Source organism: Microtus oregoni, unplaced genomic scaffold, assembly GCF_018167655.1.
Source record: "Microtus oregoni isolate MIOR12 unplaced genomic scaffold, Mior012 000013F_ref0000133, whole genome shotgun sequence".
In the NCBI taxonomy this organism is placed as follows: domain Eukaryota; kingdom Metazoa; phylum Chordata; class Mammalia; order Rodentia; family Cricetidae; genus Microtus; species Microtus oregoni.
In genome coordinates, this window is record NW_024543072.1 from 37674677 (window position 1) to 38828109 (window position 1153433).

Below are 1153433 nucleotides of genomic sequence, written 5' to 3' on the forward strand. Positions count from 1 at the left end.
GAATATGATAGAGGTTTCTAAAGAGGAAATGAATAAATCCCTTAAAGAAATCTATGAAAACACAAATAGTGGGGCCAGACACGGCGCGGAACGGCGGCGGCCAGACGCAGCAGAGCGGCGGCCAGACGCGGCGCGGCGGAGCAACACCGCATACAGGAAGAGGCTTTTGGGGACCGGCACAGCGGCAGACCCAAGCGGCAGGGACAGGCATGCAATAAGGAGAGCAGATCGCCCTACTACAATTGAATCAAAGAGGTAGGCCTTTGGTTGGCCAGGTCACTGGCACACAGGGAGCCTGGTCCTGTCCTGAAGATCCTTCGGAGGGGTGAGAGGGTTCTTGGCCTGCAGCAGGAACCACGAAAGAGAGTGAGGGCATTTTGTAAGCGGAGCCCTTGGCCAGCAGGGAAACCCTGATCCAGTTTTTAAAAGACCCATTGGATAGGATCAATAGGAGGAGATGGGCAGGCGCCAAGGCAAGAATTCACCCAATAATCTGAAAAACAACATGAAAACACCAGAACCCAATGATCTTACAACAGAAGTATTTGAACAACCTAACAAAGAAGAAGTGGAAAAAATCGACTTTATGAAGACAATAGAGTCCCTTAAACAACATGTAAAAAATGCCCTTATAGAAATGGATGAGAAGTATAACAAAAAGTTTGAAGAAATGAGTAAATACGTACATGATACCCTGGGAAACCAAGAAAAAACTATCAAACAGGTAATGGAAACAGTTCAAGAATTGAAAACTGAAATGAAGGCAAGGAAGAAAATACAAACTGAGGACCAGCTGGATATGGAAAATCTAGGCCAATGAGCAGAGTCTACAGAAACAAGCATAATCAATAGAATACAAGAGCTAGAAGAAAGAATCTCAGATGCTGAGGACACCATAGAGAAAATAAACGAACAGATCAAAGAAAACAGCAAAGCCAACAAATTCTCAACACAAAACATTCAGGAACTATGGGACACAATAACAAAACCAAACCTAAGAATAATAGGAATAGAAGAAGGAGAAGAGTCACAGCTCAAAGGCCCAGAAAATATTTTCAACAAAATTATGGAAGAAAACTTTCCCAACTTAAAGAAAGATATTCATTTAAATATTCAAGAAGCATACAGAACACCAAACAGACTGGATCAAAGAAAAACATCTCCTCGCCATATAATAATCAAAACACAAAATATACAGGTTAAAGAAAGAATATTAAGAGCTGCAAAGGAAAAAGGGCAAGTAACTTATAAAGGTAAACCGATCAGACTTACACCTGACTTTATGGAAACTATGAAAGCCAGAAGGTCCTGGATAGAGGTTCTGCAGAAGCTAAGAGACCATGGATGAAAACCCAAACTACTATACCCAGCCAAGCTATCGTTCATTATCAATGGAGAAAACAAGACATTCCAAGATAAAAACAAATTTAAACAATACGTAGCCACAAATCCAGCCCTACAGAAAGTAATAGAAGGAAAATCGCAACCCAAGGAATCCAACACTGCCAACACTGCCTACAATAACCCAGGCATCTAATGACCCTTCACCAGCACATCTCAAAGAAGGGAGACACACGATCTCTACTACCAAAAGCAATAAGAATAATCGGAGTAAACAACCACTGGTCATTAATATCACTTAATATTAATGGGCTCAATTCACCTATAAAAAGGCACAGGCTAAAAGATTGGATACGAAAACAGGATCCAACATTCTGCTGTTTGCAAGAAACACATCTCAACCACAAAGACAGGCACCTACTCAGAGTAAAGGGTTGGGAAAAGGTGTTTCAAGCAAATGGTCCTAAGAAAAAAGCAGGTGTGGCCATACTAATTTCTAACAAAACTGACTTCAAACTAAAATCAATCAGAAGAGACCGAGATGGTCACTTTATACTCATAACAGGAACAATTCATCAGGAGGACGTCTCAATCCTGAATATATACGCCCCCAATATAAAAGCACCTACTTATGTAAAAGAAATATTACTAGAACTCAAGGCAGACATCAAACCACACACACTAGTAGTAGGAGACTTCAACACACCTCTCTCTCCAAGGGACAGGTCAATCAGACAGAAACCTAATAGAGAATTAAGAGAATTATTGGAGGTAATGAAGCAAATGGACTTAACAGACATCTACAGAACATTCCACCCAAATAGGAAAGAATATACCTTCTTCTCTGCAGCTCATGGAACCTTCTCAAAAATTGACCACATACTCGAAAACAAAGGAAACCTCCACAGATACAAACAAATATCAGTGTCCACCTGTGTCTTATCAGATCATCACGGATTAAAGTTAGAAGGCAACAACCACGCTGCCCCCCAAAAAACCCACAAACTCATGGAAACTGAACAGTCAACTACTGAACCACACCTGGGTCAAGGAAGAAATAAAGAAAGAAATTTAAGTCTTCCTTGAATTTAATGAAAATAAAGGGACAACATACTCAAACCTATGGGACACAATGAAAGCAGTGCTAAGAGGAAAGTTCATAGCACTAAGTGCCCACTTAAAGAAAACGGTGAATGCATACATTGGGGACTTAACAACACACCTGAAAGCACTAGAAAAAAAAGAAACAGACACGCCCAGGAGAAGTAGAAGACTGGAAATAATAAAACTGAGGGCTGAAATCAACAAAATAGAAACACAGAAAACAGTCCAAAGAATCAATGAAACAAAAAGCTGGTTCTTGGAGAAAATCAACAAGATCGACAAACCCCTATCCAAACTAATTAAACGACAGAGAGAGAACACGCAAATAAATAAGATCAGAAATGAAAAGGGGGACATAACCACAGACACAGAGGAAATTTAGAGAATCATTAGATCTTACTACAAAAGCCTGTATGCCACAAAACTGGAAAATACAAAAGAAATGGACATTTTTTTAAATAAGTACCACATACCAAAGCTAAACCAAGACCAGGTGAATGATCTAAATAGACCGGTTACTTGCGAAGAATTAGAAATGGAGACAGAGACCCACATGGGAGCACTGGACAGAAACCTCAAGGTCCAAATCAGAAGCAGAAGGAGACGGAGCACGAGCAAGGAACTCAGGAACACGAGGCGTGCACCCACACACTAAGACAATGGGGATGTTCTATTGGGAACTCACCAAGGCCAGCTGGCCTAGGTCTGAAAAAGCATGGATAAATCCGGACTAGCTGAACATAGAGGACATTGAGGAATACTGAGAATTCAAGAACAATTGCAGTGGGTTTTTGATCCTACTGCACGTACTGGCTTTGTGGGAGCCTAGGCAGTTTGGATGCTCACCTTACGAGACCTGGATAGAGGTGGGCAGTCCTTGGGCTTCCCACAGGTCAGGGAACCCTGATTGCTCTTCGAGCAGATGAGGGAGGGGGACTTGATCGGGGGAGGGGGAGGGAAATGGGAAGCGGTTGTGGGGACGAGGCAGAAATCCTTAATAAATAAATAAATTTAAATAAAAAAAAATGGTTATCAAAAATCTCCCTTCGAAAAAAAGCCCAGGACCAGATGGTTTCAATGCAGAATTCTACCAGAACTTCCAAGAAGAACTAATACCTATACTCCTTAATGTATTTCACAATATAGAAACAGAAGAGTCATTGCCAAATTCCTTTTATGAAGCTACAGTTACCCTGATACCAAAACCACACAAAGACCCAACCAAGAAAGAGAATTACAGACCTATCTCACTCATGAACATCGACGCAAAAATTCTCAATAAAATACTGGCAAACCGAATCCAAGAACACATAAGAAAAATTATCCATTATGATCAAGTAGGCTTCATCCCAGAGATGCAGGGCTGGTTCAACATACGAAAATCTATCAATGTAATCCAGCATATAAATAAACTGAAAGAAAAAAACCATATGATCATTTCATTAGATGCTGAAAAAGCATTTGACAAAATTCAACACCCCTTTATGATAAAGGCCTTGGAGAGAATAGGGATACAAGGGTCCTACCTAAATATAATAAAAGCTATTTACAGCAAGCCAACAGCTAACATTAAATTAAACGGAGAAAAACTCAAAGCCATCCCACTAAAATCAGGAACACGACAAGGATGTCCACTCTCTCCATACCTCTTCAACATAGTGCTTGAAGTTCTAGCAATAGCAATAAGACAACATAAGGAGATCAAGGGGATTCGTATTGGAAGGGAAGAAGTTAAGCTTTCGTTATTTGCAGATGATATGATAGTGTACATAAGCGACCCAAAAATTCTACCAAAGAACTCCTACAGCTGATAAACACCTTTAGTAATGTGGCAGGATACAAGATCAACTCCAAAAAATCAGTTGCCTTCCTATACACTAAAGATAGATAAGGAAGCAGAGAGGGAAATCAGAGAAGCATCACCTTTCACGATAGCCACAAATAGCATAAAATATCTTGGGGTAACTCTGACCAAGGAAGTGAAAGATCTACTTGACAAGAACTATAAGTCTTTGAAGAAAGAAATTGAAGAAGACACCAGAAAATGGAAAGACTTCCCTTGTTCTTGGATTGGGAGGATCAACATAGTAAAAATGGCAATTCTACCAAAAGCAATCTATAGATTCAATGCAATCCCCATCAAAATCCCATCAAAATTCTTCACAGATCTGGAGAAGACAATAATCAACTTTATATGGAAAAACAAAAAACCCAGGATAGCCAAAACAATCTTATACAATAAAGGATTGTCTGGAGGCATTACCATCCCTGACTTCAAACTCTATTCCAGAGCTACAGTATTGAAAACAGCTTGGTATTGGCATAAAAACAGAGAAGTCGACCAATGGAATCGAATAGAAGACCCTGACATTAACCCACAAACCTATGAACACCTGATTTTCGATAAAGGAGCTAAAAGTATACAATGGAAAAAAGAGAGCATCTTCAACAAATTGTGCTGGCAAAACTGGATGTCAATCTGTAGAAGAATGAAAATAGATCCATATCAATCACCATGCACAAAACTCAAGTCCAAATGGATTAAAGACCTCAATATCAGTCTGAACACACTGAACCTGATAGAAGAGAAAGTGGGAAGTACTCTACAGCACATGGGCACAGGAGACCACTTCCTACGTATAACCCCGGCAGCACAGACACTAAGGGCATCATTGAAGAAATGGGACCTCCTGAGGCTGAGAAGCTTCTGTAAAGCAAAGGACACTGTCACTAAGACAAAAAGGCAACCCACTGACTGGGAGAAGATCTTCACCAACCCCGCAACTGACAAAGGTTTGATCTCCAAAATATATAAAGAACTCAAGAAACTAGACCGCAAAAGGCTAATCAACCCAATTATAAAATGGGGCACTGAGCTGAACAGAGAATTCTCAACAGAAGAACTTCAAATGGCCAAAAGACACTTAAGGTCATGCTCAACTTCCTTAGCGATCAGGGAAATGCAAATCAAGACAACTTTAAGATACCACCTTACACCTGTCAGAATGGCTAAAATAAAAAACACCAATGATAGCCTTTTCTGGAGAGGTTGTGGAGAAAGGGGTACACTCACCCATTGCTGGTGGGAATGCAAACTTGTGCAACCACTCTGGAAAGCAGTGTTTCGGTTTCTCAGGAAATTCGGGATCAACCTACCCCTGGATCCAGCAATACCACTCTTGGGAATATACCCAAGAGAGGCCCTATCATACAACAAAAGTATATGCTCAACTATGTTCATGGCAGCATTGTTTGTAATAGCCAGAAACTGGAAACAACCTAGATGCCCTTCAACGGAAGAATGGATGAAGAAAGTATGGAATATATACATATTAGAGTATTACTCAGCAGTAAAAAACAAGGACTTCTTGAATTTTGCATACAAATGGATGGAAATAGAAAACACTATCCTGAGTGAGGTAAGCCAGACCCAAAAAGAGGAACATGGGATGTACTCACTCATATTTGGTTTCTAGCCTTAAATAAAGGACATTGAGCTTATAATTCATGTTCCTAGAGAAGCTAAATAAGAAGGTGAATCCAAAGACAAACACATAGGCATCCTCATGAATATTAACCTTCATCACGCGATGAAAGGAGACAGAGACAGAGACCCACATGGGAGCACCGGACAGAAATCTCAAGGTCCAAATCAGGAGCAGAAGGAGACGGAGCACGAGCAAGGAACTCAGGACCACGAGAGGTGCACCCACACACTAAGACAATGGGGATGTTCTATTGGGAACTCACCAAGCCCAGCTGGCCTAGGTCTGAAAAAGCATGGGATAAATCCGGACTAGCTGAACATAGAGGACATTGAGGAATACTGAGAATTCAAGAACAATTGCAGTGGGTTTTTGATCCTACTGCACGTACTGGCTTTGTGGGAGCCTAGGCAGTTTGGATGCTCACCTTATGAGACCTGGATAGAGGTGGGCAGTCCTTGGGCTTCCCATAGGTCAGGGAACCCTGATTGCTCTTCGAGCAGATGAGGGAGGGGGACTTGATCGGGGGAGGAGGAGGGAAATGGGAAGCGGTTGTGGGGACGAGGCAGAAATCCTTAATAAATAAATAAATTTAAAAAAAAAAGAAAAAGAAAAAGAAAAAAAAAGAAAACACAAATAGTGGAGCAGAATTGATAAAAATAGTTCAAGATCTAAAAGTGGAAATAGAATCAATAATAATTAATTTAAAAAAAATCTGAGGGAAATCTGGAAATGGAAAATTGAAGACCTTAAAAAAGAACCATAGAGGCAAGTCTCACCAACAGAATAAATAACCTAAATCAGAAACATCAGATTTTAGATATATTTATTTGATTAAGCTGGATACTTTTATGTTAACAATTCAGCATCTTCTATAGCATTTATACATAACGGGACCACAGTGATCTATGGACACACAAGCACATAACCATGGCTCACCCATGACCGCTGCTGTGTTTCAGATCCACTCGAGCAACTCCAAAGACACCATGAGAAAACAGGTGCTACATTTCTTCCACTGTCCCGCTTGGAATAGCAACTCAGAAAGTAACTGAAAGGGTTTATAATGCATCACTTAGAGTCCATACTAGAATTCACTCAATTTGAAAAATTGCCAGTTCTGTCATATAGGCCAACACACCAATAAGGTATTTACGACACAGAATCTGTAAAAGAAAAAAAAGAGAAAAATTTACAATTAAGATAGTATTATGACAAAGCAATTTGATATTGGGTTTTTTTTCTGTTTTATTTTTGCCTTGGTTTTTGTTGATTTTACTTATTTAATCACATAGTTGTGTGTAGGTATACGCACATGAATCCAAGTGCCACAAGAGGCCAGAGGCACTGCTCTCCCAGAGCTGGATTTACAGGTAGTTGTGAACTGCCTGGCGTGGGTGCTGGGAACCAGACTCAGATCCTCTGCGAGAGCAATGCAGTTCTCCACCAGCCGAGCCTGGTTAAAACCAATTTTAAAAGACCAGTTCTTCTGGAGCTAAGTTACAGGTAGTTGTGACCTACCCAGTATGAGTACTAGGAACTAGACTCTCAGGTTCTCTGCAAGAACAGTACATGCTCCTTTAATCCCAGCACTCGGGAGGCAGAAGCAGGCGGATCTCTGGGAGTTCGAGGCCAGCCTGGTCTACAAGAGAAACCCTGTCTCAAAAAACCAAAAAAAAAAAAAAAAAGAGCTAGTTCCAGGACAGGCACCAAAGCTACAGAGAAACCCTGTCTCGAAAAACCAAACAAACAAACAAACAAACAAAAGAACAGTACATGCTCCTAATCACTAAGTCATCTCTCCAGTTCGAATTTTAGTTTTTTTGAGACAGGGTGTGAAGTAGCCAGTGCCAGCTTTGCACTCCCTTTGTTGCCAAGGACGACTTTGAACTACTGACCCTCCTGCCTCTACCGACAAATGCTAGAATTAGAAGCATACCCCACTATATTAAGTTCCTTTTGTTTTTAATCCTTAGCTCTTCTTATCAAAATTACTTCCAGCCTATTGTTTCATCTTGACCTCCAGTTTAAAAATGTGAGTTATTCAGTACTCAGTTCAAATAGTGACTCCTTTCTTTTTTATAAAAAATTGTTTGTTTTGTGCCTTTGTGGATGTGTGTGCATGCCACAGCACGTGTGGGAGTCAGACGCTAACTTCCAACATGTAGGGTCCAAGGACCAAAGTCAGCTCATCCTATCGGTCTGCAGTAAACCTCCTCACCCACTGAGCCATGCCATGCCCACAATGCCAGCCCCATACATCCTTTTCTTTCTGCTCTATCTTGAATGTGTCACTTAAATTTATGCTGGCCTTGATTTCCTTGTTTTAAAATAAAACATAGAATACAGTGTAGTTCTAAAAATCAGAATTACTATCTACGAGGCCCAGAAAGACAAATACGGCATGCTGTCATTCATGAGTAAAAGCTAAGAACACTGATCCCGATGAGTAGTGGCACACACCTATAATACCAGTACTTTTGAGGGGAGGCAGGAGGATTGGGAATTCAACATCATCTTCAGCTAATGAGTTCAAGGCTAGCCTGGGCTACATGAAAACTTTCCTCAAAACAAAACAAATCTCATAGAAGAAAATAGTGGTCACCAACAGCTAAGAGATGGAGTGGGGTTACATAATGGGTAGTAAAATACACCCAGTTAGGAGGAATTAGTTATAATGTTTTTTAGCACAGTTGAGTAACTATAGTCTATAATTTATTAACTCTTTCAAAGTAATTAGGATAAGATAGAGATAGGAGTGCTAATTACTATAACTCACTTTCTGTGCCATACCATGCAGATAGGTATGTACAAATACGACAGAAAGAGGGTATGGAGCTCAGTGGCTGAGTACTTGCCCAGTGTTCAAGACACTATGTTGAATTCCTACCATATACACACAAAAGGACAAATACACATCAAAAATTTAAAAGTAGAAAGAAAAGGTAGAATTAAACTCTGTTAAGAGTGTTAACAATGACAAAATAATAGCAAACAGTCCTTGGATGTATATAGAAACATGTATTTAAATATGTCTTAAGAGGGCTGAAGCGACAGCTTAGTGGCTAAGAGCACTGGCTGCTATTCCAGAGGACCCAGATTCAATTTCCAGCACCCACATGACAGCTCACGACCAAACTCCAGTTTCAGTGCATCCAAAGGTTTTGTCTTCTGTCCTTTATGGGCACGGCACACACATGGTGCATAGAGACATGCATGCAGGCAAAACACCCATGTACAGAAATAAAAATTTATACATATATATAGACACACACATATCTTAGGAGCCAACTATTTGTTTCTTTATAGAACATAAAAACCATTTCTCTGTGATTTCCTGTCTAATAGCAATTTAAAAAAAATCTAAAAGGCAAAGATGGCATTCTGTCACTGGCTATAATCTTATCCCACACATAAAATGTTGCTACTTTAATAATTATTTCAAAATCTGTCAATTTTGAAAATTTCAGTTGCTTGAGGGTAGTTCACATTATTCAGCTCTACAGTGCACAGTACACAGTGCCCTTCCTCTTTAAGACTGGCTCGAGGTGGTCAGAGGCATTGGGAGGTCATGTATAAAGCAGAAAATAAGTCTATTGTCTTGAACTACTATGCAGTCAAGTGTATTTCCCCATGTAAAAATATAATCACCACACATATGGAAAACATGACAAGAAGGAATTTAATTAGATGTGTTCAAACTAACCTTTATTTTCCCATCAGTGTGTGCTGAAGCTACAGATGTCGAGACACGAACCAATCTTGTGGCTGATAAGTGAATTTTGAAATGCCTGTGGAAATGTGAATAAAGGCAGTCCATAAATAAGTCAACTTCCTCCTGGGTAATCTCCCCAGGTGTTTTGTGGACACTGTCCCATAAAGCTTTTGCATCCTCTGGATGAATTGCATAAGAAATATCCAAGCTTTGAGGGCTACAGGGCACAGACCAAAAAAATTCAGTGGTAGCTGTGTAATGGTCCATTTCACAAGCAGTCCACATGGCAGCCATCCAGGAAAGATTAAATGCACTGATTGCTAAAGGACTGAAGCAACAGTCGAAAGTCTTCTGAAACCAGCCTCCAATCAAGGATGTATTGGCCTCTGCTCCATTTGCAAGGAACAAGGGTAGACAGGTGAAGTCTCTGGAAGCAGTCTCCAGAAGACTATCTCCAAACACACAGCAGAACCAACCAGTCCACAGCACTTTACCCTCTCTGTGCTCACGTGATGACTGAGACTTTGAGAAAATCTACAAGGGAAAGTAAAACAAGTTCATTAAGTTCAAAAGACCATTTGCTCCTAAATTTTATCTTCTCAAAAATTAATGAGTATATTAAAAACAAGGCCAAGCATGGTGGCACATGCTCATAATTCCAGGTTGAATCAGGAAGACAAGGAGTTCAAGGTCAGCCTTGGTTATAGAACAAGTTTGAAGCTGGCCTAGTCTATGGGATACTTACTGTCCCAAATGAGAGAGAGAAAGAGAGAGAGAGAGAGAAAGAGAGAGAGAGAGAGAGAGAGAGAGAGAGAGAGAGAGAGAGAGGAGAGAGAATAGACTTCCGATTAGAGGCTGCTCCACAGGAAGCTCATGTCAGGACTATAAACATAGGCTCTAGTGGGCAAAGTGCTTCTCTTTTATTGCTTAGTGGACACAAAGTCCCTACCAAATTGCCTTCTAAAAATATTTATGTTGTGCTCATAGATGAATAAATACTGCTGTCATCTTTGATCAGAGAAGTTTCTTTTTGCTGTGGGCCACAGTTACCACAGACGCTTACAACTGGCCAGGGCTGAGAGTAAGTGGAGGTTAACCCTTGGGGAATAGCACGCATGGGCGAGTAGGCCCAGAGGAAGAGGTGGAGTGATACGGCATGTTGTCTTCTGGGCAAGACCTAGTACTGCACTCTTGAATTCTCAGCAGCTGGGATTACCTGCAGAAGATTGGGTTCATAAACATTCTGACTTGAAAGAGGGAAAAACTCACAAAGCCCCACTCACCCCTGAGGATATACAGGCAGTTAATGGTTTTCATTAGTGGAAAAGCCACTGGAAGTGCCGATGTGGCAATAAATAACCCCTCAGCCATGTTGCTGTAAGCAGCTCTAACTAAACTCCTGGAAAGTAGAAGGGGAACTAGTTGGAAAGAGGAGGGAGAACAGCAGGAGTCGGGGGGACACAGGGATAATGATCAAAATACATCATATACATGTATGAAACCCATTATTATAAGTAATTTACATATGCTAATAAAAACACATTTTTTAAAAAGAACACAAAACAAGAACCCAAAACAAAGTGCTGGATTACATGTGTGAGTCACCATGTTCGACTCCTTTTTTAAAATACTATCCTTTTTTAAATACTGTCTCTCTCCCCTAATATCTGTAATTAAATATGTACTAAAACTGATTCTTAATAAACTCCAACTTTGCTTCATTAAAAAAACTAAATTAAAGTAATAACAATAGTTGATACAAAACCACAAAGAGGAGCTTTTCTAATCATTATTAGGGCTTATCAAAATAATGACTTTTGGCCATATTTTTCTATACTACAGATAAAGTAGATGACAAGATCTTGCCAAAAATCAAATTAAGAAATCCTTATATGGTACATTCAGGTACAATATCTTGGGGAAGAAAAATAACAACTCGACTCTAGAAGAGCTACACAAGTTCCCCACACCAACAGCTTACATTTTGCCATTTCCCACAGCAGCTCTTTCCATCAGCTTAAACTGTTCCATACAGTTCCCATCCACTGCATCGCCTTCTTCGTTACGGGCATGTAAGACAGATAAAACCTAATCTCTTTTCTATAGGAAAGGCCCTTCAGACACCTGCTGGTCCATATAACACATACACGGTCAAATTCAAGGTCTCCACTGCCTTCAACCCATTCTTCCTAGGATATACACTCACAAGACTCTTCTCTGAACTTCTTATACATAAGAGCCATCTAAAAGTGAATATATTTATTTCAGAAAAGTTTACACACAAGGCCCTAAGAAACAAACTCTATAGAAAAGTATGTAATGTATACAAGGCTCTAGGTCAGAAAAAAAAAATCTGATTAGATCACCATCTTTGACCTAGTTAATATAAGTAAGATTACAGACCTCTAGTTTTTAGTTGACAGCTTTAAAGAAAATGCCCAGGGCTGAAGAGATGGCTCAGCAGTGAAGAGCACTTGTTGCTCTTGCAGAAGACCAGGTTTGAGTGCCAGCACCCACATGGTGGTTCACAACCATCCATAATTTCAGTTCCAAGGGATTTGATAGCCTCTTCTGACCTCCAAGGGCACCAAGCACACATGTAGTCAGACATACATATAGGCAAAACACACATAAAATAAAATAATAAATCTAATTTAAAAAATTTAAGGCCTAAATCATTCATTATATGTAAAATGTAAATCTCCCCTCAACCATGATTAAGGCAGTAAATTTACTTCTACCAAATTTAAAGTTCTTTCATTTTGGTCCAATGCACAAATTTGTTCAAGATAGTTTAAAAATCTTATTTTCCCAAAGATTCAAATTTCCCATTGTGAATTACATAGCAAACATAACTTCAAAACATTCATGATAGTTTTTGTTAAAGTACTAAACCAGGGCAACATTTAAATCATTGCTCCATCATAGCTTTTGTTTTTCAAGACAGGGTTTTGTTGTAAAACATTTGTTTAATGATGTAAAAATGCATTCTTTTATGTTACATTTGTTTAATTCTGTAAAGCTGTGTTACTTTGGCTGTCTAAAATGCTTGACTGGTCTAATAAAGAGCTAAACGTCCAATAGCTAGGCAGGAGAGAGAAATAGGTGGGACTGGCAGACAAAGAGAACAAATAAGAGGAGAGAGAGGGAAGAGGGAAAAACAAGAAAAGGAAAGGATGACACTGGGAGCCAGCCACCCAGCCAGCCATGAGTAAGAAGGAAAGAGAGGTATATAGAACAGAGAAAGGTAAAAACCCAGAGGTAAAAGGTAGATGGAATAAATTAAGCTGGCTAGAAACAAGCCAAGCTAAGGCCAGGCATTCATAAGTAAGTATAAGTCTCTGTGTATTTACTTGGGAGTTGGGTGGTGGGCCTCCAAAGATAAAAATAACCTGGAACTTGCTCTGTAAACCAGGCTGGCCTTGAACTCAGAGATCCACCTGTCTCTACCTTCCAAGTGCTGACCGCCTGACCCCAACGTATTTCTTAATAAAGGATCATTTAGGGGGGGCTGGAGAGATGGCTCAGAGGTTAAGAGCATTGTCTGCTCTTCCAAAGGTCGTGAGTTCAATTCCCAGCAACCACATGGTGGCTCATAGCTACCTATAATGAGATCTGGTGCCCTCTTCTGGCATGCAGGCACACATGGAAGGAATGTTGTATACATAATAAAAATAAATAAATCAAAAAAATAAAATTTAAAAAAAAAGAAATGAGATTTTGAAACCCATTGTTTTCTAAAGTTGCTGCAAAATTTTTTTGCATTGCATGAGGGTTCCAAGTTCTCTATACTTTCAGCCACATTTATTATTATTATTATTTTGCTTTGTTTTTGAAATTGGCTGGCTGTACTGGAAACCACTGCATAGACCAGGATAGCCTCAAACTCAGAAACCTATCTGCTTGCCTCTGCCTCTCAAATGCTGAAACTGAAGGCATGCATCACCATGCCCAGCTGTATAATTTCGCTGGTTTTTTTTTTTTGGCAAAATCATTTCTTTATTGATATTAAGTAACTACATAAGTTTAATAATAACGTGGCATAGTTATCCTTAGCTATGGGCATCTATATCACTAATCTAATCTACAAATCTTTTTTTTTTTTTGGTGTCATCCTTCTTTATTTTTTTTTTCCTGTTTTAAAGACATTTTTATTTTATATGTAGCAGTGTTATCTTAGGGTTTCTTTTTTTTTTTAATTTATTTATAATCTACAAATCTTACGGATGAAGAAGATGCAAAAAAAACCAACTCAAGCTTTACAAAATAAAAAATAAGTGAGAAAAACCATTACAATGGAGAAATTTGGGTCTCTGTATAATAATATGCTAAACATTTTAAAAATGGAACGATTAAATGAGAGGATATCTAATTTAGATGGGATTTATGTAATATCAATTGTAAACATCAGCTTTATCATTTTTGTCTTATTACTAATAGTTGGTTAATCTGAGTGCTAAAATACAGGCCTTAGGAAAAACAAATAAATCATAGAGATATTCAAATCCAGACAGAAGAATTTCATAGAGTCAACACTGCATTATAAGAATAGAGAGGAACAGCCTAAGATTTTCAAACAACCAACCTTAATATATCCAGTAACCTTAAAGGAATTGCCAAATGGCAGAGGCTCTGTTACAGCTAACTGGATTCCTGTGCCAATGTTAGATTTAAGGAGATTCAAGGAAGCAATAGTCTCATATGGCAAGCATTCACCTTTTGTGAAACAAAAGTTAAACTCATGGTCAGTTTGTAATACAATTATCCCTAACAACTGGACAGACTTGGTTAAAGGTGTTTTACAGTCTGGTCCACAATTATAATGGAGTGCCTGGTTCAGAGAAGAGGCTAAGATTATTGAACAATGGAGTAAAGCCAGAGGTATGGAAATCTCCGAAGATTAAATTCTTGGAGGAGAATACTATGGAAAGGCAGGCTATATATGATAACCACATCCTGGTTTTAGGCCGCACAGCAGCTTTGAATGCTTGAGACAGAACTGGAGAAATAGGAAAGAAAATTGAGTCATTTACTAAAGCTATACAGGGCCCAAAGGAAGCCTTTATGGATTTCTTACAAAGATTGACTTTAACAGTAAATTAAAGAGCATAATGCCTACTCTAAGAAACCATACTGCTATAGAATAGAATAGAGATAGAATAGAATAAAATAGCTATAGAAAAGAGAACAAAAAATTCAGGAGATATCATAAAGCAAGTATTTCAGCAAATTTCTATAAATGAACAAAGACCAAAATTAAAAATATGAATAAATGTCATTGAAGATCTGGCAGACACCAGTGCAGATGTAACAATAATTTCATCAGAATCTTGTTATCCAAATTCCGGATGTAAATGTTCAGTTTTTAAGGGTTGGAACTTTATCTTAGGTACAGCAGAGCACAAGATGGGTTGAATGTATAGGGTCAGAAGAACAAAGAGGAGTTCCAGGACAAAGATACACAGAGAACCTGTCTCAAAAAGCCAAAAGTTAAAAGTAAAAATAAAAGAAATAGAGGTTAAAATAAAGCCACGTAAAGATGAAAAATACACAGAGAATCTTGATACTGTATGTTATTATGCTCTCTTTAAATTGTTTGAATACTGAGAAAGAAGCAACAGCTGCTAAAGGATATTTGTTTATAAATACTGCTGAATTAACCCAAGATAGGTATTTTTTTAAATACCTTGAATTCAAAATTGAAGTCAAAAGATGTTACTTTATGGGGGCTAGGGAGATGGCTCAGAGGTTAAGAGCATTGCCTGCTCTTCCAAAGTTCCTGAGTTCAATTCCCAGCAACCACATGGTGGCTCACAACCATCTGTAATGGGGTCTGGTGCCCTCTTCTGGACTGCAGGCATACACACAGACAGAATATTGTATACATAATAAATAAATAAGATGTTACTTTGGAGAAGAGATTTTGCTTTTGTTTCCACAGGAAACAAGAGGCTTTGGATTCATTCTAAATTAAGAAAACTCAGGTTTGATCAAGTAAGACCACCTAAAAAATCTCCAGTAGGAACAGATGGTCCGGATGTCTGAGTTCTACATCTAAAACAGGTTCAAGATGCTGCCTGAGATGATCAAGCCTTACAGGATACTCCAGTCAGGACTTAATCATAATTCTAAATTTTCTTTAGGTCCACATAAGATTATGAGTGCCCCCAATCAGCAGGAAGTAGCCTGGAATATTACACCCACATTCCCAAAAAATGGACTATGGATATTTTCCTTTATTTAAAAAAAAAAAAAGAGGGGGAACTGGTATGGGAAAATGTCTGTATTCTGTCAATCATATTTTAAATAAACGCTGATTGGCCAGGCAGGAAGTATAGGTGAGTCAACCAGACAGGAAGTAGAGGCGGGACAATGAGAACAGGAGAATTCTGGGAAGAAGGAAGCCCATTCCTCCCACTCCTGCCCAGACCACCAAAAGAGCAAGATGTGATCTGCCCCACTAAAAAAGGTACCGAGCCACGTGGCTAACATAGATAAGAAAAATGGGTTAATACACATTATAAGAGCTGATATGAAGCCTGAACTAAGGGGCCAATCAGTTTTATAACTTATGTAGACTTCTGTGATTTTCTTTGGGACTTGCTGGCTGTGGGAAACAGGGCAGGAGATAAACCCCAAAAAGCAGGACCACATGTTACATATTAAAAGTGAAATCCAAAATCTCTGTCTCATGTCAGAAGAGTCACGTGATATAGAACAGAAGAAAAACAAAAATTTAAGTACTATTTTAGTGCTAGTAATCTCATAATCTTTTAGTTTTATATTGGCTCTTTAATAGCATTTCTTAAGGTATAAAATTTATAAGAGATATATGTGTGTGTTATATATATAAAACTTTTTGTCTTGCTGGGCAGTGGTGGCGCACACCTTTAATCCCAGCATTTGGGAGGCAGAAGTAGGCGGATCTCTGTAAGTTCAAGGCCAGCCTGGTCTATAAGAGCTAGTTCCAGGACAGGCTCCAAAGCTACAGAGAAACCCTATCTCAAAAAACAAACAAACAAAAAAAAACCCACAACTTTTTTGTCTTGATATTAATGGTCATATAGAGTACTAACTAATATTAGAAAAAAGGTTTTCTCTACCTTCCTGTACATGATTTCAGGTTTGTGTCTCTATCAGTTTCCTGCCATGAATTATGAGCCTAACAGCAACCTTTGAAGTCTTCATAAGGAGGATGGGGCCCTACAACAATTCTTCCAGGACTATGATAACACCACTAAACTAAAAAACAACTCCTACAGATTGGCTGTGGACTACAATATGTTCAGGACAATTTTGAGGTGGCTAGCTGAGAAGATCCAGCCTTACAGACTACTCTATCATGACTTAAGATAAACCCTGCACTTTCCCATTACTCACAGACGAAACAACAAATGATAAAGCTACCTCTCTCAGGACTTGACAATTAACCAAAAATTTTCTTTTCAGGATTCCCTAAAATTGCTGTCACCCCCCAGACAGCAGAAAGTAAATTTAAGAATATGATGCCCACATTCCCAAGAGGTGCGATGGATAGATTTTGGCCATTCTTAGGGGAGCTGGTTACAAGTTGTTATTGATTATAGTCAGGAGGAAAGTTGAACAAAGGAAATTAGACTCAGAGTTCATGTTTCAAAAAGAAAAAAGGGAGATACAGATATGATAGGATAAAAGGGGAGAATCTACTTTGAAAAGAAAATAGAGGCAATATAGATGTGATAAAAATAAAAAGGTAGTTTATTTAATCTACTTTTAGAAAGAACTACTAGTTTTGTAGAACTCTAAAATAACTCTAAAGCCATTTCTGACAACTCTGAGGCCAATTTTGAGGCCTCTCAGCAGTAGTGCTCCGCTCCCTGGGGACCAAGGATCTAACAACTATACATGCACGTACTTAAATGTTAGAAACTTTCCACCATCTCCCTGAGTCCTTGTGAATGTTCTCCAAATAGAACTCAGTTATTGAATAGGGGCAAGATAACCCTTAGGTGTTGACTCAGTTCCTGGTGTTTTGACTCAGTCCCTTTTGACAAAGTGACCCTCAGACGTTTCCTCTTACCTCATCTGATCTGGCAACCACTCTCCAGCCAATTATTGGTAATAGCCCTTTTAAATAAGCCAATCATAATAGTTAAAGAACAACCTCCAGACACCGCCCTTCCTTTTGTGGCTTTTTGCTTTAAAAGTAGCCTGTACCAGCTATTTGGGGGTCTTTCTGGCTTCTTGAATGCTGAAAGACCCTGTCATGACAGAAGTAATAAAATCCTCATGCTTTTACATCAACTGTGGTATGAGAGATGATCTCTTGGGGCGACTCCTCCTGGTAGTTAGACTTCAGGGTCCAACAGTTTTAAATGTTTTACATTGGATTGGACTTTGTATATTGATACAAATTTGAGATTAATTTTGTTAGAGCATACTGTACATATGTTTCTCCTTTCATTCAAGGTATTGTACCTATATAACTCATTTAACAATGTAATGCAAATTTCTAGTCCTTGAAAATTATATTATCAACTTGTTTAGGATAATAAGGAAATGCAAGTTAGTAGTTTATCATATAGTTAAACTTGCAGTCACATTAGGTATGTTTTCAAGGTCAAACAGATATATTTTAAATAGACAGGTCATCTTCAAACACTTCAGAGATCTATATAATAGGGCATTTAAGATGTTTTAATAACCTAGGTTCTTTTTTCTTTTTTCTTTTTATGATAATGAGACATGTCTGCTCCTGACAACAGCAATCTACTTCAAAGATGATAGGTATTGAAGAAACTCCACATGGAGTTTGCTTTCCTTGTGGCAAAAGTAGGCCCCTGGACAAGAAAGTGTCCTTGCCTCAACTGCTGACATGTGCTGTCCTAATGGGACAAGCAGGAAACAAAAGAGAGTGACTGGCAAAACTTGCCCAGACAAAGCAGGATAGCCCTTCAAAAACCTTGCTTCACAGAAAAGTCTGTGAGATAGTCTAGGCCTGTAGGCTGAAGATGGATGCCCCAATGTTGGAAGAATTTTTAGTGACTGTCCGAGCAACCAGCTGTTTCTGTCATTACTCACACTTTTTGGAAGTCGCTCGCATATACTTCCTGATTACTCAGTTAATATTATTTCCTTCTTGAGTCTCTGAGGTAATTGAAGACTAGATAGTTATAGTCATAGTTTTTATTGTTTATGAGACTCAGAAAAGAAATTCACTAAAGAAATGTAAAGTATATAAGGTGGAGAGATATCAAAAGCTAGTTTTGGATAGTAAAGCAAGTTATGATAGAAATTAAATTAGGTACAAGACTTTGGGACTTACCAAGATAAGATAAATATGGAATATTTTCTTTGAATTTGTCAAATGAAAATGGACTAGACATTGTTGATATATTTATTGCCTGCATAAATTATAGTTATTGTAATAATATTATAATAATTATAATAAACCTATTGCATATAGCTTTTCTTATATTAGTAATAGTCCTTTTTATTTTAGACAAAAAGGGGAAATATAGTGATATTTAATTTATGTTTTATAAATAAAGCTTGTCTGAAGATCAGAGGGTAAAACTAAGCCAGTAGAGGCCAGGCAGTGGTGTTACACACCTTTAATCCCTGGATTTGGGAGACAGAAGCAGATGGTTGTCTGAGTTCAAGGCCACCATGAGCTATACAAGATCAATGTAGAAACAGATCCTGGTGGCTGCGGTTCACACCTTTAAACCCAGTACTAGGGAGTCACATACCTTTAATTCCAGCACTAGAGAGGAATATAAGGCAGGATGAGACAGAAACTTGCTGTTTTTCAGTCTGAGGATTTGTTAGAGGTAAGAGCTCTCTAGTGGCTTGGCTGCTTTGCTTTTCTAATCTTCAGGTTGAACGCCTGAATATCTGTCTCTGGGTTTTTATTATTCTTGCTACATTTAATTTCCATTTTCAAAGGTTAAGATTAGTTCATCTGAGCTGGGCATAGTCACACAAACTTTTAGTCCCAGAAATTAGAAGGCAGAGACAGTCAGATCTCTGTGAGTTCCAGGCCAGCCAGTGCTAGACAGGAAGACCTTGAGGGGGAGGCAAATGTGGCAGGGTATGGCAGGACACACTTGTAATTTTGAACTCAAGAGGATCTCTGAGTTCCAGAATCTTCTGGTCAATACAGAAAGTTCTAAGTCAGCAAATCCAGGGCTATATAGTGAGACTCTTGTCTCAAAAACAAAATCAAATCTCTTAACTAATCAAAAGGTAGGTTTTCCTGCACAATTTACAGGAAGAGATGTGAAGCACTATATTTCTGAGAGTCACATGGCATCACGTACCATATGAGATGATATAATGCACATGATTTTATTAAACTTTTTCTTCTAGGAGCTAAAACCTAAAAAAAAAAGATCCAATGAATAATAGTGTGTTAGTTTTCAGTCACCTTGATACAGCTATAGCTGTAGTGGCATTTCACTTGTATTTTAATAAATAAAACTTGCCTTAGTATCACAGAAAAATAAAACAGCCACACTGGTCAGCCTTATGGACCAGGCAGCAATAACACACACCTTTAATCCCAGTAGCCACACTTGCTCGCCATAGAGACCAGGTGGCAGTTGTGCACACCTTTAATCCCAGTCCTAGAGAGGAATATAAAATGGAAAGAGACAGCTCTCGGCCTCAGTCTCATTCTGAGATTTCCTGGAGGCAGGATGGCCATTTTCCACTGGGGCAGTGTTAAGAGCCAGTGGCTAGCTGTTTTGCTTTTTGGACCTTCTTTCTCTGAGTTTTTATTAATTGTGCTTCATAGAGCCATCTGGGAAAAGGGAACATCAATCGAGGCATTTCTACACCAGACTGGCCTTGTAGACAAGTCTCTGGGGCATTTCTTTTTTTTTTTTAATTTATTTATTTATTAAGGATTTCTGCCTCCTCCCTGCCACCACCTCCCATTTCCCTCCCCCTCCCCCGATCAAGTCCCCCTCCCTCATCTGCTCGAAGAGCAATCAGGGTTACCTGACCTGTGGGAAGTCCAAGGACCGCCTACCTCTATCCAGGTCTAGTAAGGTGAGCATCCAAACTGCCTAGGCTCCCACAAAGCCAGTACGTGCAGTAGGATCAAAAACCTACTGCCATTGTTCTTGAGTTCTCAGTATTCCTCATTGTCCTCTATGTTCAGCTAGTCCGGATTTATCCCATGCTTTTTCAGACCCAGGCCAGCTGGCCTTGGTGAGTTCCCGATAGAACATCCCCATTGTCTCAGTGTGTGGGTGCACCCCTCGCGGTCCTGAGTTCCTTGCTCGTGCTCTCTCTCCTTCTGCTCCTGATTTGGACCTTGAGATTTCTGTCCGGTGCTCCAATGTGGGTCTCTGTCTTTGTCTCCTTTCATCGCATGATGAAGGTTAATATTCAGGGGGCTGGAGAGATGGCTCAGCAGTTAAGAGCATTGCCTGCTCTTCCAAAGGTCCTGAGTTCAATTCCCAGCAACCACATGGTGGCTCACAACCATCTGTAAAGAGGTCTGGCGCTCTCCTCTGGCATGTGGGCATACATGTAGGCAGAATGTTATATACATAATAAATAAATATTTTAAAAAAAAAAAGGTTAATATTCAGGAGGATGCCTATGTGTTTGTCTTTGGATTCACCTTCTTATTTAGCTTCTCTAGGAACATGAATTATAAGCTCAATGTCCTTTATTTAAGGCTAGAAACCAAATATGAGTGAGTACATCCCATGTTCCTCTTTTTGGGTCTGGCTTACCTCACTCAGGATAGTGTTTTCTATTTCCATTCATTTGTATGCAAAATTCAAGAAGTCCTTGTTTTTTACGGCTGAGTAATACTCTAATATGTATATATTCCATACTTTCTTCATCCATTCTTCCGTTGAAGGGTATCTAGGTTGTTTCCAGGTTCTGGCTATTACAAACAATGCTGCTATGAACATAGTTGAGCATATACTTTTGTTGTATGATAGGGCCTCTCTTGGGTATATTCCCAAGAGTGGTATTGCTGGGTCCAGGGGTAGGTTGATCCCAAATTTCCTGAGAAACCGCCACACTGCTTTCCAGAGTGGTTGCACAAGTTTGCATTCCCACCAGCAATGGGTGAGTGTACCCCTTTCTCCACAACCTCTCCAGCAAAGGCTATCATTGGTGTTTTTTATTTTAGCCATTCTGGCAGGTGTAAGATGGCATTTCTTGATTAATGATTGATAAGGGATTGTGCGCAGATGGGCCTGGATTGTGTAAGAAAGCAAACTGAAAAGGCCGTAAGGAGAATGCTAGTAAGCAGTGTTCCTTCTGGTCTCTGCTTGAATTCCTGCCTGGGCTTTACTCACGAACTGTATGTACTGGAAGGGTATGCCAATTTATAAATTCTTTCCTCTCCACGTTGCTTTTGGTCAGTGTTTTATCTCAACGGAAAAGAAGTAGAAGCCAGGTGGTGGTGGCACACACCTTTAATCCCAGCTCTCTGGAGGCAGAGGCAAGTGGATCTCTGTGAGTCCGAAGCCAGCCTGGTCTATAGAGCAAGTTCAAGGATAGACAGGAAGAAACCCTGTTTTGAAAAACAAACAAACAGAGGAAAGAAAGAAAAGAACTAGAACATTCATTTCTATATCTACAAAAATGTAGAATTCCTAATTATGAGTAATTATCTACAGCCAAAACACAAAGTATAGACAGTTAGATCCCAATTTTAAGACTATACTGATCCAGATAAACAAATAGATGTATACCAAAATGTTAAATTATTATTTTTTTTTTGCTGGCAATAAATAAAATATCTTTATTAGGATTATTTAATAGTTAAAATCTGCATGTTTCCTTAGATAAAGTAGTTTATAACAGATAAAAAATTACAAAAGGCAAGCTCTTAATGATTCATTTGAATTAACTATAAAATCAAAATACTGCTAGTAATTTAATATCTTCTAAAGTAACACAAAATATATTAAATTATTATTTTTAAAAAGGTATTCTTTTTTTTTTTTAAATATTTATTTATTTATTATGTATACAATATTCTGTCTGCGTGTATTCCTACAGGCCAGAAGAGGGCACCAGACCTCATTACAGATGGTTGTGAGCCACCATGTGGTTGCTGGGAATTGAACTCAGGACCTTTGGAAGAGCAGGCAATGTTCTTAACCGCTGAGGTGAATGCATGACTCAAGGGTGTGTGTGCCAGAACGGAATGTAAGATCAGAGGACACCTTTGTGTAAACCGTTCTCTCCTTCCACCTTTGGTTCCAGGTATGGAACTCAGACCTCCAGCCTTGCCCACGTGCCTTGACTTCCTGAGCCATCTTGCGAGCACAAGTTTCTTAAGCTTCCTTTATACCGTTGTGTGTTTTCTAAAGTCAACATCACATTCCACCCACAAAAAAATTTCCTACACATGTAGGAAACAAATTATGTTAGCTATATCTAATTATTATAATATAAAATTAAATTTAAAAAAAGACAAAATAAAACAAAATACAAGAATTGGACCAGCAAGATGGCTTAGCAAATTAAGGCACTTGGTGCCACAACTAACAACCTGAGTTTTATCCCCAGGATACTACAAGTTAGAGAGAGCCAATTCCAGTAAGTTCTCCAAATTCCACAAGCACACAGTGGCACACAATCACGTACATATACACATGAAATTAAATAAATACATAAATGTAATCAAAAAAACTTTTTATATCTCAACCTTAGGAGTTAAAAATAACAAAAAACAGACAAGCAATAAGAAAACACTATAATTTCCATTACAAACCAACAAAAGACAGATTTTTTTTTCCCCTCTGTGAAGCAAATGCTAATACATATTACTATACCTGCACAAGAAATGCTTCGGGGTCCCTTTGTGTTCCTTTTACTCCAAGTAGAGTCGAGAAAATCACTTTGATGTTGAAGTCTTCTCCCACTTCCACAGCAAGTCCTTTTTGCTTTTCAGCAGCAATAAATGCACTTAGAAGTCTAGAATATTCTTTGAGGTTAGTGTAGGAGAATTTATACAGAGGAGTTAAACTATATACAGTCCATTGTTTGTGAAGGAGAAATCCCACCTTCTCAGGATCGATTTCTTCCTAAAACAACAAAAAAATTAAGATAAAAGTATTAAAAAGTAAAATCATGGATAAAAATTTAATCATAGCAATTTATATATTTGATATAAATTTACTACTTGATACATGATTCTGTTGTCCTAAGATTAATCTCAAATGGAGCTTGCAGGACTTTATAGGTCATCAAATGGTCCTCTGCCTTTGCCTCCCTTTCTGTATGGAAAACTCTTCCCTGAATGTTCATACAAGACAGTTCTCCATTTCATTCAGATCTGTCCTTAGTTCCTATCTAGGAGGCCACTCTAAAGTAAATGTATCAGGCCAAGTCTGTCACTATCTCCTAAGCCTTTCACTTTTATTCATAGCACTTACTATGATCTGGCTTTTGACACACCTGCGTACGTGCATGCACGCGTGTGCGTGTGCGTGTGTGTGTGTGTGTGTTATTTTTCTTGTCTCCCTTTCCAATCAAAGTACAAGCTTGTTGGGGACAGGGTTTTATCTATTCTATTGACTCTAGATGGTTGGATATAAATGAATGGCATTTCACAGGATTTGAATAACTATGTCACAGATGAACACTTATGTTCTACTACACAGACATCTTGAAAACAGTGGTGCTGTCACTTAATGGCATAGTGCTTGCCTAGCACATTCACGCCCTGAGCTTCCACCAGACACCAAAAATAGTTCTGAAGGATCTAGTTTGATTAGTCTTGAGTAACTTTTTTTTTTTTTTTTTTTTTTTTTTGGATTTTTCGAGACAAGGTTTCTCTGTAGCTTTTGGTTCCTGTCCTGGAACTAGCTCTTGTAGACCAGGCTGGCCTTGAACTCACAGAGATCCGCCTGCCTCTGCCTCCCAAGTGCTGGGATTAAAGGCGTGTGCCACCACCGCCCGACAGTCTTGAGTAATTTAAAGAATTATTTGATAGCAAGTTCACTTTCTGCAACAAAGTCTAATTCAGTATAATATATACAACACTTGGAAATACATTTGTCTATTCTCTATTAGAACCACAAGTGCCGTCAAAAACAAAATAAACCAGTGCACACTATGAAGTCAGTGTGGAGGTTCTGTAAAACACTAAAAGATGACTCAGCTAACCACTCTTGGGTATGTATCCACAGGACTCTGAATAACACACCAGAAAGATACATGCTCAATTTATGAGCATATTAAGTAAAAAAATGTGTTAGACCAGGCTTGCTTTTAATTCTAGCACTCAGGAGGCAGAGACATGAATCTCTGGGAGTTTGAGGCCAGCCTAGTCTACATAGTGAGTTCCAGGGCAGCCAAGGCAAAGGGGAGAAAAAAGAAAATGTGCTATAAATACAGAATTAAAATTTTTTAAGCTGTAAAGAAAAATGAAGTCATGACATTTGCAAGAAAATGGACAGAATGCGAGATTGTTATGTTAGGCAAAGTAAGCCAGACTTGGAAAGACAAGTACCTCATCTTTTCTCTAATATTCAGAATTTAGGGTGTGTGTGTGTGTCTGTAGTCATGGAAATAGAAAAGGGACCATGAGAGGGAAGGAAGAGCTAATAAGGGTAGGGATAATAAGATAAGACAACACACAGAAAGGAGAATTATTTGGGAGGAGGAATAAGATCAGATGGGGCGGGGGGGGGGGGAAGATAGATAACTATGAAGTATAACATATATATGAGCATTCCTCAGGGAAATCAGCCAGTTTGTATGCTCACTTAAAAAAAAAATTCATTTAAAACATAAATGTGTGCTAGGCATGGTGGTATACAACTGTAACCCAAGGTCTTCTGGGGCAGACAGAAAGATCAACCACAAGTTCAAAGCCAAACTGGCCCAGTTTACACAGTGAGTTATAAGCTAACATTCTGTTTCAAAGAAATAAAAACAAAAGTAAACAAATGGAAAACAAACAAACAGAAAACCCCTAGGAGGGTATAAAAGTATTGACAGTCTCAAAGCTCCTAGCTCCCTCCTGAGGAACTTCTTCAGTCCACACTTTCTGACATGGTCTCACAGCTCCAGCTATCTTTTAGAACAAAAGGGCATGTGTGTGGGTGGGTGGGTGTGGTTTGAGAACAATGTTTGCCACAGTTACAGCATTCATTGAAATAGTTACATACTTTTTCTTATTAAATAGATGGGAAAATTATAAAAAAGCACTAAACTAGACATTTCTATCTTTATATAAAATATCTCAGAGGGGTTGGAGAAATGGCAGAAGAGCTGGGTTTGGTTCTCAGCACCCACATGATGGTCATGATCATGAGTCACTCCAGTTCTAGGAGCCCAGTGCCCTCGTCTCAATTACTCAGGCCCACATGTGGTACAATATATACATGCAGGCAAAATAATATAGTCATATAGGTGCACACAGGTAATCTCAGCTCACAAGTGGAAGGAAGGAAGGAAGGAAGGAAGGAAGGAAGGAAGGAAGAAGTCTCTCAGGCTAAGGATATAGTTCAGGGGTAGAACTAAGCTTAACATATACAAGGCTCTGCATTAAAACCCCATTAGCCCCACACTAAACTCCCAAAAAACTTTCTGGCTGAGAACTATTACTTTCAGTACCAGCACTAGCAATTTCTCATCAAAATGTCATAAGAAGCAAAACTTGACTCCTAACCCAAAAGGCACTAGACACACACCATGGGCAAGAGGAGACGGCTACATTGAAGGTACCAAAGAATCAAAGATCCAATGAACCTATCAAAAATGCTAGACAAGAATATAAACTTTAAACATTGGGAAACATAAGAAATACAAAAATGAGGAACATTGCAGTCAAACAGGGGAAAGTATGAGTCTGTATTCTTCAAAAATGACAATGTCATAGAAGAAAAATATTGAGGAAATGAAATGGATTAATGGAGATTAGGAGAAACAAAAAAGCTACTGTGGTTAAAATGTGAAATTATTTCCTGAACTGCTCCTCATTATCTGTCAGCTAGAAATCGGTATGTAAATGGATATATTCTTATTCATATATTTTCAACCACTGACAGTCCCAAAGGCAAACAAACCATACCTGCAACTGTGAACACTGGGGTAATTTTCTCCGAGGTGGACTGGGAAAAAATGAACTCTGCCTCCTGACTGATTCCAGCCGTTTCTGCAGAGGGGTGGCACCTATAAAATAGTCTTTCAGACTTGAGGTCCTTCGTCTAGAAGTTGGTCCAGGTGAATTATAAGAATCCATAGTCTGCAATAAGAAAAAAAAGTAACTCTAGAATTCTAAGCACTAAAATAATTCCTGCACATTGCTCTACAGGAACGTCCGACTCTGTTTCCTTCCCACTCCCACCTTTTCCACAACAACCTCTTAGTTCCTGCCTGAGTCACTGCTCTCTTGCTGTGACGAGAAATACCAAAACAAGAACTTTACAGTACAAGCTCTAGAGTAAGTCAATTACGTGATCTATGTTGGCCAAGAAAAGCTGCAAGACCACCATGAACAAGGGGCACAGCAGGGGCTCCATGATGACCCTGGAGCTGCCTCTAAATCGGCCGGCCCAGTTCAAAAGGAGAGAGAAGACATGAGGTGAGTTTGCGTGAGCAAATGGAAAGACAGAACACTTATGACAACTGGCACAGTGTGGGGATGGCTCTCTTCCAGGGCCCTTGGAGGTTGGAGGACCCAAGGGAGCAAAGGCTAGTCCTAAGAGAAAAGCCAGCCACCTCACAGTTGTCTCCTCCCCTTTCCTGAAGGAGGCTGCAAAGCAACAGCAACCGAATGTCCAGGCACTAGACTGGCCCCAGATCAATAAAGAAAGAGAAAACCATGTTCCCAAGCTGGAGCTCTGCTAAATCCTGCTGGCTTTGCCACTTAACACCCTCAGCAGCCAGAAAGAGGTGAATTTGCTAGTCAAAACACTGGAGGGTATCTTTAGAGCCACAACCCCAAACCAGCAAGACCCTGTAGCCAAAACTTGACTTGCAGAGGAAATACTTCAACTGTTGCTTTCCAAACCTGCCTGTGTGAGGGATTTCCTTTCTTACCAACCCTCCTTCAATCAGAAACATAACAAAACTGAGCCAGACAGGATATAGAGTCAAGATGGTGCAACTGTCAATGGACCTGTTGATGGATGAACTGAGACGAGAATCGCTCTCATAAGCATGGTCTGGAAAGCAAGATGACCTGCACAGGTACCTCAGGGGGCATGGCCATTTCCTATTCCACAGGAGTGGTATACCACAGTGGAGGATGGTGGCAACATTCTCTGGGGAGGGTAAACTACCTAGAAGAGCCAGCTGTCTATATTAGGGGAACAGTAACCTCGTCTTCTATTCCTTCTCCATTTGCTTTGGCCCCTTCGCTTTACCTGGATTCTCAAAACTCCAGGGCTGGCAAGATGGCTCAGCTAGCAAAGGAACTTGCAGCCAAGTGAGATAACCTGAGTTCAATTCCTGAAACCCAAACAGTAGGCGAGAATTGACTTCTGCAAGTTTCCTCTGACACCATACCCTTGCCAAAGCACATGTGAACACACATGTACAATATTTAAGAAATAAAAACCACCACAGATAGGGAAGCAGCATTTAAACAGGCATTTTTCATTTTGCCATAGACATAAAGTATTTCCATGATGTGACCTTGGCCACATTCCTGGGTAAGTCTCCTGGTGTGAACTTCAGTTAGGTTTAGGTTACAGAATTTTTCTATGGAGTGTGCTATTTGGGACAATAATTGCTAAGCATTCATTATTTTCCAAGTTTGTTTGTAACCACTTAACAAATATCAAGCCTTTAACGACTATTCTCCTTTTGTTTTGGGAGTGTTTTGTTTATAATGACTGTGTTGCTTAGGTTAGCCTAGAACTCACAACAATTCTCTTGCCTCAGCCTCCTTTATGCTGGGACATATCTGGTACTAGCCTTGCATTTACTCCTCAAATGACCCATTATGTAAAGCTACTGTGTTGCCAGTTGACAGAAGGGGAGGGTCCGAAATCGTTCCCAAGCCTTAACCCTCTCAGCAGTTCTTTAGTATCCACAGAACATCTCTCGCCAAAACTTCTCTTGTTGCTAGTTCATGAAAAAAGGGCCCTTGAGTTAATCACTGTAATACTGCCACAACTGTCAATCGACTGTTCCAATACCAACGTTCACGTTAACGCCTCTGGGTTCCCATCTAAACACACAAAAGCATTGCAGAGACAATGACCACACAACAGAGCTCAAGGCAGTACATAGCCTATCCAGGACCCACCCAAAACATCTTACCAAAAATATGTCGTGATGACGTTGTCATCCATTCCGGATTCACGAATCATTCTTCAAGTCTGGCTCCAAGACTACGACGAGAGGAAATTTTGATTTCTTTTGTTTTTGTTGGGGAAAAAAAAAAAAGAAAGAAAGAAAGCGGCCAAAATGACTGCCCAGAGAGAACCGAAGCAATCCCTGGTGACTTCAGAAGGGACATCAAGGCCAGGGAGGGAACCTGGATTCCCTCAGACGCGGGTAACACCTGCGACGTCACCTTGGGAGAGACAGTTCCGCTTCCCTAGCGGGCGGGCTCTGCGACCCTCACTCCTCGGGAGCTAGCGTCTGCCCACGAAAGACAGGCGTCCCCGCAGCCCCCTCTCGGAAGCTCTCCTGTGATCGAAAGTAGACTTGAAACCTCCCTTCGCGAGCGAAGGCGCAGCCCCTCGAACTCCAAGCCCTCCAGTTTAAAATTATTTCCCGACATGCTCTGCGGCCGACGCAGACAGCCTCTCCTTTGGCCCGCCGATTTCACGTAAATTAGCAACTGAAGTCGCCATTTTAACTAAGGGCAGGGCCTGTCCCATCAAATTCCCGATTGCACCGCGTTCCTCTTCCGTCTTACAACTGCTGCGAAGCTTGCTCTCAAATTTCTGCCCACAATAAACGTGGCGGAGGCGCCTTCGTTCTGATTGGCCGAATACTTTACGTGAGTTTGGCGCTCACGGGGCGTTAGAGGGACTTCGGAACATGGTTAGTGTTTGGGTTCGAACCTCCGAACCTCTTCTGTTCGCTCTCCTTCAGAAGTTCGTGTTTCACGAGGTTGAACTGCCTTCTTCTTATGCCCGGGTCACCTTCGCGAAAACGTGGAAATAAAGGAAGGACGTGCTCCTGGTGACCGGCCTCCCCGCGCCTGGACTGGGCTGGGGTCCGGCTAGCGCTGCGGTTGGGAATCTTTTGGTGTCTTCCTGCCGCAGCCTTGTTTAATTAAAGTGGGAACTGATGCGCCGAAGGAAGCAAAGGTTTTGCCCTATCCGTTCACCCAAGGGCCCTAGAGACCTTGCGGATTAATCCACTTTGTAAATACTGGAACGTTCTGCGGAGGAGGGTCTGGATGCATTTGATTGGAAACTAAAATTTTAAGGGCCCGGGTATTCCGGAAACGGAGTTTTGAGCATCACACCCGCGGCGTAGGATTCGTGATCGTCTCTCGCGGACCTGCGACTTCAACATGTATCTTGGTTCTTGGTTAAGTCGTCTATCCCGGGGTTTATCCAGACCCATTGGAAAGACCACCCAGCCAGTCTGGGGTTCTCTCTCCAGAAGTCTGACATTGGGTGCGCAAAGAATTCCAGGTGAAAGTAGCAACGACCTTCTGCCTGTTTTCGATAGCTTGTTTTCCCAGTCTTAACTGCATATTTATAGCAGATCATTCAAATCAATACTACAAAAAAAAAAATCTGAATAGTAACTGCACTTTCAAACTTAGAAAATTTCTAAGGTCACTTGGCAAGGAAACGTAGTATTTAAAATTGGACAATTACAATTTTAGGTCCATGCAAGTGCTAGGTCATGTAGAAAGTTTAGATTTCTAAACAATGCAAAATTCACTTGGGCTTTAGCACATTTGCAGGTAAACACGATAGAGGGATTGTATGATGTAGCCTATTTATAAATCTCATCAGGCTATCAGGATGGTTCAGTGGGTTGAGGCACTTACTGCCAAGCCCGAGGACCCAAGTTCATTTCCTGGGCCCACATGGTGAATGCAAGAACAGAATCCAACAACTTGTCCTCTGACCTCCACAGGTGCACCATGACACGTGGGCTCCCACCTGTATGGTACACACACACACACACACAAATGTAATTTAAATTTTTTTTTTACTACACCCATTGACCTGAAACAACTAATATACCATGAATGGGGAATATTTTAAACAGACTACAAATATTTTTACTGTTGCCTTATACATTTTTTTTTCTCTTTCTAAAGAATTTAGTAGCTTTGTTGCTCGGACCAACACATGTGGAGAATTGCGTTCTTCCCACTTAGGCCAAGAAGTCACTCTGTGTGGATGGATTCAGTACCGAAGGTAAACTGAGGCAAATGGTTTAGGAATACATGAATTGGATTTATTCCCAAACTATTCTAACCTTTACTAATTTTTATCCAGTCAGAGAATTATATTTTGCCACTTTCCTCATTCTCTCAGAATTCACTGCATTTTCGGTCTGTTCTGTTTTGGCTGTCTCTTTCCCTTTCTGTTTGCTTTTTAATATATTACTGGAGGATGACTCTTCCACTGCCCCCCCCCTTGAGATTTTATTTATTTTTATGTGCATGGGTGCAAGTATGCATATATGTTTGTCTGGGTACCATGTGAATGCCTGGTGCCCACAGAGGCCAGACAAAATTGTTTAATTCCATGAAACTAGAGTTACAGACAGTTGTGAGCTGCCATCTGGGTGCTGGGAATCAAGCCTGGGTCCTCTGGAGGAGCAAGAAATACTCTTAACCTCTGAGCCATCTCTCCATCCCATTTCCCTTTATTAATAAACTACTTTAAAAAAAGAAGGAAGCCGGGTGGTGGTGGCGCACGCCTTTAATCCCAGCACTCAGGAGGCAGAGGCAGGCGGATCTCTGTGAGTTCAAGGCCAGCCTGGTCTACAAGAGCTAGTTCCAGGACCGGAACCAAAAAAAGCTACGGAGAAACCCTGTCTCAAAAATTAAAAAAAAATAAATAAAAGAAGAAGAAAAAGTTTAAGTTTCTTAAATAATAAAAATTTACTCTTAGAATTTATTCCATTTTCATGATTACAGACATTATAGAAAAGAATAGGCAAACAAAAATAAAGTAAGTGATGTGCTGGTTAATATAGCTGGAGCATAAACTCCTTGTACTTCAGCCTCTGCACAGGTACTCCATGTACTCCTGAACAACAGTGAGAGCTCTAGAATGGGGTTCAGTGTTCTTGACACTTTCACCCCTTAATCCAGCACCTCTTACTAAAGGGGACAAATTAGTAACTATATGAATAATTAATAAAAATTTAAGTTGAAAAAAAAAGACAATTTGGCCAGGTATGGTAGTCCATGCCTGTAATCTTAGCTAAGGCAGGAAGATGTCTCAAGTTCATGGATAGCCTGAGCAACAAGGTCTTCCTCAAAAAGAAAAAAAAGTCATAAGATAGTTGCATGAATATAGCTTATGAAAGCACATAATTATAAAAATGGGGAAATTACATGGAATTTTTATTGCTGGTTTTGTCTTTAAATTTTGAGCCGAAGCCGGGCGGTGGTGGTGCACGCCTTTAATCCCAGCACTTGGGAGGCAGAGGCAGGCGGATCTCTGTGAGTTCGAGACCAGCCTGGTCTACAAGAGCTAGTTCCAGGACAGGCTCCAAAACCACAGAGAAACCCTGTCTCGAAAAACCAAAAAAAAAAAAAAAATTTGAGCCGAGAGACTTTATCCTAAAATATTCTTTCTCTTTCCATTATTCAGGCAAAACACCTTCTTAGTCCTAAGAGATTGCCACGGTCTTGTTCAAATTATCATTCCCCAGGATGAGGTAATAAAAGGTTTCCTACCATTATCTAAGAGCTTCTTTGATAGGATGTAGTGTAAGCTAAGTAGTTTGATCAGCGTATTGGAAGTTTTAATTTCAGAAGTTAATTGTTAATAAAAACTGAAAACTACTTTTATGTACAACATTATGAAATGACAAACTGAGGGAATAAAGAGCTGGCTAATCTGCAAAGAGCACCTGCTGCCTTTGTCAAGGACCAGGGTTCAAGTCCCAACACTCAGATGGCATCTTACAGCCATCTCTAACTCCAGTTCCAGGGAATCCAACGTTCTCACTGGCTTCCTGGGGCACCAGGCATATGTATATTATACTCACATCTGGCAGACAGCTAATACCAGAGACAAAGGGCCAGTTTCTCTAATATGAAAAAAACTACACAAAAAAGGGAGGCAGGGGCCCCAAATGGCAAGATGGCTCAGAGGGTATAAAGGTGCCTGACCGCGTGAGTGCAAAACCCACATGGTATAAGGAGAAAACGACTCCCACAAGTTGTCTTCTGCCTTCCATGTATGCCGTGAGTGTCTGTGCATGCACACACATATACAAAATAAATGCAATAAACTAGCTACCAAAAGAAATCAATAAACCAGAATGTGCAGATGAAATTTATAGAAAACATAACCTAAAAATAATTTTCAAAAAAAATATAAGTCAGGGATGATAGCATACATTTAAATTGGGAAGCAGATGCATGAGCTCAAGAATTCAAGGCCAAGCCGGGCGGTGGTGGCGCACGCCTTTAATCCCAGCACTTGGGAGGCAGAGGCAGGCGGATCTCTGTGAGTTCGAGACCAGCCTGGTCTACAAGAGCTAGTTCCAGGACAGGCTCCAAAACCACAGAGAAACCCTGTCTCGAAAAACAAACAAACAAAAAAAAGAATTCAAGGCCAGCTTCATCATTATAGTCCATCAGGACCAGCCTGGACTACCTGAGTCCCTATCTGAAATACATATAGATAATGTGTACACACATACACATACATACATGGAAGTATACCAAAGGCAAAGATGTGATTTAGGACTGTGGAGGTGGCTCAGTGGGTAAAAATTCTTGCTACCAAGCTGACAGCCTGAGGTTGATCCCTGGACCCATGTGGTAGAAAAAGAACCAATTCCTACAAGTTGTCCTCTGACCTCTACATACAAGCTATGGCATGTGCACATATGTGTACACAGTCATACAAACACACACTAAATAAAGCCAGCCTAAACAACTTAGATTGTGTCTCAAAATAAAAGATAGATGGCAAGCTAGGCATAGTGGCACATGTCTTTAATCCCAGCACTTGGGGGGCAGAAGCAGGTAGATCTCTGTAAGTTTGAGGCCAGACTGACTCGTCTGCATAGTGAGTTCCAAGACAGCCAGAGCTCTATAGTGAACCCTGTCTCAAAAGAAAGAAAGAAAAAAAAAAAAAGTAGCCAGTGGACATGGTAGTGCATACCTACAATCCCAGCATTTGGGAAGCTGAGGCAGGAAGGCTGAGCATTCAAGGCCAATGTGAACTATATAGTGAAGCCCTGTCAAAGGGAAAGAGGGAGGGAGAACTCTTGGTGGTCTTGCTGGCAGTGTTCTGTGGAGCCAGAGTAGCAATGGGATTTACCAAAGCTTGTAATAACATCAGTGAGACAGCTCCAAGTCAGTAAACTGTGAATTCCGTTTTTCCAAACTATAGGCTTACTGAAGAGTTCTGTAAGTTCATTTATTCTTAGACCTGACTCCTGTCCCCCTCGTTTTGCAGTCGGCTGCGTCTGTGAAGAAGATCTTATGTGAAGCTCCTTTGGAATCTGTAGTGAAAGTAACTGGGACAGTTATCTCCCGGCCTCCAGGACAAGAGAATCCAGTGAGTAGTTTATAGAAAGTTTGTCTTTGTGCATATACATTAACCGCATAGATTGAGTTCCTTGTGGACACGTAGAATTAAAGCTCTTGAGTTCCACAGATGAACTCACAGATGTGAACCACCCATATAAGTGTGCACAAAGAGACATGTCGATCTTGACAAATACGTGATGATATTTGTTGATCTTAGGAGCCATAGATATAAATAAGAATGTATAAGTTATATATTTATTATTTATAACCTCCAGTATAGCTTGACACATCTTATATATGTATATAAATGCATGTGTTTTACCAATGTGTATTGCATACATGTCCTGAAAAATAATTTTCTAAAATAGTTTTTTTTTTCTCTAAGAAAATGCCAACAGGTGAGATTGAAATCAGAGTTAAAACAGCTGAGCTCCTGAATGCCTGCAAGAAGCTACCCTTTGAGATTAAAGACTTTATGAAGGTGAGGGCCTCTCATTAGTACAATCCAGTATCTAGAAAGTGATGATCAAAAAGTATCATTTTTTTAAATACTTCTTTTTTAAAGAAGTTTACCTTCTATAAGATGAGTATTTTATTATCAATTATCCTAATGAATTCTACAATACTGACAACTTACGCTCTTGGAGTCCAGACAGGTTGAAATGTATTTTGTCTTTAAGACTTGATGTATTCTATTGTTCAAGTTTTTCCATTGCTATTGTTTAAAGTGTTGAAAGAAAATTTATATCTGGCTTGGAAATGGCTAAGTTGCATAGGAGAATCTTTTTCCTATTAAGTTGAAACTGCTAACAGTAATAAAATATATGCTTAGAGCAATTCTTGACTTACCAATCATAGAATTATGGATGTAGGATGATTTTTTTTCTTTTAAACTTTATTTTATGTGCATTGGGTGAAGGTATCATATTCCCTGGAGTGGAGTTACAAACAGTTGTGAGCTCCCATGTGAGTGCTTGGAATTGAACCCTGGTCCTCTGGAAGAACAGCCAGTGCACTTAACCACTGACCCATCTCTCCAGTTTCAGATTTAGGATGATCTTAGCCAAAAGTTTCAAAGTGTGATAAAGGTAGTCAGCACTGATTATACCCAAATTTAAAAAGAAAGAAAGAAAAAAAACACGTATATCTAGATAATCTTTAACTTTGTCACAGTTAGACTTGTATATACTTTTGTTTGTTTGTTTGGTTGGTTGGTCTTTTTTGTTTTGGAGACAGGGTCTTACTATGGTAGCTCTGGCTGTCCTGGAACTCTTTCTGTAGACCTGGCTTTCCTCAAAGTCACAGAGAGCCTCTGCCTCCCGAGTGCTAGGATTAAAGGCATGCACCACTGAGCCTAGTCTATGTACCTACTTTTTAAACCAGTCTACTAAGGTGTTTGTGTGTATGCATGTGCACATATGTGTGTATGTGGAAGCTCAAGGAAGGCCTGAGTGTGATTCCTCAGGCACTGTCTACCTTTAGACAGGGTCTCTCACTGCCCCGGAACTCACCAAGTAGATTAGGCTGGGTGGTCAGAAAGCCCCAGGAATGTGCCCGTCTTCACTGCCTTGTGCTAGAATCACAAGTGTGCACCCAACTCCTTAGGTCCTAAGGATTGAATTTAGGCACTTGTGCTCACAGGACACATACTTTACCAGCAGTGATAGTTGGTTTTAAGTCAGCTTGGCACAACCTAGAATCACATGAAAAAGGAGTCTCAATAAGGGATTGTCTTGATTAAGTTGCCCATGAGCATGCCTTCAGGGAATTTTCTTAATTGGATTAATAGATGTGGGAAAATGAACCCTGTAACGTAGGGGGCATCATTTCATGGCCTGGTCCCTGGACTGAATGAAAAGGAGTAAGCTGAGCACTGGCGTGTGTGCACTGATCTCTTGTAAGCTGAGCGCTGGCATGTGTGCACTGATCTCTTGTAAGCTGAGCGCTGGCATGTGTGCACTGATCTCTTGTAAGCTGAGCGCTGGCATGTGTGCACTGATCTCTTGTAAGCTGAGCGCTGGCATGTGTGCACTGATCTCTTGTAAGCTGAGCACTGGCGTGTGTGCACTGATCTCTTGTAAGCTGAGCCCTGGCGTGTGTGCACTGATCTCTTGTAAGCTGAGCGCTGGCATGTGTGCACTGATCTCTTGTAAGCTGAGCGCTGGCATGTGTGCACTGATCTCTTGTAAGCTGAGCGCTGGCGTGTGTGCACTGATCTCTTGTAAGCTGAGCGCTGGCATGTGTGCACTAATCTCTTGTAAGCTGGGCGCTGGCGTGTGTGCACTGATCTCTTGTAAGCTGAGCGCTGGCATGTGTGAGTTGATCTCTTGCAGTCTGTTCTTGGCTGAGGGTGTGATGTGACCAGCTGCTTTAGTCCCTGCTACCTTGACTTCCCTGCAGTGATGGGCTGAACCCGAACTGAGAGCCAAAGTAAACTTTCTCCCTTACATTGCTTTCGTTAAACCGAACACCAACTAAACACCACTAGGCTGATGTCCCCAGCCCTATTGAGAGATTTTTAATTATATGACCACTAAGTCTTATATTCAAGTTTATTGCTTGAAAAAAATATAATTACAAAGTTGGTCCTATTTTGGCAAAGAAATAAAATAAATTTCCCAAAGTAAACGTTCATAAAAATAAGTTATAGGCATTTCTTACTATTTCTGGTATGAAAGAATCAAGCTACCTACATTAAAGGACTTTTTTTTTTTAAGTTTTCAGTAATAAATAAATAAATAAATATAAGGATTTACAGCCCTGAAAATAAACAAACCTGAAGTGGAAAGATGGCTCAGAGGTTAAGAACATGTGCTGCTCTTACAAAGAACATGGGTTTGGTTCCCAGCAAGTGCAGCAGGTGGCTCCCAATTACCTGTAACTCCAGCTTCCAGGAATGCCTCTAATTCCAAGACTACCTGCCCCCATGTGCACAGACTCAGGCCCAGACACTCACACCTACACATACCCCTCCACCAATAAATAAATATGCTTAAAAAACTAAAGATAGCTACCTTTTTTTAATGTTCCAAAATGTTTAAGCATAAAAATCTTTCATCTGTGTAGAAGACGGAGGCTCTTCGTTTGCAGTATCGGTACTTAGACCTGCGAAGCTTCCAAATGCAGTATAACCTGCGACTGAGGTCCCAGATGGTCATGAGAATGCGGGAATATCTCTGCAATCTACACGGTGAGCCTGGATCCATTCTGCTCCCTTACATACACTCTTCATTGTTGGGTCACCTGTTCCCCAAAGTCTGACTAGATCAGTGTGTAGACTGGTTGCAGTAAGTCATAAACATGTCCTTTAAAGGTAATAATGTTTATTACAGTAGCTAGTATTTCCAGTCACTAGAGGACAGTCTTTGTTTCTACATAGTAAGTTTCTCTCCTACACCCTGTTGAGGACCGGCCTTGACAAAAACACCTCTTGCCAGGGTAGAGGTGTGGGAATTTAGAAATGTAAGTAATAAATATGGAGACACATGAAGAATAACAGAACAGAAACCATAGAATAATACCAGGAGGGCATTCCAGTGATTACTGAAAATCACCTATGTTTATTTTTCCATAGGTCTTATATCCAATACAAACTGGTGGGGGTGGGGAAGTAACAAAAGGCTTTATTAACATGATACATGACAACTCAAACAGTCCATGGCTTCATCACTCTGAGACATCAAATCATTAGCATTCTGATGTCTAGGTAGCAAAGCTGCTCTAGACCAGGTATCCTGAAGGCAGCCCCTCCCCAGGTGAACTCATAGTTACAAAAGAAGGAGCAGAAGTACATTTACATGTCCTGACCATCTTTCAGGATGTCATGGACCTACTTGAATGAGCTGTTTTAATGTTAAGAGAAACAAGCAATCACATCCTGCATTGGGATGTGCAACTATGCTTGTGAGTCATTTGAGCAACCTCTAACTCTCTGACGTCAGACAAGGTGGAAATGGACTCATATTTTTGGGCCTCCACAACACCCCCACCTCTAACAGTTTAAGTTCTTGTAATTCCTTTTTGTTTGAAACAAGGCCTCACGGTTGCAGTCCAGGATACAGGACCTTACTATGTAATTCAGGCCGGCCTAAAACTTGAAACAATTCCCCTGCTTTAGCCTCACAGGTTCTAGAATTACAGTATGAACAACTTCACCCAGCTTTTATTTATTTATTGGTTTGTTTGTTTGAGATATGTTCAGGCTGACTTTGAACCCACAAGCTCCTCAGCCTCTTCAACTCTGGGCTTTCAGGTGTAGACCACAATGCCCATGCTTATACACCATTTGTTGGGAAGTCTGAAATTTCCCCTGAGTTAAAGTAGCACACTCCTACATACTTTTTATTGTTTCATCATTGCTGTACTAGCAGAACATTTGAACACCAGAGCATTTCAGTAGACATGAATCCATCACACATTTAGATCATTTCCTGACATAAGCGTCAGCTTTATGAGCAGAATTACAAGTTTTAGCCTCTAATTTATACTTTACTATTATGAAGAGATGGGACCCAAGGCCGGTCCCACAAGTGGCAGCAGTCCCATGAGAGGCAGCAGCAGGCTACCTGGGACCTTAGCAGGTCCCTTTCCTTTGTCTGGTGAGAGACCCCGGGGGGGGGGGGGGGGGGGGGGGGGGGGGGGGGGGGGGGGGGGATGAGTTTATTTATTATGGAGGGGAAAGGGAAGAGGTGAAGAGGGGGAGAAGGAAGAGAGGAAGAAGTTGCCTGTGGGGGGGGGGGGAGGTGGGAGATCCCCTTGCCTTGGCAGAAGGGAGGTTGGGAATGGGCGGAGCTTGTCTCTTAAAGGGACAGGACACCCAGGTGACAGACCAGGCCAGCAGATTACAACAATCATTCTTGGCAAATTCCTCTGTACTGACTGTTTTTTCTCTATTTTTAGGGTTTGTGGATGTAGAAACCCCAACGCTGTTTAAGAGGACTCCAGGGGTATGTATATTACTTATCATCTTACTATTATTATCCTCTTCATTATAAAAGTGATTGCATTGCCTTTATTGTCACTTCACTCATTTTTATTTACTTTTATTATTACCTCATAATCTTCACATCAGCTAGACTATTTTCTGCCCACTTTCTAAAAAAGTACAGGAAAAGAACATATCAGGAAGAATAGCTATATGGGAAAGATGGAAAGCAGGGACAGATCCTTCTTTGATGGAGATAATAAGATAGATCACCCTTAGGCAAAAGGATCTGTCTCCACAGAAAATGGTTGGCTTTGAATTTGACACAAGGAAAACAAATGCCATATTAATAAGAAAAAAAGAACCAGGCGAGGTAATGAATACCTGAGAGACCAGCATTTGGGGAGCGAAAGCAGGAGGATCACAACTTTGAGACTGTGTCTACATAGATCCTGTCAAAAAAGAACTGAGGTTTAAAAAAGACAAAAACAACAAAAACACTGATATTTAATAACTATTCACTATAGACTTTTAAAAAAAAAACCAAAAAACAGTTTAGGGGCTGGAGAGGTGGCTCAGCAGTTAAGAGCACCAGCTGCTCTTCCAAAGGTCCTGAGTTCAATTCCTAGCACCCACGTGGTGACTCACAGACATCTATAATGGGATCAGATGCCCTCTTCTGGCGTGCAGGAATACATGCAGATTGAGCACTCATCCATAAACTAAATATATGAATCTTAATAAAACAACAACAGTTTATGTACTAGGTATATAGTTCAGTGGTACAGTGTCTGTGTAACATGTTCAAGGTCCTAAGCTCAAAAACAAAGAAATACCTACTTTTTAATTTAGAAAAACATTTAAGAATTACTTGCTAGGACTGAAAAGATGGCTCAGTGGTTAAGAGCACTGTCTGTTCTTCCAGAAGACCCAACTTCAATGTCCAACACTCTATGGCAACTGTCAGTAACTCCAGTTCCAGGGTACCCAACACCCTCATACAAACATACATGCAGGCAAAACACCAATGCACATAAATTTTTTATTAATTAAGAAAAAGAATTATTTGCTTAGAAAGTACAATGATGCATAAAATTTGTTCTGCTAATAGTAAAATTGAGAATTTGTTTACACATACACACACTTAATAACTACTATATACAAGCAGTATTTAAAGCTTGTTGTAGGGGCTAAAGAGATGGCTCAGCAGTTAAGAGCACTTGCTGTTCTTCCAGAGGTCCCTGTGCAGTTTCCAGCACCCAAGTCAAGTGGTTCTCAGGAGCCTATATCTCCAGTTTCAGAGGTTTGGATGCCCTCTTCTAGCCTGTGTGTACCCACATGCACATTTGCATGCTCACTCACATACAGACACGTAAAAATATACAATAAATTAAAAAAGATAAAGTTTACTGTAGCTGGTCATGGCACATGTTTTAATTCCAGTACTTAAGAGTCAGGAGCAAGTGGATCTCTGTGAGTTCCAGTCCAACCAAGCTACATAGTGAGACTTTGTCTCTAAAAATAAATAATAAATAAATAAATGTAATTGTATACAAATTGTTTTAGGGGCTATAAGATGAACCAGAAATTGTCTGTCTTGGGAACTTGCTCTTTAATTTCCTTGGTGTGTTTAAGTATTTACTTGCACTATACACTAGTCACTTATACTTTTGAGTTTGTTTTGTTGTTAATTTTGTTTCAGGATTTTTTTTTTTTTTGCTTTGTTTTGTTTTAAGACAGAGTCTTGCTTGTGGGTCAAGATGCCCTATACTTACTATTCCTCTTCCTCAGTCTCCTGAGTGTTGGAATTGCAGGCATTTGCCTGCTTAGGTTTTTCATTAGTTTATTTTTCAATAATGTTTCTCTTCTATCTTCTACCTCTCTCTCTCTCTCTTTAAAAGGGTGCCAAAGAGTTTTTAGTACCGTCCAGGGAACCTGGAAAGTTTTATTCTCTCCCTCAAAGTCCTCAGCAATTTAAGCAACTTCTGATGGTTGGTGGTCTAGACAGGTAAATCAGCTTTTTTGTTTTTTGGTAATGCTATTATTCATCCAAAAAAGGAAGAAGAAAGACCAAGGGGGAGGGAAGGGACAGAACTTGTCTGCTCTGGGAATGGTGAGATAACTCAGAGGCTAAAAGCTCCTGCTGTAAGACTGGCAATGTACGCTCAATCCTTTTAACCCACACACAGGTGGAAGGGGAGAACTGACTCCACGAAGTTGTCCTGACCTGCATGTGTGTGCCCTCACACCTGTATACCCCACCTGTCATTCAGCAGTAATAAGAAAATATTTAAGTTTTCTGATTTGAGAAGGTTAAAATTTGCACATGAATTTTGAGATTGCTTGTTCCCTAAAAATTGTAGTAGTAATCTCTTAAAGTTTATCAGCTGGCATTAGATAGAAAGCTGGTATTAGGTAGCTCTGACAGGGGATTAAAAGTAAATTTCTGAGCTGGCTTGCTGGTGGTGCACGCCTTTAATCTCAGCACTTGGGAGGCAGAGGCAGACAGATCTCTGAGTTGGAAGCCAACCTAAGTCTACATAGTGAGTTCTAGGACATCAAGGGCTAGACAGAGAAACCCTGTATCTAAAAACACCAACCACATGGTGGACTCACAACCGTCTATAGTGAGATTTAGTGCCCTCTTCCGGTGTGCAGGCATACATGCAGGCAAAATACTGTATACATAATAAACAATCTAAAAATCAAAACAACAAAAAAGAAAGCTGGCACTAATCTAGCCTTAATTTAAGATGACCCAAATAATTTCCCCCAAGGTTTTGGCAATTCAGGCTATGAAACAGATTAATACTGCTCCTTAAAAGAAACTTTAGTTTTTCATTTTATTTGTGGTGCTACAGCTCAAACTCAGGCCCTTGCACATGCATAAATGAATAAATAATAAAGTTTTGCTCTCCAATGAATAAGACTAGTAAATAAAATGGGATAATAAATAAAAACAACTGTGAAAAAATATAAACTGAAAATATATTGAAATTTACAAAATATTAATCGTTAGAAATTATATTGGTTGGGTGGTGGTGGCACACACTTTTAATCCTAGCACTCACTCAGGAGGCAGGGGCAGGCGGATCTTTGTGAGTTCAAGGCCAGCCTGGTGGTGGTGGCATACACTTTTAATCCTAGCACTCACTCAGGAGGCAGGGGCAGGCGGATCTTTGTGAGTTCAAGGCCAGCCTGGTCTACAGAGTGAGTCCCAGGACAGCCGGAGCTATATATACAGAGAGACCCTGTCTCAAGAAAGAAAAAGAAGCTATATTGTTTAGGGAAATACAGTAAGCATTGTAATCAGACTGGAGTAATGTCTTGGGGCTTAAGAGGATGTACTGCTCTTGCAGAGGACCTGAATTCAATTTCAAGTACCCAGGTCAGACACAACCATCTATAACTCCAGTTCCAGGGTGATCCAACACCTCTGGCCACTATGAACTTCTGGAGGCATGTATTGTCCCCACATAGACATAATTTTAAAGAGAAATTAAGAAAGCCTTCTGTGTTAGACCCACTGAGACAGAGAACTAACTTCATCTCTGAAGGTGGAGGTGAGAATTGGAATGGCACAGCACAGGAAGAGTCCATGCGTTGACAAACAGTATTTCAGCTTGTAGAAGTAAAAGTACATATGTAAAGAAACATGGACTGGTTTGAATGCCCATCTAATATATGAGCATCCAAAGGTGTTATACTTTGAAATCCATCTATAAAGTACTAGCCTCTCATAGGTCAGCTGTGTAACTGATTAGATAAAATAAAGCTCCTGAGACTGGAATACAGCTTCATAGTAGAGTGCTTGCCTAGCATGTGCAGGGGCCTGAGTTTGAGCTGTAGCACCACAAATAAAATGAAAAACTAAAGTTTCTTTTAAGGAGCAGTATTAATCTGTTTCATAGCCTGAATTGCCAAAACCTTGGGGGAAATTATTTGGGTCATCTTAAATTAAGGCTAGGTTAGTGCCAGCTTTCTTTTTTGTTGTTTTGATTTGTTTTTTAGATTATTTATTATGTATACAGTGTTCTGCCTGAGTGTGCCTGCACACCAGAAGAGGGCCTTAGATCTTATTACAGATGGTTGTGAGCCACCAACCATGTGCTTACTGGGAATTGAATTCAGGACGTCTGGAAGAGCAGCCAGTGCTCCTAACCTCTGAGCCATCTCTCCAGCCCTTAACTCTAGTTTTCAATTACAGATATTTTCAGGTTGCCCGGTGTTATCGAGATGAAGGTTCGAGACCAGATAGACAGCCAGAGTTTACTCAGGTACTCAGTTATATACACTTGCTCTTACAAATTCATGTTTGCTACAACTAAGGATTTTCAATACTAGGACAATAATTTTATGAGTTTTTAAAAATTAACATAAAAGGTAATGGGTCTCATGTTTTATTTTCATACACACTTCATTTTTGTTGATCCTCTTGCCTTCATTCTTCTCTAGTCCGCTCTGTCCCCACTGTTCTGCTTCCCCTGCCATCCGCTTCCTTCCTTTACATCACATGCATCACCTGCTTTCTATTGCTCTCCCTTAAGATCCCTTCTTTCCGCTCTTATAGTTCCATGACCTATACCTGCACACATATATGCACGTATTGTAACAATTAAAATCTAGAATCTACCGTATGAGAGAAAGCATGGGGTACTTGTACCTGGGATATTTCATCAAACATAATTTTTAATTTCATTTTCCTGCAAATGTCATGAGTTTATTTCTCTTTATGGCTCAATAAAACTTCATTGTGTATGTATATAAAACACATTTTCCTCATCCATTCATCCATTAATGGGTATCGTGGCTGTTTTTGGTTCTTAGCTATTATGAATGGTACAGCAATAAACATAGATGTGCAAGTATCTCTGTGCTAAGTCTTAGAGCTTTTGAGTATATAACCAAGAGTGGGGAAACCAGATCATATAGTAGTTTGGTTTTAGTTTTTTGAAAACTTAAATACTAATTTCCATAATGGCTGCACCAGTTTACACTCTGACCAGCAGTGAATAAGGGCTCCTTATTTCCCCAATTTCTGCCCAGCATCTATTGTCATTTGTGATCTTTTTAATAGATTTTTTTAATACTTTTTTTTCCAGGCATAGCACAGTTAAGACAAGTTCTAGGTCTCTCTGTGTTGCCTTGGCTGGCCTTGAACTCCCTAAGTAGAATAAGTTTGGCCTCGTACTCATAAAGATCTGCCTGCCTCTGTCTCCTGAATACTGACATGAAAAGGTGCCCCACCATGCCCAGCAAGATTTTATTTTATGTGTGTGAATATTTTGCCTCCGTGTGCATGCCTGGTGCTCATGGGAAACCCTAGAACTGGAGTTACAGATGGTTTTCTGCCGTGCTGTTGCTAGAAACTGATCAGATACACTGCAAGAGCAGAAAGTGCTCTTACCCACTAGACGAACCGTCCCTCCATCTCAATTGATTTCTTGGCATTCTGCAAGGGCAGAGACAAAATCTCAAAGTAGTTTTAATCTGTTTCATTCATCCTTTTCATAAGGAGTGTGGTCATCAACTAAGGCATGCCAGATCTTCCTAGTGTTTTAATGTTTATGATATGATAAAGTCTTTAAAACAAGTATTATCCATCAAATAGTAGTACTCCAGGGACCAGTGAGGTGGCTCAGCACACCTTTAATGCCAGCACTTGGGAGGCAGAGGCAGGCAGAGCTCTGTGAGTTCGAGGCCAGCCTGGTCTACAGGAGCTAGTTCCAGGACAGGCTCCAAAGCTACAGAGAAACCCTGTCTCGAAAGACCAAAAAAATAAAATTAAAAAAAAAAAGTGCAAGCCTAACAGCTTGAGTTTGTGCCCCAGACCCAAATAAAGGTAGAAGGAGAGAACTGACTCCAGAGTTGTCTTTTAACCTCCATATGTGTGCTGAGGCACACCTGTGCCTACCTCTACATTCTACATTCACAAACATATGTGTGCTGCGGCACACCTGTGCCTACCTCTACATTCTACATTCACAAACATATGTGTGCTGTGGCACACCTGTGCCTACCTCTACATTCTACATTCACAAACAGAATAAGAAAAATACTAAGCCAGGCATGATGGTGCACACCTTTAACCCCAGCACTCTGGAGGCAGAGGCAGATGGATATCTGAGTTCGAAGCCAACATGATCTTCAAAGCCAGGGCTACATATAGAAACCTTGTCTCAACAAACAACAACAAAAATAAAGTTTAAAAGGAGAATCAATATTCCACCAAAAACAGGACAGAGTTGGGGCTGAGAGATGGCTCAGCAGTTAGGAGCACTGGCTGCTCTCCCAGGACCTGGGTTGAATTCCCAGCACCTACATGGCTCAAAACTGTCTGTAACTCCAGTTCCAAGGAAACAGACACCCTCCTCTGGCCTTCATGAGCACCAAGTATGTATGTGCACATATAGGCAAAACACACATACATATATAATTTTAAAGGGGGGGGGCAATGCTACCTTTAAAGCAAATAATTCTATATGCTGATATTTATCTAATCAAAACCCTTATTTGGTTTTGTTAAGATCGCATTAATCAGTGTGATTAAATGCACAAATCACAAATTTAGAATCAAAAAACCAGGATCAGATGTAGCCTGATTACTTACTGATTGCAGTATGCAAGAAATTTACTTAGTTTCTCTGAGACTCATCCGTGAGCTAGCCATGGGAACTAAACAAGTTGGTGTATGTTATGCAATAGCAGTCATAAAAATGAAGTATAATGATATTTATACCCTTAACTATGTATTTTTTTCTGGGCAGTTATTTATATGGTAACTTAAAGCCAAGAAATATATATTGTGACTATTCATATTAGTTTCTATTTTATTTTGGTTTCAGATTGACATAGAGATGTCTTTTGTAGACCAAACTGGCATTCAGCGTTTAATTGAGGGTTTGCTGCAGTATTCCTGGCCTGATGATAAAGATCCTGTGGAGATTCCTTTTCCTTCCATGACTTTCGCTGAGGCACTAGCCACCTACGGAACTGATAAGCCAGATATTCGCTTTGGGATGAAGGTACTTTCTTCATGTTTCCAGGACCACCCCCCAAGTAGTTCAGCCATCTTTTCAAACATTTTGAATAAATTTATAAGTGTTACATTTTTGGATAATATTCTTAATGTTCCTTATGTTGTTACCTCTGTTGTTAACAAACTATAACAAAAAGAATAATAGCATCTTAGTGCTGTGCTACTTATTCTTTCAAGTTCCCTTTCCAAAAGCAAGACGTGTGTGTGTGTGTGTGTGTGTGTGTGTGTGTGTGTGTATACGATATATACATCTTACCTGTGGAATAGAGAAATGGTTGGTTCAGTGGTTAAATGCTTGACACACAAATGTAAGGACCTGAGTTCAGATCCATAGAACCCATGTAAATGCTAGATAGTCATGGGGCCAGCCTGTAATTCCAGCACCTAAGAGTGGAGGCAGAGCAAGTGGACTAGCAAGATTAGCTGTATCAGGAGCTCTGGGTTTGATTGAGAGACCCTGTCTCAAAAGATACAATTGAGGATGATTCCTGACAACCTCCAGCCTCTTACATGTACATGCACAAAAATACATTTGCCTCTATATATGCAACAGTGCAACTGTATGTACATATACACATACACACACACCCAAATACATATGAAAATATAAAGAAGCAAAAAAACATTTGTAAAATATTTTGAGGTGAAAATGGCTTTATCCATTTTTATCTGTTTTATAGATTGTGGATATCAGTGACGTGTTCAGAAACACAGAGATCAGATTTCTTCAAGATGCACTGGCTAAGCCCCAAGGAACTGTCAAAGCTATCTGTGTTCGTGAAGGAGCAGTAAGTGAAGCGTAATGCTATGTTTTCTCTAGAATGTATATTTTGAAAGAGAATATATTCAATATTGGTACGTAAACACTTGATAGCCTGAGCTATATAGAGACCCTATCACAAAGAAAAAAATTCAGATAATTTAGAAAACATATATATTTAACGGAACCAGAAATCATCAGAATCTGGATCCTCTTGGTCTGACGGTTGTAGAACTCACCTTTGTTTGTCCTGCACACTGCGTGACAGTCACAGCAGTCTCCACGAGACCTATGATAGGGAAACAGTGCGATCCCGTGAAAGTTGCAGCAAGCCTTAAAACATATGTCATTTTGAAGAAGAGATTAAAATTTTTATTAATTCCCACTCGTGTTGGAAAGACATGAACAAATGTGCTTATATCTTCTTTTTTTTTTTTTTTTTTTTTTTTTTTTTGGTTTTTCAAGACAGGGTTTTTCTGTGGTTTTGGAGCCTGTCCTGGAACTAGCTCTTGTAGACCAGGCTGGTCTCGAACTCACAGAGATCCGCCTGCCTCTGCCTCCCGAGTGCTGGGATTAAAGGCGTGCGCCACCACCGCCCGGCTGCTTATATCTTCTTATTTGACATTGTGAACCTGTTCATAAAGCTGAGTGTCATATTGAAGAATTTGCTTTGATTTTCTTTCATCAGAAGTACTTGAGAAAGCAAGACATTGCGTTCATTAGAGACTTTGCAACTCACCATTTCAGTCAGGTAAGGGGCAGCATTTTGTGGGAATCTGTTCTAACAATTGCAGCGCTCTAGTTTTGGTTTGGTTTTGCTTTTTTAGATTTATTTTTGTTATGTGTGTGGGTGTTTTGCCTGCATATATGTATGTGCACCAAGTGCATGCCTGCTACCTGTGGTCCCACAAAGGGCTCTGAATCCCCTAGAATGGAGTGACAGATGATTGTGAGCCACCATGTGGGTTCTGGAAACTGAACCCAGATCCTCTGCAAGAGCAACTGGTGCCCTTCACTGCTGAGCTCCTAGGTTTGAGAGTCATTATTTCAGATCATGTTTTTACTATGCATCTATTTTTACTGAAAGACTTCAATTTAGACAATTGAATCTCTTAATAATTTGTATCTTATGTACATGGGTGTTTTGTTTGCATGTGTGTTTGTGTGAGGATGTCGAATCCCCCAGAACAGGAGTTACAAATAGTTGTGAGCTGCCAGGTGGGTGCTAGGAATTGAACCCAGGTCCTCTAGAAGAGCAGCCATTGCTCTTAACTGCTGAGCCATCTCTCCAGCCAACAATTGAATTTACTATCATACTGAAAGTTAAGCCATATTCTTTTAACATACACAAAAGTATTTTAATCCAGTTTTAAAATTTAAATAAATGGGGCTGGAGAGATGGCTCAGCAGTTAAGATCACTGATTGCTCTTCCAGAGGTCCTCAGTTCAATCCCCAGCAACCACATGGCAGCTCACAACTGTCTATAACTCCTGTTCCACAGGATCCAGCACCCTCACACAGATATGCAGGCAGCAGGCAAAACACCAATGTACATAAAATACAAATAAATAGATTATTTTTTAGAAATTAAATGAATGAATAGTTCCTTGGTGGTCAAGGTTGACAGTGGCATGACTAGGGTGGTTCTTCTCCTGTGTCCATTTTTTAAATTATGAGTACACCTTTGACCAACATATTTTTACGTTCTGGGCTTAGAGGATAATCTTACTAAAATGAAGAGCAGGAGCAGAAAATTTTTACATTACTGGACATGTAAATTGTCTTGGGCATTTTCGAACCAGAGTCCTGGCAGCTGGGCATGACAGCATACTCTTTAGTCTCAGCACTTATGTGTAGGTAGGAGTTCAAGGGCAGCTTGGTTTACTTCAGATTCTGTCTCACAAAACAAAACCCAGAAAATAAAGTGAAGAGTCAAGCCCTTAGTGTCAGAAGTTTTCTGTGATATGTTTTAGATGCAGTATCCTAGATATAAGGAGATTTTATGCTCACCACAGTATCATATATAACAAGAACAGAGTGAACATACAGGGATGCTTAAATAAGTTATGGTATAAAGAAATTAATATTAAAGTTCCTTTTGGTTTTTGTTATTTTGCTTTTTTAAGGCAGGATTTTATGTAGCCAAGGCTTCCTTGAACTCTTGATCATAAAGTTTTCATCTTGAGTATTGGGTTGTAAGTGTGCACCATAACACCCACCTCTCAAATTTCTTTTTAAGTGGACTGCTTACTTCACTTGCCTTGTAACTCAAGCTCAAAGAGGGATAAAGATATTTTAATAAGAAGGAAACACGAGAACAGGATGCTGAGGCAGGAAGGTCATAAGTCCAAGGCATATCTAAGTTACCTTGTGAGTTAAGGCCGCCTGCGTAACATAATGAAACCCTGTCTCGAACTTTAAATTTAAAGAAATACTGAGAGTGCCTGGAGTGGTACTTGTGGGGCGTGCTTGCTTGGCAATACAAGGCCCTAGATTCGCTCATCACTTCAAGGAGAATAAAAGGGGGAAAGGGGTTTCCAAAATGGATCAAGGCAAAGTTTTAGAAAATAAAAGACTGAAAAACTATTCATAAAAAATTAAGGAGCCATCCTTTCTTTCTCTCTTTCTCTATAGAGATATTCTTTTAGACTGGGCATAGTGGCACACATCTGTACCCCGTATTCAGGAAGTTAAAGCACAACCACTGTGAGTTCCAGACCAGCCTGGACTAGATAGCAAGACCCTATTGCAAACAAAGACAAGCGAAATGTTTATGATTCCAACACATGAGACACCAAAGCATTCTCTACCTGGTGGGACTGTTACTACATTTGTTAAAAATTTATTTACTTCTTATTGTATGTATGTACTTCTTAGTGTGTGTGTGTGTGTGTGTGTGTGTGTGTGTGTGTACATGATGGGGAGTGGGGATACATGCTGAGGTCACACACTTGAGTTATCTCACTGGCCCCCAACTCAGTCATTCTTATTCCATTCACTTGTAATCCGCCAAAAGTGAAAGGGAAAAAAAATCACAGACACTTCTAGGGCCTCTCTCAAGTAGGCAAGTGCTCTACTATTAAGATCAATTATATCCTCTGCTGTCTTTTTATTTTTCCTTTTTTTAAGGCAGAGTCTCACTAAGTTGCCTAGGCTGGCCTTGACTCACTCTTGTAGCTCAGGCAGGCCTCCTGTTGGAGTCTCTTGAGTAGCTGGGCTTCCATGCCTACACCTCAGGCCTAACTTTTAAATTGTTTATTTTGTATCACTTTGAAGAGGTCCATGATGGAAAAGACACAGTATCATGTAAGTTGTCATCTGCTCAGAACAAGAAATCTTTCTTCTGTGAGAAAACAAATTCATCTCACTTTTGAAAATTAACAATAGCTGGGCAGTGGTGGCACACGCCTTTAATCTCAGCACTCAGGAGGCAGAGGCAGGCAAATCTCTGTGAGTTTGAAGCCTGCCTGGTCTACAAGAGCTAGTTCCAGAATAGGTTCCAAAGCTACAGAGAAACCCTGTCTCAAAAAAACAAATATATATACCTTTTTCTTTACCAAGGAAGTCCTGCCTGTATTTCTGAATGCCAAGAGGAACTGGAGTTCACCATTTGCTAAATTCATAATGGAGGAGGAAAGATTGGAATTAAGCAGATTGATGGAGATCCAAGAGGAAGATATGGTGCTCCTGACTGCGGGGAAACATGAGAAAGCAGTGAGTAAAATTGTCTCAGCACATGGCTGTGTGCAAAAGGCTGCCTCTTCCTCATGTTCGTTTACGTATTTAAGATGGACTGTTAGTTTCATAAAGCAGGGTTGCTCTGTGTAACTTGTTATGTAAATGTATTTCACTACTTTATAATACACTATATAAAAACTAGAGCCATTCTGTGCATGGTGGTATGGAGAGCAGGAGACCATCCTACACTACATAGTGAGATCCTGTCTCAATAAAGCAAAACTAAAACATGCAAGCCAAACTGGGGTCTTGGGGCAGCGAGGTGGTTGTGTGGGTAAAGGCACTTGCTGCCAAGTCTAATGGCCTGAGTTCAGTCACTGGGAACCCACAAGGTAAGAGAGAACTGACTTCTGAAAGTTGTCTCCTCTCTCTCTCTCTCTCTCTCTCTGTCTCTGTCCTCCTGTCTCCATCTCCAGCTCTCCCATTCTCAGACACACACAATGAAAACTTTAAAACTGGAGTTTTTATCACTTATCAACTTTATTGGCATTATACAGTCAGATCTGGCTCTTATCAAGAAGTCAATACAACTATGAAAAAATATTTTGAAGGTTTGTAAAAGAAAGGAATTGGTAATTACAAACTTTTGTATACAATATATTTATTCCCAAAACTATGGAGGGACAATTCAGTGCACTGGAGGGTGGGGCTGCTGGCTGATAACTGCTGTGGTCAAGGCAGGACTGGTTTTCAGTCACAGGTGGTGAGTGCAGCCATGTGCCAACAAAATCACCTTCTGTCATGAAATAGATGGGAGAGTGGATGTAGTTAGAAAGGCCCTTGTGAAATATACAACACATTACAGAAAAACCCACATGAATATTAAAACTTGTAGAACTGGGCATGCTAGCTCACTCCTTGGCAGGAAGAAAAGCCACCTAGGCCACATATCTGAGACCACATAGAGATACAGAGGTGAATGGTTTTCTTACCATAACATACCTAGAAAGTGGAGAAATCAAATCTAAATCATTAACTATTTCCCAAATTCACATTTTGTGTGTGATAAATGTGTGGTATGTCTGTATATGTGAGTGTATACACACGAGTGCCTGTGTGAAGTAATCCTGAGTATTCTTTCTCAATCTCTACCTTAATGTTCTGAGACAGTGTTTCTTACTGAACCTGGAGTTCTGATCAGCTAGACTAGCTGCTCAATAAGTTCTAGGAATATACTTGTCTCTGTAATTGGAGGCTGCTCGTTCATTTGCTGGCTGCCCAGACCTGAATAATCACACAGAAACTATATTAATTACAACATTGTTTGGCCAATAGCTTAGGCATATTCCTTGCTATCTCTTACATCTTAATTTATCCCCATTCTGCCCATCAATGTATCATCATGAGGGTGTGGCCTACCTTAAATCAGGTTCTGACATCTGTCTCCTTCAGCAGCTACATGTTGTCTCTTTGACTCCGCCTATTCTCTATATATGTATCTCTTTCAGCCTGGCTATATTCTTCCCTGCCATAGGCAAAAGCAGCTTTATTTATTAACCAATAAGAGCAACACATATACAGAAGGACCTCCCACATCATGTCTCTGCCCCACAAGTGCTATTGTCACAGATAACTGCCTTTTACATGGGTATTGGGGATCCAGCTGGTGCTCATGTTTTCTTGACAGGCATTTTTCTGAGTTGCCTCCCAACCCTCAGAATTTAGCCTTATAAATCAACTTCTAACTCATGCCACCTCTAATCATAGCCAACAGTTTCTGACTATTAAGTGCATATCAGACATTCACCAAATCCTCACCATATCCCTTCAGGAACGAAAATTGTAATAATAATAATTAGAATGAATGAAACTGACCCCCATACTCTACTGGGTTCTGTACCTTATGTCTCACTTAACTTTACAAATCTTATCCATGCACCTGTGGTCCCAGCTTCTCAGGGTTGAACCAGTTTTGAGTTCAAGGCCAACCTGGAAAATAAAGCAATTCCCTACCTCACCTCAACACTTCAGTGTTGGAGTAGGTATTTTATCCCCATTTACTTATAATGAGAAGCAAAGAAATTAGTAAGTAGACAAACAGGCTCAGAGCTTGGTCTGTGAGGCTCTAGAGCCTGTGTTCCCGGTCACCCGTATGAGCTGCTCACACAGTCAGCTCAGGCTGCTGGTTGTGTGTGCTTATCATCTTTGTCCCCTGAGAAAATGTGTCTCATCTAGTAATTGGCCAGTCTTTTACTAGAGTCTGGCCTTCAAAATTTAGGTTGTCTATCCAATGCCCATCCTGACAAAAAGCTAACTTAATGTTTGTGTCTTTTGTTTACAGTGCTCTTTGTTGGGAAAGTTACGAATGCAGTGTGCAGACCTTTTGGAAATGAGAGGAGTGGTACTCCGTGACCCAGCACTGTTTTCTTTCCTTTGGGTGGTGGACTTCCCACTCTTCGTTACTAAGGAAGAGAGTCCCACAGAGCTGGAGTCAGCCCACCACCCGTTCACTGCTCCTAACCCTAGTGACATTCATCTCCTCTATACTGAGCCTGAAAAGGTATTGATCTTTTATTTTATTCTTCCAGATAAAAAGGAAATATCTAAATAGACACAAAGGACTTCAATATTCACTCAGGAGAGCCAAGGGAAAACTGAGCCTACTGTTAATAAATTGTTTTTAAGTACAATGTCGTGGTCCTGTAGAATTGAAAGTCGGGAATTTTCTCTAACATGGAAATCCTGTGAATCTTGTAGGTTCGTGGCCAACACTATGACTTGGTTTTAAATGGCAGTGAGATAGGAGGTGGTTCTATCCGAATTCATGATGCACAGCTACAGAGGTACATCCTGGCAACATTATTAAAGGTAACAAATGCCTTCTAACCTTGCCTTTCTTTTGACCACGTATTTGTTGTATGAAACATTTGTTTAAAAAGGAGAGTTTACTAAATACAAAATGTCAGCTTTTGTATGTAGGGACTGAGACAAGCAAATGATAATATTATTTGCTTATTAATGCTTACTGTTAGGGTTTCTATTGCTGTGAAGAGACATCACAACCATGGCAACTCTTATAAAGGAAAATATTTAATTGGGGCTGGCTTACAGTTTCAGAGGTTTAATCATTATCACCATGGCAGGAAGCATGGTTGCATGTAGCAGACATGGTGCTGGAGAAGGACCTGAGAGTTCTATATCTGGATTAGCAAGCAGCAGGAAAAGATATCTCACACCAGGTGTGGTTTGAACATCTGAGACCTCAAAGCCCACCCCCAGTGACACACTTCCTCCACAAGGCCACACCTACCCTATGAGCCTATGGGGTCATTTTCTTTCAAATCACATGCTTACTATGTGCCAGGGGCTACATGATATACTGCCAAATGTGGTGGCTCATGCACTTAATTCCAACACTTAGAGGTTGAAATATGAGGATTGCCTTGAGTTCCAGGCCATCCTGGGCTATATATCAAAACTCTGACTTAAAAACAAAATAAGGGGACCTTAGGAGAAGGTTGAAGGGGAGAGGCAGGAAGGGGAGCAGAGAAAAATGTAGGACCCAACAAAAATCAATTTAAAAAAAATGAAAAAAAAACAACAAAATAAAACAAAACAGTACCATATATTCACTGATGTGTTATTTAACCTTCACAATAATTTCTGTAAGTGATGCCCTCATTATGCTCATTTTAAAGATGAGAAACTGAGGCAGGTGCTAGGCCAAGTCACAAAGCACAGAGGTGGCACGAGCCTGAAATCTGCTTTCAAGAGGCTGAGGTAGAGTTGCTGAGTCAGCTTGGGCTACTAAAGCCCTGTCTCAGGTAGTTTAGGAACTGAAGGACGACTCTCGAGAACAAGCTCCTGAAGTGTCATTCCCAGTGAATGATAACATTGAGAGGAAAAGCCAGGTGGGCCTCTGTGGACTTAGTAGTGTTTTGGGTTAAGGCTTGTCGCCCAGGCCAGGCTGGCACTCATTGTCTCCCTGCCTTCTCCAGAGTGCTGGAGTGGACTTGTTCTAATCTGTTGAACTTTAACCCTCTTAAAGTTCTGTTGTTGTGTTTATATTAACATCTCCCAGTGCGTTGTTTAAGTCATGTCTTGTTTAAAATGAACTTCATTTCCCTTACTGTTTATTTCAGTCTGTGACAGCAGACTTGCATTCAGTATATTTAAATGAAACGTGTTTTGCATTTCAGGAAGATGTGAAATTGCTTTCTCATCTGCTCCAGGCTTTAGACTATGGGGCACCCCCTCATGGAGGAATTGCCTTAGGTAAACAATTTGTCATTTTGACTAAATTCCATTCCATGGCACCATCTCAAATTCAGACTCCCAGTTTAAGGGGAAGGAATTGGGAGGAGCTGAGTCTCATTTTGTTCAGTAATTTATGAGGTGAGATTGAACCCAAAGCCTTGTGCAGATATGAACACACTTCATTTTTATTTTACTGTTAGGTGTGGTGGTGCGCGCACACGTGCAGAGAAGAGGGAAGGAGGGAGGGAGGGAGGGAGGGAGGGAGGGAGGGAGGGAGGAAGGGAGGGAGGAGAAAAACACAGTTGGGAGAGTTGAGAGGCAGAGGCAGGCAGATTTCTGTGAATTCAAAGCCAGCTTGGTCACCATAGCAAGTTCCAGGTCAACAAAGTCTACAGTGTGACAATTCCCCCTCCCCCCCCCACACCCTTAAAAACAACACAACAACAAAAAAGTACCTGCTACTGTCAAAGAGGACTTGAATTTGTTTTTTGGTTTTGGGTTTTTTCCTTTTAATTGGAGAAAAAAATTGGGGGCTAGTGTCAACTTTTTGTTGACCTGTCCAGATCTGTCTGTGAGACCTGGGATTTGAGGTCCTTAAAGAATGGGTAAACAACAGTCTAATGCTGTAGACAATTTTACTTTGGTTTCAGTGTGCTTTATCCACTAATGAAATAAAGCAGTGATCCAAGGAAGGTTGTTTGGGTTCAGAAAAACATTTAAATAAGCACCAGTAAGCACATACTATTAACAGAGCATCCCTTTCCCAGAACTTTCTCAGGACAGAGAAAGCACAGTTGCCTGACATGTAGATTATATGGAAAAGCATGAAAGCGAGGCAGGCGGCCATATCCAGATTGAGAGTACACTGAGGATAGTACTCAGCATGTCCTTTCACCAGCTTAGGGTCTATAGCTATATTCTGATATCCAGCGAGAATAAACATGCCTTAAAATTTAATGCCAGTATTTGTTACAGGAGGCACAAAATTACAACTTAGAACAATCCAGGGAACAAACTGCACCTGAGGTGAAAAGCCCTCTGCCTTTTTTTCCTGGTCTCTCACACAGTTCCCCAAGGCATTGTTCATCATATTTTATTCTTTTGACTGCAATGAAGACCCAGGTTCAATACCCAGTACCCACACGGCAGCTCGCAACGGTCTATAACTCCAACTCCAGGGGAAATGACACCTCACCCAAATATACATGAACGGTCTGTAACTCCAACTCCAGGGGAAATGACACCTCACACAATATACATGAAGGCAGAACAATGATGCACGTAAAATATAAACATATCATTTAAAAATAATTTAAAAAAAGAAATAATTTATACAATAAATATATTTTGAGTCAGGTGGTGGTGGTGCACACTTTTAATCCCAGCACTCGGAGGCAGAGGCAGGCAGATCTCTGTGAGTTCAAGGCCAGCCTGATCTACAAGAGCTAGTTCCAGGATAGGCTCTAAAGCTACAGAGAAACGCTGTCTCAAAAAAAACAAAAAAACAAAACAAACAAAAAAATATTCTGATCACAACTTTCTGTCCCCCAGCTCCTCCCAGATCTCCACCTACCTTTCTTTCTTTCTTTGGTTTCTCTCTGTAGCCCTGAAAATCATGTAGAGCAGGTTAGTTTCAGGACTCAGAGATCCACCTGCCTCTGCCTCCTGAGTGATGGGCTGCAGCACTACCACCTGGCCTCTTCCTTCCTCCCTCTTTTTAGAAACATAACAGGCCAGGCAGTGTCTCAAAACACCCCCCCCACACACACACACACAAAGAGAGAACAGGCAAACAAAACAAAAAGAAACATCAGTAAACATACACAGAAACCAAACAAACATAAAAACACAAAATCAGAAACGATAACATACAAACAAAAGACCAGAAAGATAAAGAATATCTGAACAGAGCAATAAGACAAAAAGTCTATAAAAATTCTATAAAATTATCACTAGGTTCCTTTTGTGTTTACCATCTACTGCTGGGCATGGGGCTTGCCATTGAATAGACCCGCTGGGATTCAATTCGAGATAACTAAGTTTCCTTTACAAGTTGATTGGAGATGGTTTCTTGATTAAGGATGGGAAGCTCAAGTTGATTAGAGCTAGTTTCTTAGTTAGGGGTGAGGGGAGCTCATGTCCACTTCCCTCTCACCACTGGGACCCCCGTCAGGCTTGAGTCTGTGCATACTGCCAGTCTGCTTTTTTATGTGCACCGGATACAGCCTGAATTTTAATTCCAACACCCACATCAGACAGCTCACAATTCCATAGAATTCCAGTGTTAGGGAACGGGGATTGGACCCCTCTGGCCTCAGTGGGCACCTGCATTCATGTGCACAAATAACACAATAAAAATAGTAAAAATATGAGAGCTCCAGGCTAGCCTAGAGTACGTGAAATCCTGGTGGCGCATACACACACACACACACACACACACACACACACACGTATCAGATGTGTGAGTTCGAGGCCAGCCTGCTCTACAGAGGGAGTGTGAGTTCCAGGAAGGTCAGGATTGTTAGACAAAGAAACCTTGTCTTGCCCCTACACACAAAGAATGAAATCCTTTCTCAAAAACAAAACAAAAAATGAAATACACGTTCTCTACAGGCCTGAGGTTTTCACAACTCAGCGGTAGAGTACTTGTCTAGAATGCATGAAGCCAGGTTAAGAAAAAAAAAAAAAAAGCTCTCTACATCTTTTAAGGAAAGAACACTGAGCCAGGCATTGGTGGCACACGCCTTAAATCCCAGCACTTTGAAGGCAGGAGTAGGCAGATTTCTGTGAGTTCAGGGTCGGCCTGGACAACCAGCAAGTCCAAGACAGCCAGGGCTATATAGTAAAACCTCATCTCCAAAAAGGACAGTAGAAAATACCAGGTTCCTTCCAAAAGTTAAGTTCTGTGCATTTCTCGTCTGTTAACTTTGTATTTTATATCGCAGGGCTAGACAGACTGCTGTGTCTTGTCACTGGAGCCCCAAGCATCAGAGATGTCATAGCCTTCCCCAAATCCTATCGAGGACATGACCTCATGAGCAGTGCTCCAGATTCTGTGCCTCCTGAAGAACTGAAGCCCTACCACATCCAAGTCACATGGCCAGCAGACTCAGAAGAGGAGAATGCAGCAGCCACACCTTCCAAAAACTTGAGCTCTTAAGTTTTGTCTTCTTAGTTCCGGAATGGAGTGGAAGCAGTCATCACTGCTTCATAACAAACAGAAGCTACCCAATTGTGATTTGGTAACATGTACCATTAGGACTTTCTGTGGTTGTGACTTTTGTGGAAGTTTTAATTGAAGCATTGTAAAAACAAAACAGAAAACATATTGGAATTTTTGTTTTGTTTTTGAGACAGTTTGTGTAGCTTTGAAATCTGTCCAGGAACTTGCTCTGTAGTCTAGGCTGTCCTCAAACTCATGCCTGCCTCACAAGTTCTGTATGCCACCACCACCCCGGCAAGTCTTCGTGTTTTACAAAACCCATATAGGTTATTTAGGTCAGTCATACAGAGTATTTGCCTCTGTAGACTACCAAATGATGTGAGAGGGCTTAAATTCATCTAGCCTCACTAGAACCATATAAATTGAGCTTTGTGGTAACCTTTTAGACATCAGTATAATATACTGCGAAGTAAGCACAATAGAATTGGGGGGAAAATCTCAAAATTCTATACAGTACTACACCTTCAGCAAGTTAAATTCTTAGCCTTTGTCACTTTTATGTTAATGACACTTGTCCTGGCTATTTTACAGAATCCATGTTGCCAGAATCAGTTGAGAAATGACTTGGAATACTGTAAAGCAGGGCTGGAAATGCACAAGGCCACACCCCTTAACCCTTATTACTTTTTTAAAAAATGATTCTCCCTGCTAAGCATTCAGCTTATTGGGGCCACTTATTCAAACCACCAGAGCAGCTCAGTGGTAAAGCACTTGTATAGAACCCAACTTTTAGTTCAATCACCAGCATCATCCTGTTATACAGTGCTCAAGATGTTGAGATGGAAGGACTAAAGAAAATGAGCACCTATTTGGCAACTAGTCCATCTTTTTGTTCCTATAATTTTTTTTAAATATTTATTTCTTTATTATGTATACAATATTCTGTGTGTTTGTCTGTAGGCCAGAAGAGGGCACCAGACATTAAAGATGGTTGTGAGCCACCATGTGGTTGCTGGGAATTGAACTCAGAACCTTTGGAAGAGCAGGCAATGCTCTTAACCACTGAGCCATCTCTCCAGCCCTGTTCCTATAAATTTAACAGGCTAAAACAATACTGGGATGCAACACTTCCCTGTAGGAAAGGTCACATTCTGTGTTCTGTAAGAAATGGAGGACCATTTCTTACAGAACACAGCCTGATCTACACTGGGAATCCAAGGCTAAGGCAATACAATGAGTCCATTTCCAAAGAGATCTGTCAAGCAAGATGGCACCCTGGATAAGGGTGGTTGCCTTCAAATCTGGAGAACTAACTTTTGCCCATTTAAAATTACATGGTGAAAAAATGACTGGTCCTCCATCCACATGCAAACCTAACACATGAGAATCTAAAAATATGGAGTTGGCCTGGAATATTGCTAATCAGTGATGTAGTTCAGCTTTGGTGAGGCAAGTGTGATGGATGGGGCAAATCATTAATCCTAGTACTGAAGGGACATGGAGATCCCCGAAGCAGGGTCAGTCTATTGGAGCAACTGGGGAGTTACCCACCCCATCTCTGGTGGATTGGACTTCCTCTTTGCTCTATGAAGTCAACTCAAGGAGGGACTCCATCTCAAGCCAGGGCAAGCTAGCAGGCTGATTGTAACAAAACCATCCACATATTGTTCCCAGTCGGACAGCAGACCATATATGCTGCAACCTACACACCATCTCGGCAGATCTACCTACCTCTCCCCCCACACTTATTGCTTTTTCCAACTCCTGAGAACCCACAGGCCAGGAGGGTTAAGCGCAGACGTTCACCTCTACTCTTTTCAAACCAATCAATCCTCTGGTTTCATTCCCAGCTGTGCAGCCCAAATGCTTCCAATAACTAGTTTGCCTGCAGCCCTCACACCTTTTTCTAGTTGCTATCAACAGAACCCAGACCTTTTCAGTGCTATTAACTCAAGCAGGCACCACTACCTGCCAATATACCAAAGACCTAATCAAGGCCCATAGTTTAGGAAACTTCCCCTTTTTTAAACTGAAGCTATGAGTCATGTGCTTGCTTTAAAAGCTCATCCTGAGAAAGGCTTAGGAACACATGTAGACATAAACCCATGCCTGAACAATCTTCTCTACTTGTTCCTGTTAGAGAACCAAACACACACTTTGTATTTAATTCCATTCAGTTTATTGATTAACTTTTTGAAGTTAACTATGATGGGAAACAGCCTGAGGAATAATCTTCTGAGTCTCCATCCAGTCACCTGCAACAGAGGTACCTGTTAGGCACATCTCCATATTTCCATTTAAATGGTAATTGTTAAGACAGAATATCAGATCCTTTACAGTCATCAAGTAATCAGTGAGAGAGTTCAAGTTGTGGTGAGATCATCACATATTCTGTAGTAGATTCGTGGTTAACATCTTCATTTCTCACCTTTTAAATAGTGAGGTGAAATTGCCAATCTGTCCACTTCTGCCATAAGAGCCCTATTAAAAAAAAACAAAACCTCATTTCTCTGGTTTAGACAACCTGTAGGCTACACATTACTATAGTAACCTCAGAAATAAAATGGAACGGTTTTAAAGTTGATATCACTTTTTATCATTTGGCAGAATCATCACATCACTGGTTACAGGCAATTATAATCTGTAAAAATCCAAGGTGACTTACCTTGAAATTCAAAATGAAGGATCTGTTTGAAGACAAGAAAAAAATTTTAGCCCAGAAACTTGAGCCATTCAGAACATTTTACTATTCTTTAGGTATTGAGTTTGAACAGTGTTTAGATTAGCTCTCAATCCTCTTGCCAGCATTTTATGTTTGAGATTTTGCCACCATGCTTAGAAAACTGGCAATTAAAAAGCCTTGACAACCTTTATGAGATCTGGGATTGAGACCAAAGCCCACACCAAGGTTCCATGTGCTTGTCATTGTCCTTCAGCCTTAAAACCACAAACCACACTTCTACTGTGTGCTAAAATATTGCAAATTTCACAAAAATATTCCTTCAAACATTACAGCCAGATACATCAGATAGGAGCGAAAGACATAGGATTGTTCATCAGGTTATGTCTGCTGAACTATGTTATCATCACAGTATCGGCTTTCATTTAGAACAGTTCTTTTTAAAAAACTCACGTCATGTATGTTTCATGAGCAAAGAACAGTTCTTTTTAAAAAACTCACGTCATGTATGTTTCATGAGCAATGGACACTTACCTTCATGTAAAAGCTTCCTGGAGCCTTCAGTCAAGGAGAGCCATGCAAGACACCTGTAGAAATTCAACCCCGTTTATTAAGACATTCACAACGTACACTTACTTAACAAATTCCTCAGTACTGTTTCAGCATAAGAATCAGTCTTCAATCTTATTCAGAGAGATTCCCATCTGTTTAACTTTATACATCACTAACAGTAGTATTGTATTTCTAAGTAGTCTACAAAAAATATTCCTTACCTTCATTTAAAAGGTGAACTTAGAAGAGCAAAGACTGCTTCTCCAATGCACTCTTCTAGTATGTAGGCAGAGGATTCATACCTAAGAAAATACATTCTTTTAAAAGGCCAAGTTGGAGCTGAAAAAATTAAGGCAACATTATGGTACTGAAGAAACACACGCATGGGGCTGGAGAGATGGCTCATTGGTTAAGAGCATTGCCTGCTCTTCCAAAGGTACTGAGTTCAATTCCCAGCAACCACATGGTGGCTCACAACCATCTGTAATGAGGTCTGGTGCCCTCTTCTAGCCTGCAGGCATACATGTGTAGACAGACTATTGTATACATTTTAAAAAACCCATGCATGTTCAAATTTACTGTTTAAATACTGTACACAACCCTCATTAGCACAAGAGTCAAGAAACTGGCTTCTTACCCAAGCAAGCCATCCAAATGAAAACATGCAACCAGTAGCTAGAATTAAAAGGGAAAACTTCTCATAGATATGTTAAGCATTATTTAATTATCCTTAATTGCTTATGCCAGGGTTCTTCAGTGTTAAGATTTCTCTACAGGTTTTTTTTCAGGTCAGACATTTGATCAACATCATTACAGAAACCCTGATTAGAGCACAGCAAACATCCACAAGACAGTAAATGTTGCTGTCTGGATCTACACAATCTTTGCATGCCCCTTTAAATCAGTATAGTCACTGTTTCCCAATACTTACTTTCAAAGTTGTCCAAGTAATTCCATCACCTAGGAAGAAAAAAAAATCAATTTTAGTATGGTCAAAAGCAGAATTACTAGTGTGAAATGCTAACTAAGCCCGTTATCAGATAGAGCTAATTAAGACCTTCATGTTAGTCAGCATTTGCTTGTCATCATGCAGGCTGAGTTCACACAAAGGAGACACCTAACACATAGCAAGCAACATTTAAAGTATGCAACCATACCAGGCCATGTTTGCCCATTTATCTGCCATCTCCAACACTTCTCGCATTTCATCTTGTTTTTCCATTATAGCACCTACAATTTAAGAGGCAAAAAGAAATCTAGGTCAGTACAATCACCAGAAAACTGACACAAAATGGTAAATTTGATTTATTCTGCAACTATGCACCACCACGATGGGATGTTTTAACAGCTCTGCTCATACTGAAATTCACTTTGTAAGCTAGGCTGGCCTGAACTCACGACCATCCTGCCTTCCTTGTGCAGTTAATTAAAGTTACTACATGACTGGGCACTTTGTAAGGCCCAGAGCCCTCCAAATGGAGCTTCCCACACCATTCTGACATTGCACGAATAGCAATGTCGAGCTAACTCAAACCTCCTCGGACAAGCAACGGCAATGGCCTACTTGGCTTCAGGTATCTCTATAAGTACTCCATAAAATTGTATCTGCATCAGCTGTTAGCTTGGGGGGAACCTCCCAGTTTCTACTCAGGTGGGAGTGGCACAGGCCTTTAATCCCAGCACTCAGGTGTAGACAGGGAGCTAAATTCAAGGCCATCCTGGTCTATAGATCTAGTTCCAGGATTGTCTTCATCCCACACCCAGGGCAGCTAGCGAGCAGTAAAGATTGACTTCACAGCACCTAATAAGGTGAAAGCAACCCTGTTGGTGGCGGCAGTCTTTCGGAAGCATTAGCTAATGAGAATGTTTAACTGAACAATTATAATTGAGGATTGAGCTTGCTGAGGTCTAGACCTTTAACCAACACTAAGAGGCAGGCAGATCTGTGAATTAGGAGCTAGTTCAAAGTCAGTCCAAGCTACAGTTAAGCTCCCTGTATTTGCCAACCTTTCCTTTGTGCTAACAAATGTCTTTCAATTGGACATAAAGAAAATAAAGCTTTTCTTACTCTGCACACCCATGGCTAATCCAACTTCTTTCAGTTCCTGGAAGGGAAACAGACTAATGTAAAAATCTGTGCAGTCTGTCAGAAACCCCTTAGTCATGACCCTGTATGCCTCAGTTACAATCTCGGTGGTTTAAAGCTATCGTCATCCCACTGTCAAGAGTAGCAAATATAATGTCATCATTGTGGCACTGTTCCCTGGAAGGACTCACCAGGGCCCAATTCAGTACTTACCTCACTGTTCATCCCACTTTGCCAAAGATCTGGGAAAAAAAGATGGTAATATTAAGATCTCTTTCCAGCATTTTTCCTTCCCTTCCCTTTCTCCGAATTAAAGCCTCAGAACATTGTTTTTCAGAAATCCCTTCTGTCCACTACTCTCATACCATCATGGGCTTTTGGGTTGATAGTGTTTTAAGATATTCCCCTTATTTTACTTAATTCTTACCTGTCTGTATGATGCCAACGGTCCCAGAGATACGGTACACGGCAACATACCTAAAGAAAACATGCTAGTTTAGACATGTCTAATTACACCAATTTTACACACAAGAAAAAGAATTAAAGTTCACAGACTAGTGTTACTGTGGGAATACATCTTTCAGTATTTCCTTAAATTTCTAACGTATACCTTGCCTAAGACTGCGCTAGCGGCTTTGTAAATGGTCTCTCACAAAATCCCACTTTGAGCCAGTTGTTCGCTAAAGCCTTTAACCTTGTGATTTTTACAGTAAGATAGCATTGCAGTGCGTTCCTTAACCACAATAAAGTCACTACAAAAGGCCTCGTGAGATGACTCAGCATGGTCCGCCATCAGAGTTGTTGGTATTCATCAACAAGGTCAGTTGTCCCTACCAACATAGCCTTCATCACAGCGAGAACACAGATGCCAAGTCTTCTATGGAGACTTTCCGTAAAAGAGCAAATTAAAAAAAGCTCAAAGTACCATTTTGGTTCGCACATGCACGCAAAGCCAAATTCCCTTCAGCTTTAGAAGCTTACAAGGGCATTACTGTCCGCCAAATCCCGCCAATTTGCGGTGGTCCCAACCGCAATACACAGGCCTGTGCAGACATCACACATGAACACAGTAAACAGTACCTGCAGCAAGTTAACTCCGAGCTCCGAAAGACCGATATGGCGGCTGAGTCCAGTATTTAAGCTCTCCGTGACGTCACGACGCACGGCCGTCCGCAGCGTGCTTCCACAGAAGTCCCTCAGACTCCTCCTCAAGCCCCACCTCCTTCCCGCCCTCCAGTCCTCCCGCTGGCCCCGCCCTACAAGGCCCGTGGGCGGAGTCCCCGCGATCACGTCAGCCCGGCCCCTGCCTCCCTTTGGAGTCAGGGTTGAGGGGAGGGGGCTCCGGTCCGGAAAGCGCTGGGGGAGGGGCGGCGTGAGGGTGACTGATTTCCTTCCGGCACGCCGCCCGCTCCGGAGGAGGGGGGGGCGGGGGTTTCACTTCCGGGACGGTGTTCCGGCCCATTCCGGCCCATTTCCACCCCCGGAGGTAGGTGCTGCTCCTTGACTGGGCTCGGGCTCCGCACCCCCGTTAGCCTACACCGGACGCTCCTCGGCCGCGTCTCGGCTGCAGCCCGCTCCCGGAGCGTTCGGCTGCCCCGCCCCACCCTCCCCACCCCCGGCACTCGGCGACCTTCCCTCCCCCCCCACACACTCACACACACACTCCCTGGCTCGGGGCTGCTGAGCTCGCGGGCCCGCCCCCTGCCAGCCCCTCCCTCAGGACCCCGCGGCGGGGACACACCCAGACACACCCCCACCGCGGCCGCCTCCGCCGCCCTGCACCGGGTCCCGGGGCGCCGCCCCCTTCCCCCTCCAGCGCCTCACCTGAGCGCCCGCTCCTCCGCTCGCTCCTTCTGCTCTCTTTTCCCGGGTTCTGTGCCATCTCCCCGCTTAGCCAGGTCTCCCTTTTCCCGTGCTCCCTTGACACACACGGAAGCCGCTCCCGTACCTGACTGGCCAACCCCAAGCGTTCCCGATTCTCCCTTTTACAGCTCTCGCCCCTCCAGGGCCGACGCTAGAGAAAGACTTTACTCCAGGGGCTTCTTCCTCACTGGGGAATTGCTGGAAAGAGCAAACAAAAAGGCGCTGGTGTAGGCTCCAAAATAAACATCTGAATTCGTGATGGCATCGACAGAGGCTCTTAATGGATTAAAAGTTTCAAAACAAACAATAACGCTTTGGAAAAAGGTCAGATTGGCTAAAGTTGCTTCTTGAAAGCGGTGTTTGCACTTCCCTGTTTTACTCATTGTGTTGTCAATGTGGGGTGATAATGTGAGTCTGTTAGGACCACTTCCTGGTGTGTTGTGCAGTCTCAGAAATTTAGAGGCAGATTGGATGCACAGCGAGCCAAAATCATTGTGATATCCCCGAGCTACCCTCAACTAACAGACCGTTTGATGCAGTTGCAGGCTGTCAGTGTAAAATTTAGGCTTTATTCTCGCCAGCTGTGGAAAACCAAGTTCATGAATTTAAGTAATAGTACCACTTTGAAATTCCCAACCTCAAGTTTGTTGGATAAAGAAAGATTTACCTAGTTTTTGCCTAGCCGGGCATGGGGGCGGCACACTTTTAATCTCCGCAGAGGCAGTCAGATCTCTGATTTAGAGAGCAGCCTGATCTATCTACATAGTGAGTTTCCAGGAATAGCCCGTCTCAAATAAATGCCAGCTGTGGTGTCTTAGTCCCAGCACTCGGGAGGCGGAGGCACTAGGTCTCTGAGTTCCATATGCAGAGCAGGTTCCAGGACAGCAGGGGCTAGCTATATAGAGAAACCCTGTCTTGAAAAAAAAAAAAAGTGATAATACTGACCATTCACATAGGAAATTAGTCCCTTAAACAGCCTGTGCCACATGTAAATCATAATCAACCTGCATATAATTACATGTATTTTAAAATTTATTTTCTCTAGAAAAAAACTAATGAATTTTTGTATTCAGTCTGAAATTCTTCTGTTTGATAGCCCTCCTTGATAAACTCCTTTCTTGACGTTATATAGCTTATTAATAAAGTCTGGTTGTAGCTTATGTTTTTAGCAGTCTAGCAATCACTTTTTGTTGTTGTTTTGATTGTGTTTTACTGTGAAGTCTAAAACACCTCTTGCGAGGCTTAGCAGCTCACGCTAACGCTAGCACCGGAGGTGGGATCAGGAGAGTCACCACAAGCTTGAGGGCTGCCTTAGAATGAGACCTTGTTTCTAACAAAATAAAACACCTGCTGGCAATTCCTATTACTGCGTCCAGGCATCGTGAGGAAGGCACCTCTTCATACATGGCGATTTCAGTTTTTCTTCTGAGACAAGTTTTCATTTATGTAGCCAAGACTCAAGATTCTCCTGCCTCAGTGCACCAGTGTTAAAATTATATATGTGTACCTGGCACTCCTGGCCAGGAGATTTTACATTTTTAGGGATGTTTAAACTAGAAAGCACAAAGGGAATAAAGATGGTGCTAAGAATATGGTTTGCTCTCTCAGCAGGGTTGAATGTCTGCCTGTACTTCCAGGCATGACCATGGAGAAAAGTGGGAACATACAATTGGAGATCCCCGACTTCAGCAACTCTGTTCTGAGCCATCTCAACCAGCTGCGAATGCAAGGCCGTCTCTGTGATATCGTGGTCAATGTGCAAGGACAAGCTTTTCGGGCTCACAAAGTAGTTCTGGCTGCCAGCTCTCCTTATTTCCGGGATCACATGTCCTTGAATGAAATGAGTACTGTGTCCATTTCTGTCATCAAGAACCCTACTGTTTTTGAACAGCTCCTTTCTTTCTGTTACACAGGACGGATATGCCTGCAACTAGCAGATATTATCAGCTACCTAACAGCTGCTAGTTTTCTGCAGATGCAGCATATTATAGACAAATGTACACAGATCCTAGAGGGCATTCATTTCAAAATTAATGTGGCTGAGGTGGAAGCAGAATTAAGTCAAACAAGGACAAAGCACTCAGAGAGACCTCCAGAGTCTCACAGGGTTACACCACCTCTAAACCGCTCACTTAGCCCACGACATAATGCTGCAAAGGGAAACTGGAGAGGACAGGTCAGTGCTGTGCTGGATATCAGAGAGCTCAGTCCCCCTGAGGAGTCCACCAGTCCTCAGATAATTGAGCAGAGTTCTGATGTAGAGAGCCGGGAGCCCATTCTTCGAATCAACAGAGCAGGGCAGTGGTATGTGGAAACAGGAATAGCAGACCAAGGGGCGCGGAGCGGTGATGAAGTTAGGGTTCTTGGAGCAGTGCACATCAAAACTGAAAATCTGGAAGAGTGGCTTGGGCCCGAGAATCAGCCTTCTGGAGAAGATGGAAGTAGTGCAGAAGAAGTCACGGCCATGGTGATTGACACCACAGGCCATGGTTCTATAGGACAGGAAAGTTACACTTTAGGGTCTTCAGGAACCAAGGTAGCTCGGCCAACCAGCAGTGAAGTTGACAGGTAAGTTTTGCTTTCTTATTTAAAACTATTGTGTAAACATAATTAAATGAGCCTTCTGTGTTACAGAGAGCATTTTTCTTACCTGATGTTCCTATTCAACTTACTTTGGGAGACTGGAAATATGTCAGAAGACTTCCATTATTTTCTCAAAGCAGGAAGCTCCTGGTTCTGAAGTACTCATGATGTTATGAGAACTGTGGTAAAAATCAGCTACTACCATGAATCAGATAGCACCTGCAGCCACTCTAGGATCAGTTACTGCCAGGGCTTTCTGGACTCTAGGCAAGGAGCCGATTGTCAGAAAGTGCCTAGTAACATTGCCCTTTCTCTGTAGAGCACCACACAGGTAGGTAACTTTGGGGAGTTTTACTTTCCTTGTAGCAGTGTGTGTTATTTCCATTTGCCCTTACCTACCAAATTAGAGTCTGGCGCCATCAGTGAGTGTTCTTTTCAGATTAGAGTAATATAGTACAGTAAAAGCTTTTTGAATTTTTTCAAGTGTGACCTCACCTAGTGATGTTTCCCTTGGATCCGCTACTGCCCTAGGCCTGAGTGTCCTACCCCCACCGTCACCCCACCCCCGTGCTGCCATGGCCTATGGTCGTCACTGTTTTCTTCCTAATGTATTAAATTTTAGAACATTTTCTTTTGATGGAAAAAGCACTGTCTTTGGTCTAGTCAACTGAAAGAAAAATGTTATTAGTTTAGATTGGTAACTTTGTATGTTCTTTTTTTTTCTCTCTCACTTTTTTATTGAGAAAAGATTTCTGTAGCTCAAGTTTTTTGAAATTCAGAGCAGTCCTCCTGCCTCAGCCTCCTCAGTTCTGGGATTACTGGCATGAGCTACCATATTTGGATTTCGTTGTTATTGTTGGTTGTGTTTTGGTTTTGAGATAGGTTTTTTTTTCTTGTGTGTATAGCCCTGACTGTCCTCGAACTCACTGTGCAGACCAGGCTGTCCTGGAACACAGATAATCCCCCTGCCTCTGCCTCCCGAATTTTGGAATTAAAGTTGTGTACCACCACCACCCAGCTTTGAGACAGAGTCTCACTCCATAGCTCAAGATGGTCTATTGCTTACTATGTAGCCTAGGCTAGCCTCAAACTCATGCATTCTTCCGATCTTATGCATCCAGGCCTAGATTACAAGCTAATTTATTCTTGAAATAGATTGAAATGGGTAAAGGCACTTAGAGCCTGACCATCTGAGTTCAATCCCTGGAGCCCACATGGTAGAAGAAAAGAACGGACTCTAATAAGTTATTGTCTGACCTCTACACATATGCTGGCATGTATATGCTTCATAAACAAACAAATAAATTTGAAATTGATCTTTGGAACAATTAAAACCAACTAACTCATTTCTTTGGTTTATAACTAATGTAGACATTTAGTAGGAGATCTTAGCCACATAGATGGTCTTGGTTTGAGTATTTCCCATTATGTGACCTTAATAGTCTAAATATTCTTGAATACAGAATATATATTCATCCCCAGTGTTAGAAACTGTTGTCCTATATTAGAACTATATCAGAAGTAGTACCTTCTTAAATGGAAAAAAAAGTTTTAGTCTATATGAACTATGAGTAGATTACCATAAGAAGAAAGAGCCAAAACCCCAATAGTTAACATAAAAGAACTGAAATTGTGTCAGGCATAATGGAACATGCCTGGAATCCTAGCACTTGGGGTGTTGAACCAGAAGGATTGCTATAAATTCAGGACAACTTTGGAGCCTGTATAGTGAGTACCAGACCCCCCGCCCCCAAAGGCTTCATAACAGAACCATAGCTCATAGAAGCAAAACAAAACTACGGACTGGGTTTCATACATGTTTTTATTCCCTTTACAGTGCTTACTAGGATAGAAAGCTTGTATTTAGTCTTATCTTCACCTTCTCATATGGTCTGTTTTTTGTTTGGTTGGTTTTTTTTTTTTTTTTTTTTTTTTTTTGGTTTTTCTGTGGTTTTGGAGCCTGTCCTGGAACTAGCTCTTATAGACCAGGCTGTTCTCAAACTCACAGAGATCCGCCTGCCTCTGCCTCCCGAGTGCTGGGATTAAAGGCGTGCGCCACCACCACCCGGCATATGGTCTGTTTGTCACTTTGAAAATATTTCTGTTTGATTTAGTCCCATTCCTCAGCTATAAGATAGAGGAGAAACAGCATTCAAGTTCTTTGGCACTACTTGTCTATTGGTCCCCTTTATGCTCCTTTTCCAACAGATTTAGTCCCTCCGGCAGTGTTGTTTCCATGACAGAAAGATACAGAGCCAGAAGTGAGTCTCCTGGGAGAGTGGATGAGCCTAAGCAACTTAGCTCCCAGGTATGTAGTTTTGGACTTAGGGTTGCTGTGTTGGTGGAAGAACTTGTCACTGAATAAACAGAACATAATGAATAAGAAAGGTGTAGGACAAACAACAGTGGCCTTGTTGCATACTGGATTTGATATATATTAGTTTTTTCTTAATCTTACTTGTGATCATGCTAGAATTAGGATTTGAGACGTAGAAAGAAAAAAAAATAACTGTGGGGGTGGAATTATGAATGGCTCAGCTGTTAAAGGTACTTACCGCTCTTGCTGAAAATACTAGTTTGGTTCCCAGTACACAACCATCTCTAACTCCAGTTCCAGTGCCTTCTTCCTCTGACCTCTGCAGACACCAGGCACATTTATGTTCTGTGTGTGTGTGTCTGTGTGTAGGCAAAGCACTCCTACACAGAAATAAGTTTTTTTTAAAAATGTGGAATTTTTTCTGATTGTAGATATACCTGAGAGTAAAATTAATTCCTTAACCTTATACCTTTGAGTCATTTAGAACTTAGATTAAAAATAATTTGATTTAGGCTATGTAGGGAATATATATGGGTATATAGTTGTTAGTCTATATAATACTTATTTTGTACATATAAGTAAATTGCTTATGCATTTCTATGTATTTATTCTTTTGTATGTATGTATCTTTTTATGTATTTGCATCCTGATCTTCTATCATACTACAGAGTTCTAAAGGCTAGATGTGGTGGTGCACAACTCTAATCCCAGCACTTGGGAAATAGAGGAGGCAGAATTGCTGCAAATTTGAGGCCAGCCTAAGCTGCTTTTAATAAGTTCCTAGCCAGTGAGTGCTGTAGAGTAAAACCCCATCCTTAAAAACACAAAGACTCATGAAAATGATGTTTTCTGTATTCTTCCCAACTCTCCTTAGCTATTGAAGTGATCGGTTGACATTTTTGTTTGTCTTTTACAGATCTTTAATACTGAGAATTGATTTTTTTTCAAAGCTGTAACAACATAGAACACAATAAATTAGAAACTTTAGTCCGTAAAAAGGAAAACAAGTAGGTTAACATTGCCTAACTTCAGACAGATCTCTGTGAGTTCGAGGCCAGCCTGGGCTACAAAGTGAGTTCCAGGACAGACTCTAAAGCTACACGAAGAAACCCTGACTTGGGAAAAAAAAAAGATTGCTTAACTTTTAGGAGGCAGAGGAAGGTCCTCTATGAGTTCGAGGGCAGCCTAGTCTATAGAGCGAGTACCAGGACAGGCTTCAAAGATTCACAGAGAAATTCGGTCTCAAAAAAACTTAAAAAAAAAAAAAAAAAAAAAAAAAAAGGTTGCCTACCTTGCAGACATGACAGCACTGGGGAGCAGAGGCAGGTGGATGGATCTCTGTCATTTAGAAGCCAACCTGGTCTACATAGCAAATTCCAAACCAACCAGGACTAGATGGTAAGACCCTACCTTAAAAAAAAAAAAGATAGCTTATTTAACCTCCATTACAATGTCTTGTTATCTAAGCCACTGGATATATTTTTTGTGTATATTGGTATAGTACTGGCAGTAAGATATTGTTACACACTAAATTTTTTAGTTTTGGGGTTTTTTGTTGTTGTTGTTATTAGTGGTGGTAGTGATGTTTTGAGGCAGGGTTTCCTTAACCCAGGCTGACCTCAAACACGATCCTTCTGACTTTGCCTCTCTGGACTTGGATTTCAGATGTATGCCAATATACTGCATTATTTTTTAGTTTTGATTTGAGTGGTAGAGAAAATGTTAAGAGCTAAGTGGGAAAGTAATAAGAATGCTTTTTCTCCCCATCTCTCAAATCTTGTATAATAGCATGCAAATGTAACTAGTTATGCAGATAGTTGCAGTGATTAGGGCAGATATTATCAGCCTTATAGACTAATCATACAAATGTCCTAAAAGAATACAAGTACTGAGGGCTGGAGAGATGGCTCAGAGGTTAAAAGCATTTCCTGTTCTTCCAAAGGTCCTGAGTTCAATTCCCAGCAACCACATGGTGGCTCACAACCATCTGTAATGAGGTCTGGTGCCCTCTTCTGGCCAGCAGGCATACACACAGACAGAATATTGTATACATAATAAATAAATATTTAAAAAAAAAGAATACAAGTACTTACAGGCATTTATAAGACTTAGTGTCCACATAATGCAGGTACAGTTAAACAGATGTGTATTCGTGTGTGAAGGTACTTGTTGTGCAGAGAGTGATTCACACATATATATGCGGAGGTTAGAAGTAAACCTAGACCTTTTACCTTGATTTTTCTTGAAAGGGTCTCTAACTGGCCTCAGACTCAAAGGCTCTGCTAGGCTGGCTATCCAGGGATCCCTGTTTGTCTCTTCATTCCTGGGGCTGGAATTAAAAACTCGTGCCGCCACACCCAGCTTTTTTACATAGGTTCTGAGGATTGAATTTAGTCCTAAAGTTTGCATGACATGTAAGTACTTTACTGACTGAACCATCTCCCCAGCTGTGGGGTTTTTTTTTTCTTCTAACTAAGCAGATTTTAAATGCAGCTTCTAGCTTCCCTTTTCTTCCTCTTCATTAAGAAAAAGATTTATTTTTAATTATCTGTATCTATGTGTAATTTTTTACACATGAATACAAGTGCTTACAGAAGCCAGAAGAGGGCCTTGGTGCCTGCAGTGGTTTGAATGAGAATGGCCCCCTAGGCGCTGTAATTGACTGCTTAGTTCCCGGTTGTGGATTAGGAGGTGTTGCCTTGGAGGAGAGGTGTTACTGAGGGTAGGCTTTGAGGTTTCTCTCTGCCTCCTATGTAAGGGTTGGATCAGATGTGAACTCTCAGCCCCTACTACAGCACCATGCCTGTTATAATCCCGACTATGATCATGAACTACCTCTCTGAAATTGTAAGCAAGCCCCCAATTAAATGCTTTATTGTATATGCTGCCTTGGCAATAGTGTTTCATCACAGCAGTAGTAACCCTAAGACACCTCCAGGAGTTCAAGAGGTTGTGGATGCTGGGAATAGAACTCAGGACCTCTAGAAGAACAACAAATGCTTTTAACTACTGAGCCATATGTCTAGCTCCATCCTTCCCTATTTTGAGATAGGAAATTATGTTGCCCAGGCTGTTCTTAAACTCTGGGTTAAAAATCTGCCTGCCTTAGTTTCTCCAAGTAACTGGGGCTGCAATTATACACTACTCTGTCAGGATTTAAATGTTTTTGAGTTTTGCCTCAGCCTCCCAAATGCTGGAATTAACAAAAATACAACACCATCATGGCCTAAATGTAATTTTTTGTAGCACGAATCTAATTGGTCCTAATAATAAAAACCTGGAGTCAGATATTAGGGGATGAAAGCTGAAAGATACAGCCACTAGTTCTTAACTCTGCAAAATCCTCAGATCGAAATGGGTATCCTGTCTCAGACTGAATCCTGAGCTCTTGTCTCCTCCTGCTTTATATTCCTCTCTCCGCCTAGCCATATCACTTCCTGTTTCTACCTTCTTAGTGCTAGGATTAAATGTGTGAGCCACCACCGCTTGGCTCTGTTTGTCTTTTAGACTGATTTGGTCTTTTATGTAGCCCAGGGTGGCCTGAACTCACAGAGATCTGTACATCTCTGTCTCCGAGCGCTGGGATTAAAGGTATGTGCCACCATTGCCTGGCCTTTATGGCTAACTAGTGTGGCTAGCTCTGCACTCTGATCTTCAGACAAGCTATATTTGTTAAAACACAAGCAAAATTTCACCAGTTTTCAATTGTAATTAGGATAGAAATAATATTGGATTACATAAGGGTGTTTACCTGACTAGAACAAAAGAGATAGTCTATAAAGAAATAGAATGTAAATAGTACTACATAATGCTAATGCAGTGACTCCTCAGGTGAGGCCAAGCCTGGCAACCTGACCACATGGTGAAAGGACAAAACTGGGTGCTATAAACTGTCCTCTAACCTCCATACACATCACATACATTCTCTCTCTCTCTCTCTCTCTCTCTCTCTCTCCCCCTCTCCCCCTCTCCCCCTCTCTCCCCCTCCCTCCCTCCCTCCCCCTTCTCACTATAAGTAGATTTAATCTTAGGATTTTTTTTTTTTTTTTGGTTTTTCAAGACAGGGTTTCTCTGTGGCTTTGGAGCCTGTCCTGGAACTAGCTCTTGTAGACCAGGCTGGTCTCGAACTCACAGAGATCCGCCTGCCTCTGCCTCCCGAGTGCTGGGATTAAAGGCGTGCACCACCACCACCCGGCTAATCTTAGGATTTTTTAAAAAAAATTTTATAGCTGGGGGACAGTGCCCAAGGAGTCTGTCTGATACTGTAGGTGTTGAGAACTGAATACAGGTTTTCTGGAAGAACAGCAAATACTGTTAAACACCAAGCCATCTCTCCCTAATAAATGTAATTTAAAAAAATAAAAAGTACTATCTAGAAATGATTCAAAGGATAAAATACATCTATACATTTTAATATATAAGAAGATGTATTGGGCTGGAGAGATGGCTCAGTGGTTAAGAGCATTGCCTGCTCTTCCAGAGGTCCTGAGTTCAATTCCCAGCAACCACATGGTGGCTCACAACCATCTGTAATGAGGTCTGGTGCCCTCTTCTGGCCTTCAGGCATACACACAGACAGAACATTGTATACATAATAAATAAATAAATATTTAAAAAAAAAAGATGTATTATGGTAAATCCACTTACCAGTTATTTCCCTATGCCACAGAAGACCAAAGCGAAGCAAAGATTTATATTTGCATGTGTGTGTGTGTGTGTGTGTGTGTGTGTGTGGTGGTGGTGAATGGATATCAGGACAGCTTGCAGGAGTTGGTTCTCTTCCATCATGTGGGCTACTGGGAATCAGCAGGAAGGCCCTTGATATCTCAACTGGCCAACTTACATTATTATGAACAACAAAAAAACAGAAAACTAATGTATTGAAAATCCTGGAGCAACTGGGCAATGGTGGCACACATGTTTAATCCCAGCAGTTGGAAGGTAGAGACAGGCAGATCTCTCTGAGTTCCAGAACAACCTATTCTACAGAGTGAGTTCCAGGACAGCCAGAGCTTACAGAGAAACCCTGTCTCAAAAAATCAATCAATCTATCTATCAATCATTCAAAACAAGAAAATACTGGAGCAACCAGGCAGTGGTGGTGTACACCTTTAGTCCCAGTACTTAGGAACAAAGGCAGGCTGATTTCTCTGAGTTTGAGGCCAGCCTGGTCTAGAGAGTAAGTTCCAAAACATCCAGGGCTACACAAAGAAACCATGTCTCAGGAAAAAAACAAAACAAAACTGGAGCTGTAGCTCAGTGGCAGAATAGAACACCTGTCTTGAAGACATGAAACCTAGGCTCAATGCCAATATGTAAAAAAAGAAGAAAACAAAAGTTTTACCTTACATGTATTAGGTTCTGCATTTGATCTTAAAAAAAAAAAACCAAAACAAAACAAAAACTGGGACCAGCAGGATGGATCAGCTGGTAAAAGCCCTTGCTGCCAATCCTGATGGCCTGAATTCCTTCCCCAGCACCCACATGACAGAAGGAGAAAATAGAGTCCCCCAAGTTGTCTTCTGACTTCTCTGCACATAGTTCATGAAAATGCAATAAAAGATTTCTAACTCATTGATAGACTAGACTCTGACTGTAAAGGGTGAATCTGGAACAGATACCAAAGTTACTTCTTAAAAACATTTTCTTTTTTTTCTACCACTGGAAAGTTACTACTACCACTTGGCTAATTATCCATGTAAGTTACAGTCTTTCCAGCTCAGCTGTCCCACTAAGCAGCATTTGCTGTCTATTTTGACTTGTAGACTTCTCAGTGCATACTATAACTACATCAGATTCTGTCTTTAGTCTGAGATTCCTCATTCTTGTGAATCCACTGAAAGCCCCACTCCCAAGTTCTCCTAAATGTCTTTTGATCCTTTTTTTCTCTTTTTTTTTTTTTTTTTTTTTTTTTTTGATTTTTCGAGACAGGGTTTCTCCGTAGCTTTTGGTGCCTGTCCTGGAACTAGCTCTTGTAGACCAGGCTGGCCTCGAACTCACAGAGATCCGCCTGCCTCTGCCTCCCGAGTGCTGGGATTAAAGGTGTGCGCCACCACCGCCCGGCGATCCTTTTTTTCTTAAACAACTATTATAGCATTTCACACACTGTGCATTATTTTTCCTTTTTTTTGGGTGGGAGGCAAGCACTCTGCACCAAGGAAAATTCCTAGCCTCTTACCTTTTCCTGATTCTCTACTAATTCATATAAATTATTTCTTTCCTGTTTGAATTTGTGTTAGTTATCATTGTTATTGAACTAAAGTGCTCAAGTGTATTAGTTCATTCAGTGCTCAACACAGCCTCTGCAGGAAATGATTAAGAAAACTAAGGATAATAAATGGAACTCAGATTTGAACCCAGGGCACGCTTAACTGTTATGTGATGTAATGCTTTCAGATTTTTCCAAAGTACCTGAGTTTGATAATATAATACCATCCACACAGGCGACCAAGCAGGAAGATATCTTGAGCTAGGAATGTTTATGGCTATCCCGGTCGATACATTGAGATCCTGTTGCAAAAATAAGGTTTTGTTTTTGCGATCAAGTCTCACAGGTAGTCCTGACTGACCTTGAATTTCTGGTAATCTGCCTGTGTCTACTTCAGTGCTGGAATTACAGATTACAAGTATGAGCCATTATGTCCTTTTAAGGTTCTTAAAAATATATCTCAAGGTACTATTAGCAATTTTTAATCTCAATCCTATAAAATTGGAACAACATGTGATGTCCTTTTTATGAATGGAAAAACTGAACCCCAGAGAACTTCCTGTGTTTTGTCCTTGGTCACTTAGGATTATTAGTAAGATTCTTCCTATTCTTTCTGTGCGTTCTGTTTTGATGACCCAGGAAAATTAATAAAAATTCTTTGTGAAACAACTCAAAAGCTAGATGCTATAGATCATAGTCTGTTCTCCTCGTGCGGGAAGTTGAGGTAAGAAGATTGCCAAAAGTTTAAGACCAGCCTGGGCGGCTACATAGTGAGACCCTGTCTGAAAAAAACATCAACCTTGATTTTATGTACTGATTTCTAGATCTGCTGAGGAGCTGCCTCCTTCAGAAATGCTGAAAAGTCTCGTCAGGCTAGCATGTGAGAAAGAGACAAAAGATTGCTTTTAGGAACTAAAGCTTATGGAATTGCTAACTAGTTGAATCTTTCTCTAGTTAATACAATATTTTCTTTGTATTAATACCTTGGCTTCTGTTCAAAATTGTAATTATTTCCTGCATGACTTTGTTTAAGAAAATTGACTGTAATGACTTTAGTTGTCAACAGCCCCCCCCCGAAAAATTAGTAATTTTTTAAAAATATTTATTTATTTATTATGTATACAATATTTTGTCTGTGTGTATGCCTGAAGGCCAGAAGAGAGTACCAGGTCTCACTATAAATGGTTGTGAGCCACCATGTGGTTGCTGGGAATTGAACTCAGGACCTTTGGAAGAGCAGGCAATGCTCTTAACCACTGAGCCATCTCTCCAGCCCCCAAATTAGTAATTTCTGAATAGTGATATTTAACATAGAATTTTGAGCTAAAGGTGTTTATCACTCTAAAACATATTTTAAGATTTATTTTTATTGGTTTATTTACTTATTTATTAGACAGAGTTGACTATGTAGTCCTGGTTGGCCTCAAACTCAAAGAGTGCTTACCAGTCTCTGCCTTTCAAGTTTTGGGATTAAAGACATGCACCACCATGCCCTGCTTTATTATTTTTTTTTAAATTATGCTTATTTCTGTGGTTGGGGGCTATGTGCAGATGTCTACAGAAGCCAGAAGCTTCAGATGCCCCTGGATCTGGAGCTACAGACAGTTGTAAGCCACAGACGTGGGTGCTAGGAGCCAAACTCTGATCCTCTGCAGGAGTTATGTACACTCTTAACAACTAAGCCATCTTTCCAGACCCCAATCTAAAATTTCATAAGTTACTTGTTTAAAAGAATTTATTCTTGGCCAGGCGATGGTGGTGCACATCTTTAATCCCAGCCCTTGGGATTAAGGATTTCTGTGAGTTCAAGGCCTGCCTGGTCTACAGAACAAGTTCCAGGGCAGGCTCCACAACTAGGTAGAGAAACCCTGTCTCAAAAAACAAAACAAATAAACAAAGAATATGTTCTTATCCTTCCAGCTTTCAAATGGGAAAACCCCATGTCTTCAGCCAATTTAGCCTGAAATCACTTAAAGCTTTTTAGTTTTTAGGAGGCCCGAGAGGTAACTCAGTGGTTAAAAGCACTGACTGCTCTTCCAGAGGACCCAGATTCAATTTCTAGCATCCACAAGGTACTCAACAACTGTGACTCCAGTTCTAGGGGACCTGACACCCACTTCTGGTCTCCAGAGCACATTCACACATGGTGCATAGACATACATGCAGGCAAAACACCAATACATAAAATAAAAAATGTTAAGAAATGATTTTAGTTTATAGCATGATAATGATGTGCTGATGTATTACATTATTGCATATATTTTTTATAAAGGTAGGTAACTGCTGGTTAACATAGTAATGATAGTGTCATAAAGGAAATTTGATTGTATTTGCCTTTATATACTCCATTCTTTCATGTATGTTTCATACTAGACATAAGCACATTTGAATTTTTGTTTAAATTAGTTAAAAGCAATTTAAATTTTTCCTCAGTTGCATTAGACATGACAAATGCTAATAGCCATGTAGTTACTTCATTGAGTAGTTCAAATTATAGAACATTTCCATCACAGAAAGTTCTGTATACTCTGTGGTTGATTGTCTAGAATACAGTTGTAAGGATAGACTCAAAGGATGGTATTGTGGGCTTATATTTTCCTATTACTGTAAAATAGTATTAAAGAAGAAGTTTTCAGTTTGACTTTTGGTTTTAGTTTTTGAGACATGTCTCATGTAGTTCAGGCTGATCTCCAACTCCCTATGTAGCCAAAAATAATCTTGAGTTTCTTATTCTAATGTAGCAGAGGCTTAATAAGCATCCAATTCATCAGCCAGAACTTTGTGTTGCTTGTTTTTTATTGTTTTTTTTCTTTAAAATTTATTTATTTTCACTTTATTTGCATTGGTGTTTTGCCTGCATTGGTGTATGTCTGTCAGATCTTGGAGTTACAGCAGTTGTTAGCTGCTATTTGGGTGTTATTGGGTGCTGGGAATTGAACCCTGGTCCTCTGGAAAAACAGTCAGTGCTCCCAACTACTGAGCCATCTCTCCAGCCCCTCTGTTCTTTTTACAGTAATAAAAGAATACTCTCAGAATTCTTCTTAAATTATTATGTTAATATATTTACTTTTTTGGTAATGAGTTTCCCTCTTGGCTCTCCATTACAAATAAGTGTGTATGGGCTAGGAATGTAACAAACATTTGCCTAGCTTGCACAAGGTCCTACGTTCTAGTCCTTACACCACACAGACACACAAACGTATATATCTTAGTAACAGGAATAGGTAGATTGGGTTGCTTTTAACATATATGCTTAATGTTATGTAATATTTACTTATTTTCTTCTGTCACAGGTAGAAGAGTCAGCAATGATGGGAGTTAGCGGCTATGTGGAGTATCTCCGAGAACAAGAGGTATCTGAGCGGTGGTTCCGGTATAATCCCCGCCTCACCTGCATCTACTGTGCCAAATCTTTCAACCAAAAGGGAAGTCTGGACCGCCACATGCGCCTGCATATGGGAATAACACCCTTTGTCTGCCGCATGTGTGGAAAAAAGTATACCCGGAAAGATCAGCTGGAATATCACATCCGCAAGCACACAGGCAACAAGCCCTTTCACTGTCATGTTTGTGGCAAAAGTTTCCCCTTCCAGGCCATCTTGAATCAACACTTTCGAAAAAACCACCCTGGCTGTATACCCCTGGAAGGGCCTCATAGCATTTCTCCTGAAACGACTGTAACATCCCGGCAAGCTGAGGAAGGGTCACCTTCTCAAGAAGAAATGGTTGCTCCTGGGGAATCTGCCCAGGGCTCAGTGTCTACTACTGGGCCAGATTGAAACATTGAGGGGGAAGGGGCAGACCCTCTTCCCCTCTGGGCGGTAAGCAGCCTATATCAAAATCATGGGCTGGTACTTAGATTCACAAAATGCCACATCGCTTGACTAGAAGACGTTCCCATGGTGTTGCCAAATTAGAGGATCATACAGAAAGCACGAAAGGCTCTTCTCCTCTTTCCCACCTCACTCACACTTTGGAAAATAATCAAGCAAATCAGCTTCTAATTCAGGGATCAACAGCCTTGGTTTGTTAACTTTATAAGAAAAAAATGTTTTTAACAAAACTGATCAGTGAATGGTCATTTATCTACCAGTCATGATTGAACACTGTACTTAGGTTCATATCATCTTGATGGGTGAAATACTAGATCTAAAAAACAAACAATCAAAAAAAAAAAAAAACCAACAACAACAGGAGCTTTGGCCGACGGAAGCAGCCTATCAGAAGTGGGAAAGGTAGTCACACCGGTGAGAAAGAGGAATCTTTCCTTCCTCTTCCCTGCCAGAGCATGCATTTCCGTATTTTAAGAAAAAAAAGTGAATACTGGTGATTCTTGTTGTTCTAAAAGGTTAGACTGTCTTTGCCCTGGGGAGGCATCTAGTACTTTGTCTTGTTTTGGCTACCTACTAGCAAGCATCATCACCTGAAGCACGTTAGGTAGGTAGAAGTAAAGTGAGAAGCCAAGCGTTTTCAGTGGGCACTTACACATCTGGGAGCATGAGGAGGAGCAGGAAAGAAAGTGTTCTTATGTTTGCAAGTACTATACATTGCAGAGCTGAACTGCAACTTTCTGATTGGTGTTTGTAAACCATAACACTTGCATGCCTCCTTGGGTGTTTCAAAAATGTTTCTAGTTATGAGTTATCCTGTTAGGCTGACTACCAAAATTCCATCCTCTTCAGCTCCTAGTTTCCTATAACAGCAATATTGTACATCAGAAATGTCACTTTTCAGTCAAATGAGCCTGGATTGTTTTTTTAAATCCATGGGTCTCCACATTTGATAACTTTTATATGAAGTTTTTAAACATTTTTTTCCGCAATACTGTAGTTGAAGAGAGATTCGACACTGTTGTTCTTATTGCAACCACAGCTTCATTCCCTTCTGCGTGTTTTGTACTTTATATTTTCAGTCCAATGAAGAACCTCACTTAAACCTATGTCTTGGTTTTGCAAGTCTATATATAATTCATAAACCAATTAGCAAATTGCTGGAAACTCTTAAGAGTTTTTTTTTAAAAAAAAATAATACACTACAGGGCACTTCACTTACAAGACAATATCTTGCACAATCATGTTGCAATAAATGATCAAGGGATCAATTTTTAGCAGGTGTGGTTACATAATCATTCCTAAGATTTTTAAAACTTCAAGGGACTATTTTAGTGATTTTGAGTTTTTCTGAGATTCTTAACCCAGCTCTGAAAGAATTTACCAAACACATAGAACTTTATATGCCCTGTCTTGCATGCAGAGAAAGGAGTAGGAATGTTAGACAGTACAGGCAAAAAGATGCCAGAAGTCTACAATGCAAGTAGAAGTCTCTAGTTTCTCCTGAGTGGTTTTTAAAGAATATTTAAAGGTGTAATGGTTTGAGTAATTGTTTTGGTACAGGGATATGTATGATTCTAAGAGATTTGGGAGAGGGGTTGGTCCTGCCTGCACTAGTGAGCCATTTATGACAATGTGAAGTTTGTGCTCCTTGTGAGCACCTTGGGTATGGAAAAGTGGAGAAAATGCATTTTTGGTGGTAAACTGGAATGCAAAGGGTAGCTTTAAGCAATCTGATAATTGTATATACTGTATCACTAGAGAAAGGTTTTCTCTTGTGGAAAAAGAAAAGAAATTCATTTTAAAAGGAGTATTATGGTGCTCCAAGAGAAGAGCCTGCTCTTAAAAACAGCACGGAGGAGTTGTGTCTTATTGTTGATCATCATAGGCAGGCTTCTTGCTACTTAGTTGGGCAACAGCATGATAGAGTAAAAACTGTCTCATAGAGTTACCTTAGGGATTGCTATGCTCTGTGGCATAAAAACATAGAGTTGAAGTTCTCGGGAAACATTTTAGCTTCTATTCAAGGCTTTCAGTGGACAGACGTTGTCATTACTGAACAGGCAGGTACCTGGGAAGTACAGAAAATGCTGCTTTAGATGATTTTTTTTAAACCAGCCAAAAATATTTTACATCTGCCCTACTTTTGAAAAGTTAAGCTGTATGCTAAAAAGTTGTTTTTTGCATTGTTAACTTTTTAGGCTATATATGAGAAAATAGAGCTTTTAACTATTACCAAATTATAAAGGTTCAGGTGCAGTAATTTTGTACAGAGAAACTCCATCAAGTTCAGCCACTAACATCTTGAATGGGTAGAGACTGTTGAGATGTCAGGCATGTTTGGCAGGTTCCCTTCTGTTTTCATTCTTTTCTAATAGGTTTTCATTATATTGATACTGTGAAGAGTGCTTCCGGTCCTGAGACCACATCAGCACAGTCTTCTTTGCTAGTCTCTCCTATAATTGGCCTAGCCAGAGCCATGAAATTCATGAGACTTGTAGCCAGGCTACCTTTGAAACAAATTAAAGTTTTCAAAGATAATCATCTGTGTTATTTAGAAATGGTACCTAATTCAAATATCCAGGATTCTTATCCAGATTCACTGTGAGATTGCCCTGCTTCTTTGCTAACATCACTGTCGGGTCATAAGTAGAATGCTCTATATATTAATGAATATTGGTATGCACAAGGAGTATGGTCATTAATGGTGTACTAAATGGGCTTTAGCTGATGCTGAAACTTACTACCAAATCTTGACTTGCACATGTCACCTGTGAGGGGAACTGCATTAGCAGTGAGAGCTAAATCAGTAGATAACTTAATGCCATGGAGTTGCAGTATCAGAACTATTATCATTGAGGGATACTTAGCAGAGAAGCTATCTAGTATTGTCATCCAATGCAGAGAGTTGGTCACATGTGTATCTATTTTTACTCTAAATAGACTTTGTATTCTCTCTAAATTCTGATACTGATATAAACTGTGGCGTTCACATGGCAGTAACACTGTATTTACTCAGAAAGGCTCTTCTTCTCTTTTTACACAGAACCGTAATTACCTCTAAACTGAGTTGAATTTTATTTTATATAAATTCCAAGCAACTTCATAGTTTGGGGGGATCTTGTTTTGTTTTTAGTATTTGAGACAGGGTCTTTGCTATGTAGTCCCTTGCTGTCATGGTCCTCACTATATAGCTCAGCAGGGCCTTGAACTCATAGGAATCCTTCTGTCTCAACATCCTAAGTACTGAGAACTAAATCTAATTTGGACTACATAAAACTGAATTAGTTTGTAAAAGACAAAAATGAAAGAAAGCAGTTAAGAAAAGTTTTCTTGTATGTTTGCCTTTTTTTCTGTTTCCAGATCCCTTGACGTCAGTGAAACAAAGATGGTGTGAGAGTAAACAGAGACTGTCCCTGCCTCTTCACAGTGGGGGTTCAGCTGTAGGTGGGACTGTCCCTGCCTCTTCATAGTGGGATTCAGCTGTAGGTGGGACTGTGGTGGATGGGTGATGTCTAGAACTTCATTTGTATAACTGAGTAGTCCTTTGTCCACAAATAGCTTTGCACAGCCTTACTCTTAATGCATACTAGTTGTTTCTTTTAACTGGCGCAATTATTTGTTTAACAAGGAGGTCTAATTTAAAGAAATAGAAGCACTGGAAAATGGAAAAGGAAGGACTTTTTTCTTCTTGTTCTTTTGGTTTTCAAGACAGGATTTCTCTGTATCGTTCTTGCTGTCTTGTAACTTGATCTGTAAACCAGGTTGGCCTCATACTTAGAGATCTCCTGCCTTTGCTAGGACTAAAGGCATTTGCTATCATTGCCTGGCAAGGAAAGACTGCTTAATGTAGTAGAAAAGCTCTTAATAAGAAAGAGTTGGCATCCTATAGGTAAGCAGGCATAATTTACTTTTCTCTTCCAAGTATGTTCTTTTCCTTATTTGTACACTTATTTATTCAAGGAATATTCAGTGAATCATTACTGAGCAATCTTTGGAAATGGAGCTTTTTACATGAGGCCACAATGGAAAAGAACTTAAAATACTAAAATATTTTCATAGCTGAGTTAGGAAAGAAACAGCAAGCTGTTGCCAGGTAAATCACTGACTTTGAGAGTAGCCCTCAGCAAAGCAGATCCCTAGGGTTTATGGGTTAAATCAGGGTTCAGCAAACCATGGCCCAAAAATCAAATATGAAGAAAAGTATACCCTAACACCTATTTGTTTAGCTATTGTTTATGGTTTCTTTGTACTATGATGATAAAGTTGAGTACTTGACTAACAAAGCCTGAAAATACTGTGGAAGGTGTCAAAGGTTTGCCATCTTCAGCTTACTTTTGGAAGGTTGACTCTAATTACTCCTACTATTTCACCTTTAGCATAGTGTAATTGAGGCCTTAAATTCATAATCACATCTGCATTGGATACTTGAGAAGAGTGTGTCATCTTTTCCTAGATCCCCATAAACCCTCTTGGTTTTTCTTCTGCTTGATTCCCATTCCAGAAAGGAAAAGTAGAATGGGTTATAAGCCAAAAAGAAGCTGGATTATGATTTGCCCTTGCCCAAAAGGTATAAGTAGATTAAGTTTAGCATAGTAGTTGTTTATAACAAAACATCTCTTATAAGAAAAAATCCCACTTATAACAGTGTGGAGTTAAATGGGTACCCTATTCAAAAAGTTAATGCTTTTGTAAATTTTGCCATTTCTGATCTTGCTTAAAGTGATTTGCATAATAATGGCATAAATGAACTTAACCTCCTAGGATTAAAGAGTAATTTCTGTTATGGATAGTTATTACTAGTTGTGGTGACTCTTGCCTGTATCCTAGCACTTAGGAAGGAAGGTGAAGATAAGGCTCAGGAGTTCAGATTTATCCTTGGCTACAAAAAGTTTGAGGGTAGCCAAGGCTATGTGAGACTGTCTCAAAAAAAACATAACAAAAGATGTTTTGATTCTTATCAGATGTACTGTTTTTCTAGATTAGATACCTGTATTTTTCCCTTTATTTTAATCTTAGGTAAATTCACTCTGTCCTCATTTAAACAAAAAAACAAAAACAAAAAAAAACCTCTAATCTTTTTCTTTTGGATGTGTTAAAGCATAGATAGTAAAATGTCAAGATTTCAAATTTTTCTTAGGCCCATTCTTATATAACTGCTATTGTCTAATTTGTTAAAATATATGTTGGACTATTACATATTTACTTAGGGAAGATTCATTCTTAGTGTTATACAAGGTGTGGAGAAATGTGAAATGCTAAATGTTTTCATAGAAATCCTTGTAAGAAGAGAATATGATTCTTCCCCATTTGGAAATACGTGGGCTTCAGAGTTTCATTTGGGTGGTTTACTAGACTATGCTAATGCAGTACAGTGAGTTTGATTTGTTGTTATGAGTCCTAGTGTAGATAAAGATAGGATGAGTCACTGGTCTCCACATAAGACATGTCTTTCATTCTTTTGGTTTGGTTTGGTTTGGTTTAGTTTTGCTATTTTTTGTTGTTTTTTTTATTTTTGTTTTTTATTTATTTGTTTTCTGATAGGGTCTCACTGTGTAACTCTGTCTAGTCTAGAACTCCCTATGGAGGTCATACTGGCCTGGAACTCACAAGAGATCTCTCTGCCTCTGCCTCTGCCTCTCAAGTGCTGGGACTAAAGGCATTTGTTACCCCACTGACCACTGCTTTGTTCTTAAAGTTGCCTTCTAATAAGATATTTCTGTGTTTTATGTGATATCACCTCTGAAAAATTGATAATCCTCATTGTAAAGTTTCAGAATATTCATCTAAGTTAAGTCTGTTTGTCTCAGAGCACATTACACTTAGTCATAATGGGTTTTCTGGTTGATCTGGGACCTGTTACTTGAGAGAGAACTTGGCTGCACATAACTGAATCATTTCAGCTGTGCACTGTTTGAGGTTTTGCTAATAGATGTCATTTAGGGATTGATTGTAAGTATTGGAGTTTGCCAAGCGTTGTGATTAATTCTCAGTGTTTTTGCTTCTCTGCTTTCTAGTGTTTTTCCTGGTCTTCAGAGCAGGATTTTTAAATGGTGCTTTTTCCCAGGCTGGTGTTTTACTTAAGATAGTAAGTAGGCTTTCTTCCTCAGGACAGGCCAGAGTTGAAAAGTGTGCGTATGTTAGAATACCTGAGCTTGTTACATTACAAAGAATTATTGCTAAGGACAGTGACCTAAAACCTTTAGAGGTGTCTGTACAGATCATCCATTTCGGTTGTGTTAGACGATCTTTTCTCAGATGATACACAGCAATACTAGAAAGACACACAGTTACCTGAAATCTACATTATCTTTACAGAGGATATAAAAATATTTTTTATAAATAATTTCTAATCTTACAGCCTTCCCCTTCTATATCAGAAACACTTCTTAACACAGTTAAAAGGTCTCCAGTAGCTCAACTAGTACAAGCTTTAAACAGCAAAGCTAACTTAGGAAGGCAGAGCATAGTGTGTGTGGCAGGGTGCTTTTCTAATGCTTGTTATCTGTGTTTACTCAGTAGTTCCTGTGGAGGAACCTTAAGTGCATAAGGTAATCTATATTGAGCATCCCATGTGACCAACACCATAATTTAATACCATGAATTTTAGGATATGAATTATTCCATAATGCCAGAAGTTAAAGTATCTCATAGAAACGTATGCAACTACTTATCTTCACTGGTAGGTAATATATAGGAAACTATGTCCATAATAGGCTGGGCGGTGGTGGCGCATGCCTTTAATCCCAGCACTCGGGAGGCAGAGGCAGGCGGATCTCTGTGAGTTCAAGGCCAGCCTGGTCTACAAGAGCTGGTTCCAGGACAGGAACCAAAAGCTACAGAGAAACCCTGTCTCGAAAAACAAAACAAAACAAAAAAATAAATGTTAAATACTTTTGGTACCTGACAATGTGGTTGGAATTTGTAAAACAAAACCAGCTTTAGTTAGTTGTGGCTTCCCATTCTTTTGAGATTTGGGGGGTTTTTTTGTTTGTTTGTTTTATTTTCTGGTTTTTTTTTTTTTTTTTTTGAGAGACAGGGTCTCTCTGGGTAGCTCTGGATGTCCTAGAACTTACTACATATGCCAGGCTATCCTTGAATTCATAGAGATCTGCTGCCTCTGCATCCTGAGTATTAGTATTAAAGGTATGCTCCACCATGCCCATCATGGCTTCCCATTCTTGAGAGTCTCAAACCTACTTGTTGGGAGTCTGAGACATGATTTTTCAGGGAGCTTGCACTTTTTACTATAGAAAGAGTTCTGAAGAAGTACTTACCTATACTGTGTGCTCTACTAGCATGACTGCAGTTACATCAAATACTCCTGAGGTGATAAGAATACAAGAAAAACAGCCAACTTTTTTGGGTGTTTATGTGCCAGACACGGTTTCTTAATTTATCTAATCCTCGTGTTAGTCTGTTGGGATTATTGTTACCTTCATCTCAGAGAGAAGGACACACTTCGTCTCTTCATAGGCAGTCTAACACCAGATTTCTCTGGATAGCCTCTAGTGCCTTCAGTGAGTGTGATTATGGCACGTTTTATAGATGAGAAAGCTGATGAGCCTAAGGGTATATAACTTTACAGTTCGTATTTACCAATCCAATTCCAAAGTCCTGACTACCTCCAGTATGTCACATTTACTTTCTATACAGTATCCAGTAATATTCCTACTTTTAGTGAACTTGCAATCAAGGGCAGAGGCTGGAGAGATGGTTAAAGCTCGGTGGTTAAAGCACTGACTATTCTTCATGAGGACCTAGATTTGCTTTCCTACATTACAGCTCACAGCTTGTTATTATAATCCCAGAGGATTCAGAGGTCTCTTCTGACCTCTTCAGGTACAGACATGCACATTGTACAAAGACATAAATGCAGGCAAAACAACCATAGACATAAGTAACATTTAGTATAACCCAAGAGTAAGTTATTAGCAGATTTCTTCAAAGAGTCTTGTAGTTGGTCTCTATGCAGACTTGAGTAGGAATCTTGCCCACTTAAAAGAGTTGCCCATTGGAATGTCTAATTGTGAGTAAGTTGGGTGAGTTACTATTTTAAAATGAATCTTTTTTTCTGGCTATCTATTGCTGCATAACAAAGTACCCTAAAGTTTAAAGTGGCTTAACAACCATTTTATAAATCTTGACTTTGTAAAAAGTTAGAGGTTAAAGAAGAAGGGGCAGGTGGTTGAACTGGTCTGGAAGGTCCAAGATTATGTCATGCATGCCTAATGTAGGGAGACCTGAAAAGCTGGCTTTAGCCTTTCCATTGAGTTTCAAGGAGTTTGGGTCTTTCAAAATAGGGTTTCCCTAGCTCTGGCTGTCCTAGAAACTAGCTCTGTAGACCAGGCTGGGCTCTAACTCAGAGATCTACTGTCTCATCCTCCCAAGTATTGGGATTTAAGGCGTGCATCACCACTGCCTGGCACATAGTTGGGCTTCTTAATATGGCAGCTCTTAATAGACTGCTAAAAGCTGGGCAAAAGATCTGATCTTCTTAAAGGCCAGACCTACAATCATCATGGGGTCACTGTCATACTTTAGTCAGTGGTGAGCCCAGATCTTAGAAGAGAGGAAATACCCTAACACTTGTGAAAAATATGAAGAGATTTGAGGCCATGTTGAATTGTGTACAGGAAATATTAGATTTTGAATTTTCTTTTTTAAACCTTTGAGGGTCAGTTACTAGTGCCCTTGAAGCCATTTATTAGATCTGTTGTGGCATAGTAAAAGACATAGAAGGAGAATGAGACAAATATTTGAGTCTCATTTCATTGGCCTTACCTTAGATTCTACATATTTTAAAGCAGTCCTTCCTTTTCCACTCTATACCGTGTCCCAGGCTGTGAGCTTTTGCTAAAGTTGCCGTGAAACCATGATAGTTAGACAGGCTGAGCCAAAAATACTTCCAAGGAAGTAAAAAGCTTGCTGCTTGGGCTGAAGAGATGGCTCAGAGGTTAAGAGCACTGCCTGCTCTTCCAAAGGTCCTGAGTTCAATTCCCAGCAACCACATGGTGGCTCACAACCATCTGTAATAAGGTCTGGTGCCCTCTTCTGGCCTGCAGGCATACACACAGACAGAATATTGTATACATAATAAATAAATAAAATATTAAAAAAAAAACTTGCTGCTTGAAATGTTGGGGTTTTGTTTGTTTGTTTTGAGACAGCTGTATTTTAAGTTTAAGTGGAAAATTCCCGTGATGTGGCTACTAAATCGTTTTCAGGAATTTCTCTTGTGTGGCTACATATCATATTGTTGAGATCATAAAAGGTTCTTGTACTGAGGTCTTACACATCAGTCAAACGCACACTTTAACCACCGAGCTACACCTGCAGCTTATGATAGTAAACATTTTACTCTCTTTATCTCATCTCTATCTTTACCACTTCTCCTATAATTTTGTGCTTAAAGATGAATTGGTTGATCCCATTCTTACTGCTTTTCTTACAGGAAAATCAATTGCCAGTTTTGTGTGTCTTTAGTCTCTTAGCAGCTGTTACCAGCCTCTCTCTCATTGAAGTTTTTTGAGGCTGGAGTTGTCAGATTTATAATGCTTTTATTTAAGCCCCTGGTGACTTAATCAGACTGAAAAACTTACACTAGTTCTGGATTGAGGAGAAGATGGTAGAGAATGAGCTGTGCTCTAGTTATCCCAAGTCAGTACCCTTCCAAGAGAGGAGATTCCAAGTTGTCATGCAATATAATGGTATCTGTTGCTAAGAGAGGCCTAGGGAAATGGAAGGGTTCTAAGGAGCCAGGGACTTGTACTGTAGTTAGATATCCAAAGGTAGAATGGAGATTAAGTAGATTTTATCATGTAAACATTGGGGGAAGTTTTTAGTGAATAAAAAGGACAGAGCTTCCAAAAGAAAAGAAAGACTAGAACTTAATTTAAAACTGTTTTTTCTTGATTCTCATTTCCACCATTATATAATTTATCTCCCCCCGCCCTTTTTTTTTCTCGAGACAGGGCTTCTCTGTGTAGACCAAGCTGACCTTAAACTCACAGAAACCTGACTGTCTGCCTCCCTAGTGCTGGGATTAAAGGCGTACACTGCTACTGCCCAACAAACTGCCCTTCTTGACAGAGACACTTTGAGATTGCAGTCCCAGGAAATGAGCTTTACTGTGCTAACCTATGCTGTGACTCAGGCGTTGTTGTCTGACTCATTGGAAGCTTCTCGGGAACCTCTGTGGTCTCAAGTTTGCAGTCATTGGATGGTTGCTTAGGAAAAGAGAGCAGGATGAGAAAAGGGAATCCTGCTGTTGACAGTCTTTGGTTTCAGCGTCGTGGTCACAGCAGTCTGAGAGAATGGTCTGTTCCCAAAGTCATAGAAACCCAACTGTAGTGGTTAAAAACCACTCAGAAACAAAAATGCTATGCAGGGAAGAAAGCTTAAATGTGTTTTCTCTGGAAGCCAAATTACTAAAGTGGTCACTAAAAGTGTGCTGAAAGTCACCTCTGACATGCTGTCAGATGACGACATACTAGGATTTATATGGAGTTTCTAGTGTTTTTACAAAATTAACTTTAAATCCAGTAATGAGTTTTATTGTTGTTTTTAATGAGCCTATTTTCTTTTTGGAAAAAAAATGGCTCAATAAAAATATCACTAAAGAATTGAGTTGTATATGCATGTGTATTAAACACAGAATGGTATACTGAAGATGGTTCATGCAAATAACTTTTATGGGAAGTTTAGCTATTTTCTTAATGTCTTTTCATAAATGTATGTTATAAATATATTTACTCACCCACCTAGATCTTCATAGCATAGAAACATTTCATTTGTTGTGTTGTACTAGAAGTTAAATTCGTGGCATAGTAGGCTATGGGAGCTTTAGTGAACTTTGTATTTGGGCTTTAAAAAACGTTTCTTGCACTTTCTGTTTATAAAGATGGTATAACACATCTAGTAGTGCAGCTGCTTTTTTAGAGCCAGCAGATGTAGGTATTAAAATGATATATATGCTTAAAGCCCCCAGAAAAGAAAATATACATATAGCTACCTGAAAAGGGTTAGGGATCAATACAAAATACAACCTGAAAGTAGCTATTGGGATAAACTTACTGTTGCTGTGAATTGCAATATGTTGCTGAGTTGTCAGGTATGTGTGTGAATTACATGTATGTAAGGAAAAGATGTTTAATGAAGGTAGATAAGTCAATGTAAAATAGCCTACCTCCCACTAATATGAAAATTAGCATATTCAAGATTGCCCGGTAGCCCATGGACATGAGCCTAATTCCTCAGCTCCTCTACCCCCATCCTTTTCTATCTACATTTCAGCTCCTCTACCTCTGGGCATTTGCCTGAAAAAAATCGGGTTAGCTTTCTGTAGCAAGCAGGGGAAAGCTAGACTCAAAGAACGGAGGTTATCATGTAGATGTTAATGTTTGATTCATGTTGCCCAAGCCACGCACCTGTCTCGTAGAAGTGTCTTGTAGAGGTAGAGAAGAGGCTTTCCTGGTTTTGCTGTCTATGTGTGCCTCACATATATGCAGTTTTCCTGTGTTACCCAGAGTGGCCTCAAGCTCTCCATCCTCTTGACTCACCCTCCATTTTTGCTGTTTGTTTGTGATGTTCCCAAGGAAGAACCCTAGGCCTTGCTTTGCAGCTCAGGCTGGCCTTGAACTCTTATTGTTCCTGCCTTGGCCTCTTGAGTGCTGGCACTACCAGCATGTGGCACCACACCCACTTTTTGTGTTTGGTCCTTAAGATGCCCCCAACTCCTTTGAATGATTGAAACATCACTGTTCTTTCATCACCATTTGCAGTTCATTTTGTAGGGACTAGAATATTAACTACATTTATTTTCTTTTTCTTTTTTTTCTTAACTACATTTTCCTGATAACGAGCCTGCTACCAATATCTTACGTGGGTATACATAAAAAGGATTTTTGGAAGATCTGTTTTGCTTCTGATTACTCTAAAGAGAGATGCGCTTTTTAAAATACCAATTACTGTCATAATAGTCAAGATTTGGATTTTGTACATGGCAGGAAAGTTGATTTCACCAGTAAAATGCCACCTAATCAGAACTGATTTCTCCTTGAGGTAGTAGTTCCCGGAGCCAAGTTGGCTTACCTACCTTTTAAACACTTGTTTGCTGAGGACTAACTGCTGGCTCTAACAGCTACCCTAGAATGCTTACTACCTTTTCATTCTCATGCTCTGTCATGGTTAGAAATGAAAATTAGTCAGTTATCCATTTTCAGATCTTTAGGGTTGCCACTTTTTTCTGGCTGTTGTTTTCTTTTCTTGTGACATGAGGTAAGGGTAGGTAGGGAACACAGACAATGTGAAATTCCCAATAGGGAGAGAAGCATTCCATGTAAGTGACTGTGAACAGTTTGTGAGTAAATCCAGTAGGAGTTCTCCAACAAACATGTTGAGTCTCTTCACAACTCTTTCATTGCTTAACCATAGAGTAGCTCTCGGTCTTAGCCATGCTAGTATTTCAGACTCAGGAATTAAGTTGTGCTTAGGAAAGTTTCTTCCTCCGGCATATTGTTTTTGTATAGTCTTGTCCTAGGCCTGCCCCCTGATGTCTTGCTATAAACTATACTTTAAAACACATGCTTAATTCTTACTTAATAATATTTTGTCAGTGTTGCTGCCTTTTTGGTCAAACTGATTTATTTGGAAAGAAAAAAGTAAAGATGTGCCCAGGTAATTTTCTAAGTTACGTTAAATTCACGAATCTAGAAGGAAACAGATTTTTACTCTCTTCTCTGGCTTTGACGAGTATTGACTTTTGTCCGTTTAAAATCACCTGAAATCCCTTCCAGACGTTCACTTTTGACTGGTCTGTTTTGCATCCCAGGCTTTCAAAAGTTCTCTAGGGATGGGGTGGGCGTGCAGTGTGGCTTTGTTGGAGAGCTCCTACTTAGCATGCACAAGACCCTGGATTCATTTTCCTGGACAACAACAATAGAAACCTACTTGAATGGTTCTGATGTACAGCCAGGGTTGGAAGTGACTTTGTGGGTAGTCATTCCTAGTCTTGGGCTGGATAATCTCAAGTAGCAGTTTCTCCTTCCCCAACTCCAGAAGTGAAACAGAAGTGGGTTTTGTTTGTTTATTGTTGTTTGAAAAGAGAAAGAACTCCTTGGAATGAAAGGGACAGGGACGCCAGGAGAAAAATGCCTGGAGCTATTTTTCTTGACCCAGGTACCTTTGCTGCTATCTCTTTTAAAGCTGGCAGTGGGCCAGAGCTCAGACTCATCTGTTTCTTCTCAGAGTATGTCTGGAGGGAAATGTTACAATCGATGTAGTATCCTCTGCCAAATACTAAGCGTGGGTAAGTAAATGAAAGCAGTTTTCAAGGCCTGTTCTCTAGAGTCCTTTTCCTCTGCGTATGTGACTTGAGTGAAGTAGAGCAGCACTTCCGTGTACTGTAGAAACACAAGTCCAAGTCCAAGCTGTCCGCAGCTACTTTCCTTTGTAAATCAAACAAGCTGTGTTGCTACTTGATGGAGAAAAAAATAATCCTGTCTTGGGCAATCATAACCCTTTGGATTATTTGTCTCTTAGCCCTAGTAGGATTTCTTTGTCAAGGGACTCTTGCTTTTCCTTTGCTGTTTCTTTCTGTATGAAATGAACTAGCCAAGGTTTAATTATTTCTGACTAGTATGTGACATTTTAACACTTTGTTCTAGAATGTTAAAAGACCTAACCAGGGGGCTGGAGAGATGGCTCAGCGGATAAGAGCATTGCCTGCTCTTCCAAAGGCCCTGAGTTCAATTCCCGGCAACCACATGGTGGCTCACAACCATCTGTGATGAGGTCTGGTGCCCTCTTCTGGCCTGCAGGCATACACACAGATAGACTATTGTATACATAACAAATAAATAAATAAATATTAAAAAAAAAAAGACCTAACCAGTTATTCCAGAGTGAGATTCCATAGCTTCCAACCTTACCCTAAGTAGAAGAGATGTGTAATGGCCATGACACTTTATTGCCTGCCTGTGGCAACCTTGCATGTGGTGATAGGGAGGGAAGAGTTGTTCCAGCAGCCATAGAAAATGAAAACCACTTTTCAAAGTAGCTACTAAGAAGCAGCTTCTGTCTGCTGAAAAAGATGTGTGCTCTGAGACTCAGTGGAACAGACTCAGCAAATCCTGTTCATGCATTGCCCGTTAGTAATTGAAATAGGTGGTGGAAGAAAAGGAGGGTTAGGGAAAAAGCTGGTGAGAGTGGAGGACTAATAGCATCAGACTATGAACACTTGTTCTGAGTAGCTTTTAAGGCATTGGTGTTGACTGGCTGTATGTAAATCCTGCGGCCTCAGAGACCCAGCTGCCTCCCTAGCCTCAGGAAGCTCTGAACTCCTGCTGGTAGGGAGTGGGCTTGGAAAGCAGGTACTGTTGAAAACCCCTAGAGCTTTCATGTTGGAGAACTTTGTGGAGTACTGGGAAAGCTGTTGAACTTTTTGTAGATTGTACCACACTGGACTTTTAAGATTTTGAAGAGACAAAAGAGGAAAGTGGGGAAGTGGCAGTAAACGGTAAATATGTTAGCTTTTGATACTTTGAGCAAGGGGTAAAAGAAATTTCTAGCACTACTGTAAAGTCGGATCATCTTCTGCTCTAATGTGTTGTCTTGCTCGTTCATTCATTCATTCATTCATTCTGCCTTGCCCTCTTGTTTTCTTGCCCCTGCCTGTCTTTCTTTTAGTCCTGGGTATTAAATGGTATTAGACCCGAGAACCCGGAGCATGCTGGGCAAGCATTCTACCACTGAACTATATATTCGCAGATCCAGATCCCTTCTGAAATAGCTAAGCAACTGCTGGGCTGATCACAGTGGGACCTTGCTCCATCTCCTGGCCCTCAGTAAAAGCAAAAGTCATTGCTGAACTCTAGGCCAAGGGGGTGTCCTCTCCTCGGCGTCCATTCTCACCGCAGTGTCTCTTCACAGCTTCAGCCTGTGGCATTGTTTTCTGTTCTGGTGGATTTTTACTCAGGGCCCAGTGGCTTCCGTTCCCCTTACGACATCTTTAGAGCAGCACTGTAGCCTACCTAAGTGAGGGAAAAGCAGTTGCGGGCATGTAGATCTCCTGGCTTCTGTCTTAGGATGGGGCCCACTCAGGTGCTGCCTCTGAAAGGCTGAGGGTTGGAAGAGGAAAGTCAGTGCAGCAGAAAGCTGGTTTCCTTCAGATGGGCCTGTTCTGAAGGAGCTCCAACTACTCTATGGTGCTTACTTAATGGGTGACAGCTGCCTCCCAGCTACCTGTCCCTGGCACTGTGCCTTCCCACTGGTCACTGTGAAAAGTAGGTCACACTGGACTCAGAGGCCAGAATCCAGGACAAGATCCCTCTTCCTGAGCCCATTACTTCTTCATGCAGCTTATAATGTAGCATTAACTTCTTTTGAGAACTCTGGGGCTTTTCTTCCCAAGAAACAGTAAAACATTTACAAGAAAACAGAAAAGTAGATTTGGGCTATAGCTGTCACCTTAAGAAATCACAGAAAGATTTCACTTCAGCTGCTACTGAGTGACAGCAAGAACAGCTGTGGTCTCTTCCTGTTTCTGAAGCTGACACAGTAGCGGTTCTAGCAGCAGACTCACCTAGACAGTTTCCACGGGTGTTCATCAAGGATACTGAATGCATACTGAAACAGACAATCACTTTCTAAGACATTAGTCCTGGACGGGAATGGGGTATGTTTTGAACTATAAGAACTTACCAGTCAATTTTCTTCCTATGAAGAGTCTTAACGTTTGAGATTTGTCTTTCATCTACAACAATTCCTCCGTTCATAGTAAAGATGCCTCAGAAAAGGGTGCCCGGGAAGGGCTCCCACACCTCTGAGAACGCCAGGCGGGCTGTGTGCATCGTGTCTCCTAAGACTTTGTGTTTTGTTGTTGTGACCTTGGTTATAAGGATCTATATAGGAGTAGGGTTTCTCTCCCCAGCCTCCTTTAACCATCACTTTAGTGTGAGCCCTTCCACCCCTTTACTGAGAAATATATATATATATATTTAAAAAAAAAACACAAAAGGTATGCACTTTAATTCCTAAGGAGTGTGGTTGTTCCTGGCCCTTAAGCCAGAACTCAGGAGGAGAGCTGAAGAAGGAAACTCTTTGCCAGACCCTGTAAGATTTAACCAAATGTCTTTGCCTCTGCCCCCTAGTGCTGGGGATTGAGCCAGGGCCTTACTCGTGCTAGGCAACTGCTGCCCCAGTCACAGTATCTTAAAGTGAACACAAAGTACCATGTTTGCGAACTGCCACCGAGCGCTCCTGCCAAAGGGGTAAGGAACCACTAAATAAAAGAGTCCAAAATACTTACCCTGATTTTGGAATTTTTCCTGAGGGAAATTTTATTTTTATTGAATTATTTTTTTAGCTACCAAAGTATAAAAAGAAAAGTCTGTGTTATTTTGTGGTAAGCTTTCTTTTCTTCTTCTTTTGATTAAAAATCAAATGAAAATACAATAGCACTAAAATATTATTCAGAATTACGTCATGTCTAAGTACCGGGTTCATTTCCCCTTAATTTAGCAGGTGTTCTCTGGTTCTCCTCCTGTAGATTCTGTCTTTCCCCTGGTGACAAGCCAATAGTTCTTGGAGGGCTAGCATGTCTCCTAGAGCCCTGTTGTATCGGGGAGGGGGGAGGGCAGGAGGGCCAGGGGAGGGAAATTAAAGAAGAGTTAAGAGGTGGGTTTATGTAAACATATTTAAAGCAGTTAGCAAAAGCTTTCTCATTGAACAGCTTTAAGAACAATGTGAATGAAACCTTAGCAACTTGGCTAGTAATCTGAAAAGTCTATTAATGTATACTTGAAATTCTGTTTGTATAAAAAATGCATTTCCTCTTTATTTTGACACTGTATAAGAACATTATGCATGTGAGTGGTTTGAGAAATAAAAGGTTTAATACTCAAATTTGAATCTCTGTCTTTTCTATATATAGAGATTAATTTGTTTATACTCTTGGAATTTTGTAGTATGGTAGGAAGATTGAGAATTTAAAGCCCTTTACCCTTTCAAGAAGCCTGCTCTCCTCCAAGATGAAATAATAACATATTTACGTCTTTTATTCTTATGGTTTTCTGTTCTACTTTTGGGGAAAGGGAGTCATCTTGAGACAGGGTCTCTCCCTATGCAGTCCAACCTCAACTGTTGATCCTTCTGCTTCTGTCTTCCAGAGTGCTAGGATATAGGTGTGTGCCACCATGGCTGGCCTCTTCCCCTTTATTTACCCAGACATTGTTACTGGGTAGAGAAAAATTGGAAATGTCACTTTCCCAGATTCCCCAACAGCATCTTAATCTGCACTTCCTCTCTTGTCTTCGTTTTGAGTGGAAGAGCCCATTCTTGTGAGGTGGCAGCCATATTTATTTTTACTTCTGGTCACAAACAGCAAAAGGAAAAGGTCAAAGACTGTTTTCGCTCACACAAGGGTTAGCCACTCTCCCCATGAACAGAATAGTGTTCAGAGCAACTTCCCTGATAAGGACCAGGAAGGGCCTGTTGGCCTTGAAGGTCACCCTGCTTGGGTTCAGTGAACGGCCAGCAATCACGACTGCAGTGCTCGCTGCTGCTTCGCTGCCTTCCTCATTCACCTGCAGGTCACACAGGAAACAAGCATTAGCTACCCTGCTAGTCCACACAGCTAATCCACACACACAGACCCTGCAGCTCCTCACACTGATGTTTTCCAGTAGCTAGTATGAATGAAATGTATGCCCTGGCAAAGCTGCAGCCCATACGGGGCGGTTCCGTTGAACTTCTCCATATTGGGGTTCATGGTCTTAAGCTGATGAGGATGATTGACCAGGTCTCTTCCTCAAGAGGGCACCAGGTCTCACTACAGATGGCTGTGAGCCACCATGTGGCTGCCGGAAATTGAACTCAGGACCTCTGGAAGTTAAGGCTGTAACCGCTGAGCCATCTCTTCAGCCCTAATATGCTTGGACACAAATGATTCCCTCCAGAAGCCTCCTCATTCTTACATCCAGTGGATGCAATGCACTGGGCTCATCCAAAGTCTTGCGAGAGTTGTACAAGTGTGATTCCTGAACTAGAAGTCACAGTCTGGTAGCATGGTGGAATGCTATCGTAGGGCATTGTTTTGAACCAGCTGCTAATAGAAATTCAGGAGCAAGATCAGACATCTATAATTGAAATAGATTCACTCTTGTAGTATAAAAAAATCCTAGGTATAACTACCCCCAAACAGCTACACAGAAGCTGTGCCTTATGAAAAGACAGTCCTCCAGTTGGATGAGATGTTTTTCTTGGAGTAATAACCTGAGCATGTGTTTGAATGACACATCCGAAGGGCAGACTGCCTTCAGAAAAATCTGACCATTGATAACATTATGTGTTACTGTCTTCTCTGGGATAGGATCTTGCTGTGCTTTCTAGTAGCTGAGGCTAGCCTGTCATTCAGGATCCTCCTGTATTAGCCACCTACTCTGGTTTCTTTTAAACAGTCTTATTATATACCCTCTTGCTGGCTTTCAGCTTTCTTTATAGACCAGGCTGGCCTGGAACTTGTGGCAATCCTCCTGCCTTTGCCTCCTCTCCTGGACCATTAAGTAAGTGTGATCTCTGTGCTTTGTGGGGCTGGTTAATGTTTCCTTCCCTTCCCTTTGGCTGTTCCACATCTCCAAGTTCATGCTAGGACTAAATTTCCAAGTAGTGTGAAGATAAGATACAGCCAGCTCCCACTTCCCTCAGGTCCCACTGAGCTTGGCTCCTACGATTAGTTCTCTGGCACTTACTCTGAACCTTTCTCTCTGATTGCAGCCTTGCAAACTCAAGCCCTGTAAACTTTGTCTAATCTTGGCCCATTTCCTTCTGCTCAGTCTTTGCTCCCAGGATGAACAGCCTACACCACTCGGTGTCCAACCTGAACATACGTGAAAACCCTTAGGCTCCTCCCACGCCCATCAGTCTCCAAGGGTAAAGATCTCCACCTAATGCTAAGGAGCCACACTTCGGTATCTGAGAATCAGAACTACAAGCTGGCACGACTTACCCTAACACAGTTCTGTGCTCGCCTCGGTTGGGGGAAGAGAGGCTGAGCAACACTCCACGATTTTCCAAACTGAGACTTCTCAGATCTCAGCACACTATTGTGTGTAGTGAATCTCTCAGGATAAACATGTGCCAGCCTAACTAGGTTTCTGAAATGCTGTCTCTCACAAGAGTCTCCTAGAACACACCTGGGAACACTAAGGCAAGCCACACTCATTAGTTACCCCTTTCTTATGTTCAATTGCTCTTCACCTGCTTCACTTAAACACACGCCCCTCCCCATTCTGTCCAGATTGGGTTTTAGTATTTTGCCCCCTGTTTTCCATATTCCTGAAACATCCCAGAATTCCCTCTCAGTGACTTGTGCTGGCTCCTTTTCCTTGGGCTTCCCTCTAAATATGCTTCTCTGGCAGGAGAGGAGGTCAAATAGCTGGAGCTTGAATGTCGTACACAGGCAGACCTCACGGAGAAGGCTTCAAGCTTCTCCTCGTGCATGATTAAAGGAATATTGCAAACTTGCCTCTTCCCTGTTCTGTCCTGCTGCTAACAGACCTGCTGTGTCTGCCCAAGAGCGCAGCAGGAAACTCCAGATACTTGTGCAGACTGATAGCAATGCAGAAAAGGCAGAAGGTGGAGGGAGATGAACTCACCTCAAGAAACGCTTTGTGGAATGCATCAGAGACATACAGGTCATTCCTGCCGTCTGCAACAATCCCTAGAAAGGAAGATCAGGAAAGCGGGTTTGTGATTTGACTCCAGGCCACACAGGAGATCAGTCTGAATGAAGACATTCCTCTGAGTGGTTTGAGAAGTAGAATGCTGAACTCCCCTCGTCACAACCTCCACCCCCTCACTGGATACCTCTTAAAAACAAGGAGGTAGTTGGACTTCTTTGACCTGGATCTTGTGAATTTAATCTCATGTCAGCTTCTTGGGGAAGGTGGAAGGGTGGGACTCTGTTCTTAAAGAAAAACCTGACTATATCAAATAAAAATGTTTTCCCAGACTGGTAACATTTTTGAGAGGTTTGGCTTTCACAGCTAGTTTAAAGGTTAACTCAGTAAAGATAAAATCAGATTACCTGGTTGATACCTTTTTAAGATAGAGTCTCTTTGGGTAGCCCGGGCTGGCTTTAAACTGTCATCCTGCCTTAGCCTTGAGTGTTGAGAATATAGTTGTGTGCCACCATGCCCACTTCTGGGCTTCTTTTTGACAGAGATATCGGGGGTCAATGAGATTGTTCATTGGGTAAGGGCACTTTGCCCCCAACCCTGACAACCTGAATTTTTTTTTGTTTTTTTTTTCGTTTTTTTTTATAGATTTATTTATTTATTAAGTATATAGTGATCTGCCTGCATATGTCCCTACAGGCCAGAAGAGGGCAGCATATTTCATTACAGATGGTTGTGAACCACCATGTGGTTGCTGGGAACTGAACTCAGGACCTTTGGAAGTGAAGCCAGTTCTCTTAACCTCTGAGCCATCTCTCCAGCCTCTGACAACCTGAATTTAATCCCTGGGATACACATGTCTTTAAACACCTGAAAGTTGTACACACACACACACACACACACACACACACACCATGGCACTTGTGCATCCTCATACACAGATAAGCAAAAGATATTGCCAGACATGGTGGCACACACCTATAATCCCAGCACTCAGGGTGGAAACAGCACAGTCAGTTGAAAGTCAGTCCTAGCTGCACAGTGGTTTCCAGGCCAACCTGGGCTGCCTAAGACCCTGTCTCAACCAAAAACAAAAAAAAAAAAATGAAAAGTATTTTAAGGTCCATTTTTTAGCTTTAATTTACTGTCATCTCGTTTTTATTTTATTCAAGATTTATTTTCTCTCTCTCTCTCTCTCTCTCTCTCTCTCTGTGTGTGTGTGTGTGTGTGTGTGTGTGTGTGTGTGTGTAGGCACCTATGAAATCAGATCCCCTGGAGCTGGAGTAACAGGAAGTTGTGAGATGTCTGCCTTGGATTCTGGAAACTGATCCTGGGTCTTCTGCAATAATGATCCGTGCTCTTAACTGCTAAGCCATCTCTCTAGCTTCTTTTTTATTTTGCTTTTGAGACAAGGGCTTCTTAAATAGCCCAGGCTAGCTTGGATCACTATCTTTCTGCCCTACCTCCCAAGTGCTGGAATTATAGGCATGTCTCAGCATGCCTCACTTTTAATGTCTGTCTCTTTGAATTCCAATGGTGTCCTCTCCTCTATTAGATACAAAATCATAGGATGACAGTACTGGCTAGACTCCTGGAAACACCCCCTGTCACAGTGGGGCTGGGTAGGGCAAAGGATTGCCACAGCTTATCACAGAGCCCAGATCAGAATCCAGGTATCTTGACTTGACACTCTTTTCTGTGCTTCCCTTGACTCTCTCTCCCACATGTGGTCAAGCCTTCACCTTGAAGTAGAGAGGAGGTAGTTTTCTCCTTTACCAACCTGGGAGTTGGGACTTCTCAGGGTTGAACAGATCCACAAGGCCCATGTCTTGCAGCTGCTCCTTTAGACTGAAGCTATCCTCAGTGCGGAAGCGAGGCATATGGACCACAAGCATGGTCTCCGTCAGCTCGTCTAGCCATTCCTGGAGCAGCTCTGGGGAGAGTTCCCGCTCCACCTTGGCCAGGCTCTTCTCAGGCTTGGGCAGGATGAGCACCATGGTGATATCATCGCCCTTGAAGGGCAGCTCCAGCACCTGGGTGCCTTCTGCTACACGCCGGTATTTGAATTTGCCTTCCTGGTACATCATAGACACTGGGCATGTCTGCTCATCAGCCTTGTAGAACATCTCCCTCCTTGTGTTCTCAGGGCTAAACTTTGACTTCCACAGGCCCTGAAAGATGTCAGATTGGAGAATCATAAAGCAAGATCAAAAATATCCTAGCTGAATACGTCCTGACATGGGACATGATCATTGTCGGATTGCATCAGCAGATAAATGCAGCTGTTAGAAAAGCTAAATGTCTCTTAAAAGGCTAAGAATTATGTGTGAATGGCATGGTTACTTCTGTGTATTTCTATGTTTTTCAGATTTCCAGCAATATTAGTATCATTACTTTTAAAAAAAATATTTATTTATTTATTTATTTATTTATTATGTGTACAGCATTCCTTCCATGTGTGCCCGCAGGCCAGAAGGGGGCGCCGGTTCTCATCATAGATGGTTGTGAGCCACCATGTGGTTGCTGGGAATTGAACTCAGGACCTCTGGAAGAGCAGTCAGTGCTCTTAACCGCTGAGCCATCCCTCCAGCCCTAGTATTATTACTTTTACGTGTGAGAGGAGGGGTTTGCCCCTGTGCGTGTATGGACATCAAAGGGCAACTTATCACCATGCAGGGACTGGGTCTTTCTTCCCACCATGTGGGTTCCATGCTGGAACTCAGGCTGCCAGGCGTGGTGACAAGCACCTTTATCAGCTGAGCCATCTTGCCAACCTAGTATTTTTTTTTTTTATCAGAAAAGTCTAAATCCAAGACTAGCCTACAACCCTGTTTGCAAGTACATTCTGCCTTGTGTTTCTGCTGACAGCCTCCAGAGCTCGGAGCTCTATCCCTGATGAATTAGAGGGCAGACTCAGACAGCAAGCCCAGGAATCTGTCTGGAAATCCTGCCTGACTTCCGGCACTAATCTTTCTCGTTGTCTGACTCTTTGCCCTTGTGATAAGTTATTTAACTTTGAGCGGTGGCTTCTCACCAGCAAGTTAGGCATTAGAAAGAGCCAATGGCTTTAGAATGTGAACTGTGAACTCTAAGGGTGTACAAATACCTCACTGAGCATTTCACGTGCTCACCTACTCTGACCCTTTGATAATCCTGTAAAGTAGGTGAATTCTCGTTACCATTTTTTAGATGCAGAAATCAGGCCATAGGAAAGTCCCCAATATCTCCCTAGTAACTCACAAGAATTTGTATACTTGGGCTGGATGGTGGTGGCACATGCCTTTAATCCTAGCGCTCAGGAGGCAAAAACAGGTGGATCTCTGAGTTTGAAGCCAGCCTGGTCTACAAAATGAGTTCCAGGACAGCCAGACTGTTACACAGAGAAATCCAGTCTCAATAAACAAAAACAAAACCATATACTTACAAACAAGAAGTCAAGATTTCAACAAAAAATCATACTGCATAAATGGCCCAGGGTCCCACTTGCAGTGGCAGGAAGATCAAGAGTTCTAATAAATAGCAAATTGTCCCATAAACTGTAGGGTGACACGCTGTGGGAATGCAGTCTATTGTTCTAATAAATAGCAAATTGTCCCATAAACTGTAGGGTGACACGCTGTGGGAATGCAGTCTATTGTTCTAATAAATAGCAAGTTGTCACATAAACTGTAGGGTGACATGTTGTGGAAATGCAAACTATTGTTCTGGAGGAGAGGGGATCTCCAAGAGGCAGAGTGATTGATACTAGCAGTGACTGGCTAAGTCCCTGGGCCACAGGAAGGAAGGAGAAGCACCAACATTGCATGTCTAAGGACAAAAAATACGTCACAATTCCAGCTGCTCTGCAGAATGTCCATGGTGTCTTTTCCACTATCCTTTCCCTCTCCTTCTCAAATGTGGTAAAATTGGAGTGGTCGTTAGACCCCTGGACTCTGAGGAAAACAATTCATATATATGGCCACCTCACAGGCCCCTTCTTAGTCTGCAATGAGCCCAGTACTCAGAGCTTCTGAACCCCAAGGAGCTGTATACAATAGAAATTGCTCTAGGCAGTGGAGAAATCCACCAGTAAAATCATTTTGTTTCAGATTTTAAATACATTAACTGAGCATAGTTTGAATGCACACGCCTTTAATTCCAGCACTCAGGAAGCAAAGGCATGTGGGTCTCTGGAGGCCAGCCTGGTCTACTTAGCAACTTCCAGGACAGTCAAAGATGCATAATTTTAAAAAAAGGAAGAAGATAAAAAAGAAAAAAAAACATTAATTGCATGGCAGAAATTGTCATACAAGGGGGCTGGAGAGATGGCTCAGTGGTTAAGAGCATTGCCTGCTCTTCCAAAGGTCCTGAGTTCAATTCCCAGCAACCACATGGTGGCTCACAACCATCTGTAATGAGGTCTGGTGCCCTCTTCTGGCCTGCAGACATACACACAGACAGAATATTGTATACATAATAAATAAATAAATATTAAAAAAAAAAGAAATTGTCATACAAGTGCAAAAGCTTGTTAGCCTTGAAGGATAGTTCACCTGTTCTGCCCCAACCTGGGGACATGACTAAGCCCCTGGACTGCTGGGCTCTTCAAAAATTTATATGGCTGCCTAGCTCATGCACGGACCATTTCTCAGAAGGGATCTGACTACACATGCCCCAAGATGTGGAAGGGGGTGAGCTTCATAGTGAGGGGAAGTCCCTGGGGTCTCTCTAGGACCAACTGGAGTACCTTGAAGTAAATGGTATTAACCAACACCAGGGCTGTGAGCTCGTTGATGGCTCCCTGGGGGATGACGTCTTTGATGCGGCCTTCAGTCTTATTAGCTACCCAGTCGTTGATGCTCACTCGGGATTGCTCTGCATTTTCCTAAAGAACACAAGGAGGGTGAGTGGGGAAGCGGGAGAGGAATGGGAGGAGGGAAGGAAGTGTAAATTTTTGAATGGAAAAAAATAAATTAAAAAAAAAAAGAAGTAACCTGTGACCTGTACAACTCAATTACCCTTGAATTTCAGGTCCCCCCCCCCCCCCCCCCCCCCCGCACAATGCATTTTGTTCTCTGCTCTCGTCCAGTGTCTGGTTGAGAGGCCACCGCTTTAGCCCACTTATGAAGCCTCACACATCCGATATACTGTCACTTGTGTTTTCCTATGGTTAATCTTTTGTCATGCCAGCGGTCAAACCAGGAACCAGCCCACTAATCAATGTTAGAAGAAGAGAAAGAAAGAGGAGACCAAGGATCAGGAAAGAAGGACGCGGAATGCAGTCTGAAGGGCAGAAGGCCCGGCGTTATCTACTCTGATGCTGGAAAACCTAAACTCACAGGAGCATCTTCTCCAAACATGGGAAGAAATGAGTAATGATGTGGTTAAGAGGAAAGGGGGTAGTCTTGTGTAGTAAAATAAGTTTAGAGCCGGGCGGTGGTGGCGCACGCCTTTAATCCCAGCACTCGGGAGGCAGAGGCAGGCGGATCTCTGGGAGTTCGAGGCCAGCCTGGTCTACAAGAGCTAGTTCCAGGACAGGAACCAAAAGCTACGGAGAAACCCTGTCTCGAAAAATCAAAAAAAAAAAAAAAAAAAAAGTTTAGAAAAGGTGGTGGTGGTGGTGTGCACCTTTAATCCCAGCACTCGGGAGGCAGAGGCAGGTGGATCTCTGTGAGTTCAAGGCCAACCTGGTCTATAGAGTGAGTTCAAGGCCAGCCAGGGCTACAGAGTGAAATAAAATGCTGACAGAATTAAGCTTGGTGGTTGGAATGGGAACAGCCCCATCGCTTCATGTGTTTGCATACTTAGTCCCCAGCTGATGAAGGATTTTTGGAAAGGATTAGGTGTGTCCTTCCCGGAGGAAATATGTAACTGGGAATCAGCTTTGAGGTTTCAAAAGCCCATGCCAGCCTCAGTCTCTCTCCCTGCTTGTGATTAGGCCTGTGGCTGCCAGTCTGCAGCCACGCTTTCCACCATGATGAAAATGGACCACGCCCTCTGAAACCCTAAGCAAGTCCCCAGCTAAATGCTTTCATTTTTTTAGAAAATATTTATTTATTATGTATACAACATTCCTTCCATGTATGCCTGCAGGCCAGAAGGGGCACCAGACCTCATTACAGATGGTTGTGAGCCACCATGTGGTTGCTGGGAATTGAACTCAGGACCTTTGGAAGAGCAGGCAATGCTCTTAACCACTGAGCCATCTCTCCAGCCCTAAATGCTTGCATTTTTAAGAGTCACTTTGGTCGTGGTATCTCTTCACAAAAATAGAACAGTAACTAAGATAGAAGTCAAGGTATTTTTTGTTGTATTATACTTTATAGGCTTGGGTGCTTCATGAGCTCCAAGGGGGCATGCACCAGTTTTATTTTACCATGACATATTGGAGCTTGGTAAGATTAAATAAAAAAGTAATGTGTTACACAACATCTTTAGAGAACCCCCAAGCCGGGCGATGGTGGTGCACGCCTTTAATCCCAGCACTCAGGAAGCAGAGGCAGGCGGATCTCTGAGAGTTGGAGACCAGCCTGGTCTACAGAGCTAGTTCCAGGACAGGCTCCAAAGCCACAGAGAAACCCTGTCTCGAAAAACCAAAAAAAAAAAAAAAAAAAAAAGAGAGAGAGAGAGAGAGAGAGAAGCCCCATAACAGGAGGCGTGAGTATCGTCGCTCTCTGAAGTCTGGAGTAAGGGTTACTGTGCCAAGGGTTTTGATTTGTCCTCCGCCTCCACCAGCCATTGGCAAGTACAGCAGTGTTTATTTGGATCCTGTTTCTCCCCCTTCTCAGTGTGAGTGGAGAGGACGCCGATGTCTACAACTCACCTTGAAGTCCAGGGGCTGGAGCTTGGCTCCATAGACAATCTCACTAATGTCCTGATAGGTCTCGTTGAAGGTAAGGGATTTGTCTCCAAAAAGGCGATTCGCTGCTACCAAGTTGGAGGACTTGTTGGCTTTTCGATAGAGTCGGCAGTTCAGTTTGGCAAAGAAGAAGTGGATCTGATCGGATGTTTTCTCTGAGATGGTATCAAACTTAAAAACCTATAGTGACAAAAGAAAACAGTCGGTGTGATTGGGCAGCCCAGTTACCACGGGTACCAGGTACAGTGCTGGACCAACAGCCGTTCTCAGCGGCTAAGTTCCCTCCAGTACAGTGCCTGGTACAGCAGCTCATGTTTTGAAAACGACTATGCAAGAAAAAGAAGAGTAAAAGGCGGGGAACGTAATGGGGAAAGACCAAAAGACAGGACTGCCACTGCTCCTTAAGGGACTGCAGACAATGCAGGATACTTTCCGACCCCATGTGGGGAAAGCATCTTGGTAATTCTCGACAGATCGAGGAACCAAGATAGTGGATCTCACTGTAAACAAGCATTTCCACAGCATCTGCTTGGGTCAGCACCTCTTCAGGGCTCTGCCATGCTGGCTGTGGAAGGGCTGAGAAAGGCAAAAATTGTGTCAGCAAGGAAATAAATAAACCCAGAATCAGAGTCTTGGGGTTAAAAGGACTTAAAAGTCCCTCATACCAGTCAGAGCCATAGCAGCTGCCACAGACCCAAACCACCTTCTTCATCACCAGCACACAATGGAGAGGCTGGCCCCTCCCCCTCTATGCTCTGTCCTCCGTGGGAAAAGGCTTTTCGGTTTTATTTATTCTGCAATTCAGGTTTTCCTGATTTTGTTCTAATATGTACTCTGTGCTTGTGTGTGTGCCATGTGCGCATGGATGTGTGCACACATGCAGGTGGAGCTCAGAGGACAACCTCGAGTCTTGTTACTCAGGAACCATACACCTTTCTCTCCACCTTAAAACAGTGTTTATTTGGAGGGTGGTGAATGAATGCCTCGTGTGTGGGCGTGCCTAAAGAGCCCAAGAAGACTCTGGATCTTCTGCTGCTGGGACTACACAGGTTATGAGCTGCCAGATGTGGAAGCTGGGAATCTAACTTGAGTCCTCTGGAAGAGAAGGAAGCTCCTTTCACCTCCGAACTCTCTCTCCAGACCCATCTTTCCCTTATGTGAGACAGTCTCTCACTGGCCTGGAGCTGCCGCAAGGGATCCGCCTGTCTCTACCTCCCCAGCTCTGGGATCCGCCCGTCTCTCCGCCCCAGCTCTGGAATTACAAGCCTGTGCGTAAAGCCCAGCTTTCCGGGTCTGGAGCTCAAACTCAGGACTTGTGCCTGCAAGGCAAGCTCTTCACCCTCTCCCCAGGCCCCTTTTGGATCACTCTTGGCTAAAAGCTCTGTGGGTCTCTTGGAGAGAGAGTCACACCAATTTTCTATATCTGACATCCCAGAAGATGTAGAAGAGACTCAGGACGTGTTTGATTACAAGTGATGTCATATCTCTGGTGGGTTTTTCTGCCTGTCTTTATTTTGCGTTGGCAGAAATTAAACCAAGAGCTCTGTGAATTACTAGTCACGTGCTCTACCCCCAACCACGTCTCCAGCTCTTGTTTCTTTTCATAGGAAGGATCACATTTAAGTTCACATTTGAGGACAGGGACATTTGAGACTGAGGCCAGTGTGTGAGAACTTACTGATAGGGGGCAGCATTGTGACAGGAGTTTCTAATGTGCTGCCCAGCATCCTTCACAAGAGCACCAGGGACAGACTACAGGGAAAGGACAGTCTCTTGTCCACTGTGCTGGCGACACCGAAGAAGCAGCCTCTGAAAGCTGAGCCCTCTTCTGTGAGAGCAGGTGTGCATTGCCTCAGCCCTGAGCTGAACAAATGAAGTTTAGTGGAAACCGGCCACTGGCATAGATAGAGGTAAACCTTCCTAACTTCCAGAATTCAGTGACTTGGAATCACAGGACCACTATATGCCATGCTGGAGGATTTTCTGCCTCCCTGTCATTTGTCCTTGTTTCCAGAGTGAGATTCTGACATAGGATTCCCTTTTGTATACTATGAATATGTTTTATTACCAATGGTTAATAAAGAAGCTGCTTTGGGCCTATTGCAGCACAGAATAGAGCAAGATGGGAATTCTGAGCAGAGAGTTAAAAAAAAAAAAAGAAGGTGGAGTCAAAGAGATGCCATGTAGCAGCTGAAGGAGACAGAACCATGAGCCTGGTGGCAATACTTAAAATAATAAAAATGGTTTAATTTAAGATGTAAGAGTTAGTTAATAAAAATCCCAAGTTAATAGATTAAGCAGCGTTTTAATTAATATAGTTTCTGTGTAATTCTTTTGGGTCTGGGGACCTGGGAAATGAACAAGCTGTCCCTGTCTATAAGATTCAACCTGAAGAAAGCCAACAGGGCACTCAAGTCAAGGGCAGAGTAAGGATCTAATGTTTCCACCCATGGTTTAGGGTGATACCAGTGGCTACTTCATTCATGGTATTTCTTATTATCTTGCTACACACACACACACACACACACACACACACACAATATACATATACATATATACACACACATATAAATGATAAAATAAATGAATATACACATAACTGGGCATAGTAGTACACACCTGTAATCCCAGCACTTGGAAAGTAGAGGCAGGAGGACCACAAGTTCAAGACAATATTGTTGTAAGGAGGCTGCTTGTTCATTTCCCAGCTGCTCAGACTCCCAAAATAACCACATAGAAACTGTATTAATTAAATCACTGCTTGGCCTATTAGCTCTAACTTCTTATTGGTTAGCTTTTACATATTAATTTAACCATTTGTATTAATCTGTGTATCGCCACATGGCTGTGGTTTATCAGGTAAAGTTCCGGCGTCTGTCTCCGGTAGGGCTACATGGCTTCTTTCAACTCCACCTTCCTTCTCCCAGCATTCAGTTTAGTTTTCCCCACCTAGCTCTATTCATTTGCCCTATCACAGGCCAAGACAGTTTCTTTATTAACCAATGGTATTCACAGCATACAGTGGGAAATCCCACATCACAACATGCATGAGACATTGTTTCAGAAAATGAGTGAATGAGAGAGAGAGAGAGAGAGAGAGAATGACTAACAAGAGAAGTTGCTACACCAGCCTTCTCCCATTTATAAATAGTACAGAGCATGGGCTGGCAAGAGGAGTGAGCAGGTACAAGCACTTCTTGTCAACCCTGACAGCCGGCATTTGATCCCTAGAACCCACAAAAAGTCACATGAGTAGCTTGCATCTGTAATCCCAGCGCTCCTATAATATGGGGAGGAGAGACCAAAGAATCACCTGGAAGTTTGTAGGGAAGCTAGCCTGGACTCTGCAGAAGGGCAGAAATGAGGGACCCTCGCTCAACAAAGTGGAAGGAGAGAACCGACTCCTGAAAGTTGTCTTGGGCTTCCACACACATGCCGCAGCACTCAAATAATAATAAGTAAAATAATTTTTAGATGCAAGAGACAAGGAAACATTTATAAAGAAGACATTCAGGTAGTAACTCCTTGACTAATTAAAAAAAAATAGCCACATGGTAGCTAATACATGTAATTCTGCTATTCATAAGGCTGAGGCCAAGTGATCGTCACAAGTTCAAGGTCAGTCAGAGCTACTTATTGTAAGTATGGGGTCAACCTGGGCTACATAGTAAAAACCTTTCTCAAAAACTGAAGGGTTATTTTGAAAAATAGTCCTGGACAGGAGAGATTGCTCAGTGGTTAAGAGCATTGGCTTCTGCTTTTCCAGAGGCCCCGGGGTTCAATTCCCAGCACCCACATGGCAGCTCACAACTGTCTGTATGTTACTCCAGGTGCAGAGGAACTAACAGAGACACATGCAGAAAAGAAAGAAAGAAAGAAAACAAGAAAAAAAGAAAAAAAGAAAGAAAGATCCCAAGACACGAAACAATAATTCCAAGAGAGTCATAACCCACAGTGAGTTCACGATCATTAGACATAAAGAAGTTTGAGAGATGTTCCCCAGCAAGGAAAGAGGTAGAGAACTTCACACTACCTCCATCAGCTGCTTGAGGGTGTCATTACAGGCACCCAGCTTGGTCATAGCAAAAGCCGTGGAGATGCTCAAGGGCGACAAGAAAATGTTGTCATTGTCATTCTTGGAGTCTGCCAGGTGCTGATAGAAGGTGGTGGCAAATCGAGAGTTGGCCTTGGACAGTTCCCAGACCCGGCGGTTGGTGGCCTCTGGTATCTTCTGCTCTTGGCCATCCTCGTCAGTGGCCTTCTTGTTTGGAGGGCGGTAAATGCACATGGGATTCACAGGGATGTCCCGGGGCTTCGCTATGCAGATGTCATCCACAGAGTTTCCATCACAGATCACACAACCCCAGGCACCAATGAGTAGCAGGGAGAGGAGACGTACCTTCCTGCAGGGGGACAGAACTGTGACTACCCATGCGCACTGGCCACCACAGCCCTATCCCCGAGAAGCACAGGTTCTGGTCTTTGCATTTGAACTAAGCTTTGCTGTCCAGAAGACCCATCCTAGGCTCCTTGCATGGACACAGTTATATACTAGAAATATGTGTGTGTTCTTGCTCTGAAAAGGAGAACGCACTTTCCCTTGGTGAGTGGAACACACACATGTGCCCTCTAGAGAGACAGAGAGCAAAGGGAGCCAGTCCCCAGACACAGATGGAGTATAGCCTGGGAGGCTTTGCCCAAGAGGGTAAGAGAATGAATGCAGCCAGTTCAGTGTCTGCTTGCTGAAGGTTCCCAGATCCATAGCCCCAGCCTGACTGTTGGCCAGACAGTCCCATCTGGAAGGCCTGGGGCTGCCGTCATGAGATGTGACCTGCTGAGCTGGTTTCCCACCCACACATCTGCTCTTCCATCCTACAGCCATGGATCCTGAACCAGGAAGTCACCCTGAATCCTTCTCCTCCTCATTTAGTCTGACCTTAGATTCTGTTAAGGCCACTTCCGTACCCCCTGACCTTTACTGCATTCGCCTTGGTTCTGCCCTCATTCTTTTCTGTACCCTGAATTTTCCCCCATAGCTTCTAACAGGGGTCACTAAAAGTAAAGATAATCTCACACTGAAGGTGTTAGGATTCAAATAGGGTTTCAGGAGCCTAGGTTGCTTCATCCTCACTGTGCGGCTAAGGATGACCTTGAACTTCTGATTATCCTGCCTCCAGACCCCAAATGCTAGGATGGTTGGCAGGTATAATGCCCAGTTTGATATCTTTCTAAAAAAAATGAAATAGTAGCCAAGTGTGGTAGGGTATATATCCTTAATCTCAACATTTAGGAGGCTGAGGTAGGAGGATCATGAATTTGAGAGCAGCCTGAACTATATGATACCTCAATTTAAAAAAAAAAATGAAGTAGTGAGATTGGCAAGAGAATCTGGACACTCAGTAAAGCAAACCAAGGAATAAATTCCCCAGAATATGCCTGTAGCTAAAACAGTGTGGGCCAGGCTACCCCCAGTTGCTCTGGGGTACCTGAGCCACCTGAAGGGAGTCTGTATCTGGGCACTGAGTCCGTCTAGTCCCCTTCTGGAAGAAAAAGTCAGGCACAGAGTGCAGAAAAGACTTGCTGAGGAAGTCTGCTCTGTGGGAGACTCGGTGGGCTGTGGAGGCTGAGGGCAGGCAAAGGGTGTGTGGACTTTTGTATGGTCTGAAACCAATTCTGCAGCTTGAGAAGTGAAGCCATTAAGGGAAAGGAGGAAGGGAGGGTGACAAGACGGAGGAGGGGTGAGGGAAGGGAGAGAGAGCTACGGTCCCTATCTCTCCATTGTCTGGTGTCCCTCATTTTGTACTTGGGGCTTATGGAAACGTGAGTGGAGGCGGGAGCGTAATAGAAACTACAGTGGCCAGGCCAGGCTCTCCTCGCTTCCAGCTTCCTTCAACACTTACATTAAGAAGGGTGTGGTAGCCAGGAGGGAGTCTCTCTATGACAAGGGAACAGGGCTTTGGCATTAGTCAGAGGTCCCCGAGACCGGGGCAGCTGCTTCCGAGAGGAGCATCAAGCAAATTAGACGGCTGCCCTGGCCGCGTCCTTCGCATGGCCCATCTCTTCCCCTGGGAAGGCCTCCCTTGCGTCGGGAGCTAAGAACTTAAGATAGGGCTTAGGTGAAAGGACATCTTCCAAGTAGGTCATTAACTACCAGGGAGACAGCCTGGTCTTCTCAGTGTCAGAGGTCAGCCTTGTGAGTCCTTCAGAAAACTCAGAGAGATCCCTTACCTGTCTCCAGCAGCCGCGCTCCCTAGCCCATTGGAATACATGGCCGATGCGCTTCTACAGAGGAGGACAGGAGATGGTGCTGGCTGAAGCGGTCGCTCTGAAAACTGCTTCTTTCCTCTAAATCTTACAGAGGTCCAGAGGCCAGGTGGGGGTGGGGGAGGGAGCTGGTCAGGAGCGAAGGGCTGAGGTCAAAGGCCGATGACCCATTCCCAGGGTTAAGCAAAGTATAGAACTCGGTGTTGTTTAGTTAGTAGGCAAGTTAAAGTTCAGTCAGGCCTAGGGAAAGTGTGGTCCCCCTTTCTTGCCCACAGCCCTTCATTCTCCCATCACGTTTATGAGGGAAAGGGAAGAACACAGAGAATTCAAAGCTGCTTAGGAAGTCCCTGACTCAGGAGGACTCTGAAGGAAAACAATTCTGATTAATCAAATCAGGAGCTAGCAGAAGTAGAGGGGAGCAATTGGGAACAGCCGCTGTTATGGCTCCCCACCTCAGTGGGCTGGCCCCACAGTTGTGTAGTTAAAGTTGACCTTGAACTCCTGATCTTCCGGTTTCTACCTTCCAAGGGCTGGGATTACGGGTGTGAGCCTCCACCCCTGTTTCCTTTACTGTCCACAAGAGCAGCAACTGTTGAAATATCTTCCTTTTATTTTTTAATCTCAAAAGTTTATTTAGCAAAGAAGTTTCATATGTACACAGCCCAATTCTACACCACAGTCAACAGGCCCTTTGACACCTCTGCTGAACGCCAGTGTCTAGACTCTTCCCAAGCCTTCTAAGATGACGAAGCCGTTTGCTAGGATGACCACCGTGCCGGTGTTGTTCTGCCACATGCACTGGCTGCCATCTCCACACACTCTCCAAACACAAGATTCATAAAGGGATCAAAGCCCCACAGAACTCCTCGTACATGTCTGCCACCATTTAATGTCAGCAATAACTTCTTGTCCATAAATGTCTTCAGTTCAGGGAGCGGGGGAGGGAACCTTGTTCATGGTAGCTCCTCAGTAAAATCAGCATGACAAAAAATACTTCATTTTGTTTGTTTTTTGAGACAGGGTTTCTCTGTTTAACCCTGGCTACCCTGGAACTCACTCTGTAGACCAGACTGGCCTCAAATTCAGAGATTCACCTGCCTCTGCCTACCAAGTACTGGGATTAAAGTGTTCTTTAACTGGGATTCAAAATAGTTCTTAAATACCAAACAAGCCAAGTTGTGTCTCTTGTGTCTGTGTGTGTTATTAGTAAATTCAAACTAATGGATACAAAGGACTATTTCTGTCTTCCTCTTCTTCTTCCTCTTCTTCTTCCTCTTCCTCTTCCTCTTCCTCTTCTTCTTCTTCTTCTTCTTCTTCTTCTTCTTCTTCTTCTTGTTTTTTTCAAGACAGGGTTTCTCTGTAGCTTTGGAGCCTGTCCTATAGACCAGGCTGGCCTCGAACACACAGAGATCCACCTGTCTCTGCCTCCCGAGTGCTGGAATTAAAGGTGCGCACCACCACCACCAGGCCCCTGCTTTCCTCTTCTAAATAGTTAAAAATCCTATCACCAGAATGACTGTTACTGTGTTCAGTGTTCTATGATGTGGGGACTTGCGTTGTCCTCAAGAACTGTAGGGAATGCTTCCCTTTCTAGACAGGAAAGCATCAAGACTGCATCCATGTTGAGTTCTTGTCTGATGGAGCAGGATACTTCCAGGACAGATGGTCAAGCTGGTTGCTCACAGGAACCCATCACCCTTGACCAAAGAAAACTGAAAAATTGCCTGTTTAGCAAATAAAGGGGCACGACCTACCACAGGCACATGCTAGGAACCGTGTGAGGTTCTCCTCAGGGTCAGGGAGTAGCCATATACCTAAAGTGGGTATAGGACCAGCAAGATGGCTCAGTTGGTAAAGGCACTTGCCACCAACCTGAGTTTGGTCCCTAGGACTCACATTAAAGGCGTGTGCCACCACCGCCTGACTTTTTGCATATTTTAAGCACTATTTCCCCTCTATCACCCCAAAAGAGGTTCTCTTCTCTCTCTCTCTCTCTCTCTCTCTCTCTCCTCTCTCTCTCTCTTCTCTCTCTCTCTTCTCTCTCTCTCTCTCTCTCTCTCTTTCTCTCTCTCTCTCTCACACACACATACAGAGACACACATACACAGAGTAGCGCACACCTATAAGGAAATTGAGGCAGGATTTGAGAGTTGTGAGATCAGCCTAGGCTACACAGTGGCTGCCCTGTCTTTAAAAGAGAAAGGAAAAAGAATTCAAACTGGAGGACACACGTTTCTAAAGCTTCGAGGAAGCTGGCCCTTTCACTGATTACTCTGGGGAATGCAAATGGCCAGAGCTGCCATTCCGCATCAGGAATCCAACCTACACATGAGCATAAACTCCATCATCAGCATTTGGAACCTGCTTGCTGATAATTTTTTTTATTTTTTTTTTTTTTTGAGACAGGGTTTCTCTGTGTAACAGCCCTGGCTGTCCTGGAACTTGCTCTGTAGACCACGAAGGCCTCGAACTCAGAGAGATCTGCTTGCCCCTGTCTCCCAAGTGTTGGAGCTGGAATTAAAGGCATGCACTACCACTACCTGGCTGGAACCCAGTTTGTAATAACAAAAGACTGAAAATGATTCCCAGTTGGAGGTGACCAGATAAATAAAGAACAGTAGCGTCCCTATGGTGAGAACTAGCTTACTGTGATAACAGTGGGGGTTCTCCTCCTGTGCTGATAGAAGATCTAGAGCATCTAAGTAGGAAGAAAGGGACTGTAGGCATTACAGTACTGCACCTATTACAGTACTGCACCTTTGTAACGGAAGGGAGGGTGGTGGAGGAAACAGTGTAAGACCCAAAAATATGTAAACAACCCCTATTTCTTTGAGACAGGGTCTGCTCTATCTCAGGTTGGCCTTGAGGTATAACTAAGGCTGACCCTGAAGTGCTGGTCTTCCTGCCTTTGCCAATACCCATTTTACACAGTGCTGAAGATCTACCCTAGAGTTTCCTGCATGCTAGGCAACCAGTCTACCAACTGGATTTTCTATTTTTGTTGTTGATGTCTGTTTTAGGGTTCTATTGCTGTGATAAGATCATAAAAGCAACCTGAGGAGGGAAGGGTTTATTTCATCACAACCCCCAATCACAATCCCTCATCCAAGGAAGTCAGGGCAAGAACTCCAAGTAGGAACCTGGAGGCAGAAACTAAAGCAAAGGGGCTAGAAGGACACTGCTTTGTTGGAGGAGGGCTTCTTGTTCGTCCCAGCCATCCAGATCCGAAATAATTACATATAACAAAACAGTTATCAAGCAAGAATTACAGTTATAATATTTATATTTACTTTACCTTTTATTATAACTAAGAAAAACTATAACTATAAATTCTTCAATTCCATCAAAGACTCCAGAAGGATTTAATATTACCTAACTAAACAGGAAGTGCATTGTAAGCAACTCCCCAAACTCTAGAAATACATACATATCTGTATGTACATATCTGGCCATCTAGAAAATCTAACTAACATGACTACAAGCTTGACTATTATAGATGATTATCTATTTTTTAGATGATTATCTATTAACCTGTATTATACATTACATTTTAAATGAGCTGGACAAACACAATACCTTAATCAAGAGCAGAAATATGCATATAACAGAATTGACCTTAAATTTGTATCAATAAACAAGATCCATCTGCAAATATCTATAGCATATTCCTCTTTAAATGTAAATAAACATTTATAGACAGTATTTGGGAATAGGGGCGTAGTTGTCTCCATACTGCTTCTTGCTTTTTGTTGGGGAAGTAATTTCTGAGGGTATTTTTGGGGTGTTCAAGGCAACCTTTCAGGGGTCTTGGTCCATCAAATCATATTGGTCTGGAAGCAATCCTTAGGTTCTCATCCTCTGTGGAAACAAAAGAAGAACTTCCTTTTCAAAGCAACATATCCTTAGACCCAAATTCTGAAGTCAAGATACCTTTGTAATATACATGTTGGTTTAGCTTAGCAGCCTATACAATGAAATGTTTCTCTGTACTTAGCTCCTTCACTGTCAAAAAATTCAAAGAAGACACAATAATATACATAATCCAGACTCTCTGTGTATATTACATCTTTATGTGGCTTGTTTATTTTTACTCTATTTCTTTTTAATATTTATTTTATTATCTTTACTCCTTTAATCCATTACTGTACTCTGTCTCTTTAAAGACTTTGTTTTAGTTTTTAAAAACCATTTACTTCTTTTTATAACTCTCTGTACTCTTTTTCTCCTCTCTCCCAAGCCTATGTACAGTTATCCAACACTGTGACTCAGTTAGAGGTTTTTATGTCTGAATCTGTCCAACGCTAAGCCCTTCTTATGAACTTAAGTGGTGCCATTGCTAGGGGAAATACAGTACTGCCTGCTTGCCCTGCCCAGTCCAGCATGGCAGAGCTGTTTGCTGCCTCTGAGAGCCAGGCTCACAGTTCCATTTTTAGGCACAGTCAGTCTATATTGCCATTAGCACTCTTTTTACTAATCCCATTTAAATGCTCTATAGCTGGACCTCATCAGCATTCGCTGGCAGCATGGTCCAGAAAGCTGCAGTTTCAAAACAATGTGGCTTCTTTTTTAAACCACAGAATCGTGAAAACTTCTCTTAAAGGAGCCATGCCTCTGCTTGCTTCTAGCAAACAGAGCCCACCCAAGAAAATGCAGCTACTGAACCATGATTAACTGTGTTCTTTTGTGTCTAGGATTCTCAGGTTTTACATGGATTTAGCCCACCACGATGGCACACCAATTTGTTGTTGGAAGGCCGCTTGTTTGTTTTCTACTTGCCTGGCAGTTTAGACTAGCAAAATTTCAGCACCTCTGTCTCCAGCAGTGGCTCCAAAGCTTCTCACTAACTCTTCCTTTTTTTCTCCCAGCATTCAATTTAGTTTTCCTCGCCTACCTAAATTCTGCCCTATCAACAGGCGAAGGCGGTTTCTTTATTCATCAGTGGTAGTTACAGCATACAGAGGGGAATCCCACACTGCTTCTTGGCTTGCTCAGCCACCTTATAGCAGGCTGATATAGCATCTTCCATCCATGACTGCCAGCTTAGGGGTGATTACAGTGGTCTGGGCCCTCCCACATCAATCATCAGTCAAGAAAATACATTACAGGCTTGCCCAGAGGCCAATCTAGTGGAGGCATCATCTCAATTTTGGTTCTCTCTTCCAAAATAGTAGCTTATGTCAAGTTGACATAAAATTAGCTTTACTCTATGATCCACCTGCCTCTGCCTCTGAGTGTTGGGATTAAAGATGTGCACCACCACCACCAGGTGGTTTTCTGATTTGTCATTTATGCAGAAAGGTTTTGACTTGATGAGCCACAAGGATGTCAATGCTGCGTCACAGAGGCTTGGGGGGGGGGGGCTTGTGTAGGATGAGGGTGGCAGTACCCAAGAAGAGGGACTGACTGATCCCTGAGCTGCTGGGAAGGGAGAGTAGGAAAGGCCCCCTTCAGTCTGCTGGTCAATTCACAGATCTTTTTAACGTGTGCTCTTAACCACTGAGCCATCTCTCTCCAGCTGCTCTTCTGTGTGTTACTAAGGAATTGTCCACGTCTTCCCTGGCTACAAAATAGAATTCACTTGGTTTTCTTTCCTCTCTTCCCTCATTTTGAGACAAGCTCTTACTTAATAAGGAGCCCAGGCTAGTACCAAACTCTGTCTTTTTTCCTCAACTGGTTGTTTTTCTTCACACAAAGCTTAGACCTTCACCCACCATTTGGTTCTTTTCCTCTTGATAGTCAGAGTTTGTTCATAATGCTCTCAAAACCCAGGTCCCAGGCCGGGCGGTGGTGGCGCACGCCTTTAATCCCAGCACTCGGGAGGCAGAGGCAGGCGGATCTCTGTGAGTTCGAGACCAGCCTGGTCTACAAGAGCTAGTTCCAGGACAGGCTCCAAAACCACAGAGAAACCCTGTCTCGAAAAACCAAAAAAAAAAAAAAAAAAAAAAAAACCCAGGTCCCAGAAAGGAACACAAAGGCTGTTTCTTTGGCTACAGATATTGTAGATAGAGTATGCTTGTCTCTGATATGCATCCCAGATGAGCATGGCCACAGTATATGGCCTCTGCATTTTGTGTAACCAATTCTTTTTTTTTATTAACTGTATTTTATGTGCATTAGTGTGAAGGTGTCAGATCCCCTGGATTTACAGACAGTTGTGAGCTGCCATGTGGGTGATGGGAATTGAACCCGAGTCCTCTGAAAGAGCAGGCAGTGCTCTTAACTACTGAGCCATCTCTCCATCCTAACCAATTCTTTTTAGCAGCTCAGCTTCCATGTTGCACGATGAAGTCATAACTACTTCAAAGGCCCAGAAGTTACCAGCCAAAGTATTCCCTGATTCTCCAGCTCTTGAACCCAATGTTTTTGGGATATGCTCCTGGGATTCCATTTCTGAAAGAAAAGAACCTGACCATGTTTTTGACCAAGAAGCAAATACCTGTCTTCCTCTTCACTATCCAACATTAGCATCAGAAAGACAGCAGCAGGTCCAGGAGACAGTCCTCTTTGCTGTCCAACATTGCCATCAGGAAGACAGCACAGCCAGGAGACAGTGCTGCTGTGCTCACCTTTATACTGCAGCAGCCTTTTGAGAATTCCCAGAGTTCTTTGGTTATTTATTTATTTATTTATTTATTTTTGATTTTTCGAGACAGGGTTTCTCCGTAGCTTTTGGTTCATGTCCTGGAACTAGCTCTTGTAGACCAGGCTGGCCTCGAACTCACAGAGATCCGCCTGTCTCTGCCTCCCGAGTGCTGGGATTAAAATCATGTGCCACCACCGCCCGGCCCCAGAGTTCTTTGGGAGTCCTTCCTGCCAGCCTGGCTTCAGCTCTCTCTCTCTCACACAACTCCCCTTAGCTTCTGCTGTGTTGAAGGATCCCAAATCTCTTTTCTTTTGGTTCATCTTAGCTGGTTCAAGAAAGTGGGGAAAGGCTATATACCAGCCAAACTAACTTGCGACTATATTCCCCTTCTCATGAAGAATATTTTTTTGTTGTTTGCTTTTTTGTCTTGTTTTTGTTTTTGGTTTTTCAAGACAGGGCTTCTCTGTAAAACAGTCCTAGCTCACCTTTCTGGCTCCTAAAATGCTTGTATCAGGTAAAAATTTTGGGGAGGATCCCCATCATTTTTCTTCACTGAGTAGAAGCAAGATTGGAAAGCATGCATGGGCCTTCCCGTTCTTGCTATTAGGGGTTGGCTTGACAATCCATTGAGAGAAAAGAATACCACATTTGGTTCCCTTTCTATTTTTCTTTCTTTTTCTTTTCTTTTCTTTTCTTCTCTTCTCTTCTCTTCTCTCTCTCTCTCTCTCTCTCTCTCTCTCTTTATGACGAGATTTCTCTGTGTAGCTTTGGAGCTTGTCCTAGAACTCACTCTGTAGACCAGGCTGGCCTAGAACTCAGAGATCTCTCTACCTCTGCATCCTGAGTGCTGGGATTAAAGGTGTGTGCCACCACCACCCTACCCACTCTCACTTTTCTGACCTCCTTCAGGTCAGTAGCTCCTTTCTTCACCAGCCTCCAGTGTGAGTAGTAACTCTTGTGGGTAGGTGTTTCATGTGGCCTTTGCCTGTTGTCTCATATCCTGGGCTATGTGTTCTGTTTGGCCCCCACAGTAAGACCTTGGCAAGGAGCAAAGAGTAGCTTGGATTCTCCTGTGGTTACTGAGTAACTCAAGGTTTAGCCTTTCCATGGAGCTTTGGTACAACACATAGCACAAAAGCAAGAGAATCTCCAGCTCCTCTGAATTGTTCAAAAAGATCTTGGACTAATAATAGCATCTTAGGGTGACAATTAAGGTGGGATGAAGCTTATCAAAAACAAACCGTGCATTATCACGTTGGCCGCTTTTCACAGGTTCTTGAAGTGTCTTACTGGAATTTGCCCCAGTCCTCGGAACAGATAGAAAGTTCAGTTTGGGTTTCAGAGAAATCAAACCAAACAGCAAATATTTATTGAACATATCCAGTGCACACAGCTGTGGGCTTTGAATGCACTGGGACTCAATACACATTTATATTTGAAGAGGTGCAGATTCTGAAGTTTGCTGAGATATCAGATAGTACTTCCATAATGGAAAGATTATTAAGTCTTTTTTTTTTTTCAAGAGGCATTATCACTTCTTAAGAGAAATACTAAGCAAGGTTGGGAGGTTGCACAAGAGAGAGTTGCACAGGGTCAAAGCTCATTATGTGTCCATTAGTCCAGAAGCTGTAGGTGGTAGGAGAAAGCCAGAGAAGAGGAACTGCAGAACACATAGACAGTGGGAGCAAAGTCCCCACTGGGGGGATTTAGTCTGCCCTGGAAGCAGCAGGAGGAAACATGGTAAAGCTGGGCAAACATGCGTGCTGTGATGACTGTAGACCAGGAATACGACTGTTGCCTCTTGGGCACATCTTCCAAGCCTTGTTCCAGAAAATCTCACCAAGTTCATTCCAGGGACAAGGAAGACCTGAGGAAGGAATGTGCAATGGCAGTAAGCTGGCTCCTATTAGAACTTAAAGATCTGAGGCCCAGGGCTAGAGATAGCACAGCAGTTAAGAGCACTGGCTACCCTCCAGAGGATCCAGGTTCAATTCCCAGCACCTACATGGCAGCCCATAGCTCTAACTCTGCTTTCAGAGGCTATGATGCCTTCTTTCGGCTTCATTGCGCACCACATGTATGTGGTTCAGACACATATGTATGTAAAAAAAAAAAAACCCCAAAAAACTTACACAGATTTAGAAAAAAAAAAGAAGCCCTCCCACTATGGGGAAGTAGACATGCTTTGAGTCTAGATACAACCTAACTATCTAGGGAGAGAAAAGTCTAGTGAGGAATATGGCAGGCATGTTCAGAGACAGAGGGGTACAAGATGGTACCCTTAGGGTTTAACTGGATTTGGGAGGTTTAGGAGTATGACAGACTGAGATAACTATAATTATTCCCTGCAACTATTTCAAATGGCTTTGATGCCACAAAAATGACCTGCTTGGTCAAGGGATGTTAGGAGCATGTCCTCTGTCTTCAAGTTACCTCCAGGCAGATCTGCCAGTCTCTCAAACCCTTTCCTTCTGCTTCATCCCTCTGAGCTGGCTCAGGCCCTAATTTCTTGTAAATTAATCACAGCTGGGAACCCTGCCTCAGAGATCCATCACATCAAGCCCCAGCTTGACTTCTGTATTGGAATTTAATTGCTAGCAGACAAAATCCAAATGATTCAATAATTTTAATCCAGTCTCTTAAAACTATGCTCAGCTCTGGTCTGGAGAGCTGGCTCAGCAGTTAGGTGCACTTGTTTCGGCAGGGAATCCAGGTTTGATTTCTAGCATCCATATGGTGGTTTACAGTCATTCGTAACTCCAATTCCAGGGGATCCAACACCTTAACACCTTCTTGGCTTCCACAGGCACTGGGCACACACACATACATGTATGATAAATCTTTAAAAAAAAAAAGACCCAGTTGGGCAGCGGTGGTACACACCTTTAATCCAGCACTCAGGAGGCAGAGACAGGTGAATCTCTTATGAGTCTGAGGCCAGCCTGGTCTACAGAGCAAGTTCCAGGACAGGCTCCAAAGCTACAGAGAAACCCTGTCCCAAAAAACAAGAAACAAACAAACGAAAAATCCGCAACAAAAACTATCTAAACTCCCGGAAGCCTGGCTGAGACTCATTACTTGGAGCAGCACTTATGCACTACCTGGGAGGCCCCTTGCTCTTCCCCTTAGTCCCCTTTTCAGATGTAAAGCCAGTGGAGAATCACCCTGCTTCGCTTCCCCTTAAAGTCTTTAGGTAGTTTCACTAAAATTTAAATCTCTGAAAGCCAGAAATAGGATCCGTTCCAGATCCTTCTGTGATTATGTTCCTCCAAGCCCCACCTGAGACAGGCGGAACTGGGCCTCAGTGAATGCCGTGCATGTGTGAGAGAGGCAAGCAGATCTTCAATCATTGTGAATAAATAGGCACAAATTTATATCCTTTGTTCCCCACATATTACCCCCTGCTTACATTTCCTTTACTTTCAGAACAAGCCCATTTTTAGTTTTGAGACAGGTCCCATATAGCTCAGGGTCTTGAACTTGCCACGCAGCTGGAGCTGCCTGGCCTTGAACTTCATCTTCCCAAGCATTAATCTGGAATTAGAGACTAGTGCCACCACACTTTAGTGTGGTCTGCAGCCCTTGTGATAACCCTGCCTCATCTCCAGCTGCCCTATCAATAGTTATGACTGCCTCATTTCCTTTGAAGATCAATTCAGCATCTTCCCTGAGAATTCACATACCTTATTTTCTCTTATCAGGCATCTTCATCTCTAACATCCCACTCCCCTCACCATGCTCCACAGTTTCCCCAGGAAATCTTTACCAGCCAACTTGTATATTTTATTACTATTAACTTTTTTTTTTTGGTTTTGTTATTTTGGGATAGTGCTAGGGATCAAACGTAGGGTCTTGTATAACAAAATTAAAACTTGTTTAGTCTCACAGCTTCTTGTTCTGAAGATAATTGTGATTTTTTGATAATTCTGCTTACTGTTGTTATTTTATTGAGTCATTCTCACTATGTAGCTCTGGGTGGCCTGGCATTGAACTGTCTGTGTAGATCAGGCTGCCCCGAGTCTCACCTATCTCTGCCTTCTAAAGGGTGGGAATAAAGGTGTGTGCCATCATACCCAGTGAGATGAAGCTATTAAAGAAAACCTGTGTCAAGTCCTATTACTAGAGCTCATTGAGGGCAGACGGCACTTTTCTCGTGTCATTTTGTTAAGCATAAATAAACTAAAGGAATAGTTTAGTAGGTGGTGAATTCACTCTGTTTTGAGACATGGCGTAGCCCACTCTGTATTTCACTATGGAATGTAAGTTGGCCTCTCGTCTCTAGTACTTCGTTTGGGGGCATATGCTACCATCTGCAGCCTTGGGAGTGGGGGAGACAGGGTTTCTCTTGGCTGTCTTGGAACTTCCTGTGTAGACCAGGCTTGACCTTGAGCTCACAAAGATTCACCTGCCCCTGCCTCCTAGTACCCGATCGGATTAAAGGTGTGTGTGATCATTTTAAGACAGAGAGACAGGGCTGGCCTCAGCGGCATGTACCACCAACTGTCCAGTGCCTGACTTCAATGTTAGATGTTCAAAACAAAAAGAGGTATTTTTAAATTTTTGGGTTTTTTTAAATATTATTTATACAATATTCTGTCTGTGTGTCTGCCTGCAGGCCAGAAGAGGGCATCAGATCTCATTTCAGATGGTTGTGAGCCATCACGTGGTTGCTGGGAATTGAACTCAGGACCTTGGAAGAGCAGACAATGCTCTTAACCACTGAGCCATGTTTGTTTTTTGAGACAGGGTTTCTCTGTAGCTCTGGATGCTGTCCTGGAACTAGCTCTTGTAGACCAGACTGGCCTTGAACTCACAGAGATCACCAGCCTCTGCCTCCAGAGTACTGGGATTAAAGGTATGTACCACCAACCATCCGCCCAGCGTATTTTTAAATAGCCAACTAGGTTGGAAAGCATGGTTTAACTAGCTGACCATTGCAGATTAGCTAGTCACAGAGATAAAACATTTATGTACACAAAACAAATCCATTTTAGTCTATATGAGCTTCAGTCCAACAGGTCGGATAGTTCCTTCCTGCTTATAAGCCTAGTTTAAGTGGCAGACAGGCCTGGTTTTGGAATTCCCTCTCTAGATGTCACCATCTTTCAAGGATGGATCCAGTACTATCTCATACCTTCTGAACTCCCCTTACCATGGCTCATCCTGTTGAGTACCAGTGGTCCCCAAATTTAGTAATTGTTGGTAGGAGGTGTTACACCATCTCCATTGCTGGTAAAGCCTATTAATTTCATTAAGAAGTATTTTAAAGTAAATTCCAAACAATCAATTTATGCATCTTTAAAAAAATATAGGGAGTAGAAAAAAAAAAACAAAAAAAAATATAGGGGCCAGAAAGACAATTCTCCAGTTAAGAGCACATGTTGTTCTTCCAGAGGACCTAGGTTCTAGTCTCAGCACTCACAGTGGCTCACAACTATCTGGAACTCAAATTCCAGAAAATCTGATGCCTTCTTTGGCCTCCACAGGTACCGTATGCATATGGTATACAGACATACATATAAGCAAAATACTAATACACATAAAACAAAAACAAACCTTAAAAAGATATTGTCTTATGTAACTTTGCTACTATCACCTGAACAAAAACACACACGCCCCGTCCCCCATCTTACTAATATTCAACACATAAACATTCCTAATTATATAAATGTATCTGTTAGAATCTACATTTATTCATAAATGTCCTGAAATGTGTAATAACTCATCTCGCTTAAATGCGCGCGCGCATGCAACAGAGGACAAAAGCAGGGTTGGATCCCTGGAATTAGAATTATAGGTAGTCCTGAACTTCCTGTTGTGGGGCTAGGAACTAAATTCTGGTCTACTGGAAGAGCAGGCAGCACTTTCAACTCCTGAGCCATCTCCTCTAGCCAGTAATCTTCCTTCATGCCACCCAACTGTTAACTAGTATATGGTCTGTAACAGACCACATAAACTTAAATCTGTTCTCTGTCAGGAGTGACCAACAAGGCTTCAGCACAGGAGTCAGTAAGTAAACAGACAGATATTTTGTCTGAGAAAGACCATTTTGCTTGGGCAGAAAGATGTTCTTGGTTTGATGAGAAGCCATAAAATCAAGCCGTGAAGGCTTGCTGAATACTGGCCCCAGCAATCTCAGAATTAACCCTCTCTCTGAACCACTGCATACTGAAGTGTGCACTGATTCCCACGCTAGAGAAAGCTAGTGATCCCCAATTCGTGTACTTGCACAAATTAGCTCTTTAAATCTTTCATCATCAATCCCCAAGAGGAGAGTTAGATGACAGAGACCCCTTTACAAGAAAAAGACTACACATTGTTCCTCCTCGTTAATTTATCATTTAATATAAATGCTGACAGAAAGCAGATAAAGACCTTGTAGACACTTTCATATATTTACAATCCAAAAGGTGAATCACCTCCTTCTATTTGTTAAAATGAATCCTTTTATCTGCAACTCACAAGAGCCTTAACCCTAATTAGGAGCAACAAGAGGCTGAGTCAGTTCCCAAGGTAAGAAAGGAAATAGCATTTTAACAAAATGTGGCATCTTTACTATAAACAACATGCACACAAATAATGCGAGACTGAGAAAGAAGGCCTCCAGCTTCTCAAAAATGTGCAGCAGTGGAACGTGTACTTATTCAGATCAGAGTTCTGCAGCTCTGAACACATTCCTATTTCTTTTCTTTCACCTCATTGTTTTGAAGGCTGTTTAAAAATGGAAATAACAAACAGATTAAGCAAGAAAGGGAATGTTCCATTTCAGGCAAGGTCCTTTTTTCCTACTTAAAAAGAACTTGCAAAAAATAATGCCTCCAGATAAAATCTCAGCGTTGGCCAGATGCTAAGTAGTCAGTCACGGGTTAGTGAATTTCAACCCATCCTTTGTTCTCAATTGGAAACATAAGGAAAATGTAAAATTTCCCAAAATTCATTAATTTAAAAGTCAATTGCTATTTTAATGCTCAATTGAAAAAAAATCTGAGCAGGTGGGCATAGAATGACATAAAAATAGGGAGCTGAGGCCACGGGAAAATATAGGAATGTAAAAATCTTTAAAAATAAGTATTTACGTAGCACTGATTCTGAGAAGGGAATTCACATTATCCAAAACTGCAATTTCATAAAGTCATTTCTATTCTGACTCAAATCTCATGGGCTCCTTTATTAACTTAGATTACTTTTGTTAAGTATACCTCTGCAGGGCACAATCACATACAATCAATACGATTGGTAAATTACACAAGCTCTATCCCAAGCAAATATGAATCAATGTTAAAGTTATTATTTTAAAAAAAAACAAAATAACAAAGTAAATAAAATGCACCCAAAAAGGTGATAACAACTGCAGAATGTCTCAGGAGACTGATATGAGCCAAGAGACCAATTGACCATAGTCAGGGAAGGTTGGCAGGGGGCAGAAAGGAAGGACCACACACGAAGAGGAACCTCACAACTGGAAAATGTTTAGGTGGGTGAAAGGTCTGCTCACAGCCTCAGCTCACTTTCTGCATTTCTCCTGGAAAGTCACAGATATATTACAAAGGAAGACACTGAGACCCATGACCAGGGAAGGCAATTTTTTTTTCAGTTCTTTTACATCCAGAAGGTGGGGAAAACAAAGGATGAGTGGAAAGTTAGGCAAAATACATAAGGGGGAAATCTCTCAGGGAATGCAGAGCTGAAAAGCAAAAGCTTTAAAGGCCTTTTAAGTAGAGAAATAAAAATTTATCAGGTGGTTTGGATATTACTGTGAAATGCCAGCCAACCAGAGACAGGCTACACTAATAAATTACAGAAATAACAACGTTTTAAAGGAGGCCAAAAACAAACAAAAAATCCAGACCATCAACCACCCAGTATGTTTGCATTCATTTCTTGACCTTTCATGCCCTCAATAAGAGTGGGACCACCTGACAGTTTCCAGTTCTAAGATGACTCTGCACAATCTAACACGGGAGCCAAAGACTTGTGATCTGTCTACTCAGCATTAAAAGACAAAACACACAACAGTCACCAGAAAGTGAGTCTTCATACAAAATAAAGTCATCTTATCTACTAAATAACATACATCAGGATAACAAATTCCACAGGGTTTAATTTTTCTAAATACACATTTTTTTCTGACACAGTACTGTCTTCAGATTTAAGTTTTCCACCTTGAGTTAATGTGAAAAGAAAAGCCATTTTGCTCAAGGGTAAGTTCAAGAGATTCAGTGTCTGAGATCCAGAGGCTCTGAGAGCAATCCCAGTGCTAAGGGACAAAGGGGTTCCAAGGGCTTTCTCCCCAGTTTATTCAGTGTGGTACCGAAAATCTACCTACAGAGAACATACCCATTGGAAGGCGTTACTTACTCCTGCGGGTGGCAGATTCCTCTTCTTTATTAATGTAACTAGTATTACTAATCAATTAGAATAGGTTACCTATGAAAACACCTTTAGCAGTTACAGAAATAGAATCTTAAAATTTCAAGTAACAAAAAGGTTTTATTTGAAATTATACCTTTTGAAAAAAGCAAAACAAAACCAGCTCTTTTTCTTAAGTGGCTCAGAAAAGGTGATTGAGAACTAAGAATTTACCAAAACTCCCAGCAAGTCATTTCAACAATTAATTTTCAAAAGCTGAGCTGAAGAAATAAATATAAAAGCTGTAGCTGTCCAAGATAGACATGGACGTGTTTCTGCAAAACAAGCATGCAGATAAAACAGTAGTAGACTACTTGTGTTCAACTCTATGGAGAGTAAATAGTCTCAGTGAAGTCAGTTACTCTGAGCTCTATTTTCAGATGAGATCCCTTTGCAACACTATAAACATGTATTAACAAGATTTTAACACACTTGAACATTATATAGGGTAAGGGTGTAATAGTGTAAATAAACTGTAGTTTATTTGCAAGGTCATTAATTCCTCCTTAAAACTAATTAGGCCATATCTTTTAATAAAATATAAATCATTACAGATGATTTTTTACACAAGATTTTACATACTGAACTCTTTACTTGATTTTTAAAAGCCCAAGTGGAGAATATGGTGAAATTTCATTTTATCACCATTTGTACATATAAATAATAGCACATGAATCCCATTTAGTGAAAGTACGCTGACCCTGAACATAGCTGAACAGGTATTAACTACAATTAACTATTTCTCACAAGCCTCAAGCTCAGGAAAAATTCCTAGCCCCATGACTTGACCATAGTGAAATACATTGTCCTGTAGGCACAGGTCAGAGTACAGAAAAACACAGAAGATACTATTCCATCAAGATAATCCCCAGAAGGGAGAGTGAGTTGCTTAAACAAATATTGTCAAGGATGATTATTTACTGGTTTATAGAAACTGATGAATTTTCATTACTTTTACATTTTATAAGGCCAGCTAACCTTACAGTTAACTTTAGACATCTACACAGTACAATCAACTTACAAATACTACCAGGTTTCATAATCAAAATGGCTACTATTTCCCCTAAAACCAAAACAGAGTAAAGCACAAGTCTTTGGCGCTCCTTAAAGAAATAGCAGGTTATCATTCTTTACCAGACCTTTGCTTGCCTGCCAGTAGGGCAAATACCACATCTGTGCATCACTGAGTAATAACGCCATTAGAAAAGGCAACTTCACAGAAGTCATTGGCTAAGCGAATTCATTTGAATGCTCTGTTTAGAGGCAGCAAACTGTCACTGTTACAGATTGGGTAAGTCAAGGGGAAACTGCAGAATGGCAAGGGGTCAGGAAGAAAAAAAAGATAATCATGGGAAACTTAGGAACTAAATTTCAAGCTCCCATAATGAAGCTCATGGGAGTCCGATGGGACCATGTATCCGAGTAGCAAGTGAGAATCACGTCAATCTCTTGCCTTTAGGCAAAAGAATAAATAAATGGGGAAAAAAAAAAACAGAAGGGAAGGAAAATGAGAGAAGGGAATAACACACATTAATGCCATACCAGATGAGTTCTTACACATTCGGAGTAGTTGAATATTAATTGACATTAATAATAGTGTCTTGTCACTTGAACATTACTATTAGAAACTTAGGCGACAAGTTCTGTTTAATTAGAAAAGTGGTAAAGAATGGCTCTTTGGTCACATCAGACTAAGTTATCCTTCAGAAGAGGGTAGCTATTAGACTTGTGGCTATAAATTAGGAAAGAGGGTCTAGATATTTCATTCTCATTTTTATCATTTTCCAAAGACTCACTGAAAACAGAATGAGCCCCAATACTTTTATATATTCACTACGATAATACACTGGCTTTTTGTTTCTGAACAAGTATGAACGTAAGGCTCCGAACCCTTCCAGAATTGTCCATGTTCATCTTAGATGATTCTTGGTCTTAAATACAGTAAAAAGCAAATAGTCATCCTCAGAAGAAACCATTTAAGTGAAAAACCATGCATATTGCCGAGCATGGTGGCAAATGCCTAGAATCACAGTGCTCAGAGGCTGAAGGATCCTGAGTTCAGAACCAGCCGGGGCTGCATGGTAAACTCTATATCTCACAAAGGGGTGCTGCTGTAAAAGTTTACTTTTTATTTGATGAGGGTCGTTTCTTAATGTCTCTAAAGACAAAAATAAAAATCAATGCTTTTCAGATTCTGACAAAAACAGCAGTTAAGAGTCATTTATGCTTCAGTTTATTGTTGCCTCATAACACAAAATCTGTTAAAGGGAGAAAACATCCTCAAGGTTGTGGGGTTTATTGAATCCCCACATCTGCCAGTGGGCACAAACAAACAACCACTCCCCCAACACATAAAACACACCTAAGAATTTGTAAGGGAAAATGACCAATTTCTTCAACAGAGAAATTGTAGGCACACCGTCTTCTACTTTCCACCCCAGCCAGACCGGCTAGAGGCTGGGCTTGGGGAACTCAACCCAACATTAAGAGGCTAATTTTCTCCCTAAGTGAGAATAACAGCTGGAGGGATGCTAGTGCACCGCAGAAGAGTGCATTCCGGGGGTTTCACATACTAGTGCACCTCAGCAGAGTGCATTCCGGGGGTTTCATATGCACCACAAGGCAAATTTACTTTTATTAACTCCAATAAAACCAATATGCAGATTTCCCCCCTAGTCATTGCAATTTCTAAAACAAACCTCCTGTTTCTCATACTTAGGAATTATCTGACATGTCCAAAGGAAATAAGTCCTGCCCAAATCTGTTTACTGAAGGCAAGAGGCCAATAATGTGGCATTTTATAGATGTGCATAGAAACAAAAATCTTGTCAGACATAACATTTCTTTCCTTCTCTCAATAAATAATGAGTATTTAAAGTATAAATGTAAAAGATGTTTTATCTTTAAAAAAAAAAGCCAAGAAAGCAGATGTATAAACGTATATTTCAAATGAAAAGAAAAATGTATGTATCAACTGAAAATGCCTCACTGTCATTCAGTGCTTCTACCTCCCAATCGGTCATTTTATTGCAACAGCTGCGCTCATGCGAAGAAATCTTTAAAACATACCCAATATATATACAGATATAACAATGTATATATGTATATATATAATATATATATAAATTTTTATTTAAATAAAAAAGAAAGCTCGAATCCCAAGCCAATATGTGTATATCAAATCCTTGACCAGCCAGGTCTGTAGGGCATAATCAAATTCAATGTGAAATAGTATATAAACACGGTGCCTTGACTGGGCAAATTAAATAATCGCTACTCAAATGAGTGTTCTGTTTGGATTTCCTACTGGTAGGCAATGGCAGGACTATTTTACCCTTCCCACCCCACCCCCACCCAATTGTTTCCATTAACAACATGACAGACACAGAGCAGACTGAGGTGGCTCTGACCTCAGCAGGAGTTAACGGGTAGGAACATAAGAAATAAGAAAAATATAAACTTTTGCTTTTACCCAACCAAAGCAATGCAGTAACTTATTACATAACCAGTGCTTTCTTGTTTAGTAGTAGTATCTAGAAAGGGAAACTGGATGTCAGGCAGTCAGAGGGATTGAGTGACTGTGGAATAGTCCCCCAATGAACTCATTTTACAGGGGCTTAGTGAATTAAGCATACAGTGGTAGCATTAGAATATGTGCAGCAAAACTAAGTAAAAATCCTTCCTTACTCTTTAATAATGTTTTCATAAGCAATTTTAATGCCAGAAAGAAAGTCTAAAAATCCGCTTCAAGTTATTTAGTTATGCTAGTAATTTCTGAGCAGCACAAGTAATCAATACATAAACTATCTTCAAGACTCAGTTTTTATCTGCCAAATCTTTTATACTTTTGGAAGAAAAATAAAAATTCCACTGAAATGTGTCCCCGTTTATTTAAATTCACATCAAATGTAAACCTTATGTATTTTATGTGTGTGTACACGCACCCATGTGTGTCTGGTGCCCACAAGGTCAGAAGAGGATGCGATATCCTTTGGAACCAGAGTTACTGGCAGTTGTGAGCCATCTTGTGGGTGCTAGGAAGAACCTGGGTCCTCTGGAAGTGCAACCAGTACTGGTGAGCCAACCCTTCAAGTTTTAGAACATGGTTATTGTGATTTTTTTGAGCATTTGAGCACAGCTCCAATTTACATCATGAGCTCAACATAGGAGGACAGGAACTGTGTTTCCACCATTAACAAGTTGAAGCTCATTTATTTTCTTCTTTTTGGTTTTCTCCTGCCTCAGCATCTTGAGTCCTGGGATTACCAAAATGAGCCACCATGTCCTGTTATGAGTTCAAAGATAATCTTAATTTAAATCTAATTAAGCAATGTAAACACCAAACAGGCTTTCAGATTTTATGGAAAGAATGCAAGGAATCCTTAGCATGGAAAAGTGCAGCTCTAACAATCAACAGCCTGCTGAAATCTCTAAAAAGTTGAAACTAAAAGCCTACCCCTACTCAAATGAAGTTTTAATGTTGCAAGAAAAGTCAGGAAGCTAGTGATCCTGAATCAGGGTGGGTGTGGGTGCAGTGTGGGGCGCTGAAGAATAGCTCTAAAAACCTTAGTTTGCTGCACAGCTTCTAATAAGACAATCTAATATCACAGAATTCTTGGAAATAGTGCTTTTAGTTTACACGGTTGTGGAGTTGGAAAGGACTGGCAGAAAGGAATTTTACACTGGGTATGTAATAATACCAAAATACAAGAAAAACCTACTTCATTAAGATCATACAATTAATCAAACAGACTGTATATATAATATCTTTTTTTTTAAAGCCCTGGATCCAAGGCGTCCAAAGTTATTAAAATAAAGTTCATTCACAGAACAAAAACAAATTTAATCTGAATTGCTTGCAGATACTGCTAATTTTCTTTTTCTTTAAATTAAAAAAATGCATTAATGTGAACTATGTGCAGGGTTTGTTTAGTAGTGGTGTTGGTGCACATTGCCTCCGGTGCTTTTCCTGGATTTCGCTGACCACCCAGAGAAAAAGTTTAGAAGTTATCCATTCTTCTATCCCTATGTCCTATGAATTGATTAGGAGCAGAAGGTAGAAGCAGGGCACCCGTATTCTAGGGAGCAGAACTGGAAGTAACTCCTGATCTCTGGGAATCTTTGTTATCTCCTCCTCCCTCAGAGTCTTCTGACAGGTTCAAGGAGCTGGTCTTGTTTGATAGGAGGCTGAGATTCTCCTGTGTCAAAGCTGATCCATTCGGCACATCACTGTTAATTACATGAAAAAGGTTGGAATTTTTAAAAGGAGAAAAGCAAATACTCTGAATAAAATCCAGTCAACAGGGCTTATCATTTAGTATTGTACAAAAAATGTTGAGTCAGGAGTGGTGGTATACGCCTTTAGTCCCAGCAGGAGCCAGAAGCAGGCTTATCTATATCAACTTTAGGCTAGTTTGGTTCCAGGCCAACTCAGGCTACCCCCCCCCCCCCCCCCAAAACTAGAAATAGCTTCCAAAATTTGATTATAACTCCTCATCCACATTGTAGCAAACAAATTTACTGTTTTAGAAATACAGCTTTTGTCAGAATACAACCTGCCTATTTGTTTATCTATCTATTGCCACTTCCACATTACAAGACTGAGCTACAAGTTACAATAAACAGTTGTGGTGATACCCAGCACTTGGTAGGCAGGGGTAGGTGGCGAGAGATGCCCCTCCAGACTGCCTCCAGCCCCCAACATCAGGACCCATACTTTAAAATAGTTGCTACCTGGCATTAAAAAAAACAAAAACAAACAAACAAAAAAACAGCTAATCTTTGATTTACCAAGTTTATTTGCACGGTAATTTATTTTTAACCTAGGTTAACATATGGATTTAAAATGGTCAACAGTCAAGAAGAGAGCAACAAGGCAATTAGAAATTTTTGGTGTTTATTTGCTTTTTTGTTTGTTTTTGAGACAAGGTCTTTCTACATAGCCCTGGCTATCTTGGAACTCACTACGTAGAACAGACAGGCCTCAAACTCATAGTGAGTACCAGGATTAAAGGTATGTGCTACCTTAATTCGTGGTTAGGTCATGAGGAAAGTGATGAAGGACTATGCATTCAAATGCCTCAAAGATGCCAAAGAAAGTAAATAAGAATAAAAAGTAAATTACATACCATGTTATGAGAGATCAATTTAAAGATGTGGCTGAGATTGGCCTAGAGATGGTAGTGCATGCCTTTGATCCTACCTTGTCTCAAAAGACCAAAAAAAAAAAAAAAAAAAAAAAAAAAAAACAACCAAACTACCCAGAACACTAAGCAAGGCTTAATGCTAAAATGCCATTAAAAGACAGGCAAGATAATGATGGAATGTAGAATTATGGGTGCTTTAAAATTTATATCTTTTTGTCAGGCTATGGTGGTGCACGCCTTTAATCCCAGCACTTGGGAGGCAGATAGGTAGATCTCTGTTAGTTCAAGGCCAGCTTGGTCTATAGAGTGAGTTCTAGGACAGGCTACAAAGCTATAGAGAAACAAAGTCTTGAAAAAAAAATCGTACTTTAAAAAAGTTCTATCACCCGTGGCTTTTTTTTTTTTTTATATAATATAAAATGAAATGGGGGAGGACTCCATGGAATACAGCTTGGTGGTAAAATGTGCTTAGAATTTATAAGGCCCTGAGCTCAACACCCAGCATGAAAACAAAATAAAGTGGGAGACAGGTGGCCTTTTAATCATTTTTTAAATTTCAATTTCTACAGTAGCGCTATGTTTTTTAATTAAAAAGCTATACTTAAACAACGAGAAGAAGAAAATGTAACAAGAAAATATATTTGTTAGGGGTTAACAGATAATTCAATCCTGTTTAAATCCTAAATTCTCTATGTGCATATGTTGAGACAGTCTCACTTTGTAGCTCAGACTGGCCTCAAATTCCTGTCTTCTTTTCTCAGCCTCTCTCATGCCCATAGTTATATGCCACACCAATTCCTGAGTATTATAATTTCTAGATTTAGCAAAAATATATTCTTTTCCCCTGCTGGGCAGTGGTGGTACACACCTTTAATCCCAGTACTCATGAGGTGGATCTCTGTGAGTTGGAGGTCAGGCTGGTCTACAGAATGAGTTCTAAGATAGTCAGGGCTACACAGAGAAACCAATATATTCATATTCTTTTCTCACTATACAAAAAAAAATAGTTCTTTTAAAAATCATAGGATATGGCAGGTGGTGGTGATGCACGTCTTTAATCCCAGCACTTGGAAAGCAGAGGCAGGTGGATTTCTGTGAATTTGAGGCCAGCTTGGTCTACATAATGAGTTTCCTGTCTTGGAGAAAAAAAAAAAATCATACAGTACTTTGGGTATGGCTAGATAATACAATTATTTCTCTTTGGACATGGTTAAATACAACTATGGAAGTATCCCTTTACCTGAATGTCAATGCAAGGTCTTCAGCTGGGACTTTGTTTTGTGGCTCCGGCTGTCCATTTTCTGTTTGTTTACTTGTACCCAGTTTATTTTTCATGTCCATAGGACACTGGTTCTCCTTTAAAAGAAGAGGAAATAAAGTCAGTAACCTGTGCTGTAATGGAATAGAGCAAATGCAAACACAATGATCAAAAGAGAATCATTCCTAGTTTATTAAGAATTAACAAAAACAAATAGGCAGATGACAGAGAGTATACACAAAAGCATAACAGTACAACTGCCTACTATGTTAGAAAAATGCAAAACTAACACTGAAAAAACATCACGGAACAGTGTATAAGCTATAACTCCTTTATAAAAAGAGGCCATCAATACCTCAAGGGCCATGAAAATGATTATTTTTGTGTAAATCTCTCTATTTTTTCCAGACAACGTTTTTCTTTTTTTTTTCTTTTTTTTTCATTTATTTATTATGTATACAATATTCTGTCCGTGTGTATGTCTGCAGGCCAGAAGAGGGCACCAGACCTCATTACAGATGGCTGTGAGCCACCATGTGGTTGCTGGGAATTGAACTCAGGACCTTTGGAAGAGCAGGCAATGCTCTTAACCACTGAGCCATCTCTCCAGCTCCAGACAACGTTTTTCTATATAGCCCTAGCTGCCTTGGAACTTGCCCTGTAGTAGATGAAACTGGCCTCGAACTCAGAGATACACTTCCCTGTGCCTCCCAAGTGCTGGAATTAAAGGCCTGCACCACCACCGCCCAGCTGTATCTTATTAATATCTTAATATTACACGAAAGTACAAAAGATTAAACATCACCCCATCTGTTTCTCTAATGTGTATGTGAAACAAACTTTAGGATTTTCAATTAATTGCCTTCTCTCCAAATGTGACTAGAAAATCAAGTCTATGACAAAGGACAAACTCAAACCAACAGGAACTAAGAGAAGAATGATACAACCAGGTGACAACTAATCTTTATCAAATTACTCTAAACATTAGTCTGATGTGGGATGTCCTATATATGCACTGCATTTATTGGTTGATGAATAAAGCTGTTTTGGTCAATGGTCTAGCACAGTAAAGTTAGGTAGGAAATCCAAACAGAGATATATAGAGAGAGTAGTTGGAGTCAGGCAGACGCCAGCCAGCCAGTCGCCAAGGAAACAAGACATGTAGAAAATGAGGTAACGCCACAAGTACGTGGCAATACATAGACTAAAAGAAACTAGTTCCTTTTCCAACATCAGCACTTACCATACTCAATTCCCGCGTTCTCTTGCCAATTTCCCTTTCCACCTGATGTAGTTCCAAGCTTAATTGCTCACTTGAGATCATTCCAGGCCATTTTGGAGGCAGTGGAGAGGGCTGTGGCTGTCCTGCCAGGGTGTTCACCTCCCTCTGTACCACCAGTCGGTTATTAACAGCCTATGCACAAAGACAAGCACACACAACTCAGCATACTTCACACTATATAGAGAGTGCCCCATCCCAAGTATCCACACTAAATAGCCATGTTTGCAATGAAAATGATCCAACAATAAACAAAATCTCTTTTTAGTAGCATTTGAGTAAAAATGGTTTTTAAAAATATTTATTTATTTATTATGTATACAATATTCTGTCTGTGTGTATGCCTGAAGGCCAGAAGAGGGCACCAGACCTCATTATAGATGGTTGTGAGCCACCATGTGGTTGCTGGGAATTGAACTCAGGACCTTTGGAAGAGCAGGCAATGCTCTTAACCACTGAGCCATCTCTCCAAGCCCAAAATGGTTTTATTTTTAAGAGATGTATTTTATTTTTAGAAAAATGTTTGTGTCTGTGCTTGTGTATGTGTGCGCGTGTGTGCGGTGCACATTCCTAAGTGTAGGTACCTATGGATACCCAAAGAGGGTGCTGATCTCCAGGAACTGGAGTTATAGGCAGCTGTGAAACAGGAACCAAACTTGGATCCTCTGCAAAAATAGCCTGGGCTGTTATACAGAGGAACCCTGTTTCAAAAACCTCAAAAGAACAGTAGCTATCTCTCAAGGACCAAAAATGCAAGGTTTTTTTCTTATTTCAAAGAAATCAATTATAAATGTTTATCTTTTTGTTATTTTCCCTGACATAAATCTTGTAATTTTTTTTTTTATTAAAACTCAATGATGGAGGCTGGAGAGATAGCTCAGTGGTTAAGAGCACTAGCTGATCTTCTAGAGGACCCAGATTAAATTTCCAGTACCCACATGGCATTTCAAACTGTAACTTGCCAGGTGGTGCTGGTATACATCTTTAACCCCAGCACCTGGGAGGAAGAGACAAGTGGATCTCTGTGAGGTCAAGACCAGCCTAGTCTACAGAGTGAGTTCCAGGATAGGCCCCAAAGCTATAGAGAGATCCTGTCTGGAAAAACCAAAACAACAACAACAAAAAGAGAGAGAGAGAGAGAGAGAGAGAACGAAAGAAAAGAAAGAAAGAAAACACCCGTTCTAGGGGAACCTGACAACCTCACACAGACATATATATATATACAGGCAAAACACCAATGCACATAAAATAAACAACAGACAAACAAACAAAAACCCTCCATGATGGCAAGGATTGTTTTTTCTTTTTCCCCTAGTATTAGTCTCAGATACTTAGTCTGTTTCTTTAGCTATGAAGCTATTCCTGGAGCACTCTCTGCAGATCAGGCTGGCCTTGAACTCACAGAACTCTGCCTGCCTCTGTCTCCTAAGTGCTTGGATTAAAGGTATGTGCTACCACCACCCAGTTAATTATTCTTTTTCTATTAGTCAAGAATTAAATCTAATTCTGAAATCTCTGTTAATGGTTATTTATACTAACTCTCAGATAATGGCTTTAAAATTCTATCCTTACGGTACCTCAAAAACTACCATTTAAGGGGACTAGAGAAGTGATTTGGTGGTTAAGATCACATACTGCTCTTGTTGAGAGGATCTGAGTTTTCTTCCTTGTACCCATGTCAGGATGCCCACAATTGCCTATAGCTCTAATCTTCATCCAGCACATGCACTTAGATGCACATACCACCCTACCAAACACATATAAATCCAATCTAAAATCCTTGGAAACCCTTTGAAACTGAAGCAGAAAGAGTTGCAGTGCTGAACACCTGTAATTTCACTTTAAGTACTAAAGGTGGACAACACAGGAAGATCATGTGTTTAAGGTCAGTTGGGCTGCAGAGTGATACTTGACATCAAAACCCCCAACACAAAAGTATCTGTAAGTCTGTACCTCTAGTCCACGAAGCTGGGTCTGCTGGCTAATCTGATGGTTCAGTTGCTGCAATTCTAACCGTAGTTGTTCTCTTTCAGCAGACAGAAGGGTTTTTCCATGACTGGTCACTTCTGCCATGGATATTTTCTCCCTTTGGTAAAAAAGAAATCAGTAAAATTTTGAAGTTATTTTGTGAAATCATTACTGATTAAAAAAATAAGAGCCAGGTAGTAGTGGTGCACGCCTTTAATCCTAGCACTCTGAAGACAGAGATGATGTGGGGTAATAAAGACTTTTCATTCGTATTGGTTTAATAAAACACCGATTGGCCAGTAGTCAGGCAGGAAGTATAGGTGGGGCAACCAGACTAGGAGAATTCTGGGAAGAGGAAAGCCAGTCAGTCACCAGCCAGACAGAGGAAGCAAGATGAGAAAAGGTACCAACCAAGCCATGCGGTTAAGCATAGACAAGAATTATTGATGAATTTAAGTTGTAAGAGCTAGTTAGTAATAAATCCAATAGGCCAGTTTATAATTACTATAAGCCTCTGTGCGTTTATTTGGGACTGAATGGCTATGGAACTGGGCAGAACAGAAACTTCTGTCTACACAGAGGCAAGTGAATCTCTGTGAGTTTGAGGCCAGCCTGGTCTACACAGCTAGTTTTAGAACAGCCAAGGCTATTACACAAAGAAACCCTGTCTTGAAAAACAAGAAGAATAAAACAAAACAAACAAAAAAGTAAAGAAAAAGAAGGTAAGAAAAGCTGCATGCTTTTAAGTGTTTAAACAGGGTTAAAAAAATGAACCGTACCTCTCGATGAAGTGTCCCTGAGGAGGTATGTTTGGATGAGGTGAGTATGGAGAATCTCCCCAGCCACCATGAGCTCCATATGAACTGTAATCTTTAAGGAAACAATTTATTGTGGTAAGATGTAATTCATAGATTTGAATCATTTTCTATGGTACTATATTCAAAAAAGCAAAGGCACATATATCTGTCCAGAAAGTTATATTCCAAAATGATCATAATGTCGTTTCTTCCCCACGGAACCTAGTTTTTATATATTTTCTTCTTAGTGTGTACACACGAGTGCTCGAATGTAGAAGTGATGCTTGATGTCAGGTTACCTTCCCAAAGCATTGGGATTATAGACATATGCCCACACAAGTCTGGATTTTATGTGGGTACTAGGGATACAAACTTAGATCTTTATCCAATCAGTCACCTCCTCGTACTCCAAGAATCTATTATTTTAGTAAAGCCATGAAGTCATTTAAAGATAAAAACCACAGGCAATTTATTTTTTTGAAACAGGGCTTCTAGCTCAGAATAGCCTCAAAATCATTATATACCCAAGGATAAACTTGAACCTTCTGATTCTCTGTCTTCTCCATCTTCCCAGTGCTGGGATTATTGGCATGTGTCTTAACACCTGGTTTATGTGATTGTGGTTTCATTTATATTAGGCGGACTTTTACCAACTGTGCTACATTTCAGCTCCTCAGGCAATCTTAATATATAGACAATTAATTTTAGTTTACCCTCCTAAAATTTCCTGAGTTGTGATTGCTTTCTTATAGGAAGTTAAAAAAATCATTGCCTCGAAGATTCTTAAAAGCACTGGTAGAATTACACTGAGAGTCATGACTACTCTGGGTTCTTACCTGAAATGCTGATAGGTTTTGTGGGTGCTCCCTGAGGTGCTATAGCCTGCATTGGGCCAGCACCCTGATACAGTGTTTTGGATGTTCGAGAGATGGCACCAAACCGAGATACTGTTGGTCGGTCTCCAAAGGGGATGAGGTCATCATCACTAGTTTCCACTGCTCTTCTCTGGAGTTCCAATCTCTGGTCTCTCATTCCTTTACTTTCTACATTCTGACGAAAAGCGAAAATGAGATGCTGTTTAGCATAATTTCCATTAGTTCTGTAGAGAGGTTAATAGAAGTATGATGTTCTTATTATAAGAATAAGCCTCTGTCATAAAGCACTGCTTTTAGATCACAGTAGGAAATACATGACAGATGGTAGAAAAGGATAGATTCACCTATTCCTAAGTACTATATACAAACATTAACTTGTCAGGCAAGCACTTTACCACTGAGCTAAGCTTGAAAAGTACTGTTATGACTTCTTTCGTGTATTTGGGAGAACTTTTAACGGCATCTATACTAGGTTAGTAATTTTATTACTGTCTACTGATGAAGTAGTACTACTGTTACTTCAGTGTGATAGTCCCCTGGAAACACCTTACATAACTATTCTGCTTCAGCTCATTCCAGTAAAGTCTTCTGTGGTGCAGAAGCATATGCTTAGCTAATCACAGCCCACACTGAAAAAAAGTCTTCCTTAAATTTAACTTCATCCTATTTAGGGCTGGGGACTGAGCGCAGGGCCTAGCTGTGTCACTTTGCCAGTCCCCTTGCAGCTTGATTATTATTATTATTAATTATTATTATTATTTCTCTCTCTGGTCTGTCATCAATTGGTAAATATTATCTATGAAAATCTATACAAGTCATTAGGGAACCATTTTAGAATTAACAAGGAATACTTTTTTTTTTTTTAAACAGACTGGGTCTTACTATGTTACCCTGGATAGACTTGTACTCACTTATGGAGACCAACTTAGCCTTTGGCTCAGAGATTTACACCCATCTCTGCCTACCCCAGTTCTGGGATAAAAGGTATGCAACACTATATCTAGCCTTTTTTTTAAAAAAATATTTATTTATTATGTATACAATATTCTGTCTGTGTATATGCCTGCATGCCAGAAGAGGGCGCCAGACCTCATCACAGATGGTTGTGAGTCACCATGTGGTTGCCGGGAATCGAACTCGGGTCCTTTGGAAGAGCAGGCAATGCTCTTAACCACTGAGCCATCTCTCCAGCCCCCCCCCCTTTTTTTTTGGTTAAGAGCATTGCCTGCTCTTCCAAAGGACCCCAGTTCGATTCCCAGCAACCACATGGTGGCTCACAACCATCTGTAAAGAGGTCTGGCGCCCTCTTCTGGCCTTCAGGCATACACACAGACAGAAAATTGTATACATAATAAATAAATAAATATTTAAAAAAAAAAAAGAACATATAGTTCATGGTGGCTCTGACCCTGCCTGCCTCAGTCTTGGAATTATAGACATGAGTTATCTGTCCAGGAATACCATGTCTAAGCATAAGTTTCATAGGTGTGCACAAGGGAACTCTAGAAAGTGTCCATTAACATTATACACAAGGGGCTGGAGAGACAGCTCAGCAGTTAAGAGCACTTGTTCTTGCAGAGGACCCTAGTTTGGATCCCAGCAGCCACAAGGCAGCTCACATCCACCCCTAACTCTAGTTTCAGCATATCTAATGTTCTTTGACCTCTGAGGACACCAGGCACACTAGTGAAACACTGACATACATGTGAGCAAAACACTCATATGCATAAATATAAACAAATCTAAAAAACTTTTTAAAATATGAAATGCTAAAAATTATCCACAATAGTAAAAGATCAGGGTACAAAGATCTATAATTGTAGCTATTAGGAAGGAAAGAGTCTGAAATTAGCTTGTGCACAAATGAGTTCCAAGCTGACCTGAAAATTCAGTTACGTTCTGTCTCAAAAAGAAAGAAGTAGTAGCCGAGCATAGTGACTCAGTAGACTGACAAAAGAGGATACTTTAGGGTAAGGTCATCCTGAGCAATACAGGAAAACCAGGGATTTGTTTTGTTTTGTTTTAATTTAAAAAGGGCCAGGTAGTGGTGGCGCATGCCTTTAATCCCAGCACTCAGGAGGCAGGCAGATTTCTATGAGTTTGAGGCCAGCCTGGTCTACAAAGTGAGTTCCAGGACAGTCAGGGCTGTTAAACACAGAGAAATCCTGCCCACAAAAAAAAAAAAGCCAAACCAAAAACAAAACAAACAAATGGTGTGTATATAAAAAAACTAAGCATTAAAATCAGAGTAATGGGTTATTTACTGATAGGGAGCAGTAAAAGAGAAATGAGATCACTGCAAAGTTTTATTTCTGCTAAGAGGAGGGGATAATTAATATGTAAAATGCTAATATATAAAGAACAGATACATTAAACCTTGGCTTACTAGCTACACAGCTACATATTTCTTATTTAAAAAAATACAAAAAACTAAATACAGAGAATTTCAGGGTCTTATAAACTCATAGCAACTATTATAAGCCAAGCAACTATTCTGACTCAATTGCAATTTTCTTTTTAACCACAAAAAAGTTTTCACACATAAATCAAGGAATTCCTGACTATGTATATTCCTAAAAAGGAAAAATTAAAATGTGTTTAAAAATCATTTATTTGGAAAAAAAAACATTTGTTTGCTTATTTATTTTATTTTATTCATTGTGTGGATGCATATACCCTCCCGCCATAGTGGATATGCACAGTGCATGCCAAAAGACAATTTGCACGAGTTTGTTCTCTCCTTCCACAGTGTGGGTTCTGAGGACAGCACTGAGACAGCTTTCTAGCCCTCAATGTGCTTCTTAGATTTTATTTTAGGAACAGGGAGGGATTTATATTCAGGTCAATATTTCTGCTATTCCTCTTCAACTGATTTTTGAAGGGAGTGTCTTTCACTGAACCTAAGCTTACCGACTAGCAAGCAAGTCCCTGGGATCTTCTTGTCTCTGTTCCCCAGTGCCAGGATGCAAGATACCCACCATCACCCCCCAGCTTTTTATATGGGTTCTGAAGGCTCTCATGCTTGCATGGCAGGCACTTTAACCACCAGACCTTTCGAAGTACGTTCTGCTAAAAACGACACCGTAAATCCCAAAATAAAGATTTTTTTTTTTTTTTTTTGGTGAGATAGTATTTACAGAAATGAGAAACTAGGGACACACCAGCTCAAGCTGGTAATCTCAATGACTAAGGAAGATTGAAAGTCCAAGGCCTGCCTGGGTTACAGAGAAGTGAGAACCCCAAATAACTGAATTTTCAAGAAATTTAAAACAATCACTCTTAGAAACCGACACTACCACAGGCAATCTCTCAGTGTTAGAAAGTTCGGGGTACCTTACCACATTTTCATTCACATTTATGGGGTCTTTGAAAGAAATGCTCCAGACACTTCAAGTACATTGGTCCCTTTACTCCCACAATCTTTAAACCTGACAAATTTTTTTGTTTGTTTATTTAAAGACATAATGACGGTGACAGTAATATATGCCATGGTCATGTGTGAGCTCCAAGGCTTTTGTACTACCCCATATAGGAGGAAAAATAAGTTTTTAAACGTTAAAAGAGTTTAATCTTACTTTCTGACCCAATCAACACTTGTTTTCTTGATTCAAGTTAGTTGTTTAAATTATAGACTTGTAAAAATAAAGTTTTAACTTATTTGGTAAATAAACCTAAAATCTTGAAAAAAAAATCTATTATTGTTTGTTTATTTTTTTTATTTTTTATTTTTTTTAATATTTATTTATTTATTTGTTATGTATACAATATTCTGTTTGTGTGTATGTCTGTAGGCCAGAATGGGGCACCAGACCTCATTACAGATGGTTGTGAGCCACCATGTGGTTGCCGGGAATTGAACTCAGGACCTTTGGAAGAGCAGGCAATGCTCTTAACGTCTGAGCCATCTCTCCAGCCCCTTTGTTTGTTTATTTTTGAGATAGGGTCTCTTTATACAACCCTGTCAGCCTCTGGCGCCCAGGTGCTGAGATTAAAGTCTTGCAATACCATGGCTGGCAAATTATTTTAATTGTCTTTGCACATCTGTGTGTGGGTATGTACACCAAGAGGCCAGAGTTAAAGGTGGTTGTGAACGGCCCAACAAGGGAGCTGGGAACAAAGCTCAGGTCCTCTACAACAGCAATATGATCTCTTAACCACTGAATCATCTCTCCACCCGAAATCTAGGATCTTGATTAAATGCCTAAAATTATTTAACATGGGTTCTGAACAATTACTGGGAAATTGATACCTAAAATGATATACAATAGATACTTCTTTGTCAAGATAATAAAATACTTAATTTACACTTAGATGAAACAAAGCAAAACTAAATTATTTGTCCCTGGCCTTTAATAGATAAACATTTATGCATCTAGATTTGTATTAAGTATGGCCTAGTCATTACACATACCATCATTTCCACACTCCCTGCTGCCACAACATCTTTGGGTTTTGCATCTTTGGTTCCAATGTAGGAGCCGATGGTATCACATGACCAAGGAGAATATTGGCTATAATCATTTGCTTTATATTTCCCAGCTATCTTGAATTCTTCATCCAAAAACTATAAATGAAAAAGGGGGGAAAAGAAAATAGAAAATGGTCTATAAGTTAACAAAACAGGAAAAATAGGGAACTTCTTAGAACATCAAATTGAAGCAATATAATGTATATAATGTATAGTTATTTGATTAAGTGTCAGAATAGATTTATATAGACTGAAAAATGTGAAGATTATTTTAGCCTTTATATTTGTTATTAGCAGTTATATATCCTTCAGTGAATCCAGCTAGGATCTTAAGAAGTTTATTCAGCAGCTTATCCACCATCTTAGAGAAGTCAGCAGTAGTAAATATATACCATGCCACACATTTGCTAGATTGTCGTCAATGAGCCTTAGTAACACCTCGGGCAAACGAGAACATTCTAAGCCCCGTGGTTGATTAAGTAAAAGGGTAAGATGCCTCATTTTTACCTTTTTTGACTCAAGGGCTGTGGTTATCCAATAACAATACCCATTCCAAGCCCAATGTATTTTTTTTATTGAATTGTGCAGAATTTACACTTCTATAATGCTTAAGATTTTTGAAGTCCTTTCATATACTATCTCATATAGAAAAGATAATTTTTAAAACATATTACCACCTAACAAGTATGCTCTTCCACCTGAATGTTATAAATCATGCAGCTACAAAAAAGAATGAGGTAAATGCACATCAATATGGACATCCAAGTTAAACAAAAGGGGAAAAAACCCCACACAAACACTAAATGTGTTTATGTGCATAAAAAAATTGAAATGCATAACAAAACTGTCAGGAAATGAGATTTGAAGAAAGTATTCTTTCTATATCATGTATTTCTATAATGTATGAATTTAGTACAACTATATGTAGACTGCTTATAATCTGAATGGAAGTTTAAATATAGAGCTGGCCAGGCATAGTAACGCAGGCCTTAATTAACCCCAGCACTCTGGAGAGACAGTGTTACTACGAACTTCTACTTAGATTACCTTCATACATTAAAGAAATTACTATTGGTTGTGTACAATAACCTTCACTTTATGGTTTTATAAAAAATGGAATCCAGTGTTCTCGAACTCATGGTGATTCTCCTGCCCCAACTTCCTGAGTGGGAAGATTACAGGCATGTACCACCACACCCAGCTTTTATTTTCTAACTTTCATTATTTGTTATGCATAGTTTGTCAGCTGGCAATATTGTTTAGACTCATAACTCTACATATAAAGAATATAAAATATATTCTTTATTTGTTTTTCAAGACAGGGTTTCTCTTTTAGCAGCCCTCACTGCCCTGAAATCCCTTTGTAGAGCAGGCTGCCCTCAAGTCACTGCCTCTGCCTTCTGAGCACTGGGATTAAAGGTGTGTGTTACCACATCTGGTGTAAAACATATCTTTACACATATTATTTGACATGAAAAAGAAATTTGTACTCCATTAGATTCATTATGTGTAACATAATAATAGACTATATAATATATTACAAAACAAGGTTTCATGTATCCCAGGCTGGCTTCAAACTTGTTATGTTGACAAGAATGACCTAGAATTTTTGATCCTCTTGCTTCCTTGTCCAATTTACAAGGTGTTATAGATCGAACCCAGAGATCTGGGTATGCTGGGCAAATACTCAATTTAGATACATTCTCAGTTCAAGTTACCTAAGTAAAAGACATAAAATTGACAAATTCCTAGCAAGACTAACCAATGGAAAAATATTAGTATCAGAAATGGAAAAATGAAGACAACACACATTAATGACAGCTATAAACAATGTTTTGCTGGGCAGAACTAAGCCTAGCACTTAGACGGTTGAGGCTGTAGACCCATCAAGGCCAGCCTGAGCTACAACATAAGTTTAAGGTGAACCCAGGCTACAGTATGAGATTCTGTTTGAAAAAAATTGCCAAACCAAAACAAATCTATTAGCACTATTTTATAGAAACATAAATGTAATGGTCAAAATTATGACATTATGGTACATAAACCAAGCATCCCCTCAAGTTTTACGGTCTATTCTCATCTGCACATCTTTCCTTTTTTTTTTTTGTTTGTTTTTAAGACCACACTGCTGGTTTATTACCAAATTAAAATACAGCTTAATTTATGTCTCAATTATTTTAAACTTATGGAAATAAAACAGAGACTTTCTCAGACTTGCTCTGTAGACCAGGCTGGCCTCGAATTCACAGAGATCCACCTGTCTCTGCCTCCCAAGTGCTGGGATTAAAGGTGTGTACCACTACCGCCCTGCCTGGTATTATTTTTAAATCAGAAACACAAATGTAAAACCATAGTGATGAATCATCAGAAGCTTTCTCTACACAAAGACCAAAGCTGAGTCAAGAAGACCTAGTACCACTCTTATTCAACATCATACTGTAGAGCAACACGGTAAGAAAATGTGTAATTCTAAAAGGAAAAAAAAAGATTATACACTAGGATATAGCAAATACTAGAATTAGGGAGGAAATTTAGCAAACCTGTTGAAAAGTCTATCAATAAAAATCTAATTCTTTAAAAATATGTAATTACAATTACATTCTTTGTGTATGAGTCTGTGTATACACTTAAAAGTTTATTTCTTTTAAATAAAAAAATAAAAATTGAGGGTGATCAAAATGGCTCAGCACATTAAGCCTGATGACTTGAGTTTGGTCCCGGGACCCACAGGAGAAAGAAAATAGATTCCTAACAATTGTTCTCTGACCTCAAGACACACCCCTGGCCCCAAAATAAATAAATACAGTTTTAAAAAAGGGGGGGAGGGATTTTTAAAAATAATTACATTTAAAGTAGTTTTTAAAAGTATATGGCCAGAAGGTGGTGGTGCAAGTCTTTAGTCTGAGCACTTGGGAGACAGAGGCAGGAGAGCTCTGTGAATCTGAGGCCAGCTTGGTCTACACAGTGAGTTACAGGATAGGCTCCAACGCTACACAGAAATGCCACAGAAATGCCGTCTTGAAAAAGCAAACAAAAAAATAAGTTAGTTATGCAAATACATCATGCTGATGGAAAGGTATCATTTCTCTGAATACTTATCTAGAGCAACACTGTCCAACAGAAGTTGAATATGGTCCATATGTGTAATCATGAATTTTAATCTATCACATCCAAAATATTAAAAACATGAACAAAGGCCAGGTTTGGTCATGTTGTTAATCTAAGCACTCAGGAGACAGAGGTAGGCGGATCTCTATAAATTCTGGCCAATGTGGTCTATATAAGTGAGTTCCGGGCCAGCCAGGGACTGTGTAGTGAGACCCTATCTCAGAAAGCAAAAATCAAACAAAAAAATTAACGCAAGATTTCAGTTTTGGGTACTGAATCTTTAGCTCTAGTGTATGCTTTATGTTTACAGAGAGTGTAGAATTTATGTTTACAGCATGTCACATCTGAATTTAAACCAGACACATATTATAATAGTATGTAGCTATGTGGCTAAAGACTACCTGGCCAGCATCAATCCATCTCAGAGTCAATAAATCCTAATATAAACTAAAGCAGATGTTTTTTATGGAATCAACATTCTGATTCCTTTGTGGCTTTCTGTTTTGCTTTCGAGGTGCTGGGAACTGAACCCAAGGCCTCATACACGCCAGTCAAACGACATTAATATTGAACTTCCCAACATGTTTACTTACTTTTTAATTTAATACTGAAAATCCTATACCAATAAGTCAAGACTGTAGTAAAAGTACATCATTAGAATGAGAGGTCAGCCAGATGAAGTGTATATTGTGCACATCTGATGACCCAAGTTTGGATCTTTCGAACCATCTTCTCACCTTCACACAATTAACGTCCCAGCCCCCTAACACACACAAAATGAATGAATAAATAAATGCAGTATTGGCCTAAGGACAGAAATAGATCGATGAAACAGGGCCTCTCTCTATGTAAACCAGGCTAGCCTCAAACATATAACCCTTCTGCTTCAGTATCCTACTGTGCCTGAATGACAGATATTTGTCATCATGCCCACCCTAAAGTAATCATGACAAAGCTGACTGCAGAACACTGAAAAAACAACACTCAACTCATTAAATGGTATAGGGCCAATGAACTATCTCTATAGAAGAAAAATGAACCTTGATTCAAATATATTCCAAATAGGTTATGGATCTAAATGTAAAATAAAACAATAAATCTCTGAAAGAAAAAAAAGAAAATTAGGCTCATGATTTTGAAACTTGATAAACATCTCCTTGGAAACACAATCTATTTCTTCCTTTTTCTTTTAAAGACAGAATTTCTCTGTGTCCTGGCATCCTGGAATTCACTCTGTAGCCCAGGTTGGCCTCAAAGGCAGAGATATGCCTGTCTCTACCTCCTGGTATTAAAGGTGTGTACCACCACCAATCACCCTGCTCTCATAATTTCTTTTTTTTTTTCTTTTTTTTTTTTTTTTTCGAGACAGGGTTTCTCTGTGGTTTTGGAGCCTGTCCTGGAACTAGCTCTTGTAGACCAGGCTGGTCTCGAACTCAGAGATCCACCTGCCTCTGCCTCCTGAGAGTTGGGATTAAAGGCGTGCGCCACCACCGCCTGGCTCTCATAATTTCTTAAACAGGTTATATTACCATTAAAAATGATAATGGTTAAGATTAATAGGAAGGATTAAAAATGACATGCTTACTTCTTCTTGATGGAACGCAGGAGGCAATGTTGGTGAAGGTGCAAAAGGAGGTGGAGAGATAACCTTTCTTTCCTCGAGCTGGGCCATTATTTCCTTCCGTCTGCGATGTAGCTCATCCAGGCTAGGATGGGGTTGGGGAGGAGGAAGTCGACTATAAGAAGGATCCTGAAATTGAAAGATTATTTAAAATTGACAAAAAAATTCCAGCACATATTAATTAAGCATACATATACTTAAATGAGAAGCAGAATATATACCGATCTTGACATTCAGAAATATCAGCACTAAAGAGAAGAAAGGAAGGAAGGAAGGAAGGAAGGGTAAAAGAAAAAAGAAAGCTAGCCCAAACTCTCAAGATCTTCCAAATTTCCTAGCTGATGTAGACTTAGTACACAAACTGTGTTTAGATTGGTGAAGTTTCCATTTATGTTTTAGGACCAGGGAGATGGCCCAAAAGCACTAGCTGTTCAAGCCTAACAATCCTTGTCTGAGCTCTAGAACCCCTGAGAGAGTCAGATGTATCAGGGCACACATGTAATCCCAGTCTAAATGGTCATATGGGAGGAATAGACAGAAGAATCAGTTGGAAGCTATCAGACAAGCTTACCTTAGAGTATGCTGAGCAGCAGCAAGAAGAAGAGAGACCTTACCAAACAAGGTTAAAGGTAAGAACTACTCTCTGTTCTCTGACCCAAATGTGTGGTGACACACACGCATCTGTGTTCTCACATACACACCAATTATATATACATATACAAAAAATAATAAGTTTTAAAAAGGTTCCAGATTTCAATTCCTAGCAACCACATGATGGCTCATATACAACCATCTGTAAAATCTGGTGCCCTCTTCTGGCCTGCAGGATGAACACTATACACAGCACTGTGGGACAATGGTCTGTACCCTATCACTTGTATTTTAAATAAATGCAGATTGGTCAGTAGCCAGGCAGGAAGTAGAGGTGGGGCAATGAGAACAGGAGAATTCTGGGAGAGAAAAGAGTCAGTCTGCAGTCATCACCCAGAGACAGAAGAAGCCAGACATAGAGCAAACAAGAAGTGACCGCCTTGCTGAAAAAGGTACCAAGTCATGTGGCTAACACAGACAAGACTTATGGGCTAATATAAGTTATAAGAGTAAATAAGAAGTCTGAGCTAATAGGCCAATCAGTTTATAATTAATGTAGACTTCAGTGTGTTTATTTGGGGCTGAACTACTGTGAGACCAGGCAGGACAGAAACCTCAGTCAACATACATAATAAATAAACAAATCTTTAAAAAAAGAAAAGGAAAAGAAATGTTTTCATGCAAAAAGAATCAATTGAAAGGTTTATTACCATAGCAAATAAAAATCCTCATAAATATAAATTAAGTTTATGTAATAAGTTAAAAAAATATAGCATACCCTGGGGTATGAAGGTCTGATCTGAGCTGGATGAGGGGCCACTGGATAGTAACCCTCTACCTGTTGGTATCGTTCTCTGGACTCGGGCACATAGGATGGTACTGCTGCAGATGGAATCTCAATGGGTATTGGGCTTTCCCGGAAAATCTCCTCTCTTGTGTAAGACTGAGCAGGGTACACACGGCGGCCATCATAGTGAGGTGGGTACATAGGAGGGTACTGTTGTGGTTGTGTGCCATACTGAGAGTTTATGACACGATCTTGGAGGTAGGGTGGATAATGATCCAAGTATGGCGGACCAGGTTCAGGAGCAGATGGTGGAGGTCGGACAAAGCGGGACACACATGGTGGTGGAGTATAGTACATACCTGTATAATACAAAAGAGGAACACAAAATAAAAATAAACATGCCTGCTTTTTTTATATAATCTTTGTTTCTCCTTTTAAAACATTCAAACAACTAAATGTTATAATCTATTCATTTCTTTATAAGCTTTCACAATACTTGTATTGTTTGTTCGGTTAGCTTTATGAAAATTAGTGAGCAAATACTATCCTTAGGGCCAGGAGTGTAGCTCAGTGGTAGTGTTTGCTTGGAACTGGTAAATTCAAATACCTCTTCCAAATAACAAGTAATTATTGAAATAAATAGAAAAGCTCAATCTACATATAGTCTAAAATAGTAAGTTTATCCTTTTTTCTGGTTTGTCCTAATGCAACAAAGTCACTAGGAATCTTTCACAAGCATCTGTGATACTTGGAATCTACTTTAGTTTCTCCTCTGTAGCCTTTTATATTCAAGAATGCATTCATACTGGTCAAGTACTTCATTATTGAGCAATCTTCTTAGCCCTTTTTAAATATTTCATTTTGAGGCAGGGTCTTCTGGTTGCCCAGATTAGCACTGAACTCACTTTGTAGCCCAGGCACACCTAGAACTTGAGATCCTCCTGCCTCAGACTCCTCAGTAGCTGGAATTAAAGGCCTGCTCTACCAGGCCCTGCTACTGTAGAGTTTCAACTTTAAAACTATTATGCTAGATGTAACAGGTCACAGTCCACAGCATGCACAAGACCTGAACAGGCTCCAGCCAGTCCAAGGAAAGAGGGAGGTGAATATGTAAGCCACCACTAGATGAGGAACTATTAGCATCTGACAGTTGAGAGGGAGACATTTTTTCTGTTAGGCACTGCTACCAAGCAGGTCCCACTCCCAAGATTACCTGAACTTGATGGAGAAAGAAAAGAAACAACAACAAAGAGGCAACCTCAAAGTTGGGTAGGAAGTGGGATACAGATATGAGAGGATAAAAGGGTGGATTATTGAATCTACGCTGAAAAGAAAAAAGGGAGGATATAGCTATAATATAAAAGGGTAGATTATTGAATCTACTTTTAAAAAGTAGTTTTAAATGTTTTACATTGGATTGGACTTTTGTATATTATATACAAATTTTGGATATTGATATAAATTTGAGACTAATTTTGTTAGAACGTATTGTACATACATATCCACTCTTGTTCAAGGTATTGTACCATACAGCTCAATTAACAATGTAATACAAATCTAGTCCTTGAAAGTTATTATCAACAACTATTTTGGGTAATAAGAAAATGCAGGTTAGTAATTAGTCACCTATTACAACTTATAGTTATATTGGGTATGTTTTCAAGGTCAAATAAAAATACATTTTAGATAGACAGGTCATTTTAAAACACTTCAGAGATCTACAGACTATGACATTTAAGATGTTTTAATACCATAGGTTCTTTTTTTTTTTTTTTAAAATGACAGTGAGAATGTCTGCTACTGGCAGCACCAATCTACTTCAGAAGATGATGGACATCAAAGAAACTCCACACAGATTTACTTTCTTTGTGGCAAGAGTAAGACACTGGGCAAGAAAGTGTCCTTGCTTTGACTGCTGACAGTATGCTGTCCTAATTGGATAAGCAGAATGCAAAAAAAAAAAAAAAGTGACTGCCAAACCTTCTCAAGACAAGGCAGGACAGTCTTTCAAAATTCCTGCTTCATAGAAAAATCTGTCAAATATTCTAGGCCTTTAGGCTAGATTGCTGCAGATGAACTTTGGGTGACTGTCAAGGCAGCCAGCTGTTTCTGTCATTTCTCACATTTTTTTTGGAAGTTCCTTGCTTGCACTTCCTGCTTACTCAGTTAATATTATTTCCTTCTCAGGTACTGAGAGAATTGAAGATTAGATAGTTACAGTTTTCCTTGTTTACCAGATGCAGAGAAGAAACTCATTAAAGAAGTGTAAAGTGTATAAGGTTGAGAGACATCAAAAGATAGTTTTGGATAGTAATACAAGTTATGATAGAGAGTAAATTAGGTACAATACTTTGGACTTACCAAGATATAGGATAGATATTGGTTATTTTCTTTGAATTTGTCAAATGCAAATGAACTAGACATTGTATATAGTTGTTGTACTTATATATAGCTTTTAATAAATTAGTTATAGCCTTTTTTATTTTAGACAAAATAGGGAAAACACGGTGATATTTTGTTTGCAATCTTACAAATACAGCTTGTCTGAAGATCAGAATGTGGAGCTAAGTCAATACTTAGTTAGCCTTAGAAGCCAGGCAGTGGGTGGTACACACATTTAATCCCAGCAAACTAGGAAGTCACTGTGAGAAAGCCAGAGTAAGAAGCACCCCTCCATGGCCTCTGCATTAGCTCCTGCTTCCAAGGTCCTGCCCCATTTGAGGTCCTGCCTGACTTCCTTCAATGATGAACAGCAATGCTGAAGTTTAAGTCAAATGAATCCTTTCCTCCCCAACTTGTTTTTAGGTCAGAGTGTTTGGTTGTAGCAATAGCAACCCTAACAAAGACAGAAATCATACTGTAAATTTAGTTTGTAGCCACTACACATTTTTTTTTCAGTCTTATTAATACAGTCTATAAATTTGATAGATTTTTATCCTTTTTGCTTATATGATAAATCTGGGTGACTTAAAGATATTACCCTGCTGATAAGGTGGTGGCTCAAATGCTGGGGCAGTTCCTCGAGGATCCTGGTAATAAACATCCGCTTGTTGTGCTGGATACAACTGAGAACCTCGAGGTACCATCTGTATTGGTTTGGTGACAGACATAGGAGGCAGATCTGTTGGCCCCCTTGGAGGTACAGGATGTGGATTCACAGGTAAGGCAGAAATACTCTTAGGGGCAGATTCCAGCCTAAGAAAGCAAAATTATACAAGACAAATGTAAAGTCTCTAAAAAACTGCTAGTATTTAGAAAACTGATATATTCGAATGCTGATCTCTTCAAGTTAAAAAAAATTAACCATCCTTAAAAAAATTATTAGTGAAGAAAAAATAAGTAAAAGGCAACAACACAAAGACAAAAAAATTATTTTGGGGGGTCAGGTTGTAGCTCAGTTGTTGGGTTCAGACCCCAGCACAACATAGCTGGGAGCTGAGCTAAGAGACCCAGGTTTTCATGGTTATCTTTGGCCAAAAAGTGGGTTTAAGAAGAGACTCTGACTTACAGCAGAAGAAAAACAGCAACACCTAGTAAACACTGGCTTTAGAATCAAACATTTCTTTTCCCTCTACTTAGTTTACAAGGAAGAAATGTGAAGACGTACAGGTCAGGAGGGGACCCAGGAGCACTGCTGCTCAGGTGGTCTAATTTTCCTGGCTTCAGACTAGAATCAAAGCTGGGGTCTGTCCCACGTGGAATCAGCTGTGTCACTGTGCTCCCTGCTGATACAATTCCATTTGGAAGCGCAGGAGGTTTCCTGCTCGACAAATCCACTGCACTTTCATCAGGAAGCATGGGTGCTGAAGGCAGGCCCACCTCATTAAGTTGACCCAAAGAGGCACTCAGGGGTCTTCTGGGAACCAGACGTTTGTTCATTTTACGAAATCTATACGAAAAGCAAATATTTCAACTAAAAATATACTACACAATAAGTAAATATCAGTTAAAATTGTTAAAAAGTACTGAACTTTGTGTAGAAATGACTCATTTTGTTAACTAGTTAATGATAAAATATAACTTCATAATTATAGAAACAATACAATAAAAATGAAAAATACTTTTAAGAAATGTACTTAATTCATAAAGATTTCTTATGTATTGAAGAGAATTCAATGATTTTTTTATATTTTTTAAAGGCAACAAATTATTTCTTATCCAAAAGTCCGTGTCTCATGGTTTTCATACTTACTTTTCCAGTTCTTCTTGTGAGTGTGCAAAGGTACAGCTGGCCCCACGAGGGCATCCTCCCCTCTGCTTCATATCTCGACACATGTATGTTTTGTATTTGCTATGTTGTGGAGGCTAAGACCAAGACCAAACATTAGACATAAAACAAAACACACAATAACAAATGTAATTTTTATGTTAACAGTTTAGGATTCTGATAACATAGATGAATTTAAGCTAATTCCCACATATTTAAACTATCCAGAACAAAAGTATTATAGGGGGTGGAAATCCCAGAGTTCAAAATGAATTTTTTTTTTTTTTGGTTTTTCGAGACAGGGTTTCTCTGTGGTTTTGGAGCCTATCCTGGAGCTAGCTCTTGTAGACCAGGCTGATCTCGAACTCACAGAGATCCGCTAATTTTTTTTTTAAAGGTTTATTTATTAATTTATACAGCATCTGCCTACACGTATCCCTGAAGGCCGGAGGAGGGCACCAGATCTTATTACAGATGGTTATGAGCCACCATGTGGTTGCTGGGAATTGAACTCAGGACTTCTGGGAGATCAGTAAGTGTTCTTTACCCCTGAGCCATCTCTCAGCCCCCAAAATTACATTTTTAAATTTTATTATTAGTGTGTGTGTGTGTGTGTGTGTGTGTGGAGAGGTGGACAATGGAGGACCGAAGACAATTTTGTGGAGTTGGTTCTTTCTTTATACTTTTACCTGGGTTCCAGGTATTGAACTTAGTTGCATAAAAGCCTATTTTCCTTTTTTTAGTTGCATAAAAGCTTTTGCCTACTCAGAGATCTTTTCAAGTCCAAAATTAAAATTTAAAAGTAGTATAGGAGGCTCAGAGTTAGGGCTGTTCTTCCGGAGGATCTGAGTTCAATTACCCACATGGCAGCTCACAATCATCTACAACTCCAGTTCCAGGGAATTAGGCACCCTCTTCTGGCCTCCACTGGCACTAAGCACATATATGTACATGCAGACAAAACACTCATTCATACATATTGAAAATAAAAGTGCTTCTACTAAAACAACACAGCCTGAGTGTTGGAGCAATCCTGAACTGGGGTTAGTGCAGCTCTCAGACTGTGTCAGAGATGAGGTTAACAAACTCACAACTGCTCAGAGTGCAAAGAATAGGTGACTACGGAGGGCTCAGCTACAAATGAGATGTTTATGCCACTTGTTCTTTTTTTTTAATGCTTATTTATTTATTATGTATACAATATTCTGTCTGTGTGTATGTCTGAAGGCCAGAAGAGGGCACCAGACCTCATTACAGATGGTTGTGAGCCACCATGTGGTTGCTGGGAATTGAACTCAGGACCTTTGGAAGAGCAGGCAATGCTCTTAACCACTGAGCCATCTCTCCGGCCCCAAGTCACTTGTTCTTATATGTATACACATACACACACACACACACCCCAAAACTTAAGAGTTCAACATGGATGAGGAGTCTGGCAGAAAGACTGTACATAACCACACCAGTGCACTCATGAACGTCAGCAATTGTGATCGCCTGCATAAAGTAGAGTCAGTCAAGATTCTGACATGGAATGGGACTAGGCTCATGAGCCCCTGAACCAACTGAGAAGCTTTGAACAGTGATGACTCATGAAGGAGGACGACTAGAAGTATGTTGACCATGCTCCAGGGCTGCTCTTACATTCAGAAGTATATAGATAGTACAAATTGCATTGGTGGGCTATGAAATTTAAATTTTAAAAAAAGAGGACTTTAAGTTGGAGGTACAGGTGAGTCTGAGTTAAGGGGAGGGGCTGGGCAATGAGCATGATCACCACTATATAAACTTCTCAAAGAAAATGAAAAAAGAAAGTTCTAACATGCTGATATTCTCAAATACATGTGGTACCAAAAACTTTTAATTTAATTATTAATAAGCTAGATATGACTCAGTGGTTAAGAGCATTTTTGTAGAGTTCGGGGGGTTCAGCTTAATTCCCTGCACCCAAGTGGAGACTTACAGGCATCTGTAACTTGAGTTCAAGGGGATCCAATGCCCTCTTCTGACTTATGAGGGCACCAGGCCAACCATGTTGCAAATATATACACAGAAAAAAAAAACATATACATAAAATATTGAACTTTTTCCCCCTCAATAAATTTCAGGTTCTCTTTCCATATTTTAAAGAGTTTAAGACTTTAACAGCAGTCTCAGCATCTAGAGGTTGAGGAAGGAAGATCAAGCAGTTCAAAGTCTTTCTCAACTATACAGTGAGCTCATGGTAGGGGAGCAATGGACCAGCCTGACTATCTTGTTATAAGATCAAAATAAGTTCATTCCTGTTTCCTGTAAAACTTGGGTTCGACCATGTCTTGACCCAATTTTTGGAATTTGGTATGTTCCACAACCTATAGCCTAATCTTCACCCTGATAAGTAAGATGTTCTAACAAATAATTTTTGAGATGTTGGGCCAAGTTCCTATGTAACCAAAAACCCAACCCTCTAGTCTTGTAGGGGCTAATATAAACCCCATTTTAGGGAGATAGCTCTGCTTAACAAAGCTTGCATAATTTGGCCAAAGAATTTAGTCTTTATACTTGTTCAGTGGGATTAAGAGTGGGCTATGTGAGACCCTGTCTCAACAAAAAGACTTTCAAAATTTGCACTCTTTTAACATTTGTATAGTTATCATATAACTGTGCATTAAAAAAGAAAACACACAAAATCTGGGCCAGCAAGATGGTTCAGTGGGTGATGCTGCCAAGCCTATCAACCCAAGATCTTTAGGACCCACAAGGTCCTCTCACCTAAACATGTATGCCCACACATAAACAGAAATAAGTGTAAAAAATATCTTTTAAAATTAGAAGATGAGGGCTGGAGAGATGGCTCAGAGGGTAAGAGCATTGCCTGCTCTTCCAAAGGCACTGAGTTCAATTCCCGGCAACCACATGGTGGCTCACAACCATCTGTAATGAGGTCTGGTGCCCTCTTCTGGCCTGCAGGCATACACACAGAAAGAATATTGTATACATAAATAAATAAAAATATTAAAAAAAAATTAGAAGATGACTCTGCACACTAGTGAATATAAACATTATTAATGAAATTCCTTAAAATACCAACAGATTAAAAAAATACAAATATATGATAGGTACTAGTGATACAACATTGGTTTCAAAAGTGACATTATTATATTGAAATGTAATATAAAGTTAAGAGAGTAATCATTTTTAAATGGAATAAGCTTTACCACAGAATCAAATTTTATTCATCAAATGTTGCCATATCTGATGTAAAATGACCCCAAAACAATGACCAATAAGAATCATTGTCAAATAAAATTACTTAAGCAACACAAACACACTAACTGCTAACCATGTTAACTTATAATTTCTACAGTGTTTTTTCTTTGAAAAACAATTTTAAAAATTATTTTATATGTAAGGGTGTTTTGCCTACATGTTTGTCTGTGCACCAGTGCATGCCTGGTACCCACAGAGGCTAGAACAGGGCATCTGATTCCCTTGAAACTGGAGTTACAGGAGGTTGTGAACCAGCATGTGGGTGCTGGGATTTGAACCTGGGTTCTCTGGAAAAGCAGCCAATACTCTTAACCACAGAAACTTTTGCCAGTCCCTATAGTCAGAAACTTAAAATATCTATATCATTTTCTGTTTTGTATCTCTACCTATACTGGCCAGTTTCTAGGTATACCTAGAGTGACTTATCTGCATATTTCAAACAGCAACCTCTTACCTGCTGTTGGTCTGCTCCTTTTTTACTGTGGTTCTGAATATAATCAACCAGTCCATGTACTACTGTACGTACAGCAACCAGGCCATTTTCTAACTGTTCCCATGTTGGAGGAGGAGCATCTATAAAATTAAAAATTAAACAATCTATAATCTTATGCAATGTTTTATCCAATATTAAACCAATGAAAGAAGTATTTGATGCAATCAACTTTGATGCAATCAAGTTGATCATTACAGACAGAGCTTTCAGAATCTTACTCATCTGTGATGATTAGTGGTATCAAATGAAAAGGACCTAGGATCACCTGAGATGGGTCTCTGCGTTTGCCTGTGAGGGATTCTCTTAATTATGTTAATGTATATAAAAGACTATCCCCTAGTATCCTCTAGGCTGGCGGTAGGGGGGCTAGAGAAACAGCATCAAAAATGTGTCTGTTCTTACAGAAGACCCAGGTTCAGTTGCCAGCAAGCACACATGGCAGTTCACAAACAGTAGTAACTCTAGCTCCAGGGGATCCAGTGCTTTCTACTGGCCTCAAGGGACTTACCAGAAGAACAGATAAACTATGTCTCAAAGGGTATGTAGAACAAGTGAAAGAACATTCAGATGAAAAAAATAAACACAACTAGAAGAATAAGCATCAAAGATGAACTCACTTTGAAACATGGAACAAATCATGGTACACATCAGGAAGCATTTGGGAAATGGGTCTGGAGTAATGATACTAGCATTGACAGAGCTCTTCGGAAATCTATTTTTTTTTTTTTTTGGTCCTGTGTGAGTCTATTTTATACAGAGGTAACTCTTGATACTAAGAATGCTGAGGAAATAGCTCCAAGGGCACAGACACTACTTTTGTGGGTGGGGGTAAAGTGGGGTGATGTGATGTGGGAGTCTCCTCAGTGTACTGTGATTACCTTTAATGAATAAAGAAACTGCTTTGGATCTATAGCAAGGCAGAACATAGGTAGACAGGGAAAGCTAGGCTGAATGCTGGGAGGAAGAGGGACGGAGTCAGAGAGACACTATGGAGACTCTACCAGAGTCAGACATGCCAAAACTTTTGCTGGTCACGTGGGATAAATTAAGATGTAAGATTTAGCCAATAAGAAGCTAGAGAAAATGGGCCAAGCAGTGTTTTAAATAAGCTAAACCAGCATGTATATTATAAAGCATCATGACTTCCAAATTTGGGTCTAAGAATATGTTGCTTTGGAAAAGCGGTTCTTCTCCTATTTTCACAGAGGATAAGAACCTGTGGATTACTTCTGACTAACGTGGTTTGATGGACCAAGGTTCCCTGAAAAGTTGCTGTGAACACCCCAAAAAATACTCTCAAATACTTACTTTACCCAATAAAACAGGAAGCAGTTTGGAGAGAAATAACTATGCCCATATTCCCAAATATTGTTTATAAATGTTTATATTTAAAGGGGGATATGATATAGATAATTTGCATTGGTATGGATCTTGGTTTATTGATACAATTTAAGGTCAACTCTGTTATATGTATAATTGTGCTCTTGTGTTTGTTTGTACAGCTCATTTAGAAATGTAATATATAATTAAGAAATATAGCTTAATAGAGTCATCTATAATAGTCAAGACTGTAGTTATGTTAGTTAGATTTTTCTACATGTACAGAGAATGTAGTTTAGATGGATAGGTATTCTTTTTTTTTTTTTTTTTTTTTTTGGTTTTTTCGAGACAGGGTTTCTCTGTGGCTTTGGAGCCTGTCCTGGAACTAGCTCTGTAGACCAGGCTGGTCTTGAACTCACAGAGATCCACCTGCATCTGCCTCCCGAGTGCTGATGGATAGGTATTCTTCAAATCTTTCAGAGAACTACAGAATATGGCATTTAAAATATTTTAATAGGGCATCTCTTGGGTATATTCCCAAGAGTGGTATTGCTGGGTCCAGGGGTAGGTTGATCCCGAATTTCCTGAGAAACCGCTACACTGCTTTCCAAAGTGGTTGCACAAGTTTGCATTCCCACCAGCAATGGATGAGTGTGCCCCTTACTCTACAACCTCTCCAGCAAAGGCTATCCTTGGTGTTTCTGATTTTAGCCATTCTGACAGGTGTAAGATGGTATCTTAAAGTTGTCTTGATTTGCATTTCCCTAATCACTAAGGAAGTTGAGCATGACCTTAAGTGTCTTTTGGCCATTTGAACTTCTTCTGTTGAGAATTCTCTGTTCAGTTCAGTGCCCCAATTTATAATTCGGTTGATTAGCATTTTACAGTCTAGTTTCTTGAGTTCTTTATATATTTTGGAGATCAGATCTTTGTCAGTTGTGGGGTTGGTGAAGATCTTCTCCCAGTCAGTGGGTTGACTTTTTGTTTTAGTGACAGTGTCCTTTGCTTTACAGAGAGCACGAGCAAGGAACTCAGGACAGCGAGGGGTGCACCCACACACTGAGACAATGGGGATGTTCTATCGGGAACTCACCAAGGCCAGCTGGACTGGGCCTGAAAAAGCATGGGATAAAACCGGACTTGCTGAACATAGCAGACAATGAGGACTACTGAGAACTCAAGAACAATGGCACTGGGTTTTGATCCTACTGCACGTACTGGCTTTGTGGGAGCCTAGGCAGTTTGGATGCTCACCTAACTAGACCTGGAAGGAGGTGGGAGGTCCTTGGACTTCCCATAGGGCAGGGAACCCTGATTGCTCTTCGGGCTGATGAGGGAGGGGGACTTGGTTGGGAGAGGGGGAGGGAAATGGGAGGCGGTGGCGGGGAGGAGGCAGAAATCTTTAATAAATAAATAAATAAATAAATAAATAAATAGAAAAATAAAATAAAATGTTTTAATAACTTAGAACTTTTCATGACAATGAGACACATCTGCTCCTGGCAGTACCAATTACTTCAAGAGGAAGATAGGCATCGAAGAGGCTACTTATGGAGCTTGCTAGCCATTTGGGCAAGAAACTGCTCTTGCCTGGACTGCTTAACTGGAAATGCAGGACCCGTAGAGAAATGACTGCTGAACTTGCCTAAAGGTGAGATGATCCTTCAGGGTTCCTGCTTCATGAAAGAGTCTGCCAGATATTCTGCAGAAGAAAGTGACTAACAAACTGCCAATAAAGGCAGACCTATCTTTGAAATTTCCTGCTTCATGGAAGTCTGCTGGATGCTATGGGCTCTAAAGATGGATGCCCCAAAGGTACAGAAGAATTTTGGTTGACTGTCCAGGCAGCGAGAAGTCTGTGTCAATTCTAGAGTTTTGGAAGCTGCTTACAATGCACTTCCAGTTTACTTAGGTAATATTGTATCCTTCTGTGGTCTTTGACGGAGTTGAAGAATTTATAGTAATAACTTTCCTTATTTGTGATAAAAGATAAAGTAGATGTAAATATTTTAACTATTTCTTGCTTGATACCTGTTTTATATGTAATTTTGCTACGTTAAAGTTTTCCTTTTGGTTTAAACACAAAAGGGGAATTGGTCCTTCTGTCTATGTGTTGTGTTTATTGGTTAATGAATAAAGAAACTGCCTTGGCCTGTTAATAGGGCAGAACTCAGGTAGGCAAGAAAAACTAAATGACATGTTGGGAGAAAGGAGGCAGAGTCAGTGAGAAGCCATGGAGCCGCTGGAGACAGATACTGGAAACTTTAGCTAGTAGGCCAAGACCTCGTGGTGATGCACAGATTAACAGAAATGGATTAAATTAAAATATAAGAGTTAGCCAATAAGAAGCTAGAGCTAATGGACCAAGCAGTGATTTAATTAATAGTTTCCGTGTGGTTATTTAGGTTCTAGGCAGCTGGGATGTACAAGCAATTCCTCAAACAGTGATGCATATTAAAAATAAAGCAGCGGAAGCTTTTCTGTAGCAAAGAGGCAGCCAATATTAATAAGCACTGAAAATATAGGAAATAGCTCAAGAGTTCGACATCGTCTCCAGAAGTAGTAACTAGAAAACTGTAGTAGCTGTATGAAGCGCTACCTCTGCTTAGAAGGGAACCTTGAGAAGACTAAAATATTGTTCAGCTAACAATTTCAGGTCAAGGAGGGATGAGAAAGAAATGCCCAAGTACTATTAATGGAACAATCTATGTGAAGATGGGGTAAGAAGAAGGCACTAAAGGAAACCTGAGAAAACAAGTTGTGGCACAGATGTGAAAAGAGTAAAATACAGAATGGTGTGGCAGGAGAGCTATTTTCTTAGTGAGCAAGGCAGTACAATATAAAGTACTGAATGAATTTTAGTTGAGGTGAACTAATGAGATAAAGAGGACATTATCTGTGGCAAAACCTAAAATAACTGCTGAAAATATCTAGGAAACGACTTTGGGAAACTTTAGAGGAATGTACAAAATGTAACTGAAGAATCACCAAGCAATACTGAGGTACATATAATAGTTCATTCATTTCTCTTGGCTTTACCTGGACTAGGGTCAATGTTTGCTAGTAGCTCCAAGTGGGGTCTTAGTCGGTTCAAGTTTGCTGGGTCTCCAGTTCGCTGGAGAGCAATTGTTAGCTCCTGAACACTCTGTGCAAAGGAGGCAGGGGTCTGCAACTTAAAAAGAAAAGGTTAGCATTAATTTGTCATTTAAAACATTAAAACCCTTTTTAAAAACACAGTTTATTTACACCTTCATTTTTGCAATTTATTAATTTTAGTTTGTGTCTATCCACCTAACCTATACTTTGGCCAGACTGAATTACTTGCTGACTAAACAAGATCTCTCTAACCGCCGGGCGGTGGTGGCACACGCCTTTAATCCCAGCACTCGGGAGGCAGAGGCAGGCAGATCTCTGTGAGTCTGAGGCCAGCCTGGTCTACAAGAGCTAGTTCCAGGACAGGAACCAAAAGCTACGGAGAAACCCTGTCTCGAAAAATCAAAAAAAAAAAAAAAAAAAAAAAAAAGAGCTGCCATGGTCTTGGTGTCTCTTCATAGCAATGCAACACTGACTAGACAATAACCTAGATATCTGTAAAGTTTACAAACTTCTCTGATTCTACATGGAAGGAATAATGTAAGGTTGCTCAAAGGAAATTACTTAAGATCATCCAGGTATACAGTATTTAATAAATGCTAAATATTTTTTAAAATACTCTTAGATTTTGACCCTATCTTTAAATTAAATATACTATAGACTTTCGAGTTGACAGTCATTTCTGAAATTTTAAATATTCAAGGAAATAGGATAAACTAAATAAATACTAATATTAGTTAGCAAATTACAACATAATATTACACAGTGCTCTAAGACTTTCTGTTCCACATTCATACATTTTAGGTTGATATGCAACAATTCTTAAACTATTACTGCAGTTTTAAAGAAAACACATTCCTGCATTAGATATAAATAATAGAGCTAGACCTAACAGTTACTTCTAGCAGTCTTCACATCAAAAGAGACAGTAGATAAAATAAAAACGAGCTTACTGAAAATTTCAAACTTAACATGGAAGACGGTAACTTTAGTATATGTAAAATTATTCTGAGTGAGAATCATAAAGCCTCAACAGATCATTCATTAAATGGGAACTATGTAAGATTAGATAAAAGCATTTGAAAACAGGGTTTAGGAACTGGAGAGATGGTTCAGTGGTTAAAAGTACTGGCTGCTCTTCCAGATATTGTTCAACTCCTAGTACACACGTGGAAGCTCACAACTATTTGTAACTCTAGTTCCAGGAAAGCCAAAGCCCTCTTCTGGTATGGGAGAATTGTCTGTATTCTGTCAATCATGTTTTAAATAAACGCTGATTGGCCAGGCAGGAAGTATAGGCGGGGCAATGAGAACAGGAGAATTCTAGGAAAGAGGAAGGCCACAGAAGGATGTGACCTACCCCGCTGAAAAAGGTACTGAGCCATGAATAATAAGAATAATGGGTTAATATAAGTTATAAGAGCTAATACAAAGCCTGAGCTAATGGGCTAATCAGTTTATAACTTTGGGACTTGATGGCTGTGGGAACTGGGCAGGACAGAAACCCCAACAAGCAGGCCCTTTGACCACACTCTTCTGGCTTTTTCAGGAACTAGGCACTATGTGACGCACCGACATACATGTATGTAAACAGTAATACACATAAAATAAAAATAAATAAATAAACCTAGAAATACGCTGTAACTATTATGGTAATCCAAATTCAAAGAGAATAATAAAGGAAAAGCAGCGATGACTAGGAACATGGGCGAAGACCAGCTGAAGGAAGCACTGCAACACTAACCAAATGTCGTTCTGATGTACTAGCTGTGATCTAATTCTCAGCCACATTTACAGAAATCTGACATATACTATTATGTTGATATTCATTGGTTAAAATAATTACAAAATAACTTATCAAGACTCCAAAATTGTTCATGAGGTAAGGAACAAAAAGAGCCTACCTTGTCAATAATGGACTGCATATGAGATTTGTGAGACTGGTCTCCATAAAGCAAAGAGGACCACTGGTCTGGTGCAATTCTTAAGCCTGCTTCCATAGCAATCTGCACTATCTGGGAGTCATGTTCTCGTCGCAGAGCTTCATAAGTCCTAAATTCTTCTTTCAGCTGCATCAAAGAAGAGTCTTCATCACGTTTGGTGACCTAGAAAAAACACACAAAAAAATCTAATAACACAAGTCTCTTATTTTATATAAACACATGTAGACAAAAACTGTAACTTTTGCATGTCTTAGTTTGATGTGTGTGAGCACTGCATGTGGCAGGCATATAGGAATCAGTTCTCTTCTTTATGTGGGTCCCAAGACTACCATTGTGCCATTGTCCCAACAAAAAATTTCAAAATAATAACTTCCTTTTAGCAGCAATAGCAAGATACTCCATTCTGCCTTCAATACATTATAGATGTCAAAATCTTACACTTTTTTTTTTGACACAGGTTTTCACTATATAGTTCTGGCTGACCTGGAACTCAAAGATCTGCCTGCTTCTGCACCAAGTGATGGGATTAAAGACTTGCAACACCATACCCAGCCACAGATGTCAAAATCTTCTCATAGAAACAATACAGTTTATTATACTTGTACACAGACATTTTAAAAAAATATGTAATGAGTGCAAAAAAAAAACCTTCATAATGTAGATTACAACTCTAGGACTTACCTAATAAGTTATCTGACACTAATAACAGAACTTCCAATGTGTGTAATTTTAAATGTGACTAATTTGAACTATCTTAATTTTTCCATTGAGTTTTGTGAAACAGGCCACAGCCAAAAAGTATAGAGCATGAGATGCTGGAAGAGATTAACTTTTAGTAATAAAACTTGCAGCTGCAAGTGGTAGTACTTGGGGTTGAGGCAGGACCATCTGGTTCAAGGTCAGCCTTATCTATTTAACAAGTTCAAGACCAGGGAGGGCTACAGAACACTGTTGCAAAAACAAACAAAAACCAAGTTGTTTTTTTTTTTTAAGACAAAAAAACAACCTTTTTTAAAAAATGAAAAGGCAGGGAGGGGAGCTGGAGAGATGGCTCACATGGTAAAGCGGTTACTTGCTTCAGATCTCCAGTACTAACCAAATTGGGGGGGGCGGGGGACACGACACGACCCACATCTATAAAGAACACTGAAGAGACACAGACCTCCTTAGGCTTGTACCCAGCTATCTCAATCAATGAGACCACCCACATAAAAATTAAAGTAGAGAGCAACTGGGGAATGTTGTTCCCTTGCAACACTACAACTCCCAACATCCCTCTGGACGGCAAGTGCGGGACACATTTCCCAGAAGCCTTTGCATCCTCTGTTAAAAGCAAGGACAAGCCACGAGTTCGCCCCTTCCCTCCCCTTCTTAACCCTTCCCGTTGTCCCTTCCTTTCACTTTTCCTAGTGTGTTTTCCCTTCCCATTAAAAAGTGTACCTACCACGTGGTACCGCCGCGTGTCTGTGTCTTTTCCCTGCGTAATCGTCTTTACCCCATAGGACAAACAGAAATTAAGAACAACATTTTGGTGCCGCCTCATCGACTTGGAGACCTCTCCGTCCGGTGCCCGAGGCTTTGCCTCTGGGCTTCACCGACAAGGTCCAAAGAACCTACAGCCTTCGCTCACCACCACCTGTTTCCACGGCCATTTCAACAGCTTCATCCTGATCCGTGAGTTACCCTGAGTTGGCTTCCTTCCCCCTGGGGCGTTCAAAGACTGTCCGGCCGGCTTTCTTTGCACACCTCGGGCTAAGGCTAGGTTGCTAACCCATTTCCCCGAGTTTTTTTTTTTTGCCCTCGGCCTAAACGCTCAGTCCGCGCACCCGGAGTTCGGTGCTCCGGGCTTTTTTTCTCCTTCTTTCTTCCTTTTTTTTCTAACTTTTTTCCTGTCCACTTTCGGGCCACTTTTTGTGGCACCTCCGGGCCCTGTGCCCTAAAGAGCTTAATCGCCTCCTCCCAGCCGGGACTTTCTCTCCCGTACGGTTGCTGGGCTCGGGGCAGTTAAGTGTTAGCACGCCCCAAGAACGCCCGGGACGCCAGCGCTCTTGGCTTGCCGTGTTCGCGGTAATTGTCTCCTCCCAGCCGGGGCCGGGGCTTTTCCTCCCCCCGTACGGTAGCTGGGTTCGGGCCAGTTGCCTTTTGCGGACAGACTTCGTTTCAGTCGTGGGCTCTGTAACCAACCCCCACATCTGGAAGGCTGGTGCAATGCCATCCTTCCGGGGACCCTCTGCTCCTGCCGCTGCTATGGATCCCGCGGACAAACCTCAACCCCCCTGCCTCCACACCCCCCCCACCGCGCCTCGGGGGGGCCACTCACTCTCGCTCCGCCCAGTTGAGCGACAGCGACAGCTCACCCGTTCCTTCTCCCGGCCAGCCTCGCCCCACTTCTCCCGCAACAGGTCGTGCGTGTCTTCCGTTTCTTCCCTGTCTCCTCTCCACCACAGGCCACACAGGCAGCTTGGAGCGTCTCCTCCCTGTCCTACGCCTCCCCCTCGATCTTCCAAGGCCCCTCTAAGCTCCCGCTGTCACTAACCACCACTCTCCCTTTGTTACGCCTGAGGACATCAGGTTTCTAAAAGCCACCACTGCCTCCTGTCAGATCTGCCAAAAGTCAGATCCCAGGACTAAATATCGTAGCTTCCCTTTCCCTACCCACCAAGCAAGGGGCTCCCTTCCGGGAACTGATTGGCAGCTGGATTTTACTCATATGCCCACAGTCAGGAGGATTAAATATCTCCTGGTTCTGGTGGATACAATGTCTGGGTGGGTTGAAGCCTTCCCCACCTCTAACAAGAGGGCCCAGACAGTCTCTGATATTCTCCTCCGAGAGATTATTCCTCGGTTTGGACTCCCAACTTCTCTCCAGTCAGATAACGGTCCAGAGTTTACTTCTCAGATTTCTCAAAATCTGTCTAAAGCGCTCGGGATCCCCTGGAATTTTCATATACCGTACCATCCTCAGTCGTCAGGTAAGGTAGAACGAACTAACCGCTCTTTAAAGGAAGTCCTCATTAAGATGTCACAAGAACTCCACCTCGACTGGGTAAGGCTCCTGCCTTTAGCTCTTTTCCGACTCCGAGCCCTTCCAAGGGGCCCCCTCCTCATCTCACCCTTTGAACTCATGTATGGGCGGCCGGTCTTAACCCCCGGCTTCTCATCGGAGACTTCCCCCCTTCCTGACCACCTGCTCACTCCCCTCCTGTTCCACTTACGCTCACTACTATGGGACTTCACAGATCACTCACTACCTCGACCATGTGCTAATACATGTCCGCCGCCAGTTAAAATAGGGGATGAGGTATTACTCTCACCCCCAGGCCAGCGCCCTTCACCCCTTTCCCCTAAATGGCAGGGCCCTTTCAAAGTAATTCTTTTAACTCCCACAGCTGCCAAGCTTAAAGGAATTCCTCATTGGATTCACCTGTCACATCTTAAACCGTTTATCTCCACAGCTCAAGATAATCCTTCATACACGGTGACTCAAACCGGACCCTGTACTCTTAAGTTCCAAAGGACGCCAGATTCAGCCCCCCTACTACAGTCTAAGGACAACAATGGTCCCGATCCGTCGCTGTATTAACACACCCTCCCTTCTTTAAATTCATAAATAACCGTCTAGCTGTCGTTACAGGTACCCCCAACAAATGCGAAGACAAGTGGTAAGCAGATTCTCCTCTACAAAGCTCTTACGTAACAGGTCAGCCGCTGACTGCAGCAGCGGCTCCCTAAAATGTTAAGAGATGTATGGTTAGAATCTATTTCCTTTAAGACAGTTTCCTTAAGCTCCGGGATGCCAGCCCAACGGATCAAACACAAAGGAATAAGTATCACAAAGGAATAAGTATCACTTAATTTTTTTTTTTATCATTTCTTAACCCCGGACATCCTAAGACCCTCTCCCCCCCCCTCTTCACCCCAGCTCTCCAAAAATCCCCCCCCTCTTTTAATTTCCCTCTCCCCCCCCTCTTCACCCCAGCTCTCCAAAAATCCCCCCCCTCTTTTTTAATTTTTTCTTTTACTAATGCAACTTTTGCCTTCCAGCATCTTAATGATGACCCAGCTACTCAGGAAAAGCCACACAGATTTCTTCAATCAGCCGCCTCAGACGACAGCCAGGACTTCAAACATCAGCGACCGACTACACCAGCCAGCAACTCTGGACATCATTGACCAACTACACCAGCCAGCAACCCTGGACATGGACATCAGTGACCAACTGCACCAGCGACCGCAAACGCCAGTGGGACATTGCCAAGATAATCGGACATTCCCTGGACCCCTCAACGCCCAAAGTCAGCAGGAAGCAGCCATGAGAGACTGGACTACGCCCCCATTCCCTACCCTTTAAGGTCCCCCAATTTTTTTTTAATCAAACCAAAAGGGTGAAATGTTGTTCCCTTGCAACACTACAACTCCCAACATCCCTCTGGACGGCAAGTGCGGGACACATTTCCCAGAAGCCTTTGCATCCTCTGTTAAAAGCAAGGACAAGCCACGAGTTCGCCCCTTCCCTCCCCTTCTTAACCCTTCCCTTTGTCCCTTCCTTTCACTTTTCCTAGTGTGTTTTCCCTTCCCATTAAAAAGTGTACCTACCACGTGGTACCGCCGCATGTCTGTGTCTTTTCCCTGCGTAACCGTCTTTACCCCATAGGACAAACAGAAATTAAGAACAACAGGGAAGATACCTGATACTGGCCTCCAGCCTCTGCCTGCATCTGCACTCCACATATTTACATAAATATGGTTTTCCTATACAGGATTTCTCTGTGTAGCCCTGGAACTCACTCTGTAGACCAGGTTAGGCCCAAACTTGGAGGTCTACCTGCCTCTGTCTCCCAAGCACTGAGATTAAAGGCATGTGCCATCACTGCTTAACTCAAAAATATTCTTTAAAAAAGCTACCTTGGTATGTGTTAGACGGTATATTAAATTACCCAATGAAACCATTATAATGCTGTATTAACTCACTTTAAATTTTGTAGCATGTCTGACATAAGTGCTATTGTTATCCCAGTAACTTATACTTTAAGTCAGGGGGATTTAGGCCAAAGGCTTAAAAACTTAAAATAGCCGGGCGGTGGTGGCGCACGCCTTTAATCCCAGCACTCGGGAGGCAGAGGCAGGCGGATCTCTGTGAGTTCGAGACCAGCCTGGTCTACAAGAGCTAGTTCCAGGACAGGCTCCAAAACCACAGAGAAACCCTGTCTCGAAAAACCAAAAAAAAAAAAAACTTAAAATAATTCTAACTGTTGTGCTTTCCTGTCGCTTTAAGGGACAAGCCACGCCCACTCCCATTACCTCTGACCTGCCTGCGGCCATCTTGGGTCCTTCCTTTTCTGCTTCCTTGACGTGCGTGCTTTTTATTATAAGGAAGACCTGGGAATGTTATGGTTTTGGTCCCTTTAAGGGACAAGCCACACCCATTCCCCTCCCCATCTGCTGAGGCAGGCTGATCTTCAGCTTCCTGCCTGAGCTCGTTCTCTTTTCCATCTTCCTCTCTCCCCACTTCTCTGCTATCCCCCTTCTCTGTCTCTTTCTCCTCTTTTCTCTCTCTCTTTCTCTCTCTCTCTCTCTCTCCCTCCCTCCCTCCCTCTCTCTCTGTCCCCCCTTCACCCTTCCTCCTCCATAACCCCCTGAATAAACATTCAACCTCACCCTGCATGTCGTGTCTATCCATGTTTCTGTCTTCTGCCAGCCCGCCATGTGTCTCCCTGCCTGGAACCAGCCATTGCTCGGGGACCAGCAGCCAACTCTGCCTGCGGCCACATGGCCCGCCACCACTGCTCTGGGACTAGCAGCTGTCTCTGCCTGGGACTGGCTGCTCCCAGGGCCTGCTGTCCGCCGCCACATGGCCCGCCACCACCACCGCTCAGGCCACCGCTCTGGGACCAGCAGCCATTTCTGCCTGGGACTGGCTGCTCCCAGAGCCCACTGCCTGCCACCACAAGGCCCGCCGCCACCATTTGGGACCTACAGCATTTCTGCTGCCTACTGCTGCGGGGATCTTGCAGCATTTTTTAAAAAAGAATAACATCCTTAACACATTTTAAAAAGTATTTGGAGGTTGGAGCTGTAGCTTGTGGCAGAGTGGTTTTCCCCATATTGCCAAAAGTAAAAATCTTATTGTATTAGCCTTTTATTCCCATAAGGACCCATGTTATTAATGTAAAAAATTTCCATTTTTAAACTTTTTGCCTAAGAACACTGCAGAGTACAACAGTCAGAAATTATAAATCACACTTATCTTATTTTTTTCTAAAGCAACACTGGGTTTTATGAAGTAAAAAGGTACAGTCTCAGAGAAAGATTCAAGTATGGTGTTAAAAGAAACAACACAACTTCATCCTTATAACAAAGTAAGCTAAAACAAACAAACAAACAAAAAACCAAAGTAAGCTCTAACTAAAGTTTTCATTAGGAAGTCAAGTGAAGAAACACAAAAAGTACTGTAGTCAGAAAAACTTAACTACATTTTGCCATTTTCCAAAGACAAAATCCCCCCAAAACATATACATGTATGAAAGTAATTCCTCAACATAGGCTAACCCTCTTTAAAAGGTAGTTTTCTACATGATACAGTTGTTCCCTGGACATTTTATTTGGGTTGTGAGTGCTGAGGATTGAACCCAGAGCCTTGGATATTCCATAAACACTCTATCACTGAACTATATTCCCAACACCTTCATCATTCTAAAAATAATCAAGAACTGGTTATGCAAGACAGCAAGATGCTCTACACTTGGCATAAGCCTAACAACCTGAGCTCAATCCCCAGAAACCACACAAAAGTGGAAGGAGAAAACCAAGTCACAAAACTGTCCTGTGACAACTATTCATATGCCATGGCATGGGAGCGTCTACACACGAACACACACATATGCGCGCGCGCACACACACACACACTTTATTTTTTATTTTTTGGTTTTGAGAAAGGGCTTCTTTGTAGCTTTGTAGACTAGGACAGCCTCAAACTCAAAGAGATCCCCCTGCTTCTGCCTCCCAAGTGCTGGAACTAAAGGCATGCACCACCATGCCCAACATTCCAATAATTTTTTTACATTTTAATTTTTTTTTAAAGGTCAGGAACTGGAGAAATGGTTCAGACGTTAAGAGCAGTTGCTAGTTTTTTTAAAGAATCCAAGTTTGGTTCCCAGCATCATTTTCTTGTCAAGTGGCTCACAAACACCTGCAACTTCCAGCTTCAGGAAATCTGATTCACGTCTGGCACACACTCACACATATACATACACATTAAAAGTAATAACTAAGCCGGACGGTGGTGGCGCACGCCATTAATCCCAGCACTCGGGAGGAAGAGGTAGGCAGATCTGAGTTTGAGGCCAGCCTGGTCTACAAAGCAAGTTCCAGGACAGCCAGGGTTGTTACACAGAGAAACCCTGCCTCGAACTGCACCCCCCCAAGAAATAACTAAATAACCTAAATAACATTAGAATTTAAAATTTTCTAGAGCCAGCAATATGGGAAAGTGGGTAAATATACCTGCTGCCAAATCTGATGACTTGTTGATTTCTGACCTGATGACAGATAGACCTGATGACAATTCCTGAAATCCACGTGGTGAAAAGTGAACTGACATCCACAGCTATCCTCTATCTCTATATGCACACAGTTATACATGCATACCCACCTACTCTCGATCCCCCACATTATACAAAATAAATAAAATTTAGTATACATATAATTTTTAAAATTTTATATCTACATACAGTGGCATACAACTATAATTCTGAGGTAGAAAAATCACTGAGTTATCTAAGCCAGCCAAACCACACAATGATTTTTGTCCCAAAAAACAATAGGAACAACAAAATACTATTTAAATACTTGCTAATGCTTTATTAATTGATCATGATACTAGCTCATCCAGGGCATCATATATACTAGGAAAGGACTTCACCTAAGAAACTTCATATACTTTGTTTCTGTCTGTTTCTGTTGATAGAATGTTAGTATTCAGGCATCTGTACTGGCCTGCCCTTGAGGTCCTCAAGATACAACCTCAGCTGCAGCCAGCCACTAAGAGGATCTCTGTGTGTGTTTGCTATGTTTCCTTTTAAAAGGTGGGCCTTGCCCACCTCCCCGTCTCTTTTCTTTTTCCCTTTCTGGTTCTCTGCCTGTCTCTGCCTTTGCCTCTCTTGTACCACACCTGTCCTCAAGGCTGGCCTTCCCTCTCACCCCGCCCCCACTCCACTTTCCTATTCACATTCCTCCCCCTCCAAAAAAACCTTCTCCATCTGAACTCTGTTGCAAGCAGTCTTTTCTCTCACGTGCCGCTTTTTTTTAAAAAAAAATTACAACATAAAGAATAATAACATGGAAAGCATAGACATTCTCAAATATATTCTAAATTATATTCACTGAAGCATTACATTACTCTTTTTAACCATTACAATAAATGTAAAATACTATATCTAGAAACAATCTGGACTGAAGAGAGTAATTGTGGTTTTAAGTCCATACAAAAAACTGAGACCCCATTCAGTAGAGTATCAGTTGAAGAATTATGGTGATTTCAGGAATTTTCTTATAGTTAGCAAGCTAATAAAGTATTAGTTGTACGTTATATCAGAAGAAAGAAAACTTTTAAAAAGATAGGAAAATAAAACAGGATGAACAATAAGAGACACATGATGGCTATCAATGTTTGAGACAGAGAAGATTCAACCTGGAATACAAGAAAATATGTCCAGCATTATCTTTTATACTAAAGCCAAATGGTAAGGATGTCTGGAACTGTACAAGCACAATTACTTAAGGAACAGCCCCTCCCCCACTTTTGTTTTTGTTTTTGAGACAGGATTTCATTCCACAGCCCTGAAACCAGGATGGCCTTGAATTCACAGAGATCACCCTGCCTCTCCCTCCTGAGTGCTGAGATTAAAGGCGTGTGCTACCCCAGCCTGGGTAGGAACAAACTTACAGTCTTGGTGGGTGTGCTGGCCAGTTTTATGTCAACTAAACAGTTGTTTGGGAGATAGAACTTCAACTGAAAAAAAAAAATGCTCCCACTAGACTGGTGTGTAGGCAAGTCTGTGGTGTATTCTTTTCATCAATGATTGCTGTGAGCAGGCCCAACTCACTGTGAGCAATGTCACCCCTGGGCTGGTTGTGGTCTTGGGTGCTACAAGGTAGCAGGCTGAGTAAGCAGCACTCCTTCACAGACTCTGCTTAATTTCTGTCTTGAATTCCTTCAATGATGGACTATAGTGTGGAAGTATATGAAAAATAAACTTTTTCCTTCCTAAGTCTGGTCATGGTGTTTTCTCACTGCAATAGAAACCCTAACAAAGTAGAAATCCTAAGACAGTGGGAAATAACAGGTGATTAGTCTCTTCATTTAAGTCCAAGAATTTGAGGCTATATTTCAGCAATAGAGTACTTGACTAACATATGGAAGGCTCTGGATTCAATCTCCACCAGTGCAGACAAACCAAAAACAAAACCAAACAAATGAAACACAACAATACAATAGAACTTAACTGGAATATAATACAATCTGCTTTCTTTAAAAAAGAAAAAATATGTTGATTAGTTTTAGGAAAGCACAGAAAATTGTATTAAAGTACAAGGTCGACATTTAAAGTCTGGAGAGAAAGCAATGTTCCAGCCTGAACTCGAGTTTAGTTAGATCCATACCTTGAAGCAGGAGGCTCTGTAAAGGAGCTGAACAACATGTCCAATGCTGGTTTTAGAGGCTTGAGGAAAACGTGGTTCCAGTCTTTGTACCACAAAGAGAACCAACACTTTCCGTGACAAAGCAGAACCATCTTCCAAGGCCAGCAAGACAAGCTTCAGTGCCTCCTCCTGCATTGCTAAAAAAAAAAATAGTACAAATCAAAGTGTATCATGAACAAAGATGACATAAATCCATTATCTGAAGAGCAACGTAATACCATGCAATTAACAAACAATACAATGAGCTGGCATAGTGGTGCACATCTTCCATCCCAGCACTCTCTGGGCTCCTGGTAAGCCAAATCTACAGACTGAATTCTAGGACAGTCAGGGCTATACAGCAAACCTTGTCTCAAACAAAAACAAAACAAAACAAACCCCAAGCAATACAATGTATTTAAAATTACATTTTAAAGCCATGCTTGTGGGCAAATCTGTCTTATATATTTTATTAAGTAGATAGATCATTGATAAAGAAAAAAACATTTCAAAATATATAAGCTTCTGTTATCAAGAGAAAAATCAGTGAATTCTCTGAAAAATTAACATCAAATCTGGATTATCACTGGGATAGTACTTGATAAGAGAATTTAACAAAAGATGAGGAATTTGTACATTACTTAAGGGGTTTGTTTTATCCCATACTTTTAGAATACCTTGTAAGGGTGGGGACTGGGCAGTCAACAGCAACAACAGTAACAACCAAACTTTAATTATATACCTGGTCCAAGGAACTGGCAGCCCCTAGCTCTGACTGCTGCCCAGAGATTAGAGGAGAGCTGCTGAGGATTTTGGTGCTGGAGAATGAGCTCTGTAACTGTGCGTTCACCTAAAGATCGAGCAGCCCTCATAGCACGGATCCTTCCTTCTTCTTCCACTAGCTGGCAGTGGACTAGAGTCACAAGCTTCCTTTGCATTGGGCGACTCAGAACACTCTGAGTAGTGCTATTCAGACCCACTCCTGCAGACAAGAACAAAGAAGCTATTTCTAGGTTTACTGGGCAATTTTGTGATCCAAGAGCACTTCCTCTAGAGTGGCTGATTTGTAGACATGTGACTAGTTCTTGATCCTCTTAGAGTATTTAAAGTAAACAATAAGTTAACAGTTTGGTGTCCCAAATCTTTAATTCCAGCACTTGAGAGACAGAGGCAGGCTGATCTCTATAAGTTTGAGGCCAGAATAGACAGAGCTACCTACACAGAGAAACCCTGTCTTGAAAAAATAAATAAATAAATAAATGAATAACTATACAAGACTATCATTTAAAAGTAAAACAAATGAAAGTATGACATTCAAAATACTATTTTTTTTTTTTTTTTGGTTTTTTGAGACAGGGTTTCTCTGTGGTTTTGGAGCCTGTCCTGGAACTAGCTCTTGTAGATCAGGCTGGTCTCGAACTCAGAGATCCGCCTGCCTCTGCCTCCCAAGTGCTGGGATTAAAGGCGTGCGCCACCACCGCCCGGCCAAAATACTATTTATTATTCATTTATTATCTCAGCACTGGGAGGTATAAACAGGAGGATCAGAAGTAGTTCAAAGTCATCCTTGGCTACAAAGCAACTTTAAAGCCAATCTGGGCTAGACCTTGTCTCCAAGGGAAAAAAAGAAGGGGCTGTCAACTGATGCAAAGCCCTTCTAAACCACTATTATATGCAGTCATTTCTACAGCCATTCATATTTCCAACATTACTTAAACTCTGGATTTAGTACTACTTTATTTGCTGTGATTTATATTATTATTTAGCATGAAGTAGTAGAGCAAAAAATCCAGAAACAGATATTGGGGTTCAACCTGAAGGTCAGAAAAGCATAACAGCCAGCCACTGGCTCTTATCTCTACCTCAGTCTGAAATGACGATCCTTGCCTCCAGGAATCTCAGAATGAGACTGTGTCTGACAGCTGTCACTTCCAGTCTTATAATTCTCTCTAGGGCTGGGATTAAAGGAGTGCACTACTACCACAGTAGTAGATTAAAGGTGTAGGTCACCACTGCCTGGTCTGTAAGGCTGACCAATGGGCTGTTTTACTCTCTGATCTTCAGGCAGGCTTTATTTATTAAAATACAAATGAAATATCGTGACAAAGTGGGTTTGGTTTACAATGAATAAATGAATTCATTAGCATTTACTAAGGCTGGCAGTAGAGAGAGATAGCTCAGTGGTAGAATGCTTGTCTAACACTGAAAACTAAGTAGGGAAAAGAGTGCAAGATGAAGAGAAGAGTGAATGAGAAAGGGAGGAGAGAGAGACAAAGTTTTAATACATTAGTATTCATTTATAGCATGCAATTTTTATGGTAATAGAAGTATCCTTAACAGATATTTGGCCAAGTGTGGTGGGACGCAACTTTAATCCCAACACTTGAGAAATAGAGGCAGGTCGATCTCCCTCAATGTGGCCAGCCTGATCTACATAGAATGTTCTAGGCCAACCAGGGCTATACATTGAAACCCTGTCTCAAAAAACAAACTATTGTTTGTTTAGCATGAGTTTTATAATTGCATTTACCTCTAGCACTGCTGAGTGGTTTCAGGTACAAGGCTAATTCTTCTACACATTTCTTGGCTTCCTCATAATGCTTTGTATCTTCAACCCCACTACACAAAGTAATGGGCTGTTGCTCAGGGATCTGGAGGCCAAAAGAAAAGTTTTGAATATTTCATTAATTTATTAAATGTTTTATTGAGTACAATTTACCTGTTGATAGTCCCAATGCTGGCAACAATATAACTACTAAATTTGTAAATTGCTTTCAAAAATTTTCTTGTACATATACCATCTATTATTTTTCTATAGCAGCCTTACTGAAAGAGAATTCAAATACTATATAATTAATAGGCTTAACATACACAATTCAATGATTTGTAGTATTAACAGCTAGTACCACCAACTGAAAATTTTCCTCACTCACAAAGGAAACCCTTTTGCCCCTACTCTCATCCCCACCCCGAGAGAGGGTCTCAATTGCAGCCCTGGTTGATCTTGAATTTGTTATGTAGACCATGCTGGTAGTCTGCCTTTGAAGTACTGGGATTAAAGGTGTGTACCACCACATATAACCATATCATGTTTTTAATCAACCTGGTTGATTTTGTTCTTTTGATGGATATATACAGAGAAAAGAGGAAAACCTCAGTGGTTGTTTCTCATATACCTAGAGACAGGGTTTCTCACTGGCCTACAACTTTTCAAGTAGGCTAGGCTGACTTCCAAATAAATTTCCAGCCTTGAGATTATAAGTATGTGCTACCATACTTGCTTCTTTTTTTAATGTTTATTTATTTAATGTGTATTGGCGTTTTGCCTGCAAATATGTCCATGTACCACACATATTACATTAGTTGGATTGTAAGCTGCCATATGGGTGCTGGGAATCAAACCTGGATCCTCTAAAAGACTAGTCAGTGATTTAACCCCTCGGCCATCTCTCTAGCCTTTATACCCACTTCTTCCATCTGGATTCTTGGAAGTAAATTCAAGATTCCATGCTTGCAAGGAAAGTGCTTTACCAGTTAAGCTATATCCTCAGTCCTCAATACTTCACTCATTTTTAATTATTATTTCATTATTTAATTATATCTCATTGTATTTCTGTGGTCTCCAATCTGCCTACAAACCTTTTAATATAGTTACTATATACTTATCACCCACTTTTTTCTCTTTGTTTTTAAGGTGGGGTTTAAACAACCCAGGTTGGCCTTGAGTTTTAGCCTCTCAAGTGCTTAGACTACAAATGTGTCTCAATATATCCTATTTAGCTTTCTTAAAGAGCCATTGCATTGGGTACAAAGTAGTGCCTCAATGTTTGATTTTTAAATCAATTAAATGTCTTAGTGTTGAGCATAAATGTTTATGAAGTAAAATATGATTCCCATATCAGCCTGGTTTACATACAGATTGAGTTTCAGGACTGCCAAGACTATACAGAGAAACCTTGTTTTGAAAAACCATTAAAAAAAGGAGGAGGAGGAAGAAGAAAAAAAAAGAAAAAGATGATTATCATCATTTCAGATACCTTGTGGCAAAAGTATTTAAAAATCTCTTTCAGTCAGTGTGGTGGTGCACGGCTTTAATCCCAAAACACTCAGAAGGCAGAGGAAGGCAGATCTTTGAGTTCAAGGCTAGCATAGTCTATATAGCAAATTCCGGGGCAGCCAAGGCTATATAGACCCTATCTCAAAAGTCAAAAAAAAAAAAAAAGTTCAAAATATACACGATTTAGATTAATATATTTATTCATTTATTTTATCTGTATGAATGTAAGTACACCATGAACATGTCTGGTGTCCAAAGAGGCCAGATGCAGGTATTGGATCCGAAGGAACTGCAATGGTTGTGAGTGACTTTCGTAGGGACTTAGAACTGAACCTGGGTCCTCTGCCAGAGCAGCAAGTTCTCTTAACTATCAAGCCAGATCTCTCCAGCCTTGCTTTAATAATAATAATAAACATTAATAATACTAAAGTATGTGTGTGTGTGTGTGTGTGTATATATATATATATATATATACACACATATATATGAAACGTCAAGACTCACTAAATGTTTATATATTTAATCCTTTGACATCCCGACATGATTTTACAGATAATATGAAGGATGAAGAGGTTAGAATCAGCAATGAAACAGAACACAAAACGCTTAAGCTGAGACATACAGGTGGCAAAACCAAAGCTGAAAACACTTGACATTGTAAACAATACCAAAGCTAAGTAACGGGATTAAACTGTATATAATTTAAACATTTATTAAAGCTTTATTATAAAAAAACTTGCAAGTAAGCATCACACACCAAAATGAACAAGTTAATTTTTTAAAGATTTAAACTTTGTTTCTCCTTATATGTATCTATCTGCATTTGAGTATGCACGTTGCTGCCTGATGCGGGAGCTGGAACAATTAACTGCTGAACTATCTCTATAGTCCCTAATCTGTAAAATTTGGTGAACTGCTGAAAGCCTTTGTTTTTCAAGAAGCTCAGATATGTGTTGTGTATGATACTTTCACCTGAAAGGAATTTAGTAATTTAAGGAGTAGATATACTTTTGTGTCACTAGAGGGAGCTTCAACAAAAAGTAGAACAGCCAACTGGTAGCAGTGCAGGAGTGGCTTATGCCTCAAACTGTCATTCAAATTTGCTAAGAAAAACTTGTGTTTTCAGGGCCAAATGTATCACACAGATATAAAGTTATTTCAAGATTTAGTATTTGGAGTCACAACATTTATAGCTGGAAAGATTTTTCTGATAACTCTGAGGCTTAGGAAATTTTCTACTCAACTACAATGCCTTTTGTTCCGATGAAAACACGAGGACTGGCATAAACTTATTTAAAATATTTTGGTACAAAAGATTTAGATTCTAAGCCAGGCGGTGGTGGCACACGCCTTTAATCCCAGCACTCGGGAGGCAGAGGCAGACGATCTCTGTGAGTTCGAGGCCAGCCTGGTCTACAAGAGCTAGTTCCAGGACAGGAACCAAAAGCTACAGAGAAACCCTGTCTCGAAAATAAAAAAAAAAAAAAAAAAAAAGAGAGAGAGAGATTTAGATTCTAAAATTCAATGCTTTTTTTGGTGGAAAGGATGTCTTTTTTTGCCTATGTAAATGCCTTCTTGAAGTATATTGTGAGTTCCCCTTGACTCTTCTCATTCCCTGTATTTGATATGCATAGTAATATATCCTTAAATATCTAATCATGTGTATGAAGATTTACAGAACTTAATGGTATGCTAAACTTTGCCACTGGATTTGGTCTGTTTGTTTTGTTTTTGAGACAGAGTCACAACTATATAATTCTGGCTGTCCTGGAACTCACTATGAGACTTCAATCAAACTCACAGAGATTAACTTGCCTCTGCCTCCCAAATTGTCAATGGCTTTTAAAATTGATCTGATGTGGCTCAACTGGTAGTGCTTTCCTCACATGCATAAAAGTCCTGGAGTCAATCCTTAGCACCTCATAAGCCAGGTATGATGGCATATGCCTGTAATTCCAGCATGCAGGAGGGAAAAGGGTAAGAGGATCAGGAGTTTAAGGTCATATATATATATAGTGAATATATATAGTGAATCTGAGACAGCTTGAGATATACAAGATTCTGTTTTTTTTTTAAAAAATAATTTTAGTTTTGATTTCCACCATAATTGTGGGGATTTAGGAAACTTCCGTAAATGTGTAGTATTTCTGTAGTACAGACTACACAGTGAATCACTGTGATATTTAGGCTATTTCTCAGTTGCTTTTATAGACATGGTGACATTCCTCTACCGGTCCCCCTTGTAAGCATGTGTTAAATACCTGGAAGTGCAACTGCTACAGTTACAGAGCTGTATGCACGACAGCTTTATTTTCCCGAGCTTCCCAGAAAACACTCTCCCTAGCAACACACAAAAGTCTGCATTTCTAAGTCCATGACCACCACTAGTCAGACACTGTTTGTGGCAAGCTAAGGAGGTAAAAAGAAAAAAAAAAGTAACTATCTAAACCTGCATGTCCCTAATTATTAGTAAGATTAAACATTTTTTTTCTGGTTTAAAAAAAGATTTTATAGAAGCATTTTAATATTACAGGAAAATGGCAAAGACAGTTCAGAGAATGCTTATCACACCACACTTTGTCTCATTATCATGCTGTGTTGGTAGAATTACTGACATTGATATGCCAAAGTTAAGACTCATCATCATTACAGCTAAAAATCCTGATTTTACTCAGAATGCCTCACTTTCGCCTAACAGCCTTCCTGTGTTCCAAAATCTCATCCAGGATACCTAATATATTATTTTTTATAAGATTCCAGAAGTTTTGACTATTTTCCAGTACCGCCTATGTTTTGATGATTTTTAGTTTTATATCTCTGGTATGCATGTTATATACTGACTTTTGACAGGATCTTGTTTTTCTCATAAAGAGATTGGGGTTAGATATTTTTGGTATTAGGTCCATAGAGGAAAAAAATGCCACTTTCATCACACCATGCCAAAGATCTACTATCAATATGATTTATCTGTTCACATTAATCTAGTTCACCTGGCTAAGACAGCATTTGCTAGGTTCCTCCAACATTACTATTTGTATATGACAGGGGCTGGAGAGCATATAGGGTTCCATTCCCAGCACCCACCTTGCAGCTAACAACTGTCTCTATCTCCAAGATATGACACTCTCACACAGAGATACATGCAGGCAAAACACCAATACAAATAAAATAAAAATAAATTTAAAAATATTTGTATGCCGGGCGGTGGTGGCGCACGCCTTTAATCCCAACATTCGGGAGGCAGAGGCAGGCGGATCTCTGTGAGTTCGAGACCAGCCTGGTCTACAAGAGCTAGTTCCAGGACAGGCTCCAAAACCACAGAGAAACCCTGTCTCGAAAAAACAAAAAATAACAACAACAACAAAAAATTTGTATATGGCTTAAGTTATTCATCAAAATCACTCTTTAATCATAGCAATAAACACATGTGCTACTTATACGTAAATGAACAACTGAAAAAGCCAGAGATTACACATATATTTTCAGAACTGTAATAAAGTTCAAAGATGTAATCTGAGAAGGAGCATCAAGATGGCTCAAAGGATGAAGGTGCTTGTCACTGAACCTGAAGACCTGAGCTCAATTTCCTGGACTCACATGGTGGAAGGAGGAAGCCAATCCTTTGTTTGTGACTGTAGCTACAAATATTCTCTATTCTGCTGGTCTCCCTAGACTGGTTTCTCTTTACTCACCTGGTCCCACTCATTGGCTCCTACAGCTGTTTATGAAATAATTACATATGCTTTGGCCTATTAGCTCAAGCTTCTTATTAATTAAGTCTTATATCTTAAATTAATCAATTTCTACTATTTTTTATTTTACCACGAGGGTCATGGTTTGTTACCTCTTGCTTCTTGGATGGCAACATGGTATCTCCCTGTCTCTGCCTTCTTTCTCCCTGCATTCAGTTTCAGTTTAGTTTTTCTGCCTAGCTATATTCTGCCTGTATCTTCATATACAAAAAACAGCAATGAACAAAAACACAATTAAAAAGAGTGTAATCAAAAAAAAAAAACCATTGTCTGTTTCCATCAGTTGCTGATCAAGGTTCTATGGTGATATTTAAGATTATTCATCAGTCTGACTACCAGGGTAAGGCCAGTTTGGGCACCTTCTGCTCTACTGCTAAAGGTCTTTTTTTTTTTTTTTAAATATTTATTTATTTATTATGTATACAATATTCTGTCTGTGTGTATGTCTGCAGGCCAGAAGAGGGCACCAGACCTCATTACAGATGGTTGTGAGCCACCATATGGTTGCCGGGAATTGAACTCAGGACCTTTGGAAGAGCAGGCAATGCTCTTAACCACTGAGCCATCTCTCCAGCCCACTGCTAAAGGTCTTAACTGGGGTAATCCTTATGGATTTCTGGGGATTTCTCTAGTGTCAGGTTTTGGCTCCCTCAATCAAAATATCTCTTTCCTTGTTCTCATCTCTGTCCTTCCTCCACCTCGACTATCCCATTCCCTCAAGTTCTCTTTCCTATTCCCCTTCTTCCCTCATCTTCCTCTTCCGCCCTCCTTACTCCCCTCACCCCCATGCTCCCAATTTTGTCAGGCGATCTTGTCTATCTCCCCCTTTCTAGGTGGATCTATGTATGTTTTTCTTAGGGTTCACCTTGTTACTTAGACCCACAGCGGAGCACTGGGTTGAGCTCCAAAAGTCCAGTTGAAGTGTGGGAGGAGTGAGTTCCAGGGCAGGCCCTAAAGCTACACAGAGGAACCTGTCTTGAAAAACCAAAAATGAATAAATAAATAGACATATAGATAAATAAGTAGTAAATAAGTTTTTGAAAATAAGGCTTTAAAAAAAAGAAGAAAAAATAAAAATCAGGTTTGAGACAATGACTTTAAATCCCCTAAATGAAATTAAATCACAGGCAGAAGAAAGTTAAAATTATGAACACCTAAGCAAAGCTATCTTTGTGTTATTTTTCTATTTCAATTTTATCTGCATAAAGTCCTTTGATTGTTACAGTTCAGTACATGACTATTTATTTTGCTCAAACCCTTCTAGCTTTTGCCACTGGGAGCTCTTTCAACTAGCTCTGATATGCCCTTGACATGGTCCTATCACTTTGTTTGAATACTTGCACAAAATACTCCAGGACTGTTTGAGTACATGCTGTCCTAGCCCTAGAACTGACCATTTCTCCCAAGAGTTCTGGTTCCTTTTATTGGAGAGTTGTTTAGAAACCAGTATCTAAACATGAAATATGTACATTGCTATTGGAACTGTGGTACCCTTAAGATTATCTTGGCTGCCAGACAGTGATGGCACATGCCTTTAATCCCAGCACTTGAGAGGCAGAGGTAGGTGAATCTCTCAAAATTTGAGGACAGCCTGGTCTACAGAATGAGTTCCAGGACAGGCTCTAGACCTACACACAAAAAAAATATGTCTCAAAAAACCTAAGAAAAGAAAAAAATTTTGGCTAATAGAGCAAGGAAATACACAAATAATCAATGTATGTACATATCTATGACTATTTCTGTATGCAACATCTGTATCTACATTGAAGTAAACACACCCAAACATAGATACATATAATTAAAAATAGTCAATTAAAGACAATAATCAGTACTAAGTTACTATCTTACCTGAGCACCCACTAGCTGCAGTAATGCTGAGTTCACAGGAAGGAGCTCAATGTCTGTATTGATAGTGGTCTGGTCAAATGGGCAAGCCTTGCGGTGGAGTTTATTCAGGCACATTTTGCAGACAGTATGGCCACAGCCCAAACTGATGGGCTTTCGAATTGTTTCGTCGAAAGTCTGAGTGCAAATTGGGCAGGAAAGGAAATCCGTCCATTGTGGAGCTTGTACAGGCATTGCTTCTGGAGTTACAATTCACTAATACACACACATACACACACACACACACACAATCTAAAGCAAAGATTCCACTGGAATCAAAATCTTGGAAAAAAGTTTATCTTTTTTTTTTTAAATATCTTCTGTAGATACAGTCAGCACATAGTGTGAAATATAACCTGAAAAACAGAGAAAGGAAAGAAATTAGAATGATCTGACGCTTATTTTTTTTTAATTTCAATTAAACTGTTGAAAAGAAATCATTAAGTCCAATTTTGACTCTACCACCTTCATATTATTTTAATATCACAATAATCTCTTTTTACATTTTTATAAAAGCAAAGCTATGGTAAATAATCAATTCCATCTTCCATATATAGTATATATAAAACAAACTTGAAAATAAAAAAAAAATTCACACGCTGAATTTAACCAGATCCAAATTCAATACATTTTCTAAATCAGTTATTTGCATATGTTCAAACTGTTCTCATAAACAAAAAATAGTAAACTGTAAAACTGCCTACATTTTAACTTCTATAACATATTATAAATACTTTAAATAAAACTCAGCTATAAATAATACCTAGCAGGTTTGTGTTATTAACACTTACTATGAGACATCATGTGGATATTAAAATAGAACTTGTAGGCCAGGCGGTGGTGGCACACGCCTTTAATCCCAGCACTTGGGAGGCAGAGGCAGGCGGATCTCTGTGAGTTCGAGGCCAGCCTGGTCTAGAAGAGCTAGTTCCAGGACAAGAACCAAAAAAAAAAAAAAAAAAAAAAAAAGCTACGGAGAAACCCTGTCTCGAAAATCAAAAACAAAAAACAAAAAAAAAAATAAAATAGAACTTGTATTACAGAGTCAACTACTACAATAAAACATGTTTGCAGCATGTTCTAAGATAAAGTAAGAAGTATTGGGGATGGATAGGATGGAAATACATTGTGTAAGTATATAAAATTGCCAAATAATACATTGTAAAGATACCCTTTCTAAATAATTTATAGCTAGAAATCTTCCTTCCCAGTAAAATAAAACACGTGGGCTTGGCATGGGGGCTAACATCATTAATCTCAGCACTGGAGAGGTAGGTAGATCTCTCTAGGTCTGAGGCCAGCCAGAGGCCAGCCAGGACTGCATAAGGACACCTGGCCATTTTTTTTTTTTAAAGAAGCATATTTATTGTGGCTCTTTTGTTCTTTGCTAAGTCTGGTGCTAAGGATTTCAGTGGCAAGTAAGCTAAGTCACAAGTCTATTATGTCTCCTTCTGCTACATTATATAAACAATAATCAAAGTTAAACTGATGGTTGCAAATTGTTGTACATTTATGAATGGATGATACAGTTCAGGGAGATAAAAGCACATATATACAATGGAACTGTACCAAATTTGGACAGGTATGTGTGGGATATTGTGCACTAATAATGAAATAATGAAAGTTAAAATATACGGTAAAAAATAATTCCTAGTATTCTAGGTAAAGTAAAAGGCATAACCATAGCTTTCTGAGCCTAGATAGATTATAAAATAAGTGAAAGGCCAATAAAACAAAACAAAAAAAATATAACAGACAACAAGAAAAGTTAAAAGAGGACACAAGGGCTAGTGAGATGGTTCAATGAGTACAGGTACTTGCCACCAAGATTTGATATCCTGAGTTCAATCCCTGGAACTCATGTGGTGGAAGGAGAGAATTTATACAAGTTGTTCTCTTGCCTCCACATTGCGTCATGGCACACACTCTACATGTAAAAAAGAGATGGGGTTGCAGAGACCACTGAGAGCACTTGCTGTTCTTCCAGACAATCTGCACCCACATAGTGGCTCACAACCAGCTGTAATTCTAGATCCAGGGAATGCAACATCCTCTTCTGGTCCCCACCAGCAACCCCCCCCCCCCCGCCACCATATATCATAAATGAAGGCAAAACACCCATACACATAAAAATATTTTTTCTTAATTTAAAAAGAGAGTGATCACAAAAGAATTAGCAGAGCTCAACGCAAGACCTTCTAACTCATTATGGTATGTGCTCATTTGAAGGAGTAGAATCCCATGCACTTTCATTTTCAAGCCAAATGATTGGTTTGACAAAGGTGCTAAAAATATAATTTTCAATAAATGGTGCTGAGAAAATTGGACATCCATATGAAGAATGAAAATAGAACCCTCTTTCTCATCAGTTATAAGAACCAAATAAAAACATATTATGGACTTATATGAGATCTGACACTACTACAAGAAAGCATAAAGGAGGGGGCTGGAGAGATGGCTTAGTGGTTAAGAGCATTGCCTCCTCTTCCAAAGGTCCTGAGTTCAATTCCCAGCAAACACATGGTGGCTCAGAACCATCTGTAATGAGGTCTGGTGCCCTCTTCTGGCCTTCAGGCATACACGCAGACAGACTATTGTATACATAATAAAAAATTAATAAAAAAAAAAGGAAAGCATAAAGGAAACATCAGGACACTGAAATGAGTTGGGGTTTTGTTGTTATTATTGTTTAAGGTTATCCTTAAAAGCTCAGGAAACAAAAATAATAGAAATTGGATTACATCAATTAAAAAGCTTTGAGGGTGTGCCTGGAGAGATGGCTCAGTAGTTAAGAGAACTAGCTCTACCAGAGGACCTGAGTTTGATTCTCAGTACACAAGCAGGCCAGCTTACAGCAACCTGTAACTCCAATTTCAGAGACTTGACCTCTTCTGGCCTCTGTGGGCAGCTCCACACACATGCTCATACACATACACATAAATAAATGAAGACAGAGGGTAGATGGTGCTTGTTGATCATCAGTCTAGCTTCATGTTCAACAAGAAACCCTATCTCAAAGGAATTAGGCAGCAAGTGATAAATAGAGCAGGCTACCTTAAGTCCTCCTGTGGTCTCAAAGCTCAAATGCACATGTACCTGTACTCATAAACCATATTCATTCATATTTTTTTCTCTCCCTAATTAACTTAAAAATCAATTTTTAAAAACCTGTAAGTCGCCGGGCGATGGTGGCGCATGCCTTTAATCCCAGCACTCGGGAGGCAGAGGCAGGCGGATCTCTGTGAGTTCGAGACCAGCCTGGTCTACAGAGCTAGTTCCAGGACGAGCTCCAAAGCCACAGAGAAACCCTGTCTCGAAAAACCAAAAAAAAAAAAAAAAAACAAACCTGTAAGTCGCCAGGCGGTGGTGACACCATGCTTTTAATCCCAGCACTCGGGAGGCAGAGGCAGGTGGTTCTCTGTGAGTTTGAGGCCAGCCTGGTCTACAAGAGCTAATTCCAGGATAGGCTCTAAAGCCACAGAGAAACCCTGTCTCAAAAAACCAAAAACAACAACAACAAAAAAACCAAAAACCAAACAAAAAAAAAAAACCCTATAAGTCACTCTTAGGTAATCTATTGCGAGAACGATAAACTACAAAGCAAAGATTCTCAAAGTTTGAATTAACTGTAGAAAATGATCTAAAAATTCCTACTTTTTCATTCTTTAAGTTTCTTTTTCCAACTTCACTTTTTAAATATTCAAAGTTTATCAAATATGGTTATTCACATCATCTCTAACATATATACAACACATATATGCACATATGCACACACACACACACATACACACACCATACAGGATATATGGTTTGGTTTAATGAATGCAATAAACATTCTTCTACTTGGGCTAAGAGCAAACACATGAAATAAAATTATTAAAATACTAACATCCAGATTCTTGGACAAAGAGGTGAATCATCTCCCAAACAGCACAATTCCATCATGTTACTCAGAAGAGAGTATAATTTAAAATTTAGGACTTATTTCAGGAGTTCTTGTTTAATATATTTTGAATCATTGTTGATTTATACTGTATATGCTATCTAATTGTTTCTTAATAGCCATCTTGGCTGTTGGATCCCTGATTCAGAGAAAGATTAAATTTAAAATTTATCAAATACCTGTTTTAAACTAGTTTTTCTTCTTAGGAACCATTATAGCTATTTATAGATGATAACTTCCTGGTGTTGGGCAAGGGGCTGACATGGGCCTGACAATGTAGCCCTTGCTGGCCTGGAACCCATTAAGTACCCATTTGTGTTGAATAACCTCTCAAAAAAAAGGCCCCAAAGTACAAAATCAATGATGCAAAGGAGGTATCAGGGTATGAAGCACACAGAGAGACTATGTACTATGTTCTATCCCTAGAGTAGCACTACCTATGATTTAAGGCATCTGCTGGGGGTCTTGAAAATTACAGTTACTACCCAATTTAAAATTTTAAAAGGTTACATACAGAGAGGTGCTCAAAGTAAATGGCAGGGCTATGATTCAGGGAAGCCAAACTCCTAAGTTGCTACCTTTAAACCTATAATTTGTGTTACCTTACAGATGGAAATTAATAGTGGTTAACATTAGCAAACGGGAAATCTAAAACCAGATTAACTGTAATAGTTGCACAGCTCTAAACTAAAGTCACTAATTCTACACTTATGTGAATTTTATTTTCTGTAAATTATACATCAATAAACCTACTAAAATCATTAAAAGTCTTTTTATAGCTTTGTTTCTCAAAAGTTTATTTTAATTTTCAAATGTCCACTGGTCAGATTTTTCTGTGAGCACAGCAATAGCCTTACTAAACAGCTAAATTACACCATATTACCATCTCTTGCCATAAAACTACAGGTTAATTTTATACTTCCTTAATTTAGAGAAAATTAGAAACTAAAATTCATTATTACCTGCTGTGAGTTCTTCTCCTGATGTAAGTATACCTGTTTATAGATGATAAACACTTGATGATAGTGGGCAGTATTTTCAGCCCAGGGCTAATTAAGTCTTGAGTTAGGACTTAAACACAGGTTTTAGTTTACTTTAGGCTTAGAGGCCAGCCTGGCCTACAAGGCTACAGCAAAACTCTGTCGAAAGAAAGAAAGAAAGAGAAAGAGAGAGAGAGAGAGAGAGAGAGCGAGAGAGAAAGAGAGACGAACAAAAGAATTCTTAGATCACTTCTAATTCTACGCCACATGGCAACTGTGGTGATTTGAAAGAAAACAACTCTCAAAGAGAGTGGCACTATTAGGAGGTGTAACCTTATTGGAGTAGGTATGGTCTTGTTGGAGAAAGTGTGTTTGTGGAGATAGGCTTTGAGGTCTCATATATGCTCACGATATCACCCAGAGTCTCAGACCACTTCCTGTTGCCTACAATATATAGGACTCTCAACTACTTCTCCAGCACCATGTCTGCCTGCACACCACCATGTCCCACTATGATGATAATGGACTGAACTCTGAAGTGTAAACAAGCCACACCAATTAAATGTTTTCAAGAGTTGTCATGTTTTGGGAACCTGTTACCCATGCTGGATTAAATTGTTCAGCCTTAATACAGGGGGAAGAGTTCAGGCCTACCTTACCTTGATGTGCCATGCATTGCTCAAGCCATGAAAACAAACACTTAGGAAATCAGTATGGTGGTTTCTCAGAAAACTGGGAATCAACCTACCTCAGGATCCAGCAATACTACTCTTGAGCATATACCCAAAAGATGCTCAATCATACTACAAAGGCATTGTTCAACTATGCTCACAGCAGCATTATTTGTAATAGCCAGAATCTGGAAATAACCTAAATGCCCCTCAACCAAAGAATAAAGAAAATAGGCACTTTTACACATTAGAGTACTACTCATCGGTAAAAAAAGTGACATTTTGAATTTTGCATGCAAATGATTAGAATTAGAAAACACTATCCTGAGTGAGGAAACCCAGGCCCAAAAAGATGAATATGGTATGTACTCACTCAAAAGTGGATACTAGCTATAAACAAAGGATACTGAGCCTATAGTTCATGATCCTAGAATAGCTAAGTAATAAGGTGAACCTTAAGAAAAACATATAGATCCACCTGGAAAGTGAAAACAGACAAGATCACCTGACAAAACTGGGAGTATAGGGGTGGGGGGAGAAGGAAGAGTGGAAAGGGGAGTGTAGGGGATAAGGGGAGGGGAGAGAACTCAAGGGAACATGATAGTCAAGAATGAGGAAGGACATAGATGAAAGCAAGAAAAAGAAATATCTTGATTCAGGGAGCCATTATAGGATTAGCAAGAAACCTGGCTCTAGAGAAATTCCCAGGAATCTACATGGATGACCCCAGCTAAGACCCTAAGCAACAGAGGAGAGAGGGCCCAATCTGGCCTTGCTCTGTAGTCAGACTGATGAATATCTTAAATGTCACCACGGAACTTTCATCCAGCCACTGATGGAAACTGAGGCAGAGACCCACATCGGAACACTGGACTGAGCTCCCAATGTACAGTTGAAGAGTAGAAGGAATGAGAATATGAGCAAAGAGGTCAAGACCACGATGGAGTCACCCACTGAAACAGTCTACCTGAGCTAATGGGAGCTCACCAACTCCAGCCGGATTGGGAAGGAACAAGCATAGGACCAAACTAGTACCTCTGAATGTGGTTGACAGTTGCATGGCTGGGGCAGACTGAGGGGCCACTGGTGGTAGCACCAGGATTTATCCCTACTGCATATCCTGGCTTTTTGGGAACCTACTCTCTTTGAATGATAGCTTGCTCAGCCTACATATAGTAGGGAGGGCCTTGGACTTTCCCCAAAGCAATGTGCCTTACCCTCTGAGGATTGGATGGGGGTGGGGTGGGAAGATAGGTAAAGGGAATGAGAGGGGAGAGAGTGGGAACTCGGACTGGTATGTATAATGAAAAAAAGAGAGCTTGTTTTCTTTCTTTTTTTATAAAAAAATAGGCCGGACGGTGGTGGCGCACGCCTTTAATCCCAGCACTCGGGAGGCAGAGACAGGTAGATCTCTGGGAGTTCGAGGCCAGCCTGATCTACAAGAGCTAGTTCTGGGACAGGCACCAAAGCTACAGAGAAACCCTGTCTTGAAAAACAAAAAACAAAACTATATATATATATATATATATATATATATATATATATATATATATTCTCCAAACAATAAATAAATGAAAAATGTTAATAACATAAAAAAATGGGATTTGAGCTTTTAATATGTCTTATATAAGTATATACATTACTGAATCCCAGAGCTAAAAGATGCTTTTAATGCTTCCAAATAAAAAATAATAATATAGAGTTGTCATGGTCACAGCAATAAAAACCTATAGCAATAGAAAGACAACAACTTTTTAAGAACCACTATTTTTGACCTTAACCTAATTTATCACTTCTCTGGAACATTTCTATAGCAACCAGCATGAAGGGACCACATCAGAGAAGAGAAAATTTGTAACTGTGCTGAAAACTGAACCTAAGTAAGAAATAACACAAAGAAAATTAAAGGCTTATTATTACACTTAAGTGATGTAATTCCCAGTGGAGCATCAGTAACGTAGAGAGGAAATTATAGTTTAAGCCTTGAAGATTAGAAGTTTCTAGTAATGACACCCTTTTTGAGGAAAGACACAATTCTGACTGTAAAAATATCTCTCCATAAAATATATGGGTTGAATTCTAACCGTATAGCACACAATACACTAGATATAATTTCATATGCTAATGTTTCTATAAATGTACAACTACCCAAGACATACATTAAGTAAAAAGGTATTGAGTTAGAGGGTAAAAAGCCTGACAAATAGAACTTGATATTATATAATAAAATTCCTTTTTTGATGAGGGTCTCTGCCTCTGTTTCCATCAGTTGCTGGAAGAAGGTTCTATGGTGACATTTAAAATATTCATCAGTCTGACTACAGGGCAAATGAAGATTGGGTCCCCTCTCCCTATTGCTTAGGGTCTTAGTTGGAGTCAGCCTTATGGGATTCCTGGGAATTTCTCTAGAGCCAGGTTTCTGCTAACCCTATAATGACTCCCTCAATCAAGATATCTCTTTCCTTGCTCTCACCTCTGTCCTTCCTCCCATTCCCTCAAGGTCTCCTCAACCCTCCCTTTCTTCCCTCCTCTTCCCCTTCCACCCTCCTTTCTCCTCTCACCCCCATGTTCCCAATTTTGTCAGGCTCTACCCTGTCCCCCAGAGCTGTCCTATTGTGGTTCTACCCCTCCAGAGCTTTCCTATTGCGGCTCTAAGTATACCCTGGCTTCCCCATAAGTCAGGCTATCCCAATACCACTACTGTATTACAGGATTAGCCTGGAAATTGCTAACTAAATCAGTGATTTTCAACCTGTGGGTTGTAATCCCTTTGGGATGGAGAGACCCTTTCACAGGGGTGAAATATCATATATTTTTACATTATGACTTCATAACAGTAGCAAAATTACAGTTACGAAGTAGCAAAGAAAAGGATTCTATAGCTAGGAGTTACTACAATGTGGAGAACTATACTGAAGAGTCTCAGGATTAGCAAGATTGGGAACCACTGTCCTAAGTAAACTAGGCTGGCCTTAAACTTATGGAGATCTCCTTGCCTCTGCCTCCAGAGGCTTACTTTTAAGGAGGAACCTAGGCACACAATTATGCCAGTGAATTACCCCAGTGAGACACCAATGAGACATGGAGGGAATTGAACATAATGAAAGAAAGGTAAGAAGCCACATAGTAAATGTAGATTTATAGAAGCAGGTTAATTTAAGTTCTAAGAGTTAGTGGGACAAGCCTAAGCTAAGGTCAAACTTTCATAATTAATAATAAGTCTCTGTTATTTGTGAGCAGGCAACCCAAAGAAAAAGCCGACTGCAAAAGGTAAAGATCATAGCCATAAGAATGCCTTTTGTGGCTACACTTAAAATTTGAATTCTATAAGCCTTTGAATGAAGGGCGAAACTCCTCACTCTTTTGGTAATGAAGAGCCCGTCATTGCGTGGGTCTTCCATTAAAGAAGGATCCACTTTGGGAGAAAGGAACACCATAAAAAGGTTTAAGTAGTAAATTCCCACAGAAAAGGTCACAATGTACCAACCCCGTAAACTCTAATCATGAAGACAATACTCAGGCCTAGTATCATAACACTTAGTTATGAAAAGGGTAGGCCAGGATTGATAAATCTGTCTAGCTATGTGAAAAAACAGTAAACCACTGAGGGTTTCCCATGGACACAGTCTCCTACAGTGTCCCATTCAGACATCTGTTAACTCTGCTGCAGAGCTGCAGTCTCTCACATGGTTCAGGAGAATGGCAGGTAGGGCAGCTGCCAGAGCTCCGCTCAGAATCCAGGAACCTGTACAGGCACTTCTATTCTGCCCTGCAGCACCACCTCCAGCTGCAAGATCAATTGATTTATTTTTACGTGTAAGAGTGTTTTGCCCGTATGTACCTACGTGCACCATGTGTATGTATACCTGGCACACATAGAGGCCAACTATAGTTACAGATGTTTGTTGAGTCTCCTTGTGAATGCTGGGAATTGAACCCGGGTATTCTAGAAGTTCTCTTAACTGCCGATAATGCTCTATCCTCAACCTTGTTTTCTGAGACAGAGTCTCACTCTGTAGTACATAATCAGTTCCAGAGTCAGCGCAATGGCTCACTGAGTTAAAAGCACCTACCCTCTCAAGTTTGACAACCTGAGTTCAGTCCCTGAAACCCACACAAAAGGAGAGAACCAACTACTCCAAATTGTCCTATGACCTCCACATATGCACCATGATATTCATGCAAACATACATGCCAAATGGAAAAAAAATATAATGGGGAAAATAGGTGTGTGAGGGAGGTGGGAAGAACAGTGAGTTACTCCTCATGGCACACACCTGTAATAAAAGTACTCAGGAGGCTGAGAACATTTTCTCTAAAATAAAAAGACAGGATTGTCCACTCTCCCTTTTATTATGTGATATAGTGCACCAAGTTTTAGCTATAGCAATTAGACAACAGCAAGACATAAAATGCATAACAAGAAAGGGAAGAAGTCAAACTGGGTCTACTAGAAACCTGTCAGACTAACAAACACAGTAAAGTTGCAATATACAAAGTCAATGAAAAAAAGAAAAGTAGCCTTCTCTAATAAACAGTATACTCTTAGGAAAAGAAGTCAAGAAAAATATTGCATTCAAAAGAACTCCAATAAAAAGAAAAAAAGTATTTGAAAATACATCTAACCAAAAAATGAAAGACCCTGTAACAAACTTCAAGATACTAAGAAAGGAAATCATACAAGATACTAGACAACAAAGCCATTCCACGCTGGCAGAATTAATATTGTAGAAACGGCTATACTACCAAAATCAATTTACATTTAATGCAACACCCATCAAAATTCTGATATATTTTACAAGCTTAGCCAAAAAAAAAATACAAGCATACATATGGAACCACAAAAAGACCATGTGTCTTAGTTAGGGTTTTACTGATGTGAGAGACACCATTACCACAGCAACTCTTATAAAGAAAAACATTTAATTGGGGCTGGCTTACAGGTTCAGAGGTTTAGCCCATTATTGCCATGGCAGGAAGCATGACAGTGTGCAGGCAGATATGGTGCTGGAGAAGGAACTAAGAGTTTTATATCTTGATCTGTAGGCAACAGGAAAAAGAATGAGTAGGCCTAGTTTGAGCATCTGAGCCCTCCAAGATCACCCCCACAGTGACACACTTTTTTTTTTAAAGACTTATTTATTTACTTATTATGTATACAACATTCCTTCCATGTGTGCCTGCATGCCAGAAGAGGGCACCAGATCTCATTATAGATGGCTGTGAGCCACCATGTGGTTGCTGGGAACTGAACTCAGGACCTCTGGAAGAGCAGCCAGTGCTCTTAACCGCTGAGCCATCTCTCCAGCCCCAGTGATACACTTTCTTAAACCAGACCACACCTACTGCAACATTACCACACCTCCTAATAGTGCCACTCCCATGGGTCAAGCATTCAAACACATGAGTCTAAGGGGGCCATTCCTATTAAACCAACACACCAAGAACAGCCAAAGAAGGAACAAGAACACTGCTAGAGGCATTACAACACTCAACCTCAAATTATACTACAGGAATGTAGTCATAAAGACAGTCTGGTAACTGGTGCAAAAACAGGAAGATCAATGGAATACAACTACAAAGCTATGCCCACTTAAGTTTTGAAAACGAAGCAAGACTAGCCTTGAACTCTCATGTATGCCTCTGCTTCTGGAGTGATGGGACTAAAGGCATGCTCCACTATGACGGGCTCAAAGCAGCAGCCACTAGCTACGTATGGCTATTAATCCTCTGAAATATGCTGGTGCAACTGAGGAACTAAATTTTAAATTTTATTTAACTGACATTAAATTGATGCAAGCAAAAATATTACTCAGTAGTAAATGAATGAGCTATCCAGCTATGAAAAGACATGAAGGAACCTTACATACCATGTGAAGGGAAAAGGCAGTCTAAAATGCTTCATACCACCTGGCATTCAGGGAAAGGAAAACTATGGAGCCAGTAAAAGGAGCAATCATTGCCTGGGGCTTAAGTGCAACATGTACATAGATACATGTTATACACAGAGGTAATGTAGCATTATGCATTGGGCAAAAGTCACAAGTTAAGGGGAAAATAAATCTTTTTGCACAATTTTTCTTTAAATCCAATCTTCTCTAACAGAAATTTATATAAGGGCCTAGTTAGATGGGGTTATTGGGTAAAAACCTTTGCTGCCAAGCCCCAATGACCCACAAGCACTGTGACACATACACACACAAACTAATTAAATAAATATAATAAAATGTTTCTTAAAAATAAAATCTATTGCTGGGTGGTGGTGTCACATGCCTTTAATCCCAGCACTCAGGAGGCAGAGGCAGGCGAATCTCTGTGAATTCGAGGCCAGCCTGGTCTACGAGAGCTAGTTCCAGGACAGATGCCAAAGCTACAGAGAAACCCTGTCTCAAAAAAAAAAGCCGAAAATAAATAAATAAATACAAATTTTTTTGCCAGATATAGTAGTATACACCTTTATTCCAGTTCTCAGCAGGCAGAAGCAGATGGATCTCTGCCAATCAGGTCTATATAGTGAGTTCCAGGACAGCCAGGGCTATATAGTAAGACCCTGCCACAAAAATAAACAATAAATAAAATCTATTTAAAAGCTTACATTCAAGATGTTGGTGAAACGGCTCAGTGGGTATGAACACTTGCTGTAAAGACACAAGGACTTGAGTTAAAATCCCGGTAAGACTGATGCTACACAGATTATTAGAGATGGGTTGATCGGGATATGAGAATTAGCCTGTAAGGGCTAGAGTTAATGGGCCAAGCAGTGTTTAAAAGAATACAGTTTGTGTGTTGTTATTTCAGGTAAAGCTAGCCGGTGGTGGGAGCTGGGTGGCGGAATGCAGCCCCACAGCTCCCACAACAGAACCCGGGTCCTCTGAAAGAGCAGCCAGTGCTCTTAACCTCTGAGCAGTCTCTCCAACCCCCCTGGGGGGGGATACAAAGGGGCAATTTCTTTTACTAATCTCCTTGTTAAATATCTTACCTATAGCTCTTCTACTCTCACACTTAGTTTACAACTTTTATTCTGCTTTACAACTACACAAAAGGTAGTCAAGCTTTGCATAATTATGAGTAAGGCATTAAGTCTTTTGGTCTGAATTGGCCTGGAACTCTCTATATACCTTAGACAGACTGCAAACTTCTCATCCTTCTGACTCAGCCCCTCCAGTGCTGAGATTATAGGAATATACAACCAGGTCTAGCTCCTTTGTTCAGATTTGAAGATTCCTGTATTCATTAAGAAATATTGAAGAGAGGGCTAGCAGGATGGATCCACACTTAAGAGCCTTGTTGGTCTTTCCAGTTAACCTGAGTTTGGTTCCCAGCTCCAAAATTGGGTGGTTCACATCAATTCACAACTCCAACTCTAGGGAACCTGACACCCTCTTTCTGAACTCTGTGGGCACCTGCATTTTACAGGTACACACACACACACACACACACACACACACACACACACAGGGGAGAGACAGAGACAGAGACTTACTTTAAAAATAAATCGTTAGCCGGGCGGTGGTGGCGCACGCCTTTAATCCCAGCACTCGGGAGGCAGAGGCAGGTGGATCTCTGTGAGTTCGAGGCCAGCCTGGTCTACAGAGCTAGTTCCAGGACAGGCTCCAAAGCCACAGAGAAACCCTGTCTCGAAAAAAATCCAAAAAAAAAAAAAATCGTTAGCCGGGCAGTGGCGGCGCACTCCTTTAATCCCAGCACTTGGGAGGCAGAGGCAGGCGGATCTCTGAATTCGAGTCCAGCCTGGTCTACAAGAGCTAGTTCCAGGACAGGCTCCAAAACTACAAAGAAACCCTGCCTCAAATTTATATATATAAATCTATCTTTAGGGGGCTGGAGAGATGGCTCAGAAGTTAAGAGCACTGGCTGCTCTTCCAGAGGTCTTGAGTTCAAGTCCCGGGAACCACATGTTAGCTCACAACCATCTATAATAAGATCTGGTGACCTCTTCTAGCATGCAGGCAGAATACTATACATAATATTTTAAAAAATAAATCTTTAAAAAAGACAGACAGACAAGGAACTTAAGGAAATGACTCAAGCCAGTAAGTGCTAGACATGTAAGCATGAGAACCTGAATTCAGATCCCTAGAACCTGAGGGTACAGGTTAATGTGCCTATAGCCACAGTGCTGGTGGCACTAATCTCATTGGCCAGACAGCCCAGCTATTAAATAAGCTTCAAATTCACTAACAGACCCTGTCTCAAAAATTAAAGGTGGACAGGCCTCAAAGATGATTGCTCAGTGGGTAAAGGCACTTGCCACCAAGTCTGACAACCTGAATTCAACACCTGGGAACAAAAAAGTAGAAGAGAATCAACTTCTTCAAGGTGTCCTCTGATTTCCACATGCATGCTGTGGTATGCACACACCTCCCCGCCTCCCCACACACACAAAGGTCATAGTGATACTGGGAAGATTCTCAACACCTTCCTCTGGCTTTCACTTGCAAACACATACTCACGTTAATAGGCATATGCACACACACAAACATACACACAAAAGAAAATACTAAAGGGCTAAAGGACACACAGGGTCTGCAGACTGAGAAATCTCATGCCTGAAAATATAAGAAATATCTTAAACTCTAAAGTAAAATAATTTCTTTATATTAATGTCTGATGAACATTCTAACCTCCAAAGGTAATTCAAATCCAGCCTTGCCCAGGAGATACTGAACTAAATAAATCCTAGGAAGCACAATGATTTTCAAATCTATAAGAGTTCTGGTACAGACAAATCTGAGAAGTCTTTCTGAACCCAATCCTGAAGAATACCTGACCCCTGAGCATAAATATAGTCAGTACCAAAGCTAAACCAGGTCAGAAAACCCTGCCAAGGAACATCCTGACCCGAGACAGTCACCAAACAGAGATCACTTAACAGTTTATTCACTGTGTGGCAGACTGACCACTGATAGATACATGAAAAACAGACTAATCGGGCCCTACCAAATCCATACTAAGCCCCTAAGGTCTTGAAGACTTTGCAAAATTCTAAATGCACTATGGCATAATAAAGGAAAAAAAAAACATTAGTGAAGAAGCTCAAGATGACCTAACTTAACAATATTAAATATTAAAATTATTTTTAATTTTTCATAAAGTAATTCAAAGGTACAATTTAGTAATTATGTGACAAACTATAGCAATGCCAAAAATCTGTCTTGCTAAAAATGTGAATTTGTAGGTACTGGAGAGATGACTTCAGAGATAAAGGGCACCTGTTGTTCTTGCAAAGAACCTGAGTTTGGTTCCCAGCACCCATATGGTGGCTCTAGGCCTTCTGGGAGATCTATCCTTTTCTGACTTCTGCCGGAACCAAAATGGTGTACACACATACACTCATACACATAAAATAAAAATTGAGATATAAAAAATATGAATGTCCATATTTTATAGCATTTGGACCTGCTTTAAAAAAAGATTTTTTTTTAAAGAATTTAAATGTATACCTTTTTGATCATATAAGTGTTTGGCAGTATGCAAATAACAGAAAGTTAGGGGTCAAGTACACTATTATAAAATATAATTCATAGTAGGAAAAAGATATGTCAATATAAAAGATGCTTTTAGGTTTAATAACGATACATATGGTGGCTGTTGTAAAACAGCAAATTTGACCTAGACTTGAGGTCATTCTTACCTATTAATTATGTGACCTTTTCGTTATTTACTTAGCTGCTTCTAACCCCAGATTCTGTTATTGTGAAATAAGGCTAACAATGCAACATAACTAGGAGTAAATAAATGGTTTTAATGAACATGCTCACAAAAACTACACACACACATACACACACACACACACACACACACACACACACACAGAGTTTTGTTTGTTTTCTTGAGGGAGGCCTCATTCTAGTCCAGATTTATCTGGAATTTACTCTGTAGCCCAGATTAGCCTCAAGTTTGCAGTGATCCCTGGCTCTACAATGCTAAAAGCAATGACCCACAGCTTTGGGGGTCTTTTTTGAGTTTCATTGTTTTGTGCTGGGGCTGGAATCTAAGCCCCCATGAATGCTAGGCAAGCACAGAGTCATACATCCCCAACCCTATAATTTTTTAAATGATGTACAACAATATTCCCCTTTCCAATCTCTTCATTGGATTCAACAAAATTTTTAACTCTATTACTAAGAAACTGTAAATCTAAAGGCTAGACATGGTGATACAAGCCTTTAATTCCAGTACTCAAGAGGCAGAAAAGCAACAATCGCTAAGAGTTTGAAGCCAGCCTGGTCAACAAAGTCAACACTTACTAACATAATAAGACCCTGCTCCAAAATAAATTAATGAATTAATTCATTAATTTAGCCAGGCAGTGGTGGTGCACACCTATAATCACAGCACTCGGGAAGCAGAGGGAGGCAGATCTCTGTGAGTTCAAGAGCAGCCTACACAGCAATGTCTACGAAGCAATTTCCAGGACAGTCAGGACTGTCTCAAAAAAATAAAGAAAGAAAGAAAGAAAGAAGAAAGAAAAATTTAAAACTTTCTTTTCTTTTTTTGAGATAAGATCTCACCTTGTAGCCCAAAATAGTTTCAAACTTGAGACAACACTCCTGCCTTTGTGTCTTAAGTGCAGGGGTAATAGGCATGAGCCACCACACATAACTGTAATTTAATACTTAAACTATAGTTTCAAAGATTTATACAGGAAATGTTTAAATAGTTGAGAAAATCTGAACTAAAGTAGTAAGACTACACTGATACTGAAGATATAAAAACTAAGGAATCATATCGTAAAACAGTTTTGACAGAAAAAAAAATCAAAACAATGCCCAAGGAAACATTTTAATGTTTAATAAAAATAAGGATGCTGACTCTAAAAAAAAAAATCAAAAAACAAAATAAAACAAAAGGATATTGAGTCTATCCACAAATGGTCAATATCCAATTTCAGATTTAAATTTTTCTTTTCTTTTTTTCCAGACAGGGTTTCTTAGTAGCTATGGAGCCAGTCCTGGAACTCACTCTGTAGTCCAGGCTGTCCTCAAATTCACAGAGATCTGCCTGCCTCTGTCTCCCAAGTGCTGGATTAGAGGTGCGCCACCACCACCTGGCTCCATGTAGTGATTTTTAAAAAGATTTTAGGCAGGTAGTTTTGGTGGTATACTGCGCCTTTAATCCCAGCACTTAAGAGGCAGAGGCAAGAGGAGCTGTGAGTTCAAAGCCAGCCTGATCTATAAAACAAGTTCTAGAACAGCCAGGGCTGCACAGAGAAACTATCATTAAAAACAAACAAAAGAGTGTGTGGGGTTAATATGTGCATGTCTATATGCAGATAAATAACATACAGGGAAGCACTCACCTGCCACTCTCTAGCATTCTGCCTTATTCCTTTGAGACAGGATTTCTTACCAAACCTGGAGCTAGGCTGGTGACCAATAAACTCCACTCACTGATCCTCCTGTCCTGCCCCCACCACAATGAGAGGTTAGAGGCATGCATAACAGCCACCATTTTTTACATGAGTGCTGAGGATTTGAACTTATGTCCTCACAACCACACAGCAAGCACTCTTAAACACTGAGCCATCTCTCCATGATTCCCTAATTGAAGACTTTCGTCTTTAGAAAGACAGTAGCAAATGAGATTAGTAAATCCTTGATAAAACAATGTATTTTTTTCTAACTTAAAAACCTACAGGGGCTGGAGAGATGGCTCAGAGGGTAAGGGCACTAGCTGCTCTTCCAGAGGTCCTGAGTTCGATTCCCAGCAACCACATGGTGGCTCACAACCATCTGTAATGAGACCTTCCTTGCCAGCAGTACATTGTATGCTTAATAAATAAACCTTTAAAAAAAAGAAAAGAAAATCCAGAAATGGAAAGACAAAAAAAAAAAAAAAAAAAAAAAAAAAAAAAAAATAAAAACCTACAAACTTGTCTACGGCCATACCACCCTGAACGCGCCGGGAAGCTAAGCAGGGCCTGGTTAGTACTTGGATGGGAGACCACCTGGGAATACCAGGTGCTGTGGGCTAAAAAAAAAAAAAAAAAACCTACAAACTTGGGCTGGAGAAGTGGCTCAGTGGTTAAGAGGCACTGGCTGCTCTTCCAGAGGTCCTGAGTTCAATTCCCATCAACTACATGGTGGCTCACAGCTACCTGTTATGAGATCTGGTGCCCTCTTCTGGCATGTAGGCATATATGCAGAGCACTGATATATAAAAACATAAATACCAGGCGGTGGTGGAACACGCCTTTAATCCCAGCACTCGGGAGGCAGAGGCAGGCGGATCTCTGTGAGTTCGAGGCCAGCCTGGTCTACAAGAGCTAGTTCCAGGACAGGCTCCAAAGCTACAGAGAAACCCTGTCTCGGAAAACCAAAAATAAATAAATAAATAAATAAATAAATTAAAAATAAAAAACATAAATAAATAAAGCAAACTTAACTAAAGAAGGAAATAAGATTAAAAAACCTACAAACTCATAAGTTAGTATTATGTATTTCTTTTTTTTTTTTTTAAATATTTATTTATTTATTATGTATACAATATTCTGTCTGTGTGTATGCCTGCAGGCCAGAAGAGGGCACCAGACCCCATTACAGATGGTTGTGAGCCACCATGTGGTTGCTGGGAATTGAACTCAGGACCTTTGGAAGAGCAGGCAGTGCTCTTAACCTCTGAGCCATCTCTCCAGCCCCAGTATTATGTATTTCTTGTAATATGTTTAGGGCCACAAATTAATATAAGTATCATTATAATACAAATGATACTCCATCTGTTTCTAACAAAATTCAATATGAAAAGAAAAACCAATTTGAGTTTTCAACAACAAAAAGAAAGTGTTCTGAAATTCTAAGTCACCCCCTCCAAAAGTCACAAGTAACATTAGCAGGAACCATGTAAAAGTTGTTTCTCCATGACGCCAAAGATCAATTCATCCATGACAATGCTATGCTAAGCCATAAAATAAGATTGCTGATATGAATCTGCTATACTATACTTCAAATCATAAACAAGATGGCTCAGTTTACATTTTAAAATTATTCACCACCAATCCTTGCAGCATTACTAGAAATTAGTACTGCTAATTAAATTTTATATTACTGAACAACGACAGAGATAAATTCTAATTAGAAATTTACCCTAGAACTTTTGGCAAAAAGCTATCATCAATCAGTATTCTCTCCTCTCTTCCTCTCTCTCTCTCCTCTCTCTCTCCTTCCTCTCTCCTCTCTCTCTCTCTCTCTCTCTCTCTCTCTCTCTCTCTCATTTTTCGAGACAGAGTTTCTCTGTAGCTTTGGAGCCTGTCCTGGAACTAGCTCTTATATAGACCTGGCTGATCTCAAACTCACAGAGATCTGCCTGCCTCTGCCTCCCAAATAATGGGATTAAAGGTATGTACCACCACTGTCTGGCCAGTATTTTGTTTGTACAGGTCAACTTTCCTTTTAAGAATGTTAACTCACAGCCGGTCGATGGTGGTACAGGCCTTTAATCACAGCACAGGAGGCAGAGGTAGGTAGATCTCTGTAAGTTCAAGGCCAGCCTGGTCTACAAAAGCTAGTTCTTGGACAGGCACCAAAGCTACAGAGAAACCTTGTCTTGAAAAAAACCAAAAACAAAAAAAAGAATGCTAACTCAGTTGCACAGTGGTGGCAAACACCTTTAATACCAGCACTCAGGAGGCAGAGGCAGGTGGATCTCTGCATTTGAGACCAGCTTGGTCTACAGATTGTGATCCAGAACAGCCAGGGATGCAGAGAAACCCTGTCTCAAACAGAGGGGAAAAAAAAAAACAAACACTAACATTCAGGATGCTGAGACAGGAAAACTGTTAATTCCTGACCAGCCTGTGTTACAAGACCTTGTCTCTGAAACAATAAAAGGAAGAAATACAAAGTCCCTGAATATTACGCAGGCTCCTTGAATGCATTCAAGCTTTTTAATATAATTCTTCTCTTCCCCCTATACTTGAAAATACATGTGGTAAACGACTTGAAAAGTTAACGTTTAGTAGAAATAGTTAACTTTTAAGTTTTAAGATATTACTGAAGTATATAAAGAAGGGTTGTCTCACCCTAAGCCTAGGCACTTAGAGCACAACTCTTCCTTGTTTTTGAAAATTATCAGTAAATGTTTCCACTATTTAGTGTTTGGTTGGTTGATTTGTTTTTATTTATTTATTTATTTTGGTTTTTCGAGACAGGGTTTCTCTCTGGTTTTTGGAACCTGTCCTGGAACTAGCTCTTGTAGACCAGGCTGGTCTCGAACTCACAGAGATCCGCCTGCCTCTGCCTCCCGAGTGCTGGGATTAAAGGCATACGCCACCACCGCCCGGCCTTATTTATTTACTTATTTTTATATGCATTGGTGTTTTGCCTGCATGTAAGGTGTCATATCTTGGAGTTATAGACAGCTGTTCGGTGCCATGTGGGTGCTGGGAATTGAACCCAGGTCCTCTGGAAGTACTGCTTTTAATCGTTGAGCAATCTCTCCAGCCCTGATTTGGTTTTTTTGAGACTGGTCTCGTCAGCCTTGAATTCAAAATCTTTCTGTCTCAGCCTCTGGAGTGCTAGGATTATAGGCGCATAATAATGCCAGGCTAAAAGTTTCTGAAATCTTAGAAAATAAGCTTTAAATGTGAAAATTCAAACAGAGAAGAAGGTTCCATTCCAATTACTTTAGAGGGCAAACTGGCGAAAATATCAGAACACGGGACAGACACAAGAAATCCTAAGGGGACAGATGAACCAGTCTTCTCCTGAGTAAGTGTTTCAAAGATCGTCACTGTACCAGAATGGTTAATGTTATTTCCTCTGCCGTACACAATTCAAAACGGCTAGCTGGAAAAGTTCTGCTCAAACCTTAACAATCTGTCTCCGAGTTGCCAGTAAGTGGCTTTGTTTCCAGTTTCACAGACTATTCTGGGATGTCAAGAGTTATATTATTGCTGCTTCAAAAGAGCCCTTGTTTCAGTTCATTCTCAAAGGGATGTGAGTCCAGTGATGTTTACAGAGACCTGATGTTTAGATGGTGTTAGGAAAGGTCCACCCCTTTAGAGCTCCATCCTTTACCGACAACCATATTTTGTGTATTTTTGTTGTTGTGGCACTTACGCCTTTTTGAAAAAGGCACCTGCACATGGTTTCGCCTCGGCCAATAGGGTGTATCTACAGAAACTCCAGGGAAACCGACACCCTAAAACCCACTTGGCCGAGGAAGGGGGCTGGGGAGGGAGCAGCCACGCCTGGCAGCGAGGCAGAAGCCGCGGCTGTTTACAGGCGCCTTCTCCCTCCCCCACCGCACAGACAGGGGTCCAAACAACATTTCCTGCGAGCGAGCAACTCTCCGCCCGCCGGCTGTCCTCCAAGGGACCGTGGACCGGGAAGCCACGGACCCCTTACTCCTCCCGCCTTCCCAGCCTTCTTTTGCTCCAGGGCGGTGTCTGCACCGCCCCTCGGCCTACCTACCCCGGCAGGCCCTCCGGGCGGAGGCCTAAGGCCTAAAGGACGCCGGCCACTGACAAGCCCCGGGGCCGGTCCCGAGCGCAGGGCGGGTGAGGACAGCCCCATCCCCGCCGCCGCCGCCTATTGTTCTCGGCCGCGGCCGCCCCGCTCCGCACGCAGCCGCCCGCCACTTGCTCACCGCGCTGGTCCGAGCAGCAGCTCCTCTCAGCTCCGAGTCCCTGCGGCCGTCGCCACCGTCGCGGCAGCCTCCGCCGCCGCCGCCACCATCGACTCTGACTCTGTCCCAGGCCGCGGGACCACGGCCGTAGCCGCCACCGCCAGCGCCGCCTCCAGCCCCCCACCTGCTGCTGCTGAGGCTGCTCCTGCAGCAGGGGCCATCTTGTTGGTCGGCCTCCCCTTCCTCCTCCGCGTCCTCCGCCGCCCGTCGCTCGTTGTCCTCGTCCCCTTCCTCTTCCTCAGACTCCGGCCCGCCCCGAGACTGGGGCGGAGATGAGGGCGAGGCTCCTCCTCACGGGGTGGGGCCAACGGAGTGGAGGGCGTGGTCAACGGGGCGGGGCGGGGCCGACGAAGGGCGGGGCCCGAAGAAAAGCTCTGAGTCACTAGCCCCAAAGCCCTGCCCGGAGCGGGCGACGCGCCCCGCCCCGCCCGTGTCTCGAGCGCTGTTGCGCCCTGAGTGGGGAAACTGGTCCCACCTCCTCCCCCGCCGCCCGCCCGGTCCGTGGCAACAGTGCCTTTGATCCCGGCAGGCAAGTAGCCAGGCGGTGCCCGTAGGCTCGCTCCTACGGAGTCTCCCACTGCCTCTGAGCTTGTCACTTTCTCAACTCTGGACCCTTCTTCTACTCTTGCATCTTTTTACATCCCACCTTTTCCCAACCGTGTGTGTATGTGTGTGTGTGTGTCCGTCTGTGTATATCGTGGTGTGTGTATGTGTGTCTGTCTGTCCGTCCGACCGTGTGTGTGTGTGTGTGTGTGTTAGATGGTTTCTTTTATCCCGGCCTCTGTCCCGCCAGTTTTGCCTTTGTCAACATTCTTACTGAGTCCTCAAAGAGTGCAGCCTCTGCCCCCAAGGCCTGTATGGGACTGCTCCAACGTGTCTTAAGCTCTATTGGTACTCCACACCAAAACGAGAGAAAAAGATTTGGAGGAAAGATCTTCTAAACTTTGGAACTTTCTGCAGACAGTTTTGACTCCTACTGGAATAAAGGTGCTGGTTTTTATTTTGGGAAAATGGGCATAATTTTGGACAGAATTCAGTTTAGCCAAACACTGGTTATAGAGAACAGAAAGAAATGGAATTCTAATACAATGAAGTACTAATTTCTCATTAAAATAATTCTCAGGTCAACACCTGTTTTAATACTCCCCACACTGCACTCTGCTTTTTGTTCAGCTTTGGTTGTGAAAGCAGAGAATTTGTGATCCTGTCTTTTGTTTTGTTTGTTTTGTTTCTGTTTTCTGAGACATCCTGTCTCTATTATGTAGCCTTGGGTGTTCTGAAACTCACTCAATAGACCAGGCTGATCTCCAATTCACAGAGATCCTCCTGACTCTCCCTCAGGAATGCTGGGATTAAATATGTGTGCCCTGTGACCAGTCTGTCCTTTCTCTGGTGTAGAATCACCAACGTTAATTAAAAAAACAAATAGCTGGCGGGCAGGCGGTGGTGCAAACGCCTTTATCCCAGCACTCAGGAGGCAGAGGCAGGCAAATTTCTGTGAGTTCGAGGCCAGCCTGGTCTACAAGAGCTAACTCCAAGACAGGCTCCAAAGCTACAGAGAAATCCTGCTTTGAAAAAACCAAAAACAAAAACAACCAAAAAAAAAAAACCAACCAAACAACAACAACAAAAATCCAAATAGTGAGATTGTGGTGGTTCACACCTTTGATCCCAGCACTTGGGAGGCAAGGCAGAGACAGGTGGATCTCTGTGGGTTCAAGGCCAGCCTTGTCTACAGCGCAAGTTTCTGGACAGGCTTCCAAGCTACAGAGAAACCCTGTCTCCAAAAATCAAAATCAAAAACAAAACAAAACAACTTCAACCTCTCCCTCAATAAACAATAACTTGGTGGTTATTGGTTTGTTTTGATGGTTGATTACTTGGTTGGTTTGGTTTTAGTTTGCCTGGGTTTGTTTTGTTTTTGTAACAAGTTATCCTATAGCACAGACTGGCCTAGAAATCCCTATCCCCAGCCTGGCTAGGCTTTGGTTCTTTTGTTTGTTTGTTTGTTTGTTGTTTTGGTTTTTTTTTTTCTGAGACAGGGTTTCTATGTAGCTTTAAAGCCTGGCCTGGAACTAGCTCTTGTAGACCAGGCTGGCCTTGAACTCACAAAGATCTGCCTGCCTCTGCCTCCAGAGTGCTGGTATTAAAGGCATGCGCCACCACGACCCAGTCTTGAGACAGACTCTTACTGTGTAGCCCAGGCTGGCCTGAAACACATATGGAACTCATGGGGCTAGCCTCTCTTCCTCTTAACTTTGGGGGACTAAAGGTGTGAGCTGCCACATCAGCTCGATAGTTTTTATAATTATCTCCAAAATACCACGCCCTTTCCTAAACATCCAGGAAAAGGTCTTTGTTGTTAATTGTAACTTCATGGCAGTAAAAATTTCAGCTTTTTTTATATTCATATTTATTTATATTAATTATATTTTATTTATATTTATTTCTTGGTGTCTTTATTGAACATGTTTGCTGCTTTTGATGTGACCTAAATCTATAATCTCTTTACTGAATATGGTAGTCCCCACTTATCTGAAGGTTCTGTGATTTCAGTCACCTCTGGACAACTGCAAACCAAAAATGCTGTGAAAAAATCCAGAAATAATTCATGAGGTTTGGATTTCTCTAATATATTGTTATAATTGTTCTATTTATCATTAGTTGCTAACTGTGCCTAACTTGTAAATTGAACTGAATCAGTCTTATACATAGGTAAACACAGAGAGGGTTCTGTACGATTTTTCTTCAGTCTAGTCTTCTGCTTAACACCTGGGAACACATCTGCCAGATAAGAGTCTGGCTCTTGCAGTAAACTCGGGCCTAATTTCCAGCAGTCCTAAGGTTAGTCCAGCCATGTACTAACCGAAAAGCTATCTCTGGGAAAACCTGTCCCTCCTCAAACAACCAGGCTTCTGTCCCCTACTAGGAAAATCAGATTAATCTGTTCCTCCTGCTCCTCCTCCTCCCTTCTCACTCCTAGGGAACCTTCCACAACAGAAGGTTTCGGCTGCTGTTGCTAGGCAGACATGCCAACTTCTCTGTTTAGGTGAAAGCAAGTAACTCAGCTTCCATTACAAACAGCCTCAATCAGGATAGTCCCTTAAAATAGGAATAGGGATACCTCAGTTGGCAAGGGTCCTTCAAAGTACCCTCTGAACTATGATTTTTTTTTTAAAAGTTAAATTTGTTTCAATATTTTCAACTAAAAATAAGTTAAAAACAGAGGTTGCTCAAAGTTCATTTTAGCTATATAATTAAGCAAATGCTTGACCGAAGAACAACATCCCTGAAGAAACAACTGGCTGTAATAAAAGTAACCTGCAGGCAGTTGTTTGTCTTGAATCCCACAAACTAGAAGTGAGATACGGAAGGTAATGTGCCCCTTGAGACAAAAAAAACAGATAGTGTAGCCGGGCGGTGGTGGCGCACGCCTGTAATCCCAGCACTCGGGAGGCAGAGGCAGGCGGATCTCTGTGAGTTCGAGACCAGCCTGGTCTACAGAGCTAGTTCCAGGACAGGCTCCAAAACCACAGAGAAACCTTGTCTCGAAAAAACCAAAAAAAAAAAAAAAAAAAAGATAGTGTAAATTTTACTCCCAAATTAATATCTATTTATAATTTTTAGCTAGTAAATTAATCTCTCACCGGTAAATCTCTGTGAGTTCAAGGGCAACCTGGTCTAAAGAGTGAGTTCCAGGACAGCCAGGGCTGTTACACAGATAAACCCTGTCTACAAAAAACAAAAAAAAAAACAAAGAAAAAGTAAAAAAAAAATGAATCTCTCTCTTCTTAATTTTGCTGTTTAAGTTAAAACAAAACAAAAAAACATTACTAAAGTCTTGAAATTCGCTAGAAACTAATTAAAAGACTGAATTAGATAGGATGTTGAAGTTTATATGTGTATATAATTTAACCCGGCACTCAGGAGGCAGAAATAGGCAAATCTCTGTGAGTTTGAGGTCAGCCTGTTCTATAATGCGAGTTCCAAGACAGCCAAGACTATCACACGGAGAAACCCTGTCTTGAAAAACAAACAAAAACCTTTAGAAATTGAAGCCAGACTTGGTCAATCTAGCACTCAGAAGTCAGAGGCAAGCGTACCTCTGTGAGCTAGAGACCACCTTACTCTACGTAGTGCGCTCCAGGTCAGTCAAGGCTCTCTAGTGAGACCCTGCAGAAAGAAAAGAAGGAAGACAGACTTTTTAAATTAAATTAAAAATATATTGATAAAGACTACTAAGTTTGATGACATAGGTCTTTAGTCCCAGCACTTAGGAAACTGAGGCAGAAGGGCTAAAATTTCAAGGCTAATTCACCAATTTCCACCCTGGAAATCTCTACCCTGGAAAACTCCACCCCCGAGAAATCTTATATGAAGCCTCCCGGCTCAGTTCTCTGTTGTTTCTCTCCAGAGAAGAGGCAGCCACCCTCTTACGGCTTCCTGATAAATCTCTCTCTCTTTTTTTTTGTTTTTGTTTTTGTTTTTGTTTTTCAAGACAGGGTTTCTCTGTGGTTTTGGAGCCTGTCCTGGAACTAGCTCTTGTAGACCAGGTTGGTCTCGAACTCACAGAGATCCGCCTGCCTCTGCCTCTGCCTCCCGAGTGCTGGGATTAAAGGCGTGGGCCACCACCGCCCGGCCCTGATAAATCTCTTGATGTGACTTTGTAGTAATCCTTGACTCCTGACTGTCAGGATACCTTTGCCTCCAGAGCTCTAACCCTTCCACTGGGGAAAACTCCCCTTTCAGATCTGCAACACTTCTCCTGGAAAAGCCTTTCCCGTCAGAGCTGTAACTCTTAAAGTCTGGGTTATAGTATAAGATTGTACCCAAAGTTAATTAATCTAAAAAAAAAAAACAAAACAACAACAACAAAAAAAAACAAACAAGCAGGTGGATCTTGGTAAGTTTGAGGCCAAACTAGTCATGTTACAAGTTCTGGGCTACATAGTAAGATGGTTTGGTTTCGAAACTGCTACTTAAGACAAACAATTTAAGTGTTTTGTAGTCAAGTGCTTAGAATTCTAAGCCATTTAGTTTTATTTCATTTATTGGGGGAGGGGTGATGTGGGATTCCCCTCTTCATGCTGTGAAAACCATTGGTTAATAAAGAAACTGCTTTGAGCCTGTAGCAGAGCAGGGCAGAACAGAGCTAGGTGGAGGAAAATTAAACTGAATGCTGGGAGAAAGAAGGCGGAGTCAGGGAGATGCCATGTAGCCCCTCCCTCGCCTCCTCCTCGCCCCCCCCCCCAGCCAGAGACAGACTCCTGGACAAAACTTTACCCAGTAAGCCATAGCTACATGCCATGTGGCAATACACAGATTAATAGAAATGGGTTAATTGGAAGCCAGGCGGTGGTGGCGTACTCCTTTAATCCCAGCACTCAGGAAGCAGAGGCAGGTGGATCTCTGTGAGTTCGAGGCCAGCCTGGTCTACAAGAGCTAGTTGCAGGACAGGCTCCAAAACCACAGAGAAACCCTGTCTCGAAAAACAAACAAACAAACAAACAAAAAAAAGGTTAATTGAATATGTAAGAGCTTGCTAGGAATACACTAGAGTCATTGGACAGTCAGTAATTTAAATAATATAGTTTCTGTGTGATTATCTCTGGGTGGTTGGGAAACAAACAAGCAGCCTCGTACAAGGGAGGGGGTGTTTGAGACAGGGTTTCTCTGTGCAGCTCTAGTTGTCCTGGATCTCACTCTGTAGACAAGGCTGGCTGCAAACTCAGGGATTCCCGTCCCCACCTCTGCCTCCCAAAGTGCTGGGATTAAAGGCATGTGCCACCACCACCTGGCTTACTAGTTTATTTAACTTTAATGTGGAATGGTCAGAAATTTAAATTCTGCCCATTTCTCCACCACTAATATACTACTAAAATGATCCACTTTGTGTAAAACCACTGGTTTGCAGCATACAGTAAATACTCAGTGATTCCCCTGTCTCTATTTCCCTCTGGAAATTTTGTGGAGTTAGATTGGGTTTCGCTGTGCATCCATCACTGACCAGGAACTCACTTTGTACACCTACCAAGTCTCTAACGTACTATAATCCTCTTGCCTCTACCTCCTAAATGCCCAGATTGCAGGTGTGTACCACTGTTTTAGGGTTCCTATCGCTATGAAGAGACACCATGACCACAGCAACTCTTACAAGGAAAACATTTAATTGAGAGGGCTCACTTACAGCTTTCAGAGGTTCAGTCCATTATCATTATGGCTGGGAACATGACAGACAGGGTGTTGGAGGAGTACCTGAGAGTCCTTTATCTTGCAGGCAACAGGAAGTCAGCTGAGACACTGGGTGGTATCCTGAGTATAGGAAACCTCAAAGCCTGCCCCTACAGTGACATACTTGCTCCAGTGTGGCCTTACCCACTCCAACAAACTTCCTAATAGTGCCACTCCCTGTGAGATTATGGGGGCCAATTCCATTCAAACTATCACAATCATCATATGCAGCTCAATAAATAATTTATAAAATTTATTTTATGGGCATCATTACAATCATTATTTTATTGATTATGCCAACCATAGTGGATAATACCTTTAGTACTTGGGAGACTGAGGCAGGATAATTGCCCCTAGTTTGAGGGCAGCCTAGGCTATAGAGTAAGATTCTGTCTCAAAAACAGAAAAAAATAAAGCAAGTAATGATGATGAACTGATTGGTGGCACATACTTGTAACACAAAGACTCAGAAGACAGAGGCAGGAGGATCTCTAGCTGAAGACTAGCCCAGGCTATGTACACAGCAAGATTCTGTCTAAAACAAATAGAAACCAACCAAATAACTGACAGCAAAATAAAACAAAAATCAATTGTAAGACATTAACTAAAGTCAGTACCTGTTGCTGTTCTTGATAGGGTCTTGTATAACCAAGGCTGGCCTGATCATACTGTGTTGAAAGAAGGAGCCACCATGTGGCAGAGTATAAATAAAAAATATGAGTTAAAGCCGGGCAGTGGTGGCGCACGCCTTTAATCCCAGCACTCTGGAGGCAGAGGCAGGCGGATCTCTGTGAGTTCGAGACCCACCTGGTCTACAAGAGCTAGTTCCAGGACAGGCTCCAAAACCACAGAGAAACCCTGTCTCAAAAAACCAAAAAAAAAAAAGAAAAAAAAAGAAAAAAAAAAGAAATATGAGTTAATATAAAATGTAAGAGTAGCTAGTAACAAGCCTGAACTATTGTCCCAGCATTTATAAGTAATTCTAAATCTCCGTGTTGGTTATTTGGAAGCAGATGGTCTGGACAGGAAGACTTCACCTATACTGGCCTAAAGTTTACCATGTAGCTGAGGGGACCTTAATACCTGAGTCCCCTGTCTTCACCTCTCAAGTACCAGATTATAGAACGTTTTTTTTTTTTTAAAGATTTATTTATTAATTATGTATACAGTTTTCCCTGCTGCAGGCCAGAAGAGGGCACCAGATCTTATTACAGATGGTTGTGAGCCACCATATGGTTTCTGGGAATTGAACTCAGGGCCTCTGGAAGAACAGTCAGCGCTCTTAACCTCTGAGCCATCTCTCCAGCCCTATAGAACAGTTTTGTACCAGATTATAGAACAATATTTTTTTTTACCTTGAACTTTATTTTTTTTATTTTTTATTTTTTTTTGGTTTTTTCGAGACAGGGTTTCTCTGTGGTTTTGGAGCCTGTCCTGGAACTAGCTCTTGTAGACCAGGCTGGTCTCGAACTCACAGAGATCCGCCTGCCTCTGCCTCCTGAGTGCTGGGATTAAAGGCGTGCGCCACCACCGCCCGGCTTTACCTTGAACTTTAAAAGAGATCGGTGCTATTTTTAGATATACACAAATCTGCTGATGCTCTGTGAATTGTTCAATGTTTCCTAATATACCCGTGTTATACTGTGTTCTGTCTTTGGTTTAAAGACTGAAAATGAAAAATTAATTTGGGACTGCTAGTGGGATTGTACAGCCGCCATAAAAACCAGTCTGGAGGTGTGGTGGTTTCGGTGGGAAATAGCCCTACAGGCTGGAGTTTGAACTCTTCATCCTCCGTTGGTGGTGCTCATTGGGGAAGTGTCAATCATGGGAGTGAGACTTTGAGAACAAGAAACTTCAGGCCAATCCCTGCCCTTTCTTTCTCTCCCTCTCCCCTATACCCTTACCTTACTCCACCTACTCACCCTCCATGACAAACTCTTATTCCTCTGGAACCTTCAGCCAAAACCAGGTCATGGTGTTTTAGCACAGCAATAGAAAACAAATCAATACAGGAGGTTACAAAGGAAAAAAATAAAACCCCCAAAATAGAACTGCTTGTATGATCCAGCTTTAAGAACTTAGAGAAACACAAGGTACACATTTTAATGACCAAAGTATGAAATGTAACCTGGCTGCAGGAGTCATATAGGAGGGTGACCAAACTCATCCCCTGGAATGGACAAAGAATTGAATGTCTGGGACAATTCTGAAAGGGGGAAAATAACAGTTTTTTTCTTCCAGATAGGAAGGTCCTAAGTCTGGGACTCCAACTAGACATTTTATAACCCTCCCTTCTACTCGCACTTCCTCCCATTTTCCCTATTGGGCTAGTTTAGATACTGGCCCCTGTGCCTCCCCACCCTTTCTGCTCTGGGAACAAGAAGCTACCATCTGGGTAGGGGGGGCCCACCTTGACTTTGTCTACCTTTGTCTTTCTAACTCTCCTTTATAAAGTGCAAAGAAGCTCCTGGTAGTGGTAGCTCACTCGGGAGGCAGAGGCAAGAAGATCTTTGTGAGTTCAAAGCCAGCCTGGTCTACAGAGTGAGTTACAGGACAGGCTCCAAAACTACAGAGAAAGCCTCTTGCCAGAGGCTTCTCATTTGTTCCCTGCTGTCCAGACCCAAAATAATCACTCAGAATCTATATTAGTTGCAAAACTGTTTGGCCAATAGCTTAAGCATGTTGCTAGCTAGCTTCTATATCTTAAATTAACCCATTTCCATTATTTTATATTTTACCACAAGGCTCATGGTTTACTGACAAGGTCTGTCTCCTGCAGCAGCTACATGATGTCTCTTTGACTCCGCCTACTCTCTCTCTCTCTCTCTCTCTCTCTCTATATATATATATATATATATATATATATATATATATATATATCTTCCAGCCTGACTATATCTTTTTAAGCCAAAGCAGCTTCTTTATAAACCAATGGCAATAAAACATACTCATAGCATACAGAGGGGAATCCCACATCAAGAGCCTGTCTCAAAAAACAAACAAAACAAAAACCCAAAAAAAGAAAAAGTGCTAAGAAATCATAAAGTTTCAGAAGAGTTAAATCTTCTCTTTAATGTCTTGAATGTTCTGACGTGTGAATGTAGGACCCAGTCATGACAAGCTCAATAGAGGCCTGAGTCTCAGTAGTTGTGACAAGAAAGACCACAAACTGAGACCACCCAGGCACCACCCAGGAACAGACCATCCAAAAAGAAATTCCTAACATTCTAATCATTGTAGATAGGATCACTTGACTGCACATACCCATTGCCTTTCATCAGGACATCCCTATACAAATGTCAGCCAATCAGGGGTCCTGAACCTTAGAAATCTCTCACCCCTGCCTTCACTACTATAAAAACCCAACCCTAACAGAGCTTAGGGCTCTCCAGTCACTCCAATACATTGGACATAGAGAGTTTGAGTTTGCAAACGTATAAGAATAAAGACTCTTTGCTTTTACATACAGGACTCGGTCTCTGGTTGGTTTTGGGGGGTCTCTGTGATTTGGGCATAACAGAGACAATACTTGGACGTATCCTGAAGTTCTCAGTTTGAGACATAGGGGATAAAAGAGGACAAAAGAGAAACTACTATTCATTGAAATAATGCTTCAGGGAGACATCTTAAGCAATTACACTCAGGATATATGAAACCAACGTTGTCTGTTACCCCTTCATCTTTGAGTCCAGCCCAAAGCCAGGCATAAATCAAATGTGTAAGTGAGCCCTAAATGGTTGCCTTAGGTTCAGCATAACGATCTTCAAAAGATGCAGCCCAAGTAGAATTCTTACAGTCATATCCTTGTAGACATGATTTCAAAAGAACTATTTAAAAAATATATTTCTGAGCCATCCATGAAACTGTTCCTAAACTGTTGTGCCTTTCTTGGAAATCTCCAGCCCCACACTGAGCAGTCTGAACTTCAACTGACCCCATGAGATTTATCTCCTGGTGAGAGTAAACACAGGGCCTTAGTGAAGGAATCATTAGTCAATGGCCAACACTGCCAAAGACAGAGCATTTCCACTTCTCACCAGGCCAAAGGCATTGCAAGCTCCTGGCCGTTTTCTTGTGCTGGTTTGTTAGGGCAGCCTTACCAAACAGCTCTATGACTAGACAGCATAAATAATTTTCTTACCTGTTGGAGGCAAGACTTCCAAAGTCAAGGTCAAAACTTAGACCCTCAGAGACCACTCTCCTTGGCTTGCAGAAAGGCACCCACAAGTCTGTAGGGTCTGTCCTAATCTCTTCTTTTGGATTAGGGCCTACCCACTTGACCTTATTTTACCTTAATTATTTATTAATTTTGATTTTTTGAGACTGGGTTTCTCTGTGTAGCCCTGGCTGTCCTGAAACTCACTCTGTACATCAGGCTAGCCTTGAACTCAGAGCTGTATCTGCCTCAGTATCTTGAGTACTGGGATTAATGGCTTGTGTCACCACACCTGACTACCTTAATTATTATTTAAAAGGTCTTATCTCATCTCTAAGTACCTTGTCTGAGATACTGGGAGTTAGGGCATCAACATATTTATGGAGGGTATGTAGCATTAAATAACAATTGTTAATTTCCACCTTAAGGCCTTCTATCATGATATGTGTCTACTGAGGGGACCCTTGGGAGATCTGAATAAATATGGATATTATTTTCCATATCTCCAAAACTGTGAGCAAAATCTCTTTTTTTTCTTTTTTTTTTTCTTTTTTTTTTTTTTGTTTTGTTTCTCTGTGGCTTTGGAGCCTGTCGTGGAACTAGCTCTTGTAGACCAGGTTGGCCTTGAACTCACAGAGATCCACCTGCCTCTGCCTCCTGAGTGCTAGAATTAAAGGCATGAGCCACCACTGCCCAGCTGACTGGAAGTTATTAAAATAATAAAGTATCTTTACATTTTTTATTTTCTGGGTGATTTAATCTGATTTTCTTAGGTAAGAGCACTAATATAAGTGGTCAGCAATCCTTTGTACTAAATGACCAGAAAGTAAATATTTTAGGCTTTCTAGGCCATATGGTCTCTATCAGAGCTATTCAGTTCATCACCATACAATGGGAACAGTATAGATAGTTTGTGAATAAATGAGAATGATTGTTTTCCAATAAGATTTCATTGATAAAAAGAGTTGTGGGCTCTTATTTGGACCCCAGGTCACTGTTTTCTGATCTTAACTTATGTGAAGAAAGATTTTATTTGCTATAGCTGGGTAAAGTATGTTTTGTTATGTCCAATAACATTCAAAGTCTTACACATAATGACAAATGTTGGGTGTTATATACAACTAGTTAAACAGACAGGGCTCTTACCTTCAATAATCTAAACAATAACAGCATAGACACAATATTTACAACCCTGAGTAGATAATTATTATATGAATGGGTGACTATGTAAGACTAAAGGTAAAGCTGAGTTCTGGGATGGATAGATTTCTTCTAATGCTCTTAGTTTACAAAGACTGGGTAAAATAAAAAGAGCTAAGAGATAATCCATGACTGTGTGTGAAGAACAGAATAAAGCCTTAGCTTAAAAAACTATTTAAGTGGCCTTAGGGAACCTCTCACAGCAGCTAGGAACTGAAGTTCCCTCAAAGAGGAGGGTGATTTGCCTTCTCTCAATCCTGATTTCTTCTCAAATGCATTAGTTTTATCCTCTTGAGTTCAGGGGATATGCTATGGTTGGCTCCAGTGATGTCAATAACACAGGCTTCTGTAGTCAGGAACAATGAAGTGTCTCCTTTTCAATAGGAGTAGCAGAATTAGAGAAGTCAGAGAATGTTAGTGTAGCGGCATGTATCCATATGTATGGCTATGCCCGGACTTTTACAAACTAGCAATTTAGTGACCTATCACCTACTGTTGTAGAAATAAAGCAACATTTCTCTATGGGAGAAGGCAAGAGTCTTATACACTCTTGGGAGATAGGTAAATGTGAACATTGGTAAGTTTGGGACTATCTAGATTCTGACCCCTTCCTGCTTCCACTGAGAACTTTCCCCTTGGGAAATGCAAGGGGTAGTAGGATGTCTTCCTCCATTACAGGGACCAGAAGTCAAGACACTTGTCTGGCTTTCCCCAGCCCCCAGTTTAACACCCAGTACACTCAGGCCAGCCTAAGAGAAAGTGATGGGAGCTTGGTTAACTATATGTCCTTGGTTTGGGCTTTGAATCTGCTGTGAGTTACAGGAAAGTAAGCAGGCTTCATCCCACAGCACAGAGGTACCCCCAGACTAGCAGGAAGGACACCATAGATGAATGGCTGCAATGCCTGGACTCATTCCCTGTTGAAGGAGCTGTGGGCCTCTTCCCACAGCCCGACTCCTGGGCGACTGGCTAGCTTATGCCCCGAAATAACAACACACAAACTGTATTCAAACACTGCCTGGCCCATTTCTATTAATGTGTGTAGCACCGAGGTGCGCTTACAGGGAAGATTCTAGCCTATGTCCATCCTGGGTTGAAGCTTCATCGCGTCTGCCCCAGAGAGCAGAGCTATCGAGTCTGAGCTTACTTCCTCTTCCTCCCAGCATTCTGTTCTGTTTACTCCACCCACCTAAAGGCTGGCCTATCAAATGGGCCAAGCCAGTTTCTTTATTAGCCAATGACCTTCCTCCATCAATGCCCAGTATCAATGACATCAGACCATTTCAAGACTAGCTTTGGATCCCTCACTTCTTGACTTAGAACTACTCATTACCCAACCTTCTCCCAGTAAACGCCCCTTCTGCTTAAGCTGGATACTGGGATGGTTTAACACAAACAAGGAAAGGAGCAAAAATCAAGGGACTACAGATACAATGTATTTTTCCATTTCTTATATAGTTGCCCTATTCTGGGCTTACTGGAATCCTCTGTATTTTCCTATCTATGCTCTGATTTTTACGACCAGAGTCATCAGCCTTAAAACTTAAAGGTCTGGCTGGATCCATTTCACTGTAACTAGAATGAAGGTATCCCAAACTACATGTTTCCCCTGTGAACTTAGCTGATTATTTCCAAATATAATAAGCACTCTTCTCACAATTTGATTTGAATTTTTAATTCATCAGCCAAGACTATTTAGATTCTAATTTAAAAACCAATATTGCAGGTTTCTCAAAGGGAAAAGAGCTGTCTGAATCTCTCTGCTGAAGATCATTACAAGCACATTGTGCTTCCTATTCCTTTTGCCAACAAGAAATTTCTTAATCAAGCACTTCATCCTGGGCGATCAAATGTTCCTCATTAAAATTACATGTAAAAAGATTCATTTTTAAGTTTTTGCAAAAATATTTAAATTGCCAAATTGAAATGTTTGTCTATAGTTCTTTTGTGCAGAGAGTCTAAACCTTGTTTTTGTAGCATCTAATCAAAACCATAGTTGTTCTCTAGTGAGCACATTAAAAAAAAATCACAGAAATTGATTTTTGAGACATAGCCTTGCTATGTAGCCCAGACTGGTCCAGGATTCGCTATATCAGACTCCAAAGTGCCGAGATTACAGGCTTGTGTCACCACTTGCCTTAAATACTTTTCCACTGACCTGACAAAACACCATGGCCAAGGCAACTTATTAAAGAAAGCATTTAATTTGGGGATCACAGCTCCAGAGGGCAAGACTCCATGACCATCATACGCTCCTGGCAGCAGGCATGCAAGAATGGTGCTGGAGCAGCAGCTGAGATTTTTAAAAAATATTTATTTATGTATTTTATGTATATGAATGCCCTATTTGCATGTATTCCTGTGTGAGAGAAGAGGGCATCAGATCCATTATAGATGGTTGTGAATCACCATGCAGTTGCTAGAAATTGAATTCAGGATCTCTGGAAGAGCAGCCAATACTCTGAACCACTGAACCATTTCTCCAGTCCCCAGCAGCTGAGGTGTTACATTTTGATAAACAAGGGCAAGGTAGAGAGACCTAACTGGAAATAGCTGTTGAAACCCCAAAACCCACCTCTAGAGACAAATCTCTTCCAACATAAAGTCGCACCTCCTAATCATTCCCAAATAACCACATGAGGTCTGAGAGACCAAAGAGGAACATGATAAGATTTGCTTGTTAAGGAAATAATTTTGTAATAAAAGAGTAGAAAATGTATTGGAGGCTAATGAGTGAGAAGATCTTTATCACTCCATTGCTTGAAAGCCTCTCTTCCTTAGACTCAGGAAATGGCACCTGGTTTTTGTTCTACTCTTGGCCCATCCCCCCTTTTTTTTAACTCTGTGTGTGTGTGTGTGTGTGTGTGTGTGTGTGCGCGCGTGTGTGTGGTGTTGTTGTTGTTGTTGTTGTTGTTTCATGAGAAGGTTTCTTTATTTTATGCTGACTGTTCGGGAATTCATTATGTATACCAAGCTGGCCTCGAACTCATAGATATCTGTCTGCCTCTGCCTCCCAAGTGGGGGATTAAAGGCATGGCCACCACTGCCAGGCTTCCCACTACTTTTCTTTAAGGGATCTAGCTCAATTAGACATTTAAATGTTGCTCTCCTAAGACTGGCCACACATGGAACCCTAAAAGCATTGAAACATAGTTGCCACATGAGTTCTGTTGTCATTGTGACCTAACCCCAGACAGGAACAGTTTCAAGGGGGAAGGTCTGTTGTGGCTCACAGTTTCAGAGGACTCATTCACAGATGCTTGGCTTAGGGTACTTGGGCAAAACACTTTGTTACAGGCAGGAGGAAAGGGCAGGAGAGAGCAAACCCAATGTCTATTAGGAATGAATCTCTAATACATGGCTTAACTGCAAGTGTGTGCGTGTGTGCACACATATGGCTTTTATTCAATTTCTGTATTTTAGAAGGAGGAGAATTCTGTCACATTGGTCTGACTTGAAGATATAATTCAGTTCTTTCCCTATAGGTTCAGTGAGTAAAGGCGCCTGCCAACTCCTACAAGCTGTCACATGCAGTGTATCACATGTAGTCCTCATATGCACATGTACAAGATAAACAAATAAATAGATGCAAAACAAAGTAACATGCTAAATGAAGTAAGTTTCAAAACAGTAGCTACTGTATGATCCCTGTTATATGAAGTATCTGAAGTAGTCAACTGGAGGTTGAAAGTGTTAAGTTGGGAGCGTAGCCCCAGGCCTGGGAGTAGTATTGGTCTGGACTCCAAATCCCAGCATGCCAGGTCTGGGGGAGGGGGCGTCAGGACCACGCCCACAGGGCATTTTAGTGAGCTCCCAAAGGAGAAACACCTGGTCTCTTTCCTCTCCCGGTTCCCCCTCGGGGCCACCGGAGAGCACAGGAATCCCATTAAACCTGGATATTTTTAATTTGGCTTGTTGTGATTTGGCTTGATTGGGATTTTTGCGTAGGCAGAGAGCTCACGTTAGGAAAAATTCCTAACAAAAAGAACTGTGGTTATGGCAACTAGGGGCTTAGGGAAGTTGTTTGATGAGTGTGGAGCTTCTAAAATGAACAGATCTGAAGATTAGAGCACAAATACAGTTAATACAACTGAACGATACACTTAAAATGGCAAGGATGATGAATTATTTGTTTGTTTGCTAATTAATTTCTGGAGACAAGGCCTCACTATGCAGTCCTGGCTGGCCTGGGACTCTCTCTGTGAGACCCAGCTGACTGTGAACACAGAGATCCCCCTTTCCTCTGCCTCTTGAGTGCTGAGATTGAAGGTGTGTTGCCACCATGTCCAGAATGGTGGTGAAGTTTGTTGTGTGACTTGTTATTGCTAACATTAAAGGTATTGTAAGGGGGCTGGAGAGGTGGCTCAGAGGTTAAGAGAACCGACTGCTGTTCCGGAGGTCCTGAGTTCAATTCCCAGCAACCACATGATGGCTCACACCCATCTATAATGAGATCTGGTGCCCAGAACACTATATACATAATAAATAAATTTAAAATAAATAAATAAAGGTATTGTAAGGTATCTGAGTTCGAGGCCAGCCTAGTCTACACAGAGAGTTTCACATTAGCCTAGTCTACAAAACAAGGTCCAGGCTAGCCATAGTACCATACAGTGGCACTCTGACTGAAACAAACACAAAACCAAACCAAAAGGCTGGGCGGTGGTGGCGCACACCTTTAATCCCAGCACTCGGGAGGCAGAGGCAGGCGGATCTCTGTGAGTTCGAGACCAGCCTGGTCTACAAGAGCTAGTTCCGGGACAGGCTCCAAAACCACAGAGAAACCCTGTCTCGAAAAACCACAAAATAAAAAAAAAAAAAAAAAAAAAAAAACCAAACCAAAGATGCCATTGTTGAATGATCCCCAAATGCTGTCTACACAGGGGACCTCCTTGATTCCTTTAGCCTTGATCTCCATATCACACAGGATGTTCCTGTGTCAGGTGTCTTCCTGACATCTTTGACTGATGGAATGAGTTTGGAGTGCAAACTCCAGGTTCCTCCCAACCTCCCACTTGAGATGTTATCAGGACACCATCTGTACCCCCCACGGCCTTAGGTACTTAGATTACTGCAGTCACCATAGGCCTGGAGCTCTTTTCCTTCTGCTCTTTGTCCCTGTAGCCTGGCATTGTTAGTGGCCAACCTCTGGGTTGCCTTTTCTAACTCCCATTTCTTGGGTGAAAACTGTTTGATTTAGATTCTTCAGTACTCTTCTAAATCCAATGGAGATCTACCTGGCACAGACATTCCATCGGCCAGTGTCACAGATAGGATATTGCTAGTTTGAACTGAAGGTCCTTTCTTCTCACCCTGCTGGTGAGATGATAAAATCATTATTATCATTGCTACTTGTGTGCATGTGTGTTGTGTATCTGTGTTTGGATGTACATGAGTGTGGAGTATATGTGTGTGCACGTGCCTGTAGAGGAGAGAAACATTCCTCTCTCCTCACTAAACCTAAATAATTCACCTCAATTCACCTCATAAAACCTCACAGCTCCATTTACAAAAGCAAATCCTTAAGATAAAAAAAAGTATACCAATCCTTCCACCATTGGCATTTTAAAGCGTAATTGTAAAACAAGTGTAATTTTTGTTGGCTTTTTGTTTTTTCTTTTGGTTTTTCGAGACAGGGTTTCTCTGTAGCTTTGGAGCTTGTCCTTGTACTACCTCTTGTAGACCAGGTTGGCCTCGAACTCACAGAGATCCACCCACTTCTACCTCCCAAAGGCATGCGCCACCACTGCCCGTGTAATTTTTATTTATTTATTTATTTTGGGTTTTTGAGACAGGCTCTCTCCATGTAGCCCTGGAGGTCATGAAATTCTTTAAATAGATCAAACAGGCCTTGAACTCATAGAGACCTGTCTACCTCTGCCTCCTGAGTGCTGGGAATAAAGGTATGTGTCACCACCCCTGGTTTTTTCATTTTTTTTTTAACTAAACTTTTTTCATACTGTATATTTTCGTCAGACTATTTCCCTTTCCCCAACTTCTTAATTTTTAATCCTTGTTGTACATGGCATTCTTTGAGCAATGTAGCATAAAAAGTCACAGAAATGTGTGTGTGTGTGTGTGTGTATGTGTGTGTGTGTATGTGAGCGTGCATGCATGGGGGGGCTATGTGTCAACTGTGAAGTGAAGATACCTAAGTGTGTATCTGTTGTTAAGTTACCTGGCTGCATGTCATTTTTTAAATGCCCAATTTACCCCTATTTGAAACATCTCTACTTCTTTAGCTATTAGTTTTGCTTCCCTCTGACTCATCCTGAAATTTTCTTCAGGGGAGTCAAGAATCTGGCTTTTCCTGAATGGGGACCCCTGAGCAGAGAACTCCTCAGGCTACTGGTGGTTACTAGGCTGTGTCCTCCCTGTTGCCTTTGACAGAACTACAGTTCAGATGTTTTGCTACTGGTCTGTAATTCCCATGACCATACAAGCAAATATGTTTTGCATAGTAAGGAAATAGATGTTCAACAGGCCGGGCGATGGTGGCGCATGCCTTTAATCCCAGCACTCAGGAAGCAGAGGCAGGCGGATCTCTGTGAGTTCGAGACCAGCCTGGTCTACAGAGCTAGTTCCAGGACAGGCTCCAAAGCCACAGAGAAACCCTGTCTCGGAAAAAAGAAAGAAAGAAAGAAAGAAAGAAAGAAAGAAAGAAATAGATGTTCAGATATACTAAGTATCAGATGTTCACTACTGAGTATTCAAGTATCTTTTGAAACCATGGGAAATCTATACTTCTAGACATCTTTTTTATGATATAATGACTTTATTGTTGAACAAAAGAAAGATCAAGTTGAGTTAGTAGGCCACATGCACCTATTTAATCTATTTCAGAAATATTTGTTGGGAAAATACTGTGGTAAGGACTTATTAAGAGTTGAGTATACAGCCAGGCAGTGGTGGCACATACCTTTAATTCCAGCATTGGGGGAGGCAGAGGCAGGTGGATCTCCTTAAATTCGAGGCCAGCCTGGTCTACAGAGTGAGTTCCAGGACAGCCAAGGCTGCTGTTACATGGAGAAAGCCTGTGGGGGAAGGAGAAGTTAAGGATACAGAAATGAATAAAACATCCTTGTCCACAGGAATTTTTGTCCCAAAGCAGGAGACAGAGAGAGGTAGCAAATATATATGAGGATATGCTAAAAACGGATCAGAATCACAAACACAGACTAGATGAAGGTGTGTGAGCTCTGTGTGGGAAGAATTCAGGAAAAGCTTACTTGGGGAAATGATATTTAGCATAGATTACGAATGTAGAATGTCCCCCAAAGGCTGTGTCAAGTGCCAGTCGCCATTTATGGTGATATCTGGAATGCTGTGGCGGTTTGAGGCAGGCCTGACTGGTGGAAGTAGATCACTCGGATCAGGATTTTAGTCCCACTTAGGAGTTTTTGCTTCCTGGTTCACTGTACGTGAACAGCTGCCTGAAGTCATTCTGTCAAACTTTCCCCACGGTGTGGTGTCTTTAATGAGAATGGCTTCCGTGGGTTCATATATTTGAATGTTTGGTCCCCAGTTGGTAGAACTATTTAGGAAGGATAAGGAGGTGTGGGCTTGGAGGAGGAATGTCACTGCAGGTGGGCTTTGAGCTTCCAGAAGCCCACACTATTCCCAGTTAGCTCTCTTTCTCCTTCTGCCTCATGCTTGTGGATAAGATAAATATAAGATCTCAACTGCTGCTCCAGCTTCCTGCCTGCTGCCATGGTCCTGGTTTTGACGGGCATGGACTCTACCAACTCAAACTGTGAGCCCCAAATTAAATGCCTTCTTTAATAAATTGCCTTGTCATGGTGTTTTGTCACAGCAATAGAAAAGTAAGTAAGATAGATGGGTTAAATTCCTGTGGAACCATCACCACCACCACCAACCCCCCTCAAACAAACCAAACAAAAAAACCCAGAGAGATGATTTCTATGACCGGGGGAGATGGTTTCTGGCAAAAATACATAATATGTAGATAGAAGTGTGTGTGTATATTATATGTATACATTATATATACATAAAACAGAAGCACCTATCAATAGTCATATTTATTAAGAGAGGACTAATTGGCACAGCAAATAGGAGATTGTTAACAAATTCCAAGGTGTTTTCAAAACAAGGAAGGAGAACTAATTAAACCAGAATGTTGTAGGATACCAAATAAAGAGGTACTGTGTGGAAACTGTGTCCCAGGAATCTCAGAGATGATGGAAATATGTCAGGGCCCCTTTCCAAAGTTGATAAATGGTCAGAGAATATATATATATATATATATATATATATATATATATATGTATATGTATATATGTGTGTGTATGTATGTATATATACATATATACATATGCATATATATGTGGTCAGGTGGTAGTGTCACACACCTTAAATCCAGCACTCAGGAGTCAGAGACAGGTACAGGTGAATCTGTGAGTTCGAGGCCAGTCTGGTCTACAGAGCGAGTTCCAGGACAGGCTCCAAAGCTACAGAAACCCTGTCTCAATATATAGAACACAGAGAATGAGTGACATTTGGGAGAGTGTCTAAGAAACCATTGTACACTGGAGAACCTTTGATATTACATTTTTCCAATCTATTTAGAAGACAGTGCTACATTGGCCATTTGTTTTTTCCTTTTTCCTGCCCTCAACTCAGTACACACTTGTTATGTAAGCCATGCCCTATCTTATTCTAAGTGTAAACTATGGAGAGTGTATAAAAAATTTTAAAAAATGTTCCATACAAATTAGAAAGGTCTAAGGAAGTGATTTGAGGTATGAAAAATGTTTCAGTTTTCTTTCCCTCTTTATGCTTTTGTTATGCTAAGACTTCAAAAGTTCAGAGTTTTAACACTAGTCACTGGAGTTCTGATAAGCTATTTAGCCCTGCCACTATTCATCATAGTGACCGCTCCTAGTATGTTTGGGGAGAAGGTTTATTGAAGATATGAAGGAGAAAACAGCCAGAGACATCTGGAAGGGTCCAGACAGAGCATGGCCATGGGAGGAGAGGAGACGGGAGAGAGCAAGAGAGGAAGAGAAGAGAGGGAATGACAAAGGGAGTAACTGGGAACCCAGAGACTAAGAGACCACATACAGGGTTTTCCTGTTTGTTTGTTTGATTAGTTTTTTTTGTTTTGTTTTGTTTTGTTTTTTGAGACAGAGTTTCTCTGTGCAGCTCTGGTTGTCCTGGAACTTACTCTGTAGACTAGGCTGGACTCAAACTCAGAGATCTGCCTGCCTCTGTCTCCCGAGTGCTGCCGTTAAAGGAGTGCACCTCCACCACCTGGCATCATATATAGTTCTTAGTGTACTTATTCACTTAAATTTTTTTAATTATTTTTTTACTTTTTAAATATTTGTTTACTTTATTTTATGTGTATGAATGTTTACCTTCACAAGTGTATGTATACCATGTGCAAGACTCATGCTCACAGAGGTTAGACAATTTCAGACTTCCCTTGGAGCTAGAGCTACAGACAGTTGTGAGCTGTCATGTGGGTGCTTGCTGGCTTCTGAGGAGCACCCAGTGCTCTTAACTTTGTAGCCACCTCTCTAGCTCCCAATAAAAATTTTACAACAGCATTATAAATGGGGAGTGCAATTGTTTTAGTTTGGTTTCTGCTGCGGTGATAACACTCTATGACCAAAAGCAACCTGGGGAGTAAAGAGTTTATTTAGCTTACAGTTCTAGGTCACAGTTCATCATTGAGGGAAGTCACAGTAGGAACTTATGAAAAAACTGAAGCAGAATTTATGGAGGAATGCTCTTATGGCTTCAATCTCTAGTTCACTCAACTTTTCTTTTAAAAATATGTTCATAGCCGGGCGATGGTGGCGCACGCCTTTAATCCCAGCACTCGGGAGGCAGAGGCAGGCGGATCTCTGTGAGTTCGAGACCAGCCTGGTCTACAGAGCTAGTTCCAGGACAGGCTCCAAAGCCACAGAGAAACCCTGTCTCGAAAAACCAAAAAAAAAAAAAATATGTTCATTAATTCTCTGATAATTTTGTATAATATATTTTGATTATATTTACCAGTTCTCCTTAATTCTTCCCAGATCCACCCTACCTCCTTGCCATAACTCCAGCTTCATGTCTTTATTATTATTATTATTATTATTATTATAACCCATCTATTCAAATTTGTTCTGTCCATATACTTTTTTGTATTGGGTCATGGAGTGTGGTTGACTTACCAGAAGCCATAGTCATTAAAAGAAAACCTGACTCGAGCTGGGCATTGTGATGGAAACCTTTGATCCCAGTTCTCAAAAGGCAGAGGCAGGTGGATCTCTGTAAATTTTAAATTTGAGGCCAGCCTGGTACACAAAGTGAGTTCCAGGACAGCGAGGGCTATTAGATGTAGAAACCCTGTCTCGAAAAACAGGAACAAGAACAACAACAAAAAAAAGGAAAACAAAACAAAACCCTGATTCTCCAAACCCCAGAATCCAGTAAGTGTCCATCACCCCCTCCTTGGGGACAGAGGCTTAACCTCTTCCCCACCCTGTACTAGAATGTTGAGTGGCTTGATTCTGTGCAGGTCTTGTACAGGCAGCTACACCTGCTGTGCCTTCATGAGTGTAGAAGACACTGTTTTGCTCTGATCCTCTCTGAATTCTGGCTCTTCCAATCTCTCTGTTCTTTTTGAGATGGTACCTGGGCTTTGGGAAGGTGTTGTGATACAGGTGTCCCATTTGTGACTGGGCACTCTCCACTTGCTTATTCTCTTTGCTTTGACAAGTTGTGAGTTTTTGCATTAACAACATCCACTGCAGAAGAAACTTCTCTGATGAGGTCTAAGAGCTGCATTAATTCTGGTTCAGAACCGTTCACTCCCTGGGTGCACAGAAACTGCTGGAGGTGCTGGGGGCTGCACAACTTCCTGAGTGCCTGTGAGTCTTAACAAGAGCCACAGCCAGTCCTTACCCTCATCTGCAACATCTAACTTTCTTTTAAATTTAGGCCAATTTGTCTAGGGATGGTGCCACCCACAGTGGACTGGGACTTCCCACATCAAATCACCAATCAAAACCACCTCTGGGTGTTAGAGAGATGGTTCAGAGGTTAACAGCACTGATTGTTCTTCCAGAAGATCCGGGTTTGAATGAGCAGATGCACACCCACCCACACCGTTTGTAACTCCATTTCCAGGATATCTAATGCCCTCTCCTGGTTTCCATGGGCACCAAGAACTCATATGGATAAACATACATGCTGACAAAACACCCATACATATAAAACAACTTTTTTCAAATGTTCTTTAAAACAAACAGACAAGCAAAAGGTCCCTCACAGACATTGCCACAGGCCAATTTGATGAGGGCCATTCTTCAACTGAGGCTTCCTCTTGCCAGGTGACTCTAGACTGTTTCAAGTTGACAAAAGCTAACAAACACCATTATTATCACCATATTAAAAACAACAAGGAGGTTGAGGAAATAACAAGGTTGTTAATTGCCCAGAGGTCATGCATCAAAAAAGTGGCAGAGCTGGTAATTGAGTCTTTGTAATGGTATCAGAATCGGGTCTCAGTGTAGGAGCAAAACCACCCAATGTTTCCGAATATGCAAATATATATATACTTAATGGGGATTTTGAAATTAAATCAATAAATCGATTTGATTTTGAATGCTCAGAAAATGTTGAAAACTGGGGCTGCAGAGATGGCTCAATGGTTAAGAGCATTGCCTGCTCTTCCAAAGGTCCTGAGTTCAATTCCCAGCAATGACATGGTGGCTCACAACCATCTGTAATGAGGTCTGGTGCCCTCTTCTGGCCTTCAGGCATACACACAGAAAGAATATTACATACATACATAATAAATAAATAAATAAATATTTTAAAAATGTTGAAAACTTAGAAATGTTTGTTAATGGTCTGGGTGCATTTGACGAAGGTCCACCAGTGTTCTACATAACCCAGAGAATTCCTTAGACACGATTGATTTCAGTACCTTAGGAAGTGTGCACACAAAGCACATTCTTGGCTAGTAAACAAGAACTCACTTGTATTATAAATAATTTTATCAGTTAAAGGTTCAGAAACTCTATTTAAGGCATAGAGCTGAGTGTGAGAGCAAGCTTTGGGCCCATCTTTAGTTACAACATCAGTTCTTGTACATAAGGATGTTGTGAAATATTTCTGAAAGTTCAGTGACCCCTCTGGACTCCCGGACACTTCTCTTTTCTCTGGGGTTCGTGTCATTCACCCTGTATTCCCGCGGTTTTTATAACTGCCATTACACCTGTCTGTGCACTCCCTTATGAGACTTCACGTTAGCCTCCTCCAGCTACCCTTACTACTTCAGAAGGAAAATCTATAGACCTTTTTCTTCCGAAGAATTGCTTTTAATTCATGGGAAAACACATTTACAGTAAAAACAAATTGACAAAAACAAGGAGGAAGTTATAAATCTTCACCAAATTTTAACAAGTTTGCTAAGCTATCCCTACGTTTTACCAAAATGAGTCAGTAGGCTGAGCCTAAGGTAGCTTTATCATTATAATCTGTTTTGGAGCTTGCTTTTTTTTCATGACTGGTATTTATTAGCTTTTAGATGCTGGGCACTGTATGAGTCAGTCACTGCACACACATCAACTCCTTAGAATCCTATTTCACACGACGAAACAGACACATTATGATTGGCTATTGGCCCAGTGTGTTTGTGGCAGTTTATGTCTTAAATGTCTCCCCAAAGGCTCGTGCTTGGGAAGATGCTAGGGGGAGCTTGTACAAACTTGAGGGTGGAGAGGCCTAGGGGTCACCTGTAGTGCGCCCTTGAAAGGAGCCGTTGGAGTGCAGCCCCCTTCCCTTTCTCTCCCTTTGCTCCCCCACATGTGAGGACACAGATGTGCTTTTTGTTTTGTATTCTAGCATTATGCTACAGCCTTACAACAGGCCCACGAAACGGTAGCACCCAGCAACCATGAACTGAAATCTCTACAAATGTGAGCCTGAATCAATCTTTTTTTCCTATGCTTATCTCAGTCATTTGTTTTGGTGACGGAAACCTGACTAACACTGTGACTTAATAAATCACAGTGATGCATGAGTCACAGTTTGTGAGGCTGCCTGGCTCATAAAGCCTGTGGCCTATCTGGAGTAGCCCACGCCAGGACAGATGCTTTGACAAGCAGAACTGTGGGACAGGTTTGCTTGTTTGCCCTCTGTTTTGGTGGAGGTGGTTGCTGCTGTGTGAACACGGCTCTGGCAGTCTCTCTTGGCCAGACTAATTGGCAAGGTCACCATTGTCTTGGTGACTGTTCCTCAGCTTTGGGGATTCATAAACTTGATTCTCTCGATTAACCAGAGATGATGTATATCTTGAAGGAAATCCACACTGATAAAATGTACAGGGTGTTACGGTTTCAACCTCACGAAGGCACATTTTTTTTTTTCCAGTCAGAAAATATTTTCTCCCTATCTGGAACTCAGTCTTTTGCTATCAGGGAACCTAGAAAAGCCTGGGAGGAACTTTTTTTATCTATCTATCTATCTATCTATCTATCTATCTATCTATCTATCTATCTGAAACCAGGTTTCTCTGTGTTTCCCTGGTTTTCTGGTACTCACTCTGTTGACCAGGCTGGCTTTAAACTCAGAAATCTGCTTGCCTCTGCCTCCCAAGTGCTGGGATTAAAACTGTTTGCCACCATCACTGGGATGCCTAAGAGTTTATTAATGAGAGTGAAGAAGCAAGAGAAATAGAAAATTTGAGGGGTAATATTTCCCTTAGGTGTTAGGCATGATAAATGCAATATTTAATATTCCTTCTATGCCAGAAAACCCAGCCGACGGTCTGTAGTCTCAGGACTAAAGTCTTTCTTCATGAGTCAGAAACTGAGGTGGACGTACATAGTAATTGTCAAAATATTTGTCCTGTTTTTGAAAATAAAGGCCTTACCCACACTGATGATGCTCTGTGAGTCATTAAACTCGAGGGCAAGCTACAGAGTGCATTAAGAGTGGTCCCTGCATCCCGGAAGTTACAGCTTCACCCCACAATTTTACGTAGGTAAAACTAACAAACAGGAAAACCTGTGGCCTAAACCCTAGGTGTCCAGAAGCCAAGTAGGACAGAACAGAAAGATCACGGGGAGCTGGAGTAATCATGGAAAGCTTTTAAATCGACAGGAAACCACAGGAGCGAGTTAAGTTTAGAGCACTGAGAAGAGAAATATGGGACACCCTGATGACATCGGAGTTCTGAACGAGGCCATTCCTCCCGGGAGAACCACGTCAGGGAATGGATGGTCAGTGGGGATGGGTAAATTGGGCTTGATAACAGCAGGCCTTCTAGGGCAGAAAGGGATTTAGACATGATTAGTTGGGAATGCAGGCTTAAAATAAGCTCAGGTGTGTAGCAAGGGAACGGTTGTGGTAGTCCAGATCTGAGATGTCGAGGGACCCAACTGAAGCAGATGGGACTGGATGAACAGGATAAATTGATACTTAGAAGGTCTTATCATTAGCGGAATAAAGTAGAAGAATACTCAGGTTTGGGGCTGGAGAGATGACTCAGCAGTTAAGAGTGTTTTGTTTGCTGTCTTGTGGAAAATGCAAGTTTGGTTTCCAAGCATCCACATTGGGTGGCTCACAACTGCCTGTAATTCCAGCTTCAGAGAAGTTAACCTCCTCGCCCCCAATACATGGCATAGACACACACACACAATGCACACATGCACCCCATAGAGATACATACATATACACATAAATAAAAATTAAAAATAAGTCTTAAAAAAGGATAGATTAAAAAATAAATGGTTTTTCACCAGGTGGTGGTAGCTGGATCTTCGTGTTTCAGGACAGCCTGGTCTACATAATGAGTTCTAAGACATCGAGGGCTATCCAGAGAAACTCTGTCTCAAAAAAACAAAACAAGCCGGGTGGTGGTGGCGCACACCTTTAATCCCAGCACTCGGGAGGCAGAGGCAGGTGGATCTCTGTGAGTTCGAGACCAGCCTGGTCTACAAGAGCTAGTTCCAGGACAGGCTCCAAAACCACAGAGAAACCCTGTCTCTAAAAACCAAAAAAAAAAAAAAAAAACCAACCAAAACACTAAAAAGCAACTGGTTCCTCCTATGCCCACTGATCTTTATATTTACACCGTTTTCCTTCCTCCTTTCTTTGTCCTGTTTTTTTTAACCTTTCTTCCCACCTACATGCAAAACTTGGAGGAATAAAAGATTTCTAGCCGGGCGGTGATGGCGCACGCCTTTAATCCCAGCACTCGGGAGGCAGAGGCAGGCAGATCTCTGTGAGTTCGAGGCCAGCCTGGTCTACAAGAGCTAGTTCCAGGACAGGAACCAAAAACTACGGAGAAACCCTGTCTCGAAAATCAAAAAAAAAAAAAAAAAAAAAAAGATTTCTAATAAGGGCTGGAGAGATGGTTCAGAGGTAAGGAGAAATGGTTCAGAGGTAAAGAGCACTGCTTGCTGTTCCAGAGGTCCTGAGTTCAATTCCCAGCAACCACATGTTGGCTCACAACCATCTGTACTAAGATCTGGTGCCTTCTTCTGAGCTGCAGGCATACATGCAGACAGAACACTCACTGCATACATAATGAATAAATAAATCTAAAAAAAAAGATTTCTAATAAGCTAGCTGGGCAGTGATGGCACACGCCTTTAATCCCAGCACTCGGGAGGCAGAGGCAGGCGGATCTCTGTGAGTCTGAGACAAGCCTGGTCTATAAGAGCTAGTTCCAGGACAGGCTCCAAAGCTACAGAGAAACATTGTCTCGGAAAACCAAAATAAATAAATAACCAAAGAAAGAAAGAAAGATTTCTAAGAAACTAGTTCCTGACAGTTTATAAATAAATGTCCGTCTCAGTGAGGAAAGTCTCAAGAATTGGTTTTGTTTGTTTGTTTGATTGTTTGTTGGAGACAAGGTCCAAGACGTCTTTGAACTCACTTTGCGCAGTTGAGTAAGGGCCTTGAGATGTTTGTTGAACCCCTGTCACCATCCCTAAGGACTGGGATTCCAGATGTGTGCTGAAACTCTGGGCAAGGGATCTTTATTATTGCTGTAAGCTGTCTTCTTCCATCTTTACTTATATGCCCCCCACCCTGCTTCATTACTTTCCTTCTGTCTTTTTTCTTTTTGATATTTTCTATTCAAAGCTAAAGTCTATAAGAGCATCTTGATCATTTGTGTACTCACCTGAACAATATCTCAAGTTCCTCGCTGTTCCTTCAAATACTGTTTCATTTTATTTTAAACAATAAGAAAGACAATGTAGTTAATACTCAGTACAACCTTTTGTTCAGAAATTTTCTTCTCATTCTTTACAACGTATCCCCGTGTTATTATTTTATGTAGTCACACTGCTTTTCATCTTGTGCCTTTCATCTGAAGATCATAATGCATGCAGAAAACACTAATTAATTCTTACAATAGCCTTCTGAAGTATAATTTGTATGCATACATAGTAGATGAATCACCCCAAAGACCAGCAAAACATAGCTTTTATGGGAAAGAATAGGCTTGGCACAACTTAGTGCATAAGCAACTGATTCAAATACTTTAGGGCAGGGAAGGAGACATTGATTTTTTGTTTGTTTGTTTGTTTGTTTTTCGAGACAGGGTTTCTCTGTGGTTTTGGAGCCTGTCCTGGAACTAGCTCTTGTAGACCAGGCTGGTCTCGAACTCACAGAGATCCGCCTGCCTCTGCCTTCCGAGTGCTGGGATTAAAGGCGTGCGCCACCACCGCCCGGCCGAGACATTGATTTTTAATTTAAAATAAAAAAGAGTTTGGGTGTGGTGAGTATCTACACTTTCAGCACTCAAGAGGCTGAAGGGAGAGTCCAGCCTGGACTACGTGATGTGGAGAAGAGACAGGGAAAAAAGGAAAGGAGGGAGGAAGGGAGGGAGGGAGGGAGAATGGGAAAAAAAACACAAAGGGATTTAAGTAAGAAAATATCTAAATAATGACTTCTGTAGGTTTCCACAAGCAACAATTGGACTTTCGCAGCAAATATCATCAATAAAACAAAGACGTGTTAGAGGCTATTAATGGTATCCCTTCAATCTTGTCACTCCCTAGACAAGCTCCTTAGAAACAAAGAAAGCCTTGTCATTAACTGAAGCTTGATTTAGGACCATGCAGAGAAAGTGTGCCATGGGCTGACTCATCGACCTAGCTTCTTTCTCAGATTGCCCTGGAGTTTCTGTCCTTTGGGTGTGCAGTGGCAGTCCAGGAGCAACTCAGCCCAAGAGAGAAAAATCGTCACTACTGATTTTAGACTACTCTCTTTAGTAATAATCAAAACAACCAATAATAGGAGGCCTGAGAGATGGGTCAGTAGTTAAAAAATGCTCACTGCTTTTTCTAACAACCTGAATTCAGTTCCCGGCACCCAAGTTAGGTGGTTCTCAGCTGCCTGGAGCTCCAGCTCCGAGCTGATGCTCCCTTCCGGCATCTTCAGGCACAGACCCATGTGGTACAGACAAACACATAAATAAAAAGAATTTTTTTAAAAAAGCAAACAAGTCCAGTGTGGTGGTGCATGTCTTTAATTCCAAAACTCAAGGGGTAGAGGGTAGATCTCTGTGAGTTTGCGTCCAGCCTGATCTATATAGCAAGTTTCAGGACAGCAAGGGCTGTGTAACAGAGAGACCCCATCACAAGGTCGGGCAGTGGTGGTGTGTGCCTTTAATCCTTTAATCCCAGCCCTCGGGAGGCAGAGGCAGGCAGATCTCTGTGAGTTCGAGGCCAGCCAAGTCTACAAGAGCTAGTTCCAGGACAGGCTCTAAAGCTACAGAGAAACCCTGTCTCAAAAAAAAAAAAAAAGAATTAATATGGAGAGCTAGGTGGGGGTGGCTCATACCTTTAATCTCAGCACTCAGAAGGCAGAGGCAGGAAGAGCTCTGAGTTCGAGGCCAGCCTGGTCTATAGAGCAAATTCCAGGACAGGGAGGGCTACACAGAGAAATCCTACCTCAAAATAAATAAACAAGTGCCACCACTGCCCAGCCATAGTCAATTTATAAGACTATGTTGTAATATGAGCGGCGGGGCTGCGTCCCCAGCACCCTGGCCGCCTGGCTAGCTTATGCCCCGAAATAACAACACACAAACTGTATTCATTTAAACACTGCTTGGCCCATTTCTATCTAGCCTCTTCTAGGCTAATTCTCGTACCTGGACTAGCCCATTTCTAATAATGTGTAACACCGAGGTGCACTTACTGGGGAGATTCTAGTCTACGTCCATCCTGGGTTGGAGCTTCATCACGTGCGTCTGCCCGGGAGCCGGGAGCATGGTGAGAAATACGTACACTGAAGCAAAATGTCCCAAACTCTACGTAGTAAGATGACTTTTTACTTGCCATTTATTAAATCAGGTGCCAGATATTTTACTCAGCATTTACCCAATATGCTTGCCTTTTATTTAACTTTTTTTTTTAAAGCAATAGTATATGGTAAATATTAAATCCCAGTATAAAAGGTAAGGACTCAGAGACCTGGAAAAATTAAGCTACTTAAAGTCATAAAGCTAATGGTAGTAAATTCACAGCTAAAGTACCTAACTACCAAGTTCCTTCTTTGTTTTGCAAACTGAAGAAGATCCTCTAGGGCATAGTAAAAAAAAAAAAAAAAAAGACCACAACAAACCTGTTAAGAGGAGAAAGTGGTTACTTAACACTGGGGGAGGGGAGAAAACTCATAAAAATTGTCATAATGTTTTACTAAAGCTAAGTAAAGAAAGGAGTCATGCAGGGCGGTGGTGGCACACGCCTTTAATCCCAGCACTTGGGAGGCAGAGGCAGGCAGATCTCTGTGAGTTCGAGACCAGCCTGGTCTACAAGAGCTAGTTCCAGGACAGGCTCCAAAGCCACAGAGAAACCCTGTCTCAAAAAACCAAAAAAAAAAAAAAAAAAAAAAAAGAAAGGAGTCAGTTAGGCTGTGGTGGCCCAAGCCTTTAATCCCAGCACTTGGGAGGCAGAGGCAGGCAGATCTCTAGGAGTTCAAGGCCAGCCTGGTCTACAAAGTGAGTTTCAGGACAGGCTCCAAAGCTACAGAGGAACACTGTCTTAAAAAAACCAAAAAAATAAAAAAAAAAATATCAAGGAATCAAGTCTTCTTTACCCCATGAAAAACAAAACTACATAGCCTAACATGACCTAATGAATGCTTAGACTGCTCGTTAATATAATTTAAAATGTCCATGTTTGCATTTTAATCTAGGTCGCTGTTGCCGTGCTAAGTCAGTTGGTAAAATAAACCACCATTAATGTTAGAACTAAACCTCTTTGCTTATGCTGTCCTAGTGCGGTGCTTTAGAACTTGAATTTTATTGTCTTAGTCATCCTTATCTTTCCTAAAGATAAACTGTCAAAGTTCCAGTAAGTAGGATTTGTTTGCTACATTTTTCTTTTTTCTTCAGTTTAATTTTTGCATCTCCATCACTCCTACCCGCCCTGCTGTCCTCGCTAACTCCACCCATGTCCCCTAATTCATGATCTTCTCTTTAATATCGTTGTTACATGTATAAGAGGAAATAAACCCTTTCTCCCCCAAGTTGCTTTTGATCATGGTGTCTATCATAGTGATAGAAAGCAAACTAACCCGGTCACCCGACAGTCACGTGTTTTCTGCATTTGACCATTTATGGTTCTCGGCAGTGGTCTCCACCCATTGCCGAAAGAAGTTCCTTAGATGAGGGGTGAAAGCGTCACTTATTTGTGGGTATCGAGATAAGTATTCAGAATACAGTTAGAAATGTATTGGTGTAGAAAACTGGTAGTGGTAGGCTTAGACGCTCTTCTTGGGACCTTGCTCACATTTTTCTTAATAAAGGACCCAGTACCACCAGTTAAGAATGTTTTTTTTCTTAATGTGTTGTTAGAGCAAAGATTTTAAAAAAATTTTTCTTTTGCACATAACTTAATCTCATTCTGTTTTATTCACCACGGTCCTTGGATCAATTGACTAAATCATGAATATGTGAAGTAGCCTAGGTTTTTGTAAGTATACTAGCGTACACTATTCACACACTGACATCGCCTGATCAGGCTATAGCACATGGTTATGTGTCATAAAATAACTTTTAGTTAAACTTCTAATCTGATCAGATGTCCTATACACATTACCCCTATCGCTTTCAGATTATTCTTTAAATTATAATCCTTCTTCCTTCAACTCTTGAATTTTTTTATATAAAATAATTTTGAAGTTCTTAGTGTTTTTTGTGTTGTTCTGACAAAATATCCCAGGCTAGCCGGCCGGTGGTGGCGCACGCCTTTAATCCTAGCACTCGGGAGGCAGAGGTAGGTGAATCTCTGTGAGTTCAAGGTCAGCCTGGTCTACAAGAGCTAGTTCCAGGACAACCTCTAAAGCTACAGAGAAACCCTGTCTCGAAAAAAAAAAAAAAAAAAAAAAATCCCAGGCTGGGGACCTTATGAACAATGGGAATTTGTTTTTCTACTTCTGGGGACTGGACAAATCTAAGATCAGGTCTCTGAGGCTGATCACCGGTCGTGCTGTCTTCTCTCGCAGAAGGAGGAGGGAGGAGGGGCAAAAGGGGTTGAAGTTTTTCTTCCTGTGAGACAGACTTTGCTTTCTGTGCTTGCCGGGAATTCACCCCGCAGAGATCCTTTATGGTCAGCCGTCAGTGTTGGGGTGACAGTGCTGCCACCATACTGGCCTCGGCAGGTGTTGGTTCTGTTTGCGGCACCTAACTGCGCCCTAAAGACACCACTATTTAATACTATTGCATTTGACAGTAAATTCAACTTGAGTTTGGGGGACACGATCAGACCATAGCGCGCAGTCCACTGCTCAGCTACCGTCGCGAGCCCCATTTCCGTCTGATTTCGTTTCCCTGGAGACACTGTTTTATTTTTTTTGTGCTGCTGGCTCTCCAGGGCTGATTTTTTTCAATGCTACATCACACTCTTCCTTGACTTTGTGTCTTTTGTCTCCATCCCTCTCTTGTTGGAGTATGTTCTTAGGAAAATCTAGAGAGGAAATGACAAATTTCCCGAGTCTTTGAATACAAGATAATGTCTTTATCTACTGGATTTGAAAGCCCCTCAGATTTCCAAAAACATTGTTGCTTAACTACAGTTTGGAATCTAATATTAGTAATATAATCCTGGCGACATTTTCTCTAAGTTTCTAGAATCATCCATTATTTCTCAAGTTTTTGAAGGTTTAAAATTTCATGATTACAGCTGAAGGTGGCAACGTTCACCTTTAACCCTAGAACTCTGGAGGCAAAAGCAGACAGACCTATTTGAGTTCCTGCTCTACTCAGAGAGTTCCTGGCTAGCCAGAGCAACAATTGGAAACAAATTCTTCCCAAAGGGTGTGTGTGGGCAGCACCAGAGACATCTCCAAGGTCAAGCGTGCTGCCTACTCTCCAGAGCCCTCTGGTTCAATTCCTAGTATTCATATGGTACCTCACAATCTTTTGTCACTCCAGTTGCATGGCATGATTCCTTCTTCTGGACTCCATGGGCACGAGGCATGCAAGGAGTACACAGACATACATGCAGGCAAAACACTCATACTGTGGGGTCCAGGCTGCACAGCTGCCAGGGCAGACAGCACTGGGTTCCCGGAAAAGCCAGAAGCTGACACCACCCAGGAAGGGCCAGGAGCTAACATTCCAACCTTTAGATAAGATTAGATAAGATCACCAGAAGTCCCTGAGCCCAGCACTCACCTATTCCCCTTTTGCCAAGAACTCTAAACCTAAACAAATGTCAGTCAATCAGGGTCCTGAATCCTGGAAATCCCCTCACTGCAACCTCCACTCTGATAAACCCTATCCCGACAGAGCTGGGCACTCTCTGCTCTCAACCGCTCAGTCTGACAGATGGAGAGAGAGAGTCCAAGCTTGAATAAAGGCTCTTTGGTTGTACATGTGAGTCCAGACTCAGTGGTGTTTTGGGGGGACCCTGCGATCTGGGCATAACAATACAGATTTTGAAGAAATTTGTGAGCTGAAACACTGGCTCTTTCTTTCATTTCTCTTAGATATTAGTGAGGAGAAAATGAGCGATTTAGTGGCAAAAGTGAAAACTATGTTTCAAGTAGAGAGGAACAAAGAACCAGGAAGTAACAAATGGAATAGCTGTTATAGGGGTAACTGTAGGTATTCTTAGTTTGATTAGCTTTTCCCCCCTATTCTTCTAAGACAAGGTCTTTTTTTTTTTAGCTTAAAATTTTTTTTCCCATGATATTGATTGAGCTCTACATTTTTCTCTGCTCCCCTCCCTGCCTCTCCCCTTCAAACCTTCCCCAAGGTCCCCATGCTCCCAATTTACTCAGGAGATCTTGTCTTTTTCTACTTACCACTTCCCATGTAGATTGTATCTATGTAAGTCTCTCTTAGTGTCCTCATTGTTGTCTAAGTTCTCTGGGATTGTGGTTTGTAGGCTGGCTTTCTTTGCTTTATGTTTAAAAACCACCTATGAGGGCTGGAGAGATGGCTCAGCAGTTAAGAGCACTGACTCTTCTTCCAGAGGTCTCAGGTTCAATTCCCAGCAACCACATGGTGGCTCACAACCATCTATAAGAGATCTGCTGCCCTCTTCTGGGTGCAGGTACACATGCAGGCAGAATACTGTATACATAATAAATAAATAAATCTTTAAAAAAAACCACCTATGAGTGAGTGAGTACATGTGATAATTTTCTTTCTGTGTCTGGGTTACCTCACTCAAAATATTGTTTTCTAACTCTGTCCATTTTCTTGCAAAATTCAAGATGTCATTATTTTTTCCATTGTGTAAATGTACCACATTTTCCTTATCCATTCTTTGGTTGAGGAGCATTTAGGTTGTTTCCAGGTTCTGGTTATGACAAACAATGCTGCTATGAACATAGTTGAGCACATGTCCTTGTGGCACGATTGAGCATCCTTTGGATATATACCCAAAGTGGTATTACTGGGTCTTGAAGAAGGTTGTTTCCTAATTTTCTGAGAAATCGCCAGAGTGACATCCAAAGGGGCTGTTTGCACTCCCACCAGCAATGCAGGAGTGTTCCCTTTTCCCCACAACCTCTCCAGCATAAGTTGTCATCAGTGTTTTTGATTTTGACTATGCTCTTACAGGTGTAAGATGGAATCTCAGAGTTGCTTTGATTTGCATTTCTCTGATGACTAAGGATGTTGAACATTTCCTTAATTGTCTTTCAGTCATTCTAGATTCCTCTGTTGAGAGTTCTCTGTTTAGGTTTGTACTCCATTTTTTTTATTGGATTATGTGATCTTTTGGTGTCCAATTTCTTGAGTTCTTTGTATATTTTGGAGATGAGACCTCTGTCTGATGTGGGGTTAGTGAAGATCTTCTCCCATTCTGTAGGCTGAAAGACAAGGTCTTATGTATACCAGTCTGGCTTTGTTTCACTTTGTAGATGAGGATGACTTTGAACTCCCAATCCACCTTTCTCTGACTCCCAAGTATGGAGATTACAGTGAATGCTAGGACTTCTTAAAGGTGGTTAGGCCAATCCTATTTTAAAAGTCAACAGTAAGCAAGGTGTGGTGGCACACCTTTAATCCCAGCACTCAGGAGGCAGAGTCAGGTGGATCTCTGAGTTGGAGCCCTGCAGGGCTACACAGAGAAACCCTGTCTAGAATAATCAATCAATCAATTAATCAAACAAACAAAACAAAAACAAAATCCCCCAAAAGTTAACTGTGCTATAATGATGTAGCATAATTATTGCAATAAAATATAACATGTTCAGAGTGCTTCTGTGGGGGAATGAAGATTTGTTAGGCCATTTTAGGATTCTGCCTACTACAGAAGTGCAGATGTATAGATGTATTCTAATTTGTGATCCATAGTACACATCTTATTTTAACCTCTGGAAGCTCATGAAACTTTCCACTGTCCTCAGGTTTCTGCAATTTCATAATATGACTTTGTATGAGTCTGTTTTTATCGCTTGCACTGCATACTATATGAGCCATTCCAATATGGAAATTCACATCCTTAAATCTGAAAATTTCCATTCAGTATTTTCTCTTTTGGTTTCTGGAATGATGATTATTTGGTCTGTTTGGATTAGTGCTCTAATTTTGGTCACCTCTTCTGTACATTTCTTGTCTTCGTTTTTTGTTTTACTTACTTTTTCCAACATCATCTTCCATATATTGAGTCTCTTCATTTGGGTACTGAAGATGTTAGTTTATAAGACTTGATTTTCTTTTAACAATTATTCTATTATTTTTTCTTTTTTAAAAAATATTTTTATGCTTTATTTAACTTTATTTTATGTGCTTTGGTGTGAAGGTGTCAGATCCCCTGCAACTGGATCTTCAGACAGTTGTGAGCTGCCATGTGGGTGTTGGGAATTGAACCCGGGTCCTCTGGAAGAGCAGTCAGTGCTCTTAACCACTGAGCCATATTTCCAGCCCCCTATTCTATTATTTTTGTGTTTGTGTGTGTATTGCATAAATGCTTATCAAGTCTAGAAGAAGGTGTTAGATCCCATGGAGCTGGACATAAAGGGCTGGGAGCTGAATTTGGGACATCTGGAAGAGCAGCAGAAACTTCTAACTACTGAGCTCATGTGAATGGATTTTCTTGGTTCTATTTTATATTTATGACATGAGGGTTTTTTTTGTTGTTGTTGTTGGTTTTTTTTTTTTTTTTTTTTTTGGTTTTTCGAGACAGGGTTTCTCTGTGGCTTTGGAGCCTGTCCTGGAACTAGCTCTGTAGACTAGGCTGGTCTCGAACTCACAGAGATCCGCCTGCCTCTGCCTCCCAAGTGCTGGGATTAAAGGCGTGTGCCACCATCGCCCAGCCTGTTGTTGTTTTTGGAGACAAGGTTTCTCTGTGTAGTTCTGGTTGTCCTGGAATTCACTCTGTAGAGCAGGGTGGCCTCCAACTCAGAATTATATAGAATTACATAGAATTATATAGAATTGTAAATCTATGTTATTCAAGGCAGGCTGTGATTACAGTGCTATGAACCACATTTCAAACAATTTCAAAGATGGGGAGGGTTAGTTCTAAGCAGGACCACTGGGCAATCTCTCCAGCCCCAGTTTCTGTTTCCACACTAGGTGAAATACTTAGAGTGCATTCTTGTCTTCTTTGTCTACCGATCTTTTCATTATTATTACTGGGAAGAGGTGTTGGCCAAGTCTTGCTAAGCAGTCCAGATGGGGCTCAGACTTAGAATCTTCCTCCCTTAGACTCCCAAGTGCTTGCATTATAGGCATGTGCCACCACGCCCAGAAGAGTCTACTTGATTTTGACCTGCCTAGAACTAATCCTTCCCATCTTTGCAGTTGCATGAAATGTGAATCATAGCACTGTAATCATAACCTGACTTGAATTATAGATTTTCTTTTTACTAGAACAGACTGAGAGCCTCACTGTTTCAATAATGGGCTTTCCCAATGTTTTGTCCTGTAACTTGGCCTGCAACTTGGCCTGCATGAATATCAGAGTAGATAGTGATTAGAAACATTACATCAATATTCTCTGAGATATACTTTTACTGATTCCTATTGTATTTTCTGGAGACAATGGTGTAGGAGGTTTTTCTGTTTATGTCTTGTAACAAGACAGACTGTCAATCTTATCCAATGGTTTATTCTCAGAGTCCATTTGACAAAAGTGCATTATATGATTAGAAATGCAGCAGGAGCCTGCGGCAGTGGTGGTGGTGGCGGTGGTGGCGGTGGTGGTGGCTCACGCCTTTAGTACCAGCACTGGGAGGCAAAGGCAGGTGGATCTCTGAGTTCAAGGCCAGCCTGGTCTACAAAGAGAGGTCCAGGACAGCCAGGGCTGTTCCACTGGGAAACCCTGCATCGAAAAGCAAAAAAAAAAAAAAAACCAAAAAAAAACAAAAACAAAAACAAAACAAAAACAAAGCAAAACAAAAAAACAAAACAAAAAAAGAAACACAACAGGAAAAGACATGCACCTGCCTACCATCTTCTTGGGCCAAGAATCTCCCCCTGCCCAAACACCACAGTAAAGACTTCAAGTATGGCTATTATAATATGCTTTCCCCTTTCCTTCCATGAACCACTGACAGATCATCAGGTTTTCATAATGGCAGGCATTATCAATTTTAAAATCACGATCCTGAGCTTCCTTATGAATGGTTCAGACGTTGCACATGAGAAAACGTCTATTTATTTTCTTTATTCTCTCTGCAATTCACTCTGAGCCACAGAGTGCTTTTCCTCAACAAAGATTTCTTCAAAAAGCCGGGCGGTGGTGGCACACACCATTAATCCCAGCACTTGAGAGGCAGAGGCAGGAGGATCTCTGTAAGTTTGAGGCCAACCTGGTCTACAGGAGCTAGTTCCAGGATAGGAACCAAAAGCTACGGAGAAACCCTGTCTCGAAAAATCCAAAAAAAAAAAAAAAAAAAAAAAAAAAGAAGAGGAAAAGAGATCCGAAGGGACAGGGACTCACACGTGCTTGTCCTGTCTCTAAATCGTTAATCTCATGAAACCCTGTTCCTGTCTGTACATAAGGAAGGAGGATTTCAGCAAAATGTCAGCAAAGAGGATTTCCCAAAATGTGATCCTGATGACCTTACCCCTCCAGTACCAAGAACTAAAAATTAAATTGAACTATCCTACTGGCCTGAGAAGAGGGAATAGTCAGGCTAAAATTAGTGTGTACCAGCCCCAGGTGCGAGGCCATCACGGAAGTCAAGGAGGTTCAGACATCGAGAACCTTAAAAGTGTAGTGGCAAGAGGCTTGGCTCAGGCAGTGAAGTGTACAGGGACAAGGTGTCTCTCGGCTAGGAGATGAACTAATAATAATAATAATAAAATAAATTTGGAGATGACAAATTTGCTAGCTCCAAGCCTGGACTCAGCTAGTAGATCATCTCTATGGAGATCTATCTGCTAGGAGGCAGCTGCTCTAGAGATTGAAAATTCTGACGTTCTAATGGGCTATTTGATATCTACAGATATAGGCCTGCAGCAGGAGAGAGTAAATGCTTGCCAGGTTTCCTTCGTTCCTTCCTTCCTTCCTTCCTTCCTTCTTTCCTTCCTTCCTGTCTTTTTGTTTGTTTTTGTTTATTTTAAGACAGGATTTCTCTGTGTAGCCCAGTCTATCCTGAAACTCCCTCCCTCCCTCCCTCCCTCCCTCCCTTCCTTCCTTTTTTCCTTTTTGTCTTTTTGTTTGTTTTTGCTTATTTTTAGACAGGATTTTTCTGTGTAGCCCAATCTATCCTGGAACTTGCTTCTTGGTCCAGGCTGGCCTTGAACTCAGAGATCTGCCTGCCTCTGCCTCCTTAGTGTGGGGTTAAAGCTGTGCACCTCCACTGCCTGGCTGCTTACCAAGTTTTCAAAGTAGAGGGAGAGCTCTGACTATAGATGAAGGGTTATGTTTACTTCTCCCAATGCAGATTCCTCTCCCTGTATTGAAAACTAGCCATCTTAGTGTGTGTGTGTGTGTGTGTGTGTGTGTGTGTGTGTGTGTGTGTGTGTGTCAGGAGGGTCAGAGAACCTGCCTGGCACAGGAACTGCAGACATAAGTGTTAACAGCAGAGGGAAGTAGAAATTAAAGTGAAAACTGCTCTGACATCCATTAATTGCCCAGTACAGGCTCGGCACCAGCATCAACCCGAGGAAGGACAAGAGCACACAGAGAGAACACATGCCCTTCCCCTCCAATTTTTTTTTTTGTTTGTTTTTTTGAGACAGGGTTTCTCTGTAGCTTTGGAGCTTGTTCTGAAACTAGCTTTTGTAGACCAGACTGGCCTTGAACACTGCCCCTCCAATTTTATAGAAAACTGTTCTAATGCTGTTTTGTAATTCTTTTTCTTTCTTTCTTTTTTTGGCTTTGTGTTTTGAGACAGGGTTCCTCTGTGTAGCCCTGGCTTTCCTGGAACAGGATCTGTAGACCAGGCTAGTCTTGGCAATTCCTTTTCTTTTCATTATACTTTTAACAGCATTTTTATTTCACTAAAACCTTAATATTCTTATGGTTTTCATTGTTGTTGTTTTGGTTATTCCCTTTCATTCATGTAATTTTGTTTATTTTTCATTATTAGGTTATGTTTTTCAATTTTCTTTCTTTTTGGTCCCCTGTATTTTGTCCTTATTCCATCTTCTCTACATTTTGTAGAATTGGAGTTTGATTCTATTAACTTTCTTTTAAGAATAGTTTTTTTATATTCATTTATTATGTATACAATATTCTGTCTGTATGTCTGCACCAGACCTCATTACAGATGGTTGTGAGCCACCATGTGGTTGCCGGGAATTGAACTCAGGACCTTTGGAAGAGTAGGCAATGCTCTTAACCACTGAGCCATCTATCTCTCCAGCCCTTAAGAATAGTTTTTAAGCTGGGTGGTGGTGGTGCACACCCTTAATCCTAGTACTTGGGAAACAGAGGCAGGCAATCTCTGTGAGTTTGAGGCCATCCTGGTCTACAGAGTGAGTTCCAGGACAGGCTCCAAAGCTACCGAGGAACCCTATCTTGAAAATAAAAACAAAACAAAAAGAGAATGAAAACCTGTAAGAGAGACAGGTGCAATGGTGCATGCCTATAATCCCAAACTGCAGGAAGGTGAGGCAGGAGGACTGCAGTGCAAGAGCTACATAGTGAGTTCAAGGTCAGCTTGGCCAGCCTCAAAATGAATGAATGAATGATGCAAGAGAAAAATATCAATCCACTTTCAGGGCAGAAACACCAAACTAGCACACTATTACTTACCAAAAACTCTAAAAGATATAAGAAAAAAAATGCTTTTGCAACAACTTCAAAATCAGATATACAGAAATAAACTAAAGAGATGAAAGAGGAGGCTGGAGAGATGGCTCAGATGCTAAGAGCACTGGCTGTACTACCAGAGGTCCTGAGTTCAATTCCCAGCAATGACATGGTGGCTCACAACCATCTGTACTGAGATCTGGCGCCCTCCTCTGGCATGTGGGCATACATCGAGGCAGAATGTTGTATACATAATAAATAAATCTAAAAATAAAAGAAGAGATGAAAGAGCACTACAAATTAAAACTTTAAAACTCTTGCCGGGCGGTGGTGGCACACGCCTTTAATCCCAGCACTCGGGAGGCAGAGGCAGGCAGATCTCTGGGAGTTCGAGACCAGCCTGGTCTACAAGAGCTAGTTCCAGGACAAGCTCCAAAACCACAGAGAAACCCTGTCTCGAAAAACCAAAGGAAAAAAAAAACAAACAAAAAAAAACAAAACTCTAAGAAAGTTGTGGCTGGAGAGATGGTTCAGCGGTTAAGAGCACAGATTGTTCTTCCAGAGGTCCTGAGTTCAATTCCCAGCAACCACATTGTGGCTCACAACCACCTGTAATAAAATCTGGGGCCTACTTCTGGCCTGTAGGGACACACACAGACAGAACATTGTATACATAATAAATAAATATAAACAAAAAAAAAACTCTAAGAAAGAGAAATTGAACAAGACACCAGAAGATAGAAAGAGCCCCCATGCACATAAAGTTGTAGAATTATTATGTTGGAAATAGTTATAGTATCAGAATCCATTCACATATCCAATGCAACCACCATAAAATATTATGTATTTTCTTTCAGATGTGGAATGTTGCTTTGATTGTACACAAACATATATGGCACAAAAATGAAAAGAATTATATGAATGAAGAAGAGGGCCAAGGAGAATAAGAGGGGAAGGTTGGGAGGTCATTGATATATAGTAAGTTGATCTTCCTCACGTTTCATTTTTACATAATAAACCTACAAGTGCTGGGATTCCAGGCATGTGCCACCATGCCTGGATTTTAAGGAATCTCTGTAGCCCCAGAATTAAAGAATCTTTTTGAGCTTTAAATGGAGGAGGATCAGAAGTTCAATGCCACCCTTAGCTGTATGATGAGTTCAGTGCCAACCTGGGCGATGAGGCTACACCTACCATACATAAGTTTGCTGGGAGCCCAAATTTTTATCATATACTTTCTCTCTGTCTTTAGCACAAATTATTCTCTGCTTTGTACAATTTATATCACATTAAAAAGTAGGTTCTTTTAAAATTACTTTATTCAAGAATATTTTTGTTTCCAAACTGGTTTGCATTTTAAAGAAGAGAGATATTTTTCAAATTTTATTTCTTTTTACGATTTTACTTTTTACTTTTAATTATGTGTAGGTGTGGGAGTTGTAGGTGATTGTGAGCTGCCAGTGTGGATGCTGGGAACTGAGCTCAGGTCTTCTGGAAGAGCCGTGAGTGCTCTTAACCACTGAACTGTCTTTCCTGCCCTCTAGTTTCATTTCTATAGACTTAGAGGGTAAAATTCAGTTACTCTATAATAAATTGATTGAAATATAATTTTTACATGCGTCTGTTTATTTGTGTGTGTGCGTATGTATATGTGTGTCAACAGGTGTGTATAACTGCATATGTGGAGGTGTGCCATGGACAGTGGAGCTCAGTTCATGAAATAAGATTTGGCATCTGCAATGTGAATTTTCATTGGAGGAGGGAGGGGACGCACAGAGCATTTGAGAAGCTCCAAGGATACAGATTAGGATCAAGTACACGCAAAGATACTATACAGTCATTAAACCACGTTTACAAGGAATAGAAGGCTTTGCTTAACAGATCACTGAGGGAGAACAAAGACAAGGAAGTGTGGGCAAGAAGTACATGGGGACGTAAGAAGCCTTCATGTCTTAGCGGACTCGCACATTCCTGCTTCCTGAGCTGGAAAGCCATTGTGCACAGTTTCCTTCTGTGTCTGGTGTGCCAAAGGTCAAAATACTCTCAAACACAGAATGTATTTCTTTCTCAGACAAGGGTGTTGGCAACAGAGGTCAGAGGACATCTTTCAGGAGTTGGTTCTCTCCTTTCGGACCATGTGAGTTCCAGAACTTGAATTTAAGTCACCAGGCTTGGTGAGGTAAACACCTTTGCCAGCTGAGCCGTCTTGCCAGACCCTTCACTTTAGCTTTTGAAAATGGATCTCTCACTGAGCCTGAACATTGACTGTCTAGATGGGGTGACCTGAGAACCCCAGGAATCTGAAGAACCCGCCTGTCTCCATCATAGGCTAAAAGCCATCTTATAGCAAAGACAAACTAGGTTTGTTCCTGTTTATGATCAAACTTGTTTCTCAAGGACTGGGCTAGGCCCTATCTGTAACCCTAACTACAAAAGGTTCTGTACTTCCTGTTTCAGAAATGACAATCATGCTTTTGTTTCAAAAAGTTAATAACCATCTTGTAACCCTACCTTTGTTTCAAAAGGGTTGTTATGGCTGCCTCATGACTAGTTTGCTATACCCGCTTTGCAATCATGCCTTTGTTTCAGGAGGAACGGACTTGCTATGTTTATGTTCTGCTCCTGTAACCCTGCCTATTTTGCCCACCGAATCCCCCTTGTGGAAACCTTCTACCCCTGAGCTATAAAAACCGTGTCCTCCTCACATCCAACTCTAACCTCTTGAACCCTGCCTTAGTGGGAGGTAGTCCATTTACACAAATAAAAAAGCTTGCTTTAGTTAATTGATTACTTTAATTAACTTGGCCGTGATGATTTGGGTCAATGGTCTTTCTCCTCCCGTTTTTAGGGATTTGCAGAACCTCCTGTCCCTGCTGCGTGCAGCTCCACTGTTACCGATGTGCACTCCTGGGCCTGGCTTTTACGTGATCCAAACTTGGTCTTCACGCTTATGCGTTAAACACTTTATCCATGGATCCATATCTTCCCATTTTTACTCAGAATAAATTCTAAACTCCTAGTGTAGCCTACAAAATCCTCTTTGAAACCCAGGTGTGGTGCCACAAACCTGTAATCTCAGCACTTAAGCAAGAGGATTACAAACTGAAGACCAGCTGTGGGTAAATAGTGATACGATAATGACAATAACAAACACATTTAGAACAACAATAAAATCCACTCTGCTGTGATTTCAACGGTACTCTCATCCTCCTTTCAAGCCGTTCTTCTCGTGTGCCGTGCACGCTCTGCTTTTCTTTCAGTGCCCCAGCAACGTAAACCTTCATCTCCTGAAACAGAGGAAATGACAGCATCTCTTTCAGACTTGACTTCCTAAACACCCTAACAAGGTTTTCCTCTGTTCCTTTTATTTTATCACATGCTCATTTCCTTTCTAAACTCTTCACTATCACAATCCTTTTACCTTTCTCTACACACACACACACACACACACACACACACACACACAGACACCCCGTCATATCAAATGCTTATTCTTAATATAGCCACAATGGGCAGGGACTGTTTGTTTTTCCTCCCTTTCCCTCCGCCATACACAATGTATCTCTATCACCTCCCACAGGACCTATAGGAACTGTTCAGAATACACTTGATTTCATTAACAATAGAGTAGTAGAAAAGGCAGACACTAATTTCCCAGCAGTTCTGTGGTTCCAGGAGTTTCCAGTGGTTCTATGATTATTAAAAGGCAAATTTCGATGAGTGATATTATTTCATTTTAAAATCATCATTTGATCTTGCTCTTTATTTTGATGCATATAAAAAAAAAAAAACCAAGCATACCCCTTTGTTTCTGGAAACATTCCTCACAAAGGTGATGTGGATGTGATGGCAAGTGTTCCTATGAATAATGAGGCTTGCAAATGATAATGGGTGTTGTTTAAGAAAATGAAAACATACCAACTAGATGCACATCCCTCCCCCATACTGCGAGAGTTCTCTATGCAGACGGAGGAAAGTGTGGGGGAAGCAGCAGACTCACACGTGAGGAAAAGGCGCTTCTGTGTATGTTCGTGACACTGATTGGGATTTCACTGTGGAAAGGAGGTATACAAAATATTACCAAGGATATGGGTGTGGTGGCTCATGCCTGTAATCACAGCACTCGGGAAGCAGAGGCAAGAGGATTGTCCTCAGTTTCAGGCCAGTCTAGTGATATAATGAGTTCCAGACCAATCTGGGCTACAGAGTGACACCATTAACCCCAAACAACAAAAACAGTAGTAGCAGCAGCAGCGGCAGCAACAACAACAAATTAAGAAGAAACTGGAGAAGGTGTCCTGGAATTGACACCGTAGTTTTTTTTTTTTTTATGGATCTTTGCCTCCACCAGCGTGATACATGTGACTGCTGGTGGAACCAGCCAGCTGTCTGGATGTTCTTTTGCTCTCTCTATATTGGGACTGTGCAAGGGTGAGAAGTGCTTCCAAAGATCCTGCCTAGGCCCTTGAGTGTTCAAAGTCTAAGTGCCAGGCTGGTAGAACCAGAGATTTACGGTTTTAAGCTCTGAGAGCTAGCGGCTTATTACGCTAGCCTTTAGAAGCTAGAGACTTATGCTACTAGATGCTTAGCTAGGAAGCTTATGGCCCTGCCTTTTCATCAGTAATCACATAGAACTTGGCAAGTTTTGTAATCCTCAGTTTCCAAAACAGTGCACTAGCTTCAAAAAGCAACAGAGGTAGCGGTGGTGGCGGTGATTGTGCCTTCTGATATTACAGTACTCATGGAGCTGGAGAGATGGCTCAGTGGTCAAGAGCTGGCTGTTCTTCTGGAGGATTGGAGTTCAGTTCCCAGCATCTACGTGGCAGCTCACAACTGTAACTCCAGTTCCAAGACATCCAACACCCTCACATAGACATGCAGGCAGGCAAAACACCAATGCACACAGAATTAAAAATAAATTAAGAATTTATTACAGCACCCCTATGGGCCTTATCTGTGGGAGCACTCAGCCCTACAGTTCTACATCACAATCCCCATCAGCCACTCTTCTGGGAACCAGAGCCTATAGTTCTTCATTCCACAGCCCGAATTGCCAGCTCTACTCCAGCAGACATGATGGTCAGTTCTCAAGCATATCTCAGCTGACACTGCCCCTCAGGTTATCCCATCATCCCCCTGTCCCTACCTGTTACAGGGTCCTCCTGACTAACATACCCTACTCTAGTTTAGGGTAGACCCTAAACTTCTACAGCCCATGGACTGGGCTGGGCCTTCCTTTCCCCCCGCTTTTCTGATCCCTATATTACCACAACCATTTTGGTTACACAGTTCTTTCTGCCCTCTTGGCCAGTCTCTTAAGTCAAGCCACCCTTCTTGGATGGCAGTTCCTCTTTTGCTCTCCTTCCTCTCCCTCTTCATATGGTTCAGTCTAGATTCTCGCAGGTACCTCTACCTCTGTCTACTATGCCTCTGGCCATGCTCTCCCTCATATCTGCAATAAACCTCCTCCTCCACCATACCTAGGAGCAGTCATGCTCCTTTTATTTCTTTTTTTTTTCATTCAATGACCTGTCGAGCTATGCTTTTTACTTATTTTTTTTCAAATTGAAAGATTATTGTTTTAAATTATGTGCTGGTATGTGTGTCTGCATGTGGGTATGTTTACATGTATCAGATCTAGAGCTGAAGTTATAGACAGTTGTGAGTTGCCTGATGTGGATGCTGGGAACCAAGCTCCATTCCTACGGAAGAACAGCAAGTGCTCTTACTGCCAAGCCATCCGTCAAGACCCAGGCTAAGCTTTTTATGGGCACTGTGCTGCCATACCAGGGGCTAGCGTAGAAGAGTGTCCACTGGTTTGCTTACAAAATATGCTGGGCAGCCTGCTTAGAGAGCCAGAGGGGTATGTGGCAAGGATATCTGCCCCAGTCACAAAGGAAGACTGCATTCGCTTCAGCCACAGCATAATCCCTGAACTTTAACCAATCACAACGGTCCCTCGTGTAAACGAAGGACTTTGTCCCTAGCAATACAGGCCTGTCCCGAGGCCAACAAGAGAAGCCCTCCAGATCTAGTTTGGGTGAAAAAGTTGTCACGGTGAACAGGGTCACCTAGAATTCATGCTGGCTTGTGATTGCAAAAAGTTTGGTCTAAGCAGTTTGAAATGGTCGTGACTAGTACAACCTCAGAGCCTTCTGAGGTTAGAGCTGGGCTTCAAGAGGAAGAAGCCGCTCTGATTGCAGTGAAGGCAAATGTCCTGAAGGTGTCTGTGGAGTGTTCAAAACAGCTGCTGTTGGCATGGTTACAGTCCAGCTGGCTGCTTGGCTCACAGCTTTGTTCTAGGCGGCCAGGGAACAAGGAGACCGGAGATAGTCCTAACAGCTACCGTTTAGGAAGTCAGTTCAGCCCACTGCCAACATTTTAGCTTATCTAAAATAAATAGTAAGAGGGTTGTTTACAATAAAAACTTATCATTAGCATTAAAAGTGCTTTGACAATATGTAACTGAGCTTAATTCCTGCCCCCATATCACCAGAAAAGGCGACAGATCCTTTGGCCTGTCTTGTTAGAAGGTTCCAAAGACATCTCCAAGCCTGGAATTCAAAGATCATATGTAAGACTGCATTTTGTTTCTGGGATTTCTTTTTCTTTCTTTTACATTTATTTAGTTATCGTGTGTGTGTGTGTGCACATGTGCTCACACTCATGTGGAAGTTGTAAGACAACTTGCAGCATTAATTCTCTTTCTACCATGTGGGTTCTGGGGATCAAACCCAGCCTGTCAGGCTAAGTAGCAAGCACCCTTACCCTCTGAGCCATCTTGCCAGCCCTGGGATTTCTTTTTATAACAGCATGGCTTTTCATATTTTTAATAGTATTTTAGGGGAGCAGGTGTGGAAGAATACACCTATAATCTAAGCTCTTTATGAGTGCTAGCCTTAACTAGATACTGAATTCAAGGCTAGCCACATCCATATTGCTGTTTATCATTAAAGAAACTCAAACAAAGCTGGGCGGTGGTGGCACATGCCTTTAATCCCAGCACTCGGGAGGCAGAGCCAGGTGGATCTCTGTGAGTTCGAGGCCAGGCCAGGCTCCACAAAGCTACAGAGAAACCCTGTCTCGGAAAAAAAAAAAAAAAAGAAAGTCAAACAAAAAAGCAAAACAACAACAATAAAAAACAACAACAACAACAAAAAAAACCAAAAACAAAATCCAAAAGGTAAAACAAATCAAAATAATAAGAATAACAACAAAAAAACCCCAAAGGACACATGTGCGTACACACACACACACACACACACACCTCAAAACTAACAACAAAACCATAGTACTGACTGCATTTGCACATCTATTCCATTTTCACACTAATAAGAAGGAGAGAAATTGACATCACTTTTTGTTTTTATTTTCTTGAGACAGGGTCTCACTATGTAGCTCTTATTTTCCTGGAACTCACTCTGTAGACCAGGTTGGCCTCAAACTCATAAGAAGCCCCTGCCCCTGCCTCCAGAGTGCTGGGATTAAAGGCATGCACCACCATAGCCATTTTAGCATCACCTTTTAGATATAGAAAAGGAGATTAACTATTTTTTTTCTGCCTTTTATCATTAGTAAATGGCAAAGACAAGAAGAGGGGAAACTACTCTCAAACTCTTCCATTTTTGGCCTCTAGTTCAGGGTTTATTCCAGTAGACAAGCCGTCAGTCTTTTACATGCCAGATGCGATCTTGGCATATTCTGTTGATCTGAGTAGAGGCTTGCAAGCAAATAATAGGAAGTATTTCATAAGCAGAGCAACTTATGAAACATCTAGAGCACTTCCAGTGTTCACATGTTGAATTTCCTCTCATTCATGGGTTATTTTAGTTTGGGGACATTTAATGCTTTGATCGTGGGAAGATAATTCTCTTAACTCTGTTGTGATCCGAAGTTCTAGATCACCTAGTGCCCTCTGCTGTAGCAAGCACAGTAGAGCAAATGACTAAGCACTCCAGGATCCAATTTTTACTAAGAAACTTATTGCTGTTACACCTCAGGGTAACAAAGGGATCCCCCCCCTTTTTTTTTTTTTTTAGCAATTCTTCATTTATAGGCATATTATATTTTAAATGAAATTTTTATTGCTAATAATTCAGTGGCCAGCTCAGAGGACATTTAAATATTTGGTAATTTATTTGTGCTTTTGTTTATGCTAGTAGTACTCATGTGAAACCTATTGTGGCATTCTATGATGATTTTAATTGGCTCTCAGAGACAGTCTCTTCTTCTAGAGCAGTGACTCTCAACCTCCCGGATGCTGCTACCCTTTAATACAGCTCCTCATGCTGTGGTGTCACCCAACCATAAAATTACTACATTGCTACTTCATAACTGTAATTATGAACTGTTGTGAGTCATAATGTAAATATCTGACGTGACCCCAAAGAGGTCGCGACCCACAGGCTGAGAACCACTGTTCTCGAGGCTTCCCTCAGGATTCAACAGCACAGCAGCAAATCTATCTGTTCCCCTTGGATTCTTATTTTTTGGTTTTACTCAAAATACGTTGGAAGTTTGTGAGAGCTTAGATGTTTCAGTAAGATATGAGTTTAAATCCTGGCTCTACACTTTAAGTTACTTTTTTTTTTTCTTTTGAGACAGGGTTTCTCTATGTAGCTTGGCTGTCTTGAAACTCACAGAGATCCGAAGGCCTCTGCCTTTCAACACTGGGCGGTTACTCATTCTTTTAAAGGTTTGTCTTTGTTACGCTTTCTCTTGCTGTGATGAAATACTGTGACCAAAGCAACTTGGGGAGGAAAGGGTTTATTTGGCTTACACTGACATAGTGCTGTTCATTAAAGAAAGTCAAACAGGGCAGGAACCTGGAGGCAGGAGCTGATGCAGAGGCTGAGGAGGAGTGCTGTTTTCTGGCTTGCTTCTCATGGCTCGCACAGCTTTTTTTCTTTCTTTCTTTTTTTTTTAGCATCCAGGACACCTGCCCAAGGGTGGCACCGCCCATAATGGGCTGGGCTCTCCCCCATCAATCACTAATTAAAAAAATGCCCTATAGCCTTGCCCACAGCCAGTCTTCTGGAGGCATTTTCTTTTTTTTTTCTCCTTTTTTCTTTATTTTATTTTATTTTTTTCCGTTTATTTATTTATTAAAGATTTCTGTCTCTTTCCCGCCACCGCCTCCCATTTCCCTCCCCCTCCCCCAATCAAGTCCCCCTCCCTCATCAGCCCAAAGAGCTATCAGGGTTTCCTGCCCTGTGGGAAGTCCAAGGACCACCCACCTCCATCCAGGTCTAGTAAGGTGAGCATCCAAACTGCCTAGGCTCTGGAAGCATTTTCTTAATTGAAGCTTCCTCATTTCTGGTGACTCTAGATTGTGTCAAGTTGAGATAAAATTAGTCAGTACGCAGGGAATTCTGTGAGAGAGGAGAGAAAGGATTGTGGGAGCCAGAGGGGTAAAGGACATCACAAGAAACTCACAGAATTAACTGACCTGGGCTCACAGGGACTCTCAGACTGAACCAGCAACCAGGGAGCCTACATGTGACTGACCTAGGCCTTCTGTGTATATGTTATAGTTGTGTAGCTTGGTCTTCTTGTGGAACACCTAACAGTGGGGGCAGGGGCTGTCTGAGTCTTTTTGACAGTTTTTGGAACCCTAATCCTGGTACTGGGTCACCTTCTCTAGCCTTAATACATGGGGAGGTGCCTAGTCTTTCTGCAACTTCATAGTCCATGTTTGATATCCATGGGAGGCCTACTTTTTTTTTTTCGGCCTACTTTTTTTTTTTTGATTTTTTTGTTTTGTTTTGTTTTTCTAGACAGGGTTTCTCTGTAGCTTTGGAGCCTGTTTTGGAACTAGCTTTTGAAAAGACCAGGCTGGTCTTGAACTCACAAAGATCTGCCTGCCTCTGCCTCCCAAGTGCTGGGATTAAAAGCGTGTGCCACCACTGCCTGGAGGCCTACCTTGAATAGAAATGGAGGAGGAGTGGATAGGGGGACAGAGAGGAGAAAGAAGGGGTTGGGAGGAGAAACTGTAGTTGGGATGTAATAATGATGATGATGATAGAAAATAATTTTTTTTTCTTTTTTCTTTATTTTGGATTTTCGAGACAGGGTTTTTCCGTAGCTTTTTTGGTTCCTGTCCTGGAACTAGCTCTTGTAGACCAGGCTGGCCTCGAACTCACAGAGATCCGCCTGCCTCTGCCTCCCGAGTGCTGGGATTAAAGGCGTGTGCCACCACCGCCCGGCAGAAAATCATTTTTTTAAAAACTTGCCAGTACAAGGTTTCTATCTGTAAGGTGCAGACAGGAATGCAGCCCAGCATGTAGAATCTGTGAACACAAAGGGCTCTACACCGTCCTAACTACCCACTGCTCAATTGTCACTAGCTCTATGGTTTTCAGCGTGTGTTGACCTAGGTGGGCTCTGTCTTGAGTAGTCTGTTTTCTGCCTGAGTGGATGCTTTAGAGGACCACTCTGGTTGTTACCATACTTGATGGAATTTGCAAATTGTATTTTTTTTTTTTGATTTTTCGAGACAGGGTTTCTCCGTAGCTTTTGGTTCCTGTCCTGGAACTAGCTCTTGTAGACCAGGCTGGCCTCGAACTCCCAGAGATCTGCCTGCCTCTGTCTCCCGAGTGCTGGGATTAAAGGCGTGCGCCACCACCGCCCGGCCGCAAATTGTATTTTTAAAATAAAACTGTGTCTCCAAATGGCTGTGAAATGCTCTGTTCTGGGCACAGCACAGCCAAACTAATCATGATTTTCAAGTTGCTATTGCTGCCTGCAAAGGCCTGCATGAAAATGGGCCTACCGGCAGTCAAGCCTTCATGAAGGAGGGTGCCACAGGGTGTTGCCTCTCGTTGATGATGCCCTGGCTAGTGATGGACTCTGGGGGAAGGAAAGTCATTGTCTACAGCGGTGGACCTGAGAACAAACTCACCAGGCTCCAGTGGATAGTCCCAAGCCGTGCTTACACAGAGTATTTTGGTTAAACTCAGTTGGTCTCAGAACAATAAGATGTGAATGTGGCCAAGGGAAGGCTTAATTGCAGTAGAAAGGAGATGAGCGTGGGTGTGTATAGGGTTACCATAAACCAGAATGTCCTTTATATACGTATGAAAATTTAAAAGAACAAATTCAATAAAAGTTACTTTAAAGAAGATTTGTGGATGGAAAAAATCTGTCTCCATGAAAGAAATTTCTGAATTAAACCCTTACAATTCTATAATTCACTTTTACACCTTATGTGCTAACAATTTTCAGCTAAAAGACGTGCCCTAGATTGCTCACCCTGTCAGGACTCTTTATCCTTATCAATCATTTTTATTAGTTCTTCCTCCTTCCTAGTGAAGATTGCAAAATAATCTCCACTTAATTAAGTATGAGGGACCTGGAACACAGAGAAGAAAAGAACCTGCAAATCATAGATTTGGAACAAGACAGGAACAAACAAGTTTTATTGCTTATTTCCCTGTGCCTACATTTTAATTTAATAGTACTTTAACAAAAGAAAAGGCTTCAATTTTCTGCGTCATTTATTTAATTTTACAATGTCAGCCAGCTGTAGTGGTGTGTGCCTGAAATCCCAACACTCGGGAGATAGGGGCAGGAATATCAGGTGTTCAAGGTCATCTTGGGCTATGTACAGTACTCAAAATCATCCTGGACCCTATCCCAAAACACTCACCTTCCAAAATTTAACATTTACTATAGAATACAGTTTAAAAAGCCGTATAGTGGTATAACATTTGCTGTGAAAAACATGATCTTTAATTCCATCTATGCTTCTCCCCCTGCAGTGTCTTCATCTCTCGGGGATCGGTGTTTCTTGTCTTTTAATTAGGCAAGAGATGTGTATATCACCATAATATATATATCTACAAACACACATATGCCTATATACAGAGATTTAATGTAACGCGTTAACTCATGTAACCGTGAAAATCAAGTCCCACAGCTAGCCTTGCAAGCTGGAGTCCCAAGAGAGCTGATGAGATGCTGAGAAGGCCTAGTGGAGTCCAGCGGGGTCTGAAGGCCTGAGCAGCAGCAATGCCAAGGCAGATTATCTATGCATACAAGTTTGGCAGGCAGGCAGTGCTAATTCAACTTTTGTTCTACTTAGGCCCTCAACAGATTAGATGTTGCCCACACGCGTGGGAGAGCTATGTTTTATTGAGTCCACCAGCACAATTGCTTATCTCTTACAGAGAGACCAGCAAAGCCACACCCTGAAGTTAGCAAATAGTCGGGCACACTGAGGCCCAGGCAAGTCAATGCAAAATTAGCCACCACATTTGAACTGAATTTCTAAGTAACATACTCATACTGCTGTTTCTTGTTATTTTGGGGGTTTTGTTGTTAATGCTTTGTTTTTCAAGACAGGGTTTCTCTGGGTAATAGCCCTAGCTGTTCTTGCTGAACTTGCTTTGTAGACCAGGCTGGCCTCAAACTCACAGAGTTCCATCTGTCTCTGCCTCTCAAGTGCTGGGATTAAAGGTGTGAGCCACCACCGCTTAGCAAAACACATTATTTTCAAGTATGGAAATGCCAATAAAAATTTTAAACTTTAAATAAATACAAATTAAATTTGTTAGGGCTGGAGAGATGGCTCAGCGGTTAAGAGCACTGGTTTCTCTTCCAGAGGTCCCGAGTTCAATTCCCAGCAACCATATGGTGGCTCACAACCATCCATAATGAGATCTGGCCTTCTGGCCTGTAGGCAGATATATAAATCTTAAAGATATATAAAATATCTATCTATATATATCTATAAGATATATAAAATCTTAAAAAGCAAGCAAGCAAGCAAGCAAGCAAATCAGCAACAACAAACCAAAAGAAAGCCTGAAACCTGAGTGTGACAGAGAGACACGGGCCTGCATGGGGATCAGGATGCCACTCTGTGGGTTTAGCAGCATTGAGTTGGACTCTGGCATTTGTTGTATTTCTTTCTGGTCATGACTCTAAGCAACTAGTTTTTCTCTGCTAGATTTTAATTTTCTCTTTAAAGAAAAAAACATTAAATTTGTTGTCTAAAATGTCTGTTTATTTTTAAACGTGTGTGTGTGTGTGCACACAAATATCTGCAGGTGACCTCAGCTGTGTGTTGCATGTATGGAGGCCAAAGGCTGACATTCAGTGTCTTCACCTAACCTGTGCATTATTTTTTGAGACAGGTTCTCTCCCTGAACCTGAAACTTGTCGTTTTGGCCAGACTAGCTGAACAGCAAGTCTCCAGGATCTGTCTGTTCCTGCCCCAGCTCTCCAGGCCTGAGTTACAGATGCATGCCTCAACCTGTGTCTTCAGAGAACATGTTCGATTAGAACGATAACAGCATGGAAGGCATTTTAGGCTAGAAATCGTATTTTCTCATCTTTTTGTTTCTTCATTATTTTATAGCTTAATTATTGCTATTGAGAATCTTGAAGATATTCTGGTTATTAACCCTTTGATGTAACTTTTTTTTTCCTACTCCAAAGCCCTTAGTATCAGGTCTGAAGTTAAATAATAATGAGTCATTTACTGTGCTATCTACTCAATAGATTTTATTCAGTCTGAAAAGTGTCTTTCAGCAACCAGAAACTTATTTATATAAGTTTTTCAGTTTTTTTTCTCTATTTTTCCCTCCAAATTTGGGCATTAGAGTTCTATTCATCCTTAAATTTTTCCTTTTCTTATTTTTCTTTTCTTTTTTTGTTTGTTTCTTTCTTTCCATATAGGGACTCTCTATGTAGTCCTGGATCCCTGGAACTCTGTGTAGATCAGGCTGGCTTCTAACTCAGAGAGATCTGCCTGCCTCTGCTGCCCAAGTGCTGGGATTAAGGCTATGCACCACCATGTCCAGCCCTTTTCCATAGTTTTAATCTCTCTCTTTTTTTTTTATGGTGTGTGTGTTTCTTTCTGAGAGGTTTCCTCAACCCTATCTCTGAATGCTTCTACTTGATTAAAAATTTCTGCTGTATTTTCCATTTTCAAAATAACTTTCTTGTTCTCTAAATGTAATGACTTTTTATGTAACTTTTAAAGATTTATTTTTTTAATTTATTTATTTCTGTGTATGGGTGTTCCATTTTCATGTCTGTGCACCACATTCGCACCTCAAGGATGCCGAAATAGGGTAGGCATCAGATCTCCTGGAACTGGAGTTACAGATGGTTGTGAGCCACCATATGGATACTGGAAAAAACAAACAGGTTCTTTGGAGGACCAGCCCATGCTCTTAATCTCTGAGCCTTTTTTCCAGACCCAAGATTTATTTTATGTCTAAGAAATGTTTTGTGAGCTGGGGAGATGACTCAGAGGTTAAGAGAATTGGCTGCTCTTTCAGAGGACCCAGGTTCAAGTCCCAGCACTCACATGGCCGCTCACAGCTGTCTGTAACTTCAGTTATTGTCAATCTGACACTCTCACACAGACATATATGCCAAATACCAATGCACATAATTTTTTTAATTACAAAAAGAAGTGTTTTGTCTGCATATATGTGTGTGCACCATATACACACTTGGTACCAGTGGAGGTCTGAAGACGGTGTCAGGTTATATAGGACTGGAGTTACAAATGATTGTAAGCTACCTACCTTGTAGGTGCTGGGAATCAAATCCAGGTCCTCTCAAGAAGAGTAAGTGCTTTTAATGGCTAAGGCATCTTTTCAGTCCTTGTCTTTTTATTTTTAAACTTTACTTATTTGGTGCTGGGATAGAATCCAACCCAGGGCCTTGAAACAGTGCTTCACACATCCCAGGCTAACCTCTACTACAGTACACTAACAGTTTTTTAAAAACTAATGCTGTCTGGTGGTACACATCTTTAATCCTAGTACTCTGGAGGCAAATGCAGGAGAATCTCTATGAGTTCGCGGTCATCCTGGTCTACAAGAGCTAGTTCCAGGACAGGTTTCAAAGCTATAGAGAAACCCTGCTTCAAAAAACAAAAAAAACAAAACAAAACAAAACAAAAAAATCCCAGTGATATCAAGCTGTACAAGACTATGTAGGCCTGGAGTGATTGCACTCAAGGGGCCAAATCAAAAGTTCAAGAGCTTGAGTTGTGTAGTGAGATCCTGTCTCCCTTCTCCCTCAACCACAAACAAACCAAAAAACCAGATTTGTTATTTTTTTAATATTTATTTATTATGTATACAATATTCTGTCTTTATGTATGCCTGCAGCCCAGAAGAGGGCACCAGTCTCCATTACAGATGGTTGTGAGCCACCATGTGGTTGCTGGGAACTGAACTCAGGACCTTTGGAAGAGCAGGCAGTACTCTTAACCTCTGAGCCATCTCTCCAGCTCCCAGATTTGTTATTTTACTTCATCAATGCTATCTATTCTTTTATCTCTCAGATGATTTTGAGTTATTTGTAAAAATAAATTCTTTTTCCGCTGTTATCTCACTGCTGAGTTTTCTCGAGTTCATTTTTCTTGTTTCTTTTGGCCCCCATCATAGAGTTCCTAATGCACTTACAGTTTCTGTCCTTTCGTTTATATTTATCTTTTAGAAATAAAAAATGTTCACCAGATCTTGCTACGTTTGGAGCTGGTCCAACTGGGAGGCTTCATTGAAAGGATATCAGCTGGCTAGTTAATTTCCTCAGTGATAAGTCTTCTAATACAGTTTTAACCAAAGAATTGTCCACACTGAGATGAGATGCCCGTTTTGGAATGTAAACCAATGTATCATTGTATCAGTACCTGCTTCCTTCATTTAGAAAATCTTGCTATGGAAACCAAATAAAAAGAAAACAAAACCCAAGCTGAACTACCCAAGCAGTAGTCTACACTTTGTGGTTTACATGTGAAATGTCCCCACAGGCCCATGAGTTCCAAGACTTGGTCCTTGGCACATGGTGCTGTTTGGGAAGACTGTAGGACCTTTGGATGGGTCACCCAGGGAAGGGCTTGAGGCTTTCCACTCCAACTTCACTTCATGTCCACTTTCTACTTCCTGAGTGGGAGATAAACTTATGAAGTTTAAGGTTATGAAGTTGTTTTTGCTTTGTTTTGTTTTTTTTTGAGACAGGCTTTCTCTCCATAATGTTGCCTTTCCTAGAACTCATTCTGTAGATCAGACTGGCCTCACACTTACAGAGATCTGCCTGCCTCTACCTCCTGAATGTTAGGATAAGGGGCATGTGGCACCACACCTGGCAAGACTTTTTATTTCTACTGCTAGTGAGCTAAGGTATTTTTACTTATCACTCTCCTAATTTTTTGGTATTGATTTGTTAGAAATGTTTACACTTATGTTCCTATGAGATGTTGGCTCTTGGTTCTTGTTTTTTTTTTTATTTTTATTTTTTTAATTTTCGAGACAGGGTTTCTCTGTAGCTTTTTTGGTTCCGGTCCTGGAACTAGCTCTTGTAGACCAGGCTGGCCTCGAACTCACAGAGATCCACCTGCCTCTGCCTCCCGAGTGCTGGGATTAAAGGCATGCGCCACCACCGCCCGGCTTGGTTCTTGTTTTTATGTGTTTTTGTAGGTGTATTGCAATATTATTTTCAGGATGTGGTGTCTGAGTAATTCGAGCCTCAGAATAAGTAGGTGAGTAATTCATTCTTTTAAGTCTTGGAAGAATTTGCATAGTGATGATATTATTTATTTTATAAATGATATAATTTCCCAAAGACTTAACATGGATTCGAGTAGTTTTATTTAAATAGAAAAACTTTTAACTACAAGTGAAATTTCCTTAATAGTCTTATTGGAATGTCTTATTTTTGGTATGCTCTTAGTCAGTTTATGACTCTATCAGTGAACTTTGGTCAATTTTTTAAATTGTTTTGCTTAATTTTTAAGTTGCTTTATTATGGTAAATCAAGTATATTGTTCAGTTTTGGTTAAAACCAAAAATTACTTGTAGTCTATATATTCTGCTCTATTTATATAACATGATAATATACTATTATTATAAACATGATATGAATCATATTTACAATGCTGTTATATGTCATGATTTCCTCAACAATGTTTTATATTGATTATGTTCAAGTTGTATTTGTAGCTTTATTTCCTTTGTGTGTGTGTGTGTGATTGATCTAGAACTCGCCAAATAGGCTAGAATAGCTGGTGAGCCAGTCTCATGGATCCACCTAGATCTCCCTTCTCAGCATTGGGATTACAATGGATACAACCATGGGGAATTTTTTTAAAAATATTTATTTTATTTTATTTATTTATTATGTATACAATATTCTGTCTGTGTGTATGCCTGCAGGCCAGAAGAGGGCACCAGACCTCATTACAGATGGTTGTGAGCCACCATGTGGTTGCTGGGAATTGAACTCAGGACCTTTGGAAGAGCAGGCAATGCTCTTAACCACTGAGCCATCTCTCCAGCCCCATGGGGAATTTTTGGAATCACATTCAGATCCTCAAGCTTGGGCAGTGTATTAGTATTTATTGGTGTTGTCTCAAAAAATCCAATAAAAGCAATATAAAAAAAAAAGAAAGTGTTGACTGCGGATTAGAGTCCAGCACCTAGATGCCATAGGTGCAGGAGCTTGAGGTGCCAGGCACACGTATCCACAGTTTGGAAGCGTAGGGCGATAAATGCTTGTATCAGCTCACCATCCTTTTTCTGTAGCTCATCATCCTTTTTCTGTAGTTCCAGCCCCCAGCCCGTGGTATGCTACCGTCCACCTTGAGTTGACTCTTTCCACTTCAGCTAGCCAAGGTAGAAAATCCCTCACAGATAGGCTGAGATTTGTTTTTTATGGTGATTTTAAATCTCTGCAGGTTGATAAGATTAATTATAATACAAGGCCACTACTTTCCCAGCTGGGGAGAACTATCTCCCCAGCTCCCATTTTTAAGTATTCAAAATATTTTTACAGTACAATTTTAAACTAAAAACTTAAAAATATTTAAAACTTGTAACACTATACCTAATTAATACAAGTTTAGCAAAAAATCTTACAAATGTGTATTTTAATGACTATGTAAATTGCATTCCTTTTTGCATAGATTTTTTTCTAAAGCAAAATTTTGATACGCTGCCCATTAATCTATCTCATTGCCAGGGATCTTGTAATTGTTAATTACTGCCAGAAATCTCTTGAGTTAAGACACTTGATTAACATTCCTCGGTGAAGTTTAATGTGGTAATTGCTTCTCTCTTGTCTCTGGTGATTAAAATGCTGCCACTTGGCTTCCTTCTCTTAGAGCCTATTATTCTGAAATCAAGGATGTCCAGTTTCGTGGCCAACTTTCCTACCGTAATTGCTGACTATAAAAAAAAGCTAACAGTTTTTCAAATCCTTCCTCATAGACAAGGCAAACTATTAGCATTTTTTAATTTTTAAATTAGTAGTGGCTTGATGAAGGGCCACCAGGAAGTATACTTTATATAGCTGAACATATCTGCTCTTCCACGGCCATTTTCTTCTGTATATTTTATTCCTATACCACAGAAACTTCGGCCCTCAGTTTCATTAACCATAGGTCCAGATTGTAGCCAGGCTCACACACACACATACCCATTAAGTCTTCATATTTGTACTGATGGAGTTTGTCAGATCCAAATGCACACAATTTTCCTCCTGGAGTGATGATACCTTTCGAATATACTATCAATGTGCTCTCTCTACTTCTATTTCCTGCGTGTATTGTATTTTCTCCCTCAGTAGACCTTGCTACTTTTCTGCTGCTGCGATAAAATGCCACCATCAAAAGCAACTTATAGAAGACAGTTCATTTGGGTTTACTGTTCCAGAGGGACAAGACTCTAGTTGGTGGGGAATGCATGACTGAGGCAGGAAGCTGAGATCACACCTTCAACCACAAACACAAAGCAGAGAGAGCAAACTGAGTGTGAGCTGAGGCTAGGAGCTCATAGCACCCCCACCTAGTGATATTCATGCCACCTCTCTGAATAGCAACACCAACTGGGACCAAATATTCAAATACCCAAGTCTATGGGGATCATTTAACCTACTCTAACGTTATCTATTGCTGTGAGGTTAAAGTTTTGATTAGGTTCTTTAAATATTTATTTATTTGTTATGTATACAATATTCTGTCTGTGTGTATGCCTGCAGGCCAGAAGAGGGCACCAGACCCCATTACAGATGGTTGTGAGCCACCATGTGGTTGCTGGGAATTGAACTCAGGACCTTTGAAAGAGCAGGCAATGCTCTTAACCTCTGAGCCATTTCTCCAGCCCCTTTGTTTTTGTTTTTTTAAAATATTTATTTATTTTGATTAGGTTCTTTAAAAAGTATTTATTTACCATGTGTATGTGTGTGCATACGTGCATGTGTGTAAGCATGTGTGTGTGTGTGTGTGTGTGTGTGTAGACCCAAGGACACCTTGCAAAAGTCAGTTTTCTCTCTTGCTGGTTTGTGTGTGTGTGTGTGTGTGTGTGTGTGTGTGTTTAAGACTTTGTCTTCATCCTTAGCCCTGGCTAAGGATTAAGCCTGGTTTAGCAGACCAGGCTGACCTTGACTTTATAGAGCCTGTCATGCCTCCCAGCGCTGGGATTAAAGGCACATGCCACCACACCCTGCATTAGTGGGATTCTTAAGGTAGGTCTTGAAGAGAAAGATATTTTTTAGCTTTGTAGCATATAGATTATATTTAAGGTGGAGGTTTAATTGTAATCACAGAGAGAGAGAGAGAGAGAGAGAGAGAGAGAGAGAGAGAGAGAAAAGAAAAGATCAAGGGTCAGACCCAGCATTCTGAGATCAGATTGAGCAAGACAACCCAGGAAGGAAGAATAGCCAATGAGGTCAGGAGAAAGAACAGCGAGGGTGGTGTTTCAAGGAGAAAGGAATGATCAGTGGACTGAGAACTGCGGTTGGGTGTGGCCACATAGAGGTATTGCTGACCTTACTAGGTAGTTTGAGTTGAATTGAGTGACCAAGCTTGAAGCATATTTTGTTATTGTTGTTTTTTTGAGACAGGGTTTCTCTGTGTACCTTTGGAGCCTGTCCTAGAACTAGTTCTGTAGACCAGGCTGGGCTCGAACTCACAGAGATCTGCCTGTCTCTGCTTCTCAAGTGCTGGGATTAAAGGTGTGCACTACCACTGCCCTGCGCTTAAAGCATATTTAAGAGAACACATGTGTAGGGTTTATATATAGAGAGAATATAAACAAAATTTATGAAGAATTCTGTCAAAAAAAAGAAAAAAAAAGAGATACAGAGCAGAAACTGGAGGAGGGGCATGTAATGGTCTGCTCTATCCCTTTAAGAGACAAGCCATGGCTGGGCGATGGTGGTGTGCCTTTAATCCCAGCACTCGGGAGGCAGAGGCAGGCAGATCTCTGTGAGATCGAGACCAGCCTGGTCTAAAGAGCTAGTTCCAGGACAGGCTCCAAAGCCACAGAGAAACCCTGTCTCGAAAAAAAACAAACAAACAAACAAAAAAAAAGAGACAAGCCATGCCCACGCCCCCCTCCCTCCACCGAGGCAGGCTAATCTTCAGCTTCCACCTTGAGTCCCTTCCCTTTCCGTCTCCCTCTCTAAGAAGCAGCTTCTATCTCTCCCTTCTCCTCACTTCTCCCCATTCCCCCTCTGTTTCTCTCTCTTTCTCTGCCTTTCTCTCTGCTCTTCTTCCCCTTCCCCTCCATAACCCACTAAATAAATACTCAATCTGCACGGCATGCTTATCTATGTCTCTGTCTCACCTGACACATGGCTCCGTTCCTGGGACCAGCCCTCGTTCGGATACCTGCCATGTAATCTCGTGGCATGCTCATCTATCTGTCTCTCCTCGTGGGACTGGCTGCCCCATCAAGGTCTCTCACGCACCACGAGGCTCCCTGCCTGGGATCCGTGCCGGAGACTCGCTGTTCCTCGTGGCCCACTGCAGCCACTTTGGACTGTGCCATCCTTGACTGAGACTGGCTGCTCTCGGGAGCCGCAGCCCCCTGCTTGTCGCCACTTTGGAGACCCACTGCCCGCTGCAGCCACTGGGGATCTGCAGCGTTTTACTTTTACCATTACAGGGGTTAGCTAGTGAGAAAATACATGGCATTTAGGAGCAGAGATAGTTTGTTTTTATAAGGACAATATCTGGCAGAAATATGGGGGGACAATAGATGTGACTCAAAAAAAAAAAAACAAACCCACTGTCCTGACTGCTTTTATTTTGTTAGTTGATTAATAGGTTTTTAAAATTTACTTTGTCTTTGGTTTACTATTAGTCCTGTCCAATTTCTTCTGAATTGTTCTTGACACAACCATAAGTCACAGTTTGGGTTTTATTTCATCTTCCTTTGTTCTTTTGCTTCATTTTGCATCTGTTAAACTTTTCAGAAAGAAGAATCTATTTCCTTGAAAAACCATTTTCAGAGAGAATTACAATTTTTTTGTTTTTCAAGACAGAGGTTCTCTGTGTAACAGTTCCAGCTGTTCTGGAACTAGCTCTTGTAGATCAGGCTGGCCTTAAACTCACAGAGATTTACATGCCTCGAGAAGTAAATCTTAATGTTCTGGATTATTTCCCTTTTTCTTTCTAATATGATTTTTTTGTATCATTCTTGGGACAAGAAGGGGGTTTAGTATATGTCTTAGATTCCTATTACTGTGAAGAGACATCATGACCACAGCAACTCTGATAAAGGAAAACATTTAATTGGGATGACTTACTTACAGTTCAGAGATTTAGTCCATTATTGTCAAGGCAGCACATGGCAGACAAGGTGCCTGAGAAGGAGCTGAGAGTTCTTACATCTTGACTTACAAGCAGGAGGAAGTAGTCTGAGACACTAGGCAGGGACCTCAAATCCCAACCCTAAAGTGAGATACTTCCTCCAATAAAACCACTTGCCTAATAGTGCCACTCTCTATGACCTTTTGGGAGGGTCAAGTAGATTCAAACTATGACAGTACATGCGCGCACGTGTGTGTGTGTGTGTGTGTGTGTGTGTGTGTGTGTGTATACAAAATGGTTCTAAGGAATTGCAGTAGGGTGTATGCAAGTAAGCAGGACTGGCCATCAGCTATGGACAGGACACAAAGTGAACTGAACTCTAAGCACCTTGCCAAGAGGCCCTAAGAGAGAAGCAAACAGTAATCAAAGACATGGAGTCTGTGTGGGATGATTGAAGATTTACCAGGTACCCTGGTGGGTGGGAGACCACAGCTAGTGGGAGACAGAAAGATACACCATGCAGAGAGAGCTTGGATATAGAGTTTTTTCGTGGATATTGGGAAGGGTATTAGTGTGAGGGGTTATGGAGGAGGGGAGAAAGAGAGAGAGGGAAGGGAGAGGCAGAGATTGCTTCTTCAGAAGGAGAGAGAGAGAGAGAGAGAGAGAGAGAGAGAAGAAGAAGAAGAAGAAGAAGAAGAGAAGAGAAGAGAAGAGAAGAGAAGAGAAGAGAAGAGGAAACTCCAGATTAGTTTGCTTTGGCCTCCAAGGCAGAGATTGGGAATGGGTGGAACTTGTCTCTTAAAGGGACAGGGTACCCAGGTAATAGGAAAGACCAGCAGAATTATAACAATGATCAATGAAGAAGTTTATCTTTTGCAAAAGTTGTCAGGCTAAACTGACCTTAGGTAGTTGGAGCTAGAGACAGCATCAGGAATGTCAACCTCAGGAAGTAAACCATGAGTGTGTGTGTGAAACTTTTTAAAAATATTTATTTATTTATTATGTATACAACATTCCTTCCACCTACCATGTGTGCCTGCAGGCAAGAAGAGGGCACCAGATCTCATTATAGATGGCTGAAAGTCACCATGTGGTTGCTGGGAATTGAACTCAGGACCTCTGGAAGAGCAGCCAGTGCTCTCAACCACTGAGCCATCTCTCCAGCCCTGTGTGAAACTTTTTCAGAGTAAATATGAAGGGGAATTTTTAAGAATTCTTTTTTTGGTTTGGATCATCTTAAATGCCTCCTTATTTTTCTTATCTTTCTTCAATATAGACTTTGTATATCCAAATAGGAAATGTAGACTTCCTTTGGCTCTACTTTTAGCTCTCTGATGACTGGCCAAATTAATATGCCCAAGTTAGAATACTTTCAGTGTCTTCTGTTTCCTTACTCAGATAGGAACCCTGTATTTGGACACTACTGTTGCAGTGTCACAGCCTGAGGAATGGGAACTAACAGACTCTCTGACGACGAAGCCAGTGGAATCCAAGAGCTGATGTCTGCCTGTGGAGAGTCACAGGACCAATTTTGCTAGAACAAATAGAAGATACTGTTTCCATCTATCCCATCCTTCTCCACTGAGGTTTAAAAGTTCCAGTCTCCAGGTGTATAGAAAGATGACAGCCATCAATTGACTGCACTGTCATCAGGCCTCAAAGAAGAATTTCAGGATTTGGAGGCAAAAAAAAAAAAAAAAAAATACCAACTGTGTGGTTTGTAGCTCTGGAAGGACCCTGTCGTCTTTGTTCAGTAAGCATGACCATGGCAGGAGGATGCTCAGCATTTTACTTTCTATTATATGGCCGGTTATGTTCTTTACCATTAAGCGGAGTATGGATAGCCCACCAACTCAGTTTCTCTAAATCTGACTTCATTAGTTTGTTTGATAATCTTTGGGTAATTCCTTCTAGCAATTAGCAATGAGCAGCTTGTTCACTTTTGTGCTCTGCATTGGCATGGTTTTTCTCATTTTTTTTTTCATTCTTTTTTTTGTGCTTCAGGAAGCATTTGAGAGAGGCTGACTCAGAGGTGTTAGCCAAATGGCATTTATACCTAGAAATGCCTCATTGACTTTATTGTGATTCCATCAGTCGATTCTCATTTCTTTAGTCTCTGACTCTGGGGTTTCCCATGTGTAGTCTTTGGCTGGGTGTTCTGTCTGCACTCTTCTTCAGAGCAGTCACCAAAATCCCACAAAATAAGCCAGGTGGTGGTGGCACACACCTTTAATCCCAGCACTCGGGAGTGAGAGGTCAGCAGAGCTCTGTGAGTTCGAGGTCAGCTTGGTCTACAGAGCAAGTTCCAAGACAGACTCCAAAGCTACATGTAAGGGTTAGAGAAACCCTAACATTAAAAAAAAATCCCACAAATTTCCAAGAAGAAAAAAAAATAGGTCTCTTACAAAGAAGCAAGGATCAGAATGGCTTTGTTCTTTATAATAGCCATACCAGAACGCAGAAAGCATTGGAGAAATGGCCTAAAAATTTTGAAGGCAAATTATTTCTAATTTTAATTATGTAGTATATATTTTCAGACCAGCAGATTTTTAGGAAAAAATTTCCTATGTATTCTTTTTGAGAAAGTGACTGAAAGTCACACAGAACATCTAAAGAGGAGCTCTGCATCAGACACAGTGGAAGGGTTTTTGTCAGGTTTTGAAAGGGTGTTTGTCAGGGAGGAGCCTAGAAAAACAGCTGTGCAATAAATTGAAGCTGGGATGGCAGGACAGAAACATTCAGAGAGATGAACCTCATAGAAGGCTTAATGTTTCTGGTACAGAGTTTGAGTGAGTCGGGAATTATAAAATTAAACGCATTAGTTTAATACAGATTATAGACTCTAGGAGAAGCAAAAACATTTTGCAGGAAATGAAAATAACCATAATTGACATTGCCTTGTCCTGAAAGCACATGTGTAATGCCTCCAACAAAGAAATATGAAATAGCAATACAAGTGTGCTGTTTAGAGTATGTAAATATGTATAATGAGAACCATGCAGAGTTGAAAATAATTGCCTTTGAAGGCAGGAAGTGATTGATAAAATGACTGAACATTATTATTATTATTGGTTTTTTTGAGACAGGGTTTCTCTGTAGCTTTGGAGCCTCTCTTGAAACTAGCTCTGTATACCAGGCTGGCCTTGAACTCATAGAGATCCACCTACCTCTGGATTCTGAGTGCTAGGATTGAAGGCATGTGCCACCACTGTCGGCTCACGTTCTTTTTCAAGTCTTAGTTAATATATAAATAATATTGAGTGAAGTGATTGTTTCATTTTATTATAGTGAGATCTGCTCCTTTTGGTGCCAAAAACCTAAACTCTGCCGATCCCTTCCATCCCCGATCAAGAAACAAATTATACTAACTGGCCATGGTGGCCGGTGCACACCTGTAATCCCTGTACTTGGGAGGCAGAGCAGGATGATTAACAAAAGTTCAAGGTTGGTTTTTCTCTAGGAAGCAAGCTCCTGGCCATCTTGGGCTACACATCATACTTGTATCTCAACAAATAACAAACAAACTAACAAGCAAAGTTTAGCAGGCAACAGTTATTGAAAAAGAAAGAAAAAGGAAAGGGTGGAAAAAACAATCAAAATGCAAAGAAAGAAAGAAATGATTTTTTTCTATAAGAATTGTTACAATATTTTTATTGTTTTTATTGAGCTATACATTTTTCTCCACTCCCCTTCCTTCCTTCCCTCTCCCCTTCTAGCCTCTCTTGTGACTCCCATGCTCCCAATTTACTCAGGAGATCTTCTCTTTTTCACCTTCCTATGTAGATCCATCATAAGATCCTCTTTGCTGTCTAGTTTCTCTGAGGCTATGGCCTGTAGGCTGGTTTTTCTTTGCTTTATGAGTGAATAAATATTATTTTTGTCTTTATGGGTATGGTTTACCTCACTCAAAATGTTTTTTTTTCTCTAGGTCCATCCATTTGCATGCAAATTTTAAGAGGTCATTATTTTTTTTACCGCTGTGTAGTGCTCCATTGTGTAAATATACCATATTTTCTTTATCCATTCTTCGGTTGAGGGGCATCTAGGTTGTTTCCAGGTTCTGGCTATTACAAATAATGCTGCTATGAACATAGTTGAACACATGTCCTTGTGGTATGATTGAACATCTTTTGGGTATCCAACAGCGGTATTGCTGGGTCTTGAGGTAGATTGATTCTTAATTTTTGAGAAATATCTATACTGATTTCCAAAGTGGCTGTACCAGTTTGCACTCCCACCAGCAATGGAGGAGCATTCCTCTTACCCTACATCCTCTCCAGCATAACCTGTCATCAGTGTTTTTGATCTTGGCCATTCTAACAGGTGTAAGATGAAATCTCAGAGTTGTTTTGACTTGTGTTTCTCTAATGGCTAAGGATGTTGAGCATTTCCTTAAGTGTCTTTCAGTTCTTTGAGATTTCTCTGTAGAGAGTTCTCTGTTTAGGTCTGTACCCCATTTTTTTTTAAAATAGGATTATTTGTTCTTTTCATGTCAAGTTTCTTGAGTTCTTTGTAGATTTTGGAGATCTGTCTTCTGTTTGAAGTGGGGTTGGTGAAGATCTTTTCCCAATATGTAGGCTGCTGAGAAACAAATAGATTATGCTACAGTTTAAATGCATTACCTCCCAAATTCAGATGTCCATGTGGTGTTGGGAGGCGGTGCCTTCCTTTATACTATGATTGAGTCACAAGGACTTTTCTTTCTTGGGAGGGGCTGGATGTTCTTGCAAAAGGGTTTTGATGAGCCGGGCGTTGGTGGCGCACGCCTTTAATCCCAGCACTCGGGAGGCAGAGGCAGGTGGATCTCTGTGAGTTCGAGACCAGCCTGGTCTACAGAGCTAGTTCCAGGACAGGCTCTAAAGCCACAGAGAAACCCTGTCTCGAAAAACCAAAAAAAAAAAAAAAAGGGTTTTGATGGAGGGCGGCATTCCTTTGGCCCTCCCACCTTTTACCGTGTGAAGATACTATGTTCTTTCTTATAAGACTTAGCAAAGCTACCACTTTGCAAGCAGAGACTGGATCCTAGCACATAATGAGCCCGTCAGTTCCTTGATTTGTACTTTTAGCCTTGAGTGAGAAACTTTTATTGTTCATAAATTATGTAGTCTGTGCTCTATCATCACGGCATCTCAGACAGACTAAGGCAAAACTTATTTCTGAGAACTTAATTTGGACAAGACGGATCACAGAGTTCTTATTTACTATATTGCACATTATTCAGTAATAGCCATATTATATATTTATTAGCTATATTACTTCCTCTAGGAAAAGAATGTGAGAGAGTGTCAAGGTCAGCCAGAGAATCAGGCATCACCACGCCCTCAGATCATTTGCCCTAATCCAAACTTCTGTGATAAGCACATCCTGAGGAGGTGTGAGGAAGAAGTCAAGAGGCTTCATCCCACTTAAAATTAGCAGCAGTGCAGTCTGTCTGCTGCTAAAGTGTTGACGGAGAAAAGACAAAGGCTGGTGTGTAAATTCAGATTTCACTTTGTTGAGAGAGGTTAAAAATAGAAAGGAGTTCTGTTTGGGTTTAGACAGCTAAAGTTGAGAAGTAAAATCTCTGTAAATGGGTAGGCTTGAGATTTTTTTTTTCTTCTACTCAGGAGCTGCCAAAACAAACACCCTGCCTGTCTGCTCGTGTTTCTAGTATCACGATTCATCACAAGGCTGCCCTGCATCAGCAATTTTAAACCTATAAATTCACAGCTCAGGAGAGTTATTAGGAGATTATCCAGACACTGAAGTGCTGGTGTGTGTGTGGGGATACAAAGGAGCCTCTTCACAGTGGGCGTTTCAGTTCTCTTCTAGTTCTCAGGCACTTGGTAATTTCACAGTGTAGATACGGAGTATTTGCCAAGTAAATCTCTTTCAACACCTTCTCTTCTCCATGCTTCTAACGGGGAAAGAAGTTATTTTAAGTAGATGATTCTCCTGCTCTCTGTTTGGATTTTGTTTGGTTGTCCCCTATATGGAATCTCATTTTCAATATCATACCTTAGAGCAAACAAACAGCAAACCCTGAAAGAATACATCCAGGACTCAAAGAACATAAATGTTATTCAGAAAAGTTTTGAAAAAAAAAATAGGGTCCTGGAAATAGTCACTGGAAGAAAATACTAGTTATTGCTATTTAAATCTGTCAAAAGGGGATGGAGAGGTAGCTCTGTGGTTAAGAGTCTTTGTTGCTCTTATAGAGGACTGGCATTCAGTTCCCAGAACAAAGTAGGGGGCTAACAACCACAGTAACTCCAGTTTAGGAGATGACCCCCTCTTCTGGCCACTGTGGGTACTTGCACTCTGTGCGCTCATACACACAGATACACACATTTCTCCCCACGTCCCCTCCCCCACTCACACACACAAAATAAAATAAATATTTACTGTCCTGGAACTTGCTCTGTAGACCAACCAGGCTGGCCTTGAACTCACAGAGATCCCCTTGCCTCTGCCTCCTAAGTGCTGGGATTAAAGGTGTTTGTCACCACTCCTAGCTTGTTTCATAACTTTACAAATGTTTGCACATACATCATTGGAATTACTTGATGCAGGCATTAAATTATTTATAACTGAGGAAATTGAGCTGGGACATTGTTCAGCAACATGACCAAGGCCCGACACTACACCATGAAAGGCAAAACCAGAATTCTTGTTTCAGCGTTTTGTTATTTTTTTTTCTTCCATTAGTAAAAACTATATCTTTGGGGCTGGAGAGATGGCTCAGAGGTTAAGAATACTGACTGTTCTTTCAGAGGTCCTGAGTTCAATTCCCAGCAACCACATTGTGGCTCACAACCATCTGTAATGAGATCTGGTACCTTCTTCTGGCCTGTAAACATACCTGCAGACACTGTGTACATAATAAATAAATCTTCAAAAAAAATTAAAAAACTATATCTTTGATTAGTTACCAGCATTCTCATTCTATAGTTCAATATATAAAGGCAAAAATAAAAGAATCTTAACATATTTGTCCAAAAACATGGTGTAAGAGGAATAAGAGTAAGGAAAAATAAAGGCAAACCCTGCCTCCAAATGCTTTGCCTTCGATTACTTGACCACAATAATTGTTGAGTGAATTGCTGAAGAGCTAGATGTTCAGCGCACACTGTCCATTACTGCTCTTAATAAGGTTTGCCCTACTTAAAAGATTTCCACTAAAATCCATTTCTTCTTGGCAAACACTGGAGTCTTTGTATAATTATTTTTCTCCTCGGGAAATATTACAAGCAACTGAAAAAAATTTAAGGTAAATAACAGAAATGGAGCATATTTTAAAATAATGATAAAGCCAGATAGCCTCAAATCGTAATGCATACGTAGAGGATTGCTTCCATCACAAAGCTATGTAGTATATACCATTATGTGGCCAGTCATTATGAAGTGAGTATAGAGAATCTGGTTAGCATTATAGTTTCACACAGTTTCTTTCTGTCCCCTTTGCAGGGAGGGACTAGACCTTTCAAATAGACATTTGATTTAGAATTTTGACTCACAGAGACAAACAGTATCTTTATGACTCTGAGTCTGTAATTTGGGCTTTTTCCTTCTCCCTGTCTCTTTCCTGCCTTCTTCCCTTTCTCCTAATGGCAGACTTGTTGTAGCAAACTTGAGGCCCAGGTGGAGAAGTGGTCAAAGGCAGATTGCATTTTCTAGTATTTGGTATTTGTGATGCCAGCTGTAGGCCAACCACTTTCCAAGATACTTTCCATGTTTTAGCAAGAAATCCTCAAATACTTAGAAACCCCTCAGACTTAAGAAAACCAGAATGGGGTTGGTCCTATTACTCAACTCTTTTTTTTTTTTTTCACCAAATGAACTCTAGTTCTGGGGATAGATTACTCTTACTACTGTCTTCTCTCCTCCCCACTGGCCCTTCAGCAATTCTCAGTACCTTAGAAGAAGGATGTCTAACAATCTGCAGCAGTCTGAATGCCTGTGCATCTGTCCTTCCTCCACTCCTCAATTCATAAGTTAAATCACCAACGTGATGGTGTCAGGGGATGGGACTCAAGAGAGGGATTTTTGCCCTTATATGAGAGGCCTTAGAATGTGCCCTTGCCTTTTCTGCCACGTGAGGACACAGTGACTAGACACTAGTGAACAAGGACATGGCCTTTTACTAGATGCTAAACTTCTGGTCCTTTGATCTTGAAGTGAGAGGACTTTTTTTTTTTTTTTGTAAGTTATCAAGTCTATGGCGGCTCAAATAATATTTTCCTTTTTCTTTCCTTCTATCCCTCCCTCCTTCCATCCTTCTTTCATTCCTTTCTTTCTCCCTTCTTTCTTTCCCTTCTTTCCTCCATTCTCCTCCTCCTCTACTCCTCCTCCTCTTCATGGTGGAGTCAGAGTTTCCTTGGTAGCCTGTCCTGCCTTCAAATGTATGCTCACGCCCCCTTCCTGCCTTCCCTTCCCAAATGCTGGGATGGCAGCTGTGTGCTGTCATGACTGCCCTGACAATATCCTTTAATCAGCCAATGGTCTACTTAAATCAGAAAGAGCTGATCTCTATTATTCCTGCCAATACTCTTGACCACAGTAGACACCCTGTGCTTGGGAATCCATGCCTCCCCATGGTCCTATGAATCACAAGGACACAGCTCAGCATACACAGTTATTACAGACTGCCCTTGAAGACAGTGAACATCTTGGCATTTTGAAAGTTCTGTAAAAGGACGAATAATGGTTATTCTTGTTATTATTTTTTTAAAATTTATTTAACTTTATTTCATGTGCGTTGGTGTGAAGGTGTCAGATGCCCTGGGACTGGAGTTACAGACAGTTGTGAGCTACCATGTGGATGCTGGAATTTGACCCCAGATCCTCTGGAACAGGAGCCAGTGCTCTTAACCTCTGAGCCATCTCTCCAGCCCCGTTCTTGTTATTTTTTGAGATTTTGAGAAATTGCTAGTGGTTGAGACTATTATTTTTCTTGGTAATAAGATAAGCAAACATAGCCGGGCGGTGGTGGCTCACGCCTTTAATCCCAGCACTCGGGAGGCAGGGCAGGCGAATCTCTGTGAGTTCGAGGCCAGCCTGGTCTACAAGAGGTAGTTCCAGAACAGGAATCAAAAGCTGTCTCAAAAATTAAAAAAAAAGATAAGCAAACATTACAGAATATAAAATCATTTAAAAGTAAAGTTGTTACATTTTCTCCCAATCTGTGCTACTTTGTTGTTACTCTGACCTTTTCCCATCCATTTCTTTCTTTCTTTTTTTTTTTTTGTTTTTGTTTTTTTTTCGAGACAGGGTTTCTCTGTGGTTTTGGAGCCTGTCCTGGAACTAGCTCTTGTAGACCAGGCTGGCCTCGAACTCACAGAGATCTGCCTGCCTCTGCCTCCCGAGTGCTGGGATTAAAGGCATGCGCCACCACCGCCCGGCTCTTCCCATCCATTTCTAACCTAGACCATCTCCAAAGTTAAATCCTCCTGCCTCAACCTCCTGGAGGTTGGGATTATAGATATGTGCTACTGTATTTGGCTCAACTTCACCTTCATAACATCTATACTTTGATTTTTATATACTTTGGAGAGAAAACCTTCAATTAAGATATAGCTATATAATTTACAAATGTTAGGGGTCAAGCTGTATATGTCATTTCAGAATCTGCTTGATTAGGAGTACTGTGAATTTCTTTCCAGATATATCACTTTACACGATTGCACACTTTTGCATTGTGAAGAAGTATCATGCTGTCAGCAATAGATTTTGCCAGATATGGTGTCAGATCCCCTGGAACCAGATCTTCAGACAGTTGTGAGCTGCCATGTGAGTGCTGGGAATTGAACCGGGTCCTCTGGAAGAATAGTCAGTGCTCTTAACCACTGAGCCATCTGTCCAGCCCCCAGATATTTTTAGTTTTAATAGGTGTCTTAAGGGTTTCTATTGCTATGATGAAACACCATGACCAAAAAGCATGTTGGGGGAAGGAATGGTTTATTTGGCTTATACTTCCACATCATAGTCCATCACTGAAGAAAGCCAGGGCAGAAACTCAAACAGGGCAGGAATCTGCAGGCAGGAGCTGATGCAGAGGTCATGGAGGGAGGCTGCTTACTGGCTTGCTCAGCTGCTTTCTTACAGACCCAGGGTCACCTACCCAGGGTGGTCCCACCCGCAATGAGCTGGACTCTCCCCCATCAACCACTAGTTTTGAAAGCCCTTACAGCTGGATCTTATGGAGCCATCTTCGCAACTGAGCTGCCCTCCTTTCAGATAGCTCGTTTGTGTGTCAGCTTGACATAGACTAGCCAGCACAACAGACAATACTGTTTAAAACTGAACATTTAATCACTGACTACTTCTGATTATTTCTCAAAAGTAAATATTAGAGATGGAGGTTTTTTTTTTTTGTTTTTGTTTTTTGTTTTTTTGAGACAGGGTTTCTCTGTCCTTTGGAGCCTGTCCTGGAACTAGCTCTGTAGACCAGGCTGGTCTCGAACTCACAGAGATCCGCCTGCCTCTGCCTCCCAAGTGCTGGGATTAAAGGCGTGCGCCACCACCGCCCGGCTAGAGATGGAGTTTTTTAAAGCAGAAGATATGTTTATTTTTAAGCCTTTCTTATATTTTTCCACATTGCTTCCCAACTGTTACCATGAGACTGCATACTTCCACCTTCAACAACTCCTTGTCAATCTTCTGATTGACAACTAGCGAGATAGCCCTTTTATCGGCTACTAATGAGGTTACACATTTTAATTTATCTTTGGCTTTGTGTTCTCCTTTTGTGAGTTTCTTGCTCCTAAAAGCGTTCATTTTTATTCTATGTGGATGTGACATTAAACACTTGCATGTTGAAATGCACAGAAGCAAACTCAAATTCTGAAAGCAATTATTGCCTCCCGCCTCGCCCAGAATTGTCATCATTTGGTTTGCTGTTCTCATCCAACTATTTGGATTTTTACAAATTACTTCCTTTCTTCAGTAGCTTTCTAAGTGATAATTATTCTTTTATTCCCCCTCTCAAGAATATTTTAGATTTTCAAAATGTAGTTTGTTTTTGCCAAGAAATGCTCTACTCAGATTGAGTTATTTATTTTAAAATTGGAAGCCTGGAAATTTACATTTATTTAGGAAAAAATTAAGCAAGCAGTACCAAAACATAATCTAACTTACCAGCTTCCCCCTTAGGTTAAAGATATTATCTTTTAAAAATTATGTTGTAGGATAGTTTCTATTTAAAGAACATATAACAATTAGGTAAAATAGTGATGGCACTGCCGTTTGTCACAAGGTAGAAACTCAGAGGAAGGAGGATCAGTATGGGCTGCAGTGCTCACTGCCTGTTTTCTAAACACTTGGCTATTTTTGTTGTGCTGTTTTCTTATTAGATAGGGTCTCCTGTGCAGTAGTCCTACCTGGACTGGAGCTTGCTGTGTAGACCAGACTGGGCTCAAACTTGTCTCAGGCTTCCTGCTTCTACCTCCAGGAAGCTGGGGTTACAGGGGTGTGTTGTGGCATCTGGCTGGGCTTAGCTGTTTTGCTGCTGACCTAAAGTCCGGTATTACTGCAAAATCCATCATCACCCACTCCAACAGCCAACTCACTGGGTGCTGGAGGTTGTTGGTATCAGTAACACCAGAGGAGACACTCTTAGGGGTTTTGATGGTGCTCATATCTCCACCTTATTTTTAGGACTCTCAAGCAATGTTCAGGACGTTAGACATTCCTTTACTTTCAGTGTCTCCGTGCACACAGTCACCCTTTCCTTGACTCATGCCTCTCACATCTTAGGACCTTTCACCCAGATATTTCCTGTGCCTCCACTGACCATATGGCCTTTGCTTTTTTGAGAGTCCTAATTTCAGGTATCCTGTCCTGCTGCCAAATTAAATGCCAGACCATATGCTTCATATTTATTTAGGGGAAATGTATCAATTACCTAGACTTCAGTTTCCTAAACTCTGCTTATCAATATTTGTTAGACAGTTGATGACATTTATTTCCTCAGAGTGCAGTTTAGATGTTTTCTTTCTCGGGAAGCTTTCCTTCACAGCTTTCCTCTCTTAAATGCCTTCTTACCTATGATGATGGATTTCCCTAGTGTATTTGGGAAAAGTGAAAATCGAAAGGGGTTGTACCACATGTATTCTGACTTTATCCACTTCTGCCCTGCTGTTCAGGAAGGCCTCCCTTGCCTAGGCAGAAGACACCTTCATTTTTCTGCTGCTAAGTGTCTGAATCAGTCCTTCTTCCTTCTAGTAGGTCTGTGGATCTGAATAGTCTTAACAGGCCATTTCCTGTCTTGCCTGTTTCAGTCTAGAATACTACAGGGAAGTTACTGGGTACCAACCCAGGTAGTCTTTCCACTCTTAAGTACACATGCGTAATTTAGAGGCTTGATGGTGTATGTGTATGTCTGTGTGTGTGTGAGAGAGACAGACAGAGACAGACACAGAGTTGCCCGGTCAATGCTAGGGATCCAATCTAGGTCCTCTGGAAGAGCAGCAGCAGCCGGTGCTCTTAATCACTGAGCCATCTCTCCAGGCCCCTGTCCTATAATGTTTTAATTTCATTTTGTGCCAGGGATTTGTTATATAAAATTGCCTAGAAAATATTTCTTTTCCTTCTAATCGATACCACTTTGGAAACTGATGTTTGTTCGTACATGTGCCTAAATATCTCTCAGATTCTTAGAATGCTGAATTTACTCATCCTTAGTTACTTGTCCTTAAGTGCACACACACACACACACACACACACACACACACACACACACGCGGGGTTGGGGGAGATGTAAATGGTTTTTGCTGGAGCCATCACTCCAACTCATTAATCTTCATTACCCTCACCTCTCTTCCCCTTCCCTTCCCCTCCTCCTTCTACCCACCTCTACCACCCTGCTTCTTGACCCATACGATCCCTCTGACTTTTTTTTTTTCTTTTTGGTTGAAGAAATGGTTCAGTGTGCAAAGCTGTACGAGCATAAGCATCTGTGTTCAGCTCTCCAGAATTCATGTAAAGGTGGTGTGGTCACCGGAGTCTGAAGCCCCAGAGCTCCTAGGATGAGATGGGAAGTGGAAGCCAGTGAATCACTGGAAAACAGGCTAACGACAAAGAGACCCTGTTTCAAATAAACCTTTCTCTTTAGCTGGGAATATAGAAAGGTGCCCAGCACACACCGCTCAACTCTCACAGTGTCACTGCCTGCACTAAGGGCGAACAAAGTCACTAGGGAAAGCTTGAGTCTTTCTTTTGAGTGTAGATGTTCTTCTTACACAGCCTGTTCATCTTCTTAGTGAGGAAGATAAACTTGCCACGTTCAGCTCTCCTGACACAATGGACCTAGTTTCCACAGGAATACTTATTATGCTAGCTAATAGTCCATTTGACTGAGTGTCAATATGTTAGCCCAATTGTGCCAAACTCTCCCATTCAGCTGTTTTGGAACAGATCAGAGAGATTCTGATGACTTGGTAAGACCTGAAAAATGAAAGACTCCAAATACAAATTTACTCATATGCACACGTGTAACATAAGGACTTGGGTTGTCACTCATTGGGAGAATACTTGCCTACTATGCTCTGGGTTTATAAGGACTTGGGTTGTCACTCATTGGCAGAATACTTGCCTACTATGCTCTGGGTTTAATCCCCAGCACTCAAACAACAAACACACAATGTCGTATCTACACTCGATTGAATGGATTTTTGCTATTGTCACCGAATGATTTTTAAAACATGTTTTTTTTTTTTTTTTTTTTTTTTTTTGGTTTTTCGAGACAGGGTTTCTCTGTGGTTTTGGAGCCTGTCCTGGAACTAGCTCTTGTAGACCAGACTGGTCTCGAACTCACAGAGATCCGCCTGCCTCTGCCTCCCGAGTGCTGGGATTAAAGGCGTGCGCCACCACCGCCCGGCCTAAAACATGTTATTTTTGTCACCCACTTTCCCCCCTTTTACCTCCATTACTTTTGCTCTTGTTCCTTCCGTCAAGTATATCTTATTCCCATCTTAATCTTTCAGAATTCTGCCATTTCAAATTCCAATGCCTTCTCTGTATAACAGACTTCCACTTTGTATCAACAATGATTCTCACATAGACTTCATTACAGAGCAGTTTGAATGCATGCCTCTCCTGGCCAACTGTTCAGGAGACTTATGAGGATAGAAAGCCCAGCACACCAATCTTCATGTCTGTCCACTGAGACAACACATGGCATTTTATGGCGTACTTCTGACGGAATGAATGATACATGAAAGCCTTGGTCAGCCAAATGAATAGCCAGCGGCCTTAAGAACACCTACATGTCAAAGTGGAGTATATCATCTGTGATATACTATAGCTGCTCTCTCATACTCGGTATTCATGTATTCCCCTATTGGCTTAGGTACACTGTCTTGTAGTGAGATAATAAAATTGATGAACTGGTGGCGTCTAAGAATGGAACAGGATGCTGAGTAGAAAAAATTAAGTTAATGGACCCCAGATGCAGAGGGAAAAAATTCAGTCCAGAAATTCCTAGGTTGTATTCAGTTCACCATAAGAACTATACAGTATATCAAAGAGCCCACGATTATATTGCATAATAAAAAATATTGATGGGCTGGAGAGATGGCTCAGAGGTTAAGAACATTGCCTGCTCTTCCAAAGGTCCTGAGTTCAATTCCCAGCAACCACATGGTGGCTCACAACCATCTGTAATGAGGTCTGGTGCCCTCTTCTGGTCTGCAGACATACACACAGACAGAATATTGTATACATAATAAATAAATAAATAAATAAATAAATAAATATTTAAAAAAAAGAGAGGCGAGGTTTAAAAAAATATTGATGACAGAGTGGGGGGAGTGGGAGGGAAATAGGGGGAGGGGAAGAGGTATAAATTTTTAATAAATAAATAAAAAATATTGATGACAATGAAGAAGATGGCAATGGTGATACTGACATCTAAACAACTTGTATTTGCTTAATACAAATAATATTATTTCTGAATGCGATTGAAAATTATAGTTAAGAAGGTATTTATGTATTTTCATGATATATATATATATATCTTTGGACATATGCATTTCATAATGGTGAGTTTACAATTATTCTAAATTATTTTTTTGAAACAGAGTCTCATTATGCAGTCCTGGCAAGCCTGAACTCACTATTTAGCCCAGGCTGGCCTCAAAATTACAATGATCTCACTGCCTCTGCCATCCAACTGTTGAGATTAAAGGTGTGTGCCACCACACCTGGATAAATTTTTGTTTAAATATATTAACCTTATATGGTTAGCACTTCCAAACTTTTCCATGAAATGGTTTGTCTTATGATCAGTCAGGCCCTCAATACACTTGCCCTTTTCTCTTTTGGTATTTGATTGGCAAAATCTCTAGCTGGTGAACACAGTTTCTCCTCTATTTAGTGCCCAAACATCTGGAGAAAACAAGTTCTCATGATGACTGAACTAAATTTTAACTTATGACTTCAAGCCTCAACTAGATACTCAGGATTGCCCAGGGGTTCTTTGCATGTCCTTAAGTCATTTGATTCTGCCACTCTTCCAGATAACACTCTTAACCTTTAAGCCTCTTTTTCGATTTTCCACCTCAGCTGATGACCTTGCTTCTTTTGTGAGAAAGAAGAGAAAAATTCCACCCTGTCACTGCTTCTGCTCTACCTACTGACGTCTTATCTGCCCTTATGTTATGAAAGCTGAACTGTTCCTGTTTTCTATGAGACACAGACATAACTCTCTTCCTGTGCTCTGGGCCTTAATTCTCTTTTGCTCTTAAAATTATCCCCTATCTTTCATTGACCAATTCGTTTCTTTCTTATAGGTTAATTAATTGATAAATACAACAAACATCTTTTATTTAATAAAGAAGTCTTTTAAGCTCACGTCCCTTGTCAGCTGCCGCTCAATTTCTTCACTCCTTCAGGAAAGTCACAGAAATGCTAGTCCCTGTGCTAGCATTTCTAACGCCATCTTATGTTTACTCCAGGAAAGCTATTAGAATTCACTGTCCCACCAGTGATGGATGCAACAAGCATACCATGCACCTTCATATCACCAAACTGTAGTTGGTCACTTTACTCTGTTTACTCTTTGCCTCTTTTATGGGCCTGCCACCCAGCTCCCAAATAATCTCTAATGGAGACTTAATTCTTACTTATGAATGCCCAGCCTTAGCTGGGCTTGTTTCTAGCCAGCTTTTCTTAACTTGAATTATCCTGTCTATCTTTTGCCTCTGGGCTTTTATCTTTCCCTGTTCCTTTATACCTTTCTCTCCTTCTTATTCCATGGCTGGTTGTGTTGCTGAGCGGCTGGTCCTTTCTTTTCTTGCTCCTTGAACTCCCTTTTCTCTTTTTCTCCTTCTATTTATTCTTTCTGCCTGCCAGCCCCGCCTATTCTTTCTCCTGCCTAGTTATTGGTCATTCGGCTCTTTATTAGACCAGTCAGGTGTTCTAGATAGGCAAAGTGGGATGGAGAGATGGCTCAGTGGTTAAGAGCATTGACTGTTCTTTCAGAGGACCTGAGTTCAATTCCCAGCAACCACATGATGGCTCACAACCATCTGTAATGAGATCTGGTGCCCTCTTCTGGCCTGCAGATATACATGGAGGCAGAATGTTATATATATATAATAAAAAAAATAAATATTAAAAAAATAGGCAGCCGGGCGGTGGTGGCGCACGCCTGTAATCCCAGCACTCGGGAGGCAGAGGCTGGTGGATCTATGTGAGTTCAAGACCAGCCTGGTCTACAAAGGGAGTTCCAGGACAGGCTCCAAAGCTACAGAGAAACCCTATCTCGAAAAACAAAACAAAACAAAACAAAAACAAACAAACAAACAAAAAAAGACGAAGAAGAAAAAAATAGGTAAAGTAACACAGTTTCACAGTTAAACAATTGTAACATAAAAGAATGCAATGCATTTTTTGCATCATTAAACAAATGTTCCACAGCATAAACAAATGTAACACATCTTGAAAATAATATCCCATAGCACCAAACCCAGTGCTGATCTCTGTCTTTATCACGCTTGACTTCATTGGAGTAGCTAATGCAAATGATCTCCTGGAACACATTAACTTCCAAGAAGCTTCTTTTGGTTTTCCCCGCCATGTTTTTGGACACTTCCCAGTTTTCTTTGTTGGTTCCTCCTTACAGACTCTGAGAAATGTCAAAGCTTGGAGTGTCCTGAGACTCAATACTCAGTTCTCTTTTCTCTCTTTCTTTATCCCCCAGGAACTTTCAGCCAGATTCACAACACACACACACACACACACACACACACACACACACACACACAATTTTCTTTTTTATATATAACATAATTCTTTAGTGATTCTTTGGGAATTTTACAACGTGAACCTTAATCCTACACACTTCCAGTCCCCTCCATATCTGCCCCTCACCCCTGCAGCATCCTCTCCCAAAAGAAACCCCCCAAAATTAAAAACAACAAAAAAGTCACCTCACTTCTCTGTCTTTCCCGTCTCTCCAACATCTCTTCATTAGTCCTAGAGGCATTGAGAACTGCAGCATTATACCCTTTTGTCCAATCTGCCCCACCTGCACATGTTCACTGCAATGAGTCATTGGTCTGGTTCAAGGGCCCTGGCACACTATCATCACTGGACCCTCACTGAAACCTTTTTTGGATAGCCTGCTATTTATTTGAATCATGAAGGTCATGTGGAGTGAGTCCATTTGAGAGCTCCAGCAGGCTATAAATGGGGTAGAATCAGGATGGGTCAAAGTAAGGCCCATTATGTGGGTCTGGATGGTAGCTGGGCTAGTCAGTCCGGGCCACTGGGACTGCCCCTTTCAGACAAGAGACAGAGCCAGCTCTCCTAGGTCCATGTCATAGGGACAAGCTCTCGCATGCAGGTAGCAAGGGGTGGGGCCTGCTTTCTCCTGAATACTGTGTGTGTGTGTGTGTGTGTGTGTGTGTGTGTGGACACAGCTCTTACATGAGGGGTGGGACTAGTTCTCCTGTTGCATTGTTCAGCGAGGGGCAAGGCCAGATATCTCAGGACCATTGAAGGATGGGACTAGCTCAGCATGGCCCTCATATTTCAACAGTCATGGTTCCTATGGCCCCTGTGGCAGTACAGGCCAAGATCATCACACATACCCTAGCTTCAGTAGGAACATGGACCCAGTCATGGCCTTCAGCAGCAGCTTGGCCCACATGTCACATAGAATATAAAAAAGAAAAATGCACCAAGAATATGTGAATAAAAACTAACTAGCCAACCAAACAAAAACTCCAAGAGTCAGCATGCATGAGTTTACAGTGGCTAAAATCTTTGGACAACTTGAACATTAAATAAAATAACTATAGAAGCAGATTAGGGCCAGGGATGGCTCACATCCCTGTCAGGAGGCTGAGGAAGGAGGAACCCGAGTTTGAGGCCAACCCAGGCTACATAGTGAGGTCTTATTTCAAAATAAAAATGATGTGTTATTCCCCTCTGTATGCTATGAATACCATTGGTTAGTAAAGAAACTGTCTTGGGCATGCACAGAGCAGAATAGAGGTAGGTGGGGAAACTATTTTTTTTTTTTTTTGATTTTTCGAGACAGGGTTTCTCCGTAGCTTTTGGTTCCTGTCCTGGAACTAGCTCTTGTAGACCAGGCTGGCCTCGAACTCACAGAGATCCACCTGCCTCTGCCTCCCGAGTGCTGGAATTAAAGGTGTGCGCTACCACCGCCCGGCTAGGTGGGGAAACTAAACTGAATGCTGGGAGACAGAAGGTGGAGTCAAGGAGAAGCCATGTAACCCCGCTAGATACAGACATCAGAACTTTACCCAGTAAGCTACAGTCTCGTGGTGATGCACAGATTAATAGAGATGGGTTAATTAAAGATATGAGTTAGCTAGAAATATGCTTAAGCTATTGGCCAAACAGTATTGCAGATAATATGGTGTGATTATTTTGGGGTTGAGCAGCTGGGAACAAACAAGTAGCCCACCTACTACAAATTGGTGCTCCAATGCATGCTAGCTAAATCCACATAAAACCTGAGAGGGCTTGGAAAGGAACTCTAGACACTAAAAAACAAAATTTAGCCACATTATTTTCCGGATGGGTTCTGCTTGCTGGAGGCATGCTGTGGCTCCTTTAAGAGAGGTCCTACAGATTCAGTGGTAACAGAAAAAACAGCTGTGTGATTTTGAAACAGCAGCTTCCTGGGCTGTACTGCCAGTATGAACTCTGACAAGGTCTGGCTATGGAGCATTTCAATGGAGTCTGTGAGCAGATTGCTACAACTTGCTTAATGGCAACGCAGACTTCCTACAACCCAACCCTAGATCTGGGGCAGAAAGAATAGCTCTCAGAAACAATGAACAGACTGCTGCCATGTTGGACTGGGCAGAACAAGCAGTTAGGGCCTTGTTTGCCTTAGCAATACTGTCGCTTAGGATTTTAAGAAGCACTTATGATCTTAAGAAGTGCTCCTGGACAGAAAGTAATTACAGATACACAATAAAGGCAGATTCAGATAAAAAAGACTTCTAAATGGGTCACAGTGTGGATAAATGTATATAGGCTTGGGAGAGAAAGAAAAAAGAATATAGATAGTTATAAAAAGAAGTAAATGATTAAAAAAAGGTAAAGTCTTTAAAGAGACAGAGTACAGACAGCCATAGATTAAAGGAGTAAAGAAAAATAAGCCACACAAATATGGAATATACACAGAGAGTATGATTTATGTATATTATTGTGTTTTCTTTGAAGTTTTTGACTGTGAAGGAGCTAAGTACAGAGAGATATTTCATTGTACGAGTTGCTAAGCTAAAACAGAATATGTATTTTAAAAGTATCTTGATTCCAAAATTTGGGTCCAAGGATTTGTTGCTTTGGAAAAGAGGTTCTTTTTTTGTTTCCACAGAAAATGAGAACCTGTGGAATCCTAGACTAATGTGGTTTGATGGACCAAGACTCCTAAAAGGTTGCTGTGAACACCCCCCAAAAATTGCTTCACCCAACAAAAGCAGAAAGCAGTTTGGAGAGAACAACACCCATATTCCCAAAAATTGTTTATAAAAGTTTGTTTACATTTAAAGGGGGATACGATATAAAGATGAACACTTTGTATTGGTATGGATCTTGGTTTATTGATACAAATTTAAGGTCAATTTTGTTATATATATTTCTGCTCTTGATTAAGGCATTGTGTTTGTGTTGTGGAGTTACAGAGAGGTATGAGCAGCCATGTGGATGCTAGGAATTGAATCCAGGTCCTCTGGAAGAGCAGTCAGTGCTCTTAACTGCAGAGCCACCTCCTCAGCACTTGGTCATTACTCTTAAATATCTAAGGGAAAAATTTGTTTTTACAACTTTCCTGTAATCTTTAAGATTTATTTACTTATTTATTTTTAGGGTTTCTTTGTATAGCCCTGCCTATCCTGGAACTCTGTAGACTAGGCTGTTGTTGAACTCAGAGATCTGCTTGTTTCTGCCTTCTGGGATTATGGGATTACAGGTGTGCACAACCACACCATTACTGCTTTAAGTTACCATGCTGTTTTATTCAGTCATTTAAACTAGCTTTCTAACTCAGGTCCTTGCTTCTAGCCTTGGTTCTGCACTATTAAACCTTAACACTGCAGAAACATTGGTCTTTTCAAAGGGTAGAACTAATGTCATTACTTCTCTACTCAAAATGGCCTTCCATCAATTTAGAACAAAACCTCAGCTCTTTTCATGGTGTTCTAGGCTCCCTCTAGAAGGGCTTTCAACTACTTTTCCAAACTTGTTTCCTATCACTTTTCCTTTCATCTTAGTCTTAACCATGTGGGGCTTCCTCTGTGTTTCAAGAGCATCATGGGCTGTCATCTCAGGGCACTTACTCTTCAGCAGTCCTCACCTCATTACATCTGCCCAGACTCTTTCCTGACTACCCTATCTACAATGATGCTTTCTATTCCTTTACACTGCCCTGCTTCTCTTCATTGCATTGACCATTGGCAGACATTATAAGGTCTAATTTTTATTATGATTGATGGTGTTTCCACAAATATCTGAGGGCTCAGGCTTTTTTCTGTCAAATTTATTGCTGTATTCCTAATGTTTAAATGGTACCTCTTAACCAAGAAGTACTTAGTAAATATGGTTCAATTCAACCACTGTGACCAAAAAAAATTATCCAGTAAGCTTTGACCAGGAAGGGAGGACAGGGTTTTGAATAAATATCATTCAAAAGGCAGGATTTTGATGGGCAAAAGAAGATGAGTCAAGGTTGAAATACATACATACATACATACATACATACATATAATACATAATAAAAAGCAATAACCAAGGTCATCCCAATGAGATAATATATATACATGTGCAAGTCATGTATGTATGTGTTCACATGAGTGTGTGTCCTTATTTTAACAGATTATTATTGTGTGGGAAAGACACAGGTACACTATGGCCACTTTTAGCTCATCATCTGGCTTGCACAGAAAATACTATCTGCTGAGCCATCTCGCCAGACCCTCCATCTTCTATTTTGAGAAAAGGCCTCGGGCTGGAGAGATGGCTCAGAGGTTAAGAGCACTGGCTGCTCTTCCAGAGGTCATGAGTTCAATTCCCAGCAACCACGTGGTGGCTCACAACCATCTGTACTGAGATCTAGCGCCCTTCTCTGGCGTGCGGGCATACATCAAGGCAGAATGTTGTATACATAATAAATAAATAAATCTTTAAAAAAAAAAAAAGAAAAGGCCTCTCACTGAACCTCAACTGTCTTGCTAGTTTGACTAGCCAACAACCTCAGTGATTTGCCTTTCTCTGCCTCTAGCACTGGGGTTACAAATGAACACTAGGGTGGTTGGTTTTGCATGTGGGTGCTGGGGATCTGAACTCACGTCTTTATGCAGCAAGCTTTTTAACCACTGAGCCATCTTCTGAGGCCCAAGGTTGTTATGTTTATTCTAATAGGAGGGGGATGGCAGGGGTATGAGTGTATGATATACCTGTATTTCCCATTCCTTTTCTCTGTTTAGGTATTTTGAAGGAAACCAAAGCCTTTGGAGAAAGACATAAAGCATTCAAAAGTTGAACTCAGTAGTAAGCTGCATAAAATACTCAATGGGATTATTCCACAAATTAAAAGAGGTAGCCATATATCTAGAGGGACATCTGATTTTTTAACAAAGAAAAAAATAGATTTTTTGGAAGGGAGACTTCAGAGTCTGTTAGAGGAAGGTTTCTTTAGCTGTAGGAATTTGAGGTTTAGTGGAAAAGAGGATGTAGGGATGAATTAAAGCAACATTTGATCACAGTACCTATGTTTGCTTTGTATATTAAACAATGCTGTTATCGTTTATAATAAGTTTGCCGTACTCTTGTTTCAAGAATAGGGTCTAATACAGATAATTTTTTTTGAAATTGTGCTACTCTAGGTTAAACATGTCTCTGTTAAGAAAACCTAGCTATTTGAACCTTAAAGCTTTAAGAAGTGTAACAGAAGGCTACATAGGAAGTGTTGACCTAAGCAGGCTGAGAAGGTGTGATATTCGGAGTGAAATGCCAGACCACCAAGCAGAAATTCAAAACAAGTTTCCATGTCTAGGTGCTTCTTAAAAACCACAAAGGTCACTCAGTGGAAACAGAGCATGTGTGGCAGATGTTCTTTAGGAGGGTCTGACTGTGCATTCCTTGGCCCCTCTCAGCAGGATGAGGAGCAGGCCCTTGCCCTTTCAGTTTAGGCTTTCTTAGTGAATCTTAGAGAACTAGAGTTGTAAGGTTTCTCAAGAGAATTTTGAGGGTCAGAAAGTGAATGCCTAGCAACCTGATACTTGCTCTGTAGACCAGGCTGGCCTTAAACTCACAAAGGTCCATCTGCCTCTGCCTTCCCAGTGCTGGGATTAAAGGTGTGTACCACCATTGCCTGGTTACCTTTATCTTATCGGGGAGGATCTACCCAACAGCCCCTTCTGTTGGTCAAGAAAAAGAATGCATAATGCATTTGATGGGCCAGATATAGGCTACACAGAAGTGAAAGCCAATATGGAGATTCTTTATATTTTTGCCCAAGAAAACTGCCTGGGATGTCAATTAGGCTGAAAACTAAAACAAGCAACAACAATAACAACAGAAAAAAAAAAAACCCAACAACAACATGGCATAGATGAAAAGCAAGCAAGCAAGCAAATAAACAAACACTTTTTCCAGACAAAACAAAGAAAGCCATCACAGTAATGAAGAAGTGGCAGCAAGAGAAATAAAACATATGGTTCATATCACAGAAAACAAAGGAGTTGGACTTTTTAGTGTTCAAGCACTGAGAAACTCACATGAACGCCTACAGGAAGGAGCCAGTGTCAAACACTTGCCCTTCCCAGAGAACACAAAGCCATGTCAGTGCGGTCCACCCAACCAGGACCTATCTGTACCAGGCTTTTTCTTCTGGACCACCAACCAGCTCCCAAATCTTGACACAGAGACTTATTACTAGTTTTGGATGCTTGCCATAGTTTAGGCATGTTTCTGGCTAGCTCTTCTAACTTAATCTGTTTTCCTTTATCTACCGTTTGCCTCGGGGCTTATTACCTTTGTTACTTCTGTGTATCTTACCTCCACTGCTTCTCTATGTCTGACTGGTGGCTGTCTGGCTTCTTGCCCCGGCATGTCCCTCATTCTCTCCTCCTTCTCTAGTTCCTCTTCTCTCAAGCCTAGATTTTTCCTCCTATTTATTCTCTCTCCTTGCCAGCCCTGCCTATCCTTTCTCTGCTTAGTTATTGGCTATTCAGCTCTTTATTAGACCAATCAGGCACCTTAGGCAGACAAGGTGAAACAGATGCAACATATCTTTACATAATTATTAACATACATCTTTACATATTAAACAAAGGCAGCATAAACAAAAGTAACACATCTTTACACAGTCAAAGTAATATTCCAGAGCATAAACAAATGTAACACGTCTTTGCTTGGTTAAAGCAGTATTTCATAATACCCATCTGCTCCCTTTTTCTTTTCTTTCTCTGAACTCCAACCCTGAGTTTCTAACATCAGCCACTGAGAAGGGAAGAACTTGAGGAGGAAAGAAAAAGTGATGTTGGATTTCCCTCTGAATGCTGTGAAGACAATTAGTTAATAAAGAAAGCTGGCTTGAGCCTATGGCAGGGCAGAGGGCAGAAGGCAGAACAGAATGCTAGGAGAAAGAAGTGTGGAGTAAGAGAAAAGCCATGCAGCTCCTGCCACGTGGTGACACACAAACTAATGGAGATGGTTAAATTAGTATGTAAGAGTTAGTCAATAAGAAGCTAGAGCTGCCAGGTGGTGGTGGTGCATGCATTTAATCCCAGCACTCGGGAGGCAGAGGCAGGTGGATCTGTGTGAGTTCCAGGCCAGCCTGGTCTCCAAGAGCTAGTTCCAGGACAGGCTCCAAAGCTACAGAAAAACTCTGTCTTGAAAGAAACCAAAAAAAAAAAAAAAAAAAAAAAAAAAAAAAAAAAAAAAAAAAAAAAAAAAAAAGAAGAAGCTAGAGCTAATAGGTTAAAGTGATTTAAATAATATGGTTTCTGTCTGATTATTTTGGGGCTCTGAGCAGCCAGGGACCAACAAGTTGCCCCTCCTACTACAAAAAAGGAAAAGGAAACTGCTTGCATTCCTTTCCTCTAAAGCTTTCCCTTCTAGTGTCAATTGAGGTTGAATTTTTGTGATTTAAAAATGTAAGACTTTCTATTTTCTACAAGAAAACAGAAAAGTCATGAGATTTGCTGGAATTTGCACCAGGGGTAGGGGGCAGGAAGGCAGGGGGAAATCCTGACCCACTGAGATAATTCAAGAATACAGTTATGTTTTGACTACTCTCCCAGTTCACAGTGGCCTAACTGTAAGGTGGAGACCTTCCAGAACCTTGAAACCATCCTAACTACACATTAATAAAACAAGAGCCTTACACCAGGCAGTGGTGGCACGTGCCTTCTTTAATCCCAGCACTCGGCAGGTAGGGGCACTAGGATCTCTGAGTTCTGAGGCCCATGGAGTGAATTCCAGGGCTGCTAGGGGTAAACAGAGAAATTTTGTCTTGAAAAATCAAAAACCAACCAAACAAACAAAAAACCCAAAAGCCTTGCAATTATTGTATTTGTTCTATTCGCCAACAACTACATTAGACTCCCGAATTAAATGACATACAAAGCACTCAATTTTTATGGAATAAATAAACATTTGATCCCCAGCATCGTAAAAACAATCAAACAAAAGAACCTCTCAAGACAAAAATTAAATCTTACATTTTACATGAAAAAGTCATAATGGAAGTCCATTAATCTTCACAATTAATATATATGGATAGAAAGGGAAATAAAGATTGTGATGAAAAAGTTCAATCAAATGGTGTGAAAAATGCAAGCGCTTGCGAAGAACCAACTTGCTTCCGTCTTAGGCGTAAAAGTCATCTTATAGCAAAGACAGACTAAGTTCATTCCTGTTTATGATTAAACCTCTGCTGCTCAAGGGTTGGCTAAGCTCCACTGTAACTCTAACAGCAAACAGTTCTGGACTGCCTGTTCCAGGAATGGCAATCACGTTTTTGTTCCAAAAAGTTAATAACCATCTTGCAACCCTACCTTTCTTTCTAAAGGACTGTTCTGACTACATGCTGCTACGATCACCTTGCAAGCATGTCTTTGTCAGGAGGTGGTGAGGATAACGTGTCCTGCTTATGCTCTACCCCCGTCGCCTTGCTTATTCTGCCCACCACACCCCTCACTGGACACCCCCTGCCCTGAACTATAAAAGCCTTGTCTTTTTCACAGCCAGTGCTGACCACTCAAACTTGCTTTAGGGAAAGGCATCCCTTATACATGAATAAAGAAAGCTTGCTTTAATTAATCTGGCCATGATGATCCAGTTTAGTGGTCTTTCTCCTCCCATCTTTGGCATTAAAACTTGTAATAAAAGGAATATCTAACTGGCCATTTTTTTATTTAGTAAAATTTATTTATTGTAAAAATATTATATTTATTTATTTGTGTGTGTGTGTGCCATGACATGATGCTCAGAGGGCACCTTTGGCAATCTCGTCTTCCATGGTCTGTTCCTGGGACTGAACCTCAGTCGGCAGGCTTGTGCAGCACTTTACTTGATGGGCAGTCTCGTTGGCCCAGTCGTGGTTATTGAGATTAAAAAAATTACTGAAATGTTCATGCAAACTTACTTTTTAAATATTTATTTTATATGTGTATGAGTATTTTGTCTAGGTGCATTGTGCACTGTGTGCATGTTTGGTAGTCAAGGAGGTCAGGAGAAGGTATATGCTACCATGTAGGTGCTGGGAACCCTACCCAGGTCCCCCTGAAAGAGCAGCAAGCACTTACATAGCAAATGTAAGACCTTTGAATGAAAGGCTGGAGAGATGGAACCTAAATTCAGCTCCCAGAACACCTTTCTTCATTTGTAACTCCAATTCCAGGGTCTCCAACAGTGTCTTCTGACCACTTAGCCACCTTTGCGGCCCATGCCTACTTTTTACTTATTTATTTCTTGAAGAAAAGATTTATTTTTATTTTATGTATATATGAGTTTGTATGCACCGTGTGTGTTGGTCAGAAGACACTGTTGGAGACCCTGGAATTGGAGTTACAAATGAAGAAAGGTGTTCTGAGAGCTGAATTTAGGTTCCATCTCTCCAGCCTTTCATTCAAAGTTCTTACATTTGCTATCATTCCAGATAGGCTACATCTAGATGGAGAATTTTCATTTTAAAAGAATTGTATTATTATAAAACTCCTTTAGCTCATAGGGTGGCCCCTGTTCTCTAGTTAGAGATGGTTGTTAGACTATATCATTACATTTATTTTCTAGGCAGTAGGAGGGAAGAAAAGGGGAAAGAGAGCCCAGTTCCTCTCTTTGACGGAAAGTTCCCCCATTCAGTCATTTCATGGCTGCAAGGGAGATCAAGGACTATCGTCGATTATCTTTGTTTCTTTAATCTTGAATAAATCAGGAATTCTGTTACTTAAGTGGAAGGAGAATACGGATACTGAGGCAAGTATTTAGAAGTCACTTGAAACAAAAGACAAATGTTTAGTAACATGTAAGGAAATTCAATAACCTGCTATCTTATTTAAGCTCCGTCTCACTGAGAAGAGAAAACAGCTTAGAAATTTCTTGCACAGATTTGCGGATGTGTTTCCTCATTCTATCATTCACACAATGACTTAGGAGTACCTAGAAAAATGACATAGTTTCTGTTTTTCCAGGGAGGTCATCATCTAGGAGAGAAAGATAGTCATGAACTAAAACAGGATCTTTGGTGGACAAAACTGGATGTCTTAGTTCTTGGGAGACACAAAAGGGAAACATCAGTTATTCTGGGGGGAAAAGGGTATGTATTCAAAGTGAGGCAAAAAATCAGTGATAGGAGCTAGGTGGTGGTGGTGCACGCCTTTTATCCCAGCACTTGGGAGGCAGAGGCAGGCAGATCTCCATGAGTTTGAGGCCAACCTGGTCTACAAGAGCTAATTCCAAAATAGGCTCCAAAGCTACAGAGAAACCCTGTCTCAAAAAACAAAACAAAACAAAACAAAACAAAAAAAACCAAAAAAACCCAAAACAGAACACAAAAACCAAACAAAAAACACACTGATAGATAGAATTCAATTAATAAGAATCACACAATTTAAAATATACCAAAAGGTATAAAGACTAGGAAAGAACAGAGAATGCAGCTCAGTTGGTAGAATGTTTGTGTAGCATGCATAAAGCTGTATAAACTAAGCATGGTAGTTTATACATGGTGGTCTGAAATCTCAGCACTCAGGAGGTAGAGGCAGAGGGATCAAAAGTTCAAGTTCATTCTTGGCTCCATAGGGAGTTTAATGCTATCCTAAGACACTCATGATGCTGTCTCAAAACCAAACAACAAAAATCTCATAGAGAATCCCCTAGTAAGCGTGTTCATTTAGTTGTCATGAACTTGATAACATAATAAATTTCCACTATAATTATACTGGAAAAGTACCCTTAGAAGAGCATGACTCTTCCTTCCATAGTATGTACTGAAAAATTTAGCCTTGACTGCAAACAATAAGAAGCTAAACTCATTTTAAAAATTATAACTAGCTAAGAACACGTCTTGACTCAGAGAAATGACTAAATCTAGAAGTAGGCTTCGGGCTTAGCTTGAACTCTTTCATAACGTGTCAGTTTCACCTGCAGGCCAGCTTCCTTCATGGTAGCAGAGTGGTCTCAGTAACCCTAACCACCCATGAGAGCAGCCAGGGTGAGAAAGACTTTTCATTCTCCAAACCCTAGGTGGGCCTGGCCCTCATCAGTGGCTAATATGGTTGGTTTGACAGGATACAGGATTATCTGGGAGACAAGACTCTGGGTGTGCCTGTGAGGGTGATCTAGATTAGGTCAACTGAAGTGAGAAAACTGACTTTAACTGTGAAGTCTCACCCTTCTTTGACCTGGGGTCTTGGGCTGATTAAAAAGGAGACAGTGAGCTAAGTGTTCATTGTCCCTTTTGTCAAATAGCTTGGCTCCATTTAGAAGACAGCAGAAGGTAAAACCTATGGCTTTCTCATGTGTGGATTTTCTCATAGAGTCTGACTCTCACTATCTACTCCTTGCATATTTACAAAGAGACTCCAAAAGCTTGGAAATCAACAGATGATTTGTATTATTTAAACCCTAACTTTATTAGGTATCAAAATTTAAAGCATTTGTTGGGTTAGGGTTAGGAAGGCTCTCAGGGTTCAGAGTTTAACAAAAATACTGCCTGGAAAGAACCCAACAGGGAGGGAAAACCCAGCTTAGTTGGAACATTCTTGCTGTGACCCAGCATCTGTAGGCATTAACATTAAGAAAAAACGAGAAAAGAAACTTGGGTTTGAAAGCCCTTTGACAAATGTTACATTTCTCAAAGTAGCTTTTGGATCTGCGTGGGCAATAAGGCCAGGGCAATTGAAGTACTACAACAAAAGAGAATTTTTAACTCAAGAAGTCATTCTAGAGCTCACATCGCTGGATACATTTAACTCAAACAGTAACATTTCTGACTACTTTCCTATAAACCAGGTAGGACACATCCTTGAAGAAACAGAAAGGAATGAAGTAGATCCTTCTGGAATCTCTAAAATATTTCACAGATTAAGGTTACACATATAGGTGCCATAAACCTGGGGGAAAATGTTTTAGGAGACTGAAGGAATGGACAGGTCATTTCTGGCTGCTTGATCTAGAAAGGAAGATATTCAGAGTTCAAAGATCAGAACAACATTTGTAGTAGAAAATAGATACTTCTTTAGCTCATCTGTCCTCCAAAATCTCTTCTCCGATAGGATAAAAGGTGAGCCCCTGTTGCCTTCACAGTTGTGTTCAGCGCTTTCCTGTGTGCTCATCTGAGTCTGGAGGAAACAAGCAAGGGGGATGCTTCGCGGAGCAGAAACACCTTCAAAGGACGCAGAATAAGTCCCGGGGAAAAGTTAGTCCTCCGAGGTGATTTACTGGCTGCGCAGACTGGAAATATGTAACACCGGTTTGTAAGGCGAGAATCTCCTCAACAGCGAATCATCTTAGAACTCAGTCACTGCAAGGGCCGCCTGGCAGCCCGCCTGCAGGAGGGCCTCGTGCGCTCCTACTCTTCCTGCTCGCCTCGGGTCAGGTTTGTACTCGGCGCTCTCGGGGCCAGGCGGGGTCAGGCGGGGCTGTGTACTCGCGTGCGCGCCGCCGCCTTGGGCAGAGAAGGCGCCTCCGCCCTCGGGAGCGCGCACGCCGCGCCGAGGAAGGGGGGGGAACGGGCGCGCGCGCTCCCGCCCGCCTCCTCCTCAGTCCGCCCCCCTCCCTTGCCTCTTCCTGCCGGGCGGTCCTCTCCCCTCCTCAGCCCGCTCCCTCCGCCCCGCTCCCTCCGCCCTCCCTGGGCTTCGGCGGCAGCGGAGTGAACGGGACGGGCCCGGCCGCAGAGCTCGGGGCGGCGGGTGGGACTCGGACGACTGACAGAGTTGTTGTTCCGGCAGCGGCCGCGGAGACGTGAGGTGAGGTGAAGGCGGCCTTCGAGGGGCCCGAGGGCGGCCTGACGGCAGGGAGGCGCGGGCCGGTGGGTCTGGGGCGTTCCGGGCTGGGGTAGAGAGGGTCCCCGTGCGAGGCCCAGCCCTGGACCGGGATGCTGGAGGACCAGGGCGGAAGGCATCCGGCGGGCTCAGCGCCGTCGGCCGTCTCCCGGACACCCGGGTTCTCCGGGTGGCTGCTCGTCGCGGCGGGGCCGCCGGGCGGGAGGCGGGGTTGGCGCCCCTCACCTGAGGCGGGGTGGTGGCTTGGGCGGCCGCCGCCTCCCACTGTGCCCTCCTGACATTGCCGCCGCCCCCGCCGCCCGCTGCCGGGATGTGGCCGCTGCCGGGTTCTCAGTCCCAGCCGCCTGAGTCCGGGGGGGGGTGGGGGTGGGGGGGCTTGTGGACAGGGTTATTTTCTTCCCCACTTGAAAGCGTCTGTTGGATCCCGTGTCCTTCCCTGGCTCTTCCCTTTCCTCCGCCCCGCGCACTTTGCTCCGTTCCTGCTGGCGATGCTTGTGGTTTTGCTGTCTGGGGTAGACTGTTTTTTTAGGCAGATCTCTACCTGCAAGAAATGCCCTGCTTCAAAGTTGACCGCGTGGGCCGTGACAGACACCCATCCACACCCCCGCGCTTGTTGTGGGTGCTCCGTGTCTTGATAACTGAGTCCAAGTTTCTGAGACTGGGCTAGTACTTTGCTCTGATCGCCAACGGTGCAAGGCTGGGCAGTGCGTCAGCATGTGGAAAGGGGCCACTGGCCATCGCGGGAGGTGGCCAAGAGAAAGGGGGATGAACTGACAAGAGTTCATTTCTGATCTCAAGACAGTTTCGGTCAGGTGGTGGTGTTTTCTCCTTTGACTTCTCAGAGTTAGTTATACCAGAAAAAGACTCAAATTTAGGCGATTCTTCTTTCGGAATTGATGGTATTATGCAAATAAAATGATCCGCTAACCTTTCATTGATGGCAAGGGCTTGCTTGACACGTTTATTGCTGTTTGAAAACTGATTCTAAAGCCTGCATTATTGTCACTGGGAGATTTAGATAATTTTAATGCATTTAAGTTTTCTTGTGTATGAGAAGAGGTAGGTAGTTGATTGTTACAATCCAGGGAACACAATTTCATGAAAACCTTAGGACTTTTCTAGTAGTGTTTACAGTTGACATGTGCTGCACTTCGGTAGAATATCCATCAGTGACCAGAAGGTCGAGACAAAGTTTGTGGTTAAATTGGAAGTGGGTTTTGCTCATGGAAAATATTAGTTCACAAGCTCCCAGGAAAGGGAAATTGGCATGTGATTAATTATCTTGGTTGAGTGCTTTACATGAAACTGACACCGAGGTTGTAAAGAAGAAAGGCTAGATGAATTTAATGTATACATTATTACAAAATTGTACTGCTTGGGAAGCTAGCTAAGGCTTTGAGTTAGATTGATGCCCGTACTGAATTAGTTCAAGATGTACTCTAATACCACTAAATAATCTGGAGGAGAAATAGATGTGGTTGTGTATGGCTTATCTGTGAGATAGTATAAAGCTTAATTTGTGCTCTGGGAAGCTGCGAACATGAGGCAAATAGTAAACATACAAACCAAGTGCAAAAGATATGACTGGAGATCTAAGAAGTTTCCTACTTTCTTTTCTTTTTTAAAACATTTGATGAAAAGTTTTGTATATTATGTTTGTGCTGTTCTGAGAATTTTTGGTTGTTTGATCATTGCCTCATGAGTTATACCATTTTTTATTACTTGAGGGGTTATGTTGTTTTCTTGGGGTATTAATTTATTATTTTTTAAAATATTTATTTAATTTTATGCCTGTGAGTGTTTTGTCTCCACATATGTCTATGCAACCCTTCTGTGCCTGGTGGCAGAGGAGGCCAGAAGAGGGCGTCAGATTCCCTGGAACTGGAGTTACAAACAGCACCATGTGGGTCCTAGAATTGAAGCCAGGTATTCTGGAGGAACAGCTAGTGCTCTTAAACTGTTGAGCTGTCTCTACAGCCTTATTTACTTATTTTTTGAGACAGAGTCTTATATGGAGGCTTTGACTGGCCTGAAACTCACTATGTAGCCCACATTGATCTCAATCTCAGCCTCCTAAGTGTTGGGTTTATGGATATGGACTACCAAGCGCAACTGTATTTATCTTTGACTGGCAAAATATTATTAAGCATGAGAAACAAGAGTTTTCATTTCTATCAACTCATCAGTTCCAAATTTGTTACTTCTGAAAACTCTTCTTTGCCTTACCCGAAACTTGAAATGGTTTCATTGCTGTGTATTTATTTGAACTCTCAGATACTACAGTGAAGCTGAAAGTCCTAGGTCTGGGGGAGTAGTAAAAAGAGGATATTTTGTTGTTCTAAGTACAATTATTATGTGGGAGAGATTAACAACCTTCTGGATACTGACTTTGAAGAGAGGAGCACTTAAATATCAAAAAATCTCTTGTACTGGAGGTGTAGATCTGGGGCTTCAGCCTACCTTTTTTTTTTTTGAAAATTCTTTTGATATCTATCTACCTACATACCTACCCACCTATCTCTGTATCTATGTATCTATCTATTTGTATGAGTGCTTTGCCTGCTTGTATGTTCGTTCTCTCTGTCTCTCTCTCTGTCTCTCTGTCTCTCTCTCTCTCTCTCTCTCTCTCTCTCTCTCTCTCTCTCTCTCTCTCTCTCTCTCTCTGTACCTGGTGCCCCTGGAGGTAAGAAGAGGACATCACATCCCCTGTATCTGGAGTTAAAGATAGTTGTGAACTACCTTGTAGGTGGTGCTGGGACCTCTGCAAGAGCAACATGTGCTTTTCACTGTTGAGCCAACTCTCTAGCCCTAGTCACCAATCTTTAAATGGTATGGAGATGAGGCTGTTAGGAGATTGAAGTCAATAATGTAGTAAGTAGCCTTTGGAAGTCCCAAAACAGAGAGCCCCTCTCCTTATGTCTTATAAATTTCAGTCATTCCTTACATGTTTATAACATCTTTTAAACATTATTTTAAACTTTATTATAAAATGCATTGCCAAAATTGAAACAAAACAACAACAACAACAAAACATCATTGAGGTTAATCAGACCCAAAGTATAACTTCTCATCTCATATAAATGATTCAGCCCTGTGGTTTGAGGATGATTGTCAGCCAAAGACTGACAATCTTATTTTTTTTTCTCTTTTTCCTAGTTGTTTTTGAGACAGGCTCTTGCTGTGTAACCCATCCTGGGCTCCAGTTTACTATGTAACCTAGTGTGCCTTTGAACTTGTGATCCTCTTTGATTCTTGAATCCTGGGATTTTACCACTATGCCTGGCCAACCCAGGGATTTCTCCATAAATAGTTTTATGGTCATTTGCTATGAAAAATTGGAAACAAAAATCAGAGTTTAACCTGAGTAATGAAGACATGTGCATTAATATTTTATTTTAAAAAATTTATTTATATGCAAGAGTATTTTGCTCACATGTCTATCTGTGCACCACATGTGTGCCTGGTGCCCTTGAAATTCAGAAGAGGATGTTGGATTCCTTGAAATTGGAGTTGTGGATGGTTGTGAGCTACCACATGGGTCCTGGCAATCACACCTGGGTCCTCTGCAAGGCTATGTGCTTTTAACCGCTAAGCCATCTCTCCAGCCTGATATATTCATTTTTTTTGACTTGCCTGCTGTCTTTTCCGAGTAGGCAGTAGTTTTGACTTTATAGTTAATATTTGAATTGGGTATAGGTATGTAGACATTATTGGATTCTAGGAAGTAACAGTTAATGGAGTTAAGCAGATTTACTTCTCAACATTTTCTATTTTGTATTTTTTTTAACTTTCCATATTGCTCTTATTCAGCCAACAAAATGTCACAATTGTTTGAATATGGCAAGTTCATGCTCACGCTGACTCATTTTTGGTTATCTTTGGACTTTTAAAAAATATATAATTTTGGGTGATTTTCCTAGGAAACCTGTAGGCATATTTTTAGTTGATTTAGAGTTATATTTGGGCTAAGATTATTAGTGTGCTTGAAATTTTGAGCCTTCTTGTTTTATAAATAGTCTTAAAAAAAGAAAACACACTTTTATAAATACTCATGAAAAATCTGGCTACAGGCGGTGTTGTTGTGATAGACATAGTACAGCCAAAAATATATTTAGGAAACTTCTTTGCTCCTTATCCAGTTTAGTATGCTAAGTAAAAAGTTAGAAAAGTATTTCAACAAAACTTGATTTTTTTAGAGTACAAAGTCTAAACAATAATTTGTGAATTTTATTTCACTTGCCTGTTATAAGCTCAGCAAGTTCTATCTGTCTTTAAGAGTAAAGTAAAATCCTAATTTTAATAGAGGATTCTTACTTAGTAATAGAAGTACTATTGGAAGATGCAAGCTTGTGTTGAGAATTTGGGGGAAAATTGGTAATGGAAAATTTGCTTTTTTTTCTGCACTGGTTTTTCTGTGTAGGCTTGTCAAGTGGATAAGGGCATTGACACCAATACCAGAATCCATGTGAGATTTTTGTTTTTCATAATATAGAATACTTGGGAGTCATTGGTATTAGTAGTACTGTGTAATGTATTGTGTCCATCAAGCATATGGATCTGAACAAAGGTAGAGAATCTTGACCCTAGCTGATACTTTCTAAACCACATGCCTACTTCCTATAACTTATTTGACTTACACCGATATCAACAGGTGTCTGTACTTTCCTTTTTGAAGAGAGCTACGAATTATGATGAAGAGACCATGTAACTAAGAATAAAATTTATTGATTTGTATACATGAAGGATACTGGAGATTGCTCTGCTGAGCATTTATTAAACTGTTTTCACTATACTCCACAGGATGAAATATTGAATATCTTGCTTGTGTGCGCTCTCTCTCTCTCTCTCTCTCTCTCTCTCTCTCTCTCTCACACACACACACACACACACACGAACAGTGTGGTAAAATTATTTTTATCTCACACACACACATACACGAACAGTGTGGTAAAATTATTTTTATCTTTCAGGGCTGTACTGATTGGCTACTGAACTTGGAACAGAAATTGTACAATTCTCTTTCTAATTAGCTTTGTGTGTAGTGATATTGTCATAGTCTTGCTTGACTGGTCATAATGGTATTATTTATATCAGGGACCACCACCAACTAGTATAATTTAGACTCCCTGCTGTAGCTAGTTGTTAAATGTAAAACATATTACTGGCTTTAAAACACTTGAAATATTCTTTTCATGTCACTTATGAGAAGATGCTAGGATTTAACTTTGTAATTAATTTTACACTCTAGTAAGGACGACCAGCCGCATTTAATATAAGCACCATTTCCACGAACATCCAAAAACAAATGAACAAATAGATGGACATATATACAAACAAAGTAGTTTAGCATACTTTTCTAGCCTGCAGATGAACATACAAAAACCTAACACCCAAGATCATATGCGTGTTTATTGGCAAAGTCAGGGTTCTGGATTGGATTTCAGTATCTATGTTTTTGCCTGCCTCAAAGAGACAGACTTTCACATAGCTTAAAATTACCCCAGATTCCCTTTGAGATGATCTTGAACTCCCTGTCTTCCTATTTCTACCTCTCAAGTGTGAAGACTGCAGACATGCATCAGCTAGTGGGCTTCTGTCCTTTCCTAACCCAAGCTATTCATTTAATTCAGCTCCAGGACTCTGTTAAGCACTACGCAATTTGAATAGAGATGAATAAGGCAAGGTCCTTGACCTTGAAGTCTTCATACTTATGTAGGGGATTAAATATGGGGATACAGGTATAGTGTAAGTCAGAAAGTAATGGGTAGTAAAGAGATAAAGTACTACAAGAGTTTAGAGAGAGAGGAAAATTACCCTAGTTGTAGTAACAGGGGAAGAGGACATTTTAATTATGCTTAGAAGAATGGGTAGAATTTTGAACTTGTGGAGATAAGATGACTAGTTTGGAAGGAAAGCCTTCCTGGGCCATGAGCTTGTGTGATCAGAGGCTTAGAGGCATGGGTGGGGAAGAGTATTGAAAGAGCTAGGTGAGACTGCCAGTCACTCTCAGATGATTAAGAGCCTAGAATGTGTTTTTCTTCTGTTTTAGACTTATCTTTTGTTTTACATCTAGAGTCATCTTGTACTTCTTAGCATTAAACCAGTTTTATATGCTGTGCTCTTTATTAAAACATGACCTTAAGAGTGGTTAAATTTATTTATAGTAAAAGTTGAAGAGGAGAAAATCTGTGTTAGAGAAAAAAAAACCTGGTGTTCATTGGCTCTCAATGTGTTGGAAAGACAAAATCTTTTAGAAGATATTAGTATTTCTTTCATTTTGCTTTGTTCAGTATAGAGCATCAAATTGGCTATACCAGAGCAGGAAATAATTGTTTTCAAAAGATCTGCTAGACTGTGGTTTCTAAATGACTGTGTTCTCACATTTTTGAGGCTGTTGCTGGTTCAGACAGAAAGTAGTTGAACTATTGGCTTTAGAATTTAAGGCAGCAATGTAAAATTTCATACCAAATCCGTATGGGAGAGATTGAGTATGTAGATGTACGTGTGTGTGTATGGCTGTGTATCCATGTGTGTATATGTCTTTTCATGTGTCATATGGGTAGGTATGTGTAGAGGCAGAGGTTGATGTCTGGTATCTTCTCTGATGACTTGTTTTCCACCTTGGGTATTGAGGTGGGGTCTCTTGAACTGAGAGTTTGTTGGTTGTGTTAGTCTAGCTATCCAGCTTGTTTCAAGGAATTCTTACCTCTATATCTGACCTTTGGGGTTATAGATGGGCTTGACATTTACTTGGGTTTTGGGAACCTCATGCTTTTGTAGCAAATATATTATGCACTGAACCATCTTTTAAGTCTAAGTCTTAGCTCCAAAAGATTTCTTGGATTTCAGTATTAATTGTTGACAGCCAGTATGATTGACTATGTTTTAAAGTCTTGTATGGAGTATACCTTTTTCTGCAGGGGCACTGGGTGGCTAGAAATGAAGATAAATGGCCGTACGTTGTCTATAGACTGAAGCACTGGTAGCAGTTCTCCAGCTTTTCTGTCTTCTGGTTTCTAACTAAAACCATGCAGTTTGAAGGAGGGTTGCTTCTCTTTGACCCTTTAGTTCTGTAAAGGTAAAAGCCTTCTTTAGTGTTGCCCAGGTAACAGTATACACACAGGCTTTGATAGTTCATTACTGAAGTGTGTGGAAAATTTTGGAAATCTTGGTAATGAGGTTGCTATAGTAAATAACTACTTGGTTGGTAAAACACAGAGTTTTGGAGATGAGTCTTGGTTCCAAAATAAATATAAATTGTGTCATTGCTAAACTGTTTTTCTTATTTATTTAAGCTTCTGCTATGTTAACTATTTTGTCATGTCTTTTTAGACAGTTGCAGCGATTTCATGAACTGTTCTACAAGACAGACAGCATACTCTATATGCTGTCTAAACCACACTCTGTATATGTCTAAACCATGGTGAGAGTTTAGATGTAGCATGTCTTTATGTAAATAAAGCAGCTACTTAAATCACCACAATTTTTTTCTTTCTTTTTGAGACATAGTAGGTTTTACCAATTGAGATTCTTAAATTTCTTCTAATTTTCTATCATAATTTTAAAAAAAGTGTGATGTTGATCTCCCTAATTTAAGTGGTGCTATCAGTTCTAGGGTTATGCACATGATATTAGTTGTTGGACTATGTGGTGAAAATATGGGCTGCTTGGTAAGTGACTGAAAATATGAATGCCTTTTGGCTCCTGGAAGACTTATGTGAAAATAAGATAAAACCCAAATGCAGTTTTTATATGCCAAATTCCTGGGAAGAAACCCATTTTACAAGGCAAGCGAGAATTCATTCATGTATCAGAGAAATATTTCTTACTTTTATTATATGTGTACATGTATGTATATTATTATGCCCTCAATTCAGACGTATTTTTTGCACATTATACAAACATACTTTTTATTTCTTTGTTTTATTAATATTCTGTCTCTCTCTCTCTCTCTCTCTCTCTCTCTCTCCCAAGATAGGGTTTCTCTGTGTAACAGTTCTGACTGTCCTGGAACTTACTCTGTAGACTAGACTGGCCTGGAACTCCCAGAACTCCTGCCTCTACCTCCCTAGTGCTGGGATTAAAGGCATGCACCACCACTGCCTGGCTTTTATTGATTCTTTGTGGATTTCACATCATGCATTCTGATCCCACTTATCTCCCTGTCCCCTCAAATCTGCCCTTAGCCTTTGCCAACCTCTCCCCCAAAACAAAACCAAATTTAGAAGAAAAAACAAAAACAAAACAAAGAAACAAAACAAAAAAAAAAAAGAAGAAGAAGAAAAAGAGAAGAATTGTGTCTGGAAGCTGTAGTATGACCATTGAGTCACACAGTTTACCCTTTAGTCCATTCATCTTTACTTGTATTCTTTGCCATGAGCCATTGGTTTGGCTCAAGGCCTCTGGCTTTGTGTCATTGATAATGTGTCCTCATTGGGGCAACCAGACTTATTTTTACACATTATGCAAACAGCAAACACATTTTTTTCTTTTTATTCGAGACAGGATTTGTCTGTGTAACAGCTCTGATAGGAACTCACTCTTTAGATCAGGCTGGCTTTGAACTCAGAGATTCACCTTCTTCTGCCTCCTCAGTGCTGGGATTAATTTGAGTGCCACCATCACCTGGCTCACAAATTTTATAAAAAATTCAGTCCCGTGATTTTCAGTTTTAAGGTTTAAGAGACATATACCCCCAACTTTTGATAAGCCTTGTTACAGAGTGTTTATTTTATACTTTACGATGCATTTGTTAAGAACTTTAAAAAAATGTAAATGGTTCTGAGAATGGCTACTAGGTGATTGTGTGTGTATGTGTGTGTGTTATATTTAGAGAGTGTCTTGTCTCAGATTCTTTAACCTTCCTTCTGCCTCAGCCTCTTGTGTATTGGAATTACAGGTAGATACTATGACTCTTAGCTCTATGTTATTTTAAATTGTTTTTTGTCTCTTTAATTGAGTAGTTTATTTTTCATGGTATACTGTGATTAGAATATATTTGTAAATTAATGAAAAATTAACTATTGCATGGAGCCTGTACATATTTTGGCAGACAGTATGATTTTTGAGGTTCTTTTAGAGCAGTGGTTCTCAACCTTCCAAATGCTGTAAATCTTTAATACAGTTCCTTATGTTGTGGTGACCCCAACCATAAAATTACTTTTATTTCTGTGCCGTAACTGTAATTTTGCTTCTGTTATGAATCATAATGTTAATATTTCTGGAGATAGAGGTTTGACAAAGGGGTCACCACCCACTGGTTGAGAACTGCTGCTTTAGTGTTATTTAGTGACTTAGCAGCTCTTTGCCAACAGACTTCATCAATCTTTGCTCATAGAAAGATATATAGTCGCCGGGCGGTGGTGGCGCATGCCTTTAATCCCAGCACTCGGGAGGCAGAGGCAGGTGGGTCTCTGTGAGTTCGAGACCAGCCTGGTCTACAAGAGCTAGTTCCAGGACAGGCTCCAAAACCACAGAGAAACCCTGTCTCGAAAAACCAAAAAAAAAAAAAAAAAAATAAAAAAAAAAATAAAAAAAAATAAAAAAAAATAAAAAAAGAAAGATATATAGTCTATCATTGTAAATCCTTGTCTTATATTTGTTTATCACTAGTCACACTTGGAATCATATTTTCCTTTGCTTTTGATCTATTATAAAGAAAAATTATCAAGTCACAGTCAAGAATTATTTAGTCAAATGTCTTATTTTCTCCAACTTTTTACACTGCCGTCCCTCAACATATAATCCCAGTAGCACAGCAATAAGAGCAACATTGAATAAATGTGACCTCCTGAAACTGAGAAGCTTCTGTAAAGCAAAGGACACTGTCATTAAGACGAAAAGGCATCCTAATGAATGGGAGAAGATCTTTACCAACCCCGCATCAGACAAAGGTCTGATCTCCAAAATATATAAAGAACTCAAGAAACTGGACATTAAAATTCTAATTAACCCAATTAAAAAATGGGGTACTGAACTGAAAAGAGAATTCTCATCAGACGAAGTTCAAATGGCCAAAAGACACTTAAGGTCATGTTCAACCTCCTTAGCGATCAGGGAAATGCAAATCAAAACAACTTTGAGATACCATCTTACACCTGTCAGAATGGCTAAAATTGAAAACACCAATAATAGCCTATCCTGGAGAGGATGTGGAGTAACGGAAACACTCATCCATTGCTGGTGGGAATGCAAATTTGTGCAACCACTTTGGAAATCAGTGTGGCGGTTTCTCAGGAAATTGGGAATCAATCTACCTCAGGATCCAGCAATACCACTCTTCTTGGGAATATACCCAAGAGATGCCCAATCATACTACAAAAGCATTTTGTTCAACTATGTTCATAGCAGCATTATTTGTAATTGCCAGAACCTGCAAACAACCTAGATGCCCCTCAATGGAAGAATGGATAAGAAAGTGTGGAATATATACACATTAGAGTACTAGTCAGAGGTGAAAAATAATGACATCTTGAATTTTGCATGCAAGTGGATGGAAATAGAAAAGACTATCCTGAGTGAGATAACCCAGACCCCAAAAGATGAATATGGTATGTACCTACTCATTAGTGGACTCTAGCCATAAACAAAGGATATTAACATTAAGCCTATAGTTCACAAGCTTAGAGAAGCCAAATAACAAGGTGAACCCAAAGAAAAACATATATAGATCCTCCTGGAAATTGGAAGCAAACAAGATTGCTGGGCAAAAGTTGGGAGCATGGGGGTGGGTGATGGAGGAAGGTCATTGGCTAATAAAGGCACTGCCCTGGCCCATTTTATTGGTTAGAGGATAGGTGGGAGGAGTAAACAGAACAAAATGCTGGGAGGAAGAGGAAGTGAGCTCAGAGTCTCGACAGCTCTCCTCGCGGGAGCAGACGCCAGAGAGAGACGCCATGCCCCGCTCCCGGGATGAAGCTCCGACCCAGGATGGACTAGGCTAGAATCTTCCCGGTAAGCGCACTTGGGGTGCTACACACAGATGATTAGAAATGGGTTAAATTAATATGTGAGAATTAGCCTAGAAGAGAATGGGCCAAGCAGTGCTTAAAAGAATACAGTGTCTGTGTAATTATTTTGGGGCATAAGCTAGCAGAGCAGGCGGCCGGGGTGCTGGGAACGCAGCCCCGCCGCTGCCCCCTAATTACTACAGGTGGGGGTAGGGATGAGGGTGGGAATGGGGGAAGGGGAGAGGGGGAGAGAGTAGGGAGAAAGGAAAGACTGGAGAGAGCTTTGGGGGAGTGGGAGGGTGGAGATGGAGGAAGGGAGGATATAGGAGCAGGGAAGAAGATATCTACATTAAGGGAGCCATTTTAAGGTTGGAAAGAGACTTGGCTCTAGAGGGGACCCCAGGTGTCCACAGGGATGTCCCCAACTAGGTCCTTGGGAAGCAGAGTAGAGGGTGCCTGAACTGGCCTTGCCCCACTATCACACTGATTGGTTTCTGATTTAGGATCTTCCTTTGATTTCCTGCCTGGGCTTCCCTCCATGATGAGCTGTAATTTCTAAGATGAAATACATTCTTTTCTCTACTCATTGCTTTTGGTCATAGAAGAGTAACTAGAACATTTCATAAAAAAAACCTGGTGACTCTAAGGAAACTTACTGCATGAGTTATACAACTTAGTTTTTGTTGACTCTAGGCATCCTAGTTTTCTTTTAAAGTTCTGACATGTCCATTTCTAGTCAACATTGTCATTAATTTTGAGAGATGAAACAGGTTTTGCCTTCTGTATTAGGCATTTTGAACAATAAATTTACAATCTTACCATTTGAAGATAGATAAAAGAATAATATAACAATCGATTATGGAAATGAGTTTGTTCTATTTTTCTTTTTGGGTATGAATTTCATTATCCTTTTGTGCTTTGTTCCATTGAGAAGTTTTTATTTTATTTTTTTTACTTTAGCAGGTTTTCTGCTTTTTGGTATTTTCCTTTGACAAAGATAAAAATAGTACCTTTTACTGACAGGTGTCATAACAGATGTTTTTAAACCTACCACTAGGGAGGCAGAGGTAAGAGAACTGAGTCAAGATTGAGGGCAGCATGGTATCGAGTGAGTTCTAGACTAGCAAGGGCCACAGAGCAAGAGAAAAGCAAAAGCAAACGAAATAAAATAAAAGCTTCAGGAAAAAAGGAGAAATTAGTAGTTGTTCAATGTGGAGGGAAAGGAATAGTCCTTAAGGTATAAATGGCTCAGAGCATTTTTGGCTTTGTGGAAGATAGTGTAAGTGGAATTCAGGACCTTAATTCTAGGTCTAGTGCCACTGTGAGATTCAGACAGAATAAGTTTTAGGTCAAAGTTTCTTTTCTGTTCTGTGTATAGAAATAACAAGCCAGCATTATTTATATCAGAGTAGTTATTAATAAGATAATATACACTTTATAGTTAATCTTTTCTCCTTAGATTTATTTATTTTATGAGTATGAGTGTTTTTCCTGCATGTATGTATACCATGTGTGTGACAACAGAGATCAGAAGATGGTGCCAGATTCCCTGGATCTGTAATTACAGATGCTGGTGAGCCAAACCCAGCTCCTCTCCAAAAGCAGTAAGTGCTTTTAACCTCTGAGTCATTCTATAAGTAAGTGTTTGAAGTAGGAACTATTATGTATTGCTAGTTTGCAAATGAGAAAGTGGTCTTATAGAAATCTAACAACTTGCCTAACAAAAAGCTTTATAGAGAGGTTTCTTCTTCCTAAATTTGTCCCGTATGGATTCTCAACAACTTCTCTGTATTTATTATTTGTAAACAATCTTGATAATACTTGTTGTGGTAGTTTGAATGTAATTGACCCTTGTAAGCTCATAGGAAGTGGCATTATTAGGAGGTGTAGCCTTGTTGGAGTAGGTTTCACTTTGTTGGAGGAAATGTATCCTTTTTGGGGTGGGCTTTGAGGTCTCTTTTTGATGAAGCTTGGCTCAGTGTGACACTCAGACCACTTCCTGTTGCCTGTGGGTCAAGATGCAGAACTTTTAGCTCTTTCTCCAGCACCATCTCTGCCTGCATGCCTCCATATCACACCATAATAATAGTCTAACCATCTGAAAATGTAAGCCACTCCAATTAAATATTTTCCTTTATAAGAGTTGCTGTGATCGAGACCAGCCTGGTCTATAGAGCTAGTTCCAGGACAGGCTCCAAAACCACAGAGAAACCCTGTCTCGTAAAACCAAAATAAATAAATAAAAAAAAAGAAAAAAAAAAAGAAAAAAAAAAGAAAGATAAAAAAAAGAGTTGCTGTGATCATGGTATCTCTTCACAGCAATTGAAACCCTAACTAAGACACATGTCATACCTATTTTATAAGGGGTGGCTATATTCATTTTATTAGATCTTATTTGAAATCTTGCATTTTGTTAAGTCGTAATTAGTAATCAGTAGTACCAAAGAATAACAAATGAAGATTTGAATGTCTTGAGAAGTAGAAGACATATTTTCCGTTTGTGTAGAGGATCAGTGAATAAAATGCAGAGAAAGACAGAAATATAACCGTGTGTTAGGCAAACATGAATTAGATGATTTGTGATATTTTGAGTTCCTTTTTTTCTATAATGAAGAGTATTATAGTTAGGTGATATTAGATTACCTATAAGATTCTTTCATCAGCAATAGTTTATGAATCCAAAAAGGAAAAATAATATAAATAAAAAAGAACAACATTTATGAGTCTGTCTCCACCTTCCTCTTCTCTTTGTATGTGTGTCTGATTACATTTGTTATTGTTAGACAACTCTGTGACTTTTTTGTTTTTCTGAGACAGGGTTTCTCTTTAGCTCTGACATCCTGTAAACCAGGCCAGCCTCAAACTCAGAGATTCATCTGTTTCTGCCTCCGGAGGGCTGGGATCAAAGGTGTGCGCCACCACCACCTGGCAACTTTTTGTTTTCTTAAAAACACTCTCTCTGCTCCAGATAAACAAAGTCCAAATAAATGAAGAGTCAAGATGTCAGTCTCGTTAATCTTCAGTCCTGATATTGTGTGAATCAATAAGCAGCAACCACTTGTGATAAGTGATAGATTGAAAGTGATCGTAAAATTTATTAATGTTTTTCTATTTTTAAGCCATCCTTAAAGAAAATCACGTATAAGGGTGCCTCCTGGTAGCCCAGCAGAACAGCTATACTATTTAAATGGATTTGTATTTTCACCAATAAAGAACTGGTAACTTTTGAGATTAGTAGACATGTACTTGATTTGTTCTGCAATTCCTGGCATAAAAGAGTTTACTTTTTCTTCTCTCTATTGCTTACTTGTCTTTGATTGGCTTCATGTAATCTTTGATAACTATCTCACGGCTTACTTTGTGAAACTGGTTTCATGCAAGTTTACGATAATATCAATACCAGTGATTATTATACTTTGAACCCCAGGGCCTTCGGTGAAGGCATTTCCACTGATGACAGCCGCCAGTGGTGCCTTCTTCCTACAGATCATCTTCTCCATGTCCAGGCATATCCTGTTGGCCATCTCTGGACTCTCATTTCAGAGGTCACCTGACTGTGTTTGATGAGGCCTAGGTAGATATTTCTGATGCTGTCTGGAAAGAACACTAACTTGGCAGTACCTAAGAGCTCAAAGCTGCTTAGTGTACCCTGAGCATGGTTGGAGAATGGGTTGGGAAGGTGAGGAGGAAAGGGCTTATTTTAATGTTTTGTGGTATATATAGATGTGTGTGTAAACAAAATTTTTCAAACACCTTTTTAAATTAATTTGGTGCTTTGGCAATTTCATATATGTATATAATGCATTGTGATTATTTTCTTCACTACCCTCTCTTTCTCATATTTCTATTATCCTCACCCCTTACTAGCCCCTTTTCAGATTTATGACTTTTGGTTTGGTTTTGACAAATTTAATTTAGCCAAAACCATCTGTGTGACCATTGGGTTGTACCCAGTGGAGTCTGGTGGGATCATTAGTAGGTATATAATAGAACACAATGATTCCCCTTCTCCCCAAATCTGTCAGTAGCAAATAGTTCAACAGTGAGCGGTAGGGTAGCCTGATCCTTTTGTCTATCCATGGCTGGCTGATGATAGGCCCATTCATGTGCAGGTGTAGTGTAGCAAACCACAGTTGCTGTGAAGTGCTTAGAAAGTGGCATTTTGCCACAGTTTGTCCTTGTGTTCTTGATCTTACATTCTTTATATTCCCTTCTGCTGATTAGTTTTTGTAACCTTGATATAACCTAGATGCAACCGAGAAGGAACCTTAATTGATGGATTTCCTCCATCAGATTGGCCTGTGTACACATCTGTGGGGTATTGGGAATATTCAGCCTGGTGGTGGGTGGTGCCACCCTCTGGGCAGGTGGTTCTGGGTTAATATGAGAAAGCAGGCTGAGCAAGCATGAAAAACAAGTTAGTAAACATTATTCTCCATTGTTCTGCTTCAGTTCTTGCCTCCAGGTTTCTGGCTTGAGTTCCTGCTCTGACTTACTCCAGTGATGGACTATAACCTGTAAGGTGAAATAAACTTTTTCCTTCAGAAGTTGTTTCTTTTTGGTCAGTGTTTTATCATAACATTGAAAAGCAAACCAGAATACCCCTCTTTCAGAATGTTCTTCAGCCTTAGAGAGGAAGATGTAACTGTCATGTTTAAGGCTAAGTCCTCAACCTTTGCTTAATATCAGCACCTTGTACAGCTGTCAGTCTCTGCATTCTCCACTGTTCATTAGAAAGAGAGGCTTCTCTGATCAAGACTTAGAATAATATTTTTTTAGTGTAAATATAAATATATGGAAGGTGGTTTGATGCTATGTCAAGATAGCTAAATGTGTGGTTTGAATAAGCTCATATATTTGAATACTTAGTCACCAGGAAGTGGCACTATTTGAAAGGATTAGAAGGATTAGGAGATAAGGCTTTGATGGAAGAAGTATGACACTGGGGTTGGGCTTAGAGTTTTCAAAAACTCTTGCCAAGCCTAGGATAGGATATCTCTCAGTTACTTCCCCAGTATCAAGCCTGCCTTGCCACCAAGCTCCCTGCTGCATGTTTCCTGTCATGATGATAATGGATTAAGCCTCTGAAATTGTAAGCAAGTCTCCAATTAAATGATTTTTTTAAAAAAGACTTGCTGTGGTCATGGTGTCTCTTCTCATTAGTAGTGCTGTGACTAAGATACTAAATAACAATATTAAGTTACATGCTAGGGTCCATCTATGACCTTCATTATTATTGGATTTTGACTATGGTTTACAGTTTTAAGTTCCCTCCTTTGGAGCAGTCCTCAAATTCAGTCAGAAGGTGGTTGGTTACCCCTATGACTTTCATGCCACTATTGCAAAAGTGGGCATATCTTACCTGGAAGGTTGATATTGTAATTGATGGGGGGTCACAGATGGTTAAGACATTCATGGACTTTGTTTTCTGTCTGCCTGCATAGGTAGGGGGAAGCTTTCTAGCTCAGTTGAATTTCTGTATGACATGCAACCAAACTATGTGATGTGTTCAGCAATAGTTTTAGCACCTAGTTATTTTTTAAATTATAATTTTTCTTTATTGTTGAGAATTTCATACACGTAAACAATGAAATATAATACTTACCACCATTTCCCTTTTCCAGCTCTCTCCATATCCTTCCAACATGTCCCGTCTCAACTTTATATCTCTCCATCACTTTTTGATAACTCACTAAGTCCAGTTATTGTTGCCAATATGTGCATGGGTGTAAGGTCATCCCTTGGATCAAGGGAGACCTACCAATGGTAATATCCTTAAAAAAGAATGATTCTCTCTACTACAACAACTAATCAGTTGCTGGTAGCACTTCATTAAGGGTTGGGGCCTACAGAATACCTCCCCCATTCATGCTTGAATTTAAGCTGGCTTGATTCTGTGCATGTAATCAACAGTTGTTATAGTTTATGCGTGTAATAGCCATGTGTGCTCCAAAAGACAGCATTTCACTGCATTTCTCCTCGTCCTCTGGCTCTTACATTCTTTCTACCTCCTCCTCCATGCTGTTCTTTAAGCCTTTGTGGGTTGGAGTAGAGGGATGTGTTATAGATATGTTCCCATTTAGGGCTGAGCCCTCAGTCTCTTATTCCCAGTACTTTGACCAATTATGCATCTGTTTTAGTTAGAGTTTCTATTGCTACAATGAAATATCATGACCGAAAGTAACTTAGGGAGGAAAGGATCTATTTCATTCATCCACATCAGAGCACAGGACTGAGCTCCTAAAATCCAGTTGAATAGTGGAAGGAGTTAGAGTATGAGCAAGGAATCCAAGACCATGAGGGGTTCATCAACTGAGACAGTTTGCTTGAAGTAATAGTATAGGATTGGAGGGGGTGGCGTGGAGGGAGTGGGAGGAGAGTGGGAGGAAGGGAGGGAGTGGGAATTTGGATTGGTATTTTTTTTTTAAGTAATAAAAAAAAGGAAAAAAAAAAGGGAAAAAAAACCCTTAAACTAAAAAAAAAATAAAAAAAAAAAACCCTTAAACTAACCTGTTTCTTTTCATTTATGTTTTGCCTTTGGGCTTTTTACCTTTTTTTCCTTTTGTATGTCCTTCTCCATGTCTATCTGTCTGTCAGTTTACTGGCCCCAGCGTCTTTTCTCTTCTCTCTGCTATATCAAGCCTAGATTCCTCCTTCTACTTATTCTTTCTGTCTGCTAGCACTGCCTGTCCATCTACTCCTAGATATTGGCCATTCAGATTTTTTATTAGACTACTCAGGTGCCTTAGAGAGGCAGAGCAATACATCTTTATATCATTAAACAAATGCAGCATAAACAAATGTAACACATCTTTGCCTAGTTAAAGTAATATTCCGCAACATTCCAGAGTTTTTTTTTCTCCCAAACAAGGTTTCTCTGTGTAGCCCTAGCTGTCCTGGAACTCTCTTAGTAGACCAGACTGGCCCCAAACTTACAGAGATCCATCTGCCTCTGCCTCCCAAGTGCTGGGATTAAAGACATGCACCATCACCATCCAAACATATAATTACTACATTTTGCATCTTCTCTTCAGTTTCTGTACAGTGCTTTTCTTAAACTGAGTCAAGAATGTGTAAGGCAGGGGAAAGTAGGCATACATTTTGGGGTGTACCTTATAACAGTTTGAATATGTCATAAAATTTTTAAAAATTTGTGTGAATTTTATATTTGTTTTATATTGTTTATATAAATACAGAAATATTCCAGTTACTGAAAGAAAAAATACATTGCTTGTTCATTAATTTTGGAAATAGAATGAATGCAGAGATCTGAAACTAAATGACAAGTTTAGCATCCCCTTTCTCTTCCTTATTGTCTCCAGTGTGTTTCATTTTGTGCATGGGGATATATGTTGCTGGTTTGAGAAAAAAAACAAACAAACTGGCCATTTATATCATGAAACTTTACATTCTTGATCTCTGTAGTGTAACCATGTGCAAAACTAGTGTTTGCTGTTCTTATAAATCGAGCTAATACTGAGTATCTATAGTTATTTGGGAGGAGATTATGTACTGGTTGCTCATTAAATATTGATTAACCACTTTCACCATTCTCTCCCATGTTCCCTTTGCTTCTTTTCTCCTTGGTGTTAGCCCTGGTCTTATGTTTGATCTCACTAGTGCATCATGACCAGCTTGCTTTCTGCCCTGTTTGCTTTTATTATCCATGACTGGAATAATGTTAGAAGATGTGTAGAGAATATAGAAGTTTGTGCAAAACTAGAGACAAGTCTGGAGTGGTCACTACCCAGGGAAACAATCAGATTTAGCTCACCAAAGTAAGTAAAAGTTTAGAAAGGTTCCTTCATGGATACAGGGAAAGAATTGACTATGGTAGCTAACATCTGTATTCTTAGTACTCTGGAGGCTGAGGCAAGAGAACAGTGAGTTTAAGGTGAGCCTGGAAGATAAACAAACAAAGGAAAGATGGGCCAGATTATAAATGTTAGGCTGTAGGACTGAATGCCCTTGTAGACCATCTAGTTTTTGAGAGTAACAAAATCAGGTAATGTTGATTTAATTCTTTTTATTATATTCAAAATATTAAAACAAGTAGTTTGAAGATTTTATAAGTCAAGTAAATGCATGTTCAGGAATAGATTTATGAGACTGGAGTGATGACTCTTCCAGAGGTCCCAGGTTACCCACAAAGTGGCTCCTGACCATCTCTACCTTCAGTGCTAGAGGATCTGATACCCACTCACTATCTTTGGCCTCCAACAGTGTTGCATTCACGTGGTGCACAGACATACATTCAGGCAGAACACACATACTTAGAAAAAATAATAAAATAAAACATGTGAACAAGTTTTATTAAACATGTAAGTAAGTTTATTATGAAGCCTTGCAAATACACATAAAAATTATGTTACTGGCTTAATTTTAAATGACAGCATCTGTTCCTTGTTCCTTTGATGTTGGCAGTGTGTTTTATTAGGGACAACCACTTCATTTTGTACACCATCTCTCTATAACCACACTGTCAGGTGGAGGTTGGAAAGGCCAATTAAGTTGTTTCTTCACCCTTGAAGCTCTTAACTAAGATCAGACATAGGAAGCTGCTATAGTGTATCAGACATTGATTAATAAAGAGAAGATTACAGTTTTAGTATCTTTAATGTCCAAGATGGAGTGGCCTAATCTGGTGAGAGCTGCCTTCTTCTGTCATAAAATGGCAGAAGGCATCACATGGAGTAAGTGAAGGAGGATGGGGAAGAAAAGGACTCCAGTCTCTCCCGCTTTATAACTCACTTACTCTTAGGTAACTAGTCCACTCCTGAGATAATGACATTTAACCTATTTGTGAAGGCTGAATCCTCATGATCTAATTAAGGTTTCATCCCTTAATATCATTAAAATGGCGATTAAAATTTGACATAATTTGGGGGGAGATTCAAGTCACAGAAGAAGCCAGATGTGTGGGAGTAAAGGTGAGTTGGAAAATGTGGTGAGGATGCCAGTACTCCATTCCTTCCAACAAGTGAGAATCCCACATAGAAACAGGGCAACAGAGAGAGGTTCTCACTGCAATGGATCATGATGCCTTTATTGTTGTTGTCATGTCGGCTGAAAATCTTGGGCAGGGAGTTGGGCAGGCGTGTTTAAAATCACTTGTGCAAATTTCTCCTCAGACAATAATTAGACTTGAGATATATACTTGTCCAGTGGGCAGGCCGCCATTGCGGGAGGCAGATGACTACACTTGAAAGTAATTTGTCTGCCTCAAATCTGGATTCAATTTTTACTTAGATTTGGTAAACTAGAACAAATTATTTGCTCTTTTTGAATGTAGTCTTCCACTTGTACACTCAGAATAAAATTGGTTAAGTGACTGTTGTAAATGTAAACTGAAAGATAATCAAAATTACCAGAATTTTTATATTATTAGAAATAAGTAAATAGTAGTAATAAAATAATAATTAGTAAATGTGGTTTAGGGGACCTACTTTGAATCAATGACTATTGAATGATTAAATCTTTAAAAAAATTACTTAAAAAACCTTAAATATTAAATCTTTAAAAAATTATGTGTTGAGAGGTGCCACATCCCAACACATAGTTTTGATGATTGTTAAATTTCTAAATTATGCCATTAAAATGGGAAACATTTTTCCTCAATATTGTTATTGTTTCTTTGAGCTACTCATTTAATGAAATTAAAAGGCTATAATTGCCTTTATGACATGCTGTTACATAAGCCCTGATGTTACACATTTGAAAAAATTAACATAATGTGGAATGCTGACTATAGTGTTTGATTTTCCTGTGAGAATGAAATTATGGGACTATTTTTCATCGTTTGGAGAAAGTGAGTATATGAGACAACCATGCATTAGTCTACATGTTCTGTTTTGCCATTTGAAATACAAGTTTTAAGAAATGTGTGTATTTAAGGTAAACAATATATTTTGACATGTACAATGCAGTAAATAGTATGGTGTCATTTGAGCTTGTGGATGGTGTGAAAAATGGGTTATTAGTAATAGGATATAACAAATTTACAAACATTGATCTGACGTAAATGTCTTGCAGATGCTTACTGTCTAGTATGTATTTGTTCACTTGCCACTTGCTGTGCATTCATTTACCCAGGTGCATTAGCAAAGATCCTATAGTGCTCCACTAAGCATTTCATACACGGTGGCACAGGCCTTTAATCCCAGCATTTGGGAGTCAGAGAGACAGGCATGGAATCTCTGTGAGTTTCAGGCCAACTTGCTGTACAAGTGATTTCCAGGACAGCTAGGACTATTACATAGAGAAATCCTGTCTCGAAAAACCAAAAACCAAGACAAAACCCTAAAACCAACCAACCAACAAACAAAAAACCAACAGAGTTTCATATGCAGTGTCACACACCTTTAATATTAGCACTGTGGAAGCAGAAGCAGGCAGATCTCTGAGTTCAAAACCAATCTGGTGTGCAGAGTTCCAGGACAGTCAGGGCTACACAGAGAAACACTGACTTGGAACAACAACAACAACAACAACAACAACAACAACGAGTTGTGTTATGTATGCATAGTAGACAGTCTCACTACTTTAGAAACAAAGACCATCTAAAATATATATTTAGTTGTATCTAGTTTGTTTGATGCTAGAAGTCATACGGGTTTGTGATTTCTGGTAGTAATGTATTCTTTAGCGAAAAAATTCTGAATTTCCTTTTGGAATAGTTATATATAGTTTATGGATTTGGTTCTAAAAAGTATGTGATAGAAATCATTTACTGTGTGCCTTCCCAGGTTTCCTTGTTTGCATTAAACCTCCTGTTGTTATTTTCATCATTCTTTCAAAGGAGGAAATTGAAATGTGTTCTTGGCTTATAGAAGTTTGACATGTTTGACAAGAGTATGAAAAGTTGAAAAAGCTTCATCTTTTGCTTTTCATAAAACCTTATTTTCTGTTACTGATTTACTACATTAGGCATTATCAAAGAGCTGTACTTGGGTTATAATGGAAGGTTGATAATACCTAGCATTTTAGGCACAAATTGCTAATTATACATGTAAACAAACAGTTTAAGGTGCTGAGAGAAGCATAGATTGGAGGGAGGCAAGTTACTTGCTGATACTTAAAAAGGGAAGTTTACTTGAAGAGTTTGCTGTGCTGGTTTCTGTGTTTTTATCTTGAGAACTGTTTCCTGTTGAAGAAAAGATGGTGATTTTGTAATATTAAAATGTCACATCTATATGTAATTTTTATGTGTTAAATAGGGAGAAAGCTACTTAACAAGAAAGATAATTTTGATATAAAATACATAAAATTTTATTTCAGTTCCTTTGTTCTGGAGCAGGACATCTAACACATCCATTAGTGATGTATGTATGTATCGAGTATTTGTGAGCCTCTGGGTCTCATCCCTAGCACTGTGGGTAAAGTTGATGAATCTGAAGCAGAAAGGAATTTCTGTCTTAGGATAATAAATAGTCTTTTTGCAGTCTGTTAGGAAGATAATTAGGGAATTTAGTGGGAAAGTGCCTTTTTACTTTGTGTTTGGGTTGGTTTATCATTGTAAAGTCCTCAGGTATATACTTGAAAAAGTGTTTCTCATGCAGCATCATTGCTGTGTGGCTATACACTTATGATCTGGGTCTATTACCTATTATGAGAAATCATTTGTTTTATTTTGACTTATAACCTGTTTTGTGTTTCTTATGGCAGAAATAAGTATTTATGGTGGTATTAGCTCTCTGTAAGCAACTCTACTAAAAGAAGTGCCTTTAGTTAAACTGAATATCAGATCTTCTAAAAAATGGCTTGAAGAAAACAGCATTTATCTTTCTTTTTTTAAAAAATATTTATTTATTTTATCATGTATACAATATTCTGTCTGCATGTATGCCTGTAGTCCAGAAGAGGGCACCAGACCTCATTACAGATGGCTGTGAGCCACCATGTGTTTACTGGGAATTGAACTCAAGACCTTTGGAAGAGCAGGCAATGCTCCCAACCACTGAGCCATCTCTCCAGCCCCAGCATTTATCTTTCTAACATAAATAAAAGTAGCATGAGATAATGTATAGTAACTTTAAATTTATTAAATCATATTTGTATACTTGTGCACCACCACCACCTGGCTGAACATTTTATAATTTTTATAATAGGATTTGTTTTCAAAGTAAGAATAGAGCTTAATATAACTCGATAATATCTCTCTTTCTCTCTCTTTTTTTGTTTTTTTGAGACAGGGTATCTCTGTGGCTTTGGAGCCTGTCCTGGAACTAGCTCTTGAGCCTAGGCTAGCCTCTACCTCACAGAGATCCTCCTGCCTCTGCCTCCGAGTGCTGGGATTAAAGGCATGCACCACCACTGCCCGGCTTAACTCGATTCTCTTAATGTCTTTCTTTATCTTATGTTTATAAAATCCACTTGAGTACAGAATAAAAATTGTTATTATGATTGTTGTTGTGAGAGCCTTGAGATAAGATAATTTCATCCGGTGTGAAATTCATCACACTATATTGGTTCTTTCCTGAGAGCTTCAAATTATTTTATTTTGTAAGAGACTGTGTCTCCTTTTTCCCTGGTTGGCCTTAAAACCCCTATGTTGTTGAGCATCGCCCACCTCCTGATCCTACTGCCTCTGTTTCCAAAGTGCTGGAAGTATAGGTATGTGCTATCGTGCCTGCCTTGAAAGTGGTTATAGACTTAATGATGCATACAAAATTATTCTTGCATCAATATAACCTCATATACAAGATGCATGATTTATAACCTGCAGTGCAAGTTAAGGACTCAGGGAGTTCTATTTAACATCTTACAGATGGACACTTTCTTTCTGTACTGTATTTTTTATTTTTAGTTCTGTTTTGGAAGAGAGTCTCATTTTATGATACTTATTTATTTATTTATTAATTATGTATACAATATTCTGTCTGTGTGTGTGCCTGCAGGCCAGAAGAGTGCACCAGACCCCATTACAGATGGTTGTGAGCCACCATGTGGTTACTGGGAATTGAACTCAGGACCTTTGAAAGAGCAGGCAATGCTCTTAACCTCTGAGCCATCTCTCCAGCCCCCTCATTTTATGACTCTTTATTTAATTTTGATACCTTCCCCTCTCCTGCCCCATGTGTGTATAGATCTGGTTGTTCTGAATGCTATGTAGATCAGGCTGACCTTGAACTGAGTTTTATTTTATATTCATGTTCAGTAAGAGACCAAGCCAAAGGGTTTGCTCTATATGGCTTTATGTTTGTGGAAAGTTGGAGGAGAATGTTGTAGAAGTTCCATTTTTGTTTTTGTTTTTTTGAGGCAGGGTTTCTCTATGTAACAGTCCCGGCTGTCCTGGAACTCACTTTGTAGACCAGGCTGGCCTCATGATCACTGAGATCCTCCTGCCTTTGGCCCCAAGTGCTGGTATTAAAGGCATGGGCAACCACCGCCCAGGAGAAATTGTTTTCTTGATTTTTTAAAAAGAGAAAACAACCAACAAGGTATATATGATAATTTGTTGTAGGTACTATTACCTGAAGAGTCTATAGGAGAATTCCTATTTATATTCCCAGATTATAGTATTAAGTAATATACATGATGGACTTAATAGTAAATGTTTGAATGAATGAATTCATGGCATATACCTTAAAAATCTTTGGTGTCCTTTGCACCAGTATTTTTTTTCCATTTTTGAGATTGCAATTAAGAACTATAATACATCATAGTTATTTGCTCTGTTATCTCATAGTTATTTATTATTTATTCCATTATCTCAAGGTTAGATAGATGTAATTAGATATAATTTACAGAAATTTTTACTTTATCTTGCACTTTTTTTTAAGTAGTCGTTTAAGGATTAATTAGATGTTTGAAAGATGAAGTGACTAGTTTCTCATTCCCAAATCATTCCTACTTTTAACCTCAATATAGGTATGCTCTGTCTCCATCATCACCTTCAGGCTATTAACATCTTCTAATTCTGTATATTTTAAAATAGAACATGGGCTCTCTTCCTGCTCTTCTGAAGAGTCAAGCAGGTCTCTCTGTCTCTCTTTCTCTCTCACCTCTCCTTTCCTTGATCTCAACAAAAAAAGCTTCTCTTAAAAAAAAAGAAAATAGAACATGATACATAATTACCACTTTGTAATAGACCTAGAGTTTTGTTGTTCTTGGGTGAGTCAGTCCTTCTTTTAGTCCTTCCTTCCTCTGCTTGTCTTCATTCCTGCCTGTGTTGTTCTGGGGAGTGAACCTGGGGCCTTAAGTTTGTTAAGCCAGTGTTCTGTTAATGAGCATTATCTCTCGCCCTTAATTTAACACATAATCCAGTGATAAGATAGGAAGTTCCTAGATTAGCAACTGACATATAGTAAGATGGTAACTTGAATAATAAATAACAACAACTGTAGTTGACTGTGTTTACTAATGGAAAAGCAGAGTTAATCAAGAAGGCTGATGATACATTTGCACTCAAAGATCAAGGAAGATCTAGTAATTTTCTGTTTTAAGATATTGCTTGTTTTCTGGATGTAGACTACTTTTTCTCTATCTTAAAAAGTCATTGATATGGCAAACAAGAAATATGTGTTAATTGAAAAATGTTGATGAAAATTCTTGGAAAGAAGTTGTATCTACAAAGACTGATTAGAGCTGCAGTGATGTGGAGTATTGGGATGTTCCAAGTCCAGGGCTAATTACCTTATTTTGGGATAGCTTCAGCCCCTCGAATCATTCCTTACCTTTCTCTATGTTGGGACCTAATGTTCTGTGACTAATAGATAAAAAGATTTTGAAATCTATTGACTTAGTAGGTTTCTAGTGTTTATCAGCCCAGAAGCTAGGAATGTTTTCAGAGAGACTGAAGCCTATAGAAAAGCTCCCCCACATCTTGTTGTGATCACCTTGCCAGTGTGTCCACTAATCTATTTTGAGCTTGCTGGAACACCCTGTGACTAAACAGCTAAAACCCTTTTGAAATCTATTAAAACCACTAGCATCCCCTAACCCAAAGGCTAAGAATATATCATCAGGCAGCATCAAGGGCCCTATAGAGAAGCTCCCCTATCTTGCTGTGACTGTCTCACTGATGTACACATCAGTGTATTTTGAATTTGCCTTACTTTATGACTTATTTTGTTTTGTAAAACTATAAAACTTCATGAAATGGCTTCTACATTGGAACATTGATTTTGGGATAACCTAAATCTGTGTTCCCTGGCCTTGATCACTCAAAATGGCTCTGGAATAAACTCTTATTCCCTTTAAGGTGATTGCTGTGTTTTCTGTGTAAAAAGTAGACATGTAAAATTCTGCAGTTCATCTTGTAATTCTATGAGGAATTTCCTGAAAAAGAAGTGTATATAATATAGTCTCTGCTATAAAATAAAATGAATTTCAACTCAGTAAATTGTAGTAGTAGTAGTTTGTGTGTGTGTGTGTGTGTGTGTGTGTGTGTGTGTGAGAGAGAGAGAGAGAGAGAGAGAGAGGTTAAAATAAGGACAACCTCTCTATTGCTTCAGTCTGGCTATATCTCTTATGAAAATAAAGTATCACAGGTTATTTCATTGGTCAGATTGATTGTCTTACTAACCATGTAATTTTTGAGATGCCATTTAATATTTTCTTATTTATTTATTAAAGAAATGTATTAATATTAATTCTGGGTTGTATTAGAGTTTCATAAAATAGAATGTAAAGTTTTAGGCCAAAATAAACACTCAATAAATATTAGCTGTTATTTCTATACTTTTTTTTGAGAACCATGATTCCATGAGGAAATCAGGTTTTCTGGAATTGGGTAGATTGGCTTTGATTCTTATCTTAGCTATTTATTTACATGTGACATTGGACACATTACTTAACTTTCCTCTTCCTGTTTTCATTTCCATAAAAGGAGGATAATAGTTACCTTACAGAGTTTTCTAAAGTATTTTAAATACATAGGTATTTTGTAAATGGTAATTATTATAGGTGTTGTGTCTAGATTCCAAGTCAACAGTGTTTTCTTGGGTGGCAATATGAGCAAATTGTTGAGGTTTTTCTCATACTTGACAGCCAGTCAACTGAATTGAATGTTTATCCTCTAATCAAGTTTAATTTTCCCATATATGTGAAAGCTTATGCCAGGACTGGTGTTATATACCTGTAATGGCTGTTATTCCAGAGACTGAGGGTAGAGGATTACTTTATTTATTTATTTATTTATTTATTTATTTATTTATTTATTTATTTATTTATTTGAGACAGGGTCTTCTTTGTATTCCTGGCTGTCCTAGAATTTGCTTTGTACATCACATTGGCCTCTTTGAGTGATGGTATTAAATGCGTGGTCACCATACCCAGCTGGATTACAATTTATTTGAGCTTAATTTTGGCAGTGTGGTAGTTTACGTAAGAATGATCCTTATGGGTTGATATATTTGAATGCTTGGTTCCCAGTTGGTGGAAGTGTTTGGGAAGGATTGGGAGGTGTGGCCTGTTGGAAGAGTTATGCCAAGAGGTAAGATTTTAGATTTCAGAAGTTCATATTACCATTAGCTCTCTCTGCCTCACGCTTGTGGATCAAACAAAAATTCTCAGCTACTATTCTAGTGCCATGCACCCTGCCTGCAGCCATGTTCCCTGTCATCGCAGTTATGGACTCTAACCTTCTGAAACTGTAAGCCTCTAATAAACAATTTTGTAAGTTGTCTTGGTTGTGTTTTAGCACAGCAATAGAAAAGTAACTAAGTCAGGCATCTTAGGAAGACCCCTTTTAAAATAAAACAAAATAAACCAGGTCAGTCCAGATCTGAACAACAAAATAGAAAAAGACAAAGGTAAAAGAGCACTTATTATTTGTAAACAGAGACTGCACTTTCGTTTCCTGGTCGCCCAGACCTGAATAATCACACATAAACTATATTAATTACTACACTGTTTGGCCAATGGCTCAGGCATATTTCTAGCTAGCTTTTATATCTTAACCCATTTCTAAAAGAGCACTTACCTACCACACATGAGACAAGTTTAATTGGGTTTAATTGCTAGTTCCTGAAAACACGCACACACACACACACAAACAGAAAAGTTAAAACCAACCTGGTAGCATTTACTTATTTAAAACGTTTTAATATGAAATAAAATATAAAATTTAATGAGTATGTGTATACAGTGAGACATATAGGTTATGGAAACGAGAGACAATTCTGAGGAGTTCTCTCCTGCTACCTTGTGGGATCCAGGGATCAAACTCAAGAGTCTTAGTTTGTGAGGAAGTACCTCTAACAGCTGAGACATCTCACAGACTTAAAAATAAAACTTATAGTACAGTGTACTTTTTATGTCCTTTTATTTATTTCTGTAAAACCATGTAAAAGCAACATTGGCTTGTTTTTAGGATAACAAAATGCTATTTTAATTCCTCAGGCTGCCTTCTGTCCTGGTTTATGGGAGGTTATCTTTAGACCTTCACATATAATGGAACAGTGGTAGCTGTCTACCTTCTTGAAGTGAACTTGCCCCTATAGCACAAAATCCCTTCCCACTGTCTGCTACACCCCATACAGATTTACTTCCTTCATGCCCTTGTACATATATGATTTTATGTATCTAGATATGTAAACTATCTAGAACCCATAAATTAGAGAATGTGGTATTTGTCAGTACCACCCATATTTCCTTAGAGGAAATGGTTAAAAAAGTATGATCTATATACTCAACAGAAGTTACTTTGTGGGAAAATAGTTATAACTGGAAATAATCATAATAAATGAATTATTCTTCTCATAGTGTGCTGTGAGCAAGCTGTCAGTGGGGATCATATTGTTCAACTCCCAGCATAGGCTTGTAAAAAGATGAACAGTTTTCCCTCAAGAGGATTCTTTTTTTAGAATTTACTAAACAGTACTGGGTACAACATTAAAAAAACAAAATAAGCAACAACAACAACAACAACAACAACAACAAAATGAACAATGAAAAAAATCAGATCTCAAATATAGTCAGCTCTCACAAAGTTTTCTAATTTAGTAGAGATGTGTTTATGAAGAATGTTAGCAAAGGGTTTGTATGTCCATTTAGATATTCAACTGTCATGGTTTATCACAGAGACAAAATATGTACTTTTGTGTTTTTCGTTATTTTTTTTTTGAGAAAAGAAACTAGGTATACACTGAAACTTAGATTTGTTAGCATATTCTTGCTAACCACCGCATTTCTGGTGAATAGTAGCCATTTAACCTATGTTTCTCTTTATCTTTTGGAAGATTGATCATGTGTTAATTCCTAATATTTATTTTTAATTTTTAAAGAGTTATTTTGAGTGTATAAATGTTTTGCCTGAATGTACATATTTATTCCACGTGCTCATAAATGTCAGAAGAACTGGAGTTACAGATGGCTGTGATCCTCTGTAACCACTGTAACCACTTAGCTCTTAACTGCTGAGCCATCTTCCTCATCCTAGTTACTAATATAATTCACATACCATAAAATTTACCTTTGTAAACTTTGTAAAGGTACAACTGGTTGGTTTCTAGTAGATTCAGAAAATTGTTTACCACTCTCTAACATTAGGTAGTGAAGCTTCCCTGCCTCTCCCAGGTCTTGTGTGTTGCCCAGGCTGGCTTCTTCAAACTTGTAACCTTCCTGCCTTAATCTTTCAAGTCCTGAGATTAAAGTCATGTGCTATATACCTGCTTCTAGAGTATGTGTTTGTAGAAAGACATATATTTTAACTTAGCTCTCATTTTTTTTTACCTTGAGAAAATTGATTTTTGGTTTTCCTTTGACTCCTCATTAGGAGTTTGGAGTTTGCTGTAGTTTCATTTTACAGTGGCAGATCATCTAGTTATTATTTACTTATCTTAGCTGTTGGTGTTTAGCATGTATTCTAATTGCAGAATCTTCAATAAATTTTGATAAGTTTCTTTAAAAGATTTATTTATTTATTATTCAGTGTTCTGCCTACATGTATGCCTGCAGGCCAGAAGAGGGCACCAGATCTCATTATAGATGATTGTGAGCCACCATGTGATTACTGGGAATTGAACTCAGGTCCTCAGGAGGAGCAGCTAGTGCTCTTAACTGCTGAGCCATCTCTCCAACCCCAGTTTCAATAAATTCTTAAGTGTATCTTTCTATATAAGTTTAACTTTTAATTTATTTTGGAATTTGTGAAGCTAGGAAAATATGATTTTGCATGACTTTGCTATAAGAATGAAAGTTGTTCAGTTAAGTATTTCTTTTCTTAACATTTATATTGTGTGAGAATTTCTTAATACATATAATACTTTTTTTTTGATCAAATCCACCCCCTGTATTTCCTTCCAATTTTTCTATCCTGCCCACTACTTTTCTTTTCCAACCTTATGTGCTCTCTCTCTTTCCCTTTTTAGATTAAGTTCACTTAATGCTGCCTGTATGTGTGAGTGGAGCTTGGGTGGCCTCTCTGTCACTGAATCCTGTAAAACAAACAGCTCTAGCTCCCTTCAGTTGCCCTGAGTTAACAGTAGCTCCTGTTAACATTAGTCCGAGCGGTAGGACTTAAACCCCTTCCCCATCTGTCCATGTTGGGAATTTGGCTGACATGATTTTGTGCAGGTCTTTTTATATGCTGTCACAGCCTCTCTGTGTGTCATGCACGCAAAGCTGTTGTCATGTCTGGTAAGTACTGTTTCACTGAAGGTGTCTACTACTGACAGCTATACAATCTTTCTCTCCCCCCCCCTTTTGTGAGGATACTTGAAACAGTGAAATATTTTTTGATAATCCTCTATCTCTTTTATGATTTATTAGATTTTATTATAAACTATTTTTTATAGGATGAATATGACCATTTTCCTTATCAGCTCACAGTAGTACAAACATTTTATACACTGATGTATATTTCCTATATAGTTTTCAATTGTATAGAAATTTGACCTTTGAGGAAGGTGGATCTCTATGAGTTCAAGGCCAGCCTGGTCTACAAGAGTTAGTTCTAGGACAGTTATGGCTGTTACACAGGTGCTTTATTCACTGTGCCTTTGCTTATCTAGATAAATATCTCCTCTTGTCTTATTATAGCTACATGAAGGCCATCATTTCACATACTACTTTTTTTAAAAATTTATTTATTTATTAAAGATTTCTGTCTCTTCCCCGCCACCGCCTCCCATCCCCTCCAGTTAGGTCCCCCCCCCCCATCAGCCCGAAGAGCAATCAGGGTTCCCTGCCCTGTGGGAAGTCCAAGGAACCCCCACCTCCATCCAGGTCTAGTAAGTTGAGCATCCAAATTGCCTAGGCTCCCACAAAGCCAGTACATGCAGTAGGATCAGAAACCCATTGCCATTGTTCTTGAGTTCTCAGTAGTCATCATTGTCCGCTATATTCAGAGAGTCCGGTTTTATCCCAGGCTTTTTCAGCCCCAGGCCAGCTGGCCTTGGTGAGTTCCCAATAGAACATCCCTATTGTCTCAGTGTGTGGGTGCACCCCTTGCGGTCCTGAGTTCCTTGCTCGTGCTCTCTTTCCTTCTGCTCCTGATTTGGACCTTGAGATATATGTCCGGTGCTCCAATGTGGGTCTCTGTCTCTGTCTCCTTTCATCGCCTGATGAAGGTTAATATTCAGGAGGATGCCTATATGTTTGTCTTTGGATTCACCTTCTTATTTAGCTTCTCTAGGATAGCGAATTATAAGCTCAATGTCCTTTATTTATGGCTAGAAACCAAATATGAGTGAGTACATCCCATGTTCCTCTTTTTGGGTCTGGCTTACCTCACTCAGGATAGTGTTTTCTATTTCTATCCATTTGTATGCAAAATTCAAGAAGTCCTTGTTTCTTACTGCTGAGTAATACTCTAATATGTATATATTCCATACTTTCTTCATCCATTCTTCCATTGAAGGGCATCTAGGTTGTTTCCAGGTTCTGGCTATTACAAACAATGCTGCTATGAACATAGTTGAGCATATACTTTTGTTGTATGATAGGGCCTCTCTTGGGTATAGTCCCAAGAGTGGTATTGCTGGGTCCAGGGGTAGGTTGATCCCGAATTTCCTGAGAAATCGAAACACTGCTTTCCAGAGTGGTTGCACAAGTTTGCATTCCCACCAGCAATGGGTGAGTGTACCCCTTTCTCCACAACCTCTCCAGCATAGGCTATCATTGGTGTTTTTGATTTTAGCCATTCTGACAGGTGTAAGATGGTATCTTAAAGTTGTCTTGATTTGCATTTCCCTGATTGCTAAGGAGGTTGAGCATGATCTTAAGTGTCTTTTGGCCATTTGAAGTTCTTCTGTTGAGAATTCTCTGTTCAGCTCAGTGCCCCATTTTATAATTGGGTTGATTAGCCTTTTACGGGCTAGTTTCTTGATTTCTTTATATATTTTGGAGATCAGACCTTTGTCAGTTGCGGGGTTGGTGAAAATCTTCTCCCAGTAAGTGGGTTGACTTTTTGTCTTAGTGACAGTGTCCTTTGCTTTACAGAAGCTTCTCAGTCTCAGGAGGTCCCATTTATTCAATGATGCCCTTAGTGTCTGTGCTGCTGGGGTTATACGTAGGAAGTGGTCTCCTGTGCCCATGTGCTGTAGAGTACTTCCCACTTTCTCTTCTATCAGGTTCAGTGTGTTCGGACTGATATTGAGGTCTTTAATCCATTTGGACTTGAGTTTTGTGCATGGCGATAGATATGGATCTATTTTCATTCTTCTACAGGTTGACATCCAGTTTTGCCAGCACAATTTGTTGGAGATGCTCTCTTTTTTCCATTGTATACTTTTAGCTCCTTTATCGAAAATCAGGTGTTCATAGGTTTGTGGGTTAAAGTCAGGGTCTTCTATTCGATTCCATTGGTCGACTTCTCTGTTTTTATGCCAATACCAAGCTGTTTTCAATACTGTAGCTCTGTAATAGAGTTTGAAGTCAGGGATGGTAATGCCTCCAGACAATCCTTTATTGTATAAGATTGTTTTGGCTATCCTGGGTTTTTTGTTTTTCCATATAAAGTTGATTATTGTCCTCTCCAGATCTGTGAAGAATTTTGATGGGATTTTGATGGGGATTGCATTGAATCTATAGATTGCTTTTGGTAGAATTGCCATTTTTACTATGTTGATCCTCCCAATCCAAGAGCAAGGGAGGTCCTTCCATTTTCTGGTGTCTCCTTCAATTTCTTTCTTCAAAGACTTATAGATCTTGTCAAATAGATCTTTCACTTCCTTGGTCAGGGTTACCCCAAGATATTTTATGCTATTTGTGGCTATCGTGAAAGGTGATGCTTCTCTGATTTCCCTCTCTGCTTCCTTATCCTTAGTGTATAGGAAGGCAACTGATTTTTTGGAGTTGATCTTGTATCCTGCCACATTACTAAAGGTGTTTATCAGGTGTAGGAGTTCTTTGGTAGAATTTTTGGGGTCACTTATGTATACTATCATATCATCTGCAAATAACGAAAGCTTAACTTCTTCCTTTCCAATACGAATCCCCTTGATCTCCTTATGTTGTCTTATTGCTATTGCTAGAACTTCAAGCACTATATTGAAGAGGTATGGAGAGAGTGGACATCCTTGTCGTGTTCCTGAGTTTACTGGGATGGCTTTGAGTTTTTCTCCGTTTAATTTAATGTTAGCTGTTGGCTTGCTGTAAATAGCTTTTATTATATTTAAGTAGGATCCTTGTATCCCTATTCTCTCCAAGACCTTTATCATAAAGGGGTGTTGAATTTTGTCGAATGCTTTTTCAGCATCTAATGAAATGATCATATGTTTTTTTCTTTCAGTTTATTTATATGATGGATTACATTGATAGATTTTCGTATGTTGAACCTGCCCTGCATCTCTGGGATGAAGCCTACTTGATCATAATGGATAATTTTTTGGATGTATTCTTGGATTCGGTTTGCTAGTATTTTGTTGAGGATTTTTGCGTCGATGTTCATGAGTGAGATTGGCCTGTAATTCTCTTTCCTGGTTGAGTCTTTGTGTGGTTTTGGTATCAGAGTAACTGTAGCTTCATAAAAGGAATTTGGTAATGACCCTTCTGTTTCTATATTGTGGAATACATTAAGGAGTATAGGTATTAGCTCTTCTTGGAAGTTCTGGTAGAATGCTGCATTGAAACCATCTGGTCCTGGGCTTTTTTTGGTAGGGAGGTTTTTGATAACAGCTTCTAATTCTTCGTGACCAACAGGTCTGTTTAGATTGTTCACCTGGTCCTGGTTTAACTTTGGTATATGGTATTTATCTAAAAAAGTGTCCATTTCTTTTACATTTTCCAGTTTTGTGTTATACAGGCTTTTGTAGTAAGATCTAATGATTCTCTGAATTTCCTCTGTGTCTGTGGTTATGTCCCCCTTTTCATTTCTGATCTTATTTATTTGCGTGTTCTCTCTCTGTCGTTTAATTAGTTTGGATAGGGGTTTGTCGATCTTGTTGATTTTCTCCAAGAACCAGCTTTTTGTTTCATTGATTCTTTGGACTGTTTTCTGTGTTTCTATTTTGTTGATTTCTGCCCTCAGTTTGATTATTTCCAGTCTTCTACTCCTCCTGGGCGCGTCTGCTTCTTTTTTTTCTAAAGCTTTCAGGTGTGCTGTTAAGTCTCCAATGTATGCTTTCTCTGTTTTCTTTAAGTGGGCACTTAGTGCTATGAATTTTCCTCTTAGCACTGCTTTCATAGTGTCCCATAGGTTTGAGTATGTTGTCCCTTTATTTTCATTAAATTCAAGGAAGACTTTAATTTCTTTCTTGATTTCTTCCTTGACCCAGGTGTGGTTCAGTAGTTGACTGTTCAGTTTCCATGAGTTTGTCGGTTTTCGGGGGGTAGCGTGGTTGTTGCCTTCTAACTTTAATCCATGGTGATCTGATAAGACACAGGTGGACACTGATATTTTTTTGTATCTGTGGAGGTTTCCTTTGTTTCCGAGTATGTGGTCAATGTTTGAGAAGGTTCCATGAGCTGCAGAGAAGAAGGTATATTCTTTCCTATTTGGGTGGAATGTTCTCTAGATGTCTGTTAAGTCCATTTGCTTCATTACCTCCAGTAGTTCTCTTAATTCTCTATTAGGTTTCTGTCTGATTGACCTGTCCATTGCTGAGAGAGGTGTATTGAAGTCTCCTACTACTAGTGTGTGTGGTTTGATGTCTGCCTTGAGTTTTAGTAATATTTCTTTTACATAAGTGGGTGCTTTTATATTAGGGGCGTAGATATTCAGGATTGAGACGTCATCCTGATGAATTGTTCCTTTTATGAGTATAAAGTGTCCATCTCGATCTCTTCTGATTGATTTTAGTTTGAAGTCAGTTTTGTTAGAAATTAATATGGCCACACCTGCTTTTTTCTTAGGACCATTTGCTTGAAAGACCTTTTCCCAACCCTTTACTCTGAGTAGATGCCTGTCTTTGTGGTTGAGATGTGTTTCTTGCAAACAGCAGAATGTTGGATCCTGTTTTTGTATCCAATCTCTTAGCCTGTGCCTTTTTATAGGTGAATTGAGACCATTAATATTAAGTGATATTAATGACCAGTGTTTGTTTACTCCGGATATTCTTATTGTTTTTGGAAGTAGAATTTGTGTGTCTCCCTTCTTTGAGTTGTGCTGGTGAAGGGTCGCTAGATGACTCAGTTATTGTAGGCAGTGTTGGCAATGTTGTATTCCTTGGGTTGCGATTTTCCTTCTATTACTTTCTGTAGGGCTGGATTCGTGGCTACGTATTGTTTAAATTTGTTCTTATCCTGGAATGTCTTGTTTTTCTTTGTTTGTCTTTCTTTAACCTGTATATTTTGTGTTTTGATTATTATATGGCGAGGGGATGTTTTTCTTTGATCCAGTCTGTTTGGTGTTCTGTATGCTTCTTGAATATTCAAAGGAATATCTTTCTGTATGTTGGGAAAGTTTTCTTCCATAATTTTGTTAAAAATATTTTCTGGCCCTTTGAGGTGTGACTCTTCTCCTTCTTCTATTCCTATTATTCTTAGGTTTGGTCTTTTTATTGTGTCCCATAATTCCTGAATGTTTTGTGATGAGAATTTGTTGGCTTTGCAGTTTTCTTTGATCAGTGCATTTATTTTCTCTATGGTGTCCTCAGAATCTGAGATTCTTTCTTCTATTTCTTGTATTCTATTGATTGTGCTTGTTTCTGTTGGCTCTGCTCGTTGATCTAGATTTTCCATATCCAGCTGGTCCTCAGTTTGTGTTTTCTTCCTTGCTTCCATTTCAGTTTTCAATTCTTGAACTGTTTCCATTACCTGTTTGATCGTTCTTTCTTGGTTTCCCGGGGTATTATGTACGTATTTACTCATTTCTTCAAACTTTTGGTTATACTTCTCATCCATTTCTATAAGGGCATTTTTCACATGTTGTTTAAGGGACTCTATTGCTTTCATAAAGTCAATTTTTTCCACTTCTTTTGTGTTAGGGTGTTGAAGACCTTCTGTTGTAAGATCGTTGGATTCTGGTGTTTTCATGTTGTCTTTCGGGTTATTGGGTGAATTCTTGCCTTGGCGCCTGCCCATCTCCTCCTATCAATGCTATCTAATGGGTCTTTTAAAGCTGGTTCAGGTTTCCCTGCTGACCAGGGGCTCCTCTTACAAAATGCCCTTGCTCTGTTTCCTGGTTCCTGCCGGGGGGGGGGGGGGGCGGCAAGGTCCCTTGTACCCCTCAGAAGGGTCTTCAGGAATAGTGCCTGGTTCCTACTTTGCCAGGGACTTCTGCCACCCAAAGGCCTACCTCTTTGATTTAATTGTAATTGGGCAATCTGGTCTCAGTGTGCGATCCCTGCAGCCTGTATCTGCTGCCACTACGGTTCCCACTGCCTGTGGCCTGCGTCCTCTGCTGCCGCTCGGGTCCCAGCTTGTCCCAACCGGCTGCAGGGGGCGACTTCCGTCCGCCTCCGCGACCGGGTTCCGTCCGCCGCCGCGACCTGGTTCCCGGGTTCCGTCCCCCGCCACGACCGGGTTCCGTCCGCCGCCGCGACCTATCAGTATGTCTGCATACCAGAAGAGGGCACCAGATCTCATTACAGATGGTTGTGTGTTGTGATAGGAGCGGCGGGGCTGCGTCCCCAGCAGCCCGGCCGCCTGCTAGCTTATGCCCCAAAATAATTACACGGACACTGTATTCTTCTAAACACTGCTTGGCCCATTAGCTCTAGCCCTTACTAGCTAATTCTCATATCCCGATCAACCCATCTCTAATAATCTTTGTAACATCAGTCTTACGGGGAAAGTTTCAGCATGTCTGACCTGGCAGCTTGCTTCAAGGCGTATGCCCCAGAGAGGGGAAGCATGGCCTCTGCTCCAGAGAGCAGAGCTGTTGAGTCTGAGCTCACTTCCTCTTCCTCCCAGCATTCTGTTCTGTTTACTCCACCCACCTATGTTCTAACCTATGAGACCAAGCAGTTTCTTTATTACTTAACCAATGACCTTCCTCCATCAGTTGTGAACCACCATATGGCTACTGGGAATTGAATTCAGGACCACTGGAAGAGCAGCCAGTGCTTCTAACCACTGAGCCATCTTTCCAGCCCTGAAACTATTCTTTAATTGTAAGATATTTTTTGTCCTTTCACAGTTTATTTTATTTAGATGCCATATAATGTTCTAGAGGCTAAAGAGAATATATTTTTTATTTTAGTCTTATATAGATGTATATGAGTGTTTTGTCTGCATGCATGTCTATGTACCACGTGTGTCCTGATGCTTGTGGAGGCCAGAACAGGCATCAAGTCTCTCAGCTCATCATGGACTAGAATGGGCTGCCTTTTGGGTGTTGGGGGTCAAATCCATTCCTCTGGAAAAGCAGCCAGTGCTCTTAATTACTCAGCCATCTCTCTGGCCTCATGGGTGTGTGCACCTGTGTGTGTGTGTGTGTGTGTGTGTGTGTGTGTGGTTAAACTAATCTTTGTTGTTGTTGTTGTTATTATTATTACCTTCATTTTATCTTTTTAAAACCTGCTTGACAAGTTTAGAAGCACACAAAAAGTTAGGCGAGTGATATAAATATTCCCATGACCTTTAACCACCCTTAGCAGGTGATGGTGCTAAGGTGCTTACCATCACCTGCTGACTGATCCTTTGCTTGTCTTCTGTTTTACTCAAGGTTATATGAAGAAAATATCAGGCAATTTTATTATTGTAGTTATTTTAGTCTGTATTGCTAAAAAACAAGGATCCCTTTATAATAATGCTATATAAAATCTCAAAAATAATCCCACATAAGCACCAGCTATTCATTTATCATTATTGTTTTTTTTTCATAAGTGGTATATTTTCATAGAGATTGGGAGGGAGAAGGTGAACGAGCACAGGCTGTTCATTAATGACTAGGGATGAAGCTCAATATTGTGCATGTGCCCTGATATCAAATGGGAATAATTTTGTTTTTTTATGTTTATACCTCCTATTGTACAGAAGATTATATGAGGAAAATTCATCACTAGTGATAGAAAAATAAAATAAAATGCCAAAACTTTGATGAGGTTGTAAGGTTCTGGATGGCTATTAGATTTTTCAATAACTGAACTCACTCAGTCTTAGGTATATATTCATTTATTTATGTAGCATATACTTTATTTTTTTAAAGGAACTTCTTTTTTTTTAAATATTTATTTATTATGTATACAATATTCTGTCTGTGTGTATGCCTGAAGGCCAGAAGAGGGCGCCAGACCTCTTTACAGATGGTTGTGAGCCACCATGCGGTTGCTGGGAATTGAACTCAGGACCTTTGGAAGAGCAGGCAATGCTCTTAACCACTGAACCATCTCTCCAGCCCTGTAGCATATACTTTAGTGACTGCTATGTGTCAAATTTTCTCTATGGTTGGGTTACATTAGTGAGTAAGTATCTTTGATGTATTTACCTTTTTTTAAATTTTTTATTTTATTTTTTTTAAAGAGTTATTTATTATGTACACAATGTTCAGCCTCCATGTATGCCTGCAAGCCAGCAGAGGGCATCTCATTACAGATGGTTGTGAGCCACCATGTGGTTGCTGGGAATTGAACGCAGGACCTCCGGAAGAGCAGTCTGTGCTCTTAACCTCTGAGCCGTCTCTCCAGCTCCCTACCTTTTTTTTTTTTTTTAATTCAGTACTTTTTTATTGCAGTGACGAAAGTGCCTGAGAAAACAACTTAATGAAGTTGAGGGTTTTTTTTTTTTTTTAGTTTGGATCATTGTTTAGCACCATGCACTGGGACAAAACATCAAGGCAGTGTGAATATGTGGAGAGGGGAACATCTTGGTTGACAAGAGTTCTTGCGAGGGGGATACATGAAGAGGCCAGGAATGTATTCCCAAGTGACCTGCTTCTTCCAGCTAGGCCATATTACCTACATTTTACCATCTTCCAATAATGCTATCATAATATGAATCAATTAATGGAACCTTTATGATCAAATTGTCTCTAGAAATATTATCACAGATGTACTTAGAGGTGTGCTCTGAGAATCTTAGCTCTTAGTCTTACTAAGTTGACAAAATAATCATCAAACTTCCTTTGACAATTTAGTATACTATGAGAGAAAAAGGTCATAAGCAGTGAACTCAATGTAGAAATAGGTTAAATATTAGAAGAAAGTATGCTGAAAAAGAAGAGTAAGTAGAGCAAGGTAAAGGGAGGACTGGTGATGCTTGTGGGAAACCATGTTAGATGAACTGATCAGAGCAGATCTCTCTAGAAGACAGTGTTTGAGCAGAGAAATTAATGGAGGGCTAAGAATGGTGGCCAAACAGATATCAGAGAGAAGAATTGTGATGGTACAGAGCAAGTCTGTCAGCTGTGTTTTAGTCTAAGGAAGGGAATTGTTACAGCTGGAATTGAGGAAACAAGGGGAGAATTGTAGAAGATGGGCTTTAGAAGTAAAGCTATGTGGTGTGGGGCAGTGATGAGGAAGGTTGGCTTTGTACAATACCAAGAATATAAAATACTTAAAGGATATTTGACATTTGTTCTTGGTAATATAGGAGAGCCAGAAAGAGCTCTCTCTCTTTCTCTCTTTCTGTGTATGTGTGTGTATGAGTGGTACCTTGCATATCATCCTTAGAAACACTGCTCATCTACTTTGATTTCTGGCTGGCCAGTGAGTTTCCGGAATCTGCCTTTCTCTGTCTCCCTAGCACTGGATTGTTAGTGTAAACCATCATGCTTGGCATTTTTACAGGTTTTTGTAGATTAGACTCAGGTCTTCATGCTTATTAGTCAATCACTTAATAACTGAGTACCTCTTCATCCATTGTTATATTTTTTAATATTTGAGACAGGGGCTCATGTAACCTTGGCTGACCTTGGACTCCTGCCTTCTGAGTCCTGATATTACAGTGTATTTTTATAAAAAAATATGTGGTTTGATTTGAGTGAAGGCTTATCCTCAGAAAGGTTTGGTTATTACTGGACAAATAAAAATAGATATCCATTAGAGTAAAATTAATAAAGTTCTTTTGATACCCTGTCAGGGTCAGAGATATACTTGCATGCAAGTTGGTATAACTCTTGCCTGGGAACTTCTAAAGCAGTGTATGTATTATTTAATAAATGGGTCATGGTAGTTTTTTTCTGGACTGGATCAGTCTTCAAAACACAGAAGGACTTTGGTTGACAAATGTCCCATATTATTCATGTCCACTTACTTATAAAAGAAGATTATCTCCTTTTCTACAATTGTAAAGGATATTCTGTAGTTTTTATGCCTAGTAGTTCTCCCAGTGTATATGGTATAGACTCACACTTAAATTTTTATGTTTCTATTTTTGTTTAAGAGACAATTGGAAATGAATAGGTGCAGAAAACTGCACAATTTAACGACATAAGAGGGCTAACCACATTTGGCACAGAAGGAGATTAGATTGTGTGCACTACAATTTCATACTTTTGGCACTGTTATTTTGTGAAGAAAATACACTTTGTTGAATGTTGTTATACAGTTTCTAGTATGTATCTGAAAATTTTAGCTCTAAGCATTCATGTGTGGTATGAATTTGGGAATCATCATTGCTCACTGAGCAAAAAGAGTGTTGAATTAAAGTAAAATTTGAAAGCTGTTTGACCGAGCAGAGTTGGTAGAGTTGCTATTGGTGTGTGGGGAGTGGGGTTGTGTAGGTGTGTCTATACATGAGTCAGTGTAGACAAAATATTCATTGAGTTCCTTTAAGATTACAATAGTGGAGGATGGGAGGGAAACACACTCACACATTCATGTATATAGTCACTCATATACCCATACACCAAACTTCTTACAGCACTTTAGTTTTGTGTACCTTTAAGATTTCTAGAAAATGAAAATGTTTATGTTTAGATTATAATACCTTTTATTTTTAAAAACATATCCTAAAGAGACATGAAAACCCTTTGACAGATTTTATATTCTGATTTAGTATTAGGAAATTCCTTTTAAAACAGGTTTGTTTTTAATGTGCTGCTTTCTTGGATATGCATGTTGAAGTGGGATGTATTCATCTTGAGTTTACAAAACCATGAACTCCATATTATTTAAAAGACCTTTAATAACTTCCCAACTGGTATTGGTCCAAAATAGATTGCCATAAATACATTTTATTATTTTACATATTATCTTGGTTTAACAAACTGCTGTGTAATAGTAGACAGTAAATTATATTTGAGATGGTATATTGGAATGTATGTCAGCAACTAACTGGATATTACATAGAATAAGAATGTTAAGAGTAATTTACTTTAGAAATAATTTAATCCAACTTTCTATCTGATGCTGGATTTATCCTTGTATATCCAAAACAATTAATTTATTCATTAAGAAATATTTATTGAGCCCAGGCTGCTTTCAGGCATCGTGCTAAGGGTGTGTTCATGAAAAAAGTAAAAGTAGGCAAGTCCGTGCCCTACTGAAGATAGTTCAGTGGTCTCTCTTAAAATTAAGTACTCAGTGAGTATCAGCAAATTATTTGTTTATTTAGTTATAATTTGAAAATTTCTTTCCATGCCTGTGAGATGACTTAGCAAGTAAAGGTGCTTACCACCAAGCCTGACAACCTGCGTTTGATCTCAGGACCCATATGGTGAGGAGAATCAACTTCTACAAGTTGTTCTCTGATTTCTACATGTGCATGGTGGCACGCATGCATACAGATACACACACATAAGTATACACCATACATGAATAATGTAATAGTTAAAATTTTTTCCTCAGTGATTTTTAAGTTTCCAATATAGATCCTGTACATTTTTTTGATTATACCTGTGTTATTTTTAGAAAGCAGTATTGTGCGCTCTTTCTCTCTCTCGCTCTCTCTCTTGTGTGTGTATTGTATTGGTGTTTGTGTATTTGGGAAGCCTGAGGTCAGTATTGTGTGTCTTTCTCAATCACTTTCTACCTAATTAAACATTTTTTTTTTTAAATATTTGGCGTTTTTTTTTTTTTTTTTTTTTTCTCGAGACAGGGTTTCTCTGTAGCTTTGGAGCCTATCCTGGAACTAGCTCTTATAGACCAGGCTGGCCTCGAACTCCCAGAGATCCGCCTGCCTCTGCCTCCCGAGTGCTGGGATTAAAGGCGTGCGCCACCACTGCCCGGCAATATTTGGCGTTTTTGAGACAGTGTTTCTCTGTGTAGCATTGACTGTTTTGGAACTCACTCTGTAGATCAGACTGGGCTTGAAGTCAGAGATCCACCTGTCTCTGCCTCCTGAGTGTTGGAATTAAAGGCATGTGCCAGTATTCTTAGCTTCCACCTAATTTTCTGAGACAGGTTCTTATTGAACCTGGAACTCATTGGTTTGTTTAGACTGGCTGGCCCTGTGAGCTCCAGAGATACCCCTCTCTGCCTCCAGTGTTGGAAGTACAGATGCATGGCATGGTGTCTGGCCCTTTTTTTCTGGGTTGTGGAGATCACATTTAGATCCTGATGCTTGTGGGGTAAGCATTTTACTGGCTGTGTCATTTCCCCAACCACAGTGTTGTCTTATGAATTTTATATTCTAATTGTTGTGTGGAGGAAGACATTTGCTTTTGTATGTGAACCTTGAATTTTGCAGCCTTTCTATATTTGCTCATTAGTTCTAGGTTTATTTATTTGTTAATTCATTCATTCATGGTAGGTTCTTTGAGGATTTTTGCTTTGGAATTCAGGTGATATGTGAGTAAAGACAGTTTACTTTATTCATTTCAAGTCTGTCTTTCATTTCTTAGGGTGTTAAGTCAGAATGTCAGAGAGGGCAAGTTTGTATTGTCCCAGTATGTCTTAAGTTTTTGCTAGTTGTAGGCTTTTTTTTCGATTTTCTTTTTCAAATGGAGAAAGTTCAGTAAATGTTTCCGTGAGAATTTTATTCATAAATGAGTGTTGAATTTTGTCAATTATATTTTATTAGCTGATCTAGCCATGGTTTTCTTTAGTCTTGATACATTTGATTACTTAGGTAGTATTTTTGTGGATGTATGTGTATATGGTGTGAGTGTTGGTATGTATGGGTGTGTACACTTTGGTGCACATGCATGTGGAAGCTAGAGGTTGATGCTGGAGGTTTTCCCTAGCCACTTTCCACCTTATTTTTTTTGACATAGACTCTTTAGATGAGCCCTGAGCTTATCGATTTTGCTAGTCTGGCTGGCCATTGAAGTGCAGGGATCTACTTGTCTCTGAACCTCCAGTACCCCAATTATAGATGCATACTTCAGTCCCTGACTTTAGTGGATTAGGGTCCAGACTCCATTTCTAATGCTTATGTGTCAACAGTTTATCCGCAGAGCTACTTTTCTGGCTCTCATTGATGGGTTTTGAATGGTGAACCAATCTTGTATACTTCGTGTACAATTTGTGTGCATTGTTAGGTATTGCTTTCTAGTATTGAGAATTTTTTAAAAATCTAGATAGATTGGTCTATAGTTTTTTTGTAATCTAGTTTTAGTATAATGCCATGATACCAGGTCTCTACCAAACTTTTAAAAGATAATATTAATTCTCTATGATCACTTTAATGGTGTTGTAGCTCTTATTTTTTCTTTATTGATGATTATGTAGGATTTCCTCAACCCTGTTTTCCATTCCTCGTGCTATTCTTTCTTTTGCCTGGTTGACTTCATTGGTCCTACTTTCTGCTGTTGTCATTGTTGTTGTCTTCGTTTTCTACTACTACTACTATTATTTTTACCTTCTTTCTTATTATTTCCTTGACCTCTGTCCATGTAGAAGTCAGAGGACAATATGCAGTAATTGGGCCTCCTGTTCCACTATGTGTGTTTTGGATCAAACTCTGGTTGTCAGGCTCTGCAGCAGTTGCCTTTTCCTGCTGAATCATCTTGCTAACCTCCACTCTGCTTTTTATTTGATTTCTTGAGTTCTCCACTTTTAACATTTCTTTACATGTATGTTCTTAAAAATTTATTTATTTATTTATTTATTTATTTATTTATTTATTTATTATGTATACTATGCTCTATCTGTGTGCATGCCTGAAGAGGGCACCAGACTTCATTATAGATGGTTGTGAGCCACCATGTGGTTTGCTGGGGATCGAACTCAGGACCTCTGGAAGAGCAGGCAATGCTCTTAACCGCTGAGCCATCTCTCCAGCTCCTACATGTATGTTTTAAAATCTCAATTTCATGGCAGATTTTTTCCCCGTGTCGTTTACTGTTTCTTATTCTTTGACCTACATTGTTTGTATTTTAATCCATTTGGTTCAGTTCCCCCTCCCCTCCCCTCATGTTGCTTATTTTCCAGTGCCTGAATTATGGTCATCTGCTTGCTTATATCTTCTTTGAGGTCACTGATCATTTTTACTAGTAAATTTCTGACCTTTCACTTAGTCTTTTACCCATTTTTAGTATCTTTGAATCCAGTAGCTCAATTCTTTTAGAGTTTTTTTTTTGTGTGTGTATCTGTTGTGTGATTTGCCTATGTGTAGGCTTCAGTATCTCTTCTGACTTTATTGCACTTGAGACCTTCTTCTTTGTTACCACTTAGAGAAAAGGAAACAATTATAATAGCAATAGTGTCAAACTATGCAAGATATAGAAATACACTTAATGTCCATTAAAGCCACTTATACATCATTAGTGACCACAGCCCAAGGGAATACTAATGTAGAATAGTATTCTAGTCCCCTCCGCCCCCGTTGCTGTGATTAAAAACATTCTGATGAAAAGAAGCATAGGGGAGGAAAGAGTTTATTTGGCATATATTTGTGGGTCATAGCCCATCATTGAGGGAAAGTCAGGGCTGGAACTCAAGTAAGAAATAGAAAGGGATCTCATCAGCCCTCATTGTTCGCCATGTTCAGAGAGTCCGGTTTTATCCCATGCTTTTTCGGTCACAGTCCAGCTGGCCTTGGTGAGCTCCCAGTAGATCAGCTCCACTGTCTCAGTGGGTGGGTGCACGCCTCGTGGTCCCGACTTCTTTGCTCATGTTCTCCCTCCTTCTGCTCCTCATTGGGACCTTGGGAGTTCAGTCCAGTGCTCATGTGTGGGTCTCTGTCTCTATCTCTATCCATCACCAGATGAAGGTTCTATGATGATATGCAAGATATTCGTCAGTATTGCTCTAGGATAGGGTCATTTCAGGTTCCCAATCCTCAGCTGCCCAAGGAACTAACTGGGAACCTCATCTTGGGCACTTGGGAGCCCCTCTAGGGTCAAATCTCTTGCCCACCCTAAAGTGGCTCCCTTAACTAAGAATTGTGGTTCTGTGCTCCCCTATCCACCTTTCCTTTATCCCAATTCTCCTGATTCCCCAAGTCCCCCTCCTTCCCTTCTACCTTTTCTCTCCCCATCTCCCCTTACCCCCATCCCACCCCACCCCCAAGATCCTAATTTTCTCCCCGGCAATTTGGTCTACTTCCCTTAGCCAAGAGGATAACTGTATGTTTTTCCTTGGGTTCACCTTCTTACTTAGCTTCTTTAGGTTCACCTATTGTAGACTCCGTGGCCCTTATTTATGGCTAGAAACCAATTATGAGCGAGTACATCCCATGTTCATCTTTTTGGGTCTGGGACACCTCACTCAGGATAGTGTTTTCTATTTCCATCCATTTGCATGCAAAATTCGAGAAGTCATTGTTTTTTACCGCAGCGTAGTACTCTAGCGTGTATATATTCCATACTTTCTTCATCCATTCTTCCATTGAAGGGCATCTAGGTTGTTTCCAGGTTCTGGCTATTACAAATAATACTGCTATGAACATAGTTGAACAAATGCTTTTGTCATATGATAGAGCATCTCTTGGGTATATTCCCAGGAGTGGTATTGCTGGGTCCAGGGGTAAGTTGATCCCGAATTTCCTGAGAAACCGAAACACTGACTTCCACAGTGGTTGCACAAGATTGCATTCCCACCAGCAATGGATGAGGGTACCCGTTCCTCCACAGCCTCTCCAGCAAAGGTTATCCTTGATGTTTTTGACTTTAGCCATTCTGACAGGTGTAAGATGATATCTCAAAGTTGTTTTGATTTGCATTTCCCTGATTGCTAAGGAAGTTGAGCACGACTTTAAGTGTCTTTTGGCCATTTTAACTTCCTCTGCTGAGAATTCTCTGTTCAGTTCAGTGCCCCATTTTTTAATTGGGTTAATTAGCATTTTAAAGTCTAGTTTCTTGAGTTCTCTATATATTTTGGAGATCAGACCTTTGTCTGTTGTGGGGTTGGTGAAGATCTTCTCCCAGTCAGTAGGTTGCCTTTGTGTCTTAGTGACTATGTCCTTTGCTTTACAGAAGCTTCTCAGTTTAAGTAGGTCCCATTTATTCAATGTTGCCCTTAATGTCTGTGCTTCTGGGGCTATACATAGGAAGCGATCTCCTGTGCCCATCTCCTGTAGGGTACTTCCCACTTTCTCTTCTATCCTTTTCAGTGTGTTCGGGCTGATATTGAGGTCTTTAATCCATTTGGACTTGAGACGCCAAGGACAATGGCACGGGGTTTTGATCCTACTTAATGTGCTGGCTTTGTGGAAGCCTAGCCAGTTTGGATGTTCACCTTCCTAGATATGGACGGAGGGGGGAGGACCTAGGACTTACCACAGGGCAGGGAACCCGGACTGCTCTGTGGACTGGAGAGGGAGGGGGAGAGGAGTGGGGGGAGGGGGAGAAGGGTGGGAGGAGGGGGAGGGAAATGGGAGGCTGGGAGGAGGTGGAAACTTGTTTTTTGTTTATGTTTTTTTTCTTCTTTTCTTAATTAAAAAAAATAAAAAAATAAATAAAAAAAAGAAATATATATATATAAAAAAAATAGAAAGGGAATCCGTGGGGAAAAAAAATCTACTTGCCAGCTTACTTATACATAGGTTCATGGTTTTCTTATCAGCCCAGGATCATCTTAGTAGGTACAGTACAGCCCACAGTGGGCTGGACTCTCCTATATCAAGTAACAATGAAGACAGTCCTTCACAGACATGCCTTCAGACCAGTCTAATCTATTTAACTTCTCAGTCAAGGGTTCTCAGATGATTCTATGTAGTGATATTTCATTTGAATTTTAGTAAATAAAGCTTGCCTGAAGAGAGTAAAACAGCCTCACTGTGATGCCTTACAGACCAGATAGTGGTGACATACCCCTTTAATCCCAGTAGCTACACTAGTTTGCCATACAAACCTGGTGGACTAGAGAGGACTGTAAGATGGGAGGAGATAGCTCTCACACACAGTCTAGTCCTGCATTTCCTGGAGGCAGGATGTCCATTTTGGACTGAGGTAGAGGTAAGAGCCAGTGGCTGGCTGTTTTAGTTTTCTGACCTTCAGGTTGAACCCCAATTTCTGTCTTTGGGTTTTTATTAATTGTGCTACAATTCTAGGCTGTGTCAAGTTTACAATTAAAGTCAACTAGTAAAAAAATGTTTTCTGATGTTAAAGATTATTTAAGATTGTGTAAGAAGGAAATGAATAAGATGAAGAAAGGAAGGGAAAGAAAAAAATATAAAAACAAAGTTAAACAAGGGTTGGAGAAGGATGTTTTAGAGTGAAAGAGAAAAGACCAAGAGTTTATAAAAGCTGAAAACGAAAAATTAAATAATAACGTTTAGAAAAAAATTAGATAAGTGTAAGAAGAAGAATAAAAATGAAAAGAGGTTTACTGTTTATTTTTGAAAAACAACAGTAACAATTACTGAACGTGTAGTAGAGAGAAAAAATAAACATGGTGGTCAGGGGAAAGAAAAGCAAAAGGATGGCCCAATAATGAAAAATATGTAAATAAAACATTTTTAAAGCTATAAGGAAGCAAAACTACTGTTTAAAATCTATTAAAAAGAAACAGGGGGAAATACCAGTGGGTGGGGTGGGGGACAAGAAAGGGAAGATGAAGTGGTGGAGCAGCTTCCTGTGGGTTGGAGGCTGTGTGTACTTGGGCCACTGAGGAACATCTGTTGAGTTTGTGGGCTCTTGTGTTTCCCTTGTTTAGGCTAGTGTTGAACTTTCTGGAGGATTTTCCTGTTTCCCATCTTCCTTCTAGGGAGCTGTGCTCATCTTGGCTTCTTTTCTGTGAGCACCTGCCTGTTTTTCCTGAACTTTTGAGGTGTCCTATGGCTACCTTTGTGAATTTTGACACCCTTCCTTCTCTTTCTCTGTTTGGAATAGAGTGTTTTTTTCTTGCTATGATTCTTCTCTTTCATTTGGTCACATGGGGGTAGCTTCTGGTCTGACATCTGGCACAAGGTTGGGAGATCACTTCTGATACCGTATGCAGTTTCTTTCTTTCTTTCTTTCTTTCTTTCTTTCTTTCTTTCTTTCTTTCTTTTTTTCTTTCTTTCTTTCTTTAAAAAGCTGGGAATTGAACTCAGGACCTTTGGAAGAGCAGGCAATGCTCTTAACCTCTGAGCCATCTCTCCAGCCCCTACCATATGCAGTTTCTTGTGGAGACGAACTGTTCACATGAAGATGATTAGTTCACATTCACAGAAGTCATTCTTATACTCATAGGAGGCTGTTGTGAAGTTATGCTTATAGTGTGTGCTACAGTTCATTTTACACACTTATGATAATTGAATCTTTGTGTTTATACATTTCTCTTGAAATGGTATTGTGTATGGTCTGTTAATGTTTGTGTGTCTGTGTTTTTGATAAATTTTAATGTTTTATAGGTTTATTTGTATTTTATAATAGTAAATGATAAAAGCAGACTGTCATCCACTTATATGTTATACATTCATGACAGGCCTTTTTAACTATTACTGCTTAAAATTGTGATAAAAACAGCTTAAAATTCTGATCTATTGGGAGAAAGTTTATTTTCACAGAGTTAGAGACTTCAGTATACAACTGCTATGAAAAACATGGGGCCACTGAAATAGAGCAATGTAAAAGAACCTACTTTTCAAATGAATTAATTTCTAATTAGCTTACAAAGTAATATGTTTCCTTGTAGCATTTTCATACACCTTTTGTAGTACTTATATCAGGGTGTGATCTTGATTTGTTTTTTCTAGATTCTTTAATGAGAATGTTAGCTTTATGAAGATAGAGACAATGCTTTTATTAATGAGTATATTTTCTGGTGCATAGTAGGGACTCATGGAGTATGTGTTAAACGCATGAATGAAAGTGAATAGTAGAAGGTGTAGTAGTCCTGAGAGTCAAGTCTGTAACATGGGAAAGAATTTGCTTTGATTAAGGTGTTCTAATCAGAGAGTGTGCACCTAGTAAAGCTGGGTTCTGTTTGAATTATAGCAAAAATGATTTTAGTCTCAAGTTTAAGTTGAATATAATTTTTATGTATGCTCTCACATATCCTGTTTCTTCTGTTGGAAGTATTTTTCTGGAAGTAGATAGAGGAGGGGTTTGTTTTAGAGGGACTGACCATAACCTGCTGACAAAGAGTGAAGTAGTAAGGATGACATCTAGTTTTCTTTGATTAAGTTGGTAGAAAGTGGCTTAGTTACTAAAACGAGAAATATGGATGAGAAGCAGTGATGGAAAGTTGACTGGAAATTCTGTTTGGTGGACTGGAAAGATGACTCAGTGGTTAAGAGCATTGGCTGCTCTTCCAGAGGTCCTGAGTTCAATTCCTAGCAGTCACATGGCAGCCCACAACTGTCTGTAGCTCCAGTTCTAGAGGACCTGACACCCCCCCCCCCCCCACAAACATACATGCAGGCAAAACACCAATGCACATGATAAAAAAAGGAAAAAGAAAAATTCTCTTTGGTCACATTTGACTTAAAGACACTGATAAAACTTCTTTGGAAATGACAAGAATGGTTTTGGATTCCAAGTTAGGAAATGAGAGAAAATATTTGCGTTGGGATAGAAATCTGTGAGACTGTGAGCATAGTGAGATGGTGGCTACAGTGAGTTGGCAAGGGAAAAGAACTTCCAACATTTAGAGATCAGGTAGAAAAATATAACAAACAGTAGCTTGGAGAACGATTGACCACACATTTGATACTTTGTGTGATGCTTTGGCAAGTAAGGATTCAAAGTGCAACTTAAAAGAGGAGAAGAGAAGACAAACCCATACTGGAGTTTCATAAACACAGAACATAATAAATGAAGGATCTTATATAATAGCAATACATGACAGATGGCTGAGGAGTATACTCCTTTTTTGTGGGTATTCATTGGAATTTTGATTTTTTTTGAAAAAGTTTAAAAGTAAATTTTAAATGTGCAATTTGAACTTAGATCCCCCCCTTTTGTGTGTCTAGCTTAGTGGTTTTAGTGCCACCTACTGTCAAAGTGGAATGTTGCAGTCACATTTATATGAGCAGCGAAAAGTGATGTATTTGGAATAACATTTCTGGGTTTTTTGTTTGTTTGTTTGTTTATGGACTATCTGTGGATTGCAGGGTTATGTGTTCATTAGGTCAGCCTGTTATCCTGCCCTCGTCATATTGACATGTATTGACAGTGTACATCATTTAATTTAAGGTTTTTTTTTTTTTTTTGTCTAAGAGTTCCTTTTCTACCAACGTACTTAAAGTTAAAGTTACTCTTACACTCAATGCTATTTCCTCTGTCATTTGCTGTTGTACTTTCTTTATAACTTTTAGATTGGGAATGATCGCTCTTGTTCTCTTTCCTTCCCTCTTCCTCTTGTTTTCTTTCTCCCTCCCCCCTCTTCCCCTCCCCTTTTCTTGCTCTTTTATCCTTCTCTAGTATTTAAACTTTGGGACAGTGACTCCCTGCCTAGCCTTCTTTAGTCGTGCAACCAAAGATTAGGTCCAGTGTCTGTTATGTAGGCTATAATACCCTCAGTCACAATTAGTTGTGTGAACGAATGTATGAATGTCTAGAAATTTTGAGTTTCTGTGAAACTGCAGATCTATCAAGAGAATGGAGTTTCATTGTATTTAATTATTGAGACTGAACTTGGTATATCAATACCCTGTATGAATAGTTTTTTGATTGTTATTAAATATTAGTATCTCTGGAAAAGAAAGACATATCTTAGGGTGTTGAATTTTTATTAATTTGTCAGTTTCAGTGATCTCCCAAATATTTCAAAGAATAGTACTTGGCCTTTAGGAGATAATTTTTTAAAGCATTTGGAGTTGATAAAGTAACTGAATAACTATATATTTTATGAGACATGGTTTTTGCTATGTTTTTCTTTCTTGCTGTGTTGAACTCTGCTTAAAGGCTTTTGCTGTCTCAGACCTGGGTATCTGAGATTACAGGCATGAACAGTTGTTTGTGTAATTTTCAGATTTTTTTCTAGTCACTTGCTTACTTTCTCTGTTTGTTGAAACAAATGAATAAAACCGCCAGTATTTCTTAACAAAATAGTTAAGCAGAGGTAAATTTTTGGTTGAGATAAGGCTAGTTTGTGTTTTTCAGGTAACACTATTTTTTTGGTCTGAAAGCTAAGAGTTGGGAGAATGCATTTCCACCGTGTGGCCTAGTCCAAGAAGACAGTCCCCTAATTTGTAGACAATCTGTGCCAGGATTCTTTTTATATGAACCGTCGTATAAAGTTTTCTTAGTTCATTTTTTAAACTACTTTGTTTTTAATCAAGTTTTACTTTTTTTTTTGTACCCTTTAGTTTTGCCAGGTGGATGTGGGAAGAGACGTTTGCAGAAGTGAAATGGAGGTCAGAGCTTCATTACAGAAGGTTAGTGGGTCATCTGATTCTGTGGCCACAGAGAACAGTGAAGAATTTGTTTTGGTTCCTCAGCATGCAGATGATACTTCTACAAAGGATGATGGAAAGCCACGGCTGAAGGTATTTTTCCTTTTTCTAATATGGTACCATTTTTCATTAAATTTGTTTTTTCTTTCAACTATTTGGAGCACACGTGAGGATGAAAACTGAAGGGTTTCTTAAAGTACTGACCTGAATAATAAAAATCAGTGTTTGATTGATTCTTTTAGATGATCTTGATAATAGTAAAAATATTTAATGCTTTATTATCCAGGGGCTAATTATTTGGCTTGATTTTTAACTTTTTTTTTAAAAATTCTTTTTTGGTTATTTACCTTCTAGAAAATCAGAAATTTTAGGAGGAAAAAATACAAGGAAAATTAGAGAAAAAGTAATATGTAGATTAAACTTACTGGTTAAATCTTATATAATTTTATTTGATTGCGTTTCTCTTCTGAGTTTTAATTGAAAGATTTTCTCTTAGGTATTTTATGCTTTGAATCATGTGGTGAGAATCTGGCAGATGGTTTAGTAGTCGACTGATTAGTTTAGAAGTGCATATCTTATATTTTTGGCAGTTGAATTTTCATTTGGATATTTTTCTTTTCTTTCTCTTTTAAATTTTGGGTTGCCTTTTGTAAGTCAAAGAATAGAAAGCAAACAAACCTGGTTATATGTGCATAGGAATTGGTAACTATTCTTTGTAAGCAGGATTGGAACTAACCAAGTGCTACTTTATTGATGACTGTTCTTAATATTAAGTATGGTATCAGAATGTATCAGTGAGTCAGAAATATAACTTTAAGAAAATTAGCATCACTCTGGTAGCTAATGAAGAATTTATAAAGAAATTAAAAAATGTTTATAGGATGATGCTAAGAAATATAATTGTTTAAATGTTATTTACAATATACCATATTTAAACATTCATTTTCCTCTTAAAACACATAAAATTAAATTCTGGTGTGTGTGTGTGTGTGTGTGTGTGTGTGTGTGGCATGTGTGTGATACCGTATATTGTGTGGAGGTTCAAGTACAGTTTTCGTGAGTTGGTTCTCTCCTTTGACCATAAGGAATCTGGATTGTAGGTAGAAATTGCTTTTCCCACTGAGCCATCTCACTGGTCTTGTATCAATAGGATCTTGTATCAAATGTAATTTGAAAGTACCTGCAGTGTTTTATGAAGAATTCTTTTGTGGAACTAATAAGTCCCTTTTCATTCAGTTGATTTTATCATTCAGGATTTCAGTGTGTTATGGATATGTGAAATTAGGTATCACTGAGTAAATTCTCAGTATTTATTGACTATATATTTGAATTTTTAGATCTTAGTTTCTCAAAATGAATATTTTTAATGAATTAAGCTTCATAATTAAGAGGATTGAAAAAGAATTGTCTTGTTCTACCTATAGATAGCTTCCAATGGTGATGAACAGTTGGAAAAAGCCATGGCAGAGATTTTGAGAGATTCTGAGAAAGGACAAAGCAGCCTACTTGTTGATTGTCAGGGTTCCAGTGAGATTTCAGACTACTCCTTTGGAGATGTTCCAGCCAGTCAAACAAATAAGCCCTCTCTTCAGTTAGTTTTGGATCCATCCAATACAGGTAATGAACCAGATACTTAAAGATGATATGAGGAAATGGGATAAAGAAACAAATAAACAAATAAAAAAAGACAAAAACTAGAAAAATGTTAGTTTAACATTGCCTTTATATTGACAAAAAGATTTGTGTGTGTATGTATATGTGCCTGTGTCAACATAAGCACATGCCACAAGCCTATGCACCCACACCACAAATGTCAGAGAATGTTGGCAAAGAAAGCCTTTTTTTTTTTTTTTTTTTGTGTGTGTGTGTGTGTGTTTGAAACAGCATTTCTCTGTGTAGCCCCAGCTGTCCTGGAACTTGCTCTGTAGACCAGGCTGGCGTTGAACTCACAGAGATCTGCCTGCCAAGTGCTGGGATTAAAGGCCTGAGCAACCACTGCTGGACTAATCATTGAGATTCTTCAATATAGACACTTATACATTTAAACTCTTGCTAGTTAAGCCTCTTTCTTCTCCACATTAATTCTCCTATATTCCTGGAATTTACTTAACAAAGTGTTAGTCATTTGCATACTGTCTCCTGCTTGAGCAGAGTCTTTCCTGGGTGCTTTCAGTTCCTTCTCAGGTAGTTTTTTTTTTTTTTTTTTTCAGTTGAAGAAATTTACTGCAACAGTTTTTCTTTCATAGAAAAAAATCTCCTGCTTAATAACCTTCCAGAGAATGATTCATGTTTAGATCCCATTTTACTCAGATTTAGAATATTTTAGTTATCCTTTCATTTTTCTACTCACTTTGTTAAAAAAATTAAAATCCTTATTCATATTTTTAATAATTTAAGTCTTGCTTACTAATTTTATTGTCTATATTTTTAGATCCATTTATCTATATTGTTTTGTGCTTAGAATCTATAGTTATGAATATTTTGTTACATAGATAAAATTTTCTCTTCATTTTTAGAAATTCAGTTGCAGAAATATCAGTAAGCTTCCCTATGTATAATGTTTTTACTACAGGACCTTGTTTATTGTTTCATATGTCTAATTTGACAGAGATGCATAACAACATATGTACATATAATACTAATACTAAAATAATTAAATATTGATATTTATAGTTCAAATAAACAATGGCTTAAATGATTTATAGTTTTTAAAAATGAATTATCTTTTTAACATGCAGATAGATATTATCTAACAATAATGAGTTCTTTAAAAATGTGTGTAGAATTACAAATGTACTCACTCTGCTCCCTGCACCCGTCATTATATAGAGAGGAAAATTGGGTGAAGCGATCATGAAAATCAATAGAAAGAAAAGCAGCTTCATTAGAAAACTTAATAGTTTACACAGGCTAGTGAGCCAGTGGTAAGGGAACAAAGAAATGACTTGTTTTTGTAATGCGTACTAGTGACTTGATTGTTTTCATTTTTTCCCCCAGAAATTTCCAAACCCGGACCGTCTTCTCCAAGTGGACTTCCTGAAGAAGACAGTGTCCTATTTAACAAATTGACCTACTTAGGATTTATGAAAGTTTCTTCCCCACGTAGCGAAGTAGAGGCTTTACGGGCAATGGCAACCATGAGAGCTTCCAGTCAGTGCCCCTTTGCTGTTACACTGTATGTGCCCAATGTTCCAGAAGGTTCTGTGAGGTAAATTTTCTTTTTCTTAGTGTATAATTAAGTATTCTGAGTGTTGGTGAGTATGTTATAAATCAAATGTGGGACTGAAATGTGAGTTCACATACACTCTCTAGATTTATAATGCAAATCAAAAATTACATTTAGGCTTAGAACTTGTTCTTGCAGAGGGTATTTTCAAATTATTAATCTAGTAAATTAAGTACTAAGTATCTACTAATAGCATTGTAAATTTAAAATTTTTAAAAAAGATTTGTTTACTTTTATTTTATGTGCATTGGTGTCTTGTCTGCATGTTTGTCTGTGTGCGAGGGTGTCAGATCCCCTGGAACTGGAGTTACAGACAGTTGTGAGCTACCATGTCGATGCTTGGAAATGAACTCAGTTTCTCTGGAAGAGCAGCCAGTGTTCTTGACCACTGAATCATCGCCCCAGCCCCCAAATTTACAAATTTTGATAAAAATGCCTTTAGTGTCTTAGGAAAACATTGTGTTAATATATTCTTTGTGTGAAATATGTGTGGGGACATGTAGGTGTCTGTGGAGGCAGAGGACAGCTACTGGTGGTATTCTGTAGGTGCTATTTACCTTCTAAAAATTTAAATTAAAATTTTTTGAGTCAAGAGTGTCTTGCTGGCCTGGAATTTGCCAAGTTTGCTAGACTGGCTTGCTGGCTAGTCTGTGGGAGCTTCTGGAGCTACCTGTTGACTCTCTTGCACTGGCATTGCAAGCACAGGGCGTGCAGCACTCAGAGTCTCTTCTTTCCTAAGGTCCTAAATGTCTAACTCAGGTCCTCTTACTTGTAGAGCAGTCACTTTCCTTTGTCTCCCAAGCCTTCAAAATGAGAGGCAGTGGCAGGCAGATCTTTGGGTTGCTGTTGTTTAGCCACAGGTCCCAGTGAGATATTCTGTTTCAGCAAACAAAGTGAGCAAGAACGCTTACTGTACAAGACAGAGGACCTGAGTTTGAGGTATTACCATTAAAGTTAAAAGAAAAAAAATTCTGGTGTGGCTTCATGCTTGTAACCCCAATGTTGAGGGACAGGATTGATGGGACTTGTTGACTGCCACTCTAGCTGGGAAAGATCTAAACAACAACAACAAAGAAAATAAGATGGAATAGCTCTTATGGATTGATAACTGAGGCCGACTTTTGACCTCTTCAAGTATTGTACACCTGCACACACAAACATCTACAAATACAAACCCTGTGACAAACACACACAAGCACATACAGAGAAAAGGAAAGGAATAAAAAAGAAATGGACTGGGGCTGGAGAGATGCCTCAGCGGTTAAGAGCACTGACTGCTCTTCCAAAGGACCTGGGTTCAATTCCCAGCAACCACATGGCAGCTCACAACTGTCTGAAAATGCAGTTCCACGAGATCTGACACCTTCACACCAATGCATATAAAAATAAAGTTAGATAAATCATTAAAAATTATTAAAAAAAAATAAATGGACTTTCTAGGAATGTTCTGTGCTAGTCTTTCTCTTTCACTCCCCCTTTACATACCTTTATTTCTAGTGATCTGAAAAATGCTTCTTTAAAAAAGTTCTTTAATGGGTGTGCTCATGGTGAACATCCTAGGTAGAGGCCGGTGTATCTGAGTTTAAGGTTAGTCTGGTCTATACAGTGAGTTTTAGGACAGCCATAGCTTTGTAATAGAAAGACTTTATCTTGAAAACAAACAAACAAACAACAAATACAAATAAAAAAACAAAAAAACCCCAAATTCTTTGACAATATGATGCATATATATGCTGAGTTTTGGGTATTTTCACACATCCTCTATTATCCTTGTCTAGCCCCTCCTTTCTTCTGCTGAAACCTTTTTTTCCCCAACAATTCTCCTACTTCAATGTCTTTTTCCCCATTTACTGGCATTGCTTTTAACAGAATAACATAAAAACTTGGAATGAGTGATATATATATATCTATATGTATATATATATATGGTACGAAACAGATATGACAATATAGTTATAGTTTATATATATATATATAAAATTGACTTTGGTGAGTATGTGAGTTGGCTCATAGGAAACAAGAATGAAGAAATTGTTAAAATGAAATGATTTTGTATGTGTGTTTGTATATATAAAATTTTGGGGGCTGGAGAGATGGCTCAGTGGTTAAGAACATTGCCTGCTCTTCCAAAGGTCCTGAGTTCATTTCCTGGCAACCACATGGAGGCTCACAACTATCTGTAATGAGGTCTGGTGCCCTCTCCTGGCCTGCAGACATATGCACACACAAAATGTTGTATACATAATAAATAAATAAAAAATATTTCAAATTTTGAGTAACATGAAGACAATTCATTTATTTGTGTTAATAACCATTTTGTGATTTTAAGATAAATATGTCATATTGGTATGGCTTGTTTTTTGATAGTTGATATCCTTATCTCATTTTTTGTTGTTTCAGAATCATAGACCAGTCAAGCAATGTGGAGATAGCATCTTTCCCAATTTATAAGGTGCTATTCTGTGCACGTGGGCATGATGGGACAATGGAGAGCAACTGCTTTGCATTTACAGAGAGTTCTCATGGTTCAGAGGACTTTCAGATACATGTTTTCTCCTGTGAAATTAAAGAGGCAGTAAGTACGATATAGTGTAGCAATTTTCTTGAGTTAAATTAGGATTTTTTGAACTCTTGATTTCCCTGTCATAGAAAGACATATATAAACTAGACATTATATAAACTTGGAGTCTGTAGCAACCATGTTAATATTTGCATTGGCATGGCACCGACTATAGAAAGCTAAGTCTGGCTGGGCATTAGTGGCACACACCTTTAATACCAGCACCAGGGAGGCAGGTGAATGTCTGTGAGTTCAAGACAAGACCAGCGTGGTCTACAAGAGCGAGTTCCAGGATAGACTCTGTACTAGGACAGGCTCTGTAAATGTGCTTTGTGTATGAACATGATATTGTAGGTAGAGCATGCATAGTAGAAAATGCCACTTGGGAAATTGTCCTTCTACCCTACCATTGTAATATTTGCTTATTTATGCTCAGAAAGGATGAGTATTTTTGTGACTCTTCTTATTTTGCTCAGGTTCATTTGTCCAAATGGCTTTTAAAAAATGCATCTTCAGTGCCCGATTTTCTGCTGGGCTTGGTAGTTGTGTAATGCTTTCACTTACATAGTATACTGACATTATTTCTTTTTTTTTCTTTTTTTTTGAATTTTTATTGAAACAGGGTTTCTCCGTAGCTTTTGGTTCCTGTCCTGGAACTAGCTCTTGTAGACCAGGCTGGCCTCGAACTCACAGAGATCCACCTGCCTCTGCCTCCCGAGTGATGGGATTAAAGGCATGCGCCACCACCGCCTGGCCTGACATTATTTCTTAGATCTCTTTAGATTTCACTGGTGATTCCTGTTTATAACTTTAAGCCTTGAATTCATTCTTGAGTTGGTCCAGTAAAAAAATACAGATGCTTTCATAGAGTTAGGGGAACTTCTCTTTTGAAGATGTCAATTTATTCTTAGCAATTATTATTAATTAGTGATTTATTTTTCATTGGAATAAAAGTTCAGAATCAAATATCTGCAAATGCGTACTTTTCTGAGTTTACCGACTCGTCCCTGCACTACAAATTGTATTAGTTTAGTACTTGAATATATTTCAAAGGTTTTGAAAAGTAGGTTTGTGTGAACAATTTTCAAGTATGCTCACTTTTTAAAATTTAAATTGTCAACAGAAACAGCTAAAAGCAGCACCATTTTAGTCTTTATTTATTATGCAGCATGTACTTATAATTTTAATTATAGACACTTATGACTACAACACAAGAATTCATAGAAACATAGCTCTTTGTGAGTTTAATATGAAATATGTTTGGTGTGCTATTTCTTATGCCATAGTAATTATTTGGCTTTACACTAAAACATGTGGAAACATATAATTTATATTGTAACTATAGAAATTCTCTGCCAGAATTCATGACTTAATGAAACTTCAAGTTGTTAATTTGCTTTTTCAGGTAAAGCCTTAATCTGTTTCCTCCTAAAATTTAAGTCTGTAATATATACTCACTACTTTCTGAAAAACTGTGGTTGACAAGAGTGAGTTGGTCCAAATGTGCTAATATTTTATCTAGACACGAATGTAAGTATGTTGAAAGAATACAAGGGTTTTTGTGAGAGGACCATTTGTGATCCTTATACACTTCACTGCAGAGTTGGGGAAACAGATTGGTAGAGTCCCGGCATTTCATGTTGACAGATGTCACTTAATACACCTGTATGGTTACTGGATCACTGTTGCTGAACAGCAAGGGGACGAACTCTGAAGAATTGAAGAACTTGCTGTTTGAGAGATGGAAATCTGCCCTAGGAGGAAATTGAGAGGGAACCTTATTGCAAGCATTTATGTAACTGATGGTATGTATGCAACTCTCTTTGGGGATTATAACAGCTATTTATTTATGAATGTAGGAGATGTCTTTGTTTAAGAGCTTTTAATAGTTGGGTGGTCAGTGGGAAAACGTATGAAATTCATGATAATTTTGGAGATACCGCTGTCCATTATATTTCTAGACAGTGTATTGCTGGTTGTAAGAAAGTGATTTTCATGTATTAGTTTTTAAAAAAACACATTTTTTTTTTTTTGGTTTTTTTCGAGACAGGGTTTCTCTGTGGCTTTGGAGCCTGTCCTGGAACTAGCTCTGTAGACCAGGCTGGTCTCGAACTCCCAGAGATCCGCCTGCCTCTGCCTCCCGAGTGCTGGGATTAAAGGCGTGTGCCACCATCGCCTGGCTTAAAAAACACATTTTTGAAAGTGTTTTATTTTCATTCATTGCTGATAAAAATATATTGTTTGAAAAAGGAAGGACAGGACTCTGGCTATTAAACCTTATTTGAGAGGGAAAATTTCTAGATGTTGAGTAACCCAGTGTATATAGAGAGCTTATGCCAGACATTGTAGGGAGCATCTACTTGATTGATGCTCATAACAAACCATGGTTTGTATGTGTAGGAATTTTTTAGACAACTGACTTTATATTTGCCTAGAAAAGCCTTAATTTATGCTTTTTGTCCAGGCATATTACTAATACCTTTATATTTAATTCAAAAAATGTTCTGGTTTATATGATATTTTGTGTGGTTACCTTTTGCTTGATCCAAGACAAAGAGAATGGATAAAAGAGCTGGGCTTAAAAGTCTTTATCTCAGAAGCACTATATATTTTCAGCAACAATTTTCTTGTTTAAATATTGTAAAAAGTAGGGGTCTAAGAGATGGCTCAGTGGAAAAGCATGCTTGCTGCTAAGGCTGACTACTTCAGTTTTATCTCTCGCACCTCTAAGATGGACCTATCCTCTGCCTTCTACTCACATGTGCAACACACACACACACACGGGGCGGGGGGAGAAATAATGTAACAAAAGATAAAATTAAAAAAGGTAAAACATAAATGTAAGCTTTTGTTTCTCATTGTGTTTTGAAAGTAGATTTATTAGATCTACTTTCATAATTGCATATAATTGCATTTCAGTTATACTTGTGGTTTACTTAACTCTTTACACAATCTGTCAACATCTTTCTTGCTTTATCCAAAAAAAAAAAATAAAAAGAATATAATGTAATTACACTTTAAGTTGATCTGAAATCTTTTAGTTATCTGTTTCCCAGGGGTTATCTGTTTTGTGGTAAAGGGACAAATACTATTTGAGTCCTTTTTGGTAAGCACAAAGAACTTAGGGACTAAAGGACAATTTTATCACTTATGCATGATGTGTATCAATGACATTAATTACTTTCTCTTCCCTTTCTTTCTCCCTAAGGTTCCTGGATGGTACCTGAAGGTTTTTCTATGGCAGGGAAGCAGATACGTCTTCAAGCAATAACAGCATGTCTTTTACCAGCTGTCTTCTTATTTCATCACGAATGTCTTCAAGCAGCAGATACCAGCAGTGGAGAAGGGTGCCCAGCAAGAGTGATGACTCTCTTGGACACTGTGATATCAGGATATATTTAACTTATTGTCCTGGGTAGTCTTCTGTAGGACCCTATTAGACTGGATCTTTGTAACATAATTGAACAGTCCAACCAGATGTATCTTAATGTCTGTGATCTTTGTATAGGGAGAATAATGCAAGATTTCTGCTGAGGTATTGCAGACAAATCAAAATGTCAGAAGTAGTGAAAAAATGATAAGGATTTGCCCATGCTTCTTGTATCTTTGTGGATATGGTACAGAGAGCTTTAAAAGAATACTTTAAAGGGCATTGGTAATGCTAAGATATACCCCTTCCCATTTGTGTGTGATTATGGGATATGTCCCTGTAAGTATTCATTTGTGTGTGTATATATGTATGTGAAGGTGTAATATACCTGTGGTCTCTATTTTCCTAGTTATAGGATTTATAAGTATCCATGCCCAGCTGTATAGTAATTTTTTTCTAAAATTCTTCATTTTGGCCATTTTCAATGATAATGCATTTGAGCAAGTTGTAAAATTACAAGTTGTTAAATAAAAATTGGTAAAAGGTTTTTTTGTTATTTTTTTAGATAGGGTCTCAGTAGATAGCCCTTGCTGATCTGGAACTCACTATGGAGCCCACAGAAATCTTCCTGCCTCCACTTCCCAAGTACTGGGATTAAAACTATGTGCTAAATATACCTGATCACATGCTTGTCTCATATTTTTATGTTCATTTTTTTTTGAGACAGGGTTTTCCTGTGTAGCTTTGATTGTCCTGGAACTCACTCTGTAGACAAAATTGTCCGGACCTCCTAGAGATCCTCCAAGGGCTGGGATTAAAGACATGTGTCACCACCACCCAGCATTTTTTTTTTTTTTTGAGACAGGGTTTCTTTGTGTATCCTTGGCTGTTCTGGACTACCTCTGTAGACCAGGCTGGCCTCAAACTCACAGAGACTACTTGCCTCTGAGCCTTGAGTGCTGGAGTAAAAGGCATGTGCCACCACTGCCAGATTTGACTGAACATTTCTTGATAGTATTTCTAAAGAATAGATTGTTTTATGAATATTAATGGAAAAATTTTATGTTTGAAAAAGAAAATATATTTAAGTATGTACCTCTGTCACTTAATAGCATCATTTGAACTTTAGCTGTATAATATTTACTAATTGGAAAATACTGAAATAAAGAAGATAAAGTTACCCAAACTCTATCATAGTTAGGATTGTAGGTTATCCGTAGTATCAGATGTCTATGTACTACATCCCCACCTCCAGTAGCAGCAGATACCTAATTTTATGTCTAATATTTTCTGCAGATACTTTCTGTGGAAACAATCCTATTGTACTATTTGTCAATAAACCTTTGCCTTGCACACAAATGTGTCAATTTTAGATTGTTTTTGTGTGTATATGCTTTAATAATGTGCCATGTATTGAAGTGTTTGCAATGGTATGTATTTTCAATTTATTTTATATAGTATATAGTGCTCAAAGAACTGCTGTTGGTAATCACTGTTTCTGAACTTTCCTAATATTTGCATCACTTTTGTTCTATTCACTGACTCTAGAATTCACATATAATTTTAACCCTTTTGGTGGAAATAGCAATTTGTAAGACATGGCATTTAAATTAATGGGCTACATTCTAGTGAAATTTGAAACTTAAACTAACATTTCTGATTTTGACTGACCTAATGATTCTTTCTTGGTCAATATAAACACATCTTATTTGTATTCATTTGAATATGTTTTATATTCTTCAATGTATATTCATAGCACCTAGAATGTTACTTTGTGTGCAGAAAATGCTCAAAAATTTGTTTAATAAGTTATTGTTTTCATTGAAAAAGACTTGTTTCTACTTCTATTAATACCAATTCTTTACTATTATTATTTTCACTTGTTTATACCAGATCATAGGGGTTAGCTAAAATACTGTATAGTTATGAATGTTGTGCTATAAATATGGATCTACTGTTAATAGTCACTATATAGGTTTGCAGTGATATTTCTATAGCACTGTTAGTGTTAAAATATTAAACAGTTGATTTAAGAATTGATATGATATTTGAAAAGTAGTTTAGGGTAATCAAAAAATAGGGAAGTCAAAATGTGACTGTATGAGTTTGAGGACAGCTTGTTTTAAAATGTAGGATGATTGTGTATATATAAATATATATACATACACATAAACATATATATGTACATATATATTCAGGAAGAAGTTAACTTCCAGAATATATGAATTAAGCAAAACAGAAAAATGAAGTAGCATATTTTATTTGAAGTAACAAATGGCATTTTGAAGTGCTGAGGTCAGTTGTAGCACCTTGCTTATGCTCAGGGCACCACTGAGCTACAATTGCAGCTCAACAGTTTCTTCTATTTAAAGGAGTATTTTTGCTTTAAGAAAATTTTAAAAGCGGTTTCCAAGATTAATATGTTCATTGATAATTTGACTTTCAAATTGAGAAATTTGTTAATATTCAGTAAAATCTCATTTGTGTTTCCTAAGGTGAGGTATTAAAAATAGGATTCTTGTTTGACTCCTCTCATCTCAACCTATTTTTATTGTCCAAACTATGTGTTGATGGACTGCGAGATTGGAGGTCTTTGGTGTTTCTAGTGCATAGTTTGAGATGTTAGTTCTGACACTTATTGTAAACCCAGGGATGAGAATAGCTTTTGGAAAGTGTTGTATTTATAGTTCCTGCCCACTTTGGGAAAAAATCTGAGTAATAAATAAATATGAAAATACAAATATAATTTCACAGTCACTAGAGTGCCCTAATGCTAATAGAATAGCTTCAAACTTTTTCACTATTTATCCTGGAAATAATTTTTGTACTACAAAACACCAAATGAAATACCAAAAACTTTTCAAATCATGTTACCATAAACTGCTGTATGCTGAAAGGGTGTAGCTTCATTGCTGTAGCTCAGTATTTAGCTTGTTAAAGCTGAGGGAGTTCCATAGAGAAACTGAGGACTTTAATTAAAACCTTGTTCGTGAATATTCATTGAAAGATGTAGATTCCACCTTCATTTTTGCTTTCATTGCAATATTATGTAGCCTAGAGACATTTACAAATAAATATAGTTTCTTTTGTGAACTTAACTTAGTTCAGTTTATCCTTTTTTGACACAGGTTTTTATAGCCAAGCCTAGCATTCAACTAGTGACAGTTCTGTTTCAGCCCTTCTAATGCTGGGAGTAGAGCTGTGAGCCAACTGTACCTGACTTTAAAAAAATACTTATTTAAACTGGGCAGTGGTAGCACACACCTTTAATTCCAATTCCCAGGAGGCAGAGGCAGGGAAAGCTCTGTGAGATTGAGGCCAGCCTGGTCTACAGAGCAATTTCCAGGACAGCCAGCCAGAGCTACACAGAGAAATCCTGTCTCAGAAATATTTATATTTATCTGATTACCTGTGCATCTGTGCACCATATCATGCAGGAGTCTGCAGATTCCAGAAGAGGTTGTGGATCTCCTGGAACTGGGATTATAGACAGATAGGAGGACACACGGGGGTGTTGGGAACCAAACTTGAGTCCTCTGCAAAAGCAACAAGTGCTCTTAACCACTGAACCATCCTGGATTTTTTTGTTTTAAAAGTTCATTTTTACCGGGTGGTAGTGGTGCATGCCTTTAATCCCAGCACTCAGGAGGCAGAGGCAGGTGGATCTCTGTGAGTTTGAGGCCAGCCTGGGCTACAAGAGCTAGTTCCAGGACAGGCTTGTCTCAAAAAAAAAAAAAAGAAAAAAATCCTTTTTATTAACTTTTTAAATATTAGAGTTTAAAGAAACAAAGCAAGAATATTTGACAGAAAAAGAAAAGAAAAAAAACCCTAAAAAAATCCAAACAACAACAAAAAAAAGAATATTTGACAGACAGCTGTTAAGTTAGACAGTTCTTTCTTAGTGAGGCTAGTCTTGTTCAATATGAGTACACTTGGGCATATTTATGTAGTCTTGGTTCACACATAGGCATTAATTCACTGATCCTGAGTCTCTTCTCTACTACTCTGTTAGAACAAGTCTTTGATAATAGAGAACTGATGAAAACAATGCAACTTCCTTTAAAAGTCATCAGAGCCGGGCCGTGGTGGCGCACGCCTTTAATCCCAGCACTCGGGAGGCAGAGGTAGGCGGATCTCTGTGAGTTCGAGACCAGCCTGGTCTACAAGAGCTAGTTCCAGGACAGGCTCCAAAACCACAGAGAAACCCTGTCTCGAAAAACCAAAAAAAAAAAAAAAAAAAAAAAAAGTCATCAGAACTCTAGACTCTACTTTACTGGTTTACAGAAAGTATTGCAAATACCCATTGGCTTGTTTTGTAAGATTAGTCAAATTATCCAAGTGGAGTGGTATGTCTGAACTGAGTTGGTCAACAAACTCATTGTATCTGAAGCTGTATATATAAGAGATTTGTTCTGACTGATGATAGCAAATAATATCTATTTTCTACAATAGAACAATCTTTCATGTATCTGCCACCCAAAAGACCCCTGCTCTCCCCTGTGACAAATGTGTTGTACAGTTAAGCTGTTTCTTGAAATGTTGCATTGTGTTCATTAGATAATATCATCTGGGAAAACCTTTCAAGGAAAATATTCCTTAATAATCAAATGCTCTCTGATTCACAAGGTTTTTTTTTGGTTATGTGTTTTGTGCATTTTGTTAGTAAGAGAGGTTCTGAATCTCAGTTAACAGTGCTGACTCGCTGTCATTCCTGAGTGGACCTGAACCTGCTGCTGGTGTTCATTCTCACATTCCAGTTCCTAGCTTTAGCTCTTCAATATTAGTTCCCTTCAGGTCTCTAGGGTTTATATTGATAGTGTCTACAGTGAATCTTAACTGTGTAGGTGTAAAAATATCTATCATACTTGAACTTAATTTGTGAAATGATGCATTACTGTTGACTTCATATACTTAAACCTTCCATGGAATTAGTGTGCTTTTTGAGGAATACTTTAGCAATATTTTTTTTTAATTTCATGCTAATGTTGTTATTCATGTATAATAATTTAGAATTAGGATGGTCTGCATTTACTATGTATGGTTATGTACCTATCACTTTTTTTTGTTTTTTTTTTGGGGGGGGTTGGTTTTCGAGACAGGGTTTCTCTGTAGCTTTGGTTTGGTGCCGGTCCTGGAACTAGCTCTTGTAGTCCAAGCTGGCCTCGAACTCCCAGAGATCCGCCTGCCTCTGCCTCCCGAGTGCTGGGATTAAAGGCGTGTGCCACCACTGCCCGGCTTACCTATCACTTTTTAATGCATACTTAATAAAAATGTTATTATATAGCATTCGAATAGTTGAGAGATGCTTATACTGTATTTACTTTCAAATTGTGGGTATGGAAAGTTCATTTAGTGCTTTGGTCTAATTACATTTCCATTTTTACTTTTTTTAGGTAAGCAGAATTTTATATAGTTTCTGTACTGCATTCAAACGTTCTTCCAGACAAGTGTCTGATGTTAAAGATTCAATCATCCCGACCCCGGACAGTGATGTATTTACCTTTAGTGTCTCCTTGGAGGTAAAAGAAGATGATGGAAAAGGAAACTTTAGGTGAGACTATCTGAAAAGAATACTCTGAAAAGAAAGCATTGTGTCTGTAATACAGTATTCACTAGCATACCTTCTAGACACCAGATCGTGTTTGTATAAGGCTTTAGACAGGCCCAGAAATATTTGGTGAATAATTATAGTTCACTCTTCTCACTCTTCTCTCATAGTCACACAGTTTTTTTTTTTTTTTACTGATAAAAGGATCTGATATTATAGAACATTAAAATCATAAAAACAGGGCACAGGCTGTAATTTTATCAGCCATGGAGAATCACTTTTTGTTAAAAGTGCTAATTTATTCTCCATTTTCTTATTTATTTTGAACTCTTTTTTGAGATGAGGTCTCATTGTAGCCTGGGCTGGGCTTGACCTCTATATAGCTAAAGCTCGTCTTGAACTCCTGATGTTCCTGTGTCTAATCCCTGAGTGCTAGGATTATAAATGTGTCACTTGCCACTTTCAGCTAGTTAATTTTTCTCCTTTATTGTATTTGTAGGGAAAACTTTACAGCTATTTATATACATTTTTTCCTCTTTCAATTTTTTTTATTATTTTTTTAAAATCAAAGCTTTAAAAAAGATGTATTTATTTTAACTGTATGATTACTTTGCCTGTGAGTATGTTTGTAAAATGTACATGCCTGGTGTTCACAGAGCTCAAAAGAGGGCATCGGATCCAGTGGGACTGGAGTTGCAGATGGTTGTGAGCTGCCAGGTCAGAATTGAACCTGGATCCTCTGCAAGAGCAACAAGTGCTCTTAATTGCTTATCCAGCCCTCTATCCCCTTATAGAAATATTTTTCACCAAAAATATTTTTAGTGGTTGCTGTTAGCATATTATGTGGTTTGATCATCATTTAACTTTTTTCTATTATATATTAAAATGCTTTTTTCCAGTTAAAAAGTGAGCAGTTAATAGCAAATGGCCTATTTAACAATCGCTTATGTACCTTAACAATGTCTTAATTTTTTATTTTTTATCTTTTGATTCAGGGTCTCACTGCATAGCTCTTGGCTGGCCTTAAACTCAAACTCATGGAGACAGGCCTGGCCCTGCCTTCCAAGTGCTGGGATTAAAATGTGCACTACCACACTTAGCCTTTAGTTGTAACAATAATTGCCAGATACTTATGTGTATATTTACCATAAAAAAGTGAATGTCAGATTAAATAAGTTTCTGGAAGCATTTTTCTTTTCTGACAGGGCAACCTGTATTTTAAGTTTTATTTGTTCATTATGAGAATATTTACTTTATCCTTTGTTAGACTTTGATTAACTTTCTGTATATGATTTGTATCTTTTTTGTCCATCTTTTATTTATATTTACTTGGATATGTTAAAGTAGTCTTAAATTCTTGATATTTAAAAGAATGAAGTGTTCCTTACTGTGTTTTTCTTGGTTTAATTATGGTACAGGTGCTCATGACCACCCAGCAGCTGAACCAGAATATGACAGTCTTTAAAAATTGAATAAGCAGGCCGGGAGGTGGTGGCGCACGCCTTTAATCCCGGCACTCGGGAGGCAGAGGCAGGCGGATCTCTGTGAGTTCGAGACCAGCCTGGTCTACAAGAGCTAGTTCCAGGACAGGCTCCAAAACCACAGAGAAACCCTGTCTCGAAAAACCAAAAAAAAAAAAAAAAAGCAGTATTTGAAAATTTGTTATAATTTAAAAGCTAAATTTGAAATTATATTGTTTTCATAGTTTTAAATACTGCATTTATCTTGATTGAGAGATAAAATTAGAAGGATTTTGTAATTCATGTTCAAAATTTCTGTTTTATTTTGCTGGTTGCCAAATTTACTGTTCTCTACTTGTAGTCATGTGAGATTCAGCATGACTTAAGAATATATGCCTGGTGATGGGGGCATACACCTGTAATCCCAGCATTTGTGAGGCAGAGACAGGCAGATCTCTGAGTTCCAGACCAGCCTGGTTTATACACTGAGTTCCAAGACAGCCAGGGCTGCACAGAGAAACCCTGTCTGGAGAAACAAACAAACCAACAAGAAAGAATATAATGTTCTTGGCTTAATACTTTGTTGTTTTGTTCTCATTTTAGATGGTGTTATTTTATTCTACTATTATATCGCTAATTTTTGTTCTTTTTGAATATTTCAGTCCTGTGCCTAAGGATAGAGATAAATTTTATTTCAAAATAAAGCAAGGAGTAGAGAAGAAGGTTGTGATTACAGTTCAGCAACTTTCTAACAAAGAATTAGCTATTGAGAGGTAAGCAGCTTGTTCTTATGTCATAGCTCAGACTGGGATTGTCATTGTTAACATGTATCAGATGCTTCCTATTGAATCTCAGCTGTACAGCTCACTGTGGTTTTCAGTGTATCTTGCTTCTGTCTGCCATGCCCCTCCCACTTCTCCATCTCTCTTACCCTGTACTGCCCTTACAGAGCCCCTTTCACTCTTTAAATCCTTTTTGTTTATATTCTATTTTTATTAACACTTATTTACATGGAGGGAAATTAGTTATTTTTACTTTGTATCTTTTAAAGCTTCTGAAATTCCAGCAACTAATGGGAAAATGTTGGAGGAGGGGGCACTTGTTTGTCCTGGCTGCCCAGAACTGAAATTATCGCGTAGAAACTGTATTAATTAAAACACTGCTTGGCCCATTAGCTCTAGCTTCTTATTGGCTAAGTTCTACATCTTAATTTAACCCATCTCCATTAATCTGTGTATCACCATGAGGTTGTGGCCTACCAGCAAAGTTTCATCATGTCTCCTGCAGCGGATCTATGGCATCTCTCTGACTCTGCCTTCTTCCTCCCAGCATTCCGTTTAGTTTTCCCCACCTAGCTCTGTTCTCCTACAGCTCTGCTATAGGCCCAAAGCAGTTCCTTTATTAACCCATGAAAGAAACACATAGACAGAAGGACCTCCAACACCAGGAAAGTGTATGTGTATTTATTCATAGGAATGCTTTTAAGTAAGTAAATGTTTTAGAGGGCCAAAAAAAATTTTATATAAAGTCACTAACATCATCATTTCTCCCAGAATTTGATTTTAGATGGCAGTTATTATTTATAATGTAATATATTTTTAGTGGTTGACAGAAAACAAAGGAGAAAAATGGACAAGAATATGAATAGAAAAATCGCTGGAAAGTTATTCAGTTCTAAAGTCAATTTACAAATAAAGAAGATCCACGTTAAAGGAACCATATGATATTCAATTACAATATGAAGTAAAGATGGGGATATGAGAAAAAGATATTCTTATATTATTAATGGAATTATCAATTGTTGCATACACTCAAAAACCAAACCAAGCTAGGCAGTAGTTTTTATTTGTATTTACTTGATACCTAAAGAATGATGATCATTTCTTCATGGATTTATTGGTCATTTGTACTTACTTTGAGGACTATTCAGTTCATTTGCTCATTCATTGATTGGATTATTTGTTCTGTTTTTTTAAAGTTAGGTTTTATATATTTGTCCCATTCTGTGGGTGTCTCTTCATGCCAATGCTTGTCACTTTTGAAGAAGCTTTTTAATGTGTACAGTCTCATTTGTTAATTCTTGCTATTATATTCTGGTGTATTAGAGTTTCAGTGAGAAAGTCATTGCCTATCCTTACACCTGAAAGTGTTTTCTGCATGTTTTTTTTCTAATAGCTCAAAATTACAAGGTCTTTGATCCATATTGAGTTGATTTTTCTAGCAGGTGAGATAACTATCTTGATAATCTCATTCTTTCAATTATATGTTGCATTTAGCAATTGTAAATGGTAGAATTTAATTATCCAGTAGGTGGCAGTCTCATCAAGAGAATTCTTACACTAACAAAGTAATTTTTGTAGTAGAAAGACAGTTGGTGTGAAAGAATATACTTCAGGTTACATATTCTGAGTGTGTCTTGTCATGGAGAAAATAAAATTTATTTAAAAATCAAATATATAAAAATCAAAATTAAAATATAAAATTTCAATCACACCTCAAAGTAGAAAGAATAATACACTAAACCCTAGGTGCTCTAGTTTTTTTGTTTGTTTGATAGACTTCAGTTTTTGTTAGGAAAGAAGTCACTTTATTTCTTTGCACTCTTGGGCACCTCATATAGTGATATTTCATATGTTGATATTGATATATTTCAGTTGTCTTTCTCAACCCTTATTAGAAAGTACTATGCTTATCTTAACTCCTAGCACAGTGCTTGAAACACAGTTTTAGAGTTACTTCCCCTCATTTAACACTTTCTGCTCTGAGCACTGTTCTAGGCACTGTGACCTATGAGTGTAGATGTTATTATGTTGTTTCACAGTTGAGGAAAGTGAGGCATGAAGGTTTAGTGCCTTAACTGTGACAAGACAGATAATTTTGAGTTGAGTCTGTCTTCTACTATAATTCATGTTTCTACTTTTCCACTTCTGTTTGCAAATTCAGATAAATGAATGAACTGTATAAAATTTTTATTGCCTAAAATGTGTTGAAGTATGAAATACATTATTTAAACCTGTATGTAATAAAATGCTGTATTGTTTGAAGAGATATGAGAACTGTTCCCTGTCTCAACAATTTCTACTATTCTTTCCTTTTCTGGCTTATCCATGTTAGATGTGACATATAAAGCTTTAAGAACTGGACAGAAGATAGAGAACACTAACACTAATTGTTACACTTGTACTTAGTTTTTACTTTATTTTTCTACATGTTGATATCAAGTTATGCCAGCACCACTTGTTAAATATGCTTTCTTTTCTCCATTTGATATTTTTTGCTTATTTGTCAAAAATCAGGTGTTCGAAGATGTGTGGATTGATATCTGTGTCTTCTATTAGGTTTCATTGGTCCTCCTGTCTGTTCTTATGCCAATACCAGGCTGTTTTCAGTACTGTAGCTTATATGGGTTACTTTTAGAAATTAACATATAACTTACCATTTTGACAAAGTACGTATAATGGGGCATACTGCGATATTTCTGTACATGTATAAATTTGTATCATAATGTCCATCCACCTTTGTTCTATCTCGCACCTCACCTTTCCCTCTTCTCTTCAAGCATTTTTATCTTTTTATGTCTGTCTGTCTGTCTATCTATCTATCTATCTATCTATCTATCTATCTATCTATCTTTGTTTTTTCGAGACAGGCTTTCTCTGTGTAGCTTTTGATCCTGATCCTAGCCTGGAACTCACTCTGTAGATCAGGCTGGCCTTAAACTCATAGATACTTGCCTGTTTCTGCCTCCTGAGTGCTGGGATTAAAGATGTGCACCACCGCCACCTGGATTTGTCTTTATTTATTTATTTATTTATTTATTTATTTTATTATTATTATTATCATTATTATTGAAAGAAATTTCCGCCTCCTCCCTGCCTCCCATTTTCTCCCCCTCCCCCCACTCCTCTCCCCCTCCCTCTCTAGTCCAAAGAGCAGTCAGGGTTCCCTGCCCTGTCGGAAGTCCAAGGTCCTCCCCCTTCCATCCAGGTCTAGGAAGGTGAACATCCAAACTGGCTAGGCTCCCACAAAGCCAGTACATGCAGTAGGATCAAAACCCCGTGCCATTGTTCTTGGCTTCTCATCAGCCCTCATTGTCCACCGTGTTCAGAGAGTCTGGTTTTATCCCAGGCTTTTTCAGACCCAGTTCAGCTGGCCTTGGTGAGCTCCCAATAGATCAACCCCACTGTCTCAATGGGTGGGTGTACCCCTCGCGGTCCTGACTTCCTTGCTCATGTTCTCCCTCCTTCTGCTCCTCATTTGGACCTTGGGGGAGCATGGGATGGTTGTGATAAAGGAAGGGTGGATATGGGAGCAGGGAAGTATATATTCTAATTAAGGGAGTTATCTTAGGGTTGGCAAGAGACTTGACTCTAGAGGGGCTCCCAGGTGTCCAAGGAGATGTCCCCAGTTAGTTCCTTGGGCAGCTGAGGATAGGGAACCTGAAATGATCCTATCCTATAGCCATACTGATGAATATCTTGCATATCACCATGGAACCTTCATCTGGCGATGGATGGAGATAGAGACAGAGACCCACATTGGAGCACAGGATTTGTCTTTTAAAAGGATCTTTTTAATGTTTTCTCATTTGTCTCCCCTTCTGCTCTTCCCATTTCTAATGTCTACTGTCAGACCTCTACAGGCTATTTTTTTAATATATGAAAGAATGTGTATTATTTTGTTTTTTTTTCTGTGTCTGGCTTGTCTTCTTACCAAATTAATGCAAATGACTACATCTTATTGTGTGTGCATTTCTATGTGTGCTTGTGTTCATTTGTGTGTAGGGCACATGTATGAATGTGAAGTCCAGAGATTACCCTCAGGTGTTGTTCTTCACTGCTGTCTACTTCTCTCCTCCCACTCGCCCCCCCCCCCCCGCCCACGAGATAGGGTTTCTCTGTAGCTGTTGTGCCTGTCTTGGAACTAGCTCTTGTAGACCAGGCTGGCCTTGAACTCACAGATTCGTCTGCCTTTGCCTTCCGAGTGCTGGGATTAAAGGCATGTGCTACCACCACCCAGTGTAACTTGTATTTGTATCTTAAATAATTTTCTGAGACCCTCAGTATTTATTTAAGCTTTCATACCTTAAGCTTTCATATCCTCAGACCCTTATATATATATATCTCAGTCACAGATTCTCATATTCTCAGACCTTACATAAACTTTACATTTAAAATTTCTTTCTCAGACCCATACGTCACTTACGGAAACTTCCATGGCTTACTTAAACTTTCATATTTTAGAATAGTTTCTTAGATCCTCAAAACCTGTGTTATTTATACATGTGTGATATCCATCTAATATATATGTATATATACATATACACATACATCTAATCATTTATCAGAGACATAAACAGCTACGATTGAGAACAGTAATTTAAAATCATGTCCCTTTAGTGGGAAGTTATAGCTGAAATCTGTTTATTTTTATCTCTTCTGGAATCTGGTAGCAAAGTAAGCTGTTTTGAGACCTAATAGTATCTTTAGGGAAGTGAGGCCTGTGACCTGATCTTTACTTAAAAAGAGAACTGACAAGGCAACCGCAGCCTCTCAAAAGGAACTGGGTGCTTGTTTCTCTCAAAGTACAGTCAGTCAATACCCTCAGAGATCTGAGAAGGATTAATATATATGGGAGTGTGGACCAAACAGCTTCTGAATCTATTAAAAGTGACAGAGACTAGTCTATATTAGTTCAGACAGCAATCCCAGGCTTCCATGTCCTCTTCAGCCCTATCTATCTTAGAGGCAGAGGAGTCCTCAGGACAGGAGCATCAGTCTTCAGCTGCCAGGCCTATAATGTGAGAGTTTTTCCTGTGGAGGAGGAACATGGGGAAGACCAACCATACTTTGTCTAGGCAAAGGGGGTCAAGCAATTCTCCAGTGTACTGCTTTTTCACAGTCTGGGCTGGGTCTTGGTAGCTGCTGTTGCATTTGTACATCTCACCCAGTTGTCATTGTTATCAACAATCCTGGTGGAGTTGTTGCGTGATTCCATTTGTTTTCTTTGGAGACCTTAGGAGTCTTTTCTAGGAGCTGGGAGTCCCCATCTGTTATAATAAGTTATTTATTAAACATAAAATAAATGCCATATTATGTAGATCTCTGAAGCATTTGAGGACTGTCTGTTATTTACATATGAATAGACAAACTTTGTTTCTAGTTACTTCTTTTAAGTTTAACTTTGAAAACATATACAGGGGACTAAGTAAGGCTTATCCCTGTAATTAATTATATTATTTCTTAGCATGACTACAGTTGTCGGGGTCCAACCTTGATGGGTTTGTATGTTTCACAGTAGGGGCATGTGGATTATAAATGTTAGGCAGCAAAAAACAGATATAAAAGAAAAGACAGAGATATAGGATAGAGTTGGGGGGCAACACAGTGAATACTGAATCCACCCATGTTTATTTTTCATAGGCTTTATATACCCCAATCCAAAGAGGAGGGGAAAGACCTCTTTACCAAAATGCAAGGAACAAAGTGATTATCTTCTTAGAAACCCAAAGCATAAAGTAACCACACCCTAGGTCAAAACGTCCCGTTAGTAGCCACACCCTGGGTCAAACTTTCTGTCTGTAACCTTGTAGGAACAAGAATAGGCCTGAACTCTATGACCTTTGTTCAAGGTGGAATGAATCTACATCTGTGGGCTCTGACAAACAGTTAAAGAACTTGATCATCTATAAGACGACTCACCATTAACTTGTGTTCCTTACCAGCCTACAATAAATTAGTAGCTTTCATAAGACTAGGACTTTACATTCCATTCCTGTCAGGTTTAGCCTTAAAATTAATAACTTTGAATTGAAGCTCTTCTAGTATCAAAAATAAAACTTTTTAACATAGATAATGGGCTCAGTAAAGAAAGCAAAATAGCTGTTCTATGGGTGAACGTGTAACAAGTTTGCTCCAACCTAAGGCTGTCTTATGAGAAGGCAAGGAATAGTAATAGTGACAAGGGAAAGATCCCCCAGGGCCAAATGGGGACAGGAGAAAGGGGCTTATGAATTGGGGTGTGGCACATGAGTAGGGAATGAGGGAGCCTGTAGGCTAGCACTGCTCTTGACAAGCCATGGGGGCACTTGCCTAAATCCCCAACCCTTGGAAAGGGACCCTCAGGTGACCAGAAACTCCATTGTATAATATATATCTTATTTATTAAATATTTTGTTTATCAAACATACATTTTAATTTATCTAAATTCTTTAGAAGCATGGATTGAACATTTGACAAAGACATAAGTACTTGGGTGTAACTCTCTAAGTCAGCTTTTGTTAATATGAATAGGCCTTTATAATCTTAAGTTTTCAATCACCATATGGAGTATATATTAAAAAAAGAGTTGAATCACATATACAGTATGTTGTAGCAAATATAACTTTACATTTTCTATCATCATAAACAGCCCATTCCAGTTCTCCAGTGCTGCTGTTCTAGGTCTGATGGTAACCATTCCCTATATCAAATATAAAGTTAGAGCCATATTTTTCTGAAATAACATCCTTATAAGTATTGCTTTTTGTAGACCGGAGTTCTGCATTCGTTTTGCTTTCATCTTATCAGCACTTTTAAGAAACAGGTTTGGACTTTTCTATGAAACTGAATAGCTAAGAGCTCTAGTCTTGTCATTTTATAGAAAGCCAATCATATATAGCCCTGCAACCTAGAGGGCTATGGTATAATGATTAATTATTAACTTGCATTTTTAATTATACATTATATATTTTTAAAAATAAGCCTGACATGGAACCTCAGTCCTCCTCTTTCCTATAAAAACATTTTATAGAAGAATCATCAGCTTTGTTTTTTTAAATGAAGAAAACCAACCAGACTTAACATAATGTGGTCAAATCTCATACCCCCTCTGGTTAAGCCAGACATTTAGGCAACTCCTTTTCCCCTTCTCTTCTCTTTGTTTTTGTATTCTCCTGCCTTTTCTCTTGCTTTTCAGATAACATGAAAACTTGTGTCAAAGTCCTTCTTGTGGTTTACTTAAGTAGACTAGAATATTGTATGGCTATAGTACTTTAATTGAGAACAAAAGCATGCATACACCATAACAAAAATAACTCTAAATTTGCATCAGCACATAAAAACCTGCACCAACATGAAACATCTAAGACTAGCAGTAGTTTTTTCTTACTCTAACCAATAGTAATTTGTAACCAACCCCTGTAAATGTTGAGAAATATTTATAACCCACTGGATGTAAATGACCAAAACTATATAATTTTCTCTGTTTAAGCAAAAGCATCATTTTTCAGAAATATAATATTTTATAACCTGGTTCCAGCAGTTTCTTAGACAGTGTCAGGACAGGAAGGGCTAAGGGGAAGTAGTTGTGGCAAGGACCTTGGTCCACAGTGAAGAATTTGGCCCAGGAAGGAAGGGAAGGGGGGCACAGCAGCTACACGGGCAGCTTGTGGCCAGAGTGACTGCCTGACAGACAGTATCCTGCAAAAAAAGATGGTCAGCTTCCCTGGTTGCAGGCACTGGCTAAATTGTCACAGCAGGGTCATTGCACTTTAGCAACCATAGGAGGTTTCTCCCCTTCACCTGTCATGCTCATATCAAGCGTGCCCCCACCCTCTCTGGATAATTAGCCCCAAGTCACCAACTTGGGCCTGAAATTCCTTGGAATGGTCTAAAATAAGACTTAAGGGAGGAAGTTGAGTTCGACTGACCCACTCCTAAGAAGTAGGGAGGTAACTTTACAAACAGACAGAAAGACATGAAAATAACACTAACAGAAATGTACCAGTACGGTGCACAGAAAAGAAATCAGGAGAAGGCTGATGGAATATCTTCCTGGGGGAATCCCACATTATTGCCCCTTTTCTGTCTTAAATGAAAAGGAGGGTTTTAACTTTAACATAGTAAAATTACATATAGCAAAAACAGTTATCAAGCAAGAATTATTGGTTATAATATTTCTTTGTGAGTCTAAAGTTTCATATCTAATTTATTACTTATCATAACTTAGGAAAAGTATAACTATCTTCTTCAACTTTATCAAAGACTTTAGAAGGATACAATATTACCTAAGTAAACAGGAAGTGCCTTGTAAACAACTTCCAAAACTCTAGAATTGACAGAGACATCTTGCTGCCTGGACAGTCACTCAAAGTTCTTCTGTAATGTTGGAGCATCTACCTTCAGCCTAAGGCCCATAGTATCTGGTAGGCTTTTCCATGAAGCAGGAAATTTGAAAATCTATTCTGCCTTGTAAAGGCAAAGTTCATCAGTTGCTTTCTTCTGTGTCCTGCAGAATATCTGGCAGTTTCTTCTGTGAAGCAGGAACCCTGAAGGATCATCCCATCTTTTGCAAAGTTCAGCAGTCACTTTTTTTTTTGTGGGTTCTGCATGTCCAATTTATACAGCATACCTTCAATCAGTCCAGGCAAGAGCAGTTTCTTGCCCAAATGGCTAACAAACTCCATAAGGACACTCCTTGATGCTCATCTTCCTCTTGAAGTAATTGGTGCTACCAGGAGCAGACATGTCTCACTGTTGAAAAAAGTCTAAGTTTTTAAAACATTTTAAATGCCATATTCCATAGATCTTTGAAGTGTTGAAGATTATTTATCTAACTGAAAAATATCTCTGTATATCTTGAAAACCTAGCTAACAAACTACAAGATTGACTATTATAAATGACTATTAATTTGTAATTTTTAATTATGCTTTACATTTTTAAATGAGATTCATAAACATAATACCTTAAAGAAGACCAGAAATATATATAACAAAATTGACCTTAAATTTGTATCAATATACCAAGATCCATACCAATGCAAAGTATTCATCTCTATATCATATCTTCCTTATTTTTTTTAAAAGAGATTGACTGTGACTATTAATGATTTATACCCAGTTCCTTTTAAATGAAAACAAACATTTATAAACAATCATTTTGGGAATTTGGGCATAGTTTTCTCCAAACTGCTTCCTGCTTTTTGTTGGGTGAAGTATTTTTATGGTTCATGAAGACCTTTTGGGGTGTCTTGTTCCATCAAACCGCATTAGCCTTGAAGGAATCCACAGGTTCTCATCTTCTGTTGAAACAAAAGCAGAACCTCTTTTCCAAAGCAACATATCCTTAGACTCATATTTTGAAGCCAAATACCTTTAAAAATATATATATGTATTTTAAAGGTATATATTAAATATATATTTAATGGTATCTTTATATATATCTTATGGTATATATATTGGTTTAGCTTAGCAGCTCATACAATGAAATGTCTCTCTGTACTTACCTCATTCACAATCATAAAATTTAAAGAAAACACAAGAATATACATAATTCAGACTCTGTGTGTATTCCATCTTCATGTGGCTTATTGCTTTACTAGTTTTTAATATTTATTTTATTGGTGGCATGCACCTTTAATCCCAGCACTCGGGAGGCAGAGGCAGGCAGATCTCTGTGAGTTTGAGGCCAACTGGGTCTGCAAGAGCTAGTTCCAGGACAGGCTCCAAAGCTACAGAGAAACCCTGTCCCAGAAAACAACAAAAAACACTTATTTTATTATCTTTCCTCTTGTCTATACTCTTTTTCCTCTCTCTCCCAAGCCTATGAACATTTATGACTACACTGTGACCTGTTCAGAATTTGTTTTTTTTGAATATCTATAATCATTTTCTGACCAGGAGCACCCCCCCCCCTTTTAATGCTAAGTAAGCAGGCTTGGCTAGGACCTACTCTACACCTGTTGGCTCTACCCTGTACTACATGGGGTAGGTATTTTCACTACTTCTGCAAGTCATGCTCACTGCCCCAGGTTCAGGGATACAGTGGGTCTGTGTGGCCATTAAGCAGCTAAGTAGTAGCACATTGCTCACAAACCCCACCTAAACCTTCTAAAAGGGCCAGAATTGTTCATGCAGGTAGCACGGAGGAAGCCTTCTTAAAGGAGCTGAACAGTTTTTGCTGCTACTGCTGAGTCAGGAAGGCTTCTTTGAAAGGAATTGTGGCTCTGCTTGCTTCTAGAAAACAGGGTCCACCTCAGAAATGCTGCTACCAGGAAGTTGTGCTTAACTTTGTTCTTTTGTGTCTAGAATTTTGTTCCCAAACTTGCTCAGGTTTTATGTGGATGTAGTTGGCACACGCTGTGGTGCCATTTTATAAACGGAGATTGCTCATTCCTTCCTAGCTGCCCAGGCCCAAATAATCATACAGAAATTGTATTGATTACAATACTGCTTGGCTTTTAGCTCAGGCTTCTTGTTAACTATCTCTTACATCTTAAATTAACCCATTTCTATTAATCAGTGTATCACCATGAGACTGGGGCCTACCAATAAGGTTTTAGCATCTGTCTCCTTTGGCAGCTACATGGTGTCTCTCTACTCTGCCTACTATCTCTATCTATTCCAGCCTATTTATATTAATTTCCTGTTATAGACCAAAGTAGCGTCTTTATCAACCAGTGGTAATAAAACATATTCATAGCACACAGAGAGGAATCCCACGTCAGTTTGCTATGCGAGTGATCTGCTTCCCTGTTCAACCAAAGAGACCTTCTGTCCCAGTTCAATCAAAGGGACCCTCTGTTCCTCCTAGGTCAGCCCAGGATGTCTCCAGGCACACAGAGCAGTGCTTCCTCTAATGCATCTATCAGGCAAATCTCCAGCTGTCAGATTCAGTTAGTTTGATCCTCTTGGGGAAAAAACAAGAAGAAGAAGAAGAAGAAGAAGAACAACAACAACAAAAACAGAACATGGATCAGAATAGTGGTAGTCAGAACAATGACAGACCAAACCAAAGAGTGCTCATACCTTTACCAGCCAACCAGATTTTCTATACTCAGGAGTTTTGAAGGGACTTCCTGATAATGCACCATATATTAGGGCCCATGGGAAGTCTCATAAAAGACAACCAGTCACGTGTGAAATCAACAAGAATGCTTTATTAAAATTTCAACATGTTGGGGTGCCACATGGCGATGACAAGAGAAGCCTGTTGGCTTCTTTTAAACAAGATCAGGTGAATTCCAGGTAGGAGAGGTTAGTCTGGGGACTGATTGGTACGTTTAAACAAAAAGTTTATGGGTTTCTATATGATTGGTTGGTGACTTAGTGGTTAGGGTCTTTTCAGCTGCAGGGTGGGAAAGGTAAGTTTGCACAAGGATGTGGGGCACCCTCTGATTGATTGCCCCTGGTTTGCTGCTTTCCCAAGAACTGCTGGTCAGTTCCAACAAGTTCCAATAAACTGGAACTAAGGCCTGTCTCTGGGAGGGCTACAAGCAGGGCCTGCCATACCCTATTTTCTCATACCCTATTTTTTAAATGGATTATTTGATTTTTTTGATATCTAGTTTAAGTTCCTTATATATTTTGGAACCTCTGTTGGGTTTGGGGTTGGTGAACATCTTTTCCTATTCTGTAGACTGCCGTTTTTGTCCTATTCATGGTGTCCTTTTCTTAAGTAAAAATTCTTAGTCTATGAGTATTAAGAAAATTATCTGTGATTTTTTTTATAGCATAGTAGTTTTCTATTGTGGTTTGATATTACTAAAGTCAGTGGATGATCAAATTTGTATTTTTGCCTTAGCTAATTTGATTTTAGGGTGTTAGGGATGTATCCCCATTGGGGAGGACTTCACCACCAAATTCCTAGGTTTGGTTTTTATTTTATTTTTATTTTTTTATTTTTTTTGATTTTTCGAGATAGGGTTTCTCCGTTTTTGGTTCCTGTCCTGGAACTAGCTCTTGTAGACCAGGCTGGCCTCGAACTCACAGAGATCCGCCTGCCTCTGCCTCCCGGGTGCTGAGATTAAAGGCGTGCGCCACCACCTCCCGGCCTAGGTTTGATTTTTAGCATCATAAAAGAAAACAGTCTCCTGTCCTACTGAGTTGATGTTAGATCTTTTACTGAATTTTTTGGGTACTTGTTTTTACTGCTAACATTGCAAGTTATTATACTTTTATTTAGAAAGAAGCTCAGATCACTGACTTAACGCTGCCTAGAATTTAGTGTTTTAGCTTGTTTTATTCTCTTATGTAAATTTGTATATTCATAAACACTTTTTAACAAATCAAGTATTTAAGACATCCTAATAATTAAGAAAAATTAAAGGGATAGTTTATACTCTGCATAATATTTTAAGTGTAAACTTATTTCTACTCTGTTGTTTTTATTCAGGGAAGCATGATTTAAGTCCTGATTTTTTCTTCTTGTTTTTAAAAGATAAAATATTATTTGCACAAAATTACTTTCAATGTTCTTTCACAGTGATTTCAAGTGACAATTGGTAGAGAGCAGTTGGCATTATCAAGTGATTTGTGTGATGGATTATTGGAAACTCCTATTTATCTCAGCCTTTTAACTAGAACTTTTATTACGTTTGATACTTTATCTTGTAGAAGGAGTTGGCACCATGGAGTAAGTGTTAACTATGTGAAAGTAATATAGTTACTTTTCAAAATTTTTATTTTAAGGAATACTTTTTTATATACTGTAGTTAGGGTTTCTATTGCCGTTATAAAACACTGTGACCAGCTGGGCATGATGGCCCATGCCTTTGGGAGCCAGAGGCTGGTAGATCTCTGTGAGTTCAAGGCCAGCGTAGTCTACAAAGCAAATTTCAGGATAGCCAGGACTGTTATACAGAGAAACCCTGTCTTGAAAAGCCAAAAACCAAACCAAACCGACACAACCCACCATGACCAAAAGCAGTTTAGAGAGGAAAGAGTTCGTTTGTTTTATATTTCCCAGAGAAGGCAGTAACTGAAGCAGAAGCTACAGATGAAGTCTTGTTTGTCAGCTTGCTTCCTTAGCTTGCTCAATTACACAGAGTTGCCTATAGTGCAATCTGATGGAACCATTTTTTCAGTTAACCTCCCTAGAAATGTCTAAGTTTGAGTCAAATTGACAAAAACCAAATAATACACCATATAAGTAATAAAACATACATTTTTCTGTAGTTTATTCTTATATTTGGTTGATATCTTAGAGTTCATTTTTTTGGATTGGCTATTTAAAAAAAAGACATACTCTGTATCCCTGCTTGACTAGCAGCTTATAGTGTAGACCAGGTTGGCCCTGAACTGGCAGAGATCTTCCTCTGCCTTATGACTGCTGGAATGAAAGGTATGTGGTCCCCTCTCTGGCTGAGTTAATTAAAAATTTATAGTTTGAAAAACTATAGTCTCAGAAGAAATTGTATCACTATTACAGAGGGGTTTCATTCACACATACTCAGTTTTCTCCAATGGTAACCCTCTTACACAGCTATAGTTCAGTATTACAAGAGGAAATTGATATTAATAAAGTCTGCGGGCTTCAGATTTCTTTGGTGCTCTTCTGGAATTTTTTTTGTAAATAGTATACTTATATGTTATAGTACAGATTTCACAATTTATTGCTTAAAAATATTTATAAACTGGAATATTGGTAATCTGTATGTCAGTTTATCTCTCATACTTGCTCCATGGAGCTTTAGACAGTTTTCCTTTTCCAACAAACACAATATCCAACAGTGACAGTAGAGGGTGCTGAAGGGACACTTCAGGAAGAAGTTATTTTGCCTTCTGATGTGCTGTTCCCCACAGATCTGGGAGTGATGTAGTATGCTAGCTGCATGTCCATACAGTTTCTTCATGATCTTGTACATTTGGTTTTGGCACAGCAAGGCACTCATGCGAACTTCTCAAGGTACACATAGTGTGCTCCAGGCTCTGTACCACTTGGTTTAAGTGTTGATGTCAGGAATTTTTGATTTTCTTTGCTCTTCTGCCTACCACACTTAGCTGCCTGCTTTCTGACTTTGCCTGTAGAGTTCAGCAAACTTTGCTTTCCAAAGGGTTGCAGTCACTTCTGCTTTTATAGGAAGATCTGAATGTCAGGGAAAAAATGCTACCCATTCTTTCCAAACTTGCTCTTACTTGGGATACTTTCCCTTTCTTTATAATTATCCTCCTATTACAGTAAATGATTCTTTTTAATTTTTAAATAATTTAAACTATGTCTATATGCCTGTCTGTGTGTGGGTATATACATGTGAGTGTAGGTACCCACAGAGGCTAGAGGAGTTGGTTTCCTCTGGAACTGGCGTTCCAAGTGGTCGTGGATGGTGGGACTCAAACTCTGGTGCTCTGGAGAAACAGTATGTGCTGTTAACTTCTGAGTCATCTCTCCAGCTCCCTAAGTATTTCATTAGAGTAAACCTTTCTGGTCAAATTTTTATGTGCTCTTTTTGCTAATTGAATCTCAATTGAATGAGTTTCTTTTTTTCTTTCTTTAAATCTTTTTTAAATTTATGTTTTAAATTTCATTTTACATTCCATCCACAGTTCTCCCTCCTCCTCCCTCCCCTACCTTCACCTCTCCTCTGGCACACTTCCCCCATTCATTCTTCCCAATAGGTAAGGGCTCCCATGGGGAGTCAACAAAGTCTGGCACTTTAATTTGGGGCAGGACCAAGCTCCTCCCCTGTGCATTAAGGCTGAGTATGGCATTTTACCGTAGGAAATGGCTCCAATAAGCTAGTTCATGCACCAGGGATAGATCCTGGTACTACCGTCAGTTGCCTCACCAATAATCCAAGCTTGACCACTGTCTCCCACATGTGGAGGGCCTAGTTCTGTCCCATGGAGGCTCCCTAGCTGTCGGTCTAAAGTTCATGAGTTTCCATTAGCTTGGTTCATTTGTCTCTGTAGATTTCTCCATCCTTGCTCATATATTCCTTCTGCCTTCTCTTCAATTGGATTCCCAGAGCTCGGCCTGGTGCTCGGTTGTGTATCTCGCATTGGTTCCATCAGTTACTAGATGAAGGCTCTATGATGATAGTTGGGGTATTTACCAATCTGATTACAGGGGAAGGCCAGTTTGGGTTCCCTCTCCACTATTGCTAGGAATCTTAGCTGGGGTCAACCTTGTGGATTCTTGGAATTTCCCTAGCCCCTGGTTTCACCCTAACACCATAGTGACTCTATCAAGATCTCTCTTTCATTGCTCTCCCACTCTGTCCCTCTCCCCCAAGACTATCCCATTTCTTCATATGCTCATCTCCCATCCCCTCCCCTTTTTTGCCCCCAGTTTCCCCTGAAGATCTCATCTAATTCCTTTTCCCATGTGTCCCTCTTAGGGTCTTTCTTGTTACCTAGCTTCTCTGCAGCTGTGGACTGTAGTCTGGTTATTTTTTGCTTACATCTAACATCCACTTATGAGTGAGTACATAACTGTGTTTGTCTTTCTGAGCCTGAGTTACTTCACTCAGGATGATTTTTTTCCCTAGTTCCATCCATTTGCCTGCAATTTCATAATGTCATGTTTTTTTTTTCTAGCTGACTAATACTCCATTGTGTGAATGCTACCACATTTTCATTGTCCATTCTTCAGTTGGGGGGCATCTTCGTTGTTATTAGGTTCTGGATATTATGGATAATGCTTAATGGTAATTAGAAAAGTAATTTATAATTTGAAATATGTTACAGTTTACAGTTCACTTTCTCTGTAAGTGTTTTTCATATCACCGTTTCATTAACATAAGGAGCAAGGTGATACTTGTATTTGGAAATGTGGAAAATTAGGCCTTTAATGTTTTGCCTTGATAAGGTTCAAGGTTGGGGCAATGGATTATGGGTTTGAGGGTAACTTGATACATAGTAAGGATCTGGACTTAATGAAAGAGGGGAGGGAGGAGACAACATGACACTATAATACAAGGGGTAAGCATGTCTATATTAAATATATATGTCAGCCATAATTTTTCAGGGTAATAAGACTACATCTAAATGTTTCATAAAAACCACAATCTGAATTTGGATGAAACTAAAGAGCCTAAAACATTAAGAAGCAAAACTATCCTATTTTCAGGGACCTATATAAGGGAATTTATAGTTTTTTCTAGTGATCAACCTGCAGGTTGCCGACTGTCAATCAAACCATGGAGTTTTGTGGTGGGAGACACCCAATCAACTCCTAATCTTGTAACTCAGGGTTACAGTTATCTAGCTTTGGACAAATCACTTCCTCCTGAAAATTAATTTTATTAATTAGGTATATGAGGTCAGATTGGAAGTATAAAAACATTAGTGTAGTATATTTGGCAATAAACAGCTGCTACTATAATGATTATAATTCTCATTAACAGTTTGGCTTTTCATTCTCAGGATATTTGACATAAAATTTTGGTTCATTTGCATTATTAAAGGTAATACATGGGTGTCTGCTATTCACTTAATGGATATTGTGTAATGGGCTGGGAATGTAGCTCCTCTATTAGAGTCCTTGCCTAGCCTTCGTCTGAAGTATAAACTGGTCATGCTGGCACAGATCTGTTCCCCCAGCACTTCTGAGGTTGTGAGTCAGCCTGGAATACAGGAGACTCTGTCTCAAAAGCAAGCAAGGACGTAAATAACAAAGAAACATGGGAGAGCTAGTTGGCATTTAAGAGTGTACTTCTCTGTAGACAACCTGAGTTCTGTTCTCAACACCCACATCAGCTGGCTCAACTGCAGCTTAGGGGGATCTACCACCAACATGTACATATAGTCTAATAATAAAAATAAATCTTTAAAACCAACTAACCAGGCAGTCATTTTGTAATTACTGGCATCATAGAACTTACCATATCTGACAGTAATTTCCTATTTACTTCCTTTTCTCTCCTGTTGGACTGTATGCTCATTGAGAATACAGGTGGGACAGCAGTTTCCTTTCCTGCCTTGTTCATGGAGTTAAAGAAACGTGCATGCTCTGAAATCTGCAAAGAACCATTTAATATTGACATGAGGTGTTGTGTTACTTGTAATACCTATCCTAGTTCCTGACTTACTCCTAATAGATATTTTTGTGGTGTTTATAAGAAGTCTTATATGTTTTAATGAAGTATAATTTTGAAAATGACTAATAGAGTTAGATAAAAAAAGTGTAATTTTATTGCTGGAGGAAATAAAGTTCCTATGTTGTACTTCTCTTGTGTTTAGCCCAAGGCTGTTGGTTAGGTGCTTTCTCAAATGTCATACTGCTGACTGGTGGCAGTACTTTTTATTTATAAGCTGGGAAAAGAGGAGTGCATCAAATATCACTAAACTAAAGTGATGAATGAGTATTACTATTTAAAGGAAACCTGAACTTTAAAGGCTCTTTTTTGTTTCTGTAGTAAAGAATTATTATGTAAAACTATTTTTATTTATTTATTTATTAAAGATTTCTGCCTCCTCCCCGCCACCGCCTCCCATTTCCTCCCCCATCAAGTCCCCCTCCCTCATCAGCCCAAAGAGCAATCAGGGTTCCCTGCCCTGTGGGAAGTCCAAGGACCACCCACCTCCATCCAGGTCTAGTAAGGTGAGCATCCAAACTGCCTAGGCTCCCACAAAGCCAGTACGTGCAGTAGGATCAAAAACCCATTGCCTTTGTTCTTGAGTTCTCAGTAGTCCTCATTGTCCTCTATGTTCAGCGAGTCCGGTTTTATCCCATGCTTTTTCAGACCCGGGCCAGCTGGCCTTGGTGAGTTCCCGATAGAACATCCCCATTGTCTCAGTGTGTGAGTGCTCTCTCTCCATCTGCTCCTGATTTGGACCTTGAGATTTCAGTCCAGTGTTCCAATGTGGGTCTCTGTCTCTGTGTCCTTGTAAAACTATTATATGGGGTTATTACGCTAAGATAATGTAAAAATTATAGTTTTACCATTTATGTTGAAGTGATTAAGAAGTGATAGTATGATATTTTATATTTTCCAAAGCGATCAAAACTCTTAACATTGGTTTAGTCAGTATCCTTGAGAAATAAATTTTTTAAAAAAATATATAGAACTTTCATGTTTGTAACTTAAAAAAGACTTAAAATCTAGTAGCTCATCCTCAAAAAACCCAAGGAGATGCTAGAGAGAGCAGAGCAGGCAGGAGAGCATGAGATAAACCCATGCGATTGATCTTAGGATACACACTGTACATATGAACAACAATTGCATTATTAATTATTATTAGCAAGAGAGAAGGCAGCAGTAGAAGACCTAATACAGCAAATGAGATAATTAAATTTAAAGGAGATAGTATAACCTAAAAATTTGAATATTTGAAGAAATTGTTTTTTACTTTGTTTCTAGTGGTACAGAATGTGTTTGGAAAAGTATTTTCTGAGTTTATATGCTTTATGTTGGCTATAAGCATATTCTTTGCTGGAGACCTAAAGGAAGTCTTGAGTAAGGCATCCTCACACTTGCAGCAAGTATAGTCACTACTTACTGGAGTCATACTTGTGTAGAAACATGTTGCTAGGAAAGCAAGCCTTTGCATAACAGGAAGGAGCAGATTCAGTGTTGACTGGCCAGCTGCCAGTATAAAAATAAACACTTGATTTCTTTTTTTCCTTTATTTCTTTTTAATTATTATTTTTATTGAGCTTTACATTTTTCTCTTCTCCCGTCCTTACTTCTTCCCTCCCCTTCAACCCTCTCCCAAGGTCCCCATGCTCCCAGTTTACTCAAGAGATCTTATCTTTTTCTACTTCCCATGTAGATTAGATCTATGGGATAATTTAAGTTAAGAAAAGCTGGCTAGAAACAAACCAAGCTAAGGCCAGGCATTTGTAAGAAAAAAATAAGACTCCATGTGTAATTTATTTGGGAGCTGGATGGTGCCCCCCCCCCCCAAATCCAGAAGAGTAAAACAACAACAACATTTTGGCATTTTATTGTGAGACTAGATTAAAAGAAAATCCAACTACAGATTTCTTCATGATTTTATTTTTCCTCTACTATCTCAAGCTCTGCACATCCAAATCCTCACACAGTCTGTACTTTATATGGTCTTTGTATTATGTCTTGAATATTGCTTATTTTTGCTATGGCCTTATGCATTAGTAGTAATTTGGTAGCTCCACCAGAAGTAAAAATATGTCATAGCTATTTTTCATCTAAAAGTACGCTAGCATTTGATCAAACAGTCAGCAGCACTTTATTTCACTTATTTTGTTAGGGATAAAACTCAGGACCTTATGTATGCCAGATACCTCCATACCCCTGAGCTATCTATCCAACTTCTGGCACTATTTGAAATATTTTAAAATTAATGTTTTATTTAGATATAGTCTTTACTTTTTATATAAAATTCCACATAGAATATTTTTATATTTTCAGATTGCTGTTGTTAAAATAGCTATTAAGTGTGAGTATGCATTGGCAGAAAGACATTCTGGACTGTTTACACTGTTTACTGAGTTGTAAGACCTATTTAGTAGCAATATAAATTGAGTGCATTGTTGAACTGATCTGGACATGGCTTTCCTTACCTAGCAGAACTATTAATAGCCTAGAAATTATATAAAAATCTGAATTTTAGAGCTTATTTAAACCTGTTCCAAATAAAGCAGTATTAGTAGGATTCCTGAATCTATGTTAGAACCAGGAAACATGTACAGTAGGTAATAATTATTAATATTGTATTGGATAATATTGTCACCAGTATGATAGAAAAGTCAGTAATAAGGTTTATGTAATTGTTTTTTCTCTCACCTGAGTATATAAAACTACAAGCTATACATGGTTGACATGAATCTTGAGGGCCAGTGTACTATAAAATTTTATTTTGTTAATCTGACTTGATACAGAGCACAGTGTCTTTTTCTTATTTTAAAAGTACATTTGAAACTTACGTGGGTTAATTTATTATGAATTATAGTTTTGGAATAGCAATAAGGCAAATAAATTCTTTAGTTTTTCTAGGCACTGAATGATATCTTACTTCCATATTAAGAATTTACTATTACTGTTAGGTCATTTTCTGATCTTGAGAAAGACCTGAGAACTTTGAAAATTTATTTTTCTGATTTGTATATAATTTTGTGATATGTCTTGAGTTTTTATTTATTGTGTTCTAGGAAAAACAAGCAAAGCTATTTGTGATTATAAAACTTAGATTGTATAATTATTATGAAAAGGCTTTTGCTCAGTGGGCTTCTGTGTTTTTCTTGATACCTTATTTTTTTCTTTTCTTTTCCCCCAATATTTTCAGATGTTTTGGGATGTTACTAAGTCCAGGTCGAAACGTGAAGAACAGTGACATGCATTTACTGGATATGGTAATAACAACCTTAAACATCCTAATTAAGTACAGAAGACAGTTATTTTGTATTTAATTTTTTTCATTTTGAAAGTTTGTTATATTGTCAGGGTTGTTTTGTGATAGCAATAATTAAATTTGGACAATCTAAATTACTTCTGAAGGGAAGATTAGGAAAATTTCTACCTAACAATTTTCTGTAGGACAAAAGTACATAAAGGAACCTATTGTGACAGTGCCATCTTTTTGCTTGTTCAGCTTTTTAGGAAGATGTCTTTTTTTTGAGCCTAGAAGAACAACCACGGTTATAACAAACATTTGCAATGTTGCTTTGCACCTTTCATTTATTTAATGTACTGTCAACTCAGGGCTTTGACGATGCTCGTTTTCTTTGAAGCATCTCCCTTTCTGAGTTTGTATTTAGCAATGAATATTTACAATATTTCTTTAATAAATGCTACTTAGAGAGTAATGATGCACGGTTAGGGTTTGTTGTTTGTTATGAAGGCAGCACAAGGCATCTTAGCTCTTAAACCCAAGTACCTTCTGATGTTGCCAATAATGAAAAATTCACTTTAGATTTAGAATGTTACAGAAATATGCAGAGTAAGCAGAGAATTCCTTACTTTGTGAGAATAGATTTTTATATATTTTATGTATTTTTATATATTTCCTTTGAAATGTGTTTGTTTCATAAATTTAAGTATCACACTGGGAACCTTTTATTTTCATTATTTCATGATAATTCCATCAGCATTAATTTCCTAGCAATACTGGAATGTTTTGTTAAAAATTTTGGGTACCTTTTTGTATGCCAAACATTGTATGAGTTTTAGATTTGTGTAAAATACATCTCTTACTGGCTGTGGTCTCTTAGTTTTGTGATGGGATCAGATCTTTTCAGTGTGTAATTGTAGCATTGGGTTAAGTGCTTTCTCAGGTGTATAGTATGCAGTCTTAGGGCTTCTATTGCTGTGAACAGATACCATTAAGGCATGACCCTGGTAGGTCCCCTGGCGGGTGGGAGACAGGCAGATATATCATGTGGAATGAGCTTGGGTATAGAGTTTATTTAGTGTGTATTGGGAAGGGTATAAGGGTAAGGGAACTATGGAGGAGAGAGGGAGAGAAAGAGGGGTGGAGAGGAGGAAAGGAGAGGCAGTGGTTGTTTCTTCAGAAGAAGGATGGAGAGAGAGAGAGAGAGAGAGAGAGAGAGAGAGAGAGAGGGAGAGGGAGAGGGAGAGGAGAGAAGAGGAGGTGTGAGGTCAGCTTGCCTTGGTGGGAAGGGGAAGACTGGGAGTGGGCAGGGCTTCTCTCTTAAAGGGACAGGGTATGGGGGGTACCCAGGTGCTAAGGAAGGCCAGCAGAATTATAACATTACCACATTTCTCTTATAATAAAAAGATGAAGAGTTCGGCATGGTAGTTTAAGGGGATGAGGGTGTCAAGTTCTCAGGACTGCTTCCTGCTGATTTGTGGACGTTGGGGGACCTGAGAAAACTGGGATGCTGGTCATGGGGTAGCTGGTTGCTTCACTCCTGTCCAGGATTTGTCGTGTGGAACTGTCTGGTGTCTCTCTGAACTTGTTTAGGAAGAAATTTTTTTTTTCTTTAAGTCTTGGTAATTGAGGAAGAGGGTGTCAACATTAGGGAATTGAGAGAGGAATGTTATCTGACTTGTTTAAGGTGAATCTTTCAATCTGGCTTCATGGAACTCTCAAACTTCTTTGAGTTTGTTTTAACTTAAGTTTTAGACACATATATTGTATAAACAGCAGTATATTTATACCAGAATAACTGTGACAGATTTTTTTATATTTTTTTATTTTTTCCATTCAAAAATTTATACTTCCTCCCCTCCTCCCATTCCCCTCCTGCTTCCCCACTCTTCCTCCTCCCTCCCCCCCTCCTTAAGAGAGGGCAGGGAATCCTGCCCTGTGGGAAGTCCAAGGCCCTCCCCCCTTTATCTAGGCCTAGGAAGATGTGCATTCAAATAGACTAGGGTCCCCAAAAGCCAGCACATGTAGTAGAAACAGGTCCCAGGGCTATTATTGTTGGCTTCTCAGTCCACCCCCATTGGCAGCCACATTCAGAGAGTCCAGTTTGATCACATGCTTGTTCAGTCCCAGTCCAGCTGGTTTTGATGAGCTCCCATTAGATCAGGCACACTGTCTCAGCGGGTAGACCCATCCCTCATGGTCCTGACTTCCTTGCTCATCTTCTCCCTCCTCTGCTCTTCAACTGGACCTTGGGAGCTCAGTCTGTTGCTCTGATGAGGGTCTCTGTCTCTATCTCCATCCATCGCTGGACAAAGATTCTATGGTGATATTTGAGATAATCATTAGTGTGATAGTGGGCAAGGCCAGTTTAGGTACCCTCTCCTCTGTTGCCTAAAACTAGCTGTTGACATCCCCATGGACACCTGATCCCCTCTAGAGCCAAGTGTGACAGATGTTTTTGCACAATGAAAAGTCTTTAGAAAATGACCAAAGAGAATTTAAAGTCTTGCAGTACAGTACTCTGCCAGAGTTAGATTAATAACCTACCAGTATTTTATTGATAATGTTTAGACTATGAACAGCAGCGTAATGAGAGAGAAATTTGATAACTTGCATTTGTCCTCAGACCTTTATAACTTGCATGTACACATATTAATAACTTGCATTTGCATATTTTAAAACACCTTTTATTTAAAACATAGTAAGAAGTTATACTGAAATTTGTTTGGTGAAGTTGTCCTTTTTAAACTGGCAAAACCTCTCAGCCATCAAATTGCATAGAGATCTTTGAGAAGGATAGAATTTTACTTGGGTTTTTAAATTAAAAAATGACAGAAAACTTACTTGATTGACTACCTAGAGCCACCCCTCAGGGTCCTCCATGGTCATTGAGGGCAGGTCCACTTAGGGCATTTGTCTTCTGTTGTTAATGCAGGGCTTGCCATGCTTTAGAAGATCCTGTGTGTTAAGAAATCTGTAGGAAGATAAGCCTACCTTTCCCCGAGCAGCTAGGCTGTTGATTCCAGTTCTCCTTTATCCACGTCTGGAGATCTTAAGGAGTTTAGATGAAAGGCAGTTATACCCAGTGGTTAGAGCTTTCACTTGCTGGAGCGAATTGCAGATGGACATTGTTCTGTACCCATCTATTTTCTGTCTTCTTTGGAGGAAATGGGGTGCTGCTGCTAGGAGCCAACCAGTCTCTCTTATGAAAAGCCTTTTAATAATTAAACATTTAAATGACATATCCCCAGATCTCTGAGCACTTGAGGGCTATTTATCAGATATATATATTTAAAGTTATGACTACAGTATAGGATCTGTCTGGAGAGCTGGGTCCAAGCTTCACTGTACTTGTTTTTAACTTAATAGGTGAGATTTATACTTGTGAAAGACGAAGAAAAAGATGTTTATGTTGGGTCCAGGCAGGTCGCACAAAGACGAGAAGACCACCAAGTCTAATAAACCAGAAGCAAACTTTATTCCAGAAACCAGATCCTAGGAAAACCAGAAGCAAACTTAAAAATAAAAAATAAAAAAAAAAACACCACGGGGCACAGAAGCTTATCAGATAGCTGAGACCACAGCCATAGATGGTGTTTGTTAGGCTGTGGCAAAAGGCCGGTTTCTGAACCCACTTTTTATAGTAGGGGCACCAAGCATTAGCTCTGAACAAAGGAATTTTTACAGTCTTGCTCTGACCCATGGGTCAGTCAGCACGGGAGGTGAGTGGGTTTTAATGTCAATGGGTAACTAGGCAGCTATCATGAAATATGTTTCAGAGTAGATTACAGTGAAAGTCACTAATTACAAGAAAACAGATGTCTTTTGCAATTAGTCAGAAAAGGGACTGCTAGTAATACTAGAAGGTTGATAAATGAGAATAATTGGTTCTTAGGCTGAGAACTTAGAAGATAGCAGAAAGTTCTTTACACTATCTCAAGGTAAAACTCAGATACAGACTGCCTTACTTTACAACCTCCATTATCAGATATCATTAGTCAAACCCGTGTTTCTACCTTGTCCCATGTGTCTCCTGGTACCTCCAGACAGTGTATACTGGAGTCCCATGCCTCCCCTTTGGTGGCGCTAGTTTCCCATAACAGAGACAGTGCCTAAACCAGAGGTCACATATGTCGTTTATCAAGGATGGCCAAGACACTACTCTCAGTTTGCAGGGAGAAGCTCTGGCTTTGTAAATAGAACAGCTAGTTGTAAAATGGAATGACCTAAGCTGATGGAGGCTTCCCAGGCATCCGAGAAAATAGCTCACTGTGAATGAGTGATCCTTGATCTGCCGAGAAAGCTGCTGATAGTCTGTTCTCATTCTCTTAGACTTATAACTTTATATTTCTTTATTTCTACATTCTTATTTTTAGAATCTACATTTTTTTATTTTCTTATTCTTGGACTCTTCAGTTTACAATACAAGCTTAACAGTAAAACTGACAGTAGTGGAGAACAGCTTAATATATTTTAACACAGGGTTGGATCACATATATAGTATGTTGTAAGAGATTTAAAAGTGCATACCAATTTAAGATATTTCAGACTACTACTTTCTTAGTCTGGAATGAAATACAATGAACAGAGCCACTGATAGATATCTCAGTGGGCCCTGTCAAGGTGAACCATCAAACAAACATACCAAATGTAACAAAGCATAAAAGTAACTTTTATTGTTTATTTTTGTTTGTTTTTCTCTTGTGTACCTGCCTCAGACTGTCCCTTGTAATGTATCACATATCTCCAGAATAAGAAAGAATTTGAAAGCCATCCGTTTTCAGGATTGCTGACTCAGCTACCTTTTAAGAATTAAACTATTTTATAGAAACCTCAATAAAAAAAAGTAACTTTTAAATGCTTAAAGTAGGTCATGTGGGGAACCTGCTATCAGTACCATTTGGCTAGGGGTGGAACTTCATGAGGCTGTAACTCCTCCCTTTCTTAAGCTCAAACAAAATGGCGGCAGTCGTGGTTTTCCACATGGTGTAACTCTTTACATTTAACCATCTGCTGGTAGACATTAGAAATGTATATGGTTTTGTTAGCCTGTTTCCCATGGGTGAGGCAGAAAAATAAACAACTGGCTCAGGCTGTTATTCATTCAGGGGCCGAGAAAGGGCAGTAGCTCAAGAAGAACTAGGCTGAGTGGGGAATCAGATTCTGAAAAGGATCTAAATATCTGAGAAGCGAAGGCACCAACTGTTCAGGTGATGCTAGGGTCCCTGGGCCTGAAAAATGAATGTACTGCTCAATGAGTACAGTGTTAGGGCAAAGTCCAAGAACCTTGCTTGTGGGAAGTTCCAGAGATGATTGCCAGCAAAAGATGACTGGGGCCACAAGGGGATCTTACCAATTGTTCCAGCAGACAGAGAGTTGGGAAGTAGGCTGGTAGCAGGTCCAGGCCCAGGATCCTTACACGCCAGGAACCAAAGGCCAACAGACAAACATAGAGAAAGGAAGCTGCATTTCCAACTGGCTATCACTGGCAGAATGTAAGCTGATGGTAGGCAGTTTCTGTAGCTTGATACCTGAGGCCGGAGGCGCAGTCTCCATGATTGAGGAAAGAAGGTCCAGAGACTGAATTCCAGTGTCCCAGAGGTTCAGCATGGATTTTTGCTCAGGATGGCCTTGTGGTGTCTCTTACAAAGTCCAGAGGCCATGAGAACCGGTGGGCTCAAACTAAACCCCTCTGTCATCACGTGGAGTCAGAGCCTGAGTTAGGGGTTTAAGCATGATGCATGATAGGCAAGTGGTTGACCAATACTGGGTCTTTTTACACGGGAGGAAGGGGGGGCGGAACCACTGCCAATTGATTGCACACTCACGGAGGCATGGCCAGATGTGTGGGAGGAACCTACTGTTAGTGTTGATGTTGGATGTAGAATTTCAGCGATTTTGAGTTGGAAAAGAGACCCTATAAGAAGCGTTAAAGGTTATAGGAACTCTGAGCAGTCCTCAGCTGCAAGGGAGAGCCTGTGGAGTTTATTATACCAGTGAAAGATTTATGACCCTGGCAGGTCCCTTGGTGGGTGGGAAATTCCAGCGGGCAGGAGACACCAAATATGCCATAGGGAGAGAGCTTGGGTATAGAGTTTATTTAGTGTGTATTGGGATGGGTATAAGGGCAAGAGTATTATGGAGGAGAGAGAGAGGGAAGAAGGGAGGGAAGGAAGGAAGAAGGGGGTCGGAGAGGAGAGAAGGGGGAAGAGAGAGACAGAGGTTGCCTCTTCAGAAGAAGGATGGACAGAAAGAGAGCAAGGAGAGGAGAGGAGGTTCGAGACCAGCTTGCTTTAGCAGAAAGAGGGAGATTGGAGGTGGGCTAAGTTTGTCTCTTAAAGGGGCAGGGTACCCAGGTGACAGGTAAGGCCAGCAGAATTATAACATCCATGACCGTGGCAACTCATATACAGGAAAGCATTTAATTTGGGTGACTTACAGTTCAGAGGTTTAGTCCATTATTGTCATTGGCAGGAAGCAAGGCAGCATGTAGGCAGACATGATGCTAAAGAAGAGCTGAGGGTTCTTAATCTTGATCCCTACAAACAATAGGAAGTGATCTGTCTTCACTGGGTGTGGCTTGAATAGATATGAGACCTCAAAACCTGCCTCCACAGTGACACACTTCCTCCTACAAGAACACACCTCCTAATTTTGTGTCACACCTCCTAATTGTGCCACTCTCTTTGGGGTCCGTTTTCTTTCACACCCTGTCATGTGCCATATACATAGAGAGGAAGTACTGTTTAGACACGTCAGGTGAGGACAACCAATTATATAAAATATGTAAGCATAAATTAGATATTGATCCGTCTCTCATTTACCCTTCTCTACAACACATCAGTAATGAATGTTGGTTTTCCTAAAGTAAGCCATAGTATTTTGGTGCCATTAGAATTCTATGAGGGGGGGTCATTTTGAGAGTACTAGGTATTAGAAAAAGTGTTAAGATACTAGGTTCTAGTTATGGTCTTATAGAATATAAAGGATTAAAATGAATCATTATTAGAGAGTTTTCCCCCAAAAACATAAAATGAGATTATAGAGTTATAAAACTGGTGTGAACTTCTGAACCTCCTTAATAACATCTGTGTAATTTAATCCCACATTTGAGTTATCATTATCAATGGCCTTGACGGTGCCCCTATTCCTTACCTGCACAACAAATAGTTGGGTAGTGCTAGACTTCGCATTTTTAATTATCAGTAGTTGTGGTTTACTGTTATCTGTTGTCTTCATATCTTAATAGTTAGTCACTGACCCTTGGCTAGATTTTTGTCTAGTAACAAGTGTAGTAATAAGGGCGGCGGGGCTGCGTCTCCAGCACCCCAGCCGCCTGCTTGGCTAGCTTATGCCCCGAAATAATTACACGGACACTGTATTCTTTTAAACACTGCTTGGCCCATTCTCTTCTAGGCTAATTCTCACATATTAATTTAGCCCATTTCTAATCATCTGTGTATGGCACCCCAAGGTGCGCTTACCAGGAAGATTCTAGCCTATGTCCATCCTGGGTCAGAGCTTCATCCCCGGAGCGGGGCATGGCGTCTCTCTCAGGCGTCTGCTCCCGAGAGCAGAGCTGTCGAGACTGACCTCACTTCCTCTTCCTCCCAGCGTTCTGTTCTGTTTACTCCTCCCACCTATCCTCTAACCAATAAAATGGGCCAAGGCAGTTCCTTTATTAGCCAATGACCTTCCTCCATCAAACAAGGAACTCAGTACCTCATATCGAAACTGACGAGGAGGTTTTGGTTATTGGCAAATTATTCTTTGTAATAAGTACCAGTTACACTTTTTGCAACTTTGCCCAAATACTTTTGGTTTTGCTCTTTTGAGTAAGATGTTAATACTTTTGCTCCTATGACATACCCAAATATCATGTGAAACTGCAATCAAGTTTTCTGCCACTTCATTTACTTTAACAGATTTTGAGAGGCATGCAAATTACATTTAATAGTTTTTATACATACATTTATACATTTACCAGTTTTATTCATAGTGAACAATATGATTAAAAATTTACTTTTAGATTTTTATACTTGACTAAACTGAATTTACATCATTCCTACCCCATTGCTCCCCTGTCTCCACTTTTTCTTGGATTCATGATCTCTTTTGTAATTGTTATTGCTACTTACATACATACACGCATATATGGTCACAACTTTATGACTTGTTTAGTGTTACATTTAGTGTTATTGGTATGTATATAAGTTTAGAGATGATCACTTGATATCTGATAATGAATCAGGAGATTCATCCATGGAAAATAGTGATTTTTCTCTCTTATAGGAAGTATTGACTGCCTATTGTTTTTCATCTAGGAAGAGGGCCTTAGGAAATTTCCTCCAACTCCAATGCCATGTTCAGCGATATGGTTTTTATTAAATTCTCTTTTTAGGCCACTATAGTGCTGAGTTTTCATGGTTGTTGTTTTTTTGTCCTGCCAATTGGTCCTCTGGCTCTTAGAATCTTTTCTCTTCATTTTTCCTGATATTCTTTTAGCTGTAGAGGTTGTGTTGTAGATATCTCATTTGGGGCTGACACTCCATGGTCATTTGTTCTCTGCATTTTGACCAGTCGTGGATATTTGTTGTAGTCTTTGTTGCAAAAAGAAGCTTCTTTGGTGTGGGATTCCTCTCTGTATGCTATGAGTATGTTTTATTTCCATTGGTTAATAAAGCAGGTTCTTTGGCCTATGGCAGGACAGAATATAGATAGGTGGGAAAACTAAACCGAATGCAGGGAGAAAGAAGGTGGAGTCAGGCAGACGTCATGTAGCCACACAAAAAGCAAGAGGTAACAAACCATGAGCCTCATGGTAATATATAGAATAATAGAAATGGGTTAATTTAGGATGTAAGAGCTAGCTTGGAATATGCCTAAGCCATTGGTCAAGCAGTGTTATATATATTTTTTTAAAAGAAAACAAACTACCTTTTTCATTATACATACCAATCCATGTTCCCATTCCCTCCCCTCCTCCCAGTCCCTTCACCTACCTTCCCACCCCATCCATCCACTCCTCAAAGAGGGTAAAGCACATTGCTTTGTGGAAGGTCCAAGGCCCTTCCTACTATATCTATACTGAACAAGGTATCATCCAAAGAGAATAGTTTCCCAAAAAAGCCAGTACATGCAGTAGGAATAAATCCTGGTGCCACTGCCAGTGGCCCCCCAGTCTGCTTCAGCTATGCAACTGTCAACCACATTCAGGGGGACTAGTTTGGTCCTATGCTTGTTCCTTCCCAGGCCGGCTGGAGTTGGTGAGCTCCCATTAACTCAGGTAGACTGTTTCAGTGGGTGTCCCCATCAAGGACTTGATCACTTGTTCATATTTTCATTTCTTCTACATTTCAACTGGACTTTGGGATCTCAGTCCAGTGTTCTGATGGGGGTCTCTGACTCTGTTCCCATCAGTGGCTGGATGAAGGTTCTATGGTGATGTTTAAGCTATTCATCAGCCTGACTGCAGGGCAAGTCCAGATTGGGCCCCCTCTCCTCCATTGCTCAGGGTTTTAGCTGGGGTCATTTTTGTGGATTCCTGGGAATTTCTCTCTAGCCAGGTTTCTTGCTAACTCTATAATGGCTCTTTGAATCAAGATATCTCTTTTCTTGCTCTCATCTCTGTTCTTCCTCCTTGTATGATTATTCGGGTGTGGGTGTCTGGGAAGTGAAATGCAGTCTCTGAGCACACTTCTTTAATGAGGAATGAGAGTTACACTTATCTGTAGTTATAACAAGAAATGCTTAGAATACAGTTAGAAGTTATAGTAATTTAGAAAAATGATAGTAATAATTTTTCCTTTAGGATCTGTGAATTTTCCACTCATGTGTGGATGGCTAGGTTTATGGTACCAGGCATGAATTCTCTTGCATTATATGGGCCTAAAGTCCAATTATGCAAGGTGCCAGAAGAGAAAAGTAATCTGTAGTTCTACCCATTTGTTGAACTGACAGCTGTAACAACAGTCCACCCAGCAAGATGTTCCCAATGGTGCAATAATGGTACTTATCTTTTGGGTATGCTGAACTATTTTTTAACTAATAATGACTTTTCTTCCATAAGCATATTTTCCAATTAGGTGAATTGAAACTTTATCAAACTTTTTATTGTAGTTTAAAAGCTTCACAAAAGGGAAAGTCATACTTAAAAATGATAGTGTTTTTGTTGTTTTCTCATTGCTATGACAGAATACAAGATGAAAAGCAATTAAGGGAAGTAGGATTTCTTGATTCATAGTCTTTGATAGCAGGGAAGGCCTGATAGGTACATTCAAAGTGGGAATAACATTCAGGTGGGATTCCTGACATCCGGGAAGACCAGGAAGCAAAAGAAGGACATGCTAGCACCCTCTTCCCTCTTCCATCCAACCCTGGTCCCTGGGGCATGGAATATGTCTCACACATTCAGGGTGGGTGTTTCTCACTTAAATTTCTTTGGAATTGCCCTTACTGATGCGTCCAGAGACTTGTCTCCCAGGTCCTGTTAATGTAACAGACTAAGGTCATAAACATATAGTTTCATTTGTGTTTATATATACATATATATGTATATATAGTCACACACATACATATGTGCATAATAAAATTGTATGCAACAAAATTCTAGTGTTTTTGGAAAACTGAAGAGTACAAGTAACAGAGACTCAATCTTCTACTAATAATGAGAATTTTTTGATCAGGGAAATTGTAGGGTAGGAAGTAAGTGGTTTTAACCATATCTCTTGATACAGTTTTAACTCAGGAAAAGCCTAACAGCAAAATACCATGAAAGACAGAAAACTCAGTAAATATATGTTCTGTGGAGCTGCAGTACATATATGTTACGTGAAGATGGACCACAATTTATTAGAGTTACTCCATAGTATGTGGATCTTTATAATTAACCATATGTTGACATTAGATTAAAAAGGCACATTTTATATTGTAATCAGTTTATTTGGAATGTATATGTATGTTCAAAACATGGAGGTAAAGTTTCGTGAAGCAGTTTGTCTGTATGTGTGTGATAAAGTGCTGCCCCCCCCCCCCAATACCATCTTTGTCTTGTGGATCTCCTTCTCTTCCTTTCATCTACTTCCATTTTTTGTCTGGACAGTATATAATTTTAAAGTTTTTTTTTGAGAGCATCTTGTTGTATAATCTAAGCTTGGCTGTAACTCAGAATCCCTCCTTCATTTATGAATATTGGGATTGTAGTTCTGCACAAGCAGACCTGGCTTAAAAATGGGTTTTAGTGTCTCTTTCCTTCACTCTTTCTCATCTTTTTAACAGTTTCCTAGTACAATTAAATCTGTTCTTTATATTTTCACTTCATAGTTATTTTTTTTTGCTACTTTATATGTGGCTTGTCACAACTTCAGTTCTTACTGAAATCTTTAAACTTCCGTGGCTAACTACCTAATTTCTGTACTTGTTCATTGAAAGAAAGATTATTACTCTAGTTCATTTTTCTGTACTCAAACACAGGAAACATTCAAGCATTGGCTAACTACCTAATTTCTGTACTTGTTCATTGAAAGAAAGATTATTACTCTAGTTCATTTTTCTGTACTCAAACACAGGAAACATTCAAGCATACAGAAATAGCTGGCATCTTTTAGGTAAGAAACTCATTCCTGTACTGAATGGGGACTAGTTAGTGTGGATAGTGAAGAGCTACAGGACTGTGTGTGTGCGTGCATGTATCTGCGTGTGCGCTGTGATGTGTGAGGGAGAGGGAGAGTGAATTTATGGATGTTTTTAGGGAGGAGTTGCTTATTGTGGTTCCTTTAAAATTAAATGCTCTTTAGTTACTTCATCTCTGGAATGCAAGATTCTTGGTCTTATACAGTTGGACTAAAATTGATAGATATATTAGAAGAATATAATAATCAAGTGACTGATCCAGTTTTATAGGAATTTAGAGAAATGTCTGTAAGGAATGGAAAAAAGTTTTCTTTGTTTTGGTCTGGTTCCTTTTTCACTGTTCATAGTACAAGTAAATACAAAAATGGAAAGTTCTGTAGATAGCATTCATGTGTCTTGGCACATGTTATCATGCTTCTGTGGGTGTTTCACAAGCTATCATTTTGGCCTGCTTTCTCTGCAACATATACGAAAACTCATTTATGGCCTTGTTTTCAATAGTCAAGAGCTGATTAAGTGAAAACTTTAAAATGGAGGAGATAAGGAGGGAACAGAAAAAACTAATTTGGAGGGGAGGTAGGAAGAAGGAAGAGGGTGAAGAGAGCCGGGTTGGGGAGGAGGAAGTAAGAGTGATGGAAGAAGAGGAAAGAGAGATAAAGCTACATTTGTTGATTAGAATTAAACCCTCCATTGTGATTTCTTATTGATTTATAGATACTAGAAAGTTATTAAGTTTGAAGTTTGAAGATATTGCCATAAAAAAGTAACATTACTCCTTTTCCCTTCTGTAGTTGAGTCTTTCTGTAGATATTTGTGAGTGGGTGTATTTTATTATTTGGTACTGGGAATTGAACTTAGTTCAGGTAATTTTATATTGTGGTCTTTTATATATAGACATTTTGACCTCAAACAAGCTATCACATTTAATATACCTTTACAACTTTATGTTTTTATGACTCAGCATGAATAGGTATGCTTCTTTTCATGCAAGAAGTACATGTGTTTATACCGAACCTGTGTTTGAAGATAGCTAGAATATAACAATACTCAAAGAAATGCTTTTGTATGAGAAAATTTACATTAAAATGTAAGCTTCTATTTGAGTGTAGATATACATTTTAATAAATTAAATTGATTAAGGGTATAATTTTAAAGTGTGATAATTTTCCTTGTGCATACTGCCCATGATTCCTGTCTGAACTTTTCTAGGAATCCATGGGAAAGAGCTACGATGGTAGAGCTTATGTCATCACAGGCATGTGGAACCCCAATGCACCAATATTTCTGGCACTTAATGAAGAAACTCCTAAAGGTGACTTTCCTTTAATATTTTTATTACTTCTAAATTTTATTGTGAGTAATCTTGTTTTATTACACTTTTAGAAAGTACTTCTGCCTATTTAAATTGAAGATATTCATATTTAGAATCATGGTGGATATTTATGAAGTTCCATTTCATATTTTTCATGTTTTTGTGGGGAAAAATTCATTAGTTAAAAGAATAACTTTAAAAACCATGTTGATTAGTTATATTAGATTATGTGGAAGACATTTGACTTTGTGATTTAAATATTGCTTTAAAGTTGGTTGTTTTATTTGGATGAGAGTGATGGAATGGAATGTGTAAGCAAACAAATTTTGGAAATTTGCATATCCTTGTTTACCATTTTTAACTAAGCATTATAGATTACTTATATTTTTTTTAGATTACTTATATTTTTATTAATTACTTCATCTAGATCTTAGATCTTTGATCTGCTTAAACTAAATTTAAAGTTTTACTTGCTTTACAGTTATACTGAAAATGAGTTATTTTTCATTCAGTTAAATATGTATGTTCAGAATATAACAATCAACTTGTTTCATCTTTAATTTTATGTTATTTAGTTTATACCCATATTTGACTTTCGGCTAAAGACAAGAAGCATCAATGATCACTCATAGGAAAATATGCTGTTCTTGTAAAGAACATTAAAATGATAGCTATTCTTTGTTGTCTGTAAAGAGAGTGGGTGTTCACTAGTTCTACAAAGTACATGCATTTGATTACATACTATGTTTAAACAAAGTATGTTACAATTAAAACATAGAAAAAAATGTTTATATGAAACTGAACCTTGGACTAGGAAGATATCTTAGCAGTTAAAGCATTCACTTCCTCAGCATGGAAGGGAACAATAATTCGGATCCCCAGTATCCAATTAAGTGCTTGGAATGGGAATCCACCCATAATTTCAGCCTTGGAAGGAGGAGACAGCATCCCTGGAGGAAGCTGGCCAGCTAGACTTGGCATGTTGAAGATCTAGATCTGATTGAGAGACCGTGCCTCAAGAAAACAAAAACAACAGCAAAAAAGGATCTTGAGATTCCCAGCATCAACTTTTGGTCTCCATGCTCATGACAAATGTGCATGCGCACCTCCTCACACTCATTGTCCCTCCTCATGTAAATATGCACACAGATGTACACACCGACTTCCTTTCTCACACACATATAAATATGCATATATATGTACTCATAAGCTCCTTCCTCCCATATGTAAACATGCACAATCTAAACACACATGCTGTCTTTCATACATGCATGTAAACATGCCTACAACCTCAGATACTCAATTTACCTGCCCCCTCACACATGCACACATCTGTTTCCCTTGTAAACACACACATCCATTCTGAACACACATGCTCTCCCCAAATATAAACATGTACACACATACTGAACACATATGCTCTCACCACATGTAAACATGTACATACATGAACATGCATGCTTCATCCCCATATATAAACATGCACACATGAACATTTATGTACCCTCTCATACATATAAACACACATGAAGACATATGCTCCATCCTTACAAACTTGTAAACACATGCACACACATGAACACTCATGTTTCTTCTTTGTAAATGTAGCATGATTAATAAAAACCCTGAGACAGAAATTGGGGTTCAACCTGAAGGTCAGAAAGTAAAACAGCCAGTCACTGTCTCTTACCTCTACCTCAGTCTGAAAATGGTGATCCTGCTTTCAGGAATCTCAGAATGAGACTGTGTCTGGAGAGCTGTTCCTCCCTTCTTAGATTCCTCTCTAGTGCTGGGATTAAAGGTGTGCACCTGTTTTCTGTGGCAAACTAGTGTGGCCACTGGGATTGAAGATGTGTGTCACCACTACCTGGTATGTAAGGCTGATCAGTGTGGCTGTTTTACTCTCTGAACTTCAGGCAAGCTTTATTTTTTAAAATATAAATGATATATTACTACACCTATACTCATGTAAACATGCACACATGTGAACATATACATATATATAAGAAAGTAAGAAACAGTTTTTAAAATTCAGCCTTATTCATTTTAGTATCAAATTATTGTTACAGAGTTTACTTTGGAGACGGGTTTGTAGTAGCACCATATAACCTTCTTTCTTATAACCACTGAAAAAGAAAATATAAAGTTGAGAAAAACTTCTATTTTAATACATTTTATTCTCAATTAAAAGATTATTTTGTTAAAATAAGCTTTATTTATTTATTTTTTGAGACAGGGGTTCTTTGTAGCTTTGGTGCCTATCCTGGAACTCCCTCTGTAGCCCAGGCTGGCTGACCTCAAACTCACAGAGATCTGTGTGACTCTGCCTCCCAAGTGCTGGGATTAAAGGATGTGCTACCACTGCCCTGCTAAAATAAGCTTTTTATGCTATTTATATCATACTGTTAGGATCCAAATGATGTTTCTTTTGAAATTATTTAACATGCTATGCAAACATGTTGCCTTGACTTTTTAAAAATTTCAAAGGACATTTTTGAAATTATATATTACTCAGAATTCACAAGCCAAAGAAGGCTTGATTTTTTTTTTTTAGTTTTAAAAGGTATTTAATATTCTTTTTTTTTAACTTTTTTTTATTGAGAAAAGGAGAAAAAAAAAACAAGTTTCCTCCTCCTCCCAGCCTCCCATTTCCCTCCCCCTCCTCCCACCCTTCTCCCCCTCCTCCCACCCTTCTCCCCCTCCCCCCACTCCTCTCCCCCTCCCTCTCCAATCCAAAGAGCAGTCAGGGTTCCCTGCCCTAGAACCTTTTAAGTCCTAGGTTCTCCCCCCTCCGTCCATTTCTAGGAAGGTGAACATCCAAACTGGCTAGGCTCCCACAAAGCCAGCACATTACGTAGGTTCAAAACCCCGTGCCATTGTCCTTGGGTTCTCATCAGCCCTCATTGTTCGCCATGCTCAGAGAGTCCAGTTTTATCCCATACTTTTTCAGTCACAGTCCAGCTGGCCTTGGTGAGCTCCCAATAGATCAGCTCCATTGTCTCAGTGGGTGGGTGCTCCCCTCGTGGTCCCGACTTCGTTTGTAATAGCCAGAACCTGGAAACAACCTAGATGCCCTTCAATGGAAGAATGGATGAAGAAAGTGTGGAATATCTACACATTAGAGTACTACGCTGCGATAAAAAACAATGACTTCTCAAATTTTGCATGCAAATGGATGGAAATAGAAAACACTATCTTGAGTGAGGTAACCCAGACCCAAAAAGATGAATATGGGATGTACTCACTCATAATTGGTTTCTAGCCATAAACAAGGATCACGGAGTCTACAATTGGTGATCCCAAAGAAGCTAAGTAAGAAGGTGAACCAAAGGAAAAACATATAGTTGTCCTCTTGATTTTTTTTTTTATGAAAACATTTTAGGCACTAGAGATGAAATATCTCTTAATTTTGTTTGAGATCCTTTTGAGTATTTAAATTTATATCTTATGCACTGTTCTTCACCCTGTACATTTATGGTACTCTAGTTGAAGTACAATGTCTAAAGAATCTTAAATTAAATTCTCTTGAATTGGTAGGGATACTTGTCCTTAGTAAATACTTTCACTTAGTAATATTTACACTTATCTCAATGATGCCTTTGGTTATTTGTATTTTCCTTTAATTTAGAATTAAAAACAGGAAAAGTAAAATTTTAAAAAATATTTAAGAAGGCTGGGGCCATAGAGGAATATTGCTTAAATTCCAGCATTTGGGAGGCAAAGTCAGGCAGATCTCTGTAAGTTCAGACCAACTAGGGCTATATTCTGAGACTTTGTCTAAAAAATCAAAACAAAATAGATTTAAGAGACAAAGAAAAGATTATTCATTTATATGGTATGATCAAGCCATAAGTCCAAAATTCTCAATAAGTATCAAGCAGGAAATTAAATAAAATGGAATTCATATTTTAGTCTATCATGATGGAGAAAAATAGGTACTGGCTTAGAATAGTCTACATTTAATAACAAGTTTTGCAACAAATGGAATATTTTAAATAGTAAGTAGAAATGTGACCGATAACACTATAATCCCTTAAAACACTTTCTGTACTTCTGCTTTTACATGTGTAAATAATATGTGCACATGTATACATATATGCGTTTATACTCATATATGTACATATATGTGAAAACTGCATGTTGTATTTCACTGAAGTTTTAGTAATGGTATTTTTGATGTGTGAGTATGTGTATAATGACTTATGTGGTATAGGTGTGACTGGGGTGGTGCATGTACCTGTGTGCCCATGTGGATGGAGACCAGTAAAAGATGTCGGGTGTATCATTCTCTGTCTTAGTCCCTTGAGACAGAGATTCTCACTGAATCTGGAGCCGGGCTGGCATTCAGAAAGCCCAGTAATCCTGACTTGCACTACCCTAGTACTAGGACTGTAGGTATGTCCAACTTGCCTCACTTTTTAATGCACTTGCTGGGTATTTTCCTTTCACCCAAGTGTACAAGTGTTGTTGCTGACATCTCCCCAGATCAATTAATTATTTTTACAAGAAAATATATGCATTATGAACAGTGAAAGTATTGAGAATTCTTCAGAGGATGTTTTTCTTTGTTCACAGCACATGGAGATATTTATATCAGCAGTGCTCTACTATACAGATTTAAAATGAGAGGCCTATGCAGCTCCTCTAGTTTGCAAACATACCTTTCACTTTCTGCCATTTCTGTTCTAGGTTGAAAGAATGCATCTTTGATTTTCTAGTGATTGTCTAAGAAATTCAATAATTTTAGAGTAAAAGTTATCTTCAACATTTTATCTGCTTTCCTGCTGTATGTATGTATGTATGTATGTTGCTGGAAATGCAACCCAAGGCATTTTCAAATTTCTCCACAGTCTTTATTTGTTATATTAAGCATTCTATTTAGAGAATGGAAAAAGACATCTGTCAGGAGATTTAGATACTTGATTATGATATAATAATAATAATAATCTGTGACTGAGACATTCTTGTAATACTTGATTACTTATTAGTGAATAATTAGAAAATATTTAAAAATAAATATATAGAAGTTAATTTGCTTTTATAGTACTGTAATTCTTGTATAAGCCAAGGAGATCTTATTTTCTTCAACAATCAAGGAATAATAAAACCCAGAAATTTTCTGTTGCAGATAAAAGGGTGTACATGACTGTGGCAGTGGATATGGTAGTCACAGAGGTGGTGGAACCAGTTCGCTTTCTCCTGGAGACAGTAGTTCGTGTATATCCTGCAAATGAAAGATTTTGGTATTTTAGCAGAAAGACTTTTACAGAGACTTTCTTCATGAGGTTGAAGCAGGTAAGATGTTTTTGTTCTTTGTGTAGGAGCATTGTTATCTCTAAATTTTCCTTCCTTCCTTCCTTCCTTCCTTCCTTCTTTCCTTCCTTCCCTCCCTACCCCCCTCCCCTCCATTCATCCCTCCCTCCCTCCCTCCCTCCCTCCCTCCCTTCTTTCCTCCCTCCTTCCGTCCATCCCTTTCCTCCATCCCTTTCCTCCATCCCTCCCTTCCTCCCTTCCTTCCTTCCTTCCTTCCTTCCATCCACCCATCCGTCTGTCCATCTTTTCTTTTTTCACAGGATCGCATGTATCTAAGGGTGGCTTCACACTGATTAAGTAGTTAAGGATGACTTTCCTCCACTTCTCAAGTATTAGGATTATAGATGGATGCCACCACAACCTGTACATTGCTAGGGCTCCAACCTAGGGCCTTGGTAATGCCAGGCAAGTCCTCTGTCTACCAACTGTTTTATATCCCTAGTCCACCTGCTTTTTATTTGAATGTAAATACACTCCATTACAGCATAGCAAAAGCAGTGAAGTTCCTTTAAAAAAACTAAGTTGACTTTAAATAATGTCAACCCAATATAACGTTTGAAAACTATACATTTATGTAATGCACAGTTATGTGTCTAAAGAAACCTGAAATCAAGTTCCTGTAAAGGAAGATCGTATTTACTAGAAATTCTGCTCAAGAAAACACTAAGTTTCTGCTTTTGTCTACATTACTTGAAACATTTACCCCCCAAACAAACCAAAACAAACAAACAACAACAAAAACATAACAGCATCTCCCTAAAATAAACAGATATGGAAATATTCTATGCTTATAAAGTTAAAATAAAAAGTTCAAGTATATCTAATGGTGTTCTCTTTTTGTAATAAGTAATCTTATATTAGTTAATTTTCTCACTTTGCTTATCAGTCCACTTTTCTTCTTATGGCTGGGGTCCCATCTGGCTTAGACTTATGCAGGTTCTTTGTATGCTGCCACAGTGTTTTTTTTTTTTTTTTTTTTTTTTTTTTTTTTTTTTTTTGGCCACAGTGTTTTTGAGTTCATGTGTGTTAGTCCTGTTTTGTCTGGAAGGCACTAAACATGTATTTTCTGTTTTAAAATAAAGGAAGAAGGTAACTGGAAAATAATGTAAAATCTAATAGTGTCAGTTTGTAAAATGTCTATTTTTATTGTGTAAAAATCCTTCATGTGTGTTTTGTTAGTTCACTTACTCTCCTAATTTTATAATAATATGCCAGACAGTGGTGGCACTCACCTTTAATCCCAGCACTTGGGAGGCAGGGGCAGGCAGATCTGTGAGTTTGAGGCCAGCCTGGTCTACAGAATGAGTTCTAGGATAGCCAGGAGTGTTTCAAAATAATAATGTCTGCTTTGTAACTGTTAATATTCAAAATGCAATGTGGTAAAATCAACAAGTAAATACAGAAGACATTTATTCGGTTTCATATTAAAAATATGAATATAGCTTAGTTAGGGCTCATTTGTTAGGTACTTTGAAATTACTATGGTTTTTATCTTTCATTAAATTATTTTAGCTGGTAGTTTTCATCAGTTTTTAATTGTTGTGGAATAGTTTTGTAGTATATTGTAAAGAACATTATATAAGCAGTATTCAAACTTCAGTCTTCCAAATGTCTTTTAGTATTTTATGGGATTTCCCACTTTTTCTCCATTTACTTTTCTTTTTTGCCTTTTTTCTTTTATTCTTTTTGATAGCTTATTTGCACTGTCAAGGAATTAATTTTTTCCAAAGGATTATTTAAAGTTGTATAAAGGAACTGTATAGAAAATTGGTTGTCATTCTTATAATGACAGTCAATAATTATGATATAAATTCTGATTCCTGGAGAACTCGGAAAAGTTAGCTTTTAGTGTTCACATAAAATTTCTGTTTCTTTGTCTCTGCCTGCCTGCCTGCCCTCTCCCCTCTCCCTCCTCTCTCTCCTTCCCTCTCTCTGTTTGAATACACATACACACACACACACACACACACACACACACACACACACAAATTAGAGTATTGCAAAATATTTTATCATTAAAAATTGCCAATGTTAATGTGGCTATTGTAAATTCTATCAGAGTTTTCTTAGTAATAGCACAAGACTGTTTAATGTGAAGTGAAAAGGTTAAATTAGGTTCCTTGTAACATTCAGTGATTCTAAATGTGAAACTGATTGAAATGCATCTTAAATCTGAAGAAAGTGGATTCTAACTTTAGCAGTATGATCTCTATTAAAGGAAACCTATGGAAATCTGTTGAAAATAGAGTATTGATTAATCAACAGAAATACTTGTCTTGAACAGAAATAGTAAAAACATAGTATTGTTTTTATATATATATATTTATATATATATAAAGCTTGAATAATTAATAATATCCACATGACTATTCATAGTAAGAGCTGAGATTATTATCCTCACCTCTAGCCAGACTGCTCCAAAGATGGCCAGACTATCTTCTTGTAACTCCAGATACTGGGGCAATTTGTGGCTGTGGGTCGTAGCTGGGAGATTTTAGTATAGATTGTCAGCATTGGTAGAAGGAAGGAATTAGGTGGACATTTGATGTAGTTAAAATTGCCTTAGAAAATCTGAATGCAGGCATGAATACTTTATTCAAAGGAAAATGGTTTGAGTTTCAGAGAGATTTAGCACTCCATGTCCAGAGCTCCTTTTATTCTAAGAACATTAGATTTATTTGATGGTCTAAGAAATCGTTCTGTCCTCAGATAGGTTTACTTCAGATTCTTGGGGAAGACACCAAATTGCATGGGATGTCCTTTCACAAGCTGTTTTTTCCTCATATTCTCTCAAATAATAGATGAAAGTCAGATCTGTTATAGTTTGTATTCTAACACACAGTACTGTGCATTTTCTATTTGTATAACCTTAGGTAAACTCTCTGAAACGAGGACTATAATTATATCACCTCAAAGAGATGTCAGAATTAACAGAGGCTAATCATGCAAAGTCCTTAGAACAGGGATTATGACTTGATAACTGCTTAGTTGATGGTAGTGATTATTATTTTTGTTTTTATTTATTTTTTTTAAATTTATTTTTTTCATTCAAAAATTTACACTTCCTCCCCTCCTCCCATTCCCCTCCCGCTCCCCCACTCATCCTCCTCCCTCCCCCTCCCTCCATAAGAGGGGGCAGGGAACCCTGCCCTGTGGGAAGTCCAAGCGTTCCCCCCCCCCCCCCATCCAGGCCTAGGAAGCTTTGCATCCAAACAGACTAGGGTCCCAAAAAGCCAGTAAATGTAGTAGAAACAAGTTCCAGTGCCTTTATCAATGGCTTCTCAGTCCACCGCCATTGTCAGCCACATTCAGAGATGTTGGATTGCATGCTCATTCAGTCCCGGTCCAGCTGGATTTGATGAGCTCCCATTAGATCAGGCACACTGTCTCAGTGGGTGGACCACTGGATTTGATGAGCTCCCATTAGATCAGGCACACTGTCTCAGTGGGTGGACCACTGGATTTGATGAGCTCCCATTAGATCAGGCACACTGTCTCAGTGGGTGGACCACTGGATTTGATGAGCTCCCATTAGATCAGGCACACTGTCTCAGTGGGTGGACCAACACCTCGCAGTCCAGACTTCCTTGCTCATCTTCTCCCTCCTTCTGCTCTTCAACTGGACCTTGGGAGCTCAGTCCGTTGCTCTAATGAGTGACTTTGTCTCTATCTCCATCCTTCGCGGGATGAAGACTCTATGGTGATATTCAAGATAATCATCAGTGTGATAGTGGGGCAAGGCCAGTTCAGGCACCCTCTACTCTGCTGCCCAAGGACCTAGCTGGGGACATCCCCGTGGACACCTGGGATCCCCTCTAGAGCCAAGTCTCTTGCCAACCCTAAAATGGCTCCCTTAATGTAGATATCTTCTTCCTTGCTCCTATATCTGCCCTTCCTCCATCTCCACCCTCCCACTCCCCCAAGCTCTCTCCAGTCTTTCCCTTTTCCCTTCTATCTCCCCCTCTCCCCTTCCCCCATCCCCACCCTCGTGCTCCCAACTTTTGCTCGGCAATCTTGTTTGCTTCCAATTTCCAAGAGGATCTATATATGTTTTTCTTTGGGTTCACCTTGTTATTTGGCTTCTCTAGGCTTGTGAACTATAGGCTTAATGTCCTTTGTTTATGGCTAGAGTCCACTAATGAAATCTTCAGTGATGTGGCAGGATACAAGATCAACTCAAAAAAATCAGTAGCCCTTCTATACACAAAGGATAAAGAAGCAGAGAGGGAAATCAGAGAAACTTCACCTTTCACGATAGCCGCAAATAGCATAAAGTATCGTGGGGTTACACTAACCAAGGAAGTGAAAGATCTATTTGACAAAAACTTTAAGGCTTTCAATACACAGATATACAGACACATATATGCACAGACATACAACAGACATACAAACCACACCCCCAAACAAGCATGCATTTTTTATCTTTGCTTTTTTCTTCTCCTTCTGTTACCGTTCTTTTTTCTTTCTGTTGTTGAGTTTACTAAAGCATTACCATGTGGCCTACAACAGAGATACAGTCCCCTCTGCTCCCTGTCTAGCAAGTAGATTCTTTCAATATACTGAAAATTTAACAAATGAAACAAATAGGCTTGTTACTTCTAAAAGACAGTATGACAGCAAGTCTGTTTGAATATAGTGATATATATATATATATATATATATATATATATATATATATAATGTAAGTGATGTTTAATGTTGGAATTTTGCCTGTCTTATTGCTTGTTCAATGTTTTGTTGAGAGCATGCATGCTTTTATGGGCATGTTCATGCATATAGGGAATAAGTGTGTGTATGTTGAGGCTAGTGTCTAGTTCAGGTGTTGTCCTTAGGTATTTCTACCTTCATTTTCGAGACAAGCTGAATTTGGAGCTTGCCAATTCAGTATGTTGGCCAGCTAGGATTCTCCAGGGAGCCTCCTATCTCCATCTCCACAGCACTGGGATTACACTTGTACAGTATCCTACTCACCATTTTAATGTGGGTACTGGGTGCTGGAGATCAGATCAAGGTTCTAATGATTTCATGGTGGTTTACCAACTGAACTCTCTCCCCAGCTTCTAGTACATTCCTCAACATTTGGAAATCTGTTCTTTTAAAAATAATTGCTGCCTATGAAAGTGATTTATGCTTTTTGTAGTGTCAAATGTATAGAATCATTTTTTTTTTGTTTTTGTTTTTAAGGCAAGATATAGAAGCTCAGGCTGGCCTCAAACTCATTATGTAGATGAAGATGTTCTTAGATTTTTTGATCTATCTTACAACTACTGGTGTTGCAGGTGTGTGATATCATATCTGGTTTTATGTGATGATGGAGATTCATTCCAAGACTTTTGACATGGTAAACAAGCACTGTAAATGCTGTAAAATAGATGGAAACAGACTTGTTTTTAGGCGTGAAAGAACAGGCACATAGAGATAGAAACTTGCAAAATGCAAGTGAATTAATTTGTTTTGTTTCATAGTTAGGCACATTTGATGATCTAGTCTGCCAGAAAAAATAGGTGATTTGGGTAGTTTGGTGAGGTTTCTATAAAATAGTTTAATTCTTAAAAGGTAGCTGAGTCAGCAATCCTGAAAACGGATGGCTTTCGAATTCTTTCTTATTCTGGAGATATGTGATACATTACAATGGACAGTCTGAGGCAGGTACACAAGAGAAAAACAAACAAAAATAAACAAAAAGCAGAAAAACTAATGTTATAAAAGAGATGCTCTTATGATATTAACCTTAAAGTAATAGCAATATAATACAGTCATTTATGAAATAACATTGATACCAGGATAACATTTATAAAAAAAATGCAGATTTCTCCCTATTCCTACCTCTCTGTTTCTTCCTGTTTTGTGAGAGAGGATTTCACTCTGTAGCTCCCAACTGTCCTGGGACTCATTTTGTAGCCCAGAGTGACCTCAAACTTGATGGCAGTCTGCCTGCCTCAGTTTCCAAAATGCTGAGATTACAGGCATGAGTGACTCTCTTCTCAGCTCTAGATTGGCATTTCATAAATAAAATCAGTAAAGTTGGAATAATTGAAATAGTATCTGTTAGCATATCTGATGTCATATTTCAGCACAAATGTTCTGAAAAACATACTGCTTTTTATTATGTTTATTATGGAGAGTTTCAACTCTAATAATAAATGAATTGCATTTATTTATTGGAACATCTGTCTTGAAGTGATATTCTGAATTTTATAATGACTGTGAAAAGAATTACCTCTCATTATATGTGTTGTTTTATGTCATATGTTTTGGATTTAAACAGATGAAATAAACACTTAGAGCTTAAATATAAAGTATATATATAAATATAAATATTTTAAATACTTTAAATATAAAGTATATATATAGTGGAGCAGATGGGCTTCTCCACAATAGACAATAAAAACTAAGCCTGAGCCGGGCGGTGGTTGCGCACGCCTTTAATCCCAGCACTCGGGAGGCAGAGGCAGGCGGATCTCTGGGAGTTCGAGGCCAGCCTGGTCTACAAGAGCTAGTTCCGGGATGGGCACCAAAGCTACAGAGAAACCCTGTCTTGAAAAACCAAAAAACAAACAAACAAAAAATCAAAACCAAAAAAAACCCTAAGCCTGACAGGAATCCTTCTCTCTAACTATAAAGTAAGGAAACTTTAGTAAGGAAAGTAAAATTTTCTTACTTTAAAGTTAGCTTATGGGTTAATAGTATTACTAAAGACCTTTATGACATTGGGATTAGTGAGCACCAGTGAAGATAATTCAGTGACTGTCATAGAGTAACTGAAGGACAGATTACTTTTGATATATGTGGTATAGTATCTACAATAATGGTATAGTGTTTAAACTAAACTCCAAATTCTACTGGATCTCCGTGTTAGTAATAAGGAAATATATAGATATTATATATAGCTATGCATATGACACATGTAGATGAAAAGAATGTCCAGTACTGTGCTCTAGGGCTGTAGAGAGCCACAGCAGTAAAATGACATAGGGGATAGGAGAAGCTCCTTTGAGGAAATATATGCCATTTTCTATGAGCCTTGTAGAAACTTAGGGTAGAGCCTGTGTTCACAATGAAGATAATATGTATATTGGTGGTTTTGTAAAGTTTAAGTTTTAGTTTTTTAAGATTTTAATAGGTGACTCTTATTAAGATACTAGGCTAGCCTCAAACATTTTAATTCTTCTACATTATAATGCTTCCTGAATAGCTGGAATTGCAGGTTTATTCTACCTCACTGAGCTCTGTTATTGTGACCAAGCAAAGACTCCCTTTTCAAAATTAATAGAAGGCATACTATGGTACTGGGTTTTTTTAAATTAAAAATTTTATGGCTGGGCGGTTGTGGCGCACGCCTTTTATCCCAGCACTTGGGAGGCAGAGGCAGGCGGATCTCTGTGAGTTCGAGGCCAGCCTGGTCTACAAGAGCTAGTTCCAGGACAGGAACCAAAAAGCTATGGAAAAACCCTGTCTCGAAAGTCCAAAAAAAAAAAAAAATTTATCAGGCAATCAGGGATTGCTGAGAAAGGCAAGTACATCTTTTCTCCAGGAATGAGATCCTTGTTGTTTTATCCCATCTCAAGTGGTCAGCCCTAAACACACGTATATATTAGCAACACTGGATGCACTCAGTAGTGTGAATATGTATTTATGAATTTGTGTGAATATATATTGATTAATTGGAGGGAGAAGAGGCAGATGTGGAAGTGTTGTCAACACAACTCTTATCTATGATCTTCTAAAGAAAATAAAAAATTAAATTTGAAAATGTTAAAGTAAAAGCTTTATCACACATTTAGCCATCAATGAGAACAAGGCCTGTAAGTTCAGGTTGGCTTGCCCTATCTGTGTCTGAGGAATTATGGCAAGGGAGAATGTTTTGGTGATTGGTGGGTGCCCCTACACAGAAGACGTTTTTTTTTTTTTTTTTTTTTTTTTTTTTTTTTTTTTTTTTTTATGTGTAGCACATGCTCTGGAGATTTTGAGTTCGCAATATCATTGGCTGGAGAAACTGGCTTCATTTTCTTTTGTCTCATCTTGAAAAGCCCATTCTAAATGCTAAGGATCATCAGCATCAGATCTGGACTTTTCCTGACAGTCATCTTCGTTAATGAAGGAATTTATGTGTTGGTGATTCCAGGGTTTAGCTGATTTCATCATCACTTTTTAGACTATAACATGACAATAAGTGGAAATGATAATAATTTTATACTAGGTATGAAACTAGTTCCCTATTCTGTAATTTGGTTGTGTTTATAAACTGTTATTTCTTTATTTGTAAAGTCATGATAGTATCTACCACATAGTGTTGTTTGGTTATTTTCTCATTCATTCACCAAACAATAAGTGTCTCCTTGGTGACATTAATTGATATGGGCTCTGTCCTAAGTGTAGATTTAATGTTAAAATAACCTGTATTTTCTTTATATCTCTGTCTGATTGCTGACATATTGGCTGAGGATTCTTTGGCTCAATTTAACTTAGATATCATGAAAAGGAAATGTAGTATTATAGCCCTGACCAAAAGTTCTCAGCAGCTGACAGGCACTAACTGTTTTCCTAGCTGCTCTTGGCAAGACCTCCAAGCAAACACTCAGTAGCTGGAGTCAGTGGCTACCAGAAACTTTTAGCAGCTGTCCATTGTTGGATTAGAAACTGCTGGCAGTTCTAGAGCTTCTCCAGCAGCTTTTCTGTAGCCATCCCAACCATCTCAGATTTTGGTAGCTTTAGCAGGTCTATGGATAGTAGGCATTTTCTAGGCCTGTAGCTCTTGGTAGTAATGTCATCAGATCAACTCACTCTACTTGAGGTACAAATGATGAATTCTGGATTGAATATTTCTTAATAGGTCTAGCTCTTTAGAGCAAGCTGGAAACCACGGGTTTGAACTATGCCATAACTTAAACCAAGCATGATGCCATATGCCCATAATCCCAGCACTCATGTGGTAGATGCAGGAGGGAGGATTAGGAGTTCAACATCATTCTTGGGTACATAGCACGCAATAGGTCTGCCTGGGCTATTTGAGACCCTGGTACAAGCAAGCAAGCAAGCAAGCAAGCAAGCAAGCAAACAGACAGTTGGCAGTAAAATCATTCCAGGAAGGCTTTATTAGGGTCGATGCTATAGCACATAGCACAGAATAGAGCATAGATTTTCTAGCCTGGCCTAAAAGAAAGTGAAGAAATCTGCATATGTAGTTGAAAAGAGCAGTCCAAAATACATGTTGTTTTCTGACTGGTAACACAGACTTTCTGCATTGCTGGGCAGTCTTCACAGGCTGTAATGAGGAGGAGTGGGCTTGCTTTTTTAGCCACCTGGGTAGCGTAACCCCCGAAGTAACCACACAGAAATTGTATTAATTAAATTACTTCCTGGCCCATTAGCTCTAGCCTCTTATTGGCGCTCACATCTTGATTAACCCATTTCTATTAAATCTGTGTATCACCACGTGACTGTGGTTTACCGGCAAGATTCTAACCTACATCCATCTCAGGCCAGAGATTCATGACGTCTGCCTGTCTCTGCTCTTCTTCCCAGCATTCTGTTCTGTCTTCCCTGCCTATCTGAGTTCTGTCCTATCAACTAGGCCAAGGCAGTTTCTTTAATAACCAATGAAAGCAACACAAATACAGAAGGACCTCCTACACCAACAGGCATACTGGGCTTGTCCTGACTGTCAGTGGTGAGAGAGGTATTTCTCAGAAACAGGAATAGGGACATATAAAGTGGTTGCAGCATTGTGGAATGTGTCTGGAGTAGTCATAAGTAGTACCCTAGTGAAATATTTTTAATGACCATACTAGCTGTGACATCAGAACAAAGTTTTCTCTACAGTTATTATAGAGGTTATATCACTAGGTAGGTGCAATCTCCAAACTCAGCTATTGTACTTCCCAAGGCTTCCCTTGGGGCACTAGTGATACTGGCAGCTAGATTTTGACCTCCGCTGGTGTCATGACAACCTGAATCGGCCACTGACATAGCCTCCAATTGATAGCTCCCATGGCATTTGTGGAGATTATGATGTCAATGTTCTGGCTTCCAGCACCTCTAAGGGACTGCGGAGGAGCAGTAATGATGATTACAGCCTGTATTAGAGGGCCACAGGCATGGTAACTCCAGTTCCAGTCTTGTATATATCTCAGTGTAACCTGGTAGATCTGCCAGGCAGTGCTTCAGAGCATAGACTATTAACAGAATAGCAACAAACAACCCAACTATGGTAGCTATTGCTATCTTCTTTGATTCTTCTTGGGTGTCTACAGTTTGTCTCTAGTGTTACAAGTGGTGTGGCCCCCCAGATCTCATCCTTGCTCTTCCTCTGCTCTGTCTTGTAGGCCTGGTCTGACTTACTGGCTGTACCTTAGGGTGGTGGCAGCTGCAGCTGAGTAGTGGCTATAGAGAACTTGACAGCTGTAAGCTAAGCATCTGAGCATTGACACTTGTCCCTAACAATCCCTAACCCTCTGACCATTTTAGATGAACAAATGGAAAAGTGTTTTAAAATAAAGTGAGTGAAGAACATCCCCTGAAGATATGAATGTAGAGATGGCTTGATATATGTTACCGCAGAGAGCATAATCCTTGATTCTGTGAAGAAAACCAGAGTTCAATATAATGTTGCATTCTTTAGTAAACAGTCCTGAATGTACTCTGGTTAATCTGACTTTGTGGGTGGTGCCATTTTATGGGCTTGGGTCTCATACCTGAAATAAAGAGAGAAGTCATGCTGAACACAAGCATTCATCATCCTTTGTCTGCTGACAGGCTGCAGTGTGAGCTGCTACCTCACTTTACTGCTACCATGCCTTTTCTACTTGATGAATTGTGCCCTCAAACTATGAGGTCCCTGTTGTGTGCCCCCTTCACGCTTAAGTTGTATTGATCAGACATTTCTTTTGTTGTCACTAGGAAAGTAACTAATACATTTTCTCTACCTATTACCTTATAAAGAAAATATATCAGATGGCTCAGAGGTTAAGAGCACTAGCTGTTCTTCCAGAGGTCCTGAGTTCAATTCCCAGCAACCACATGGTGGCTCACAACCATCTTACAGATCTGATGCCCTCTTCTGGTCTGCAGGCAAACACGCAGACAAAACATTGTATACACAATAAATAAATCTTAAAAAAAAAAGACTTAAATTTAAAAAAATAAAAGAAAATATATCCCATTGGAATTGGAGGTGGGGTCGAGGATACCTAATTACTCAAAAATCTCTTCTCTTTTGGGTGTCTGACTTTTCGTTAGGTTGGAAACTAAGAACTGCTAATGTTAAAACGGATAAACAGAAATGAAACATACATGGCATGAAGTTAGAAGCGAGGACTGTTTTTGGAAGGGGAGGCAGCAAGAGGGGAGCATGAAGATGGGGAATGCATTATAAGAGGGGCATGAATAGGGACAAAGTGTGGTGGCATATGTTAAAATGTCACAATAAAACACATTACATTCTTTGTGAATTAGAGGACAATAGAAATAGATTAAAATGAATAAAATGAAAATTACCATTGAAGATGCTTTTCAATTTATACCTATTTATATAAATATGCTCAATAACTAAGAGAAACTGAATAATAATGATAAGAATTCTTTCTGCTGAAAGCTGAAAATTAACAAGCTATGGAAAGATAAGATATAGGATGTATTTTTGTTTTGCTGACTTAGCATTTCTATTTATAGTATAATTCTTATTTGTCTTATGAATAGGCAAATAAAACCTCCTTGGAAACGAATTCCCTATTTATACAGACAATTTTTGTTAAACACGAGATCTTATATATCAGAATTTCTTAACTTTTTCCCACTCAGGATTCCTTTTTGTATGAGAAATTTGTGTACTAAACTAGGTATATAGATATTTAAAATAAGTATAGAAATAAAACATTTACAATAATAAATCATTCATAAATTTATTACATAACAATTCTTTGAAATATAAACAATCTACATGTTAATGAGAAACATGTGCTTTTTTGTATAAAGAATGAACTGTTAGGTGAATAGTTGATACTACAGAATGCAGAGCATCTTCAAAGTCTTTCGAAATTGGTTGGTATTTTGATTTTATAATCAATTCTGAGAATGGTGCTTTGCATCATAAAGTACAAAATGGCGAAGTGTAGTTAAGGCCATTTCAGAAATTTTGGAAATTCTGTCTAAGTCCAAGCAAAATTCATAGAATTTTAAAAGAAGATAAATCTCAATTATTAACTCAAATAATAATTTTAAAAACAAGTGATATAATGCAATATAATCCAAAGTATACTAGCTTGATAGAGTAACATGCTGAGGAATGATGGTAGGAAAAAGTGAAAGATCTTTATTTTTTGTAAAGTATGTTTTCAGACATATGTGTAGTAAAATACTATTCATAATATTTGACAGTCAGAAATGTGAGCCATTTTTTTCAGGCAGTAATTGTTATGTGTGACATGATGGCATATGCGATGCAGAATGGACATGTTGTATTCAGAGCCAGGGCTTCATTGTAGTTATGTGATGTAATGGTGGGAATTTTTCTGCCAGAAAACCTTGGGTTTTACTGCATGTTTGCTTTAGAATTAAGTTGTTGCACATTTAAAAACCTTTTACTATAGCCACATTTTTTATGACCTGTACATCATTTACTTGATTCTGTGTAGGATAGTGACTCACAGGTTAGAAGGCTGGTTTATAGATAGAGGTTTGCAGTTCATCTCTGCACCAGCATTGCTGTGATCCTTTGAAAATAAATCTTGCTTCTGAATCCTACCCCAAAGATCATGAATTATGTGGGAGTGTCATATATCAATCTGTTGATTTCATTGGTTAATCAATAAAGAAACTGCCTGCCCTGATAGATTAGAACATAGGTGGGTGGAGTAAACAGAACAGAATGCTGGGAGGAAGAGGAAGTGAGCTCAGATGTCATGCAGCTCCTCTCAGAGCAGACGCGATGAAGCTCCGACCCAAGATGGACGTAGGCTAGAATCTTCCTGGTAAGCACACCTTGGGGTACTACACACATTATTAGAAATAGGCTAGTCCAGGTGCAAGAGTTAGCAGAGAAGAGGCTAGATATAATGGGCTAAGCAGTGTTTAAAAGAATACAGTTTCCGTTTAATTATTTTGAGTGTGCTTACTGGGAACATTCTAGCCTACGTCCATCCTGGGTCGGAGCTTCATCGTGTCTGCTTTGAGAGGAGCTGCATGACATCTGAGCTCACTTCCTCTTCCTCCCAGCATTTTGTTCTGTTTACTCCACCCACCTATGTTCTAACCTACAAGGCAAGCAATTTCTTTATTGATTAACCAATGAAATCAACAGATTGATATATGACACTCCCACATCACATGACCAAAGAAATTAGTGTTTTAAATTGAAGAAATGCTTAGCCTGGTGTCCTTACTTATAGCCAGTGCTCTGATCCTTGTAAGGATTTGTATATTATTAGAGATATCACCATATTGTCCTTTGTATTTTTCATACTGAAAAAGCTTTTAGAATTAATTTGTATAACTAATGATCCTTTGTAAGTCAACCTATACTTGTTAAGTACTTATTATGTATTTAAATTTATGCTGCTAAACTTGACAGTTTTTTCATAAATACAGATTGAAATTTAGTTGTCTAATAGTGTATGACTATTGAAATTAAAATCATATTAGTAAAAGTACCTCATTCGAAACTTACTTGCTGAGTACAATATTTAGGTTCACAACAGTAGATTTGTATAGAAAACTGAGTGCACTTCTCCATTACAGCAGCAGAGTTGAACAGTTGTGACTTGTAAAGTCTAAAGTATTTCTTGTATTGCCCTTTGTAGAAAAAAAATTGTTGATGTCTAAGAAGGATAATGTTGTAAGGAGGCCACTTGTTGGTTCCTGGCTGCTGAGCCCCAAAATAATCACACAGAAACTATATTATTTAAATCACTGCTTGGCCTATTAGCTCTTGCTTCTTATTTGCTAACTCTTACATCTTAATTTAACCCATTTCTAAGAAACTGTATCACCACGAGGCTGTGTCTTACCAGGTAAAGTTCCGGTGTCTGTGTCCAGCAGGCTACATGGCTTCTCTCTGGTTTTGCCTCCTTTCTCCCATCATGCCCTTTAGTTTTCCCTGCCTACCTAACTTCTTCTCTATCAGCAGACCAAGGCAGTCTTTATTAACCAATGGTATTCACAGTATACAGAGGGGAATCCCACATCAGGATAATTGTAGTATTAACATCCTATCTGATGAAGTCCTCACCAGTACTTTTTTTTTTTTTAAATAAACAAGCAACTCAAAACCAGATTCTGTCTAGTAGTGGTGAATAATGAGCATTCTTGTTTTGTTCTCCAACTCAATAGGAAAGCACTCAGTCCCTTACTGCTAATTTTGAAGTTAGTTATAAGCCTTCTACTGGTTCTCTTTAGGATGAGAAAACTGTGTTATATTTCTAGTTTGTTGAAGGTATTTTAAAAACATGGATGAATTCTGAATTTTCATATTTTGTATCAGTTGATTTGATCCTGGGGTCTTTCATTTTTTAATTTGTTAATATTATGGAGTACATTGACTTCTTTTTTCTCCCAATGTTGAACTAGCTTTGCATTTCCCAGATAATTCCTATTTTATTCAATGTATTAATATAAAATTAGTAATTTGACTTTTATGCAAATGTATAATAAATTTAATTAAATTTGCTATATATTTCTGTGGATAAATAACATTTTAAACATTTATCATACTAATAGTTAATATTCCTACTGTATAATTATTATATAACATTAATAGTATGTGTATTTATTGGCATACATAATAGTGAGTTTCAATGTGATATTTTCATACATGTACATAATATATTTTGATCACAATCATATCCCCTCCCCCTTTATCCTTTCTTGTCCTCTTCCTACTTACATCAATTCTTTTCCTCTTCTCAACTAGCCCCACTTTTTTCTCTGGGGTTGTTTGCAGGTATATGGGCATCTCACTGGTGACTAAGCTTTTGAACAAATTATCTCTCATTCTCTATCAGTCTTTAAATGCATAGAAATCTTTAGGGATGTCTGGGCCCTGACTCTTCTATCAGAGGGTGTTTTCTGGTTCAATTTTGTACATATAATCACAGCTGTTCTTAGTTCATGGCTATAGCCATGTCATGCCCAAAAGTTAGTGTACCATTCCACACCTTTACCCTAGTTCTTAATTTTTTTTCTGTCTCTTCTTCCATGTTGTTCCTGAGCCTTGGATGGGTTATCTCATTTATAGCTGGGCATTCAAAAGTCATTTAATTTTAGTACTTTAAACACTTAATGAGACTCTGAGGTCACTGCTGACTAAGGCATAAAGAGCTATTCTTACCATAGCTGACAGACAGTAGTACTAGTTTGTGGGTACAGTTATGTAGAAAGCAATATGACAATCATATCATGTCCATTTAATAAAAGAGCTACAATAGCTTCCCTACTGTGACTTATAACCCCCTCAGTTGTGAACTTTTGACCTTGTTTGTGGGATCAGATTTGAATCCTCTCCTTGGACCAGATGACAAATGTGTTAGAAAGTGGTTGGTTACCCTATGAACAGACTAGCCACTGTTGCACCCATGGGCTCATTTGGCCAACTTGTCAGTATTATTGCACACAACATCCATAGGTGAGTCAGATCGTGGATGATAATTTTCCTTCAGTAAACTGGCAAATAGCTGATTTTGATTTGCTAATGTAGATATATTGTTGTATGTTGTTGCAGATTGTTCCCTGGGACTTGTGAATGCTAGATAGGTACTCTGCCACTGAACTGAAATCCCATCCAAGATTTGGTAATACATAGTTGAGATTTTTGTATATTTTTATGAAGGATATTAGTCTGTGGTTTAGACATTGAAGGATTGGCCCCAGATGGCGATATAATTTTTCTTGTCCCTCATTCCTTCGTGTGTTGCTGTTTTTCTGCCTCATATCTGGCACGAGGTGAATCACTTTGCTCTATCATGTACTCACAGTAACCATGATGATCTTTTCTAAGTAATCATAACTGTAGTAAATCTCCCTGTATACTGTGTTTAGGTTTAGATGTTACTCACTAGCATGATTTGCCGTGTTTCCATTTTTAATTCAGTTTGAAATGTATTCTGATTTAAACATTCCTCTTTGGATTTTTTTTTTTAAAGACAGGGTCCATGTAACTGAGCCTGGCTTTGAACCTGAACTCTTGATCCCCCTGTCTCCAGTTCCCAAGTGCTAGGATTACAGATATTCACTTCCATGGTGCAATTGGTAGTATGCTTCTAAGCAAGCATGCAGACTTGAGTTTAGATCCCAAGCCTAGACTCGGAAAAGAAAGTGGTTACATAGAGTTACAGTCATTAGTTGGTGAGTCTAGCTGTTATTTCTTTCTCAGCATGAGATAGCCAATAATCAGACATCGTTTGCTGTCTGTCCTAAAACTTGTGATGTCTTGAAGAATAATTGAATTATATCAAAATGGTTAGTAAGTTGAGTTTGGTATATAATGCTAGAAGCTTACCAACATGTACACATCTCAGCACTGGAAAAAAAATCATAGGCAAATCATTCACTTAAATATGCCAAGGACAATGTACTAAAAATCTTTCAAATTCTACATGGTTTAGATAAATGTGATATGTTGTTCTTCATTTTAGTTGTTTTTAATGAACTATTTTTATACTATTTATCCCATATATATGTATGTGTGTATATATATATGTATGTATATATACACACATACATATCCCTTCCCCTTCCCTAACTTCTCCCAGGTCTAGCTCACTTATTTCTAATATTCAGATATATGATTTTATCTTTATCAGTCTGAGGGAAAAGGCCATAGCAGTGCTGGAGATGCAATATATGAAGTGGTGAGTCTTCACAGAGAGTCTGACAAAGAAGAGCCAGTCACTCCTACTAGTGGAGGGGGGCCAATGTCACCCCAGGAGGATGAAGCAGAAGAGGGTAAGAACTTGAATGTGTTCAAAAGTGGAGTGTACACGTGTGTGTGCATGCGTGTGTGTGTGTGTGTGTGTGTGTGCGCGCGCGCGTGCATATACACGTCCTCAATCTGGGCAGTTCGGTGATTGATAGTTGTTCCTAGCTCCTGACACACTTATTTTAGATTCTTTGACATGCAGAAGGAGATTTGGTCCATTTGGTTCTTTCTTTGGTTGCGCAGTCCCCAGTGCCTAAGCATTATTAAGCCACTATTTAAACTTGGTAATATTGCTCTGCTAATTTGCTTCCTATTTGATTTCAAATATTTGTGAAGTATTTAATGAGAATTTACAAATTCTCTGAAGTATTTTTAGAATTTCTGTAATATATTCTGCTTATCTTTGACACTTTTCAGTTTCAACCTGTTTTTATTGTTTCTATATTCTTTACCACTTACTTCTGAAGTAGCACAGTATTTGTTCTATTTACTATATGAATTCTGGTGAGAGATGCTTAAAAGACTCTTATGTCATCTGACTATGGGCACAGTTCTCTTGATAACAAACTACGGCTAAAATGACAGATCTTAGCTTTAAGCTTTTACATGATTGCTTCTAGTATGGGATTTGTTAATAGCACATTTAGTTTTTACTTTTTAAAAATAATATATATATATTTTCCGAGACAGGGTTTCTCTGTAGCTTTGGAGCCTGTCCTGGATCTAGCTCTTGTAGTCCAGGCTGGCCTCGAACTCACAGAGATCCGCCTGCCTCTGCCTCCCGAGTGCTGGGATTAAAGGTGTGCGCCACCACTTCCCGGCTTATATATTAATTCTTAAAATCCTGTTTCTTTATATTATTTTATGTCATTTTGACAATCATAAGTTATTATTGATTAATAATTATTGTTTCCTTTTTTACTTATGAGGAATCATTCTGTTTCTAATGTATCAACTAATTTATTGTTTTTGAACTGTACACATGCTTTTATTTACTTGGCTCTAGGGATGGAACTAAGGCACAGAGAACAGAAGCCACTTGCTTATGTCACTCAGCTGCATGGGGCAGTGCTGATATCTGAACCCAATCTGTTTGATTCTGGTAAACTAGTCTGTCAAAATTAAACAAGTCACTAAATTTATAAGCATCATTTTAGAACTAAGGCAATTTTGTCCTTAATTAAGAAAATTAATCATTTAAAAGCATAGAATATGTTAACATTGTTGAGATAACATCTTTTTACTTTCAAAAATTTTCATCATCCAAGAAGTAAAAGCTATTATCTAAGAAGTCACTTCTTGTTTCTCCTTACCCTAGCCCCTGGCAACCAATAATTTGCATTTTTTGTTTTTTTCCCCTTGTCTAGGAGATTAATGTGAATAGAGTTATAAAAATACTGTCTTTCATATGTGTCTTCCTTTTCTTGGCCTAATAGTTTTGTCAAAGTTCTCATTGATGCATATTACAGCATCAGTATTTTATACTTTTCTTGTCTGAATAATAGTGATATAGTTGTGCCAAGTAGTAACCCATTACAAGTTAAGGCACATTTGAGTTATTGGACCAGTTAGATGTTATAAAGAATATAATGAACATTTATATGAAATTATTTTTGTTTATGTGAAATCGTTGTGCATCAAAAGGCATGCAGAGAAAGCATAACAGGAAGTAAATGATTTCTTGCACAGCAGCTTGAAGGAGCACCTTCTGATACTATGAAAGTTAGCCAGCATGGAAGAAGCTTTCACTCAGAGCAAGCTTGATCTCATAATGTTCTACAACTCAAGTGTGAATAATACTTCAATAACAATATAAAACAGTATTGTTTATTATGTATAATATATTACTAATATATTACACATTATTATAAATTTTAAATATACTTATTTAATATCTATATTACCTATAAATAATAAATATACCTGATGAATATATGCATTCTTGGGTAAAAACCTACTAGTAGGCTGACTATATATTAAACATATATCTACATAAGAAACCAGCTTTCCAAAGTAGTTATACTAAGTTTTCATCAAGACCATCAAAATGAGTCCTTTGTTTTTATATGATTATTTGTTCTTTGTATCAAATGTCTAGTTACATAAATTTAAAGTTTTTAATGAAAAATCTTGTGTAGTTTGAACATGTCATATGAAAATTGGACTACATGGATCTGACAATCTGCAGTGGCTCCAAGGACCATAGTTTTCAAAATGATACTGTTTGTTGGCAAAAACATTAGTTCTTCTTCACATTTTTTTGTCCATGTAGTTGCTTACATGTCTTTTTGATAAGGACTGACCTACACCAAACAGTATGTTTGAAGAGATAAACTGTAGTGCCTTTAATTTTCTGACTGTGGGTTATACAATACGAAGTCCATAGTGATCCAGCAATTACAGGGTTTACTTCTATAGTAGGTTCCCCTATTCTGTTTACGAGAAAGTTATTAGAACACCACATTTCAAGTAGTATCATAACAAAATGCCATTACCTTTAGAAATGTAAAAAGCAATGATCAAATCAGAACAAAACAAAATTAATATTCATTAAGAACTCCTTATACAAGTTAGTAATTCTGTTTATTTAGTAAAGAACTTCTTCTAATTTTGAAGGCTAAGTAGCATGAATTAAGTGGTAAGTTATTTGGGTGTAACCGAGGGAAGCCTGTGCCATCTTACCCTGAAGCCCATGGGACTTCATAAAGCATGAATTATGCATTCATCTTTAAAACACCACATAGCTAGAATGCCACTTTCCATTTCTTGAAAGGTAACATTTTAAACATTTAAATATTATTCTAGATATATCATCTAGTATTTTCTAGATAGCAGTATTTAGATTATCCAGGTTTGTCTAAAATTGTACACTTTAGACAGGAAAATATAACACAACCTAATACGAAACACTACCTTATTATTTATGGTCTTTCATCATATTTGGAAACATCAACTATCGATGTTAAGGTGACTGAAAGCATTGGAATCATTCATCTTTTCACTTGAGGGGAAAACTAAATTTTTCTTGAGGTTAATTTTTATGTACTCATTTGTAAGAACTGTCTTGATAGAGCCGCATAAAAGTAACCACCTTGAAATGGAAGAAACAGGAACAAAATAGATTTAGGAGTAATTTAGAGTTAAAATTAAGGAAGTTTATCAGTATGGCTATAGGATAGGGCCATTTCAGGCTCCCTCTCCTCAGCTGCCCAAGGAACTAGCTGGGGACATCTCCCTGGACACCTGGGAACCCCTCTAGAGTCAAGTCTCTTGCCAACCCTAAAATTGCTCCCTTAATTAAGATATATACTTCCCTGCTCCCATATCCACCCTTCCTTTATCCCAACCATCCCATTCCCCCAAGCTCTCCCCATCTTCCCCTTCTCACTTTTCTCTCCCCATTTCCCCTTACCACATCCCAGCCCACCCCCAAGTTCCCAATTTTTGCCCGGCAATCTTGTCTACTTCCAATATCCAGGAGGATAACTATTATGTTTTTCTTTGGGTTCACCTTCTTATTTAGCTTTTCTAGGATCACAAATTATAGGCTCAATGCCCTTTATTTATGGCTAGAAACCCAATATGAGTGAGTACATCCCATGTTCATCTTTTTGGGTCTGGGTTACCTCACTCAGGATAGTGTTTTCTATTTCCATCCATTTGCATGCAAAATTCAAGAAGTCATTGTTTTTTACTGCTAAGTAGTACTCTAATATGTATATATTTCATACTTTCTTCATCCATTCTTCCATTGAAGGGCATCTAGGTTGTTTCCAGGTTCTGGCTATTACAAATAATGCTGCTATGAATATAGTTGAACAAATGATTTTGTAATATGATAGGGCATCTCTTGCATATCACCATAGAACCTTCATCTGGTGATGGATGGAGATAGGGACAGAGACCCACATTGGAGCACCGGACTGAGCTCCCAAGGTCCAAATGAGGAGCAGAAGGAGGGAGAACATGAGCAAGGAAGTCAGGACTGGGAGGGGTGCACCCACCCACTGAGACAGTGCGGCTGAACTATTGGGAGCTTACCAAGGTTAGCTGGACTGGGACTGAAAAAGCGTGGGATAAAACCAGACTCTTTGAACATGCTGGACAATGAGAGCTGATGAGAAGCCAAGGACAATGGCACTGGGTTTTGATCCTACTGCATGTACTGGCTTTGTGGGAGCCTAGCCTGTTTGGATGCTCAGCTTCCTAGACCTGGATGGAGGGGGGAGGACCTTGGACTTCCCACAGGGCAGGGAACCCTGACTGCTCTTAGGACTGAAGAGGGAGGGGGAGAGGAATGGGGGTGGAGGGAGAGGGAAATAGGAGGCGGGGAGGAGGTGGAAAATTTTAATTAAGGAAGTTTGTAAATGAACCAATTACAGCAGAAAAGGCAGGGGCAAGCAGCAATCAAAGGCTTCACATTTGTTTATAGTTTATGTAGTGATTGGATGATCTTGTAAAAGGGGAATGCAGGAGGAAGAGTAGGTTTATAGGTGAGGGTCTTGAAGATTTATTTTAATTTTATTATGAATAGTAAAATAGACTTTTTTTTTTTTATTGAGCTCTACATTTTTCTCTGCTCTACTCCCTGCCTTTCCCCTTTCCTTCAACCCTCTCCCAAGGTCTCCATGCTCACAATTTACTCAGGAGATCTTGTCTTTTTCTAGTTCCCATGTAGATTAGATCCCTGTTTGTCTCTCTTAGGGTCCTCATTGTTGTCTAGGTTCTCTGGTATTGTTATTTATGGGCTGATTTTTATTGCTTTATGTTTTAAAACCACTTTTGATGAGAACATGTGATAATTGTCTTTCTGGGTCTGGGCTACCTCACTCAAAATGATGTTTTCTAGCTCCATCCATTTACCTGCAAAATTCAAAATGCTGTTATTTTTTTCTGCTGTGTAGTACTCCATTGGGTAAATGTACCACATTTTCCTTATCCATTCTTCAGTTGAGGTACATTTAGGTTGTTTCCAGGTTCTGGCTATGGCAAACAATGCTGCTATGAACATCGTTGAGCACATGTCCTTGTGGCACATTTGTGCATCCTTTGGATATATACTCAAAAGTGATATTGCTGATTCTTGAGGAAGGTTGTTTCCTAATTTTCTGAGAAATCGCCACACTGACATCCAAAGGGGCTGTACCAGCATGATTCCCACCAGCAGTGCAGAAGTGTTCCCCTTACCCCACAACCTCTCTAGCATAAGTTGTCATCAGTGTTTTTGATCTTGGCCATTTTCTTACAGGTATAAGATGGAATCTCAGAGTTGTTTTGATTTGCATTTTTCTGATGACTAAGGAAGTTGAACATTTCCTTAAGTGTCTTTCAGCCATTTTAGATTCCTCTGTTGAGAGTTCTCTGGTTAGGTCTGTACTCCATTTTTTTCATTGGATTATTTGTTCTTTTAATGACCAATTTCTTTGTATATTTTGGAGATCAGACCTTTGTCTGATGTGGGGTTTGTGAAGATCTTTTCCTATTCTGTAGGCTGTCATTTTGTCTTGTTGACCATATTCTTTGCCTTACAGAAGCTTTTCATTTTCAGGAGGTCCCATTTATGAATTGTTTCACTCAGTGCCTGTGCTGCTGGGGTTATATTTAGGAAGTGGTCTGTAAGGTAGACCTTTTCAGTCATTAGAAGTAGTCTTGTGCTGAGAAGTCTTTTATAGTTAGAAACTTGTGAGAGTCATAACATGAAGTAATAAGAAGGCCTGAAATTATTTTAGTGGCAATGTGGAATAGTTGGGATCAAATTAGACATTAGATCACTGATATTTTAGCAATATGTCCAGACCCCAGCTAAAGGGTCTGCAGAAAAATAATCTGAACAATCTAAGGAGGAGAAGGCAGTGCAATGCAGGTGCATGAGTGGAAATTCTGAAGCAGATAATACTCTGCCTTGTCATAATGGAGCAGGAAGTCCTTTGGGAGAAGAATTCAAACCTGAGCATTGGATTTGTGTATTTGAATAGTCCCCTGGTCTTCTTGAGAGTGATTCTACTGTATTGAGAATGAGCCTTGATTTTGATTGAATAATAGAGATGAGGGAGGGGAAAACAGTGTTTGAGATATTCTTTCAAGAAATTTGATGAGTAGATTGAACTAGAAATACTAGGTTATTCTGGGCAATTGATGGCATTTTTAGGGTACAAGAGGTTTAACTGTCTTTGTAGTTGAATAGGGAAAGTTAAAAATAGAAAGGAATTCACACACTTAATTCTTAAGCATAGGTTTTCTGACTTGCTTCTCTGTGTCTTTATAAATGCTGTTTGCTCTGCTTAGCAGGTTTCTTACACTCAAGTCCACCTGAGTAAGTCTTTTCAACCATGGTGAAGAGAAAACGGTAATTTTAGTAAAACAGCAGATTCTATGACATTTTTTAGTATGTTCCTCAGGCAAATGATATTTAAATATACTTAGTGAAGAAGACTAAGGAAGAGCTTTGCAAACCCGTGTATCATAGTATAATGTAGTCATAGCAGATAATGTTGTCAGAGAGAACCATTTCAGGATTTTGGAAAATGACCAAAATCTGAAAGATGAAAACCGGTCTATTAGAAAAATTACTAAACCTTGCTTGTAGAGATTTGTTATAGTGAACTCTGATAATTAAGTTCCAAGGAATACTTCAGCTCATTCTCAATACTGGTTTATTTTTATGATAATGTTGAAAACAAAACCCCAAACCAGTATTACTTTTGATACTGGAAGGAATTTTCTTCATGTGAAGAGCCTATAAAAAAACATTATTTCTGAAGCATTGTTGAGAATAGTAGTTGTAATTTTTTATAGCAGCAGATGGGAACAAATTCTCGTTGACAAACCATAGGTCTGCCAACATCTCAGGAGTTTTGAAACGTCACAAAATTCTGTTTAGAAACCTGTCTATACATGCAACACCACATACTCCCAGGAGATAGCAGAGAGGGCACATATCTCCGTAATAAACATGAACCATAGAGTATTGTTTCCAGAATCATGTCTCCTAAATTGTTTGTTTCATTCTTTTATGTTATGTCGAGTGAGCTTTTTCCAGGTCCCATAAATGACTGATTATCATACAGCCAAGTCCTCAGTATTTCCTTATCAACAGGTGGAACTCTCAGACCCGAGATTTGGGAATCAAGAATCTAAGCACTACTTAGCCCTATCTGATCTTTTATTCTTCTTTAGTCTGTGTTACTTGTATCAACTATCATTTTGAAATTGGTTGTATTACTTCTCTTAGAAGTATTGGTGTTTCTAGGCCTGAAGTAGTGACACATTTCTTAAATCCTAGCACTCGGGAGGCAGAGGCAGTTGGATTTCTATAAGATCAAGAATTACATCCAGGATTACACAGGGAGACCCTTTCTGAGGATGAATTAGTAATGTTAGTATATCTCATTTTATTTAGCATAAATTCATTTACCATAGTCCTCAATCATATTTTACCGTTCTGATTTAATTTCTCACCATGTATGCCTCTGACATTCACACTTGTAGAATATACTTTTGCTATTTTCCCGTATTATTTTTAATTAATTCATTATCTCTCTATCTCTCTGTCGTTGTTTCTATCTGTCTCCCTCCTTTTCCCCTCCTTCCCCTCTCTGTTATATTTTTTGTCTGTCTGTTGGTCTTTCTCTCTTTTTGCATTTGTGTGTGACTCACATGTTTTGGAGTGCATACAGAATCTGTGGAAGAAAAGATGTAGAAGTTGGTTCTCTTTTTATCATGTAGTTTCCAGGTATCAAACATAGATTGATAGCTTCAAGCACAGCAGATACCTTTGCCTGTGCTTTGTGGAACTTGCATTTGCTTGTCTTGTCTTTCTTTTTTTTTTTAAATTTTTATTTATTTATTTTTTATTTTTTTAATTATTTATTAAAGATTTCTGCCTCCCCACCACCGCCTCCCATTTCCCTCCCCCTCCCCCGGTCACGCCCCCTTCCCTCGTCAGCCCAAAGATCAATCAGGGTTCGCTGCCCTGTGGGAAGTTCAAGGACCACCCACCTCCATCCAGGTCTAGTAAGGTGAGCATCCAAACTGCCTAGGCTCCCACAAAGCCAGTACTTGCAGTAGGATCAAAAACCCATTGCCATTGTTCTTGAGTTCTCAGTAGTCCTCATTGTTCGCTATGTTCAGCGAGTCCGGTTTTATCCCATGCTTTTTCAGACCTGGGACAGCTGGCCTTGGTGAGTTCCCGATAGAACATCCCCATTGTCTCAGTGTGTGGGTGCACCCCTCGCGGTCCTGAGTTCCTTGCTCGTGCTCTGTCTCCATCTGCTCCTGATTTGGACCTTGAGATTTCAGTCTGGTACTCCAGTGTGGGTTTCTGTCTCAGTCTCCTTTCATCACTTGATGAAGGTTAGTATTCAGGAGGATACCTATATGTTTTTCTTTTGGTTAACCTTCTTATTTAGCTTCTCTAGGATCACGAATTATAGGCTCAATGTCCTTTATTTATGGCTAGAAACCCAATATGAGTGATAACATCCCATGTTTATCCATTTGGGTCTGGCTTACCTCACTCAGGATAGTGTTTTCTATTTCCATCCATTTGTATGCAAAATTCAAGAAGTCATTGTTTTTTACTGCTAAGTAGTACTCTAATATGTATATATTCCATACTTTCTTCATCCATTCTTCCATTGAAGGGCATCTAGGTTGTTTCCAGGTTCTGGCTATTACAAACAATGCTGCTATGAACATAGTAGAGCATATACTTTTGTTGTATGATAAGGCCTCTCTTGGGTATATTCCCAAGAGTGGTATTGCTGGGTCCTGGGTAGGTTGATCCCGAATTTCCTGAGAAACCGCCACACTGCTTTCCAAAGTGGTTGCACAAGTTTGCATTTCCACCAGCAATGGATGAGTGTACGCCTTTCTCCACAACATCTCCAGCAAAGGCTATCATTGGTATTTTTGATTTTAGCCATTCTGACAGGTGTAAGATGGTATCTTAAAGTTGTCTTGATTTGCATTTCCCTGATTGCTAAGGAGGTTGAGCATGACCTTAAGTGTCTTTTGGCTATTTGAAGTTCTTTTGTTGAGAATTCTCTGTTCAGCTCAGAGCCCCATTTTATAATTGGGTTGATTAGATTTTTACGGTCTAGTTTCTTGAGTTCTTTATATATTTTGGAGATCAGACCTTTGTCAGTTGCGGGGTTGGTGAAGATCTTCTCCCAGTCAGTGGGTTGCCTTTTTGTCTTAGTGACAGTGTCCTTTGCTTTACAGAAGCTTCTCAGTCTCAGGAGGTCCCATTTATTCAATGATGCCCTTAGTGTCTGTGCTGCTGGGGTTATACGTAGGAAGTGGTCTCCTGTGCCCATGTGCTGTAGAGTACTTCCCACTTTCTCTTCTATCAGGTTCAGTGTGTTCGGACTGATATTGAGGTCTTTAATCCATTTGGACTTGAGTTTTGTGCATGGTGATAGATATGGATCTATTTTCATTCTTCAACAGGTTGACATCCAGTTTTGCCAGCACAATTTGTTGGAGATGCTCTCTTTTTTCCATTGTATACTTTTAGCTCCTTTATCGAAAATCAGGTGTTCATAGGTTTGTGGGTTAAAGTCAGGGTCTTCTATTCGATTCCATTGGTCGACTTCTCTGTTTTTATGCCAATACCAAGCTGTTTTCAATACTGTAGCTCTATAATAGAGTTTGAAGTCAGAGATGGTCATGCCTCCAGAAGTTCCTTTATTATATAAGATTGTTTTGGCTATCCTGGGTTTTTTGTTTTTCCATTTAAAGTTGATTATTGTCTTCTCCAGATCTGTGAAGAATTTTGATGGGGATTGCATTGAATCTATAGATTGCTTTTGGTAGAATTGCCATTTTTACTATGTTGATCCTCCCAATCCAAGAACAAGGGAGATCCTTCCATTTTCTGGTGTCTTCTTCAATTTCCTTCTTCAAAGACTTAAAGTTCTTGTCAAATAGATCTTTCACTTCCTTGGTCAGAGTTACCCCAAGATAGTTTATGCTCTTTGTAAAAGGTGATGCTTCTCTGATTTCCCTCTCTGCTTCCTTATCCTTAGTGTATAGGAGGGCAACTGATTTTTTGGAGTTGATCTTGTATCCTGCCACATTACCAAAGGTGTTTATCAGCTGTAGGAGTTCTTTGGTAGAGTTTTTGGGGTTGCTTAAGTATACTATCATATCATCTGCAAATAACGAAAGCTTAACTTCTTCCTTTCCAATACGAATCTCCTTGATCCCCTTGTGTTGTCTTATTGCTATTGCTAGAACTTCAAGCAGTATATTGAAGAGGTATTGAGAGAGTGAACATCCTTGTCATGTTCCTGATTTTAGTGGGATGGCTTTGAATTTTTCTCCGTTTAATTTAATGTTAGCTGTTGGCTTGCTGTAAATAGCTTTTATTATATTTAGGTATGATCCTTGTATCCCTAATCTCTCCAAGACCTTTATCATAAAGGGGTGTTGAATTTTGTCGAATGTTTTTTTCAGCATTTAATGAAATGATCAAATGGTTTTTTTCTTTCAGTTTATTTATACGGTGGATTACATTGGTAGATTTGCGTATGTTGAACCAGCCCTGCATCTCTGGGATAAAGCCTACTTGATCATAATGGATAATTTTTCTAATGTGTTCTTGGATTCGGTTTGCCAGTATTATGTTGAGGATTTTTGCGTCGATGTTCATGAGTGATATAGGCCTGTAATTCTCTTTCTTGGTTGGGTCTTTGTGTGGTTTTGGTATCAGGGTAACTGTAGCTTCATAAAAGGAATTTGGCAACAACACTTCTCTTTCTATATTGTGACATGCATTAAGGAGTATAGGTATTAGCTCTTCTTGGAAGTTCTGGTAGAATGCTGCATTGAAACCATCTGGTCCTGGGCTTTTTTTGGTAGGGAGGTTTTTGATAACAGCTTCTAATTCTTTGTGACCAACAGGTCTGTTTAGATTGTTCACCTGGTCCTGGTTTAATTTTGGTATATGGTATTTATCTAAAAAAGTGTCCATTTCTTTTACATTTTCCAGTTTTGTGTTATACAGGCTTTTGTAGTAAGATCTAATGACTCTCTGAATTTCCTCTGAGTCTGTGGTTATATCCCACTTTTCATTTCTGATCTTATTAATTTGCGTATTCTCTCTCTGCCATTTGATTAGTTTTGATAGGGGTTTATCAATCCTGTTGATTTTCTCCAGGAACCAGCTTTTTGTTTCATTGATTCTTTGGACTGTTTTCTGTGTTTCTATTTTGTTGATTTCAGCCCTCAGTTTGATTATTTCCAGTCTTCTACTCCTCCTAGGTGAGTCTGCTTCTTTTTTTTCTAGAGCTTTCAGGTGGGCTGTTAAGTCTCCAATATGTGCTTTCTTTGTTTTACTTACGTGGCCACTTAGTGCTATGAACTTTCCTCTTAGGACTGCTTTCATAGTGTCCCATAAGTTTGAGTAGGTTGTTTCTTTATTTTCATTGAATTCAAGGAAGACTTTAATTTCTTTCTTTATTTCTTCCTTAATCCAGGTATGGTTCAGTAGTTGACTGTTCAGTTTCCATGAATTTTTAGGCTTTCTGGGGGTAGCATTGTTGTTGAATTCTAACTTTAATCCATGGTGATCTGATAAGACACATGTGGTTACTATAATTTTTTTGTAACTGTGTAAGTTAGCTTTGTTACCGAGTATGTGGTCAATTTTTGAGAAGGTTCCATGAGCTGCAGAGAAGAAGGTATATTCTTTCCTCTTTGGATGGAATAATCTATAGATGTCTGTTAAGTCCATTTGCTTCATTACCTCCATTAATTCTCTAATTTCTCTATTAGGTTTCTGTCTGATTGATCTGTCCATTGGTGAAAGAGGAGTATTGAAGTCTCCTACTATTTGTGTGTGCGGTTTGATGGCTGTCTTGAGTTTTAGTAATGTTTCTTTTACGTACGTGGGTGCTTTTATATTAGGGGCATAGATATTCAGGATTGAGACTTCTTCCTGATGAATTGTTCCTGTTATGAGTATAAAATGTCCCTCTCCATCTCTTCTGATTGATTTTATTTTGAAGTCAGTTTTGTTAGAAATTAGTATAGCCACACCTGCTTTTTTCTTAGGACCATTTGCTTGAAAAACCTTTTCCCAACCCTTTACTCTGAGTAGGTGCCTGTCTTTGTGGTTGAGGTGTGTTTCTTGTAAACAGCAGAAGGTTGGATCCTGTTTTCGTATCTAATCTCTTAGCCTGTGCCTTTTTATAGGTGAGTTGAGCCCATTGATATTAAGTGATATTAATGACCAGTGGTTGTTAACTCTGGTCACTTTTTTAGTAGTAGGGTTTGTGTGTTTCCCTTCTTTGAGTTGCGCTGGTGAAGGGTCTCTAGATGTCTCAGTTCCTGTGGTCATTGTTGGACTCCTTGGTTAGTGATTTTCCTTCTATTACTTTCTGTAGGGCTGGATTCGTGGCTACGTATTGTTTAAATTTGTTTTTATCCTGGAAAATTTTGTTTTCTCCATTTATAGTGAACGAAAGCTTGGCTGGGTATAGTAGTCTGGGCTTGCATCCATGGTCTCTTAGTTTTTGCAGTACATCTATCCAGGACCTTGTGGCTTTCATGGTTTCCATAGAGAAGTCAGGTGTAAGTCTGATAGGTTTACCTTTATAAGTAACTTGGCCTTTTTCCTTTGCGGCTCTTAATATTCTTTCTTTATTCTGTATATTTTGTGTTTTGATTATTATATGGCGAGGGGATGTTTTCTTTTGATCCAGCCTATTCGGTGTTCTGTATGCTTCTTGAACCTTCATAGGTACATCTTTCTTCAGGTTGGGAAAGTTTTCTTCTATAATTTTATTAAGTATATTTTCTGTACCGTTGAGCTGCACTTCTTCTCCTTCTTCTACTCCAATTATTCTTAGGTTTGGTCTTTTTATTGTGTCCCATAGTTCCTGAATGTTTTGTGATGAGAGTTTTTTGGACTTGCTGTTTTCTTTGATCAGTGCGTTTATTTTCTCTATGTTATCTTCAGAATCTGAGATTCTTTCTTCTATCTCTTGTATTCTGCTGGTTATACTTGTTTTTGTAGTCTCTATTCGTTTATCTACATTTTCCATGTCCAGCTGGCCCTCTGTTTGTGTTTTCTTCTTTGCCTCCATTTCAGTTTTCAAGTTTTGAACTGTTTCCATTATCTGCTTGATTGTTTTTCCTTGGTTTCCTAGGGTATCATTCACTGATTTACTCAATTCCTCGAACTTTCTGTTATACTTCTCATCCATTTCTATAAGGGCATTTTTTACATGCTGTTTAAGGGTGTTATTCACTTTCATGAAGTCAATTTTTTCTACTTCTTTTTGATTAAGGTGTTCATGTCCTCCTGTTGTGGGGTTGCTGCCTTCTGGTGGTTTCATGTTGTTTTTCAGATTGTTGGGTGAATTCTTGCATTGGCACCTGCCCATCTCTTCCTCCCAATACTCCCCTATGGATCTTCTTTTACAGGATCAGGTCTTCTTGCACACTGATGTACCTTACCAGTGATGTCACTCCCCAGTGATGGTTCTCCTGGTGTCCAGATCGGATCTCCGTGCTGCTTGGGTGGCTCGCACACAAAGGGCCCACCCTGCTTGCTGCAGGCAGGCTATGGAGACAATGAACTACCACCCTCCCTTTTGCCCTCCCGATTCGGGTTCGGTCCCAGCGCCCTAGCAGGCTGAGCTGGGAGGTACTATGCCGCCAAAGGGGGAGGGAGGGAGTGAGGGAGAAAGACAGGGGGTAGGGGGTTCTGGATTTAAGCTGGGTGGGATAGGAAGAGAGAGGAGGTATCGGGCAGTATAGCCCCTGCAGGATGAACAGGAAGTGGGGGGGGGTATGAGGAACGTCTGAGTTCCCTGATCCCCGCTGCGGCCACACCCACTCACCACAATGATGTCTCTCCCGGTGCCCAGATAGAAACTCTGTGCTGCTTGGGTGGCTTGCACACAAAGGGCCCACCCTGCTTGCGGCAGGCAGGCTATGAAGACAAAGGAACTACTGCCCTTCCTTTTGCCCTCCCGATTCGGGTTCGGTTTCAGCGCCCTAGCAGGCTGAGTTGGGAGGTGCTATGCTGCCAAAGAGGGTAGGGAGCCAGTGAGGGAGAAAGACAGGGGGTAGGGGGTTCTGGATGTAAGCTGGGTGGGATAGGAAGAGAGAGGAGGTATCGGGCAGTGTAGCCCCTGCAGGATGAACAGGAAGTGGCTGTGTTTTGATTATTATATGACGAGAGGGTGTTTTTTTTTGATCCAGTCTGTTTGGTGTTCTGTATGCCTCTTGAATATTCCAAGGAATGTCTTTCTTTATGTTGGGAAAGTTTTCTTCCGTAATTTTGTTAAAAATATTTTCTGGGCCTTTGAGCTGTGACTCTTCTCCTTCTTATATCCCTATTATTCTTAGGTTTGGTCTTTTTATTGTGTCCCATATTTCCTGAATGTTTTGTGATGAGAATTTGTTGGCTTTGCGGTTTTCTTTGATCAGTGCGTTTATTTTCTTTATGGTGTCTTCAGAATCTGAGATTCTTTCTTCTATTTCTTGTATTCTATTGATTATGCTTGATTCTGTAGTCTCTGCTCGTTGACCTAGATTTTCCATATCCAGCTGGTCCTCAGTTTGTGTTTTCTTCCTTGCTTCCATTTCAGTTTTCAATTCTTGAACTGTTTCCATTACCTGTTTGATCGTTTTTTTCTTGGTTTCCCAGGGTATCATTTACGTATTTATTCATTTCTTCAAACTTTTTGTTATATTTCTCATCTATTTCTATAAGGGCGTTTTTCACATTTTGTTTAAGGGACTCCATTGCTTCCATAAAGTCAATTTTTTCCTCTTCTTCTGTGTTAGGGTGTTCAAGTCCTTCTGTTGTAAGATCATTGGGTTCTGGTGTTTTCATGTTGTTTTTCAGATTGTTGGGTGAATTCTTGCCTTGGCTATCTCATGGGTCTTTTAAAACAGGATCAGGTTTCCCTGCTGGCCAGGGGTCCCTCTTACAAAATGCCCTGTTTCCTGGGTTCCTGCCGCGGGCCAAGATCCCTCTCACCACTCAGAAGGGTCTTCAGGACCAAGACCAGGCTCCCCGTTGGCCAGGGATCTCGCCAACAAAAGGTCTACCATTCTGCATGCCAGCCACCAAAATAGAGAAACTCCTGCTGCCCTCTATCCCGAGCTACCGACCCAGCGCCCAAACAGGCTAAACTGGGTGATCCCGTGGCCCCACTGTAGGGAGGGGGAGTGAAGGAGGCCTCTGTGCGCAAGCTGGGATGGGTCAGGGAGAGAGAGGTCGCAGCAGAGGAGGAGCAGCCCCAGCAGAGGGTACCAGCCCTCACAGACTTACGGGGGGGGGGGGGGGTCAGGGGTTCGGGGAATGCCCCCACTCTGTTTCCTATGTCCCGCAGTGGGCCAAGAACACTCTCCCCACTCAGGAGGGTCTTCACGGACAGGACCAGGCTCCCGGTTCACCCGTGGACCTCATCAATAAAAGGCCTACCACTCTGGAGGTCTGGCCCCAGAAAACCTGCTTGATTTAATTGTAGTGGGGCGATCTGCTCTCAGTGTAGGCTTTACTGATTCATGCTTGGACTATCCCGCATCCGCTGCGTCTGCGCGCCGGTGTCTCCGCCGGGCGTCCCTTGTCTTTCTTTTTATCCCAGATAGCCACACTGCTCTCTCTGTTCCTTCTCTTGAATGCTACTTTTTCAGTGAGATCTTGCCTGCTCAGTACTGCAAGTAATAAAATTTAAAGAAAGAATGGAAATTAATAGTTATATTTTCACAGTATCTTTGATCATTCAGTATTAGGGTAAAAAATAGCATTTGTCGAATTGAAAATTATGAAAAACATACATTGAAAATTCTAATTTCTCATGTTCATATGTTATAAGAATACAAATAAGACATCAAATTTCTATTTTTCTTTATTTTTTCCTTTTCTGTTCTTGACAGTTTTGACTGAGATGTTACCTTGATTTTTGAAAAAAAAAAATCTTTCCGTTATCACCTCTGTAAAGCTACAAAAACCATCGAATATAAAATAATAGTTTCTTTTTTAGATAGGCATTTATGCATTTTCAATAAACTATATTATTAGTTCAGTAATTGACATTCCTGTCAATGTGTCAACGCACACATCAAAAGTTAGAACTGGGGGTGGCACAGAAACGTCTGCCTGCTGGGAGGAATTGGAGTGGAGTATTCTCTTATTTAATTATTTTCAACAATTTGCCTGTCAAAGCAAAAGTGGAAGTTCAAGTCATTCTAAATTGTCTTACTTTAGTCTGTAATTTAACTAAAATGGGAATACAGATTCAAAATGACTGAAATTGCTTTTAATTTTCCGGGAAAGATCTAAAGTTAAGCGAATTAAGGTGTCTGCTTATTTTTCAGATGCTGTTCAGAAAGTATATTAATTTGAAAGGGTATTAATTTGAGTGCAAGGAATCTTAGCAGAAAGTTAAGTCCATCACAGCAGTATTATAAGGATCACTGTAAAATTACCTTGTCACGGTTATACATTCCCACATATCTGATTTGCCCTGTACTCTTGCTATTTCCTCATATGAATTTTGAACTGGCCGTTGATTAGCTTCATATTTGCTTTTAGTTACTTATTACGTATAAGTGACAAGAAATTACTTAATGAGATTGATTGGCAGATATTAGTATACTATTCTTTAGTGTACATAACCAAGACTGACAAGATGGCTCAGCCAGTAAAGGCACTTGTTGCCAAGTCCGATGACCTGAGTTTGACTCCAGAACTCACATGGTAAAAAGAGAGGAACAATTCAGGGATAGCAATCAAATTGTTGTCCAACCTCTACACATGTACTTTGGTGTGTGTGTGTGTGTGTGTGTGTGTGTTTGTGTGTGTATACAAAATACTTAAGTGTAATAGAACTCTAAAAAATGACACATACATCAACTACTTTTAATTGACCTAGTTAACAGTAACATATGGCCTTTTATGTTTATCATTATCTTTATTTATTTTTGTTTTTGTATTTGACTGACTGAATTCCTTTTCTAAATTAAAAAATGCATCCCAGTTTGGTCTTCAACTTGTAGTCTTCTGTCTTTGCTTCCTAAGTGCTGGGATTCCACATCTGTGCCACCATCCCTAGATTAATGTTAATATCTTTAAAAAGTTTTCCCATACTGTTTGGGAAGACGGAAGGACCAGAAGTAAGGGCAAGGGCAGAAAAGAGAGGATAATGGGGTTGGGAGGGAAAAAAATGTGATAAAACTATATGATAGACACATGTGATGGTGTCATATGATATCTAATATTTTGTACAATAGATATATGCCAGTGAAAATTAAAGATAAATTTCCCTTGATTTTACTGTTCATTAGCTGCACAATACTATTCATGATTCACAGCCAGAGAACAAAATAGTCTCAAACACTGATGCTTATTTTCTTGTAGCCTCTCAATTCTTAGTCTCATTAGGCAGAAGGCAGTCACCAGCAGCAGTTACCATGCATCCATTTCACAAACAGAAATTGCTTGTATTTGGCAGCTGCTTAGGGAGCCACAGCCACACAGCTGTTAAGTCGCCCTACTGTTGTGAGATATTCAGAAAAGTATAATTTTTCCGTTTCTTTTTCCAGATCCTGGGCATGTATTTTCTGTCACTTTGGGCTTTCTCACTCTTTTCCTCTGAAGTACCCCTACACCCCTTCTGCCATGTGCCTGCTTGTCTGCCATGTGGCTGCTTGCTGAACATGCTGGACTCTAAATTAAAAGGCATGGCTTTCTCTCTTTCTCTTCTCCATCGCCAAGAGTTACAGCTTGCCTGTTCTATTTTTCCTTCTTTTTTCCCCCCTCTTAAACTTTAATAAAATGTCCTTGAGCTTCAAAAACAAAATTCTTTATACTCAAATGGAGAGCATATAGAAGACATTAAAAAACAAGCTGTTTATAAATGTGACAGCTATATACTACTTAGCTGTGCAGCTGGGCTTTAAATGGTCTTTCTCTAAAAAGTAGGTGTGTGTGTGTGTGTGTGTGTGTGTCTGTGTCTGTGTGCGCGCTCGCGCACGTGCGTACTTTCCTGGAGTTTTGTTTTATATTTGTTTTTTTGTTTGTTTATTTATTTAAAATGGTGCCTCCCTCACTCTTTAGGTCCCACCTGGAACCTGATAAACATAAACAGTCTCCTACCTGGTACCACTACTCTTGTTATTTCAGTCTTGTAGCAAGGGCTTAACTTATGACTCATTAAGTTGGTCCTTATCTTAATCACATTAAGGTAGAGTAGATATAGTTATATTCATTTTATAGTTGGGGTCTTTAAAATTGGTAGAAAATTCTGTAGAATGTAATATTTAATTTAAGCGACATGATTCTTGAATTTGGTAGATTGAAATTTGTTTCAGATGCAAGCAGAATTTGAAATACATTTGGAGGCATCGTGAGGTTGGAGAGTCAAGTTGACAGCAGTTGGTGGAGAGACTTGAAGAAATATGGACTGTGTGGGCTTATGTCAAAACCTTCTCAAGGCTTTGAACTAGGTCATACCATCAGCAAAGAAAAGTTTGAGTTACAGTGATCCAGCCAGAAGCAAGATTTGTAAAGTACACTTATCAAAGAGCTTATGATACATACATTTGATTTGAGTATATAGAAGCCTAAATTAGTATAATGGCTTTGGAAATAAAGACTGATTTTAGGGCAATGATTGACAGGAAAAGGTTACTGAGTCATACCTGTCACTATTAGCAATTCGAAGGCTCAACTAGGTTAGATTGTCCTGAATTTATGTATTCAACATTAATTTCTTACATGCGCTTTTTCCTTTTAAAATTTTTAAATAAAAGTAGCAATGATAGATTACAGAATACAACTTGCTAAGGTATAATCTTGCTCTATTCTAAGTAATAATAATTTTTATCACTTGAATAGAATAGTATTTATATATGATTTCAGATAAATATAAAATAATGTGATTCCAGGACTGGAAAGATAGCTCAGCAGTGAAGAGTCAGAGGGGAGGGGATTATTGCCTTCCCTCAGAAAGGTTTTCCTTCTGCCAGATGTTTGAATGTTTGCTCTGTTGGCTCTGTGACCACTGGTCACATAGGCCTGCTTCATGCTTTATAAGCTTCAGCATTACTTGATGTGGTATAATAAGTTAAAATATATATATGTTTGAGAGACAAATCTTTTTTATCATAATTTTTATGTGCATTGATTTTTTTTGACCTGCATGCATGTCTCTACAAGGCTGCCACATTCTCTATAACTGGAGTTACAGATAGTTGTGAGCTGCCGTGTAGATGATGGGAATTGAACCAGGGACCTCTGGAAGAGCAGCTGGTACTCTTAACCTCGGAGCCATCTTTCCAGCCATCCCAAGATCTTAATTTAATCGCAATATTTCTCCCTTCTCTTCTCTCCAATTCTTCTCACATACTCCTCACCATCTTCCTTCAAATTCCTGATCACTTTTTTCCACTAATTGTTATTACATTCATATATGTATATACATATATATGTTCATGAAGATAACCTGACAGGGTGATTTTCATCATGTTTCAAGTGACTTTAAAAATCTAAGTGTTCTGGAGAATGATCATATAGTTTGTCAGCATTGCTATTTGGTGCATCTGGTCACTAAATGCAGGTCAGACTCGGAACTTATTTTTTTTTTTTTTGTTTTGTTTTGTTTTCCGAGACAGGGTTTCTCTGTGGTTTTGGAGCCTGTCCTGGAACTAGCCCTTGTAGACCAGGTGGTCTCGAACTCACAGAGATCCACCTGCCTCTGCCTCCCGAGTGCTGGGATTAAAGGCGTGCGCCACCACCGCCCGGCTTGGAACTTATTTTTGTGATCCCTGTATACTGCTCTCTTTGCTACTAATAGCAATATTATTGAGCATCTCTACATGCCTGGGATCATTTTCAGTATTTTCTGTCTTCATGATGTGAAGTGAGTTCTCTTTCTAAGCAGCAGTAGATCTGCAGTTCTGTGGAGCATAGTTCTCAGAGATTTTATGTCTAGGAGTGCTTGCACGGTCACCTTACCCTCTCCTTGAACGTCTACTGATTGACTTTTCTTGAAGTAGAACCCTTTTAATATTTGATGGGTTGTCTTGCCACTGTAGAAACAGATTAACTGAGTCACAAAGCAATTAATTCTACTTTCTAGTTATTAATAATAATGGCAAATATTATTAAATACTTATTTTGTGAACTATTAATTTACTTCTCACAGCACCATTAGGTGGCATTTTATCTATTTTTTTTTTCTTTTCAGGAAAGTAGATTGAAGCTTGTTTAAGGTCACATATTTTGTGAATTTTTTTTTTTTTGCTAAAACCTTTTCTTAGGTCTTGCTTTAATTTCTCTTTCTCATGTGCCTGTCCCATTTTATGCAAGAACTGGATAAAGTACAATTTTCATTATCAACCTCATTCTGGGGTTTGAGTTGGAGGCAGAAATTGCTGATAACAATTCAACTGTGAGTTCTGAATGTATGTCTGTCTGCAGGCTTGGGGAGGTAGGTGTCTAATTTGGGTTCTCTTCATATAGTCTGTCACATTCAGGACAATGTTAATAAGCTAAAACCATTAAATATTTAAAATCAGGAGGCTGGTAACAGCTTAGGTATTATTTATTTTTAGCCAATATATTGCTAGAATTTAGTTACACCCAACCATTTCATTTATGCTTCTGGAAACTGAGAGTCTGAGATTAAGTGATGGTGTCAAGACCATGACTACTTTAAAATGATGACCTGTAAAGGATTAACCTCATAGCTGGAGCCAGATGGAGAGTTTGTAATGAAGCCACCACTTAATGAAAGCCTGCCATATCCTAGGGGCTTAAAGTGTTTCCGCAGGTTGGTTTACCTGTGTCAGTGCCCGTGTCCTCTTGGTTGGATGGTTAAGGTCCCTGAGCTGCACTTTATTATTCGTTTTCATCTTAGCACAGGGTCTGCTATGATACATGCTCATAGACTGCTGATGTGGACTCTTTTCCTTTTCTTCTGTTTCCAGGCAGTCTTCTTTTACACAGGGAGACAGGGTTAACCCTCCTACCATCTTGCTTTAATCATTCTTTAAATACACCAGAGTAATAATTGTTAAAATACTATGTTATAAAATGGCCTTTGTTTATTCATCTCTCTCATTTTAGAATATACGTTTTTAAGGGGCAGATGGTATGGTGTTCCTCTTTGAATTCCTATGATCTAGTCATGGAAAGTGGTCAGTAAATGTTTGCTAAATGAATACAAATATATTTGAAAGTTAGACTTAAAAAACAGCAGTATCTTTTTGGCTTTGTTGGCGTGCTAACAGTAAGGCTTGGCAGTGATGAGTAAATCTTCATAATGGAAGGCAGGCAGATTTACAGACAATTACACAGAGAGCTAAGTGTTATTTTATGTGATTCAGAGAATATTTAACTGAGCCATCAAAATGGTATTTTCTACTCAAATCTTTTTTTTCCTGATTTTTCAACTCAAATTTTAGTTTCTAATTCTCTATATTTTTATAGATTTTCATGCTTGAGTATTTATATTTATTTATTTTATATTTATATTTTTATATTATTTCCTATTTGTCTCCTTTTCACTACTTTCCCTTTCCTTGGATATATACATACTGAGGAACGACGAGAGTTACTTTGTCATTATCATTTTAATTTTCTAATTTGTACAGTAAATCAGTATTATTTCTATTTAAAACTTAGTGTATTTTGGAACAGAATTTTATAAAAATCTGAGTGTAGACGCTAGCCTGATCTCATTGTTACTCTTTTGATGGCCCGATTTTATGACTCCATTCACTTGTTATGAAGGCACTTCCCTTTCTTACTACTTTGTGGTTGTTTTTTCTTTGAGTTCCATGCCTGATTCAAGAGCATGATCTCTATTTTGGAAAACTCTATCCTGTTAGCCTATAGATGCTGGTGGTTAAGTTTAATCAGCTGCTCTCTGCTCTGACATTACTTTTCCTCTGGTTATGTCCAACTTCTTTTTGTTCTAATTAATTTGCTACATTAAAGGAGTCGTTCCTTGAATGACATATTTGAAAATAATCTTTTCTTATAGCTATTTATTGTTCTTTCTGTTAATATCCTAGGAGTACCTTTCCTTTATTCTTCAATTTATTGTGAAAGGTGGGTATAAGTAATAATTTTAAATAGATGTTTCTGAATTTTAAAAATGATCCTTAAAATTTATATACAAGATTTATGGTTAAGAAAGAGTTTGCTTAATATTGTTAATTGTTCTTCTGGCAAGGTATATTGACTGACCTAGTTTTTTTCAATATCATTAGCACTTTTCACTGATTAATAATGAATTTTTTGTTAATCACGTCTGCTTAGAGATTTTATATATATATATATATATATTATAGAGATTATTAATTAGAGACTTGTGACTAGATTCAGAATGAAAATGGTGATAATTTACTTGGGAAGGAAACATTCAGCCTGGTTTTTCTTTGCTTTGAACATATTCGTTTTTAATAAATCACCTTGCTTTTGATGATGAGGAATGTTATAATAGTTTGGAAATTAAAAAAGGTTTTTTATGTTAACCTTAATGATTGTTTTCAAGTATGTCAGCTTTCATGCACATCAAATACATATTTTGGCTCTTTTATGCATGGCATTAGGTTTTACATTGCATGTAAAGTCAAATACATTCAGCCTTAGTATTAGGCTGTCCTAATGATATTGTTTATGTAAAAATAATGACAATAGCTTTTCTACTGGGCCAGAGAGATAGATTGTTTGGTAAAGGTACTTGCTGCACAACCGTGGTCACTGAGTTCAGTTCCTGGATCCCAAGGTAGAAAGAAGGAACCTACTACAAAAAGTTGTTCTCTGCACTGTTCCCAACATGAACAGTGGCATATACCCCACCACACATAATAATAAATGAAAAATAACTTTGATATTGTTTTAGATGGACAGGTTTCATAATTAAATTTTCAGATTTATGTAACTATACATGATTTATAAATATTTTGCTACGTTCTAATTATGTAGCTAGAAGAATTTATAGATTTTTTCAAGATATTATTTCAGAAAGAATTTATTTACTCAAGTTAAATTGAAAGAAAATGCTCTGAAAACTCACAGTCACCACATTTTTCTATGTTTTTTTATGTTATAAGTTAAGTTATTTTAAGTTTATGTTCTTTTGGAAAATAAAAGACCTATAATTCAAGCATTTGGGAGGCTGAAATAGGGTGGTTATTAGTTCAAAGGTTAGTCTGGGGTTTGTAGTGAGAGACCACAGCTTAAGACAAAGCAAGGATCCCACAAAGCCAGTTCCTGAAGTAGGATTGAAACCTAGTTCCATTGTCCTTGGCTTCTCATCAGCCTTCATTGCCTGCCATGTTCAGAGAGTCCGGTTTTATCCCATGCTTATTCAGTCCCAGTCCAGCTGGCCTTGGTGAGCTCCCAATAGATCAGCCCCACTGTCACAGTGGGTGGGTGCACCCCTCGGAGTGGGGGGAGGGGGAGAGGAGTAGGGAGAGGAGGAGAGGAGTGGAAGGAGGAGGAGGGAAATGGGAGGCCAGGAGGAGGTGGAAATTGTTTCAACAACAACAACAAAAAAAGACAAAGCAAGGAAAATGGTGACATTTTTTACTTCTTTTAACCTAATGTAATTTATTTTCAATTAATAAGATTTGCATATATGTGTGTTGGTGATATATATATATATATATATATATATGTTATATAATTTATTTGTTATTCCATTTATAGTATCTAGTTCAGAAATTTCCCTTTCTCGAGTAGGATGAAATTTACTGATAGGAATACTTTTTTGTTTTTCTTCTTTTCCCAAAACAGACTGTGGCCAAAGTGGGGAGAGGACATTTAATTAGCTCAATTGAAGTATTATACATATTTATTTTGTTAGATCTAAAAATTTTAGTTTGATCTCTTGTTTCTTCTCTTGGTGCGGCACTGTTGGCTACTGCACTTGCATGTTAAAATCTGTGAATAATAAGAGTTAAAAGAAACTTGAAATGCTTTTCCAGTTCCTTTGAAGTGCTAGGCAGAAAACTAGGAATTCAGGTGCAACAGTAATGAATTAGGTAGATAAAGCTTAGGTGCCGTGGTGTATGTACCAGGCTCTGTGTTTAGTACTTTGTAAACTTTTTCACTTCGTTATTTTTCTGTTTTGAGATTAAGATGTCATTTCTATTTCAGACATGCTTAAGTTTGAGAAAGTAGTGTTCTGGTTGCATGGCCTAATGCTGCTCTAAGTGTACTATTTTACTCTGCCTTTTTGAAGTAGACAGACATACTGAAAAGAAACTGGGGAATGTGTTCATGGAAGGTGTGAAATATGTTGTGTGCTATTCCCTAAATTAGTTATATCCTCTCAGAAGGCTCCTCTAACTCTGCAGAGGTCTTTGAGACTGTTTTTAAGTTCATTTAACCCCATTTAAATCTATGAGGGATCCTTACAGCACACACATAGTCAAAAGATAAAATGCTCTTCTAAGTTACAGTCCTCAAACTTGGTAGCTTGCATGTTTTTAGGGAAATTATCTGGTTCCTCACCTTTCTCTTTCCAGTTTTTTCTCCCAGTTATTTTATATTTATGAGATATCAATGATGTTATCAAATCCAGTTCCTTTTATTATGTCTACATGCAAGTGCCTGTGTTGATTTTTTTTTTAAACTATTTACTCTTTTTGGGGCCCACCACCCAGCTCCCAGATAAATCACACATGGAGGCTTATTCTTAGTTATAAATGCCTAGTCTTAGCTTGACTCGTTTCTTGCCAGTTTTTCTTAAATTATCCTGTCTACCTTTTGCCTCTGGGCTTTCACCTTTCTCTGTTTCTGTATATCTTTTCTTTCCTTCTTTTTCCATGTCTGGCTGTGTGGCTGTCCCCTTCTTTTCATCTTCTCTTATCTTCTCTTTCTCCTTCTGTTTATTCTGCCTGCCAGTCCCGCCTATCCTTTCTCTGACCAACTATTGGCTGTTCAGCTCTTTATTAGGACAATCAGCTGTTTTAGACAAAGTAAGATGGCTTCACAAAGTTAAACAAATGCAACATGAAAGAATTCAGCACATATTTGCATTATTAAAACAGATGTTTCACAGCATAAATAAATGTAACACACATCTTAAGAATATTCCATAGCATTCCTGTATACTGAAGGTCACTGATTTAAAAACTACACATTTTATTAAAATTAACTTTATTGTAATTAAAGTATTATATTGGTAAGTATTAAGATTCTAGAAGTGAAGTTCCTGGATCAAATATATTTTGATAATATTCACCTTCATCCTTATTTCCTCCCTCTAACTTCTCCCAGACCAACCACTACCTTTCTACCCCCACAACTTTATATTCTGTTTTTCTTTTTAAAATTAAGCCAGCAAGTTCAATCCATGCCTCCTGGGCATGGAACTGCCCACTAGAGCATGGTGAATCTATTGGGGCTACACCTATAAAGAAAACTGACTCTGTTTAAGATTACTGTTTTTTTTTTTTTAAGGTACATGTTTTTCTCTGTTTGTATTAACTTTTCCTTCCATGTTTTTCTCATGGAGGAAAGTTTAAACATTTATATAGTCTTACCATTTATGACATTCATATCTACTTCTCTTCAGTGAAATAGACCTAAAATGGGGAACAGTTAGCATAGTGTGGAAAGAGTAACCCCTAACCTGTGTTTCAAGAGAAAGTCAAAACTTTTTAGGACATACAGATGGGATAGGAAACCAGATTTTTGTATTTGCATTTTCTCTGTCCTTCTACTTTCTGATGTCTTGTCTGTATGTTTTGCTGTCCATTGGTCTTGTATCTTTTTCATTCTTCTTTTTTACCCCTCTGCGTTTGTCTGACATTTATCTAAGAATTTTGTTTTACTTTATACAGTACAAAGTTTCACTTCTTTTTCTCTAGCATGTCAGTCAATAAGTATTTAGAAACTCATGGTTATAGATTTTTGCAGCAAAGAAGATAGGTCTGGTGCACATTTTGGAGTTACTAAAATGTTAATTTCACTGTTTTTGGACAAAAGGAAATGACACTTTTTGCATCCATTGATATTGGATCATCTGGCCCAGATGTTAGTGTTTCATGGTCATGCTGCCTTAAATGGATTTGCCTTTTTATTTATTTCTCTGGCTCTTAGTGTTTACTAGAAGTTGGCATTTGACTTACATACTGGTATCTTCTAAATGCCAAGTATAGCCTTTTCTATAAAATATATTATAGATAACTGTAAGAAAAAGAATATTTAACTCTGGATTCCAGCTAAGGTTAAACTCTGTCTGTCAGTCATTTATAGAGAAACCTTGAACAAATTACTAACCCTACTGTGCAGCAGTTTTGTCCTTCGCAGAGTGGACAAACTCTTTAAGTGATACATATGATTAAATGAGGGAATGTCTATAAAACATTGAGCCTACAGTAAGGTTGCTTTTTAAAAGGAAAATATTCAGTATAAGCCTTTCTATATTGTTTTTTTTTAAATATTTTTTTTTTATTGAGAAAAGGAGAAAATAAAAAAACAAGTTTCCACCTCCTCCCAGCATCCCATTTCCCTCCCCCTCCTCCCACCCTACGCCCCCTCCTCCCATCCTTCTCCCCCTCCCCCCACTCCTTTCCCCCTACCTCTCCAGTCCAAAGAGCAGTCAGGGTTTTCTGCCCTGTGGTAAGACCTAGGACCTCCCACTTCCGTCCTTATCTAGGAAGGTGAACATCCAAACTGGCTGGGCTCCCACAAAGCCATCACATTACGTAGGGTCAAACCCCCGTGCCATTGTCCTTTGCGTCTCATCAGCCCTCATTGTTCGCCATGTTCAGAGAGTCCAGTTTTATCCCATGCTTTTTCAGTCACAGTCCAGCTGGTCTTGGTGAACTCTCAATAGATCAGCTCCACTGTCTCAGTGGGTGGGTGCATCCCTCGTGGTCCCGACTTCTTTGCTCATGTTCCCCCTCCTTCTGCTCCTCATTGGGACTTTGGGAGCTCAGTCCAGTGCTCCAGTGTGGGTCTCTGTCTCTATCTCCATCCATCACCAGATGAAGGTTCTATGATGATATGCAAGATATTCGTCAGTATTGCTCAAGGATAGGGTCATTTCAGGTTCCCTATTCTCAACTGCCCAAGGAACTAACTGGGGACCTCAGCTTGGGCACCTGGGAACCCATCTAGGGTCAGGTCTCTTGCCAACCCTAAAGTGGTTCCCTTAACTAAGAATTGTGGTTCCGTGCTCCCCTGTCCAACCTTCCTTTATCCCAATCCTCCTGCTTTCCCAAGGCCCGACCTCCTTCCCTTCTAACTTTTCTCTCCCCATCTCCCCTTACTCCCAACCCTCCCCACCCCCAAGATCCCAATTTTCTCCCCGGCAATTTTGTCTACTTCCCTTAGCCAAGAGGATAACTATATGTTTTTCCTTGGGTTCCCCTTCTTACTTAGCTTCTTTAGATTCACCTATTGTAGACTCCGTGACCCTTATTTATGGCTAGAAACCAATTATGAGTGAGTACATCCCATGTTCATCTTTTTGGGTCTGGGATACCTCACTCAGGATAGTGTTTTCTATTTCCATCCATTTGCATGCAAAATTCGAGAAGTCATTGTTTTTTACCGCTGAGTAGTACTCTAATGTGTATATATTCCATACTTTCTTCATCCATTCTTCCATTGAAGGGCATCTAGGTTGTTTCCAGGTTCTGGCTATTACAAATAATACTGCTATGAACATAGTTGAACAAATGCTTTTGTCATAAGATAGGGCATCTCTTGGGTATATTCCCATATTCCCAAGATTGGTATTGCTGGGTCCAGGGGTAGGTTGATCCCGAATTTCCTGAGAAACCGAAACACTGACTTCCATAGTGGTTGCACAAGATTGCATTCCCACCAGCAATGGATGAGGGTACCCCTTCCTCCACAGCCTCTCCAGCAAAGGTTATCGTTGGTGTTTTTGACTTTAGCCATTCTGACAGGTGTAAGATGATATCTCAAAGTTGTTTTGATTTGCATTTCCCTGATTGCTAAGGAAGTTGAGCATGACCTTAAGTGTCTTTTGGCCATTTGAACTTCTTCTGTTGAGAATTCTCTGTTCAGATCAGTGCCCCATTTTTTAATTGGGTTAATTAGCATTTTAAAGTCTAGTTTCTTGAGTTCTCTATATATTTTGGAGATCAGACCTTTGTCTGTTGCGGGGTTGGTGAAGATCTTCTCCCAGTCAGTAGGTTGCCTTTTTGTCTTAGTGACAGTGTCCTTTGCTTTGCAGAAGCTTCTCAGTTTTAGTAGGTCCCATTTATTCAATGTTGCTCTTAATGTCTGTGCTTCTGGGGTTATACATAGGAAGCGATCTCCTGTGCCCATCTGTTGTAGGGTATTTCCCACTTTCTCTTCTATCAGGTTCAGTGTGTTCGGGCTGATATTGAGGTCTTTAATCCATTTGGACTTGAGTTTTGTGCACGGTGAAAGATGTGGGTCTATTTTCATTCTTCTACAGGTTGACATCCAGTTGTGCCAGCACCATTTGTTGAAGATGCTTTCTTTCTTCCATTGTATACTTTTAGCTCCTTTATCAAAAATGAGGTGTTCATAGGTTTGTGGGTTAAAATCCGGGTCTTCTATACGATTCCATTGGTCGACTTCTCTGTTTTTATGCCAGTACCACACTGTTTTCATTACTGTAGCTCTGTAATAGAGTTTGAAGTCAGGGATGGTAATGCCTCCAGAAGATCCTTTATTGTATAGGATTGTTTTGTCTCTCCTGGGTTTTTTGTTTTTCCATATAAAGTTGATTATTGTCCTCTCCAGATCTGTGAAGAATTTTGATGGGATCTTGATGGGGATTGCATTGAATCTATAAATTGCCTTAGGTAGAATTGCCATTTTTACTATGTTGATCCTCCCTATCCAAGAGCAAGGTAGATCCATCCATTTTTTGGTATCCTCTTCAATTTCTTTCTTCAATGCCTTAAAGTTCTTGTCAAATAGATCTTTCACTTCCTTGGTTAGATTTACCCCAAGATATTTAATGCTGTTTGTGGCTATCGTGAATGGTGAAGCTTCTCTGATTTCCCTCTCTGCTTCCCTATCCTTTGTGTATAAGAGGGCGACTGATTTTTTGGAGTTGATCTTGTATCCTGCCACATTACTAAAGCTGTTTATCAGCTGTAAAAGTTCTTTGGTGGAGTTTTGGAGGTCGCTTAAGTACACTATCATATCATCTGCGAATAATGAAAGTTTAACTTCTTCCTTTCCAATTCGAATCCCCTTGATCCCATTATGTTGTCTTATTGCTATTGCTAGAACTTCAAGCACTATATTGTAGAGGTATGGAGAGAGTGGACATCCTTGTCGTGTTCCTGAGTTTAGTGGGATGGCTTTAAGTTTCTCTCCATTTAATTTGATGTTAGCTGTCGGCTTGCTGTATATAGCTTTTATTATATTTAGGTATGACCCTTGTATCCCTAATCTCTCCAAGACTTTTAACATAAATGGATGCTGAATTTTGTCGAATGCTTTTTCAGCATCTAATGAGATGATCATATGGTTATTTTCTTTCAGTTTATTTATATGCTGGATTACATTGATAGATTTTCGTATGTTGAACCAGCCCTGCATCTCAGGAATGAAGCCTACTTGATCATAATGGATAATTTTCCTAATGTGTTCTTGGATTCGGTTTGCCAGTATTTTGTTGAGGATTTTTGCGTCGATGTTCATGAGTGAGATTGGCCTGTAATTCTCTTTCCTGGTTGAGTCTTTGTGTGGCTTTGGTATCAGAGTAACTGTAGCTTCATAAAAAGAATTAGGTAATGATCCTTCTGTTTCTATATTGTGGAATACATTAAGGAGTATGGGTATTAGCTCTTCTTGGAAGTTCTGGTAGAATTCCGCATTGAAACCATCTGGTCCTGGGCTTTTTTTGGTAGGGAGGTTTTTGATAACAGCTTCTAATTCTTCGCTACCAACAGGTCTGTTTAGATTGCTCACCTGGTCCTGGTGTAACTTTGGTATATGGTATTTATCTAAAAAAGTGTCCATTTCTTTTACATTTTCCAGTTTTGTGTTATACAGGCTTTTGTAATAAGATCTGATGATTCTCTGAATTTCCTCTGTGTCTGTGGTTATGTCCCCCTTTTCATTTCTGATCTTATTAATTTGCGTATTCTCTCTCTGCCGTTTGATTAGTTTGGATAGGGGTTTATCAATCCTGTTGATTTTCTCCAGGAACCAGCTTTTTGTTTCATTGATTCTTTGGATTGTTTTCTGTGTTTCTATTTTGTTGATTTCAGCCCTCAGTTTGATTATTTCCAATCTTCTACTCCTCCTAGGTGAGTCTGCTTCTTTTTTTTTCTAGAGCTTTCAGGTGGGCTGTTAAGTCTTCAATATGTGCTTTCTCTGTTTTCTTTAAGTGGGCACTTAGTGCGATGAACTTTCCTCTTAGCACTGCTTTCATAGTGTCCCATAAGTTCGAGTATGTTGTTTCTTTATTTTCATTGAATTCAAGGAAGACTTTAATTTCTTTCTTTATTTCTTCCTTAATCCAGGTATGGTTCAGAAGTTGACTGTTCAGTTTCCATGAGTTTGTAGGCTTTCTGTGGGTAGCATTGTTATTGAATTCTAACTTTAATCCATGGTGATCTGATAAGACGCAGGTGGTTACTAATATTTTTTTGTAACTGTGTAAGTTAGCTTTGTTACGGAGTATGTGGTCAATTTTCGAGAAGGTTCCATGAGCTGCAGAGAAGAAGGTATATTCTTTCCTCTTCGGGTGGAATAATCTATAGATGTCTGTTAAGTCCATTTGCTTCATTACCTCCATTAATTCTCTAATTTCTCTGTTAGGTTTCTGTTTGATTGACCTGTCCATTGGTGAGAGAGGAGTGTTGAAGTCTCCTACTATTAGTGTGTGTGGTTTGATGGCTGTCTTGAGTTTTAGTAATGTTTCTTTTACATACGTGGGCGCTTTTATATTAGGGGCATAGATATTCAGGATTGAGACTTCATCCTGATGAATTGTTCCTGTTATGAGTATAAAATGTCCCTCTCCATCTCTTCTGATTGATTTAAGTTTGAAGTCAACTTTGTTAGAAATTAGTATGGCCACACCTGCTTGTTTCTTAGGTCCATTTGCTTGATAAGCCTTTCCCCAGCCCTTTACTCTGAGTAGGTGCCTGTCTTTGTGGTTGAGGTGTGTTTCTTGTAGACAGCAGAATGTTGGATCCTGTTTTCGTATCCAATCCCTTAGCCTGTGCCTTTTTACAGGTGAGTTGAGCCCATTGACATTAAGTGATATTAATGACCAGTGGTTGTTAACTCTGGTCACTTTTTTAGTAGTAGGGTTTGTGTGCTTCCCTTCTTTGAGTTGCGCTGGTGAAATGTCTCTAGATGACTGAGTTATTGTGGGCATTGTTGGACTCCTTGGTTAGTGATTTTCCTTCTATAATTTTCTGTAAGGCTGGATTTGTGGCTACGTATTGTTTAAATTTGTTTTTATCCTGGAAAATTTTGTTTTCTCCATTTATAGTGAACGAAAGCTTGGCTGGATATAGTAGTCTGGGCTTGCATCCATGATCTCTTAGTTTTTGCAGTACATCTATCCAGGACCTTGTGGCTTTCATGGTTTCCATAGAGAAGTCAGGTGTAAGTCTGATAGGTTTACCTTTATAAGTAACTTGGCCTTTTTCCTTTGTGGCTCTTAATATTCTTTCTTTATTCTGTATATTTTGTGTTTTGATTATTATATGGCGAGGGGATGTTTTTCTTTGATCCAGCCTATTCGGTGTTCTGTATGCTTCTTGAACCTTCATAGGTACATCTTTCTTCAGGTTGGGACAGTTTTCTTCTATAATTTTATTAAGTATATTTTCTGTACCGTTGAGCTGCACTTCTTCTCCTTCTTCTACTCCAATTATTCTTAGGTTTGGTCTTTTTATTGTGTCCCAAATTTCCTGAATGTTTTGTGATGAGAATTTGTTGGTTTTGCTGTTTTCTTTGATCAGTGTGTTTATTTTTTCTATGGTATCTTCAGTGTCTGATATTCTCTCTTCTATCTCTTGTAATCTGTTGTTAGTACTTGTTTCTGTCATTCCTGTTCGTTTACCCAGATTTTCCATCTCCATTCTTCCCTCGGTTTGTGCTTTCTTCATTGCTTCCATTTTATTCTTCATGTCTTGAACCGCTTCCCTAACCTGTTTGATTGCTTTTTCTTGTTTCTCTTGTTTTTCTTGCGTGTCTTTGAGCGATTTATTCATTTCCTCTACCTTTTTGTTTGTAATCTCTAATTGTTTATGGCAGTTTTTCACCTCCTGTTTAAGGTCCTCTGTTATTTTCATATAGTTCACTTTTGAGTCGATTTCTTCTATTTCTTCAGGAGTAGGGTGTACAATTCTTCTTATTTCGGGATCCCTGGTTTCTGGTGGTGTCATGTTGCCTTTCAGGTTGTTGGAGGAATTCTTGTATTGGCGCCTTCCCATCTCTTCCTTCAAATGGAGCCAGGAGAGGCCTGGTCTCTTGGTCCAGTCTTTGCTGTGATTGACTCTCTGGGTATATCTCTTCAGTGTAGAAGCAGGAACCGTTCCCGTCCTGATGGGATTCCTCAGCAACTAAACGGGGCCGCAGGTAGCCCCATGATCCAGGGCCAACAGGATGAATGGAGCAAGTGGGGGGGGGTGGTATCCAGGAGCGCGCAGGAAGCCTGGCGCCAGAGCTGAAGGTGCCTGGCTCCCTTACAGGGGACCCTGAGGCCTGCCCGGTAGGCAGGCACTCACTGCTCTGTGTGGGTTGCCTTAGTTTAGGAGCTTAAGACTGTAGTTGAGCACTGGTCCTAGCATACAGCAGGGCAGGGTTGGGGAGGGGTGCTGGGGGTGCTGGGTCGTGCGAAAGAAAGACAGCCCTGCAGAAGGAGCTGGGGGAGGGGGTTTGTGCTCTCTTCCTGGACAGTCCGCCCCTGATTAGCACACACTCACCCGTCCTGATGGGATTCCTCAGCAACTAAACAGGGCCGCTGGTAGCCCAATGATCCAGGGCCAACAGGATGAATGGAGCAAGTGGGGGGGGGGGGGTGGTATCCAGGAGCGCGCAGGAAGCCTGGCGCTGGAGCTGAAGGTGCCTGGCTCCCTTACAGGGGACCCTGAGGCCTGCCCGGTAGGCAGGCACTCACCGCTCTGGGTGGGTCGCCTTAGTTTAGGAGCTTAAGACTGTAGTTGAGCACTGGTCCTAGCATACAGCAGGGCAGGGTTGGGGAGGGGTGCAGGGGGTGCTGGGCCGTGCGAAAGAAAGACAGCCCTGCAGCAAGCCTTTCTATATTGTGATGGCTAATCCTGGTTGTCATTTTGACAAAAATGGGAAGAGAGAAACTCAATTGAAGAAGTGTTGGCATTAAATTTGCCTGTTGGCACTTACTTGGGGGGGCATTTTTTTTTTTTTGGTTTTTTGAGGGTTTTTTTGGTTTTCGGTGGGTTGTACCATACCTGTAGAGTTGGCCTAACTGTAGAAGTCACTGAATGTAAACCTGGAGTGAGACTGCAAGCAGTGTTCCTGCGTGGTCCCTGCTTCAGTTCCTACTTCCAGGTTTCTACATTGAGTTTTCTGCCTGGCCGTTACTTGAAAGATAAGATGAAATAAGCCCCCCTCTCCCCAACTTGCATTTAGTCATAGTATCTATCCCAGCAACAGAAGAGCAAACTAGGAACCATGTCTTCTTTGATTAAATTTTTTTATTTCTTTCAAATATTTAACTTCTATTTACTGCCACTTAGTCTGTAATTATTTCCAAGGAATCAGGTTTTATTTAAAAATTGTTTATTTCTTTTTATCTTTTTGTGTCTTTCTTCTGGCAGTTTGTTTTTCTAAGGTTATGATTTCTTTGTTGGGATGGAAAGCAATGGGAGATTGCCAGAAAGAAAATTCAATGCTGTTATCAGTGACAATTTTGTGACTCATTAGTAAGGGTTTAGAATAATATATTTTTACTATATATGGCAATAGAGACTATTCAAAAGAAAAATCCCCGTTTCATCATTATCCATACTTTTAAAGTCTTAGAATATATCAGAAGTATAGCATTAAAAATGAAAACTATATTCTAAAAGTATTTACTTAGTGCTTACTATAAAGAAAGACAAATGCTAAATGTGAATTTTAAAAATTCACCAACTTTTAAAGGTCTTTGGCTTTAAATAATGTCGGTCCCAAACTTCCTTCTCATCACAAACTTGCTTTTGTAGATGGTTTTCATGTTACTGCATAGAGATACAATGTTCCTTATATGATGCTTCAACCTGAAGTGTTTAAGATTATGTGGCGTTGTTAGGATCTGGGGGATATTTGTCTTTATTGGTTATCCATTCCAAATTTGGAAATCCAAAATCTGAAATGCTCTCAACTGAGAAACTCTGAGTGTCATAATCTTGGAACATTTGAATTTCAGATGTTTGGATTAGCATACTTGACTTGTGTAGATTTTTTTTATCTATTAAATTTTTTAAAAGATATCAGTGCCAGTTCCCACTCCCCTCCTCCCTTTCCCTTCACCTATTCCTTCCACACACCCTGCAACCCCACCCCCATCCAATCCTCAGAGAGGGTAAGGCACATTGCTTTGGGGAAGGTCCTAGGCCCTCCCTACTGTATCTAGTCTGAGCAAGGTATATATCCAAAGAGAACAGGATCCCCAAAAGATAGTAGATGCAGTAGGGATAAATCCTGGTGCTACTGCCAGTGGCCCTTCAGTCTGCCCCAGCAATTCAACTGTCAGCCACATCAGAGGGACTAGCTTGGTTGTATGCTTGTTCCTTCCCAGTCCTGCTAGAGTTGGTGAGCACTTATGAGCTCAAGTAAACTGTTTCAGTGGGTGAACCCATCATGGTCTTAACCTCTTTGCTCATATTCTCATTCTTTCCACTCTTCAACGGGAATTTGGGAGCTCAGTTCAGTGCTCCAATGTGGGTCTTTGCCTCTGTTTCCATCAGTGGCTGGATGAAGTTTCTATGGTGATACTTAAGGTATTCCTCAGTCTGACTACAGGGCAAATCAAGATCACTTGCCACCTCTACCCTATTGCTTAGAGTCTTCGCCGGCGCCATCTTTGTGGATTCCTGGGAATTTCTCTAGAGCTAGGTTTCTGCTAACCCTATAATGGCTCCCTCAATCAAGATGTCTCTTTCTTTCCTTGCTCTCATCTCTGTCCTTCCTCCATCTTGACTATCCCATTTCATCAAGTTCTCCTCAACTCTCCCCTTCTTTCCTTCTCTTCTTCTACCCTTTCTTCTCCCCCGACCCCATGCTCCCAATTTTATCAGGCAATCTTGTCTGTTTCCAGTTTCCACACACACACACACACACACACACACACACACACACACACACACACATATGTTTTTCTTTGGGTTCACCTTATGACTTAGCTTCTCTAGGATCATGAACTATAGGCTCATTGTCCTTTGTTTATAGCTAGTATCCACTTATGAGTGAGTATATGCCATATTCATCTTTTTGGATCTGGGTTACCACACTCAGGTTAGTGTTTCTAATTCCATCTGTTTGCGTATAAAATTCAAAATGTCATTGATTTTTACCGCTGAGTAGTACTCTAATGTGTAAATGTGCCACATTTTCTTTATCCATTCTTCAGTTGAGGTACATCTAAGTTGTTTCCAGATTCTGGTTAGTACAAATAATACTGCTATGAACATAGTTGAACAAATGGTTATGTAGAAAGATTGAGCATCTTTTGGGTATATTCCCAAGAGTAGTATTGCTGGATCCTGAGGTAGGTTGATTCCCAATTTTCTGAGAAACCGCCATACTGATTTTCAAAGTGGTTGTACAAGTTTGCATTCCCACCAGCAATGGATGAGTGTTCCCCTTACTCCACGTCCTCTCCAACATAAGGTATCATTGGTGTTTTTGATTTTAGCCATTCTGACAAGTGTAAGATGATATCTCAGAGTTGTTTTGATTTGCATTTCTCTGATGGCTAAGGATGTTGAACATTTTCTTAAGTATCTTTTTGGCCATTTGCGATTCTTCTGTTGAGAATTCTGTTCAGTTGTGTACCCCAGTTTTTAATTTGGTTATTTAGAATTTTAATATCTAGTTTCTTGAGTTCTTTATATATTTTGGAGATTAATCCTTTGTCTGATGTGGGGTTGGTGAAGATCTTTTCCCATTCAGTAGGCTGGCGTTTTGTCTTAATTGACTGTGTCCTTTGTTTCAGGAGGTCCCATTTACTTATTGTTGCTCTCAGTGTCTGTGTTACTGGGGTTATCTTTAGGAAGTAATCTCCTGTGCCAATGCATTGAAGACTACTACTCACTTTCTGTTCTCTGAGGTTTGATGGAGGAAGGTCATTGGCTAATAAAGAAACTGCCTTGGCCCATTTTATTGGTTAGAACATAGGTGGGTGGAGTAAACAGAACAGAATGCTGGGAGGAAGAGGAAGTGAGTTCAGACTCGACAGCTCTGCTCTCTGGAGCAGAGGCGCCATGCTCCCCTCTCCAGGGGCAGACGTGATAGCTCTGCTCTCTGAGCCTGATGCCATGAAGCAAGCTGCCAGGTCAGACAGCCTGAATCTTTCCTGGTAAGACTGATGCTACACAGATTATTAGAAATGGGTTAGTCAAGATGTGAGAGTTAGCCAGTAAGAGGCTAGAGCTAATGGGCCAAGCAGTGTTTAAATGAATACAATTTGTGTGTTGTTATTTCGGGGCATAAGCTAGCAGGTGGCCAGGAGCCGGGTGGCAGGAACACCACTACAGACATATTATACATAAGTGATAAGCTGAGAGTGAAATCAGAGAAACATCACCTTTCACAATACCCACAAATAACTTAAAATATCTTTAGGTAACACGAACCACAGAAGTGAAAGTCCTATATGACAAGAACTTTAAGTTCTTGAAGAAAGAAATTGAAAAAGATACCAGAAAATGGAAAGATCTTTCATGCTCTTGAATAGGTAGGATCAACACAGTAAAAATGGCAATCATACCAAAAGCAAACTATAAACTCAATGCACTCCCCATCAAAATCCCAACATAATTCTTCATAGACCTTGAAAGAATAATCAAATTCATATGGAAAAAAAAAACAAAAAAAAAAAACAGGATAGCCCAAACTATTCTATACAATAAAGGAACTCCCTGACATCAAGCTCTATTACAGATCTACAGTAATAAAAACAGCTTGGTATTGGCATAAAAAATAGAGAGGTTGACCAACAGAATTGAATCAAAGACCCAGATATTAATCTACACACCTAAGAACACCCAATTTTTGACAAAGAAGCTAAAATTATACAATGGAAAATAAAAAGTATCCTCAGCAAATGTTTTTGGCATTACTGGATGTTGACATGTACAAGAATGAAAATAGAACCATATCTATTGTCATGCACAAAACTCAAGTCTAAATGGATTAAAGATCTCAATATAAATCCAACCACAATGAACCGGGAAGGATTCTAGCCTATGTCCATCTTGGGCCAGAGCTTCATTGCGTCTGACCAGAGAGGAGATGCATGGCGTCTGGCTTGGAGAGGAGAGGCATGGTGTCTTACCTCACTGCCTTCTTCCTCCCAGCATTCTGATCTGTCTACTCCACCTGCCTAATTTTCTGACCTATCAGACCAAGCAGTTTTCTTTATTGATTAACCAATGAAACAACAGATTGACAAATTACCTTCCCACATCATATGTCTATTGATTTTTTTTTTTTGAGTTGATCTTGTATCCTCATCACTAAAGGTATTTATCCCCTGTAGGAGTTCTCTGACACAGTTTTTTGGGTCACTTAAGTACACATATCATCTGCAAATAACCAAAGTTTGACTTCTTCCCCTCCAATTTGAATCACCTTGATCTCCTTTTGTTGTCTTATTGCTATTGCTAAAACTTCAAGTACTATGTTGAAGAGATATCGAGAGAGTGGACAGCCTTGTCTTGTTCCTGATTTTAGTGGACTCGCTTTGGGTTTCTCTCCATTTAATTTGAACAAATATGCTATAGTTTATCTAAAGTACTTGTGTTAATAGATTATCATTAGTTTTCAATTTCTTATTATTACAAGCATTGTCACAATAAAAGTTCTTTTTTATTATGAATAAAAGGCTTTATTGCTCCATGAGTGAGTTTTGGGAATAAATCACAGAAGGGAATAACTTTGGGCATTTTTTGATGCAAGCCCATTATTTACATACTACATGCATGTTAATCATAGAAAGAAAAAAAAGTGTTGATCAAAATAATCACTGAAGATGAGCAGGCCAATGTCCAGGCCGGTGTCCTGTGTCCATCATAAGCGCGTTGGCCATACTTCCTGGAGATCATGGTGGTGGTGCACTGAGCATGTCCTGGATGGACACAGGACAGAACATCTGTGTTGTCAGAGAGTTTCCACTAGAAACCCTGAGTGAGGGCTGCAGGCATGAAGGAAAGCCTTCCAGGACCCCAGATGTCATCTATGACCTTGACCTGGGACTCCAAGCACCAGCAGCTGGCTGAGTTCTTAGACGTAGACATCTCCACAGATATCCAAACTTCTGACCAGGAGCTGAAGGTAAAGATGGCGGCTCCAGTTGCGCACTGGTTCCTACATGGATCTTTCTGATCTCTGTGTGTGTGTATTTCTGGAAGGTATGATTCTCGAAGTGGAAGTTCCTGGATCAAATATGATATGGATTTAAATAAACACATGCTTTTTATTTAATTTTTATTACTTAAATTTATTCTTTTACAATTTCTTACCAGTATATAATTTATTGTGCTTACTTTCCTCCACTTTTTCTAGGTCTTCTTTTTTCTTTTCTTCTAAGATGGTGTTTGTCTGAAACCTTGACTGTCCTGGAGCTTGCACTGAACACCAGGCTGGCCTCAAAACTCAGCGATCTTCCTGCTTCTTCCTTCTGAGTGCTGGCATTAAAAATGTGTATCATCACTGTCCAGCTTTTCTAGATTTTCTTTGTATTTCTAGCAACACCTTGCCTCCTTCCAAGTTTATTCCTCATATCCATTGTAGTAGGAGGCCACAGGTGTGTTTCCAACCACCCTTCATTTTTTTCTTTCTTGGCTGCCCAGAGTCCAGAAATAACCGCACAGAAACTGTATTAATTAAATCACTGCTTGGCCCATTAACCTTAGCTTCTTATTAGTTAACTCTTGCATTTTAATTTAACCCATCTTCATTAATCTGTGCATCACCATGAGGCTGTGGCCTACCAGCAAAGTTTCAGCGTGTCTGTCTGCTGCAGCAGCTCCATGGCTTCTCTTCTGACACTGCCTTTTTTTTTTTTTTTTAGACAGGGTTTCTTCGTAGCTTTTGGTTCCTGTACTGGAACTAGCTCTTGTAGACCAGGCTGGCCTCGAACTCACAGAGATCCACCTGCCTCTGCCTACCAAGGGCTGGGATTAAAGGCGCGCCACCACCACCTAGCCTGACTCTGCCTTCTTTCTCCCAGCATTCAGTTTAGTTTTCCATGCCTACCTCTGTTCTACTTAGCCACTGGCTGAAACAGGTTCTTTATTAATTAGTGGTATTCACCGCATACAGAGGGGAATCCCATTTCAATCCATGTCTTTTGTTTTGCTTTTAGATCCAGTGGGTTTAACTTGGGCTGTGTAGTTAAGGGCGTAGTACTCATGTGATCCTGATGGGTTCAGTAGTGGATATACAACTGAAGGCAACCACTTCTCTATCCCAGAATATATCTGTAGCCAGAAGTTCAGCTGGAAGGGGTAGTGACCCTTGAACTCCTTCATCCATGCCTGGCTGTTGACAGGCTTCTTTGTGTGCGAGCCCAGTGCAGGCAATTGCAAGCTGCTGTGAGTTTGTGGTTGTGATAGCTGTATCATACCCAGGAAGTAGGATTTCCTGTTCCTTCTCCCTGACTTCTTGCATTTACAGTCTTTTCTTTTTTTTTTTAAATTTAGTTAGCTTTATTTTATGTGGATTGGTGTGAAGGTATCAAATCCCCAGAAACTGGAGTTACAGACAGTTGTTAGCTGTCATGTGGGTGCTGGGAATTGAACTCGGGTCCTCTGGAAGAACAGCCAGTGCTCCTAACTGCTGAGCCATCTCTCCAGCCCCCATTTACATTCTTTTCTGTCCCTATTCTGTAATGTCCCCTGAGCCTTAGAGGGGGTGCTATAGATGTCTTGTTTTGTGCCGAACATTCATTGTCATCATCACTTGGAGCAGTCATGACAATATGCATTCACCCATAAAGGAATGCTATTGCTTAAATATGAGCCTCTTTCCCTCCTTTCCCCCATTCCTCACTTTTCCTCTTTCCCTTCCTCTCTCTTCCCATTCTTTTCCCTTCTTATCCTCTCCCTTTTCTTCTTTCTGTTGCTCTCCTCTCTTTCCCTCCACTCCCCACTAGTGTCATAGGGCTGGAGATTAAACACAGAACTTCACACTTGTTTGGCAAATGGTCTATCACTAAGCTACCTCCCATTTCCATTTACCTTCTTTTTGATTCCTCTATACTTTTGTCTGTATTTTCCCAATTTACCTAGCCAATATGTTTGTTTTATTTTGCATTTAAGATTACAGTGGAGTTTTATTTATTATTTTCATTGGGTGCTTATATTTTATGTATTATGTATTGTACTATGTTCTTTTTTCATTATTCATATTTTTATTTTATTTTATATATTATGTTGTGCATGTGTGTGCACATACATCCCATAGTATTCATATGAAGGTCACAGTACAACTTGAGAGAATAAGTTCTGTCCTCCCGCACGTGGGCCCTGTGGATTGAACTCACATTGTCAGGCTCAGCAAAAATGCCTTTACCCACTAAGCCATTTCCCCAACCCACTTCGTGGCTCATGTAAAGCTTCCACTCCTCCTTAAGCAGGTTGTTATAGTGATGCTATGAAACAAGAATCTGGAAAATAAATCTGTGGATCATGATTTAAAAGTTTGGGGTCAGCATGTCCATAAAATTAAGACTAAAGAGGCAATTTGATGTATGAGTCTATAGTTTGGGGGCAAGGTGTTTATTGTTAAGACATCTGATTGACATCTAGCTTTCCTTAAAATTTGAAGGCTGAGTTCACAACCAATGTACTAGTACCCACCTGACTTACAAGCTCATTTCTTAGAAGAATTTAGAAAATGTATGAGGGTTAGCTTTACAAGCTCAATTCAACAATAAGATAACACAGCAACTATAAGGGTTCAAGCCAATGAATTTAGAAATGGTGCGTCAACTTAGAGGTGCTCATAGAGTAAGAACTGCTACCACTTTGCCATAACCATACTCAACAGCCACTTCTATCGCATTCACCACATCAGATTTTTAATGTTTTATGATTCATGATCTAACCATGGATACCAGAAAATGAGATAACACTGAACATCAAAATAGCTGAAAATTATTGTTCATCCACAATGTACAGGGTACTAAATAAATTTATTATAAAAATTGTCTCAATTTATCTTCACAGAATTTCTCCACAAAAACATTTTTCTTTCTTTTTAATTCAGTATAGTATTGTTGATCTGGGAGTCCACAGAGTTTGAGGTTACATGCTTGAACATCTCTAACACTGTCTAATTTTTATTTTACAAAGGACTAGAAATGAGTTTTGTTTCCTATTTTTATGCCAGGCCCTGATTTACAACAATCTAAATGTGGTTTGGTGTTTGGTCTCTGTCTACACATATGGTGTTATGAGTTTCATGTTCTGTTACTTCCTGAATATATTTGACTGAATTACTTGAGTAAAGAAAAAATGTTTAATGAGCAAATAGACATAGGGTGAATTAATCAGTCTCTGTTAATTGCAGATAATCATATTTTAGAGAAATTTTGTACTATGTTCTTGTCTGGCTCAATTTCTAGAGGTTTATACTTTATTTATTAGTAAAATTGTAGTATGTTGGAGAAAATAACCCCTTGCAATATGTTGGAAACTTTTATGCATTAAGTAATTGAAGTTTTACACTTATAGGTATATATATTCCTTTATTTTTGTTGCATCTTATTTTGTTTCATGCTTAGGCATTCCTTTATCACCAAGACTAATAAGAATCCAAATAATTCTTTTATCACAGTACTTTTGATTTTTATTATACTTAGAGTGTAAGATGTCCGTGAATGTTTGTTTTTTCTCCCTTTTTATCTTCTGAATTTAGTGTGTACAGTGTGTCATCAATTACTTTGAAATCTTCACATCCTCTTATTTCCTGTGGATCAGAATAAGATGGTGTTGTCTTATATACTTCCTAATTGAATACCAGGTTATGAATACTTAGACTTACTACAAATCTGTTAATTAGGACAACTTCTATTTATTTACCTGATATAATCTAAGTATAGTCTGTTTTTAATTGTAACTTTTAACAGTCTCTTTTCTCAAAAGTGCCTAAATTTCTGTGGTAATGTAGAATTATATGGGATACTTGTTTATGTGGTTGGTTCTTTAGGATATTGTAGTACTGAATCTTTAGTGGTTTGTGCTAGCACTCACTGTTCCTCTCATATCAGTGAGACTTTATTTGCTTTAGCTTTAGAATAAAACCTCATTTCTATTTGTTATGATGAATTTGTTATTAACTTCTAAGTTGTGTATGTGAGCTCTTTACAGAGTGGATCATACTCTTGTCTTCACTCCATTACACAGAGCTGTGCTCAGATTTTAAATAGAATATCCCAGGTCTTATCTGTTAGTACTCTAAAATAGTTAAGCATTTTTCTCTGTATGTACATATGTTTTGATTTTTCTGAATTTGTGAGTGGCTATGACCAAGTGTTTTAGCCTGCCCAAATGGACCTTTATTAATTAAACGAATGTTTTGTATATCCCATCTGTGAATTATTTTATGCTGGCTTATTGTCTTTTGTAGTATCTTCAGAGGTTCTGATTTTTAACATAGATCCTTTTGTGGGAGCTGCTTACCAATTTGGAGCAGCATTGATAAATCTTGGTACTTGTGGTCAGATAGACAATTTTAAAAACTATCTTGTATTATTAGGACAGTGCTTTGCTAGCCTTCCTTAGTTCTTTGCCAAATCCCTTTTATAATTTAGATAAATCATGTCCATAATATTCCCTTTCTCTATCTCATGTACCCCTTTCCATCTATGGTAAAATGTTGATGGTTTAGTGTTCTTCAGGCCTCTGTAGGTAGCTACAGCTGCTATGAGATCACTTGCACATCAACCTCATCACTTCCAGAAAACAGCTGCTCTCAGCATTCTTTCACCTCTGGCAGCTCTTAACATTCTTTCTTCCCCCGTTTCTTCATCCATGTTTCCTGAGCCCAGGTTATGGTGTCTGTGAAATCTTCTGGGGCTGAGCACTGAACAGTCAGTAACTTATTCTCAGCACTTTTCACCAGGTGTAAATTTCTTCCTGTTACAAAATCTTTACCTTTTTCAAATGTTTACTTTGTTTTAATGTATACTTAACATATTTATCAGGCCAGTGTTGGCTGTTGTCTCTGATACGTGTCCCAGATGGCAGGAACAATAAGAGTATCATTACAATCTATGTACTATGTCTTCATTTCTTTGTATGTATCAAGTGGCCATGCCATGCCATTCTATTCAGCTCTAGTCAGAGAGCCTCTGAGCATCTTGTGAAATTGGCTTCCTTCTTTCTTTCTTTTTTTCCCCTTTTTTCCCCCCAGAAATTGTGGGGACCGGGTAACCCTCTCCAACCCTGTGTGCCATGGGGAAAAGGGAGAAGGGAGTGCTTTTGGAGTGAGACTGCCCTCATACCCTGTCATTTGGGTTTTGTTTAGTTCTCTTTGCTATTTGGGCATCCCAAGCGTTTTCTCAAGTTAATATGGTAGATGAACTATTTGAGAGAAGGAATGAGACCCAACACCTCTCACTCTGCCATCTTCTAATATAACAACTTGCTTTAAACTATTGTTTTCGGATAAATCTATTTAATATAACTGTCTTTAGAGTTTTATCTGCAGATGAGAATTTTCATAAAACTATTTGACAGTTTATTTGGGCACTTAGTGTTCCCTTTTGTAAATACATAGCCATGTCTTATGGTTTATGATTTGGAAGTTCTTATATTTATATATTGTATATATTTTTTTCCTATAGAGAGTGATAATGAACTCTCAAGTGGAACAGGTGATGTGTCAAAAGACTGTCCTGAGAAGATCCTCTATTCTTGGGGAGAATTGTTAGGAAGATGGTAAGTGTTTATTTTTCTTATTCAAAATTTATAATTACATATTTTGTGTTAATTTTTATACTAATTAAAAATTTATCAGTAAATAAAATTTCAAACTGTAATATTAAAAGCTATATTAATATCTTAGTATATCTTAAATTATTTAATGTGTTTATATGTATGATGGTGTGTTTGAGGGTGTATGTGTATATGTGTATGGTGCTCAGAGAACAATTTTGTGGATCCAATTCTTTCTTTCCATCTTTGTATGTGTTTTAGGTACCAAACTCAGGTCTTCAGTATTAAACAGCAAGGGCCTTTACTAGCTGATTACATGGACCCTTGATATTTAATAACATAGAAATCAAAATGTGGTTTATTGATGCCCTTCATGTGTTGGCCTTCTAGATCTTCCCCCAGTATGGGCTCTATTTAGTTTCTTTCAGAAGTTATTTTTCCCACCCAAACTTTGAAAGCCAGGTGAAATGAACAATTTCTGGATAAAGTCTAAAGTGCCAAATTTCACTTGAAATGAAATAACCCGAATGGTTTGGTATCATCCAATTACTTTTTTTTTATAAATATAATTTTCTTTCCTTTTCTTTGTTTTTTTTTTTTTTTGAGAAGGTCTTTCATAAGCTGATCTTAAATGTTGCCAAGGATAACATGAACTTCTCATTCCTCTTCCTCTATTTAGCATCACTGGTGTACCAGCCGGTGTAGTTCATGCAATGTGGGACTTAGTCTAATCAGCCATTCTCCCAACTAAGCTATATGCCCAACACTGCTTAATTTTTTTTTCTCAAAGAAAGCTTAAAGCCTAATTATAAAATTCCATCAAATATTTATTAAAGGTGGACTGTTAAGTTTTATAAGCCTTTCTCAGAATATAGAGGGTAATTATTTTCAATTAATGCAATTGAATTTAAGTAATTATTTTAATTTATGACAGTAACATACACTGATCACAATACCAATTTAAAATATTGTTACAAAATTGCAGTCAAGTATGCCTTATGAACATATGCCCAACAATAGTAAGAGCATATCAAATTCAGTGATGTATGAGAAAAAGAAAAGTAAAGCAGAACAATGGTGTTTATTTTGGGTAATCAAATGTGGGTCAGTATATGAAAATAAATTGTTAAGTTACCATATCATCACCAGAAGAAAAACAACAAGATAAATAAGATAAAAACTATCACATTGAAATTGTACAAGACACACCAATAGACAGGAAAGAGACCAAGATAAGTCACACAAATCAGAGACCTACTTGTTTTCACATTCAGGAATCCTATAAAAACAGTAAGCTCGAAGTCATATATAAACAGAGAGACCTATTCAGGCCCTGTGTATGTTGCTTAAGTCTCTGTGAATTCCTATGAACTTTGCTCATGTTAATTTAGAGGGACTTGTTTTATGGTATCCTTTATTCCCTCTGGCTCTTCACATTCTTTTCTCCTCTTTTTCCTTGGGGTTCCCTGATATCTGAGCGGAGGGATAGGATGGGTCCTATAAGGCTTTGTCTTCTAAGGTTTCTCACTCTGTGTAATGTCTTGTTGCGGGTCTGTATATTTTTTTCCCATCTACTGTAGAGGAAGATTTTCTGGTGATGACTGAACAAAGCACTGATCTATGAATATGCCATTAGGAGTGATCTTGTCACAACCAACCTTCCTTCCTTCCTTCCTTCCTTCCTTCCTTCCTTCCTTCTTTCCTTCCTTCCTTCCTTCCTCTATTTTTCACTCCAGTACTATTTAATTTTACCCTAGGTCCCTGAGCTAGTCTCAGATCCTTGGTCATCCAAGCAGCGTCTGGTATGGGTTACATCTTATGGAATGGGCCTTAAGTCAAATCAGTTATTGGTTAGTTATTCTCATTTTTTCTCATGTAATTTTCTTACAGAAGGAAAAGGCAAAGAAGATTTGAAAGGAGGATATAAAATGGTATCTAATTTTCAGAAACATAATTTTCATTTTTAAAAAATCAAAAGGTTTGTATAAAACAGTCAGATAAACAAAACCTAACTTTTGCTTTATATATTTTATTTTTCTTTTTTTAAGATAGAACCTTACCATATAGCTTTGGCTTGTAGACAAGGATGGCCTAGAACTCAAAGATTTCTGCCTGCCTCTGCTTCCTGAGTAATGGGACTAATGCCATCCATGTACCACTACTCCTGGCTTCATTTTACAATCTTACAGAATATAAAGTGAACACTAATTCTACTTAATATACTAGCAATGAAAAGTCAGAGATGGAAGACATAAAACATACAAAACATATAAAACAAAAAAGCCATGAAACACTTATATTGAAATCTAGCCAACTACTGTCTCTGCTTTGAAGCACTCAAAGAGCCCATGGAATGACAGGATCAATATTAGTGAGATTGAAGTTGTTTCCTAAGTAACTTATCTTTTCAGGAAAGCTTCAGTATTTTATAGCTACTAAGCTGGTCCTAAAATTTATATGAAATACACATTGATTATAACATCCAAAACAATTTTACAAATAAAGAGTAAAGTAGGATGACACAGTATCTGATTTCAGGGTTTGCTGAATTAATTGTCAGCACTTGCAATGTAAAGGTAGACATATGGCTTCCTGGCACAGAATGAAGAAATAAGAAATAGAGGCAAAATTTCTAAATATTTCCAGATGAATAGCTGAGTTTTAAAAGATACTCAACTTAGCCATCAAAGGAATAATAAAATCTATTTATTGAATAGTGATTGAAAGTACCCATGCATGAGTTATTTCTCTTACACATTTACACTGATTCAACTCCATGAACACTTTATATATCTGTATTTTTTGTTTTTGTTTTGGCTCTTATTTTAGTTTTATAACATTAAACCAATTAACTTAACCATTTATCCAATTAAAAAACATTTAATTTAAAACCATTAACCACTGACTCACTTACTCAGTGTCCCTTTTTTTTTTTTTTTTTTTTTTTTTTTTTTTGCAGACACTGAAGAAAGCGTTATGCCCAAATACACGAAGTCCCCCCAGAAGCCAATAAGGAGACCGAGTCCCATATGTAAAAGCAAAGAGTCTTTATTTTGTGCAAATTTCTCAGTGTCTTTTTTGTTTAATGATATTTGTTAGGACTCCATGGACACTGATGATTTAGAGATGGCATGTGAGCTAGTTTATACTTTATCATGTTATAAAGGCAAACATACATTTAAAACGATAATCGTATTATATTATATAAATGGTTATTGCAAATATTATAGACCCAGTGGAAAGTTTGAATATATATAAAATAGAAAAATGACAATAAGTAATCATATTTCCACCCATCCAGCTTTAGTAGTCACGGAAATCAAGAAAACACCTACACATTCTTTTCAGATTTTCTTATTGGTATTTTAAATATTTACTTTTGCACATAATTTTTTTTGACAGTGATAATTAAATCCAGGCAAACATTCTACTCTTGAGTATTACCTTCATTTAAAAAACAATTTTAAAAAGTTGAGACAGTGTTTATGTTTGTATGCCAGTTTTAGTGCTCCAAGTGCTGAGCTACTGGTAGGTATCACTATATATGGTGATGCTTTTGCTGTTTTGGTACAGTAACTTGGGTGTAGGGACAAAACAAAGGTGTCGCTTGATTGTATGCAATGATCAGGTCCTTACCAACCGATGAACCTTGTATATGGAGAACAATTTTTAAACTAGACTTCTGAGATAGAATTGAGAAGATTTCTCAGCTAAAATTCAATATACAAATATTTTTAAAAAGTAAAACAATATATGTATGACTTATATTTAATTAATATTACTTTAGATATCGATAAAAATTAATATTAATATTTTATTAATGACATCTTTTAGAATTAAAGAAATTCCTCAGACGAACCCAAGAGAACTGTTGAGGAACTAAGACAACTAACTGATTTTATCCCCTTACAAAGCTTGCTACATTTTTTTAAATTTCATATCTTTTATTTCATTTGAATTTATTATTGAACCTATGTCATAGCAGAGACATAAAAAACATAGAATTTTCCTACGAAATTTTAACTGTTATAGAAGATTGGCAATCTAAAGATAATCATACTCAGAATTTCCTTGTTTAACATTCTTTTTTTTTTTTTTTCTGAGACAAGGTTTCTCTGTAGCTTTGGTGCCTGTACTGGAACTAGCTCTTGCAGACCCAGTTGGCCTCAAACTCACAGAGATCTGCCTGCCTCTGCCTCCAGAGTGCTGGGATTAAAGACATGCACCACCACCACCCGGCTAGGTTTAGAAATGTTTAAAGTTTTGGGATTAATAGGTTCACATGACTTTTTAAAAATTTACTAGGATGAATAATGTTTTGCATAGAGTTATATAGTTTATGGTTTTGGAAAACCACTTTTTCTCCTTCCCTTTTTATTTTTAGAGTCTAGGTCTTAGGGTAGCCCAGGCTATCCTTGAGCTTTTGTTTCTCCTGCCCAAGCTTCCTAAGTTCTAGATTCTAGTGTATATCATCATAATTGGTATGTGTTCTTAATCTAATTGAGGTCTTACACATTGCTAGGAATATGAAATATGAGCTGAATAGAAACTTGGAAGATTAAAAATCACTAAGTGTAAACATCCATAGCTTTCTTAGTTTTCACATTAATGCATTCCTTTTTTGAAATTGTTGCAGCAAAATTTCAGCAAAGCCACAAAAAATCTAATAGAAATATATATTTTTCATCTTATTAATGACTTTAATTTATCCATTTTCTTGATTTCTTTCCTCCTCTTTTTCCTCCTGTTTTTCTTACCCCTTCTTTGTTCTTCTTCTCTCTCTCCTCCCTCTTTTCTTTCTTTTCTCTTTTGAGCTCTGTCTTGAAGTTTTTGTGTATTAGGCCAACACTGTGCCTGTTTCTTATACTGTGTATGCAGCTTCTGCATATTTAGGACCTGCTAGTGTGGGGAGTAGAAATTCCAATTACTTATTGATATTTGTCTTGATATTTCAGTTTTAATTTTTACCATATGAGAATTTTAAAAACTGTGCCAAGCTACTGTTTTAACATTCTCCTAAACTCTAAGTGTGTGTGTGTGTGTGTGTGTGTGTGTGTGTGTGTGTATTTGTTATAAGGATTAGGGTTTTGGATTTGTTGTAGAGTATTACTTAGCATGTGTAATCCCCAGCGCCACTAAAACAAAACACAACAAAATTTGAAAATGATTATTGTGTAAATAGTATATATTTGGTTTATATGCTAATTCTGTTATTGTATTAGATATCTATCTTGATTATAGGGCAGACTCAGCACATGTGGTTAGTTGTCTGTTCCTGATGGCTGTTCTTAGTGTCCATCCAAGCAATGGCTATATGTTGTCTTTTTTTTTTTTTTACTAGAAATATTGAAAGCATTGGTTAGTTAATACATTACTTTTGTGTCAGTGAGGTGGCTCAGCAGGTAAAGGTGCTGCCGTCTAATAGGCCTGAGGACATGAATTTGGTCTGCTGAATCCATGCGATTCAGGAAGGAAGGAAAGAACCCACTCTACAAAATTGTTCTATTTCATGGGATTCAGGAGGAAGGAAAGAACCCACTCTACAAAATTGTTCTATTTCATGTGATTCAGGAAGGAAGGAAAGAACCCACTCTACAAAATTGTTCTATTTCATGGGATTCAGGAAGGAAGGAAAGAACCTACTCTACAAAATTGTTCTATTTCATGTGATTCAGGAGGAAGGAAAGAATCCACTCTACAAAATTGTTCTATTTCATGTGATTCAGGAAGGAAGGAAAGAACCCACTTTACAAAATTGTTCTATTTCATGTGATTCAGGAAAAAGGAAAGAACCCACTCTACAAAATTGTTCTTTTTCATGTGATTCAGGAGGAAGGAAAGAACCCACTCTACAAAATTGTTCTATTTCATTGTGCGCACATCCTACTTGCACAATAGTGATAAAATGTTTTTTTTTTAAGTTTTTTTTTATCCAAAAGTTTTTTTCATCTTACATACCAACCACATTTCCCCCTTCCTCCTTTCTTCCCTTTCTTCCCCACCAGCTTCCCCACCTATCCCCCATCCACTCCTCAGAAAGTGTAAGGCTTCTCATGGGGAGTCAGAGATGGCTCAGCCATTAAAGGCTAGGCTTACAACCAAAAGATAAAATGTTTTTTTTTAAAAAAACTAATTTATTTAAACTTTCCATGGTTTAATATATATATATATATATATGTATGTATATATATATCCATTTGTAATTAGTGGTAGTATATCCATTACTAATTAGCTAAATATCCAGAAGTAATTATCTCTTAAGTAAGTATATGTTTAGATAGTTTTAATTGCAGTTTTGTTCTATGGAAACCAGCAAAGTAAGAATGTTAATTTATAATATTATAAGTGGCCCAGTTTTCTAGAAATATCAGCCTGTAAGATAAAGAGTGTCTAGAGTTTTAATGGCAGAGAAAAAAGAATTTTTATTATACCTCACCAAACAAATGCCCGAGGATCAGGTAGCAGTAGAATGTTGATTGAATTGAATTATTTAATACAGCAGAAATGTTTTTTGACTGTTGACTAGTAACCTTAATATGTGTATCCATATGTATAAATGAGTATATTTATATGTATGACCTCAAGTTTCAAAATTCTGGGTAAATCATTATACAGAGTCTGTTCTAACAGATTGTTTAATTAAGCTTATTGTTTTTTTTTTCATTTGGCCTACAATGCTAGAAGTATTGTAAAGAATGAATGTATATTAGGAGGCTGTTGCAGAAGTGTAGGGTAGAGAAAATTGGTGATGATAAAAAAAAGTTCAGGGGCTTGTTAGAGGGTAAGAAAATATGATTTGTTAGGTGTGATAATGGGCTAGGGATGAGCTGTGGGATGGAGTGTTATCAACAGTATCAACTAGATTTTTAGTGTGGATAGATTATGGTGATAATCACTGAAGTTGAGGTAATCTTGGAAAACAATCAGATTTTGAGAGAAGAATGAGGACATGACTGATTTTAGTGTGCTGTTGAACCCCAGGTACACCAAAGACATGGAATAATAATGCATATAAACAAGACAGCAACAGAATTAGATTACTGGTGATAAGAGTAGAGAAGCAATCATTGGTGGATAAGACTGGAGATTTTATCATTGATTTCTAGGGAAACAGTGAAAGGTCAAGAAAATGAATAGTCAGCACTGGAGGGCTTGAAAATACCCATTGAGCTTAGTGACATGGAGAGATGTTGGGATGAGACAGAGCAACCCTGCTGAACTGAACTGGAAAATGTATGTGGGGAAGAAGTAGATAGTGAGTATGCAGGACTTCTGAAAAATCACACTGCTGAATCATCACTCAGAGACGTTAGAGGGCTTTCTTGAGAAACCAGTCAAGCATGAGTTTACTTGTAGGTACCTTTTTGAATTGTTAGAGATCATGGTTTGTTTATCTAATTACTTTGAATCTCTCTTCTGTAACTTTATATATTATATAATTAGTAATTTACAGTATTTCCTTCAGCTTCAAGGAAATGTACTTAGACACTTTTGGACTCAAACTGTTGCTTTTAATTAGCTTACCTATAGAATCCATTAATTCAACTAACTTCAAAGTATACCTTTTTTGAAACAAAAGTATAATCAATGTCATACATTGAATTACAAAAGACATATTTTGAAGTAGTCTTAGATTCAGTTGGATAATGATAAAAAGAGCTTCTAGGAAGTTCCAGGCATCAAATAGTTTATTCAGTTCTTCTTCTCAAGCATAATTAGTACTTTTCTTTGTGTCATATTTTGTGAAATGCATTAAACATGTTTGCCCCCGCTAATTAAAATTAATCTTATTTAAATATATAAAGTTACTTTAAATAATTAAAGCTAATTTTAATTATATATTTTATAATTATACAAATAATATGCATGAGTACAATTATATAAATGATTATGTAATTAATATTTACACAAGAATTTAGCATCATTGCAATCAATTTAAAAGAATATGGAAATTAAAAATTAAAGGAATTTCTTCATACATGCATATATATATTACATATATAAATATATGCATTACATATGTTCTTCCAAATTTATTTCATGTTTAAAAGTAGGTTAAAATAGTCTGTATAGAACATAATGCCTTTATACTCTTTTGAATCCTGTCCCTTACCAGGCATAAGTATCTTTTCTAATAATGTTAATTCTTTTATGTTCTAATCTTTTTACTTCATTTTTATGTGAGTCCACCAATTTTACCAGATTCTCTTCTCTAATTGTCCCAATCCTCTCAGCAAAAACATTTAGCTGAATGAAAGCAGATTGGCCATAAATGTGATGATTTACACAAAATCCTGATGTGATAAGTTTACTTTTACTTATTATGTAAGTTTGGAACAGTATGATTTTCTTCAAAGTATGTAGATTATGACAATATGTAGGGGGAAAAAATCTTTTGAACACATTTTCGGAAGAAGATGCCAAAATTTGGGTCTGGGCTGATGATAGAAGAGTGTGCATAATTTGGAGAAGTATGTGGGATACCAATTATGTAAAATAGACATATGGATTCCATGACTTTTCAGTTTTAAAACTTGAGATTAGAGCCTGGTGTGTTAGTTCAAATTGGGATACATTATCAAATTTTGGAATTGGGTGGTTGCATCAGGGTGAGCTTTTTGACATAGTGAGCAGCAAATAAGAAATGTCTGAGCACAAAAAGCCTGAACTGTACCTCTTAGGTTAGGTAGGTGGTGAAGAATGGACTTGGATTCATGAGACTGGAACTGTATTCATTTTTTTGACCAGCTGGCTGTTGAGCTTGATAGCATAGCTACTATGTGATCATTGACTTTAGACAACAGCTTGACTTTGCTCTGATTCTAAACAGCCCTTGATAAAAGGATAAGACTGATAGCATAAGAAGTCCCTCTAGCAAGATGTACTTGTGTAGGTTTTGGTGTTTGTAGGAAAGAGTTAAGTCCTCATTTTAGGGAGTGCTTGTAGTTCAAAGAGGCCAGCAAGACAAATCTAGAACTGACAGGAACTCTTCTTAGCATAAGGTTCACCTTGGGTATTTTGAATCTAGATGGTCCTCTGTGCTTAAGTATAAACCGAAACAAAGTGTTTGAAATTAGGTGAACAAGACATGCAGCTTCCCAGGCCATCCTTGGGTCGAGATGTGGGGACTGTAAGAAACTGAATTTGCCTTTGCATTCCTGTAACATAGGACCCATGTTTTGCATTTGGCCAGGCTTAGTCTGCCTATAAAGACGTGGATACTGTCAAGGTCTGAAAGGCTTCAATATCTCAACTCTTTCTCTGGCAACACACTCAAGTTACTGTACAACCAATGCAGGGGATTTAAATGGTTCTTTTTTATGTAGTAATATCTTAGATATAAACAAAAACCAAATACATATGTTAATATGTAATTATCATAGAACCATTAAAACATAGAAATGATACAGTGGGAAAAAACCCTTTGCCTAAAGATGGTATAACATGGCTTTTCAAAATATAGGATGGAATAAATAATGATTTCATTGATGTTTAAGCACTATTTTTGTTTAGTGCTCCCAGCCAATTTTCTTTTGATCCAGGATTGTACTTTTAAATAAACTGATAAATATTCTTTCCATAACAGTAGCAGTTCAGGGCATGGATTATGAAAGATTTATTTTCTTCTTTCCTTAGGCACAGTAACCTTGGTACCCGGCCGAAAGGGCTACACACTTTGGTAAAGAGTGGTGTTCCTGAGGCATTAAGGGCAGAAGTATGGCAGCTATTAGCAGAATGCCATGACAACCAGGCAATGCTGGATAGTTACCGAATTCTTATCACAAAGGTAGGACATTCTTTTAGTAATATTTTCCTGATCATTGAAAAACATTGGATCATGTTTTTCAAAGCTCCAGTAACTGATCATTACCTTGAATATCTTTAAAACTATGTCAGTGGTATCCTGTCAGTATTTTATTCTGTTCTAAACACTTGCAGGATAGTGGTAAACAATGTCTATAATAGTTTTAAACACTTTATATCTTGGTTTTATTTTAAAGTTCTGATGAAGAAACTTGAACTAATAAAATTGCTATTATAAACTTTGCTAATAAACTTGCTTACAAAATATTAAGTTATATTAAGTTGAATTTAGCTGAGGGAGCAGTGTCTCCAGTATACTTATGAGGATACATAGTGTACTAACCAAGCTTGTGGAAGCTGTAGGATTTAAAACTTCATATCATAATTTAAGTTTAGGCTGTGGAGAAATTTTTTGCTGATGATTGTTTACTCAGGTTGACCTCCAGTTAGGCTGCATTCCTATAACAAAAGGAGACAGTCCTGACTTATAACCAGCCTTTAGGCCCATCCCCAATCAAACAACATGCTTCTATAGTACAGCTCAGGGAGGCAGTGCAGGATCCCACATATCTTTAAGTTCTTGTCTTCCATTAAATCCCTTGTACTTTTTTCAGGAAAAGTGTAATTTTGTCAGATGGGCAAGATAAACCATGGTAGAAACTATTTGAAGAGAAGTACACTGGTGTATTTAAGAAATGATGATAATATCTTTGCTGTATAAATCTCCTGTGTGCCCAAGTGGCCAGACTTGTGGTCTCCTGCCTTGTACAAAGTGTAACCTGGGGCCATAACCTGAAAGAGATATAAGGATGGCAGCCTGTATAGAATGCATAAGTCTAAGGTGTATATACATTAGTTAAATCTTCTACTTGTGGTCACCCTTGATTAGTAGCTGGTGTCATAAGTTTTATACAATTTAGCAAAATGAAGTAGTATGTCCTTTGTTTCAAGTTTATTCACACTGGAGGAATAAATTCATTGACCTCCAAGAGTCCATCTTCAGAGTCCTGACATGAAATTTGGGTTCAGAGAAGCCACAGTTAAACTAAGCAGTCTGTCAAGGTATGGTTTTGCTCATTAGTGACCTTTCATTTACTCGGTTCTCTTTCTTGTAACGTGGTATGAAAAGTTGTTAGAAGTGTATGACATTTCTTCCTGGGAGATCTCACTCTCTCAGGAAGTTTTCTCTGTTGAGCAGTGATACCTAAATGTAAGCCAAATAAACCCTTTCTTCCTCATCTTGCTTTTTAGTCATGTTGAGGAATGGTAACCCTAACTAAGATTGCCAATTTGGCTAGACCCGCTTTCCTGTAAAGTTTCCAGACCCTTCTGATCTCCACCCCCCAGTCCTGGGATCTCAGGCACACATGGCTATGCTCAACCTTTTACATGGTCACTGGGGATGCAAACTCAAGTAATCATGCTTCTCCTCCTCCTCCTTCTCCTCCTCCTTTTTTTTTTTTTTTTTTTTTGCTTCCCAGTTGCTGCCTAGCTAGTGATGTGATTTGTATTTTTACAATCTAAGAAATAGGAGTCATATTTGAACCCATTAGGTTGAAAAGTTTAGAAAGCTATAGACCATTAACACTCTTTTATTCATAGTAAGTTTTGGAAATTATAATTACATCACTTGCCTCTTTTCTTTTTTCCTTCCAACCCTTCCCATGCATGACCTCTCTCATGGCCTCTTCCTTTAATTGCTGTCACACACACTCCTAAATACATAAACACAACCTGTTCAATAATATAATCTCACCTGTGTGTATATGATCTTAGGTCTGACTGCTTGGTATTGGGTAGCTAATTGGGGGGCTCTTCACTCTTCCCGGGGAAAGACCATTTCTCACTCAGCATTCCCCAGCATGTTTATGATTGGGAACTCCACGAGCTTTCTCCTGTTAGTTTCCATCTGTTGGTGTCATTGTTATTCAGGTCTTATTGGCAGCAGTGTTGATTAGACTTCATAGGTACAGCCTCACATAGTCTCACAGCAAACTTCCTGTCCCTCTGGCTCTTACAATATTTTGCCTTCCTCTTCCATAATGATTGAATATTAAGTGCAAGAATTGTGTTGAAGATAATATCAGTTGCTACTGGGTACCACATGATCTCTTTTTCTCTTCTTTTTTATTGTTAGTGTTTTCTGTATGATGGTCTCCATCTGTTTCAAAGAGAAATTTTCTTTATGAGGCAAGTGAACCAAACTCATCTGTGGATATAGGGATATGTATATAGAATGTGGTTATGAATTATGCAGATTTAGTTCTGTGGTATTGTAGGTTCTCTTCCAAGATCCACGAGTGTGCTAGCCTATGGTGGTTGTCTAGGCTTCAGGTAACAGACATCATTTAGTGTTGTTAAACAGGCTTTACTGCCTTTGGTCTGGTATAAAGGTTCTTTAAAAATAAATAATTAATTGTTAAATGAGAAGCCAAGGAAAAAAAAGCAGGCTCTCTCTTCTTCCTAATGTTCAGATGTTCATGAAGATTTATAATTAATGAAGGCCTGTTCTGTACTCATGTGAAGTGTGCATGAGCCTTCTGCGTGAACCAGTAGAACAGAACTGAAGCTCCTAACTCTATGCTTCTTTCAAGATTGGTGTGTCTGTTGTCTGTGAGAATAAGCTTGGATTTTCATAATGGTCAAATGTGATTTGCCATTCCTGCCTGTGATTTTCAGCCTGGGCCAAGGGTAACACTGCCTCTGAGGAATTCCCTGAGAGTTATTAACCACCCTTGTCTGAAACCATTCTTCAGAAACTCATTATTACTGAGAGTTTCATTATTGCTTGCTTAACTAGCGTTCTTCATAACTTTTGAGGTGATCTCAGAGGATGTCTATCGTTTGCCCCTATATAAACAAACAAATAGAATTCAAAGCTTTTGGAATGATGATGAAGTCTTAATTACTGGCATGAGGAACCACTGAGTAGTAGTCACGTTTTCACATAGTCTGAGCCATTTGTTGTGGGGGAGGCTTTGTATATTTTAGGGCAATTTGAATGTTACATCTTATTACAGAATTGTATGTGCAGTTCTGTAATTATATGACATATATGATACAGTTGATAAAATCCACTAATTAGTTCTTATGAAAAATAAGAAATACTAGGTTGTGGGTTCCAGCTTTTGTAAAAGTGATCAAATCTGTAACAATCGTACCATTAAAACCATAGCACAGCTAGCAATAATCTTTCAGAAATGGCAATTAGCTTTTTCCCTACCACTTGACTTTTTGTCTTTTACTTCCAAATGAATATTTTGTTCTAAAAGTACATGTGCATAAACATACAGGTACTTTGTGTTTAAAGAATTTATATTTTATTGTTTGATAGAACTGAATCTGAGCCACACATCTCATTGGAGCAAATTTTTGATCTTCTGAGCTTCTGGTATTTGTAGATTATGCATGACGATAGCTGCTACTGGGATTGTGCAAAATAAAATGCTGAACTGTTTGCCACATATTAAGTGCTTCTCTGGTAACATGCATAGCCACACCCAGAGATATGTTTCCATGGTGATTCTAAATAATGATTAACTATCTGTGTTGCAGCCTCCTTTTCTCTCTCCTTCTCTTCTGCTCTCTCACTCTTTCTTTTTCTTCCTTCCTTCTTTCTACCATTAACCTTTTTTTTTTTTTGTCATAGTAGGGCTTCTACCTATGGTACTAAGCATTCCAAATCAACATCTTCTCCCATTTTTGATTTCTTTATAAAATATTATCTCACTTTGTTTTCTGTGCTGGTCTCAAACTTGGCATTTTTCTACTTTAGCCTCCAAAGTAGTTGAAATTGGAGGCATGCTTCAGTATGCCTGGCTCCTTATCCTTTTTCCCTATGGTTAGAGTTTTGTCTGTGTGGGATGCCGAGGATGAAGTGAATTTACTACTTGAGTGGACCAGGGATAACAGAGGAGAGAATGTCTGTGATAGGAACCTGGCCAGCTACATCTTTTATTCATAGACCAACTTGTTCTTTCTTAAGGAGAAAAAATTCAGTAGCGGTTGGTTTGTATTAGAGCTAATACATATACTGAACAACTCAGAAAGTGGATGTCATATCTAGGTAATGGCACAAAAGAATATTTAATTGGCCATTTAGGGCCAATTAAACTGACAATAACTCTCAGTGTCTATAAAATATGCTTGGATACAATCATATTGTATGCCAGGTATTGTGAAGGATGGTGATGTATTAATATTTTATGTCAACTAACAAAAAATGTCATTTACTGGTGGAAATAAATCATGGAATTGTAAAAGATCAGCTCAGTTTTATAAATTTGTTGTTAAAAAAACAATAACCCATATTACAGGGCAAAGTTGTAAATTGTTACAAAATATTATTTGGGTTGTTGATACCAAATATCCTTTTTTGGAAAAATAAGTTAAAAAGCAATCAGAATAGTGGCCTGCTTCATGATTCTGTTGTATGTTTGCTTCTTTCCTTCCTTCCCTCCCTCCCTCCCTCCCTCCCTCCCTCTCCTCCTCCTCTTTCTTTCTTTCTTTCTTTCTTTCTTTCTTTCTTTCTTTCTTTCTTGGTGAGATTCTAATTTATTGCTTAAAATTTGAACCAGTACAAATTCAAAGCAGAGTGAAATGTATGCTTCTTTCTTGAGGCACTGGATGGGCAGCTAAACCCTCACTGTTTATTATCCTCAGATTATTGGTATACTCAGAGTAAAGACTATTTTCACTCTGGTGTCTAGTGTACTAATTTTGTAAGTAGGTTTTATAAAATGTCTAGCCAAAGAAAAAAATTAACAAAATGTGCTATAAATATAATCCTGTAAATTTTAATGAGAATATATTTAAATTGATACTTTTCTTATGATTTAATACCATGTCCTAAATATTAGGTTGAATAGTCAAATTATGGTATTGATTATGAAGGGCTTTTTTGTTTGGCAAGTTTTTACTAAAGGAAAGTTCCACATGTCATTTCAGGTAAAAAAAAAATTAAAAGTTAACTTTTTAAGAATCTTATGCAGTTTGTTATTCAAATAACGGTGAACATTGGAATACTTCGAGAGCCAGAGTGGTGCTAAACACATACTGCTCTGCTCTCTGTTAACAGCTTGTCTTGTAGAATGTAACAGAGAGAGGTAGTTCCGGCTGGGTCTGTACATTAGTACTAACAAAATCACTGGCATTTATACCACTATGGTACTGACACAAACATAAATTTCATTAAAGTCACTTTAGTAAATTTTCAGCTCTTTAAAATCTTCTAATGGGTAACTGATTAAATACAGTCGGAATGAAGAATATTTATTGTGTTGTAGAATATTAATTGTGTTAATTCCTGGAACATACAAATGCTAGAAAGTATAAAAATGAATAAGAATTAGTGAAAGAGTTCTGTTAGAAAATTTGCCATTTAATTCTCCTTTTTTTCTGTATGAAAGGGTTAAGGTCTCCTGTCACATACTTATATAGATTCATAGTATTTATTTTCCATTGCATAATTTTAAGGATATTCCCTTGGTCCTTATCTCCCTAGGTCTTTGCTTGCATCTCATCTGTAGTGGTGTCTATATGTATAAAAACTCTAAGTATAAGATATATTAATTTCTGTGCTTACTCTTCAGCAGTTATTATTTCTAAATTAAAAAAGAACTTATGGCTTTGATGAATTTATTGATGTGTTCAATTACTAGAAACAAATATAATTTTTTATCATTTATACTGCTTTTTTTTTTAAGACACCATCCCACTTTGTTGTCAATGCTGTCCTGAAACTTAGAGCAGAACTCCCTCTTAGAGTTTCTGTTCCCAAGTGCTGGGATTATAGGCACGAACCACTATGCTAGGTTTTGCTCTCCATTAAACATTATTCTAGACAGATGAAGGAAACGTTCAGATATTGCATTAGAGTATGTGTGTAGTCTTTTGAAGGAAGGCTTTGATGCTCTCCTTGTGCACCCTACAGTCTATATTGTTACACAGCATAGATGTATTTATAGACACACAATGGAAGATAAAAAGAAAGTGATGCTACTTTTCTTAAATTTCACAGATATTCAAAAGCCTGGGATTTTATTCTTGGAGTCCAATAACTTTATTGGCTGAAATATATTTTAGAACATACTTGTGTTTGTTTATACAATGTGGCACGATGGGGCTTTTGTGGCTGGGATCTTGCTTTGGCTTTATTTTTCCTTTCAAATCTGTGTTTAGATTAAATAGTGCCAAGGTGACAGGGATAGGTATAGAAATTCATGAGGCAGGTACTGAAAATCCTCCTTGTAATTCACACAACAGCATCACATTTCTGTTTGTGTTTTCAAAGTTGTTCACTTTTGTGCCTTCTTGGTCTAGTGTTTTGTGAAGCTCTTTCTCTGCATCTTCTTTTTTTCTCTTTGTGTCTCTTTACATCCTACTTCACCCTTCCATCCTATCTTCCACTCATTAAATTTCCATATATTCAAGAAAAACAGTTTTCATTATGTTTGCCTTTTGTCTTTGTGTGTATATGATGTGAACACATGTGATGTATGTACATGCATGTGTGTGCACATGTACATTTGTTAGTGTTTGTAAGAGCATGTTGAATATATGGAGGGGACAACATTGGATTGTTCCTTGCCTTCAGCCTTGTTAGAGTCTGAGGTCTCTGCTGTTGTTTACTGCTGCTTATACTCTGCTTGCTGGTTCACAAACTCATAACAGTTTTCTGTTCCCACCTACCATTTCACCATTGGGTTACTGCTATTAACAAAAGCACCCTCCTAATGCCAGGTTTTATATGGATTCTGAGGATTCTACCTCAGATACTCCTGAGACAAGTGCTTTTCTCAGTAAGTCTTCTCTATACATCTACTTATAGTCTTACATTTGCAGAATTTCACATTTTCTGTGCATTTTTTCCTTTTAGTTGCAGGACTTCCTGTCGATTTTTGAGCTGTTAAGATAGGCTGTGCCATCATGAATAACTCTCTTTCTCATTTTTTTTGTACTCTATATCCCTAGAGTTTAGCAATAGCCCTTGATAAGTGTTTTGAATGACAAAGTGAATTAAAATCGATAGCTTGGTTCTCCATGATTAATAACACAATAACAAAGCCACAGCAGAAAAAAAAATCCAGAAAAGAGGAATTGGATTTTTCTTTTGTTGTTAATTTTTATTTTGTTTTTGAAATTCTCCTTCTCTTGTATATTGCATCCTGACCACAGTTTCCCCTCCTTTCCCTCCCCAGACTCCCTGTCCCCAGCCTCCTCTCTAACTCAGATTCACCCTGCCTTTGTCTTCCTTTAGAAAAGAGCAGGCTTCCCAGGGGCATCAACAAAATACAGCGTAATATGGTACAATAAGACCAGGCATATCAAGGCTAGACAAGGCAACCCAGTAGGAGGAAAAAGGTCCCATAAGTAGGCAAAAGAGTCAGTGACTGCCATCTTTCCCACTGTTAGGAGTCCCACAAAAACATTGAACTACTCAGCGTAACAAATGTTCCGAGGACCTAGCTCAGTCCCCTAAGGGTCCCTGATCTCTTCTTCATGAGTCCCAGTCAATTGATTCTGTGGGCCATGTTCTCACAGTGTCCCTGACCCCTCTGGAGAGAAGTCAGATTTAAACTTAAACTTTTGAGTTGTTTCATAGAAGACTTCTAAGTTATAGAGCATAACTGATTGGTTGAAGTCAAACTGCTCATTGAAAAGTTGACTTTTTCTGGGAAACTAGATAGGAGACTACCAGAGGGGAACAAAAGTGCTGAGAAAGACGGGGAAGACAAAATGTGGCAAGTGACATGAAAATGGAAAGTGGGATGACATAAGACAGGTAAGAAGGGTGGGGAAGAATCAGGAGAGAGAAACAGTGAACAAAAGTTTTAGAAAATTCGATAATAAAGCCTGATTCTTTGTAACCTGACACAGTTCTAAAAAAGAAAAATTATCTTTTTAATTTGTTCAGTGTTTTCCATTATAATCATTTTTTACTGATTACATAATTGTTCATATATACACCAACACTTTACAATATGACCCTCTTTTATAACTATTTTTATGTTGTTTCCTTTTTTCCAATGAAGAGAAAAATAAAATGAATTAAAATAAAAAAGATAAATAAATTTAGCAAAATTTGGAACTTTGAAAAATGTTCTGTGAAATTTTGTGAGCTCCTTCAAAAAGATGCTATATAAATGTTATATTTGGTTATGATTTATTTTATTTATTTTAAATTTTTGCTTCACAAACTGGCTTTTGAATTAACTGATATGTTCTTTATCTAGTTTTGTTTGATTGCAGTCATATGTTATAGTAAATTCAATACATAATTTTAAGTAACATTTATACTGTAAGAATTTATTAGTATTCTTGGGTCAGTAAGGTGGCTTATTTGGTATAGGTCCTTGCTGTCAAGCCTAATAACCCAAGATTGGTCCTTGGGTCATACATAATTCAAAGAGAGCTGATTCTTGCCAGTTACCTTTTGATCCAAAAATATGTGCTCCACTAAATAAAATATAATAACAGTTATTGAAAAAGATTGGCCAAGAATTTGAAAGAAAGCAAGGAGGCTATAGGGGAGTTTGGAGTGATCAAAGGGAAGTGTAAAATGAGATTATATTGTAATCTCAAAAACACAAAGGTAAAAACCCTTTAAAAGTGCTTATTAGTATTTTTGATTTAGTTACTTTCCCTTTTATATTTACTGCTTGTTATCTAGTTCTACAGCTTATTTATCAATAATCTTTCTATTAGGCACATGGTAGATTTCCGTTTTTACATACAAGTGTGTTTATTTCTGAGTGATCTAAAGACAAGGTAGAAATTGTTCAGAGCTTTTTATTCTTGAGTTAGAATGTCATGGGTATGCATACTTCTTCCCTAAGAGAGAATATTAATTGCTACTGGTGTCAGAATTTCAGTCACTTTTACCTTTTAAGAAGCTGATCTTTGACGTGTTTATGAAAACTGCCTAATCTTTTAATAGATGACTAATTTTTTGAAGACGGCATCGTGACGCTTTTATCTTTGTATCTGCAAAACCAATGTTAAAAAAGGAGCAGTTTTCGTTTGACTCTTAAAAATTTTCTAGTCTAGTATGTAAAAGTAGAACTGAGATTGTAGATGACAAGCTTCTACTAATTATTCTGTATAGTTCATATTTAGGTATTCTACTAAATAAGTTTTTATTTTATAATGATTGTTTGTTGTCTTTCTTACTTTACAAGGCTTTCAGATTTTCTTTTCTAAGTTCAGTGCTTGCAGAGTCATAAGTGGAGACTGCATATTAATTTCCTGGCCACCCAGACCCAAATAATCACACAGAAACTTTATTAATTACAACACTGTTTGACCAGTAGTTTAGGTGTGTTCCTAGCTCTTACATCTTAAATTAACTCATTTTCATTAATCTGTGTATCAGCATGAGGCTGTGGCTTACTGGAAATATTCCAGTGGCATCTTTCTCCTTTGGCAGCTGCATGGCACCTCTTTGACTCCCATGTAGTGTGTGTGTGTGTGTGTGTGTGTGTGTGTGTGTGTGTGTGTATTTTTGTTTGGATTTCCTGCCTGGCTTTATTCTGCCCTGCCATTGGCTGAAGCAGCTTCTTTACTAACCAATGGTAATAAAACATATTCATAGCATACAGAGGGGAATCCCAAATCACAGAGTATTTGATTATGTTTGAAAAATGTGAGTTTTATTGAGTTCCTGTATCTGGGCCTGTGTTCAGAGGTCTGATTTAGGGCTGAAGATGGGAGTGGTAGCAGTGCTTTTCTGGCATGTGCCGTGAAGACCCTGGGTTCAATAACTTAAGCCAACCCAAGAATCAGAACTCCAAATCTGAAAAGGGATGATCTTTTCCTACGTAGTTTTTAAAATTAAGATTTTATTTTTCTGAGTGAGTTATATTACAACCCAACATTAATTCTTGAAAGATTTTCCCAGATAATGCACACATTCCCTTTGTGTGCTGCAGCTGAAGATGCATGTCTTGATGTTGGACTTTGGATGTTCAAGTAATTCCATGAAAAGAGCTTTTTCCATTTAAGGCAGAAATAAACTGACCTTAATCCTGATGAAGAGTTGATGTTTATTACCATGAGGAGAATCAGTTCTGGGTCCCAGTGGCACAGAGGAGGCTTTTATTAAGTGTTCTGGGACTAATTAATCAGGAAATGATTCTAATTAAAAAGGAAGCTGCTCATCAGCTGTCTGCTTAGGGTATTTCACAAACTGGAACTGTAAGCCTGGGTATTTACACTTCTGTTTCCCTGACCATTCTTTTTAACTGTGTCTGGCTCCGTTGAAATAGAAAATGAAAATATTCTCTTAGTAGGCTTCATTTTGTACTAATAAATTTGGATATCAAGTTGACTTCTTTCAGTTGTAAATTTACATGAAAGAAGTAATTTTGCAGTTAGACAAGTGTGGTTGATCCGAAAGACCTTTTAATTTTTATTTATTCTTTATTTCTTATTGCTTTCTTTCTTGCTTATCTATATGTCTGTCCATCCATCCATCCATCCATCCATCCATCCATCCATCCATCTATCCATCCTTCCTTCCATCCATCCATCCATATCCATCCATCCATCATCCATCCATCCATCCATCCATCCATCCATCCAAGAAATAGCTCTGTAGATCAGATGGGCCTTGAACAAAGCCTGTAACTCTTTGTATTTTATCCCAGGTTTGCATCTTCACTCAATGGCTCTTAATATATTCTAAACATATTTTTATGTGTTAGTTGCTTTTAATAAGTAGATACAGGTCTGTTAAAATTATAGTCTGTTTAAACAAAGAAAAGTTACTAAGAAGTATCAATCTTTTATATACAGCACATCTGTTGGAAACAAAACTAAATTGAATAAGACTTCTGTAACCACAATTCTTACTCAAGTTTGCATCTTTAGGTTTATTTTATTTCCTCTGAACAGTAGTTTTGTGAAATTTTGCTAATTTGTGTATTTTAATTTCACAAGTATTTGCTTTATTTGTAGTACATGTTTAATGCATTAGTTATTTTATTTAGTCACTGCTGGGATTTATCTATGATGCATCAATTTCCATAATGTTGTGTGATTCACTCTGTAATACGTTTGTAGCATGATTTGTGATTGCTGTGAAAAGATGAACAAATGAAGTAATGCAGTTTAAAAGTTGTAAAAGGTCAAATAGAAGATGCAGTATCAGAACTGAAAATAAAATCTAGAGCTATTGATAGTTTATCTGATTCCCAGCCTTCCTTTTTATGTTTTACATCAAATATCACTAAGGGAATTGTTTTTTTTGTATTGTAATTAGAGTATAGGCTAATCAGAATTTCCATCCATAAATAGTATTTTCAGAGACTAAACCATAAGAGGTGACTTTCTGGATTTCTAGGCTTGATCTTTCAAGTGCTGTGGACAACTTGCATAGAGGCATCACTTCTTTGCCTGTTGTCTGGTTTGCTCACAGATGGATATTTATTGCCTCTTCTCCTTATGGCACATTAGGCATTGGATTGGTGCTGGGTAATGTTCCTAAATGATGTTTAGTTGATTCAAATTTGATTCTAATTTTCTAAGACAGCATGCCATATGCAGAATCAGCAAGGTTATAAGAATTATTTATTTCCTGATATGTTAAATCATATAATTTTGGATATTCTGAGTCCTTGGGTGGTATATTAATAGTTGAAGAGGGTGGTTATGATTAAGGTGCAACTATGTATTTGTATTATGGAGATAAAAACTTGTAAAAATCCCTGTATTAGTTAAGTATCCTTGAAAAATGAGAGAAAATTCTTTCCTTGATGAGTTTAACATTATTTAGGGATTCCATAATGCTTTAGGAGCACTGAAAGAATTCTTTAGTCCCATGAAAATACAGTAGCATAATATGTGCCAACCATTATACTAATTTGATGTGATGTATTATTTCGGCTTTGAACACAGATAAGGTGTACCTTTCTTTACAAACTGATATCTGTCTTAGTTCTTGGTATTCTACTAGTCTTGTTTTGCTTATATTGAGTTTTAATCATTACTGTGTTTTATTTGTTGCAAGCATGATCGAGACAGATCTTGGTGTTTAATGTTTGCTCATTTTACCAGTAGAACTTGTTAAAAACTGAGATTTGTAATGTATGGGATAGAGTTTGAAACTGTAATTTTTAATAGTCTTGTCAACAATACTATTAGTTTATTGACCATACTTTGAAACAAGGATCATGGTTCTTGCCTGTAAACTATGAAATATTCCTCAACTATTTTGCAAATAATTATTTAGTCAATGAATGCATGTGATGTGGTTGTTTCTAGGTTACTTTGGTTTTAAGAAAAATGTATATGTTAAAAGACATGAGGTGTGCCAGCAAGATGGCTCAGTGGGTGTTGTAATAAGAGCGGTAGGACTGCGTCCCCAGCACCCTGGCCGCCTGGCTAGATTATGCTCCGAAATAACAACACACAAACTGTATTCTTTTAAACACTGCTTGGCCCATTTCTATCTAGCCTCTTCTAGGCTAATTCTTGCACCTGGACTAGCCCATTTCTAATTATCTGTGTAGCCCACGAGGTGGCTTACCAGGGAGATTCTAGCCTACGTCCATCCTGGGTCAGAGCTTCATCGCGTGTGCCTCAGAGAGCAGAGCTATCCCTGCGTCCGCCCAGGAGAGGGGAGCATGGCGTCTCTGCTCCAGAGAGCAGAGCTGTCGAGTCTGAGCTCACTTCCTCTTCCTCCCAGCATTCTGTTCTGTTTTCTCCTCCCACCTATGTTTTAACCTATGAGGACCAAGCAGTTTCTTTATTGCTTAACCAATGAAATCAACAGATTGATATATGACACTCCCACATCAACTGGGTTAAGGTATCTGCTGCCCAGCCTGATATCTTGAGCTTGGTCTCAGAGACCCACATAGTGGAAGAAGAGAGCTGACTCCCTACCGTTGTCCTGTGTTTTTCACATGATGCCATATCAGACTCTCACAAATCAAACAGTAAGAATTAAAAATTTTAAAAAGTCATAATGTATCTTACCATAGAATATATAGTTTTGGGTCAATAATGTTTTTTCTTATTGTAATAGGGAGTTTGAATTATAATTTATGATTTTTGTGAAAAGATAGATGAGATCATACATCTTATAAACTTAAACACATAAATTTTCCTAGACAAAGATTATTATGTAAACTGGGAACATAAAGATATGTATGCAGTCCCAGAATTTAGGGACTAAGGTACTAGGGTTATGATTGGAAGGCCAACTTGAACCAATATTTCAGTCCCCAGTCCCCAAAGTGTATTATGTAAATTAGTGTAAACTGATAACCATGAAAACAGGTCAAAGACTGTTGTAAGGTTTAAGTTATGATTCTTAAATTTATGTTTTCTGTAACATGTAAGTCACCTGATGCTTACTCTTTAGCTATGGAAAATAAGGAGGAAAGTCAGAGAATCAAAGTGGGCGGGGGAAGGTGGTTCTCTGGAGTGATTTTCTTTCCTGTGTTTTGGTGTCTACTTTCATTTTGCTGCAGGCTTCTCCTTTAGCTCTGAGAATGTATGGAGGCTTTTAGGAGCCTAAGTAACAAGGCTTTTATACAGCCCAAAGTAACTTTTACTTCCATTAATCTTCATTGGTGTATTGCTCAACATATCACCTTCAAAACCATAATGCAAGTTCTTCCACAAAAGATAAGTCTTTTTTTCATTCCTCCTGTAATAGTATATTGAGAGAAAAAGCCTTTAGCACAAAAGACAGCCACGTTAATTTAACATATTCTATGATGACAACTGTAGGTTAACACAGAGTTTGAGGTTTATTGGAGCCCTACCTCCTGGCCCCTGAAAATGGAAAATGGGTCATTATGTGCACAGAAAGATATCTAAACAAACATTACTATAAGAAAACTCAACCAGTGTTTTTCCTGTGGCAATGAAGTGCCACATAACAAATTTATTCACTTAAACAGTGTCTTTATTTGTGTTACTTTTTAGAAACTACTCTTTAATAGGTGTGGTTGGGGCTGTGATTTTTGACAAAAGAAGCAAAAACTATCAAATGGAAAAAAAAGCATATTTAACAATTGGTGCTGGCATAACTAGATATCAACATGTAGAATGAAAATAGATTCATATCTGTCCCCATGCACAAAACTCAAGTTCAAATAGATCAAAGACCTCAACATAAAGCCAGCCACACTGAACCTCATAGAAGACTTAAGTGGAAGTACACTTGAATGCATTGGAACAGGAGACCACTTCCTAAATATAACCCCGGTAGCACAGACACTGAGAGAAACAACTAATAAGTGGGACCTCCTGAAACTGAAAAAGCTTCTGAAAAGCCAAGGACATGGTCAAAACGACAAAATGACAGCCTATAGAACAGAAAACGATCTTCACCCACCCCACATCAAACAGAAATCTGATCTCCAAAATATACAAAGAACTCAAGAAATTGGTCATCAAAAAAAACAAATAAGCCAATAAAAAAGTAGAGTACAGATCTAAACAGAGAACTCTCAACAGAGGAATCTAAGATGGCTGAAAGACACTTAAGGAAATGCTTAACATCCTTAGCCATCAGAGAAATGCAAATCAAAACAACTCTGAGATTCCATCTTTCACCTGTAAGAATGGCCAAGATCAAAAACACTAATGACAACTTATGTTGGAGAGGATGTGGGGTAAAGGGAATACTCCTGCATTGCTGGTGGGAATGCAAGCTGATACAGCCCCTTTGGATGTCAGTGTGGCGATTTCTCAGAAAATTAGGAAACAACCTTCATCAAGAACCAGCAATAGCACTTTTGGGTATATATCCAAAGGGTTCTCAAATTGTGCCACAAGGACATGTGCTCAACGATGGTCATAGCAACATTGTATGTCATAGCCAGAACCTGGAAACAACCTAGATGCCCCTTGACTGAAGAATGGAAAAGAAAAATGTGGTACATTTACACTATGAAGGAGTACTACACAGCAGAAAAAATAATGACATCTTGAGTTTTGCAGGAAAATGGATGGAGCTAGAAAACATCATTTTGAGTGAGGTAACCCAGACTCAGAAAGACAGTTATCACATGTACTCACTCATAAGTAGTTTTAAACATAAAACAGTGAGCTCAGTGGAGCTGATCTACTGGGAGCTCACCAAGGCCAGCTGGACTGTGACTGAAAAAGCATGGGTTAAAACTGGACTCTCTGAACATGGCGAACAATGAGGGCTTATGAGAAGCCAAGGACAATGGCACAGGGTTTTGATCCTACGCAATGTGCTGGCTTTGTGGGAGCCTAGCCAGTTTGGATGTTCACCTTCCTAGATATGGACAGAGGGGGGAGTACCTAGGACTTAACACAGGGCAGGGAACCCTGACTGCTCTTTGGACTGGAGATGGAGGGGGAGAGGAGTGGGAGGAGGGGGAGAAGGATGGGAGGAGGGGGAGAAGGGTGGGAGGAGGGGGAGAAGGATGGGAGGAGAGGGAGAAGGGTGGGAGGAGGGGGAGGGAAATGGGAGGCTGGGAGGAGGTGGAAACTTGTTTTTTTCCTTCCTTTTCTCAATAATAAAAAAAAAAATGAAAAAAATAAACATAAAACAAAACCAGCCCACAAATCACAATTCCAGAGAACCTAGACAATTAATAATAAGACAAAAAATAATAAGGACCCTAAGAGACACGTTCATAGATCTTTTCTACATGGGAAGTATAAAAAGACAAGAGCTCCTGAGTAAATTGGAGCATGGGGACTTTGGGAGAGGTTTGAAGGGAAGGGGAGAGGCAGGGAGGGGAGCAGAGATAAATGTAGAGCTCAATAAAAATAAAAAAATAACCCTATTCTCTAGAAGAAAATGAGCTCAGATTTTTGATATCTTTGATTGCTGGCAAAAACATAATGGTTTGATTCTCAAATATGCTGTCTATTAATTACACTATTGGTTTAGAGGAGATAGAAGTGCTTCTTGTCCTTCAGGAAATCTCTAATATTACAATGCAGAAGATAATTTAGAAACTAGAGTTAAAGTTTCATTCCTAGTAAATATTTTCTTATTTTATGCTATTTAGTTTTGCTTGACTATCAGTATGTGTTTGGGTTTGTGGACTTAAACCTTTTACAGTTTTGAGGGAATTATTTATTGACAAGAATAATTTTTTCTTGTGTGAGTTATGCCAAAGTAATGATTTAAAAATATTTTTAGGTAGCACATTTCTCCTAGAACAAAGTGGATATTTATACAAGTTTCATCTTCTGTAGTACCACCCAACAATAAAATACTCTCTGCTTTTCTTTTTTCTCTATTTTCTGTTTTCTATTTATTGATTTTTTTCTCTCATTTTACATGCCAATCCCAGTTCCCTCTTCTGCCCTTCCTTCTGCTGCTGCCATCTTCTACCCACCTAACCCCCCTCCCCCCAATCCATTCCTCAGAGAGGGTAAGATAAGGCTTCCCATGGGAATCAACAAAGTCTGGCACATCACTTTGGGACAGGATCAAGGCCCTCCTCCCTATATCTATGTTGAACAATGTTTCCCTACAAGGAGGATGGGCCCCAGAAAGCCAATTCAAGCTATTCATTCAGTAGGGATAAATTCTGGTCCCATTGTCAGTGGTCCTACAGTCTGCCCCAGCCATACAGCTGTCACCCACATTCAGAGGGCCTAGTTTGGCCCTATGCAGGTTCCCCGCTCTCAGTCCGAAGTCATCGAGCTCTCACTAGCTCAGGTCACCTGTTTCAGTGGGCATCCCCATCACTGTCGTGAACCTTTTGTTTATATTTGTTCTCTTTCTTCTCTTTGACTGGACTCTGGGTGCTTGGCCCAGTGCTAGCTGTGGATCTCTGCTTCTGCTTCTATCTGATGATGGGTGAAATTTCTATGATGACAGTTAAGATAGTCATCAATATGATTACAGAGGAAGGCTAGTTTAGGTACCTTCTTCACTATTGCTTAGGGACTTAGGTTATTTTTGTGGATTCCTGGGAATTTTTCTAGTGCCATGTTTCTTGCTAGCTCCATAATAGCTCCCTCAACCAAGACATCTCTTTCCTTTCTCTCCCTCTCTGTCCTTCCCCCATACCGGGCATCCTTTCTTCATGTTCCCCTCTTCCCTCCCGTTCTGCCCTCTCCCTTCCCTTACGCCCCCCCCCCCAATTTTCTCAGGAGATCTTGTCTATTTGCCCTTCCCAGGGGAATCTCTGTATATCTCTCTAGGGTTTTCCTTGTTACCTAGCAAATGTATGAAACTAGAAAAAACCATCCTGAGTGAGGTAACCCAAACCCAGAAAGACAAACACGATATGTTCTCACTCATATTAGATATAACACAAAGGATAACCAGCCTATAATTCACAACCCCAGAGAAGCTAGGTAGCTTTCTGCTTTTCTTTCTTTTTTCTTTTTTCATTTGAAATGTATTGATATATTTGGAAAGAGCATGGTTTTTATGTTACACCTGAGATTCATCATGGCATTTCTCTGTTATAGTTGCTGCTGCTAGAGGTTTAGACAACAAGAGCCTTCCATATGAAGGATCTATTTTTTTTTCCCTGAGGACCTCCTTTCTTACAGTATGTTTTATTTTTTTTTTGATTTTAGACATTTTATTTTATTTTATTTTTTTATTAACTTTTTTTATTGAGAAAAGAGAAAAAAAAACAAATTTCCTCCTCCTCCCAGCCTCCCACTTCCCTCCCCCTCCTCCCACCCTTCTCCCCCTCCCCCCACTCCTCTCCCCCTCCCTCTCCAGCCCAAAGAGCAGTCAGATTTCCCTGCCCTGTGGTAAGTCCTAGGTCCTCCCCCCTCCGTGCATTTCTAGGAAGGTGAACATCCAAACTGGCTAGGCTCCCACAAAGCCAGCACATTACGTAGGTTCAAAACCCCGTGCCATTGTCCTTGGGTTCTCATCAGCCCTCATTGTTGGCCATGCTCAGAGAGTCCAGTTTTATCCCATGCTTTTTCAGTCACAGTCCAGCTGGCCTTGGTGAGCTCCCAATAGATCAGCTCCACTGTCTCAGTGGGTGGGTGCTCCCCTCGTGGTCCCGACTTCTTTGCTCATGTTCTCCCTCCTTCTGCTCCTCATCGGGACCTTGGGAGCTCAGTCCAGTGCTCCAGTGTGGGTCTCTGTCTCTGTCTCCATCCATCACCAGATGAAGGTTCTATGATGATATGCAAGATATTCGTCAGTATTGCTCTAGGATAGGGTCATTTCAGGTTCCCCATCCTCAGCTGCCCAAGGAACTAACTGGGGACCTCGGCTTGGGTATCTGGGAGCCACTCTAGGTTCAAGTCTCTTGCCAACCCTAAGGTGGCTCCCTTAACTAAGAACCGTGCTTCCGTGCTCCCCCATCCAACCTTCCTTCATCCCAATCCTCCCCCTTTCCCAAGCTCCCCCCATTCTCCCCCTCTCCCCCCTCTCTCCCCATCTCCCCTTACCCCCATCCCACCCCACCCCCAAGATCTCTATTTTCTCCCCGGCAATTTTGTCTACTTCCCATAGCCAAGAGGACAACTATATGCTTTTCCTTTGGTTCACCTTCTTACTTAGCTTCTTTGGGATCACCAAGTGTAGACTCCGTGACCCTTGTTTATGGCTAGAAACCAATTATGAGTGAGTACATCCCATGTTCATCTTTTTGGGTCTGGGATACCTCACTCAGGATAGTGTTTTCTATTTCCATCCATTTGCATGCAAAATTTGAGAAGTCATTGTTTTTTACCGCAGCATAGTACTCTAATGTGTAGATATTCCACACTTTCTTCATCCATTCTTCCATTGAAGGGCATCTAGGTTGTTTCCAGGTTCTGGCTATTACAAATAATACTGCTATGAACATAGTTGAACAAATGCTCTTGTCATGTGATAGGGCATCTCTTGGGTATATTCCCAGGAGTGGTATTGCTGGGTCCAGGGGTAAGTTGATCCCGAATTTCCTGAGAAACCGAAACACCGATTTCCAAAGTGGTTGCACAAGATTGCATTCCCACCAGCAATGGATGAGTGTTCCCCTTCCTCCACAGCCTCTCCAGCAAAGGCTATCATTGGAGTTTTTTATTTTAGCCATTCTGACAGGTGTAAGATGATATCTCAAATTGAATAAATGGGACCTACTAAAACTGAGAAGCTTCTGTAAAGCAAAGGACACTGTCACCAAGACAAATAGGCAACCTACTGACTGGGAGAAGATCTTCACCAACCCCGCAACAGACAAAGGTCTGATCTCCAAAATATATAGAGAACTCAGGAAACTAGACTTTAAAATGCTAATTAACCCAATTAAAAAATGGGGCACTGAACTGAACAGAGAATTCTCAGCAGAGGAAGTTCAAATGGCCAAAAGACACTTAAGGTCATGCTCAACCTCCTTAGCAATCAGGGAAATGCAAATCAAAACAACTTACAGTATGTTTTAAAGATTGCAATTAAAGAACTCCTTAGAAAACTTTAATTGTTTCAGATTAAGAACAAGATCCAGATTTTAGTTTTACTGGTCTTGATGTTCTCTATCTATTCCTGGAGATCCTTTTCTCTTTTATCATTGCCCTTGAACTTGAAACACTTTTTTTAGTGCCTCCTATGGTTCAGGTTCATTCATGAATACCTTATATTTGATTTTCTTTATTTGGAAATGTCTGTTCTTAACAAGAAATTTTCACTGGACATAAACTGATAAACGAACTTCCATAACTTTAAAGAAAGCTAGAAGGCTATAGAAAATCATCTTCAGAATGATGAAAAACTATCATCCCCTCCTGGACCCTCGGTCTGTCCAGAAAATCTCCTCTATTTCCCCTTCACAAGGAGATCCATGCGTCCCATCCCCCTTTATGACCCCCTGTTACCTAGCCTCTCTTGTGAATAAAAAACTTCCATGGCCTTCAGAAATTTTTGTTTTTAAGCTATTCATTCAATTTGTATTAAAACCAAAAAGGCTCAGTACCCCAGATGGCTGTCATGATACTTGCTATGTAGTCGTCTTGAGATTGTTGGTAATTCCAGGTCGGCCTTAAATTTTCAATCCTCCTTTTGAGAATTTCATACATGAGTACTCTAGTTATATCATTTCCACTTTTCATCCCCCACCAACTTCTGTAACCCCTCAATTTCATAATTTATTCTTTAATTATTATATAGATACATAGACACACAACATACATGGCATGCGTGCATGCACACACACTCACTGCCTACTGAGTCCATTTAGTGCCTCTAATGTGTATCTGTCTTTAGGGATGACCACTTGCATTGGATATCCTATCAGGGGTGTTCTCATTCCTGGAGAAGATTGACTATGCCTCTCTCAGAAGCCATTCATTGTTTACACCTAATTTTCTGTGTGTCTAAAGCCAAGTATTTCGAATACAGTTAGAAATTGTGCTGGTTTAGCAAGGTGGCAGTGGTAGGTTCTTCTCTAAAGCCAATGACCGTACCTAAGCCATGGGTGGTTGGCTAAATTTATAGCATCAGGCATGATTTTCTAAGGAGAAATATTGAATAGCTATTAAGTCCAATTAGACAGATATTGGTCACCCCCAAGATATAAGTGCCACTATTTTGCCTTTGGGGATGTCTTGCTATTCCAGTCATTGTTGTGGTTCATAGGCTTTACAGCTGGACAGGACCATTGATAACCTTTCTCCCTTACCTTGCACTTTCCATATGCATCTTCCACATGCTTCGCATAGCACCTTCTAATGCCATGAGAACCAGTTTTCAGAGAGTGAATTTGCACTCCTCTAGCTTTACTCTCCCACGTGTGAAACATGTCGTGTACAGTTGTGTTGCTGTAACTTGCTTCAGCTGGTTAGCATCTTCTCCGTGAAACATATAGGGTTGGGAGAAGCTGTGACTTCCTCTTTTTCATCCATTAATAAGTGATCTGGAGCTTTCCTCTTGCAATTCTAGTGATATTTGACTGAGGTGTGAAAAATACTTGCTACAGACATATTTAGAATTCTATGCCAATTTATATTGTCATGAAAACCTCCCAGAATATTAGGAACAAGTTGGGTAGATGCAGTAGTTTTCTTCTAATAGATTTTTGTAACCTTAAACACGACAAAAGAACAAGCTCCTGCCTACTATCTTTTTTTAGGCAGTGAGATTTAGATAAGTATTTTCTATAAACACAGCAATGCAACCATTACCTAATAACTTACTATGTATCTAGACTTTTTTCAAGTTATTTAAATCTGTCTTGTATGAAGTAAAAGTTTTAATGTATAAAGATATCCCAGGGTTACTGGGTAAATGACCTCTCCAAATATTTCTAAAAACCCTTTAAGTCCCTATTTTGCTTACAAGTAAAATTTTAATTGTTATGCTATATATTTATAATAAACAAATTTATTAAACTAAATTAATTTATTAAACTAAATTAGTTTATTAAGAAGTTCTAAAGATTAGAATTATTTTTATAATTAAGTTTCATTTACCTCGAGGAAACTACTAATTGAGTGTTTATTGTAATTGTTTTGCTTCAATGGCATAATTTTACTGCGTGTTACGATCAATTAGCCAATATATCCTCATGAAGCTCTCTTAAGAAATACAGCTTGTTTAATACCTTTGCTCTTGAACAACACAGTAATTTCCCTTTCCTTTGGGGCATACAGCTGTTCCCAGCCTACTCAGTGCCATGTCGGGGCATAAAATCATCTTGACAGAAAGCTCTAAATTATAAATAGTCACACAATGACATTCAGCTTGGGCGGTGCATTTTCAAAAGGAGTTATTAAGCAAAATGTCATTTCAACCCATCACTAGAACTAGAATACTGTACATTTTTTCAGCCATTTTTTTTTGGTACCAAGATAGTATTTGTAAACTTGAACATTTAAACAGATAGGACTGTGATATGTATATGTATAAAATCACACAAAGCTATTAGATAAATGGCTTATGGGTTTTTTTTTTGCCATTGCTAACATTTTAATTAATAACTTTTTCCTAAGAAGACCACTGAAAACTTAGGATTAAAGGAGGCAAAATTAGAATAAATTTGTTTCTGATGTTTTAATTAGCTTTTGTTTGTGGTTATAGCTTCGGGCATCTCCTCACAGTTTAAATACAGTGTGCATTCTGATTTGCTGAGCCAAGGAGTTTGGCTGAAGAGTATAGAAACAGAGAGCAGAGAGTGATTTATTATTTTTTTTGAAAACACTTTCCTAATAAAAAATAAAGCAGACTTCTTTATTGTGTCAGTAAAACTGTCCCATTAAGAATTTGTCTTTTGCTTGCTTTCTTCCAGTTTCTTAGAAGGTCGCTAACTTAGTTTTAGCTTTGTTAACTCGGAGCTTTAACATGAGTTTCTCCAGTTTAATTAGTTCTGCTGGGCCCAGTGCAGAAACTTAAACTAAGACCCCGCTACAAATTCTTTATATATGATCAAACAAAAGAACAAAAAGTTGATTTATGTCATTATTTTAGTATAAAGAACTTTAGGATATTGGGTATTAATTAGATTTTTGGTTTTTTTCCTATTGTAAATGTTAGTTATATGTTACCTAATATTAGTGTTTGATCTTTGAATACACAATTCTGTCTTATTACATAAGTATTTTGTAAGTCATATAAGAATCATGAAAAATCTGCTTTTAACCCATTACTTTTCTTTGAACAAAATTAAGTACCATTTCAAAAATTTAACATTTTAGTAGTTTGTTGCCATAAATCTTCTTATGTTTTATAATGCTTGTGTCCTGGTTTGTACATGATTGCAGATGATTGCAGATAAAGCAATGTAAACAAGGAAATCTGAAGATGGTAACATCTTGTTCATAGTCATTATGTGAGAAAATTTAGAGCATTGCAAGATTGCAATTGCATTGTGAAAGGTTAGATACTAGGATCATCTAACCCTGTTGCTATGCATGAATTTATACATGTGTGTGTTGATTAATTTCATTTAAATTAATATAAACTAGTTATTCTGTTTGCTTACAATGTTTCGTTTAGCGAGTCAAAAGGTACACGAATGTTGATTTCCATTTCATCTCTGAGTCTGCTTTTGATCACCTTGTCTCCTTTTATCACAGACCTTTCAGAATAGAGGTACATTTTTTTTCTGGGCTTTTTCCTGTTTAGTAACATTTGTTCCTCTTTCATACATGTCTTGAAACAGCATCATAAGTTTATTCTTTCTTTTCTCATATTCTGTCTCTTCAGAGTGATTTCTGTGAAAGGTTCAATGTTCTGAGTTGTTCCCTGTGCTACCTAATCACTTTAGCCACTTAGCTTTGAAAGTGCCTGGTGAGAAAGAAGAAAGTTGTACTGGCAGATGTAGGTCATTTCAGCTGATTTGCCACTTTCTCATCCCTCATAACATGGCTCAAAAGTGGTAGAAATAATACAGTATTTCTGACTTTTTCTGAAAAAGCATTAAATTCAAGGTAATTTTAAGCTACTGTTGCTTCTGATACTCATTTAGGCCCCCCCCCTTTTTTTTTACAATATCAATGTGTGTGTGTGTGTGTGTGTGTGTGTGTGTGTGTGTTTAACTAACCAGAAAGGAACACAAATTCTCTTATCCTTTTATATAATATCACTATCCTCTATTATGTGCTAGGCAGAGTGCTTGCCATTGACGACATTAGTTAAAAGACATTAGAAAACTCATAAGTTTAATGTAAAAAGATCATAAACTATGCTTAAGTCTTTTGGTTGATATATTTAGTTACCTAATTAGTTATTCTATGCCTGGTACTTAGAACATCTCTACTTCTTTATGGTCAGAAGTGGCCATGTAATTGTTTCTGTTTCATCCCATCATATGTTAATATGAACAGGAGTAGACCAAGTACACTGCTTATAAAGTCAGTAGATTATTATGAACAATTTCGCAGAAATGAAAATATTGTCCTTTGAACAATGAATATGAAGTATTTATGAATCACTGTATGTTGAATTTCACTAGTAATAAAAAGATAAATGAGACAACTTTCTAGGTCTGGGAGCTGTCAGTGTTGCATGGGCAGAGGAGAAGAAGACATTTGCTGTGGGATAATGCTCTTGTACATTGTAAAGATTTGTCACTTGTATTAGTTTAATAAAATGCTAATTAGCCAGTAGCCCAGCAGTAAGTATAGGCAAGGTGACCAGACTAAGAGAATTTTGGCAAGAGGAAAGGCAGAGTAGATAAGTCAGTCACCAGCCAGATGTAGAGGAAGCAAGATAAGAATGCTTTACCAAGAATAAGTACCAAGCCACATGACTAAACATAGATAAGAACTATGGGTTGATTTAAGTTGTAAGAGCTAGTTAATGATGAGCCTGAACTAATAAGTCAGTTTGTAATTAATATAAGTTTCTGTGTATTTATTTGGGACTGAATGTCTTTGGGGCCAGGCAGGACAGAAACTTCTGTCTTCAGAGATTTGAAGGAGAGATGAAGAGGTTACTGGTGAAGATGTTCTTCTAAGTCAAGCATGGTAGTGCATGAGTATAATCCATCATTCAGGAGATAGAAACTGGAGGATTGCTGCAAGATTCAGGCCTGCCTGCCTGGTTAGCCGTTTCTTCCAGTCCAGTCAAGAGTTATAATGGGGCCCTATTTTAATCTCTTAATATCACTTTCTTAAAAAAAACAAAAAACAAAAATCAAAACTTTACTGAGTTAGTATGAGAATGTGAAGGACATTCTTGTGTGTGTGTGTGTGTTTTTCAAGACACGGTTTCTCTGTAGCTTTGGAGCCTGTCCTGGAACTAGCTCTTGTAGACCAGGCTGGCCTCGAACTCACAGAGATCCGCCTACCTTTGCCTCCCGAATGCTGGGACTAAAGGCATGTGCAACCACCGCCTGGCTTATTCTTGTGATTTTTAAACTGTGGCTTTTCTTATCTTTATTTTTTATCTTTCATTATGATATAATTGAATATATTATGATATAATTGAATATTTCTAGAAGCTGAATGGGACAGGATTGACTCAAAATTATATTAGTTTCTTTAGTTACGTTGTTCTCTTCAATGGTACTTTCACCTTCAACTTGTACTGATTGCTGGAGTACTTAATCATCACTATCAGAAATCTTCTTCTGAATATCAATTATACATGACAGAATTTCCAACTTTGAATAATAAGCAAACCATTGTTGACTATTTCAGCATTGTATAAATTTATTAAGACAGAATTTAAGTATAAAACTCCCTACATTTTTTCTCTCATGACCACAGTGAAGCTAATAGGCACACATTATAAAAAATTAATTACATGTTATGAATAGCTTCCAGAAACTAAATTATTGAACATGATTTTTAAACTACCTTATATGGTTAATTTATTTTGTTCATTTGCTTATATGTGTTTTCCTTTGAATATTTATGAGACCTTGTGTTTTTAGATGGCTCAGTTTCTCAGCATACTTTTCCACAACACTCTAAAAACTTGATATATAGAATAATGTTAGACAATATAACCTCTTCTTTATTCAATATTTTTATACTTGATTTCTATGTTCTTTTTTCAAATTTAGAAATACTTGGTTCTTAACATCATGGTAAATATTTCAACAAATGGTGACACCATCATTGCATTACAATAATTTGTTATGAGAGAGCACCTAGATTACCTGAACCTACTGCTAATAAAGACTCTAGATTATTGTAGAAAATTAGAAAAAGACAAGATCTTCCGAGTAAATTAGGAGCATGGGGACCTTGGGAGAGGGTTGAAGGGAGGGTAGAGGCAGGGAGGGGAGCAGAGAAAAATGTAGAGCTCAATAAAAATCAATAAAATTAAAAAAAGGAAAATTCTGAAAATAACTTAGGTAATATTCACAAAGAATACTTCTGCTGTACTTTGGGAAATACTATAAAAATTTAATATTTTCATATAAAGAGGCTGTTTATATATGGTATTGACAAATAAAATAACCCATCAACTTTTATAGTATTAATCTCTCAAGCACTACATGAATATAGATGAATATAGTTAAAATCATGATCAAATTAATTACTGAATAATCCATTCTTATTTTGTGAACGACTTTAAGCACTTAATACAATTGTAATAAAGTTAGATTATATTCTCTTTAGTAATTTTGAATGATCTTAGTTCTTTGTAAAAGTTAGGAAAGGTTATATTTTGTTGCGTGATACTAATAAACAGGGATTAACAGTATACAAAGATGAACAGTAATTAAAACAGAGACTCATAGTTGATCAATTGCTAAGAATGTGTAACTTAGCCTTAAATGGGAAGTTAATATGTGTTACCAATCCAAGATTTAAGGAGTATTGTGGAGGAGGGAACAGAAAGAATCTAAGAGTAGCTGGATGAAAAAGAATTGTATGAAATCCTATTTTGAAGAAATGACATGTGGTTTCATTCATGAATTTAATGCAGCTATGTTTACCTGCTCAAGGATCTGCAAAAGATAAATTGCAGCACTGCCTGTGGAGGAGCTTATGTGGTTCTACATGTAATTGAACTGTTGGTAGTTGGTGGCTGCTAGGGGAGCTTCACTTTTTCTTTTTTGGGTATGGATACTACTAAATTTCCCATGCTGCAGTGGATGGCTCCACTCTCATGTGAGATCTGGCAGTAGAACTACTTTGACTTAGTCGGTTGTTAAAAAGTAAAAGAAAAGGTTGCTGGAGAAATTGGTTAATGGGTTAAGAGTTTTTACTGCTTTTCCAGAAAACCTGGATATGGTTTATCTCACCCATATGGCAGTTTCCAACTATTGTACCTCTAATTTCAGAGGATTCAGTGTCTTCTTCTGGTCTCTGCAGGCCCTGAATGCACATGGTGCACATAAATTAGCTAGCAAAGTAACTAACGAAATAAGCAACTAACTGACTAACTGACTCTCACACACTCACACACGTAAAAATAATGAGTTAAAAGGAATCGTACATGAAGTTGGAAGGAAGAGGAATGTGTTAGGTAGGTAGTTGGAGTGGATATGATCAAAATATATTGTGTACAAGAATGAAGTTCTCGAAGAGTAAGTACAAATGTACTTTTTTATGTTGCTCTCATACTTTATTATATATATATATATATATATATATATATATATATTTCCATTCAAAAATTTCCACTTCCTCCCCTCCTCCCATTCCCCTCCCATTCCCTTCCTGCTCCCCTCCTCCCTCTCTTCCCTCCCCCTCCAGTCTTAAGAGATGGCAGGGTACCCTTCCCTGTGGGAAGTCCAAGGCCCTTCCCCCTCCTTCAAGGCCTAAATTACAAAAGAGAATACTGCAGTGTTTTGAAATCATTGCTCTGAAGGACTGTATATACTTCTATTTTTATGAAGATAGTAGGATCTTATTAGACTCAGGATTATAAAGATAGTGATCATGGCTAGTGCTGTTAATTACTGGGTAAGATATCGAGGGAAGTGAACTAGTGTTTTTGAAGGAATTATCACTTTACAAAATTACCAAGATTTAAGGTATATGCAACAGTAGGCTGTCACCAAGTATTGCAGCCTTCCATACCTAAGTGTGAGGAAGAAAGTGTGTTTCTCAAGTTTCTTTACTGACTTATAAAATAATACAATTATTTGAATAGGGGGATACCCAAAACAAGCAAACCAACAAACAAAACTCCAAAAGTGTTAGGGGTATGAAAAAGCAGAAGGATGTGGAATGATATTGATAGAAGTCTGCTCTAGAGAGCTGGCGTCAATTCCTGAGTGCTGAGGAAATATGATATTGTAATAATGTGCATCTCTACATTTGTTGATAAATCTTGAGGATTAGGAAGGAACAAATGAAACTAAAGGCTTTTGATTTTGTAACAGAAATATTTAAATCTGTTTTTATTTCCCAGTTTGGCCATCTTTAGGAAAAGACATTAATTCCTGTTACTTCCCAGTTTAAATTCTTTAGAGGCCTTACTAGTGCTTATGAAACACTCATGAATTCCCCTTGTAAGGCAAACAGCATGCCAGAGCATTGAACATGCCTAGTATTTGACAGACCTTCAGTAATTTTCTAATATAGCAGACCTCTAATGAGATGGATCTGGGCATGGCTTTGCAGTAAGTAGTATCTTTAACCTTTGGTGTTTTCAACTGGAGCACATGAGGACTCTGGGTAAGAAACAAATCAGAAGGTCAGAAAACTCAGATTTCATACAAACAATTGTGTTCAGTTATTGGACCTTGACTCCATGATCATCCATCTGCTCCTCATGGAGTTTGACAGTATGTAAGATTGTTAATCCATATTGATGGATGCCTGTACACTATCTCTGATTTAAATAACGTAGAAATGATACTTCAACTCTTACCTGAATATTTTGGTTTTTTTAAATTGGATTCCAGAAACAGTTGCAAAGACAAGATCATGAATATTTCAAGTTTGCTTTTCAAACCTGAGTCATAGATGTCACATTTCAAGTTAAGGTTTGATCATTCTACACTTCATGGCTCTTTAAAATTCTAGTTGCTATAACAACTTTGATATTTCTTTATTATTTTTAGCACATCAGTTGCCATAACAATAAGATACCTCAAAAAATAGCATTTTTTTTATAATGGAAAACTTCCTTTCAATTAAAAATGAGTTTAAATTAACCTTTCTTTATTTAATGTAAACCTGTTATTTAAAATGTGATGTTCTCACTACTGTTTCCATACAATTTTGTAGACATTTTTCAAGATATATTTTACAGTTAAATTTTACCATTATGATTATACTGTACAATATTTGAAGGAAAATTAGGTTTTATGTCCTTTCTGTAAGCTAATATTTAAGATTTCACTGATGCAAAATTGTTTTAAATAATTTAATTTCCATATGAACTTCCATTAAATAAGAAAAACTCTTATATATGAGATTTAGGAAAGCTTGGCATTTTTCTCCTGTGTTATTTTGAAATGCACTTCCAGTGTTTTAGTCACACTAGCAGTGGTGCCATTTCACTTATCCAGAAATAACTGGCAGTCTAGGACTGAACTATGACATTTTCCTGGTAGAGAGGTACTTTTATGTAAGTTTTGAGAAGAATTTATCATAAGCTTTGTTTCAGGTGTTAAGCCTCTAGGAAATTGCAAATAATAAATTGAAAGAGGAAATAGAAGATACTATTTTGTGTTATGCATAGAGAGCCAGAATGGTGGGTACTGTGTATTACTTTTAGTTTCTAATCATCTGTAGAATGAAACAGATCTGTCTCTATCTCTCTTGTTGCTCCTGCTGTCTCTAACATACACACTCATGGTCCACAGTTGCAAAGGTAAGTTATGTTATGAGGCAGTGTTTCAATTGATGTTAACAGTGATGATCACAAACTGTTTGGCAAATGTTAAATGAACATTCCTTGTAGACAAGTGAATTCACAAATTCATGGTTATCTTTGGTAATAATTTATACCAAGCTTAAATGTACTATTTCATCATTTTTCCATGTATACATGCACATGATCATACATTTAACATACAGAATGTTTCCCTCATCTTGTTTTTTTATAAAATTCTTGACAGTCAGTTATTGAATTTTTGTTTTTGCTCATGTATGCATACACTTGTATATACATGTTCATATGTGTGCATAAAAGCACACTTTTGTTCCAACTACTGCTCTGTTATAATTCAACAAAAATTTATTTTATGTTTTAGAACTTCATGTAAAGTGTGCTTTTTGAGGCATGACTTTTCCCTTTAGTGTTAGGTTCATCTGTGGTTTTTTTGGTGCTATTTTCAATTTTTTTTGTTGCTAACCAAAGTTTCTTCATGTATAAACTTGGTGGTGAATGTGTATATTGTTTGCAGTTTGGGCTGTTTAGTTTTGTATATACTACCAAGAACATTTTGTGTGTAAGACTTGATATCTAATGATTATTTTGTGGATGTATTTGCAGGTTTTTTGTAATGAGCTGGTAGGCCATAGTGTAGATTCGTTTACTACAATAAGGATTTCCAAAAATTTTTGTTATTTTTACTAAATTTGGGCCATTTTATACTACTACCAATAGTTAGTAGAAATTTCAGTTCTTTACAATCTTACCAAAAATTTTATTGCCATTCTGTTAATTTTATCTACTGTAGTAAATTCATGGGTATCTTATTATTGCTTAATTTTAGCCTTGAACTAATTGATACTACGCATGTTTCATTCCTGTTCCCTAAAAGTTGTACATATTGATGGTACTATATGGTGTTTTGAGTCATTTATGATTATGTATGATTATGTTGTAATCTAATTCAACCTGAACATATAAATCTCTTGAAAAGTTGGACTTTCTTGGTGGTGCCAGAATTATATATTACTTTTTTCTAATTAAAAATAAAATAGTAGGCCGGGCGGTGGTGGCGCACGCCTTTAATCCCAGCACTCGGGAGGCAGAGGCAGGCGGATCTCTGTGAGTTCGAGACCAGCCTGGTCTACAAGAGCTAGTTCCAGGACAGGCTCCAAAACCACAGAGAAACCCTGTCTCGAAAAACCAAAAAAAAAAAAAAAAAAAAAAATAAAATAAAATAAAATAGTAAGGTACATTTTGGTAATCTGTATTCCGTTTGCTGGGCAATATCACATCAAAACTTAGTTCTCTCAACTTAGTATTCCTTGACTAACATCTTCCCATCTCTTCATTACTGTTGCCAGTCCATGGTAACCACAATTTTACTATCAGTCTCTATTATTATAATTTTTGATTTTTTGTATTTTATTAATTTATAGTGTCAGTAACAGTATTGTAGCCACAGTTTACTTTAAAATTCCTTCGTTAGGTGTGTGTTTTGTTAGTAACTTCATTCAGTCTTTTGACTTGCTGATTTTCTTTTGGTAAGAAATTTGGAAATTAAAATTTAGCCTATTATTATAGTTCAAACTTTGCTTCTGTGCCATGAATAGATTCCTGTAATGTATTTTCTTTTAGAAGTTGTTTATATTTTAAAACTTTTATGTTTTGAGATATCATTCAAGTAATTTTTTTTTTTTTTGAGATAAAGGTTTTTCTGTAGCATTGAAGCCTGTCCTGGAACTAGCTCTTATAGACCAGGCTGACTTAAAATTCACAGAGAATCACGTGCCTCTGCCTCCTGAGTGCTGGTATTAAAGGCATGCGCCACCACCACCACAAATAAATTTTTATGTGTAGTATGAGGTGACCTTAGTTCATATTTTATCAATGGGTTTCCAAATTTTTTAACTACTATTTACTGAAAAGATCTCCTTAAGCCCAGGCTTGTTTTAAAGATCTTACTGATATTCAACTGACCAAAAGCTCTGGTCTCAGTTTTTTAGCTTTTACTGTGTTACAGATCTGTATGAGGCCAATCTCTTGTACCATGGTTGTAAAGTAGGTCTTGAAATCAGGTTGTGCCAGTCTTCCAATTTTGTTTTTATTTTCTTTTAGAAGATTATTTTACAACAACTATTCAAAATTCTTTGTGTTTATATATAGGTTTTATAATCAGAAGTTAGCTAGTTTTACCAAAAAATCTGCCTAGATTTTAATGTGAGTATGCAGTAGATAAACTAGTGGGAATCTGGTCTATTTAATGATAGCAAGTCTTCAAAAGCATAAGGATGGTATATCCTTCCATATCCTTAAACCTTTAGCTTTGTCTTTGTGGCATTCTGCAATTCTCAGAATAGAGACATCCAGATTTTATTAGATGTATCCTTGTGTTCTGCTGTATGAGCCTATTTTAAATGATTTATTGTTTAGTATTTTACTTCCATTTTTTGTTGCATTTCTATAGTAATGATATGCCTCATATTCTGACAAAGTGTATTCATTTCCTTGTAGGTTAGGAGTAATTATTTTAATATTTCTCACACATATAATTATGGCTTTCCTGAATGGCTTTTCATTTTCTTGTTTATTATATTGACTGAAACTTTCAGTACAGGGTGCATGGAAGTTCATGCTTGTATATTCCATTTCTTTTTTTTTTTTTTTTTTTTTTTTTTGGTTTTTCGAGACAAGGTCTCTCTGTAACTTTGGAGCCTGTCCTGGAACTAGCTCTTGTAGGCCATGCTGGCCTCGAACTCACACAGATCTTCCTGCCTCTGCCTTCCGAGTGCTGGGATTAAAGGAGTGCGCCACCACCACCCAGCGAGGTCCTTCTTTCTATATGTATAATATTTCCAACTATAATACCCAAAGTCCAAGTGATAAGAATTCATAAATGATGACTGGTCTAGAGGTTCTTTGCTAGGCATGATAACATATTGTATGTGCATTAAGATTAGAAAACTGGGAACGGCAGAGTTTCATATCTTTTTTTCTTTTTAAATTAAAATAATGTTTGTTGTCTTATCAGTATGTTTGTTTTCCCTTCATGTATGTATGTGTGTCTGTGTCTGTGTGTGTGTATACATACACATGCACATATACCTGGTGTTATGGAGCACAGAGAAGGATGTCTGATCCCTTGGAACTGGGGTTACATATGGTTCTAACCAGCCATTTGGTGCTGAGTATGGAACCCCATTCCTCTGCAAGTCTTAAGTGCTCTTAACCACTGAATATTGTCTCTAGCTCTTAGAATTTAAACTCTTTAAATGCAAGATTTTTGTTGTATTTTTAACTTTTTGCATTTAATTGTACTTTTATTTAATGTTTGTTGTGGATTGTGATGTATATGTCAATAACAACAGGTAGGCTTACAGGCATTTTTTCCTCTATTTTCCTGATGATAACATGTCACAGAACTGTAGTACAGTATCACACCCATAATGGTACCAGCTACACCATTCAAAACACAGAATGATTCTATCATTCCAATATCACTAGTGTTTGTCCTTAAAGGCCACCTCAGTCTCCCTTATTTTTCAGGTCTAAAGGTCAAGTTTTAATGATTTTTTTCAAACATTGGTATAGAGTTGGATTTAAATAGATGTATAAATTACTAATACTTATCTAGTATTTGAATATATGAATAGATCAACTTTTCTCTGTTGCAATTTGGTCATATTTTTTACTTCTTCCTAGAAGTCTTTGTTATACAAGGGATTGTAATGAAATTGATCTATTTTCATCTTACAGAACTTTTTTCTGTTGTACTAATTGTCTCACATAAAAGTTAATGATGTTAGACATATGTTTGTTAAACTGCTATCCAATGCCCAGCAGTCTAATACCAGCACTTTAGATAATGATGAACAAAGCAAATATTTGCTCCCCCTGTGCGACTTCAGCTTGGTCAAGAAAAAATGAATAAAATAAATAATTACAATGATGATAAGTATAGAATATGGTACTCTGTGGGAACTCAGAGAAGGTTTCCTTTGGGAAGAAGTTCTTGGAGTAAGGTGGAAAGATTGAATGAGGGAAGTGGTCGGATATTGAGCAACTGGTGTGAGTACTCTGAGGCAGAAGGGAACACAGTGAGTTTATGTGGGTTTGGGGCGTATAGTGACAAGGTGTGGGGAGTTTGTGTAACCTGGATAATTTACAAGGAAAATGAGATTAGATAGTTAAATGGAGACTAGCTTTTATAGGACCTTTTATAAAATGCAGATTAAACTAAAGTATTTTAAGGAAGGAAGTGCCATGTTTTGTTTGAATTTTGGAAAAGATACTCATTTTTGTGCATAACAGATTGAAGAGAAGCTACGATCAACACAGACCAGATTGGAAGCCACTGCAATCGTCTAATTTAAAAGTGATGCTGGTTTTCCTAAGGTCATGACAGTGGAGACAGAGAAATTGAATAGTTGAGGAATTAAAGTCTGAATCCACACACTGTTTGCTTCCTTTAAAATATCTTAAGAGATGACATTTAATTTATCTTCTCCAGTTCTTTGAAATGTTACTGTACTGCTCATGTGGTTCTTTGGAAGTCACCGTTTGTTACTTATCCTACTTGGCATTAATAGCTAATTTCTGCCTTTACTGTTATATTTCTCTTGCTGTGATAAGACACTATGACCAAAGCAACTATAGAAGAAATAATGGGGTGGGTGTAGTTTCAGAGAATGAGTCCAAGACCATCATGGTGAGGAGCATGGAAGCAGGTAGGCAGACATGGTAATAGATCAGTAACTCAGAGCTTGCATCTTGATCTACAGTTACAAGACAAAGAGAGCTAACTAGGAGTGGGGTGGGCTTTTGAAACATCAAAGCCTGGCCCCAGTGACACACCTCTTCCAACAAGACCACACCTCTTAATTATTCCTAAACAGTTCCACCAACTGTTGACCAAGTATTCAAATATATGAGCCTATGGGGACTATTCTCATTTAAACTATCACAGTTACTTTATTTTCTAGGACATTGATTGGATTTTTAATAATAAAACAGCATATATAAAATATAGGATAAGGTAAATAATATGTAAATACTAAATGGTGTTTCTTCTAATAAATTAGTTTGGGCTTTTAGGAAGTAAGTATAAAGTAAGCTTAACTTAAGATATTTCTGAGATGATTCCTGGTTAACACTTGCCAATTGAAAGGAGAGGGAAGTAGATGGTAGTGATGATGACAAATAGCAGGGACACCAGACCTCTAAAATGAGAAGACTGGCTCTTGAATTAAAAAGAAAAAATGGCATATGTGATGTGATATGTAATTATATGTAACTGCTCTTTTGTTATTGAAGCTCCACATTCTAAATTATTTCCTGTAATTACCACGCCAGAAAAACTGATACAAAAAAATTCAGGGGCTAGTGAGTCAGTTATTATAAAGGAGAGTATGCCTTACTAGAACTTCTAACACTTTTTTTTAAAGCTAGTTGAAGGAAGGATGGAGGCTTAGTGGGTGAAAAGCACTGCTTTCTGAACTCTCTTTCCCACCATTACCTTTTATCTTGGAAGCCTATGCAACCGTGGATTGCTTACAATACTTTTAGAATAAAATCCATCCTAGTGTTATGTTTTGGAAATATATGAAATTAAAGCAATCTAGCACTTTAATTTCTATAAAAGATTTTTTGTTTGTTCTCTCCCTCTCCCTCTCCCTCTCCCTCTCCCTCTCCCTCTCTCTCTCTCTCTCTCTCTCTCTCCAGGATTTCTCTATTTAACAGCCTCGAACTCACGGAGATCCGCCTGCCTCTGCCTCCAGAGTGCTGGGATTAAAGCTTGTACCTTTGCTCACCATTTTCATAATTTTAGGGATACTATAATTCAAAACTATTTTGAAATGTGTCTTTTAAAAAAGACTTAAATTTTGTTAACTTGAGCATTAATAATATTAAGTAAGAACACTTTTTTTTTTAAAAAAAGACCTTTTAGATTTACTAATTTAATTTTATGCATTTGTGCTTTAGTGTATGCAGTTTGCACTTGTATATTTAGGAGTCTGTCCAGATCAAAAGATGCCATCAAATTTCCCAGAACTGGAGTTTGAGTTTGTGGTGGTTGCACACGGTCACGTGGGTGCTGGGAGCCAAAGCCAGGTCTTCTACAAGAGCCATAAGCTTTCTTAATTGCTGAGGTATGTCTCTAGCCCCTAGCACTTGGCCTTTTAAAATTGTTTTGTAGTAAAGCTTAATATTTTACTTTTCTTAGTGTGGAATGGATAACATGTCTACATCCATAAATATTTATCAAATATAATTTTATTTTGAATATTTATTGTTGTAATTAAGAGTATTCTCATCTTTCCAAGCATGGTGGCACATTCTTTAAATTCCATCAGGGAGGCAGATGCATCTGGCTCCCTGGGTTCTAGGCCAGCCTGGTCTACAGCAAGAATTCCAGGACAGCCAGGGTTACACAGGGAAAATCTGTCTCATTCTTGTGCTACCTTGTTTAAATGGTTTTAGGTATCTGTGTAAATCCAATATTTCTCTGTAAAAAAAAAATACATTGTAACTTGCAATATACTTAAATTTTAACTTTACAAAACTGAGTGTATTTATTCTAAGATTTACTTTTCTAATTTGTCTCATTAATATTTCTGTTGAAAGGTGTACTTATCTTTCTGTATTTGACCACCCATGAAGATTTTAAAAATAGCACGGTCTTCTAAAAAAAAAAATCCAAACAAACAAAAACTAAAAACTGTTTAACATGGGGGACAGATTAGGCTTTCTATCCTTTTTAAGTCATTTTTATAAAACATGAAGAGATTTTTCTAAATGACAGACATTAGAAGAAAGAAGAGAATGGGATTTAGTGGTTTGGTGTTCGGAATGACAGTTTTGACAATTTTTAGTCCCAGTTTCTTACCTCTGTAGTTGTAGTCAAACCATGTTTTCCTTCAGTAGTCCCCACTTTGCTTATTTGGGAAATAGTTACTATACTGATTACGTAGATATCTGAGCTTTAAAAATAGTTTGTAGGGATCAAGGCAAAGGGTGAAGGAGTGTAGTAGTATCAAAGAGTCCCACAATCGCCCAGGATGGAGTATAACAAAAGTGTATTTATTTGTAGATAAACTCACAGTAAGAGTATCCATCTGCAGTCCTCTGTATGCACTGGGATCTGGAACCAAATCCAGCAGGAAAGGGTGGCCTCACAAACTTTTCATCTGCACTTATAGTCCATGAGACCATGCCCAAAGTGGGCCAGTATCTTAAAAGCTACCGGCTGAAGGATTTCCCACAACAAAGGAGAAAAAGGGGAGGGAAGGCAGGAGAGGGGAGTAGATCAAGTTAGTGTGTGTGGGCATACTTGTGCTCATGTGAGAATCAGGAAAACTTGTGAATTTCTCTTCTGTTCTTCCTCAGTGTCATGGATGTTTATTAAACTTGGGTTGTCAGGGTTGTTGGTGACAAATGTCTTTTATCTGCTGAGCCATTTCAGTTCTGAGATTTAAGAATTTTATGAAGAAAAAAAGTATAAAAGCACATAGCACATTTTCTGGCGTATAGGGCATGTTTTCAATATGTATTAGTTTCCATTGCATTTTTATTTTCCTAATTTGCTTTAATCCTGTGACAATTATAAATTTTTTTCTGGTGGGGTTTTCTTTTGATGTAATAAAGCATGAGAAATAAGTTTAAAATAAATGAATGACTGCATGTAGTAAGTAAACCTAGATACAAATGTTTTAATATACACCAAATACTTGAGCAATTTTTTTTGCTTCTGCTAACTTATATATGTAATATATGTAGCTCAAGTACTGTGGGATATTAATTTTTTTACCTCTTGACATATTTGATATAGACAGATAACCATGGACTAAGTGCTTCTATTTATTCTGATGTCCCTGTCCTCTTAGATCATATTGACCTAGGTATTTCTCCAGACAGGTTTCACTGTCGCGGTTCTTTCCTGGTGTTTTGTTGTGCAGGTTAGTGCCAAATTCAGCATAGTCATGTGTGTGGGGGCATGTACTGGAAAGATGAGTAAATGACTTTTAATTTTTATTTAAAATATGATCATTTACCTTATAGTAAAAAGAAGTAGTTGTATTTTAAATTAGTTCATGAGGACTTAAATGATTTTTAATAATTTATAATTTTTTTTCAGCCAAAGAGTATTAGATTACTGCTGACTTTTTAGTGTCATAGTACCTTGTGGTACTTTCTCTACAAGGTTTAAAAGTATATGCCAGTTTTGTTTCCCTAGCACTATACATAAGAAATAATTTCCACAAATGCTGTAAAAAGAATGCCTTCAGAAGCCATTAAATGCTGTTTACATCTTAAAAGGATTGGTCAGTTTCATTGTCTTTCTTTGTCAATCTTGATCGGAGCTCACAGCCTAAGTCTATAAGCCTGCATGTGCCTGGCAACTGTTACCTAGTGACAGTTTCAGCTGCAGTAGCCATTGGCTGTGCTGACTGGGGCAGGAGGACCGAGTCACCTTTCTGATGGTGAGTTCTTCTGCATCAGCTCTGGATAAGGAGGAGGAGCAGGCTCTGGCTCAGGTGGAAGCAGTGAGACTGAGAAACTGTAAAGACTCTCCCGGCAGCATCTTGATAACTGCATCACAGTAAATCGGACTTCTGAATCAAGCAGCCCTGCTTCACAGCTGATATGAGTGAATTCGCATGAGAAGCATTACCTTATTCCTGTAACAAGAGAACTATTTTGTGATAAGTGAAACTCAGCATGTCCAAGGAGGAGTATTCTGTGGCTGACATAAAAGAAGGACTTCCCTGAATGGTGTGTTGCTGCACGAGAAAATAACTTTGAGAAGAATGCTTTCTATTAAGAAAATGTTTTCATTTCTAGCGCATGCTATTTCTTGAAAAGCTATGCCAACAAAGAGTGACAAGAGACTCCCTGAATTGCTTGTACTAGGGGGAAAGACTTTGGCAAATGTTAACCCGGTGCCAGAATGACCTTGGAAGCCTTTTGGATGGATTCTGCCCTGCCAGAATCACAGTATGTCAAAGCCCAGGATTTAAACACATCTTGTTGTGTTGAGATATTTTAAAACAAAGACTATTTCCCAGCCTACCTGATGGTCCTGCTTTAATTGAGTTTTTGCTTAAAATAGAATACAGAAACAGAAGAGGCATTTTCTTAACATATGGCTGCTAATAACTGCAAATATAATAAAACAAGGTAAATTTCTACTTTCAAATATTTAGTTAAAATAATGATTTAATGTGTTAATCATCTAATGGAAATAGGAAAACTGTAACAAATTGGAATATGAAACCTACTAGAAAGACTTAATTAACAGACACTAGCAGCATCTTTAGTGAAATGTGCTCAGTGTTTAGGGACATTTATATTTCTGTCTAAATGTCATCTACATTTATGATATATGTGTATTGTTGAATATGTGAGGAATTACTTCGAGCTATGTGTTTTATTATGCTTCTTTACAAGGACGTATCCTACCAAATAATGAAAGTTATTTTTAGTTATAGAAGCTGAAGTTAATAACATAGATTTATTTTGATATAGAAGAGCTATAAATTGCATTGCTGTCAGCATATCAGCAACTGTGGTGGTCTAATGCTAATTTCATATAAATGTTCAAAGAATGAATAGAGAATTAGGACTTTAGACATTTATTCTGCTTTTAGTTTTAGGTGTTGTTACACTAACTCATTGTGTAATATCTTCTCTTCTGGAAATTATCTTTTATTTTCATAAGCATTATATAGCAATCTGGAACCTGATTTTTATCCCTGTGTACCTCATTGTGTCCATACAAATGGTTCTTTTGTAATTAGCCTTTATAGAATTTTTGTTCTTACCTTTTAACAAATGAAAGAAAAATGGTTCCTAAAGTCTTTCCATCAGTATTAGATGTGAAATGAGGCTAAGAACACTTTTTATCATGTGAACTTTTTCTTGGCTTTTCATCTAAAACTAAGATCTTAATTATTTGAATTCTAAAATATGAATACATTTTTTATTGTATTTCATCACAGTTGAAACAGGAGACCTTAGGCAGTTTAAGACTGTTTCTTTTATTTTTCTTTCTAGCTGATCTCTAAAAAACTGTATCTTGAGAGAAACATTTCTTCCCTTGACAATGTTGTTTTTTTATTTTTTTATTTTTTTACAGATTTATATTTCATAGCACTAGCTAATAAATCCAGTTTCTCTAGAAGTGCCTGTATGTCCAAAAGTTGCTTGAAAGCACTGGAAGGAGTTAACAAGAGACCTCTTTTCACCTTTCTAGCTCATCCTCCTCCTTTATCCCCCAAAGCTGAGATGTGTCACTGGTGACCTAAGGCTGATGAAGAGACCTGAGCACACTGTGAAATGCTCAGCTGTAATACAGGCATTGGCACTTTCTACTGAAGCAGGTTCTCAGACACTGATTTGCAGAGTGTCTGGCACGGGCACCTGCTTGCTGCAGCCAAAGCTACAAATTTTCCTAATTCCAAGCCATGAATGAATCCAAGTGGACTGAATGGAGGATCCTGAACATGAGCAGTGGCATTGTGAATATGTCCGAGCATCATTCCTGCCCACTTGGATTTGGTCACTACAGTGTGGAGGATGTTTGCATCTTTGAGACAGTTGTTATTGTCTTGCTGACATTTCTAATCATCGCTGGGAATTTAACAGTCATCTTTGTCTTTCATTGTGCTCCACTGTTACATCATTATACTACCAGCTATTTCATACAGACAATGGCATATGCTGACCTCTTCGTTGGAGTTACCTGCTTGGTTCCTACTCTGTCTCTTCTACATTATTCTACAGGTGTCCACGAGTCATTGACTTGCCAGGTGTTTGGATATATTATCTCAGTTCTAAAAAGTGTTTCTATGGCCTGTCTTGCTTGCATCAGTGTGGATCGCTATCTTGCAATAACCAAGCCTCTTTCCTACAATCAATTGGTCACCCCTTGTCGCCTGAGAGTTTGCATTATTATGATTTGGATTTATTCCTGCCTAATTTTTTTGCCTTCTTTTTTTGGCTGGGGCAAACCTGGTTACCACGGTGACATTTTTGAATGGTGTGCCACATCTTGGCTCACCAGTGCCTATTTTACATGCTTTATTGTCTGTTTACTTTATGCTCCTGCTGCCTTGGTTGTCTGCTTCACTTACTTTCACATTTTCAAAATCTGCCGGCAGCACACCAAAGAGATAAATGACCGGAGGGCCCGATTCCCTAGTCACGAGGTAGATGCCTCTAGAGAGGCAGGACACAGCCCCGATCGTCGCTATGCCATGGTTTTATTTAGGATAACCAGTGTATTTTACATGCTATGGCTTCCGTATATTATTTACTTTCTTCTAGAAAGTTCTCGTGTCTTGGACAATCCAACACTGTCCTTCTTAACCACTTGGCTTGCTATAAGCAATAGTTTTTGTAACTGTGTAATATACAGCCTCTCCAACAGTGTTTTCCGCCTTGGCCTCCGAAGACTTTCTGAAACAATGTGCACATCTTGTGTGTGTGTGAAGGATCAGGAAGCACAGGATCCCAAGCCCAGGAGACGGGCAAATTCCTGTTCCATTTGAAGAGAACTGCACAGTAAATCAAATGTAATGTGACAGTGGTTTTGGATTGTATTCTTGATTTATTTGGAAATTTGCCCTAGAGAAATGTTTATGTGAATAGTTGACTAAGAAGTGAGGAATGACATTAAAGGTCTCTTTTATTTCCTTTTGTGCAAGAAAAAAAGCAAAAGGAAAGGATATATGGAGAATAATCTCATAAGAGAATTATAGCTTGTGAATATGTGTTCAGTGTTTGATTCTCATCATTGAGGATCGAAGAGATACTTCAAATCTGCAAAATATGAGCGCTTCTTAGCATCTCTTTTTCTACATTCTCTCTGCCTATGTCTCTGTCTTTTCTTTAGACTTATTCTGTGTTTTTACTCCTTGTACTTGTAGTTGCTCATTATTTACTAACCTGTCCTTCATGAAAGGTGCAAGTACTACATATATGAGGCCAAGTATAACTTTTCCATCATAGTACTGAGACATGCAGTCTACATCAATTGTGTTTAGGGAGGGTACACAGTAAGTGTTACGTTTTATTATTTTTCATACCACACGTGTTTATGTTCTTGTCATCTTCACAGCACAGATTCTCCACTACAAACAGAAAGGAGCAATATCTTTTTTTTCTTCTGTAAAAGGACTTTTGGTTTCTTTCCCTCTCCCCAACACCTGCAATTGCCAAATCAATATTTGATTCCTCTGAAACAAACACTGTAAGTGTCTGAGCTGATGAACGAATCCTCTATATAAGGGAGTCAAGGTATTAAATAAGGTATTTTTTATAACAAAGAAATCTAGTAGTTAAGAGATTGTGTTTAATACTTTGATGGATTTTGGAAACATTTTATCTGCTTTCTTTGAAGATTGTTCATTTGCCTAAAGGTTTTTTTTTTTTTGCTATAGTAAGGTTTTTATATTTTCTCTATAAAGCCCAGAATATTCCTAACGCAGATGCAGAATACTCACCTGTGATGAATATCACTCTTTGTGCTACTCATAAAGCCCTTTAGAAAAAGTTAAACACTGAGATTGCGTATTAGGTTTGTAACAACTTATTTCATGTCCACTACTCATTTTTATGGTATGTAGTTACATAGTCCATATTTTTTTTACAAAAGTATAAATTATATTATGTGGCTTGTGCCTAATGTTTTCATATATATATATATATATGTTGTTTAAGGTGTCAACACTGGAACCATATGTATGGACTTATTTTGAAAGGAAAATACTTTCGTGTAGTGGTTTAGATATTTAGAGTAGAGGAAGCTGCCTTCTTAGTGCTGCTGGTGATGCAGTATACTTACAAAAAGCAGTTTAGAGATGTTAATAATTTGTTTTATAATGGTCTGTTTTCAAATGTGGAGATTAATTAATTTTGTAATGGGCTACTTGAGAGTAAACAATAAGTTGGTGGGAGTTTAGGTTCTGCCATAATAAAGTAGATGTGAACAGATTAGCTTATATTTTTATCCTAAGTTCTTGCTAGAAAAGTTTTAAAAATTTCTATTACACTGCTAAAATTTTTCTTCTTAGCACTTAAGATTTTTTTTTTAATTTGTCTTATGAAAAACATTTAATGAAGCGTGCCTATGACTCTAACATAGAAGCCAACCATGTCTGCACACTGGTGTTTTGACTTTAAAAGTCTGTTAAAGAAATGTTGTCACTTTATTGAGGTTGTTCTTAACCCCTGTATATTTTTAAATATGTAAGAAATGTTTAAAATAAAAATAAAATAGTATTCTATATATTAAAACCAGACTTTGTATCAGTTTACTAAAACACCAGGAACAAGAGTTATTTGTTGGGAGATTAGAATCGGATTGTTCTGTACTTCCATTTCTGGGATTTGTGTAGACTCTTCTTTCCTGTTTATCAGTAGTATCTTAGATGAATTGAACTGTACCTTTTAAAATAGTATTTCTTACTCTTCAAATATGAGAAATAAATTCTCCAATATTATGCATATGTTACAGGAATCTATTTTTGGTTTGTTTAATTTAGCATAGTTTAGAGGGGTTGGAAAGAGGGCTCAGTGGTTGAGAGCACTTACCATTCTTACAGAGACTTGACTTCCATTTCTAGCACCCAATGGGGCAGTGTAATACAACAACTCTGGTGGATCCAGTACCCTCTTCAGTCCTCTGCAGACAACTACAGTCATCTGTACACACCCCTTCAGACATACATACACAGTAAGAAATCAATGTTTATAGAAATTTAGAGGTTTGGACAGAAATCTTGGAGATATTCCCTCTCCTAACATTTCCTTGTAACGTTAAGTAGTTTTGTGCTAGGCTCAGTGGTAGGATTTATGTGTATTATAATATTTAATCCTCTCTACAGCCTTTGCTCAAATCACAGTTAATTTCAGTCTAGAGCTGAGGAAAAATGACTCACTCACGATCGCTCATCCAATTATGGAGCCTTCTGCACATTTCTCTGGCCTGATGTCAAAGCCTGTGTCCTCTGCCAGCGTACTACACAGTTGTCTACACCTGGCTTAGTAAAAAGGCTGAATTACAATCTGCATTGCTGTTTAGACAAGCTCTCAGACCTCTGCATCTCTCACTGTGCCCTTTACTTCAGTTTTTTTCTAGGCATCATTTATTTTTCAGTGCTGTCTTTTGCCTCAGTTTTTTTCCCTGTGGACTGTCATTTTCTTTGATATCATATACTTCTTTTATTAAAACTTCATCCTGTTAATTTCAACCTTACCAACGTATTTTGTAATCAAACTAGAATTCTGGGGACATACTAACTCCTTGATTTTTGATCATTTGTGATAAACTTTCATTTAATAGCTTTTTCAAAGCTCTTTGAACTTTTTTGAAGGGCAAGGGTGAACAAGGACTTTCTTTTAATAAAGGAGATACTATCTTGCAGCAGAAATCCCGTTCCTCTGGCTCTTGAAATCCTTTGCTTCTTCTCCCAAGACATTTCCTCAATCTTCCTTGTAGGGACTGTGTTTCACACGGCTCAGTTAGAGGCTCTTCATATTCAGCTGTTCTCTGATTTTTGACTAGTTGTGACTCTGCAATGTTGTCCATCTGCCACAAAAAGAAACATTTTTGATGAGATGTGAGAGTTTCAATTATCTGTGGATATAAGGGCCTGAGAGTAGATGGGGAGGAATGAGAGTATAAATATAATTAAAATATGTTGTAGTATTCTTATGTATTTCCTCCAGGACTCCCTGGGATCACAGATCTCAGGGCTGCACCATCAGCTACATCAGCCAACTCTTCAATTCTGCTCATGGTCCTGGGGAGGAATCCATATATTCCCTTGACTTCTTAAAAATGTTTGTATGTATGCCTACAGGTGTTCATGTGTGCATATGATAACACGTGTCCATATGATTATGTGGAGACCAGGGGTTGACATAGTATGTCTTCCTCAATTGCTTTCTTTCTTTTTTTTTTTCTTTTTGGTTTTTGAGACAGGGTTTCTCTGTAGCTTTGAAGCCTGTCCTGGAAGTCGAACCTTAGGCCAATCTGGCCTCGAACTCACATAGATTCATCTGCCTCTGCCTCCCGAGTGCTGGGATTAAAGGCATGTGCCACCACTGCCCAGCCCTCAATTGTTTTCTATCTTACTTGATTTTTTTTCATTTATTTAATTGTGTTTGTGTCTGCACATGCATGTCCCCAAACACATATGCACCATGGTACACATGTGTAGGTCAGAAAACAACTTGTGAGAGTCAGTTCTGTCTTCCTGTTATGTGGGTTCTAACAGTTATCAGGCTTGGCAGAAAGTGCCTTTACCCACTGAATCATCTTGCCAGCAATCTACCCTGTTTTTTGAGATGGGGGTCTCTTATTGAATCTGGCTAGATTTTCAGGCCAGCAAGCTCTAAGGACCCTCCTCTCTCTGCCTTCCCAGTGCTGGGATTACAGGTATACCCTTATACCTGGCTTTTATGTGGATGAGGGGCAACTAACTGTACTTGGATTTTCATGCTTGTGCAGCAAGCACTTCAGAAACTCAACTCTCTCTCTAGCTCTTTAGATGATGTTGGTGGGCTTCCTGGTTGACAAGACAGGAGGGCGGTTACCTGCTGTCTGCCTCTTAAACCGTTTTGTCCTTAACTTTTCTTTGGGGCCTGGCTAAAGACCAGACACACTAAATGTACATAGTATAGTACATTTTCTAAACTGTGTTTGCCTCAGAGCCTCAGAAACAGAAATTTTATTAGGGGACAGAGAATTTCAACTTTTGCTGTTTGAAAAATGTACATTACTGAATTTTAAAAAAAAGTTTTTTCATTTTCTTTTAAAAATAATGTACTCAAAGATTTATAAAAATATATTAAGGGGCTGGAGAGATGGCTCAGAGGTTAAGAGCATTGCCTGCTCTTTCAAAGGTCCTGAGTTCAATTCCCAGCAACCACATGGTGGCTCACAACCATCTGTAATGGGGTCTGGTGCCCTCTTCTGGCCTGCAGGCATACACACAGAATATTGTATACATAATAAATAAATAAATAAAAAATATATTAAAACGTTTGTCATATAGTGAAAGGGACTATGTGAGGAACACTCTGGACTCTGTAATTTCCTTCTTTTTGTTGTATTTCTATATATATTTACATAACAAGATGGTAAATCAGGACTGTCCTTTTAATCTGTTAAGAATGGGTTAAGAAATATGATATATTTCATGGCATTATATTTTGTAATACCTACCTGGTTTGTTTATAAGTGAGAGTCAGAAATTATAGTGTACTTTATTACTCAGGGATTCTATTATGTGAATAATGTTTCTACAGCTTTGCGGTATTGAGGTATTTGCATATCACTAACATAGAAGCTTGGGCTGAAATCTTAGCTCAGTGGTCTTGGATTGATACTAACTGTTTTAATACCTCAGTTTTCTCATTGACAAAAATCAGAGGCTGGTTCCTCTTGTTACAAAATGTGAGGACTCAGCATGGCTTTGCATAAAAAGTATTTAGAATGCTTGAATTGCTGTTTTAAGTTTTTGCTCCCACATTTATTACCATCACAACTGAAAGCTAACCAATTACGACTGAAACAGAATTAATCCTTTCAGAATTAGGTTTAAAAGATACCATCTTTTCCTGCTTAAAGGTGTTTTAAAGCCAGATTTTGGATTAGACTTAGATGTTTTTAATTACAGAAAAGTCCACAGCGTCTGAAGACATATTCCCCAGGAATAGTTATTTGTGGTTAAAGATCTCCCACAAGCAGTTGTTTGACAGTCAGGTGTGAGCCAGAGATTGCTTTCTTATTTCTGTGTATTAATTAATGTTTAAAACAATCTTTTAACAACAGGCTTACAATAGTAAATAAGGATTATCTTACTATTTTTTGTAATATGAACTGTCATTTATTAAAATAGAATTTGATATATTTGTCACATATATTTTTCAATTATTAGTAAGCTTGTTTAATCTTCAGATACAATGAATTGTATAATTTTAAATATAAATGAGATTGTTGGCTTAAAAGGATTTTCTCAGATCCTCCCCATTCTCTCATCATTAGATGTGAGAAAGGTGCAACTATGTAATAAGCAGAGTAAAAAAGAACAAGATATAAGGAATCTGACAATGTGACAGATATTCTGAGCAAAGTGTCACCTATGCTCAGCCAGGACTGTCACTGGGCACAGTGGTCTACACTGTTGGGTCATTGCTATGCAGTTTTTTTGTATTTACTGTGAGTGATTTTCTTCTCTGTGTAAAGCTATTTTATAACTAGGGATGTAGTTCGTCCTACCATGCACAGAGCGCTGGATTCAAATCCATAGGACAGCATAAACCAGAGTAATTGGTAGTAAATACTTAGAAATTCATGTTCCAGGGGATTCGTCGCCTTCTTCTGGACTCCAAGGGCGTTGCGCGCATGTTAATGCACAGATATACATGCGGGCAGAACAGCATACCCATTAAATAAAAATAAATCTTTCATAAACAGCCACTTTATTTAGGATTAAGAAAATAAGTAACTACTGAGGAAAACGAAACAATTATATTGGAGAAGTTGATTTCTTTTTAATATTTTTGAAGATGAATGTTTTCTCTAATGCTAGTTTTGCTTCATAATTTTAAAATATTAACAACTTTATTTTAAGTAGTATAAAATGATTATAAATATTAAGATATTATGATGTTTTTGTTCTTTGATAGTCTTCTGTTGTTTCTTTTGTATAATGAGGAATTATTTTATGATCAGGGAAAGAAAATTTTTGTTTCGCTAAATGTTAAAAGTATAAATATTTTGAGAGGCCAGTAAAATTGCTTAGTGTGTTGTCACCAAGTCTAATGACCTGAGTTAAATTCCCTAGATGAACATGGTGTGAGGAGAGAATGGACTTCTAAAAGTTGTTCTCTGAACACACATACAGACCCTGTTGTTACAATTATTCTGAATTTCATAAGCCAGTTTTTGTTAATATAACAAGTAACTAATAATGTCAGAATATCTCCCTATAAGACACTTTATATAGCATTGTGATTTCTGAAATATTTATTTCTGGTATTTTTTGTCCTCCCTCCCTCCCTCCCTCCCTCCCTCCCTCCCTCCCTCCCTCTCTCCTTCCCTGTCTTCCTTCCTTTCTCCCTCCCTGGCTCTTGAAAACTTGTAATACTAGGTGTTTTTGATATATTTTTGCTTTAACCTGAACAATTTGGGGTCATCACTGAATTTGAAATTATTTCATTCTCTGCTTTTAGTGAACTATTGAATGCATCTTTCTGCATTTTTTCATATCTTTAGCAACAAATGATTCTGCACCAGAGAAATAGAATTTCTTTGCTTTATTAACTGTGTTTTCTAGATAATAGAATTCTACTTTTAGTTCCCCATTTTTGAAAACCATAGTTATATTTTAATAACAATGCATTTTTATATATGATTCTAATGATTCTATCAGTCAAGGTAAAGCAAGTCACAATAGAAGATTCACTCACACTGTATCTCAGACTAAGCTGGAATTCACTCTGTGGCCCAGCTGGCCTTGCACTCTTTGTGACCCTGTCTGTGTTCTAACATCTTGAGTATTTTGGGCTCAAAGACATAAACCACCATTCCTCGATTTTAGGACTGAGAAAAAAAAGTATACACTGAAGAGTTTGCTATTCTGAAAAGTTTTTCATTTTTTTAAATCATAAAATATATTTTAATAAAGTACCCATGCTTCCAAAACCAAGACATGCATATTTACATAGTAGATATTTATTGAATAGAGAAAGCAAACTTGTTAAGATAAATAATCATAGGATTTAGATTATTTAAAAAGGGAATCAATTTTAAAGCATTAACTGAAGAAATGATGACTGGAAGGAATGAAGACACCTCTACCTATCAGAGCTACAGATATTTAAGGCAAACATGACTTTTGACAGCGCATGGGGGAGTGTAGTGTGCTGACAATTGCTTGCTCTGGAGTTAGGCTGCTTGGGTTGCATTATCACTCTTCAGTTACCAGATGGGTTGGTAAATTTGAGCCTTCATATCATTATCTCTCAAGGATAATGAAAACACTTCTTAAAAGGCTGTAAATTGAAATGTCTAGGCATAACAGGGAAGTTACAACTGTGAAAGTCCAGTCCAACAAGATGGTCACCTAAACAAGACCTGTGTAAGACAGCACTAGTTTACAACGAACATGGAAAAATTTGCAAGGCATCTGGGTAAAAAAGCCTATTGATTCCTCTTCTCTGATCCCAGCAGCTCATTGTAGGCAAATGGCTCACTGTAAATGAAGCTCAGAAGCTTTTCTAACTAGGTTTCAGTTTATCTGCACACAGTGTGTGTGTGTGTGTGTGTGTGTGTGTGTGTGTGTGTGTGTAGATTTGTATTGGAGAAATTCTTTTGCTTATGAAAATTTCTGTTCAACTATAATAATATTTTAAATATGAAATCATTGCAACATTGTCATAAGTTTTAAACATCAGAAATGTTGAGCTTCTCATCAGGAAATGAAACTATTATAGCCTTAAACAGCCGACTTGCTTATAGACAAGCCTCTTTTGCAGTACCTCATTAAGTAGTAAAACAGAAAATTGAGCACTATAAGTATCAAACTTGTATGCAGTTCTAAAATGTGTATGACCTAATAGAATTTATTATTCTACATAGATTTAGTAGGTTCTTGACAGATTGTAAGTTAGAAAATAAATTTACTCCTATTTAAGAATAATATTTTTATAAAATCATCAACCAAATTAATTCTGATGTTATTAATGAATGAGAATAGAAAGCAATTTCAAGTGAGCAATAGTATATTTTTACTCAAAATTATACAGTCTTAATATCTTGGTAATTTTGTTAATATTCTCTCTTTCTTTCTCTGTCTCTGTCTCTGTCTCTCTCTGTCTCTCTCTCTGGCTAGTAATATAGTTTTAAGCTGACCCGTCAAAAACTTTGATTTTCTTCAAGTTTAGTAAATGATTGAGAAAATAAATGATGCCGATAATTATTTTGCTAACTTGGTGCACTGTAATGAAAGCAAACATCTGTATGTGGTTTTGTGCACTAAATATTATTTCAAGTCACTCACCTAGTAGGATCATTATTTGAACCATGTAAATCTCAATGGATATGTTAATGCCTGTACTGGATAGTTTTATGTCCACTTGACATAAGTTAGAGTCCTTTTAGAAGAGGGAACTTCAATTGAGAAAATGCTTCCACCATACTGTCCTGTGAGGAAGCCTGAGCCACATTTTTTTGATTGATGATTGATTTGAGAGGGTCCAGGGTCTGGCTCACTGTGAGCAGTGCCACCTTTGAACTGGTGGTTTTGGGTGCTACAAGGAAGCAGGATGTCCAAGTCCTTAGGAGAGAGACAGTAAGCAGCACTCTTTCATGGCATCTGCATCAATTTCTGCTCTGACTTCCCTAGATTATTACAGACTGTAAGATGGAATAAACCTTTCCCTTCACAAATTGCTTTTGGTCATGTTTTTATCACAGCAATAGAAAAGTAACTAAAACAATGCCTTTGTTGTGTGTTTTCTTAAAAAAAAAAAAGATTAGGAGCCTGGGCATGGTGGTGCATGCCTTGTAGTCCTAGCCACTAAGGTAGACTGGTGGGAGCAAGGGTAAGGAGTGAGCCTTCTCACAGTCCATGATCATCTTGGGTAGGATAGAAATAACTCACCTTAAAAGAAAGTTTCATTTATTGCTTTGGATTAAAATATTATTGAAAGAAAATAGTTATTTTATTTTATGTGTGCATTTGTCTATAAGAAAGTATATGCACTCTGTGCATAATTCTCAAAAGAGGTTATCTAATAATCCTGAAAGTGAATCCGATGCCACCATGTAGGTTTGAGAATGGAACCTTCGTCTTTTGCATGAGTGACAAGTGTTCTTACCCTCAAGCCAGCTAGCTCCTCAGTGATTCCCCTTCATTAGTTTATCTTTAATAAAAAGAGTTCAGAGGGAATCATTAAGTCCTCCTACCTTTTCCATCGCAAGCAAGGTATAGTTGTTTAAGTGAAAACCAGCAATTGCTTGTAGAGATGAATTGATTAAAATTACATTTTCTTTCCCCCCCTGAATATACCTGCCAGTTTGCCTTTTTATAAGATACACATTCTGGTTCCTCACAACTCTGTAACAGTTTGTGTTGTTAATCCCTGTGAATTGATCCTTAGATTCTAACTCCTGTTCCTTTATATAACTATCTTCTTTTTTTCTCTTTAACTGAGATTCTCTGTCATTTTTGTTTCTGATCTCCAAGGATATGTTGCTTCAGAAGAAAAATCTGGGGTATTTTAAATAGAATGAGAGAGAGTAGATCATATAGTGTTCCCTCACCTGATATAATTAGGTAGAAAAATAACCACTGATTCTGGTTTTCTTTTGTTCCACCCCCCTATGAAGTAGGAGTTTTGAAATGCAGGGATTTTAAGATGTAGTTATTTATATCTTAAACATTTATTCATCTTATGGCATATTCTTCATGAAAATCTTTATAAATAAAACTTTATCCATATGTAGTATTTTTGTAGTTTTAAAAGAGGAATACTAAGTAAAATTGTGATATTCTCCATTTTCCTAAATTCTTTTTCCAAAAAGAGCTGAATTTGTTTAAGTAAAAGAGTTCAGAGGGAATCATTGAGTCCTCCTGCCTATTTGTGCACGAAGCTCAGAGTTTCTGAAGAAGCTTCACCCTCAGCAATCCTATAGAACAAATGCAATTAGGCTCCTGAGTTTTCAGTATATCCCTTTCTGAATCCTACAAGAAATTCTCATATTGTACTTTCTTTTCCGAACTTAAAATAAAAGCAAAAACAAATATCTTGATACACATAAGTTTTTGAAAAATTTTTGGACTGAGGTCATCTTCCCACTTTAATTTCCATTTACTCAGTGCTGCTTCTTTGGTGATTAAAGTAATGTATTCTTTGAGACATTGAAGTTGGCTATTGCTGTTCTTCCAGTATTAATTCGGTCTTCATTGTCGGCTATTTTATTGTATCTGGTGTGCACCATACTTTGAGAAAGGGTAGTATTTTCCCTTTGGTAATGCTGCCTCTATTGTAGCAGTGATAGCGTCTAAAGGTGTGTGTGTGTGTGTGTGTGTGTTGGGTAGGGGGGGCTCACTTAGGCAAAATCTACTGAACAAAACCACCAGAAGCTTTGAGGCCTGTTCGTGGATACGAAGACTTCAGCTGTTGAGAATGTGGACCCCAGGGCTAGTGTGGGATTTAGGATTCCCTAACATGAAGACCATATGTGGAGATCTTACAGTGGCCCTTGGAATGCTTTGTCTACAGTGAATATTACATTAGTTTTAAGCTTGTACAAGGTGATCTCTGCATTGTAAGTAGTTTATTTGTTGAGCTGAAGTAAATTTATTTAGAGGTGTTTATTATTATTATTATTGAAAAAATATTTCCGCCTCCTCCCCGCCTCCCATTTCCCTACTCCTTCCCCACTCCCCCCCCCCACTCCTTTCCTCCTCCCTCTCCAGTCCAAAGAGAAGTCAGGGTTCCCTGCCCTGTGGGAAGTCCAAGGTCCCCCCCCTCCCAGATCTAGGAAGGTGAACATCCAAACAGGCTAGGCTCCCACAAAGCCACTACATGCAGTAGGATCAAAACCCAGTGCCATTGTTCTTGGCTTCTCATCAGCCTTCATTGTCCACCATTTTCAGAGAGTCCGGTTTTATCCCATGCTTTTTCAGACGCAGTTCAGTTGGCCTTGGTGAGCTCCCAATAGATCAGCCCCACTGTCTCAGAGGGTGGGTGCGCCCCTCATATTCCTGACTTCCTTGCTCATGTTCTCCCTCCTTCTGCTCCACATTTGGACCTTGGGAGCTCAGTCCGGTCTCTGTCTCCATCCATTGCCAGATGAAGATTCTATGGTGATATGCAAGATATTCATCAGTATGGCTATTGGATAGGGCCATTTCAGGTTCCATCTCCTCAGCTGCACAAGGAACTAACTGGACACCTGGGAGCCCCTCTAGAGTCAAGCCTCTTGCCAACCCTAAGATGGCTCCCTTAATTAGAATATATACTTCCCTGCTCCCATATCCACGCTTCCTTTATCCCAACCATCCCATTCCCCCAAGCTCCCCCCATCCTCCCCTTCTCACTTTTCTCTCCCCATTTCCCCTTACTCCCATCCCACCACCCCCAAGTTCCCAATATCTGCCCGGCAATCTTGTCTACTTCCAATATCCAGGAGGATAACTATATGTTTTTCTTTGGGTTCACCGTCTTAATTAACTTCTCTAGAATCATAAATTATAGGCTCAATGTCCTTTATTTATGGCTAGAAACCAATTATGAGTAAGTACATCCCATGTTCATCTTTTTGGGTCTGGGTTACCTCACTCAGGATAGTGTTTTCTATTTCTATTCATTTGCATGCAAAATTCAAGATGTCATTGTTTTTTACCGCTGCGTAGTACTCTAGTATGTATATATTTCATACTTTCTTCATCCACTCTTCCATTGAAGGGCATCTAGGTTGTTTCCAGGTTATGGCTATTACAAATAATGCTGCTATGAACATAGTTGAACAAATGCTTTTGTAATATGTTAGGGCATCTCTTGGGTATATTCCCAAGAGTGGTATTGCTGGGTCCTGGGTAGGTTGATCCTGAATTTCCTGAGAAACCACCACACTGCTTTCCAAAGTGGTTGCACAAGTTTGCATTCCCACCAGCAATGGATGAGGGTACCCCTTTCTCCACAACCTCTCCAGCAAAGGCTATCATTGCTGTTTTTGATTTTAGCCATTCTGACTGGTGTAAGATGATATCTCAAAGTTGTTTTGATTTGCATTTCCCTGATCGCTAAGGAGGTTGAGCATGACCTTAAGTGTCTTTTGGCCATTTGAACTTCTTCTGTTGAGAATTCTCTGTTCAGTTCAGTGCCCCATTTTTTAATTGGGTTAATTAGCATTTTAAAGTCTAGTTTCTTGAGTTCTTTATATATTTTGGAGATCAGACCTTTGTCTGTTGCGGGGTTGGTGAAGATCTTCTCCCAGTCAGTAGGTTGCCATTTTGTCTTAGTTACAGTGTCCTTTGCTTTACAGAAGCTTCTCAGTTTCAGGAGGTCCCATTTATTCAATGTTGCCCTTAATGTCTGTGCTGCTGGGGTTATACGTAGGAAGTGATCTCCTCTTGAGTCTCTTCCCTACAGTTTGTTTAGCTAATTCTTCTAAGAGTGGAGTTTGACTTGACTATCCTTTTCTTCTCTGCTTTCCGGTTATAGTGTATAAATAGAAAAGCTTTTGCAAGGAGTATTTTCGGAGATTTGAAAGATTGCTTAATATAGCTGTCCATCTTAATTGAATTTTTCCTTCCAGAGTTCACATTTAGTGGACTTGTAAGCTGTTCTTAAATATGCATCTTAAAGGAAGTGAAGTAATTATTGGACTGGTTGTGGCTTTTAGGTAATTTTTCTTATATTCAGCTAAAATGAACATCTGGGTTCTGAATGTTATTATATAAGGAATTTTATATTTTTATTTTACCCATGAACTTTTTTTGTACTTTATTAGAACCATTGTTGTTGTTGAGTATTTGCTAAACCTTGAGCCATTCTTAAAACATTTGACTTAGAAGATTATCACCAGCTTTTCTCTGAATAAACTCCTAATATATTCTTATTTAAATGGGATCAGAGCTGACTATAATGTTTTTTTGCATGTGATATGTCCAATAATAGATGACTATTAATCTATTATTTTTTTGGTTTATATATTTTACTCTGGTTTATTCATCCAAGAAAGTAAATCAGATTTAAAGTTATAACTAACTATATCATATATCCATTTTAACATGCCAAATTTATTTTCAATGAATACATTTTTAAAAATGCTTTATTTCATTTTTTCTATCTGTATGACCTTTATGCTTTTTACAAATACAGTTTTACTTTGGGACATAGAGGCAGGAGACCCATAAATTTGAGGACAGGCTATACTACATAGTGAGACTCTTTTCTAATAAGCAAAAGAACAAAATAAAAATATTTTATTTTTTTTACATCATTCTGTAGTTTGGATCATAATATTCCCAGAGGCCCTTTTAGTCAAGGTTTGTTTCCAACACAATAGTTTGAGAAGTGGTGGGAACTTTGAGAATTTGGCTCTAGTAGGAGGTCTTAGGTCTGTGGGAACATTCCTCTTGAAAGGAATTATAGGACCCTGTCCTCTTTTTTTTGATTCCTGCCCATAATGAGATGAGCAACTTCCTTCAACCATGTGTGCTTTCTGTGACATCTTGATTTGTCTCAGGCTCAAAACAGTAAGGTTGATAACCTATGTACCAAAACTGTAATACAAAATAAAACTTCTATCTGCCCCATCTGCTATAGCCATGTAATACTGACTAACACATATCTTACATTTATTTCTTTTGTACTTTACCTCATTTGTCTCAGCCTTTGTCATTTTTTTTGTTTTTCTTAGTATGGTAATATTTTTATTTGCAAATGTGATAAATATACCTTTAGTAGATTGTTTGAAAAGGTATTGCCAAACCCTGCGAGGCATTCCTTTTACCTTCCTCATACTTGGAGATGTGTTAGAATATTTGATAATTAGTATTCAGCATGTAATTCCACTCGTGTCTGAGATTCATTGCAGCAAAAGGACATGAAAAGGAATTAGTCAAGAGAACAGGTTGTAGTATTATTGAGTCCTCTGAGTGAGGTCACATAGGGACCATTTTATTCTTCTCGCACTGAATTGTGGTTGCAAATGTGAAGTGTTGTGTATCTGTGGAACTCATTTACTTAGCATCCCAAGGCCTCACTTCACACTGGTCACATACGAATCCTTTTCTCTGGCACTTACCATAGTTCTAGATTCCAAGAAATAAACATATAATTAATATTAACCATGTATCTGCACTGCCAAGGCATAGTCAGCCATCCTTTTCTTTTTGGGGAAATTTTGTTTAAGTTTAGAGAACCTTTTTTGGTCAAGTTTTCAAAGCCATTTAGGGGCCAACTTTGCAAGTGAGCTATTCTAAGGACAAGTAGACTCTAGAAGAATAGATTGGATGTAATCTGTTGTTACATTGACTTTCACTAAAATACATATGTTAGCATTTTTAGATATTGGTGGAAGACAATTTCTGACAGTATATACCAACAAGAGTCATTTAGTAGGCTTTATGTTTATAGAAATTTCTTTGAATGAAGACTTTTTATCAAAACATTATATCTCTTATTTTTATATCAATAAACTTTTCATTTGTGATATACCTTAATCTCATCTTGCCTTCTTTGTTGTTTTTCCCTAATAATAGTTTCAGTTATTGCCGTTCTCTTTCTCATTATAACTAATTGCAAATATTTTTAGATAGGCAGTTGGCAGAGATGTTATACAACTTACAAAGCTTAGTTTTCTCCTAATGCTTGACTGTTACTTTTAACTATAATTTTTTACTATTAAGGGGAAATTTTACTTGGGAAAAATACAATTTAAAAAATGAAACCAGCTGAATCTTCAAAATTTAACTTTCATGAATTATGTTTTAATTAGTTTATAGAAAGATGTTATTTATTTTACAACATTTTGCTTAATGTAATCCAGAAGGTATTTTGGAGTTGTTTGAAGATAGCATACTCTTCCAAACTTATAATATTGAAATACAGATTTTTAAAAATATAAAGCCAAGCCCTTTTGTTTATTCATTCAGCAAATCAAAGTATAATTTATCATATGATTATTTGTACTCTATGACTACCCTTTAAATATAGAAAGTCTTTTTAATATGGGTATCTTTAGGACTTGAAATGTAGTTTGCAAGAAGATTTTCAAGAATACCTTTCAGCAGAGATTTTGAAGATGAAAGATCATGACTGTTGGGGCTTTTATTTAAGTGCAGTACCACACAAGCGCAGATGATTGAATGACTGACTTTGAAGAATGACCTTTTTAAAGGCATTAGTTTGTTAGTCCTTTCCCGTTGCTGATTTCCTTGTTTTCTTTACATATTTCCACAGAAACCCCATCCATGGTCAGAGATTATCATTCTTTTTCCCAGTATTCCAAAGTAGACCTCACCAGATCTGGCCTTCAGCCTTTACTCTGGTCACATTTAGACCTCATCAAATCTGGCCTTCAGACTTTACTCTGGTCACATTTAGACCTCATCAGATCTGGCCTTCAGCTTTTTTCCTGGCCATATATAGACCTTGCCAAATCTGGTTTTTAGCCTTTTCCTCTGGTCACGTGATTTTGCTACTTTAGTCCTTATGCTGTAGATTTCTGATAAAAATTAACTATAATAGTTACAAAGAGAATTTATCCATGCCAACTTTTATTTTTTAAAAATATAATAACTTTTGGTTTTGTTTTCTTGTTAATGTTTTTAGTGTCAGGATTTAACTAGACTTCCAGTTTATAGCTTTGCATGTTAATGGATGATCACTGAAAAAAAAACTGTGGGGACCTTGAATCTCCCTTATTCCCAATTCTGTACAGTTAGTTCTTAGCTGCCTTGACTCCTCTGAATAGCCACTTAGTTTGCTTTTTTTTCTATAAGAATAATTGCTTTCATTTATTTAGTTCTCACATCTCTTCTTTTTGTGCCTTACCCTACTTCTACCAAGGTGAGGGTAAACTCAGAGCTCTGGTTGCATTGGTATTCATGGTCAGTCCCAGGCAGTTCTAGAACTCATAGAGGCCCTCCAGATTCATTTTTCAGAGTCTGGGAGGTATTTGGCTCATTATATCCTCCCCAACCCTCCATACCCCCTTTCTCTCTGCGTGTATGTGTGTGTGTGTGTGTGTGTGTGTGTGTGTGTGAGAGAGAGAGAGAGAGAGAGAGAGAGAGAGAGAGAGAGAGAGAGAGAGAGCTGAAAGAGAATGCTTATAGGCCTCACATTGCTAAAAGAGTACTCTACTGCTGGTCTATATTCCTACCAACTGGCTTATTACATTCTTTATGTGATTTTATCACTGCTTTAGACTAACAAATAATTATTCTTTTATTGATTTTTGTTGAGCTCTACTTTTTTCTCTTCTCCCCTCCCTGCTTCTTCCCTCTCCTTCAACCCTCTCTCAAGGTCCCCATGCTCCCAATTTACTCAGGAGATCTTGTCTTTTTCTACTACCCATATAGATTAGATCTATGTATGTCTCTCTTAGAGTCCTCATTGTTGTCTAGGTTCTCTGGGATTGTGATTTGTGGGCTGGTTTTCTTTGCTTTATGTTTAAAAACTACCTATGAGTGAACACATGTGATAATTGTCTTTCTGGGTCTGGGTTACCTCACTCAATGTGATGTTTTTTTTTTTAGCTCAATCCATTTGCCTGCAAAATTTGCGATGCTATTTTTTCTGCTGTGTAGTACTCCTTCATAGTGTAAATGTACCACATTTTCCTTATCCATTCTTTGTTCGAAAGGCATTTAGGTTGTTTCCAGGTTCTGGTTATGACAAACAATGCTGCTATGAACATCGTTGAGCACATGTCCTTGTGGCATGATTGAGCATCCTTTGGATATATACCCAAAAGTGGTATTGCTGGGTCTTGAGGAAGATTGTTTCCTAATTTTCTGAAAAATTGCCACACTGATATCCACAGGGGCTGTACCAATTTGCACTCCCACCAGCAATGTAGGAATGTTCCCTTTACCACACAACCTCTCCTACATAAGTTGTCTTCGGTGTTTTTTATCTTGGCCATTCTTACAGGTGTAAGATGGAATCTCAGAGTTATTTTGATTTGCATTTCTCTGATGACTAAGGATGTTGAACATTTCCTTAAGTATCTTTCAGCCATTTTAGATTCTTCTGTTGAGATTTCTCTGTTTAGGTCTGTACTTCATTTTTTTTATTGGCCTATTTGTTCTTTTGATGACCGATTTCTTGAGTTCTTTGTATATTTTGGAGATCAGACATCTGTCTGATGTGTAGTTAGTAAAGATCTTTTCCCATCCTGTAGGTTTGTTTTGTTGATCGTGTTTTTTGCTTTTCAGAAGCTTTTCAGTTTTAGGACGTTCCATTTATTATTTGTTTCTCTCAGTGTCAGTGCTACTGGGATTATATTTAGGGAAGTGGTCTCCTTTGCTAGTGCATTCAAGTGTACTTCCCACTTTCTCTTTTATGAGGTTCAGTGTGGCTAACTTTATGTTGAGGTCTTTGATCCACTTGGATTTGAGTTTTGTGCATGGTGATAGATATAGTTCTATTTTTATTCTTCTACATGGTGATATCCAGTTTTTCCAGCACCATTTGTTAAATATGCTTTTTTTTTCTATTTGAGATTTTTTTTTTGCTTCTTTGTCAAAAATCAGGTGTTTGAAGGTGTGTGGATTATTATCTGGGTCTTCGATTTCGTTCCATTGGTCCACCTGTCTGTTTTTATGCCAACACCAGACTGTTTTTAGTACTGAAGCTCTGTAATAGAGTTTGAAGTCAGGGATTGTGATGCCTCCAGAGTTCTTTTATTGTACAGGATTGTTTTGGCTATCCTGGGTTTTTTGCTTTGTCATATGAAGTTGAATATTGTTCTTTAGAGGTCTGTGAAGAATTTTGTTGGGATTTTAATGGGCATTGCATTGAATCTGTGGATTGCTTTTGGTAAGATAGCCAGTTTTACTATGTTAATTCTGCCTACCCAAGAGCATGGGAGATCTTTCCACTTTCTGGTGTCTTATTCAATTTCTTTCTTCAAAGATTTAAAGTTCTTGTCATACAAATCTTCCACTTGTTTAGTTAGATTTACTCTGAGATATATTATGCTATTTGTGGCTAATGTTAAGGGTGTTGCTTCTCTGATTTCTTTCCCAGCCCTTTTATCATCTGTGTACAGAAGGGCTACTGATTTTTTGAGTTAATCTTGCATACTGCTACATTACTGAAAGTGTTTATGGGTTGTAGAAGTTCCTTGGTAGAATTGTTGGCATCTCTTGTGTAAACTATCATATCATAGCAAATAGTGAGAGTTTGACTTCTTTTCTGATTTGTATCCCCTTGATTTCCTTTTGTTGTCTTATTGCTCTAGCTAGGACCTCAAGAACTATATTGAATGGATATGGAGAGAGTGGACAACCTTGTCTTATTCCTGATTTCAGTATGATTGCTGGGAGTGTCTCTCCATTTAGTTTGATGTTGGCTGTGGCTTGCTGTATATTACCTTTATTACGTTGAAGTATATTCCTTGTATCCCTGCTCTCTCCAAGATCTTTATCATGAAGAGATGTTGTATTTTGTCAAAATCTTTTTCGGCATCTAATGAGATGATCATGTGTTTTTTATTTTTCCGTTTTTATATGGTGGATTACGTTGACAGATTTTCGTATGTTGAACCATCTCTGCATCTCTGGGATGAAGCCAACTTGATCATGTTGGATGATGGTTCTGATGTGTTCTTAGATTTGATTTCACAGTATTTTATTTAGTATTCTTGCATCAATGTTCATGAGTGAGATTAGTCTGTAATTCTCTTTCTTAGTAATGTCTTTCTGTGGTTTGGATATCAGAGACCCACATTGGAGCAATGGACTGAGCTCCCAAGGTCCAAATGATCCTAGACCTGTACTGTATCTGTGGGGTCCATAGTGGAGTCTCTTTTTGTGTGTTGGTGGGTGACACAAAGGAAGGGAGATAGGCTTGGTGGGGAGACTGAGAGGTGCAGCGGGGAACATCTAGGAGAACCCTGGTTATATACTAAGAGGTGGAGTCTCTGGGGGAACTAATTTAGCATGGAAAGAGGGGCTCCCGCTGGCATGCTGTATCAGGATTAGGAATAATTCTCTAGAGACTAGAATGGAGAAATGGGAAGATAGGAGAAATCGAGTACCTATGTCTCAGCCAACGTGGACACTGAGGGGTCCCTGGTAGAAGGTGGATTGGTGGGTTTGTGGGTAAAACAAAGGGATGGAGATTGGCTAAATGGGAACAAACACTGAATGAGCCAGTGTGAAAGAGCTTTGGTGACCCTGGGTCATTACCAATAATTAGTCCTATGAAAATTTTATCATAAATGTGTGTGTCGGGGGAGAGAGACAGAGACAGGGAGATGGAGAGGAGAGATTGATTATATTTTTATGCAGTTTGGCTACATAATCAAGTCCACTTCAGAGCCATGACCCATCTTGACACGGGATACCTACTTCATTTGTCAGGTACTTAAATGCTTTAGCATTTTCTATGTCATGGAGTAATTAGCTTTTCGTGCATTGCTCTCCCTTTGCACTTCTTTCTCTCATCAACCAGGAACTGATTTCAGAGCTTAATCAGGCATTCATAGTTTCCTCGTATTTTAGTGTGGAAAATATATATGCATATTCATTTTAAATTTGTTCATACCAGAGGAGCAAATGATAATGTTTTCTTTCATGTTCAGAGATGATTATCCTACATTATTTTCATCAGTATTCAGAAGGAATTGTGTGTGTGTGTGGTGGGTGTTTTCTTGTTTTTGTGCATGTATGTGTAAGCCGGAGGTCAGGATCTGAGGCCTTTCTCAGTTGCTCTCCACCTGTGCTTGCATCTGTAGTTTCTGTTCGTTTAGTCAGATTTTCCATTTCCAGAATTCCTTTGGTCTGTGTTTTCTTTATTGCCTCTTATTTATTATCAAGTCTTGCACTGTTTTCTTCACCAATTTGATTGTTTTTTCTTGGTTTTCTTTAATAGATTTATTGATTTTTTCCAAAATTTTATCTTTTCCTCCATTTCTTTAAAGGATTTTTTCATTTCTTCTTTATGGGTCTCTATCATCTTTATAAAGTTATATTTAAAGTTGTTTTCTTGTGCTGCTTCTGGGGTAGGATGTTCAGGTTTTCCTGTTTTACGGCCACTAGATTCTGGTGTTGCCTTGTTGCTTTTTAGGTTATTGAATGTTATTCTTGCATTGGTTGCTACCCATTTTTTTCCTGCAGTTGGTGGAGGCAGTGTCTTTGTGTCTTGGTTAAATCCTTTCAGTAGGTGTCTGTGTCTTAGGTAGCCACCCTTGGTCTGCTCTATGTAGTTGCTCTCTGTATCTCAGGGAGCTGCTGAGGTCTCTAGGATGGGTGGGTTTGGAGGTAAAGTGGGTCTGATTTATGTGGGGGGGGAGTGTTGGAGCAGCCTGCCTCATATGGCTTGCCTGCTGGCCAGCTAGTAAATCTGAGGCAGGTGGGAGAGTGGCCAGGGATTTTGCCCTGTGGCTGTTCAGCTGGGAATCTGGTCACTCACTTCTTGCTCTACTCTCTGCAGTAGCAGTCTATGCATCAGAGATCTTCTGAAGTCTCAGGTGTGTGTGTGGGGGGGGTCAGTTTAGAGGCAGAGTAGGACTTGTAGATTACTGGGGCCAATCAATGGGGAGGGGTTGGAACAGTCTACCTGCAGGAGTCTTGCCTGCTGGCTGGCTAGTAAAGCTGAGGAAGGTGGGAGCGTGGCCTGGGATTTTTCCCCAGGGACTTAGGACTAGAGACTGGGCTGTCCAGCTGGGGAGCTGGTCACTCACCTCTTGGTCCACTCTCTCAGCTGGATTCTAATAAATGTGTTATTTTGATATTGGTTAAAATGTTTAAAGGTAGTACTATGAATTCTAGTTTTTGTTAGAGAAGTTATCAGAGTGATGCAGGAAATATGATACTGAATTCAAAATTTTTATGCCTTCATTATATTTTATAAAAAGAAGTTTTCAACAGAATACTCATTCTTTTTCTATGTAAAAATATTTTAATTTGTTCTAAGGGTGTAGATTTTGTAACCTCTCAAATTTTATCTTTATCCTCTGTTTAAAACTATCAAATTGGGTTTGGAGAATTTGCCAAGTTGTTAAGAGTGCTTGCAGCCTTTGCATAGGACCCAAACCCAAAACCTACTGTAACCTTGATGCCCTCTTCTGGCCCCTTGGGCACCTGCACTCATGTACAGAACATCCTACACTCACATACAGAAAATTAAGAATAAAACAAAAGTTTAAAAACAATATCAAATCATTATATTCTAATGTTATTTAATATGTAAGTTGTATTTCTTTCATGTAATAATGTGTTTTAAAGATTGCACTAATAATTTCCTGATCTTTAGCATTTTCTGTGACAAACCTTTGTAGTTAATCTATATCTTGAATAGAGGCCACATTATTATAGTATATGAACAAAATAGCATTGCAACTTAAAATCATACATTTCAAAAGCAGGAATTGTGCCTCTGTCTGTTGGAATTGCTGTTTTCTTGGTTACAGCCACTGTTACAGTGATGATACATAGGACTCAGGATGGATGGAAAGGGGAATGTTTATTTATTGTTGATCAGGGTGTAAACTGGTAGAATCATTGTGGAAATCAGTGTGGAGTTTCCTTAAAAAGATATAAGTTTATGTACCACAATATCCATCTTTACTATCCTTAGCTATATACTCAAAGGACTCTATAACTTTCTACAGAAATACTTGCTCATCTGTATTCATTGATGCTCTATTTGCAATATCCAGAAATTGGAAACAGCCTAGATGTCCACCATTTGACAAATGGATAACAAAACTGTGTTAAATTATACAATATTATTCAGATGTTAATAAAAATGAATTATGAAATTTTGAGCAAATAGAGCTAGAAACTATCATCCTGAATTAGGTAAGCCAGAAATACTGAATGCTTTATCTTATATGCAAATGTTAACTTTTAAACTTAAGATATATTGTTTTCAATTAGAATAGCAACAGAGGTTAAATAGCTAGTATGGGACCATTCGGGAGAGGAGCAGATCTTCCATGAAAGGGTAAATACAATGTAGTGTTATAAAGGGATAAATGAAAACTAGAATAGGAAAATTAAATGAGGAGGATGGACGGGTAGGGTAAATTAAGTGATATAAGAAAGGGCAACGAAAACTAAAGGCTATAGAAAAGCCATACGGAAACCTACTACTTTAGAAAACCTTCCTAAAATATATGTGAAAATAATACATTCTTGACAAGAATTTAAATGGAATCACCATATAATGAGGACACAATGCCCTAGCTAGACATCTTATACCGCCAACTAAAATTTTAAGCACAAGGTATAGGTTACATCTTACTGAATTCTTGGCCAGAGGGGTCCAAGAGACCCCTCTAACCATCACAGGTTGCCAAAGCTATTGGTTTCTCATCACAACCTGATAGTAAGGTTCTATTGCTAAAGAGTACTTACTTATGTCATCAAATATGAAGAAATTTGAGCTGGCTCCATATCAGAAGTTTCCTCCCTATAGACTAGTATTTATAATGCTTGGAAAATATTCTTCAGTTTCATTCTGCTACAAACCCTGCTCCCCACAACAGTGACTTTCCTGAAAGATATACAGATGTTATGGGAGCAACCAACCACTTTGACTCGGTTTAGGGCCTACTTTATGAGATGGAATCCATACCTGACGCTACTAAAGTGGCCAAGAACTTGAGATGAGGTAGGACATCGGCATTAGTAGAAAAAACTATGGCTAAACCTTCTAGTACAGGAACATGGCAATAAAATGACTCCTAATGTCATATTGCTATACCCATGAGAAACCCTAATGAGACAAGCTACTTCTTGTAGTAAATAATTGACACAGAAATTCACAACTGCACAAGGTGCTAGCAGTGAGAGACTCCAAAGCACTGAACCCTAAATGAGATCTGTATCAAACACTGACTTTTAAGGCTCAGAAATCTGTGTGAAGAGGTGGAAAGAACATAAGAACGAGAGGTGATGGATGACTCCATGGAAACAGTGTCTTCCAGATACTGTAGGGCTGATACACAAGTGTTCTCACATAGACTGACTGCATACACAAGACCTTCAGAAATTTAAACCAGACATATTACCAGCACAAAGAAGGGAAAGTGGCAACAAAGTCCCACCTATAACCAAGAAACTAGTTGTAGTTGATACCCACTGGGAAAGGGAAAATCAGTTTTTTTCAGTGCAGTAACACTGGGTGTATCAACTACACTGGAAAATAAAACAAAAACTTCCAATGGGCTGTCACTTCACTTTTTTTAACCTATATTCAAACTAGTTATTTTTTAACAAATATTTTATGAAATGTCTTAATATATGCTTACCTCAAGTATGTGGATACATGGGATGGTATCACTTGTAGATTATACTGAATTAACAAGTAAAATCTTGGTTTTTATTTATATCTTAAGTAATTTTAAATTAAAAACTAAATTAACTCAGAAACCATTACTGTTTGTGAAACTTCTCTGTATAACTTTGCTTATTCTTGGTTGGTCCATTTTGAATAGCTTCTGTATTTTATTATTAATGTAATACTTGGACTTCCCAACAGGTCAGGGAACCCTGATTGCTCTTCGAGCTGATGAGGGAGGGGGACTTGATCAGGGGAGGGGGAAGGAAATGGGAGGCGGTGGCGGGGAGGAGGCAGAAATCCTTAATAAATAAATAAATTAAAAAAAATACTTGTTAGAATAAAACAAGTGTTATTACCATGAATGTTTTTAGATGAACCAAAATGTACTCAGAACCCTCCTTCCCTTTTTCAACAGATATTTGACTTTTCTTGTCTTGCTACAATGCATATGCCAGTTATTGGCTACAACATTAATACTAATTTTTGGGTACCCTAGGAAAGTCTGAACCTAAGACTAGCTACTCTAGACCAATAGATCTAAGCTTTAATGAAAATTACAGATCTTCTGAGGCACTTGTTGAAACAGAAATTTTGGTTCAGCAAGGTTGGGAAGAGTCCAAAGCTCTTCATTTCTGAGAAGTTTCCTTGTGATGCCACTGTCTTGGATAGAAGCTTGGATTACATATATCTAGTGCTTATCAAGTTTACTGAGATTTTTAGATTAGTAGCTTGCTCTCTCACTGGCTGAGGCTCAGCTAACTTTTGCATACACTAGACTCACATAAGATAAAGTTTGCTAAAACTCGACATTCCTAGCCTCTGATCCACGGAATGTGTTTTTGTGGTACTTAGGAACACAGGAATCTGCACTTCAATGTTTTAAATTTCTGTGCAGGCAAACTAACACTATAGGTTACAAAGGAATACTTTATTTACATTTTGAAGTTGCTATATGAATTCATGGATTCTTTTGTACAAAAATTTTTATTTAAAGTCAAAGATACAGTGGAATTTCTGAAAGGTAATTACTTTTGTTGTTAGTATTAGGTTAATAAAGAAGCAGTGGCTGTTTCTCCATGCTTTGCTTCTTTGTACCATTGCCGCAGGAAGACTGCATAATTTATTATAATATATCAGTGGCAAAGATATGGCTTTCTTTGCTTCCTAATTAACCTCAAAGGGTCTTAACTGCTTAACTGATTAGAAGTAATAGATGTGTAGATATTTGAAATTCTGCTGAAGATTGATTCTTCTCTTGGTGATGACCAAATTATTTATTCTGTCTCTGGGAAACATTTAAATCCCTAATATTACTTGAAGTTATATTCATCAAAGTGTCCCATATAAGTGTGTTCCTCATGTAAAACATAGAATTGGCTCTTGCATTTTTAAATATTTAAAAATTCAAATAATAGATGAACTATTTGCCATTTTAGTTTTGACCTAATTTCTGCAACTATATCATTCCAAAGTAATTTTAAAAAATTATATTTCTTAACTTTCTAATTTATTCTTCAGCTGATAATTTCTTCTAATTTATGGATGTGAGTTGTATTTACATAATACCTAATTGATCTTATGTAAATTATTTAAAGCAGAAGGGTTATACAGAGGTTGCATTTATTAGATAATCTTCCCAGAAACATCATGCGCTCTTTCGGCTGCATGGCTCAGCAAACTATAATGCCAACAAAGTGATTTAAAAGCTTTATTCAGGATTAATCAATCATTTGCTTAAATTTATCACATTATTTTTTTCCAATTTGCATATGATTTTTAAATTCAGAAATATTAAGCAAACAGTAATGGATTACAGAATAAATTGAATTAAAGCAGTGTCCTAGTTTGCTTTTATGTTGCTATAATAATCACCATGGATCAAAAGTAACTTAGGGGAGAAAAGGGTTTATTTGGCTTACACTTCCAGCATCAAAAATTCATCAGCAAGGCAAGTTAAGACAGGCCTGAAGCATGAGCCTGCAGTTGAGTCCATAGAGAAATGATGCTTCAGACTCAGAGAGTTCATATATAGCCCAGATCCACTGGCCTAGTGATATACAGCCCTCAATGATTGTGTCCTCCTAAATCAGTACTCAAAAAAACGCCCTACACTCCGTCTCCTTCTGCTCCTGATTTGGACCTTGAGATTTCTGTCTGGTGCTCCCATGTGGGTCTCTGTCTCTGTCTCCTTTCATCGCCTGATGAAGGTTAATATTCATGAGGATGCCTATGTGTTTGTCTTTGGATTCACCTTCTTATTTAGCTTCTCTAGGAACATGAATTATAAGCTCAATGTCCTTTATTTATGGCTAGAAACTGGGGGAGCCTAGGCAGTTTGGATGCTCACCTTATGAGACCTGGATAGAGGTGGGCGGTCGGTCCTTGGGCTTCCCACAGGTCAGGGAACCCTGATTGCTCTTCGAGCAGATGAGGGAGGGGGACTTGATCGGGGGAGGGGGAGGGAAATGGGAAGCGGTTGCGGGGAGGAGGCAGAAATCCTTAATAAATAAATAAATTTTAAAAAAAAAAACGCCCCACAGTTATGCCTGCAGGCCAATCTGATTGTGACAGATCTTCAGTCGAGTTTCCATCATCTAGATTATGACAGGTTGACAATAAAAGCTAACCCAGGCAAACCTATGTAGTCAAGCCTGCTCTGGACAGAATCATGAAGTTAATGATCTGATGTGACATTGCTCTACTGCTCTACCCTGAAGAACAGTTTGATTCTGCTGTCTCTGCATGCTTTTATTCCCTGCTACAGTACCATCTATAACAAAGACCATCATAACCAAGTGTAGTAAATTCTGTGTGAGAATAATCTCTGTTGCACAAAAGGCTTTGTGCTCAGAAAGAGGAGTTTTGGTAAGGGGAAGGGAAGTCCAACAGACACATCAGAGACAACAAAAAAATAGTATGATCTTTTCTTGCGTAGGGCTCTTGGGCCAGATGACCTTTATAGGTAACTGTTCAGAATAGTTTATTAATAACCTAAGAACCATGCTTTATAATGCATGGTGCTCATAACACAGGTCATTACTGTTGGAGAGAGTGTCTCCTAATCTTAAAAAAAAACTTAAATGATTTGTAATTCATGTTAAGAAGTTATTTTATTAAAATACGAGTAGCCATTTTACTTTGACATTCTCTAGCATATCAGTTCTTAATAGAATTTTATCCCATTTTTCTAGGTATTTCTTTTAGTATTTCAGCTGCTTTAAGAGACTATCAGATATCTCTAATGGATAACAAAAAATAAATTAGTTTTCTCCAAAGGGGTCTCACTGGGGAAACAAACCATTCTTAAGGGTAGGCCTCATTCCCAGTGGCTGATGGCCAGGGTAAAACTAATTCAACAGCATCTTTGGAGGTCTTTTTGTCTCATATGTTAAATCAGAATGTTTTTTGTTTCTTTGAGTTGTTTTTACTTACCGGTTCTTTGCATCTATATTCCTGACTTCTGGTTTTAGGACTTTATGGGATTCCTGTGTGTGCACGAATATGTGTCACTCTGTCCACAATTGTTTCGTGTGCTTTTCCCTTAGCTCTTTTTCTCATTTGTTCACATTATCCTATTCTGATTTGCTTGCTTTTTGATTTATCATAATATGTTTTAGTTTATTATTATTTCTAAGATGCCTGTTTGTTTTCTAAGGAGAGACAGAAAAGGTGTGGATCCAAATGGGAGGGAAAGTGGGAAAGAACTAGGAGGAGGAGTGGGAGGGAAAGACACATTCAGAATATATTGTATGAAAAAAATACTATTTTCAATAGAAGAAGATAACAAATAGGAATGTAGAAAATCTCATCTTTACTCAAATATTTAAATTTCGTTCAGTTTTTAATAGCAGTGTGTTTATAATTAAGTAGAAAATAAGGTACTTTTTGTACCATATAGAAAATGTTTTATTATAGACACCCTGAAAAGTTATTTTCATTTTCAAAATTAGCAAGAAGTATCATCTTAGTTTTTGAATATATTGCTTGACATGCTTATTTAATAAAATTCATTTAGCAAAATGTGATTAAAGGCATGTCTCATGAAAATGGAAATAATGTTTGAAATTTTAGTTCACTGTTCCATGAGAAGTAAAGTAGAATTTTATCTCATTGTTAACCAATTCAGTCAGTTTTGGTGTTTTGTGATAGCAATAGCTGTGAGCTACAAGTTGCTATTAAAATTAATTTAGATTAAATAAAACTAGAGGATCTATTTAGCATATTTATGAATATTTTCAGTGCTAAATTGGGCAGCAAGCATTCAGAAAATTTCCATCCTCATAGAAGGCTCTATTGGTGTACACTAGCATAGGCCTTAAAATACACCAGGTGTGTAATTACTGGAATATGCACATAGCGTTTCTTAAGAGTAAGTTTATTTATAAAATCCCAGATAGCTCTAAGGAAAATTACTAAGTTTATAGGAAATACAAGTTTATTTTCTTCCCATGAGAGTGAAGTCTGGATGTAGATGCTCCAAGCCTACAGTTGGCTCCATGATGCAGAGAAATGAACTCACTCTTTTCTTGTTGCTGCCCTGTCTGTCGTGTCTTATCTTGCATTTAAGCTGGCAGCTATAGCTCTGGCCATCAAGTGCACCATGAAAAACGAAGGGGAAAAGTAAAGAGAAATTCCTCATGTTAACATTCATTCTCACTTCACTACAGTAAACATACTCACTTTTATGTCTCTTTCAAAGATATATATGAAACCTTTTAAACTAATATATAAATATATATATTTATGGCATACAATGTGATATTTCCAATAATTGTAAATATTATACATTACAGTAGATGTATCTATTTCCTCAAACATTTATAATTTCTTTATAGAAAAAATTAAAATTTTCTTCTAGCTTTGAAAAATGTTTATAGTGTATTTTTGTGCAAATGTTTTAGCTATAATTTAGTCCCCTTTAACTAACTTTCTGAATCTCTCTCTTTTCCTTCCCTCTCCTGAACCTGTGGCAACTACCCTTGTACTTTCAACTTTTAATTTTTTATTCTTGAGATAGGGTTTTTTTCTGTAGCTCAAGTTATTTTTGATTCCACAGTGCAGCCCAGTCTGGCCTTGACTCTTGGCAAGCTTCCTGTCTCAGACCCCTACATGATGGATTTAAGGTGTATGATACCATGTCTAGCTACTCTTACTAAGATTGAAAATTTTTTTGAAGATTCCACATATGAATGAGAACCTTCACTGTTTCCATTTTCACTAGATATTGAATATTTTGAGGTCAGCGACAAAGATATTTTTAGGTCATCAATCAGAGCTACATATAATGCATGTTTTTATAAATATTTACTGAATGACATCATGAAATGTAATAGTTAAGTTTGTTGAGCCAGGTGGTGGCAGCTCACACTTTTAACCCCAGAACTCGGAAGGTGGAGGCATGTGGATCTCTGATTTCAAGGCCAGCCTGGTCTACAGAGCTAGTTCCAGGACAGCCAAGACTACACAAAAATCCCTGTCTCAAAACCCTCTTCTCAAAAAGTATTTTGAAATATTATATTCCATTTAGTTAGACATAAAAATTATTTGGACATTTATAATCCTATCTGGTATTAAAGTTATTAATAGTCTAAAGACAGATTATAACCTTAAATAAAAAAATCTATTTTTTCTTTGAAATAAATTATTAGAAATTTATCCAGAATTCAAAGTTGACATTTAATATCTAGACTTACAGTTATACTTTTATTTTTGAACATACATCCTCTTTGGCAGTTTCCATTTCATAGTGAGATATTATTTTTCAAGGAAAGTATTTTTTCTTTGCTTTTTCTTCATTTTTTTAGAGCATATATTTAGAACATTGACGTGTATAATTTCTTAAGAGAGAAAGTGGCATTGATCTGCTTCTTTCCTTTTAAAAATAATACTCTGTTGGTGTCTTGGATGGGTTTATGTAGAATTAAGTGGGCTTATGTCTGTAGATGGACTCCTGCAGATAAAGCCACAGCCATCTTCAGCCTGGCAGCTTTTGTGTTGATGTACTGTTTTTCCCTTGGGCCAGTAGATGTTGTTTCTTATAAGATAAAAGCATGGCAGGGAAGGAAATTTGTTCTTTTTTGCTGCTATTTTAAGCACTACAGAAGTTGTTGGTAGACCTAGACACTCTTCATCCCATCCTCAAGTAAGTGCCATTTATTCAAGATAATGTTTTGCAAAACAGCTACAATTTACAAGTGATTTCATGCTTTCCATGTGGAATGAAATGGTTCTCTGAGGATTCTGCACTATTTATATCTGGTGTTAGAATCTCAATTATTGGATTGCTTCCTCCTCCCATTTAGGTGATAAAAATTTAATAAAGCTAATTTATTTCCTCTATTTTCATAACTAAAGATAGTTTATTGAAAGAATTCTTTTTTAACATTTTATTTATTTATTTATTAAAGATTTCTGTCTCTTCCCTGCCACCGCCTCCCATTTCCCTCCCTCTCCCCCAATTAAGTCCCCCTCCCTCGTCAGCCCAAAGAACAATCAGGGTTCTCTGCCCTGTGGGAAGTCCAAGGACCACCCACCTCCATCCAGGTCTAGTAAGGTGAGCATCCAAACTGCCTAGGCTCCCACAAAGCCAGTACTTGCTGTAGGACCAAAAACCCATTGCCATTGTTCTTGAGTTCTCAGTAGTCCTCATTGTTCGCTATGTTCAGCGAGTCCGGTTTTATCCCAGGCTTTTTCAGACCCAGGCCAGCTGGCCTTAGTGGGTTCCCGATAGAACATCCCCATTGTCTCAGTGTGTGGGTGCACCCCTCGCGGTCCTGAGTTCCTTTCTCGTGCTCTCTCTCCTTTTGCTCCTGATTTGGACCTTGAGATTTCTGTCCGGTGCTCCAATGTGGGTCTCTGTCTCTGTCTCCTTTCAATTGAAAGAATTCTTAACAGCTCAACTCTGTGTTTTGGAATTTTAAACTACTTTCCCTTGTTTTTCTATCCCTCTTTTTGCTGTTTTCCTTTACCCTAGGAGCTAGATTTCTATGAGTTGGATGATATACCTGGTGCCCAACCCACCCCCAAATGCCGAGTAAGGCTGCACAGAGTTTATTGTATATACAGATATGTCAGCTGGGGAGTCCCATCTATGAAGAGATACTCAAATTCTGCAGGGAAGACATCTCTTGTTAGGAAGTAGCACTTGCAGCAGTTTCCATCCTTGTCTTTGTGATGAGAAGAGTTGACTCTCACTGCTATGAAATATGTGCCCAGCAGCCTGGGTTTTAAAGACTTTTAACGAATGTTTGCTGCAACCCAAGGATTCTATACATCTTGTGAATTATGGAAACTCCCTCCCTCTGAGAGATGTTGTTCTTGATATCCTCTGTTCACTTTCTTCATGTCCCCCAAATTTGTGGGATTTCTGAAATTAGTCAGAGGGTAAAGCTTTGCATGTTTTTTTGTGTGTGTGTGATTAAAGTGCCATAAATTTTAAAACTGTAAAACCTTTGTCCTGTTGTCAATGGGTGTCCTCTTCCTCACCCATGGGATTTTGGTGTTCATTATTTTGAAACTAAGATCGCTATAGCATCTGGATTATTGATAAACTTTGGACTATTTATTCTGGGATGTGTGTGTGTGTGTGTGTGTGTGTGTATAATGTTTTAATTGATTCTTTGGGAATTTCCCACCATGCACCCATTCCCATGTATTTTCCAATCCCTCCCTATCTACCATTCACTCTTTAAGCATTTTCCCCAAAATCTATCAAAACAAAACAACAATTAGCTCTTCCAACTTTTCTGCCTCTCCATCACCTCTTCATTTTTCTTATTGTCATTGGGAGCTGGGGTGTGTTAACACAGTAAACCCTTTTGTCTACACAGCTTTACTCTGCAAATGTTCATTGTGATGAGTTGTTTGTTTGGCTGAAGGCCTCTGACTTTTGGTATACCATTAATACTGGACCCTCACTGAAACTCCTTTCAGATGTCCTACTGTTGCCCCAAGGCAGGAAGATCCTGCGACTATGGTTCCATAGGACCAGTTGTTTCATGTGCTCCGGCAGGTTTTCTCATAATAATATATAGATTATTATTATTATTATTATTATTATTATTATTATTGGAAATAATAGATTGGGAAAATATTAGAGTGATCCAAATCAAAACCCTAGATGTGGACCTGGGTAGTAGCTGAGTCAGTCCTTCTGCTGGGACCACCCCTCAGAGGAAGGGTGAAGCCAGCTCTCCTGATTTAGGGGCCAGCTCTCCCAGCGCCTTCTATTTTATTTTCTGTAATGAATTATCTTAAAATAAAATGCAAGTAAATAAGCAAAAGACATGAAAGAATATAAATGTATATAAACTTCTTCCTATTTTGCTCCCCCTATTCTCACCCTCCACAGTAGTTTTTCCAGGTCTGTTTATGGAGGAGATATATAATTTACACACTTGCACAGATTCCTTTTATATGTCTTTACTGTAGTTTTCTATCTATAGAGTCAAAACTACTTCATTCTTTTATCATCTTTCCATAACCATATTCTGTTGGTGGATATATCAGTTCCTAATCTTGTGATTTAACAAATAATAATGATGGGAATAACACCAGTCACACATTATTTTACAGACATTCTGAGTTTGTTAGAACACATTCTTAGAAGTAGAATTGCCGGATCAAAGACTAGTTTTTTTTTACTTTACATTTTAAGTTAGACCATTGATTAATGTCTTGCTTTCCCTACACATATGTTCAGGGGTTGACTCTCTAAAGTAGGTGACAGGTAGGTGTTGGTATGGATAGTGGTAGAATGAAATACAGCTGAAGTCTATGCGGGTTGGATGGCATATTTCATGACACAGACTTTCTGGGAGAACTGAAATCCTAAGAGTGTTAGTGTTCTAGTCAAAGGCTATAACTAGGACCAGTTCTAGATTGTGTACCAAGCTGTATAAATCTCAGAAGCAGAGGCTACAGTCAGAGTCAACTGAGGACACTAGTGTCCAGATTGAATAACAGATGTCTTTGGTGAGGCTAACTAACTGCCTTGTCTTTAGTGAATTAACTATTTCAATGTCTTCTCTCTAACCACAAAACAATGACCTTATAATTGCCTATAAATCTCTTCCTTATGCCTGTTTGCCATCCTGTGAGAAGGAGTAGAGAGATTCCTTAATCCTTAAAAACATTGAATTTGCAATTGAACTGTTTACATAAAGAGACTATAAACTGAGACAGGGTTGTCTCTACTTAATAAATTGGTGGCAACTCCCAACTCTACTCATGACTATTAGAGTAAATGGATACCTAAAAACAAATGGCAGAAAGTATAGAAAACTTTACATTGTACATTTGCTGTGTTTTTTTGTTGTGTTTAAATTGTGTCATTCTTCTCCAGCATAACAGATACATACATGAAATAGATAAATGTATCTCTCCCATTACCTCTGTACACATGTAAAACATACCCAAAATTGATCCATGGAGGATAATAACTCAGACTTCAGTTTCTGTATTACTTCTGTAATATAATTTAATAGAATTGTTTGAGTGTGACTATAGAAACTTTTAAATTCACTGTTATTATAAATATATGACTTCTCCTTTTATAAGGTATATGGATAGGTAGCATGGAGTGTGTATGGTGTGCTTGACACTGTGGCCATGAATTATACTCTGTAATGATAGCCTCATTGTTTATGTGAAAATTTGTGCCAGGAAGTTTAAGAACTTACTTGTGGGCCTAGGCATGGTGGTGTACACCATTTTTTCCCAGCAGACAAATCTTTATGAGTGCAAGGCCAGGCTGATCTTCATAACAAGTATCAGAGTAGCAACGGCTACATAGTGAGACCCTGTCTCAATAAACAAAACAAAACAACAACAAAAATCTCTCATGTGAAATTGAAGTTGATACTCATTTTCTTTTGATATTTTACTTAAAATTTTTTATGTGTGACATGATCTCAGATAGCCTAGGCTTACTTTGTGACTGAGGCCTTGAGCCTTGATCCTCTGTCTGTACTTAGTGCTTAGGGGTTATAGGTGTGCTCTACACTGCTTGGCTTTGGAATTCATATATTTTTTTTAAATAGAGTTTAATTTTTTTAAATTGTGTGTGTGTGTGTGTGTGTGTGTCTGTCTGTCTGTCTGTCTGTCTCTGTGTGTTTGGAGATACATGTACATGGCCGCAGATGCCTGGGCAAGCCATAAGAGGACGTCAGATCCCTCATAGCTGGAGCTATAAGTAACTGCAAACCATCCAGTATAAGTGCTAGGGACTGAGATAGAATAGGGTCCTCTGTAAGAATAGTAAGTGATTGTAACTGCCATCTCTACAGCACCTGGAATCCATATTCTTCACAAGAAAATTAATGTATTTCATCACCTCTTTTTGTGCTTCTAATCTTTCATATGCTCTGAGTTCTTGTAAATCTCTGTCTTCTCTGCTCTCCTATCCCTTCCTCTTTTCCCATTTGTTGTTCTGCTATTGCTGTGTTGTATGTGCCCTATTTGCTGCCTTTTATATCTCCAGCTTGTCCTGGCACTGAGTCCTGATTCTCTGCTTCTGTTTCTTATGCTTCTCTCTCCTCCCACTCCTTGCCCTTTTGTCATTGGCAGCTACTTACAGATTTTCTTGCTCTTTCTTTTCTCTCTGTTAGTTCGACAAAGACTGCTTAGAAAGAGCAGCAGCCTTGTCATTTGAACAAAAGATTCTGACAACCTTTTCTAGGTGTGCTATTGCTTTGCTTAGTTAAAATATGATTAGCCTCTTCATTTCTTGTTGAATATTTCTATTAATATCAGGGAGTTATAGGCTGCAGTATCAGATTAATTTTTCATACTGATTTCTATCTTAGAGGGCTTAACTGTACAGTGATTACTGTAACACCACCCAGTTTAGTATTTATTGGTTAATCTTACATACAGTAATTAGGAAAGTAGGAATATTTGTTCAGCTAAGGAGTAAAGTAACATATGAGTGCATATTTATATCTAACTATTGATATATGCATGTGCTTCTCTGAATTTTACTTATGTGATGATTATGCATGTACTACTGTGTATATTAAAATATATGATTTTTGTTAAAATGTTTTATCTTCCTTGTAATGATTTCCCATTATTACTTGGCAGACATTGGCAGTTCTAATCAGTAAGATTCACTGAATGCCATAGGAACTAGATATGGAGGGTACATATTTTAGCTCAGATGAAACTTAATTGTTTATTTATTGTGTTGCTGTAATAAAATGAAGCCTAAAACCCCTTTTCTATTCGTTAATTTTTTAAAATCTCACCCAAGAGAGACCACCTTTACAGTATTGTTTTATAAAACAGGATTTCGTTACAGCTCAGATTATGTATTTAGTAAATTTATTATGTACTTATGTTTTCACCGTCTTACGCTTTTTTTCTAGACCAATGCAGTTATGGTGTTTACTTTTCTATTGAATCACAGATTTACTTTCTCATTTATTAATACTGTTTTTCATAATTTCTGCTGTGTTTGCTTTGGAAGAATCTTGATTACTTTGTAACTGAATGATACCATAGCCTGAGAAAAGTGGTTAAGGTCTGATGACATTTGATGAATTGGCATGTCACTTGTAATAGTGTATTCTACCCAGTTCTGTATTTGATAATATTTTCCACTGGGAGTGCTGGAAAATTGTTACAGCATCATTCCTCAGAAAAATTATTGACAGTAATATGTCCATGGGACATACCTAAACAAGGGTGATAGGATGGTAATAATTGGGCTTTCTTAACAATTACTACACATTTTTGTTGAAAACTAGTTTTTTTTCCCATCTTGAAATAATTATAAGAACAAATCCTGTGGCTTTGATGAACTACAACTCTCACGTAAAAACAATAATTGTTTATTTCTATAAAATATTCAAGTCTTCTCTAGTTTCATTCATTTTGTTAGGAGTGAAAAAACAGCACACTTACTCTTCATAATTAGTTAAATTTGGTGACTATACTATTATACCATATTTCATATGTCGTGAGCATTGTGTAAATAGAGATGAACACAGAATTCAGGGCAAGGTAGTTGGGATGTCTTTAGCTAAAAGGTCTCTGGGAAAAATAGCGGTTCTTCACAGTGTTGGACTAAAGTAATTAAAGTTTGAAGAAGAATGATGACAACCTTTTGTTCGGATACCCTTTGTTTATTTTCAGTTTAATGCCTTAAGTTCAAAATAGTGAATCCTAGCTTAGGAATGTCTGGTTAACCAGCACTGGTCCAGGAAATACTGCGAGTGAGATAAACATCTCTTCCTTGCTGAAGAAAGGCAATATGTGTTATCTAGTAATATGACTGCTTACAAATTAAAAACAGTAATTTTGCCTTTCTTTTAACTCATTTCAGCTTTCCATTTATATACATCATGCCCCAACATTCTTCTCTTCTTTTCTCTTTCCCAGGTAGTATGTGGGAATGCATTTTGGTAACCTAAATTGAGATTGCTGAGTTTTTAAATTTTTCCTCTTAACTCTTGACAAATAACTAACCATTTTTTAAAAGGGTGATAATATAGGTGTTCTTCAATTAGCTGTATTTACTCCTTTCCTCTCACCCTCCCTTCTTTCTCTCTCCTTTCGTTTCTTCTTCTTCCCATTCCTTGAGAATTTTGCATTTCTCCCATCACACTATGCAATAATACTTGAGAGGATATTTCTGTTCTTTACATTTCCTAGACCCTCAAACTTCATTTCTAGTTACTATCTGGGTTTTTATACTTGACATATAATGGAATCTTCAAATTAATGACTTCAAAGTCAAAAGACCCTTTCTAGTATCTCTAACTTCCTGCCCCTGTTACCCTAAAGCCTTTGCTATTTCAGTTCATGGCAACCTGCATAAAGGGGCTTAGTTTTGGAGACCTGGATCATTTGCTAAAAAAGCCCAGTGACTTCTTTCATCTTTGCTTTATCATTTATAAAGCACAAACAGTCACCCCAAGTTCATGTTTTGTGTCCAGTTATTTGGTGAATGAAGAAAAATCCCGATCTCAATGGAAGTACTCACTAAGTAGATACAAGGTCTCTTCATGACTATAATACCATACTTTTGGCTCTGTGTAATAAAGAAGTTTAATGAGAGCTCTGTATTAGCCAAACAGGCTTTTACTCTAAGATCCTAATTTAGTTCACGAGTTAATGAATTTTCAAGGTTCCATATGGCATTTATTTTCTTAATAAGTTACCAAAAATTTAAGCAAGAAGAAAAGGAGTTGTGATGTAAATTTTATATCAAAACTCAAAGTTTTTGCTAACAGATATGTTTAATAAAGAATCAAGAAAGAAGATGGGAGATTCCAAGTTTCTCTCCTAATAAAGAGTTTATTATATATATGAAATATTGCTAGATGGTAACCAACCATTTGAGTTCAGGGATAAAGGATAGCTTTTCAAGCAGAGTGAGCTTATAAGATACTCAAGGCCACACTTCAAAGAACTTGAGATAGTTCATTTTTTTCCCTAACAAAACACTTAGATATAGATGTATGTTTTCACTGAACATTAGCAGCTGGTAAAGTATGCAATTTCCCTGATAATAAAAGAATCTTGGAAGGTTCATGTATAATACTAGAGTTGGAATTAATTAAGTTTGCACTAAACATACCCTTTTAGAACACTGGCAGTAAAATAAATTGAGGTATAATTTACACCAAAGAGGAAGTAAAATTTCATGCTCATTATATGTAACTACTAGAATACTTGTATGGACTTTCATGATGCTTCTTTCATTTGATTAAATTTCCTGACTTTTCATCAAGTTATTTTGTTAATTTCTTTCCTGGTAGGCTTTTCAATAGTTTTGACTTCATACAACTTATATTGTGAATATTTTAGATGCTTTTTAATGAAAAAAATCAATCTAATTAGTTGGAGAAAACAAAGTGTCTTCATTATATTTTCTCAGAGTAAAAACATGCTCACCAGGAGACACAAGACAAACCATTTCTATTATTGTATTTTGTTTATAGTGAAGCTAATGGCTGCCATATTCTCAGGGACAGTGGTAGTAATGCCACGCTTATGAAATGAAAAATGAAATTTATGCCCTGGCGATGCAGAAGTATGCATGGGCAGCCCATATATGGTGGTTTTGTTGAACTTGTCCATATTGGGTTTCATGGTCTAAGTTGATTAGGATGACTGGCTAGGTCTATTCCTCAAGAGGGCACCAGATCTCATTACAGATGGCTGTGAGCCACCATATGGTTGCTGGGAATTTAACTCCGGACCTTTGGAAGGGCAGGCAGTGCTCTTAACCATTGAGCCATTTCTCCAGCCGATCATTCTTATGGCTTCTCCTCTAATCACTGCCTTCCATTGAACTTTTCATTATGATTTTTCCTACTAACACTTCACATAATTTCTGAATTGTTTTGTGGCAAATATTTCCTTCACTTTTATTGTAAGATAGAGACTAAGAAAAACATAGAACCTCTGCTGAGGATAGCACTAGAAGTTACACGTCATTTTCTGACACATGATGTCCTTAGAATGCCGAAAACAAGGAGAACGCATAAGCTCTCAAAGCATTAAAAACATTGGTTTTAAATTTCAAGATGGAACAGAGATCAAGAATCCAGGATGGCTTAGGTGAGAAAAATCATCTCTAAATATTTAGATTTGTGTGTCTTACATGTGAATTAAAGGGCCCCATTAACAGGAGTGTCAGCTGTACTGTGTGAATCCCCAAAGTCTAAAGACATTGTTTTCAGCTATGTTGTTCTGCTTAAGAAGTGCGCACACTTAAACAAGTATACATGTGAAACAGTATTGAAATTAGGAAACCTTTAAATGCAAATATGTTCTAGCTCTTACTCACTGTGCTGTTCTAGTGCTGTGATGCCATGGCCTATCATGCTACAGGGTCATAGGTACACATTAAGAAAAGCCTCCATGAGAGTTGTTACTTTGGAATATTGCATTTAATTCTATTTGGTTATTATACAAAACCAATGTTAATACCCAAGAAACACACTGATTTTTAATTTTTCCTCATGAAATGTATTTAAAATGCTGGTTTTATAGCATTTCTGAGTTAATAGTTTTCAGTAAAATTTTAATATCATTTATTTTTATTTCGTTTGAAATAAAATGAAACGTGGTATTCAATAGATTGTTTGCTAGGTAAAGAAAGAATTGAGCCTAGGAGGTTTTTGTTATCAGCTACTGCTTTTTTAGGACACTTTTTTTTTATTATAGCCTAAAACATTATTTGCATCATTTTTTGATTAATGCAGCAAATAGTTTTAAACTTACATTTATTCATAGGATATCTATTTTGTATGGAATATATGCTAATGGAATTTTGAAGTTATCATATATTAATTTTATTCTGATGAAATTCTATATCTAAATATAAAGGACAGGTAATAGATTTTTGTTAGCTCTGTAACAAATACGTATTACATTCAAAGAATCATATTTTGCATGAAAAATAATGAAACCAAACTAACAAATTAATTTTTCACATTTGTATGATTTGATGATTTGTTTGGGGGATGAAATCTAGTAACAATGAAATCAAAAGAGGCAAGGATATTGAGAAATAAAATGTGATAAAGTGAATGTGGTTATTCATATAAATGTGAAACTTGGGTCATCAGAGCAGGAGTACTTCTGATAAGTGTAAAAAGAATGAATCAAGGAATAGCAGTGTAAACAAATGGATATTTAGATGTAGTGTTAAATGTTGCTAGAAAATGATTACTTTGTCGTAGAGAGATTGTGACTAAAAAATGGGTAACGGGCTGTTTTATACCATCTGTTTTTAAACACTGAATTGTCTTCTATTTTAAACCAAATAAGCAGTGTAGAGAATCTTTAATAGGTGGGACTCATATGATTTTTTTTAAAGGCTTAAGTGAGGAGGATGAAGTAGTAGCCATACCTCAAGTCTTTAAGAGATGGAGATCAAATCGAAAAATGACCATAAGCCATGAAGAAGCTTCATCTTAAAGAGCTACAAGGCAATAAAAGACCCTCGGATAGGCAGGGTACTTTGCTATAGATTAAAATTAATAAATTGGCTATATATATGTACTATATGACTTATTACTGATTTTCTTCTTTGACAATTAGTGTATGAACATAATATATTCTGGTTACTTTTAACCCCACTCTCTCCCTTTCAACCCTGTCAATCCCCTCTTTTCTTTACAAGTAAGTCCCTTTCTCAGATTCCTGTCTTTGTTTTTTATCTTGTGAACCACTGAGTGTAAATAGGGCCATTTGTGTAATAATGCATTTCAGACTGTCTCTTGAGCCTAGTAAACTCACCATTGGTAAACAATGACTGCTTTTGCCCCAGAATCCTCCTTTTGGTAATAGTTTTGCAGGATGAGTTATGATCAAGTCCCTGATCCAGACTTGACTGATGAGGGGCCTTGTCTTGTCCAGGCCCAATACAGGCAAAAGTAACTACTGTGAGATTATTATTTTAATGATTATGTGTCTTATTCACTGTTCTATTGCTGTGAAGAGACACCATGATCATGACAACTCCTATAAAAGAAAGTATTTAATTGGAGTCTTGCTTACAGTTTCAGAGGTTTAGTCCATGGTGACAGGCAGGTGTGGTATTGGAGAAGTTGCTGAAAGCTATATCCTGATCTGTAGGCAGAGAGAAGAGCCTGGGCCTGGTATAGGTTTTTGAAACCTCAAAGCATTTCCCCAGCAATATACTTCCTCCAAGGCCACACCTCCTAATTCTTCTAATCCTAATAGTTCCACGCCTTGGTGACTACTCAGTCAAATATCTGATCCTGTAAGGGTCATTTTTATTCAAACCACCACACTATGCCTTGCCCATAATCTAGCATTTCATAGACCTCCTTCATATCTTCCAGCTCTTAGCGTTCTTTGATCCCCTTTTCCATGATGTTTCCTGAGTTTTAAAGGTGGTACGGGTGTTTTGTGTAGAGCCGACCGCTCAACTATCACTTATTTTCAGTGCCTTTACTTGTTCTCTGCACCTTTTGGCATAATGAAAGGTAGGTAATAGGAATAATGTTTGCAACTCACTGCCAGCTTTAGTTCTCTATATCTTGCATTGAAGGTGTGTGGTATCTTCAGCAATAGGATCTTACCAAATAATTCTGGTGGTACCCCACCAGAGGAATTGTGAGAGAATATATTTTGGGGCTTCTGGAGCCTCCATAATCCACAATTCATAAGGAAGTGCCCACACCTGTGCGGGATCTTTTTAAATAACCTGTTGTTTTTAGAAGCAGCATCACTCAGCCATGCATGACATGTTCTTTCTAAATATTTTTACCTTATTTTTTTAATTAGCTTATTCTCATTTGTTTAAATGTTACACTGGCATTCAGCAATAGTTAAGTAACTTGGAATTTGGAAAATTCTGTGCTTGAGTGTACAGAGAGCCAGAATCAGAAACTATAGCCCCAGGAGTCTGAGATTGGGAGTAATGTCAAATTTCTTTCTTTCTTCTTTCCATGACTTTTACTTTTCCCCATCTTTTTATATTAACTAACCTTGGTTTCTAGATCAAGATGATTTCCTTCTTTGTTTTCACAAAGTATTTCCCACCATACCACATTGTTTAATCACAATTCTTCTTGACAGGTTTTTGATTGAATCCAAATTTGTAGTCTGGGACATCAGAATCTGATTTATGTGTCTGTTACAGCAGTTTTTGAACATTTTCACCTCAGAACTGCCTTATATCCTGGAATTTTATTGGATATCCTTTAAACTTTTTGATTTTATGGATTTTATTTATTCATAGTCTCCAAACTAGAAACCCAACATGGGAAAACTTTAAAAATCTTTCAATTCACTTAAAGCAATATTTTTAAATCCATGATATTTCAACATTATGTTTAAAAATTAGCTTCTGTATAACAATCAGTGGGGAGAGAGGTGTTATATATGTTCTTCAGATATATTTACTATTTTTAATACAATTTTTGAAGTACACTGCTTTACTACCATTGCCCCCTTGTTATTCAGCTGATATACAGCTAGTGGATTATTCTAAAAAGAAACCTAATGGAAAGTCTCTGAAGTTCTGCTAATGGGAGGATCTTGATCCATATATGGATAATGTATCACCAAGGTATAACGTTTTTATCATTAGTGAAGTAATGTGAGGATGGATTTAGCATATAATATTTAAAATATTAAATGACATCATCAAGTTAAACATGTTCTAAGCATGTTCCATAGAAAAAAGTTGAGATGCATCGTATTTTTGGTTTTGAGGTCACAATTTGAGAGACACACTAAGATATTATGTGATCTTTTTATCCTTGAAATTCCATGCAATAGACTCTGTCTTTATTCCAAGACAGCCAGATGTGATCTCTTAGCAATTTGACTAGACAGGAGCTACAATATTATATACTTGGAATGCCTAAGTTACAGCACTTCAATTCTAGGTGCTCCCAATATAGCTGTTGTGTCCATATGAATCGATGCTATAGAGATAAGCCATACAAGTCACATCTATGCTTGTTAAATCCCTTTTTAAAATGCTGTGAGAAATTAGCTACCACTGTTGGGAGTATTATTTGGCTATAGTTTTTTCTTCCATGGATACTGCACATACTGCACTGGGTTAGCAAATCTCTTTTTCTAGAAAAGTGGTGGCATTCACTCCCAGAGTATATTTCACAGCCATCATTTGATGTACATGGTCATCAATATATTATTGCCAAAGTCTGTATTTTGCATTGCTTCATAATTTTTCATAGGTGACATTATTTTAGATATCATTTTATATGAACCTAATTCTGTATATTGATTCCTTGTGACATTTATCAGTTGAGTATTACCTATATTCTTTAAAACTGTCACATAAAATATTTTAGTTCTCAGTGGATGTAGAAGTTTAATGTGTCTTTATCTTGGAAGACTGTATCCTAAAAATTATTAGATTTGTGGTTTCAACTCTGTTTGTCCATTGGCATTACACAGAGAAGTTAAAAATAAACAATAACAAAACCCACATTACACAACCAAAACACAAAATAATACCAGGACTTGAGATTCTGGTTTAACAGTTAAATAACTTGGCAGGTGTTTTTGATATGTGTCCAGGGTTGGCAGTCTTAGCATAGAACTCTCTATATAGTCTGTTTTCCTCTTATCCTGGCCATTAAGTACACATTTAGCTATAGCAGTGCTGAAGGAGAAGCCGTTTATATTGTGCCCTGTGTAAAGGCATTCCTCCAGGAGTGAACAGAGCCACCCGCAGCTGGTGATCTGTTATGTAAATAAGCAGCTCCAATAGTCACTGATACAGAAATAGACTGCCATGGTAGTAGCCTTCTATGCATTCCTCCCCAGTTCCAAAATATGACTAACAGCTTTGATAGTCATTCTTCCTTAAATAAATGAGATATATGTAATAGAACAACTAGGGGTAGAGGAAAGGTCTTAACATTACAGTATCCTAAGGAATAATGTGAACTGTATGTGAATTAAATTTTCCTTGGAGTTTTAGAACTAAAAGAATGTGAGGTCAAGTGTAGCAGAAGGGCATTTTTACCATTGCTGATTATAGAAGTGTTACAGCAAGCATATATTTTTAAAACAGAACAGAAAAATAAAAATACTCATGATTATATAAAGAAATACTGTGCCAAATAGCACAGAATAATGAATACATGCTGTATCTATTGCATCTTTTTCTAACATGACCAATACATTCCTACTAATTGTGCTTAGGTTTATTACATGTCAATTAATCTTCACTGATGTAAAATCAGTGAACTTTAACACTTTGATTTCATATCTGTGTATGAGACATAGATTCTCAGTCCCATTGTGTATGCTTTTATTGTGGTGAATAGCAAGGCAGCAGTTAATTATAGTCCTACCATTTCTGCTCTTCACCTCATTATCTCTGTCTTGCACTATTATTTTCTGTTGCTGCTGGCTATACAACATCAGGCCTGGCACCAGTGAAATGTGAACACAATGCCAGCACTGTATTCAGCACAAGAATAGAAAGGCAGATGGCAGATTTTACTATTTATAGCTGGAGCCAATCTGCCTGAGGTGAGCCCTGTTGAAATGGTTTTTATCGAGATGTTTTCATTTATTAAAGGGATGAGGAAATGAAAGCCAAGGAAAATACTAGTCCTCTGGACTCTGAGAGTAAAAATATTGCTATAGATTGCAAAGCAACTACAAGTATTGATTAAAAATTTGTAAATTGGAAAATTATATATTTGCTCCCATATTCCCTTAATAAAGACTTCAAGCCTGCAGCATCCTTTGTGGCAGAACTTAAAGGGTTTATTGTTTAGTGATGTTGAGCTGCCATAGCAACCGTTACAGTGAGAATTTTAATTATTGGGAGCAAAATGATAATATGATGACTAATTATTTAAGACCATTAACTATTTCATGTAAACTCAGACTAGTTTTTACTTTCTCGCTAGTCATCTCTTGACTCCATGGGAAGAACACAAAAGGACTCTATTTCAAATTTTATTCTTCATATTTTTTAAGGAATATAATGTTCAAAATTGATAAATATTTTATGGTATCAGTTAGTATACTGATGTAGACTTTGCATTCAAAATTAAATCTGTAAATAGTTATCTAATCTTTGTTATTCTTCAGATATCATTGTTTAAAAACTGATTCATCTCTACAATTACAGTGAACTGGTAATTTAAATGCTTTAGTGGAGAACCTAGGTCATCCAGATAATATGAGATACAGTCATGAATAAGAAATGACAGTTAAGAAAATTTACATTCCATTCATAATAAATGACTATAATATAGGCTGAAGAAATTAATTGGATCCAATTATAATAATAACATATTTTAATTGGATTTATTAGAATTTAGCAGATTACTTAGACATATCCTAAAATATGCCACATCTTCTGTTCTTTTGAAGTCATGATTAAATATGTGTCATATGAATTTATTGGTTTTATTTAGAGGGTGGGCTGATTTGAATTTTCATTTCTGATACTTTGATAGGTTAAAGAAAGTTTATGGAAAGCTAAATTTAGAACAGGACAGTTGCAGCCTAGGTTTCTCGCTTTGTTAACTTTATGTTCATGGTTAAATACAGCCAATGATAACAGTCGCTTTTGTTTAGGGACAGCTGATCATTCCCAAAGTATCTCCAAATGGGAAGCCCAGGGTTTAACATGTACTAATTTGTAAAACTGAAAAAAAATGCAGGGTGGTCAATTAAAAAGGCTGAAGCTAAAAGGCAGATGGAGAAAACGTGGCTCTGTTTGCTAAAGAAAATGGAAAAAGCTATCATCATATAATACTCAAAAATTAAATACTATCTACTGCCAGATCCTCCTCCTTCTTGTCAGCCTCCCTCCCTCCCCATCCCGTTTCTGTAAGTGTGTTCCCACACATATTCATGCATGTATGCAGAAGCATGTGAATTCAAGAAATTGACAGCTCATGTTTTAACTAATTGCTCTCCTTATTTTTTATTTAAAATTTTTATTCATTTTACATAACCACAGTTTTCCCCCTCCCTCTCCTACCACTCCCTCAAACCACCCCCCTTCGTCCACTCCATTATATGACTTTTTGGTGTCCACCTTGTTTTTTGACAGAAAATCTTTCACTGAATGTAGACCTTACTGATTGGACTAGACTGGCTTATCCACCTATCTCCATCTCACCAGTTCTGGAATTCTAGGTGTTCAGCCTTATGATTGTGTGCTGGGCTTCCATGTTCAGCCTTATGATTGCGTGCTAGTTTGTGCTCAGTTCCTCATACTTACGTGGCAAGCAGCTTACTAACTGAGCCATCATTGCTGTCATTACTAGTAATGGCAATAACTAGCAACTTCTTTAAGGAAAAGTTGACGTGACTTCACTAAGAGAAGAGCATTTTTTCCCTTTTGTTTCTGGTTATGTTTTATAAGTCTCATTGCATAGATATTTTGTGTTCTGTTCCACATAGTTTTTCCTCAGTTAGGACTTAATGATATTCCTAATCTATCTCTCTCTCTCTCTCTCTCTCTCTCTCTCTCTCTCTTTGTGCAAGCATTTTCTTTCTTTTTTTATTTTTTGTTTATTTTTTTTAGTTGTTGAAAAAAAAATTTCAGCCTCCTCCCCGTTTCCTAATTCCCTCCCCCTCCCCCCTTACTCCATTCCCCCTCCCTCTCGAGAATGAAGAGCAGTCCAGATTCCCTGCCCTGCGGGAAGTCCAAGGTCCTCCCACTTCTATCCAGGACCAGGAAGGTGAGCATCCAAACAGGCTAGGCTCCCACAAAGCCAGTTCATGTATTAGGATCGAAGCCTAGTGCCATTGTCCTTGGCTTCTCATCAGCCTTCATTGTCCACCACGTTCAGAGAGTCCGGTTTCATTCCATGCTTATTCAGTCCCAGTCCCGCTGGCCTTGGTGAGCTCCCAATAGATCAGTTCCACTGTCGCAGTGGGTGGGTGCACCCCACGTGGTCCTGACTTCCTTGCTCATGTTCTCCCTCCTTCTGCTCCTCATTTGGACCTTAAGAGCTCAATCCGGTGCTCCAATTTGGGTCTCTGTCTCTATCTCGATCCTTCGCCAGATGAAGGTTCTAAGGTGATATGCAAGATATTCATCAGTATCGCTATAGGATAGGGTCATTTCCAGTTCCCTCTCCTCAGTTGCTCAAGGTACTAGCTGGGGACATCTCCCTGGACACCTGCGAGCCCCTCTAGAGTCAAGTCTCTTGCCAACCCTTAGATGGCTCCCTTAATTAGGATATACATTTCTCTGCTCCCGTATCCACCCTTCCTTTATCCCAACCATCCCATTCCCCCAAGCATCCCCCCAGCCTCCCCTTCTCACGTTTCTCACCCCATTTCCCCTTAGCCCCATGCCACCTCACCCCCAAGTCCCCAGTCTTTGCCCGGCAATCTTGTCTACTCCCCATATCCAGGCGGATGACTATATGTTTTTCTTTGGGTTCACCTTCTTATTTAGCTTCTCTAGGATCACAAATTATATGCTCAATGTCCTTTATTTAATGGCTAGAAACCAATGATGAGTGAGTACATCCCATGTTCATCTTTTTGGGTCTGGGATACCTCACTCAGGATAGTGTTTTCTATTTCCATCCATTTGCATGCAAAATTCAAGATGTCATTGTTTTTTACTGCTGTGTAGTACTCTAATATGTGTATATTGTACTACTCAGTGATATTCCTAATCTTTAGGGGAAAAGATTTGTTCAGACTTTGAGTTTTGTTCTCTAATTGTGTTTATTGCTTTGTATTTCATAACAGACACTTAAGAAAGAGAGAGTGAATTACCTGAGCTGATTTAGGGGAAAAAAATAGTTCATTTTTCTTCTATATAGATGGGCAATGGAGAAATACATGATTTTCTTTTGAATTTCATTAATATAAAAGTAAACAAACAAATGAAAGAGATTAAGGTAAAAATGGTAAATTATCTCTATAATTTTTAAGTAATTATCAGAATTATATTAGAGATTTTTACAGGAATTCAACAACACATAATTCTCTTAAGAAGAAATATGCATATAATCCGGAGGGGCAAAGTTGAAATACTTATTCCTATGCCAATGTGGAAACTGTCAGATGGATACAGGTCTCTATATATATGGTCCTGACATAATCTGAAGGAAAGAAGTAATTATTTACATTTCTTGTTGACATTTGTAGTTTGAAGTATGCTTTTTACTTGTAATATAATTGGAAATGTATATGAATCTGTTTCCCATTCGTAATTCTCATTTTCCTTTTTACATAGATCTAAACATTGATTAATTGTGGTATGTACAAGTGTATTTCATTAAATATTAAATCATTTAAAACATACAAAGAAGCATATACATATAGTTTAGCTTCATTGTGTTTTTAAAACTCAGTTGAATTCAACTATATTGTCATCCTTGGATGTTGTGTGTTGCATAAATCTGTATGTTTGTATAAAAGAAATTATATTTGATGGCTTTAAATTGTACTTAGATTGATCCTATGGTCTTATACATGCTAGGCAAGATTACTATCACTGAAGTAAAATGTCTTCATGGAAAACATTTGAACTTTTATGCATTTCATCATTTCATTTGGAGATTTAAATGGTGTTTTTATTGAAGCTTTACTTTTTATACATTATGGCTTTAAAGTTTTACCTTCCTGACAGGAATGCATAGTGCATGCATACAGCAAACCAGCAAAAACAAAGCCCACAAACTGACTACTGTTGTTAAGCCTATTCTGTTAGACCTAGAATTTTTATTTATTTATTTATTTATTTATTTATTTATTTATTTAAGATTTCTGTCTCTTCCCTGCCACGGCCTCCCATTTCCCTCCCCCTCCCCTAATTAAGTCCCCCCTCTCAGCCCGAAAAGCAATCAGGGTTCCCTGTCCTGTGGGAAGTCCAAGGAACCCCCCACCTCCATCCAGGTCTAGTAAGGTGAGCATCCAAACTGCCTAGGCTCCCACAAAGCCAGTACGTGCAGTAGGATCAGAAACCCAGTGCCATTGTTCTTGAGTTCTCAGTAGTCCTCATTGTCCGTTATGTTCAGAGAGTCCGGTTTTATCCCAGGCTTTTCCAGACCCAGGCCAGCTGGTCTTGGTGAGTTCCCAGTAGAACATCCCCATTGTCTCAGTGTGTGGGTGCACCCCTCATGGTCCTGAGTTCCTTGCTCGTGCTCTCTCTCCTTCTGCTCCTGATTTGGACCTTGAGAATTCAGTCCTGTGCTCCAATGTGGGTCTCTGTCTCTGTCTCCTTTCATCGCTTGCTGAAGGTTAATATTCAGGAGGATGCCTATATGTTTTTCTTTGGGTTCTCCTTATTTAGCTTCTCTAGGATCACTAATTATAGGCTCAATGTCCTTGGTTTATGGCTAGAAACCAAATATGAGTGAGTACATCCCATGTTCCTCTTTTTGTGTCTGGCTTACCTCACTCAGGATAGTGTTTTCTATTTCCATCCATTTGTATGCAAAATTCAAGAAGTCCTTGTTTCTTACTGCTGAATAATACTCTAATATGTATATATTCCATACTTTCTTCATCCATTCTTCCATTGAAGGGCATCTAGGTTGTTTCCAGGTTCTGGCTATGACAAACAATGCTGCTATGAACATAGTAGAGCATATACTTTTGTTGTATGATAAGGCCTCTCTTGGGTATATTCCCAAGAGTGGTATTGCGGGGTCCAGGGGTAAGTTGATCCCAATTTTTTAAATTAATATTAATATTTCTCTTCATGGAATATGATATTTTTTGAATATGATATTTTCCACCACTTTCTTTCACTATACATGGCTGAATCAATTATAAATTTACTGAGCACCTCATTTAATACAAACTTACATGCATTTGGTCGCATATCCCATCATTTTTTTTTCTTCAATTCCGCTGTGTCTCAGGAGACCAGGGCAGTCCAAGAACTGTGCAAGGCTAATTATTACGGCCTGCATACTCTGCAATAATAGGTCTGAGTCAGCAGTGATTGCTTATGGTCTAAAGTATAGATGCTACATGGTATCCAGCCTGTAAAAATGCCCAGTTAGCTGGAGATTGGTTTGCCAGAGAGAGTTTGTCTTCAGTCTTTCCTGTGAGAGAACAATAGGAAAGGCAGTTGGTGTGCATTAAGTGTTCAGAACCCTTTTTGAAGAACTCAGTGTTCAATGGGAACAACGTGGTTCTTTCATATCAATGAATACAGATTTCCATTTCCCAATGTCTTCAGTCTTTCTTAATCCTGAAAGCCATGTTTTCCTTATTTTGGGAAAGAAAATAATTACTTTTGTAATGTAATCAGTTCCTAAAAGGTTAAAGATTAATTCAAGAAGAGGAAAAATGGTTATGAATGGAGGCTTTCCATCAGCTTTTAGAATTGCTTCACAGGGGGGGAAAAAAGCACCTTTATTCCTGTGCGTGTCTGGTATGCGTATACGTGTGTCCGTGTGTGTGTAAGCCAGAGGACAACTGGTAGATTAGTTCCATGTAGCTGTCAACATTGATTTTTGATCAAGGATCACTGGTATTTTGTATGCAATGCTAGGTTGGCTGACCAGTATGCCCATGTGTCCTCCTCTCTCTTTCTCCCCACAAAAAACACATGTTTGGGGGCTGGAGAGTTGGCTCAGAGTTTATGAGCACTGGCTGCTCTTCCAGAGGCCCTGAGTTCAATTCCAAGCAATCACATGTTGGCTCACAGCCATCTGTAATGAGATCTGATGCCCTTTTCTGGCCTGCAGGCATACATGCAGGCAGAGCACAATATACATAATAAATAAATAAATCTTTAAAAAAATACATATGTGGATTATACACCATTGTGGGCATATTAATATCAAAGAACAACTTCTGATATCCTGCTTTATCACTTCTCTGCCTTACTCTTTTGAGAAAGGGTCTCTTACTGATTCTGGAGCTAGACTAGTAGCCAGGAAACCACAGCGATTTTCTGCCTCTACTTTCCAAGGATGCAGGGGATATAGGTGTATGTATGCCAATGACTGTCTTTTTGCTTGAGTTCTGGGGATTTGAATTCAGGGCCTTATGCTTGTACAGCAAGCCTCTTACCCATCAAGTCATGTCGTTAGCCCAATCACTTAGATTAATTTTATATGGATTCTGGAGATCAAACTCATGTTTGATTATACGTGTGATATATACATATGATTATACAGCAAGTATAAAGTTATTATCTTAGCCACACTAAACTCCTATATCTCCTCTAGAACAATTCCTTCATGTAATAGGTACTTTGCAAATATTTATTAAACAAAGAATACAGGATCATATTAATAGAATTCACAAAATAATATCAGTGTTTATATTCCTACCTTATATTTTTACCATATAATAACTTTCCTCTTTTTTCGACTGCCTTTTTAATCTTATTAATAAAGTCTGCTATTGGGGGAATGTATTCATAATGAACGATTCCAGTATTGGGCTAAAGGAGGTTGCTTGAGAAGTTTAATGTTTGGTCTTTTTTCAGGTTGAGGCATAAGAAAATCCAGAGAAAATAATTTTATTAACAATTTTTTGTGGTTTGCTAAATGGCTTAGTAAATAAAGATGTTTGCTACTGAGCCTGAGAACCCAAGTTTGGTCCTTAGAACCTACATAGTGGAAGGTGGTTAGGACTTCAGTAAAGTGTCCTCAGACCTTCACATGCGTGTGATGTGGCAAAATCGCACAGAGACCCATGAAATAAATAAATAAATAAATAAACAAACAAGAAAGAGGATGGACACTGGTACAGTGGTGAAAAGTGCTTTCTGGTGTTGTAGAGGACTTGAGGTTTGTTCCCAGCACCCATGTCAGGCTGCTCAAAGCCTCCTTTAACTTTATCTCCAAGTGCTCTAATTGCCTCTGAGCTACTGCACACACACACACGCACACACACACACACACACACACACAGCTACAAACACATAATTACATAGTAGCAATAATAAAATTTAAAAATAAATGTCAAAATGTATTTTATTGGCATGTTTTCTTATGCTTGATATTAGACTTCATAAGGATATTTTCATGGAAAAATATAACCTACTTTGAGCATGCTCCTCTCATCCCTCCCTCCCCACAATTTTTCAGTCCTCTTATATTCTAGAAGTTCATATCTAGTTAGTTATGTATAAATACTCACAGAGCAGACTTCTGCCTGTCCTCGTGTGTGTATGTGTGTGAAATATTGAAGAGAGTGGGGGCAGGGAGATTATGTATGTGTGTATGAGAGAGAGATGTGATTTCTGTCAATTTGTAAGTGATTGAGTGATTAAGTAGAAAAACATATTTTAATTTTATATGTGTATAGTATTCCGTTTTTATATCTAAAATATATTTTCATTAAAATAGACAGTAATAGTATTAGCAGTAAGTATTACTTGAATTGCACTGATAGTTGTTTTTCCAATAATTGCCTGAGTCAGAATTCCATGGATAAAATCTATCTTTTGGAAAAGTATGTGTACTATGTTGTAGTAAAAATATTTTATAGTCAGTTTAATTTCTGAGCACTTTACAAGATAAATATTTTTGGGAAAAGGCAAAGTATATGCATTATTCCTTGACTTGTTTTCATCACAGACCTCTTAATATTTTTCTTGAATTACATGAAAACAATATATTGAGATGGTTAATTTTACATTCTAAAGAGATTTTCTTTGGAAATGTATAAAGCTAATTTTAAACCCAAGAGATTTTTAAAGTTACACAATATATATGTAGCTATTATAACTTTCTATTGTTTCTTCCAAAGCTGTTCTTTGACTTAATGGCTGTCAGGATCATTTATTGCTCCTTAGTGCTTTTTTGCTTTCCCTCACTAACTGTAATTTCATAAATGTCTTTCCATCTGAACTTTCATATTTTGTCAGGTTTTCAACAACTTAGAAGAGGGTTCAATTAAAAATAGATTATAAACTTACAAGTGGGTGGTGATTGAGTGAGTTGCTGTGACAGTTCATATTAAGAGGTTGAATCAAGTGCAAAGTAGCTTAACAAAATTTGAGAACTATAGAGCTATGTTAGTCCCAATGACTGCTGTCTTTTAGCATGGGCTGGATGCTAAAGAGCTCACCTTGTTCTTGTAGAACAAGTTCTACATGGGGAAAATGGTGAAAATTGGAGCCATTAAAGTCACTGGTACTAAGAACCCACCTTCCTAAGAAATACTTTCTTTGCGGTGTGTGGTTATGGGTAAAAGATATTAACGATATCAAGGCTTGTTTGTATCTCCCCACCATACCAGTTCTTGGGGAAAAAGGTTTAATAAACACTACAGACCAACATCCCTTTCTTAAACTTCCTGATCCCACTTCTTGGGAGGTGGAGGCAGGTAAATCTCTGAGTTCGAGGCCAGTCAGATCTACAGAGAGAGTTTCAGGATAGCCAGGGCAATACAGAGAAACCCTGTCCTGGGGGAAAAAAAAAGGAATCTCCCCCTTTATAGAATTTGTAAACCTCTACCGTTTTCTATACTCATTTTAATGGAATTATAGATTATTATGAACCAAATATGTATGTAAACCATTTTGGCATTTTATTATTAATAGGCTGTTACACATTAACTATTAAATGTGAAGTAAAACATTAACTGGTTTCAGCTTTTATTTTGTTTTGACAGGACTCCTTCCTCCCTTCCTTCCTTCCTTCCTTCCTTCCTTCCTTCCTTCCTTCCTATTTTGTTCAGGTTGGACCTAAATGCTTAGACTCCAGCAATCATCTTGTATTGGCCTTTTAAAGATTGAGACTTTAAGTGTGTACTACTATTCCTAGCTTAAGAAGTCTCAATTTTCAGAAAACTTCCCATTTCATAATCCTGGAAACAGAAAACGGGAGGAAATTGAAAAAAGGAATGTAGCTAGCTCTAGTTTGTAATGTTTTAATATTCAACTGGCAGATAAAAATTATATCTATATTCAGAGTATCCTGGGATGTTTTGATAAATATGTACATTGGATAATGTTCAAACAAGAGTCAGCATATTTACTTCCCCTAATAATTATTACTTCTTCATGGTGAAAATGCTTAAAATCCTTTCTTCTGATTTTTAAAACTAGTAGTATATTGCCATCATCTACAGTTTCTCTATTGTGCAAAAGAATACTAAAATTCTGTCTCCCATCTCTTTGTAGCTTGGTGTTTGTCTCTCCCTTCTACCTGCTCTCTACAGCCCTTGGTAATCAGTTATTTTTGGTTGTTTTTTTTTTTTCTTCAACTTCAGTGAAATCAAATACTTTTAGGTCCCACGCAAATAAGGCAGTACAGTACTAGGTCTTTTGGTGCTTGAGTTATTTTACTTCACTACACAAAGTTACTGTTTTAAATCTGTAAGACCTACTGAAAAATTACTTTCAATAATGTTCTTCCACAATTTCTCATGCCTCATACGTAGTATTATTAATAATTACTCATCCACCTAATTGTTCCTTTCTAAGTCAATCTGCTAAAAGTGTTCCTAGAACAGTCTCTTTGAAGTGCATATTGTGTTGTGTAATTTTCTTGATTTCTTTAGTTTAAAGAAAACTCCATATTTCTTAAATTGTCTAGATACTCTCTGCCATCTACACTGAGCCAGACTCCAGTTTTTCCCTTACTGCCCCCTCCTCATGTATGCATAATGGAGTGATTTCTGTATTATCTTTAAGAAAACCAGTTATTTGTTTGTGTTGGCTCTTCTATTTTTTCGGGGGTGGAGAGCTGAGACAGGGTTTCTCTGTGAAACAGTCCTGGCTCTCCTGGAACTCACTCTGTAGATCAGACTGTCTTCAAACTCACAGAGCTCCATCTGCCGCCTCCAGCGTACTGGGGATTAAAAGCCTGTGCCACCACTGCCCAGTTGGAATTCACACTTCTTTTATGAACATTATATCTGATCTTAATGCGAGTCAAATGTGAGTTTCTAAAGGATTTTCAACCTGAAGTAATTTTTCTGTGCAAAATTATTTGTAACTTTTCCACAATACTAGCTAACATCATTCTTTCTTATGATTACTTATGCTTCTACCCTTTCTCATTCTGCCACATTAAGAACTAGTTAAACACATGAGCCTAGTGAGATGACAGGAAAGCTAAAATCACTTACTGCTCTTGCAGAAGACACAGATTGGTTTCCCACCACCTACATGGGACTCTCAACAATCTGGAACTCTAGTTCCAGGGAATCTGGTGCTATCTTTTACTTCCTGAAGACCTCAGTCATAGATGTGGTACATGCAGACAAATATACACATAAAATAAGCATAAATGAGTCCTGAAAAATAAATATGTAACAATGAAATTTTAATTTAACAGCTGCCCTATATCCTATATAGTTTTTGTTCCATAAATGTGTACTGAATTGAACTTACACTTTAAGTGTAGCCTATGGACACACCACTCATCCAGAGACATTTGTATTCTACTCCTAGTGATACCATTTACTCTTTGAATTTCATCTTGACATTTAATTTTTCTGTGACTTAGTTGGTGTTCTTACTTACAAAGTGGGTGTAATGATATTTCACTCTACATTATAAAATTATTATGTTTTTTACTGAAGAACTTCTTTGAACTCTTCAGAGGAAAATGGTCATATTTATAGGAAGATAGTAATATTTTTGCCTCTGACACATGAAAAATTAGGGTACAATTTAAAAATAATTTTGTTCAAATGCCAAATAGCCAGAAATTATATTATGGTACACATATATATTAATACACAGGTGTTGATAATGGTTAAAGTTTGTAAACTCATTTTTTAATGTTGGACTAGGCCAAGGTTCATATTTTTAGTAAATTTCAAGAGACTAAAATTGTTATATAAAAGCTGATTACATTGGTGCAGTCATTGAGAGACTGGGCTTTGGAGATGGGTTGAATCTTGGTCCATTTTGTGATCATGAATAGTCATTTAAGTTTTTTTTTTTATTTTTTTTTAATAATTTTTTTATTAAGAAAAGAAGAAAAAAAACATAAACAAAAAACAAGTTTCCACCTCCTCCCAGCCTCCCATTTCCCTCCCCCTCCTACCACCCTTCTCCCCCTCCTCCCACCCTTCTACCCCTCCCCCCACTCCTCTCCCCCTCCCTCTCCAGTCCACACAGCAGTCCAGGTTCCCTGCCCTGTGGTAAGTCCTAGGTCCTCCCCCCTCCGTCCATATCTAGGAAGGTGAACATCCAAACTGGCTAGGCTTCCACAAAGCCAGCACATTAAGTAGGATCAAAACCCCGTGCCATTGTCCTTGGCGTCTCATTAGCCCTCATTGTTGGCCATGTTCAGAGAGTCCGGTTTTATCCCATGCTTTTTCGGTCACAGTCCAGCTGGCCTTGGTGAGCTCCCAGTAGATCAGCTCCACTGTCTCAGTGGGTGGGTGCACGCCTCGTGGTCCCGACTTCTTTGCTCATGTTCTCCCTCCTTCTGCTCCTCATTGGGACCTTGGGAGCTCAGTCCAGTGCTCGAGTGTGGGTCTCTGTCTCTGTCTCCATCCATCACCAGATGAAGGTTCTATGATGATATGCAAGATATTCGTCAGTATTGCTCTCGGATAGGGTCATTTCAGGTTCCCAATCCTCAGCTACCCAAGGAACTAACTGGGAACCTCATGTTGGGCACTTGGGAGCCCCTCTAGGGTCAAATCTCTTGCTCACCCTAAAGTGGTTCCCTTAACTAAGAATTGTGGTTCCGTGCTCCCCTATCCACCTTTCCTTTATCCCAATTCTCCTGATTCCCTAAATCCCCCCTCCTTCCCTTCTACCTTTTCTCTCCCCATCTCCCCTTACCCCCATCCCACCCCACCCCCAAGATCCTAATTTTCTCCCCGGCGATTGGGTCTACTTCCCTTAGCCAAGAGGATAACTATATGTTTTTCCATGGGTTCACCTTCTTACTTAGCTTCTTTAGGTTCACCTATTGTAGACTCCGTGGCCCTAATTTATGGCTAGAAACCAATTATGAGCGAGTACATCCCAAGTTCATCTTTTTGGGTCTGGGACACCTCACTCAGGATAGTGTTTTCTATTTCCATCCATTTGCATGCAAAATTCGAGAAGTCATTGTTTTTTACCGCAGCGTAGTACTCTAGCGTGTATATATTCCATACTTTCTTCATCCATTCTTCCATTGAAGGGCATCTAGGTTGTTTCCAGGTTCTGGCTATTACAAATAATACTGCTATGAACATAGTTGAACAAATGCTTTTGTCATATGATAGAGCATCTCTTGGGTATATTCCCAGGAGTGGTATTGCTGGGTCCAGGGGTAAGTTGATCCCGAATTTCCTGAGAAACCGAAACACTGACTTCCACAGTGGTTGCACAAGATGGCATTCCCACCAGCAATGGATGAGGGTACCCGTTCCTCCACAGCCTCTCCAGCAAAGGTTATCCTTGGTGTTTTTGACTTTAGCCATTCTGACAGGTGTAAGATGATATCTCAAAGTTGTTTTGATTTGCATTTCCCTGATTGCTAAGGAAGTTGAGCACGACATTAAGTGTCTTTTGGCCATTTGAACTTCCTCTGCTGAGAATTCTCTGTTCAGTTCAGTGCCCCATTTTTTAATTGGGTTAATTAGCATTTTAAAGTCTAGTTTCTTGAGTTCTTTATATATTTTGGAGATCAGACCTTTGTCTGTTGTGGGGTTGGTGAAGATCTTCTCCCAATCAGTAGGTTGCCTTTGTGTCTTATTGACTATGTCCTTTGCTTTACAGAAGCTTCTCAGTTTAAGTAGGTCCCATTTATTCAATGTTGCCCTTAATGTCTGTGCTTCTGGGGTTATACATAGGAAGCGATCTCCTGTGCCCAGCTCCTGTAGGGTACTTCCCACTTTCTCTTCTATCAGGTTCAGTGTGTTCGGGCTGATATTGAGGTCTTTAATCCATTTGGACTTGAGTTTTGTGCACGGTGATAGATAAGGGTCTATTTTCATTCTTCTACAAGATGACATCCAGTTGTGCCAGCACCATTTGTTGAAGATGCTTTCTTTCTTCCATTTTATACTTTTAGCTCCTTTATTGAAAATCAGGTGTTCATAGGTTTGTGGGATAAAATCCGGGTCTTCTATACGATTCCATTGGTCGACTTCTCTGTTTTTATGCCAGTACCACACTGTTTTCATTACTGTAGCTCTGTAATAGAGTTTGAAGTCAGGGATGGTAATGCCTCCAGAAGATCCTTTATTGTATAGGATTGTTTTGGCTATCCTGGGTTTTTTGTTTTTCCATATAAAGTTGATTATTGTCCTCTCCAGATCTGTGAAGAATTTTGATGGGATCTTGATGGGGATTGCATTGAATCTATAAATAGCCTTTGGTAGAATTGCCATTTTTACTATGTTGATCCTCCCAATCCAAGAGCAAGGGAGGTCCATCCATTTTTTGGTATCCTCTTCAATTTCTTTCTTCAATGCCTTAAAGTTCTTGTCAAATAGATCTTTCACTTCCTAGGTTAGATGTACCCCAAGATATTTTATGCTGTTTTTGGCTATTGTGAATGGTGAAGCTTCTCTGATTTCCCTCTCTGCTTCCATATCCTTTGTGTATAAGAGGGCGACTGATTTTTTGGAGAATTAGTGGAGGTAATGAATCAAATGGACTTAACAGACATCTATAGAACATTCCATCCAAATAGGAAAGAATATACCTTCTTCTCTGCAGCTCATGGAACCTTCTCGAAAATCGACCACATAGTCGGTAACAAAGCAAACATCCACAGTTACAAAAAAATATTAGTAACCACCTGTGTCTTATCAGATCACCATGGATTAAAGTTAGAATTCAACAATAATGCTACCCCCAGAAAGCATACAAAGTCATGGAAACTGAACAGTCAACTATTGAACCATAGCTGGATTAAGGAAGAAATAAAGAAAGAAATTAAAGTCTTCCTGGAATTCAATGAAAATAAAGAAACAACATACTCAAACTTATGGGACACTATGAAAGCAGTCCTAAGAGGAAAGTTCATAGCACTAAGTGCCCACTTAAAGAAAACAGAGAAAGCTCACATTGGAGACTTAACAGCCCACCTGAAAGCTCTAGAAAAAAAAGAAGCAGACTCACCTAGGAGGAGTAGAAGACTGGAAATAATCAAAATGAGGGCTGAAATCAACAAAATAGAAACACAGAAAACAATACAAAAAATCAATGAAACAAAAAGCTGGTTCCTGGAGAAAATCAACAAGATTGACAAACCACTATCCAAGCTAATCAAACGGCAGAGAGAGAATTTGCAAATTAATAAGATCAGAAATGAAAAGGGGGACATAACCACAGACACAGAGGAAATTCAGAGAATCATTAGATCTTACTACAAAAGCCTATATGCCACAAAATTGGAAAATGTAAAGGAAATGGATACTTTTTTAGATAAATATCATATACCAAAGTTAAATCAGGACCTGGTGAACAATCTAAATAGACCTGTTAGTCGCGAAGAATTAGAAGAGGTTATCAAAAACCTCCCTACCAAAAAAAGCCCAGGACCAGATGGTTTCAATGTGGAATTCTACCAGATCTTCCAAGAAGATCTAATACCTATACTCCTTAATGTATTCCACAAGATAGAAGCAGAAGGGTCATTACCAAACTCCTTTTATGAAGCCACAATTACTCTGATACCAAAACCACTCAAAGACTCAACCAGGAAAGAGAACTACAGGCCAATCTCACTCATGAATATCGACGCAAAAATCCTCAACAAAATACTGGCAAATCGAATCCAAGAACACATCCGAAAAATTATCCATTATGATCAAGTAGGCTTCATTCCTGAGATGCAGGGCTGGTTCAACATACGAAAATCTATCAATGTAATCCAGCATATAAATAAACTGAAAGAAAAAAACCATATGATCATTTCATTAGATGCTGAAAAAGCATTTGACAAAATTCAACATCCATTTATGTTAAAAGTCTTGGAGAGATTAGGGATACAAGGGTCATACCTAAATATAATAAAAGCTATATACAGCAAGCCGACAGCTAACATCAAATTAAACGGAGAGAAACTCAAAGCCATCCCACTTAACTCAGGAACACGACAAGGCTGTCCACTCTCCCCATACCTCTTCAATATAGTGCTTGAAGTTCTAGCAATAGCAATAAGACAACATAATGGAATCAAGGGGATTTGAATTGGAAAGGAAGAAGTTAAACTTTCGTTATTTGCAGATGATATGATAGTGTACATAAGCGACCCCAAAAACTCCACCAAAGAACTCCTACAGCTGATAAACAGCTTTAGTAATGTGGCAGGATACAAGTCATTTAAGTTTTTAATATTTTGTCTACGTGTATAAATCAGAATAATAGAATTTCTTCTTACAAGATAGTTTTTAAGACTAATGTGTTTCAAATGAGATAATTATATATTAATTCTACTATCCTAACCTTTCTTTGGAAAAATTCTGCATAGTTGGGCTTAATCAAGAGTCAAATCTAGTGATTAATAATTCAGCTGTAGGTAAACCTGAATTTTTAAATAGTTATTTTTGCTTTTATTTAAAATGAATTTGTTCATACAATATATTCTGATCACTGTTTTTCTTTCCCCAACTACTCCTAGATTCTTTAAGCTCACCTAACTCCATGATTTCTCTCTCTCTCTCTAGGAAACAAACAAAAATAACCAGAACAAAAAAATTTAGAAAGCACAAGAAACACATATAAGCATGTGCACACTCACATACACACTCGCATTCCAGGAAAACACAAAATTGCAAACTATAATATACAAGCAAAAGGCCAGTAAGACAAAAATTGTTCAAACCAAGCGTTATGAGACAAAAAATTCTACAAAAGTATTATTGAGTTCATTTTGTGTTGACCTTCTACTGCTGGGCCTGGAGCCTATCTTTAACAGTGGTTAATATACCCAGTGAAACATCATAGGAGAAAACTAATTTTTCATTTGCAAGTGGGTGTCAATTGGAGATAATTTTTTAGTTAGGGGTGGGAACTTGTGTCTGCTTCTCACTGACAGTGCTGGGACCCCATCTGGCTTGAACCAATGAAGGTTCTGTGTATGCTGTCACAGTCTCTTTTGAGTTCATATGTGCTTCAGGCCCTTTGTGTTAGTACATCACTGTTTCTTTGGTGTCATTTATCTCCTCTGGTTCTGCTTCCTCTTGTGAATAGCACCCTGGACATTAAGAGATTTGATGATGACATCCATTTAGGACTGAATGTTCCAAAGTCTTGCTCTATCTAAAGATTGTCTAAACACAGTTGTGGGTCTCTGTGTTTGCCCCCACATATTGAAAGAGGAAGTTTCTCTGATGATGACTGAGTGAAGGACTGATGTATGGGTATAACAGAATGTCATTGAGTCATTTTATTACTATATTCCTTTGACAGAACAGTAGTATTTAGTTTCTCCAAGGTTCATGTCCTTTCCAGTCTCAGGTTCTTGGGCACTAGAGCAGAGTCAGGCAAAAGTTCCATATAGTAGAGTGGGTCTTCAATCCAGTCAGATAGTGGTTGGTTACTGCTACATTTGTGCCATTATTCTATCAGCAAATCATATAGCCAAGTCACCATTGCAGACAACAGGGTTTGTAGCTCTTAACCTTGAGTTTTAATTCTCACCATTTATGATGCTGCATATAGAATTTTGTAGAAATTACTTAATTGCTTTCTAGACTCCATTGGATTTCAAAAAATTTTTTGAAATCTAAGTGTCATAGTACATATAAAATGACTAACCTTGGTGATGTTAATATTTAATGCATACTAGTGATTTTATTATACTTGGAATGTTGTGTCTTTTCTACACACAGGCTGATTCAATTTCATGTAACATTTTAGCACCAAAGTGGAATGTTTTAATTAAAAGGAATTTTATTTTTGTTTGTTTATTAGATTTTAAAAAAATACCAATCCAAGTTCCCTCCTTTCCCTTCTACCATTCCCTTCGCACACCCTCCCACCCCAACCCCTCTCCAATCCTCAGAGAGGGTAAGGCACATTGCTTTGTGGAAGGTTCAAGACCCTCCCTACTATATCTAGTCTGAACAAGGTATACATCCAAAGAGAATAGGTTCCAAAAAACCACAGTACATTCAGTAAGCGTAAATCCTGGTGCCACTGTCAGTGGCCCCTCAGTCTGTCCCAGCCCTGCAACTGTCATCCACATTCAGAGGGACTAGTTTGGTCCTATGCTTGTTCCTTCCCAGTCCGGCTGGTTTTGGTGAGCTCCCATTAGCTCAAGTAGACTGTTTCAGTGAGTGAGCCCATCATGCTCTTGACCTCTTTGCTCATATTCTCATTCTTCCTACTCTTCAACTGGACTTTGGCAGCTCATGAAACTGAGAAGCTTCTGTAAAGCAAAGGACACAGTCAATAAGACAAAATGACAACCTACTGAGTGGGAAAAGATCTTCACCAATCGCATATCAGACAACAGACTGATTTCCAAATATATAGAGAACTCAAAAAAGTAGATATTAAAATTATAAATAACCCAACTAAAAATGAATTACAGAACTAAATAGAGAATTCTCAACAGAAGAATCTCAAATGGCCAAAAGATACTAAAGGAAATGTTCAACATCTTTAGCCCTCAGGGATATGCAAATCAAAACAACTCTGAGATATCATCTTACACCTGTCAGAATGGCTAAGATCAAAAACACTAATGATAGCTTATGCTGGAGAAGATGTGGAACAAGGGGAACACTCACACATTGCTGGTGGGAAAGCAAACTTGTGCAAACATTTTGGAAATCAGTGTGGCGGTTACTCAGAAATCTGGGAATCAATCTACCTCAGGATCCAGCAATACCACTCTTGGGAATATACACAAAAGATGCTCAATCATACTATAGAAGCATTTCTTCAACTATTTTTATAGCAGCATTATTTGTAATAGCCAGAACCTGGAAACAACTTAGATGCCGCTCAACTGAAGAATGGATAAAGAAATTGTGGCATATCTACACATTAGAGTACTACTCAGCGGTAAAAAACAATGGCATCTTGAATTTTGCATGCAAATGTATGGAATTAGAAAACACTATCCTGGATCTTCGTGTCAGCAGCTTTGGCATCTGCAGGTTAGTTGCCAACATGCAGCTCTTTATATGCGCCCAGGAATTACACACCCTTGAGGTGACTGGCCAAGAAATGGTCGCCCAGATCAAAGCTCATGTGACCTCACTGGAAGGCATTGCCCTGGAGGACCAAGTCATGTTTCTGGCTCGCTGCTGGAGGATGAGGCCACCCTAGGCCAGTGTGGTGTGGAAGCTCTGACCCCTTTGGAAGTAGCTGGCCGCATGCTGGGAGGTAAAGTTCATGGTTCCCTGGCTTGTACTGGAAAAGTAAGAGGTCAAACTCCCAAGGTGGCCAAACAGGAGGAGGAGGAGGAGAAGAAGAAAAAGAGGAGGAGGAGGAGGAGGAAGAGGATGAGGAAGAATTATGCATTCCCCAACTCTGCCCTTGGAATTATCATGTCATGCTAGTTTTTGTTGTTCTTCCCAGGTGACATAGCTGTGTAGGATTATTGATTGATTCCCTCCTTTGGATTCTTGCAGGTAGTGCCTTCTGGTATTATGAACACTGGTCCCTAGGGAAGAGGCTTTCAGATCGATCTAGCTCAGGTCCTCTGGAACCCTTCTCTGAAGTATAGACAGTCTTTTTTCCGAGGTGCTGGATGTCCTAACCTAACTCAGGTCCTTATGTTTGCCCAATAAGCCCTTTACACTGTGAACCCTTTGGCAACTGAGTTTTCTGTCCTGCCCAGTTCCCACAGTCGTTAAGTCCCAAAGAAATCACACAGAGGTCTACATTAACTATAAACTAATTAGCTTAGGCTTCTTATTAACTCTTATAACTTATATTAGCCCATTATTCTTGTCTATGTTAGTTGCGTGTCTTTGTACCTTTTTTGGTGAGGCATTTACATCTTGCTTGCTCTTTGGCTGGGTCAGAACTGCAGGCAAAGCTTTCTTCTTTTCAGAATTCTCCTGTTCTCATGTCCTGCCTCTACTTCCTATCTGTTTGTTCCACCTATACTTCCAGCCTGGCTACTGGCCAATCAGCGTTTTTTTAACTGACGAACTATTGTCTCACAGCATCCAAGCTGTGATTTCACTTCTTAAAAAAAAAAAAAAAAAAAAAAAAAAAAAAAAAAAAAGCATTCTGAGGATTGCTTTTCTTACCTAGTGATGAAATATCTGACAGAAAGTAGCCTAAGGGAGTAGTGACTTTTTTTTTTTTTGTGCCTCACAGTTCAAAAGGTGCGTTGCATCATGGAGGAGGACATAATTGTGTTTTAGTGTGAGACTGGTTGCTTTCATCAGGTAGATTAGGAGTCCTAGTGAATGCTGGGTCTTGGCTGCCTTTCTTTTTTCTAGTCATTCTGTATTCCCAGTCCATGGGATGCTGCTGCCCACTTCATGGTAGATTTCCTTCTTCAATTTATCCTCTCTGGAAACATCTTCACATGCATATCTAAAGGATCTCACCAGACAGCCTCAATAAGCCTAAGGCATTCTTGCTTCTAATTCAATCAAGTTGATAATAAAAATGTATTATCACAGGGTTTTCTTAAGTGCCTATTTTACAATTAAGTTTTGGTATATTGATTTAAAACCAGATCCAAACTTCATGACTCATTTTGTTAGAAGTGATATTGCTTTGTGTCTGAAAAGTGGGAGACAATAGTAGCTATCTCTTTTTCCTGTTAGCAAGCAGGCACTTAGTGAATACCAACATTTATTATTATTAGGCTAGCCAATGGAGTGAAAAAAACAAGTATTTCTTTTTTATAAAGATTTATTTATTTACTATGTATATGGTATTCTGCCTGCACACCAAGAGAAAGCACCAGATCTCTATAGATGGTTGTGAGCCACCATGTGGTTCCTGGGAATTGAACTGAGGACCTCTGGAAGAACAGCCAGTAGTACTCTTAACCTCTGAGCCATCTCTGTAGTCCTCAAGTATTTCTTACAGCAGATATCTTGACTAACTTTGTGACAATGTCAATTAAATCTAATTTCTAGAATTTTTTTAGGGATGAAGAATTTCTTCATTAAGTTTTTATATGTCTTAGTATTAATATGTAAGCTGACCTCATATGTTAGTGTATGGCTTTTATATTTGGGAAGTAATACAGTTAATTTGATTGTTTCTTGGTCATGGGTGATTGTAAGATATAGCTAGGTATATAATGATCTCTATGGCGTCCTGTTAACAACTAAGATTTAACACTGGATTCTGTGTTCTGATCTCTTACACATCTTGTTCTCATTTTTTTCATGAACCTTAAATGTACAAGTGTGCCTCTCATTCCCCAACTTAACAGGAAGCTAAATGCCTGTTAAATACATCACTGTGCATGCTGGTTTCGTGTGCACTCCTCTGGGTGGGAGGTTATTGTTTAGACGCAATTTCTGTGGATCTGTTTTTAGGTAAGTATCTCATAAGTTTACAGTTGAATTTTTATGTAAAACTTTCAGATTGAAAGTATTTAAGTCAAAGAATGATCTACAGATTGAAATGAAATAATTCAAGATATTTTTCTGAATTCATTATATCATTAGTTTACCTTCTTTATTAATTCTTTTAAAAATACAATTAGATAGAGAGTACTTTAACAGCAAGTATACTGTTGCCCTTCTTTAAAAGTCCTTACTTTTGATTATAGAAAATCAAGAAAATTCTTTATTTGTTTGTATATGGCTTTCTCATATTTACTTTTTAGTCTGGAGATAAATAAAATAATCAATGTGATTTCCCTATGGAAGTTTGCAGATGAAATTATTCTGTGCTTTCTAGAATAGTAAAACATCCATTTCTAATGTGATTCTGAAATCTACTTTTTATTTCCATCTTAATTTGCAGAGGGCTTATATATGCCAGCTATTTTCCAGTGTCCCAGCCCTTGGCTAGGTCCTGCATATTTTGCTTAACTGATGCATTTGGTTGGAAGGTGTTACGATGCAGAAACTTGAGATCCTCTTTCCTTGCCACTTTGCAGATTTTTACAGTTTACTTTCGGTGTTCACTTGGTGCTATTTTAGGTGTGTAAATTCTAGTGACATTGCATCTATACCTGAATCTCTAACTATAAATTCCAGTCTTAGGTAGAGGTGCCACGAAGCGTTTTTCAAATAGTTTAAGACTATGATTATTACTTAAGTTGAAAAGAAAATCTCACAACTCCAAATTTCTTACTACTATGCTTACCCCATGAGATTTAATAATCCACCATCTGATATCTGTATAGGTAGGCATACAGGTATGTGCTGTCGTCTTCCATAGAGCTGAAGCTCTGTCCTTGAGTGTGAACATGTAAGCGGAATCCTGAGAACAAGATTATATGTTACAATCTGTGTTATCGTCAACTCCAGCACAATAGTAAAACTGAAGACTGCTCTGTGGAGAGCTTATTCTGGTAGCTTTCAAATTGTGATCTTGCTCTTAATGGGGGAAAGACAGCTTCAGTGTACTAAGTAATTATTGAAATGAAATAGAAGAAACAGGCTTACCTCTGCAATGTGGACTATTATTTTGACTGTTCCTATTTTCCTAATAATAAAAATTATAGGAAAGAAAATCCCACAATTTCCTTAGCTTATGAAGGATAAGAAGTGTGGTTTCTGTGAGAACTTGAAAGATAGAATATAAAAACATTGAAGAAGGCAGCTGGATTTTCAATATTGAGATGTAGTTCTGCATAAGTGTATAAACAATTCCGATTAATAAAGGCTACTTTGAATCTGTAAGAGGTTGATTTCCACCCCAGGCTACAGTGTAGAGGTGTGCCGAAATGAACCTAGAGCTGTTGGTAATAACTCTTGAAATCTCAAGGACTGAAACAAATTGAAGAACTAAAACTTGAAAAGCCAGGCCAACTCGTTTCTGAATCCTTCAAACTAAGAATAATTCTAGAAGCCTAGGCTTTCCCTATAAATAGTATAAGTGGATTAGCTTTACCTTTAAATAATTGAGAGTTATTCTAGTCTGAAACCCTGAAGATTACAAGTATCTGGAAATCAGGTTCAATTTTAGTTTATAATCCTTTCTTCAACTTTTCCCCTTAGTTTAATTATAATTTGAAATTACATATTTAATTTAAATATAATTATTGGGGAGACTTTTTGTCAATACTATCATAAATTTATTTATTTTACACCCTAGCTGCAGTTTCCCCTCCATCCTCCTCTCCTAGTCTCTGCCCCAACTGTATCCCTCTCCTTCTGTTCCCATCCACCCAATCCACTCCTTCATTTCTGTTCAGGAAAAGGCAAGTCTGCCAGGAGTATCAGTAAAACAAAGCATATCAACTTGTAGTAATACTTAGCACCCTCCCCCCACTTATTAAAGCTGGGTAAGGTGACCTAGTATGAGGAATAGGCTCCCAAAAGCCAGTAAAAGAGTCAGATTCAGCCCCTATTCCCACTATTTGGAGTCCCACCAGAAAACTAAGCTACTTAACTGTAACATACATGCAGTGGGCCTAGGTCAGTCCCATTGCAGGTACCATGGTTGTCTGTTCAGTCCCTGTGAGCCCCTGTGAATTCAGATTAGTTGGTTTTGTGAATTTTCTTTTGTTGTTCTTAACCCCCTAGCACATACAGTCCTTTCTCCCTCTCTTTTGCAGCATTTCCTGAGCTCTGCCTAATGTTTACTATGACTCCGCATCTGTTTCTATTAGTTGCTGAATGATACCTCTATGATAACAATTGATCTATGCACCAATTCGGTCGCAGGAGATGTACAGTTCAGGCTATGTGTCCACTATTGCTAGGTGCCTTAGCTGGAGTCATCCTTGTAGATTCCTGGGAGATTCCCTTGCTCCAGGTTTTTACTTGACCCCAAAATGCCTTCCCTTTCCAGCAGTTTTTTTCAGTACTCCGCTGCCCCCCAACACTATTTTCTTCTGTAGTTTATAATCTTCCAGTCCACTACTCTCTTCATTTCTAAGATATTCATCTACTTATGTCTATCTCTACATAGCTCTACATCTGAAGTCCAAAGTCAGAACTGTGAAATACCTATTTCTTGACAATTTTGATTTGTATTTGTTCTTTATTCAGTGATTTCTTTATGCATCTTACACTGGCACTTTTAGACTGCATTGACTGCCTGGTAGTTAAAATTTTCATCAAATTACAAAATTTCAACTTTTAGAACTATCTTAGTGTACATATTTTCATGTGGATACACACATATACATCTGGAGATTAGTAGTTAAGACTGGGTGATATCTTTAATTGTTCTACTCATTTTTTGAGTCTTTGTCTTACTCTGAACCTAGAGTTCACTGACTGAACAAAGCTAGTTGACTTGGAGCTTCATGGGTCATACTTTCGTTACTCAGTGCAAGGATTATATGCATGTGGTACAATTCCTAACTTTTATGGGGGGTAAAGGATACAAATTTAAGTCCTCCTGCTTGCACAGCAAATACTTTATGCCTAGAGTTGCCTTCCTAGTCTTAGAGCAGCTATATTTCTACTAGGATAATTGACATTTAAATGATTGTAATGGTAACACTAGTTAAAACCTGTTCCTCTAGTCTGGAGAAACAGTTCAACTATTGACGACTAGACTCACAACCGAAAATATAAAAACTGTTCCTCTGTTTCTATACATCTGGACAGTGTATTATGGTCTCTCCTACAGATTTTTCTAAGGAAAAGTCAAAGGGAGAACTGAGAACTAAAATGTTAATTTTAAAGAAAGGAAAAAAATGTTCTTTCCCCAATGTCCCAAATCATGAATGAGTACCTGTCAATAACTTCAGACCAATATACATGCTATGAAAATCGACCTATCAGTACTAGAATATCCCCATTCCAGTGGTCATGCTTCTAAAGAATGAAGAATGACAGTACCAGGTCTGAACACCACTCAGCCAGTAATTGCTATTCTATGCACAGAATCCAGGCTCTTAATTTAGTACTGAATGTTCAGAGAACAAAGAACAAAGTAGATCTAATGTGACCATGATAGAGGTTATGTCAAAATGAAAATACATTGTAGATTCCCATCTTAGCAACTGATAGAACTTCCTAGGCAGAAAATCAGTAAAGACATGAAAGATCTAAATAGTACAATCAGCCTGTATGCTTTAGTTAACACATATGAAGCATTCTGTATAAGATTACACAAAGAACAATTATCATAGTAGGGCCTGTCTATGAAACAAATTCTAAAGATTTTAAAGACTTGGAGCCATCCAGAGCCATGTTCTCTGACCACATTAGTGTTGAAATGGAAATTAACAGAAGTACAGCAGAGGGGGTCTTCTGGGTTTTGTTCTTGTTTTTTATTTTTAAGAAAAGGGAAAATTGAGCAAATTATACACAGTGGAATGAAAATAAAAGCATCCAAAGTTTGAGAATTTGTGATAAAAAATATTACATTAACAGTGAGGTATTAATGCCAGCAAAGAGGAGGGATTGCTTCCTAACCCCCCCTTTTTTAAATTTATTTATTTATTAAAGATTTCTGTCTCTTCACCGCCACCGCCTCCCATTTCCCTCCCCCTCCCCCAATCAAGTCCCCCTCCCTCGTCAGCCCAAAGAGCAATCAGGGTTCCCTGCCCTGTGGGAAGTCCAAGGACCACCCACCTCCATCCAGGTCTAGTAAGGTGAGCATCCAAACTGCCTAGGCTCCCACAAAGCCAGTACGTGCTGTAGGACCAAAAACCCATTGCCATTGTTCTTGAGATCTCAGTAGTCCTCATTGTTCGCTATGTTCAGCGAGTCCGGTTTTATCCCAGGCTTTTTCAGACCCAGGCCAGCTGGCCTTAGTGGGTTCCCGATAGAACATCCCCATTGTCTCAGTGTGTGGGTGCACCCCTCACGGTCCTGAGTTGCATGCAAATGGATGGAAATAGAAAACACTCTCCTTAGTGAGATAAGCCAGACCCAAAAAAGAGGAATATGGGATGTACTCACTCATATTTGGTTTCTAGCCATAAACAAAGGACATTGAGCCTATAATTAGTGATCCTAGAGAAGCTAAATAAGGAGAACCCAAAGAAAAACATATAGGCATCCTCCTGAATATTAACCTTCATCAGGTGATGAAAGGAGACAGAGACAGAGACCCACATTGGAGCACCGAACAGAAATCTCAAGGTCCAAATCAGGAGCAGGAGAGAGAGCAGGAGCAAGGAACTCAGGACCTAACCCCCTTTTTGAAGCTGATATTATTACCCTGAAGCCTGAAATGGTTCAGAAAAATAATTTTTCGTACCATATTTCTTGTGAGTTTGCATGCAGAGCTCAACAGTGTAGGATGCAAAGGAATTAACAGCTATGTTCATCTTCTATGTGATCAGTAGCAGCCTGCCACTCACAACATAGCATCAGTGCTCTTTCTGTTGCTCCTGCTCCAGCCTCCAAGGGGAAAGGCTCAGTCATAGTCAGTAGATTTTAGAGTTTCATTTTTATGACTGTACTTTCAAAACTAGTTTGCAAAAAAGTTTATACGTTAAATTTGTACTTTCTATCATTTTCTGTTTCTTTTCTTTCTTTTCCTTTTTTTAAAAAAGAAATACCATTCAGTTTTCTTCTCTTTTATTTTTTTTAGTTGTTGAAAAAAATTTCCGCCTCCTCCCCATTTCCCATTTCCCTCCCTCTCCTCCCACACATCGCCCCTCCCCCCACTCCCTCCCCTTCTCCCTCTCCTCTCCCCCTCCCCCAACTCCTTTTCCCCTCCCTCTCAAGACTTGCCCTGCGGGAAGTCCAAGGTCCTCCCACTTCTATCCAGGTCCAGGAGGGTGAGCATCCAAACAGGCTAGGCTCCCACAAAGCCAACTCATGTATTAGGATCGAAGCCTAGTGCCGTTGTCCTTGGCTTCTCATCAGCCTTCATTGTCCACCACGTTCAGAAAGTCCGGTTTCATCCCATGCTTATTCAGTCCCAGTCCCGCTGGCCTTGGTGAGCTCCCAATAGATCAGTTCCACTGTCGCAGTGGGTGGGTACACCCCACGTGGTCCTGACTTCCTTGCTTATGTTCTCCCTCCTTCTGCTCCTCATTTGGACCTTAAGAGCTCAATCCGGTGCTCCAGTTTGGGTCTCTGTCTCTATCTTGATCCATCGCCAGATGAAGGTTCTAAGGTGATATGAAAGATATTCGTCAGTATGGCTATAGGATAGGGTCAATCTGTTCTTGAGCAAAGGACCTAGCAGACAGCAGGGCAGGCTTGGGGGGGGGGGGGGCTGGGGGACTGGGTCGTGTGTAAGAAAGACAGCCCTGCAGCAGGAGCTGGGGGAGGGGGGTTTGTGCTCTCTTCCGGGACAATCCGCCCCTGGATAGCACACACTCACCTGTCCAGATGGAACTCCTCAGCACCTAAACAGGGATGCCTGGTAGCCCAATGAGCCGGGGATAAAAGGAAGAACGTGGCAGGCAGGGCGGGGTCCAGTAGAACACAGGAGACCCTGCAGCACAAGCTGAAGGTGCCCGGGCTCCCGGCAGGCACTCTCTTCTCATTTTCTTAAGTGTTGCACCTACCTAACCTGAAGTTCACATTGATGGAGGAAGGTCATTGGTTAAATAAAAAGAAACTGCTTGGCCCTCATTGGTTAGAAGATAGGTGGGAGGAGTAAACAGAACAGAACGCTGGGAGGAAGAGGAAGTGAGGTCAGACTCGACAGCTCTCCTCTCGGGAGCAGACGCCTCAGAGAGACGCCATGCTCCAGGGAAGATGCACGCGATGAAGCTCCGACCCAGGATGGACTTAGGCTAGAATCTTCCCGGTAAGACCGGTGCTCACTAAGACCGTGCTCACAGATTATTAGAGATGGGTTGATCGGGATATCAGAATTAGCCAGTAAGGGCTAGGGCTAAAGGGCCAAGCAGTGTTTAAATGAATACAGTTTGTGTGTTGTTATTTCGGGCATAAGCTAGCCAGGCAGCCAGGGTGCTGGGAATGCAGCCCCGCCGCCCATATTACTACATCACGTCTTTTAAAGGAGCTATTTAAAAACATCTCTTACAATGTGTTCAGATTTGATTAAATATCCTTCCTTATGATCAGGTGGCTATAAGGCTAGAGTCAATTCAAAGTAGTCAGCTCTGCCTGGGTCACTTAGCATGTGCAGTGGGCCTCTTAAATGCTTGCTCTGCTGGACCTTCACAAAACAGGGCTTTCCTTTTACAGTGAAATATGTCATAATATGTTTCTTTAGAAGAAATATTCCCTTGTTACACTGTGCTTCCATATCATGTTCCCTTCTTTAAAACTAAGTCTTGTATTTGTTCAAAATAATTTAGTTTCAGGCAGAGTACATTCCTAGAAGTTTAAAGTTAATATTTCATCCTCTAAATTAAAGAGATAATCTTTTGTGAAAGTTAAATATCTACTGGGCTGTAGAGTAAGAAGTGTCACACATTTTTTTAAAAGGAGAAAATAAAAATCCTCTTTTAATTTGTTGGTAGCATTTCATGTTTATTTTTTGGTATTAATTACTAGAGGTAATAATAAACTGTAATAGCATTTTTTTGGACATAGCTTAGTGAAGTTTCCAGGGCCAAAATTCAGACGATTAGTTTTTGTTTCGTAATAGGGTTTCCAACAGTTAGAACAAATAGGAAGTTGCCTGGTACATGACATGGTATATCCTGATGGGGTTTTCTGGGTCATTGATAAAGCAAATAAAAAACATTCATAAATTCAGAGTTGCATTATTGCTCATATCTTTTAAATAACCCCAGCAATGTTATTAATAACTATCAGATGATTTCTCAGTCAGTTTCAACAAACATTTAAATATGTATACATGCATATTTTTCTCTTGTATATTTATTTAACCTAAACTTTACAAATTGAAGTTGAATATACATTCAGACAAGTGCCCAAAAATGAATATGTAATTCGGTAACTTTAATAGTGAACTCTGTATAAATCACATTCAGATAAATAAAGGAAACCTTGCTAGACCCTAAAAAAAAAAATTCACTCACAATTACATTTCTGTATAAATGAGATTTCTTCATTTAGAGTTAAACATTACATTTTATAATATTATGTGAACTAAATGCAGCATGTACACATTTTTTGATTTTTTTTTTTTTTGAAGCAGGAATTCTCTGTGTATCTTTGGTCTTGAACTCACAGAGCTTTGTCTGTCTCTTGAGTGCTGGATTTAAAGTTTTGTGCTACCACACCTGGCTTGCATGTATACTTTCTAACCCTTTAAAAAATGTAGTGGCATTTCATTTATATTTTAATAAATAAAGTTTCCCTGAAGATCAGAGAGTAAAACAGTCTTACTGGTCAGTCTTATAGACCAGGCAGTGGTAACATACAACTTTAATCCCAGTAGCCAGAACACTAGTTTGCCATAGAAACTGGGCGGTGTATTCCTTTAATTTCAGTGGTGTAAAATTTTAATCCTAGTCCTAGGGAGGAATATAAAATGGGAGGAAACAGCTCTCAGTCTCAGTCTTATCTTGAGGTTCTTGGAGGCAAGATCACCATTTCAGACTGAGGTTGAGGTAAGAACCAGTGGCTGGCTGCTGTGCTTTTCAGACCTTCAGGTTGAACCCCAATTTCTCTCTCTGAGCTTTTATTAATTGTGCTTTTAAAAAAGACTAGTCAGAGTTAGTAGGTTATTTTTGACTGGTTTGCAGATGTGGTGATTGAGATTGAGTTGCACGGAGTGTCATCATCAACTAGAAACAAGTCTCACTTCTTTCATGTTGATAGGCATGTTTGTCTCTTAAGTATGTTCTGTCTTCAACTAGTGGCATGATTTCAAACATTAAACCATCAGTTCTCCTTCTTCCTGTGACCCCACTTTTTGCACTTTTTTCTTCTACTTTAGAGACCTGAGCCCCCATCATGTTTTTTTTTATTGCGAAAAGAAGAAAAAAAACATAAACAAAAAACAAGTTTCCACCTCCTCCCAGCCTCCCATTTCCCATCCCCTCCTCCCACCCTTCTCCCCCTCCTCCCACCCTTCTCCTCCTCCTCCCACCCTTCTCCCCCTCCCCCCACTCCTCTCCCCCTCCCTCTCCAGTCCAAAGAGCAGTCCGGGTTCCCTGCCCTGTGTTAAGTCCTAGGTCCTCCCCCCTCCGTCCATATCTAGGAAGGTGAACATCCAAACTGGCTAGGCTCCCACAAAGCCAGCACATTAAGTAGGATCAAAACCCCCTGCAATTGTCCTTGGCTTCTCATCAGCCCTCATTGTTCGCCATGTTCAGAGAGTCCGGTTTTATCCCATGCTTTTTCGGTCACAGTCCAGCTGGCCTTGGTGAGCTCCCCCTAGATCAGCTCCACTGTCTCAGTGGGTGGATGCACGCCTCGTGGTCCCGACTTCTTTGCTCATGTTCTCCCTCCTTCTGCTCCTCCTTGGGACCTTGAGAGCTCAGTCCAGTGCTCCTGTGTGGGTCTCTGTCTCTATCTCTATCCATCACCAGATGAAGATTCTATGATGATATGCAAGATATTCGTCAGTATTGCTCTAGGATAGGGTCATTTCAGGTTCCCAATCCTCAGCTGCCCAAGGAACTAACTGGGAACCTCATCTTGGGCACTAGGGAGCCCCTCTAGGGTAAAGTCTCTTGCCCACCCTAAAGTGGCTCCCTTAACTAAGAATAGTGGTTCCATGCTCCCATATCCACCTTTCCTTCATCCCAATTCTCCTGTTTCCCCAGGTCCCCCCTCCTTCCTTTCTACATTTTCTCTCCCCATCTCCCCTTACCCCCATCCCACCCCACCCCCAAGATCCCATTTTCTCCCCGGAAATTTGGTCTACTTCCCTTAGCCAAGAGGACAACTATATGTTTTTCCTTGGGTTCACCTTCTTACTTAGCTTCTTTAGGTTCCCCTATTGTAGACTCCGTGGTCCTTATTTATGGCTAGAAACCAATTATGAGTGAGTACATCCCATATTCATCTTTTTGGGTCTGAGACACCTCACTCAGGATAGTGTTTTCTATTTCCATCCATTTGCATGCAAAATTCGAGAAGTCATTGTTTTTTACCGCAGCGTAGTACTCTAGCGTGTATATATTCCATACTTTCTTCATCCATTCTTCCATTGAAGGGCATCTAGGTTGTTTCCAGGTTCTGGCTATTACAAATAATACTGCTATGAACATAGTTGAACAAATGCTTTTGTCATTTGATAGAGCATCTCTTGGGTATATTCCCAAGAGTGGTATTGCTGGGTCCAGGGGTAAGTTGATCCCGAATTTCCTGAGAAACCAAAACACTGACTTCCACAGTGGTTGCACAAGATTGCATTCCCACCAGCAATGGATGAGGGTACCCGTTCCTCCACAGCCTCTCCAGCAAAGGTTATCCTTGGTGTTTTTGACTTTAGCCATTCTCACAGGTGTAAGATGATATCTCAAAGTTGTTTTGATTTGCATTTCCCTGATTGCTAAGGAAGTTGAGCATGACCTTAAGTGTCTTTGGCCATTTGAACTTCTTCTGTTGAGAATTCTCTGTTCAGTTCAGTGCCCCATTTTTTAATTGGGTTAATTAGCATTTTAAAGTCTAGTTTCTTGAGTTCTCTATATATTTTGGAGATCAGACCTTTGTCTGTTGCGGGGTTGGTGAAGATCTTCTCCCAGTCATTAGGTTGCCTTTGTGTCTTAGTGACCATGTCTTTTGGTTTACAGAAGCTTCTCAGTTTAAGTAGGTCCCATTTATTCAATGTTGCCCTTAATGTCTGTGCTTCTGGGGTTATACATAGGAAGCGATCTCCTGTGCCCATCTGTTGTAGGGTATTTCCCACTTTCTCTTCTATCCTTTTCAGTGTGTTCGGGCTGATATTGAGGTCTTTATTCCATTTGGACTTGAGTTTTGTGCACGGTGAAAGATGTGGGTCTATTTTCATTCTTCTACAGGTTGACATCCAGTTGTGCCAGCACCATTTGTTGAAGATGCTTTCTTTCTTCCATTGTATACTTTTTGCTCCTTTATCGAAAATCAGGTGTTCATAGGTTTGTGGGATAAAATCCGGGTCTTCTATACGATTCCATTGGTCGACTTCTCTGTTTTTATGCCAGTACCACGCTGTTTTCATTACTGTAGCTCTGTAATAGAGTTTGAAGTAAGGGATGGTAATGCCTCCAGAAGATCCTTTATTGTATAGGATTGTTTTGGCTATCCTGGGTTTTTTGTTTTTCCATATAAAGTTGATTATTGTCTTCTCCAGATCTGTGAAGAATTTTGATGGGATCTTGATGGGGATTGCATTGAATCTATAAATTGCCTTTGGTAGAATTGCCATTTTTACTATGTTGATCCTCCCAATCCAAGAGCAAGGGAGGTCCATCCATTTTTTGGTATCCTCTTCAATTTCTTTCTTCAATGCCTTAAAGTTCTTGTCAAATAGATCTTTCACTTCCTTGGTTAGATTTACCCCAAGATATTTTATGCTGTTTGTGGCTATCGTGAATGGTGAAGCTTCTCTGATTCTCCTCTCTGCCTCCATATCCTTTGTGTATAAGAGGGCGACTGATTTTTTGGAGTTGATCTTGTATCCTGCCACATTACTAAAGCTGTTTATCAGCTGTATAAGTTCTTTGGTGGAGTTTTGGGGGTCGCTTATGTACACTATCATATCATCTGCAAATAACGAAAGTTTAACTTCTTCCTTTCCAATTCGAATCCCCTTGATCCCATTATGTTGTCTTATTGCTATTGCTAGAACTTCAAGCACTATATTGAAGAGGTATGGCGAGAGTGAACAGCCTTGCCGTGTTCCTGAGTTAAGTGGGATGGCTTTGAGTTTCTCTCCGTTTAATTTGATGTTAGCTGTCGGCTTGCTGTATATAGCTTTTATTATATTTAGGTATGACCCTTGTATCCCTAATCTCTCCAAGACTTTTAACATAAATGGATGTTGAATTTTGTCAAATGCTTTTTCAGCATCTAATGAAATGATCATATGGTTTTTTTCTTTCAGTTTATTTATATGCTGGATTACATTGATAGATTTTCGTATGTTGAACCAGCCCTGCATCTGAGGAATGAAGCCTACTTGATCATAATGGATAATTTTTCGGATGTGTTCTTGGATTCGGTTTGCCAGTATTTTGTTGAGGATTTTTGCGTCGATATTCATGAGTGAGATTGGCCTGTAGTTCTATTTCCTGGTTGAGTCTTTGAGTGGTTTTGGTATCAGAGTAATTGTGGCTTCATAAAAGGAATTTGGTAATGACCCTTCTGTTTCTATCTTGTGGAATACATTAAGGAGTATAGGTATTAGGTCTTCTTGGAAGTTCTGGTAGAATTCTGCATTGAAACCATCTGGTCCTAGGCTTTTTTTGGTTGGGAGGTTTTTGATAACAGCTTCTAATTCTTCGCGACCAACAGGTCTGTTTAGATTGTTCACCTGGTCCTGATTTAGTTTTGGTAGATGGTATTTATCTAAAAAAGCGTCCATTTCTTTTACATTTTCCAGTTTTGTGGCCTACAGGCTTTTGTAGTAAGATCTAATGACTCTCTGAATTTCCTCTGAGTCTGTGGTTATGTCCCCCTTTTCATTTCTGATCTTATTAATTTGCGTGTTCTCTCTCTGCCGTTTGATTAGTTTGGATAGGGGTTTATCAATCTTGTTGATTTTCTCCAGGAACCAGCTTTTTGTTTCATTGATTCTTTGGATTGTTTTCTGTGTTTCTATTTTGTTGATTTCAGCCCTCAATTTGATTATTTCCAGTCTTCTACTCCTCCTAGGTGAGTCTGCTTCTTTTTTTTTCTAGAACTTTCAAGTGGGCTGTTAAGTCTCCAATATGTGCTTTCTCTGTTTTCTTTAGGTGGGCACTTAGTGCTATGAACTTTCCTCTCAGGACTGCTTTCATAGTGTCCCATAAGTTCGAGTATGTTGTTTCTTTATTTTCATTGAATTCAAGGAAGACTTTAATTTCTTTCTTTATTTCTTCCTTAATCCAGGTATGGTTCAGTAGTTGACTCTTCAGTTTCCATGAGTTTGTAGGCTTTCTGGGGGTAGCATTGTTGTTGAATTCTAACTTTAATCCATGGTGATCTGATAAGACACAGGTGGTTACTAATATTTTTTTGTAACTGTGTAAGTTAGCTTTGTTACCAAGTATGTGGTCAATTTTCGAGAAGGTTCCATGAGCTGCAGAGAAGAAGGTATATTCTTTCCTCTTTGGGTGGAATAATCTATAGATGTCTGTTAAGTCCATTTGCTTCATTACCTCCATTAATTCTCTAATTTCTCTGTTAGGTTTCTGTCTGATTGACCTGTCCATTGGTGAGAGAGGAGTGTTGAAGTCTCCTACTATTAGTGTGTGCGGTTTGGCGGCTGCCTTGAGTTTTAGTAATGTTTCTTTTACGTACGTGGGTGCTTTTATATTAGGGGCATAGATATTCAGGATTGAGACTTCTTCCTGATGAATTGTTCCTGTTATGAGTATAAAATGTCCCTCTCCATCTCTTCTGATTGATTTAAGTTTGAAGTCAACTTTGTTAGAAATTAGTATGGCCACACCTGCTTGTTTCTTAGGTCCATTTGCTTGATAAGCCTTTTCCCAGCCCTTTACTCTGAGTAGGTGCCTGTCTTTGTGGTTGAGGTGTGTTTCTTTTAGACAGCAGAATGTTGGATCCTGTTTTCTTATCCAATCTCTTAGCCTGTGCCTTTTTATAGGTGAGTTGAACCCATTCATATTAAGTGATATTAATGACCAGTGGTTGTTAACTCCGGTCACTTTTTTAGTAGTAGGGTTTGTGTGTTTTCCTTCTTTGATTTGCGCTGGTGAAGAGTCTCTAGATGTCTGAGTTATTGTGGTCATTGTTGGACTCCTTGGTTCCTGATTTTTCTTCTATAATTTTCTGTAAGGCTGGATTTGTGGCTACGTATTGTTTAAATTTGTTTTTATCCTGGAAAATTTTGTTTTCTCCATTTATAGTGAATGAAAGTTTGGCTGGATATAGTAGTCTGGGCTTGCTTCCGTGGTCTCTTAGTTTTTGGAGAACATCTATCCAGGACCTTCTGGCTTTCATGGTTTCCATAGAGAAGTCAGGTGTAAGTCTGATAGGTTTACCTTTATAAGTAACATGGCCTTTTTCCTTTGCGGCTCTTAATATTCTTTCTTTATTCTGTATATTTTGTGTTTTGATTATTATATGGCGAGGGGATGTTTTCTTTTGATCCAGCCTATTTGGTGTTCTGTATGCTTCTTGAACCTTCATAGGTACATCTGTCTTCAGGTGGGGAAAGTTTTCTTCTATAATTTTATTAAGTATATTTTCTGTACCGTTGAGCTGCACTTCTTCTCCTTCTTCTACTCCAATTATTCTTAGGTTTGGTCTCTTTATTGTGTCCCATATTTCCTGGATGTTTTGTGATGAGAGTTTGTTGGACTTGCTGTTTTCTTTGATCAGAGTGTTTCTTTTCTCTATGTTATCCTCAGAATCTGAGATTCTCTCTTCTATCTCTTGTATTCTGCTGGTTATACTTGATTCTGTAGTCTCTATTCGTTTACCTAGATTTTCCATGTCCAGCCGCCCTCTGTTTGTGTTTTCTTCTTTGCCTCCATTTCAGTTTTCAAGTCATGAACTGTTTCCTTTATCTGCTTGATTGTTTTTCCTTGCTTTCCTAGGGTATCATTCACTGATTTACTCAATTCCTCGAACTTTCTATTATACTTCTCATCCATTTATATAAGAGCGTTTTTTATATGCTGTTTAAGGGTGTCAATCACTTTCATGAAGTCAGTTTTTTCTACTTCTTCTTGATTAAGGTGTTCATGTCCTCCTGTTGTGGGGTCACTGGCTTCTGGTGGTTTCGTGTTGTTTTTCAGATTGTTGGGAGAATTCCTGCATTGGCGTCTGCCCATCTCTTCCTCCCAATACTCCCCTTTGGATCTTCTTTTACAGGATCAGGTCTTCTTGCCCACTGATGTACCTTCCCAGTTATCTAACCTCCCAGAGATGTTTCTCCACAATGATGTTTCACTCGGTGCCCAGATCGAAACTCCGCGCTGCTTGGTTAGCTCGCGAACAAAGGGTCCACCCTGCTCGCTGCGGGCAGGCTATGGGAACAAAGGAGCTACCGGCCACCCCTTTCTTTGTCCTCCTGGTTCGGGTTCTGTCCCAGCACCCTAGCAGGCTGAGCAGGGAGGTGCTATGCCCCAAAGAAGGGAGGGAGGGAGGGAGACAGGGGGTGTGGGGATCTGGATGTAAGCTGAATGGGATAGGAAGAGAGAGGCGGTTTGGGCAGTATAGCCCCTGTAGGATGGCCAGGAAGTGTGGGTGGGCTGAGGTATGTTCCCAGCTGCCGCATCGGTGCCCAGATCGAAACTCCGCACTGCCTGGTTAGCTCGCGAGCAAAGGGCCCACCCTGCTCGCTACGGGCAGGCTATGGGAACCTTTTTTTTTTTTTTTTTGAAACAGCTGCTAGCTAAGGAGTTTCTATCTATCAAACTATACCTGAGTCACTATAGCTACCCAACCAACCTGATGTGAGGAGAGTCAATTCAGGAGCGAGTCCTAGTGTTTCATTAAGCTTTCTGACAAACTTGTGATGCCCATGACAAGCTAGTCTTAGCTAAAGGTGTTTCCTGAGAATTCAAAGCCTGTGGAGGGTGTGCTTCCTGTCTAACTCCATAAAACAGTATGGAACCATTGCTGGGGGACAGAGTGTCACATCCTTTGAGACATACACTGCAAAAGGGTGATTGCTGAATAGGAGGGGCCATTGTTTCCAGAGTGAGGAAAGTGATGTTTATCACAAGAACTTGAGATCCCAGTGATCAGAAAGCAGGCCTTCTAGTGCTGTCGACTTAGTCCTTTCATACCGACTGCCCCAAGTTCCAAGAACTATAATGAAGCCTTTTGGAGCCATTTCTAAACATTCTCCTTTTCCTGTAGTTTTCCTCAAAAGTTGAAGGGAGAGATCTTTTTTTTTTCTTCCTTTTTTTGTTCCTCTGTTAAAGGCAAGAGTACTTCATCCCGTATACTCTTTGAGACATCAAAATGTCTAAATTAAAAGCTGTGTTAATCTTTCCACAATTCAGTTGTGTTGACCTCCTTCTTCACTTAAAAGGTCTGCCCTGGAGCTGCTTGCCAGCCCCCTTGGAACATTCTATAACGTCCATGATGTGTTGTCTCAGCCTGAGGGAACTCATGCTGTTTTAGTTTCACTGCCAGAGTGAATTGACATTTCCACTTCATGCACACATGCACATGTACATATGTATGTGTGTATCTTAATACATTTTCTGCTTTACCAATTTTAACCTTGCCTCACTTTCAGAATTTTCCCATTGTTAACCTAGAGAAATAGCAATTTTTCCTGTGACATTTGTCATTCTTTTGATCCCTATGTTGATTTAACTCATCTTTACAAGCAAAACAGGATTAGTTATTAAAGATAGAAATATCAGGATTCTTCTCTTAAAAAAACTCAAAGTTATATTTAGAGGTTGTATGAGCTCGTGTTTGGTGTGTGTGTGTGTGTGTGTGTGTGTGTGTGTGTGTGTGTGAGATATGGGTGATATAGTATCTCTGTGTACATGGAGAGGCTACAATAGGACCCTGATATCTGGTGTCCTGTCTTAAATAACTATACCTTATTCCTTTGAGACAGTTTATTACTTAGCTTAGAGCTGTGCTTGCAACCTGAAAGTTTCAGCAATCCTTCTATATTCATCCCCTGCAGTGCTGGCATTATAGCTGTGCACATGAGTTTGTTGTGTTTTTACATGGATACTGGGGATTAAAATTCAAGTTTTCATGATTGTGTAGCAAGCTCTCTCACACACTGAGCCATCCTCCTGGAGGTGCTACCACTGATACTGTTTTCAGCTCCAGGATGCTGATGCCTTCCCACAATTTTAAGTGACCTGTGATACTTTTCCTTCCCAATAAATGAGACATTCCTAGGATGGTGGCATTAGAGGGCAAACTCTGGTGAGTATTGGATGAGGCTGTAAGAAAATAAGGAAATGACAAATGTGTTGGCATTTTCTTTGGTTTTCTGTCGTTATGGGTTTTGGGTTCAACACAAGAGAGAAAGTGATGGAAGGAGGATGTTGGTAGTAACTGAGCTAGTGACGGAGAAAGAAGGAGTAACAGAAATGCGCCACTTAGTAGTCGTCTTTGCTAAACTATGTTCACAGAATACCATGTGGTTTATCATATACTCCGTTCATACTTTGAAAGTATTTTATTGATTTTTATATTATATGAGATACTGTATTTTTATTTTTCCCATTAACGTTAGAAGTTGCAGAACTTTGTGTACTTCAATTTTTTTTAAAAAAAACTTAGATATGTTTCAATCTGTCCATCAAAAATCAAGAACTGACACTCCCACAGAAGCATACATTGAACAACGACATCATTAAATGTTTAAGATTGCCAAGAATTACAATTTTAGCTCAATACTTGTTTTAGACATAAGGACCTTAAACATTGTATTGTCAAGGCACTCATCTGCATCTTATTTATAGTTTTGATAAGTAGCCTTCCTCAGTGCTGGGGCCAACTGTACTAGACTGTTAGTGTGTTAGGAATGTGCTTCAAGTATCCTGAATTGAAACATCATTTTTTAGTTTACATACCTCTGCGTTCATGATGAGATAAATAATTTTCCTTACACTATTGAAGCTGAAACCAAGCTAGAAGATTAAATGGATGAAATTGTACTTGAGCTACTCTATTTCATGACTTTCCTAAATGGTCAGAATGGTCAGTTTTTTGAGTTTAGGTTCCTTTGAAGTCTTGATATTAAATAGGGATCATAGATCCCACTGTATGTTCTGAATGCTAATGGATTCTTGAATTTTTCAAGTCCACACATGCCAGAAGCCTTGGCACTATGAAAATAGATCTTGCTTGTGTTCTCTAATAGCTTACGTTTATGAGAACTGTATTTCTGGATTATCAGTCATTGTCCCATTTGGATTTCATGGAAGAAGTACTAAGGGTTTCGGGAACGTTTTTCTTCCATGTTCCCTGTTCCTGCAGACTGTGAACTATAGCTTATCCACTTTCATTAACAAATGTACCCATATATGTTACTCAAAATATGGTTATATATTAGTTATTTTTTTATTCATTGCCAGATTGTATAGTGATATGTATTCCATAGTGTGAGTTAATAAAATATTTTAAAAGTGGTATGTAAAACATAACATAGATACTGGTGGATTATTGTGAGTAAGGAGAGAATACGGGCAAGAGTTATTTCATAAATCATTTGTTAATTTGTGATGATTCTTGTTCATGATATTTTTCAAACAGTGAATTAACATTTCTACATTTCATTTTTCCCTGCTATGGTTGAATTGTATGATAATCCAAGGCCTAAAAAATTGAATTTATTATTTTAGATTCATGTTTTTTAATTCTCTGATGGTTTCATGCATGTATATGATGAATTATATATAATGAATTATACTTGTTTTTGTGCCCCAAATTGTCTCCTTTGCAACACATCTCCCTCCTACTATTGTGTCTTCCTTGTGTGACTCACATACTTTAACTAGAGTTGCTTTCATGAGCATGGGTGGGAGATTATTTACTGGAGCATGGGCAGCATGTCAGGGGCTCTTTCACTGAAGAAAATTACCCCCACCCAGCAAATATAAACTGCCAGTAGACCTTCAGGGATGGGTGGAGCTTCATGAATCCCTCCTTTGTTCATGATGAAGTGCAGAGGGGTCCAGGCTTGTGGAGATAACTAAAGCTTCTGTCAGTTCACTAATGGAATGACTATGTCATGTCCAGACGACATTTTTTTAGACCCATTCTTTGGCTCTTTACATTCTTTCTGCCCTCTTTCCCATGATGTTTCCCAAGTCTTGGAGGAGACAGTATAAATGTCCTACTAGGATTGATCATTCCACTCTCACTTATTCTCAGAATCTTGACCAATATGGGTTTCTGCATTAACTATTTCCTGCTGCAATAAGATTTTCTTTTTTTAATTGATTTTATTGAACCATACATTTTTTTCTGCTCCCCTCCCTGCCACTCCCCTGCCCTTCAACGTTCTCCCATGGTCCCCATGATCTCAATTTACTCAGGAGATACTGTCTTTTATTACTTGCAATAAAATTTTCTGATGAAGACTGGATGCAACACTCATAGGTAGAAATAAATGTGAGTCTTTCGGATGCACATTTTTGGTGTTGGGGGAGGAGACCATTTGTTCTTCCCTGCTGCCTGGCTAGCTTAGACCAAAAATAATCACACAGAAACTATATTAATGCTACAAGAGCTAGTTCTAGGACAGGCTCCAAAGCTACAGAGAAACCCTGTCTTGAAAAACAAAACAACAACAACAAAAAAGAAACTATATTAATTAAAACATTGCTTGGCCAATTAACTCTAGCTTCTAATTGGCTAACTCTTTCATCTTAATTTAACCCATCTTCATTAATCTGTGTATGGCCACGTGGCTGTTGCTTACCAGGTAAAATTCCTAGCGTCTGTCTTCCGTTTCATGGCATCTCTCTGATTCTGACCCCTCTTTTTCCCAGCATTCAGTCCATCTTCTCTGCCTACCTGAGTTCTGCCCTATCAACAGGCCAAGGCAGTTTCTTTATTCATTAATAGTAATCACAGCACAAAGAGGGGACTCCCACATCAGTTTGGCATTGTGAGCATTTTAAAAATCCATAGGAGAGTCCCTCTTAAAACCTATGAGCTCCTCAGTCATAGGCTTTTGACTTTATTTATAGGTCAGGCATGAGTTCCATCTTGTGAAGCTGGCCTCAAATCCAATCAGAAAGTAGTGAAAATAAAATTTTAAAATATAAGTACTACAAGCATTAGGTAAAATTCTTTGAAGGTAACATAGGCATTAAAGTGTCAGGACCAGATATATGTTTAACTGCTTAATGGTTTACTTTCTGAGCTCATGTACATCCCAGCACATTCTTTTGTTTTCTGTAGGAAAAGAGATAACCTTGCCTACTTCCTACTCTTTATAGATGGTAAACAAATAGGCAGAGAATATGGGATTATTCTTCAGGATTGCTAGAGAATGCTCTTTTAAGAGGGATAGTAAGGACACTTAGGATAATTTTGAGTTTGGGATCATTCTGGCATGTAGAGGTAGATCTTGTCTCAAGTGCCTCCTCTCAAAAGGCATAAGTTAAAAGTAGTCACTAAATACTTGGCCACTTTTAAAACGAAGATTTTTTTCAATATTGGCATACTTGGTAATTTGTTACTATTGTGCTTTTTGTGGAGGATTGTTCTGTATATTTAGTATATGTATAGGAGTATACTTGAATTGTAATGTACTTTGTCAAGACAATAAAAATGTTTCTAGGATGGGTGAGACGGTTCAGTAGATAAAGGTTTCTTTTGTCAAGGGCCAACATGGTTGAAGAAAGAAACCAACTCTTGCAAGTTGTCCTTTGATTTCTACATATATATACTCTGGCATATGTGTTCTCTCTCTCTCTCTCTCTCTCTCTCTCTCTCCTCTCTCTCTCACACACAAACACACACACACACACACACGAACACACACTAAAATAAATAAAAATGTCTAAAATTAAACTTGCCTCCAAAAACGTCTCTAGCCATTTGTGGATGGCAAAATTTCTGCCTGTTGAGAACCAGTGCTTTAGACCACATAATGCATGCACAACATTTTTAAAAGATGCACTTAGTCTTATCTCACAACACTGGAGTTTGTATTATGTGAATCTCATCTTCACTTAGAGCATGATTGAACAAACCAAGCCCTTGGGTAAATTTTATTTGACTTTATTTAGTGATTGAGAACATTTGCACATTATTTATGGCTCCTAGTCTAAAATTAATTTTTAGAAATTTATCAAGGGGCTGGAGAAATGGCTCAGCATTTAAGAGCTGCTTCTGCTAAATCATAGGGATCTTAGCACCTATGTTGGGTGGCTGGCAAATGCCTGTAACTCCAGCTCCAAGGGATCCAAGCTCTCTTCTTGCCTCATTAAATGCCCCTCAAACATGCATGCATATATATACATAGAAACTTGTATGTATGTATGAACACTGACATTCACACTGATAAACAATAAAAAAATCCTGAAAAGAAAAAGGTCCTAGAATAGTTTTCACATATATCTGTGTTGACTGTCATATGGAACAATATAAATCATCAATTCTAAAAGCATAAACTTAGGAACCAGATTTCTGTGGTTCAAATCCCATCTCTATGCTTGAGTTTCATCATCTCTAAGATGACGATAAGATTCTGACTTCTGAAAATGAAGCCCATTAGTATTTAGAACAGTAACATCAAATAAACACTATGATTATTAGTATGTTGACTATTAGTATGTTAACTAATGCCAAAAATCAACTCAGCTTTACCTACAAATTATTATATAGCAGGACTATACAAATATGTGAGTCTATAAAAGCTGTTTTTACAGTAAAAGAAGGGCAAATCATTTCACTTAATTTGTTTCTTCCCTTAATGTCAGCAGCCTTTGTGACATTTTCTGTTTTGTTCTGATTGTGCAGAAATGGATGAATAAGTAGAAAGTTGTTCAGTTGGCTTCTAACCAAGCTGCTTTTTAATTCCACAGATTAGTTTAAACACACACACACACACACACACACACACACACCAATAAAAAAGTACATTACCTTAGATCTTAGCAGAAAACTCATAACTGAGAAAATCAGTAAAATAAAACAAACTGAAATAATCTTTGGCTTTTTCAAAATATATGCCACCTCCTTTGTCTTCTGGCTGGAGATTCCAGCTTGAGGGAAGCTCTTCCATACAGTAGTAAGGGGTTTAAGCTCCTATGGAACTTGCCTCTCCTTGCTTCCTGGAGATGTGTGTTTCCATGCGATTTCCTATTCCTGGAGTGCTATTTTGCGTAAAAATGATTCAAAAACAGTCACACTGTTCTATTGTATAACAATAATGGTATGCTTTTCCTATTTTTGTACAAGTGAGTCTGCCATATTAAATTAGGCACTCCGCATGAATTGATTTAATTCTCACAGTAACTCCTGAAATAGTACTCTCATCACCATTGTTTACAAATGAGGATAGTGAAACAGAACAGACGAGTAGCCTAAAGTCCCATACCTGGCAGAGTGGCTTGCCTGAGTAAGCCTGTGCCCAACTGTGAAATTTGTAGCCACTCTCCTGTTCGCCCTTTCTTCTTGCTTTCCTACTTGGTTAAAACTCCCTAGAGCCTTGGCTTGGGAGACCTAAGTAATTCAAGGACTCTGTATTCCAGGCAACTCAGGTGCCTTGCAATGCTTTTTGCTGACTTAGAAATGTTAGATTCTGGAGGTTAAATCTATGTGAAATGGAAGAAAACTCTTATTTAATGTTTGTTCAGAACTGTTGAGATTTTACAGATAGAAACTTGTTTTAAAAGTGGTGGGCATAAAATAAGATGGGCTACTTTGAATACATGCCAGGAATTAGCTGCCTTTCTATTCCTGCAATATACAACCCCCTCTGCTAAGTTACTTTTAATGGGCATATTATTCATCCCTTTGCACACTGCAATCATTTTATCCTAGAATAGCAAATATTATCATAGCTTTGGTTTAATGATTCTATTTCAGAAGACAGAGAGCTTGTGTTGTAGCATATGAAGGCAGTGCTGGCATGACAAAGGTCATATTGGGAAGAGATTAGAAATTTAATTATTAGGGAAGATTATGGGAAGGGGATGTGTTTGTTGAACTTACATTCTTTGTGAGAATTGCTTATTTATGTTTAATACACAGAAACCACAGAAAGTATGTAAATGATCATCAAGCTTGATTCAGAAACAAATAACAGGCCCAGATTAACTGAATGCCATGCTCAGGCAACCATCGCACAAAGGACGTGTGTCTTGTGGTTTGGATGTGGCTTGAGTGTGTCACCCAGCATTCCTGTGCTGAAAGCTTGATCCTCACGGTGCTGATGTTGGATGGCAGATCCTATAAGAAAGAGGTGGGGCCAAGGAAAGGTGACCCTAGGAAAGGACCATTACAATTTTTTTGGGGACCCTGGTTAGTTCTTGAGAGAGAAGGTGTTATAAAAAACTGAGGTTATCTTGGATCTCTCTGTCTTCCTGTCTTGTATTTTTTCTATCCATGTTCCAGTCCTTTCATTGCTGCTGCTCAGCTATTTTTTCTAGAAGCTAAACAGATGTGGGTGCCACCACCCATTTGGAATTCAGCCTCTGAAACTGTAAACTAACAAAATGGGTGTGGTGGTATAAATCTGTAATCTCTATTCAGGGAGTGCGTGCGGGAAGGATCACTGCAAGATCTGCATAGTGAGTTCCAGGACAGCCAGAGCTACACAGTGAGACTGTACCCAAAACAAAACAAAACCTGACAGAATTAATAAAAATATTTTACACTTAAAAATTTCTTCTTTTATATATTACATCTTGACCATGGTTTCTCCTCCCTACCCTCTTTCCAGCCTCTCCTTCCTACCTTCCCGTTCCTCTAGATTAACATCCCTCTGTCTTCCCTCAGAAAAGAGCATGACTCCCAGGAACATCCATCAAACATGACATAGCCTGCTCCAATCAGACCAGATACATACCGACACATGAAGGCTGTATGAGGCAAGTCAGTAGGAGAAGGGTCACACAAGTAGGCAAAGGAATCAATGACAGCTCCTGCTCCTACTGTTAAGAATTCCACAAAGCAGGTTTGGATTTAACTCAGTGGTAGATCACTTACCTAACAAGCAAAAGGCCCTGGGTTCAGATTCTAAGTCATAACATATATGCAGAGGATCTAGGTCAAATCCGCACAGGCTCCCTGATCTCTGCGAGACTTCATGAGCCCCAGTCGATTGTGTAGTAATAAGGGCTGCAGGGCTGCATTCCCAGCACCCTGGCTGCCTGCCCGGCTAGCTTATGCCCCGAAATAATTACACGGACACTGTATTCTTTTAAACACTGCTTGGCCCATTCTCTTCTAGGCTAATTCTCACATATTAATTTAGCCCATTTCTAATCATCTGTGTGTAGCACCCCAAGGTGCGCTTACCGGGGAGATTCTAGCCTATGTCCATCCTGGGTCGGAGCTTCATAGCGTGCCTCTGCCCAGGAGCTAGGAGCATGGCGTCTCTCTGAGGCGTCTGCTCCCGAGAGGAGAGCTGTCAAGTCTGACCTCACTTCCTCTTCCTCCCAGCGTTCTGTTCTGTTTACTCCACCCACAGGGCCAAGCAGTTTCTTTATTGCTTAACCAATGAAATCAACAGATTGATATATGACACTCCCACATCACGATTGATTCTTTGTGCCATGTTCTTGTGGTGTCCCTGACCCCTCTGATTCCTCCAGTCCTTTCTCTCGCTCCTCCACAGGACTTCCTGAGCACCACCTAATTTTGGACTGTGGTACTCCACATCTGCTCCCATCTGTTGCTGGATGAAGTCCCTTGGCTCTCTTTGATGACAGTCCAGCTAGTCTCTAGACTCAGAACACTCTAAAATCAGGAAAAATTGTAGGTTGAAGGTTTTGTGGCTGGGTTGGTGTCTCAGTCCCTCCACTGAAGGCCTTGCCTGGTTACAGAAGATGCCTGGTTCAGGCTCTGTCTCCCCTATTACTAGGAATCTTTTCTAGGGTTACTTTAATGGAGTATTATTACTCAGCTGTTAAAAAACAGCTAAGACTCTTAGCAATAGTGGAGAGGGTGTCTTGAAAGGGCCTTCCCCTTTAATCAGATTAGTGATTACCATAATTGCCATCATAGAACCTACGTCCCGTAACTGATGGAAGCAGATGCAACTGGGGTTGGTATGTAAAATGAAAAGTGAATTTTTTAAATGAAAAAATATGAAAAGAGGTACTTGGACACAACTCTTTAGTAATATAGAGAAGGTGCTATGTTGTATGTGCCATGGGGCAGTGATCTTTTAGGATTAGATTGATCAGACCTATTCAGTGTAAGAAAAGTATGGTGAGGAGTTGCCTGCTTTCAAGCGGTCTTTTTCTGTATGCATATGGAGACTTGAATGTCTGAGACTATTTAATAAATATAAAATCATAATTTGGTTTTCATGCAAATATATCTTACAATATCTTATTATAGTAACAGTTCTTATTTTAAGTTAGGATTCTTAAGTATCTTTAGAATTAATTTCCCCAAATTCAAAGATGTGTTAGTGATGTTTCCCGTCGTTAAATACCCAGTTATTCCTTGTCTTTTATTGTCTCTCCTTTCTATGGAGTCATACAGTGATGAGTCAAGCAGGCCTGCTTTTCGTCCCGCCTGGCTCCTGCATGGCTCCCGCACGGCTAGCTGAGCCCCAGTATAATTACACGGAAACTGTATTCATTTAAGCACTGCCTGGCCCATTAGTTCCAGCATCTTATTGGCTAATTCTCATTTTATCCCTACCAGAAAACAAACAAAAAAAACCTCATAAACATTGTTAGCACTCTCGCTGTTGTGATTCTATCAGTGTAGATTGGCCCTGCCTGATATACAGCTTTTTGTAAATGGAAATATACAATATGAAGTCTTTTGTGCTTCTTTCATCTAATAGAGTGTTTCTCTGGATGGGTGAATTTTTTTTGTTTGTTGAACAGGGCACTGTTCTGTTCTTTGTATCATGATTGCCATTATCTCTGAACTCTATTTCAAATTGCCAGTGACAGTTTCTTCCCTCAGCTTGTGACTGTCAACAATCTTTAAATATTTCCAGTTGTCTTCTCAGTCACAGGTCACCCGGGGTAAGAACAAAGGTAGTTTTATATTTCTAGAATTAGTTTGTATCATTTTATGATTGAGTGATATTCTTTCATATAGAGATACTTCTGTTTTCCTGGACAGTAACTGAAGGGCAGTTCTTTGGTCTGTTTCTAGCATGGTCACAGTTACTATATATATTCTCATACAGACTTTTTGTGGGTGTGTTTATTTTTATTTTGCTTAACTATTTATGAGTAGAATATGTTGTGTTTAGCACTCATGCCCCAATATTTTTCTGAAGAATTTTCAAGCATGTAAAAAGTTGAAATTGTATTTAGTGAGTATGAATATAGTCAACATATACAAAAGTTCTCAACCTATGGGCCATGGTATATCAGATTTCCTACATATCAGATATTTATATTACAGTTCATTACAGTAGAATAATTAAGCTCATGAAATAGCAAGGAAATAATTTTATTTGGAAGTCACCACAACATAAGAAAGTGTATTAAAGGGTTAAAGCATTAGGAAGATTGAGAACCACTGATACATATTCTTCTGTTAATATTTTTACTGTATTTGCTTTATTGCATCTGTTTATTCTTCGGTCAATCCATGCTATATTTTGACATATTCCAGAATAGGTTAAAGTTTCTCTGGGGATGTTTGCTTATTCATAAAAGGGGCTATCAGTTTTCTAAAATTATTTTTATTATTTTAGCATTTGTTCTTACCTTCTTAGTTATCAGTTCTATTTATGAGAAAGTTATAGGAAATCTAGAACTTTGTCTACTCCACAGAAGATAGACAATAAGAGCATCTACTAGCAGGAAATATCCTTCCACCCAAGACTTGTGTATCTAAAAGAGATCCAAAAAGTAATAGAACATAATGTTAAAGAAGGTCACATGTAACAACTTTCTGAGAAAACTTGGGTCATTAGGGTGGTTCAGTAGATAAAAGTAACTGTTACCAAGCGTGATGATATGATGAGTTTAATTCCTGGATCCATATGACGCAAGGGGAAAACTGACTGTCAAAAAGTGTTCTTTGACCTCCACATGCATGCTGTGAAGGTCAAGAAAGATGGGGATGGGGAAACAAACCCACAGAGAGACACACAGAGGTAATAAAAATAGAATAAATGTAAAAAGTTTTAAAAAGCTTTATTGAAGAACAAAATTGCAACAAGGGTCTGTTTTTTTTTTATTGTTGTCAACCATGGAAACAATTGGAATATTCACTTTATGTTCTGTAAACATGGATATATTATATAGTTAAAAGACATTTATTTGACTACCTAAGTACTTATAAATGGTTTGTTGAATTAATACGTTTCTGCAGTTTGTAAGTGCTTTTGTATTTAGGTTTGGCTTTTTATCTCACCTGGCATGTACTTCAGTGTTGAATTTAACTAGATCTCTAAATATTTTTCTGGAATTAACATCCTAGGGCTCATGGCCCATGAGAATTTAGTTTAATTTTTTCAGTATGGAAATCAAATACAAGGCTTTATGTGTGCTAGATACGTGCTCTACCTCTGAGATACACTCCCAACCCATGTGAATTAACCCCAACCATTCATATTGAAGACATGTAACCATCTTGTGGATCAATGGATATTGTGTAGGAAAGTCTGGTCAGATTCTAGTCTGTCTCCTACAGTAAAATCTGACTAAAAATATTGTTAATGTAAGAATTTATATACAGGGCTGGAGAGATGACTCAGTTATTAAGAAGAGTTGCTGCTCTTGCATAGGTCCTGGGTTTGATTATAAGCACTCAAATGGCAACTAACAAGCATCCGTATATTCTTTTTCAGCTGATCAAATTTCTGACCTCCACAAGCTTGCAAGTGGCACATAGACTTAGATGTAAGCACACAACTTTACAGAATCATTAAAATTATCTTTTAAAGTATCATTCATATATAAAGCTCCAAAGCAGTGTCACCAACATCATTATGGATTCAGGTGAAGACCTTGTGGTCAATTGGCTTTATCTTAAATTAAGAACATATCCTCCTATAGTGATGATAGGGAATATAGTGGAGAGTCAGATCAGGAAATGTAGTTGCTTAGTCTTTGTGAACTGTTTTGAAGTCTTTCTATACCACCTATTACAACTGGAGTTCAGTCTACTTAAAACCTAGTGCAAGCTGCTTCGTAAGACTCAGAAACTGATTTATAAAATGAAAATGCCATGGCATCAAATATTAATATTTTGCTAGCAGCAGGCAGTCCAAATGTTAATGGCTGGTGTGCATTTGAAAGCCTACTTAACTGTGAATTTTATTAGGACCATTTCTCAGTGCTGGAGTTATAAATGGCCTTATAAATGAGAAATTAGCCACCCCTCTAGGGAGCAGCAGTTTCTTTGAAATCTTAATTAACTCATCATACTGATCTTCTCTTCCTTCATTTGCCATCACTTTGTTTAATGCTGAGGAAAACACCATCCAGCTGGAAACAGCTTAAGTAATGGGAGCACCATTCTGCTATCAATTTGAATAATAGTTATAGGATGAAAAAGAAGAATTTTGAAATGTTTCATATTTGCTTGTTTGAAGTTTATGGGTTTTTTTTTTTGTTTGTTTGAAACAGGGTTTCTATGTGTAGCCTTGACTGTCCTAGAACTAGCTCTGTAGACCAGGTTGGCCTTGAAGTCACAGAGATTCGCCTGTCTGTCTCCCACGTGCTGGGATTAAAGGTTTGCACCATCCCCTCTCTCCCACCAGCTGAAGTTTGATGTTTAAGGGTGTTGTTGTGGAATAGAATATTTCTCTAAATCAAAGCTTAAATATTCAACTAACCTATGAAAAGATGCTTAGTGGCGATAACCATCTTAGAAGTCTGGATGAAAAGCAAAGTGATGTACCCGTTTTTACTCAGTCATCTACCTCTTATATACTTCTGTTCAGGATCTGAAAATACTGCAACTGCTTTGAGTATCATAGAGTTCTTCTGAGGCATAGCAATGCTGCTCACATATATGTACCTGTAAAAACTAAAAGCATATCCTTATTTATAGGTATTTATAGCAACACTGTTCATAACAGCAAAAAAGTAGAAATATCCAAAATATTCATAGTATAAACAGAATGTGCTAAAGCCATACAATGTAATATAATTGAATAATAAAAAGAATGGAAGCTGTTTCATGGTATAACATGGATTTTTTTAAAGATGTTATGTTAAATAAAGTAACAATTCAACATGAATGGATTTTAGAAGGGATATGCTAAAAGAAAGTAACCAATCACCAAAAACCACATGTTATAATAATTCTGTATATATGAATGCTAGGAACAATTCAATTTTATAGAAACAGAAAGTAGAGGCCTGCCAAGGGCTGGAGGAGATGAGAATCTTAGGGTGAATGATGACAAGATAGTATAAAGACTATATGGAGTTATGAGAGTGCTGTAACCTGAATTTGTGACAGATGTTCTGGCTGCTCAAAGCCTAACAGTGGGAAGGAGGACATGTGTGTGAAGAGAGTTAACTATAATGGGGCATGAAAATGAAAGGAAAGAATGCTTCAAGGAGATCATGGGTTTGACTTTTAGGATACTCAGTTTGATGTACCTGTGAAGCAACTCTGTGGAGAGGACCAGTAGGCAATTTAAAATATAGGTCAGGCGGGCGGTGGTGGTACACGCCTTTAATCCCAGCACTTGGAAAGTAGAGGCAGTCAGGTCTCTGTGAGTTCGAGGTCAGTCTGGTCCACAAGAGCTATGTCAAGGACCAGGCTCCAAAGCTACAGAGAAACCCTGTCTTGAAAAACAAAAACAAAAAAACCAACCAAACAAACAAACAACAAAAACAGTAGGTCAGAACATGGAGAAATAATTTGAGAATCATTAATGAATGACTTAAAAGTAAGTGATTGTGCATTTAAAAAGAAGAGGAGACAAGAACTCATGAGAATTTTATAGAAAATGAGCTGCTAGCAAGAGACAAGCTACAGAGAAAAGAGAGGAAATCAAGCTAGGTATGCCCAGGAACCCGTAGAGGAAATGGTTAACTTTCACAGCTGTTTCACATCATACAAATGGGAAAAGGGAAAATGTCCTTTGTGCTGCATAATTTGGTGGTCACTGCAATCAGGAGCTACAGTGTTATTTTGAGAGGAGAAATTAGCAAGGCTTCCAATGAGTTTTTTTTTTTCCCCAAGATGTCATTGAGTTAGATTTGGGAAGGAAAAAAATCTGTATTCTTTAATTATTAGTACCAGAAATTTTCCTTTTATCCATGCATTTCTATTCTATGATACTTCATTGTTTAAAAATCACATGTCCTTTAATCCAGATTGTATTTTCTTTGCACAACCAAAAATAGCAATGCAAACTATAGCATCTTACTATACACATTATTAAGACTCTCAAATTATGTAAATCTCTAACTCCACACACACACAAAAGGATTTCTATGGGATTCTATTTATGCAGGCAAGAAAATTCCTCTCACCAGAGCCTTAACTCTTACGTTTCCAAGTGCTGTTATACACATGTAACAAATGGCTCGGGGGTTGAGAGGAAACAAATGTGTTTTTCCCAGTGATGTTTTTTTTTTTTTATCATCTAGCTAACCAGTTGCACTTTCTCATAAAATGAACTAGAATGGTAGGATTTGTGATTATTCTAGTCTTCTCCCATACCTATATTTGAGAGTCCATTTTATTTTATTTTATTTTTTATTTTTTTATTTTTTTTAGTTCTTCGAGACAGGGTTTCTCTGCAGCTTTGGAGCCTGTCCTGGAACTCCCTTTGTAGACCAGGCTGGCCTCGAACTCACAGAGATCCTCCTGTCTCTGCCTCCCGAGTGCTGGGATTAAAGGCGTGCGCCACCACCGCCCAGCTTCAGAGTCCATTTTAAACAGATTCATCTTAAAGTTGCCTTTAAAAAGTTCTTACCAGGGAAGACAGATGCTGTATTCTTTCCTGTTCTGCATTTCCTATGAAGTAAGATGTTTCAAGACTCTTTGAAATTCTAGTGTATGCTAAGGCAGTGTGGTGTACAAACTATTGCTACTCTCCTTCTATATTATAGTTTAAATATGATGATTATCCCATAAGAACCGTGGGTTAAAGGCTTGGTTTCCAATGCAGCAGTATTCACACATGGGACAATTAATAGATGATTAGATTATGAAGGCTCTAACCATATAGATGATGAGTTCATGCCTTTAATGAGTTCTTCAGGAGTAGGACATAGTTGAAGGAAAAAGGTCTTTGTGTGTATGCCTTTAAAGGATATATCTTGTATTTATCCCCTTTCTTATTTTCTTTCTTTCCTACATATCATGAAGTGAACATCTTCGCTTTCCTTCATAGTATTCTGCATTGTCATAGGCTGAAAATGATAGGACATGTTGATAATGGATAAAAACTATGAACCAAAATGAACTTTGCCTGTTTTAAATTGACGTTGGCAGGTGTGGCAGTGATAAAGCTAACATACCAGTATATCATCTGTGAATACTTATCAATCACGAGTAATTTTTTAGGAAATGATTATATGAGATGCATTTTGGTAATAACTATTTTCTTTTTCCTTCTAGTTCTTATTATTTCCAACAGTGTTGAGTAGTAAATCATAACTATTAAGCAATGGCAATGATTTAGATTTCCCACAGTTTACAGAGAAATAAGAGTGATGACTGTATATTATGAACCTTCAGTCCTTCCACTGTGTTGGATCTTAGTAGCACCAGGAAGCTCTAGAAGTCCCCTAACTTCTAGGAGGTAGAATTATTTTGTCCTCTTGCTATATAATTAATATGAAAGATTTCCAGACTTAATATCCACTGTGAATTGAAGGCTGCTTACTGTGTCAGGGACTCTGACTGGCAATTATTCGCTCCATTTTCTTACTAAGTAGCAAAGGAAACAGAAAACAAGGCGTAGAAACATTAGGAACTTGTCTAAGAAAGCATTGGGTTTTTTTCATTGTTGCATTCATTCATTCATTCATTCATGGCAGGATTTTATATAGAACAGGCTGGCCTCAAACTTGCTGCTTGGCCAAAACTGGCCTTGAATTCTGATGCTGGGATTTTAGCCTTGTACCACCAGCACATCTGCTTCCGGTGGTAGCCCAGTTTTTCACTTTGCCTTTTAAAATGAGCATTCCATTGTGACAGTCATATTTCCTTTTCTTCCTTATAGTGATGAATGTGGATTCAAAGACATGGAGTGACTAGACTCTGGATGAGGCTTGGATACCCTAACTAGCATCCGTACTGCCTTAAGGGAAACTCAGAATAATTACTTCATTCCCCTAGTAAAGATTAAACATATTTTCTGTAATATTTGATGGTCCTTAGAGCAAAAGTTATAACTGACATCTGCACACCATGGAGCTGTCAGAAGCCAGTGTGTAGAAAAATTTTAAGACCACACCCCATTGTGCATTTTACTGGTGTTTGTCTATTAGCCTAGGATAATAGGTTAAAACATTGTTTATTCTATTATATATGACACACGAATAAGAAATTGCAATCTTTTTTTTATTGAGAAAAGGAAAAAAAAACAAGTTTCCGCCTCCTCCCAGCCTCCCATTTCCATCCCCCTCCTCCCACCCTTCTCCCCCTCCCCCTACTCCTCTCCCCCTCCCTCTCCAGTCCAAAGAGCAGTCAGGGTTCCCTGTCCTATGGAAAGTCCAAGGTCCTCCCCCCTCCGTCCATATTTAGGAAGGTGAACATCCAAACTGGCTAGGCTCCCACAAAGCCAGCACATTAAGTAGGATCAAAACCCCATGCCATTGTCCTTGGCTTCTCATCAGCCCTCATTGTTTGCCATGTTCAGAGAGTCTGGTTTTATCCCATGCTTTTTCAGTCACAATCCAGCTGGCCTTGGTGAGCTCCCAATAGATCAGCCCCACTGTCTCAGTGGGTGGGTGCACGCCTCGTGGTCCTGACTTCCTTGCTCATCTTCTCCCTCCTTCTGCTCCTCATTGGGACCTTGGGAACTCAGTCCAGTGCTCCAGTGTGGGTCTCTGTCTCTATCTCCATCCATCACTAGATGAAGGTTCTATGGTGATATGCAAGATATTCGTCAGGACTTCCTGGTCATCCTGCAGGGGCTATACTACCCGATACATCCTCTCTCTTCCTATCCTACCCAGCTTACATCCAGAACCCCAACCCCCTGTCTCCCTCCCTCCCTCCCCTCTTTGGCGGCATAGCACCTCGCAGCTCAGCCTGTTCGGGCGCTGGGACTGAACCCGAATTGGGAGGGCAAAGGAGAGGGCGTTAGTTCCTTTGTCTCCGTAGCCTGCCTGCAGCAAGCAGGGTGGGCCCTTTGTTTGCGAGCTACCCCAGCAGCACGGAGATCCGATCTGGACACCAGGAGAACCATCACTGGGGAGTGACATCACTGGGAAGGTACATCAGTGTGCAAGAAGACCTGATCCTGTAAAAGAAGATCCATAGGGGAGTATTGGGAGGAAGAGATGGGCAGGCGCCAATGCAAGAATTTACCCAACAATCTGAAAAACAACATGAAACCACCAGAACCCAGCGACCTCACAACAAGAGGACATGAACACCTTAATCAAGAAGAAGTAGAAAAAAACTGACTTTATGAAAGTGATAGAGGCCCTTAAACAGCATATAAAAAATGCCCTTATATAAATGGATGAGAAGTATAACAGAAAGTTTGAGGAATTGAGTATATCAGTGAATGATACCCTGGGAAACCAAGGAAAGACAATCACACAGATAATGGAAACAGTTCAAGACTTGAAAACTGAAATGGAGGCAAAGAAGAAAACACAAACAGAGGGCCGGCTGGACATGGAAAATCTAGGTAAACGAATAGAGACTGCAGAAACAAGCATAACCAGCAGAATACAAGAGATAGAAGAAAGAATCTCAGATTCTGAAGATAACATAGAGAAAATAAATGCACTGATCAAAGAAAACAGCAAGTCCAACAAACTCTCATCACAAAACATTCAGGAACTATGGGACACAATAAAAAGACCAAACCTAAGAATAATTGGAGTAGAAGAAGGAGAAGAAGTGCAGCTCAACGGTCCAGAAAATATACTTAATAAAATTATAGAAGAAAACTTTCCCAACCTGAAGAAAGATGTACCTATGAAGGTTCAAGAAGCATACAGAACACCGAATAGGCTGGATCAAAAAAAAAAATTCCTTCGCCATATAATAATCAAAACACAAAGCATACAGAATAAAGAAAGAATATTAAGAGCCGCAAAGGAAAAAGGCCAAGTTACTTATCAAGGTAAACCTATCAGACTTACACCTGACTTCTCTGTGAAAACTATGAAAGCCAGAAGGTCCTGGATAGATATACTGCAAAAACTAAGAGACCATGGATGCAAGCCCAGACTACTATACCCAGCCAAGCTTTCATTCACTATAAATGGAGAAAACAAAATTTTCCAGGAAAAAAACAAATTTAAACAATATGTAGCAACAAATCCAGCCTTAACAGAAAGTAATAGAAGGAAAATCACTAACCAAGGAGTCCAACAATGACCACAATAACTCAGTCATCTAGAGACCCTTCACCAGCGCAACTCAAAGAAGGGAAACACACAAACCCTACTACTAAAAAAGTGACCGGAGTTAACAACCACTGGTCATTAATATCACTTAATGTCAGTGGGCTCAACTCACCTATAAAAAGGCACAGGCTAAGAGATTGGATACGAAAACAGGATCCAACATTCTGCTGTTTACAAGAAACACACCTCAACCACAAAGACAGGCACCTACTCAGAGTAAAGGGCTGGGAAAAGGCTTATCAAGCAAATGGACCTAAGAAACAAGCAGGTGTGGCCATACTAATTTCTAACAAAGTTGACTTCAAACTTAAATCAATCAGAAGAGATGGAGAGGGACATTTTATACTCATAACAGGAACAGTTCATCAGAATGAAGTCTCAATCCTGAATATCTATGCCCCTAATATAAAAGCACCCACGTACGTAAAAGAAACATTACTAAAACTCAAGGCAGCCATCAAACCGCACACACTAATAGTAGGAGACTTCAACACTCCTCTCTCACCAATGGACAGGTCAATCAGACAGAAACCTAACAGAGAAATTAGAGAATTAAGGGAGGTAATGAAGCAAATGGACTTAACAGACATCTATAGAACATTCCACCCAAAGGGGAAAGAATATACCTTCTTCTCTGCAGCTCATGGAACCTTCTCGAAAATTGACCACACACTCGGTAACAAAGCTAACTTACACAGTTACAAAAAAATATTAGTAACCACCTGTGTCTCATCAGATCACTGTTGAAACAAGGGCGCTGGGCTGCGTCCCCAGCACCCTGCCGCCCCGCTGCTAGCTTTACCCGCAATAATTACACGGAACCTGTATTCTTTTAAACACCGCTTGGCCCATTATATCTAGCCTTTTCTCGGCTAACTCTCGCACCTGGACTAGCCCATTTCTAATAATGTATGTAGCCCACGAGCTGGCTTACCAGGAATGATCTTGACCTGCATCTGTCTGGAGTGGGAGAACCATGGCGACTCCCTGACTCAGCTTCTTTCTCCCAGCATTCTGTTCTGTTTACTCCACCCACCTAAAGGTGGGCCTATCAAATGGGCCCAGCAGTTTCTTTATTGCTTAATCAATGAAATCAACAGATTGATATATGACACTCCCACATCACTTCCCCTTTTTCTGTTTAAAAAAAAAGGAAGGCTTTAACTTTAACATAGCAAAATTACATATAGCAAAACATTTATCAAGCAAGAATTACAGTTACATTTATATCTATTTTATCTTTTATCATAACTAAGGAAAACTATAACTATCTATTCATTCTTCAACTCCATCAAAGACTCCAGAAGGATATAATACTACCTAAGTAAACAAGAAATAAGAAAACTCTAGAAATGACAGAGATATCTCGCTGCCTGGACAGTCACCCAAAGTTCTTTTGTACCGTTGGGGCATCCATCTTCAGCCTTTAGGCCCAAAATATCCAGCAGACATTTTCATCAAGCAGGAAATTCCAAAGACAGTTCAGTCACTTTCTGCTGTGTCCTGCAGAATGTCTCGCAGACTCTTTCATGAGTCAGGAACCCCGAAAGATCATCTCACCTTTAGGCAAGTTCAGCAGTCCTCTCTCTGCGGGTTCTCTTTGTCCAATTTATGCAACAGTCCAGGAAAAGCAGTTTCTTGCCCAAATGGCTATCAAACTCCATAACGATCCTCTTCGATGCCCATCTTCCTCTCGAAGTAGATTGGTGCCGCCAGGAGCAGACATGTCTCATTGTCATGAAAAGCCCTAAGTTATTAAAATATTTTAAATGCCATATTCTGTAGCCTTTGAGAGATATGAAGAATGCCTATCTGAAATATATCTCTATATATCTAGAAAATCTAAGTAACATGACTACAAACTTGACTATTATTTATGATTATCCATCAACAACCTATATTTCCTAATTATACATTACATTTTAAAAATGAACTACACAATCACACCTTATTCAAGATCAAAAATACATATACATATAACAAAATTGACCTTAAAATCCATACCAATGCAAATTATTCATAACTATATCATATCCCCCTTTAAATGTAAAAGAACGTTTATAAACAATATTTTGGGAACATGGGCGCAGTTTTTTCTCTCCAAACTGCTTCCTGCTGAATGGGAGTGTCGTTAATTAGGTCTTTCATGGTATAACCTGTGTGCTAGTTTCATCTCAGTTGGCAGTTGAGCGAAGTAATTTTCTGAAGATGTTCACAACAACCTTTCAGGAAGGCGTGGTCTATCATACCAAATTGTAATAGAAGAAATCCACAGGATCTGGTCCTCTGTGAAAACAAAAGAAGACCCTCTCCAAAGCATCATATTCTTAAACCCAAATTTTGAAATCATAATACCCTTATATCCATTTTGGTTTAGCTTGGCAGCTCATGTAATGAAATGTCTCTCTGTACTTAGCTCCTTCACAGTCAAAAATTTTAAAGAAAACACAATGTACATAATCCAGACTCTCTGTGAATTTTTTATTTTTATGTGGCTTATTTTTACTTTATTTTTAATCTGTAACTATCTGTACTCTGTCTCTTTAAAGACTTTACCTTTTTTTTTTAAGGCATTAACTTTATTGTCTCTATTTTTTTTTTCTCTCTCAAGCCTACGTACAATTATCCAACACTGTGATCCATTTAGTGGTCTGTCTGAATCTGTTTTATTGTGAATCTGTAATTTTTTTACTATCCAGGAGCATTTCTTAAAATGTTAAGCAGTTCTTAAAAACTGAAGTTGCACCATGTAGGGGTAATATGGTACTGCCTATTTACTGCCAAGTCTAAACCTTAACTGTGCTGTTATTATCGCAGTTCCTGCCTGAGGTCAGCACAGTTCCTCATGGATCAGCCGCTCCTGCCTCAGATCAATTTGGTGCCCCTGAGCTGAGCACAGTTCCAGGCACACAGCAAGTCCACATTGGAGCCGCACTCAGCAGTTTAATTCTGAGACTGAGCATGCAGCACAGAAACTCTTTTTATTCAAGTTACAACCAAATCTGACACGCAGAGCACTGCGCAGTCTGAAAACACGTCTCTGTCGGCAGTAATCCACCATGCTCTTCTCCCTGCCTAAGCCTGATTCTGCCATCTGCCTGGCGGGGATTGCTGTGCCATCGGCAGGGTCTCAGAGCGCTCTCCTTTCGATCCCAAGCGGGAACACAAACATCCAGTCCCATAAAATCCATTGAAATGCTTTAAAGCCAGAGTTCATGCTGGCAGCACAGTCCCAGGAAGCTGCGCTTTAAAATGACATAGTGGGTTTTTTTGCTGCTGTGACAGAATCAGGAAATCTCTCTACAGCATGCCACCAACAAACAGCAAAAATCTGTGTTAAACTCTCTCTCCCTTATTTTTAAGCCTTCTCAGGTTTTTAAGTGGATTTAGCCCCACGTTGGGTGCCACTCTGTTGAAACAAGGGCGGCGGGCTGCGTCCCCAGCACCCGGCCGCCCCCACTGCTAGCTTTACCCAAAATAATTACACAGAAACTGTATTCTTTTAAACACCGCTTAGCCCATTATATCTAGCCTTTTCTCGGCTAACTGTCGCACCTTGACTAGCCCATTTCTAATAATGTATGTAGCCCACGAGATGGCTTACCAGGAATGATCTTAACCTGCATCTGTCTGGAGTGGGAGAACCATGGCGACTCCCTGACTCAGCTTCTTTCTCCCAGCATTCTGTTCTGTTTACTCCACCCACCTAAGGGTGAGCCTATCAAATGGGCCTAGCCATGCAGGGCTGGTTCAACATACGAAAATCTATCAATGTAATCCATCATATAAATAAACTGAAAGAAAAAATCATATGATCATTTCATTAGATGCTGAAAAAGCATTTGACAAAATTCAACATCCCTTTATGATAAAAGTATTGAAGAGATTGGGGATACAAGGGTCATACCTAAATATAATAAAAGCTATATACAGCAAGCCGGCAGCTAACATAAAATTAAATGGAGAGAAACTCAAAGCCATCCCACTAAACTCAGGAACACAACAAGGCTGTCCACTCTCGCCATACCTCTTCAATATAGTGCTTGAAGTTCTAGCAATAGCAATAAGACAACATAATGGGATCAAGGGGATTCGAATTGGAAAGGAAGAAGTTAAACTTTCGTTATTTGCAGATGATATGATAGTGTACATAAGCGACCCCCAAAACTCCACCAAAGAACTTTTACAGCTGATAAATAGCTTTAGTAATGTGGCAGGATACAAGATCAACTCCAAAAAATCAGTCGCCCTCTTATACACAAAGGATATGGAAGCAGAGAGGGAAATCAGAGGAGCTTCGCCTTTCACGATAGCCACAAACAGCATAAAATATCTTGGGGGTAAATCTAACCAAGGAAGTGAAAGATCTATTTGACAAGAACTATAAGGCATTGAAGAAAGAAATTGAAGAGGATACCAGAAAATGGAAGGACCTCCCTTGCTCTTGGATTGGGAGGATCAACATAGTAAAAATGGCAATTCTACCAAAGGCAATTTATAGATTCAGTGCAATCCCCATCAAGATCCCATCAAAATTCTTCACAGATCTGGAGAAGACAATAATCAACTTTATATGGAAAAACAAAAAACCCAGGTGCAGGCAGGCTATAGAAACAAAGGAACTCCCGCCTGCTTGGTTACCCTGAGGATTCGGACCCAGTGCCCAGACAGTCTGGGAGGGGTAATGTTATGTGCCCAAAGAGGGCAGGGGGGCCAAAGTGGGGAGGGTTCTGGATGCAAGCTGGGTGGGATAGGAAGAAAGAGGCAGTATGCAGGGAGTAGAGGCCCTGCAGAGAGCCCAAGAAGGATAGGGGGTTGAGGAACTTCTGAGTTCCCTGTCCCGTGCTGCAGAAATTGCAATCTTAATTATGAGTTTGGCCACTCTAGCAGAGACTTGGGCATCTTGGAGTACTGGATGGAAGAAATGGGAGACCAATTAGTTCCTCTCTGTAGAGTTTAGCTATCTCTGAGAAACTCCAGAATATACTTTTATTTTAATTAATAAAATTTTTCTCATTTTACATACCAATTCCAGTTCCTATTCCCTCTTCTCCTCCCGCTCCCTCTACCTTCCCCCCATCCACTCCTCAGAGAAGTTAAGGCTTCCCATGAGGGTCAGCTAAGTCTTACACATCACTCTGAGGCAGGACCAAGGTCCTCCCCTATCTTTAGGCTGAGTAAGGTATCTCTCTATAGAGAATGGGCTCCAAAAAGGTAGTTCAAGCAGTAGGGATAAATCATCCAGCAACTGATGGAAACAGATTCAGAGATCCACATGGAAGCACTGGCCTGAGTTCCCAAAGTCCAGCCAAAGAGAGGGATGAACAATAATATGAGCAAAGGGATCAAGACCATGATGGGGAAACCCACTGAAACAATTTACCTGAGCTAATGGGAGCTCGCTGACTCCGAACTGACAGCCGAGAAACCAGCATAGTCCCAAACTAGGCCCTATGAATGTGGGTGACAGTTGTATGGCTGGGGCAGTCTGTGGGCCCACTAGCAGTGGGACCAGAAGAAAGGTTTTAAGAACATCATTTTCATTCTTCTCACCTCTTCTTGTCAAAAGACATGTCTCTCTTCTCTCCCCCAGAATTCTATACACAGAGAAAAGTTTGTAACCAAACGATGGAAGGAAGATTATATTGCTTCCATGTTAAGGTCTAGACCTACACTGTAGACACTTGCTATGTTACAGGTCAGAAAAAAGTGCAAATGTAAAAACACTTCATATCTTCATATCACTGTTTATAAACTACTGTAAAATGAGAATATAAAATATTTTAAGAGTTTTTAATGTTGATTACAGGTGAAGGTGATATTTTTGTTTTGTTTGCTTGCTTCTCTGTATATTGGTCAGTTACAAAAAGAAAATTAAGTTTGTCCCAATTGAATCGGATAGGACCATGGATTTGCTAAAGGTTGTATAAAGCAAGAGTCAGGAAACCCAACAAACTCATTTTACACTCTCACTAGCTGAGAGTGTAAACTAATGAGAGTATTGTTTTTTGTTTGAGCTATCAAATTGGGGGGAGGGGAGATTTGTCTTTATTTCTCAGTGTTTTCACTTTGCTAGTTGCCTAAGTATGTGCTCGTTGGAACATGGTCCATGAATGAAGTTGTACAAGGGAAATTCTGAGTGTTTGTGAGAAAATGCCAAGAAAACAAGAGTCTTGCGATTCCATTCTCTTCAAAAACACTGAATTGTTCCTGGAGTGTGTTTTCATGCCCCTCCCTGGTGTACTGGATAGGAGTGAGTTTGATTTATGTTATTCATTACAACTGGCTGTTGTTATTTATATGCTTCTATGGGGAAACATGTTTTGCCACATGTGGCTTGTTCTTATAATTATATACTACTTGAACTCATGAGAACCTTACTCATGTGACCTTTCTTAACCCTCAGTGTATAAATTGTCTAGTCCTCTGAATAAAGTTGACTTTTATATCAGACTTTTGTCCACCTCCTTAGGCTCCAGTCTCCCAGGTTCACACCCCCTTTAGAGTGTAAACCCATGTTGTATCAGATTGATTGCAATGGGCTTCCAAAGACTCCCCCACCAAACTTAGGTGAGTCCATCTTTGAAGAGTGAGATGCCAAGTTAACAAGAGCCCTCAGAGGAAAACAGATGGCTAGTTTAAAACAAAAATATAGAAGTTACTGATGGAAATTATTTTATTGAAATTGTCCTAGTGCATGTGTAGAGCGCAACCACATAAGGTAATGAAGTGTCTGATGAAATTGTTTTTATTTTAAAATTCCGAACTTTAAAATGCACAATTTGAGAAGAAAGTAATTTTCTGTTAAATAATTTTATCCTTTAAAGAGACTATTTGTTTAGATGTTTATCATTATAGTCAGAGTGTGTACCATAAAATTTTAATAAATGAGTTAAAACCAACAGGCCTTGTGGTACATGACTTTGACTCCAGCATGGTGAAGGCAGAGGCAGGAAGATCTTTGTGAGTTCAAAGCCTGGTCTACATAGCAAGCTCCAGGCTAGCATAGGCTATACAGAGAGACCCTGTCTCAGAGGGACAGAGAGAGAGAGAGAGAGAGAGAGAGAGAGAGAGAGACAGAGACAGAGACAGACAGAGAGAGAGGAAGAAGGAGGAGAAGGAGGAGGAAGGGGAAGGGGAGGGAGAGGAGGAGAAGGAGAAAGAAGAGGAGGGGAAGAAGAAAAATAGAAAAGAGTATTTTTTAACTCCTCAGAAAAATAATTAAGAATATTTAAGTATAACACAGCATTGGGAAAAAACTTGAAGCATAAATGCTAACATTATTTAATTAAATATAATTATTGAAAGTATATAGCCTATGAATTATTTGCCTTAAAAGACAACTGCTTCTTTTCCCCCAATCCATGATTTCACTGTCTTTCAGATTGTTTCCTGATAATTCTTTACATTAATATTTGCAATTTGAATACTAGAGAAAAAATTGCCATCCGCTAAGGTACTAAAATCTCAAGTGTAGGTTTATGTCATGTGCTAATTTCAAAGCATCTTTTCTTAGGTGACTAGAGAAATTTTCAAATGTCAATCTCCTTGATTTGGCTTTTGATTAGAGGACAGTGTTGATGAAATGAGCATTCTCAGTTTCTTTGTCATTCATTCAGTGGAGGGATCATTGTCTGTTCCCTGCCTTCTTGTGTTCTGGGACTTCAGAAGAGTCTTCTTTATCTTAATGTGATCTTGCTTTCCGGGTCATCAATTCAGTTTTTCTGGTCCTCTAAGACTCAGTGTTCTCATTAATGATGGTGTCTGTCCATTGTTATCTAGATGTCCTCATTTCCCTCCCAGTCTTTCTGAGTTTAGATCACATCTTTGTGAGTCTATTCTTAGTGGTTTCTGTAACTTTACCAAGTGTCTCCCCACTTTCACCAAGTAAATTAACACAGCTTGCTTAATATCTTAATATCCAGTGCAGTTATTTTAATATCAAACAGGTACCTTTCAGACCTTTAATTTAAACAAAGTCAAAATAGCAACTGAATATATTCAGAATTTGCTTCTCCTGACACTGCAATGTGAGCATGACTGCAGGATTTAGTGAATTAAAATATAGACTGCCACTTAAATGTCAGTTAATGGTAACTAACAACTAAACTTTAAATGTATTTCCCATATTAAATTTCTCAAAACATAGGATTTTTTTGTAGCAACCCTAAAGCTGGGACAAAGACAGAGGCTTTTAATCCTATCGATTTGGAAGACAAAGTCTGTTTATTTCAGCATTTTGACTGAATGGGTTTTTGTCATAGGGCGCTGGTCCTTGAAATAATTACACTATTGAACTCTCACTTCAGCAGCCACAAACAGAAAGATAGTAAGTAAAAGTTCTTTTGCTCTACAGTATTGGCAGGCTCCTCATGGGCAGTGGTCCAGGGGCACCCCTTAGGTCTGCTTTCCTGCCAAGGATCTCTGTCTGTCCCTAGCTTTCTACGAGAATTTCAATAAGAGGGGAGACAGAGTGTCTTCTTGGTGATACTCAAAATTATAATCCTAAATCTTTGTTCTTCTGTTAAGAAAGCTAACAACCATTATTCCCCTATCCCTGTAGGTCTTGGATTTGCTACATTCATAAATAAATAAATAAGGAAATAAGCAAATAAATAAATCTGTGTACCACACTACCTCAGTTGCCTTCAAGGGCTTTATTTACATTACAATCTTGACACAGTATCATATCCATGATTGGTATCTGGAAATATTCCCTTGAAAGAATGTTGCTTTGGTTTGCTATTTAGGTAAGGTGCTGTACTTAAACCATCTTTATAAGCAATTTAGTCTAATTTGAGTCGATTTGAGCAAAAGTGTGCTTCATAAATCTGTGTAAGAAGTTATTTGATTCTTTGTCCCTACACTTCGGGAAGTTGAGATTGTAAACAAGGTATGGTGACTTGTTCCAAAGTTACTTCCAAATCAGTCCCTATCAAGTAGAACTTTGAACAGTGAGATCATTTGTTTCCTGCGAGTGAAAATGTTAATGGTGGCATTGGCTGTTGCTACGTTCCCATTACGTAGATTCTGCGTTGTGACAGTTTTCATGAACTCTCTTCTCTAGGAACCAGCTTATAGCATTAAAGGGTACATGTAAATGTGCAACAAAGGAAATTGTTTCTCACCTTAGCTTTCATTTATGGCTCAGTATGTGGCAATGCCCACCTTCTCCTTTTTGTAAACTCTTTTTGGACTCCTTACCTTTTTGGTTTGCTTCACCATTTTTATTTCATAGAATTATTTGCTCAACAAACACTTCTTCCATTGTCTATGTAGGGCACTGTATTGTACCATAAATTAGGTGTGGTTCTTTCACTAGAGAGAGAGATCAAACATAGCTTACAGCAATATATCGGAAGCTTTATATAAGTATATGGAGCTGGACATTGTATTAATATAGAGGAAGGATATATTTTCACCTGAGACCATTAGGAAAGTGCTATGAAAGACATATAATGAGCCTTTGCAAATGAACAGTATTTCAGTTGGTGGAAAGTGGGACTGTTTAGACAGAGGAAATTGTACAAAAGAATTGAAGCTAAAAGAACAATGCAGCTTTGCAGATGGAATGTTATCCAGATAGAAATGAGAGTTTTTCACTTTGAGCCAACAGCTGGTACCATGTTGTAGACTTATTTGAATGCTACTAAAGGGCAGCCTAGTGCTTTAGATAGATTAGCCTAAAAGGACTTTATGGGCTGATTGAGAGAAGGAAAATTTAAAGATGTGATGATATATTAGCTGTTGAAATTCTCTAGGTGTAAAGTGTAAATAATATTCTGAACTGCGCAATAGTTCAATCAAGGGATACATCTCCCGTGACCTGAATGGTGGTCTAATGAAAATACAAATTGTGTTTATATAGTGAACTTCTTAACATTTATCTAATTAACATGCAAAAATGTTTTGATATCAACAACTGAAACCTTTAAACACAATATTGAGGTTTTGCTTGTAGTAATAAACTCAGTAAAACCACAGAACCAGATAAGTTCATAGGATGAATCCTTCTTTTAGTTTCCCAAGCCACTGAATCAAGTCAGATAGCACATAACACACTTAACATAGGAGTAATAAGTGAAATTTCTTTATTTTTTTCCCGTTTTCATAGTAATTGTATATTCTTAACCTTTATTAAAAATTCAGACCTTTAATCCCAGCACTTGGGAAGCAGAGGCAGGTGGATCTCTGTGAGTTCGAGGCCAACCTGGTCTACAAGAGCTAGAGCTAGTTCCAGAACAGACCCTAAAGATACAACAAAATCTTGTAAAAAAAAATCAGACTTTTAAAGTCCCCTTTTAGTTTTTTGTGTCTGTTAAGGAGAAATTACCTAAAAATGGCTCGAGTGGCATGAAAATCAAAAGCAAATGTGTATAATAGTTAAAGCCATATGGATGTGTTTTAAATGTGGCAAAGAATTTGCCATATATTTTCTTGCCCCCAAATTTCAAAGGACTTTTATATACCACAATGCAGAGGTACATTAAATAGGAATTTTCTGATTCTTAACTAAGCCTGTCAGCTTCAAGCTGTTTTACTAAGAAAAGGCTAACATGTCAATAATAAACTTAAGGTGTACATGAGTGTGTTTGCACGCACACATGAACTGTGTGTATTATGTATAGTGGAGATTAAGTCTAGGGCCTTGTATATGTTCAGTACATGTTCTCCCACTGAGTTATACTCCTGGACTAAAACTTGATTTTTTTTGTTGTTGTTGTTTTCGAGACAATGTTTCTCTGTAGCTTTGGAGCCTGTCCTGGAACTAGCTCTTGTAGACCAGGCTGGCATCGAACTCACAGAGATCTGCCTGCCTCTGCCACCCAAGTTCTGGGATTAAAGGCGTGCGCCACCACCGCCTGGCAAACCTGATATTTTTTTAAAACATATTTAATATAATTTACTTTTGTCAGATTTTGAACCTATTAATAATTATGTGACTTGTTTCTTATTAAAATAATGACTTATTTTTTAAAAGGTACATTAGGACTTGGTAGATGGCTCAATAGCTAAAGCAATTACCTAAGTATGAGGGCCTGAATTTGAATCCTCAGAACCCATGTAAAGCCAGGTGCCATAGTGTATATCTGTAATATAGTACTCCTATGATGAAATGGGAAGCAGGGATAGAAGAGTGTACTGATGCTTATGGGCCAGCTGTCCCTGTTTGAACACTGGTTAGGAACCAAGAGACCCTCTTGCAAACAAGGTGTAAAGTGAAGCACAACACCCAAGGTTGCCTCTGACCTTTACACCATTGTCATGGTTCGTGTGTGTGTGCCTTCATATGAATGTGCACATAGATATCATACGCATGCATCATATGTATACATATGCACACATCTACATACAGAGAGTTTTAAAAAGTGATGGGACATTTAAATGCATCAGTCTTTTCATCTTTACACATATAAAATTAACTATTTTCTGGGTCTAGGGATTGAACCACTGCCTCATGCATGCTATGCAGCTGCTTTGTCATTAAGTTATATCAGAGACCTCCCTCTCCTGCACCTCTCTCTTTTTTAAATTACTTCTAGCTTGAAATAGAAGGCATAATAAGAAAACTCCAAAAAATTCCGTTTTAAGATATATGTGTGTGTGTGTGTGTGTGTGTGTGTGTGTGTATGTATATAATCATTCTCATTGTGTCTTTTGTAGTTTTCAAATTGCAGATTCTTTGGTACGTATTTTGCTGTGAAATTTTGTAAGTCATTGATTTTTCACATAATAAGCAATATATGCTGTTTGCTTTTCTTACTCATTTGTCTGCTTTTCATGTACTGCTTTTCAGTACTCATTTACCAACTGCCTATTAAAGTCTGAGGCACCAGGAAAATAAAATTGACCATGGCTTACTTGAAGGTGGCAAACAAAAGGGTCATCCAAGCATGAATCCCAGTTAATTAACTGGCACAGTGAAGTTCAGAGAACCAAATGGTTAGCAGGGTAAAAGGGAGAAAAAACAGCCATACTGTGTCTCCTCAGAAATGGACATGAAGACCTATGGGGAAACTTTGAATTGAGGTTTGGACTCGTTTTAAATGTAGAATGACAGCTCTGTCGGGCATATAGTTCCTAGATAACAGTTTTTGCACATTTTCTGGTGGGTTACATAGATACTTGTTAAAACTACAGATTGCTTGCAAGTGCTGTAGAGATTTTGGGAGTACAAATCTAAGTAGGATCTGTGAAGCAGCTTCTCACATAATACTGATAGTCAAAATCGTTTGCCATCTGCTTTGGAAAAGATCCAGACGAGGAGAGTTAGTTGTTGATATCAGAGACAATCATGTCACTTCCTCAGGAGAGCTTTAAGAGGGTTGAAACCTGAACTGAGGATGGAAACACCCTATAAGATTAGGAGTGAGAAAAGAACAAAGAACTACAAAGTGATAGAATTTTTCCTGGAGGTAGAATGTTTACTTATCTAAGCCTTTGAGTGATAGCCTGAATTTCTGGATCCACACAGAAAAAAAAAATGTTGAATTAAAAAGTGTAGGGTAGGAGCGGTAGTTCAGTTTGTGCGAGTGCTGACGTTCCTCTGGAGGATCTGGGTTCCGTTCTTAGACCTCCATGATGACACTAACAGCCATCTATAACTCCAGAGTACTCTGGATCTCTGGTGCACAGACATACATGCAGGATACACATAAAATATATAGATAACTCCTTTTTATGTATGTTTCTCTTGTGATTTGGCTTTATCACAAAAGAGTTTCTCCTCTTTTTCTATCTCTTCTCTTTCCAAAAGTGAAAGAGTTAAAGCTCTGAAGACCTTGTAATTGACTGTCTTGGGTGGGAAGAATGAAAAAGTACATTATACAGAAAGAAATGTGAAACATTAACTAGAATTTAGGACAGCAAAAAGGGATCCTACTGTATGTGATTAGGATATTTAGCTAGCTGAATTGGGCTTTATGATTGGTGATGAGAACTCATATAGTCTCTTAGGAACAAAACTGTTTATTCTTACATAGTCCTATTTCATTTAGTATTATCATAATTTGTACATTTTCTAGTCCTAGATAAGTAACAACTTATGTCGATGGAAATGTACTGTCATAAAAAGAAACCCTGTCTCGAAAAATCCAAAAAGAAAAAGAAAGAAAAGGGATAAAATGGGAATTATATAAGTTGATTTGGTATAAAAATTAATTGCCTGTTTTAAAACCCATATTCTAGGATACAGGACTGGTTGACTCTAATGTAGTTTTCACATATATACAGTGTATCGTTTAGCTCTTTTTGCATGCAGAAACTGAACTGTTCAGGTTTTTTTCTTTAGATAAGGAAGTCTAGAATACATTGACTTTGTTTTGATATTCTAGGTGATCCGTTATACAAGTGAATTAGCAAGATCATTTCAATAATTACAAGGTCTGCTTTTCAATTTGTGTATTTCAGTTCATTAATAAGGTGTAGGTGTTTCCTTAAACAAATGATCAAATCGTTCACAGTAGTTGCATTATATATAATCTCTGAAGATCTATGTTAAAAGCTCTCTGTGTGTGTGTGTGTGCATGCACTTGTGCTACAATGATGTCCAAAACCAATGCCCATGACCCCATTGGGCCCATCTAATTGTTTCAATGTATCAGTGTGTGGTATACATATGTACAATGATGTCTGAAAGAAATGTCCATGACCCTAGTGAGCCCATCTAGGTTTGGAAATGTGTCAGTATATCACGTTTGTGTTTGCATTTGCAGTTATGTATGGAGACCAGGGATGTTGGTTTCTTCAATTGTTCTAAATTTTATTTTATTTTTTTGTTCCATGGTTTCTCACTGAACACGGAGCTGACAAGTTGGTTAGACTATCTGATCAATGAGTCTCTGAGACCTGTCTTTCTATAGAGTACCTGGTATGATGGGTACTAGGGGTCCAAATTCAAGTCCTCATGTTACACAGCTGCCATTTCCCCAGTACCCAGATTTTTTTAAGTTACTTGAAATAAAATCAAATGAAACTTTTATTTTGAATAATATCTTGTTGTAGAGAGGAAAAGGTTGTGGTGGTATCTTTGAACTTAACAGATTTGTCTGTGAGAATACCACAACGAGTTCTCCAGATTTGTTGATTTTGCTGGGCATGGTGGAATACAGTGGTCAACTAAGCACTTGGGAAGCCGAGGAAGGATTGTGTGAGAGAGATCAGCCCAAGCTATGTAACAATTTTGACTTTAAGAAGAAAAATATTGGGTGATTTATGAGTCTAACCAACTGCAGAGTTAGAGTCCACACCAAATTACCTTGACCTAACATCAGAGGTAAATGCAAGAGGTTACAAAAACCCCCATCTGGTTTATAATTCACTAGAGGCAACCATGTCTCAGAGAAAGCAGAAATGGTCACAGTTAAAAGTTTTCACATGTAAATGATCCAGAATAAATCTAGTCAAGGGCAGCGTATAAAGGCAGCATCCAGGAAAAGCCCCTCAAGTCTTCTTCCACTGGAATTATGGATATTTATTTCCTGACACAAATGTATGACAATATACATGAACTATTGTTAGCTAAGGAAGCCATCCCAATATGCTGAGCTGAGTTTTTATTGGGTTTAAGTTGCATGCAGCCAATGTGACTTTCCTTAGTCTTTACCTCTCACTACAACTACATGACTCAAAGCCTTCATTCATCCTTGGTCACATTATGACCAAGGCCATCCATGATATTGTATGAGCTTAGTGATCACTTCTAAATATCCAATGTCAAAAGCCTGTTCTTGTTGGGGATAATATTCTTTATTCACCACCCATCTACAGTTCTCAAATAGTGAAAGTACACAAGACCAAATTGAAAGAGTGGTTCCTAAAATATAAGTCAGATGAAATAACTCTTTATTACCTACTAGATTAAATTAAAATGTTTTTATTCCAGATCACCTTTCTATGCTGTCTATCCACTCAATATCTTCTTTTATGTATTCCCTTCTTAGCTAATTAGAATCTTATCTCCTGAGGTTACCAACTGCTCTTCTGCTTTGGAGCCTCTGTGACACCATTGTTGCTGTTAGCGTCACAGACTTTCTATTTTGAACCCATCTATCTATCTGTGGTGCCTATGACAACCTTCCTGTATCTCATGTAAAGGCCACTATGCTACCTGAATACTTTTGGAGCCACATTTTCTATTGATCTACAGTTATCATCACCTATATGAATTATTTATCTGTTAGCATATCTATCCTTCTGTCATGATTATTCCTCACTCGTCTTTATGGGTAGATGTTAAGCCTCTTGCTATTCAGAAACCATAGGTTTCATAACTTTTTAATTAATAATTAATAAATAATTAATAAGGTACTATTGTAGTACCTTATTGCACAGTAGCACATGTTAAGTAAAATTTTAAATGGTAAATTTCATAGGTATATGTATAACTAGGAGTATTCAAACATATAAATTGAAGCATTTTGTAAAATCATTTAAATTATATTTTAGAAGTTTTTGAGATAGTATTAATCAATAAAAGTGTAATAAATTTTGTTTTAAGATATTTTGCAAACAAAATGGCCACAGAATGTTTTGAAGTATACCATCAGTATGAGTATTTAGGCATCTGTACTGGCCTGCCCTTGGTGTTCTGACAGGATATGACCTATACCATAGCCACTAAGAGCACCTTCTGTGCACATTTATTATGTTCCTTTTTGAAATGGCCTTGCCCATCCCATCTTTTTCTCTTTCTCTCTCTGTTTTCTCTCTGTCTGTCTGTCCATCCCTCTGCTTCTTTGCCTGTCTCCCTGTCTCTCTTCTCACCTACTTGGCTGGCCTCCAATTCATAGAGATCTGTCTGCCTTTCGCTCCCTGAGTGCTGGAATTAAAAGTATGTTTCACTCCACCTAGCTGCCTTTAGTTCTCATAGTTCGCAATTCCCCTGAGAAATTTCTTTTCATTTTCTGGCACATGTATATATTGCCTTTCTGTCAGGCTTTTAGACATTAAGAAGCATGTGTATGTTGTTTATAGCAGGAAACTTATTTATTTAATTTAAATATATTTATTTATTTATGTGTATGAGTGTCCTTTATTCACACACAGCAGAAGAGGTAATCAAATCTCATTACAAATGGTTGTGAATCACCATGTGGTTGCTGAGAATTGAACTCAGGACCTCTGGAACAGAAGCCAGTGCTCTTAACCGTTGAGCCATCTCTCCAACCCCAGCTTATTTATATAATATAACGGTTTAATTTTAACTTTTGTTTTGGTCAAGACTCCTCTCCATATTCAAGAGATAAAATTGGCAGTGATTCAACATTTCACTACTGTTTGATGCTCATGGTTTTTTGCAACGCATTTAAAACTAGAATACACTTTGAACGTCCACGTTTTATCTTTGACTGATTTTTGGCTAGCATCAAGGCAGATAAATGAGACCCACCACTGCAAACCCATCTGCTTTCAGGGACACATCAGTTTGTGATGGTTTACCATCCAACATAGAATTGAAGGAAGATCCCTGTGGGGTAAGAATAGAAGACACATCCTAAGGTCAAAACATTTTTAGCTGTGAATCATTTATCTTCCTGCTGTTTGTGGCTAGCAGTAGTTCACCTTGACATTTTTAATGTCTCTGAAAGATTGAAAAGATGCTCATCAAGTTGGATTGATTTTTGTGGTAGAAAAGAAGTGACACCACACCTTATACTTTAGGGGATGATAATAGGGACTGATAAGAAAAGGTTCTGTCCCTTCATCTAGTAACTGATGGAAGCAGATGCAGAGATCACAGCTTAAGCACTGGGCTGAATTCCTGGTGTCCAATCATAGAGAGGAAAGAGCCATATTATGAGAAAAGAGACCAAGACCATGATGGGGAAATCCACAAAAACAACTGACCCAAGTAGGTGGGAACACACTGGCTTCCAACTGACAGCTGAGTAACTAGGCCTTCTGAATGTGGGTGACAGTTGTGTGGCTTGGGCAGTTTGTGGGGCCATTAGAAGTGGGACTGGTATTTATCCCTAATGCATGAACTGGCTTTTTGGAGCTCATTTACTATGGAGGGTTTCCTTGTTCAGCCTAGATCTGGAGGTGGGGGTGGGGGGCTTAATCCTGCCTCAAATGATGTGATAGACTTTGTTGACTCCCCATGGGAAGCAAGCCTCACCGTCTCTGAGGAGTGGATCAGGATATGTGAGTGTGATGGGGAGAAGGTGGGGGTAGCGAGAGGATGGGAAGGAGAGGGAACTGGGATTGATCTGTAAAATAAAATAGTTTTAAAAATAAAAAATATAAAAAAGGAAATGGTTCTGTCATAGTGCTAGGAATATGAAAATAAAAAGGTGTTGTCAGGTGTTTCGGTATGGAAATAGTCACCCTCACTGTAATGCCGTTTTAGTTCTTAGCATCTCAAAAATTGTTTCATAAAAAAAATAATAGACTGTGCTTCTTTAACGCTTGTCTTTCTAACGTTTCTTGACACTTGAGACAAATGAGTGATGATTCTCATCTGGTAGGGATTGTGAGAATTACAAGAGTGCCAGGTATATAGGTGACACTGGATGAATATCTCATGCAATATTTTTGGTAGGAGACTTCAATTTGAATGTGCTTTCTGATAAAACAATCTCTTTTATCATGTTTGGTTGGTGTTAGACTTGTATTCAACTAATTGTGTGTCACTTCTGTTGGATCATTTACTAGACATTGTTGCATTTTTTGAGAAGAAATTCAATCTAAGGACTAAAAAATTTGGAAAAGAGTAAAAATTGAAAGGTAGGATTCCATTTCTATATGGTGATAGAGTTAGGCATGCAGAATAAAAATGAACCTTTCAGACTTGGTTACCAATTTTTCTTGCCTTGTTGTCCCAAGAAAACTTGGGGTATAAGACAACCTAACAAGGCAGTAGAAAGGATCCCCTTTAGGATTTTTTTTTTTATTGAGAAAAGAAGAAAAAAAACATAAACAAAAAACAAGTTTCCACCTCCTCCCAGCCTCCCATTTCCCTCCCCCTCCTCCCACCCTTCTCCCCCTCCTCTCACCCTTCTCCCCCTCCCCCAACTCCTCTCCCCCTCCCTCTCCAGTCCACAGAGCAGTCCGGGTTCCCTGCCCTGTGGTAAGTCCTAGGTCCTCCCCCCTCCATCCATATCTAGGAAGGTGAACATCCAAACTGGCTAGGCTCCCACAAAGCCAACACATTAAGTAGGATCAAAACCCCGTGCCATTGTCCTTGGCGTCTCATCAGCCCTCATTGTTCGCCATGTTCAGAGAGTCCGGTTTTATCCCATGCTTTTTCGGTCACAGTCCAGCTGGCCTTGGTGAGCTCCTAGTAGATCAGCTCCACTGTCTCAGTGGGTGGGTGCACGCCTCGTGGTCCCGACTTCTTTGCTCATGTTCTCCCTCCTTCTGCTCCTCATTGGGACCTTGGGAGTTCAGTCCAGTGCTCCTGTGTGGGTCTCTGTCTCTATCTCCATCCATCACCAGATGAAGGTTCTATGATGATATGCAAGATATTCGTCAGTATTGCTCTAGGATAGGGTCATTTCAGGTTCCCAATCCTCAGCTGCCCAAGGAACTAACTGGGAACCTCATCTTGGGCACTTGGGAGCCCCTCTAGGGTCAAGTCTCTTGCCCACCCTAAAGTGGCTCCCTTAACTAAGAATTGTGGTTCCGCGCTCCCCTATCCACCTTTCCTTCATCCCAATTCTCCTGTTTCCCCAAGTCCCCCCTCCTTCCCTTCTACCTTTTCTCTCTCCATCTCCCCTTACCCCCATCCCACCCCACCCCCAAGATCCCAATTTTCTCCTCGGCAATTTGGTCTACTTCCCTTAGCCAAGAGGATAACTATATGTTTTTCCTTGGGTTCACCTTCTTACTTAGCTTCTTTAGGTTCACCTATTGTAGACTCCGTGGCCCTTATTTATGGCTAGAAACCAATTATGAGCGAGTACATCCCATGTTCATCTTTTTGGGTCTGGGACACCTCACTCAGGATAGTGTTTTCTATTTCCATCCATTTGCATGCAAAATTCGAGAAGTCATTGTTTTTTACGGCAGCGTAGTACTCTAGCGTGTATATATTCCATACTTTCTTCATCCATTCTTCCATTGAAGGGCATCTAGGTTGTTTCCAGGTTCTGGCTATCACAAATAATACTGCTATGAACATAGTTGAACAAATGCTTTTGTCATATGATAGAGCATCTCTTGGGTATATTCCCAGGAGTGGTATTGCTGGGTCCAGGGGTAAGTTGATCCCGAATTTCCTGAGAAACCGAAACACTGACTTCCACAGTGTTTGGACAAGATTGCATTCCCACCAGCAATGGATGAGGGTACCCGTTCCTCCACAGCCTCTCCAGCAAAGGTTATCCTTGGAGTTTTTGACTGTAGGTAAAGTTCTTGGTGATGTTCCGCAGGAAAGCATTCAATAATTGCAGTGCCATTTGTCATCTTCATAACAGTGACTTCATCTCTCCTGTTCTTTTGAATCTGATTTCTAAAGTAATGGTAGAAGTGGCTACTGCCTTGGAAAATTTGCCACAGCTTTACCATCTTTCTCATCCTCCTTCTTCGTTTATTTGCCTATAGTTTTCTTTGTTGGGCAGTTATATAAAACCTGAAGCCAATAATTTTCCACTCTGATTTTGTCAGAAGGTTAATAGAAACAGTGATAATTTAGGACTTGAATGTGTGAAAAGTATTTCAGAGTAGAGTATGTGTAGATTAATATATCGTATATAAATTTCAGAGAATTGGCTTCATAATCATGGTGTTTATGTTACTCAAAGATAGTCATTTATTTTATTTAAGTATGGAAGGTCTGTAGAATTTCTGAAGTATATACTCATGCAAAATGTACACAGTTAAATATAGCATGCTCAATTTATAACAGGCAAAATATTACTTGCATTATTTCACTCTAAACAGTACTATATATTTGATGTTAGCCTATTTCACAGATAGAGAAACTGATATTCCATAAGAGTAAATAATTCATTTCAAATTCTACTGATATTGTGAGAAAAACAGAAGGATTATTAGAGTCTGACTGCTGAACCACCACAGTGAATTCTGAAGAGCAGAATGGGCACTGTATCTCCTGAGAAGTAAATTATGGGTCAGGTTGGGAGTCTGGACAGTGATGAAGCAGGAGCCCATGGAAGGAAGATTTCTTCTTCTCACAGTGGAAATGATTGCTGTGTCTTAGACGAGTTCTGCTCTGAGGACTTTCAAGAAAATACCTCAGATCAGTTTCTGCTGTGCTAGGAGAGGTTTTAGAAATATATAAATAGCTGCTTTCCGCCGGGCGATGGTGGCGCACGCCTTTAATCCCAGCACTCGGGAGGCAGAGGCAGGCGAATCTCTGTGACTTCGAGACCAGCCTGGTCTACAGAGCTAGTTCCAAGACAGGCTCCACAGCCACAGAGAAACCCTGTCTCGAAAAACCAAAAAAAAAAAAAAAAAAAGCTGCTTTTAAACTGAGCTCCTTTGCACACATTTATCTGGTAAGTTTTTGATCCTTCTTCAGATGGGTGATTCCTCAAAAGAGAGAAGAAGCAGTATGACGTTATAAGATGGGTAAAGTAAGTATACTTGGCAGCACTAAATTGAGTATTTGAAAATAACCGATATAGAAGGTGTTTGTTTGTTTGTATTTTCTGTGTATTTTTCACATCATGTATCTTAATCCCATTTACTTACACACACACACACAATTGTAATGGGCTTGCTAAGTACCTTTTTTTGAACATTGCACATTACCTTAGCCTGTCTATTCTTATAACAAAATACCTAAGTCTGGGTAATTTTTAGCACCCCAGATGGGCCCTCATGTTTGTAAAAGCATGTGTGAAGAGGGAAAGATGACTTAGAACAAGAAAATTGAGTCAGGATGATCTATTACTTCCTTTTTCAAACAATTTTCTCACAACACTTAGCCTGACATCCACAAGAACTACAGTAATTCTTTTCAAGGAGAGTGCTCCAACCACTGAAGTAACCATCATACACTAGGGCCCAGGTTTAAATGTTTCACCATCTCCTACCTATTACCCCCAAATTAGAACGAAACTTTCAGTGTGATGTACTAAAACCTCATCCAAATTATAGCACATTATACTTGAATCTGTATTTATATATCATTTCAAATTAGATGCAGTTAAAATAGTGATCACAGAAGAGTAGTTGTCCATTCAAGGCCCTATATTGGATGAACTTTTAAAAAGATGGAAAAGGAAAAGTGTTGATTTTATTTTTCCTTATTTTTGACTATTGGTTTATAAATAAGGCAGATCAAGAATGCATAGACAAAATTATGCTTGGTGTTAAGCAGATATACTTTTAAGAAATTTTTACCAATTTCACTCCTCTGAACCAGACTATTTGGTACCATGTAAACTTAAAATGATGATGCGTGTATAAGCAGTTTCTAGGGAAGATGGATCTACTGATTTTCCCCATAAAAATCCTGTAAAATCCAAAGAGTTGTCCTGTGGGCCACTGGGTACTTGTTTGTGCCTGAAGTTGTTCACCCATGGAGGTGTCATTCTGTTCATCTTGTTTCCTGTAGGTTACAAGTGCAATGTAAAGAGAAGCATCCATCAGTAAAACTTGGGAAGTGACCATTCCTGTCTCTGTGCTTATCGGGTTTTCATATTCAGAATGCCACATGCTAAACAAGTGCTCCACCACTGAGATACAAATCCTTAGCTCTGTAATATAATTTTTATATATTAAAATTTGTCCTACCCTTTTCCAAACCTCTTCCAAGTCTTCACTGTGTTTGAAAATTGATTGCCTTGTCAAGTGTCAATTTTTTATGAATGTATTCTCTTTACTTAGGCTATTTAAAACTTGCTTTAATGATGCCGGTTCCCTCTCCTTGTAGCTGAGAAGTACACAAGGAGCAGGCAGTGAACAGTCCAGTTAGCCAGGCCCTTCTCTTGTGCCTTTCTCACTTCAGCTGCTACTTAATGCTGGGTGGTAATTAGATCATATGTCATGTAGAGAAAGAAAAGAAGCAAAATGATAACTTCCAAATCTGCTAGTGCACATCTGGTAAGGCAATCCAGAGGACATTCTTATGGCTTACAGGAATGGAACACTGAAGCTTAATAAACATGGAACTTCAATGTTTTAAATAGCCTAAGTAAAGAGAATACATTCATAAAAAATTGACACTTGACAAGGCAATCAATTTTCAAACACAGTGAAGTTCATTTATCATATTGTACATGATTAAAAAGTATAAAATACATTATTTAACAAATGTAAAGAAATATGTGCTCTATTATTATTTGAAGTACATATCTCTATGGCAGCTCTAGAGTGAGAATATCTATATCAAATCTGAAAGTACAAGTAGGCATGGTAATCCATACTTATTTTTTTTTTACATTATGTGGTTATTTTAACTTTTAAAGTGGAATAGGAAATTTAAAAAAACATGGTAAGTTGGCAAATTTAAAGCAATAAAATAAATTCTGAAGGAAATTGCTTTGTACTTGAGATAGTTAGGAAGGAAAGCCCCCCCCAAAATAAAAGATTCTAAGGTCATGCAAATGGAACACTAACAAACAATCTTTCAAAACTCACGTAAGATGCAGCACTTCTGAGGCCTGGCTACGGCCTGGTGCCAGTGGGAGAAGGAACACACTATTATAATGCTAGAATAAATGATTCCCCTTCATTTTTCCCTCAGTATACATACCTTAAAACATACTCTGTTTGCAATAGAATTTTCCTCTCTACTTATTTCACTGAAATTGCTTCTATTGGCTTGAATGGATAACCATACACAATATACTTGTTAAAAATAAATCTTAAAAGTCCATCCATTTCCATGTTTTTTGGGGTGGTGTTTGATATATTCTCATCAATATGATGCAAATCTTAATGTAAAGGCACAGGTGAAACAAAAAATAAGTGTACATTCAATTCAAAGCATAGTTTGTAATGATTACTGTGTAGCAATCTTTTTTATTGATTTTTATTGAGCTCTACATTTTTCTCTGCTCTCCTCCCTGCCTCCCCCCTCTCCCCTTCAGTCCTCCCCCAGATCCCCATGCTCCCAGTTTACTTGGAAAATTTTGACTTTTTATACTTCCCATGTAGATTAGATCCATGTAAGTCTCTCTTAGTGTGCTCATAGTTGTCTAGGTTCTCTGGGATTCTGGTTTGTAGACTGGATTTCTTTGATTTATGTTTAAAAACTACCTATGAGTGAGTACATGTGATAATTGTTTTTCTGTGTCTGGGTTACCTCACTTAAAATAATGTTTTCTAGGTCCATCAATTTTCCTGCAAAATTCAAGATGTCGTTATTTTTTCTGCTGTGTAGTACTCCACATACTTATAATTTCAGTACTCTGCAGATGGAGGCAGGAGAATCCAGTTCAGTTAACCTTGACATCATGAATACCTGTCCTAAATACAACCCAAAGACGAAACAAAGTTTAAAATGAATACATGACCTAGCTGTTGAATTTTTGGTAATTTATCCTTGAAAACACACACACACACACACACAGAGAGAGAGAGAGAGAGAGAGAGAGAGAGAGAGAGAGAGAGAGAGAGAGGCGCAGAGAGAGAGAGAGGCAGAGAGAGAGAGAGAGAGGCGCAGAGAGAGAGAGAGGCGCAGAGAGAGAGAGAGGCAGAAAGAGGCAGAGAGAGGCAGAGACAGAGAGACAGAGAGAAAGACAGACAGAGATGCACAGGTACACACGTGTAGGGGGCTGAAGAGATGACTTATGGTTAAAAAGAGTTGCATTCTGGAGGACCTGACTGAGTTCAGTTCCCAACACTCATGTCTTATGGCTCACAACCAACTGTAACTCCAGTTTGAGAGGTTCTACTGCTTTCTTTTGCCCTATGTGAACACCTTCACACATGTGACATAATTTCATAAACACACACACACAAACAGAAAAAATAATAAATTAGAAATCGTTAAAACAAAGCACACACATACAAAAGTGTTCTTTATGAAATCGAAAAATAGAGAATGTTAATTGGCTAATAGAGTATATCTGAGAACAGATGTATTTTCTTCTTTTTAAAAATTGATTCTGTCTTGATAAAGAACAGTGTGTAATTCATATCAGTAAGTGAAAAAATCATGCGGTTTGTCTCTGAAAATATACAAATTTCTTCTTTCAGTCTTCTTATATAAACATACACAAACACCTATACATACACAGACCTGTGTATGGACATGTGAAAGGACAAAATTGGTGGTGGCACTTAAGTAAAGGAATGAAACTGTGTTAGAAGGAAAGAGGGTTTTGTTCTGTTTTGTTTTCATTTTATTTTATGTGGGCACACATGTATATATACGTGTGTGGGTATTGCATGCCATGGCATGCATGTAGAGTTTAGAGTTTAGTTCTTTCCTACCACCATATAGTCCTGGAGACCAAGTACAGGTCATCAGATTTGGTTACAATAGCCTTTACTTCCTATCTCTCCCTGATGACTTTTTTTATTTTAGTTTTTTGTTCTTTTGAATGAGTAGTTTTTTAGGTATGCTTTTTATATCCTTTAAATTTTAATGTATATTTTATTTTACATAATTGAAAAGAAATTTTTACATGAATAGTCAACTCTGGTTTTTGTTTTCCTGTTTAGGACTCTGCACAGGAGAGTGTAATTACTCGAGATATCCATCGTACATTTCCGGCTCATGATTACTTCAAAGACACTGGAGGAGATGGACAGGAATCTCTCTATAAGATCTGCAAGGTAGGGCTCTGCTCTCATGTTTTCGTATTTGTTGATCAGGGCTTTATTTTTTTTTAAGGGACCTATCATAGAGATTGTTATATTTTGTAACTCTCCCGGTGCTTTCTTTGCACTGGGTTCTCTGCTTACCCATATACCACCACATCCTTTATGCTGAGCCTGGAAGGTGACCTTCTTGCTTTCTGTTCTGAAAGAGGCACAACACAATCCCAGTTTGGCTCACCCACTAGCAGAAAAAGAACAGAAGGTTCTTTCAGATGAGATAATGTGAGAATTGCCTCCACTTTTTGATGATAGACAAGCATGAGAACTGGTGTGGGCCGCTTGTTGAGTACTGGCAAGTTCCAAAATCTTTTGTGTGGTTTTTACATTTCATTTTGAAATCTTTCATCTTCCCTGTCATTAGTAGACCTAGAAAAAAGCTGCTTCATTGTTTGTAGTTGAAGATTCTGTTAGAGGAGAAGATCCAATAACTTACTGATTTCGTAGGTTAAATCAGAAATACAGAGTGAAGCACGGTGGGCCTACGTTCTGTTTTCACCTGCCATTTACATTGAGACTGTCAGTGCTGATGATGCAGAGAAAAACATACCACGTTTGATGACCAGTTTAGCCTTTCTAAAGGGTAGCAAAGAGCCAGTAGCTACTCTGAAGTATTTACAAATCCATTTCATTTGGTAGTTGCTGTTGTTTTTTGTTAGCACTCACAGAAATGTCTGCCTGCATTGAAAACCAAGAATAGTTGTTAAAGTTTGGATATTGAAATAGCAGTAGAGTATCTCTCAACAAAATGCTTCTTGCATATCATGCTTTCCCTTTTTCATATTCTTTTCTTCCTTCTCTCTTCTTCCTCCTCCTCTTCCTACTTCTTTTTCTTCCCTCTTTCCTTCCTTCTATCCCTTTTCCTTTTCCTCCCTCCTTCCCTCCCTCCCTCCTTGACTTCTCTTTCTCATTTTTCTCCTCTTCTCCATTCCCTTCTCTCTTCTCTAGCTCTCTACCTCTCCTGGTCTAGCTATTTCAGAATATTATATACAGATCAGAAAGAGGGCTGTGGATATGCTTCAGTAGTAGAGTGCCTGTCTAGCGCAAACAGGGCTCTGGCATTGACCTTGAGCACCAAATTAAAACAATATAATAAAGTAAATAAATTAATCTATTTTTACATAAGTCTTTCTTTTTGAAACAGAAATATGTAAATAATTCAATTTTTGTGTAAACTGAGCTCTGCAAAATCTAGTTTAAAAGTCAAATTTTTAAAATTTTAAAATCATCTAGTTTAATAATCATCAAAATGATATAGTCATTATATACCAATAAAAAGGTAAAAGTAATTTGACAGTTTTTCTTTACACTTCAAAATTCTGTAAGCAAATTAGCTCTGGTTCATATAAAAAGTGTAGGAAATTATATAAAGTTTTAAAGTTGATTTAGAAGAATCTAGCTTGTGGCATATGGAGTGGCATTTCCCACTCGCACTTAGTATATTTTCAGCCAGTCATTGGCTTTTCCCTTACTTTTTCTCTGCTTATGCTACTTTTTTCATATGAATAAAACATATGGATCTATATTCCTTCAGTTCTATCATACTATTTGGATCCATTGTAGTAAAAATAGTATTTGCTTCATTATATAATATTTAAAAGAGAAATTTCTGATAAATATCTGAACACAAATACATAGGTTCACTGATGAGCACTTGTAATTTCTTGATATCCTTTGCTGTGTTGTTATGATAAATACTCCTGATCCTCTGTAGTATAGTTGTCAGTGCATTTACATACACATTACCTGATAATCTTAGGCTCTCCATGTATTTTGCCACATAAATCTAAAATGGTAAAGCTCTTCTGAATGAAAAATGTTACAAAATGTGAATCTAAGATACTTAATGAGGAGTAGCTTAAACTATATTAAATTTTTGAATATATGGAAGATAAAATAAAATTCAAGGGATCAAAAAAGTTATTCATGAATTTAATCTTATTATATACATAAAATATTTTTCAGTATGTTTTTGGCATAGGTTGACAGAGATACATCTATGAGAAAATATTGTAGAATCTAAACTTTGTTAGAGTTCTACTGCATACATAGACCACTTAACTTGTGACTGACCTGTGTTTACTTTAATTTGCTGTTGTTTAGTAGTCTGAGCTTATCAGGAAGCCTTAGTTGGTAGTATAGTATAAAATAGTTTTGCATGATTATAGTGTGTGTGTGTATATAATAGTATTTGCTTAACTGGTGTTGGACTAAGTAATTATTTTTAAGCTGCTTTCTCCTCTTTTCTTGCATGTTAAAAAGTCATTTATTTACTCTGTGTATGTGGATATGCTGGAGGGTATGTGTGTACATATGAAGTTCGGGGAATTACTCATAGGAGTCAAATCTCTTTTTCTACCATGTGAGTCCCAGGGATCAAAGATAGGATGTCAGGCTGCTTGGTGGAAGGTACACTTACCTGCCAAACCTGCTTGCTCGCCTTGATTTGCATATTGAATCCAATGGAAGTTACAGTCCTGAAGGCGTAAGTCACAAACAATGCCACACCAATTTGGGATTATGATTAATAGGGTGGTATTTATTTAAAGGGGAAAAAAACTTACAAATCACTGTCCCAGGCAACAGCCCTCTACGCAACCAGGAAAGGAGTCTAGTCGCCAGGAGGAGCAGGAAGTGAAGAGAGAGAGGAGAGGGAAGTGGCCGCTTTTTTTAAAGGGAGAGAGACCACGCCCCAATGGGCTGGTATCTCAGCGGTGATAGGCTGGAGGAGTGGGAGGACCTCCCGCAACACAGGCCTTTCGTTTTGTAACTCTCATTCATATCTGTATAAGCCATTTGTGTAAACTAGAGGCTACTGGGTGAAATTTTTCTCCTTTCATTTTTTTATTCCTAGGATAATATTCAGCAATATGCCTATGAGTCTTCTTTGTGCATATCTTTCTTAGAACTGAGCAAACATTAATGATTCTTTGTTCTTAATAAGTTACTTTTATACTAATCTGAATTAGAGTAATTCCACTACATCTTTGTAAATCCTTCTTTTTTCTTGTCTTATTCAACTTTCATCACCTCTAGTTTAGTGAAAAATTAAATAGCCATAGTTCAAATCCTTGTATTGTCTCTGATTTTAAAAGAAAGAATGATTTTACATACGAGAATCAGAGTTATAGGCCTTTTACAAAACAGCAGTGTTCCCTATATGATAGTACTTTCACATTTGCATGGTGTTTTCCACATATTACTTCATTTCTTTGTGGTAATTTCTCATCAGTGGATATTTTCCTCAGGTGTAATATGCTTGGCCTTCAAATTAAGCAGATATTACATGTAGTGTAAACATGTTGTTATTATAAACTTAGGAACCAACTCCAGGTTCAAGAATGTCGTAGTCTGCCATTGTAGTTGAGTTCTGTGGCCTAATGAACCAAGTACTGGTCTGATTCTTCAGATTGAAGGACACTACTGAACACTTGTTGGTTTTAATGAACTTGTCAATTCCAGTTTCACCTCTTAAATCTTTTTTCAGAGTAGGAAGAAATTGAGATGATTCAAAGCTTCATCTGTTGTCATAAATTCGCTTGGAGAGAGTTTGTTTGAACTCAGAGATTTCTGAAAATGAAAATGTCCCACCACCGCCCACTTTCTTTTCCATTCAGTATCATATTTCCAGAATGCCCTTGAAGGTATACTGACTGTGCTGTTGATCCAGTAGCTATTTTCCAATTACATATGATGTAAATGTGCTTTAAACTGTGAGACAATTTGGTATCATTTAAGCACCAGGCTTTAAAAATCCTGAGTTGGGTTTTGAGCCTTCCATAAAGCAATGACAGGTCTCAGACTGGAAAAGAACAGGTTAAAATTTTCAGAAAAAAACTCTTGAGTTTTTTCCTCAGTGGAGGTGTGGCCTCCCAAAAGACTTTTCTACTTCTGTGATTCTAAATACTGTTTATATTTTACTCTTTTCAAATATGACTGATAAATACAGAACTTAATAATTAAGCCTTGTGTCAGTTATCTCTCAGTATGTATGCTATTAAGCTTAGTGTCAGGAATTTGCATTGCTTTCTGTGTGGTGTTTGTGTTTGTACCACTACATGGAGTTTGCATAGATTGACTTTTAGACATACATCTCTTTGTAAGACCTAAGATCAGTCAGTCATAATAATCAGTTAAAATATTTCTTATGTGCAACAGTATAGATTGAAGCGACTTTAATTTGTGTATACTGATTTTTCTAATGTTTTAATGAACACTAATGCTTTCTGAAAAAGAGACTACTGCTGTGAATTTAATGAGAAAATTTAATGTATTACAAAGGGATCAATACTCTTGCTTATGTGGGTTATAATTTGGTAATAAAATGTTTTGCAGAAAAACAAATAAATACAACTTCTATTATGTTAAGTACTTTAGATATCAGAACACTATTGGATTTATTTTAAAGGCTAGAGTACTTCAAGTTTTTTTATATTAATAATGAAACATGCAGGTTTGAGAAGACAAACAATACGAATTTATGAATGAATAATAATGCTATTAGCATTGTCTTCTAGACTTAGAGAAGATATTTATCATTGAGAATTCATTACTTTTCATTGAGTTAATGATATTTTTAATAGAATTTTTGGCTACCTTATTTCTTTTAATTAAATTCTCTTCTTTGGGGTGCCTGAATAAACTTTAATTCAAATAAAAGCATTTATCAAACAGATGATAATCTACTTGGTGTAGCTTCATGACTTAAGGTTGTCATTTTGTGACAGACTTCCTAACAGAAGCAAAGGGAGTGAAGCATGATTAATAAAAATTCAGAGAGAGAAATTGGGGTTCAACCTGAAGATTCAAAAACCAAAACTGTTAGTTAGCCACTGGCTCTTACCTCGACTTCAGTCCGAAATGGCGATCCTGTCTCCCGAAATCTCAGAATGAGACTGTGTCTGAGAGCTGTCTCCTCCCATTTTATAATCCTTTCTAGGGCTGGGATTAAAGGCGTGCACCCCCATGATTAAAGGCATGCACCATCCCATTTCTATGGCAACTAGTATGGCTACTGGGATTAAAGGTGTATGTTATCATTACCTGGTCTGTAAGGCTAACCAGTGGGACTGTTTTACTCTACAATCTTCAGGCAGGCTTTATTTATCAAAATACAATGGAAATGCCACTACAAGGGAGAGAAGATTCATTTTAGATCAGAGGTTTCAATCCTGGTTCTATTTCTATGGGCCTGGGGTGAGGCAGCATATTGTGGCCAAACATGCTTGGTTGAGCACAGCAGCTTGCTTTGTTGCAGATTGGATGGCAAGAAGCAGGTAGCAAGTGGTCAGAACAAAATATAGAATGAGGGCAATGATCTACTTTTGTAATGCTGTACATACTAGGGTTTTCATTGCTACCAACTCAGAAGTAAGTATTGAATATGTAAGTCTGTGAGGGAACATTCAAACCGCAGTACCACCTTTGTCTTAGCAACCCCTAAGAGTCTCATTCTTGAGCTAACCAGATTCAAAGACATAAGAGCCCTTTGGTTTGGAGGGAGGTGCTCTTGAATCAAAATATGCCCAAAGAATTTATTTCAGAATATTTTATTGCAGTTGGGTTCACAGCTTGTATCCAAGCTAGATTCAACCACATATCCTCAATAAGCAAATAATGAGTAAAATTTATAGTGGCACATAGAAAAAGGAGATTTGTTAAATGTGGCTACGTTGGAAAGAGGTACAAAGAGATCCAGTGATCCTTCCAAGTCTGTCTTGATGTGAAATTTAAGTAGAAGATCAAGGATGTGAAGGGTGTGGACATCTAATTAGTTCTGGCTGAGGTATTGTCTTACCACTGACCAAAATATCCTTGTCTGGGATTTAGTTTCATCTTATAAGGTATCTGACGAGTCGTTAGGACTATGTGAAGTCTCTTTCTAGGACACTAGTTCCTCTTCCAAAAGACTGGAACCTTTTCCTTCTCCTAGCATGAGATTCTTGAGGAAATTTCCGTGTGTGGAGTGGAAGGCATTGTTTCTGTAGTCTGATTGAGAAACAGATGTCTCCTTAAAATATCTGTGTTTCTTCCAGGTGGGTTATAAATGGTACCTTGGAGGATTCAGAAACCCCTTGAAGAATTAAGCAGACATTTAAATTCTGTGCAGATCACCTCTCTTCCTCTTGAGTCCTGGTGAATATCTTTGAGTTAGGACATAATTTCTAAGATAGATCTAAATATTGGCTGCTGAGGAGTCCTTTGAACCCCTGGGCCTGCTTGCTTTGTTGGCACATCCTTTAAAGCACTTTATTACATGTTTTCAGTAAATCTTAAGGAAGATACTGTATTCTCAAAGAAAATTAATTTTCCTAAGGAAAATGAATTATTTCAAATCTTCTTAATGTTGAGCAACACAAACACACTAGAAATTCGTGAAACCTTGTGGTTTAGAAAGCACTTCTGAACTCTTCTTATTTGACAGCTGTTGTTATTATAGGGAAAACAGAATTTCCTACATTTCACAAATGATATTCAGAGAGTTAAATGAGTCTGAAAATTATATAGTCACTACATGGCCAAGAGTGACATTAACTCAGTTTAAAATTCTGTAGTATTATTTTGATTATATATGTTTAATGAAAAATACTTATGAAATAACTCCCACATGTTAGGGACTATGCTAGGCGCATTTATAAACACCATGTTATGCATGTCATCCTGATATTAGGTTAACTAATCCTCAGGAAGTCTGTGTCTTGGCTCTTGTCACCCAGACAGGACATTAGATATCTAGGCTGTTCTAGCTGACTCTAAAACCCATGTTGTTTATAATCCTGAGTGTTTTCTTAGTTTTGTAGGTACAGTATTTAAACAAGTGAATCTAGCATCATCATCATAAATGAAAGTTGGAAGACTGTAAAATAATACTAAAGTACAAAGAAAAAGTAACCTAGTTGTCTCTGTACATGCAGATGTGTTACCTTTATTTTTAAGTGAAACTTTCAGGTTTATAAAACATAATTTCTCTATGATTATTCTATGTTTAACCATCATCATTAGAGAAACATTTATTAAACTATAATAAGATATATAACATAATAAAATTATATTATAAAATGCACATATAATAAAATGCACAAATATTTTGGTTACATAACTCAGTGACCATTTATTAAGTCTAAACACCTTGAGATAAAGATAGGGAACTTTACCAGCCAGTGCCCAAGAAACCTCTTGTCTAACTCCTTTGATCAATGTCTCCCCGAAAGGTAACCAATATTCTGGACTTTAAAGAATTACTCAAACAACATGAACTTAGATAGTAGTAGTTTGTCACGCTTATCATTGTTTAATGTGTTAACTGTATGAATGTACCATACTATATTATCTATTTTATTATTGGTAGACATTTGAGTTGCTTTCAGTTTCTAGATATTATTAATAATGTTACTGCATACATGTGTATCACAGATGCTTTGATGTGCACACATGCACACATTTTTGTTAACTATATACCAGGGAGGAAATGTCAGAGTCAAAGAGTTTTCATCTTTTTAAGTTAACTTCATACTCCTGAACATATTTTCAAAGGATTTCTATTTAATTTCAAATTGGAGCTATATTTATGTCTAGCATCTGTCTATACTATATCTATATTTAGCACCTATCTATACTTTCTAATCACTGTATGGTTTGACAACAGTTGGTAAATTCTGAACTTAAAGCATTTTTGTGGTAGTGTTGTAGTATCTCATCTGTAACTAACTGAATATAAGCATCTTTACACATGCTACTGTCCATTAGGATATCTTTTATCACAACAAAACATTCTGTTTTTTATTTGTTCAACAGTTGAGTTTTCGTTTATAATTTTGTAAGTGTTTTATATGCTCTGGTTTTGGATTTTTAATAATATATATGTTATTAAGTTTTTTGTGTAACTTATTGTTTTACTATTTTAATGGAATTTTTATTATCAGATATCACTTTTAAGGTGGTCTAATTTATTATCTTTTATGTTTAGTAATTTTGTCTTTTGTTTTTAAGAAATTATAGATAGCCGGGCGGTGGTGACGCACGCCTTTAATCCCAGCACTCGGGAGGCAGAGGAAGGTGGATCTCTGGGAGTTCGAGGCCAACCTGGTCTACAAGAGGCACCAAAGCTACAGAGAAACCCTGCCTCGAAAAACCAAAAAAAAAAAAAAAGAAATTATAGATATATGTGTGTATATTACACACATTATATAATATAACTTGATTTGAACTTTCTGGTTATAGACTCTCATTGAAGAGAAGTCAAGCCAGGAATTCAAGCAGCTAGTGATAGCACAACCACAATCAAAAGCAGAGGGCAATACATGCATACAGGCCTACTTACTTGATTCCCTTCTCTCAGCTAGATTTTTCCTCTTATACTGCTCATGAACCCCCTTGTTGTTTTCAAGGCAGGCTGTCACTATGAAATCCTGATTTTCCTGGAACTCATTTTATAGATCAGGCCCTCAAACTCACAGAGGTCTGCTTGTCTTTGCCTCCTAAGTTCTGGAATGAAAGATGTAAGTCAATATACCTGGCTGTAAAATACATATTGTATGAACAATATGTAAAAACAAAAAAAAATGACTTAGAGTTCTGAAAAGATACTGTAGAAATCTTAAATGCATTTGCTTCTTACATTAAAGAGTGTGATCACCTACAGTTTACTTGTAAAGTAGGTGCAGGTTAATTACTCTCCATTCATATTCCTAGGGGATCCAGCATTCTCATTAAAGAGCCATATTTTCCTGACTGAACTACTGCATCAAGTTTGGGTTCTGTGTATGTGCAGATGCCTCTGGATCATTGTGGGCCATTGATCTCTGAATAAGTCTTTGTAACCAGTACTTCATAATTACTGTGGTTTTAGTTCCTCTACTAGGAAGTTAATTAGCTGATTGTATTAAATCTCCCATTTTACTCTGCTTCACAGTTGATTCTGCTATCTTATTCCTTATAGTTCCATGTATTATAATCAATTTATCAGTTTTGAAAACAAACAAACATCATCCAAGATTTTAGCTGGGTTCTTGGGACCATGTTGATTCAATAATATATCTTTTATTTATTTATTTTTTTTTAATAATATATCTTTTAAATATGCGTATGCTTTACAAAGAACCAACCATGAGTTGGTAGGTTTTACACATTATGTATGTTACTTGTTTTTAACTTTATCAATATATGAACGCTGTTTTTTATTTTTAAGTTCAATTTGCATTATTAAAAACATTTTTCAGAGTGATATTTATACCAATAATATTTGTGCATTTCTTACATCTTGTTATTTTTTTTACTGTAGACTGTTTTATTAAGCAAATATTTGTAGCACAAATAATAAAAATCCAGAGACAGATATTGGGGTTTGATCTAAAGATGAGAAAAGCAAAGCAACCAGGCACTGGCCCTTACCTCTACCTCAGACTGAAAATGGGCGATCCTGCCTCCAGGAATCCTCAGAATGAGACTGAGCATAATCTCAAAGCCTACAGATTATTCCTAAATACTTTGGTTTAATTAGGGTTTTTATTGCTGCAATGAAATACCATGACCAAAGCAGTTTGAGGGGGAATGGTTGATTTGGCTTAAGCTTCCACAGTTCACCTTCAAAGGAACTCAAGCAGGGCAGGAATCTGGAGGCAGAAGCTGATGCAGAGGCCACAGGGAACTGCTGCTTCCTGGCATACTCATCATGGCCTTTTCAGCCTGCTTCTTTTGGATACCAGGACTGCCAGCTCAGGGGTCGTCCCCACCCACAATGGGCTGAGCCTTCCCATTTCATAAGAAAATGTCTTACAGCCAGATTTTATGGAGTCATTTTCTCAATTGAGGCTTCCTCCTTTCCATTGATTTTAGCTGTGTCAAGTTGACATAAAGCTAGCCAGCACATTTGTTAAATGCATCTTTACAAAGCATATCCTATTTTCCTGAGCGAATCTGTAATTTTTACAGCCATCTCATTTAAGAATATAACTTTTTACAAATATCTACATCTGCACAATTACAATATACTACCATGTCCACATTCCAAGCGTTCACGTCATACCAAAGAACTCTTTCTTAACCCATGCCTAACCCCATATATTTTTCTCTGTATCTATATAAGCCTTTTGTATAGAATTTAATATGAATACACTGTTTGTTATATACTATGATACTTTTTGTTATTTTCATGTAACATGATTCTTTCTCAGATTATGCTGAATTTCAGTAGCGATTGATTTTTTATGTATTTTATAGTAATCATCAATTTTGATACATAATATATGTTAAAGTACTTTAAGGTTCTACTCTGTTGACATGCAATACTTGATAATTTATAATTTTGTCTATTCTTTTGATTTTATTTATTTTTTAATGTTCCTTCTTTATCATTTTAAATAGACTGGTAGATCTATGGATAAAAAGTAATGGTCTGGATGATGCTATTTTTCTCCATAGTAAATTTTAAATTTTGATAAGAATTTAGAAGTATTTGGGTTGCTTTGATCTTTTTTATTTTTTTATTTTCTGAGGGCTTCATCTAGGACTTTAATATGTTTATCATGTACTCTACTACTGAGTTATACTCTAGCCCCAATGATTTGACAAATTTTAGACTGTTGTTTCTTGTATGGAAAATTACAGTCTTTCAAAATATCACCTAAAACCCTGAGTTGCTTCTTGAGACTTTGCTATGCAAATTAGTGGGAGACAATGAAGTCTTTGATATTTCTCAGCATTCTTGTTGTATGGTTTTCTCAGCAGTTCTCATTCTTCATGATATATTTATCATTAGTGAAGAAGTGTGAGTGATCAGTATTTTTACACATAATTGGTTAATAGTTTTACATTTTCTAAAGAAGAGAATTTGTACCGATCCCCTTGTCTCTGGTAGAATAGAGGAGGTACCAGGTTTGCATCTTGATATATCTCATGATTATGAGTTTTAATTTTAACACTCTGAATTATTTTGTAGTATCTGTTCTTGAAGCAGTCTCTAATTCTGCTTCATGACCAAGTACAGTTTTTGTTTTTGGTTATTTTAGTTTTTATAATTTTTTTTTACATTTCATTTTACATTCCAACCACAGTTCTCCCCTCCTCCATTACCCCCTCCCCCAGCCTACTGTCCATTCACTCCTCCCAAAGATTAAGGGCTCCCATGAGGAGTCAGCAAAGTCTGACAATTAAGTTGGGGCAGGTCCAAGTCCCTCCCCCCTGAATTAAAGCTGAGCATGGCATCCCACCACAGGGAATGGACTCTAATAAGCCAGCTCATGCACCAGGGATATTAAGGATTTCTGCCTCCTCCCCGCAACCGCTTCCCATTTCCCTCCCCCTCCCCCGATAAAGTCCCCCTCCCTCATCTGCTGGAAGAGCAATCAGGGTTCCCTGCCCTGTGGGAAGTCCAAGGACCTCCCACCTCTATCCAGGTCTAGTAAGGTGAGCACCCAGACTGCCTAGGCTCCCCCTAAGCCAGTACGTGCAGTAGGATCAAAAACCCACTGCGATTGTTCTTGAGTTCTCAGTATTCCTCATTGTCTGCTATGTTCAGCTAGTCCGGATTTATCCCATTCTTTTTCAGACCTAGGCCAGCTGGCCTTGGTGAGTTCCCGATAGAACATCCCCATTGTCTCAGTGTGTGGGTGCACCCCTCGCGGTCCTGAGTTCCTTGCTGGTGCTCTCTCTCCTTCTGCTCTTGATTTGGACCTTGAGATTTTAGTCCGGTGCTCCAATGTGGGTCTCTGTCTCTGTCTCCTTTCATCGCCTGATGAAGGTTAATATTCATGAGGATGCCTATGTGTTTGTCTTTGGATTCACCTTCTTATTTAGCTTCTCTATGAACATGAATTATAAGCTCAATGTCCTTTATTTATGGCTAGAAACCAAATAGGAGTGAGTACATCCCATGTTCCTCTTTTTGGGTCTGGCTTACCTCACTCAGGATAGTGTTTTCTATTTCCATCCATTTGTACGCAAAATTCAAGAAGTCCTTGTTTTTTACTGCTGAGTAATACTCTAATATGTATATATTCCATACTTTCTTCATCCATTCTTCTGTTGAAGGGCATCTAGGTTGTTTCCAGATTCTGGCTATTACAAACAATGCTGCCATGAACATAGTTGAGCATATACTTTTGTTGTATGATAGGGCCTCTCTTGGGTATATTCCCAAGAGTAGTATTGCTGGGTCCAGGGGTAGGTTGATCCCAAATTTCCTGAGAAACCGAAACACTGCTTTCCAGAGTGGTTGCACAAGTTTGCATTCCCACCAGCAATGGGTGAGTGTACCCCTTTTTCCACAACCTCTCCAGCAAAGGCTATCATTGGTGTTTTTTATTTTAGCCATTCTGACAGGTGTAAGATGGTATCTTAAAGTTGTCTTGATTTGCATTTCCCTGATCACTAAGGAAGTTGAGCATGACCTTAAGTGTCTTTTGGCCATTTGAAGTTCTTCTGTTGAGAATTCTCTGTTCAGCTCAATGCCCCATTTTTATGCTGGCAAAACTGGATGTCAATCTGTAGAAGAATGAAAATAGATCCATATCTATCACCATGCACAAAACTCAAGTCCAAATGGATTAAAGACCTCAATAACAGTCCAAACACACTGAACCTGATAGAAGAGAAAGTGGGAAGTACTCTACAGCACATGGGCACAGGAGACCACTTCCTACGTATAACCCCAGCAGCACAGACACTAAGGGCATCATTGAATAAATGGGACCTCCTGAGGCTGAGAAGCTTCTGTAAAGCAAAGGACATTGTCACTAAGACAAAAAGGCAACCCACTTACTGGAAGAAGATTTTCACCAACCCTGCAACTGACAAAGGTCTGATCTCCAAAATAAATAAAGAAATCAAGAAACTAGACCGTAAAAGGCTAATCAGCCTGAGATTTTTGAATGGACTCTAGGGAGCTCAACTCAAGTTCTTGTGTTATAAAGGCAAGTACTTTAATAACTGAGTCATCCTCCCAGGTCCACAATAAAATTAATTTAAATTTTTTTCAGTGAAGCCAGGTATAGTAGTATATGCCTATAATCCTTTCCTTTGGAAGGCTGAGGTAGGAGGATTGAGTTAAATCACAGTCTGTTCTACATAATGAATTATAGTTCAGGTTTGCTAAATGCCATGGCACTCTCTCAAAATACAAAAACTAAAACAAAGTAAAGCATTACTCTTTGGATTTATTGTAGATGATAATTTGAATAGTCTTTCTCCATTGTTTCCTATTTTTGTACCAAAATGTTATCTACGAAGTTCTATTTTGTGTTTAGTCACTAAGTAATAATCACCTCCTATCATAAAGTTAACTTTACATATTTGAAGCTATAAAACAGATTGTACATTTCATATCCTGTGAGAAACCTGTCAAGTAAGACAGGATTCAGTGTTTAAGAAATATATTAGGGAATGGGGTGGGGCATACTAGAAGAGACATTAGGCAAAGAAGAGACAATGTAATACTATGGTATAGAAGAGAGATTAGATGAAATCTATGTTTACTGTGTACTTAAAGAAGAGAAGATCAAATGGAGACCTCGGCTGAAGTTAACCTCCATCACATTTCCTCCAGCAGCTTTCTAGCATGTGACCTTGCAATGAACACAAACTCCTAAAAGGGTTCCTTGTTTCTACCAACTCATTCCTCTGCAAAGTATTTCATATTCCCAAAGTCTTGTAAGCCATAGCGTTCCTGCATTTATAGAGCTCCTGAATGGTGTTCCTTTGCAGTATATACTTTACAAAGCCTTGAGTTTGAGAACAGAAACTGAATGCAGTGAACAATTTCGCATAGTCATGTAACAGTTTACTCTTGTGGGTACATTTAAAAGGATGTGATAACCAAGATTTTTGTTTGTTTGTTTTTACATTTACTGTTAAAGGAATCAGCATAGTTCTAAATTATTGCCAAGGGCTTCCTGTGAAATCTATATAAAAAGAAGTCTACATCTAGGAATTATGCCAGCTATGTTAGATAAGAAAGTGGCTTGGTAAGTGAACATCTGTGAGTACATCTAGCCTCGTTCAGAGTATTTCATGTCATTGAGTCTATTTTTAGAGTTCACGTTCATACTCTTCTTGTTACCAACATATAGGACAAATGACATCTGATAAATAAAATACTGTGGAATTTGTGTATAAATGTACATGTACATATAGTTACTTATACATGTACATATATTACATAGTCTCAAACTTACAGGAAAGTTACATGGTTAGAATTTTGTTTAACTGAAGTATTTTTACTGTAATTTGCTGGCACGATACCTCATTGCCCCCCCCCCAAACTGTAAGATGCTTTTCTTACAAGCATGGACATTGTCCCACATGATCATAACTCAGCTCCTAATCAGTCACATAGCACTGAGGCACTGAAGCTACAGAGCAGCAGACATCACCCATGTTTCACTGATGGTCAGGTTAGTGGATGTCCTGTTTAGAAAAGGGGTCAGCTTCAAATCATGTTTTATTTAATTATCACTGACTTCTGGATTTCATCAGGTCTGGAATATTTTCTTACTGTTTCCTTCATTTTCTTAGTCTTAAAGTTTTTAAGGATTATCCGCCAGTCATTTTTTTAGATTGCTGAGTTCAGTCTTATCTAATGCACTCTCATGGTTAGATTTGAATTATGCATCTTTTACAAGAATCATACAGAAGAGATAGACTGTACCTATTTCTTCCTCTTAGTTCCTATACAGTTTCACGTTTCTCATTCTTGGTTACCTTCACTTTGATTATATAAGTAAGTTTTTTCTACCAGGAATATTCATTATTATATTTATTCATATTCCTTTTATTTATTCCTTATAGCTAGTAGGAGGAAGAGACCTGGTCAGTCGTCTTCATCAACTTAGATCATGAAACTCCAATATGGACAAGTTCAACAGAACCACCATATATAGGCTACCCACGCATGCTTCAGCATTGCCAGGGCATAATTTTCAAAATTCATTATAGCTAGTAGATATTTCATGGAGATAATTTGTAACTAAATAAGTTTGTCATTTTGAATCAGATTTTTGATATATTCATTCATTTATTCATTGTCATATCCATGTTTGCTCAAGGATTGCTTTTTTCAAGTTAATATTTTTGTTAATTATATGATAATTTCATACATGCATGCAAAGTATTTTATCTGTATCCTCTCTCTTCTCCTCTCCCTAATTTCTAAGATCCACCTCTAATTCCACCCTTCCTGATTTTGTGACTCCCCCTTTAAAATAACCCACTAGGTTCAATTTACTGGGATCCTTCTTTTATTCCTCCTATCATATATTATTTTCTTTCATTAGTGTTACTAATTTTGTGCTCAAATTGTCCCCAAATTGGCAGTGGGATACCTTCAAACTGACTTTTATATCCTTCTGGCAAATTCTCTAACTTTGTACCCATGGCCTTTTGTTTTGGCTCAAAAATATGTCCCAGGCTTATTTTGTATTTCTTTGCTTAGCTTAAGCTTATCAATTTCTACAAAAGACTGTTATTTTACTCAAAATTGTAAGAAACCAAGATCTGGATGTGAATAGTGATGGCTGTTTTGGGGTGTCATTGCTTGAAAAAGATGATAGGATATATGTATGTACACTTATATGTACATGTGTATTTGTAAGCATGCCTTTTCACCTATATTTTTATTATTGATAAAGCTCATATAACGTAAAATTCAGTACAGTTCGGTGGATTTCAGTACTATCTTCACTATTTAATTCGGAGCAATTTCATCCGTTCAAAACGAAAGCTTGTGCTCATTAGAAACCACTTCCCATTGCCTCTGGACGTCTTTATACTGTGTCTCTGCTCATGCACTTCATGCTATTGTTTGTAATTGTTTGTTTGTCTGGTAGCTTTGGTGAACTAATCCCATCAGTCACTGAAATCTCTCCTTGGTACTTGATTGATGATTGAATTAAAAGTTTCTCCAATTCTTGGACCTAGTAATTCTGCCATTCTTTGCCAAGGGGCAGGTCAGGTGTATTTCAGATTATTTTTCCTTTACTAGACTCACCAGTGGTGAACACTGTCATTCCTTACTTCCTGTTTATGTAGAGTTTCATGATATTCCATAAACAAGCATTTTGGAGCCTTCTCTGGTCTTCCCTGGGCAGGTAAAAAAACTTCAGTTTGTGTGGTGCGCTAAAGGAGTTAGTGCTCTGAGGTTTCCTATGCTTTGTGGATCTCTCATTCCCCAGATTTCCCATTAATAAGGGCTTTGGGATTAGTATACACTCTGTCTTGTTTTATCGTTTACCCTCGATAGGCTTAAAGCTAAATAACAGCCTAGAAGTGTTTTCAACAAATGCTTAATGGAAAAGGCCTTTGACACTAGGTATCCTTGTAGGTAGAGTGTTGTTGGGAATCAGCAAAGGAATCTGATTCTCTCTAATGAGGCTCTGCAGCAGCTCTAACCTGGCTTTGTCCTCTGGACTGCAGCCAGGCTAGTTGTCCCTGCACATGTAGGTTGTTGATTTCAGGTTTATTGAAGAGCTGAGGGATGAGACTTTCCAGGCAGCTCAAAATCCAATGGCTTTGCTGGAATAATTATTTCTCTTTGCTTACGTTTTAGAGTTCTGAAAATGATGATTAGACAATTTTCTCCTGCTTATTAGGAAGAGCAAATGTTTGAAGCTCCTTGTTTTGCCTTTGTAGAAACTGCCATGGCTTTTTTTCTTTCTGTATCTACTGTGTGAGCTGCAAAGTTACAGATTTATAGCAATATTTTAGATTCTATCTTCAAGAATAGAATCTTTATTGTAGTGTTCTTTCTTTCCACACAACAGGCTACACACACTACCTTTCCCAGTGGCACATTTTCAGTCCATATAGAAATCTTAATCTCTTACCAGCTAATTTCTCACCAGCTCCACTCTTATTATCCTGGTTTAAATTAACATTATCTCTTCCCTGATTGTCCTGCTTGCAGTAGCTTTTTATTTTATTCAGCATAAAATCAAAAGACCTTACAGAGGTTTACCAGGCAGTAAAGGGCTTATCTGAATATTCTCACTACCATTTTGGCTTGAGCACATGTACAGACAAGCTCATAGTCAGAACCCTTGTGTTAAACTGATTTTTCTTTTACCAAGAAATCTACCCAGCAGATTTACACAGCTTACTTTTCAGCCTCCCTTCAAGGGTTTTTACCCCCCCTTGGGAAGTATGGCCTGTATTAACCACTATTAAAAATTAAGTCTCTTCTGTGTCTCCTTAGTAATGCCAGAAGCTACACCCATGAAGTCTCATCAACACAACTGCCTAAACATTAGCTGGACAAGAACAACAGCAATAAACATGCCAGAGTGGGCAGGGGAAATACCATGAGCTCTCAACCCTACACAAAGAACTAAGGAAGCTGAGAGTGACAAATCACTATTCCCGGAAATAGCCTACAACTTGGTTATCTGTTGTAATATGGGCTGTGTTCTGCCACCCAGCTCCCGCCACTGGCTAGCTTTACCCGAAATAACAACATACAAACTGTATTCTTTTAAACACTGCTTGGCCCATTATATCTAGCCTCTTCTCAGCTAACTCTCACACCTGGGCTAGCCCATTCTAATAATGTGTGTAGCACCCCAAGGTGCGCTTACCGGGAAGATTCTAGCCTATGTCCATCCTGGGTCGGAGCCATTGCATCTGCCCAGGAGAGGGGAGCATGGCCTCTGAGCTCACTTCCTCTTTCTCACAGCATTCTGTTCTGTTTACTCTGCCTACCTAATTTTCTACCTATCAGGGCCAAGCAGTTTTCTTTAATTGGCCAATGAAAGCAACAGATAGAAATATGACCTTCCCACATCAGTTATCTAATACCAGATGGTCAGCCTTGAAAACATGTAGCTACAAATAGTATTCTATAGACTGATTAGGTTATAATGAGGAATATGTATGTATATACATATGCATATATTCATGTAACAACAGTTAGTGAAAATAGACCATCTATTTAAAGAGATAAAGGAGAAATGTGGGAGAATTTGAAGGAGGAAAAGGAAGAGCAAATGATGTAGTTATAATCTCTAAAAAAAAAGAAAAACAATTTAAAAAATAAAACTCCTTTTAGTCCATTTCTCTTTCATTATTCACTACTTATTCCTACTGTTTCAAACATGCTATATAAATTAAAACCTGAGATGCTTAACATTCAGAGACACTAATAGAAAACTTCTAAGTAGAATTTGAATCCAGAGTCTTAGAATATTATACTAGTAAACTGTTGTCCCAGGTACTAGAGCGATGGAGGCTACTTTGAGGTTGTCATAACTGTATTGTTTTTATGGAAAAACACATGGTGATTTTCAAAGAAAATAGTGATAAATGAACTTCAATAAAATCATTCATAATTGTGGACTAATTGTTCTAAATATTGAATGGATATGGAAATATATTTGTTAATGAGTCTAAAAGATTGGATGGGGGAAACAGTACAAGGGATATTAGGTACTGAAAATTTTTAATTAGAATATTCATCTAGAAGCAAATTCCAAGTGTAACACTATGGGAATAGACCTATGCTGATGTTGTGCATGAGTTTTCCAGTGTTTACCAATTTTATAAAACCAATAATTCATTATTATAATTATTACCAATTTTGCTTTTATGCCTCTGGTCTACAAGAGCTAGTTCCAGGACAGGCACTATATATATATATATGAATTTCCCTTTACCCCACAATCTCCCCAGTGTCCCAGTGTAAGTTGTCATCACTGTTTTTTATCTTTGCCATTCTTACAGATATAAGATGGAATCTCAGAGTTGTTTTGATTTGCATTTCTCTGATGACTAAGGATGTTGAACATTTCCTTAAGTGTCTTTCAGCCATTTTAGATTCTTCTGTTGAGAGTTCTCTGTTTAGGTCTATATTCCATTTTTTAAAAAATGGTTTATTTGTTCTTTTTATGACCGAATTCTTGAGTTCTTTGTATATTTTTTAGATCAGCCCTCTGTCTGATGTGGGGTTGGTGAAGATCTTTTCCCATTCTGTAGGCTGTCGTTTTGTCTTGTTGACTGTGTCTGTTGATGTACAGAAGGTTTTCAGTTTTAGGAGGTCACATTTATTAATTATTTCTCCCATTGTCTGTTCTACTGAGGTTATATTTAAGAAGTGGTCCCCTGTGCCAATGCATTCAAGTGTACTTCCCACTCTGTCATCTATGAGATTCAGTGTGGCTGGCTTTATGTTGAGGTCTTTGATCCATCTGGACTTTAATTTTGTGGAAGTACAGCCCCTTTTTTATATCTGTATGGTGATTTCTCAGAAAATTAGAAAAAAAAACCTTCCTCAAGACCCAGAAAATCCACTTTTGGGTATATATCCAAATGATGCTTAATTGTGCCACAAGGACATGTGCTCAACGATGTTCATAGCAGCATAGCAGCATTGTTTGTCATAGCCAGAACCTGGAAACAACCTAAATGCCCCTCGACCAAAGAATGGATAAGGAAAATGTGGTACATTTACACAATGGAGTACTACACAGCCGAAAAAATAACGACAACTTGAATTTTGCAGGCAAATGGATGAAGCTAGAAAACATCATATTGAGTGAGGTAACCCAGACCCAGAAAGACAATTATCACATGTACTTACTCATAAGTGTTTTTTTAAACATAAAGCAAAAAAAAAAAAAAGCCTAGAAATCACAATCCCAGAAAACTAGACAACAATGAGGACCCTAAAAGAGACATACATGTGTAACATGAGGGCCTGCTTGTTGGGGTTTCTATCCTGCCCAGTTCCCACAGTCATTAGGTCCCAAATAAAATCACACAGAGGTCTCTATAAGTTATAAACTGATTGGCCCATTAGCTCAGGCTTCAGTTATAATAACTCTTATAACTTATTCTAACCCATTATTTTTATCTATATTAGCCACATGGCTTCAGTACCTTTTTCAGTGGGGTAGGTCCCATCTTCCTTCTTCCTTATCTGGGCAGGACTGGGGAGGAAAGGGCTTCCTCCTTCCCAGAATTCTCCTGTTCTCCTTGACCTGCCTCTACTTCCTGTTTGGTTATCCTGCCTATACTTCCTGCCTGGCTACTAGCCAATCACCGTTTATTTAAAACATAATTGACAGAATACAGAATTGTCCTGTACCATTTCCCCCCTCTCTCTCCTTTTTTTTTTTTTTAAAAAACATCCATAGTCCATTTTGGGGAAATATGGGCATAGTTTTCCAGGCTACTACATGCTGGTTGGGGGCACTGATAATCTTATAGGGACCTAAAGAAAATTTTGAATTATGACCAAGTCCTGACTGGAGTATCCTGTGAGTCTTGATCATCTAAGGCAGCAGTCTTGAACCTGTTTTGGATGTAGAACTCTGACATCTGGGCCATCTGTTCCTACTGGATTTTTGTCAGGTGGTCTTCCTTGGTCAAATCTGATTTTTCATAACTCAGAATGAATCCACAGCCTCTCATTTTCTGTGGAAACAAAAGCAAAATCTCTTCTCCAAAGTAATATACCTTTTGACTTCAATTTTGAAGTCAAGGTATTTTCAAAATAACTATCTTGAATTAATTTAGCAGCATTTATAAGCAAATATCGTTTAGCAGCTGTTGCTCTTTCCTCAGCATTCAAACAATTCAAAGAGAGCATAATAACATACAGTATCAAGGTTCTCTATGCACTTTTCATCTTTATGTGGCTTTATTTTAACTTCTATTTCTTTTATTTTTACTTTTTGGCTTTTTAAGACGGGGTTTCTGTTTGTCTTTGTCCTGGAATAACTTTGTAAACCAGGCTGTCCTTGAACTCACAGAGATCCACCTGCCTCTGCCCCCCAAGAACTGCGATAAAAGGTGTGTGCTACCACTCCTTGAACTCACAGAGATCTGTCTACCTCTGTTTCCTACGCATTAAGATTAAAGGCATGTGCCACCAAACCCAACTACTCTCTTTTTTAAGTACTTTAACCTCTTTCTTTACTCTTCCAAACTTGCATATATTATTACACTGTAAACCATTTTCTTCGTCGTTGAATCTCTCTTTACTGTATCTCTCTCTCTCTTTTTGACTACATGAGTCTTTAATTTGCTAAGCAATATGAGTAGGATTAAAGCCGTGGCTTTGTCGGCTGGATCCAGCCCATTTCTTAGCTTTCAGCCTCATGGCGGAGGTACCGGCTATAGCCACGTTTATTGCCACAACTCTGCAGCGTTTCAAGGTCCCTGCCAGTAAGCAAGCTGCAGCAGTGTGCTCACAAACCACATTCAAATGCTCCATAGTTGGACTACCTGCCTGATAGAGTCAGAGTTTGCCCTGGCAGGATGGCCAAGAAAGCCGGCATATTAAAAAGGCACAGCTTTTTTCTGCTATAGCTGAAAACTGAAAAGCATGCGGTCAGCTTTTTATCAACACTATTTAAGTGTTTCTTGGCAGGACCTCTTAAAAAAGCTGCAAGGTGTTGCAGCTAAAGCCAAGTCAGAAAGCCTAACTTAAATGAGAGCGCTTGCTTATCTCTAGCAAGCAGAGCAAAGCCAAGAAATTTCTGCTACCAAGAAACCATGTGTAATGCTGTTATTTTGTTCTAGAATTACTTTCCAAGCTGTCTGAGGCTTTATGTGGATGCAGTTGTCCACACATTGGCGCCATTTGTAACATGAGGGCTGCTAGTTGGGGTTTCTGTCTGCCCAGTTCCCACAGCCGGTAAATCCCAAAGAAATCACACAGGCCTACATAAGGTATAAACTGATAGGCCCATTAGCTCAGACTTCTTATTAACTCTTATAACTTATATTGCCCATCATTAGCCCATTATCATTATCTATGTTAGCCACATGGCTCAGTACCTTTTTTAGCAGGACAGGTTACATCCTGCTTTTTCGGTGTCCGGACAGGACTATGGAGGAAGCTTCCTTCTTCCCAGAATACTCCCTTTCTTCTTGACTCACTTCTGCTTCCTGTCTGGTTGTCTGGCCTATACTTCCTGCCTGGCTACTGGCCAATCAGTGTTTATTTAAAACATAATTGATAGAATATAGAATTTTCCCACACCACTTCCTCCTCTTTTTTTTTAACAAAGGAAAATATCTATATAGTCCATTTTTGGGGAATGTGGGAATAGTATTCCAGGCCCTTTGCATGCTGCTTCAGTCTCTGTGTGTTCAGTGTGCTTCTATCATAATGATTTATTGGTCTTTGTTTTCTTGGTGTCCTCTAACTCTTCTGGCTCTTATACTCTTTCTACCACATCTCCAGCAGGATTTTCTGAGCTAGGATTCCCTGAGCCCTAAGGGGAGGGATTGGATAGAACATCCACTTAGAGCTGAGTATTCTAAGGATTCTCACTCTCTGTATAATAATGCCTGCCTGTGGGTTCTGTTGTGCTCCCACTGCTGCTGGAGGGAACCTCTCTGATGACAGTTAAGCATAACAGAATGTCATTAGGAGTCATTTTATTTCAAATTCTTTTTTCTTTATTAGACTAGTATTGTTTGTTTTCCCTTAGATCCCTTGGCTATCTAGAGTCAGGTTTTTCATTATGCAAGCAATGTCAGGAATTGGATGGCTCCTCTATCTATTTTTTGATAATTAGGAATCTTTTGATGGTAGAGATGATATTATTTATACAATAAAACATTATTATTCTTTATGACCTTTGTCAGAGTCATGCTTTAAAGATTCCGCACTGGATTGCCCAGAATATCAAAATGCTGCTATGATCTTAAAGTCTTAAAGAACCAGAGAACAAACTGGAAACTATAGCAGCCAAAAAGTAATAGTGGGAATTTTAGATACAGTTTAGTACAGTTTAGTAACAGAATAGGAAGTATATATACAAAATTCCCCTAGCAAGTTAAATTGCTAGTAAGTTAAAATGGCAAATAATAATAATAATAATAATAATGATAATGATAGTAACAAAAATAAAACGCATTTGGCAGCTGCCACTGGGTCAGAATTGTCAGGGAAAACATGGGTAACTTCTGTATCTCAGACCACACAGTTATGTATTTGTCAAAATAATGAAACAGATTTTTCTTTACATTTTTGCATCTCATTAACAGGAAATCTTACTTAGTGGAAAGACCTGTTACCATTACTGAAGTCTAGGTAGATGTCTGTAAGGTACTTTGAAATAGCTTAAGATAATAAGATTTGTTAAATAAAGAAACAGATCAGTAGATAAAGGTATGATAATATGTTAACTGTTGTCTCTAGGTGGGAAGTTTATGAATCTTCACTGTTCTTTTAGTTTTTCTATATATATAAATCTTCCTATGTCTCTATAAGAACTTTCTAATATATAAAATGACTGGAGGAAAATCTGTGGGTATATCAAGTCCCTTTCTGATCTAGACCATAGTAACTTTTCTGCCCAGTTTATGCCTTCATTTAACCAATCGATATTCCTTTATTATTTAAAATATATGCTAATAAGATCATATTTTATAACATAATCTTCTTTTACCTTAACTGTAAGTAATTAGAACCAAATGCATTACTCAAATACTTACCTATCAAACACTACTAGGTAAGGCAGCGCTAGAGATAAAGACAGTCCATGGAAGTAATCAGTGAAAGGAAACTGTAATGCTGACAAATATATGGAAGTTCAGAGGAAATGAATGGGCAAGCAGCTTGGGGTTCATAGCAGAGTTAAAGTCAAGGAAGAAATTGAAGACAAGGTACTCTCTTATTTTGGGGTGGAAGATCCCTATATTCCAGACTGGTCTCTAGTTAAAGATGATCCTCTTGTTTTTGCCTGTGAGTGCTGTGATTACAGGCATGTGAAGCTGAAGAGAGCACAGACATAAAGTAAGAATGAAAAGGAAATCAAAAGATGTCTCTTCTATTTCAGAAACCAGTATGTGTTCCATGACCCTTAAAAATGAAAAGGAAATCAAAAGGTATCTCTTCTATTTCAGAAACCAGTATGTGTACCATGACCCGTAGAACCTGTTTTTGTACTTCTCTTGATTAGGAATATCATTTAAACTTTGACAAGTACCATGACTGTCCCTCTAATCTAAAATGTTAGCCATCTCAACTTTCCGACTCAGCCTCCTAAAACCAGGTGTACATTGTTTGAAGTACTAGTTAGCAAATATTAATCGAACAACTTTATTTCCTTTCCTTTGAAGACAGAGAGGCAAGAATCAAGCTGAATGGCGTATTCATTACTTCTCAAGGAGTACTGTTTTCTTTGAGTGGACTTCTTTCATTGTTTTCCAGCTGGCATAAAGTGATGGGAATTGTATAGAATAGCCAGAGTATTTGCAGTAGTGAGCGTATGTATGTTCTTAGCATGATGTACCTTTAGACATTCTGCAAAACATGCAGTCAAAGTTAAATGATGCTGTTTTGCTCAGCAATATACATAAGAAGATCCATTTTTACCCTTCAGCATTTAGAAAATAGACAGTAGTTTGAAGTCCACTAAGAACTTAGAGCAGATATATACAGTCTTTTGAGTTTGCAATGTTTTTTTTTATCTAAATCTCAGTCATTCGATTTTATCAATAAAGAGTTGGGAGCAAGTTCTGGGGTAAAAATCTGCTAGTTCAGAGAGGTGGAGAAAGCACCCAGCTGCTTCCTCTGCTGTCCAAGAAAGAGAGTTTTTACTTCCTGTGTTTGCCCTCCCTCTCCTCTCCCCCCTCCCTTATCCTTATCCTCCTGACTTTCTCTTACTCTCAGTGGCTTTTTTTTTCTGTCAACTGATTGCTTGCTCTGCCTCTCTGCCTATGGTTTGAAGTAATAAGGGCGGCGGCGGGGCTGTGTCCCCAACACCTCAGCCGCCTGCTAGCTTATGCCCGAAATAACAACACACAAACTGTATTCATTTAAACACCGCTTGGCCCATTCTCTTCCATGCTAATTCTCACATATTAATTTAGCCCATTTCTAATCATCTGTGTTGTGCCCCTAGGTGCGCTTACTGGGAAGATTCTAACCTATGTCCATCCTGGGTCGGAGCTTCTTAGCGTGCGTCTGCCCAGGAGCCAGGAGCATGGCGTCTCTCTCAGGCGTCTGCTCTGGTGAGGAAAGCGGTCGAGTCTCTGACCTCACTTCCTCTTCCTCCCAGCATTTTGTTCTGTTTACTCCACCCACAGGGCCAAGCAGTTTCTTTATTGGCCAATGACCTTCCTCCATCAGTCGGTAGAGCATGAGACTCTTAATCTCAGGGTCGTGGGTTCGAGCCCCACGTTGTTAATTTTATTTAATTCTGTGTCAAGCAGAAAACTCTTGGATTAAAGATAGGTGCTAGGGCTGAGTCACACCATAGCTAGAAATAGGTTCCTCCAGTAAACAACACAATTTCAGAGTTTACAGTGTGATCAAATATTCCGCAACAATGCAAGGCAACATTATCTGTGAGCTTGCATTCTATAACCTTACCCACACACAATAATTCTGAGTTGTTTACAGTTTTGTGTTGGGTCATATTGATAGTGGTTGTTTGCATTGGCCACAAGTTGTACAACTTGTTTGAAGGCATTAGTGGTTAATTTTTGTTCGTTTTCAGAATGGTGGATCTATACTATGGTTTTGAGAAACTTTTAGACATTTCTGTTGTAGTGCAATAGGACTCTCATATCAGCCTTAGAGCCTTGTACCTCCCCATCATTTGACCAGTCTTTCAATAGGCTTGTGTACTTTGGCCTAACATTAATAATTTTGGTGATCCGAATATCTGTTTATTTTCATATCTTGATGGTGAACCTGTAATAATGGAACATGTAGGACTACATTAGAAATGGTGTCTTAGAGAAACCTGACTGTTTTATTGGCATATGGCCTTAAACTGAAAAAATAGTGAAAATGTGACAGAAAGGTCAAGATAAGACAAGCAGGCACCTAATGTGAGTCAACACTAAAGTTATGAATCCTACTATGACTTTTTTATTGTCTTTCTCTAGGCCTACTCTGTGTTTGATGAAGACATTGGGTATTGTCAAGGACAGTCTTTTCTTGCTGCTGTATTGCTGTTGCATGTAAGTAATTTTCCAGGTGCTAAATAACATATTGTTACTAAGTTCATCTTCTACATGATTTTGATATTCCTTCTGATTTCCTAGTTGAGGAAGATTATACATGGCATATCTCTTTAAATTATACCTTGGGTAATAATTAAAAGATCTGATATACAGGACAGGATAGTTTTTCAATTAGTTTTGCTGACTAAAAGCAAATAAGTTGCTTATTTGGAGTTAATTTTAGCTCAACTATCTTGAATAAAGAAATCAGCTTAAGCTTAAATATCAGAACTTAGATCACTATGAACTACAATACTATAACAAGAAAATATAGATTTTCTGTGATTTATTTTAATATACTCCTCCTTCTAGTCAGTCACTTTCATTTAGCATCAATTGACGGTTCTGGGCTTCAAAATGAGATAGAGATGAATCATTTGTAATTTTTATCCAGGATGGGACACAAATAATATACATACTAACTTATTTTTATTCTTCTTTCTGTGACTTTATTGATTTTTATGACGAGAGAAGCAATACATGCTTACTGAGAATTTAGTGTGTTTATCAAAGTGAAGCACTAGGAGAGATAATAGATAGGAGATTTGCCCAGCTCACTTCTGCCAGAACTGTTAGAAAATTTTCTGAAGCAGGTGGCTATTATGGCAAGAAATGATAACTAAAGTTGATAAATTGTAAGCAAAGGAACAAGCATAAGTATATGAAATGTTACTAAAGTTAGAGAAAAACTACCCTTTACTACATGTAGTGTGGGGCAAATGGTAAGATAGGCAGAAGCCACATGATAAATACTACAGAGTCATTTTATTAAAGTGACTTTCTTCTAACACAAATGAGCAGTCACTGAGCAAGTGTAGACATTCATATTCTTGTTTTTTTCTGTTTTGTTTAGAGGGCAGAGCTGAAGAGAACAAACATCTGTAGAGAGCCTAGCTAAAAAACATCAATCTTCACACTGTGAAAAAGAAGAAAGTGAGAGGGATTTAGAAGGAAAAAAATAGCAGATTGTTGAATAGTAAAGAAAAGTCAAAGGTGGGATTAAATGAAAGAAGTTTGGGGTTAATGATTAATTTTCTTTTCAATTCTTTGAATTTAGATTTTTCTGAGACACTGTTAGAGCTGTCCAACAACTCACTGAAACTAGAGACTGATAACCTGGGAGACATCAAAGCTGACATGATGAGAGTAGATCAGATCACCTCAGTGGTGTAAACAAGACTAGGAAATGAGAGTGAAATCTGAAAACACAAGACAGTGAAATTACTGACTTACTAAGTAAGAAGGAACAATACATAGTGCCAGGTGCAGCAAAGAGGCCCCAAAAGTGTAAACTGAAGCATTACTTTAAGGTTTGCACTCTGAAAATGAGCATTTATAGTAGAGTTGCTGTCTTAATGTGGATTACCTCATTCTAGTTAAGTGCTGCTCATGGTTCTGTTGTCATGATTGTCTTTACTTCCCTTTAGGTTAATCCCCCTCTGGGTGTATCATCCTTTATTTATGATCCTATCTGTGTTCTTGCTTTCCTTTTCTTTTTGATATCTTTACATCCTGTCTTCTTGGGTTGCCCTGTGATACCAAACACTTTATAATCACAGTTCTTTGGGGCCCTTCTTCCAGCACTGAATGCAAATAGTATATAAAATAGTTAGGTGCCTCAGGAGACTGGACAGTGTGAGCAGTGGTATATGTTGTTCATGGCTCAGAGCCAACTTTCTTCTAAAGGAACCTTTGTATTCATTGAGATAAAAAAGTGAGATTCAAGTCAAAAGTGGTATGGCTTTGTTTTGTACAAAATAATCTTTGAATATTCATATAGTGACCATTTTTTATCTCTCTCCACTGTGTGTCACATTTGGGGAGAAGATGTGAACAAGTATCTACTTATCTTAGATAGGCAGCAGTGGCAGACCAGAACCCAACTAGAAGAGCAGATAAGTTTATTGGGATACGATGCAGTCGCATCACCAAAAAGTCTGCTTCTGCCTAAATGACAACTCACAAAAGCTGAATCCATGAAGATACCTATGCAATTTTTAGCTGGAGAGTCTTCTTTCCTAGCAGTTATCACTGTTTAATAACCTGGAAGAAGAGACTTGTGACTTCTAAGTTTATTTCATTCCTGAGTCTTGTAAGACTTCTAAGTTTCATTTACTTCCTGGATCTTAAAGAGCCTCCCTCCAAGATAGACTGCTGGATTTAAAAGAAATCCCTACCCAACATAGCCCTTTCTATAAACACATGATAATATATTGATTAAAGTTGAGTGAGAATATAACACTAACAAATCTGTCATGAGGTTTTTTGGGAAGCTTAGCTAATTTCCAGATTTGTAACTATTTGAAAATCTACCCAAATAACAGTTCTTACCACCTAAGGAGAGCCAGATGAGTCAAATAACTAGAAAAGTTGAATATTCCGAACTTTTACGTTTTACCTATTTACAGTAATGAAGGCCATATAACTAGTCAGTCTTTGTGAACTTGGTCACTAAAATAGTTCCCAAGACAGATATCATTAATGTTTCTCATACTCTAACTTAATTGAATGAAGTAGTTGTTGCCATGAATTTTAAAAATATCTTGAAAGACAAAAATGCCTTCAGGATCCCTAAGAAAAGATTAAGTGATACTCAGCATTATACTAATGAAAATGTATTCTAATTTGTAATTTGTAATTTTTTTTATAGATAAACCAACATATTTTGTTAACCTGTTAAACTGTCAGCTAGTTGAATAACAGAAAGGCTTTTTCCCGTGTCATTTTTCTCTGGTGTCTAAGGCAGTAGAACACCATAGGCTACCTACCCTAAAGAATTCATGGAGCACATCACCTCAGCTCCAGAGAGATGTATTTGTTATTAGGGTCTTGCTGATTAATAATTTTATCAGTTATATAAGCTGCTCCTACTTTTTGCTGAAGTCGTCCGTGGCAGCTGCATGTTAATCATGACTGTAGCCTGCTTCTTTGTGGAGTGCTGTCCTTTTCTCCCCCATGATCATTACATCAGAGGAAAGAAAAACCAAAAATAAAAGAATATTCACAAAGAAAAGTCTGAATTTTTCAAGAGTTTCATGTTCAAATCGTGTCAAAATTAGATTCTTCTGTGTATAAAAAATTTTCAGGGACTTTGGTAATAGTTCCATGGCATTGAATAGTTTAAGCAGTGCAAGTATTATCAAACAGATGCTGTTATATCCATTTAGTGAATTGTAAGAAATATGTTATCTGTAGTTAAAGGGTAATTTAGCATAGGTAGCTTAGAACAACAACGATTTTCAGTTACTTTAGAAATTAAATGTTGATTGTCTTTAATATCACTATGTTTATATTAATATCTGTTCAACTAGAGATACAGTGAATGATTATATATTTAATTTTCTATAAAAATCTTGTGCAGTTTTAACATAGTATATTTTTCTACCATATTTATTGCCAAGTACTTTTTAAACTAATTTAAATTGTTTTTGATCTTTAGAAATTCATGCTCATTTTTAAGGTTAAATTACTATATTTTAAATTATTTGGCATGTAGAGAAACTCCAGCTGCAAGAAGGGTTATCAAATAATCCATAATATTTAAAAGTATTGTGTTAAAAAAATCTTTAAGTAGGCACAAGTCCTTTAATTTTTTTCTGGTGGAGGTGTACAGTGATCTCACACATGCATTTTAATATTTTGGTCAAATACTTTACACATATACAGCACAATTCCTGGTGAGAATTTCTCTAGCATTAGTGTTTATAATCTTTTGGTCAGTTCTCAGCACCCACATGATTGCTCACACTGTTTGTAACTCCAGCTTCAAAGGTTCAATACGTTCTTCTGTTCTCCACAGGCATATGGCACACATGTGGTATACATTTAGGGAAAGCACTCATACACATAGAATAAAATAAACCAGTGTTTTAAAACAGCAGCAAAAATATCCACTATTGCAATCCCAACATTAAATTATAATGAAACATTAAAATGGATATATGGTGGTATTTTGTGTAGTAGAATGTTATAGAAATAAAAAGAATATTTACTCTATATAGTTTATTATGAATGAATTTTCTAAGTATAAGTTTGCTATGGAAAGAAAAGTGAATGATTATATTTGGTATGATTCAATTTTATATAACGTTCAATAATGGGCAATTATATTTTAAATGGAAAGAACTATATAGTACAACAATATAATGGTTTCTGTTGAAGTCAGAATAGTGAATTTTTTTAGGGAAAAACTGTATTGGGAGGAGTTCATGACTGAAAAGGCTTACACAGGAATCTTCCATAGTAAAACAGTATTTTCTTTCCTTTTTATGTTCATGTTTTATTTAATTAAAAATTAAAACAAACTATATTTTTTCATTATACACACCAATCTAAGTTCCCACTCCCTCTCCTCCTCCCATTCCCTCCACATACATTCCCACCTCACCCCTATCCACTGTTCTGAGATGGCAAAGCTCATTGCTTTGGGGAAGGTCCAAGGCACTCTTTTTTATTTTTTAAGAATTGTTTTTATTTTTTATTTTGTTCTCTTTTTTCAAGATAGGGTTTCTCTGTAGCCTTTGAGCCTGTCCTGGAACTAACTCTTGTAGAGTCTTTGAACTCACAGAGATCCGCCTGTCCCTGCCTCCTGAGTGCTGGCATTAAAGGTGTATGCCACTACCGCTGGCAGTATTTTCTTCCTTCTACTAGCTGGTAGCTGCATGGGACCTTATAGTCATTTATTTTTTCTTTATGACCAGTTATTTATTAGAGCATACATTTATCTTTTGTGTTTTGTGAATTTTATTTTAAAATGAAATATTTAAACAGTCATTAATCCTTTAATGGAATTTCCCTTGAAGACAGGATTAAGATGTGACTTCCCTAGTGGCAAGCAGATCAGGATGGAGAGATGGCTCAGGGGTTAAGAGTTCCTACTGTGTTCTAGAGGCCTTGAACTTAGTTCCTAGCACCCAAGTCAGAAAGCTTACAGCCATTAACTCCAGCTCCAGGGGACCTGAGGTCTTCTGGCCTCTGTTGGTACCCACCCATGCATGTGGCATACATACATGTACATAATACTCAAACACATAAAACAACAATAATAAAGTAGTATAAAAAAGAAGAAACAGAGCTACTTACTACTTGTCTTGGAAATTAAAATTCCACAGAATCAAGATATCAATGTCCAGATTTTTTATTTGTAATATGTAATATCTATTACATATATGTATATATATATATATATATATATATATATATATATATCCAAAGCTATTTATAACATTTTTTCTGAGCTTTTTTCCCCTGTGGATAATAGACCTTGGCTCAAGGGACATTTATTGGCATTAAACTAGGAACTTGGTGGCAGAGATTTTGATGTGGTTGAAATCCAGGCTTCATAAATTGTCATCTTAAATTTCTGAAGTTATGCTTGTCTGCCCTTTCAAAACAGAACCCCTTCAAAACATATTTAAAATAACAGCTATGAATTTGAATCATTGTTTAATGTATTTTAGGTTAATGTAACCTTGAGCAGTATTCCTAAACTGGGGTTCAGTTTCTTCATTTATAGTATGTAAATAATATTACTCTTGTTGGCATATTGAGCACCAAGGACCTTGTTATGAGTGTAAAGAGTATGACTTACTTTGTACATGTCACAAAAGAGCAGTCTTGATATGAAATTCACTTTCTTTAATGGACTTAAAGTTATTGGTAATCAGTCAATTCTCTGAACCTCACTAGTGATGGAGGACGGTCATCTGTCTATGTGTTACTTTCATTGGTTAATAAAGAAACTGCCTTGGCCCTTTGGTAGGACAGAAAATTAAGTAGGTGGAGTAAACAGAACTGAATGCTGGGAAGAAGGGAAGTGAGGCAGTCGCTATAGCCCTCCTCTCCAAGATGGACGCAGGTTAAGATCCTTCCCAGTAAGCCATCACCTCGTGGTTCTAAAACTAACAATTGTATGCTCTGACAATTTTCTTTTGTCCACTTATCCTGCTCATTTAATTGGTAACACATAGGAAGCTAATGAGCAAACATTTGATTTAACTGTGTTTTGCATCTATTTGATTTAAAGGGAAAACTAAACAAATAGCTAGTAGTTGACATTCTATTTGCATTTCAACACATAAACAGAAACTAAGGCTAATGAGCTTATGACTTTCCAAATACTCAGCATCTATCTTTATTTAAAAAGAAGTCAGGAAATCAATAGAATATTCACCACCATCGGAGAAGAAGGTAGATAATTCTAAAGGACGCAAAACCTAGTGAGGTGGAATAAGAAACACTTTTTTTTTCTATGTTAGTTAGGTTTTCTTTTTTTTTTAACTTTTTTTTTATTGAGAAAAGAAAAAAAAAACAAATTTCCTCCTCCTCCCAGCCTCCCATTTCCCTCCCCCTCCTCCCACCCTTCTCCCCCTCCCCCCACTCCTCTCCCCCTCCCTCTCCAGCCCAAAGAGCAGTCAGATTTCCCTGCCCTGTGGTAAGTCCTAGGTCCTCCCCCCTCCGTGCATTTCTAGGAAGGTGAACATCCAAACTGGCTAGGCTCCCACAAAGCCAGCACATTCCGTAGGTTCAAAACCCCGTGCCATTGTCCTTGGGTTCTCATCAGCCCTCATTGTTCGCCATGCTCAGAGAGTCCAGTTTTATCCCATGCTTTTTCAGTCACAGTCCAGCTGGTCTTGGTGAGCTCCCAATAGATCAGCTCCACTGTCTCAGTGGGTGGGTGCTCCCCTCGTGGTCCCGACTTCTTTGCTCATGTTCTCCCTCCTTCTGCTCCTCATCGGGACCTTGGGAGCTCAGTCCAGTGCTCCAGTGTGGGTCTCTGTCTCTGTCTCCATCCATCACCAGATGAAGGTTCTATGATGATATGCAAGATATTCGTCAGTATTGCTCTAGGATAGGGTCATTTCAGGTTCCCCATCCTCAGCTGCCCAAGGAACTAACTGGGGACCTCGGCTTGGGTATCTGGGAGCCACTCTAGGTTCAAGTCTCTTGCCAACCCTAAGGTGGCTCCCTTAACTAAGAACCGTGCTTCCGTGCTCCCCCATCCAACCTTCCTTCATCCCAATCCTCCCCCTTCCCCAAGCTCCCCCCATTCTCCCCCTCTCCCCCCTCTCTCCCCATCTCCCCTTACCCCCATCCCACCCCACCCCCAAGATCTCAATTTTCTCCCCAGCAATTTTGTCTACTTCCCATAGCCAAGAGGGCAACTATATGCTTTTCCTTTGGTTCACCTTCTTACTTAGCTTCGTTGGGATCACCAATTGTAGACTCTGTGACCCTTGTTTATGGCTAGAAACCAATTATGAGTGAGTACATCCCATGTTCATCTTTTTGGGTCTGGGATACCTCACTCAGGATAGTGTTTTCTATTTCCACCCATTTGCATGCAAAATTTGAGAAGTCATTGTTTTTTACCGCAGCATAGTACTCTAATGTGTAGATATTCCACACTTTCTTCATCCATTCTTCCATTGAAGGGCATCTAGGTTGTTTCCAGGTTCTGGCTATTACAAATAATACTGCTATGAACATAGTTGAACAAATGCTCTTGTCATGTGATAGGGCATCTCTTGGGTATATTCCCAGGAGTGGTATTGCTGGGTCCAGGGGTAAGTTGATCCCGAATTTCCTGAGAAACCGAAACACCGATTTCCAAAGTGGTTGCACAAGATTGCATTCCCACCAGCAATGGATGAGTGTTCCCCTTCCTCCACAGCCTCTCTAGCAAAGGCTATCATTGGAGTTTTTTAAGTTGACCAATGGAATCGTATAGAAGACCCGAATTTTATCCCACAAACCTATGAACACCTCATTTTTGATAAAGGAGCCAAAAGTATACAATGGAAGAAAGAAAGCATTTTTAACAAACGGTGCTGGCATAACTGGATGTCAACCTGTAGAAGAATGAAAATAGACCCATATCTATCACCATGCACAAAACTCAAGTCCAAATGGATTAAAGACCTCACTATCAGTCAGAACACAGTGAACCTGATAGAAGAGAAAGTGGGAAGTACCCTATAGGAGATGGGCACAGGAGATCGCTTCCTATGTGTAACCCCAACAGCACAGACTTTAAGGGCAACATTGAATAAATGGGACCTACTAAAACTGAGAAGCTTCTGTAAAGCAAAGGACACTGTCACCAAGACAAATAGGCAACCTACTGACTGGGAGAAGATCTTCACCAACCCCGCAACAGACAAAGGTCTGATCTCCAAAATATATAGAGAACTCAGGAAACTAGACTTTAAAATGCTAATTAACCCAATTAAAAAATGGGGCACTGAACTGAACAGAGAATTCTCAGCAGAGGAAGTTCAAATGGCCAAAAGACACTTAAGGTCATGCTCAACCCCCTTAGCAATCAGGGAAATGCAAATCAAAACAACTTTGAGATATCATCTTACACCTGTCAGAATGGCTAAAATAAGAAACACTTTTATAATTGATGTCCTTGCCTCCTGTTACCACTGAGGGCTGTGCGGATGCCCAGGGTCTGGTCAGCCACCTGAGACCATGTTGGTGTCCAAGGGCAATGCAGCAGAGGCAGGAGAGAAATATCACACACAGACACACAGATACACACACACACACACACACACACAGACACACACACAGACAGACAGGCACACACACACACACACACACACACACACACACACACACACACACCATCTCCATCAACTGAGGGAGGTGGAAGAGCTGACCCTGAGGTTATAAGAGCAGGAGAGCTGTCCCTTCCTCCACCCCCTAGTACCAGCTGCAGCACCCTGGTCTGTGATCCCTACACCTCAGCTGGGCAACACAGTAGCTGGTCCTGAAGGTATAAGTGTGGGAGAGCAGACCCTGAGGGTGTGAAAACCTGAGAACTGACCCACCTCTTGCTCATTGCTGTGATGGGTGAACTAGTCAGGGAATGCTGGAGAGCTCACCCTAGTGGTGAGTCTCCCCCAAGTTGCTTTTGGTCATATGTTTTTATCACAGGAACAGAAATTCTAGCTAGGATACTATTATATAATACAATAAAATAAAATACCTAGGAATAAAGTTAACCAAAGGAGTGAAAGAGCTCTATAATGAAAACTCTAAAACATTGATGTAAAAAATTGAAGATATCTCAAAACACCCATATACAAAAAAATAAAATAAAATAAAAATTTTAAAATAGAAATGATAAATATTTACAGAGGTCATATATTTAACCTGATTTAGAAATTATACAATGTAGCTGGCTATAGTGGCACATATCTTTAATCTCAGCACTCAGGGAGCAGAAGCAAGTAGATATATCTCTATGAGTTCAAGACCATCCTGGTCTGTGTAGTAAATTTTAAGCCAGCTGGATCTGGAACCAAAGCCAGATCAGCCATAGTGAAACTAAAATTTCAAAACAAAAACAACATAAAATTTATATATGTATCAAAACATCACATTTTATCCATTATTATAATTAATATAATTTTTAGATATTAATTTTTTAAATTAAACAAAGTAAAACATCCAGGAAATCTAAAGGTATGCACCTCACCTAGGCATCACAAGAATCAACCCTGTTGGTGAAGTGTGGTGAACCAGCCCTTAAGGTGTGAACATGGGAGAGTTGTCCCCATTATGCCTCTGTCTTGTGGCTGCAAGGTGGGGGAGAGATGCCCCCCCCCATCAATACCTAAGGCAAGTAGAAAAGCTGGCCTTGAGGTCCTAAGAGAGAGCAGGAGAGTTGTTCCAGCCCCTCATCAGCTGCAACACTTGGGAGAGTGCCTCCTACACCTTGCCTGGGCAACACTGCAGAGCTGACTGTGAAGGTGTAGGTGTGGAGAACTGACCCTGAGCGTGTGAAAGTGGGAGAACTGTCCCTGCCCTTTGCTTAGTGCTGCAAGGAGTGAACTAGCAGGGCAGTGCAAGAGAGCTTGCCCTGGTGATGAAGATGGAATCGCTGGTGGGCTGACCACCCCTGCAACCACCCAGGCCCAGAACCAATGTTACATGTTTGTCCACCCCAATATTCACCCCATTTCTGATCTGTTGGAGCATGGGGGTGGGGGTGAGGGTTAGTCCTGTGGACCCAGGGCAGCAGGATCTCCACGACACAGAGCAGAAATGGAATGTCTATAACAAGTCCCAGTGGGGCCTCGAACCAGACCTATGAGTCTTCGTGATGAACACATGCATGTAAAGATGTATGGATAAAGGTGTTTACTGTGTGACTTTGTCACACTGCAGCTTCCACGATAAGATTTTCCCATTCTTTCTTTTTTTCTTTTTTCTCTTAAATTTTATTTTGTTTTATGGGGTGGAGTTTGCAGGAGCAGAGGGGACAGGAGATGGGTGGAATGGGATTCATGATGTCAAAGACACAAAGAATAAATAAAAACAAAGTTTAAAAACGCTTTTAAGAATATATATTCCAAAAAGTCATTTTAATAGTATAAAGGATTAAAAAGCAAAGTTACTTTTGTAGTTTCCAACAAGGTAAAAATTTACTCATATACTCCTTTATCTTTCTGGGTAGTTTTATGTAAAGTACTGTGATGTATAAGGGCGTTCCTGTTTTCCAAGGAGAGAAAGAGAAGAGAAATGTATATTGCCTATCACATAATTTCATTTAATCCTTAATGGCATTTCTTTGTATGTTATTATTTCTAATTATTTAAAACTAAAAATATTAGTCACTCAGAGCTTATCTGTTCAGAATCACCAGCTCATAACTAAAACATATCTAGGAATTTGTATATGTTGGTATGACTTCACAGTCATATTCTTCTGCTGCAGTGTCTTTCTTTTTAAAGAAAAGAAATCTATTGAATTATTTATATTTAAGTGATTGTGTTGTGGTATATATGCATGTGAGTATAGGTGCTTTTAGAAGCGAGAAAAGGGACTATATCCGTTGGATCTAGAGTTGCCAACTATTAATGAGTAACTTAATATGAGTGCTGAGAATTTGACTCGGGTCCTCTGCAAAAGCAGTGTGTTAATTTGCTTTACATTGCTATGATAAACACCTACCAAAACCAATTTTTGGAGGTAAAGGTTAATTTCATCTTACAGAAAAGTAAGGGCAGGAATTGGAGGCAGGGACTGGAGCAGAGAGGATGAAGGAACAGTGCTTACTGGTTTGCGCCTCTGACTCACATTTAACTACCTTTCCTTTTTTTCTTTTTTCTTTTGTCCCCTTTGGAGTTTTTCAAGACAAGGTTTCTCATGAAGCAATAGCTCTCCTGGAGCTTGATTTATAGACCACCCTGACCTCAAACTCACAGAGATCCACCAGCCTCTGTCTCCTGAGTGCTAGGATTAAAGGTGTGCACAAATATCACCCTGCTTTAGCTACCTTTCTTATGCATCGAAGAACCACCTGCCTAAGAATGGCACCTCTCAGTCATTGATCAAGAACATGCTCCCACAGTCTTGTCTACAAATCAAGATGTTGGGCCTTTTGTCTATTAAATGTTTCTCTTCACAACTATAGCTTATGTCAATCAAAAACAAAAAGCTAACAAGGGCAAGCACCCTGCAGCTCTCTGCATCTCTGCATCTCTGTGGCATTCTTCCTATACTCACCATGCATTTCTGGAAATCATGAGGAGCATGACTGACTGTAGTTTATTATAGATTAATGTGTCATATAAAATATAGTGATAGGTCTTTACCTAACCAGTGCATTTCTACCTTTCTCTTCTTGTAACTTACTTCTCAGAGAGCAGTGAAATTGCTCAGTGAGTAAAAGTTAGTATCTCTGCTTTAAAACTCTTGTGTTTTCCCACTGCACTTAGAGTAGGGCTCCAACTTTTTTAAATTGATTTTTATTGAGCTATACATTTTCTCTGCTCCCCTCCCTGTCTCTATCCTCCCCTTCAACCCTCCCCCAAAGTCTCCATGCTCACAATTTACTCAGGAGATCTTGTCTTTTGCTACTCCCCATGTAGATTAGATCCATGTATGTCTCTCTTAGTGTCCTCATTGTTGCCGAAGTTCTCTGGGATTGTGATTTGTGGGCTGGTTTTCTTTGCTTTATGTTTAAAAAGCACTTATGAGTAAGTACATGTGATAATTGTCTTTCTGGGTCTGGGTTACCTCACTCAATGTGATTTTTTTTAGCTCCATCCATTTGCCTGCAAAATTCAAGATGTCGTTATTTTTTCGGCTGTGTAGTACTCCATTGTGTAAATGTACCACATTTCCCTTATCCATTCTACGGTCGAGGGGCATTTAGGTTGTTTCCAGGTTCTGGCTATGACAAACAATGCTGCTATGAACTTTTTGAGCACATGTCCTATGGCATGATTGAACATCCTTTGGATATATACCCAAAATTGGTATTACTAGGTCTTGAGGAAGGTTGTTTCCTATTTTTCTGAGAAATTGCCACACTGACATCCAAAGGGGCTGTACCAGCTTGCATTCCCACCAGCAATGCAGAAGTGTTCCCTTTACCCCATAACTTCTCCAGCATAAATTGTCATCAGTGTTTTTGATCTTGGCCATTCTTACAGGTGTAAGATGGAATCTCAGAGTTGTTTTGATTTACATTTCTCTGATGACTAAGGATGTTGAACATTTCCTTAAGTGTCTTTCAGCCATTTTAGATTTCTCTGTTGAGAGTTTTCTGCTTAGGTTTATACTCCTTTTTTTAGTTTTTTTTTTAATTTAATTTTATTTATTTTTGATTAAAGATTTCCACCTCCTCCCATCCCCCTCCCCCTCCCCCATCCCCCTCCCTCTACAGTCCAAAGAGCAGTCAGGGTTCCCTGCCCTGTGGGAAGTCCAAGGTCCTCCCCACTCCATCCAGGTCTAGACAGGGTTTCTCTGTAGCCTTCTAGCCTGTCCTGGAACTAGCTCTTGTAGACCAGGCTGGCCTTGAACTCACAGAGATCCGCCTGCCTCTCCCTCCTGAGTGCTGGGATTAAAGGCATACACCACCACTGTCCGGCTGGATTATTTGTTCTTTTGATGACTAATTTCTTGAGTTCTTTGTATATTTTGGAGATTAGACCTCTGTCTGATATGGGGTTAAGTGAAGATCTTTTCCCGTGCTGTAGACTGTTGTTTTGTGTTGTTGGCCGTGTCCTTTGCTTTACAGAAACTTTTCAGTTTCAGGAGGTCCCATTTATTGTCTGTGTCTGAGTTTTGCCGGAGCTAGTTTCCATCAGCTCCTGAGAGCCAATTGCTAAATTTTCAGAATTTCTGAAATTATCAGTTGTTTTAAAATTAGATAATGTGATTTTAGGTCTTATCTTGATTCTACATGCCTTTCTCGTTTTTTTCAAACACCATCCAAAGAACCAAACGAAGAATTCAAACCACATAAAAGCTGTCAAACTTGGAACAAAAGCCCGACATTTGACATCTATGCTAGCCACTGTGAACCTGGTTTTATTATTGTGAGAATGACTGGTTGCACCTTCATTCCCAGGGTAGGCATTAGTTTTTTTAATTTCTCTGTAGATGAATTTCTGATAGGGAATTGTTGAACCAAATTTGATATGAGGTCCTAGGAGAGTCCCCCTAAGTCATTTGCTGATGTCAGAGGGTTACCTTACATGTCCCTTGTTGATCTGCATTTATCACTTCTATACCAGCTTTTGCCACATCTACATACTCCAGAAGGCTGGAGCATTCTGTTTGGACTACCTCTAGATAAAACATTATTTCTAGGAATGTCTTACCTATAATCCCTTTTCAGATGACCTTGTTTACCACAAGTACTGAAAGAAGTATAGCAGCGTCAAGAAGATTCTGAAAGGATAGCATTACACTATCAAAATTTAAAACATGACCAAAGATTGATGGTCTAACAACTATAACCCTAGAACTTAGTAGAATTAGGCAGTACATAATGAGCTCTTGCGAAAGAAAGAAAGAAAGAGAGAGAGAGAGAAAAAGAAAGAAAGATCCATTTATTCTTTGTCAATCTAATCCTTTTTTTGTGGCTATACCTTACCACAGTCCATCCCTGTGTCGAAGGTGATATGTAGACAAAGTTGCTTGTTGAAATTATTCGTGTTAAAAAATAATAATAACTCAATTATCCATTGATAGGAAGCTGATTAGATTAATTCTGGCATGTTCAGACAATGAAACACTCTACAGCTATTATAAAAATAAAGATGCAACTGTTTATATAACAATAGGGAAATAATTTTAATTTGTTAATGGGAGAAAAGCAAGCTATGTTATACATGTATGTAATATATATACCTTTTGTGTAGGACAGGGGAAAGTAAATAGAACGTAATTATTTTATAGAAAAAATATGTAAAGTTTTTTTTTATGCAGAAACAGTGGCAGGACTCAGAATTACTGAGTAGTTAGGAGAATTTTCTCCAGAGACCAGGGGCAGATGTGTCAAACTAATGATATAGTACACTTTCAGTCATTCCTGTGAAGGACTTGAAAGACCTTTTCATACATTCTGAACAAATGGCATTCATTCATATTTCATATGTGTGTTTCCTGTAGATGCCAGAAGAGCAAGCATTCTGTGTCTTGGTGAAAATCATGGATAAGTATGGATTACGAGATCTATATAAAAACAATTTTGAAGATCTCCATTGCAAATTTTATCAACTTGAGAAACTAATGCAGGTAAGGAAAAGCGGGAAATTCTGTCACCCACAGGTTTGTTGTTATCAAAAATCCCTAATATGAGCAATAATTAATTATGAAGCTTTAATGAATACAACTGAAAATGTAAATAGATTTATTTTATTAATGCTTTTGACTTTTCAGATGTAAAAGTTACTTTTTCTGAAAAGTCAGTGTTTCTTGTACGATTTAAAAGTCAAATAACTATATTTAATTAATGAAAAATTAGTTGGGCCTAATAATCATTTAGATACTTTATTTAAACTATCAAGTAGATGTGTTTGGGTCCTTTTTGAAGTAATAATTTTGTACAATAGTGTGTGTGTGTGCATGTGCATGTATGTGTATATGTTTATGTGTGAGCTATTTAAGAAGAAAATGAACATGATCTCTTCTGTGTCTTTGCTTCTGTTTCTCAGTTATGGAAATGCTTTGTGCTTGGCCTCTCAGACCTTTGAAAAGCATTTGCATGTTTAATTAATGAAAGAGTAAAGGTAGCCTAAAGGGCTTGTTAGGAGCTAGTTATCTTTATTATACTCTTGCATACTTTTACTTTTTCATTTTTCATATAATCAAGATTGGATTGTTAAAGATATATTTTATTTTTTATTTACATGAATATATATATACACATACATACATACATACATACATATGCAAATGTATTTGGGTGTCCAGAGAGGGCAGCAGATCTGGAGCTAAAGCTGCAGGTAGATGGTAGCTACCTGACTTGAGTGTAGGGAACCAAACTCAGGTCTTCTGGAGAATCAGCAAGCGCTCTGAACTGCTGAACCATCTCTCCAACCCACAGATAGGTTTTAGTATCTGGTTATGCTTTGTAGTTTTCCAAGTGTTCAAGAATATTTTAAAATCATACTATATACCTTAGATAATGTTGTTTGATGATTTATAAGGTAAATATATATTTTGTTTCTAGGTAAGTCGGAGGTGAATCCTGTGTCTTACCTTGGAGTCACAATTTTCATTAGAATGCAGGTGTTCTGAGAGAACAAGATTTCCCCAGGAAGCAAGAACACTTGTGTTAGCAAGGATAATCTTTGTTATAAGTCTTTGCTGTCTGCACTCATCTGTCATCTGTTCAATTCCCATCTCCTGTCATCACTTCTGTACACTGACAAACCACAAATCAGTGCTGGAATACAATTCAGATACAACAGAGACTTGATAGAAATTGCAGTTGTTGAAGAAATAAAGCTTCTTCAACAATCGTCCTCCTAACTCTTTTATTTTGACTTTTAGGAACAACTGCCAGACCTGTACAACCATTTTTGTGATCTGAACCTAGAAGCTCATATGTACGCATCCCAGTGGTTCCTCACACTTTTTACTGCCAAGTTTCCTCTCTGCATGGTGTTCCACATCATTGACCTACTGCTGTGTGAGGTACAGTGGCCAGCTTTCATACTTGTAGCAAACTAGCAAAGTCTACTTAAAACAAGTTCTTTTTTCTCATACTTTTCTTCTTAACCCATACTCACAGACCAAAATTTCATTTGAATTTTTAATAGAGATTATGTAATTTTATTATTTGTTAGTAATAAAAACATTAAGGCTTATGTAATTCCCACAAAATAAAATTAGATGGTTGAATTTGTGTAATTATATTCCTAATAAGCCTATATCTGTGAATAATATATCAGCAGTGTAACTTTTAGAAAGGTTAAATAAATGAATTTAGAGCCAGAGGTTTTTACTGTTAATGCACTATTATTACATCACGAAATATGATTGAGCCCCCCACGCACCCCCAGTAATTAATTCCTTCATTTGTTAGCTCCCTCTGTGTGTATGATATTTTTGGTTCCTCCAAGAGAGAAAACTAATACAAATTTTGGACCATGTAATCTTCCTTCTTTTCCTTTTCTTCTTCACTTTCTCTTTCCTTCTTGCAATAGTAGGATTCAAACTTTTGGCTTTGTGCTTTCCAAACAAGTGTTCTGACACTGAATTACAGTAGAAAGTGTCAAGAATTCATTTTCAAAAATTCCTTTGGTGTTTGTCTTTGTTTACTCTATTCTTTTCAGTTCCCTTAGTTCACTATATTCGTTTTCTTTCAGAGTGGTGGTGTGAGGGTTGAACCCTGCCTTATTCATGCACATATTCTACCACTGATGTTCAACCCCATACCCACTTTTTCCTTTTAAATAATTTATTACAATACACATCTAATATTGTATTGTCTGTCAAAGTGCCTGACAATTATCTTGAAAGGTAGTTTGATGGGCCAGGCATATGGTGCACACCTTTAATCCCAGTACTCAGGAGGCAGAGGCAGTAGAATCTTTATGAGTTACAGGCCAGCCGGAGCTACATAGTGAGATTCTGTCTTAAAAAGAGGGAAGGATAGCTTGCTTGATGAAAAGAAAAATATATATTTAAATGTAAGTATAAATGTACATAAATGTAAGACTACATTTTAATCATTTTAGACATTTAATTGTACATAAATGTAAGACTACCTATTTTAATCATTCTAGACATTAGTAATTTGACTTTAAAAATAGTATTTGTATAATCTAAGTGTTATTTCTCAGCCTAATGAGAAACATTTTATATGCAAACATTGCTGGACTTTTGTTCTCAAAGGTCCTTGTTATTAGTTGCATAGCATCTGAAATTGGAAAGCATTTTGTAGGCAAGGAAGGTTTTGAATAGTTTCTGAGGTATTTTTATTTTTTTTTTCATTAAGTCATTATTTCTCCTTTATTATTAGGACAGAAAGCAAGTATAGAGAAATACAACATGACATTTGACCAGTTGATTAACTGGTGTGAATATGGAAAAGATGCCAATAATGATGATGTGACTAGAGATGGTCAGAAGCACCACCCATTGTCCTTTCCATGTCTTTGTGTTAGGTCAGCATGGGATGGGTTTTTAACCGATAGTGATGCCATGCCAGAATGTCCTTTTCACAACTTTATAGACCTAAGGAAGAAACATATTAAATTTGTACTTTTATGAGGAAAATAGCTTCAAATCTTACTACTGAGGAAAATCCATATGTGATAATAATATTAATACTATATTTTTCATCTTGTGTTCTAATGTACCCTTCTGCTATAAATGAAATTAAGAAAGATAACAAAAGTGCTGGAGTTGTCAAGACGATAAAATATGCCTCAGAAACTTAGAACTCAGAAGGTTGGGCCTATGTTTTGTACCATTCTTTTGAAACAGCTCATCCCACTCCCTGTGGTAGAAGGCTTTCAGAATTCTTGTTCCCTGTGTCCTCCATTGTATTTCTGTTGCCTGTATTATCGTAGGCTCAGCTTTCCTCACTTTAATCTTCTTGCTCATCTTTAACTCTCACCAATGATGAGCCTTTGTTTTCATCTAAGGCTTGCACTCCTGCCAATATCTTTCATGTATTTCCAGGAAGAAATATTTTTCTTTTCTGTAATAACAGAGACATTATACATCTGCAGTTTGAAAGAGCCACAATTCTAATTTTACTTGTATGTGATTATTTGTTTAAATTAGATTGTAAATTACACATAAAGAGAAGAAAATATCCTTGTCTCTGTAGAGTATTCATCTGTGGGTTTTTTTTTATTTATTTTTTATTTTTTTATTGAGAAAAGGAGAAAAAAAAACAAGTTTCCACCTCCTCCCAGCCTCCCATTTCCCTCCCCCTCCTCCCACCCCTCCCCCCACTCCTTTCCCCCTAACTCTCCAGCCCAAAGAGCAGTCAGGGTTTTCTGCCCTGTGGTAAGACCTAGGACCTCCCACCTCCGTCCATATCTAGGAAGGTGAACATCCAAACTGGCTAGGCTCCCACAAAGCCATCACATTACGGAGGATCAAACCCCCGTGCCATTGTCCTTTGCGTCTCATCAGCCCTCATTGTTCGCCATGTTCAGAGAGTCCGGTTTTATCCCATGCTTTTTCAGTCACAGTCCAGCTGGTCTTGGTGAGCTCTCAATAGATCAGCTCCACTGTCTCAGTGGGTGGGTGCATCCCTCGTGGTCCCGAATTCTTTGCTCATGTTCTCCCTCCTTCTGCTCCTCATTGGGACCTTGGGAGCTCAGTCCAGTGCTCCTGTGTGGGTCTCTGTCTCTATCTCCATCCATCACCCGATGAAGGTTCTATGATGATATGCAAGATATTCGTCAGTATTGCTATAGGATAGGGTCATTTCAGCTTGCCTATCCTCAGCTGCCCAAGGGACTAACTGGGGACATCACCATGGGCTCCTGGGAGCCCCTCTAGGGTAAGGTCTCTTGCCAACCCTAAAGTGGCTCCCTTAACTAAGAATTGTGGTTCCGTGCTCCCCTGTCCAACCTTCCTTTATCCCAATCCTCCTGTTTTCCCAAGGCCCGACCTCCTTCCCTTCTAACTTTTCTCTCCCCATCTCCCCTTACCCACATCCCACCCCACCCCCAAGATCCCAATTTTCTCCCCGGCAATTTTGTCTACTTCCCTTAGCCAAGAGGATAACTATATGTTTTTCCTTGGGTTCCCCTTCTTACTTAGCTTCTTTAGATTCACCTATTGTAGACTCCGTGACCCTTATTTATGGCTAGAAACCAATTATGAGTGAGTACATCCCATGTTCATCTTTTTGGGTCTGGGATACCTCACTCAGGATAGTGTTTTCTATTTCCATCCATTTGCATGCAAAATTCGAGAAGTCATTGTTTTTTACCGCAGCGTAGTACTCTAGCGTGTATATATTCCATACTTTCTTCATCCATTCTTCCATTGAAGGGCATCTAGGTTGTTTCCAGGTTCTGGCTATTACAAATAATACTGCTATGAACATAGTTGAACAAATGCTTTTGTCATATGATAGGGCATCTCTTGGGTATATTCCCAGGAGTGGTATTGCTGGGTCCAGGGGTAGGTTGATCCCGAATTTTCTGAGAAACCGAAACACTGACTTCCATAGTGGTTGCACAAGATTGCATTCCCACCAGCAATGGATGAGGGTACCCCTTTCTCCACAGCCTAACCAGCAAAGGTTATCGTTGGTGTTTTTGACTTTAGCCATTCTCACAGGTGTAAGATGATATCTCAAAGTTGTTTTGATTTGCATTTCCCTGATTGCTAAGGAAGTTGAGCATGACCTTAAGTGTCTTTTGGCCATTTGAACTTCTTCTGTTGAGAATTCTCTGTTCAGATCAGTGCCCCATTTTTTAATTGGGTTAATTAGCATTTTAAAGTCTAGTTTCTTGAGTTCTCTATATATTTTGGAGATCAGACCTTTGTCTGTTGCGGGGTTGGTGAAGATCTTCTCCCAGTCAGTAGGTTGCCTTTGTGTCTTAGTGACAGTGTTCTTTGCTTTCCAGAAGCTTCTCAGTTTTAGTAGGTCCCATTTATTCAATGTTGCTCTTAATGTCTGTGCTTCTGGGGTTATACATAGGAAGCGATCTCCTGTGCCCATCTGTTGTAGGGTATTTCCCACTTTCTCTTCTATCAGGTTCAGTGTGTTCGGGCTGATATTGAGGTCTTTAATCCATTTGGACTTGAGTTTTGTGCACGGTGAAAGATGTGGGTCTATTTTCATTCTTCTACAGGTTGACATCCAGTTGTGCCAGCACCATTTGTTGAAGATGCTTTCTTTCTTCCATTGTATACTTTTAGCTCCTTTATCAAAAATGAGGTGTTCATAGGTTTGTGGGTTAAAATCCGGGTCTTCTATACGATTCCATTGGTCGACTTCTCTGTTTTTATGCCAGTACCACACTGTTTTCATTACTGTAGCTCTGTAATAGAGTTTGAAGTCAGGGATGGTAATGCCTCCAGAAGATCCTTTATTGTATAGGATTGTTTTGGCTATCCTGGGTTTTTTGTTTTTCCATATAAAGTTGATTATTGTCCTCTCCAGATCTGTGAAGAATTTTGATGGGATCTTGATGGGGATTGCATTGAATCTATAAATTGCCTTAGGTAGAATTGCCATTTTTACTATGTTGATCCTCCCAATCCAAGAGCAAGGTAGATCCATCCATTTTTTGGTATCCTCTTCAATTTCTTTCTTCAATGCCTTAAAGTTCTTGTCAAATAGATCTTTCACTTCCTTGGTTAGATTTACCCCAAGATATTTTATGCTGTTTGTGGCTATCGTGAATGGTGAAGTTTCTCTGATTTCCCTCTCTGCTTCCTTATCCTTTGTGTATAAGAGGGCGACTGATTTTTTGGAGTTGATCTTGTATCCTGCCACATTACTAAAGCTGTTTATCAGCTGTAAAAGTTCTTTGGTGGAGTTTTGGGGGTCGCTTAAGTACACTATCATATCATCTGCGAATAACGAAAGTTTAACTTCTTCCTTTCCAATTCGAATCCCCTTGATCCCATTATGTTGTCTTATTGCTATTGCTAGAACTTCAAGCACTATATTGAAGAGGTATGGCGAGAGTGGACATCCTTGTCGTGTTCCTGAGTTAAGCGGGATGGCTTTGAGTTTCTCTCCGTTTAATTTGATGTTAGCTGTCGGCTTGCTGTATATAGCTTTTATTATATTTAGGTATGACCCTTGTATCCCTAATCTCTCCAAGACTTTTAACATAAATGGATGTTGAATTTTGTCGAATGCTTTTTCAGCATCTAATGAGATGATCATATGGTTATTTTCTTTCAGTTTATTTATATGCTGGATTACATTGATAGATTTTCGTATGTTGAACCAGCCCTGCATCTCAGGAATGAAGCCTACTTGATCATAATGGATAATATTTCGGATGTGTTCTTGGATTCGGTTTGCCAGTATTTTGTTGAGGATTTTTGCGTCGATGTTCATGAGTGAGATTGGCCTGTAATTCTCTTTCCTGGTTGAGTCTTTGAGTGGTTTTGGTATCAGAGTAACTGTAGCTTCATAAAAGGAATTAGGTAATGACCCTTCTGTTTCTATATTGTGGAATACATTAAGGAGTATAGGTATTAGCTCTTCTTGGAAGTTCTGGTAGAATTCCGCATTGAAACCATCTGGTCCTGGGCTTTTTTTGGTAGGGAGGTTTTTGATAACAGCTTCTAATTCTTCGCGACCAACAGGTCTGTTTAGATTGTTCACCTGGTCCTGGTGTAACTTTGGTATATGGTATTTATCTGAAAAAGTGTCCATTTCTTTTACATTTTCCAGTTTTGTGTTATACAGGCTTTTGTAATAAGATCTGATGATTCTCTGAATTTCCTCTGTGTCTGTGGTTATGTCCCCCTATTCATTTCTGATCTTAATTTGCGTATTCTCTCTCTGCCGTTTGATTAGTTTGGATAGGGGTTTGTCAATCTTGTTGATTTTTCTCCAGGAACCAGCTTTTTGTTTCATTGATTCTTTGGATTGTTTTCTGTGTTTCTATTTTGTTGATTTCAGCCCTCAGTTTGATTATTTCCAATCTTCTACTCCTCCTAGGTGAGTCTGCTTCTTTTTTTTCTAGAGCTTTCAGGTGGGCTGTTAAGTCTTCAATATGTGCTTTCTCTGTTTTCTTTAAGGGGGCACTTAGTGTGATGAACTTTCCTCTTAGCACTGCTTTCATAGTGTCCCATAAGTTCGAGTATGTTGTTTCTTTATTTTCATTGAATTCAAGGAAGACTTTAATTTCTTTCTTTATTTCTTCCTTAATCCAGGTATGGTTCAGTAGTTGACTGTTCAGTTTCCATGAGTTTGTAGGCTTTCTGGGGATAGCATTGTTGTTGAATTCTAACTTTAATCCATGGTGATCTGATAAGACGCAGGTGGTTACTAATATTTTTTTGTAACTGTGTAAGTTAGCTTTGCTACCGAGTATGTGGTCAATTTTCGAGAAGGTTCCATGAGCTGCAGAGAAGAAGGTATATTCTTTCCTCTTTGGGTGGAATAATCTATAGATGTCTGTTAAGTCCATTTGCTTCATTACCTCCATTAATTCTCTAATTTCTCTGTTAGGTTTCTGTTTGATTGACCTGTCCATTGGTGAGAGAGGAGTGTTGAAGTCTCCTACTATTAGTGTGTGCAGTTTGATGGCTGCCTTGAGTTTTAGTAATGTTTCTTTTACATACGTGGGCGCTTTTATAATCGGGGCATAGATATTCAGGATTGAGACTTCATCCTGATGAATTGTTCCTGTTATGAGTATAAAATGTCCCTCTCCATCTCTTCTGATTGATTTAAGTTTGAAGTCAACTTTGTTAGAAATTAGTATGGCCACACCTGCTTGTTTCTTAGGTCCATTTGCTTGATAAGCCTTTTCCCAGCCCTTTACTCTGAGTAGGTGCCTGTCTTTGTGGTTGAGGTGTGTTTCTTGTAGACAGCAGAATGTTGGATCCTGTTTTCGTACCCAATCCCTTAGCCTGTGCCTTTTTATAGGTGAGTTGAGCCCATTGACATTAAGTGATATTAATGACCAGTGGTTCTTAACTCCAGTCACTTTTTTAGTAGTAGGGTTTGTGTGTTTCCCTTCTTTGAGTTGTGTTGGTGAAAGGTCTCTAGATGACTGAGTTATTGTGGGCATTGTTGGACTCCTTGGTTAGTGATTTTCCTTGTATAATTTTCTGTAAGGCTGGATTTATGGCTACGTATTGTTTAAATTTGTTTTTATCCTGGAAAATTTTGTTTTCTCCATTTATAGTGAACGAAAGCTTGGCTGGATATAGTAGTCTGGGCTTGCATCCATGATCTCTTAGTTTTTGCAGTGCATCTATCCAGGACCTTGTGGCTTTCATGGTTTCCATAGAGAAGTCAGGTGTAAGTCTGATAGGTTTACCTTTATAAGTAACTTGGCCTTTTTCCTTTGCGGCTCATAATTCTTTCTTTATTCTGTATATTTTGTGTTTTGATTATTATATGGCGAGGGGATGTTTTTTTTTGATCCAGCCTATTTGGTGTTGTATGCTTCTTGAACCTTCATAGGTACCTCTTTCTTCAGGTTGGGAAAGTTTTCTTCTATAATTTTATTAAGTATATTTTCTGTACCGTTGAGCTGCACTTCTTCTCCTTCCACTCCAATTATTCTTAGGTTTGGTCTTTTTATTGTGTCCCAAATTTCCTGAATGTTTTGTGATGAGAATTTGTTGGTTTTGCTGTTTTCTTTGATCAGTGTGTTTATTTTCTCTATGGTATCTTCAGTGTCTGATATTCTCTCTTCTATCTCTTGTAATCTGTTGTTAGTACTTGTCTCTGTCGTTCCTGTTTGTTTACCCAGATTTTCCATCTCCATTCTTCCCTCGTTTTGTGCTTTCTTCATTGCTTCCATTTCATTCTTCATGTCTTGAACCGCTTCCCTAACCTGTTTGATTGCTTTTTCTTGTTTCTCTTGTTTTTCTTGCGTGTCTTTGAGCGATTTATTCATTTCCTCTACCTTTTTGTTTGTAATCTCTAATTGTTTATGGCAGTTTTTCACCTCCTGTTTAAGGTCCTCTATTATTTTCATGTAGTTCACTTTTGAGTCGATTTCTTCTATTTCTTCAGGAGTAGGGTGTACAATTCTTCTTATTTCGGGATCCCTGGTTTCTGGTGGTGTCATGTTGCCTTTCAGGTTGTTGGAGGAATTCTTGTATTGGCGCCTTCCCATCTCTTCCTTCAAATGGAGCCAGGAGAGGCCTGGTCTCTTGGTCCAGTCTTTGCTGTGATTGACTCTCTGGGTATATCTCTTCAGTGTAGAAGCAGGAACCGTTCCCGTCCTGATGGGATTCCTCAGCAACTTAACATGGCCGCCAGTAGCCCAATGATCCAGGGCCAACAGGATGAATGGAGCAAGGGGGGGGGGGGGGGGTGGTATCCAGGAGCGCCCAGGAAGCCTGGCGCCAGAGCTGAAGGTGCCCGGCTCCCTTACAGGGGACCCTGAGGCCTGCCCGGTAGACAGGCACTCACCGCTCTGGGTGGGTCGCCTTAGTTTAGGAGCTTAAAACTGTACTTGAGCACTGGTCCTAGCATACAGCAGGGCAGGGTTGGGGAGGGGTGCTGGGGGTGCTGGGTCGTGCGAAAGAAAGACAGCCCTGCAGAAGGAGCTGGGGGAGGGGGGTTTGTGCTCTCTTCCGGGACAGTCCGCCCCTGGATAGCACACACTCACCCGTCCTGATGGGATTCCTCAGCCACTAAACAGGGCCGCCTGGTAGCCCAATGATCCAGGGCCAACAGGATGAATGGAGCAAGGGGGGGATGGTATCCAGGAGCGCCCTGAGGTATTTTTATAAGGAAGATCTGAGTGCTTTGCTAAATTTACAGAAAAAGATTTTTTACTCTTGATTATGTAACAACTATTAATGCTAATTGATAATATATTCATTGTCCTTTTCATTTTACTCATAAATTGGTCTATAAAATGCCATTTTAAATCCAGGCAATGGTGGCACATGCCTGTAATCCCAGCATTTGGGAGGCAGAGGAAGACAAATCTTGTGCATTTGAGGCCAGACTGGTCAACAAAGCTTTCCAGGGTAGCCAGGACTGTTAGGCAGAGAAAACTTGTCTTGAAAAACAAAACAATAACAACAAAAATGCCATTTTAAATGTAACCAGTGAGAGAACACAAGCTAAAACCTTCTTCAGTATATTATGATCATAATATGCACAAAGAAAACTTGGGCATTTATGGCCTTTTCCTGATTATCCTGAATGGTTTTGACCCCTTTTTAAACAGAGTACTCTTTTAGAAGAAACCAAATTCAGATGTTTGAGTTCTATAATTTTAAAACCAGCTAATATTCATAATTAATTCTGCTAAGTCTTCATAGGCTCTCCCAGGTTATACACTGAGTTAAGGATAGTATTTCATGAAATGAGGAGAGTGACTATGATATATTAATGGTTTTCGTATTTTATTCAGTATGAACTTGAAATTACTTACCATCACTTCATACTGTTTTCTTAAAGAGGTTATCTGTGTTCATACTAGATTAGTTTGTGATTTTCAGTACAGAGGTTAGTGTGCTTAACTGTTCTTCTGAATGGATTTCTCTATTGCTTCTGGTAGATAGTATTGCTGTAGTGTCATTTGCTGGATAGATGATGTTCTGAAATTGTCTCCTGAGCTATGACGCCTGGCACTGTTTGTGGGTCTTCTGGAATCTGGATTCACATTTTTTTGTGAAATTTAATCATAAAGACACTTTAATTTCTAATGTTTAATACTAAGAAAATCACTTTATAGTAAAGAAATGCAAACAAAATTTAAAAGCCTTCATGTCCTTTGTCATCTGTGATCATAGTAGATGATTGCAGTTAATAAAACCACCAGATGTTTCATTCTTTTTAATTTATTTATTTGTTGTGTTTGGGGTTTTTGCCTGCACCATATACATGTATATGCCTGGTACTTGTGGAGGCCAGAAGAGGGCATCAGATCCCCAAGGACTGGAGTTACAGGTGATTTTAAACCATCATGTGAGTGCTGGGAATTGAACCTGGGTCCTTTGGAAGAGCAGTCAGTCCTCTTAACCACTGAGCCGTCTCTCCAGCCAGATGTTTCATTCTTTCACCTTCAACTTATATTCTGAAGCTGCTTTCTGTTTTTAATTATCATACAAAGTAATTTTTCATTATTATATTTTAATTCATTGGTTTTTTAAAATTCTCCTTTATTTTTCTTTAAAAATTCTTTTCTCCCCTCTCATGGACCCTTTCTTTGTGAGACTGGGTTACCTCACTAAATGTAATAATTACCAGATTTATTAATATTACCAAAAGTTTCATTTTTCCTTATGGCTGAATAAAAGTTCAATATATATATATATATATATATATATATATATATATATATATATATTCATTATCCATTCATCTGTTGATGGACTTCTAGGTGGGATACACTTCATGGTTATTGTGAACAGTGCCTCAGTGAACATGGATATGCAAGTATCCATGCTACTATTCAGAGTTTTTAGGATGTACCTCATAGTGGTAGAACTGATTCATAGGAAAGTTTTAGGTTTAGGTGAGTAGGAAGCCTCTTGTCCAAATTTGCTTCTCTGTTGCTATGATAAACGCCTTGACCAAAAGCAACTTTTTTACGGGGCTTACACTTCCTGATCACAGTCCATCACTGAGAAAAGTTAGGTCAGGAACTCAAGCAGGAGCAGAGGCAGGAGCAGAGGAATACTGACTTGCTCCCTGGGTTTTGCTCAGCTTCCTTTGGTATACAGCCCAGCCCTACTTCCCCAGGGATGGCACTGCCTGCATGAAAACGCGCCAATTGCTGACATTCCCATGACATTTTCATGGAGGCAATTCCTCAATTGAGGTTTCCATTTGCCAGGGGGCTCTATCAGTATCAGACTGACCCAGCCAGCACACTTCCAGTGATTTCCATACTGTCAGCACTACTTTACATTCCCAGCTGTGAATAAGTGTTTTGTTTTTTGTCTGCAGATCCTTGCCAGCATTTATTTTATTAATGATGGCCATTCTGACTGTAGTGAGGTAGACTCTTAACGGAGTTTAAATTTGCATTTCTCTGGTAGGTAAGGATATTGGATATGCTTTATAACTTTATTGGCCATTTGTTTTTTTTCTCTTTTAAGAAGGGTCTCTTCAGTTTATTTGTCCATTTATTGATTATTTATTGATCAGCATTTTTGTTTTATGCATATTTAATTCTTGCAGTTGTTTATATATTTTAGGTACTATTACCATATCCAAATTTGACAGAAATTTTCCCCCATTCTGTGGGCTGTGTTTTCACTATGTTGATATTTCCCTTTCCTATGCAGAAATTTTGATTTAATATAATCCCATATTTAGCATTTCTTATACTGTTGGAATCCTTTTTAGAATGTTCTTGCTTTAGCTGTTTTAGAATGTTTAAGAACATTACCTTTGTCCTAATTTATTTTCTCATAGCAGGTTTTAAACTAAGGCTTTTGATCCATCTTTGTTTGTTTTTGTGTGTGATATGTAGGCGATATGGATCTAATTTCATTCTTTTGTATGTGGCTATCCAGATTACCAGTACTATTTGTTGAATGGGGTACTTTTTCTTTAGTGTATTTTTTGACTCTTTTGTAGATAACATTAAATGGTCAAAAATGTCCATTTAATTATGGATCTTCTCTTCTTTTCTACTGGCCCACATGTTTTCATGCCAGTCCTTTGCTTTCTTTGTCACAATATTTCTGTGGTATAAATTTGAGGTCAGGTGTTGTCATAGCTCCAACAGTGTTCTTTTTGCTTAGGATTGCATTCGCTATCTGTGTCTTTTGTGTTTACATATGAATTTTAGAATTATCTTTACTAGTTCTGTGAAGAATGTATTTGTGGGATTGCATTTGAATCTGTAGATTAATTACTTTTTGCTAACAAAGCCATAATTACACATTCTGCTAGTTTTGGAGCATGGATGTTTTTTCTGTTCTATAGGTTTCTTCTTCAGTTTCTTTCTCTGGTGTCTTAAAGTTTTCACTTCAGAGATCTTTTACCTTATTGGCTAAGCTTATTTCTATACCTGCATATAGCTTTTCAAAATGTAGGGTAGGTTATAGTCGTAGCATCATTATTTCTAAGGAAGAACAGAGTAAAGTAGCTTTTCAAAATAAACTCTGTAAGAAACAGCATTGTAGTGTGCTCAGGATGTTCATTCTTTCCACTAACTCATCTTTGTCATCTTTGTCAAGGATTATTTTGCAAAGAAGCTTTTGAATAAACTTTGACTTCCTGCCTGTCTGCTTTTTCTCTTTGCCATTTTCCTTCTTCTAGTTAATAAAATATTTATAGCAAAAGCTATTCTTTTCTATGTACTAAATATTCTAGTTGAAGAACTGGCCTTAAATAAACTACATAGCAGATCTTTTCCATATCTTTTTATAAGAAAACAATACAGATCTTGATATTTGTCAATTAATATCTGATTGCAAATGAAAGGCTAGGAAATTCTTACAAAAACATTGGTTTTTCAAAGTCATTCTAGCTAAAAAAATATTTATGAGTAAAGAATTTTACTCAAAAATCGTAGTATAAAGTAAAAAAGAAAGATATTGAGTTTGTCTTTATACTTAAGGGGCTGATCATCATGTCATGTGTTCCTCTTTTATTCTGAAGTTAGGATTATAAAGCTAATTTAGCAGAAAAAATCATTTTGTCAGTACAACTTGAGATTTTAAAACCTCCCAGTTATTAATAATTGTTATTTACAATACTTAAACCTGACTGTGTGGTGGCCTGTGTAGATTCTGTAATTTGGTTGAAGATGTGTGGCAACAGGGTTTAAATAAATTAAGCGTTCTGACACATACTTCTTATACTAAAATGAATACCCTATCTCTAAACTTTTAGCCAGCAATTGAAAGGAAAATCATTTTAACTCACTTTATTAATGTATGTTTTTGAGATAGGAAACCTACACATATTATAGTGCAAATATTGTGCTGTTAACCTACCAAGAATATAATGCTGCATGTTTTGAAATAGCTTTTTGTTAGCATGACAAAATGAATGTTAATTAGGAATACTTGATGATTTTTCACATAAGGTAGTCAACACAAAACAGCATCTCATCTGCATTTCAGACTTGCTTTAGAACCTCGTCTAAGTGTGTCCTGATATCCAGTGTACATTTGTCTTACTTGTTTCTGTACTTCTGTAGTCACACAATAAGTTTCCTATATTATTTCTCTTATTCCTGTCATGTTTTTAAGATTCATCTACATTTTTCCATCTAGATATGGTTTGTCTTTCTCATTGTAACTACACTGCCACTTATTCGTTCTTCCGTTCCATTGTTGATAGCCTTAGAATTGTTTCCACATTAAGGGTGTAAAGATTCGCTGTGGGTGGTCTGAATCTTCCTTTTGGTGAATAGCCACACACTTCTGTGGATATTTCCCAGAAATGAAATTGCTTGGTTTGAGTGTATGTACACTAAATACGAGTAGATACTGCCAAATGCATTCTAAACCACTATAGCCATTGCCTCTTGAGTTGTTTAATTCAGTTTAAGTACTCCTTGTAACCAAGGGAAAGAGATTTGTTGTGCTTTTTGTTAGCTAATCCTAGGCCAGGTTATAATTCACAAAAATGCCGCTAAATGAAACTCATTTGGAGATCAAAGAGATTAACTTGACTTCTGAAATTCCATAGAGATGGAGTCAGGGCTAGATCTAAAAGCTGAACCACACCTTTCCCCATTGTCTTGAAAACAGATCTTTTTTTGCCACACATAATATATCCTGATTAGAGTTTAATACAGATTGACTCCCTGTTTCTTCTTAGAAAACAAATGGGCTTCTAAGTGATAATAATCAATAAAGGTGGGGCTGGAGAGATGGCTCAGAGGTTAAGAGCATTACCTGCTCTTCCAAAGGTCCTGAGTTCAATTCCCAGCCAACCACATGGTGGCTCACAACCATCTGTAATGGGGTCTGGTGCCCTCTTCTGGCCTGCAGGCATACACACAGACAGAATATTGTATACATAATAAATAAATAAATATTAAAAAAATAATAATCAATAAAGGTAAGATAAGATAAAACAAAAACTGACACATCAGAATTTAATAAAATAAACAGAAGGGCACAAGAAAAAGAGACCCTCATATTCCCACTCTCAGAAATAACATAAAAACACTAAATTGGAAGCCATATACACATAGGACCTGGTGCTGACCTATGCAGGCCCTGTGCATATTGCTTCAGTCTCTCTGAGTTCATTCTTGTTTTGATCATGTTAATTTAGAAAGCTTTGTTTCTTTTTTTTTAAATATTTTTATTTATTATGTATACAGTGTTCTGTCTTCATATATGCTTACTCGCCAGAGAGGGCACCAGATCTCATTACAGATGGTTGTGAGCCACCATGTGGTTGCTGGGAATTGAACTCAGGACCTCAGGAAGAGCAGTCAGTGCCCTTAACCTCTGAGCCATCTCTCCGAAAGCTTTGTTTCTTGATGTGCTCCGTGCTCTCTGGCTCTTATGTTCCTTCCACCTCCTCTTCCTTAGGATTCCCTGATAGAGACTCCCATTTAGCGCTGAGTGTTCCAGGTATTCTCACTTTATGCATAATGTCTGGCTATGGTTCTTTATTTTTGTTCCCATCTGCTGCAGGAGGGAATTCTCCGATGAAAACTGAATAATTTACTTATTAGTGAGTATAACAGAATGTCATTAGGAGGTATTTTATTGCTTTTTTTTTTTTAGAATAATAGTATTTGTTGCAGTCTACTTCCCACTTTCTCTTCTATCAGGTTCAGTGTGGTCGGATTTATATTGAGGTCTTTAATCCATTTGGACTTGAGTTTTGTGCATGGTGATAGATATGGATCTATTTTCATTCTACAGGTTGACATCCAGTTATGCCAGCACCATTTGTTGAAGATGCTTTCTTTCTTCCATTGTATACTTTTAGCTCCTTTGCTGAAAATCAGGTGTTCATAGGTTTGTGGGTTAATATTCAGGTCTTTCATTCGATTCCATTGGTCAACATCTCTGTTTTTATGCCAATACCAAGCTGTTTTCATTACTGTAGCTCTGTAATAGAGTTTGAAGTCAGGGATGGTAATACCCCGGGAAGTTCCTTTATTGTATAGGATTGTTTTGGTTATCCTGGGTTTTTTGTTTTTGCGTATAAAGTTGATTATAGTAGTATTTGGTTTTACCCTAGGTTCCTAGGCTATTCTATTCTCAGATTATTGGTAGTGGTTATGGGTTCCATCTTAAGGAGTAGGCCTTAAGTTAAATCAGATATTGATTGGTTGCTCCCACAGTGTAGTACCACAGTTGCCCTATCATATCTTGCAGGCAGGACAGTATTGTAGATCAAAGCGTTTGTGACTGGGTTGGTTCTTATGTTTCTTTTTTTGTATAAAGCAGCGTAACTTCCTGTACCAAAGATATTAGAACATAGGGGTAAAGGCGCTATGTAGGCATCGGCTCAACTTCTACATGTTCAATGAATTATATAGGTGTTGTCTTCAGCAATGAGGAGAGTACCCTATAGTCTTGGCAACAGCCTGGGTTATTTGGGGATTCCCATAGGACCCCTTTGGCCAACAGCACTATTAAATATAAACCAATCCCAGGACTGAATCACTTTTGTCCCTGTATGGCAGAAGTTACCCTGTTTGGTAACTTCACAGATAGAAGAAGAAACATAGAGACAGTATAAAATTAGCTAATAGTTAAGATATTAGACTTAAGATATTGATCCTTTCTGGATACCTTGCTCATGTTAGTTAACCCATATAAACCTCTATAGCTTTAGTTATAAAATAAGACTATCTCTCAGGTCAAGTAAGATTGTAACAGAGTATTTAGCTTTAAATATCCCATTTATTATAAACTTCTCTTATTCTGTGCTCTGCTCATCTTTTTAGCCCTTTTAGTTATTTCTCATTTTAAAATAAGCCAGTCAAGCCGGGCGTTGGTGGCGCACGCCTTTAATCCCAGCACTCGGGAGGCAGAGGCAGGTGGATCTCTGTGAGTTCGAGACCAGCCTGGTCTACAGAGCTAGTTCCAGGACAGGCTCCAAAGCCACAGAGAAACCCTGTCTCGAAAAACCAAAAAAAAAAAAAAAAAATAAGCCAGTCATATTAATCTCACCCCCAAACACACCTAATTGAGATATTTTTTGGTAAAAGCAAAATTTTAGCCAGTGGCCTTAATTGAAGTTTCCTTTTACCTTTTTTTTTTCCTATTAATGATTTAAGTAGTTCTACAATGTTTTGTTTCCTTCACTTTCCCTTCACCTTTCCAAAAGAAGTAAGGAAAACTGCAGCATTTTTCTTAGTCTTGACAAGATAACTGACAGCTGGTGTTTGAAGTTGACTCTTACTAGATAGTTTAATTTTAAAGTATGAAATATATTCAGCTTTATATAGTAACTTGATATTTCAAGAAAATTAAGGAAATCATTGACCGTTTGAATTAGAGTATGTCTCTAGTGCCTCCTTTATTATAAAAATGATGAGAAAATGACAGTTCTATATTATCAGATTAATATGACTAAGGGCAGTTTCTCTTTTAAGGAAGTTTTCTAACAAGAAATGAATGGATTCCTTATATAACATAGTCCCCTTTTAGCCCCAACACTCCTATCCCTAAAAAACCTTTTCAGAATAAGATGATCTAAGGACAGTTAAGACTTCTGGAAAGAATACATGTTTCTGAAAACTCTCAAGAGTTGTTGGTATTAGACCGGGTGGTGGTGGCATACACCTTTAACCTCAGAACTCAGGAGACAGGTGGAGCTTCATGAGTTCAAGGCAAGCCTGGTCTACAAGAGCTAGTTCCAGAACATTTAGGACTGTTACTCAGAGAAACCCTGGTATGAAAAACAAATAATAAAACAAAGCAAAACAAAAAGAGTTGTTGGTATATATGCATAAGAATATAGAAAAGAAGTGCTTTGTATAAATCAACAACAGTAAAACCTGTATAGGCTTCTTACAGTTTTATTTACCATTGGAAGTTTTGAGAGGCAAAAAAATTTAAATACAGAACTAGCATAATTTTACAATGAAAATTATAAAACAAAAACTGCAAAGGCCTCCCATGTTCAAGTGTTAGACAATTTAGTATTATTAAACTCACAGACACAATTCAGCCTTCATCAAAGTATCAAGATTTTCTTACCAAAACTAGAAAAGTAATCTCAAAAGGAAAAAAAAAATGTAAAAAGAACAAAGCTGTAGGTACCACAATACCTGATTTCAAGCCACTGTAGGAACCATAATAACAGAAACACAGAACCAGATATGTAAACCGATACAAATACAGTATGAAACCCAGAATCCAAGAACTTGCCTTGCAACTACAGCCCTTTAACAAAGGTGCCAAAAACACATTTGAAAAAAGACAGCCTCTTCAGTAAATGGTTCTGAAACCGTAGTGTCTTTCCCTGTACAAAACTCAACTCAAAATAGATAAACAGTCATAATATAACACCTGAAATTATAATAAGAAAATGTGAGTAAAACATTGAAGATTTTGATTTAGTTAGCAATTGTCTGGATAAGCCCAAGAAATCAAAATTGATATTATATATCAATCTAAAAATTATTTGTACAGAAAACAGAAGAGACAACCTACAGAGGAGAAGAAGAGAATAGTATATAGGGATAGGAAAAATTCTGAGGAATAGCAATTATTGATGAAACAGCAGTAGACTCAGGTGCAGCTGCTGTGCCAGTGGAATAACATCATTTACTATTATACATCCAAATGAAACAGTGCCAGGCATTTAGATTTAAATTTATTTATATTAATTTAGTTAAATAAATGTTCTTCAAAGCACCCATTCTTCCATTTTGACTTGTAATTCCTGACCCTCTTTCTAATGTCAAAAGTAATGAAAGCAGAGGAAAGGAGTAAAGTTATCTGATTTGAGAACCATCGAGATCCTTAAATATGGGGAGGAGTTATGTGGTGTACAGTAACAGGATTACAATTATTTTTATAGCACCCATCAATTGTACACATTAATGGGAGTCAGTATGATATTCCTCAGTTACTGGCTCTGATTCTCAGACAGTGGCTTGTCTTTTGTGTCCCACTGTATTGCCTCCTGCTACTGCCACCAAATGTTGTTTTTAACTAAATCTCTATCATTCTATTTATCAATGAGACTCAGGAACCAGAGGCTGGGGTAAAAATCTCCTAACTCAGAGAAGTTGAAGAGCAACTAGTAGTTGTAAATCATAGATATGGGTTACCGTAGGCAAATTGCCCATCTGTGGTCCAGTACTATGTGTAGGTAATTGAACTGAGCAAGTCAAATGGCCTTCAATCCTCCTACCAGGATCTGTATATAAAGGCAAAGTTCCTGAGAAGAGACATCTTGGATTTGACAGAGGAAACCATTTCTTGTGTTTCTATAGCTCATAAAGTAGAATTCCTAGTGTTGACTACATTAGAAAGTAGCATTTGATAAACTTATTTATTAAATAAAATTCTCTTGTATCTCAAAGACAAATTATATTTTATATAGGGAGTAGAACAATTGCAAAGCAGGATTTAATCTTTGCAATTAAAGTTCAAACCTTAAACTGTTTACTTTGTTCTAAATCATTCCACACTTTTTTTTTACGTTTATGGTTTTTTATTTATTTATTTATTTAAAATTTCCACCTCCTCCCATCCTCCCATTTCCCTCCCACTCCCCCCACACCCCCTCTCCCTCCCTCTCCAGTTCTAAGAGAAGTCAGGATGCCCTGCCTTGTAGGAAGTCCAAGGGCCCCCCCCTCCATCCTAGGAAGGTGTGTATCCAAACAGACTAGGCTCCCAAAAAGCCAGTACATGCATTAGAATCAAAACCCAGTGCCATTATCATTGGCTTCTCAGTCTGCCCTCATTGTTAGCCACATTCATAGAGTCTGGTTTGATCACATGCTTGTTCAGACCCAGTCCAGCTGGCCTTGGTGAGCTCCCATTAGATCAGTCCCACCATCTCCGTGGGTGGACACACCCCTCGCAGTCCTGACTTCCTTGCTCATGTTCTTCCTCCTTCTTTCTGCTCTTCATCTGGACCTTGGGAGCTCAGTCCAGTGCTCCAATGTGGGTCTCTGTCTCTATCTCCATCCTTTGCCAGATGAAGTTCTATGGTGATATGCAAGATATTCATCAATGTGTCTATGGGAGAAGGCCAGTTCAGGCACCTTCTCCTCTGTTGCCCACGGACCTTGTTGGGGACATCTCCTTGGACACCTGGGAACCCCTCTAGAGCCAAGACTCTAGCCAACCCTAAAATAGCTCTTTTAGTTAAGATATCTTCTTCCCTGCTCCCATATCCACCCTTCATCCATCTCAATTATCCCATTCCCCCAAGCTCTCCCCAAACTTCCCCTTCTCCCTTCTCTCTCCCCCTCTCCCCTTCCCCCCACCCAACCCCCAAATTTCCAATTTTTGCCTGGCAATCTTGTCTCCTTCCAGTATTCAGGAGGATAACTATATGTTTTTCTTTGGGTTTACCTTCTTACTTAGCTTTTCTAGGATCATAAAATATAGGCTCAATGACCTTTGTTTATGGCTAGAATCCACTTATGAGTACTTACCATATTCCTCTTTGGGTCTGGGTTATCTCACTCAGTAAAGTGTTTTCTATGTCCATCCATTTGTATGCAAAATTCAAGATGTCATTGTATTTTACTGCTCAGTAGAACTCTAAAGTGTATATGTGCCACACCTTCTTTATCCATTCCTCTATTGAGTGGCACCTAGGTTGTTTCTAGGTTCTGGCTATTACAAATAGTGCTGCTATGAACATAGTTGAACAAATGCTTTTGTAGTATGATTTGGAATCTCTTGGGTATATTCCCAAGAGTGGAATTGCTGGATCCTGAGGTATGTTGACTCCCAGTTTCCTGAGAAACTGCCACACTGATTTCCAAAGTGGTTACACAAGTTTGCATTCTCACCAACAATGGATGAGTGTTCCCCTTACTCCACAACTTCTCCAGCATAGGCTATCATTGGTGTGTTTGATTTTAGCCATTCTGACGGGTATAAGATGGTATCTCAAAGTTGTTGTGATTTGCATTTCCCTGATCGCTAAGGAGGTTGAGCATGACCTTAAGTGTCTTTTGGCCATTTGAATATCTTCTGTTGAGAATTCTCTGTTCTGTTCAGTACCTCATTTTTTAATTGGGTTAGTTAGAGTTTTAATGTCTAGTTTCTTGAGTTCTTTATAAATTTTGGAAGCTTCTCAGTTTCAGGAGGTCCCATTTATTCATTGTTGCTCTTATTGTCTGTGCTACTGGGGTTATACGAAGGAAGTGGTCTCCGGTGCCCATGTGTGGCAGATTACTTCCCACTTTCTCTTCTATCAGGTTCAGTGTGGTTGGATTTATATTGAGGTCTTTAATTCATTTGCACTTGAGTTTTGTTCATGGTGATAGATATGGATCTATTTTCATTCTTCTATGTGTTGATATCCAGTTATGCCCGTACCATTTGTTAAAGATGCTTTCAACACTTTTTTTAAAGACAACATTCCTGTTTGACCTATATTGCTCATTTTAATGACTACCTGCAAAGCTGTGTGGAGTATTTGAGTACTTCCCATTCTCAGAAAGTTGGGTTGTAAAGATACTTTTTAATTAGTTCTTCTGGACTTCCACTCAGTTATTTTAGTACAATATCCCCTTATTTATAGATTAATTATATTGTCTCATATAGTTGTAACTGAAGGTATATTCCTAAATGAGACTGTGTGTGAGAGAAGCTACTTGCATTTATTGTTCTGTTTCATACATAGCCAAGTTTAACTGATAAATTTCTGGACTCTTCTTTTTAAGTTTTGAAGAACAATAGTATGTTAGCAGGAGGGTTTTATTGGAGTGTTTGTGGACGTCACACCCTACTAAAAACTATATACCTTGTTCCAATCCACCCACAGTATTACTTTATACATATCTTATATATTTGGCCAATTTAGAAATAGATTTTTGCACTTAAAAATTTTTAAAGAAATTCTGATTATTCTTGTCCTTCAGGCCCACAGAAAATAAATATGTTCTTTTTCTTTCTTAAGACAAAAGTAAATAAGTTATTAAAATAAATCATTTACTCTCCTGTTTATGTTGAGATCTTTTCAATTCACTGTTCAATTCTGTCTCACTGCAGTGCTATTAATCTCATATCACAGGTGTGTCTCACTGCTCTGACTGAACTTCACCATGATAAATCACTTTTGGGGCTGCATTGTTGGACATTTTAACCAAACGAAGGTTTGTTCTTTTCTGTTGTCCAGGGCCTCTTAATTATAGCTGTGAGTACATACCATTACTAACATGCTGTCAGTTATCCAGTTGTCTTATACTAAGGTTGCCATTGTACTGGGCAGAAGAGGCATAATAAGACCTTTTGGCCTCCTATTTTTTTAGGTTGTCTCACCAGAGCATTCAAAAGCTCTGATGTTTTGGATGTCCACTTGACATTTTATTCTTTTCCATGTTCTAGTAGTGTAACCCATTTTGCTCTTCATTTCTGAAGACTAATGCAGTAAAATTCTTACATAATTGAATAAAACAACTTTTTGTTTTTACATTGCTTCCTTGACCTAAGAACTGGAGTTTGGGATGTACCATAGTCTGGTTGTTGATTCTTGTTTGTTTGTTTTTTTTTTTTTTTTTTTTGGTTTTTCGAGACAGGGTTTCTCTGTGGTTTTGGAGCCTGTCCTGGAACTAGCTCTTGTAGACCAGGCTGGTCTCGAACTCACAGAGATCCGCCTGCCTCTGCCTCCCGAGTGCTGGGATTAAAGGCGTGCGCCACCACGGCCCGGCTGGTTGTTGATTCTTAAGATACCTAATTGTTCCTTATGTAAGACACTTAAAGCATTTAGAAGTGCAATTACTTAAAGTATGTCTAGATGTTCTTCTTTTATCCCAGTGAAGTAGGTACATACTACTTTAGACAGGGATTTTGATTTGCTTATTAACAAACACACAAGTTTCTATTTTGTTCATAAGATTTTTTAATACAAAGAAAATTAGTGTCTTTTAATGTACAGATCATTTATGAGTGAAGAGGCTAGGGAGTGAGCCTGATCTTGAACATGTTAAACAAGCATGCTACCACTGAGCTAAGTTAGGGTGTTGCTAACTGACCCAGGCTAGCCTTGGCTCACTTTTTAGCTCAGGTCGGCCTTGAAACAGATTTCTGAGTAATGGGGATTATAGGACTGTGCCACCAGGCCTAGCTTCCTAATCTCTTTTACCCTTCACATCTTCTTTTTTTTTTTTTTTTTTTTAATAATTTTTTTTTTATTAAGAAAAGAAGAAAAAAAAACATAAACAAAAAACAAGTTTCCACCTCCTCCCAGCCTCCCATTTCCCTCCCCCTCCTCCCACCCTTCTCCCCCTCCTCCCACCCTTCTACCCCTCCCCCCACTCCTCTCCCCCTCCCTCTCCAGTCCACAGAGCAGTCCAGGTTCCCTGCCCTGTGGTAAGTCCTAGGTCCTCCCCCCTCCGTCCATATCTAGGAAGGTGAACATCCAAACTTGCTAGGCTGGACTCAACTCACCTATAAAAAGGCACAGGCTAAGAGATTGGATAAGAAAACAGGATCCAACATTCTGCTGTTTACAAGAAACACACCTCAACCACAAAGACAGGCACCTACTCAGAGTAAAGGGCTGGGAAAAGGCCTATCAAGCAAATGGTCCCTTCACATCTTCTTAAGACATTGTTTATTAGTCGTAACAAAACCCTCTATGAAAAGATGAACAGGAGAGCCCTGATAGTATTTAAAGCTGTAGTTTTTGAACCCTTTCTTTTCTTACAAAATGGAATCAAAATACATTTTATCCAACAGTTTTCAACTTGAAAATTAGATAAATTATGATGAGCTGAAACTATTATTTTTTGAACAGATTTAAGTGAACACACTTAAGTTTTCAGGGCTCTGAAAAACAACCCTTACTACCTCATGCTACTCTGCCTGCTTACCTACCCAGGGATGTGCTAACCCTTGCTCCATATCTTTCCCCACCCCCTCTTAATCGTTGTTTCTTTGTGTTTATGTCTGGAAGTGAATTACACAGAAAGTTTAGAAATGCTGTTTTTGAAATATCTTAATGTCAAATACAGTTCAAGCCTAAAAGTTCCAGCATTGTCACAATGTTAGATGATTTGTCATACAATTGAGTCATTAAAATGGAGAGAATGACTATGTTCTCTGAGCTCCACTTACACATTAGGGTCTACAGGGAACCCCTCTGGGATGAGACTTCTCTACATGTTGCTCTTGGGCAACACTAGACTCTACTCAACAAGTCCTTTCTTGGTACTTGAAGTGCTTCTATGTAGAATCTTCTTCCTCTCGTCCTCCCACCCTATCTTTTTCCTTTTTAGTCCTTTCTTCTTTGGTCTTCCTTTTCTGAAGCTTTCTGCCTGTTTTTCAGTTATTTAGTTTGACCTAATATACTAGAAAGTGTTTCAACACTGACTGGAATGAAGAAGATGAAAGAAAGAAAACCTTTTTTTTTCTTTTTTTTTTTTTATTGAGAAAAAAAAATTTCCGCCTCCTCCCAGCCTCCCACTCCTCCCCCCCTCCCCCCACTCCTCTCCCCATCCCCCGACTCTTCTCCCCCTCCCCCCACTCCTCCCCCCCTCCCTCTCAAGTCTGAAGAGCAGTCAGGGTTCCCTGCCCTGTGGAAAGTCCAAAGTCCTCCCCACTCCGTCCTGGTCTAGGAAAGTGAACATCCAAACTGGCTAGGCTCCCACAAAGCCAGAACATGTAGTAGGATCAAAACCCAGTGCCATTGTCCTTGGCTTCTCAGCAGCCCTCATTGTCCGCCATATTCAGAGAGTCCGGTTTTATCCCCTGCTTTTTCAGTCACAGTCCAGCTGGCCTTGGTGAGCTCCCAATAGATCAGCCCCACTAACTCAGTGGGTGGGTGCACCCCTTGTGGTCCTGACTTCTTTGCTCATGTTCTCCCTCCTTCTGTTCCTCATTAGGACTTTGGAAGCTCAGTCCAATGCTCCAGTGTGGGTCTCTGTCTCTATCTCCATCCATCACCAGATGAAGGTTCTATGGTGATATGCAAAATATTCATCAGTATGGCTATAGGATAGGATCATTTCAGGTTCCCTATCTTCAGCTGCCCCAGTAACTAACTGGAGACCTCGCCTTGGGCACCTGGAAGCCCCTCTAGGTCCAAGTCTCTTGCCAACCCTAAGATGGCTCCCTTAATTAAGATATGTGCTTCCCTGCTCCCCTATCCAACCTTCCTATAATTTGATATCCTAAAGAAGCTAAATAAGAAGGTGAAAGAAAACCTTTTGCATTGGTCTTAGGATATGCCCTGTACATCTCAAAAAGACATTCTTAGTTGCCAAGGTGACAGCTCTGTTTCAAGGATTTCTGCTTGAAGCTATTTTGTAAAGACTTCTTTTATTCTGGTTAGGGAGAGTTTAGTTTTAAAAGGAGAAGGAGGAACTTGAATTCTCCAGTAACAGATCTGATGTTATAGTTGATGTCTCTCTGCTTTTAGTATCTAATTACCTCATTCATTTTTGAGACCCTTGGTAACTTATATCTGTATACACTCTTCTACTGAGGATCAAACATTCCTTTAGGTAGATCAGGTTTAGTGTGAGGACAGTGGAGATGCAGAGCAGTCTCGTGAAATACTCTGCGGGGTGTAGTAATAGCAAAAAAAAGAGCCATACTGAAAGTAACCATAGCCAAAACAGTGGACTGCTGACAGATCCCTCAGGCAGGGGCCCCACCTTCTTCATAGTGACATTGAATCTCTGAAGCTTTCTTCATGCAAGTGTTTAAAGTAACTTTTAATGTCATGTTTAGCATCATTTTTAACTATGTATTATTCTCTAAGATATGCAAACCACTTTTAAATATCTTTGATAAAGACAATTCAGAATTTTATCTGAAGTTTACCAATAAACTTTTACCTACTTTATTAATTATCTTTAACTTTGAAATTTCCAGTAGATTTAATACCAGATAATACTTTGAACCAACTGGAATGTCACCCATTTACTCTAATCTTGTAAGCTTTGGAATTCACCACGTCAGTACACATTCATTAAATATTCTTAATTTCAGGAAGGGTCTTTGAACTTTATCATTTTTATAATAACTTTGGAATAATTGGTATTTGCTTACAACAAAACAAGGAATCAGCACTCTTTTCCATTTTTCTTTAATGGTACTACGCTGATGATTTTAGATCAGACATGACCAATTCAAATACAATAAAGAAAATAAAATAGGCTAGGTACAGAATAATGCAGAACACATGGAACTATAGTTCAAGCTCACATTATTTGGCCAAAGAGAATACATCATCAGTCCAAATTTGGCTGAAGCCTGCAGAGTGTGGCCTTTGACTTAGTGAGAAAAAGAACATATAATTTCGTGGAGGAAGATTTGGAAATGATGAGAGTGACTTAATCATGATAAATTGCCATGTTTGTGTTTGGAAGTATTGCAAAAGCCACATTTCTGATTACAGAAACAAGACTCTGCTGGAAGAGCTTAATTACACTTGAAAGCATCAGATGGCATTTCTCCAAGCATAGTCCATAGACAGTTTTCATCAGAATAATTTGGGGGCAGGGAGCAATTTCAAAACTTATTAGAAAGCTACAAAAATAAAAACTATGAGATAGTCAGATGTGGCAGCACATGCCTATAATCCAATACTGCGAACTGAGGCAAGATGACCCACCACTAATTTGAGACTAACCTGGGCTATATAGAAAGATCCTATCTGAGGAACAACAACAACAAAAAAAGATAAGGAAAATAATAAGCAACAACATGTGAGCTAATAGCATAGATATATAACTATATATTACTGAATTGAGGAACTAAGATATTATAAAGAACTCATGTAGTTGAGCGCAGTTGATTTTTAAACCAAGGTGCCATGGCAATTAAATAATGAAATATTAGTCTCAAAGAAAGATTATTGGATAACTGGATACTGGCATTTAACAGAGTAAAATTACACCTGTACCTCACAGTATATATACAAATGAATTCAAAACAGAGTGAACAGAGATGTAAATGTAAAAGATAACTCTATTGTAAATCTTAATAACTATGGGTGAGCTAAAGAATTCCTTTATAAGATATCCATAGTGGCTGGAAAGATGGCCTAGCAGCTAAGAGCACTTGTTGCTCTTCCAGAGGACCTGCGTTCAATCCCAGCACCAGCATGACAATTTACAACTGTCTATTACTCCAGTTCCTAGCCATCTGACACCCTCTTCTGGCCTCTGTGGGCACAAGACAAGCACATGGTGCACAGATAATCATGCAGGCAAAACACCCACACACAATTTTTTTTTAAAGACATCCATCGTGATAGTAAAGGAAAGAAGGAACAAGAAAGCTGGAAGTGTATAGGGTAGTGGATAGAGGACCTGCCTAGTATGTGTGAGTTCCCTGGGCTCTGAGATTGCTTCCTAGTTTCTCAAGAAACTTGTCTGACGTGAAAGATTCTTTCAAAATGCAGTCCCAGAGTACCTGTTTCATAAAACCCCCATTTGTTCAATTACTCATATTTGAAGAAATATGAATTGGCATATACTGAACTATTGAACTGAGTTTGAATTAATGAATCTGTGCTTTAATATAATTTCTGTCAAATGCAACCACTGCCGAGGATAATTGGGGTAAAATGTTCTGTTCCACACGGGAGTTACTGAGTTATATGGGTATGGTCTTCTCTGTGGAGGAAAGTGAAGAGCAAGATGGAGAAGCAGGGTAATGGCTAAGCTATGCAGGTGGAGGAGAGGCAAAAAACTGTACTCCTTTCAATTCTTTGAGTTCATTAGTGTGTTAGGTTCTAAGAATTAAGATAATAGTCGAAGGTAATGAATTCAGAGAAATAGAAATTTTATAGGAATATCTATCAGTGTTTCTTTGGTTGCGGCATTCTTAGTGTTGATTCTAGGGTAAAAATCGTGCTGTGCTGACTTTTTTGCAAGGCTTCTTTTGGTCAGATGTTACCATGAGCATATCAACAAAGCCAAGTTGACAGAGAACAGACACACATTTTAACAGCAGAACTTCCTCAGCAATTGTATCTGGATCTGATTTGTTTCACACCATTGCAGAACCAATTGTGATTAAAAACAGGCATGAGGATTTAGACAAGTGGAAACCTTTTAGAGTTAGCAGTTTCTAACCCCAGGGAAGGCGAGTCTGCATTTTCGCATTACAAAATATTTGGGGGCTTATTCAAATGTTTACTTCCATTGAGTTAAAAAATTTATAATCTTTAATTGTGTCCTATTAATATTAATTAAAACATCTTTTAAAGTCTATAGCTGCTCTTTTTTCAAATTAACACAATTTTTTAAAAATCCCTAATTTCAGATATCTTTCTTTGGGGTAGTTTCCCCTGACCTGACTGGACTTGAACTTGCAGTGGTACTCAAGTTTCTGTGTACCAAGTTGCGAAGATTACAGGAGTGAGCTGCCATACCTTGCTCGCTTCACAAATGCCATCTTAAAAAGAAGTAGGGCCAGTGATGAGATACTAAGTTGGTAAAGGCATTTGCTGCCAAGCCTGATGACCAGAAGTTGATCCTCAGGATCCACATGGTAGGAGAGAATCTATCTACTTAATGCAAATTGTCCTTTGACCTTCTCACATGGCTTGTGGTATCCCTCCCTTCCAAAAACACAAATGAATTAATGAATGTCAATTTTTGAAAGAGTAATACAGTTTGATACTTAGTAAGTTCTGCATGATTGATATCATTCTCTCTTACTTTGTATGACTTTCATTCCCTTTTACTTTATTTTCTCTGTTGACAACAAAATAGATAACCAAGCTTAAAAGATTGTACACTTAGGTATTTTAGAATAGTTCTGTTAAATATAAATGCGCTCATATAATATAGGTCAGGTGTTTTGTTCAGTTTGGGTCTGGGATTAGATTACCACTTGTCCCTTTCTTAAAATATACATTTTTAATTAAAATATAACTGTCATTTTTCCTTTTATTTCCCCCTCAAGCCCTCTCAAATTAGTGACCTTTCTTTCTTTGATTGTTATTATACATACACACATATATATATATTTGTATTTGCACAAATATATAAATACAACTTGTTAATTTTTGTTTCTGTGTGTGTGTGTGTGTGTGTGTGTGTGTGTGTGTATGTGAGTACATAATTTCAGGGTTGACTACTTTGTGAAAGATAACTAATCAGGGAGTTCATCCCTAGGAGAGGCTTCCTCTCTCGGCAGCCTATAGTTCTTTGTCTAGCATGTCTTTTGATGTTGTCATTGTTCAGGTCACTTCTCCATTTGATATGAGCTTCTGTCCATGCTTCCTTTATGTCTAGGGGAATCCACTGTGCCTCACCCCGAAGCATGAGGATCTGTTTGAATCTTCTTTCTATCAAATTTTGGGGCTTTGGATGGTCTTTCATCTTTTGGGTACAATGGACAAAGTTCAATCCTCAGACAACATTTTTGTGTTCTGTTTTAGGCCAGTAACATTATTTAGTGACACAGAATTGATAAACGTTTTTAGAAGGAGTCAACTTAGAGTGACCAGCTACAAATAAATAGATGCTATGCCGGACCATAGGAATTTGCATATAGATTCTTGGTTGATTTGGGTGTTTTGAGGAAAGATGTCATGATGTAGCTTAGGCTGGCCTGGGACTTGATATCTAACCCAGCCTGGCCTCAAACTTATGGTTCTCCTCTCCCATTCCTGAATACTGGATTATGGTTGTATATCATCATGCCTGCCTACAAATTTGCAGTTTTATAAGTATAAAATAATCAAACACTAGCAGTTCCCTGTGTTTCAGTATTTGAAAACAGTGATGTGTTGGGAAACTAGAATCCTCTGATCCTTACTGTGGACTGTATGCTATTGAGTCTCAGTGTTTCTGACTGAGACAGTCACTACATGACACATGAATGAACTCCTCTCTGTTGAAAACCTTCATACTTACATTTGGCTGGCCAGTAGAACCATAGCTGTCTTTGTGTTGTCTTATCACATATTCATGTGTTCCAGTAAAAGTAGTCTATCCAAAGAGATGTAGCATGTTAGCCTTGGCTTCCTCTCTTCACACCTAGCTTTCTCTACCTGAGGAGTTTGAAACCCCAGTTTGGGAACTACAGTTACATAAATGGTAAGCCATTGAAAATTTAAATTGTGCCAATCACTGATGGTTTTATAAAGGTATCTGAGACAGCCAAAGTCACAGTAGTATAGTATCAAATGACCCTGTGTACCTTAAGAACAAATGCTGAGGTGAGCATGTTAGTGCATGCCCATAATCTCAGCACCCAGGCTGAGGCAGGAAGATGGTGAACTTAAGGCTTCCTTGAGCTACACAGCTAGTTCAAGACTGGTCTGGGCTACATAGTGAGATCCTGTCAAAAATAAACAATGAAATGCTGAAATGATTTATTCATTGCTTTTATGAATTTACCCTTTATCTTTTGTGTCTTTTAAAAATATACATTTATGTGGACAGCGATTTCTGTCCTACCTGGTCTCACAGTTGTTCAATCCCAAAGAAACACATGGAGGTCTACATTAATTATAAACTGGTTGGCCTATTAGCTTAGGTTTCTTGTTAACTCTTGTATCCTACATTAACCCATAATTCTTGTCTGTGTTAGCCACATGGCTTGGTTCCTTTTATCAGTGAGGCATTCTCATCTTGTCTCCTCTGTGTCTGGGTGATGACTGCAGACTGAGCCTTTCCTCTTTACAGAATTCTCCTGTTCTGGTCACCCCACCTATATTTCCTGCCTGGCTACTGACCAATCAGCACTTTATTAAACCAGTACAAATGACAAATCTTTACAGGGTACAAGACCATTGTCCCACAGCACATTTACTTTTGAGGAGGGTACATGTGCCTGCGTATATGTGAGAAGGTCAGAGGCCTACTTTTGGTAGTCATTTCTCTCCTTCCACTGTATGGATCTGATGCTTGAACTCAGGTCATCAGGCAAGTGCCTTTACCTGTGGAGCCATCTCTCCATCAATAGCAGTTATTTCCTTTATCTTCTGTATTAAGTGTACATTCAAAGGTATGTTATATAATACTGAATTGTCTAGCAGTAGTTTATTTCTGCAGAATTGTGGGGGAAGAAACATATTATGTAATATATGCAGAATTTGCGGGCTAGATTTTCTGGCCGGTTCTCCGAAGTGGTTTCTTAAACTTGGTGAAAATAACTCATAGAAAACATTTTTCTGTATTATATTCATCACGATAACTTGACTTTTGAAGGTTATGTTGCCAAATCTCCATATTAGAATCTTTGAAGGTTTAAGGACATTGAAAGGAGTGAAAACTGATGACTATTTAATTTGGGACACCAATATGAGACAGACTAAATAAGACTCACAACAGGGAGGAGGATACCAGGGTAGCCCAGAATAGCTTGATATAAGACTTGGTCTTTGTCTCCAGAAAATACCCAATAGTTCATTAATTCAGCATCTAGGGTACCAGAAATGCTAATTTAAAAAATTTCACCTCATTTATTTATCAAATAATGAAATTAATATTGGATACAATATATGCTGATATTGAGTTAATCCTAAGAGATACTGTGGCTAATAGAATAGACAGTATTCTTATATCCATGGTGCAAGCTGACTAATAAATATAGACAATAAATACAAATATATGTATTATGATATTAAAGAAAGTGCTATGAAGGAAAAGATCAAATTACCTAAGATTTTTATAATAATGAAACTTATTTTAGCTTAGAAGTTCGAGAATGTTATTTTTACTTAATAATTATACACATTTATGGAGTACAGTCTGCCATTTCAATACATGTATGCAATGTATAGTGATCTGGTCAGGGTAATTGATGTATCTTTCACTTCAAACACTTGTCCGTCCTTCCTTCCTTCCTTCCTTCCTTCCTTCCTTCCTTCCTTCCTTCCTTTTTTCCTTTAGTCCTTACATCTTTCCTTGCAAATGTTCATTGCAGTGAGTCATTAATTTGGTTCAAGGCCTCTGGCTTCTGTTACACTATCAATACTAGATCCCCATTGGGACTCCTCTTGGATCTCCTGGTTTTGCCCTATGTCGTGGAGATCCTTTAGTTTTGCATCTGCAGGAACAGCCCCTCCATGAGCTCCAACAGTTTATAGATGAAGTGGATATTGGGATCTGGACCTGGGTGGTAGCTAAATTGGTTAGCCTGTCAGTTCTCCCTCATCCTCATTACAGCAATTGGAACTGAGATCTGAGAGATGAGTAGCAGAAATTCCACTGATGGGAGGTGGAGGTGCACATAGAAATTCTTGGGTAAAAGTCTCTTAAAGTAGGAACTTTAGAACACAGAGGTCAGTAGGCCAGAGGTAAGTCGGAACCAAACTGAAATACTTTAATGGCTTCCCTGAATCTATGGGGTTCATTCTAACTTCATTGAAAATCTTTTAAAATTTCTGTCTCTGTCTCTTTCTTTGTGTATTATGCATGTGTGAAGGTATAGGCACATGTAAGGGACATGTGTGGTGGTCAGAACAATTTACAGGAGTCGGTTTTGCCTTCCACTTTCATGTGGGTTTTGAGTATCAAATTCAGATTACGAAGCTTGCATACCAAGCACTTTTACCCACTGAGCCATCTCACTGCCCATCCCCCCTCCTCCATGAAAGATCTTAAATGTCCAAGTAATTGCAAGGTGTGGTTTTAATGGTTCTGAGATGAATGTGGCTATAGTGAGTGCAATTAATGGGATAATGAGCCCAGAGAGACACTACTGCTTGGGAAGAGCTGATGGTGGTGGTTAGCTGGATTTGGGTAATTGCAGATGAAAACTTAAAGCTTAAAAAATAGATTTGTATCAGTCACCCACACACTGAGACAATGGGGATGTTCTATCGGGAACACACCAAGGCCAGCTGGCCTGGGTCTGAAAAAGCCTGGGATAAAACCAGACTTGCTGAACATAGCAGACAATGAGGACTACTGAGAACTCAAGATCAATGGCAATGGGTTTTTGATCCTACTGCACGTACTGGCTTTGTGGGAGCCTAGGCATTTTGGATGCTCACCTTACTAGACCTGGATGGAGGTGGGTGGTCCTTGGACTTCCCACAGGGCAGGGAACCCTGACTGCTCTTTGGGCTGACGAGGGAGGGGGACTTGACCGGGGGAAGTGGAGGGAAATAGGAGGCGGTAGCGGGGAAGAGACAGAAATCTTTAATAAATAAATTAATTAATTAAAAATAGATTTTTTGTTGTGTTTAATGAAGTAAGTTAACTGAGTCTTTAATTGAAAATGAGCATGGAGGATAATAAAATGAACATGGTAGTTATATAAATGACATACTGCATAGGAATTAGAGTAATGACTAAATGCCTGAAAAAAAAGATAGGAGTTATGACACGTCATAAACTTGTGAGAGATTAGGGATCATAGGAGGGGTTGAATGTGAGAAGGGGTGGAAATGATGTAAATACAGTACTCATATATCAAATTCTCAGAATTTTAGATGTTGAAAGAAGAAGAAAAATACTTTCTGTCTAGGTCTTTGCATGGGTGGATGGATAATCTAATGTTGCTTGGAAACAGCTTGACAAAGGCTTTCCAGACCCTGGGGACTTTACACTATATATAATGGGGTTCAATACTAGGGAAAAGGTGAAATAGAGATTGACATCAGTGTATGAACATGAGGAAGAGCTAGTATATTTCCACATGGTCATGGTGGTGCACACCTCTAATTCCAGCACCTGGAAGGCAGAGACAAGGTTAGTACTCCAATTCCAGCTTTAGCTACATAACGAGTTTCAGACCAGCCTGGGTTACATGACACCCTTTCTTTGCTGAGTTTACCTAGAAAAGCATACTTGTATAGGACAGTGGTAAATGATATGTCCCAAAACTTTCCATGTATAACAGCTTGGAATATTGCAAAGAAAATTTTAGTGAGACCTGCTTATTGTTGTTACTTGTTTTCTGAAACACTGTTTCTGTTTTTTATTTCCAACAAGTTTTCCATTTGGGAAGAAGGGTTTAGTAGAGTTTAGAGCTAAAATTCAATAAAGTCAAAATGTATAATTGCCCCCATTACTTTTAATTTTCATTTTAACCCCAGATGTTCTAATTTATAACTTTTCTAGAAGTTGAATTTATGATGTCCCTTTGTGTTTTGGAAGGAAGATGATGCAGCACTTCATGGTTTCAGGAATGAAATAGGCTCTGACAGTGTCTACTGACTTGCTGGGCCATGCAGAGCAGCTCACACTCTGCAGTGTTTGATTTAGCCTGCTTTTAGGTTCCCGTGATAGTTTAAGGGAGCTTCTGGAATCAAGGAGTTACAGTGAGGTGACAATAAAAATGTAATTCCTCATGAGCTGTAGTGGACAGTACCATGAATTATATTTGGTGATTGGCATCTTTGTTTGATGGTTGGTTTTTTATCACATTCCAATTGTTTTATGATTAATTTGTATTTTTACAATGATTAAGTAGTTTGAGATTTCTGCTTAAATATTTATTCTTCTATTAATCTTTGCCAGACTGTGTTTTGTTAGAACTTTTTAATACCTCTATTGAAAAGTTTTACTTATAGATGGGTTTTTCACTAGGATTTTCCAGTTAAGGGAAAATTATTGGCTGTCTCTTGTCTCCTTATGTAATCTACTCATCAATGCTGAGTCAAAAGTAACATATGATTTCATTTTTAGAGAATTACCAAGAAGAGAGCTTTTAAATTATCTGTTGTTATTATATAAACCTAGCTCTTTTTGCACAAGATAAACAAATTAATTTTAATATGACAGTATGTTCACATTACAGTTTCTAATTGTGTATGAAGATGTGTGTTTTTTGAAAACTGAGTCATCTTCTAAAAAATACATACTCTGACTGCTTGGCTTTCATCACATTTCCTCATTTCTCCACTGATGAGTAGCGCCATCTGCTGTTTGTGGAAAGTAGATTTTGAACTACTATATAGGATAGATATGTGTTATCTATGAAAAATGCAAAAATAGATTAAATAGAACAGGCAGAAGTGTGGCTGGCAAAATGGCTCAATAGGTAAAGGTGTCTGCTGTCAAACCTGATGATCTGAGGGAGAACCCAGGGACCCAAATGGTAGAAGAAAGAGAGAACTGACTCCCACTGCCTGTCCTGACTACTTCCATGGCCACATGAGCACCTACACACATATACCCAAAATAAGTAACTTCTTTTGTTTTTTGAGACAGGGTTTCTCTGTGTAGCTCTGGGTGCCCTGGAATTTTCTCTGTAGATCAGACTGATCTTGAATTCTTGAAGATCTATTTGCCTCTGCCTTTAGAGTTCTGGGATTAAAGATGTGTGCCACACCCCCCAGCTTAATAAATTCTTAAAAATTAAAATCAAAGGAAAACCAATTTGAAACTTTGTGGGCTGTGTCTTATTTACGTCTCTATTATATAAAATTATTTTAAAAATCTGATAATATCTTTTATTCCTATTCTGTTATAGTTTTGTTTACTTGCTCATTCTAACTTACTTTTTGGAGTATCAGTCCTCAGCACAGAGTAAGTAATTAGCCAACACATGTCTGCTGGTGTTTGGTTAGCTTATCCTTGGTTTGTTTTTGTGACTACACAGGCACTTTTTCTTCAAGTTGCTTCTCAACAGCCACAGCCTCCTGCAAGTCACCTGGTTTTCAGCTTCTCTCATTCCTTTTGTGTAAGAAAACATGGGTCATAGACTAGAGAGATGGCTGCAGTGAAGAGCCCTGACTGCTCTTCCAGAGGGCCTGGGTTCAATACCCAGCTTTCACATTATCCAGCGTTCACAAACATCTGTAACTGCCCGCCCAGGAGGTTTGATGTCCTTTTTGGTGCATATATGATGTACAGACATACATGCAAGTGAAACAAACATTTACATAAAATAAAATAAATATTTTAAAAATTAAAGACAACAAGAGCTAGAAAAGCAGGGTCATTACAAGGATCAGATGGGATAATCCTTGATATGCCTAAACCAGTCCTCTCCTTTCACAAAACGTTACTTTAGCAAAAGTTTGTTTTTTGTGAATATCATTTTTATATTATTTCAAAAACATAATTATTTATGAATCAGATTTTAGTCAAGTGTGGTAGAACACACTTATAGACCCAGTATTTGGGAGGCAGAGGTGGGTGAATCATTCTAAGTGGGCTCAGGCTAGCCAGGTCTATGTTAAATATATATATGAAGGGAGGGAAGGAAGAAGAGAATCAGATTTTGCTTATTACAAACTCTCACAACACACACTTCTGCAGCAAGGCTCCTGAGAAAGTGAGCGAGAACAACTAGTCCAGATCTTGACCTTCTGCTCCAGGCCATTCATGTCATGTAGTCACTGAAACTGCATTCCACACTAACTTCTTAGACTTTACTACCAGCACTGATTTCGTTCTCAGCAGTAGCATTTTTCTCTTCATAGCAGTATTAATCTCCAGCAACATTGCTAAAGAATGTTGCTAAGAAAATTGCGTGCAAAATCCAATTATTGTTACATAAGCACTGTCAGTTTTGTAACTGACACTGTAACGTTTACTGTATTGTAACTTTTTTTTTTTTTTTTTTGGTTTTTCGAGACAGGGTTTCTCTGGGGTTTTGGAGCCTGTCCTGGAACTAGCTCTTGTAGACCAGGCTGGTCTCGAACTCACAGAGATCCGCCTGCCTCTGCCTCCCGAGTGCTGCGATTAAAGGCGTGCGCCACCACCGCCCGGCTTGTATTGTAACTTTTAAATACTTTATTGGAAAGAATCACAATTTACTACAGATCTAATTGCTGTTTATATTTGTTGCCCAGATTTGGTGTTATAAGAACCATAGCTGATATGAAGCTTAAAGCAACAGTAGGCACAAAGTTCTTTAGTAGCTGTCTGCACCATTATGCTACAGTCTGTACACTTTCACTACAGAATTACCCCTAATTTAAAAATGTGTTCATTTATTCACTGCCAGAAGATTACAGTAGTTTTGAGGAGAATTCATAGGCTATCAAGAAAACAATTTATAATTAATGTGTATGAAGACAAGTTGAAGGAATTAAGAATATTTAATCTGAACAAGGATATGGTCAAAAACATCATGGATAATATAAAAAAAAATATGACCAGGTGTTCTCCATTTCCTGAAACTAGAAAAAAGGAAATTTACACTCTATAAAAGTGACAGGAGCAATAGGTGTGAGGCCAGCCCACACAATAAAGCTGGAAAGCACAGAAACTGAGCAGCATTGGGGTGTCTGGCTGTTCTTCCCAAACTCTACTTAGTATCCATATCTATTCCTTCTAGTTGGGATTTGACATCTGAAGGCTCAAATGGATACTTGTCCCCTGATCCTGTCTAGCTTAGGAACAATGAGACACCTGCTGATATCAAATTACAGTGCAAATAGACCATGGAAATCATTTATATTACCAACTAGAAAAGAGGAACAAATACCAAGGATTACGTTCATCAGCTTCTATTATTTCCTAGAAGGAAAGACTATAAACTCTTATTGAAGAGGGACACTTAAAAGAAATACCATACTAGCTCAGAATTGAGTATAATAGAGAGTTATTTATTTAGGGGTAGACTTACAGATCACAATCCTCTGCTCAAACAGGAAATTGCAACAAACAGCAGCCAGGAAAGAGGCCAGATGCATACTTTTCATTGGCATATATAAGTGTAAGAGACCAGGCCCAAGGGGGCAGGTAACTTAAAGGCTACTGGCCGTAGGAATTCCTACAGCACCTCACCCCTTTGTTTAAATAAGAAAGTTTTAAGCCTAATACAAAGTTATATACAATAAAAACAAACATCAGGTATAAAAATTAGAATTACAACCAACACAAACAATATCAAGCAAGAAACGTGTAATAAATGTTTCAATAATTATCCTAATGACTTTAAGTCTTGTATAATAAATAACTTAGCCAAGTCACAAGAGGAAAGTAACTACAACTATCTAGTCTTCAACCCCATCAAAAACCCGAGAAGGGAAATAATATTACTTGAGTAAGCAGGAAGTGCAATCAAGCAGCTTCCAAAATGTGCAACAAATGACAGAGACAACTGGCTACCTGAGCAATCACCCAAAGTCTCATTTGTAACATTGGAGCAACCAACTTTGGCTAAGGTCTAGAGTAACTGACAGACCATTTTTAGAGGCAGGAAATTTTTCAAAACTGTCTTACCCTGTCTTGGCAAGATTTGACAGTCTTTTTTTCTTGTATCTTGCTTGTCCTGTCCAGGACTTCATGCATCTTGTCAGTGGTTGATACTTGGGCAGTTCCTTGCCCAAAGACCAGTTTTGCCAAGAAGAAAACAAGCTCTAAGTGTTCAACATTCTCTCAGGAATAGATCAATGCTGCCAGGATCAGTTGTATCAGTGTCAGCAGAACCCTAAGTTATTTAAATGCCATATTCTACAGCTCTTTGAAGTGGTTGAAGACTACTTATTCATGCAGAATACAGTCTCCATGTATCTAAAGAACCTGATTAGTCTAACTAAAGTATGACAAACATAGATGACTATTGGTCTATCATTCTTAATACCTATATAAGTTAAAGACTAAGATTAGAATATTGTACAATAAGAAACAGTGCAACAAATGAGCACAATGTCCTCAAAATGTATACGTATCTTAATCAGAGGTAGAAATATATATGCAATATGCAATATGATAAATATATCCTAAAACTGTATCAGTATACAAAATGTCTTAAGCAGAAGTAGAAGCATGCATGCATACAATATGACAAAATAACTTTGCCTAGGTATACAAATATTGTGAACAAAAATAGGAATATATTCAATATAACTTAACTTGTATCAATATACAAGAATCTATGCCAATGTAAATTACCTATAAATAATAGCTCACAAGTATTCACTCTATTACTCACTATTATTATTAGTGTGAGTAAGCTAACACTAATCTATTATCCCATCCAATTTCCTCTTTTTTTTTCAAAGAGATTCCTGATCCTACATAATTTCCTCCCCAAACCCCAACCCTATACCAATTATAATCAGCCCCTAAATGATGTTCTTAATCCTGAGGACAAACTTTGTTGGGAGAGGGGACTTCGTCTTCTAGAATTACTTCCAGCTGTCATGGGGACGATGTTCTTTCTATGGGATCCTGTAAAAGTAAAATGATGGTTAAGTTCCAAGATTACTGTCTGGTATAATTGCAAATAGTCTCTAAGTATTCGGTAAGGTTTTTCTGAAGTTCCTATTTGGAGTTCTAGCCAGAATGTTGTAAAAAAAAGTGCACCATTCCAGCTAACCAAATTGGAACCATCTTGAGCAGCTGGTACCCAAGACAGGTCTTATCAGGTCTTATCATGCACTATCAGCATCATGACGTCATATCAACCAGGTGGAGTTGTTGTGGGTCCCATCTTCTTCCTGGAAACTTCAAAAATAACTGCAGGAAAATTTATTGTTCATTGTGGAAAACTTAAACATTATTTATATAGACATATACAGTCATATATATTCAATGAAAGGTAAGATAGAGACAAAAAAAGGTATGAAGAGAAGTGAATTTTTTTCTAAATTCTTTCTTCTTTCTGTTCCATACCAGATAGCTCTTGACGTGAGACAGAAACTCTGAATTTTTCTTTTAACAACATGCTTGGATTTAGAGAAGGACAGAGCCATTGGTCAACTCCAAAGCCAGCTCTACATATTCATAGATTTAAATGTATTATGTTTTTTATCACCTGCCCTTACAAGTCATATTTCTTTCTTTTTTTTTTTTTTGATGTTCCTTATTGGATAGTTATTTTTCCTTCTTTCAGCATCCAAACATTCAGGGTGTTTTGAATTTTTGATGTTGTGTATTTTTCTGTAAAGAAAAGAGCAGAAACCTGCCCCAATCTTAAATGGTTTTCTTACCACATGTATGATTGTTGCCATTGTGGATGAGCTGTCATTTCTCAAGAGACTGCTCTTTTTAAAAGTGAATCTTTATTAATTTTGATGGTATCCATAGTTTTTCTTCTCCTGTAGAAACAAGAGCAAAACCCCTTCCCCAATGTAGCACATCTCTTGTCTTCCATTGTGCGGTTAACACATCCTTGAAATACACCAACTGATTTAATTCAGAAGACTTTTCTATTATTTAATGTTTCTGCTGCTATTGCCCTTTTCTCATTAATGTTAAGAAAATTCAAGGTTAATAAAGCATTATGTAGTCTATTTTGGGGGATATTTTCCATCCCATTCTGTTTATTTAACATACCCTTTATAGTTTGATTTGATCTTTCTATAACTGCCTGACCTGTAGGAGTGTGTGGTATACCTGTAATATGCTTTATATTATAATAAGCAAAAAACTGTTTCATTTTCTTAGAGACATATGCTGGACTATTATCTGTCTTTATTTGTGCAGGTATACCCATGATGGCCAAAACTTCTTATAAATGTGTGATTACTGAACCATCCTTTCTGAGCTTAAAGCAGCTTCCCACTCAAAACCTGAATAGCCTTTCCTGATTTATTTGCATCAGTATAGAATGTATGATTCCAGTTATTGGTGTGTCCTGTACAATGTGGGGAAGGATCCAAATAGTTCTCTTTATAAGGTTAATTCTATCACTTTTGGGATAATTGCTATTAATCTCTCCTAAAAAACTATCACAAGCTCTTTGCAAAGGTGCATTGTCTTCCCATAACTTTTTTATTTCATCAGAAGTAAAAGGCACTATAATCTCTTCTGGGTCTATACCTGATAGTTGATAAAGTCTCAATGTTTTTTTTTTTTTTTGTGGTTTTTCGAGACAGAGTTTCTCTGTGGTTTTGGAGCCTGTCCTGGAACTAGCTCTTGTAGACCAGGCTGGTCTCGAACTCACAGAGATCCGCCTGCCTCTGCCTCCCGAGTGCTGGGATTAAAGGCGTGCGCCACCACCGCCTGGCTCAATGTTTCTTTTATAATTAATTCAGAGACTTATTCCACATAAGTTTTTAATTTTTTACTTGGTTTATGTGGAAAAAATATCCATTCTAAGATAATATCTTCCCTTTGCATTAAAATTTCTATGGGGAAAATTTTAGAAGGCAATATGACTAGAATGCAATTAAAATTTGGCACACATATGTGCCTCCTGTAATTTTTTCTTCAACAACAATCAATTCCTTTTCTGCTTCAGCTGTTAATTCTCTGGGGCTATTTAAGTGTTTTTCACCATCTAAGGTTTTGTTTAAATGAACTATTAGATCAGGTGTTATCCCAACAGCTGGTTATAGACTGGAAATGTTTCCTAATAGTCTTTGAAAGTCATTCAGAGTTTGCAATCATTCTCTCCTAATTTGTGCCTTTTGTGTTCTAATTTTTTGTAAGTCTATTTTATAACCTAGGTGATTGACAGAATCTCCTCTCTGTATTTTTTTCATGAGCAATTTGTAATCCCCATTTTGGTAAAACTTTTTTTACTTCTTCAAACATTCTTTCTCAAGTATCTGCATTTGAATCAGATAATAAAATGTCATCCATGTAATGGTAAATTATAGACTTAGGAAATTGCTTACATATTATTTCCAATGGCTGACTTACAAAGTATTGGCATAGAGTGGGGCTATTGAGCATTCCCTGTGGGTGGATGGTTTTTGATATCTCCTAATAGGCTGAGAATTATTAATAAGTAGGCACTGTGAAGGCATATTTTTCTCTATCCTTTTCTTGTAAATGTATAGTGAAGAAACAATCTTTCAAATCAATAACTATAAGAGGCCATCCTTTTGGTAATAGAGAAGGTAAAGGAATTCCAGATTGTAGAGGGCTTGAATTACCTTACTGACAGCTCTTAGATCTGTCACCATTCTCCATTTACCAGATTTCTTTTTAACAACAAATACAGAAGAATTCCAAGGGCTGGTTGATTCTTCAATATGGTGAGCATCTAGTTGCTCCTGTACCAGCTGTTCTAAAGCCTGCTGTTTATCTTCTGTTAATGGCCACTGTTTAACCCATATTGGTTTCTCAGTTAACCATTTTAAAGGTAGGGCCATTGATACCTCTAAATGTTTGCTAGTTGCTTTGTACAGCCTGAATGGCTGGTGACCTTTGTGTATAGTACCTTATAATATCCTTTCCAGAATTATGAGTTTCTGGGCATGCATAAATGTTAATCTGGGTATTCAGAAATTACCACAGCAGGTCACAACCCCATAAATTCACTTCAATATTTGCCACATATGGCCTCAGCTTTCCTCTCTGTTCTTCTGACCCTATGCAGTCAACCCATCTCATGCTTTGTTTCACTGGAGATAGAGTTTCGATTCCTAGTAATTGAACATCTGCCTCTTGAAGAGACCAATTCTGGAGTAATGATACTCACGTCCACACCTGTGTCAATCAAACCTACAATTATGATGCCATTTATATGCCCCCTTAGCTTTGCTCTTTGATCATTTATAGAAGGTTGCCAGAATATACATTTCCTATTTCCTATTGGATTTTTAAATTTATCTTCCATATTTATTCTATCATCTAGAACAGTATGATTTTTTACAGGAGGCTCTAGATTTTTTAATTTTCCTGGTGAGACATGTCTTCCACAGTGACTGGAAATGACTGTACTACTTTTGGCTTGGGGGCCTGCAAGAGGTTCACCCAAGGAGTTTCCCAATGGTATTGGGTGCTTTGTCTGTCTTTTGTTGATCTGCATTCATTAGTCCAATGTCGGCCTTTGCCACACCTCCTACATATACCTGAAGGCTGAGTCCTCCTATTCTTCTCTTCTCTTTCAGAGGAGACATTATTCCTAGGAATTCCTTGTCTACAATCCCTTCTCAGATGTCCTATTCTACCACAATTAAAACATTTGGCATTTTGATGTCTCCTCATTCCTTTGGAAATTGCTTCTCCAACCCAAGATTCAGTATTATAGTCAAATGTCTCAATGTTCATTGTATGCAGGATCCATTCATGCATTGGTGCTGATCTAACTTTTAAAGGCCCAAGTATCTTGAATTCAAGTAACTTGAATTCTAAGTTGGCATTTTCCAAAGCCAGATATTTAATAAGTACTCGTCTAACAAACCACTGGGTCTGTTACTCCTATTTGTACTGTCTTAGTTAATTTGTAAAAGTCACTAAAGGGTTCTCTCTGACCCTGTTTAACCCTGGTATATGATTCAATTATTTTTCCTATTCTTGTATTCTGTCCCAAACATTTAAAGCTGCTGTGTGGTGTAGGGACAATTTGTTCATCATAAAGATCTTGAGTCTGTGGGTCACCATAAGTGCTCTCACCAAGAATTTGTTCTTGGGAAGTCTCAAGTCCTTTTACTTTTCCCTGTTGTTCTAAAACTTTTACCTCTTCCCTAAAATAACATTTAAACATCAGTTGAGGCCTGTCATCCAGGACTGCTGAAACCAGTCATGTGGTGTCACCTTAATGCTAGAAGCCCATGTCTTTATCATCTCCCTAACAAACAAGTGCAGTATACAAGTCATAAGTTATGACAGCTTGCTTGATTTCTTTTAGATCATTCATTCCTATAGGTATCCATCTACCATCTTTGGATCCTTTGGAGCCTTTAGAACTTAATGCTTTGTCAGAGTAGATTACAGGGTAGGAAGCTAAAACTCTGGGTAAGTCATCTCTGACAGCTACTGGGGATGCTGAATCCTGTCCTTGTACCTTCTTTCTCTGCTCATCAGCTCCAGTAATTTCCTCAATCATTTCAAATCTTTTTACTATTGTCTTTTGTAAAGCCTGAATCTCCTGTCCTGTATATATTTCTAGTGATTTCATTGAGGCACCTTGCTTCTGGTCCTTATTCTGCATGTGTGATTCCAAGGTCTGAAGTTTTTTCTTTAAAGATAACATCTCATCTTTGGACATTATTTGGATAGCGTGAAGATTGCTTTCCTGGAGAGATACTCTATCTGCTAACCTATCATAACTTTTTAACAGATTTTGATTGTCAAATTAAACAATATGAATTCTTTCATTTAATTTATCAGTATCCTTTGACATGGATTCAATTTTGTCTGTCAAATTATGGTTACCCTTTTCAAGAGTATTAATTTTTTCAGGTAACTTTTGATTTTCTTTTATTTTATTGAAGGAGAAAAAAAAAGAAATTCCCGCCTCCTCCCAGCCTCCCATTTCCCTCCCCCTTCTCCCACTCTTCTCCTCCTCCCCCCATTCCTCTCCCCTTCCGTCTCCAGTCCAAAGAGCAGTCAGGGTTCCCTGCCCTGTGGAAAGTCCAAGGTCCTCCCCCCTCCATCCAGGTCTAGGAGGGTGAACATCCATACTGGCTAGGCTCCCACAAAGCCAGAACATGAAGTAGGATCAAAACCCAGTGCCATTGTCTTTGCTTCTCATCAGCCTTCATTGTCCTCCATGTTCAAAGAGTCTGGTTTTATCCCATGCTTTTTCAGTCATAGTCCAACTGGCCTTGGTGAGCTCCCAATAGATCAGCCCCACTGTCTCAGTGGGTGGGTTCACCCCTCGTGGTCCTGACTTCCTTGCTCATGTTCTCCCTCCTTCTGCTCTTCATTGGGACCTTGGGAGCTCAGTCCGATGCTCCAGTGTGGGTCTCTATCTCTATCTCCATCCATTGCCAGATGAAGGTTCTATGTTGATATGCAAGATATTCATCAGTATGGCTATAGGATAGGGTCATTTCAGGTTCCCTATCCTCAGCTGCTCAGGGAGCTAACTGGGGACATCGCCCTGGGCACCTGGGAGCCCCTCTAGGTTCAAGTCTCTTGCCAACCCTAAGATGGCTCCCTTTATTCAGTTATGTGATTCCCTGCTCCTCTATCCAACCTTCCTTTCTCCCAATCATCCCGTTTCCCCAAGTTCCCCCCATTCTCCCCTTCTTACTTTTCTCTCCCCATTTCCCCTTACCCCTGTCCCAACCCACCCCCAAGTTCCCAATTTTTTGCCCTGCAATCTTGTCTACTTCCCATACCCAGGATAACAACTATATGTTTTCTTTGGGTTCACCTTCTTATTTAGCTTCTTTAGGATCACAGATTATAGACTCAATGACCATTATTTGTGGCTAGAAACCAATTATGAGTAAGTACATCCCATGTTCCTCTTTTTGGGTCTGGGATACCTCACTCAGGATAGTGTTTTCTATTTCCATTCATTTGCATGCAAAATTTGAGAAGTCATTGGTTTTTACCTCTGAGTAGTACTCTAATGTGTATATATTCCACACTTTCTTCATCCATTCTTCTATTGAAGGACATCTAGGTTATATCCAGGTTCTGGCTATAACAAATAATGCTGCTATGAACATAGTTGAACAAATGCTTTTGTAATATGATAGGGCATCTCTTGGGTATATTCCCAAGAGTGGTTTTGCTGGGTCCTGGGTAGGTTGATCCCGAATTTCCTGAGAAACCGCCACACGGATTTCCAAAGTGGTTGCACAAGTTTGCATTCCCACCAGCAATTGATGAGTGTACCCCTTACTCCACAACCTCTCCAGCAAAGGCTATCATTGGTGTTGTTGATTTTAGCCATTCTGACAGGTGTAAGATGATATCTCAAAGTGTTTTTTTTTTTTTTTTGGTTTTTTTTTTTGTGGTTTTTCGAGACAGGGTTTCTCTGTCGCTTTGGAGCCTATCCTGGAACTAGCTCTGTAGACCAGGCTGGTCTCGAACTCCCAGAGATCCGCCTGCCTCTGCCTCCCGAGTGCTGGGATTAAAGGTGTGCGCCACCATCACCTGGCTTTTGATTTTCAATGGTATTAATCCTGTCAGCTAGCTGTTCATTATTAGTCTGTAAAGACTGTATCATTTCTAAAGGTGCCTCATTTTTGGCTCTGTTATCAAACCATTTTCTTAAGGATATAATATGAAAAAAAACTGAGTCCCAATAGCTAATAAATGGATGTGTCACAATAACCATTTAAGCCTTGCAGAACACAATCCATAGTATTAGCAAAAAAGTTACTAAACGTTTCAATGGTAATGTTGTCTGTCATTATATAACTTTCAAGTTTTTTGATTTATTAATTAATAAGATATTTACTTGGTATGAGGTCCGGTAAATTGTTTTAGGTGTAATAATCTTTATTATCAAGCAGGTGCCGTGGTTGCAGAGTCGCAATTAGAGGTGCAACCTGGTGCCACTAACAGTCCTGAGCCTTTTGGCTCTTGCCTTGGTGCTGGTTAAATACTGAGAGTATGCTTTGCTTGACAATTAAATCAATTCCGTACACAAAGCAAAATTCCCAGAACTTATGGGGAGGGAACACAAACTGGAAGCTGTGCAAGTCGCCATGCGGCAGGGAACCATGGCAGGGAATGCAGCAGTGGGGGCGGTGCTTGGGGGGAGGGTGTGCGCACACTTGAGAAATTTCCAAGCCACCACACTCAGTTAGCTCCACTGTGGTGGTGGTTCTACAAAAGAAATCACTTAGGTAAAAGCAAACCAAGCATGTAGGGGTGGGAATCTTTCTGGGTTGTGGACCTAAGCCTTTAAGCCCGTTCCACCTGGTGGTGTGGTGTCTGGCTCCACATGGGCGCCAGATGAAGAAGGACGCTTAAAATAAATCCCACACTAGCTCAGAATTGAGTATAATAGAGGATTTTTTATTTAGGGGTAGACTCACAGATCACAATCCTCTGCTCCAATGGGGAACAGCAGTCAAATCCAGCAGCCAGGAAAGAGGCTGGACTCGTGCTTTTCATTGGCATATATAGTATAAGAGGCCCCGCCCAAGTGGGCAGGTAACTTAAAGGCTAATGGTGGTAGGAATTCCTACAACATCTTATTTCTATCCATTTTTTAAAATATTTTGTTCTTTGACCTGTTTCTTCTAAGGTGATAGCTACCTCCAATTGTCTAGTGACCCAAGCTTGTTTGTTTTTGGAAACAGGGTCTCATGTAGCCCAGACTGGCACCAAAGCCAGTACATAGCTGAGAATGGCTGATATTTTGCCCCTCCTGCTCCACATCCTAAGTATCAGGAATACATGTCTCACTGTGCCTAGTGAGTGATTGTGGGGATTGAACTCAGGCCTTATGCATGCTAGGCAAACACTTTACAAACTAAATGAGCTACTCCCTCAGGTGTTCTTTTAAGGCTAAGTTACTGAGTGTCACGATTGTATCGACTAGCTTGGAAAAGGGAATAAGTGTCTCAAAAAGTTAAAGAAGAGGGGCTGGAGAGATGGCTCAGAGGTTGAGGGCATTGCCTGCGCTTCCAAAGGTCCTGAGTTCAATTCCCAGCAACCACATGGTGGCTCATAACCATCTGTAATGGGGTCTGGTGCTCTCTTCTGGCCTGCAGACACACAGACAGAACATTGTATACATAATTAATAATAAATTTAAAAAAAAGTTAAAGAAGAAATGTACAGATCAACATTCATCAAAATGCATTCCATAGATTCCTGGGGTCCTTGGATAGCTGGAATTCCAAATGAAAATTCTGAGTTCACCTTTAGGAACTTTGATACAAGGATTCCTAAGATGTGTGGTGCTTACCTGTGTGTCAGACAGTGTTCTACAGTCTTCGCATGTAGTTATCTATGTCGTCCTCACAATGGCCATATTAGATAGGTGCAGCTTGTGAGGAACCTGAAGTGTGTAGAGTTTAAGTTCTATAATTAGAAGAAGATGAAAAATTGATTCAGAAGTAGGAAGCCAGGTTCCTAAGCCTACCTCATAACTACCTCTTCTTTTCCAAAAGAGATAAAGACAAGAAGTAAATAAGATTTAATTCTGAAGGAAAGGTCTGTGACATTGCCCAGTTAGCTCTAGATCAAATATAAATTGGGACCAAGATAAGGAACATTGTAAGGACACAGGAAGCCAGTGATCAGTGGGGCATCTTCCTCCACAGCCTGGTCCCTTTTGTGCAGTGTGTGTTACAGCCTCCCTGACGTCCAGAGTATGCAGGCTACCCCTTCCCTGTTCTTACCAGTGCTGCTCTCACTTTACACTACTTCCTCCTTGCGCTGTATATCTTTGTGTTTAGTCTTTAAACCTTGTTCAAGATGCTACTGATTTGTAAGTACCAGACTCCCCACCCCATGTGTGTGTGTGAAACTTTTGCAAGTCTCCCTAAGGACTGACTGATATTTCTAACTTGAGCTTTCCCTGCGACACTTTCCTTTACCTGTGTCACCATCTTTCTTATGTTTTCATTCATTCTTTTGAATGTAAACTGTACATACACAGTGAAATCAGTCAACCTTAGCTTCTGATGTAATGAAACTTATAAAATGTAAGTTAAAAGCAAAAACAATAAAGGACTTTGAGTAAAGAAATTTATCTGATCTTCCCTCCCCTCCTCTTTTTCTCTTGTCCCTGTTTTTCTCCTTTATTCTCATTAACCCAGAACTTTGGAGTTCAAGCAACCTTTCTTTCTCAACCAGGCCACCTTAGTAGCTGGGACTACAGGTTCATGCCACTGCGTAAAGATTTTTTTTAAGGCTACCCAGACTTTAGTGTAGGGTTTCAAGAACAGAAACAGGAAGCTAGGGGGTCTTTTGTATAAACCAAGTTGAAGAAGTGATGGTGGGAGCTGGAGAGATGGATCAGTGGGTATGAGTACTTCCTGCTCAAGTGGGAGCACCTGATTTTTGATCCCAGAATTCATGTTAAAAGCTGTCCATCTAAACAGAACTCTCAACAGAGGAATCTAAAATGGCTGAAAGATACTTAAGGAAGTGTTCAATATCCTTAGCTATCAGAAAAATGCAAATCAAAACAACTCAGATTTTTTTTCTTACACCTATAAGAATGGCTAAGATCAAAAACACTGATGACAACTTATTCTGGAGAGGATGTGGGATAAAGGGAACACTCCTGCATTGCTGGTGAGAGTGCAAAGTGGTATAGCCCATTTGGATGTCAGTATGGCTGTTTCTCATAAAATTATGAAACAACCTTCCTCAAGAACCAGCAATACCACTTTTGGGTACATGTCCAAAGGATGCTCAATCATACCACAAGGACATGTGCTCAACTATGTTCAAAGCAGCATTATTTGTCATAGCCAGAACCTGAAAACAACCTAGATGTCCCTCGACCGAAGAATAGATAAGGAAAATGTGGTATATTTACACAATGGAGTACTACACAGCAGAAAAAAATAACGACATCTTGAAATTTGTGGGCAAGTAGATGGATCTAGAAAACATCATATTGAGTGAAGTAATCAAGACCCAGAAAGATAAATATAATATGTACTCACTCAGTAGTGGCTTTTAGACATAAAGCAAAGAAAAATCAGCCTAAAGTTCACATTCTCAGAGAACCCAGACAACAATGAGGACCTTAAGAGAGAAATATATGGATCTAATCTACATGGGAAGTAGACAAAGAAAAGATCTCCTGAGTAAATTGGGATCATGGGGACCATGGGAGAGGGTAGACTGTAAGGGGAGAGGCAGGGAGTGGAGCAGAGAAAAATATATAGCTCAATAAAGACAGTAAAAAAAAAAAAAAAGCTGTCCATGACTGTTTGCATCTGTAACTCTGGCACTGTGGGGAGCTGAGATAGGAGGATTACTCGGCTTGCTGACCACCAGCCCAGGTCTGAGTTCAATAAGAAAACAGTCTCAAAGGATTAAATGCGGAGTGCTACTGAGCAGGACACCCAGTATCCCTCTGACTAATGTACATACATGCATAGCATAGGCACCTATGCACACGTGTACAGTCACCTCAAACACAGACACATATGATTATGTCTTGCATATATTGGGAAATTAAAGATGATAAGTAATTGAATAAGTAATATATTCATTCAGTTAAATAGAGCTCCCAAGATTTATTGATGAATTATAATCTTTTTGGTAGAACATCTAGAATAATAGACATGTATGTTATAGGAATGCGGGAAAGATTGTAGAAAAAACAGATTTATGCTAGAAATAAAGAATGCAGAATTATAAATGTCTCAGATTTCTATTAAAATGACAGGAAGGGATATTTAGTTTGATCTCTACTGTTTGTAACTTTTTTCTTTAAATTTTCTTAATTCAAAAATGCAGAAATGAGGCTTATCAAATGGGGTTTATCTCAATGCTACAGTGGCTATCTGGCATGCAAAAGGCCCTGAGTTCAATCTTCAGAGGTGCAGGTGTACATGCACATGTGTGCCCATGGACACACTCATAGACACACACGAAACAAATGTGTACATGCACATGTGTGCCCATGGACACACTCATAGACACACATGAAACAAATGTGTACATGCACACGTGTGCCCATGGACACACTCATAGACACACACACGAAACAAATGGGTCCTGGAGCTCATTTTACATTGTTAGAATCTACAGAGTAGGGTAAATGAACTAAAATATATGATAGGTGGTCACACTCATGTTGGACTTCCTTAATCAGAATATTTCGGATTGAAATCCAAGAATGGAACATTTAACAAATCCTCTCACCGTTCTTCACCAACATTCCTCATTTATCTACTTAGCAATCCTATGTACAGAGAAGAAGAGACACTACCAAGCTAATTAGAAGAAGAATTGGAACCATAACAGGTGCTTTCTAAAGCTTTTGGCTTAAGATGTCATATTAATGAATTGCTACATTTAACTGCCAGACTGCTTAATATTAGGCCTAATTTACTATATTTATTGGAGGTGGATTTAACAGGACTTCTAGTGCCTTTCTCTGAATTACTGATATTTTTCCAGCAACTAGGACATTCCTGCTTCTATGGTATCGTTTACTAATTAGGTCTTTGCTTTGTTATATAGTGTTCTTGTCACACACACACACACACACACACACACACACACACACCAATTGTTTTGTTGATCTCAGACTAATTATTTGAACTAAACCTTCCATCCTTTCTTTAAAAGGAACATCTTCTCCTTGCTCTCTGGAAGGCAGACCTGTGATTTCCAATGTAATTTCTTGATGTGAGAACAGCATTTCTTAGAAATAAACTTTTATTATTAGTAGTTTAATTATCCTTCCATTTTCCATGGATGCTTTCCTCTTGTTGGTTCTTATAAAAGGAATAATCTCTGTCTTCTGTCTTATGGTATTAGCGTGGTTGTACTATATCCAGAAGCTATCAAATAACTAACCCATGTTTCATGGAACTAGAAATTATGTTTGCCCCTTAAATTATATTGTATAATTGAAAACATACACAAGGTCATTTTTGATTTGCCATCTGAAAGAAGAGCAGGTAATTATTATGCTTTACTAGCCAGAGGTTACATATTTCAGATATCCATGATATGTGGATAGATGGACAGAACTTAGGAAAGCGTGGTTGTACATCTCTGTGTTTACTATGATTTTGCCTGACTAGAACATGTAAACCTGTAGCAATAAGAACTTTGCCAATTTAGATATATTTTCCTCCAGGAAAGCCAGCTGCTCATCAGAGTACTGTGTTACATTGCTTTTGTCATTTCTTTTTTTATATACATAAGTAACTTTTGTTTCGTTATAACTTCACATTGAAGTATATGTTATTAGATTGAAAGCATGTATGTGTTTAGCTCTCCTGGCCAGGAATGGGATTTCCCAGGAATCAATTAAGATGTATTTGCTTTAAAATTTTAAAACACATGATGAGCAAATATTTATTTTCAACAGAATTTTAAAGATAATAATATTAATGGCTCATTTTCTCTAAAATTTCTACTAGTTTCATCAAATTTAACTGCTTGTTTGAAGTTCTGTCACATTGCTTTCCTTGTTTGCTCATTTATTCTCACTGTTAGTCTGTCAATATTTATCACATTCAAGCTGTTACAGTTTATTAATATTATAAAGCACTTGCCTAATGTGTGAAGGCTTGTTGTGTTCCATCTATAGCACTAGAAAAAGATATGTACATACTCCAGTCTCCTATTCATGTTTGTATTTTACTAAGCTTGTCTTAGTCTCCTGTAGATTTATTTATTTAGAAACAGGATCTTGTTTTCTAGCCTTGCTATGTAGAACTTTCTATGTTGATCACGCTGTCCTCAAACTCATTAGAGCTGTCTGCCTATGCCTCTGGAATGCTGGGGATAAAAGGTGTGTACCATCATGCCAGACCCATTCCTGTAGATTTTTAAATGGTTAATATATAGCTTCCTGATAAAGTAGAAGACTACTTCAGTACCTCAGTACCAGAATGTACTCAAGTACAAATCACTGAACAAACACTGAGGTTTAATAGAAATTACATGTCCTCAACACCTTTCTAAATGATTGTCACACATTTTTTACTGCTGGCAGATAATATAAAGGAAAAAAGACAAAAACTGTATTTTCATATTTCAATTAACATATTTTGGTAGAATAACATGTTCATTTAAAAATGTTTTTATTTATTATTTTATTTTATGTGTCTGAGTGTTTTACTTGCACATATGCCTACATGTATACCTGGTGCCCTTAGAGGCCAGAGAGAGTGTCAGATTCCCTTGGATTCGAGTTACAGATTGTTATGAACCACTGTATGGGTTCGGGGAATTGAACTCCGTTTCTCTGGAATAGCACCAGTGCTTTTGACTGCTGAACTATGTTTTCAACTTCACATTTGGTGAGTTTAAATGCATGAATCTAATGTTACCTCGATATTGTAAATACTTTGAGATCTTTGCATAATAGAAATACACTCATGGACTGGAGAGACGGGTCAGAGGTTAAGAGCACTGTCTGCTCTTCCAAAGATCCTGAGTTCAATTCTCAACAACCACATGGTGGCTCACAACCATCTATAATGAGATCTGGCGCCCTCTTCTGACCTGCAGACATCCATGTAGACAGAACACTGTATACATAACAAATAAATAAATCTTTAAAAATGCACTCATTTGTTTGCTGTGGGACACATCAACTCCATTTCCTTCATAAATTTTTTATGAATATGAATGTGCATGAAAGGAATACTCATTAGGGAATTGGATAGGTTATATTTTGATAATACTATATGATCAGAATTTGCATGTACCAGAGATTATTTAACATTTTCATTAAGTCATTTTTCAGTTTCTGAAACAATGTTCTCCTTCCTGTGCAGATGAATGAATTTCAGGTTTAGTTTAAATATATATTACTTCTGTTATTTTCACATTGATTCCATATATCTTAATAATTTCAGTCGACTTTATTTTAGTATCTTTTAATTTTGATGTTGAACCTCAAGAACTTTCATAAGTGATTTTTGAAAACATTTCAAATATTAAGAAATATAAGTAGACTTTAAGTTAAAGAATTTTAAGATTTGCTTGTTAAAAAAATAATTCTCTTGGTTGCATATCAAAACGCCTGAAAATTTAAGGCCTCACCTTGATCAACTACATTAGACTCTACAGTGTTACTCATACTTTTTAGGTAGTTCTGACAAGCAGGTGGCTTGCTATTTCTTGTTAGTGTGCAGTTTTCATCCTGGATTCATGGTAGTATTACCTGGGAAGTTCTTAAAAATGCTGCATGCTGCTTCTGAGAAGTGTTTTTGTTGTTATCTGGCTGTTCTTTGGTGGAGCTTCTGCCTCTGTGTGCTATAAAAGTTCTCCAAGTGGTTTTTATTAAGTAGCCATGGCTAAGAGACACTGGTCAAATGCACAGAGAACTGAGCTGGAACCAGAAAACTGGACAGTCCACTCCTGATTTCTGTGAACTCAGGTAAACCATCTGGCGTATATGAGTCTTCTTTGTAAAATAGAGCTGTGAGTGATACCTTCTAAGCCTGACAGATAAAAGGTTAGTATAATTTTTTATTTTTTAAATATCACTGTATGTGAGAATGCAATCATGCAGGTGGAAGTAGGATAGCAGTATTCAGGAGTCTGGCGTCCTCGCTTGTTTATGCTGTGCAGCACACTCCAAGCCAGCTAGCCTACAGCTTCCAGGAGATTCTTCTGTCTCCACCTCCTATCTCTCTTGCTGAAAGAATACCAGAATTGCAAATGCATACCACTGCATCCTTATTTTTACATTGGCTCCTTGGCTAGCACTGCAAGTGCTAAGCCACCTCATGAGCCCAGTTGTTATAGCCAAAGGAAGCAATATTCTTACAGTGCTTTACAATCAAGTGCTGAAAAATGGTAGCAGTGAAGTCTTACAATGGGAAGAACGATCTCTTCAGGTCTCTTATACTTTGGGAAGGAAGATTTTAGATCTCCAAAGTACAAGTGACTTGGCTTCCTCGATTGAGCTCAAAGTATGCCCCAATTCTTAGAGTTTTCACTACATTTTTTTTTTTTTAGATCAGGCTGCTAGTGGCAATAGGTGGTTGGAAATCAACAGGGGGTAGAAGAAAAACTGTAGTTGCTCTAAGATGGCAATTTGAAAAGAAAAGAAAAAGAATATGGGCTAGGAGTGTAGCTCAGTAGTAGAGCTGTTGCTTAGCATATGGGAAGTCCTGGATTCTGAAGAGAAGCAGGGGAGGGTGGCAAATCATGTAACTAGAGTCACTTTTCTCACATTTACTCATTGCTTTACACTCATTCAGTTAACACTGAACATCTTTATCCCAGTGTCCTGGCAACTGGAATGTACAACTAAAGACACAGGTTCCAAAACTTAGAGCACTCTGGTAGGGGAGTGCATAGTTAAGCAATGAGATCCTGTGTGCAGCAGGGGAAAGGTGCTAGTCCACACATCTTTCTTCTTATTCACTACTCGTGGAAAGGGAGAGTAAGACTCACCCGTTGTTTGTATATTTTACATTGTGTTTGTCATCAGTATAACCTAGAGTAGATTTAGCCATGAGGGTTTTTCTGAGGGTCTGTGAAATCTGTTACATGAATCAGTTGCTTGATTTTCGTGCTCCAATCCTGACCTCTAGTGGCTGCCCATGAAAATTCCCCAGAACCAAATCACTTCTTTTTGCTGATTACCTATCAAATTCCAATTTAGCTATCCTAAAAGAATGGACCTTTAAAAAATATAAAGAGAGGCAGAGCAAATAGTTTTAAGAGAGGCACAGTAAAACAATGGACTTTTTGTCTAACATGCTGCAGTATTCTTGCTGAAGGTCTTATATTTAAAAGCAGCCAGTACCTCTTTACTTTTGCTTGCTAATTATCTATCACTTTCTCCATTCGTTGAGGAAGCGAAGGGTATTACTATACAGACTATAGAAGAGAGAAATTTCAAAGAAAGGTAAACTGGATTCTCTTCTGATTATGTGTTGCTTGTTGCGTGGTCTTGTTGCAGTTTTGTGGTGGGGCATTGCTGTCATGTGGCCTCCTGGTGGTGTGTGCAGAGAGCACATTGTTACTTCTGTGATATTTGTGCAAAAACATAACCTAAATTTAATTTTAATGGAAATAAAATTGAGGAACATCGTACAGACCAGTATTCTTCAGAAGTGCCAGGACCATGGAAATGAGGGTGAAATCTGTCCTAGATGAAAAACTAGGTAGATCAGACTTCAAATTCCTAAGTAAAGTTCAGAGTTTTATCCTGGGTCAGAAAAAAAGACATTTGACAAAGATTTCCTCCTTATTTCTTGGTTTGGTTCATTGTATATGATTTGATTATGTAACATACTGTCATTTGGTGAAACTCATTCTTGGAACTTTATTTACTCAGTTAGATTATACACTCCTACACCATCAATGAATGTTTTTAAAATTAAAAATACTTATTAATTTTGCTCATGGTCTCATGAGTTACCTATTTGAGAAGGGCTCAGATGTATGACCATGTTTTGATTCATGTGATATTAACTAGACCAGTCCAATTGACTGCCAAGATCTCTTCTCTCATGTAATCCCTGGTCTTGACCAGTGACATTGTCTGGTCCACTATACCCTCTTATTGTTCATCTTCTTAGAACAATGAGAATAAAGGTCTAAGTGCTCTTATGCTTCTTATATGATAATTTAATTCCAAGAGCAAACAGTCTAGGAGATGGGCAATCTAGGAGTTGGTTCCTAAAACCCTCCCACCATAGTCTTATCATCAGAGTGGTAACATACTTTCTCAGATTTAGAGGAGAGTTCAGATGCCCTACCGCTCAATGGAAGAAGTGTCAAAAGTTGTAGCCTTCATTAAGCCACCGCGGATACCTAACTAAAGTTTTACTAAATAAGCACCTGAGGTAAAATTAAAATACCAAGGGCCTGTTTCATTCTGACACTCCTAAGCTCTGTTCATGGCTTTAAGAGTGTGCTGTCTCTGAGATTCAGTTTTCTTGTCTCAAAAATGATTACAGTAACAAATATGCCATAGATTTGTTGAGGAAATATCATCTAGAAATAAAAGCCATAAAGTGCTGAAGATGGTAAATAAATACATGACCTAATAATAATTGCTAGCATTTGTCAGATACCAAATAACCCCTCAGTTGATAGGTTTTTTGCAGGCTGTTGCTGTTTCCTTTGGTCAGAACACCTTCCTGGGGTGATGTATCCTCTTTTGGATTTAACAGATAACCAACACCCATTCCTCTTACTGCCTGTGGTATCCTTGTATTTTGGCTCCTACAAATCTGTTGACTTTGCACTCCCTTGTTAACTTTCCATTCCTACATGCTGCTTACATACGTTGATTCTGACTAATGACCGAGGTGCTGATGCATATGTAGTCCTTTCTTGACATTATCTCTTCAGCATTTATACTCAGTGCTGTTAGCATAATTTTTGACAGTGTCTCTCCCAAGCTACCAGGCTTCTCTGAACCCATGGCTGCCTGCTCATCACAGCCATATATTCAGAGTCTTTCTTGCAGTGAGTGTTCAACTGCCGGCCTTTATTTATGCATGATTGTGCTGCTCAGTCATTAACCTAATCAGAAACACTGTGATCTGTACTTCATAGCAATTACTCACTTTGGGGCAATTAGTTATAGGTGTTCTTGAAAGCAAAGCTATTGTCAGACTGTGACTGAATTATGAAACAGCAGTGTCCAGATCAGTTGAGGAGCACCTCTTCTTGTACACAAGGCTGATGTCAATCTACTGTCACAACAGGAAAATGGTGACCCTTTCTTTCTGCAGCAGTCTGGTTTTTTAGTGTCTCATAACCTGAGAGCAGTCAACCACTTTTTGTTTGTGGATGCTTTCAATGTAGAAACAAATAATAGAATCTTGTTTAGATAGAATGCACCTATTTTTGCTTTATGCTCTGTAATTTTACTTGTATTTAAATGGGAGGAATTACTTTAATTCTCTGAATTTAGAGGCTATATTAAATAATACCGGAACACGGCACAGGTTCATCTGAACTTTAGACTATTGTAACACATATCCAAGAAAATCAGTTTGCAAGGAGAAAGGGGTTATTTTGACTCAAAGTTTATAAGTTTCACCATGTGATTAAATGACTCCATTTCTTTGGAGTTATGGAGTTCATGACTTCATGAAAAGAGTTCAGAACAAAACCTCTTTCTTCATAGTCAGAAAGTATAAAATCAGGGAGAAGCCAGAGTTCCACAATCCTGTTTAAAAGCATTCTCCCAGGGACCTAAAAACACCTACTTAGCCCCACCTTTAAAAACTGTCACACACATGTGTACACACACACACACACACACACACACACACACACACACACACACAAAGCAATGCCACCCCAGGAAGCAAGCCTTTATCACATAGGGCATGGGTCTTTTGATATGGAAGCTGTAATATTCACATGTCAGTTTCTTCTCTAACTTAGTGGTTTAGAGAATGACTTTTATAATTTGATGCTTAAGTTAACATACTTGGTCTGTTTTGTGAACTGTGAAGCCCTAGAAAAATCAGTGATTTCTATAAAATCTATTTTTTTTAAATTTTTAAGTAGGGCTTCATTATATAGCCTATGGTGACTTCGACCTTATCATCCTGCTGATTCTTCTGGTTTCTGGTAGATACACTACCACTCCTAGCTCATTCTGTAAATCATAATTTATTTTTGTGAAAGTTTAGGATTGATGTGTAAGGAATAAGAGTATGCTTTTATGTAATTAACTCAGATATTGGCACATTTAAATACTAATCTGACTATCCTGAAACTCACTGTATAGACCATGCTGGCCTTGAACTCATAGATATCTCTATGACTCCTAAGTTCTGGGATAAAAGCTGTTTATCATTATGCTTGGCTTATATATTCTTGTTTATTATTTTGCTCTTTTTATGGTTTATTATTATTATTATTATTAAAATTTCCACCTCCTCCCATTTCCGTTCCACTCCCCCACTCTCCCTCTCCCTCCTTCTCCAGTCCAAAGAGCAGTCAGGGTTCCCTGCCCTGTGGGAAGTCCAAGGTTTTACCCCCTCCATCCAGGTCTAGGAAAGTGAGCATCCAAACAGACTAGGCTCTCACAAAGCCAGTACATGCAATAGGATCAAAACCCAGTGCCATTACTAAAATATAGTAGTTAGACTTATTATTGAAATTAACAGATAGTCATAGCAACGTATTTATTGATTTTACTCTTTAAAAAATGATTTATTTATTATATATAGTGTTCTGCCTGCATGTATGCCTGCAGACCAGAAGAGGGCACCAGATCTCATTACAGATGCTTGTGAGCCATGATGTGGTTCTTGAGAATTGAACTCAAGACCTGGAAGAGCAGCCAGTGCTCCTAACTTCTGAGCCATCTCTTCAGCCCCTTGATTTTACTCTTAAGAATCCTCTGTTCTTGTTTATTGAATAGCACATAAACAGTGGACATTTGCTTCCTATCTACTGCTTCCAGTGAATGAAGCATTCTTAACAGGCATGTTTTATTTTGGGTCAGGGGACTGGATTACACGTTGTATCTAAGGCCAGTACAATTAGTTACTTTATAAAGTCAGGTTAAATGAAAGCAGGCTGAGCAGCAGGAGAGAAACAGATTGAGCACAAAGTTTTAATTGCTGCAAGGCATAATATTAACTTTGTTGTAAGGTTGGGCAAAAGTTGAGTTCCTGAAGGTGAGAGGTATTTCCAGAAAGTTATTACCATACCTACTAATAAATTACTAGACATAACTTATGCCTGAGCAGTGGAAACATTTTGGGAATGCCCCCTCCCTTGTTTGTTTTCTAGAGCTATTTTGGCTATTTAGAGATTTAAGGTATATATATATATATATATATATATATATATATATATATATTTCTCTGTTAATGTTTTTCATAGCTTTGTTGCTTCAACATTAGTTTTAATAAAATTCAAGAAAAGAGATTTTTACCATAATATGAAGGTGGTTCTGTGAATCAGCCTAGTTGAATATGAAGGGGAAAGAGTCAGCTACAATGAATTAGGATGGCTAGTGTAAATCACTAAATAAGCATGTACCGTGTGTATGCCTGCATTGTTCTGTGAAAGGTCATTGGATTATACACCACAAAACTTGGGCTGGAAGTGATCTAACTCTGCTACTAAACATGTATATAAGCTTAAGCTAGTCACATTCATACCCTGAAACCTGAGAATTATAGCCTACATTATTATGAGAATCAGTGAGATTTTCATATTGTGTAAAAACAGGGAAGTATGGCCAGTGTTTGAAGTGATGCTGTGACTGACAGCCATGATGGTTGAATATGCAGTGGAGTTTTCAATAAAGCCATGAAACAGTTTTGGAAGGAAAAGAGGAGTGTGGGCTGCTGTAAGAGAAAGTGTGCAAGTGTTATACATTTGAGGGAAATAGAGAAATGGAAGAGACACTTAAATTTTAAGTGTGGACTGGACGTGCTGGATTTAGTCTAATGCAAACCCTCAATTGGAAAGCTCTCAATTATGAGAGTTCATTGTATCTCACTGCTATGACGGGGTACATAGTGTTAAGACTGGTTTTTGTTTGTTTAATTCTGGCGTACAAACTTTGGCAGATAAGTCAGTAGCTACTTGAGTTGGTTAAAATATAAGTTTAGATTGTGAAAACAATTGTAATTTTAGCCCACATTTAAAAAAAATCTAAGATAGCCTTCTTGCCTTTTCCTCCGGCTGGTAAGTTAGAATCACAGTCAGTCTGGAATCATCTCTAACAATGGTAATGTCAATGTTTTCTTCTCTCATCCCAGTTGCACTTTCCTTCTCATTTTGTAATTAATTAAGTAAGCCAAAACCAAAATATTAGGTTCATAACTTTTAGTTTAGTCTGCCAAATAGTTTGTGTTTATCATTCATTTTTTTCTGTTATTCTTTTGTAATTTTGTTACCTGGCTGTAGAAGGTTGCCTAGTACTCCATTACAGAAACACTAAATATCTTGTCCTACTCATTACAGGACACTAGGTATGTGGTCCTAGTCACTACAGGACACTAGGTGTGTAGTCCTAATCACTACAGGACACTAGGTGTGTGGTCCTAATCACTACAGGACACTAGGTGTGTGGTCCTAGTCACTACAGGACACTAGGTGTGTGGTCCTAGTCACTACAGGACACTAGATGTATGGTCCTAGTCACTACAGGACACTAGGTGTGTGGTCCTAATCACTACAGGACACTAGGTATGTGGTCCTAGTCACTACAGGACACTAGGTGTGTGGTCCTAGTCACTACAGGACACTAGGTATGTGGTCCTAGTCACTACAGGACACTAGGTGTGTAGTCCTAATCACTACAGGACACTAGGTGTGTGGTCCTAATCACTACAGGACACTAGGTGTGTGGTCCTAGTCACTACAGGACACTAGGTGTGTGGTCCTAGTCACTACAGGACACTAGATGTGCGGTCCTAGTCACTACAGGACACTAGGTGTGTGGTCCTAAGCACAATTTCTGGTTTGGAGAGAGAAATCAGAAATCCTTTGTAGAACACACTTCTCATGGTACAGTTCACATCTAGAAGGCAGATAGATTCTTTGAAGTGAGAACATTAGCAAAGCCTTAGCTTATGAGAGATGTTAACTGAAAGATATTTCTTCTCACATAGGAAAACTTGCATGAAAAGAAACTAGAACATTCTTTGGAGACATTGTTTCTGATTCTGTTATTTTGAGCACATAAGATTCTATATCTCTTGGATTTAATTGCTCAATATTTCTTCAGTCAGTGGGCTGAGCCCAGAGTTCAGTTTAAGCTCCAGTATGGCTTCCACAGAAATAGCTTATCTTTAATGAAAATTTACATGATTTTCATGAAAATGGGGAAAGGTTCCTCATCTACACAAATAATACACACACACACACACACACACACACACACACACACACACGAGCACTAAGCATGCAAACACTAAGCAGACAATAGGAGTACCATGTGTTGAAGTCAGGTTTTTTTGTGTGATCTTCCCACTCAGCAGGAGTTTCTCTCTTGTTTTTTTCTGCCCCTTACAGGATATCTACATAACCAAGAAGTACAGAGTAGAATTAGAGAATTCAGTCAATAATTTTAAAAATCACCATCTTTTTTCCATCTTTAACAAGGAACTTGGATATAGAATATAAGCCTTACATATAGGGAAATAAGCCACAAATGGATAGAATAAACAGGCCTTATACATGGAGAAATAATCCAAAAATGGATAGAAGAAAATAAGTTTTTATAAAAAAAACTACTTTTATGTATTAAATAGAACATTGAATTTTCATAAGTATTTTAAGAAAGCAAAATACCTTTTGAGAAGTTTTTTTTTCTCTTTTTAAAAATTATTCATTTTATTTTATTTTTTATTTTTTTTATTGAGAAAAAAAATTCCGCCTCCCATTCCTCCCCCCCTCCGCCCACTCCTCTCCCCCTCCCCCACTCCTCCCCCCTCCCCCCACTCCTCTCCCCCTCCCTCTCCAGTCCAAAGAGCAGTCAGGGTTCCCTGCCCTGTGGAAAGTCCAAAGTCCTCCCCCCTCCATCCTGGTCTAGGAAGGAGAACATCCAAACTGGCTAGGCTCCCACAAAGCCAGAACATGAAGTAGGATCAAAACCCAGTGCCATTGTCCTTGGCTTCTCATCAGCCCTTATTGTCCGCCATATTCAGAGAGTTCGGTTTTATCCCATGCTTTTTCAATCACAGTCCAGCTGGCCTTAGTGAGCTCCAATAGATCAGCCCCACTGTCTCAGTGGGTGGGTGCACCCCTTGTGGTCCCGACTTCTTTGCTCATGTTCTCCCTCCTTCTGTTCCTCATTGGGACTTTGGGAGCTCAGTCCAGTGCTCCAGTGTGGGTCTCTGTCTCTATCTCCATCCATCGCCAGATGAAGGTTCTATGGTGATATGCAAAATATTCATCAGTATGGCTATAGGATAGGATCATTTCAGGTTCCCTATCTTCAGCTGCCCCAGGAACTAACTGGGGACCTCGCCTTGGGCACCTGGAAGCCCCTCTAGGTCCAAGTCTCTTGCCAACCCTAAGATGGCTCCCTTAATTAAGATATGTGCTTCCCTGCTCCCCTATCCAACCTTCCTTTATCCCAATCATCCCGTTGCCCCAAGTTCTCCCCATCCTACCCTTCTCACTTTTCTCTCCCCATCTCCCCTTACCCCCTCCCACCCCACCCTTAAGATCCCGATTTTGTATTGGCACCATTACTACAGAATACCCGATAGAAGCAAGTTAAGGGAAGAAGGACTCACCAATGGAAGGGATGGTGTCATCATGGCAGAGATGGCATAACCACATCTGGGGCAGCAGGAGCATGAGACTGCTTGCTCACTTTAAGCAGATGAAGAAACAGTTCTCTGGCTTGAAATGGAGCTGACCTATGATTTTTAAAAAAGATTTATTTATTCGTTTTTATTATGTATACAGTGTTCTGCCTACATGTACATCTGCACACCAGAAGAGGGCATCAGATCTCATTACAGAAGAACAGCCAGTGCTCTTAACCGCTGGGCCATCCCTTCAGCCCCTGACCTGTAATTTTTGTGTTCTTTCCTACACCTACAGACTAGGCCTTGCGTACAGCAGGTCCTATTATCTATGAAAACAACACTACCAGATAGGCCTGTAGCTAATATTTCACATCCAACCATAATACTATTGTAAGTAAAAATGAGAGAATTTTGGAGTTTTGTTAATAATGTATGAAGTATTGGGAAAATACCCAGTAAAATAGTGGTAGGTAGGAAATGTGATCCTGTTGATGTTCACATTTATTTATTTATCTATCTATCTATCTATCTATCTATCTATCTATTTATTTATTTATTTTCTGTTTCAGGGTTTGAACATAATCTTTCATGTAGCCTTGGCTCTCCTAAAGGTACGTCTATTTTCATCGTAAGTTATCAAAATATGTTACCTCTTTTGCTTGGTACTGGAATCATTCCACTTACAGCCTGTGACTCACTTTAGACTATTATTTATGTTTTGCATATATGTACGTGTTTGGTGTGTGTGTTTGTGCATCTCTCTCTTCTCTGTGTGTGTGTATGTATGTATGTGTTTGTGTCTCTGTATGACATGACATGTGTGTAGAGGCAGAGGACATCCCTCAGAATCAATTCTCTCCTGCTGGCATAGAAGATGACTCTCTTAGAAAGTCTGATCCTCTCCCTGTCATCCCTTAAAGTTATCATTTATTTGGTATTTGTTTTTCCTAAAATCCATTTAATCTTGCTAACACTCCAAAAACATAAAAGATGTTTTCATTCATAAGAGCTGTATAATAGGAGACAAAGCTGAAACCTATTTCATGTCAAAATGAAACCATCTTTGTTTTTCTAAAAATACTTCCTATAACATTCCTAAACATATAATTGAATTATTTAAAAGCTTCTATATTATACTAAAAAAGAAACTACTACATTTCAATTTGTTGTTCTTTTCCTGATAGCTGGAATTATATGATACTTTAGAATTCAATTATAATTACATTGCTGAATTTTATATTAATATATCAATATAGTTCTAACCATATAGTAACAATAGGACATTTGTGACAGAGTTGGTTTTTTTTTTCTTAAAAAAAAAAAAGTAGCCCAAAGAAGACATTCTGCTATTGAAGACGAAAATTACCTTTCTTTCCCCAATAAGTTTGTGGTGAAACCACAGACAATGGACCTGGACAGATTCAGTTCTGTTTTCAGCCTTTTAGACCTTGCTAAATTAAGTGCTTAGAACTTCAGTTTTGAGATAATAATAAAATTAATTTATGGCATTACAGTTAAATAAGATGGTATATTAAACTTCTTAGTAAGTGTCTAGATATTTACTGCCCAATTACTGTCAGCTGAGGTTATTACAGTCCCGCCCTCAGGTCCTGTGACTGTGGAGCAGGTGCTCTTAATCTTGGAGTCAGCCCTCCAGCCCCAACTTAAACTGTTTTCATGGCATAGATATATTTACTTACTCCTTTCATAGTGGACCTTAACGATGATTTTTTTCCTGATATTAAAATAAATCAACTTTATCACATGCCCTCTCAACAATAAATAAAGCTTAATAATGACTAGGCAGGGAAAGTATTATGTGGTTGAAACTAAAAATACCATTAAATCATAAGTAAGTACAAGGAAGTCCAACAAGGTTCTATTTTTAGCTATAATTTCTAATTTTCTTTTTCACTATCAGGCATTTTATGTTTTCCAGAAATCTTTTCCTATATATTTGTAGCTCATTTCCTAATGTTTAGTCTGTCTTTATGTAACGCAGTGCTATCCCTCTAGATATAAGACCTGTACTGTACACCAACTTAATACTGTAGCTATTGACTAATTGCTTTCTTGAGTGATACACTGAGTAAAATATTTGTAATATTTTAATTTTTTTAGCATTTTAAACCTAGATGTATCCTTGTCAGAGGACATTTTTTTTGGCTTCTGAGTAGAAAGGCATCTTTTACCTTCTCTAGTGATGCTTGAACATCCTTCAGACATCATACTGCAGAATTAAAGCAGTTAGAAAAGTTAAAGGAGAAACCACTGGTAAAGTAGGGATCTATGCTTATAACTGCCTTATATGAATCCTGAAACTGACTCCACACCGAGGTGGAAGATGTGGGACTACATTGAAGTGAATGCCATCAATCTGATTGCCCTACCTGATAGAATAAACATTCAAACATAAACAATACTGACTGACTTCTTATTTTTTCATATGTCAGAAAAAAAGAATATGCATCTGTTTATATAAAAGTTACAACTTGGATAACTTTATAGAAGTTCTGAGCCTGACTGATTTTTGAGTAGACCCTATGTCTGTATTAGAAATGATTTCTTGTGCATCTTCTGAGCAGACTATTAGCAGAAGCACAGCCTAGGTCATAACTGAAGAGGCTGCCCAAGGTTGCCTAAAATGTTATATCTCAGTAATGACAAAGCTTGAGTTAGTTATTTTCTTTTTTACCTACTACTAGTACATATTAATTGAGTTCAATAATAGAATTCTTTTTAGTATTTTCATACTTGTGCATAATATACTTTGATATGGTTACCCAGTTACACTTGCCTACTGTTCCCTTCCTCTACTCTAATAGTCCCCTTTCTTTCCTGTCCTTTTTTTTTTTTAAACAACTACATTCATCATGTGGAAGAAAATATGCAATATTTTTGTCTTCCTGGGTCTGGCACATTTTGCTTAGCACAGTGACCTTCTGTTTCATTTATTTTCTGGAAAATGACAACAATCCATTCTTTATAGCCAACAAGTCCATCATGGGTGTTTACTACATTTTTTTTATTGTCTGTTGGTGAGTACCCAGACTGATTGTTTATTTTGCCTATTGTGACTAGTGTTGCGATAAACAAAGTTGTGCTGGCTTGGATTTCTTCAGGTATATATCCCTTAAGAATGGTACAGCTGGAAGTTCTATTTTTAGTTTGTTAAAATTTTTGTATAGATGTTCAGAATGACAGCATTAGTTGATATACCTAACCAACGGTATAGTAAGGGTTCGTTTTCCCTTTGACCTCACCAGTGTTTTTGTTTTGTTTTATTTTGTTTCTGTTTGTGTATGCTTGTATTAGATAGGTCTCACATATGCATATAATAGTTAAGATTATGTTGACACTGGAGCCAGACTATTTACCTTCAAGTTTCATCTCCAGAAGTGCATCCAGTGATGCATTCAGTTTGTCCCCAAGAGTCTGCAAACTCTTTACTTTCACGCTGTTTGAAAGTCCAATTAAAGTCTCCTTAGACTGCAGCAACCTAAACTCTCAGCTCCATAAAAAGAAAAAGTCACAACAAAAGTTACATGCTTCCAAGATACAGTGAGACAGGCACATGCAAACATTTATATTCCAAAGGTGGGAAATGGAAAATAGTAAGAAATCATCACAAAGTAAGACAAAAAACAAACAAAGCCTTCATTAAAGCTTAAGTCTCTGTGTCAGTTATTTATACTGGTGGCCTGTAAGCACTGTGAGCATGGGCAGCACCACTCCTGCAGCTGGACCGATGGGACCCACAAGACAGCTCTCCAGGCTGGCTCTGCTCTCTACCTACAACTTTCCTCAGCAAGTTCTGCTCACTGCTGCTCACTCTGCCTTCCTGGAGTCTCTGCTGCTACTTCACACTTCATCCTCACAGCTACTGCCTACAGGGATTCTCTCCCTGCTGCACTGCCTGTACTCCCAAGCTCTCCTTTGACATCTCAGTGAAAGCCTCCATGACCCCCACAGGTTTTACATTCTTCATGACTGCAGAATTAGCATTACTTGGATGTTGCCAGGGTCTTCTGCCTGCATAAGCTATTCCTGGGCCCACTTAAACCATGACTAGCCTTTCAGCTAGGTATGGGAAGTGAGTCTTCAGGATCTTCGGTTGTACAGGGCACCCCAGATCTTATTTATCTCAAGTAATGAAATCAAATTTTCATTTCTACATCCATGAGCCCTAGACAGATGGGATAGTCTTGCAGAATACTAGGATTTTGTTGAGGCAGTCACCTTCTTGTCCAGGCATATAGTACTTGGCTTTTTTATGTTATAACAACTTCATATTCCTTGGTCCACATTTTATACATGTTCTGTTTCGGACTTAACTGCAAATTAAAAAGACAAAAGGTCTGCTCTTTTCCTTTCCCTCCTAATTAGCACTTTAAAACTGGTTAAATTAGCAGTCTGAATGTTTTACTTCCTTGAATGTCCCTCAAGGACACTATACACTGCTTTGGTGATAAATAACTTTTTGTGATAAATATTTGAGAGAAATGTTATTTTTAAAAGCAGAATTTAGGCAGACATGACAGCTCTGTAGCTGATTGCCACCAAGTCTGATGACCTGGGTTTGATCACTAGGAACTTTGGTAGGAGAGAACCAGCTCCGGCAAGTTGTTCTGTGATTTCTACAAGCATGCTGTATCATATATACCAGTTGCGTGTGTGTGTGCACACACACTCAGTAATTAAAAAAAAAAAGCTTTTTGAAGAGGAACAATTTATTTTGGTTTCAAGTTTAGATTCAAGTTCCTCCAAGGTTTATTGGATAGTTTGCTTTGAGAATGTGGTGATGTAAAGCTTCCTCCTGGTGGTCTAAACACATGGCAAAGGCTCCTCACCCAAGAATGGTCAGAAAGCAGAGAGAGATGAGGAGGGTTCAGCAGGAGATAGCACCACAACAAATTTCCTTTTCCAAGTAGGTCTACTGCTGAGAATTTCCACCTCCCTCTGAGACAGGATAGAAAGGAAAACTTTGGTGACAAGAGAATGGAACAGGGCTTCTCATCCAGAGCCCAGTTGAATCCTCCAGCCATCAAAAGCAATAAGGATCCAGCACAGTGATCAACCACTTAAGGCCTGTCTCCATTCCCAGCTACAAACTTGCCATAACTCCTATCAAAAGAGGATAAAGAAGATTTCTTAGCAGCCTTTTGAGATGTAACATGACAGTCACTAAAATGGTATAAATGGCTAATGACTTTCTTGTAAAGCCTGTACCCACATTTGGGTATCTTTTACCTTGTGAAATTCTCTCCAAGAAACCCACGCCCATGCGAATCAGCATATTTTTCTTTCTTTCTTTCCCTGAGAGCCTCTTTTCCTCTTAACCCTAATGCCTAAGACTCTAATATAAAGTCTCCAACTCTGCTTAGTTTTAAAGTGACTAATCCTGCAATTCTCAATGTTCATACTATAAATTCTAGTTTGACTTGAGTTCAGGTCCCCAAAAGCTTAGGGAGACTCTAAGCTGGAGTGACAGGGTAGACCTATGTTTCTGCAACTTCACTGCTGATAGTCCCAATAGTGCCATCAAGTTACATATAAATCTGTCAGTAGGTTGATTCATTAACTAGGTCAGAGTCATCATGTTCCAATCTCTTCTCAATGATTAGATGTACCACATGGAAACAAAGGCTTCTACATGAAACTTTTATGGAGGATACTTCTTATGCAGACCATGCTAACCTTTATTGTCTACCTCCCACAAAGTATCAGGCCATGGACAAAATGAAGCTAAGTGTGACCTCTGTCTGATTTGGAAGAAAATTTCCATTTCTATTTGATAAAACTAAAGCTTTTACTGCCCACATTTCTATCAGTTTTCTGATCTTCCAAGCTGTGACTTGAGTCACTTTCTAAGCTCTGCTTACATCATTCTAAACTCTCTCTAGGTCACTTCTCCAAAGTTTTCCAGATTTCTCCTGGGAACTAGTTCCAATGGCTTTTCTCATTGTCTATCTTATAGTAATGACAATGACCCTACTTCTTTGAAACGATTTTCTACCAGCCAGCCTCCAGGCACTATAATAAATGCTTGAGATAACCACACCTTATTAAGAGAAAGAATTTATTTTTGTTCATGATGTCAAATGTTCTAGTCCAGGACTGATTGGCCATGTTGCTTTTGAGTCTATGGTGAGGCATCATATCACAGCCACAGCATATAACAGCAAAACTGCTCCCCTCAGAGCCAGGGAGGAAAAGGAGAGTAAAGGGAGCAGGACTCACAGTCTACTCCTTGGTGTCCTGAGTACTCTAATGGATACTATAACCTTCCAGAAGTGCTCTCATAGGACCAAACCTTTAGCATATGCTCTTTTGGAGGATGTTCTGGGCACAAACAATAGCAATAAGGCACAATTCGTTTGCTGTTAGTGTCTTCATTTGACCAAAGGAGAAGTGAAGAAAATGGGCTTAATAGAGAACCAAGAGTTCCATAATTAGGAGCTGTTTATGAGAGGTGTAGGAATATACACCCAGTTATTTAGCACTAGGCTGATGATTTGAGTATTCCTTTGACCTTCCAAAAGATGAGTCCCAATTTGCTCTCTGCTGCTCTCAGGAAGAAGGACTGCCATGCTCCAGGGGCTCTGCCTGTGCTGTGTAGGGCCTTGCTTGAATATGTGCTAAGGGAGGAAAACATGATCAATCCGGACAGTGAGTTTTGTCTCCTTGGCATTTGGCACAGCACTTTTGAGTTCACAGTTCTTGTTTCTGTGCTAAAAGATGGTTGAATAAGAAAAACTGAAGATTGAATTGTGATTTCTTCAAGTTAGAGGTGGAAAGGCCAGGGGTTGGAGCGGAAATTGGTGACCCTTCCCTCAGGTTGGCAGTGGTTCTTGCTGAAGGATGCTGCTCTCCTGCGGGTGGCAGTAAAGCTCCACTCATAAGTGTGCAAATGATTTAGCATTGAGTTCTGTGGCCTTGGTCTTTCCTCTGTTGTGTCTCTCCCAAAATCATACCAACACCTGCCTTTATTTGATCTGCTTTCTATTTTAGTCTAATGTATTCTCTTGTCTTATGATAGATTAATGTGGAAACAAACCAATAAATACATATATAGGACTTCTACTTACTGTAGAATGCTCTCAGATAATTTTGTTGCAGAAATAATGCATTTTATGAAATGCGGATCTATATTGAGGGGAAAGTCCATTATCACAGTGCATTGCACATATCAAATCTTATTTTAAGTCTGTTGAGGCAATGCTTCATTGTTTATCTCTCATAAGGCAGTCTAAAGTGCCAGGAATCAGGGATAGTTTGGTAAGCATGTCTTTGTCCCAAGAAGCCAGTAATTAATTTGATCTCATTGTACCTTCAGAAATATGAGACCATTTGACAGAGACAGAATAAAACCTCCCTGCCCCATTTTTGTGAGCAAAGTACATTCTCAGCATAAATTTACTCAAGCTTTCAACCCCCTTACTTAAAAATCTTTCTTCTCTTTTATCCTCCACTGCTTTGCTTCCTTCTGCCTGTTAGCATGGATATGTTCAACACTCCATTCCTTGACCAGCTTCCCAGCCATGTTCTTAATCTCATCTTCCTGCCTCACTTTTGAGAAGCCATTACTGTAGTTTTCCTGTTTTGTTTAGGTCCTGGATTGTGTGTGCATAATGAGGAGAAATAGAGGTAACATTTGTTGTTCTAAAGTTGTCATGGTTGTAGTAGGAGAATATGATTTAAATCATCCTGTCTTTTAAGGAACTTTGAGGCTAGGCATAATGGCATACTCCTTTAACTCTAAAATTCAAGAGGCAAAGGCAGGCAGTGTTTCACTCCAGCCTAATCTATATAGTGAATTACAGGTAGTGTTAGAGTTAGGGCTAGAGTTGGGTTAGGAATACATATCAAGACTCTGCCTCCAAAAAGTAAAAGTAGGGGAAGGTTTGGCAGCCTAAACATGGGGTACCAGCTTTATTCTGGGAAAACCAGGAAAGATTTTTAAAAGATCATAACTAAACTGATAACAGAATATTTTAGGCAGGGCTAGCAGCATTCAAATGTTCACAAAAGGAGAAATTCAAATGGCAAGTAAATATTCAGCATCTCTAACCATCAGGGAAATTAAGTTAAAACTAGAGATGGCTCAGCAGTTAGAGCACTCTCTGCTCTTCCAGAAGATCTAGGTTCAACTCACAGTACTCATATGGTGGTTCATAGTATCCAACTCTCTCCTTTGATTTCCATGATCATTAGACATGTATTTACTGCACATACATGTATGCAAACATTCATAAAATAAAGTAAATATTAAATATTTTTAAAAAACAAGTAATAACAAATGCTTGGAGGATATGGGGAAAGAGTAACCTATATCCTCTGTTGTAGCCATAATTAAAATCTGTATAAAGTCTACTCAAAAAAAACAAAAGATATAGCTACTATATGACCCAGCCTTCTCACTCCTGCACATATACCTAAAGGACTCTACATCCTACGTAAGTGCACATCCTTGTTTATCATTGCTGTCTTCACAGTAGCAAAGAAGTGAAATCAGGTTAGATGTCCCTCAACAAAATGGATTATGAAAATGTGACACATAAATACAATGGGATTTTATTCAGTCTTAAAGGAAATAGATGTTATGAAAGTTTCAGAAAAATTAATGGAATTGGAAAACACTGTATTCACTCAGATGACCCAGACTCAGAAAAACAAGTACTATATATTCTCTCCTTGTTTTCTTTTGTTTTTATTTTTCAAGACAGGGTTTCTGTGAATAGCCCAGGCTGTCCTAGATCTCACTCTGTAGACGGGGCTGGCTTTGAACTCATAGAGATCTGCCTACCTCTTCCAAGTACTAGAATTGAAGGTGTATACCACTACTGCTCAGCACGTATGTTCGCTCTTACATGAAGATCCCAGCCTTTATCTGTAAGATATGTGTGTCCGGGAAATGTAAATATGAGTAGAGGCCAAGAATAGAAAGGGGCCCATTAATGTGGGAAAAGTAACAGTGAGGACTTAAGGGAGAACATGAGGAAGACAATAGGACAAATGGACGGGGCATGGGCAGGGACAGATAGTGTAGCAGGGAAGGTGGGGGTAGAGAGTGAAATATGAAAATCACATATGGAAATCTGCTACTTTTTAAGCTAATTTAAGTGAAATATATAAAAATAAGATAAGTTGTTAGTGAAACTGTCCAACTTGAGTCCTTTAGTATGAGGTTCTGAATGTCTTTATGTTGCTGTTTGTCTATTTGTGCATTTTCATCTAAAACTAGATTTTTTTAAGGATCTATTTTTATTTTATGTATATGAGTGTTTTGGTTACACATGTTTCTATGTACTGTATGTATGCAGTGCATGTAGAGGCAGGAAATGGCATTGAATCCCCTAGAACAGGGATTGCAAATGTCTTTAAGCCACCATTAGGATGCTGGGAATTGAACCCAGGCCTTCTGTAAGAGTAGCAAGTGCTCTTAACTGCTGAGCCATTGCTCTAGTCCCTGAAACTAGATTTTAACCAAACTAGTTAACTTTCTGAAATTTACTCCTTTATAAAATGAAGGGACAAGAAAATACAATTTGTAAGGCTCTACTTTTCTTTTATGCAAACAATATGTCAATCTGTGCTACACACATATACGTATGTTTATCTTTATGTATATATATATACCTCTATGCATTTTAGATTTAATACATATATGTATTTGTGTTTTATATGTCTCATATAACTTAATAAATGAATAGATTGCAAAAATTATAATTATGACATTTGTTAAGGTGCTTGACTAAATTTATATGTGTTTATATTACTTAAAAGGAAATTGGCACAGGGCCTGGAGAGAGTGCGTACTGCTCTAATAGAGGACTTGAATTTAGTTCCCATCATCCATATCAGGTAGTTTACAATCTCCTGTAACTCCAGCTCCAGGGGATTCTGATACCTCGATACCTGTGCTCATTCTCTCTCTCTCTCTGTCTCTCTCTCTGTCTCTCTCTGTCTCTCTCTCTGTCTCTCTCTCTCTCTCTCTCTCTCTCTCTCACACACACACACACACACAAAATTAAAGTAAAATAGATCTTTTTGCATGACAGGATAATATAAAATTAGGAGAATATTCTACTTTGTGTATTTATTTATAAGTGAATACCAGAAGTTTCTAGTCTACCTAGGAATCTGTTTTAGAAGCATGTTTGAATGTTACTGGTGTGCTGTTATGAGCCTAGTGCACACTACTGTACTATGCTCATCCTGTCATATTTATACATACTTAAGTAATATGTTGAGGCTATGCAGAAAAACAGCTGACTTCTGTTATGTAATTATTTTATTGGTTTTACTATTGTGATATCAATGGATTCTCAAAGTCAATCATCAGATTATCAACACTTTAGTGAGCAAAATTAGTCTATTTCCTACTAAAAAGCAATACTAGCAGTCCACAGAGATAAAGAGTTATGAAAATTTATTGATCACTGACAGCCTCCAACCAAAGCCCTAACTGTGTAATCCCAATGTAGCTGTACAGAATCTACAGGTTACGGGGTGCACCTAAATGTCCTTTTAAGAAATTTATAAATAATAGAAAGGTACTTGTCTTTTACTAAGTACCTGAAATGTATCAGGTGTGGTGTTAAGCACTTGAAATTATCTTCATGATTTTTAATTTTTTCTCCTTATTATAGTGAAATACATATAACATAAAATTCACTCTTTTAACCTTTTTATGTGTGCAGCTTGTGTATTTGAGGGCGTTTCCATTATTGTACAATAATATCAATTGGGCTGGAGAGATGTCTCAAAGGTTAAGGACGCTTACTATTCTTCCAAAGGTCCTGAGTTCAATTCCCAGCAACCACAAGGTGGCTCACAACCATCTATAATGAGATCTGGTGCCCTCTTCTGGCATGCAGTCATACATGGAGGTAGAAAAGTGTATTGTATACATAATAAATAAAAAAGTCTTTACCAAAAATAAGACAGTAATATCGATCATCTCCAGACTTCTTTATCGTCCCCAGCAGAAACTGTGTATTTCTCATTGTCTTCCCAACTACCTATTTTCCCAACTATCCAACTATTCTATTTTCAGTTTTATGAATTTTACTATTCTAGGAACCTGAAATAAGTGTAATGACAGTATTTGTCCCCTTCACTTAGCATAATGTGTAGCCCTTAATTTTAGCAATCTTATTACTGTTATATACTGACTCACTGCTTAGGACCTTTGGCTCAAGTGTCCTTGTAGACAAGTGATGCAGCAGAATCACAGTTAGTTCTCTCTTACTGTGGAGCCAGTGTTTGCCCCCTTAACTCTAGTGTGTATGCATGTGTTAAACCTTATGGATACTCTGTAGAGAAGAAACTTCTTATATCCCACATGCTATTCACACTTACTAACTCTCAAGTTCCCTGCTTTTTCATCTTGTACAGCTGGGGATTCTTGGATTGTAGTAAAATCAGGCTCTATTTCACAAGTATTGCTTTTGTAGGATGAGTTAAAAAGAAAGCTTTTTAGTGAAATTATTTAAAGACTGAGTGTTTAAGATAGTTGTTCCAATTTTTAAAAATGTAACTGGTTGAATAGGACAGAGGTAGAAAAACCCAGAGCCATTATATGAACAAATGATTGAATTTAGACTGAGGAACTCACTGTCATAAATGATCATAAAATTAAAATATTCTCTGCTCTTGACAGGCTAGAATAATACTTGATTCCTAAGTTCTGCTAATTCAGTGTTCTTTCATCGTCTCTCAGATGTATGAAGTCATTCCTGAATGGCATGTAATGCTGTAGTCAAACTCCATTTTACTGCAACCAGTCACTGTGTGTGAGCTCATCATAGGGAGATATTATCAGAAGCCTTTTGTCAGAGGCTGTCATTGCTCAGTAAGTTCTTATGACACTTTTTATCTGTGCAAGTTGCTAGTATTGCTTTTCAACATGAAATAGACTAATTTTGTTCATTAAGGTGTTGACAATTTGATGACTCATTTTGAGAATCAATTGCTGTCATCACAATGGTATAAACCAGTCAGAGAAATTTTAACTGAAACAAATTTATTTGATACTCAGTTTGTGCATGTTGAAAGAGGCTTAAATATTCTCCTTTTACTAGAAATATAGCAACTAATACTCTGGCTTTCTGTGTCTCTCCTCTTGCTTTTCTTTGATGGTAAGAATTTAGTTTGAGGAAAGTTAAATTAATTTGAAGCAAAATCATTCATTTGTAGCATTTATAATATTGAGAGGTATATTTTTAATTTCTATTTTTAGAAATAAAGATATACATAAAAAGGGTGCTATAAAAAGGTAGTTTTAATAGACAGAATATTCCTCTCCCAGTACAGAGGATTTTCCTAAAAGGTAGGTATCCCAGCTCCCTGCCATCATTCAGACTCTAGCCGCGCGCATGTGTGCGTGTGTGTGTGTGTATGTGTATGTGTATGTGTATGTGTGTGTGTGTGTGTGTAAATGTTTCCACAGGCCCCTAGGGTATTGTCTTCATGTGCAGGTTAAAGCTAGGACATTCCTACATCTACATCCCACTAAAAGGAAGAGGAGAGGAGCAGAGAGTAGTGGAGAATGGGAAGTTTCCTTTTATGCAAATGAATAAATCACTTTTATTTACATTCATTGAGCAAAAATTTTGTTGATGGCCACGCTGCTGTGGAAGAACTAGGGAAATATAGTCTCTTCCTCAGTAGTCATGTGTCTTGCTACAACTTTAATTTGTACAGCAGGAGGAACACATTTTCCTAGAGAATGATTGCAACCTGTCACTCTGCCGCACTAATCATTCAGTATTTGTGACCAGCTTCGTTCACACACAGATACTTCCTCCAATGGAGTCACGCCAAGGCTCCATTTAATTACTTCAAAATCATAGGGTTTTGGTAACCTGTATGTCTGTGTTGTAAACAATGGCTGCTCTAAGGGGCTTAGAGTCCTAGGAACAAGGAGCCACAGAATTACACCAAAGTTCGAGCTAAGAACAACCGCCTGTTGCAGCAGCAGCAACAACAACGAAACTTTTACAAAAGTTAGATTCATTTCATGAAATTCACTAAAGGGCAATTTCAGCCTGTCTACTACAGATGTAAGCAAGACCTTCATTACTGCAGCTAGAGCTTTCACCATCCAGAATTATCTTACCAAGTGAATGATGCAGCTAAAAAACAACCATAGACCCCAGCCCCAGGCCTCGCCTTTCAGAGACTCTAGTGAGTGGATCATAATAAAGCTGGACATGGTGACACAAGCTTTTAATCTGTACTTGAAGACAGAGGCATATGGGTCTCTCTGTGTTTGAGGGCAGTTTCTCCACATAGTGAGTTCTAGGCCAACCAGAGCTACCTACTTATATCCTGTTTCAAAAATGATTGATGGATGGATGGATAGATAGATAGATAGATAGATAGGATACATACATATAAGTAATAGAAAAGAAACAAAATGAAAACTACATAAAAAAGAAACAAAAATTAAAATATGTGGAGAATTGTCCTCAACTCTAATGCCAAGTGGCTTCAAAAGAAAAAATATGAGGAAGAAAGCTAACAAAGTATGGCCAAGAGAAACCAAAGAGGAGGGACACCTCAGAGACTCATGCAAAGATGAGTGTTCTGTGCAGCAACCTGACCCCAGTAGTGGTAGTAGATGCTGTGCAGGATGAAAAACCTAGGTGGCAAGAGGGAAAAAAAGCGATGAATTCTTTCTGGGGGCTACTGACCACTTGGCTGTGAGAGCACTGAGAGCAAACTGTGGCTGGAAGTCAGAACAGATTGAGGCCAGGATGTTTGGCCACTGTGCTTTATTGTTGTTGTTGTTGTTGTTGTTATTGAGACAAGTTCTTATTTGCCCTAGGCTAGCCTACTACTTCAAATGTAGCTGAAGATGACTTTGAATTTCTGACTCGTCACCAAGCCTACTATAAGTGATACAAGGGATTTGCTTGGAACTTTGTACATGCTAGACACATACTCCACCATTTGAGCTATATTCTCAATCTGAACACATCTCTTAACATGTTTTTGGATTGTCAATCTTGCCTATTCATAGCATCTTTCCCAAATTACCTTCCTTGGAGAACTAATTTGAATATTAAAGTTCATAGAACTCAGAAACAGCTAAATTCCTTTTTAAACTCTGCCTTGCTGCCTGGGAAGTCTGTATATTTTTTACTGATTGTGCTGGCTCACTTTAAAGGATCAGCAATGGAAAGCAAGCCACAAACCATTTCTTCTTAATCTTTAAATTATAAGTGATTCTCTATTAATCATGAAATGGTGGACAGTAATATATTTCAGATATGACCCATTCTGTTCTCATTGACTACATGAGTTCTTCAGACATTCCTATTCTGTATTTTGGAAGTTGAGACTATGTATGGCATAGTATTTCTAAGTACAGTATTGTCATCTCAGTGATTTCAGCGTAGAGAATTGAGTTTTATCCTTAGGTTAAAACTAGTTTATCATTCAACTACCAAAATAAAATTAACAATTTCAATAAAGGAATTTCAAGTATAATTTATAGTAATCTTGACTTGGCATTTTATTCTATATAGGCAACTACAAGTTAAAGAGAAGAAACCAGAGTTCTTTCTCACCACACTTGTTGCTTAGACGATATTTTTTTTTTCATTTCAGAGCAAAGACAATAAAGCTGTCTCTAGTCTTTGAAGAATTAAGAAAAAGCAATGCCCAGGGCCCGTTGAGTTCTGTAGGAGTTCCTGAGCTCTCATACTCCCTGTCATGCTGTCATGTGTGTGCACCTGTACCACTACACTTTTGTACAGACCACGAGCTGTGCAATGGTGACAGATGCTGAGGCCCCACTGCCTTTCCCACAGAATGCTCTGTAGATCCTAGCAGGAATGTGTGGCATAGTGGTAAAGCTAGAGGCCAGAGTGCAAAAGAGAACAAGAGAAGGGACTTCTTTCTCCTTACCTCTTTCAAGATCATATGCCCAGTGACTGAAAGAGACCTTTCACTAGACTCCACTTCTCAAAGGTCTTACCAACAGTAGCAGCAGGGACACTGCTGATGCAGACTAAAACTCTTGAGCTTGTTTATTCCTCTTGCTGTCTTAGTCTGTTTTGTGTAGTTGCTTTCCTTCTCTTTTCTAAACTAATTGACAGTAACATGTATTATCCAAAGCTCACAGAACACTTTCAATAGCAACATTATGGTAACTTTATTGTTAAGTTTAGAAACATTTCTGTTTTGTACCAAACTTACAGTGACTTGGCTATTTCCATGTCTGAAATGGTTTTTTCATTTTTCAGTAGCTAGTCCTTATGATAGTTATAGGTTAATAAAATAGCCTTTTAGGGAGTGAACTATTTGGTATCAGTTTTTACATTCTCAAGGAATCACTGCACTTAACTGGGTTAAATCAACTAAGTTATTTAGTGTGTGTAAACATGGATACCAGGGAGAAATAAACAACATTCAAGAAGGATACATTTCAAAATGCTTTAAAGTTTTCTGTTTCTTTATATTACTATGACTTTTTAAACTCAGTTTATTTGTGAAATTAAAACAAAGTAATTGTCTTGCTATAAGAACATTTAGTATTGTAGAGGGAAGAAACTATAACTGAAGCATACTTGGCATCTGCTACACAGAAGTAACTCAGTCATTCCCAAGTAAACCCACAGTTTACTGTGTCGTATCCCTGTGGAGTATCTGAGGAAGAGAAAAATGAATACTAATTTTATAAATGTCAAGGGGTCATTTTAGTTGATTCTTGCTTGCTAAAAGAAAGTTCAAAAGCCATGTAAAATGATAATACTTTAAAAGTAAAAATAAATCATTGACTAGAATCTGCTATGGCAAGAATCTTATTTATATGTTCTCTCCTTCCATTATCTTGTCAGAAGTATTTTGTTTGTTTGTTTTGTTTTTGACTCATCAAAACAGGATTTCTCTGTGTAAAAGCTGTGTCTATCCTGGAACTCGCTTTGCAGACTAGACTGACCTCGAACTCATAGAGATCCACCTGCTTCTAATTCCTGAGTGCTGGGATTACAGGTGTGCACCACCACTGCCTGACAAGAAAGGGTTTTAAAAGCTATACCTTCTTTCTACTGGGACCTGCACTGATAGCCCAGTATTCCTTAGGCAGAGAGATAGTATTTAAGAAAGAAGAGAAAGTCTTGTAGTGATGGATGTTGTGAACTAATACAAGAAAATTTAATGGGTTGCTATTTTCCAGTACGTAAGAAAAGACCTCTGTCAGCCAAGCAACATTAAAGCTGAATGGTACTCTAAAACTAATTATATAAAGATCAAGACAATAATAAGTACCAAGCTCTGAGGAAGGAGAGTTTTCTTATGTTCAAGAAGGCCAGCGTGACTGGTGTTTAGTAAGATAGTAGGAAGCAGGAGAGAAGAACTGTGGTCAGAAGCCAAATCCATAAGAACTTTTAGGCAAAGTTTGTGTGTGTGTGTGTGTGTGTGTGTGTGTGTTCATCAGTAAACTATTATAAGTTTTAAGCAAGTAGAAGTTATACCTGAGTTTTGGCTTTTAGGGCATCATTTTGATTGAGGAGAGCTGGTGTATAGAATATACATTGAAAAGGATAGCCATAGAAACATGGAATTTAATAGGCTTATATTGCTGTGAAGAGACACCATGACCACAGCAATTCTTATAAAGGAAAGCATTTAATTGTGGTGTCTTGCTTACAGTTCAGAGTTCAGTCCATTATCATCATGGTGGGACATGGCCATGTGCAGGTTGACATGGCACTGGAGAGGAAGCTGAGAGTCCTACATATTGCAGGCAATAGAAAATGGTCTGAGACGCTGGGCAAGTATCTTGTAGCATGATTAATAAAAACCGAAAGTCAGATTTTGGGGTTCAACCTGAAGGTCAGAAAAGCAAAACAATCAGCCCCTGGCTCTTTCCTCAGTCCAAAATGGTGACCCTGCCTCCAGGAATCTCAGAATGAGACTGTGTGTGAGAGCTGTCTCCTCTCATTTTATATTCCTTTCTAGTGCTGGGATTAAAGACATGCACCACTACCACCTGGTTTCTATGGCAAACCAGTGTGACCACTTGGATTAAAGATGTGTGTCACCACTGTCTGGTCTGTAAGACTGATCAGTGCAGCTGTTTTACTCTCTGAACTTCAGTCAAGCTTTTTATTAAAATACAAGTGAAGTATCACTACAGTATCTTGAGCATTTATGAGACCTCAAAGCCTGCCTCCATAGGGACATACTTCCTCCAACAAGGGCCACATATACTTCAACAAGGCCACACCTTCTAATAGTGCCACTCCCTTTGGGGACCATTTTCTCTTAAACCACTGCAATAGTTAAGATGTTATTTCAGCACACAAAACTGTAAATAATACTATCTTGGGCTAAGGTAATAAATGTGAATATGGAAAAAGATCAAATTCAAGATACTGTTTGAAAATAGGGATGAAAAGACTTATAGATGATTTGGAAGGTGGAGATAAAGTGAGGAATGAAAGTTATCCTAGTCCATGTGTGTCACAGAAACACAATATCTAAGGCTGAATAATTTGAAAATTGAATGAATTCATAATTATGATAGTTTTAAGGTTCAAAGAGTGTAGTGCAATCATTCTGGCAAGGGTGCCTTGTGGGGTCACAAAATAGCGGAAAAGTAGAAAGGGAACTGGCCATGTGAGACAGAATATAGAAGAAAGTAAGACAACTGAGTACACTTCCTGACAACCCATTCCAGCAGGAACTAATGCTCTACTGCAGTCACAGTTCACTCCATAAGGCCAGCTTCATTCTTCCTGAGACTAGGGACCCCGGACCCAATTATGTCCTATCTTTTAAATGTTCTACAGTTTTAGTGCTGGCTTCAGACCAAGCTTTAGCACACGAATCTTCACGAGACAAACCATAACAGAACCTCAGTAAAGGATGCTATGGAGATAGCACTGGTTAATTTAGGCAACTATAGGGAAATCCATGGAGTCTTTTGAAATAAATGGACAATTGACATTAATAGGATAAAAAGTTGAATTTATTAATTTATTAATATTTTCATGCCTATGAGAACCCTAAACTAAAAGGAATTTTAGATGGCTAAAGCTTAAATACTTTCTTAGAACAGATTTATATTATTTGTTCATGGGTGTGTGTTTATGGAGCCCAGACTTCTGGTATTAAATTCTTAATCCACCTATCTCTACCTCCTAAGTGCTAGAGTTACAGACATTCATATGCCACCAGGCCTCACTTGGGTACCACTATTCTATTGCCAGTTTCTTTGTGAATAATATTTTGGCTTCTATATTTACATGAAGACATGTGGTATTTGTCTCTCTGTGCTTGACTTCACAACCTTTAGCACATTACTGTAGATGATAGAATTGATTTTTTAGGGCCAAATATTATGTTGGAGGGGTGTGTGTGTGTGTGTGTGTGTGTATGTGTGTGTGTGTGACATATTCTGTAGACACTCATCATTTGATACCTGCGTAGGCTGATGTCATCTCTTGGCTACTGTGAACAGTTCTGCAAAAACATTGTAGTGCAGATGTCCCTTCAGCATGTAGATTTCTGTCCTTTGACTGCATACCAACTGTGGATCATGTGGTAGTTCTAGTTTTAGTTAGTTGGGTTTTTTTTTTTGAGACCCTGCATAGTATTTTCTATAATGGACACACAAATTTACATTTCTGCCAACAGCTCCACTTTTCCCACAGCTGTACCAGCATTTTTTATATTTTTAAATGATTTATTTTAATTTTAAATTCTATGTCTGGAGGTGTGTGTACATAGATACAGGTGCATTTGGATGCTAGAAAAGGGCTTCAGATCACCTAGAACTGGTGTTACAGGCAGCAGTGAGATACCCAGCTTGAGTGTTGAGATGGAAACTCCAGTTCTCTAAAAGAACAGCAAGTAATCTAACCACTGTTTATTTTTGTCTGTTTCATAGTTGCCATTTTAACTGATAAGGTGACATCTTACTATGGCCTGATTTATATTTCCTCAGTGACTAGTGATGTTGAACTTTGCCATATACCTTTGGCTATTTGTATGTGTTCTTATAATGAACATCTACTTATGTCATTTGCCCATCTTTAATTGAATTATTTGGTTTTATTGATGTTGAGTTGTATGTGTTCTTTATATATCCTGGAGATTAATCCCTGTGAGATAAATACTTTTGCAGGTTTTTTTTCCCATTCTGCAGGCTTTTTTTCTCTTTTGATTGTTTCTTTAGTTTTCAGAAGTATTTTAACTCACGTGAACATCCTTTTGTCAGTTTTTGGTCCTGTTGCCTATATATGAGGCCATATACAAAGAAAAAGTTTTTGTCCAGACCAGTTCCCTAAAGCATATCCCATTTGTTCCCCTCCAGTGATTTCAGAGTTTCTGGTGTTACATATAAGTCTTTGCTATAGTTTGAGTTGATTTTTTTCACATGGTGAGACATAAGAAGTCCATTTTCTTTCTTCTTTATATAGATATTCAAGTTTTCACAGCAGTGTGTGTGTGTGTGTGTGTGTGTGTGTGTGTGTGTGTACAACTGTTTCCATACATGTGTTTGGGCACATGCAGAGATCAGAGGTTAACTTCAGGAGTCATTCGTCATTCCTCAGGTGTCACTTAACTTGGTCTGTCACTGATCTGGAGCTCACCAATTAGGTTGTAAGACCTAAGGATTGCCTGTCTCCTCCCGACACCGTGTCACATTCTCAGGTCTTTTGTGCTCCCATATTATTATTTATTTTTTCTAAAACTATGAAGAATGTCATGGGCATTTGATAAGAATTTCCTTGGCTAGTATGGACATTTTGGACAGTATTATTTCAGTCCATGGACATCTTAGCATTTTTGCACGTGTGTTCTTATTTTACTTCATCAGTATTTTGTAGTTTGCACTGTCGACACCATCTAGTTCTTGAATTAAATTTATGGGTTTGTGTTTTTGTTAACTATTTTGAGTGATATTGTTTTCTTTATTTCTCAATAGTTCTGTTACTGGTATATCAAAATTATTGATCTTTATACAGTGAATGTTGAACTCTGTGACCTCTCTGAATTTGTTATATATTTAAAAGGTTTTTTTTTTAGAGTCCTTAGGTTTATATAACACACACACACACACATATATATAAAATCATGTCATCTCTAAACAAGGACCATTTGAGTTCCTTCGTTCCTGTTTGAATGCTCTGTTTCTTTCACTTGTCTTTTTGCTATGACTAATGCTTTTAACATTTTATTTAATGAGTGGTAGAGTGTCTTGTTCTTGATTTTAGAGGGTCAATATCCTCTTCCCATTTGAATGATGTAAGTTATGAGTTTATCATAAATGACTGTTATTGTGTTAAGGTACGTTCCTTCTATATTGAATTTTTGGAGAGTTTTTTTTATGAATCATTATTAAATTTTGTCAAATGGTTTTCCTGTGTTCTCTGAGATCATGATATGACTTTCTTCCTTCATTATATTGCTACAATATATTGCATTTCTCCACTGTGTATATTGAAACATATTTACATCTTTGGGATAAATCATCTTCATTATTATGTATAATGTCTTTTAGCTGCTATTCAATTTATTGATTTTGATTTGATAATATTTTCTTGAGAATTTTTGCACCTGTTTTCAGCAAAGATGATTGTCTACGTTTTTCTTTTCTGTAATACTTTTATTTGACTTGTGTATAGAGCCTGCTGACCTTATAGAATGGATTGGAAGGATTCCCTTCCTTTTTATTCTTTCTCTCACTTCAGAACCCTTTCATAGAAAATTTGTATACGCTACTATATATTTTTCTTGACAAATTTAAATCAAATGATTATAAGCTTCTAGGTGAATATTGCATGAGATTCTGTTATTCTTCAGCTTAGTAAATGTTTGCTGGATATGAAGAACCCCTATTGAAAGGCACCTGTGACTGGATTGACATTACTCTTGAATTTGGGACTGCTTATTTATATTTCCATCAACATTGAATGTATGATGGGAGAGATGACATCAAGGCAGGAAAAATGGATATTTAATGCCCTGTCAAGCACATCAGTGGTCCTAAATTAACTTGTAGATCATTATGGTGTTTCTGTGTGATGGTTTAGATGAGGCAGGAGGTTCAAGAGGACACTAAAATGGATTTCTTGAAAACAGGGATGTTATTAGAAGAGTTATTGACACTGTATACAGACAGACTAAGGGTCAGTAGCATGATTGTAGCTCAGAGGATAGTTCAGGCCCATGCACCAGAGATAGATACAGCATGATGGGGCTTCCAAAGAGAAATAGACCCCACAAGGCAAGGGAGAGAGGTCTCTTACCATTTTTGAAGGGGAGAGCTTCACAAGACATGGATGCTCACTTTACCACTATATCCAGGAGCTCTGATTCCCAATTGGTGGTAGGGAAAGGGTTGGAATCAGTGTGGCATTCTTAGGTGAGATGTCCTGGCACCAGCAAATTGGTGAGCTTAGGATCTACAAACAGAGTTTCAGTAGGGTGCCTATCAGTATGTGAGAAGAGGCCTGATCATTCTTACAACATTGTACTTCCTTAACTTTAAAAAAACATTTTAATATATTCTTAGCTGGATATGGTAGAACATGCCTTTAATCCTAGCACTCAGCAGGCAGAGACAGATTTTTATGAGTCTGAGGTCAGCCTGGTCTACAGAGCAAGTTCCAGGGTGGCCAGGGCTACACAAAGAAACTCTGTCTCAAAAAAAGCAAAAAATAAAAATTATTTTAATATTTTTTTTTATATCTGAGTGGAACCCCGTGAGATCACATATTGATTTTTTTTAAGCCAGTGGTTTTCAAGTCTAGTTGAATCTAAGAACTCAGAAAACCAAAGCAAGATAATTGGAAGTTCTAAACCAACAGTGGACTATGCTCACTAGAGCTAGTTCAGACAAGTCTGCACTGTATAGCAAGACTGCCTCAAAACAAACAAACAAAAAAAAAAAAACAAGTAGAAATTCGCCTGGGAGCATTTAAAGAAAAATAAGACCTATGTTCCATTCTCAGAGAGTCCATTCAGTAGATCTTATGTGGCCCTAGAGTTTTAAAAAAAATCTACCAAAAAGCTACGGAGAAACCCTGTCTTGAAAAAAAAAAAATCTAGTAGTCCTATATCCAAATATTGAAAACCTCTGCTCTTAAAGTTATGGATTAGGGAAATTTTTCCTAAAGAAATCCTATTATTTAACATTTTTTTTAATTTTTTTTATTTTTTTTTAAATACAGAAAAAGTATTTAATCAAAATTCAGTCCTCTTTCATGTTATAAAGCTGATGTGGGAAAGATATTTTAAGAGAGAAGAGAGTTAAAGGAGGTGGGAGGGAGACAGGACAAGGTATGAAGTGAGAGCAAGCAGAATGCATTACATCCATGTGTGAAACTGTCAAAGAAAAGTGGAGTAAGAAGTAGACACACATACAAATTGTGCTATATGCTGATAGGATGTTTTGCTTCTTCCTTGGTATCCAAGTGCTTTTATTTCTTGCCCAATCTATCTGAATAGAACTTCTAGCATTATGTTTATTATTTAACATTTTAAGTCAAGTCTTCTTAGTAGCAAATGAGGCTGGGGAAAGAATGCAAGGCTAAGATCATGGTGATGCAGATATTGCTCTTTAACATAGTCTTAGCTTTGCTCTTTTGAATTTGTCATTTCCTTCTGAATCAAGATACCATAGTCCCTCAGTATTTTTATAACTATTATGTCCATCAGACGACTTTCTTGGATCCAACCTGTTTAACTCTACTTCCTTCATTATTTAAACAATTCAAAATAAATTTCAAAATTTCAAACATTTAACTCTTTGCTTTAATTGCAGCTACCACTTGTTTACATAGGACTAGAAGCAACTTTGTGCTTATTCTAAATTCTTGGGTCAGGAATACCTAAGAAAAGATCAAAAAGAGAAAGCATGTTTCTCCACCTTGCATCAATTGTAGCAACATGAGAAAAACATAAATGAATGTTATATAAGAATTCTATCACGCAGGATTCTTTATAGGGAAATGAGTACCCAAAGGAATACTTTAGTTCAAGAATTCTTATACTGAATTTGGTGAAGAATGGAGATCTAAAGAAAAATTTACCAGGAAAACTAAGAGTGGTGAATTCGAGGAAAATTTAGCAAGGCCCATTCAGTAGGCTTTCTCTGCTTCCCCAGCTGAAAAGATAGTGATGCAATGCTTCATTCTTAGAAGAGACTCTTCTGGCTGGGTGGTGGTGGCATACACCTTTAATCTCAGCACTCAGGAGGCAGAGGCAGGCAAATCTGTGCATTTGAGGCCAACCTGGTCTATGGAGTGAGTTCCAGGACAGCTAGAGCTGTTGCACAGAGAAGCTCTGTCCTGGAAAACCACACACACAAACGGGAGCCCTCTGATGGTGGTGTTAGCTTGCTCCAAGACAGCTCCCAGATGTCTTGTAACACTTCAGTCTAATATGTCATTTCTGAATAACATAACCTGAACCCCATCACTACCCATCTGACCTCAATCAAATAATTTAATGTTTCCAAGCTCAGATATTCCCTGAGTGAAATGAGCACAGTTAATTATTCAGATTAAATGTTTTCATACATATTAAGTCCTTAACATAGTCCATGACCATTAATAATCCCCCCCATAAGAAAAATTTAAAAAAAAAGTTGTCCATACTTTTAGTTACTTGATGTGCAAGTTGCTGTATTAAGCCCCACTTTGGGGGGAGGAGAGCCTGCCATAATTAAAAGAGCCTATCAGATAGGGAAGGCCCACATGTCCTTTATACTTATGTGTTACTATCCTCATACAGCATAGGCTATGTCAGTATTGAGGGTGGACAGCCACTATTAATACTCACAAGGGAGGAGGAGGGAATAATCACCACCACAAAAATAAAGGAAAATTTACCTCTACTCTTGCTTTTTTTTTTTCCTTTTTGCTAGCTCTGAATTCTAATGATTCCATTTGAAGCTGTGAGTGAATGAGTACGTGTTGGTAGGGTGGAGTATAACAGGGCTCTACTCCCTATTACAGCTTGGACTTGTCCACTTTAAAAAATGAAGGTCTCCATCTTGACATGTTCATTTTGCAGAAACAAATTCACTTGTAATACAGGAGTTGACCCATATAACTCCCTTACAGAAAATATTATTTTTCATTGTGACAGCTGTTAAACTAGCTCTAGTATTCTATGAAGCATAAAAGATGTCAGAGATTGCCAATTTAATGGACTTGGAGATGAACCAGAGAAGGTTGAGACGATTAACAATTTGCAAAATTAGTGCAATACTCACTATTTTTCACAGTTGCAAAACACATACATAAATGTAAGAATGTAATGCTAGTCAAGCTTAGAGGATCACAGATTAGCTTAGATTCTATGTAATCATTTTATCTGATCAACTTTAATTTTTAAAAGGCTCTTATAACATATGTTTGTACCTTCTGCTCAAGCATGAAAATAAATATGAGCTTTATTTACACTTCCAGGAATGATGATTAAAAAAAAACCTGAGATAGTGTTGTATTTTAAAATTATGTCAGAAGCATGGCTTCAAGAAAGAAACTTTGTGTGAATGGACTTTGGCAGAGCTTCCAAGATTATAGACTATAGGGACTGTCACTTAAAGTTTAGATGTGCTGTATTATCAAAATACATATTGAAAAGTGACTATTCTGAGGCAGGCAGTGACTCTCCTCCACCCAGGCTCCTCCTACACCCAACCATTATGAATGTTAGATTCTTTCTGAGCAGATGGCAGGTACAAGTCCTGGACCAATTCTATGCAGATATAAGGTAAAGTATAATTGTGATAAAATGATTTTTTGGTGTTTTATTTATTTATTAAAGATTTCTGTCTCTTCCCCGCCACTACCTCCCATTCCCTTCCCCCTCCCCCAATAAAGTCCCCCTCCCTCGTCAGCCCAAAGAGCAGTCAGGGTTCCCTGCCCTGTGGGAAGTCCAAGGACCACCCACCTCCATCCAGATCTAGTAAGGTGAGCATCCAAACTGCCTAGGCTCCCACAAAGCCAGTACGTGCAGTAGGATCAAAAACCCATTGCCATTGTTCTTGAGTTCTCAGTAGTCCTCATTTTCTGCTATGTTCAGCGAGTCCGGTTTTATCCCATGCTTTTTCAGACCCGGGCCAGCTGGCCTTGGTGAGTTCCCGATAGAACATCCCCATTGTCTCAGTGTGTGGGTGCACCCCTCGCGGTCCTGAGTTCCTTGCTCGTGCTCTCTCTCCTTCTGCTCCTGATTTGGACCTTGAGATTTCTGTCCGGTGCTCCAATGTGGGTCTCTGTCTCTGTCTCCTTTCATCGCCTGATGAAGGTTAATATTCAGGAGGATGCCTATATGTTTTTCTTTGGGTTCTCCTTCTTATTTAGCTTCTCTAGGATCACTAATTATAGGCTCAATGTCCTTAATTTATGGCTGGAAACCAAATATTAGTGAGTACATCCCATGTTCCTCTTTTTGGGTCTGGCTTACCTCACTCAGGATAGTGTTTTCTATTTCCATCCATTTGCATGCAAAATTCAAGAAGTCCTTGTTTTTTACTGCTGAGTAGTACTCTAATATGTATATATTCCATACTTTCTTCATCCATTCTTCCATTGAAGGGCATCTAGGTTGTTTCCAGGTTCTGGCTATTACAAACAATGCTGCTATGAACATAGTTGAGCATATACTTTTGTTGTATGATAGGGCATACAACAAATTTAAATGATTTTTAAATAGGCTAATTGAAAGATAGCAAATGCACGAAATGCTGAATTTCCTGCTGCATGTATGTACTCTTGGATTTTGGCTTCCTGCAGGTTTCAAGGCTGTGACCTGTCACTCATCTGTTGTCTTGATCTTTTCATCAATAAGATATATAAGTTATTAGGTCTTAATATCTTCTAGAGCCCAAGACCTCATATTTTACAATGCTGTTATAAGATCTAGAATATTTTTTCAATGTGGTCAGCACTGTATTGAAAGACATTATCTAGAACCTGGAAACAACCTAATGCCCCTCAACCAAAGAATGGATAAGGAAAATGTGGTACATTTATGCAATGGAGTACTACACAGCAGAAAAAAATAACATCTTGAAATTTGCAGACAAATGGATGGAGCTAGAAAGCATCATTTTGAGTGAGGTAACCCAGACCCAGAAAGACAATTATCACATGTACTCACTCATAAGTGGATTTAAAACATAAAGCAAAGAAAACAAGCCTACAAATCACAATCCCAGAGAACCTAGACAACAATGAGGACTCAAAGAGAGACATACATGGATCTAATCTACATGGAAAGTAGAAAAAGACAAGATCTTATGAGTAAATTGGGAGCATGAGGACCTGGTGATGGGAGAGGCGGGGAGGGGAGCAGAGAAAATGTAGAGCTCAATGAAAATTTTAAAAAAAGCACAAAAAAAGAAAGACATTATCTAAACACCTATACCTGAGGCAGCAGGAAGGATTGTCAATAATGCTCACAAAATCAGCCCACAGGAGACCCAGTGAGAATCAGGGAAGATTAACCTAGAGAAAAGAAATTAAGTCTGTCTTCAAATAGTTTAATTAATGTCACATGGTATGTAGGGTAGACTTGCCCTCTCTTATTATAAAATACTTTAATTGTGATAAATTTCATATTAAAGGCTCTAACAAAAAGAGAAGTAGTACAAAAAGAAATTTTTAGAGATGGATAAGTTTATGACATTGATAGTGATAATTGTTTCATGGATATATATTTATCCCTAGATACATTATATTCCTTCAGGTTCCCAAAGATGTGATAAAATACCATGACCAAAAGCATGGGGAGGAAGGGATTTATTTTGCTTACACTTGCATTTCACAGTCCATTATTTAAGAAAGTCAAGGCAGGAACTCAAACAGCAAATCCACGAAGGCAGGAGCTGATACAGAGGCCATGGAAGAGTGCTTACTGGCTAGCTCCTTGTGGCTTGATCATTCTGCTTTCTTATAGCACCCATGGCCACTTACATCAGGGTGGCACCACTGGCTGGGCCCTTTCCACATCAGTTGTCAATCAAGAGAATGCACCACATCTTATCCACAAGCCAATCTTGTGTAGGCATTTTTTCAGTTGAGGTTCCCTCTTCCAAATTGACTCTAGCTGTGACAAGTTGACGTAAATCTATCACATACATCAAAGTCGTATACATTATCTCTCTACAGTTTTATGTTTGCCATTCATATCTTAGTGTGTGTGTAATATATCCAGGACTTATTACAAGTTTCAGGTTTCTGATTATACAGTGCTCTTCTAACAAATGAGATGTACGGTAATAATGGCTGCCTCCTGAGCTACTGTCAGTGCTGATGTTTGGAGCAGAGACAAACCAAATGTCTTAGGGGAAAAAAAGCTGTAAATGCCCCTTGTGAAGCTGTTCCTGCCATTCCTCATACCAGGAAGGAGCTAGCAGCCTTAGGGACAGAGATGATATGACATGGATTATCTACAATATGGAGTGTATTTGAAAGTCTTCTAAGTAACATTTATCTACATAAGTTTCTCCATATATTTTCCATCCTGTAGTTTGTCACCCTAGAAACTCAATGTGCTTTTTCTTTGCCTTGTTATTTCTCTGAAAAAAAAATATTGCTCTTTATTAAGATGCTATGCAAGCCCAGGATCTGCCACTCCTCCAAGTGCCTTATTCCTCGGTGCCTCCATGTGTCTGTATCCTGCAGGTATTGAACTTGGTTGTTGTCCCACCTGTGGTCAGATTTATTTGCAGAACTTCAACTGAGAAGCAAGGTAGATAAAGATTTTTCTCTTCTATGGATGATTTATCCAAACTCCCTTGTTATCATGAGGATATTTCTTAGAATAACAAAAAATAAAAAGGAAAAACCCTTCTATTATGGTAATGTAAGAAAATTTGAGATGGGCATTGGTGGTGACTCATGACTTTAATCCCAGCACTGGGAGGGTAGGGGAGTTCCGGAGAGGAGGACAGAGGTAGGAGAACAGAGTAAACTCCAGGACAAGCTTCAAAGCTTCACAGAGAAACCCTGTCTTGAAAAAACAAAACAAACAAACAAAAAAACCTAAACAAACAAAAAAAGAGGCATGTAATTTGCTTTTGGGGCTGGATAAATGGCTCAGCAATTAAGGGCACTGATTGCTCTTCCAGAGGACCCTGGTTCAATTTCCTGCACCCTCATGGAAGCTCACAACTGTCTGTAACTCCAAGATCTACACCCTCACACAGATATACATGCAGGCAAAATACCATGTCCATAATAAATAAAAATAAATATAAAAATATTTTTAAATAGAAAATTTGAGAAATCAACTATTATGAACTAGTTAACACAGAAGTTACTGTTCCAATTATTTGCAGAACTATATAAGTCAAATCTTTTTCTTTTTAAAAAAATTTATTTTTTTATTTATTAAAATTTTCCACCTCCTCCCATTTCCCTTTCACTCCCCCTACTCCTCCTCTCCCTTCCTCTCCAGTCCTAAGAGAAGTCAGGGTGCCCTGCCCTGTGGGAAGTCCAAGGCCCTCCCCCCTCCATCCAGGTCTAGGAAGGTGAGCATCCAAACAGACTAGGCTCCCAAAAAGCCAGTACATGCAGTAGAATCAAAACCCGGTGCCATTACCATTGGCTTCTCAGTCAGCCCTCACTGTCAGCCACATTCAGCGAATCCAGTTTGATCACATGCTCATTCAGTCCCAGTCCAGCTGGCCTTGGTGAGCTCCCATTAGATCAGTCCCACCATCTCCGTGGGTGGGCGCACCCCTCGTGGTCCTGACTTCCTTGCTCATGTTCTCCCTCCTTCTGCTCCTCATCTGGACCTTGGGAGCTCAGTCCATTGCTCCAATGTGGGTCTCTGTCTCTTTCTCCATCCCTCGCCAGATGAAGATTCTATGGTGATATGCAAGATATTCATCAGTGTGGCTATGGGAGAAGGCCAGTTCAGACCCCCTCTCCTCTGCTGCCCAAGGACCTAGCTGGGGACATCTCCTTGGACACCTGGGAACCCCTCTAGAGCCAAATCTCTTGCCAACCCTAAAATGGCTCCCTTAGTTAAGATATCTTCTTCCCTGCTTCCATATCCACTCTTCCTTTATCCAATGGTCCGTTTCCCCCAAGCTCTCCCCAATTCTCCCCTTCTCCCTTTTCTCTCCCCATCTCCCCTTCCCCCAACTCCACCCCCACCCCCGTGCTCCCTACTTTTGCCTGGCCATCTTGTCTACTTCCAGTATCCAGGAGGATAAATATATGTTTTTCTTTGGGTTCACCTTCTTATTTAGCTTCTCTAGGATCACGAATTATAGGCTTAATGACCTTTGTTTATGGTTGAAATCCACTTATGAGTGAGTACATACCATATTCATTTTTTTGGGTCTGGGTTATCTCACTCAGTAAAGTGTTTTCTATTTCCATCTTTAAGAAAATGTTCTGTATTTTGTTACTGACTCACTTGAACAGTGAGTAAGGTATTTTGGGCTTTGAAGACAGAAGAAAAATTCTGAGGTGACAGTAGCTCTTCTGTTGCTTTAAAAATTCCCAGAATCCAGTCTTCCACTTAGCTGAATGGTGTTCTAGAATAGTTAATTTTCTTAATATTGACAAAGATTCTTTCTGAAAAAAACAACTGAAAATGGACTAAGACAACATCTATAAACTGAAGGCAGACATAGCGTTTCTGAGGAGCAGTTGATAGGGAAATTGGGGAAACTGAGAACTATGACTATCTGTTAAAATGATGCTTACATTGTTTTTTATCAAATACATCAAAATATTTTAAATTCTTTTCTTGCTGATATTGTATTTTAATTTTTGAATTTGCTACTTAAAATTTACTGTATAAGCTTGAGAAACAAACCATAGAGTTTATGGTTTAAACAATAGACAAATCATAATGATTTGATTCATTTTTACTTTTTTTTTAAACCAGAATCCTTTTGGGAAATAAGTTTATCATTTCTAGTTTATATGGGAAAAAAAACTTAAATGTCTTAAGTGTTCTTTGATACCAAGTCATTTGAGTTGAAATAGCTCCAGACCCTTTTTTAAGAACTAATTATATGAATTAGTATAAGCCTGGCATGATGGCATACATCTATAATTTAGAACATGCAGAGGCAAGAGGACCAGAAGGTCAAGGTCAGTACACACACAAAGATCGTTCAAGGCCAATCTGGGATATGTAAGACTCTCTTTCCTAGAAAAATTTCTGTAAGCTAAGAAGTCGCTGAATTCTTCCTCCCTCTTCAAGCCAGAATGCTCTGGGTTCTGGATTGTTTATGTGGTGTTTTTCACAATCTCCTTTAATAGCATTCTTACTGTTCTTTCAGGAACATGAGTGTAGACATGGTAAAAACTAAGACACCTCTGTGTGTGTGTGTGTGTTGTGTATAGAGAATGAAAGGCCAAGAACTTCTTCCTTAGTTTCCTAGTTCTAACACAATGTGCCCCATTCTAGGCAGCACACACACACACACACACACACACACACACACACACACAGATCACATACACTAGATCCAAAGTTTTCATGGTAAAAAATGTACTTTATAAAAGCTTTTTATTAATCCGTATTTTTATTGTTTAATTTTGAGATTATAGTTTAATTATATAATTTCTATTTCCTTCTCCCCCCTTCAAACACATATGCCCCTTCTTTCTCTCTTTCAAAATCACGGTCTCTTTTTTATTAATTGTTATTGTATATGTATATGATTGTGTAAAAAACAAAGCCTTGCCAGCCAAGTGTTCTACCATAGAACTATATCCTCAGCCCTTTGTTTCTGAGTCAGGGTTTTGCTATGTAACCCAGGCTGTCCTTGAATTTATGATCCTCCTGCTTCTCAAGTGCTAGTATTATAAATGTGTATCACCATTTCTGGTGGAATCTTAAGGTTTGTTTTTGTTCTTTTGTTTTTGTTTCTAGTTTTCTTGAGATTTTGGGAACAAATCAAACAACATTTTGTTGAAGGAGGCAATAAATCCCTTCTTGTTTCTTTTCCCTGTAATCTCATTACCATAGTTATTCTCTCTTTTATTTGGATTATAAGGACATGTCAGTAAGTTTGCATTTGATAACTTCCAGATTCGCAGCTCCTGTGTGATAGGCTGTCCTCAAACTCAGAGATCTTCCTGCCTTGCCTCCTGAGTTCTAGGATTAAGATCTGACTTAGAAATTTACAAATTTTAAAACATGGTTGATTCCTAATGTTAGCAGCCTCTTTAGGGAAGAATTTATTTGATCAGAAATGGCCGAAACTATATTTTGTATAATAAAACATCAGAATTAAATTTCTATTTATCAAGGTCTGTGGCATATGAAAATTATTTTGTTTTAAGAATTTCAAGTTTAATAGTTTCTAAATAGTACTTGTAGTGTTGCACTGTAGGCTTTTATTTTAGCATATTACATGTATATAAATGTGTCCAGCCTTCCCAATGTGTTGTATTGCTCTGTATACTCTACAATTACATGTAATTACAAAAGGACAGAATATTTTCATAAACTCTTTAGCTTGAGGGTGTGTCAGTTACTGAATGCTGATGCATGCTCCTCTGTTCATAGTCTGTCATTTTACCCTAACACTGATCTTGTATGAAGATTTGGGTAATGTGACAAGAATCGGAGCTTCCCACTTTAAACACACAGAATAAGATCAGATTTCTATCTGTTCTTACTAGAAAGCAAGAGTGAATAGGGTGAGCCTTTTAGCTGTCTGTCTGTCTGTCTGATTTTACTGTGAGCACCACATGTAAGGAGAAGCTAGTTCATCTGTCTGTGTGATTGGGATTCAACAGCATAAACTGTCAGACTAACACTGATTGAAGGTGGACTGGGAAGGGAAAGCCTATCTGTCCAATGGCTCGCCATTGGCTTCTTATTACAGCATTCTCCCCTGAGACTCACTCTGCATGCTCATTCACCTACCTCCCCCTTCTGCTCGCTCCCCTTCCTTTCTTACCCCTTCATTACTGATTCACAGCTAGAGGCAGCACGGTGGCAGCCGCAGCAGTAACAGGGCAGCAGCAGCGACAGCCACAGCAGCAGGGCTGCTTGTCAGGAATCACGGATTGCAATGAGCTCATCCTTTTCTCCTTGCAGCTTCACAACTGCCCTGGCTTCCTGGCTACTGCTACTGCCGCCTGCTCATACAGAGATATCTTCTCTCTCTCTCTCTCTCTCTCTCTCTCTCTCTCTCTCTCACACACACACACACACACACACACACGGTCACAGTCACACATGCTAGAGCCCTCTGAGCAGCTTGTCCATCTTTACACATGCATCTGAACTCTTCCTGCTCCGCTCCTGGCCATTTTTCTGGGATTCAATTGCTTTTGCCATTTTTTATTTACATCAGCCTTTGATTTCATCCAAACCAATCTACTCCAGGGCTTATGCATAGTTGATAATTCAGCCAAAATGTTTTTCTTGTGGCGACATTAGCTGACAGTTCCCATCATAGACCATCTTGTGCATCCTCCTCGGGAGACGTAGCCTGGCTCCCTTCTCTCTGCAGTTCTTAGGATTGTGGATGAGAGATCCAGCTTTCTCATTCTGGATACCTATTTACTGCTCATGGAAGAAGGGGTACCCTGCCCAGCCCCAGCTGCTAAGCTCACACCTCCTGTCAGAAAGTCCCAGGACATGCACGACGAGAGGAGCAAGCTGGTGAATGAGTATGCATGTCGGGTGCTGGAACTTCTGGGAATGGGGCATCGGCTGTTTGTGCCCCGGCTTCTGGCGGTGAGACTGTTTTTCATTGAACTTAATTTGTAGAGAATTTGTGTCGTCCTGTGAGAATGTTGCTCTAGAGGCTTGTGGGTTCCTGGTTTCTTCCCTTTTCACCCTTTCCTACTGAGAAGGAAGACTGAGTGCTGTGTAGCTTCCTTGAGCCTGGACCATGCCACTCCTTAATTGGCTTTAAGAAATTACGGCTGTTTTCTCAAAGTCCAGGGTCATATCAGTGGCATTATCTCTGAAGCAAGGGAGAAAAACAGATTTTCAGGCAGCTAGACTCAGCAATGAAGCAGAAAACCCCAAAACTTGATGTGGGTGTCATATTATCTGTGTTCCCAAAGGGTTAAATTTTACAATAGAAATAACCATCTATCTAGACTATGCGTGGCTGGCTTTTCAAGCCCTGCAACATGATTCCCAATTAGATTTTGGCAATAGGGATTTATTACCTAAAAATCCTTGAGTAGGAAATTGCAGATTTCTCTCCTGGGGTGATTGAACTGTGTGTTTATTAAACAGCATACAGCTACTGGGTCGGTTCTGTGAGTCTGAGGAGTCAGGTTTGTTTGTTATTTGATTTCCTGAACAAGAGAAAAATCATCCTTTCTTATTTCCTACCAAGGGTTAAAATTAAATACCCACAATTGCTGTGGCAGGGTTTCTCTTCAGTGGTTCCAGAGCTGTGCCTAGCAACTGTTGGGTGATATAATTGGTCCACGGTAGTCCTATACCATCATTTGATAATTGAAAACAATAACCCAGCTTTGTCTGTTTTGTAGGATGGAGTTTTAATGCTATTACAGATTCATTTGATTCTCTCAGATGTGTATCTTTTTGGTACAATGTTGTTTATTAGACTGTATTTAATTCTCACTTCTCTTCCTCCATTTCTTCTGTCTGATCATAACAGACATTCTGTAGTCATGTGTATGAGAAATTTCCCACTATGAAAAAAGTCTGTTCATCATAACACGATGAAGTTAGGTGTGATGAGCAGTATACAATTATAGGGAGGTCATTTAAAAAATATAACAATTCCTTTTCCATGTAGGGAAGAATTTTTAAAAAGCTCAATACATATGTTTTAATGCCTAGTTGAAACAATTGTTTTCCTGATTCACAGTTTATAAGGGACAAAACTGAAAAATCCTAATTATATTAGAAATGAATGTTGTTTTATTTTTAATTTCAGGAATTTGGCACCAGGAATCGCTGACATACATTTAAACAAATTCCTTGTATCTCTGAGTCTTGGTGTGACAAATTTCCGTATCTTAAAGGCCAATTAGCCAACACTTGAGGGCTTCTATCAGTGACTTCACAGCCATCTGGTATAGCCTTCTTAACATTTACATTTTCAGTTTTTTGAAGTAAAACAAAAATTGATAGCTAAGATGTCTCACACTCATCTATACTAGAGATAAATTTAAACTTCTAATTCAAAACATTTAATTAGCAATAATATCCACAGGGAGTTGGATATTATCTTGAGATCTTAGTGAAGTTACATATTTCCCTATGTTGCAATGGGACAAATCTGGTTGCTAAATGAGGTATTTAAAGTAAATGCTTTCCTCAGGATTTTTTGTACTGTATATTTTAGAGCCTAGACCATGGTGCTAACTGTATGGCATGTGACCAGCATATGCTGACCTGTGTATGTGGCTATTTGGAAATCTCTGGCCTTATTTTACACTGTTATCCTTGAAAGATTGTTGATAGAATCCTGGTTATATGTGGTTTATATTTGGGTGTCCTTTAATTAACATGGTGGCTATAAATTGGGATCTGCTATCTAAAGAGTTACCACTCAAATTTTCACATATATACTGGGAAATGGGTGGGTGGGTTCAGGTGCTCAGCATATGTTATTGGACTGACTGATGGTTCAGGATTGAGGACTGGTTAGTATAGGGTGGTCCTAAAAGACATGCAGTATTATTATCATTTTATTTCCACTTAAGAGGACAAGACTGAAGTTTAAGACATGACTGCCATTTTAATCATGTTTTATATATGAAGACATACAAACACTACAGATCCCCAGTTTTTGACAAAAGTCAAAACTAGGCATAACTGTGCTTGCCTGTGATCCAGGCACTCAGGAGGCAGAGGCCAAAGGTCAATTTGTGCTACATAGTGAGTTCCAGTCCAGGCTATGCTGCAAACAACTGTAAACATCTCATACGTCAGCTAAATAACATTTTCCTCTTCTACAGACTCTTAGACCTACAGCAATTGGGGGGACCGTAAATAGAAATCCTATTGGACATCATAACTGAAAGAAGAAAAAAAAGACTATTTAGAGTAAAAACAGCACAGATGGGAAAAGAACCATGCAAATTTTCCCCCTAAATACTTACCTAGAATTTTATTACTTAGGAAAGACCTTGAGGAAAAATTTCTCATCCAAGAGTTCTTAGAAGTTTAGAATAGAAACATCTGGAACACAGATGTTAGATCTATTTCACCCAGTTTGCTTCTTAAAAAAGAAAGAAAGACAGACAGACAGACAGACAGACAGAAAGAAAGAAAGAAAGACCCTGTCTCGAAAAACCAGAAAGAAAAAAAGAAAGACAGACAGGAAGGAAGGAAGGAAGGAAGGAAGAGAAAGAAAAGTCACTTGAAAATGTGTTATTCTTACACTGAATTTTTCAGTGGGAAAACACATTCAAAGTGGTGTCAGCACTGGCTCATGGCCAGAGGTTGTGTGCTGCAGGGACTCTGGTGGGAGAGGAAACGCCTTTATTCTCTTCACAGTCAGAATGCTTCTTTTCCTCTAGGGTTTCTCTTTTTGCAGTCATGTGACATGAGACGTTATTATCACATCATTATATATTAAAATTAGTGATAGCTATAGCTTCAATACTGATATCCTGGATAGTTCTACAGTGAGTTCAAAGGACTTCAAGCAAGAAGTGTGTTTTTGTGTGTGTGCTTGTGTGCATGTGTGTGTGTACATGTGTCTTCAAGCAACTATTCTAGCTGCCCATTTAGCAACCATTGCAACATGTTACTTTGATGAAATTTCTTAGGCTTTCAAAATATGCCCTAATATGTTCTTTGTTTGTGGACTTTACTGAAATATTTGTTTAAAGCAAAGGTAAAATACTACTGGAGACAGAATGGCTCCTGTTTTTAACTCTGTCTCTAAAATCCATAAAGATTGCTCCCTGAAGAGAGATTACAACTTTTTAAAAAGTTAAAGACCCCAATACAGAAGGTGTCATGTATATGCCCCTCAGAAATCCCAAATCATCTTTATATCAAAGTAAATCCAAAGTCAGTTCCCTAGTTTGTACTGTGTAAATATTGGCTCTTACCCTGGGTCTGTTATACCTAGAACCTGTAGGAATCTATAGACCGCAATTATGTTAATGTCTCTTGTGTGCCTGATGATTTCATTCTTCCCACTGAGGCAACTGCCAAGAACATTATAGTAAAACCACCTCTTTCTTCTGGATATTTTTTTCTAACTACTTGAAAAGAAACTGAAATAGAACTTGTATAAGTGTCTTAATCATGCCCATAATCTTTATATATAATTCTGTTCAAATGAAGGAATGGGTGATGTCTCCTCTGCATATGTAATTGATAAATATGGTTCACATTATTTGAAACATTTGTCAGAAAGCTTGAGAATCAGAAGAGACATGTATTGGTAATTCACTGACTTTTAGATGTTATCTTTAAGTAGTTCTGGTTTTAAAAGTGGTTGAGTTTTTAATTTAAAAGTGAAGAAAAGACATTTGCTTAAGGATCCCTATGTTACCTTTTGACCACTGTTACTTAACAATGTTGGAGAAGTTTATTTTTTGAGAGTTTATTTTTTCCTTGCAATTATTCAAAAGCATTATAGAAAAACTCTTAAGAATTTGCCAATAAGATGCAAAAAGTTGGCTCATCTTCTATGGGCTAGGCTTATAACCAAAAATATAAGAATTTTCCAGTAGAAAAATAATCACCTTTCCAGTTTAATTCAAGTCTAGCTTGATGGAATTCTGGGGTCAGAAGCCAGGACATCTTTTGGGGGTACTTGGTTTGATTAGGGAAGTGTTGGTCTTCCTGTTAGGGGTACATATTTAAAGCTTAAAAGTTATCATGAAATCATGTGCTAAGCTTCTCTTCATTGTCAGGGATTAATATTCATACAACTATAAGCCTAATTATATCCATCATTATCATCATTATAGCTAGGTAATTATTAATTTGTGTGTATTAGAACTAGTAATCCTGGCTGAGACAGCACTTCTTGTGTTTTAAATTAACAATAATATAAATGTTTGACATCTGTGAAACATATGTCTTTAGTAAAACAAGTTCAGTGCTACTCAAAATCTGAATATATAAAGTATTTCATATATGTAGTATGTATTTAAGGGATATGGGGAGGGAGAACAGGCAAAGTAGCAAAATGCTAGGATGTTTGTTTCTGAGTTGTGAGGCTTTGTGTTAAACTTAAAACCTTGTCTTTCTTGGGCTGAGGAGTTGCAGCAGTGGGTAAAGTGCTTAAGAGTAAGGAAAATGTCATTTCTAATCAGCAGCATCCACATGAAAGCTAGGTGTGTGATGGTGTGTGCCTGTAACCTCAGTACCAGGGAAGAAAGTCAGGATCCGTGATTTCACGGGCCACCAGCCTAGTTGAAATGACAGTGAGGTTCAATGAGAGACCCTGTCTGAAAGCATAAGGTGGAGAGGAAATTGAGGAAGGTGTCTTGTTGTCAATGTTGCACACATGGGCAAGTTTACCAGTCCTCCTTTTTGCTTTAATGTGAGGAGCCATGACTATGTATTCTGAAACCAAAAACAAACATACAGTGAATCTTCCAGGTACACATACACACACATAGATAAATTACTATGTTTTACAATTTTTTAAAAAGCAAACTAAGGATATGTAGGTTGGGGGTAGAAATAATGGTTAGTATGGGTGAGGTCGCGGTTCGGTTCCCAGCACCTGTTTTCTGTTAAATTCTTAGTGAAGTATCCAAATCTTTGCAAAGTATAAAGTGTCTGTGCCTCAGTTATAGAGGGAAAACCTCTTAGATACAGTTGTCAGAAAGTAGAGAGGTAGCCCTATAAGCTTATAATCTACTTATAGCATTACAAAGGCATTTGAAGTGACAATGTTTATAGAGGTCTCTTAAAGATAGAAAATTGGAAGAAAATGTCTTTAGAATCAAAGTAGGACTGCAGGTTGTCTTTAGAACACACAGGAACAAGGTTTTTTGCTTAATTTTTAATTTTGTTACTTTATTTCATGTGTGTGGGTGTTGTGTGTGCATGAATGTCTGTATGCCCTATGCATGCAGTGCTGACAGAGGCTAGCTACCAGAAGCCTTCAGATCCTCTGGAACTTGAATTACAGACAGTTGTGAGTGGCCATGTTGGTGCTTGGAACAAAACCCAAGTCATCTTCAAGAGCAATAAGTACTCAACCACCGATCCATCTCTTTGGCCCCCAACGGAGGTTTTTAAGTATCCTTTGCCTAGATGATATCTTTTTATCATCACAGTGAAATAGTTTTATTGAAATTCACAAAAATATAAATTATTAGACCTAGGACTATAGAATGTTTTATTTTTATTATGAATGACTGAATGGGAGAGGTACAGATGGGCTCGCTTGTACATGTGCACAGATGCTGGAGAACACCTGGGTGTTCGCTCTATCATTCTCTGCCTTTTCTCACCTCGCTGACCCTGGAGCTAGGCTGGCCAGCCACAAGCCCTAGCAGTCCTTCTGCCTCCCCCGCCCCCATAGCACTGTAGTTGCAGGTGTGTGAGCTTTCACACCCAGCTCTTTACATGGTGCCAAGACTCAGGCGCAAGTCTTCATGTTTGCACTCTCAGTGCTCTGACCACCGAGTAACCTTCTCTAGCCCCTGGACAGCTTCCTTTGTGGAATTAAAAGTATCAGTGAGTGTAGGCACTGTTTTTAAACACAAAATTTTATTTTCTAAGACTATTTGAGCAAAGCAAAGGTAACTTACCAAATCGTCATCCCTTATATTTGTTTTGGACGTAACAAAGTGTATTCATATACCTTAGCTTACTTCATTTTCAAGATGGAAAAATGTGCAACATCACAAGTTAGCAAGATTTGAAATTAGAATGAGTTTATTTCAGTGTCTGTAATTATATTTCACTACCTTTATGTACCATCCAGAGATTTAGGTGCCGGTTTCTGTATTTTCAATCTTGGGCCTCCTTGTTTTTTTGGTGTTTGTTTTTTAAAAGATTTATTCATTTATTCTGCATACAGCGTTCTCCCTGCATGTATGCCATCGGGCCAGAAGAGGACGCAAGATCTCATTACTGATGGTTGTGAGTCACCATGTGGTTGCTGGGAACTGAACTCAGGACCTCTGGAAGAGCAGCCAGTGCTCTTAACCTCTGAGCCACCTCTCCAGCCCTGGGCCTCCTTGTTATGTGGCTGTTATAGTTCTTTTATTTCTTGGGTTCAACTGACTTAGGGAAGCCAATGCTAATAGTGTTTTCTTATTATTGCTATTATCTTCATCACAGTGTGTGTGAGGGTGTGGGGGGTGAGTATGTGTGTGGCGGAAACATACACAGGCACAGATTGACATCAGAGAGTAATATTGTAAAGTTCATTCTCTCCTTACACCTTTACATGGATGCTGAAGATTAAAGTCAGGTTGTCAGGCCTACATAGCTCCCTAGTTAGGATTACTATTGCTATGATGAAACACTGTAACCAAAAAAAAAAAAAAAAAAGTTGGGGAGGAAAGGGTTTATTTGGCTTACATTTCTACATTGCTGCTCATCATCATCCAAGAAAATCAGGACAAGAACTCAAAACAGAGCAAAAACCTGGAGGCAGGAGCTGTTACAGAGACTATGGAGGGGTGCCTTACTGGCTTTCTCATCATGACTTGCTCAGCCTGCTTTTTTAAAAAACCTGGACTACCAGCCTAGGGATGGCACCACCCACAGTGGGCTGAGCTCTCCCCCATCAGTCACTAACTAAGAAATGCCCTATAGCCATATCTTATGAAGATATTTTTTCCAATTCAAGTTTCCTCCTATCAAATAACTCTATCTTGTGTCAGGTTAAAATAAAATTAGCCAGTACATCTAGCAAGTGGTTTAACCACAGGGCCATCTTGCCAGCCTGCTCAAGTAGACAGCCACCAGGTGATTTGATTTCTGCTCTACAGAGACTCAACCTTAGGTAGTTTGAGCACAACCCTCATGGGGAGACCTACAAAGCACTGCCTTTGAAACTGTGGTTTCCTCCAAGAGCCACAGTCTACAATGCCATTCCCGCCTGACTAATGTCTAATGTGTGAAGAGAAAGTTTTCTTCATTCTTGATCCCTTTTTTCATTTATGTGAGCTCAGTGACCAGGCTTGATATTGGGTCTTGTAGATTTAGAAAATCAGGTAGCCAAGCTACCAGCTCAGAACTTACTTGAGTTTTCCAGCTTTTATAATTCAATTATGTGTTGTCTTCAGCAATAGGATCTTACTATCAAGTTCCAGAGGGTAACAAAGGGCAATGACAATACCCTGTAATATTTGTGTATCTATGGGACCACACTGGACAACTCAAAAAGAGATAACTCATTCCTGGCACTGGGAGTTTTGTTCACTAGCATGTGGTACCTACTTGGGTCTTGTCCCTTCACTCTAGGCAACTTCATTTAAATTCTTTAAATATGTATATAGGTATTAATTTTAGGATGCAGTACTAGGTTTCCATATGGGTTTTTCAAAGGGCCTGTAGAACTAACTACCCTCCTCTACCCTGCCCTCCCACCCCTTCCCATTTGAACCTTCCTGTTACATTATTTCCCTTTCTCCCTTTATATTACTGTGTTCTTTCTCCCTTCCCTTAAAAGATCCCTGCTTTCCCCATGGGCCCTTAGTAGTTTTCTAACCTCTGTGGGTATTCCAGTTAAAACACACATATCTAAAGGTTGAAAGTTAACATTCATATATTAGAGAAAACATGTCAATTACATAATATCTTTAAAACATATCTGTGTGTGTGTGTGTGTGTTTTGAGGTAAGTGTACTGGAACTCACTACTCAGACCCAGCTGGCCTCATACTCATGGTGATCTACCTACCTCAGCCTCCTTAGTATTGGAATTTCAGGCCTGTGACATTTTTCCTGGCTAAAATATTTAAATTTCAGTTTTACTTATTTCTGTGTACCTTCTACCTAAATACTTAGTGTGTTTAAGAAATTTTGCCATAGTTGTTTTCAATTTTTTAGTAGAATATTGCAGAAAATACTGCAAAATCTAGAGAAAAAAAGTCACCCTGATCCTTTTATGTAGGCAAACATTTTGTTTTGTTTCCTTTCAGTTTTTTTTTTGTTGTTGTTGTTTTGTTTTGTTTTTTGTTTTTTTGGTTTTTTTTTTTTTTTTTTTTTTTTTTGGTTTTTCGAGACAGGGTTTCTCTGTGGCTTTGGAGCCTGTCCTGGAACTAGCTCTTGTAGACCAGGCTGGTCTCGAACTCACAGAGATCCGCCTGCCTCTGCCTCCCGAGTTTTGGGATTAAAGGCGTGCGCCACCATCGCCCGGCTTCCTTTCAGTTTTTTGTCCTATGTGCAGATGTTTTATTGACTTCCACATGGTGACTTTTTAAAAAGTGAATTTGGCAAACAGGTTTTTAGTAAGAAGTCAGTAGTTAAGTGGTTTGCTTCGTTTACTTGTTCGTGGCATTCTCTAGTTGCTGGATCGATGTCTTGTTTTCTTCACTTGAGCTGCTGTTGTCATTAGTTGAAAAGGAGCAGTCTTCCCATCAGGTGTTTGTTATGTAACTCTGATGGGCTTTGATTACTTTGTTTGTGTCTTCAATGAGGTTTCTAATAATCTTTAAAATCCTCATCAAGGTAAAGTCACGAATTAATACAGAGTTTACTCATTTTCTTTTTCTTTTCTTTATTTTTAAGCTTCTTTTATTATTATTATTATTTGTTCCTTTCTTCTAGATTGGTAAACTTTGCTGGGATTCACTAATGTAATCTCCATATAATATGAATTACAAGTTAATGTGTTAATAATTGTCTCTTACATTGCTTTAGGGTTTATAATTTCAGCATGTAACAGCAATATTTTCTGAATAGTAGAAATAATGAAAGTATCTTCTAAAAGTATATTCATGAAAATCAACAATTTTTTGTCGTGCATTTATTCATATAATGTGCACAGGCTGAAGTGTGGTGATATGTCTTGGTGATTGTTTTTCAGACCTCAAAGGAAGACCTCCTGCAGGCTGATTTTGAAGGCGCTTTGAAGTTCTTCAGAGTTCAGCTTCCAAAGAGGTACCGGGCAGAGGAGAATGCAAGAAGATTGATGGAACAGGCTTGCAATATTAAAGTAAGATCCATGAACTTACATATGATAGCAGTATAATTTGCATGTAGAATAACATAAACATAGCAAATTGTGTTAAACTCCTTGTGTGTGTGTTGCTGTTTTCTGAGTGTGTTTTAGGGATTTTGTATACAAACTAGTCTCTCCTAGACTTTTCTGTCATCTAGGATGTTGACAGTTGTTCTATCTTTTATCAGGACTTAAAGTGAAAGGTTGATGGCTCAGATTGTAATAAAAGGGAAGCAAACATTTATCTTCTAGGTGGGGCTCTGATATCGGCTGCTATAATAGTGGTTTCCATGGCAGCCGACTTGGTATTTTAGCTTTTGCCATCTGTTTTAAGATTATTTAGACATGCCAAGTAGGTCTTTCCCTTTTTTTAAGGTACTTAGGCAGTTTGAGTCTTGATCTGGCCAGAAACCATCTCACATCTACCAGATGTCTGTAGATATGTTGGTCCATGTCATGTGTCTGATTAAGCAAATCTTATAAATTATCTTAAAATTGAAAACTGTATACAGACAATTAAAAATTAAGGTGAAAAAATGTATTTTCTCTAAAAGATTTGGAATCATTTTGCTAATTACTTATGCCTCCAAAATATATACACCTAACCATGACATAAATATAAATCTGTTTTTTTAGGCAGACAGAAAGCATTGTGGACTTTATATTATTACAGAAGAAACAGACCATAAAAAATTAACATGATAATTTATTTATGTTGGAAGGTGAATTAGTAGATATAGAAAAAAAGAAAGTAAAAAGGAAATAGGTGAGTTGTGATGTTTTTACTAGTGTGTGTAGACCCCAATGGGAAATGAATGAGACAATGAATAACTCATGGACAAGTCCTGGGAAATAGTATTCCAGGCAGGAAATTGTTCAAATGTCCTGAGACCAGTTCAGGCCTTGTGAGTTTAAAGAATGCCACATAGGCCATTAGAGCTAGAGCGGAGTTTATGGAATCAGAATTGAAGTGAGAGTGCCCGCAAGGAGCCAAGAGTTGTCAGCTATTATATTTAGGTTTACTTTGCAGTGGGGGCCCTGGCAGGGAAGAATAATTTGTTCTGGGTTCTGAGAAGATCACATCAGCTATATTGATGGGCAAGAATGGGTAAAAGAGGAAAAGAGAGCACACAGAACCTGATGTAGTCCCATGGACAGATAGTGACCAGCTGAACCAGTATAGCAGCAGTAGTGAAGAAATATATTTTGAAGTGGTTAAACCTGGGAAAACCTTGAATTTTTCATTATGTGTAAGTATAGCTGTGAGAGGTCAAGGCAAACTCGTTCTAGATTTTGATTTAAGCAAATAAAACAAGTTTCCATCAATTTAATAGGCTTATTGCTTAAGATATAATTATATGCACCTAATAAATAATTGATTTGAAGTTCTTCTAGGTACTATTCCCTCTGTAATACTTAAACAAAACAAAACAAAGTAGGGTCTCACTATTTAACCTTAGCCGGCTACTATTTAAACGAGGCAAACCTCAAACTCACAGAGACCTGCCTGCCTCTTCCTCTTGAGTTCTGGGATTAAAGGTGTGTGACACCATGTCCAACTTGTAGACCTGTAAAACTTTTCTCAATAACAATTTTGATTTTTAGTTCTAACTTATTTTAAAATAGATTACAAATGCCCAAAGCATAAATCAATGCTGAAAGTAAAAAAAATCTAAATGTTTTTCTGGTTTCTCTAGAAACCTTCAACAGTATAAATGTATATTTAGGGAAAGGAGAAAGTTATTTCAACTTTAGTTAAGGTTTGTCAGCATAAGGCAAAGAAATGGCAATGATATGTTAGTAAGATATATCTCAGGTAAGGGGACAAAAGTAAAGAGAAAAGAAAGCATCCTAAATTTGCAGTTCCTGCCAATTTTCATGGTGTAAATGCAACTGCTGCAGTCTGTTTTAATCTACCAGTGACTTAATAGCCATATCATTTAATTTCCAAATATTGACAGTCATTCTTCTATGCTAGAGACTACTGCCTCAAGCTCATCCGAGGCTCACGAAGATGAGGCTAGTGACAGGAGAGTGGTTAACAGTATGAATACTGAAGTCTCATTAAAAAGAAAGTAAAGGTAGATTGGGACTAAGTGACTAAAAATGGAAGAGTACAACAAAGAATTGTTGAACTCGATGATAGAAAGAACAGTAACAGGTGATCACATGACTTATTTGTAGTTATTCAAGGAATAAAATGTTTTTCAAAAATTCTTAAAGGTAGTTTTCTGATACCATTATCAAAATCATTTGGTTTTTTCAGCTCAAATTACTTGGTTGCAGTAAAACCATGCTAGTTGCTATTGGCATTCCTAGCCAGCTGCTGTTATATGTTCTCTTCATCCTAACAATGGGGCCTTTATTGCTTTTGGTTTGTACTGATCATACATCAAAAACCTTGAAATGTGTAAGGAAGAATAAGCAAAAGTGACAAAGGCAAATGAGTGTCCTGGAGTGAGTGAGGAAGCCCCTCTTGGCTAACTGGAAAATCCTAACCTGGCCTGTTGCTTATACACCAGAATTATCCTATTCTGTTCTGGAAAAGTAGCTACCAATGGCAAGATTTTACCATAGTAACTGATTGCCTCAGATAATTCTAAACTATGTTCTATCTTAATTACCTATATACTGGGCTAGTCAATTTCCAGTCTTCCAGAATAGATGAATACAATTTGATCTTACCTTTCATAAACCATTATTTTAATGATGGTGGTGAATTCCTTTACCTTTTTTTCCTCTGAGAACTCCATCCATAGTTATAACCATGGACTTTAATTCATTTGAGAATTAAATAACTTCACTCTAGAGAAAAACTATAAAGAACATTAATATTGAAATCAATTTGCTTCTAATTTCTTCATGCTGTTTGCTGTTTATTACTGCCCCTGTTGTTGCATATGAATAAAAGTGTACTCTCCCAAGTGGAGGTTTCTTTGAGTTATCAGAAGCCACATAAAAGCTTTGGTTAATTTCATGGGTCCACATTCTCTGCCTTTATGTACAATATTGAAGAGGTTCTTTTATTTTTACTTTTTATTTCATGAAACTGTGTCTTGTATTCTTCTCCTATAAAGACTTCTCTGTAACATGGGAAAACACCCTTGGGACATTTTGTTTAAAATGACATAATCCCTTGCTGGAGAATGTTCATTACATTTTAAGATACAGCAATCTGATAATTAGTAACTGATAATGAAGCAATTTATCAATACACTTCCTTTATTTATTTATTTTTGAGACTTCCAATAGTATTCCTAATCCTCAGTGCACCTCAGAACTGGGACATTATTTTGTTTTCTCCCAAGAAGCTAGGAGCATGTCAGTGTTGGATGCTGTCTGAAACAGTTGACTGTAGGTATAGAAGACAAGCCCCCCTCCACCCCACCCCGCATAGGCACCAGGACCTTGTATACTTAGAAAGCTCAGGCTTTATGTTGCTCTTGAGTGATTGCCACGCATGGGTTCCTTTGTTTGATTCTGTATTTCATCTTTACCCTGTATCTACTTCTGCAGTTCATTAAAAAGAAAGCCATGTAGATATTTAAAATTTAAGTTGATGGGTGAATTGTGCATTCTCTATACATCTTTAAATGCTCTTTTCTCACATAAAATAAGATAAATAGACACAAAAATTGATTTTTATATAGATGTTTCTTTTTTAGAAGAAAAAATATTAAACCACAGGAATACTGCTCTGTAGACTTGTGTACAAATTCAAATTAGTACTGTTTTCTCCCTCCATGTAATTAACAAGAAAAAGAAACATCAGAATTGCTTTCTCATCTAGTAGTTTCTCTGTCTCTAGAAACTTTACCACCACATACACACACACACGTCTTGTTCTCTCCTAACAATCTTTGAAAGCTTCAGTAAGATTAATAGTTATGCTTTAAAAGGGAGTTTTTATATTTCTTAATATAAAGTGTTAAGCCAGTTGTTATGATTTATATTTAACAATGTTGAAGAATAGACTTAGGTCTTTTCTCTAATTGAGAATAGCAGATAACTTTCCTATAACTATTTATGATAAAATCCACATATATTTGAGTTATATATTTATTCTCATATCTTATTTCATGTTTAAGATTATATTTTAATTGTGCTTAATAATTTGGTTTGGGAATCTGATTTTTACAGGAAAATGAATATAGTATTCTTCTGTCGCCTGTAGCCTGCTCATTGTAAATAATTTGATTTTGTTCTTTTAGTTAGAAATAAAAATAAAATTAAATGTCTTATGCATTTAGACAAAGTTAGTTTAAGAATACAGTGATCTTCCTGGGAGCTCAGTAGAATGTTCTTCAACTTAGGATGAGATATATGCATGCATATGAGTCCATCACAAAATTGCAAATATCATTAGATAAAAAAAGATAAATCTAGAGTACCTAACCTACTGAAACAAACATAGCTTAACAACACACTACACTGTAGAATATTGCTTGTTTGACCTTTGATTTTGTGACTAGCTGGCAAGTGCATCATGACAATATAACATATACCAATCATGGTGGTAAAGGTCAAATTTAAGATTCAAAATTGTAAAAATGGTTTCTACTGAATGTGTATCGCTTATATGCCACAGTGCAATTGAAAAGTACTTTTGCTGGGTGGTGGTGGTCCATGCCTTTAATCATAGCACTCAAGAGACAGAGGCAAGTGGATCTTTGTGAGTTCAAGGCAGCCTTGTGTACAGAGAGAGTTCCAGGACAGCCAGAGCTAAGCAGTGAAGCCCTGTCTAAAAAAAAAAAAAAAAAAAAAAAAACAAAAAAAAACAAACAGAAAGAAAGAAAGAAAAAGACAAAAAAAAGAAAAGTACTTTCAGTTTAATCAATCTAAATTGGGAGATGTTTGTAGTCCAAGCACTTAGCCACAGCAGTTTCAGATACCATTGCTTCTACTTAGAAACAAAATATAATCACATTGTGTTTACTGGTTTATTATTTATATTCTCATTTCTCTAAGTCTTCAATCCATTTGGCATTTCACTGGCAAGCAACCTGAATCTAGTACCCTGGATAGCTACTTATTTTACTACTGTGCCCTCTTCTCTTCCTCCTATTTACATCTCTCCGTAAACACTTGGTTTTATACTTGAAATGGTGGAAAGAATAATATAAATGAGTAGAGCACCCTGAAAAGAAAATGTGTGTTATTCACATATCTCATAAGTCAAATTTTATAAAGTTCCACTCAAAGACAAACTTTTAAGATCCCTCAAACAACATGATCAAGTGGAGAATCGTTTTTCACTGACAAGTTCTCTGGCTTGGGGGTTTTCTATTACTACCATCTATGGGAACAGAGCCATCTCTTTCATCTAGAATGTCTGTCCTTGGTGTTTTCTCTTTTCTCCACCTGTGGTAGTTATCCTTAATTGTGAACATGCTCAATAAGGTACACTCTGGGTTTCCTGATATGATTAAATCTTAGAGTCCTGACTTGATCAATGGACTTCATTTAAGATGGCATTATTGGGAGATGGTAGAAAGTAAGGAGGTGTGGCTGAAGAGATGACTCGGTGGTTTAAAGCACTTGTTGCTCTTGGAGAGGACAGAGGTTCTTGTGGTCAGAGATAAGCACAAGGGAAACTAGGAATGTTAAACATGTAGGTTTGTCTCTTCAAAGAGAGAGAGAGAGAGAGAGAGAGAGAGAGAGAGAGAGAGAGAGAGAGATAACCTGTTTTCTGCTCAGAAGACTGAGAGTGGAGATGTTTAATGGCCTAGTGACATTTGCACTGTGTGGCCCACACCATACTAGAACTTCCCCTAGAGTCTAGGGGGAAGGCCTAGACTCTTGTAGTGAGCTTGTTTTTCTCAGTCAATCTGTAGACTCTATCTTTATGGAAGATGTCACATGTAGTCAGTCTATAGAACCCATCTTCGTGTGAACTTTACAAAGAGTTTTAATGTAGTTATGTCTTAAGCTTTATTGTGTACATGGGATTAAATTAATTATCACCAGGAAATTTTTTCACCTAATTGTGCTGTTCTTAAATATGCATAAAATACAATACTTGGAGTCAGATATTTTGGTTTTTTGAGACATGGTTTCTCTGTGTAACAGTCCTGGCTGTCCTGGAACTCGCCTCATAGACCAGGCTGGCCTCGAACTCACAGAGATCAACATGCCTCTCTGTATGTACTGGGATTAAAGGCATGCACTACCACTACCCAGTCCTGGAATGGCTTTCATCTCATAGTATCTTCAAGTGTTTGGAGTCAGACTTTTGAAGTTTGAACCAACACCAGCTACTAAGTCATGCTGAACCAAACTTCTTTCTTATCTCACATGTATGGTTACTCTGCTGGCCTTGCTGATCACAGGGACACCCCGCCCCGCCACACACCCACACACACCCTCAATGACCCAGTTTCAATTCCCAGCTCCTACATGGTGGCTCCCAAACATCTGTAACTTCAGTTTCAGGGGATCTGATGCCCTCTTCTGACCTGTACATGTGCTGCATAGACATATATTCAGGTAAAACATTCATACACATAAAAAAATATGTAGTGGTAAAATATTCATACACATAAAAAATCTGTAGTGGCATTTCAGTTGTATTTTAATAAATAAAGCTTGCCTGAAGATCAGCGAATAAAACAGCCCCACTGGTCAGCCTTACTATCAGGTAGTGGTAACACACATCTTTAATCCTAGCCACACTAGTTGCCATAAAATCTGGGTGATACACCTTTAATCCCAGCCATAGAGAGGATTATAAAACGGGAGGAGACAGTTCACAGTCGCATTCTGAGATTGCTGAAGGCAGGATCACCATTTTGGACTGAGATTGAGGTAAGACCAGGGATCTTCAGGTTGAACCTCAATTTCTCTCTCTGAGTTTTTATTAATCATGCTTCAAAAATCTAAAAAAAAATAATTAAATAGAAAATAGGAGATGGCACCTGACTGGAGAAAGTTTGTAACTAGGGGCAGACCCTGGGAAGATGCCCCTTTTCTCTGACTGCTTTCTGGCAGCTGTGAGGTAGGACGTTCTGTTCCACCATAATCTTCTGCTGAAGAACTAGTCAAGGATCAACAGAACCAAGGATTGCTGACAAGCATCTTCAAAACTACAAACTGAAATAGCTTCCATCTCATGTTATCTTCAGTGTTTTGTCATATCAAGATAAAACTAAAATATTGCTTAAGGAATTGCCTACCCTGATCATAGTATGTAGCTCATTCAGTCTCTTTCATATACTTACTAGGTTTATTTTACTGTAAAGGAGTCTTAGAATGCAAATCATACAAAGAGGTATCACAGTCAACTAATGGAATTTTCTGTTACTCAGTTTGGCACAAGTTCAACACATGTCTCAGTGTTGTCTGTGTGTATTTTATGCTCTGTCCAGGCACAAGGTTTCCCCCCTGTTATTCCTTACCTGATCATTATACTCCCTATTACCTCTTAATACTTTTGTCCTAAAAAGTTTAGTCTAAAATTTCTCACATGTATTTTTCAAGTTTTATAAAGTTTCACTTATAAGCAAATAAATCACTAAGAAGAAAAGTTCTCCCCTCCCTTTCTCTCTCCTTCCCTTCTCTGCTCTGTACCTTTTCTTTCTCTCTTCACTTCCCCCATCTTTCCATTTCTCCCTCATTTTCTGATGTCTGAAGGTATCTTTTTTGTGTCTATATGCATTTGCTTTTGCTATGATGGCCATAGCAAGAATCTTACACAGCCTGTGAGTCTCAAGCAACAGAAATTTTTTTTCCTAAAGTCCTAGAGACTAGATACATAAGATCAAAAGATCATCAGAATTGGTTTTTGAGAGACTTCTCTCAGTGGCACACAGTAGTCACCTTTTTGTACCTCCACGTGATCACCTCTTGTCTGTGTATTCTGTGTCCTAGCCTCTTTTTACCAGAACCCAAGTCACTTTAAAGTAGGAAGCACCTTCTTTGAATTTGTTTCTTGTGTAAAGGCTTTATGTTCAAATACATTCAGACACACTGGAGATTTATGGTTTTAACACATAAATTTTCCCATAGCCGCCTTCTTTTCATAGTCCGTTGAATATAAATGCCTTCTTGGGTTCTCTGAATGTATTCTTTTTATCTGAGCATGAGTCTTACTTAACAGCACTGAGCTGTACCTCCAATATCTGCTAACACATGGTAGTTTCCTATTTTTGTCAGCATACTCAAGCTCTCCAATTTTCTCTCATACCCTCAGATTATCTGAAGGATCCTACATTTTTTTTAACAACTCCACCCCACTTCTATCAGCCCACTTGCTTGGCAAAGAATTTCAGCTGGCATACATGTTAGCAGAAAGTTCCAATTTACCTCAGTGCCTGCACCAGCGTGAGTTTTCTGCATAAACTTACTTAAGTACTGGATACTTCATAAAAACTCACCCCCGTTCCATTCTTTGCCTAAAAGAGAGGCAATGAATTGTACAAGTAAATGTCTTAGCACAATGTCCAGTGGAAGAAGAAAGCCTATGCTGTATTTTAACAGAATGAATATTTTAAGCAAGAACATGGTTTGGATAAAATGTTTTGCTCAATTTTAGGAAAGCCATTGCTTTAAAAGTTTGTGGCAGATGTTATCCACAAAAAGGGAGGTTTTGAAAAAGGATGTCTGATGGAGTAGGATCATCTGGGAACATTCAGAATTTATAATTTCAGGCTGCTGGCATTGCTGTGTGGAATCTGGTACTCATCTCTGCCTTACTTCCTGTCTCCTCCAGTTTTCTTTACATACTGCCTCCTATGTGCACCTTAAACAGGTTCTCTCCCACTAAGGGTCATCCCCAGTCCAGGGGGATAGCTCATCTAATAATCACTCCAAAGGGCAGAGAAAACTTCAGTCTCCTTATCCAAAGGATATCCCCTCACACCGTTCAGTGCAGCACTTTTACTCTCAGTCCACATCAGAATGCCATGTCTTCTGTAGAGTTCCTGGAGAAGACAGGGATTTTAGAGGCAGACCCATCAAGGTTTGATGTTGTCTCTAGTTCTTACTAACTAAGGGATCCTGAGAAAGTTACTGAATTTTCTTTAACATGATGAGTTCCTAATCTGTCATGAGCCAGCCACCTTTTTGGGGTGATTCCAGCCATGATCCTGGTCACGGTGGGTTCCTACGTTCCAGGGTAGGGGTGTGAGGATTAGAAACATTAGGTAGGAGAAACAGAAATAAGAAAGAAACACAGAGACACAGGATAGTACCGGGAGGGCAACTCAGCAGATCCTGGATGCTGAATTTTTGTTCTGAGTTCACCCGCATTTATTTTCCATACACTCTTATACCCCAATTAAAAAAAATGGTGGAAGAAGGCAAAAGATGACTTTAACATAATACAAAAGACAACCAGAACTGTTACTTGCTCCAATACTTGAAACATGAATCCAGAGTAAAAGTATTTGATGTTTGGGGCAGTGAGAACAGCCTAGACCAAGTATCCTTCAGGCAATCACTATCTAAGTCAAACCTCCTATTTCAAAAGAAGGAGCAGAAGTATGCTTGAATTCACTGACCTTCAGTCAGAATGGAGTGAATTTGCCTCTGTAGTCCATCTTAATGTCCAAAACACCAAGTAACAACACCGTAGGTCAGAATATCTTGTTTTGTAGCCACGCCTGTTATCAACAGCTTTGAAAGAGCAAAAATAAGCTCAAACTCTCTGACCTTCAGACATGATAGAATAGCTCACATTTTTGGGTTCCCACACTAATTGTGAAATATGGCCAATGCCAACCACACTGGAGATCATTAGAAATAATTAAGCAGATATGTGACTCAATTATTTTCCTACTTCTTACCATGACCATGTGATCAAGCAAATCCATGTATTTTTTAAGACCAGAGCATATGCTGTTCCCTCTGATAACCTAGACTTTTATTCTGACTCTGCTGTTCCTCCATGAGACCTCATGAGAGGATAAGAATGTATTTTCCTGAAGTAGTGTTAGTGGAATTCAAGTCTTAGTTTTCTACTTACCAGCTCTGGCAGGTCTCTTTGGTTCACCATTTCAGTATTCTCTTCTTTAAAAATGGTGATGATAAAGAAGATTGCTGTGCTGATTGCATGAGTGTTCTTTAGGCAAGAAGCATAGCAGAAAGAAGTGTATAGAATTTAGCATTTAATATTTCTTTTTTTTTTTTGCTTTTTTTTTTTTTTTGCTTTTTCGAGACAGGGTTTCTCTGTGGTTTTGGAGCCTGTCCTGGAACTAGCTCTTGTAGACCAGGCTGGTCTCGAACTCACAGAGATCCACCTGCCTCTGCCTCCCGAGTGCTGGGATTAAAGGCGTGCGCCACCATCGCCCGGCATTTAATATTTCTATAATAGTTTTGAGTCTGTCTCATTGCAAGTTCTATCTTGCCTCTCTTAGATTGTGTGTCTGATCTAACATCTACCATATTATATGTGTAAAGGAAGTACACCTACTAATTGTTTATACTTATTTACTTAATAAATTCCATTTGTAAGATATGAAGAATCTTGAGCTTCAGATTTTCCCTGAAAAGATTGATTGTTTGCCTTTTGATAAGATCAGGGGTAATTTTTCCTGAAAATTCTGATATGGATAATCAGGAAAACCCTCCTGTGTAATACTGAATGCCATTCTAGCTTTATTCACTGTAGAAAAGAGAAATAAAAATGAAATTAGACTCTGGAAATGTAACTCATTTGGCACATGAGTTAGCCTAATATACATGAGTCCCTGAGCTGGATCTCTACCACTAAATAAACCAGGAGTGGTGATTCATGCCTGTGATCCCAGCATGTGGGAATAGGGGCAGAAGAAGTTTCATGATGAGCTTGAAAATAGCCTAGGCTACATGATCCAAATTTAGTGGCTTTTGTTTCTTGAGTATGTATGTATGTACGTGTGTGTGTGTGTGTGTGTGTGTGTGTGTGTGCTCACACACATGCATGTGTAAGCCAAAAGACAACCTTGGTTATCATTTCTCAGGATCTAGCCACCATATGTTTTGAAATAGAGTCTTTCATTGGCCTGGAACTCAACAATTATGCTAGTTTGGTTAGCCAACAAACCCACTTGCCTCTACCCCCCAGCACTCAGATTGCAAGCATGCACCACTTAACCAACTTTTTTACATGGACTCTGGATAGTAAACCCAGGTCCTGATGTTTGCATATCAAGCATTTTACCAACTGAGCTGTCTCTCTAGTTCCTAATGATTTTTCCTTAAACTAATCCAGGACTTTATCATGACTAATTCTGTTGTAGAGTGAGATATTTACAGCAGTGAAAGTTATCTTAATGTTGATGCTAACACATAAAATGGCCTTATCACTGATTGAGACTGCAATATGGAAGGGTAATAATTTATATCATATGATAAGAATGCTACTTGAAAGAAAGCTGACTGTTGTTTACATACCAGTAATCATTTTATCTTTCACACCTTACCTTGCACTGAGCTGTGTCTTTTGTGTAGGACATGCTTTGTAGATAATGGCTTAAAAGAAGTTAAACCCAGTGGATTCAGTTTCAGAAATAGGGGTGTCTCCTAGAATAGCTGTATGACATAAGCTTCTGAGAGCCATGCTCCTAAGACTGGTCAAAGGCCAGCTTTGCTTCAGTGCCCCAGCCCTGACTCTGGCAGATAGTTTCCAGAGGTGTTAGTTGAACTTTGCTGAGCAGAGGGAGGGGTGATATCGATGACTCCCTGTGATACTTAGTACTTAGCCACATTTTGGATTTCTTCTTGCATGTTTGTCTTTCGAATGGTGTTTTTCCTAAGTCAGATACAAAACCAGCTGCACTCTGAACCCTCCACCCCATCACAAATGGTTTGCTACTCAATGACATGAAGTCACCAAAGAAAGTAGGAAGTACAGTGACTGTCATGTGGTAGTCGAGTTTTTCACAGAATCCTGTGCTTTGGGGCAGTATTATAAAAAAGGAGGCACATTACACATTCTGTCTCTCTGTGTGTGTCGTATATGTGCACATAGACATGCATGAAGCCAGAAGTGGATGTCGTGTGTCCTTGTCTATGATTCTGCAGATTTAAGATAGAGAATCTTGCTGGGCAGTGGTGACAGGGGCACACACCTTTAATCCCAGCACTCAGGAGGCCGAAGTGGGTAGATCTCTGAATTTGAGGCTAACCTGGTCAACAGAATGAATTCTGTGATATCCAGGGATACACACAGAAATCCTGTCTCATAAAGGGGGGGGGGGGAGGAATCTCAAAGCTCTTTCAGCACAACTGGATGACCAGTAAGTCTCCTGAATTACTGCCTTCCTGCCACACACACTCCACACTCACTCATTCATATCGCCTATGTCATGCTTTTTACATGGATACTGTGGACCAAACTCAGATCCTCATGTCTACTTAGCAAGCATTTCCATCCCACATACATCTCAGGTTTTGCCATGATTCAAACAGGGACCGATTGTTTTTTTCCCCCCTCCTCATTGACTCTCATGAATGAATTGCTTGTTGTGAAAGAAACAATACACTTTTAGGTCCCATATTACGAATGTATTGAGACTAAACAACTTCACCTAAAAGTATTTTTATCACTAAAACACTAGGGGAAGAAAGCTACCATGTTTTATTAAGCAGGGACTTTTCATTGTTAAAAGTGAGATGATTCCTTGAGAAGCCATATACACTGCCAAAGGGAATTATGACTGAGACATGTTTTGGGGGAATAGATGCCAATGCCCATCTCACCTGATGATTATCGTTCTAATGTTTTCCATTAGCTACTTTCAGCTCAGGAAATAGATTAGACCCTTAATGGCCTATGCAACCAGGAAATGAGCAACATATTCATAGATTCTACTAGTGAATTTGAAATAAAACTTCCTGCCTTTTAAAAATGAAGACTCCTGTCTGGAGAGATGGTTCATTGGTTAAGCACACTTGCTGCTTTTTCAGAAAACCCTAATTCAGTTTCCAGCACCCACAAAAGGCAGCTCACAACCATCTGTAACTCCAACTCCAAGGGATCCAACACCTTTGGTCTCCACATGTGGGAGTATGCATACCTACACATAACTAAAAATAAAAAATAAGGCTTCTAAAGATTGAAATACTCAGTGTAAGGGCACCCCTCACCCCAACATGTTATAAAAGAATTTATTTTTCTTTCTTAGTCCAGCCCTTTTTTCTAGAATACTTTCCTCACAATAGTTAAAATAAAAGAATATAAATATAAAATCACATTTTTAAAGAAAGCCTGATTTTATGTATGAAGTATAAGGTGTCAACTTTCCATTGAGCCTAGACCTTATGTTCTGTGGTAGTAGAGAACAGCCCATATTGCTTCATTCTGAAGTGTAAAGGAAGTATGACCCAGGACAGCTATGTGGAGACTCTGATGGCCCCATTGGGGCAATCTTAGTCTCAACTTATTTTGCACCAAGTGTTTAGCTGTGCTCTGTGGAGTAACTGTAGGAACAACATTAAGAATAACTGTCTTATACACAATCCAAAAGTAAGTCATACTTTTAGCTTTCCTTGGGGCCTTATGTGCCTGAAAGACTTAAGTTCCCATCTGAAGTTTGCCAAAGCAGCTCTGTGACTTGGAAACTGATACAAGCAGTTGAACTAGAAGATGTCAGAGGGTTTTTCCAGCTCTTTTATCACAGTGGTATAAATTTCATCAGTCGTTTCTTCAATTCCCAGATTCTGCTTCCACAGCCTTGTTTTCTATACCTAATACAAAACTCTTGAGAAAGAAAAGATTTAAATGATAATAAGGTTTTAAAAAGAATCAAAGTCCTTGGAAAACACAGGATTCAAAAGGAATTTTTTTGAAAAGGTGTTTGGGGTCTGGTCTCCCTTACCCCACCCCCACCCCCACTGTGTGTGTGTGTGTGTGTGTGTGTGTGTGTGTGTGTATGTAGACATATACATATATTTTCATTATATGTAAAATTTTTATATTATTGTTATAGCCCATTGATAAAAATTGTGATAGGTTGTGAAAATAAGGGTCATTAAAGCCATGTGCCTGTATGTATATCATTATTACTGCTTGTCAATTCTGACTTTCACTCTTACCAAGACAGTTAGATCTTCACAACAAAATTTGGTTTGGTTAGAGGCATTATTATGACTATGGGTGTTGTTCTTAATTCTGCGGGTTAGATGGTAGAGAAGTTACGCGAGGAAGAAGACACAGACACGCGGCGGTCCCACGTGGGTGCACTTTAATGGGGGAGGAGTAACAGACAGGTAGGGGGCGTGCAGACACGGTAGGAAAGGCGGGGAAGAAAAGAGGAAGAGAGAGAGAGGCTCGTGGCGGCCCTGCTTTTTAACGGGGAATGCAAAAGTTTCTGGGAATTGTGTTCCGCGCTTGCGTGCACTGGAGTCCAGGGGAACGCTGGGAGTTGTAGTGTTGCAAGAGAACAACAATGGGTAAACAAAGTGGAAAAGCATCCAAAACATCCCACCATCTAGTAACAAGTGCCCCATCTAAATAGTTCAGTTTGAATAATTTGAGTGTGGCTGGTGACTTAGCTCTGCAGACGAGCTAAGTGTGAAGCGCCAAGTTTGATTCCCAGCACCATATACACAGATTGAATAATTCTTTCATAAATAGCAATTCTTACATAGCAGTGTGTTTTAAAGTGGTGTCAAAGTAAGTGTAAGTAGACTTGGCTTCTCTCCCATACTGCTGTCTTAAAGTAAAACACTGATGTGGTGTATTATTACAGAACACAAGCCCAATTATATCCCAGAAACAAAACACGTCTTTCTCTCCCGTGATGATGCTCTTCATGTAGGACACTTTCCTGCGATCATTTGTAACAGCTGGCTTCAGCTAATTTCTTCATTACATTTTATTCAGTGTAGACTTTAAAAATACTTGAGTACTGGTGACCCTGGTTTCCCATACTTGTAACTCTAACTGTTCTGGAGGCTGAGGTAGAAAGATGGTGTAACCTCAAGACCAGCCTGGGAAACTTAGTGATACCATGTCTTAAAATCTTAAAAAGAAAAGAAAAAGAAATAAAGAAAAGAGAAATGGTTTGAGGATGTAACTCAATACCTGTCTTTTATGCTTAGTACCCTGGGTTCAATCCCCACTATTTGCATAGGGGTAGGAGAGCATGAGAAAGAATTCATTTAGTGATTAGGGAGGTTGGTAATTGTTCCCTGGTACCGTTTATATGATTTACAGTATAATAATAAAAAGTGAAATAGTTAGGCATAATGGCACATGCCTGTAATTCCAGCACTTGGGAGACTGAGGCAGGAGGATTGTGAGGTCAAGGCCGACAACCTGGCATATGGAGTTTTCATACCAACTTGAGGGCAGTCCATCGCATGACCATGTTTCATTCAAAAAGGGGAAGAGGAGGGCTGGGAAGGTAGCTCATTGGGTAAGCACTTGTCATGCAAGCACAAGGACTTGCGTTTGGATTCTAGGAACTCACATACAGCTGGACAGTAGCACTGTAATCCCATTGCTCCTTTGGTGAGATCAGAGGCAAAAACAGGAGAAGCCCAGCTCTCAGGCAGCTCACCTGGTGCACTCAGCACTGATCAAGAGACCTTGTTCAGTAGAAGATGAAGACTGGCACCCAGTGTTGTTTTGTGATCTTCATACATGTGTTGTGGCATGCCTGTATTTATTCACACATATAAATACAAACATGCATGCATGGCAAAAACAATATCTATTTTCTGACAATTTTAACATACAGTGTAGTTCCAATGATAATCACCATACTGTACTCAGAATTGAACCATTCAGTTTTGCATAATGGCATGTGCCTACAATGGGATGTAGAAGCAGGCTACGTTATAACTGAGAATTTGTGCCCTTTGGTCAATATCTCCCTATTGCCCCCTACCCTCAAAATCTGGCAACCAGACTTCTATGAATTTGATATTCTTACACTGTACATTTGTACATGTAATTGATATCGGAAAGCATTTTTTTTCATTGTGGTAGCTTATTTCATTTGGTATAATTTCCTCCAGGGTCATCTAGTTTCATTTCAAATGGCAAAATTTTCTTTTTTATAAATTAGTATCCCATTTACATATATAAATATATACACCACATGTCTTGTATGTACCCACCCATTAACTGACACGTAAGTTAATTCTTGGCTATTGTGAATAATGCTTCAATGAATTTAAAAGTATGGATATCCCTTCAAGATAATGAGATCACAGGGTATGAGTGGGAGGAGCATGTCTTTAATCCCAGCACTGGGGAAGTAGATCTCTGAGAGAGTTCAAGTCCAGCCTAGTCTACATAGTAAGGTCCAGGCTAGCCAATGCTAAATAGTGAGACCCCCATATCAAAATGATAAAGGAAGGAAAGAAGGAGGGAGGAAGGGAGGGGGGAGGGAGGGAAGGAGGGAGAAAAGGAGGGAGAGAGAGAGAGGGAGGAATGAAGGAAGAAAAATAAAAGAACAAAAACAAAACTTCACTAAGTAAAGGATGCTGGCTTCCTCAGGAATGGGATTGTAAGACCAAAGAACATTTCTCTCTCTTTTTTTTAAAGATTTATTTATTTATTATGTATACAGTATTCTGCCTACACATATCCTACAGGCAAGTAGAGGGCATCAGATCTCATCAAAGATGGTTATGAGCCATCATGTGGTTGCTGGGAATTGAACTCAGGACCTCTGGAAGAGCAGTCAGTGCTCTTAACTTCTGAGCCACCTGTCCAGCCCAGAACATTTCTCTTAATAACTTTTTTGAGGAATCTTCATGCTGTTTTCTGTAATGATTGTGAAGATTTACAAACCAACAATGTATAAGGTTCTATTTTCCCCACACCGTCACCAATGTTTGTCCTTTTTTGCTGGTTTTTGAGACTCACTATGTAGTTTTGATTGTCCTAGAACTCAGAAATTCTCCTGTCTCTGAGTGTTGGGAGACATGCTGGCTCTCCTTGGCTTTTTTTTTTTCCAACAGTAACTGTTCTTACATCAGTAGTTGTTGATTTTGACTTCCATTTCTCTGTGATTCCCTGTTCTTTGGGAAAGTGTCTGTGTATATTCTTTGCCATTTTTCCAGTAGAGTCATTCTGTTTGTGTGCTTGTTTGCTATTGAATTGTTCATGTTTCTGATGTATTTTGATTAATAACCTCTCATTAGATACATGATTTGAAAATATTTTTCCCATCCCCTTACTTCTTTTCATCTTGTTAATTATTTCTCCTGCTCTTGTTCTTAAAAAATATCCCTTGAGTCCCCCGCCCCGCAGCAAACTCTGGCGGGTCCCAGCAGTGCCGGGCGCCGGCTCTAGGGTCCGGCAACCGAGAGCAAGCGGCTACAGCTTCTCACCAGCGGGAGGGCACGCACGCGGTGGGTCAGACATACAAACACAGAAAATAGCCATAAATGTTTATTAAAGAGGGGGAGAGAGAGGAAGAGGGGGGGGGAGAGGAGGAGAGAGGCAAAGCCCCGTGTGAGAGGGAAAGCAGGAAGAGAGCGATGGCGGGGCGGAGGTCAGGAGTTAAAAGGAGTGGGCGTGGCTAGGGCAGGGACCAAAAGAACAACACCTGCTGTGTAGAAGCTTTCTAGTTGGGTGTTGTCCAATTTTTTTATTATTATTTTTACTTTATGTTGTCCAAGAAAAGAGGGGGGTTGGGAGGTGGGGACAGAACCAGTGTGAAGAACTTCATCCCAGTATTTTCTGTCACAAGCTTTGTGATTCAAAAGTTTAACTAATAATCTTTAATCCATTTCAAACTAATTTTTATGATTTATTTTATTTTATGTGAATGAGCATTTTTCCTGAATGTATATATGTGTCTGGTGCCCTGAGAGATCAGAAAAAGGTATCAGATTCCCTGGAACTTGAGTTACAGACATTTGTTAGGTACCATGTGCATAGTGGGAACTGAACCTGTTCCTCTGCAAAAGCAGCAAGTGGTATTCTTGACCAGAGAGTTAATTTTTATGATGGTGTACAAGTCTACATTTACTTTCTTGCACATGTATGTCTAGTTTTCCTAGCACTTATGGGAAGGGACTGTCCTTCCCTATTGTGTATTGAAGATACAGTAGTTCCTGTGCTACGTTATGGAGCTATAGTTGTGTCTTCATTTACAGTAGTATTCATTTTACATGTGGGGTTTTTTTTGTTTTGTTTTTTTGCCTGCATGTATTTCTGTATCTGGAGCCCAAAGAGGCTAGATGCAGATGTTGCATATCCTGAACTATTGACAGTTATGAGTCACCATGCCGATGCTGGGAGTCAAAACTGGGTGCCCTGGAAGAGCAGCCAGTGTTCTTAACTGCTGAGCCAGTTAAGTACACTGGGTGCCCTGGAAGAGCAGCCAGTGTTCTTAACTGCTGAGCCAGTTAAGTACAAACCAAGGCTGTAGCACACACTGAAACTGATATGGTTGAGGACTCTTTGAGAAGGGTATCCATGGAGATCATGGTCAGTAGTAGTTAGTAGAGTGTCTTGATCTAAGTTAGTTTGAGGTATTCAGTGTAACCAAGCTTTGAGAATAAGGTATTTTGATCACTATTTCAATAAAATTATAATCTTGATTTGCTGAGGAAGCATCTCATTTGCTACCAGTTGAAAACCTCATGCTTTTCGACTTTAACTAAGCCACTAAACTTAGAGCCCAGTTTCTAAGTTAATGCTTTGTTCTTTTCTGCTATTCCTTACTTTTTCATTAAATTTGTCTTTTCTGGGAAGCCTGATAATTCCATGCACTTTAGCCCTATAAAAGGGAATTTTGCTTACTGACTAATAGGTCTATACCATTGGTAAACTTGGAAAGTCTTGGAAAACTTCTTTATTTGATATTTATATCTTTATCATGTATTAATCATCAGAATCAAGAAGAAATTGTTTCGCTTTTCATTTCTTCTAATTTCTGATTTTTCTTGGTAACTAATTTATAAGTTGATTATTTGTATCAAACCAAACAATCCGAAAGGAAGCATATAAAATGTGATCATCTCCTTTCTCCTTTCAGCTTTGCTTTCCTTCTTTCCTAGTACAGCCTAGGTGGAATATGCTGAGTAAGGAAACACTAACTCATTATAAATAGGATTGTCTAGTTTTGTTGTCAAGTGCTAAGCTACTTTGTTGATAGAAGACATATATTAAGAGAGAATTAGTGATTAAATTGAAGTAATGGCTGTTTGCTTGTATTCTATTCAGCAGAAGTATCTCAGTGTTTAGTCTTAGGCAGCTGTGGGGCTATTGCTGTGTATTCTTTCAGGCTTCAGGAGCCAAGGCTTGTTTACCTGTCAGAGGGTCAGGTCCTCCCACTGTTCACTACAAAGCAAAGCATTATCTAAATCTTAATTCTGTTTCCTCATTCTGCTTCTATTCAATAGCCCAGCAGTAAAAACAAGATCTCATCAAGTTTGCTCACTACTCCCTCTGTCTTCTTCGATTTTTGACAAGTTCAAGATGGCTAGTATGAATTTTTTTGTTATTTATTTTTTTTTCAAGACAGGGTTTCTCTATGTAACAGCCCTGGCTGTCCTGGAACTCACTTTGTAGTGCGACCTCAAACTCATGGAGAGTCCATGCTTCTGTTGCCTGAGTGCTGGGATTAAAGACATGCACTACCACTGCCTGGTTTAGTATGGAAATATTAAATTGACCTATTAAATGTTAAATAAGTTTAGTATAGAAATATTAAATAGAGCACAAGCCATCTCTATTCATAGTGCTAAGGGGTCTCCTTTGAACTTTTGGTTCAGAATCAAGCTCCTTCACAAAATGGATGTTTCACAATTGTATTTTACAATTCAAGTGATTATATTCAGGGGATTCAGGTGTTTATAGCTTATTTTCTTTAATGGGAAAAGCTCCTGGATATCATTTTGCTTAGCAGTCAGTTACCTTCAACACATATAAGAGGTAGGTTTTTCTTTTTAATGGAATGCACACAGTAAGACATTATCCTAACAAACACACAAAAGTATGTGTTTTTTAAAGCAATATTAAATTATTGGTAGCTTCAGTAATTTTAAATAATAGAATAGTTTATATATGATTAGCTAATAAAGGACTAATTTATAAACTGCAATCTTTAAGGCCATAAACTGTGTGCACATCTCATTTATATTGCCAACCCTGTGTAAAAGAACCGTGGTTGGAGTTAAGCTTAAAGGCATGTTTTTAAAATACTATCTGATAGAAATGCAATGGATGAGCTAGGCGTGTAGCTCAGTGAGTGACAGAATGTTTGCCTAGTGTGCATGACATCTTCGGTTTGATACCCAGCTCTGAAAAAAAGAAAAGCAAAAATAAATAAATAAATAAATGCATATGTGCTTAAGAGTTTACAACAAAAATAATCTTTTAGGAAATAATTATGCTTAAAAGAGATGAACAGAGTTTTTTATTAAAAAGTAAGCAGATGTCTTAACCTACTAATGTTCAAACAGTTCAAATTTCCTTTTTCTCATCTCTATATCATACCCTTATCCATCTGTATAAATTTCAGCATTGGGCATCATGGCACATGCCTATAATTCCAGTTCTTGGGAAATGAAGGTAGGAGAACCAGAAATTCAAATCCAGCCTTAGATACTTCGGGTACATGCATGCATGTAGTATACATGAACTCAGACAGACAGACAGATACACACACACACACACACACAAATAAAAGCTAAAAAATAAATATTTTAAAAATACATATTATTTTTCCTAGCCCATTAGGCAATTGACTGACTCTGTTGTTCGGTTCGGTTTGGTTTGGTTTTTGGTTTTAATTTTCCAAGGCAGGGTTCCTCTGTGTAGCCCTGTCTGTTTTAGAACTAGCTTGGTAGACCAGGCTGGCCTTAACTCAGAGATCCACTTGCCCATTTTTGTTTGTTTGTTTCATTTTGTTTTTGTTTTGTTCTGTTTTAACACTACCAACAGACCATTCAGAGTATCTACCTCAGTCATAATGCTTTCTACTACAACACAGACTGATGGCTTGTCTTCATCAGTAACGAGAGGAAATGGATAGCTTGTCTGCAGTTTTCTCTTTGTACTTAACAATGTCGTATACATAATACTGTTGGACACATGTGTTTTCAGTTCACATTTTAAGTATAGAATGATATAGTAAAAGCAAAATAATAAGAGAAGAGAAATACATAATGCAGTTTTGGAAATGCAAACATTTGTTTCAAAAAGTGGACTATTGAAAAGTGAATCAAGGGATGGAGAGATGGCTCAGCAAAAAGTTAAATACTCTCGTTGCTCTTGCAGAGAGCCCAGATTCAGTTACCAGCACCCACATGGTGGTTCCATGGCCATCCATAATTCCAGTTCCAAGGGATTCAGTGCCATCTTCTGACCTGTGCAGGTACCAAGCACACATGTAGTGCACATGCATATATGCAGGCAAAATACTTACATATAAAATAAAAGTAACACATATTAATTTTTTTCTGAGACTTGATTTTTTTATTTAACAGCTCTGGCTGTCTTGGAACTCACTTTGTAGACCAGGCTGACAGAGATCTACCTGCCTTGCCTCCTGCTGGAATTAAACACATGTGCCACCACGCCCAGCTCAACTAATTACTTTTAAGTGAATTGAAACAAACAGTAGTGACTAGAGAGATGCCTTGATGATTAATAACACTAACTGTTCTTCCAGTGGATCTGGTTTCTATTCCCAATACCCACATGTAGCTCACAAGCACCTGAAGCTCCAATTCTAGAGGACCTGTCACCTCTTCTGGCCTCGTTGGCTATGAGGTGTGCATATGATGCCCAGATATACATGCAAGCAAATAACATTCAAAAACTGTTTGATTTTTAAAGAGAGATTTGATAATGATAATAACAATAAAAAAGACAAAACAAAACATACTAACAAAAACCCCTAGTATGATTGTGCATGCCTTTAATACCAGCACTCTGGAGGCAGTGGCAGGAAGCCTGCCAGCTGATCCCTATAGCAGGTTCTAGGCCAGGACTACATAGTGAAACTCTGTCTCAAAAACGAGACAACGCCCCCCCCCCCCAATGAACAAACAAAAAACAGGTACAAACTGAATGTATCTAACTTCTTCAGTCTTGCACTTGTGATGAACCTGATACAGACAGGAAAAACCCTGAACTTTTCCAGTCATTCTTCAGTTCTCATCCAGACTCTGACTTACTGATGATACAACTCAAACTACTTGACCTCTTAAGGCAGGTAGCCTCTTAAAGTGAGGATAATATATACTGCCTCATGTATTGTGTGACAGTGAGCAGAGTTCATGTCACTCACTGCAGTGCGCCAGGCCCATAGTTAAATGTTTTACTTCTCCCTTCCCTCCAGGTACCCCTAACCCCAACTCCTTGTTTTGTTGTTCAGTGCCAAGCTTCAGGAAAATCTGCAACTCCAAATTATCTCACAGGATGTTTCTTCTGACTCTAAGATACAAATGAACAGTGGAAAGCCTTATTACAATGCAATTATAAAGAAGGATGATTTATTTCCACATGATAGCTCATAGTAATAGTGTTTTGTTGATCAGGTTATAACAGATGAATATCATTATGCAGCAGATGCTCTCTTTGTTCCTTGTTCTTGTCACAATTGCTCAATTTAATAAAAGGTAATTGATTAAATTTCTGTTTGTCTTGTAGTCAGGAAACTAGAGAAGATAAGGAACAATGGGAGACTGATTCTCACTGCACTGTTACCTTCCACCACCTCTCATGTGTGTCAGTCATTGCTAACAGGGTTCATGTCACTTGTCAGAATGCTCTCAGACACTACAGTGGCTACAAGGAGTATGTTTCTCAAGGTGAGCTGGTGTAGGATTGCTATACAACACCTTTTTAAATTATTGTATCTTTCACATCATGCCTCCTGATTCCGCCTATCTCCCCCCCGACACACACACACTCCAAAGAAAAATAAAACAACATAAAATTTAAGAGAAAAAGGAGGAAAGGAAGAAGGAGGAAATCTCAGTATGGAAGCTACAGTGTGACACAGTGAGTTACACAGTAAACCCCTGATGTGGGATTCCCCTCTGTATGCTGTGAATACTATTGGTTAATAAAGAAACTGGCTTGGCCTGATAGGGTAGAACATAGCTAGGCAGGGAAAACTAAACTGAATGCTGGGAGAAAGAAGGGCAGAGTCCAGAGAAGCCATGTAGCCCCATCAAAGACAGAAGCTGAAACTTTTCCTGGTAAGCCCCAGCCTTGTGGCGATATATAGATTAATGAAGATGGGTTAAATTAATATATAAGAGTTAGCCAATAAGAAGTTAGAGCTAATGGGCCAAGCAGTGATTAATTAATACAGTTTCTGTGTGGTTTTTTCAGGAGTCTGGGAATCCGGGAAAAGAACAACTGGCCTCCTCACAACAAAGACCTTTATCTGTACATTTTTACATGCATGTGTTCATGGCAAAGAATCATTGGGACCTCCTGTCTTTGTCACCAGGGTGAACTCTTCAGCATTGCCCTGGCTAGTTCATCCCTTGCAGCAAGGGAGGAGCAGCTCTCCCACGTTCACATTCTCAGGGTGGGTTCTCCACACCTACACCTACCTTCAGGGCCAGGTCTACCGTGTTGCTGTGAAGTATAGGGGCCACTCTCCCAAGTGCTGCAGCCAATGAGGGGCAGGAACAACTTTCCTTCTCTTATGACCTCAGGGTCAGCTCTTCCACCTGCCTCAGGTATTGATGGGGGTTGGACATCTCTTCCCTGCCCATGCTGGCCACAGACAAATGCATAATGGGGGTAATTCTCCCATGCTCACAACTTCAGGGTTGGCTCACCCACACCTCCACCAACAGGGTTGACTCTTGTGATGCCCAGGCGAGCTGCATACAGCACCTTTTATTTGTCATCTAGGATCTTTTTCTTTGTTTAATTTTTAAAATGAATATCTATAAATTGCATTAATTATATTAATGGATAAAATGTAATATACATTGTATGTTGTTTTGTTTTGAAATTCTGGTCTCACTACGACTAGTCTGGCTTTGGTTCCAAATCCAGCTGGCCTAGAATTCATTATATAGACCAGCATATGTCTCATGGAGATATATCTACCTGCTTCTGCTCCCTGAGTATTGGAATTAAAGGTGTGCACCACTATAGCCAGCTACATTGTATAATTTCTAAATTAAGTTAAATATATGATCTCCTTAGATATTTATTATTCCTATTTTAAAATACCTTTATATATATGGGTGTTTTGCTTGCATGTATCTGTATGCGACCTACACAGAAGTCAAAATAGGGCATTGGATCCCCAGTAACTAGAGTTCTAGATAGCTGTGAACCTCCATGTGGATTCTGAGAATTAAAGCCAGGGTCTCTGGAGGAGTAACCAGTGATAACTGCTGATCCATCTCCCCATTGCCCTATTTATCTCAGTATTTTATGGTGACAATATTTGAAATCTTTACTTTTTGAAATACACAGTAAATAATTATCTATTGTCACTCTATAATATAGTAGCCAGTATATCTGACTTTTACCTTACTGTGACTTAGTGTCCTTTGAGCAATCTTTCCTAAACCCTCTTCACTCACTGTCCCCAGGCTCTGATAACCACCATTCTCCTCTCAGCTTTCATGAGAACAGATTTTGTGGATTCAACATACAAGTAAGATCACATAGGTACTTTGTCTTTCTGTACCTGGCTTGTTTATTTAGCCTAGTGATATCCAGTCCCTGCTTTGTGATCACAAATAACAGATTTATCTCTTTTTATGACTGATTATTATTCCATTGTGCCTGTGGCTTACATTTTTTTATTCACGCATCTGTTGGAAATCTCTCAGTAGTATGAACATTTAAACATTTTTATTCTTGTAACCCAAGAAAGCTAGAGGTCTTTAATTTTTTTCATCAATGTTTTAGAGTTTTCATTATAGAGCTTTTTTGCTTCTTTGATTAACTTTACTTCTAGGTATGGTATGATATTTTATTGTATTACATTGCATTATATTGTTTAATAGTATCCTAGCTAGAATTTTTCTTCCTATGATAAAAACACATGACCAAACTCAACTTGGGGAGGAAAGGGTTTTTTTTCAGCTTACACAGCCAGGTCATACTCCTTTACAAAGGGAAATCAGGGAAGGTACTCAAGGCAGAAACCCAGAAGCAGGAGTTGAAGCAGAGGCCATGGAGGAGACTGTTACTGATTTGTTCCCTCATGGCATACTTAGCCTTCTTTCTCATACAACTCAGGACTACCTGCCTAGGGTGGCATCTTCCACAATAGGCTGGGCCATCCTACATTAATCATTAATCAAGAAAATGGCCAACAGGCTTTGCCTTCAGGCTAATCTTGTGGAAAACCTTCTCTAATATGAGGTTCGTTCCTTCTCAGATATCTCTAACTTGTATCCAGTTAACAAAAAAAAAAGCTAGCCAATATACATAATCACCATAAGTGAGATAGCTTTCTTCATCTCCATTGAGCATAACTCACTATTGGTACCTATAGCAATATATATATATATATATATATATATATATATATATATATATAGTTTGTCTTGGGGGTTTGTTTTGGAGTTTGGTTTAGGAAGCGAGCCATCCAGGCTGCAAGAGAACCAGAGACCGGTGAGCACCCAATGAAGCCCCCCATGTTCCCTAGACCAACTCCTTCCAGTCTTGTGGGGGGAAAAAGCTGATGCAGTACTTCACATCACTTAAAGTGGTTTGTTTGGGCTACTAGTAAAGCTTATGAAATCATTGACTGCTTTAGAAATTAAGGTAAAATCATTTGTAGGTAGAATTTAGTTGTACTCTGCTCAAAGAGCCATGATGGGTCTGAAATAACCTTCATTTGGAAAAATAGCAAATATTAATGAATACCTAGGGTCACTTAACATAATCGGTGTGGGTTAGATCAAGTTTAATTTGAATGCATTTGCTGTGGATTTTAATGTTTTAATTGAGGCAGAAAGCCGAATTATTAGGGACATTCTTTCCTCCCTTGCACTCTATCTCACCCTTTCTTTGTGGTAAGATGCAAATGAACAGTAGGATAGCCAGGGAGCCTGTCAGGCAGGTATTTATGTCCATCTGGTTTTCTTTTCTCACTAATGCCATGGGCTTGTTTTTTTATGTTTGCTGAGGTTTTAGATTTGCTCAGCAGTGGTTTTAGATTTGCTTAGCAGTTGTTAGCAAAGATAGGAAAGATAATGTGCTGAATGGCTGGAATTCAACACAAGAATAATGGTTTTCTTTTTTTTTGCATAATTTTAAGGAGAACTAAGGTTTTTCTTCCCTTTGTTCTTGTACTTTTCCACTCAGCGTCAGTGGACTAATTGAAATTACTAGTTCTCTAGGAAGCTCTCTTGTTTCTTCCTAGTGTTTCCTCATTCACATTGTTTTGTAGCTTTTGTTCTGGACTTGCAGCACTTGAGATTTTTGATGTTCACTAAGTATAGATAGAAATAATGGGTTTTGATGTTTAACAAGAATTCATCATTTTACCTCTGTTTTTCTATATCAGCCCTGCGGAGTTTTGTGGTTTGGGAGATTCCTTATCATTAAGTCCGGAACACCTAAAGCGTGTTTATGCCCTGTTGAAACCAGGTGTGAGGGTCACTAAGCAGGAGCAGCAGTTTTCTTCAGGGCATTGCATGTGCACATGAACACTCAAACCTCTGCTCTCTGGGCCATATTTCTGCCTGGGTTATTTTGTTCTCCTTTCCATTTGACCTGATTTAATGGCCGTCATGGTGATCATGTGCAGCAGGTAGACCCTGACACAGGGAAGAGTCTTTGCAGGACTCTCACCACTCAGGAGGTGAGAGAACTTTCTTCTGAGTTGGGATCATTTTTAATATATTTGCTTCTTGGTGAATGACAAAGTTCTGTTCTCACAATACGACTCTTGCTGCACTGTGTTTGGAGAGAACACAGACAACAAAAAGGTCATCAGAGTCAGGTTTTTCCTACTTTTCATTTTGGCTGTTCCTGTTTCTGAATGTATCTTTTCAGAACAGATGCTCTTGGAAGGCCAGGTTATTCAACTCAATCTTATTTAGTGGGAAAGAAGTGTGGTTTTGTATAAAAAGCATAGTTTTAGAACTATGACTTGGGGGGGATAACAGTCCTTAGAACAAATGATCCTCCTCAGTGCACCATCTTCAAACCATTCCAGATTCAAATCTGTGCTATGTATATATGCATGGAGAAATATCTTTACATACATCTGGGGGAGTATGAAAGTAGAAAGGACTATGAGAAAGAGGGAGATTTTAAGGGAGAGAGAAGGATAGAGAAAAAGGATGATAATGAAATATGAAAGCAAACAGTGGGAAAAAAAGAGACCAGCAAAGGCCTGGCAGGGGTGGTGTGGTTGGTAGTGGGGGAGGGGCATAATTAAAAATAAAGCATAATGGCATATGTATTGAAAACCATAATGAAAATCTTTGTTTTTTGTGTTAATTAAAAAAAGTTTGGTGATTAAATTTAGTCTTTTAAAATTATTAAAACGTTTGGAAAAAATTCAGATTATCTATTTTAGTTACTCTGGCTCTAAGCAGAAAGTCTCTGAACGCATCAAAATTGCTTTTTCATTGAATCCCCTTTTCATGGTACAAAGACTTGATATTAGAAAACATCAAGTTAGCTACAGAGTAGACTGCATTAATTGAAACACATAAAAACTCTGGGGACTTTCTTAAAATCTAGATTTCATGTTACCCCTAGTTTTTTACTCTGTAGAGATTAAAAGGGCATTTGCTCTTTGAAATTCCCCTCTTAGCCCTTTAAGTGCAAAAAAACAAGACACATTGCTTTTGCTTTTCCTTACTGGGGAAACTACTTACTGATCTAGTCTGTCCCTCTCAATTTACATGACCAAGAGGAAACTGAAACCTAGCTAAGTTTAAATCACTTGCCCTGGGATAGACAGCTAGCAGTTTCCTGTTTGACTTCTGTTTGCCAGAAGTGCCTTGGTTTCTGCTGCCTGTGGATACACAGCGTTTCTAAGCAGTGGTGTCCTCAGCACTTGCCATAGTCTTTGGTCACAGGTAATTCTCTTCCCACACTGCCATTTCTCCCAGTCAGTGGCATGCTTTGAGGTTCAGATTTTCAGAAACCCAGGGAGATGATCTAGTGGATTTCAGTCCCCCAATGGGCAGGTGGATGGGTGACGAGATGTTTTGTGAAAGTAAAAGGCTAGATTTAAACATGATAGTGAACAAAAGCTGCTGAGGTTTGGTGGGGTGTTAGCAGAACTCTCTAGAGACAGTAGAAAATGAATAGGAAAAGAGGAAAAAAATCAATATAGGAACAAGTTTTTTCTAACAGTTCTTGAAGAGCATGCTTTTTGTTTATATAAAGAAAAAAGTAGTTTTCTCCCAAGACCCAGAATGTATATTTTAAGAAATATTTAAAATGGCAATAATAATAATAATAATAAAGAAAAAAGAGGATGGAGAGAAAGAGGTTAGAAATTCTAGTTAGTTGTTGCTCAAGAAAATCTAAGCACTAGGTGGACTTGGAGACAGTTTTTATTTAGAAAGGAAATGTGGCTGTTAGATTCTTTAAGGAATTAAGTCAAGAACGTATAGAATTGTTTGTCTGAGAAAACCACTTTGGTTGTTTTTCTAAATCTATTTTTGCATGCATTTCGATATCTTAGATCTTATTAATTTACTACGTAGCCCCTTTAAGGTGCGGTGTTCTGTTTTCCCATGTGCTTTTTTTCCCCTTGGGATTGAAGTGTTCTTAACCAAAAAGATAACCTATTGTTTCTCTAATGCGCTCTCCCTAAGCACAGAAGGGACCGCTCAAATGAGCTTAGAATTGCTGTTTGCCCCTGGGCGGTTGCCAGCTGGAAGAAAGGCATGATGGGAAGTAGTTTGGTTACCTTTCACAACAGGTGTCTTTGTCAGCGCACCTATTCAGATATCTGAGTGTGGAAGCCCTGAGTCACCGCGGAAAGGAAAGTACGAAAGCAATTGCTCGGGCGTTCACATCTAGAGAGCCACGCTGCAAGGTAAAGCTCAAGTCTTCTGGCGCTCTTGAATATGTGAAGAGATTCACAGTATCTTTAAAAATACTACTGAACAGATAAAAAGGAATTTAAAAGGTATGAACAGCCCAGATAATTTATGATGCCTTGAGTCCTGATTATCACTTAATTTTTACTTGGCTAGTTATCTTTAAGATAAATGTACTGGGAAATTCTTAATGGAAATAATGTTCTAAATACAAAGCTGCATTATGGGGGGAGGGCGGAGGAAATGAAGTAAAATGCTTTACTGGCTCCCATAAGGGTCAAACACAGCTTGAAGCTGTTTTAATCATGAGAGTTTATTTAAGATATTGCATTTTCTGTTTAAGTAAGCCTATTAGACTTGGTCATTTCCTAGCCAGGGAAGTTTGCCTTTCTGTGAGCAAGTGCTTTTAATAATGAATGCTTAACAGAAGTTGCAGAACTTCCATAGTCATATTTAAATGACACAAGATAACAGTAATCATGCTAATCTATAGAAGATGAAAATTCTTTAGGGAAAATACACTACATCTTGTTCTGAGTTTTGTTTACCCAATTTTCACAAGCCAGTGAGTTTAAAAAACATAATCCTGGTATTGGTAGTGAAGGGCTAAAGACTCGAACACAGCAGTATTTCTTTTTGTTTTAAATAGACTAACAAAAAGCACTTCTCAGTGCTGTAGTACCGTTAACACTTGGCAGATACAGGAATCAGGTAACAGGCTTTTGGAGGAACTGTACTGTCTTCTGTCTTCATTGCTCAGTACTGTACTGGCTTAAATAACTTGGGGGTTTAGGGAAATTTTCTTCTTGACACATAAAGCCTGTTTGCCATCTCCAGCTGTTCTCCAAAAACCACTTGTGGTAACTAAGGAATGGATAGTTTGTGACTATTAGCTTGTTTGAGTAATTAAAAGAAACCTCTAAACTTAAAAGGAAGAATATTTATTAAGGGGAGAAAAACAGTTTATACATGAGACTCTTGTGTTTCTTCCAGAATCACATCAGATATTTGTGTTATTTTAGTGGGAGAAAGGAAAATTATTATCAACTAGTATTGTTGTCCCAAATGAATTGTTTCCTTTTTTTATATTTTGATCTTTTTTTTTTTTTTTTTTTTTAAACAGAACTCCTCTGGGGAAAGAATTCTTTATTCTCCCTTCAGACTTCAGGAGATAAATTTAACAGCCCTAAGAGTTCTATAAATTCTTAGAAATAATAATAGATTGCCATCTTTTTATTTTCTAAGAATAAGAAAAAATAAGCACTGATTGCTTTAAGAAAAATCTAGTTTTCTCCTACAAGGAATCTTCATATAAATAACAATGAAGGAAGAAGATGAACTATTTGAAAATGTTTTAATTACCAAGGAGATAACGTAAATTAACTTTTGTTTGGGGTGTTTCATATAGGATATTTCTAGTCAGGAAACTTCCTTTTATTTCTGGTTTTTGAAGTTTAACCATTTCCCAAACCTGGATTTCTCCCTGTGCTGTGCTGAGAATGCAGAAGGCGTTTATGGCGTACACTTCCTGCGTAGATAAGAGACCACTGCCAGTTTTTCACTAAGGGTGAATTGCTAGGCAAGCCTTCAAGAGCAGCTGGCTTTTCTTTTTTTCCTCCTCTCTTTTTCTCTCTGGATTTTGACACTCAGCCCCTGGATCCCAGGTGGGCGTGTATACTGTCTGAGCTGCCCTAGGAGTTTTCCCCTGGATAGTCTGATCTGGAGCTGGGGAAGGAAGAGCAGCTGGCAAGATGATGGAAGAAATCTCCATTATGGTAGCCTATGACGCCCATGTTTTCAGCCAGCTGCATGATGAAGATTTCCTCACTAGCCTGGTGGCCATCAGCAAGCCCAGGTCCATGGTAGGTGTCTCCTTGCATACTACACTGTGGCTCCTCTTTTTCGAACACTATGGAGAGAGAGTTAGGTTCCTGTGAAGTAAAGAGTAGCACTGCTGTTGACTTTCTGTTACAGGCTACAGCAAGGTCTGCCAGTTTTCAGTGGTTTTGTCTAGAGTATGCTTTAAATACTACTGTAGTGAGGTTGAGAAGAATTTTTTAATTTCAAATACCACTTTTCTTTGTGTCTTGTGTAACTGTTAGATGAAACTAGCTACAGTTTCATATATTCCATTCAGTCACTCTAAAGTAGAACATTTCTTTTAATGAGCCATAACCTCTCTGTAAATTGAGCTATCTAGAAATTAAATAGCTTTCAGGTCTTATATTATCCCCAAGAAAACTATGTTCTTGTGTTTGCTGTCATCTTTTTGCTGCCCAGTGAGGCTCACACAGTGATCTGTGTCTCGTAAGCAAACTCTCTCTCTTTTTTTTTTGATTTTCGAGACAGGGTTTCTCTGTAGTTTTTGGTGCCTGTCCTGGAACTAGCTCTTGTAGACCAGACTGGCCTCGAACTCACAGAGATCCTCCTGCCTCTGCCTCCCGAGTGCTGGGATTAAAGGCGTGCGCCACCACCGCCCGGCTAAGCAAACTCTCTTAACTGTGCCTGTGCCCCTATGTGATGTTTAGCAATGCATTGCAGCAACAGAATAAAAAGTTTATCATGACTGTTCGGTCTTACCAGTATGAAAACCCACTTCTCTATTTTAAGGCACAGGAATACTAAAAGTACGATGTGGCAGGTTTTTTGTTTGTTTGTTTGCCAAGTCTTAAATTACCATGGAAAAGATAAAGGTCAAATTCTGGGTTGATTCAAAGAGACTTAAAGATTTTATCGACCAGATGCAATGTTTCTACATTGTTTAGCTGTTGATCTGAGTAAGGAATTCAAAAAAGAAAAGTAAAATAATGAAAGAGGAGGGAGGAACTGGCCTCCGATTAGTTATTTACTGATATTAATAAATTTATTTAATATTTGTAAGGCAATTTGATTATTTAAGAATAGTAACTCAGATATACTTTGAAGAATAATGAAAAAATTCTGGAGGATCCAGCAGACCCAGCAGAGGGACTGGTGCTGAAGAAGGAAGTGGTGCTGTTGATAATGGCATCTCAGTGAGAGCTTATAGGGCTTCATTAGACTGCATTTCCACCATGATTTCTAGATGCACTTAAAAGTAGGTAAATGCAGCAACAGCAGAAGCTTAATATGGTTCTGGAGGTGTCTATTAAAAGAATCACCTGTCCAACTACATGTTTTATTAAAAATATATGTAATTTTATTTTTTTAATTTTTTTAGATCTTTTTATGTGTGTGTCTGCATGTCTGTCTGTATGTATACCATGTATGTGTCTGGTGCTCAGGGAGGTCAAAAGAGGGCACAGGATCCCCCAGAGTTATGGATAGCTGTTAGTAAACATGTGGTTGCTGGGAATCAAGCCTGGGTCCTATGAAACAACAAATGTTCTTAACCAATGTGCCATCTCTCCAGCCCCACAATTTCTATTTTTATAATTATATACATTCCGTGAAGTTTATTGCCTACTGCAATACATGCTCAGTCAGGATGAGAAAGTCCTAGATACTTAAATTCCATTATATCCATTGATTTTGTAATAGTCCAAAAGATAATTTCTTTCCTTTTTCTTTCTTTCTTTCTTTTTTTTTTTTTTTTTTTTTTTTTTGGTGTGTTTTTGAGACAGGGTTTTTCTGTAGCTATGGAACCTCTCCTGGAACTAGCTGTTGTAGACTAGGATGGCCTTGAATTCACAGAGATCCACCTGCCGCTGCCTTCTAAGTGCTGGGATTAAAGGCATGCACCATCACCGCCCGGCATTTCATTTCTTTATGATGGTTTTGCCAAGATCCTCTTAAGAGTCCGAACTGACTCTTCAGAAACTTAAAGGTGTTTTTCAGACCAAAGGGGAGAAGAAACAAAACCAGATTTGGGCAGTGGGTGTAGCTCAGCCACAGACTACTTGCTGGTCATGTTAACCACCTTGACTTTGATCCTTAGTACCACAAAGGCAAACAAGCAAACAGTCCCACAGAATGTAAGTGGAGAGGACAGAGGAGCTAAAGAAATAAACAGCTTCTGAGTCATGGGGAGCATCTCACTGCTCAACAAAAATGGGCATTGTATTCATGTGTGCGGAGGGAGGAGAGGACGTGAGGGAGAGGGAAAATGGAAATATGAATGACTGCATGACTGAATCTCAATGCGCTTTTCCCAAATTAATTCTATGTGTAGATAATTTATGTATATTTGATGTAGATTTGGTTACTGACACAGAAAGTTTAATATAAGATGCATATACCAATTTTTTATTTTTTAATTTTTATTAATTTTTATTTTTTCTATACCAATTTTTTAAATAAAAATTACATTTTAGTCAGATGTGTTAGTACCTGATTTTAATCCCAGTACTCAGGAAGCAGAGACAGGCTTCAGTGTAAGTTGAAGGGTAGCCTCATATACACAGTGAGACCCTGCCTCAAAAATAAAACAAATAAAAATTACACTTATTTATTTTGTGTGTGGGATGGTATGCATGTAAAGATCAGAGGACCACTTTTGGAAGCCACTTCTCTCCCTGCTCCCTGTAGGCCCTGGGGATCTAACTTAGGTCATTAAGATTTGAAGGCTTTACCTACTGAGCCATTTTGCCAGCCCTATACTAAATTTTTAAATAGTTTAGATATTGAGGTGCTTGTTTTATAACTTCATAAAGACATTTAGATTCCTTTATCAGATGTGTTGTTTAAGATAATCTTTTGTAGGAGGTAATAGCTGATTTTGGTTTGTCTGGAAAAACCTAGAATAAATAGGACACACTGTTCACCATTTGATCTGGTTTACATTCCATATTGACTTTTTTTTTTTTTGCTGCTTTGTTTGAGATGGACCCTCAAAACAATATAAAAGAAGTTGTTAGGCTTTCTATAGTATAAAGCAAAAGGCCTCCAATTTGAGTCACTGCTGTGCTTCAAGGAGGTGACACCCTTATTAACTTGCTGGAGACTCTTCCAGCTGGGTTGACCTTTAAAAGAGATTTAAATGCTTAATATAGGATCAGGTCTTTCTCTGTAATTGGATTTTATTTCATAAGAGTAAATATGTTGATTCCTTAAATGGAAAAGATGTATGATTCTAAGGTGTGGACACTGAACCTTTTATTTAGAAGTGTGCACACACATGTGGAGGTCAGAGGGTAACCTGCAGAAGTCTACTCTCCTTTCATTATGTGGATTCCAAGAATTGAACACAGACTGTCAGGAGTTGGGGGCAGGCCCCTTCACCCACTGAGCCATCTGAAGGTTTTTTTTTTCTTTTAATAAAAATATAAATAAATTGACATGTGTAATGAAAATTTGGAAGTTAACTGGTGTGTACTTAAAAACAAAACCATACCACCACTTCCTCTCATGCATATACAAGTCTTTTAACCTAGCTGGGATGCTCACAGAAACAATCGAGGAACTCCTTATGAATGGAGTGGCCAGCCTCTTCCACCTCTGCCTTTTCTAGTTCTTTTGCAGGTTTTTCTTTTTCCATGCAGCCAGGTTGTCCTTGAACTCTTAGGCTCAAGTTAGTTAGGTAGCCTTTCAGTAGCTAGAACTGCCTGTATGTACCGCTACTATGTCCAGCCTCAGCTGTTTTTAATTGCCTAGTGAATTAATGAAGGGGAAAGCCACACCTGGTACACTTATTGTATTACAGGGAAAGCTTTGAATATGTATTTAAATTCAAAATGCATGAGCTCATGTTTAAATAGTGAATAAGCCTAATCACTAATGCATACCCCAGCAGGCACAAATATTTCGAATTAAGTGTTACTTTATATTCTGTTCAATTATTTCAACTTTCTAATTTATTGAGTAGTGATGAAAGGAATATTGCTTTTGGGTGTATGTTAATCATAGTTAATATGTAGAGTGGTTTAATGTTTGTTTTAATACAGTGTTCTAGGCACAAGTAAACTCTCTACCCTTCAGATTCTTCTTCCCCCCAGTCTTATAAGAGAAGGGACCAAAGTCAATATTTATGAGACTACTATTAGATATTATAGGTAGAGCCAACTAGAGCAGTGGTTCTCAATATATCAGATATCCTGCATATCATATATTTACGTTACAATTAATAACAGTAGCAAAATTATAGTTATGAAATAGCAACAAAATAATTTTCTGTTTGAAGTCACTATAACATGTGGACCTTTATTAAAGGTCGCAGCATTAGATTGAGGACCACTAACTAGAGAGTAATTGCTACCCTTGAACAGTGAGGAAGACAACTCCAAAGGAAGCTTGGAACAGTGGGTTTGTCTTTGGAGGCTGACCAGGTGTTTGCTAGGCAAGGAAGCAGGTAGAGCCTTTGTGAGTAAGGAACAGCTTGTGCAGAGTCTAAAAGACTGACAACTGTTTAAGGTACTTTATTTTCAGGGAGAAAGATGAGGTGAAGAAAGGGTTTTTACCACTATAGCTTAAAATGACCTGGAACTCACTGTGAAATCTAGACTGACCTTGAATTTGCAGCAGTCCTCCCACCTCAGCTTCCTGAGTGCTGGGAGTATAGGTACGAGCCACCATACCTGGATTTGTTAAGTAAAATATTTTGAAGTTACATGATCTTTTGGGCTGAGGAGTTAGCTTAGCCAGTAAAGAATCTGCTGTATAAGCAAAAGGATCTGAGTTCAGTCCCCAATAATTATATGAAAAGGTAGGCATGATGGTATTCACTTATAATCCCAACACTGGAATAACAAGAGCCTTACTTGCAGACCCCAGGTCCTAGTGAGAGACCTTGTCTCAGAAAACAAGTGGACAGCGCCTGGGGAACAACACCTGGGATTGACATTGACCTCTGGACTCCTTGTGAACCCTCATACAGGAGCACACATACTAGTTAAAAATTGTTTTAGTTACTTGGGAGCCAGGCAGTGGTGGCATATGCCTTAATCCCAGCACTAGGGAGTCAGAGGCAGGGATCTCTGAGTTCAAGGCCAGCCTGGTCTACAGAGCAAGTTCCAGGTTAGCCAGGGCCACACAGAGAAACCCTGTCTCAGTGAAAAAAGAAGAAGAGGAGGAGGAGGAGGAGGAAGAGGAGGAGGAGGAGGAGGAGGAGGAGGAGGAGGAGGAGGAGGAGGAAGAAGAAGAAGAAGAAGAAGAAGAAGAGAAGAAGAAGAAGAAGAAGAAGAAGAAGAAGAAGAAGAAGAAGAAGAAGAAGAAGAAGAAGAAGAAAGTAAAGTTAGTTAGTTAGTTACTGGGTGTCAGTTCAAGACTTTCCAGGAATTTACTGAATTTCTCTAAGCCTCAGTTTTCTTATGGGAGAAAAGAGGACCATCCTTGCTGGATTGCCCTTGTAAAGAGCTCACCACAGTGAGAGCTCTTACCAGTTACCTCCCTTCTGAGAAAGGGTGTCTTTTCTGAATTTCTGAAGGAAGTCTAAAGTAGGAGTGAACTGAGTAGATAAAGTGTGGTCAGGATGTAGAAGGAGAGGACACGTATGATAGGAGAAAGGACTGTTAGTTTGCACTGCTTGATTGAGGCATTAGTTCTGCAAGAAAATTGATGCTTTCTACCCTGAAGATTGCATAAAAGATATGCTCCTTGAACTCAGAATGGCTGGAAGGTAATGTGTAACCAATAGTGGGGAGTGTGTATGAGCCCTTGTCTGCTGAGCAGATGGGCTCAGTTATATAAGCAATAATGTGGCAAAAATGGGCAGGCAAGAACCAGATGGCCCCAGGGGGAAGAATGCAAAGGGCAACAGGATAAATACAGGTGAAAATTGTTGACAAGTGTCTGAACAATTGATAGTGGCAGCATGAGTCAGGAGTTAGTCTTCACTTGTTTACTAGTTCTTGCAATGGATAGATACAATCTTACTACTTAGGAAGCTATAATGAAAAGAGTAACTGATTGGGATAGATTGGAATTACTACAGGATTGTCATGGTGTTAGAATAGGAAAGTTAGATATTGTCCGAGTTCACTTTCTATCATGGTGATAAACACCATGATTAGAAGCAGTTTGCAAAGAAAAGGATTTATTTCATCTTACAGTAATACTCCATCATTGAGGAAAGTCAGGTAAGAGCTCAAGGCAGAAACCTGCAGGCAAGAACTGAAACAGAGCCATGGAAGAATTTTACTTACTGGCTTCTTTTCAATGCCTTGCTCAGCCTGTTTTCTAATACCACCCAGGACCACCTGCCCAGAAGTGGCACTGTCCACAGTGGTCGGGCCCTCCCACATTAGTCATTAATAAAGTGTAAGATACATATACTTACCTACCTTATTTTCAATTGAGGCATTTTCTCAATTGAGGTTCCCTCTTCCTGGGTGACCTAGCTTGTATCAAGGTGAAAAAACAGAACCATAACCAACACAGACATCAAGAATATATAAAGGAAAAGATGATCCATTTTGACTTTACCATGTCCTACACCTTGAAATTTAATATCATTCTGTCTCTGAAGGAGACTTGATTGACCAGTGGTTAACCTTGACCTTTAACAAAAGCTGCTTAACCATATAACACAGGCTTTTCTATCTTGGCACTGGATAGATATTCTTAACTGACAGTTACCAAAATAGTACAGGACCAGCAACGGAAGGGGCCTCTTTTGGGGAACTAAAGTTTTCTGTTCTATAGATGGAAATTGAGGGTAAGCATTCTGCAGTTTCTTTCCCCTTAGTGGTTTGGCACCTTACATTAAGCAAGTCAAATTAAAAAAAAAAATCATAGCAATTCCATATGCCAGAGATGAGGAAAATAATAAAATCATTGCAGTTACTTCTAAATCATCACTGAATAAACATTTCGAATATTGACTAGAATCAAACATTATAAAGCCAATTAAGGTCCTTCCATACTTCAAATTGTTTATTGAACATGTTTTATTCTCATTGTCATTTAGCATATTTTTGACTTGGCACCTTATATCAATTTCAAATTAGTCCAGGGAACCAAATCTTTACTCATTTGATTTATCAGTTTTGATGAGTTAAGGTTCTTAGGTAGAATCCTGTATTAATTGAAACAAGTGAGGGAGTTTATTGCATGGACACCGAGGTGTGTCCTTTGAATACAAGGGCACACTTTAAGCTAGGTAGCAGTACTGGGCCTGGTCTCATGCTGGCAGGCATCCTGCATCTCTTGCCATCTAATTAACTTCTTCCCTTGCATCCACTTTATTTATTTCTCCATCCCTGGGTTTTCTATCTTTCTCATTCCTGGGGCACAATACCTCTGCCATGCAGCACCTAGATTTATAGATCCATTGTAGACTATGAGTAATGTTGCTGCCTTTGACTCACAGATCTATGTGCCTTTGGAGAGAAACTGATTCAGTAGCTTTAAGTAAATTGCGACGATACTGAATAGAACCCATGAGTGCATGACTGGAAATAGCATTGTTATTCTCAATAGCTCCAATTGAGATACTAGCCAAAGATCCATCATGTGGTGAATGTCTAAACACCCAGTGGTATATCCATACAGTCCACTACAAATACCAGTTATAAAGAATGAAATACTGATACCTGCTACAATATAAATGAAACTGACAAACATGAAACTAATAAAAGGATCTAGTCACAAAAGACTAAATATTGGATGATTGCTGACACTGGACATGAGATTTTGAAAGTTGCTAGTGAAGATATGTGGTGGACTATTCTGTATATTTTGAAATTCTTTGTCACAATTTTTAAAAAGTTCCTAGTTACTTTTTGTTGATATTTCTAAAACACGGACTCTCAGTTTTCGCCTGCTACTAGTCATTTTGCTGCCTACCACTTTCTTGGCTGTTTTCTTTCTCTTTTTCCCTGACCTGGCCTGTAACATCCTCACAACATATACACACATGGAGTGTGTTGTGCTTCTATCTCAATGGAGGGGACATTCCTGCCCTGCCAGCTCACTTTCTTCTTCTCAACTTCCTCTTTCACTGATCATCTACTCCCCCTTAGTCCAGACAAAGCTAGCTTATAGTTCAGTTGTCTGTTTACATCTTATTAGAAGCTCTGCGGTTTTTCACATAGCTTCTTACACACTTCAGAGGTACTAACTACATCTTTGCTTCCAGACAAGCTTCCTTCCTGGGCACACCTATGAGACCAGGCTTTCTTTTTATATGTTTATTATCCTTGGGAGGAGTGACTGTTTAATAGGATATTTATATATTTACTTATTTATTATTTTATTTTAATTTGAGATAGAGTCTAACTACATAGTCCTGGCTGGACAGAAACTCACTATGTAGATCAGACTAGACTGGAACTCACAGAGATCTTCCCAGTTCTGCCTCCCAAATGCTAGGATTAAAGACATGCACAATCACACCTTGCTCTAATAGGATTTTGTAGGCATTTAGTTTACTGGGCACATGCAAACAAACCTCATAGTTCTGATTCCTTAGCTCCCTGTGCTCAATAATCCTAACAATCTGTGGTAGGTGCTTTAGATGAATATTTTTATTTATGTTTGATAGCCAGAGTTGTTATCACTGTCTAATGGATAATAAGATGGAGACTTCAGGAAGTTAAATAATGTTTCCCTAAGATCACATAGGAAGGAGGAAGTAGCTGAGACTGGAGGGAAGTCTACTTTGTTACACTCCTGAGCCTCTATAGACAGCCCTCTTGACAGTGGGGGTTGAAGCAGAGAGGAAACAGAAATATTAGAGGTGTCATCTCCACTGTTATCTTCTTGACTGGCTGTGACTGACATACTTGGGGACGGTTTCTAGGGAGTGGACTGCCAACAACACTGGGATTGGCATTGGAAAGAAGATTGCATAACTTTAAAACTAGCTGTCTCTCTGATATGGAGTGAATTAAAATAGGAATGGCGTACTCTAAACCTTTAGTCAGAAGACATTGTTGGCAGTTACTGTGTAAAGACTGCTTGCTTGCAGGACAAGATGATTACCGTTAGGGTGTTTTCATTGGAAATTTCTTAGTGTGCTCAATTTGCAGCCATAATGCCATAGACTGGGTGAGGGTTACTTCCCTCCGTTTTAGAATCTGCTATCTTAAGTCAGGGTGCCAGCACTATGGGACTCTCAATGTGGGTCCTCTTTCTGTTCATAGATGATTTTTTTTTGTAGTTTAGCATGCCAGAGGGCACAGAAAGAGCAAGCCTTCTTATGATTCTTCCTGTGAAAGAAAACCACCACCCAGGACCTAATTGCTTCCTAAAGGCCCCATGACCAAATCCTGTTAAGAATGGACTATCAGGGGCTGAAGACATGGCTCAGCAGGTAAGAGCACTGGTTGCTCTTCCAGAGGACCTGCATTCAAGTCCCAGCACCCACATGACAACTCATAACTGTCTAGGACTCTAGCTCCAGTTCCCTCACACAGATACATATTCAGGCAATACACCAATGTACATAAAATAAAAATAAATTTAAAAAATGAATTGAATATCAACATATGAATTGGTGTGGGGGGGCATAGTTGGCCCACAGTGCACACATTATTATGAAGTTCCAGAGCAGTAAGGGATAGGTTGTTCTGAAGACTTAGGAACATGGATGAAGGGTTACTTAGAAGAATATGGGTGACCACAAAACAGTTACACCACAAAGTCTCACCCCATTATAGATGATGGCCTCATGAAAGTTACTTTATACAAACCCTACACTGTTTCCTCTTACAATGGCACTGTTATTTACTGCTGTCTCAGATACTGAGAACTTGTCTTTATGTACTTACAAAAGGAATGAGGTTAATTTGTAAGTTAATTATAAATATTTTTTCATAGAAGGATATGCAGGAATAGTTCATGTTAAATGTACAATGCACTAATTTTTATTAATCTATTTTATAAGTTTTTACTTCCAATGGGTAAAAATACTCTAGGATTTTTATTGTTCTTCATTGGTCACTAACATTTTTATTTAGTTTGATCATCAACCAAACATTCATTGATCTGTTACTGTGTGCTAGCTACATTATGTTCTTGGCACAAAAGATCTAGATATGCAAAACAGTGCCTGGTAACTATTGTGAATCTTATAGTGGGAAAGGCAGGACACTAAACATAAACTAGTGATACTGTTTACCAGGCTTCACATTGAGTAGTATGTCAGTAAGTGAGGGTCCTACTCATGCCATCTGAGACCTGGACAACATCTATGAGAATGTTAGGAAAATGTGTCTCAAGTAACCTGGAGATAGCTCTCTAAGTGGAAGAACCAGAGAGTCAGTGTGGTTAGAACATCTGTCAGGGACAGCCTGGTAAGAGATGAAGTTGGGAAGGAAGTTAGAAGTCACGCTGTAATATAGGGCTGTGCAAACTAAATAGAGTAGTCAGGCTATGTTTCTTATACAACACATTGTAATTTAAAATCTAATGAATGAGATTTTAGTTGTGGTTAACAGAAATTTAAAATTATGGTTAAATTATTAGAGAAGCCTATATTGTGTCAAAAACTCACTGCAGAGCTCAAGCTCAATATCAAATTGTAGTATTAAAAGTCAATGCAAAGACTGTATGCTGCCTTAGAATAGGATTCTCAGCACAACAGACAACAGAAATAATTCTGAAGACCTGATTGTAATGCCTACATTCAGATTTCTTACAGACTGAAAATGTAGAAGCCCACTTTTATTTTTTAATTCTTCATTTTGTTTTGAAAAGTTAAGTTATTTGGGGCCTTAAATGCTAAGTGCTAATGCTCAGCAGCTAAGAGCACTTCCCCTTCTTCCAGAGAACCCAAGTTCTCTTCCCAGTACTCATGTAGGGAGGCCCCCTACTACTATTCTAGCTCCTGGGCACCTCACCCCTTCTTTTGATCTGTAAGTGTAGCTGTTCATACATAGCATACTCTCACACAAACATGCAGGGGTGATTTGAATGAGAATGGCCCCCATAGGCTCAAATATTTGAATACTTATCCCAAATTGGAGGATCAGTTTAGGAAGGATTAGGAAGTGTGATCTTGAAGGAGGTGTATTGCTGAGGGCTCACACCTCCTTTTGATGTTTCAAAAGCTATTGCTATTGCCAGTTAGCTCTCTCTGCCTCCTGCTTGCTCATAAGGATGTCAGCTCTAAGCTCCTGCCCAATACCAGGCTGGCCTGCCTGCTGTCATTTTCTCTGCCTTGGTAGCCATGGATCTTAACCCTCTAAACTGTAAGCAATAAACTATTGTTTCTGTAAGTTGCCTTGGTTATTGTATCTCTTCATAGCAAAAGAAAATTAGCTAAGATATACACATATATACATATAAAAAACAAGTAAATATTTAAAATTAAATTATTTTAAGTGGTGCATGAAAACAAAAATGTACATTTTTTTGTCTATCACAATATTTTGATACATGTAAAAGTTGTGGCATGCCTAAATTGATTAAATATATCTATTTAATTAAGAATTGATCATTTCTTTGTGGAAAAAACATTCCAAGTCCTTTATTTTAGCTCTGAAGATAAAACAAACAAACAAATACAGAGACTTAAGTAGTCCAGGTTAATTCTGAACTCTACATAGCAGTATGTACTTGAACTCCTGATCCTCCTACATGCATATCCCAAGTACTAGGATTAGGTCTGATCAACTTTTCTACCTTAAAAATATGTATAATACATTACTATTTTTTGTATTCACCAAACTATACAGTGATGTCCAGAATCTGTTTCCCTAACTATACAGCAGTTGCCGTTGATCAACTATTCCCCATTCTTCTCTACCTTGCTAGTCTCCTTAGTCTGTGGTAGCTAGTTCTAGCTGAACTGGAACTCACTATTTGGGCCAGGCTGGCCTTGACCTCACAGAGATCCATCTGTCTCTGCCTCCCAAAGGCATGCACTACCATGCCCTGTAGGAAATGGTAACTACTTTCATTTTGACATAATCACTTCCAGTCCCATCTCTATTTCCATAAATTACAATTTTTTTCCTCTTCCTTCTTTTGTTTTTGTTTTTGTTTTGTTAATGGGTAACTATATTCCCTTGGCATATAATCTACACTTTATCCACTTAGCTATTGGTGGACACTTAGGTTGTTTCCACTTCTTAGCTGTCAGAACAGATATCTCTATAGATAGATTTATAGTCCCTTGGGTATACAACCAGTAATGGGATTGCTAGATTATATAGGAGTTTATTTTTATCTTTTGAAGAAATTTTATATTGTTTTCTACAGAGTCTGTGCCTGCCTACATTCTACCAGCAGTAAGGGTTCTATTTACACAACATCTTCCTCAGCATTTGTTCCTGTATTTTTTTTGTAATTGCCGTTCTTCCTAAAGCAAGGTTAATAACTTACTGTGGCTTTAATTTCAACTTCCCTGATAATTTAACAATATTTAGTATATTTTCATGTAACTGTTATAAAACAGAATCCCTCATCGTATAGTCAGGACTGTATAAAGAAGTGGTTCTCAACCTTCCTAATTCTGCCATCTTTTAATACAGTTCCTCAGGTGGTAACCCCCCCACACACACATAAAATTATTTTTGTTGCTACTTCATAACTAATTTTGCTACTATTAGGAGTTGTAATGTAAATATTTTTGGCTATAGAGGTTGGTCAGAGGGTCGCAATCAACAAGTTGAGAACCTGTAGACTAAAGAAAATGATAGTTAAATATAAAGTATATATATAATGGGAGGGGGGTTCTCAATTGGGAACTGGTACTCACTCTGTAGACCAGAGTGGCCTTGAACTCAGAGAGTTTGTGTCTGCCTCTGCCTTCTGAGTGCTCAGACTAAAGGCTTGTGCCAGCACGGCCTGGCCATACTATCATTTTAATTTAAAAAAAAATGGTAAGTTTTGTCATAGGATCTCATAACTTTCCTTCTATAGAAATTCTGTGCTAGAAAAATTTATTTCTAGGTGCTTTGAGAGGGCCAATTACTGTTTTGTATGTTTCAGTTCATATTGTTTGTTTGTTCGTTTGTTTGCTTGAAGTAGCATCTCATGAAGCCCAGGATGGCCTCAAACTTGCTTAGCCTGCCCCAGAACTCCTGGTTCTTTTATTCTACCTCCCAAGTTCTGGGATTGCAGGCACATACCACTACCACTTGACAACACAGTTAATAAATTTGTGAAGCAATCTAATGGCCAAAGGTTAAAGATTTTTTTTAAAACCTTTTTATTTTACCTTTTTATGGTAGCATTTCTACTATCTACTGTGATAGTACATTTCTTTTATCCTTGACTTTATTGAGTCTTACAAACTACACAGCAGACTTGTATAGAAGTAATAGTTCATTTTCTGCTCATGTTTTTTTATGTATAAACATTAATAGGCTTGGGAATAAATGCAGTTACCTCTTATGAGAATAGCTTAATACTCTCAAGAGTTTAGTACTTTCAGAGCACTAGATTTCCTTATACGAGGAATGGAGAACATTAAACAAGCAAGAATATAGGGATCATATTTTTTATTGCATGTGGCTTCAGAGCAGGCGACCTTCAAGTACATTAGTACATAACAATATAAGTGTGTCTCTCCTTTGTGGGTAGCTAGAATTTGAATAGCTGACCGTGGCTGAGAACTGATGGGCACTGCTGAATTTTATTAGCTCTGCTGTCATTGTATGATTATGGACAAACTGTAAAGTTCGTGGTTACCTCAGTGGAAAATATTTGATCTCTTAAATGGTTGGGCTTTCTGGTGGGGTAGCTCAGACTAGACCTTGATCTAGCACACTGATTTTGTTTGTGTATGCTCCATTGACCAAAGTAAGGCCAAAGTCTACTTCCATCATGATGTGCTCTGTCATAGAAGTTAGAGGAAGGATGATAGTTTTGCAGATGAATATATTTGTGTATTGTACACACACATGCATCAACGTGTCAGGGAGTGGGGGGTGATTATTGACTCTTAATGCATTCACCATGGTTTGGTTAGCTATAGAAAATATTAATGGCATGTTTTTCATTACACAGTTTGTATTCATAAAATGTGTGTTTCCATGTCATCAGAAAATTATACACAATCATAGACATAGTCATGGGAAAATGTAACCAATTCTAATTGGAATTCAGATTTACCAGTACATTACTTTTGGGGGGATTTTTTATGATTACTGTCATGACTAGATCTAATCATGGGTTCACCTATACTGTTTCACAATACACCATCACTTCAAATACATATTTTAAAAAGTACTTATTTGTTTATTTTGTGTATGTGTGCCTGAGTGTATGTATGTGTGCTATGTGCATGGAGGTTCTTATGAAGAGGGCATCAGATCCCTAGGAAGTTACAAGTGGTTGTTAGCTGACCTCTGTGGGTGTTAGGAACAGAATCTGTGTCCTCTACAAGAACAACAAGTGCTCTTAATTGCTGAACCATCTCTCCAGTCTTCATCTAGATCTTTATATACCACCAGTTTGTATCCATGTGGAATGTTATTAGATAATTTTGTTCTGATATTATAGTATATGCTTCTTTATTAATACAGTAGACCGCAAGGTAGTGCTAGTAAGTCTGCTAACTATTGCAATGCCAAAAATGAAAAATATAAACAGTATTTTGAGATGGAAACACTGCCTGTAGAGTGGCTTAAATATTCGTAGTATTTTTTTGGTACACTTACAAATAATGCAGTTTATTCTTACCTACATTTATAACTGAAAGCTGATAAATTCAATTAGAGGTTCAGAGAAATAGTATTTTTTTTCTTCTGTCTTAGCACAAGAGTAGTGAATTTTCTCCATGTCTTAACCACACCTTCCTGGTGTGGTCTCTCTGAGTTTCTTTGGCAAATAAAATAATATATGTGTGTGTGTGTGTGTGTGTGTGTGTTATTGTTAATCTCTTACTAACTCTTAACCTTTATAAGAGCAAGAGTTATGTTTGGTTTTATTTACCATTTTCCTTCCAGCCCAACATTCTGTTCACTGTACACATCATGCATACTCAGTGAATAGTACTGGAAACCAGTAATGAACCATACAAGTCTAATTATTGGTCTGCTGTTTGCTTGTGACAAATACATCCATCGGTATTTATGCACATAGAAGGGGAAATATTAATTTAGTTGTGTTGAGGATTGAACTCTAGGCCTTATACTTTCTGAGCAAGCACTGTACTATTATATCTACAAAGTTATTTTTAAATATTTTTTTTCTATTTTTCTATTCTTAGATATATGTACCAAATTCTTATAAAACCAACTGTGGGCTCATATTAGAGTGTAGCTGTGTGCTTAGCTATTACCTGTTTAAAAGGTAATATTGCTCTTATTTGTGTTACACATTTGTTAGTGGTTTACATACCCTCCTCCTGTGTAACATGTAGCACTGTATTGAGTATTCAAAGACCTTCAAGCAAGTAACAATCTGTTTGGGGAGGCAGCAGTGTAAACAACTTAGCTGATGATGTGAACAGTATTAGATATGTAGGTGACATTGCCCCTTTGTTCCTATCATACTCTGTTCCTTCAGGCCCTCCCTGAAATGAGATATCCTTCCTGCCTTTCTAAGTTATGTGCTGAAATTCATTTTCCATATGGGTTGTTTTTTATTTCACCCCTCTGTCTAGAGTATTTCCTGGCACTGTCAACTGTAGGAGGAGGGCGCTTGTTGGTTCCCGGCCTCTTAGTCCCGAAATAGCCACACAGAAACTATATTATTTAAAACACTGTTTGGCCAATTACTTAAGCATATTGCTAGCTAGCTTTTACATCTAGAATTAACCCATCTCCGTTATTTTATATTTTACCACGAGGTTCATGGCCTACCTGCAAGGTTCCAACATCTCTCTCTAGCAAGGCTACATGGCTTCTCTTCCTACCTTCCTTCTCCCAGCATTCAGCCTAGCTTTCACCGCCTAAGTTCTACCTTGCTATAGGCCAAGCCAGTTGCTTTATTAACCAGTGGTTTTCACTGCATACAGAGGGGAATCCCACATCAATCAACAGGCAGTGTTTCTAGTGAATAAATAAAGGGATGTGAGCTGTATAGTAAAACTCTGTGCCAAATAAACAACATTTAACAAAATTCATTAGGCTAAATTGTTCTTCAAAGTTGCATTAATGAATGTATCTACCAGTAATGTTTATCCATGCCTATTTCAGTTCTGAGCATTATTTATTTTTTACTTATTTTTTCAGTTTTTCAAGACAGGGTTTCTCTGTGTAGCCCTACCTGTTTGTGAAACTTAATCTGTAGACCAGGCTGTTGTCAAACTCAGAGAGCATCCTGCCTCTGCTTCCTGAGTGCTAAAATTGAACGTGTGCACCACCAGTTAGGCTTTTTTTTAAAGAAAACTTTTTATTTATTTATTTAAGATTTCTGCCTCCTCCCCGCCACCGCCTCCCATTTCCCTCCCCCTCCCCTGATCAAGTCCCCCTCCCTTGTCAGCCCAAAGAACAATCAGGGTTCCCTGCCCTGTGGGAAGTCCAAGGACCACCCACCTCCATCCAGGTCTAGTAAGGTGAGCATCCAAACTGCCTAGACTCCCACAAAGCCAGTACGTGCAGTAGGATCAAAAACCCATTGCCATTGTTCTTGAGTTCTCAGTAGTCCTCATTGTCCGCTATGTTCAGCGAGTCCAGTTTTATCCCATGTTAAAGAAAACTTTTAAAAGAGCTTTATTTTAAAGAAAAAAAATCAGAATTTGTCAATTTGTCAGGATGTAGGGAAGAAAAGTATTCTAGACAGAAAGAATAGCACTTCCAGGAGCATGTGTGGGAGTTTTAACTTCTTCCAACTGCAGAAAGAAGTGAGAAAGTGGGATTAGTTGTGAGAATTTGTGAGTCTAACACTGAATTAAGTTCACTTGAGACTGGCTTCAAAATCATGGCAGACCTCTTATCTCAGCCTCTGAGTGATGGGATTATAGGTGTGAAAGCAATTATTTGCAAAGAGATAGTTATGATTCTTTCTAAAAAGAAGAGCTTTAAAATCCTGATCCATTTGCCTCTATAAACCTCGTTGTAGCTAGGTCTATACAATGAGGGACTTCCCTTACATATGCGGATGTCTTTCAGAGACATACAGTTTTTCCATTTCAGTTGTCTTTAAGAACCTACTGCATACCTTTTGTAGGTTTCTTTGTGTGTGGATTTTGTTTTGGAAACAGTTCCCTAGCAAAGCACTTCCTGATCTGGACAACAACACGGGATGCAGGGAAGGATGTGAAGTTTCATGGAGTTAGAGACTCAAAAGTCCTTTTCTGGAATAACCCTAATATTGTTAACAGCCAAGGGCTCCACTTGCAGTCTGTTGGAACAGTTGGTGTCATATCCTTCACAAGGCTGTTCTTAGAGTGTAGGAGTTAAAAATATGTCCACAGCAGTAATGTCCTGTCTGAACATATGCATCCTACTGTTAGAAAAGTGCATTGAGGCACCTGTCAATCACTCCCTCTCTCATTTTTATCCTAAGAATCACAAGGGGCTTTGGTGCACATTCTCAGCTATCTATTATTGTACTACTCCAAGCTAATAGATGGTGACAATTTTAATGATTGGAAATTCCATAATCCAAGGCAGTGTCGGAACTATACAGTATATAATAAATGCAAAGAATCAGGATAGCTCTTTTAAACAGCCAAAGTGTAACTCCTAAACTCTCTGTAGAGTGCTCCAGCCCAATACTCACAATTACATTAATTCAATTCCTTCATGTAAAAGGATCATTTTTATCACTACTGCCTGAAAGGTGCAAATTGCTTTCAGTTTTGAATGTAGGCTTCTCAGCTTCCTTCTTTTAAATACATGTCCCACTTAAAGCATTCATGTCACCAGTAAATGTGTAGTACAAATTGTCATTGACTTGAACTCTTCAGAGATCTGAGCAACATCGTGTAACCTTGAGAAATAAGGTGTAACTTGTCATTGAAGGTTGGTATGTGAGTACTAACTGCCTTAATGAGCAGCTTTCACAGTGATGAGACAGTGCATAGAAGAGAATACGAGAGTGGGCTAGGAAGGATCCGAATCTATTTTATTGATGACTGACTTAGCTGAACTCTCTGAAGTTCATTTTTCTCCTGAGACTTACCTCACAGTGTTTCACCTTCTTCCGGATTATTGTTAAGACTGAAGCCTGGGGGCTGGAGAGATGATTCGGTGGGTAAAGGTGCTTGCTACCAAGCCTAATGGCTTGAATTCAGTCTCATAGCGGGAGTAGAGAACCAAATGACACAGACTTTCCTCCTACCTCAGTGAAGAGAGCATGTACTTTCACATGTGTGCATGTGTGTGAGCACACACATACAATAAATATGTAATAATACTTTTTGTCAAGAAGGATTGAGACTTGGAGTACTACATTTGGTGCAAATGAGGGCTGTTGAGACTATACCAGGTTGTCTAACAGACTTCCTGGCAAAAGACAAGGGCCTTTTCTCCATTCTTATCAAGCTAAAACATGACAGACATTCCACTAAAACTGGGCAAATAAGTATTTATTTTGTTGTTTCTGCTAATTTTTTCTGTCAGCTCTCAGTGGGACTTACAAAGTATTGAAAATATTTGGATTTCATTATTTCTTTTGGCCAAGTAGTTATGTAACATATATATCATTATTATTATATATTATATAAACATATATATCATTTATCCATTAATCCCCTGAAAAGCATCTAGATTAATTTAATATTTTGACTATTTTGACTAGTGCTGAAATAAGTATGGGGTTACAAGTGTCTTTTTGTTATTACTATAAATATTTCCCTTCTTTTGGGTATATACTCAGTGGTAGAATTGCTGGATCAGATATGGTAGTTCCATCTTTAGTTTTGGGGAAATCTTGATACTGTTTTCTACAATGACTGCTCCAATACCCATGCCTAGCAGTCTTGTGTGAGGGTTCCTATTCCTCTTGGTCCTCACCTGCATTTGCTATTTCTGGACTGCCTGATAATAGCTGTTCTCACTGGGGTGAATGATGTTTCACTGAGGTTTTCGTCTGCATTTCTCTGATGATGGATGAGATTGGGCATCTTGTCAACACTGCATGGACACAGAATGAAAAGAGGAGCACATTCTGTGTATTCAGTCCTCATATTAACTTCATGATGGAGAGCCTTTATTTTCTTAAGGTTTATTAAATAACTTCAAGGTCACAGTGCTGGAAAGTAGTGAGAGCAGGGTTTGGGCACAGGCTTTCAGCTGTGGGTCTGTGCTGCTTATTATTATTCTTAATGCATAGCAGTTGTGCTTTGCAGTCATGTAGTAGTAGAATATTCCTTTGATTATATATCACTTTGATATTCAGAATCTGGACTTTTTTTTTACTGTTCAGTTTCTCAAAAGGTGGTAAGTTAGATATCAAATGTATAGTTATAATTTCCTGGATTATTGAAGCATGGCTTTTAAAGTTGAATGTTGCTTTAACATGATTGGCATTGTTTTCAAAATTTTATTCACTTTCTTTAGGGTATTTAAGTAGCAAAATAACTAAGCTTGTCTAAACTCCAAAAGCATTGTATGTGAGAAAGAAGTTTCGTTCCATAGCAAGCTTAACTGGAGTGTCTGGTGTAACCTGTTTCTTTTTCAGTCTTTTAAGCTAACTTTGTTGTTCTTAATTTCCTGCGGGTTGTTCTTAATTCCTGCGGGTTAGACGAGGGTTACGCTAGAAAAGACACAGACACGCGGCGGTACCACGCGGTACACTTTTAATGGGAGGGGAAAACACACTAGGAAAAGTAAAAGGAAGGGACAAAGGGAAGGGATAAAAAAAGGGCGAACTTGTGGCTTGTCCTTGCTTTTAACAGAGGATGCAAAGGCTTTTGGGAAATGTGTCCCGCGCTTGCGTGCGCTGGAGTCCAGAGGGATGCTGGGAATTGTAGTGTTGCAAGGGAACAACATTTCACCCTTTTGGTTTGATTAAAAAAAAAATTGGGGGACCTTAAAGGGTAGGGAATGGGGGCGTAGTCCAGTCTCTCATGGCTGCTTCCTGCTGACTTTGGGCGTTGAGGGGTCCAGGGAATGTCCGATTATCTTGGCAATGTCCCATTGGCGTTTGCGGTCGCTGGTGTAGTTGGTCAATGATGTCCAGGGTTGCTGGCTGGTGTAGTCGGTCACTGATGTCCAGGGTTGCTGGCTGGTGTAGTCGGTCACTGATGTCCAGGGTTGCTGGCTGGTGTAGTTGGTCAATGATGTCCAGGGTTGCTGGCTGGTGTAGTTGGTCACCGATGTTTGAAGTCCTGGCTGTCGTCTGAGGCGACTGATTGAAGAAATCTGTGTGGCTTTTCCTGAGTAGCTGGGTCATCATTAAGATGCTGGAAGGCAAAAGTTGCATTAGTAAAAGAAAAAAATTAAAAGAAGGGGGGGGGGAATTTTTGGAGAGCTGGGGTGAAGAGGGGGGGGAGAGGGTCTTAGGATGTCCGGGGTTAAGAAATGATAAAAAAAATTAAGTGATACTTATTCCTTTGTGTTTGATCCATTGGGCTGGCATCCCGGAGCTTAAGGAAACTGTCTTAAAAGAAATAGATTCTAACCATACATCTCTTAACATTTCAGGGGCCACTGCTGCAGTCAGCGGCTGACCTGTTACGTAAGAGCTTTGTAGAGGAGAATCTGCTTACCACTTGCCTTCGTATTTGATGGGGGTACCTGTAACGACAGCTAGACGGTTATTTATGAATTTAAAGAAGGGAGGGTGTGTTAACACAGCGACGGATCGGGACCATTGTTGTCCTTAGACTGTAGTAGGGGGGCTGAATCCGGCGTCCTTTGGAACTTAAGAGTACAGGGTCCTGTTTGAGTCACCGTGTATGAAGGATTATCTTGAGCTGTGGAGATAAACGGTTTAAGATGTGACAGGTGAATCCAATGAGGAATTCCTTTAAGCTTGGCAGCTGTGGGAGTTAAAAGAATTACTTTGAAAGGGCCCTGCCATTTAGGGGAAAGGGGTGAAGGGCGCTGGCCTGGGGGTGAGAGTAATACCTCATCCCCTATTTTAACTGGCGGCAGACATGTATTAGCACATGGTCGAGGTAGTGAGTGATCTGTGAAGTCCCATAGTAGTGAGCGTAAGTGGAACAGGAGGGGAGTGAGCAGGTGGTCAGGAAGGGGGGAAGTCTCCGATGAGAAGCCGGGGGTTAAGACCGGCCGCCCATACATGAGTTCAAAGGGTGAGATGAGGAGGGGGCCCCTTGGAAGGGCTCGGAGTCGGAAAAGAGCTAAAGGCAGGAGCCTTACCCAGTCGAGGTGGAGTTCTTGTGACATCTTAATGAGGGCTTCCTTTAAAGAGCGGTTAGTTCGTTCTACCTTACCTGACGACTGAGGGTGGTACGGTATATGAAAATTCCAGGGGATCCCGAGCGCTTTAGACAAATTTTGAGAAATCTGAGAAGTAAACTCTGGACCGTTATCTGACTGGAGAGAAGTTGGGAGTCCAAACCGAGGAATAATCTCTCGGAGGAGAATATCAGAGACTGTCTGGGCCCTCTTGTTAGAGGTGGGGAAGGCTTCAACCCACCCAGACATTGTATCCACCAGAACCAGGAGATATTTAATCCTCCTGACTGTGGGCATATGAGTAAAATCCAGCTGCCAATCTTTAATCATAAAATATTTATTATTTACTTTGCTCAGTGATGTGTTAATATTAGAGTAAAGAAAATGGGTGCATTTGGTTCCTGCCTTCCTGAGATTTGTGGTTTTAGAGATATTGATGTTGAAAAACTCATGTTTTATTTTGACACAACCTTCTATAATTCTGCAGTGTATTTGAGTAGTCACTGATGAAATTTAGATGTACAGCTAGAAAAGTAAATGTTTATCTAAGAAATTTTGAGGAAGAGATTTCTGAGCAACTTATTTACATTTTAGGATGAGTATCCCTAAACCAAAAATCTAAAGTCCGGATGCTCCAAAATTCAAACTTTTCCAAATACTGATATGTCATCAAAAGTGGACAGTTCCATTCCTGGCCTACCTTGAAAGCAGTTACAGCTTTAAAATATTTTAAATTTATGTATAAATTATATGTAAAGTATAAGTGAATATTATGTTTAGACTTGGGTCCTATTCCTAAGATACCTTAATTTTTTTTTTTTTTTTTGGATTTTCGAGACAGGGTTTCTCTGTAGCTTTTGGTTCCTGTCCTGGAACTAGCTCTTGTAGACCAGGCTGGCCTCGAACTTACGGAGATCCGCCTGCCTCTGCCTCCCGAGTGCTGGGATTAAAGGCGTGCGCCACACCACCCAGCAAGATACCTTATTTTATGCACCTGACTATTCTAAAAGACAAAGAAAAAAATCCCAAATCTGAAATACTTATGATCCCAAGCATTTTTGGATAAAGGATATTCAGTTAGTATTACTATGTAAAACCATATAATAGTGGGTGTAGGTAGATTAAAATAAAGGACTTAGCTTACAGCCAAGGCCTTTGGGCTAATGTCATACTGATAGTAAAGTTTACTATTATAGGAATAGTATCTGTATATAGACTGCCATTTCAGAGAAAATGGTCATGAGTTCATTTGGGGGGCTACTCTAAATTCTTTGCATAATGGAGGTAGTTTAAAGGTTGTTATTATAGGAGATTTGAGGTGATAAAAAAGCAAAGCATTTTTGATCAGGTATAAAGCATACAGTTTCAGACTCTGATAGGATGTTGAGTACATAAAATATTTGATGTTACCACACAGTCACAGTTTGGATGGATAAGGGGAAAGCTATAATATCAACTAAAGATTCACTTACATTGGAGAAAATGTTGGTTTAAAATTCTATATCAAATTAAAAAACATCAATGAATTACTTAATATGTTATTAAATGATATTGCTGTAGTGGCTTATGTTGGAGATTGTGGATTTTAATTTTTCCGTAATATGGTAGAAAACCAAAGCGTTGTTCATGTTAAATGAGCTACACCCCCAGCTTTTTTATTTTAAATTTGACATTTTAGTGGGTGAGGCAGTACCTAATTGTGTTTTTCTTTGATTTTCTAAATTGTGATAAAATGTATATAACAAACTTTGCCTTTTAGCTTTTTTAATTTATACCCTTCAGTAGCATTAATTCTATTCACATCAGGTGCCTCAGCAGTGCAGTAGCTATCTCGTCAGTCTCATATATTCAGATGTTATAGAAGTGCCATCAGACTTGTTCTCAAGGCCATTTCACACTCTCAAGACAGAGTCCATGTGCTTCGTTCTTCCGCAAGCCCTAGAACCTCTAATTTATTGACTGTCTCTATAAAGCTTTTTAAATAGTTCATATAAAGGAGTTTTATATAAATGTTTGTCTTCACCCAGTAATTAAGGATATTGAGATCTTTCCTTGAAACATAAAACCTGAAAGCATGCTCACAACAGCAACAATGTATTTTGGGAATGAGTATATTATCTATTTAGTAGTAGTATCTGTCTTTTATATTTCAAGGTGTTGAAATTGCCTGTTCAAATACTTTTATTATGAAAGTAAATCACTTATTGCTATTAAAACCAAAGTCTCTTCATTTTTCATGATCTGCTAAGGTGCTGTGTATAGAGACACAAAACTGAGCCGTGTGAGATGCTTTTGTGCCCAGGTATGGGCTGTGCTTATCTTGACAGTGGAGAGCGGAGATGAAGGTGTCTATTTCCAAACACCTCCCAGACTAGTACTGATTTTATTCCAGATACCCCAATTGTCACCACCTCCACCCCCAGGAACACCTACAATGTGCTGACAAGGCTCAAACAAATTCACTCTTCTTGTTCTGTTTCTGGTGCTGCTATTCACATTGGCTTCTACTCTCTGCAGCCTGTTTTCCTTTGTAGGTCAAGAGAGGCAATAATAAGATTTGGGTTATCTTTTTTTCACCTTTGAAAGTGAAAAGTATAAACTGAGTTGGGTGAACTCATTGTTTAGATAAAAATCAAAGCCATGAAAGATTGGTCAAAGGCATTTTGTGTGGCAGGCAGGTGTTAATGAGATACACCATATGCTCTGTATCCAAATGAGACAGATGATTGTGTTCTGTTCTGTAGATTTTACTACTTTCCGTGCCAACTGCCGCTCAAATTTGTCTCACAAAAGGTACCAGGCAGGAGCTACAGACAGACCATTCCACATTTATAGTACTGGAAAAATCATTCAAAGATATGTCCAAGACGTGTGTGTCATCCTACATAAGCTGATCTTGCACTCAGAAATGGCCAGAGCACATGTCTTATTAGAAGAGAGAGCAGCAAAAATCAAGTTTATGCTCCATAATCTCAAGAAGCTTCAGTGTTCTTGGAAGAGAGCCCTCAGATCTGGAATGCCTATGACTTCAAAGCAGGTTATAAGCAAGAACAGATTTGAGGGCACAGACGGAAAGTGTTTGGAACGGTGCCAGCTGTATCTAATTAGTAAAGCTTAGTTAATATGGAAAATGTGTATCATCTAAGAAAGAAGGTGTGCCAGTTAGTTGAAATTAGCTGAATTCTTATTCTTTTAGATGGTCAGAAAAGGATCTATAATAAAATTTATTTTGGTTATATATAGTCTATGTCTTAGGAGTTTTTGAACTCAGAAGCTAGTGACAATCATTGAAATATGTACCAGTTTTAGAAGGCTTTATTTTATTTTATGTATACAAGTGCTTCGCTTGAATATATGTATGCAATTTTACCATATGTGTGCCTGGTACCTGTGGAAGTCAGAAGAGGGCATTGGACTCTCTGGACCTGGAATTAAGGATGGTTTTGTGCCATCATGTGAGTGCTGGGAATTGAACCTAGATCCTGTGCAAGAGCAACAAGTTCTTAACTGCTAAGTTATCTCTCCAGCCTCCTCCCCAACTTTTCGTCCTTTTCTGTCTTTTGTTTTTTGAGACAGGGCCTCACTCTGTAGTCCTATGTAGCCTGTAACTCTCTATGTAGACCAGGCTGGGCTTGAACTCACAGATTCCTGCCTGTAATAGATATCATTTTAGTGGTGTCAGCTGCTGATTGCTTTCATTTTTGCTCCCATTAAGCAGCATCGGTCTTCAAATTTTAATTATTGCCTAGCACTGTAGGAAAGCATGCCCTTTTCTAAGACACAGTCAGTCTCATTGGGTCTCAGTGGAGTTATCCAACATAGGCTGTTCTCTCCAGATCTTTTTAGAAGAGCTATATAATAAAACCATCCAGCTCAAAGGATGTTGATGGTTTCCCTGAAGGTTTGACTTGCACATAGTTGTGATCAAGGTAACAGCAGTGTTTTCAGAGACACTCCTTTCACACCTGTGGGCTATCACATAGAGCATGCTGTTTCTCATGCTGAAGAACAGCATGCCTTCCCCAACCCTTGATTGACTCCTCTTGATAAGGCAAACGTGTCTAGCAAAACCTTTTATCCTGCAGATTTGATGAGACTTAACTCTGTGTCACCTGAGATAAAGAGCCCTTTGACTTCTAACCACGTCTCCTGGTATACCTGCCTGTTCTAGTATATTTATATTTTAAATTTTATTTTTTAATTTTTGAAATTTTTTGTCTTATTTTGTGTGTGTGGGAGTGGGCACATGTGAAGATTAGAGAACAGCTTGTGTGGTTTAGTCTCTTTTCTACCATTCAGGTCCCAGAGATTGGCAGCAGCAGGCACCTTTACCCACTGAGTCATCTCAGCCAGTTCTGTTCTGTTTTAAGTGGTATGGAATGTAGGTAAACTCACTCTTTACTATAAGTGGGTTGTCTAAAATAAAGGTTTTATAAAGGCTCATTGGAGTAACCACAGCAGAAAGGGGCAAGTTTTCACTTACTGCTATGTTAAAGTCAGTGTTTATATGGCATGAAAATGGTTGGCAGTTCTTTTCTTCAGAAAAGAAGTCTCAATACTCAAAAGATAGAAGCAAATTGTAAAGCTTTGGTAACTTCCTGAAGCACTCTTTAAATGCATACATTTTAGACACATTCTAGTGTCCAGGATAGATTTCCTAGCATATTTATCTACAACAGATCTTAAATATTGAAACTCAACAGAAGTTGATGCATACATTTTTCTGTAATTAGATAAGGACACACTTATTGCTAGTCTGAAAACGGTTCATAAAGACTTCCTAAGACTGTGTGCAGATGACAAATGTTGAGGGATGAGCTATATTTTTTTTCATGTTTTAAAATGCTATATCATCCTAAATTCTAGTGATTTTTTTTTCCTCAGAGACACTCCACATTTGGAAGGACCAAGGCCAGTTGGTATCTTAGTAGTTCTTATAAACTAATTCCATCTAAGGGTCCTGGGTTAAATTGTAGCTCTTGCCTAAGTGGAAGAAATTGAGGACACAGCCTTTCCTTGTAGGAGTGTAATTATGAAACTGCACATAGTAGCTTTGGCTCACAGCCACACCCAGTCATACAGTCTTCCCAAGCCTCAGACATAACTAACCCAGAATACAGTGAAACTCAGCTCAGAGAAAACATGAAGACAGAGCAGTGACTAGATGTTGAGTGACTGTTTTCTCAGTAATCTCTTCCACTGCCATAACCTGCAGTGCACACGGGAGTCTTTCATAGGCCCAGACTCAAACTGGGACAGGAAAGAACTAGTAAAGCTTTGGGCCAGCAGTATGGTGGTCTTACTTACTTGACTTTCGCATAGGAGTCCACCTAGATTGTTCACTTTTTAGAACAACTTTATAAAGAGATAATTTATATATCTTTTATTCACCTGCTTGCACCATACAGTGACATTAAGAGCTGTGTTCATTGTCTTACCCCAAAACACCCCCTCATGTTCATTTGCAACCACTGATTTTCCCATCATTCGATCTACTTTCTGCCTATACTTTTACCTCCTCTGAAAATATACAATTGCAATATTATGGAGGGTAGTATTTTTGTATTGGCTTCTCTCATTTAACAAACTGATTTTCGAGACTCATCTGCTATGGTATATATGAGTAGTTTCTTCCTTTTTAGTGCATATTAGTATTTCAAAGTGTGAGTGCCTCAGTTTTGTTTATATGTTGGCTAACTGATGAGCTTTTTGTTTTGTTCTTTTTTAAAAAAATTTTTTTGAGATAATAATATAATTACAACATTTCTCCCTTCCTTTTTCCTCCCTCCAAGCCCTCCCATACACCCCTTCTTGTTTTTCAAATTCATGGCCTCTTTTTCATTCATTTTTATTGCATACATATATGTATATACATATATATTCCTAAATATAACCTGCTCAGTCTGTATAATGTCACATGTATGTATGTTTTCGGGACTATTTGGTACGGATAACCAATTGGTGTGCTCTTCCCTGGAGAAAACTTTCTCTCACTGTCAACATTGTTTAGTTGCCTTTATGAACTTCTTGTTTCTACTTTTTGACTACTATAAATAATGCTGCCATGGACATCCACATCCAGATTTTTATTTCTCTTGTACCTACAGTCTTTTAGTCAGTATAAGTTTAACTTCTAAGAAATTCATGTTTTTTAAAATCACATTCTGTGTTCCCAGCAGCCTTGTAAGGGCATTTTATGTTATCCATATCCTCTTCTATACTTGGTGTTAGTCTCTTTCTTTATGACCTAGATAATTAAGCAAATATATAGTAAGTAGTTTTTCTTTTGAAATTTTATTTTATTTTAAGTTTATTTACTTTTACTTATGTGGCAGAGGCATGTGAGTACAGGCCGAACATCATATGATTTTGGAGTTAGAGACACAGGTAGTTGTGAGATGCCCAGCTTGGGTGCTGGAACCAAACTCAGGTTCTCTGAAAGAGCAGTATGCATTTGTGGTCTCTGAGCCATCTTTCCAGCTCCATCTTTCTTTGGAAATTTTAATTTGTATTTTTTTTGTTTGTTTTTGAGTGTGGAGTTTATTTGAGATAAAGGAAATGGGAATGGAAAAGAGAATGGGAGAGAGAGACAGAGAGAAAAGAGACGAGACAGGAAAATCCTACTGCTCCTTCAGAAGTGAATTTGTATTTTTAAATAATGTTGGACATTATTTTTTGTTTGTTTGTTCATTTTTCAAAACAGGATTTCTCTTTGTAGTCCTAATTGTCCTGGGAGTCACTCTGTAGATCACTCTGGCCCCAAACTCAGAGATTCATCTGCTTTTGTCTCCTGAATGCTGGGATTAAAGGTGTGAGCCACCACTGCCCAACTATTGTTGAACATCTTTTAATGTACTTAAAGAAGGATGCTTTTTAAAAAAATCTCACACTAGCTCAGAATTAAGAAATACATGTTTATTTATTTAGGGATAAACTTACAAATCAGAATCCTCTGCCTGGAGATCAGAAACTGAAATCCGCAACCCGAACAGAGAGGTTGGGAAAGAGGCCGGATGCAGGCTCTACATCAGCATATATAGTATAAGAGGCTATGCCTCAGTGGGTGGGTAACCATTGGCTCTAAGACTTCCTACAGCATGTACTTTATTGGCAACCTTATGTTTTCTGTAGAGTAATCTCTCTTCAAAGTATTTGCTTATTTTAAATTTAATTGCCTTGCTAGTGCATTGTAAGAGTTCCTTATAAGATACACACATGCACACGCGCGTGCGCACACACACACATACACATACACACAGTATTCTGGACACAAGCCCTTGTCAAATTTGTAAATATTTTTCTCAGTCTATAGCTTTTCTTGTATTAATTAAGTCTTTTAAAGAAAAAAAAGTGTTAGTTGGTTTTGTTTTTTCAAGACAGTTTTCCTGTTATAGCCCTGGCTTTCCTGTGTGTGAGTGAAAGAGAGGCAGACAGACAGACACACATATTGGGTGGAGCAGGGGAAACATGGGCATTCACACACAGCTACCCATGAAAGCCAGAAGTATCAGATCCTCCTGGAGCTGGAGTTTAAGGTCATGCGCTGTTTGATGTGGGTGCTGGGAAGTGAACTTGTGTCCTCTACAAGAACACTGCATGCTTTTGACTGCTCAGCGATCTCTCCAGCCACCTATTTCATTCTTTTTATAATTTCTTTATTTTTGATAATTTCATACATGTGTACAACAAAATACCATCATATCCACCCCCATTTTCTTCCTTCAAATCCCTTGTATACCCCCCAAACAATTTCTTCTTCCCAACTCCATATTTTCAGCTACTGCCCTTTCTGACCTTTTCTTGGTTTATTTTTGTTTGTTTGATTTTGTTTTTTGATAACCTACTAATTCTAATAGTGTTGTCCATATGTGCGATGAGTATACAGCCATCACTGGAGAATGGGAAACAAAACACCCGTGAGGAAGACAGATTTTTCTTTCCCAGTATGTATCAGCTGCTGGTAGCTCCTCAACATGGTGTGAGGCCTGCTTTGCTGTCTTCAGTGATGTTGCCTTAACCTTTGGGATCAAATATGCCTACTACACATGCTCTAGGTCTGTAAGAAAGAACAGACAGAATGGGGAAGGGGCGCATATCTCTTTCTTTTTTTTTTTTAAAAACCTTTCTCTCCTTTCTTTTTTTTATATTTATTTATTTATTTATTATTTATACAATATTCTGTCTGTGTGTATGTCTGCAGGCCAGAAGAGGGCACCAGACCTCATTACAGATGGTTGTGAGCCACCATGTGGTTGCTGGGAATTGAACTCAGAACCCCTGGAAGAGCAGGCAATGCTCTTAACCACTGAGCCATTTCTCCAGCCCCGCATATCTCTTTCTTTGAAGGAAGTTTCACATCCCACTTTATCTTAATTAGGTTTCTATTGTATGAAAAGTGCCATGACCAAAAACAATCCAGGGGGAAAGAGTTCACTTTATCTTATGCTTCAATGTAACCATCTATTATTGTGAGGAAGTCAGGGCAGGAACTGCAGCAGAAACCACAGAGAAACAATGTTCCTTGAGACTTACTTAGTTTTCTTTTATCATTCAGTACCAGCTGCCCAGTAGTAACACCACCCCCAGTATGTTGTGTCCTCCCCTATCAATTAGCAATCAAGCAATCAAGAAAATGTCCCCAAATTTGCCTACAGGAAATCTTAGGGAGGCATTATCTTTTTTTTTTTTTTAACTTTTTTTTTATTGAGAAAAGGAGAAAGAAAAAAAAAAACAAGTTTCCTCCTCCTCCCAGCCTCCCATTTCCCTGCCCCTCCTCCCACCCTTCTCCCCCTCCTCCCACCCTTCTCCCCCTTACCCCACTCCTCTCCCCCTCCCTCTCCAGTCCAAAGAGCAGTCAGGGTTCCCTGCCCTGTGGTAAGTCCTAGGTCCTCCCCCCTCCGTCCATGTCTAGGAAGGTGAACATCCAAACTGGCTAGGCTCCCACAAAGCCAGAACATGAAGTAGGATCAAAACCCCGTGCCATTTTCCTTGGCTTACAGTCCAGCTGGCCTTGGTGAGCTCCAATAGATCAGCCCCACTGTCTCAGTGGGTGGGTGCTCCCCTCGTGGTCCCGACTTCTTTGCTCATGTTCTCCCTCCTTCTGCTCCTCATTGGGACCTTGGGAGCTCAGTCCAGTGCTCCAGTGTGGGTCTCTGTCTCTGTCTCCATCCATCACCAGATGTAGGTTCTATGATGATATGCAAGATATTCGTCAGTATTGCTATAGGATAGGGTCATTTCAGGTTCCCTATCCTCAGCTGCCCAAGGAACTAACTGGGGACCTCGGCTTGGGCATCTGGGAGCCCCTCTAGGTTCAAGTCTCTTGCCAACCCTAAGGTGGCTCCCTTAACTAAGAATTGTGGTTCCGTGCTCCCCTGTCCAACCTTCCTTTATCCCAATCCTCCTTTTTCCCCAAGTTCCCCCCATTCTCCCCTTCTCCCTTTTCTCTCCCCATCTCCCCTTACCCCCATCCCACCCCACCCCCAAGATCTCAATTTTCTCCCCGGCAATTTTGTCTACTTCCCATAGCCAAGAGGATAACTATATGTTTTTCCTTTGGTTCACCTTCTTACTTAGCTTCTTTGGGATCAGCAATCGGTGTTTCGATTTCTCAGGAAATTCGGGATCAACCTACCCCTGGACCCAGCAATACCACTCCTGGGAATATACCCAAGAGATGCCCTATCATATGACAAGAGCATTTGTTCAACTATGTTCATAGCAGTATTATTTGTAATAGCCAGAACCTGGAAACAACCTAGATGCCCTTCAATGGAAGAATGGATGAAGAAAGTGTGGAATATCTACACATTAGAGTACTACGCTGCGGTAAAAAACAATGACTTCTCAAAGTTTGCATGCAAATGGATGGAAATAGAAAACACTATCCTGAGTGAGGTAACCCAGACCCAAAAAGATGAATATGGGATGTACTCACTCATAGTTGGTTTCTAGCCATAAACAAGGGAGGCATTATCTTAATTGTGGTTCCTCTTCCCAGATATCTCCATCTTGTGTTAAGTTGAGAAAACAAAACAAGACATACTTCTATTCATTCCATTGATGACAACATGTCACTGATGATTATAGATTGAAAGAAAACTTGATTGTGTACTTTGTAGCTGAAGGCTCCATCAATTAGAGTATTTTAGTCAGCCCAGGGTGCCATAGCAAAATATCAAAGACCAAACGGACAGTTACTTCTCACTGTTCTGAAGTCTAACACATTTAAGAACAAAGTGCCAGTAGATTTGGTTCTGGTGAGGACCTTGTTTTGTATAGGAAGCTGCCTCATACCTGTTCCTTCACGGAGGAGATGAAGAACCATTTCTATATCAGAATGTTAAACATATTATGGGTGGTACTCTGCCTTCATGAACTCTTCTGGACCTAATTAGCTCCAGGGGCCTTCCTCAAAATACTCCATTGCTGATTAGTGCTTCATCATCTCACAGTGGTTGGGGATGGGAGGGTGCACATGAACACTCAGTCCATGTGAAGGGACGTACATTTACAGACAATTTTCAGGTTATGCCTCTAACTATTAAACTTGTATCTACTGTAGTATCAATGCTCTGCTTAGTGACATTTAAGTTGGTGATGGACTATATGGACTGTATGGATCCATACAGAATATAATGATAATGATATTGTAGCAATCGTACTTTGTATAAGTTAAGTATATACAGATATTTGCATAATGTCAAAATCACCTAAGATAACACTTATCAGAATATAGCCCTATGGTTAAAACACATGGCTATACTTATGAGTCTTCATAGATAAAAAATATAATTCATCTAGTGGATAGTGCTCAGCTTCGCTGCATTTCAGAAAGCCTGAATACCTTAGATGGTCAGATCATAGTGTCTATATTCTTATGTTGATTCTTAAAATACAGTTTGATGTAATGCAATTTTTGGTATGACATTTAAAGTTCAATTGTCTCCTTGCATTTGCCAAATCACTTTGTTGTTCTAGGTCTCAATTTCCTCTACTGTAAAATAAGGGTAGTATAATTAACTCTATGTTGTAAATTTATATTCAGATATAAATAAAATTAATATGCAGAAAAAAAAATATAATTCATGCAAAAATAAACATTGGCAGCTGTCATGGAGTTACACACGTAGCCCTGGCACTTAAGAGGCAAGGCAAGAGGATCAGGAATTCAAGTCCAGTCTTAGCTACACAGTAAGTTTAAGCTAGCCTGGGCTGTATGGGACCTTGTCTCAGTCGAGATAAAACATAGAGCATTTACTATATACAGAGGCTCTGTTGTGAAAAAAGCAGAGACTGCTATCAGCGAGATTGTCACAGTTTAATAATTGGTGAATTGTAGTGGAAGTAATCACAGTGTTATAATAGATTTTATTTCAAAACTGAAATAGCTTTTTATTTGTTGAATAAAATCACTATAGATATAAAACATCACCATTTACAGGTTTTTAAGCTGCCTTTAGGTAGTAATTCTTCAAAACCATGGGCTTTTCATGTGGCAGGTACTAGGTATTTTTTCTATATCCAGAAAAGAAGTTATTTGGCTTTGGTTACAAAGTAGTCCTGTCGTCCTAAAGTATTGTAGTTTGAATGAATACTACTAAGAGTACTCCGCAATTTAGGATTGTATTTTGGAAAGAGCTCAGAACTGGAAGTGAAAGGAACTTAACGTATATCCCAGATCTGTGGCTGATTTGGCTGACCTTAGTTTCCTTGACTTTAGAATGGGGACTGAAAGGCTGAGAAAAACGTGTTTTCTTTTTCCTGTGTGCCCTTTACAGGTTATCAGAAGGGCATAGTGCTGTTCACATTAGAGCAAGCCTTTACCCTTAGTTCATTTCTCAGAAAAGGAAGTAGACTAATATCCCAGATTCTTCCCAACTCAATCAAGTTGACAAACAAGATTGTCCCAAAGAAGTAGCATTTAAAAATCATTCCATTGTTGTCCTCCTTTAAGACAGACTGAAAGACTAAGTGACATGGATGATCTTAGTGAATAATTCTATTGATTGTTAGGGGACTCCACATCATTCTTGTACCTTCTTCAGGTTAGCACTTGGTGGTGGTGGTGGTGGTAATGAGTATGTGTTCAACTAAACTTAGTTTTTTATTTAATGAATATTCCCATTTGCTTTATAAGAAAAGACAAATGGATGTCTTTTGTGTTATATTCTGAAATAAAATTCACAACCCCTGCTGCTAATGATGAGATTGATATTCTAGTACTCTATTTCTAGCCTAGCCTTGAGTGCTTGAATAAGGGAAGTCATTCCTTATCCATCCAACAGATGGTCCTTTGCCATTGATCTTCTTTTGGTACTTTCTTTGTGAGACCTTTGAAGCTGAATAGAAGCCAGTACTCCTTAACCAAAACAAAACTTGCATTGACTCTGTAAGACTTTGATGCTTTTATACAAAGAGAATAGAGAAACAGCAGATATATGTTACTGGGAGAGGGCTGCTTGTTTGTCCCGGCCGCCCGGTTAGCTTACACCCGAAATAACTACACAGAAACTGTATTAATTAAAACACTGCTTGGCCATTAGCTCTAACTTCTTATTGGCTAACTCTTACATCTTGATTTAGCCCATTTCTGTTAATCTATGTATTGCCACATGGCAGTGGCTCACTGGAGATTCTATCTGGCATCCGTCTCCAGCGAAGGATCCATGGCTTCTCTGATTCTGCCCTTCTTCCTCCCAGCATTCAGTTCTGTTTTCTCCGCTTACCTAAGTTCTGCCCTATCAGGCCCAAAGCAGTTTCTTTATTCATTAACCAATGAAAGCAACACATGAATAGAAGAACCCCCTACACCATATTGCCATGTGTTACACTAGGCTATACCCAGTCTAAAGTAGTCACTTTCACCAATTGAAATACATGAGAGGAAGGCAGAAGGCAGGGAGCTTTAGTTTCTATATAATAGAGTACTGGGTAGAACTGGTAAACAAAGATGGGCTTAGGAGCATCTAGTTATTTTCCTTCTTCCAATATGATTTGTTTCATTTTTAATCTGTGTAGATTTGTGCTTGCCTGTTTTATCAGTGTTAAATTGTTCCTATTATTGAACCCAATGCTGGAATTTTCCCTAATTTGCGTTCTTTATTGGATGATAATTTACTTTTGGACTAGCAAGCTACTGTAACTGCTTTGTTTTTTGTCTAGAGATTTTTCAAGGATTCTAATTGATAATCTGTAGGTCTCTAAAGTTAAAATAAATGGATTATCCTTTAGAGAAGATAATGAAGTGTTCTTTAGTCAGCCAATTTCCAGTTATAACCAAAACCATGGAAACGGTGATGCTGTATGGTATACCTTTCTTCATCAGTCTGTTGGTAACTATAGAGAATTTTTAAAAAGAAGACTTAATTGATATTTAATTTTTAAAATGCCCACGTATTCCTTTTATTACTTCCTGCAATCATGTGGCAGAACTAGTGTGAAAGACTGTATATACTGGCCTCTTGATTGAAGATGTTTTAGATACAGGCATGGCTTTCTTACAATTAAAATAAGAATTTAATTATAAAACAACTTTCTTTAGATTGATTGTGTATTATGATTATGTATAGTCCAATAGCTCTGGACTATCGGTAGGCTTGCAGTAACCATGGTAGAGTGACTGAAGTGGGAAGGACCTTGAGGTAACACTGGAAAATTTCCTTCCCTATGTAGGATGATATCAAAACCACTCCAGAGAGTTGGTCCTTTTAAGTTTTCAAAGAAAGATATTTATTAATTAATTGAAAGAATTTTTTAAAGAGCTGTGTGGTTGCACCTATGTTCAACTCTCTTTAACTATAACCATTCTGAAGTAATTTCCTATTTATTTATTTATTTATTCATTTTTTTATTAAATTTATTTATTTATTAAAGATTTTCTGTCTCTTCCCCGCCACCGCCTCCCATTTCCCTCCCCCTCCGCCAATTAAGTCCCCCCCCAGCCCGAAAAGCAATCAGGGTTCCCTGTCCTGTGGGAAGTCCAAGGAACCCCCACCTCCATCCAGGTCTAGTAAGTTGAGCATCCAAACTGCCTAGGCTCCCACAAAGCCAGTGCGTGCAGTAGGATCAGAAACCCATTGCCATTGTTCTTGAGTATGGTTTTTTGAGACAAGGTTTCTCTACAGCCTATTGTGAAACTCGCTCTGTAGAGCAGACTGGCCTTGAACTCACAGAAAGCCATCTGCCTCTGCCTCCCAAGTGCTGGGATTAAAGACCTGTGGCATCACTGCCTAGCTACTTTTGATTTTTGTTTTAGATGTGTGTATGTATGTGGTGTGTGTACACTCATGGAGGCCAAAGGAAGACACTGAGCATTCTGTCTTATTCCCTTGAGACAGTTTCGTATTGAACCTCATCTATGCTGGCAGCCCTCAAGCCCCCTCAGTCCTGTCATTCCCACACAGCACTGCAGTCCTCTGCAGGGCTGTACCTGGCTTTTTATATAGGTGCTGAGGATCCAAACTCAGATCCTCATGCTTGGATATAATATTCTTCTTATCCATGGAACTGTCCTCCAGCCTGTTATCGTTTGGAATACATTCAAGATCTTTTTGCACTTTCCAAGTAGCCCTGCCTCTTTGTAATAAGACAGCAGTAGTTAGAACCCAAGATATATGCAATATATGTTTATTGCTTCTAAGCTCCATATTGTTGTTTCTGGGTGAGCTCAGCAGACAGTGCTAGATGTCAAAGACACACACATACTCACACCCTCACACATACTATCTCTCACACACATACACACACTCTCTCATACACACAGACTCACACACACACATGCATACACACTCACATACACACATTTGCACTTGTACTTTTCTAATCTTATGCTTGAAAACTGACTTTGCACTATTACTCTCTTTACAACTCAGTACTGTCCAGCTCATTCCAGTGTTTTCTCTGTTGTAATTCCCCTGACAGTGATAAGAAGTCTGGATCTGGAACTTATTTGTTAAGTCTCCCTAGATGTGCCAAATTGCCATTCCTGCTGTCACCCCTGAATTGTGCAGCTGTCTTCCCCACACTGCCAGATTGTGCACTCCCATGGATCCTTTCCTCATTCTGCCTGGGTTCTTGCACACTCCTGCCAGACTGCCATGCTACGTAAATGCTTTTGTCCTCCTTGCTGTGCTCCAGCACAGCACACTGGACCATCTGTCTGCATGTTCACTTTCTCATTGTGGACCCAGTTCCCTTCCTCTGGGTTACTCCAGATCGAATATGTTGTTCAGTCATCTAATTTTCTTTTAACCAAACCCGTGAAACAGTGTTTATTTAATTAATTTAGATATTTTGTACTCTTTAATCATCTAGATTTTTTAAAGCACACCCATGAAAGCAGAGTTTAATTAATTCAGGTGTTTTGACATAGCCTCTCTCACTACACTCGCACTCTGTAGTTCAATCTGGCCTCTAACTCTCTAGCCTTCTATCTCAGCCTTCCAAGTACTAGGATTGCAGCCACATGCTACCTCTCTTAGCTCCTTATTTCCTTTTCTTAAGAGGAAATTAATGAAAAAAATGGTTTTTTGTTAGTTTTGTATTTTGAGGTAGGGTTTCTCTGTGTAGCCTTGGCTGACCAGGCTGTCCTCCAACTCAGAGATCCTCCTGCCAATGCCTCTGGAGTAAGTGCTGGGATTAAAGGTGTGCACCACCACTGCCTGGCTTGTGTTCTCAATAGAATCAAATTCTATATCAGATGTTCACCTCATCTGGATTAGCTAGAGAACGTGTACTTCATTTAGATTCCTGAGGTCACGTATGTCCTGTGTTCTTCAGCTTTTCTGTCAGCAAAGCACCCAAATGACAAAGGACTTTGCATTCAGGTTCAGGTTCCCTTGAATGGAAGCTGATTGATTTCTCCTTTCCAAAGGCAGTTGATGGGCAAGAGAGATGACTCAGTGGTAAAGTACTTGCAGTGAAAGTGTGAGAAAGAACCTCAGTTTGATTCCCAGCACCTGGGTTAAAAAAAAAAAAATCCAAGCACAGGTTGGTGTGTAGCTGTAATTCTAGTGTTGGGAAGGCAGAGCTAGAAGGGTCCCATTGTCTTTCTGTCTATTCATTCTGAGTGATTCAGCAAGCTCAAAGTTCAGATAGAGACCATGTCTCAAAAATTAAGGTAGATCATGATTGAGAAACACAGGCAACATTCACTTCTAGTCTCCATATGCAGCTACACACACATGCACATAACACATACAAATGTATAAGTATTTACACATACTCACAAAGATAACTGATTATTTCTGGGTTTTCATAGAAGTTCCTTATTATAGTTTTCTCCATAAAATTTTGTAAATATTTTTTGATTCTCAGTTTCTGTGTTATATAAATAAATTGTTTAGAGATTATGGAGGCCTAGTCTTTGGCTTTCCAAATTACTAAAAATACACAAACTCATGTGTGCACATGCTTATGAAGTCAAGGGTAGGAAATGAATTGTTTAATGTGGACTTTGGCATAACTTTTTCTAGTCCTTATACATTTGTATTTATAAATAAACTTTTAAACCATGCCTCAGAAAATTACCAACATAGAAAAAAGAAATATGGAAAAATGTAGGACTCTGAAATTTTTTAATACATTTTTAAATGGATGAATTTATCATTTGAGATAATCAGTGTTTGTTAGATTCCTGTAAGTCATGACACTAACACTTTGTAATTGTATAAAAATCTTGAGTATTGGTAAGGGATAAGTCTTGATGAGTTCAATTAACTGTCTTTTCGGTCTTTAGATTTAAATTTAACTTTTCTCTTAGTGGAAAATACCTCCAAAAATTAAGCCAACCTGTAGTTCTGGAAGTAAAATTGATGGAGTCCAAGGAAATGATGACTTTTAATAGGAAAAGATAAAATTTAAGCTTTCTTTAACTGGGCAAATTTTGTAGTGGTTTCCACTTATGTTAATGAACCTAAATTACTGTGTACTTTATAGAGACAACAAAGTGATTCTAAAGCTAACTTAATTATTATGTTAGCCAGTAACAATTTGCTCTTTGGAAGAGAAATTAAATTTTTGCTAAGAGTTAGGAAGTACCAGAACTTACCAGTTACTTATATCCTGTATTTATAGAGTCACCCTTAGGCCCAAGAAGTTACTTGCACTCTTTTCAAGCATGAACTTGCATTTTATATCTTCAAGTTATATATTATATTATAAGTGACATTTCCACAAATTATCTCAGAACAGCTTTCATATATATCAAAGCTTCTGGTAGTGAGGGATGAAGAAGAAGAAATGCCATATTTCTTATATAAGATTGATTTTAAAACAGTGTCTTTTTTTATTTATTAAAAATTTCCGAGCCAGGCGGTGGTGGTGCACGCCTTTAATCCCAGCACTCCAGAGGCAGAGGCAGGCGAATCACTGTGAGTTCGAGACCAGCCTGGTCTACAAGAGCTAGTTCCAAGACAGGCTCCAAAACCACAGAGAAACCCTGTCTCGAAAAACAAAAACAAAACAAAACAAAACAAAAAATCCGCCTCCTCCCATGCTCCCATTTCCCTCCCACTCCCTCCTCTCTCCCTCCCCCTCCCTCTCCAGTCCTAAGAGAAGTCAGGGTGCCCTGCCCTGTGGGAAGTCCAAGGTCCTCCCCCCTCCATCCAGGTCTAGGAAGGTGTGCATTCAAACAGACTAGACTCCCAAAAAGCCAGTACATGAAGTAGAATCAAAACCCAGTGTCATTATCATTGGCTTCTCAGTCACCCCTCACTGTCAGCCACATTCAGAGAGTCCAGTTTGATCACATGCTCGTTCAGTCCCAGTCCAGCTGGCCTTGGTGAGCTCCCATTAGATCAGTCCCACCATCTCCGTGGGTGGACACACCCCTCGTGGTCCTGACTTCCTTGCTCATGTTCTCCCTCCTTCTGCTCCTCACTGGGACCCTGGGAGCTCATTCCCGTGCTCCAGTGTGGGTCTCTGTCTCTTTCTCCATCCCTCGCCAGATGAAGATTCTATGGTGATATGCAAGATATTCATCAGTGTGGCTATGGGAGAAGGCCAGTTCAGGCCCCCTCTCCTCTGCTGCCCAAGAACCTAGCTGGGGACATCTCCTTGGACACCTGGGAACCCCTCTAGAGCCAAGTCTCTTGCCAACCCTAAAATGGCTCCCTTAGTTAAGATATCTTCTTCCCTGCTACCATATCCACCCTTCCTCCATCTCAACCATCCTGTTCCCCCAAGCTCTCCCCAATTCTCCCCTAGTCCCTTCTCTCTCCCCATCTCCCCCCCCCCCCCCCCGTGCTCCCAACTTTTGTCCGGTGATCTTGTCTATTTCCCATATCCAGGAGGATAAATATATGTTTTTCTTTGGGTTCACCTTTTTATTTAGCTTCTCTAGGATCACGAACTATAGGCTCAATGTCCTTTGTTTATGGCTAAAATTCACTTATGAGTGAGTACATACCAACCTCTTTTTGGGTCTGGGTTATCTCACTCAGTAAAGTGTTAAAACAGTGTCTTAATTAGGGTTTCTAACTGCTGTAAAGAGTCACCGTGACCATGGCACCTCTATAAAGAAAACATTTAATTGGAGCTGGCTTTCAATTCAGAGCTTTAGTCAATTATCATCATGACTAGGACCATGGTGGCATGCAGGCAGACATGGTGCTGGAAAAATAGCTGAGTTCTACATCAGGATCTGCAGGTATTAGGAAGAGAGAATGAGCCACTAGGCCTGGCTTGAGCTTCTGAAACCTCAAAGACCACTGCCTTATGACACTCTTCCTCGAATAATGCCACACCTAATTCCAACAGGGTCACACCTCCAATAATGCTATTCCCTATGAGTCTATGGAGGCCTTTTCATTCAAACCACCACAAACAGCAACACTATATTTAAGCATACATATGCTTATATTTGTATGTGTATGTTGTGTGTATATATATATATATATATATACACACACACACATTCATATACACACACATACACAAAACCAGTCAGTTGTAAACTCAGTAATGAATGTTGGTATTAACCAGTACCTAACTGTAAGTGTTGGTCTTGAATATATACTCCTTGAAATAAACAGAATTATACCTCACTGACAGCAACAATGAAAACCAGATTTCTGAGTGCTCCTCCATGGACTATTTTAGTATTCTTGTCTATGGTGAAGTTTACCATAGAGATTGTGGTACATGTAGGTAGCCCATTCAGACTGTGTACTGAATACTTTAGTTAGTGCTTTTGACATCCATTCTATTGATTTGTATTAGGAAGTCAAAAGACTTTATTTTCCAGAGCCTCCCCTAAGAAGAGCCTGAGTTACTGGAATCAGTTTGTGACAGCAGCCTCTCCAAAAAGTGAAAAAATATCTTAAAGAGAAAATCGAATTGTAGAACTGTAAAATAAAATGAATTATGTTGTTTTTCTTTTCAATTTTCCTATATATTTCAAATGATGGCATTTATTTCAGGTCATCAATGAGATATTTAACCTTGAGTTAAAGTCTTGTGCAAATTTCCATCAGAAATCATTTTACATATATATTCTAAAGCCCTTGGATGTACAGAGGAAATAATCATTAGTGATCTCTGCCTTGTGCTTTTCAATGACAGTAGGTAAGGAAATACAGATATACCTCACTGCCCAAGGAGTTTGGGTAGCAATACCATATGTTCATAGAATTTACTCCAAAGCTGAACTGGAGCTCTTTTGCCAAGTTCAGTGGACTCGGTGTTCTAACTTTTGGCATAGCTGACAATTTCCACATAGTTTCTTGTAATAAGTATAATTAAATAACATTTAAATGCTCAATTATTTCTCTCTCTCCCTTCTATCCCCTCTTCTCCATCAATACTGAGTTTAATGAGTTCTTCTATACTTTCCACACACCCTCTGCTCGGAGGAAGGTTGTGACATCGGAATGACTTGATGAGTGTCTCGCATTTTACTGTTTCTTACTGCACGAGCATTTCCTTGAAAGTGATATGATAGGTGAACTATGAAAGACACCAGCAAACTAAGCCTCATAAAATCTTAGCTTCATGTAGTGATACATAGGAGTTTATTAGGGAAAACATGATTTAAAAATTGTAATAGTAGCTAAAGACTGTCATTGTGGCTCTCACCTGACATTCAAGCAGCTGCATTCTTAGTGAGCTTTTAGCCCCAGCTGCTGGGTAGCTTCTTCTACTTTGGTTCCCATGGAAATGTGGGAAGGCTGGAAAAGTTAAAGGGATTTGAGGGTTGAAATACACATTTCTCATACTTTGTTTTTCATGTGTATACTATAGTGTACATACCTCAAAGAAACACTCAGAATTAGTTGAGCTTAGGCCTCTTTTACTTGGGTATAGAAGAAAGCATAATTTCAAATACGTTTTTATTTTATCTTGTCTACACATGAAAAGTATTCAGTACTCTTTCCAGTCAATATTTAGAATTACTTAGATAGTGCCTTTTCTGTTTCACAATGAGATTTTGGGGCTGGGGAAATAGAGGATCTCATTCTGTCAGGTGTTTATTCTTCACATGTGTTTTCACTTCATTCTCAGTTTGCTTCCTCCGTGACTAAAGAAAGGAATTCTGATAGAAAGAATATTCCCACAGCACAGCATACAAAAACCTCAATAGTCTCATTCTTATGTATTATTTTAGAAATTACTCCACAGAGTAGACGTAATTATTGGCTCTCTCAAACATATCGGGGGAAACTGCCATTTTAATTGGTTATCACAACTTTCTCATCTAGGGAACAAAAGTATCCTCTGTTGAGTAGGTTTCTAGGACTCTCCATTTATCAGCCCTGTGTCATCACACATCTCATAATACCCAGGCTCAAGGAAATACGGATGGGCACAGCCTTCATCTGTTATTTTAGTGCTCTTATTAACAGATTTCATTTGCATCACCAGATATTTAGAATACACTTCCTGAATAAATCTGCCCTAGAATTTAAGGGATCCCAGTAAGTATAGGAAAATTTTATATCATAGGAAAAAGTTACTGTAATTGAAAGTGCTATTTTTAATAATTTATTTTTATTGTATGTGCTCTGGTACTTTGCCTGCATGTCTGTATGTGTGAGGGCGTCAGGTCTTGAAATTAAGACAGTTATAAGCTGCCATGTGGGTCCTGGGAATTGAACCTGGAGCCCCTGGAAGAGTAATGAGGACTCTTAACTGCCAATCCATCTCTCCAGTCCCCAGAAGTACTTATTAAATGAGTGACTTAGACTCATGTTAGAGAAATTAAAGGGATAGTTTGGCCTGAACCTCTCTTATTGGTTCCTTTCTTTCAATTTTATCCTGTCACTTTCTTCACAGAGGCCTTTGTTCCTTAGTTTTGTAACTTTCTAGATTGTCTTTCAGATACTGCCTTTTCTTTTTCTTTATTCTTCTAGTTTAACATACAGGCCGACAGGAGGCATGCTTAGAGAAAGCACTGGAGGACCTAGAATTGTTAAACATGAAGGCCTGTTTTCTTTAAGGGAAGGAAATAATGCCTTTTCACCTAGAAGGCTGGAGTGGAAGTTGTCTAACAACCTGGTGATCTTTCTGTTATGCTATGGAGCCAGCCTGTACCTGAATCCCCCAAAATTATGAGCACTGTGCTGGCTATAAGGCTGAACTTTGTCTCTCAGTGAATAGAACCTTTCCTTAGGAAAAAAAAAATCCCATGTACTCTATCCTCCAGCAATAGAATCTATCCTACTTATTATCCTTCTTTCCTAGGCCGTTACCCTGGGCACTGTCTATCAGTCACTAGCACTTATGCTTATTGTAAAGGTCACCGGTGCTTTGCTATAGAGGTATACCTTGCAAGGAAATTATGCTGTAGCCACTCCTAAAGTTTTGTTGTGATAACTGTCGTGCAAAGATTTTTTTTTTTTAGTGCACTTAAATGTGTAAGAGAAATAGACAGCAAGGTCAGACTGGAGGTTTGAACCCAGCCTGCCAAAGTGGTGCCAACCCGAGCATCATTCTTCACCTCACATGGGTCATTTCTCTGCTGGCTGTGACACTTGCAGAGACCCCAACACATACCCTTTCCAGGTTAACATCATTTCTAAATATGTTATGTATGTGTCTATGTGCACATGCATATGTGACTGTGTGAGTATATGTACATATATACAAAGAGGCCAGAGAGGGAGTTGGCCCCTTGGAGCTGGATGCCAGACTTTTTATGTATATACTAGAGTCAGAACTCTGGTCCTCATGTTCGACAAACGATATCTCCAGCCTCTAAAGTAACAGTCTCAAAAAACTCGATTTCATTCTTTTATTTCTTCACTTGTATTAACTTATTTTTTTTTTTGCCCATCTGGGAATCAAAAGACTCTAAGGTTTCTTGCATGCTAGTGTTCCTCCTCAGCCCTACTATTCCATTTTAAAACCTCAGTGACTTCCTAAAAAATTATGTATTTATTTCTTCTCAGTAACTTTTCTTACTGCTGTTACCCAAGTATCTCACAAGAAGCAACTTATTGCCAGAAGGTTTACTTAAGCTCACAGTTAGAAGGAACAGTCTATCAAGGCAAAGAAGGCAGAACAGCAGGAGTATGAGATCCCTGGTCACATTATATCCACAGCCCAGGAGAGAGAGAAAGAGATTTTTACTGTTGTTCAGTGCCCACTTCCTTTCCATGTCTCTTATTTGATCTGGGATCCCAATTCAGTTCATTATGCAGCCCACATTCAGTGTGAGTATTCTTTCTTCAATTGGGGGTCATCACAACATGCATTAGGGAGATTGAGAACCACTGCTCTAGATCATAAAAATGGATAAAGTTTGAGGACTATTATTTTTTTGTTAAAAATGTTTATTTTATTATTTATCTATGTGTGCTTTTTGCCTCTGTTTGGGTGTGTATGTGGGTTACTGTGGAATCTTGTTGGATTGCCTGAAACTGGAGTTACAGGTTACTGTGAGTCACCCAAAATAGGTACTGGGAACTACTCTCATTCTTTGTGACAGCAACAGGCTCTCCTAACCACTGAGATAGCTCCCCAGTTCCATGCACTAATTTGTTGTTGTTGTTGCATATTTTCTACATAACTTGAGGTAATACATATGATTCAATAGTCAAGTACATGGTAAAGTTAAGCCACAGAAGCCTGGGAAGAAAAATAAGAGGCACAATTATAGCATTTAGATTTTATTTGTTTAAGATTTATTTATTTATTGTTTGCAGGTATGTGTCTTTGTGAGTTTATGTTCACCACCTGTGTACAGTTCTCAGGGAGGCTAGAAGAGGGTGTCAGGACCCCAGGAACTAGAGTTACTAATGGCTGTGAGCCAACATATGAGTGCTGCGAATCAATTCTTGAGTCCTCTGCAAGAGTAGTAAACCCTCAGGGGCTGGAGAGATGGCTCAGAGGTTAAGAGCACTGGTTGCTCTTCAAGAAGTCCTTAGTTCAATTCCCAGCAACCACATGGTGACTAGCAATCACCTATAATGGAGATCCAGTTCCCTTTTCTGGTGTACAGGCAGAACACTGTATACATAATAAATAAATCTTTAAAAAGAAAAAGAGTAAACTCAGGACCGCGAGGGGTGCACCCACACACTGAGACAAAGGGGATGTTCTATCGAGAACTCACCAAGGCCAGCTGGCCTGGGTCTGAAAAAGCCTGGGATAAAACCGGACTCGCTGAACATAGAGGACAATGAGGACTACTGAGAACTCAAGAACAATGGCAATGGTTTTTCTTTTGTTTTGTTTTTTTTTTATTGAGAAAAGGAAAAAAAAGTTTCCACCTCCTCCCAGCCTCCCATGTCCCTCCCCCTCCTCCCACCCTTCTCCCCCTCCCCCCATTCCTCTCCCCCTCCCTCTCCAGTCCAAAGAGCAGTCAGGATTCCCTGCCCTGTGGAAAGTCCAAGATCCTCCCCCCTCCGTCCATGTCTAGGAAGGTGAACATCCAAACTGGCTAGGCTCCCACAAAGCCAGAACATGAAGTAGGATCAAAACCCCGTGCCATTTTCCTTGGCTTCTCATCAGCCCTCATTGTTCGCCATGTTCAGAGAGTCCGGTTTTATCCCATGCTTTTTCAGTCACAGTCCAGCTGGCCTTGGTGAGCTCCCAATAGATCAGCCCCACTGTCTCAGTGGGTGGGTGTTCCCCTCGTGGTCCTGACTTCCTTGCTCATGTTCTCCCTTCTTCTGCTCCTCATTGGGACCTTGGGAACTCAGTCTGGTGCTCCAGTGTGGGTCTCTATCTCTATCTCCATCCATCACCAGATGAAGGTTCTATGGTGATATGCAAGATATTCGTCAGTATTGCTATAGGATAGGGTCATTTCAGGTTCCCTATCCTCAGCTGCCCAAGGAACTAACTGGGGACATCGCCTTGGGCATCTGGGAGCCACTCTAGGTTCAAGTCTCTTGCCAACCCTAAGGTGGTTCCCTTAACTAAGAATTGTGCTTCCGTGCTCCCCTATCCAGCCTTCCTTTATCCCAATCATCCCGTTTTCCCAAGTTCGCCCCATCCTCCCCTTCTTACTTTTCTCTCCCCATCTCCCCTTACCCCCATCCCACCCCACCCCCAAGATCTCAATTTTCTCCCCGGCAATTTTGTCTACTTCCCATAGCCAAGAGGATAACTATATGTTTTTCCTTGGGTTCACCTTCTTATTTAGCTTCTTTAGGTTCACCAATTGTAGACTCCGTGACCCTTATTTATGGCTAGAAACCAGTTATGAGTGAGTACATCCCATGTTCATCTTTTTGGGTCTGGGTTACCTCACTCAGGATAGTGTTTTCTATTTCCATCCATTTGCATGCAAAATTTGAGAAGTCATTGTTTTTTACTGCAGCGTAGTGCTCTAATGTGTATATATTCCACACTTTCTTCATCCATTCTTCCATTGAAGGACATCTAGGTTGTTTCCAGGTTCTGGCTATTACAAATAATACTGCTATGAACATAGTTGAACAAATGCTTTTGTCATATGATCGGGCATCTCTTGGGTATATTCCCAAGAGTGGTATTGCTGGGTCCAGGGGTAGGTTGATCCCGAATTTCCTGAGAAACCGAAACACTGATTTCCAAAGTGGTTGCACAAGATTGCATTCCCACCAGCAATGGATGAGTGTACCCCTTCCTCCACAGCCTCTCCAGCAAAGGCTATCATTGGTGTTTTTGATTTTAGCTATTCTGACAGGTGTAAGATGATATCTCAAAGTTGTTTTGATTTGCATTTCCCTGATTGCTAAGGAGGTTGAGCATGACCTTAAGTGTCTTTTAGCCATTTAAAGACCTCAGTATCAGTCCGAACACACTGAACCTGATAGAAGAGAAAGTGGGAAGTACCCTACAACAGATGGGCACAGGAGATCGCTTCCTAGGTATAACCCCAGCAGCACAGACATTAAGGGCAACATTGAATAAATGGGACCTACTAAAACTGAGAAGCTTCTGTAAAGCAAAGGACACTGTCACTAAGACACAAAGGCAACCTACTGACTGGGAGAAGATCTTCACCAACCCCGCAACAGACAAAGGTCTGATCTCCAAAATATATAGAGAACTCAAGAAACTAGACTTTAAAATGCTAATTAACCCCATTAAAAAATGGGGCACTGAACTGAACAGAGAATTCTCATCAGAAGAAGTTCAAATGGCTAAAAGACACTTATGGCAATGGGTTTTTGATCCTACTGCACGTACTGGCTTTGTGGGAGCCTAGGCAGTTTGGATGCTCACCTTACTAGACCTGGATGGAGGTGGGTGGTCCTTGGACTTCCCACAGGGCAGGGAACCCTGACTGCTCTTTGGGCTGATGAGGGAAGGGGACTTGATTGGGGGAGGGGGAGGGAAATGGGAGGCGGCGGCAGGGAAGAGACAGAAATCTTTTTTTTTTTTTTTTTTTTTTTCGAGACAGGGTTTCTCCGTAGCTTTTGGTTCCTGTCCTGGAACTAGCTCTTGTAGACCAGGCTGGCCTCGAACTCACAGAGATCCGCCTGCCTCTGCCTCCCGAGAGCTGGGATTAAAGGCGTGCGCCACCACCGCCCAGCCAGAAATCTTTAATAAATAAATAAATTAAAAAATAAGAAAAAGAAAAAGAGTAGTAAGCCCTCTTAACCACTGACCCATGTCTCTAGTCCCAGCCTATAGACTTGAAATAAACAAAACAGAATCAAATATACAATGATATTGAAATGATAGGTAGCAGTGTAGGGCCAGAACTTTGGACCTCGACTGTGCAGATTGAAATGAACCCCAACCTGCTAGCTGTGTAACCTTGGGTAAATCACTCAGTCACTCTGTGCCTATTTCATTATGTGTACAGTCAAGGTAATAATAGAGCTTACCTCATTAATGGCAAGCTCGAATGAATTAATCATACAAGGCATACAGCAGTTCACGCCTGACACTTAGGAATACTAGCTATGCTTGTTGGTCCTGGTGGAATCACTGCTATCAAGGCTGACAAATTCCAGTTTCTGTCTATATTTGTAGTTTTCCTGCATGTTTGTTTTGCAGTTTCCTACTCCAAGCAAGTAATCTTTATGTCTTGACTCCTTCATAAATGGTGCTTATACTTTCCTTGTAGAACCCAGCACACTGGACCCTAAATTAAAGAATTATCTGTAAGCCCTTTAAAAGCAGACACCACCTTTGTCTTTCTCAGCACAGACAGCCTGATTGTATAAGCCTGGCTTGCACAATAGCTTTTAGTAACTGTTGTGGGAATGTGAGATAGACTAGCAGGCACTCTGTGGTTCCTGAAACTCCCCTCCTTGCGAGAGTGATGCTTGTGTATTTCAGACCTCTATGGCCTTGGCTAGCAATTCCTCTATTTTCTTTGATCCAGACTAACATGCTGAATATGTGACCTGTGCAGCTATATGGGTCTCCATACTTGGTTTCCTGCTCTATATTGAATCCTTAGTTTTTGAACAAGGGACCTAGATCTTCATCCTACATTATGTTGGTAACTATGTAGTTCCTCCCATCTGTGTTCATTGTCCCTATACCTGAACATTTTTTCTGCCCACTTGTCATTGACTGACTTCGTCTGAGTTCACCTTCATTTCCATCCCCAGAGAAGGAGTCAAAAGTGGAATCATACACTCCTCCTCCTCCTTTACTCCTCCTTCAGAGCACTGAGCAAACTTTATGAATAAATAAAATATATGTTTTGATTTTATGATTATTAGGAAGACTAGGCCTACAGTATAATTGAAAGGCAGTAAATGCTGATGTAATGAGTAAGTGGATACATGATTGGAGGTTATATGCATTGTTTCTGCTGTTTCTTTGTTTTTTAAAACAGTGTCCAGTTGCCCTGACACTTATTCTGGAGTCTATGCTGGCCTAGAACTCTCAGGGATTCCCCCACCCCACCTCAGGTTCTGGGATTACTGTTGTGTACCCACTTAACTAGCATTCATAATTTTTTAATAGTGATATTGGGATAAATTTTTCTTTCCATGTTAAAAGGCTGATATGTTTGTGTGTGTGTGTATGTGTGTTTATAGTTTTGTTTTTGAAAAACAAAGACAGGTAAATTGATGGAAGTTCAATCCCAGCATGATCCATATAGCAAGTTTCAGGCCAGCCAAGATCATATAGACTCTGTCTCAATCAATCAATAACAAAAACAATGGCTTCAGTAGCAGCAAAAACAACAACAACAAAACCCATCCCAAACCTTAAAAAGTTGTTGTATAAAAACAGCAGTACTGTCTTGGTGCAGTTTAATACTACTGCTGGTAATAACTGTGTGAGGTCTACGTTCTTCAAAGTAAATGGAACTGGTAAAGATTACTCATTTTTCTTTCCAGCTGTTTATCTTTGTCAGCCAGGTATAGTAAAATTATATATATTGTCTTATACATTATCCTCAGTTAAGTTTCTCATAGCATAAATGTCTGTAGCCTTCAGCCTACATGTAGATATTTTGAACAAGAGATGGATCTCTTCTTGATCCAGTTGCCAATAATGACTGACATAGATGTACTTCTTTAGGTTTCTTAGCATCTTTTATTTATTTACAAAGTTAAATACAGTGCTGTTACAGTGTTTGTAGTGTTGGATTCAAATATAGAACAGTATTCCTTTGACTTTCTATTCTTTGTTTCTCTGTTCTCATGCTCCAGTTTCAAGTACGCTTAATTATCTCACTTGTGATGCTCAGCCATACAGGATTCCTCTGTCCCAGTTTTGGGCATGTATCTGATGAATCTAATTCCTAGAATGAAGCCAGCACCATCCCACATATATTCAAAATTAATGCAACATAAAATATCTTGTAATCTTAATTTCTAGGACTTGTTAGTCATTCTGTTACTCTCCAAACAATATACTGAAATTTCTAAGTGATAAATTTCTAACCCAAAAGTCTTTTAAAGATGGGATTTTACTTCAGAGGTTATAGTAGATTTTAAGTTCTTCTAAAAAAAATGTTAAATAAATAAATCAAAACATTTGGTATGATATACCAATTTAAGCTATTCCTTCTTCTTAATTTTTGCAAAGTGAAAAAGAATTAGAATTTTAATAATTTAGCTCCAGATTGAGGATAGCAATATAGTCATGGAATACTTATTGCTTAATTTCAAAACAAGCTAAATGGCTTCTTCCTCTTTTGTAAGTGCAAAGAATCCAAAAAGATTTAAAAAACAATAAAAATTCCACAGCAACTATTGTCTCCTGGGAGTAAAGAAAAGAACACAGAATTATTTGTATAAATCAGTACAGGATGCAGTGGGAGCAGAAAGGAATGAGTGTAGAAACTAATACATAAAGAAAAGCATTCTCAAGGAACATGCTGGCTTCAAAAGCTGTTCCATCTCAGAGCTGATGGATCCCAGTACCTTAAGGTGATTTGCTTTAAGCTGTAAATCTCTTGAGTCATTTATATTCTCAATGCTTTTATTTTTCTTCAGAAGGCTGTGAAAGGAAGAAAATATATTGTTTCAGTGTGCCTCTTCTTAAGACCTTATGGAATTTTAAACAAGTTTCTCCCAGAATTAAATTCCTGGCTTACCCACTCCAGAAACTTTGTGACCTTCTTTTTCCTAGTTTGCCCAGAAAAATCCAGGTGAAGGTGTTAATATGTTTTTTATGCCATGTATTGCCAAGGATCTGAGAGGTTCCTTACCTTCTGGCCAGGAGTTAAAATAATTGTATGTCCATCCTTGAGTAGCTCAGTTAGTTGTACATAGACACACACACACACACACACACACACACACTCTAAATGTTTTAAAAATAGCAAAATATCCGGTGGGGCTAGAGCAGAAAGTGTTTATCTCTAAACTCTTTGATTGAATATCTTTGTCAGTAAAAAAATTAATTTTACTCCATATTCATTTTATAATAAATTATGCTCCTTGACTATAGTAATTTAAAATAGGCACTAATATAGATATGTGTTGTAATGAGCGTGGGGCCCCTTTGTTCTGTCCTGCCCTGCTAGCTTATACCCGAGGTAACCACACAGAAGTTGTATTAATTAAATTACTGTCCGGCCCATTATATCTAGCTTCTCCTTGGCCAACTCTCACGTCTTGATCTAACCCATTTCTGCTAATCTGTATCACCACTTGACTGTGGCTTACCAGCATAAGTCTAACCAGCATCCATCTCGGGGAGGAGAACCATGGTGTCTGCCTGTTTCTGCTTTCTTCTTTCTTCCTCCCAGAATTCTGTTCTGTCTACCCTGCCTATCTAAGATCCGCCCTATCAACTAGGCCAAGGCAGTTTCTTTAAATGAAAGCAACACAAATACAGAAGGACCTCTTACACCAGATATGTTTAAACATGGCTTAGAAAATGCACAAGACAAAATGTCATGATCACCTTTTTTTTTTTTTCAAAATATGACATGGAGAAAATACAGATTTGGTATTCAGTAGATCAGCATACCCTTGCCAAGTATTTTTCCTAAGTGTATTGGGAAGCAGTTGAATATCTTAGGAAGCATAATGACTTATTTTCTTCTGAAACAAATTACAGTGAAATACAGGATACCAAGACTAGTTTAGAAGTTATGCTATAGTTCTGATAGGAGGAACAAGGAGTTGAACCAGGTAGGGTCTTGTCAATGAGGCTCAAAGGGGGAAGCAAGCATAAACTATCACACATTTGAGTACTAGTGAGGGAGGAAGTCAAGGATCACTCTGGGCAACTGACATGAGCTTTCAGATGGAAGAAAAGCATGCTGAGAATAGGGGTAGGGAGTGAGTATAGGTGTCAAATTTCTCAAATGGGAGCCACCCAAATGATGGTATAGACTTTCAGCTTTTGGATATATGGTTGAGTGCAGTGGAAAACTAATGTCTTGATTGGGACTACTATTGCTGTGATGAAACACTATGATCAAAGCAATTTGAAGAGAAAGTTTTGTTTGCCTTACACTTCTGTATAACTGTTCATCATTGAAGGAAGTCAAGAACGGGAAAAGGCAGGAACCTGGAGGCAGGAGCTGATAGAAAGGCCACAAAAGGCTTCTGCTCCCTAGTTTTCCCATCATGGCTTGTTCAACATTATAGAACCCAGGAGTACCAGCCCAAGGATGGTACCACCAACAATGGACTGGGCCCTCCCCCATTAATCACTAATGAGAAAAATACCCTGTACTTTTATGGAGGCATTTTATCAATGTAAGTTTCCTCATTTCAGACATAAAACTAGCCAGCACAACCATAAGCTCTAAATCTGGACATTTTGAACATATAAATAATATAAAAATTCCTTTACTTTCAGACATTATTTATTGATAAGAAAGTTTTATAATAGAAGTGTCAAGAAGTTCCACAAAAATAGTTTTCTAAATCTAAAATGACAGAATAAAAGATTAGGAATGGACAGGTAAGCGGATCCTATAAAATGTACATTTCCTAAAGCTGCTGAAGGCTCAGGACTAGACAACTTATATTTAAACAGGTCAAAGAAAGTTGAAATCATTATTTCAGGAGCTTTCATAGATGATGAATATGCTACATTCTAGAAAAAACAATGGACACCCCAAAATGGTTCACATACAATTAATCATTAATGAATCCAGGAGCTTGTCACAGGTATATATCATTAGGCATGAGTTATTAGGAAAACAGACATGTCAAAAGAGATAGAAGCAAGTTCAGTGCCATAGGTTGTTACTGTGAATGGAAGAGGGGGACACTTAGCAAGTTGATTGCTGTTGCCTTGTGAGTTAGAGTTATAGTAAGAAATGAGTGCATTCCTTTTCTCCACCCTCTTATATGATTGTAATCCTTAAGTTTTAGAGTCTAACAGTCTTTTATAGGCTCTGATGTTTTGTTAATTTTTTTCTTAATTTTATGGATAAAATATCATTGACTAGTACCCCCTTTCTCTTACTGTTAAATGCTCAGAGTCAAAGTAGTTTATTACTATCCAGTATGAAGGGTCAAAGTGAAACCCCAAGGACAAGATCTCTTCCTGGACATCTTTTGGCTCCTTCCATTTCCTCTCCAGTCCTTTAATTTACCAGCTGCTGCAAAATGACTGTGGCAACCACTGACCCACTTGATATCCAGGTGGATAAATTCTTCAGAAGAGACTGAGATTCTATCTTAGACACCCTCTTGGGTCGCTTACAATTTCCAAAGACTGTGACTATTCTCTTTGTCCAGGGATTAATATACAAAATGGAATGGTTCTATTCATCCTAAGAAATGATCTGGTATGTACAAAGCAACAGATAATGGTTAGTGGCTTTGCTCTTTAATATGAATTTCTTTTAGCACTTGGGCTTATGACCTATAAGAACATTTTATTTGAAAAATATTAACCTGGGGCTGTGGCTCATATGTCTGATTACTTACTCACAAGGGAGTGGGATTCTTTAAAAGGATTAGGAGGATTAGAAAGTGTAGCTTTGTTAGAGGAAGTTTATCACTAGGAGTGGGCTTTGAGGTTTCAAAAGCTCAGGCCAGGTCCTATGAGTCACCCTCTATTTCTGCCTGGGTTAGGATGCAGCTCTCATGGTGTGCCACCATGCTCCTGCCATGATCCTACCATGTTCTCCACCATGATGATAACAAGTTCATCCTCTGAAACTGTAAGCAAGCCCCTAATTAAATGTTTTTTTTTTCATACAAGTTGCCTTGGTTATGGTATCTCTTTCTTTACAATAATAGGATGGTGACTAAGACAGGCTCATATTAACTTTTAAATTTAACTTATTAAGCAGGGATTTATCTCACCATCTTTTATATACATGTTGCTTTTAAGCACAGGAGAAACGGCATCTTCTTATTGAAGAAAAAAGGGTTCCAAAGCAAGCACATTGAGACTTCTCCTCACTGGGTACTCCTCCCTCGCTGCCTCTCAAACCATAAATTCTACTACTGTCTGCCCACTTCTAGCTGTTCACCAGCTGCATAACCCCATGCTGCCTCTCCTCATTTTTCTCATTTGTAAATTCTGAATGACTTGCCTCAGAGTCCTTAAGAGGATTAAGTGCTGGCATTTCTAAGTTATCACTCTAAAGCTGTTAGGAAAATTTTTGACCTGAAATAATTCCATACGTTTTTAATGCCACTTATTACTAATCAAAAACAAAAGAGCAGGCAGCTAGCATGGTAGTTCAGCATTTAAAGGCACTTGCCACCGAGTCTAATGATTTTTGATGTGGGCAGACAGTAGTTCTCAGCAGCCTGTGCTCTCTAACTTTCCTCTAACATAAGACAGGGCTACTTAGGAGGTTGAAGGACTAGACAGAAGTCCACATACATCTAATTACAACATGTTAACAGATGATCAAAAGGTACAAGGCAGAGCAAGAGGGAATTTATGGTTTGAGAGGCAGCGAGGGAGGAGTACCCAGTGAGGAGGAGTCTCAATGTGCTTGCTTTGGAACCCTTTTTTCTTCAATAAGAAGATGCCGTTTCTCCTGTGCTTAAAAGCAACATGTATATAAAAGATGGTGAGATAAATCCCTGCTTAATAAGTTAAATTTAAAAGTTAATATGAGCCTATTTTAGTCACCATCCTATTATTGTAAAGAAAGAGATACCATAACCAAGACACACACGATGGAAGGAAGGAAAGACCCAGTTCCTGAAAGTTTTCCTTTGACCTCATATATGCACCTTCCCACCCTCCTCCATTTCTCTCTCAAAATAAATAAAAATAATAGAAATAATTTTCAAAGGCAGAAGAAAAAAGCAGGATGTGGCAGCACTCATGTGTAATTTCAGCACCCTGGAGTATCAGGGATCAAGACCATCCTTGATCACATAGTAAGTTTGAATACAACCTGAGTTACATGGTGAGTCTCTCTCTCTCTCCCTCTCTCTCTCCCTCCTTTCCTCCCTCCTTCCCTCCCCCCCCCACACATACCCAACACCAACAGAAAGAAGCAGACACCAGAATATACCAATACCGTATTGAAAACCTTGTAGGCATCCTTTATTTATTGGCAGATCCCATGTTGATCATAGAGTCCTCAAACCTGTCAGCCTCTGTTTGAAAATAACCTGATTGTTAGAGCGATTAGTAAGTGAGATTAGTGGAGTCAGGGGTGACAGAGTAGGGCAGAATGTGCACAAATCTCCTCTTACAGCTCGGGCATGTAACACAGAGGTAATAGAGTGCTTGCCTAGTGTGGACAAGGTCCTGCATCTCATCTTTAGCACATATACACAAAAACAAACAAAAACTGTCTGATCCAGTACCATTAGTGCCTTCCTTTGAGGAACACTGCTAGTTCCTAGGTGCTTTTCTTCACTTAAATTCCAAACATCAAGTTTCCAAAAAAAAAAAAAAAAAGTTATTATTCCATAAGGCCCATCTAAACAAATGATCATGCCATTTATACTGCATATACCAAGCTGAAAATCTCCACATGTGTATTTTATTATGTGTTATTTCTTTTTCTCTGTTAATAAGTTGTTTTTAAGTTAATATAGCAAATGCATTTTTGTTACTTAAGAAATCTGTTATTGGGGCTAGAGAGATGGCTCTGGAGAGAGTTCTAGTTGCTCTTCCAAAGGACCCGGATTGGATTGCTAGCTCCAACATAGAGTTCCATAAGATCTGATGACCCTTCAGGACTCTGAGGGAACCAGGCACATATATGATGCACAGAAGAACCTGCAGGCAAAACAGCTATACATATGATACAAAAAGGAATTCTGCTGTTTAAGATCTGTGATGTTGGGAAGCACTTGAACTCCTAAAAATGCAAAGACTGATTGCATTTGTTCATAGGGAAACCTAACTAAATCACAATTATAAGAGAAATACATATTTTAAATCTTTGAATTGTGAGATGTTGGTATGTGTGCCACCACTCTGATGAGGAAATCAGGGGACTGAATTATAGAGTCAATTCTTTATGTGGCCTCTGGGAACTGAACTTACAAGACTTACAAAAGTACTTTTACCCACTGGGCCATCTTGCTAGCCTGAGAAACATATTTAATTCAAAATAATGTAAGTAAATTTTGGGCCAGCTAATGACTCAGAAATCTTGGCTGTGAGAATGACTTGGTGAGTAAAGGTGTTTGCCACCAAGCCTGACAACTTGAGCTTGATCCCTGGGACCCACACATGATGGAAGGAGAGAACCAGCTCCCACATTTTATATATTGTGGCACACATGTGCATGCACACACACACAATAAATCAGCAGTAATATAATTTATCAGAGCCATAGTACATATGAAATCCAAGGATTACTAAGTATTCAAAATAGATAATAAAGCAATAATTGATATTGGATTAGTAAGATCAAGACTATTACAAGTTTATTTGAAATTAATGTAGAACAATTAAGATTGTCAAACTGTTTGACTTCACCTAAAAATGAGAAATATTCTTTTTTTTTTGTACCCCAGTACACATCCATACATGTGTATATGGAGAGTACAGGTTGACCTCAGATGCCTCATCTGTTGCTCTCCACTTATTTTTTGAGATAGTGTCTCTCACTAAACCTGGAGCTCACTGATAGGCTGGACTGACTGTCTTGGCAGGTCCCTCGGACCCTCCTACCTCCACCTCCCAGTTCTGGGATGCTGGCTTATTTTCTTAAGTAAGTGTTGGTCATACAGGCTCAAGTGCCATGCTATGCAACAAGCACTTTATCCACTGAATCTTTTGCCCAGCCCAAATACATTCTTTAAATGACAATATGAGAGAGATTTAGGAAATAAAGAGAGTTGAGTGGGCATATTAAACATTCCTAATCTGAAATGCTCCAAAATCTGAAGCATTTTGAGTACTGTCTACCAGAAGTAGAAAATCCCATACCTATTTTCATACAGCAGGTCTTATTTAAAATGCAAGCATGGGGTTTATGCAGAGGGAGTTTTGTTTGTAAGAACACTCACTGTGAAAACACTAGGACCTGAATTAGGATCTTTTCATTTTGTTGTTTTAGTTTTTTTTTTTTTCAGGAAAGGGTTTGATATGGCATTCCCTTCTGTATACTATGACTATGTTTTATTACCATTGGTTATTATTTTTTTTTGTTTTTTTTTTGTTTTTTTTGTTGTTTTCGAGACAGGGTTTCTCTGTGGCTTTGGAGCCTGTCCTGGCACTAGCTCTTGTAGACCAGGCTGGTCTCGAACTCACAGAGATCCGCCTGCCTCTGCCTCCCGATTATTAAAGAAGCTGTTTCGACCAATGGCTTAGTAGAGTAAAGCCAGGCAGGAAATCTGAAGAAAGATATGTAGAGAGAGTAGACAGAGTCAAGGAGATGCTGTGGAGCTGCAGAAGGAGAAAGATGCCAATCAGAACCTTACCTGTAGGCTATATCTTCATGGCAATACACAGATTAATAGAAATGGGTTAATTTAAGATTTAAGAGTTAGCTAAAAATATGCATAAGCTATTGGTCAGACAGTGTTGTAATTAATATAGTTTCTGTGTTATTATTTGGGTCTGGGTGACCAGTAAATGAAAAAGCAGTCTCTGCCTACAAGGATTTCTCTGTGTAACAATCATGGCTGTCCTGGAACTCTCTGTGTGGTGTGGGAGGTCTTTCTGTCTATGTGTTGCTTGTATTGGTTAGTGAATAAAGAAACTGCTTTGGCCTATAGTAAGGCAGAATTTAGCTAGGCAGGGAAAACTAAACTGAAAGCTGGAAGAAAGAACGCAGAGTGAGGAGAAGCCATGTAGCCCCACCTGAGGCAGATGCCAGAATGTTACTGGATAAGCCACAGCCTCATAGCAATACATAGATTAACGGAGATGAGTTAATTTAAGATATGAGTTAGCCAGAAATACGCTTAAGCTATTGGCCAAACAGTATTGCAAATAATATGGTTCCTGTGTGATTATTTCGGGACTGAGCAGATGGGAACAAAACAAGCAGCCTCCTAAAACAACTGTGTAGACCAGGCTAGCTTTGAACTAATAGAGTTCTGCCTGCCTCTGCCTCCCAAATGCTGGGATTACAGGTGTGTGCTATCCATGCCCCCCTGGGTTAGGATTTTAGCACCCTCTTAAAAACTGGTCATGGTTGTGTACCACCACTAATCCTAACACCATGGGGAATGGGAGAGAAGGATGCTCCGGTCTTCTGTTCACCAGCCTAACTCCAGGTTCAGTAAAAGACCCTGTCTCGAAGGAATAAGGCTGAAAGTGAAAGAACAAGACACCTGATAACCTCCACTGGCCTTCATGTACGCACAAGTGTGCACACTTTCATGCATGCACACATGCTCACAAAACACTACACATGCCATAAAATGTTTAAATCACATTCTAGTTATTATATCAGGTCTATATGGAGCATAAATGAGTTTAGTTGTTACATTTGGGTCCCATCTCCAATGTAAAGGGACTTCATTACATATTTGCAAATATTCCAGATTACAAAATCCAAAGCATTTCTCAGCCTATGCATTTCCTTTAAGAACACTTAAATTGCTTTTTGTTGTTGCTGTTGTTCTCTTTCTCTCCAGTATCTCTGACTAGGTGAGGGTAATTGGTATGAAGAAAAAGCAAGACAACTGGATAATGACTGCTTCTCCTTTCCTGTTATTAGAGGTCACCATTCTACCACCCCCTCTGCCTTCACTTATTAGACTCTTTTCTTCATTATTTCCTGATAACAGTGGAATATGACTTATTCTCATTAGTAAGTGGCAGATGAAAGCATTATGCCAGCAGTAGAGTTTAAGTTTCGTCAGTGATTTTGAATTGATACCTATTAGGTTTTATCACTTGAAAAATAAATGAAAAGGCCCATTTAATGTAGTGTGGTGTCCTTCAAAATACTGGTCATCATTATCAGTTTAGAGGGCTGAAAGGTCATCTAAAAGTGCAATGCAATGAATCCATAATGAAAATACCTGTGAATAGTGCTTAGTTCCTTAGCAACGCCTGGATGCAACTTCAGAAATACCACAGCCAGTGAGATTAGTGATATGAGAGAGTAATTCCAAAGGGACCACATGAGTTTGGACTTCAAATGGAGCCCCATGGCCTTTACTTATCACTTACTGTATCTAGTTTTGTGTCCTTGTTTTTGTAACATAAGACATAACCATTTATAATTTATTTTATAATGGTATTCTTACAGTCATATGAAGAGGAGGAGGTGGTTTTCTCTTTTCAATTTTTAAGTTAGCATGGACAGTAATAGATTAAATTCTGGCATTTTCATATATATAAATATGTATATGTCATTCTTGCTTTTAGCAAATGTATAAAGACTTTTGACTGACTTCAGTTTGCAACCATTTAGCAGCACAACTAATAGCGATTACTATTTGTAATATATTGTTTTAATTCCATCTTAGTACCATAGTAAATCCCTGTAAGTTAAGTGGTTGTAAGGACATGCGTAGTACTGTATAGATTTGTAGGTTGGAAGAAGACATGGATCTCACGAACAAAAATGGAAGTGTTGTCAGGACCATGATCGTTTGTGGAGGTCCATTTCCTTTTTCTAGCATGAAAAGGCTGCTCATATTTCTTTACTGAGGGAATTCTGTTTCCCAAAGTCAGCACAGCACCAGCAGCAGTGACAACAGTGGATTGGCCCTTTGGCAATAGTCACATCTCAGTGAAGTCAGAAAAATCCTTCTCTCTTAATGATTCATGTAATTTCACAGGATTTACCCAATAGCCTAAAATATTTCTATCTCGGATTCCTAGGCTTAGTCACATTTGAAAATCCATTTGCGCTGTACTGTGAAACAGCATACTCACTGGTTCTGGGGATTCGTCTGAAGGCAGTTTTGAGTGACTATTTTTTTTACTTCAAGTTCTGCTTTCAAGTTAATTGTTTTCTTATAATAATAAGTCTGTGTATTTTTAAAGTTGAGTAAGAGAAAAAGCAGTAAATAAAATGTGTATGAATATCACACACACACACACAAAAGTGGCAGTAGTGGCAGTTGTATTGGGAAGAATCTCAGCTACAAGAGGGCCCACTCTCTGCAGGTAAAAATCCAGAAGCCAGAGGGAGTGCCAGGCTGCAGTAGGTCCAGTTGTTTAGCTTCTTTTTCCTAAAGAAAAGGTTGACAAGTAGGCAGTCTCCAAAAGTCCCTAATTCTGTGTAAGTGGATGTTTATTTCATGAGTTTCCATGTTGGGGCCAAGTACTGTGTCATTTGTCTCTAACATGACTGATTCAGAACATCGGTTCTGTCTGAAGATGCTGTCGTTCCAGAATGTGGCTGTCATCGATAAGTCAGCTTTTGCATGGATGCTGCTGCAATCCCCCTAGAGTTGGAATCCAGTTTTATTTTCCTATTTTGTTTGTTTGTTTGGTTGGTTGTTGGTCAAAATTAACAATAGCTTAGAAAACTAAATTCCAGATCTTTTGCTAGACAAAGCACTCTACAAAGGAGCTGCAGCTCTGCCTTTTTAAAGGGACATTTTGAAATATTGAGTGCTTGTTGTCAGTTGTTCTCCATTTCCTGAATTCAGCCAGATAGGAAGTTCTGGAAAGGTCGAGGGTGCTCAGCTGGTGAAATCACCCACACACTGCATCCATTCAGCACATAAAAGGAGAGCTAGATAATTCTTAACACATTCTTCAAGTGCATACCATCATTAAATTGATTTTTCTTAAGGAATAAGCATCTATACTTGATAATAAATTCTTTCAATTTTAATAATTTTAGTTGACCTTTTGTTCATTTAATGAAAACTACCTACTGAACAGGTTTTCTTTAATTCCATTCTTCAGTAAGAAAAATTGAAAATTTTCATATTCCCTAAAATAACATATAATTTGTATTTGTGCCTGAACTGTAGAAAAGGCTCCATTTTCCTGATTACCTCATACATACCAAGAGTCTAATATCCACCCCACTGTCTCTTTCCTCCATCTTTTCCCCTTTTGCATTGCTACAATTACAGGTGGATGCTTGGTTTCACCCAACAGCACAAGATAAATAAGCTTGGAAGGTTTCCTAGCAACACATTGCTCTGGGAACCTGTTCTGTTTCCCTGAAGAAGATAAAGCCAAGCACCATAGAATCTCAGCCAGATGGGAAAGATTCACTTACTGATGGTGTTTAGTGCGTTTAAAATAAGAATAATTATTTTATGTATATATTTTAAAAGTGTTAAATAAACCTTTTATTTTTTTCCAAATTGAAATAAACCTCTTCACATAAACAGTAAGTTGAGTTTTACTGCTTACAGCCTGGAGACACTCTCCTGTTTTCCCTTTGCTCAGGGCAGTCTCAGCACCAGGGACCGAGGCTTGATCTTGAGAGTCATTTTCAGTTTCTGAATGAATGATTAACACATAGAAAATTGAAAGAAAAGGAGAACACCATCAAAACAAAGAAAAAATGTTTTGCTGGTTCAGATATTGTATCTTTCTCCTGTTTAGCTAAGGATCTGTGAAGTCACTCAGTTGGCAGGTGGCATTTTCCTTTCTGTTCAATCTAGTTGGTCACAGTGTGCTTGGGAAAGTCTCTGGACTTGGAGTAATCAAGAATTAGTGTTTCTCGTGACAAGATTTAATCAACAGTGACTTGCAGTTCAGTCACACTCTGGAGAATGTCCTCACTTCTTAATTGGTGGAAAGATATTTCCCCATTAACCAGGTGAAAATTCACATAATGTGGTTATTGAGTGGATTACTCTGTGTACCAGATTTGGACCCTGTTTTGTAAAAATTCCCAGTCATGGTCAGCAGCAGATCACTGCAGTTCATCACAGTGCTTGTGATGGTGAGTCCCAGGGTAATCAGAACAAAAGAACAATCCTGGTCTCTATATTGAACAAACTCTCTGGCCAGATTGCAGGGAATTGACGTTATCCTCACCCTAGAAAAGTCTGAAGTACCTTCATGCAAGTAATTCTGTATTCTTTGCCTCTTCTATTTTCTAAACATCAATTAGTGAACTCAACAGGAAGCATTTTTGGAGGCTTAGGATGAATCATATCTTTTAATAAGTGTGTTGTGTGTTAAGGGTATAGACACATCTTCCTTGCCTTCACTGATTTCTCAAGAAGGCATGCATAACATGTTTATAGACTCTAAAACTACCTAAAATAAAACTTCCTTCATTTCAAGTTCTTTCTTTGGGATCTAGAATTAAGAGAATTTCGATGTTTGAAAGAATTATATAGGACTTTGATATAGGATGCAGGCACCACTAGAAAAAAAAAGAAGTTATATAGTTTTTTTATACAACAATGAAAATGGACTTGATCAGCCACATAGAACAGAATAGATTCTAATGCATTAATTTTTACTGCATATTTGTTATTAAAAACTTCTACAAACCAGGAAGTATTTTAGATACATGATATGTTTCATTATTTAAATCTCCTGGCAACCTTTACTTTACCAGGTAGAAATTATTTGCAGTTTTTAAGTGAAGAAACTGTTCTGGGCAACTAAGTGTCTAGTTGTTGAAATATTACAATTTCTAAATAGTTGTCATTCAAATACTGGCTTCTTTACTGATAGATAGTTCTGTGGTCTATATACTGTATTTATTTCTTAGAATTCTAATATTGAATCATCATATCCTTTAGAGAAAAATGAACAACTATCTTTTTTATTTTGTTTTGTAACAGGCTCTCACTCTGTAGCCTGCCTAGCCTGGAACTTGTGTAGACCAAGCCATCCTCAGAGTTCCACCTACCTCTGCCTCCTGAGTGTGCTGCCATGCCCATGTTAACAGCTGTCTTTTGAAGATGACATAATCTTAGCAAGAAATAGATGATTTGTTTAATTTTATTGTTTTATTCAGCATAATCATCTCACATGTTCAGGTTTCATTGTCAAACTTTACCACCTTTTTGTTTATGATATTTTACACATTTTTTTGCTTTTATAAAGAAGAACTTTTCACTTTTCAATATGACAAAGTAAATTACACCTAACAGTAGCTAAAATTAATAATATTAAATATATTCACAAAATAAGTTATGACATCAACAGTATAGTAAAACAGAGGCAACCCAGTTATTTTTGTAACATTGGAACAGAACCATACACGTTTGTTTGTCTACTACCCATGGAACCATTGGTCCCAGAAGAGTTGAATGGTTATAACATCAGTGATATGGCTTACAAAGCCTGCAAGGTATTCTATCTTCACCTTCACAGGAAAAGTCTATTAGACTCTATTCTAGAACCTGGTTTTTACTCCATTTCTAAGTTGGAAATACTGTTTTAGAATACCAGACACACAAGACGTTTTAAAAGGGTTTTTTTTTTTTACAATATAAGGTTTTTATCTAACATATTGTTCTCCAAACACTGCAGGTACCAACCAAAAAGCTGAAGAAATATGAAAAAGAGTATCAGGCAATGCGGGAGAATCAGCTACAACAGGAAGACCCAATGGATAGATACAAGGTATGGAGACACTTTGGAGGCACTTGGCACTTCCCAGGGCAAAAAGACCTTATTTTCCCTAATTCAGCAGCTGTGGTGAGTTCAGTTCCCTCTGCTCCACTCTGAACTCTTCAGACAGTGCCATGCAGACTATGCCCATGTCTTCATTTTCCACTGACTTTTGAGTATTCCACCATAATATTTTTTTTTCTCTCAGTTTGTATATTTTTAGGTAACTCCAGCTATTACATGTATACTGTGAATCTTCATGAGAAGCTGAAAGGGAAAAAGAAAGTGGCCTTCTTCTTTCAAAAATGAGAAAAATAAAACAGAAAATGCCAAAAAGTACTGTCTTAGCTGTGCATGATCACTTCCACAGAGACTCTTAGATGTGACCGTTCCAAGACTGACGGAAGGATATTGCAAACTTGTCCTTGTCTGTAGCAGATGTTAAAAATAAAAAACTCAGAAGGAAAAATAAAAACCACAAAGATGTATCAGTCACAGCAATGTATTTGTTGCAATGTTTCATTTCCACAAACAAATCATAGGTGGCAATGACATTTGCATGCAGTTTTAGAATCAAAATTATTTCATTTGTATCTTCATTGGTTTGGGTATTTTAAAAAATTGTTTCATCACAAAGATAGATCTTTTCGGTGATAATTAGCAGCATTGGTCACAGCATGCAATGTTGGGAAATAGTGATTTGCAATTTAATTTTTACCTTCTGAAATGTTACTGTCTTCCGTTAGCTGGTTTAATTTTTGAGACTCAAACAGATAGGTCTGAGTCCCTCCTTGCTACGTCAATATCCAACTGATGCCTAAATGCCCTTCCAAGGAAAGCATTATGGTGCCTTTCTTAATGGAACCATCCACACTGGGTTGACTTTTAATTCCATAACCAGAGTTGCCTCTGTGGTTGGAAAGGTATATGTTGGCAGCAGTCACACTATGTATCTTGATTTTATTGTTGAATAGAACAACAAGAAACGCTCACAGAGGAGCATGGCTCTGTGGGTTTCATAGTCAAACAGACTGCGGTTAAAATCCTGGCTCTCTGGAAAAGGCAATAGGATTCGAAACTATAGATGAGGACTTTGGTTCCTATTACTGGTCAGCATTTTGAGTCAGTCATTGAACCTCTCCTTGTGTCTGTAAAATACTTGGGCAAATATAATTTTGTGGTGAATTACTTTGAGATTGAAGGCTGCTGTGTGTTAAGTACTCAGAACATAATTGGTGTTTAATAAATGGTTATTGGTTTTTAAACTCCATTACCACAGGCATGACTAGAATAATATAATTTTGCTTGGACCTGCCTCTTCAGTCATTCACTGACCGTCTTCATATTTTGTATAACTATTACTACCCTATAGTCTTATCATCAGTCAGTATATTATTTTCATTCCTCTAGAACTGGCTTGAGAAATGAAAATAATTCCACATATGGTTATGATAGATAACTATTACCAGATTATATGCTTATAGAGAAGGTTTGATGACTATCCACTATTATCTTCTCAGTAAATTTCAGTTTTAATGCCAGACCTATGATACAAAAAGGCATAAATGGACTCATGTTGAACTGTTAAAGATCACATCATTCTAATTTTTAGAATACTACCACCATTATGAATAAAGTACTTTCAGATAAAAGAGAAGAAAATGATAGCCCAAACTTTCATAATTACACAGGCAAAAACTGAGCACAGTTGCATGCACCAATGTAGCTCTCTGTGATGGGATAGAGGATCATTTAGGTCCAGGAGATTGAAATTAGCAACATAATGAGATCCCATCTAAAAACACAAAACCACAGCAGATGCCTCACAGAGCCCAAAGAGACTGTAAAACAACTGTAACTATCTTACATCCTTTTTGTGTCAAAGCTGGCATGTATAAATATATCACTTATAAACTGTAAGATTACTTGTACAGTTTTTATTGATATCAAATCAAACTTTTAAAAATAGGTATTTTAGGTTCAAATATTGTGGGGTTTGATTTTTTGTTTGTTTGGTTGGTTTTATTTTGACAGTCTTTTTCTGTATTCCAAGCTGATCTTCATTTGGGCCTGTGCCACCTCTCCCATCCCATGTAGCAAATAATTGTACATGTCAGACACCCTCTATCACTATTTCTTTTTTATGATTATAATGGCTTTCTAGTATGTTATGTAATAAATGTTTCTATACCTTTTTAAAAAAAATGTATAGATATCAATCCCAATGATCTACTTGACAAAACTATAATCAAGTTATAATTACATTTCAAGCTAGTAATTGCCAGTGTAGCTCTAGTTATCAACAGATTTGATCCTTCAGGTACAGAAAAATCTGGTTTAAGACATAAATTAAGATTAACTGGAGAGATGGACTCTTCAGGTAAAGACACCTGCTTCCAAAACTGATGGCCTGAATTCAATTTCCTGACCCACGAGTGGAGGAGAAAACTGACTCCCAAAAGTTTTCCACTGACCATCACGCTCATACTGTAGCATATGTGTGCCTATATAACACACAAATAAGTAACCGCTGGGTGTGCTGGTACATGCCTTTGATCTCAGTGCTTCCATGACAGAGGCAAGTGGATCTCTGAATTAAAAACCGGTCTTGCCTACAGAGCAAGTTTTAGGACAGCCAGGGCTACACAGAGAAACCCTGGTTCCAAAAACCAAAAAAGAAAAGAAAAAAAAATAAGAAAGAACAGAAAATGAAAAGTAAAGAAAAAATAAGTAAATGCATTTAAGGAAGTAAATTATAATTATCTTAATATAACAAAGTACGTTCAAAAATACATTTAGCATCTTCTGGTCTCTTTGGGGAACAGGCACTTTTCGTTTATTAGGGAAACTCTTGAAGACAATGAGTACTCACACCTGTTCAGGAGTGATTCCTCCTTTACCATTGGAACCCATACTACATAAATTGCCATGTCAACCTCCAGCTTGCCATATGGCAAGAGAGTTGCTAAGACTGTGGATATTTCAAAACAAAAACAAAACCCTGAAATGTCATACCATAACTGTTCCAGTTTAGTGCTATTATTTATCTCATACTTGATGAGATTTAAAAAGGGCTTTTGCATAAAAGTGAGAGCTGACATTAATGATCCAGGAATGCATAGGTTACTCTCAATGGCCACATGTTTTGCTGTACCAATCTAAGCATGTGGCCTAGGGGTACCCTTCAGGGTAAAGCACTTAGCTAGCATGTGTCAGATCGTAGGTTCCATGCACATTAGCATTTCCCTTCATGCCCTCCCATCTAAGCATGTTCTTTGTGCCTATTACAAAATCAGTTTATATTACTGGACTATGCAACACTTCAGTCCCTACCATGAATAAAGAGAAGGAATGGTGTTAGTAGTTTTAAAATTCTAAGCACCATGAAATGTTCAGCAATTAGGTAGTGGTGATGACTGTACAGTTTCATGTAACTGAATTGTATACCAAAGCATAGTTTTGTTAGACATGGTGGTGAACAAGCTGCAATGCCAGCACATAAAAGGCTGAAGCAGAGGGTCAAGAGTTTGAAGTAAGCTTGGGCTATATAGTGAGACCATGGCTCAATAATCCCTCTTCAAAAAGCACATGATTTTATGGTATACAAATTAAATCTATACCCTAACCCAAGACAAATGTTCCAGAATATTTACTTTTAGACCACCCTCTTTCTTTTCTGTTTTTTCTTTATTTTTGGTGTGTGTATGTGTACACATGCATATGCAGGAACATGCACAAGTATGTGCAAATGGGCATGGAGGCTAAATGTCAGTGTCTGATATCTTCCTCAGTTACCCTGTACCTTTTGAGATGGATTTCTCAGCCTGAAGCTCTCTAATTTGGCTACTCAATGAGCTCATACACAGCTACACTGTTTTGTTTATTGTTTGTTTGCTTGCTTGCTTGATTTTAATGTAGGTGCTGAACACCTAAACTCAGGTCTTAATGCTTCCATGTCAAGCACTTTACCAACTGAGCCATTTCCCCAGCTACTGTGTTTTCTGTGAGGCAGTGTCTCCCATGTCCTAGGCTGGGCTTGAACTCAGTGTGTAGCTGAAGATTACGATGTCAAACTTCCCAGCCTCTTGCGTCTACTTCCTGAGTGTTGAGATTACAGGTATAAGCCGCCATGCCCTTTTTATGTGATGCTGAGAACTGAACTTAGAACCCAGGAGTTCTTGCACACTAGGCAAGCATTCTACCAACTGAGTTACATCCCCAGTATACCACCATTTCTTCTGTGAGACACAAGTCACTTGTGTCAAAATATAGTACTTATTTAGAAGTCATACTTCTGCAAAGGAGATCTTTTGTCAAATTTTGTGCTAATTTGTTGAACAATAGAAATGGTGCATTCCTTTTTAGTATTGCTCATTAATTTCTAGGTAGAGTATGTGGTGTTTCTATCCATATATACACACACGTAGAGTAATAAGCACAAACATAAATACTGTCTAATCTGGCATCAAATTTGTATTGAGACCCAGGGAACCCTCAAACAAGCCTTTAGTGGTGTCTTTCTGTTTAACTCCATAAGACTACAAAAGAGAAAGATTTTTCTGGAGGATAAAGATACAGTATTAATTCTGAACCTCTTTTTTTTCTCCTTCTTAACCTGATCAAATATATATGATATTGTTTTATTTATCTATTCTGGCCTTTTAAGTTATAAATTTGATTGAATTCAAACGTGAGCTATATATGTGGCTAGTGATGTCCCCAGAAAATATATTTTTATGTATAGATATATCTGTTTTAGAACATTTTAAAATTTAATAAACAAACCCACCAAAGCAGATAAGAATGTTAGAAATCAAAATTCTTTTTCCTACACATAGGACATGGTTGCTTTCATTGTGGGGAAAGAATTTCAGTAATACAGTCAGTTGGTGAAGAAGCTTCTAGAGAATTGCAGCTGTCATCTAATTTAAAGAAAGATACACTTCTTTTTTCATTTAATTAAGACCTGCTGATAGTAATGTGGGTCAGGTCTTTAAAAACACAAGTAATTAATTAAATTCAGTGAACTTCCCAAATCGTAGTAAAAACTGCCTGTTCTGTAGGGGAAGGTCCTGGGAAGAATGTGTACTGTTTAAACTGTTGGGCCTAAGACATGCATAGTATCATAAATATGTAACTTAGAGTTTAAATATATAGTCATGTTCAGTATAGTTAAATGTAGAATGTTTAACTGCCTTCATGAACTTAGTTAGGTATAGTAAATTTTTTAAAGTCAAAATGTAATTCAAGCAGCATAGATAATGGTGAAGGGCTTACCTAACATGTGGATGCGCCTGGATTTGATCCCCAGCACAACCAAACCATCACAAAGCTGAATAAAATATAATCCAAATAGAGATGATTCTTCTCCTTTTTTTAACTTTTTGATGACTCTATTGCTTGTCAGTGGTTTCTTACAAATTTATCTTTGCAGTAACATCCATCGTTACTCTCAAAAACAACACAGATTTTTAGCTATTTTTTTATATTCTTTTTTATTTATTCTTTATGTCTTTCCCATCATGCATTATAGATTGTGGGTTTGGGGGGGATTTTTTGTTTGTTTTGCGAGACAGGGTTTATTTTTTCTTTAATTTGTATTTATTTATATTTTATGTATGAGTGCTTTGCATATATGCCTGCATGCTAGAAGAGGGCATCAGATGCTATTATAGATGGTTTTGAGCCACCACCTGATTGCTGGGAATTGAACTCAGGATCTTTGAAAGAGCAGCTAGTGCTCGTAACTACTGAGCCAACTCTCTAGCCCCAGGAATGATTCTTCTAATGAGTGCTGTAAATCATACTAAGTTTTTCTTTCCTACCTGCAAAAGAAAATGTGGTGGTTTTATTTTATTTTTATTTCTTTATTTTACATTTATATATGTTGGGCCTTTCCTTACTTAACAAATGCCAAGAGAAGTAAATTTATCCTCAAAAACTATTGTTCTACCAATGAAAGTAAGTATATGTGTTACTGCTTTCATGTCATAGAAGCTGTTGTAGGCTTTTAGGAATACCTATCCTATAAAGTAAGGTGATTTGAATGAGCAATAATGGACATGAGGATGGCTTCTGTTTGCCTCTGTTAAACAGAATTTTCTTATCATTGTGTTAAACTTGAGAGGGTTCCACATTGTTCTGAGTCTGGATAACAATGTTACATGTTGTTGTAGCTCTAAGGAGGAGCAGATGGCTTCTGATGGTGCTGCCCATGACTCAGTCACTCTTTACGCATGGAGCTCTAAAAATGCTAAGCTTAAGAGAATTTTGTAGTGAGTCTATCATTGATCGCTAGCGTCCTCCAGTGTTTCTCTTGTATTTTCAGAAACCTTTTATTCCTATTATTGTTGAGAAAACTATATGTCAATAGTATGTTTCTATATCATGTGTAACTGTTTACTTTTTCTTTGTTATGTTTAAAGAGAGGGTCTCAAACTAACACAGACTGGCCTGGGAACTCACTATGCAGCCCAATTTGTCTCTGTGCTAGCATAGACAGCTATAGTGGCTGTAGGCCACATCTGGATGACTGGTGTGTTGTTTGGTTCTGCACAGTGGCCATCATTTAATGGAAATGTGGTCTGAGGTACCGAGATGTTTACTCTCCTTTGCTAACATATCACCCAACTTTGCAGGGGTTCTTGTTTGTTTGGTTTAATACATAAAGAAATACAGGGTGTTTTACCACCTGTAGTTATTTCTGACAAAAATTTGTTTTTAGTTTGACAATTTAAATGTTTAAATTTCCACGAGAACGATGAAATTGAATGTGATAAGAAAAGTAAGAAAGCATTAGGTAGTTTCCAAAGCTCAGAGGTTTCTCTCAAATTTTCACTTATGGTTGAAATAGATATCTAAGCACTTCATCTGTAGCCATTTATCTTTGTGTATCAAAACAACTGTCTTTTGAAAATCTAAGTGTGGTGATCAACTCTTTTAAAAGAAATATCCAAGAGCTAGAGAGATGGCTCAGTGGTTAAGAGCATTGGTTGCTCTTCCAGAGGACCTGGGTTCAATTCCCAACACCTACATGGCAGCTCACAACTGCCTATAACTTCAGTTCCAGATGCTCTGACACCTTCACACAGACATACATGCAGGCAAAACACCAATGCACATAAAAAATAAAAATTAAAAAAAAAGCATTTTTAAAAAGTTTCCAAAAGAAAACTTTCAAGAGTTAATGGCTTATCTGCTAATAAAATTGTGCTGGGTCTATGAGAGAAACATTTTCTCCTGACCCTTAAGTATTTTTAAGCATGTTCCAAGAATTCATCATAGCAACAGACAACACACCCAAAATATTGTGTGGTTTACATAGCCACTGCCTTCTGCATCATTTTTTCCCTGAAAGCTGACTTCATTTTCTTTTCCTTGCCAGTTAGCATTTCTCTGGTTTCTCCTTGCCATCTCTTAGATGGCTTCACAAAAACTTCAGCCCCAGAAATAAACAGGAATCAGGCACAATTTTCATTTGTTCTCCCCTGCTTAGCAATTTCAAAGAGGAACTATTCTGCAAAGCTTCTGATATTGTCCTGTGAGGAAGTTCCTCCCACCCAGCATTAACCCCAAATCAACAAGTCATCTGTAGTTGCTAATACTTCCACACACGGCATTTTCATTTTTATAAGTCATGCAAACTGCAAATAGCCGTGTGGAGAGGGAGGAGTTTGCAAGCCCGAGTCTTCCTGAGTTGAGACTTGCCCAGTGGCTGCCTCAAGCATACTTTTCCATTGAATGTTTGCAGTCACAGAGAGCACTTCACTGTGTGACATTCTGAACACACAGTGAGAATATTAGCACATGTCTGTTTCTGTTACCGCCGTTTCCTACATGTATTAGTAGGTGTGCAATTTCACTGGATATTCCTCTTTTTTTTTTCAATTGTCTTTGTACCTATGGTTGAAAACGGTAGTTGGTCTATGACTTTTGAGGAGGTAAGTTGGTTTTTTTTTTCAATCTGTGTATGTCTGTATTAGTGTCTGTCTCTGAAAAAAAAATGCAGTATCGTCCTCCTAAAAGTTACTGACCAAACTTTCCCAGCTGTATAAGTCCTGTGCCAGAAGGGAGGGAGAGATTCAGGAAAGTTGTATAATTTTTGTTCTCATGGTATCAAATGTTTGAGATGGAGCATGTTTCAGAAGTGTGATGCAAGTTTCATAAGAAGCTGTGCCTCCTCTAATCTTTTCTGAAAGGCAAGAGGGGCCATCTCGCCAATTTGTTTCCAGGTTCTGAGATTTTGTCATATCTGCCTTTATTAACATCCACTGTGTGGATATCTGCACTGGCTGAGGTTACCCAGCTGACTTCATGGTCTCTCCCTTGGGCAGACCCTTAGTTTAAAATGAACCAAGACTGTCAAACCTACTTTGTCCCCAGGGTAACGTTAGGGAAGTTTTTTCCAAAGTGGTCAGTTCTGAATAGTTTTGGCTCCTTAGGAAAGGCTAGAAAGGACACCTAAGCATTATACTGTTTTAATCCTTGGCGTGTTTAGGCATGTCTCAGCAGCAGGATCTCACAGTTGCTCTCAGCCACACTCTGTGCCTCCAGCATGAGGACACCTCAGTACCCAGGATTGCCCTCTGGAGGATGATACTGCATTTTTGGCCCCATAGCTTGCTTTCCCTTGTCTATGAGTGCAGAGCAGGCATCTGACACTTCCCACTGTGCCGCTTGCTTTGCAGACACCAAAGTGAAGCTGCTTGCTAAAGCAAAAGCCAGTAGGCATGCCTTGTGGGCCAATCTGCTTTACAGGGACTCTCAGAGACCTACTTACTCAGAGTGCCCCGTGTTCTTACCCCTTTGGTTGTGTGTCTGTGATGAAGGGTTCAGCTTTCATGAGTAATGAGGAGTTTCCAGTCAGAATCTGAGCTGTGCTCATCACAGCTGCTTCTGTAATATATAATTCATCAGACCTGCATTCTAATTGAGAGTGAAGTTGCTACCGGTACTACTTCCAAATACTTCAGTAAGTAACTTTCCCATGGACACCATATGACTGACTACCCAGAGGTTAACACATTCTAAACACAATAGCAGCAACCTGAAAAACTGGTAGCATATCAATATGATGTAACTAATAGTTGAGAAAGCATTTTGTATCTTTGCATTCTGGGAACACAGTCTCAGCAGAAGCAGGACATGTAACTCAGGAACTTGTGGTGAAGTCTTATCTTGGCCTCTTGAAGGATTTATCAAGAAATGAGAAAAATCTCTTCCCCACCCAAGCAGTCTGCCTTGTGAAATATGTGATGTTGAAATCATGCTGGGTTGCTGTTGTTTCCTGGCAAGGAGACATTTATTGAAAAAGTTTTTAAAATGTGTATTTAAAAATCTGATTTTCTGCATGCTGCACATGAGTCGTTTCCACAAAGAAGTAATAGACTCAGCCTCCAGCCCTGGTAGAAATCAGGTGCCATCAGCAAAGGCTAAGCCTCAAAAGCCTTTTTTCTATCTATTACCTGTGTACTTCAGTGGGAGAGTGGAGCTGTTGGAACATAGACTTTTAGCAAATACGAGTTGCCCTATCTGTCCAGGGAACACTGTCTTTTCAGGAACATATAAGGCAAAGAAGAACTTCTCAGGTGTTACATTGCATCTTGCTCACTAGAAAAGGTCCAGTGTGGTTTGTGTAGAAAGTGACTTTGTTTAGCAGTAAACTTAAATCTTTCCTCTTCTCCCTCTCTTCCTTCTCCTACTTCTTCTTTTCTTCTTCATATGTTAGTGCTTTATCCCCTCTAGTAGAATTGAAATTTTGAATTGAAGGGGTTCAGCAAAAGTTTTTTAAACTCCTATTGTAACTGTATTATTTATATTTGTTGTAGAAAACTTGGAGACATTTCAAGAAGAGAAAGATAATGCCAAAACTAACCCACTGCCTATAGCTAATAATCTGTTTGTTCATATTGTTATAAAATACGGTTTTCTAACTATTTTTAGAAAATTTTCTCTAATGTGTATTAATATATGAAATCTTATCACAGATATTTTTAAAAGATTTTAATAATTTAGAATTTCTCTTTTGCTTCTCAGTAGTAGATCTGTTTGCAAGAGGCTTTTTATATCCCCCCAACAGTCTCTGTCCATTTTTCCCAAAAGAAAAGATGTCATCAAAGTACAGGTCTAACCTTCAGCTTCTCTGCTGACCTCGTTCTTACCATCTGTTTTATAGACCTGATTCAGAAATGGAGAGGGCAGTGGGTTGTTAGGAATTAGGTTCTCTGTATAACAAACACCAAGTTCTGCAACAGGTGAAATCAAGCCGCAGTTCCAGGAGGCCATGCCACACCACCTTCCAGAACATACATGTGTCTTCTGTTTTTTCAGTGCTTTGTCTGGTTTGTCACCCTTTAGAAAACACTGACAGAAGTGTACATCTAACCCCAGAAAGAGCTTGTTACACTGAAGCTCTTCCTGTCCACCCCCTGCAATCAACGGTAGCAAAGAAAACATTTTTGATAGAATGTGATAGAAGACACTAAGCTGCTATTCTGAAGTAGACACACGTACTCAGGTTACAGTAGCTAGTAAAGAGTTGCCTTGCTTCCTAGGAGCTAGTCACTTGTTTCATCCATCATAACTTAAACTTTTCCTGAGAGTTCAAAGTGGGAGAACAGTAACTCAGTATTGTATTTTACCCAGAATCTTTTAATCAGCAGTTTGAAGAAAACAGAATAAACATTTTTAAAAAATACGCTCTCAGTAACACAAAAACAGGTATGTACAGAAATAAATATATCTTAAAGAAAGAATAAAACAATCAGCTGGTAGAGAATCACAAACTCATGTCTTCCTTTTACTTTTTTGAACCCATATAACTTGATTTTTTGTTTTCTGTTTTTAAACAGTTTCCATTAATGTGGTCCTTCATCTTAGAGAAACAATTTGAAAAAACAAAAAGCATTATCCCTGTTGTCTTGTAGACTATTTCTCTAGAGGTCAGACTGTGCATGTTTTAAACAAGAATTGTTTATGTCTGTGTTCTAGGACTATGTGAAAACCTCCCATAATTGGGAGCACATCTGGAAATTATGCTCTTTGTGAAGCATCTTACCTAATGAAGTTCTGTCTGGAGGGTTTAGGGGATGGTTGTTAAACTTCACTGGTAGAGAATCGCATCCGCACTGCTGGCTAAACTCACTGTTGTTTCCCAGACAGCAGCCTGCCTTCCTGTGCCACTGCGCCTTCTCTTTTACACCTTTGAGAGTTCACTTTGTTGCTGTTGCTTGCCCCACCCCCACCCCCGGCCAGTTTCTCGTCCTTTGTACAGGCACTGATGTGTACTTCTGGCTGTTGCTCTTTTTCTTCAGAGGGAGAACCGAAGATTACAGGAAGCCAGCATGAGGTTGGAACAAGAGAATGACGACCTTGCTCATGAACTAGTGACAAGCAAAATTGCTCTGCGGAATGACTTGGATCAGGTAAGTTTGTCCTTCACTGTATCGAGCTGTTACTACAACAGCTTCTTTGAGGGTGAGGACCAAGGTGCTCCCAAAGTATTCCCTCGGACTTTCTCTGTTCCTTTGCTTTGGTTTGGTTTTTTTGTTTGTTTGGTTTTATTTTGTTTTGAGACAGGGTCTCACTATGCTCTGGCTGTCCTGTAACTCACTATGTAGAACATACTGACCTGGAAGTCACAGAGATCCTCCAGCTTCTGCCTCCCAAATGCTGAGGGAGTTAAAGGTGTGCACCACCTCCCCTGTGTTTGCTCTGTTCTTGATCTGAGTGAGCGGCTGGATCACTGACTGGATGGGTGGCAGGTGGGAAGGGACGCCTGTGCTAATTACAGAGTGGAAAATGTAAGTCTTAGAGAAAGATTTGGATTACTTCCAAACAATTTCTGTGACACACTTTTTTAAGTCCTATAAACAACGCTTTCCTTCGTCAGTACTTTTCCTAAACCAAGAGCTGCCAGTGTAATTACCCAAAAATACTAGTCAGCAAGAGTATACTAATGCCATTTTGACACCTTTTTGTTATGGTAATAGTTCTCCCCTGTGACATGTAGAGTTGTGTGTGAAGTTAGGCCCGGTGTGGCAATACCTGTCTTTAATCCTAGTAATAAAGAGGTGGAAGCAGGAGGATAGGGAGTGAAGCTTCAAGGTTAGCCTGAGCTACACAAGAGCCTGTCTCATAAAACAGAGCAAGAAGGAGAAACAAAAGGCACTGTTCAAGAAGAGCTGGACGGTTGAGTTGACAGGCATCTTAGTGGCTAACGCTAGACTGCCTCTGTGTGAATATTTCTAACTGTATAACCTGGGCAGACTGTAGGTATAAAATGTATCTACTTCATGGGAATTATGTAAGAATTCAGAAAGCCCTTCAGTGTGTGCTGGATAGTTTTATGTCAGCTTGACGCAAGCCAGAGAGTGGTTTAGGAAGAGGGGACCTCAGTTACAAAAAAAAAAAAAAAAAAAAAAAAAAAAAAGCTTGTTACTTTTTTTGGATGGGTGTGGCAGGGCCCAGTTCACTGTGGGTGGTACCACCCTTGGGCAGGTGGTCCTGAATTGTATAAAAAGGCAAGCTGAGCAAGCCAGTATGTAGTAGCACTTTTCTATGGTCTTTGCATCAGCTCCTACTTCTAGGTCCTGCCCTGACTTTCCTCAGTGATATACTGTTATCTGAAAGTCTAAGATGAAATAAACTTTTTCTTCCCTAAGTTGCTTTTGGTGACTGTGTTTTATCACAACAATAGAAACCTAAGACAAGTAGTGTATGTTCATTACCTGGTAGCTGTTGCCAGGAAACGCTTTGATTGCATGGCTCCCTTTGTTCCTCATATCACTGACAGTCTTTGGACTTCCTGTTTTCTTTTGCAAGCATTTTCAGAGATAATTGCTAAGATGGAGCCAGTCATGTACCATTTTAAATTTCGGTTTTCTGCCTACTAACGTGAAAATATTCATAGTAGACCAATGTAGAAAAATTGAGACTTTTGATTCTAAAAGAGTAAATCACTGTTGCTTGAATGGTGATTGGATATTTATAGGATTTACATACAAATTCACTAATAATAGAGTATTCTTAAAATCAGAGGATGACAAAGTGGTCTCTGCCACAATTCTTTTTAATCCCTCACCTTAAACAGCTAATTTCTGGCTCATTTTTTTTTTAATTTTTTTGAATGTTTTGTAAAATGTGTGTCTGGTACTTGAGGAGGCCAAAAGAGGGAGTTTGATCCCCTGGGACTGTAGTTAGGGACCTTTGTAAGCTGCATATGGGTACTGGGAACCAAACTTGGGTCCTCAGCAAAGACAGTATGTATTCTTAATACAGAGCCATCTCTCCAGCCCTCAAAAGTTTTGAAATGGGAGATAAAACCTAAATATTAGGAAAAATAATAATAATAGGACGAGACTCCATACATATGCATGTGTACACACACACACACGCCTGCGCGCGTTGATCATACCTTTATTTCTTCCCTTCCTGCTTTGCTATTCTTATGGCTCTCTCTTTTAAAAAAGTGATATCCTAGAACCTTGGTTTTGTAGTTAATTTTCTAGAAGAAAGAATAAAAAACTGCTATTTCATACATATCATCTAACTTCTGACTTTGCAATTTCTGCCTCTGCAGGAGATCTTTTCCTGTCTTTCCTGTAATACAGCCTTCTGGCCTGCTGCTCTTCAAGGAAGGGCAAAAGACTGGCTTTACCGGCTCTTCCTGTTTTCCCAGGACCTTTGCTTTCACATATCAGAATCCAGTCTTTTAATCAAAATAGCAAAAATTAACAGACATGAAAGTGGGTTGTATGTGTAAAGACCATATGTAAAGTACATAAATGCTGACTAGGTACTTTTTTAAAATAAGTAATTCCTTGTGCTTGTTACTGTAGTGCTGGGTCAGATGTCCTGGACGCCCTGGGCAGCAGAGATACCTTAGCTTTTCTCTGGCACAAAGGACTCTTTTTTTTTTCCTGACAATTTACCCTTAGACTCCTTTCTAGTTAAGGATTTCTCATGGATCAGAAACAACCAAAGAAACACCTTCATTTCAGTGCTTTCAGGGCCTTTCTGCCCTACCCTACTTTCAAGGAACCAAAAATATGAAAAAATTAGTGCCTTCCCATGGATATATTTGAGTTCCTTTGACCATGGGCCAAAAGCTCAGGTCTTGAGAGGTACGTTCTTTTGTTTTGTTCTAAACTGAACAATTGGCTTGTTAGTGATCTGTATAAGATCCTCATCCCAGTTTACTCAAGCCTTTGATTGGGTCACTGGTCAATTTGTAATTAAGCAGGCATTGCAGTCACTATTTCTGTCCTATATTTATGTCACAGAAGCCACGAGCTTCAAATATCAATAAGAATTATAACTAAAGACTTGATAATGTTCTATTCAGACTATCAAATTATGATGGTTTTATGATTTGGGTTTACAGTAGTAGTAACTCTGTTTAGTATTGTATTTAAGTATTGTAGACAATTCCTGCTTGAACAAGGTATAGAATTGTTGGCTATAAAGGAAACCAGAAACCTGATTTTACAGTTGAAGTCAGGTCATTCGAGATCTGGTCCTATTTTGGTGAGCAGGAGAATGACTTCTACTTTACTATTCAACATAAAGGAGACTCTTGAAGTAAAGATTCCTAGAAGACTGTGGAACTGTACACACACAGGACTCACACACGCTATGTACATTGGACACTGTGTTAATAAATTATATGAAGCCACCTATCATGGTCTAACAATAAAAATTCAGTAGAAGAATGTACATAAAAAGATGTCTTCAGCATAAATATTTAGGTGTTTTTTTAAAATTATTTCACATGGAAGGGCTTCTGTTACCTATAGTTTCCAAAATTAGAAAATGGCTGAATATGCTACAAGACTCAAAAAACTTCCCCCAAAGTCTGCATAGCACTGGCTGTTGAAGTTCACAAGTATCGCTAAGAAGGCTAAGATATCACTCTTGAAGACACCAGATTTTTAAAGCATTATTTCAGAGTTTATACTGTGCATATTAGGATTGTTCTCTTTGCAAAATAAAATGTACTGGGTTATGGAAAAAAGGACTTGTTGCCATCTCTTTTTATTGGCAAAACTCAGATATTCTCAGGTAGAGCTGTACCCAGTGGGAGGCATATTTGGTTAGTTTCTAGGGACTTTGACATAGTTGGTTTCTTCTGATAGAGCATGCTATGACCATCCATCAGGGCTTCGAGGAGGGTCTCCTTCTGGGTGAGTCACCTGAGACATCTGAATAGCAGTTCTAAAAATTTACTTTTGAGCTCCTATAATCTCTGAGAGTCTCACAATTCATGAATACTTGGCTTACAGTTTTTGCAAGTTGCATTTTTGGAACTAACAGTAATGTTAATATGCCTACCTTCTCTTGTGATTTTTCTACTAAAGTTTAAAATAGTCTTATGTTTATTCATTGATTTATGGTGCATATGGGGATGTACATGTGCCCCTGCATGTATGTGGAGAGCAGAGGACTGCGGTGGGGGTGAATGCTCTCTTTTTGTCATGTGGGTTCCAAGAATAGAACTCAGGTTGTCAGGATTGGTGGCCAGTGCCTTTACCTACTGAACCAATCACTGATGCCCTCCACACCTAAAATTTAATGCATCAGAATAAATTGTAGAGTCTTTAAGCGAGGGAGGGGGCAGGGGAATAGTGGCGGTGGTGGTAGAGGTGGTGGAGGAGGAGATGGTAGTGGTATGTGTATCTCATGGAGTCCTCTTTGCCTCTGGTTCACTGTGCAGTCAAGGATGACCTTTAACTTCTTATCCTCTTACTTTCACATGCTGAGTGTTGGGATTACTGGCATGCACCCCCAAGTCCCATTCTGTGCTCATAGAGCTTGAACTCGGGGTCTTGTGCATGCTTGACAGCTGCACTGTCTACTGAGCCCCATTACCCACTCCATCGCTGCTGCCCTAAGTCTTTAAGATGCCTAAGGAACTTTTTCACCATAAATACCGAATTGCCCTGGATGCTCTGAAGACAGTTCTGACCACTAGAATATAGGGCAGTAGAGGCTGGAAGGCAGTGAGAACTGAGAAGCTGGGTTGCAGTTCTCTGCCAGTTAGCAGCAGGCTGTTCTGGCCTAGCCATCTAGACGTGTGGAAGAAATGGCAAAACACAAACAGAAGCCATCTTGCCAATGTACATGGTTATGTGGATAATGTGTGGCTACTGTCAGCTAAGGACAGTTTCTTCAGACAGTTGCCTCTCTTCTGCTTCAGGGTGTTCTCTACTAAACTCATCCTGTGACCCTCTGCCACCTTCTGTGTAAGCAGTCTCCTTCCCAGTGCCTTAGAAAGCCATGTGTTCATTCACTAACCACTTAAGAGTTTGCTCCTGTCCCCAGGGTGGCGTAGTGCCAGGGATACAGTGAAAAGCAAAAGAGATATAATTTCTCCTGGTGTTTAAAGCATAGGAGCAAGGCATGTAAGTCCCACACATATTTGTTACAGTGCCATGGAGTGTAGTAGGAGGAATAAAACAGTAGAGGCGGTTAGGTGGGAGCAAGTGGGGAAGAGTTGGGTCTATTCACTGTGATGTGCATGTGTGACTAGAACCACAGTCAGGCTAGGACCTCAGAGTATAAAAACAGACAAGGCTAGCTATATTAAATATATACAGGGAATAGTAGTTAATTTTGGTTCTGTATCCAAGTTAACAAAAAAAAATACTCTCTAAGTTCCTCATATGTATTCTAGAAGTGCAGTCTTGTCTGCCAGAATTTCTGGTACAAACTGCAGCTTTTCATAGCCTCTCACATAGGTTCTCTAACTTAATTTCGTCTTACTTTGCTCACAGACCTATATGAATGACTCTATGGGCCAGTTTACCCCAGCTAGTCTTCAAATTTTTCTACCAAAATATGTGCATGGATCAGTCTGTCTGCTTGTCCTCTCTGAGTGTCCGCTCTGTGTCCTCCCCATGTGCTTCCAACTAGAAGCTTCTGTGTGAGGCTCTTCCTCTTCATCAGCCCATCTCTTCAGAGTATGTGCTCTTGGGACATGTAAAAATATACAAGAAGGGTTTAGAAAGAACCCAGACTTCAATGTCATTCAAATTCAAGTCATACTTGTTATATTAGGTATTTAACCCACGATTGAGCTCTCCAAACCTTAGTGCTATTAGCTATACATTATTGTAAAGATTAGGAATAAAATTGGCTGGAGAAAAAAAACCCGCCCCAAGGTAAGCTGGAAGAGGGGAGAATGGCCTGAAGTAATGAACAGCATGCACATCCCCTTCTTTACGGCTGTCTGTTTTCTGATTTGTAGGCAGAGGACAAGGCAGACGTGCTGAATAAGGAGCTCCTCTTGACCAAGCAGAGGTTGGTGGAGACTGAGGAAGAGAAGAGGAAGCAGGAGGAGGAGACTGCCCAGGTAAAACGCACAGGCAGGGTTTTTCTGTGTGTGGATACACTTACAGGAAGTTGCTTAATATTGTAAAAATAAATAAATAAATGTAAAATTGATTTTTGTTTTTCCTCCTAAATAAAGGGAAATGATAAACAGTGATTCTCCCTTTGAACATCTTTTAGGAATTTGCCTTCACTGAGATGTCTAGCAGAAATGTTGAGTTTTTTCTAGACTTAGTGACCTTGAGTTATGATCCAAGAGCTTTGATGAATCTGAAGATTTTCTGTCATATTTCTAAGATCATGTCACTACTGAAGAGTTGTGAACGCTGCTGAACTGGGAGCCTGTAGTGGTTTCTGCCTGGCTCTGACAGGGGCCTTGGTCTCCATCAGTAGCTTCAGTTTCCTGAGTCACAGTGCAATGCTGGAGATGACATTGTAGAATTACTCACAGCCAACATCTCCTGCCCAGGACATGACTAACTTCCAGAGGGAGAAGTTTTCTGAAATCAGGAGTTTCTTCCTGAGGAAAATTCAGTAATACTAAATATAAACTGAATTTATTCTCAAGATTTTCAAAGGCCTTCATCCAAGCCGCCAGAGAAAAGTGTCAGTGAAGACACATATGTAGAGAGATGTCATCAGCACCTTCCAAGCTCTATAAAAAAGTTCTGTGCTTTTTTCCATTGAAATATGTTAAAAAGATGAATTCATGTCAGCAACACAAATTATGAATCGGAAGAATTCATCCTTTTGGGTTTTTTAAGATTTGTTTTATCTTCATTTATGTGTGTGTGTGTGTGTATACACACACACATATATATATGTATCTTCATATGTGTGTGTAACTCTGTATGTCATATATGTGTGGGTGCCCACAGAGGTCAAAAGAGGGTGTTGGATTCCCCAGAACCAGAGTTACAGATAGGTGTGAGCCTCTTGACAAGAGTGCTAGGAACTGAACTCCGTTCTCTACATGAGCTCAATGTCTTCTTTTCCGCTGAGCCATCTCTCCAGCCCTAGTAATTCATCTTTTTTATTCTGTGTGTGTGTGTTGAAGACTAACCAGAGCTATTTTTTGTTTGCATTCCTGTTTGTATTTCTGCAACTTGGCAGAATCCTGGTACCTGAGCATTTTCATTACTTAACCTTCCTCTATCCTAGAATTCTATAGCTGCTGGTAAAAATAATAATAATAATAACTGTGGCTGCTGGTACAATATTTATAAGTTAGCATGACACTGACTAAAACAAATGCCCCAGAGTTGTGTCGCTTTTTTCCTTCTATCTGGTTTCCTGAACCTTCTTCCTTCTTAAGAAGGAAGATAAGAGCTCTTATCTTCCATCCCTTCCTGACTCCAAACCTCTTACCCCTGCAATGTCAGTGGCAGTGGAGACAATAGACAGGAAGAACAAAATACAGCATAGCATCAAGAGTAACATACTTAGAAAATGGTGTTGACCTGGCAGTTTGTTGTAGACTCACAATAAAGACAGCTTCTGAATTGATACTTAACTTAGCAATACATTTATCAAGTACCTGAAAAGCAGAAGCAGTTTTATCATAGGACCACTTGTATGTCTTCCACTTTATAGAAAAGAAAGCCTTCTCCATCTCTATAATTGGTAGGTTTTGAATTATGGAAATTAGGAAGATTTATATGTAAATGTTTAGGGAAAGTGATTAACATTTTAACTGAAAGACTAGAGATATGGCTCAGTAGCTAAGAGCATTTGCTGTGCATGCAGAGAACCAGAGTTCTCAGCATCCAAGTTGAGCAGCCCACAACCAGCTGTTACTCCAGGCCTAGGGAACCCAGCATCCTCTTCTGACATTCACTGGCACCAGCACACATATGCATACCCACATACACAAAATTAAAATCTTTAAAAAGAAAACCAGGGGCTGGAGAGATGGCTCAGTGGTTAAGAGCATCGCCTGCTCTTCCAAAGGTCCTGAGTTCAATTCCCAGCAACCACGTGGTGGCTCACAACCATCTGTAATGAGGTCTGGTGCCCTCTTCTGGCCTGGAGACATACACGCAAACAGAATATTGTATACATAATAAATAAATATTAAAAAAAAAAAAAGAAAACCAAATTTGTTTGTCCTAATGTCTCTCTCTCTCTCTCTCTCTCTCTCTCTCTCTCTCTCTCTCAGCTAAAAGAAGTCTTCAGGAAGCAGCTAGAAAAGGCAGAATATGAGATTAAGAAGACTACAGCTATCATTGCTGAGTATAAACAGGTAATATGCCATGTGGGTTTTCAGTTATTTTTTTATAAAAGCAATTGCTTTTACTTAGGGTTTTTGTTTGTTTGTTGTTTCCAGAGACAATTTCTAGATTTACTGAGAACAGTGTCTTACTTATTCCCTACGCTGCAGTAGGCAATGATTGGATTTGCTTGTTGGTAACTTGAGAAACTTAGTACGCCAATACTACCTGTTGGGTTTTTGTTGTTACTGCTGTTATTCGTGTTGGATAGCTCCTATGGGATAGGAAACAGTCCCATCAGGACTCTTTCTAGTAGGTCACACTGGTAACATTTGCCTTATTGCAAAGCTTAGTAACTATATTAAATGGCAGTATCTAGGGGAATATGTTATCATCTGCTCTCATGGTTCAAAATGGTGCTTACAGTTTCAGAGGTTTAGTTTTTTATGGCAGGGAGCGTGGTAGCACGCAGGCAGACATGGTGCTGGAGAAGGAACCGAGAATTCTACATCTGGAACACTGGCCAACAGGAAGAGAATGTCACACTGGGCTTAGCTTGAGTATCTGAGATCTCAAAGCTCTCCGACACTGACACACTTCCTCCAAAAGGCCTCAGTAGTAGCCCAATAAGTCCACACCTCCTTATAGTGTCACTCCTTGGTGCCAGGCATTCAAATTCGAGTCTGTGGAAGCCATTCCTATTTAAACCACCACAGTGAGTAAGAGTTAAAACAGAGGAGACACAAGGGTTTGTTTGGTTAATATTTGTTTTGCTAGAAAGGACAAAGGTAATTTTGAGATTTTTGTGGGACAATTAGATGCAAATCAGCACAGGCAGCATTAAGACTGTGAACCCTGGAACCTGTCATCACATGCAAATGAATTTTAGTTGCCACGTTATACTTCTATATTCCAGATGCTACTAAATTTCAGATGCATAGCCATACGAGGCTTTTAACATGCGTTAAAACATGTATTTAGAGCCTCGTGCTTGCTTAGCAGTCCCTCTTACTCACTGACCATCTTTCCAGCCCTTTATTTTTTTTTAAAATATATTAACTAGAAGTTTTTTTGAGGGGCTAGAGAGATGACTCAGCAGTTAAGAACACTTGTTGCTCTTACAGAAGGCCTGGGTTCATTTCTATCACCCACATGATGACTCACCACCATCTATAGCTCCCTTCTAGGGGATCCAGTGCTTTCTTGTGACTTCTGTGGACACCGAGCACACATGGGGTACACACACATACACTCAGACAAAACACTTATATACAGAAAATAAATAAATCTAGATAGGTCATGATGGAGGAGGGTCATCTTTCTATCTGTTGTTTCATTGGTTAAATAAAGAAACTGCCTTGGCCCTTTAATAGGACATAAAATTAGGTAGGCGGAGTAAACAGAACAGAATGCTGGGAGAAAGAAGCTGAGTCGAGGAGTCGCCATGATTCTCCCACTCCAGACAGATGCAGGTTAAGATCTTCCCTGGTAAGCCACCTCGTGGGCTACACAGATTATTAGAAATGGGTTAGATTAATATGTAAGAGCTAGCCAATAAGAGGCTGGAACTAATGGGCCAGGCAGTGTTTAAAAGAATACAGTTTCCGTGTAATTATTTCGGGGCATAAGCTAGCCATGCGGGCGGCCGGGTACCAGGGACGCAGCTTGCAGCTCCCTATTACAAGGTCATATATGTTAATAGTCCAGTGTTCTCTTTGAAATATGATTTTCCTTGCTTTTCATTCATCTTTCTATTTTGTTTCATTATTTTTAAGATTTATATCCATTCATTTTTGTAAAAGAAAAGATTATTTTAGTCAATAGATTTGAACATCCTACCTTTTAAATATTTTCACCCTGGAAAGCATTTTTTCTTCTTGATCCCAGTACTTACTAACACCTTATTTCAGAACCAATCATTACATAGATTTTTATTAAATGTGTTCTTCCTGCTGGTCAGGTACTAAGTAGTTATAGACCTTCACATCCATTGTTTTTGTTTGATTATGGTAGCGTAGCACTGTTTAGTCATGATGGAACTAAGTGATACTTAAGGAAAGCTATGATTGAAAAGAGATATTCTGGGGCTGGAGAGATGGCTCAGAGGTTAAGAGCACTGATTGCTCTTCCAAAGGTTCCAAGTTCAATTTCCAGCAGCCACATGGTGGCTCACAACCATTCGTAGTGAGATTTGGTGCCTTCTTCTGGCCCGCAGGCATACATGCAGACAGAACATTGTATACATAATAAATATATCTTTATAAAGAAAAGAGAGAGAGAGAATTCTGAAACCTTTGGGAACTGTTGCTGGTTCAGAATTCTTTTCATTGAATTCCCAGTATAACATTTTATGCAGAGTAGATTCTCAATAGAGATTCTATAGGTGATTCCACAGGGAGTCTATGAATTCATTATTGCTAGCCATAGAAAACTAGCGACAGCAATAACCCCATCTACCCTATAATATATCTCTCCTGATTATGCTTCATGTTATACTGAGATCCAGAGTCCCTCAAAAATCAACAAGGAGACTGAGTCCCATGTAAAAAAGCAAAGAGCCCTTATTCTTACACAAGTTTGCAAACTCCAACTCTGTTGTATCCAATATATTGGAGTGATTAGAGAGCCCCAAGCTCACTTGGGATTGGGTTTTTATAGTAGCAAAAGTGGGATGGCCTGGTAAAAAGCAATGGGTGTGTGCTGGCAGGTGATCCTATCTACGATGGTCGGAATGTTCAGAATAATTTCCTTTGCATGGTCTGGATGGTACCAGCTTATGGCTTTTGTTTGAAATGTCAGGTACTTCCCCTTAGATGCTGGATCTCCGGGGTGATGTCAGCTTATGGCTTTTCTTAGAACCTGGTGCTGCCTGCTATGGCAGCTGTGCGTCCTGGGCCTCGTGTGGCCAGGTTGCCCTGGGCCCCACACTTCACATGTGGAGCTCACAGTCCTTCTGCTCACTTCACAATGACTAGGTTTGCAGTGCTGCTTATTGGCATGTTAGCTTGCTTTGTGAGTTGATAAACAGTTATGTCACCAGTCATTCTGTCTTCTAGTAAAGAAACTCTCTTCTCTGCCTTTAGATATGTTCTCAGTTAAGTACCAGGCTGGAAAAACAGCAAGCAGCCAGCAAGGAGGAGCTAGAAGCAGTAAAGGTAAGATGTGGGCTACGTCTGTGATATAATTCCTTCCAAATCCATCCTCAGAGACCCCTCTCCACTTCTTGTTTAATACACTTATACACTATGGAGAGTCTCCATCCTCTTCCCTGCACAGGGATGTCTTTCCTGATGTTTATGTTCCTATAAATGGCATGGGACTTCAGAGGCAGGTAGCAGGAAAGGAGAGAACAGATGAGCCCAGAATCTTGTGTCTTTCTTGGATGGTAGGAACCTGAGATGTTCAGTATCTCACACCTGACTGTTGCCTGAATTACAATCATCCTAACGTTCTCTGGGACAGCAAATACTACTGGCTGGAAAAACACTTGTTACTAACCAATTGATTTACCAAACAAAATGTTTTAATAATCAAATATAACATAGTAAAATATAATAAGATAAAACAAAAACTCACATTGGAGTTGGACAAAACAAGCAGAAGGAAAAGAGCCCAAAAGAAGGCACAAGAATCAGAGATCCACTAGTTCTCACACTCAGGAATCCCACAAAAATGTTCTTCTAGAGACTAATACCATTTATTTTTATGCTGCCCCCTGGTGGGTAGAATTCCTTATGTCATTTCTGTACTTGAGAAAAGTGCTTGCTCTTGTTTTTGTTTGTTCACTTACTTGCTTACTTGCTTTGTTTTGGTTTGACCTTTTTAAAAATTTTCTTTTGGGGAAGAGCTGCAGAGGTGAGGGAAGGATATGGAGGGACTGAGAGATCAGCAGAATTAGGGTACATGATGTGAAATTCCCAAAGAATCAATAAAGAAATTATGTTTACATCTTTTTAAAAAGGAATAAAAGTAATGGGAACACTGAATTTGATCAAAACAATTTGTACAAAACTCTCAAAGAACTAATAAAAATACAGCATACCAAATGAATTGTTATTCTTAATAATATCAATATATTTTATATATTCTTAAGAATACCAGTATTAATACAATGTTAGTTTACCAAATGTCTTTCTATTTGAATATATTCAGGTTTCATAAGTGTGTCCTAGGCAATTTGGCATTTAATGGGGTTGAAAAGTTAACTTATCTAATCTTGTTTTTCTTCAAAACAAAACATTGTCTATGTCATAATTTTAGAGGTTAAATAAAACAGTGTATATAAAGTACTTAGATTAATTTGGGGGACAATATATTTTATATATCCTACTAGGCAAGTGCACACACAAACAACATTTAGGAAATAGGGGACAGTTCTGCATTAGCTCATACTGACAGTCAGCTGTAGAGAAGACGAAACCTAACAGCTACATGCCAGAGGGCATTGGGAATACAGGACTTACAGGATTCAGTTAGAGAGAAGGACTTAAAAGACTATTCTGGAAAAACAATGTGAATGAAGATGTAGAATCAGCATTTTTAGTTATTCCTTAGAGGAGACAGATGTGACTAGGATAAATAGTAACTAGGAATGCAGAAAAACAAGAAGGTAAGATTGGCTAAAGAAAAGTAATGGTATCCTAAAAGGGAAAGGTGAACTTGTATCAGCCACAGAAGAGTGATTAGCATTTATTAGCACCTGCTGTGAACACCAATTGGCACTGCCCTAAGACTTTATGTGCATCTTCCCTTACATCTATCCTAGGAAACATACATGACTATCTTCTGGTGGTTAACAGGAGGCCCCAAACAGGTGGTTCATTGAATTACAGTGCTAGTAATCAGTAGAAGTAGGATTTGAACCCAGAGTCAGACTCTAATTCATATTCTTGGTCATTAGCCGTCAGTGCTGCTTCTGCTTCTCATTCAGTATGGTGTGGCAGTTTTTCTCCAGTGTCCTGTAACACTGTGGCATCACCAGTTTATCCTCTACAGCCTAATCACAATGATCATGCCCATATACAAATTTTACTACCTCACTCTGTGTGTGTTTATACTTAATTACATATAACCAACTCAAAACAGCACTGGCTTAAACACAAAAGGTATCATTTTGTTTTGTTTTTTTTAAGTTATCTAATACTAGAGAAGTGGATCCTTTGTCATTTGTGAACCATGTCCACATTATCCTAGTAAACAATAACACCAATACTTTGAAAAGGAGCTCCTCTTGTTCACTGTACCCCCAGGGCTTCCATCCTCAAGGTCACATAAAAACTAAATTATTGACTGAAGCTTACACCAACATTCCTACACTCCAAAGCAGAACGTCAGGCCAATGGAGATGCAAAGATGTAACAGCCTTATTCCAGCGGACTGAGATATTTTTAAGTAACCTTAGAAGCCTTTTGAACTACATTTCTACTTTTAGATGAGAACTTAATTCATGGTTACACGTAAATGCAAAGGCATCTAAGAAATATCACCATTTCTCTGGACATGCTACCAGAGCAAATAAAATCAGGGTCCTATTACTAAGAAAGGAAAGAAGGATATTGAGTAGGAGTCGGCATTGTCCGCCACACTTATCCACCAGATTGCAGCTCATAGAGTGGTGAATCTATCTCTAGCATATGCTGGTGGAATGGATTCATCATGGTATATGAGGACCTTTACACCAGGTCAGAGAACTCTGATTGCTTGCTTCTAGCTGCTGTGTCCCCTATACTCTGCCTTCCCACTTCAGAGTCCTTGAGATCTGTGAAGCTGATCTCTATGTTACTTTCTCTGACAAAATGTGGCATCAATCTATTCTTTCATTTTGTTCAATCTAATGAAATTGTTTGTCTATGATTAGATAGATACTCTTCACAGTAGACCAGTTGCCTAGTATGCATAAGGCCCCTTGTTCAATATTAGGTAACACCCCCCACACCCACATCGCAAGGCAGATGAAAGAGGTTGGGTAGGTTGCTTGCCTACCTTAGCAATTTTTCATTATTTGTAATCTAATAAAAGTCAGTATACATCTTACTTCAGTAACAAGTGTTTAGTTAACAATAAAAGTATGGCAGATGTAGCGCCTGCACTACAGGATGGTTCGTGAGCTGGGAAAGGGGGTGGAGATTTAAACACATAGAGACACAGAGACACAGGGACACATGTCATTCTTGAAACAAGAATGCCAACTTTATTGTGCTCCAGAGAAGCTTATATAGGGATCCTCAACTGATAGCCACGCCCCAGCTCTTGGGATTTCCAGCTGTAAAACCCACCAGAACCCACTCCCCTGCCATCAGGAACTCATGAGGGCCTCGTGCTCAGAGCAGCTACAGGCACAGGAAAACAAGTTGTTTACTCTATTCACTCCAAAAGGCAAAGGGTCTGAGGCAGGCAAAGAAAGTCAAGGGGCCAGGGGTCTGCAGCCCCCAACAGGCAGATATTTAGTGTATTTTGTTTTGTGCCAGAACTGGACTAATTATTGCCATAGGTTAGGAAAGAGGCTGAAGAGTGCTGTTTTTTCCATGTGTCCAGTGAATATTACTCAACAATAATGAGAGACAAACTGGTGAGGATGAGAGAGGCTGAGACTTGAGGGCTTGGGGACTGAATGAGAAGTGCTAGAACATGTCTAATCAAGAATCTAATGATGGAGCTACAGGAGTAGCTAATGAAGAGATAGTACCAAAGCTATCAGGCCTAACTGGTGGAGCTACACAGACATGTAGTGAAGTTACTTTACATACATGTGAAAGGACTATGGTTAACATTATGGACACAGTGAACTTCTTGTAACAGTAGCGCATCAAAATAAAGTATAATATACTTTATGTGTGATTCATTTTTTGATATTTTAGTGAAGCACCAACAGTGCTGTCTTGAAAAGAATTGCTTGTTTGATGCGGTGTGCATGACTAGCAACGGGAGCTTATGGCACCTTTATTCCCTTAAGCGATAATGTTTGTCTCTGCTTAAAACCAAACCAAAGGACACACACATGGAGTACCTGTTCTGGGACAGGTGGACTTTGTGCTGACTGTGACCATCTGGTGACAGCACAAGTCAAACAGTGTCTTCAGAAACAGGGCCATGTTTAAAAGTCTTTAAAAGTCATGTATTTTTCAATGTTTGAAGACTTTTAAAAATCATATATTTGGGGAAGTTGTTTAGCCTGAAACTACAGTTTGATGTTGGGTGTCTCTTGTGTATTTCAGGGTAAGATGATGGCATGTAAACACTGCAGTGACATTTTCAGCAAGGAAGGAGCGTTAAAACCAGCCTCTGTAAGTGGAGAGGACCAGGGAATTGAAGCCGATGATGAGAAGGACTCGCTGAAGAAGCAGCTGAGGGAGATGGAGCTGGAACTGGCGCAGACTAAGCTGCAACTGGTGGAAGCCAAGTGCAAAATCCAGGTTGGTGATGTGATGAAATGTCAAAGTAGCACAACACAAACAACCCTGCTTCACTCGAGAGCATTTACACACCCATGTAGAACAACTACAAATTCAACATGTACTGGCAACAAGTCAGGAAAAGTTCTATTTTTAAATAATTCTAATGTACATATTGTTTTACCTTTGAAGATGAAAGTAAATTTGGTTCATAAGATGGCATACTTACTTTTTTTAAGATTTATTTATTATGTATACAGTGCTCTGTCTGCATGGAATACTTACTTTGATAAAATAAATTTTGGCTGAATATTTCATGCTATGGGACAAAGAAATATTCTCAATGTTTTAGAGTTGATTCATACTTTAATTTTGTAATTGTCAAATCTGAGAATGCCACTTCAAATAAATATGTAATACCAGGATGTCAGAAATATGTTTTAGGCCATTTCAGAAACTATAAATTTTGTTCTAATCTCAAGACAAAGCTCATTTCATGGCTTATTTTTAATGAAATTTGCCAGCAACTCAAAGAGCTGTGTGTGTCTGTGTGTGTGTGTTTGTGTGTGTTAATGTATGTATGGGTGTTTTGCCTACATGTATGTCTGTGCACCACATGTGTGCAGTGCCTGTGGAGGATAGAAAAGCTCACTAGATCTGCTGGAAATGGAATTTTACAGATGGTTATGAACTACCATGTGTGTACTAGGAATTGAACCTGGGTCCTCCAGAAGAGTAGCGAGTGCTCTTTACTAGCCCTCAGACAACATTCTTTTGAAATCAAACATGTCTAACACAATACAATCCAGAGATATATCAATTTGATATTTATGTGCTGAGGAATGGTGGAAAATAGTAAAAATCGTTTCTATAAATATATCACTACTATGTTTCTTTTTCTATTTTTTGTTTTTTCTAGACAGGATCTTTGTGTAGTCCTGGCTGTCCTAGAACTAGCTCTGTAGACCAGGCTGACCTCAAACTCATAAAGATCTGCCTGCCTCTGCCTCCCAACTGCTAGGATTAAAGGCATGCACCACCACTATCCAGCAAATTACAATGTTTCTATAAGAACAGAAAGTTTTGTATGTACAATAAAAAGCACTGCAACACATAACATACAGTTGTCTAAAATCTGAGCCAAAGTGTTTGAAGTAGAATTTGTTGGTGCAGCCTGGCATGACTTCCTGCCCAGTGCAACATGCACATGTTGTATTCAGAACTAAGGCGGAAGTAAAGTCACATGATGTAATATGTATAAGTATAGACAGAAACACCTCAGATTCATTATGCATTCGGTTTTGAATTTTTTAACATTGCCAAATTTTTGTCATGGTTTTTCCCGCTCCTATATTCACTTACATGACCCCACATGGTAGAGGGTCTCAACACATACTTTAAGAAGCTAGACTGAATCAGACATTGAGGCACCCACCTTTAATCCCAGCACTCAGGTGGTGGAGGCAGGAGTATCTCTGAGAATTTGAGGTTAGCCTGGGTTATATAGTGAGACCCTATTCTTTAAAAAGAAGCTGGACTTTAGAAATACTATCTTTGGTTAAAGTTATGATGATTCTACATGTGGTTGGTACATTTTGTATCCCTAATGTATCCTGAACCATCACATCTTATAGCATGTATTCATAGACACAAACGTAAGTTAAATAAATTTTTAATAATTAAAGTTATATTTTATAGTGTGCTCCCCCTCCCCCTAGTTTACCCTGAAATGTTTGTCTCGGGTCCTTCACTTGGTCGTTTTTGTTGACTAATTTGAAAATGGCAGGCCAAACACCTCTGTTGTTCTTGCCTTCCTTCTCTGCATATTGGATAATAGCAATTAGAAAAACGGGCCTGGCTTCCTTGTGGACTGATCTCTTTGCTTTTCACCAGTAACCCCATCCCACTGTTGCATTGGAGATCCTCAGCAGTGTGTCTAGTCTGGACCCTGAATGTTCTCAAGGGCAGTTTTCAAATTGAAACTCATTTTACTCATATTTATTTGTGGTTTTAAACATGTAATATTCAATTGCAACCTAAACCTAAATTTGTACCTAAATGGCAGGGAGATAGGGAAAATAAAATGTGGTTAATTTTACTGTTCATAGAAAGCATGGATTCTCATTTTCATTGGTAACTGTTTTAACTCTCAACTTTTCTCTTCCATTAGGAATCCAACTGAATATCCCCTGGGCTTTGAGGGAGGGTGGGTTTCAGAGGCCTGGTGAACCTAAACAGTAGCTCTTAATTTCTTCTGGCATTTATGTAACCTGTGATCTTCTTCTTCCATTAGGAACTAGAGCATCAGAGAGGAGCGCTTATGAATGAAATACAAGCTGCAAAAAACTCTTGGTTTAGCAAAACCCTGAACTCTATCAAAACAGCCACAGGCACCCAGCCCCTACAGCCACCACAGGCTCCTCAGCCATCCAAGGAGAGCACATAGCTCCAGCCTCAGCCGAGCACAAGAGCACAATGATCAAAACAACAGAAACCGAGAATTCTTCTGTTGTCCCTTTGAAAGAAAGTAAAGGAGACCAGAAAGCAAGTTAGAATCTGTAGTAGCTCTGTCTTTCGTGTATGACATTTTTCAAAGGGATGATATTTAAACTGACCTGATTTATGTTGAATATCTATTTCTCAGCTTCTTCATGGAAAGCCACATTCACATCCGTCATAGTATTACACATTGTTTTATATGCCTGGAATTTAGTTGGAAATAAGTAATCTAGAACTAAATGCTTTTGTTTAGAATTAATTATTCATAATTTTTTTAATCTCACATAAAAATGGAGACATGTTATTCCAAGGTTAAAATGGTAAGATCTTTGTCACAGAATTCTGTTTTTCAAGGGAAACCTAACTTCTCTAACGTTCCAGGATTATTCGGATAAAGCACAGTGTGGAACTGTACATGACCACTAATAGTGACTTCCAGAGTAGTGCTACTCTGGAACAGACCAGGGGTTGGCTTGAAAGTTCCCCCAAATTATTTTGAGTTGGCTACCTTTGGAAATGGAGTGCCAAGCTGGAGTAGATGGGCTACTGCACTCTAGGTAAATAGAGACTCAGTAAATGTGCAATACAGTCATCTAGCTCTGGCATTCTAGCAGGCACTTTTAAGGACTCCACATGGGGCTCATTCTCCTGATGTGCCTTTGTATGAACATAGAGGTGACTTGTGGCAAATATAATCTCAAAGATGGATACTGTAAGTTGCAGACTTAGGGACCCTTCATTGGAGAAGTCTAAAAAAGGTCCATGTTAGTCATTGTACTTCAGTGGAATAGTACTGAGTCATTGGATGCTGACAAACTCATTAAGGCAAACACTGATATTCTGTACTTTACTAAAGGTTGGGATATTGCCAAGAAGTTAAAGGGAGCTTCCTAGCACGTTAGTGTTAGGCAACTTTTCTAACTTCTCCCTAATAACCCTAAAATAGTGTGCCCTGCACACCTGGGAATAAAGAAAAATAAGTGCATTTTTCACATTTTTGATTGACTAAATCTTTATAGAAATACTTAACTCATGGAAAGATAAGGTTACTGTTAAAAAAATTGGTGCAAATATTTTTTCAATTATATATGACATGCCTATATAAATAGCCCTTACAAGAAATTCTTTGGTAAGAACAAACTAATTTTTCTGTTTTCTAAGCTATTACGGAGGTCTCTGGTCCCTTTACAACAAGCAAAATACTGTAGGTCATGTACAGTAACATTTATTCATATTCATCTTTGGCTTCATTGTTAAGCACTGTTTTCAAAGTATCTCAAACTGTGTAGTACCAGAGCGGTTCTCCTCTGTGCCATATGTTGTAACTGTAATACACACTCGAGAGGTAAGCCTGAGATGGAGCCCCACCACCACCACCTTCAAGTTGCTCATGATAGACCCTTTCTTCTAAAATCATTTTTGAGTTCTAGTAAGTAAAATTTCATTAATATCTAAATGTCTCTATCACCAACAGGCCATGAAACTGATATGGTTGACATGTTACACTTATTAAACAATAACTCCCTTATAGAAATTTCTGTTTTAGTTCTGGTGTCTTTCATCAGAAGATTGATTTCTTTTTACCAAAAGGCAATAACCCAGCACTCCAGATATGTCTGTTGACATAACATTCCCTGCATTAGTGGTTTAAATAAGCTATTTTTTCTATAAAATCTAATGGCTAGAACATTACATCATTTCTATCAATCATTTAGTGCCGTCAGTTAGTCAAAGTACTGTGCACTTTGACTCCAGAAAGCCCTGGAACAGTCGCTTTTTCAAATAGCCAGCTAAATTCAGATGAACCTTTGTGAACCTCTTATTCCATCCACAGCTCTTCTAACCTCTGAAAATAGATACATTCCACAGAATACTTAAGTTGCATAATTTTCATAAATGGTAAATAAGGGAAACAGAATGGCTCTAGAGCAAGAATCTTTTCAGGTTCATTGCTCCTTTTCTTTTTCTGTTTAAACAAAATCACCAGGAGCATATATTTTAAGAGTTAAATATATCTTTGAGTTTTCATCTAGCTCTTACAAAAGACATAATGGCAATACATAATCTTTTTTGTTCTCCAGTACCATGTGATACTTGGGCAGGCATATTGGTATTTTGTTATTATGTTTAAACTGCCCTGCATTATAGCATCTTTGCGTTAGTAGCAGCAGTAAAGATTGAAAGAAAATTCAAAAGGTAATATGTGATTTCTTATTCATTATTTCACCATAGCAGCACCCCAAACTATACATTCCTTACTATTGCTTGAGAACTCCAGAATACCAACATAAAGTTCATCATAATTTCACTTACTATTTTATATATTTGACAATTGCAACTTTTTTTTTTCTTGAGACAGGTTCCAGTTATGTAGTCTAAGCTAGCCTTGAACTTAGAACCTTCCTACTTCAGCCTTCAAATGCTGAGATTATAGGCAGGTACCATAACAGCCAAAATTAGTCTCTTGAATTCCTTACAGAAAAAAATAAACCAGCCAATTACCCAAGAAATTTTCAAACATGGTACTTTCTTTCATCCTTTCCTAATATTTACATTATCATGAGCATCCTAAAGTGCTAATATTTGCAGCATCTGGGAATGATCATTTCTCTTCTCATTGTGTTCTACAGAATACAGTGAAGATTCAACTCATTCATTGCCTTTTATAACTTGATAGTTGCAGTATATTCTCAAAGCTGAAAGACACCATGCTGAATTTTGGAGTGCCTATGTTTAGTACACACCCTGAGCCAAGTCACATTTTGGTTATTTTTAGTACATGTAGTTTAATGTAAAGAAATTCTTGGTTCACTACACTTCAGTATATGAGATCCTGTCAGAAACAGTAATGGAAATGCCACATAGGCCTGCAAACTTATTTTTTCATACAGTATCTATCATTCCCTCACCATCTATTGAATTAGTAATTTCTTTTCCTTTGGCTTTCTTGAATTTACCTAATAATGTTGAAAAGACCCCTTTTGTACTGCTGATGAGATTTCAATTTTTATTTCATTTGTTTCTTAAAATGTTCACTTTTTCCTATAGTATATACTTATTTTTCTCCAACCCCTACTCCATTTCAACTATTTTCCGGTTAGTAACTAGTGGTTTCATTTCTTATCTAAAGTAAGAACACTGAAACAATATACAGGTGAGAGGGAACAGCAGATAAAACTTTAGACCTTTAGTCTGTTAGATCAAGAATCAGTTTTGGTTGTGGTGATACACATGCACAATCCCTACACTCAGGAGGCTGAGGTACAGACATACCTGTGAGGTCAAGGCAAGCATGGGCTACACAGTGAATTCCAAGCTAACCAAGCCCTGTTTCAAACAAACAAAAAAGAAATCAAATGTGTAGCTAATATCAGGACTTAGCTTTCTTGTGCTTTCAATGAAATCAAGTCTGCTAATGAATTCACCAAACCAGTGCATCCAACATTAAGGTGGTTATCTGTATTTTAGGACTTCTTTAAGTGGACAGAAAGAACATTTTAAAAAGACTTAGTTTTATCTTCTGAGAAAAACTTAGAAAATGATTGTATTACATAACTTATTCTTTATAATACTCTACAATAGATGATTCTCTTGCTTTAATATCTAGCAAATGAGATAATGAACAATTCTGTTGTATGGTTTGAATAGTTAGGGATGCGTCTGCGTGTGTGCACTGTGTGTGTGTTTGTGTGTGTGTGTGTGTATTGAAATTTTATAGGGTATCCCTGTTTCTTTTGTTTACCTAGATACCATGCAACCAAATACACATTAGGTTTCAAGAAATAGTGATCAAAACTGGAAGCCCAGACAGCAGCTCTGTGGCCTGCTTCCAATGACCAAGCATAAAATTCTGTCTAGTCTTTGTGCTGAGGGCCACACTGAACATTCTTTATTTCTTATGGTGGTTTATATGTAATACATGCAAGGCACTTTATGTTACCTATTTCCTTAACTTTTAAATTCTGCAAACATGAGGATCCCCATATGGACTATACCTCAACAAGTGATCCTGATCTCAAATTGTAAGAAAAGTAGATGTTTATGGAATTTAAGTGACTAGTCAGCTATCCTGTGTATTATTCTCAATTTCCTCTTAAAACAGACAAAAACTTACGTCTTGAGCTTACCTCCAATAAAACATGCTACCTGCTATAAAACTGTCTCCATCAATGTATTTCCCTCATTCTGCCCTCATCTCTGGTTTATCATTAACTGTATTTGAAAAGTTTAAGAAAAATGAATCATTGAGAAGAAAATGAATTACTTTTTATTGGCAACTGATTAACACATAAGATTATTTTCACTAAACTACAACTTTGAATAACTATATTACATATGGAGAGATATATTAAAAACTGGTTTTTGAGAATATAAATGCATCAAAAGACTAATGTCATGAAATCACAAGAATAAAGCTGGAGATGATCCCAGAATCCAAGATGTCCCAATGGCCTTCTATATTAATTTTGCTGTTCTTGACATTTTGCATAATGCGTGGATTCTTAGTTCAAATTAGGAGAAGAATTTTTGTTAGCCGCATTCTTTTCTTTCCAACTCCTGCTTATGCCTTACTGAGGAGATAGTACAAACCTTATGCTGTCTGTTTTTATGAGACATGGTTTTCCCCGGCATCTACAATGAAAACAGGTTTGAATAAAGGAGTTGATTAGTCTGGAAGTGCTAATTGACTATAAAAGTAACATTAGCCATCAATCTCTTCCTCTATAAACATTGACCAGTTAGTTGTTTCCATAATGCCATATATTATGTATAGTACACTCTATTAATGTAAATGTGATGCTTGTTAAGAAAGTGCAATTTATTGTACATTGTCTCAATAAATGTTTACTTTTATAATCGTTATGAACTTGAATTGGATTGGTATCTTGTGTAGATGTGTGTATGAAACCTTGTGAAAAAACAAATGTGACCAAGAAGGTAACAAGGTGGCTGTTTTTGTGAGCCAGTGATGTTTTCAATGCTTTGTGTTGCCCCTTTGGTCCCATTAAACAGTAATAAACATCTGTTTTAAAGTCCCTGTGTCTGATTTTTTTCAAGTTAACTTTATTTTGAATCATTGGACCATAGTGCTTATATAACATTTACTGATGTTAGCTTAGAAAGAAAACATGCTGTGGGATAATGCTCTTGTACACTGTAAAGATTTGTCACTCATATTGATTTAATAAAATACTGATTGGCCAGTAGCCAGGCAGGAAGTGTACGTGGGGCAACCAGAGTAGGAGAATTCTGGGAAGAGGAAAGGCAGAGTCAGTCATAAGCCATACACAGAGAAAGCAGAGAATGCCTTACAGAGAAAAGGTACCAAGTTACATGTCTAAACATAGAAAAAATATGGGTGATTTGAGCTAGCTAGTAATAAGCCTAAGCAATAGGAAAAACATTTTATAATTAATACAAGCCTGTATGTTTATTTGGGACTGAATGGCTGTGGGACAGGGCAGGACAGAAACTTCTATCTACAAAAACATAGAAGTTTGCTCCAGGATCAGCATGGCAGAATGACAGTGTAGTACCAGTGCCAATGGCCTATTGAGGACAATAAATTCCTTGACTACAAGTAAAGAAGGTCATCTTGAGCTAATTTAATAACCTTTAAAGACAATTATTTCAAATGAAATAAGGCCAAAGAGACCTGAAGAGGCACTAAAACCCAGGCAACTGGCTCCAAAAAAAAAAATCACTTTCCAAGTGATAATTATCTGATTCTTTTTTTCTCCAAAAACATGCTTTCTAGGTTCTAAATGCATATCCACTAAGTTTTCACTTTTGACTGTTGCTGATTTGGACTAGGCATCTGATCACCATGCCTATGGAGTTTTGCTTCTAAATGGTGTACAGGCACTTTTGTCAACAACTAAAGGAGTCAAATTGAGTTTATTTTATTGATTCCCTTAAGATGTGAGACTTGAAGTATATTTAAAATGCTTGCTAAAAGAAAATGAAGTGCTGGCTCAAGAAATGACTCAGTGGTTACATTTACTCCTCTCTTAGAGGACCATGGATTGTTTCCCAGTGTTGGGCCTCATGAGGCCCAGTGTAACTTCCTAAACCTAACTTGAGTTTGGTGAGGCCCAGTGAACTTCCTGAGCCTAACTTGAGTTTGGAGAGGAGTGACTCAGCACAGCCTGACCTAGGCCCACCTCTTCCCACCAACCACTGATGTGGCAGGTATTATTGGCCCTTATTCCTCACTCCACCTCACCCCATCCCAAAACTTCTCCCCACTACCTCAGCCCTATAAAAATTCCTGCCCTGATGCAATAAAGTGACTCCCAGCTTAATCTGGGTCATTCAACACTCACTATCCCACTCAGCCCCAGGGAGAGATGATTAGCAGAATTGGCTCTGCCCCAGCCCTATCTGCTGGAGAACCCCGCATCCCAGAACCCATCTGATAGCTCCCAACCATCTGTAACTCCAGTTCTAGGACAACTGATGCCCCCTCTTCTGGCCTCCACAGGCACTGCATTCACATAACACACATACCTAAGTGCAAATGGGACACTCAAACATTAAAAATAAATCTTTGAAAAGAAAGAAAATGCAATAGAAGAGAATTGTAATAATCAGTATTATGTGGAGAAATTTAGGTTCCTATCTTGCTATGTAGGTGAAGTAAATAATCAACAGCCTAGAAACTAGCCTAGTCGTTAAGAGAATAGTAAAACTGAAGATCATAAATCTATACCTACAGGCCAGTACAAAGAGAAAAGATGTCTTATGACTGCAATATTGATATAGCAATAATTAGGAAGTTGAGGGTGCTAAGAAAACAGAACTGTTTCCAGAATATGAGTTTTTAGAATGTTAGAATTTAGAAATAGGTTATTTCTGTAATATGAGGTCTAAGGTACAGTTATTTGATATTTGATAAGGTACAGATATTTGAATAAAAATCAGAACTACTATTTATGGCATATATGCAGATAAATGCATACATTTATAGGAAATGTGCCCTTTTTTTGTATCTTTAGTTTCTAAGCACTGCTTTAGTTAGCTATTCCAGTCCCTGATTAGACATGAGAACTCTAAGAACCCAAACCCTAAAAGCTAATAAGACCTTGGCACTGAATATGAAACAAAGAATGTAAAAACCTTTCTTCAACATCTAGGATTTGACTTCCAAACATCCTGGAAAAGAACATTTTTGGTTTTCTTCCCTGTTGCTGTGAGAATATATTAAATATAAAAGGAGAAAGAGAGTTTATTTGGCCCACAATTCCAGGTTACAGTCCATAGCTGCAGGGAAGTCAGGGTGGCTTCCTTGTATGAGATGAACAAACTATCTACAACTGCTCCCCAAGTAAGAAAAGACTAACAAACCACACCCAGCTCCAGCTCATGTTCTTACTTTCCCAGTTTGTTATGGATAAATCCTGGAGCACAGTCTACCTATGATCTTTCATTCCAGTCTGCCTGTCCTTCAGGTTCTGAATTTGCTTAGCCAATTTCTAATGTGTACATCAACTCCTTAAAGATGAGAGCAAATAACAGTAAAGCGTATGAGAAGTGTCTGAGTTTCCACCCATTTAAAGGTTAAGGTGGCAGAACTTGCTTCAGAACAAGGCTTTAGATGGAAGATTCAATATGACTCTTGAGCCATAATAATATGCAAATAAGCAAATAAGATGGCAGGTGACACTTCTATATGGTGCAACAGAGTATTTGTTCCGATTTTCAGTCCTCATTTCTAGTTAATGTTTGAACACTTTAAAAATGAAATATAATAAAACATACCTATGTTAGTTTGTTTCACTTCTTATGGGATCTTGCTAATTTGTGCAGGCTGGACTAGGACTAGAGTTCAGGTGATCCTTATACACCTCCTGGAGTCAATTAGTAATTTGACATGGTAACACAGTACAGAGGTTCCTCCATCTTTCTTTAAAAAAATATTTATTATGTATACAGTATTCGGCCTACCTATATGCCTGCATGCCAGAAGTAGGCACCAGATCTCATTACAGACGGTTGTAAGCCACCATGTGGTTGCTGGGAATTGAACTCAGGACCTCTGAAAAAGCAGCCAGTGCTCTTAACCTCTGGGCCATCTCTCCAGTTCCATCCATCTTGTATTCTTGTTGAGACCATTTTATGTTTAACTAAAATTTGATCGTTGTGGTGGTTTAAGTAGGAATGGTTGCCATAGTGAGTGGCACTATTAGTAGGTATGGATATTGGGGGAAGTGTGTGACTGTGGAGGTGGGCTTTCAGATCTTATCTTCTCGAGCTATACCCAGCATGGCTCACAGCCTCCTTCTGCTGCCTGTGGATCAAGGTGGAGGACTCTGCTCCTCTCCAGCACCATGTCTGCCTGTTGGCCACCATGCTTCCCAACATGATGATAATGAACTGTAAGTGAGCCTTAATTAAATGTTTTCGTTCAAAAGTGTTGCATGGTCATGGTATCTCTTCACAGAAACAGAAACCCTAACTAAGATGATCTTCTTGATGGAGAATCTCACGGGCCTCATTCTAGGAACTCAAGGTCAAGATGCCCCAGCTAAATTAGCTTCTGGAAGGATTGCCTATTTGTGTAAATCTCCACTTCCAGTTAACCACTTAGCTTCTGTTAAACTGTATGCTTACACAAAACCTTCTCCTGCATCTATTGAGATATGAGGATGTGGTTTTGCATTTAAAAAGTACTTACCCTAAACACCCAAGTCTACACTTGGGTCGCAAATACCTGAGTGTAGTCCTATCCGCCTGGAAACAAGACTTTGAATTAGCTATTAACTGTGTTAGAGTGGTCATCTCCAGTGGGCTCCCTGTAACACTAACACTTTGTCACCTTGAAAAATTCTCTTCTAGACCATAGGTTACCAAACCAATCATGCAACATTTTTGTTACAACTCATAATACTATAACCTGTACCCAAATCAAGAAACAATACTGTTAGGTTTCAAAGAAACCTGGGACAATTGTCAATCAGTACCTGTGGCTCCTATCAGCACTCCTCACCCTACCCCCTACCCTAAACTTCTCCCTCACTGGGGCTGGGTTTCTGGATCCTTTACCCCAGCCTAATCTGTATACAACTCAAACTCATTTTTGCTATACAGGTTTTTTGGCCCAAGCCAATTGATGGCAGTTCCTCTGGTGGTCTGGTTCAGTCTGCTGGCCATGTTCAGCCTGGACTCTTCCCTCTGCCTGTTTTCTCCATATATCTATAATAAAAATCCCTCTGTACTTTAGTAGTCATGTCCTCCTCCTTTTCTTTCTTTCTTTTTAATTATTCAAATACTCAAACCTCAAAAGGTTTTCTCATTGTCTTTGTAATGGAAAAATTAAAAATGCTGCAGGATCCCCTGCAGCAGTAGGCAGCAGAAATACTGTTGGTTCCCAAGTGGTAGTAGCAGCCATGTGCAGCGGGCCCTGAGAGCAGCCAGTCCCAGGGAGAGGGCTGCCTGTCCCAAGTGATGGCTGGTCCCAGGCAGGGAGACATGTGACAGGCGGGTAAGAGATACAACATGCAGAGTGAGGTTGGCTATTTATTCAAGGGGGTTCTGGAGGGAGAAGGGAGAAAAGGAGAGAGAGAGAGAGAGAGAGAGAGAGAGAGAGAGAGAGAGAAGAGGGGAAGAGGGGAGAGAGGCAGAAGCAAAGCTGCCTCTCTGAGAGGAAGACCAAAAAGAATGAGAGCTCAGGCCAATCAGGCCAAAAGCTGAAGATCAGCCTGCCTTAGCGGATGGAGGAGGGAGTAGGTGTGGCTTGTCTCTTAATGAGACAGCACAGTCATTACATTCTTCTCTTCAGAAAAAGATGGGTTTCATTTTTAATGCTACAGGCCATGGAAATGGTGGTTTGAAACTTTTATTTAAAAGCAACTAAGCACCATGTGCTTTCCCACCTGATAAGTGATTTTGTACAAGTTTGTGCAATAAATTCACGAATATTGCAATGTAATGTAATTATACTAGTGTACTGTAAAATGTGGTATAGCAGCATTTTCCTTCAGAGTTGTTGATTCTAATCGCTTCCCTGGCATCTATAAAGCTGACAGCAGTTGCTTGACCTCTCAATGGGTACTGTTTATGTTTTCAACTGTGTTATAGATGTCTCTATACTGTCAGAAATTAAAATAATTTGAAACTAAATAGTAAAAGCTGGGGCTTTAGTATTCGGGTTGCTATAACCAGAATATGGTTCTAAGAATTCCTCTACATTTCTTACCTAGGATAATTTAATCCAAACCCTGCTGAAAACAACAAAATAACTGAGGCAAAGGCACTAGAAATCTTGTCTCAACCGCTCATAAAGGAAAGGCAAAAATCAAAATTTTGGCCATTGAAGACAGGCCGCCTTCCCACCAGGGTGCCTAGGGGTATGTCACATGGCCCGGGCAACCCTTCCTAAAATGCTACAAGATGGCGCCACGTCAAAGGTGCTAGACACAGGACGTTTCCAGAATTCCCATGCCCACCTGAAAACCGGAGTTCTCTTCAAAAGCCTTTCTCCCTTAACATATCCGTCCTTTCTGGACCTAACTGTGCTGCTTTAAGTTCGCTCCTTTGTTCTTTCCGCTCAGCATCTCACAGTAGCCAAAGATAAAATGGCGGCCCGGCGTCCTAGCGACGGAAGCAGCGCAACTCTAAAGACTTCCCCCGGGGTCCCCAAACCGCTAGGCGTTAGTTCCACGGCTACGTCAGGCGGTGGACCGCAGCTGCGACTGCGCAGCCAGGCTACGCCGTAGCGGAATGACGTCTACGTTGCAGGGGCGGAGAGGAAAAGGCGTGACGCTTCTTGAGCATTCGTTATCTCGCGAGAATTGAGCGTTGCTAGGAGACCTGGTTGGAGGGCGGGACCACACTTGGCGGGGCGGAGCTGGGCGGGGCTTCACGAACTGGCGGCGGAGCCTCGCGAAGGTTCCAGAGGCGTCGCGTGCGGAGGGCGGGCCGCCGAGTTGCGCCGGGTCGGTGTAGTTCGCCGCGGGCGCTGTGTCGCTCTCGGGTGTCGTGTTCCGCGTTTCCTGTCAGCTCCGGTGCACCGGTGCAACTCCGGCCTCGGGTCTGATCGCCACACTATGGCTTCCGCTTTGGAGGAGGTAAGGGTCGGCCTCGACCCTCCGGCCCGCGCCGCCTGGCGGCCGCGCCTTTCCCCGAGCTCGTGTCCTCAGCATTGCCTCCGTCGCGGGCCCGCGGCCTCCGCGCCGCCACCTGCCTGGGCCCCGTGCGCCCGGCCGCGGTTGGAAGGTCGGGGGTGTGTCAGGAGCCCCATGGTGGCGCGGGTCGTGCCAGGCTCCCGGGTGGGGGTCCCCTCTCGTGTGCCTGAGGTCCTCTCTGCTCCCGGTGACCGGCTAGGGAACAGGAGTCTCCGTTAACTCAAAGCTCATTGCAGAAGCTGGTAGCTCCGAGCAGAGGGCAATTGGGAGGAATTCCTGTGCTTCCACGACGAGCCGTGATATTTGGGGCCGCATTCATTCCACCGGGCGGTTATGCATTCTATGTTATTTCTAAACGACCAGGTAGTGCTTACGAATGACTTTAGTCATTTATTTAGCAGCGCCGGTGGAGGACCTGCAGGCCTTGCACATGCTAGGCAAGCGCTCTACCAATCTTTACGTAATAAACGCATTAAAAAATAATTGGAAGTTTAGTTGTAGGTAATGGTAGGAAATTGCGTGGGGTCTATTTTTAGGTCTGTAAACTATGAGCGTGGGTGACTTGACTTTTTTGGAGCCTCAAGTTTTACTCAGCTACAAAATAGGAATGATTGAATTGCTCGTTTTCTGGTCTATATGAGTTTTATGTGATTGGTATATTGTGTTCACAGAAGCGTTGGCTATCAGTTAATATTTGCTTTTCGGAAATTTCCCCCTCACTTAGAAAAGCCAGACATCTACTTTAAAGGCAGAAAGGTGAAGTTATGTTAAAGTATTGACGGGGGTATCATCCCACAAGTAAGTAGCCTGGGGCACCATGTGCTCACTTGGAGCCTTGAGTAGCTTAACAGTCGCTCACACGGATAGTTAGGAGTAACCCTCTCCAAAGCAAGGAACTCAACTTTAGATTTGGGGATATGCATATAAGGTCCCATTTTCCTTTCGGGACAAAATTCACCTTATTAAATCACAGTCAGGTGCACAGTTCTATTGTGCAACCGTGTTATTTAGAATGTGCAGAATGTGTTCATTCCTCAAAAAATTATATCGAGTGTTGGATAAGGCACTAGCTGGACTGGTGCCTTGCATGTTCCAGTTCATTTGTGATCTATCAGTACACCTGTGATCTATCAGTACAGCATTCTTTTTATGTTGAAAATACCCATTTTACAGATAGAGCACACTCAGCTGTTGGCACACGCTTCTTCCTCCGCTTTGACGACTCTGGATCTTTGTAAACAAGTTTTGTGGGCATGTTTTTAGTCTATGCAGTTGCCAGATATTAAGACAAGTCTTTGGACACTACCATTTCCACAAGAATTGCATAAAAGATAGTATTTCTCTGTATACTCAATAGCATTTGTTATTTTCTTGGGTGTTTTGTTCACAATGCCACTGAGTGTGTGCTAAATCCATACCACCTTATGGATTTTGTTGTGTGTCTCCCTAGATATGATAAGTCTATGTGTGTGTACCTGGTGTCCAGTTGTATGTCTTTGGGAGGAAAGTTGGGTTCTTTCCCCATTTTGAGCATTTTGTTTGTGGAGGTGGACTCAATAAATAGTCCTACTTGGACTTGCCATGGTAATCAGACTCATAGAGACCCGCCAGCCGCTGCTTCCAAAGTGGTAGGACTAAAGGTGTGTGCTGCCAGGCCAAGCACGTTGGTTTTAAGGCCCCTAGTGAACAACTAGGAGATAGATTCAAACAAAAATACATGTTCACACACAGACAACAAATACATGCCAAGAAAGCAAGAAAAAGTGTGGGATAAAGTGGATAGGAAACTGCTTTATCAATTTCGGTCACCTTAAAGTTTGGATGCAGAACCTGCACTATTTTTGGTTTCAGGCTGCAAATAGAAAAGCTAAGCAATGATTCTTCTATAAAACACTTCAGTTGACACCTTATTAAAGAGTACTTTAGAGCTAAAACTGGCCATGAAGAGGGCCTGGAAATTCTGCTATGCATTACCTAGAAATAGGGTTCCCATTCCAGTCAAAAGCAAAACCTAGATTTGATATGTCTCCTTTCTCTTAAGTAAATCCATATTCTGGGAGTATGTTCTTGCTTTACTTTTTTTTTTTTTTTTTTTTTTTTTTTTTTTTGGATTTTTCGAGACAGGGTTCCTCCGTAGCTTTTGGTTCCTGTCCTGGAACTAGCTCTTGTAGACCAGGCTGGCCTTGAACCCCCGAGTGCTGGGATTAAAGGCGTGCGCCACCACCGCCCGACCTTGCTTTACTTTTGATATTTAGAATCCACATGAATTTTGAAGCCACTGAATACTATTTTGAATGAAATGCTTTGAGTCTATATTCAAAAGATGAGTGCAGTTTTGGGTCTTAGAATCAATATTTCTTGAGATTGTAGGCAGGAGCATCACTGTTGTCCTTTTTAGAAACTGTTAGAAGTAAGTACAACAAGTGAGAGCATAAAGGCCATGGAGTAATTGCCATTATAAAAAGAAGGCTAGCTTCCTTTTTACTAATACCTAGCATTTAAAAGATTTAAATGAGATCATAATAAATTACATCATTTCCCCCTTCCTCCAATCTCCCATTTGCTCTCTTTCATTTTCATGGCCTCTTTTTTTCATTGTACATACATGCTCAAGTCTGTCCTCTTCCTTGGGGAAGACTTTCTCATGCTCGTAGCCTCTCTTGTTTGCCCCTAGTTCTTTGTGTAGGGTTGAGACGTCATGGTTTCCTTGTTCTCTTTGACGTGCCTATTGTCCTTGTTCAGTTCATGTTTAGGCAGTCCTGCTGGTGCGACTTTTTGGGGGTTAGGTGTAACTTTGGATATTTATAGGAGACAGTCTCACAACAAACTTCCTGATCCTCTGGCTTGTCCAGTCTTGACCTCTTCCACACTTGCCTTAGGTCAAGGAGTTAGTTATGTTGTAGATATATCTATTGAGTCTTCAGACTCCACACCTCTGCATTTTGACTGTGGTTTTCTGCTATTCACTTTCAGTTGTAAATGGGTCATTTAAAGCCTTTTATTTAGTATGAAAGGTATAAAGTAAGGTTGTTTTTATGTTCAGGTTTCCTAGTACCAAGGCAGAAAATCTTAAGCATTTACTCAGTTATGCCAGATGATGTTTGGGGAAAATATTTAGCCCAATATTTGTATATGTGTGTGTGCGTGTGTGTGCATGCCTGCCTGTATATGCCATATGTGTGCAGGTGGCCATGGAGGGCATCAGATACCCTGGATGTGGAGTCTGAGCTGTTGATGTTGGTGGTAAGAACTAAACAGCAACATGTACTCTTTAATTACTGAGCCATCTCTCTAGCCCCTGCCCATTGATTTTTCTAGCATTATCTTATGAAGTTCCACAGCATCATAAATGTCTGTCTAGAGAAACTAGAAGACTTATCTGATGTATTGGCAGACAAGAAAAGAACAGATTTGCAAAAACCAATTTCCAAGAGTTATAAGGGACTAGATAAGCCAAGGTTTTTTCTTGGTCTCAGATTCTAACCAAAATATCAACCCAACTGCTGAACAAGAGTTTTCTTAGAAGCAGAATAATTTTTTTACATTACATTATTTATTACAAGATCAGGAGGTCTTGGCTGGTTGTTATGGATTCTCCTTTTCCCTGGATCCTGGATATTGGATCTTGGTGTATCAGGCTTAGCAGTACCCTGAGCCATCTTGCTGGCTCTATTTTATTTTTTATCTTTTGTCTTAAAAAATTCAAATCTGAGAGGAAAATCAATGAAAACCAATCACTGAAAGTATAGCCTTCGGTACCTCAGCGACGTTGCCTTCACTTTGCCCAGTTAGATGGATTCTCATCTCTTTTACTATACTGTCAAATTCTCTTAATATTTGATGCCTAAACTTGGTGTTACAAAGGATACCTATGAACAGGTTTTTTTTTTTCTATTTTTGTATTTTTCTAAAACAGGCAGGTATTAGCCTACCAAACTAGAAAATAAAGACAATCACTTGATTAATGTTGTAGAAGGAGAATTGTCCTACACCAGATAAGATTGTTTTCCTTGAATAAAAAGAAAGTCTGGGTTATTTTCAACTCATTGAACAAGAAGAAATAATTAAGTTTGCAACTCTTAAAAAATTAAAATGAACTTATTTTGTTCTTCAGTCAGTTGGATTGGGTGATAGGCCTTATTTGTCCTAACATACTTCTACCTTAACACAGTTGCAGAAGGACCTGGAAGATGTCAAAGTGGTGCTGGAAAAGTGCACTAGGAAAAGAGTACGTGACGCTCTTACAAGTGAAAAGTCCAAGATTGAGACAGAAATAAAGAACAAGATGCAGCAGAAATCACAGAAGAAACCAGAACTTGACAGTGAAAAGCCAGCTGCTGTGGTTGCTCCACTTACAACAGGATACACTGTGAAAATCAGTAATTATGGTAAGGCCCATTCCACTACAATCTAGGGCTCTGCCCAGCAGAAGTAACTACCCCATAATATAATCGTGTTACATATACTTTTTGTATGTGAAGTTTTTGCTTTTTTTTTAAATGTTAATATTTGGTGTGGGTTAGATACTATTACATATATCAAAATGGTGTTAGATACTGTACGTATTGGGAGACCAAATTAACAGATTTATGGTGAAGAATTAGGATTTTTTTAAAAATCTATTTATTTATTTGGGCTTTTCCTTTTTGTGTGTGAGACAGTTGCTTATAGCCCATGCTGGCCTTGAACTGTGGAGATCTTCCTGCCTTTACTCCTGAGTGCTGGGTCACAGTTGGGTGCTACCAGTCTACTTCTACTTTTATCTTGAGGCCAGGCATCTTGGTATGTCATCTAGACTGTATTCCAGAGATCTTCTCACGTATGCCTCGCAAGTAGCTGGGCTCCTAGCTGTGCACAAGCATGGTGCTATGCTTAGGAACTGGAATCTTAAACTTACATTCTATGGCTTGAAAGGACTGGGGTTGCATTTTTTAGACTGGTAAGGGAAGTAGAAATGGTTATTGAATTAAACACTATTGATGTTTAGCTTAGTGTAGAATTGTTAATTTCCCAGAGACAGGATCTGAATATATGGGCTAGGCTGCCGTGAACTCAGTTTCATTGATGATGACTTTGAACTCCTGGTTCTCCTTCTGTGCTGGGATATAAGTGTATGACACCATGGCAAGATCTATCAAGTTTAGATTGAGTACAAAATTATTTAACAAAACAGGTAAATAAGCCAATCTTTGTATATTTGCTGGGCATAAACGCCCATGGTAGAAAGACTGTAAGTTTGAGACCAGCAGCGGCAGTTTAGACCTTTCTCAAATAGAGAAGAAACCATAGTGGTAGAGGCCTGCCCAGGGCTAAGGGGTCAGACGGGATTTTTTTTTTTTTTTTTAAAGATTTTAGTTTTGCTCTGATGAATAAAAGGATCATGGGCTTTGCATTGAGAAACTGATTTTACTCTACTTTGATCCACATGTTGGATGCCTATCTTTAGGAATAGTACTGTTTTGAGACATAGCTTCTCTGTACTGAGAATTTTTTTAATGATTGCTTTTTAGTTTTTATGTGCGTTGGTGTTTTGTCTGCATGTATGTCTATATGAGGGTGTCGGAGTTACAGACAGTTGCCATCTCTCTATCCATTCATCTTAAGAATTTTTTTTTCATGTCTCTGTTAGTGGAGTAACAGGGAAACTCCATTACTGAGTTTTATTTTCTAAATTTTATTTATGTGTACAGGTGTTTTGTTGGCATGCATGTCTGTGTATCACCTGCATGCCTCAGAGTCTAGAAGAGATTGTGATGCCCTGGGACTAGAGTTGCCGATGCTTTGAGCTGCCATGATGGTGCTGGGCTTTGAACTCAGGCTCTCTGGGGAGAACAGCTAGTGCTTTTAACTGCTGAGCCATCTTTCAGTTCCTACAACTGAGTTTTATGATATGCCATGTTCTATAGATAGCTTCAGACATGCCTGTTCCATCTTTGTTTTGCTAGGATGGGATCAGTCAGATAAGTTTGTGAAAATCTACATTACCTTAACTGGAGTTCATCAGGTTCCCACTGAGAATGTGCAGGTACACTTCACAGAAAGGTGAGTTCTTGTTACTGGAAATACAGCAATCATTGCCTTATCATAGAAATCTTGTCTTCTATATGGCTCAAAAATTCTGCTAAAACTTAAAGAGTTAACTATACTCTAAAAAAGTAGAACAACCAAGTCTACATACTAATCCAGCGGTTCTCAACCTGTGGGTCACTCTTTGGAAGGTCAAATGATCCTTTCATGGGTTGCATACCAAATATTCCACATATATTTTTATTGTGATTCCTAACATTAGCAAAATTATAGTAATGAGGTAGCAACGAAAATAATTTTGTGGTTTGCTTTGGGGTCACATCATGAGGTATTAAAGGGTTGCAGTGTTAAGAAGGTTGAGAACCGCAGAGTGCCCGTCATAGAACCAGAAAGATAATGCTTTTCCTGTTGTATTGTAGGTCATTTGATCTTTTGGTAAAAAATCTCAGTGGCAAGAATTACTCTATGATTGTGAACAATCTTTTGAAACCCATCTCTGTGGAAAGCAGTTCCAAAAAAGTGAGTATTTGGTGGTGGTGGGGGGGGGGGGGTGTCAAATCATTATAAAAATTTCATTAAATTGAATCTCACTGGTTTAGGGAAGAGATGAACTAAAACTTTTCTGCTGTATCTGGTACCAGTAAAGTGCAGTCCTTTTGAAGAAAGTTTACCAGTTCATTGTAGAATATATTATTCTAAGAAAATTGTTAAAATTAAGGAGAAATGTTTTAGGTTAGTAGTTGTGACCCCTGGCGGTTCTTGTCTCATTTTGCCCATTTGTACAGCGGGTAATTTCAAATAGGAATGGTATATTGATAAATAAGTAGAAAGTACTAACACAAATAGTATAGTATTAGGTATATTATATGTAAATTTGCGATGCATATAAGGATCTGTAAGTACTTAGCTAATTGTTGAAGTAGTAAAAAACAGGGAAGTTTTCATTAAAAACAAAACCTGTGCTTATAGTTTTTATAGACTCGTATGATCCCTCTTTTCTTACCAATTCAAAAAGTGATGTTTAATATATCAGATATGTATAGACATGTAATTCTTGCTTAAAGGCAGTAATAAAAGCAGTGTGTTAAGTAGCCAGTTCTCACCGCTGTAGCTCATTTGTTAGCATCAAGGAGTTACACTGATCATTGAGTTTAAAGTTGTTTCCCTTCAGACATTATACCCTTTATTTTTCCTTAAATCACCAAGATTCGCCCAGTCCTTTCATCACACCACAACTGTTTAATTTAGGAGCTATTCTTTCTGCTATGCTAGTTGTCTATGGTATGCTCCTTTTAGTTCTTACATTTCACTTACTTCACATTTTGTCCCAGAGAAGCCCTCTAATGAAGTTCTTTCCATACCTCCATTAACATTCTCTTGCTTGTGAGTGTGTGTACATGCATGTACACATGTATATGTACACACACCATGATGCATAGATGGAGATCAGAAGATCAGTCCTTACTTTCTGTTTTGTTTGGGACAGTCTCATGTTGGTTCACCACTATATGCACCAGGCTACCTGGCCCACAAGCTTCTTGGATTTCCTGTCTCCATCTCACCAAGGAGTGCTGGGACTACACTTACATATGACTATACCTGGATTCTGGATATCTAAATTCTGGTCCTCACGTTTGCATGACATGCTGTCATGAAACACCAAGACCAAAAGTAACATGTCCATATCATAGTCAGTCATGAAGGGAACTCAAGGCAGGAGCAGAAGCTGAGGCCAGGGAGTAAGTACCTGTTCTTTGGGGCTTGCTCAGCCTTCTTTTTTATGCAACCCAAGACTACCTGCACAGGAGTTACACTCCCTGTCTGTCAATCAAGAAAATGCCCTACAAACTTGCCAATGGGCCATCTGATGGAGGCATTTTCTCAATTGAGGTTCCTCTTTCTAGATATTCAGCTTGTCTAGTTGACACACAAAAATCAACTAGGACATATACACATAAGTTTTACCTATTGAACCTAGGTAGGCTCAGCCCAAGAGACTTTCTAAATAGGGTCTCAGGTAGCCCAGACCCATTCCACAAAGAAGGTAAACATGACCTGGAACTTTTGATAATTCTGTCTCCAACCCTGCTGGAGTTATAATTGAGACAATGTCCTGTTTTATATGATAGTAGGAATCAGACCTAGGGCTTCATGAATTCTGAGCAAGCCTCTACCTGAACCACATCCTCAACCCTATCTTCAGGTCTTTGATGGCATTAGCATTGAAAGTATTCCGGCCTATAATAGCATCAAGAATGAGTGTTAACATACTAGGCATTTAATTGGGTAAATTACCATTTTGTAAATATTTATGTTTACAAGCTCCCACTCTTTTTCTTCCAGGTCAAGACTGATACAGTTATCATCTTATGTAGAAAGAAAGCAGAAAACACACGATGGGACTACTTAACTCAGGTGGAAAAAGAATGCAAAGAGAAAGAGTAAGTTTACTCTAATAATTTTACTACTTTTGTCTGGGGTTATGGTTTCACTTTATGGATCACAGTTGTACAAGCAAATTGTTTATCTCCTGATGACTTCTGGTCAGCCTGTTTGTATCTGCTTTCAACTATCAGAACCTTTCTATTTTGAGATGGGGTCTCTCTAGTATGTAGTTTGCTCTCTTAGAACTTACCAGGCTAGCCTTGAACTAACAAAGACCCACCTGCCTCTGCCTTCTGAGTGCTGGGATTAAAGCTGTGCACTACTATGCCCAGCCCGTTAAGAGCCTATTTGCGGAGGGTAAGGGCCAGTTTAAGACAATTATTGTATCGCTTGTTCTTTAGCATTATTTCATTCCTGGGCATATTGGTATGTCTATACATACTTTGGCCTTGATCGTAAATAATTCTGCTCTAGGAATTTCAAGAAGAGTTCAACTACCCAAATCTTGATTCTTCAGATGTCTTTTAGGTGTAGTTGGTTTCACTATCATTGGTTTTATGTGACAAGGATACTTTTTGTTTTTTTTTTTTAAAGTTCTGTTGTGTAGCTCAAAACTTTTGTCTCCAAAGTAATGAGAGTGTATGCATTTACTATCACATCCAGATTTACTTTTATACTCCAATTTTATCAGATGACTTCCACTTGGATCCGTTTTAAGTTTGTTCCTATAGTTGGCAGTGCCTGCACCAAGTCAGTTACTCATCTTTGTCATTCCTCCCCTGGTAGCCAGAATGCATTTGGGAAGTGTTAATTAGGCTAGAGTTAGGAATATTTGACTACTTGTGGGTTGATTTAAGCCAGAGCTTAAATAATGAGACCTAATTCAAAAAGTAAATGTATACCTCATTGGCTCTATTTGGACATTCATTGAAGTAGAATTGTTTACTACATTAATTAAAGGCTATAGCCTCAACACAAGGCCCAGATCCATGGATTTCAAGTTTAGTGGTTTTTCTAATTAAAATGCATTAGTTTTCCTTATGTATCCATACTGTAATGCGTGCTTGTAGTGTTTTCCTGAGTGTTTTTTTAATGTGAAGAAACTTGCTTGTAAAAAAAAAAAAATCAACAAATTAGAAAAGCTATTATTCATATTTACACATTAAATACTTACATATTTTCTTTTGAAATTTCACTGCCACATGGTTAGTCCTTGCCATTTCGTATGCTATGCATATGTGGCTATGCACTTTGACCAGGACAAACCTAGGCATGCTATTGTGATATATGCCAGCATCCCTTCTCTACTCTTCTACTTCCTACCAGTTACAATCTACGAATGTCTTTCCATGCTTCAATTTTTCAATGTTTTCTTTTTCACAGAAAGCCTTCCTATGATGCTGAAACAGATCCTAGTGAGGGATTAATGAACGTTCTAAAGAAAATTTATGAAGATGGAGATGATGACATGAAGCGAACCATTAATAAAGCATGGGTGGAATCTAGAGAGAAGCAAGCCAGAGAAGACACAGAATTTTGAGACTTAAGTCCTTTGGGAACTGTTGTGGAATGCTCATGTTTCCAGTTGAACTGCACATAAAATTTGACAGATAACTATTTACACAGCCTTCTAAGTAAAAACAGCAAATTCTCATATCTTACTGGAGGATTTGATTTAAATAAAAATACTTATTAAACGTTCTCCATTAACATCCTAGTCATTTTGTTTAAGAAAGGGTTATATGGTGTTCCTTATTGTAATGTAAGAAGGAAATCTTACATAATGAAAATATTACTTTTGTTCTGGCTGAGAAACAAAAAATATTTGCCTGTCTGACATCATCTCCCACTAAAGTAAAAATAAAACCAAAATTCTTGCATAAGATGCAAATTTGTACACAAACTTGCAAGTTACTATAGACCTGTTACCCGTTATTACCAGCTTAAGCAGTGTGTGTGCCATACGTTACCATGTACTACTAATTAAGTATATTTATGAATATAAAATAAAAAAAACAGAAATGACAAAAAATAGACAAACATGTTGGTAAGTACTGTCGTGGATCAGATGGCTTATAAAAATATAACCACGATGCAAAACTTTAAAAATTAATCTATTCCTTTGTTCAATAAAGTTGAAGCTTTATGTAAAAGGTGAGTTTTGCTATCTGTAGTTTATTTGAAAAGTTAGGCTGTCACTGCGTCTACTGCATGACATTCAGAAAGCAAAAGGGACTGGATTGGTGATTACGCTGTGTTAAATGTTAAGCTCCACCACCAAGAAGAAAGCAATTAGATGCCTAGAAGGAAAGACAAGTAGAACCACTATAACTACAAATAAGAATTAGGCAAAAGTCAGAACTTAAAATTAACATACAGAAAAAGGGTGGCTGGGACAATAATGCCTCTAGAACTATGGTACTAAATAAACAGACTAATGAAATAGACTGGGATTGAATGTTAGAAGATTAGAATAAGAGTGGTATTTGGTAGGAGAAAATGAGTTGATACCACTATAGCTTAAAACAGCCATATTCTTCACATTCATAGCAAAAAAACAAAAACAGCGAAGTATACAACTACCAGAAAAGATGGAATTCCATTATAACCTAAGAGTGAGGTTAAAGTCTTAAACTATAAAAGGAAAATATGTAGCAAAATACAAACCAGAACATACTGAGAGGTTTCCAATAATTATAAGTAAATAGTTCATAGAAATAAGAAAGGAGTTGGGGGCTGGAAAGATAGCTCAGAGCACTGAATGCTCTTCCAGAGGTCCTGACTTCAATTCCCAGCAACTACATGGTGGTTCACAACCATCTATAATAAGATCTGGTGCCCTCTTCTTGCCTGTAGGCATACATGCATACAGAACACTGTACATAATAAGTCTTTTAAAAAAATAGTTGGGAGAAATGAGATTTTCTTGAGTGGGATAGTTGCTGGTAAGTACTCTAATAAGCAACCCTAATGAAAGTCATTGGGTCACCAAAACCAAAGGGAAGAAGGGGATCAGTGGATCTGGACAAGAGAAGATAATGAGAGGTATGACTAGCTCAAACCATTATCTTTGCTATGCATGCTACTTGGAAATACAACAAAAATCTGTTTACCCTGTTCCAAAAAAGTACTAAGAAAAACTATACCACCCTTAACTTACATTGGAGAAACCAATAGTTTTTATTTAAGAACATACTAGAAAATGCATAGGTGGGAAAAGAATGAAAAGGTTAGCTAGCTCAATTGTTAGTTTCTGTTGTAATTAAATATTTTGGTTTTTCAGGACAGGATTTCTCTGGTTAGCCCTGGCAGGCCTTGAATTTACATAGACCTGCCTGCCTCCTGGGAGCTGGTATTGGGATTAAAGGTGTGTGCTGCCACCACCTGGCTAGAGTCTACTATATTAATTTGAAAAGCTAGGGATTATGGAGCTGGAGCTACCTGGGGTTGGAAACTGAATTGTGGTTCTCTGTGAGAGCTGTTCATGCTGAGCCCTCTCCATCTCTAGAAATGTGGGGGGCTGGAGGAATGGCTCAGAAGAGAATATGTACTGTTCTCCAGGGGGCCAGAGTTCAGTTCCTAGCACCCCACCCACCTTGGACAGCTCAGAACCACTTGTAATTCACCTCCCAGGGGACTCCAACACCACTGGCAGCCTCAGACAACTATACTGACGTGTAAATACCCATACATGTACACATAATTGAAAAATAATAAAAATAACCTTTAAAAATGGACTCAATGTCACCAGCTTGTTTACTTTTATCACAATATATAAAAATTCCAGTATATTACTAGTACCACTAATTGTGGCATGATATTTAGAAACCATCTCAGTAATGGACAAATGAAAATATTCTAAAGATGATTAAGAATAATTACTACTAAATTCAATGTGCATACTATTGTTTAAATAGTTGTGTCTTCAAATGCATATTGAAATTTAACACCCAGTCCCTGGTATTAAAGAGTTGGGGCCTTTAGGAAGTAAGGCTGGCCATAGTTTCATGAATGAGATCAGTGCCCTAGGAGCTCCTGGAGGATTGCGTTCATCCCTTTTGCATCCTCTGACAAGTCAAGCTCTTATTCACCACCAAATAGACTGGCCCTTTGATCAGGACTTGCTACTCTCCAGAATGGTGAGAAATGTTTCTATAAATTAATAGCAGAAATGGACCAAAGTTAAATCCTGTTAATATTTGTTCGCAATTCTTTGTACACATAATTCCAATTTTTTTTCTGTTCCATAATTGTTAATAGGGATAGTTCTCTACAAGGAAAAAGAGAAGCTGCTAGAGTAGACAGAATTAGAAAATAACTACAATCCTTAACAAGATCAGGGTAACAGTCACAGTAAAATATGTAAGTCACTGGCAAAGGTGAGCTTTAACTGCAAAGATCAGGCTAGCCCTATCTGAACTCACTGATTAATATAAGCATTAAAAGTTGGGCAATTAGGAGCTAGAGAGATGGCTCAGTGGTTAAGAACACAGGCTACTCTTCCAGAGGATTGGAGTTTAATTCCCAACTGTTTATAATTTGGGATCCAATTCCCTCTGAGTACCAGGCACACACGGAGGACAGAATTACATGCAGATAAAACAACTCTATACAAATAAATACTTTAAAAAGATAACAAAAAACTACTTAGTAGTTCTCTTATTCACTGTCACACAAACGTGACACTATAATCTAATCTAAAAATCCTCTTTAGCTCTCCATCCATTATTCCAAAAGTCAGAGTAACTGTAGGCCAAGGAAATTAGCCTAGTGCTACAATGCCACAGAAAAGCAACTTGTCAATTAGATGGGACGTCTCTAACAATGTTTTGTGAAATCACTATTAAACTATGTTATTTTGTTACTAAACATCAAACTTGAAGGAAAACAACATACTTCCGCAGAAAATATTTTTATTTCACTCTTATGCCTTGTATGGGAGTAATATGCCTATTGTAAAGTTAAGAGGAAAGATGTTTCAATGACAGAAATCATATTTCTTCATTTAAAAATCTAAAAGTAATTTAACTGTAGACAGTATCAGGTAGGTTAAACATATTAGACCCTATAAAAACTAGGGTTTAGTCTATTAGTAAAGTCTCTTTTGCCAGGATTGGCTTCCCGGGCAGCTGAGTAGGCTCTGAAACTGATTTACCATATTGCTCGCTGAACTCCAGAAAGTAGCCCATGGTCAGCTAAGTGGCGGAAGACAATGCGACTAAGCCTCCAGCGACGCTTTACACCACGTGGACGGGATGTCATAACACAGCGATTTCTGATTCTCACAGGACAGCTATCCCGTGGAAGGGCAGCAATCTCTTCACTAGCTATTTCCTAGGGAAAAATCAGAATAGATCACAACTCAGGGCCTAAAGCAGAGGAAGGATGGGCTATAATCTTAGGCAAACACTGGATGTGGTATTAAGCCTTGAGTAAGAACAAACCAGGAATGTTTGATGTTTTTCCAAGATGATTTTAAAAATTAAAACAAGAAGAACCCAGAGACCATAATGACAAAGTTCAGTGTATGTTTATAAACAACATACACACATACACTGAGTAGCCAGCACTGATTTATAAAATGACACTATCAGCACCCAAAGGCTTTATCTGTGTCTCCCTTCTTGGGACACTGGCTAACAGCTACCAGGTTCACTAACACAGTAAGGTCACATTTCCCTGTTGTAGATTGTATGTAATATGCTCATATAACCTCTTTCTATTCATTTTTTTGGCTTTTTTATTCAACAATATGCTTGGGAGATCACCCACACTGTTCCAAGTGTCATTAATATGTCAGTCTCCTTGGTGTTAGTTTTGTTGAGTGTGCTGGAATTCCATTATCTTTTTTTTTAAATTTTGTTTTGGTTTTTTGAGACAGGGTTTCTCTGTGTTGCTTTGGAACCCTGCTGAGCCCCACATCGTGGCAGTCACCATCCTACTCTCTGCTTCCATGATCAACACTGTCTTGAGCTGAGCTGCCCAAGGCCCTCTTCTTTACTCTCTTAAGTGGATACACCACTGTAGTAAAAGCTCCAACAGAATGGCCATAGGATTTCAGTTTTCTGGTCTTTAACTTAAACCAGATGAGATTTAAAAGACAATAAACAGCCATGTTTAATCCCAGTGATCAAGAAGCAGAGGTCAGCCTGGCCTACAGATCAAGTTCCAGGAGAGCCAGAAGTACCAAGAATTCCTGCTTCGAAAAACTGAAGTGTGGCATGCAGGCAGACATGGTGCTTGGGAGATAGCCAAGATCTCTACATCTGGATCCACAGGCAGCAGGAAGAGACACTGAGCCACTAGGCGTAGCTTGAGCTTTCAAGGCATCAAAGTTCACCCTAGTGACAAACTTCCTCCAACAAGGCCATACCTCTTAATAGTGCCACTCCCTATGGATCTATGGAGGCCATTTTTTCAAACCACAATTGGCTCAAATATCTGATGTGTGAAATATGGTAGTTTAATGGCACCATGCTTCTCACCATCATGGTAAAGGACTAAACCTCTGAAACTGTAACCCACCATTTCAATTAAATGTTTTCCTTCCTAAGAGTAAGCATTGCAATGTTGTCACCTCACAACAATAAAAACCATAACTACGACAAAAAAAAAAAAAAAAAAAGAAAAAGAAAAACTGAAGTGTGGGGGAAGGGGAAGAATACATAACAAAGTCTAAATCATTCTGCCAGTTTATATAAATGTTTTGTTTCTATGAGGTAAGTAGCCTTGAGTTTCTAATTTCCTACAAGCCTACGTGTACTCTGTCACCACTTAAGTGTAAAACCATATGATGCAGAAGACCAAACAGGGTTGATGCCTTTTATTTAGCCAGACGTATATGACAAGAAAGGAAGGCTAAATGGGAGACCACCTAACCATGGACATGGAAGGGGCATGAATTCAGTGGGGGTAAGTTCTGAGGAAGGACCACATGCCATGTGTTTTACACACAGTCCGTGCATTAGAAATACCTCCAAATGCCTTGTTGTTTCAAAGACAGGGATGAAGTTGGGAGACCTTGTGTCAGAATACTTACAGTTTCTATGTGGTCACCACTCATTAGTACTCTCGAGGGACTGTATAATGAAATAGCTGAAGAACCAAGAAGGAGTAAACAGCTGTTCTTTATCCTAAACTTACCAAAGTTGGTTTTAAGGCTGTTCATGTTGACTTGAGAATTTGATCTTATTTTCCAGAAATTACATTAATACTAAGTTGCAGTAAAATAGCATCGAAAAGAATCTGAAATGATGTCAATTAATAATTTTTTGAAAGAAAGGGACTCAATTGGCTAACCTGAAGTTCTTTAGGCAAAATGGTGTTCTTTCTGAGCGAATTGATCCGAAGCCTCTCATCTGCATATTCATAAGCCATTTTCCGTCTCTTCACATCACGCAACATTTTCCAGTCTACATAGTAACTTCGAACTTGACTTGACGCTGATGAAGGAATCATCTGAAAGACAGAGACAAGGACCATGGGTAATGCAAGCTTTTTTTCCATGTAAACTTCCTTCAAGTCACTGCTTATGACTTTTAGCAATGAAAAAAATTACATGTGTTTGACACATGCAGGTACATGTGTGCTTGTGCAGGGATGGGCATGTGTGTGGAGGTCAGAGGACAGCTTTCATGAGTCAGTTCTCTCCTCCACCACACGGGCCTTTGGATTGGCCTAGACAGGCTTGGTAGCAAGAATTTTACCCACTGAGCCAGCTCATCAGACCAAGACTTAATATTAAAAAAAACCAAAACCCGACTTATTACATTTATTTGTGTGTGCATGTGCATACTCCAATACATGGAAATCCGAGGGCAATTTGGAGGAGTGTTCTTCTTTCTTAAATCATTGTCCCCTGCACCCACATCCTCAAGTTCTGATGACATCAAAGTTCCTTAGCTATAAAATCAGAGGCAATCTGAAGAGACTTTCCAAACTTCCACTACCATACCTGTCCATTCAGCAGCATTTGTACTACACTCTACACCCTCTCCTGCGGCAACTCAGGTCTCCCGCTGGTTGATAGCTCTGTCTAGTAAAACTGTCTCGAAGACTTCTCCAATTTCCTTTGCCATTTTCCCCAGTTTCTATCCGTATCACAACACCGTCACTCCTCAAGCCTACAGCTAATACCAGCCCTTTCTTTAATTCACTTTTCGGTTTTAGCGGAATGGCTTGCTCTCTACTCGAAATTCTGTCACCACCTGCTTCCAAGCCACCACACTCTTTGGTTGTCCTGACAGCCAGCTCCCTTCCATTTTCACGCAGTTCTTTACACCCCGAGTCAAGCTCTTAGCTTTCCAATCACGGCCCCCGTTTGCCGCTTAGGCCTCTCCTAACCAAGCCGGAAGGAGAAAGCGGATGGAAGGAGCCCTGGGATTGGTTTTCCGGGCGCATTACAGCTGACAGGTACAGGGGAACCCACGGGACACGGGGCTCAGGGGAGAAAGGAGCTGGAGACAAAGGCAAACGCCTGACCTGCCGGAAAGTCCGCAGCAGCGAGCCCAGCACGGACGCCGCCATGTTGCCCGACTCGCCAGCCAACCACCGCCGCGTTCCGACGCCGGAAACAGATTGGGCGAGGGGTGGGGCCTGTGCCTCAAAGGGCGGGCCCGGGGCGGGATTTAGCCTATAAGGAGGGAGGGGCTAAGTACGGGACTTGCGCTCTCGCGGTATTTCACGGAACCCGGGCAAACCATCCACTCGGCCCGCCCACTCTGGCAGTGGTGGTGTAGTGAGGCTGCGCGTCCTTGTTGTCTCCGTAAACGTTTCCGGCTGTGGCACGTGTCATATTTCTGCTGTAATGGTAATGGAGATGATGATGGCAGTGGCGTAGATAGAGTTTCTGTTTGCGTGTCTAGGGCTCTAATACACATTGCATCTGTATTAAGGTTAAATACGTTTTTGTTCCTGTGAAAGCTCCACCTCAAGTCTCGTCACCCCATCTCTCTCTCCCCAAACCGTGCCTCGTCTCAGAAAGCTGGTCAAACACTGCTCCTCCCGCGGAGACGCTCAAGACCACGCCCACAGGGTATTTAAACTGCCCGCCGCGCTGCGAGGGTTTCAGGTCTCTTCCCTCCCCCTACTCTCTGGGGAGGGCTGGATAATCATCCAGGTGCATATTATCCATTAAACCTGGGCTTTTCCTAATTCAGTTTGGTTTGGTCTGATTTGGATTGCTGCATCCATGGCTAGGCTGCAGAAACTTCAGTTTTAGCTTTTATTGTCGCTGAATGTGTGTGCCATTGAAAATCTCCTGTTTTCAGTCTGGTACAGGGTACTTTCTGTTATCCTCCTTGTTAGGAATTTTTCCTCTCTGCCGACGCAAAATCATAATCAAGCCAAATCAAAACAAGCCAAATTAAAAAATATCCAGATTTAATGGTATTCCTGCGCTCTCAGGGCAAACGAGGGGGGCGGGGAACACCACATCCTGTGGGAGTGGTCTTGACCCTCCTTCGGGGAGGGGTCAGGAGTCAGGACCTGGCATGCTGGGATTTGGAGTCCAGACCAAAGCAACTCCCTGGTCAGGGAGTCTGGGATGGATGCTAGGGGCTGGGGACTACGCCCCCTACTTCACTCCTTATGTGTTAATTCGGTGAGGAACCGCTTATCAAGCTGTTTACACAAGAACATCCTGATGAAGGAGACCCTTTTCTTTAGGCGTTCCAATTTATTGAACATTTCTAGTGGACTAGGAAGAGTCTGGTTAAAACCGTCAGACAGGAAGAGACAACAAGAACCCTGCCTGTCACACTAAGATCTAAAACTTCCTAGACCAGGAGCAGCAGGCAGATGTCTGTCTCAAACCCTTGCTAAGACCCTTCCCTCCCTACAGGGCGTCATCTACAGTCATCTCTAGATATGGGTATACAGCAAACTCCTCTGTATTATCTTGTTTCTTGTTTTAAGATGCCTATTTTGCAAAGGGAGACAGAAAGACAGAGTTTGGGATTAGATAGATGGGAAGAACTGGGAGGACTTGAGGGAGGGGAAATCGTGATCAGAATATACTGTATGAAAAAATATTTTCAATTAAGAAAAAAGGAAGAGTTTTGGTGTAGGAGGGTCTTCTCTCTATGTGTTACTTTCATTGGTTAAATAAAGAAACTGCCTTGGCCTTTTGATAGGGCAGAAAATTAGGTGGGTGGAGTAGACAGAACAGAATGCCGGGAAGACGAGCAGAGGCAGATGCCATGATTCTCCAACCCAAGACAGACGTAGGTTAGAACAGTTATGTGGTGATTCACAGATTTAATAGAAATGTGTTAATTAAGATGTAAGAGCCAATAAGAGGATAGAGCTAATGGGCAAGGCAGTGATTTAGTTAATACAGATTTCCGTGTGGTTATTTCAGGCATATGCTAGCCAGGTGGCCGGGAGCTGGGCAGGACGAAACCAAGGACCCGCTCCTCTTACAACAGAGTTTAAATGATGTGTTACTATTTCAGCAAAGTTTTTTTGGAAGGGGCATAAAAGTCAGACACACTTAAAGACTGTGGGGTAAAAAAATGAGTTTTATAAAATTACATTATTGCACAGACCTGTGAGATTATTGAATTCCTGAAAGGCCGAGAAAACAAATCTGAAAGATCAAATCCAATATTCATACTTACAATATCTTTGAAAGTTAAACTTTTAACTGCTACATTTTTTCCATAGTATATTTTTTAATTTTCTCCCAAGTACAGTGCTTTCAATCCCCTAAGAATGAAGGACATCAGAAGTCCCATACTAAGAACACAGAGATAAAGGAAGAGTTGGAAATATTGGCTGGAACTTGCAAGTTTAACCCAGAAGCCACAACTTTACAAACCAATCCTAAGGTGCTGTGCACTGAATATGCTGTGAGTATTCAAGCTATGTTGTCTGTGCATCACAGTTTGTCTGTATAGTTAAAGATTGACAACATACAAGATTATTCCCATCAGAATTTTATATTTATAGCAAAACTATAGTTAACATGCGTATGGCACCTGCCTATTAAACATCAAGCGGAGTAAGAATATGCATGTCTTTGATGACTGAGCACCCAACTACTGGCTTCACTTACTTGTCCAATGAATACATACCACATTTTCCCAATAATTAATTCAAGGTAATTCATGATAAAAGAAAAATCTCCAAAGAAAATAACTGGAAATTGAATTAGATACTCCTTTAATTGGGAATACGTTTAATAATAACAGTATACATTATTTTTTTAGTGAGTTTTCAGTTTGAGAAACTAAGAAGCAGAGCTAAATCTTAAGATTTTTTATTTGATAAAATTGGCAATTTATTGAAAAGTGGGAGATTCCTCAGCAAAACCACTGACAATACATCCTTCACCCAGAGAAAAGCCTTTTGGTAATTTGGGGGAGTAGCTGAGTTACCATATGACTTGAAGGCTGAAGCCACCTAGGAAACTGGCCCAGTGAGTGAAGAGAACCAATGATGGGTGATGGGTGTGAAATAAACATTACCTCAGACTAACCAAATGCTTAATTTTTAAATGGCTTTGAATTTTTTTAAAGATAAATGCATCATCGTGCTCTCATAGAAATGAGTCAGAAGACTCCAGAGTCCTGCTAAAGCTGGGAACACAAAGTAAATGCTGAGAGACAAGAAGTCACTCCAGATGTAGAATTGTAGAGAGTGGTCCTGGGAATGAATGGCACTGTGCCTTTGGCACCAGATACAAGGGCGTGCTGCTCTGGAAAGGAAGTGGGGACACTTTGCCTTAGCCAGTGGAGAGACAGATCCCAAGTGGAAGTGAGATTTTTAATTCTTTAGTTTACCTTCTGCTGCTCACATCTCTGCCTCCTCTGCAGCAACTCCAGCAGCTCAAAAGTCTGTTAGTGGGGTCTGCCAGGAGGAGGCCTGGGGAGAATGCATCTTCTCCCTCTGTTCTTGAATGATTTGGAGGCTTTTTTGAGGATCTTCTCATAATTCCCATGCATGGATGATAGTGTATGCTGCTAAACAAGCCAAAACCTTCCAGACAGAACTGGGCCTCCAGTTTCCTTGCTTCCATATAAAGGTTATTTAGAGATCAAGCTTTCTTCAAACGTCTGCCTGTCAATCTTGTTCTCAGGCAGTCACCCCCACATCTCTGCAGGAACTTGGTCTGGAGCTGGCTGTTGATAGCACCACTGTAGTCTTACTGGGTGAATACCTTTCTGGACAGCAGTACATGCTGACACGTTTTGGAGAGGACTTGCTGGGCTACCCCTCTGCCATCCAACTGCGATCTTACTACCTTTATCAGCATTATTTGTGTAAAACTAGTTGTGAAAACATCTCCCCCCACCCCCTTGTAGGCTATGTTTGTATCTTGTATTATGGTATGACAAGGAACATTGCCAAGAAGTCATCTCTACAGTGTTTAAAGAACAGTCAGGAGAATTATATCTGTCTAGAGATAGGCACAGGACCTTGGTCAGATCTTCCCAACAAGTGACCAGAAAGACTTCAAGCCCCAGGAGCCAGGTAGATCTAATAGGTTTCTTTGTTGGAAATGGCAAACTAAACTAAGGATGCTAGTGCATAGCTGTAGTCCCAGCTCTTGGGAGACTGAGGCAGAGGATCAGGAATTTAAGGCTAGCCATCATGGGCCACAATGAGAGTTTGAAGTCATTGTAGGCTACAATGAAACCCCGTCCAAAAAGAACAAAAGCATAAGCAAACAAACACAACAACAACAAAGGACAATGACTAATTGGTGGCACATGGAAAAGTCTCTCAGGCCTGATAGAGTAAGTATTCATGATGTACAAGCTTTTGGTACTGTTTATCAGTTTATTATTAAGGGATACGGATACACAGACAAATAGAGGAAATGTATAAGGCTCTTAAGACATAAGAGAAGGGACACAGAACTTCATGCCCTTTCTGCTCTCTGGGAAACTCCACTCCAAACTCCAGAGAGTTCCGTTAAACATCATTGGTAACTATAAAAGTATAATAAAACATACATGATGCTTTAGTCTACTTCACACTTCTATAATAGGATACCTAAGACTGGATAATTCATAAAGAACAGAGATTGGGGAGAGGGAGGTAGCTCAGTTGGTAGAAAGCTTGCTGTGTGAGGATATATGAGGGATCCCTGGTTAGAGCCTCAACACTTCATAAACTTGGCTGGTGGCTCATGCCTGTCATCCCAGCACTCAGGAGATGAAGGGAAGAGGGTCAAAAGATGAGTTAAACAAAGTCCGAGACCAGTAGACTACATGAGACTGTGCCTCAGAAACAGCAAACACGAGTGCCGACCACAGAGGCCAGAAGAAGGCATCAGATCACCCCCAACTAGAGGGACAGACCCTTGTAAGCCATTACGTGGATGCTGGGAATTGCACTCAGGTTCTTTGGAAGAGCAGTCATCTTAACCACTGAGCATTCTCCAGCCCCATTTGGGGACCTTGTTGCACCATCACCACAGTGAAGCACGGTTAATAAAACTCAGAGATAGAAATTGGGTTTCAACATAAAGATCTGAAAAGCAAAAGAGCCAGCCACTGGCTTTTATCTCAATCTCAGTCCAAAATGGCGATCCTGCCTCCAGGGATCTCAGAACAAGAAGGTGTGTATCACTGGGACTAAAGGCATGCACTGCCCGGTTTCTATGGCAACTAGTGTGGCTACTGGGATTAAAGGTGTGTGTCACCACTGCCTGGTCTATAAGGCTGGCAGAGAGGGGAGTGCAGTGTGGTGAGGGTAGGGGTCTAAGCGTGTCAAATTTTCCAGGGCTGGATGCCATTCGGTAGTTAGTTATACCACACTTTGTTCCTCTCAATTGAAGTGTAATTGGCTTCTACCCTTTGAATAACCGTGCTGTGAACCATGTGAGCCAATATCTTAAACAGTATTAGTTTAAGCACTTTATGGGGTGTTTATCATTTTGAGAGTCTACGAAAGCAGTATTTATTTTGAGACAGAAGTCTGAGCTACTTAGAAGGATGAACCTCACAAAAACAGTTTAAGGTGTTTCAAATATACACACATATATATATATGCATATTACTGGCAATTTTATGATCTAAATTTTTTCCAGATTCCTTATAATTTACATATATTTCCTTAATACCTACATATATACAGAGGTTAATTTATAAATACTAGCTAGTTCTTATCTTCCAAATCCATCATTTCCATTTATATTTTTAAAATCATTTTATTATTATAGTTTATGTGTACGAGTGTTTTGCCTGCATTTATGTGTGCCTGGTGCCCATGGAGGCCAGAAGAGGACATCAGATCTCCAGGGACTGGAGTTACAGATAGTTTTGAACTACCATGTGGGTGCTGGGAATCAAACCCTATCCTTTGGAACTCTCTTAACTGCTGAGCCATCCAACCCACCAGCCCTCCAAATATTTTTAAAGTGTGTTTTTTAGTGGTGAAGGAAAGGGTCACTTCTGGTGCCTTTGTTTATCCCCAGGGACCAGGCTGTCAGAGTCATGACCAAAGCAGCAAGATGTTAGATGTCAGGGATGTTTGCTTCACTCGCGTTTACCCTTAGTGCAGATCCATTCACTCTTCTTCCTTTGGCCCCTCTTCGTCTGCCTTCAAGCACTGTGATATCAAAGGGTAGGCTTGGAATCCACTCCTAATACAGGATCCATGGTTTCCTTACTGTCTCTGGCTAGGGAGAATTAAATAATTGTTCATTTCTCTTACTTTGTAACCAGGAAGTAACAGAATGAACTTGGCACCAGCCTCTCAGTTCCACTGTGAGAGCGATCTCATGGGCTGTTCTTACCCCTTGTCTGTGGCTGTGAGAAGTCTCCAGTCCTTGGCTCTGACCCATTCCCATCCACCCTTGCAGTGCTTCACAGTGATGACGTTTGCAAAGGGGTCCGACCAGGCCTTTCACTCAAGAGCTGGGTGTGCTTGGACTCAGAAGAACTAGACTTGGACAAACAGAGGAGACATCAAAGAGGAGGCTAGTGGGAATGAGAAGAACATGTGGAGGGAAATGGAAAGGCACAGCATAGGCATGAACGCACACACAGACATACACTGATACACACACACTGATACACACACACACACACACACACACACACACTGATCTCAGCTCTAAAATGATGTATACAGGTAGACCATGGATGAAACCACTATTCTCGTTTTGTATCTGCCTTCATTTAAATTCCACCAAATAATAATTCTGTTGGGGCTATAGAGAGGGCTCAGCCATTAAAGGCTAGACTCAGAAGAACAAAAGAAGTTCTATTGGTTTACTAGCTTGGCTGCAGTGGGAGGGTAGGTGTAGAGTGGTCTGAAGGGCCCTCTCTTGCTTTCTTGCCTGTGAGTGCCTCCTGTAGTTGAGTGCGGTGAGCCATTTTGGACACAGGATGGCAGTAATATTACATCTGAGGTTGAACAGCAGGCTCTCCTGGCAGATTCCACAGGTCTCTGCTGTGTATGTACCCCCAACCTCAACTGCACTTCAAATAAATTATAACACCTTGTCTATCATTAGATGGGGCTCATGTCTGAGATTCATTTGCCACCTTTGCAGGCAAAAGAAGCCGTACCATGTGTAGGGGCCTGCGCACAATAAAACTGCAAGGGAGGTGCTGTCAAAGGAAGTTAAACACGAAGCATTTCCCTTTCTTTCCCAGACTCCCAACTTGTCACAGATTTTTTATTTGCTGTTTAATAAAGAAAAATGAAATCATTAAATTCAATTTTAAGCCATTAGCAGGCATGAGCCACTCATTTCTAGAGTATGCAATGCCAGCTCGCAATGCAAAGCGTGAGCATTTTAATTGCACGCAGAATCACTGAGATTACACAATTCATATTTTATAATGTGTGATTGCCTATGCATCTCATTTTTACCAGAACAGTGGGAATAGTGCATAAAACTAACTCAGTAGCTCTTTTTTCTTTTCTTGATTGGTGTATGCCCCTACTTCTATTGAAAGAGAGGGGGGAGCCAATTCGCAAGGAAATATATGTCAAGTGGAGGTGCTGCAGAGGGAGAAGGAGATTTATGGCAAGAGTCTGTTAGATGCTATGATGAGAGAAGGACTTTTGATGACATTTGAATGGAGAGCTGAAGGGTGTGAGGGTTTGAGCCCAGAGATTTCTAGATTCCGGGCCTCAGAAAGAATAACATATAAAAATATAAAGGCTGTGAAGTGGGAGAGGCCTTAACTTGTAAAGACAGAGAAGTTAAGTAAAAATAGAGAAGCAGAGGAGGTCAGAACAGTGGGGCTCCTGTCATCTCACAGAGGACTTTGGGTTCCTGACATGAACGTCAGTGGAGATCAATACCTCCAAATCGCTCCATGACTGACTAAGAGCGTCACCAGGAACGGCAGTGGCTTTGGCTTCTTTTCTTTCACACAATGCCAGCCACCACTGTGAACTCTCTCCGTCTCGCTGCTTAGTCTAGCTACTGCCTGGTTGACCAGTTTTAAGCAAGCAATTACTGGTTTAGTTCACTTGTATTAAAAGGCTCTTTGGGTTTAGCTCAGGCACCTCTCGGTTCTTGTCTATGGATTTTTCTGATGCTGGTTTGGACATCCAATGTACCAGGGGCCTGTTTGTCACTCTCTTACTCTCAACTCCCATGTCCAGTGAACTGACATTGAGGGGATACCCTAAACCAATGGTATGGGCTCCTCAGAAGGTTCTCAAGAGACACTGAGCAATGATAACCTGCCGTGGCTAAGTTGATATGACGACATCTTTGTATTGCTTCTCCATTTTTTCTCTTCCCACTGACCTAATCCCTTAATTTTGTACCAAGTTGATCCCCATTAATTACTTGCTCAAAAAACTTTATTTTGGATTCCACTTTGGGAAATGAATTGGGGAACGAAGGTGAAAATTAAAGATACCCCATCCAAGGGACCATCCCCATCTTGTTGGTTATACTGCAGGTCTTTAATATCCTTTATTCCTATTCTTGGTCCTGAGTTTAGAAAGTCTTCAACTCTTGTCTGTACTAAAAGTAACTGTATTTTATACTTCTCTTTTAGTCTTTCATCCACTTTTTTTGTTGTTTTGTTTTTGAGACAAGCTCTCAATTTGTATTGGCTTCAAACTCTCCATGTAGATCAGACAAGTCTCAAACTTGTAACTTCCACCACCTGCCTCCCAAACTTTACAGATGTGTGCCACCATACCAGACCCTCCTCCATTTTTACCTGAGCCGTTATTTCCTTAATGCTAGCACCTACCTTTTTCTACTGTCAGAGTGATCATCTCAAAACACTGCTTGCTTTGGGTAGGTAACTGCTCAAAATAAAATCTAAAGCCCTTGGTGTAATATTCATGATCACAGTAGAACCCTGATTTCCCAGCGTTCTCCCAAATACCTCTGACCACAGTGGGGTTGTCATTTTTCAACTCTTCCCTCAAAGCCATTCTTTCAACCAACCTTTCCATTCAGACCAGTTTAGTCCACACTAGTTTCTTTCACCCAAGAGGGTAAGGAGCAGATGGCAAAGTTGAGATAAGAGTTGAGATAAGTGTTCAGCACATGTCCTGTATGAACATAGTTCCATGTATGCATTTTTAGTCAGCCTGCTACAGTATAAGGTTCTAAAGCATTTCCACTAGGATGGAACTATTGCTTTGAGTTTGATAAAGAGAAAAGAAAGTTTGCTTCTGTAGAACTTAAGGTTGTCTTGTGGTAAAATCAAGTTCTGAGTGGAGCAAACGTGTGAGAAGCCTTTTCATTGTTATATTATTTATAAGAGTTGGTGTCTGGACAGAGACAAAGCAGTGTACACTGGCACATTTTAAATCAACAGTAGTGGAGAAAATAGTCACTTTTCACTTAGCATCCCCATGCAACATGGAAAAATGTTCAGTTTCTTCCCAGTAGCTGCAAGGAGAAGCAGGCATATTTGTTTTGATTGGTTACAGATAATATGCATGTAAAGAGGTTTTTCTTTCTGAGTCTCATTTTCCAGCCACGTATTCAATGTCTTCTTGACTTGAGGCCTCGGAATTCTTTCCACTTGTCTGGTTGCGCCTGCAGGGCCACTGGACACAGCATGCAAGTTGGCCATGTAGGGCAGGCCCAGACGCATGGGCACATGGGACTGACATACTGTCCATGGTGTTTGGCAGCCTGGCCTCCCTGGTTCCCAGTCTCAGGACTTTATCTTCCTTATTTCTTTTTGTGGCAGACATCAAGCACATGCTAGCAAGCATTCTACCATTTGGTAGAACTGAGCTATGCCCTCAATCCACATAACTTGCTTTTTTGCTGTTGCTGTTATAACTCTGCCTTGATTCAGATGTGCCAAGTAAGTGGCTTCTTGAGGTAAAAATGGTTTTAGGATGATCGTGTTTAGCTAACGAGGCATAGCTAAGCATTATGCTAATTCTAAACCCTCTGTCCAGCTCCCAGAGTTTGCGATGCCATTTAGTCTCTGTGTGAGTGACTAGTTCCCTCCTCTAAGGCTTTCCTTTATTATATCTCCTCATTAAATCACTTTCTTAGATAAAAAGTTGCCACAGCCTCAGCAGGTTAACACAATAGAAATATATCCTCTCACAGTCCTGGAGACCAGGTACCTCAAACTGAGACACCAGCAGGGCTTGTGCCCTCTTCGAAGGCTCCAGGGTGGGCATCCCCTTGCATCTTCACCTCCACCTTCTGGGACTCCCTGCTAATTCCACTCATCCTCTGGTCATTTTCTCTGTGTGTGATTCTCCGTTTTTGTTTGTTTCTCCCTTTGATCAGAACACTCTTATTTGGATTAAGGGCCCGTCCTTGTCAAAACAACCTCATTTCAAACTTTACTTTTATTATACCCCCAAAGACTGTTTTCATACAAGTTCATCTTCTGTGATTGCGGAAGGAAAACTAAACAACTTGCCACACTTGCCGAGACTTCAATGCAAACACCTTAACATCTCTTATCAGCTGTCTGACCTCTTTACAACTCCCCTGCTCCTCTTTTCTTAATTAACTCCCATAGGGCTGATTCATAATTTATGTGCACAAGACCTGGCAATTTTGAAAGGATATGCAAAGTAAGCACATAAAAATTAGAATTTCTCACAGAGGTAATACAAAGTCAGGGAAGGAGGATAGAGGAACTGACACCGTCACATACAAATCTGGTAGTGTGTTTGGATTATTTCCTCCCAGTTCATTGCAAAGTTTCTAAAGATAACACATTGCTTTCAAGTGTGTAGCAAAGGGTCTGGAATACCAGAGATGTTCAGAAATAGTTCTGGACTGATGATTTAAATTCTCACCTGTCATTATGTCCTAACTGCACCATGAACCTTAGTAAGAATAGACCAGATTAATACCAAAGTCTGTCTTCATTGCTCTTGGACTTTTTTCTCAATCCCAGTCTGTATGGATACAGCTGCTAGCCTAATATTTTAGAAGTGTCCTTCTGTCTCTTTGCTCAATGGCAAAAACTCACAAAATGATAATGGGGCAGCCTAGATGTTTTGTCTCTTTTAGAGAAAGACCAGAACAAAAGTATCCAGGGAGGGTGAGGTTTGCATGATCACCTCCCCACATAAAACAGAGTCTTAACATACACATACATATCTGTCCCTCTGATAGGAACACAAAGTTCAGAAATCAGAGAAGACTCAACTTGGTGTTTCAAAGATCAAGTGCTCTGTCCTGCCCAGAGCTAGCACCAAGTCTTATGAGATGGTGACCTCGGTGATGTTCACAAGACATAGTCAACACCTGGCTGGAAGCCAAGTAGATGTGCTCACCTTTAAATCCTCTAGAGCAGTGGTTCTCAACCTTCCTAATGCTGTGACCCTTTAATACAGCTCCTCGTGTTGTAGCGACTACCAACCATAAAATTACATTCATTGCTATTTCATAACTGTAATTTTGCTATTGTTATGAATCATAATGTAAATATCTGTTTTCTGATGGTCTTAGGTGACCCCCGTGCCTTTGACCCTCAGTGCTGTCATGACCCACAACTTGAGAACGGCTGCTCTAGAATGTGAAAGAACTTTGCTTGCTCCCTAGAGAGCCAGGGACACCAGATCAGCATCAGTGGAGTTGTGGAGGACTGCGGTGTTCCCTCTGCTGCCCTGTGCCTGAGCCTGACCTGACTGGCTAGCTGGTTCCAGCACTCACATCTGCCTCTTCTTACCAGAAGAACGTTGACATTTGGAGGTTTTGAATCTGACTCAGTGTCCTTTCGGGCGCTCTCTTCCAGCTGCTTGTGGCTCAGTCTGAACAGAATGTTTTGTGTGGTTTCAGAGAGAAGGCCACACCCATTTCCTTTTGCAATGCCCATAATGGGTTTTCACTTGATAGGAAAGCAGCATTTTCTTTCTTCCCCATTGTCTCTCCCCTGCCTTCTCTTCTTTCTCCACTTTCTAGCTCTTCTGATTCCAAACCCAACCAATGAAAAGGCAAAAATACTAGGATTTTTTGTCCTCGTAGTTATCTACGAGGACAAAACTACCAAAGAGCCATAAGTTAGTGAGATCTGAAGGTAGTAGACGTCAGTAAGCCACAGGGAGATGTCCCCATTCCCGCACTTAAAGGCACATCACCCATGTGGTCCTTCAGCCCCAGGACAGTAGAACAGCATATCATGTCATGCCCAAGGCCCACACCGGGGCCTGGAAAGAGCAAGGGGACAAATGGTCATCAAAGATACTCTCTGTACAGCTTTCTCTCGGGGGTCTCTAAAAACATCCAAAGAAATTCTGGAGTTCTACCCTCCTTCTCTCCAGGCTGGTTTCTGTTGGGTACTAGAAATGGCCCGGGGCTGCCAGGTCTCTTGTTGCATCTACCAATTGTCAACAAAATCAGGTGGCTGTGCATCCTGACTTATTTTAGAAAAGGAAGCTAAATTGTACGTGGAGACATTGTCGTTGTCTGCTCTATGGTGCTGTGAAGATCTAACATCTCTTCTGGTGGCCCTCGCTGGCTGTTTTCCGTCTCATCTCCAAGAACAGACCTATTCCAGCAGTGTTGCAGGTCACTGCACACACCTGAGGCTCATGGGAGTCACCCAGCCTTCCGTGGAGCCCTTGGGATCAAATAAGCTACCAGACTGAGCTCTACTCACTGGAGATCTGCTTTGAAGCTTCCATTTGGGCTCTTGTTTTTGCTTCTTTGTACGCGATCCATCATGAGCGGGTACTCTCAGCATCTCTGGTGTACGGAAGGAGGGCAGGGGAGGAAAAACAAACAGCAGTGACGACTTAATGGTTCGGCTCAACAGAATACAAGCTATTCTCAGTGTTCACTAATATCCCATACACTGCTGAGAAATGTACAGCATGTTCCTTAAAAGACACATGGAGATGACAAGCAATCATTAATTCTTTTATTCCTTTCATAGAAATACTGGGTCATGCTTCATTAATTTTCACTCCTTCCTACAAGAGCACTGGTTGATCTTTCCTTCTAGAATGTGAAGTCTATAAGAGCTGGGCTGGTCGTGATAACGGGTTTACCTTGTTTGATCCTATACCCCCACCTGAAAAACAAGTTCTACCACATAGTATGCACTACATAAATCTTTGGACATAAAGTTCAGACTATATTTGCTATATATTACGCTAGTCGGTGAAGCAGGGATAAAGCCACCTTTTTATACCTTGGGAATCTGCCTTTGAGGTTTGACATCAGATGCTCTCCCACTCTGGTTTGATTTTGGATTGTGTAAAAAGCCTCGTTCTCATGTGGAGGGAACCAAGGGGCTGCTTCTGGCAGAAGAACATTTGCCATATGAAGCAGAATGGGGGCCCAGCTAGAAAAGCTGGCGCTATGGAAATGAGAGCCCAGGCCTGCGCATGCATGGGTTCTTTCCTGCTGAGCCCGTCTGCCTGTGTGACAGTCTGTTGCTCCTATGAAGGGATAAACTTTATCCCTCTATAGTAATATTGGGTTCTGATTAAGGCTGCTCTGAGTACTGGGAAAATTCGAGGAAGGTTGGCATCAGTCCTTACTAATGGTCTTATTTGGATAAATACATGGTTGTAATTGAGACTGCTCAGATTATAAAGATTGGTTTGTTAATCTTGCGGTGACATCAATAAGGCCTAATTTTTAATCAGCTCCATTTTCCAGATGCTAAGGCCAAAGCAAACATGTTAACTTCATGCCAAGAAAACTAACCCTGATATTTTTTCTTCTGCCGTAGGCTTGTTGAGTTGTCCTTATTATCTGATGGGGAAATTGATCAGTTCTGAGATTCTAACGAACTGGTAAAATTATGGAGCTTAAAATGGTGTTTAATTTTTAATATTTGCTGATCTCTGACCCGCACACTGGGGCAAAGTTCAAGACATCTTTGTCTTTAGTTTTCAGCCTTAAGTGTAGGATGCAGGTTGAGTGGCAGACTCTGAAGCCAGACTACCTTAGATCTACTGTTTACTTAGCTTGCACATTGAGTCCTCATTGAAACTCCCCACAGTGCTGGGCTATTGTGAGGGCTGCAGGGTCGACCCATTTCACCCTTAGAGCACCTGGCGTTCAGCGAGCACCTAGTAAATGATCCAGGATGATCACAATGACAACGATTTCCCTCTAGCTGTAGCCCACAGGGATTCTTTCTTAAAATGTTGTCTCATGTCATAAAACGGCAATTTCTATGTCTAATTGATGTCTCATTTACAAAATATTATTTAAAATGAAACTCTCTGGGCATTTCCAGAGAAGAGTAAGATTTAGGAGGAATGGTCAAGAGAGAGAAACGTAACCAGTTCTTGAATTAACTCGAAAGCTTTATTATGCATCTGTCATATGCAAACCCTGTTCAAGGAACACATGCTATGCACCTGTGCATATACACATGCAAACATTACTGTTTTCTGACCTCAGCGCACTTACTTATTGCTGTCTTAGCCAGGAGGCTTTCCCTGGACCCCCAGGCAGAGTTAGTGTTCTCTTAAAATACTTCTGGCACTAGTAATGCTCACAGACTTTGTGAGAATTTTCTTTTCTTTAAGGAGTGTGTGTGTGTGTGTGTGTGTGTGTGTGTATGTGCGTGTGTGTGTGTAGATCTGTATACACATGTATGCTGAAGCTGGAAGACAACATCTGGTTATCCTCAGAAATGCTGCTCACCTCCTAAGAAACAAGATTACTTTCTAGCTTAGAACTTGCCAATTCGATTGGCCGGTTAGAGTGCAGTGCTCCTCCTGCTTCCCCTCCCAGAGATGGACTACAAGCTTGCACCACCACACTCAGTATTTTCACTTGGTTGGGTTTAGGGTGTTGGACCTGGGTCCTCAGACTTGTGTGGCAGCTCTTTATCAACTGTACCTTTCCTCCAGTCCGTAGATTGTACAGGAGCTTGGGGTCAGTTCTTTCCTTTCCCATCAGAGCACCCGCTAGCTTTTGTAGCCAAGACAGAGCTTACCTGCTGTGCACTTCCCGTTCTCCATGGTACTGGGACCCTTAGTCTGAGATCACTTTTGGATTCATTTGTTAGAGTGGACTCCTTTACGAGCCCTGTCCCCGGTGACCATCTGATGGTTGGTTTTGCCCCTTTCATGCCATTGAACATGTTATGCATCACCTGTGAGCAAAGAGAAAGAAGAGGCCTTTCTTCTTTAATGTGGGGCACCCTAGGAAGCCTAAAAGACTAAGTTCAGGCTTCCTGTGCTTTCAAAATCTACAAGTGGTCTCTCTCCACTCCAAAAGACTCCCCTGCCTGCTAAGGCAGAAGAATGATCCAGAACAAAGTGAAACCGGGACCTAGAGGAATATGTTATAGTCTTGATCAAAGAACTTTTGTTTGTTGTTTTGTTTTTCAAGACAGGATTTCTCTTTGTTTCCCTGGCTCTCCTGGAACTCTTTCTGCAGATCAGGCTAGCCTTGAACTCAGAGATCTTCCTGCCTTTGTCCCCAGACTGCTGGGGTGAAAGGCATGCGCCACTACCAACTGATCAAAGAACTTCTTGACCAACTTCACTTATCTTCCCCTTTCTTCCCTCCATGTTCCCAGGACCAGTCACTTCCTGACGGTGGCAGCTCTGCCCATCACATCTATCAGTTCAGTCTCTGTCACCTCTGACTTGAAGATTTTTTGAAAGTAACCATACACTCCACACCACCACAGTGTTTGAGCCAGGGCAATCTCCTGCGGATGTTCACAAACACCCTGCCGGTTCCAGCCACCTGTCTGTCAGCCTGAATCACTGTCCATCTCCTAGACTACACAGAGCAGACCATCTTGCTGTGACGTGCACGCTCCCCAACACGTGCCATCTACCCAGACATCGCCTCACGCTTTAGTCAGGCTCACATACTCGCCATAGCCCCCACGGCTCCTGCAAAGATGCAGCTCATGTCTCCCCCCTGCTGTGGCTGTGCTTAGCCAGAGCCTTCATTTCTAATTACTTTTGAAGCATAACTTTCAACTTCTCCCAAAACCACAGTGGCATGGTAGAAGGTAGGGTTGCCAAAAATTAAGAGTCAGGATGTCTGCTCTCCCCACGCCTCGGGCCATTTTCTTTGTTTGTGGGGCTTTGTAATGGAAAGGTGAACAGACGCTTCTGCTCTTGTCTGATGGCTCCTCTGGAGTATAAACCCAAAGTCCCAGGGTTCCTGTGGCGCCAAGACTCCATGACAGAGGCTCCTCGTTGAGGCTGTCGGATAAGCTGAATTTGGTTTTGGACTTGGCTAGAGCAGCAGGATTCTTGGGGAGTTTGTCATTGTCACTGCCAACAGGCTGCTCGTAAGAACTAAGCAAAAATAATGATAGCCCTTGAAATTCTGGGGTTTCCTCTCCAGTTCCTTCAAGTCAGTGCTGACTTGGTTTAGATGACACATGTCAAAGAGAAAGATATTTATTTTTTAAAAAGATTTTTATTCATTTATTTTTATGTGTGTAAGTGTTTTGCCTGCCTGTGTGTTTGTGCACCACACGTGTGCCTGGGGCCCACAGAAGCTAGAAGAGGGTGTTGAGTCCCCTGAAACTGGAATCACAGATTCTGACTTGCCTGTGGATGCTGGGAATTGAACCCAGGTCTTCTGGAAGAGCATCAAGTGCTCTTAACTGCTGAGCCATCACTCCAGCTCCAGGTTCTGGACTCTTAAATGACCTGTTTTGCTTCTAAATTCTCCTATAGGGTCAGGAGGCTCAGCTCACAAAATCCAGCACATGAATAGTAACTTTTTGCTATTGATCACAGAGGGGTTGGATACAGTTGGCCTCCAAAGTCCGGCTTCTATTTACCATTTCAACATACAGCTTCCTTCTTTCAATTTTTGCTTTGATCAAAATGCCTTTCCCCCCAACATTGCTGTCTTTCTAACGGACTCCCTTTAGGACCCCTCATCTTTCCCAAGTGTCAGTCTCCCAAAGACTTGCATGAGCTGCTTGGTCTTGCCCTTCTCCTTTTCCAATCTCCTCACGCATTCTGATAGCCTCAGCCACCACCACTGTGTTCTCCTATGTTTCTCTCCGCATTTTCCTACCTCTCCTGAATATCACACCCTGATCATCTCATTGGGTATACTGAGTGTCTCAGTGGACACCTCAAACTGAATTCCAAAACTGAACCGACCTTTTTTCTGGAGCCTCATCCAGCCCAAGCGAGCGAGCCCTAAGGTAGAGCCTAGTATCCACCACGCCTTTCTCCTGGCACCTTCTCACCCCACAGTGCAGTTCTTGATTCCTTCCTGACTCACACCTGTCTGCATATCCCAAGAGATGCTGTTTTGTGCCTGACCGTCCAAAAGAAAACCCTCTACCATGCCTGCATTTAGTCCATTAGCAATACCTCCCAGGCCTCCCTCGAGAATATTGCCCCACCTCTGCTTCCTGTTAAAAGAGTACGGGGAGTTATTAGGTAGTATGGGTCCTATACCGTATCATCTCCATGCTCTTTTCTCCCCTCCATTTCTCTTCCCGTTCTTCGATTTGGCCACTTTCCCTCCCCCGTCCGTATTACTGTCACCACCTCCTTATTGATATGTGTATCACCAGACTTAATGTCCTTTCAAGTCATTATTAATTTATTCCAACAGTGTTGGTGTGGTGACAATTGTGAACTGCTTGTCCTCGCAGGGCTTACATTCTGATAATTACATTGTGTCAGAAGATTGGGACTGGGAGGAGAGCCTCAGGTGCGGGGAAAAGAGAAGGACTCAAGATTGAGGGGAAGGCCACATCTTCAATCGGAGCATGAACTTCCTCCCCACAGCTGTGAGTTTGATCGCTCTGCCTTCATTCTTGAGACTTTCTCCCCACTGAGAAATGTAATGGACACTCACTGTGGGATATCTGAAAACACCGAGATACAAAAGAAACGTGCGTTTAGAGCCTCACCCTCTCCTGACACTGAAGCACCAACCCTTCAGCTCTGTCGACACAGTTTCAAAATGATATGCTCCATTATGTACATTAAGTAAGCCAGATGGAGAAAGACGAATATTTCATACTTTCCTTCATATGTGGAAAATTTATGTATGCATATACATGTGTGTCTGTATATGTGTATGTGTGTATCTGTGTGAGCATCTGTGTGTGTGTGTATTTGTGTATGTGTGTATGTCTGTGTGTGTTTGATGAAAGTAGAAGGGATCCTATAAGAGGAGAAGAAGAGGCCTAAAAGGAGGGGAGGGGAGAGGAGAGAAGAAAAGATAAAATATAACATATTTACTCTTATGCAGAATCCATATTTTATATGTGACAAAATAAAAGCATAAAGGGACTTTAGAGGGGGAGGGAGACTATAGAGAAGGGAGAGGAGGGATAGGGCGGGATGAATATAATCAAAGTGCAATGATATATGTGTATGGAATGTCGTAATGAAAACTAATATTTTGTGTGCTGATTAAAAAATAATTTAAAAATCCTCCTATAGTAGAATCCAATATGATTTTCCTTGTAAAGAATCTTTAGTGGCTTCCTACAAGCTAAAATCCCAACAGCCCAGCGCTTAGTAGTAGATATTAAATAGGACACTAAAGATTCCAACCCATATGACCACAGCTGTATTTAAGTACAGATTATATGGCTTAATAAATTGAAGATTTGTTATTAAAGATTAGCTGCTTTGGGATGTTGTCTTCCTATGTTTACACGTAAACATCTGTGGTGCTAAATCATCTACTGACAACATCCTGTCGTCATCTCTATGCCATCTTTTATTTATTTATTTTAATTGCATTATTTATTATCAGTGTGTCTGTCTGTGTGTTTGTGAATGTATGTGGACGTCAGAGGACAACCCACAGGAATCTTTCTCTTTTGATCACGAGGGTCCTGGGTTTGAATTTAGAATCCATGTGCTCAGCATTGGCACCTTTACCTACTGAGCCGTCCCATCGGCAAGCCTTCCACTCTTCCTTGGGTGGCTGAGAGCGGAGGACTACTTTCCCAAGCCCTCTGCCGCAGTGCTCCGTTTCTGAAACTGGCTAGCAAAAGCTGCTCTTGCTCCACACTCGGACCCCTCCCTTTGGCTCTTGGTTTATCACCTTTTCTTCACTTGCAACAGGAGTATGGAGTCTGCATCTTGAAGTCGGCCTCGAAAGAAAGAAACGAAAGGCTTGTACAGTTCGCCTTTATGGAGAATGGAATGGCATTTTGGCCAGTTATGGCTTCCTGTAATGGTGTCCGTTTGCTGATAAAGAAACTTCTTCGATATGGGGTGAGAGCTACTTGTGGATATAGAGGTAAGCACTTAGAATGCGGTTAAAAACTGCACTGATTTAGCTAAGTGGCAGTAGTTGGTTCTCCTCGAGGGCCCTTGGTCTCACCAGCAGCTATGTTTCCCATGTCTGTAGAGAATTCCCACCTATTGAGAGGGTCTTAAGTATATCCGGGATGGCTGTTGGTTATCCCTAGGATTTGAGTGCCACCATTGTGCGCTTTAGGACACCTTGCCATCCTGGCCATTGTCGATGTTCACAGGGGCTCCAACTGGGTTGGACCGCTGGCTGCTCTTTTCCCTTGGCAGCTTGCATAGCTCTGTGTGGTCCTGAGAGCTTATCCTCGGGGGTAACACTTCCAGGTCAGGTCCAGCTACATTCCTTCCAAGTCCTCTGTCCAAAGTATGTGGTGTCTTCAGTAACAGGGTTTTCCCTTCAGCGTCTGGGTGGCCTATACTATGTTGGGGGTGTCTTGTACTCCCCTGACCGACAACTTGAGAGGAGGTTGTGCCCAATCCCAACTGATGTATATGCAGCACAACCTCTATGCCTAAAGCCAAAGGAACATTGAAGGGACAGAAAGGCTAGGAACGTTGTAGCAGAGGACAGAGGCTAGAGGACTAGAAGACCAGGACAGGACATCTGCTGAGAGATAATGTCTTCTGTGGATGGCCGGGAAGCTGCACACAGGAAGTCTCAACAATATGGTTGCCTAAACAAGCTTAAAAAGCAGCAATGCCTGCTGACATGCTAATGTTGGTGGGGGAAGTTTCACAAGGCTCCAGCCACTCCACAAGAGATACAGGCGTTTAGTGGTTTCTAAGAGAGAAGAATCAGTCTTCTCTATGGATGAACCCTCTAATGGCTTAGCCAAAGTTATCCTAAGAGGTCAGCCTTAAATACATATGAATGACCCTAAATGATCTCAGACGGCTGTGTGTGTGTGTGTGTGTGTGTGTGTGTGTGTATGTATGTATATAAATAAATATATGTAGTAACAGCTATAATTAAAAGATAAGAGATCACAAATTTGAGGAGTGGGAGGGACACAGGAGGAAATAAAGGAAGGAAGAGATAAGGATGTAAATATAGTACTCAATAAAGAATCCTCAAAAAAATAAATAAAAAGATTTGAATTATGGGCAAAGAATTTTTCCAGGCCCAGAATGGATGGGAATCCTACATCACCAACTCATCTACATCAGTTATTTTCCTTTAGAATGAAAGATGTTTTTTCCAGACAGTGTTTCTCTGTGTAACAGCCCTGGCTGTCCTGGAACTAGCTCTGTAGACCAGGCTGCCCTTGAACTCACAGAGATCCGCCTGCCTCTGCCTCCACACCCTCACCACTCTTTAGAATGGGCGAATTTTTAAACAATGTTTCTCCCTTCCCAGACATAAATTTAAAAACCAACCAACCAAACAAACAAACAAAAAACCCGTTGGGAGAAAAAAACGGTTGGAGACCACCTGATGCCCAGCTCTCAATCTTACCCCCACTCTCTCTCCATCCCAAAAAACACCAATTAGCTCATCTTACTGTTGATGGTTAAATTTACATATGTTCTAGTCTAGGTAAGATGACCATGGGTTCAGTGGGGCAGGAAACTAGATAACCTCTCCTTTGACTATATTGTATATAAATCCAATTTTCTTTTTATTAGTGTCTGCTTCTTAGTATTTTTAAAAATGCAAAACCATGCAGGGGGCTTAATGAATCTAAAGATCCAGTAACACTTCTACCAAAGAGAAACCTTAGCCTGAGCTTTGGAGTGAGGTGGGAGGCAGGACTGTCATTGGTCCCCTGGCTTGGTAGGGACACGTGAGGCGTGGCATAACCTCTGAAAAGCTTGCTGCTTTGAAGCCCCCACCCCTGGCCACTGGGATTATCAGCGCTTGCCTGGAACTCTGGAAGCTCAGAACTTTCTCAGAGGTAGAGGCAGGTCTCAGTGCTGACCTCTGGACCGTGTTGTCTTTTATCTTAGAGCTACTGTTTGCCTGAGCTGTTCTCTACATCCCTTCTGAGGTAGGGTTGCAGCTTCCCCTTCACACACTTTCGTTCCTGACTTAGCTCCTAGATCTACAGCTGCCAAGACAGACAGCAGCTTGTAGTGTTTCGTGACTTCAGGTAAGATGTCTCATTCAGGAACAGAGAGTAATTTCGAGAGACTGAACTTTCTCCTGTAGAGCGGATTGCTGAGGGTGTGTGCGGGGACACAAATCCAAGGCAGGAGAGTATCTGGCAGCGACTCAGCATCCTCTCCGTGAGAGGAATTCCCAGAGTGTCTGGTGTCTCTCAGCCATCTATTGTGTGTGTAGCTGCATTAAAGCCTTGACGGAGCCCTGCTCAGATGAGGCTCCCCTCACACCTGTTTCATATTCTGTAAAATGATGGTTTTTCAGGCTGCATCTTGTCCTGGGAAACTCCTTTTAACCTGCAGGTTTAAAAAATTATTTTGTTTTATGTGTATGAATGATTTGTCTGTCTGTATGTCATGCATGTCTGGTGCCCACAGAAATCAGAAAAGGATGTCAGATACTCTGGAACTGGAGTCAGAGATGGTTGTGGGCCATCATGTGGGTGATGGAATTGAACTCAGGTCCTCTGCAAGAGTAACAAGTGCACTTCATTACTGAGCCATCTCTTCAGCTGTCCATGCAGCTTTTGACTCCAGTTGGAGCACAAACACAGAGACAAGATGAGTCTGTATGTTGGTGGGCACACAAACAGCATAGGCACCACCTGCATGGCACAGAAACAATTTATTCCTAAAATAAGGAGAGTCACAGGACAAATTTATCAAGGTAAACTGGAACCATGTGAGCTCATGGGTACATTAAAATACTTTGAGGAAAAGGGTACCCAAGAGCTCCCAAATATACCAGACTGTACAGAGAGGGTGCAAGTCCCTCACTAGAGCCCATGAAGAGGAGGACGTCTAACACTGTCAAAGCGGCACCACTGGTGCACACAACAAGAGTCTGCCTGGCAGTCCTGATTGTCCCAGAGCCCCGCCATGGACACTGCCTGGTCAAATCACTACCTCCCCATGCACCCGCTCATCCACCTGGACCTACTGTGTGTTCATTTGCTCACTCATCTATAGTTTTCTTAGTCCTGCACACATTTCTGCTGCTTGACTCAACCTGGGGCCCAAAACACTGTGTTTGTAGATTTAAAAGAAAAAAGAAAAGCAACGTTAATACCATTGCATCATCAGTATTTCCTTATTTCAGTGTCAGATTTTGGAATATTTCAGATTTGAGACTTTCAGATTGGGATGCTAGCCCAGTGATAGCTTTGGCAAATTTCCAAATTTAAAGAAACTTCTGAAGTGCTCTTTCCGAGTTTCTCAGTAAGGGATACTCATTCTACTCCTCAGGCCAAGAGCTTACATGACAGGAGTTTGTTTTCTCACAGATTTAGAGGGTTGAGCATCAAGATCTAGGTCTTAGCAGAGTTAGTTTCTTCTGAGGCTCTGTCGTTTACCCAAGGCCAGTTGGCTACTTGCGATGTCTTTGCGCGGCTTTCCATGTGTTTACCTGCACTTTCCGTTTCTTATAAGGACACCAGCTATGTTTGGTCAGAACCTACCCCAATGACCTATTTAAAATTTAATTATCTCTTTGAAGACTGCTTCTCCAAATATAGTGACGTTCTGAGGTATTTAGAATTAGGACTTCAACACATAGATCTGGGGAGCACTGTGCAGCCCACGGCATTTTCTGAATTGATCTACAAATTGAGAGTGACCCTCATCAATCCCAGAAAGGCTTTTCATAGACTTTGGCAACCTGAAGATTAAGAAGGTGTGTTGTGGAGTGTTATTTTAACTAGGTAAAGGTGTGTTCCATTTGTTTATGTTGTGGAATATTACTTTAACTGTGTAAAGGTGTGTTACATTTGTTTATGTTGTGGAATATTACTTTAACTGTGTAAAGGTGTGTTACATTTGTTTATGTTGTGGAATATTACTTTAACTGTGTAAAGGTGTGTTACATTTGTTTATGTTGTGGAATATTACTTTAACTGTGTAAAGGTGTGTTACTTTTGTTTATGCTGCATTTGTTTAACCGTGTAAGGATGTGTGCTTAATTATGTCAAGATATGTTGCATTTGTTTTACCTTGCCTGCCTAAGGTACCTGATTGGTCTACTAAAGAGATAAACAGCCAATATCTGGGCAGAGAAAAGGTAGGCAGGGCTGGCAGGCAGAGAGAAGGAGTAGGAGGAGAAATCTAGGCTCCAGAGAAAAGGAAGAGAATGAGAAGAAAAAGGAGAAAGAGGGGGACATTCCCAAGGCCAGAAGCCAGGCAGCTGCCAGCCAGCCATAGAGATAGCAGAAAAAGTAGGACATACAGAGAAAAGGTAAAAAGCCCTAAGGCAAAAAGTAGGTAAAGAAAAACAAGATAATTTAAAGAAAAAAAAAACCAGTCAGAAATGAGCCTGTGCTAGGCTGAGCCTTCATAACTAATAAGAGGCCTCTGGGTTATGATTTGGGAGCTGGTTGGTGGCCCAACAGTAAGGGCCTAATACAATGGTGAGACATACCTAATAGAGTCTAGAGACTCACTATAGAACAGAATAATGTAGGCATTGTTGGAAGCTAACAAATAGATCATTAGTCCAGAGTAGAGGATAGAGAGGCACAGTTATGTATGAATGGACCTTGGGAAAAAAAGGGGGGACATGGAATACATGTTTCTCTTCACTGACATCCAGCTGTTTTAGCATCATTTATGGCCCAAGATATCAATGGGGGGAAAAGGATTGACTACTTTATCTTGGACAAAAATACAATTCAAATGTATAGTAGATTTACATGTGTTAAAATACATTTTAAAAACCTCTGTAGAACAATATAGCTGACTATCTTCATGACCTAAGGATAAGAAAATGCTTCTTAAATAAGCCACAAACAGAACAAACCATAAAGGGAAAGGATGGTAAAGTTAAGCAAATTAAAATGAAAAACATCTGCATAATAAAATACCAGACAGAAAGGAACAGAGAAGTACAAATAAGGAGAAAACGCCAGTAATGTGGGAATATACTGTGCTCCGTGCAAACAAATTAGCGCGAGATGACACAGTAACCATCTTAAAATAGTCATTAGTTTGTTAGCGCTGGCTGTATGGGTTTAAATGCCAGCTCAGTATGCTGAGGAAAAGCATTTCAAACTTGTTATTTTCAAAATTAAAATGTCAGAGTATGTGGAATAAAATGTACATCAGAAAAGAGGTCATATTTAAGCTCTATATAGGCATAGTGGCTCATGTCTGTAATCCTAGCATGCTTGAGGCTAAGGCTAGAGAATTGCCTTGAGTTCAAGTCCAGCCTGCAACAGACAGTGGATTCTGGGTCATCTTGGGCTATAAAGTGAGAATCCATGGTGATGAGAGAGGGAGAGAGAGAGAGAGCGAGAGAGAGAGAGAGAGGCGCGCATTGGAATAATAATCTCACTTAAAAATGTTTCTGCATCTGAACGTTCCAAAGGGCATTTGTGGATGTGTGTGAAGGCCTGAGGTCAGTCATTCCTTATAGGCGCTGTTCACCTCGTTTCATTTTTTTAAAACACAGGATCTTAGCTGGGCGGTGGTGGGGCATGTCTTTAATCCCAGCACTTGGGAGGCAGAAGCAGGAGGATCTCCGTGAGTTCAAGGCCAGTTTGATCTACAAGAGCTAGTTCCTGGACAAGCATCAAAGCTATGCAGAGAAACCCTGTCTTCAAAAACCAAAAACCAAAACCAAAACCACAGGACCTTTCACAGGCCTAGATTTCCCTGAGTTCATCTGTTGGCTGGCCAGTAAATCTCTCCCTGTCTCTGCCTCTCCAGCTTTGGCATTAGAAGCAGGCGACACCAAATCTGAGTTTTTTGTTTTGTTTTGTTTTGTTTTAACACACGAGTTGTGAGGGTTGAACTCAAGTCCTTGCGCTTGCATTGCAGGAACGGCATGGGAGGAGCCGCCTTCCGGCCCAAAGTGCTTCTCCCTTGGCAGGAGGTAAGGAAGTATGATGAGCTAGGCAGACAGTAGAAACTGTAAAAGTGTTTGTATTTTACTTCTGAAGCTAGGCAGGGACCCTAGTGCCTTTCATGTCCACCTTTTGATATGTTTGAGAGATCCCATATTCTTTAAAGCGACCATCTTTAACTTCAGACTTTAAAGGGAATAACATGGAATAACAAAATTCATTGACAATGAAGTTTGCCTACCTTTCAACTCCCCACAAATTTATGTTTAGTAGAAGTTTTGATACCTGAAGGCAAGGATGAATGTGGGACAAGCTGGAGCCAGAGGCAGATGAGAAGAGGCAGGACTGCAGGGGTATCAGTCTGCAGAGGGACCTGTGGGGATCCTGTCTCAGTGACATGAGAAACTGCCCCTGGGACCACAGATGGCCTCAGATGGTGACCTCAGCAGTTCCACAGGAAAACCATGTCATTACCATGGCTTTGCCCTTATGTGCAATGGAACAGTTGCTACAGTGTGGCCTAGCTGTATAAAACAAAACGCTAAACACTGACTATTAGCGAGAATTACGCTGTCTTTTTCAAAAGCAGAAACAGCATGGCTTTGGGAGAGATGTTCAAGCTTGGGGGTGGGACTCAGTGGATAAGGAAAACGATGGAATTTTCCTATTGTCCCAGCTGTTATCTTCACGGCAGGGTAGTGGATTCCCTCATCTTTTTAGTTTACATCTGTGAAGTTTTACAGCTATTGCTAAACTTTGGTACAAAGGATCTTTTTAACTATAGGACCTACTGAGGGAATGTTCAGTGATATTCAAATAATGATAAACAGCCATCACTGCAGGGGAAAAAGGCTCTTTGCTGAATTCCACATTGTAAATATTCCCACAACCGCCTGATTTGTATGTGACATCTCTGAATGTAGAATTGGGGAGGGATGGGCACAGTGGGCTTTTGAAAACCCTACCAGGCTGGCTTTGACACGCTATTTCAAAGGTCCTTTCTACAGAATGGTGAGCAAGTGTCTCACAGAGAGGAAAATTTGTTGTGAGGTATTTGATTACACTGTGTAAAGAGATGTCACTGGGATGGGTTTACTAAAAAGCTAATCGCTAGCTAGGCAAGAGGTGTAGCTGGGACTTGTGGATAGAGAAAGCTCTGGGAAGAAGAAAGGCGGAGTCAGCTGGATATGGAGGGAGCAAGACATGCAGGAGGAGAGGTAAGAGCCATGAGTCACGTGACAACATGTAGATGAATAGAAATGGGTTAATTTAAGAGCTAAAATATGATTTAAGCCTAAGCTATAGGCCAATCTTTTATAGTTAATAACAAGTCTCCATGCTGGTGTGTGTGTGTGTGTGTGTGTGTGTGTGTGTGTGTGTGTGTGTGTGAGAGAGAGAGAGAGAGAGAGAGAGAGAGAGAGAGAGATGGTGGCTCAAAGAAAAATCAAACTACAAAGATTACCAGGGTAGAGGGGACTCCCACTCTCTCTCAGCTTGAAATGCCGAGATTTCATCATTCCACTTAGGATGTCAAGGCACTTCTTTCCTAGTCAAACATTTTTACAGGATACCTAAACTCTATGTCCTGTTCAGAAAAGAAGTAGAGATTTATTGTCCTTCCTGAAGATGTCAAAGACCAGAACTGGTACCTAAGTTTGATTTATGCACAGCTCTTTGCAAACCATCACCAGCCCAGAGGAGAAGTTTCTAAGGGTCTGTGTTGGTTAGAATGATCTGAGGACAGCTAACACCCTGGCTCAGGTTTCTTGTTAAGCAAAGACATAAGTGATGGTAGGAGATAAGACCTCAAGGTAGGAAAGCATCAAGACTGATTAATTCAGAAGATCAAGAATACCATAAAGAATTCAGTTTCTCCCATATCTCTGCCAGTTTGTCACCCTTTGTCCTGTTTAGGATTTCCCATAGCTGAAGATGGTAGCCATATTTCAGGTAACCATGGCAACTCTGATCTAACGAAAGAGCTAAAGCCATTTAAAAAGGAAAGAAGAAATTAGACCTCATAAAATGAAATTTTAAAAAACCTTTATGCTCAAAAGAATGCTATCAAGAAAGTAAAATGATAATTCAATAAAAGAGAAAGAAAAGGGAAACTTGCAAATTAATTTCTATTAAGAGTTTAGTAGCCTGGCATGGCAGCGCCGAGGACTTGAAAGGGTGAGGCAGTAATATGTTGAGTTCAAGGTCAGTCTGGGCTATGTAGCAAAACCATGAAAACAAAAGGCCAAAGCAAAACCCTAGAACATCTAAAGAAGCTTTGTAATTCAACTCTGAAAATACAAACAACAGTTTAAAAATGGGCAAAGGATTTAAAACATTTCTGTAAAGAAAATACATGAATGTCTAATAATTACATAAGCAATGTTCTGTATCATTCATCATTACACAATGAAAATGAAAACTACAAGAATCCTCTTTAGTGTCTATAATAAATAACGACAGACAGCAGTGAGCGCTGATGGGTCTTTGGAAAAAATTGGAATGCGGGCATGTTGCTGGTTGAATTGTAAGATGGTGCACATAGTTTGGGAGACATAGAACTAGCATACAGCCCAGTATGGTATAATCCAAGGTAAATAGCCAAATAAACAAAAACACATGTCTTCACAAAGCTTTGTACACAAATGTTCACATTTGCCTTATTTATAATAGCCCCAAATTGAAACTAGCATGAGTATGCATTGACTAGTTAATGAACAAAATATGATGACTTATAATATAACATACAGTATATAATAAATAGCATATTATTATCATATATACATGAAAAGATATGAAATTCTAATATATGCTGCAACAAGGCTGAAGCTTAAAAAACTCTGCTAAATGAAAGAAACCAGTCATAAAATAACATGTATTTCATAATTCCATTCTTTTTCTTTTTTTTGGTTTTTCGAGACAGGTTTTCTCCGTAGCTTTTGGTTCCTGTCCTGGCACCAACTCTTTCTAGACCAGGCTGGCCTCGAACTCACAGAGATCCGACTGCCTCTGCCTCCCGAGTGCTGGGATTAAAGGCGTGCGCCACCACCGCCCGGCCCCATGATTCCATTCTTATGAAGTTTCCAGAATAGGCGAATCCATAGAGAGAGAACAGACTAGTAACTGCCACAGGCAACTTGGGGAAGAATAAGACACAATTGCTAACATGTGTGAGATTTCTTCTGGGGTTCCTGATATGTTCTCAAATTAGTTAATGGTAGTGGCTGTACAGTCCTGTGAATGCACAATTGCCTCACACCACTTATAGGACACTTTCAAAGATAAGATAATAGTATGTGAATTTAACCTTAGTTAAGAAAAAATATTTATATGACTATTGCTTTGCTTTAGGGAAAAGAGGACAGAAATGCCAATGGGATAATAAATATTTTGCTTTATAAAATTTGTAAAACTAATCTGTGATTGAGCAACTTACTTATTTCATTTTATCCCCCCGTGACCCTTTGTCTTATGACTTAACTCTGGTGGTGACTGTCAACCCAAATGGTACATTCTAGAACACCAGGGGAACTTTTACAGACCAGAGTGCTTGAGTTCCATCCAAGCCCAACTAGATCAGAGTCTCTGCTTTGCTACCCACAATGTTGCTGTCTGACTTGGTTAAAATCTCCCAGGGAGAGGGCTGGGGATATAGCTCAGCAGTAAAATTTGTCATGCACATGCTTGTAATGCTAGTGCAAGGGAAGGGGAGACAGATGGATCCCTGGAGCTAACTGGGCAACCAGCCTGACCAAATCAGTGAGCCCTGGGTCTTAGTGAGAGATCTTGTTTCAAAAAACAAGGTGGTTCACTCTTGAGGAATGAAGACCTCTGTCTTCCACACACATACATACATGGACACACACACACACACACACACACACACACACTCACACGTGCGCTCTCTTCCAGCCATTTCTGTGTGTTGGCAAGACTGAGATAATTAAAGAGTATCCCAGGGTGAAGGCAACCCTGGGGCAAATTGCATGACAATCCTTTAATGAACTCTTCTGTTCTTAAGTCTAATGTTGTGATGTAGTTGGAGGCCGCTTGTTTGTTCCTAGCTGCTCAGCCCCAAAATAACCACACAGAAACTATATTATTTGCAATACTGTTTGGCCAATAGCTTAAGCATATTTCTGGCTAGCTCATACATCTTAATTTAACCCATCTCTATGAATCTGAGCATTACCACAAGGTTGTAGTCTACCAGCAAAGTTTCAGCACATCTGTCTCTGGCAGTGGCTCTACAGATTCTCCCAGCATTCAGTTTAGTTTTCCCAGCCTAGCTCTACTCTACCACATCATAGGCCTAAGACAGTTTTTTTATTAACCAATGGTATTCACAGTATACAGAGGGTAATCCCACATCACTTCTCCTTTTCTGTTTAAATAAAAAAGGTTTTAACTTTAACATAGTAAAATTACATACAACAAAACAGGTATCAAACAAGAATTGTATTTACAATATTTATATCTACTTTATATTTTATCATAACTAAGGAAAGTTATAATTATAAATATCTATTCTTCAACTCCATCGAAGACTCCAGAAGGATATAATATTACCTAAGTTAACAGAAAGTGCATTTTAAGCAACTTCTGAAACTCTAGAAATGACAGAGACATCTCGCTGCCTGGACAATCACCCAAAGTTCTGTAACATTGCGGCATCCATCTTTAGCCTACAGGCCCATAATATCCAGCAGAATTTTCCACAGAGCAGGAAATTTCAGACAGTTCTGCCTATATTGGCAGTTTGTTAGCCACTTTCTTCTGTGTCCTGCAGAATGTCTGACAGACTCTTTCATGAAGCAGAAACCCCAAAGGACTGTCTCACTTTCTTTAGGCAACTTCAGCAGTCATTTTTCTGTGGGTCCTGCAAGTCCAGTTCACACAGCATAACAGGAAAGAGCAGTTTCTTGCCCAAATGGCTAGCCAACTCCACAATGAGACACTTCAATGCCTATAATCCTCTTGAAGTAGATTGGTGCTGCCAGGAGCTGATGTGTTTCATTGTCATGAAAGGTCCTTCAAACATTTTAAATGCCTTATTCTGAAGGTCTTTGAAAGATTTGAAGAATCCCTATCCATCTGAAATGTATCTCTGTTCATCTAGAAAACCTAACTCACCTGACTACAAGCTTGACTATTATAGATGACTATCTATTAACCTGTATTTCTTAAACATACATTTTTAAATGAGCTGCATAAATACAAGAGCAGAAATATACATATAACAAAATTGACCTTAAATTTGTATCAATAAGCCAAGATCTGTACCAATCCAAATCACTATAGCATATCCCCCTTTAAATGTAAACAAACATTTATAAACAATATTTGGGAATTTGGGCATAGTTATCTCCAAAATGATTCCTGCTTTTTGTTGGGTGAAGTATTTTTGGGGTTGTTCATGGTGACATTTCAGGGGATCTTGGTCCATCAAGCTGCATTAGTCTAGAATTAATCCGCAGGTTCTCATTTTCTGTGGAAACAAAAGAAGAACCTCTTTTCCAAATCAATTTATCCTTAGACCCATATTTTGAAATCAAGATACTTTTAAAGTATATATGTTGGCTTAGCTTAGCAGTCCCCAGAATCAAATGTCTCTCTGCAGTCAAAAAATTCAAAGAAAATCCAATAGTATACATAATCCAGACTCTGTGTATATTCCATCTTTAGGTGGCTTATTTTTCTTTAGTACTTTTAATCAATGACTGTCTGTACTCTGTCTCTTTAAAGACTTTACCTTTCTTTTTAAAACTATTTATTTCTTTTTATAATTGTCTATATTCTCCTTCTTCTCTCACCTAAGCCTACATACAACACTGTGACACATTTAGAGGTCTTTTCCATTTGAATTTGTCTTTATTGTGTATCTATAATCCTTTTCTGACCAGGACTACTTCTTAAAATGCTAAGCACTTCTTAAAAACCTAAATGGTGGCATTGCTAGGGCAAACAAGGCCCTGTCTGCTTGTTCCACCCAGTTCATCATGGTGGAGCTGTTTGCTGCTTCTGAGAGCCATGACATTGCCTTATTTTTAGGCACACAGTGGGTCTATGTTGCCATTAAGCAAGTTGTAGCATTCTGTTCACAGAACCCATTTAAAAGCTTGGTCTCCAAAAAAAAAAAAGCTTGGTTTCCTGAAAGCCAGAATTTGCGCTGGCAGCACAGCCTAGGAAGCTGCCATTTCAAAACCATGTGGCTTTTTTTCTGCTACTGCTGAATCAGTAAGACCTCTCTTAAAGGAGCCACAGCATGCCACCAGCAAGCAAAGCCCATTCAGGAAAAAAAAATGCAGCTAAACTTTGTTTTTTAGTGTCTAGAATTCCTTTCCAAGCCCTCTTAGGTTTTATGTGGATTTAGCTAGCACACGTTGGAGCACCAATTTATAGTGGGAGGCCTCTTGTTTGTTCCCAGCTGCACAGCTCTAAAATAATCACACAGAAACTATATTATTTGCAATACTGCTTGGCCAATAGCTTAAATGTATTTCTGGCTAACTCATACATCTTAATTTAACCCATCTCCATTAATCTGTGCAGCACCATGAAGTCATGGCCTACAAACAAAGTTTCAATGCGTCTGTCTCCAGTGGTGGCTCATTGGCTTCTCCTGACTCTGCTTCCTTTATCCCAGCATTCAGTTTAGTTTTTCCAGCCTAGCTCTACTCTACTACATCACAGGCCTAAGACAGTTTTTTATTAACCAATGGTATTCACAGTATACAGAGGGGAATCCCACATCATTATGAGATAAGATTTATATAAGATGTGATTTATTTTATTTAAGCATAACCTCTTTAAAGTATTCATTTAAAAATACTTATTTTCATGTGTGTGTGTGTGTGTGTCTCCACAGATACCAGAGACCAGAGGAGAATTTAAATGCCCTGGAGCTGGAGTTACAGGTGATTGTGAACCACCCAGTGTTGGTGCTAGCATCAAAGGTGTGGTTTTCTGGGAAGATCAGCAACTCTACTTGTCCATAGAGCTATCTTTCTAGCCTTTAAAGGATGCATTTTGATGAGTCTTCACAGATAAATAGTTCTATAACTTCTATGGTCAATACACAGAGCATTTCCATAGCGCCCACATTTTTGTGTTCTTTTGTACTCATCTCTTTCCCCTATGTATTACATATGCATTTGAAAATGTTAGGAAACACTAGAAAGCAAGTCTTAAAAATATAGGTAAGAAAACAGAGGACAAAATTACTATATAAAGAGTAAAACGAAGCAAAAATTTCCATATAATAGAATTGTAGTTTGCCCAGTCTTTATTGAGCATGTGCATAGATAGGTATATTTTTCTATGCATATATTCATTTGTAGAAAAAACAGTGATTATCTCCAATGTTGAGAATTATAGGGAATATTAATTTTTAAATTATTTGTTGACATTTCCTATTTAGGCTATAACTATAATTTGCTTTAATAATGAAAATAATATTTAGAAAATAGCAACCACTGTGTAAGTAATACATAAAGAGATTCCTAAAGAAAACTGCCATCTCCACTGGGGTCCAGAGTCCTAGCTGTAAATCCAGCTCTCTGGCCCCATATATCTCAGGCAGCTGGCTTGTAGCAAGTGTTATTGCCCAAAGAGAATAATAGGAAGATATTGACTTCCAGTGAGATGGATATCAAAAAATATTGACACAAGAGGAGAAAATATTGATGGAAAAAGAATCAAGGTCTCTTATGGCCTTGAAAAAATAATAAACCTCCCACTTTGCTGCATTCCACATTCTGTTCATTTTTACAGGCAATTGCACATTTCAAGTCAAAGATGGCACATCCTGATAAGCACTGTTGGAAGCTTGAATTTAGAGTTTACTAGAAAAGAAATAGGGAGAAAAAGACAATCTTGTAGGTACAGAATAAGCATACTCTTCAGGATAGGAGACAGGATGTGTGCCAAGATATCTGACAATAAAGTCTGTTCAGGTTTGGTTTCAGCTCCATTAGACTCAGTAGCATCTTCGCTAACAACATTATAGGAGAACATAGCAACCACCTCAAATAGACCAGCTTCAGCTCTCCAAGGGAGACATCACTGATGTAGTCTCCTTCAGAGCCAGCACGTTGGTCTATTGTGTTTCTGGGGATTTCTTAGGACAAATACAATGGGAGATGACTATAACTGGAATGCTTTCTTCTACATTTTTCTCAAATAAAAGAAGATGACATAATAGCATGTTGGTTGAGTCACTGAACCAGACACTTTTTTCCAGGTTGTTCTAGAATGGGTTGTTTTTCAGTACCGTTAGACAAAAATGATGAGTTGGAATTTTTTTCATGTTAAATTTGTTCACTGGTTGTATGTGTTGTTGTGTTGTGTTGTTGTGTGAGACAGGGACTCATTAAGTAGCTCGTAATGACTTTAAATGTGCAATCCTCTTGTTTAAGCCTTTAAATGCTGGGATCACAAGTGTGTGTCCCCAAGCCCTGTTCTGGGTATAGGTTCTGATGTCATTTTTCCATTATTACATTAAAAGCATCTCTGAAATATAGTAACTTCAAATAATCATTGATTTCTCACTGTTCTTTGTTTTGGCAGTTTCATTAGGGATTGTCCAACAGATACTGGCTGAGCTTCCTCAAATGTCTGGTGTCTCAGTTAGGATGGTCAATGGTCATCTCTCTCTTTTCTCTTTCATTCTCCAGAGGCACTGTGATCTGACAGGGGATACCTATACCTACAGGGCACAGGAGGGCAAATCTTAGTCATAGTATGTCCTCTAGCTTCATCCTACTGGGAAAGAGAAGGCAACAGGGCTAGTTCTGGTTCAAGCAGTGGGTAAATGACTCATTCTGTGTGAGACGAGCAGCAGAGATTCCGTTTTCAGCCTTTCTGGTCTTAACTTATGGACAACAGAGTGGACCTAAAAGAACAATAACATTTGGAATTGGACTTTTCTGTATCCAAGTTATGACCTGCTACTAGATGAGATGTGACTCCACATAAGTCTCTGCTCTCTGCAGCACATCAGTAAATCCAGGTGCTACTAAGAAATGCGTTAGTTTTCTGTAATTCTTAGAATAATTGTAACTCTAAGGAACAAAATCCCGAATTCAGAAAATTCTGATATAGGAAAACATTCAGTAGTTTGGTAATGTCATCAAACCCGTATTTTCTCCATTTATTTCCTTCCGTTTTTCTTTCCTTCCTTTCTTCCACTCTCCTCCCTCTCTTCTTCATCCCTCTCTCACTCCCTCTCTTCCTTCCTTCCACTGTGTCTCATGCCCTTGAACTTCTGATTCTCCTTCATTGCTTCCCAACTGATGGTGTGATTTCTAAGAGTTCTTTTCCATTCTGTTAAATTATCCTTGATACTTTTCCTTTGTCTTTGACCAATGCTTTTTCTGGGGAGTTGTAAGGTGTCATATATGTCACTATTCTATACAGATGGGACAATACTCATCTCTTCTTCGGTGTGTGTGTGTGTGTGTGTAGTTTTCACTGAGTCTTTGCAAATATATTATCCTTTATGTCTTATTTACTCTGAATGCATCTCATGTTCTTGACTGAATTGATTTGTAGAAACTGCTATGGAATTAACTTGGTTGGCTTAGAAGAGCCTCTGCCTACATCAAGATATGAAGTATTCCAGCCACATGTACCCACTGTCATGAATCTGCTATTCTCCTTCACCACAGTGCTGGACCATACCCTCTGAAACCATTAGTCAAAATAACCTTCTCATTCCCAAGTTCATCCTGGTAGGGAGTTAGCCACAGCAAAGAGAACTAATACTGGTATAGAAATTTGGTATTGAGAAATGGAGACATTTATGTGACAAACTTTTACCATGTGATTTGTGGCTATTCTGGACTCTTTTTATAGAAAGAATGTTGAAGAGCATGGAGCTATAGGATTGAGAAATTCTGGGATGCAATAAGCTGAACTCAACAGGCCAACCATGAAAGTTTGGAAGACCAGAATGCCAACAGAAATGCAAACACTAAAGACTGTGTTTATTTCATTTCAGAGAATAGAAAGTTGCTGTCAACTGGGCTATAGAACATTCATGTTATATTTGGCAAAGGATTTGGCCATGCTTTGTGTCTTGAAAACATGAATGAGGCTAAATTAAAAACTAACGAACTACGTTGTTTGGTGAAAGGAGTTTTAAGACAATATAATACCCAGCCTGTGGAGCAGTTGTTGCTTGCTTTATTTAGCATGATATAGAGTGAGAGGGAGAAAGAGCAGAAAACGAGACAGAAAAATATGCAAATGTGCATCTTAGTGAGGCAAAAAGCACAAAGCCAGTTTAAGTAATGAACGGCATTTGTTTGACTAGTGTCTGTAATTGTTGAAGATGTTCATGCAGGTAGGAGAAAGTTTAGACTTTGCCTGGAAAAATAAGAAAGGTGTTTTTGAAGGACAGACTCTATCCATTGAGAAGTTCAGAGATATAATAATGCAAATTCATTTGAAAGAAGGATATCTGAAACCACAAAGCCCTCAAGATACCACCTGGAAAATAGTTGTCTAGGGGAATATTTTTTCAGGCTCAGTCTCAAAGGCACACAAAGTACCATGTCCAAGTTGACTGCAGAACCTGGAATCAATCATGCAGTATTGGTTTTATAGCATGCAAACTGTAGGTGCTATGGGGTCATGGAGGCTTGCACCAAGGTTCCAAAAAGCTGCTCAGCCCAGGCAGTATGACACAGGGATAGTGTCTTTGAATGGAACTCCTGAGTGGGGCTGTGTGGAAAGCCTATATTGTATTGAAGACCTCAGGATATTGATGATGCTACAAACATGAATTCTTTTCCAAGGAAAGCAGAAGCACCAAGTGAAGAAACAGAATTGGAGGGATGTTGTCATCACGAGTACTGGATGCTGGACATGGAGTTGTTGGGTTTAGTGGTGTTCGGCCCCCTGTGTTTTGGCCTGATCTTCCTGTTACTATCTTTTGGAATGGCAATGTTTACTCTTTATCACTGTATGTTGGAAGTATGGAAATCTCATTCTTCAGTTTTATTATATTTTCCAGAGAGTTGTAGTAAAGACACTGAAAATGTCAAGACTACGTGAACTTTTGTAGTCAGACTGACTGCATTCTGCATTGTGAGATGGCCCTGAGCCTCTGCAGGCCAGAGATGGACGTTACAGTTTGAGTGCAAATGCTTCTCATAGGCTCATGTGCTCAAATACTGGTCACAGCCAGTACTGTTGTGGGAGAATGGGGAACCTTTAAGAGATGGAGTCTCACTTGAGGAAATGAATCTTCAGGTGAGGGCCTTGGAGTTTTATAGCACAGACAGGCTTCCTATTCTGTCCCTGCTTTTGGTCTGACAGTGTGTGAGGGTCCCAACCAAATGCTCCCAACACTACAACTGCCGTACCTCACCACTGTGGACGACAGTCTTTAAATCTGTGAGCCAAAATAAATGTCTCAAGAAAAAGAAGAAAGAAGGAGAGGAGGAGCAGAAGGAGGATGAGGAACAGGAAGAAGAGTAGGAGGGAGAGGACTAGGAGCATGGGAAGCAGAAGGAGCAGCAGCAAAAGCTATAACCCATTCCTGGGAAATGGGCCCAAGACTTCCCTGGTGCATATTAAGAGGACACGAGTAGATCCTGAAATAAAATTGGGATTTTTGAGTAGGAGTGGTAGCTCATGTCTATAATCCCAACATTTGAGGATTGCCACAAGTTCAAGGCTATCCTGAGCTACATAGCAAATATTCCAGACCCTTTCTTTTATTTTCGTGTATTTATTTATTTATTGAGTATATTTGAGTAAAGTCTTTTTAAAAATTTTTAAATTGATTTTTTTAAAAAAAAACTATCTTTTCTCTTTTATATACCAATCCGAGTTCCCACTCTCTCCCCTCCTCCCATTCCCTCTACCTTTTCTACCCACCCCACCCCTATCTAATTCTCAGAGAGGGTAAGGCACATTGCTTTGAGGAAGGACTAAGGCCGTCCTTACTATATCTAGGCTGAGTAAGGTATCCACCCAAAGAGAATGGGTTCCAAAAAGCCAGTAGATGCAGTAGGGATAAATCCTGGTCCCACTGCCAGTGGCCCTGCAGTCTGCCCCAGTCATACAACTGTCACCCACATTCAGAGGGCCTAGTTTGGTTTTAGGATGGTTTCTTCCCTGCCAGACCAGAGTTGGTGGACTACCGTTAGCTCAGGTAAGCTCTTTTAGTGAAAGTCCCCATGGTGATCTTGACCTCTTTGCTCGTTTTCTCACTCTTCCCACTCTTCCCACTCTTCAACTGGACTTAGGGAACTCAGACCAGTGCTTCACTGTGGATCTTTGCATCTTCTTCCCTCTGCTGCTAAATGAAGGTTCTATGATGATATTTAAGATAGTCATCAATCTGACTACAGGGCAAGGTCAGCCCTCTCCACTATTGCTTAGGGTCTTAGCTGGGGTCATCCTTGTGGATTCCTTGGAATTTCTCTAGTGCCAGGTTTCTTGCTAGCCCCATAATGGCTCCCTCAATCAAGATATCTCTTTCCTTGCTCTCTGTCTCTGTCCTTCCCCTATTTCGACTATTCTGTTCCCTTAAGTTCTCCTTCCCTGTATCGTTCTCCCCTTCTCCTCCCCTTCCCCTCTCCCTTCTCCCCTCACCCCCATGCTTCCAATTTTCTCAAGAGATTCTCTCTATTTCCCCTTCCCAGGGGGATCTATTATATATGTTTCTCTTAGGGTTCTCCTTATTACTTAACTTCTCTGGGGTCATGGACTAAAAGCTTGTTATCTTTTGCTTTACAGCTAGTATCCACTTATGAGTGAGTACATACCATGCTCATCTTTCTGGGCCTGGGTTACCTCACTCAGGATGTTTTTTTTTCTAGTTCCATCCATTTGCATGCAAATTTCTGGATGCCATTGGTTTTTTTCCCCCTGAGTAGTACTCCATTGTGTAAATGTACCACTTTTCTTTATCCATTCTTCGGATGAAGGGCATCTAGGTTGTTTCCAGGCTCTGGCTATTGAAAATAATGCTGCTATGACTATGTCAAAAAATCATCCACTAGGATCAAGTCAGTTTCATCCTAGAGATGCAGGAATGGTTCAATATATGAAAATCTATCAATGTGATCCACCATATAAATAAACTGAAAGAAAAAAAACCATATGATCATCTCATTAGATGTTGAAAAAACATTCAGCAAAATCCAACACTCCTTCATGATAAAGGTCTTGGAGAGATCAGGGATACAAGGAACATATCTAAACATAATAAAGGCAATATACAGCAAGCTGATATTCAACATCAAATTAAATGGAGAGAAACTCAAAGTGATTCCACTAAAATCAGGAACAAGACAAGGCTGTCCACTCTCTCCATATCTCTTCAACACAGTTCTTTTTTCTTTTTCTTTTTTTTTCTTTTTTTTTTTTTTTGGTTTTTTCGAGACAGGGTTTCTCTGTGGCTTTGGTTCCTGTCCTGGAACTAGCTCTTGTAGACCAGGCTGGCCTCGAACTCACAGAGATCCACCTGCCTCTGCCTCCCGAGTGCTGGGATTAAAGGCGTGCGCCACCACCACCCGGCTCAACACAGTTCTTGAAGTTCTAGCTATAGCAATATGACAACAAAAGGAGATCAAGGGGATACAAATTGGAAAGGAAGAAGTCAAACTTTTGCTATTTGCAGATGATAAGATAGTATACATAAGTGACCCCAAAAACTCCACTAGGGAACTTCTATAGCTGATAAATACCTTCAGTAATGTGACAGGATATAAGATCAGCTCAAAAAACTCATTAGCCCTCCTGTATACAAATAATAAAGAAGCCGAGAAAGAAATCAGAGAAACATCACCAATCACAATAGCCACAAATAACATAAAATATCTTGGGGGTAACACTAACCAAATGACCAAAGAAGTGAAAGACCTGTTCAACAAGAACGTTAAGTCTTTGAAGAATGAAATGGAAGAAGATACCAGAAAATGGAAAGATCTCCCATGCTCTTAGGTAGGATCAATATAATAAAAATGGCAATCTTATCAAAAGCAATATATAGATTCATTGCAATCCCCATCAAAATCCCAACAATGCTCAACTTTCATTTTAAAAATGAGATTCTCTCAGGTAATAGGAAAGGAAGGGCTGTTGGGAGAGTCGGATAACAGTGCCTACCACCATGGCTCTGGCTCTGGCTCAGTTTGCTTGGTGTTGGAGTAGTTTGCTTTGTCCTTGAGCATCTTAAGGACAGATCTGACGAGATGTGATTAGAAGTAACTTACTAACGCTTTGGATCAGTGTTAAAGCAGCAAAGGAAAACGGTTACCTCTTTCTCCATGACTCACAACGAAGTGAAGAACACTGCATGGACAGATTTATCCAAGAGCCCATGAGCACAGAATGTATCCAAACGGGGTTCTGAGAAGAAATCCCACAATGCAGAGGCCAATCAAGGTTAAATGAAGTCATCCCCGATCTCAGTCTTACAGCCTACATGAAATCAAAGAATCCACTGCTCCTCCCTCCATCGCCAGCTTCTAAGACTTCTGTCCTGGGCAGGCAAGGGGCCTGAATTCTGTCACAGTGTGCCCTGCATCCTTTAGTCACCTCCTGCTCTTCAGTACTGCTGACCACGATGTGACCCAGTTCCTGTTTTTGGTTTATTTCCATTCATAGGAGCAGCTGAGAAGTGTTGGCGTGTGTAGAAAACAACCGAAGTTTGGGATGATGGAAAGTGACTCACACAAGTGTAAGTAATCTAACACTGGGTAGTCATTTTTGTTCTTAAAAATGATTTGACTTGTTTTTTGGTTGTGGGTTTGTTTGTTTGTATTTTGAGACAGGATTTCTCTGTGTAGCCCTGGCTATCCTGGAACCTGCTATGTAGACCAGGCTTACCTCAAACTCTGGAGTGCTAGGATTAAAGACGTGTGCCACCACCACCCAGCAAGTAATTTGATTTTTTTGTTTTGTTTTGTTTGAGTCGAGGCTGGGCTTGAACTCACAGAGATCTGCCTGCCTCTGCCTCTCAAGTGCTGGGATTAAAGCCGTGTTTTTTAAGGACTCTGATTTTATTCCTTCTCAGGCTCTGGCCTCGCTGTCTCAACCCATTATAACCTTGCTTGTTTTACCATTTCCAACCTTACTCTTTTCACTTAGGGTGGTTTAGTTTTGTAGGAAGGTATTGCTTCTTTGCAAGCTTATCCTTAGATCCCTAAATAATTTCTTAAACTTCCCTGAGGGAAATTTGGGGGCGAGTTGTTTAAAAAGTAAAACTGGGAGCCGGGCTCAGTGGTTACGAGTACTTGTTGTTCTTACAGAGGACGTGGGTTCAATTCCCACTACCCACATGGTAGTTCACAACCCCCTGTAACTCCAGTTCTGGAGGATCCAGTGCCTTCTGGACTCCATAGATAGCAGGCATGCGATACACATACACAGAGCACACACATACACACACATGAAATAAAATATATAAATCTAAAACTAAAGCAGGGTTTGCCCCTTAATTCAGGTGACCTAGTAGGAAAAATCAGAAAAGGTGTCATGGAGTAGGGCACTGAAAAATGAGGACCACATGGCTAGTGAAGGGAGGAGGAGGGATGCCATGTCTGCTCAGGTGGGGAGGAGCTGAGCAACACTAATCATTTGTATTTGTAAGTGGGAGGGGGGAGGAAGAACTTGGATACGGGGTTAAATAGAAAGGGCCTTGATGGCCTAATCCCAGAGAACTTGAGAAACCCAATCCCACAGTAAGAGTTTCCTGGGAAATTTTAGCATCAAGTCTAATATGATGAGAGAGACCATGATCTGAGAAGGCCATCTTTTTTTTTTTCTTTTCTCTTTTTTGCCTTTCTATTTTTAAGACAGGATTTTATTGCATAGTCCATGTTCACCTTACACTCACAAGATTCTTGTCTCAACCTGGACTTAAAGGGATAAACCATGACCAGTCATCTTAAAGGTTCTTCCCGATGCCATCATCCCTCCTAATAAACCCAGATGGAGTTAGAAGGATCTCCATCAGCTGCCACCATAGCCAGCAGCTGCTCCAGGTGAGAATCCGCAATAGTTAACTAAAAGTTACATGTGAACGAAGGAAGGATTTAAAGATTTCAAAACAAAAACAAAGGGACACTTAAAGACGCTTGGTACAGATCACCTTAAATAAGTGACCCAAGCTGCCAACTGTAGGATAGCTTGATTTCAGTGCCCTCTGATACAGCAGGATGAGGACGACTCCCAGCATCCTGCCAAAGCCACAAGCTAACTCTAGTCATGAAGGAACATTAGATAATAGTAAACTGCGGTGTTCTGTAGGGTGACTGACCCCACTCTCCAAAGCTGCCAAGGCCGTGATTGATAAAGGGAGGAGGACCCAGTCTAGGCTGCAGACAGATGAATGCCATCAATTATCCTGGATTGGGTCCTGGGACAAAAGCCACATATATATATATATATATATATATATATATATATATATATATATGACATTAGAGAGACAATTGATCTGGTTTGAATGCAATCTGTAAGCCAGGCAAGCAACAGTCTTATGTCAGTATCAATTCTGCTTTCTCCCATGATGTAAAAGTTGTAGAAGAACTTAGTTGCTTTGGGGGCCACTATGCACTGAAGTCATTTAGGATGAAGACGCAAACCATATCCCAAACATAGTCTCAAAAGTTTTAGGAGAATGTTGGGTCGAGGGGAATTCCTTATAATATTTTTGCAATTTTTCTCTAAGTCTGAGATGACTGTAAGATAAAGTAGTTTCATTTGCAAAAGCAATGACTTGCACTCTCTTCTGTTGTTATGCACTCCCCTGTCTCCTTGGCTGAATGATGGTTCTGGAGAGCCCTGGGATGGCAGCTCCCTGGCTAAGCTGCCTGTTGTGCTGTCGTGAGAGAGGAATCCGCCATCTTGTTTAGCTGTTGCAATGGGGGCACCAAGGAGCTTCTGTCGCTGGTGTAGTTACATCTACTGGAGGTGTAGAAAGCAGAGCAGCACAGAGCGTAGGCAAAGACCGCACACGTGGGAAGCACTGCCAAAAGGCTGGGAACACCATGAGGGGTCGCTGGCTTCCGGAGCAGCTTCTGTGGAGTCGCTGGCTTCCAGAGCAGCTCCTGAGGGCAGCTTGTGAAGTTAAGCAGAAAAGGAGCTCCAAGAGGGAAGGAAGATGTTTGGGGCTGGGGAGTTTCAGCATACCGGTCATTTTGACGATTGCCTTGTCCTAATTCCTGTGGCAGAGTGCAGAACTGTTTGTGGTTGTGAGGAAGATAGGCAACTAGGAAACATCTGGACTGAGATGGAGATTATCAAAGAGTATTTAGTGGGATACACAAGAATCAAAAGGGATAATAATCATAGTAACAGCAACAGTGGATACTGTTTCCTTGTCTTGTCCTTGGGGCTAGTCTATGATCTAATGTGTTTCAACTTGTTCAACCTGCACGATATGTGTAATGTTCCTGTTTCAGAGAGGAGTAAACTGAGGCATGGCAAGATTAAGCCAAAGGTTACTTGCTAGTTAGAGACACAAGCTTCAGACTCGAGCACCCTGACCCTGGGCTTGTCTCTAAACTGAATCCTGAGTGACCCCTTTAGACTGAACACACTCCACTCCCTCTCAGTTACTAGCTTTTATGACCAGTTTTCAAGACCTGTAACTAAGGGGTGTATCAGCATCTACCAGCTTTGCTATAGATGACCTCTGCTATGTGAGTCCTAAGAGGAAAACCTGCTTAAGTTTTATATTTTAGAATTTGGAGGTCACTTTTGCTATCTCAGATCAGTTGGAACTGGCCTGTCCTCTTGGACCTGTGCAAAGTGTAAGACCCTTTGACATCTGCTTTTTGATCCTGCTAGCACCAGCATTTTCTGAATACGTGTCCTGTGAAGAGCCGGACATCTGGTCATGCATACTCTAGCCTCTGACTACCTCTCCTTTCCTCGCCTCTAATACCCTTCCCCATGCCTCTTGACGGCCCTGCTTCTTTATCCCCTGGGCATACTGAATCCCAGTTTCAGGGAGATAGGTTTGAGGTTTTCTTTCGCACCTTCATCCTTGGCCCCTGTTTTTGTTGTCTTCTCATTTCCTCAACAAAACACCTGACAGACGAAACCTGATGGCAGATGAGTTTACTTTGGCTCATGGCTTATGTAAAGTCCACCATGGCGAGAGAGGCAAGACAGCAGGAGGGTATGGAGCCTGGGTGGCTTGAACCTGTCATCAGGAAGCAGAGAAAGACAAATGCTCCTGCTGCTTGCTCCTTGTTCATTCAACCTGGGACCCAAGTCCATGGGACGGTGCCATTGGCATCCCTTCCCACCTCTGTTAAACCTCTGGAAACCCCCACACAGCCACACTCAGAAGCCCATCTCCAAGGTGATTCTAAATCCCACCAAGATTAATTATCACAATAGACTTAAACCCTTTCTCTTTCGAAAAACATTGTTTCAGCATAGAGTCTGATGAGCAGAATGAGCCTGGTTCAACACCAAACCTGGAGACAACTCTTTCCCTCTGTCCCCATCCATCTCCTTTCTTTGACGGCAGAGGAGATGAAGTGGAAAGCCTTGGACTCTATCCATTGTGTTGTGATCTGCCCACCCCTCCGAATTTGCTTTGGGCAGAGCCGGAGAGGCGTGGTAGAGGAGGAAGATGCAGGTTGGCCTATCACCCGCAGGAACCCCACAGGAGGATGAAGGTCTGTACAAGAGAAAAACAGTGGCTGGGAAGAATGCTTGTCTTCCTTGGCTAGAGTTCCCATGTAGGAGGTTGTAGGAGGCATCTGGGAAGGTGTGTGGCACAGTGGGCCCCAAAGCCCCGGATCTGTTCTTGTCCTCAGTCCTCTTCGGAGTCCCGCCTCTCACAGGTGTGAGGTGATGGAGGCGTGGGGTCAAATCCCGGTCTGCCGTTGGAAGTTTCTGCTAACTTCTTTCTACTCTAAAGGATTTTTTTCTTATTTTAAGAGTAGTAAGCAGTAAGTTCTGGAATGTCTGGAACATGGAAAAGAGACTGAATAAATATACTTTCAAACCCGAGACTCAGCTCCTGGCCAGGAGACACGCAAACTTTTTAATATCCTTCTTCTGCATCTGCTTAAACGGAAACAGCCCCTGGTATTTTTAGCTGCTGTGTAATCAAAGGGGGAATGTATACTTTTTTCCTGTCCTCGTTAGAACAGGAGAATGAATTGCTCAATCCTTAGCAGAGTCCGGGAAAGGAGGAAAATCCCAGAGTCCCCACTGATTGGCCCCTCCTCTGTCCTGGCCAGGATTTAAACCCAGGGAGGGAAGAAGAGAGAAAAGTCGAGGGATAGACCAGCCCTGAGGTCTGCAGTACCCGGACCAGCTCACGGGAGGCAGGAGGGTTGGAAGTGGTGTCCAGCAACCTCTCAGGTAAGAATGCCAGCTCCTGACAGGAGGCTTTATCTGAGCTGGGGAGGAGGATGACCACTGTGGAGTGACTGCAGGCTGAAGTGCACTGATGAAAATCCAGGTAATGCAATATAGACCAAGTTCAAAACTGACTCCCAGGACCTGTGAGCCATGTCTGCAGCAGGTATTAGACTCTGTCCTCTCCACATCAGTAGGTACCGTCCCCTTACCTGCCGAGTGCTAGGGTGCTAGATTCTCTTGGGAGCAGTGCATTTGAGATGAAATGTTTCCTAAGTCTCTTCTTGTTTTTTCTTGCAAAGGCCTCTTTTCTTTGTGTAATTTCTTATGTGTTATAGTTCGCTGTTCTCTTAAAACAGAATTTTCATTCCAGTTGTGATTAGGAAACTATTATAACTTTTCCATCTTTGAGATTTTATGTGAACCAATGAAGATGATGTTTGTGAACTCCCACGAAGGGACTCATTTAGTTGTATGTGTTTTAATTATTTGTGAATAGGAGAATTTCTTTCCCTTCAATTCTCATATAGTTACCCTTTTATAGTGCCCCCAAAGCAGGCATTTTGAAATACTTCAAGAGTGATGTGGTAGACTAATTTTTGGAGATCTGACTTCTTATTTGTAATTTTTGAGGGTGGGAGAAGGTTGAGATAAGAAGAAGGGAGGAAGACCAAGTGGGACAAAAACAGCACATCACTCCTAAGGACAAGGATTGCTTAGACATGCATTTATGAAAGAATATGCTCAAGATAAAGATAACCAGTTATCCATACCAGTCAGTCATGGCTCTGCAGCCCTTGCAGACTCAGACTGAAAGGTGACAGTGTCAAGAGAAGAGACAGGAGGAAGTAGAGAGTATCAATACTGGGGTCATTTGCCCCAGAGACAAAGGGGAACTCACACCTGGTTTTCTTTCACGCCCCTTTGAATTCTTGTAATGTTTCCAAGTGTGTTGATGCCCAGAGCAAGGAAACCAGGGCACATGATTTCCAGCCCATCTTGTGGCTGTTGGCTTCCATGCCAGTGCTGTGCCGTGGTTTGACACGTAGGGTGGGCTGGCGCTTTTCTGAGATGATGCCTGAGGAAGGTATGCTCAGGCCATGGAAACTCTACCTCCCCATCGCTCACTCCAGAGCCGTGCTCCCATAGGGTCTGGCTGCAGGCATGAGATCATGGTATAGGTTCTGCTGGAGCATCTGGAACCTCCAGTCTGGGAGTGGATGGTGCGGCGCCATCGGGTCTGATTCCTGATGGCAGCAGCTTGGCCTGTTCCACCATAGAGGGCTCAGGCAGATGCCAACCAGCTGCTACCTAAATATGTGCATAGCCAATGAGGGTATGTAAATTCTTGGAAGTTAGCATTGCCCCTTCAGCTGGATGGGAGGCTGGAACTTTAAAGTTGTTTCAGTATGTGAAAAACACATTAAAGAGAGGAATTGTAACTTTGCTTTATGCATGATTAGCATTCACCTGCAGCCCAAGTGTCATCAGGCGTCCATCACCACCATGGAGAACTGGGATAATTGTAGAACAACTAACACTTTATCATTCTGGAGACTGGGTTGCTAAAAGCAGGCTCCCGAATTTAGATCTCATATCTATTTTATCTTTCCATTGTGAATGAGATTGGTCCATGGGGACTAACGGAAAGCCTTCCTGGGAGAAATTAATTCATTCCCATGGGGATAAATGACTGTCTTTGCCCATTGTTCACAGACAGTTTTAAAGCTCTTAGCATAGAGACTGATATATAAGAAGTGTTTAGAAAACGGTAGCTACCATTATCATCATTCACTGGACCCTTTGCAAAAGGCAGGTTAAGATTTAGTTGATAAAAGAAAATGAGCCTGTTGAAACTCCTGAAAAAGTAGCTGAGCTCCAGGGATGGGCTGGGTGTATCATCCATTGTCTCTTCTGTCCTGGATGGTTGGAAACATATTGAGATCGAGGGCGTTGCCTAGGGTTGGAGAGCCCTTACAAACTCTTCCTGGGGACCCATTAGGGAGACCCACTGGACTAGGAACACAGTGTAGAATGTGATATCATATAAAGCCACATCTTCGCTCTTGACTGGTCTCTCATCCTGTAAGGAATGCCTGTTCAGAGAGTTCAGCCACAGGTAAGAATATTTGTATGAGCTTGGCTCAACTGCAGGCTGGCCTAGCAGAAAGAGTGCTGCCTCCTATGCTAGATTTTCTTACATATCAAAGAATGGGAAATGGGGACATTGGTTATCTGAGGACTCCTGTCCTGGATGGGTCACATCACCATAGGTTGTTCAGCACCCTGAGAACTTGTTTTCCTAGACCAAGAACTCTTGTCGCAAGATTCAGAACAGCCCAGGGTCCAGGCTGTTGAACACCGGCAAACTAGGCTCAAGAAGAGTGGAGTGAGGAGTGAAGTTTGCCATGACATTCGTGGCTTCAGGACATCCACAGCCACCCGTTCCTTCATTTCTCCTTCATAGTTCAATGGGTTCAACCCTATTATTTGGGGAGAGCATATCTTCTTAGTGACTCTATTGGAAATCCACCGTAATACAGCTTTTCTAAGACCGAAAGTGGTACACTCATTTGCTTGTGGTTAACTCTTAGGCAGGATGAGGTCATGCAGGAGCAGAGAAAGCCTTGAATTTAAGTACGAAGCATTTTGCCATTGGCTAGAAGTTGGCAAGTGTTCATTTGATGTAAGTAGTATTTTTTTCCTGACTCAGAGTATGTGTCTTTCTTCGGAGAGAATGAGGTGACCCAGGGGCCAGTCAGCCCTTCCGAGAAGAACTTGACAGCTGAGAGACCATTCTCTCCTGCTAAGATTTGGTTGACATGAGCCCAGTGGATAGAGGTCTTGGTACCCTCTGCTGTTTCCTACCTCCTTGTGGGAAGTGGTGGGACCTAAACTGTCTGGAAGAGAAGGACAATTCATCATTCCAAGCATTGGCTTGCACTGGTCACAGGCCAGGCAGGCTCAGGCTTCCCACAATTCATCATTCCAAGCATCGGCTTGCACTGGTCACAGGCCAGGCAGGCTCAGGCTTCCATTGCTGATTTATTGATGTTTTGCTGAGTACCTGATGTGCCTTGGCTTTTCCCTTCCTTTCAGAGCCCTCTCTCGAAGGAAATATGGCAGGAAAGAGGGTATTCAGTGTTTTTCTTTCCACATCTACAGTATATATTGCAGAAAGATGGAGAATCCAGACATTAACAGTGGATAGACCTGGTGTGTGATCCCAGCTCTGTTGCTTGACTAATTGACTGTCTTTGACAATTATTTAACATCATTTGAGTGTGTATGACAAAGAATATTGTTGATTGATTCTCGTCATTTTGAGCATTAATTAAAGCCAATGTTTTAAAATTATTTGGCCCAGTACCCACCATCTAATAAACACACACAACTCTAGTGGCCCTTATTATTTAATTTACAAAATATTTGGCCAAAGCTGTGCTACGTGGCTAGGAAAACAGGAGGGACCTGAATCGTCCTAGCAATCTCTGAACTGATAGGCAATCTGGGCTGGGAATAGGCTTTCAGATTTGGACATGGTCCATCTGGGCTAGAAATGAAAGCTACAGGAGTATCTGCAGCCACCAAGAAGAAAGAGCACACAAACATAGACCCTTGTGACATCGGTGTGTCTCAAGGCTGATCCAGTGGACCATTCATCTAGGTCATGGTGAGCAGTAAACCCTGTGAAAGACTTTCTCAGAATGGTCACAGAGGCAGCATTTACTCCTGCCACTGGCCCTTACCTTCTCACACCACTCAATGCCCCTCCCACAATCATGAGACAGTAGTTCCTGGGGGACCCTTGGTTTCCATGGTTTCCTGTGTATAAATTCCCTTTGCCTTATGAATTCCTCCAGCATCTTCCCCACTTTCCACCAGAAACTCCCTCCCCATAGAATCATCTTTACTCAGAAATGTATCATCTGCCATTTTTCTTGGTGAAATTTGGTGTCCCCCTCCCCTACCCTGAGAACTGTCTGCGGTGTGCTCTGTATATTAATACAGAGGATGAGGTCATGCCTTCCTCATGCTGTTCGGCTAGGCAGGGCTCTCTGCCCCCACTCACTGGAGCCGGAGCCAGCATCTTCCCTTCTTGCTCACACTTGACAGTGTGAGATCGAGGATTTCCCCTGTCCATCTTCTTTCGAGCAATCACTCTGCCCAGGAAAATCTGAGCTCAGCATGTGCAACCCGAGAGGCTGTGATTAGCGAGGACATCTTGTTACAATTCAGGACAGGCGACACAGAAGGCTCCTGCAAGAGCTTCTGGGGCTTCTCGTATTCCAGGCTTCAAAAACAAACACTGGGAGACGGGGTTTTGGACAGCCTTGCTGTGGTTTATGGCAGGAGTTCCCCCACCCCTTTTTTTTTGGTTAGGAACTTCTTCAAAAAAAAAAAAAACATCTGCATTCCATTTAGGGCTCAGGAATAGTAAGCAGAGGGCTGGAGGAGGCGCTGGAGGGTAGGAGTGAACAGAGAAGTTGGTATTGTTGATGCTATCATTGCCCAGAGGGGGTTTTGGAGAGTATAGTTTATGTCTTACTACACCCACAGTAGGTGCTTGAGTGGGCACAGGAGCACACGGAAGTGAAGGCTCCACTGCTCACCTGGGTCCAAACCTGTGGCCTTGCATTTAGTGGTCACATGCTCAGCAGCAAGTTGTTAATGGTCGCTGCTCCTCAGCTTCCAGTTGGAGACTTGAGTGGACAGTTTGTGTTCGGTTGCTTTGTCATGGAGACGAACTTTTGAATGAATCTCTAGTTCATATTTCTGTTGGGCTCCTACCCTCCAACTCATTTTTGTGGCTCTCCCAATTCTGCCTTCTCACAGAGGTCTCAAGCAGATTCCCAAACTTTTCTATGCTTTGGGATTAAATGACTTTCGTGAAGTCAAATCCTTTTCCTTGTCAGAACCTCAGTGCCCTGCAGTGCAAGGCTTTTCCTTTGTCCTTGCTCCAGTTGCTGGTATCCACACAGTGTAAAAGTGTGTGTGTGTGTGTGTGTGCCTGGATGTTGTTTGTCCTCTTCTCACAACTTGTACAACTGTTCTGGCTTTTCCAAGTTGCTTTCTGGGGTGTGGTGTAATGGACACCTTTATTAGTTAGCTCTCTCAGTTACAGTGATGGTGTCTGTAGTACTGAATGCACACCCCTTTGTAGGAACTGTTCATGAGTGCCAGACTCCCTGTTTTCCCTGCTGGTACCTCTTACTTTGCCCACTAGGACAGAGAACCCCTGCTGAGCCTTGAGGCCCTGTCTGGCTGCAGCCTGGTTGGTTGCTCTGTGGGAGGCTTTGATGAGCCTCACTCTATGGCACCAGCCTGACCTAATCGAACTCCAGGATGGAGTTTTTGTGGCTCCACCCACATCTCTTCCAAGGGCCAATCTCTAAATTGCTCCTGGCTAGTCAGGCATCTGTCTCTTTTCCTGCCATGTCTTTCCATTCATCTTGGTTTCGCCAGCCTTCCTAACTTTCCGTAGATGCCTAGATGCTTCCCACCTATTTATTAATGGAACCCTGACAATAAGAGATGTCCCCTGATCATTCCATCTGGAGAGTGTTGCTTATTATCTGTGGGTTCAGGTGCGGAGTCTTGGAGACAGTGGACTTGGGTCTGAGTGCTCTCTGCCCTTCCTGGCTGTGGTGTCCAGGACAACTTGCTCAACCTCTCCAGCATCTACCTCCTTGTTGGTGCAAAAAAGCATGGTATGGTGGTAAGCATGGACCTGAGAATCAGATTGTGCAGTTTCCAATCCTCCTCCTGGGCTGGAGTATATGTAACTTAGTGATAGAAACTTGCACGGTAAGCAGAAGATCCTCCCTTCAGCATTGAAAGAAAAAAAAAATCCCATGACTTCTTAGCTGTGTACTTGCAATGTGCTTCCGTTCATGTCTGTAAATATGTATATATTTACAGATATATGTGTGTATGTATGTACATACGTATGTATGTATGTATGTATGTATGAATGTATGAGTGTAGTTCAGCATGAGAGCACTTGCCTAGCACGTGCAAGGTTAAGCTCAATTCTAAGACACATGAAAAAAGTCATGGGGTCAACAACAGGGTTGTTGTGATGAACGACCGAGTTAATAAATGTGAAAACTCAGAACAGTTCCTGTCACATAGAATGCATTCTATGTGCTCCTATTGCTGTTGATCAAAGAAGTGGTCAATGTTCAGGCTGCTATAGACACTAGGGATTAGGGTAATAAAGGCTGTCTTAGGTGACTGTGAATAGAAGCCCTTCCTGGCACTGTGAACAGTGTATGGACTCAGAATCTGCTAAAATGGGCACTTTCCTCCCTGCAAGCCTCATGGCTTTCCTTGTGTTCTTTTCCTGGATCTAGGCCTCCTGGAGTGTCTGATCCCTTTCTCCAAGAATGGGTCTTTGGGGGATCTCTGCCTTCCCCCTGGGGCTCCTGCTTGCTTCTGTGCTCCTGGTGGCTTCAGCCCCAGCCACTCCGGAGTCTCCTGGCTGCAGTGACAAGGAGCAACAGGTCACCGTCAGCCACACCTACAAGATCGATGTGCCAAAGTCAGCTCTGGTTCAAGTAGAGACTGACCCACAGTCCCTCAGTGATGAAGGGACATCACTCTTGGCAGCCGGGGAGGCTGGGGAGGAACAGAACTTCATCTTCAGGCACAACATCCGTCTTCAGACTCCACAGAAGAATTGTGACTGGGCAGACAGTGTCCAGGACCTGCTGGCCCGGGTGAAGAAGCTGGAGGAAGAGATGGCAGAGATGAAGGAGCAGTGTAGTGCCAACCGCTGCTGCCAGGGAGCTACTGGTGAGTCCCCCCCCCCCATATTCACTCTACAAACATTTAGTGAGTGTCTGCTATGTGTTAGGTTCTCCGCTAGCCTCATGGGTACTGTGAGATCCTGGTGCAGGCCCCTCTCACTGTCAGCTTTTCTTGGGGTGCAGGACACACCCGTGCTGTTTATTTACTGATACAGCTCATCGGGCATCTGGAAGTCCAGGCAGGGAGGGTTTGATAGGCTGGCCTTGTGGGCTCATGACACCAGAAGGGAAAGATCCCAGGACAGTCTTACTGACAGGCCTGATTGCTAGTCAAGAGGTAAGTATAGAAAGGGGAGAAGGGAAGCCAAAGGTGTTGTGAAATTTCTCCAACGAGGCTAATTTTATCAGTTATCACAGTTCTGAGACTAGAAGGTGTGTATTAGTGTCCTGGCCTATAGTAAGAATTCAGAGAACTAAACATTTTTATTAGTTATAAAGTACACTTTTTTTTTCAAAGAATGATGTTTTCTCAGCTTCATGTTTTGTTTCTTCTTTAATTTACTTAATTTTATGTACATTGTTGTGTGGGTGTCAGATTCCCTAGAACTGGAGTTACAGACAGTTGTGAGCTGCCATGTGGGTGCTGGGAATTGAACCTGCGTCCTCTAGGAAGAGCAGTCTGTGCTCTTAACAACATTGAGCCAGGGCTATTTTCTGTAGACTTGGTTCACAACCAGCCTTGCTTGGTCCCGCTCCTTCCACCTGCATATGGAGCCACTGGAGTCCTGCCCCTTTGAGGCTAGAGCCCAACCATCAATGTGGACCACTTAAATTAAAGTCCCTTTATAGAAAAACACTAGTCACCACCATTCAGAGAGGAAAGGACCCAGTGATTTCACCCAAGAAGCAGCGTTTTAGACAAACAAAAGAAAAACTGAGATTTGATGCCAGTGGAAAGTGTTTTCCTCACAGAGTCCCCACAAGATCCAGAAAATGTCAATCATCTCTAACCAGTGACCTTCACCTGTTTCTCCCCACCTGGCAGATCTGAGCCGTCACTGCAGTGGCCATGGGACTTTCTTCCCCGAGACCTGCAGCTGCCACTGTGAGCAGGGCTGGGAAGGCGTGGACTGTGAACTGCCCACCTGTCCCGGGGCTTGCAGCGGTCACGGGAGCTGCGTGGATGGGCGCTGTGTGTGCGACCAGCCCTACGTGGGGGTTGACTGCGCCTACGCTGCCTGCCCCCAGGACTGCAACGGGCATGGCGTGTGCGTGCATGGCGTCTGCCAGTGCTATGAAGACTTCACTGCGGAGGACTGCAGCGAGCAACGCTGTCCGGGTGACTGCAGCGGGCATGGCTTCTGTGACACCGGCGAGTGTTACTGCGAGATGGGCTTTACTGGCCCTGACTGTTCCCAGGGTGAGAGCCGGTAGAAGCGCTTTGAGGTCCACCCTTCCCACGATCCTTGGTCTCAGTTGTCCTAAGTCTATTTATTATGTGTCTTACTTGAGAATCTCTCCCTTTAACCTAAATAACGATCCTTTTGGAGGGCTCAACAATAGAGTTGGCTAGTGGGTGAGGGGCTCCTCAAGTTCCACCCCTACTCTAGGAGTTTAGACAATTGATGGCTCCTGGGCGTGGCTTGTAGTAGGTTGGTGAGCACCTCACCGAAGTGCGTATAGGAAGCACTAACTGGACTCAACCAGTTATATACAGAAAGAAAGATGGGGCGGGGGGGGGGGGAGTGGGAGGCAAGAAGCAGCTAGGGAAGGAGGAAAGGACCTCCTGGTGGGTGGAAAGGAAAGTGTTTAGGGGGTGGAAGTGGTAGATACGCCCAAGATACATTATACCTTTGTATGAAAATTTCAATGAATTAAGAAAGAATAAAGTGCTGGACCCCCGGCACTTTTTGGTAATACATAAAAGTTCCTGGTAGGGATCGAGAATATGCATTTGCAGGAATTCCCCTGGGCCTGCTCCTGGTGGTGATGGTCAGCAACCAGGCAAGAACTTCCTGGAGAGCAGTGTCCAGAATGGCGCGATCCTCGGTCTGCATCCCGCAGGCCTCCTTATAGCCGTAAATTAGTGCTAGTTCACTTGGCCTCCCAGCATCACCCTCTCCATCTTCACCTCTTGTTCCTGTTCCGCTTGCAGTGGTGGCTCCTCAGGGCCTGCAGCTGCTCAAGAGCACAGAGAATTCCCTGCTGGTGAGCTGGGAGCCCTCCAGTGAGGTGGACCACTACCTGCTCAGCTACTATCCCCTGGGGAAGGAGCAGGACACAAAGCAGGTCCAGGTGCCCAAGGAACAGCATACCTACGACATCACCGGCCTGCTGCCTGGCACCAAATACATAGTCACCCTGCGCAATGTGAAGAAGGACATTTCCAGCAGTCCTCAGCATCTACTTGCCACTACAGGTGAGACACAGCCAGACACCCTAGGTTTCTCCTGCTTTCCCCCACAAATGCTCTGCTGTTGATTGCCCTAACTTGTAGTCTAAAAACAGCAGCTGAGGTCCTGGGTGCTAGAGAAGCCACCTACTTCTCTGTGGCCCTCTTTCGGATTTCTGAGTCCTTCAAGCCAGCAATGGAAACCTGATGGACTGAGTCTCAAGAGGTCTCCTGTTTCCGGGAGACCAGGAAGGTCTAGTTGCCCCCACACTCCCATACAAGTAGCCAAAGAGCGAATTGTTGGTTCCTTACTGAGCTTTCGAGATCATTCAGCAAGTTCAATTAGGGCTGGGTGAGAAGTGGTTGAAGTTTCCTGGAGCAGGTAGATTCAGGTTTACAGAGTTGTTTACAGAGGTATGGGCAGTATTTTGGTAGCTGAACACTCAAGGTCTAGCAGCAATCATTCTAGCTCGAAGGACAGGATGGGCGTTGGTACACCGACCCAGGGGAAGCTGTAGGAAAGGCCGCCCAAATAGGGAATGCGATAGAGGGATACAGGCAGTCTGTGGCACCCCTGCCGGGAGAGTAAAAGAATCAATGGCTTGAGCTCTTTTCTGTTCTCCAATCTATTGCTGATTCCTTCTGGCTGAAACCAAACTGGAAGACGTAATTCACAGAGACAAAAACCTGGGACACAGAACAGGGTGGAGTCCTGGACACAGAGCAAGGAGAGGGCAGGAGACTGGCTTGAAGGACAGAGTCTCCACTGTGTCACCAAGTAACACTGAAATGATAGGAAGGATGAACATGGCTGCTTATGTCACTAAGTGCAATAGCTCATCTCTTGGTGAACAACCAGGGAATTAAGAGTAGACAAGGATTTATTACTTGCAGCAAGTAAGGAGAGCACTGGGACTAACTCTCAAAGCAGTCTTCTTTCCCAAACAAAAAAAGTGGAGGTAGGGAGGTATCAGAAACATATTGATAAAGGAAAAATTACTATCACATGTAAAGATGAGCACATTCCTGAGCAGGCTAAAACAAGCAAACAAACAAAAAGGCCAGGAACTTGAGTTTAGTTCCTAGAAGACATGTTACAAAATGAGCACAATTACTATTTGTAATCCTCATGCTGGGGATGGAGAGCAGGTGGATCTCCGGTCAGTCAGCCCTAGCCTGCTCAGTGAGCTACAGACCAATGAGAGAGCCTGTCTCAGAAAAACAAGGTGGACAGTTCTTGAGAAACAACCCCCTGAGGTTGTCCTCTGGCCTCCACACACATGTGTAAATGCATCCATGTATGTATACACACACACCATGAACATATGCAGTGGCTAATATTAGCCATTCGGTGCAAAGAAATAACGCCAATGAATGACTCAGAGTGTCTGGACTTATTTTGACTGGATCCTCGTTAGTTGCTTTAATGGCCTTTAATTGCAAAACCACCACCTGCACCATCATCACCACCACCAATAAAGTGACTTTGAGCCAACTATAGTGGCACATGTCTGTCATCCTAGCCCCCAGGAGCCAGATACAGAAGGATCACTAGCCCCAGGCCAGCTTGAGCTACACAGTGAGACCCATTTCAAAACAAAAGAATTTTGAAATTATGTTAAGTCGTTTAAAAGGGTGGCTGTTTTCCTCTAAGTGTGGAGTAGGAACTATACGTTGTGGCTGCCTGGCAGCTAACACTCTAGAAATCTAGTTTTTCATGAATATTCTTAAAGTGGCATTGACTTTGGGGAGTTTGCATCAATCTAGTTGTCCCAGTGACTCTGATTTGTTCCTTCACTCAACACTTGTTCACCAAGGAGCCACCGTGTGCCAGGTGCTGTTCTAGGTGCTGATCAAAATGTACTGCCATCACCCTACTCCCAGTCCTTGGGGGAAAGATCCAGATGGGTAGGATGTTGGCATGCAGTCGTCTTTGTGGAAACAGAGGCTGCCTGTCCTATTTCGGTGGCAGGAATAAGGTTTGAGTAGATCAGTGTTGAATGGCTGGGAGAGATGTGGCAGTTTTAGGGCGGGCCTTTTCAGGGATCACTAGAAACATCCCTGCAGCTGGACAGGTTGGATCTGTTCATTTCTTCCTAGGAAGATATCCATCCTGGAGAGCTCCAGCGGTGTCTCAGCAAGAATGCAAGGAAGGATTGGCTCTAGACTAGGGGTTGAATTAAATAACGGGGAGCGCAGGGCTTTGCTTTGGTGGGGATGCTATAAAGAAGTGGGGGGCAATTCTATGATTGAGTGTCTTAGGGGATTTTCTCCAGAGGGAGGGCTCACCAGAGACAACCAGAGCCGTGACTGGAAAGAGGTAGTGTGTTGCCAGTTAGTCAGGAGGGGGAACATTTTGTCATTTCTGTGGACAACAGTCTTGCTTTCGTCTGTGTTCAGACACGGTCATAGGATGGCTTTGTTTTTGTCTCAATCTTGCGTGCTGGCCGAGTGTCCTTGACTAATGCTAATGCTTTGTGAAATGGTTTATGAGCACGGGAGACTGCTGAGCACAGCTGCAAGAGCCAGGCCAATGTCTGATGGTAGGGGTTGCTTTTGTCTGCAGCTGCATTGTCTGTAGCTGCCTTGTCTGCAACTGCATCTGCATCTGCCACAGGCAGGACAGCGCTGAGACTCCCAGGAGAGGGCAGGAACATCTGGTGGAAAGCCTTAGCAACCCTTCTTAGAGTCTTCCTCTGAAGACTTGTAAAACCTTGCTACCTCACTACTTTGAAGTTTGTCTTTCTGTCTAAACTATTCAAGTTCAAACCTATCTTCCCTGCCCCTCGGGGGAGTTTTAACTTTCTAACACTTACTCCCATCTTGAACATTCTCCTTAAGTCCTTGCTGCCTTTTTTTTTTTTAATTTGTGAATCCCCCAATTCTCTTAAGCCATGTAGGATGTCTTCCACAATCCTGCAGTCACCTTGGTCACTTCCCTGTTGCCTTTTCACTGGGGGGGGGGGTTCCCTCTTTGAAAGAAGTCTCAGAACAGAACCTGGGGCCAGCAGATAGGAGCTGTAGGTGAGAAGAAAGGCTCTGAAGAGTTCCTTGTCTATAGAAGAGAGAATCTCAGATATTCAGAGCTGAGGGATCTTGAGATAACTGAGTTCATACTCTGCCTAATACGAAAGTTCCTTGTCTTATATCCTTGACAAGAGGTCAGTCAGAATGGGTGAAAGTGCCTCCAAGCTAAGGCAACATGACCTTGGAAGGGGACAAGGCTGGGAGTCTTGGAAGTTGTTTTTCCCTGCCTCAGACTTTAAGAGCGATCTCTATCAACCTGGGGTACAGCTGTTGCAGTTCTAAGTCTTCACAGAAGTCCTGAGTTGCCCCTCCCCAAAGGTCTTTGCTTAGTGTGCCATTCCTTTGTATTATAATTTTATGCTTTTCTTTCTAAGTGGCAGGGCAAATGTTTAACTCCATGCGGTTCACTATGAACAAAGTCATATGATGAATGTTCTTTACAGGACAGGGCCGTGTGGCATCATGAGCACACTGGGGACCTTGTGAAAGTAGTAGAATTTGATAGACAGTTCGGGAAGGATACAGAGACAGACCTAATTAAAAACCACCTGCTTTGTAGTTTTGCCTTGGGTTAATCTGTAGTGCATCTGAGCACTGTGGGCTCTAACTTGGGAGTTAGAGGAAGAATCTGGCTCTATTAGAAATGTAATATATTGAAAATTTGAAATGACTTGCCCCAGCTTTACATGCATCTATTCCCATGGCTATTGCTAAGGACAGGGGCTCAGTAGCCACAGGGAGAACACCAGTTCAGAGCAGCTGAACCCCAGGCTGGGTACTGTGGGTGCTGACCTGAGGGGAGCAGCTCCAGCTTGGTCAGAGTCTGTGTGGGAAGGTGGGATGTGTAGAACATAGTGGGATGAAGCGTGGGATCTTCCTACGAAGACTCTGCCTTTTGTGGAAAACCTCGAGACTAACATCCAGCTGCTGCCTGGGGAGCTCTAAGACCCCTGTTAAAGACTGTCCTGGGGCTGAAGCCAGCTCTCAGTGTGTCAAGGAAGGGAGCTGACTTAGTGGCCAATGGCCTATCTCAGACATGTGTGGTCTCTGTGTTCAACCCTTTTCGCTTGTCTTCTCTGATCTTTGTCCTAGATCTTGCTGTGGTGGGCACTGCCTGGGTAAATGAAGAGACAGAGACGTCCCTTGACGTGGAGTGGGAGAATCCGCTGACTGAGGTGGACTATTACAAGCTTCGGTATGGCCCCTTAACAGGACAGGAAGTTGCTGAGGTCACTGTGCCTAAGAGCCGTGATCCCAAGAGTAGATATGACATCACTGGTAAGAGTCTACACTGGGAGATTCTAGATGCTGGCTGCAGAAGCTATGGTGAAGGGAGGTGGTGTGCACTGGGTCTTAGGGATCTAGAGTCTAGATACCTAGGTGCAAGCCTGCTCCCAGAGCATGATGTCTCTGTGCCGGCATTTCAGGACTGGAACCCCAGGACACTTCTTAAACAGTCTACTTCTAAAGTGTCATTCCTATCAGCAGAGTTTTTGAGGTCCTATGTGTATTTGGGGCCGGAGAGATGGCTCAGTGGTTAAGGGCACTGCTCTTCCAAAGGTCCTGAGTTCAATTCCCAGCAACCACATGGTGGCTCACACCGTCTGTAATGTGAACTGGTGCCCTCTTGAGGAAGAGACCTGGTCAGTCATCCTCATCAACTTAGATCATGAAGCCCAATATGGACAAGTTCAATAGAACCACATGCTGAAAAAAAAAGTATATATTTTAGGATGTATTTGATGTTGTACAGGTACTTCTTTTGGAGGAATATTGTAGGGGAGTAGGGTGGGGAGGGAGATATCTATCTATCTATAATCTGTATATATAAATATACATATATATTATTGAATTATGTATATATGCATATATATATATATATTGCTGAGTACTATGCTGAGAAAGGTTTTGTTAGGCAAAGGGTAGGAATCCCTTCTTAGATGATTGAACTAATGTTACTGGCTCTCAGGAAAGTCTGGGATGTGCCAAACTTTGTAATACTCAGAGTCTCTATACTTTCCAAGGCCCTTTTAGAAAAGTGATATTATGTGATACACAGTCATGAGTATCAAGATGGACACAGGTCATTAGAAGAAGTCCATTCCAGTGAAGGATCCCCAGCTTTGTGGTCCATACTCTGGGTCCTCACTCTGCTGCCTACTCCCTCAGTTTCTTTCTGAGAGAAGAGCTTGCAGCTCTCCCTGTTCGTGGGGAGGAGAATGAGCATGTGGGCTTCGTACAAGCAACTGCTTGTTTCCATGTTGCCAGTGGAGTCTGAGTGGTTGTGTCACGAGGTCCAACCACTCCAGTTGTTTCCACAGCCAGATAACCTAGGCCAGATTCCTCCCTTTTCCTCTATTATAAGAACGAGTTCGGAGGGAATCTGCTTGTTAGGAGCTGGAAAACATTTGGACTGTAAATAAAATCAGGAAGTAAGTACTTAATAGTCAACAAAGAACAGGAGACCCAAGGACTTAGTGCCACTTGATCCCCACCCTTTCACGTTCTACTGATCCAGGGCTGCTTATCTGCCTCTCCTGGCAAGTTTGGGGATCAGCATAAATCTTACCTCCTCAAGAGAGTCCAGGTCAAAGCTGTGCGGGCGTGGAGTTCGGAGCCTGTCTTCACATACACACCTTGGCTTCTTTTCTCTAGGTCTGCAGCCTGGAACAGAATATAAGATCACAGTTGTTCCCATGAGAGGTGGCCTGGAGGGGAAGCCGATTCTCCTGAATGGCAGGACGGGTATGGAAGTTCAACCCATTTCACATTCTTGATTTTTTCTGGTCTCTGGGTGACAATTCCAGGATTTCCATGGAGAGATTCTCTGACTTTCTGGATGGGCAGAAGAACAGAGGAAATTTCTCCTGTTTCCCTTTGTTTTCTTGCCATGGGAAACTCTTCCTGGGATATTGGAGTCCAGGGGAGACAGTATTCGTGACACTTGTCTTCTGATTTCAATTGTTTCAATCACTGAATTATTGTCTCGAGAGACTTAGTATGTGTGCAGAAGTGCATTCCCCAAGGACAGCTGGTCTAGATTATTTTTCCTGTTGTATTTGTAGTTTTTCATAATGTCAACATCCAAGCAGTCTGCTTTGAAATGGGAAATGATGGTTAAGGCCGTCTGTCACACGGAATCATGATATAGTTAGCATTTCTCTGTGAGAATATTTATAAGAGGTTATGCAGCCTTTACCAGCCAGAATGGAACTTGAAAACGTTGTAGGTTTAAGTACATCTTGAACTGTGAGCCTCCTGCAGTGATTACGCTTCTGCCCACGCAGATTGGGCTCTGGAAAAGGCTGATACTTGGAGCCTGCAAAAAAGGAATCCTTCAGTTTTGAGTTTTAGTTTAAAAAGTGGCTTAATTCTTTCCAGTTCAGCCTTAGAAGTAAGTAGGTGGGGTGATGTAATAATGAGGATGAAGCAGTGTGAGGGTTGAATGAACTAGTTCTGTTTCCTATGAGACGGTTGGCGTATAGAAGGGTTAGAGACCTTTGCAATTATAAAGGAAGAGATGTAATTTAATTTATGGCCCAGACAAGATGGACTGGGTTAGTCTGCCTAAATGGTTGCTGAGATATTTGAGTGAGTCAGAAAGTGGTAAATACTTCCCTTGCTTCTGAGAGCTTTCTTTATGGCTTGATTGAGAAGTTAGAGATCAATCGAAAGTTTGCTATGTGCCAGGCAGCAAATTCCCTGGACATTTTTCATGGGTTTTGTCATTTAGTTCTCAAGCCAGTCTATGGATGAGCTATTACTATTATTTCTAGGTCCTATGCATAAGAAAACTTAGACTCAAAGGAGTGAAGACCAGGATCACCCAGCCAGGAAATGGCCAAGTTGGGTTTGAAAGAAGGATGTTCCCATTTAAACATTGGAGCTTAGCTACAGAGGCAAAGTGCTTCTTATTTGACCCTTCTGTGAGAGATTAATAAGTTTTCTCCTCTTATACAATCAATACAACATACAACATTTGGTCATTAAAGTGTGTGTGTGTGTGTGTGTGTGTGTGTGTGTGTGTGTGCGTGTGTGCATGTGCGCGTGTGCGCGTGTTTTCCACATGCACTAAGCTTCTCCATCAGATACCGACTGGGTATTGTACAAATCAATTCACTTATGATAGTACCTACTAGAAGTAGTGTTTGATCCCAACAAGTAAGAGGTCACTTGTTGCTCTTGTACAGGACCTGGGTTTAATTCCCCAAACCCACATGGTGGTTTACAACCATCCAGAACTCCACTTCTTGATCCAACACCCTCTTCTGACTTTCTTGAGCACCAAGCACACATGTGAAGCACATAGGGATGTAAGCAAAACACTCATACACACAAAAATAAAATGAATAAATGGTTAAAAAAATAATAAAAGATCCCAAGGCTGACGGGTCAGAATTTAAAAATGGGTTCAGAAGGGAACTGGAAAACTCTCTTATTAGAATTGGAAACACAAACCTCAGCAGCCATGGAAGGAGATGGGTGGGGAAGAGGTGGAGATGTGAGTTAGAGTCTAAAAGAGCTGCTTGCTCAGTGGTGTGGTAGTGTAGGCTGGCAAGTAGCTGTATGGTAGGGGGTGGGGCGATGCTTCAGAATGAGAAAGCCCAGAATGTTGGGAAAAGCACACTTCAGATTTTGGTTAGTATAAAAAAAAAAAAAAAAAAAAAAAAGGAAAAGTATTTCTTTTTAAGTCTGAACTCGAAACAGCAAGCATGCTTGGTAGAGCTGATAAGTACACGATTGCATTAAGGGGATAATTATCCAATTCATCGCCCTATCATGTGTTCATGTCCCTTGCCTATGGCTAAACGTTTGGTCTTCAGTGGATTAACTTTTGAGAGAGAGACAATAGCATGTCCTAATCTTTCCAGCAGATCAGAATGGCAGTGTCTCCACCCAGAATACCCAAGAAGAGAGGTGAAACTCAGCTTCCCTTCCTTGACCAGGGGGAGCTTGCTTTTCCTTAATGGATGTAAGGAGCCCTGATACCTCCATCTTTTCATGTGTTATTTTAAACCTCAAGGAAGTCAATTGTGAAGCTTCCCTTCCTAATGTTCCTGGGGTGGGAGTAGGGATGGGGAATGTAGACGCAGGATATAGAGCCTGAGGGAGGATCAGGAGGGAAGATCCACCCTTACTGGCCTGCAAGTCAACTACAAGTCAGCCAATCCTGGTGGCCCAACTTCTACTTCTTGACTAAAGCCTTTCATAGTCACATTAAATGTCACAGTCTCTGAGTTCTTACAGCAATTAATTGCATGTGCCATTGAGTTGGTAGTTAACCTTTCAAGTATATTATCCCAACTAGACTATTAGCATCCGAGAAGTGCTTTTTATTGTCAATTATATCCTAAAACCAGGATGAGATGCTTTATTGGATTGCAAATAAATCTATGGTATGTGCCCTACTAAAATAAAAAAGAAAAAGATTCTATGGTTTCTGAGGCCAGGAAATAATCTCAGGCCTGGTTAAGACTATTAGTTAATTTAGGAGATGAAAAGATTTGTGTTCTCCAAATGTTTTGCACCTCACAAAATGAAAAAGAGTAACTAAGTTTAAGGACAGCACATGCACAGGCAGGGAGGGAAGAATGTAGTTCAGTTATTTTCCACTTAGCAAGTCAGCCAGTGGAACTTGTTAAACCCAAACTCATAAAGCCGAAGGGTCTCCAAATAAGAGTTTATTAAGCTGTTACAGCTGCTTGACAGAAGCAAAACAAAGCAAAAGCCTGACCAGGTTCTTGGACAAGTTCCTTTGACTATTGGCAACAAAACTAAATAGCAATCGAGATATGCGCATGGGATATGGAGTCAGGAATATAGTTATAAAATTCTGGGAAGGAAAATGTACATATTAAACACTGAGTCTGCACTGACAATAGGTGAGAGATTGGATTATCATTGGCAGCAGGAGATATCCACATTGTAACTCCACATCGACAGCTCTGCCTCTTGAGTTCTCCCAGGGACCTCTCCTCTGCTACAGTCAGGACCTTGAAATACGCTGCAGAAAAGAATTTGAGGACAAAGCAATGAAGCACAATTAGGGTTTAGGAAGGAAAACAGTGGTTAGGAAGGAAATGGTGGTATATACTCAAGGCATAGGTACAGGCTTCTCAAGGGACAGAGAATAACAAGCATTTGACAACATCTATGAAGGATTCTGAAGTCAGATTGGTCAAAGGACAAGATCTGTATCTAAATTGAAAAATCTAAAATTAAAAAGGTGAATTAAAGTGTTCTAATATACTTATTTTTAACCCAAGACATACCTGTCAGTGAGATTATAGGATGGTTTATGAGTGTATTCTTCAGGTTCATGAGTGAGCACAGGGAGTGCTGAGAAGGAAAGTTTCCGTCAAAAAGATTGAAGAAGTTCTTACTATTTCTAGATCAGAAGAAAATCAAAACCTCTTTATCAAGACCTCTTTTTGACTGTCAGCTCTATTCACAACATTTTTTTTAGGTTTCCCCCCCCACACCAAAAAAGTACAGGTTTATGATAAAAATCCTGATGTGGCGAACTCAAAGGCCACTAACATTTTGTTCTTAAACATGGCTGATTGGTTGTTTTAAGTATTCTGCTTCATATATCTCCCAGGAAAAGTGACAGTGTTGCTATGCAGTCTTTACAATGGGGGTATGTGGTGACGGAACCTTTCCTTTCTCACCTCCCCTTAATTTTCCCTATCTTCCTATCCTGCTTCAGGGTTATGTAGCGTGGAGCATATGCAGAAAGAGCAGTGTCAGTGTAGAGCTCAATAAAAATCAAGAGAGAGAGAGAGAGAGAGAGAGAGAGAGAGAGAGAGCAGCATCTTTTGTTCTGGATGAGTTGGTATTAGTACTTCTGACAGCTTACAAGTTGACAGAAGTGGCCCTGGGCAGTGACTAGATTTAGGTCAAGGTTCCTATGTAGCACGAAGAAGGGGGAAGGCCTTATGGTTAGTTTCACGCAAATGTGCTAACAGATTCACTTCCTTTACTTCTTCTTCCCTCCTCCTCTTCAGCCATTCTTTTTATCAAACTATTATCATGAAAAAGACAAGGCTGACAGAGCCGATGAGGACCCCATCCCCAGTGTCCAGGACGTGGGAAGTTGTAGCCGCGCCTCCTTGTTGGGGCCAGGTTGGAGACTCCTGATCTGCAGCCAGGGCTACAGCTGTAACTCGTCTAGGATTTGGCCCACCACTGCGGCTACTGGAAGATTTTGCTGTGTGGAAAAAATGGTTTAATGATCCCCACATCCCCTCTTGGCAGACAGGGAGGTTTTGGTCTTGTGGCGCTGGCTTCATGCAATGTGGCATTTTGTGAGTGTGTGGGGTCCATCCATGAGGTCTCGGATGTCAGCATCTGATTGCCACCCTTGTTCTGTCCTGTGAATAGTTAGGGGTCATAGCTTTGTGAGGATTTCCCTGCAAGTTTACGTTGTTGAAGAGTTGCAAGAAACGGGAGGAGAAGGAGGGAGAAATCACTGAGTTCTAATTTCTAGCTGGACTTCTGTGGTTAAACTTACAAATTTAAAGCTGTTCTAGATAAAGAACTAGACTGATTTTTCTTTTCTGGTATCCATAACAAAGACTTATTTATTTATTTATATGTGTGTATACATTTATGTATGTATTTACTTATTTAGGCTTTTGGCTCAATTATTACCTAAGCCAGGTCTGGAATCTTATCCCAAAACGGGAAAAAAACCCACCATGTTGGGAAGACGAGTACTACAGAGAACGTGACTGAAGAATGAAGAAATTGGAGTTTTTCCTTGTAATTCACCCTGGAGTCTAGAGGGTTGAGGAGTAACAGACATAGGATAAGCATGATGAGGGAGAGAAAGTCCCTAATGAAGTGTGCTACTGTCATTCAGATACCCTGGTTCCTCCTCTTCATGGTCTGTTGTGTCCGTGTAACATCTGGTATATATATTTTTAACCTTGGAGGAAGAAGAGAGACTTAGCAGTGTCTAAGTCAAGTTATCATCCTGCAGTATAAGCTTGAACAAAGCATTTCTCAAATGGTCAGCATGTCTATATGCAGTGCAGAGTGGAATCTGACCCAAAGGGTAAAGACCCAAAGAGGACAGACCCAGCATGAAGACAAAGGTAGCAAGCTTTCCCATCCCAGTTTAGTCTCCCATCAGATGCATGCAGATAAAAGCCGTGAGTCATTCTTCCTAGCAAAGTGTTCTTTAAGTCCTCGAAAAGCCATCTAGGCAATTGTTAACATTATAACCACACACTGAATGTTTCCCATGGCAGAACTGGTGGAAAATAACAGTGTATTTAACTTGCTTGTGTGACCTATAAGGTTAGTGATCTTTAAGTGAAGGGCAAATGAGTCTAGAGGGTTTGTTTAGGGTTTTTCTTGGCAGCCACTTGATCTCTTCAGTGTCCCGAGGCTGCTGAAGGAGAATGAGCTCCAGGTCTGGCCAAGTTGGATCTCTCAGTCCATGTAGACAGATTTGATCCTACCCACCCACTGGCCTGTGCGGAGTGCCCAAAGCTGTGGGCTGAGTACTGACTGGGCAAGCTGAAGAAGTGAGAGACACTGGGCGTTATAGATGTGGGTGGGTCGGGGCTTCAGGAGCAGGACTCACTCCCGTCTCTATGTCCTTACCCTCCTCCTCTCATCTCATCACTATGGCCCAGGCTGAGCTAGGGTCTTGGTAGTCTGTTACCGTCCCTTCCTAGCAAGCATGAAATCATTTTGGATACAGAAAGGGGAAGGGAGTAGGGAGGGAATCATTTTTGTTGTGTGCATGCTTTCTTCTGAACAACCTCTTAGAGCCTCCTGAAATTGGGGTTGGGATTCTGTAGGTTTCTGCACCCAGATTTCCTCCTTTCTCATTCTACGGGGCTCTCTTTGCTAGTGAGGTAGATACATCTAGCACTCCAACAGCCCAGGGCCATTTTCTCTCTTTAGGATACTCCCCAAGTTCTAATCTACTACTACTACTACTACTACTACTACTACTACTACTACTACTACTACCACTACTACTACTATTTTATTTCAGCTTACAGTAGCCTCTCAGAGCATATTTTATTTTCCCTACAACTTGTTATTAAGGGCTACTCCACATAGATTGATACTATGTCATTCATATTGGATTGGGTTCACCCAGATGACCCCATTTTGACTTTATTATCTCTGAAAGGATTGTTTAAAAACAATAAAGTTCCAAACTGAGGTACAAGGCACAGCAGGTTGGCATGTTGTATTGGAGCAGGAGGACTGGACACAATTTAACTTATGCCACCACCGATTCTAAGCTGCATGTGGGCATTCAAAGATGGTTAGGGGAGTGATGGCCACTAATATTTACTACTATTGATCTTAGACAAGTTATATGGCCTAAGCCTAGCATATTCTTACTGTTCTAAGAGTGGAAAACTTTATCAGTTTTCCAAACTAGTGGGGCATCTAGTAAATGCCTTCTGTTTTTACCATGAGATTGACAAGTAACGTATGAAAAGCACGTGACCCCTGGTGTGTGCTTAGAAAATGGCAGTTGACTTACTAAATGAAATATGAACAGCCTCTGGTAATGGAACACATTTCATCTTTTCATGCAAATAAAACACTGTCCTTATGTTTGAAGGTGCACCGCAGCCGAGGTCACAAAAAGGGACTGTGTGAAGTTGTCCCTTCTCTCTGGAAGGTCCTTTAATAAGACACCAGGAGTGGATTGGGGGGAAAGGAGTTTTGCTGCTTTAGACTAAGAAGTGGCTTTTTAGCTAAAAAGATGTAGATCCATATACAGAGGAATTGTAGTCTCTTGTCTTAGTTTTCTTCTGCTCAATAGCTTTATCATTGCCTTGATAGATGTGTATGGATGACTTACTTGTAAAATTCTCCAATGGCAGGAAACTGGACATAAAGGATAAAAGACTAAATTATTACTGGAACTTAGGAGGTAAAAGTAATAAGTAGGAATGTTGGGTCAGGACATTATTACACATTGCATAAAATGGGGCTGATGGGCTTCACTGGGAAGCCCTCATTCTGTGATATGCATCAGAACCACTAAAATTTTATAGTGTTTACTAACTTATTATGTATTTTTTGAGATAAAGTTTTGCTCTGTGGTTCAGTATGGTGTTGAACTTCATATATAGCCCAGGTTTACCCTGAACTCGTGATTCTTCTGCTTCAGGCTCCCAAGCACAAGGATTGCAGGCATGTACTGCCACAGCCAGGGAGCTATGTGTATATGTGGGGATACTTGTCTCTAATCCCAGCATTCAGAGGGATGAGGCAGAAGATTGTGAGTTCAAGGTGCAGCTGAGATAAATAGTAAGAATCTGTTTTTAAAGAACTATCCCCCCCTCCACCAAAACCCAAAAGCAAGCAAGCAAGCAAGCAAAAAATCCAAAAAAGAAACACTAGAAACAGAGATGCTAGGGCTCATTCTAAACTTTCTGAAGTGGAATCTCTGCTGGTGGCACTTGGCAGGGACCTAGTGTTGACACAATTTGAGTACCCCAAAGCTTGATAAAGGTTAGTAAGTGCTGGTATGAAAAAGCTTGGAGACTTCCTGAAGCCCTAGGTGCAGGGTGTGCTGCTGAGATACATGCGCATCTCCAGAATACAGCTGACAAATTGTTCTGAATAGAAACGTGCTCGGCATAGCTTCCGGCTGTGCTATTTATTCATAACTGCTGAGTCTGTCACGTTCCCTGTCATGCACTTTGTGGTGAGGTGAATGAACTAATTTTTTGGCACTTTTATTTGGGAAAGGAAGAAGAAAGGAACATTGTATAGATAGATGATAAATGCCTGGTCTAGAAACATCCATTGGAAGAAGTAGATAGAAGAGATCAGTTGTTTTGATTTCAGGAGATGAGATAAGGAAGGCTACCTGTTCTTGAAAACTTACTGAGCAGTCTCCTGGAAAGGAACCTAGGGGCATCCCATCTGTGCCTATGGCATACACTTTAAAGGAGTTATACTTCATAGAAACTACTACGTCAGTGAGAACATTGGTTACTTCTTAGGTGTTTATCTGCTGTGCCTGATGGAGTTAACTCAATGTGTTCAGTGATCTGAAACTAGAACAGCTTTTTTTTTTCTCAGTCTACAGACCTATTCACAGTTTAAGATTAAAGCAGATGCTAGGTGTCTACCTGTCACAGTTGAAGGAGAGACCCCCTTGCATTATGGAGATCCCTGACCATAACTAAAATGACCGTGGATTTCAACAGGAAAGTGGTTTCTCTAATTTTTCTTTCTCATGTATTTTTATGAAGAAATTGATGGACCAACCAATGTGGTCACTAATCAGGTGACAGAAGACACGGCATCTGTATCCTGGGATCCAGTGAGGGCTGTCATAGACAAGTACATGGTGCGCTACATCTCCCCCGATGGGGAGAGCAAGGAGAAAGCTGTCCCCAAGGAACAAAGCAGCACTGTTCTGACGGGCCTGAAGCCAGGAGAGGCCTACAAAGTCTTCGTGTGGGCTGAGAGAGGCAACCAGGGCAGCAAGAAAGCAGACACCAAGGCCCTTACAGGTAACGGGAGAATGGGATTGGGGAAGCTTCTTCAGGGTAAGGAGGTTGATTTTGAAGGTGGAGATGGTTGCCACTTGGCATCAACTCTTTTGCTTGTGGGGTTGAGGATATTTACAAAAGCAATTTAAAAATATCCTTTTTTATACAATATATTGTGATTATATTCTTTCTGTATCCCAACCTGTCCCAGATCCCCCATCTCACCTCCCTATTCACCCAACTTCAAGTTATTTCTCCACTCAAAAAAAGACCCCAAGAAAAAAGTAAAACAAAACAAAACCTATAACCAAATCAAAACAAATAAACCCCCTGCAAAACCATAACAAAAAAAAACTTATGAAAAATCATGGAGTTTGCCTTGTGGTGGCTTCCTGGGAATAGGGCCTGCTAGGAATATGATTGATATACCCAGTGATACTCCATTGGAGAAAATGAATTTCTCTTTTCCCAGAGTGTATCAGTTGTAGATAGATTCTTGGTTAGGGGTGGGACTTTGTTCACTTCCCCAGCTCAGTGCAGAGATTTTTGTCCCAAAACAAATTTCAATGTCATATTTATGATTTTTTTCCTTTTAACTTCAGACTGAGAAATGAGACCATTTAAAAGAAATAGTCATACTTATTTGAGATGGAATTCTATATACATCTCTCTTGGAGTAGGGTAAAATTTTGTAATATTTACTTATTTATATATTTTTATTTTCTTCCATTCTCTTCCCCCAGCTCCTCCTCAATCTACTCCTCCTCTGTTTCTGTTCAGAAAGAGGCAGGTCTCCCATTGGTATAAACAAACCATGGCATATCAAGTTGCTGCAGGACTAAGCTTGTATTAAGGCTGGGCAAGGCAATCCAGCATGAGGAATATGTTCTTAAGAGCCAGGCAAAGTGTTCAGGACAGTCCCTGCTCCCATTGTTAGGAGTTCTACAAGCAGACCAAGCTACACAACTGTCACATATATATAGGCTGGTCCCAAGCAGGCTCTCTGGTTGTTGGTTCAGACTGAGTTTCTATGAGCCAGGTTAGTTGTTTCTGTGGGTTTTCTTGTGATGCCCTAACCCCTCTGACTCCTATTTTTATTTTTTAATAAAATCTAAAAACATTGACCCAACTATGACTTTGAATGCTTAATGCTTATTTTGGTCTGCAGTGGCGAAGAGGCACTTTGTATGTAGGAGATTTCTTTCAGACTATGGAAACAGTTTGCATCCTGCATTAACATTTGCCAAATCCACTGATTCTTCTTTTAAGCATTCAGAAACACAAGGACCTCCAAACGGCATGCACTGCTGCTCAGCTCAGGCCTTCGGGTGTTTTGAGACATACTAGAACATAGGATGGCTGCTTTTCGTGTTTAAACACTCCTTTGGTCATTCCCTGAATTCACAAGAGCCTAATCGGTATCCACCTGCTCTTCCAAAACACTTAATAGGAAGTCACAGGAAAAGGATTCACTGATTGTGTCTGGACAGTCACTGAATACAAAGAAAGAACTTCAGAGAAGTCTGCATAATAATTAGGACTATGGCTTCGGATCCTTGGCTGTTCAAATTTTAACCCCAGTGCTGCCATTAAGTAGCTGAGTGACAGTGAGTCTATTCTGGTTCATAAAGTGGCTCAGGAGTGTCTATGTCGTAGGGATATGTAACCATTGAGTGTCTTTCTTAGGCTTCCTATTGCTGTGGCGAAACACTATTGTTGAAGGAGCTGCTGACTGCGTTCCTGCCACCCAGCTCCCAGCCACCGGCTAGCTTTACCCAAAATAACAACACACAAATTGTATTCTTTTAAACACTGCCTGGCCCATTAGCTCTAGCTTCTTACTGGCTAATTCTTACATCTTGATTACCCATTTCTATTAATGTGTGCAGCACCCCAAGGTGCGTTTACTGGGAAGATTCTAGCCTACGTCCATCCTGGGTCAGAGCTTTATTGCATCTGCCCTGGAGAGGAGCAGCGGCATGGCGTCTAACTTCACTTCCTCTTCCTCCCAGCATTCTGTTCTGTTTACCCCGCCTACCTAATTTTCTGTCCTATCAGGGTCAAGGCAGTTTCTTTATTTAACCAATGACCTTCCTCCATCACACTATGACCAAAAGCAAGCTGGGGAGGAAAAGGTATATTCAGCTTATGCTTCTGTGTCACAGTTCATCATCAAAGAAAGTCAGGACAGGAAGCCGGAGGCAAGAGCTGATGCAGAGGCCACAGAGCTGCTTACTGGCTTTCTCTCGTGACTTGTTCAGTCTGCTTTCTTATAGAATCCAGAACCACCAGCCCAGGATTGAGCACTGACTAAGAAAATGCCTTACTGGCTTGCCTACAGGCTGATCTTGTGGGAGCCTTTTCTTAGCTGAGGTTCCCTCTTTTCAGATGACTTTAGCTTGTGTCAAATTGACATACATCCAGTCAAGCACATGAGCTAATTCATAGAAAACAACCGACACACAACAAGAGTCCTAGTTTGCTCGCTACTGTTGTGATAAAACACTTCCCAAAGCCAGTGTGGGGAGGAGAGGGTTTGAAGAGAGCCTGGAAGGACAGGCTGGAGCTAATAGGGAAGTAGCATGAATAAAGGCCTCAAGTATGAGCTTGGGCCATTAGGTAATTTCAAGTGTCCTCTGTGGTAGACATGTCTGTGAGGTGGTAGGTACAATAGCAAGGGCTGAGGCTGGGACATTAAAGGCAGTTCAGTGCCCTAGGAGTTAGAGCCTTTATCCTTCTACGACAGATGTCAGTGGTATGGCCCCATCTCTGTGCTTCTTAAGATCAGTTGTCTCATAGGACTACACGTTTTACTGAGGTGACTGCCAGGCTTGGCAAGCTGCAATGTGCAGATTGAAATGCTCTTTCCTTTTGGGAACACTCTTGAGGAGCTGACTTTTAGAGAAGAGTAATCAAGGCATTGCTGTTTAGCAAGGTACAATGTTTGTTACCTTGCATTTTGAGGAGGAAGTGAGATCCCATACCTGAAATGCCATTATTAATAGCAGGTTATATAATCACTGACCATGCTGCAGTTTGCCTGTGAGGAAGGACTGCTCCTTCCTTCTCTGCAGAGGTGCAGAGACAGAAACGTAAATCGCACAATTTCTCCTAAGTGAGGAACCCAGAAAACCAGAGCCAAGGCTCTGATCCAGCTTTGTCCCACAGACACTCAGGCAGATTCTGCTAGGGTCATTTTCACTAGCCCACCCCTCAGTACTGTCAGTTTAAAGCTTGCCCCAGGCCCTGGCTGCAGACACAATATTTATGTACAAAACATCGGCAGCTCCTACTTCTAGAACATCTGTCTTCCCAAAGACCATATAAGAGTAGATGGAGAAGATTATTGAAATATACTTGCTTTCAGGTAATCTATGGCAAAGGAAAACTCCGCATGTAAAAGTCATTTCTTTAAACGCCAGAGCAACTTGTGGAGAAAGGTTTGCAGAATTGATCCATATATTTTCCAGGTTTGAGGACCCTTTATTCCATTTATGCAAGTAGTTTGTTCTGACCACTTGTACACTTAAAGCTATGGGTGACTCGAATTAATTGACATCGTTATTTTGGCTATGTCTTTGGCTGTTTAGAAATTAGAGTAATAAGGCCTATCCTCTTATTTTGTATCTTCCTTGAAGAAATTGACAGCCCTGAAAACCTGGTGACTGACCAGGTGACAGAGAACACTCTTTCTGTCTCATGGGACCCAGTGGAAGCTGACATTGACAGGTATGTGGTAAGCTACACTTCCGTGGATGGCGAGACAAAGCAGGTCCCGGTGAGGAAGGATCAGAGAAGCACCGTCCTGACTGGCCTGAAGCCAGGTGTGGAGTACAAAGTTTCCGTGTGGGCCGAGAAGGGCGATCAAGAGAGCAAGAAGGCTAACACCAAGGCTCCCACAGGTGAGCAGAGAGAGATGAACCGGTGGAACGAAATGTGAGCTTATGGATTTGAGTGTGTGTGGTCCCACAGGCTGGGGTCTGAGATATGTTAAGATGCATGGCATTGAGGGGGTGAGGCAGGGTGGGGTAGGGTAGAAAGAGCACTCAAACTGCAGAGGGCTTGCTGCCCTTCCGAGTCTGATCCTTAGCACCCCTGTGAAAAGCTGGATGTGGGAGCACACACTTGTAACCCCAGCACTGGGGAGGCAGATGGGGCTCCCTGGGACTCACGGGGCTGCCAGCTAAGCCCAGTCAGCACACCTCAGGTCTCAGTGAGAGCAGTACAACTGCATAGAAGTGGTGCTGCTAACTGACCCACTGGATATGTGTAGAGGGTCTGGTTATGATTATATTTGGGATAATACTTCCAGGGTTCTCACTAGTGAAGTGGCCCTTGATAAAATGATAAATTAGGTACCCTGACAGTGTGGCAGGTGTTTAATTGGCTGTCTTGATGTACCATATGTCACTAGGAAGCTATTGTTCCTTCTACATTTTAGGGAGCCGAAAGTCAAGAAAGATGCTAAGTATATAGCTAGCCTGACTTTGCAATTGAGATTCAGAAACTGCGTTCTCCCCTGACTCCCAGCAGAGACTTGGTGTGGTAACCCACTGCCTGCTGAATGTTCTGGGACATAAAAAGCAGGATAATGGGGGTGTGCCTTCCACGGCTACAGCTTAAACTTTCAAACATTTCCCTTTCAGACCTTGACAGCCCCAAAAACTTGGTGACTGACCAAGTCACAGAGAACACTCTCAGTGTCTCCTGGGACCCTGTTCAGGCCAACATTGACAGGTACATAGTGAGCTACACCTCTGCCGATGGCGAGACCAGGGAGGTGCCTGTGTCCAAGGAGAAGAGCAGCACGGTCCTGACGGGCCTGAGGCCAGGTGTGGAGTACAAGGTCCATGTGTGGGCCCAGAAGGGGACTCAGGAGAGCAGGAAGGCCAACACCAAGGCCCCCACAGGTGATGGAACATGCCTTACCTCTATGCCATGGCTAAGCTTGTAAGATGTTAGGTTGATTTCTCTTTCTCTAACCTTGGCAGGCAGGATGATTTCACTGATTAGAGGTGATTGTGTTCCCTAGCAAATTGTCTACCTCCTCCTCTCAGAATGGGTGTCTCATATTGTATTCTCCAAGCTGTGGCCATCAAAGACGGCTGCTTACTGCTCATAGCCTGCACCTTTCTTCTACCTCGTCTGTTATTAGGGATAAACGTTTAGCTTTGGCAAGAAGCAGCTAAGAAGAAAGCACAAGTAACTATCAGGCTGAGAGAGCCAGACTCGCAGGTTGTGAGCCACAAACAATTTTTGCTTTTTAAAAATGCCTCCCTTGTTTAAACCCTTCCAATGAAGTTTGTTCCTGTTTCTGCCCTTTGGATGAAATAATTGCAGTGTTTTGTTCTCTAAAAATAAGCCAGTGTCTAGTCCCTCCCCCCAGTGTTGATTTTTTTTTTTTAGTGATGAAAATGTCCATTTCCATGCAAGAGTCCATCCTTCATTTGCAGTCAGCTGTTTGCACGCTAACTGCCTGCCCTGGGAATGGGCATTGCTCGGCGTCTCTTCTGTGTTCCTCCTTGTACTTAAGCCCTGCTCTTTCAGTTGGCTAAGTGCATTTTTTTTCCATCCTGACCCATTACCTCTCCTCCCTCCTAACCCCCCAGCACACTTCCCCTAATGATTGGTGGACCAAGGTTGTTCAGCTGAGGATCCTAAAACTGCTCTGATGGCATCCTCTCATTCCTCTAGGTGACCCCCTCTAGGTGGTCCTCCAGAACAGCTTGACACAACCCCAGGCATACCCCACTTCGCTCAGCTGATATCTAGTCCATGGGAAACACGCATGCATCCTATGTCCACTCAAATAACACATAGTCTGTGTGAAACGCTGAAGCCCCACTTGTTCTGTGTGAGAGCAATTGGCCTTTTTCTCATGGATGCGGTATTTTAGCTGCATGCCATATACCAGCTCACTGATTCTCATGCCTTAGAAAAAGCTTCTCAACCTCATCACTATTGACATTTGTGCAGGGCACGCCTTTGTTTTAAGTGCGTGTGTGCACACATGCACACCTGCACACACACACACACACACACACACACACGAGACAAAGAGAGAGAGAAAGAGAGTTTCAGAGAATGTTTAGCACACCCCTGTGTCCCCCTCCCCTATACTGAGTTGTGGCAATCAGAATGTCTTAGGCATTGCTAATCACCCTTGCTGAGATCTTTTGTTCCATAGCAAACGCAATAAGCTCTACCAGGGATCCTGGTGAAACAAATTAAATTCAGACCGCACCTAAGGTACACACTGTCTTTTCAAACAATTCCATTCTCTAAGTCCTAACATACTGGCCTCTCCAACTTCCTTAATAGTCTGGACATGGTTGGTCACTCAAGGATCCTAAAACTGTTGATGCTGCCTTACTTGTAGGAAGTAGGAATTTAGATACCAGTTTCTTCTGGTCATAGCCTAAAGCAACATAAGAAGTAGAATCTTTGTGCAAATGGTCTTAGGAAAATGGCTTTGGCAGTGAATTATTTAGAAGAAGGAAATATTACTAGCTTATTGATAAAATATGTTTTTGATTGCCTTCTGCTATGTAGTATGGAGGAAGATAATCTTTTGGATTTATAGTGTCAATTAATTGATTTCATCATTAGTGACAATAACTGAAGGTCTTGGCATCTACTCAGGCTAAGAACAGTCATAACATGTTATTAGCTTATGTGATGTAAAACTATGACATAAAAATCCACAAGCTATAAATAAACATCTCCCATCTCCTGTTTTTGTTTCCTCTGTGGAGAAGTTGAGGGACAAGGGCTGGAATGTCAGCTATTACATTTTGAACCTCAGAATGAATATCCTGAGGTTCAGAAACTGTAAACATTGTTTTATTTTAGTCGATAGAGCTAAACACACACACACACACACACACACACACACACCCCTAAAATCTTTCATTTTACAAATGCAGTGGACAGTGTCCAAGTAATGAAATGAAGTAAATAATTGATGAAGGCAGGTGCACACGTTGAAGATGAGTCTCGGAAGGAACCCAAAGTCTACATAACAGTCTGTACATAATTTTAGAGGTGAAGAAGTAAAGCTGACAAGCATCTGAGTGTCCCGAGGCTACCAACAGCTGACTGACGGCAGAGCCGGGACGAGGGTCCTCAGTCTGCTGACTGGAACCTAAGGTGCCTCCTGCCCCTCAGCTCTGCCTCTTCAGGTAGAAGCCAGTCCCTTTGGGTGCAGCGCCCATTCTGCTCTCTTGCGCTGCCTCCTTGAGGCTCTGAGCTCAGCTGTGGAGACCAGGTCTCCGGCCATGAAACACTGAAGATGCACATAGGGTGTGGGGAAACTGTAGGGACTGGAAAGTCTCCCCGCCCAGGACAAATACTCTCATTCTTTGGTGCCTGCGTCCAGTCTTTAGTGATCAGTTCTTCTCCTTTTAGATATTGATGGCCCCAAAAACCTGGTGACTGACCAGGCGACAGAGACCACTCTCAGTGTCTCCTGGGAGCCGGTGGAGGCTGACATCGATAGGTACATAGTGCGCTACACCTCTGCTGATGGCGAGACCAGAGAGGTGCCTGTGTCTAAGGAGAAGAGCAGCACGGTCCTGACGGGCCTGAGGCCAGGCGTGGAGTACAAGGTTGATGTGTGGGCCCAGAAGGGGGCCCAGGACAGCAGGAAGGCCAACACCAAGTCCCCCACAGGTATGAACACTGAAGTTTGAGGATGTGACATGTTTCATGGTAAGCCTTTGGTGGGGGGACACTTGATATTCCTTCTCTGGCCTTGGAAGAAAGTAATGTTCGTAGAAGATGAGAGCGACAGGCTTCTGTCAGATCTCCCACACCATCCCTGCATGTCCTTTACACTTAATCTGGAGATACAGACCTCATGTTTTGGTCTTACTAAGATTGATGACTGCTCACATCTCCATGCTGTTCTTCTAATTGTGCATTTCCCTCACTGTCAATCACTGAATTGTTCTATCCGGAAGGTGAAATGGCATAGAGAAAGCATATGGTTCGGCATCTAGGAGCTAAGTGCTTCAGGGAGATAGCTTTTTCTGGGATTTTCTTGGCATGGGAGGATTTATTGTTCTGTTAGGGAGTAGATTCTCTTTTGAGTACTGTGTGTTCCATTTTGACAAGCCTAGGCTTGCAGTCATCATAACAGCAGTGGATAATTTTAAGGCTTTTCAGTTCTTTCATTTGCAAGAATAGCCTTACTAAGATGTCTTTACGTACAAAATTCAATCTTTAGCATATACAGCTCAGCTTTCACTATTACAGAGTCACAGAATCAGCCAACTCTTAGATTGTATGTTTAGAAAATTCTCATCACAATAAGGAACATGATGCGCATTCCCAGATATTGCTCATTCCCTCCCCATTGGTAGCAACTGCTATCTGTTCTAGATTTCTCTGTTATGGACAGTTCTAACACATGGATTAACACAATATGTGGCATTGTATTGTTTACTTCTTACACAAAACATAGTTTCAGGTTCATCTGTATTATAACATACATTGACACTTATTTTTATTAAAATTAATATTTGTTTGTATAGATACACACATTTATTTGCTAGTTTGTCTTGGTGGCTATTTTGTTTGTTTTCATGTTTTGAATATCATGAAAAATGATACTGGGGCATTCATTTTTCTTAGGTAGATGTATTAGAACTGAACTGTTAATTCTGTATATTTAATTTTTGAGTTCCTGCCAAACTAATCTCCAAAGTGGTTGTGCCTTTTTACATACACACAAGCAAAGTAAGAGTAATTTTCTCCATTTAGTTGGTCGTGAGAAGAATCTGTTGTGTTGGTAGAGCAGGAATCTGTGTTTCCATTCACAGCTGAGAATTCTCTATTTAGGAGAGTACATTATTTCTGCAATTCTCACAGTTAGTGGATGATTCGTAGGGTTTGATTCATAAAATACCCAAGAAATAATGTACTATCTTACTCTGCATGTATCTAGGAATCAGTTTAACTGGTGAGGAGACTGAGCTTTAGTCAGCTGCTGAGGTCTTTAAGGCCACTGCACTGGAAGTGCAATCCAGCTTCTCTAATTCTGAGTACATTGCCGTTTTCACTATCTTGGGCTACTGCCTTAAGGGTCCAAGAGTAGTTGTGGGGACAAGATCTCTGTCCACTAATCAACTGAAAAACAGTACAGGAGATGGGAAAACTGTAAGAACAGGAATGCTCAGCCTATTCTTAATGGTGGCTGGTATGTGTGTGTGCATGTGTGTGCGTGTGTGTGTATGCATGTGTGTGCATGTCTGTGTTTCGACAAAGTCTTTTTGAACAGCCTATGTTGATCTCAAGTCCATCATCTCATGCTTCCCTGCCTTGGCCTTCTGCATAATGGGTCTACAGATTTGAGATATCACACTCAGTTTGCTTACTAGGGGTTAATGATCAAGTTTTTCCTTTTAGATATCGATAGCCCTAAAAACCTGGTGACTGAGCAGGTGACAGAGACCACTGCCACTGTGTCCTGGGACCCAGTAGAGGCTGACATTGACAGGTACGTGGTGCGCTACACCTCTGCTGATGGAGAGACCAGGGAAATCCTTGTTGGGAAGGAGGAGAGAAGCACCATCCTGACGGGCATGCGACCAGGTGTGGAGTATCAGGTCGACGTGTGGGCCCAGAAGGGGACACGGGAGAGCAGGAAGACCAGCACCAAAGCCCCCACAGGTAATGGACATTATTCCTTGAGAACGTGACTGTTATCATCCTATGCATATGGGAGGTTATGTGTGGTTTCCTTCATGACTATTGATCCAAATCAGTGATTTGGAGAGAATAAGAGTGGCAGAATATTATCATACAGTTTCCAGCATCTCTCAGTGCCTTTGATATCTCTCTTTTTAATCAAATAATAATAAGAAATGTTTAATTAAATAATATTCAATAAATGCTACTTCTCTTTTATTATTATCATTTTTATTAATTAAAACTTTCATTTATTTTATACCCCAACCATAGTTTCCTCTCTCTCCTCTCCTCCCATTCCCCCTCTTCATCCCCCACCTCCTCTCTGCCCCTCTCCCATCCACTCTTCCTGTGTTTCTATTCAGAAAGGGGCAGGCCTCCTATGGGTGTCAGCAAAGCATTGCATATCAAGTTCAGGTAGGACTAAGATCCTCCCTTTGTACCAAGTGAAGCTAGGCTAGGCAACCCAGTGTAGGGTCCCAAAAGTCAGCTCCAGCCTTAGATACAGGCCCTGGTCCCACTGTTAGGAGTCCTACACAACTGTCACACATATGTAGAGGGCCTAGGTTGATCTTATGAAGGCTCCAGAGTTTATGAGCTCCTATGAGCCCAGGTTGTTTCTGTGGGTTCCCTTGTGATGAGTTTAACCCTCTTGGCTCATACAATCCTTCCTCCTTATTTTCAACAGGATTCCCCTAGTGCTTGGCTGTGGATCTCTCCATTCGTTTCCATCAGTTACGGGATGAAGGCTCTATGATGATGATTAGGGTAGTCACCAGTTTTATTACAGGAGACGACCAGTTCAGGCTCTTTCTCCACTATTGCTAGGGGTCTTAGCTGTGGTCCTCCCTCACCCTGAAATGTGCTCCTGTCATCAAGACATGTCTTTCACCACTCTCCCACTCCATCCTGCCCCCAACCCCCAACCCACCTAACCTATTCCTCATGATCCCATTACCAACCTCCCAAATCCTGCCCTCAGTTTACTCAGGAGAGCTCTCCTATTTCCCCCTCCCAGGGAAATCCATGCATCCCTCTTTTTTTCCTCCTTGTTACCTAACCTCTCTGGGGCTGTGGATTGTAGCATGGTTATCCCTTATAACTAATATCCACTTACGAGTGAGTACATACCATGTTTGTCTTTCTTAGTCTGGGTTATGTCACTCAGGATCATTTTTTTTCTAGTTCCATCTATTTGCCTACAAATTTCATGATGCCATTATTTTTTACAGTCGAGTACCACATTTTTTAAAAATCCTTTCTTTGGGTTAAGGAGGATCTAGGTTGTTTTTCTGGCTATTATGAATAATGCTGCTGTGAACATAATTTTGAGCAAGTGTCTTTGTGGTATTATTGAGAATCCTTGGGTATATGTTCAAAAGTGGTATAACTGGGTCCTGATGTAGACTGATTCCCAATTTTCTGCAAAACTGTTATATTGATTTCCAAAGTGGCTGTACAAGTTTGTACTCACATCAGCAGGGCAAGAGTGTTCCCCCTACTCCACATTCTTGCCAACATAAGCTGTCCTTAGCGTTTTTGATCTTAGCCACTCTGACAGGTATAAGACGGTATCTCAGAGTCATTTTGATTTGCATTTCCCTGATAGCTAAGGATGTTGAACAATTCTTTAAGTGTATCCTAGCCATTTGAGATTCTTCTGTTGAGAATTCTGTTTAGATCAGTATGTAGATAGAGGCTGCTTGTTTGTTTCCTGGCCACCCAGACCCAAAATAATTGCACAGAAACTGTATTAATTAAAACACTGCTTGACCAATAGCTTAAGGGTATTTCTAGCTAGCTCTTATATCTTAAATTAACCCACCTCTATTAATATGTGCATCACTATGAGGTCGTAGCCTACTGGCAAGGTTCTGGGGGGCTCCTGCAGGCGTCTTTCTCCTTTGGCAGCTACATGGCATCTCCCTGACTCTGCCTACTCTCTCTCTCTCTCTCTCTCTCTCTCTCTCTCTCTCTCTTCCATCATGGCTATATTCTGTTAAGCCATTGGCTGAAAGCAGCTTGTTTATTAACCAATGGCAATAAAACATATTTATAGCATACAGAAGGGAATCCCACATCATCAGTCCTCATTTGTTAATTGGATTATTTGATATTTTGATGTCTAGTTTCTTGAATTCTTTATATATTTTGGAGATTAGCCCAAATGATGTGGGATTGGTGAAGATCTTTTCCCATTCTGTAGACTGCAGCTTTGTCTTATTGACTGTGTCCTTTGCCTTACAGAAGTGTCGCAGTTTCGGGAGGCCCCATTGATTAATTGTAGATCTCAGTGTCTGGGCTCCTGGTGTTATATTTAGGAAGTGGTCTCCTGTGGTAGTGTGTTCAAGGCTACTTTCCACTTTCTCTTCTATCACCTTCAGTGTATCTGGATTTATGTTGAGGTCTGTGATCCACTTGGACTTGAGTTTTGTGCATGGTGATAGAGAAGGATCTATTTGCATTCTTCTACATGTTGACATCCAGTTATGCCAGCGCCATTTGTTGAGGATGCTTTCGTTTTCCATTGTGTAATTTTGGCTTCTTTGTCAAAAAAATAGGTGTTTTTAGGGACATATTATCTCTTAATGAGGACCTCATGTGCAGCCTTATACTTCAGCCTCGTAGAGATTGGTGGTGAGCTGTGGATATAGCTCAGGAATATAGTCCTGCATAGCATCAACAAGGTCCTGGGTTTGCTCTCCTGAATGAAAGGAAAAGAACCGATGGTGGGTGACTCCTCCGCAGGGTTCTTTCAGCTGAGTATTCCCGTTGTGCTCAATCTCAAAATATTTCTTATTGAAGAGTTAGAAAGGATGTGTGTGTGTGTGTGTGTGTGTGTGTGTGTGTGTGTATGTATGTTAGAGTCTGTGAGGTTAAGTACTCCAGGAAAACGCCTTTCCCTGTGATCACTTTGGAGTAAGGAGAGGATGTTGTTTTCTTAGTGGTAAACCCTCTTCTGAGTACTGTGTTCCATTCTGAGGACTGCGCCATTGGTATTTCACATAGCATTTGGTAATTGGTATTTCACATAGCCTTTTCATCTCTGCTCACACATTTGCTAAGAACAGCCATATTAAGAGATAGTTCCGTATTAAAACTTGCCCTTTAAATTATACAATTCAGTGAATTTAGTGTGCTCACAGTTCTGTAACTATTACTGGAGTCTATGACTATAGTCTGTTCTCATTACCAAAAAGTACTGAGCTCGAGTTCACATCCTTTGTCAGTCACTTTCCAAGCCTGCTAACAATTGCTGTCTGTCTATTCGATAGAGTTCTCTGTTTCTGCATCTCTGCTGGGTTTATAATCTAATGGCCTCTGGTGAGATGCCTTTCATTTGCCAGCTTTATTTGTGTGATAACATGTATCAATATGCCAATTAGTATTTCATAGTACATGCCATCACATTCACTTTTCAGTTTGTTAGCTGTTTGACATTTGGATTATTTTAAGTTGTCAAAGTCTATTATGAAGGATGTGATTAGGACATCTGTAATATAAATATTTTTGTGTGTGCAATGCTGAGGATCAAACCTAGGGCCTGGTGCATGCTAGGCCAGTGCTTCACTGTATTCCCACCTTTCTGAGTATAAGTTTTATGCATATATGTGCTATCACTTTTCTTAGTATGCAACTAAGAGTGGAATTACAGGATCCTTTGGTATTTCTAACAGTAATCTACTAGGAAAAAGTTGTGATAGAATTCTACTTGTCCACTAGCAACAGATGAGGATTATGTTGTCCTCAGAGTGTTTGCTGAATTGGCAGAGCAGGAGTCAATGTCTCTGCTTTACAGTTGAGAGCCCCCTCCCCTCCAGTTCTATGAAGTGGGTAGTTTCTGTAAGTCACATAGCTGATCTCTCATGGGTTTGATTTCAGAAATATTCATGCAATACTGAGCTATCTTATAATTTATTAACCTAGGCTCACATTTACAAATGAGGAAATTGGTCAGGTACCAGTTGCCCAGGCTGATGGCAGAGCCGGGATGAGATCCTCAGTCTGCTGACTAAAACCTAAGGTGCCTCCTGCCCCTCAGCTCTGCCTCTTCAGGTAGAAGCCAGTCCATTTGGGTGCAGCACCCATTCTGCTCTCCTGCGCTGCCTCCTTGAGGCTCTGAGCTCAGCTGTGGAGACCAGGTCTCCGGCCATGAAACACTGAAGATGCACATAGGGTGTGGGGAAACTGTAGGGACTGGAAAGTCTCCCCGCCCAGGACAAATACTCTCATTCTTTGGTGCCTGCATCCAGTCTTTAGTGATCAGTTCTTCTCCTTTTAGATATTGATGGCCCCAAAAACCTGGTGACTGACCAGGCGACAGAGACCACTCTCAGTGTCTCCTGGGAGCCGGTGGAGGCTGACATCGATAGGTACATAGTGCGCTACACCTCTGCTGATGGCGAGACCAGAGAGGTGCCCGTGTCTAAGGAGAAGAGCAGCACGGTCCTGACGGGCCTGAGGCCAGGCGTGGAGTACAAGGTTGATGTGTGGGCCCAGAAGGGGGCCCAGGACAGCAGGAAGGCCAACACCAAGTCCCCCACAGGTATGAACACTGAAGTTTGAGGATGTGACATGTTTCATGGTAAGCCTTTGGTGGGGGGACACTTGATATTCCTTCTCTGGCCTTGGAAGAAACCAATGATTGTCAAAGATCAGAGGGGCAGGCTTTTGTCATATCTCCCACATCATCTCTCTATGATATTTAATACATTAGTTCACACTATTTTGAACCTCATATGAAGTAATAAGAGCGGTGGCGTTGGGCGCCATATGAAGTAGTAAGGGCAGCGGGGCTGCGTCCCCAGCACCCCGGCTGCCTGCTCGGCGGCTAGCTTATGCCCTGAAATAATTACACGGACACTGTATTCTTTTAATCACTGCTTGGCCCATTCTCTTCTAGGCTAATTCTCACATATTAATTTAGCCCATTTCTAATCATCTGTGTGTAGCACCCCAAGGTGCGCTTACCGGGGAGATTCTAGCCTATGTCCATCCTGGGTCGGAGCTTCATGCTGGGAGCGGGGCATGGCGTCTCTCTCAGGCGTCTGCTCCCACGAGGAGAGCTGTCGAGACTCTGAGCTCACTTCCTCTTCCTCCCAGCATTTTGTTCTGTTTACTCCTCCCACCTATCCTCTAACCAATAAAATGGGCCAGGGCAGTGCCTTTATTAGCCAATGACCTTCCTCCATCACTCATATTCTCCTCTTCACTTGGCTCCCGAAGCTCAATGGTGATTGGCACATCCACCCACTGTTTATCAAAATGTCTGTTTCCTTTGTGGTCAGTTTCTTTCTTGGAAAGAAAACGCATTGCTAGGATCTGTGAATTATATATTTCATTGAAATCAGTGGCTTTTGCTGTGCTCACTTTGGGATAGGGGAGGACACTGGTTCCTTAGAAAAGAAACCCTCTTGGGTACTGTGTTTTCTACTCTGAAGATCCTGTGACTAATTCTCTACAAGAACTGTTGATGATTCTAATTTTCATCCATGTTTCCTCTTCAAGAGGAACAGCCTTGCCAAGATGCATTTTCACACTAAAATCCACCCTCTGGAAGAGTCCAGTTCAAGGGATTTAGCATATTCCTGAAATATTCATAGAACTATATAACTACTACCATTATTTCAGTGACATCATCAGCTGAGGGGGCCTCATACCCATCATCAGCAACTTCCCATCCTCTTTCCCTGCAGCCTTACGTAATAATTGCTGTCTGTCTCTATAGGTTTCTCTGCTCGGGACATTTCTTTTTAAATAAAAGTATATTTTTGCTAATTCTTGAGAAGCTCCTAATGCACAGAGTGCATTTTGATTATTCCCTGCTCTTCCCCTAACTCATCCCAGATGCAACCCCCACTCCTCACCTTCTCCCAAGCTTGGGTTGTTGTTTCCTCCTTCTTTATAATCCACTAAATCCAATCTATACTGCCCACATACTCACGGGTATGGGGCCATCCATGGTGGACCTACCAGAAGCCACACACTTAAAGACCCTTTCCTACAACCCATCAACAACTCCTCAACTGGGCATCAGGTTCCATGAGTCCAATTTCCATTCATGCTGGAATGTTGACTGGCTTCATGTTGTGCCTATCTTACGCAGGCACTCACAGCTGCTGAGCTCATGACTGTAGTGGTCTTGTTACATCCAGAAGATACTGTTTTTGTTCAGGTCCTCTGCAACTTCTGGCTCTTATGGTCTTTCTGTTCTTTCTTCCTCAATGGTCCCTAAGTCAGGGTGTGTATGATATAGATGTCACATTTGTGGTCGAGCATTGCATAAACGTTTCTCCTCTGTACTGCGGCCAATTGTGAGTTTCTGTATTAACTTATATCCATTATACAAAGAAACTTCTCTGATGAGGCTGAACATTTGTTATACATGGATTCATATATCATGTGGCCTTTGGTGATTTACTTTTTTCATTAAACTGTATTCCTCAGGATCTTCCACATTCTAGTATGAATCCATTCTTAATTTTGTTAGTGAATATTTCATTGTATGACTGGCTATATGACATTTTGTTTATTGATTTGTCATTTGTGAATATATGAATTGTTTCTTTTCTACTCTCATGAGTAATGATGCCATAGCATTTGTGTGCAAGTTTGTTTTCAAAGACATATATGCCTAGGAGCAGAACTACTGTATCATCCTCTTATTTAGTCCTTTATTATGCTAGTACATACATATAGTGTTTATACTAATTTATATACCCACTAGGAATAAATAAGGGCTTCTTCCTCTCTTTAAAGTAATCTGTTGAGTAGATAGTACCCCCCAGTTTTATAATAAAAAACCAAAACCCTCAAATCCAGTGAAATCTTTGATTTTTCCAAGACAAATAGATAGTTGATGAAGGTGGGATTTGATTCATGCAATATTCCTGGAAAATTGACCTACCTTATAACATAGGTTAAGGTCCCCATTTATGAAAAAGGAAACTGAGGCACACTCAGGGCAGCTGAGCTGTCCACGTTCATAGCTGCCCAGTGACAGACTGGGATGAGAGTCTTTGTCTACTGACTATTAAAAAAAACGTATTTTCTATCAGCTGTTCTTCTGGGATTGGGATTAGAACACAACCCTACTAACTCTGGATATGGTAACCATTCCATTGTCCCATGTAGCAAAGTTTCTTGTCAGATTATCTTTTTTGTTTGTTTTGTTTTTTGAGGCAAGATTTCTCTGTGTAACAGTCTTGGCTGTCCTGGATATAAGAACAGGAAACTCAGCCCAAACAAAATGGCCTCAATTTTCAGTGTCTATTCTAGTGTTTATTGACTAGTACTTTTCTTTTCAGATATTGATAGTCCCAAAAACCTAGTGGCCGATCAGGTGACAGAGACCACTCTCAGTGTCTCCTGGGAGCCGGTAAAGGCCGACATTGACAGGTATGTGGTGTGCTACACCTCTGCTGATGGAGAATCCAAGGAATTTCTTATTGGGAAGGACCAGAGGAGCACTGTCCTGACGGGCCTGAGGCCCGGTGTGGAATACAAGGTTGAAGTGTGGGCCCAGAAGGGGGCCCGGGAGAGCAAGAAGGCCAACACCAAAGCTCACACAGGTAATGGACAGCATAGTTTAGAGGTACGATGGCTGTCACATCGAGTTTTAATTTCTTCCTCTGACACAGATGACATTGGTGATTTTTGGAAAAGCAGGGTTATTTCTCCCACAACCAGCTTCATACACCACCTTTACTTCCTTGGAGCTGGTTCCTTAGGTGTTGGACTCTCCAAACGGTCTCCAAACTGTCCGGCTGACTGTGTACCGTTCCTCTTCTAGGTGCTCGGATCTTTTTCTAGAGATGTTGTTTTTGGTTTCTTTTAGAAGGATACTAGAAAATATTTTTTTTAAAGTACATTTTGCTTTAAGATTCTAGATTTTTTTCTATCTGCTGTTGCAAGGAAAGGTTTGCTTTTTAACATCCAAGTTTTATTTTAATTGTAAAACAAATTTGTCACTGTAGATGATAAGTCTTTACTGTCTTTACTAATGGACAGTAAATGTCTTGCTAATGGACAGAAGCCTGTTTCTCCTTTTTGTTTGCAAAACCAAGGTCTTCAACTTGAATCCTCTGTATATTGCCTGTAGCAGGCCTTGTATATAGAGCAGTCTTGATATTACTTACTAAATGAATAAGAAATTAGTTTTGTTAAACTTCTAGTAGAAGTCATACCCTAGATTTTCAGATTCTGGTTGGTTGGGTGTCTTGGTTGGGAAACTTTCCTGGGAAGAGAGGTGCATGCATGGAGCAGAAATAAAAGACAAATATCAGATAGCAAATGAACAAACCCTCACCAAAATGGGAGTAGATGGGATGGAAAACCGCAGAAAATGAAAACTCTCACCAGCCAACAAGACCAGCAGTGTCTGCACCTGCAACCTGGCCCACTGAATGGTGCATATTTATTTGCTGTTGCTGCTATCATTATTACCATTGGTGCACGCGCGTGCGTGTGTGTGTGTGTGTGTGTGTGTGTAGGCACACAGGCCATGGCACATATGTGGAGGTCAGAGGATAACTATCTAGCCTTAATTCTCTCCTTCTCCATTTCCATCAGTTTGGGGATCACACTCAGGGTGCCCCACTTCCGTGCAATCGCCTTTACTGACTGAGCCATCTTGCTGAGCCAATATCACATACTGACTAAGACTTTTCCTCATAGACATTGACAGTCCCAAAAACCTGGTGACCAATCAGGTGACAGAAAATACAGCCACCATCTCCTGGGACCCGGTGCAGGCTGATATTGACAGGTACATGGTGCGCTACACCTCCGCTGATGGTGAGACCAGGGAGGTTCCAGTGAGGAAGGAGAAGAGCAGCACCGTCCTGACGGGCTTGAGACCCGGAGTGGAGTACACCGTTCAAGTGTGGGCTCGGAAGGGGGCCCGGGAGAGCAAGAAGGCCAACACCAAGGCTCCCACAGGTAAGGACTGTTGTTTACTGCAACCTGCAGGGGAAGATAAAGTGTTCTTTTCCTGTTCTTACACTGATGTGAAATAAATGGTAAGGGATGAGCAAACTCAGTTAATAAATAGAGGTTCATCTGCTACTGCTGGATGGTGACACACATGTTTTGGGGTCTGTGATGCCAGAGACTGAATTGTTTTAGGAGGGCACTTTCCTCTATTTCTTCTGACATACAGAATGCCTGTCAGAGATGAGGAAAGTTGTAAACAACAGAAGGTTTTTGGGTTTATGGGTGTAGAGTCTGAAAGGCCCAAAACAAGAGTCCTAGTGTCTTGTGGCCTCTGTCCTGTAACATAACACACATAGACAAATGAGCAGATGTAAGACAAAGGGAGGGCAGGAGGTCTTGAACTTAAGCCCTGACCCGAGCTGACTTTCCTGCTCCTGTGGGATGATGGTAGTCCCTTTGTTAGAGCAGACCTAATCATAACCTAATCGCCTTTAAAACATTCTACTTCTTAAAACCACACTGAAGGCTTTGATGTAAAAAACAAAACTTCAATTTACTTTTAAAGAGAACAAAGTACTGTAATAGACCCGCTGCTAAGTGGTCCCATAATGTCTTGAAACTTTTTCTACAGCATATGTCCTTAATTGTTAATGCTTCCCAGCTACTGAAAATTACAGAACTAATGTAAAGTAAATATAAAAGTTCTAAAGTTATTGTGTTAAGGAACTGTTCTGAGACAAGCTGTTCCATTAGAATTAACCTAATAGAAACTGTGTCACAAACAAACATCACCCTGGGAAGCGGGGACCCTGTGTCCAATAAGCAGCTAACTTCTCATCGCCATCATTCAAGTGCCAGGTCTAGGGATGCAGTGATAGGCAAAAAATTATGTCCGCTGCTCTCCTGACAGCCAGTGGGAGAGACAGGCAATAAACAAAAGGAAAATTTGTAACTGTAAATTTTGATAAACCCTACGAAGGACACATGACAACGGCGCAGGTCTAGAGATTAATCAGTGGGTTGGAAGGCACGGGGCTTAGATGGTGTGAGTCGTAGTCGTGGGATACATTGTCAGATACACCAAAGGGAAGGCTAACTAAGCAAGACTGCAGTTTATATAGGACAGAGTGTACGTGCTTGGGGCTGGCATGCTCATGCAGCTCGCTCTGTGCTGGGGGCCCAGGCTCCTTGGCTGTTGTGCATCAGTCTCCCTTAGAGAACTGTGTTCATTTACTTGGTTAACAGCCAATGGGAAGGTCAGGGCATGACTTGAATGTTACACACATCAGTTTTCAGAATTCTCTCTCAGATCCAAGATGTAGTTATAAGTCAAGGGGCTGGAGGATAGTTGGGGATGCAGAGTAGGTGCCATGGGTAGAGTCTATAGGGTTATTCCAACCATGATTTCAGTGGTTTAGCTAGTTCAGATTTTCATTGTTATGCTGGTGAAACTGGGCAGGAGAGAATGTTTCCAGATTGATAAATATAGAGAAGACCTGGTTCCTTCTATTGTAATATCTAGTGTCTTGTTTCCCTGGAAAATGGAAACTTGGAAACTGGGGGGCTCTTAAAGGTATTTTCTTCCTTCCTTCCTTCCTTCCTTCCTTCCTTCCTTTCTTCCTTTCTTTCCTTCCCTCTCTCTCTTACTCCATCTTTCCTTCTTCCTTCCTCCCCCCTCATTTATTTAGTTTTTAAAATAGGTTCCTTCTTTCCTTCCTTCCTTCCTTCCTTCTTTCCCTTCCCTTCCCTTCCCTCTCTCTCTTCCTCCATCTTTCCTTCTTCCTTCCTCCCCCACTCATTTATTTAGTTTTTGAAATAAGGCCTCACTATGTGGCCCAGGCTGTGCTTGAATCTGTGCTCTTCTTGTCTCTGAACTGTGGGAATTTCAGGAGTGGGTCCCATATCTGCTTTACTCCTGTATTCATGAAAATTATACCACTATTAATGATAAAATTATACCAGTAATAATTACACTGTTATTAGCTCTTTCAAATGGAATAACTCTTGTGGAAGGAGTGGTGAGATGCCTTTCCATGTTTCTAAAGCCAGCCTTTTTTAAATCTTAAAAAAAGAAATTGACAGCCCCAAGAACTTGGTGACCAACCGGGTAACAGAGAATACAGCCACCATCTCCTGGGACCCAGTGCGAGCCACCATTGACAAGTACATGGTACGCTACACCTCTGCGGATGGAGAGACCAAAGAGATTCCAGTGTCAAAGGATCAGAGTAGTACCGTCCTGACGGGTCTGAAGCCAGGCATGGAATATACCATCCATGTGTGGGCCCAGAAGGGGGCCCGGGAGAGCAAGAAGGCTGACACAAAGGCCCTAACAGGTACTGTGATAACTTCATTCTTGCCCAGAGTGAATCTCCCCCTGTGGATAGGGTGAGGAGGGGACGAGTGGGGCTGATGGCTTTATCTAAAGATGTTTTCCTAAGTGGTTCCATATTGACCTTGTTTAGGTGTTTATGTGTTTACACATTCATGTGCATGTATGCATGTGCATGGAGAAGTAGACATGGGGGGTCAGTTGCTTTCCACATTATTTTTTGAGATGGTCTCTGTAGCCGGTGACTGCTCATTTATTTCCCGGCTGTCCAGACCCAGATAATCATACAGAAACTATATTAATTGCAATACTGTTTGACCAATAGCCTAGGAGTCTTTCTAGTTAGCTCTTACATCTTAAATTAACCCAATTTCCTTTATTCTGTGTATCACCATGAGACTGTGGCCTACCGGTAAGGCTTGGTGTCTTCTTCCTTTGGTAGTTACATGGCATCTCCTTGACTCTGCCTGCTCTGTCTCTATATCTCTTCCAGCATGGCTATAATTTGCCCTGCCATAGGCCAAAGCAGCTTTATTCATCAACCAATTAAAGCAACACATATACAGAAGGACATCCCACATCAGGTCTCTCTTTGATTTGGCGAGTCTGTCTGGTCAGTAAAGCTCAAGGGATCTGCCTGTCTCTACCTCCTCTACCCTGAGACATGTGCTATTGTCCCTAGTTTTTTCTGTAGGTAGTAGGAATCTGAACTCAGATGCTCATGCATCTATGTGAAGCATTTTGCCCACTGAGCCTTTCCTTCAGCCTCATAGTTATCTTTTTGAGGTAGTCCTTTGACAGGTCGGGTAGGATGGAGGGCACATGGTGCCATGGTTGTGTAAGTAATTCTTCTCCAGGCTTATCTGCTGAGCCCAGATGCCAGGATCTCTGCCCCGGCTTTGAATAAGAAACTGGGCTGGGTCTCAGTTCCTACTGGGAAAAGAAAGAAGCAGGAAGTTCTAGTTTCAGTCTTTCAAGGTGGAGATGGAGATGATGGTGGAGCATCCTCCTCCGTGTCATCATCTGTGGATGACCGACGGTGCCTGGGTTGCATGTGAATGTGTGTGACGGGGCCTTTGGGCATAGACGAGCATTGTGCAACTGGGCCTCCCTGGGATCCAATGTCTGTGATCCCTTCAGGCGTTCTGAACAAGGTCTCCTCTGTGGTCAGTAGAGATGCCGTACATCTCTTGATGGTTTTTATTAGTTAAAATTAGCTAGCATTTTAAAACCCCACATTAAAAAATATAAGACCAAAAAAATCACTTTAGAAACTATGTGTAAAACAAAACCCAAACAAATCCCAAATTACCTTTCCCCTTGTCCCAGACTCCCCGGACTCCTGTGCGGCTCTCCAAAAGCAATGGATGGTTCTTGTCCTCCTTCCTTATCTCATTACTCTCTTCCTCTCTCCTGCTCATCCCCTCTTCCTCCTTTATCTTCTTTTCCTTTCCCCAATTTAAAATAATTAAATTACATTTCTCTCTCCTTCCCTCTTCCCTTCTTCCTTCCTGCTCCCTTTCTCCCTCCGTCCTCTCCCTCCCTTCCTCCCTCCCTCCCTTCCTCCCTCCCTCCCTCTCTCTTTCTGTGAATGTGTGTGTGGGCGTGAGCACAGCACACATGCGGAGGTCAGAGAACAACTTATAGGAGCTGGTTCTCCCCTCCTTTGTGTAGGATCTGGGACTGAACTCAGGCTGTCAAGCCTGGTGGCAAGCACCTGTCGCCAGAGCCATTTTGCCAGCCCCACTTTTCCCAACTGTAAGAACAGTAATGTAACTTTTATCTTCCTGCTTCATAGAGATATGAACGTAACCAAGTCAGACATCCCAAGTCCACAGTTGTTAATCAAAGAGGAGGACGCCGAAACTACCTTAAACTATTTAAATTCTGAAGGAAATCCAGTCTCTCTATGTGATGGATAAAGTATGATCCATGCCAGATGCTGTGCTTTAGAAAATCAAACCAAGCTGATATTACAGAGACTCAGAATTTGTCAAAACAACCTAATTCAAAACAACAGCTGTCTGATTTCTATTAAAACACTGCAATTCAGTTCTCAGCTGAAATGCTACTGGGGAGAAAATAGCCTGGAGATGGCTTTTTGGGAAGTTCTAAATTAAAATCGCCTTTTATGATATTTTTCAAAATGGAAATTTCCATCCATATCTTGTTTGCTTAAAAAATATGAAGATTCTAACCAGCGTTGGTGGAAATTAGTGTTTTTGCTGAGCTTTTGTTTTCCTTGTCTACACGTACATGCTCACACACCCGTGCATGCCCTCTGGTGTATGATCCCATGCATGCCCTCTGGTGTATGATCCCATGCATGCCCTCTGGTGTATGATCCCATGCATGCCCTCTGGTGTATGATCCCATGCATGCCCTCTGGTGTATGCTCACACACCCGTGCATGCCCTCTGGTGTATGTTCATATCCCCGTGCATGCCCTCTGGTGTATGCTCACACACCCATGCATGCCCTCTGGTGTATGTTCACACACCCGTGCATGCCCTCTGGTGTATGTTCACACACCCGTGCATGCCCTCTGGTGTATGTTCACACACCCCTGCATGCCCTCTGGTGTATGTTCACACACCCGTGCATGCCCTCTGGTGTATGTTCACACACCCGTGCATGCCCTCTGGTGTATGCTCACACACCCGTGCATGCCCTCTGGTGTATGCTCACACACCCGTGCATGCCCTCTGGTGTATGCTCACATACCCGTGCATGCCCTCTGGTGTATGCTCACATACCCGTGCATGCCCTCTGGTGTATGTTCACACACCCGTGCATGCCCTCTGGTGTATGTTCACACACCCGTGCATGCCCTCTGGTGTATGTTCACACACCCGTGCATGCCCTCTGGTGTATGTTCACACACCCGTGCATGCCCTCTGGTGTATGCTCACACACCCGTGCATGCCCTCTGGTGTATGCTCACACACCCGTGCATGCCCTCTGGTGTATGCTCACACACCCGTGCATGCCCTCTGGTGTATGCTCACATACCCGTGCATGCCCTCTGGTGTATGCTCACACACCCGTGCATGCCCTCTGGTGTATGTTCACACACCCGTGCATGCCCTCTGGTGTATGTTCACATGCCCGTGCATGCCCTCTGGTGTATGTTCACACACCCGTGCATGCCCTCTGGTACATACTCACATACCCGGGCATGCCCTCTGGTATATGCTCACATACCCATGCATGCCCTCTGGTACATGCTCACAGACCCAGACATGCCCTCTGGTAGATGCTTACAGACCCATGCATGCCCTCTGGTATATGCTCACATACCCATGCATGCCCTCTGGTAGATGCTCACAGACCCGTGCATGCCCTCTGGTACAAGTCCACATGCCTGTGTGACCCTCTGGCATCTGAGTGGGCAAGTCTATGCAAGAAAAAGAAAAGCCTTTCTTGTCTGCACTCTTCCTAGCTAACAGCTCTCCCACCTCGCATTCTGAAACAGAGTCTGTCTGATTCTATCGGCCTTACTCTCTGAAATCCTCCTGGCTCAGCCTCTTGAGTGCTGGGATGAGAGATATGCGTGACCACACCCAATTTCTTTCTGCTTTAACATAAACACTATCTCTTGTTTCTGTACTGGGTATATATGAAGGCCACACATTTAGATGTTTAAGAAATAGAATTTTCATTTTTTTTTAAGATTTATTTATTAATTATGTATACAGCATTTTCCCTACATATATGCTACAGACCAGAAGAGGGCACCAGATCTCATTACAGATGACTGTGAGCCACCATGTGGTTGCTGGGAATTGAACTCAGGACCTCTGGAAGAGCAGTCAGTGCTCTTAACCTCTGAGCCATCTCTCCAGCCCAAGAAATAGAATTTTCTATTTTTATATTGAGTTAATTTTATTCTCAGTCCCCTTACATATTAAGGCTCCTAATCTCAGCATGTAAGTTTTGGGGTTTCTCAGTGCTGGACATTGACAGCATGACATCTTTTCATCTCCTCTCCAGACAGTGTCCTCTGAGCGGTCCCTAGGTTCTGTGTGCAGGGTCCTTTCCAGCCTGTGGCTCTCATCCTTCCAAATCACACAGGAAGCTCTGCCACCACCGAGAACCAAAGTGCCAAATTACACTGTTTCTATTTACCACTCTGGGAATCTCCTGGGGAAACGAGGTCCAGGGTCTCCCCCTCTAGACTACTCAAAGCCATATTCCTAAACCCTCCACTTCTACAGATCTGCACTTTTAGAAACAAAGGCTAGGGAGGCTCCGAGCAAGACCAGGACTACCGACTGCTTAAAGGCAGGGAGAGAAAGGGGGAAATATACAGAAAGAAGATCACTTAAAATTATGCATATTTTAAGAACAATTGTTACCTGGCTACTCATTTACAGAAATTGACCCTCCCAAAAATCTCCGTCCATTTGGTGTCACACATTCTGGTGGAGTATTGACCTGGACGCCCCCCTCTGCTCAAATCGATGGCTACATTTTGACCTACCAGCTCCCGAACGGCACAGTGAAGGTATGAGGAGTTCCCTGTACAACAAGCCAGCTTGACTGGTTGATTCCCTCACTGCTAAGCCACGCTATTTGTGAATACTATGTTCTCATTGTAAGAACTAACCTCCGTGCCTGCTCCTATTGACTACGACACATCTGCTGCCTGGGCATAGACCCCATTTTACCATTCACTTGTTCATCACCTATCTTGCAATTCTAGGGGCTCAAACTCAGGGAGGTGTGCGTACTAGGTGCCCTCTGTTTTCCTCCTCTTCCTCCTGCTCCTTCTGAACCACCTCTTGCTTCCCCTCCTCCTAGTCTTCCTGCCCCTCCTCCTGCATCTCCTCCTCCTGTACCAACTCTTGCTCTGTACCCCTCCTGTAGCACCTTTTGCTCCTCCTGCCCCTCCTCTTCCTGCCCCTCCTCCTCTTGTACCCCCTCTTCTTGCTGCTGCTCCTCTTCTTTCTCCCCCTGCCCCTCCTTCCCTTCTATAAATTGTTGGATCTGCTTAACACTTTTAAGTTCCAGGAGGACTGAGAATTTTTTTCTGTTTTGTTTATTTTTGTATCTAAAGCATTTAGGATAGTGCTTAGCATGTAGTTGGTGTGAATTTTTTGTTTTATTTTATTTTTGGTGATAGTTAGTCTTGAACTCAGAGCCTTGTATGTGTCAGGCAAATGCTCTACCACTGAACTATGTGCCTAGCTCTTTTCAGTATTTTTATTTTGGGACAAGGTCTCACTAACTTGCCGAGGCTGACTTCAAACTTGAACTCTTTCTGCTTCAGTCTTGAAAGCAGCTAAGGTCAGAAGTGTGTGTCACCATTCTTGGCCACCAATAAATATTCACTGACTAAATGGATGACCATTATTTCAAGGGCTAACCTTCTCCAAGGATCTCTGAAATCCAGCAAAGTTTTCAAACTTGGACAATAGAAAATTGTCATTATCTCTCTTTGGCAATAAATAAAGACAAATAAGAAATAAGAAAGAAAAAATAAGGATACTAATTTATTTATTATTACAATTAGTGCATCTGACTGTCCAGCTTGGAGAGTTAGTCCAATGTTTATAGAGTAAGACATGTTCAGAAGAATTTATTCAAATACCAACTACTTCTCTGTCTCACAGATCTGATGATGATGACCGGTTTTGCCTCTTTTTTTTTTTTTTAAATGTTCTTAGTCTAGCATTGTCAGCTTGCTGCTGATAGCACCACTATAGTCATCATCTCTCCATATCTGAAGGCACAGATCCCTAGGCAACCTGGCTGGTGGCGGTGCATGGACTTGGCTCTCAGCTAGCCTTTCTAGCAGGGCCAACTCTCCGTGGCATGGCCCTCCAGGGAAGTGACTGAGACTCACTGGGATTCTGGGCTGCCACTGAACTCTTGGAGAGCTTCTAACATCATGTTAGTCAACGCTGTTGATGCCCAGGGTGCTGGAAAGAGAAACTGAATTGCCTATTGTCTGTTACCTCCTTTGTAGGAAGTGCAGCTTCAAAGAGGTCAGCAGAGGTTTGAATTGCAAGACCTGGAACAGGGTGTCACCTACCCTGTTTCCTTGATTGCCTTTAAGGGTGATCGCCGGAGTCGAAGTGTATCCACCACCCTTTCTACAGGTAATGTGGAATCAAGCCCTTTAAATGACAATAAATAGAGACAGGCATTGGAGAGGCCTTCGGGGGGCATGGAGTTATGGAGAAATAAAGATGGGGTTATGGATTCCAAACAAATCCACCCCATAGTGAAGGAACTAATGAGGGCAAAACTGAGTGTTACACGGGGGAGAGCTAGCCTAGGACATCGAGCGACACAAACCTCACTTAAAGGTGCATTTGCAGAATTGATGGGAGCAGAGGGAGTGAGAACACTAACATGTGAGTCAAGAATTGGAAGAAGCAAGGTAGTGTAGGATGCTATGAAATGATTTCTGAACAAAGTAAATTGCCTTGTAACAGGGAAAGCTGCATTGTTTCCTCTTCCTTCCCTCCCTTCTAATGACTTTGTCCTGCTTGCTCTCAGTGGATGCCCGTTATCCACACCCCTCAGACTGCAGTCAGGTTCAGCAGAACACCGATGCTGCCAGTGGCCTCTACACGATCTACCTAAATGGCGACGCCAATCAGCCCATGCAGGTGTACTGTGACATGGACACGGATGGAGGCGGCTGGATTGTGAGTCCTAATGGTGCCCAGAGGTGCCCGTGGAATACCTTCTTTCTTAATCTAGGGAGATGGTCACTGCTGCCCTAGGGAGGTTCTCTTTCTTCTCTGCCAGTGGGAGAAAGGAGCTTTAATGACTTGCAGTTGTTTGCAGAGAGATCTTATCCCATTGTAAGGAAAGAATTTAGGGCTTAATTTGGTCCTGTGACAGGCATAGTTCTTCAAAATACTTTAAAAAACTAGACCTTCACATGATGCTTTAGTGTGAGAGGATTATTATCCCTATCTTAACAAAGAGAGACACTGAAGCTTACATGGTTGAGTAGGTCATACATGTCAGTGATGTTGCTAGAGCCACATTCCAGGAGTCATGCCTGCTAGATCCTTGGGTATTCTGATGGCTTATCTTAGGTAGACCAAGATGTAAATTTATGGCCTTTTTGATGGATCAGTCCTCTGAACTGGGACCTGGTCTGGGGTCTAGACTTTGGCTCTGCAGGATAGAAATATGATTCTAATATGATCAATTCTAATATATATATAAATATGATTCAATTCTAATATTGAATTGAAAGATTGAGGCCAGAGTCAGGTAAACCTGGGCTGTGTCTAACTGTCCCCTTCTATCTGGAAGTCTTATTATCTTGCTTACACTACACCACTCCTGTCATGGCTTGCTGATTCAGTCCTATGGGGAACCTTTGAAGATTGCAGGCAGATTGTTCTTTCTCTTTCACTTGGCTTCTCCCTGTGTCTGAACTGATGCAGGCTCTTATTTTCTTAAACTATAGGCAGCCTTCACCTGCTGTGCATTGCCACCCATTGTGGGAAAGAGAAAGCCTGGTCTCCTAGTGCCCAACTCTGTTCATTTACATGTTTGCTCAGGGCTCTTTGAGCAGCCACAGGTGAAATGATATCATCTGATGAGCGGTGATGAAGAAAACTTAATATCTGCACAGTGGCAAAGAATACTTGAAAGTCCATTTCATCCAACAAATCCAACAATTGGTTGGATGGCAGAAAGGCTAAAATAACACAGCAGATTGTAACACGGGAGGTCTCCCACCTGAACAGACCCATAGGGCTGTGCCTGCTGCTTTTCATCAACACCATTGTAACTCTATGCATCAGCCCACTCTGGCCCACAGCCCAATTTTCTGCCATTGTGCTTGTAATTGACCATTTGCTGGTTGTCCGTACTGTTTAGTGTGGCCTTTTTGAAAACCAAGCTTATACAGCGAAGGAGTCATTTATCTACAGCAACCGAGAGAGAGAGAGAGAGAGAGAGAGAGAGAGAGAGAGAGAGAGAGAGAGGTTCGTCCCTCTGCTTGAACAGCCCATGAAATAGTGCACAGATATTTAGTAAACAGCTACTGTGTCAGACACTGTTTCATTGTCTGACAACACAGCAATGAACAAGCCGATGGATGGCCGACTTCACGGACCTTGTCTTCTGTACAACCATGCAAATGAGCCTGACTCAAACACAGTCAGCTATAGGACCACTGAATTCAGTCAGCCTGTGTTTTATTTGGTCTCTAAGGGTCAGCTGTCCCTGAAAGATGACCCAGGTTTCCTCTGAGCTTTTAAATCCTTTTATGGAAGTTGTTCTGTGTCCCAGGCAGCAGGAACCTAATTCGATGAACAGACAGAGGCCTTTGCCCTGAGGTAACGCAGACTGCCAGGAGGAGACTGGAAAGAACATCAGAGAACACTTAGAAGTCTCCAATCTTTCCATCTTGGAAGTCTAAGGGCTGCAGCAGAGGCTCTTTCCACAGGCATTTAAATGCAACCTTGACTTTTCTCTCCTGATTTAGTCATTCAAGACAATGAGTAATGTCTCCAGCACAATGACGGTGCTGGATTGTAGAACCCTCCTAAGATACTTTACCACCTCTTAAGACATTTTCCTATTCTTACATAGCTCATTACAGAGCATCTTAATCTCTCAAATGCCTCAACCAAACTAAGATATATAAATTATCTGTGTGGTCGGTACACTTAAAGATGATAGAATAAAATACAAACTAACAATTATTGAGATATAATAACAGCTTATTGTTATCCGTGCCCGACTCTGCTGTTTCATGGTTTGCTCACCTTCCTGAAGCCTCCTTTGAAGCTCTTGGGCGATGGGGTCCAGCTGTACCTTGACCTGACGGTTTAGAGAGGTGAAGCATGGGCTGTGCTTGTGGCTCAGTTGGAAAATTGCTTGCCTAGCACGTGTGACGCTCAGGGACTATTCTCTGACATCACAGAGAACTGGATGTGATGTCCATGACTGTAATGCTAGCCCGTGGGGGGAAGAGGTAAAGGGAGTGGAGTTAGAAGTCCAAGATCATCCTTGGACTACATGTGAGTTTGAGACCAGCCTGGGCTACACTGAGACCTTGTATTTCGGGGGGATGAAACTAGCTAACTTAAAAATGAAATTAGCCAATTTAATCAAGGATACATCTAGTAAGTGTGGAGATTCCAGAATTGGCTTCCCTAGACACACTGGCGCATTATTTAAAACAAAACCCAAACCCAAAACCTGCTCATTGATTGGAGATAGAGACATTGGTAATGCATCCTGAGAAGGGCAGGCTCAGAATCAGTGGCACAGTGGATATACAAATAAGTAAGTGTCAGTACCACATCCAGCTAGGATTCGGTTGTCGGTGATACAAGAAGAATCCAGGAGCAGGCTTGACACAGGCTTCTCCCCAGGAAACAGGTCTTCCAAGTGTTCAGAAATGCTACCTGGGAAATAGAGCTGGAAGGGTTAGATCTTCAAATGTTCCTACTGAATGATGGGATTGTGTGTTATCCTTTTTTGGGTCACCAAATGGTTGTGTGAACATGGCTAATTTTCTGAGCTTTGCCATCTGTGAAATGGCATCGTTACTTTTTCCTCAGATCCGGCACTCAGCCGATGTCCAGTAAATGGTTGTTATAAAGTAAGTGAATGAAGAGTGAAGGGGAAAAAAGAATAGGGAAGTTTAATGAGTGGGTAGCTGAGGAAAGGAGAGTAAGAACAGCAGTGCTGATGGACAGTGTTGATACTGCGTGCAATGGTTTTTCCTAAATTTTGCTCATCAGCGTGTTGCCATTCCTAGGACATTTTTGTAAGACGCGTGCCTTCTCATCTAGTTTTCCCAGAAATGCTGTGTGGACTTCTCTTTCCCGCTTAGGTCTCTGCTTTACAGTGAGCTGGCTGAGATCAGAAACCAAAAGGACTGACTCACTCTCCCCTCGCCAGGCCGCGTCTGTGGCTGCCTTGGAGCCTGGAATATTCTCTTCCCATGGGTGTCTCTGTTGAGGACCTCCTAGGCCACAAGGCTTACTGGTGCTGCGAATGGAGTTTATATGGGCGTCCATGTGGGGCTTGAGCAGGATTCTCACCTCCTCCCTCACTCCTCCTAGAATGTAAAGATCACACAACCATCAGGTTTCCTTTACCAGATTTAACACCATGGGTAGGATTTTGTGTTGGGACTTCTTCATTTAGATGAATACAAGGAAAAAAATAAGCAGAGTTATAATTCTAGTCTTCGGTAAGTGGTCGCTAATCATTACTGAGTGAGCTAGGATGGCTTTTAGCTTGGCTCTCAAGTTCAAGTGGAATGATACACATTGCCATTTTCAATACTGTGCACCGGTGTGTTTGGGTTTAGGGACTTCTCAAGTTTATTTCATAAAAGGACTCTGATTTTTCTTCAAGGGGAACTGACTTTTCTTTTTGGACTAGAGATCTTTTTGTAAAGAAAGAAAGCAACCCATTTGTCTGATATAGAACCCACATCAGTCTCCATTTTCTCATTTCCCATTTGCTCCTCAGCTCATCCCAGCCTGGCTCCCTGTCTCCCTAACACAGCCCCTGCTGAAGAAGTGGGTGATTTCCATGTCACTGTCTCCCAGGGAGTTTGGCTCTTACATCCCTTCACCGCTCATCGGTATTGGACACGGCCGACCATTATTTCTCTCTGTGGCTTTTGTGATTACCCACTTTTCTAGTTTTCTTTCTGTGTTCTTAGTTGCTTCTTTACTCCTTAATGAAATCACCCATGCCCATGAGCACCCTGCAGATCTAGGTTCTGACTTTCTTCCTAGATGGCAGTATCCTCCCCTGTTGCCTTCATTTCCCCCTGAGTCTTGGTGGATCTTTGTATTCGTTAGGACAGAATGGTTCTGCAGAGGTGACAAACCACTCTCCCGTTCTCATGCTCAAATCCAGGAGCTATTTTGCTCATGTGTGCATTGCTCTGTAGGTTTGGCAGTCACCACTCAGAGTGGTGACTCGGCGGTTCAGGCTGCTTCCATTTTGTGGTTGGGCTGGTTCGGTTTGTGGCTTCTACTATGGCACATGGCAGTGGAAGACAACATGGCAAACTCCACCTACTCTTGTCCTTTTGGCTGGAAACACACAGCTTTTACTTAACTACAGAGAAAGCTGGAAAAAGTTCTGTGTTCTTGGGACAAGAAAAGTCCAATGACTCGGTGAATTCCTGCCATTTCCCCCACATGCATCCTCCTTAGAAATCAAGCCTAGGTCTCTCTTTATACCCGAATCTCCAGCTGTTTACATGAGACCTCTCTTCACCAGGAAACCTCAAAAAGAATTCGTCCTGGACCAGGGATGCAGCCTCATGGTAGAGCTCTTGCTTGGCGCTCACGAGAACCTAGGTTTGACTAAAGCACAGCTGAGAAGGAAGAAAAACGAACAAACCCCAACTCCCACAGTGCTCCCAAATGAACTTATGATATACGCTCAAAAAGCTGCCCCTCTCAGCATCCCCTTCTGTAAGAAGCTGAGGAATACTTACTCAGTTCTGCAATCCAAACTCCTATAGAACACCAGTGCCTGCGGTGGAGTTGTGTAGTTTGTCAAGACCCCAAAAACATGGACTGGAATTCCAAACCCAATCAAGCTGTGTGTATGAGCTCTCACTATTGGCTCTCCTCTTTCAGGTCCATATTCTGTCTGTCACCATGCCTTCCAAGCTTACATTCTGTTGACTTCTGTCCGTTCTCAGGGTGGCTTCTTGTCTAAGTTACCATCTGCTTTTAACAGCACAATGCAGTGGTCTCCAGACTGGTAACCTTCCTACCACTCTTGCCGCTGGCCAGACTTTTCTCTACACTGCAGCCAGAAGGACCTGGGAAAGATCCCATTTCCTGCTTAGAAGTCTCCAAAATTACAATTGCTTTTATACAATGGGCCACCATCTTCAACCAAATTGAATCCCACCAGGGCTGACCTTTGCCCACATCCCAGCCTCCTCTCCTATCCCTTCCTAATGAACACCCAGGACCACCGACAGCCCAGCCTTCCTTTCTCTTCCTGATGTTCTTGCTTACCCTGCAGCCCTCGGCTATTTCCCAGGGGAGCGTTCTTGGCTTTTGTGTAGGTGCAGTTCTGCTGTGCCTTTCCTTCATAACTCTCATCACTGATTTAATTGAATTCTTATTCATTTGATTATTTAATTAATATCTTTCTTATTTACTGAACTGTTTGATCTGTTTGGGCAGAAACCAGTTCTGCTGTATTCATTTTGCCCATCACCTTGCATGGTTTCTACTATTTAGTAGATGCTTGATAAATATTTGTTGAGTGAACTTGTGTTGTTCTATAAATACTAGATACTTGCTATGTTAGGATTCTTGTGAATTAAAATAATTCCCACTTTCAAACTATTTAAGTGGAAGATAAAAGACAAAATACAAATATATCATGCTCCAATTGAGTCAAAGGCTTTAAGGTTATATGTCAGAGACAGCAAAGACCTGGAATGTTCTATCCCACACACCCAACTATTAGTAATATATTACTGGTTCTCCCAAGTTTTTCTGTGCTCTATGATTGGAGTTTCTTGAAGGTAGCAATGTTCCCTGTTAGGTACTATACCTCTTCATACCTGGAATGCACATTTTGCCTTAAATTCTTATGAATATAATAGACAGTATCGTCAATATACTGAGACATAGATAAAATTTGTTTCTGAAAAATAAACATGTACCATTTTAGGAAATGTAGGGGTTCATAGTTTCTTCTTGACTCCCAGAGCCACATGAAAAATACAACTAGCATTTCCTGGCCCTGCAGTTATGTCGGTTCAATAAGAGAACAAGACATTCTTTTCCTTTACAGGTCTTCCAGAGACGGAACACTGGGCAGCTGGATTTCTTCAAGCGTTGGCGGAGTTATGTAGAGGGTTTTGGGGACCCCATGAAGGAGTTCTGGCTTGGTATGATCTCTAGAATCAGGAAGGTGGGGTTGTGGGAAGATAACACCCCTCTTGATGATCTGGTCAGGCTCTTTACCCATTTTCAAGGAGAGATCCAAAGGATAGGGAGACTGTGTGATGTGGCCATGCCAATTGGAAGGCTCTTGCATACTAGGGGAGGTGAAGAGATAGGATGTCCAGAAGTGACTTTTTATGCTGTAGCTAAGCTCTACGGAGTCTTCCTAGAGCCTGCATTTCATGTAAGCACAGTAGAATGACAGCTGATTGATTGGATTCTGGGCTCTTGTTAATACGATGTGCTAGCAGGTCCTGTAATTCTGCTAATGCAGCCAGATATTATGGGAATTAGTTTTGCCCATTTTTCCCTCTGTTCTCTTTTGGAGCAGATGTTCACAGAGAGTTAAATATCCAATAAAACATCTTCTGGGAAGTATGAAATTAAAAAGATTGAATCTGAGTATTCAGTGTCTAATAGAGTAGATGATGTTTGAGTTCTGAGGATGAGTAGCTGATCTGTTCTTCTACGGCAGAAAGAAGGTCTGCTTCTGCTTCAGTGAGGTGGCACCAAGGGGCAGGTCACCCCAGTACTACACACCCTCTCCTACATGGTGGCATTCCATGAAGTCACCAGCATTGCCATGCCAAAGAAACAACAGAATGGGACTATTAGTACCCCAGGAGAAAGTGTTGGGACAGCCCTTTATTAACAGAGAAGATAAATGCTAAGATGACCTTTAGCTCTGAATGTCTCAGATGCAGATAGTGAGAGCTCACCCACCTGAGCCGACCGGTCTTTAGAATCACTCTCCATGTTTTCAGGACTTGATAAACTACACAATCTCACCTCTGGCACTCCTACGCGGTATGAGGTGAGGGCAGACTTACAGACTTTCAATGAATCCGCCTACGCTGTGTATGATTTCTTCCAAGTGGCGTCCAGTAAAGAGCGGTACAAGCTGTCAGTTGGGAAGTACAGAGGCACAGCAGGTAAGGGGTCTTTCTCTCTCCAGGAGTCTCTAGCTCCTGTCATTTGAGGATTGATTTGCCTTGTGCAATGGATGTGGGTTGTGGAATACTGGCAGGTAGCGGTTGGTTGTCCTCACTAACAATGGAAGTCATGCTCTCTGAAAGCGCTTGAGGGTAAAGGAAGTCAAAACAATCTTTAACCACAAATCTGAAAGGAAGGTTTGTATGTTCCCTCCTCCCAGACCCTTCCTTGATGCCCCTCTGGTTTAGGCTGTTGTACATTAGCCTTTTTGAACAATTTCATTCTGCTTTTCAGTGGGCTTCCACACAGTGTGACTGTTACGTTTGCCTGTGTAACAGTGTGTGTGTGTGTGTGTGTGTGTGTGTGTGTGTGAGAGAGAGAGAGAGAGAGAGAGAGAGAGAGAGAGAGAGAGAGAGTTATTTCAACATTTTATAGTATTTTGCTGTAAATTAAAACAGAAAAATGGAAGTGCCGAGTCAAGCAGTGAGAGCTTTAGGTCTCATTAGCTTACACAACAAAGACAACACAAAAATGAGTGGTTTAGCCAAGAGCAGGGACTCTTAGCCTCCATTAGCTGCTCGTTGGATTCTGGCCAATGGGTGGTGTGTGCAGTTCTGTAGGGAAAGGAACGGAATTAAGCAGCATGACTGAAATGCTGGGATTATACTGACAAATATTTTAAGAGATGGTGTGGTTGTGGTTACTCCTTTAATACCGATATTTAAAAAAAGATGTTCATGCCTTCTAAGCAAAGCCTGCCCTCTGCCTTTTGCATCATTCCCACTTCGGTATAACCATGTAGGAATGTGTTACCAGCCAAATTGGCTGACTGCATAGGTCACAGTCTCTCCTCTCTAAAATACATGGGAAAGGGAGAATAAAAGCACAAAGTAACTTTTGCAGACCAAGTGGTAGGGGAATAAGGAGCTCGGGGTGGAGATGGTGGTACTGCAAGGACCCGAGTGGTGGGGAAAAGCTTCCTGTAGGACCGGGGAGTGCAGTTGGCTCAGACAAAAGGCTAAACACAGAGGGAGGGAGGAAGGGGCTCATTACGCCTGGGGGAGTCTTGGGGGAATCGAGGACTAAGCCAAGGCAAGGAGATTGCTAGTACTCCAGAAGACTTGGAGGGGATCTCAAAATTGTGTCCTCAAGGCTCTCTGGGGTCTGGGGCCATGATCTGAAGTGGTCAACTGTGAACAGAAAATTTCTTTGATCTCTATGATTTCATTTCTTAAAACAATAATATGAATTTCACTCTTGTTTCTTAGTATTTAGCATCAAGTCTGCTGCAGAGTTGATGAAATTTTTAAAAATGAAATTTCTAGCAGGATTTCCCTGTCTAATCTCATGAATATTTACTATATTTAATAGGAATAGACCCCCAGTTTGGTGTGGGAGCAGGTGGGTACCCATCACCCAGAAGTTTGCACTTGGTCAAGTTTGAATTGTTCAAGGAGTCGAAGCAGGGATTGAACGGGAAAGAGTGTGCGAAGATGTGTTTCTGGGAGAAATAAGTTCAGAAAAAGGCTCTACAGCTACCAAGGCCCACTCTGCTTTGGACTCCCCCTTCCTTCCCCAGGCGATCTGCATCTTTCTGGGCTAGAGATGGGTCGTGCTGTATGCGCTTTAAGTGGAATATAAAACATGGGGTCAGCCCTGGAAGTCAGGCTAGTGGGAAAGTAAGTTGAAGGAGTCAACATATTCTAAACTAATTGCCTTTCCCCCAGGTACTTTATTTGCATTCTAACCCTGACCAAGTGATAACTCCTGTTCTAAACTTGCTCAGGCCAATGAGGCCAGTCAGTAAGGATTTTTTTCCTTTTCATTTAAGGAGGAAAAGGCGGCTCGGATACAACCAGGAAACACGCATGGACCTTTGTTCATGTAATTATCAGGCTTGTTTCAGAATGATTTAAATGATCATAATTATTATTTTTTTTAAGACAAGCTCTTATTATGTATCCAAGGCTAGCATGCAACTTGTAATCTTTCTGCCTTTGCCTCTTGAGTGCTGGGATTAACACATACACTACCATACACAGTGATCATAATAATTTAATACTAAAATAATTGAAATTCATTGTCTCAGAGGATTGAGTCAGTTACATAACTCATGCCTCATCTCTAGGGTCAGACTGAATTCCTGATGGCGTCTTCCAGTCTCTCCCATCATTTGGAATAAAAGAGGACTTGCAGGCCAACCTTCAGTTGCCCACATGGGCCTCCTCATGCTCTGGTCTGTCTCCTGTAGGCTATCTGGCTAGCCTTTACACCTCAGCTAGACTTAGCCTTTCCTTCTCAGGTTAGAGTCTCAGTTCTTATGTACCTCGTTCCTGAGATCTTCCTGGACGAGGTTGGAAGTCAGGTGCTTCTCTTTGGCTCACTTGCCTTCCCATCTCCCCCAATCCTGGCACCCTTCCTGGTCTCTTGGTTGAGACTTTATTCAGATCTATCTTTTCAGTTTGTCCCTTTCTTTCCCTTTCCTTTCTTGAACCATTAAACTTGCTTTTCTGAGCCTGGTTACCATAATCCAGCAAATGAGCTGAAGCTAATGGGTAAGGGAGTCAACATATTCTTGAATTAATGTGGTTCTCCTCCCAGGTACCCTATTTGCATTTTAACTGTGACTAGGGGATAATTCCCATTCTGAGGTTGTTCAGGCCAACAGGACCCGTCAGTAGAGGATGTCTTTTTAAATAGGAAGCCTTGGGAGACTTTCAAATCACATAGCATTTAGGCAGCCGTCTAGTCTACCTGTGTGTACCATCACACCTACCTTTATGTTTTGTCTTACAGTGGTGGGGTCAGTGGCATTTTAGCTTTCCTCAAATATGCTTCTAGGTTTGGGTGAGGGTTTTAAAACCTAGGAAGCTTCTGGCTACCTATGCCCTAAGTGATGAGGTACAGTGTAGAGGACAGATGTTCAAGTAGAAGGTGAAGGTCTTGCTATCTCTGTGCACAACCTGTCTCTGTCTCTAGACTCACCAGTGCTTTTATTATAGCAGAGATGTACAACCTTGGTGGAAACGGTAGGCTTCAAGCTTGTCCCCAGCTCAGACTATCCAGTTGGGCTCATGGCTTCTGACTACCATTGAAGTCATGTTTTATGGACTTATTATTTTATTATTAATACAAAGGAAGCTTCAGCAAGGCCACAGAATGCTAGCTTAATTTCTGTTTCTGCATCTTAGAGGCTTTCTTATGTCCTACCATTGAGATGCTGTTCATTTATGTAGAGATAACAATGTGGACATAAATAGACTCTGTCTCAGCATTCCCACTGGGCTAGCCAACTACCTACAGCTTATCTCATGTCCCTCTTACCCGAGGTTCAGTCATGCTGGGGTGCTCAAGGAATGGGTCCATGCCCTGGGGACACTGGGGAATATGACTAACAGTATGTCGTGGTCCAGGAATGACAATGTGCATACAGAGCTGTTTCAACCCAAAGCCAGTGTGTCCTATATTTTTAAATGTATTTTTAAAGGCTGGCATTTAAGAAGAAAAATAAGTAATATATTCATGGGGAAAAGGAAAAGCTAGACGTTCACCACCACTCTTTACTTGCTACCTCCAATTTCAGGGACAACATTTGAGGTCTAGACTCCCAGCCCTGTGTCTGAATGTGACTTACAGGGGATATGATGTTTATGGCTTCTCCTGGTGTTAGGTCTTAGGAGGTGGCTGCAGAGTCATCCTGAACCACAAAGTACTGGGGGAGGAGAGTGGGGGTCAGAGTGATGTTTGGATGAGGTGGACAGTGACCAGCTGAGTGACCACTTCTTGAGTGTGGGTTCAGACCTTCTTTGAGCCTGGTATAACTGGACGAACCGGTTTTCCCTCTGAGCCAGTAGAATAGCACCCTTAGAATAGATCCCAGCAGTGGTTTCTCCTAATGCGAACACGAGGGTCTCTAAACATCACCGGATTAACTACTTTTAAAATTCATTATTTTTGAACTGGTATGTAGTTCAGGCTGTCCTCAAACTTGCAATCCTCTGCCTTTGCTTCCAGAGTTCTGAGGTTAAGGCGTTCCCATCGCACCCAGATTAACTCCATTTGCCTTAGTAAGATGAACTCATTGAGTCGTAACACTCCCTCAGCCGGGGCCAGTTATTTTCTCATTCTCGAACATACTCATTTTCTACACTCTGACAAGAGGGTGGCTTCAGTTTCTTTTTTTTTTTTTTTTTTTTTTGGTTTTTCGAGACAGGGTTTCTCGGTGGTTTTGGAGCCTCTCCTGGCACTAGCTCTTGTAGACCAGGCTGGTCTCGAACTCACAGAGATCCGCCTGCCTCTGCCTCCCGAGTGCTGGGATTAAAGGCGTGCGCCACCACCGCCCGGCTTGGCTTCAGTTTCTTGAAGGTAGAAAAATCCGTATGCACAAATGAGAAAAAAAAAAATCCCATACAGGCAGAAACACGCCTCCTTTTTTTCTAGTCCAGGGTCCATAGTTAAATAACTGGAGTGATCTGCGAGAAATTACTTGTGTGGATTTGTGGAAAATAAGCTCTGGGAACTCATATTCCAGCCAGGAAAGCTGTGCTTATTAAAAGACCGTTACTAGGGGAGCCATCGTGTGTTATTTCAAGCTGTAGTTAACTGTCTGCAGGAATCTGGAGGGAGGAGGGAATGTGCACAAATAAAGGTACAGTCGGCCTTTCTGTGACTGGAAGAAACTCCTGTGGGCCAGGCCATCTTGGTGTCAGAGGAGTGGACTCCCTAGTTCCATTCTTACTGCTCCTGCCTTTGCTGGGTGAGGCGTGAAGGGACCACTGCTAAGTTTACAGACTTGGAGGGACAAATTGGACCTTAATTTCGCGCAGGGGCTAGTCACTTTTTAAGGGACAGAGGATGCTGGGGATTGATCAAGGCCCTTGAACTTCCTAAGTGGACATTAGCTCTGTGCCCACGTCCCCTGCCCTTATGAGCTCTTTTCCTGCCTGCCCTAACTCACCCCAACTGTGTTTTCAAGAACAAGAAACTCCTCTGCTTTGTATCCCCAGGACCTGGAAGGGGCTTACCCACTGCAGGTGACACAGGCCGCCCACTGCAGGTGACATGTATGTTCTCTGAATAAGTTTGTGGATGCAGCTGCAGTGTGCCGGGGCCATAGGAAGGGCTGTGGAGGCACAGATGCATGCTCTCACCTAAGTATGAGCCTGAGAATCTGTGTCTTTAGTAGGTTCTCAGATGATGTCTGTGATTTAGGTCTTGGGAACTCCCTCTAGGACCATTGCTGAAGGCCATCAGAGACAGACTGCACTTACTAGTAGGGATGAAGCCCTCTGTGTGAGTGAGGGGGGTCCCAGGTGAATCTGCGTTTCTTAGAATCTGAGAACCAACAGTTGAATCTTGGTGCTCTCCTTAACGGACTCGGGGACCTTAGGTGGCCACAGACTAATAATCCCCAGGTGTTCGTTTCCTTGTGGGATCCAGAGGGGTCCTGCCCACCTTGTAGGCCTGTGAGAGTCACAGTAATCAGATGTAAATATGACTGTCATTGGTGCAGGAGGGGAACTTGATTAAGCTGATGATTGATATGGGCTCTTATTGCCTTTTATGAGCTGAAAAAGAAAGTAAACTTATAAATGGAAGACAAATGTGGTAGGCAAAAAGGTGCAGTCGAGTGAAGTAATTAAAGCAGATGGCAGACAGGATGTAATGAAGCATTAAATTGTACATACATGCCCAGAAGGGCTCGAGAAGTTCAGGTGTGTGTGTGCGTGCGTGCGCGTGTGTACCGGAGGAGGATCAGTGAGGAGAATCTTATTCAGTAGTGGAGTTGAGCTAGGCTTTAAGGGAGGCCTGTTTACCTCATCAGTAGAGACAGCGGATTGGAGGCTCCATCGGAGACAGCTCAGCAGCAAACCTGCCCGGCAAGGGGGCTGAATCGTCTCTGTGGTGGTAGGTGGGATGGTAGATTTGAGACAGTGCAATGGGTATTTCCACAGGGGCTGGGAGATGAAGTGTGAGGGGGAGGTTGGTGGGTGAACACAGGCTCAGAGCGGGAGCGAGGCCTGGATGGCAGCTGTGTAGAGGTGGGGAGAGTGACTTGAGAAAGTAGGGCTAGATCAAGGGTATGAAAGGCTTATCAAGCAAGGTGCATGTGTTTGGGTCTGGAACAGCAGGAAACATGGTCACTATGGCAAATGCAGAAGGACGGAGAGAAGGGCCGTTAGACCCTTGATGTAATGATAGAACTTCTAAGTGTAAAGGCTGCTGAGGTTGGTGGAGAAACAGGCCTGGCGTTTGAGTGACAGGCCTGCAAGGACAACCTCTTCATCTCTCTACATCATGTTCTCACGTAGTTAGCCGTTCCGAGAGAGTTGTGAGTATCTGTGATATACAACAGGATCCTTGGTGTTTTCCTGCCTAGATATTTCCTGCTGGGGCCTCTTTCCTCATGGTTCCTGCCCCCACCCCGTTTGGGGTATGAGAACAAGGTTTAATGCTAGACTCATTAAGGTAGCTCTAGTACCCATCAATACAGAGAGGCTGCCTACTGGTAATTTAGGCTTCCTCAGTGTTCCACATCCTCAGCATCCTCCACAGGGCTAAGCTGTTTCTGAGGCAGCAGAATGTGACACCAGAGAGGCTTGTGGCGGGGGCGGTAGGGGAGCTGCCTGCTCATCCTTCTTAAATTTTCATTGATGTAAGGTACCTGGTCCATGACCACAGCCATGCTAGCCCCACAGCACACGTGCTGGCTTTGGGGATCCAGTTCTTGGCTAGTTCCCAGTAGTACAGGCCCAGAAACCTGCTCACTGTCCCTGCAGGGTCTTAATACTCAGGGTCATCCTGTTCGGTGGCACTGTCCTGGAGTACAGCTTCAACTCCCTTCTTATCTCTCCCTCAGGAGATGCTCTCACTTACCACAATGGATGGAAGTTCACGACCTTTGACCGAGACAATGATATTGCCCTCAGCAACTGTGCGCTGACACATCATGGTGGCTGGTGGTATAAGAACTGTCATTTGGCCAACCCTAATGGCAAATATGGGGAGACCAAGCATAGTGAGGTAAGTGACAGGTGCATATCTTTTCTATCACAAGCTTTGTCTGTCTATACTCCCAAAGCAACACCTTCCAGGTCAGTGTGGTAGCCCCGCCCCCTCTCTCTAAAGCTTTCAGTGAAGGCAGGAGAACATGATCTAGGCTTCGAGATGTCTCCAGATGATAGACACTATAGGGTCTGCATTGCACTACCACACCCTATAGGGTCTGCACCGCATTACCATACCCTATAGAGTCTGCACTGCACTACCACACCCTATAGGGTCTGCAATGCACTATCACACCCTACAGGTTTTCACTACACTACCGCACCCTATAGGGTCTGTACTGCACCACCACACACGTTCTCAGCTGCAGATGGGTGACTGGCTGTCACCCATTTATGAAAACCATTGATGTGAATCATGTGCCATCTCACTTCATTTGTAAGTTTTTTTGTAATCTTTATGAGACAGGGTGAGTCTCATCTAGCCCAGGCTGACCTTACACTTGCCCTGTAGCTGAGGCTAATCATAAACCCATGATCTTCCTGCCTCTACCTTGTAAATTACGGGATTATAGGCATTTGCCACCACATATGGCTAAATTTTTGTTGTTGTTCATTTGTTTACACAGACTCTTGCTATTTAGCCTAGGCTGGCCCTGGAATCTGAATTCTCCTACTTAGCCTCCTGAGAGCTGGGATCACAGGCATTCGCCACCACACCTAGCTCTCAGTGTTCCTTACTAATTCACAAACAGACCCTGCTATAGATCAGGTTACTTCAACAAGGTTAGGTGGTTTAGAAAAAGGACATGTGCCTAGTGGTGGTAGTGGTGGTGGTGGCAGTGGTGGTGCATGCCTCTAATCTGAGCACTCAGGAGGCAAAGGCCGGTGGATCTCTATGAATTTGAGGCCAACCTAATCTACAAAGCGAGTTCCAGGTCAGCCAGAGCTGTTACACAGAGAAACTCTGTCTCCAAAAAACAAAAACAAACGAGCAAAAAAAAAAAAGGGAAGAAAGAAAGAAAAGAAAACAGACATGCATATATATCTCATAGTTCTAGAGGCTGCCTAATCCATGATCAGTGCCCACATATTCATTCTTGATGGAGCTTTGCTTCTTGGCTGGAAATAGACACCTTCCAGCTGTATCTTCATACAATACAGAGAGGCTTTCTGACCTCTTCCTCTTCTCTTGTGGGCACATCTAAAAATGACCTCCCAGAGAACTGCCTCTGAATATCACCAAACCGGGGCAATAAAACTTCAACGTGCAGACTTTGGGGAGGGCACAGACATTCTGTTCAAAAGCGGACACTTCATTGTCTTTCCCATTGTCTCCAGTAAAGCTGTCCCTTTCAGTCCCGTGATCACTGGGTGAGCAGATTCTACTCTAGGTCAGACCCATCCTTGGCTCCACTTTAACCCGAGTCACCAAGAGTCTGCTGCAAACACCCTGTCCGCTTCCCTCTGTCACGACTGTATTCAGGACTGAGTGTATGTGAGCACTCCTCCCTTGCGGACTTTCCTGTCAGTACTTTCTGGGACCTCCATGATCCTTGCTTATCAGTGTGGCTCTTTGCCAGATATAGGACATCTGTCGACCCCTCTTGGCTTCTTGAAAATTGTACTTTCTTATACTCACCATCGATCTCTTGTCCTTCATAAGCCTGTCCCAGGTCTCTAATTTCCAACCAGGTCCTGATCCTGGCCTTTATGAAGCCACCTCTCCCCAGAACTCAGATATACTAATATTACCATAAATATTAGCGCCTCTCAAATCCAGGTACATTTTTATTACTTTGGTCCTTACTAGGTAGCCAGCATTCCCAATCCTTATATAATTTTCTTTTTCAAAGGAAAGAAGAAATTTGCCCCCAGGGTCATGGGGAGGGTTGGCCCGTGAATCATGGTGGCAGCATGTGGGCTGACCAGGGGAAGCCTATGATCGGAAATCAAATATTTGAAAGGAGCAGCCACCATGCCCTAAACCATTCCTGCATTTGCTAATAAAAGACATTCATCTGGTTAATGTGCTTTTCTTGGTCTGCAAGGCATTTAGGTTCTTGTTTATTATTTACCTCACAAATTAAAATACATAAAATTGGTCACTTGGGCTCTTTATTGGCCAGGTTGCAAGGTTATTAAGTGAATTAAATATTATTGGGCCCACCAGTCAAAAGACATAAAATGAAATTTTGTTTTCAGCAGGCCATTTGTTACCCCAGCACTAATATCTGAACAGTCTAAATTGAAAATGATTTTACACAATTGGCTAATTAATGTTTATTTTTGCCTTTTAGCTTTTGGAAAAGACAGAGTAAAGCAATAACGGGTTTACTGATCTCTGCCTAGATTGCCCTTCTTGTCATCCTTGTCCTCTGGCCTCTCCCACATCCGTTTTCCCGCCATGGAGACCTGTCTGCCCAGTTTGTCAAATTCCAGGAGAGGGTGCATGATCTGGTCCTCCTGTCTTGGCTCATAACCAATTCCTACTGGAACTTCCTCTTCCTTTTCCTCCTCTTTCAGAGAGGGAGTGACTTCTCTCTCTAGGATCCCCTCTATCATAAACCACCTTACTTTTTGCCCAAATACTTTTTCTTCATGTAGATTTGTTTGTTTGTTTTGTAGGGCGTGAACTGGGAGCCGTGGAAAGGTCATGAGTTCTCCATTCCTTACGTGGAGCTGAAAATCCGCCCCTTTGGTTACAGCAGAGACCGTTTCTCTGGCAGAAGGAAGCGGTCCATAGGAGGAAGAGCGAGAATGTTCTGAAGGCTGATTTGAGCCTGTCTTCACAGGAGACCAGACAAGCTTAGGGCGGGCAGGTGGCCGTGACTGGGAAGCTGAAGTCTGAGGGATGTTCATAGCCTCTAACTTCTTAGATTGCTGGATACCTACAGGGCTAACGATATCATCACACTTCAAGTTTTAGAGGTTCCTACCATGTCACCTGCATGTTTGCCAGTCTCTACGGAGGGCCCAGAAAGTCAGCAATGTAATTAGACAGTTTGGACGTATGGGACACAGTATTGGAGCCGTATGGTTTTAAAGTCCATCCTTAATGACAGCTGTATTGGATTAGGGTGAAGAAATGAACCATCCAGTAGATCACCAACTGGAAATCTTTAGAAACTGGAGGAGATCTTTGTATATATCTGATGTAGATCTTTCTAGAAGAAAAATCGAAAGTGGGGTTCTGATCCCTCAGAGGTCTGAACTGAGGCAACCTGCTACTTGTTGTCTCTGGCTCCCCCCAAGGAAAAGTACAAATCTTCCTCCTTTTAAATTTTGTGTGTGATGAAGGGCAGAGAGAGCACCGTGGGCCCCTGATGCCTTGGTATTTAGCTAAGTTCTGACTGATCTCTAGCCTGCTGGAGACCAAAGCTCCTATTTCATTGCTATTTTTAACCGCCCCTTTCCAGATATTTGCATAATCTCTTTCCTAGATCTGCATATGTTGTAAATAAATTTGCAGTCATTTCAACTTTAAATAATCTGTCTCTCTAAATAACTGGTATCCGCCCCCCCCCCCCAAGTCTTCCCTAAATGGCTTGGGCCCATCAGCCCTCAGCCTCCCTCCTTCCCTGCTCCCCATTCTGGAAGCTCCCTCATCTCATCCTTTTTGTGTGTCTGGTATCGTTTTGGAAGATTTTCTGTAGCCAAGTCAGTGACCATTGAAGTAACTTAAATTCCCATTCAAGAAAAAAAAAAATAAACAAACCGTTTGATTTTTCAAAATTGCCTTATGTTGTCTTCTTCACTTAAGTGCGCTCGGATCCTAAATTTAACGTAAGTACAAGTGAAGGGACGATTTGAGCATTATCCAGGAATGCGGTTGGCTGTAGTCTTACTTGTGTGATAAGACAGCATGCTCTTTGGAATGCAGTCGAAGTATGAGCGGGGAGGAAGGCCAATGTTCTAGAAGCTGCGCTTCCCCTTCTGGTCCAGGCTATACATTGTTGCTTAGCTTTCCCAGGTTTAAACTCTGGGTCAATGCCAAGCCACACACCGGAAATCACTTCTGTCAAGCTTTCAGATTTTCAGTCTCCGCACCCCCTAGTAAGGCCACAGCAGCAGCTAGATCTGTCTGCTAATGAGAGGGCTAAATGACGTTCACTACGGGTTGGGGCTGATCATTATAAAGGTGTGTGCGCATTGGTCATTGATTCAAGACTGTAGTAAGGGGTGGCCTGCTAGAGAAACAGATGAACGAGCCGCGCTCGGTCCTGGAGCTGAGGGAGCTCGGAGGCTGTCATGTATTCAACACTTACTATTTAAATACACTTATCCCGTACCAGGCTCTGCCCCTAAACAAAGCAAATCCACACGTAGTCTAGCCAAAGGTTGCCAATAAACAAATGGTGCTTCTACTCCAGCGGTGGCGAGTGACAGTAAATGACCAATCATCTCCCGTGTTCGAGCCTGACAACAAAAACCAAGTCAGTTTTTATGACTTCAAGTGATCACCTGAGGGGAGTCACGGAGGTGGGTAGTGATGGAGGTGGGGACTTTGAAGACTTTCTGGAGGGGAGATATTTTCAGGACAGGCTCTTGGAGTCTTGGTACACTTTTGTTGGGGCTTAAGCCTGAGGTAACTTCCTCTTCTGTCTTGGGTCCCTCTGTAGAGCCTCTGTGCTCCATCCAGGTCCTCTCCTCAGATTCTTCTGCAGCATACTGTGCTTGTTTGCACAAACAGGCCTCATCTCTGCAGATCAGAGTCCTTGGGCTCATTCTGGTGGGTTCAAGCCTTTTGCTGCTTTGGCAAAGTGGATTCAGTTCCCAGCACTGGCCCAGAGCCAGAGATGGCAAACACCAACTTCTAACAGACTTCTTACATGTGCTTGTTAAGACATTGTCTTAGTCAGTGTTCTATTGCTGGGAAAGAGACTCCATGACCACAGCAACTGTTATCAAAGAAAGCATTTAACTGGGGCTGGCTTACAGTTTCAGAGGCTTAGTCTGTTATCGTCACAGTGGGAAGTGTGGTGGCACACAGTCAGACATGGTACTGGAGGGGTAGCTGAGAGTTCTACATCCAGATTCCCAGGCAGCAGGAAGAGAGAAAGAGGTACTGGGCCTGATTTGGGGTTTTGAAATATCAAAGCCCAAAGCCCAATGACACACTTCTACCAACAAGGCTACACCTACTTAAACAAGATCACACCTTCTAATCTCTCTCAAGTAGAGCTGCTCCCCGATGACCAAACATTCAAATATATGATCCTATGGGGCCATTGTTATTCAAACCACCACAGAAGTAGATTGGTAGCCTCCCTCCTGACATGTTATGACCCATTGAAACTACTGCTAGGGCTGGCTGGGGACTTCTCTAAGTAGTTCTGCTAGAAAGCCACCCATAGCCTTTGTTCTGGAGGAGGCTTTGGTGGTACCAGATGATACCATGTACATCCCAGGTTCATTGACCAGCAGGGTTGCTCTGCTGCTGGCCACTGTAGTGGCGTGTGGGAGATTGGAGCTGCTTTAACATCTCTTACATATATAACAAAGTCCTATGTTACTATGGAGAAATCTTTAGCTGACTGTTGATTGTTTGAAAGAAAGGGCATGGCATTATTAGGAGGTGTGGCCTTGTTGGAGTGGGCGTGGTCTTGTAGGAGGAAGTGTGTCACTGAGTGGCTTTGAGGTCTCTTTTGATCAAGATACACTCAGTCTCACAGTAGTTTCCTGCTGCCTGTTTATCAGGACATAGAACTCTCAGCTTCGCCAGCACCATGGCTGCCTGACTGCTACCATGTCCCGTCAAGACGATAAAGGACTAAATCTCTAAAACTGTAAGCCAGCCCCAGTGAAATGTTTCCTTTATAAGAGTTGCTGTGGTCACGGTGTCTCTTCACAGCAATAGAAACCCCAACTAAGACAATGACCTTCAAAGATTCCACTGTGAGCAGGGAAGGGATTCGTTTTCAAGGAGTGTTTAGTGCTGCCCTTTGCTTTAACGTGGCCAGCCCAGCAGTTCATTCCAGGAACTGAATACGGGCCTAGGAAAAGCGTAGATCTGCTTGTCAGGGAGGGTGAAACACTTTTTTTAGAGTCGGTGGGTCTAGGAAGTCATCCCATGCTTCAGGATGACCCAAAGTGAACGGAGGTTTGAGGAGTGGGGATACACTAGAAGCCAGGAGCAGAGCATGGGCCAGGACTTCTGTCCCACAAACTTTGATAGTTTCCCGAGGTTGTCTATTCTGCGCATGCGCAAGGTAGAGCTGCGCAGGCAAACTGATCAACTCTCAGAAACGTGTGGGAAGACAGCTCGGAAACTAATCCGGATGGTGGAGGCTTAAGCAGAAAGTGAGTCACTAGGGGTGTGGTTGGTACTGTGGTGTGTGTGTGTGTGTGTGTGTGTGTGTGTGTGTGTGTGTGTGTGTGTAATTCCACCAAGATTATCAGAGTATCAGGCCTAGAAAGAGAGACTGAATGGCAAGGGGAGCAGCCAGACACCTGGGAGAGTAAGGCTATGCCTGAGACAGGCAGCATGGCTTCTCAGTGGGTGAGAAGACCAGGAAACCCGTGGAGAGGACAGCAGGGATTCTTTGCTGCAACGCTGTACTGTCTGTTCACATTGCCCGTCAGAGCCGGTGTGAACTTTGATGTGTGTCCTTTTGCTCACTCCAGAGTCCCCTTCAGTGGGTCTTGGGTGAGTTCTGCGCATCTGAGCTTTTCAGAGTTCCCTAGGGGACTCTAACAAGGACCCAGGTGGGAGAGCCACTGTCCCCTTGAAAAGTCTTTGGACGTAGGGGAGTGACCAGTGCTTTTGAAACCTTGAAGTGATGTGGCAGGCTTGTAGTTAGGGAACATTAGTTTGGTGACAGGATGGAGAAGGCAACATAGTGGGTTTTTTTGGAAACTATCTAAAATTGTGTGTGTGTGTGTGTGTGTATGTGTGTGTGAGAGAGAACATGAGTGGGCGTGCATGTGTGGAGGCCAGAAGTTTACCCTTACCCTGCATTTCCCTTGCTCACTTTCTCCTTCATTTACTGAGACAGGCCCTCTTTCTGAACCCAGGACTCACAGGTTTCAGTCCGTTCTGCCTCCTCTGTGTGAAGATTGGCGTCAGGTGGGCTGCCACACCGGACGAGCCTTCAGGCCTCACACCTGAGCAGTAGTTGCTTTCGCCACCACGGGCTATTTCCCTAGTCTTGGCGCTGTTTTTAATCGGCACATAGGGATGGGGAAAATGTGACATTTCAGTGTGCTTATACGATGTGACAGGGTCAGATCAGGGTGACTGACATATGATCGCCTCAGACGTTTATCCTATCTCAGTGTGGCGAACATGCAAAGTCTTCTCTATTAGTTATTTTGAAATATACATTTAATCCTCTCCAGCCAGTTACTCCACTGTGATACACAACACCGGAATTTATTCCTCCTGTCTGAGAGCACCCTGTACCCCTTAACCACCTGCAAGGGCTGGGGGCGGGGTACATAGGGAAAGGATGGAGGTTCCCAGACCAGCTGCAGCTGCTGTAATAGTTCAGGCAAGAGGCAATGATTCCCTTAGCCTGTGTCAGGGAGAGATCTGTGGAGTCAGCAGGATTTAAGGTGGATCGCTTTCAAAGACTAGCTGGTAAACCTCAGAGCTTGGAACTAGTTGCGTGTCATGGCTGCTTCCTCTGGAAATGTGCGGCACTTATGTTTGTCATGTGAGTTCAAGCACTCTGTTTTATATCTTAGAATTATCAGGGATTCAAAGATTACAAAGGCTAGAGAATACTGCAGGGGAAGGAGAAAAAGGAGAGGGGACGGAGAGGGAGGGATGGATGGATGGATGGAAGGAGAGAGAGAGAGAAGAAACACACATACACAGAGTCAGAGATTTTCAAAGAATTGTGATCAAGGAAAGAAAAAAGAAAACGGTTGTGGGTTGTGCAAAGCAAGGACATGCAGACAAGAAAACATGCAAAGAAAAGATGGTGAAAAGCTGCTGGTGGAACTTAGTTACTAGAAAATGTCCCCAGCTCCACTTAAAAAAAAAAAATTACAGGTCATTCGCTAAGCCTTTCACCAGGGTCCTGGAGAGGAGGATCAACAGTTCATGTCAATGGGAGCCAAATCAATATGGTTGGAGCCTGCAGCCAGGGCCAAGAGGCCTGCTATACCCAGTCTTGCCAGGAGATGGCAGTGTTGCATTACCGGGTGCCTCTCGGTTCAAGGGACCCTTTACTCCACGAAGGGAAAGTTCTAGAGGGGTGCCCCACTTTTCTTGAGTATCAACCTCTGGAGAGTTGGTCAGTGGGGTCCAGTCAGCATCCAGCCTAAACTTAGTGGTTGCTTAGGCAGTGTTTTTCCTGGTCTAACACAACCGGTGAGCAGGTGTTCCCTGGAAGGGAATTCTTGACTCTGCCTCCCCACAACCCGTCTACCATCGTGTACTGGGCTGGGCAGTGGATAGACAGTTCCAGGGGTATTTCCAAACTCTTCCCAAAGTACCTCTGTGAGTGGATTGTTTCTGTGGATGCCTTGGGTTCCAGTCCCAGTGCTATGTAAATAAGGTTCCCAGGTTAACTCACAAACCCCTGCTTATTATAGAAATAGATCGACTTCTATATAAATAAGGGCAAAGATAGAATAGTTCTAAAGTTGTATTGTAAATTTTAGTTATTTTACATTTGGTTTGTCAGCTTTTTAATTTGTAAAAAGATTTGTTTTAGACTTAATTGTAGGCCCATATTTCTACATGGTATGGCGACCAGAATCCCAGGCCACGGTTTGCATCTGCTGCACAGGAGATGGTCACCTAGCCTGTTGTCATCCCTGACAAAGGGTCAGGATGTTTTTCTGCTCCTTCTTTGCAATTTGGAGGACGCCTGAAAAGATGTTAATCTGGCCTACGTGACCGAGCTGGCATACAGAGCAGGAAGATAGGGAGACGTGATAAAATGGGCATAGAAAGGTGTGGTCAAAGGTGTGGACATGACCACAGCCATTTACCTGGTTACCTAGGAAACAGAAGGCTAATGAATTTCCCCCTTAGTTTATGTTTTGGTATATAAGGCTGTTTGGAGAATAAATGCAGAGGAATTCTCAGGATGTGAACTCAGGATTTCGTGAGGGACCACTGAGAATCTCCCTCCTGATAAAGCCATGTGAGTTGTGTCTTTAATCCCACGCCTCCCCTCTAGTCCGGAGAAATAATTTAGGGCCCAGGCTGGCATGGGACCCCGACACTTAATTATTTTATTTTGCATGCACAAGTATTTAGTCTTCATATACGTATATGCACCAGTACATGTCTGGTGCCTATGGAGGCCAGAAGAGAACATTGGATGTCCTGAAACTAGACTGACAGATGGCTGTGAGCAGCCATGTGTAGCTGGGAACCAAATCTGGGTCCTCTGCAAGAACAACAAGTATGCTTGACCATTGAGCCATCTCTCCAGTCCATCATTGTAAGTTTAAAGAAAAATAAAGGAATGTGGTTCTGTGTTTTGGCTAGTAAAGAGCATTAGGTTTAGTTAGGAGAGGCCAAGGAGGCAGAGCTTGTTGTGGAACACATGAAAGGGACGTTTGGAGGCTTACAGACTTATGACTAGACCCATGAAGTTCCTGGAAGAAGACTATGGTCTCCATTTCATGTCTTGGTATGCTGGCTTCTTTTCTTGGGGTCTTATTTTCTTTATTTGTGAAACAGGAACCAAATGTGACCATGAATGCCCTCTATATGCTAGCAGGCCCTCTGGAATGGTAAGTGGAGCGTTCGGAGCTTAAGACTTTATATTCTCATTCCAAACTTTTGACTCTTCCTTTTCCTCAACAGGAGCATAGAACTAGCCAGTTCCAAGGCTGCTTTTTCTATGACTGGTCAACAGGATGATGAACAGAAGAAAGAGAAAGGTGAGTGAAATCCAAGGGGATAATTTGATTCTCTCCTCCGGAAGTTTTGATTTCTAGAATACCAACAGTGCTTTTCCTTCTAGTCACGTTAACAACACTTGAATGCTCTCCATAAACCAAGCCCTGTGCTAAATGTTTTATGTGCATTCTTTCTGTTTAACTTTTGAAGAACGTCTTAATGGGGAGGTTATATCACACAGTGAGCGCTTGTGTGGCCATCAGGACCTGGACCATCCTAGTCTCGAGCCCTAGCCCAGGGACTCCCATCCATTCTGCCAGTGTGGGCCTCCCTTCTCAGTTCACCTCAGCATAAGTCTTTGTTAGCCTGACTTCATGCCAGCCTTGGTGTGTGTGTCCCTCTGAGATGCAATGAGCATACTGTTGTTGTGGGGATTCCCCTCCTATGCTGTGAATACCATCGGTTAATAAAGAAACTGTCTTGGGCCTGCACAGGGAATAGAGGTAGGCGGGGAAAGGCTGGGAGGAAGAAGGCAGAGTAAGAGAGAAGCCATGTAGCCACTGCTATGTGGCGTTACACAGATTAATAGAAATGGGTTAAATTAATATGTAAGAGTTAGGCAATAAGAAGCTGGAGCTAAGGGACCAAGCGGTGATTTAATTAATACAGTTTCTGTGTGATTATTTTGGGGCTAAGTGGCTGGGAACCAACAAGTGGCCCCCTCCTTCCACACACTGTACTGCAGAGGTCTGTTCCTTTAGGCAGGTTGTGACCCCTCAGGACAGAGTCTCATAACTGGGACTCAGTGGACTCTGCACATAGTAAAAGCTAAAATATTTTCATTTGTATGCACTGCCATTACTAAATAAAGTGTGACACTTGTCCCCATGGGAATCTGAAAACATCTCAATAAGTTGAACCTATGACAGATACAGTAAATTGTTCAAGGGATTTATTTGTTCAGTCTTGTTTGCCTGTGACTTTGAATTCAATAATAATCTTAAGACCAAAGCTCAAACAACCAGTAGAGTTCTCCAGTGAGTTACAAATACCAATGGATGATCACACTGTGCAACTCCATTTCTCAACCAATATGGGCGGGCCTGGGCAGGTGGAGCTGTGGGGCCTTCGGGGAGTGTTGAGCCTGGGGGGAGCCTGGGAGGAGCCTGTGCTGAGCCTGCACCTGGGAAGTATGCAGCCACTCCTCTGCACTGGAAAGTTTTGCAAGGTCCTGGAGGAATGAATAGCAGGCTGACTCAAGACTCTACTCCCTGGTTGCCGTGGATGTGTGGTGATAGGAAAGGAGCTCAAGAATCAACTGAAACTGAAACAGCCAGCTTTGGGCAAGACAGCAAAACACACCGTCTTAAGCCCCTTTAAAACATCACAGCCGTTCACAAACATTTGCCTACTCTTTCCATGAGATACTAGCCTCATGCCATGTAGGGTGGTGTTCCTAGCCATGGGGTGGCTATTGAACACTTGAAATAGGGCTGGCATAATTGAGCTCTGGACTTTGACTTGATTTATTTTAGTGAACTAAGCCACATGTGGCTAAGAGGGCAGACTGAGCCATGTTGGTAGGGACCATTTCCACCATCTTGTTTGGTTGGTCAGCACTCTAGGTGGCTTCTAATTTAATGATAAGCTAAGCATGGTTGAGAGAGGAATCAGGAGCATCTAACTCACTTCATCTCCTGATCATCAGTGCAAAGTCGTGGTTGACTTAGAAAAAGGGCGTATGTGCTTATATAAATACATGCATATGGACGACACTCGTGTCTGTGTCCCTCACAGCTACTGCAGGGCTCCTTGCTCCTGTGTTTCACAGCCACAGATTAACCCAGAGGTCCTTATTGTTGTTGTTGTTTTAAAAAAGATCTGTACTATTTCTTCCTTTTCCTGTAAAAAGACACTGGTTGACATCACTGTAGAAATGTTTTCTAAGTGTCTCCAGGTAGCATCACACGCTGTTCTGTACCCATCGTTGCCCAGTTCAGTCTCCATGGTTGTCTGCTTTACAAAGAGGGAAGAGGAGCTACATTCCTGGTCCTTGGCCCTGAGGTTCTGGGAGGGCAGTGACCAATCAGGGAGAATCCCTCCATTGTGGTTTCTGAGTGAGAATATCTCAGTGACAGGACAGCAAGCAGCTTACTCCAACGTGCAAGGAGGATTTCAGTTTCAAAATATTTATTTAAATAAACTTTGTGATTTTAATTTTACAGGAAAGACACTGGAAAATACTGTACAACTTTGATCATTTATATATTCTTCTTTTTAAAAAGTGACTGCTCTTTCTTTACATTTTCCTGTTCCTTTTTTCCTCCTCCCAAGAAATCAAAAGAATCCACTTAGATAAGCACCCCTCTGACCACATCTGAGTGTAGACCAGAAGACCAGCACAGGGGACCCCCGTCCCCAAGCCCATGCCAGTTTAGAAGGCTTCTTCTTTATGAATCCTCTTCAGAAAAAAGTTTTAAGAGATTTATTTCATGTGTACACGTGTTTTGCCTGCATGTGTACATGTGCACTATGTGTGTGCCTGGCACCTGGGTCTTCGACAAGAGCAACAGGTGCTCTTGACTGCTGAGCCATCAGCCCCACTGAAGCCTCTTATGTTCTCCACTGATTCACCCTTCCCAGATGGGTCAGACAGACACAGGTCCTGAGCCGCCCCCTTCTTGACTATTTGCGGCAGCTCTGGGATGGACTACAAGGGGGAAGAGGTCATGAGGAATGAACTGGTGTGCATAGGGAGAAGAAGCTCTAAGAGAGGGATGGAAGAGTGAAGCAGGGAGACAGGACACCAGGCTCTGCTCTGGGCCTCTGCTCCCCAGCGGCAATGGGAGGGGCTTATCACTGCCTGCACCATCCTAGGTGTTCTACAAAGACTGTCAGAGAGGTTGTGAGAGGAAGGGGTCAGGAAGTGGTGATCCAATCAGGGTTCGGACTCCAGGATTCTAGGATATGGAAGCAACTGAGAATTGACTTTCTGGGTGCTGCGTGACAGGAACTGGTTCAAGTCCATTTGATCAGAAATCAGTAGGTACATTGTGACTGGAGACAGAGGCCTTGTTATGGCATCAGTGACAACTGACTGCTGTCTTAATTCAAACTGGCAGCCAGTTGTCACGGAAACCATGGTGATTGTGTGGTCCTTGATGCTGGTGATCCGTTCTTGCAGACCGTTCGTTACCTGACATCCCATCTTTGCTGTCTCGCTCCACCTCTACCCAAGTCTTCTGCCTTAGGGAGACTGAGAGTTAGAGGTGGGAAGGGCACCTAATGGGTAGTAATTGACAGAGAGGGGCATGTGGTTGCGGAGAAGCCTGGCCATTGTGTGACATGTGGCAGACAGCCAGGTGAACTATAACAAGGTCCCCACGTGACAGAGGGGCAGAGAATCAGGAAGTGCTGCTCTGGTCAAAGAGGCCTGTGACATTGGGGTTTTGGAGGAGAGAGTGACTAAGATTGCCCTATCTGGTAGAAGACCTGGATGTGAGAGCCACCACTAGCTAGCCACCCTCCAGTGACCTGAAGTAGCATCATGAGTACCAGGTAACCCACGTGAGCAAGCAGAATACAGTTTTCCATTCCCAGTCTCATCACATTCAGGGGCTTTTCTTGCTATTGAAATGTCATAATTTGAATATGCCGTTAATTAGACAGTGATTTGCCATTCTTCTATAATGATCTCCATGGGGGAAAATATTTAAAGAGCCCCCCCAGTAGATGTGCAAATGAGTTGTTAAGAGTCCAACCCATTTCCAAATTTGGGATTTCTCTGCCTTCATAACGTGGCTACAGTATAATCAAAACACCAAACAGTTTGTTCTCTTAGCTGTAGCCTGGGGGAGGAAAGGCTCGCCGCCACTCAGAACAGAGCCTGTAGGCATGTCCTCAAGTACCACAGGGCACATATGTCAACACAACCCTGCTCTCCATACGTAGTCTCATTTTTGTAGCAGTTAGTGGGGTATCTTAAAAGAGCAGGTCACTTGGGGGGAACCGTGAGGTATTACAAGTATAACATCATTGTATAACCATCCAGTTACAAGTACCTACTGTGTACAAGATATTTGCCTGAGCATCAACATAAATAGCAACGAACGACTTTACAGTTTAATCTTCCATTTAAACTATGGCTTCTTTATCTCACCTCCAACACACCATGCTCTGCTACAAGTACAGGGGATTGCTTCCAAGGTGTGCGCTGCTTTTGAGACTGGACTTGGGATGACCTTCCATCTTTCCTTTCTGGAAACCTTCATCCACACAGAACATAGCTAGCTCATGTGGGGCATCTCCTTACCCGTACTGTCTGTGTATACATTGCATGGGCACATAACTGCAGCCCGTTGAAGAGAATAAATGGGTTTCCATGGCTTTCAAGTAGTCACCGCCAAGAGCTGCTCATCGCTGCTTAGTTATGGGGTGATGTCCCCGAGCGGTCTTGGGGGACCACATTAAACACCTGCCAGTGCTAATGAGAACCTTGTCATGAACTGCAAGCAAAGAGCTTTGGATGGATTTGGAACCATACTTTAAACGTTTAGGCACAGGTGAAAGGTCAGAAGCATCTAGGAACCACTATGTCTGTATCAATACACACTGGGGTGGGGGACTGTACCAGGTTCCTGGAATGTTCAAATGTATCTCCAGTAAAATACTATGTCGGTAGAGGAATAGGAAAGCACCCATCTCCAACCTGAATGGCATATACACAGCACATAGGGCCTTGCATGGTTATTAATTGTGCATACGTGCCTAAATCTGGACTTGTCTTCCCATAAGACATTTCTGCAAGTATGTATATTTGAGCAAAGTACATATTAAATGGCCACATGATAAACAGAATATACTATTCCATGGACCTGCTGTCCAAATATACATACATACAATGGCTGTGTGTATATACTCAGACTCCATCTAAAGTGCATGTATACATGCTTTCTGTGCTTTTGTGATAGAGTATACCAGAGACAGTGTAATACATGCTTGGGACTACAACACAGGTCACTGTTATTGGACGCATAGCTGCCAAGACAGTGGAAGAATTGTCCATATGCTCCCATCCATTGGGATGCTAGGTCTGACATTTGCTCCTTGGTTGAAGTAATCTGTAGGTGTGAGTGCATCACTGTTAAGGCTCCTCCTGAGTCTCTGTGGTTAGAAGGAGGCTGGGCTTGAAGGGGAGGACACTCTGCTCCCTTGCTCACTAGATAGGCAATGATGGCCTCTTCTCCATCTGGAGAAGTTTGGGCTGAGCAGAGATCCAGAGGTCTTCATCCTTCTTTTTCTTCTTCTTCTTTTTCTTCTTCTTCTTGTTTGGGTCTGGCTGTTGGCCGCTCTTGGGTGGCCGGCTGCAGCAGCAATGGCAGCAGATGAAGAGGAGTGTAAGAACCACCACCAGGGGCAGCCCCAGGAGGACTGCTAGGCAGACGGTGTTGAAGATGCCCCTTTCGTGTCTGGTCCGGATGGTTTCCCAGATAGAGTTGAAGAAGGAACTATTTCTCTCCATGGTGCTGGGCTAGTGTGGGGCCAGAGGATTCCAATTACCTGGCAAGCCCTGGGCTCCTCAGTGCTGGCCACTTGTAACTGATTCCTCTTTTGGCTTCGGGGTTGAGCATGCCACCAGGAGCACCTGGAGAGAGTAAAGCAGACAATTCAAGAGCGAGGCAGAGGGGATGGTCCCTCATTTTAGTGTCAGTGGTTTTATGCTGAGAAAGGAGAAGAAATCAATGATTTGTGGAGCTTTTTGAAATATTGAGGCTCAATAAACAAAGTCCGTGTAATGTAATGAGTCAATAACTATTAACCCATTCTCATAATATACACACATGATATTTGGCTTAGTACAAAAAATTAATATTGTATCAGACCTGGAACACACTAGGTGCTCAGCAGGTTTTGGGCAGATTAATCAGTATGCACCATGTGTTTTCTGGTTAATTCTCCCCCTATCTCCTCTAAAGTGACAATTCTCAATCTTTTCTCAACCATAGTTCACCTGGCAGGCAATGAGCGTGTGTTTCCCATATGATAACTTCATGTATGATTTATCGTTTGTGATGCTTCCTAGAGCTTATATACACAAGAAGACATTTCCTCTTCCCAGCTAAGAGCCCTCAGTCCTCATCTCACCACATCCCTGCCACTGGGTGCTTGCTCTTTTCCCCATTCCCTACTTCCCCCCTCCTTACACCCCACTCCTGTGTCTGGTCCTCTCTGCTCTCTACCTTCTCTGTCTTCATCATCCCACTTGCTACTTCCAAACAAACCTTCCCAGTCTCTTCCCTACTTGGTCCTTTTTTCCTTGGGGAGAGAAGCCTAAAAGCCCCTGGGAACTGATGCTTAGGAACTGGCATGGGGCCCCTATTCCAAGCTCAGGAGACAGGGGTCGTCCTCCTATTTTTGTATAAGTAGATTCTCTTTCTTTGTGCTGCCTCCTCTCCACACATACCTTAGGGAACAGCTCGCAGGTTAAAGTCTCATCAGGTCCCATGGATTCTGGAATTCACAGGTTCTCGTATTCAGAGATAACTTTGAGAACAGACATGATTCAGAGAAATGGAGGATACCCCTTGCTGTGTAGCACATTACCCTGGACTCAAATAACAAGAATAACTGGTTCCCAGGCTGGAGCCTTCTGGCCAGTTCTTTCATTTGAGGATGACAGATGCGAGGTCTAGACTGGCGAAGCTGGATGTCCGAGGCTACATGGCGCTGTAGGGGACACCCAGAGTTTTGGATAATAAACCCAGCATCCTCTCAAGGTTGATAAGCAGAGGATGACAATGACGTGAATTATATTGCATTTCCCTTGGCACGTTGCTGACCAACAGGGTCTCCACAGGTCAACCATATAGGCTTGAACTTACCGTCACCCAGCTATGGACTCCTGAGCGGTTGGGGTGTCTTTTTAAGTGAGCAATAGGGTGTGCTGTGACTATAGACGGGTGAGCCAGGAGGCCTGTGTATCCCGGGCTCCAAATTCTAGATTTGTTCGGGTTTGGTTCTGTTTCCTGGAAGCTAAAGGTGTGCTCTACTCACAGTGGTAGATTACAAGGTGCCCTAGAGGAGGTATAATTTCTTGGATAACATGATCTATAATTGTCCTATATACTCAGTGGCTTCACTGACCTGTTCTGCTGAAATTTGGCCTCAATCCAAGTGGTATTATTTGTACAGATTGGCATCTATTAGTGTACCCCATAGCCCATGGTAACCAAAGTAATGCCACAAAAGTACAGCAATGATTTTAGCCCATTTTTAAAACCACTTATCATGTGCCAGGCATTGTTCTAGGCACGCTCTGTTTATTAATTCACTTCACTCCCACTGACTCATTATTACCGTGTGCAGCAAGTGCTATCATTCTCCATCCTTCAGCTAGAGATGGAGGTATGGGTCACAAGACACACGAGTGGCGGAGCTGGACTTACTCATTCTGGGAAGTGTGGCTCCAGATCTCCAGTGAGTGAACTGTTCACAGGCCTCGCTCCAGGCCTCCTAGTCCTTTGTATGGAATTAACCCATTTTTGGCAAGCAGCCCAGGATTTGCAGAACCTTACAATCCTTGGCTGTTCCTCAGACTGACTTAAGCATTTATCCCACTCTACTGTAGAGCAGTCTGCAAAGAGATTGATTTCCCAGTGTGAGACACTTCCCAAATGTATAAAGAGACCCAGAAGAAAACCCAATTCTGTCCTAAGTGCAGGTTTACAGAAAGTGTAAGTCAAAACTAAAATCAACATGCAACACAGTAAGAAGGACTCTGGAAAGCCTTGTCCTCTCACTGGGGCATTGCCTAGGTCCCTGGGAGGGCTGGGGACACTCATGATGTGGATCTGCCTATACTCCATTTCGATTCCAAGACTCCAGGCTCCCTGGAGAGAAAACCAACCAATTGGTACAAGCCATAATTCCACAGCACCTCCCAGACACACCACGCACACACACACACACACACCATCACTTCTCAGACCCCCCCCAGTAACATACACACACACACACACACACACACACACACACACACGCCATAACTCCATAACTCCCAGTCAAACACACAGACACACACACATACATACACACATGCCATAACTCCATTACCCCTAGTCACACACACACATAGACACACACACATCATAACTCCACAGCTCCCCTCCCCCAGCCACATACACATATGCCACAACTCCTCAGGCACCCCCTGAGTCACACACACATAAGCCATAACTTTACAGGATCCTCCCCCTGCTGAGCCACCCCCAAAGGACTTCTCTTCTGAATTTCCCTTGTCTTTTTTCCATAGTCCTTTGCATTGCCTCAGTCTTGTGTACCCAGCATGTTTTGCATGTTTTGGTTCATCTAGAGCTGTGGTTCTTGAACTTTCTAAAGCTGCAACCCTTTAACACAGTTCCTCATGTTGTGGCGACCCCCTGCAACCATAAAAGTGTTTTGTTGCTACTTCATAACTGTAATTTATCATGGTTATAAATGGTAATGTAAATATCTGACATGCAGGATATCTGATATGAGACTCGCAAGGGGTCTCAACCCACGAGTTGAGAACCATTGACTTAGAGCAAGTTTTCTGTTCTGTTGTGGGAGGATCTGGGTGATCTCTTCTCAGCTGATCCCAAACATAGCCGTCCTGGGACCAAGGGCTCCTTGCACAGTATCTGTGATTCACGTCTGTGACACCAAGACCACAGTTACACATAGACTGTTCTACACCGGGTGGTGCCGGGCTCTGCAAGAAGGAGAAGGGCATCCAAGAGAGGAAGGACACTGAGCCATGAAAAATGTTAGGGCAATTTCCAGCCACTTAGAAATTATCTTAAAGATAATAGGATTTTGATCGAGAACTGGGCAAAAAGGATATTTAAACATCTCAGGCAGCGCAATGTCTAGAACATGAATAGAAGAGCGGGCTGCTTTCCAATAGCCCGAAGCCCAGAGTGGGAGAGGCGGAGACAGGAGAGCAGTGAGAAGGACAAATGGCGGTTATGGTGGAGAATGGGCCTTATATGGGAGTGCTGCAGCAGTCACCGAGATCTGAGCTGACATTTAGGAAAAGATCACAGATCTGAGAGGCTCTGTAAAATATTGAAAGAGAGCCCTTTATCCATTAACAAACATTTATTGGATATTTGATTTGTGCCAGAGTCTGTGCCGGGCATAGTAGATTCAGCAATGAATGACAAAGTTATAGTTTCTGACACCAGCTTTTAGAGCCCAGGGCAGTTATTATTATTGAAGGATTGTGTCATCAAAGACAAATATAATAAGCAAATTCTCACTTAGATTGCTTAGTTGGCTGAAATAGAAACATGCATTTGAATTATGTGTTTATCTCAACGTCCCAGGCTCTCTTACCCTCCTTCCTTTGTCTTAAACGCGTCCATCTAGTGGCACCTAAATTAGCCTTTGAATAAATAGATTTCTTTTCAAATAAAGCTAAGTCAATAATTCACTTCTGCATTCTTAAAGGTACTTGTTCGAGTCAGTTCTCCACACAGTCAGAGAAAGTACTCCTTAGCATTTAGGAGCCCAGTCTGGGGAAAATTCGATTAAAAGGTATTCTTTATATTTTTTAATCTAAGAATTCTTGTCTAGGCTCCCTAGGTTCCTTGCTGAGCTCTGCTAATCTATAGCATTTCATTAGTATTTATGAGCTTTGTGTTATTAGTGTTTTCCGGAAACAATCAAACATCTCCTCAGTGGTATGAATGAAAAGTTAGGGCTTCCATGGGACAGTATGCAAAGGAAGTCACACATTGGGCTGAATGTACTCGGAAGAGCCTATCCTTTTGTTGCTCTCAAGTATCACTGCCATAGAAACATCATTCATCTATCCTTGTAAAGTGAACAATAGGTGCCAGTCAATCTTCGCGTTTGTGCTTGTGGGGCTGGGTTTGAAAGAGAGAGAGAATGGGGGAAAGTTACCTTCAGTTCCCTAGAAACAAAATATTCTCAATCTCTCCAATCCTCCGTAGTATCTAGCTAGGGAAAGAGATCTTCATTCATGGTTGTTTCTCCCCCAGCTTCTTTCTGCCTGAGTATGAGGTGATGTTGGGAAACACAGTACTAGAGCCAGAGGATCTGGGTTTGAGCCTCAGATTACCCTGCTTGACTACAGCAAGTTATTGAACCTCAACTACAAAATGAAGTTAATAAGCATCTGTACGATGCTGTGAGGTCAAAACAGTCAAGCCTATTTCATGCATTTTGTAAACTGTAAACTATGCAAACATGATCCATAAAACAGCAGGTGCTCTCCAATAACAACAGGTTAATTCCAGCTCCCGAGCTTTTGCTTCCCATCCCAAACCTCCAAGCTCCACCCTTATTCTTAAAGAAGCACTACCTCAAAAGCTGGTCCTCAGGGAGGAGGCTTTCAGTTCAGTTCCAGCTCAGGGACCTCTGGATCCTGCGTCTGAATTATGATGTCTTCAGCAATAGGGACTTACCTTCCACCTCTGGGAGGTAACCCAGGGCAACAATAATAGGTTGTATGTTTTGTAAATCTCTTGGACAATCTTGGCCAACAGCTCAAAAGAGGGCTTCTAATACCTGGTACTGGGGTTTTGTTGGGTGGTCTTTGGTTCTTGGAGGGAGCATTGTCAACCCAGATGGGAAATTTTCATTTAAACTATATGCACATATTTATGTACAGATGTGTGTGTATTGTAGGCTTTTTGTTTTAGTTTTTTGGTAGATTGTTACTAGTATGTTTCCTTATGACTTTTTCAGACATTGTTATTGTTACGTTACCCTCCTTCTATATTTATCTCTGTCCTGATTCCTAATTGGTGCCCCTCCATTGTTCTCATCTTTACCATCAGATTATTTGTACCTAGCTATTCCCTTCTTTATTGTTCTCACACTCCCACCCCAGACATGGTCCCTTTTTAGTTTCCTGGTTTCTGCAGTTACTCTAGGCTATGTACTCACATCTGAAGATTTGGAGGTAGGAGCCTCAGATGAGAGAGAACATGTGACATCATTTGTCTTTCTGTGTTTGGGTTACCCCACTCAGTATGATCTTTTCTAGTTCCAGCCATACATGTATGTAAAGCTCATGATTTAACTTTTCTGAACAGCTAAGTAGTTTTCCATATGCACAACAATATCAGAGGAAGCTTCCAAAGGAGGGAGGCAACCCAACTAGCAACCTTACCCAGCTATGACACTATGAACCACACAATGGTCAGCACAACACAATAAGCATTTGGGTGCAGTAGTGGCACACATACCTTGGTGGTAACCAACAGTTTCCTATATTGGACTTAAGACATTCAACAAGAGGGAAATTATGCCTGGTACTGGAAACCTAGCTAACTACCTGGGGCTATTGAAGTCATGTATTTTGGAGGAGAACCTCACCTGCTGCTTTACTAAACCAGCATAAATCCTAACAGAAAAGTTATGGACCTAATAACCTCCTGTGGGCCGGTAAACAAACACTGGACAGGAAAGTTGACTTGATTGATAACACCTATGGGCTATCAGGATCTGGAAGGGAGTCCAAAGAATAGTGTATCCTCCTAAACAAAAAAATTTCGCTTTCTCTAGAAAACATTCCCTCCTGACAATGTGACCATCCCAGCCTCCTTTGGTAATTGTCACTTTGAAACTGCAGGGGGACTGATTTGAAGATGGAATCTTCCATTCCCAAAGTCCCCTTTTCTAGAAGCCCAACCCTCTGCACCACGTACCCTAAGTCTCTACTCTCAAGGATAGACTGGTATCCTTCATCCTTCTGGCTGAAGAACAACCTCCTCCTGGAAAACATTTATTCTGTCTTCTTTCCACATCCTCTAAATCAGTCTGGTTCAACACTTACTACATTAGAATTATTCATCCTTATATCCACAGATAGTAGTCCTCACCCTTAATAAAATCAAACAAAATCCTGCTCTTTGCAACAGGTGGGGAGACCATGACTGAAAACCACTACCAATCAAAATGCAGAGCGTTCCAACAAATATATCTACAATACAACTCCTGCCCTTAAGGCTCAGGGACCATTGTGGAAGAGGAGACAGAAAGAGTGTAAGAGTTTGTTGTGAGATTGTGTCTTTATGAATGTTAGAAGCGAACACACATAAAATCTTACCAACATGACCACCTAAAAATGAGCTGAAGGGCAGCTAAAGTAGACGGAGAAAGCCCATGGGGCTCAACCCTACATAAAGAGCTACAGACAGCTAAGGAATTCCAAGAGCGGGAACAATAGTCTTCTCCAGGGAAGAGCATGCTGATTGGTTATCCAGAACCAAAAGATTAGCCCTGAAGACATGCATACAGAGAGCAGACAGCAGCAGTTCTCAACCTGTGGGTCGTGAACCTTTGGGGTCAAACAACCCTTTCACAGGAGTTGCTTAAGACCATTGGAAAACACAAATAGTTACATTATGATTTGTAACAATAGCAAAATTACAGTTATGGAGCAGCCAAAAAAAATAATTTTATGGTTGAGGGTCACCACACCATGAGGAACTGTATTAAAGGGTCGCAGCATTAGGAAGGTGGAGAAACACTGTTTTTTTTTTTAAAAAAAGTATTTTTATCTGGCCTACAGGCCAGAAGAGGACATCAGATCCCATAATAGATGGTTGTGAACTACCATGTGGTTGCTGGGAATCGAACTCAGGACCTCTGGAAGAACAGCCAGTGCTCTTAACTGCTGAGCCGTCTCCCCAGCTCAGGGAGCGCCACTGCTGAACAGACTGAGCAAACTGTGTTTACATATTACATATCTATGTATTATGTAACAATTAATAAAAAAATGAGGTCATGGATTTGAAAGGGAGCAAGGAGAGGTATATGGGAGAGTTTGGAGGGAAGAAAGGGAAGGGGGAAATGTTTAATTATAATTTCAGGAGCAACAAAAAGAAGCCCCTAATCCCACCGAATGAAAGAGGCCTCACAAGGGGTTTCAATGCTTGTCACCACCCTGCAGGTCTGTGACTTTATAGACTCAGGCATCCAGAGACCAGGAAGAGGAAGGTCACCTGAGGGGAACCTGCTGATGTTTAGAGGTCTGTTAAGTTCACAGGCTCACTTCAGGAGAGTGACCGCATTTGCAGGCCCAGTTCATAGGCTCACTTCAGGACAGTGACTGCATTTGCAGGCCAGTGCATAGGCTCACTTCAGGACAGTGACTGCATTTGCAGGCCCAGTGCATAGGCTCACTTCAGGAGAATGACTGCATTTGCAGGCCCGAGCCTTGCGACCAGGCTTCGGGACCTGTGGGAGGGAGTACACGGGTGTGGTTCATTCCTCAGAGGGTGAATTGAATCTCTGAGAGCCAAAGGTGGCTGCAGGGCTACGCCCAGGGCTGGGCTCAGGCTGGGGTGTGCTGTGCCCTGAGAGCGAGTGGGACTAAAATGAATGTAGACTCTGTAAAAAAAGATGCCACGCAGGCATGAGAAATCAGACTGGAGAGGCTGAGGTAGGGAGGCCATTCCAGTTGTGTGGAGAGACTGGCATCAGGACAGAGGATGATCGTATTGGAGAGGGTGGGATAAAGGCCTGGATCAGATGTTCTCCAGATGTGAGGAGGAGAACGTACAAAACATGATGATGTGTTCCTTGGCTCTACTTTTCTTCTAGTTCTGGTCTCCTGTGAGAAGTCTGAATGGGCACAAGTGTGCGTGTGTGTGTGAAAATATAAATACATTTTTATCCGTGTGTGTGTGTGTAAATATACAAATATACATTTTCTTTTATCCACAAAGAAGGAAGAAGAATCCCATTGAGAAGTTCCTGACTCCCACCATCTCTGATCCCTTATCCCACCTTAGCCACCCAATCCTCACCCCGACTCTCAAACCACACATCTTACAAAATCCCCGTGGTGGGGCTGGGGAGATGGCTCAGTGGTTAAGAGCACTGCCTGCACTTCCGAAGGTCCTGAGTTCAATTCCCATCAACCACATGGTGGCTCACAACCATCTGTAATGAGATCTGATGCCCTTTTCTGGCCAGCAAGCATACATGCAGACAGAATACTGAGAATACTGTATACATAATAAATAAATAAATCTTAATAAAAATAAATTTAAAAAATCCCCCATGGTTATGACATCACACAGTTCACAAAGCAAGCATCTCTGGCTGTGAGGAAACAGAGTAGAGCCTGAGCTAGTGATATCAACTCTGCTGACCTGGGTTGTATTTTAGTGACAGCGCTTACCCTCTCACCTGGGATAAATAGGTACTCTCTAATTCATGGAAGAACCGTGTTGAACAAAACCTGTTGGGTCGTGGCAAATAATCTACATGCTGAACATCATATCTGTTCCTGAAACCCAGTGCTTGACATTATAAAAATAAACATTTTCTCCAATGTAATGTACTGCTTCACATAACTAGTTCTAAAATAAAAGTTGGAGGCTTGTTCCTGCCCTAAAGCATGCATATCCAATATATGACTAGAAATTGATTGTTGAAAGAAAATAGATAGTGTTTCCCTCTAGAATCAATGTTGCAATTATGGTTACAATTTTGAACAAAAATACAAATAGATCATCAATATTGAAATGATTACGGTACCTAGAGTTCTTAAAAATGATCAAAGGTTACTTTATTAGAATGTGCTTCCTGGATTAGAAGAGCCTTGAGATGGGCCACCGGGTGAGACTCCTTTAGTTCATTAGTGAGAAGTCTGGAGTCCATTGCCGGAGGTCAGCCACGAACAATTTGTGCAGTCAGACCAGAACCTGTATCTCCCTCTTCTCAGTTCACTTTGCCAGGCTTTCTCCAAAGAAGTCCTTAAAAACGGGCACCTACGAGGTGTTTTGTAAAAGCCCACCTACGTGTTGCCTTTCTGGATGTGGACCATAAGACTTTGCGGCCCCTTTATATTTCTAGGGGCCATGGGAATGGTGCTGGTCAAGGTCCTCTCCTTGTTCTGCATACTCGTATGGCCAGGGAAGGACAGCATGGGCCTGGGAACAGTGGGGATGAAGATGTCTCTGAATGAGTATGGGGCAGAACTTAACTGTTGTGGGAAGCCACTGACTTTGGCCCCCACCAGCAGTGAGCCCATTCTAACCAATACAGCTCATATTGATTATTGCTTACAAGACACATATGATTAGTTAGGTCTACAGTGCTCCTTGAGAGCAACTTTGGCCCAAGAGTGGGTCACCTCCATGCCTTAGACTGGTGGTTCTGAGACCAGATGTCCTGGCTTCAATGCTGGCTCTTCTGCCCATTAAGTGTGCCACATGGCAGGCCAACCTCTCTCCCTGGGCTCGATTTTCTCACCTGTAAAATGGAGCTGACAGCAGAGTGTTCTGAGAAATGACTGCGCCAGTTGGTAGAGTGTCTGTCTCCATGTAGCACGATTAATAAAAACCCAGAGACAGATGTTGGGGTTCAACCTGAAGACCAGAAAAGCAAAACAGCCAGACACTGGCTCTTAACTCTACCTCAGTCCGAAATGGCGATTCTGCCTTCAGGAATCTCAAAATGAGACTGTGCCGTCTGAGAGCTGTCTCCTGTTTTATATTCCTCTCTAGTGCAGGGTGGGGTTAAAGGCGCACACCACTACTGCTCGGTTTCTATGGCAAACTAGTGTGGCTACTGGGATTAGAGGTGTGTGCCACGTGCCTGGTCTGTAAGGCTGACCAGTGCTTCTGTTTTACTCTTTGAATTTCAGGCAAGCTTTATTGATTAAAATACCAATGAAATATCATTACATTGTTGAGTCTACCTAGGCAATAAATATGATGATTTGACCTCAAGCAAAAAGACTTGCTGGCTAAAATAAACAGCCCTCAGCTGCCCAGCTAATGATGATTTTGCTTGCCCTTTAAAATTTCAGCATGTTTCTGATATAATAATTTTGATACGCAAGCCTCTAAAAGAGACTGTCTTCCCTCTCTCTAGTTTTCCTGGAACATGGAGGCTCTTTCTAAATTTCTCACTCCCTGTTGTTTCTCTGTCCAATGATCCCAGGAATTCATGAATGGGCATCACTTAGAGGCAGAGAGACATCTCTTCATCATCATCTCATAGCCCTCACCTGACAGTGCAGAATGGTACCCACGTCTGCTTTGCCACCTCCACGTGACACTTACCATCTCTTCTTCTCCTCTTTTCCTCCTGCCAGAGTACTTAGTGAGTTGTGTGTCTGTGCCGATTTGCATCCTAGGCACTGCTCTCGACTCATGGGCAGGAGAGATGTGACTGAGCAACTTATTCTCCACAGGGAGAAGACAATAGACAAGTGAGCCGAGAAAGAAACCCAAGCGTGTCCTCTTTATACAAAGGAAATGATTACAGTGGCCTCTGCAGAGGTGCCTTTGGGGGTGACAAAGATCCACATATGCACAGAGACAGGGACAAAGACCCCAGAAGGCGGGAGCAGCAAGGGCGGGGCACTTCCGGGAGAAAGAACTGGGATGATGTCCAACAGTGAGGGAGGTAGCACTCTTGCATTTTCTAAGCAGGCCTTGGTGAGTGAACTCAAGCCCTGTGTGTGGGAAGAGGAGGTAAGGGTCTGAGATGAGCGGTGTGCCCTCTTCAAAGTCACCGCTGTTGCATTTGTCCAAGTGCTCAAATGAGTCTCGTTTTTTTTTTCTCCCTTAATCTGTCTAAACTCTAAATGTGACTAGTATCCACTGCTTAACCCTCGGTGATGGAAACCATGCTTAGCACAGAGGATCTACTCCTCCTTTCCGCCCAGCCTCATCTTCTACCCCACTGGCATCTCCTTTCATCACTAAGTTCACTTCCGGTTTTCCCCACTGCAATGCTCTGCCGAGTTCCATCTGCCCCGTGTCTCCCCACCTCCTTCCCTCCATCCACTCCTCAGGTGGACTCCTGGCCGTTCAGGCCTCGCCTTGAGGTATGACTCTAGATCTCCCGTCCCCCACGAAATGATTGCTTTTTCTTCTGAGTTTCCACAGAGGCGAATACCTACCAGAGCCCTGATCTCAATGCATTATAAATGTGTTTGCTTTGAAAAATTACAAGGATTCAGAAAAATGCAGAGGGTTATATAAGACTCAAAACACTCCTGTGTTTGTTGGCTTGTTTTTCATACTCACCTTGTCGGCTCCTGAAAACAGTGATTCTCACTCCTCTGTTTGGCCTGGAGATCTAGCTTTGTTCTTATCATATAATAGGTGATAATGAATATTTGGCATGTAAAGGTTTTCTGTGGACACTTAAACGGAACAGAAGAATGACCTCATCATCTGGATTCTAATTCCAAAATAGCCTCCACACTTATCCAGTTCTCTGCACTAGATCACTGCTCCCCATTAATTGGGTTACTACAGTAGCCTCCCCCCCTTTGCCAGTCTTTCTGGCTCTACTTTTCCCTTGCTCTAATTAGTTATCACCACATGAACAGGCCAGAGTGCACTTGTCCCTAACTTATGCTTCATGACACCCCATCACATTAAGTATGAAAGAGAAATGCTATATCATATTCCACAGATTACCCCATCACCTGCCTCCTGCCTCCATTATCTGGTCCCTGTTTTCCACCTTCTAGCCCCTGCCTTCATCATATGTACTCTGTCTGTATCATCTGGTCCCTGTCTCCATCATCCAGCCCTGTTTCTGTCTCTAACATTGTATTGCATTCCTTTCTGTTTCATTCACTGTGTCCTATCCTGGGATTCTCTACCCGCTCAAAACTTTTATCTCTTTGCTTGGCCCATGTAATCTCAGAACTTGATATGAATACTTCATAACATTCAGGTCTTACTGCAAATGAATTTCAAATTTCCTGCAATGATACCTCAGTAAGGGCCTTCTCCTGGCATCTTGTCTCATTGCCTTTGCAGGATGACTCACTTTGAAATACCTCATTCACTCTGATTCTTTCCTCTGTCCTCCTCCTGCTCTTCATCATCTTCATCGTCTTCCTCCTCCTTCCCCCCTTTCTCTCATCCTTTCTTTCCTTTTATCATTGCATCCCTAACTACATGACCTCCCGTTCATGGAGATATACATGTTTAAAGGCCATCTTTCTCCTCTAGAATACAAGCCGCAGGAGAACAGGGCCTTTCGCCTGGCTTTTTTATTTGAATGCCCAGACTTTGGCAGTAGCCATCTAAATGAATGAACTTCACCCAGGGGCTCTGAAAAGAAAAGGGAACCTGACTGGACATGATTCGGTCATTCAGGTCACTGGGGAGGAGGAACAGAATGGAGTGTGTAAAAGGTGAGCACTGATCATAGGTGAACTTGGATGATAGCTGCCCAGCCACTTAGCACTGTCCAGTCAGATCCTCCAGCCATAGAGATCCTTTGAGAGGGAAAAAACGGACCACGAAAATCCCATTATCAGGAGAGCAGTTGGGAGTGTTGTATGTTTTATCAGCTTCTCAATAATCACCTGCCTTCCATGTGCTCAGCTGCAAAGGGCCCATTGTAGCCGGGACTTCCAGATAACAAGGGACCCTTCCTAATTACTGTCCGCTCTATTTCAGGTTCAGCAGAAGAGAAAATTAAAAAGCTCTATTTCACTTTGGGTTCAAATGAGTCAATCTCTCAATCAATCAGGTATTAATTAAGCCATGGTAGGACATACAGGGGGAGTCAGAGATAGCCTCTTCTTAAAGATGATACCGGGAAATAATTAGCGGATAATTTAAGAACAAAGAAAAGAGTTTAAAATGGGCTTTATTTGGACTTTCTTTGATTTTTCTATTGTGAAAAAAAATAAAGTCTGGAGTCTCCAATTCCTCTATTCTTTATTTCTGTCTTGTTTCCTCCCCTTCCTTTGCTCACCTTTTCATTATTTCCAAAGGGTCCGTGCCAGAGGCCTGAGAACAGCCCATCTCACTCGGTCCACTCCCAGACACAGTCCCTGGCATGCATGACTCTCTGATTCCTTGAGACACCCAGCTGTGCTCATGTGGTAAGCACAGACTCTCCAGTCCATCCATGGCAAGTCGACACCCTGAGATCATAAGGAAGATGCCTCCTAACCTTCCTTCTTGTAAGCCAGAAAATGTGTAGCCACGGACTTTGTGTCTTTGGCCAGCATGGTGGAGGGTCTGGGAGCAGTCACACCCGTGCCTTGTGGTCAGCTTTTCCTGCTGGCTTACGGGGTGGGGTGTTTATCCATGGTGCAGCAGCATTTGGCCCTGAGTCTGACACGGTGCCTGGTGGAATGTGGACGCACAGCAACATCTATCTGAGTGACTAACCAGGTGAAAGGCTTCCGGTGCTGTGCAAAGCACGCACTACAATGGGTGCCTTAAAATGACTGCGAGGGGTGAAAGCAGCGTAGTATTCTAGAGCATCTTTTATTAACAGACCATTTGTTCTGATCCCTGTTTGATCAGTTTTTCACTGAATTGCTTTCAAGCGCGCGTTAACCAGCTCCCAGGAAAGCAGGGCAGCTACAGTTGGCACCTCTCTCTGCTATCTCGCTGCCCTTATTTCCATCCGTTCCCGATCCTGTCCCTCCCATCAGCCCCCCTGACCCCCAGGATCGAATTTCTTGGGGGTTTGCTTTGTCCATCACTCTCAGTCTTTCTCAGTTTCAGCTCCAACACTCACTTGTCTTCATTTGAGCCGGCTTCTGACTTAGATGCTTCAGAGGGTCAAAGCCTCCAAACAGAGCACTGGCGAACGTCCTGGCACCTTTCACAAGAACAGGCGATCTGATGACTCGAACGCTACCATTTGCTGAGGTCTGAGCAAGTGCACAAGTCTCCTCTCCTCCCCTTCCCTGCCCCTCCCCCCCCATGTGATCAGGCCTTTATATCAAGGCGGAGTTACACAGCTCAAGGTAATTCTTTCTATCTCCATTGAGGAAACTGAGGCCATCAGAGATTAAGAAACCTGTCCAAGGCCATGGAGCTACCAAAGGGCAAGATGCGGTTTCAATCTAATCCCAGTGGAGCACATAGGTTCTGCTGCAGCTGCTCTGGTGTGTGATCTCCATCCTCAGGAGACCAAGGACTTCAGTTTCTGGACCTTTTCTGTCAGGATGATGGTTTCTCACCCAGTAATCCCCTATAGCATGGGACAGCTTCCACTTGGGCCACAGCCTATGGAAATATCCCGATGGCACTTAGGTTGTGATTTTAAAGGGGCTTATATTTTCAAAATTTAGTTTTATTCATGTATGTGTCTGATTGTGTGCCACCTGCTTGCAGTGCCCATAGAGGCCAGAAGAGGGCATCAGATCCCTTGGACTAGGAGTCACAGGTGGTGCTAGGAATTGAACTTAGGTTCTCTGCAAGAGAAGTGAGTGAGTGCTCCTAACCATGGCACCAACGCTCCAACCCTAACTATACATCAGCAGGGAGAGCCTGGATTTGAGCCAGGGACCTCTGGAGCTGCTGTCTAGTGCTCTATCTCCGGATGGGGCTTGGATTTTTAACAAGACCACACAGAGCAGGAGGGGAGTGCAAGCCAACACCACATATGTCAGAAAGCGATGGGCCTCTAAGGCATGGGCCTTCATGATGGGCACAATGCCCACTTGTATTCCAAGAGTTAGAGCCGACACACCTATGCTTCGTTATGCTGATGATCGGTCACTTTCCCTCTTGGCTTACATAAAATCCTCAGTTTTTAGCTAGCCCTACTACTGAGCTGCACTTACATCCCATGAATGCATCGTCTGTGGAGCTTTGAAGGGCCAGAGCTCTCTCAGATCCCCGTTTTATCTAGTCGTGTTCACTACCTGGTCCCTGGAGGCATTTCAAGCTTGCAGCCTGAATTATAAAATTCCCGTTGGAGGGACCACAGTAACCTAGTCTCTGTGCTGCCGTCTCTGTAGAGAGGGCCACGCAGCAGCCGGGGAAATGTAAAGGAGGACAAAGGGCCAGGCTGTCTGAGCAGCACTCGCCTCCTGGATGACAGAGCTTGGTCTCTGGTCGACGTGAGGAATGATAAAGATGAGGTACGGTATCGAAGGAGGTGCTCCACACACAGATATCCCTGGGTTCAAACGCTGGTAGAGGGGGGAGAGAAACAACTATGAAGCTAGGGGTTACAGGAACCAGGTCTAGTTCCCGTTCAGTTGCCTTCCATGTCTTTGACCTCGGACAGCATCAGTGAAGTTTTCTGAATCCTTGCTTTGTCTGAGAGATTCTTGTGAAGAACAGACAAGACATTCAAAAAAAAAAAAAAAAAAAAACACTGGGGTGGAGGGGATCACAGTTGAAATGCCAGGTAGTGGCATTTTAAGGATAACCTAGAATTGGAACCCTGAGCTTTTGGGCAGCGCACTACCCTTCCCCACCACTCCTTTTCCCAGGTCCCCTAGGAGACTCAGTCAACAGGAGCTAGGTTTCCAAGGCCGAGGATCCACGAATGCACACAGGTACCTCTCACACTTCTGTCGTCCAATCAGGTCACTTCCTGGTCTTAGTCCTCACAAAGTCTGGAGCCACGGTCATGGCGAAAGACCTCCATTACCCGGCCCTCACTTTCATTCTTTACAAGTGTTGGGTGAAAGTTTGGAGCCAATATTTGTGGGTGTGGTAAAGTAGCTAGGTGAGGTTTTACTTTTGGAAGGCTCAAACCTCTGAGGTCATCCGTGAGTCAGGAGTGGTTAGGGTGGGGTGGCAGCACTTCTGTTCCATAAATAAAGGGAGCCTTCAGCTCCTGGGGGACTCCAGCCCCTGCTGCTCAAGTCTTCCAACTTCTATCCTTTAGGAGGGGAAAGTATGTTTTTTTTTTTCTTTTTTCTTTTTCTAAAGCAAGAGGTCAACCAAACACTTATGTGATTCAAGGGCTCCTACACAGGTGGCAATTTAAAAAAAATAGACCCTAAATTAAAAGTCACATATATATATATATATATATATATATATATATATATATATATCAGAGAAGGGCATTTAGAGTTCCGCGAACTCCAGCACTAACAGAAAGGCAGACTTATTTCTTCTTCTCGGTGGTGGCAGAGGGAGGTTTTCCAGGCTGGAAACTAATGGTATGGCATAAATATACAATTATGTGAGTTGAAAGCTGTACAGATAGGGTTCTATTTTCCTTCCCATTTCCCCCCTTCATTTCATGTTAACAGAAGTTCAAGGCAATTAAAAGTCAAATGCCTTTTAAAAGTCATTACAGTGTCGAGGCTTAACGCCCATGCCAAATCAGGGGAATGGGCAGAAATATTGTCATTTCAGTAATAACTCAGCCCCGTGGAATGTATAGCACGTGTGTGATGCCTCCGACCCCAGGCTTTGGGTCACAGCCTCCTTTGTCCCGGGGAACTGTGGAGAGGATGAGCCTGCACCTGTCCTCTGCATGGGTGTAAACCCGTGTCTCTAAGAGAGCATGGAGGCCTTTTCCTTGTGATCATTTTGATAACAGTTGATCAATGCAAAGGGCATATATTATTGAGCTAAGATACTGAGTACAACCAAGTGCCAGGCAAAGAGCCTGTCTTTGCCCTACCATGCTAGTACACTTTATCCCAAAGATAGGGCATTTCTTTAGTCTCAGATGCAGCTGCCTCCTTGTTAACTCTACCAGCTTCACCCCTTCCCTTCACCCCTTCCCAGATCTACCCCGTGTAACAAACAAGTGCTTTCTCAGGTCTGAAATGCCTTTTCCAAAGGAAAACACAATCATAGGAGTCCCCCTTCACCCAAAGCTCCACTTTCTGCCATCAAAAATCATTACTGGGAAAATTCCAGAAATACACAATTTACCATTCTGAGGCTTGTCATGACACCCTGGCCAGTGTGTACAGCTAAGGATATGAATCATTCTTTTGCACTGTCTCCACACTGTCTATACTATCGACCTGTTACTTCCTTAGTAGCTGCTTGGGTTATGAGACTGTCTGCTAAAGCATGGCAGTACTATGTTCAAATGACTTTCACCTAATAAGGACTCATATAACAAGGGAACTGATGTTGGCCATATATATTACACACACACACACACACACACACACACACACACACACATATATATATATATTACATATCTATATTACATATAGATATAATATGCTAAAATAGGTATATATCTTAATAGAATCAAATTCAAAATTAGATGTTTACCTCATCTGGATTAGGTAGATAACATGTACATTATATATAATATATATGTGCATGTGCATCTTTTCAATATATTACATATGATAGTAATATTGCAATATATTGCTAATAATATATAAACTTATTTCAGTATATTATGATTACTCTATTTTATTATTTTTTACTGTTAGTGTTTTACCATGACTAATTAATAAATTAAAATTAACTGCAGGTATAGATAATATAGACAGAAGATAGATCAAAACATGTGCACCTGCTTATTGTCCTCTCCTACCACTTGCTTCAGATGTCTAAATGACAGGAAACACTAGGGACCTCAGGTCTCATCATCCCAGGCCTTCTATGGTGTGGCACAAGGTGGGCTATCTTCTGGCTGGGTACCAGCCTTTAGATTTTCTCTCTCTTCAGCACTCAGACAGCCTTATGATAGCAACTGTCATGCTGTTGAATCTCGAAGGAATAGGGGTGGGGTGGGAATGCTTACTGGAGAATGGTCTGAAGAGTGGGTCTGGACCCACCTGTTAGGAGGCAGCAATGGCTCCTGGGGATGAGGGTTGGCCTGGAGTAGCCAGGAAGGGAAATACGTGGTAATGCAGGTAGGCTCCGTATTGGGAAGTCTGTGGGTCCCAGGCCTCCAGCTTGGGTTTTGACTTTTCCTTGGTTTCATTAGCTTATACTCTTGTGAATTCCCCATGAGTCAAAATCAAAAACCAGCTAATGGACAGTCAAAGAGCCACAGACTCGCAGACGGAGACAGGATGAGCGGGTATGACTTACTCGGTATGTGTCTTGGGACAGTCACTCAGTTGCTCTGGGCTGCAGTTCCTCTATCTCCACCATGCGGATAATCTAGAACACACAAAGCACTTGTATGAATGTAATGTTTGTATTGTTTCTCTAGAAGACAACTGGAGATATGGACTGGCTTCCCTCTCGATCTTTCGATGAAGTTCTAATGAGAAACATGTACACTCCCTAAAGTCAGACACCCTTTGTGGTTGTGATTGTGATGTCCTTCGCACAGGGTTTTCCAGGTGAAGCAGGTGGCGCTGTGACCCGCAGCCAGGCTTCCAGCAACTGTATATGCAGTCGCACTTGGAATCGTTCTGGCAGGTGAAGACACGTGACAACAACAGCAGTCACTCCTTGGCTCTGCCCAAGGCCAGAGCAGCCTAGAGTTCTTGGGAGAATTATTTCAGTGATGGGGGGAGGGGGGTCCTCCCTGCATTCTTCCAGAATGGAAGGGTAGTCGATCATCACTCGGCCTAATTCCAGAGACATTCCTTCTGCCAGGGTAGTGGAGCGGAGGCCTACTTGATGTCAGGTGCTGGAAATTTGAATCCTTGTGTGCACTCTGGACCAACAACATGTCCACCCTGTTGAGCAGGTTCTGATATGCGCATTCCATCCATCACCGAGAGGCAGCAGGGCTGCTCATGAGAGCAGAGGGAGTGACCCTCATGGCTGCCCTCTGGTTGTTCTGTGATGTTTGTGGGTTAGAGTCTACTTATGAGTCTCCCTTGCCTGTTTACTGAGTCCCTGTCATAAAAATAACACCACAATCTCCGATCTTTACATTCAGAGAGGCTCATGGTGCCTCTCATATCTGTGCCAATGCAATATGGCATTTGAATTGTTTCCTTGTAGATCATATGGATTTTACGTCAAGAAGTGTTAAGTATTTACTATGTGATCAGCATATGTTAAAGGGCCGGAAGGGTAAGAGCTGTGACTTGGTTTGCCAGAGGGTGGGTCAAAAGGTGCAGCACTGGAAGCCTCGTGTTTCCCAACAGTATCAGGAAAGACAGTACCAGCATTGGCTCCACTCATCTTCCAGTATTAATCCCAAAGCCCACAGTGATATACGTGTGCATTCTTTGTGATTTGAAAATGCCCTGCAGAGTAGCTTTTATGGTTTTGAGAAAGAGTTCTTTTGCATCCCAGGCTGGCTTCCAACTTGTTACTTTGCTGAGGATGACCTTGAACTTCTGACCTCCCTGCCTTTACTCTACCACTCTTCCCAAACCTAGTTTTTCAGTCTATGCATCTTTAAGCCTCATTTAAAACCTTATTCCTCTTGGGAAACCCCAGGCAAGGGTCAGAGTCCTGGCTCTGGGCCCTTTACTGTCCCCTTACTGTCTTGCCACAGCCCATGCCAACATTAGGGTAATTTCTTATCCCAGCATCCTTTCTTCTTTCCACATGAAATCTACTCCCATCACGGGATCCCCATACTTGACCCTCCGCATCCTGGGATTACAGGTGTGTGCCAGTGTGCCAGGTTTTATCCTTTCAAGGGAATCGAACCTAAGGCTTTGTGGATTCTAGGCAGGCCCTTTATGCGCTGAACTACATCCTCAGTTCCTCCAAGGTAGTATCCAAATGCTAAACCAAGAGCCAGCAAGTGCCCCCGTGTGAGTTCTGTCAGACTAGAGAGATAGATGTGGGCTGGAAAGTGGGATGGCAGGAGGAGTCCAGGCTCTGGTAGCCTGTGTTTGAATTTAGTCTTTACGCCAGGGCTGGACATGCTGACAGGGAATTAAGGCTACCTGGGAAGGTTGCTGCAGAGGGACGGGGTGGCAGCATGCACAGAGCCTGAGTGTGAACTGGCAGGAAGGGCATTTGAGAAATGACATCGGGGAGACCCCGAGTGCTTGATATGGGCTCAGTGCAATGAAGCTCAAGGAGGTTCCAGAAGCCCTGGGTTGAGACCTGGTAACAGCAGCATTTCAGTGGTAGTACCTAATCTCCCTCACAAACGAAAGGACACCTTGCCAGAATTCAGGATTACCCAGCTTTAAGCAACCACCCCGGGGGCCAATGGTGGTGTGTAGGCATAGTATTAATATATATTACAATTAAAAACTTTTATTAATAGCGTATGTTCTCCCTTAGACAAAAATCTGATTATGATCTGAAATGAAATATCACCAAACAAATAAGAAAGAAGGCGTTATTTATTGATTTCCTGATCCCTTGGGAAAGGGGGTGGGAGCTAAGGACACCTGCGCACTCATGTCTCACCTTTGAACGGACACCAACTGGGATTGGCTTTATTTATGATTGAGTACTATTGCGGCCTCACACTTACAACTCTAGATTTGAGGGTGGTAGGGAGAGGGCCTCATCATGTAACCCAGTGTGGCCTCAAACTGGAACTCCTCTGGCCTCGGCCTCCCTAGTGCTAGAATTACAGGCCCACACCATCACACCCAGCTCAGGGATTCGTTAATGGATCCTGTGAACAATTTTTCCTTTGTCAAACTGTAGAGAAGGGAGGGATTGCATGCCCCATTTCCCAGGTGAACGAAGCATAAGAATTTGTTCAAGGCTGTTGTGTCATCACAGGAGACAGGTCGCAGTTTTTGTGTCCCCGTGTGATGCACTCCTCACTACACTGGCTCCCAAGAAACAACACCGCGGCCACCAATCCCTTTGGAAGTTTATGAAACCTTCTCTTTCTCAAACTCTAGGACCTGGGGTTCCCCTCCTGTTGTGGAGTCTCAAACATGCTTCTCTTTCTACCCCACAACTGTTCCTAGCACCATCGAGTTTTCTTGTCTACTCATCTTCTAGACCTAAGATAAAACCTTGTTCCTCCTGGGAAAACTTCCTGGGCTGTGTTAAAGGCCAGAGCCCCGACTCTGTGCCCTTCACTCTTTATACTCTTGCCACAGACCTTGCCAGCATTAGAGTAATTTCATATCCAGCCATCCCCCCTCCTTTTCACATGGAATCTACTCTCATCACGGGATCCACAGTGTCTGGGACCTATTCTGTTCCTGAGAAATATTTGCCAAGTTAATGAGTGGACATCTTTTCTAGATAAGAAAACTGCGAGGTTTATGGGCATTAAATGACTCATCCAAGGTCTCACAGCTATCAAAGATGCCTTGACAAAAATTTCTACCTGGGAATACCTAGCACTCGTGCCGAGGCTGATGTCTAGGTTCACATACAGCACTGTAGTCAAAGAAAAGATACTTAGAAAAGTACACACATCGGAGTTTCAGTATTTTCCATGTGGAGAACCCTTTTAGCCTGAGCGCTGCTCAGATACCACGTGTTTCTGGGATTCCCAGAGTAGCACACTCTGCAGGCAAAGGTGATTGGCCCTTTCGTGGGACACCATATAGAAGTTTAAGATGACATTACTTGAAAGCGACTGCTCCCAATTTGTTGGAAAGCCCTGCCTGCTCATGTTTTTGACATGTCTGTGTTCTTGACGGATGATATTTACATAGTGACACCAGCAGTCACACAAACTGAGTCCAGGATGTGTGTGTTTGTGTGTGTGTGTAGTAGTAGTAGTAGTAGTAGTAGCATCTCACTATCCCATTGCTATTACTACAAAAATTGTCTGTCTGTGTCCCCTATTTCCAGAGGGACTTCCTTTACTGTCTCCTGTTCTCCATTGTTGAGCCTGGGTTGCTGACATCACTAAGGCAGAGGAAACCACGAGCTGCCATTTCGGCTGCCTGCAGTAGGCAGTTTGTTTCAGTTTCATCTTGCTACCCACTATATACACGAAGGACATCTCTCTTTTTTCTAAGACTTCTTAGAAAAGGCTGCACAATGGAAAATAAACACCCTGCCAGCTCTCTGGGTAAAAGATTCAAAACCGAGCTGAAGACAGACTATGTTTAGAAATTTGTTTCTTACTAGGGAACTGGGTGAGCACAGGGGAAGCACCATAAGGCAGGATTAGTTATGTGCCCCAAAGGGAATTCAAACCAACAGTTACGGGAGCCGCAAGGCAGGATGAGCTAATCTCCGTGAGGAATGTATGGAAGGATCCAGACAGGTGAGCACTGAGTGGGCATCTGTCAGAGGACAAGGCAGCAAGGATGGGAAAGAAAAGTGACTACAGCTTGCTAAAGGAGAGAGGTGGCCCCACGGAGAATCCAATTAAGGTGGCTCAGGCTCCAGCTCAGATCTGGAGGTTTCCAACCTCCCTGTTACTATGACAATCCTCAACCAGCTTCCTCCTCTGACCCTCCCTCTTCCTGGGTCTTTCTCTAGCTGCTTTAAATGCCAGAGCATTCCAGGGAGCAGCCTGGCACATGGCAGGGATTCCCCAGGGCCACAGCCCGTGGAGGAAACTATTGGGAAACTTGCTTTTCCTACATAGTTCACGAGGTATTATGACCTGAAAGTCCCAGGACGGACAGTCGCTGCTGACATACCAGGCCTGAAAACCTGCAAGATTTTCATGTTTGGTCAAGGAAGTAGAGTGGTGTATGAATGCTTGAGTGAACAGAGATGGTTTTTCTGTCTCCCCCCACCTCACCCCCCCCACTCCAACCATGCCTTTTCTCTTTGCACATCTTTAAATTAGAAGTAATCCTGATTTCAGATCTGCTACAAGGCCTTGGGCAACTAAAGTTGTTGGGTTCAAAGGGATTCTCATTCTCTTACTCTATACATATACCTACAACCCACCACGCTCCCATATCCCACATACACTGCTGGGGGGAGGGAGACAGACAGACAAACACACACAGAGACAGAGAGACAGAGACAAAGAGACAGAAAGAGACAGACAGGTGGGAGAAGGGAGAGGCAGAGGGAGAGGGAGGAAAGGGAGAGGGAGGGAGGGAGGGAGGGAGGGAGGGTGGGAGAGAGAAAAAGAGAGAGCTTGTATAGCAACACTGCCAATATTTAGCATAAGTTCGTGGAAACCCAATGAGGTTTGGAAAATATCTGGACCGGTCCGTGGGTGAGAGCTGAGGGATGGGAAGTGTGTAAGATGGGTGTGCCCAGTGAAGGGGATTTCTGTGGTTTCACTTCCAGCTCTCCAGTTAGCAGAGTGCCTGTCATGATTGTGATCCTGATCCAACATGACCTGAGTTTCTCTTTCAGAGAGGACAGCCTGGGTCAGTCCTGCCTACCCCAACTCCGGTTATCTGAACATGGAAATCATTGACACCCATCCCTGCCCCTGGCCAGATCCTGTGTCCTAGGATTGTTGGAACAATCAGATAAGTTAAAAACACACACTCTAGTTAAAACAGTGGGGCAAATGTAGAGTGAATGTTAGTTTTGCCCCTCTGTTTCCCTGCAGGATTTGTTCTGTGGTCCCTGCTGTGGTCTGGTGGCAGGGAGCTGAAGTGTACAAAAGGGATCCTAGTGATGACGCCTGTGTGTGCCAATGGAAAGATGGTTTTCATATTTCAGACCCAGGGAGGAGTGTAAAACTGTAGCAAAGATTGACTCTTGTACAGCTCCCAGCAGGTAGGGGTGAGATAAGGAAGATTTGGTAGCTTGATTTTTCTTCTGGAATCTTTATAACCTAGGGATCATGCTATCTGAAGTCTTCCTCACCACCACATGGCCTCCATAACAAGGCATGGAAGATGGCTACATCCCTGACAGCGTGGGTGCTGCTCTCGTCTCTTCCCTGCTCCACGCTGGCCTATTTCTGCACCTTTTTCTACGGGCATCTCCTGTTCAGTTTGGTAGTAGCACATGAAGATGTTTGTAAATGCACTGTTGTTGATGAATGGATTGACTAATACCTTATCGTTTGGGGAGATGAAAAAATGGAGTTTAGTGTTGTCTCTGTGAGGACGTTGTTGGCCAACACTGGGACTAGGACACTCACATTTGACACTAACACCCTATCTAGACATACATCTTTGCAGGCCTCTGCAAGCTAGGGTCATGGGATGAAAGAAAAGAGACTGGGATCCAGGAGGAGCAGGAAAGTCCTGGAGAAAGTGGAGCTCTCTGTTGCAGCCCTAAACGGCAAGTATGGGTCAAATAAACTGGTTAGCCGTCTAGGGAGCTAGCCCAGCAGCAATGAAGAAGCTGGTGCCGGAAGTTCCAGAGAGGCAGCACCCTGACCTGCAGCGAGTGAAGACCTGGTAGCAGGAGCAGAGACACCCTTCCCTGGGGAAGATGCCTCTGTCAGCCCTAGATGAAGAGGGGCAGGTGATTGCAGGCTCTGGGGTGGCAGGTCCCCACAGGTGCAGTCTGAGGCTGTTTTGTTTTGTTTTGAAGATTGCCCACAGCCTCTGGCAGTGTCACACACACAGACGTCAAAGGAATGCTTGTGCATTTAAAAAAAACTGCTGCCCAAGTCATGTTGAGACGCCTTTGCCATCAGAGGCAAGACCACCAGGCTCCTAAGGGTTTTCATCATTTTCCTTTCTATGAGAGGAGCTGAGAACAAGTGGTCAAGAGAAAGTGACACACCCAGCTCTCACTGATCCTGGAAAAGATGGGTGAGACTTAAGTGTTTATTATTATTATTATTTAAAGATAGACTCACAGGGTATGATGGCATATGCCTTTAATCCCATCCCTCCAGAGGTAGGTAGATTTAGGTGAGTTTGAGGATAGCCTGGCCTACAGAGTGAGTTCCAGGAGAGCCAGGGCTACACAGAGGGACCTTGTCCCAACCATCATGTCCCCACCCTGTCCATGAGGTAAGTAGGGGAGACAGGCTTTCATTATATAGCTCTGGCTGGTTTGGAACTCACTAGGTAGATTAGGCTGGCTTCAAACTTATAGTGAGGGAACCACCAGGCTTTGATTTCTAAATTCTAGAATTTGGTGTGCCACGTGCCTGGAGAGACTTACTTTTGGGGGACACTCTAGACTGGCCATAAAGCTATTGCCTCTTATACCTGTTGGCTGAGGTGCTTATGCCCACGTAGCCATAAAGTAGGAGTCTAAACAACTCAGAAATTTCTAAAACAATGGGGCTTAATATCTCTGGTTAAAATTTAAGTTCCAAGGCAACAAATAAGAGACCAGGCGTTGAAAGTTATGCCACATACTATGGCAGACTTTGGAGCACAGTGAATTATGTAAATATGTAGATAAAAATGTGGAGAAAAGGAAACTAGCTTGACAATTCCTGAAAAAGCTAAACATAGAATTATCATAGGCTCCAACAATTCTACTCCCTGGCATATACCCAAAGAGCTACAAGCAGGCATTCAAGGGAATCCTCTTATGTACCTATTGCCAGCAGTGTTACCCATGGTAGCTGAAGGCAGAAACTCAAACGCTCATAAACTGATGGTGTGTCTATATAATGAAATAAGATTGCGATATAAATAAAATAAAGTGTTAATAGAAGCCACAACACAGCTGAATCTTAAGAACATGCAAAGTGAAAAATGCCAGTCACTAAATGTCATATGCTTCACAGTTCCATTGATGGGAAGTTCTTGGAACAGGTAAGCCCATAGAGGTAGAATATAGGTCAGTGACTGTCAGAGACAAGGGCATGAATGGACAAGAACCGCCTAATGGTTTCATTTGGGGGCAGTGCAAATATTTCGGATGTAGATAGGTATGGTGGTTGCTTGGTACTAACTACCACTGAACTGTTTATCACAGGTAATTTTACATAATTCTCATTTCATGTCAATAGAAGATACAGGCGATGATACAAAATTTATTGAAAACAAATGACGGCACAGCTATCATTTTAACCATCTGAAAAGTACAGAGTGTTAAAGTTCTCTGAATTTTCACCCCATACCAATATCAGACGTTTAATGGCCACACACATCAACAATGTTTTCCCTTCACTCTTGGGCTCCATCTTGAAAAAAAAAAAAAAAAACAGTAGTTTTCAGAACACTAAACTCTTGTTCCTGGAAAATTTCAGTCAGGAACGTCTGACCTTCCGTGTGGCGCATGTCCCATGACTGTCTCCTCCCTTGGCCCAGACAGTCTGTAAGAGAGAGATTCTTTCCTCTGAGAGGCCAGTGAAATAATCCTTACACCAAGAAGAATGCAGCCATTGCAAGTCAGCTTGTGTGTTGTGCCACCTGGCAGGGCATTGCTTTCTTCCTGACCCAGAGAAGGCTTTGGTCCAAATATCCCGCAGGGCAGAGGTTGAACTTTTTAATTTGGAAGCCAGGAGATCTCTGAGCAGGCTGTGTCTAGGTGGAGGTGGTAGGCTAATAGGTCTCCTTTCCCAGCAAAGACTTCATTTCTCAATGGTGGGGGTTACCCTGGTGACCAGCCTGGCTTTCATCTAGGCCACGCTGTGCTAAACTGGCAACCACTACTCAGCAGACTGCAGGCCTCAGGCAGCAGGTAATGTTTTAGGTTAGGAGTGGAAACTGGAGAGAGCAAAGGGCAGGGTGGGGGCAGAGGGGCTGGGGTGGGGGATGGAAACCAAGGTGTCAGTCTGCAGAGCTAGATTTAAGAGTGATGCTCTCTCCGCTCACTTAGGAATTTCTCCCTAGTGTAATGCTGAAGAGCCAAAATATATTGTGATGTGTTCATTAGGCAATCTGGAGGGTAGGAGGCAGTGATGACTGTTATCTTTGAGGGCCTCAGATTCTTAACAGGACCCCTGAAGAAGCTATGAAGAGACTTGTATGCACACAGAAGCTCCGGGGAGCACACAGAAACTCCGGGGAGCCGGGAAAGAGTGGATGAACACTGTTTACTCTGGTTTCCATGGAAAGGTCACATTGACTACAACTACTTCCTGTGTGGTTTGAGGCTGGTGTGTACGAGTGGCTGGCTGAAGCTTACAGCTTACCCCAAGGCTCTGGGTGTCCAAGGACCACAGGTGGAAAGGATATTGAAAGCCTGTACTTGTCCCGCTCATGGATCAGTCAACGATGGGGAACCATAGGAAGACAGAGACAGACTCGGTGTCTTACTTGGGTTGGGGAGAAAATAAGGATGCTCTGACTCAGACAGCTGAGTTCCCTTCCTCACAGTTGCCACCGTCACATGTCATTTAGGTTCATGCACAGCATGTCCTTCCTGTCATTCTGCTCCATTGGACTAACACTGGTGGAACCCCCCATTTCCACTGCCTCTCTCCCTGCCTTCCGGCCTCACCTCTGTTTCGTCTCTGTATCCATGACCCCAGACCTCTTCCCTGCTAGAATAGTCTGAAGAATGAAGGTTCTCTAAGATGCAGCCATCCTATCAGAGTTTTCAAATGGTTGTCTGTCTTCTGCCAACTTTCTTTTATTAGTAGCAAAAACAAAACCCCAAACAAAAAAACCCTAAAAGGAATTGCTTGTGGGCTTTCCTTAGACCTCTTTATCTTGAAATGAGAGTCTTGTTGAAGAGAAAATAAACTCAGCTGAAAAATACTGTGTGGAGGGGAAGTTGCAGAGGTAAGAGTGAGGGCAAGCCTCGAGTGGGTTATAAGCACTCTCTCTTCTTCAAGTTTAAGCCAAGAAATTTTGGAAAGGTTATGGTTTACTTTTTTCTTAGAGAAAAAAATTCCAGGGGTAGCCTGTTTACAATAGTGGGAGCAAGTGCCTGGTCAGACATGAGGACTGGGACCTCAGCACTGCCATGGTCCCTTAAGACCTTCCCCTAATGAAGAAATCCCAGGTTTGTGTTCCTTTTAGAACTCAACTCTCTTTTCTGTCCTCCACTGAATGTCTACTCCACAGACAGACCTGGACAATGTTGGGGAAAGAACGGACACCTCAGCTGGCCTGTGGCCCTACAGAGCATCTGCTGTCGATTGTCCCTTGCTGCTTAGAGAGGGAAGAGGTCTCTTGTCACTGTCCTTATTTCTCACTGTAACCGTGGCCAGCGTCATGTTCTCTGGTTGCTCACCTGAAGCCTTTCTCATCAAACAAATGCACTATGCATTGGTGCCTGCTGAGGAAGGGGAACTTCTTGCTGGTCTCTTAGACTAGTTTTCACGGTTATTTGAGCAAGCACTGAAAAGGCTTTAGTTACCTAAGGCACCCAGTATGTGGTCTTCCTGCTTAAACAGTGTTTCTGAACTCCCAAGGACAGTTACTGATTGAAGTTTCAGAAAAAGAAGAGCCAGGGATAGTCTGGATATCGTCAGAAAAGATGAGGTCTAACTGAGTCTCTTCAAGATCTGGAGTTTGCCCCAGAAGTCACTCCGAGAGGACTCAGCCTTTATGTGTGATCATCTCATTTTCTCTCTGCCATCACTTGAGACTTTGAGCACTGCGTTTGTCCTTGTGGACAGATGTCCAGGGGATACCAGCCTTCGATGGTACTGCGCATAACCAAAAGAAAGCAATGGTGCTTGCTTGTGGCCCCTTCACAAACTGGCCGTATGACTATGGCACTCACTTCCCCTCTCTGAACCCCAGTTTGCTCATCTCTGAAGTGAAAGGGCAGGGTTGGTTTATCTCTAGAGGTTTTTTTTTTTTTTTTTCCATTTGAAGTCTCTGAATCTACTTCCTTTTCTTCATCAACAAACTTAAAAGTCTTGATGCTGGCATAATATTCAAACTCTACTACGTTGGAGTATGAGATTCACATGAATCTTTTCAGGATACAGGCTTCACTGGTCGGGATGAGAGAAAGCCACAAATATACCTTAGTTATAACTGATGTTCAGATTTAGAATTACCACCTTCTAGACTGGTACCTTTATGAGGATTAGAAAAAAAGAGTCACCTGTGGGTTGACTCAGCTGCAAAGTGGGTGGATCAGTGGCCTATCAGAATTCTGACTACTGTTAGCCCCTCGAGGGCTCAGACGTTCTTGTGAAGTGAACAACCTGCTTGCCTGCCCACATATCCCAAAACATTTCTACTTTGGCCTCTGGCCCGTTTAGTGGAGCCATAGAAAAGGAGAAGGATGAGGAGAGGTTACACTAACGTATATCCCTGATAAGACAGAGACTTCTGTCATTCCTACCTTAAAATATGTCATGTGATTAAAAGAACACCAAGTCTAGCCCATGACGCTGCTGTGTCCTGCACCAGCACACCCCATCTGGTTTAGGCAGCTTCAAGAGATCATAATAATAAGCCCTTACATTTAATAGAGCCTTAAAATTTATGTTGCATGTTAAATGTACTTACTTTTTCAATTGGATTCTGAGTCTAACCATTGCCCTGGTGAGTAATAATTATCCCAGTTTTAAATACAAAGGAAATGAAGCGGAGTGAGTCAAAGACTTGTTCAAGGGCAGTTGATAAGTGGTTAAGCCGGGCACTGCACAAGCATCCTAGCTCCACCAAGGATTTTTCTTTCCTTCTTCCTTTCTTCCTTCTTTTCTTTCCTTCTCTTTTCTTCCTTCCTTCCTTCTTCTTTTCTCTATTTCCTCCTTCCTTCCTTCCTTTTTCTTTTTATAAATTTCTATGCAAGTTGCATAAGGTCTGGATCTGGGTCCTGGCATTCCGATCTAAAAGTAACTCTGCAAGGGTCTGAAATCAGTCTTACCTGGCCATTCTCTTCATTCTAATGTAGACAGGTCTCTCACACAGGTGTGGCTATACATTCTGGAGAGGCGTAGCAGATCTTACAACCTAACTAAGGTTTTCTCCATCTCCTTTACAATAAGGTAATGATTTCTAGAGATTCACTCACTTAGTCAAATGGGTATGTCATACTTGGGTGCCATTCGTCCAGAATTATTTCACAGTTTTAAGAATTTCGTCATCAGACATCTCAGAAAAACCTGACTCTGAGCTATCTTCCTAGCTTGTACTCATCAGTCTCCCCTGTTCATGTTTTCATATAGGACCCCTGTTTCTCTTCTTTCAAAGCCAGCCCTCCTCTGGCCAGTAACCCTTTCTCCAAACACCAATCTGAAGGTGCCTTTTCACTACCTAATGACTGCTTAGTAGGGCTGGAAGAAGAAATCTCACTCTTGGCAAAAGAAGATCTAATTTCCTCTCATGCTGTTCCTCCCACCTGCCTTTGGCTTTGTGCAAGCTTTTTCCTTTGCCCACAGTACCTCTTCCTTGGTACTATATCACCATCTTCGATTCCATAGCTGTGGCACATTGCCCAACACACAGAGGTGCAGTAAGGCTTAGGAATGGATGGGATGTCCTTCCTCTATGATAAAAGCCAGTAAGGTAGCTTGCTGAATGTCGTGATCCTGATTCCATAGGCCGAATGTTGACAATGAAGGCCAGAGAAACATTTGTTTTGTGATGGGCCTCTTTCCTAGAACTGTGTTATAGGTAAAGATGGGGAGGCAGAATTTCAGAAAAAGGGAGGCACTGGGCTGAGGGAAGACCCAACAGACTAAGTAGTTGATAGATCTGGATTAGTTCAAAGGTAGGAGAGAGAACCTTGCGGAATTTTCCCACTCACACATAACTCTATGGAATAAGAAGATTTACTTTAAAAATTACATTAGAAAAAAAAATTACATTAGAAACCCCACAATAATCAAGAAGCAGTACACTGTGCTTAAGGTAGCAGCGACTTTCAGTTACAGGATTTTGCAACTCAGGTGGCACTGGTAAACTTTGGAAAGGGTTAAGGACGCAATGCACCCATGTATCTTGTAAGACGTGTTCTTGGTCCCCAACAGGACTTCACAACGAAGGCTCCTTAGATGACCTTCAGGCTCTTAAGGATGCAGCATAGGTAGTTTGGAACGCAGGCGCTCTGGAGACCCTTAGGTGCTGAGCAGATAGCCGAGCAGGCCTGCAGGTCCCATGGCAGACTGGCTGGTGTTCTCTGTTAAATTAGGGCAAGCACTAGTCCCTGCCTCAGGTTCCCTTTAGTTAGGCAGGGCTGGTGTTCAAAACCTCAGCTATCTCTCAGGCTATCATTTACTTAACTATTATTACACAAATCATTCTGACAAAGCCCTTTCAAAGGCAGGCAGGGAATCAGGGCGTTGTGAGCTCTGCTCCACCTTCAGGGGTCTACCTTCCCAGGTAGGAAGAAGATCAAGGACCTTTGGGAGAGTCAGAAAAGTTCAGAAAAAAATCTGTGTCACACACATTCCCTGGAAACTCAGAATAGCTCACAGGTCTCACTCCACCCCTTGGCTCCAGGCCGCATTTTCAGTTTGGTCAGTTTCGTAGCCTGGCTGAAATTATAGTTTCTCTTAAAGTGATTAAGAAAAATCCAAACCGGTGTGATTTTTCGGAGCATCTCAAATACTGACTTTGTCCGTGGAGACAGTGACCATCTGCTCCTTTTCACGTGACTCCTACCCACAGCTGGTATCTACTGGAGCTGGGAACTCCACCCCGGACTCCAGGGGAGCCCAAGTGGCAGGCCGGGGGCGGAAAGGAGCAAAGTAAGTTAGAACGAAAGCAAAGCAACCCGGCGAGAGGCTTCTTAGAAATAACCACTTTATCTCACTTCTCTCCGGGGCGGATTTCACCCTTCTCCAGACAGAAGTGACTGGGAAGTCCCCTTCCACACGAGGGGCGGCTCCCAAATGTATTCTGAAAGCAACAGCACAAAGCACTACAGAAAGTTTTGAAACTCACCTTTGGGACCCACGGGAGGACTTCCTGCGTGTGGGACCCTGGACCTGCTCGGGTGCTGTCTGGTTCACTTGGGCACAAGGGCGAGGTCTCAGTTCCTCCTCCAGCTCTTCCCTCTCCCTGCCAGGTCCCGGGAGGGAGGCGGCGCTGCAGATCAGTGGGTGCCACCCATGCGGTGTGGAGGAAAGCACCCCCTGTGTTCCCTGCTGTTCGCGGCTCCCACCTCTGCTCCCGAGGTCAGGAGCTTGACTTCCTGAATCTGACTGGCTGACTCCTGCCGCTCCCCAGCCCAGCCCACGCCTTAAACTAGGGCGCACACGCCACAGCCACAGCCCAGTCCCCTTCCTCCGGGGCTCCCCGCCAGTGCCCCCACCCCGCCCCGCTGTGACGTACTTTTGCCCCTCCGCCCCTCCCGTGCTCTCCTTGAGCTGACAGATGTCCCAGTGTTCGCAGGGAGGTGGGGTGTAAACTCCCAATCCGGAAAACAACAGCCCGGTGTTGCCTAACGGATGGGGCCACCTTCTAGGAAAGGGGATGGAGCGTCTTAAGGGAGAGCAGGCTGCAATGCCTCATCCCCACTAGGTATCCTTGTGTGTGTGCTTCAAGGCATCATAGCCTGGAAAATCTTAGGCTGCTGACCTAAGACACTGAGGAAAAGTGATAGGAGCAGCCTGAAGCTGTTAGGAGCACAGAAAGCAGAGAGAACAGACTTCAAAAAGTTCTCAGGACTTCTTTCCTTTTACTTCATTTGTTCTTCACGTGCTTACATTAGGATCTCTTGGGCGGCTAGGAGGCTGTGGGCAGCTAGGAACGTCCCCAGAATCACCTTGGGAGATCTCACCATGATAGGGACATGAGATTCTGCCCATTGGATTGTAGGTGGCAGGGGCAGAGTTGGTGCTTGCTTCCCAGTGACTGTGCCTGGGCTATAGGTTCCCTTTGGCCTTTGCGTGCCTGAATTAGAATGACTGGTGAACCGGTCATAACTGAGAAACAAGAGTGTTCTTCCTGTTTACTTAAGAGAAGTCAGCTGGCCCTGGGTTGACAGGCTGAAGAGAAGGCCCAGCATTCATCCAGAAAGGCCAAGAATAGTTAGGTTGTGGTAGGTTTTTTTTTTCCCCTCCAGACAGGGTTTCTCTGTAGCTTTGGAGCCTGTCCTGGAACTAGCTCTTGTAGACCAGGCTGACCTCGAACTCACAGAGATCCACCTGGGATTAAATTCCTTTGCCATCACTGCCCTACCTGGGGTCTTCTTTCAAAGGCAGATTAATTAGAGTTCTTCCCAGAAATTCCAGCAGAGAGAACTTGATCTAGATATGTTGTTGTGTGTTTGAAATCAAGTTTCACAATATAGCCCTGGCTGGCCTGGAACTCACACTGCAGACCAGGCTGGCCTCACAAAGATCTGCCTGGCTATGCCTCAGTGTTGGAATTAAGGGTGTGTTCCATCGTGCCCTGCAGCCAGCCAGATTTGAATAAGAATAGAAGAGTGCCCCAGAGGTCTTACTTGGTCTCAGAGGAGTTAGTATGGTTGAGTGGGTGGGGAGGGGAAGGTCAGGCTGTGAAAGAAGACAGAGTTCTTAGCAGGACTCCATCAACAACAGGGGGAGGAAGGGGGAGTGGCAAGACGCCAAGACGGAGGGCTTCCCTGGTGTGTCAAATCTGAAGCCCAGGTCTGGAGTCTAATGGAGCAAGGTGCTGGAGGAAGACAGACTTGGGGGATGACATTCCTTAAGTGAAAAGCTGGTGTTTGGAGGCTGAGACTCCCCCACGACCTACAACTTTAAACGGTGCGTCATTTTGTCTGACACCCTACCTGTGTGAGATGTAATTTGACCCTCCCTTTGAGGATTGTCAGTAACCTTCTTCCCCAAGGTCATAGCTAACACCCCCATCCCCAGAAGAGAGTTTGGCTGATGTGCAAGTCTGCTTTGACACCTCCTGGGCAGGGGAAGACAATGGAAAATGCTTTCCTGAACAACTTTATTGACGGGTTCAGGCTGAGTTGACAGAACATTGCGTTTCAGGAAAACAAAAACTCAGATAAATGAAATGGAAAAAAAAAAAAGAGGAAGCCAGCACGAGCTTTATGAGTATGACAGTAAGAGATGGAAGAAAAGCCAGATGTTAATCTATAGGGCAGCATCTCACTGTTGTCTTAGATCACAGGGAGGCAAGTCTAGTAAAGAGACAAATTGGGGACCTGCTCTGTGGCAAGACGGCAGGTGTGCTGTCACTGAATTCCAAGGCTCCAGGGTCTGCTGTGGTGCTGACACCTCGAGGCAGACACATCCATGGCACGGGGCAAAGGAGTGAACATAGTAAACATCCGGCCGGGAGGTTTTCATTCTGGATGGATGACACATCCCTTACGAGAAAGTAAGTCAGAACGTCCATCTACTGCTTCGCCCCTTTGGCAGTGAAATCTCAACTCTTACTTGAACTCATGAATGGCCCCAAGCAACCGCAGTGCTGTTCCCAGGTTTTAAAATTCCTCATTAGTTTCCTTGGGGGTTTTTTTGGTATGGATCTTTGAAGGTGGTCAGGAAGTTAGTGGGCTCCAAGTGGCGTGAATCGGAGCATTAACACATCTAATTAAGAAACAAAAGGCCAAAACAGCAGACTTGTGAACCAAGACTGGAGATTTACCCCGCTCCCCCCATTGTGGGTGACTACCCCTCACTGACTTTAGCACCTGGTGAGCTCTGCTTCCATATCACAACACTGCAGGCAAAAACCGTTGGCTCCCTCCCAGATGTCGTGGGAACCAAGAGGACATTAAACATTGAATTTCAGCCTGCATTGAAGGTGAAGACTGACTACGCTTGCTCTCTCTTGGCAATGCCCTATGTCAGACAGGTCAATGGCAGCGTTGACCAGCCCTGGTTCATCTGCGCAAGCCACCTGTGGGAGACGGTTTTCCATCAGGTCACCCACCTAGAACAGTGCTGTATAACAATAACAAGAAGAGGGGTGTCTCCATCCGAGTGAGAAATATTAAATGGGGACTATTGCATTATTATCACCTAAAACTGGTACATTCTTGCCTGCAACAATGTTTGATGCTCAGGCATGTCCAGGCTTTAACACTGCAACACAATAGTGTCATCTACAAAAAGCCACGGAAACAGGATACAAAAAAGAGTGAAATAAAAGCACCCACACTTCGCAGTGGTTTAGGGGCAGTGTATCATTTTGTGCTGGTCTGCATATAGAGCTACCCTTGTTTGGTTATGTGTGCCTCTGGGGCAGACCATGAGTTGGACAGGCTCCGTAGAGGTGAGAGCTTGCTATTAAAAGAAGACAGAAGGGTTGCTGGCCAGACGGAGGGTGTTAGGGGGGAGTGATGAAACTGTCAGCGGTGTGGGCAAGATGAGCGCAGACTTGTTCCTCAGATCTTAAGATGAGAAGCCCGAAAAAGGCAAGTTCAGGACAAGTTGTTGGAAATACTGCTTCATGCAGTGGGTAATTAGTTTGCAGAATGGATTATCTCCCAGAGGTGGCCTACACTGGCAGTGTGCATGGATTCCAGAAAGCTATGGACAGGCTTGTGAATGGCAGAACTGTAATGGAGAGGTTAGGAAAGCTGAGATGTCCACCAAGTGGCTGGGAGCTCAAGGTGGCCCCACAGTATGGACCTTTGGTCTTTGCAGCCAAAGGAGTCCTGGCCTCTGTGTGCTCAGATTTGAGCCAATGGACGACCCATACGCTCCCTCCCCATCTTACGGTGTCAGTAGCCTTGGCTTCATACAGACAATAGAACTCCTCTTTTTGCCTGTCTTACTTGTTAAAACATGTTACTCTTTCATTTTGGCTCTTAGCTTCTGAAAAGAGTTTGAATATGCCTTCAGACTGATTAGTGTGTATATACACCTCTTGCAATTAGATTCCTGTCAGACTTTCCTCCTAAATTATCAGATTCGAACATAAGTGTCTCTAATTTTGAAAGCTCCTCTGCAGAAAAGCACTAACAATACACTTTTCTCAGGAATATGTCTTAGCAGGTCCTCCAAAGTGGATGCTGGGCAAGAATGTTGCCTTCACGGCCATTGTGCTAAATTTTAGCATTGGTGGTGGAGGGGGAGTTAAGGAAACTTTTGGTTTTCTCTTCGAATAATCCACCTGTCCCCCAAGTCCCTGCTCCAAGTGTTCTATGCTTTCTTCAGTGTTCACATATGTCATAGGAAACAGCTCTCTGCCCCACCTCCCCGAGTACAGGCATGACTCCAGCAGGGCGGTTTTTGTATTTCTGGACACTAAGGGGCTCAGTTTTCATTTTCAGTCTCTAGTTCAGAGTAGCCCCAGTGCTGTTTTCAAAGCCATTTCATGGAGATAGGGCCTGCCTTTGTGAACTGGCACCTGCTGCCTAGAGCCCTTTGCTGGATTCCACCTTGGCTTTGTTAATGTAAACAGTGGGCATCTGGGTTCCATTCTTGTGGCAGGCACATCAGAGCAGGAGAGCCCACAGAGTTCTCATTTGGCCTCTTTTTGTGGTTTCCTTTGTCACCTGCTCTTCTCGCGGGGATGGGTTTAATTATTGATTTATTGAGTGAGCCCACTCTACGGGGTCCCAAAACCTCCACAGAGCAGGTAGAACATCTCTTGTCACTTTGTTGAACAGATCCCTGGGAAACCCTTGCTCCCTCTGCCCAGCCCATTCATTCTGGCAGAAAGTTCCATGAAGGCAGAAACTGTTGGAGCCTCTTGCCTGAGGCCCCATGAAATAACCGTGGCTTTGAAATTTGCTTCCTTGACTACTTCAGTGACTCAGAGCATCAGTGTTGCCACAAACCAACTTCCTGTCCCCTGGGGGTGGCTCTTTCATAACAGGCAAAAGGAAGGGCTTGAAAGAAAGAGAGAGAGAAAGAGAGAGAGTGCGCACAAGAGAGCGCAAGGATAAGAGAGGCCTCTTTTACCAGGTTACAGGAGTGAGTTCTTCCTGTTTTAACGACTGTTGATGTGTTGGTTTCTTTGTGCCAAGTTCTGTACTTTGTGTCAGTAGAAAACTGTTTAAAAGGAAAGGATACACTCTGTAATTTGGATTTAATGGCAGTAAGACCGGAACACTCAAAGAAATTTTCTTAATGAAGGTGGATTGACCAAAATGTGGAGGTAGAAAAGAATTTGAGAGTGCGGTGAGTGAGTGAGTGAGTGGGTGATCTCTGGCTGGGTAGAACATGAGCAAAGGTGTTGCAACGGAACAAACATGGCAGGACTGCTCTGTGCCTCTCTGAAAGATTCCAAACTATGAAGGAAAGCATCATCCAGAGTTTCGCCACCCCAAATAACTACCGTAGCATTTTAGTATGTGTTATTATAGTCTCTCAAGGAGATTGGAGTTAGAATTTCTATGTAGGTAATTGATATCACTCCAGATTTTTGATAATGAACTGAATACTAAAAAAAAAAAAGGAGGTAAACATGGTGGCTTTTTGTAGCATTTATTTGAGTGCAGAGAGACTGCATTTTGAAACTTCACCGGATGGAACGGACATTACATAGTCTAGCTACTGTGTTCATTGTGTATTTGTGTGTATGCATGTTTGTATTTGGTGTGTCATGCCACAGCCTGGGTGGAGCTCAAAGAACACAGGTGGGAGTCAGTTCTCTCCTTTCACCACGTGGTCCTGGGGACACTGGCTGAGCTATGCTTCCTGTGCCAGTTTCTGCCTTTAAGACCAAGTAATGTCCACTTATACGTTCCTTGATCAGTGAGGAGTCCCTGCTGCTGAGCCTGTCATCCAGAAACTGAAGGAGCCCCTGGAGGATGCTGTGGAGGGACCGCTGCACTTCAAGGGAGGATTGAGTGTGACTTTTCCCAGGCCCCTAATTCTAGGATTTGCACTGTTAGTTGTGGAAACCCACATTCACATACATTATGGCACCCCTTTCTCTTAAGATTTGACTGCAGCTGACTTATTTAATACGTGTTATTGGGCAATATGGTAAATGTTACTGGGCAGTAGATGTCAACTTTGAAACACCAAGGCTAAGTCCCTCCCTTCCTCCCTTCTCTCTTTTTCTCTGTTTTCTTCTCCCTTCCTTTCTTCTTTTTGTTTTTGAGACAGTGCTTCACTCGGTAGCTCAGACTGACCTGAGCTGGAAGCTATCCTCCTGCTTCGGTCTCTAAGTATTGTGATTACAGACACAACTAACCATGCCCAGCTTGCTAAATTCTTATATAGTAACACTACTATGTTAACACTGGAAGCCTACCATATACCCCTTATGGGGAATATTTCAGGAAAAATTCTGACTTCTATCGTTGATGGAGGAAGGTCATTGGTTAAATAAAAAGAAACTGGTTGGCCCTCATTGGTTAGAAGATAGGTGGGAGGAGTAAACAGAACAGAACGCTGGGAGGAAGAGGAAGTGAGCTCAGACTCCACAGCTCTTCTCTCGGGAGCAGACGCCTCAGAGAGACGCCATGCTCCCAGCTCCCAGGCAGATGCATGCGATGAAGCTCCAACCCAGGATGGACATAGGCTAGAATCTTCCCGGTAAGTGCACCTAGGGGCGCTACACAGATGATTAGAAATGGGCTAAATTAATATGTGAGGATTAGCCTAGAAGAGGCTAGATAGAAATGGGCCAAGCATTGATTAAATGAATACAGTTTGTGTGTTGTTATTTTGGGCATAAGCTAGCCAGGCAGCCGGGGTGCTGGGGACGCAGCCCCACCGCCCATATTACTACATATCGTGCCTCTGTCCTCCTAGCTCCATGATCTCGGTGGTTCCTCAAGACTGAGGTGGAAGCAAGCCCTTTGTATTCCCACAGGCTCTGTGACGGTCTACTGTATAACTGTTCAGCACTAATGAGATTGGCCATTTATATGTCCCCTACCTGGACTGTAAGCTCTGTAGGCAGGACAGTGCCTGGCAAATGGTAAGTTGATTGGTAAATAGTTGCCATTGAATGAAGACCCTTGGCCACAGGGTGGACTCTAGGAAGCTTTTGTTTCCTCCTGTGCACAAGGATAAGTATGATAACCCTATCCATGCACTTGGTGCTGTACGTGTTCCCAAAGCATGCATTTCTTTTCTTCCTCAGTATTCCTTTGGATCTGCATCTTTGTCTTTAGAAACCTCTGTAAGCATAACTGGGACCGAATATGGAAAGGATATAAGTAGGAAAAGCAAATAGCTGAAGGTGGTTCAGGGATAGGGAGAGAGGACAGGATGACAAGTCTCTTCTTTAGCCAGACACGGTGCCCACATTCCCTCAGATGGATGGACCATTGATGAGGGAGGACTCCTCCCCCGTGGGAGTACTGGAATGCCCGTCTCTAGCATCCAGCTGCTTCCACGCAAACAGAAAGAGGAAGCCGCTTCTCCATCTAGCCTCTGTCTCCATTCAGCATCACCCTTTCTCGAATTCTTCATGTCTCAGTGAGGACTGGATCTAAAGTGTCTGCATCTTACCATCCAGGTGTGAAGACACTGGATCCAGGTACCTGTGAGATTCACACAGGTTCCACCTAGAGCTCGAAGAGAGAAAACATCTACGAACATATTGTCCACTTCTCTAATGAAACCACAAAGTAACCCAGTTTTTAGCAGCTCTTCAAAACGTGGGTGAAAAATTACTTCTATATATGGCCAGAGAATAGTCGCAGCGTTAGCTTCCTGGTGGACATGCTCCAGTTTTTTCCAGACCTGCAGACTCCAGAGACTCCCCGGCTGGACGCTGGTTTCTATGGTGCGCATAAAATGAGATTCAGCAATGGAAAATTTGGCTCTCGGCATGATTGCCTCTACTTTCTTCAGACCCCCTCACTGCCACACAGGCACGCTCTTGCCTCTGCTCCCTTGGAATGCTGCGGCTAAAAGCAAAGAATGACGTTCCCCCAGCTGTGGCCCTGATAAAAATAGAAAGTTTGTTTATTTTTATGTTCATAAAACCTTTTTCCTGCTGCTGCTGCCGCCGCCACTGTTGTTGTTATGAGTGGGACTCCCAGGCCGGAAGAGGACTGACCGACAGCACTGGTCCCTTGCCAAATGGATTCTAGCCTTTCTCTCTCTGTCCCCCCCCCCACCTCTCTCGCTCTGTGTATGTGTGTGTGTGTGTATCAAATCTAGCCTAGTATGAACCAAAGTACTAAGTGACCTATTTTCCTTTATGAACCTCTTGGTTAGTGGGCATCTGGTCTCCAGAACTTGGAGGGGGGTTCCTTGGTTTGAGGGCAATCTTGCTGAATGTCCTTCTCTTTTAGGCACGGCTGTCTCTTTTGTCATGGCCGGCCCATAACAGAGGTGTGACTAGAGGAAAGAGCCTTGAATAAGGAGGCAAGAGCCTTGTTCTTCTTGGGATTCTGTTACTTAGCTTCTAACAAGAGACCCTGAACAAATTTAACCCCTCTAAACCTCAGTTTCATCATCTGTGCAATAGGTATAATTGTCGATGCCTAAGACCCAAATGAAATTAATGCGAATGAGTGGTTCAAGGTGTCTGCAAACGAATTCTCAGCTCAAGTTTCCCAAACATGCCTAGGAAATAAAGATTTCCTGTATTTATAGGGTCCTGAGTATCCTCCCCCAAAGTGTGATGGATATATCTATCTTCTCATTACATTTACTTCAAGATGAGCAAAACACAAGTCTGTGTTGAAAAACCTAGGCGATGGTGTTTTAGGTTACTATTGCTGTGATGAAATACAATGATGATAACTTTGGAAGTAAAGAGTTTATTTGGCTTATGTATCCTGAATCACAGTCCTCTGATGGGAGACAAGTAGGAACTCAAACTGGACAGGAACCTGGAGGCAGGAGCTGATGCAGAGGCCGTGGAGGGGTGCTGCTAACTGGCTTGCTCCTCTTGGCTTGCTCAGCCCTCTTTCTTATAGAACCAGGACCACCAGCCTAGGGATGGGACAACCCACAATGGGCTGGGCCCTCCCTCATCAATAACTAAGAAAATGTCCTACAGGCTTGTCTATAGTCTGGTCTTATGAAGCCATTTTCTTTGCTGAGGCTTCCTCCTCTCAGATGACTGTAGTTTCTGTCAAATTGACTTAGAAACTAGCCCTGGAGAGATGGTCGAAGTGAAAGGGAAGAGTCCTAAATTGGGATGTCGGAGATGAAAGGGGGCAACACTTGCCTTTCTGTTGGTTTGCTGTAGACTCTGGAGGAAGGGTTGTGTTGTGTACCTTAGCACTTTTCTCAGCCTACCGAGCCATTGTTAATAACTGCTTGCTCCAGCTGGAAGGGTTCTCTGCTTGCTTAGCCATCTAGAACACTGAGCACATACCACACACATAGCGACGGACACGTGTTTTCCAGAGAGGGTTCTGGATGGTTACCAGTGACTCTTCCTCCTCTAAGGTCCTGGCTGAGAATGGGGCTTTGGTTGTTGTCTTTGTGTTATTTCAAGCCACTGTAACTGGTTTTTTGCTCATTTTATGCTTCTTTAATTAATTAATTTATTGTGAAGAACTGTCATATATGTAGGACTGGTTCTGACTCGTGGCTCACATTAGACTCTAGTGTCGATAAGGTTTTAATCTGAGAATTCATTTAAAGGAAGACTCCTCACTTGTTTCCCTTGTTTAAAATGGATGGGATTTGGTTTTTAGATGCATCCACTCTTCCCACTTTGTTGTCCCATATCCTTTCCCCACTTGGTATTTTCCTAAGCTGTAAATGTACACAATAAACTAGGTAACTGTGACCTTATTGTACTAGAAGAACACATATACTTCTGGTACAGAACGGAAAGGGCCCCAACTCCACCACCAAAGCTTCCCGCTCTGGCATACACCATTTTCTGTCTGCAGAAAACCAGGTCCAGAAAGTACAGGATTTCCACAAAGAAGCCAAAGGGACTTTCCTAAAACCCTTGTATGTGCAGAAAAATCAGGCTTACTCTGACCATTATATGACCTTCCTGGGGTGTTGGAAATGAGACCTCTGTCACCTCTCCACGAGTTAAATGCAAACAGACTCAACGTTCATGAGCAAATCTTTGTACCAAATCCAGGCCTGCATGCAGAGATTGAGTATCAGATGAGAGGTAGCACAGTTCCTGGACTGGCACAGTTCAGGATCATAAAGAGTATATCCCATATGAATCTGGATAAGAGAACCTGTATCCACATCTTAGCCATGTCTTCCTGTGCTCAAATTTACGTGCATCAAAATCTGCTTTGTTTGGAATTGCTTGGCTCTTCATGAATTCTGTCTTAGATTAAGCAAAATTAATCCTGGGATGATTGACAAAGTTATTGGTGACCCACATGAGATCCTCAGTTTAGAAGGTCTCACGGGACTGACAGCAGTGGTGATTGGCACAGACTTGCTTTGTTATCACAAAGTAGCTATTTAACCCTCTGCTTCAGTGTTAGGTTCTGATCCTGCCACTTCCTGCTGTGCAGGTCTTCCCACAGTGCTCTCTTCTGTTTCCCCGACCTTTTACTCTGTAGTCAGTTTTTATCCCTTTGATTTCCATTTAACATTGCTCACCATTTAAAACTCATTTAAAGTGTATGAGTGTCTTGCCCGTGTGTATGTATGTATAGCATGTATCCCTGTGGAGGCTGGAAGAGGGAGCTGGATCCCCTGGCACTGGAGTTACAGCTGGTTGCGAGCCTCCATGTCAGTGCTGAAGGCTGAACATGGCCCTTCTGCCAGAGCAACACGTGTTTTAAACTGCTGAGCCTTATCTCTAGACCCTTGCTCATCATTCTGATTCTGGTGGAAATCTGTGTTGTACCTTAGACATCTGTAGCAGGGACAGATTGTGGCCGTGACAGGCCTGGCTTGAAGGGTCCTATGGTCTAGACTGCCAATCAGCTTGCAGCGTCTCTGCCAGTCTCTGCTTTGGTTTTGAAAGTTTTATATTTGGTGTGTTCTTTTTCTGTGATTGTCTTCCTTCTCTTCTCCTGGCCAGTTAGAGCATTCTCTGAGCACCTCAGTGTCGTCTCTGAGTAGACTGTACCCAACACTCTGGGAGGTAACCCTTAACGACCTAGGATTTCTACCTGTCCTAGTTTTAATTGCGCACCTTCTCTTGCTTCTCAGTTATGATGAATCATGATCTTGAATTTAGTAGGATATGAACTTGGTATAAATTTGAGGTTATTAAAAATTCCTTAAAAGTTTGAGATAGCACACATATCCTGATGAGAAATGTCTCCCCCTTTCCTTCTTAGCCCTTGATTGCTAAACCTCACCAGCAGTTCCACTCCTGGGTTTTATGGGAGCAGGACTGGTTATATATCTAAGTGGAAGTCTTTCTCGTAGGCTTTATACCTATTACCCGGATCTTAAATTGTCAGTTACCTCCTCTCTAGGCATGAGGATTACTCCTGGCAAAACAGAAGACCCTCCAATAGGATATCTGACTCCTAGTTGGTACCAATTTAAGCTTGATGTCTCAAGAAAAAAAAAATGCCGATTTTCCTTTTACAATATTGACTTGCCTAAATACAAGCTGGAAGACAAAGAGCATCAGCCAGAAAACTGGTCCCTAAAATCTGTTTGTTGTCATCTTCAAACCCAAACTGATCTGGAAGAAGAATCGAGGTGAAACCCTCCATTTCCATGAAGTTATACAGGACTCTGGGCTGATGGGCTTCTGCTGCGTTGGTGTGTCTATAGTTTCGAAGCCCTCTAGGCCTACTGACCCTAACCCAGACATTCTGACTGATTTCTGTCTTCAACTTGTGCCTCACTAGCAGCTTCAACATCAGAATCTTGGACCTTCTCCATTTCTGGCACAAACCCCTACTGTATTCTCTTCAGTGGTACGTTCTGTGAATCTTACATCAGGTGATAGCTTCATCTGTCCTGTCTCCTTTTCTGCCATGTCTGAAGTAGAAGGCCTCTATTCTCTGACCATGGGACTACCTACCCAATGATCCTGTTTTTAATGGGGCCATGGAACAAATTAGTGGTCTCTGTTCCCTCTTCATCAAGGGGAAGCATGTAGCCATAAGGGGTGTCAGCTGGAAGTGAAATAATTATTAGAGCATGTGTTCTCTTCTTAGTAATGGGTACAGTCCAGTGTAAGGAAAGACTTGGCAACTTCCCATAAATTCTTTTATGGATACAACAATGAGATCCTTGAGTTTTACCTTTGTCTTGACTTGGAAGGATATCATTGTGCTGCTAGCTCACTGTCGGTGATAAAAGACGTAAAGAAAGTGTTCTTTAAAAGAAGCTCATGGGCTAGCAGCTGGCAACCAAGGCCACAGTATTCTTGACCCAAGGAAGATGTGATCACTAACTCCGATTCTTGTGGGATTCACAAAGAGGAATTTTCTTTGGTCCCAGGAAAGGCCAACTGCATGACAACCAGCTCTGAACCCAAGCACAAGCATGGTCCTTGGAGAGAGATCATCACTGTCACATAACAGTGCTTCAGGAGTCTTTGGTGCAGCCATAGGAAAGCAGGATTTTTAGCAGATACCGGGGATGCCTTTGTGTCTTCATCAGACTTGTTGGCCCTTTCTCCAGTGTTGACTGCACAGATGGAGATGGGCAACCTAGGGTCAGAAAATTTGCCTGTCCCCTTCATTTTGAAAAGGTTCTCCAGTTCTCCTAAAAGGAGAACACAGAGAGGTCTTCATACAGCCAGAGCCAGAGAGTCATTTGTTAGCTCTCCTTTGGTGTTTGTGGATACCTTCACAGGGTGGGCTAAAGCATATGAATGAGGTCTGTAAGTAGCTTTTACAAGGGATGGTTCCTAAATTTGGACTTCTTGGTTCTCTCCAGAGTAACAATGACCCCTCTTTTATAGCTAAAGTTAATCAGGAGCTGGCATTTAGCTTAGGAATTGAGTATTTTCTATATGCAAAGAGAAAGAATAATAAGAAAGGAAGAGAGAGACAGATAGTACAGTTCTTTTATATGTGCAATCTAGATTCAAATATTTATTTTAATGCAGAAGACAGGACTATTTAAGAGGAAGAGTTGGGTGTGAGAGGAGAGATGGGGCCAGGTAGGAGGTAGAGCGAGTGAGCATGAGCAAAGCCCAATGGTGTGCATGTATGACAATGTCAGAAGCCCATTGTTTTGTGTGATTACTAAAAATGAATTTTAAAAAGTGGAACAAAAAGAATTTTTGGATCTCGGAGCCTTTAAGAGAAGTTCAAAAGACAAGTGAAAATATCAAAGATGTTTAACTAAACTGTCAGGATATTCAGGGAGCTTGGTTCAAATATTTCTCAGACTTTTCCATATTACAACAGCACCTACGGTGGGATTAAAATTAACCCCCTTTGAGATAATGGATGGCAGGTCATTTGTCACTCATGACCTCTTAATAGATGATGTCAGCTGGGTCCTAAGATGCATAATTAGTCTGAAGCAAATCCAAAAAGCAATAGAAAAATATGGGATCAAGTTAGTCCTAGGAATTACATGCCAATACCCTATTACCATATGCCTAGATCAGCTCTTAGGGCTCTGTGCGTGGAAATGCCTCCCCAGGTTTGCCCCCAGGCTTTGTCTTTATCTAAGGGTGTCAGCCCAATAGCACCACTTGGTTTCCAGCCTCCTTCCTACTCACTGGGTTAAAACCCAGCAGCCCAAACCAGTGTTCACTGTGGATGAGGGAGGAGGTAGGTGGAGGCTCAGCTGCCTCTTATGCCCTGCAGATTCCAGGGTGAACATAGCATCTCAAGATTCATTGCTAAGAAGAAGGCCCTCTATCTCCACTGTCTGCCCAGCTTTTGGTTTGGGTAAAGTCTCTAACTAAAGGGTTCAATTCCTCAGCTACTCATTGGCCTGTGTACTCCTGGGATGTCTGTTTCTTTGTGGCCATTCATTAACCTTCTTCTCTACAAGAATTCCAGTTTTGTGGTTTTTACTCCCTAGCAAGTATTAGCTTACTGCTACATAAATAACACAATTTCAGAAAAATGCATTACTAATATGCTGGGATCTAGGGAATAGGTGTCACTTGTCTTGTGACAGGATCCAAGAGGGTAACTGGGTTAGTTCTCGCAGGAGTTGGGTACTTTTGCTGAAGTATATTGCTGGAGTAGCTTCATGATTCAGCCACTCTAAGAATCTTAGTCTATAAACTATCTGGCCAGAAACTGCAAAAACCATCACTTATCACTTTGAATTACTAGCTGCGCTTGCCATGTGCTTGATAGCCCTTTGTCCTTATAAATATGGCTTACTACGTTAGATAGCCACATGGGATTAAGGGAAGTAGGCAGATGGCTCTGTACTTTTGGACAAGACAATGCTATAGACACTTCCATGTGGGATACAGTCAGGTTTTCTCTACCCTCTTTATCATGATTCCTTACTATCTTGTTTCCATTTTGTAAATATACTGTTGGTAATGCTTTGTGGTTGAAGTTTTAGCATTTTGATTATGTCTGTGTTTTCTAGGCTATACTAGTTCCAAGCAGCCAAATGAATGGTTACACAATGCTTTTAACTGGTATCTTCGTGGGGAGAAAGTGGGCCATATAAGTTCCCAGAGGAGCCAATGAGATTTTTTTTCAACTGTCTCCAAGACAATGTTCCTGATCATCAGGACACAGTTTCCAAACACATAGACTCTTATTCACGATCCCTGGAGATTAAGGGCCTTCAGATATTGAATGGGGTATGAGACATAGTAGAGAGGGCCCTGCACCCCTGCCAGTTAGCTTCCCTGATAGAAGTTGTTTTTACTGGATGTGTCCACAGGTAATCAGGCCCAGGAACTGGTAACTTCTTCCAGTGCTTACAAAAAGATTATCCCATAAGATTCATATGCATATAATGCCTGATTCAACCATTAGATGACTTCCCAGGGGCATTGCTAATAAGCCTCTGTCATCTTTCTGTGACCCAAATATTAATAGGCTCAGCGCAATGAGAAACTTGGTGCCGAGAGCAAAGAACAGATGACGTGTATGCAAGTAATCTTGGACTGTGTGTGGCAACCATTACTGTGCCTGTGTAGGGATGACATCCAGACTATTAAACATCATGTCTGACACCTCAGAGGGCCAATCAAAGAACCAGTATCCCTGCATGCCCTTCTTGTGTTCAAGCACAAGTTCCAGGAAACCCTTGTTTAGTCTGTGCTGCTTGTGTCTTTCCTGATTTCTCTCTTGTTTTGAACAAAAAGCCACAGGTTGGTTGATAATACTCTGAGTCGCATTTCAGTTGTTGGAGACATTCTGAGGATTGCTTGTCCTCGTCATTATTTCTGAACAACAGAATTTATTAGTCTTGACGCTAGGTTTACTTAATTCAAGATAACTCAAATGTCATGCTACCACATATTTGTTGTTTAAAAAAATCAGTCGTATTTCAGTATAATTTCCCCCATATCTTTTATTTTATATAATAAAAAATTCTTTTCTGCTGTTGCTAGCTCACTGAAGGGCTTATCTGTATGAAAGGTTAGGGCCTCTGCCCGAGGAATAATAACTAGGTTGCAATGGAATTGGCTACATAATTTTCAGAGGTCAAATGAAATGAAAGTGCAAGCTCTCCTGATCCCAGAGACTCAAGAATTGTAAAATGGCAGCAGCAGAGCATTAAAACAAGTACAGAGCCCAGCAGAACCCCGGGGCCTTGTGCGACTGGACAGAGCACGGACTGCGGAGCTGGTCCCGCTTCATAGAATTTCCCGAAGGTCAAAGGGCCCAGCACAGTGGCTGTCCAATATCCAGATTGTTCTGAAGAACTGACCTAGTGAATGCCCATGCTGCCCCGCTGGGCACAGATGCCTCAGCATGTCCCTATGCCATGCTGACCGCAAATGCTGGACACCTCCCTTGAAGCTGCTTCCACAGACCCGTTCTGTAGACTTCACAGAGCTGTCCCCAGTGTCGGAATGAGTTCTGTGCAACTCCTGATCTTTTGAACCACTAGTTTCAATCTAAACTCATGGGTCGTGTGCTTTTGATTGATGAAGCTGGTTCACAGCCAACCTGCCAACCACTTCTGTTGTTGCTAGCTTATATTGATGGAAATCAGCCTGGCCTCACCGGGAGAGGGAGTTCACACGCGCATGAAAGAGGCTCAGCTGCTAAGCAGCCTGAGTGTCTGAGAAACATTCCTGATGGATCCCACCATCTGAGGAGTCCTCGGGCCACTTTTGAAGAATATGTGGCTCCCTTTAGGTAGACAGGGACATTTGACAGAGTACACTTTCTTTATGAGTGGAAATATTTTTAATTTCTAGGACATTTGGATGATTTCTAAGAACTGAGAATATTTAAAAAAGAGATTAAGAAAATTTACAGCCCCTAGAAGCAGGGCATTCAAACTTGACTTTTTTTTTCCTTTCCCAAATCTCTATTCACAAGACCAGGCAGAGACAGGAGGAACGAATGAGCTCTACATTGTCACACAATGACAGGTCTAATTACTACAGCTGTTTTCTCGAAGCAAAGAATGTCAAGTTAACGTTCGTGGTAGCCGTGTTGGCCAGCCAGAGGGAGCCAGGCTTGCTCTAGAAATGAGCAGCTCTGATCTGTAGGGCTCCGTGGAGCAGAGGCTGGGCCTCTGCTTGTGGCTTCTGGTTCCCTTGCAGGTGGAATTGGAAAGAAAAGCAGCTGGAATAACATATGCCTCTCTCTCCCACCGTGGAGGGTGGGCAGTCCTTTGAAATGGGTCCTTTAACAAGGGCTGAGCAGAGAGCAAACTCTCTTCTACAAGTGGCTTGGAGAGGCTAGCACTCACTGTCCAGGGGCTCAGTCACCCAACAGCTCCTGGAAAGCTGGAGACATAGGGGAGCTACCTGCAGAAGGTTGAGGACACATGCTGTCCTTTATAAAAGCTCCCAGTAGCATCTTCTCACTGGGCTGACTGAGCTGCCTGTGGGGAGGTCTACTCTTTGTCTCACCGTCTCTTTTTTCTCCACAAGAATGGTCAAGAGAGGCATCTTAATTCTAGTCTTCTAGACTAGAGAGTGCAATTCCCAATTTTCACTTTCTCAGCATAGAATATGATGGGAGAGGAGCTGGCCATCACCTTTTGCTCGATATCTCTCTCTCTCTCTCTCTCTCTCTCTCTCTCTCTCGCATGGAAGGCTGGGAGTGGTTCTTTTTCATGTTCTTTTTATTGTGGAAAGAAAGGGCAGTCACCCTCACCTGCAAAATAAAACACCCTTCACCAACAGAAAAGCCACCAAAGAACTGTAACATATTATTTTGGGTTTTTTTTTTCTAAGTCTTGGAGATAATTTTAGATTTACAGAACGCAGTAAAAGTAAGTACAGAGATTCAGTTTACCCTTAGTTCAGCTTCCCCAAACATTCCCAGCCAAGATAATCAATGCTACATCTGTCAAAGCTAACAACATTGGTGTATACTACTAACAGGCTTTTTATTCTTGGGCTGGCAAGGTGGCTCAGCAGGTAGCAGTGCGTGCCACCAGATCTGACGACCTAAGTTGGATCCTTGGGACTCACATGGTGGGGAGAAAAACTGACCTCCTCAAGCTGTCTTCTGACCACACATGCACCGTCCTGTAACATGCATGTGCCTCCCGCCTGCTGGCCCGAAAGACACAAAATGCAGAAACAAAAACATAACTGAAAAACCCTATGGATTTTTCTTGGATTTCACCAGTGTACCTGCTAATGTCCCTTTCCCCTTGTTTGTTTTAGATCTGGATGAGGATGCCACATTGCTCTGGGGAAAACCCTAAATATTAGGAGAGTTTCCAGAGAGTCAGTGGAGGATTTAAGGCAGGTTTTTTTTTTTTGTTTTTTGTTTTTTTTACAAAAAAGGTTTCCTTACAATTTTCCTTGCCTTCTTAGCAAGATGCATTCAACCTTAAGTGCTCTGTGAATTCTTGTGGCCTCGATGAACTTTTAGCCAGTTCTTAGCCAGTTTGAAGAAATGTTAATGCCAGGCAAGGAGAAATGCTATGAAGATTTATGAGTAAAGATATTGCAAAAACAAAGAGTATTATGGTTTTGGATTGTAACAAGTACTATTCAGGTATAATTCTTTGGTCCAAATTCCACGTTCATAAAACAGAATACTTTCCACAGATAGCACTGGACACACTCTTGTGGAACTACTTGTATTTGGGCTTAGAGATTTGCTCTGAGGTGAGGTGTGGTGGTTTGAATGAGAATGGCCCCAGCAGGCTCAGGTATTCAAATATTTGGTCCCCAGTGGAACTGTTTGGGGTGGCTTAGGAAGTGTGGCCTTGCTGGTTCATGCCATTGCTGCTTTTCTTTCTCCCTTGTGGTGGTTATCTCAGCTACAGCTCGAGGGCCATGTCTGCCTATCTGCTGCCAACCTCCTGGTCATGGTAGGCACGGACTGACCCAGTAAATTCTTTCTTCTCTGAGTTGCCTTAGTCATGGTGCCTCTTTACAACAATAGAAAAGCAACTAAAACATGACGGCAAAAGATGACAAACAGTGAGGCATTAGGTACAGTCAATTAGGAAGTTTGCTTTTCCTGAGTTACAGAGTCCAGTGTACACAACATGGACTTTTTTGGACCATGTTCCAAGACCTGGGGCATCTAGCTGTAGTTGCCTGAGATTCTGCCTTTCTCTTAGGTGTCTTTGCTAATATAGTTTGTTTTCTCTTCAAATGGAATTAGAAATGGGTTTATTACTAAGTAGTCTTGTGTCTATGACAATTCCCTTTGACAGTCTGCTGACTTGGGCTCCTGTGGGAATCTGTAACATTTCAGGAGCTGGGATTCTAGGATTCCCTCTGGTGGTTCTATACAATGAAGATCTCCCAGGATAATTCTAGCAAGCTTTCTTGAAGAGGATGTTTGGGTAAAGTCCAGCATTTTTAACAGTCTGATCAGTTAGGTCTCCATGCCCAGTCTTTGTCTACTTTAGTACTAAATTACAGGACTATTAAAGAAGCAAACCCCACAGCTCTATTCCCCAAACTTTATAGCCCACCCATTAGTGCTTACTTTTAAAATTGCTAATATTTATTGATCATTTACTATGTGTGAGGCAATCTGCTCTCTTGTTTGTATGTTTTTATTTTATGTAATGCCTCATAATTTTAGATAACCTCTAGGTACTGGCTGATTTTGTGTGTCAACTTGACACAAGCTAGAGTCATCAGAGAGGAAGGCGCCTCAGTTGAGGAGATGCCTCCATGAGATCTAGCTGTAAGGCATTTTCTCATGTCCTGCCTTCCTTCAGTGATGAACAGCAATGTGGAAATGTAAGTCAAAGCAACCCGTTTCTCCCCCAACCCGCCTTCTGGTCATGATGTTTTGTTGCAGCACTAGAAGCCCTATATAAGATACTCTATTACATTCATAATTTCATTGAAGCAAATTACATTACAACTCAATCTCATTCACAGTCACATGGCTAGGAAACAGTAAAGCCAGAAATCAAAATCAAAGTTGTCTGTCTTCAAATCCAGTAGTCTTCTTTTTGGTTACTGAGTCAGAATGTACAGGTGGTTAGTAAATACACATATATTTTTCTAGGTAAGAACTCCCTATACCCCCTTAGGAAAATATAACATTAGTTTCAGAAACAGATGATCTGTATCATTTATTGAAAAATTTTTCCATGTAAAACTCTGTGCTTGATACAGAGGGGAGGGAAAGAGATGAAAGAAAATCAGAGTGCTGGAATGGAAAGAACTCACGAGACCTGGAGGAACATTCTAGACCCATCTCTTCTATTTGGCCACACTGTATGACCTCTTTGGGCACCAAATGACTTATTTGTGAAGTGAGCAGGTGTGATTAGCTGACCTCAAAAGCTTCTGTCAGTTCTTTGATTCGTGACCCAAAGCTTTGTGTCAGAGATGGCACAGAATAAATGCCAGATGTCATCTTTACCCTCTAGGATTGTGAAACAAACGTTCAAACATGTGAAGCAGCAGGGGATCGGGGAGTGGAAAATTGCCTACTGTGGGTTCTGGGCAGCCTGCAGGCAAGAACCTACTTGAACTTCTACATATTTGCCAGTTTTAAGGACAAAGACATATGTCATAATGTCTTTCATTAATGATTGTACAAATTAGTTGGAGAAACAGGACCCAGGAACTTGGAACAGTGACTAATATAAGATACTAGATAATTAGGGACTAGAATGTATGATGGCCTTTCTGTGGGTATGGTAAAAATGTTAGCAGCTGCTGGGCATGGTAGGGCATGTCTATGATTCCAACACTTTAGAGGTAGAGGCAGGGGGATCAGGCACTCAAGACCAGTCTGTTGTATAAGACTTCCAAAAAAGAAACAACAACAACAACAAAAAATTAGCAGGGATTGAATTCAGGGGTCTTGCTTATTATACCAGGTGATTTTTTTTTCTAAGATTGAGCTATATTCCCAGACTATGTGTAATATATTTAAAGATCAGAATTAGTGGGACCGGATAGATGGCTCAGAGAGCACTGGCTGCTCTTCCAGAGGACTCATGTTCAATTCGCAGAGACCACAGGGTGATTCACAGCCCTGCAGCCCCAGGAGTGGCTGACACCCTTCTCTGGACCCCTCCGGCACTACTTGCACAGGACACACAGGTATACCTGCAGACAAAGCATTCACCCACGTAAAAATTAATAAAAATGTAAAAGATCAGAACTAGTGTAAAAAAAACCCCACAGAGAACCAATAATTAAATATACAAGTAAACACTGGATCACTATAGTTACAGATTTTCTCTTTGGTTTCAAGCTCTAGTAAGGCTCAGTGCTGGAGGTGTGCCAGGTGCTTTACCTTAGTGATTTATATTATCTAATAGCCCTCTTGCTCATCTTTGTGACATAAGTCTATTGTTAGTGTGGTTTTTGTGGATGAGGAAGCTGAGGCTTGCCAAGCCCAAGCCATAGGAGGGGCCAATGGCTCACAGCCGGTTCCCACTCTGATGGATGCTTTTAAACTCTGCCCTGCACGTCCTTTACAAACAGACACAGAAGTTCCCTGCTGGGAGAAGGTGGTCCCAGGTGTTGCTGCCTTGCTCAGTGCAGCTGTGTTCCTTGCACCTGCGGCCAACTGGCTCAGTCCCCACCCCATGGATTCCACTGATGCTTAAACCGCAGCTGGGGTCCCACCCAAACCACAACTCTAGGATGCTCATCACTTTCTTGAGTGAGCACTACATTGATTTCATCTAGAGTTAGGGCTCTCCAGCAGAGAACATTCCAGCTGTGCTTTTTGCCTGACACCACACACACACACACACACACACCAAAACAAAACAAAACAAAACAAAACCCCAAACAACTAAAAACCCTCAGAGCTCTGTGATATTTGCTGACATCTCCCAGCAAAAAAAAAAAAAAAAAAAACTGTACTGAACTCAGTACAGACAGGTGTTTGCTGTCCTGGGCCCCATTTTCAGCCCCAAACTCTATTTCCGGCAGGAAGCAAAACCACAGAGAGCAAAAGAGATCTTGATTTTCAAGTCACTTCTTCACCTAGGCAAAATTAGTACAAAGACATGCTATTTGGACCGGCAACCCTTGGGAGAGTGCCTTGGGAGAGCGGGAGTTAGATTTTTGAAGCCCAAGACACTGATTATCAGTCAGAATAGGGGCTTGAGATAGCTAGATTTTTTTTTTTTTTTAAGAAATCAAGACAAAATAAACAGTCAGAATGAGAACTGATTCGGGAGCTCACTGAGTCATTTCTTCACTGTATAGAAGAAACATTAGAAGCCTAGAGAAATTGTGTGATCCCGGGAAAGGACATGTAGCCACTCTGTGGCGGACATGAGACATGAAACTGAGATGATAACATTGTGAAGTGGTAGTTTTAGCTCAATTTCAATAATGCCGCAAACACATACTTAGCCCATTGTTATTATTGTATAATAATTGTATAGAACAGCGAGTTTCATCATGCCGCTTCTTATATGGTATACTGGCTAGTTTTTAAGCTAGCCTGACACAGGTTGGAGACACTGGGAAGGAGCTACCTTCAGTTGAAAGCGTGCCTTCACCAAACGGGTGGGAGGGAAAAGCCTGGAGTTCGTTTTTCTTGATTGATGATTGACGTAGGGAGGGGGGCAGCTCACCTTGGGTGGTGCTGCCTCTGCGTCAATGGTTGTGGCTGCTGTAAGTGGGCTGAGCAAGCCACGGGGAGCAATCAGTAAGCAGCACTCCTCCATGGCCTCTGCATCAGTCCCTGCCTCCAGGCTCCTGCCTTGTTTGAGTTCCTGCCCTGGCTTCCCTCAGCAGGGGAATATGACCTGAGAGCTTATAGCCATGTGTTTTATCCCAGCGCTAGGAACCTTAACTAAGGTATGTCTATAGCATATTTTGATCATATTCATCCCTCAGTTCTCCCCTTCCCTACTCCTGATGGCCCCTTCCCCAATAGTCCTCCTGCTTCCTTGCTTGTTTGCTTTTTAAGCTGAGGTTTTTTTATATTAGAGAAAGCATGCAATACTTGTCTCTTTGATTCTGACTTCTTTCACCTGAAATGATGAACTCCAGTTCTGTCTATTTTCTTGCAAGTAACAAGACTTAATTCCTCACAGTGCAATAGTACTCCATTGTGCACGTAAACACCATTTTCTTTATCTATGCCTCTGTTGATATGTACCTAGGCTGACTTGTCCACTTGGTCACAGTAACTTAGTTATTGTGAACAGTGTTGCAATAAATATGGTCGTTCAGGTATCTCCGTGAAATTCAAAAAACATTTTTTAGAGGACAATGAGTTTCTTTTCTTTGGTTTTTCTTATTTTCTCCTTGATTCACTGGGAAAATGGTGTGATCCCCTAGTAATGCCTTCTGGGGAAGGCTGCGTGTGATGAGATGATCATTTCCATGACATAAGATAGTCTATGGCATAAGACAGTGTTGTAGATCTCTGCCTGAGTTGACAATACTGCCTTCTTGCTATATCTTCATGAGAAAATTTTCTTTCTCATGCTGTGGAAAAGGGAAGCTATTTCTTAGGTTTCATAACACACATAACTGATTTACATACCATTTGCAGATTGCATGCTTTCTGAAGTTTTCAAAGGCTCTATTCCTCAGTATGTTGGCACTTTTTTTTTTCTGGGCCATCAAGATGTTCATGATGGGCAGTTGAGCTCCTTGCTCTCTTAGCCCCTCTTCCATCCCATTCATCTCCAAGATCTGTGTAATCTGGATGTTCTGTATCATAGGAATTGAGAAACTGATCTATAATAAGGAATTAACGAGAGAGGCCCATTTAGTGACCTATAACCAATATAGACCTTGGGTATTTAATTGAAAAAATACTAGGTGAATCTGATGAACTCACGGAATAGAGGTAAAAGTTTATCAACCCTATCGTAATAATTGCTTGCCATCAAGAGCACAGGGAGTGCACGGTTTATTTATGTTACCCAGTATATACATTATACATCCTTTGAAAACATTCCAGTTCTTATGGATTGCTCTGATTTCATCCCATTATTTGAGCCTGTGGCAAAGCTGTTCTCCCGTATTAACTGCTGTTACTATTGTTAGCTTCATTAGCTTCTTAAGGTACAGCTTGATCATTACTATTTTTGAGAAGTCTTGTCTTGTGCTTTAGGAAACCAGACTGTTCTCTTTGCCACCATGTGTCTGTGTGCATAACCTGGATGCGGCCAGATACTCCTTGTTTGTGTCTTGTTACATGAGGACATCACACTGCATTTGTCTGGCTGTCCTAGAGCCTCATGCTGGACCTAGAAGTTGAACAGATATTCATCAGGTGTAAACAGAAATTTCTGTTCTGCCTGGTCCCACAGCAATTCAGTCCCAAAGAAACACACAGAGGCTTATATTAATTTTAAACAGTTTGTTCTATTAGCTCAGGCTCATTCTTAACCAGCTCTTACAACTGAAATTAACCCATAATTCTTCTCTATGTTTAGCTATATGGCTCGCTACCTTTTCTCAGTGAGGCAGTCTCATCTTGCTTCCTTAGTGTTTGGCAGGTGGCTGTATCTCTTTGCCTTTCCTCTTCCAGAATTCTTAGTCTCGTCACCCCACCTATACTTCCTCCTTGGCTACTGGCCAATCAGTGTTTTATTAAACTAATATGAGTAACAAATCTTTACGGTGCACAAGAATATTATCCACAGCAATTAGGTGATCTCTATTTTCAGGATCCTGGTGCTCTCCCAATTATGTCATTGGGGTCTTCAATTTGGGGCTCATAGGTCATAGGTTTTGGACTAAAGCCTCTTTCTCCCTGTCATTTGGAAGGAGGTAGTTGCAGACAACACAGGCAGATTGTAGATACACACACACACACACACACACACACACACACACACACCCCTACCTCTTGATATGTATAATACCTTTACTTCTTATTTAGAAAAATTGCCAGCAAGACACCAGCACTTTGGACACTGCACTTCTGTGCCTATAGGCATTTATATCAACCTGCAATTGTAAAACAAAACTTGATTAAAAAAATATTTCCAGTTTCCTTTAATATTGCTTCAAAAAAGCAAAATACTTATTGAAGTGTAGTCATTATCCTGTGTGGATTCCAAATTACCTTTTTATGCAGTTATCCCTTTCTATCTATATGACTTTATGTTCTGACAACACATTTGTCAGTCCACAAGTATTTATTGAGAGCCCTGCAGGGTGTCTAACACAACATTTTTCATGTGTATCATACTTTTCCTTAAGTATTCTCCTGGTGTTATAACTCTGCTTTTAACACAGTTTCAGAAAGAAGAGTATTCACATGAAAGTGTTTATAACCCAGAGATTGGTGACTTTGATGAGGAAAGGGACAGCTATAATTTATTTGCCTACCGCATGCCAGGCATTATACCCTGAAATTGACATTCATCGATTTCATTTCTTTCTTACATACTCTACAGACACATGCTCTTCTAAACACTTTAAAGATTTATTTTTCTATTATTTTTTAAAGCTGTGTCTATGTGCTTATCTGTGTGAGGGTATGTGCATGTGTGTGCAGGGGCCTATAGAGACCATAGGCATTGGCTCCCCAGAAACTGGAGTTAAGGTGCTTGTGAGCCTACTAATGTGGGTGCTGGGAATTGAACTAGGGTCATCTTCAAGAGCAGTATGTACTGTTAACTGTTGGGCTATCTCTCCAGTCCCGGCTATTATACTTTACAGCCAAGGAAAGAGATTCCAAGCTTACAGTATCCTATGATCTCAAAGGGTCAGGCCAGGGCTTGAACTCAGGCCCATACACTAAAGCTGACATTATTCACTGTGTATTAGCATCTCATTAGTTAAACTACTCATAAAGGCAAACATCTGGGTTGATTACAATTAAGGTATGCTATAGTTTCTCAAGGGTAGGATTTCATAAAACTACAATGTACCATTTGATGATTTTGACATGTCTTTGTGTCTCTGCTTTTCTGTATTCGTGAGAAATAGGACTCACACTGAGATCCTCCCATGGGCAGCTGGAAATGATGTGAAGATTTCTCACCCTTCCTCTTTCCATCAGTCACAAAGAACAATTTGCAGGACTGAATCCAGACTTAAGAGCTGCACAAGGACCTTCATGATTTCAGCCACATGGTCTTTCTGCTCTTGTTTTGTTGAGTTCTTTGTGCCTCATTTGAGTTTTGTGTGGCTCTTTGTCTCTCTGTCTCAGCATCTGTCTTTATTTCTCATAAGTCCCAGAGAAAAGCAAACAATGGCTTTTATTTACTATCTGGAGTAAGTTGTGGTCATTCACTCATTTGTTCATTCACTCATCAATCAGTTCTGACTTCTTCATGTGTCTAAAGGATGTGTGAAAATGTACACTGCCCACCCCTGGGGGCCTAGAAGACAAGTAGGCACACAGCTGACTGTGACAAGATATTCATTCTACCTTAGTCCTGTGAAGGAATCCAAGAGACTTCAGGAGAGTTAGAAATGAATTAAATAGGAAGGTTGACAAGATAGGAAACAAAGAAACCAACAGACTAAGGAATCTTAAGCTGGAACCTGGCCATATCAGAAGCATTTTTTGATCTGTTCCTATATATCATCTGAAATGTTGGGAGTGTGACAATGGGAACCACATTCATACGCCTCAGAGAGCTGTTGGATATGAATATGGGGGAAAGACACAAAAGACACCAAGAGCAAAAGTTAACTCCACAGTTACAGAATCAAGGCAAAGGCTCGTTGAGTTGGACCTTGGGGATGGAACAGACTATGAACTACCATAGGAGGCATGCTTAGAATGATAAGGTGTTTCTTTCAGGGTCTTTGTGAGGCAGTGCCAACTGGTAGAGAAGCTTGAACCAGCAAGGTATATTAAGGAATTTCAGGGGTCATCGGATAGAGAAAGGGATGTGTGCTTGTGGGCACTGGTGAAGGGTGAGCTGGGCTGGTGTGCAAGGCTATGGAACAAGATTAACATTTGAGTATATTTTCATCAAGGACGAATAAAAGTAAAGGTTAAAAATCGAAAATTTAACATTATATTCATGCTGGGATTTTGACAAGAGTTGTGCAGAATCTATATATTTGGGGGAAATTGACTTTTTTTGAGTGCTCTAAACCACGAGTGTGGTGTATCAATTTATTTTTATTTTCTTTGATTACCTTAATCAGTATTGTTTAAGATTTAGGACACAAATCATATCCATGTTTTGTTTCATTGACATCTGGTTACAGCTAAGTGATTGGGGGCTAGTGTAAAGAGTGTGTTGTTTTAAATGTAGGTATCCAAGTGTTCATTTCCAGGAAATGTAATGACATTTATCACGAGTCCTATGGCATTTATAAGCACTTGTTATTTCTAGGATGCTTCTGTTCATTTGTTTTTATAGTTTTCATGGAATAGCTATGTAGACAATGATATAATTAACAAATGGAGACAGTTCTATTTCACGTTTCATCATTTTTTCTCTGGAAGCCTTTTATTTCCTTTGTCTTATTACTCTAGTACTTTCAGCAGTTTATTGAATAAGCACTGTGAGCAGACATCCAGTCTTGCTTGATATCTTAAAGGGAGAGCATCTGTTTTTTCATTACTGAGTAGCATTAGCTGTAGGTAATTGGTTCTTACTGAGAACCGATTGGTAAGTATTCTTACTGAGGTGGATGATTCTCTCTTCCTATCTTCCTGAGAATTTTTATCATTATATGTGATTTTCCGTGGTCAACAGATTGGTGGATTTCATTTGTTATTTTTTCTTTATTTAAAAGTAAAACATAATTTTGTAATTTTAGTCTATTCCCTTTCTTCCTCTAACTTCCCTCCACAAATTGTTCCTAGACTCCTCTTAATTGTTTTACACACACACACACACACACACACACACACACACGTGTATATATACATTAACATACACCATATATGCCTACACACAATGCACACATACATATATACATACCACTTATGCACATATACACATTAATATATAAATACATCCCACTGAGTTAGTTCATTGTTGCTTGCATGCATATGATTTCAGGAATGCCCACTTGGTATTGGATAACCAATTTAGGGAGCTCCTTCCTGGGGGAAGCTACTTAGGTTCCCAGTATTCTTTAGTTGCTGTGGTTTTTTAGTTGCTGTAGTCGGGCCGGGTGAGATTTCCTCCTTCTATTATGCATGTCTTGTGTTGTCCTCATTCAGGTCTTGTTTAGGCAGCCACACTGCTGAAGTATCATGGGTGTAGCATCCCTGTCATTGCCAGGCAACACAAACTCACAGCAGATTTCCTGGTGCTCTTGCTCTTAAAATCTTTCTGCCCCATCTTCCAAGATCTTTTCTGCTCCTTAGGTGCAGGAGTTGTGTTGTAGGTGTATCCACTGGGGTCCTGCATCCCACAATCAGTTTTAACCAGTTGTGTTTTTTTCTGCAGTGGTCTCTGTTGCAAAGAGAAGCATCTTCGGTGAGGGTTGGGAGCTACACTTATCTGTGGGTATGAAGATAAATGTTTAGAAAATAGTTAGGAATTATGCTGGCTAAATAAAATGGTAGTTGTATTACTTTTAAAATATGGATGAAGGCTTGCGTCCCTGGAATAAACTTTACAGTTTATTACAGTCTTTAATGGGTTGTTATCTATTCATGAATTCTATTTTTTTCCCAAGGGTTGCGTGTTTGTATCCATGAGGGACAGTGGTTTGCCGTTTCCCTTTGCTCGGTTTTTGTGCTATCTTTATCTGGTGTTGGAATCGGGCTGCACTAGCTTCAGGGAACAAGTTGGGAAAGGCTTGCTTTTCTTCTATTTTCTGTGTAGAATTGGTATTGATCCGTTATCATACACCTGGCAGAGTTCTCCTGTGAATGATACAGGCTTGGAAATCCTTCTTTTGGAAATTTTAAAATTACAGATTCAAGCAATGATCTGCTTCATATGGGGTGGGTTATGGCAGGCTGGGTTTTGAAGAGTGGTCTATTTATTTATATTTAAGCATATTAGAATCATTTATGGTATTTGCTTATGATATTTAATGTCTTCTGTGTCTATAACAATATTCTGTATCATCCAGAATGGTAGTTTACGTCTCTTCTCGTTTTCACTTTTGTTGTTGGTGGTATTGGTTTTACTAGAGTTTCATCAGTTTCAAAGAACTTGAATTCTCAATGACTTTTCTATTTTGGTTTCATTTGTTTCTATTCTTAGTCTGATATTTTCTTGCTTTCTTTGGGCTATTTTACTCTTTTTAAAAATCAGCTAAAGAGTTATGCATGAGGTTATAGCTTTGCGACCTCTTCTCCTTCTTAATGTGTTGTCTGTGGTTTAAGTGCACTCCTCAACACCCCTCTTTATACTTTTCAATCACGTATATGTGTTAAAAATCCCCCTTCAAGTTTCATTGACACACCAATTATGTAAGAGTATCTGGTTTAATTTCCGAGTGTTCAGAAAAGTTTCCCCATCACTTTGTTCTGTTGCTAATGTCCATTTAGAGTCTACTGTGCTCAGGGTTTCTGGGTGATTTTAATTCTTTGCTGAGATTCCCCCTTCCCCGACAGAATCTATTTTGTATGTCCTGTGCACAGGGGTGTGTGTGTGGGGGTAGTTTATAGCCTGCTTTTTATTTTAAGGGAGTATTTGATCATTGTCAATTAAATTCCATTGGTTGATGGTCTATATATGCTTTTGATTTTCTGTGAGTTATTTAAACATTGCTGGGAGGAAAGGAAGGACTATATAGCTATAGTTAGAGGTTGGTCTGCTTTTCCTGAGTTCTGCCAATTTTTGTTTCACATATTTTGCAGTTCTTTTGTTGAGTGAATATACACTTGGGATTGTTCAGCCTTTTTAGAGAAATCATCTTCTTTAGAATTACAGAGTGGCCTCTTCTGGGCCTGAAATTGCATTTATACTTCGAGGGCTACATTTTGTTTACTAGCACAGCCACCCCAACTTCCATTTGCTTAATATTTGTATAGCAGAACTTTCCCTACACTTTTGCATTTCTGCCTGTATTGTGAAATTTGAAGTTTTATGTACTCAGCAATCCTTGGGTCTCTCTTAGTTGTCTTTCCCAATATTTGTCCTTTTACTTATGTATTTTGGCTGTTTACACTCAATATAATAGTTGGTAATATTTTTTCTTTCTTTTTTTATTACTTTATAAATAGTACCAATCAAAATTTCCACTTCCTTCTCTCCTCCCACTTCCCTTTCACGCTCCTATCCCCTTCCCCCTCCAGTCCTAAGAGAGGGCAGGGTACCCTGCCCTGTGGGAAGTCCAAGGCCCTCCCCTCTCCATCCAGGCTTAGGAAGGTATGCATCCAAATAGACTAGGATCCCAAAAAGCCAGTACATGCAGTAGAGACAAATCCCAGTGCCATTATCATTGGCTTCTCAGTCTGCCCCAATTGTCAGCCACATTCAGAGGGTCCAGTTTGATCCCATGCTCATTCAGTTCCAGTACAGCTGGATTTGGTGAGCTCCCATTAGATCAGGCATACTGTCTCAATGGGTGAACCAACCACTCATGGTCCTGACTTCCTGCTCATATTCTCCCTCCTGCTCTTCATCTGGACTTTGGGAGCTCAGTCCAGTGCTCCCATGTGGGTCTCTGTCTCTATCTCCATCCGATGCCAGACAAAGGTTCTATGGTTATATTCAAGAGAGTCATCAGTCTGACTACGGGAAAAGGCCAGTTCAGGGACCCTCTCCTCCACTGCCCAGGGTCCTAGCTGGGGTCATCCCCATGGACTCCTGGGAACCCTTCCAGAGGCAAGCCTTTTGCTAACCCCAAAATGGCTCCCTCAATTAAGATATCTCCTTCCCTGCTCCCATATCCATCCTTCCTCCATCTCAACCATCTCACTCACCCAAGCTCTCCCCAACCCTCCCCTTCTCCCTTCTCTCTCTTCCTCTCCCTTCCCCTATCCTACCCCACTCCTACCTCCATGCTCCCAACTTTTGCCTGGCAATCTTGTCTGCTTCCAATTTCCAGGAGGATCTATATATGTTTTTCTTTGGGTTTACCTTATTACTTAGCTTCTCTAAGATCGTGAACTATAGGCTCAATGTCCTTTGTTTATGGCTAGAATCCACTAATGAGTGAGTACATACTATATTCATATTTTTTGGTCTGGGTTATCTCACTCAGGATAGTGTTTTCTATTTCCATCCATTTTCATGCAAAATTCAAGATGTCATTGTTTTTTTACCGCTGAGTAGTACTCTAAAGTGTGGATGTGCCACACTTTCTTTATCCATTCTTCTATTGAGGGGCATCTAGGTTGTAATAGTTGGTAATATTGAAGTATGATGTTACATTCCTATTTCTTTCTGTTGTACTTTAAAGATTTTTCTGTTTTCTTTTTCCTATCTTCCTGTGAGCTAATTCAACAATTTTTAAATGCCATTTTATTTATATATTGTTTTTTGAGTATATAACTTTGTGTAGCTTTGAAAACAGTTGTTCCAGGAATCACATTCTATACATTATATAAGTTATACACATTATATATGCCAGAAGCAAAGACCTGTATTTTGAGGCCTGTATTTTGTTTATAGCCATCTTAAATTCTCAATTAAGTAAAATATTCACCTCTATCACCTTTGCAGGGCTAGTTCCGGACCTAGAAAATTAACCTAGTATCACATCTCCCTACGAGACCAGCAGGCCCCAGGCTTCAGAAGCAATTAGCATTTCCTTTGTTAGTTATTATCTCTTTCTCTCAACCAGAGGAGATGCTTCCAGACCTGAAATTCAACAGACAGGACTTTCCAGAATCCTACCATCCCCCCTGCCCTTTTCCTATAAAACACTCCTGAGAAAAAATAAAGTTTGTAGCTTGATCAAAAAGCCAGACTTGCTGTCCATTTCTCGTGTATCTTGTCCTCATTCCTCTCTCTCCAGGCTTAACAGGGACCCCCGTTAATGTCCTGCTGGTCGGGACACACACACACACACACACACACACACACACACACAATTATATACACATTATATAAGTCTTCTTATCCATGCTTTTATTTTTTAAAGTTTCAGTTATTTGTGATTGACCACATCTGAAAATACCACATCTTAAAATTCCAGAAATTGATAGGCTTTAAGTTGCTTGCCATTCTCAATATTATGAGATCTTGTGTGTCTTTCTTTGTCGTATTCAGGTTATGCGTCCCTTCATCTAGTGTATTTATGCTGTGTTGTATGAATACATGTAGTGTGTTTATATTTAGGGCTCCCTATTAGTTACCTAGTAGGCTATCAGATTGTTGGTTGCTGTATTTTAATGTTTGTACTCAAGAAATCTTTGTTTTGCTCAACAGTGGTCCCCTCCCCCCCAACACAAGAGTAATGATGCTGGCAGTGGCAATATGCCCCCTTTAAGTGAAAATTATTGACTTAATAAAGGTACAAAAAAGGTGTTGTTAAGATATACAATAAGAACAAATGTCCTGTGAAATATTAAAGAGGGAGGAGAAATGTGCTAGCTTTGCTGTTGTACCTCAGACTGCAAGAGTTATGGCTGAAACACCTCAGAAGTTAGTTAGGATGGAAAAAGTCATTGAAGTATGATCCAATTGATGACAATGTATTTTACTCAAAAAAAAAAAAAAAACAGCTATACATATACTTCAGAAACGGATCCCCTGAAATGAGTGGTACCGAAGCACTTAATGCATAAATGGGAGAGTCACACAGGTTAGAAATAAGTTTGGAATGGAAAATGGAAATTAGTGGAAAGTCTACATCTGCCAACGAAGAAGCTGCCACAACATTTCTGGCAGTGTTGAAATTAATTAAGAAAAACAACATCATATAAAGCCAGTCTTTAATTACGATTAAACTGGATTTCTCCAGAAGAAGATACCCAATAGATCCACTTTCATTAAATTGCAAAAGAGGCACCAGGGAACTAAAATTGGAGGGACAGACTGACAGTAGATTTGACAACATTTCAGGACACAGCAAAACCAGACATAAAATGTAGAGGAGATAACACACACACTCTCTCTCTAAAACAAAACCCACACAAATTATTTTCCTATGTTCTGGAGTCATAAACAGACAATGTGAGTGATAGACATTTTCCTTATAGAATGATTTCTATCAGTGCTTCTTTCTAGATGTGGAAAAATATCTAGAAGTTCTAGGAGGAGTTGGAATTTAAATTCTTATTTGTAATGGATATATTTGGCCATTCTGAATCTGTTGCTATGAAATGTAGAGGCTGCATTTTGTATCTCCAAGCAGAACCTCATGGATTCATTTCCTTAACCAGTTCATCATTTGGTTTGTCAAGGATATATATATATATATATATATATATATATATATGTGTGTGTGTGTGTGTGTGTGTGTGTGTGTGTGTGTGTGTGTGTGTATGTATGTATCTTCCAGGTAATTGAAAAAAATTGATAATTTCTCACCCAATCACATTCATCAAATGGGTGAGTTAAACCCAGAAATGGTAAATGCTTTTTGGAAGGTCTTATGGAGTAGAGTCAAGAATGTTTTAAAAGCTTCCTAGGGATCAATGGAAAAGTGAGAAAAATCATTCATGCAACAAGACAAGTTGGTCGGGGAGGATTTGCTGACATGCTTGATGAAGTGGAAGGACATATTGGAGGCCATCAAGGACTGTTAAGAAGTGAGGAGTTGGAGAACTTGCAGAGCCATTTGCAGAGAAAGGGGGAAATGATGATGAAGAGAAGCTGAAGTAGAGCTGGTAGTGTAACCATCACTGAATGTGAAAGAACACTGAAGAACAGAATGATGAACGTGGTTCTTGGGTCACCTGTTTGGTCTCTGAAGGGTTACCCTTTGCAGCAGCACTCCAGTGAGTACCAAGAGACAGCTTCTTGTTATCATGTTAGTAGATTTTAGGAACAAGCAAGCAAGTGGTCAAAACAAAAACAAACAAAAAACCTTCAGCTAACAATTATTCCAAACTATTGCATCATCTTTCTTGACTTCTAACCTTTGGCATCATCATGGCTCAGTGATCAATAGAAGCAGATGACCCTCCTTCTAACACATCATCCCTCAACATAGCCTAACACTGAATCACAACACACACAACTCTCTCCCAACTTTCTCTCATTGTGCAGTGATTGTATCATCTTGCATCATCATCATCAAGATGCATACAAAACAATAAGGTATTGGGAGAGACCATGTTTACACAGTGTCCCACTGTATTGTGATAATTGTTCTATTTCATTCTGAGTGTTGTTACACTCTTACTGTATCTAATTCATAAGGGGCAGTAGATATATACATACAGAGAAAGCATATGTAAATAGGGCTTAGTCCTAGTCACAATTTCAGGCATTTCTCAGAATGTTTTCTCTGCAGGTCAGGATGGGTCTAGTGTTTACACAGCTTATTAAAGTCAGTTAGCTCTCCAGTTTGAGTGAAAAGTGCATGCACCACCTTCTCCTTGTCCCCACTTACAATGATCTTAAGCACCCCAGTCCCTCTGTGCACATTTAAAGTCATAGCAGGGTAATGTTTGCTGCGACTAACAAAACTAATGTAGAAATGCAGTACCAGGAAGAAGGCTTATTCTATTTATATGCTTTCTGGAACCTTCCAACAGTTCTGCCTCCAGTTACCAGAGCTTGATTACAATGACTTGAAACTGAGTGCTTTGGGTGTATCTTGTTTGAAGCTACTTAGCTTCTTAAATCTGTAGATTTATGTCTCTTTCCAAACTTAGGAAGTTGCCAAACAGTTTTTTGTTTGTTTGTTTTGGAGGGGGCACACTACCCTAGGCTCATCATCTTTTTCTTTTCTAATCCCATTAATAAAATTATTAGCCCTTAGCTAGGTGTATGGCATACTTTTAAGGCTGAGGCGGGCAGATCTCTGAGTTTAAGGCTAGCCTGGTCTGCAAAGCAAGACCCTCTCTCAAAGAAACAAACAGACAAAAAGTTAAAAATGAATTATATATTTTGTTTTAGTCCCACAGGTCTCTACACAATTGTTTTCCTCCCTAGTTCATTTTCTCTTTGTTGCTCAGTTTGGGTAATTCCTGTTCATTGTTCTATCTCCTGCTTTAATATTTGTTCATTTACTGACCATTTAATTTGAGCTACTGTGTTTTTTTTAAACGTATTTATTTATTTTATCTGAGAGGGAGGAGTCCATTTGCCACAGCATATATGTAAAAGGGGACAACCTGAGGACTGGTTCTCTCCTTTGGTCATGAGGGTTCTTGGCACTGAACCTAGATTGTCAGGTTCATTTTTATTTTGAGTTCTATAATTTGCTTGACTGTTCTTTTTCAGTCTTTTATTTATGTACAAATGCTTTCTGTATTTTTGTTTGTTCTGTGTGTGCTTGTAGTTGCCCATGAACGTCTATCATAGCTGCCTTAAAATCCCTGCCATGCTCTCATAATATCTCTTTCACCTCAGTACAAGATGCTATTGATTGTCATTTTTCGTTCGGTAGGCGATCTTCTTGGTTGTATGATGTGTGATTTTTTTTAATCAAAACCTGAACAGTTTTGTAGTTTGTTCACTTTTGTTTATTTTGTTTGAGCTTTCTGTTTGCTGTTCTGGTACCAGCCTGGTAGCAGTGATGGAGTGACATTTCATCCCTTCAAGTCAGAGGTGAGGACCGGGTGCTTCTCTTGTCCTTTGCTGATAATGGACATCCGAGAGGACTTCTCCTCATTACTGACACGTTGCAGTGGAGCCCCAGTTCCCATATGTTTCCATTGACTTTGTAGAAGAGTGGCCTTGTTATAGCTAGGTGATCGTAAAGGGTCAGACTTCAGTGGCCTCTATTGTAACCATCCCAGAACATACAGAGAAAGAGGCCTCTAGTTTCTGATGGATGGAGGTGGAAATCTACGGTCCTAGTCTAGGGCCCACCATGATCAGGAGGCATAGCTAGGTTAAAAGTCTAGGCTCCCGCTTTGATTTTCTCTGACACTTCTCCATGGATGTGTGTTACAGTCTCCCAAGTATGGAGAGCCAGGGTCTCACTTGACCTTTGCTTCCCTGAGTGGAAATGAGTCCACACCTTTGTTTTCCTAGTGTTTGGCAGGGGTAGAGTGATTGCTATCTAAGTTCCTGACTTGTTAAGTGGCTTCCCTGCTGGTTCTTTGGAGAGAGAGAGAAGTTTGATCTGAGACTCTCAGTGTTCCTGATTGCTGGTGTCTTCAGTTCCAAGTGCAAGACTCCATGAATCTTAAACCCCAGGGGATATCTTGCTCTGTCATTGAGTTTGGGTTTGCCAACAGCCCTGCTTTCTTCTCTTTATTTTTCAGTGTTTCATCTTCATTTGTGTTTAATTCCCAAAGTCTATAAGTTGTACTGGATGGGTAGATAAGTCTAAGCACATCTTTTCCATCACCCCAAAATGATAAGTATTGAATGTGAGTATTTTATTCTATATGTGGTGTTGGGGATCAAATCAAGGGCCTTGCACATACCAGGCAAACACCACTCTTAAATTAGATCCTAGCCCTTACCTGCAAGTATTGAAAATAAAATTCTTGTATCTAGTTGAATTTCATCTTAATTTTTGGAAACTTAATTACGTATTTGAGCATCTTGATAAAAGTAAAATGATCTTTAGTTTCAGTCTTCAGTATTCAAGTTACCAATAAAAGCGGGCATCTCACTTTACTCAGATATATAAATGCAAGGGTAAAAGGAGTTGTTCAATATTGCAAAATCTTCTTCAATTGTTGTCTGCATCTGTTGCAAATATTAGGATAACTTGTGACTTGTTCTGGGACCTCATGTTAGAACAGAAGAGAAAATAGACACCGGGCACTTCCTGGAAAAGGGTAATTTAGCATGCAAAAACTACCTCGTTTCCAAGGGAAGGAAGGATTCGACAAGATAATTTGTCTTTTCTCTGACAGCCAAGTGTTTCCACTGCTCAGCTTCTCCCCACAGCTTAATGTCAGCGGGTCAGAACCTTCAAACCTTCATGGCATTCACACGTAGCTGCCTTCTTTTTCAAAGATGTGGACAAAAGGTGTAAAATGGTTCTGAAGAGGTGTGGGAGGGGATCAGAAACAGGAGTGGCAGAGGGGTTCACGCCATCTTCAAAAAAGAAGCAGTGTCTGTGGAAATATCTGAGACTTGCTAATGAATTGGTCCGGGCAGGGTCTCTCTTGCTGGAAGCCTCAAGGTTGAGTTCCTCTCTGCTGTGTGAGCTACTCAGCATGTTTTTAAAAACCTTCCTTCTCATTTGTTTTCTTGTAATCTTGCACAAAACCATTAACAATGTAAATGAGGCAAAACTAAATATTTCCACATTCAATTGAGAATTAATATAGGTAAACACAGCTCAGGAGACGGTGAGAGTTCTTTCTGTACAATTTATGATATGCTTTTAAGGCCTGCACACCACTGGGTCTTTGTGTAGAGACACTGTGTGGGCAGAAGGATATTTTTTTTCCTCTAACTTATTGGGGGAATGGACTTTTTTCTTTTCACGGTCAATTTCATTTTTCTAACTAGAGTCAAATGCTTGATATGATAATTAAAAATACATCAAGTCACCCAAAGCAGTGCAGTTTTGTGTTTGGTTAGATGACAGGATAATTGCCAACCCTTATCTTCAATTTTCAGACTTAAATCTCTTTCCCATTTAGTTTTAATTGGCTCTGGGCTTCCATCCATCCTTAACTTCGGGTTCATTTGTCGCAATTGTTTTATATGAACGAAGTCCTTTTTCAATGGATTCAATAAATCTAGGTATCTGATTCATCTTTGCTTTTATGGTTAATATTTTAAAATTATAAAGCCAGACTATTTAGAACGTGAAGCCTAGGCATAAATGTCTGTTTTAGAATGCCTTTGTCAGTGACTGGGCATTAGCTCCTAGGCATTGACTTATCAAATCACATTTTAAAATCTCTCCTCTCTCTGAAAAGATTTTATGGTTTTATTTTCTCTGCTCTTAAAATTTCTGTTGATTTTCACAGCTCTCATAGCAGGTCTTTTCGAACATCTAAGTCTTTTCACAATGATTTCTTCTATTTTCCAAACTGCCAATTATGTGATCTGGCTTAAGGCTACCTTGCCACCTTAGGCCATGATGTTGATACAGAGCTCAGCCCTGTTCATCTGCCACCAGGCAGGGATTAAAATATTTTCAGGGGTGGGGGTGGGGGAGTTAGGAGGAAGTTAGAAATGTCTATAAAAGTTGTGTATGAGCCATAGGCTGTAGTATGAGCTGCGGGCTGCGTTCCTGCCACCCGGCTCCCAGCTGCCTGGCTAGCTTATTCCCCGAAATAATTACACAGAAATTGTATTCTTTTAAACACTGATTGGCCCATTTCTATTAATGTGTGTAGCTGGTGACTTACCAGGGAGATTCTAGCCTACATCCTTCTTGGGTCGGAGCTTCATTGCGTCTGCTCCTGGAGAGCAGAGGCATGGCGTCTGTCTGAGGCGTCTTATCTCACTTCCTCTTCCTCCCAGCATTCTGTTCTGTTTACTCCACCCACCTATGTTCTAACCTATCAGGCCAAGCAGTTTCTTTATTAATTAACCAATGACCTTCCTCCATCAATGGGCCTTTTCAGAAGAATGCACCAAGATGCAGGTAGTTGAGGAGATTGACAGTTAGCTTGCAGTGGCGAATAGCTTCTTTAGGTTAAAACTCCCTGATTTAGAGCACTCGGCGGCAGAGGCATTTGTAGCAGCACGTAGGTGGTCCTAGGTGGGATTACCTACAAGATGGTGGTGTTGCCACTGCTGCTTTGCAGCGAAGGTCCAGATGAGGCCGTTTGTGTGTTAGCAAGGAATGTAAGTGGAGGCTTTCAGCCCAAAGGACAGCAAGGCAGAGCACAGGACAAATGAGTGGATGACCTTACGACGATAAATACAAGTCTCCTCCTCCGATTTCCGGTGAGTAAGAGCTACAGTTGTAACAGCAGTGCCGAGACTAAGCACAAAGACGGCCATGTAAAGCATCTGCTGTTGAAACCTGATGCCAAAGGATTCCGGTCCCTCTGCTCACCTAGATATGCGAGGCAGGAGAGCGAGAGATGCTGTGAGGGAGAAGTGGAAAGAATTCCCCGGGGGAGAGTGGGAGAGAGAAGCCTTGCTGTTTCACGTTAAAGCATGGCCAGTGAGAAATCCCCAGAGAACGTTCCAGAAATGGGACAGCCAGTATCAGATGTTAGCTTGTCTGCTGTGGGTGAGAAAATGTAACCCATCCTTCATGACCTAAAAACCACCAATAAAAAATTCTGCTAACGTGCAATGCTTGTAAAAATGATTGCTTTTAGGGGAAGAGGATAGGGCCGGGTGAAGAAGGTGAAAAATTATGGAGAGTAGAGAACAGGAATTCAAGGAGGGCAGGAAATTGGAGCCAGAGGTGAGAGTAGAATGCAGGTTTTTTAGCAATTTGAAGAAATCTCAAGGCAGACATTTGACTTTTTTTTTCTTAGGACACAAAAATGGGGTTTGTGCCAAACAGATGTATATTTCAAGGAGCAGAGTGACCTCCGCTGATCTCTGAGCAGCTTCCATCGGAAGCATTTACCTTTCCAGAGCACTGCTATTCTGTCCTCATTGTTTGTTCTCCTTTGGCTCTGGGCACAGAGGCCCTGTGCCCTTTAGAGCTGGAGAGTGGTGGCCTCCCCTTAGTCTTTTGAGATCCTAAAGGGGGGTGTGGGGGAGGGGGTGGAGTTTGTGGGGCATATTTTAAATAAAGGTGGGGAAGGAGAGAATTAATGCAACAGTAAGGGTAGCATGAAGTCAAATAAAAATTTGGTCATTTTGAAAGTGTTTATTATAAGTCTTCTGCTTGATCACATCTACTTTCTAGCTGTAACAATTTTGCTTGTCTCTGGCAGAGAAGGTCCCATTATAGGCTGTGGGGCTGGGGAGTGGGGGTGGGGCAGGGAGAGACAGGGAGAAAGGGTTGCTCAGAGGGTACCAAGTTATAGTGGGATGGGAATGGAGAGTCCTTGTGTGTTGTTGAGGACTAGGTGGCTATCGTGGCAGGAGTGCACCCTCCCTTGCAAAGAGCGAGACGGGAGCGCTGGAGATGGGTATGTGTAAGCTGTTCTTAACATCACACACACACATGCACATGGTGTGCATGCCTTAGTACCACACATGGTAACTCACTGATACACACAATTTTTGTTTGTCTGCATCAGGTAAAGATAATTATAAAAATAACATATAATCTCAGTACTCAGGACACTCAGACGGGAGAATCACGAGTTTAAGACCAGTCTGGAATATGTTGTCAGACTGTCTTAAAAGTCAATTAATTAAAATTTTAATTTTTAAAAAAAATTTAAAAAATTCTTGAGTCGAGCTGAACCGAGCCTTTGCCTCTCCCAGGACCATGGAGCTCTGGCTTTCAGAGACTGAAGCATACTCTTGCCCAGCATTGCAGGGTGGGGTCAGGATGGCATGCTGTTAGTCCCTTTCACTTGTTGGCTAACTGGTTTTGGCCCTGGGATTTAGTGTGTGAACTTTAACTGTTTTAATTGAGGACAGGCCGAGTACACCCCAGCTCCCCTGCCTCACTAAGTGTTCCTTATGTGTGCTTGGACTTAGCACAGAAATTCCCTCCTGAGGAAGACTTTGGTGTTTGTTGAAGGGACTCTGGGAGGATGGGGAGGGAGTGCTGATGCAGGACCACAAAGGGAGAATCCTGGAGGTGGGGTCTGTTAGAAATATTTTCTAACTGGAGCTCCCTGCTGATACAAAAAAAATCCCAATCAAGCCAAATCAAAACAAATCAGATTAAAAGATGTCCAGGTTCAAATAGGACTCCTGCGCTCTTGGGTGGCCTTGAGGAGAACTGAGAAGCTGCCAACGCAACCAGCAACCACCGAGGGGAAGAGGGAAAACCAGGAAGGGACTTTCTGGGGAGCAGTTTAAATAGATTGGGGGGTGGTCCTGACCTCCTCTGGGGAGGGGTCAAGGTTTTGCAGGCTTCCTTGACCCTCCTCAGGGAGAGGTCAAGGTGCAAGGGGCACAGGGGCAGGGCCTCCAAAGATGGAGGCCAGAGACTGGAATTTACAGGGTCTGTAGATGAATAGACTCGTTTCTAGTTATATTTGGTCATGGACCTATATTCTCAGACATTTTTCTCTAAGAATTTGGCTTGAAGTGGACTCTGGAGGTATGTGATGTCTCCCCGAAAGGTGGAAGAAGATGCCTTTGAGGGATGACCATGCCACGTCTTTATACCTCACTGGAGGTTCCTCTAGGGCTGGAGGGATCTGGGGGAGTGTGGAAGAGGGGAAACAGTGCCTAAGGGGATGACTGTGTTGGGGCATCCTAATGAGAACCCTTTACCCGTAGTGATTCACCTACCAGGCATTTATAGAGTACAGGTAATACGTTAGGTATTGTGAAGACGGAGATGAAGTATGCAGACCCTGCAGGGACAATGATTGCCAGAATTTCTGTTCTCAGTGCCAGTAGATTGCAAGTTCTGGCAATGGCTTCTGGAGCTCACATGACTTGACTCCGTTACCTCTTCAACTCACCCCCTACTTTTTCCTGTGTTCCTCTGACAGCTTCAGACACACTGACCTCTTTGCTGTTAACAGAACACACCACCACACACTCCCTTTGGGGATTTTGTCAAGAGTGGTCTTCCTCAAGACTTTCATTTACTCAAACGTCATTTTATTCTGTCCTCTTTATTAAAGGTGCAACCGTGCCTCTTCCAATATACCTGATCTTTATGTTATGCTATGTTTCCTATGCTATCTTTGTTATCACCTGGTAGAATATATAATCAAAAAGCACAAGGCTTCTAGTTCATTGCCATCACCCATCCCACCAAAGCATCGGTGACAATGACAATGAATAAGTAAATTGACCAAAGTTGGGGTTAGTAAAATCATCCCATAGAGTCCCACGTTTCTCTGACAGGCCTTGATCAGGCTTTCCTCAAGCTGAACGATCCAACACCAGCCTTGAATCAGGAAGACTTGTCAGGTCCTCTAAGTGACCCTGCTACATGAGGTCCTTCCTTCCTGTGCTGTTGCAGGAAGAGCAGAGCAGCCAAGTAGGAGAGGGGACACATGGTCTTAGTAGCAGATGTTTCAGGAACTTGATTGTCCCAGCTTTGTCATGAATAGCGAAGGGAAGTTCTTAAGGGGAGCCTTTGTGTTTTGTTTGGGATCCTGTTTGTAGTCTTCCAAATATGAGCTGAATGCCACCCATCCGTTTATTTCTTTTCCTTCTTAGGTCCTAGACACATGTGGCCACCATCTGGGCTAGCCAGCCCTCTGGTCTCCCTGTCTTAAAGACTCACATTCTGGGGGCTGGAGAGATGGCTCAGTGGTTAAGAGCACTGCCTGCTCTTCCAAAGGTCTTGAGTTCAATTCCCGGCAACCACATGGTGGCTCACAACCATCTGTAATGAGGCCTGGTGCTCTCTTCTGGCCTGTAAGCATACACACAGACAGAATATTGTATACATAATAAATAAATATTTTTTTTTTAAAAAAAAAGACTCACATTCTGCCTCTTCTCTGGATATCTCTGAGAGCCCCTGTGAATACCTTTGATTTAGGTTGCTCTGCTGACCCTCTTTGGCCTTGTTCTACCACCTCTCTAGATCTCCCTTTAGCTGCCTGGAGAAACCACAGTCTGTATTTCCCTAACAGCGAATTCAGGACTATATGCATGGGACAAATTTTACTGAGGACCTGCGCCCCCAGGAAAATGACAACCTAAAAAAGAGGAGCCTAATACTTCAGGTCCATTACCAGGGTCCCTATGCTCTGCTTCATGGTGGGTGCTATCTCTAGTTGGCCACCTCTCTTCTGAGTCCCAGCCTGCTCCATTAATCCAGGACTGGCTTATCTGATGTACTTTCCTCTCATATCTCATTACTATCTAAAAGGATCCTCTTTTTATTACTTTATCATTAATTTCTATTAGTTACATATCTCCCACACTACCAACATGCCTGCTTCAATCTCTCCAACATAGCAAAGGTTGGAACCTTGCCAATCTGTTGAACATATGGTTCTAGAGCCTTTAATATTATTGCGCACACGTAACAGTTTACTAATAGACATTGGAGAATGAGTGGATAGTCCATATACCATCTAAAGGACCTGTTTGTCTATATTTCATGAGCTTTAAGAATCTAAACCAGATATGATGGTAAATCTTTTTAATCCTAGCACCCGGGAAACAGAGGCAGGTGGATCTATGTGAGTTTAGGGCTACCCCAATCTACTTAGCAAATGCCAGGACTACATAGCAAGACTCTGACTGAAGAAAAAAAAAAGCAAAAGAAACCAAACAACAAAATAACCCACAGAAAAACATCAACAAAACAGAGACCAAACCAAAACAATTTTTATTTTAAAAAGCATCTCTCAATGTGCAACTAATTTAAAAAGTTTAAGATGTTGTGTTAGTTATATTAAACATATCTGCAGGATTATTTGTGCTAGCAGTTCCCAGCCAGGTAGGTTCATTTCAGATGCTGTGTATCTGGGGAGAAAGAAAGAAGCTAAGACCTCCGAGGGAAAGTGGTGCAATGGGAGAGAGGGGAGATGCCTTTTGTTCAATCCCCCAAAGAACTCTTCTGCTACATGATGTCTTGGGAGACTCACCAAAATTTTAGGAGGGAATAGGGCATCTGGGAAGACAGAACCCTAAGCTCAAGAGACTGGGGCTACCATCACCTGGTAACATAAGAAGTTATTTCAGAAAGGTTGGAACCAAGAGAACCTGTGGAGGGCATAGCGCAGTAAGCAGGTATAGACTGGAGTGGCCCCAACAGATACTTGGGGGAGTACAAGCATCTCCAGGGCCTAAGGGAAGGGTGTGCAGTGATGATGGGAAAGGAGGGACTGAGGGTTGGGATTATAAAGGTGCATTGTATTGCTCTCCAGGGGTTTGCGACCATGGCACTTGGTACATACATTCCAACATCAGATGTCAGAGGCCTCCATGGACCCCGCAAGGGATTATCAGTGCCAACTGGACAGTCCTTTCAGCTGGGTCCTCAGTACTACCAATGTTTGAAGGGAGATTCCCAAGATGTAGGCACAGCACTCTTTTGAGAAGAGGACAAACTCCAACTTGAGCCCTTCATGCTCTATGCACCTTTCCCCAGGCTTCCTCCTCTCCTGGGGGAGAAGGAACCCAGTTGTTCAAGCTGGCAGTCAAGTTGGGCCTTCTGTAAAGAGAATGTCCCGCAGATGGGAGGCACCAGCTACGTGCGGATCCCTGCTGCTGTCTAGGAGCAGTTTCTGGAGGATCAGAGGAGCAGTTGCACAGGCACCAGCCTTCTCCCTTGCTCTGCAGCCCCCTGGCTATAACCAGGAATTCTGACTACTTATACATGGGTTGCTCCATAGTGGAGTATTGTCCTTTCCCCCAAGGGAGGTGAGTGCATGCAAAAACAGGATAAAAACCAAAAGTTCCCACCATTGTCTCAGAACTAGCAAAGTGTAAGACACATTGTCTGTTTGAGCTCTGGAGGGAAAATAGCCCCATTCTAGCTTTTGCTGGTCTCTTCTTCCACATTTTACCCTCCTCATTATACTTCATCTTCTTGGAAAGACAGAATGAGAGGGAGATAGGAGGGCAGGAGACCAAGGTCCATTTGGGTTGACATGGAGACAGGCATGCGACTGTGAGGACATTTTGATTGAGAACGTCTGTGTTCTCGAGGACTTGAGACCCGATCTTGCCAATCATTGTTTTAAATATAAGGTGTACTATAACTCACACACTTCTGGGCATCCCTGGCATGTTAGTCCCCTGAATGAGACAGGGACTCAGGAGCCCTAGAAGGCTCCTCCCAAGGGAGCATGAAGCAAGCACTAGCATCTTGGGCTAGAAACCAGGCTAAGATTTTGGAGTGGAAGAGTGATGGTGTGAGCCCAGTGTCTGTAATACAGGACTGCCCCTGGCCTGGCCTGGTGCTCAGGAGGAGAGGAGGAGCTGAAAAGCATGTCACGTTAACTCCACATGACATCAGGGACATGGCTTTCTGCCTTGGTGGTCTGGAAACCCTTCATAATGCCACCCGAAGAAGGGGGCCTTCTCCATGCTTTGTCATGGCTACCTAAGTGCTTGGTGGTGTGTGGGGGTGGATGGCACTGGGAGGAGCACTTGGTACTGAGTCTGGTGTTGGAGAACATATATAAGACGACTCCCGAAGACTCCCAGTTCTCCACTTGGTGGATCTTGTTCAGGTGGGCTTCTGGGCCCCTCCATCCACATGCTTACAACAGCTACAATGGTGATCTCATTTCTCCTTTGTATGCGGGGATGGACTTTACAGAAAATTTGCTTTACCTGTTCTTATTTGCTCTTCATAACCTCCCACAAACTAGAAGCAAGCACAGTGATGCTTTTCAGAGCCAAGAGGGATTAGACTTGCCAACTTCAAGGCCACTTCAGCTCTGTCTTCCCAGGTTTTGGGGGCTTAAAGGTCCACTGTGGGCCGTTAGTTAGATGTGCTCCTGAAATTGGGAAGCCTAGATGCATACATGGCCTGGGGCCCTCTTCCTTACCTGTGGTTCTGAATAGTAAACAAGACACTAAATACAGAAAAGAAATCACCTATATTATTTGGAGGTACAAAGTCAAGCACACAGCTTCTAGTGAGAGACAAATTGCCCTATTGTATGAGCACAGAGCTGGGTAAGCATGCCTAGCTCAAGACAGCGCAGCTGGAAAATTTTCCAGATAAAGCAGATTATAAAAATGCAAAAGAAAAACCAAAGGAAAGAAGAAGAGCCTGGGTGACCGTTGCCAGCCAGGGGAGGTTTCATTGGGCAGTTTTTAATTTCTGTAACAAAATACTTGAGACAGGTTAATTTTTTTTTAAAGAAAGGAAATTTAGTTGGCTCATAATTTGTGGGGTTGGAATTCCAAGTGGTATCAAAGAGCAAGGGCTCCCCTTAGCCAAATGGCCCCATAGCGAACTGCAGTTGTGGGAATATATGTGTGCTAGTGAGAAGGGATTACAGTGTGGAAGTCAGAGAAAGACTCGCAACTCTCTCCGTTAATTTGCTATTGCCCTAGTGGGACAGCATGGCCAAGGTAAATTATAAAAGAAATCATTTGAGGGCTCACAGTTCCACGGGGTTGGAGTCCATGACCATCATGGCTAGGAGCGTAGCAGTAGGCAGGCAGGCAGAAATGGTGCTGGAGCAGTAGCTGAGAGTTTCGGTCTGATCAAGGTGGGCAGAGACGTGGGAGGGGGGAGAAAAGGGGAGAGGGAAGAGAGAGGAGAGAGGTGGGAGAAAGGAGAGGGAAAGAGCCATGATTGGGAATGACTTGGGCTTTTGAAACCTCAAAGCCCACCCCAAGTGACTCCTCCAGTAAGACCATATCACCTAGTCCTTCCTAAGCCATTCTACCAACTGCAGAACAACCATTAAATATGTGAGCCTAAGGGGGCCATTCTCTTTCAAACACCACAGTCCCATAATTTCTTTTGAAGGCATGCACTCGGTGGCCCTAAGACCTAACTTACCAGTACACTTCTCAGGGATCCACTACCTCAGCACTGCTATTTATACTCTTGGGCTTCCAGTGAACTGTGTAAGTGCACAGGGGTCCCCCTAGCCACAGTTTTACCTTCCATGGTTTCAGTTATGCACAGTTAACTGATATATGAAAATGTTAGATGGAAAATGCCCAAAATAAATGACACATCAATTGTAAATAACTTATATTACAGCACTGGCAGTATTGTGGGTGTTTGTGTATAATGAAAAACATAGTATGTGTTGGCCTCAGTACTGTTCTCACTTTCAGGTATCACTTGGGGTCTACGAATTCCCTGCAGATAACAGGGACTGCTGTACAACAATGTGTCTATGCGGAGGGAGAGAAGGGAGGGAGGGGAAGTCAGACAGACAGAGACACAGAGAGAGGCACCCAGAGAGAAATTACCAGTGTAGATAAGTAACCCGAACAAAATTGCATTGCAAATTTTCATCAGGATGCCAATCTTTGGAGCAGATAGCACTTCACAGTTGTATGGAAGCAACTGTGAACCATTCTCTGAGCTCTGATACTCTCTAAATGTGTGTGTGTGTGTGTGTGTGTGTGTGTGTGTGTGCGCGTGTGTTGAAACCGAGTCAAAGCTGACCCAGACAAGTATCCACCACCATGTGCAACAACCCATGTTGTGGGGCGCACACAGGACATACAATGCAGCACTTTGTTTTCAGGGACCCGAGGTTTATCCAGGGGACTGTGAAGTACGATGTGATGAGTGCAGCCAGGAAGAGACAAGCAGAGAGCTTCTGATCTGGTGTTTGCAGAAGGCTTTATTCTGGCTGCTCCTGGAGGTTTGGTTTAAATACATCGAGTGAATAGGATTTCGACAAGGAGAGATTATGAAAAAGATATTCCAGGCTGCATTATATTTGAGATGTTGATAAGTCTAGCTTTTCTAACGTTCTTTCTGTCTCTCCTCCTTCCCCCATCCCCTCCCCTATTCTGTGTGTGTGTGTGTGTGTGTGTGTGTGTGTGTGTGTGTGTGTGTGTGTTCTGGGTAGCAGATGCCTGTAGGCCTTTCTGAGGACTCCAAGAAAAGACAGATAAAAGAGACAGCTCAATTGAGCAAGATTGATTAGGGTTACCTTGGGGGAGGCATCTAGTGCCAGGCTGTGGAGTTAGGACTTCACACAGAAGACAATGGCGGATGACTGACTGGTTTTAAGGAAGGGATAGGGAAGACTGCATTTTGAGAACTCCTGGCAATGCGTAGATAATGAATTGAAATGTAGTCGGACACTGTGGCAGAGTCTTTGTTACTGCTGGATGAAGACTGGACCCTTGCAGAGGAACTGGGCATGAGTGTGAGAGGGTTCACTTAGGAGAGCAGAGCCTGATTCCAGGTAGCAGATGCCATTTTGGCTAGGGAGGGAAGAAGTGACCTCCTGCTACCATGGACAAGAGCCGGTTTCATTTAAATATCTTACCTGGTTTTAAAAAGGGAAAGAGAGCTTGGATTTTAAGAAATCCTTATGGACTGTATGCCACCAGCTGTTAGACAAAATAAACCTTTTTTTTCCCCTTTAATTATTCTTTGAAAGGTTACTTCCTCCTCAGGAGATTCTGGTGTCTTTCCATGAATTAGTTCTAATTCTTCATCCTTAGAAACTGGATCTTCATAGCAAGTACTATGTGCCAGATTATAGAAAGCTTGATCATGCTGCTTCTCAAGGAACAGGGCAGAAAACCAGGATCTTCTGCAAGATGCTGAGATGGACAAACCCTGTGGAGAACTGTTGATGACTAAAGCTATTCAGTCTGTTCACCTAGGTGGAGAAATGGGAGGCAGATTTGAAATGTCAAACATTGCCTCGCAGGGCACTGGTGAAGCCCTCTGTTTAGCTCTTTCAATTGTCCACTTAAAAGTGGGATGCTTCCAAATCCCGGAGCTGAGGACTGGACCCGAAGAATGATTTCGTGTATGCGGTTGAGATGTTTCCCTTTCCAAAGACCTTCCAGTTGCTCCCTTCTTGCCACCCGGGCCCAGGTCACTAGCATCACTCGTCAGGACAATTGCAATCATCTCTCATCTCTTGTCTCTGCTTCCACACTTTCTCCTCTAGAGGGCGTCATCCTCCAACAGCGTTCAGAGTCAGTCACTCACAGTATTCCAGTGCCTGCTGACAGAACACCACAAGGCCCACGCTCCCTTCTGTGGCTATGAGGCCTCTGTCCTGACCCCTGGGCAGGCATGTCTCCACTCTCACCCTCCTCCTCTCCGTCTTCCTCAAAGGGCCTGCTTTTTCCTCGGGATCTTCACAGAAACCCTTCCCTCTGTTTGGAATGTCTCTCCCCCATTGCTTCACAAATTCCTCTGAGTCTTTTCAAAATGTTTTATGCCCTCCCCTCCCACCATGCTTTATCTCTTAACCTTATGAAATTCTCCTACCACACTAAACATTTTGTATATTATTTTCAGAGACATTATCCCACTGTCGAGAGAGGCTGGCTTTGAACTCTGAATCTTCTTGCCTTAACTTCCCAGGGATTATAGACCTGTGTCATCACTCCTGACCCGCAATTTTACACTGTTGAATTGTTTCTTTGCGTGCTGTTTCTCCTTATAGCATCCCCGCATGAGCAGGGATGTGCCTTCCTTGTCTGCGGCAGTGTCTACTGGGCCCATAATGGTGTTTGTAAGTGCAACAAAAGCATTTCGTGTGCATGCATGAATGAACAAATGAATGGATGAATATGTGGTTGTTTCCCAAATTTCTGGAGATGGAACACAATAAGTAAAATTGTTTTTTTGTGCTATAGAGTTGGATCTTTCCAGGATATTTCTTGGATACCTCCTGAAGTTTCTAGCATTGTCTGTAGAGAAGACATTAGGCATATGTACACACACTCACATACAAACATATACACAGATACATAAGCATACACATATACCCATGTCATAAATACACCCACACATACCCCCATACATACACATATATATATCACATAAACACACATATACATATACACATGCGTGGGTAAAGAAGACATAGTAGATTAAATTATTATTAATTTTATTTTTTTGATCTTGAAATCATGGTCTGAAACATTCATGGCCTAAATCTTCTCTACCTTTAAATGTCCCTTCTGCACCTCCTCCAAGGGCTAGGTCATTTGTTGCCACAGTTAAGGTAAAATTTTCAGGAGTAGCTTGTTGGTGAGAAAGTCATCTGGTGTTCAAATGATCCATCTCCTTAGGGGAGTTCCATCAGGATCTCTAACTTTTTAGATTTAAAAGTAGGAACAGTTAGCAATTCTGATAGAGTTTGGCCAGATGGTTCTCTTCCCTGTGTTATGGGCTGGGTTCATTCATTCTTCCGTCCACGTTCAGTGGGTACCAACAAGAGGCTGAAGTAGCCAAGGATTCACTCACTCACAGGCTTGGTTCCTTGATTACTTCTGTGGAGCATTCTGGTCTCCATCGAGCTGACCTCACATCATGGTGGCCTCCAGGTAGCTAAACTTTCTGTGTGGAAGCTGGCTTCTGAGAGAGTCATTAGCCCAAGCCCTGAGTTTTGACCTTGATACTACAGCTTATTATCTTTGTGACACTGGGCAAATGACTTCAGTTCCTAAGGCTAGCCTTCACCTCCTGTAGAGTGGTGACAATAGAATACAATCCACTTTGTTGCTGTGAGGTTCTAAAAGAGACTGCTGTTTGAGGAGACTCTGAATATTCCAGCTCTTGTGACCTGGGAGTGTGCATGGGCCAGGGGAGAGTGACTTCCCCCCTCCCTTTCCACTTACAGTGGAGAGGTAGACCTAAAGATAAGTTTGATCTGGGAAAGGTGCTAGAAAAAAAAAATCACCATTTCAACATTCAAAAACACATTTTGTATTCTTTAGGGTAGAATCCACACTGGAAACTCAAGGCCTTTAATGCTGTTGAAGGCAAAACCCAGGAGAGGCAATGTGAGACAAAGGGATCTGAAAATGTCCTGTAAACCGAAACAAAGGAAAAGCATGTTCCTTAGCCCTGGAGCTTAGAGAGGACAGAGACTGAAAGAAATGGTCCAGTGAGAAGGTGTCATATTTAGGGCACAGTAGCCGTGGGCTTGGATCTGTAAGAGGAGGGTCAGATAGTCCTCATGACAGTAAATGTCAGTCTGTTTCCTTTTCTGTAGTCACCAAACTTTTAGGAAGTTGGTGCTACATGGAGACCTAATTAAGATGGGCCAGATTTAGCAGCCAATGCAAGAGGGAAGATGGCATCTTGGGGGGAAGATGGAGAGAAGAATGAAGATGTGAGGACCATAGGAACTTGAAGAACATTTGTTAAAAATACAACTTGTTGGGAGCTGGAGAGATGACTCCATGATTAAAAGCACTTGTTTCTCTTGCAGAGGACCTGAGTACAATTCCCAGCACTCACAGGGTGGGTCAGAAGCATCTGTAACTCAGTTCCAGGAGACCTAACACCCTCTCAGATGTCTGCAGGCACCAGGCACACACACGGCACGCATACATCCCTTCGGGCAGCACACTCATACACATAAAATAAAAATCTAAAACAAAGTCCCGTTTTAATTTAGTACATTAGGTAGGGGGTCCAATTGTTTCACTGGGGAAAGCTGATCCCAGGAGGTCGTTGGTAGAATGGTGCTTTTCTGGAGATGTGACTAAAAAATTCAACTCATTTACAGCTTCCTGTAAATGTTGGTGTCTCCCGCTATTATTTAGAGTTCAGGTAACTTGTCAAGGGAAATTAAGCTTAGCGTGGCAACTGTTTTTTGAGATCAGATTTGCCACACTAAGACTTAAGGTCTTTACTTTCCCACTACACCACATTTCCTTCAAGGATGGTGTATTTGGTACTCAAAGTTTGTTTAGAGCGTTACAGTCAACCTGGTGGCCGTTTGCAGCCCAATTACAAGAGGACATACCTTAGGTTAGTCAAAGCAAAGCCTGAGTAATTTTAGGACTGGCTAGGAATTGCCCAAATGTCCCTTTCCTTGATTATGTTGGGGTCAAGTCTCTAGGCATTAGCAGGCTGTGAAGTCTTTTTCTGTCTCAGTTCTTTTAAAAACCTGTTTATATGCTAATTGTACTCCACCCTTAGCAGACGGGCTATCATCTCTCAAGTAAATAGTGACCATAATGAGAAAAGAAAGCAGAAATGCAAATGAGAGGGAACCAGGTCCCGGTGAGCAGGAGCCAGCTGAGCAGAAACGTAGATTCCTGCTCAGAGCCACATTGCCTCCTATCTGAACTCACACCTTTATTTTTATTTGCTCTGGCATAAGAAGCTTTTCTTGCATTGGTAATGACATTGTTAATGTTTTATCAAGTGTGGAAGTCATGGTCACTTTGAAACCCCTCCCTTGGTAGATGGGAGACTTATAAGTATAGAAGCAAGCTCTGAGTTTGAGACAGGCTATCATCTGTCCTTGTCAAGCATATCGAGAATCCCTTGGGGGGTGTTGGTGAGTGAGTTGGTGACACCCAGTCACCTGTGCCCCCCAGAGAGCATGAAGTTCTCAATTCCCTTTTCTTAACTGAGTTCTGAAAGTCTCCCCCTCCTCTGCTGTCCTCACCAGTATTGTTGACCGTTCTTCCAGGCTCCATGAGACACCTGCCCATGTGACACCACTTCCAGACCCTCTACAACCCTCATGGCAAAGCTCTTTGTCCCTCCAAGCCATCCGGCCCACTTATACCACGTGTTTTTCTTCTGCTCACTGACCTCTGTCCATTTCTTGCTTGTTTCCCTCCCTTGCTTGTTGATTCTGAGATGACCAATAGCAATTATTTTCTTTTAGTTCAGATTCAGTCCTAGGATTTCTTAGCATTTGCCAGATACACAGTCCAATAACCTGGTCTTCAAATTCCTGGGCAGCGTCCTTCATTTCTGTCCTCTTCATTCAGGCCCTGATTGGACATTGCTCCAGCGTCCTAGTTTCTGATCAGAGTTTTCTGTCCTTATGTCACAACCCGGCCTTATTTACATTTCTGACTCTGGATCACTCCATTTTCTTATGCTTTCTCAGCACCTCTATGACTCTTCCATCTAGAACTCAGGGGTTGTGCAGAGATCTGACACTCATATTTTATAAGTGTCTCTGAGTTTCCCCTCCTAGAACAATGCCGCCGTTCTTCAGCATCTTCTTTGTCCTTTTACCTGAATACAGGAAAATAGAATCTACAGATTGGCATGTGGAGAAGTTTATGGTTCCCCATCTTAGCTGGTTACTTATGCTAATGAAAGACCTCCATAGCTTGGAGACTCTCACTCAAGTCTCCGGATAGCATGACCCCCCAGGAACTCACGAGAGACAGTCCTTGCTGCAATCACACGAGGTTTATTGACAGAACAGGAGCCAGTGCACTGGGGCCGAAACTCATTTCCCATGCAGGGGTAGAGAGTTCGACCCCAAGTAGCTGGGAGAAGGAATATTTAAGGGAAGAAACCATAACCCAATAATCCAAAGGGGGTAGGGAGTATGTCATTGGAAAATTCCGAAAATGCCAGTGATCATTGAAAAATTCCAAAAATACCAGTGATAATCACAAGGGGGTAACTCCCTGTTTCTCAAGATTATTCTCAAGATTATAATCTAATTTTATCTTCAGCTAGTTCCTAAAACAGTCACTGAACTGGCTAACCTAGATTTTTGGCTCTTCTCTTCCTGCTTAGATTTTTGGCTCTATTTTTTCTGCTAGAGGGGTCTGGATTTATCCAGGTCTTTCACTACTCAACAGTTTTTGAAGCCTATTCTGGTTCCAAACTTATGATCATTTTGCTTCTGTTGCCGCCATGCCCATCTCTGATAGTTCTTTGATTTCTTTCAGTGGCTCTCAATTCTTGTCTGTCTCTTCAGCTCCACACTCAACCCCTGTTCCTTCCATTTCCAGATGGAATGAAGAAAATCAAGCGTATTTTCTTCTGCTTATAATTTATGAATAACTGGGGTTATCACTTTCAGTTGCTCACCTGACAGCCATATCTACTACCCTTCTACTCATCTATGCAAAATAACTCCGATTATACAGCTTGCAGATTCTTGCCTCTTCCAGCAGATATATACTAATTTTTCCAACTCACTTACAGCTGCCTCATTTCCTTGTCAGGACCTGTTAGGCTTCGGAAGAAATCTTGGCCACTGAATTAAGGTTCTCTTAAAGAACTTGGGGAAAGTGCTTTTCCTTAACAAAGCAGAGGCCCCCAAATGGCTCTTCACTCTCCCTTCCAATATTGTCCTGTGTAGACGGGAACTTCTCATCATGATGGGAGTAGATGATTTGTTGAGACACCAGACAATGAATGAACCTGAATCATAGGCCTGTGATTAAGCCATTGGATCACCCAGTCCCTACCTATAATCATTCCACTCTTTGACTTCTTCATACATTAGATGATATAGTCTCCTTGTTTAACTCTTGTACTAAATTTTAGTTGCTATGACAAAAAGTATTATAAATGTTACGGTAAGCTTTCCCCTAGACCCCCGGGGAGTCCCTCTTCTTTCAGCTGTGCTCTAGATCTTGTTGCTTCCTACCTCTCCTCTGAGTCTACTGTGAACTTACTCAATTGCCTCCAGTGTCAAAAGCTTCCCATGAGCTTGACTTTTCTAGTTTTCAGCAAATCTCCATGCCTCGAGTAAACGTTTTGAGCAGACCTACTTTCTGATTGTCCTTCTTCCTTTTTCTTTTTAAGTCGCTCAGTTTAGTTGCCCAGGCCAGTGATTGCTTAACCACTGTCTTAACGTAAGATTTAAATATCCCATATGTCAGCTGGGACATTTAAACCTTATGTTACCGTACCCCTGCTGCATGTGATGCGGATAGTGTAACATCTTCAGTATTCAGCTTCCATGTGCCAAACACATTCCCCGCCATCTGCATCTTTGTAATTCTTCCTTAGGTCTTTTGTGGGTGGATATCCTCTCTGCTCTTCTCATCTCTTAAAGTTTGGCTTGTCCAAGGTTACACCATTGACTCAGTTTGCTTTTCATTCTGAATATTCTCTTCACTGGTTGAAATTGCGCCTGCCTTGCTGATTATGATGTCCAAATCCCAGGCCTTTGGTCCGACTTTCAGACTCTCTGTGGAGAGACAAGCTGAAACTTTACATCTCAAAGCCACTTTGTTTTCACCACCAAAGCAGGGCTTCCTTATCTTTTCCCCAAATTTTCTTTCTGATAATTCTTCTGTTAGATTTATGGCCCCATCATCCACTAACCATTTAAGAGAGACACTTAAGTGATGGAGGACCATCCTGAACATTAACTTTTCTTCCTATCTCCTTCTTCAATTCACTACCACATGCGATTAGTTTTTGCTTGTATGTGGTGGTTCTCAATTCTACCCCCATCTTTTCATTCCAAAGCCCGCCTGTCCAGTGTTAGCCCCCTTGCTTGTCTTGTAACCACATGATAATTTCATTCTTGCTTTTTCGATCTCATTTTCAAATGTCTCGGGTGCATGCTCCACAGTGGAGTAAACAGTGGAGTGCTTCTTCTTTATAACCAGGTTTGATAATGATATTTGCTTGAATGAATTATGTCAGTGGCTTCCCAGGTTTCTTTACAGAGTGAGTGAATGTATGTTAATATGACATAAGAGTTTTTCACCATCAACAACCCTTTTCTTCTGGTTTGAATCTTTGTTTCACAGAATTCATGTGATGGAAGCTTAATCCTCATATTCACAATGCTAGTATTTGGAGGTGGAGCCATTGGGAATGAGTTGAGCCAAAAGGTATTTGTCTTCCTGAATTGATTAATTAGTGGATTGATGAGTTATTGTTGCATTGGCTCTCCCATAAAAATGAGTACTCTGTGGCTTACATTCTCTCTGTGTTATAATATAGCAAGAAATTCCTAGCCAGATACTAAACAAATTCTAGCACTATACAAGAGAGATTCTCAGCCTTCAGAATATTATTGGCCATTTAGCTGAGACCAAGTGATGAACCATGAGATAAATAAACCTCTATTCTTAATAAGTGACCAACTTTGTGGCATTCAGTACAACACATAGTGAAAGAAAAAAAAAAAACCCTGCTTGCTTGTTGGTGTTTATCTGCTGTAATCTTGTCTCACAGTTTATTCTTCAGCAAAATTTCAGTAATTTCTTTTGTTTCCTATGCATACCATATAATTCACTTATCAACATAAAACCACACATACACACTCTATTTGGTCGGTCTAATTTTCCAAGTTGAATGCTATTTCTTAATTCTATCACAATTCTCTGCTTTTGAGAGATGTCTTATTATTATCTGGCTGCCAGTTACTACTAGGCCATAGTAGGGATGTATTTTTTTTAAGTGTGTTGTATGTCCTTGAATGCTTGCACCTCAGGAGGCCAACAGAGGCCATTGGTTCTCCTGGAGCTGAAGATACAGAGGGTTCTGAGCTGTCTGATGTCGGAACAGATTTCAGGTCTTCTGCAAGAGCAACAAGTAAACTCTTAACCACAGAGACTTCTCTAGTCTAGAATGGATAGCTAAACACTTTCTCGAGGGAATTCAGGATCCTAGAGTCATCCTAGATCGGGTCTCCTTAAAGATTGAAGGGTACCTGTGACTTATACCTACAAAGCTCTGATAATCTGATACTGTATTTCCCATCCTGTGATCATTCACAACTTTTTTTTTTGTCCCTTTTCTGGTGTGAATGAAAGTTCCTGTTAAGAGCCTACCTCATACTGAACCCTTTGCAAGGCCAGTTACCTGACTAGAACTCTGGTGATTGTGGCGAGCTTAGATTGTTTTATGTCAAGGGCCAAATTACCGTGGGTTACCTTTGGTTCCCTTAACAGCTGTTTATTGTCCTCCTCTGTATGTAAGCTAACATTTTCATGACTATTGGGAAAATCCATTGAAATGCATGAACATAGCTCCTGCCAACCAAAAGGCTAATACTGCAGGCAGACAGCATGCAAGGCTTATAGCGGAGATTTCCCTGGTCTTCATGAACCTGGTTATCTGATGTTTCCGTGAATGTATTTGAAAGGTATCTTGATTTTGTTCTTTTTCTGTTATATTGGAAACTTGATGAAACTATTAATAAGTTGGAACATGAAATTTAAGATAATGCGAATCTGTATTCCCAAGCCATGGGCATATATCTGGCTTAAGAATAGGCTACCTTTTATCCTTTTTGAGACGAAAGTTGTGTTTCTGTGTTGACATTGCCTTGGGAGCCTAGACAGGTTTCTTCACATATCCATACAGAGGAGCTTATATGTGTTTTGTGATTCTGAGATTATTTGTAGAAAACCAAATGTCTATAAACAAACTGTTCTCTTTAGTTACAAGCCGCCATGAATGCTGTTCTGGTTGTCTTTTGTCTCTCTCTTGTCGCCTATGGGTGCTGGATGAGATGTGATCACTCATCAAGAAAAAGAAATTTTTGGATCTGCAGGAGTCTGTGATACAAAGGAGTCACTGTAAACTTTGATTTTTCTTGGCATTCAAGGGCCCTGCATGAGGATAGAGTCTTTGCTAGTCTGGAGATATTCCTCCCTCTGCCTTACTTCCCTTTACCGCATACAGCCCTAGACATTGAAACACCCAGCCAGGGCCTTCTCTGTCCTTCTAAACACATGAAAAATCAAGAGTAAGTTTAGTTCTTGGCAAAGTGGGATACATGGATTCATGTGCATTGTCTCCTCCCCTTCCATCCTCCCGGAACAAGAAAGAAGGAAGCTCTGTCTATAAATTAGTGGCAGAATTTCTAATAGGGAAGTGGGAAATGAATGGGAACGGGGTAGGAATATCTTTTGTTTGCTAATGGCTGCAGGCTACATTAGAAAGCAATTTTCTATTGTCTGTTTATTAGAACAGGGAGAAATTTGTCTCTGAAAAGTAAGTTTTAAGAGTTTCCTGACTTCTTGAATATTTCTTCTCTCTTTCTGATCATGAAACTTTCTCAAATCAAACAAAGATGGAGGGAGTAGTAGTGGAAAAAACTACCAGGGGTTTCGCTTATTTGTTTCAGCAGCATTTGTAGGCTGCTCATGAAGTTAAGGAACAATTTTACACCAGAAATAACAGACCGCAAGGACAGGGAAAGCAGGGACACTTGCTAACCAGGGGTAGAAGTTTCTTCCCCTCATGTGCTGCAGACATGGGACTCACAACCATGTTTTTCCAGATCAGGGAGACCCATCCATGTTCCCATGTGTACTTTGTCAGGTGGTCTGACAGTGTCCCTGTGAGCTGTCCATCTTCTTTCTCCCTACCTTTGGGACATGGAAATGGAAATGCCCAAGAATGTACTGTTGTAGACTTTGGGACTCGTAGGCCAGGTTCTCTTAGCTATAGGTTAAAAGAATTAGAAAAAAATGCCAATGGAGACTTTCTAGGTAGAGGCAATGGGTAGAAGAACAGCATCCAAGATCTAAAGGGCTGTAGACTTCAGAATGGAGTGGCAGGGTAGGGACTGGGTTGGTAATGGTCTGAAAGAGCAATGTATCTCTTCCTGTACTCTCCCTGCCTCCTTCCTCTCAAGAAACGTTGGAAATTTCAAAGGTGAAAACTTGATGTATTTTGCCTAAGAAATTATTTGGTCTTTGATTGAAGGAAGTTATGATGATATAAAAGTATTCAAAATCAGTCTAAAGGTGAATCATAGGCAATAATCTCCTATAGCCCTCATTTATGAGGTCCATGGATTCTAAATTTGATTATCAAACTCTCCAACTCATGAAGCAGTTGTAATTTAAATCTCAATATTTTAGCCAAGAACTAAAATAAGTTTAGACTACTTTCATTTCATCCATTTATTCTAAATAAAATGCTAATACAAAGAAAGACTTATTAATAATTAGCCAAGGGCATCTTAAAAGGGAAATGGAAGAGGGAAATGAGACACTAAAGACAAGCTCTACTGAATTCATTACTTGTAGGTCCTAGTGAGAAAATTTAATCAAGGCATGAAAGGGAATAAGGCTGCAGAAAAAAAATGAAGCTATGTTAATAGTTTGAGTTGAGCACAGTGGAGTGTACCTCTAAATCCTAGTGCTTGGGAAACCAAAACAGGAGAATCACAAGTTTGAGACCAGTGTGGGCGACGCAATGAGACCAGAGTTGTTTTTTTTTTTTTTTTTTTTTTTTTTTTTTTTTTAAGTCACAGTAGATGAGACAAGTAAATTTGAAAACCAAATACTGGCATTCTTTGTGTTGGTGTATACCAACACATGGAAGTGAAAACTTGACAAATTAGTTAAGCATAAAAACCAATGAAGAATATTTAAGAGCTAAACTTACACAGAATTAAGCAGTCAAGTGACCTGGGGTCTAGACCTCTCAACTACTCACTGTAGAGCAGTTGCTTCCTATGTCTCTGTAAACTGAGGTGGTATTTCTACAATATCTACTTACAAATTTGAAAATGTGCCTATGTCACCCTAGGGCTTGGCTGAAATATGGATTTTCATTTAGTGGATCTGGGGCTGACTTGAGAGGCATATTTCTTTCTGTTTTTTGTTTTGTTTTCTTGTTTTTTTTTTTTTTTTTTTTTTTTCCGAGACAGGATTTCTCTGTGGTTTTTGGAGCCTGTCCTGGAACTAGCTCTGTAGACCAGGCTGGTCTCGAACTCACAGAGATCCTCCTGCCTCTGCCTCCCGAGTGCTGGGATTAAAGGTGTGCGCCACCACCGCCCAGCTTCTTGTTTTTTTTGAAGCTTGCTTATTTCTTCTTTATTGGTGTTTTGTCTGTCTGTATGTCTGTGCGAGGGTGTTGCATCTAGGAGTTATAGACAATCATGAGCTGCCATGTGGGTGATGGGAATCGAACCCAGGTCCTCTGGGAGAGCAGCCAGTGTTCTTAACCACTGAACCATCTCTCCAGCCCCACGGGGTACATTTTTAATAAGCCTTTATGGATATGTCAGTGTTACTAATCTGCCAAATTATATTGTGTTAGTTTCTTTTTTTTTTTTTTTTTGCTGTGACTTAATGCCCCCCCCCCCAAAGGCAATTTAGAAGTAGAGATTTATTTTGGCTCGTAGTTCACAGGTTTTAGCTTATGGTCAAGTGGCTAAATTGCTTCTGAGCCAATGAGGAGGCTGAACCTCATGGTAGGAGTGTGTGATGGAACAGGGTAGCTTGGCTCCTGGTGGACAGAAAGCAGAGAGATAAGAAAGCACAAGAGACGAGATAAAGCCTTCCAGGACATGGCCCCTGGGATCTCCTCCCTCTAGGTGCGATTTCCTAATGACCCCTTCAGCTATGCACTTCTCAGTGTGTTAACTCATGAAGTCAGCATCTTCCCGTCCCAATCACCTTTCAATAGCACCACCATCTGGGGACAAGGCCTCTAACACATGAACAGTTTTTGAGGACACTTCATATCGAAATCAAGTTACACACTTTGAGTAGTAATAGCTAGATGATTTTTTCTATTTCAATTACATTTTGTTTTGGAGATAAGCAGCTAAAATATTGTGCTGTAAGTACAAAGGAAGAATAATTCCAAGAGCTTTGTAGTAATTAAGGGGGAAAAAAACCCAGACATTGGGTATTCAGTAAAACAAATCTAGCAATGACACTCTAAGTAAGAAATGTATAGCCATGTTGAAGTCAGGGAGCAAATGTATCCAGAGAGAGGGAGGCTCAGGGGTGGGAGAAAGATGACCAGGAACCCTGTGAGAGTAGCAACACTTAATGGAGCGTTCCTTATACTACAAAGGAACAGGAATCCTGTTGCTGTATTTAAGACCTGCTAGGTCTAATTAAGTTTCCTTAGCTATTCCTGGCTTCATTTGGAGGACACACTGTCACTGTGACCCACAGCACCCTTCACCATTTCCATTTAAAATGCAAATACATGTATCTCAATTACAACTATCTCTGAAGAGATCGGCTGACAGACAACCTAGTGCTGAGTTTAGGATTAGAGCGTAGACAATGTACAATGCAGGTAGCAGGTGTATTTGAACACTGGGGAAAGGAAGGCAATGATGAGGGGGCAGCCAAATGAGCACTCGGATAACCTTGAAAACCAGTGGTGGTCCTATTTATTCACTGGAACACTGATTTCAGTTTCATGCCAATAACTACTTCTAAGAAAAGACTGTGACTGGCATCATTGTGCTGATGTGGGAGTCCCCTGTATGCTGTGAATGTGTTTTATTACCATTGGTTAGTAAAGAAACTGTTTTGGGCCTATGATAATGCAGAATAGAGCAAGGCAAAAATTCCAAGAAGAGACAGAGGAGAAAAGAAGGCAGAGTCAGGGAGATGCCAGGTAGCTGACAAAGGAGACAGATGATGGAGAACCTTACCAGTAAACCACAGACCTTGTGGAGATACATAGATTAATATAAATGGGTTAATTTAAGATTTAAGAGTTACTCAATAAGACTCCTGAGCTAATAGGTCAAGCAGTGTTGTGATTAATATAGTTTTTGTGTGCTTATTTGGGTTTGAGTGGCTGAGAAATGAACAAGCAGCCTCTATCAACACTATCCAGTGTGATACGGGAGAAAACCAAAGTCAAGCAGGCTGAGTTCACATAATGAGTTAGTGCTGGAAGTGAGATAAGGACTCTGTTCTCTCCATTCTTAGTCGCTGGAGTCCCTGTTCTAGTGCTGTGTCCCTAACACTACATACACAATCATATTGAACTACCACCTTTTCCTCACACTTTTCATATCTGGTTGTCTAATTATTTCATTATTTCATAGTGAGATGCTTAATAAATGGCCTGTTGAATTGGCTGTAGTGACAGTCACCGCAAGCTACTTCTAGCAATTCATCCTTTCTTTTGTGATGGGTTTAATTTTCCTTCTCTTTGGAATCCATGTTATTTTAAAGCACTGGCTGTGTCCTTTCGCAGGCCTTATTTTGCACACTGAATCTTGACTGAGCTAAACAAAATCAAGACCTGCCAGTAGCTGCTGAGATGAGAGTATACGGTTGCCTGTGGCTCATAGGACAGAAGATGAAGCTGCCTTTACTTTTGCAGTACATGTACCACACAAATAATACCATTTCTCCAACTAGTCTCTGTCAGCTACAGTTGAACCGAGGCTCGAAACAGCAGTAACACCTTGGAATCATGAACAGATGATATTTGACACAATGAGAGCAGTCGAGAGGGAAAGGAGAAAGAACCCCAACCCTTGATGATATCACTGGGGACTAATGGAGCTCTTCCTCTGAACCTGTATCTAGGGTTCCATTTAGAAACATTCAGTGATGCCAAGTGACTGGGACTCCTTCTGTCACACCAGCATCAAACAACCAGGGTCGGAGTCAATCTCAGCTGGAGTACCAGCTAGTCCTGTGACCTCAGGAATATTGTTCATCTCTAAGAACCCACTTTCTTATAAAAGTGGAGATAATAAAATATTCATTT

The 1153433-nt window shown here is 39.8% G+C and overlaps 11 protein-coding genes, 1 long non-coding RNA gene, 9 other non-coding genes and 2 pseudogenes across 32 annotated transcripts; 7 read left to right on the plus strand and 16 right to left on the minus strand.

Moving 5' to 3' along the window:
- Positions 1-6740: 6740 nt before the first annotated feature.
- Positions 6741-29343, minus strand: Cenpl (centromere protein L). Of its 2 annotated transcripts, XM_041662646.1 has the most exons (5): positions 28888-29343; positions 26690-26863; positions 23442-23693; positions 9637-10179; positions 6741-7096 (listed from the first exon to the last, which is right to left on the minus strand). In XM_041662646.1, exons 2-5 carry the CDS (start codon positions 26858-26860, stop codon positions 7025-7027), a joined length of 1038 nt encoding a protein of 345 aa, XP_041518580.1. In that variant the 5' UTR covers positions 26861-26863; positions 28888-29343; the 3' UTR covers positions 6741-7024. The 2 variants fall into 2 exon arrangements, with proteins under 2 accessions (XP_041518580.1, XP_041518581.1); XM_041662647.1 differs by lacking the exon at positions 9637-10179.
- A 230-nt stretch (positions 29344-29573) lies between these two features.
- Dars2 (aspartyl-tRNA synthetase 2, mitochondrial) lies at positions 29574-58281 on the plus strand. 3 transcript variants are annotated; one of them, XM_041662580.1, is made up of 17 exons: positions 29574-30221; positions 30863-30962; positions 32373-32439; positions 34197-34298; positions 34656-34751; positions 37337-37460; positions 39170-39216; positions 41096-41202; positions 43402-43471; positions 46040-46219; positions 46914-47021; positions 47682-47744; positions 50556-50708; positions 53014-53232; positions 53430-53540; positions 54872-54947; positions 57875-58281. In XM_041662580.1, the coding sequence occupies exons 1-17, from the start codon at positions 30098-30100 to the stop codon at positions 58087-58089; spliced, it is 1962 nt and encodes a 653-aa protein (XP_041518514.1). In that variant the 5' UTR covers positions 29574-30097; the 3' UTR covers positions 58090-58281. The 3 variants fall into 3 exon arrangements, with proteins under 3 accessions (XP_041518514.1, XP_041518515.1, XP_041518516.1); XM_041662581.1 differs by lacking the exon at positions 46914-47021; XM_041662582.1 differs by lacking the exons at positions 29574-30221; positions 32373-32439.
- A 1973-nt stretch (positions 58282-60254) lies between these two features.
- LOC121455058 lies at positions 60255-64538 on the minus strand. 2 transcript variants are annotated; one of them, XR_005975420.1, is made up of 12 exons: positions 64491-64538; positions 63838-63887; positions 63624-63652; positions 63393-63429; positions 62482-62554; positions 62256-62284; positions 61962-61999; positions 61546-61626; positions 61307-61359; positions 60758-60779; positions 60521-60573; positions 60255-60347 (listed from the first exon to the last, which is right to left on the minus strand). It is a non-coding gene; the product is annotated as an uncharacterized LOC121455058 (long non-coding RNA). The 2 variants fall into 2 exon arrangements; XR_005975419.1 differs by lacking the exon at positions 61962-61999 and having other exon boundaries at positions 64491-64534.
- LOC121455482 lies at positions 60410-60486 on the minus strand. Its single transcript, XR_005975505.1, has one exon. It is a non-coding gene; the product is annotated as a small nucleolar RNA SNORD81 (small nucleolar RNA).
- LOC121455484 lies at positions 60641-60718 on the minus strand. The gene has a single exon (XR_005975507.1). It is a non-coding gene; the product is annotated as a small nucleolar RNA SNORD47 (small nucleolar RNA).
- On the minus strand, positions 61109-61190 carry LOC121455487. The gene has a single exon (XR_005975510.1). It is a non-coding gene; the product is annotated as a small nucleolar RNA snR60/Z15/Z230/Z193/J17 (small nucleolar RNA).
- On the minus strand, positions 61425-61505 carry LOC121455483. The gene has a single exon (XR_005975506.1). It is a non-coding gene; the product is annotated as a small nucleolar RNA SNORD79 (small nucleolar RNA).
- On the minus strand, positions 62074-62140 carry LOC121455496. Its single transcript, XR_005975517.1, has one exon. It is a non-coding gene; the product is annotated as a small nucleolar RNA SNORD78 (small nucleolar RNA).
- On the minus strand, positions 62360-62418 carry LOC121455486. The gene has a single exon (XR_005975509.1). It is a non-coding gene; the product is annotated as a small nucleolar RNA SNORD44 (small nucleolar RNA).
- LOC121455479 lies at positions 63499-63580 on the minus strand. The gene has a single exon (XR_005975502.1). It is a non-coding gene; the product is annotated as a small nucleolar RNA SNORD24 (small nucleolar RNA).
- Positions 63725-63786, minus strand: LOC121455499. Its single transcript, XR_005975519.1, has one exon. It is a non-coding gene; the product is annotated as a small nucleolar RNA SNORD75 (small nucleolar RNA).
- Positions 64194-64273, minus strand: LOC121455485. Its single transcript, XR_005975508.1, has one exon. It is a non-coding gene; the product is annotated as a small nucleolar RNA SNORD74 (small nucleolar RNA).
- A 345-nt stretch (positions 64539-64883) lies between the features above and the next one.
- Zbtb37 (zinc finger and BTB domain containing 37) lies at positions 64884-81079 on the plus strand. 2 transcript variants are annotated; one of them, XM_041662583.1, is made up of 5 exons: positions 64884-64896; positions 65402-65597; positions 66882-67841; positions 70065-70164; positions 79675-81079. In XM_041662583.1, the coding sequence occupies exons 3-5, from the start codon at positions 66913-66915 to the stop codon at positions 80158-80160; spliced, it is 1515 nt and encodes a 504-aa protein (XP_041518517.1). In that variant the 5' UTR covers positions 64884-64896; positions 65402-65597; positions 66882-66912; the 3' UTR covers positions 80161-81079. The 2 variants fall into 2 exon arrangements, with proteins under 2 accessions (XP_041518517.1, XP_041518518.1); XM_041662584.1 differs by lacking the exon at positions 64884-64896 and having other exon boundaries at positions 65563-65597; positions 66885-67841.
- A 16472-nt stretch (positions 81080-97551) lies between these two features.
- Serpinc1 (serpin family C member 1) lies at positions 97552-113103 on the minus strand. Its single transcript, XM_041663064.1, has 7 exons — positions 112954-113103; positions 110759-111128; positions 106690-106905; positions 104614-104751; positions 101668-102058; positions 99867-99931; positions 97552-97796 (listed from the first exon to the last, which is right to left on the minus strand). The coding sequence occupies exons 1-7, from the start codon at positions 112992-112994 to the stop codon at positions 97608-97610; spliced, it is 1410 nt and encodes a 469-aa protein (XP_041518998.1). The 5' UTR covers positions 112995-113103; the 3' UTR covers positions 97552-97607.
- Positions 113104-113706: 603 nt separating this feature from the next.
- On the minus strand, positions 113707-113909 carry LOC121454886 (annotated as a pseudogene).
- Positions 113910-125895: 11986 nt separating this feature from the next.
- Rc3h1 (ring finger and CCCH-type domains 1) lies at positions 125896-206022 on the minus strand. Its single transcript, XM_041662343.1, has 20 exons — positions 205753-206022; positions 184517-184908; positions 177390-177510; positions 175602-175841; positions 174842-175017; positions 165143-165343; positions 163185-163317; positions 158787-158905; positions 155072-155184; positions 154487-154768; positions 153860-154074; positions 150871-151238; positions 149466-149630; positions 144716-144868; positions 140266-140479; positions 139412-139502; positions 138618-138750; positions 136629-136799; positions 135368-135483; positions 125896-133210 (listed from the first exon to the last, which is right to left on the minus strand). The coding sequence occupies exons 2-20, from the start codon at positions 184745-184747 to the stop codon at positions 133060-133062; spliced, it is 3393 nt and encodes a 1130-aa protein (XP_041518277.1). The 5' UTR covers positions 184748-184908; positions 205753-206022; the 3' UTR covers positions 125896-133059.
- Positions 206023-297322: 91300 nt separating this feature from the next.
- Rabgap1l (RAB GTPase activating protein 1 like) lies at positions 297323-912498 on the plus strand. Of its 7 annotated transcripts, XM_041662749.1 has the most exons (27): positions 297323-297510; positions 349323-349370; positions 349455-349502; positions 350834-351026; positions 352407-352617; positions 355036-355210; positions 363959-364116; positions 366236-366346; positions 386540-386606; positions 399425-399527; positions 404656-404822; positions 421634-421775; positions 465753-465846; positions 475480-475630; positions 638914-639027; positions 664903-664977; positions 679438-679563; positions 680824-680967; positions 742897-742938; positions 784247-784375; positions 877960-878052; positions 889353-889463; positions 895286-895390; positions 897527-897610; positions 900662-900733; positions 904793-904990; positions 907263-912498. In XM_041662749.1, the coding sequence occupies exons 2-27, from the start codon at positions 349365-349367 to the stop codon at positions 907413-907415; spliced, it is 3072 nt and encodes a 1023-aa protein (XP_041518683.1). In that variant the 5' UTR covers positions 297323-297510; positions 349323-349364; the 3' UTR covers positions 907416-912498. The 7 variants fall into 7 exon arrangements, with proteins under 7 accessions (XP_041518683.1, XP_041518682.1, XP_041518684.1 ...); XM_041662748.1 differs by having other exon boundaries at positions 349323-349502; XM_041662750.1 differs by lacking the exon at positions 349455-349502 and having other exon boundaries at positions 349323-349391.
- Positions 512992-518063, plus strand: Gpr52 (G protein-coupled receptor 52). Its single transcript, XM_041662755.1, has 2 exons — positions 512992-513952; positions 514911-518063. Exon 2 carries the CDS (start codon positions 515239-515241, stop codon positions 516322-516324), a length of 1086 nt encoding a protein of 361 aa, XP_041518689.1. The 5' UTR covers positions 512992-513952; positions 514911-515238; the 3' UTR covers positions 516325-518063.
- On the plus strand, positions 578289-578680 carry LOC121455338 (annotated as a pseudogene).
- Positions 912499-918329: 5831 nt separating the features above from the next.
- On the plus strand, positions 918330-929153 carry LOC121454885 (calcyclin binding protein). The gene is made up of 6 exons (XM_041662265.1): positions 918330-918537; positions 922766-922982; positions 924540-924636; positions 925041-925140; positions 926965-927062; positions 928390-929153. Exons 1-6 carry the CDS (start codon positions 918517-918519, stop codon positions 928544-928546), a joined length of 690 nt encoding a protein of 229 aa, XP_041518199.1. The 5' UTR covers positions 918330-918516; the 3' UTR covers positions 928547-929153.
- A 2749-nt stretch (positions 929154-931902) lies between these two features.
- Positions 931903-935587, minus strand: Mrps14 (mitochondrial ribosomal protein S14). Its single transcript, XM_041662853.1, has 3 exons — positions 935488-935587; positions 934306-934464; positions 931903-932340 (listed from the first exon to the last, which is right to left on the minus strand). The coding sequence occupies exons 1-3, from the start codon at positions 935530-935532 to the stop codon at positions 932158-932160; spliced, it is 387 nt and encodes a 128-aa protein (XP_041518787.1). The 5' UTR covers positions 935533-935587; the 3' UTR covers positions 931903-932157.
- Positions 935588-986281: 50694 nt separating this feature from the next.
- On the plus strand, positions 986282-1049084 carry Tnn (tenascin N). Its single transcript, XM_041662841.1, has 21 exons — positions 986282-986690; positions 987690-988064; positions 988800-989063; positions 993156-993341; positions 994719-994808; positions 1003310-1003573; positions 1007191-1007454; positions 1008199-1008462; positions 1010960-1011223; positions 1012961-1013224; positions 1017525-1017788; positions 1020550-1020813; positions 1021919-1022182; positions 1024249-1024512; positions 1028885-1029015; positions 1030480-1030612; positions 1031016-1031167; positions 1037289-1037385; positions 1038205-1038372; positions 1045233-1045396; positions 1048006-1049084. The coding sequence occupies exons 1-21, from the start codon at positions 986282-986284 to the stop codon at positions 1048144-1048146; spliced, it is 4686 nt and encodes a 1561-aa protein (XP_041518775.1). The 3' UTR covers positions 1048147-1049084.
- An 8278-nt stretch (positions 1049085-1057362) lies between these two features.
- On the minus strand, positions 1057363-1092655 carry Kiaa0040 (KIAA0040 ortholog). The gene is made up of 3 exons (XM_041663076.1): positions 1092375-1092655; positions 1078975-1079046; positions 1057363-1060829 (listed from the first exon to the last, which is right to left on the minus strand). The coding sequence occupies exon 3, from the start codon at positions 1060704-1060706 to the stop codon at positions 1060404-1060406; it is 303 nt and encodes a 100-aa protein (XP_041519010.1). The 5' UTR covers positions 1060707-1060829; positions 1078975-1079046; positions 1092375-1092655; the 3' UTR covers positions 1057363-1060403.
- Between the last annotated feature and the right edge of the window lie 60778 nt (positions 1092656-1153433).

What these genes read in the sequence shown, in the direction of transcription:
- Mrps14 (XM_041662853.1), bottom strand. Translation starts at nt 935,532, where the DNA reads ATGGCGGCGTCCGTGCTGGGCTCGCTGCTGCGGACTTTCCGGCAG. An exon ending in TGCTGCGGACTTTCCGGCAG is followed by an intron (nt 934,465 to 935,487) that starts GTCAGGCGTTTG and finishes TCTGTCTTTCAG; the next exon opens with ATGATTCCTTCATCAGCGTC. An exon ending in TTTTGCCTAAAGAACTTCAG is followed by an intron (nt 932,341 to 934,305) that starts GTTAGCCAATTG and finishes ATTTTTCCCTAG; the next exon opens with GAAATAGCTAGTGAAGAGAT.
- Kiaa0040 (XM_041663076.1), bottom strand. Translation starts at nt 1,060,706, where the DNA reads ATGGAGAGAAATAGTTCCTTCTTCAACTCTATCTGGGAAACCATCCGG.
- Dars2 (XM_041662580.1), top strand. Translation starts at nt 30,098, where the DNA reads ATGTATCTTGGTTCTTGGTTAAGTCGTCTATCCCGGGGTTTATCCAGA. An exon ending in ATATCTCTGCAATCTACACG is followed by an intron (nt 37,461 to 39,169) that starts GTGAGCCTGGAT and finishes CTCTATTTTTAG; the next exon opens with GGTTTGTGGATGTAGAAACC. An exon ending in TGTTTAAGAGGACTCCAGGG is followed by an intron (nt 39,217 to 41,095) that starts GTATGTATATTA and finishes TCTCTTTAAAAG; the next exon opens with GGTGCCAAAGAGTTTTTAGT.
- Gpr52 (XM_041662755.1), top strand. Translation starts at nt 515,239, where the DNA reads ATGAATGAATCCAAGTGGACTGAATGGAGGATCCTGAACATGAGCAGT.
- Rc3h1 (XM_041662343.1), bottom strand. Translation starts at nt 184,747, where the DNA reads ATGCCTGTACAAGCTCCACAATGGACGGATTTCCTTTCCTGCCCAATT. An exon ending in AAGGAGCAGACCAACAGCAG is followed by an intron (nt 155,185 to 158,786) that starts GTAAGAGGTTGC and finishes TCTTGGTCTTAG; the next exon opens with CCTCCACAACATAGCAAATA. An exon ending in CAGGGACACTTCATCGAGAG is followed by an intron (nt 138,751 to 139,411) that starts GTACGGTTCATT and finishes TTTTTACCAAAG; the next exon opens with GGAGAAAATATCCATGGCAG.
- Rabgap1l (XM_041662748.1), top strand. Translation starts at nt 349,365, where the DNA reads ATGGAGGTCAGAGCTTCATTACAGAAGGTTAGTGGGTCATCTGATTCT. An exon ending in ATGGAAAGCCACGGCTGAAG is followed by an intron (nt 349,503 to 350,833) that starts GTATTTTTCCTT and finishes TTCTACCTATAG; the next exon opens with ATAGCTTCCAATGGTGATGA. An exon ending in TGCGGAATGACTTGGATCAG is followed by an intron (nt 889,464 to 895,285) that starts GTAAGTTTGTCC and finishes TCTGATTTGTAG; the next exon opens with GCAGAGGACAAGGCAGACGT.
- Serpinc1 (XM_041663064.1), bottom strand. Translation starts at nt 112,994, where the DNA reads ATGTATTCCAATGGGCTAGGGAGCGCGGCTGCTGGAGACAG. An exon ending in AGCGCGGCTGCTGGAGACAG is followed by an intron (nt 111,129 to 112,953) that starts GTAAGGGATCTC and finishes GTCCCCCTGCAG; the next exon opens with GAAGGTACGTCTCCTCTCCC. An exon ending in TGAGAAGTCCCAACTCCCAG is followed by an intron (nt 99,932 to 101,667) that starts GTTGGTAAAGGA and finishes CTTCCTTTCTAG; the next exon opens with GGATTGTTGCAGACGGCAGG.
- Zbtb37 (XM_041662583.1), top strand. Translation starts at nt 66,913, where the DNA reads ATGACCATGGAGAAAAGTGGGAACATACAATTGGAGATCCCCGACTTC. An exon ending in ACCAGCAGTGAAGTTGACAG is followed by an intron (nt 67,842 to 70,064) that starts GTAAGTTTTGCT and finishes CTTTTCCAACAG; the next exon opens with ATTTAGTCCCTCCGGCAGTG. An exon ending in CTAAGCAACTTAGCTCCCAG is followed by an intron (nt 70,165 to 79,674) that starts GTATGTAGTTTT and finishes CTTCTGTCACAG; the next exon opens with GTAGAAGAGTCAGCAATGAT.
- Cenpl (XM_041662646.1), bottom strand. Translation starts at nt 26,860, where the DNA reads ATGGATTCTTATAATTCACCTGGACCAACTTCTAGACGAAGGACCTCA. An exon ending in CCCAGTGTTCACAGTTGCAG is followed by an intron (nt 23,694 to 26,689) that starts GTATGGTTTGTT and finishes TTGTTGTTTTAG; the next exon opens with GAAGAAATCGATCCTGAGAA. An exon ending in ACACTGATGGGAAAATAAAG is followed by an intron (nt 7,097 to 9,636) that starts GTTAGTTTGAAC and finishes TTTCTTTTACAG; the next exon opens with ATTCTGTGTCGTAAATACCT.
- Tnn (XM_041662841.1), top strand. Translation starts at nt 986,282, where the DNA reads ATGGGTCTTTGGGGGATCTCTGCCTTCCCCCTGGGGCTCCTGCTTGCT. An exon ending in CTGCTGCCAGGGAGCTACTG is followed by an intron (nt 986,691 to 987,689) that starts GTGAGTCCCCCC and finishes CCCACCTGGCAG; the next exon opens with ATCTGAGCCGTCACTGCAGT. An exon ending in CAACACCAAGTCCCCCACAG is followed by an intron (nt 1,017,789 to 1,020,549) that starts GTATGAACACTG and finishes TTTTCTTTTCAG; the next exon opens with ATATTGATAGTCCCAAAAAC.
- LOC121454885 (XM_041662265.1), top strand. Translation starts at nt 918,517, where the DNA reads ATGGCTTCCGCTTTGGAGGAG. An exon ending in TGTGAAAATCAGTAATTATG is followed by an intron (nt 922,983 to 924,539) that starts GTAAGGCCCATT and finishes TTGTTTTGCTAG; the next exon opens with GATGGGATCAGTCAGATAAG. An exon ending in CAGGTACACTTCACAGAAAG is followed by an intron (nt 924,637 to 925,040) that starts GTGAGTTCTTGT and finishes GTTGTATTGTAG; the next exon opens with GTCATTTGATCTTTTGGTAA.